The sequence below is a fragment of the Triturus cristatus genome, chromosome 1_1, assembly GCF_964204655.1.
Source record: "Triturus cristatus chromosome 1_1, aTriCri1.1, whole genome shotgun sequence".
Lineage (NCBI taxonomy): Eukaryota > Metazoa > Chordata > Amphibia > Caudata > Salamandridae > Triturus > Triturus cristatus.
Window position 1 is genome coordinate 1,154,972,376 of NC_140579.1, and position 1,153,433 is coordinate 1,156,125,808.

The 1,153,433-nt window shown below is 44.8% G+C and overlaps 2 protein-coding genes and 1 long non-coding RNA gene across 7 annotated transcripts in view; all 3 read left to right on the top strand.

The window, feature by feature from the left end:
* Positions 1-19,580: 19,580 nt before the first annotated feature.
* Positions 19,581-925,887, top strand: LOC146871773 (S-adenosylhomocysteine hydrolase-like protein 1). Of its 3 annotated transcripts, none has more exons than XM_085651314.1 (17): positions 19,581-19,803; positions 519,918-520,026; positions 520,105-520,248; positions 663,072-663,172; positions 664,439-664,541; positions 688,448-688,542; positions 692,434-692,540; positions 694,291-694,407; positions 694,491-694,554; positions 694,685-694,773; positions 812,752-812,822; positions 863,562-863,656; positions 864,373-864,471; positions 865,941-866,009; positions 907,347-907,425; positions 913,409-913,529; positions 917,761-925,887. In XM_085651314.1, the coding sequence occupies exons 1-17, from the start codon at positions 19,702-19,704 to the stop codon at positions 917,765-917,767; spliced, it is 1,572 nt and encodes a 523-aa protein (XP_085507440.1). In that variant the 5' UTR covers positions 19,581-19,701; the 3' UTR covers positions 917,768-925,887. The 3 variants fall into 3 exon arrangements, with proteins under 3 accessions (XP_085507440.1, XP_085507447.1, XP_085507455.1); XM_085651321.1 differs by having other exon boundaries at positions 19,595-19,803; positions 520,120-520,248; XM_085651329.1 differs by lacking the exon at positions 19,581-19,803 and adding an exon at positions 452,233-452,453.
* LOC146871774 (uncharacterized) lies at positions 669,734-671,353 on the top strand. Its single transcript, XR_014981060.1, has 3 exons — positions 669,734-669,775; positions 670,482-670,566; positions 671,304-671,353. It is a non-coding gene; the product is annotated as an uncharacterized LOC146871774 (long non-coding RNA).
* A 72,368-nt stretch (positions 925,888-998,255) lies between the features above and the next one.
* Positions 998,256-1,153,433, top strand: part of LOC146871775 (striatin-interacting protein 1) — a 513,622-nt gene continuing 358,444 nt past the window's right edge. The window contains exons 1-6 of one of the 3 annotated variants that reach the window (XM_085651361.1): positions 998,256-998,562; positions 1,064,769-1,064,838; positions 1,067,030-1,067,104; positions 1,067,893-1,068,027; positions 1,069,722-1,069,842; positions 1,153,430-1,153,433. The exon at positions 1,153,430-1,153,433 is cut by the window's right edge and continues 65 nt beyond it. In XM_085651361.1, the coding sequence (XP_085507487.1) occupies positions 998,431-998,562; positions 1,064,769-1,064,838; positions 1,067,030-1,067,104; positions 1,067,893-1,068,027; positions 1,069,722-1,069,842; positions 1,153,430-1,153,433 (537 nt within the window). In that variant the 5' untranslated portion in view covers positions 998,256-998,430. The remainder of the gene's footprint in view (positions 998,563-1,064,768; positions 1,064,839-1,067,029; positions 1,067,105-1,067,892; positions 1,068,028-1,069,721; positions 1,069,843-1,153,429) is intronic. The other 2 variants (XM_085651345.1, XM_085651354.1) reach the window with 2 other exon arrangements.

Here is a 1,153,433-nt window from a genome sequence, read left to right on the forward strand (position 1 = left end):
TGCTAAAAAGGTTTGCTTGGGTAGAAAAAAATCATTATTATTAAAGTCAACGCTAACCCCTGTGTTATATTCTGAATCCCGAGTTTGTGCTTCTCCAGAGCAAGCACTCTTAAAAATACGCCTACCAGTATGGATGACATGCGAATCCTACATCTTGTAGTCCCCTTAGCCTTCTGTAACATTTTCTATTAACTGATCTACACATGTATGATTCATTGTCTGTATGTGTGTGATGTAAAGTGCTCTGACACCCTACAGTGGTATGAGAGGTGCTATAAAATAAATTAAATACATGTGCTATGGTGAGATGAGAGGCACTGTTGGAGGGTAGTATTGAGGGAATCATTGGAGATTGTCAATCATTGAAAATTGTCAATCATTGAAGATTGACAAAAGATTGTTGTATCCTGGTGCATAGTAAGGTCATTATTTACTATGCTTTAAAAGCTAATACAATTCAATATATAATGACAAATGTCTTGTAAAATGCACCATTTTCCCCCAAATTGTTTATGGGGAGAGCCCCTTTAAGCCCCCTTTGTAGTGGTCAGGCTCACTCGCAGCACTTGGTGTGCACTGTACAGGGACTGGTCTGACAACATTTGCCAGTGCAACGTTAGGTTTTCAGTCCAGCCATGGCAGGAGGAGCAGCTTCGGGCAGCGAAATAAAACCAAACAATGAAAAGTTAGTCGCTAGATGCAGCACCATCCTTCTCATTAAGATTTTTTTATTTTTGCAAATATTTTTAATATAAAAATACTAAAATCTTTAGTAATTCAAGTCTAGTTTTTGTTTGATGTGCACACGTGTGTTCATTTTTTTCGAATTACAGTTTTAATGTTTGACATTTAAATCATACACATTTGACATTTAAATCATACACATTGCTTGGGGGTCCCCGGCTTCCAGCAGTGACTCAATGGGGGTCCTCAGGAGTGAAAAGTTTGGGAACCACTGGTCTAGGGAGAGAGACCTTGTGTGTGATTACTGTTTGAATAATAAGTTAAATATCAACACTGACCGATGTCGGGGTGACCTTATATAACACTTTTCTTCCCTTAGGTTCCCCCTTACATATGGCGAGACCGTTGTCCCATAATACACGTGGCAGGTAACTATTGTACTTCCCACAGTGTGTAGATAGTTATTAGATAATTAGGTCCTGAAGAATTGCCATGGATCATTAGACCACTAGGCATGAAACATGTTGATCATCACAGAAGAGCATAGCTAAGCTGAACCCTAACGTCAGTCAGCTGCCACTGTGTTTCCTGTTGTTTTTTAATCAAGTGGATAGCCATTCTTAATAAAGTCCTGTTCGTGGACTATCCAACTTGTTTTAATCACTTACACACATCCACATCTACACCACTAGACCCCTCACACACACTACATCATACGGCCAGGAACAAAAGATCTCCGCTAAAGAGCCCCTTTAAGGGTACCCGTCGGGGATTGCAGCGCCGTCCCGATGAGGAGCAGGTCCATATGATGAAGCATGACACCTAGCTTGCTGGGTGTGTGAGGACCCTAGTTCCGACTAGAGGAATTCCCCTTCCTCTATACACGGTCTCTTCCTCACACTCTCACTCTCCCTTTGTTCTGAGGAACTGCATACTCAATTCTTCTTCATGTAGAGGAACCCTCAGGGCATGAGTCCGGGGTACACGGCGTCCACCCACTCTTTTCACAGGGTGGACGCCGTCCCCCCTGCTAAGAAGTTGGGCCCCACAGCAATATGTTGAACTTGTCCCAGTTCATCAGGTCCTGCACGTTGTATGCTTTCGATTCCCAGCAGCAACATGCAGGCAGCAAGGGGGCTTTTTTTTCCACCTCCAGCTGGGTAACGACAAAGACAGAAGTTAAGGGGCCATCAAGCCTCCTTTTGATCGAGTATGGGACTGGAGGCGTCCTGGAACCTCGCAAATGTACCAGCGAGGAAACAAAAGCACACAGCTTGTTATCTCTTCACAGGTACTTAAGAGGTGCATGCTTTTTACTTTGTTGTATATAAGTGCATGCACTGTAAGAATGCCAGCTGGGTTGGTCTGTCTCAAACAATTTTAATAGCACTATTTTATTTCTTTTATAGCGCTACTCGTCCCAATGCAGAGTGTTAACATACACATGATCCATTCCAAATAAATCATGTAAGCGTGTGAATTAATGTACAAGATGTCTTACATGAGACAGTCAGGGTTTACAAGGTGTAGGAGCGAAATACACTTCATAGCTCACTGTGGTCTACTAGAAGAATTACAATTTATTAACTGCAAGTAACAAAAGGATCTCTGTGTTGTAATCCACTTACCTATCTACATAAAGTAAAAATCGATTATCTGCATGCTACACAATATCCTTTGCAAGCGACAACATTTTTTTTAAACATATTTTATTGCATTTTCAGTTGGCATATGTTATAACATGCACAAATCAGATCATCACTTCCAGTGAGGTCACTTCCTGTGATGCCACGCAGAATTTCACACGTCGTGACATCGTGGTTTGCTAGCATCTATCATGATGTTGCTGCAGATCGGAGCATATAAATTCTCCCTACTTCCACGGACAGAGTAATTCTACAGTCACACACACATACACTCATCATACGCTAGGGCCCATCACACTAACATTCTTTCTATTACTCTATCCACACTGAATATACGAGAGAAATCCTAAACAATCTGCATCTAAAGCGAGGTCAATGCGACCTAAAAGATCTGTCTTGAATCATGATTTTAAACATTGGAAATACATTTGGAACTCAATAAATTACAAAGAAATAACCACCCGACACTGGAATTCAAACAAAGGTTATTTTATCTAAATTAGTTCAAATGAAAGTCAATTAATAGCAAAAACATTATTCTCATAATTACCTATTCTAGCTAAATGTCAGGATTTGGGTCAGGACAGGTCTCTCAGTAAAGTCTCCCGAGTCGCCGTCCTCTCAATCAGCGTTGATCCTCTCGAGCATAGGTTCAAGAAGAAGTGGCCTCAGACCCTCTCTAGTCTAACAATATTTATACTGAAACTTGCAAATTGAAAGTAACAAACAAACTCTAAACGTCCGTTGAGCCATCGAGCAGAGCGAGCAGGAAAGGATGTTGACTTGCAACATTTAGAAAACCTCCGCTCTCGAAAATCACAAAAATAAAAACACGGAAGAAGGAAGCTCAATCTAAAAAATGTTACATCCATGAATGCTCTTCCTCGGAATCATAGTGAAGCCACCGCAAGTTTATCAGAGTTCATTGTGGCTTTTATTCTTCTCCAAGGGCAGCTGGCAGCAAGCCTGGAACTGCTGTCCTCACGGAAACTTTTAATACAATCAGAGGCCGAAGTCAGGTGGTTTCCAACCATGTTCAGCGAGGCCTCTCGTCTTTCAGTTACTATTTCAACTACTCGACTGCAGGCTGTAAATATCGGCCATCTTGGATTAGGCCAAAACGGACCATCTTAATTAAAAGAAACACAAAACAACATTACCACATCGTAATGATTATACAGTGTTAATTCCCACTAATACCCTTATGTGTATGTAATTACCTAGCCATCTGCAACACAAAGAAGCATTAAAGCATATTATTTCAAAGCGCAAACACATTACAAATAGCACTTTAGCAACACTTATTTTATTAATTTGCTCACCAACTTAGTTCACGTATTAATAGGCAACATAAATGCATTCCCGCGTGTAATTTCTTTCATTAGTAATGTTGGTTAATCAGAAACTTTAACAAGATTAATAATTAATTATCAGTAATTTTAATTATGACATATAAACATAAACTGGAGTTTAAATCTCAATACATTTTCAATAGAAAACTCTGCTCCAGCAATCCCCCCTTTGGTGATATATTATCACCACAAAAACCAACCCCAAAAAAAAATGTAGTCCCCATTTCTTGGGAGAAATTGAAATGTCTTTTTATGACACTACACACCAGATTCTCTTTCATCATCCCTCTTCGACTCCAAGTAAACACTCTCCCTCAATTCTTCTAATTCTATTTCTTGTGGGTCTCTCTTTGACCTCTTTGTTTCTATTCAGTATCCTGTCTTATTATTTTCTTTTTCCCTCCCCTGTTTTTACAACACAAACACCCTAATCTAAGTATCAATAAAGCAACAATCACACATGTCAAAGGAAATAATATTTTACCAATAATGGTACTACCTATTTTAGCAATAAAACTCTTAACAGCAACTATCTTATTAGCTAATTTAGTCCAGATACTTTCAGCTTCCAGTGGTACTAATTCTTCATGCAAACCAGTAATATTTTTGATATAGACCTTTAGATCTCTGCTTTCGTCGGGAATGTAAGTGCAACAATGTTGAACTTTCAGCATTCCACAGACTCCACCCTCTTTGGCCAGTAGAATATCAAGGGCAAGTCTATTTTGCATTGACATGGCACGTACGGCAATCATCTCCGTATTTACCAAAAGAAACACTCCAGCGGTACTTGTCGATAAGCGATCCACCACTGTTGACAGTTTCCGAATTCCATATGCATTTAAAGAAATTCCCACTGCTGGAATTAAAGCTCCAAAAATATCACCTACAATTTCTGACCAAGTTTCTCTCTTAAAGCGTGTTAGTAAATTAATCTGCTCTACATCTTCTATCTTATCTATATGAAAAATCTTTGGAAAGACCAGGCCAACATAACACGTGCCATACCAATGGTCAGGCAACCTGTAATAAGCCTTATTCCCACAAATATAATACACTCCCGGGAAAACTGGATCTTCTCCTCCCTTGAATCCCCATCCTGTTGCAATAAAGTATGTATAATGGCACTCACTAGTCCCAACAAAATAGTTATCATATTGGGATTTCCTTCTGGTAATGCATAGTTTACCCTTCTGTGGTGCATCTAAAGCCAAAGTTGGACTGGCCCCATTCCTCAACTCCTTTCCCATCTCAATATCCCATATTGTCTCACTCACTTTAAATTTCCCTGCCTTTTCATGCATGCTCACTCTCCTTTTCTCTACCATGTCTAGGAAAGCCTTTTCTTCTTCTTTCAAACTACAAGTTAAATTGTTTCTAAAAATGTAATCTAAAGTTAATTCTTCTGTTTCAATAAAAATCTCACCAAAAATGTTAGCTTCTTTAGCTGGATTCAGCTTCTTATTCATAGGTAATTGCCCAAAAATGTTATCTTTGTTAGACATCTCATAATCTATCTTCCCTAACAAATAGAAAACACTACTTAACACACTACATGAAATCCCATACGTAGCTGGTAAATGATGATAAGTAACTCCTTCTGAAACGGATGCAGGCAATTGCATACAAACGTAACAATCCCTAACTTCCATTGTCTTTACGTATTCGTACAACAACTTTGAAAAAACATTGCTAGAAAAATCATTAATTGACCTATCTTTATGTATGTAAATGTTACTAATTCTAGTTGGAACTACTCTCTGTGAACTCTTCTCTATATTAGTCACATTCTCAGTATGTATTCCAAAAGTATCTATTGTAACTCTAAAAGTAACTAATAAAGCAAGTACACTCCATAGTAGCATTAATAATCCTGTACAGTAGCAGCACATTCTACACCATCTTTTCAAGAAAGCACATCTACTTTGATTATTTTCTGTGTTAGCCATCTTATTACTCTGGCAGTGTCTTTTGACTTAGCCTCTACTACTCCACTACTGAATTTCTAGAACACTAGATTATTTCAAACAGCTTAATTTTCGATGTTCTTCTTTTCACTCTTTCCAAGTGACTCCTTCAGTTTATTCAATTTGGATTTTCATCACTTTTCACTTCTTCTTCAGCAACATCAAACTGTATCAGATCTTCAATATCCTGTGCATCTGACTCTTCTCCAATGTCAGTCAAGATAACTTTCAGGATTCCAACAGTTTTCTCCTCCTCAACCACTTCTCGTAAGGTCCCCTCTGGATTTCCTTGACTTTCTGCCTCTTCTTCTTCAGACAGTGCCACGTACGTCCATTCCGGTGACCTATACTTCTGGTTAGGTTTTCTGATTCTCTTAATCTCCTCTGGTTCTTTTGAGACCTTTTGTTTATCACCCTTTGCTTGATTCTGACTGGACACCTCGTTCACCTGTTCAGCTTTTGATGAATTTGCTCGTGTCAGTCTGTACCTTAGCCTCTTTATCCTGTTAGGCCAAAGATCTCCTCTTACACTCCTTTTTGGTCTCACTTCTTTATTATTTCTTTCTCCGATCCAAGTTCTCTTTCTCAGAACTCGACCCTCTGATTTCTCATTCTCACTTTCATCCGATTCTGTTTCATTTGCCTCTTGTTCATTAACGATTTTCTCTTTTTCCACAGACCTCTTCTCCACTGATTGAGATTTCCCTACTACTGTCCCTCCTCGGGTCTCCGACACGCAATCTTCTTGCTGTCTACTTGTCCATTCACCTAGCTTATCAGGAATGATCCCTACACCTCCTCGGGGGTCTTCCGCAATCTGTCCCTCTCTATTTTCTTCTGACCCTACTTCTTCAGGATTAATCTCAAGTGGATTCTCGATCTCTTCATCTGACTCAGGTGTAGTCTCTGTGGAATTGCTCTTTTCTCCTCTTTCTTCACCACTCGTTGTTGGAACTTCAGGCACTCTTACAGAATCCGATCTCTCCTCTGAGCCTCTCAATGTTTCTCCCGAAGTCTCTCTCGGGAAGAAAAAAGAATCACCTGACTCTCTTTCTCCTTCTCCCCTTTCAGGATTCTTTTTTCTTCTCACTGGTTCAATGTCTGCATCATCACTGGAATCTGATTCTTCAAAGTACTCTTTACCAGTCCCATCCTTTGGATTCGGAACTCTCAGAGTATGACTTGCATGAACCCAGTTTTTCACACCAGCACACTTTACTGCAGTTGTCGTAGTCAGAATAACTTGTCTTGGCCTTCCCCACCTTGGAACCAAGCAATTTCTTCTTCTGTGCACTTTTATCCTCACCCAGTCCCCTGGACTCAGATCATGAGCTTGCTTCTTTTCAAGTGTGGTGGCGTCTTCTCCAACCTGGTGAAACACAGAATGAACTGCGTCAGCCAGGCCTTTACAGTAATCCAAAATCATGTCATCAGTTATTGTCATCAACTTGTTGACAGGCACGAAAGCATGTCTCATCGCTCGTCCCATCAATATTTCATGTGGACTCAACCCTGTTGTTCTATCTGGAGTAGACCTAATAGTCATTAGCACTAGAGGCAAGACATCAGGCCAATTCATTCCAGTGGCTAAACACATCTTACCAATTCTGTTCTTGATTGTGCCATTCATTTGTTCAACAACACCAGAAGCCTCTGGTCTGTATGCACAATGTAGCTTCTGCTGTATGCTCAATGCTTCACAAATTAACCCATGAGCTCATTGTAGAAGTGTCCACCTCTGTCTGACTCAATTGTCACTGGAAACCCGTACCTAGGAATCAACTCTCTTAACAGTAACTTTGCCACTGTTATTCCATCATTTCTCCTGGTCGGATAGGCCTCCACCCATCTTGAAAACAAACAGACTACCACTAGAACATACCTCAATCTATTCACTTGGGGCATTTCAATGAAATCTATTTGCATTCTGGTAAAAGGACCTCCTTCTCTGCCTATCGTTCCTAGGCTCACCACTGTCTTCTTTCCAGTATTGAACTGCTGACAAATCAAACATCTTTGACAGATGCTCTCGGCAATCAGCCTAAACTTTGCATTGTACCAGGTTTGTTTGAAGGACCTAATCATAGCGTCCCTCCCCAGATGTCCCTGGCCATGATACATTCTTGCCATTGTTGACAGCATCGAGTTAGGCATGACTGGTCTTCCATCTCTATAGATCCAAACATGATCTGTCTCTCTTAGGGCACAACCTGCCTTGATCCAATCCCTCATTTCCTCATCTCCTGCTTCATCCTGCAACTGTTTCACCTCATCCCATGTTTCCAGGACATTACTAAACATCACAGAACAAAAAGACATTTCCCTCTCTCGTCCCCTGTTAATCGAATGATTGTTCTTTGCACAATACTGTGCTATGTCATTAGCAAAACGATTATCAAGAGTAACAAAATCATCTCCTTGTCCATGAGCAGCACATTTTACAACTGCTAGTTCTTTAGGCAGCTGTATCGCCTCAAGGAACTTCCCAATCACTTCAGCATTCTTTATAGGAGTCCCACTCGACGTCAAGAAACCTCTCTGAAGCCAAAGTTGGCCAAAATCATGAACCACACCAAATCCATACTGACTATCAGTCATCACAGTCACTCTCAAATTCTTCCCAATCTTGCAAGCCTTTGTCAATGTCACCAATTCAGCCACTTGAGCAGATCTAACTCCCTTCAAAGGCGAAGCTTCCATAACTTCTGAAACCTTGCACACTGCATATGCTGCACTCAGCACACCATCATCAGTTCTCAGACATGATCCATCCACAAACAGCACATGATCACTCTCAGGTAGTGGCAGATCTCTTATGTCTGGTCTTGGTTTTGTACAGTAATCAAGCACATCCAAACAATCATGATCAACATCATCTCCCACATTCACATTTTCAGCATCTGGCAACAGAGTTGCTGGATTCACATTCACACATCTCTCAAGAGTCACATTTGATGCTCCCAGAATGATTTTCTCATATTTAGTCAGCCGACTATGTGACATATATTGAGTTCTGCTTCTTGTCAAAAGAATTGCCGCATCATGAGGTACGAACACCCTTACAGGATATCCCATTATTATACCCTCACTCTGTTCCAAGCTTCTGCATGTAGCAGCTACTGCTTTCAGGCAACCTGGCAAACCCACAGCTACAGGGTCAAGTGTTGATGAGAAGTACGCAATTGGCCTTCTCAGCCGTCCATGTTTCTGGATTAACACTGAAAGTGCACATCCATTTCTCTCACTGCAGTACAATTCAAATTCTTTCTCATAGTCTGGCATTCCCAAAGCAGGAGCTTCACACATTCTGCTCTTTAATTCTTCAAATGCTGCCATTTGTTCTGCATTTAGTTCCAATGGGTCTCTCACCTCACTTTTAGTCAATTTAATCAGTGGCTTTGCTATCAGGGAAAAATTACTTATCCACTGACGACAATAACCCACCATCCCCAGAAACATCCTCACTTCTCTCTGAGTCATTGGTGCTCTCATTCTTCTGATGATTTTGATTCTGTCATCGGTCACCTTTCTCAGACCTTTTTCAATATTGTGTCCAAGATAATGCACTTCTTTCTTGCAAAATTGCAATTTGGCTGGAGATACCTTTAACCCTCCATCTGCCAGATGATTTAGTAAAGCTATGGTATCTACTTCACAAGCTTCACGTGTCTTCGATGCCACAAGTAGGTCATCGATATACTGCACTAGTACTGAGCTTTCAGGCATGATCAAACTCTCCAAAGACTTCTTCAACAACTGATTGAATATTGATGGACTCTCTGTATACCCCTGTGGAATACGACACCATGCCAAAATACGCTGTCCAAACCGAAATGCAAAAATCGGCTGGCTGTCATGATGCAATGGAATTGAAAAGAAAGCATGACACAAATCAATTACCGTATACCATTCAGCATCATGAGGAATCTGATACAAAATCACTGATGGATTTGGCACAATGGGACAACATGCTACCACAATCTTGTTAACCTTTCTCAAATCTTGTACGATCCTGAACTTTCCATTAGGTTTCTTCAGCCCCATTATCGGTGAATTACACGGGCTACTCAGTAACTCTCTCAAAACACCCTGTTGAATCATCTTATCAATTATAGGGGTATTCCCTCAATTATCTCTGGTGTCAATCTGTACTGTGGGATATTAGGATAAACAATTCCTTCTTTCACTGAAATCTTCACTGGATCTACATTATTCATCAATCCCACATCTTCTCCAGTAAAATCCTAAACCGCTGCTTTTACTGTGTGTCTCAACTCTTGAGGCAAATCATCCGGGTTAAACACAGCATATGTTCCAACAATTTCACTCTCTCTATTATCTAGAGTCATCCTGTACAGAACATCTTCATCTGGTGTCTCAAAAGCTATTCCATCCGGAGTACAGAAAATTGTGCAATTCATCTTACACAATAAGTCCCTACCTAACAAGTTCACTGGACTGGTGTCACAGACTACAAATCTGTGCATGTCTGAAAATTTCCCTATTCTTACCCTTACTGGTTCGGTAAGACGAGTCTTAATCTGTGTATTAGCTACACCAACCACTTGGATTGCTTCATCCGAGAGAGGAAGATTTCTTATATCTGCTGACCTGACAGTTGATCTCGTCGCTCCTGTGTCTACCAAAAAAGTAACACTCTCCCTATTTATTTTCCCATCTACAAATGGTCCTGCCTGGTCTATTTCTAGAGTTGCACCAAGTATGCACTCTTCCTCCTCTCTTCGGCACCGTCAATAGTCCCCTTCAGACTCACTCCCCTCATTCTTTAACCAGTACTGCTGTACCGGGTTTGAACGTCTCGGTTTGTTTACCTGCTCATCATTGTAGAATCCCGAATCCTGGTTATATTTCTGGGACCCTCTATTCTGTGGCAAAGGCGGTTTTGGCTCTTGACTCTGCTGTCTGACAACCTTCTGCTGTTGCTGCTGATGATTACACCCCTCGTTCTGCACCTGTTGATTCAATGATTTATTCTCATTACTCACTAATGGTGGATTGGTACATTCGGATCTCCAATGCCCCAATTGTCCACAGTTGTGACATGGGAACTTCTTCTTTGCTTCTTCTAGATTCCCCTTTCCCTTTCCTGTGCCATATCTGGGCCTATTTCCTGGATTATTTGCTTGTTCCACCATCTGTGCTTCTTGTCTTTCTGCAACTTTCACCTGTGCCCACATTGCTTTCTCTTTCAGCTTTCTCTGCTTTGCCTCAATTTCATCACTGAAGTATTTTGCATGTCTAAGATTTCATCAATCTTTTTACTCTGCCAATCAACTGTGTGCTCACGTATCATTTCACTGATTTCAGGTCTCAAGCCATATACAAACCTGTATACAAAATGACTCAAATCCTTATCACCCAGGTGTTCATCTCCACTGAACTGTTTAAAAGCCAGTATCAGCCTTTCATAAAAAGCATGAACTGATTCTTTCGCTTCCTGATGTGTTCGATCTATCTTAACCCAGTCTGTCTCTTTCGGGGGTACTTTATTCTTCAGGAACACAATAACCTGCTCATATTTCCTCATGACCTCCGGGTCTGGAGCTCCTGTTTTCGGGTCTCTTGGGTACTCCTTAGCAGGCCAATCTACAACTATTTTACACTCTGCCCACAAGTCTGCTGGAACAATTATATCAAACAGACTATTCAGAACAATCCACAGCACTTTTGACAATTTCACAAACCTGTCTACCTGCCTATACCACTCGACGGGCTTTTCTCTCAATCGAGGGAAATCATTCGTAAATGACAAAATATCCTGTCTAGTCCATGGGACATGTACATATCCTCCTCCAGGAATCTCTCTCATAGGATAAGCATCCGCTGTTTTTTCTTTTTCTCTCATAGGGAAAGCTGAGCAAGTCCTGTCCACTGAATCTTCCCTTTTCTTGTACCACCTATCCTTCCATTTTTCCACATCACCCCATTTTCGCAATAAGGCAATCATTTCCTTAATCTGCCCTGTTCTGCCAACCCCATTTAGATTTTCAATGTCCTTATCCGAGAAGTCTACTCTGTAAGGCTTCTGCAAAGGTTTCACCTTATCCATGTCAACTCCCATTTCACTCGCTATACTCTTTAATCTGTCATGTGTACTCTTAGCCCTCCAGGTGATACTCTTACACATGTATAACAACTCTCCATCATGATGATTCTTTATCATTTCTGTAGGAATTGTTCCTGCAATAAGCTCCTCCAATTCTATGCGCAACCTAGCTACATCAATTGCCTGTGAATCTTTATCCTTCTTTTGAAGAACTTTCAACCAATCATTCAAATCCTCAGCTGTTATTTCTGTAGATCTTTTCACTGCGCCCACTTGTTCTGCCATCCTCTGTGGTTCCAAAATTGATCCTCCCAAACAACCAGTATTCAATCCTGAATTAGGCTGTACATCTGATCCTCCACTACATGTGTCATGTCTCAGCTGTCTCAAATTATTTTCTCCCATCCTCATTCCTGATTCCTCCAAAGAACAAGAACCAACCAAACCATTTCCTACATAGGGAACTGTCAAAGCATTTTCCCCCATTCTTTGCTTATCAAAAATAGGCATAACCGGACCTATGGTTACAGGCACTGTAACAGCTTCTAGATTTTTCGTTAGTTCTCTAATTTTCTCAGTCAGCTCAGATGTCGTTCTGGCTAATTCTCTTGTTTTCTCATCCCCAATTTGATTCTCTCTCTCTCGCTCTCTCTCTCTCTCCCTTTCCGTGAAAGAGCTACCACTTTTCAAATCAGGCGTCACAATCTCAGTTTTAACAATTCGTAAAGTATCTCTTATGGGAGTAGCAACTGTTGTTCTCTCTTCTGGTTCTGGTCTATATGGTGGCGGTCTCTTATAAATCATGTCATCCAAGACTTCATCCTCATAATCATTAGCCCCATACCTTCTCACTTCTGCATCAGGCACCTTTTCCGTAACCTTCCTCCCTTCCTTCTCTTCAACAGTCCTCATAGGATATAATCCCTCTGACATACTAGCATCTCGCCATCTCCTCATTCGATCATGATGAGTTTCACGATCATATTTCCTCCCGAAAATATACCTATAATTGCCTCCACTCCTCTGCTTTTCTCGCTCATGCACCTCATCTTCCCATTCCACCAACGCCTCAAACTGTGTCGGCCTTGGTCTAGGCTCTAGACACATCATTTTTTCCCTTAAATTTCTCAACACGGCCAAATTAAATGAACCATGTTCCGGGAACGCTAAAACACCATCGTCTTTAGTGTACTTAGCCCAATTGTCTAACCATATACAGCTATGATACCCATATTTCGCAACCATGAAGGATGCAGGAGTTCTTGTTGGAGGTAGCAATTCACCTTCTCTAGTTATTATGTTCTTATCCTTGTCGAACCATCTTTTAATTTTACCGAACAAGGATTTCTTTTTCTTTTCCTCCGTTTGGTAATACATTTTAGCGTTTACCACTATTCTCTAGTCCCTTCCGCAACCGTACGATCTTTTGTCCAATAACAGCGCGACTCACACTAACGCACCAATCCTGGAGAGTCTACGTCACCCTGTACTCCTTCCAATCCCTGCGCGGCTCACACCAACGCACCAATCCCAGCGCGAGCACTGTTCTAATCCACTGTCCAATCACAGCGCGGTCTGTCTCTGACGTCAGTAGTCGCTGCAGTCGCTTCAATTCTTGTCTCCTGTCACTCGTCTACCCCTCCTTTACAAAACCTTCTCAGTAGACTTCGTTTCAGATTCTACAAAATCTATTAGTTACAACATATAAACATCTCCATTGTCTGCTTCGCTAACCACAGAATAGTAAAGAAAATCTTTTTCACAAGAATCCCGCTTTCTCTAGAACAGCGCTTACCTCTGCTCCACTACGGAATTATTATTTTCGTTGACACAGTAGCACATCCCTCTACTCTGCCCTTCTATCATGCATCCATTAACTGTTTCCTCCTGGAATGCTCCAAAGAGTCTCACAATCAACTAAATGCTCATACATCCACGCACTTTCACACCAGAAAATGTAGTACATCCACACAGAATCCTGCCTTTCCCGAGAACAGCGAACAGTCTGCTCCACTACAGAATTATAACACACGTTAACCAAGCAGCGCTTACCTCTGCCCAGTCCTTCAAACAACCTCAGAGAATACCTATTACTTCTCCAGCAGTAAGCTTTAACGGCAAACCTTACGGATCCCTGGGACTTAAGACCAGAGTTTCACAGATAACCTTCGCTACCATACACACTCCTTTTATACTGAAAATATGTCTCTAATAGTAACACACAACGATGTCACTAATTCCGAACCCAGACAATGCGACGCGCAACTTCAATTGTCACACGTTTTTCCCTGCATACGTACAGGGCCAACAATCCCGTCTTTCCCGAGAGCAGCACTTATTTCCCTCTGCCCTACTACGGAACCGTCACCAGCTCCCTACGTTCCAGAAGCCGTACACACTACATATAACTCAATACGACGACTTCAACTTATAGTATTAGTACATATATCAACATCAATCAATAAATCAACAAATCCAAAAGCCTATGTACAAGCAATCTATCAGATCAAGACAATAATCTAACCATCATACTGCTACCAGGAAACTGCTGCAGATCGGAGCATATAAATTCTCCCTACTTCCACGGACAGAGTAATTCTACAGTCACACACACATACACTCATCATACGCTAGGGCCCATCACACTAACATTCTTTCTATTACTCTATCCACACTGAATATACAAGAGAAATCCTAAACAATCTGCATCTAAAGCGAGGTCAATGCGACCTAAAAGATCTGTCTTGAGTCATGATTTTAAACATTGGAAATACATTTGGAACTCAATAAATGACAAAGAAATAACCACCCGACACTGGATTTCAAACAAAGGTTATTTTATCTAAATTAGTTCAAATGAAAGTCAATTAATAGCAAAAACATTATTCTCATAATTACCTATTCTAGCTAAATGTCAGGATTTGGGTCAGGACAGGTCTCTCAGTAAAGTCTCCCGAGTCGCCGTCCTCTCAATCAGCGTTGATCCTCTCGAGCATAGGTTCAAGAAGAAGTGGCCTCAGACCCTCTCTAGTCTAACAATATTTATACTGAAACTTGCAAATTGAAAGTAACAAACAAACTCTAAACGTCCGTTGAGCCATCGAGCAGAGCGAGCAGGAAAGGATGTTGACTTGCAACATTTAGAAAACCTCCGCTCTCGAAAATCACAAAAATAAAAACACGGAAGAAGGAAGCTCAATCTAAAAAATGTTACATCCATGAATGCTCTTCCTCGGAATCATAGTGAAGCCACCGCAAGTTTATCAGAGTTCATTGTGGCTTTTATTCTTCTCCAAGGGCAGCTGGCAGCAAGCCTGGAACTGCTGTCCTCACGGAAACTTTTAATACAATCAGAGGCCGAAGTCAGGTGGTTTCCAACCATGTTCAGCGAGGCCTCTCGTCTTTCAGTTACTATTTCAACTACTCGAATGCAGGCTGTAAATATCGGCCATCTTGGATTAGGCCAAAACGGACCATCTTAATTAAAAGAAACACAAAACAACATTACCACATCGTAATGATTATACAGTGTTAATTCCCACTAATACCCTTATGTGTATGTAATTACCTAGCCATCTGCAACACAAAGAAGCATTAAAGTGTATTATTTCAAAGCGCAAACACATTACAAATAGCACTTTAGCAACACTTATTTTATTAATTTGCTCACCAACTTAGTTCACGTATTAATAGGCAACATAAATGCATTCCCGCGTGTAATTTCTTTCATTAGTAATGTTGGTTAATCAGAAACTTTAACAAGATTAATAATTAATAATTAATTATCAGTAATTTTAATTATGACATATAAACATAAACTGGAGTTTAAATCTCAATAAATTTTCAATAGAAAACTCTGCTCCAGCAATGTCACTTAAATACTGCCTGACTTGGTCAGTCCCACCACTTCTTTTTTAGGTCTCGCTGAGCCCAGCGCATGTGCTGGCTCAGAGAGACATTTTGTATTTGGGATTTTTAAAGTGCTGCCTGTGGCCTAAAGCTTGAGTGCACGCAAGCGTGCACGCGCGCAGCCGCCAATCACTGCTGCACGCGCACCACTCGCGTGCTTGCCACACAGCGCGTCCCGTCCTAGCGATCGCGATCACTTTCGCTTTGATCGGGATCGCTATTACTTTCGCTTTCATGGCCGCGCGGCCGTTACTTTTACGGCCGCGCGGCCAATGCTTGTGAATTCGTGCACCCTCCTTTCACAGACAAAACAGTGCCGCAGCAGCGCAAAGTGGTGACGCTTCCTTCTGTTTGTAATTACTGCCGCCTCTGTGTTTGTTGTAACACAGAAGTGGCGTCGCTGTGGGATGCGAACTTGTAAATGTTGTCTGCTAAAGCTGGTGAGTTCAACAAGGCTGTTTACGATTATGTTGGCTCCTGGTTTGTCTTGTTATGTACATAGTTTGCGGTCGGTGCTCAGCCTAGTGTGTCGCGCTGTGTTAGCGCGTAAGTAAACTCGCCCAGGTATTCACACACGACCCAGATAACTGGTTTAAAAAGGCAATTTGAAATATAAGCAATGCAGCTTGCCAGCAGCTGGGCTGTTACTGTCTCGGAGTGTATGTGTCTGTAAACAAAGGGTGCAGATTTCGTGAGGTGGGGAGGTCTGCTCCGCCAGAGTACCTCTAGTCTGAGGGGTTTAAGAACATTCCGTTCATGTGCCCAGCTGGGGTCGCTTACTCGCAGACGGTATTACCCCCTTTACCTCTCAGTTACAAGCGGGTTTTTATCACCTTAGACTTTGTGACATTGCATCTTTGTGGAAAGAGAAAAGGCAATTTCGTTACAGTGGTATGAGAATAGTTATAGACAGATAACCTGATTATCAAACGTATGTCAAAATAAGTGGACAGACATTTCAAAAGTGAGCTCGTTTGGCAGTATTTCATTGTTTCTCTTTGTGTATCTTTTCCTCATATTTTTGGATCCTGCTTTTGTCCCTACATACATGAAAGAGAACTGTCTGAAAACTTTTAAATATGAGTGACAACATGTAAGGGACAGATGGTATTGGTGCCTGCATAATACGGCATTTGTCTTTGAAAATTCTCTTTTAACCGAGAATGGATGTACGAGTTGTATAAGAACTGTTCCAAATATTTTGAAAGTTTTGTAAATTAAAAAAATTAAGACTCACTAATATCAAACAATACAAATCACTGATCACAGACAGTAACTCAAGATCAGCTTTTTGAATTGCAGTTTTCCTCATACTGTTAGATTGTTGTGTTCCAGTGTAAAGTACTGCATGCGTGTGCAGCTGCATACACAATAACAATGAATATTTTAGTTTGTGCTTATGAAAAAAGTGATTCTAGTTTAATTATCCTCAATTAAAAATACTCTTGTACCGGACTATACTAGATCTCATTTGCAAAACTTGGATCATGTTCTAACAGCAGAGGGAAATAGTACACAATATGCATATATCATGTTTGCCATTTCAGAGGCACCTGGGAACACAGATGTGGTGCCTTTGATTTTCCGATCGACTCTGCAGGCCCTCTGTCTCTTGTAAGTGGATGCATAGGCACTGTTGTGGATTTCTATCTACAAGACTGCCTGTATCACCCACAAAGCCTTGCACTCATCCTCCCCTCGCTACCTGGCGGATAAACTGAAACTCTCTGGTGGCTCCAGACCATCACGGAATGCAGAAAATGTATTGCTTGAACCTCCCACTTTCAAGAAGGAAAGATCGATTGCCCAATCCTTTTCAGGCAACGCGGTGAGAATTTGGAACTCACTTCCGCCTCAGCTCCGGACCACCACCTCTTCCCAGGCCTTCAAAACTGACCTCAAATCTCTCCTCCTTCAAAGACACTTCCAAATTTAATTCACGCCCTATATTTTCTGAAGGAAGTCCTTCCATTATAGGAAATTCTGTTCTCCATGCCTATAGAAGTGCCTTCTCAGTGTGTTTTGTGTTTTGAGTGTCTGCCATATATTGCAGTATTATACTTTTACTTGTATTTTGATCGCTTTTGTAACTTGCACACATGTCACTTTCTCCTTTTGTAACGTATCGTATGCTACCTCTTGTATTTTGTTTGCTTTTGATACATGCACTACGGCCACCACTGCCTCATGTAACGTAACTTTTGTTTTAGTGTTCTGAGTGTCGGCCATTTATTGCAATTTTTTTTCTTTTTACCTCTACGTGTACTTTGTATACTCTTGTAACCTGCACACGGCACTTTTTCCGTTTGTAACGTATCGTTTGCTACCTCTCGTATTTTGTTTGCCCTTGATACTAGCACAATTGTCACTATTGCCTCATGTAACGTACCATTTGATTTTGTAACATGCTCACTTGTATTTTTGCTCCGTATGTATCATTACTGCTGCTATTGTGAAGCGCTCTGACACCTTCGGGTAAAGTCCGCGCTATATAAAAACGCATTAAATAAATAAATAAATAAATGATCCAGGATTCTGTGACAATACATGCATGATGGAACACGCTTTAGGGGTGAACAGGGTTATCCTCGAAAACAAATTAACTACCTTGTATCTCCTTCGGTGTAATTGGGAATTCACTTATTAGTTTCAAATTATAGGGTTATTTTCGTGTGCAATCTCACTTTTCGCCATGAGGTCAAAGTTTATGCGACGTCACATCCTGCAGTGTCATCATTGGTCGAGGGAAGTGTGTTATTTCTTCTGTCCTTATGGTTTTGGTAAAATGAGCCCAGATGTTTATTTTTCTTAGCACGGATGTTGTGCTTCTACTCAGAGGGCAGGCAGCTGAGCATTTCATATCACAAGAGTAGGTTTTAACAACCATTTGCAATGCAAAAGGTCTTGCATTTACATGAGTTTTAAGCTATAGGCATTGTAAATGACTGCCTTTTTATGTTTTAAAAACCAAAACATAATAAAGGCATTGTCATTTACAATGCCAATAGCTCAAAATCGCGTAAATGCGAGACCTATTGCATTGCAAATGCTTGTTTAGGACTTGTGCCCTGGGAACCCTCCTACTGGCTCTTACGAGACCCCTGCCCCCTCAAGAGACAGCTAGGTTGGCAGTTTCCCTACTCTTATGAATTCGCTGCCTTGCTCGCCTCTACACGTGTGCTAATCAGAACAATTTAACAGTTACATGAAATCATAACAATAACCCACAGAAAACAAATCGTTTTCCTTTTAAAACAAATCTACGGGAGGATACACAGCCTTTCCGATGCCTTTGTTTTACATCAGGGCAGGTGAGAACCGTTTGAAACTAATAACCCAAGCTGCCGCATAAGAAGCGAAGGTGAAACACTGTTTTGTCTAACATCATGGCTCCACATAGCAGCCTACGTACTCTGGTTGTTTACTCGACGCACCCCTACTTCCCCCACTTACACGCCACGCAGTGATGTCAGGGGCTGACGTTGGGTTCACGCGGTGCCCCCAGTGCCTGTAGTCAGCAAGGAGAGTGACAGGAGGGGGATGGGCAAGAGGCAGACGCAGGGCATACAAGAAATGGCTTTTCTACGATTAGAGGCGTGGCCAGAGGAAAAAGTCAAGGACAAAAGGCGGAACCGCGAAAAAGGGGCGGGCTGCTCTGCTTCAAAGAGACAGGGTATCCACCATGGGTCTCAAACGGCTTTTGCTGTATTTATCTGATGCCTTGATGTTGGGGTGTAGGCCAGCACAATGGTACGCCGTATTCGACGACTCCGGGTCCTGCGATGAGACAAGTACCCCTTTTCTAGAAGGAGCTTAGGAGGCCACAGGAGGGACGATGAGTCTTTCAGCACTCAGCAGTGCGGGGGTTTATATATGAGAGGTGAGGCTTGGGTGACTGGAGGGGCGGTTTTTGGGGCGGGCGGGCGAGGCCTGCTGTTGGGCGGGGCCAGTGTCTGGGTCAGTGACAGTTGGAGGAGCTCGGGTTAGTGACGGAATCGTGCCGCCGGCAGGAAGTGAACCGCAGGTGCCTATTGCCCCCAGACTCTGCTTTTTCCCTATCCACCCGGCGCCCCAGGATGTCGGTGCCCGCCGCTGCCGAGGAGGAGAAACAGACCAAAGAGATGGAGGAATCTGGGCAGCGCGCCTTTCTGGCTACTGTGACCAAAGCCCCCAAGAAGGTGAGCCTCCAGGAAACAGTATCCCCTAACCCTAACTCTCAGCTCACCTAAATGAACTGGCACATAAGTAGAAGGGTGCCTTTCTCGTACATAGACCAAATCCCCAAAGGTGAGCTCACCCCTCTTAATGCCAAAGCTTCCAAGAATGTGTGCCCTTCGAAAACTAGGTGTACAGGTACTACTTACCTAATAATTAGAGTGTTTCCTCTGTACTTCCCATTTTTCGTGTACTTACACACTTCATTACCAGAGCAGGGGTCTTTCCTCTACCGACCACCGAGGCCGGTCCTAGAACTTCTGGAGCCCCGGGCAAATGGGAAGATGTGAGGCCCCTCTAATTTGCATGTAACATCCAGTCACGGCCGTCATTTGCATGTAACATCCAGTCACGGCCGTCATGACTCGCGGGTGGGAGGGGTCTCGCGGGGGTTCGCGTGGGCGGGGCGGAGTGGGGGTTACTTTAAAAATAAAATAAACGTACCGTCTCGTGTCGTCTCTGCTCCTGACCTGGTCTCCTGCTTTCCTGCCTCTGGCAGGAACATGAAGCAGGCAGCCCCCTCCCCTAAGCCAATCACAACACTGCAATGGCAGGGTTGTGATTGGTCGGGAAGCCAACCAGCAAGGCGCCTATGGGGAGGCCATTTTCTCCATGTAGGCTGCAGTGAGAAAGCCTAGAGTGCGCATGACTGGTTTGGTCAGCCCCGGAGGGCCGACCAAACAGGCAGCGCCCTTAGCAGTGGGCAAGGCACTCTTTCCCCCCACCCCGACCTAAAGCAGACCCGCCCGCCCCCAACCAAACACTTCTGCTTTCTCGCAGTGCGAGAAGCAGAAACATAAAATGGTAGTTTTAGCATTTTGTGTTTCTGCTTCTCGCACTGCGAGAAAGCAGTGGGGTGATGCTCGTCATCCCTAGTGGAGGAGACGCCCTTGGTAACATCACAAGAGGTGACATCACATAAAGTGACATCGCAGGACTACTGATCTTATTTGGCATCACTGAAGAGACCTAACGTGGATATCAGTAACATGGACAAAAAGATAAATATACAAATTAAATAAGTCCATATATTTTAAAACTGTATTAAATGGATTACATTTGTCACATTGGATGGAAAAGCTAGGTGCAGGTCTCACAAAGATGTATATTATTTACTCCCCCTTAACTGATTGTTTCCAGGTGAGTGCATGATACAATTTCCAGTTCTGCCTCATAAAGAGGTGAGATCCTGTTGGGGTAATGAAGGGCGGGATCATTCAAAATATAAAATTACACAAGAGAAAACCTCTCACACCATGTATATACTTGCAAATTTCAAAAGGCTCCCGTATCTTTCTGTGCCATTATTGTGCTACCTTAGGATGACATTAATACTTTGTAATTTGTTTTAACGTAAATCCTCTCACCAGTATCACACACGCACATACTAAGATACACAGGACAATCTTTTTTGTGTGTGGGCTCTTTACTCGCCAGAATTATGTTAAGTGCAAAAACACAACACATATAGTACAAAATTACAAGACGCCATTGCAAACAAATATTGTACAGAAATAAAAAAAACTTAGAACAACCGAGACCACTGTAAAATCATACATTGACTTGAAGGTATGCTTCAGATTCAAGCGGTTTTCAAATCATCGTTTTTGATTTGGTGTTAGAACTATAAGAAGTAGAAGTGGCCGGCTTTAGCACTGGTGGAACTCTGTGCGGAAACATTCGTGCCCAATGTGATTTAATGTTTCGCTCTGCCACGGAGTCCCTCACTACCACCCTTTAACAGTGCCCCTCAAGTCTCCATAACCACATTCCAGCTCAGATGCATTTAATTTGATTTACAGCACCACTGATACCTGTGTAGGGTGTCAGAGAACTTTATATCACACACTACACAGAGACAATTAATCATACGAGTGTAAATCACAATAGGTAATGTTACATAAGACAAAGGACTAGGAGTCACATGGCAATCATACTAGTAGGCAGTATAGTTTAATAGTGATTGATCTGGAGAAACACAAACTCTGAATTAAGAATATAATACCATGGTTGGGGGTTCTCTTTAATGACCAGAATTGATTTCTGTCCAAATGAACTCTTTTTGCAACGTTAGGATAATCAAAGAGTGGGGAAAATACCATAACGCTGTAATATATACCTTGCAGTTAGCACGCAGCTCTTAGATGACAGTTAATAGCTCATTGTTCTATGTTAGGATTTTGACTTATAAACTGCAAGTAACAATAGGATCTCTCTGACAAAAGCAGTAACCCACTGGCCTGGACTTAGTGATCTGCATGGTACATGTTCTTTGCAGCAATCACATTAACCCTCTGCGCTACTTCAACTTGACAAAACTCCATATATCTCTAGGAAGAACATTAATCACCGGAGATATCATGACATTTTTATTGTTGCCAAAAATTGCTGGAGGCCAGGAAGGAGGCAGCAAGTGCTTTTAGAAACATAATATACTCGCAAACATGACACCCCCACCCGAAGTCAGCTCTCAGAGCGATCTCACCGGCCGCACTGTCCTAGAGCCTCCCTGCTCAAGGGTCCTGTGACCTCAATGACAGAGTCACTGTTGCTCTAGGGTGTGCTGCTACGTAGGCCTGCCCAAAAGACTTGACGTGAGCTTCAATAGGGGTTGTGGTTGACAGGCCTTCAAGGTTAACCCACACTTGCCACCGCTATGGTCCATCTGCTGGTGCTCAGACACCATTCTTCTAAGGTCTTTCGGGGCCTTCTAAGGTCTAGCATGGAAATGTGCTCTCTCAGGAGAGTGGTCTGGTGGACTGGCCATGAAGGCTGAACCTGGTTCCCCAGTTCCAAATTCGGCAGCTCTGACCATAGTTCCACATCCTTTTCTCCACTGAAAACCACACTGCCCTACTGAGAAAAACTCACACTGCCTTCAACTACAAACCAATTGCGCCCTGCTATAAACACCTGGAGGCGACTCAATTCAAATTACACACTAGACAAGAGCAATATGCTGCCTAAAAAAAAGTGATAACATCCTGGAAAAAGCAAACACTCATAGGGAATGTAAGATTAAGTAAAGCATGTGAAATGTAAGCAGAAACAACATGGTTACCTTAACGCTTTTGCACTTATTATTCAGAAATCAATGAGTACTTTGCATGAAAAGTTAAGACCATGACTACAGGGCCAGAAGGGACCAGTTTCAATGTCAATTGCTTATATCCTTACAAAAAGTAAGCAACCTGTTTAAAAGGACCACATTTGTGAATACAGAGCTGCGGTATGCATTCGGTTTTCCAATCCGCCCATCAAGCAGATATTGCAGTACATCCAGGAATGGAGCACTTCCCCAGCCGGGGAAAACAATGCTGTTCAGAGAAAGACAAGAAAACAAAAGTAGCGCTTCACTGGCAAACTCTGTAAAGTGGCACTAATGTGTTTTGGGTGTGAATAAAATCAATCTGGCCCCTTTTTGACCCACTCTGTCTTGCTTTAGTTATTTTTGACATTTTGAACCTTTTATTTCTCCCCATCTCATGGCTGCACTTTGGAAGTGAAAAATGTCAGAAAAAAGACGACCTTTCCAGCAAAAGTTTTTTTTCTTTTTTGGATCCATTTCAAAGGGGAGCAAATAAATGAAAGGAAAGAGGGAGTAATAGCTACAAGGCCCAGGGAAGGGGCCCCCCACACCTGGACCTTGCAGCTTGCTCTCGTGCTTAGAGGCCCAGGGAAAGGGTCCCCCCCTCCCCTGGGCCTTCGAAGCAGTAACAAGGCATTTCGTAAAACACTGCCCTAGCACCGGAAGTTCTACATACATTTTAAATACACAGTTCCATTAAAAAAAGGCTGATGCAAAAGTTAACAAAAGCCAGTTGATCTGGCTACCCCCTCCTCTCCTCACCCACCTCTCCTTACCTGTGTCTGGCTGGTCCTAGAAACAAAGGGGCCTTCTGTCACCTAGCAACAAAATGTAGAAAGGTAATGGCCGGTACTTAACAGAGGTGTTGCCTCGCCCCTGACACTGTGAGCCATAATTGCTGGCCTGGCTGTTGTCCCTTCCCCCCACCCCTGCACCCCCAGGAATGCCAACACGCCCTGACCAGCAAGGTCGACTTGAGACATCTCGCATGTGTATTGTGATTGTGTGTGGAGGGAGCCCTGGAGGAGCAGGCGGGCAATCTGTGAAAGTGTGGCATTTCACAGTGAAGCAGGGCCCCCTGTCTTTCAGCTGAGCGCGAGGCCCTGGGCAGCTTCCCACACTGCCCATGCCTAGCGCCGGCCCTGCTGACCACCTGCCTCCCTAGACTCTACCCACGTTCTATCACAGTCCTAGCACAGTGTGCACTGCGAAGTAGGGGACCCCAGAAAAAAGTGAAGCCATAACTCAATAGCATGTGAGAGAACATGATCAGAAAATCACATTTGTATATCTTCATACACAGCACCAAAAAACCCTGGTATGGGTGAATAAGCTGCACAGTTATGTTACAATACAGACTAATATTCTGTGTTAGAACACAATCTTGCAGAAGATGGACAAATCCAATATGGTTCAAATTCCTTTTATATGTGTGTATCAGTATGCGTATGTGAGAGAAAAAACACAGATCAAAAAGACAATAACTCCTGTATACCATACATGCCAACATTTCAGAAGAGCAAAGTGGGAGATTTAAAAAAAAATATTTAAAAAAATCGGGAGAATGGGGCCTTGAATCGGGTTACTGTCATGTATGGGCTTTGGAAGTGTGCTGCTGCAGGATCCGACATTTGAAACGCAAAAATTACCTTTCAGAAACATGGAGCGCAATGGCATGCAGAGAGAGGGTGATGCAACTGTTTTGAACTGGCCTGGCAGGTTGCTGGCAGTGCATACACCCCCTCCCCTGTGGCAGCCCGGGCTGAAACAGCTTCCCGGCACACACACAGCTGCCCCAGAGTACTTCACAGGTCTTTTTATAAGTCCATTCGCTTGTTAATGAGGCTTTGTTGGTTTTTCACCCCTTCTAGAGCCCCTGCATCGCCACTCTGATTATTGCTGGAAGAATTAGCACGTTACATAATACCCAGCCCTGTCAGCTGAAACCCCCGAGGAATCGGGTTTTGCTTGCAGGAATCGGGAGGCGGGAGACTAGCCTTGAAATCGGTAGTCTCCAGCCTGAATCGGGAGGGTTGGCATGTCTGTGTATACAGGTAAAAACATCAACACTGTAAGAGGATGCTCTATCCTGAGAACAGTCACGATGCATATTGTTGATACCCTGATACATTTAGTGGGACAGAGCAGGTTCTTATGAGTGAAAGATCGGTCCCTATATAATTTTGCAATATTACCATGTGCAAGAGTAGAAGGTCCGAAAGAAGGAGTCGTGATTTGTAATAAAAGTCGTTTTTTTATTTATGTAAGGTAAATAAAAATATTACAAAGCAGAATTAGTTACCAAGTTTCATTAATTAAAGCAGTACATCATCACAGTTATATATAGTTAATTGGCAATTAAAGCTTTGAAATATAATAGTTGATAAAACGGGCAATTTCAATTTTTTACATTTTATTGGGATATTTATACAGAGCTATTTGATGTGAGTCTATAGACAAAGATTTGCTATTAGGTTGCTGAAATTTGAAACTGGTGCTCTATATACCGAAACTACCAAACTACAGTTAAACCAAATACAAAGAAGGATGCGTACAATGGAAAACTAGTTGCTGCAGGTTGGGAAGAGATTTTAAGGCAAAATATTACCAAGGACTTGGTGTACTTTCTTGAAAACATTTTAGCACTCTATTACGGAACCTATTCATGTTGCACTTCCAGAAAAATAAACTACATTTCTTTTCTTTTTTTCAATCCTCATTTGCCTCTTAAAATAAAAGAAAGCACCATTCCACTTGCATTAGTAAAATGGAGAGTACTTTGCCCTTCTGTACATTTATGCTGGAAGGAGGGGGGAGAAGAGATGCCTGCTTCAGAGTTGTTCCTGCCCTGGTGTAAAAAGAAGCGCCGTCTTCTGACCTCAGCTCCCTTGTTATCACTCCTCTGCAATCCCCCATGCGCCGGAGCACAGATTGGGAAGCAAAGAGAAAGGAGAGAAACAACCAAAACCAGCCGTACGGGCAGATAAGGCATAATCATTGGATATCAGCATTTGTTTGTTGTTCACACCACTCAAAAACAGGAGACCAAAAACAGTGCTTTTTAAAAGCCTTCATGTCTAGACTAGCCACGTATTTAATAGAAGATAGCCAATCAAGGAACCTGGGGGGAGACACAGAAACCCACTGCTTGTATATTTCTCTGCATGCTAGTAACATAGAGTAAAAAAACAGCTTTGCCTTGTTCTCTGTGGATCCTTCGAGGGAGTCTTCACAGCCAAAAATAATCGACAGAGCGCTTACCTTAATGTCAGAACCGATCATAGTGGACAGAACCTTACTCATGTCAGCCCAAAATCTCTGGATCTCAGGACAATCCACAAACCTATGCACATCTTCTCCTTTCAGACTTCCGCACTTTGGGCAGTCAACGTCACCTCCTCTCCCGAACTTTGACAACCTCTGTGGCGACCAATAAGCTTTGTGTATGGAGAAAAGGTGATTTCTCCTTAGGTGTGCAGGTTTTACAATTTTAAAAAGCGTAGACATTGATACTTGCCACTTGTTTTCCAACGAGGACTCCTGCAAGCATCTTCCCCATAGTTCCGTAGGTAATGTAAAAACACCATCCTCCATCTCAACCAACAGCCAATAAATCATCGCCAGTTCTTTTTTAGTAATTGTCTCATCCAGAAGTCTGTCCTCCAATTCATTCGTGTTTCCTATCTCCGTGCTTACATCTTGGAACCAACTCCGTATTTGTATATATTTAAATCTAGAAACTTGCTGGTTCGACAGAAAGTTGCACGTTTCCCAGCTTATTAGTTGCAAATCCAGTGTAATATGGTTCCAGCTTGTTAAGCCTGTCTCTCTCAAAGGCCTAACCAGAGCAGCATCTTTTGTCCATCCCAGTGAGCCTGGTGAGTCCCAGATGGGAGCCCTAGAACTATAACATGATATCTTAAGGGCTTTTCTAACCCTGTACCAGGTCTCAGCTAGGCCTCTCAGGATCTTCAACCTAACTTTCTTGAAGTATTTAGGGTCTGCATACTTGAACATAAAACCTTGGCTGCCTCTTGGCTCCTGTCTTGACATAACTCCCAACAGTCTCCCAATTTCTGATTTTGTGGGTGTGTTTAATAGCATTCTCCCGTTTTTTAATAAAAAAGCCCAGGAATAAAAAAGCAGATCCGGCAATGCTAGGCCCCCTTTCACCACCCTCCTTCTTAATTTCTTCCAGGCTATTTTTGGACCTCTGCTTGCCCATATAAAACTGCTAATTTGACCTTGCATCTTTTTAAGCGTCTCACTTTCAAAGGGGAGAGGAATAGTGTCAAACAAGAAGGTTAGCTTTGGGAGAATCATTATTTTTATTAGGTTAACTCGGCCTAGCAGAGTAAGCTGGAGATGTGTCCACATTTTTAAAAGCCCACTAATCCTCTTTTTTTGCCTTTTCCAAATAAATTTTCGTTAGTTTAGATATATCATGTGAGATTATAACCCCTAGATATCTCATTACTTCTTTTTTAGCAACTTCCCCTGTTTCTAAATTCCAGGACATAATTTCAGTCTTACTTTTATTTATGTCGTATCCCGATACTTTCCCAAAATCCGCTGTTAATACCATCATACGACTTAGGGTGTTTTGAAGGTTAGTTGTGTAGATAAGAATATCGTCTGCATATAAACCCAGTTTCCTACTCCATCCCACAAATTGGAAAGGTATTATCTCTGGGTCTTCCCTGATTTTTCTGGCCAGAGGCTCTATATATAAATTAAATAGGAGTAGTGATAGGGGACACCGCTGCCTCGTGCCTCTGCTGATAGAAACCGGGTCCGTCAAAGAGCCATTGATCAATAGTCTAACTTTTGTGGACCTATATATAGCTCCCAATACTCTGCAAAAGTTTTGGCCCAAGTTCGCTGACTCAGCCACAGACTGCAAGAAGATCCAATTAACTCGGTCGAAAGCTTTAGTGGCATCTAAAGCTATGACCGCAAGCGGTAGGCCATAGGTATGTGCCAGATCTATTGAACCTATCGGAGAAAAAGTTAATTCCTTTAAAAACCTTCCTCGTATAAAACCTTTTTGGTCTGAATGTATCAACTCAGCAATGGAGCCGTTCAACCTATCAGCCAGTATCTTTGTGAAAATCTTGTAGTCACAATTTAATAAAGATATCGGCCGATACGAATCGCAGCTAATTGGACATTTTCCAGGCTTCAAAATAAGGGAAATATTTGCCTCATTCCAAGAGGTAGGCATATCTGCCCCGTTGATAAAAAAGTCGTTGAAGATTCCTGAAAGAATAGGTGTTAATGTGTTTGCCATCGCTTTATAGACTTCAAGGGGTAAACCATCGGGGCCTGGAGCTTTCCCTTTCTTTCCTTGTCTTAATACCAGTTCAATCTCCCTTCCCTTAATTTCCTGATTTAAAATAAATCCTGTTCTTTTCATCTGTAAGGGTCTTTCTTGAGCCCTGGCCCAGCCAAGCTCCAACCTCATCTTGAGTGGGTTTTTGATCTTCTTGATACACCTTACTGTAATACTTATGGAAAGCCTGCTCAATCTCCTTATTGTCACTAGTAAGGGCGTCTGTACTGTCGCATTTGACCCGGTCAATTCTATTCCTCGACTGTTCTTTTTTAGTCTTCCAGGCCAACAGCTTACTGCAGCTTTCACTATATTCAAAGTGAGCCAGCTTGCTTGCCTCCCATTTTTTTTCTCACCCTTTCATGTAAAATTGTCGCCAATTTAGATTTTACTGTCTGCACTTTTTGTAGTAAATTCTCCCAAGCTTCTTCATCTATCATAGGGTCGGTCAGATCTTTCTCTAGAAACCGGAGCTGTTCCTCTTCTGCTACCTCCTCATAGTAACAACGCCTTCTTCCAGCCGCTATTGTCCCTAATCTGCCTCTAAGAAAAGCTTTATAAGTGTCCCAAATTATTCCATCTGAGGCTGACCCCTGATTAAAATGAAAAAACTCTTCCGTTTCTCTGGACAGTGTTGCTATTACATCCTCATCCTGTAGAATAGTGCGGTTTAGAGTCCACCTAGGTTGGGAGGCTTTCTCGTATAGTTTTAAATGTAGAACCACTGCTGAATGATCGGACAGATGAACACCCACATGTTCAACCTTATCAATCCATCTAGTCAGATTATTATCAGTAAGAAAATAATCTATCCTAGACTGATGTCTGTATTTTTGGTTATAAAATGTAAAACCCTTTCTTTGCCACGCCGTCTGCCTCCAAATATCGCAAAGTCCCAACTGGGACATTATTTGTTTGATAAGCATTGACATTTTTGGGTTGACACGGACTTTACTACACGAAGTCCTATCTAAATTGTGATCTTAAACTGCGTTGAAATCTCCAGCCATAATAATTGTGTCCGAAGAGCCCACTAGTTCCGCTAGTAACTCCCCCCAGAGGGGAGACCTTATCCTGATTGGGGCCATAATATCCCACTAGAGTTAAAGGATAACCTGAAACCTTTACCTTGACCAATAACCATCTTCTGGCTCTATCTGAAATATGGGAATCAAAAACCACTTGCGACCCTCTCTTTGCTAAAATGGCAACCCCTTTTGTCACAGCCGAGTGCGATGTACAAGCTACTTGAGAAATCCAGCTTTGGCACCTAAAAAGATCCAAGTCTTCCCCATCTGGTAAGTGTGTCTCCTGCAATATCATAATCTGGGCTGGGCAGTCTTTTAGATATTGTAATATTTTGTACCTTCTCCCTCGTACCCTAAGACCATTAACATTCCATGAAAGAATTTTTATTGATTCTCCTCTCTTATCACCCATCTATCTTAAAAATAAAAAAATAAAATCGCGAGGGCAAAAAAACGAAAGAGGACTAATCAGTTCTAAAAAAAAGAAGTTTAGAGGCATCTGAGGATCTCTTTTTTTATTTTTTCCCACTGCTCCCCACCCTGTGCACCCCCCGAATCCTCCACCCCCTGGAAAACCCTCCCCAACTACTACATGGCTCATGGCCATATGGGTGCTCCCCCCTTGGGCCGAACGTGTGTAAGAAAGAAGAAAAAAAAAATGGAAAAAACAAGGGCGAAAAAAAAAAGAATGAAAGTATTATTTCAGCTACAATGTGAGTTTGCCTATAATTTCGCATATTTGTAAACTTAATTCACTTCAGTTTATACCCATAAGCGTGACTGCTGTCGAAACATCGCAGTGTTTTAAAACCAGTAGTAAAGCGGCCTAACTCCCTGATTGGAAACTTTTAATGAAGACGTCTAGCTTATCCACGGAGTGGAAGATGTGCATCTTGTTATTGAACATAACCTTTAAATAGGCGGGGAATCTTAGCTGTACTGACGCGCCCAGGTGTTTCAAACTGTCTATTCTTTGCCCCATCTCCCATTGTCTGTTAGAGGTGGTAGCAGAAACATCCGATCTTATCTCGTACCTGACTCCATCCACCTCTATTGATTTCATCCCCAGGGCTTTCGAGAGAATTTTTTCTTTTAATGTGTAAGTTAGAAAGTTTAGTAAGATCTTCCTGGGCTTTGCCTTATTTGTGTTGAGTCTGAAAGGATCTCTATGAACTCGTTGTAAGTCTCTTGCTATTTCCTCTTCTGACTCTTCCAGCTGAAGTTTACTCTTGATAAGCTTTACAACATAAGATTTAATATCCTCCCCTTCTCTACCTTCAGGCACCTTCAAAATCTTCAGGTTGTTGCGTGTCTGGAAAATCTCCAGCCTTTCCACTCTATCGATATTCTCTTTTTCGACAGACTTTAATTTATCGATCTCCGCAGCGTTTGCCTGCACTGTTTCTCTAAGGTCTTTGACCTCCTTCTCTAGGGTTGTTGTTCTGCAGCTGAGGTCATCGATCTTCTTTTCTATCACTTCGCAAGCTTTTTTTTATCTCTAGCTGGTTAGACTCGGATATCTCAAATCTGTTCCTAATTTCATCTGATAATGCAGTTAGAAGCGCGCCCACTGACACATCTTCCTTGCCCAGATGATTTTAGCCCTGTTCAGTTTCTTTTCAAGATTAGTGGTTGGCCTATTCAGTTCATTTTCAAAGTTTCCTTGTGGCCCACCTACTTCATGCCTTTTCCCCTCTAAGCAGCCTGAGGGCTCTTCAGGGTGAGTTAGCTGTCTCGCAGGTTGTTCTTTCACCCCGCCATCGTGTTTTCACCCAAAATTAGAATCTTCGGAAGGACTCTAAAATAGGTTTTGAGAGAGGGAGTAATTTTAACTTTAAGGTTTTGTAATTTTTTATTTTGTAAGGGCTCTTGTGGGGTTCTTCTATGTTTTGTCTTAAGGGGGAGGGGAAACGTTTTGTTCACTGTACTGAATGGGGTTTCGCAAACCCCTGCCCTTACTCCTTTTTCTATTTGCTCTACTTCCCCACACTCCCTCTCCTTCTCTCCCTTCCCACTTCTCTCGCACTTTTGCCTCCTATCTCGTGTTCAAGGTAGCTCTCTATCCTTTTGGGCTTCACCTGCCTCCCAGCTATCTCCTTTGTCCTGCGTTTCTATTGCACTCCGCAGGGCATATCTATTTTCCTCTTCTCCTAACCCGCCTCCAAATGCCCCTTTCCTCCTGCCTCTTTTAATTAGCTTCACAATATCGCTGGGCTTCTGGGGCGCGGTGACTTTCACTCCGCCGAGTACTCTTCTCGGCTCGTAGTCATCTGGGAGACCTTCCTTACCCAAAGAAGCATTTACCAGCACCGCTATCTTCTGCGCCGCACAAGCCTTCACCTCCGGTCCCCCGGAAGGAGATTTTTGCCGCGGCTCCTCTCCCCTTACGGAGCTCCAGGGCCGCACTGTGCCACACCCGCTCCGGCGCCGTGTTACCGATGGAAACGCCACCTCCCTCGCCAAGCTCCCATCAGGCCCTCTCACCGCCCTCCTACCACACAGGAGCCAAATGCCGGGAAGCCGGGAGATTCGGACACGAACAGGAACCAGTAAGGTAGGAATAATATGCGATATTTTAACAAACGAAGCGGGTCATCTATTTTACCTTCCTTTCTAAAGGCAAAACTCAAGGCTTACAATCGCATGTTAAGTCCCATACTGAGAGTTTACGGACGTCCCAGGAGAGCACCAGCGACCTGCTATTCGCCGGCCGCCATGTTTTCCCCTCCCTGCCTTAATTTAAAAAAATAAATAAATAAACTACTTTGTTAACAAGGTTGCACCTCTACCAAAGTAGAGGGTGACTTTATTCCTACCCAGTAGGCTATGGAGAGATCATGGGTTGCTGGCAGTTAAGGTTCTAGTCAACACTGCAGATTTTTCCACTGGTACCCCTTTAGGAACCGTCTACAACCCTACCAGTGTAAAATCTGCCCAGTCTCCATTACTAACAATTTTGTCTTCTTTCCTTGACACCTTTTGAAACCGGGACAATGTGCATTCCTGAATCTTGGTGATGTGTATAGGAGCCTTGTCCCCATAATTGGCTCACCAGAATCTGTTTGCCTCAGTTGCTTATGTTGATTGGATGAGTTATGAGGAACCCATGGATCTTGCAGTGTGATTGGCTGTGTTTTAATCCCAGCAGTCAGTATAACCCTTTTCAAGAACCTTGGTCCTGAGAGTCCGAGTGCCTCTAGAACTAGACTGAGTGGTGTGGTTAATGTTTGATCTCCATGTCACATATTTTCAGATTACTTGGCTGTCGAGATGAACGAGATTATGTTTGTGTAAGTACATTGATTTCTTTGTAACCAGCAAGATGGTCTGTGCTGTTCTTCTGCTTTTTGAAGTCCTTGTACATCGTAATTATAAATATCTGAGCGTGTGATATAGCCAGTCATATGCAAAACTTCATTCTCATACTATGTGTAGTTCCTGTAATGGACAGGCCAGGTGCAGGGGCTATGTTTATACATTAGGCTTTTAGCATATTGAGTCTTAGCCATCACAAACACACTAAGAGTCCCACATGCACTCCTACCTCAGATTTGTGAGCTCTTTCTTGGGGAATACTGGCAAATTACTTTTACCCTCATGCATGATGGGCTCCACAGAGCCGTAGGTGTTTACCATCTCGAGTAAGGCGTCACATGTATCTTCAGAAACCCATTTGTGCTTATAACTGAAAAGTAATCCATAAACATGTTCACCCACTACTCATGTTGAATCAAAATCTCTCCTGGAACGAATGAAAGACCATGTGGTGTAGCAAAGGAAGGCATTTTGCCCACCTACCACTGTACACAAGTCTAGACCGTCCGTGTTTTCCATCAGGTGGCAATTACCATTCAGTAACCGTTCCTCGAATCCCTTATTCATATAGCAGCGTCCCGCTTCTTCATCTTGAAACCCCTTGTAATTTGTCTCTGCTGGTCTGTAATAGGTATCTTGTGAACATGAGTCACTCGCTGTAGAGCAACTGTGAGTTACTGAGACCTATAATAAACTACAGTCCAACCATACTTGTGGCACTGCAGAGGACAACTGGCTGTCTTTGCTTATGTCACTTTACATGGTTCATTCTATTTCTTTTTGGACAGTCTCTGAAGTAATTTGTCACATTCAGTCCCTAATAACTGCTCAGTAACAGGATTTTTGTGACCGTCTCAAATTTTAAATTTAGTTCAATTACCTCTTAGCAATTTCTGTAGAATGAGCGTGGAGGCAAGAAATTTGATCATACCTTGGAATGTCGTTTTCGTTGGCACAAGTTCCTTTGTACTCCACGGCCTCGTTTTAGGCTATGACTATACAAATCTATGATGAGTTTAGAAACAGCTGACCCTTCTTTTTAACTTGTGGGGATCATGTCTAAATCATCCACTCTTCCCAAATGTAGATCCTGCCCTTTGTGTTCTTACCGAAAATTATTTTAATAGTTTCCATGATACATCCTCTCGTTCACAGTTTAGTTGTTTCCTCATCCAGGTTGTAATGAATTTGTTCAAATGTGAGCTGTACACTTGAAGTGGTAGCTCTGTATTGATTTTTCAGTCATTGATAGCTTTATTCACTTTGTATAAAATTATATAAAATCATACAAGTGTGCAGACAAAAACATGTATGTATGTATGTATGTGTATGTATATATATATATATATATATATATATATATATATATAAAACCATCACTGAGATATACACACATAAGACATCAATAAAAATCAAATCTTCTTAGTTCATTTCTTTTTGTTGTAATTTATTTTTTCTTAAGCAGTCAAAACATAGCCGCAGTCTGTAGAAAGCCAACACATGTTTCGCGCTCCCCTGCGCTTCTTCAGGGGTTTTTACAAACATAGAACATTACAATTAGAATCTAAACAAAGTACAACTTGAAATTCGGCATAGTAAATCTTTTTAACAACACACTGATGTGAAATCTAAACACACCTATACAATTACAAATTATATGTGCCTTCATGTTCTCTATACCTTCTCCTTTAGGGGCTACAGAAACCATAAAACACCTGGTATTCCTAGGCGGTCTCCCATCCAGGTACTAACCAGGCCTGACCCTGCTTAGCTTCAGAAATCAATTGAGCACATATCTTCCTTCTCCACAAGCAGTTAGCCTAACACCTTTTTTTTTCTTTTACCGTACCTATACATCTATTTATCTATTTCTTTAAGCAAATTAAAAAAAAGCTCATTTACCTTTTTATAGTCTCTTGATTTTGCTATTCTTTTTTCATCTTCTAAAGTTAGCACTTGTACTTCCACAAAAAGAATTCTAAATTGGTGAAAAAATATTACCATTATTTGTACTCTAGTAAGGACTAGTTTTCTATATTTATTTATTTTATTATTGAATTCCATAAGTCTCACCTTATAACGATTTTAATCTCCAAGTTCTAAGTTCATCATTGTCAGTATTTCTTATTAAGTTCCCCTTCATAAGGTCTGTATAAGTAAATAAAACACTTATAAATTCCATTTCTTTAGCCTCCACCTTAAATTTCTATTAGTACTCTTTTGGCAATTGGTTCTCTAGCCACTCTACCATCTCCTTAATACACTCTATATTAGAGGCAGAGATTATGTCCTTACACTTATAAATTCCATAAAACCAGCAGATCCCTCCCCAAGAAAGTTATAGTTAATCATGTTAGAGAATATACCATTAGGTTCCTCTATCCTTAAATAGTATCAGTCTCCCCATAGTGGATACGTTATATCCCCACCCTGCACTCTTACCTCCATTCAGGCTGGAAGCCTTCCTGTCCTTCTCCTTCTGAATCCTAGCGCGTACTGAGCACTTTGCTTTCCTACCCTTAGATACCCTCTGGATTGTTTAATCATCTTCACCTGTTAGGGCGTTAAAAAAAGAAAAAATATATATATATTTTTTAACCCTGGCATGGCCGAGATTCGAAAACTCTCGGCACTTGGATAAATATACACTTTCCTTAAGCTATTGAGCTACCTCCTTCTCACGTTGTTACTATTATCCAGGATGTCTATGTTCTATAATTTCGAAATTCCTACAAGTTAATTACTCCTACTCATGCCTAATCTTCAAACAGAAAAAGGGGAAAAGAAATGCTTGTCAAGCGAAACGTGTAACCTGGAATAAACAACCACTGGTGTCAGCTAAACTCTGAGTGATCGCTTTACTTGTATTTAAAAATATATATATATATATATCTATGTATGTATGTATATGTATGAATGTATATATGTATGTAGAAAACAACTTCTTTCTCTTCAACAATCAAATCTTCCAGCAGGTGAGGGGAGTTGCCATGGGGGCCTGCTTTTCCTCGAGTTATGCCTGTCTTCATATGGGCATGTGGGAGGAGCGGTTCCTCATGGCAACACACAGGGACGTCCTATCCAAGCATGTTCTTTGCTGGTATAGATACATAGACGACTTGTTTTTAATATGTAAAGGTAAGGAAATGGAAGCTCAAAACTTTATAGCGGAACTGAATGACAACAGTTTAAACTTACAATTCACTGCCCAAACAAGTAAGGAAAGCATAATCTTTTTAGACGTAGAGGTTGTCATATCTAGCAACAAGCTAGAAACACGCCTTCATAGAAAATTAACAGCTGGCAACACTGTGCTGCATGCTTCCAGTCACCATCCGCCTCATCTGATCAACAGCATTCCCTATGGGGAAATGCTGCGGATCAGAATAATATGCAGTACAGAAGTGGATTGCATGAAGGCCCAACGAGCAAGCAGGGACAGGTTCATAGCCAGAGGCTATGCTGAGTGTGGTTGTGGCAGCTATAAACAAGGCCAATAAACTACAATGCTTAGAAATATTAGTTGATCAAAACAAGAGGGATCTCAACACCTCTCAACCCATTGACTAGCTGACTCAATTGGTTTTAACATTCAACCGACAGCACAGGAAAATTGTAAATAAGAACTGGCCCCTGATTCTGAATGACCCAATACTGGGTGAACGTTTAACTGCAACTCCCAGTATCACCTACAGGAAAGCTCGCTCCATGAGCAATGCTTTGGTCAGGAGCAGCCCTGAGGTCATTTCAACAAAATATTGGCTCAACAACAGAACAGGGTTTTTCAAATGTTCCAGCTGCAGAGCGTGTAAATATGGCTACAATACTAAAACATACACCACCCCTTTCAAACAGAAACCAGTTGAGATAACTAAATTTCTCAATTGTAAAACTGAATTTGCAGTGTATGTGCTGGAGTGTCCATGTGGCTTGCGTTATGTGGGGAGTACTAGACTGCAGGTTCACAAACGGATACTCCAGCACATGCGAGCCATCTCTAACAATGACGCTGCTTATCCAGTGGCGAGGCATTTCAAACAACATCATGGCAGTGATTTACAGTATTTAAAATACTTTGCCATTGATGCGGTCTTGCCTCTCAGGAGGGGTGGGAATCGTGATTACCTCTTACGCAAGCTGGAAACTCAATACATCTTAGAGCTGGGTTGTAAAATACCACTGGGCCTGAATGCAAGTGAGGATTTTTTTACTTGCTTATGATATTGCCTCCCTTTAGCACTTTTCTAGATATGTACCCTCCTTTTTAGCTGAACATCAGATTCGCCTCTCATTTATATCTATTTTTACAAATTAGTTATGTTATAATTTTACACACGTTTTTAACTAAATCAGCTGATTTTAAATTTTATTCTTTTGCGTATGGGCAACCAGTGTAGTTTGCGAAGCAATGGGAGTGAGGGTTTTCTGGGGGGAGCACTGGTTACTAGGCGGGCAGCCGTATTTTGGACCACCTGTAGGCTGCTCATGGAGGTTTCCTTTGCAGAGATCAGCAGGGCATTGCTGTAGTCCAGGCGGCTTAGAACCAGAGCATGTATCTGGGTCTTGCGTGTGGAAGAGGGGAGGAAATGAAAGACTTTACGAAGCAGGCTGAGTGCATGGAAGCCTGCCCGCTTGGTAGCCGCAACATGCTCATCCAGGTTTAGTTTGTTATCTATTAGGACCCCAAGATTCTTAACCACTGTTTTTGGGGATGGTGCTGGTCCTAGTTCCTCAGGCCACCAGTTGGGTGACCAGCATGTTATTGCATCTTTGAATAGCAGTATTTCAGTTTTTTCTGCATTCAACTGAAGGAAGTTGCTGCTCATCCACTTTGTTATGGTTTTCATACCCTCTGCGAAGATGCTCTTGATGTTAGGGGTGTTTTTGTCGAAGGAAAGGAGAAGTTGAGTGTCGTCCGCGTAGGATATGGGTGTGAATCCAATGTTCCTTAAAAGTGACGAGAGTGGGGCAACATATATGTTAATTAATGTGGGGCTAAGGCAAGAGCCCTGTGGCACACCCTTGGATACCATGGTGGTCTGAGATTTGAAGGGACCAAGGTTTACTGTTTGGGTTCTCTCCTTCAGGAAATCTGTCAGCCAGTTTAATGCATTGTCCTGGATGTCTATGGCTCGTAGTCTCTCCAGCAGGATCTGATGAGAGATGGTATCGAATGCTGCGGACAGGTCAAGCAGCAAGAGAATTACTGCTTGGCCAGTGTCCGCATGCATCCGAATGTCATCCATGATATTTACCATAGCTGATTCCGTGCTGTGTCTCGGGCGAAAGCCCGACTGAGAGTAGTCAAGGCAATCAGAGGATTCTATGAAAGAAGACAGGTGTGTATTAATATGTTTTTCAAGTATTTTGCTATGGAGAGGGAGTAATGATATTGGTCGGTAATTGGAAATCAGGTCAGGAGGTAATTTGGTGTTTTTCCTAATAGGCATGATCTGGGCAGCTTTCCATTCCTTAGGAAGCTTGCCTTCCTTGATTGAACTATTTAGAATGTGGCATAGTGGGGCCGCCAGCTGAGCTGCGAGTCCTCTGGAAATTTTAGCTGGGATGAGATCATTGGGGGATCCAGATTTCATTGATTTCAGTAGAGATTCAGTGTCTTAAATGGTAAGCAGAGGAAATTCCTTCAGTGTTAAGGTGCTTGGTGAGACAGGGGTTGTTGAACTTTGAGATTAGGGTGTGTGCTGGTGGTGGTGGTTATTTTATCGTAAATGTTCTCAATTTTCTGAGAGAGGTAATCTGCAATACTATCACAGAGCGACTGAGTTGCTGCGTCTTCCGGGTTGAAGGCTTTGGGACTGATAAGAGTGTTGAGTACCTGAAAAAGGGCTTTAGGGGTATTATCAGCCTGTTCGAGTTGGTTGGCTATATATTTCTTCCGGGCGAGTTTCAGGTTTTTGTGATAAGAGGCTTGGGCAATTTGATACTTTTCTTTGTCACGGGGGACATGGTTTCGACGCCATTGTCGCTTTAACTTTTTGCACTGACTTTTTTCTGTCCGAAGGTCCGTTGAGTACCAGGGAGTCTGGGGGTGCTTGGGGGGTGCTATGGATTTTTATAGGGGGATCAGCACGTCATATATATGTATATGTATGTATATGTATTTATATATACATGTGTGTGTGTGTGTGTGTGTATATATATATATATATATATATATCATCCAAAGATTCACTTGTGATGGTGCATTGGATGGCGAAACGCGTTGGTTGATTTTGAGACTGGAGACCTACTAAAGGGAAATAAAGAACTTGGGATAATTTTAACAGACTGTGAGTGTGTGCTAATTGGTTTACTGCGAAGTGAATCTTTGGATGATACAATACGGCATGGCTCGGCCACAGCACTGCACCGGATAAAGACGCGCCAGGGGTCCTACGAACGGAGCTGTTTTGGATTGATATATATATATATTGACTGAAAAAACCATGGGTTTCACACACGTTATAGTTAGGAATTAGCATTTAAAAAACCTTAGAAATTCAATGAAAAAACCAAAGGTTTCACACATGTTATAGTTAGCTGGACATTTCACTCGTAAAAAACCATTGAAATTCCCCCGTTATAGTTAGTTCAGCTAACTATAACTCGCGCGCCCGCAATGCACTACTGATGATGTTACATATTACATCACTCATGACATGGTCAGTGACATCACTCATGACATCACTGATGACATCTCAAATGACATCACTGATGACATCATCCAGTGAATGTGTGTTTTTCTGAAAATTAAATATGTTTAATATATGTATATCTCAAGGTCGATGGAAGAATAAATGAGTATATAAGTGTCTAAATTGATGATTTGTTTTTGAAAAATTGATTGTATTACTGACTGATTAAGTGTATCTTTTTGAATACATGGCTAAGTGAGTAATGTTTAAATGTGTAAATACCTGTATCAGTCTCTCACTTTGTGTATAAGTGTCTGCATGGGTTGGTGAGTAGCTACATGGGTGTTTATATAGGTTATTATTTGGTTTTTTGAGTCTCAGTATGAGTGTCTGAGTGTCTTCATGGTGCGGTGGGGGGTATTACGTAGTGCATAGATGCATGAATGAGTGACTCACTGTTTGTATGTGTTGAAGACAGCATGTGTGCAGGACTGTATGGGTGGATAAGTGTGTGCATGGGTGTGTTAGTGAGTGAATGACTGTCTCAATAGTGTCTTCATAAGTAACTACATATGTTTTAAACTAGTATATGTGACTATTGGTGTTTATAAGTGAGTATATGTGAGAGTGAGAGATTGGAAGAGTTCCTGTATGAATAAGTATGTGTTTCTATAAGTGATTGTTTAAAAGACTAAGTATGTGTAAGTTTCTGTAAAAGTAAGTGTGGTGGTGTGTGTATAACTGTATATGCAAGTAAATGGATGTTTGATTCTTTATTAGCATGAGTGACTATGTGTGAGTAACTCTATGGATGAGTGGCATTGTGTTACAGGATGTTTAGGTGTATGAGTACATATGATGTGTGAGTACATGTATGAGTGACTGTATAGGACTGTTGGTGGATGAGTGGATGTGTATGTGGATCTTAGAATTACTGAATAGGTTGTTGTAACTGGTATTGGTATGTCCATTTTTTTGAAAATTTCAGTCTCTTTTTTTGAATGTTTGTATCAAAGGTTATATTAGGGTGAGAGGAGGTCTACCACTCTGTCACAAGGATGATGTCATCAGTGATGTCATTTGAGATGTCATCAGTGATGTCATGAGTGATGTCACTGACCATGTCATGAGTGATGTAATATGTGACGTCATCAGTAGTGCATTGCGGGCGCGCGAGTTATAGTTAGCTGAACTAACTATAACGGGGGAATTTCAATGGTTTTTTACGAGTGAAATGTCCAGCTAACTATAACATGTGTGAAACCTTTGGTTTTTTCATTGAATTTCTAAGGTTTTTTAAATGCTAATTCCTAACTATAACGTGTGTGAAACCCATGGTTTTTTCAGTGAATTTGCAAGGTTTTTTAAATGCTAATTCCTAACTATAACGTGAGTGAAACCCATGGTTTTTTCAGTGAATTTGCAAGGTTTTTTTCTTTTTTTTTACATATTTTTATTTTAATTGTCTATCCTTTTTTAAAGACTATGGTTAAATTTTAAAAATTCTACAATATGTTTTTATTTTACCATTTTTTTAAAATAAACAGGTAAAATTTATTAGTATTACATATTTTTTTTTTTTCCATTTTTTTATTTATTTATTTTTTTTTTTTACCGTGCGCGTACGGTAAGCGCACGTCTTGCTGTAATTACGTTAGATTTCTATGCTGTTTGCGTTCATTTACGCAATTTGCGTAGACGCACGTCACGCGCGCACAGCGCGTAACGCGTACGCTGCACGCGCACGTTACGCGGAAGTGAAGGGGCGGGCCTGTTTTGCGCATGCGCGCGTGTCTTTTTTACGCGCATGCGTACTTTTGCCGTAAGCGCACCGTAAGCGCACCGTAAGCGTACGGTGGGTCATGTGATCATGAAACACAACTTTTGATTGGTTGAAACTACTTTCAGTTCTAGAACTCTCCTACACCACACCCATTCCCCTCATTTCTGCTTGTGATTCCTTAGGAGAAGGAGCTGGGTTGTCTTTGTGATACGATGGCAGAACAGCAGAGCCCTTCTGAGAGTGAGGCTAGCAGCACTACCTTGAGGCAGAGAGCGAGGAAACAAAAGACCTCTTTCATATGGGAGTATTTTTCTTTTCCAGAGGGCCAGCAAAAGGTAAATGCACCCTTAGTGACTTGTAAGCTGTGTGGCCGTGTACTTTCAAGAGGGAATCCCGACAGGAAGTATTCCTTCGGGAATCACACCATGTTGAGACACCTTAAGGATGTACACAGAAGGACACATGCTCGACTTACTGAAGGTAACCCTTCAGTAAATCAACCAAGCACATCCACAGCAGCTCAGCCTGGACCATCATCTGCAGGGCCGAGTCCTTCTTCTGCAGGTCAGGTGAGCCCTTCATCTGTGGGGGGAGCATCTCCTTTTTCTTCTCCTCAGGAAATTAACCCTCGGTTTCTGAGGGTTGAAATACGGTGCGCCACTTGTCATGATCTAATTTGTTATAGGGAGACCAGTATTTCCCTAGTGAACAATAAAATAGATCAGCACACTTGTCGTACCGTCTAATATTCCCATTCTTTCTTTCCTCTGTCCCTGCATGAACACAACGGCTCTTTTAAGAGCCAACCTTACCTTTCATCTATTTTTTATATATGTTTTTAAAACTTTTTTTTTTTTTTTTTTTTTACCTTACGCGTACGGTACGCGTAATTATTTAAAAAAAAAAAAAAACACTAAAAATCAATTATCACATTACAAGGTCCTTGAGAGACTACAATGAAAAACTGAAAATGTGATTGTGGAGAAGTGGAAAAAAGGGACCATGATATTTTTGACTTACCATACCCACTCAAAAAAATATTTATTCATTTAAATTTTTTTTTAATTGCTTTAAAAATGGTTCTAGTTTTCGAAAATGTTCTATCTCAATCTGAAAAAAAAGAAAAGTATTAATATTTAATAAAACATTTTATAATACAGTACACATATTTACATATTTTTCAAAAAAAAAATTTGCCTTTTTTTTTGCTGTTTTCAGAATATATTGCATTTCACTATAAATTGTGAAAGCAATTGCATTCATCATTTAACAGCGGGCAAAAAAAAAATTAACAATCTCAAAGATTGTTTTAAAAAAGCCCACAATCTCTTTTTGCATAAACATAACTTTATAGAAATGCATAATATTCTTAAAAAATATCATCTAATATCAATACTTATTTCTTTAAAATACCGTCTGATCTTTTTGTTTCAGAAGTATAATCACAAAAATATATCTCACATAACTCCACAATACATCTGGTTCCATTTCCTTTAGGCCAAATAGTAATTTTAAAATTCTTTTTTGATTAAATTTCCAATGTTAATCCAATAAAAATCTAAAGTTTAAATTGTACAGATCTCACCGATTCTCTGTAACATTTTGGTTTCCGAAAGATTTATTAATAATTAAATAAGTCCACAATAGAATTGTTTACCTTTCCGCATGGCCAAATAGTAATTTTAAAAATCTTTTTGGAATACATTTCCAATGGCAATCCAATAACATTCCAAAATTTAAATTGTGCAGATGTTACCGATTTTTTTTCAAAATTTTTGGTTTTCCAAAGTTTCATTTAAAATTGAAAAAGTCCACATTACAATTGGTTACCTTTCCATTAGGCCAAATGGTAATTTGTAAAATCATTTTTTTTGAAAATTCCACTGGTAATCCAATAAAATGGTAAAATTGTTTTGTCCAGATGTTGCCAAATCTCTCTAAAATTTAGGTTTCAGGAAGATTAGATAGGAATTTGCTAAATCAAAAGGCAAACGTTGCTTAAAAATCAATTGGGAATCATTACACAGTGTCCAGCCTTTTTCACATTTAAGATAAACTGTGTAATGTCCAGAAGTTACAGTAGGTCCATCATGGAAAATTATTGCAACTGTTACAAAAGTTTTTCCTGAAATTGATAATTGCTGTCCTGTAAACTTCTTTATTAAAGTATCTAATTTTGAACCATCAGCTTTACAGCGTTGCATCATTAAAATTACATACTGTCCGTATTCCTTTAAAATTAACGTTGAAAACATGTCAGATTGACACTCACTGCATTCCATGCTATGATTAGCATCTTTAACTAATTTAGCAAAAGTGACTGTTTTACTTTCTGGCAATGTTAAATAAATAAACCTTTCAGAATCAACATTAGAGCCACATATATTATAACAGTTTTCACAACTATGTTCCCATTTATAAGAGAGACCAAATACATTTTTAATGGGAACCCCTTCTTCTTCCAGTACCTGAAGAAAAAACATCAAGAATTCCTGTGCGTCTTGCTGTACATTTTGAGAAAACTGTGTTCGTCCTGAACATACATCTAAAAGTTTTCTAATTTCAGTAGCACTTTCTATTTGAGTTTTATCATTACTCAGCTTTTGAAAAAGGAGACTCAACTCAGAACAGAATCTTTTTCCCTGATTTACTATTATCTGCTCTTGCACACTTTCCAGATAAAATGCAACATTCAGCACTACATTAGCGTAGCAGTTGACACCAGAGCTATTTTCAAAATGACATCCTACAACCTGTTCTTCATTTTCCTTTTTCTTTTTGCTTGCAATTACATCACTCCCCTTTTTTTTCCTCCTCTCTACATCTTCATTACAGATATTCTCATTTCTCCTTTTACGAGAAACTACACGTTTCTCCAACACAGGATACTGACCTAAATGAGGAGCATAGCTTCTTCTTAATCTATTATACTCCTTTACACAATTTGCATCAGCACTAACTTTTGAGTCATCAAAGTCTATCATGAATAAACCTGATAATGTTTTCACTCGTGACAAAGCAACATATGCCATACCTTCTTTGAACACAGTTGAACCAATGTTCACAAATGCACAATCTACAGTCAATCCTTGAGACTTGTGAATAGTTACAGCATATGCTAGAGAAAACGGAAACTGCTTCCTACGTACATATAAGTCTTTCACAAGCATGAAACGAACTGAACAACGACAAATGTCTTTAACTTCTTCTATCTGATCAAATTTTATTTTTCAACATTCAATTCCATCTTTTTTCTGATAATTAATAAAACCCACAACTCTTCCCATAGCTCCATTAACTAAACCTTTTTCAACATCCAAATTTCTCCTTAAAAATACTCTACAGTTCATGCAAACATATAGATTGTTTTCTAATCCAGCTGTTTTGGAAATGTTCTTCTCTAGTGAATCCAATTTATTTTTCAGTGTGCCTGTTAATGTGACAGTAATTCTTCCATCCTCAATTTTGTCCACTGCTTCCAATTTCCTGATATCTTCCTTTTCCAATTTCAAAAGCTCCTCATTGAATATTGAGCATTCACGTAGAGTTGGCATTAAGCAGATGACACTTTTCTTTTCTGCAATGTTCTTGTATATCTTCTCTGCAACTATTTCTTCCTTTGGAAATAAATTATGTAGCAGCCGACTCTGTAATGCTTTTTTGCCAGCTTCAGTGAGTAGTCCAATTCTGATATCTTTCAGAATACTTCCATATTCTTCATCGTTTGCTTGCCTCATATTAGTAGTAAGTTCCTTGTACTCAAAGAAGGACCAAATATTTGCATTACCGATGCTTCCCAATGACTTCTTTGTGTCTTCATGTGTCACAGTATTAAACACTGGTTGTCCTTTAACTGGAGTAAGTTGCAAAAGATCTCCAAAAACTATGACGTGTTTTCCTCCAAATAACACGTCATAGTCTGTCTTCAGAATTTGCTGCATTCTTAAATGCACAAAGGCAAGCATTAAGTTTGATACCATGCTCACCTCATCAATAATGAGAACTTGCATCTTCTTCAATACTCTTGAAACTTCCAAGCATGCTTCTCCAGTTAGCTTGTTGTATTGTATTTTGTTCTCATGCTCCACTGGTAACATTAGCAAACAATGTAAAGTGATTCCTTTTATGTTATATGCTGCTAACCCAGTTGGAGCAGTAACCACACAAGACAAAGTAGAATCCGTTTTTTGCTGTAGGTAGCTTCTGATGACTTTTATAAGGAAACTTTTTCCAGTTCCAGCTTGTCCGCTTACATACATCCTGATTGGATGAAATGATGTGCATGAGCACTCTTTTTTTTCATGTAGAAATCCGTGATCAATTTTGTTTCTGATCTCTTCATAAATTTGTTGCTGCTCTTCGTTCAGTTGTCTTTCCAAATTTTGTAAGTCTATAAATTCTTCTTGAGCTTGATTCATAGCTGTTTCCACTTCATTCATGGCTATTGATGCTTCATTTTCAACGATTGGTTGTCCTAGGGGATCTTGACTGAGTGTTCCTGAACTTTGGCTGTCCTGAGAACTGTCTCTAGCTATTTCTGCTGCAATTGTAGTTTCCTGTTCAATTTCTTCATTTAACATTTGCAGATAAGTTGAGAATGTACTGCATTGTATGCTGTCTTTGCAAGCATTAAAAGAATCTTCATAGCTTTGAAATTCTCCCAGTAGTTCATCCTCTGTACGCCATGGTTTAAACAGCTGTAAAAGAGCCAAGTAGTAAAATTCCTTTTTGTCAGTAGTGTCGCAACTCAGCTTCCTGTGATTTATCAAACTTCCTTTTGTTTGCTTCACCAAACATCCTTCCTCACCAATAACTTTATATTTTCCATTGTTGATGTCTTCTGTGGCTTTCCGTGAATAAATGTAGTTCTGCAGCACTTCATAGAGACACATGTTCTCCAGATGATGACTTCTCTTGGGATAATATGTGTCCAACATGTTTGATTTCAAAATATCTGTACTTTCTGGGTCATTCTCGGCCAAATATTCAATTTCTCCAACAGATTTCACTACCCGATTTCTCATTGCTGCAAGGCCTAAACTTGCCCAAATTATTCTTCTTGATTTCGAGTAGAGACTTGCAGAAGATAACCTATCTGAACATTCGTAGGATCCAATTTCTCGATGCGATAACATCTTCAAACTGAAACTGTACAGCTTCTTACTGACTGTCTTCTCGTGAGAAATCTCTTCCCACATTTCCTTCAATTCTGTTATTTCTGATTTCGTAATGTAAGACGTTACATATCGAGCAACAGCAATGGAATTGTCAGCTACATACTGTATATCCATGTTAGCATTCCACATGGATAAAATGACTGGGTTGTAGTCATTTATATTTTTTGATTCTTCTTTTCTTTTAAGGTTGTAGGTATTCTTAGGTGATTTTCTTGTGATAGTATGTCTCACAGATGACATAAAACTGTTTACTCTTCCATTTGAAAGAACAGGTCTAGGAAATCCAAATCGACATTTAGTGTAGTATTTATCTTTGCTCTTGTATTTCCGTCGACAGTATTTTCCACACCGATGACTTTGGAAACGTAAAACTTGCTCCTTTAACTTTTTATCTTCTGTGCTTTTTGGTATAGCACATGTTGCATAGTCTTCAATGTAAGATAACACTGCTTCATCAGCATCTGTTCCAAACTTTGGGGCATCCTTGATCCACAACAGCATATGAATATGAGGAGCACCTCTTGCCTGGTACTCTTTTCTCCAAAAGAAATCCACTACTTCTCCTAGAGGTGGATTTTTTTTATTGCAGATGAACGACATCATAGCCTCAAATCTATGATTGAAATATCTGCAAACATTAACCGGATCCAATGAGCACAGTTCTCCTGCTGTCTTGTATTCGATGTTTTTAATGTTTGAATTTGCCTCTCGTAGAAAATCCAGTAAATCATCCCAAGCGTACTCAGCACAGCTTAGGGTAACGAACCATGTTGGTGTTCCTAAATTCCGTAACATGCATTTTAATTCACCATGACGTCGGTACCAATATTCATTTGTCCCACGCTGACAAGCCATCAGATTGATCAGTTGTGTTTCCAAATGATCAACTCGGTGCTGCACTTTCTCCATAAAATCCTTAGCAGACACATTTTGTAAATGTACTCCACTTTTTAAAATGTGATTTACTGCATAAGACAGTGCAGACAAGTCGCTTTCAAATAAAAGATGGAACAAATAAGGAATACTTTGTCGAAATCTGGGATCTTCAGCATATAGTCTTGTAGTCCGATACTCAGAAGCTGGAATCTGTTCCGGACGTTCATCGTATCGTCCTCCTTTTCCTGTAGGAAACAGCTGGGGAAAACATCGAGCTTCCAAGCTCTCCTCCCATACACTCACGGGAGTTCCTTTTGCTTTCTTCATCTGAAACAGATCAATATTGTCTCCCATAACTTCTTTTGAATGAAGAGGATGTATGCTAAAATGTTCATAAATTTCTTCTTCCTTTGACTTGTCCACTTTTTCAATTTGTCCAGTTGGTGTTTCTGTGTCTTCTTGTAAATCTTCTTCTTCTTCTTCTTCTATATAAATTGATTCATACCATTTGTTATTCCTTTTCAAATACAAATTTGCTCTTTGTACTTTCCGTACATCTACCAGCTCCTGCCAAATCTTCTTATTCTTTGTAGGTACACCATTAACCAGAATAATTAATGGTTCAGTTTCCAAAGTATCCGCATCAATAGTTTCCATATTTTTTTTCAAATCCAAGGGCAAATACACCACTCTACCTTTTAAACCTCTCAGTAAATCTGAAGGAGGTAATTTACCAGTTTTGGGCTCCATACGTACTATGGTCTGGAACGGATGAACACATTGAATGAGTATAGACTCATATGTATTTAATTCAGAAAGTTCAGCAGGAATTGCATCCAATTCTAAATTATTATGTACAGCTCTGGTCGGCATTCTATTTTCTTCTAACTTATTATAACAGTATTTACAAATACGCTGAACTTCACCCAATTCAAAACAATTTTCAAGAAATATATATGTGGCAAAATCCTTCCACTTATAATTATCTTCATTTTCACTTTTTCTATAGAGATCAACATACCTGGTTTGTTTTCTATAATGAGTTCTGCGGCAACAAATACAAGTAATATTTGGTCTTTCATTAGAGATTATTGCAAATTTTGTTGTGATCATTAAATGTCTTACTTACAGAGGGTTCTACATTCTCTTCCACTTCTTCCTCATTTACTGTGTCCTTTTCTGCACTGTTTTGTTCAGGACCAAAGTAACAAAACTGAATTTCATCAACAACCTTCTCTACATCTGATACCGATCCACGGAACAGAGCCCTATTCAATTCATCTAACTTTATTGCTGGACTTTTAGCAAAATACAACCGTCTCACAAACTTTCTCATTTCAGTATGATGAACAGCCAGCATCCTAAAATGATGGAAAACCCTATTACACACTTTTCTAGATAGACAAGCCAGAGAATGACCCTGCAAACCAGTATTCTCTCTCACTCTGCATGGATCCAGACTTTGAAGCACCTTAATCTTCTGTTTTACACTTTTTTTTACTATATTCTCTTAGAAACTCACGAAATTTATCAATAGATTCCTGACGCACAGTGCAAATACTACTACAATTCCAAGTGTACACTGGGGCTTTAGGACGTCTCCCCATAGCCTCATCCGCCATCACTTGTACCTCATCTCTTGGAACCATTATCTCCTTCTCCATTATGCAACCATTTTTCACTTCGTAAGCACGACCTCTGGTGTCAACTGCATGCAGCAAACTATTACTTTGAAAATAGCTCTCTTCATTAAAAAAAGGTTCACTACTTGAACTATGCATCCATTTTCCTAAAAACACTTTACAAAAGTTTGTTCTGTTCACTACTCTTTTCCTTTTGCTTTGTGATTTCAGTACATTAACCATTTTATCTAATGTACGCATCCTATTCAAAATTAAAATGAATAGTTTCCTTTTTAATTCTAATGCCTTTGCTGCAATGGCTTCAATTTCTTTTTTTCTCTTATAAAACTTAGCCTTTTGCTTATATTTCTTCACATCCTTTATCAAATTGGACATAACTCTTCTCTGAAACATTTTTCTACGTATCTCTTTAAACGCTGTTTTTCTGTTTAAGTTTATCTTTTTAGTTGCAGAAGGTATATTTGCATTAACTAAATGCTCAATTTTTTCCTCTCCTTTTCTATTGAAAACATTTTTTCCAGTACAGACATTTTGTACATTTTTCCTTTTTTTGAATATGTTCTTTAAAAAATCTTTTGTTTGCTTACCAGAAGATTTTTTCTTTTTCCCAACATGAGCATCTCCAACTAACTTAGGTCCTCCAGTTGTCTTCAAATATAGGTTTTTTTTTGTGGTCTTTCTTTACTCTGGATTTTGTAGGCATCTTAAATTTTGTTCACTGCTCTTCAGCAATACCTGAAAAAAACTAAAAAAAAAATCCTTTATTTTATTTAAATATATTACTACATTTTTTATGTTCTTTAGAAATCTTAAAATACTATAAACCCCTTTCCTATAAATGAAAATCACAATAACACCTTCACAAATTAAATTTCTAAAAATAATTCCTGTGTGCACACAAAGTCATGCTTTGAAATTAGGCAGAAAACGAAATTTCTTTGCCAATTGCAAAGCATACTTTCTACTACTTTTTAGGCAAGTGAAAAGTACTTTTACAGACTGACACATTTTGAAACCACTTTTTAGATTCTTAAAAAAGCACATGTCCAAACTGCTTTTTCAGACCAGCACCATGTGTAACCTGGGTGACTGCCTACACTCCAGCAAGGGCAACCAGCCTTAGTGATGCTGAATGTATTTGCATTACTGACTGAAACCTCAAACCCCACTCGCTTGTGAATACTGTGCATGATTCCACAGGGTAAGCAGCTGGGTGTGTGCTAAGAGTCTGCTTCTGCACCAAAAAATGGCTCCCCCTTTCCATCCAATGCAACTGTGAAATCACCAGAGCAATACGCAATAAATCTCTGCCTGTAATTCCTATATGCACACAGTCATGTTTTCACATTAGTCACAAAACGAAATTTCTTTGCCAATTTGAAAGCACACTTACTACTCTTTTTTTTGGCAAGTGATAAACACTTTTACAGACTGACACATTATGAATCCACTTTTCAGATTCTTAAAAAAGCACATGTCCAAACTGCTTTTTCAGACCAGCACCATGTGTAACCTGGGTGACTGCCTACACTCCAGCAAGGGCAACCAGCCTTAGTGATGCTGAATGTATTTGCATTACTGACTGAAACCTCAAACCCCACTCGCTTGTGAATACTGTGCATGATTCCACAGGGTAAGCAGCTGGGTGTGTGCTAAGAGTCTGCTTCTGCACCAAAAAATGGCTCCCCCTTTCCATCTAATGCAACTGTGAAATCACCAGAGCAATACGCAATAAATCTCTGCCTGTAATTCCTATATGCACACAGAGTCATGTTTTCACATTAGTCACAAAACGACATTTCTTTGCCAATTTGAAAGCACACTTACTACTCTTTTTTTTGGCAAGTGATAAACACTTTTACAGACTGACACATTATTAATCCACTTTTCAGATTCTTAAAAAAGCACATGTCCAAACTGCTTTTTCAGACCAGCACCATGTGTAACCTGGGTGACTGCCTACACTCCAGCAAGGGCAACCAGCCTTAGTGATGCTGAATGTATTTGCATTACTGACTGAAACCTCAAACCCCACTCGCTTGTGAATACTGTGCATGATTCCACAGGGTAAGCAGCTGGGTGTGTGCTAAGAGTCTGCTTCTGCACCAAAAAATGGCTCCCCCTTTCCATCTAATGCAACTGTGAAATCACCAGAGCAATACGCAATAAATCTCTGCCTGTAATTCCTATATGCACACAGAGTCATGTTTTCACATTAGTCACAAAACGAAATTTCTTTGCCAATTTGAAAGCACACTTACTACTCTTTTTTTTTTTTGGCAAGTGATAAACACTTTTACAGTCTGTCACATTTTGAATCCACTTTTCAGATTCTTAAAAAAGCACACGTCCAAACTGCTTTTTCAGACCAGCACCATGTGTAACCTGGGTGACTGCCTACACTCCAGCAAGGGCAACCAGCCTTAGTGATGCTGTATGTATTTGCATTACTGACTGAAACCTCAAACCCCACTCGCTTGTGAATACTGTGCATGATTCCACAGGGTAAGCAGCTGGGTGTGTGCTAAGAGTCTGCACCAAAAAATGGCTCCCCCTTTCCATCTAATGCAACTGTGAAATCACCAGAGCAATACGCAATAAATCTCTGCCTGTAATTCCTATTTGCACACAGAGTCATGTTTTCACATTAGTCACAAAACGAAATTTCTTTGCCAATTTGAAAGCACACTTACTACTCTTTTTTTTGGCAAGTGATAAACACTTTTACAGACTGACACATTATGAATCCACTTTTCAGATTCTTAAAAAAGCACATGTCCAAACTGCTTTTTCAGACCAGCACCATGTGTAACCTGGGTGACTGCCTACACTCCAGCAAGGGCAACCAGCCTTACTGATGCTGTATGTATTTGTATTACTGAGTCCAACCTTAAATCCTTAAAGTATTCTTTATTTTTACCAGTACACCTTAATTTATCGTGAAAACATAGTCCATATTATTTTACATGTTCCTCACATTTAAATTTCTCCCAAAACAGAAAATAATAAACACAACTTCAACAAAAGGAATTCCATTTCTATTATTCATTTCTTAATTTACCATATACATCCCCTCTCAAACTCTAAACTCACCTTTAAAATTAGTTAGCTGTGAAAGAAATGTGGCACTCAAACAGCAGATTATCAGAGCCAGGATCTCTGTTCTTTACACCTCTCTCCTCTCAGCAGAACCAGATAATGGCAAACTTTCCCTCTCTTTTTCCACACATATACATGTTAATTTCAAATCTCAGTGCTTCCCCCTTTTTTTCAAATGTAATCACACATTTCTATTGGTTGAAAACCAACCCTTTTCCAAAAGTACCCTTCCCCCAACTTGACTTCTGCCTAGTACCCTTCCCCCAACTTGACTTCTGCCTGCTACCATAGCAACAGCTCATGGAACACTGCTGTGTGGAGTTAGGTCAGAAGTTCACCAAACAATGTTTCAATTCCACAGAGCAAGAGTGCTTGACTTTTCAAACCTAACAGCAAATCCATAGTACTGTTCTTTGGTAACACATTTTTCTGTACCAATACAAAACATGCTTCTATTAATTTACACATACAGCCTAGTTTTTATTCTAGAATGGTATGAAACAGCCAATCAGTTCTTTTTTTTATGAAAAAAATATGTATGCCTCCATTTCCAAAACTGTCTTTCATTTCTTTTTACCATTCTACTGAATTACACCTCCTGAGTGCATCCAGTTCTCCTTTGAAGATGTTCACAGTGTGGATTGTAGGGCACAGCTATGTCTTCTGGAGTGAAAAGTATGCAGAGAAAACAGGTATGGTGAGAGACCTTGCTTTACCAAATGTAGACATTAAATGGATTGGTCAGAGAGGGTTAAAGTGGCACCAATTGATGCCATTGGTGAAATCCTTCATGCAAATCCAACACCCTGACCTCATAATAGTGCACTGTGGTGGCAATGACCTAGGCACTTTGACTGGGGTAGTTCTGGAAATGCTTATGAAGGACACCTTTGCACAACTGTTTTCACTTTTCCCTAAAACTACCTTTGTGTTTTCTAACATATGCCAAAGGCAAAAATGGAACTGGTCCAATCATTTCTGTCCGCAGATTGACAAAGCAAGAAAGCACGTCAACAAATCTGTTTCTGCTTTCCTCCGTGACTATGGTATGGGTTCCATTTACCACAACAACTTGCGTTACGACATGCAAGACATTTATAGAGGAGATGGTGTGCACTTCAATGATGAAGGGAACAGAGTCTTCCTCTTGAACCTTAGACTCTGCATCAGTACTTACTTGGAGGTACCACTAAAAAATCACTTCATAAACACAACGGCTCTTTTTAGAGCCCCCTAATATCTAAACACTTAAATCTGCATTTCATTTCATTTTTTTTTTTTTTTTCTACCGTACGCGTACGGTAAGCTTACCGTACGCGTACCCCGCGATTTTTTTTAAAATCAATAAATGTTTTCTTTGTACTTTCCTGTCCTTCTTTGACCCCCTTACAAATGTTAGGGGGTCTGTAACTCTCCTCCTTGCCCCCTTTTCAAGATATCACTCTTTTTTTTCCGAGTGAAACACACGAAATGGCGGCCGCCGCTTCCTGGTTTCGACCGATTCGAATGTTTACTAAGATCTAAGAGCCAATCAGAATCGCGCTCGCGCACGCCACCGTACGCGTACGGTAAGCGTACCGTAAGCGCACCGTAAGCTGGCTCAGATATATATATTGATTTAAAGGCTATTTTCTCAGAATCTACTGAACACATTTACACCAAACCTACAAAAGGCACTTCCTTGACCTGAGGACTACCTCTCTGCCAAATTTCTAGTAATTCTGTTCAGCCGTTCGGGCTGTAGCTGTGTCTAAAGGTCCTATGGAAAAATGCATGGGAAAAACGTGTTTTGGGACCCCCCTTTTATCTCAGCCCCCGCTTGACGAATCCCCCCGAGACTTTCAGGGTAGGAGCGTAGCGTAGCGCCCCACCTATTTTGAAAAATTCGCGAGGATTCGTCAGCCGGCGCAAAAGTTATTCCAAATAGAATGTTGCGGATTTCCTATGGAAACGTGGTCCTAACTATAACTACCTACTGGCGACCGCCAGTAGGTAATATATATATGTATGTGTGTATATGTATGTGTATGTATATGTATGTATATGTATGTTTGTATATGTGTGTATGTATATATGCATCAGGGTTTGTCCAAAAAGAACGAGGCCGCACACTACAAAGGGTATCCATCCAGAGTTTTATTCCGCATGAAACTGGCATGTTGTCCGATATTTTTCATAGTGCCTGACGCGTTTCGGGCCGCATCAGCCCTTGTTCACAGGCAGCGAAACGAACCTGGCATCCGCTTCCAAAATATGCTACATGGCCGCATGAGTTCTGTTATTCAAGCCCCACGATGAGGCCTCGCAGGTGAGTCCGTTACTGTTGGCATGCTGGGACATGTAGTCTCATGCTGTCGGGGCACAGAACTGTTCAAAGCCCCGGTGCAGCTACAGAAGGTTTGGAAGCTGGTTGTGGGTGTCCGGAGGCCCACTGGAGGGCATGTTAATAATTAATTTAATTGCGGAATGATTCTGGCGCACCCACTGAAGGGATGAAATGAAAAATGTTTTCGTTGCTTCTAATAGAGACTACATGTCCCAGCATGCCAACAGTAACGGACTCACCTGCGAGGCCTCATCGTGGGGCTTGAATAACAGAACTCATGCGGCCATGTAGCATATTTTGGAAGCGGATGCCAGGTTCGTTTCGCTGCCTGTGAACAAGGGCTGATGCGGCCCGAAACGCGTCAGGCACTATGAAAAATATCGGACAACATGCCAGTTTCATGCGGAATAAAACTCTGGATGGATACCCTTTGTAGTGTGCGGCCTCGTTCTTTTTGGACAAACCCTGATGCATATAGTACGGCTGTCCCGCCGTGAGGCTACGCACCGCCATTGATTTACTAATGGAGCTGTCGGGGCACAGAACTGTTCAAAGCCCCGGTGCAGCTACAGAAGGTTTGGAAGCTGGTTGTGGGTGTCCGGAGGCCCACTGGAGGGCATGTTAATAATTAATTTAATTGCGGAATGATTCTGGCGCACCCACTGAAGGGATGAAATGAAAAATGTTTTCGTTGCTTCTAATAGAGACTACATGTCCCAGCATGCCAACAGTAACGGACTCACCTGCGAGGCCTCATCGTGGGGCTTGAATAACAGAACTCATGCGGCCATGTAGCATATTTTGGAAGCGGATGCCAGGTTCGTTTCGCTGCCTGTGAACAAGGGCTGATGCGGCCCGAAACGCGTCAGGCACTATGAAAAATATCGGACAACATGCCAGTTTCATGCGGAATAAAACTCTGGATGGATACCCTTTGTAGTGTGCGGCCTCGTTCTTTTTGGACAAACCCTGATGCATGTATGTATATATATATATATGTATATATATGTGTATATATGTATAACACGGCAGCCCTGTCGTGGAGGAAGGCACCATCACGAATGAGAGAGGCTGCTGGTGGGAACTACATCCATGCCTGTTGATGCACAGCAAGTGAGGTAATTTTAACCAGCTCTGTACTCTGGGTCCCACTGAGGAAAATAATGGATTTTAAAAGCGTGAATGGTTAAACAGAACCTACTAAAGGGTGTGATTAGTATTGTATTGAACTACCTATTCCAGCATGCAGTGAAAAGAAAAACGCACTGAGCGAAGCAATTAATGAATAACATGCAGCTGAGAATAAATTCAAAGCTCTCTGGAAACATTCACAATCTGCAAGTCGCCTATGAAGAAAAGGCAGGAGCCTTGAAAGGCGTTAGGCTCTATGATCTTTTACTAGAATGCAAATGCTGGTTCCTTTGTGAAAATAAACTTCTCGGTTTTCACTTGCTGTCGAGTGCGTCCTTAAAAGCTCTTGGGCCTTTGAAATACATTAATTAACACGGCATCCCTGTCGTGGAGGAATGCACCATCACAAATGAGAGAGGCTGCTGATGGGAACTACATCCATACCTGTTGCAGCACAGCAATTGAGGTAATTTTAACCAGCTCTGTACTCTGGGGCCCACTGAGGAAAATAATGGATTTTAAAAGCGTGAATGGTTAAACAGAACCTACTGAAGGGTGTGACTGGTATTGTATTTGTTAGAAGGTGGTTCTGACACTATGGGCCGCCCGGATTTTTCGCTTTTTGAGCACCTAATTGTTGAGCTTTTACTGTGGGGGAGCCTCATAAGTTGAGACTCACCCACAGTGAACTCAGGATGTAAGAGACTGCATGGGGACTTTACTGGTGTCCCCTGGCTTGACCAGGCCACTGCGCAGCAGCTGGAGTAAGGGACACCAGGCTTGTTACCTGCAGACACATGTGTACATGCGTGTGCACACATGTACGGGCTGCGCAGGGGAGATTCCTAGCGTGCGCAGACCAGGAGTAGCTACAAAGTGAATGGTGTGGCAGGACTTATGCAGTATTGGGTGGTGACATGGAATATTCTTTATACACTGGAAAGAGACTTGCCAGGGAAAGTCAGTGTGTTTTACTGTTTTTTTACTTCATTATTCCCCTATGGGAATGTAGAGCCCATAGGCTAGATTAACTTCCATTAGGCCTACAGATTTCAGACACGCGCTAAAGTCCACTGTAGAGGATGTGAAAATAAGCATTCGGCAGAGTCCAAAGTCATATTTGTACTGCTTTTGGGTCATCTAGAACTGTCATATTTCTCTGAGCCAGCCAGGACCAGGCCCAGGCCGAGGGCTGAACTCAGCTGGATGGATTGTAACCTTTCTTCCACAAGCTAGGGCCTCCTCTCCACGAAGAGAAGATGGGAGGGGCTACAGGCTCATCCATTAGCAGCTGTCACTGGGTGCCAGGCACCAGGCTGCACCAAGGAGGAAAGGTAGCGAGGGGGGAAGGGGCTTTTTCAGAGACGTGGCCAAAGACCCTGGACGACGCCATTTTGAACAAGCCCAGAGGCTGGACAAGAAGGAGGGAGCAGGGGCAGGGAATTGATGTGTCGCTGTTTGATAGGACCAACAGAGACTTCCTGCCAGCCCCCTACTCAACTTTTAAAAAGTGCATGCACAGGAAGAGAAGCTCTCTCTGGGGTGTGGTCTGCTGAGGCTGAAGGTGCTGGAGCGTGGCGCAATGGGCAGTTGGAAGGAGAGACCCCCTGACTGCCCAGGACCCTAACCGCACCAGAAGAAGAGCCCAGGACCGGTGCGCAGGAGCAATGGCCTCTGCGCAGGGAGAAGAGAGGCCACGGAGGAGAGCCAGGTGAAAGGCTGGCACAGGGAGCCAGTGAAGACAGCTCCCTGCTGAATCCACCCTCTCAGAGACCCCGAGGAGGAGGAGAGTGTTCCCAGTTGGTGGGGCTGGTAAAAAGGAGCATGAAGCGCCCCATAATGCCTCGCCAGGCATTTGGAAATCTGCAGTTTTGGTGCTTTGTTTGCCCCCAGAGGAGGGGGGTCACCCTCACTTGTGAAAAGGTGCTGGGGGGAGCTGCTTGAGAAGCGCAGTCTTTGCCCCCCAGCACAAAGAAAAGTCCCACCCTCAGTATCATGGGGACCTAAAGGAAACTACCCCTCAAGGGCTCAGCTAGCATTTAAACACCTTCTAGGCTGGAACTTTTGTTCTACAGCTGAGGGTGTGTGGAGAAGTGCATCATGAAGTGAAGGGCTGAGTTGGGGATGTGTGGAGAAGTGCATCCCCTAGAGGTTAAGTGGTGTAATTGCACCGAAATGCATTTACTAGTGGTTATTTCTTTTTAGGTGGACTGAAAGTCACATGTGTAAAGTGAAGTACCTGTGTAAGGTGATGTTAAGCTAAATGGAGTTATGTTGCTGGACCTTCCTGCTAGGGGGTCTAGCTGTATTTACGTAATCCCATGCTTTTTTACCTGTGATTCCTTTTAAAGATAAGAGGCGCACTGCAGGAGAAGTGTAGTTGCCAGTAGTACTTCTTTTGAAGGTACTGTAAGTCACGTGTAAGGAGATGTCATAAGCCAAGTGGGGTTATGTTGCCAGACAGTCCTGCTAGGGTGTCTTGCTGTATATGCGTAATCCTGTGATTTCATCTGTGATGCCTTTAGGGGCTGTAATTGCAATGCATTCAAACGATAAACCATGGTGATGAGTACTGTCAGTCTAAAGTGTGCGTAAACATGGGTTCTTGCTGCTGCGCTTAGGTGAAGACCTCAGACTGCTAGCCCTTAAGATATAGAGGTGCATACTTTATGGTCAGCAGGAGATGCTCAGTCAGGGTCATGTGTCACCAAGGCAGGTTTACCCCTTTTTAATGCTTGTTGAGGTAATGGGGTGGGTCGCCACTGGGATGGTGCCAGTGCGCAGGGCCCTCGCTCCAGGTTATGTTCCACTATCTGCATTGGGGGCAAGTTGATGTGCATACATGGGGGTGGTGGTACTAGACCCCACCCTCCCTGCGGGAGGGGTGGAGATGTTATGCAATGTCACAAAGTAATTCCAACAGCTTATGTATATTTGTAAATTGGTGCATAGTATTGAGTAGTGTGTGTGTTTAATAAATGTACTCTTACTTTTATAAAGCAAAGTACAGACTGGACAATCAATTATTGACTGTTATTTTTGTGCACCTGCAAATGGCGATTACTAGCCCACACCACCTCCCTTGAGTAAGCCTCAGACTGCTCTGCAACGCTACCCTCTGAGAGTCAGGCGCTACAATTGGGTGTTTGGTTCCCAGTGAAGGACAAATGTAGTCATGTTATTTGTGCAGGCCTCACAGATGCTGCCTCGTTTTCCAACAGTATTGAACTACCTATTCCAGGATGCACTGAAAAGAAAAACGCACTGAGTGAAGCAATTAATGAATAACATGCAGCTGAGAATAAATTCAAAGCTCTCTGGAAACATTCACAATCTGCAAGTCGCCTATGAAGAAAAGGCAGGAGCCTTGAAAAGCATCAGGCGCTATGATCTTTTACTGGAATGCAAATGCTGGTTCCTTTGTGAAAATAAACCTCTCAGTTTTCACTTGCTGTCGAGTGAGTCCTTGAAAGCTCTTGGGCCTTTGAAATACATTAATTAACACGGCAACCCTGTCGTGGAGGAATGCACCATCACGAATGCGAGAGGCTGCTGGTGGGAACTACATCTATGCCTGTTGCAGCACAACAAGTGAGGTAATTTTAACCAGCTCTGTACTCTGGGTCCCACTGAGGAAAATAATGGATTTTAAAAGCGTGAATGGTTAAACAGAACCTACTAAAGGGTGTGATTGGTGTTGAATTGTACTACCTATTCCAGCATGCACTGAAAAGAAAAACGCACTGAGCGAAGCAATTAATGAATAACATGCAGGTGAGAATAAATTCAAAGCTCTCTGGAAACATTCACAATCTGCAAGTCGCCTATGAAGAAAAAGCAGGAGCCTTGAAACGCGTCAGGCGCTATGATCTTTTACTGGAATGCAAATGCTGGTTCGTTTGTGAAAATAAACCTCTCGGTTTTTACTTGCTGTCGAGTGCGTCCTTGAAAGCTCTTGGGCCTTTGAAATACATATACATATATATATATATATATATATATATATATAATATATATATATATATATATATATATATTCACTGGAAAAAAAAACATAGGTTTCTGGCACGTTATAGTTAGTTGGACATTTCACTCGTACAAAACCAAAGAAATTAGGCTGTTATAGTTAGTACAGCCACGCGGCCCCCCTCCCGAGGCCAATTTCGGCCCCGGGGAACCCATCTCCCGGGGCATGGCCACACATATATATTTTAATTTCATATATGTTTTAAGGAGGTGGGCTGCGTGGCCCCCCAACTGAGCCCTCTATTGGCCCTGGGGACCCCATCCCCCGGGGCAGTGCCTCATTTATTTATTTATTAATTGAGGGAGGGGCGCCACGTGGCCCCCCATCCCAGGCCACATCTAGCCCCGGGGGCCACATCTAGCCCCGGGGACCCCATCCCCTGGGGCTTGGCCACTCCGTTGAGGACCGTGGGGGGAGCCCCAATGCCCCCACGGTCCCTGCTGGCTCCCTGCCTCCTGCGGGAGCCGGCATTGCTTTTCCACAGGTGGAGCTGCTAACATGCAGCTCCCCTTGAAGAAAAGCAATCTGATTTGAATTTTGTAAGCGAGAACAGGAAACCTGCTCTCGCTTACAAAATCCAAACCAGAGTTTGCTATGACAGGGCCTGTCATAGCAAACAGCAGTGTCCCGGGGGTGAGCACCCCGGGACACTGCAGGCAGTGTGGGGGGGTCTTGAGCCCACCACACTAATTATTTTTTTTAGCCCCGGGGAGGTGGCGGTCCCCGGGGCTCGGGGGTGCCCCGCAAGGCCCCCCTGCCAATTTAGATAAATGCTCCGGGGAGGTGGCGGTCCCAGGAGCAGCGTGGGAGGGGTTGGGACCCCCCACGCATTTCTTTAGAAAGCCCCGGGGACCACCACCTCCCCGGGGCTTTCTAAAGAAATGCGTGGGGAGCATTTAATTTAATAAGCCCCAGGGGAGGTGGTGGTCCCCGGGCTGCGGGGTCCCTGCGGGCCCCCCAACATAATTTATGAGTGCCCCTGGGCCCTGGCCCGGGAAAGTTTAAAAAAAATAAATACAAAATTCGGTCCGGTTTCGCAAACCGAGCGCGAATTCGCCGTTTTTTTTTTTAATGCATTTTTTTGGGCCTGGGGGTCCTTGTGGGACCCCCTGAGCAGACCTAGGGGGTCAGGGTGTTTTTACCCTGTCCCCTTTTCTTGTTTTTCATGCTTAATTCTCTGTTTTCTTGTGACTCAGTTCTACCGAGTAACAAGATGGCTGCCAACACTGGTTTGGAGTGTTGACAGCCAATTAGAATAAAGCTCATGGTCGGGAGGGTTCGCGAATCCACCACGGCCATAGATATCGAAACTTTTATTTTGTGAATTTCTCAGCAACTACTGAATGGATTTACACCACTTAAAAAAAAAAAGGTCGCTTTCTGAACCAAGCATTATCTTTTTGCCAAATTTAGGGTAATTCCATTCAGCAGTTTGTGGTGTAGCCTGTCTCAAAATTTCCTAGGGAAATGAACACACGAAAAACGGGTTTTGGGACCCTCCTTTTTTCTCAGCCCCCGCTTGACACATATGTATGTATATATGTGTATGTATATATGTGTGTGTGTATGTATGTGTATATATATATATATATATATGTGTATATGTGTATATCCAAAAGAAAACACCTCCTCCGTGAAGAAATGTTGAGAGGCCACCTGAGGGCAAACATGGAAACCCTTTATTTAAACAGCACAAGCATGATGCATTTCGGTATAATAACCTTCCTCAGATGCTGCTGCTGCTACCAGATGTATGACTCCACCCTCGTTTTAAGTGTCCTGCATAACCCCCAAGTCACATGGATGCTCTCTCACTGCAGTCCAACATAGACTACAGTAGCCAGAAAGCACTATTGCTGACTGGATGCTGCATGGGGAAGGCAAAAATAATCATATATGTGTGTGTATGTGTATATATATATAAATATTTGTGTATATATATGTGGGTGTGTGTGTATATATATATGTGTGTGTATTATCTACTGGCGGTCGCCAGTAGATAGTTATAGTTAGGACCTATTTTCCATAGGAAATCCGCAACATTCTATTCCCAATAAGTCTGGCGCCGGTTGACGAATCCTCGCGGCATTTTCCAAACCTTTGGCCAGCTCCGCTCCGCTCCTACCCTGAAAGTTTTGTGGTGATTCGTCAAGCGGGTGCCGAGAAAAAAGGGGGGTCCCAAAACGCGTTTTCCCCATGCAATTTCCCATAGGATCTGATGTCGCAGCTACAGTCCGAACCGCTGAACGTAATGGCACCAAATTAGGCAAAGAGGTAGTCCTCAGTTCAGACTCGTACCTTTTGCATAAATGGTGTGAATCTGTTCAGTAGTTCCTGAGAAAATTAGAGTTAAAAGTACATAATAATCTATGGCCGCGGAGGATCCGCGGACCGTACACGCACCGTACGCGCACCCTCCCCGAACCGAGCGCGCACCCTCCCGATCGCGCACTGAATGCTAATTGGCTGTCGAGTGTCTCTCTACATTCGAAACCAGAAACTGTTGGCGGCCATTTTCTGCCTCGGTAGAAGCGAGGCTGAAGAAGCAAGGGGAAAAAGTGTGTAAAACATGTAAAGGGGGCAGAGTGAAAATACTCTGACCCTCTAGAGGTGCTTAGAGGGTCCCAGAAGGACCCCCTGGGGCCCCCCTTTTTAAAAAAAAAAAAAAAACGGCGAAATGCGCGCACGGTGCGCTCATCCTATCGCGTTGGATGCACGGATTCTCTTGCGGTGGGTTCGCGGATCCAAGGGAAAAAAAATGAAATTGTTGGGAGATAAAGATTAAGCTTAAGTGTTTTGTTCTTGAGTGGCTCTAAAAAAAGCCGTTGTGTTCATTGAGAGTTTTTGGTACTTATAAGTAAGTACCTATACAGAGTCTAAAGTTGTTGAGGAAGACTCTGTTTCCTTCATCAGTAAAGTGTACTCCATCTCTCCTATACATCTCTTGCATATGAAAGCGCAGATTGTTATTGTAAATGGACCCCATTCTGTAGTCTCGGAGAAAAGCAGAAACAGATTTATTCACATGTTTCCTAGCTTTCTCAATCTGTGGACAAAAATGATCGGACCAGTTCCATTTCTGCCTTTGGCATATGTTAGAATACACAAAGGCAGTTTTAGGGAAAAGTGAAATCAGTTCTGCAAAGGTGTCCTTCATAAGCATTTCCAGACCTACCCCAGTCAAAGTGCCTAGGTCATTGCCACCAGAGTGCACTATTATGAGGTCAGGATGTTGGATTTGCATGAAGGATTTCACCAATGGCATCAATTGGTGCCACTTTAACCCTCTCTGTCCAATCCATTTAATGTCTACATTTGGCAAACCTAGGTCTTTGTGAATGCCTTTGTTTTCTGCATACCTTTGGCTCCAGAAAATGTAGCTGTGTCCCACAATGCACACTGTTAGCATCTTGTAAGGAGGTCTGGATGCACTCAGATGATCTCTGTAAATGAAATGGCAGTTTGGAAAGTAAGATGTTTCTAAAATGGTGGCTAAGATGCAATTTTGAAAAAAGACAAGAAATCATTGGTTGTTTGACAACCTTCTACACTGAAAGGTAGGGTGCATATTTCTGTTTTTTAAACGCATGATTCTTATTGGTTAACAAAAACTGATTGTAAGGAACATTATATATGATAAGCTGATATGTTGTGAAGTCAAGCACACTTGCTGTTTTGATTAGCACCATTGTGTGTGCTGAACTTGTGACCTGTGTGGTCAGTACAGTGTTCCATGACCTGTTTCTATGGTAACGGGCAGAAGGCAGATTGGGGGAAGGGTTGAAGTTTATGTCATTTGGAAAGGGTTGAAATGTTTAACCAATAGAAATGTGTGTTTGCTTTTGAATTTATGTGGGAAGGAATGTGATTTGATGTTTACATGTATATGTGTGGAAAATGAGAGGGAAACTTTGCCATTCTTTGGTTCTGCTGACAGGTGCACAGTGCAGAGATTCTGTATAAGAAAATCTGGTGTGTGACTGATATCTGGTGTGTGACTGATATACTTCTTAATCTACAAAACATCTTGAAAGGTGAGTTATTTAATTGTGAGGGGATGTATGTGGTCTATGTTGATTTTAATCAGACTAATGTATTTCTTCTGCTAAAGTGTAGGGAGTACTTTTGTTTCTCTACAATCTTATTGACAGTCTGTGTGCATGTAGAAACCATTTTGTGATAAGGATTTGTTTTTTTCATGTGTTTGTAGACAGATAACTATGCAGTATTTATATTTTGGTGAAATTAGAAACCAGTCATTGTTTATGAATTTGTGAAATGAGTTATGTTTCTGCAGTGAAATGTAGTACTCCTTGTAGATGAAGAAATGTGTTTTGGTATAGTGCAAGGGATAGTGTTGTTTGTCTAGAATCACACAGAGAGCCTGTGTGCATTTGGGAACCACTGTGAGAGAAGCATTTAGTAACATCTTGTATTTGCTGACAGATAACTGTTTTAAAACCTGTCAAGTTTTAGTAGCATTAGAAGCCAGTCTTTGCTTATGCGTTGATTAAATGAGTCAGACATTGACACTAAAGTGCAGTCGTGAAATATGTAGATTGTGTGCAGTTCCCTTACCACTTCCACTGTAGTGAATGAGTTTTGGTAAACTCCTAGGGATAGTGGTGCTTGTCTAGAATCACAGTGTGAGTCTGTGTGCATTTGGGAACCACTGTCAGAGAAGCGTTTGGTAACATCGTGTATTTGCTGACAGATAACTGTTTTAAAACCTGTCATGTTGTCAAGTTTTAGTAGCATTAGAAGCCAGTCTTTGCTTATGCGTTGATTAAATTAGTCAGGCATTGACACTAAAGTGCAGTCGTGAAATATGTAGATTGTGTGCAGTTCCCTTACCACTTCCACTGTAGTGAATGAGTTTTGGTAAACTCCTAGGGATAGTGGTGTTTGTGTAGAATCACACTGTGAGTCTGTGTGTATTTGGGAACCACTGTGAGAGAAGCGTTTGGTAACATTGTGTATTTGCTGACAGATAACTGTTTTAAAACATGTCATGTCAAGTTTTAGTAGCATTAGAAGATAGTTATGGCTTATGCTTTCATTAAATGAGTTAGGTATTGACAGTAACGTGTAGTCGTGAAATATGTAGATTGTGTGCAGTTCCCTTACCACTTCCACTGTAGTGAATGAGTTTTGGTAAACTCCTAGGGATAGTGGTGTTTGTGTAGAATCACACTGTGAGTCTGTGTGCATTTGGGAACCTCTGTGAGAGAAACATTTGGTAACATTGTGTATTTGGTGACAGATAACTATTTTAAAACCTGTCATGTTGTCAAGTTTTAGTAGCATTAGAAGCCAGTGTTTGCTTATGCCTTGATAAAATGAGTCATGCTTTGACACTAAAGTGCAGTACCATGTAGTATTGTCTTCACTGCACCAGAACTGAAAATTTAAAAGTTTTGCCCAGGCACTGTCCTAGAAGTAGTCTGATGATTTAGTCAGTTTCTAAGTACTTATGTTGTGAACCATTCATTACCAAATAGACTGCTTCAAATGTCTATGCAGTATGCATGTAGTTATCAAACCACCTCCACAGTTGTTTTTCACACCTTCAATTCCCTAGTCAGTATCCATACACTTCCAGGAAACACCCTGTCACTCCCTTTGCAGTCCCCTAGTGATCCATTCAGCACCATGTACTAATCCATTCACTGTGCCAAAACCCAAACACTTATAAATTCACCAAGACACTCTCTTTCCAGTACTCTAATGATTCAGTCACTGCCTAAGTATTCATGCACTGAGCCAGGCCTTAGCACATGGACTGCTTCAAACCCCTATGCACTATGCATGCAGTCTTCTAACCTCCTAGACACTTGTCTTTTACACTTTCAATCCCCTAGTCAGTATCCATATAGTCCAGCAAACATCCTGTCACTCCCTTTGCACTCTTCTAGTGACCCATTCAGTACCAAGTACTAATCCATTCCCTGCGCCAAAAGCCTACCACTTATAAATTCATCCAGGCACTCTCCTTGCTGTAGTCTAATCATTCAGTCAGTACTCATGCAGTGAGCCAGGCCTTAGCACATGGACTGCTTTAAATGCCTATCCAGTAGGCATTCAGTCCTCTAATCAGCTACACAGTTGTCTTTCACACCTTCAATTCCCCAGTTAGTATTCATACACTTCTAGCAAACACCCTGTTACTCACCCAGTGTGTCTCCTTTTAGTACTGTAATCATTCAGTTAGTTAGCATGTAGTCTTTTAGTGAGGTAGGCTTTAGGGCATGAACTGCTTCAAAGTAGTATGCTCTATGTATGTAGTGTTTTAATCATCGTCACACTTGTGGTTCAGGGCTATAGTTTCTTAGTCAGTTTTTATATAAAATGTGTTTGTACAGTAATGGAATACTGTAAATTTGAAAGTTATTAATATACATTTATTTGTGATTCTTTTTTGCAGATACTGTTTTTCAACGTTAAAATTGAGAAATTATGCCAGAAAAAGAAAAGAACAGAGACAGGAGGATTATTTGAAGAAACATCAACCACAAGTATTGAATGAACAAGATAATGTGGCTAAAAGGAAAAAATCTTCTGGTAAGATCACGAAGCAATTTATTAAAAATGTTTGTAGGAGCAAACAGAATGTAGATAATGCTGCAACTTCAGAGAATTTTTTACGTAAGAAAAAAAATCTAAATAAGAGGAAAAGTAAAAAAGCAAATGTTCAGTCAAAGGAGATTTGGGGGCCGATTCCGATCCTGGAAAAACCGGGTACGAATCGTCGGACGGAGTGTTTTCTCCGTCCGACTCGTACCCGGGAAAAATACCTTACAAACATGCAAGTACGATTCGTACGGAAACACCATTTCCGTACGAATCGTAAAAAACACCGACCGGCAAAAAAATACATACAAATCGGATCCGGGACACCGCGTACGCGACATTCGCACGGAGTCAGGCAGCGTTTTACGGATCAGCAAGTACGATTCTTACCCACAGCACTTTGCACGGCAATATTTTTACGGGACCCAAAAAGTGCCGGGAAAGCTAAGTACGCCGCGATGCACGACGAAAAGGGGGCCCGGTACGCACCGTACCCCCATCCCTACACGTCCGCACCATACCCCCAGCCCCCCGTACGTCCGGAGCGTAACCCCAGCCCACCCCCGTAGGTACGCGCCGTACCCACAGCCCACCCCCCCATGTATGCGCCGTACCCCCAGCCCACCCCCGTATGTACGCGCCGTACCCCCAGCCCACCCCCGTAGGCACGCGCCGTACCCCCACCCAGCCTACCCCCCCATGTATGCGCCGTACCCCCCAGCCCACCCCCGTAGGTACGCGCCGTACCCCCAGCCCACCCCCATGTACGCGCTGTACCCCCAGCCCACCCCCGTAGGTACGCTCCGTACCCCCAGCCCACCCCCCCATGTACGCGCCGTACCCGCAGCCCACCCCCGTAGGTACGTGCCGTACCCCCAGCCCACCCCATGTACGCGCCGTACCCCCAGCCCACCCCCGTAGGTACGGTGCAGACCCCCACCCCCGTAGGTACGGTGCGGACCCCCACCCCCGTAGGTGCGGAGCATACCCCCACCCCCGTAGGTACGGTGCGGACCTGGGGGTACGCTCCGTACCTACGGGGGTGGGCTGGGGGTACAGCGCGTACCTACGGGGGTGGGCTGGGGGTACGGCGCGTACATGGGGGTGGGCTGGGGGTACGGCGCGTACATGAGGGTGGGCTGGGGGTACGGCGCGTACATGAGGGTGGGCTGGGGGTACGGCGCGTACCTACGGGAGTGGGCTGGGGGTACGGCACGTACATGGGGGGTGGGCAGGGGGTACGGCGCGTATGCGGGCACATGTTTGGACGTCTCCTTGGTTGCTATGGGAGTTCGCACCGTACGGTGTTTTTTCCATACGGTTGTGCATTCGGACGGGACAGATCGTACTTGCGCGCTCGGACTTCAGTTTCCAGATTCGTACGTAAAACTGTCTGGGGACGTGTCGGACACTTTTTCCGACCCGAGGACGTGTCGGAGAATTTTCCCAATGCGATTCGTATAGATTTTTTTTTTTACATACGAATCGTACTTGCCAGTTTGTACGGGACTTGTACGATTCGTACGTAAAAAAATCCGGATACGATTCGTACGGGGAATATTCTTAACGGATCGGAATCGGCACTAAAGTATGGTAAAAGAAGACCAAATCAGTATAAGGAATTACGCAAAAAAATATTTTACAAGAGAGTAGTGCATAATTTGCTGAAAGATGTGAAGAAATATAAAAAGAGAGCTTTATTTTATAAAAAGAAGAAGCATATTTAAGGCATTGTGGAAAACGCTTTTGAAGTAAAAAAGAAACTATTTATTTTAGTGTTAAACAGAATTCGATCACTAGATAAACCAATATATGTAATGAAGGCCAAAAGTAGGAGGAAAAGAGTTATTAATAAAAAAAATGTTTGTGATGTTTTTTGGGGAGAATGGAAACACAGTTCTATTTCAGAGCCTTTTTTTAATGAAGAGAGTTATTCACTGAGTGAAAAATTATTGTATGCAGTTGACACCAGTGGTAGAGGTTATGAGGTTAGTGATGGTTGTCCAATGGAGAAAGAGAAAATGGTTGAAAGAAATGCAGAAGAAGTGATAGCTGATGAAGTTTTAGGGAGATGTGCTAAAAACCCTGTGTACACTTGGGATTGCAGTAGTGTTTGTAGTGTACGACAGGAATCTATTGAAAAATTATGTAGTTTTTTACGAGCCTATACTAAAAAAAGTGTAAAACAAAAGATTAAGCTGTTGCAAGGACTAGACCCTTACAGAGTGAGAAAACATACTGGTTTGCAAGGTAATTCTCTGGCTTGTCTTTTCAGAAAAGACTGAATTGAAAGAAATGTGGGAAGAGATTTCTCACGAGAAGACTCTAAGTAAGAAATTATACAGTTTCAGTTTGAAGATGTTATCGCATCGTGAAATTGGAGCATATGAATGTTCAGATCGGTTATCATTTGCAAGTCTATATTCCAAAAGTAGAAGAATCATTTGGGTGAGTCTAGGTCTTGCAGGAATGCGAAATCGGGTACTGAAATCTGTTCAAGAAATTGAATATTTAGCAGACAATGACCCTGAAAGTACAGATATTTTGAAAACCAATATGTTGGATACATACTATCCAAAGAGAAGTCATCATCTTGAGAACATGTGTCTCTATGAAGTGCAGCAAAACTACACTTTTAAACGGAATATTACAGAGAACATCAACGATGGAAAATATGGAGTGATTGGTTCTGAAGGATGTCTGGTGAAACAAAGGAAAGGAAATTTATTTAATCACAGAAAACTGAGTTGCGACACTGGTGACAAAAGGGAATTTTACTATTTAGCCCTTTTGCAAATGTTCAAACCATGGCGTTCTGAACTGGAATTACTTGGGAGATTTTCCCAGCTATGAAGATTCATTTAATGCTTGTAAAGATAGCATACAATGCAGTGCTTTCGCAAATTATGTCAAAATGTTGAATGATGAAATTGATCAAGAAGCTATAATTGCAGCTGAGATTGCTAGAGACAGTTCTGAAGACAGTCAAAGTTCTGCTGCACTGAGTCAAGATCCACTAGGACAACCAATTGTTAAAAATGAAGCAGCGATTGCAATGAATAAGGTGGAAACAGCAATGTATCAAGCACAAGATGATGCAATACAGTTAGGAAACTTGGAAGAGCAACATAGGTGCCGATTACGATCCGGTAAAAAAATTCCCCGTGCGACTCGTATCCGGTCTTTTTACCGTACGAATCGTACAAGTGCCGTACGAACTGGCAATCACGATTCGCATGGTAAAAAGTCCATACGAACCGCATCGGGAATGATTTCCCACACGTCCTCGGGTCGGAAAATGTGTCCGACACGTCCTCGGACGATTTACCGTACAAATGGGAAAGGTGAAGTCCGACCGAGGAATCACGATCCATCCCGTGCGTCCGATGTTACAACCGTATGGAAAAAACACCGTCCGCACCGAACTCCCATAGCAACCATGGAGACATGTGCCCGCATACGCGCCAAACACTCCCCCCCCCCCCCCGCCCCGTACGTCCGAGACGTACCCCCGTGTATGTACACCCCCACCGGTGTATGTACACCCCAGTACGTTCGAGTCGAACCCCCACCCCTGTACGTGTCGTACCACCGTCTATGTACACCCCAGTACATTTGAGTCGAACCCCCACCCCTGTACGTGACCGACCCCCATGTATGTACACCCCAGTACGTTCGAGTCGAACCCCCACCCCTGTACGTGTCGTACCACCGTCTATGTACACCCCAGTACATTTGAGTCGAACCCCCACCCCTGTACGTGACCGACCCCCATGTATGTACACCCCAGTACGTTCGAGTCGTACCCCCACCCCTGTACGTGTCGTACCACCGTCTATGTACACCCCAGTATGTTCGAGTCGTACCCCCACCCCTGTACGTGTCGTACCACCGTCTATGTACACCCCAGTACGTTCGAGTCGAAACCCCACCCCTGTACGTGTCCGACGCCCATGTATGTACACCCCAGTACGTTCGAGTCGTACCCCCACCCCTGTACGTGTCGTACCACCGTCTATGTACACCCCAGTACGTTCGAGTCGAACCCCCACCCCTGTACGTGTCGTACCACCGTCAATGTACACCCCAGTACGTTCGAGTCGAACCCCCACCCCTGTACGTGTCGTACCACCGTCAATGTACACCCCAGTACGTTCGAGTCGAACCCCCACCCCTGTACGTGTCGTACCACCGTCAATGTACACCCCAGTACGTTCGAGTCGAACCCCCACCCCTGTATGTGTCATACCACCGTCTATGTACACCCCAGTACGTTCGAGTCGAACCCCCACCCCTGTACGTGTCCGACCCCCATGTATGTACACCCCAGTACGTTCGAGTCGTACCCCCACCCCTGTACGTGTCGTACCACCGTCTATGTACACCCCAGTACGTTCGAGTCGAACCCCCACCCCTGTACGTGTCGTACCACCGTCAATGTACACCCCAGTACATTCGAGTCGAACCCCCACCCCTGTACGTGTCCCACCCCCGTGTATGTACACCCCCACCCGTGTATGTACACCCCTGTACGTTCGAGTCGTACCCCCACCCCTGTACGTGTCGTACCACCGTCTATGTACACCCCAGTACGTACGAGTCGTACCCCCACCCCTGTACGTGTCGTACCACCGTCAATGTACACCCCAGTACGTTCCCGTCGCACCCCCAACACAACCTCCTAAGTACGGAGCGCACCCCAGGCCCCAACATCACAACCGCATGTACGAGTCGTACCAAGCCACACACAAGGACAGCACCGTACAACCAAATGGCCCATGTACACACCGTACACACGCTCAAAACGCACGTACACAACCAGGACAAAACAAAACAACACAAGAATACACTATACGAATGGCACAAAGCCACTAAACATGGCCAACAAACACTACAAAAACACCTTCACTGACCTGCAACTGCCAAAAACAAACAGAGGCCCAAAACACCACCACTCCTTATAACACACCCACCCAAACTTCAAACACAGCCACACCCACCAATGGACCAATAAAAAGGGCCCACACACACAAACCATGAGCCTTTGCAACAGACTCACTGCTGCCAGACACCACAGAACCATACTACAAGCTTCACCACACCTTACACTTGCACACCTTCACACAACCACCTTCACAAACACCCCCTCATCACATTCACACACACACACCTGCACAACCACACCCACACACCCACAACCATCCACACACCCCCCCCACCATCCACACCCACAACCCTCACCATGCCCACTAACAAGAATCCAAAGTTCAGTAACCGAGAGTTGGAGGTCCTTGTTGATGAAATCCTCAGAGTCGAGCCACAGCTCTTTGGAACATTGGTCAGACAGACCAGCATTGCAGCAAAAACAGCCATGTGGCAGACCATCGTCGATGCTGTGAATGCTGTTGCGGACACCAGAAGGACCAGGCAGGAATGCCAAGCCAGGTGGTACGATCTGCGGAGGAGGGTCCGAGCCAAGATGCTGGAGGAACACAACCAGGCCAACGCCACTGGAGGAGGGCCCTCCCGCAGACCCGTACACTACCAGCCCTGGGAGGAGAGGGTGATGGCCATACAGCCGGTGGAGGTAGTCGAAGGATTAGGAGGACTCCGAGACCCGGGTGAGTACACAAACAACGCACCTCACATGGGGGGAACGTCATCCACAACCAAACTCACAAACAGGCACGCAACCACCCCAAGCTATCGCATGACTCACCCACACTCCATGAACACGCACATGCCACCGCCGCCACCATGCCCCATGCACCCAGCTGGACAATGTCAAGTCACAGGTCACAGCAGACACCAACACATGACACGGTAACCCGGATGGCGGGAGGGTGGGCCCCAAAAATCACATCGTGCAACTCAGAAGCAGACAACAATGCCCACTGCCCATATGGCCCAGGTCACAGCCAGACAAACAGTGTGTCCCCACACAGGAAAGACTCGCCAGCAAATGGCGGACGCCTTGCATCAACACATGGGGGTGAAGGCACTGTTTTGCACATGACAGCAGCTAATGAACAGCCAACACTGTGAAAGAGTGGCAGCACACACAACCACAGCAGCAGCGCACACACAGACACTACACCCAATGGGTGCCTGGAGATCAGAAACAAACTCACAGCAACAAGCCAAGGGCCATTCAAAGGACTGGAAAAAGTGTGTGTCTAGGAAGCTGGGCTGAGGTGACAGAGGGTGACACACAGAGGGAGGGAGAGGGGGACAGAGAGGGAGGGAGAGGGGGACAGAGAGGGAGGGAGAGGGGGACAGAGAGGGAGGGAGACACAGGGACACGGACAGAGGGAGGAGGCTGACACACGGAGGGAGGGAGAGGGGGACAGAGAGGGAGGAGGCAGACACACGGAGGGAGGGAGAGGGGGACAGAGAGGGAGGGAGAGGGGGACAGAGGGAGGGAGACACAGGAACACGGACAGAGGGAGGAGGCAGACACACGGAGGGAGGGAGAGGGGGACAGAGAGGGAGGGAGAGGGGGACAGAGAGGGAGGGAGACACAGGAACACGGACAGAGGGAGGAGGCTGACAGACAGAGGGAGGGAGAGGGGGACAGAGAGGGAGGGAGACACAGGGAGAGCAAATCAGCCGTGTGGTGTGTGGGGAATGTCTGCTCGTCAGCAGGTAGACTGCGTGCATGTAGCCAAGGGTGGCCAGTGCCAGAACCCCCCCTCTTCCCCATGGCAAAACACAGGCCCATGTCACAACCTGTTCACGAGCACAACGACAGCTACCTGCATTATATAAGTGTGTGGATCCACTCCATGTGCACATGTACAGTGCTACACGGAAGGCGCCAATGCATGGCTCGCCACACCTGCCCACTCCACTGCTGACTGCAGTCACACTTGACGCAGCAAGTAAGACTGTGCCACACATATTTAAAGGGGCCAAAGTGGTGTCCAAGGGACACACCCATGCACAAGTGCACTGTGAGTGGAATGCAAGACAGATCCTAATTCCAAGAGGAATAGTGCCAACTTTGAAACTGATGAAACATGGATGTTGCATGGACCAAAATTAACATTGTCTCTCTCACACACAGGTCAACGTCGTGGTTCACCCCCCAACACTGGGGGGGGAAGACTCACAGGACCCGGATCTGCGGGAGCCCGATCCCACCGGCAGCGACGACTCTCACCACTCTGTGGACGACCCCGACCGACCTGGCACCTCTGGTGTCCAACCACCTGCAGCACCTGCGTCAGGTACAACTGTGCCAACCACCACCCCCACTCCTGCCACATCCCAGGAGACACCCAGGATCCCTGCCCCACCACCACAATGCAGCCAGGCTGGCCAGGAGGGACACGGTGTCCCGGGCACCCAGGAGGAGGCAGGCGACAACGCCAATGCCACCCCTCAGGGGTCCCGGAGACCCGATGTACCCACAAGGGCAGGCCAGGTGCAAGTGGGCAGGGGTGGTGGGAGTGGAGGACGGTGGAGGCGCGAGCCTGACCAGTTGGCTGGGGAACCGGTATTTTCCCATGTCCGTAACATCCTGGACACATACCGGCAGGACACCACGGGCCTGGCCCAGGTTGTGTCTGTCCTCGAGGGGATCAAGACCCAGCAGGCCCAGCAACATGCGGAGCTACATGCCTGTCTACTGCAACACCAACGGAGGATGGAGGATGGACGATGGACAGGCTGAGCTCGTGACGGCGTACACAGGAATTCACAATACACTCCGTCGGATGGCCGACAACATGGCCGACCCTCCCTGTGCCAGAAGGCGGAGAACATCACCACCCACAGGGAGGGAGCAGGAGGAGGAGGAGGAAACATCCGATGGAGCATCCCAGACGTCGTCACGGCCTGCTTCTGTGGGTCCCCGCAGGAGGGCGGGTCGTCCATGTAAAAGACCGTGAGGGTCGGCGCAACATCACCATCTCCCAGGACACCTGGCCTGGCACCTGGCCCACTGGAGCAACAGCATCACAGCATCAAGAGACATTCTCTGCCACATGGCCCTGCTGGTCACTGTCTGACCAATGTTGACAAAGACTGTAGCATGGACTCTGAGGTTTTAAATGGCAAGGACACCAACTCCCCTACTGAACTTTGGATTCCAAACTCCCGGAAAGCCCCTCACTTAATCCCCCCCCCCCCCCCCCCCCCCCCCAAAATAAAAATTCACACCATGAAGAGAAGATGCCTGCTGGTTGCATTATTACCTTACATGTGTGTTGTAAAGTCTAAACATGCCTGAGCTCTCTTTTGACTCCAACCATCCACACCCTGAGGCCTGAGTCTGGCACAGGACACACGGGTCACAGTGTATTAGTCAAGACAGACATGGAGCACCATACACACCCGTGATGGGCCCAACCAGCTGAGGGGGTGGCCGCACAACCGTGCTGACAGACACATTGAGTACAGCAACAGTCATGCGCAGAGGTCAGGGATCATGTCCAGGGTCCTGGGGGGCACCCAGGTATGTGTAGACAGGTGGCAGAACCATGTCCTGCAAGCTTGAGTCCGGTGGATGCAGAGAATGGGGGCCTGGCCAACGTTGGATGCATGGGGATGGCACATGTCACAATACCCACACAGTCATGGACTTCATGCCCAATACACAGTCTCAGCCCACACACACAGCTTGCATCTTGCTACTCGACACATCGACACATAGCCACTATCAGGGAGAACCATGCCAGACATGCTGGATGCACCGTGGCAACACGCCAGCATTGACGGAGAAGAGGCACCTTGGAGGCATAGGGACACCTTTATTAGTCATGTTTTCGGGATTGCAGAGGCAACTTGAAGTACACATGACCACATCTTGTGGAGTAACATGTGGGTCCAACACTGGCACCCCCCTTCTGCAGCACAAATGCGTGTTAGCCATGGAACTGGCACACAATTGTCGGCTAACAGCTAAACACCCACAGCTGCTCACGGAGAGCCTGCCACACACCATTGATCCGCTGATGTGGAAGTCCCACACCATGTCAAGCCAATGCTAACCGCATGTGTCCGAGGGCAGTGTTACACACATTGATGCCATCATCACAATCCACTATCCCATCACTGATGACTGTCAACAAGTCTGACCATCTATTCAGGTGTACACAGCTGCATGTCGTGTCCCATGGTGATGCTACATGGCTGCAGAGGAACCAAACATCGACAGGGGCAGTGTGCATACATCGTGAACAACTGCCACACCCAATACACCCCTGATGCATCCCTTACCCTATGGAGACTTCCAAACGTGTCCGTGCCTGTAACGCTGAGTCAGCCCACGATGACGTGTCCATGAGGAATAGCAGTGCCACAACAATGCAAGCAGCAGACGGCATGCGCAAGTACCTGGGGAAGAGAGACACACAAGAAGTCAGCCACAAAAAGCACAGCCACTTGCATGTGCATTTACTCGACACATGTATGGATGACAACATGCTAGGTCACAATTATGACTGGGGAAATACAACCATCACTGCCACCATCACTCCAGTGACACACCCACACACACCTCTGACTCACGTGCCATACATGCAGGTGGAGACACACATCACAACACATACGGGGACCAATGCGTGCACACTCAGACACTGGTACTCACCACTAAGCAAAGAAGTCGCGTATGAGCCGAGTCCGGATGTCCTCTTGCGGCTCCACATCCTCCACATCACTAGCCCCATTGCCAAGCCCTTCGTCCTCCACGGGTGGATGGTCCTCGTCATGTTGATCCAGGATGAGTGGCACAGCTCTCTCAACTGCCATGTTGTGCAGCATGCAGCAGGCCATGAAGATTTTGCAGACCTTCGCAGGGGCATATGGGAGCGCGCCGCCGGTCTTGTGGAGGCACCGAAATCGGCTCTTCAGCAGGCCAAACGTCCTCTCTATCACTCGCCTTGTCCGGCCATGGGCGGTGTTGTAGCGGAGCTGGGCCGGCGTGATGGGGTTGCGGAGAGGTGTGAGCAGCCATGGCATGTTGGGATAGCCAGCGTCCCCTACATGGGAAGCACATTGACATCGTTAGAAGTGGTGCAGCGGTCGTGCTGGTAGGCTATGCAAAATACAGGACAGACAGACTGTACCCACCAACAACACATGCTCTTTCGTTGCGCAGCTGCATCATCATTTCAGGCATCCTGCTACGCCTCATGATGTAGGCATCGTGTGCTGATCCTGGAAAACGAGCACAGACATGTGAAATCACCATGTTGGACTGACACACCACAAGGGCATTGATGGAGTGGTAGTGCTTCCGATTGCGGTACGCCACCTCCCGTGCGTGTGGTGGTACCAAAGCTACATGTGTCCCATCTATGGACCCAATGACATGGGGCATCCCTCCCAGGGCATAGAATCCACGCTTGACCGCAGTCAACTGTTCAGGGGTTGGGAACTTGATGAAGTCATCCAGGTGAATCAACATGGCCTCTAAGAAATCATGCAGCACACGACAGAACATGCTCTGGGACATGCCACCAACATGAGCTATGGTATATTGAAAGGTACCCGTGGCAAGAAAATGTAGGGCAGCCATTACCTTCAGCTGGGGTGTCAGTGCCGTAGGATACCTGTGCTGCGGTTGCAGGTGTGGTGCCAGTCTCGCCGTCAACTCCAGAATCAACGGTTGGGGGAAGCGGTAGAGCCGGATGCTGTCATTCTCCCGCATGTCAGCCAAGTCCGGAATTGCTCGGGCAAGAGGCGGCGCTCTGCAGTAATTTGGAAGTGACAAGGAAGAGTGAGTGCACTACGACAACAATTCATATGTACTGAGCACATGTTAATCTGTCAATACACATATGCTACATAGGGAGTCAGGTATGTGCTACATGCCCAGGACACGTATGGATGCAAGGTGACACCCCTACCAAGACCCAGCTACACACGGAGATTGAGAACCTCCCCATGCCATGCCATGGGAATAGCTGTGTCCCAGTGCAAGTGAACAGCCAGACGCAAGACAGGAGTGACATACGCCCACACATCAGCAGAAGTAGGATGCCGATTGCAGAGACTGGTAGCGGAACACAAGAGCCACAGGTCACATGACATTACACTAGGACAGCCCACACACCTTGCCATGAAGGTGCACATGTCATGACTCACCACACATTCATTGTGAGGATGCAGACATGTCCTTGTCACGGTACTCCGTGTCCCATGCATACATGTGCACCTCACATCCGCTACCACATGTGGCATGGTGTGCGGAACAGTGTGCAATGTCAATCTACACACAGACACATGTTGGTTGCTGCAACGGCTGCAGCTTTTGAGGGTGCTCCAACATCAACCTGATGGGAAGCCCCCACACATACATGACATAGTCACATTGTGCACCGTGGGTAGTGACAAGTCAGGTGTGGTAACCCCTGTACCGGGTATCAGGGGACACTTCCGTGTGTTGGTGTCCGTGCCATGCCAGTGACGCTCACCCCAAGTGTGCAGTACGACATGCACACATGTCAAAGGAGTCAAGGGCATGCCTGGCACACATTGCACCATCACACAGTACATCTGTAGACATCTCATCATACATCTGGTGCCTTCTCGACTCAGGAGTAATGTTCCACATCACAGGCCGTCACACGTGTGCCCCACACATGTAGTAATGCACAGACGATGCCTTGATGTCAATTAATGGACCAGTATGTCCATCCATGGACAAGTATGTCCATCCATGGACAAGTATGTCCATCCATGGACAAGTATGTCCGCCCTATCCCTACCTGTGTGCCGCCTGTCACCACTGTAATGTGTGAAAACCGCTGTACTGCTGCGAAGAGGGCCTGTGTACGTTCCCATATCACTATGGGAGTGCTGCCGTATGTGTACCCATCGTGATGGCGAGCGTACATGCATGTGTACGGCCCGTACCACTACGAGTACGCATACGCAAGAACACCCATAGTGGTAGGGCCGTACGCACGCCTGTACGCTCCCTATCACTATGGGTGGCCTCGCGTATGCGTACTTGTAGTGGTACGGGCCGTACACACGCCTGTACGCTCCCTATCACTATGGGTGGCCTCGCGTATGCGTACTCGTAGTGGTACGGGCCCTACACACGCCTGTACGCTCCCTATCACTATGGGTGGCCTCGCGTATGCGTACTCGTAGTGGTACGGGCCGTACACACGCCTGTACGCTCCCTATCACAACGTGTACGCATACGCGAGGCCACCCATAGTGATAGGGAGCGTACAGGCGTGTGTAGGGCCCGTACCACTACGAGTACGCATACGCGAGGCCACCCATAGTGATAGGGAGCGTACAGGCGTGTGTACGGCCCGTACCACTACGAGTACGCATACGCGAGGCCACCCATAGTGATAGTGAACGTAGGCACGCGTGTACGGGCCATTGCAATGCATTTGGGGTGCCATAGGGCCCCGGAACGCACCGTACCTGTGTGTGAAGCTCCAAATTACATAGGGGACACATGAGGGACAAGTATTAAGGCCTACATGCATGCTGGTTGTCATGGAGACCAAGTTCAAAATTTGAATTTGTTCTGGAAGGTGCACAGCATAAGTCAGTTGGAATTAATCTACTTTGTTGCAATGTGTTTGTGGGGCTGACATCATGCAGGAGAATGAAACCGATCGAGAACACACAGACTGCTAGGTTTGAAGGGATTGGAGGAAACATAGGATGCAAATGTGAGTGACCAATCACTCTGTACTCCTGTGCATGAGATGGCCCAGCAAGGCAGATATAAGGCAGCCAGGTCCCATGAGGGAGCACTTGCCTGCACATCTTTGTATTCCACGACCCAGCTGCTGCTACTGATTCCCTGGAACCATGTCAAGGGCTGTGGAGAGGTCACAGCCATTCACCCTGGATGAGAACATGGCTTTGGTGGATGTGATCCTCCCACGGTACCCCATGCTGTATGGGCGACCAGGTTATCAGGTGAGTTCAGTGTCCACTGGCACAGACTGTGTCCCTTTTTAGTGACTGTGACTTCTGCCATTGTGTCCAGGTGTGACACACATGCTATGTACTGTAGGGGGGACCCAGGGGGGGAATGCCTGATGTCTCCCAGCAGTGCCCTGAGACAGGAGGGGTGTGTGCAGAGTCCTCCCAGCAGTGCCCTGAGACAGGAGGGGTGGGGGCCTATCACTCCCAGCAGTGCCCTGAGACAGGAGGGGTGGGGCCCATCACTCCCAGCAGTGCCCTGAGACAGGAGGGGTGGGGGCCTATCACTCCCAGCAGTGCCCTGAGCCAGGAGGTGTGGGGGCCTATCACTCCCAGCAGTGCCCTGAGCCAGGAGGGGTGGGGGCCTATCACTCCCAGCAGTGCCCTGAGACAGGAGGGGTGGGTGCCTATCACTCCCAGCAGTGCCCTGAGACAGGAGGGGTGGGTGCCTATCACTCCCAGCAGTGCCCTGAGACAGGAGGGGTGGGTGCAGAGTCCTCCCAGCAGTGCCCAGACACAGGAGCGGTGGGTGCCTATCACTCCCAGCAGTGCCCTGAGACAGGAGGGGTGTGTGCAGAGTCCTCCCAGCAGTGCCCTGAGACAGGAGGGGTGGGGGCCTATCACTCCCAGCAGTGCCCTGAGACAGGAGGGGTGGGTGCCTATCACTCCCAGCAGTGCCCTGAGACAGGAGGGGTGGGTGCAGAGTCCTCCCAGCAGTGCTCAGACACAGGAGGGGTGGGGGCCTATCACTCCCAGTAGTGCCCTGAGACAGGAGGGGTGTGTGCAGAGTCCTCCCAGCAGTGCCCTGAGACAGGAGGGGTGGGGGCCTATCACTCCCAGCAGTGCCCTGAGACAGGAGGGGTGGGGGCCCATCACTCCCAGCAGTGCCCTGAGACAGGAGGGGTGGGGGCCTATCACTCCCAGCAGTGCCCTGAGCCAGGAGGGGTGGGGGCCTATCACTCCCAGCAGTGCCCTGAGACAGGAGGGGTGGGTGCCTATCACTTCCAGCAGTGCCCTGAGACAGGAGGGGTGGGTGCCTATCACTCCCAGCAGTGCCCTGAGACAGGAGGGGTGGGTGCAGAGTCCTCCCAGCAGTGCTCAGACACAGGAGGGGTGGGTGCCTATCACTCCCAGCAGTGCCCTGAGACAAGCGGGGTAGGGGCCTATCACTCCCAGCAGTGCCCTGAGACAGGAGGGGTGTGTGCAGAGTCCTCCCAGCAGTGCCCTGAGACAGGAGGGGTGGGGGCCTATCACTCCCAGCAGTGCCCTGAGACATGAGGGGTGGGGGCCTATCACTCCCAGCAGTGCCCTGAGACAGGAGGGGTGGGTGTGATGCACAGTGTGAGCCTGGATCATTGATTGTGTAGTTGCCCTCATTCCACCTGTGTCCTTTCAATGGCACGTACTGCTTTTGGCCTTCCCCCACAGGATCATGTCCCTATGACAAAGGTGCAATGCGTTGGATGCATACTATGCCTTGTTGTAAACAGCAAATGTGTTCTAATCTGTGTCCCCGTGACATGTGCAAGGTGTATTGATGTAGTGTCACTTGTTCATCCTCACAGGTAGACGCCTCTGCCAAGGAGCAGATATGGCTGGACGCCGTCAGCGCCGTGAGGAGTGCGGATGGTCGGAGGCGGCACCTGTCCCAGGTGAGGAAACGCTGGCAGGATATCCGGTGCTGGACGCGGAGGATCGCACGGCTCCTGCTGGGGGACTCACCTGAGAGCCACAAGAACCGCGGGCGCCGCCGTCTCTCCCACATCCAGAAACGTGTGCTGGCGGTGGTCTTTCCTGACTTGGACAGGCGTCTACAGGACATGCAGCAGCCGGAAGGGGGTAGGTACATGTGTGTGTTTGTTGTGTTTCACCAGCATTTGTAAGTGCACTGTTCCATGGATACACTTCCAGGGTTTATGGTGCTGTGCAGATCCTGTTACCCACAGTGTTGCAGGCCTCTCCTGCCTCCCTTCCCCACCTTGCAATGTGTTCCCTGGTCTCTGTGTAGTCACTCCATCACAAAGTTATGTGGCCTGACACCTTCTCCAAGTGTACAATGCCTGCAGCATCATGTGTGGGGGTGGTGTGTAACAGGTTTTGTGACCTTGCCTGTGCCCTGTCCAGTTCTGGACTTGTGGGTTCCATGTCAGTTGGCACTAATGCTGATTTCAGACATGGGAGTTAATCTCTTGAGTGCGAGGCCTTCCAGCAGGCATGTCCCATGTGGTGGCCTGTGACATGATGTGCATGAGTGTGCGTTACGCATAGTGCAGGGATGTTAGCGTGTGTTGCAGTCATTTCCATTCAGGAGCATGGAGTTGTGTGGCCACTACTGTCCCCAGGGGTATATTTTCCTAGGTATCATGTGTGTAATCCGAGAATGTCGACAATCTCTGTGTCTACAGCATAGGTTGTGCTCTGTGCCATTGTCCCCTGGCACCATGTTTCTTGACGTGAGATGTATTACAAGTGTCCACTGTCCAGCCTGACCTGATTTTCAAAGTACATACTCACGGTGGCCATTGCCTGTGTGTCTTGTAGCAATCATCTGATGATGCCCATTTGTACATGATTCTTTGGACAGGCGCACCTTGGGTATTTGGTGTGCAATCTTGAATTATTGCATCCCATGTGTATTTCACCCAGACTAAGAGATGTAAGTGCTTCCTGTGTCTCCACAGATTTGTCTCATGTAGGGGGTGGGTGGGGCGGCCATGGCCTACATGTCAAGACCTGTCATCTCCTTGCTCGGACTGGCCAGTGTGTGATGTTTGTCTGGACATACACTCAAGGTGCAGCGTGCCAGTCAGGGTGGGCATGTTCTCAGTATTACCTATGCTGCATGTGCCTCTAGTTCCTGGATTTGGTCCCTGCCATCCCAATTTCCTGCCACGTTGTGTGGTGCAGATGCAGTGCTGTATTGTCCCCAGGGCCTTGCTCCTCAGTCAGAATAGCATGTCATCTCATTTGCTATTGTGTCATGCTCTCCATAGTTTTTCCATGGCATGGTGGGTCACACAACTGTGTCTTGCAGGGTCTACGTACGTACCTTGTTTTGTAGTTGTAACTCATCCTTTGTTTCAGGCTATGCACTGTAACCTACGTAGATTGTACTCATGTGACATATGTATACAGGTGTATGATTACTTTCTGTCTCTTCACCCTGCCCACAGCATCGTCGGGGGACACGGAGGGAGACATGGACACAGACGGCGCGGAGGGACCGAGCACCAGTGCCAGCGGTGACATCGGGGCTGGCACTTCGAGTGGGACTGATGCGGAGGAGAGTGAACCCGGGGACCTGTCGACTGGCACAACAGAGTATGAAGCTGACGGGTCCGAGGATGATCTCTCCGAGTGGGCGGTGGCTGCACCACCATCTGACAGCAGCCCTACATCTGGCACCGCCCCCTCCATTGGCATCAGCCGCCTCCCACGTGCTCGTGTCCCTTCCCAACGTGCCCGGTCACCACATGTCTCCTTCCTGCCAGGCACCGCACCCCCTGCCCCTGTCTCCACTGCTGCCGCCAATGCTGAGTCTGTGGACATCCAGCGGCAGTTGCAGATTGGTCAGACTGCGATCCTTAATGTCCTCCATGGCCACAGCCAGGTCCTCAACAACATGGAGGCATACTTGGAGGGCATTCATTCATCGCAGGCTGACCAACGCAACTTGCTGAGGTCCATAGACTCCACACTGACTGCAGCAGTGGGTCTCCTGCAGCGCTACGTCCCACCCCCTACCCCTGCTCCTTCCACAATTCCCACTCCCATGCCTGTCCCACATACACCCAGACGTAAGCATGCACCCACCACAACAGACACAGGCACCACACCAGCAGGGAAGGTCCGCCGTACACCTCCTGACACGCACACACAGGGTGCAGTAGGCACACCCACTGGGTCGGGGGGCAAACGTGTGACACGCAGCCAGAGTGGGAGTCCGCATTCCACCCAATCCACTCCCTCCAAATCCCCTCCCCTCAGCTCTCCTGGCCACATCTCCCCCAAAGACTCCTTCATGGCCGCTCTGTCCCTGAGCCCCACAGTGACACCACCCCGCAAGCGGTCAAGGAGGTCCCCGGTCAGGGTGCTTGAGTCCCCCCCCCTGTCCACACCCTCCCCCAGTGGCGCTGCGACCCATCCCTCTGACCCCCCCCCTCCTCCTTGGGGCCTGTGGTTCCTTCGGGTGCAGGGGAGTCCCTGGAGGACCTTGCCGAGGTGTGCAGCGCGCTCCTAGAATCCACCTTTGGCCCTGCCCCACCCCCTGTGGTGGAGTCCTCCATCCCTGCACCCACGATGCCTACCCTTCACCCTCCTGTCCCTGCGGTGCCTGTTTCTTCCCCCCCACATGATGCCCTGACCCCTGTGGAAGACAACGGATTGTAACTGTGCAGGCAAGCTAGGGGACACGCATCCCACTGTGTCCCCCATCCAGCTGGGACTCCTGGACTGCCCTATGGCCTTTGTTAATATTGGACTTACGTCATACTAGTTTTTTGCTCATGCTGAATAAAGCTATTTATTTTTTGGCCTTGGAACACTCCTGCATTGCTGGCATTGCTGTTGGTGGGGCTGCTACATGGTTGTGGGTGTTGGTCATGTGTTGGGTGTGTGGGTAATGTAGTGCTGTGCTGCTCATAGGGGGGACCCTGGGATCTGTGTGCCATCACACGGTGTTAGCTACCTTTCTCCATTCATTTAAGCAGTTGCTGCATGTTGCAATTGTCCCAAGGTGTATTCCTTCCTCTGTGTACCCTGACTTCTTCCCTGCAGGGTGTCCCCTGACTTTAGCACAGAGCTGTGTGTCCATTAGCTGGGTGTGTGACGTAGTCCTTCACCTTTGCACATGCATGCTGAGCGATGTCTCCACCTGCATCATTCGTGGCATCCTTGGTAGTCATTGTACTTGTGTATGTGGCCTATTGACATGACTTCATGTGTACATGTTTTCTTTTCTGCGCTATGCATGCGTATACTCCCAGCCTCGCACACATGTGGTACATGTACTGCAGGGTCTTTGTGCACCTGACTGACATTTGTGGGCATGGTATCTGTGACTACTCCACCCTTTGCGTTCCATGGGCACTGCTGGGAGTGATGGGCACCCACCCCTCCTGTCTCAGGGCACTGCTGGGAGTGATAGGCACCCACCCCTCCTGTGTCTGGGCACTGCTGGGAGGACTCTGCACCCACCCCTCCTGTCTCAGGGCACTGCTGGGAGGACTCTGCACACACCCCTCCTGCGTCTGGGCACTGCTGGGAGGACTCTGCACCCACCCCTCCTGTGTCTGGGCACTGCTAGGAGGACTCTGCACCCACCCCTCCTGTCTCAGGGCACTGCTGGGAGGACTCTGCACCCACCCCTCCTGTGTCTGGGCACTGCTGGGAGGACTCTGCACCCACCCCTCCTGTGTCTGGGCACTGCTGGGAGGACTCTGCACCCACCCCTCCTGTCTCAGGGCACTGCTGGGAGGACTCTGCACACACCCCTCCTGCGTCTGGGCACTGCTGGGAGGACTCTGCACCCACCCCTCCTGTCTCAGGGCACTGCTGGGAGTGATAGGCCCCCAACCCTCCTGTCTCAGGGCACTGCTGGGAGGACTCTGCACCCACCCCTCCTGTCTAAGGACACTGCTGGGAGTGATAGGCACCCACCCCTCCTGTGTCTGGGCACTGCTGGGAGGACTCTGCACCCACCCCTCCTGTCTCAGGGCACTGCTGGGAGTGATAGGCACCCACCCCTCCTGTGTCTGGGCACTGCTGGGAGGACTCTGCACCCACCCCTCCTGTCTCAGGGCACTGCTGGGAGGACTCTGCACACACCCCTCCTGCGTCTGGGCACTGCTGGGAGGACTCTGCACCCACCCCTCCTGTGTCTGGGCACTGCTGGGAGGACTCTGCACCCACCCCTCTTGTCTCAGGGCACTGCTGGGAGGACTCTGCACACACCCCTCCTGCGTCTGGGCACTGCTGGGAGGACTCTGCACCCACCCCTCCTGTGTCTGGGCACTGCTGGGAGGACTCTGCACCCACCCCTCCTGTCTCAGGGCACTGCTGGGAGGACTCTGCACACACCCCTCCTGCGTCTGGGCACTGCTGGGAGGACTCTGCACCCACCCCTCCTGTCTCGGCACTGCTGGGAGTGATAGGCACCCACCCCTCCTGTCTCAGGGCACTGCTGGGAGTGATAGGCACCCACCCCTCCTGTGTCTGACCACTGCTGGGAGGACTCTGCACCCACCCCTCCTGTCTGAGGGCACTGCTGGGAGTGATAGGCCCCCACCCCTCCTGTCTCAGGGCACTGCTGGGAGTGATAGGCCCCCACCCCTCCTGTCTCAGGGCACTGCTGGGAGGACTCTGCACCCACCCCTCCTGTCTCAGGGCACTGCTGGGAGTGATAGGCACCCACCCCTCCTGTGTCTGGGCACTGCTGGGAGGACTCTGCACCCACCCCTCCTGTCTCAGGGCACTGCTGGGAGGACTCTGCACACACCCCTCCTGCGTCTGGGCACTGCTGGGAGGACTCTGCACCCACCTCTCCAATTTCACAATATGTACGCTCATGACATACACGGATGTGGGTACGCTCCATGCATTCGAGGTGGGGGTACGTGTCGTACTTACACTGTTGGGGTGGGGCTACGCTCCATGCATTTGAGGTGAGGGTACGTGTCTTACTTACACTGTTGGGGTGGGGGTACGCTCCATACGTACGCCGGGGGTGGGTACGGGTCGTACTTACACTGTTGGGGTGGGGATACGCTCCATACGTACGTGGGTGTGGGTACGGGTCATACTTACACTGTTGGGGTGGGGGTATGCTCCATACGTAGGCGGGTGGGGGTACGGGTCCTACTTACACTGTTGGGGTGGGGGTACGCTCCATACGTACGCGGGTGGGGGTACGAGTCGTACTTACATTGTTGGGGTGGGGGTACGCTCCATACGTACGCGGGTGTGGGTACGGGTCGTACTTACGCTGTTGGGGTGGGGGTACGCTCCATACGTACGCGGGTGTGGGTACGGGTCGTACTTACACTGTTGGGGTGGGGGTACGCTCCATACGTACGCGGGTGTGGGTACGGGTCGTACTTACGCTGTTGGGGTGGGGGTACGCTCCATACGTACGCGGGTGTGGGTACGGGTCGTACTTACACTGTTGGGGTGGGGGTACGTTCCATACGTACGCGGGTGTGGGTACGGGTCGTACTTACACTGTTGGGGTGGAGGTAGGCTCCATACGTACGCGGGTGTGGGTACGGGTCGTACTTACACTGTTGGGGTGGGGGTACGCTCCATGCATACGGGGTGGGGGTAGGGTCCGTACATATCCGTCCCCACGCTATGTGATGCTTGTGCGGGCCGTACCCAGGCCTTTGCCACGTGGGTACGAGCCGTCCCGCCATTGTTGGGGTGACGTGGGTGTGGGCGTGGTACGACTCGTACCCACGCTCTTCAGGCGTGGGTACGGGACGTACCGGTCTGGTTGTGTTGCCGGTTCGCGTCGTGACGGACTTCCGTTGTGGCGGTCGCTGGCTTAGCTGGACACGCCCCCACCCCCTCGTAGTGACCAGGGCATGGGAGTCAGGTATGTCCTGGGCATGTGTGCTGTGTGACTTTGGTGGGGGGTTTGTGGCCTGCCCTGGTCCTGCCACCCCCACCCCACCCCACTTTCCCCCCTCCCTTAGTTGTTCTGACCTTCTGCGGCGTCTGCGTCGGAACCTGTAGAGGAGGTCGACTGCTATGAGGGCCGGGATGACACGTAGGTTCGGGTCCATGTCTGTCCGTCGCGTACGGGTCCTCCTTGTTCGCGTCGTCCTGTCTGTCCGTCGCGAACTGGTCCTCCTTGATCGCGTCGTCCTGTCTGTCCGTCGCGTACTGGTACTCCTTGTTCGTGTCGTCCTGTCGCGTACTGGTCCTCCTTGTTCTCGTCGTCCTGTCTGTCCGTCGCGTACTGGTGGTCCTTGTTCGCGTCGTCCTGATTTCCCGGCAGTTTTTGGCAGCCGGAAAATATTCACCGTGCGGGATGACGTCGGTGCGAATCGTAATTCCTGGTTCGTGAATGGCAGGCTGCGAGCGTCCCGACGTCAGGTCGGCGCTTTCCCAGATCGCATTTGTAGGTTTATTTTGTTCGGTCGGGGTTTTTTACGATTCATACGGAAATGGTGTTCCCGTGCGAATCGTAATTCCATGTTTGTACATTTTGACGACCGGGTACGCGTCGGACGGAGAATATGCTCCGTCCGACGGTTCGTACCCGGTTTTTGCCGGATCGTAATCGGCACCTAAATGTTGAACAGAAACAAATATATCAGCAAGTGAAAGAGGAGATTGACCATGGATTACTTCATGAAAAGGGAGTGTGCTCATGTACATAATTTCAACCTATCCGAATGTTTCTTAATTAAAGTAATTACAAGTTATCTGCAAAAAAACAACTGAGTCGCATTTGTCTTGTGTTGTCACTGCTCCAACTGGGTTGGCAGCACATAACATTAAAGAAATTACTTTACATCGTTTACTAATGCTGCCAGTAGAGCATGAGAACAAATTGGAATACCACAAGCTATCTGGAGAAGCTTGTTGTGAAGTTTCAAGAGTGCTGAAGAAAATGAAACTTCTCATTATTGATGAGGTGAGCATGGTTTCAAACTTGATGCTTGCCTTTGTGCATTTAAGAATGCAGCAAATTCTTAAAAGATCTACTGCAACTGACACCGGTAAAAGGACAACCGGTACTTAAAACACTTGCCCAGGAAGATACCAGAAAGTCTCTTGGCAGTGTTGGTAATGTGAACATTTGGAGTAATTTTGAATACAAAGAACTGACAACAAATATGCGACAGGCAAATGATGCTGAATATGGAAGTATTCCCCAAGATATAAGAATTGGAATTCTTTCAAAAAAAGGGAAAGAAGCTTTGGAGAGTCGATTACTTTGTAATGTCTTTCCAAATGAAAATGCAGTTCCTGCAAAAGTGTACGTGGAAATTGCTAAAAATAAGTCAGTGATTTGCTTAATGCCAACACTGCGTGAGTGTTTAATATTCAACGAAGAATTATTAAAATTGGAAAATGAAGAAATTGTAAAAATGGAAGCCATCGATAAAATACTACATGAAGGAATCGCTATTATTTTGACGGGTAAGTTGAGATCAAAACTAGATTGTTTAGCAAAAAAAAATATCTAAAACTGCTGGTTTGGAAAAGACACTGTATGTGTGTGTAAACTGTCGGGTAATTTTAAGGCGTAATTTGGATGTAGAGAAAGGTTTAGTTAATGGTGCAATGGGCAAAGTGGTGGATTTTGTGAATTATCAGAAAAAAAGAAGGAATTTAATTTAAAAAAATTAAATTTGATCAGATTGTTGAAGTTAAAGAAATTGGTCGTTGTTCAGTTCGTTTTTTGCTTGTTCAAGATTTATATGTCCGTAGGAAACAATTTCCATTTTCTCTGGCTTATGCAGTAACTATTCATAAATCGCAAGGATTAAGTGTAGACAGTGCATTGGTGAACATTGGATCTACCTTATTTAAAGAGGGTATGGCATATGTTGCTTTGTCGCGAGTCAGAACATTATCTGGTTTGTTTTTGATTGATTTTGATGAGACAAAGGTTACTGCAGATGTTAACTGTGTAAAAGAGTATAATAGGTTAAGAAGGGTGTATGCTCCAAATTTAGGTCAATATCCTGTATTTGAAAAGCGCATGGTTGGTCGAAAAAGAAGGTTAGAGAATATCTGTTCTGAAGGTATCAAGAAAAGAAAAGAACAAGATAATGTTGTGATTGCAGATAAAAAGAAATTGGACACTGTTGGAGAGATTGTTGGTTATCAGTTTGAAAATAGTTCTGGTGTCAACTGCTATGCTAATGTAGTGGTCAATGTTGTTTTTTATCTTGAAGGTTTGCAAGAACAAATCCTGGAGAATCGGCAAAAAAGATTTTGTTCTCTGTTGCATTCTGTTTATGAAATATTGACAACAGATAGAAGTAAAATACAATCTGTTTCAGATGTTCGTAATCTTTTGGATGTGTGTTTTGGTTCTACACAATCTACACAAAATATCCAACAAGATGCTCAGGAATTTTTAATGTATATGCTTACCATTTTTGAAAATGAAGGTGTAGAAATAGAAAATATTTTTGGCCTTTCTTACAAATGGGAACATGATTGTGAAAATTGCATGTATACATGTAGCACCAATGTAGACATTGAGAGATTTCTGTATTTAACATTACCAGACTGTAAATCAGTCTTTCAATAAATTAGTTAAAGGTGCAAATCCAAACATGGAGTGTAGTCAATGTAAATCAGAAATGTTATCCACATTATTCTTATCAAAATATGAAAAATACATAATTTTAATGATTCAACGTAGTACAGCTGACGGAAGAAAATTGAATACTTTAATAAAGCAATTTGTAGCAGCACAACTATCAGGAAGGACTTTTGTAGCAATTGCTATAATTTTTCATGATGGTCCTTCCACCACATCTGGACATTACACTGCCTATCTAGAATGTGACAAAGGCTGGACACTTTGTAATGATGCCCAGTCGGTTTTCAAACAACGTTTGCCTAGTGAATCACCAAATTCCTACCTAATATTTTTAAAGCCAAAGTTTTAGGAAGATAATTCACTCTCTGAGGAATTTATTATTATAATTTAATAGGACTACCATTGGAAAATTTACATAAAGAAGAAGTGCAAAAATACCATTTGGCCTCAAGGAAAGGTATATTTTTGAATTATGGACTTTTTGGTGGTCATTTATTCGGTGATTATTTTAATGCGGCAACATATACAGTTTTTATAAGTTAAAGTTATAAAATTTTGTAATCTGTAAGCATTTCATATATGTATGATTTGTAGATTCTGGTATTTTACTGACAATAGTATGTTGTTTTTTTTTTAACAATCTTTCTGATTGTTTTTTTTTTTGCCCGCTGTTAAGTGATGAGTACGATTGAAATCACTATTTCTAGCGAAATTCAATATATTCTGAGAACAGCAAAAAAGGCAAACAAATTACTTTGTGGAAAATATGTTGTGTTGTAAAAAATGTATTATTACATGTTATAATTTTTTTTTTCTTTTCTTTCACAGATCCAAATTTTAAAATAAGCAATTTTTAAGAATTTAGATTTGAATGAAAATGTGCAAAAAATGTGTACCATTTTTTATTCCTATTACTGTGAAGGTGAGTTTAACTAAGTCTCAATATGCAGAATGAGAAGGTCTGCAAGAAGCTACAAAGTGGAAACATATTTCTAAAAACACTCTGTTTATACCTATGTAGTTTTGAAATCTGACCATAATCAGATATCATGTGACCTGCAAAAAAAGAGATTTGAAGGGTTCATATTATTTCCTATTTTAGCTATTGAAGGACCGCAATTATTTCAATCATTCTTCTTTGAACATCTTTGCAGACAAAACTCTGCTTACTTTTATCATTCACTAGGAATTTTAAAAACGGAAATATGTCACTTTTTGTAACATAGTTATTGTGTAAGATACTGTTTCATATTAACAAAGAGAGGAAAAGGCACTCTGTGCACTTTTTATACTCCATGTAAATACAACCTCATCATGCACACCACTTTGTGTTGAAAGGGTGTTCTATAAGTGTTGTGCATGATTGCACTGAATACTCATAGAACAAGACACATGTCTAGATTTATCAGAAATCATAAATCTCGATATGTGTGTGAATGGTGCACCATTCTAAAATTGGTGTAGGAAAGCACAACAAGGCGAATTGTTTTCATTTCTCCACATTTTTATATCTTCAATGCATGCTGAAATGTTCAGCATACATTGAAGGAGAAAAATGCATTTTCTCATTGTTTTTGTGCAGGAAGGTGTGTCTTCCTGGAGAAAAACAAACAGCACATGACACAGATATCCTTGCACTATGGTGCAAGGGTGCCTGTGTCACCACATGGTTGCAGTTTAAGCAGCCGTGCAGACAGAAGCATAGATTTGCAACATATTTATGTACATATGTTGCATCCCTGTGCTTCGGAAGTACTACAGCACACTGCAGTTAAAGAGGTTACTGTGTGATGCTTTTAAACCAGGAAAGTTAGTTCTTACAAGAACTTTTTTTTCTTCTTCTTTATTCTTTTATAATTTTTTGGGGGGTTTCTGAACAATTTTTATATTTTTTTGGTTTTTCTGTTTTCTGCAACAAAAAAAATAAAATAAACAAAACGGGAGAAACCAAACAATGAACTTCAGGGAACAATAATAAAAAATAAAAAAACTAGCAAATGTGACTTTCTTGCCGGCGGCAGATCAGATCGATCGACTGCTCACCATAGCACAAAGTCTTATTGCACTTAGTGCAGAGCACTTTTAAAAATTTAAATTGAGGACGGATGTCCAAGGTTTGGGCTGATGGATGCACTCTTGATGTGCTCGGCTGCAATGAGGTGGATGGCGCAGGAGCAGGAGTGTTTCTCATCCGTCGTGCAAGATTGTTTGGATGAAGGGTCCTCATGTGCTTCATCATACTTGCCGTGCCGTATGAGTATTTCTTGTTAGGATCCCCTCTCGATAGGACTCTTGCAAATCTTGCACGTGACCAAGGTGGCATTGGTCTTATTCTGCCCCTCGGGAAAAGTAAAAAATGTCCGCACCACTGAAGAAAAACGTTCTTTGGGTGGTGCCTCCGGCAAAAATTCATCCTCAGAAGTATGAGGTGATGCAGGTGATGCCTGCTGTCCTGAAGCCATTTTTGGTTGAAAAAAGTTAGAGCGAAGTGTAAACTTAGTCTAAAAAATCTTCTTCTCTCCAAAGAGATGATGCTGCAAAGAAGGTCAAAGAAGAATGATTGAAATGGGTGGGATCTTTCAATAGTTAGAAGAGGAAGTGTAATGAACCAATCAAATCTCTTTTTTTGCAGGTCACATAGGATCCGCGCACCCTGCGCGTGCGCAGCACGGACCCAGCGCGCATCCGCGAAATTGAATAAAAAAAAATTATAGGACTAGATGTAAAAATATATTAGTTTTAAGACTAGTTTAGAGTTTGTCTTCAATTAATATTCACATGAAATACATACATATGTTTTTTTAAATGTTAAATACTTCGCGGGATCTGCGCACCCACCGCGTCATAGACGCAGATAACACATCACGGAAGCGCGTAAACGTCGCGTTACGTACATCGAACGTGTCACGTATAGGCTGGGAGTCGCGTACCGGTCGCATTGGAATCGCGCACTAAACACGTACGCGACGCATACCATGCGCGGATGCTATCGCGTAGGGATCAAGAACGGTGCGCATAGGGTGCGCAGATCCAAAAAACATTGAAAAAAATATATAAAATAAAGTTTTGAACATATAGTTAAAAAAATACTTTGAAAAATATAAAAAAATATGTTTGAAAAACCCATTAAGTTCAAATCATATTTTTTAATTTTTAAAAGAATTAATTGAAAAAGTAAGTTTAGAAAATGGTGATAAAAATGTATTTAAAAAAAAAAGATAATTAATTAAATTGACACACTGAATTTGAAAAATATAGAAATCCAATCAAAATCATTAAACATGATATCTTCAGAGATGGTATAGATAGGAATTAGCATTTAAAAAGCCTTTGAAATTCACTGAAAAAACCATAGGTTTCATGCACGTTATAGTTAGGAATTGGCATTCAAAAAACCTTTGAAATTCACTGAAAAAAACCATAGGTTTCAGGGGCTTTATAGTTAGCTGGACTTTTCACTCGTACAAAAACCTAGAAATTCCCCTGTTATAGTTAGTTTAGCTAACTATAACTCGCGCCCCCGCAATGCACTGCTGATGACGTCACATATTACATCACTCATGACATGGTCAGTGACATCACTGATGACATCACTGATGACATCACTGATGACGTCATCCATGTGATAAATTAGTGCATCTTCTCACACCCTAATATAACCTTTGATACACCGACTCAAAATTTCAGACGGCCACTCTCAAAACCATAGATACTCCAATGCCAATAACTACATACCTACTCATTGTCTCTTAGGTCTACATACACCTCCACTCACTCACCTGTACAGTCACTCATACTTAGTCACTCTGTACAGGACTATCATATGCATTTATACACCTATATAGACACTCACACACCGCCAATCATCCATTGAGGTACTGACACACCTAGTCAGTTGTGCAAACAATTAAACACAGTCTAATTTACTCACCTATACAGTTAAACACACTCAAGTTCACTTACTCATAAAAATACTAACAAATTCTGACACTCTTATACAATTACTAATACAAGCACACACTCATCCATACAGGCAGTCTCACAATCACACACTCTCACATATACCCACTTATATACTCTTACACACATATATAATGCCTTTCACATATGTAGTTACTGACACATGTACAACTGAGATTCACATTCAATTACTAACACACTCATACATGCACTCACCCAACCATACAGTCCATCACAGTTGCACTCTTAAAACCATGCACCATAGAATCACCCACTCACACATCTATGCACAGAGTCACACACACCCTACCCACACAAACACTCAGGCACCCGTACAGATACTCAGACAACCAATCAATAACCCATATAGACACTCCTATAAATATTCACAAAACCATGCAGCCACTTATACACCAACACACAGACACATACAGACATTCACACAGCTTAGTCACTAGTCTGCAGTAAGATACATTTAATGACTCACTTATAGAGTCAGTTACGCACCGAGAAAATCACCCATTCACACACTTATACACCCACTCATTCTTCCATAGGCCTTTCACTATAAAGATATAAAACATATTTAAACTTTTAAGAAAAACACACATTCACTGGATGACGTCATCAGTGATGTCATTTGAGATGTCATCAGTGATGTCATCAGTGATGTCACTGACCATGTCATGAGTGATGTAATCAGCAGTGCATTGCGGGGGCGCGAGTTATAGTTAGCTGAACTAACTATAACAGGGGAATTTCTAGGGTTTTGTACGAGTGAAAAGTCCAGCTAACTGTAACGCCCCTGAAACCTATGGTTTTTTCAGTGAATTTCTAAGGTTTTTTAAATGCCGATTCCGAACTATAACGCCCCTGAAACCTTTGCTTTTTCAGTCAATATATATATATGTGTATATGTGTATATATATATTGTTAGACCTGGCACCATTGGCGTGAGTCTCCCTTCCTTTTTTCGCTGTGTCTCCTCTGTTTTTGCTGGTTATAGATGCTCTGGGCGCTGTGCCGCTGCCATTCAGTGCCACAGCGCGAATGCTCCCTTTGTAAAGATGACATATGAATTGGTACATCCATGATTGGCTTATTCAGTTTACCTGTTAGTCCCTAGTAGCGTGGCCGGTGTGTGCCCAGGGCTGGTAAACCGAATGCTGCTGGTGGGCCTGCAGCACTGGTTTGTGCCACCCACAGAAGCAGCTTGTAAAGTGTGTCTCAGACCTGCCACTGCAGTGTCTGCGTGCAGTCCAGAACTGCCATCTTGGCTGTGAAGTGCACCCGCTTCCCAGCCCCTAAACCTTCCCTTGGCATCATGTAAGCCCCCCTTATGATAGGGCGCATTGTATGTGTAAGGTAGGACATGCCCTGTTGTATGTAGCATGTCCTAGTAGTGAATTACACCCAATTTCGTTTTTCACTACTGTAAGGCTACCTGTTCTCCATAGGCCAGAATGGGAGGTCTGGGCTATTACATCCTATAGTCCTAACTGACCCACAGAACATGGTAGAAAAAGGAATCTAGTATGCCTGAGCTCAGAATATTAAAATACATCTTTTAGTGAAGGTTATTTTTATATTCTGTGTTTGAAACTACCACTTTTAGAGTATAGGTACTTTCTTGCCTAAGCCTTCCAGTTGCTCTGCTATTATGTGTATTGGCTGTCTGGTTTTGGAGGGACAGGGCAGGCTGAGTCAGACCTGGGTTGAATAGAGCGACCTGCCTAGGTGTGAGGGGAGGGGTAGCTCCTGCACTTGAATAGGGCTGTGCCTGGCAAGGTGAAAGCTGGCTCCACCTCCCACTGTGCGTCTGAGGCAGACCCCCTCTTTCTGAAAGGAAGGATGCAGCCTGATCAACAAAGTGCTCCAGGGCTGGGCAAAACTGGTTCTGGCTGGGTTCAGAGGCTTGGGACCCCTAAGAACAAAGCCTTTGGGGGTATAAATATTTGTGCACAAACCCCTACAATTTGTATTGCTCCTGGATAACAAGAAGAACCTCTGTCCGTGTGGCTACAAGAATCTGCAGGAGAAGGACTGTCCTTGTGCTTGTGTGCTGTTCCTGGGACTGGCCTGCAGCTGTTACTACTGGACTTCAAGAAGAGGAAAGGAATTTTGATTGGACTTTTATTTCTTTTGCTACAGCAACTACCCAAGGGCTAGGAGAGAGCTAGCCTCCTGCTGGAGTCTCAGGCACATCAGACTCCACCATCAGCCTCCTGTTTCCTCCCAGCGAGGATTACTATCTGCAGGTGAGGTTCCTGTGTGTTCCAGGACCTCTATTTCTACTGTTGAGAAGAGAGCGCTGAAAATCGTCGCTAACCTCCGTTAGCGAGCCGCTGCAGCTGGTGAGCGTGAGAAAAATCGCCGCTCCGCTGTCGCCGAGCGCTCGCTAACCCCGAAGATCGTCGCAGCACCTGTCTGCGGGCCTGAAAACGCCCGCTATCCGAAGATCGTCGCAGCACCTGTCTGCGGGCCTGAAAACGCCCGCTATCTGAAATCATCGCAACAGGATCATCGCAGCGCGGACGCCGAGCGCTCGCCATTTTCCCCGCATCGAATCCGGATTGTCGCTCCCTCGCGGAGCGCCATCTTTGTCAACGCAGCAAGATCGCACACGCAACAGGCTCGGTGCATCATCCTCCCTTCGCGGCAAGGATTTCATCGCATCACCGGCTTAGCGTGAGGAAGTTTGTCGCTTTGTCCTGCCCGCAACCCAGCGCATCATCCTCCCTCGCGGTAAGGATTCAACGCATCGCTGGTTAGCGTGAGGAAATTTCTCGCTACAACTCCTTAGCGACATTTTTGTTGCTTTGCTCCAGGAACCAGATACTTTGTGAGTAAAAGGGTCGCAGAGACCCCTGCCTTGAACTAAGCATCATTTTGTGCATCCTGAACTATTTTTCCTTGCAGCATTTCTAAAGTAATTATATTTTTATAGTATTGTGGATTTTTACTGTTATTGGTCTTGTGATTAAGTCTATATAAAAATACCTATTTTTCATAACTACTTGAGTGGTGTCCATTTGTAGTGTTCCTCATTATATTACTGTGTATGGTCATAAATGCATCACACACTGCCTTTGAGATAAGCCTAGCTGCTCGTGCTACGTTACCACAGGGTTGAGCAGGGGTTGTCAAAGGGTGTAGGCTGCTTACTCTGACTTAGGAAGAAGGGTCCCTACTTGGACAGTGGCCAGCCATTGCCAACTAGAGACCCCCATTTCTAACATATATATATATATATATATATATTCACAGAAAAAACCATAGGTTTCAGGGGTGTTATAGTTAGCTGGCCATTTCACTCGTACAAAACCATAGAAATTCCTCCGTTATAGTTCTGCTAACTATAACTCGCGCGCCCGCAATGCACTGCTGATGATGTCACATATTGCATCATTCATGACATGGTCAGTGACATCACTGATGACATCTCAAATGACATCACTGATGACATCATCCAGTGAATGTGGTTTAGTTTGAAATTTAAATATGTATTATATATATACCAATCTGTATTGAAGATTGAGTGGATATATAACTGTCTGGATGGAGGATTTAGTAGCTCTCTGACTGTCTTTTTAAGTGAGTAATTAAAAGTGTCTCACCTAATACATGGATTAGTAACTAAACTATGTGAATGTGTTCAGCACTGTCTCTGTTGTTGTATAACATGCTGCCTCAGTTGGTCACTAACTACATGAGTGTGTATATTAGTTATTGATTAGTTGGGTGAGTATTTGTATGGGACACTGAGTTTGTGTGTGGTTGGATGGGGTGTGTGTAACTCTATGCATAGATGTGTGAATGGTTGATTGACTAGGTGTATGGGTTTAAGAGTGCATGTGGAAACAGTTGTTTGGGTGACTGAGTGTATTTATTTGTGTGTTGGTGAGCGAATATATGTTTTAGTTGTACATCTTCAACAAAGTAAATAAATAAAAGGCATTGTATGTGAGAGTTGGTGTATATAAATATGTTTGTGTAAGAGTCAGTGATTGTGAGAGTAAATATATGAATGAGTGTATAATTGTAATGGTGCTTTTTTAACATATTAACGATGAGTTACTATGTGTTTGAATAAATGAGGTGTCGTTGGATAATTGCGTAAGTGAGTAAATTTAAGTGCGATACATTTTTTTCATGAGTGAGTAGGATGACTGCATAACCGACTAAGATGACTGCTGATGTGTCAATGTCTATATATGTGTATAAGTGCATTTGATAGTGTTCTATTAATTAGTGACTGCATGTATAAATGATTCTGTTGTTGAATGCGTAGTTGTGTGTGTAGACTTAGGAATCAGTGAGTGGGTATGTAGTAACTGGTATTGGTGTGTCAATGGTTTCAAATATGGTACTCTGTATTTTACAATGAGTGAAAGGTTTTACTAGTGTATGATGAGGTGTATCAGATTGTCACGTGGATGATGTCATCAGTGATGTCATCAGTGATGTCACTGACCATGTCATGAATGATGCAATATGTGACATCATCAGCAGTGCATTGCGGGCGCGTGATTTATAGTTAGCTGAACTAACTATAACGGAGGAATTTCTATGGTTTTGTACGAGTGAAATGGCCAGCTAACTATAACACCCCTGAAACCTATGGTTTTTTCAGTGAATTTCAAGGCTTTTTTAAATGCTAATTTCTAACTATAACGTCTCTGAAACCTATGGTGTTTTTCAGTGAATTTCAAAGGTTTTTTAAATGCTAATTTTTAAGTGAGATAGTAGTTATACTTATTTGTTTGTACTGATATTCTACAGTCTTTTAAATGTTTATTTATAAATATTTTATTCATTAAATAACATTATATATTTTTATGAAAATTTCATTTTTTTTTTTTAAAACAATCCAATCTGAAATATTGATTAATTTTTTTTCTCCATTTTTTATGTTAATATATTGCTATTATTTTCTTTCAAAACATTTTTTTTTTGGAGTCGCGCACCCAAAGCGTACACATCACGGTGGGTGGGCGGATTTTAGCCGCCATTTTAGAAAAGTCGTGAAGGATCCTCGTATGGTGTGCGACGGCTGCGTGTTTTTCAGTTACATCATATACATTTAATATCACCTGATGTGCGCGATTGGTATGCAATCAGTCCGCGACTCCTGCTCCCACGCATTCGCGACACACGCGCATTACAGTATGAGATGCTTGCACGGTGGCGGGTCCCGCGTGACGTCATATACGTGCTGGGGCGCGCTGGGTGCGCGAGTCCCGCAAAAAAGTTTTATGTTCTAAAATTATATGTATGTGTCTTTAATAAACATATTAGGGCAAGAGATTATCTAAGATATTCATAAAAATAATATATTTGTACTTATAATAAACTTATATTATTTTTCAATATATTTTCGCGAAGTCGGGTGCGTGCATTGTGAGCGCAGAGTGCTCGGGTTCCATGTGACCTCAAAAAAAAGATTTCATTGGTTCATAACATTTCTCACTGTAACTATTGAAGGACCCCACCCATTGTAATCATTCTTGTTGGAGCATCTTTAGAGAGACATCTCTTCCTTCAAGAACCCTTTTTGCTTGTTTTTTTAGGTGTTTTAAAAAAAATATCAAACAAAATGGCATCTGGAAAGCAGCAGAAGAATTCTTGCAGGAGGTACCACGTCCACAGAGGCCGGAATCTGTCATGTGGAAATTCTTCACTTTTCCACCTGGAGAGAAGAAAGTAAATGCGAGAAAGGTGACGTGCAAAATTTGTGACCGAGTCCTGTCAAGAGGCAGTGAAAAAAATACTCTTGTGGCACTGCTTCTATGTACAAGCATCTCCGGACCACACATCCTCTCAATCTTGCTTGGGAGGAAATGAGGCGATCTGCTTTGAACCCCTCACCTGCTGTGGAAAGTACGTCTGGAGCGTCCTCAGGAACACCTGCAATGGACATTAGGTCAGAATTCGCCTTTCTCGGGTAACACTGCGTGAAGTGTAAGAAACTTATGCTTCGGTGAGCAGTCGGTGGATGCAGTTTGTGCTGCGCAACGCAATCATCGTTAATTTTTTGTTTTTTTGTTTTTGGAATGATAAGTAATTCCAAAAGTTTCCTGTTTTATTCGTTCTTTTTTGTTCATTTTTTGAAAAAAACACACCAAAAAAATTCTAAATTGTTAAAAAAAAAAAAAAATACAAAAGAAAAAAGAAGAAAAAAAAAGTTCTTATCAGAACTACCTTATCTGGTTAAAGAAAGAACTATAATTGCAAGGTAATGTGTGAAAGTTTGGTTGAATATATGTATACAGCATGATTGACTGAAAGAATGCATTAGTAGTGTATGGTGAATTTATAGGTGGAGATTTATGAGGAAGTACTGCAGCGTGACACTGCAAGCTCTTTAGCTGCACTGCACTGTGGCACTTACGAAGCACAGGGATGTGACCTATGTACATGAATATGTTGCAACTCAGTGCTTCCCTCTGCACTGCTGCACAAACTGCAGCCATGTGGTGATACAGGCACCCTTGCACCATGGTGCAAGCATGTCTGTGTCGTGCAGAGATTGTTTTTGTGCAGGAAGGGACACCTTCCTGCACAAAAACAATCAGTAAAGGCATTTTCATCTTTTAATGTATGCTGTGGAATGCAGCATGCATTGAAAGAGGAAGCAATGAGGAGAAATTAAAACAATTCTCCTTGTTGCGCCTTGCTACACCAACTCTAGGATGGCGCAGCATTCAGACACATCTCCAGATTTATGTTTTCTCATAAATCTGGAGATGTGTCTTGTTCTATGGGTGTTGCGTGGGAACACCCACAGCAACACCTATGGAACGCCCCTTCAACGCAAAGTTCTGTGTATGAAGGAGTCGTATTTACAAGGAGAGGAAAGACCACGCAGGGTGGCTTTTCCTCTCCTTTTAAATATGAAGGATTGCCTGGCGCCATCACTGCATTACAAAAAGTGACGTACTGGTGGCGCAGGGTGCTTGTAAATCTGCCCCATAAGTGCTTAGGTATTGGCAGACTGATACAATAAGAACATAGTGCTGGATGGGTGATTGAAGAATTGCATGAGACTGACAGGAGGTATCCTACGCTGCATGGGTACTACTTCAGTAATTAATGGAATGGACCAATAGTATGTATTTGCTTAGAGATTTGTAGGGATTATGCACAGAGTATTTTATGTGTACTTGTGTTGGTGCCTAGGTCATTTTATACGAATACCACAAGTAACTGGAATGATGACAGTGCTGCAAACAGAGTGAACACTTAATTTATAAGTGCTTACGTATTGGTGGAGTGATAGGATAAGTAGATAGTGGTAGATAAGTGATTAAAGAAGTACATGGGATTCCTACACTGCATGAGTACTAACTGGGCATTTAGAAGAGTGTATCAATAGTATGTAGCTAATTAGAGGTCTGCTTGGATAGTGTACAAAATATTTTAGCTGTACTTGTGTTAGTAGCTAGGCCATTCCATAAGTTCATGACTAGTAACTATAATAATTACAGTATTACAAACAGAGTGTATAGTGAATTTATAAGTGCTTAGGTATTAGTGGAGTAATAGGACAAGTAGATAGTGCTGGATGGGTGATTGGAGAAATGCATGGGACAGACAGGAGGATTCCTACACTGCATAGGTACTAACTGGGTATTTAGAAGAGCATATCAATAGTTTGTAGCTGCTTAGAGGTGTGCATGCACAATGTACAAAATATTGTACCTGCACTTGTGTTAGTGACTACGCCATTTCTTAAGTATACGACTAATAACTGGAGGAATTTAAGTGTTGCAAAGAAAATGCGTGCAGAATTTATAAGTGCTTAGGTATTGGTGGAGTGATAGGGTACGTAGATAGTGCTGGATGGGTGAATGGAGAAGTGCATGGGACAGACAAAAGGATTCCTAGACTGCATAGGTACTAACTGGGTATTTAGAAGAGCGTATCAATAGTATGTAGCAGGTTAGAGGTCTGCATGCATAGTGTACAAAATATTGTACCTGCACTTGTGTTAGTGGCCAGGCCATTCCTTAAGTATATGACTAATAACTGGAGTAATTTCAGTGCTGCAAAGAGAGTACATGTTGAATTTATAAGTGCTTAGGTATTGCCGAGTGATACGATACGTAGATAGTGCTGGATGGGGATTGGAGAAGTGCATGGGACAGACAGGAGGATTCCTAGGTTGCATGGGTAGTACTTTACTAAGTAGCTGGTTAGAGGTTTATATATATGGTGCACAGCTGAATGTAGTTGTGCATTGGTAGTGTTTGGATTACTTAATCTTTCCTTGACAGTAGTACATATAAAAAAAAGCTAAACATTTGGATGGTCAGATCCTTTAGAGCCAGAGAACTAGGTCAGCAGAGCTGCTTTAGAGCCAGAGAACCAGGTTACAAGAGCTGCTCTAGAGCCCTAAGAACTGGGTCAGCAGAGCTGCTCTAGAGGGAGAGAACCAGGGCAGCAGAGCTGCTTTAGAGGGAGAGAACCAGGTCAGCATAGCTGCTCTAGAGCCTAAGAACCAGGTCAGCAGAGCTGTTCTAGAGGCAGAGAACCAGGTCAGCAGAGCTGCTTTAGAGGGAGAGAACCAGGTCAGCAGAGCTGCTCTAGAGCCTAAGACCCATGTCAGCAGAGCTGCTCTGGAGGCAGAGAACCAGGTCAGCAGAGCTGATTTAGAGCCAGAGAACCAGGTCAGCAGAGCTGCTCTAGAGCCTAAGAAGCAGGTCAGCGAGCTGCTCTAGAACCAGAGACCCAGGTCAGCAGAGCTGCTCTAGAGGCCGAGAACCAGGTCAGCAGAGCTGTTGTAGACCCAGAGAACGAGGTCAGCAGAGCTGCTCTAGAGCCTAAGATCCAGGACAGCAGAGCTGCTCTAGAGCCAGAGACCCAGGTCAGCAGAGCTGCTCTAGAGGCCGAGAACCAGGTCAGCAGAGCTGTTGTAGAACCAGAGAACGAGGTCAGCAGAGCTGCTCTAGAGCCTAAGATCCAGGACAGCAGAGCTGCTCTAGAGCCAGAGAACCAGGTCAGCAGAGCTGCTCTACAGCCAGAGAAACCAGGTCAGTAGAGCTTTACTACTCACTCTCTACTACTCTCTACTACTCACTCTCTACTACTCTCTCTCTACTACTCACTCTTTACTACTCACTCTACTACTCTCTACTACTCACTCTCTACTTCTCTCACTCTACTACTCTCTACTACTCACTCTCTACTACTCACTCTCCACTACTCACTCTCTACTACTCTCTACTACTCACTCTCTACTACTCTCTCTACTACTCTCTCTACTACACTCTCTACTACTCTCTCTACTACACTCTACTACTCACTCTACTACTCTCTTCTACTCTTTTTCTACTACTTCTCTACTACTCACTCTACTACTTTACTACTTACTCTACTACTTACTCTCTACTACTCTCTACTACTCACTCTCCACTACTCACTCTCTACTACTTACTCTCTACTACTCTCTCCTACTCACTCTACTACTCACTCTACTAATCTCTACTACTTACTATCTACTACTCTATTACTCACTCTCTACTCACTCTCCACTACTCACTCCATACTACTGAACTACTCTCTACTACTCACTCTCTACTTCTCACTCTACTACTCAACTACTCTCTACTAGTCACTCTCTACTACTCACTATTACTCTACTACTCTTTCTCTACTACTCACTCTACTACTCTACTACTCACTCTCTACTACTTACTCTCCACTAGTCACACTCTACTACTCTACTACTCTCCACTACTCACTCTCCACTACTCACTCTCCACTACTCACTCTGCTACTCACTCTCTGCTACTCACTCTCTGCTACTCACTCTGCTACTCACTCTCTACTACTCACTCTCTACTACTCTCTCTACTACTCACTCTACTACTCACTACTACTCTACTACTCTCTACTACTCTTTTTCTACTACTCCCTCTCTACTACTCACTCTACTACTTACTCTACTACTCTCTACTACTCACTCTACTACTCACTCTCCACTACTCACTCTCCACTCTACTACTCTCCCCTACTCACTCTCCCCTACTCACTCTCCCCTACTCACTCTCCCCTACTCACTCTCCACTACTCACTCTCCACTACTCACTCTCTACTACACTCTACTACTCACTCTCTACTACTCTCTCTACTACTCACTCTCTACTACTCACTACTACTCTACTACTCTTTTTCTACTACTCTCTACTACTCACTCTCTACTACTCACTCCACTACTCACTCTCCACTCTACTATTCTCTACTACTCACTCTCTTATACTCTCTACTACTCACTCTCCACCACTCATTCTCCACTACTCACTCTCTACTATTCACTCTCTACTACTCTCTCTACTACTCATTCTCTACTACTCACTCTACTACTCTCTACTACTCACTCTACTCTACTACTTACTCTCTACTGCTCTCTCTACTGCTCTCTACTACTCTCTACTACTCACTCTACTACTCTCTACTACTCACTCTCCACTACTCTCTCTCTACTACTCTCTCTCTACTACTCCCTCTACTACTCCCTCTACTACTCCCTCTACTACTCTCTCTATTACTTTCTCTACTACTCACTCTACTACTTTACTACTTACTCTATTACTTACTCTCTACTACTCACTCTACTACTCACTCTACTACTCTACTACTCACTCTCTACTACTCACTCTACTACTCACTCTCTACTACTCACTCTACTCACTCTACTACTCTCTACTACTCTCTCTACTACTCACTCTACTACTCTCTACTACTTACTCTACTACTCTCTACTACTCTCTACTACTCACTCTCTACTCACTCTCTACTACTCTACTACTCACTCTCTACTACTCACTCTCTACTACTCTACTACTCTCTCTCTACTACTCTCTCTCTACTACTCTCTCTCTACTACTCTCTCTCTACTACTCTCTCTCTACTACTCTCTCTACTACTCTCTCTCTACTACTCTCTCTCTACTACTCTCTCTCTACTACTCTCTCTCTACTACTCACTCGCTACTACTCTCTCTACTACTCACTCTACTACTCTCTCTACTACTCACTCTACTACTCACTCTACTACTTACTCTCTACTACTTATTCTCTACTACTTACTCTCTACTACTCACTCTCTACTATTCACTCTCTACTACTCACTACTTCTCTCGACTACTCTTCTACTACTCTACTACTCACTCTCTACTACTCACTCTCTACTACTCTACTACTCTCTCTCTACTACTCTCTACTACTCACTCGCTACTACTCACTCTACTACTCACTCTACTACTCTCTCTACTACTCACTCTACTACTTACTCTACCACTCTCTCTACTACTCACTCTACTACTTACTCTCCACTACTTACTCTCTACTACTTACTCTCTACTACTCACTCTCTACTACTCACTCTCTACTACTCGCTACTATTCACTCTCTTCTGGTCTCTACTACTCTCTACTACTCACTCTCTACTACTCTCTACTACTCACTCTCTACTACTCACTCTCTACTACTCTACTACTCACTCTCTACTACTCACTCTCTACTACTCTACTACTCACTCTCTACTACTCTCCACTACTCTCTCTCTACTACTCTCTCTCTACTACTCACTCTACTACTCACTCTACTACTTACTCTACCACTCTCTCTACTACTCACTCTACTACTTACTCTCTACTACTCACTCTCTACTACTCACTCTCCACTACTCACTCTACTACTCACTCTCTGCTACTCACTGTCTACTACTCACTCTACTACTCTCTCTACTACTCACTCACTACTACTCTACTACTCTCTACTACTCTTTTTCTACTACTCCCTCTCTACTACTCACTCTACTACTTACTCTACTACTCTCTACTACTCACTCTCTACTACTCACTCTCCACTACTCTCCACTCTACTACTCTCCACTACTCACTCTCCACTACTCACTCTCCACTACTCACTCTCTACTACACTCTACTACTCTCTCTACTACTCACTCTCTACTACTCACTATTACTCTACTACTCTTTTTCTACTACTCTCTACTACTCACTCTCTACTACTCACTCTCTACCACTACTCACTCTCTACTACTCACTCTCTACTACTCACTCCACTACTCACTCTCCACTCTACTATTCTCTACTACTCACTCTCTTATACTCTCTACTACTCACTCTCCACCACTCATTCTCCACTACTCACTCTCTACTAGTCTCTCTACTACTCTCTCTACTACTCATTCTCTACTACTCACTCTACTACTCTCTACTACTCACTCTACTCTACTACTTACTCTACTATGTGCTCTCTAATGCTCTCTAATGCTCTCTCTACTGCTCTCTCTACTACTCACTCTACTACTCTCTCTCTACTACTCCCTCTACTACTCCCTCTACTACTCTCTCTATTACTTTCTCTACTACTCACTCTACTACTTTACTACTTACTCTATTACTTACTCTCTACTACTCTCTACTACTCACTCTCTACTACTCACTCTACTACTCCCTCTACTACTCTCTCTATTACTTTCTCTACTACTCACTCTACTACTTTACTACTTACTCTATTACTTACTCTCTACTACTCACTCTACTACTCACTCTCTACTACTCACTCTACTACTCTTCTACTCACTCTCTACTACTCACTCTACTACTCACTCTCTACTACTCTCCACTACTCTCTCTCTACTACTCTCTCTCTACAACTCACTCGCTACTACTCACTCTACTACTCACTCTACTACTCACTCTACTACTCACTCTACTACTCACTCTACTACTCTCTCTACTACTTACTCTACCACTCTCTCTACTACTCCCTCTACTACTTACTCTCTACCACTTACTCTCTACTACTTACTCTCTACTACTTACTCTCTACTACTCACTCTCTACTACTCACTCTCTACTACTCGCTACTATTCACTCTACTGGTCTACTACTCTCTACTACTCACTCTACTACTCAACTACTCTACTACTCACTCTACTACTCACTACTACTCTAATTCTCTTTCTCTACTACTCACTCTCTACTACTCTCTACTACTCTCTCTCTACTACTCTCTCTACTACTCTACAACTCTTTTTCTACTACTCCTTCTCTACTACTCTCTACTACTCACTCTCTACTACTCACTCTCTACTACTACTCACTCTCTACTACTCAATCCACTACTCACTCTCCACTCTACTACTCTCTACTACTCTCTACTACTCACTCTCTTATACTCTCTACTACTCACTCTCCACCACTCACTCTCCACTACTCACACTCTACTATTCACTCTCTACTACTCTCTCTATTACTCATTCTCTACTACTCACTCTACTACTCTCTACTACTCACACTACTACTCTACTACTTACTCTACTACTTACTCTACTACTTACTCTACTACTTACTCTACTGCTCTCTCTACTACTCTCTCTACTACTCACTCTATTACTCTCTGCTACTCACTCTCTGCTACTCACTCTCCACTACTCACTCTCTACTACTCTCTCTACTACTCTCTCTACTACTCCCTCTACTACTCCCTCTACTACTCTCTCTACTTTTTCTCTACTACTCACTCTGCTACTTTACTACTTACTCTATTACTTACTCTCTACTACTCACTCTACTACTCACTCTCTACTACTCACTCTACTACTCTGTACTACTCTCTACTACTCACTCTCTACTACTCACTCTCTACTACTACTCACTCTCTACTACTCACTCCACTACTCACTCTCCACTCTACTACTCTCTACTACTCACTCTCTTATACTCTCTACTACTCACTCTCCACCACTCACTCTCCACTACTCACTCTCTACTATTCACTCTCTACTACTCTCTCTACTACTCATTCTCTACTACTCACTCTACTACTCTCTACTACTCACTCTACTACTCTACTACTTACTCTACTACTTACTCTATTACTTACTCTACTGCTCTCTCTACTGCTCTCTCTACTACTCTCTACTACTCCCTCCACTACTCACTCTCTACTACTCTCTCTCTACTACTCTCTCGCTATTACTCCCTCTCTACTACTCCCTCTACTACTCTCTCTACTACTTTCTCTACTACTCACTCTACTAATTTACTACTTACTCTATTACTTACTCTCTACTACTCACTCTCTACTACTCACTCTACTACTCTGTACTACTCTCTACTACTCACTCTCTACTACTCACTCTACCACTCTCTCTACTACTCTCTCTCTACTACTCTCTCTCTACTACTCCCTCTACTACTCTCTCTACTACTTTCTCTACTACTCACTCTACTAATTTACTACTTACTCTATTACTTACTCTCTACTACTCACTCTCTACTACTCACTCTACCACTCTGTACTACTCTCTACTACTCACTCTCTATTACTCACTCTACTACTCACTCTACTACTCTCTACGACTCTCTCTACCACTCTCTACTACTCTCTACTACTTACTCTCTACTACTCACTCTACTACACTCTACTACTTACTCTCTACTACTCTCTACTACTCACTCTCTACTACTCACTCTCTAATACTCTACTACTCACTCTCTACTACTCACTCTCTACTACTCTACTACTCACTCTCTACTACTCTCCACTACTCTCTCGCTACTACTCAGTCGCTACTACTCACTCTACTACTCACTCTACTACTCACTCTACTACTCACTCTACCACTCTCTCTACTACTCTCTCTACTACTTACTTTCTACTACTCACTCTCTACTATTCACTCTCTACTACTCACTACTTCTCTCGACTACTCTTCTTCTTACTCTCCACTACTTACTCTCTACTACTCACTCTCTACTACTCACTCTCTCTACTACTCGCTACTATTCACTCTCTACTGGTCTCTACTACACTCTACTACTCACTCTACTACTCAACTACTCTCTACTACTCACTCTACTACTTACTCTACTACTCTCTACGACTCTCTCTACCACTCTACTACTCTCTACTACTTACTCTCTACTACTCACTCTACTACACTCTACGACTTACTCTCTACTACTCTCTACTACTCACTCTCTACTACTCACTCTCTACTACTCTACTACTCACTCTCTACTACTCACTCTCTACTACTCACTCTCTACTATTCTCCACTACTCTCTCGCTACTACTCACTCTACTACTCACTCTACTACTCACTCTACTACTCACTCTACTACTCACTCTACTACTCACTCTACTACTCACTCTACTACTCTCTCTACTACTCTCTCTACTACTCTCTCTACTACTCTCTCTACTACTCACTCTACTACTTACTCTACCACTCTCTCTACTACTCTCTCTACTACTTATTTTCTACTACTCACTCTACTACTCACTCTCTACTACTCACTCTACTACTCTGTACTACTCACTCTACTACTCTGTACTACTCTCTACTACTACTCACTCTCTACTACTACTCACTCTCTACTACTCACTCTCTACTACTCACTCCACTACTCACTCTCCACTCTACTACTCTCTACTACTCACTCTCTTATACTCTCTACTACTCACTCTCCACCACTCACTCTCAACTACTTACTCTCTACTACTCACTCTCTACTACTCACTCTCTACTACTCGCTACTATTCACTCTCTACTGGTCTCTACTACTCTCTACTACTCACTCTACTACTCAACTACTCTCTACTACTCACTACTACTCTAATTCTCTTTCTATACTACTCACTCTCTACTACTCTCTACAACTCACTCTCTACTACTCACTCTCTACTACTCACTCTCTACTACTCACTCTACTACTCTCTCTACTACTCTCTACTACTCTACAACTCTTTTTCTACTACTCCTCTACTACTCTCTACTACTCACTCTCTACTACTCACTCTCTACTACTACTCACTCTCTACTACTCACTCTCTACTACTCACTCCACTACTCACTCTCCACTCTACTACTCGCTCTCTTATACTCTCTACTACTCACTCTCCACCACTCACTCTCCACTACTCACACTCTACTATTCACTCTCTACTACTCTCTCTACTACTCATTCTGTACTACTCACTCTACTACTCTCTACTTCTCACACTACTACTCTACTACTTACTCTACTACTTACTCTACTACTTACTCTACTACTTACTCTACTGCTCTCTACTGCTCTCTCTACTATCTCTACTACTCACTCTACTACTCTCTGCTACTCACTCTCCACTACTCACTCTCTACTACTCCCTCTACTACTCCCTCTACTACTCTCTCTACTACTTTCTCTACTACTCACTCTGCTACTTTACTACTTACTCTATTACTTACTCTCTACTACTCACTCTCTACTACTCACTCTACTACTCTGTACTACTCTCTACTACTCACTCTCTACTACTCACTCTACCACTCTCTCTACTACTCTCTCTCTACTACTCTCTCTCTACTACTCACTCTACTACTCTGTACTACTCTCTACTGCTACTCACTCTCTACTACTCACTCCACTACTCACTCTCCACTCTACTACTCTCTACTACTCACTCTCTTATACTCTCTACTACTCACTCTCCACCACTCACTCTCCACTACTTACTCTCTACTATTCTCTCTCTACTACTCTCTCTACTACTCATTCTCTACTACTCACTCTACTACTCTCTACTACTCACTCTACTACTCTACTACTTACTCTACTACTTACTCTATTACTTACTCTACTGCTCTCTCTACTGCTCTCTCTACTATTTTCTCTACTACTCTCTCCACTACTCTCTACTACTCTCTCTCTACTACTCTCTCTCTACTACTCCCTCTACTACTCTCTCTACTACTTTCTCTACTACTCACTCTACTAATTTACTACTTACTCTCTACTACTCACTCTACTACTCACTCTCTACTACTCACTCTACTACTCTGTACTACTCTGTACTACTCACTCTACTACTCACTCTACTACTCTCTACGACTCTCTCTACCACTCTCTACTACTCACTCTACTACTCTCTACTACTTACTCTCTACTACTCTCTACTACTCACTCTCTACTACTCTCTACCACTCTCTACCACTCACTCTCTACTACTCTACTACTAACTCTACTACTCTCTCTCTACTCTCTCTCTACTACTCACTCGCTACTACTCACTCTACTACTCTCTACTACTCTCATCTACTCACTCTACTACTCACTCTACTACTCACTCTACTACTTACTCTACTACTCTCTCTACTACTCTCTCTACTACTCTACTACTTACTCTCTACTACTCTACTACTCACTCTCTACTATTCACTCTCTACTGGTCTCGACTACTCTACTACTCACTCTGTACTACTCACTACTTCTCTCTACTACTCTTCTACTTACTCTCCACTACTTACTCTCCACTACTTACTCTCCACTACTTACTCTCCACTACTCACTCTCTACTACTCACTCTCTACTACTCACTCTCTACTATTCACTCTCTACTGGTCTCTACTACTCTCTACTACTCACTCTACTACTCACTCTACTACTCTCTCTACTACTCTCTCTACTACTCTCTCTCTACTACTCACTCTACTACTCACTCTGTACTACTCACTCTACTACTCTCTACTACTCACTCTACTACTCTCTACTGCTTACTCTCCACTTCTCACTCTCTAGTACTCACTCTCTACTACTCGCTACTATTCACTCTCTTCTGGTCTCTACTACTCTCTACTACTCACTCTCTACTACTCTCTACTACTCACTCTCTACTACTCACTCTCTACTACTCTACTACTCACTCTCTACTACTCTACTACTCACTCTCTACTACTCACTCTCTACTACTCCACTACTCACTCTCTACTACTCTCCACTACTCTCTCTCTACTACTCTCTCTCTACTACTCTCTCTCTACTACTCACTCGCTACTACTCACTCTACTACTCACTCTACTACTTACTCTACCACTCTCTCTACTACTCACTCTACTACTTACTCTCTACTACTCACTCTCTACTACTCACTCTCCACTACTCACTCTACTACTCACTCACTACTACTCTACTACTCTCTACTACTCTTTTTCTACTACTCCCTCTCTACTACTCACTCTACTACTTACTCTACTACTCTCTACTACTCACTCTCTACTACTCACTCTCCACTACTCACTCTGCACTCTACTACTCTCCACTACTCACTCTCCACTACTCACTCTCCACTACTCACTCTCTACTACACTCTACTACTCTCTCTACTACTCACTCTCTACTACTCACTATTACTCTACTACTCTTTTTCTACTACTCTCTACTACTCACTCTCTACTACTCACTCTCTACCACTACTCACTCTCTACTACTCACTCTCTACTACTCACTCCACTACTCACTCTCCACTCTACTATTCTCTACTACTCACTCTCTTATACTCTCTACTACTCACTCTCCACCACTCATTCTCCACTACTCACTCTCTACTAGTCTCTCTACTACTCTCTCTACTACTCATTCTCTACTACTCACTCTACTACTCTCTACTACTTACTCTACTATGTACTCTCTACTGCTCTCTAATGCTCTCTCTACTGCTCTCTCTACTACTCACTCTCTACTACTCTCTCTCTACTACTCCCTCTACTACTCCCTCTACTACTCCCTCTATTACTTTCTCTACTACTCACTCTACTACTTTACTACTTACTCTATTACTTACTCTCTACTACTCTCTACTACTCACTCTCTACTACTCACTCTACTACTCCCTCTACTACTCTCTCTATTACTTTCTCTACTACTCACTCTACTACTTTACTACTTACTCTATTACTTACTCTCTACTACTCACTCTACTACTCACTCTCTACTACTCACTCTACTACTCTTCTACTCACTCTCTACTACTCACTCTCTACTACTCTCCACTACTCTCTCTCCACTACTCTCTCTCTACTACTCTCTCTCTACAACTCACTCGCTACTACTCACTCTACTACTCACTCTACTACTCACTCTACTACTCACTCTACTACTCTCTCTACTACTTACTCTACCACTCTCTCTACTACTCTCTCTACTACTTACTCTCTACCACTTACTCTCTACTACTTACTCTCTACTACTTACTCTCTACTACTCACTCTCTACTACTCACTCTCTACTACTCACTCGCTACTACTCGCTACTATTCACTCTACTGGTCTACTACTCTCTACTACTCACTCTACTACTCACTCTACTACTCACTCTACTACTCACTCTACTACTCACTCTACTACTCACTCTACTACTCACTCTACTACTCTACTACTTACTCTACTACTTACTCTATTACTTACTCTACTGCTCTCTCTACTGCTCTCTCTACTATTTTCTCTACTACTCTCTCCACTACTCTCTACTACTCTCTCTCTACTACTCTCTCTCTACTACTCCCTCTACTACTCTCTCTACTACTTTCTCTACTACTCACTCTACTAATTTACTACTTACTCTCTACTACTCACTCTACTACTCACTCTCTACTACTCACTCTACTACTCTGTACTACTCTGTACTACTCACTCTACTACTCACTCTACTACTCTCTACGACTCTCTCTACCACTCTCTACTACTCACTCTACTACTCTCTACTACTTACTCTCTACTACTCTCTACTACTCACTCTCTACTACTCTCTACCACTCTCTACCACTCACTCTCTACTACTCTACTACTAACTCTACTACTCTCTCTCTACTCTCTCTCTACTACTCACTCGCTACTACTCACTCTACTACTCTCTACTACTCTCATCTACTCACTCTACTACTCACTCTACTACTCACTCTACTACTTACTCTACTACTCTCTCTACTACTCTCTCTACTACTCTACTACTTACTCTCTACTACTCTACTACTCACTCTCTACTATTCACTCTCTACTGGTCTCGACTACTCTACTACTCACTCTGTACTACTCACTACTTCTCTCTACTACTCTTCTACTTACTCTCCACTACTTACTCTCCACTACTTACTCTCCACTACTTACTCTCCACTACTCACTCTCTACTACTCACTCTCTACTACTCACTCTCTACTATTCACTCTCTACTGGTCTCTACTACTCTCTACTACTCACTCTACTACTCACTCTACTACTCTCTCTACTACTCTCTCTACTACTCTCTCTCTACTACTCACTCTACTACTCACTCTGTACTACTCACTCTACTACTCTCTACTACTCACTCTACTACTCTCTACTGCTTACTCTCCACTTCTCACTCTCTAGTACTCACTCTCTACTACTCGCTACTATTCACTCTCTTCTGGTCTCTACTACTCTCTACTACTCACTCTCTACTACTCTCTACTACTCACTCTCTACTACTCACTCTCTACTACTCTACTACTCACTCTCTACTACTCTACTACTCACTCTCTACTACTCACTCTCTACTACTCCACTACTCACTCTCTACTACTCTCCACTACTCTCTCTCTACTACTCTCTCTCTACTACTCTCTCTCTACTACTCACTCGCTACTACTCACTCTACTACTCACTCTACTACTTACTCTACCACTCTCTCTACTACTCACTCTACTACTTACTCTCTACTACTCACTCTCTACTACTCACTCTCCACTACTCACTCTACTACTCACTCACTACTACTCTACTACTCTCTACTACTCTTTTTCTACTACTCCCTCTCTACTACTCACTCTACTACTTACTCTACTACTCTCTACTACTCACTCTCTACTACTCACTCTCCACTACTCACTCTGCACTCTACTACTCTCCACTACTCACTCTCCACTACTCACTCTCCACTACTCACTCTCTACTACACTCTACTACTCTCTCTACTACTCACTCTCTACTACTCACTATTACTCTACTACTCTTTTTCTACTACTCTCTACTACTCACTCTCTACTACTCACTCTCTACCACTACTCACTCTCTACTACTCACTCTCTACTACTCACTCCACTACTCACTCTCCACTCTACTATTCTCTACTACTCACTCTCTTATACTCTCTACTACTCACTCTCCACCACTCATTCTCCACTACTCACTCTCTACTAGTCTCTCTACTACTCTCTCTACTACTCATTCTCTACTACTCACTCTACTACTCTCTACTACTTACTCTACTATGTACTCTCTACTGCTCTCTAATGCTCTCTCTACTGCTCTCTCTACTACTCACTCTCTACTACTCTCTCTCTACTACTCCCTCTACTACTCCCTCTACTACTCCCTCTATTACTTTCTCTACTACTCACTCTACTACTTTACTACTTACTCTATTACTTACTCTCTACTACTCTCTACTACTCACTCTCTACTACTCACTCTACTACTCCCTCTACTACTCTCTCTATTACTTTCTCTACTACTCACTCTACTACTTTACTACTTACTCTATTACTTACTCTCTACTACTCACTCTACTACTCACTCTCTACTACTCACTCTACTACTCTTCTACTCACTCTCTACTACTCACTCTCTACTACTCTCCACTACTCTCTCTCCACTACTCTCTCTCTACTACTCTCTCTCTACAACTCACTCGCTACTACTCACTCTACTACTCACTCTACTACTCACTCTACTACTCACTCTACTACTCTCTCTACTACTTACTCTACCACTCTCTCTACTACTCTCTCTACTACTTACTCTCTACCACTTACTCTCTACTACTTACTCTCTACTACTTACTCTCTACTACTCACTCTCTACTACTCACTCTCTACTACTCACTCGCTACTACTCGCTACTATTCACTCTACTGGTCTACTACTCTCTACTACTCACTCTACTACTCACTCTACTACTCACTCTACTACTCACTCTACTACTCACTCTACTACTCACTCTACTACTCTCTCTACTACTTACTCTACCACTCTCTCTACTACTCTCTCTACTACTTACTCTCTACCACTTACTCTCTACTACTTACTCTCTACTACTTACTCTCTACTACTCACTCTCTACTACTCACTCTCTACTACTCACTCTCTACTACTCGCTACTATTCACTCTACTGGTCTACTACTCTCTACTACTCACTCTACTACTCAACTACTCTACTACTCACTCTACTACTCACTACTACTCTAATTCTCTTTCTCTACTACTCACTCTCTACTACTCTCTAATACTCTCTCTACTACTCTCTCTCTACTACTCTCTCTACTACTCTACAACTCTTTTTCTACTACTTCTTCTCTACTACTCTCTACTACTCACTCTCTACTACTACTCACTCTCTACTACTCAATCCACTACTCACTCTCCACTCTACTACTCTCTACTACTCTCTACTACTCACTCTCTTATACTCTCTACTACTCACTCTCCACCACTCACTCTCCACTACTCACACTCTACTATTCACTCTCTACTACTCTCTCTATTACTCATTCTCTACTACTCACTCTACTACTCTCTACTACTCACACTACTACTCTACTACTTACTCTACTACTTACTCTACTACTTACTCTACTGCTCTCTCTACTACTCTCTCTACTACTCACTCTATTACTCTCTGCTACTCACTCTCCACTACTCACTCTCTACTACTCTCTCTACTACTCCCTCTACTACTCCCTCTACTACTCCCTCTACTACTCTCTCTACTACTTTCTCTACTACTCACTCTGCTACTTTACTACTTACTCTATTACTTACTCTCTACTACTCACTCTACTACTCACTCTCTACTACTCACTCTACTACTCTGTACTACTCTCTACTACTCACTCTCTACTACTCACTCTCTACTACTACTCACTCTACTACTCACTCCACTACTCACTCTCCACTCTACTACTCTCTACTACTCACTCTCTTATACTCTCTACTACTCACTCTCCACCACTCACTCTCCACTACTCACTCTCTACTATTCACTCTCTACTACTCTCTCTACTACTCATTCTCTACTACTCACTCTACTACTCTCTACTACTCACTCTACTACTCTACTACTTACTCTACTACTTACTCTATTACTTACTCTACTGCTCTCTCTACTGCTCTCTCTACTACTCTCTCTACTACTCCCTCCACTACTCACTCTCTACTACTCTCTCTCTACTACTCTCTCGCTATTACTCCCTCTCTACTACTCCCTCTACTACTCTCTCTACTACTTTCTCTACTACTCACTCTACTAATTTACTACTTACTCTATTACTTACTCTCTACTACTCACTCTCTACTACTCACTCACTACTCTGTACTACTCTCTACTACTCACTCTCTACTACTCACTCTACCACTCTCTCTACTACTCTCTCTACTACTCTCTCTCTACTACTCCCTCTACTACTCTCTCTACTACTTTCTCTACTACTCACTCTACTAATTTACTACTTACTCTATTACTTACTCTCTACTACTCACTCTCTACTACTCACTCTACCACTCTGTACTACTCTCTACTACTCACTCTCTATTACTCACTCTACTACTCACTCTACTACTCTCTACGACTCTCTCTACCACTCTCTACTACTCTCTACTACTTACTCTCTACTACTCACTCTACTACACTCTACTACTTACTCTCTACTACTCTCTACTACTCACTCTCTACTACTCACTCTCTAATACTCTACTACTCACTCTCTACTACTCACTCTCTACTACTCTACTACTCACTCTCTACTACTCTCCACTACTCTCTCGCTACTACTCAGTCGCTACTACTCACTCTACTACTCACTCTACTACTCACTCTACCACTCTCTCTACTACTCTCTCTACTACTTACTTTCTACTACTCACTCTCTACTATTCACTCTCTACTACTCACTACTTCTCTCGACTACTCTTCTTCTTACTCTCCACTACTTACTCTCTACTACTCACTCTCTACTACTCACTCTCTACTACTCGCTACTATTCACTCTCTACTGGTCTCTACTACAATCTACTACTCACTCTACTACTCAACTACTCTCTACTACTCACTCTACTACTCACTCTACTACTTACTCTACTACTCTCTACGACTCTCTCTACCACTCTACTACTCTCTACTACTTACTCTCTACTACTCACTCTACTACACTCTACGACTTACTCTCTACTACTCCCTACTACTCACTCTCTACTACTCACTCTCTACTACTCTACTACTCACTCTCTACTACTCACTCTCTACTACTCACTCTCTACTATTCTCCACTACTCTCTCGCTACTACTCACTCTACTACTCACTCTACTACTCACTCTACTACTCACTCTAATACTCACTCTAATACTCACTCTACTACTCTCTCTACTACTCTCTCTACTACTCACTCTACTACTTACTCTACCACTCTCTCTACTACTCTCTCTACTACTTATTTTCTACTACTCACTCTACTACTCACTCTCTACTACTCACTCTACTACTCTGTACTACTCACTCTACTACTCTGTACTACTCTCTACTACTACTCACTCTCTACTACTACTCACTCTCTACTACTCACTCTCTACTACTCACTCCACTACTCACTCTCCACTCTACTACTCTCTACTACTCACTCTCTTATACTCTCTACTACTCACTCTCCACCACTCACTCTCAACTACTTACTCTCTACTACTCACTCTCTACTACTCACTCTCTACTACTCGCTACTATTCACTCTCTACTGGTCTCTACTACTCTCTACTACTCACTCTACTACTCAACTACTCTCTACTACTCACTACTACTCTAATTCTCTTTCTATACTACTCTCTACTACTCACTCTCTACTACTCACTCTCTACTACTCACTCTACTACTCACTCTACTACTCTCTACTACTCTACAACTCTTTTTCTACTACTCCTCTACTACTCTCTACTACTCACTCTCTACTACTCACTCTCTACTACTACTCACTCTCTACTACTCACTCTCTACTACTCACTCCACTACTCACTCTCCACTCTACTACTCTCTACTACTCGCTCTCTTATACTCTCTACTACTCACTCTCCACCACTCACTCTCCACTACTCACACTCTACTATTCACTCTCTACTACTCATTCTGTACTACTCACTCTACTACTCTCTACTTCTCACACTACTACTCTACTACTTACTCTACTACTTACTCTACTACTTACTCTACTGCTCTCTACTGCTCTCTCTACTATCTCTACTACTCACTCTACTACTCTCTGCTACTCACTCTCCACTACTCACTCTCTACTACTCCCTCTACTACTCCCTCTACTACTCTCTCTACTACTTTCTCTACTACTCACTCTGCTACTTTACTACTTACTCTATTACTTACTCTCTACTACTCACTCTCTACTACTCACTCTACTACTCTGTACTACTCTCTACTACTCACTCTCTACTACTCACTCTACCACTCTCTCTACTACTCTCTCTCTACTACTCTCTCTCTACTACTCACTCTACTACTCTGTACTACTCTCTACTGCTACTCACTCTCTACTACTCACTCTCCACCACTCACTCTCCACTACTCACTCTCCACCACTCACTCTCCACTACTTACTCTCTACTATTCACTCTCTACTACTCTCTCTACTACTCATTCTCTACTACTCACTCTACTACTCTCTACTATTCACTCTACTACTCTACTACTTACTCTATTACTTACTCTACTGCTCTCTCTACTGCTCTCTCTACTACTCCCTCTACTACTCTCTCTACTATTTTCTCTACTACTCTCTCCACTACTCTCTACTACTCTCTCTCTACTACTCTCTCTCTACTACTCCCTCTACTACTCTCTCTACTACTTTCTCTACTACTCACTCTACTAATTTACTACTTACTCTCTACTACTCACTCTACTACTCACTCTCTACTACTCACTCTACTACTCTGTACTACTCTGTACTACTCACTCTACTACTCACTCTACTACTCTCTACGACTCTCTCTACCACTCTCTACTACTCACTCTACTACTCTCTACTACTTACTCTCTACTACTCTCTACTACTCACTCTCTACTACTCTCTACCACTCACTCTCTACTACTCTACTACTAACTTTCTACTACTCTCCACTACTCTCTCTCTACTACTCACTCGCTACTACTCACTCTACTACTCTCTACTACTCACTCTACTACTCACTCTACTACTCACTCTACTACTTACTCTACTACTCTCTCTACTACTCTCTCTACTACTCTACTACTTACTCTCTACTACTCTACTACTCACTCTCTACTATTCACTCTCTACTGGTCTCGACTACTCTACTACTCACTCTGTACTACTCACTACTTCTCTCTACTACTCTTCTACTTACTCTCCACTACTTACTCTCTACTACTCACTCTCTACTACTCACTCTCTACTACTCACTCTCTACTACTCACTCTCTACTATTCACTCTCTACTGGTCTCTACTACTCTCTACTACTCACTCTACTACTCACTATTACTCTACTACTCTTTCTCTACTACTCACTCTACTACTCTCTACTACTCACTCTACTACTCACTCTACTACTCTCTCTACTACTCTCTCTACACTACTCTCTCTCTACTACTCACTCTACTACTCACTCTGTACTACTCACTCTACTACTCTCTACTACTCACTCTACTACTCTCTACTGCTTACTCTCCACTTCTCACTCTCTAGTACTCACTCTCTACTACTCTTTCTTCACTACTCTTTCTCTACTACTTTTTCTCTACTACTCTCTCTACTACTTACTCTCTACTACTCTACTACTTACTCTCTACTGGTCTCTACTACTCTATGCTACTCACTCTACTACTCACTACTTCTCTCTACTACTCTACTACTTGCTCTCTACTACTTACTCTCCACTACTTACTCTCTACTACTCACTCTCTACTACTCTCTACTACTCACACTCTACTACTCTCTACTACTCTCCACTACTATCTCTCTACTACTCACTCGCTACTACTCACTCTACTACTCTCTACTACTCTCTACTACTCTACTACTCACTCTACTTACTCACTCTACTTACTCACTCTACTTACTCACTCTACTTACTCTCTACTACTTACTCTCTACTACTTACTCTCTACTACTCTCTTTACTACTCTGTCTACTACTCTCTCTACTACTCTCTCTACTACTCACTCTACTATTCTCTACTTACTCTCTCTACTACTCACTCTCTACTACTCTCACTACTACTCACTCTCCACTACTCACTCTCCACTACTCACTCTCTACTACTCTCTACTACTCTTTCTTTACTACTCACTCTCTACTACTCTACTACTCACTCTCTACTATTCACTCTCTACTACTCTCTACTACTCTACTACTCACTCTACTTACTCTACTTACTCTCTACTACTTACTCTCTACTACTCTCTCTACTACTCTCTCTACTACTCTCTCTACTACTCACTCTCTACTACTCTCGTTACTACTCACTCTACTATCTACTGCCTACTCTACTACTCTACTACTCACTCTCTACTACTCTCTACTACTCACACTCCACTTCTCACTCTCTACTACTCACTCTCTACTTCTCTTTCTCTACTACTTACTCTCTACTGGTCTCTACTACTCTATGCTACTCACTCTCTACTACTCACTACTTCTCTCTACTACTCTACTACTTACTCTCCACTACTTACTCTCTACCACTCACACTCTACTACTCTCTACTATCTCTCCACTACTCACTTGCTACTACTCACTCTACTACTCTCTACTACTAACTCTCTACTTCTCACTCTACTACTCTGTAATACTCTCTACTACTCACTCTACTACTCTCTACTACTCACTCTACTACACTCTACTACTTACTCTCTACTACTCTCTACTACTCACTCTCTACTACTCTCTACCACTCACTCTCTACTACTCTACTACTAACTCTACTACTCTCCACTACTCTCTCTCTACTACTCACTCGCTACTACTCACTCTACTACTCTCTACTACTCTCATCTACTCCCTCTACTACTTACTCTACTACTTACTCTACTACTTACTCTACTACTTACTCTACTACTCTCTACTACTCACTCTACTACTTACTCTACAACTCTACTACTTACTCTCTACTACTCACTCTCTACTATTCACTCTCTACTGGTCTCTACTACTCACTCTCTACTACTCACTACTTCTCTCTACTACTCACTACTTCTCTCTACTACTCCACTACTTACTCTCTACTACTTACTCTCTACTACTCACTCTCTACTACTCACTCTCTACTACTCATTCTCTACTACTCACTCTCTACTACTCTCTACTATTTACTCTCTACTGGTCTCTACTACTCTCTACTACTCAACTACTCTCTACTACTCACTCTACTACTCACTACTACTCTTTCTCTACTACTCACTCTCTACTACTCACTACTACTCTCTCTACTACTCACTCTCTACTACTCACTCTACTACTCACTCCTGCTTACTCTCTACTATTCACTCTCTACTACTCACTACTTCTCTCGACTACTCTTCTACTTACTCTCCACTACTTACTCTCTACTACTCACTCTCTACTACTCACTCTCTACTACTCGCTACTATTCACTCTCTACTGGTCTCTTCTACACTCTACTACTCACTCTACTACTCACTCTACTACTCAACTACTCACTCTACTACTCACTCTCTACTACTCACTCTACTACTCTGTACTACTCTCTACTACTACTCACTCTCTTCTACTACTCACTCCACTACTCACTCTCCACTCTACTACTCTCTACAACTCACTCTCTACTACTCACTCTCCACCACTCACTCTCCACTACTTACTCTCCACTACTTACTCTCTACTACTTACTCTCTACTACTCACTCTCTACTACTCACTCTCTACTACTCGCTACTATTCACTCTCTACTGGTCTCTACTACTCAACTACTCTCTACTACTCACTCTACTACTCATTACTACTCTAATTCTCTTTCTCTACTATTCACTCTCTACTACTCACTCTACTACTCACTCTCTACTTCTCACTCTACTACTCTCTCTCTACTACTCTCTCTACTACTCACTCTACTACTCTCTCTACTACTCTACAACTCTTTTTCTACTACTCCTTCTCTACTACTCTCTACTACTCACTCTCTACTACTCACTCTCTACTACTACTCACTCTCTACTACTCACTCTACTACTCACTCTCCACTCTACTACTCTCTACTACTCACTCTCTTATACTCTCTACTACTCACTCTCCACCACTCACTCTCCACTACTCACATTCTACTATTCACTCTCTACTACTCTCTCTACTACTCACTCTACTACTCTACTTCTCACACTACTACTCTACTACTTACTCTACTACTTACTCTACTGCTCTCTACTACTCTCTCTCTATTACTCCCTCTACTACTCTCTCTACTACTTTCTCTACTACTCACTCTACTAATTTACTACTTACTCTCTACTACTCACTCTACTACTCTGTACTACTCTCTACTACTCACTCTACTACTCACTCTACTACTCTCTACGACTCTCTACTACTCACTCTACTACTCTCTACTACTTACTCTCTACTACTCTCTACTACTCACTCTCTACTACTCTCTACCACTCACTCTCTACTACTCTACTACTAACTCTCTACTACTCTCCACTACTCTTTCTCTACTACTCACTCGCTACTACTCACTCTACTACTCTCTACTACTCTCATCTACTCACTCTACTACTTACTCTACTACTTACTCTACTACTTACTCTACTACTTACTCTACTACTTACTCTACTACTCTCTCTACTACTCTACTACTTACTCTCTAGTACTCACTCTACTACTCTCTACTACTTACTCTCTACTACTCTCTACTACTCACTCTCTACTACTCTCTACTACTCACTCTCTACTACTCTACCACTCACTCTCTACTACTCTACTACTAACTCTCTACTACTCTCCACTACTCTCTCTACTACTCACTCGCTACTACTCACTCTACTACTCTCTACTACTCACTCTACTACTCTCATCTACTCACTCTACTACTCACTCTACTACTCACTCTACTACTTACTCTACTACTCTCTCTACTACTCTCTCTACTACTCTACTACTTACTCTCTACTATTCTACTACTTACTCTCTACTACTCACTCTCTGCTATTCACTCTCTACTGGTCTCGACTACTCTACTACTCACTCTCTACTACTCACTACTTCTCTCTACTACTCTTCTACTTACTCTCCACTACTTACTCTCTACTACTTACTCTCTACTACTCACTCTCTACTACTCACTCTCTACTATTCACTCTCTACTGGTCTCTACTACTCTCTACTACTCACTATTACTCTACTACTCTTTCTCTACTACTCACTCTCTACTACTCTCTACTACTCACTCTACTACTCTCTCTACTACTCTCTCTACTACTCTCTCTACTACTCACTCTACTACTCACTCTACTACTCACTCTGTACTACTCACTCTACTACTCTCTCTACTACTCACTCTCTACTACTCACTCTCTACCACTCTCTCTACTACTCTCTCTACTACTCTCTATTGCTTACTCTCCACTTCTCACTCTCTAGTACTCACTCTCTACTACTCTTTCTTCACTACTCTTTCTCTACTACTCTCTCTACTACTTACTCTCTACTACTCTACTACTTACTCTCTACTGGTCTCTACTACTCTATGCTACTCACTCTACTACTCACTACTTCTCTCTACTACTCTACTACTTACTCTCTACTACTTACTCTCTACTACTCTCTCTACTACTCTCTCTACTACTCTCTACTTACTCTCTCTACTACTCACTCTACTACTCTCTACTTACTCTCTCTACTACTCTCACTACTACTCACTCTCCACTACTCACTCTCTACTACTCACTCTCTACTACTCACTCTCTACTACTCTCTACTACTCTTTCTTTACTACTCACTCTCTACTACTCACTCTCTACTATTCACTCTCTACTACTCTCTACTACTCTACTAGTCACTCTACTTACTCTCTATTACTTACTCTCTACTACTCCCTCTACTACTCCCTCTACTACTCTCTCTACTACTCTCTCTACTACTCTCTCTACTACTCACTCTCTACTACTCACTCTCTACTACTCACTCTACTATCTACTGCCTACTCTCTACTACTCTACTACTCACACTCTACTACTCTCTACTACTCACACTCCACTTCTCACTCTCTACTACTCACTCTCTACTACTCTTTCTCTACTACTTACTCTCTACTGGTCTCTACTACTCTATGCTACTCACTCTCTACTACTCACTACTTCTCTCTACTACTTACTCTCCACTACTTACTCTCTACCACTCACACTCTACTACTCTCTACTATCTCTCCACTACTCACTTGCTACTACTCACTCTACTACTCTCTACTACTAACTCTCTACTTCTCACTCTACTACTCTGTAATACTCTCTACTACTCACTCTACTACTCTCTACTACTCACTCTACTACACTCTACTACTTACTCTCTACTACTCTCTACCACTCACTCTCTACTACTCTCTACCACTCACTCTCTACTACTCTACTACTAACTCTCTACTACTCTCCACTACTCTCTACTACTCACTCGCTACTACTCACTCTACTACTCTCTACTACTCTCATCTACTCCCTTTACTACTCCCTCTACTACTCACTCTACTACTTACTCTACTGTTAAATGGTAGCGGCAGTTTCAGTCGATAATCTTTCAAGGATTTGCCCGGCGGTAATCGCCTCTCATACCACTCGATGATTTACCAATAAAAGAGGCAGGCGCCGGAGACTGGAAGGCAGGAAACAAAGTTTTATTCCGTCGGAGCAGAACACATCAGATCAGACAGCAAGGTATCGTCACGAGGTGCTCTAACTGCATCTCTGAGACCTGGTCTCTTATACACTGGTTTATTGCTTTATTACATATAGTACATTCTTGAGATTCCCTTGATGTGCGGGGAAATATCCCCTGAAGCCCCGGCTCAGATCCGATCCCACACATGGTTACAGTAGAGGTTCCCACCCTACCCGCAGTGGGAGATGGCTATCGCGCAGCAGGGAATTCCGCTAATTCCCGGGGGTGTGTGCAACCGGCCGGGTCTCAGGGGGTAGGGGCTTTGATTCTACTGTAATCCCTTTGATGTGGGGTGTTTCCCTTACAGTAGGGGCAATAAACTGCATCCGCAGGGCTAGGCGATGGCCTGGGACCAGTTCAGACAATGGGGCGCAGAGGAAGGGGGGGTTATCAAAGGAGAGGCATGACCATGTATGGGTTGTCGGTTGGAAGTGGTTCCGTAGCAGGGTCGCGCAGAAGGAGAGGGTGTATGGCCTGTATGAGAGAGCGGGGGTGGCCAGCGCGCGGGGGATGCTTGCAGCGCCAGGGGAAAGCGCTGGCGGTCGAGAGTGAGCGGGGAGAGAGTGGGGTGCCTAAAATGGCGGCCGTGCATTCGCTGGTGCGTGGTGCTGGGGAGGGGCAAGATGGCGCAGATAATGTTCAGTTTGCGAGCTAAATTTCCACAGTCCTCCCTTTTAACATATCTCGCCAGCTTGTCCGGCCAATATTCGCCTTTGTTAGCCTTTCAGTTACAGTATCGTCAATGTTCGTCACACATTTTAAAGATACAGAGTCGTTTTAGGGTAGGCAGGAGTAATCTGACACATTTGTACATTGTCTCATACAGTTTGATAAAGTAGGCGAGGAGGAAGTACATTCAAAGTTGCAGTATAGTTGTGTACATGGCTGGTGTTGTATGAATGTTACTATACAAAGTTACATTTTCTTAACTTCTCAGTGTACAGTCGGAAGTGATTGATGCAACATCATGAAAACTTGATGAGAAGATAGTTAATATAATAAGGTGGTTGGGAGAGGATTTTCGACTTTGACATGGGTTCTTCTTTCCAGTGTCCTTGTTTATAAAGAGCTATCACTGGTAAGCTCTCATTGTTGTTCTTCTTTCGTTGGCACTGTTGAGCACCGGCGGTGGAACTAAGGTCCAGTTCAAATCCGATTTCTTCACGTGGCAGGGTGTGACCACTCACTGTTCTTTGATCATAGTCCTGTTCCTTAACACAGTTCACCACAGGTACCTTTGAGACAGGGTGCCGGCCTTTTGTTCCTCGGTAGTAGGTCAAAGTCATAGTCCAAATGAAAGAGGAAGAGAGAATGGGGTGGCATGGGATCAGATCAAAAATGCGGACCAAGGAGAGCAGAATCTTTTCGGCACTGGGCCCATCAATCGGGCCCGACGGGTTAAGACTTCAGGCACGCTGGTCAGTGAGCAGGGGCCTCGATGTAGCCCTTCGCGCTCATCGTTCTGATAATGGTGCCTCGTCTCACACTCTTGTTGCTTCGTCGCTTCCCCCTTGGTCGATGTCATAGATGTTTTATGATCCGCAGCCAGACTGTGCGTCACATCCGACCCCTCTCTTCCGATGTCTGCAGGTTATCCTTGAATAGGTTATAAGAAACGAAAGTCTTAAAGATCTTGGCAGGGAAGACATTTACATACTTCATTCTCTCTCCCAACCACTGAGTAGTTGCGGAAATGCTCTTATCTGTTGCTATATGATTGGTGTCTATTAACTCTGATGTTAATGTGCGTGTTACTAATCTATTAATTGCTGCTGTGGTGCAGGGTTCTGTGGGTGTCCCTATCCATCGTCTGGCCTTCTAGGTGTCAGTTTCTGCGCCCTATAATGCAAGGTTTGGTAATATCCGTAAGTGCGAGGTGCTATGGTCATGCGTTCACGAGTATCCTTTTCATACAGTAGGTGACCCTTTATCAGTTAAAAACAGGGGCCATCAGCTGTTTTGTTCGAGATACTCTGAGACGGCTAGTATAGGGCTGGAGTTATCTTTGGGAGAACAGGGTGCTTTAGACATTCTATTTCGGGCTAATTGGTCAGGGGTAATTCTGGGTGGTGGAGATGGTGTCCTTTAAGAACAAAAACCACTGACATATAGTCCCCGTGTTGTGGGTCAGATTGGGAGACATCAGTCGTCTTACCTGTCCTTTCCTTCTCAGCCGATTAGGCTTAATGTTTGTAAAAAGGAGAGGTAGTAACGTGGTAAAGTATGGTCGTTTTTGTTTCTGTCAATTTGTTCGAACACCACTGTGTTCAGGCCAATTATACACTTACCAAAGGGGTGTATGTCGTTAATTTATTCAAGAAGAAAAGAGGGCAAGAGAGAGCCTTTTGCGAGGGAGGGGGAGAGAGAGAGAGAGGGAGAGAGAGAGAGAGAGAGAGAGAGAGAGACGTGTGCATCAAGTAGGCTATTTTGGCATACATACGACACAAAACGAGAGAGAGAGAGATGGGTAAGATAATAGGCCACTTGGTGCACACACAACATGGAGTAGCATGGGTCTGTTCCATGTAAGAAAACACAAGCGGGGAAAAGACATAAATTCGGTGATCATGTACACACAAATGCCGGATAGGGTATGACAGTTCATGCAACAAGACGGAGACTCAGGGTTGCGTCGAGCACGGGGACCTCTCCTTTCCTGTCCTCTATTCCTATGCACGCTGCGTACCTTTAGTATTTTGTAGTTTATCTTATGGGTTGTCTGACCCTTTTATTCTCCTCCCTTTGATCGGTGGACGCACACTTCAATCATACAATGACGCTCTCTTCAAGTGATCCGAACATGAAATGCATACACATTCATATCGTATAATCGTAGTACACACGCACAATCATATCATACAGTTTTTCTTGTTCTCAATGGTGGTCTGTAATTTTACACACTATCTCACAACGTTTGTCTATGTTTTCCCTGATATTGAACTTGGTGCGGTCCATGTCCACTCCACTCTTCAGTCGGAACTTCGTCGTGACCTATAGAGGGGAAATAAGAGGGGAGGGGAGGTGCAGTATTCAAAATACCCCAGCGCGCGCAGACACGAAAGGTTCTACCTACCATGTACCAGGCTAGCCGCAGGGTTGGGTAATACCACTGACCCATTATTCTTTAGTTCGAGGTAAAGATGCTTTAGTTCATTCATCTCCTAAATTCGCGTTCCCTGGTCGTGCATATATTTCTCAATTGGTCGTGTATTATGGTGCAGGATACCATACCTTGCATGCGACATATACCTTAAGTTATAGTTCATTATTGATTTGACAATTCTTGGAAAAAGGGCAGGCGTGATGGGTACAAATTCCGTTAAACAAAAAGATTTTTAGGCAAATGGTGTCTGTATTATCTGTATGCTTTCGCTTAGGAGTAACAATCATTTATTCAAAAGAAAAACCTTCAACAACCTAGATGATTAGTCATGACACTGAGTTCGTAATTCCTTTTTAAGAAGCCCTTTATTTAAAACAATGTCAGTATGGAAATACGGGCCTACAGCTGCCACAGACCGGCCACGGTGTGAGAGGCGCCGAGCAACATGAGCAACACTGGATTAACATAAAAATCGGTTTCCCCCTTTCCCCCACCATCATGTGTGAAAGCATCGCATACATATATATATATATGTCTTTTTAACACAAATGTCACGTGGCTGGAACGCCACAAGGAGTTATAGGCCACTCCTACATCAGTGCCATCTTGGGGCGGGGTCGGGCCAGTGCACAGTCTAAGTCTTTCCATGAATTAGCAGTTGAACCAGAATTCCTTTCGGTAGTTCGAGAACTTTCGTTAGCGTCAACTTTGCGTCAGCATGGCGTCACTGCAACCTTGTAGCAAAGCCACGGTTTGTTCTTAGGGCGGGGCAGCAGGCGGGTTCTTCCGCCGACGCTTTACTTTCTCACTGCACCAAGCGGAGGCAAGGCGGCTGCCGCCCGGGGGGGCAAAAGAGCAATGGCGGTGGTTTTGTCCTTACCGGAAGTCCGCAGGAGTCGAATGTCAAATGACTCCAACCAATTCTGCAAGGCTGAGGGGAGCATTCTGTCAAGGGTGGGGCCCATGCCCTAGCAAACAAGCTTTCGAGTCCAGAATTGTCTCACGGTGGGCCAGGCCTGGAACCGGAGGGGTCGACCGCCGGAGTTCAAGGGCAGCAGTAGCAGCAGCTCTTCGGTACAGTCAGCGGAGAGGAGCCAGCAGCAGTAACAGCAGCAGTTCGGGTGGTGCTGCCACCGGGGTGATTCCAGTAGCAGTGACGACAGCAGTTTGGATGGTATCACCACCGGGGTGGGTCCCCGATTACCTTGCTGCGGGGGCCCACTCCTCACGTCGGGCGCTAGCGGCAGTCCTGGTGAACCCGGTGCTTGGGTGGTTGCCTGGCGGCCGCGTGCAGGGGTGCCGGCTCAGCCGAACGGCGAATGAAGTGGCAGGGCGCAGCTCAGCTGGCCGACGTGTGAAAGGTGTGGTTTGGGGTGCCCTCATCTGCTGGTGAGCCTCCACCTGGGGAGGTGGGGGAGGTCCGTCCGCGTCGCCTCCCCCCGCCAGGGCACCCTCCATTATCGAAGGAAGAAGCAAATGGGAAGATCCGCACGGCGTGCCAGGGTGAAATTCAGCAGGCCGATGAAAAAGATGGCTGGGTGCAGCTTAGCTGGCCGGCGAGTCAAAGACGGTTGGGTGCAGCTTAGCTGGCCGGCGAGTCAAAGGCGGTTGGGGTGCCTGGCAAGCCTCCACCTGGGGAGGTGGGGGAGGTCCGTCCGCGTCGCCTCCCCCCGCCAGGGCATCAGCCCTTATTGAAGAAAGAAGAAGAGAAAGCGGAAAGGCCCGCACAGCGTGGCGGGCTCCGCCTTGGTGTTGCCAGAACTTCGGCGCTTCGTATAGCCTCCGGCCTATTCGCACAATCGCTCGCCACTGATGTCAATGGATTTTTGCATGGCTTTTATAGCCCAAAGTCAACTAAGAGGGACCGCCCAAAACAGGCCAATGTTGCAATTTCGAGGAAGGAGAGGCGAGGACGGTGTCACGTGGACGTTAAGGCTTTGGGATGGAGGTTGCAGCAGACTGTTATGTAAATAGTTGTTTTAAAACGCGTTTTATCCTGTTCATTTTGCCGGAATGTTGTTATACTTGTAATTTATTAAAAAATGTTTGACCATACTATTTTGCTGGAGCGTTGTACGTATCAGCGATCTGGTTAGCGTATTCGGAAAAAAATGGCGTTTGCTCGATTGCACGTGATCCTAATCAGGTGTGGTGACGTTGATGGTGGGTATCAACAAACTTCCGGTTGTGTCTATTGGGGTCCTATTTTTGTTCAGTTCCAAAAGGACCGGGCACTGGGATTTCCAGTGTCCGAACCCTCTACAGAATGCACATTGATTTCCATCTAAGTCTCTCCGTCCGTTGTAGGGTGTAGGTGTATGGTCTCTAGGGGGTTTTTGTCCTGGTTCTCGCTGTTTATCTATGGTATCGAGTTGTACCCAGGTATATCCGAACGGCTCAGCGTGGTCAACTTTCCGGATTTGTTTCCACACATCAGCCGGCAAACATAGCCCAAAGAACAAGTCGATATCTGCTAACGTCATTATCGTTGAGCCTAAGGCTGTGCCTAATTCAGTGTAGAAGGCAGTCGGGTTCTTTCTCAAGTCGGGTAGGGTCTTTCTAAAGGTCAAAATATCTTGCCGGTCCCACGGCTGGTAGACCCAGTTATATACAACCCTTCCCTTCGCATCTTGGTGGTTGATGTCGTCGTGTGTTCCCTGACCCCGTGGGGGGACCCAGTAGGGGGCAGCTTCTTTAATGGGCATCATGGCATCGGCCCTTCCTCCCTGGGGCTTAGTTGCCATGGGGGTTTCCGTTGTGGTTGTCTGTCCATGTTCTTTAAGGTGTCGGTAGACCTCGAGTGTACGAGTGAAGAGGTTCGTTACATCGCCCTCTCTTTCTTCCCCAATGTCTACCTTCCTATATAGGGCCGCTAGGCCTTCGGGACCTTTATCGTGGTACCTATTCTCATATGTATTCAGGGTGCGATAACAGAGCCGTACGACGAAGTGTCGTCTGCGGCTGTCGGCATACGATTTATACACGTCCGTTATATACTCCTCACTTTCTTTTCGCTCCACCAGCGTCCCTACTATCTTGTCAATTCCTGCTCGTTCATCTTTAGTTAACCGATTCATTCTGGTGGACTCTTTCTTTCCTATCTCATGGTCGTCTAACGTTGTAGTCGACGTTAGGTTCAGTACAAGAGGCTCAGCCGGCGCGGAGGCCGTGAGGGCCGAGGCCCCTGTACTGCTTTCGTTCGTGTTCGGGGGTTGTGGGTGTTGCACTACCGATTGGGAGGGTGCATACGGAGGGGGCATGTAAATGGTCGGGGGACCTAACAGTAATTCGTCATTCGTTTGCTGCTTGGAGGACAATACAGGGTAGAGCAGAGAAGGGGTCCTAACAGCGTACTGGCCTGAGGTTTCGGGCTCCTGTCTTAGTTTAGTTTCCCTTCTCTCTTTTATGTCTTCTTCTAACTTTTTAGCGGCAAGGTGAGCTGCCTTTCGTAATTCCTTTTCTGCTTTTACTTCTTCCCTCTTTTTCCGTTGCGTTGCTTCTTTGCGCCACATGCCGATACTGTCAAGCATAGTAGGCGTCGTCTTATTGCTACGCAGAGCTATTTCTAGTGCTTCTATCTTATGGTCGTCGAAGGATCCCATCAGTGGCCACTGACTTTCGGGGTCCTTCTTGGTATATTTATGCCACAGCTTGCTATAAGCTACGGCGACTAGTCCATATTTAGTGAACATGTCCTTATTAGGGGTGCCCTCCAGTGGAGCCGGATGGTTCACCTCTAATAAGCGGTCCGGGCAGAACCAACTACCAATCAGTGGGGAGAAGATAGGCATGACGGGTTTCAACGGGGACAAAAGTCAGCACTACCTATCTTTTCACTGCTTGCAAAGACTAGACAGAATATCTCTATTCTTCGTTATTTGTAAGCAGAGAATACCTCCAAAGAACCAATATCGAACAACTAGTGTTCGGACAATCAATCAATCAATCAATGGGGAGATAAAGATAGGCACGACGGGTTTCAACGGGGACAAAAGTCTGCGTTACCTACCCTTCACTATTTGCAAAGACTAGACAGAATATTCCTATTCTACGTTATTTGCAAACAGAGAATATCTCAAAAGCACTATTCTTCAAAACAATCAATGTTCGGACAATCAATCAATGGGGAGATAAAGATAGGCACGACGGGTTTCAACGGGGACAAAAGTCTGCGTTACCTACCCTTCACTATCTGCAAAGGGAGAGAGAGAGAGTATTCCTACTCCTCCCCGTTTGTAGACAGCGAATATCTCAAAAAGAACAATCAATGAGCAATACTAGTATTCAAACAATCAATCAATTATTTCGCACTTTTGTCGTATTTCACGACCTTACCCGGACCGCATGGACAGTTTCTCGTCTTCCGCCTCCAGCGCCCGATCGTCCTCTATTCTCCGTATTTGCCGCGGCACTCCTGATGGTTCCCAGTCAGGACCGTAGATCACTCGAGAGAGGTCTGCTCGGAACCAGTGAAGTTCGGATGATCGGCTGCCAGACGAGGGTCTATTGGGCAGGAGCTCTCCCGATCGTTGCAGTCGTTCACTCTGTCGTCGGGACCTCTCCCACTGGATCCACGTGTCGCTGATGGGCCCCACGTTTGGGACGCCAATTGTTAAATGGTAGCGGCAGTTTCAGTCGATAATCTTTCAAGGATTTGCCCGGCGGTAATCGCCTCTCATACCACTCGATGATTTACCAATAAAAGAGGCAGGCGCCGGAGACTGGAAGGCAGGAAACAAAGTTTTATTCCGTCGGAGCAGAACACATCAGATCAGACAGCAAGGTATCGTCACGAGGTGCTCTAACTGCATCTCTGAGACCTGGTCTCTTATACACTGGTTTATTGCTTTATTACATATAGTACATTCTTGAGATTCCCTTGATGTGCGGGGAAATATCCCCTGAAGCCCCGGCTCAGATCCGATCCCACACATGGTTACAGTAGAGGTTCCCACCCTACCCGCAGTGGGAGATGGCTATCGCGCAGCAGGGAATTCCGCTAATTCCCGGGGGTGTGTGCAACCGGCCGGGTCTCAGGGGGTAGGGGCTTTGATTCTACTGTAATCCCTTTGATGTGGGGTGTTTCCCTTACAGTAGGGGCAATAAACTGCATCCGCAGGGCTAGGCGATGGCCTGGGACCAGTTCAGACAATGGGGCGCAGAGGAAGGGGGGGTTATCAAAGGAGAGGCATGACCATGTATGGGTTGTCGGTTGGAAGTGGTTCCGTAGCAGGGTCGCGCAGAAGGAGAGGGTTTATGGCCTGTATGAGAGAGCGGGGGTGGCCAGCGCGCGGGGGATGCTTGCAGCGCCAGGGGAAAGCGCTGGCGGTCGAGAGTGAGCGGGGAGAGAGTGGGGTGCCTAAAATGGCGGCCGTGCATTCGCTGGTGCGTGGTGCTGGGGAGGGGCAAGATGGCGCAGATAATGTTCAGTTTGCGAGCTAAATTTCCACACTACTACTCTCTACTACTCACTCTACTACTTACTCTACTACTCTACTACTTACTCTCTACTACTCACTCTCTACTATTCACTCTACTGGTCTCTACTACTCACTCTCTACTACTCACTACTTCTCTCTACTACTCCACTACTTACTCTCTACTACTTACTCTCTACTACTCACTCTCTACTACTCACTCTCTACTACTCTCTACTATTCACTCTCTACTGGTCTCTACTACTCTCTACTACTCAACTACTCTCTACTACTCACTCTACTACTCACTACTACTCTACTACTCTTTCTCTACTACTCACTCTACTACTCACTACTACTCTCTCTACTACTCACTCTCTACTACTCACTCTCTACTACTCTCTACTACTCTCTCTCCACTTCTCACTCTCTAGTACGCACTCTCTACTACTCTTTCTCTACTACTCTTTCTTCACTACTCTTTCTCTACTACTTTTTCTCTACTACTCTCTCTACTACTCTCTCTACTACTTACTCTCTACTGGTCTCTACTACTCTATGCTACTCACTCTCTACTACTCACTACTTACTCTCTACTACTCTCTACTACTCTCTACCACTCACACTCTACTACTCTCTACTACTCTCCACTACTATCTCTCTACTACTCACTCGCTACTACTCACTCTACTACTCTCTACTACTCTCTCTCTCATCTACTCACTCTACTACTCTCTACTACTCTACTACTTACTCTACTTACTCTCTACTACTTACTCTCTACTACTTACTCTCTACTACTCTCTCTACTACTCTCTCTACTACTTACTCTCTACTACTCTCTACTACTCTCTACTACTCTCTACTACTCTCTCTACTACTCACTCTACTACTCTCTACTACTTACTCTACTACTCTCTACTACTCACTCTCTACTACTCTCTACTACTCTTTCTCTACTACTCACTCTCTACTACTCTTTCTCTACTACTCACTCTACTACTCTACTATTCACTCTACTACTCTCTACTGCTCTACTTCTCACTCTACTTACGCACTCTACTTACTCACTACTTACTCTCTACTGCTCTCTCTACTACTATCTCTACTACTCACTCTCTACTACCCTCTCTACTACCCTCTCTACTACTCACTCTACTACTCTCTACTGCCTACTCGCTACTACTCTACTACTCACTCTCTACTACTCTCTACTACTCACTCTCCACTTCTCACTCTCTACTACTCAGTCTCTACTACTCTTTCTCTACTACTCTTTCTCTACTACTCTTTCTCTACTACTCTCTCTACTCACTCTACTACTTACTCTACTACTTACTCTCTACTACTTACTCTCTACTGGTCTCTACTTCTCTATACTACTCACTCTATACTACTCACTACTTCTCTCTACTACTCTACTACTTACTCTCTACTACTTACTCTCCACTACTTATCTCTACTACTCTCTACTACTCACTCTACTACTCACTCTTTACTACTCTCTACCACTCACACTACTATCTCTCTACTACTCTCCACTACTATCTCTCTACTATTCACTCCCTACTACTCTCTCTCTCATCTACTCACTCTCTACTACTCTACTTACTCACTCTACTTACTTACCTACTCTACTTACTCACTCTACTTACTCACTCTACTCACTCTCTACTACCCTTTCTCTACTACTCTTTCTCTACTACTCACTCTCTACTCACTCTACTACTCACTCTACTACTTACTCTCTACTACTCACTCTACTACTTACTCTCTACTACTCTCTGTACTACTCACTCTCTACTACTCTCTACTATTCACTCTCTACTGGTCTCTACTGCTCTCTACTACTCTCTACTACTCACTCTCTACTACTCACTCTCTACTACTCACTCTCTACTACTCGCTAAAGTATTGCTTTAACTTAAACGAGGGCGAGACCTGTTGCATTTTCAATGCTTGTTTACTTTGGTTCCATCAAGAAGGCATTCAGATGTGTCATACATTTGCCATAAATTCTGAATTTTAACACTCTAGTTGCTCATTAGATCACTGTAGTAAAGCTTCTGCTCACCAGGGAAGTCTGCTGCTGGTATTCAAAGTGAATGTTTCAGTCTGCATGTCAGAATTGTTTTATGAAATAGAAGAGGATTTGAGAAGTCAAAATGTGCCCCAATTTTTCTGTCTGCAGCACTAATCATAATTTCTATGGCAAAATGAACCCCCTCATTTTGTTCCGTTGCAAATTAAATGTTTTAAGTGTTACCACTTTATTCCAATCAAGATGGCTTCAGGTGTGCCATACTTTTTTCATAAGTAAGACTGTTAGCACTCTATTTGTTCTTTATAACACTCTGGGACATTCTGTCATTGGGCTATACTTGGGCTACATCTGGGTGATATTCGTGCTACATTTGGGCTCTTTTGTCTCTTGTGGCCATCTTGGGAGACTTATTTGTTATGAAGTTTACTAATTTCCTCATTTACTACAGTCTCCTCAGTAGGAAATACTTTCAGTTATTTACTTTGATTCCACCAAGAAGGCATTCTAGTTGCTTATTAGATCACTGTAGTAAAGCTACTGCTCACCAGGGAAGTCTGCTGCTGGTATTGAAAGTGCATGTTTCAGTCTGCATGTCCCAATTTTTTAATGAAATAGAAGAGGATTTGAGAAGTCACTCAAAATGTGCCCTAATGTTTCTTTTTTCAGCACTAATCATAATTTCTATGGCAAAATGAAGCCCCTCATTGTGTTCCTTTGAAATTAAACTACCCACTCTCTACTACTCACTCGCTACTACTACTCTCTACTACTCACTCTACTACTCTCTACCACTCACTACTACTCAACTACTCACTCTCTACTACTCTCTCTCTCTCTTCTACTCCCTCTCTACTACTCACTCTACTCACTCTCTACTACCCACTCTTCTACCCACTCTCTACTACCCACTCTCTACTACCCACTCTCTACTACTCTCTCTCCTACTCACTCTCTACTACTCACTCTCTACTACTCTCCACTACTCTCTCTACTACTCACTCGCTACTACTCTCTACTACTCACTCTCTACTACTCACTCTCTACTACTCACTCTCTACTACTCACTCTCTACTACTCACTCTCTACTACTCACTCTCTACTACTCACTCTCTACTACTCACTCTCTACTACTCTCTCATCTACTCACTCTCCACTACTCACTCTCTACTACTCCCTCTCTGCTACTCCCTCTCTACTACTCACTCTACTACTCACTCTCTACTACTCACTCTCTACTTCGCTCTCTCTACTACTCTCTCCCTACTACTCACTCTCTACTACTCACTCTAATTCTCACTCTCTCCTACTCTCTACTACTCACTCTCTACTACTCACTCTCTACTCTACTCTCTTCCTCTCCACCTCTCTCTACTACTCTCTACCTCTCTATCTCTCTCTTCCTCTCTCTACACGCACACATATGCACATATATATATGCATATATATGCATATGCATTTATATATATGTATGTGTATCTATATATATTCACTGAAAAAAACATAGGTTTCAGAAATGTCACTGACCATGTCATGAATGATGCAATATGTGACATCATCAGCAGTGCATTGCGGGCGCATGAGTTATAGTTAGCAGAACTAACTATAACGGAGGAATTTCTATGGTTTTGTTATGTTATGTTATGTTATAATGTGTTTATATAGCGCACGGCTACTCCAAAAGAGTGTCCCGGCGCTTTCCACATGCAGCTCAGTGTAAAATAACACAACAGACAAATAACAAAGCACAAGGCAACAAGGGGAAAAGAAACCTAAAGGTTAAAAAGCCAGGTCTTCAGGCTCTTCCTGAACTGCAGCAAATTAGCAGTGCTGCGTAGAGCCAACGGGAGCGAATTCCAAAGCTGGGGAGCCTTAAAGCTAAAAGAGCGCCCCCCAGTGCGAGCTTTCCTCACCCGCGGAACCACGGCCATGAAAAGAGAATCTGACCGCAGTGAACGGGCTGGACGGTAAAAAGACAACCTCCGTTGCAAATATCTTGCGCCCGAGCCAAAAAGTGCTTTGTGCATCAGCGTCAAGGATTTAAACATAATCCGCTTCCGGATAGGCAGCCAGTGGAGCGTCTGCAGCAGCCCAGATACTCGCGCTCGCCTGTGAAGGCCAAAAATGGCACGAGCAGCAGAGTTCTGCGCCACCTGCAGGCGCTGGACCAAATAATCCGGGAGACCAAGGAAAAGGGCATTCGCGTAATCCAACCTGGATCCAATCAAAGCTTGCACAGTGATCCGCCTGTGCTCCACAGAAAGCAATGGTAAAAACTTGCGGAGCATCTTCAGAATGCCAAAGCAGGTACCAGCCAAGCCAAGAACATGCTCTCTCAACAAAAGTTTATTGTCCAGCTTAACTCCCAAGTTTTTGGCAACCAGCGATGACTGTGCAGGAGGGCACATGTCCGACGGCCACCAATCCTGCCACTCCGGGTCGGTGGCACAGCCGAAGAATAAAACCTCCGACTTACTGGAATTGGCCTTCAGACTATTCTGTTGGAACCAGTCGAAGACCATCCCCAGGCACCCCCGAATGCTCTCTCCATCAAATGCCTGATCTTTTCCGCATGTGAAGAGGAGTTGCGTGTCATCTGCGTAAGACACGATCTGGGCCCCATGAGCCTCCGCCAAGGCCGCCAGGGGAGACATGAAGATGTTAAACAACGTCGGGCTCAACACAGAACCCTGTGGAACTCCGACTCCCAATGGCGGCATCTCGGCGTCGCTCTGGGAAACCCAGATCGTCTGGCGGCGGCCCTCAAGAAAAGATGTAAACCATTTGAACACTGTCCCCCTAAGGCCGATGGCATGGAGCCTGGCGAGGAGCGCCGCATGGGGGACGGTGTCAAAGGCCGCCGACAGGTCTAACATGACAAGCATGGCCTTGCCTCCAACATCCAGAGTCCCGCGAATAACCTCCGAGACCTCCAACAAAGCCGTTTCCGTACTTAAATTAGGACGGAATCCGGATTGGGATGGGTGAAGTAGATTGTTTGTTTCTAGGAAACCCGACAGGATGCCATGCACATGTTTCTCTGTAATCTTCGCCAGAGCCGGAAGAAGAGAAATTGGCCTGTAGTTGGCCAGGACCTCGGCGTCCAAACCGGGCTTTTTCAGGAGGGGGATCACCATCGCCCTTTTCCAGGTGCGTGGGACACTCCCCTCCCTCAAGGAGGCATTAATAAGAGAATTAACCAGTGGATTCACCACCGCTGCCATCCTAGCCAAACATTTGGCAGGGCAGGGGTCTAGCGGCGAACCCGATTTCAAGCTGGCCAACAGCAACAGGGACGCATCGCTGGAAACAGATGAAAAATCCGACAGCACAGCAACAGGCGTGGGCGGTGGAACGCGTCCGGCCCCAGAGCCGCAACACCCCTCCTCCGACCTGTCCAAGAAAGAGGCCTGAATAGCCTTAATCTTATCTGTAAGAAAACTGGCAAGATCACATGCCCACAAGTCAGGTGAAACTGGTAGGGGCAGGTTGGAGCTGGGGGTCGTGAACTCCTTCACCACAGTGAAGATCTCCTTACAGGAGTTCACCGACTCCTCAATCCTCCTAGCGAGATATTCCTTCTTAGCACACAGGATATCCCGGTGATAAGCCTTCATAGCCGACCTATAGGCGAGTTTGGCCTTCCCGTCATACTGACGGCGCCAGGCCCGCTCAGCAACCTTACATTGGCTGCGAGCCAATCGCAGCACCTCCGTAAACCACGGCGCAGATCGCCGAATTGCCGTGGACCGGGGGGCCGTCCTTGGGGCAAGATCGTTCAAACTTTCAGTCAGCCATAGCAGCTGGGGCAGCAGCATGGGCAGCTAACTATAACACGCCTGAAACCTATGGTTGTTTTTTCTGTGAATTTCTAAGGTTTTTAAATGCTAATTTCTAACTATAACGTCTCTGAAACCTATGTTTTTTTCAGTGAATTTCAAAGGTTTTTTAAATGCTAACTTTTAAGTGTGATAGTAGTTATATCTATTTTTTTGTACTGGTTTTGTACAGTTTTTTTAACTGTTTATTTATAAATATTTTATTCATTAAATAACATTATATATTTTTCTGAAAATTGCAAAAAAAACATTTTTTAATTAAAACTGAAATATTGATTAATTTTCTTGTTTTTATTTTTTATTTTAATATATATTCATATCATTTTCTTTAAAAAACTAATTCCAATTTTTTTCGCAGTCGCGCACTCAAAGTGTACACATCACGGTGGGTGTGCGCATTCTAGCCGCCATTTTAGAAAAGTCATGAAGGATCCGCGTATGGTGTGCGACGGCTGCGTGTTTTTCAGTTACATCATATACATTTAATATCACGTGATATGCGCGATTGGTACGCGACCAGTCTGCAACTCCTGCTTCCGCGCACTCACGACACATGTGCATTACGGTATGAGATGTTTGCGCGCTTGCGGGTCCCGCGTGGCATCATATACGTGCTGGGGCGCGCTGGGTGCACGACTCCCGCAAAAAAAATGTATGTTCCGAAATGATATGTATGTGTCTTTAATATACATATTAAGGCAAGAGATTATGCAAGATATTCATCAAAATAATATATTTGTACTTATAAGAAACTTATATTATTTTTAAATATATTTTCGCGAAGTCGGGTGCGTGCGTCGTGAGTGCAGAAAACCAGGTCAGCAGAGCTGCTGTAGAGCCAGAGAACCAGGTCAGCAGAGCTGCTCTAGAGCCTAAGAACTAGGTCAGCAGAGCTGCTCTAGAGTCAGAGATCCAGGTCAGCAGAGCTGCTGTAGAGCCAGAGAAACCAGGTCAGCAGAGCTGCTCTAGAGCCTAAGAACCAGGTCAACAGAGCTGCTCTAGAGCCAGAGAATCAGGTCAACAGAGCTGCTGCAGAGCCAGAGAAACCAGGTCAGTAGAGCTGCTTTAGAGGGAGAGAACCAGGTCAGCAGAGCTTCTATAGAGCCAGAGAACCATGTCAGCAGAACTGCTTCAGAGCCATAGAACTGGGTCAACGGAGCTGATTTAGAGCCAGAGAACCAGGTCTGCAGAGCTGTTGTAGAGCCAGAGAACTAGATCAGCAGAGCTGCTCTGTAGCATAAGAACTAGGTCAGCAGAGCTGCTCTAGAGCCAGAGAACCAGGTCAGCAGACCTGCTGTAGAGCCATAGAAACCAGGTCAGCAGAGCTGCTTTAGAGAGAGAGAACCAGGTCAGCAGAGCTGCTTTAGAGCCAGAAAACCAGGTCAGCAGAGCTGCTCTAGCTGACACTGACTGACTGACACTGACTGACACTGACTGACTACTCTCTACTACTCTACTACTGACTCTACTACTCTCTACTACTCTCTCTCTACTACTCACTCTCTACTACTCTCTACTACTCACTCTCTACCACTCTACTACTCACTCTCTACTACTCACTCACAACTACTCACTCTCTGCTACTCTACTACTCACTCTCTACTAACTCGTTACTACTCTCTACTACTCACTCTGTACTACTCATGCTCTACTACTCACTCTCTACTACTCTCTACTATTCACTCTCTTCTACTCACTCTCAACTACTCACTCTGTACTACTCACTTTGTACTACTCACTCTCTACTACTCTCTCCTACTCGCTACTACTCTACTACTCACTCTCTACTACACTCTCTACTACTCTCTCTACTTCTACTCTCTACTATTCACTCTCTACTACTCACTCTACTACTCTCTACTACTCACTCTACTACTCTCTGCTGCTCTCTAGCACTCACTCTCTACTACTCTCTCTCTACTACTCACTCTCTACTACTCTCTCTCTACTACTCACTCTGTACTACTCTACTACTATCTACTACTCACTCTACTACTCTCTCTCTACTACTCACTCTCTACTACTCACTCTCTACTACTCGCTCTCTACTACTCACTCTCTACTACTCTCTCTACTACTATCTACTACTCTCTCTGCTACTCACTCTCTACTACTCTACTACTCTCTACTACTCACTCTACTACTCACTCTCTATTATTCTCTACTACTCACTCTACTACTCTCTCCTACTCTCTACCACTCACTCTCTACTACTCTACTACTCTACTACTCACTCTCTACTACTCTCTCTCTACTACTCACTCTCTACTACTCACTCTACTACTCTCTACTACTCACTCTGTACTACTCTCTACTACTCACTCTCTACTACTCACTCTACTACTCTCTACTACTCACTCTCTACTACTCACTCCACTACTCACTCTCCACTCTACTACTCTCTACTACTCACTCTCTTATACTCTCTACTACTCACTCTCCACCACTCACTCTCCACTACTCACTCTCTACTATTCACTCTCTACTACTCACTCTACTACAATCTCTACTACTCACTCTCTACTACTCACTCTACTACTCTCTACTGCTTACTCTCCACTTCTCACTCTCTAGTACTCACTCTCTACTACTCTTTCTTCACTACTCTTTCTCTACTACTTTTTCTCTACTACTCTCTACTACTTACACTCTACTACTCTACTAACTCTCTACTGGTCTCTACTACTCTATGCTACTCACTCTCTACTACTCACTACTTCTCTCTACTACTTACTCTCCACTACTTACTCTCCACTACTTACTCTCCACTACTTACTCTCTACTACTCACTCTCTACTACTCTCTACCACTCACACTCTACTACTCTCTACTACTCTCCACTATTATCTCTCTACTACTCACTCGCTACTACTCACTCTACTACTCTCTCTCTCATCTACTCACTCTACTACTACTCTACTACTCACTCTACTTACTTACTCACTCTACTTACTCTCTACTACTCTGTCTACTACTCTCTACTACTCTCTCTACTACTCTGTCTACTACTCTCTCTACTACTCACTCTACTACTCTCTACTTACTCTCTACTACTCACTCTCTACTACTCACTCTCTACTACTCACTCTCTACTACTCACTCTCTACTACTCTTTCTCTACTACTCACTCTCTACTACTCTACTACTCACTCTCTACTATTCACTCTCTACTACTCTCTACTACTCTACTACTCACTCTACTTACTCACTCTACTTACTCACTCTACTTACTCACTCTACTTACTCACTCTACTTACTCTCTTCTACTTACTCTCTACTACTCTCTCTTCTACTCTCTCTTCTACTCTCTCTTCTACTCACTCTACTACTCTCTCTACTACTCTCTCTACTACTCTCTCTACTACTCTCTCTACTACTCTCTCTACTACTCTCTCTACTACTCACTCTACTACTCTCTCTACTACTCACTCTCTACCTCTCTCACTTCTACTCTCTCTACTACTCTCTCTACTACTCTCTCTACTACTCACTCTCTACTACTCACTCTCTACTACTCACTCTACTATCTACTGCCTACTCTCTACTACTCTACTGCTCACTCTCTACTACTCTCTACTACTCACTCTCCACTTCTCACTCTCTACTACTCTTTCTCTACTACTTACTCTCTACTGGTCTCTACTACTCTATGCTACTCATTCTCTACTACTCACTACTTCTCTAGACTACTCTACTACTTACTCTTTACTACTTACTCTCCACTACTTACTCTCTACCACTCACACTCTACTACTCTCTACTATCTCTCCACTACTATCTCTCTACTACTCACTCGCTACTACTCACTCTACTACTCTCTACTACTCACTCTCCACTACTCACTCTACTACTCTGTACTACTCTCTACTACTCACTCTACTACTCTCTACGACTCTCTCTACTATTCACTCTACTACTCTACTACTTACTCTCTACTACTCTCTACCACTGACTCTCTACCACTCTACTACTAACTCTCTACTACTCTCTCTACTACTCACTCGCTACTACTCACTCTACTACTCTCTACTACTCATCTACTCCCTCTACTACTCCCTCTACTACTCTCTCTACTACTCTCTCTACTACTCACTCTACTACTTACTCTGCTACTCTACTACTTACTCTCTACTATTCACTCTCTGTTGGTCTCTACTACTCACTCTACTACTCACTACTTCTCTCTACTACTCTTCTACTTACTCTCCACTACTTACTCTCTACTACTCACTCTCTACTACTCACTCTCTACTACTCACTCTCTACTACCCACTCTCTACTACTCTCTACTATCCACTCTCTACTGGTTTCTACTACTCTCTACTACTCACTCTACTACTCAACTACTCTCTACTACTCACTCTACTACTCACTACTACTCTACTACTCTTTCTATACTACTCTTTCTCTACTACTCACTCTACTACTCGCTCTACTACTCTCTCTACTACTCACTCTCTACTACTCACTCTCTACTACTCACTCTACTACTCACTCTTCTACTCACTCTACTACTCTCTCTACTACTCACTCTCTACTACTCTCTCTACTACTCTCTCTACTACTCACTCTACTACTCACTCTACTACTCACTCTACTACTCTCTACTGCTTACTCTCTACTACTCACTCTCTACTACTCTCTACCACTCACACTCTACTACTCTCTGCTACTCTCCACTACTATCTCTCTACTACTCACTCGCTACTACTCACTCTACTACTCTCTCTCTCTCATCTACTCACTCTACTACTCTCTACTACTCTACTACTCACTCTACTTACTCACTCTACTTACTCACTCTACTTACTCACTCTACTTACTCACTCTACTTACTCACTCTACTTACTCACTCTACTTACTCACTCTACTTACTCTCTACTACTTACTCTCTACTACTTACTCTACTACTTACTCTCTACTACTCTCTCTACTACTCTGTCTACTACTCTTTCTACTACTCACTCTACTACTCTCTACTACTCTACTACTCACTCTACTACTCTCTACTACTCTTTCTCTACTACTCACTCTCTACTATTCACTCTACTACTCTCTACCACTCTACTACTCACTCTACTTACGCACTACTTACTCTCTACTACTCTCTCTACTACTCTCTCTACTACTCACTCTACTACTCTTTCTCTACTACTCTCTCTACTCACTCTACTACTTACTCTCTACTACTCTTTCTCTACTACTCTCTCTACTCACTCTACTACTTACTCTCTACTACTCTACTACTTACTCTCTACTGGTCTCTACTACTCTATACTACTCACTCTCTACTACTCACTACTTCTCTCTACTACTCACTCTCCTACTCACTCTCTACTACTCTCTACCACTCACACTACTATCTCTCTACTACTCTCCACTACTATCTCTCTACTACTCACTCGCTACTACTCTCTCTCTCATCTACTCACTCTCTACTACTCTCTACTACTCTACTACTCACTCTACTACTCACTCTACTTACTCACTCTACTTACTCTACTTACTCTCTACTAGTTGCTCATTAGATCACTGTAGTAAAGCTTCTGCTCACCAGGGAAGTCTGCTGCTGGTATTCAAAGTGAATGTTTCAGTCTGCATGTCAGAATTGTTTTATGAAATAGAAGAGGATTTGAGAAGTCAAAATGTGCCCTAAGTTTTCTTTCTGCAGCACTAATCATAATTTCTATGGCAAAATGAACCCCCTCATTTTGTTCCTTTGCAAATTAAATGTTTTTAAATGTTACCACTTTATTCCAATCAAGATGGCTTAAGGTGTGCCATACCTTTGTCATAAGTAAGACTGTTAGCGCTCTATTTGTTCTTTAAAACACTCTGGGATTTCTGTCATTGGGCTATACTTGGGCTACATCTCGGTGATATTTGTGCTACATTTGGGCTCTTTTGTCTCTGGTGGCCATCTTGGGAGACTTGTTATGAAGTTTCCTAATTTCCTCTACTTTCAATACCAGCAGCAGACTTCCTAATTTCCTCATTTACTGCAGTCTCCTCGGTAGGCATACTGTCAGTTTTTTACTTTGATTCAATGAAGAAGGCATTCAGATGTGTCACACATTTGCCATAAATTCAGAAAGTTAGCACTCTAGTTGCTCATTAGATCACTGTAGTAAAGCTACTGCTCACCAGGGTAGTCTGCTGCTGGTATTGAAAGTGCATGTTTCACTCTGCATGTCAGAATTCTTTAATGAAATAGAAGAGGATTTGGGAAGTCACTCAAAATGTGCCCTAATTTTTCTTTCTGCAGCACTAATCATACATTCTATGGCAAAATGAACCCTCTCATTTTGTTCCTTTTTAAATTAAATGTTTTAAATGTTACCACTTTATTCCAATCAAGATGGCTTCAGGTGTGCCATACCTTTGTCATAAGTAAGACTATTAGCGCTCTAGCTGTTCTTTGGAACACTCTGGGAAGCTGCAGTAGAACACAAAGGAATCAACTGACAGTCTCTGCCCTTTTTGGATGTACATGTTTTACTGAGAATGTCAGACTTCATTCTCACATGACTGAGAAAGATAATGTGAATTTACAGAAAATATGCTCTCAGTTTAGCTTATAGATCACCTTCCAAACCTCTGTGGGAAAAGCATGTGAAAATAGTTTTCTCTCTAAGCTGATTCATGATATCCCAGCAGAAGGCTTTTTCACATGGTAAAATCACCTTAGAACATACCACAATTCCTAAAATTAGTATCGTACCATCAACAAATGATTTATAATGTAACTAAAGTCTTAAAACCTTCTATTAACTGCAATGCTTTTTAATGAGGTGCTATCATGTATATTGGTCCCAAAATGGCTGCCAACACTTCTTGGATGAAGTGCTGACAGCCAATCAGATCTCACAATGAGATGTGTGGTTAGGCTCCGCCCAGATATGTATATGATTTTACTTTTGATTTTCTCAGGAACTACTGAACGGATTTACACCATATATGCAAAAGGCACATGCCTGACCTGAGGACTACCTCTTTGCCAAATTTCAAGTAATTCTGTTCAGCCGTTCGGGCTGTACCTTCGACTAAAGGTCCTATGGGAAAATGCATGGGGAAAATGTGTTTTGGGACCCCCCCTTTTTTCTCAGCCCCCGCTTGACGAATCACCCCGAGACTTTCAGGGTAGGAGCTGAGCGGAGCACCCCATTAGTTTTGAAAATTTCACGAACATAAGTCAACCGACGCCAAAGTTATTGAAAATAGAATTTTCAGATTTCCTATGGGAACTCGGTCCTAACTATAACTATCTACTGGCGACCGCCAGTAGATAATATATATATATAGAACCAAAGTAAACAAGCATTGAAAATGCAATAGGTCTCGCCCTCGTTTAAGTTAAAGCAATTCTGTTTGTAATTAGATGGCTTTTTAGCTGTGCTTGTATTAGTGTTTTTCAAACTTTCATGTACATAACATGTATATGTATGCATATATGTATAGGTATGCATGCATTTATATTTGTATTTATATAGATATGCAGATTATATATATGTTTATATATGTATGTATATATAAATATATATATAAACATATATATAATCTGCATGTCTATATAAATACAAATATAAATGCATGCATACATATGCATGTTATGTACATGAAAGTTTGAAAAACACTAATACAAGCAAAGCTAAAAAGCCACCTAATTACAAATAGAATTGCTTTAACTTAAACGAGGGCGAGACCTATTGCATTTTCAATGCTTGTTTACTTTGGTTCCATCAAGAAGGCATTCAGATGTGTCACACATTTGCCATAAATTCTGAATGGTAGCACTCTAGTTGCTCATTAGATCACTGTAGTAAAGCTACTGCTCACCAGGGAAGTCTGCTGCTGGTATTCAAAGTGCATGTTTCAGTCTGCAAGTCAGAAGTTTTTTAATGAAATAGAAGAGGATTTGACAAGTCACTCAAAATGTGCCCTAATTTTTCTTTTTTCAGCACTAATCATAATTTCTATGGCAAAATGAACCCCCTCATTGTGTTCCTTTTAAATTAAACTACTCATTCTCTACTACTCACTCGCTACTACTCTTTACTACTCGCTCTCTACTACTCACTCTACTACTCTCTACTACTCCCTCTCTACTACTCTCTACTACTCTCTACCACTCATTCTCTACTACTCACTCTCTACTTACTCTCCACTACTCTCTGTCTACTACTCACTTGCTACTACTCACTCTACTACTCTCATCTACTCACTCTACTACTCACTCTACTACTTACTCTACTACTCTCTCTACTACTCTACTACTTACTCTATACTACTCTACTACTTACTCTCTACTACTCACTCTCTACTATTCACTCTCTACTGGTCTCTACTACTCACTACTTCTCTCTACTACTCTGCTACTTACTCTCTACTACTTACTCTCCACTACTTACTCTCTACTACTCACTCTCTACTACTCACTCTCTACTACTCACTCTCTACTACTCACTCTCTACTCTCTACCACTCACACTCTACTACTCTCCACTACTATCTCTCTACTACTCACTCGCTACTACTCACTCTACTACTCTCTACCACTCTCTCTCTCATCTACTCACACTCTACTACTCACTCTACTCACTCTCTACTACTCTCTACTATTCACTCTCTACTGGTCTCTACTACTCTCTACTACTCACTCCACTACTCAACTACTCTACTACTCACTCTACTACTCTACTACTCTCTCTACTACTCACTCTCTACTACCCACTCTACTACTCTCTCTACTACTCTCTCTACTACTCTCTCTACTACTCACTCTCTACTACTCACTCTACTACTCTCTCTACTACTCACTCTACTACTCACTCTACTACTCTCTACTGCTTACTCTCTACTACTCTCTACTACTCCCTCTCTACTACTCTCTACTGCTTACTCTCTACTACTCCCTCTCTACTACTCTCTACTACTCACTCTCCACTTCTCCCTCTCCACTTCTCACTCTCTACTACTCACTCTACTATTTCTCTACTACTCTTTCTCTACTACTCTCTCTACTACTCTCTCTACTACTCTCTCTACTACTCACTCTAGTACTTACTCTCTACTACTCTCTACTGGTCTCTACTACTCTATACTACTCACTACTTCTCTCTACTACTCTGCTACTTACTCTCTACTACTTACTCTCTACTACTTACTCTCTACTACTCACTCTACTACTCACTCTCTGCTACTCTCTACTACTCTCTACCACTCACACTCTACTACTTTCCACTACTATCTCTCTACTACTCACTCGCTACTACTCACTCTACTACTCTCTACCACTCTCTCTCTCATCTACTCACTCTCTACTACTCTCTACTACTCACTACTACTCACTCTACTTACTCACTCTACTTACTCTCCACTACTTACTCTCTACTACTCACTCTCTACTACTCACTCTCTACTACTCTCTACTATTCACTCTCTACTGGTCTCTACTACTCTCTACTACTCACTCCACTACTCAACTACTCTACTACTCACTCTACTACTCTCTCTACTACTCACTCTCTACTACCCACTCTACTACTCTCTCTCTACTACTCTCTCTACTACTCTTTCTACTACTCTCTCTACTACTCTCTCTACTACTCACTCTCTACTACTCACTCTCTACTACTCTCTCTACTACTCACTCTACTACTCACTCTACTACTCTCTACTGCTTACTCTCTACTACTCTCTACTACTCACTCTCTACTACTCTCTACTACTCCCTCTCTACTCACTCTCCACTTCTCCCTCTCCACTTCTCCCTCTCCACTTCTCACTCTCTACTACTCACTCTCTACTCTTTCTCTACTACTCTTTCTCTACTACTCTCTCTACTACTCTCTCTACTACTCTCTCTACTACTCACTCTACTACTTACTCTCTACTACTCTCTACTGGTCTCTACTACTCTATACTACTCACTACTTCTCTCTACTACTCTGCTACTTACTCTCTACTACTTACTCTCCACTACTTACTCTCTACTACTCACTCTCTACTACTCACTCTCTACTACTCTCTACCACTCACACTCTACTACTCTCCACTACCATCTCTCTACTACTCACTCTACTACTCTCTACCACTCTCTCTCTCATCTACTCACTCTCTACTACTCTCTACTACTCACTCTACTTACTCACTCTACTTACTCTCTGCTACTTACTCTCTACTACTTGCTCTCTACTACTCTCTCTACTACTCTATCTACTACTCTCCACTACTTACTCTCTACTACTCACTCTCTACTACTCACTCTCTACTACTCTCTACTACTTACTCTCTACTACTCTTTACTACTCACTCTCTACTACTCTCACTACTACTCACTCTCCACTAATCACTCTCTACTAATCACTCTCTACTACTCTTTCTCTACTACTCTTTCTCTACTACTCACTCTACTACTCTACTACTCTTACCACAACTCACTCTCCACTACTCACTCTCTACTACTCTTTCTCTACTACTCTTTCTCTACTACTCTTTCTCTACTACTCACTCTACTACTCACTCTCTACTACTCTCTACTACTTTACTACTAACTCTACTTACTCACTCTACTTACTCACTCTACTTACTCTCTACTACTCTCTCTACTACTCACTCTACTACTCTCTACTGCTTACTCTCTACTACTCTACTACTCACTCTCTACTACTCTCTACTACTCACTCTCCACTTCTCACGCTCTACTACTCACTCTCTACTATTTCTCTACTACTCGCTCTACTACTCTCTCTACTACTCACTCAACTACTTACTCTCTACTACTACTCACTACTTCTCTCTACTACTCTGCTACTTACTCTCTACTACTTACTCTCCACTACTTACTCTCTACTACTCACTCTCTACTACTCACTCTCTACTACTCACTCTCTACTACTCACTCTCTACCACTCACACTCTACTACTCTCCACTACTATCTCTCTACTACTCACTCGCTACTACTCACTCTACTACTCTCTACCACTCTCTCTCTCATCTACTCACACTCTACTACTCACTCTACTCACTCTCTACTACTCTCTACTATTCACTCTCTACTGGTCTCTACTACTCTCTACTACTCACTCCACTACTCAACTACTCTACTACTCACTCTACTACTCTACTACTCTCTCTACTACTCACTCTCTACTACCCACTCTACTACTCTCTCTACTACCCACTCTACTACTCTCTCTACTACTCTCTCTACTACTCTCTCTACTACTCTCTCTACTACTCACTCTCTACTACTCTCTCTACTACTCACTCTACTACTCACTCTACTACTCACTCTACTACTCTCTACTGCTTACTCTCTACTACTCTCTACTACTCCCTCTCTACTACTCTCTACTGCTTACTCTCTACTACTCTCTACTACTCCCTCTCTACTACTCTCTACTACTCACTCTCCACTTCTCCCTCTCCACTTCTCACTCTCTACTACTCACTCTCTACTATTTCTCTACTACTCTTTCTCTACTACTCTCTCTACTACTCTCTCTACTACTCTCTCTACTACTCTCTCTACTACTCACTCTAGTACTTACTCTCTACTACTCTCTACTGGTCTCTACTACTCTATACTACTCACTACTTCTCTCTACTACTCTGCTACTTACTCTCTACTACTTACTCTCTACTACTTACTCTCTACTACTCACTCTCTACTACTCTCTACTACTCTCTACCACTCACACTCTACTACTTTCCACTACTATCTCTCTACTACTCACTCGCTACTACTCACTCTACTACTCTCTACTACTCTCTCTCTCATCTACTCACTCTCTACTACTCTCTACTACTCACTCTACTTACTCACTCTACTTACTCTCCACTACTTACTCTCTACTACTCACTCTCTACTACTCACTCTCTACTACTCTCTACTATTCACTCTCTACTGGTCTCTACTACTCTCTACTACTCACTCAACTACTCTACTACTCACTCTACTACTCTCTCTACTACTCTCTCTACTACTCACTCTCTACTACCCACTCTACTACTCTCTCTCTACTACTCTCTCTACTACTCTTTCTACTACTCTCTCTACTACTCTCTCTACTACTCACTCTCTACTACTCACTCTCTACTACTCTCTCTACTACTCACTCTACTACTCACTCTACTACTCTCTACTGCTTACTCTCTACTACTCACTCTCTACTACTCTCTACTACTCCCTCTCTACTCACTCTCCACTTCTCCCTCTCCACTTCTCCCTCTCCACTTCTCACTCTCTACTACTCACTCTCTACTATTTCTCTACTACTCTTTCTCTACTACTCTCTCTACTACTCTCTCTACTACTCTCTCTACTACTCTCTCTACTACTCACTCTACTACTTACTCTCTACTACTCTCTACTGGTCTCTACTACTCTATACTACTCACTACTTCTCTCTACTACTCTGCTACTTACTCTCTACTACTTACTCTCCACTACTTACTCTCTACTACTCACTCTCTACTACTCACTCTCTACTACTCTCTACCACTCACACTCTACTACTCTCCACTACTATCTCTCTACTACTCACTCGCTACTAATCACTCTACTACTCTCTACCACTCTCTCTCTCATCTACTCACTCTCTACTACTTTCTACTACTCACTCTACTTACTCACTCTACTTACTCTCTGCTACTTACTCTCTACTACTTGCTCTCTACTACTCTCTCTACTACTCTGTCTACTACTCTCCACTACTTACTCTCTACTACTCACTCTCTACTACTCACTCTCTACTACTCTCTACTACTTACTCTCTACTACTCTTTACTACTCACTCTCTACTACTCTCACTACTACTCACTCTCCACTAATCACTCTCTACTAATCACTCTCTACTACTCTTTCTCTACTACTCTTTCTCTACTACTCACTCTACTACTCTACTACTCTTACCACAACTCACTCTCCACTACTCACTCTCTACTACTCTTTCTCTACTACTCTTTCTCTACTACTCACTCTACTACTCACTCTCTACTACTCTCTACTACTTTACTACTAACTCTACTTACTCTACTTACTCACTCTACTTACTCTCTACTACTCTCTCTACTACTCTCTCTACTACTCACTCTACTACTCTCTACTGCTTACTCTCTACTACTCTACTACTCACTCTCTACTACTCTCTACTACTCACTCTCCACTTCTCACTCTCTACTACTCACTCTCTACTATTTCTCTACTACTCGCTCTACTACTCTCTCTACTACTCACTCAACTACTTACTCTCTACTACTCTCTACTACTTACTCTCTACTGGTCTCTACTACTCTATACTACTCACTCTCTACTACTCACTCTACTACTCACTCTCTACTACTCTCTACTACTTTACTACTAACTCTACTTACTCACTCTACTTACTCTCTACTACTCTCTCTACTACTCACTCTACTACTCTCTACTGCTTACTCTCTACTACTCTCTACTACTCACTCTACTACTCACTCTACTACTCTCTACTACTCTCTACCACTCACACGCTACTACTCTCTACTACTCTCCACTACTATCTCTCTACTACTCACTCGCTACTACTCTCTACTACTCTCTCGCTCATCTACTCACTCTCTACTACTCTCTACTACTCTACTACTCACTCTACTTACTCACTCTACTTACTCACTCTACTTACTCTCTACTACTCACTCTACTACTCTCTCTACTACTCACTCTACTACTCTCTACTGCTTACTCTCTACTACTCACTCTACTACTCACTCTACTACTCACTCTACTACTCTCTACTACTCTCTACCACTCACACTCTACTACTCTCTACTACTCTCCACTACTATCTCTCTACTCACTCGCTACTACTCTCTACTACTCTCTTGCTCATCTACTCACTCTCTACTACTCTCTACTACTCTACTACTCACTCTCTACTACTCACTCTACTACTCACTCTCTACTACTCTTTCTCTACTACTCTTTCTCTACTACTCTTTCTCTACTACTCTTTCTCTACTACTCTTTCTCTACTACTCACTCTCTACTACTCTCTCTACTACTCACTCTCTACTACTCACTCTCTACTACTCACTCTCTACTCTCTACCACTCACACTCTACTACTCTCCACTACTATCTCTCTACTACTCACTCGCTACTACTCACTCTACTACTCTCTACCACTCTCTCTCTCATCTACTCACACTCTACTCACTCTCTACTACTCTCTACTATTCACTCTCTACTGGTCTCTACTACTCTCTACTACTCACTCCACTACTCAACTACTCTACTACTCACTCTACTACTCTACTACTCTCTCTACTACTCACTCTACTACTCTCTCTACTACTCTCTCTACTACTCTCTCTACTACTCACTCTACTACTCACTCTACTACTCTCTACTGCTTACTCTCTACTACTCTCTACTACTCCCTCTCTACTACTCTCTACTGCTTACTCTCTACTACTCTCTACTACTCCCTCTCTACTACTCTCTACTACTCACTCTCCACTTCTCCCTCTCCACTTCTCACTCTCTACTACTCACTCTCTACTATTTCTCTACTACTCTTTCTCTACTACTCTCTCTACTACTCTCTCTACTACTCTCTCTACTACTCACTCTAGTACTTACTCTCTACTACTCTCTACTGGTCTCTACTACTCTATACTACTCACTACTTCTCTCTACTACTCTGCTACTTACTCTCTACTACTTACTCTCTACTACTCACTCTACTACTCACTCTCTACTACTCTCTACTACTCTCTACCACTCACACTCTACTACTTTCCACTACTATCTCTCTACTACTCACTCGCTACTACTCACTCTACTACTCTCTACCACTCTCTCTCTCATCTACTCACTCTCTACTACTCACTCTACTTACTCACTCTACTTACTCTCCACTACTTACTCTCTACTACTCACTCTCTACTACTCACTCTCTACTACTCTCTACTATTCACTCTCTACTGGTCTCTACTACTCTCTACTACTCACTCCACTACTCAACTACTCTACTACTCACTCTACTACTCTACTACTCTCTCTACTACTCACTCTCTACTACCCACTCTACTACTCTCTCTCTACTACTCTCTCTACTACTCTTTCTACTACTCTCTCTACTACTCTCTCTACTACTCACTCTCTACTACTCACTCTCTACTACTCTCTCTACTACTCACTCTACTACTCTCTACTGCTTACTCTCTACTACTCACTCTCTACTACTCTCTACTACTCCCTCTCTACTCACTCTCCACTTCTCCCTCTCCACTTCTCCCTCTCCACTTCTCACTCTCTACTACTCACTCTCTACTATTTCTCTACTACTCTTTCTCTACTACTCTCTCTACTACTCTCTCTACTACTCTCTCTACTACTCACTCTACTACTTACTCTCTACTACTCTCTACTGGTCTCTACTACTCTATACTACTCACTACTTCTCTCTACTACTCTGCTACTTACTCTCTACTACTTACTCTCCACTACTTACTCTCTACTACTCACTCTCTACTACTCACTCTCTACTACTCTCTACCACTCACACTCTACTACTCTCCACTACTATCTCTCTACTACTCACTCTACTACTCTCTACCACTCTCTCTCTCATCTACTCACTCTCTACTACTCTCTACTACTCACTCTACTTACTCACTCTACTTACTCTCTGCTACTTACTCTCTACTACTTGCTCTCTACTACTCTCTCTACTACTCTGTCTACTACTCTCCACTACTTACTCTCTACTACTCACTCTCTACTACTCACTCTCTACTACTCTCTACTACTTACTCTCTACTACTCTTTACTACTCACTCTCTACTACTCTCACTACTACTCACTCTCCACTAATCACTCTCTACTAATCACTCTCTACTACTCTTTCTCTACTACTCTTTCTCTACTACTCACTCTACTACTCTACTACTCTTACCACAACTCACTCTCCACTACTCACTCTCCACTACTCACTCTCTACTACTCTTTCTCTACTACTCTTTCTCTACTACTCACTCTACTACTCACTCTCTACTACTCTCTACTACTTTACTACTAACTCTACTTACTCACTCTACTTACTCACTCTACTTACTCTCTACTACTCTCTCTACTACTCTCTCTACTACTCTCTCTACTACTCACTCTACTACTCTCTACTGCTTACTCTCTACTACTCTACTACTCACTCTCTACTACTCACTCTCCACTTCTCACTCTCTACTACTCACTCTCTACTATTTCTCTACTACTCGCTCTACTACTCTCTCTACTACTCACTCAACTACTTACTCTCTACTACTCTCTACTACTTACTCTCTACTGGTCACTACTACTCTATACTACTCACTCTCTACTACTCACTCTACTACTCACTCTCTACTACTCTCTACTACTTTACTACTAACTCTACTTACTCTCTACTACTCTCTCTACTACTCACTCTACTACTCTCTACTGCTTACTCTCTACTACTCTCTACTACTCACTCTACTACTCACTCTACTACTCTCTACTACTCTCTACCACTCACACGCTACTACTCTCTACTACTCTCCACTACTATCTCTCTACTACTCACTCGCTACTACTCACTCTCTACCACTCACACTCTACTACTCTCCACTACTATCTCTCTACTACTCACTCGCTACTACTCACTCTACTACTCTCTACCACTCTCTCTCTCATCTACTCACACTCTACTACTCACTCTACTCACTCTCTACTACTCTCTACTATTCACTCTCTACTGGTCTCTACTACTCTCTACTACTCACTCCACTACTCAACTACTCTACTACTCACTCTACTACTCTACTACTCTCTCTACTACTCACTCTCTACTACCCACTCTACTACTCTCTCTACTACCCACTCTACTACTCTCTCTACTACTCTCTCTACTACTCTCTCTACTACTCTCTCTACTACTCACTCTCTACTACTCTCTCTACTACTCACTCTACTACTCACTCTACTACTCACTCTACTACTCTCTACTGCTTACTCTCTACTACTCTCTACTACTCCCTCTCTACTACTCTCTACTGCTTACTCTCTACTACTCTCTACTACTCCCTCTCTACTACTCTCTACTACTCACTCTCCACTTCTCCCTCTCCACTTCTCACTCTCTACTACTCACTCTCTACTATTTCTCTACTACTCTTTCTCTACTACTCTCTCTACTACTCTCTCTACTACTCTCTCTACTACTCTCTCTACTACTCACTCTAGTACTTACTCTCTACTACTCTCTACTGGTCTCTACTACTCTATACTACTCACTACTTCTCTCTACTACTCTGCTACTTACTCTCTACTACTTACTCTCTACTACTTACTCTCTACTACTCACTCTCTACTACTCTCTACTACTCTCTACCACTCACACTCTACTACTTTCCACTACTATCTCTCTACTACTCACTCGCTACTACTCACTCTACTACTCTCTACTACTCTCTCTCTCATCTACTCACTCTCTACTACTCTCTACTACTCACTCTACTTACTCACTCTACTTACTCTCCACTACTTACTCTCTACTACTCACTCTCTACTACTCACTCTCTACTACTCTCTACTATTCACTCTCTACTGGTCTCTACTACTCTCTACTACTCACTCAACTACTCTACTACTCACTCTACTACTCTCTCTACTACTCTCTCTACTACTCACTCTCTACTACCCACTCTACTACTCTCTCTCTACTACTCTCTCTACTACTCTTTCTACTACTCTCTCTACTACTCTCTCTACTACTCACTCTCTACTACTCACTCTCTACTACTCTCTCTACTACTCACTCTACTACTCACTCTACTACTCTCTACTGCTTACTCTCTACTACTCACTCTCTACTACTCTCTACTACTCCCTCTCTACTCACTCTCCACTTCTCCCTCTCCACTTCTCCCTCTCCACTTCTCACTCTCTACTACTCACTCTCTACTCTTTCTCTACTACTCTTTCTCTACTACTCTCTCTACTACTCTCTCTACTACTCTCTCTACTACTCTCTCTACTACTCACTCTACTACTTACTCTCTACTACTCTCTACTGGTCTCTACTACTCTATACTACTCACTACTTCTCTCTACTACTCTGCTACTTACTCTCTACTACTTACTCTCCACTACTTACTCTCTACTACTCACTCTCTACTACTCACTCTCTACTACTCTCTACCACTCACACTCTACTACTCTCCACTACTATCTCTCTACTACTCACTCGCTACTAATCACTCTACTACTCTCTACCACTCTCTCTCTCATCTACTCACTCTCTACTACTTTCTACTACTCACTCTACTTACTCACTCTACTTACTCTCTGCTACTTACTCTCTACTACTTGCTCTCTACTACTCTCTCTACTACTCTGTCTACTACTCTCCACTACTTACTCTCTACTACTCACTCTCTACTACTCACTCTCTACTACTCTCTACTACTTACTCTCTACTACTCTTTACTACTCACTCTCTACTACTCTCACTACTACTCACTCTCCACTAATCACTCTCTACTAATCACTCTCTACTACTCTTTCTCTACTACTCTTTCTCTACTACTCACTCTACTACTCTACTACTCTTACCACAACTCACTCTCCACTACTCACTCTCTACTACTCTTTCTCTACTACTCTTTCTCTACTACTCACTCTACTACTCACTCTCTACTACTCTCTACTACTTTACTACTAACTCTACTTACTCTACTTACTCACTCTACTTACTCTCTACTACTCTCTCTACTACTCTCTCTACTACTCACTCTACTACTCTCTACTGCTTACTCTCTACTACTCTACTACTCACTCTCTACTACTCTCTACTACTCACTCTCCACTTCTCACTCTCTACTACTCACTCTCTACTATTTCTCTACTACTCGCTCTACTACTCTCTCTACTACTCACTCAACTACTTACTCTCTACTACTCTCTACTACTTACTCTCTACTGGTCTCTACTACTCTATACTACTCACTCTCTACTACTCACTCTACTACTCACTCTCTACTACTCTCTACTACTTTACTACTAACTCTACTTACTCACTCTACTTACTCTCTACTACTCTCTCTACTACTCACTCTACTACTCTCTACTGCTTACTCTCTACTACTCTCTACTACTCACTCTACTACTCACTCTACTACTCTCTACTACTCTCTACCACTCACACGCTACTACTCTCTACTACTCTCCACTACTATCTCTCTACTACTCACTCGCTACTACTCTCTACTACTCTCTCGCTCATCTACTCACTCTCTACTACTCTCTACTACTCTACTACTCACTCTACTTACTCACTCTACTTACTCACTCTACTTACTCTCTACTACTCACTCTACTACTCTCTCTACTACTCACTCTACTACTCTCTACTGCTTACTCTCTACTACTCACTCTACTACTCACTCTACTACTCACTCTACTACTCTCTACTACTCTCTACCACTCACACTCTACTACTCTCTACTACTCTCCACTACTATCTCTCTACTCACTCGCTACTACTCTCTACTACTCTCTTGCTCATCTACTCACTCTCTACTACTCTCTACTACTCTACTACTCACTCTCTACTACTCACTCTACTACTCACTCTCTACTACTCTTTCTCTACTACTCTTTCTCTACTACTCTTTCTCTACTACTCTTTCTCTACTACTCACTCTCTACTACTCTCTCTACTACTCACTCTCTACTACTCACTCTCTACTACTCACTCTCTACTCTCTACCACTCACACTCTACTACTCTCCACTACTATCTCTCTACTACTCACTCGCTACTACTCACTCTACTACTCTCTACCACTCTCTCTCTCATCTACTCACACTCTACTCACTCTCTACTACTCTCTACTATTCACTCTCTACTGGTCTCTACTACTCTCTACTACTCACTCCACTACTCAACTACTCTACTACTCACTCTACTACTCTACTACTCTCTCTACTACTCACTCTACTACTCTCTCTACTACTCTCTCTACTACTCTCTCTACTACTCACTCTACTACTCACTCTACTACTCTCTACTGCTTACTCTCTACTACTCTCTACTACTCCCTCTCTACTACTCTCTACTGCTTACTCTCTACTACTCTCTACTACTCCCTCTCTACTACTCTCTACTACTCACTCTCCACTTCTCCCTCTCCACTTCTCACTCTCTACTACTCACTCTCTACTATTTCTCTACTACTCTTTCTCTACTACTCTCTCTACTACTCTCTCTACTACTCTCTCTACTACTCACTCTAGTACTTACTCTCTACTACTCTCTACTGGTCTCTACTACTCTATACTACTCACTACTTCTCTCTACTACTCTGCTACTTACTCTCTACTACTTACTCTCTACTACTCACTCTACTACTCACTCTCTACTACTCTCTACTACTCTCTACCACTCACACTCTACTACTTTCCACTACTATCTCTCTACTACTCACTCGCTACTACTCACTCTACTACTCTCTACCACTCTCTCTCTCATCTACTCACTCTCTACTACTCACTCTACTTACTCACTCTACTTACTCTCCACTACTTACTCTCTACTACTCACTCTCTACTACTCACTCTCTACTACTCTCTACTATTCACTCTCTACTGGTCTCTACTACTCTCTACTACTCACTCCACTACTCAACTACTCTACTACTCACTCTACTACTCTACTACTCTCTCTACTACTCACTCTCTACTACCCACTCTACTACTCTCTCTCTACTACTCTCTCTACTACTCTTTCTACTACTCTCTCTACTACTCTCTCTACTACTCACTCTCTACTACTCACTCTCTACTACTCTCTCTACTACTCACTCTACTACTCTCTACTGCTTACTCTCTACTACTCACTCTCTACTACTCTCTACTACTCCCTCTCTACTCACTCTCCACTTCTCCCTCTCCACTTCTCCCTCTCCACTTCTCACTCTCTACTACTCACTCTCTACTATTTCTCTACTACTCTTTCTCTACTACTCTCTCTACTACTCTCTCTACTACTCTCTCTACTACTCACTCTACTACTTACTCTCTACTACTCTCTACTGGTCTCTACTACTCTATACTACTCACTACTTCTCTCTACTACTCTGCTACTTACTCTCTACTACTTACTCTCCACTACTTACTCTCTACTACTCACTCTCTACTACTCACTCTCTACTACTCTCTACCACTCACACTCTACTACTCTCCACTACTATCTCTCTACTACTCACTCTACTACTCTCTACCACTCTCTCTCTCATCTACTCACTCTCTACTACTCTCTACTACTCACTCTACTTACTCACTCTACTTACTCTCTGCTACTTACTCTCTACTACTTGCTCTCTACTACTCTCTCTACTACTCTGTCTACTACTCTCCACTACTTACTCTCTACTACTCACTCTCTACTACTCACTCTCTACTACTCTCTACTACTTACTCTCTACTACTCTTTACTACTCACTCTCTACTACTCTCACTACTACTCACTCTCCACTAATCACTCTCTACTAATCACTCTCTACTACTCTTTCTCTACTACTCTTTCTCTACTACTCACTCTACTACTCTACTACTCTTACCACAACTCACTCTCCACTACTCACTCTCCACTACTCACTCTCTACTACTCTTTCTCTACTACTCTTTCTCTACTACTCACTCTACTACTCACTCTCTACTACTCTCTACTACTTTACTACTAACTCTACTTACTCACTCTACTTACTCACTCTACTTACTCTCTACTACTCTCTCTACTACTCTCTCTACTACTCTCTCTACTACTCACTCTACTACTCTCTACTGCTTACTCTCTACTACTCTACTACTCACTCTCTACTACTCACTCTCCACTTCTCACTCTCTACTACTCACTCTCTACTATTTCTCTACTACTCGCTCTACTACTCTCTCTACTACTCACTCAACTACTTACTCTCTACTACTCTCTACTACTTACTCTCTACTGGTCACTACTACTCTATACTACTCACTCTCTACTACTCACTCTACTACTCACTCTCTACTACTCTCTACTACTTTACTACTAACTCTACTTACTCTCTACTACTCTCTCTACTACTCACTCTACTACTCTCTACTGCTTACTCTCTACTACTCTCTACTACTCACTCTACTACTCACTCTACTACTCTCTACTACTCTCTACCACTCACACGCTACTACTCTCTACTACTCTCCACTACTATCTCTCTACTACTCACTCGCTACTACTCTCTACTACTCTCTCGCTCATCTACTCACTCTCTACTACTCTCTACTACTCTACTACTCACTCTACTTACTCACTCTACTTACTCACTCTACTTACTCTCTACTACTCACTCTACTACTCGCTCTACTACTCACTCTACTACTCTCTACTGCTTACTCTCTACTACTCACTCTACTACTCACTCTACTACTCACTCTACTACTCTCTACTACTCTCTACCACTCACACTCTACTACTCTCTACTACTCTCCACTACTATCTCTCTACTACTCACTCGCTACTACTCTCTACTACTCTCTTGCTCATCTACTCACTCTCTACTACTCTCTACTACTCTACTACTCACTCTCTACTACTCACTCTACTACTCACTCTCTACTACTCTTTCTCTACTACTCTTTCTCTACTACTCTTTCTCTACTACTCTTTCTCTACTACTCTTTCTCTACTACTCTTTCTCTACTACTCTCTCTCTACTACTCTCTCTACTACTCACTCTACTACTTACTCTCTACTACTCACTACTACTCTGCTACTCATTCTCTACTACTCACTCTCTACTACTCACTCTCTACTACTCGCTAAAGAATTGCTTTAACTTAAACGAGGGCGAGACCTATTGCATCTTCAATGCTTGTTTACTTTGGTTCCATCAAGAAGGCATTCAGATGTGTCATACATTTGCCATAAATTCTGAATTTTAACACTCTAGTTGCTCATTAGATCACTGTAGTAAAGCTACTGCTCACCACGGAAGTCTGCTGCTGGTATTAAAAGTGAATGTTTCAGTCTGCATGTCAGAATTTTTTTATGAAATAGAAGAGGATTTGAGAAGTCAAAATGTGCCCCAATTTTTCTTTCTGCAGCACTAATCCTAATTTCTATGGCAAAATGAACCCCCTCATTTTGTTCCTTTGCAAATTAAATGTTTTAAGTGTTACCACTTTATTCCAATCAAGATGGCTTCAGGTGTGCCATACTTTTGTCATAAGTAAGACTGTTAGCACTCTAGTTGTTCTTTATAACACTCTGGGACATTCTGTCATTGGGCTACATCTGGGTGATATTCGTGCTACATTTGGGCTCTTTTGTCTCTTGTGGCCATCTTGGGAGACTTATTTGTTATGAAGTTTACTAATTTGCTCATTTACTACAGTCTCCTCAGTAGGAAATACTTTCAGTTTTTTACTTTGATTCTACCAAGAAGGCATTCAGATGTGTCACACATTTGCCTTAAATTCAGAATGTTAGCACTCTAGTTGCTTATTAGATCACTGTAGTAAAGCTACTGCTCATCAGGGAAGTCTGCTGCTGGTATTGAAAGTGCATGTTTCAGTCTGCATGTCAGAAGTTTTTTAATGAAATAGAAGAGGATTTGAGAAGTCACTCAAAATGTGCCCTAATGTGTCTTTTTTCAGCACTAATCATAATTTCTATGGCAAAATGAAACCCCTCATTGTGTTCCTTTGAAATTAAACTACTCACTCTCTACTACTCACTCTCTACTACTCACTCTCTACTACTCACTCGCTACTACTACTCTCTACTACTCACTCTACTACTCACTCTACTACTCTCTACCACTCACTGCTACTCAACTACTCACTCTCTACTACTCTCTCTCTCTTCTACTCCCTCTCTACTACTCACTCTACTCACTCTCTACTACTCACTCTCTACTACTCACTCTCTACTACTCACTCGCTACTACTCTCGCTCATCTACTCCCTCTCTACTACTCCCTCTCTACTACTCCCTCTCTACTACTCCCTCTCTGTTACTCCCTCTCTACTACTCACTCTCTACTTCTCTCTCTCTACTACTCTCTCCCTACTACTCACTCTCTACTACTCACTCTAATTCTCACTCTCTACTACTCTCTACTACTCACTCTACTACTCACTCTCTACTCTACTCTCTTCCTCTCTACTCTCTTCCTCTCTACCTCTCTCTACTACTCTCTACCTCTACCTCTACACCTCTACCTCTGTATCTCTCTTCCTCTCTCTACACGCACACATATGCACATATATTTATGCATATATATGCATATGCAGTTATATATATGTATGTGTGTATATATATATATATATAGAACCAAAGTAAACCAGCATTGAAAATGCAATAGGTCTCGCCCTCGTTTAAGTTAAAGCAATTCTGTTTGTAATTAGGTGGCTTTTTAGCTTTGCTTGTATTAGTGTTTTTCAAACTTTCATGTACATACCATGCATATGTATGCATATATGTATAGGTATGCATGCATTTATATTTGTATTTATATAGATATGTAGATTATATATATGTTTATATATGTATGTATATATACATACATATATAAACATATTAACCTATATTTAATCTGCATATCTATATAAATACAAATATAAATGCATGCATACATATGCATGGTATGTACATGAAAGTTTGAAAAACACTAATACAAGCAAAGCTAAAAAGATACCTAATTACAAATAGAATTGCTTTAACTTAAACGAGGGCGAGACCTATTGCATTTTCAATGCTTGTTTACTTTGGTTCCATCAAGAAGGCATTCAGATGTGTCACACATTTGCCATAAATTCTGAACGGTAGCACTCTAGTTGCTCATTAGATCACTGTAGTAAAGCTACTGCTCACCAGGGAAGTCTGCTGCTGGTATTCAAAGTGCATGTTTCAGTCTGCATGTCAGAATTATTTTAATGAAATAGAAGAGGATTTGAGAAGTCACTCAAAATGTGCCCTCATTTTTCTTTTTTCAGCACTAATCATAAATTCTATGGCAAAATGAACGCCCTCATTGTGTTCCTTTTACATTAAATTACTCGCTCTCTACTACTCACTCGCTACTACTCTTTACTACTCGCTCTCTACTACTCACTCTCTACTACTACTCTCTACTACTACTCTCTACTACTCTCTACTACTCTCCACTACTCCCTCTCTACTACTCTCTATTACTCTCTCTCTGCTACTCGCTCTCTACTACTCGCTCTCTACTACTCGCTCTCTACTACTCGCTCTCTACTACTCGCTCTCTACTACGCTCTCCACTACTCACTCTCTACTACTCACTCTCCACTACTCACTCTCCACTACTCACTCTCCACTACTCACTCTCTACTACTCCCTCTACTACTCCCTCTACTACTCTCTCTACTACTTTCTCTACTACTCACTCTACTACTTTACTACTTACTCTATTACTTACTCTCTACTACTCACTCTCTACTACTCTGTACTACTCTACTACTCACTCTACTACTCACTCTACTACTCACTTTACTACTTACTCTATACTACTCTACTACTTACTCTCTACTACTCACTCTCTACTTCTCAATCTCTACTGGTATCTACTACTCTCTACTACTCACTCTCTACTACTCACTACTTCTCGTCTACTACTCTTCTACTTACTCTCCACTACTTACTCTCCACTACTTACTCTCTACTACTTACTCTCTACTACTCACTCTCTACTACTCTCTACTATGCACTCTCTACTACTCTCCACTACTCCCTCTCTACTACTCTCTATTACTCTCTCTCTGCTACTCGCTCTCTGCTACTCGCTCTCTACTACTCGCTCTCTACTACTCGCTCTCTACTACTCGCTCTCTACTACTCGCTCTCTACTACGCTCTCCACTACTCACTCTCTACTACTCACTCTCCACTACTCACTCTCCACTACTCACTCTCCACTACTCACTCTCTACTACTCCCTCTACTACTCCCTCTACTACTCTCTCTACTACTTTCTCTACTACTCACTCTACTACTTTACTACTTACTCTATTACTTACTCTCTACTACTCACTCTCTACTACTCTGTACTACTCTACTACTCACTCTACTACTCACTCTACTACTCACTTTACTACTTACTCTATACTACTCTACTACTTACTCTCTACTACTCACTCTCTACTTCTCAATCTCTACTGGTATCTACTACTCTCTACTACTCACTCTCTACTACTCACTACTTCTCGTCTACTACTCTTCTACTTACTCTCCACTACTTACTCTCCACTACTTACTCTCCACTACTTACTCTCTACTACTTACTCTCTACTACTCACTCTCTACTACTCTCTACTATGCACTCTCTACTGGTCTCTACTACTCACTCTACTACTCAACTACTCTCTACTACTCACTCTACTACTCACTACTACTCTTTCTCTACTACTCACTCTCTACTACTCTCTCTACTACTCACTCTCTACTACTCACTCTATTACTCTCTCTCTACTACTCACTCTACTACTCACTCTACTACTCACTCTACTACTCTCTACTGCTTACTCTCTACTACTCTCTACTACTCACTCTCTACTACTCACTCTCCACTTCTCACTCTCCACTTCTCACTCTCTACTACTCACTCTCTACTATTTCTCTACTACTCTCTCTACTACTCTCTCTACTACTCTCTCTACTACTCTCTACTGCTTACTCTCTACTACTCACTCTCTACTACTCACTCTCTACTACTCACTCTCTACTACTCACTCTCCACTTCTCACTCTCCACTTCTCACTCTCTACTACTCACTCTCTACTACTCTCTCTACTACTCTCTCTACTACTCACTCTACTACTCTCTACTGCTTACTCTCTACTACTCTCTACTACTCACTCTCTACTACTCACTCTCTACTACTCACTCTCTACTACTCACTCTCCACTTCTCACTCTCCACTTCTCACTCTCTACTTCTCACTCTCCACTTCTCACTCTCCACTTCTCACTCTCCACTTCTCACTCTCCACTTCTCACTCTCATCTACTCACTCTCTACTACTCTCTACTACTCACTCTCTACTACTCACTCTACTACTCACTCTACTACTCACTCTACTACTTACTCTCTACTCTCTACTACTTACTCTCTACTACTCTATACTACTCACTCTCTACTACTCACTACTTCTCTCTACTACTCTACTACTTACTCTCTACTACTTACTCTCTACTACTTACTCTCTACTACTTACTCTCCACTACTTAGTCTCCACTACTTACTCTCTACTACTCACTCTCTACTACTCACTCTCTACTACTCACTCTCTACTACTCTCTACCACTCACACTCTACTACTCTCCACTACTATCTCTCTACTACTCACTCGCTACTACTAACTCTACTACTCTATACTACTCTCTCTCATCTACTCATTCTCTACTACTCTCTACTACTCACTCTACTTACTCACTCTACTTACTCTCTACTACTTACTCTCTACTACTCTCTCTACTACTTTCTCTACTACTCTGTCTACTACTCTCTACTACTCACTCTACTACTCTCTACTACTTACTCTCTACTACTCACTCTCCACTACTACTCACTCTCTTCTACTCACTCTACTACTCTCTACTACTCTCTCTACTACTCACTCTCTACTACTCTCTACTACTCACTCTCCACTTCTCACTCTCCACTTCTCACTCTCCACTTCTCACTCTCTACTACTCACTCTCTACTACTCTTTCTCTACTACTCTACTACTCACTCTCTACTACTCACTCTCTACTACTCTCTACTACTCACTCTACTTACTCACTCTACTTACTCTCTACTACTCTCTCTCTACTACTCTCTCTACTACTCACTCTACTACTCCTCTCTACTACTCACTCTACTACTCTACTGCTTACTCTCTACTACTCACTCTCTACTACTCACTCTCCACTTCTCACTCTCTACTACTCTCTACTACTCTCTCTACTACTCTCTCTACTACTCTCTCTACTACTCTCTCTACTACTCTCTCTACTACTCACTCTACTACTCTCTCTACTACTCTCTCTACTACTCACTCTACTACTCTCTGTACTACTCACTTTACTACTCTCTCTACTACTCACTCTACTACTCTCTACTGCTTACTCTCTACTACTCACTCTCTACTACTCTCTACTACTCACTCTCCACTTCTCACTCTCTACTACTCACTCTCTACTACTCTTTCTCTACTACTCTACTACTCACTCTCTACTACTCACTCTCTACTACTCACTCTCTACTACTCTCTACTACTCTCTACCACTCACACTCTACTACTCTCCACTACTATCTCTCTACTACTCACTCTCTACTACTACTCTCTACTACTACTCTCTACTACTCTCTACTACTCTCCACTACTCCCTCTCTACTACTCTCTATTACTCTCTCTCTGCTACTCGCTCTCTACTACTCGCTCTCTACTACTCGCTCTCTACTACTCGCTCTCTACTACTCGCTCTCTACTACGCTCTCCACTACTCACTCTCTACTACTCACTCTCCACTACTCACTCTCCACTACTCACTCTCCACTACTCACTCTCTACTACTCCCTCTACTACTCCCTCTACTACTCTCTCTACTACTTTCTCTACTACTCACTCTACTACTTTACTACTTACTCTATTACTTACTCTCTACTACTCTCTACTACTCACTCTCTACTACTCTGTACTACTCTACTACTCACTCTACTACTCACTCTACTACTCACTTTACTACTTACTCTATACTACTCTACTACTTACTCTCTACTGCTCACTCTCTACTTCTCAATCTCTACTGGTATCTACTACTCTCTACTACTCACTCTCTACTACTCACTACTTCTCGTCTACTACTCTTCTACTTACTCTCCACTACTTACTCTCCACTACTTACTCTCCACTACTTACTCTCTACTACTTACTCTCTACTACTCACTCTCTACTACTCTCTACTATGCACTCTCTACTGGTCTCTACTACTCACTCTACTACTCAACTACTCTCTACTACTCACTCTACTACTCACTACTACTCTTTCTCTACTACTCACTCTCTACTACTCTCTCTACTACTCACTCTCTACTACTCACTCTATTACTCTCTCTCTACTACTCACTCTACTACTCACTCTACTACTCACTCTACTACTCTCTCTACTACTCACTCTACTACTCTCTCTACTACTCACTCTACTACTCTCTACTGCTTACTCTCTACTACTCTCTACTACTCACTCTCTACTACTCACTCTCCACTTCTCACTCTCCACTTCTCACTCTCTACTACTCACTCTCTACTATTTCTCTACTACTCTCTCTACTACTCTCTCTACTACTCTCTACTGCTTACTCTCTACTACTCACTCTCTACTACTCACTCTCCACTTCTCACTCTCCCACTTCTCACTCTCCACTTCTCACTCTCTACTACTCACTCTCTACTACTCTCTCTACTACTCTCTCTACTACTCACTCTACTACTCTCTACTGCTTACTCTCTACTACTCTCTACTACTCACTCTCTACTACTCACTCTCTACTACTCACTCTCCACTTCTCACTCTCCACTTCTCACTCTCCACTTCTCACTCTCCACTTCTCACTCTCCACTTCTCACTCTCCACTTCTCACTCTCATCTACTCACTCTCTACTACTCTCTACTACTCACTCTCTACTACTCACTCTACTACTCACTCTACTACTCACTCTACTACTTACTCTCTACTCTCTACTACTTACTCTCTACTACTCTATACTACTCACTCTCTACTACTCACTACTTCTCTCTACTACTCTACTACTTACTCTCTACTACTTACTCTCTACTACTTACTCTCCACTACTTAGTCTCCACTACTTACTCTCTACTACTCACTCTCTACTACTCACTCTCTACTACTCTCTACTACTCTCTACCACTCACACTCTACTACTCTCCACTACTATCTCTCTACTACTCACTCGCTACTACTAACTCTACTACTCTATACTACTCTCTCTCATCTACTCATTCTCTACTACTCTCTACTACTCACTCTACTTACTCACTACTTACTCTACTTACTCTCTACTACTTACTCTCTACTACTCTCTCTACTACTTTCTCTACTACTCTGTCTACTACTCTCTACTACTCACTCTACTACTCTCTACTACTTACTCTCTACTACTCACTCTCCACTACTACTCACTCTCTTCTACTCACTCTACTACTCTACTACTCTCACTACTACTCACTCTCTTCTACTCACTCTACTACTCTCTACTACTCTCTCTACTACTCACTCTCTACTACTCTCTACTACTCACTCTCCACTTCTCACTCTCCACTTCTCACTCTCTACTACTCACTCTCTACTACTCTTTCTCTACTACTCTACTACTCACTCTCTACTACTCACTCTCTACTACTCTCTACTACTCACTCTACTTACTCACTCTACTTACTCTCTACTACTCTCTCTCTACTACTCTCTCTACTACTCACTCTACTACTCTCTCTACTACTCACTCTACTACTCTACTGCTTACTCTCTACTACTCACTCTCTACTACTCACTCTCTCACTTCTCACTCTCTACTACTCTCTACTACTCTCTACTACTCTCTCTACTACTCTCTCTACTACTCTCTCTACTACTCTCTCTACTACTCTCTCTACTACTCTCTCTACTACTCTCTCTACTACTCACTCTACTACTCTCTCTACTACTCTCTCTACTACTCACTCTACTACTCTCTCTACTACTCACTTTACTACTCTCTCTACTACTCACTCTACTACTCTACTGCTTACTCTCTACTACTCACTCTCTACTACTCTCTACTACTCACTCTCCACTTCTCACTCTCTACTACTCACTCTCTACTACTCTTTCTCTACTACTCTACTACTCACTCTCTACTACTCACTCTCTACTACTCACTCTCTACTACTCACTCTCTACTACTCACTCTACTTACTCACTCTACTTGCTCACTCTACTTACTCTCTACTACTTACTCTCTACTACTCTCTCTACTACTCACTCTACTACTCTCTCTACTACTCACTCTAATTCTCTACTGCTTACTCTCTACTACTCACTCTCTACTACTCACTCTCTACTACTCTCCACTTCTCACTTCACTACTCACTCTCTACTACTCTCTACTACTCTCTCTACTACTCTCTCTACTACTCTCTCTACTACTCTCTCTACTACTTTCTCTACTACTCACTCTACTACTCAATCTACTACTCACTTTACTACTCTCTCTACTACTCTACTACTCTCTACTGCTTACTCTCTACTACTCACTCTCTACTACTCACTCTCCACTTCTCACTCTCTACTACTCACTCTCTACTACTCTTTCTCTACTACTCTCTCTACTACTCTCTCTACTACTCTCTACTACTTACTCTCTACTGGTCTCTACTACTCTATACTATTCACTCTACTACTCACTACTTCTCTCTACTACTCTACTACTTACTCTCTACTACTCTCTACTACTCACTCTACTACTCTCTACCACTCACACTCTACTACTCTCTACTACTCTCCACTACTATCTCTCTACTACTCACTCGCTACTACTCTCTACTACTCTCTCTCATCTACTCACTCTACTACTCTACTTACTCACTCTACTTACTCACTCTACTTACTCACTCTACTTACTCTCTACTACTCACTCTCTACTACTCATTCTCTACTACTCACTCTCTACTACTCACTCTCTACTACTCACTCTCTAATACTCTCTCTACTACTCACTCTACTACTTACTCTCTACTACTCACTCTCTACTACTCTACTATTCTCTCTCTACTGCTCTCTACTGCTCTCTACTACTCACTCTCTACTACTCACTCTGTACTACTCACTACTACTCTCTACTACTCTCTACTACTCTGCTACTCACTCTCTACTACTTACTCTCTACTACTCTCTCTACTACTTTCTCTACTACTCTGTCTACTACTCACTCTACTACACACTCTACTACTCTCTACTACTTACTCTCTACTACTCACTCTCTACTACTCTCACTACTACTCACTCTCCACTACTCACTCTCTACTACTCACTCTACTACTCTCTACTACTCTCTACTACTCTGTCTCTACTACTCTTTCTCTACTACTCTACTACTAACTCTCTACTACTCACTCTCTACTACTCTCTACTACTCACTCTACTTACTCTCTCTACTACTCGCTCTACTACTCTCTCTACTACTCACTTTACTACTCTACTGCTTACTCTCTACTACTCTCTCTACTACTCACTCTCCACTTCTCACTCTCTACTACTCACTCTCTACTACTCACTCTCTACTACTCTCTACTACTCACTCTACTACTCACTCTCTACTACTCTCTACTACTCACTCTCCACTTCTCACTCTCCACTTCTCACTCTCTACTACTCACTCTCTACTACTCTTTCTCTACTACTCTACTACTCACTCTCTACTACTCACTCTCTACTACTCTCTACTACTCACTCTACTTACTCACTCTACTTACTCTCTACTACTCTCTCTCTACTACTCTCACTACTACTCACTCTCTTCTACTCACTCTACTACTCTCTACTACTCTCTCTACTACTCACTCTCTACTACTCTCTACTACTCACTCTCCACTTCTCACTCTCCACTTCTCACTCTCTACTACTCACTCTCTACTACTCTTTCTCTACTACTCTACTACTCACTCTCTACTACTCACTCTCTACTACTCTCTACTACTCACTCTACTTACTCACTCTACTTACTCTCTACTACTCTCTCTCTACTACTCTCTCTACTACTCACTCTACTACTCTCTCTACTACTCACTCTACTACTCTACTGCTTACTCTCTACTACTCACTCTCTACTACTCACTCTCCACTTCTCACTCTCTACTACTCCTCTACTACTCTCTACTACTCTCTCTACTACTCTCTCTACTACTCTCTCTACTACTCTCTCTACTACTCTCTCTACTACTCTCTCTACTACTCACTCTACTACTCTCTCTACTACTCTCTCTACTACTCACTCTACTACTCTCTCTACTACTCACTTTACTACTCTCTCTACTACTCACTCTACTACTCTACTGCTTACTCGCTACTACTCACTCTCTACTACTCTCTACTACTCACTCTCTACTACTCTCTACTACTCACCTCTCCACTTCTCACTCTCTACTACTCACTCTCTACTACTCTTTCTCTACTACTCTACTACTCACTCTCTACTACTCACTCTCTACTACTCACTCTCTACTACTCACTCTACTTACTCACTCTACTTGCTCACTCTACTTACTCTCTACTACTTACTCTCTACTACTCTCTCTACTACTCACTCTACTACTCTCTCTACTACTCACTCTAATTCTCTACTGCCTTACTCTCTACTACTCACTCTCTACTACTCACTCTCTACTACTCTCCACTTCTCACTTCACTACTCACTCTCTACTACTCTCTCTACTACTCTCTCTACTACTCTCTCTACTACTCTCTCTACTACTCTCTCTACTACTTTCTCTACTACTCACTCTACTACTCAATCTACTACTCACTTTACTACTCTCTCTACTACTCTACTACTCTCTACTGCTTACTCTCTACTACTCACTCTCTACTACTCACTCTCCACTTCTCACTCTCTACTACTCACTCTCTACTACTCTTTCTCTACTACTCTCTCTACTACTCTCTCTACTACTCTCTACTACTTACTCTCTACTGGTCTCTACTACTCTATACTATTCACTCTACTACTCACTACTTCTCTCTACTACTCTACTACTTACTCTCTACTACTCTCTACTACTCACTCTACTACTCTCTACCACTCACACTCTACTACTCTCTACTACTCTCCACTATCTCTCTACTACTCACTCGCTACTACTCTCTACTACTCTCTCTCATCTACTCACTCTACTACTCTACTTACTCACTCTACTTACTCACTCTACTTACTCACTCTACTTACTCTCTACTACTCACTCTCTACTACTCATTCTCTACTACTCACTCTCTACTACTCACTCTCTACTACTCACTCTCTAATACTCTCTCTACTACTCACTCTACTACTTACTCTCTACTACTCACTCTCTACTACTCTACTATTCTCTCTCTACTGCTCCTCTACTGCTCTCTACTACTCACTCTCTACTACTCACTCTGTACTACTCACTACTACTCTCTACTACTCTCTACTACTCTGCTACTCACTCTCTACTACTTACTCTCTACTACTCTCTCTACTACTTTCTCTACTACTCTGTCTACTACTCACTCTACTACACACTCTACTACTCTCTACTACTTACTCTCTACTACTCACTCTCTACTACTCTCACTACTACTCACTCTCCACTACTCACTCTCTACTACTCACTCTACTACTCTCTACTACTCTCTACTACTCTGTCTCTACTACTCTTTCTCTACTACTCTACTACTAACTCTCTACTACTCACTCTCTACTACTCTCTACTACTCACTCTACTTACTCTCTCTACTACTCGCTCTACTACTCTCTCTACTACTCACTTTACTACTCTACTGCTTACTCTCTACTACTCTCTCTACTACTCACTCTCCACTTCTCACTCTCTACTACTCACTCTCTACTACTCACTCTCTACTACTCTCTACTACTCACTCTACTACTTACTCTCTACTACACTCTCTACTACTTACTCTACTGGTCTCTTACTACTCTATACTACTCACTCTCTACTACTCACTACTTCTCTCTACTACTCCACTATTTACTCTCTACTACTCTCTACTACTCACTCTACTACTCACTCTCTACTACTCTACTACTCTCTACCACTCACACTCTACTACTCTCCACTACTATCTCTCTACTACTCACTCGCTACTACTAACTCTACTACTCTCTACTACTCTCTCTCATCTACTCATTCTCTACTACTCTCTACTACTCACTCTACTTACTCACTACTTACTCACTCTACTTACTCTCTACTACTTACTCTCTACTACTCTCTCTACTACTTTCTCTACTACTCTGTCTACTACTCTCTACTACTCACTCTACTACTCTCTACTACTTACTCTCTACTACTCACTCTCTACTACTCTCACTACTACTCACTCTCTTCTACTCACTCTACTACTCTCACTACTACTCACTCTCTTCTACTCACTCTACTACTCTCTACTACTCTCTCTACTACTCACTCTCTACTACTCACTCTCCACTTCTCACTCTCCACTTCTCACTCTCTACTACTCACTCTCTACTACTCTTTCTCTACTACTCTACTACTCACTCTACTACTCACTCTCTACTACTCTCTACTACTTACTCTACTTACTCACTCTACTTACTCTCTACTACTCTCTCTCTACTACTCACTCTACTACTCACTCTACTACTCACTCTACTACTCTCTCTACTACTCTCTCTACTACTCACTCTACTACTCTCTCTACTACTCACTCTACTACTCACTCTACTACTCTACTGCTTACTCTCTACTACTCACTCTCTACTACTCACTCTCCACTTCTCACTCTCTACTACTCACTCTCTACTACTCTCTCTACTACTCTCTCTACTACTACTCTCTCTACTACTACTCTCTCTACTACTCTCTCTACTACTCTCTCTACTACTCTCTCTACTACTCTCTCTACTACTCACTCTACTACTCACTCTACTACTCACTCTACTACTCTCTGTACTACTCACTTTACTACTCTCTCTACTACTCTCTACTGCTTACTCTCTACTACTCACTCTCTACTACTCTCTACTACTCACTCTCCACTTCTCACTCTCTACTACTCACTCTCTACTACTCTTTCTCTACTACTCTACTACTCACTCTCTACTACTCACTCTCTACTACTCTCTCTACTACTCACTCTACTTACTCACTCTACTTACTCACTCTACTTACTCACTCTACTTACTCACTCTACTTACTCTCTACTACTTACTCACTCTACTACTCACTCTACTACTCACTCTACTACTCTCTCTACTACTCACTCTACTACTCTACTGCTTACTCTCTACTACTCACTCTCTACTACTCTCCACTTCTCACTTCACTACTCACTCTCTACTACTCTCTCTACTACTCTCTCTACTACTCTCTCTACTACTTTCTCTACTACTCAATCTACTACTCACTTTACTACTCTCTCTACTACTCTACTACTCTCTACTGCTTACTCTCTACTACTCACTCTCTACTACTCACTCTCCACTTCTCACTCTCTACTACTCACTCTCTACTACTCTTTCTCTACTACTCTCTCTACTACTCTCTCTACTACTCTCTACTACTTACTCTCTACTGGTCTCTACTACTCTATACTATTCACTCTACTACTCACTACTTCTCTCTACTACTCTACTACTTACTCTCTACTACTCTCTACTACTCTCTACTACTCACTCTACTACTCTCTACCACTCACACTCTACTACTCTCTACTACTCTCCACTACTATCTCCCTACTACTCACTCGCTACTACTCTCTACTACTCTCTCTCATCTACTCACTCTACTACTCTACTTACTCACTCTACTTACTCTACTTACTCACTCTACTTACTCACTCTACTTACTCACTCTACTTACTCTCTACTACTTATTCTCTACTACTCACTCTCTACTACTCACTCTCTACTACTCTCTCTCTACTACTCTTTCGCTACTTCTCTCTACTACTCACTCTCTACTACTCACTCTCTAATACTCTCTCTACTACTCACTCTACAACTTACTCTCTACTACTCACTCTACTACTTACTCTCTACTACTCTCTCTACTACTTTCTCTACTACTCTGTCTACTACTCACTCTACTACTCACTCTACTACTCTCTACTACTTACTCTCTACTACTCTCTACTACTCACTCTCTACTACTCTCACTACTACTCACTCTCCACTACTCACTCTCTACTACTCACTCTACTACTCTCTACTACTCTGTCTCTACTACTCTTTCTCTACTACTCTACTACTAACTCTCTACTACTCACTCTCTACTACTCACTCTACTTACTCTCTCTACTACTCGCTCTACTACTCTCTCTACTACTCACTTTACTACTCTCTACTGCTTACTCTCTACTACTCACTCTCTACTACTCTCTACTACTCACTCTCCACTACTCACTCTCTACTACTCACTCTCTACTACTCACTCTCTACTACTCTCTACTACTCACTCTACTACTTACTCTCTACTACACTCTCTACTACTTACTCTACTGGTCTCTACTACTCTATACTACTCACTCTCTACTACTCACTACTTCTCTCTACTACTCCACTATTTACTCTACTACTCTCTACTACTCACTCTACTACTCACTCTACTACTCTCTACCACTCACACTCTACTACTCTCCACTACTATCTCTCTACTACTCACTCGCTACTACTCTCTACTACTCTCTCTCTCATCTACTCACTCTCTACTACTCTCTACTACTCTACTACTCACTCTACTACTCACTCTACTACTCACTCTACTTACTCACTCTACTTACTCACTCTACTTACTCACTCTACTTACTCACTCTACTTACTCACTCTACTTACTCTCTACTACTTACTCTCTACTACTCTCTCTACTACTCTCTCTACTACTCTCTCTACTACTCTCTCTACTACTCTCTCTACTACTCACACTACTTACTCTCTACTACTCACTCTCTACTACTCACTCTCTACTACTCACACTACTTACTCTCCACTACTTACTCTCCACTACTTACTCTCTACTACTCTCTCTACTACTCTCTCTACTACTCTCTCTACTACTCACACTACTTACTCTCTACTACTCTTTCTCTACTACTCTTTCTCTACTACTCTTTCTCTACTACTCTTTCTCTACTACTCTTTCTCTACTACTCACTCTCTACTACTCACTCTCTACTACTCACTCTCTACTACTCACTCTACTACTCACTCTCTACTGGTCTCTACTGCTCTCTACTACTCACTCTCTACTACTCACTCTCTACTACTCACTCTCTACTTCTCACTCTCTACTACTCTCTACTACTCTGCCACTCACTCTCTACTACTCACTCTCTACTACTCACCCTCTACTACTCGCTAAAGTATTGCTTTAACTTAAACGAGGGCGAGACCTATTGCATTTTCAATGCTTGTTTACTTTGGTTCCATCAAGAAGGCATTCAGATGTGTCAAACATTTGCCATAAATTCTGAATGGTAGCACTCTAGTTGCTCATTAGATCACTGTAGTAAAGCTACTGCTCACTAGGGAAGTCTGCTGCTGGTATTCAAAGTGAATGTTTCAGTCTGCATGTCAGAATTGTTTTATGAAATAGAAGAGGATTTGAGAAGTCAAAATGTGCCCCAATTTTTCGTTCTGCAGCACTAATCCTAATTTCTATGGCAAAATGAACCCCCTCATTTTGTTCCTTTGCAAATTAAATGTTTTAAGTGTTACCACTTTATTCCAATCAAGATGGCTTCAGGTGTGCCATACTTTTGTCATAAGTAAGACTGTTAGCACTCTAGTTGTTCTTTATAACACTCTGGGACATTCTGTCATTGGGCTACATCTGGGTGATATTCGTGCTACATTTGGGCTCTTTTGTCTCTTGTGGCCATCTTGGGAGACTTATTTGTTATGAAGTTTACTAATTTCCTCATTTACTACAGTCTCCTCAGTAGGAAATACTTTCAGTTTTTTACTTTGATCCCACCAAGAAGGCATTCAGATGTGTCACACTTGCCTTAAATTCAGAATGTTAGCACTTTAGTTGCTTATTAGATCACTGTAGTAAAGCTACTGCTCACCAGGGAAGTCTGCTGCTGGTATTGAAAGTGCATGTTTCAGTCTGCATGTCAGAAGTTTTTTAATGAAATAGAAGAGGATTTGAGAAGTCACTCAAAATGTGCTCTAATGTTTCTTTTTTCAGCACTAATCATAATTTCTATGCCAAAATGAAGCCCCTCATTGTGTTCCTTTGAAATTAAACTACTCACTCTGTTGCAGGGATTCTGCTTTTGCACAGAACTATGCGCAGGAGACCAGGACCTCAGAGAATTGTGGTGTACCAGAAAATTCCCCTCAGAACCCAGAACCCCTTATCCGACTAGCTTAGTATCCCATTCGTTAGCCTAGATCTAGCTAGGCGGTCCCAATGTATAGACAAACCAGAACAAGCGACTTAGATATTTCTCAGGAGTGGTGGGAATCCGAAATACCCGTTCGTATCTATTTGTTAGTCCACAACAGAATAATACAGACACGGTAAAGTTTAAAGAGTTTATTTTATAAACCTCGCGTCCTAAGATGCAGTACTTTGGCTAACACTAGCAGACTAACAGTACAGATCAGAACCATAAGCATTATTACAATACCATACAAAATTAAAGGAGCAATCATACTAATAATGACAGTGGTATACAGCCAGACTCCTTTCCCTAGAATCTAATACATTATTATTATTAGACTATTAGAAGGTCTCTTAGGTTAACAGGGGGGACCCCATACCGTATAGATCAGCTTAGTAGAATCACATTAAAGGATCAGCTAGCTCTCTCTCATGCATCAGCTCTTCTGTTCGAATGAATGTAAAACCAAACTGTTCTGCAATATTAAAGACGCTTGTCCTTCAGATATTGGCAGCTGTATGTATGATATGTCTAAAAAGTGGTACAATCAATCTAAACACAACACTCTGTACCTTCTAGTGACCCAGACTCGTTCTTTGCATGATGTACAGACCAAGGGCACATTTCACGGTTAAGAATGTGAAACAACAGTTTGTTATCCTGTAAGGCAAAGTCGAGTCAGCATTTCTAAAATGAATAACACATAACAACAGTGTCGTGTGCAGCGCAGCAGAAACGACAAGCTTGCTTGCTAACAATGATCTCGTCTATGCTAACTTAGTGTTGTAAATAGGGCGTGGCTTAATCCATCCTACACCCCCCCCATGATCGGAGCACGAACCAATAGGGATACACTTATCAAGAACGCAGAGTTCAAGTGATTTAGAACGGAACCAAGGGCATGAACTATAAGTCCATATAAGGTAAGTGTAAAGTCCGAGAATAAAAAGGAAAAAAATTTCGTTTAAAAAATGAAAAATGATGTCTTAAAAATATCAGCAAAACTTTCGTAGAAAATTAACAGCCCTGGATGCACCCTGGAGTGACAATGTCAATCAGTCAATCCATAAAGGTATAAGCACCGTAAGTTGCAACAGCTTCCAAGAGGAAATCATTGGAGCGTTCCGCAAAAGTATCCGCCATCCAATTTAACAAGGGAAAGGAACACACGTGTTCATCAAGTATCGGAGCATCCAGCACCATGATAGGACAACTGTCAGTCTCCTCGATATAACTCCTTTCAAGGAATTCAATAGCCGCCTCTCCGATATCCCAGTTACCAAGGACTCCGTGTGCAGCACCCAAAGCCATAAACCCGACACCAGAACAATCAAATTCATGAGCCACTAAGGGACACATTAGTTAATCAAAATCCGGGTCAGGTGACGCCAAGTTTGACAGGCACAAGTCTAGAGCCCATTGGAAGGGACAATCTAGGCAATGAATGACAGGTTGCACACACGTAAAAAAGGGAAACCGGAAAGACAATCCATACTTGACGCTTAATACCGCCAGTGGTAAGGTGCCGTAGTAATCAAGCATCCGGCTACGAAGATGGAGCAAGCGCAGCATGCTGTCTTGCAACTCCCGGTGTGCAGCCATATCGAAGTGCGCAAATCAACAAGAGGATCCCAGCCACCAAAGCGAGGAGCAAGGGGAACCCTCCGAAGACACTCGAAAAAATAGAATGTAAAAATGCGGGAATCACACCAAAAACAGTCTGGAAAGATGTCACGAGGCCCGAGCCCACAATTTAAAAAAAATGAACAATGCCAGTCGTAGACGAAGCATTAAAGATAGTTTGAATCAAGGTTCCAAAATGGAGGGGGAGGTCGGTATTTAAAAGAGCCTGTACCTCAGTGCGTGTGTTCGCCACATTAAGAAGAAATGTTTCACGGGACGAAGTCAACGCAACCTCTTTTTTAGACAAAAGAGCCCTTATTCTGCTCATCCTATTGAACTCTGCGTTCAAGGTTGGAATCGCTGGCCAGATGGATATATCGAGTCGGCCTTGTGGGGGTGGGAAAAGGACGTTATTACAGCAAACTACTTTTTGCGAAACAGTGACTATGTAAGGAATACCCACTAGCATCCCACAGCAAGCTTCACTACTTAAAAGCAAATAACTACCGTTGGCAAGCAGCTTAAAAGAAGACGTTATAACTGGCATTGGAATCCCCTTTAGGACACAAGCTAAATTAGGAGCGTGTATATTGCAAGCGCCATGTAATTGTATATGTCTACAAACCACAGAGTGGTCAGGAGCGGAAGTGCATTCTTCACCTTTTAAGTAAACCTCCTTGCCATCCCTTACGCATCTGTAAGTGAACGGAAGTTACCAAACTTCGTGCAGGAACGCATCACCAAGCTGTTCATATCTGCCAATTGCATAATGCTTCATGCACGAACTAAATTTGAACAAACTAAAAGGTAAAGTGACTAATCCGTGGATAAGCCACACGGCTGAATTCAACTCAGCTACAGAAAAAGGTAAAGGTTCTAATTTTTCAATGTGCAGCAATGCGTAAGTTGCATCTTTCATGGACATGAACTGCTGTTTTTCTGGCAAATTAAAAGGAAAGAACAATTATGAAATATTCATGTAATCCCAAGGGACTTTCCCTGCCTTTAACGTTTGCAATGTCCATGCAAACTGCATAATTGAACGCAACTGATTTTGACCATGATACAACACAGATACATCATCTTGCACAATGTCTACGACAGAAGAAACAATATTATCTAATGTATAAATTCTAGAAGACAAAGTATTAATACTATTATCTATCACAGCCAATACGTTTTCCATATTGGCCTGGTCAATAGCACGTAATCTAGAAGCAGCTTCAATTTGCGACAATTTCCAAATTTCATTGTAAATAGCATAAGCCCATCGTTTGGACCTGCCATTTGCAGGACCCTTAATGAAATCATTCAAATCCATTTTATCATTTAATCGTGATAAATGTAGCTTAACTGAAGTTAACGTGGAATGTTGCAGCCATGACTGACATAACTTACCTACAGAGTAGGTAGTCACCGTGTGTGAAGATGTGAAACGAGGGTCAACCCTAAGTTGTGTATACCCTGGAGCCAAATCCAGAAACCGACGTTGACAGGAATCTGAGCTTGTTTGCCATACCAACCAACCCTCAGGATTCAATGTTGAAATATTGAAGGTGCCATTGGAAACAAGGGACTGCAACATAGTAAGGGACAGATCTGAGTGATTTTCCCAACCAGGATAAGCACCCAGATCAGGGATCGAGGGGGAAATTAATTTTTTAGATATAGCCAAACCAAAACAGGTGGTCTGAAAAATAGACGAATTTAAAAATAAGATATGGTTTGGGATAAGACAGGCACGATGCAAAGCTTCTGTTCCCTGTACCTGCCACGGTTTAGTTCCCCAAACCGATTTAAGATCGACAGTAGCTTTCCATACGTCATAACCTCCAATCCATAAAGGATTTGGAATACAATAATTTTGTGTGTGTCAATCTAACCTTAGAAGTGGGTTCTACCGCCACTTTAAAATAAAAAGAAGCAGGGTCTGACACACTAAAATCCGAAAAGTATGTGAATTTTTTCAATAAAGTGGCAGAGCTGCCAGGCATAGGGACAGGACAATGTTCCCATTGAGTGAAATTAACAAAATTTCGAAAAGTATTTGCTCTGTGTAGGAAATGTGTGCCATAATGTTGAAAACAAAATTGTTCATCGTAGTTTGCAGTATTTAAATACAGATCTTCAGCATCAAATGCAGCATAATATTTTAAATCAGAAAACAGTGCTTCTATTGCTTGTACATCCCAATCATCTGAGCGGATGTTTTGTTTAACTACATCACCCATAGAAACACGAAAAACAGTTGGCACATTAATAACTTCGGTGGGACCATGAATTTGAAAGTTCACTGCGTCCCAAGCAATCCCATCATGTACAGGCCAGGCGGTGATGTTCACAAACGTCTGGTCTCTTTTCATGATGTGTGATGAGGAATGGGGGGCCAAAGTTCCATCAATTAATTGAATTGTAGAACGTTCATTCAGGTAGTGTCCATTGATAAGTCTAAAAAACACTACCACAAAGCCAATTGTCATGAATAAAAAAATACAAATTAGCACCAACCAGATGTAAGTCCAAGGTGCAACCAAAAAATGTCTCTTGAACCAGGCAAAAAATATAGAAATTTTGGAAGGGGCAGTGGAAGTCAATGATTCAGTTTCAAAGGAAGAATGGGACTGGGTAAGTGTTGTTGTATGTAATAGGGGCAAAGGGACTTCTGTAGGATAATCATACTCAGGATCTTCAGGCAAACCACCAGCAGTAGGTGGCACAGGCGTATCAGTAACTGTAAGCATCTCAATGGAAACCTCAGGCACGATGATAGAGGGTGGCATCACAACAGAGTTTCTCAGCATCGAAGGGCAGGAAACCGAAGGTGTCATACTATGGAGAATCGGCCACCCTGTGTAGCTTGACATTTTCAATTGAAATGTACCTGTTACCCTTGCGTCCAGGAAGTGGGGGTAAAACAACTGTACGTGTACCCAATACTCCAAGCACCGGGACTGGTGCACGATAAGAGGGGCCAAACTCCTTCTTGTTCTCCACCTTCTCACGGACCAGGTCACCAACTCGAGGCAGCCAGCCGACCACAGGAATCAGGAGCGCTTCTTCAGATATAGAGGGCACGTGTTCCTTCGCTAGAGTGTCTCTTGCTTCTTGTAGATTCTGCAATACAGCACAGTGGTCATCTAGGTCAAAAGGCGCGGCAGCCGCCGCCATGTCTAGACCATCAAGGTCTAGAACAAACATTCTCACTCCAAAGAGCAGCATGTACGGGGTCCGCCCACCCAGAGACCTTCTAGGGAGGTTATTAAGTGCACGTTGGACGTCATACAAGTGGGCAAGCCAGTTCCGGCCTGTACCTAACACCTTGGCTGTCAACGATTGCTTAGGTCACGGTTCATCCGTTCCACAACACTATTGCCCTCAGGCCGGTATGGAGACGAAAATTTGACTTGGACCCCCAAACTTCTCATTGCTTCTTTGTACGCCTTAGAGGCGAACGCCGGGCCCTGATCAGAGTGAAGGGTGCCACATGCAAAACTCCCTATAAAGACACGCAATGCTTTGATGACAGTCCTGGCATCAGCACTCCTTTGTGGCCACACCCACAGAAAACGTGTGCACAAATCCACTGCAACCAAGATGTACTTGTACGCAGTATCAGAGGTAAAAGGACCGCAGTGATCTAAATAAACACACGCAAGTGGTTGATTAGAAATATGCAGCTGCGTTTGAGGTGGACGCGCAACAGAAGAAGGTTTAATCTGCTGGCAAATGTCACAACTAAGTACATAAGCTCGCGCTTGTTTATACAAACCGTACCACCAGTAACGTTGCTGTAAAAGAGACACAGTTGCTGACACTCCAGCATGCGCAGACGCAACACCTTCGTGGGCAGCCGTTATCAAATTTGGTCTGCAGTCTGCGTTGGGAATCAATCTATTACCAACGTCGTTAATCCTCACTAACGGGACGTTATCAGGACTTAAGTGATAATGGTATCGAGAAGGGAAACCTCTAGGGAAGTTCGTCCCTGTCTCAGAAGCAGCAATAGCTGCCAAGATGTCAGCATCTATCTTAGATTTTGATCTTGTAACTGCTGCTACTAAATATGTTGCCACTGCTGTTTTAGCTGCCTCGTCAGCCAAACTGTTACCGACAGCATGGACACCAACTCGTTGGTGACCAAGAGTGTGAATTACATTCACAAGTGGCAGACTCCCTTTAAGTTCTGCCACCGAGCCCAAAGCGTTTTATGCTTCACTGTGCCACCTTTGGAATCACGAAAACCATTCATAATCCAAAAAAGCAAATTGTCGTTGTAAGATTGAACACAATAGTAAGAATCACTCACTATAAGAGTAGTGACCCTGTGATCAGCAAACTCAAGTGCAAGCACTAGAGCACGAAGCTCCGCCAACTGCGCGGTACAATCACCCAATGACTGCGTATGCACTGCATCAGATTGGAACTCTCCATTTTCGAAAGTACCGACTACAATTGCGCAAGCCGCTGAATAAGCGTGCCTTGATCCAGTTGCGGGTTGCGCCGACCCGTCCGTGTATATGACACAATGGTATTCCTCGATAGCGCGCAATGACAGAGGAGCAGGATGAACAAATTTATACTCCAAACTCTCCTGAGTCTGCAACGCTGCGTCAAAGATGTATTCGACGTCAGGCGAAGCTAAGGAGGTCGCCCATTGTATCCACCGTGGATGCAAAGCCTTAGAATTCGGTACACTAGCTTTAGTGACTGCTTCGAGAGCAGGAAACGGTGTTACCACCAGCATGCGCTTTCCTTGTGATAGCGCTCGTTCTTTCAAGATCGCCATCTGAACTGCTGTTAAGACTTTTTCAACAGTGGAAAATCGCAGCTCAGCCGAAGTGTACAGATGAGATTTGTAAGCAATGGGGACTGTGTCGCCCTCATTGAACGTTAAGTACGTGAAACCTTCCGCGCCTGGAACAATTCTAATGACCAGGTTGGTGTGGTTGTCACGAGTTTTTAGATATTTAGCTGTTAGAAGATCAGTTTGCAAAGTATACAATGCCAGTGAGTGCTCTGGCAGCCAGCAAGATCTGGTAAAAGTTGGTTGTATCAAGGCATAAAGTGTCTTGATACGCTGGGCATAATCAGGAATGTAGGAACGACCGAAATTCAGAAAACCCAGCAGGGATTGTAGATTTTTCAGTGTCGTAGGGATACGAAGGCGTGCGCATTTCTCAAGGAATTGCGGTGCCAAGCCTCGACCCTCATTATTGAGTTCGTACCCCAAGAACAACACTGTAAACTCAGCAATGTGGGACTTCTTAAAGTTAAACTTGTAACCGAAGTCTGCAAACATAGTCACTATGTTATCCACACGAGCAAGGTGTGGAAGCAACTCGTCGTGTGTCAGATAGATGTCATCAACATACGAGTATGCTTCCAGAGTATGGAGTATGCGAGCGAGCCCTGGAGTATGCGAGCGGCAAAAACTCCAGGGCTGTTTTATAGCCCATCGGGAGCCGTTTGAACAATTTTTGTTTGCCACCCGAGGTGAATGCTGTCCACTCATAACTAAGAGGGGCCAGGTTATGGCAATAAAAGCCATTTGATAAGTCGAGCGTAGTTTTGAAACGTTTTCTCACAAGACTATCGACGAGAGCCGAACTATGAGTATTTTGTACCGCACACATCCGGCAATGCAAGTTTAAATGCCGGTAATCCAAAACTAGGCGGTACGACCCGTCAGGCTTCGTCACAGTGAATAAAGGATTATTCATGGGTGACACACATGTCTCAATCACTCCTTGATATTCCAATTGTTCAAGGATGGACGCGACGTGAGATCTTGCCTCGCGACGCATGGGATATTGGGGTTGAGGCTGGGGATCGGATCGCAATGGAATCTCGTGATTGGGAGAACATTTATCCCAGCCAACCTGATTACGATATAACGCAGGTGCAAGCACCTGTGCCCACTCCCCGGCTAACCTAGTAGACTCATCCGTGGGCACTGCGTGCCCAAAGGAAGGAAGTATAACTTCCTCTCCCCTTGGAGCGTCCAAAATGAAAGCCAGAGGCCAATCTTTCTCCGCCAAAAGAATATCATAGGTGGTGGTAAGATTATCCCAAAAAAACACTTTAATTTTGCGTTGTATGTCACCCTCAATATTAAGGACTATTTCAAATAATCTTTCTGGGGGAGCTACGCGAGTATCAGCAGTTTCAACTGTCACATAAATGTCAGTTGCTGTCGCCTCCAGAAATGGACGCAATGCTTCCCGCACTACTGTAACTTCCGCCGCGCTGTCTAGCAGCGTTAGTGCCCATGTCAGGTTCCGAAACTGTGTCCTGACCATCTGAGGCATATCTCGCTGAGATAGCAGCAACTTTCTTTTTCTGAAACGGTGGACGTTGTCTGGCACGGTCTTCCTGCTTGCCTTTACCGTCAGTCTGGCGGGGCTGGTTTCGACCTTGAGCACCCCGTCCTCTCCCACGCTCTCCACCACCAGTGTGCGAAGTCGATGTTTCCTGTGAAGAACGAGGAGAGCGTTGTTCAGAAACCTGAAATCTATCAGGTGACTTAATATGAGTACGATCGCGCAAATCATAAGTGCGTTCACTATACGACTGTACGGGTGAGGCAGGACGAGAAACCTGTTTCTGTTGCTGCTTCTCTTGTTTTTTGGCTCGCCAACTTTGTTTAGGAAAGTTGGGCTTTTCGTCTTTTGTAGACGAACTCACCTTAGTTTGCTGCACTACATCAGGAATTTCGATGGTGGGTTTCACGCCTAAGGCACTACGTCCAACCATCCTATAGGCTTTCGCAATAATTTTTGCGAACTCCCTTGGTTTATCGGCATCAGCCACAAGTTCCAGCATATTACCAACTTGGAACTGCATGGCATCTCCTTTGAAGTTGCCCATTACCATGGAACAAACCACATCGAAACTGTCGACAAGCCTTAACCCCTTCGCTGCTAGGCCTTTTCCCCTCCTGTGCTAAGCCTTTTTTGGGCTATTTGGGTTAGTGCGCGCTTAGGCCCCTGTAACTTTTTGACCACATTAGGTATCCACGCCAAATTTGCGTCCTTTTCTTCCAACATCTTGGGGATTCTAAAGGTACCCAGGGTTTGTGGATTCTCCTAGAGGGTTCCCAGAAATTAGTCAAAATACAGCAAAATTTTGTTTTTTTTGTGAAAAATGGGAAAAACGGGCTGCAAATGAAAGCTTCAGGGTTTTTCTCTGCAAATGGTATCAAAAAAGGGTTTGTGGGGCTGAAATCACCATTTCTCCAGCTTTTAGGGAATGACAGAATTTTGTTAGAAAACCAACATTTTTTACACAGTTTTGGCATTTTTCTGGGACATACCCTATTTTTGCTATTTTTTGTGCTTTCAACCTCCTTCCAGTTAATGGTAGAAATGGGTACAAAAACAATAATGGATCCTGGAAAGCTATACATTTTTGAAAAGTAGACAAAATTCTGAATTCAGCAAGGGGTCATTTGTGTAGATCCATCAAGGTTTCTTTATAGAAACTTACAGGTAAATATAGGAAAAATTAAAAATTTGTTGAAAAAAGCAGCATTTTGAAACAACGTTTTCACCTGTAACTTCTTTGAATTATGACATCTCTTTGAAAGCAATGTACCGTTACATCCGGTGGACCTTCCTGGTTGTGGGGACATATAGGACTTGTAGGTTCACCAAGAGCCCAACGAACCCAGAGTAGAAAACTGAGCAGCATTTTGTAATGTTTTGTTTTTTTGTTCCGGGTATATAGCAATTATTGTGGGAAAATGTATACGTGGAAAAATCGGTATGAAAGACACCTATGTATTTCTGAAATGGGAACAAATTACAGAGTTTAGAAACAGTGCATATTTGCACATTTTCGAAATTGGGAATACTCATATTTGCATGACAATTATTGGTCATTTTTCAAAATGATTTTTTTTTTACACAATGTCTTTCATTTGGAAGGGAGAAATGCATCAAAAATCAATAGGTAATAACAGTTGCTTTACAAATCTGAACTACCCTAAGTCTCCCGATAAAAATGGTACCTCACTTGTGTGGGTAGGCATAGTGCCCACGACAGGAAGTGGCTCAAAACCTAAGGTGAACGCACCACATTTTCACACTGAAAATTTACACTTTATTTGCGAAGAGTCTAGCTGTAGTTTTTGAACCCTAGCCCTGCCGGCACCTAGGGAAACCTAGCAAACCTATACATTTTTGAAAACTAGACACCCAGGGGAATCCAGGATGGGGTGACTTGACTGCCTCCCACCATGGTCTGTTACCCAGAATCCCTTGCAAACGTAAAAAATTGACAAAAAAAACACATTTTCCCCACATTTCTGTGATGGAAAGTTCTGGAATCTGCGTGGATCCACAAATTTCCACCCACCCCGCGTTCCCCAAAGTCCTACGAGAAAAATGGTACCTCACTTGTGCGGGTCGGCCTAGTGCCCGCGACAGGAAACGGCGCAAAACGCAACGTGGTTTTGCAGTGAAAAATGACCCTTTTTTTGGCAAAGTGACTAGCTGTAGATTTTGAACCCTAGCCCTGCCGGCACCTAGGGAAACCTAGCAAACCTATACATTTTTGAAAACTAGACACCCAGGGGAATCCAGGATGGGGTGACGTGACTGCCTCCCACCATGGTCTGTTACCCAGAATCCCTTGCAAACGTAAAAAATTGACAAAAAAAACACATTTTCCCCACATTTCTGTGATGGAAAGTTCTGGAATCTGCGTGGATCCACAAATTTCCACCCACCCCGCGTTCCCCAAAGTCCTACGATAAAAATGGTACCTCACTTGTGCGGGTCGGCCTAGTGCCCGCGACAGGAATCGGCGCAAAACGCAACGTGGTTTTGCAGTGAAAAATGACCCTTTTTTTGGCAAAGTGACTAGCTGTAGATTTTGAACCCTAGCCCTGCCGGCACCTAGGGAAACCTTGCAAACCTATACATTTTTGAAAACTAGACACCCAGGGGAATCCAGGATGGGGTGACTTGACTGCCTCCCACCATGGTCTGTTACCCAGAATCCCTTGCAAACGTAAACAATTGACAAAAAAAACACATTTTCCCCACATTTCTGTGATGGAAAGTTCTGGAATCTGCGTGGATCCACAAATTTCCACCCACCCTGCGTTCCCCAAAGTCCTACGAGAAAAATGGTACCTCACTTGTGCGGGTCGGCCTAGTGCCTGCGACAGGAAACGGCGCAAAATGCAACGTGGTTTTGCAGTGAAAAATGACCCTTTTTTTGGCAAAGTGACTAGCTGTAGATTTTGAACCCTAGGCCTGCCGGCACCTAGGGAAACCTAGCAAACCTATACATTTTTAAAAACTAGACACCCAGGGGAATCCAGGATGGGCTGACTTGACTGCCTCCCACCATGGTCTGTTACCCAGAATCCCTTGCAAACATAAAAAATTGACAAAAAAAACACATTTTCCCCACATTTCTGTGATGGAAAGTTCTGGAATCTGCGTGGCTCCACAAATTGCCACCCACCCCGCGTTCCCCAAAGTCCTACGAGAAAAATGGTACCTCACTTGTGCGGGTTGGCCTAGTGCCCGCGACAGTAAACGGCGCAAAACGCAACGTGGTTTTGCAGTGAAAAATTACCCTTTTTTTGGCAAAGTGACTAGCTGTAGATTTTTAACCCTAGCCCTGCCGGCACCTAGGGAAACCTAGCAAACCTATACATTTTTTAAAACTAGACACCCAGGGGAATCCAGGATGGGGTGACTTGACTGCCTCCCACCATGGTCTGTTACCCAGAATCCCTTGCAAACGTAAAAAATTGACAAAAACAACACATTTTCCCCACATTTCTGTGATGGAAAGTTCTGGAATCTGCGTGGATCCACAAATTTCCACCCACCCCGCGTTCCCCAAAGTCCTACGAGAAAAATGGTACCTCACTTGTGCGGGTCGGCCTAGTGCCCGCGACAGGAAACGGCGCAAAACGCAACGTGGTTTTGCAGTGAAAAATGACCCTTTTTTTGGCAAAGTGACTAGCTGTAGATTTTGAACCCTAGCCCTGCCGGCACCTAGGGAAACCTAGCAAACCTATACATTTTTGAAAACTAGACACCCAGGGGAATCCAGGATGGGGTGACTTGACTGCCTCCCACCATGGTCTGTTACCCAGAATCCCTTGCAAACGTAAAAAATTGACAAAAAAAACCAAATTTTCCCCACATTTCTGTGATGGAAAGTTCTGGAATATGCGTGGATCCACAAATTTCCACCCACCCCGCGTTCCCCAAAGTCCTACGAGAAAAATGGTACCTCACTTGTGCGGGTCGGCCTAGTGCCCGCGACAGGAAACGGCGCAAAACGCAACGTGGTTTTGCAGTGAAAAATGACCCTTTTTTTGGCAAAGTGACTAGCTGTAGATTTTGTACCCTAGCCCTGCCGGCACCTAGGGAAACCTAGCAAACCTATACATTTTTGAAAACTAGACACCCAGGGGAATCCAGGATGGGGTGACTTGACTGCCTCCCACCATGGTCTGTTACCCAGAATCCCTTGCAAACGTAAAAAATTGACAAAAAAAACACATTTTCCCCACATTTCTGTGATGGAAAGTTCTGGAATCTGCGTGGATCCACAAATTTCCACCCACCCCGCGTTCCCCAAAGACCTACGAGAAAAATGGTACCTCACTTGTGCGGGTCGGCCTAGTGCCCGCGACAGGAAACGACGCAAAACGCAACGTGGTTTTGCAGTGAAAAATGACCCTTTTTTTGGCAAAGTGACTAGCTGTAGATTTTGAACGCTAGCCCTGCCGGCACCTAGGGAAACCTAGTAAACCTATACATTTTTGAAAACTAGACACCCAGGGGAATCCAGGATGGGGTGACTTGACTGCCTCCCACCATGGTCTGTTACCCAGAATCCCTTGCAAACGTAAAAAATTGACAAAAAAAACACATTTTCCCCACATTTCTGTGATGGAAAGTTCTGGAATCTGCGTGGATCCACAAATTTCCACCCACCCCGCGTTCCCTAAAGACCTACGAGAAAAATGGTACCTCACTTGTGCGGGTCGGCCTAGTGCCCGCGACAGGAAACGACGCAAAACGCAACGTGGTTTTGCAGTGAAAAATGACCCTTTTTTTGGCAAAGTGACTAGCTGTAGATTTTGAACCCTAGCCCTGCCGGCACCTAGGGAAACCTAGCAAACCTATACATTTTTGAAAACTAGACACCCAGGGGAATCCAGGATGGGGTGACTTGACTGCCTCCCACCATGGTCTGTTACCCAGAATCCCTTGCAAACGTAAAAAATTGACAAAAAAAACACATTTTCCCCACATTTCTGTGATGGAAAGTTCTGGAATCTGCGTGGATCCACAAATGTCCACCCACCCTGCGTTCCCCAAAGTCCTACGAGAAAAATGGTACCTCACTTGTGCGGGTCGGCCTAGTGCCCGCGACAGGAAACGGCGCAAAATGCAACGTGGTTTTGCAGTGAAAAATGACCCTTTTTTTGGCAAAGGGACTAGCTGTAGATTTTGAACCCTAGGCCTGCCGGCACCTAGGGAAACCTAGCAAACCTATACATTTTTAAAAACTAGACACCCAGGGGAATCCAGGATGGGCTGACTTGACTGCCTCCCACCATGGTCTGTTACCCAGAATTCCTTGCAAACGTAAAAAATTGACAAAAAAAACACATTTTCCCCATATTTCTGTGATGGAAAGTTCTGGAATCTGCGTGGATCCACAAATTGCCACCCACCCCGCGTTCCCCAAAGTCCTACGAGAAAAATGGTACCTCACTTGTGCGGGTTGGCCTAGTGCCCGCGACAGTAAACGGCGCAAAACGCAACGTGGTTTTGCAGTGAAAAATGACCCTTTTTTTGGCAAAGTGACTAGCTGTAGATTTTGAACCCTAGCCCTGCCGGCACCTAGGGAAACCTAGCAAACCTATACATTTTTGAAAACTAGACACCCAGGGGAATCCAGGATGGGGTGACTTGACTGCCTCCCACCATGGTCTGTTACCCAGAATCCCTTGCAAACGTAAAAAATTGACAAAAAAAACACATTTTCCCCACATTTCTGTGATGGAAAGTTCTGGAATCTGCGTGGATCCACAAATTTCCACCCACCCCGCGTTCCCCAAAGTCCTACGAGAAAAATGGTACCTCACTTGTGCGGGTCGGCCTAGTGCCCGCGACAGGAAACGGCGCAAAACGCAACGTGGTTTTGCAGTGAAAAATGACCCTTTTTTTGGCAAAGTGACTAGCTGTAGATTTTGAACCCTAGCCCTGCCGGCACCTAGGGAAACCTAGCAAACCTATACATTTTTGAAAACTAGACACCCAGGGGAATCCAGGATGGGGTGACTTGACTGCCTCCCACCATGGTCTGTTACCCAGAATCCCTTGCAAACGTAAAAAATTGACAAAAAAAAACACATTTTCCCCACATTTCTGTGATGGAAAGTTCTGGAATCTGCGTGGATCCACAAATTTCCACCCACCCCGCGTTCCCCAAAGTCCTACGAGAAAAATGGTACCTCACTTTTGCGGGTCGGCCTAGTGCCCGCGACAGGAAACGGCGCAAAACGCAACGTGGTTTTGCAGTGAAAAATGACCCTTTTTTTGGCAAAGTGACTAGCTGTAGATTTTGTACCCTAGCCCTGCCGGCACCTAGGGAAACCTAGCAAACCTATACATTTTTGAAAACTAGACACCCAGGGGAATCCAGGATGGGGTGACTTGACTGCCTCCCACCATGGTCTGTTACCCAGAATCCCTTGCAAACGTAAAAAATTGACAAAAAAAACACATTTTCCCCACATTTCTGTGATGGAAAGTTCTGGAATCTGCGTGGATCCACAAATTTCCACCCACCCCGCGTTCCCCAAAGTCCTACGAGAAAAATGGTACCTCCCTTGTGCGGGTCGGCCTAGTGCCCGCGACAGGAAACGGCGCAAAACGCAACGTGGTTTTGCAGTGAAAAATGACCCTTTTTTTGGCAAAGTGACTAGCTGTAGATTTTGAACCCTAGCCCTGCCGGCACCTAGGGAAACCTAGCAAACCTATACATTTTTGAAAACTAGACACCCAGGGGAATCCAGGATGGGGTGACTTGACTGCCTCCCACCATGGTCTGTTACCCAGAATCCCTTGCAAACGTAAAAAATTGACAAAAAAAACACATTTTCTCCACATTTCTGTGATGGAAAGTTCTGGAATCTGTGTGGATCCACAAATTTCCACCCACCCCGCGTTCCCCAAAGTCCTACGAGAAAAATGGTACCTCACTTGTGCGGGTCGGCCTAGTGCCCGCGACAGGAAACGGCGCAAAACGCAACGTGGTTTTGCAGTGAAAAATGACCCTTTTTTTGGCAAAGTGACTAGCTGTAGATTTTGAACCCTAGCCCTGCCGGCACCTAGGGAAACCTAGCAAACCTATACATTTTTGAAAACTAGACACCCAGGGGAATCCAGGATGGGGTGTCTTGACTGCCTCCCACCATGGTCTGTTACCCAGAATCCCTTGCAAACGTAAAAAATTGACAAAAAAAAACACATTTTCCCCACATTTCTGTGATGGAAAGTTCTGGAATCTGCGTGGATCCACAAATTTCCACCCACCCCGCGTTCCCCAAAGTCCTACGAGAAAAATGGTACCTCACTTGTGCGGGTCGGCCTAGTGCCCGCGACAGGAAACGGCGCAAAACGCAACGTGGTTTTGCAGTGAAAAATGACCCTTTTTTTGGCAAAGTGACTAGCTGTAGATTTTGAACCCTAGCCCTGCCGGCACCTAGGGAAACCTAGCAAACCTATACATTTTTGAAAACTAGACACCCAGGGGAATCCAGGATGGGGTGACTTGACTGCCTCCCACCATGGTCTGTTACCCAGAATCCCTTGCAAACGTAAAAAATTGACAAAAAAAACACATTTTCCCCACATTTCTGTGATGGAAAGTTCTGGAATCTGCGTGGATCCACAAATTTCCACCCACCCCGCGTTCCCCAAAGTCCTACGAGAAAAATGGTACCTCACTTGTGCGGGTCGGCCTAGTGCCCGCGACAGGAAACGGCGCAAAACGCAACGTGGTTTTGCAGTGAAAAATGACCCTTTTTTTGGCAAAGTGACTAGCTGTAGATTTTGAACCCTAGCCCTGCCGGCACCTAGGGAAACCTAGCAAACCTATAAATTTTTGAAAACTAGACACCCAGGGGAATCCAGGATGGGGTGACTTGACTGCCTCCCACCATGGTCTGTTACCCAGAATCCCTTGCAAACGTAAAAAATTGACAAAAAAAAACACATTTTCCCCACATTTCTGTGATGGAAAGTTCTGGAATCTGCGTGGATCCACAAATTTCCACCCACCCCGCGTTCCCCAAAGTCCTACGAGAAAAATGGTACCTCACTTGTGCGGGTCGGCCTAGTGCCCGCGACAGGAAACGGCGCAAAACGCAACGTGGTTTTGCAGTGAAAAATGACCCTTTTTTTGGCAAAGTGACTAGCTGTAGATTTTGAACCCTAGCCCTGCCGGCACCTAGGGAAACCTAGCAAACCTATACATTTTTGAAAACTAGACACCCAGGGGAATCCAGGATGGGGTGACTTGACTGCCTCCCACTATGGTCTGTTACCCAGAATCCCTTGCAAACGTAAAAAATTGACAAAAAAAACACATTTTCCCCACATTTCTGTGATGGAAAGTTCTGGAATCTGCGTGGATCCACAAATTTCCACCCACCCCGCGTTCCCCAAAGTCCTACGAGAAAAATGGTACCTCACTTGTGCAGGTCGGCCCAGTGCCCGCGACAGGAAACGGCGCAAAACGCAACGTGGTTTTGCAGTGAAAAATGACCCTTTTTTTGGCAAAGTGACTAGCTGTAGATTTTGAACCCTAGCCCTGCCGGCACCTAGGGAAACCTAGCAAACCTATACATTTTTGAAAACTAGACACCCAGGGGAATCCAGGATGGGGTGACTTGACTGCCTCCCACCATGGTCTGTTACCCAGAATCCCTTGCAAACGTAAAAAATTGACAAAAAAAACACATTTTCCCCACATTTCTGTGATGGAAAGTTCTGGAATCTGCGTGGATCCACAAATTTCCACCCACCCCGCGTTCCCCAAAGTCCTACGAGAAAAATGGTACCTCACTTGTGCGGGTCGGCCTAGTGCCCGCGACAGGAAACGGCGCAAAACGCAACGTGGTCACACCTCAATGTTGCAGTGAAAAATGACCCTTTTTTGGCAAAGTGACTAGCTGTAGTTTTTGAACCCTAGCCCTGCCGGCACCTAGGGAAACCTACCAAACCCACGCATTTCTGAAAACTAGACACCCGGCCGCTTCCAGGGAGGTATGGCTTGCGTGGATCCCCCAACGTTTCCTTACCCAGAATCCCCTGCAAACCTCAATTTTTGCTGAAAAAAAATCACTTTTTTCATAAATTTTGGGGTGGGAAAGTTGTGGCATCACCGGGCTCACACAAATTTATCACCACCCAGCGTTCCCCCAGGTCTCCCGGTAAAAATGGTGCCTCACTTGTGTGGGAGGCCCAAGTACCCGCGGCAGGCAAGGGCCCAAAACGTAGTGAGGCGACATCAAAATGGCCTATCGCCAAACCACCGGGTTTTGCAAGGGGGGTCACTTTGGTTTTTGACCCGGTGCTCGGCGGCCATCTAGGGAAACCTACCAAACCCACGCATTTCTGAAAACTAGACACCCGGCGGCTTCCAGGGAGGTATGGCTTGCGTGGATCCCCCAACGTTTCCTTACCCAGAATCCCCTGCAAACCTCAATTTCTGCTGAAAAAATCACTTTTTTCACACATTTTGGGGTGGGAAAGTAGTGGCATCACCGGGCTCACACAAATTTACCACCACCCAGCATTCCCCCAGGTCTCCCGGTAAAAATGGTGCCTCACTTGTGTGGGAGGCCCAAGTACCCGCGGCAGGCAAGGGCCCAAAACGTAGTGATGCGACATTTAGGATAGGCAATGTTGATGTCGCCTCACTACGTTTTGGGCCCTTGCCTGCCACGGGTACTTGGGCCTCCCACACAAGTGAGGCACCATTTTTACCGGGAGACCTGGGGGAACGCTGGGTGGTGGTAAATTTGTGTGAGCCCGGTGATGCCACAACTTTCCCACCCCAAAATGTGTGAAAAAAGTGATTTTTTCAGCAAAAATTGAGGTTTGCAGGGGATTCTGGGTAAGGAAACGTTGGGGGATCCACGCAAGCCATACCTCCCTGGAAGCCGCCGGGTGTCTAGTTGTAGAAATGTGTGGGTTTGGTAGGTTTCCCTAGATGGCCGCCGAGCACCGGGCCAAAAACCAAAGTAACCCCCCTTGCAAAACCAGATTAACTATTGTTACTACAGCGTGAGAATTTTGGAATAATATTGCAAAGAAAATGTGGCAGACAGTTTGAGGTTTACAGGACAATGGGGATAAAAAATATTTTTCAATTCACTAGAGAGACATCACCATGAACTCCCAAGGGTTTTCGACAATATCTACAGTTGGTGGGTTATTCTTGCATGGAAAGTGTACCTTGGCAGAGAAACTAAAGACAAAGATTCCTGCACAACCATCTATTCCTCAAACACACACACATACTGGTTGGATTTGGCACGAGGGCGAGTCATGGTTCAGTGTATTAAATTTTATTAACAAGAGATTTCACAAAAATGAAATGCACTGTCAATAATTAAATTCACAAAAAACCAAACCAATGACTCGCAGCTCGTGAGCTGTAAAGCCACGTCAAGGCACCAACCACTTTACAGGCCATTCACACACCTTTCATACGTGATATAAACAAGACCATTCGCACCACCAGGCACAAAAGCAACACATTTCATAATTCACCAAAAAGGGACAAGGTACACCCTGCTAAAGAAAGACAAATATTACTGCACAGCCACCTAATCCGCAAGCACACACACATACTGGTTGGATTTGGCACGAGGGTGAGTGATGGTTCAGTAGATACAATTGTATTAGCAAGTGATTTCACAGAAGTGAAATGCACTGGCAATAATTGAAAAGGCGAGAAACTGAACCATTGACTCACAGCTCGTGAGCTGTAAAGCCACGACAAGGCACCAACCTCTTTACAGGCCATTCATACACCTTTCATACGTGTGAGACATACAAAACCATTCACACCGCCAGCCGCGGGCCCATCACATAACAAAACTCACACCAGCACACAGCGCCATTCAAGGGCCCATCACTTTCACACGCACACAATCCAGACACAGCAACTACACAGGCTGATGGATTGCGTGGAGTGGCACTCAGCTAGCAGTGTGTGAAGTGACCAGCAGAAAGTCACTACTTACACACAGCCAGCCGAGCACCAGTCCACACACACCGCTAGCCAAACGCCAGTCCACGCACACCGCTAGCCAAGCGCCAGTCCAGGCACACCGCCAGCCAATCGCCAGTCCAGGCACACCGGCAGCCAATCGCCAATCCACCTACACCGCCAGCCAAGCTCCAGTCCACGGACACCACCAGCCAAGCACCAGTCCGCACACACCACCAGTCCACGCACACCGCCAGCCAAGTACCAGTCCACGCACACCGCCAGCCAAGCACCATTCCACGCACACCGCCAGCCAAGCTCCAGTCCACGCACACCACCAGCCAAGCTCCAGTCCACGGACACCACCAGCCAAACACCAGTCCGCACACACCACCAGTCCACGCACACCGCCAGCCAAGTACCAGTCCACGCACACCGCCAGCCAAGCACCATTCCACGCACACCGCCAGCCAAGCTCCAGTCCACGCACACCACCAGCCACGCACCAGTCCACGCACACCGCCAGTCCATGCACACCGCCAGTCCACGCACACCGCCAGCCAAGCACCATTCCACGCACACCACCAACCAAGTGCCAGTCCACACACACCAACAGCCAAGCGCAAGCCTACACACACCGCCATCACATTTAGGATTTTTTTAGAAAAAAATAAAAACACAAACAAATTGCAAATAGATACAAATCTTCTAACAGAAAATCAGCAACTAAATACATTGCACTAACACCAACCTTGAAACAGAATCAAATTTTCCAAAGAATACAGACCAGGCAATTCACTTTACCACTCATGAATGTTCCCAAAAATTTTTTCGCGTGTGGTACGCTCTGAAACAAGCAGGGAGACACAGTGCAGGATGAGAGGGACAGTCGGGGCAGAACATACGACTCTCCTTCCGCGAACCTCTTCGCCAACAGACTCTACATCTCCTACTGGGAAAATCTTTTGCGGGTGTGGGAGGAATGTGATCTGGAAAGTGGCGTTCTTTCAATCTAGCAACATCCTCCACCACTCCAACTCTAGGAACACTTGCCTGTTCCACTACAACAAGGCTGCCTATTACAGACTCCTGAAACTTAGCAAAAGTCATCTTTGGGCAAGAATCCTGGAACACAACAAAAGCATTAAACATTGCCAAGTGGAAAAGATGGATAGCCAACTTCTTGTACCAAATGTAAGCCTTACGAAGAGCAGTGTAAGGTTCCAACCTCTGATCTACTCTGTCAACACCACCCATGTGCCTATTATAGTCTAAAATGCACACAGGTTTGCGCGCTTCAGCGACCTGACCCCAAACAGTCACAGGTGCAGTGCTTTCATCATGGATGGTAGTCAGCATGTAGACATCTCTCCTGTCTGTAAACTTCACAGCAAGAAGCTCCTGACAACGCAACGCACTGCACTGTCCCCGCACAAGCTTTTGACAAACAAGTTCTTTCGGGAAACCTTTACGGTTAGAGCGGATTGTGCCACAAGCAAAAGTGTCCACTTTGGCCAATTCCCTGAACAACCGCACACCAGTGTAGAAGTTATCTACATATAAATGGTGGCCTTTGTTAAAAAATCCTCTACCAAGTTCCCAAACAATTTTCTCAGTCACTCCAAAAGTGGACGGACAACCAGGGAGGTTAAACCTAGATTCCTTACCGGTGTACACCCTGAAATTAGAGACATATCCAGTCCTACTGTCACACAGCATATACAGCTTTATTCCATAGCGTGCCCTCTTACTAGGAATGTATTGCCTAAAAACCAAGCGGCCCTTGAACAACACCAAAGACTCATCCACTGCAATTTCTCTACCAGGGGCATAAATCTCAGAAAATCGATCAACAAAGTGATCAAGGACAGGCCTAATCTTAAAAAGACGGTCACAATCAGGGTGATCTCGTGGCAACGCTAAACCATTATCAACAAAGTGCATCATCCGAAGCAGAAGCAAATACCTGTCACAACTCATGACTGCCGGAAAAATAGACGTTGCCATCAAGGGACTGCTAGACCAATATGAAGACATTGAGGGCTTCCTTAGCAAGCCCATCAAAAAAGTTAAACCCAAGAACTTCTTCATCTCTTCAACATTTGTGGGAGTCCACCGGATAGCTCTAGAGTGTGGGTTAAGACTGGCACTGTTGTCCCTCAAAAACTGTTCGGCATACATATTAGTCTGCTCAACAATCTCTGCCAAAAACACATCGTCCATAAACAACTGAAAAAAATTTACCAGCAAAAAGTTTTCAGTATTCACTCTAGACCCTGGAACACCAGTAAACTCTGGCAATGCCGGCTGCACCATGCCAGGGGCAACCCAGAGGTCATCACTTTCAACGGGAAGCCTTGCAGCCCCAGCCTGCAGCCCAGATGCCTCTTACCGCTCTACACCAACGGGAAGCCTTGCAGCCGCAGGCTGCAGCCCAGAAGCCTCTTGCCGCACTACACCAACGGGAAGCCTTGCAGCCGCAGGCTGCAGCCCAGAAGCCTCTTGCCGCACTACACCAACGGGAAGCCTTGCAGCCGCAGGCTGCAGCCCAGAAGCCTCTTGCCGCACTACACCAACGGGAAGCCTTGCAGCCACAGGCTGCAGCCCAGATGCCTCCTGCCGCACTATCGGCACATCAGTCTCCTCCTCTAACACAGGCACTTCATCCGCACTAAGAGTATCTTCATCATCCGATGACCCCATACGGAGAGAAAACTCACTGCCAGAATCGTCCCCTGCCTCCTCTCCCTCAGATGCAGAGTCAGTCTCTGAACCATGGTCAGAGGAAGACTCAAACAGCAAACCAACAACCTGCTGAGCAGTAATCCTGCGGCTAGCCATTATACTTACTAAGATAGAAGACTGCACAAACAAGTCAACAACAACCAACAATGTGCAAACCAAGTAAGTAAAGAAATGTGTACCTTTATCACAAAGATCAATGTATTCAAAAACTATACAATCCAATTACAAGAGACAGCTGCACTCACCAGAAACCAACTCTGCAGTGACACAGCAAAAACCAACGATATCAAACTAGAAAGAAGAAAAAAAAACAAATTACTCACAAGACAACAAAATACACATCGAGCACCAATGCAAAAAGTTTTTGACACTCAAAAACCAAACATACTGCTATTATTACACCATTTGCAAAAAAAACAGGCAGAGAAATCAAACACATTTACATTGTACAAAAAAAAGTCTCTTACCAAACTACACAAACAGCAGAACCACCAGTCACAAAACGGCAACGTGAAAAGAGGAAAAGCCTTCACCTAGAACAAAATAGTAAAAAAAAAAAAAACATTACAATTGCAATTCACAAAAAAATAACAATAAACATTATAACATGCTATGTCACTACCCAAATGGTCAATCGGGTTGTGTGCCAGGTGGGGCAGAAAACAAATTGCACCCTGGAAGCGAGGGGTCACTTCTATTTTTAATTGAACTAATTCCCTGGTGTCTAGTGGGCTTTTCTGCCCCCCCTGGGAGCAGAAACGGCGAAAAAATAAAACCGGGGGGCAGAAAAGTCTACAAATAAATTAGGGGCCCAAGGAAGCGACCCTTGCCCAAGGGGTCGCTTCCTACAATAATAATTAGATCCCTGGTGTCTAGTGGGCTTTTCTGCCCCCCCCAGGAGCAGAAATGGCGAAAAAATAACACCGATGAAAAGTCTTCAAATAATTTGTGGGCCAAAGGAAGCGACCCTTGCCCAAGGGGTCGCTTCCTACAATAATAATTAGATCCCTGGTGTCTAGTGGGCTTTTCTGCCCCCCCTGGGAGCAGAAACGGCAAAAAAATGACACCGATCTGCCCCCAGAGGGGGCAGAAAAGTCTTCCAAAAATTTAGGGGCCCAAGGAAGCGACCCTTGCCCAAGGGGTCGCTTCCTACAATAATACTTATATCCCTGGTGTCTAGTGGGCTTTTCTGCCCCCCCTGGGAGCAGAAACGGCGAAAAAAAACACCGATCTGCCCCCAGAGGGGGCAGAAAAGTCTTCAAATCATATATGGCCCCAGGAAGCGACCCTTACCCAAGGGGTCGCTTCCAAAATAAAAAAAAACACACATCCCTGGTGTCTAGTGGGGCATCCCTGCTCCACGATCGCGACGCTGTGCGCGATCGTGGAGTAGGAATGCCCTGTATTGAGACATCAGGGGAGAGGAAATACTCTTTCCTCTCCCCCGATGCCTCAATACACTCTAAAAGGCCCCCGCCGCCCCACCGGAGCAAACAACACTCACCCTGCCTCTGTGGACGCCTGGAAGCAAATGGCTTCCAGGCGTCCGAGCACTTCCTGATGACGCCGGCGTGCGCTGTGCGCGCTGACGTCACCAGGAAGCGTGGGGGGGGCTCGGGGGTGGCAGCGGAAACTCTTCCGCTGCCATCCCCGTCTGTGGGGGCACGATCGATGCCCCAGGGGGGGAGCGCCAGCGCTTCCCCCAGGGGCTGTCCTCATGACGGAGCGGTTCCGTCATGAGCACAGCCCAACTGATGCTCATGACGGAACCGCTCCGTCATGAGCATCCAAGGGGTTAATCCTAACTCAATAGCTGCCTCCGCACCATGACTTTCTTGATGACGGAGGTTAATACAGACATAGACTGAGTGCCGTAGCACTTCGAATAGGTCGCAGCAAAGACCTTGCCCCAATTGTCACAATCAACAAGTTCAGGGACCAGGTCCTTCGGCAAAGTAATGGTGAGTATCCTGTGTTTATCCACAGGTGTAGTGTTTGGAAACACGGCTTCTAATTGATCAAATTTTTCCGCAAGCCAGTAAGTAAATTCATCCTTACTGAGGGGGCGCTTGCCGACAACCGCATTAACCATAACGGGGCTAATCTCCACCGCGTGATGGTGGTCCGACCCGTGCCCAGCAACCGCAGGTGCTCCCACCTGAACTGTGCGTGACACATACTGCACTAAAGCCCTATGGACCGTAATCAGGGCTGTGTGTAGCGTTCGTAAATCACCCACTCCCACCGTCAGGTAGCGTGGGTTTGGAGTATATCCGGCCAGTACCGGCCAAGTGGCCCCTGCAATTGACAACGGGCCCATTCTCGCCGATACGACCTCATGGGGGAGGGCGCCATTAAACCAAATTGTATGCTGCCAGGCAGAAATAGGAATTTCTATTGTCCTATATGGGGCATAAGCCGCAGGCACAGGCGTGGCTGTATACTCGTGGAACAAATTATCGTCCGTATCCACCTCCTCAAAGGTCACCCATGAGTAAAACAACTCATAAGGGTAGGTGGCATCAGCACTGACCACAAAGACCACGGCCATCCCGTCATCAGGTACCCCATAAGCCCTCAAATGAGCGCGCAGAGGAACCCTACTATGAGCGGGAATATTAACCGCCATAAGGACACCCTAAAGAGTAACAACGATATTTACAGTAGCACTTGGGCTCAAAAATTGCAACCTTTTTAATTTTCAAGCTGGATAGAACATTTAGTCAAAACCTAGGTAGGTTAAACCGTCACTCTTGCTTTCCGGAAACGAGAGTGAGGGTAGTTGTGGACTAAACGCAAGTACTACTAAAGCGTCTCAGATCTTAAGACCAAACGTTAGGTGCGCCTCGTTGCAGGGATTCTGCTTTTGCACAGAACTATGTGCAGGAGACCAGGACCTCAGAGAATTGTGGTGTACCAGAAAATTCCCCTCAGAACCCAGAACCCCTTATCCGACTAGCTTAGTACCCCATTCGTTAGCCTAGATCTAGCTAGGCGGTCCCAATGTATAGACAAACCAGAACAAGCGACTTAGATATTTCTCAGGAGTGGCGGGAATCCGAAATACCCGTTCGTATCTATTTGTTAGTCCACAACAGAATAATACAGACACGGTAAAGTTTAAAGAGTTTATTTTATAAACCTCGCGTCCTAAGATGCAGTACTTTGGCTAACACTAGCAGACTAACAGTACAGATCAGAACCATAAGCATTATTACAATACCATACAAAATGAAAGGAGCAATCATACTAATAATGACAGTGGTATACAGCCACACTCCTTTCCCTAGAATCTAATACATTATTATTATTAGACTATTAGAAGGTCTCTTAGGTTAACAGGGGGGACCCCATACCGTATAGATCAGCTTAGTAGAATCACATCAAAGGATCAGCTAGCTCTCTCTCATGCATCAGCTCTTCTGTTCGAATGAATGTAAAACCAAACTGTTCTGCAATATTAAAGACGCTTGTCCTTCAGATATTGGCAGCTGTATGTATGATATGTCTAAAAAGTGGTACGATCAATCTAAACACAACACTCTGTACCTTCTAGTGACCCAGACTCATTCTTTGCATGATGTACAGACCAAGGGCACATTTCACGGTTAAGAATGTGAAACAGAGGAGGAGCCTAGCGCGCAACCAAGATGGCCGCGTAGGTGCGAGGCTCCCGAGGACCTCCGTGACCTCCTACATAAATCCTGAAAATATCCTGTCCTAGATGAGGGGACTGTGTTGGTGAGCCCGAGCTGAGGTGTCACCCGTTTTTCGTTTCCAAATTGGACCTCGGACACCGGCGGGAGCACCGATTGAGGTTTGCGGCCTTCTCCACGCCGGCCCCCCGGATTGGAGTTGCGGGGCGATCCGGAGACAAAGTGATCAACAGCGGCGGGCAGGGCTGGGCGACTCGCGTACCCCGCACTTTCACTTTCGCTTTTGCACCCTCCTTGCTGCTCGGGCGAGGTCGGGTTGCGGGGCAGTGTGAGGTGGTGTGGCCTCGTTGGGGTGCCCTGCTGGCCCGCCGGCTGTGATCCGTCCTGCGGTTTTGTGGTGGCCCCCCCCGAGCCCGTGAACTGGTTTGTCGGCCTTTTCCGAGGTGATTGGCACGATTTGGGGACTGAAACCATGTCCACAAAGCAAGATGGCGACCGGGCAAAGGTGAAATCGACCCGCCGTGGCGCGGCCCATCAGTCCAACAGCATGGACCGCTACACCCTCCAGAAGGGATCTCCCGAGGTGCCACATCGGTCCCCTGAGGGCCCGACTGATGCTCCTACGCTGCTCGCGGATCTGACCCTGCGAGATGTTATGGGCGCTATCGCCGAGATGAAGGCCTCGGTGGACCAGTGCTTTGACACACTGGCGCAAAAGATTGACTCGGTCCACGTGGATGTTGGCCTGGTGAGGGCCGATTTATCCAAGACCAATGACCGGGTCGATTCTTTGGCCCACACCACTTCGGGCCTTACGGCGGACGTGGCGGCCCTCCAAAAGGAGGTGCGCCGGCTCGGCCAGGCGAGCGCCCTGATGGATCGTCGACTGGAGGATTCCGAGGGTCGGGCCCGGAGGAACAATGTCCGCATTGTCGGGGTGCCGGAGGGACGTGAGGAGGCGGCGGCGGACCTGTTTGTGGAGGATCTGATCCTCACCCATCTCCAGCCCCGGGGGCTGAGTAAATTCTTTGCGGTGGAACGTGCCCACAGGGTTCCCGGAGGAAGACCTAAGGCCGGAGCCCCTCCGCGGCCTCTCATTGCCCGGATTTTCAACTTTCGGGACAGAGACGCTATCCTTCAGACTTCTAGGCAACAAGGACCGGTCAGACTTGACAATATGGATGTGAACTTCTATCCTGATTTCACCCCAGCGGTCCAGAAGCAGAGACTGAGCTTTCTCGGAGTCAAACGTCGTCTACGGGACCTGAACCTCAAGTATGCGATGCTTTTTCCAGCTAAGTTGCGGGTGGAGGTGGATGGCCGCACGCACTTTTTTGATAGTCCCGAGGCAGCCGGGGACTGGTTGGACTCCTTGCCCGGGGATCGGGGCCGGGGGGGTGGGGGGGGGCGCGGTTGGAGGGGAGGGCTCGCCGGATCAGGACTGAGGGATTAATAGTAGGCCTTGCTCTGGACAACATTGTCGTCATTTTTGACTGTTCGTTAAGTCTCCCTCCTGTGGAGGTGGTACGGGGTCTCTTGGGGGCTCTCCCTCCTCCTCTGGGGGACTAGTTAGTTTAATCATTCATGGGGCGACAGGCACACTGCACTTTGGGGGGGCTATTTGGGCTCATGCAGGGGTGCAGGGAGGGGGGAGTTCTGTTGGGGTGGGTGGGTTGGGGTGGGGTGTTGTTTGTTTTTACCGCAAGGCAAACCCTTTATTGTATTTGTGTTTTTAAGGTGCTCTCGGGGGGACGAATGATGGCTTCTGTATGTGATGGGGGGTAGGGACCTGACTTTATTGTCCTGGAACGTTAACGGACTGGGGGATAGGATTAAGCGAGGTGTGGTCCTGCAGTATTTGAAACGACTTTCGCCAGATGTGGTCTTTCTGCAGGAGACACACCTGATTGGTAATTCCTTTTGTGCCATGAATCGGCGTGGCTATCGTTTGGTGGCCCACTCGGGCTTCACGTCGGGCTCACGGGGGGTGGGCATCATGGTGAAGAACTCGCTCCCGTTGGAAATAGACGAGGTGCGCCATGATGAGAGGGGACGCTACACTGTCTTAGTGGGGAGAATGGAGGGTAAAGTAGTTGTCTTTGTATCAGTGTACGTCCCACCGGGGTTACAGTCCACGACTTTTGCAGACCTAGGGCGTCTCCTCCTTGACCTTCCGGGGGGGCTTCTGGTGGTTGGGGGGGACTTCAATGCGGTGGTTTCTGGGACCGTGGATCGTCACCCCCCTAGGGATCTCCCCCGGGCGCAGGCGTGGCTGTCCGGCTTCTTAGATACACTGGGATTGGTGGACTGCTGGCGCTTAAAACATCCCACGCAGCTGCAGTACACTTTCCACTCGGGTGCCCATGGTAGCCTCTCACGGCTTGATTATGTCCTTGTCCCTGCGGCCTATGTTGGGAGGGTAGGAGAGGTGCGCCATTTGGCGCGGGGTATTTCAGATCACTCCCCGCTCCTGTTGCACGTTGATGTCTTCCCGAGGGGGGAGGGCAGAGTAGCTCCAATCAATGCCTGGTACCTGCGCGACCCCACCATTCGCGCTGATTTGATTAAATCCTTGCAGCGGTATTTCGATGAGAATGTGGGGTCCGTCCCTTCGGCTATCTCCCTGTGGGAAGCTTTCAAAACAGTTCTTAGAGGGGAGGCCCTCTCCTTTATTTCCCATGCACGGAGGCGCGAGCAGGAGGAGGTGACCCGGGTGGAGGCCGAAATCGCTGAATTGGAGGGTGATCTAGAGGGTGGGGTGACGGATGCTGCACTACATGTCCTACAACTTAAGCAGGCGGCCTACAGGGCCCTCGTCACGGAGGCGGCCAGGGACCTCTATAGAGAGCAACAGGGGCGACTGTATGATGTGGGTGATAAGGCTGGTAAACTGCTTGCATGGTTGGATAAAAAGGAGAGAGCGAGTCGTGTGGTCCCGCTGATTGAGAGGATGGATGGTGTGCGTGTCACCGAGCCAGAAGACATCGTCTCTTGTTTCGCGGATTATTTTCGCGAGGTGTATTCCCCGGTTTCTCCCTGCTCGGAGGATGATTCCCATGCCCTGCTTAGGGATATCGCGCTGCCTTCTCTCTCGGTGGAGGATAGGGTGTCGTTAGATGCCGCTCCTACCGCCGACGAAATTGCCCTCGCCATACGCTCGGTCGCATCCGGCAAGGCCATGGGCCCGAACGGCATCCCTATCGAGTTGTATAAGCTGCGACCGGATGTACTGGCACCCCACCTCCGTGCGATGTTCCTGGCGGCCCACTCGCTGGGCTCCCTCCCGCCGGACCAACGTCTGGCTACAATCGTGGTGATCCACAAGGAGGGGAGACCTCGAGACCGGGTTACATCCTACCGGCCTATCTCGCTCTTGAATGCGGAGCCCAAAATCCTCGCTAAGGTGCTAGCCAACCGGCTGGTCGGCGTGGTGGGCGACCTGGTCCACCAAGACCAGTCCGGCTTCATTCCCCATCGCAACACGGCCCTTAATCTGCGGCGCTTGCATGGGGTGCTCGCGCGTGTCCCGTTTGTGCGGGAGCCGGCCATATTGGCGTCCTTAGACGCCACCATGGCGTTTGACACGCTCGAGTGGCCATACATCTGGGCCATGCTGGCGAAGTTTGGATTTGGCCCGGGGTTCATCAGCTGGGTCAAATTGTTGTATTCGGGCCCATTGGCGCAGGTGGTGGTGAATGGAAGAGTATCGGTCCCATTCGAGCTGGGACGGGGCACACAACAGGGCTGTCCCTTGTCGCCGCTCCTGTTCGCGCTGGCCTTGGAACCCCTGGCGGAGTGGCTGCGGTGGCACCCTTCCATCCGTGGTCTCCGTTGGACCCCCGAATATGAGGACCGCGTGTCCCTATACGCTGACGATATCCTTTTGTACCTAGCCTCCCCGCGTAAATCATTGATTGTCCTGGTTGATGTTTTGCGCTCGTTCGGCCGCAATTCAGGCCTTGTCATCAACTGGGCTAAATCATGTGTGTATGTGCTTTCCGGGGAGGCTCACGTCCTCCCGCGGGGCTGTCCGATCCAGATTGCCTCACAGGGGTTTCGGTACCTGGGGGTTTACATTACTCTGGACCCGGAGGCCCGCTACGAGCGGAATTTGCTTCCCCCCCTCCAGCGCTTGAAGGAGGACGTCGCGCGCTGGCGGCGCCTGCCGCTTTCGCCGCTCGGCCGGGCGGCATTGTTTAAGATGATGTCGTTGCCACGCTTCCTGTACGCTCTCCAGAATACTATGGATTTAGTCCCGGCGCGCTACTTCCGTGAGGTGGAGAGTCTACAGCGCCGCCTGTTCTGGGACGGGAGGCCGCGTATTGCCCTGGCGAAGTTGACGCTCCCATGGTACGACGGGGGGATTGCCCTCCCGGATATTAAACGGTATTACTGGGCCTCCCAGCTGGCTGCAATTAATCATGGCCTTTACGGGCCCGCCTTAAACCCGGCCTTTGAAATGGACAAGATGCTCCTGCCTGGTGGCGATTATAATCGAGCGCTCTACTCTGGCGCGCCCGGCCCCCGCCTGACGGGACCTACGCGTGTCATGGTACGAGTATGGCACGCAGCTAACGCAGCTATGGGGTGGAAGGACCGTTTGACCCGGGCATCACCGTTGTACGCGTCTGAGAGATTGGGCTCCCTGTGGACCTCGAAGGGCTTCGAGAAGTGGGACACGATCGGCATCAGTAAAGTGGGGGACCTCTGGACGAGAGGGGGATTTAAAGCATTCGAGACGCTGCAGACGGAGTTTCAGCTGCAGGGCAGTGAATACTTTCGGTACTTGCAGGTCCGTCACGCGCTGGGCTCAGTCTTCCCAGACGTCGCCTCCATCCCGGAGTCTTCCCCCCTGGAGGATAGAGTGCTGGATGGCCACGTTCCGGACAGCACGATGTCCCTTATTTACAAGAAATTGATTAATGACCGCTCGGGCCTGCTGACCGGCCTCCGCGAGGCTTGGGTTGCCGACGGGCTGGAGTTGGACGACGAAGACTGGATCTCCGCGGTGGCCTCTCCGAAGGAGGTGGCCATACCGGCTCGCCTTCGCTTCGTCCAGCTTAAGATACTCCACCGGGTTTACATGACGGGGCCAAGGCTTCTGCGTATGGGCTATGCTGAGGATGGGTTGTGTAAGCGTGGGTGTGGTGCTTTGGCGACTTTTTTGCATATTCTGTGGGAATGCCCGGAGGTGGAGCGATTCTGGCGTGGTGTGCATGAGGTCCTGCGAGTGGTTACGCATGTCGCGCTGCTGCCTGAAGCGAGGAGATGCCTGCTGAATGTGTGGGAACCAACTGACTACTCGGTTCCGCAGACGCGATGGGTGACTCTGGGATATATGATAGCGAAGTGTGACATTGCTCAACTGTGGGGATCCCAGAGGCCCCCGGCGGTGTCGGCCTGGAAAGAACACATGGATTGGTGCATGTTCCGAGAAAAGGTGGTGTATGTGGCGAGGGGTAAGCCTGGGGCATGGGTGAAGGTATGGGGCCCCTGGAACGCCTACCGCGGGGGTATCTGCGCGCCACCATTGCTGCCTGCGGCCTCACCAGCCCCGTCCCCTTAGTTGACTCCTTTCCTAGCCCCGAGCACGGAATTCCCCCAGTCCTCCATCTGTTCCCCTTCCCCTCTTTAGACTCCTGTGGATGGCTGGGGTCCCCCATTCGGGGAGCACGTGCTGTTACTGTCGATTGCAGGTTGCCTTGCGGGTGTGGTTTTTGTGTTGTTTGTTTAAAATGAAACCGCATTGTGGGGTCAGAGTGATGTGGCCCACGACGCTGATACCTCCTGATTTTGCTCCGCTGCAACGCCAAGTGTTTTTTGTATGTATGTCATATGCTCCTGTCATTCTAGCGGCCGGCCGGAAGGTTGTAGGCCCATACCTGTATATTCTTGAGATTGCAATAAACGGTTTCAAAAAAAAAAAAAAAGAATGTGAAACAACAGTTTGTTATCCTGTAAGGCAAAGTCGAGTCAGCATTTCTAAAATGAATAACACATAACAACAGTGTCGTGTGCAGTGCAGCAGAAACGACAAGCTTGCTTGCTAACAATGATCTCGTCTATGCTAACTTAGTGTTGTAAATAGGGCGTGGCTTAATCCATCCTACAACTCTCTACTACTCACTCTCTACTACTCACTTGCTACTACTACTCTCTACTACTCACCCTCTACTACTCACTCTACTACTCTCTACCACTCACTACTACTCACTACTCACTCTCTACTATTCTCTCTTCTACGCCCTCTCTACTACTCACTCTACTCACTCTCTACTACTCACTCGCTACTACTCACTCGCTACTACTCACTGTCCACTACTCACTCTCTACTACCCACTCTTCTACCCACTCTCCACTACCCACTCTCTACTACACTCTCTACTACTCACTCTCTACTACTCTCCACTACTCTCTCTACTACTCACTCTCTACTACTCACTCTCTACTACTCTCTCTCATCTACTCACTCTCTACTACTCCCTCTCTGCTACTCCCTCTCTACTACTCACTCTACTACTCACTCTCTACTTCTCTCTCTACTACTCTCTCCCTACTACTCACTCTCTACTACTCACTCTAATTCTCACTCTCTACTACTCTCTACTCTACTCTCTTCCTCTCTACCTCTCCCTCTACTACTCTCTACCTCTACCCCTCTATCTCTCTCTTCCTCTCTCTACACGCACACATATGCACATATATATATGCATATATATGCATATGCATTTATATATATATATGTATGTGTATATATATATTATCTACTGGCGGTTGCCAGTAGATAGTTATAGTTAGGATCGTGTTTCCATAGGAAATCCGCAACATTCTATTTGGAATAACTTTGGTGCCGATTGACGAATCCTCGCGAAATTTTCAAAATAGGTGGGCGCTCCGCTCCGCTCCTTCCCTGAAAGTCTCGGGGGGGATTCGTCAAGCGGGGGCTGAGAAAAAGGGGAGGTCACAAAACGCGTTTTCCCCATGCATTTTTCCATAGGACCTTTAGTCCAAGCTACAGCCCGAACGGCTGAACAGAATTACTTGAAATTTGGCAGAGATGTAGTCCTCAGGTCAGGGATGTGCCTTTTGCAGGTCTGGTGTAAATCTGTTCAGTATTACCTGAGAAAATAGCATTTAAAAGCATATATATATCTATAAGCGCGCACTGTGCGCGTACGGTAAAACTTACCGTACGCGCACACTGCCGTGCGCAAGCGCGATTATGATTGGTTGTTAGATCTTAGTAAACATTCGAATCGGTCGAAACCAGGAAGTGTCGGCCGCCATTTTGTCTCTCGCAGTCAGGGGGTCCCAGAAGGACCCCCAAGGGCCAAACTTTCCTTGAATTTTTTTGCGAAAAATCACGGAGTACGCGTAGCGTGCGCGTACGGTAGAAACGGAAAAATTCCGCGAACAGCGTAACGTGGGCGCGCGGTGTGCGAAGGGCACCGCGCGCCCAGAGCGTGTACGGTACGCGAAGCGCACCGTGCGCGTACGGTACGCGCACGGTGAAAAACCTTGAAAAAAAAAAAATACATAACTTAGCATTTAAAAAAACGTACAAATTCACTCAAAAAACCATAGGTTTCACACACGTTATAGTTAGGAATTAGCATTTAAAAAACCTTGCAAATTCACTTAAAAAACCATAGGTTTCACACATGTTATAGTTAGCTGGACATTTCACTTCTGAAAAACCATTGAAATTCCCCCGTTATAGTTAGTGCAGGCAACTATAACTCACGCGACCGCAATCCTCTGCTGATGACGTCGGATATTACATCACTGATGACATATGTGTCTTTCTGAAAAAAAAATATTTGTAATATATGTATAGCTAAAAATTAATGGAAGAAGACATGGGTAAATAAGTGTCTAAATACAGTGATGTAATATCTGACGTCATCAGCAGAGGATTGCGGTCGCGTGAGTTATAGTTGCCTGCACTAACTATAACGGGGGAATTTCAATGGTTTTTCACGAGTGAAATGTCCAGCTAACTATAACATGTGTGAAACCTATGGTTTTTTAAGTGAATATATATACATATATATATTATCTACTGGCGGTCACCAGTAGATAGTTATAGTTAGGACCGTGTTTCCATAGGAAATCCGTAACATTCTATTTCGAATAACTTTGGCGCCGGTTGACGAATCCTCGCGAAATTTTCAAAATAGGTGGGGCGCTCCGCTCCGCTCCTACCCTGAAAGTCTCGGGGGGGATTCATCAAGCGGGGGCTGAGAAAAAAGGGGGGTCCCAAAACACGGTTTCCCCATGCAATTTTCCATAGGGACCTTTAGTCCAAGGTACAGCCCGAACGGCTGAACAGAATTACTTGAAATTTGGCAAAGAGGTAGTCCTCAGCTCAGGGATGTGCCTTTTGCATATATGGAGTCAATCTGTTCAGTAGTTCCTGAGAAAATCAAAAGTAAAATCATATATATATCTGGGCGGAGCCTAACCACACATCTCATCCTGAGATCTGATTGGCTGTCAGCACTTCATCCAAGAAGTGTTGGCAGCCATCTTGGGACCAATATACATGATAGCACCTCATTAAAAAGCATTGCAGTTAATAGAAGGTGTTAAGACTTTAGTTACATTATAAATCATTTGTTGATGGTACCATACTCATTTAAGGAATTGTGTTGTGTTCTAAGGTGATTTTACCATGTGAAAACGCCTTCTGCTGTGATATCATGAACCATGTTTTAGAGAAAACTATTTTCTCATGCTTTTCCCACAGAGGTTTGGAAGGTGATCTATAAGCTAAACTGAGAGCATATTTTCTGTAAATTCACATTATCTTTCTCAGTCATGTGAGAATGAAGTCTGACATTCTCAGTAAAACATTTACATCAAACAAGGGCAGAGACTGTCAGTTGATTCCTTTGTGTTCTACTGCAGCTTCCCAGAGTGTTCTAAAGAACAACTAGAGCGCTAACAGTCTTACTTATGACAAAAGTATGGCACACCTGAAGCCATCTTGATTGGAATAAAGTGGTAACATTTAAAACATTTAATTTACAAAGGAACAAAATGAGGGGGTTCATTTTGCCATATAAATTATGATTAGTGCTGCAGAAAGAAAAACACATTTTGACTTCTGAAATGCTCTTTTATTTCATAAAAAAATTCTGACATGCAGACTGAAACATGCACTTTCAATACCAGCAGCAGATTTGCCTGGTGAGCAGTAGCTTTACTACAGTGATCTAATGAGCAACTAGAGTGCTAACATTCAGAATTTATGGAAAATGTGTGACACATCTGAATGCCTTCTTGATGGAATCAAAGTAAAAAACTGAAAGTATTTCCTACTGAGGAGACTGCAGTAAATGAGGAAATTAGGAAACTTCATAACAAATAAATCTCCCAAGATGGCCACCAGAGACAAAAGAGCCCAAATGTAGCCCAATGACAGAATGTCCCAGAGTGTTCTTAAGATCAACTAGAGCGCTTACTGTCTTACTTATGACAAAAGTATGGCATACCTGAAGCCATCTTGATTGGAATAAACTGGTAACACTTAAAACATTTAATTTAAAAAGGAACACAATGAGGGGGTTCATTTTGCCATAGAAATTATGATTAGTGCTGAAGAAAGAAAAATTAGGGCATATTTTGAGTGACTTCTCAAATCCTCTTCTATTTCATTAAAAAATTCTGATATGCAGACTGAAACATGCACGTCTAATACTAGCAGCAGACTTCCGTGGTGAGCAGTAGCTTTACTACAGTGATCTAATGAGCAACTAGAGTGCTAACATTCAGAATTTATGGCAAATGTGTGACATATCTGAATACCTTCTTTATGGAATCAAAGTAAAAAACTGAAAGCATTTCCTACTGAGGAGACTGCAGTAAATTAGGAAACTTCATAACAAATAAATCTCCTAAAATGGCCACCAGAGACAAAAGAGCCCAAATGTAGCCCAAATATCACCCAAATGTAGCCCAAATGTAGCCCAATGACAGAAGTGTGCAAAGCACTTATTTTTAGTGTATTTCCAGTTTTTTATAGTGCGGACTTGTCAGGTATTGGAGTGCTTTACATGAGCATTGGTTACATCACACAAGATCAAATTCATTTTGGTTGTAGACATGGGGAGATTAAGTGATTTGACCAGAATCACAGAATGTTGTGCTGAAGCAGAAACTCCAACCTGGTTCCCCAGTTGCAAAGTCTGCAGCTCTGGAAGTAACACCACACCCTCTCCCCTTGGATGCAACATTTAATCAAGTGGTCAACTGGATAAAAAAACTAAGATTACAAATAATTTAAAAGTTCTTTGTCGCTATTTGAAAACCCAGAAAATATGTCCTCATTTTAGTTTTTTAAAGCACTAACCATAATTTTGATGCAAATAAGACCATCTCATATATGTAATTTCTAAAGGAAATGCTCTAGGCATTACAGTTTTGATTACATCAAAATGACGTCAGGCGTTCCACACTTTTGTAATAAATATAGTATGTTAGCAATCTAGTTGTTCATTGGGATACTGTTGAGAGGCAGAGGCCAGGGGCACGGACTCTGAAAATTGAAGGCATGTAGGAGAGTGCAGAGGCAACAATTTGACCACACTAGGCAGGCAGGAAGGGCAGTGGCAGCACAACAGACTATGGAGGGCAGTGGAAAGGGGGGCAGGGGCTACAAACCAACAATACAGGATTGGCAAGAGAGGCTGTGGTGATGTAATAGACCATTGTGGGCAGAAGGAAGAGGCAGTGGTCATACAACCATACATGCCAACAGACCCGTTTCAGCCAGGAAACGTCCAATGTTTTTAAGCTCAAATGGACTTTACTTGATCTGGTTCCTGTCTACAATCTTCTCTTTTTCAATGTAACTCAAAGGGGAAAATCAATACCCCAGTTTTATTTCAAAATCTCCCTCTTACCAAGTTCAAAATGTTCGCAAGTATGGTACATTGGATCATGGTAGGCAGGAGGAATTGGGGTAGGGACATGGACTCGGATAACAGAGGACAGGAGGGACATTGAGAGGTGCACCAAACTGACCCTACAGGGCAGGCATCAGGGTTTGCAGCAGCACAATACACCACACAGGGCATGCGGGACGGGAGTGCAGCACAACAATCCATAGAAAGCAAAAGGGAGGGGACATGACCATGCACATGGACAACAGACAACAGAGGGGAAAGAGGCAATGGTAGCTAGCTGACCATAATGGACAGACAGGAGAGAAAGCTGCAGCATAACAGACCATAAAGGGCAGGAGGGACGGATCAGGGGCATTACAATGGAACCGACAAGCCAGGAAGGAGGGAATAGGGGTCTGCACATGGAAACAGAGGGCTGGGGGCAAGGGGGCAGGGCAGGAGCAGCAAGATGACCATGGAGGTCAGGCAGGATGGGCACTAGAAACAATACACACCATGGAGAGCAACAGTGAGACAGACCATGGAGGGAAGGTGGGAGGGGGTCAGGAGCAGCTAGCTGACCACACAGGGAAGGTGGGAGGGGCCATGGCAGCACAGAAGACCATGCATGGCAAGCGGGAGGGTTAGTGGCAGCACAATGGCTATGATGGGCAAGAAGGAGGGTGTAGGGGCATGCACAAAGGACCATGGAGGATAGAAGGGAGGGTCAGGACCTGGGCACAGACAAGAGAGTTCAGGGGAAGGGGCCTCACAACAGACCGCGCGGGGCAGGCAGGAGGAGCAGTTGCAGCACAACAGACCAGGGAGGGCAGAAGGGTGTGGCAGTAAAATGGACCATGAAGGACAGGAGGAAGAGGATAGGGGCATGGCATGTGGACAGGCAGGGTGGAGGTGGCAGGGACAGGTTACAGTCATCTGACAATGCTAGGCAGATGGGAGGGGAGTGGCAGCTCAACAGAACACTCAGAGTAGATAGGAGTGGCAGGTCCATGGAACATGGTGGTCAAAAAGAATGGAGCAGGGGCATGCACAAAGACATCGGAGGGCAGGGGGAAGGAGAATAGGGTCAGCAAGCTAAGCACAGAGACCAAGCAGGAGGTCAATGATTGCCCATAGAATTGGGCAATGGAGGGCAGGAGGAGTGGACTGGTACATCATGCTAAATGGAGGGCAGTGGCAGCACATCAGACCATGCATGGCAGGAGGGAGGAGGCTAGTCCATGGATTCAGACAACAGAGGATAGGGAGGAGGTGGATGGGGCAGCAAGCTAACTGTTCATAGAAGGTGGGTATTTGGAACTTTATTGTTTTTAAAATGTGTGTCTGTGCGAACTACTTAAAATATGAACAAGTATGCAGCATAATCTCACTTTTATTCAGGAAGAAGAGGACGTTTGGGACTGTGACTCCGGGCTCACTTGGCAGAAACATCCCCTGACCCTCCACCCCCCATCGCAAAATGTAATGCCCGTTAAAAGGGTAGGTGGACGCAGTGTTATATAGAACATAGTCCTGAGAGCACGATTGAAAATGAAAACTAGATATAGTATATGGTATAAACTATGCACCAAAAAGTGTGATATAAGATGAACCGGGGCGTGAAATATAATAAGCAATACATTGTGCGCAATGGCAGATTCATTGGAGAGCGCGAGATAGCACAGGCACTAGCGCTTGCTATGTTATATGCGCCTTGGAGTGTATTATGCACAGGGCAGTGTTGTGTAACCTAAGTAGTCTCTAAAGTTGTAATATAAAATATGTGCTGGGTAGTGTAACATTGCATATGCACTGTGACAAAGATATGGATCCCAGATTGTAATATGTATGGCATAGCGCTGTGCTTTATAACATAGGCATTGAGGAAGGCACGTTAGATGGGGCAATATAACCCGTGCGAAGGCAAGTGTGGCATGACATATTCATGGGGTGGTGTTACAGTGCACATGGGCTAGAGAGTGTCATAGCATAAGCACTAGATGGTGGAATACAACGCAGAGGTGTGTGGCACTCGGCAGGCAATGGTGGGTGTAACACAGCATTGGGCTCAGCCAGGAGCACGCTGTGACTCTCAAGTGAGGTTTGTCTCCTTTCCAGAGAGTAAAATAAAAATTATTACACATCCGGCGGTGGATGTGTGTTTTATTAACCGTGAGGGGGTTTCTTGCATAGTTTGGTCGAATTTTTGTCGAATCCCCTTTGAATGGCTTGGTGTGCATGTGTATTAAATGTGCCCGTCAATAGCTACCCATGTTTGTATAAATAAACGACAAGGGTGTCTACTTGGAGAGTACCCACCAGCGGGGGCGCCGGGATTAGGCACGGTAGGGTGTCAGACATGTCAGAGCTTCACTAGCGGTGTGAATACATTCTACGTGGATTCATTGTATGCATAGTCGCCTTTTAATGAATATCACGCAAATCGTCATGGTGATAGGTACATACGGTTTGTCCAGCAACACAGCCCCCCTCCTAAAGAATAAAAAAATAAATAAAAAGGCCATGACCCAGAGGTTGGGGTCCCCGGGGCCGATTAAGGCCTTGGGAGGGCCAAATTAATTTTTTTCAACAAAAAAAAATAGGGTGCAGGCCCTGGGGGATGGGGTCCCCAGGGCTAATAAATTAGAAAAAGAAAGGGGGGCCACACAGCCCTCCTCCTTAAAAATAAATAAATAAAAGACCGGCATCGCGCCGGAGGCCATGCCCCCTCCTTGCAGCACTCTGCAAACGCGCCCCCTGGCCAGTTGTGAGTTGAGGAATTAATTCTCCTTCAATACTGAGGGTCCCTGAGGGCCAACTAGCCCAACAGGTATCTCCAGTATGCGCCAGGGAGCTGCGTTGCAGACAGGTGTTCTGAGGCCACGCCACTTTTTACACCTCCATGCAACGCAGCTCTGTGGCGCTTACTGGAGGTACCTAGTGGGCTAGTTTGACCCTAGGGACCCTTAGGATTCAAGGGGACTTAATCTCTCAACACAGAACGGCCACAGGGCGCGTTTACACAGTGGTGAAGGGAGGGGACGAGGTCTGAGGTGACGTGTGCAAACACGCCCTGTGGCGCGTTTTTAAGTTGGGGAAATAATTCTCTTTCAATCCTGAGGGACCCTGGGGTCCAACTAGCCCACCAGGTGCTTCCAGTAAGCACCACTGCTCTGCGTTGCAGAGAGGTGGTGCAGGCCGTGCCACTTTTTACACCTCTCTGCAACGCAGCTCTGTGGCGCTTACTGGAGGTACCTAGTGGTCTAGTTGGACCCTAGGGACCCTCAGGATTCAAGGGGACTTAATCTCCCAACTTAAAATGGCTACAGGGTGTGTTTACACAGTGGGGAAGGGAGGGGACGGGGCATGAGGTGACGTGTTCAAACACGCCCTGAGGTGCGTTTTAAGAGGTAGTTTTAATCCCCTGCCCTATATATACTAGGGGGTACAGAGGAGGTCATGCTAATCACAGGGGGACCCCAACGCATAGTGTGCCCTAGTGTATGTAGGTGTTTTCACTGTATTCCGAGTGTCTTTTAACATAGCACTGGCTCTAGGACTGCTTAGGCAGACTCAGTTACCACCAGTATCCGTCTGAAAAATTTGAGGGTACAGGATGATTTTGCAACAATGCTTCTTTCTGCTCTTCTGTTTGTTCTTTCTGCACGTTATCCTTCTTCCTGCACTTTTCTTCGTCTTTGAGGACTTCTGTTGCTTCTTTCTGCATTTCTTTTTTTTCTTTCTGTGCGTTTTTCCTTCTTTCTTCACATGTTCTATCTCTGTAGGCATAGTTAGAAATTAGCATTTAAAAAACCTTTGAAATTCACTGAAAAAACCATAGGTTTCAGGCACGTTATAGCTAGGAATTAGCATTTAAAAAACCTTAGAAATTCACTGAAAAAACCATAGGTTTCAGGGGCGATATAGTTAGCTGGACTTTTCACTCGTACAAAATCATAGAAATTCCCCCGTTATAGTTAGTTCAGCTATCTATAACTCACACGACCGCAATGCACTGCTGATGACGTCACATATTACATCACTCATGACATGGTCAGTGACATCACTCATGACATCACTGATGACATCTCAAATGACATCACTGATGACATCATCCAGTGAATGTGTGTTTTTCTGAAAATTATATATGTTTTATATATGTATATCTCAAGCTCGATGGAAGAATAAATGGGTATATAAATGTCTAAATGGATGATTTGTTTTTGAAAAATTGATTGTATATAACTATAACGGGGGAATTTCTATGGTTTTGTAAGAGTGAAAAGTCCAGCTAACTATATCGCCCCTGAAACCTATGGTCTTTTCAGTGAATTTCTAAGGTTTTTTAAATGCTAATTCCTAGCTATAACGTGCCTTAAACCTATGGTCAAAACAGTTGTAACATGGAGGGATTGAACCCGTCAGAAACTGTTATTTATGGATGAGATCAAACACATAGTTTGAAAGTATCAACACGAAAGGCATATTCAACATACAGTATAATACTTTTTGTTGACAGCAGTGAATAGACAAAGATAATAATGTATTTTACATATCTGTGATCTAGATTTAACTATTTTACGGTCTTTTCAAGAATTGCCACAATTTATGCTTGCGTGTTGTAATCTCTTCACACTCACTTATTGTAAGAGCATTCCTCATGTGATTGATGTGCTACTCGCAACCTTTCTACCATGTCTATGCGTCTGTGCTAGCATCACGTGCAGAGTGAGTTACGCCTACATAAGGGTGGTTCTTTGTTTTACACGTTGTCATGTGAACAAGGCTCAGGTGGAGCTGAAACGTTATGGCGACTAGCACGCGAGATTTATAAATAAAAAATTGCACTGAAGACCGAGGTCCGTGTCTGTATTGTTGTGGACTGGCACCAGAAGCGGGCAGACTCGACGTAAACTACGGAAAGTAGCGGATATATATATATATATATTATCTACTGGCGGTCGCCAGTTGATAGTCATAGTTAGGACCGTGTTTCCATAGGAAATCTCAAAATTCTATTTTGAATAACTTTGGCGCCGGTTGATGAATCCTCGCGAAATTTTCAAAACTAATGGGGCGCTCCGTTCAGCTCCTACCCTGAAAGTCTCGGGGTGATTCGTCAAGCGGGGGCCGAGAAAAAAGGGGGGTCCCAAAACGCGTTTTCCCCATGCATTTTTCCATAGGACCTTTAGACGCAGCTACAGCCCGAACGGCTGAACAGAATTACTTGAAATTTGGCAGAGAGGTAGCCATAAGGTCAAGGGAGTGCCTTTTGCAGGTCTGGTGTAAATCTGTTCAGTATTTCCTGAGAAAATAGTATTTAAAAGCATATCAATATCTATACGCGCACCGTGTGAGCACCGTGCGAGCACCCTAACGTGCGCGAGCGTAATTCTGATTGGTGGTTACATGTTAGTCAACGTTCGAATCAGTCGAAATCAGGAAGTGTCAGCCGCCATTTTGTTTGTTTTCAGTGCGAGAGTGAAAAAGGAAGGTGGCGAACGTGAAAAGGGGGCAGGGTAGAGAGTTCCTGACCCCCTAGCCTTTGTCAGGAGGTCCCCGAAGGCAGAATTTCTTTTCTTTTTTTTTTTTAAAACAAAATTTTTAATACGTAGTTTATTGTAAAATAAATATATAAAAAAATAATAATACATAAATAAATTAGCATTTAAAAAAACGTACAAATTCACTGAAAAAACCATAGGTTTCACACACGTTATAGTTAGGAATTAGCATTTAAAAAACCTTGCAAATTCACTTAAAAAACCATAGGTTTCACACATGTTATAGTTAGGTGGATATTTCACTCGTAAAAAACCAATTAAATTCCCCCGTTATGGTTAGTTCAGATAACTATAACTCGCGCGACCGCCACTCTATCACAAGGATGATGTCATCAGTGATGTCATGAGTGATGCCACTGACCATGTCATGAGTGATGTAATATGTGACGTCATGAGCAGTGGATTGCGGGCGCGCGAGTTATAGTTATCTGAACTAACTATAACGGGGGAATTTCATTGGTTTTTACGAGTGAAATATCCACCTAACTATAACATGTGTGAAACCTATGGTTTTTTAAGTGAATATATATATATATCTCATAAGCATTCCTCCGCCAACTGGAAAAACGGTTCTCCGGAGAGATGGACACGGACCCAAGAAGTAAGTGCAAAAGATATTTTATTCCTATGTCGTCGCCATTACGCGTTTCGACTCGCCTGAGCCTTGATCACATGACAGTGGCTAATGAGAAAAGTGCCGTATTTAAAGTGACAGTGCTGATGCATTTTGTACCACGTGATATAAATGACCTAGTAACTTTGAATAGACATAGACAATATTTTTTGGAATACATACGTGTCTACATTGATTACGTAAATAAAGTTTCTCAGTGCCATACAATTGCAGACATATTCTAAACACATTGTTATTTAAAAGACAGTGAATGAAATAACTCGATATTTGCAACTCGATAGGGACGCTGACCGCCATTGTTCGTGTTGAAATGTAAGAGTAAAATTTCCCTTGTAGTTTTTAATTCCCTTGTAAATAAAATAATTAAATATCGGTAAAATATCACTTGACATGTTCTATATCTGGATCAATCCACATTCTCCTGTCCAAAAATTCTTTTTTTTTAAAAATGTCTCAATACTGTGGCTCATTCCAATCCATGCTTAAAAACAATTTGCCATTGGTATCACTTTCATAAGTGCAATGTGCAGTGTGCAAATAATGCTTGGTGCAAAATGTATTAAAAAAATGTGTTTAGATGTGTGAGAGCCTAGTGTATTTGTGAAACAATCCTTGATGACTTTATTTTATCTTATTCTTTTTTAAGCTTGTTTTTTAAATCCCATTATTCATTTTCATTTCCTTATATTTTTATTTTTATCGACCTGATTGTATGGTGGACTTCCGAGTCCACAACGATTTTTTGGTTTGGGGTCCTACAGCTATCATAGCCATGTATTTTACGCTTTCAGTGCCACCAATTGTGTATTTTATAGGTGTTGTTATGTTTTTATATTTTAGCAAGAAGGTGTTTAACCATTTAAGACTCATAGAGGGAGCTTTACTGTAGGTGATCGACACCCTCTGCGGTAGCAGGGGTCCAGTCACCGGGTCACTGCGTGCTAGAGGCCAATTTTGCTGGATGATTTTATTTAATGCCTTATGTTGTTTGCTGTACTTAATTATTAGACGGAATTCATTGTTATTTGGGTCTGATTTTTCATTGTTAGCAATGATGTTGTTCCGGTTAATGTTTTGGGGATTTTTATCCTTTATGGCTTCCTCCCTACTCCAGGCCATAGATTTCTGAATGGCACTGTCAATCACCTCTGATTGGTAGCCGCGCTGTTTAAATCGCGTTTTGCTTTCGCTTTGTGCTACCTTCAGATCTTCGTTATTGCTACAGATGCGCCTGAGACGCAGCATTTCCCCATAGGGTATGCTGTTAATGAGGTGTTTTGGGTGCGAACTCGTCGCATGGAGTGTGGAGTTGCCCGCTGTCTTTTTCTGAATAAGCGGGTTTCAATTTTATTGTTAAGGCTATATACCTGGGTATCCAAAAATTCAACCTTTGATTGACTAATCGTTGCCGTAAAATGTAAATTGATGTTATTTATGTTAATATTTTCAATGAATTCATTGGCTTTTTTTAATGTCCCCTGCCACACCACAAACAAATCATCAATATATCTTAGCCATAATTTGACATTATTGTTGATATATTCGCCATATTCTTCCATGAGGACCAGCTCCTCCCATCTGCCCATATGTAGACAGGCGTAACTCGGAGAGAAGCTGGCCCCCATGGATACACCTCTGGTTTGTTGATACAGCTGACTGTTCAACATAAAAATGTTATTACATAAACAGACTCTGATCATTTCAATCAACATCATGTTGTGGTCCTGGTGTTGTGTTGATCTTTGCGACAGATAATGTTGGATTGCTGTGAGACCGTCGGTGTGCTCAATGCTGGTGTATAAGGCAGTGACATCTAATGCCATTAAGTATAACCCATCTTGCCATGTGAAGTCTGAAATCTTTCTTAGGAAGTCACTGGTATCCTTCACGTATGATGGCAGTTTTTGTACAAAACCCTGTAGGTAGTAATCGATGTATTTTGTTGTATGTTCAACTAAACTGTTATTGGTCTACCCGGGGGATCAGTGGAGTTTTTGTGTATTTATTGGATGAAATACATGGTAGGAGTTATTGGATTGTCAGTTTTTTAGGAATTCGTATTCATCACTGCTGATGAGTTGTGCATTTTTCCATCTGGCGAGTTTGATATAGAATTCTTTGTATGTAGTTTTCAAAATAGCCATAGTAGTTCGTGTGTAGCAAGTTCGGTCGTTTAATTGATTATAAGCTTCCTTGTTGTATAAGCTTGTTGGCCAGATCACTATGTTGCCACCCTTATCACTATTACGGATCACAATTTCTTTATTGTTTTGCAGTTTTGATGTTAACATTCTAGATTGTTGATTTACTTTTTTAGATTTCATAATCTTTGACTCTGTCGTTTTGTGTAAATCCTTGATTTGCGTGGTTACCGCCTCATGGAAAATGTAAATAGAATCTCTCATCTTGATTGGATTAAATGAGGATTTGGGTTTGAAGGGGCTTGGTTTCGGAGTGTCACTTGCTTGTGGTTTTATACCAACTGTGCTGATTGAATTTAAACTTCGATTTGGCGCAATATTGTTTTCTGCACATAGTTCTTGCATGATCTGTAACAGGGGTGCATCCGATTGGGTAAAAAGTATTCCATCCCTATTTGACTCCGATACTGCAGTTCCAGCATTGGCTGCTGTATGTGATGGATTGATCAAAAAGTGCTTTTTCAATTTTAGTTTGCGCTCTCCTTTATACAGGTCCAGTCTTGTTGCAGCATAGTCGAAGTTGGTTTGCGGTGCGTACGAGAGACCAAACCCCAAGATGTTTTCTTCTTGTTTCGTCAACTTGATATTGGATAGATTGATAATAGTATTTTTTGCTTGATCTTCAATTACTATTTGTTCTTCCAATATCCCCGTCCTCTTCTGGTTTGTTTTTGTTCGTTTGGTATATGCTTTGCGTCTCTGCCGCCGCTTGTAGTTGGAAGTGCTAGATTTTTTGGAGGCCTTGGACGTAATGTCTGCCTGCGTTCCTGGCATAAAAAATTATATATATATATTCACTGAAAAAAACATAGGTTTCAGGGGCATTATAGTTAGCTGGACTTTTCACTCATACAAAACCATTGAAATTCCCCCGTTATAGTTAGTTCAGCTAACTATAACTCGCGCGCCCATAATGCACTGCTGATGACATCACATATTACATCACTCATGACGTGGTCAGTGACATTACTGATTACATCTCAAATGACATCACTGATGACATCACTGATGACATCATCCAGTGATTGTGTGTTTTTCAGAAAAATTTAATATGTTTTATATATGTATATCTCATGGTCGGTGGAAGAATAAATGGGTATACAAGTGTCTAAATCGATGATTTGTTTTTGAAAAATTGATTGTATAACTGACTGATTAAGTGTATCTTAGTGAATACATGGCTTAGTGAGTAATGTTTAAATATGTAAATATCTGCATCAGTCTCTCACTTTGTGTATAAGTGGCTGCATGGGTTGGTGAGTAGCTACATGAGTGTCTATATAGGTTATTAGTTGGTTTTTTGAGTATCAGTTTGAGTGTCTGAGTGTCTGTATGGTTCGGTGGGGGGTATTACGTAGTGCACAGGTGCATGAATGAGTGACTCACTGTTTGTATGTGTTGAAGACAGCATGTGTGCAGGACTGTATGGGTGGATGAGTGTGTGCATCGGTGTGTTAGTGAGTGAATGACTGTCTCAATAGTGCCTTTATGAGTAACTACATATGTTTTAAACTAGTATATGTGACTATTGGTGTATATAAGTGAGTATATGTGAGAGTGAGAGATTGAAAGAGTTCCTGTATGAATAAGTATGTGTTTCTATAAGTGATTGTTTAAAAGACTAAGTATGTGTAAGTTTCTGTAGAAGTAAGTGTGGTGGTGTGTGTATAACTGTATATGCAAGTAAGTGGATGTTTGATTCTTTAGTAGAATGAGTGACTATGTGTGTGAGTAACTATGGATGAGTGACGTTGTGTAACAGGATGTATAGGTGTATGAGTACATATGATGAGTGAGTACATGTATGAGTGACTGTATAGGACTGTTGGTGAATGAGTGTATGTATATGTGGATCTTAGAATTACTGAATAGGTTGTTGTACTGGTATTGGTATGTCCATTGTTTTGAAAATTTTAGGTTCTATTTTTGAATGTGTGTATCAAAGGTTATATTAGGGTGAGAGGAGGCCTGCCACTCTATCACAAGGATGATGTCATCAGTGATGTCATTTGAGATGTCATCAGTGATGTCATGAGTGATGTCACTGACCATGTCATGAGTGAAGTAATATGTGACGTCATCAGCAGTGCATTGTGGGCGCGCAAGTTATAGTTAGCTGAACTAACTATAACGGGGGAACTTCAATGGTTTTGTACGAGTGAAAAGTCCAGCTAAATATAACGCCCCTGAAACCCATGTTTTTTTCAGTGAATTTCTAAGGTTTTTTAAATGCTAATTCCTAACTATAACGTGCCTGAAACCTATGGTTTTTTCAGTGAATATATATATATATATATATATATATATATATATATATATTATCTACTGGCGGTCGCCAGTAGATAGTTATAGTTAGGATCGTATTTCCATAGGAAATCTCAAAATTCTATTTTGAATAACTTTGGCGCTGGTTGACGAATCCTCGCGAAATTTTCAAAACTAATGGGGCGCTCCGTTCAGCTCCTACCCTGAAAGTCTCGGGATGATTCGTCAAGTAGGGGCCGAGAAAAAAGGGGGGTCCCAAAACGTGTTTTCCCCATGCATTTTTCCATAGGACCTTTAGACACAGCTACAGCCCGAACGGCTGAACAGAATTACTTGAAATTTGGCAGAGAGGTAGCCATAAGGTCAAGGAAGTGCCTTTCGCAGGTCTGGTGTAAATCTGTTCAGTATTTCCTGAGAAAATAGCATTTAAAAGCATATCAATATCTATACGTGCGCAGGGTACGCGCACTGTGCAAGCCCTGTGCGCGCACCCTGCCGTGCGCGAGCGTAATTCTGATTGGTTGTTAGATGTCCGTAAACATTCGAATCGGTCGAAATCAGGAAGTGTCGGCCGCCATTTTGTCTGTCGCACTGAAAAGGAAAGGTGGAGAACGTGAATAGGGGGCAGGGTAGGGAGTTCTTGACCCCCTAGCCATTGTCAGGGGGTCACAGTGGGACCCCGAAGGGCCAAAAAAAAGATTTTAATTTTTTTTAAAAACATCGCGAGGTGCGCGCTCTCTGCGCGCACCCGAAAAAAAACATTTAAAAAAATAGAAATAAAAATCAAGTTTAAGTGTTTAGATGTTAGGTGGCTCTAAAAAGAGCCCTTGTGTTTATTGAGTGTTTTTCGGTACCTACAAGTAAGTACCGATGCAGAGTCTAAAGTTCAAGAGGAAGACTCTGTTCCCTTCATCATTGAAATGTACACCGTCTCCTCTATAAATGTCTTTCATGTTGTGACGCAAGTTGTTGTGGTATATAGAACCCATACCATAGTCTCTGAGGAAAGCAGAAACAGACTTATTGACGTGCTTTCTTGCTTTGTCAATTTGCGGACAAAATTGGTTGGACCAGTTCCACTTTTGCCTTTGGCATATATTAGAATATACAAAGGCAGTTTGTGGAAAAAGTGACATCAATTGCAGAAAGGTGTCCTTAATAAGCATTTCCAGACCTACCCCAGTTAAAGTGCCTAGGCCATTACCACCACAGTGCACAATAATAAGGTTAGGCTGTGGGAGATGTAGAAAGGTTTTCACCAAAGGCATTAATTGGTGCCACTTTAACCCTCTCTGACCAATCCATTTAATGTCTACATTTGGCAAAGCAAGGTCTTTGAAAATACCTCTTTTTTTCTACATACTTTTCACTCCAGAAGACATAGCTATGACCTACAATCCACACTGTGAACATCTTCCAAGGAGAACAGGATGCACTCAGGAGGTGTCTTTCAGTAGAATGGCAATATGAAAAGAAAGACAGTTGAAAAATGGAGGCATACATACTTTTTTTTAATAAAAAGATCTCATTGGCTGATTCAAACCATTTTACAGTTAAAACTAGGCTGTATGTTTACATTTTTAAAAGCATGTTTTGGATTGGTACAGAAAAATGTGTTCCCACTGAACATTTCTTTGGATTTGCTGTTAGGTTTGAAAAGTCAAGCAGTCTTGCTCTTTGGATTTGAAACATTGTGTGCTGAACCTCTGACCTCTCTGCTCACACCAGTGTTCCATGACCTGTTGCTATGGTAGCAGGCAGAAGTCATGTTGGGGGAAGGGATGATTTGGAAAGGGGTTGAAAGTTGCAACCAATAGAAATGTGTGATTCCATTTGAAAAAATGTGGGAAGGACTGTGATTTTACATTAACATGTATATGTGTGAAAAAAGAGAGGGAAAAATTGCCATTTACTGGTTGTGGAGAGAGGAGAGAGGTGTATAGCTCTGAGATTCTGGCTCTGATAATCTGCTGTTTGAGTGCCACATTTCTTTCTCAACTAATTATTTTAAAGGTGAGTTATGAGTTTGAGCGGGGAAGTATGTGGTGTATTTTGATATAAATAATAGAATTGTCATTCTTGTTTTAAAGTTGTGTTTTACATTTTGTGATTTAGGAGAAATTTAACTGTCTTGAACTTGTAAGATATTATGGAGTATGTCTTCACTGTAAGTTAAGGTGTACTGGTATCACTGAGGAATACTGTTTTGTGCCTAGGATCACATCATGAGTCTGTGTGCACACAGGATTTGTTGTCAGAGATTTAATTTGTGTTGCTCTTGTTCTGTTAGCCTTGCACTCGCAGAAAAGGGGCAGTTTGTTTGCTTAAAGTGTGATGGTTAGCATTCAGCAGAAATTAGTTACTCACAAAAAAGAGGCAAATGCAAACACATTTGAAAATAGCATGGTACATTTTCCTACCACTTTAAACGTGGTGTTTTACATTTTATGTTAAGGAAGATATTTAAGTGCCTTGAACATGTTAGATATTATGGAGTATGTCTTCACTATAAGTTCAGGTGTACTGGTATCACCCAGGAATACTGTTTTCTGCCTAGAATCACACCATGACACAGTGTGCACACAGGAATTGTTATCAGAGATTTAATTTGTGTTGGTCTTGCTCTATTACCCTTGCACTCGCAGGAAAGGGGCAGCTTGTTTTTTGTAATACATGGTCATGGTGTCAAGGAGCTGTTAGGACATGTGCTCTTTTCTGCTTGTCTAAAATATAAGAAAAAAGTGTCAGGCTGTTACAGTAATTATCACTTACTCCACCACAGTACTAAATGTGCTTTCAAATTGCCAAACAAAATATCGCTTTGTGGTTAGAATCACACCATGAGTCTGTGTGCACACAGGAATTGTTGTCAGAGATTTAATTTGTGTTGCTGTTGTTTTGTAAAACTTGCACTTTTAAGAAAGGGCAGTTTCTTTTTTTCAACTGTGTTGCTTAGCACTCAGCAGAAATCACTATCTGAAAAATGAGAGGCAAATGCAAACACATTTGAAAATTGCATGGTACATTTTCCTACCAATTTAAAAGTTGTGTAAGATATTTAAGTGCCTTGAACTTGAAAGATATTATGGAGTATGTCTTCACCATAAGTTAAGGTGTACTGGTATGACCCAGGAATACTGTTTTCTGTCTAGAATCACACCATGAGACAACATGCACACAGGAATTGTTGTCAGAGATTTAATTTGTGTTGCTGTTGTTCTGTAAAACTTGCACTCGCAGGAAAAGGGCAGCTTGTTTTCTTCAACTGTGATGGTTAGCACTCAGCAGAAATCACTATCTCACAAATGAGAGGCAAATGCTAACACATTTGAAAACCACAGGGTAGATTTTCCTTCCACTCCTGCAATGGGTGAGGTAGATCCTACATGTTCAAAACTCCAATTAACCTTTACCAAACATCTACTCTTACACACATATCTGCAGTCTTCATGCAGTTGAAAAAGTCTCCATGCAGATCTCTCTTGCAACTGACAATACACAGTCTCCAGAAACACACTCTTTGCACACATGCAGCAGCTTCTCCTACACTCCCATGCATAATACTCAGCTCTGTGTTGTGTTTCAGATAGCAGTGTATAACGCAAACACATTCAACGTCACCAAGGCTCATTTCCTTTTCTCTACTCTAATCACTCACCCTGTAACACATGCTGATGGTCTCAAGTAGCTATTAGGACATGTGCTCTTTCTTGCCTCTCTAAAATATAAGGGAAATGTGTGAGGCTGTCTCAGTAATTATCACTTGCTCCATCCACAGTACTAAATGTGCTTTCAAATTGCCAAAGGAAATATCGTTTTCTGCCTAGAATCACAGCATGAGTCTGTGTGGACAGAGGAATTGTTGTCAGAGATTTTATTTGTGTTGCTGTTGTTCTGCAAAATTTGCACTTTCAGGAAAGGGCCAGCTTGTTTTGTTCAAATGTGTTGGTTAGTACTCAGCAGAAATCACTATCAGAAAAATGAGAGGCAAATGGTAACACATTTCAAATCAACAGGGTAGATTTTCCTTTCAATCTTGTAATGGGTGAGGTAGTTCCTACATGTACAAAACTCCAATTAACCTTTACCAAACATGTACTCTTACACACATATCTGCAGTCTTCATGCACTTGTAAAAGTCTCCATGCAGATCTCTCTTGCAACTGACAATACACAGTCTCCAGAAACACACTCTTTGCACACATGCAGCAGCTTCTCCTACACTCCCATGCATAATACTCAGCTCTGTGTTGTGTTTCAGATAGCAGTGTATAACGCAAACACATTCAACGTCACCAAGGCTCATTTCCTTTGCTCTACTCTAATCACTCACCCTGTAACACATGCTGATGGTCTCAAGTAGCTATTAGGACATGTGCTCTTTTTTGCCTCTCTAAAATATAAGGGAAATGTGTGAGGCTGTCTCAGTAATTATCACTTGCTCCATCCACAGTACTAAATGTGCTTTTAAATTGCCAAAGGATATATCGTTTTCTGCCTAGAATCACACCATGAGTCTCTGTTTACACAGGAATTGTTGTCAGAGATTTAATTTGTGTTGTTGTTGTTCTGTAAAACTTGCACTTTCAGGAAAGGGCCAGCTTGTTTTCTTCAAATGTGTTGGTTACCACTCAGCACAAATCACTATCAGAAAAATGAGAGGCAAATGGTAACACATTTCAAATTAACTAGGTAGATTTTCCATCAAATCTTGTAATGGGTGAGGTAGTTCCTACATGTACAAAACTCCAATTAACCTTTACCAAACATGTACTCTTACACACATATCTGCAGTCTTCATGCACTTCTAAAAGTCTCCATGCAGATCTCTCTTGCAACTGACAATACACAGTCTCCAGAAACACACTCTTTGCACACATGCAGCAGCTTCTCCTACACTCCCATGCATAATACTCAGCTCTGTGTTGTGTTTCAGATAGCAGTGTATAACGCAAACACATTCAACGTCACCAAGGCTCATTTCCTTTGCTCTAGTCTAATCACTCACCCTGTAACACATGGTCATGGTCTCAAATAGGTGTAAGGACATGTGCTCTTTTCTGCTTCTCTAAAATATAAGAAAAATGTGTCAGGCTGTCACAGTAATTATCATTTGCTCCTCAACAGAAGTAAATGTGCTTTCAAATTGCCAATCAAATATCGTTTTCTGCCTAGAATCACACCATGAGTCTGTGTGCACACAGGAATTGTTGTCAGAGATTTAATTCATGTTTCTCTTGTTTTGTAAGACTTGGACTCGTAGGAAAGGATCGGCTCATGTGATAGGATTTGAAAAGTTGAAAAAAAAAATTGTAATGAATTAAAATTACATAAAGTTTTTTTTTTTTAGTTTTTTGCAGGTATTGCTGAGCAACAGTGAAAAAATATAAAGATGCCTATAAAGTCAAGAAAGAGAAAAGAAAAGAAACAACAACTATATTTGAAGACAACTGGTAAAAAAAAATAGGAGGAGAAGCGTGTGTTGGAAAACAGAAAAAGTCTTCTGGTAAGCAAACTAAAGAATTTTTAAAAAATATCTGCCAAAAAAAAAAAAATTATCGAAAGATAAATTCAAACAGTGTTTCAAGTACAAAACAACAACAGAGTCGACAGCAAAAACAAAATGCTAATGTAGACTCAGAAGTAAGAAAGAGTGACTTAACACGGAAAATAGATTTTAAAAACATTCGTCGAAAAATGTTTCAGAGAAGAGTGATGTTAAATTTGCTAAAGGATGTGAAAAAATATAAGAAGAAAACCACATTTTATAAGAAAAAGAAATTAATTGAAGGTATTGTTACCAAGGCATTAGAAATAAAAAAAAAAACATTTTAATTTTGAACAGGATGCGTAGATTAGATAAATTAGTCAATGCAATGAAGTCACAAAGCAAAAGGAAAAGAGAAGTAAAAAAAAAAAAACTTTTGTAAAGTGTTCTTAGGAGAATGGAAGCATAGTTCAAGTACTGAACCATTTTTTAATGAAGAGAGTTATCTTCAAAGTAATAGTTTGTTGCATGCAGTTGACACCAATGGTAGAGCATATGAAGTTAAGGATGGTTGTGTAATGGAAAAGGAGAAAATGGTTCCAAGAAATGAGGAAGAAGTGATGGCTGATGAGGTTATGGGGAGACGTCCTAAAGCCCCAGTGTACACTTGGAATTGTAGTAGTATTTGTACTGTGCGTCAGGAATCTATTGATAAATTACGTGACTTTCTAAGAGAATATAGTAAAAAGAGTGTTAAACAGAAAATGAAGGTGCTTCAAAGACTAGATCCATGCAGAGTGAGAGAGAATACTGGTTTGCAAGGACATTCTCTGGCTTGTCTATCTAGGAAAGTGTGTCAAAGTGTTTTTCACCATTTTAGGATGCTGGCTGTTCATCATACTGAAATGAGAAAGTTTGTGAGAACATTGTATTTTGCTAAAAGTCCAGCACTAAAGTTGAATGAGTTGAATAATGCTCTGTTCCGTGGATCTGTATCAGATGTAGTGAAGGTTACTGATGAGATTCAGTTTTGTTACTTTGGTCCAGAACAAGAAAGTGCAGAAAATGACACAGTTAATGATGAAAATGTGGAAGAGAATGTAGAAATTACTGTTAGTAAAAATTTTGAAGATGAAATGACAAAATTTGCTATCATCTCTAATGAAAAACCAAATATTACTTGTATTTGTTGCCGGAGAAGCCATTATAAAATTCAAACAAGGAATGTTGATCTGTATAACAAAAGTGAAAATGAAGATAATTATAAGTGGAAGGATTTTGCAACATATATATTTCTGGAAAATAGTTTTGATTTGGGTGAAGATCAGCGTATTTGTAAATACTGTTATAACAAGTTAGAAGAAAATAGAATGCCAGCAAGAGCTGTACATAATAAATTAGAATTGGTTGATATTCCTCCAGAACTTTCTGATTTAAATACGTACGAGTCTATACTCATTCAATGTGTCCATCCGTTTCAGACCATAGTGCGTATGGAGCCAAAAACAGGTAAATTACCTCCTTCGGACTTACAAAGAGGTTTAAAAGGAAGAGTTGTCTATTTGCCATTGGATTTGAAAAAAAATATGGAAACAATTGATGCAGATAGATTGGAAACTGAACCATTAGTTATTCTGGTTAATGGAGTACCAACAAAGAATAAGAAAATTTGTCAGGAGCTGGTGGATGTACGAAAAGTACAACGAGCAAATTTGTATTTGAAAAAAAATAATAAATGGTATGAAGCCATTTATATGGATGAAGATGAAGAAGAAATACTAGAAGCCACAGAAATACCAACTGGGCAAATTGAAAAAGTGGATAAGTCAAAAGAAGAAGAAATTGATGAACATTTCAGCATACATCCTCTTCATTCTAAAGAAGTTATGGGAAACGCTATTGATCTGTTTCAGATGAAGAAAGCAAAAGGAACTCCTGTGAGTGTATGGGAGGAGAGCTTGGAAGCTCTTTGTTTTCCCCAACTGTTTCCTACAGGAGAAGGTGGACGATATGATGAACGTCCAGTACAGATTCCTGCTTCGGAGTATCGGGCTACAAGATTATATGCAGAAGATCCCAGATTTCGTCAAAGTATTCCTTATTTGTTCCATCTTTTATTTGAAAGTGACTTGTCTGCACTATCTTATGCAGTAAATCACATTTTGAAAACTGGAGTACATCTACATAATGTGTCAGCAAAGGACTTTGTCAACAAACTGCAACAGCGAGATGATCATTTGGAATCTCAATTGATCAATTTGATGGCTTGTCAGCGTGGAACTAATGAATATTGGTACCGACGCCATGGAGAATTGAAGTGTATGTTACGGAATTTAGGAACTCCTACATGGTTCCTTACCCTGAGCTGAGTACGCTTGGGATGATTTACTGGATTTTCTGCGAGAGGCAAATTCAAACATTGAAAACATCCAATACAAGACAGCAGGAGAATTGTGCTCATTAGATCCGGTTAATGTTTGCAGATATTTCAATCATAGATTTGAGGCTATGATGTCCTTCATCTGCAATAAAAAAAATCCACCTCTTGGAGAAGTTGTGGATTTCTTTTGGAGAAAAGAGTACCAAGCAAGAGGTGCTCCTCATATTCATATGCTGTTGTGGATCAAGGATGCCCCAAAATTTGGAACAGATGCTGATGAAGCAGTTTTATCTTTCATTGAAGGATATGCAACATGTGCTATACCTAAAAGCACAGAAGAGAAAAACTTAAAAGAGAAAGTTTTACGTTTCCAAAGTCATCGGTGTGGAAAATACTGTCGACGAAAGTACAAGACTAAAGATAAATTCTACACAAAATGTCGATTTGGATTTCCACGACCTGTTCTTTCAAAAGGAAGAGTAAACAGTTTTATGTCAGCTGTGCGACATACTATTACAAGAAAATCGCCTAAGAATACCTACAACCTAAGAAGAAAAAAAGAGTCAAAATATATAAATGACTACAACCCAGTCATTTTATCCATGTGGAATGCTAACATGGATATACAGTATGTGGCTGACAATTCTATTGCTGTTGCTCGGTATGTCACATCTTACATCACTAAATCTGAGAAAACGGAATTGAAGGAAATGTGGGAAGAGATTTCTCACGAGAAGACTGTCAGTAAGAAGCTATACAGTTTCAGTTTAAAGATGTTATCGCATCGAGAAATTGGATCCTACGAATGCTCAGAAAGGTTATCATCTGCAAGTCTGTACTCGAAATCCAGAAGAATACTTTGGGTAAGTTTAGGCCTTGCAGGAATGCGAAATCGGGTACTGAAATCTATTCGAGAAATTGAATATTTAGCAGAGTTCGAACCAGAAAGTACAGACATTTTAAGAACAAACATGTTGGACACATATTACCCACAAAGAAGTCATCACCTTGAGGACATGTGTCTTTATGAAGTGCTGCAGAACTTCATTTTTAAACGGAATGCCACAGAAGATATCAACAATGGAAAATATAAAGTCAGTGGTGAGGAGGGATGTTTGGTGAAGCAAACAAAAGGAAGTTTGATAAATCACCGGAAACTGAGTTGCGACACTCCTGACAAAAAGGAATTTTACTACTTGGCACTTTTGCAGCTGTTTAAACCATGGCGTTCAGAGGACGAACTACTTGGAGAATTCTAGAGTTATGAAGATTCCTTCAATGCTAGCAAAGACAGCATAGAATGCAGTACTTTCACAACTTATGTTCAAATGTTAAATGAAGAAATTGAACAAGAAGCAACAATTGCAGCTGAAGTAGCTAGAAACAGTTCTCAAGACAGTCAAAGTTCTTGGACATATAGTCAAGATCCTCTAGGACAACCAATCGTAGAAAATGAAGCAGCAATAGCCATGAATGAAGTGGAAACAGCTATGAATCAAGCTCAGGAAGATTTAGTAGACTTAACATATTTGGAGCAGCAACTGAATGAAGAACAAAAACAAATTTATGAAGAAGTCAGGAAAAAAATTGATCACGGATTACTACATGAAAATAAAGAGTGCTCATGCACATCTTTTGAACCAATGAGAATGTATGTAAGTGGACAAGCAGGAACTGGAAAAAGTTTCTTAATTAATGTAATTAGAAGCTACCTACAGAAGCAAATGGATTCTATTTTGTCTTGTGTTGTTACTGCTCCAACTGGGTTAGCAGCGTATAACATAAAAGGAGTTACCTTACATTGTTTGCTAATGTTACCAGTAGAGCATGAGAACAAAATACAGTACCATAAACTAGCAGGAGAAGCATGCTTGGAAGTTTCAAGAGTATTGAAGAAATTGAAAGTACTCATTATTGATGAGGTAAGCATGGTATCAAACTTAATGCTTGCCTTTGTGCATTTAAGAATGCAGCAAATTCTGAAGACAGAGTATGACGTGTTATTTGGAGGAAAACACGTCATAGTTTTTGGGGATCTTTTGCATCTTACTCCAGTTAAAGGACAACCGGTATTCCATACTCTTACACATGAAGACACAAAAAAGTCGTTAGGAAGTATAGGTAATGTAAATATTTGGACATATTTTGAGTATAAGGAACTCATTATCAATATGAGGCAAGCCAATGATGAGGACTATGCAAGTATTCTGAAAGATATAAGAATTGGACTACTCACAGAACATGGCAGAAAAGTATTACAGAGTCGATTGCTGACTAATTTGTTTACAATAGAAGAAATAGTTCCAGAGAAAATATACAAGAAAATTGCTGAAAAAATACTGTAATCTGCTTAATGCCAACACTACATGAATGCTCTGTATTCAATCAAGAACTTTTGAAATTGGAAAATGAAGAGATCATAAAACTGGAAGCTGTGGATAAAATTCAACATGAACGAATAACTATTATATTGACAGGCAAATTGGCTACTAAATTGGATTCTCTGGAGAAAAACATTTCAAAAACAGCTGGTTTGGAAAAGAATCTTTATGTGTGTATGAACTGTAGAGTAATTTTAAGACGCAATTTGGATGTAGAAAAAGGTTTAGTGAATGGAGCTATGGGTAAAGTTGTGGGTTTTGTAAAGTACCAGAAAAAAGATGGAATTGAATTCTTAAAAATAAAATTTGATCAGATTGAAGAGGTTAAATTCATTAGTCGTTGTTCAGTTCGTTTTTTGCTAGTGAAAGACTTATATGTACGTAGGAAGCAGTTTCCGATTTCTCTAGCATATGCTGTAACTATTCACAAGTCTCAAGGATGAACTGTTGATAGTGCTTTTGTAAACATTGGGTCTACTGTGTTCAAAGAAGGTATGGCATATGTTGCTTTGTCACGCGTGAAAAAATTATCTGGTTTATTCATGATAGACTTTGATGACTCAAAAGTAAGTGCTGATGCAAACATGAAAGTTTGAAAAACACTAATACAAGCAAAGCTAAAAAGCCACCTAATTACAAATAGAATTGCTTTAACTTAAACGAGCGCGAGACCTATTGCATTTTCAATGCTTGTTTACTTTGGTTCCATCAGATGTGTCACACATTTGCCATCAATTCTGAATGTTAGCACTCTAGTTGCTCATTAGATCACTGTAGTAAAGCTACTGCTCACCAGGGAAGTCTGCTGCTGGTATTCAAAGTGCATGTTTCAGTCTGCATGTCAGATTTTTTTTAATGAAATAGAAGAGGATTTGAGAAGTCACTCAAAATGTGCCCTAATTTTTCTTTTTTCAGCACTAATCATAATTTCTATGGCAAAATGAACCCCCTCATTGTGTTCGTTTTAAATTAAACTACTTACTCTCTACTACTCACTCGCTACTACTCTTTACTACTCGCTCTCTACTACTCACTCTCTACTACTCTCTACTACTACTCTCTACTATTCACTCTCTACTACTCTCTACTACTCTCTGTCTACTACTCCCTCTCTACTACTCACTCTACTACTCTCTACTACTCACTCTCCACTACTCACACTCTACTACTCTCTATACTACTCACTCTATACTACTCTACACTATTCACTTGCTACTACTCTTTACTACTCGCTCTCTACTACTCACTCTCTACTACTCTCTAGTACTGTCTACTACTCTCCACTACTCTCTGTCTACTACTCACTCTCTACTACTCACTCTACTACTCTCTACCACTCGCTCTCTACTACTCGCTCTCTACTACTCGCTCTCTACTACTCTCTCTACTACTCACTCTCTGCTACTCTCTCTACTACTCACTCTCTATTACTCTCTACTGCTCACTCTACTACTATATATATATATGTATGTGTATGTGTATTACCTACTGGCAGTCACCAGTAGGTAGTTATAGTTAGGACCTATTTTCCATAGGAAATCCGCAACATTCTATTTGGAATAACGTTGGCGTCGATTGATGAATCTTCGCGAAAGTTTCCAAACTTTTGGCCAGCTCCGGTCCGCTTCTATCCTGAAAATGTCACGGTGATTCGTCAAACGGGGGCCGAGAAAAAAGGGGGGTCCCAAAACGCGTTTTCCCCATGCATTTTCCCATAGGACCTGTTGACGCAGCTACAGCCCGAAGTGCTGAACGGATTTACACCAAATTTGGAAAGAGGTAGTCCTCAGTTCAGACTCGTGCCTTTTGCTTAAATGGTGTAAATCCGTTCAGTAGTTCCTGAGAAAATCAAAAGTAAAATCACATATATATCTGGGCGGAGCCTAACCACACATCTCATCGTGAGATCTGATTGGCTGTCAGCACTTCATCCAAGAAGTGTTGGCAGCCATCTTGGGACCAATATACATGATAGCACCTCATTAAAAAGCATTGCAGTTAATAGAAGGTTTTAAGACTTTAGTTACATTATAAATCATTTGTTGATGGTACCATACTCATTTTAGGAATTGTGGTGTGTTCTAAGGTGAATTTACCATGTGAAAAAGCCTTCTGCTGTGATATCATGAATCATGTTTGAGAGAAAACTATTTTCTCATGCTTTTCCCACAGAGGTTTGGAAGGTGATCTATAAGCTAAACTGAGAGCATATTTTCTGTAAATTCACATTATCTTTCTTAGGTATGCGAGAATGAAGTCTGACATTCTCAGTAAAACATGTACATCCAACAAGGGCAGAGACTGTCAGTTGATTCCTTTGTGTTCTACTGCAGCTTCCCAGAGTGTTCTAAAGAACAACTGGAGCGCTAACAGTCCTACTTATGACAAACGTATGGCACACCTGAAGCCATCTTGGTTGGAATAAAGTGGTAACTCTTAAAACATTTAATTTAAAAAGGAACAAAATGAGGGAGTTCATTTTGCCATAGAAAGTATGATTAGTGCTGCAGAAAGAAAAATTAGGGCACATTTTGAGTGACTTCTCAAATCCTCTTCTATTTCATTAAAAAATTCTGACATGCAGACTGAAACATGCACTTTCAATACCAGCAGCAGACTTCCCTGGCTAGCAGTAGCTTTACTACAGTGATCTAATACGCAACTAGAGTGCTAACATTCTGAATTTTTGGCAAATTTGTGACACATCTGAATGTCTTCTTGATGGAATCAAAGTAAAAAACTGAAACTATTTCCTACTGAGGAGACTGTAGGAAATTAGGAAATTAGGAAACATCATAACAAATAAGTCTCCCAAGATGGCCACCAGAGACAAAAGAGCCCAAATGTAGCCCAAATATCACCCAGATGTAGCTCAAGTATAGCCCAATGACAGAATGTCCCAGAGTGTTCTAACGAACAACTAGAGCGCTAACAGTCTTACTTATGACAAAAGTATGGCACACCTGAAGCCATCTTGAATGGAATAAAGTGGTAACACTTAAAACATTTAATTTACAAAGGAACAAAATGAGGGAGTTCATTTTGCCATAGAAATTATGATTAGTGCTGCAGAAAGAAAAATTAGGGCACATTTTGACTTCTCAAATCCTCTTCTATTTCATAAAAAAATTCTGACATGCAGACTGAAACATGCACTTTGAATACCAGCAGCAGACTTCCCTGGTGAGCAGTAGCTTTACTACAGTGATCTAATGAGCAACTAGAGTGCTAACATTCAGAATTTATGGCAAATGTGTGACACATCTGAATGCCATCTTTTTATTTTTATTTTTTATTTTTTTGTCCTCATTTGCCTCTATCACACCATTTCGCTTTTCTTAAGAGCCGAAATGTCCTACACCTCATTTGTTGACATGAGATTAACAGAAAGTGGAGTCACCGAAAGACACCCTGGAATGAGAGCTCCCACCATCCGAAATCCAAAACACACCCGAACCAAGTGGAAGAAACCTACCACAATGGAAAAGGTGGTGTCAACCGAGGCCGAGAAAGGCTTAATCATAGGACCCAAGAACTAGAAGGTTAGGAGTAAGGTACTTGCATCAATTCAAACGGAGAATAGGGGCCCAGAATGCCTGCCTGGATCGTCCCTTAATTGACCTATCTAGATTTGCGACATTCCTTAATGACGATATTCACTCTTGCCAACTTGGTGGAATCGGAGATACCCATAGCTTGCAGATCTTCCTGCGGGCCAATAGAATCGCATAGAAGATCAACTTCTCCTGATCCTCGTTACTTACATTACTAGTGTCCAACAGCCCAAAAATAACGAATAAAGCGCTTACCTCCACTTGGATCTTCAAAGCATCGGAAAGTGCTTTACTCACTGCGCACCAAAAGGGCTGGATCTTTGGGCAGAGTAAGAACATGTGGAGATCGTCTTCCTTCATGCTGCCACATTTAGGACAAGCCACATCTCCTCGGCGACCAAACTTCGATAACCTCTGGGGGGACCAGTAAGCCCTATGAAGGGTGAAAAGATGGTTCCTTCTCAGGTATGCAGGTTTAACTATTTTGTATAATGTAGACATAGATACTTGCCATTGATCTTCAAGCGTAGCTAGCGGCAAGCATCTCCCCCATAGAAGACTCAGGAGGCTGAAATCTCCATCTTCCATCTCCACCATGAACCAGTACCATAGTGCGACTTCCTTGATCGGAGACTGTCTGGAAGTCAATTTCTCCTCAAATTCATTGTAAACCCCCATTTTTGCCCTGGATACTTGAAACCAACTTAAGACTTGGAGATATTTAAATCTAGATACTCTTAGATTTGTTTTCTGCCTACAATCTTCCCAGGAGATTAGATGATCTTCGTGTAAGATATGATTCCAAACTGCTATGCCCGCTTCCCTTAACGGTATGGCCAACGCATCTTTGGCCCAATCAGGAGCGCCTGCAGAATCCCAGATAGGAGCGAAGTAACTGAAGTATGGCAATTTCACAGCTCTTCTAACTCTGTACCATGTCTCGGCCATGCCTTTTAAAATTTTGAACCTAACCTTCTTGTAGTATTTTGAGTCAGCATACTTAAACATAAAGCCTCCTCCGCTCAGGCTATGACTTCTCAGCTCAACCTCAAAGAGTCTGACCAATTCTGAATTAGATGGAGTAACCAAAAGCATCCTACCGTTTTTTAACAAAAAGGACCAGGAATACACAAGCAGATCGGGTAACGCTAGTCCACCTTTTTCCAACCTCCTTCTCAATTTCTTCCAGGAAATTCTAGGCCCCTTAGAGGCCCAAATGAAAGAACTGATCTGACCCTGGAGTTTTAAAAACCAAGCTTTACAGAAGGGGAGAGGAATGGCCTCAAAAAGGAAAGTAAACTTAGGTAGAACTACCATCTTTATAAGGTTAACCCGACCAAACAAAGTCAGCGGGAGATGCCCCCAGTTCTTCAACAGGGTAACCACTTCCTTCTTAACAAACTCGAAATTTACTTCCGTGATCTTATCAATGTCCTGTGTAATCCTAATCCCTGGATATCTCATATCCTTTGTGCATCTTATTCCCTCTGCTGTTTGATTACAGGTCATCACCTCAGTTTTTTGCTTGTTAATCTTATAGCCAGAGAGTTTTCCGAAATCCGTGGTGATTGTTAATACGGAATTCAGTGCAGTGTGGATGTCACTAGTAAAGACCAAAATATCATCCGCATATAGGCCAATCTTCTTACTCCATCCATTATGCTGGAATGCTAAGATATCCGGGGAGGCCCTAAGCCGTCTAGCTAGAGGTTCTATATATAGATCGAATAAAAGAGGAGACAAAGGGCAGCCCTGTCTTGTTCCCCTTGATATCTGTATTGGTTCTGAGAGGGCTCCGTTAACAAGTACTCTAGCAGATGGTGCAGCATAGATTCCCTCCAGAAGTTTTGATATATTTGGGCCAAGATTGAAAGACTTGACTACTGCTTTTAAGAAAACCCAGTTGACACGGTCTAAGGCTTTAGCAGCATCGAGTGCCATAACCGCTAAAGGAAGATTGTACGTGGTAGCCAAGTCAATTGCCCCAATAAGATTGAAAGTCAGTTCTTTAAGCATTCTACCACGAATAAAGCCCTTTTGATCTTCTTGCACTATCAAAGGAATTACTCCGTTAAGCTATGATTTTTGTAAACAGCTTATAATCACAATTTAAGAGTGATATTGGCTTGTAAGAATCACACTTTTTTGGGGATTTACCAGGTTTCAGAATTAGAGCAATGGTAGCCTCCTTCCATGAATTCGGGAAATCCAGACCAGAGATGAAAATATCGTTGAACATGTGTAACATTATTGGTGCTAGAATCTCCTCCAGGGCCCTATAAACTTCATGGGGAAGACCATCGGGGCCAGGAGCTTTCCCTTTCTTACCCTTACTTAAGATTATCTGTAGTTCTCCTATACTAAACTCAGCATTCAAACGTTGAGACTTTTCCATCGGTAGCTGTGCACACGAATCTTGCGCCAACCACCTAACAGCTTCTTCGGGAGTCACAGATAAATCCTCGTGATATATTTCCCCAAAATAATTGAAAAATGCCGATTGGATAGCCTGATTATCTGATAATAGACACCCGGTTTGCTCGCAACTGATCTCTTTGATTATATTTTTAACCTGATCACTCTTAATTTTCCACACTAAACATGCACTTTCAATACCAGCAGCAGACTTCCCTGGTGAGCAGTAGCTGTACTACAGTGATCTAATAAGCAACTAGAGTGCTAACATTCTGAATTTAAGGCAAATGTGTGACACATCTGAATACCTTCTTGATGGAATCAAAGTAAAAAACTGAAAGTATTTCCTACTGAGGAGACTGCAGTAAATGGGGAAATTAGGAAACTTCATAACAAATAAATCTCCCAAGATGGCCACCAGCCACAAAAGAGCCCAAATGCAGCACAAATATCACCCAGATGTAGCCCACATGTAGCCCAATGACAGAAGTGTGCAAAACACTTATTTTTTGTGTATTTGCAGTTTTATATAGTGCAGACTTTTCAGGTATTGGAGTGCTTTACATGAGCATTGGTTACATCACACAAGATCAAATTCGTTTTGGTTGTAGACATGGGGAGATTAAGTGATTTAACCAGAATCACAGAATGTTGAGCTGAAGCAGAAACTCCAACCTGGTTCCCCAGTTGCAAAGTCTGCAGCTCTGGAAGTAACACCACATCCTCTCCCCTAGGTGCAACATTTAATCAAGTGGTCAACTGGATAAAAAAACATAAAGATTACAAATAATTTAAAAGTTCTTTGTCGCTATTTGAAAACTCAGAAAATATGTCCTCATTTTAGTTTTTTAGAGCACTAACCATAATTTTGATGCAAATAAGACCCTCTCATATATGTAATTTCTAAAGGAAATACTCTAGGTATTACAGATTTGATTACATCAAGATGACGTCAGGTGTTCCACACTTTTGTAATAAATATAGAATGTTAGCAATCTAGTTGTTCATTGGGATACTGTTGAGAGGCAGAGGCCAGGGGCACGGATTCTGAAAATTGAAGGCAGGTAGGAGAGTGCAGAGGGAACAATTTGACCACACTGGGCAGTCAGGAAGGGCAGTGGCAGCACAACAGACTATGGAGGGCAGTGGAAAGGGGAGCAGGGGCAACAAACCAACAATACAGGACTGGCAAGAGAGGCTGTGGCAATATAATAGACCATTGTGGGCAGAAGGAAGAGGCAGTGGTAGTACAACCATACATGCCAACAGACCCGTTTCAGCCAGGAAACGTCCAATGTTTTTAAGCTGAAATGGGCTTTATTTGATCTGTCTCCTGTCTACAATCTCCTCTTTTTCAATGTAACTCAAAGGGGAAAATCAATACCCCAGTTTTTTTTCAAAATCTCCCTCTTACCAAGTTCAAAATGTTCGCAAGTATGGTACATTGGATCATGGTAGGCAGGAGGAATTGGGTTAGGGACATGGACTCAGATAACAGAGGACAGGAGGGACATGGAAAGGTGCACCAAACTGACCCTACAGGGCAGGCATCAGGGTTTGCAGCAGCACAATACACCACACAGGGCATGCGGGATGGGAGTGCAGCACAACAATCCATAGAAAGCAATAGGGAGGGGACAGGACCATGCACATGGACAACAGAGAACAGAGAAGAAAGAGGCAATGGTAGCTAGCTGACCATAATGGACAGACAGGAGAGAAAGCTGCAGCATAACAGACCATAAAGGGCAGGAGGGACGGATCAGGGGCATTACAATGTAACAGACAAGCCAGGAGGGAGGGAATAGGGGTCTGCACATGGAAACAGAGGGCTGGGGGCAAGAGCGCAGGAGCAGCAAGATGACCATGGAGGTCAGGCGGGATGGCCACTAGAAACAAGACCCACCATGGAGAGCAACAATGAGACTATGGTGGCATACACACAGACCATGGAGGGAAGGTGGGAGGGGGTCAGGGGCAGCTAGCTGACCACACATTGAAGGTGGGAGGGGCCATGGCAGCACAGAAGACCATGCATGGCAAGCGGGAGGGTTAGTGGCAGCACAATGGCTATGATGGGCAAGAAGGAGGGTGCAGGGGCATGCACAAAGGACCATGGAGGATAGAAGGGAGGGTCAGGACCTGGGCACAGACAAGAGAGTTCAGGGGAAGGGGCCTCACAACAGCCCGCGCGGGGCAGGCAGGAGGAGCAGTTGCAGCACAACAGACCAGGGAGGGCAGAAGGGTGTGGCAGTAAAATGGACCATGAAGGACAGGAGGAAGGGGATAGGGGCATGGCATGTGGACAGGCAGGGTGGAGGTGGCAGGGACAGGTTACAGTCATCTGACAATGATAGGCAGGTGGGAGGGGAATAGCAGCTCAACAGAACACTCAGAGTAGATAGGAGTGGCAGGTCCATGGAACACGGTGGGCAAAAAGGATGGAGCAGGGGCATGCACAAAGACATCGGAGGGCAGGGGGAAGGAGAATAGGGGGAGCAAGCTAAGCACAGAGGCTAAGCAGGAGGTCAATGATGGGCCATAGAATTGGGCAATGGAGGGCAGGAGGAGTGGACGGGTACATCATGCTAAATGGAGGGCAGTGGCAGCACATCAGACCATGCATGGCAGGAGGGAGGAGGCTAGTCCATGGATTCAGACAACAGGATAGGGAGGAGGTGGATGGGGCAGCAAGCTAACTGTTCAGAGAAGGTGGGTATTAGGAACTTTATTGTTTTTAAAATGTGTGTCTGTGCGAACTACTTAAAATATGAACAAGTATGCAGAATAATCTCACTTTTATTCAGAAAGAACAGGACGTTTGTGACTGTGACTCCGGGCTCACTTGGCAGAAACACCCCCTGACCCTCCACCCCCCATCGCAAAATGTAATGCCCGTGAAAAGGGTAGGTGGACGCAGTGTTATATAGAACATAGTCCTGAGAGCACGATTGAAAATGAAAACTAGATATAGTATATGGTATAAACTATGCACCAAAAAGTGTGATATAAGATGAACCGGGCCGTGAAATATAATATGCAATACATTGCGCGCAATGACAGATTCATTGGAGAGCGCGAGATAGCACAGGCACTAGCGCGTGCTATGCGATATGAGCCTTGGAGTGTAATATGCACAGGGCAGTGTTGTGTAACCTAACTAGTCTCTAAAGTTGTAATATAAAATGTGTGCTGGGGAGTGTAACGTTGCATATGCACTATGACAAAGATATGGATCCCAGATTGTAATAGGTATGGCATAGCGCTGTGCGTTATAACATAGGCATCGAGGAAGGCACGTTAGATGGGGCAATATAATCCATGCAAAGGCAAGTGTGGCATGACATATTCACGGGGTGGTGTTACAGTGCACATGGGCTATAGAGTGTCATAGCATACGCACTAGCTGGTGGAATACAACACAGAGGTGTGAGGCACTCGGCGGGCACTGGTGGGTGTAACACAGCATTGGGCTCAGCCAGGAGCACGCTGTGACTCTCAAGTGAGGTTTGTCTCCTTTCCAGAGAGTAAAATAAAAAATCCGGCGGTGGATGTGTGTTTTATTAACCGTGAAGGGGGTTTCTTGCATAGTTTGGTTGAATTTTTGTCGTATCCCCTTTGAATGGCTTGGTGTGCGTGTATATTAAATGTGCCTGTCAATAGCTACCCATGTTTGTATAAATAAACAACAAGGGTGTCTACTTGGAGAGTACCCACCGGCGGGGGCGCCGGGATTAGGCACGGTAGGGCATCAGACACGTCAGAGCTTCACTAGTGGAGTAAATACATTCCATGTGGATTCATTCTATGCATAGTCGCCTTTTAATGAATATCACGCAAATCGTCATGGTGATAGGTACATACGGTTTGTCCAGCATGTCCTAGGTGGTTCTATAAATATATTTTTTACAAAAATATTAAAAAACAAAGGCCGGCCCCGGGGGATGGGGTACCCGGGGCAATAAGTGGCCTGAGGAGAGGGGCAACGCAGCCCCCTCCTAAAGAATTTTTTTTAAAAAAAAGGCCGTGACCCGGGGGTTGGGGTCCCCGGGGCCAGTAAATTAGAAAAAGAAGGGGGGCCACACAGCCCTCCTTCTTAAAAAAATAAAATAAATAAAAGACCGGCATCGCGCTGGAGGCCACACCCCCTCCTGGCCAGTTGTAAGTTGGGGAATTAATTCCCCTTCAATACTGAGGGTCCCTGAGGGCCAACTAGCCCAACACGTATCTCCAGTATGAGCCAGGGAGCTGCGTTGCAGACAGGTGTTCTGAGGCCACGGCCCTTTTTACACCTCTATGCAACGCAGCTCTGTGGTGCTTACTGGAGGTACCTAGTGGGCTAGTTTGACCATAGGGACCCTTAGGATTCAAGGGGACTTAATCTCTCAACTTAGAACGGCCACAGGGCGCGTTTACACCGTGGTGAAGGGAGGGGACGGGGCCTGAGGTGACGTGTGCAAACACGCCCTGTGGCGCGTTTTAAGTTGGGGAAATAATTCCCTTTCAATCCTGAGGGACCCTGGGGGCCAACTAGCCCACCAGGTGCTTCTAGTAAGTGCCACTGCTCTGCGTTGCACGGAGGTGGTGCAGGCCGTGCCACTTTTTACACCTCTCTGCAATGGCGCTTACTGGACGTACCTAGTGGGCTATTTTGCCCCTAGGGATCCTCAGGACTCAAGGGGACTTAATCTCCCAACTTAAAACGACCACAGGGCGTGTTTAAACAGTGGGAAATTGAGGGGATGGGGCCTGAGGTGACGTGTGCAAGAGGTAGTTTTAATCCCCTGCCCTATTATATACTAGGGGCTTACAGACCATGTCATGAGTGATGTAATATGTGACGTCATCAGCAGTGCATTGCGGGCGCGCGAGTTATAGTTAGCTGAACTAACTATAACGGGGAATTTCAATGGTTTTGTACGAGTGAAAAGTCCAGCTAACTATATCGCCCCTGAAACCTATGGTTTTTTCAGTGAATTTCTAAGGTTTTTTAAATGCTAATTCCTAACTATAACGTGCCTGAAACCTATGTTTTTTTCAGTGAATATATATATACATACATATATACATACATATATAAACATATATATACTCTGCATATCTATATAAATACAAATATAAATGCATGCATACATATACATATATGCATGCATATGCATGTTATGTACATGAAAGTTTGAAAAACACTAATAAAAGCAAAGCTAAAAAGCCACCTAATTACAAACAGAATTGCTTTAACTTAAACGAGGGTGCGACCTATTGCATTTTCAATGCTTGTTTACTTTGATTCCCTCAAGAAGGCATTCAGATGTGTCACACATTTGCCATAAATTCTGAATGGTAGCACTCTAGTTGCTCATTAGATCACTTTAGTAAAGCTGCTGCTCACCAGTGAAGTCTGCTGCTGGACTGGTATTCAAATTGCATGTTTCAGTCTGCATGTCAGAATTTTTTTGTTTATTTTTTTTATTGAAATTTTTATTCATGCATGTCAGATACAATACAAAGTTACACAAGCTGGCAGATTCAAGGCATAAGTACAAAGAGTGACACAATTAGCAGTGGTACAGTGAACTTACATTGCTGCAATAACATAGTGCCAAGCAGTCCCGAAATGACAAGGCCAGAAAGCCAGGCAACAACCTACAGCTTCAACAATGAACAGGGCAGCACACCAACCCCAATCCATTCATCCACCACTATTAAGCGACAGCAGATACGATGTGAGCGGCCTCCAGATGTCTCTTGGCCTTGAGGCTGTTGGCAGCTCCTCCTCATAGCAGGTAAGCTGATCTCGGCAATACGTTAAGTCATTCAGCCACATGTTTGCTGTAGGAGCCAAACGGCTCTCCCAACAGAGAGAAATTCTTCATTTAGCCATGAGCAATGCAATGGAAACTAGTTTTTTATGAGAAGGGTGCACCTTAGTCCCAACTCCCAGCAGGCACAGCCATGGATGGCAGTCCAGTGGCTCCTCAGTCATCCGACCAAGCACTCTCACCACTTCGCCCCAATAAGCAAATATCTTTGGACATTCCCATGCCAGATGATAAAATCTGCATGTCAGAATTTTTTAATGAAATAGAAGAGGATTTGAGAAGTCAAAATGTGCCCTAATTTTTCTTTCTGCCGCACTAATCATACTTTCTATGGCAAAATGAACCCCCTCATTTTGTTCCTTTTTAAATTAAATGTTTTAAGAGTTACCACTTTATTCCCATCAAGATGGCTTCAGGTGTGCCATACGTTTATCATAAGTAGGACTGTTAGCGCTCTAGTTGTTCTTCGGAACACTCTGGGAAGCTGCAGTAGAACACAAAGGAATCAACTGACAGTCTCTGCCCTTGTTGGATGTACATGTTTTAATGAGAATGTCAGACTTCATTCTCACATGACTGAGAAAGATAATGTGAATTTACTGAAAATATGCTCTCAGTTTAGCTTATAGATCACCTTCCAAACCTCTGTGGGAAAAGCATGAGGAAATAGTTTTCTCTCAGACATGATTCATGATATCCCAGCAGAAGGCTTTTTCACATTGTAAAATCACCTTAGAACATACCACAATTCCTAAAATGAGTATGGTACCATCAGCAAATGATTTATATTGTAACTAAAGTCTTAAAACCTTCTATTAACTGCAATGGTTTTTAATGAGGCGCTATCATGTATATTGGTCCCAAGATGGCTGCCAACACTTCTTGGATGAAGTGCTGACAGCCAATCAGATCTCACGATGAGTTGTGTGGTTAGGCTCTGCCCAGATATATATGTGATTTTACTTTTGATTTTGTCAGGAACTACTGAACGGATTTACACCATTTAAGCCAAAGGCACGAGTCTGAACTGAGGACTACCTCTTTCCAAATTTGGTGTAAATCCGTTCAGCAATTCGGGCTGTAGCTGCGGCTAAAGGTCCTATGGGAAAATGCATAGGGAAAATAAGTTTTGGGACCCCCTTTTTTCTTGGCCCCCGCTATACGAATCATCCCGAGACTTTCAGGATAGGAGCGGACCGGAGCTGGCCAAAAGTTTTGAAAATTATTGGGAATAGAATGTTGCGGATTTCCTATGGAAAATAGGTCCTAACTATAACTACCTACTGGCGACTGCCAGTAGGTAATATATATATATTATCTACTGGCGGTCGCCAGTAGATAGTTATAGTTAGGACCGTGTTTCCATAGGAAATCCGCAACATTCTATTTGGAATAACTTTGGCGCCGGTTGACGAATCCTCGCGAAATTTTCAAAATAGGTGGGGCGCTCTGCTCCGCTCCTACCCTGAAAGTCTTGGGGGGATTCGTCAAGCGGGGGCTGAGAAAAAAGGGGGGTCCCAAAACGCGTTTTCCCCATGCATTTTCCCATAGGACCTTTAGTCCGAGCTACAGCCCGAACGGCTGAACAGAATTACTTGAAATTTGGCAGAGAGGTAGTCCTCAGGTCAGAGATGTGCCTTTTGCAGGTCTGGTGTAAATCTGTTCATTAGGTCCTGAGAAAATAGCATTTAAATCAATATATATATCTGTAAGCGCGCTCCATGCGCTTACGGTAAGCTTACCGTACGCGTACGGTGCCGTGCGCGAGCTCAATTCTGATTGGTGGTTACATGACTGTAAACATTCGAATCGGTCGAAATCAGAAAGTGTCGGCCGCCATTTTCTGTCTCTCGCACTGAAAAACAAAGGTGGATAACATGAAAAGGGGGCAACGAAGAGAGTTGCAGACCCCCTAGCGTTTGTCAGGGGGTCCACGAAGGACCAAAAAGTACGAAAAATACATTTAATAATTTTTTTTTTAAATCGCGGAGTGCGCGTACGGTAGGCTTACCGTACGCGCACGCAAAAAAAAAAAACGAAATAACAATCACATTTATTAAATAAATTGAAGGACCCGCAAGGGAGAAAAAAAAATTGTTACTGTGTAAAAAAAGGCGAGGCGCGCACGGTATGAACTGCGCAACGTGGGCGCTCGGTGCGCGAAGCGCACCGCGTGCCCACAGCGCGCGCACGGCGCGTGAAGCGCACCGTGCGCGCAGGGTGTGCGCACGGTGAAAAATCCGAAAAAAAATAAATACATAACTTAGCATTTAAAAAACCGTACAAATTCACTGAAAAAACCATAGGTTTCACACACGTTATAGTTAGGAATTAGCATTTAAAAAACCTTGCAAATTCACTTAAAAAACCATAGGTTTCACACATGTTATAGTTAGCTGTACATTTCACTCGTAAAAAACCAATGAAATTCCACGTTATAGTTAGATCAGGTAACTATAACTTGCGCGACCGCAATCCACAATGTGTCATTTCAGATGTCATCATTGATGTGATGAGTGATGTCACTGACCATGTCATGAGTGATGTAATATGTGACGTCATCAGCAGTTTATTGTGGGCGCGCAAGTTATAGTTACCTGATCTAACTATAGCGTGGAATTTCATTGGTTTTTTACGAGTGAAATGTACAGCTAACTATAACATGTGTGGAACCTATGGTTTTTTAAGTGAATTTGCAAGGTTTTTTAAATGCTAATTCCTAACTATAACGTGTGTGAAACCTATGGTTTTTTCAGTGAATATATATATGTGTGTGTGTATATGTGTATATATGTATGTGTGTGTATATGTGTGTGTGTTTATATGTGTATATATGTATGTGTGTGTGTATGTATGTGTGTGTGTGTGTGTGTGTGTATATATGTATGTGTGTGTATATATATATATTCACTGAAAAAACCATAGGTTTCACACACGTTATAGTTAGGAATTAGCATTTAAAAATCCTTGCAAATTCACTTAGAAAACCATAGGTTTCACACATGTTATAGTTAGCTGGACATTTCACTCGTGAAAAACCCTTGAAATTCCCCCGTTATAGTTAGTGCAGGCAACTATAACTCACGCGACCGCAATCCTCTGCTGATGACGTCAGATATTACATCACTGTATTTAGACACTTATTTACCCATGTCTTCTTCCATTAATTTTTAGCTATACATATATTACAAATATTTTTTTTTCAGAAAGACACATATGTCATCAGTGATATAATATCTGATGTCATCAGCAGAGGATTGCGGTCGCGTGAGTTATAGTTGCCTGCACTAACTATAACGGGGGAATTTCAATGGTTTTTCACGAGTGAAATGTCCAGCTAACTATAACATGTGTGAAACCTATGGTTTTTTAAGTGAATTTGCAAGGATTTGTAAATGCTAATTCCGAACTATAACGTGTGTGAAACCTATGGTTTTTTCAGTCAATTTGTAAGTTTTTTTTAATGCTGAGTTATGTATTTTTTTATTTATTTTTTTAAGTTTTTTCACCGTGCGCGTACCGTACGCGCACGGTGCGCTTCGCGCACGGTGCGCACGCTGTGGGCACTTGGTGCGCTTCGCAATGCGTTGTTCGTGCCGTGCGCGTACGGTGCGCGCACGCTGCGATTTTTCGGAAAAAAAATCCCTTGGGGGTCATTCATTGACCCCCTGACAAAGGCTAGGGGGTCAGGACCTGTCCATCCTGCCCCCTTCTCACGTTTTCCCCCTTTGTTTTTCATTGCCTCAGACTGCGAGAGACAAAATGGCGGCCGCCACTTCCTGATTTCGACCGATTCGAATGTTTACTGACATCTAACAACCAATCAGAATTGCGCTCGCGCACGTCACCGTGCACGTACGGTATGCTTACCGTACGCGCACGGTGCGCGCTTATAGATATATATATGCTTTTAACTGCAATTTTCTCCGGAACTAATGAACAGATTTACACAAGACCTGCAAAAGGCACATCCCTGAACTGAGGACTACCTCAAATTTCAAGTAATTCTGTTCAGCCGTTCGGGCTGTAGCTTGGACTAAAGGTCCAATGGAAAAATGCATGGGGAAAACGTGTTTTGGGACCCCCCCTTTTTCTCAGCCCCCGCTTGACGAATCCCCCCGAGACTTTCAGGGAAGGAGTGGAGCGGAGCGCCCCACCTATTTTGAAAATTTCGCGAGGATTCGTCAATCGGCGCCAAAGTTATTCCAAATAGAATGTTGCGGATTTCCTATGTAAACACGGTCCTAACTATAACTATCTACTGCCGACCGCCAGTAGATAATATATATATATATATATATATATATATATATATATATATATATATCCAAACAAACAGGAAACCCATTTGGAGTGAGGCCACACAGGAGATTATTTTAAGGAATCCTCTCCTCCAAACCCTTTCTTTCCACAGGAACAAACGAGAGGTTCAGTCCTATTTTTTAAGTTTATTTACGCCAAAAACAGCTTAGCCATGACGCGTTTCGGCAGTTACCTACCTTGATCACATGACAAAGTTGCATGCTATGGATGCCCTTTTAAAGTGACAGTGCACAATGACCAATGCATAGACATAGAAAAAATCTGTATGTCAAATTACAATGTACAAAATACTTGCATAAATGCGCAGTTTAAAAGGTCCTAATACATATTTGTAATTAAACCACATTTGAATGTATATACCATTTCATGTACACAGTTGTAAATATTGATGTTTCATACTAGATAATCCCGGATCCAATGATCATAAAATTCTTTGCCTAAATGCATGATACATCAAACCCTTTTCAACTCTGTCTCATTGGAAATTGTAAACTTTCCCCAGTGCCTAACAAATCCTCCTGCTAAAAGTGCTACATATCTCCCATAAGTGCTGACATATAAAGTTCAAGTGCTAAAACCAGTTTGTAAACATATTTATACTATATCGCCAGAAACATCTATTTATGACCCAATACTTATTCAATGTTGTCCTGGCAATATAAAATAAAGTGCAAAAGAGCATGTGCAAAAAGAGGCAAAAGATATTTACTGTATATACACAATACACAGTTGACAATTCCAATCCATAAGCAGTTGATTCCCACAATTGTAATCATGAATATATAAATCTGCCTATAAATAAATAAATACATATAAATATCAATAAGTACAATACAATTGCCTAAAATCGGATCAAAATCTATCTAAAATACCAACATTTTGAATACTCCATATTCCCTTGGGATGATGTATTTTGTTAAATTGCATATTCGCTGTAAAGCCTAATATTCACTAAAATTAATTTAATTAAATTCAGATTTGCAGATTAGATCATGATTTGTCATTAGGTCTTCCAGAGTGGTTTGTAAGAGGGTGCTAAAGTCAAAGGATTCATCTTTAATAGCCTAGTTTATTTTCTAATATGCCACTATTAATAGTTGGAATCTATTTGATAAAATAAATTACTAATAAGTATACAAATTCTCACTCGTATTGAGGCCCCCGGGATGCTTTGTATCGAGCTTGAGAATATAGCGAGTCTCCAGGCACCTCAATTTTGATTCCCGGTCACCTACCTCTCTTTTGGGGTGGTACAGCATCAATGACCTAGTATTTAAAGTGTTTCAGACTGCTGTCATGTTGCTCCTTAAAATGCCTTTAATTGCCCTTATGTGCTGTGAAATACTTTTGTGAACAGCTAGTTTAGTGCTACCTATGTATACCAGATTGCAGCTGCATTTCAAAACATAGATAGCATGATCGGTTCAGCATGTTAGATGTTGATTTATGGCTTGTAACCTATCACTAAAAGTAGTATGGTATGAGGTTCTGTTAGAATCATATTGACAAGCCTTGCAACTGGAACACTTGAAGAAACCTTTTCTAGCTACGAGCCATCGCCCTGAATCTTGGTCCTCTGGGCTGCTCTTCACCAATGCATTGGCCATCGATGCTGTTTTTCTGTATGTTATGGCCGGATGTTTAGGGAGTAAATCACCAATTATCGGGTCATCCAAAACAATGGGCCAATTGCATCTTACGATGCCTTGTACCTGTTGTTCCTGTCTGGAATATGTCGTAATGAGTCTAGTAGGTTTTCTAGATGCATCCACACAGTTACTACCTGCACCCTGAGGTTTTGTGTTATACTGCAAAAGATCTTCCCTAGCTCGGTTTCTAGATTTCGTTATGGCGGCATCTATGGTTTGTGTTTGGTAGCCCCTCTCCAAAAATCGTTTTTTACTTTCCATCTGTTTAATTTCCAAATCTTTTTCCTCACTGCATATTCTACGTATTTGAAGCATCTCCCCGTAGGGAATGCTTTGTCTCAAATGTGGAGGATGTGCACTAGACGCATGTAACCTTGTATTACCTGCCGTGTCCTTACGATACAGTGATGTGGTCAGAATATCATTAACTACATTAATTTGCACATCCAAGAATGTAATGCTCTTGTCACTAATACTAGATGTAAAATTCAGATTAACATCATTGACATTGATTAGTGCAATAAATTCCCTGGCTTCATGCTCTGTACCATGCCACACAATAAACAGATTGTCAATAAATCTAAGCCACAAAATAATATTCTCTTTATAAATGTGCTCAAATTGTCTCTTGAGGACCAGCTCCTTCCACCAACCCATGAACAAACAGGCGTAGCTGGGGGAGAAGCTGGCCCCCATCGCCACACCCTGTATCTGTGGGTATATTTGATTTTTTAACATGAAAAGGTTATTTTCTAGACAGAAGGTCAGCATGTCAATTTAACATTTTGTTGTGCTGTACAAACTTGAGTGGCCTGTTTGTCAAGAAATGCTCAACAGCTCTTAGCCCATCGTGGTTGCTTATACAAGTGTACAATGAGGATACGTCAAGAGCTCTTATTTTTCGAATGAAATCACTTGTATCCTGCACATAAGATTTAAGCTTGTGGACATGTTCTTGTAAAAAGATGTCAATATATCTCGACATGTTCTCTAACTGTCAATCTCATGCCGCAATGATGGGCCTTCCTGGTGGTCTATTGATGTTTTTGTGTACTTTGTGAATAAAATATATTGAGGGTATTGTTGGGTGCTCTTTCTTCAAATATTTGTATTCCTCAAGGCTCAAAAGACCCCTGCTTTTCCATGCCAACAATTTAGTAAAAAAGAGATGCTGAGTGGCTTTGAACTTGTTGAGGGAGCTTTTGCGGTAGCAATCAGTATTATTCAATTGGGAATAGGCCTCATTCAAATATTCCTGTAAAGACCACAGTACAATGTTCCCCGTCTAAATCATCCACGCTTCCCAAATGTAGATCCTGCCCTTTGTGTTCTTACTGAAAATTATTGTAATAGTTTCCATGATACATTCTCTAGTTCACAGTTTAGTTGATTCCTCATTCAGGTTGTAATGAATTTGTTCGAATGTGAGCTGTACACTTGAAGTGGTAGCTCTGTATTGATTTTTCAGTCATTGATAACTTTATTCAATTTATATAAAATTATATAAAATCATACAAGTGTGCAGACAAAAACATTTCTGTAAAATGATACCTCCTATGACCCCTCATCCCAACCACTGATTTTACCAAGATATCCTGATGAAACTTTTGGATAGAGCAGAGGCCTCCCTATCCGCTGCCACCCTGAAACAAAAGGACTGCTTTTTCCAAACCACATCATTTTTCGCAGTATTCTCGAGAATAAAAAATACGTCTGATCTCCCAAGAGCGTTAAAGTTTTCTCTCAAATAGTGCAGCCAGGGTATATGTGACATGTTATCAAATTTCAAACAGTCTCGGATAGCCAATCTATTAAGGCTTAACTCCTCATTGAGCCAGACTGCACACCAAAGTAAAATAGGTACAGAGGAATAAAGTATGAGAAACTTCATACCAAACTCTTCATGTACGATCTCTCAGGGATACTTTGGCCAACACCTAAGAGACTCTCAGAAATGTATTTCCCTCCACTAAAATTGAGGTGGTGTTGGCATAGACGCAAATATCACAACCAAAGGTGGATATGAGGATGTACTTCTCTTTATAAACTTCTAATAATGTTTTAACCGGAGTTTGACACACACAATCAGAGAGAAAAGTCATATAGACTAGCAACAGCTCCCTTAAAAGGCCCAATATGTTTTTTCATTATGGGCTGCCATCTGAGACTAGAATCTATTAGAATCCCTAGGTAAGTAAAAGTATCAACCTTGGTTAAAGCCTGACCCTGCGCCAAAAAGCTAGTGGTTTTGATATTTTTAGGGACCATGACATGAGATTTCTTAAAATTAGTTAAAGTCCAGACTGTTTATAAAATCAATAAAAAAAAGGTCTAAAAGCCGCTTGACACTTCTTGCGGTACTCCCAATTAAAACCGCATCGTCTGCATGTAAAAGGTCAGGGATCAATCTACCTCTCACTCTTGAAACACCTGCGTAGAAGAGAAAGCACCCCCTCTAAACCATTGATGTACATACTGAGCAGAAAAGGTGCCAAAATACAGCCCTGATAGACACCCCTCCTTAGGTTAAAGTGTTTGGTGCATTCCCATTACTCCCAAATATGACCATGCCTGGCAGCTTATCTCTGTTGTCTTATCCAAGGCAGAGCTGAGGTCCATGAAGGCAAGGTGTATCAACCCTTTTTTGGCCCTAGTATATTTATTAAGAGATGTAGGTAAAGATTCTGCTCCACTGTCCCCCTCCCAGGCTTAAACCCATACTGAAGGTCAGACAGTATATTGTGTTCGTCTGCCCAGTATGCAAGTCTCTCCAGGATTATACAACCAATGGTTTAGACCTCGGTGTCAATTAACAAAATAGGTCTATAACATGGTGGGTTCTTCCTGTCCCTCTTCTTAAATACAGGCACTGTCACCGAATGACATCATGCCTCTGGGAAAGAACTGCTGATGGAAGCATTTATGTTAAGAGTGAGGAATGGGCCCATAGGTCCACTAGGAACTTAAACAAGTACCCCGGGTCCCTATTCACACCTGAAGCCTTACCTGTGGGGAGTGACAAAATTGCATCTAATTTATTCCCAGTGAAACTTTAACTTGACACCCTCTACTGCAGCTGGGTCTGACAGTTCTGAGTCCTCACCATGAAATAGTGAAAAAATGATTCACCCAAACCTGTGCCAGGACGATGGTGGCCTGGTCGGTTACCTTATCCGTAAAAAAAAAAGGTTGATTTACGACCCTCCACAACATGGCTTTGTCTCTCATAGCATAGGTGTCAAGTTTGTCCCACAACTCCTTCAGCCCCAGCTTCCCATTTTTTTAGAGCTTCTCTATAAATCATTCTATTTTGTTGCACGTCCCAACTATCACATGGTGTTTTTTAAGGCTTTAAGAGCGCTTTGCAAACTCTAGAGCAATTCATTGAACCAACCACCTGGTACTGGAATACTGAACATAGTAAGAGCAGACTTGATGTGGACACATATTGTATCCAAAGTCCTTAAAATAACTATCCAGAGAGGACTGTCAGTCTAGACATACCTGAAACTCAGATTGGCAAGATGAAACAAACTTGGCATTAAGAACCTCCGGAATTACCAAATGCCACTTCAGTCTCCGTCCCTGATCTTTAGAAATTACCGGAGTTTTAAGAAGGAAATACTGATCCACCTGCTTCATGTCCCAGTAAAAACTAGTAGAAAGAGGGTTATGATCACAAAAAATGTTCGAGTCCACTGAGAATGTTCTCAGGGAGGAATATAAAGCAGCATTACCATAACCTTTAAATATTCGGGCACTATCTCCTGAAAGCACCGTACTTACACTTAGAAGATTAATCGAGGTAAAATTGGAAGATGAGTCATTCATCAAATCCCCCTGTACCGTTTGTTTAACATGAACTTGGTTTTCATTACCATCCTCCTGGTCCCCCCTGTTAAACAAATAGCAGTCTCTACAAGGATGACGATTGAAATTGCGATTCTCCTATTAACATGACTAGAGAATCTGGATTTCATTAAAGACACGGAGGCTATCATTATGTATTAATCCTTTTAATGCAGTCAGTCACAGACAGCCGCACTACATCACAAAGAAAGAAAACAGTTCTAGAATGTAGTGCCCAGGATACAAATGGCAAGAGACACAAACAGACTGCCTCTTTTAAATGCAAATAAGAAAAAATAAGTTCAGAAGAGTGGTCCAACCTGGTCTTGAAATTGTAGGTAGGGACAAGTCCGAAGGAAGGCTGAAGGATAGATAATTATGAAGAAATATCTGAAAGGAAAGAGAGATCGGATGTAGAAAGGGTAATATAATACAAAAGTCACAGTTGATATGCAAAAGATAAACATCATCAAAAGAACATAGCTTCAGGAACATCATGAAAGTACATAACTTAAAGTACATAGTTCGAAAAAATATACCAACCAAGGGAGTGGAGCAAAAGGGAGGGATAATGATAGCCTCCGTGTCTTTAATGAAATCCAGATTCTCTAGTCATGTTAATAGGAGAATCGCAATTTCATTACAAGACCGGAGGCTACATTATGCATGTTGGTAGCCATGAAGTACTACATCCGACATGTGTTCAATAGGTTTACAGTAGTGGTGAGCAAAGGTAGAGGCATTAGACCAATCTGCTGCTTTAAGAATATCATCCAACTTTCCTCCGGACCAGAAGGATTTGCTTGCCATAGCACCTCTGAGAGAATGAGCTTGGAACTTAGAAAGATCAATACCAGCTAGATTCATTACACATTTGACCCATCTAGAGATGGAGGAGGAAGAAACTGGTTTAAAGGGTTTAACAAAAGAGATAAGGAGTTGAAAGGCATCTGGAGGACGAAGGTTTTTCGTTCTCAAGTCATATTCTCTCATACAGTCTAAGACGCACAATTTCTTGCAAAGGTCAAAACGAGGATAAAAAATGAAATCTGACATGGTCTTAGTTCTTCTAAATATGTCAAATTTAACACCAAACATATCGTAAGATCTATGAGAAATATCCAGGCATTTCACATCTGAAACTCTACGACAAGAGATTAGGCATAAGAGAGTAGCAAGTTTAAAAGAAAGGTACTTCCTGTTAAGGTATGCGTTATCTGGCCAGGAACAAAAAAGATCTAGGATAGCTTTAACATCCCACATGGAATTGTATTTAGGTCTAGGAGGTCTTTTAAGTCTTATACTTTTCATCACTCAACAAATAATATTGTTCTTACCTACCGTTTTACCATTGACCAGAGAGTGTCCTGCGGAAATTGCAGATCTATAACAATTAATAGATCTATAAGATAAACCCCTGTCGAATTGTTCAACGAGGAAGTTAACTATATTGACGATAGGAGCCTCCAAGGGATCCAAGTCCCTCTCCATGCACCAACAAAACCATTTTTTCCAAATGTTGTTGTATCTATAATGAGTTCCGGGTGCCCATGATTCTCCGAGGAGGGAAAGAGCTGATGACGAAAGGCCAGACAGTTTGTTGGATTGCCTGACACCTTCCAAGCAAGAAGGTTCAAATTCCCTGAAGAGATTAGGTGGTGATCTTCTCCGTCTGCGTTGGTGACCAGACCCCTCTTCGCTGGAATGAGGAAGGGGATGTCGCAAGAAAGTTCGAGTGTGGTGGGGAACCAAGCCTGAGAGGGCCAAAATGGGGTTATCAGGATAATGCAACATTGGTCTATTCTGACCTTCTGTAGGACTCTTTGTATCATTGCAAAGGGAGGGAATGCGTAAGCTCGGAGGCTTGACCAGGATTGAAGAAAGGCATTCACCACTAGAGCTCCCGGGTCTGGCATCCAACTGAAATATTTCGGGAGTTGGAAAGTTAATCTGCTTGCAAATAAATCCACATCTAGTGGACCCCAAAAGAGAGAAAGGGTGTTGAAAACGTTCACATTGAGCTTCCAATCTGTACGATCTGAGAGGAATCTTGAGTTCCAATCTGCAGCAAGATTCGACTTCCCTGGAAGATATTCCGCCTTCAGGGAAATCTTGTGTTCTAGACAGAACATCCAAAGTTTTTTCGCTAATGCGGATAAATCTGCTGATTTGGTTCCGCCAAGGCGGTTGATATAGGATACTGCAGAGACGTTGTCCATCTTGAGGAGGACAGATCTGCCTTGAAGAGAGTGTCTGAAACTCATTAGGGCATATAATCCGGCTGTAAGTTCCAAGAAATTTATGTGGTGGGAAGATTCCGCAGAGGACCATGCACCACCGGTGTTCTGATCGAGGAAGCGAGCGCCCCAACCATGGAGGCTCGCATCTGATTCCAAGACAAAATCCGGGACAGATCCGAAAATTGCTCTGCCATTCCACGCGTCCAGGTTCTCTAGCCACCATGAGAGTTCTAATCTCCCTTCTTGGTCGAGAGTCACAGAATCCTCGTACCAGAGACCAGAATTGAGGGCTTTCCTCTTTATTCTCTGAAGGGCGCGGTAGTTCAGAGGGCCTGGAAAGATAGCTTGGATGCTGGAAGAGAGGAAACCAAGAAGACGGGCTAACTCTCGAAGAGTTAAAGAGTCTTTTTTTAGGACATACCTGATTTCTTTGCGGATCTTTGCGATCTTCTTGGAAGGGAGAAGGAGGAGACAGTTCGAGGTATCTACGGTGAAACCGAGAAATTCTAGGGATTTTGAAGGAGTAAGGATGGATTTCTCTCTGTTTATAATGAAACCGAGACTTTCGATAAGGTGGATGGTGGTAATGAGATCTTTCTGAATTTGGGAGTAGACTTGAGACATGATAAGAATGTCGTCTAGGTAAATAATGAGCCGGATACCCCTCTCTCTTAGAATAGAGACAATAGTCCTCATTATTTTGGTAAAGCACCAGGGTGCGGACGAGAGACCGAAAGGAAGAGCTTTGAATTGGTACAGACGCTCCTTCCAAGTGAACTGAAGGAAGGGCTGGTGTTCTACTGCCATCGGAATCGTAAAGTAGGCGTCCTTGAGGTCTAACTTGACCAACCAGTCTCCTTTCAAGAGAAGGTCCCTTAGAAGGTGAATACCCTCCATCTTGAAATGTCTGTAAACTAAATATTTGTTCACCTCTCGAAGATTTATTACTGGTCTCCAACCTTTGTCCTTTTTCTGAACTAAGAAAAGGGTACTGATAAATGTTTTTAATGACCATGGAACCTCTACGATAGCTCCTTTTTTGAGCATTGAAGAGATTTCCTCTTCGACAATCTTCTGATGATCGACAGAAAGAGTTAATGGATTCGGGGAATGACATTGAAAGGGGATTTCTAAAAAGTCTATTTTGAAACCCTGGACGGTCTCTAGAACCCAAGGGTCTTGAGTTAGGGACTCCCACATGTGATAAAAGAGTTTTAGCCTGCCCCCTACTTGGGAAGAAAAGGAAAGAGGAGGAAGAATTACTTGCAGGATTGGAGATGTTTTGATTTCCGCTGGATCTGTAGCCTCTATTACGAGGTTCTCCCCTGGTTCGACGGGGTTAAAATTGTTGATTTGAAGGGTAGAAGCCTCTACCAGAACCTCTGAATGACGAGAAGGGCCGCTGTGAATTGCGGCCGAAAGAACGGCCCCTTCTTCCGGCCTGACCAAAAAGGCTTGTGTTGAATACACGTTTCATATTTGATTGAGCCCTGTCGAGGGCGGTAAAAGTGGCGACGTATTTGCCAATTGACTTGATCATGTCCTCCCCGAAGAGAAGACCTTTAGGGTTGTCTGAAGGTTCCTTTTCTGCCAGGTCGCTGAGTTTTGGATTAATCTCGGACAGAATAGTTCTCCTCCTTTCGATATTCAGACTGGAGTTTGCGTTACCAAGGAGGACGATAGCTCTCTGGCTCCATCCGCGAATAAGATTGGTATCAAGAGGCGTATTAGAAATATGAGACTCCTCTGCAAGATCCAGGATCCTGGTGAGGGGCCCGAGCACGTCAAGGAGGAGGTCTTGGCAGCCCTTGAGAGCTCTCTCCAGACCCTTTCTAGGGTCTTTCCCTAATTTAAATAAAAATTTAATTAGGTCGGGGTCGAGGTTGGGGGTTTGAGAAACCTTATCATGGATGGTGGGTCTCGGGCACTCAGATTTGAGGGTATTCCTGGTTTCTCTTTCCAGAGAGTTCCTCAGCCATCTCCTAATGAACTTAGAAACATGTTCTTGGGGAAACCACTTAGAGCTGTTAGGGTGAGAAATACTTAGGGGGGGATAACATTTCCTCTCTTAAAGGATTGAGGATGATATTATCAGAAGAGGAAGGTGATTCTCCTTCGCCAGGGTTGAGATCTAGGTCTTGGTTAGGGACGTCAAGGTCCAAGACGAATTCGTCATAGGGGTTGTTGAAATTTTCTTCCTCTGAATCAGAGTCTGCAACATCCTTCCCGTCATAACGGGATGTACCGCGAGGGGTACCAGTCAAGTTTGTACCGCTAAGGGCACCCATCAGATGTATGCCGTGAGTGGCGATGTTCTCGTTTGAGGCGCGGGGGCCTCCCAACAGGGAAGAGGAGTTAGGATCAGCTGGGTCAACTGAGGTACTGCGACCTCTTGTAGTAAAATCATAAGGATGTTCGCAGTATTTGAGTTTTTTATTCTTTTTCCCATGACTTGTGAGGTCGAGGGTAGGGTCATCGTGACCAGAGGGTAGAGGTCTTTTAAAAGAGAGGACTTCTTTGAAGGTGGATAGCATGCAGGAACGCATTTCCTTCTGCAAGAAATGTTTGAATGAGTCATTATCATGGAGGGGTGAGCTAGCAGTAGCATCATCCGAGTCAAGATCTGACATTCTTTAAATTGTAGTTAAAATAGAACAGTTTGTTATTAGGTTCTCTCCCCTTTATTCCTCTTTTTTTTTTTTTTTTGAGATGGCAAAAGGTAAGTATTAAGTTCTCTCCCCCTTTTTTTTGTTTTTTTTTTGTTTTTTAAGAAGGCCGAGGTAACAAGGCGAAGGTGACAATTAATTGGTTAACCTCAAGGGATCTGCTAATTGGTAAGATGGACTAATAATGATTTGTAAATATTTAGAGGAGATTTAGAGGTTATTGTTTGTTTAAATAAGAGAAATCCGTTGAGACGCGATCCCTGGCAGCAGCAGCTGATTAGCGGAGTAAACGAAGCTCTCGCACGAGATCAGCTGTTGCCAGGGATGCGTCATAGTCAGAGGAAAGAGCCCGGGGAAAGGGCTCACAAACGTGCACCGTTTCCAAGGTGCATTCCTCAGAAATATGACGCGCTCGCTCCGATTGATGCGAGCGCGTCAGCAAGCCCAAAAACACGAAAAAGGTCGTGATCGTGAGAAAACGAGATTAGGTAAGCCCGAAAACAAGATATTAGTGTCGGTATAGGGTTGAAATGAAAGACAGTTAGGTTATTGATGCCATTGAAAAATAATAAAAACGCGCGAAAGATAAAAGGGGGGATCGACAACCTTAATAGGAAGTCGATCGGTATTAAGGGGAGGAGGGGGTGAGCCCAGAATCGTTATTGGTGCGAGGGAAGCGCTACAGGAAAAGACAATGGTTAGAAGAAAATGCACCTTTACGAAAAAAAACACCAGTCAAAGCAGCTAGAACCATGAAAAACAGTAAATTAGACTGATTGTTAACAGTAAATCCCCCTTTTATAAATATTAAATGAATAACAAAGCAATACAACACGAGAAGAGTAATTGTTACTTATCTGCCTGTGAGCCGCATTTAAAAGAGGCAGTCTGTTTGTGTCTCATGCCATTTGTATCCTGGGCACTACATTCTAGAACTGTTTTCTTTCTTTGTGATGTAGTGCGGCTGTCTGTGACTGACTGCATTAAAAGGATTAATGCATAATGTAGCCTCCGGTCTTGTAATGAAATCACCAAGTATCATCAGTGCAATATATTTAGCGGAATATGTGGTGTAAAAAGAATTTAGAAGGTGTCCCTGCATCATAACCACATCATCAGTTTCTTTTCCGGTAATCATGTTATATACATGAATACACAGCAAACCACAATTGTTACCAAATGAAAGAAGAACCCCTGGAAGATGGGGGTGAATAACTGAGAAGACCTCTGTTTTATAGATCAGGTACTGTTTGACAAATGTTTCTAACCCCTCCCCAGCCCTTCCACTGCTCTCCCACTAGATGATGGGTGCGCAATCGTAGGAAAGGTGGCAAAGTCTTCCAAATAGGGTTGTGTCCCACGTTTTTTACAAACAAATACTGTCAGAGGAAGTGAGCGTCTTGAGCCAGTCTGGGTCGTCAAATTTCCCTTGCGACCCAGCAATATTCCAGCTTAAAACCTTGAGCTCCCTGGCTCTGTGGGGCACTTTTGCAGATTCATACTAAACTGTCCCAGTCAATCCTGATCGCTGAGTCTGCTCAACAAATCATATTGATTAGGTAAGGGGATATTAGGACCCTGGTTCCAAGCATGGGCACAATCTAGCACAGGTCCTTTGGCAAGACTCTATCTGGCTGTTCTGGCCCAAATTCGCAGGCTTATTAAAAAAAAGCCTAAAGGCAGCACTGAAATTCTATTTGAAATTACCTGGCAAAGCTGGGAGTTAGTTAAAAAGGATCCTGCCCTATGAGCATTACAACAAAAAAATAACAATACAGTCCATGCCCATAATTTCGAGACTCTGCCAATTCATCCCACTCTCCTAACCACTATGATTTCATTGAATAACAACTGTCTAGCAATGAAGGGATCTCTTCTAGTAAGCCAGTCTACTACCTTGTTTTTCAGTTGTTGTACGCTTTCATTGGCGGATTACAAATGGGGCGGAACATCAGCTAGGACCAGGACGTAAGGAGCACAGGCGGGAGGAAGTTGAAGAAGAACAGCGGAGGGAGAGGTACCCCCGTAGACTCCGATGAAGTTTGCTGAACACTCTTTTGTATATCAGCTTCTGGGTTTGAGGCATTTAAACAATGCCTATATTCCAGGTCTGCTACTCTGGGGAGTGACCCTCTTCTTTTGCCGGCCTACAAAGTGGCAGCCTTCTCCCCTACTAGGGAAGTTGACTGCATTACGACAACAGGGCTTACGTATTGAGTTACCAACTAGGCCCAGAATTCCAACATTGCCAAGACATGAGGGGCATTCAGATGTTGAGGGAGGATGTAAACTATTATCACCTGCTTCACCAACGGAAGGAGTCTGACCGTGGTGGATGTCTGTCGGGATATTCAAGGGAGTAGATACTTTTATCATAATGTTATCCATTTGTTCACTCAGCCGCTCTACAGATTTCATCAGTGAATCCACCCTCTCCTCAAGCATGTCAAATCTAAGACCAAGATTCTCTAAGGCAAAATGAATTTATACTTTCAAGATTAACTAAAAGATACTGTATAGAACCCTCCTCCGGAACACCTGCCAGATGCGCCCTTTTCGGTTTCTTAGTAGGCTTCTTGCTAGATATTGAAACTTGCGGGGAGTCCACCTTTTTTTCTTTTCGGCCTGGTTCCACCCAGCCGCCCTCCCCGTCTGTCTGGTTGTGCATAATTGTAGTCGCATGATATTCGGTATTTGTGGGGTCGACCAAGGGTTGCAAGTCCTGAGTGTCCACGTAGGAGTGTTGAAGCATTTCTGAGCTGCTAGAACCGGTCTTGCATCTTTCCTCAAACTTTCCTCGTCTTCATCAATTAAATCAGTGGTCTGTCGTGATTGGGTCAGTTGTTTCTCCACACAAATGATTTCTTCAGTGAGTGCACACACAGCGTTTTTAAGAACGATAGGATAGAGCTACTTGTTCTGGGCCATTTATGAGGTACGTTTTTCACCTCCGCTTTTCTTTTCTTCATATCATAAGTATAAGTTAGTAGGAAGAAGAAGCTCTTTTATGACGAGCCAAACCCAAGCTGGAGGCTGGATCCCCACTTCAAGGCCCAGCCAGGTGTGTAGTAAAACTCTAAACTAGGAAAGACAACTCTCCACTTACGGTAGTTCAGACACTCAGCCACTTCTGAGTGCGGCAAGCAGAATGCGACAGGGTTCCCCCTGACCTAAGCACTCCACTGTTTATAGTCCTCAAGGAATACGTAGAGAGGTCTACTTTCTCAAGAATTTAGACATCCCCTTATTGGTGGCGTAACTAGTCACTTTCAAGTTTAATATGATTTGTCTTGTCACAATGATCCAAAAGGGAAAAGATTAAAATGATGAGGTAAAAAGACCATTAGAAAGCTAGAGTTGCTTATATCCCACCACCAAGAGGGGTGGCCCAACCCGGCCTCTTCCAGCAGATGAAATTCCCAGGTTGCTCATTCCCAAATGCGACCAGAGCGTGTCCTGCACCGCGGGAGTCCAAGGAGCACTTTAAGCGCAGTGATGTGGCAGTAGCACCTCCTTTCAGGCTTCTCACTGCACCCTGGAACATGCAGTCCCATCCTCTGCAATAACACAGTATCCTGCGCCGCAGGAGTCAAAGGATCTCTTTAAGCGCATCAGCCCAATGTTGTTGCGGTTGCCCCTCTTTTCAGGCTGCTCCCTGGGATATGCAGTCCTCTCCTCGGAAAACACCACGGTATTTCAGTCACTCTGACTGTATTTGCAGTCCTTGTTTTTGTTTCAATAATGATTAAATTGCATAAAAGAACATGATTTTGGTGGGGACATCTGCTGCAAACCAGAGAGCATCCGACACTGTTTAGATGTTCACTTTCCTTCTTCCTTGACCATACAATGACCTTTTGTTAAATATAACACCACTGTGCATAAGCGAAAAGTGCACCGTACAACTTTTAATTTCCAATCGGCAAATACATTGAAATCATTTCAACAGTATCCTCTTTTACATATGTTTTTCTGAGTGAAGCTTGGGGGAGTTAGCTGCAGATCTTTTGTTCAAAGTGTCAGTAATGGTGAATCTTTTTAAAAACACCATTTGTACACCATCCCTAAGTAAACATTTGAAAGGAGGCATTTCACCATGCTCTTGGTCAAAGTCTTAGCATTTGTATTTATGTAGTCTTATGTAGTCTTAGCCATGTATTTATGGAAAACATGGAAAAGAGGGTGGTCGGTGTAGAACAATTGACGCTTGATTCAAGCTGAAACAAATGGGAGAAAGACTTGGGAGAACTGGGGAGGAAGACTGTCTTGTAGCCGTCATGTATCCCAGAGATGTGGTTGTAAGATTTAGTTTTAGATTAGTGCAATTTAAGCTACTATTTAAGGTCTGTAAAACCAGAACACAAATGCAAATATTCCAGCTTTTGACTGCCTACGAACCTGTGGACAGAAAAGCAGCTTTAACCATATAATATGGCAGTCTCAACAATTAACACAATTCTGGGTAAGGTAATTGAATAAATCACACGTAGAAGTGGACCCCTCGAGCAACCCTCGTTCAAAACCGCTTTTACAGAAACATCGGAAAATGTGGAGGTCACAAGGTGCAGAAAGCTATTCGCCAATATGCCTGCAAAGCTTATTTCTTTTTTCTCCCCCCCACTCCTCCATTATTTCATAGTTGAATGAGTCTTAAGCTTTTTCATACAAATGTGTGAGGGGGGAAAATATGGTTTTGAGAGATCTGGAAGGTTTGTCTTTCCATTTATGAAGATACAAGTGGTTAGAGCTTAATCTACTACCTTCCTCCAGCAAGCAACACTCTGTCACAGAAGGGGGAAGGATGTTATTGGTGTGTCATTGACGTTTGTAAATTTAGAAATCTTACAGCTTTTCAGTACCACCCAACTTACGTTGAAAATTTAAGAAGATTGTTTATGGCGAAACCACTTAAAATGGAAAAAGAAATAAGGTTAGACTTAAACAGATAAGGAGGTACGTTAAAGCTATAGTTGACTAAGAAAATGTATGTAATTGAAGTGGGAGGAGGGTGAAGTAATTAATTAATGTTACTTGTAAACTCAGAAGCCTAATTCCAGTTTTGCTCCCATAAAATTTGACCAATAAATGCATCAAACAGATACACTTTTGATTTATTTCCAGGAGATTAACACAACACAAACCCTGAGTCCTGGTAGCCATTGTGATCATGTGAAAATGTCAATGGAATCTGATTTAGGAGACTCTCGTATGAACCGCAAAGTGCTCTCAAAATTCTTGACTTTGAAAGTCTGAAAGGCACATGGTCGTTTTTTAGGTCTCGTCTGAGCTATCGCATAAGCGATGCTCTGCGAGACCATTAGTAAGGGGCTTTTGAAAGTGCTCCCAAAGGCTGCAGGCGGATCAGGTACAGTGCATGAGCGCCGGGCGCGCGCACCATTTGTCAGCCTGCATGATCACTTTCGCAGCCGCTTTGATGTTCTCAGTGAGCCGCGCGGCCACAGAGGACATCAAAGCGGCCGCGAAAAGTGCACACCATTTGCCAGCTTGCGTGCCTTTCTCGCATAAGCGATGCTCTGCGAGACAATTAGTAAGGGGCTTTTGAATGTGCTCCCAAAGGCTGCAGGCGGATCAGGTACAGTGCATGTGCGCCGGGCGCGCGCACCATTTGTCAGCCTGCGTGATCACTTTCGCAGCCCCTTTGATGTTCTCAGTGAGCCGCGCGGCCACTGAGAAAATCAAAGCGGCCGCGAAAAGTGCACATCATTTGCCAGCTTGCGTGTGTCTCTCTGCCTTAGTGCGCGCGACATGCCCTACCCCCCTCCCTTATCCCACTTCCTGCTTGTGTTTTTTACCCCAGAGCCTCCGTTCACATTGTATATCTTCTTGTATTTTCTGCCTTACCTCATTTATTCAGTAGTAAGGCATTCGAGCGTGCAACTCTCTATCTCTCGCTACCTTCCACTGATTCTGAATTAAATACTGGCGCCACTCTTCCTGAGTAGCTCATTAGTGCACTCCATTGCAGCTCATCACGCTCAGATGGGAGTACGCAGGGTCGTGCTCGCGTACAAACCTGGAACACCAACCACAGTGAAGGCAATTTGCAAGTTTACTATAAAGTTAGCACAAACTACGACAACCAAAAGTAAAACTACTGTTTAAACAGTCAACTAGAGCATTGGCGTTCCTTACACGTATAATGTTAGAGGTCAACAAGTTAAAACCCATGTATTCATTTTTTGCATCTTATGTAAACTGATTATTTCACTTTATTTATTTGATAATTAACCTAACATTTCACTGTGTTGGAAAAAAACATTATTTACAACTACTTCATATTATAGGAAATTCAATATATCATGGCCGCCACGTTTAAGACGATCCTATGGGTTCGTGCAGTTTTATTCCTACTTCTGTTACACTTTTGCTACTGACTAGCTTCCTGTTTGGTTAAGTAATTTACTCACTGTGGGTACTCCAAATGAGTTTCGTTATGTTTTTCTGTCCATAAAAAAGGTAGAAGGAGGCGCATTATTTGTTTTAATCATCAGATGAAACATTTTTAATTTTCAAAAGCCCAACCCTTGCAGATTTACAGAATCATATCATCCATCAATGCCAGCATATTAAAACGGGAAAGTGGGAGACTTTGAAAAAGAAAATCGGGGAAATGTATTTTCTACATTGTAATTTATTGCATTGCAGTATAGAACGCACACTACACCTATGGTGGGGCAATGAAGCACTTCCTATGCACCATGTAGGGTGTGTGGTTGGAAGGATGTTGTTTTTAGGTCTCGCCTGAGCCAGCGCATGCGCTGGTCTGGCCAGACATTTAGTAAGTGGGCTTTAGAAATCCCACCATGGCCTAAAGCTTGCGGTTACGCATGTGTTGACGCGCACAGGCGCCATCTGGCTTTCCGTCATGGCTCATTAAGCGCTCGCGGCACCCTTACAGCACGCGATAACTTTCACTTTCGCGCTCACCATTCACATGTTTTTTTTTTTTATTTCCTTTTTGCACGCGCACGCACAGAACTCCCAGGCTTGTATTTTTAAACTTTCAGCGCGCACCACTCAGACCAGCAACACGAGCGCGCGCACCACTCCCTGCCGGGCTTGTTACTTTTAGCTCGAGGCGTGCGCTGAAAAAGCCACAGCGCATCTTTTCTTTCACTCCCCTCCAGCTTCCTCAACTGTCACGTCTCCTCAGGTCGAATGTTGTCAAAGAACTAAGTACAACGACTTTCCGGACAAAATTTCTCCTCATGCGCTATCGTTGATTTCATATGGCTAGAGACCCTTATCGCAGAATCTGAGAGGAGATCCACTGTTCTCGCTTTTGGCAGTTTCTTCTGAAAGCAGCGCATGTGTAAAAGAAAACCGTATTTCTCCTGCTAAGCGTGGGTTTATGCAGTAGGCTTGGTATTACACTTCGGTCCCCGTAGGCTCGAAATTTGTGGGAAAGTAAACATACAAGGCGCAGACTTAAAATAGTACCATTCATTTTAAAACGCTGTTTCATTGTTTATTTGACATTGTTACGGAAAATTGGCTCGTGATAGGCATGACCAGTTCTAGAAGCGCCATCTGCTGGGTAAAAACTATAGCAACATTCCAAGTATTTATTCATGGACCTCGTACAGTGAAAAATCCCCATGACAACCGACAACACACACCACGCAGGATATTGAGAGATATATATTACCTCAAAAAGTAAAAAAAGCCTTGACATAGCCATTAGGTCTCGCCTTTGGGATCTTATACGTGTTTAGCCATGCAACAGTTAATGTTGTTGCAGTAAGGATATTGTGCTGCAGAACTAAATACTTATAAGGTCCCAAAGGTGAGACCTATTGGCTCGGCCAATGCTTGTTGGCCTAGTCAGATGTGCGTGTCAAGTCATGGTTACTAAAGTTAACATTTTGCTTTTAAGGACAGAGAGTATGATGGACTTACGTATTTGTGCGTTATCTTATGTAGGATGTATGTTTCCTGTAAATAAGATATGCCTTTCAAAATGAATTCTCTAAAATTGCGTCTCAGATTAGTGCCAAGTCTTCAGTTACTTAGCATCTCACGTCTGATTGTGTACTTCTGGTGTGATAAAATTAAGTTTCGTGGTTCTATTTAGTGTTTAAAGTTGAGTCACTGAAGGAGTTGTAAGCCTTTTCTGTAAGTGCTCAAAGTGTCCGGTTTCTCCCTGCCCATTCACCTCGAAGTAATTTTTATTTTTTTATATTTCGTCATACTAATCACATGTCCCTTTCAAGTCATATTTAAGAAACTGTTTCTTAGTTACCATTTTGCTTTTAAGGACAGGGAGGATGTGCCTTAAGGTAGTTATGCGTTATCTTATGTTATCTTATGTAGGATGTCTGTTTACTGTAAACAAGATATGCCTTTCAAAATGTATACCTAAAATTGTGTCTCGGAGAAGCGCCAAGCCTTCAGTTCCTGAGCATCTAATGTCTCATTGCTTACCTGAAACCTACTTCAGCTGTAATACAATGTAGTCTCACGATTCTCTTTAGTATTTATATGTTGAGATCCTGGAAGGAGTTGGAAACCTTTTTAGGTAGTGTTCAAAGTGCCCGGTTTCCCCCTGCCCATTCACCTCTAAGAAAAACAATTATTTTGATATTTCTCTATACTGATATGCCACGTTAGCTAGGGAGGCTCTAATGAATGTCTTCTTTGCTATGAATTGCATTAGGGGAAAAGCACACGTCCCTCCTGTTGGAAATAGCCCTTTTTGCAGGGTTATCTCCAAACATTTTGCTTCTTCCTCCCATTTTTTCCTGACTTGTTCTTGTTGGTTTTAGAACCCTGGGCACTTTGCCACTGCTATTCAGTGCTAAAGTGCATATGCTCTCTGTGTAAATTGTATTATGGATTGGTGTTTCCATGATTGGCATATTTAATTTACTGGTAAGTCCCTAGTAAAGTGCACTAAGTTCCAGGGCCTGTAAATCAAATGCTACTAGTGGGCCTGCAGCACTGATTGTGCCACCCACACGTGTAGCCATGAAAATGTATCTCAGACCTGCCACTGCAGGGTCTGCGCGCAGTTTGTAACTGCCATGTCGAACTGGCAAGTGCACCCACTTTTCAGGCCCTAACCTTTCCTTTTCTTACATATAAGTCACCCCTAAGGTAGGCCCAAGGTACCCCTGGGGGCAGGGTGCTATGTATGTTATTTATTTTTTTATTTTTTATTTTTATTTTCATCAAAAAGGGCAAATATATACATCAACATAAACTGGAAGTTTTAAGTTTATACATCAGACGAAAACACAAATACGAGAAACAGACAAAGAAAGGTAAGAGGAGACACAAAATTAATTCATGTAGCACTATCAATAATTAGATTATTCCGTCCAAAACCAGTGGTCTCCATATTGCTTCTAGCTTGATCAAGGAACGAACGCCCCTTGCCTTAGCCAAGGCTGCCTCTAAACCATACGTCTCCCTGATGATAGACCACCAATCCTCGGCCGAAGGCGGTGTCGTAGAGACCCAAGCCCGGGCATCGGCCAATCTAGCAGCAGCCATCAGTGTTGAGAAAAGGCGTGCGAGTGCCGGTGTATCCCCCTTGTAGCCCAGCATAATTTCAAGATCAGTAAATGAGGGGTCCAAACCCAATTTAAGATGAAGTATCTGTCCAATTTTCTGCCAATAACCCCTCAGCTCTGGACACTCAATAAACATATGTATCAGATTAGCAGCGTGTAATCCACATTTAGGACAGTTTATCTTATCCCCCGTCATGTTCCCTTGAGCCCATTTAGCTATTTTAGCCAGGGTATAATACAGCATACATGTAGTACATAGTTGCTGAAGTTGCAAACTGACAGAGTGAACCGAGTTCTTAATGTAGCCTAGAGCCTGTTTGATCACACTAGGTATAACAACTATGCCCAAAGTTTGACTCCAGCTCTGTGCTAGTTTCTCTCTGCCATCTGGCCTGAAACTATGCAGATGTTCGTACATTAACCCTATCAAGGACTTAGTTTTCCCCCCATATAGACAGTCCCAGATGCTTGAATGCATTATTGTTTCTACATCCAGATTTTGGGCCAAATAGTCTCTGATCTGTAGATACTTCAAAAGAAATGAGCAGGGAGTTTATAAAGTGTTCGTAAGTTTTCAAACAACTTAATTCCTCTCCCATCATACTCCATATTTGGCCCAAGATTTGCCTGCTTGATCCTGGAACACCTCGGGGAACAGAGGATTCCCCCATAGTGGAAATTTGTTGTGAAATGCAGGTAAGTTACATCTAGCAGACATAGCTCGCCAAATATGTATAGTGTCTCTACCGTTCTTAAACCTGACTCGCTTGAAATAGTTTGGATCTCTAATTCCGTATAAAAACTTTTCTCTCAAGTTGCCTAAGGTAAACCTAAAGATAGAGTCTTTCTGGTCAAGACCCAGCAGACTACGGAAACGTCCCTTAAAGGCAGCCCAAAAATAAATTGTAAAATCCGGAAAACCAAGTCCGCCTTGATCAAATGGAGATTTAAGCAAATCAATCGCTCTCCTAGGTTTTTTATATCCCCATACGAAGCTGCTGAAGATACCCTCAAGTTTAAAAAAAAATGTATTAGGAACTTTTAGAGGAATGAACCGAAACAAATATAAAAACTTAGGGAGTATTTTCATTTTTATTAGGTTGCATCTACCTAATAACCCTATTGGGAGCCTAAGCCAAGTTTTAAGCAATTTAGTAGTTTCGTTCCGAAGTGGTACGTAATTTAGATTAATGATCTGATCGACTTTAGCTGTTATCTTTACCCCCAAGTAAGTAACAGTAGTGCAAACCCTGCTAATTGAATGTTGGGTCCCAAAATTAGTAAGCACTTAAGTCTTATTAGCTTTCAGTTTATATCCCGAAACGCGCCCACATTTTTCTGCTTTTTCTTTAATGCTTATCACGGCCTCGTCTGGATTAGTTGCGAACACCGCGATATCATCAGCATATGCCGTGACCTTAAGCTTGGAGATCTCAGATTCCAACGGCTTAATATGCGTGCAGGATTGTAAAGTGCGTATTAATGGCTCTATATATAGAGCGAAAGATAATGGTGACAAGGGGCACCCCTGCCTAGTCCCACATAAAATTTGGAATGATATGGATCGAGACCCCATATAAGTCAATTTAGCTTGAGGGTTACAATATAAGGCCTGTACCCAGGACCGAAACTGAGATCCGAGACCAGCCTTGACCAGTACGGCCCATAAGAAATCCCACCTAACCCGGTCAAAAGCCTTTTCGGCATCTAAAAGAATCATGCCGAGATCGATCATTTTTTTTCTCAGAAAAATCAAAAGCGCCGATAGCCATATTGACATGGGCAGTAGTGTACCTACCCATAATAAATCCATGCTGTCTTTCAGATACTAGTCCCGGCGTTAATGGGGCCAGGCGGCTCGCCAAGATTTTCGAAAATATCTTGGCGTCCGCGTTTATAAGCGAAATTGGCCGATATGATCCACATTCTGTCGGTGGTTTACCCTTTTTTAAAAAGAACACAATCTGTCATACACCACGACTCCGGTACCCGCCCACTGTTAGCCACACATTGTATTACCTTAGTAAGGGGTAAAAGCTGAATCTTTTTGAATGATTTGTAAAATTCTAGCAGTATCGAGTCCTCTCCTGCCGCCTTCCCCGTTGGCAATGCTGAAACCGCCAACTCCACTTCTTCTACTGATACTGTCGCATCTAATATAGCGGCTTCCTCTGTATCTGCGGCTGGCAGACAACTGTCATCGAGGTATCGTAGCATATCTTCTCTGTTTGGTATCCAAGTGAGTAAGTAAAGCTGTTGATAGAACAAAAAAAATAGTTCTAGAATAGCTGAGGGCTCAGTGTGCAAAACCCCATCTGTACCCTTTATAGCACTTATCCTAGTTTTAGCCTTCGCCTCCGCTGTCTGATAAGCCAGTATCTGCCCTATATGCTCCCCATATTTGTATTGTTCTAAACGGTGTTTACTATAGCTAGCCGCAATTATATCCCTAAAGGACTTCTTCACTAGAGTTCTTGCATCTATTAAAGACAAGAGCAGGCTATCCTGAATCCTCTGATCTTTCTTTACTGCCTCAACATGCTGTTTCTCGATAGTACGCAAGGCATTCACCAGTGTCTCCATTTCAACTTTGCGTTGTTTATTCTGTAGCAGAATATATTGTTGCGTAATACCTCGGACATACGCTTTCATTGTGTCCCAGACAATCAGTGGGGATGCTGACCCTGTAATTCCTCAAGTTGTTGGGCCATGTTAGCCAAATATTCACTGTCCGCTAGCAATTACCTAGGAAAAGAAAATGGCCTGACTTCCCTCTTCTCAGCTTCAACCAAAAAGGATAAAATAAAGGGCTTATGGTCTGAAGTAACCTGAGGGCATATTTCCATATCTGATGCTGAAATTACATTATCCGAAACCCAGGCCATGTCTATCCTAGAATACGACTTATGGGGGGCGGAATAAAACTTATAACCCGGTACATTTGGATATAATTGTCTCCATACATCCCTTACGGACTGGAGCCTTGCCACTTGAAGTATCGCGGCCCGGGTCTTCCGCATTCAAGGATTGAAACATTGTCTGGTAGAATCTATACCATAATCTATAACACAGTTGAAGTCTCCCATAATCAATCTTTCACCCTCCCAATTTAACAATTCTGAATTAAGATACTCAAAAATAGCAGGATCGTCCACGTTAGGACCATATACTGAACAAGCCACAAACGTTTTGCCCCTTAATTCAAACTGTGCCAGTGCCCAACGCCACCGTTGATCAGACAATATCTTAACCGTTCTGCAATTAAACCTCTTATCTTTTAAGATCGCCGCTTCTTTTATAGATCCGGTTTGAGTAGTGAAAACAATGATTTCATACCCCAACTGCTTTAACATGTTTCGATCTTTATATGCGAGGTGAGTTTCTGTTAAAAAAACTAGTTGAGGCTGATACATTCTTAGCTCCTCGCGCACTAACTGTCGCTTAGTTGCACTATTAAGACCAGCCACATTCCAGGCCATACATTTAACCCAAGCCCTAGTCTCAAAATACCCTAATGATTACTTGTTTTGCCCCATTATAACACCCTTACCCCTACCACCCCAAACAATACTCCGAAACCCGCCCTCCATCCTGTCCCATAGAAGAGGACTCCCTCCCCCCCCCCCCCCCCCCTTACCAGCTGCTGCTGACTGGGCAGCCTTACAGAGTCACAGCCTTGGAGGCCAAACCCCACACCCCAATGTTCTAAATCAGCCAGATGTAGGATAGCGCCTAACTTAATCCTACTGAGAAAGAGAAAAAAGAACAAGGGAAAAGGGGGAAAAAAAACAGCAAACAACAAAGCACTGTTATAGAATAATGGGGTGAGAGTGATTATCTAACAAACCCAGAAGATGCATAAGAAATACGACCGACTAGATACAACCAGCCAGATACAACCAGCAGAGCCCCGCACACCCATTGAGCTTTTAATACTTGTCCAAAAGGTTATAGTCCCTTATTCTGTATCTTCTCAGAAGCTTCTGTTTGCCACTTGGCCACTGCATGCCCAGTTTCCTGCTCTTCAGTAAAAAAATAGGTACGACCATCTTTGAGGATTTTTAGCCGTGCAGGTTCTTGCAAAAAAGCTTGAGCTCCAAGGGCTTTTATCGGATCTATGAATTGATGCTGCTTCCAACGCCTGTCCATTGTAGCCTTACTTAGGTCCGATCTAACAAAGAAAGTAACTGCCTCAATTGTTACTGGACAGCTAGGTCGGGCTTTCATTGCAACAGCCTGTCTCAACAAAAAGTTCCCAAGAAAGATAAAAAATGAACTAGGATATCGACCCCCCCTTATTCCTCTGGACTGATGGTAGTCTATGAACTCTTTGCAACTGAGAGTCCCAATCCCAATCGGACAAGTCGTGGAAAGCCTTCTGGAGCAGCTGAACCATGTAGGCCCTGGGGTCTGCCCCTTCTGCGCCTTCTGGAATACCAAAGAGCCTAAGGTTTTGACGGCGTTGGCGATTTTCCATATCCTCCAGCTTGATCTGTATGCCTGAGATCTGAGCCTCATGCTTCTGTGCGAGAACATCTATAAGTGCAGATAGTTGTTCAGTATCCGTGACCCTCTGTTGCAGCTGCGAAATATCTTGTGTCAGCCCCCTGACATCTCCTGTAAGGACTGTTGCATTCTATTGTTGTCTTCTCTGACCTGTATATAATGCTGTTGAGCTTCTTGTCTTTGCTCATTCAAAGACTGCAAGATCAGGCAAAGTGAAGGTGTCGTAGTTTCTTGGCTAATTGTTGCTCTTTCCCTTGGTTGGCCTGCTACGACGGTGGCATGTGTGGCATGGGCGGCTTTGGATACAGAAACTGCGGGTTGCACCCCATCTGACGGGGACCCCAGCTTAGGACTATCCCCAGCAACAACCACAGAGTGAGCCTTCATTGGGTTACTCTCAGTAGGGCTGTTGCCTGAGATCCATGATGCCATAGTCTTGACCCCTCCTTTCGCTTGCACCCATTTGCGTAGAGGGCTATTGTCTGACATAATTTTACCGCGTGGAGATTTCTTTGTTTTATTTCTAACCTTCCTTTTTCTGCCCACAGGTACCTTGGCTGTATCAGTAGAAACCTGTGTGGAAGGCTCTATTAACTTTCTTCCTCCATTGTAGCATCTATAGCATCGCAGGCTTTTATATCCGGATCCAGCGTCTTATCAGTTCTCACCACAACCTCTCCTAGGTAAGTTGGACCCTTTCCCTTTCCTTTGTCTACGGCTCCCAGCACTGGGTTATTCAACAGATTTGGTTGATTAACATTCCCAGACGGTGCATTCAATGAGCGTCTGCTAGGCAAATCAACCCCAATCTCTGACTGGTTTAATATCAGGGCTCAGAGCAACGCCCCCCCCCCCCCTCCATCTCCACTCTCCTCTCTAGTGCTTGCATTGCTGATAGTTACAGTCCGAGTCCCGCTGAGACAGTATCCGCTACAACACTGTTGCGATCTGGTATGGCTTCAAGCAAGACTTCGGCAATTGTGTTGCCGGTCAGATCCCCCTTATCCAATCTACCAGCAAACAGTTCAGCAGCTTTTCCCGAGTGTAGCAGGCGCCAGAGCGGCTTACCGACAGTCGATGTATTAACTTTCTCCGTCGTGCTCACTGTCCCACCGTCCAGAGTGCCCGCTTCCCCGTCGGGGGCTGTTTTCCCAGCGCATGTGTTCCTCGGGGCAGTTTTTGGCGGCGCCATGCCTCCCTTGACTTTGAGCACTGGAGCCACTACCGGTAGTAGACCCGACCAACCGAGCGCAGAACGGCCCACCGATCTCCAGTCAACCAGCCGAGACGCCAACAGCAAGCACCCGATCTTGACCGATAAAGGCCGCTACATTCGTCTTCCTCTTAAAGTTAGCAGCGGGGTTTTGGTAGCTCGAGTCACTAGTATCCAAGTAGGCGCAATGTAGTCAGAGTCCCACTACAGCACCAGCGCTTATCCCAAGCAATATTCAGTCCTAGGTGCGGAGAGACCTCCATGCGGCAGTGCTCCGTGGAGGCTTCAATCCGCCATCTTGCTCCTCCCAATCTGCCATCCTGCCCCTCCAGGGTGCTGTGTATGTTAAAGGTAGTAATATATGTGGAACGGTCACACTCCTGTGTCTGATTAGTATTCCAGGTAACACAAATTTCAATTGGTTTGGGTGCTGTAGGGTATCACCTCCTGATCAATGATCCTTCCAACCTTCTAAGGGCAATAAGAAGCTCCTTTTTTGATATTACTACTTTCAGAGCACTTTTTGTAGATATTTTCTTATGTTTATCTGTTCCATCTAAGCAAAGTTACATTCCCACTTCAACCTACATCTAACAACTACATGTAAAACAGCTTGGGTTGTATTAAGGAGCATCTCTAGGTGTATTATGCTTTGTTTTTCATCTTTATTTACTGGTAGTATCCGCTTATATGTGCTCCAAATTTAGGCAAATCAGGGAAGTGATGTGCAGTGAGTTGACGTAATTTGCTCTTTGGTTAAATGGAGGAGCCAAAACTAGAATCTAGGGCACATCACATTAACCAGACTTGAGCTGGACACCTCTCCACCCATGTAAGGCCTTTCTAACTTGTATGAAAAGCAGACGCTTTCTCAACGAGCTGGATCCTGTGAATGATGTGTTGGTCCAGCAGCACTAGTAATTGGTGGTGGGGGAGAGGTTGTTTACCCATTATTGTAGGTCCATATGTCTAAAGTACACCCAAAGCTATCCACATTTCATCCCACTTGCCATGGGGATGGCTGCAAAATATATGGTCATGAGTCTCTTATCTCTAGGGAATTCAGGGGAGGAAAAAATGTTGTTTGGGCTCCAGGGATGGGCCCAATGTCAGGAAAGACCGTCCCACACCACATAATTTAAATGAAAAAAAAAATCCTGAGCCCATAATACACATTGGGCACACTGTGCCTTGTGCCCCAGCCCAGACATGAGAGTGCACACAATTACCAGAACAAACTCCGCTCAGCGCAAATGCAAACTGTAAGCGGTCGTGTGTGAGCTGTGGAAAGTACATTGGAGAAAGACATGGCTGAGGGTTAAAACTTCAGCGCTCTCTTTCACTGAAGGGGGACAGGCCTTCTTTGAAGAAGGCAACACCTGGGGGTCCATGAAGCCCCTATGTCCATTCTCTATAGGGTGCACTGACTGTGCACCTACCAACTGCTTTTTTGTGCCTCTGCGCCTGTGTCTGTATTATGGCACTGAGGTAGTCGAAAGGACGTTAACACCACGCCAGCACACTAAAAAAGCTCAAGCATATTGCGATAGTACTATTGGTGAATAGTTGAGAGAATTTAAATAAACCTTCCAGAGATTTGGAAACAAATGACAAACTGAGCCTTTTTCCTTCAAACCCTTTTTGAACACCAAAAAGTATTAAATGACAGGACGCTCACATCTGTATGTAAACTCGGCAACATCTTGCCTCAATATAGATCACTTTAGAATGAAAATGTATGGAATTACCCATCTTCAAACCCGTCATCCAAAAACTATGGTCCCCTATTACACCAGATAGAATACAAACACGGAAAGGTAAAGCTAGACATCAGGTGTAATCGGACAACTCCCATCGATAAGCTAAATACTGAAAACAGCTTAATCCCATCCACCACACATCCTGATCCATACAGAACTCATCCCAAAGCTTGACACACCTAATTTGAATCTTAGAATCTCAAACAATGCTCCCACTGCCATATTCTTCAGCATGTCATCTATTCACGTGCCCAAGAAAGGCCTGAGCTAAATCGGCTTTTACAATCTTATGTACTCTTTGTTCATTTGAATCCCTCTGGATACAACAGTCTCTCCTCTGCGCCTTGTGGAACACATTTCTTTCACTCCGACCTTGTTGGCCCTGCCTTTTTGACTGTGTCTCACCAGTAAAAATGTATCTTAGGGTGACAAAATATCACCAGACCCAGTTTCCACACTTGTTGTACCCTCCTTTGTGTTAGTCCCAACTGTACCCCTTGACAGTAGACAGATCAACTTTAACACAGTTTTTGAAATCTAGTCCTTTCCAGTCATCGCCTTGGAGTTTATTAAGCCACCCATTTAATGAGGCAGTTTCTCACCTGTAAAAGGGAACTCTATGTGGAGTTTTTTTTAAATACTGTCTGGAAAAGTAATATTGATCAAAAACTTGAAGCTATGGGGGTGATGGGTTGCACCTAAAAACTTTGGGGAAAACTGGTGAATGGTTATTGCAATACTACAGGGCTAGCAAAGTAGCTTAAAACACCATTTTGCATCAGACCTGCTGTTACTTTCAGTGATTACTTACAAAAAAAAACATGGTGCACTTAAAGCCCTGGGGAGGGTAACAGGGACCAGAATATGGTACAGTTGTTCAGAAAAAAAATCTGATAAATATTTTAAATGAATTTAAAAATAGGGAGATTGTATAATAGTTTGGTGTCTATGAAGGGGAGAAGGGCTTGGACAGGTTAGGTCACGTGTTGGGCAACAGTATAATAGGGGTGTGAAATTTAATCAAATATTTACTTGTCCATGGAACAGGTTGATTCATAAATCTACTTGTCCTGTAACAAAATCCACATGTCCCATTTGTGCCATGTAATGCGCCGACAAAGCAGCAATCTCATTATACTAGAGCTCTGATATAACCTCTCTGAATATGCCAGGGCTCATACCATAGTAGAGTTTGAATAATAGCAATTTCCTTATGTTGCCATGTTTCCGCCGATTTACATACTGGGGCTGTAGGTAGTGGCATGCAATAGTTCCTGGGATGGAGTGCCCTTTTGAGTCTGTGCAAACCGACTAACTTGCATGTTTTAAAGGTTTTCACAAAGTCTTCTCTAAATTTTTCTCATACTGAGAAAGGTTGAAAGTTTACTCCTGATAATGGCAGACGTAAAACGTCTATCAGGGTTGTGGAAAAAAGTGGTTGGAGGGAATGTGAACTTGCAAACACTCAGATTTTCACTTGAGCAAAACTACACATGCTTATTTGCTCATATGAAATGCAGTTCACAGATATTTGCTAGACCCGGGGGTATCAGAGCGCTTCACATGAGCAGAAGCAGTTCAGGAAAAACAGTTGATTCATAGAATAACACAGACATGCAAGAATAATACATGTTAAGTTAAAAAGGGGCAAAAGGCAATTTACATGGATGGAGGCAATCAAGAAGAGTGAATTTTACAAGGTAACAAAAACGCAGGTACAGCTCACAATTAAGTAAAAGTGGGAACAAACATTCTGGGCGGATTAGGGGGTAATGAGCAATTAGCAAATATAAATCGGTGATAAAAATTTAGGGCATAGAAGAGAGTATCGAAGGAGAAAGATTAAAGGAAGAGATGGGGGTAAGGGTAGGAGACGGGTGGTGGGGAAAAAAGGGGGTAGGGTGAGAGTGAAGAGGGTGCTATGTAAAAAAAGGGGGGGGGGGAGATGAGTCAGGAAGTAAATAAAGGAAAACCAAAGCAGGGGAAGCAGAATGTAAGGTCAGAGGAGAGGTTATGGACCGCAGTATTTGTTGAGAAGGTGATGTTTTAGGTCTTTTTTTAAAGCTGAGGTAGGAGGGGTTACAGTGCAAGTCCCTAGGGAGAGCATTCCAGATGTTCGGGGCGTTCCCTGAGAAGGGGCGAGATTGGGTGGTTTTCTTTTTTAACAGCGGGGGGACGAGGAGGAGTGCATTAGTGCTTCTCATTGGTCGGGAGCAGCCCGCTTTATTGAGTTTGTTTGTAAGTTACAACGGGGTTTGTTGGTGAAGAGCTTTAAGCGTAATGCATGCAGTATTGTAGAAACATTTTCCCTCAATGGGTAGCCAATTAAGGGCTGGGTAGATGTGGTCAGATCCTTTGTAGTCAGTGATAAGCCTGGCCGCTAGGTTAAGCACCGATCTAAGAGGGGGCTAGGTGTACTTTGGGGGTTCCGGTGAGAATATCGTTACTATAATCAAGTTTCGAGAGGACTAGTGATTGGACAACCCATTTGAAGTCGTCAGATGGTATGAAGGGTTTGATTTTCTTGAGATGTCGGAGAGTGAAAAGAATTCCTTTAGCCGAGTTTTTTATGTGGTCAGTAAGAGTTAGGCTTTTGTCAATAGTGAAACCAAGTGATTTCACCGAGTTGGATAGGGAGAGCGAACAGTTGAGGGCATTAAGGTTTGTGATCCAACCTTGGATGGAAAGCCGGTTGTCTTTTGGAGAGAAGAGAATGATTTCAGTGTTTTTTAGGGATCAGTTTGAAATGGTTGGAGTAGAACCAGGATTGGATCTTCCTCAGGGTCTTGTTTAGATGAAGTACATCAGAGTGGGATCTAATCTTATAGTAGAGTTGGGTGTCATCAGCATAGAGGTGATAGTTGATTCCAGCTTGTTTCAGAATGAGGGTAAGGGGTTCCATAAAGAGGTTGAATAGAGAGGGGGAGAGAATATAGCCCTGAGGGATGCCAAGGGAGACAGGTGTAGGATTAGAGAGGCAGTCATTGATTTTGATTTGTGTTCTGTGTTGGAGGTAAAAGGCGAACCATTTGAGGACCAGGCAATTAAGGACAAAGCGGGCTTTAAGCGAATTAAGTAAGGAAGAATGGTAACTGTATCAAAGGCAGCAGAGAGGTTGAGGGGTATAAGTAGGCATGTTTCACCATTGTTAAGGGCGCAGTGGATCTCATCCACTGTGTTTAGCATGGCGGTTTCTGTACTGCAGCGTTTTCTGAAGCCGGATTGCTTCTTGGGCTACTTCTGTAAATTATTGTGAATACACAAAAGTCGTATATCTGCACATACCATGGGTGCACTTTTGAGACTTTCTTTATAATTGGACCCCTAATTAGGTCTCGCATTAACCATGACTTTTTGTGTTTATTAATATTCTCTCTCTCTCTCTCTTTCTCTTACTCTATCTCTCTCTCGGTCTGTTGGCTGGCTTCACTGTGAGTAACAGCATTCTGCTCCTTCACAAGGAGCATATCAGCAAACAAAGTAGTTTTGTTCAGTGCCAGGAACTACTTTGGCAATGTGTGCTTTTTGAGACCTAAAACAATTTGAGCTTTTGCCAATTATAGTTATAATGGTGAGGTCCCGTCAGCCCCCACACCAATAAGGTTTTACAAAAACCATGCCAAAACAAGTCACATTGACAAACCCAAAACGCTGAACCAATATCAGACTTACTTGCTGTGCAAATGCTGTTTGCTTGTTTGTTTTTATGTTTCCCATAATCTTATTGAAAGTGGTTACCCTGATTTTCCATTATGAATATTTGTGGGAAATACTAGCATATATCAAAACAAATTACTAAAATGATGCTCCAAACAAATGGTACCTACATTTTACAGTAGTTTAGCTAAATGTTTTTTTTTCCTTTTTTTGTGAACATTTTATTTTGAAAGCAAAGATTCATCAATCTTGCTTTGAAGCTTCTGTAAATATTTGCATCTAACCAGAGAGCATTCCTGGAGCATTATACATAGCCTCATATTGCTAAACTTTGAAAACGTGTGTATACATCTTTATACTGAAACCACTGTCAGTAGTGCTGTCTGAGCTTACAACATATACTTAGAGAGCTAATTAAGGCTTTGCATTAATAAACCATAAATACAAGTCTGAACAGCATTAAGGCATTGACACAAATATTATCTTAACTGCAGACAGTGCCCTTCCCTGATCCATAATGTGGTACTGTAAACTGGCAGTTCGGGCTGGACTGTTCCCATGGGGCACAGGGTCAAGACTGATTTGCATATGGCTGGGTTCAAACTGGAATGGCATGGTGAGCAAAAAAATTATGGATTTAGGCCCAGATCTCTGTACTGGGGTGAATGTATGACATTGTTCTGCATTCTGTCCATCAATTGTTGTTTTTGCATTAGTCACCCCGAGTGGGAAGGGTATGCTCAGACGTGAGTCCCTTGCTCTCCATGCCACTGGAATCAAGCTATCCTGGCTGACGAGGGCTGAAAGCCCGAAACCGGTCCTAGGATGCTTGTTTCCAGTCCAGGGAGGACCTGGCTTGGCAGTTCGGGCTGGACTGTTCCCATGGGGCACAGGGTCAAGACTGATTTGCATATGGCTGGGTTCAAACTGGAATGGCATGGTGAGCAAAAAAACAATGGATTTAGGCCCAGATCTCTGTACTGGGGTGAATGTATGACATTGTTCTGCATTCTGTCCATCAATTGTTGTTTTTGCATTAGTCACCCTGAGTGGGAAGGGTATGCTCAGACGTGAGTCCCTTGCTCTCCATGCCACTGGAATCAAGCTATCCTGGCTGACGAGGGCTGAAAGCCCGAAACCGGTCCTAGGATGCTTGTTTCCAGTCCAGGGAGGACCTGGCTTGGCAGTTCGGGCTGGACTGTTCCCATGGGGCACAGGGTCAAGACTGATTTGCATATGGCTGGGTTCAAACTGGAATGGCATGGTGAGCAAAAAAACGATGGATTTAGGCCCAGATCTCTGTACTGGGGTGAATGTATGACATTGTTCTGCATTCTGTCCATCAATTGTTGTTTTTTGCATTAGTCACCCCGAGTGGGAAGGGTATGCTCAGACGTGAGTCCCTTGCTCTCCATGCCACTGGAATCAAGCTATCCTGGCTGACGAGGGCTGAAAGCCCGAAACCGGTCCTAGGATGCTTGTTTCCAGTCCAGGGAGGACCTGGCTTGGCAGTTCGGGCTGGACTGTTCCCATGGGGCACAGGGTCAAGACTGATTTGCATATGGCTGGGTTCAAACTGGAATGGCATGGTGAGCAAAGAAACAATGGATTTAGGCCCAGATCTCTGTACTGGGGTGAATGTAAGACATTGTTCTGCATTCTGTCCATCAATTGTTGTTTTTGCATTAGTACTGTAAACTGGCAGCCAAAGGTTGTGCACTGAAGGGGTTTGGGCCTACTTTTCTCAAGGACAAAATACACATGAAAACTTGTTGCCCTTGACCCCAAACAATATGTTCTGGGCATTGGGCTATAGGAATTCCACATCCCTGGTATAATTAAGGTATTCCCTACAATGTGAATGAATGACCACGCATAACGTTCAAATGACATTTACATGAAAGTGCAAAGTAAGTGCTTCAGAACTTTCTTAACTATTCCTATAGGATCTTTAATACAAACTGGTAAAATGGCTATGGTTGAAAAAGAATGCTGGAAATGTTATTGAAATTTAAAATCGGGCACCAGCTTGAGCCCTTCCAGAATCTTATAAAGGGTAGATAAGGCCAGTATGTTTCTTCTTTTCTTTCGATAGAAGTGTCAACCCAGTAGTGCACAGAGTGATCCATCCTCATGAGCAAGTAAAGGAAGCCTGGAATTCTTTGCAGCAACAAAGTGCATTTGCCACAGCTGTCATGCAAGTCAGGTGATGGGAAGAAAACGGGCTGCAAGCACACGTGAACCATTAAAACAAGCACTGACTAAGCCAATAGGTTGCTCCTATGCAAGAATCATTGACTTTGTCAAAATCCTTTAGCCATGCTATACAGCAGCATAGCTGAAAGTTAGCAAAAAAAGATGCCATGACACGGCCAACAGCGACCACAAGAGGCAGTGATCCTTTTACTTAGTATGGGATTATTTCCTGCCTTCGCAATAACAATGTTTACAGAAACAAAAAACCAACAAGAAATTAAAAGACACTTTTATGCATGGATCTTTTTTTTTTAATGCTGTCAGAAAGTGTGAGCTCAAGGCTGAGAGTGCTGAGCAAAACAAAAATTAAGCAATAATAACAAATATATGATAACCACCATCCCTTAACAAGTGTGAGGGCTGCTGTCTGAAGTTGTCAAATTGAGGAGGATCATGGCATGGCTGCGATGCATGAAACTCACTATTCTAAAAAAAAGGAAGGAAAAACATAACAAATTTGTTTAATTATCTTATATCCGAGCTGAAGTTTGCCCTATAGGCCTCACATGAATATAGCGCCAAAAAGACCATGCTGAGCAAGGAGAGCGGCGGCGTCCGCATCTTTGTAGCATCTTGAAACCTTCCAGCACTACTTTTGGGCCCTTTTTTGTCTAGTGGGATGGGAGGGAGAAAACAACTAAGGGATAGAATTGTCAGGCTGGCGCGGCAAGCAACAATACTGAAATGATGAAGGGTAAGTATAGGGAAAAAAAGTAACTCTGAAAGCGACGAGTAGTGGAAAGACACTGGACAAGGGAAGCAGTACTTGAGCCATGCTCCAGGGTAGGGACAAACACAAAGAGGATGTGAAGCTGGCACTCGCTGAAGAAAGAGAAGCACAGAAATGAGTGACGATGTAGCCAACCAACGGTGAGTAAATAGTGGGCTACAAGCTCCCCTGCAAGTATACCAAATGTCTCAAAAGAGATAGCACATGACTGTCTCAGGTGAGGCCTAAAGTTTAGGGTCTGGGGAGAGGAAGTATGCAACTGTTAAAGAGGTGAAGGTGCCCACTAAACCAACTGAAGGACATAAAACAAGCGACAGTGCCCCCAAAGGATTTAGGGATAAAGGATTTAGGGGTTCTAGGGTAGAGGCAGGAGCGTGATTAAGAAGGGGGCAGGGATGTGCCCTTCCAGATGGGAAACAGTCTTTAACACACGGCTTTTATCACGCAAGACCTTTACCATGCAGGATGTATTTGTACCTTGCCCATGAAGGATGTATTTGTACCTTGACCACACAGGCTTTATCATGCAGGAAAGTACCATGTAGGTAAGTATTTTTAAATTTACTACAACAGTGTTTTTTTTTAAGTGATTTTAGGATTTAGGGTGGGTAGAGGCAGACACGGCCTGTGCAGGTAAGAGCAGTGAAGCAGGGGTGTGTTGTGAGGTGGAGTCGACAGATGAGGGAAAATTACATTTAAAAAAAAAAAAACACTTACCTTGCGCTCGGCAATGCGTCGAGCGCAAGGTAAGTGGTTTTCTTTTTTTTATATTGGTTTCTCTCCTCATCGTCTGTCGACTCCCCACTGCTCTTACCTGCACGGACCACACCTGGGTAGAGGTACGGAGAGGTAAGGGTGATGTCCGGGTTCAGGAGTAAGCAGGGATAAAGGGAGGTAAGGGTGTTTTTTAAGGTTCTAGGGTGGGTAGAGGTAAAAGGAGGTAGGAATGATTTTTAGGATTCATGGTGGGTAGAGGTAATGCGAGGTAAGGGTGATTTTAGGGATCATGAGTGGGTAGAGGTAATGCAAGGTGAGGGTTATTTTAGGGATCATGAGTGGATAAAAGTAATGAGAGGTAAGTGTGATACTAGGATACCGGAATGGGTAGAAGTAAAGGGAGACTAAGAGTGATTATAGGGTTTGCAGTGGGTAGAAGTAAAGGAAGGAAAGGGTGATTTTATGGTTTGAGGGTGGAGATAAACAGAGGTAAGGATGTTTTTAGGGTTTAGGGGTAGGTAGAGGTAAAGGGAGGTAAGGTTGATTTTAGGATTCAAGGGTGGTTAAAACTAAGGGGAGGTAATGGGTGGGTAGCCGCAAATGAAGGTACGGGTACATTTAGTGTTTAGGGGTGGGTAGAAGTCATGGTAATTTTAGGGTACAGCAGTGGCTAGAGGTAAAGGAGTTGTTGACAAATTTAGTGTTCAGGGGTGGGTAGATGTAAAGGTAGGTAAGGGTGATTTTACAGTTCAGGAATAGATACAGGTAAACAAAGTTAGGTGATTTTAGGGTCCAGAGGTGGGTAGAGGAAAGCTGAGATACGGGTGACTCTACAAAGTTCTCACCAACCTGTAATCAAGTTGTCTTGCAAGCAAAACAAAAAACAAGCATTGGCAAAGCTAATAGGTTTCGCCTATGTGACATTGACTTGTTATGTCAGTGTTTTTCATGTTGCACAACAGCTGCGCAACATGGCTTAGTTGTTTTTTTTAAAGCGCTATGACGTGGGCAGTGCTGACCACTTCATAGCTCTTTTTTTCCCTTTAAACCATGGTGCACAGTAGCCCATGCTGCTGTGCAACATGTAAAGAAATATTGACAAAACCGATTGATCTTGAATAGGCGAAACCTATTGGCTTTGGCAATGCTTGTCCTTAAGTGCCAGCACGTTTTGTTTATAGCGCCAACTTGTTGCCCTTGAAGGTTTTCAGGGCACCATACTTTATGAACAATTTGCGATCCACTCTGGGAATTGTACTGTGTTTTGGTATAAATGGTTCTTCTTCTTGTTGGGTGGTATTTTTCTTTTTTTTTTTTTTATAGCGCCAGTTTAGCTGAGGGGGCATCAGTGTGCTTTACGTGAGCCCCATATGGCATTACACAAGACCAGATTCAATTGTTTTTAAGGTACTAAGATATTGTCCAGAATCACAGGATGTTAAGCCGACACTGGGACTCGAGCATGCTCTTTGCAGTTCCAAGGTCCGTAGCTTTGGGCATTAGGCCACACACTCTCCCATTGAATTAAAAGCAGAATTTGTACAAATATATGTACCCACAAGACTCCATGATATCAATCCCTCACGTTACCCTCCTCATATTCATTTGGATGATAGTCTTGGGGCACCTTTACACCAATGGTATGGCAAGGGAAGAGTGCATAGATTGTAAAGTGGAAGTCGGGGAAAATGGGTAGTAAATATGAGTAGTGTTTTTGTGCGGCGTGATGGGTGGAGTTGTTGAGGGGGTGGAGGCAGATGCTACCATTTTGTGTGCATTAATTTTCTATGTTGCTTCAAATTTGACCGTAAATTTGAAATATCCCCTTTGCCTCCTTTGATATATTCTCTTCTGATACATTCAGTGATTCAAAGCCTGCCCATTCTCTGCACTGCTTTTTACTCTCACTTATATGCAATTGAAGGAATCTCTAAGTGTATCTTGAATTCTATATTAGGCTATCAAATAGAACTTCAATAGAAACAGCGTGGTGGGGTTGAGGGGTTAAGGAACAAGAGGTAGCAGGAGGAGGGTGGGGGACAAAGGACAGCTGGAGGAGGGCTGGGAGAGGTGAAGCAGCAGGAAGAGGGCGGGGTGAGTTAGAGGACTGCAGACACATGCACTCTATAAGAATACATTTGCAAAAGTAAAATAAAAAAAGAGTACCTGCAGGAGGCTGCATCCAGTGAAAGGACACTGGCGACAGGAAGCTCTACTAGGCCCATGCTCCATGGCAGGGACGAAGACTCCAAGCCCCAGGAGGAAGCTGGAGGCATCACCAATCAGAAGCAAAGAAACTAGATTGACGATAGAGCCAACCAATGGTAAGTAAGGGGTGAGCTCTAATCCCTTTTCTAAGCTTTTTGGGTTTTTTTACAATAGATTTTGCAAGCGATGTTCAGGCGAAACCTAAACAGGATCACAATCCGAGTGCAAACATCACAGAAGATCACTAATCATGAAATCAATTCGGCTCCAGGGAAGAAACAAACACACCGAGACAAACTGAAAGCTCACCAATAAAAAACACAGGAAAATAAGAGTGACATTGAAGCCAACCAATGGTAAGTTATAAGTGGGCCCAAAGCCCTTTTTAGGGTTTTAATTTTCTTTAAGTAACAAAAGATCTTCGCAAGCATCAGACAAGACCTAAAAAAAACTACACAAGACACAAATGAAAGCCCTTCCGCTTGTAAATGTGCCTTGATTGGGCCAGGCGGGTTTACCTGGGAGCAGGGAGGCTGTATCTCCTGAACCCACACCAACATAAGGACTCTCCCCACACAACCGGGCCTCTGTTTGTCCCAGGTAGCCATGAGTGCCAACTTTCTCTGATTTCACCTTTTTGATAATTCGCAAAAACTGCTGGCAAGAGGCAACAAGCATTGACATAGCCAATAGGTCTCGCTTTTCGGACCTTTTATGTGTTTAGCTAGAGCAATTGCACATAAATAATGAAATGAAAATGCTGTGTGACAGATATTACAAGTACGAACACAATATATGTTTGAAACGCAGCATGTGCCATCTCTGACAGAGTCTATGACGGGTCCTCGGCGCCCTAATCACATGGTGGTCTCTAACATTAGGCTGAAGCTGACCCCCCTCCCCATTCCATTCCCTCGCAGAGCCTCCTAGTACCCGTGGTGACGCTGCTCCCATAACAATGTGGGTTCTTCTTGGGATGCTGAGGGCGCGCGCAGCAGTGTGATCTATGTTTATACCTTGTATTAATCTGTCTGCATTTCGGAATATTTTGTACTCGAAGTGCCTCCTTCTTTGTACTACGAAATAAATTAAACCTCTCAAAATGGAGAAAAAAAACATTTATAGCGCTAAGAAGCGCTGACTCCACCAATATTCTGCCGTTAGTAGCAGTAGCTCTCTTACCTACGGCTGCAGCCCGCTGGCCCCATCACACTGATTGGACTACCACGCGCCTCTTATAAGCAAACGGCGAACCCTACAATCTAGCACCTTGAGCACTTTCTATGAGCTAACGCGCCCTCTTAGCAGCAAACGGCGAACCACGCAATCCAGCGCCTTGAACATCTTCTGCGAGCCAATTCTTATCGATTGCTCAATAATAACTATTTATCACGTACAAAATACAACAGAGGTATACAAATGGCTAAGGCTAAAATATAAGCAACAGTAATAACGACGATAAAAATAATAACAATGCAAGGATACTACTACTGCTAGTCCTGCTACTATGACTAATCACAATAAAACTAAAAATAATAATATAAGAATACTGCTACTGCTAGTCCTGCTACTATGACTAATCACAATAAAACTAAAAATAATAATATAAGAATACTGCTACTGCTGCTAGTACTACTGCTACGACTAATAATAATAATACAACTAAAAATAATAACAATAAAAGATAAGTCTGATGATGAGGAAAGAAAGGGCGAAGAACAGTAATGTATTAATTAGTTTACATAGAGCTTCGGACTACGGCCTTGGGACCTGAAGCTGCTGCCGACTTTGGAACTTGGGAACCAGGATCAAGTGTTGGCGTCAACTAAACATCCTGTGATCCTGGGCAAATCACTTACTCTGCTCGTGCTTAAAAAAATTAATGTGTCCTAGAGGTGTGTAACAGACCCCTCGCGTGAAGCACACCAATATACAAATGCAAAAAAATGGACCTATTACAAACTCAGAAACACTACCATAGAACTTAATTTTGCAATATAATGTGAAACTAAGCTGTATTTATTTTATTTTCGATGCTGTTTAAAAATAAATTTAAAAAAAAGTTGTTTCTAGCAGCTTGGTTGATTTTGTCGATACACTTAGCCTGGATGTACATTTTTGAGGCATGAGGTGTGGTACGAAAACACTTACTATTTCTTTCACAATATGAGTGTTTTATATCTATGCATCGGCTAATTGCAGTTTGGTGTGAGTGAACAGGGCATCAAGGTTTGAAGTGTGTGCTTGTCGTGCTCGTACTGTGTGCGTTTTTGCAATGGTAACAGTCTGATGTTCTGGACAAATAATACGCTTGCTAAAAACCTTCTCTACATTTGGTAAGCGTGTTTGGCTTTTTTCTGTTTGTGTTTTTTAATTTAACTCAGAAATAATGGCAGCGTTGCTGACATTTGCAACTATTTAACAAATGCACACATGACATACAGCCATAGCGCAAGAGGTGAGAGGTGTGAAGTAGTGCAATACTGCATTACGTGGCAGTGTTTTTGAAGTACTGCAAAACTGCAGGCTTTCATCAACATTCTCCGCACAGATGCTCTTTAACCCACATTAACATTTTATTCACATTTTAAACAAGTTGACAAGGGAGAGCGAGGGTGAGACAGGCAGTAGGGTGAACGCAGTTTGCCTTCACGCAAATCTATGCAAATCCCTACTATCAAATTGAACATACTATACTCTCTGCTAATCTTACACAATCAAACACCAGGACCAGACATAATGGACTGACAGGCTTCCCACTTTCGTAAGAAAATGCATTAGGATAGTAAATGTGCTGGAATGCCATGGAAACCATGACTGTTGTTACAAAAATGGGAACAACAGAACACACTACCACATTGGGTGTTCGGTGGAGGTTCTCTATTTTTGCATTATGTGGATGAAAAGTACTAGACTGTGCAGTAACTAAGAATTCAACATAGTCTTGCTTGGTGGACGGTAAAAGCAGATATACTTGAAATGCTCTTTATGCTTCTTGTATAAAATTGTACACTTGGCAGGTGAAATCTGTCCTTCAATGATACTGGCTGGGATTTACAGTCTTCCTACACCCTGTATGTGTGATATGACAACTGAATGTTACTTCCCCTCAGAAAAAGCGCAGAGACCACTGCGTGCCCGAGGCACTGGGCATTTAATACATCTCGAGGTCTTTCCGAACGTGTACATCTCGCCAAATAAACACTCCCTGACGTAATGCGACACCCCTCTAACAAGACGTCAAACCCTGCGTGGAATTACACTGAAAGCAATTTAACCTTTAGGGCTGTTGTGCCCCAGGAGGCTGGGTGCCCTGTGACGCCTCTGCCTTAGACGCTTCGCCGTGCCCTCTCGACGCGCACTGTTAAGTGGCATCAGCGGCCCGTGATGATTCAGGGCCTGACACAGAGACGGGAAAACCAGGCTGAGCGGGAACAGTGGCGAGGACGGAGGAGCAAGAGAGGCAAGCAGGGTTTAAGCACGCACGCGAAAGTGAAGAAGTGAAAGTGATTGCGCTCAAGATGGCGCCTCGGGCGGAGGAAAGATACATGGCGGCTGCGAATGGCGGCCGCGTGCACGCTCACGTGCACGCAAGAGCTACGCCAGCCAGCAGCACTTTGAAATCTCACATAGAAAATGTCTCTCCGAGCAGCGCATGCGCGCTGACTCAGCGAGACCTAAAAAGCAATGCTCTGGGTTGTGCAAAATACACTAGTCTCGGTACTTTACTACAAGTTTTAATCAATCGTTCTAGCTGTTCTCTCTTTCAATCCATTGAGGTTAAAGTTTAAGAGCGAATACCCCTCAGGCCAGCCACTTAAAAATGCTTTGTTGTTCTCTGAGCAACGCTATGTCAATTAACAGCTGGCCACAGAGTAAAGTTGTCAAGTTTCTGTCAGTTTGTCAAGCATAGCATAGTAGCTTAGCCCCACTGAGCCTTGATGCTTTAATAATACATTGGCATCCAAAGAGGAACACAAGAAGTGAAAACAGCGGGCCGTCTACAACGAATCTTAGGAGGTACACATTTTCGTTAGATATTTAATGAAAGCACGTTTTTGCCATGCACGTTTTGATTTAAGGGTCAGATTTGATTCCCTAGGTTGACAAAGTTTGCAATAACTTTTTCAAAAATCGTTGCAGCATTAAGGGAACTGGCAATAAGCGATTGATCTAACTAGTGTGAAACTTCGCCTGAAGTCACAAGTCCTATATTGCATTGGTCATCCTACAACGCTTTACAGTGGATGCAGTCTTTGTTGACTATAAATACAGCTCTTTTGCAGTTCAGTTTACTCTTATTTCAATTATTTCGTGCTCAAGTATTCGCTCAGCACTAAAACTCTCTTGACGTGTTTCTTAGTTTTTGCCATTCATCGGACTTCCTTTCAGACGTTCTTACATACTCCGTATATATTAACTGCTGTGAAATAATAAATGAAGGCTGGAGAGTCCTAATGCCCCAGCCACCCGATCGACACAGGTGTCGTTCACACTCTCAGATGTTGCCCCAGTCCTCCAGCAATGCATTGAAGTAGACGGAGTATAACTCATTCACAGTTCAGCTATTTAGCGGTTCACTTTCCTCACATTTCAGTTATTTTAGCAGTGAATTACACATTCAGCCATTCCTGAAAATCTCTTGACCTGTGTTTTGTTTTTACCGTTCACTAGGGAAAAGTATTCCTTCAGTTTATTGGATGCTTGGATGCTACTTCTATTTCACTGCTGTGAAGTGTCAAACGAAGCATGGTGTCCCCCATCTGCTCAGTCTCTTTTCTGCTGAGTCCAGATGGACGTGCAATGATTCATACATACCTTTATGAAAGCACGGAAAATATCTCTCCCTGATTATAATAATATTGTTTGGTAGGAGACAAAGGGCAGATTGGGCAATATAACTGTTTCCGCTGTCGTAATGTGTGTGCAGCAACCTAAGTGGCCAAGAAAATGTTAAACCTGGCTTCTTTGGCGTGATTTCCCCGGTCTTTTTGCTTCTGAACTCCTGTTTTTGACTGTGGGCTGCATTTCATTTTTGCTGGTTTTAGGACTGGGCACTTTACCACTGCTGACCAGTCCTAAAGTGCAAGGACTTCCTGGATAAATTGTATCTGTAGTTAGTAATCCATGATTGGCATATTAGATTTACTAGTAAGTCCCTAGTAAAGTGCACTGTGTGCGACCAGGGCCTGTAAATCAAATGCTACTAGTGGCCCTTCAGAGCTGATTGTGCCGCCCACATGAGTAGCCTTCCCAAACATGTCTCAGACCTACCATCGCAGTGTCGGTGTGTGCAGTTTTAAACTGCCTTTTTGACCTGGCAAGTGCACCCACTTGCAAGGCCCAAAACTTCCCTTTTATTACATGTAAGTCACCCCTAAGGTAGAACCCAGGCAACCCCATGGGCAGGGTGTAGTGTATTTAAAAGGTAGGAAATGTACTGTTGTGTTTTACATATCGTAACAGTGAAATACTGCTAATTTAGTTTTTCGCTATTGCAAGGACTATCTCTCTTGTAGGGTAACAAGGGGATTGCCTTGAAATATATTTTTCATTTAATTTCCTGTTGGGCGCTGATAAAGAGTTGGAGCTTAGGGCTCTGAACTCACAATGTAAAAATACATCTTTTAGTGAAGTTGAATCCAAGTCTGAGGGAGGGTGACAGTTAGGCTGTTTGTGAATTTACTCTAGACAGTCACACAAAGGAGTATACCTTGCAAAGAGTCCAGGTATTCTCTTACTAACAAACAGGGGCTTCCTCTAGCAATCCCAAAGATGCTCTTTTAGGGGGTAGTGTGGTCGAGCAGCCATAAGTCTATCAAAGAGGAGTGTTTGACATCTGCAAATACACACAATAGTCAATAAACGATGCACATGACTCAATAAGGAGATCCACACCAATTTATAACAAGCATTGGCATAGCCAAAAGGTCTCGCCTTTGGGACCTTATAAGTGTTTCGCCATGCAACAGTCGATGTTGTTGCACCAAGGATATTATGCTGCATAACTAAATACTTATAAGGTCCCAAGAGCGAGACCTATTGGCTATGCAAATGCTTGTTGATTCTAGACTAAGATTTTGCTCTATTAAGAATTTGAAAAACAAAACGGATGCTTTTGTGCCATTTTTTTCTCAGCTTCAAGATACACCAAAGCCATAAGCATGTGCATCCAGATCAAAAATGAAAAGTATTTTACTAAATAAAATTATATATGGAGTCTCTCAAATGTTTTAGTTCTTTAAATTTCCTAGTGTAATTCATCTGTATAAACATAGCACCCTTCCTTCACTTCCTCCTGTTTGTTGTAGAAATGGCAAAACGTTTCAAAATGTGTACTAAATATCTTTTCCTAACTTTAACAAAAAATGCTCCCTGGTTGCTTTCACTAGATAAGCCATTGGTCTTGGCACCTCTACCTTTTGAGATCTGTCTAAAAGTACTGAAAATACATTTTCTGACATTTGTTTTCCTTCCTTTTAATTATCTATTTCTGCCTTAGTAAATTGCCAAGCTTTAACACATTCCTTACATACACCTGAATATCTTCTCAGAAACATTCCATTCCTGTGAGCTTCCCAAACAGGTTATACATGGCTTTTTGAAATCCTGCTGCCTCTGACAGCAGGTTATTCAGTTTTCTGCCAAATTACCCATAGAGGTAATAAATGCTAAGTACTTTCATGAGATTAGATGGAGCGTGACGTGATGGTATGTGGATAATTAATTCAGTTGAAAATACTACTGCCTTTTCAGGAGTGTTCCCCCTCTGTTTGTTTGAGAAGAGGTGATGAGCCACAACTACATTGTGTTTCATATTCCTGAAATCAAAGTAAATGGAGATTTTGCTTGACATCCTTCCTACACGCCTCTGTGGTATGAACCAACAGCCTGTAGCTTCAACACTTCATCACTTACATCTCACTGTTTCCTAACTCTTAATGCTTCGGGCATTGTTGACAAAGCCAATAGTGCTGACTTGTAGGTGTAATGTTACCTGTTGTATCATATATCTGGATGCAATGACAGAGACAGCAAAATACAAGTCGGGCGGCACACTATACTAACCACAGATTTTAGCCTGTGTTTCTAAGCCACGCCCTTAATTGCATTGATCACGCCCCTTTGAGAGACCCCCAGTTTTTTCATCCCACTTAAAACCCTGACTGTAGCCCACGAGGTTAATTGAAAGTAGAGGATCAGAGCCAGTGTGTCAGTTCAGTAAACTTGCTGTGAACTGTATGGCAGGGAGAACAGAGGCATATGTGCGGTGTAGGGAATAGTGGCTAAGTAAACAAGCAGAATTTGCCAATGATTGTTTAAGTCAGTGAAAGTTTTCCCACCGTATTTGCTCCAGTGGGGCTGTTGGAGAGTTACTGTTTGCCTTGATTGATGAGCTTGGACCTTTAGCACTGCTCAGTCGCTTTACAGCTTTGGTGCCCGTTTCGCTGCATGTTAAAGAGCCTCCGTGGGGGTAATTTAGCCGATAAGCGCTTTCCCGGGCCATCCTTCCTTATGGAAACCCCACTTTAAAGTAAAAGTGTTCACCACCGTCTGCACAGATCCTATACATAGCGCAGATAACTTTGGTAATTAACTAAAAATATGTTTATCTGCCTCTGTAGAAACAGGTTCTTCGCAGGTCTTTTCAACCAGAAAAGGTGTGCACTTTTCCGAATTGCTTTTGCAACCTGGCTTGTATGACTATACTGAAGTAGACGTGATCGCTTCCCAGCCATGGGAGGGCTGTGATTCAGTGCCCTGGAAGCTGTCGTCCTGAAACACAGCTTAGCTGAGCAGCAGAAGAAATTCAGGAATCGTTATATGGAACTGCCTGAGAGAGCCTCAAGAATGAGGTGGGGGTGGTAGAGTGAGCGAAGAGAGACTAAAAGGAAAGCAAAACTAGCGCCGTGAAAATCAGAGCCAGTCCTCTAAATGAGTTTAGATCTGTTAAGCAGCATTTATTATATATTCCCAGGGTCCATAAAGCTCGATTAGGTGTAGCAGCTGCGAGGAGCAGGGCAGGCACAGTCAGCAGTGCCCCCTGCTCTGAGGTCTGGCTCTGCTGTAAGGCGGCTGGAGCCCCGTTCAACAGCAAGCGCAGCCCTGCTAATTACAAACAGATGGCCCCTGCGTGTCGCTACTCGCTCCCGCAAGGTGGATGCCCTGGCATGCATGAGTTTGTGAAAAGTGCAGACCGATTCCAAAAGGTCATCTCCTAGTGCAGCGCATGCGTGCTGCCTAGGCGAGACCTAACAAGTACTTCTTGTACCCGGAGACAAGTTGAGCTCGTGTTTTTAAAAACAGCAAGGTCTTAATTGCTTTTCTGAATTCAAGGTGATTTGTCATTATCATTGTTTTCCTGATTCGTGTTTCAGAGCTTGCATGTTAGTTTTTGGGCCATTCTAGAGCACTGGTTGCCCCTTTGATGTCGAGTTGGAGTGTTGATTGTAGGTAGAGTGGTCCTGAATCATGGCTTGCCAGTTAGGAAAAATGCAAACAGATTTAAACGTGATTTTCTTGCAGTGGGTAGCCAAGAGCAGCAGATTAGGAGTAGCTAGAGCAGTGCATTGAGCGCATTACGAAAATGTAATGATGTTGTCCCATTGGTTCAGTATTGCAACTTGTCAAGATGTGGGATTGAGTATTTGTTGTAGAAAGTGGATTATTAGCCTCAAGAGTCCACTGTCAAGGCCATTTGCATAGCCAAGACATTCTTGTAGTGTAAAAAGCACCCTCAAAATCCTGACCCCAGTGACCTGACCACTGAACAATGGTGACCGGGCCTCAATATGAGGTTCCGGATTTCTTCTGTCCTAGAGGTTATCTAAAAGACAGGACCATTTCCAAATCTATGACAGGAAGGGGAGCAAGTTTCAGGCCACACATATCAAGTAGGCAGCAGCATCTTCCCAGGGTGCTGGAATCACCCCTATTCCTGCCATGGGAGTCAGCAATGTTGTGTATGCTATTCCACTGCTAATGTACCCTCATGGCTGTGTTTCCTGCAAGCAGGGTAGTCTCTCCTGTCATCTGACCAGTAAGGCAGGAGAGGATCATTGGAGGATATTTTTCATGGGGAGAGCGGGTGAGCTTATAAGCTAATATTGCTGCTCTTCTTGATTAGTTCATTTGATTATTTTATGGGAATTAAGTTGAATGAACGCAGTTTTTATTGTGTGGTGGAGGGGCACAAATTAGCATGATTGCAAAGAGAATGTGCTCACTGACTATTTTTATTTTGCTTTTGTCACCCTAAGTGGGAAGGGTATGCCCAGACGTGGGTCCCGTGCTCACTGTGTCACTGGATTCAAGCTAGCCTGGCTGATGAGGGTTGATGCCCCAAAACCAGTCTCAGGATGCTTGTTTCCAGTCCAGGAAGGAACTGGCTTGTCAGTTTTTTGCTGGACTGTTCCCATGAGTAGCAGGGCCAAAACTGATTTGCATATGGCTGGGTCCAAACTGGGGTGGGGTAGTGAGCAAAAGAACGATGGATTAAACCCAGATCTTTGTGACTGGGGGTGAATGTTTGCATTGTTCAGCATTCGGTACATCATTTGTTTCTTTTGCTTTTCTCACCCTAAGTGGGAAGGGTATGCCCAGACTTGGGTCCCATGCTCACTACACCACTGGATTCAAGCTAGCCTGGCTCATGAGGGGAGATGCCCCAAAACCTGTCTCGGGATGCTGGCTTCTGGTCCAGGGAGGACCTGACTTGGCAGTTCGGGCTGGACTGTCTGTCCATCATTTGTTCCTTTCGTCGCCCAAAGTGGGAAGGGTATTCCCAGACGTGAGTCCCGTGCTCACTGCACCACTGGATTCAAGCTGGTCTGGATGGCATGGGGGTGATGGCCCGAAACCGGTCCCAGGATGCTTGTTTCCTGTTCCAGGGAGGGCCAAGCAGTTCGGGCTGGACTGTTCCCATGAGGAGCAGGGTCAAGACTGATTTGCATATGGCTGGGTCAAAACTGGGTTTGTGTGGTGAGCAAAAGACCGATGGATTAAAGCCAGATCTTTGTGAATGGGGGTGAATGTTTGCATTTTTCAGCATTCTGTCCATCATTTGTTCCTTTTGCCACTGACTATTTTCAGTCAAAAAAGTATCCTCAACTTTTTCAGGGAAGTTATTTGCCAGTGAGCTATAGAGATCCAGAGAGAGTGGTTGGTCCCATGACTTAGTCTGGGTTATGGAATTCAGAGACGATTGTGAAGAGGTTTTTGGTTGGGTATGTTGTATCCAAGATGTGTTTTGAGTATTGAGATCTCTTGACTTTCCTGAAGGCTGTTTTATTAGATACTTTACTTTTGCTGGGGCCAATTTATCGCATTCCAGTTCCAACATGTTGGGTCTCCTTAGAAAGTCATCTGTCCCTCAATTGGCATGTCAAAATGATCCATCTCCATGGACCAATGGCATGACACCTGTGCTTTCAAACATCATGTGGCATGGAACATCAACTTTCAAACCCACAGCACGGCAGATGGAGTAAGCACTGTAACTTCTACGATGCCAATGGTTTTCCCTAACAAAAAGTGCTATTAATAGTGCACACTTAAACATCAAGACACCTGACATCCTTATGACAATCTTATATAATGCTATCCTACAGTTCACTGCAAACTCAAAATGCTTTCCTAGTTCAAGGCATCATGTCTAGACCCTGAATGGCGATTGAGTCTAATTAGGCATACCATAACTTTGTTTGTCCTATTATCTGAGCAGCTGACACAAGCAAACACCACACAGGTACATAGACTGCGGAAGATGAAGGGCTGTGGTACACAGCTCATACTGGTGCCAGAGTAATTTTGCACCTGTACATAACATCCTGTAAACCCACTCCAATGGCCATGGCAATCCAGGCACCAGGCCTCTAGCCCACCGAGTTTGAAATGCAGTCTCAGTCATGCTCACTTTAATCTGATGTGGTGTATTGATATATTCCCATTATTCCTCCTAGTGATGGCAAGCTTGACTATTTTTCTCTGTTAGATAAAGACCAAACATGGGGGAAAAAGATAACTGTATTGAAGACACTATCGACAAATCTTAGATTTTTTGGAGAGGGAAAGGTCTGATAAATGCCAAGAAATATGGCTTGTTCTGTTCTTGATTATCGATGTTCTTACAAATTCATTTCATATGTTTAAGCAACCATCTTGTCTCTTAGTACACATGCATTAACGGGCAATTGGAGGGTAGAGGGGTATAGACACGAGGCTTGGCTGAGAGTCAGATATATTTGGTGTCAATCATTGGATTGTATTGAACATACCTTCTTCTCCCTTAGCTCTGGTGTTGTGTGGTAAAGCATGCCCAGGGCTCATCTTGACCTTGCTTACTAAGCTATCTGGAAGTACATAATCAGTGTGTCTTTGTATTGCAGCAAGGTCTAGCTCATATTGCAGTCAAGGCATGTTCCAAAGTCATTGTTTGCCTCATATATATCCCATTGTACACTCCAGAGTAACCTCAGTGTGCCACTGTAGCGAAAAGGCATGATTGCCTAGCCACAGTATCCTTTATGTGTCTTCATGGTTGGAGAATAACCTTCATTGAACATTAGAGTGAAACATCAACATCTATCCACCACCAATAATACAATAAGGCTCTCAAATAGCAGTAACCTCAAAGGGATACAAATATAACCTTATGATAGAACAGCACTGTCCAGCTGCTGTATACGGAATAGTCATGACTGTGATTAGCACTTCACCACCAAGGAAGTAATATCAACCGTGCACAAATACCACTTAACACAACCAATTTTTTAACACTGCACCTTCATGTATTTAGTATAACTGGCAGCATGTTAGAAGTTAATTTGGCCGGTATTGCCTTGATGGCTTTTTGTTGATGTAAGTATGAGCAGATAGATAATTATCTGTAAGCACACTCCACAATTATTTTTGAGGTGAGATTTAAAACCTGTGTAATTATTGTGTCGGTTGTGATTTTGGCCTGGTCATATTTACCTCTTAGGAACTTTGGTTATGTGAAACTACAGAAATGTCCAAAAACCTACATAAGTTAATAGCTAATTAAAGTAGTGTTACTTATTACATAGGTTTAAATATACAAAAATAGAAATGAATTAGATAAATATAGATCAAAACATTATATTTAAGGATATTGGTCATCAAGCCATATTTGAAACAAGGCTTCCTCCATCAAAAAGACTATAGATTAATGGAGTTCAGAAGCGGAGTTCTGTATCGGAGTAACTGTGGGTCGAGTGGCAGGACAGGGGTGTTTTGTTGGAGTCGGGCACACAATTTTAGCAGTGGGTGGAGAGAGGAAAAGGAACGTAAACCTCTCTCTTTGTCGGTGGTAACAAAATCCCAATGTGCGAATGAGTCCTAGAAACCAGCATGAAAGACTTGGGAGTGCCAATGTTGGCAACATTGTCATTGGACGGCTCTTTAACTCCCATCGCAATGGGTATCCTCCTGCGGACCAGCAAATGCTTCAGGCAGGAACCCGATAGGTGGGACCTAGCACCTGATACGGGCGGTTGCTCCTCTTCACAGCATTCTGTCGCCAGGTTCAAGCAATGTAAGGATGTCCAGGGGTGCGTTGCGACTATTGTGCACAGTGTACATTTCTTTTTACAGTAATCACGGCTCATTCACGGACTGTGACCCTGCTTCACTCTTGGGCAAAAACATGATTAGCGAGTCAAAAATAATTTAAATTTGCCTTCATAAATGGATTCATTTAAATTATTTCAGAGTCACTCAATTTTAAGTGCTCTAATCCCAGGGACACTTGAGTGGGATGCAAGAAGATAGCAACCCTACAAAAGGCAACCAAATCAAACAAAGTTTCAGGTTCGTTGGAGTTTACATACCTTCTGAAGGTACCTTCCCACCATGAAATGAATTGCAGATTTATTTCAGTCAAGAGCAGGAGGAATTCTGTTTTCAGGATTGGAAAGGGGCGGGAATGCCATCAACCTTGGTGGAGGTAGAGGGAACGAAGCTTCTCCACAGGAAACAAGCACAAGCGAGGCAGGCTGCCGGCAGCAGGGGGAGGAGCGCGCACGCCTCGCCCGGCAGCAGGGGTGGGGGGGCTGCACGTTTTCCTTGCGAGAGCGATAATTACTACCATACGGTGGCGCTCGCTCCCACAAGGGACTCGCCGCACGGGTTGCCATTGAAGGCAATGGAACACGTGCATGTTTTAGCCTGAAAAAGGCACTCGATGGCTACAGGTCTCTTTCCTATGCAGCGCATGCGTGCTGCGTAGGCGAGGCCTAAAAATAACACACATCTTTATATAGGTTAAGGGACCAGAATCAGTATGATCAGGTAAATATGTTTTTCAAGAGGAATACTCTTACATTTAAAAAGTTGACATTAGTGCATTTTTCAGATGCTGCATTGTATCCTATGGGTGGGTAATGTTAGACATGGCATCATTGGCGTGGGTTTCCCCTGTATTGATGCCTTTGCCTCCTATTATTTTGCTGTATGTTAGACTTAGTTTTGCTGGTGCAGATGCTTTGGGCACTTTACCACTGCTGTTCAGTGCCAAAGTGCAAGTGCTCCCTTTGTAAATTGTTGTTAAGGATTGGTGATTGGCATATTTGATTTACTAGTCAGTCCCTAGTACAGTGCACTGTGTGTGCCCAGGGCCTGTAAATCAAATGCTGCAATGCGTCGGAAGCACTGATTGTGCCACCCACATAAGCAGCCTGCAAATGTAACTCAGATCTGCCGTTGCACTGTCTGTGCCCAGTTTGGTACTGCCATGTCGACCTGGCAAGTGCATCCACTTTCCAGGCCCTAACCTTCCCTTTTCGTACATGTTAGTGTCCCCTGAGGTAGGCCCAAGGGGCCCTTGTGGGCAGGGTGCAGTTTATGTGAAAGGTAGGGCATGCCCTGATGTGTGTGGCATGCACTGATAGTGAAATACTGCCAATTTCGTTTTGCACTATTGTAAGGCGATCTGTCCCATTGGATAGAATCAGGAGTTTGCTTATTACATTTTATAATCATAACTGCCCATGGGAACAAGATGGGGAAATAAAGTTTGATATGCCTGAACTCAAAATGTTAAGATGTATTTTTTAGTGAGGGTGATTTTTACATTCTAGGTTTGAAAACACCACTTTTAGAAAGTAGGAATTTTCTAGCCTAACCATTGAGCGTGCCTCTGCTAGGTTGTGTATTGACTGTCTGGCTTTGGAGTGACAGGGGCTGGGGATGTGCATTCTGTTCAGACAGCCACTTGGGGGAGTTAGGTGTGTCCTGCCTTTCCAGGGCTGGGCCAAATGGACCTGTGCTGCATTCAGAGTAGGCGGAGGAGATTTCTTTAACACCTGAATGGGCCTGGTCTGCCTTCGATAATGCTGTCTCCACCTTCTGCCAGGAAGCTGCACCAGAGAGGGCAGAACTGGTTTTGGCTGGGCAAAGAGCTTCTCTGCGACAGCGAACAAAGGATTTTGTATTCGAAAAAGAGGGACCCAGACCCCAGACTTTTAGATCACTTTTGAGAATCAAGACAAACCTTTGTCAAGGAGAAGAGCTGGAGAAACTGAGGAGGAATACTCCCCCTGTGCTGTTTGCTGCCTGGGGTTGGCCTGCAGTGGCTACTTTCTGCCATGGAAAGGAAAAGGACTTTGCTGTTTGCTGAGTCCTATGCTTGAGAAAGATCTCCAAGGGCTTGAAATAGAGCTTGCCTCTTGTTCTGAAGTCTCAGGAACACAAAGACTTCACCCCCAGTCCCCCCTGATTTCCTTTGCTCGGAGTTCTGACCTGCTGAGAGGTGTTCTGGACCTCTGGAGGTTGTTTTGGTACTGGAATCTACAAGAACTGTGAAAATTGATGCATCGCCTGTTTCCGAATCAACGCAGCAGTGCGAGAACAATTTTCCGATGCATCGCCACCACCGAAGAATCAACGCAGCGCCTGCTCGCGGCTGAAGTGACTGCCATGCGACGAATCCTGTGCACCGATCTCGACGTCTGAGATCACCGAACCGATTTTGACGCAGACCCTGTTGGATAAGAAGCGATGCATCGAGGGGACACGGCTGAAGTCATCGCAGCGCATCCTGGGTCTTCACGCATCGCATCGTACCAGGTTGTCACGCATTACATCGAGGCGATAAGTCTGTTAAATTGTTGGGAGACGAAGTAAGAAACTGACGCATCACCTCCCTGTGCAGTAAGAAACTGATGCATCACCGCCTCTCCGGCAAGGAACTGACTCATCATCTCCCCTGCGCAGCAGTAAGGAACCAATGCATCACCTCCCCGGAGAAAGGAACCGACTCATCACCTTCCCTGAGTGTAAGGAACCGACCCATCCCCTTCCCTGCAATCCTTTTTGCTTTACTATCAGTCCCTAGCACACACATATATACAAATTTCTAATACACATGTTCAATAGTGCACAAATTTTGTAACACATAATATGAGTAGATGTTGTTTGTTTTATTGTTCATTCCAGTAGTTCCCGCCAACACGTGTTTCGTCGCTCTGGGTATGTCACCCGCGACTTCCTCAGGGCTGGAAAGACAAATATACATTGCTGTCAATAACCACTTATTGATGGTTACATATATAAATAGTGTCATGAAGTGGTGCCCATTTAACCCCAATATCAAACCGTTATATCAATATGCACAACTATTTGTAGTGAGGCGAATTCACACAATTCTAGAATGCGGCATTTATAGACCATCTCAGTGTTCATCATACTGATGACAGTGATCACGTGCGTCAAGCCATGTGGCATAACACCCAATACAAAGTCCCATGTTAAAAAATTATCAACACCTTGTGGATCCGGATGATAAATTGTGCCCAGATGTGCAAGGATAATTAATGACGGGCCCTATGCCCTCACATACCTGTATCTCTGCACTTTGATTAGAAAATTCGGTAAGTCATAATAGACATAGTGAACAAATTGGTCACATCAGGCATGTACATGATTAGGAATCCTAGTCAAAAAAGTTAAAAAAACGGGAATACACATACCTTCCTGCCGATTCAAATTAGTCCTGCCTACATCTGGTCGAGGTAATAGATAGAAGGTAAGATATCCCTCATAATACAAGTGTTTATTTTTTATCTGTAATAAAAGTAGCATCAATTTAGTATTTTATTATTGGTATACTGATGCACGCCCTCAATCAATTCTAACGAAAAACTTATAAAATGTCAATGAATTGTCGCTAAAATTAGGACCACGTGGGGGTTATGTTCTTCTCATTTGTCATTGGACATATGGGCAAAATACCTTCCACGGTAACTATACCCAAGGAGGATTATTATTATTGTTGCCCATCCTTCAATATGAATAACATATCTAATAGTTTACACCTTATAGGCCAAAATTTTAACTAAGGCGCCAAACACCCTACAGTGGTATAAGATGTATGTATAATGCTCACCTGATACACACGAAGCTTTAGTGTCGTGTCAGTATATTAAATAGTCACGGGCTGTGTTTAGCAGCGCGTAAGCAAGGCTGTAATAGAGAAATAATAGAAATTCATCAATGCCTACGTGAATACAAGTATGCATCCACATATTCTAATATCAATCAGGCAGCCTCTTTCATACCTGCGTCGCGCCTTGTGAAATCCTCGTCTTTCCTCGTTCAGATCTGGCCGTACAGTGAAACGACCGATCGTCATGGATGTTTTTAAAACGCAACCCACGTAGTATCGCGTCCCTTCAATAAAAATAGAGAGCGGCACCGTGTTTCGTCGACGTGCATACACAAGCACTTACATGTCTCTAAGGTCGCCATCTTGGGTGTATGTTTCTACATTAGTTCGAATATCCTCATAGATAACATCCAGACCTCACTACTTTCGTAAGGCAATCCAAAATGTAATTATACAAATTCTAACACGCATAAGTATAATACAGATGCGCAAAAACGCCAAATTTGCTCATTCAGTGACGGTACCCATAGTGTCTGTATGAGTCCCTGGAGTCTAGCCCAATCTTAGAGCAGGCGCATTCCACCATATCTCTTGTATGGGGAATCCGATATAGGTACAAAATTCGCAAAGATCTTGGGTAATCGGTCAAAAGGAGGAAGGCAAGAACTACGAGCCAAAAGTAAAACTGCAATTATAGATAGAACCAATTGTAAGATTATCAAGAGTAGATGGAGAATTTTTTTGAATTGGAGTATAATGCCACAGAGCATCTGCTGATCTTGGAATTATCGATCTAACCTTTCATGGGCAATCCATAATCCATATTGCATATATTGGCATATGTGACATATGTGACAAAGACGTTCATGGGTTGGTTCGAGGAGGAGTGGATCTGGGCCCAAAAGGAACTGAATGGAGTGAGTAAATTATCTATTGGGGCAGATACATTGATGATTGTATCATGATTTGGGCAGGCTCCATGGACAGCCTATCATTATTCTGTGAATTTTTAAATACTAACGATATGGGTATACACTTTACTTACAATCTCAGCCATACACAAATTGAATTTTTAGATGTGACACTATTCATTGAGGACAGTCCGATACAAAGTAGTCTGTATCGCAAGCCTACTGCGTGTTATGCAGTATTATACGCCAAAAGTGCACATCCGAGACATCAGTTAGAGGCAATACCATATGGAGAACTAATAAGAGCCAGAAGAAACTGTAGCAATGCAGAGATTTTGTGACATGTCTGAATGGGGTGAAATAGAGATTCAGAGATGGGGGTTATGATGCACAAATAATTACAACAGCAGAAAAGAGGGTAACTCAAATTAATAGAGTAGATACTCTCAGAGATAGAAGATCAAAAAAGACAAATACCTCCAAAGTAAGATTGATAACCAATTACAATGAAACAACATGGGCACTGAAAAAGAGCATGAAGAAACATTGGGAGGTTCTTTTGTCAGATAAATCCCTAAACAAATTTATCTCGGATTGCCCCCTTATCACATATAGGCGGGGCAAAAATATCAGATCTATTCTCAGCTCCAGTTATCCGAAACAAAGATCTAATTCGAACTGGTTATCAGAAAGATGCATTGGTTTCCACAAATGTGGCAACTGTAAAATATGTCCACTGGCGATGGACAATACTAAACATTTTGCGAAAAACCAAGGGAGACGTTTTGAAATCAGACAAATGATTAACTGCAATAGTAAATTTGTTGTGTACATGCTGAAATGCAAATGCAGCCAGTTATATATTGGCAGCACAATCAGACCCCTAAAAGATAGAATCAATGAACATTTGAGGGCCATTAGATATCATGATTCCAGATATTCTACTGCCACACACATCAATGAATGCGCATCATAGGGTCCACATAAGACCCTATCTTTCTGTGGTATTGAGAAGATAGATATGGACCCCAGGGGAGGTAATATGGAACTGCGTTTAAGACGTAGGGAAGCACTCTGGATCATGAACCTTCAAACAGTGGAAGGGGGTCTCCATATGGACCATGAGCTACATTATTTCTTAGGAGAATGATACAGTGTCCTCATGGAATATAAGAACTGATGAATCTAAGGGATATGCATCCAAGTGATATTTATTAAGGACTGTAACGAATTTGACAATCTTGTATACTATAAGACCATCTGTAGGATACAGTGAATGGATGCATGGTCCTAATCAGAACTTTTTATGTTACACTGTTGTACTATTGCAAAGCATATATAATTGTGATAGATATTCATTTGTAGTTTGTTACAATTTTGAATGCATAAATACAATGAGCCTGAATATTGTATAACGTATTTATGCTTATATGTATTTTGTGATGAGAACTTATTTGTCACATATGTCAATATATGCAATATGGATTATGGATTGCCTATGAAAGGTTAGATCGATAATTCCAAGATCAGCAGATGTTCTGTGGCATTATACTCCAATTCAAAAATATTTTCCATCTACTCTTGATAATCTTACAATTGGTTTCTATCTATAATTGCGGTTTTACTTATGACTCGTAGTTCTTGCCTTCCTCCTTTTGACCGATTACCCAAGATCTTTGCGAATTTTGTACCTATATTGGATTCCCCATACAAGAGATATGGTGGAATGCGCCTGCTCTAAGATTGGGCTAGGCTCCAGGAACTCATATAGACACTATGGGTACCGTCACTGAATGAGCAAATTTGGCGTTTGAGCATCTGTATTATACTTATGCGCGTTACAATTTGTATAATTACATTTTGGATTGCCTTACGAAAGTAGTGAGGTCTGGATGTTATCTATGAGGATATTAGAACTTATGTAGAAACATACACCCAAGATGGCGACCTTAGAGACATGTAAGTGCTTGTGTATGCATGTCGACGAAACACGGTGCCGCTCTCTATTTTTATTGAAGGGACGCGATGACGCGATACTACGTGGGTTGCGTTTTAAAAACATCCATGACTATCGGTCGTTTCACTATACGACCAGATCTGAACGAGGAAAGAGGAGGATTTCACAAGGCGCGACACAGGTATGAAAAAGCTGCCTGATTGATATTAGAATATGTGGATGCATACTTGTATTCACGTAGGCATTGATGAATTTCTATTATTTCTCTATTACAGCCTTCCTTACGCGCTGCTAAACACAGCCCGTGACTATTTAATATACTGACACAACACTAAAACTTCGTATGTGTCAGGTGACAATTATACATTCATCTTATAGCACTGTAGGGTGTTTGGCGCATTAGTTAAAATTTTGGGCTATAAGGTGTAAACTATTGGATATGTTATTCATATTGAAGGATGGGCAACAATAATAATAATCCTCCTTGGGTATAGTTACCTTGGAAGGTATTTTGCCCATATGTCCAATGACAAATGAGAAGAAAATAACCCCCACGTGGTCCTAATTTTAGCGACAATTCATTGACATTTTTTTCGTTAGAATTGATTGAGGGTGTGCATCAGTATACCAATAATAAAATACTAAATTGATGCTACTTTTATTACAGATAAAAAATAAACACTTGTATTATGAAGGATATCTTACCTTCTATCTATTACCTTGACCAGATGTAGGCAGGACTAATTTGAATCGGCAGGAAGGTATGTGTATTCCCGTTTTTTAACTTTTTTGACTATGATTCCAAATCATGTACATGCCTGATGTGAACAATTTGTTCACTATGTCTATTATGACTAACAGAATTTTCTAATCAAAGTGTAGAGATACAGGTATGTGAGTGCATAGGGCCCGTCATTAATTATCCTTGCACACCTGGGCACACTTTATCATCCGGATCCACAAGGTGTTGATAATTTTTGAACATATGGGATTTTGTATTGGGTGTGATGCCACATGGCTTGACGTACGTGATCACTGTCATTAGTATGATGAACACTGAGATGGTCTATAAATGCCGCATTCTATAATTGTGTGAATTCGCCTCACTACAAATAGTTGTGCATATTGATATAACGGTTTGATATTGGGGTTAAATGGGCACCACTTCATGACACTATTTATATATGTAACCATCAATAAGTGGTTTGTGACAGCAATGTATATATGTCTTTCCAGCCCTGAGGAAGTCGCGGGTGGCATACCCAGAGCGTCGAAACACGTGTTGGCGGGAACTACTGGAATGAACAATAAAACAAACAACATCTACTCATATTGTGTGTTACAAAATTTGTGCACTATTGAACATGTGTATTAGAAATTTGTATATGTGTGTGTGCTAGGGCCTGATAGTATTGTTAAAGGATCCCTTTGGGGATCTATATAGTAGGGTGGTGGAGGATTACCCCTTCCCTGAGCACCATTTAACATATATTGAATATAAAATACTGACCGTTACAAGAGAAGCGCCATTGCCACTTAGAAAGTTATCATCCTACTTAATACTAAACCCTTTTTGCTTGCCTCTTTCGACACATCCAAAGTACTTTGTGTAAAAGTGTTGCATGGAACTGAACTGTTTCTACCTTCTGAAAATAATTTTTTTACTACTGTATTGTGGATTTTTGTTGTTTTGGTCTTGTTTTGGTTTAGATAAAGATGACCTATTTTTCTAAACTGGTGTGGTGTTTATTTGTACTGTTTTCACTGTATTACGGTATGTGTTCACAAATGCTTTCCACACGGCCTCTGAAATAAGCCTGTCTGCTCATGCCAAGCTACCAAGGGGGTGAGCAGGGTCTTTCTTTTAGAAGTTTTACACCCCTTTTCCCTGACTCGGAAGAAGGGTCCCTACTTGGACAAAGGTGCAAACCTTTGCCAACTAGAGATCCCCATTTCGAACAAAAAACAAGTACGACATTCAGGTACAGTACAGCGGCATACAAGAGCATCCTCGGGCAGCACTGGGGCGGCCGGGTGCATAGGTGCTTTTCAGCTTTGGGGGCCCAATGTCCTCCTATGGGGATCGGTCTGGTCGAAAGGAGGCTGTAGGCTTGGAGTGGGAAGCCAGTCAGTCTGAACCACAAGGGGGGCTCAGGTCTCACAATGCTTGGGGTCACCTTTGGTCCTCTTCTCCACGGGCCAGGGGCGTTGGGTACAGAGGTTTCTTCAGGCGTCGATTTTCGTCACACGGAGCACTGTGGTAGAGGGGGCTTTCAAACAGAGGCTGCAGGTGGTGGCGGGAAGTCCATAGTGGGTAAGTCCAGGGTGCGCTTTGTCTCTGGAAGGCTGGAGGACCACGCTGGCACCGTTGGTCCACTTCAGCTCGGGCTAGACTTCACGGGTGCAGTGGTGTTTTCCAGTCTCAGGTTTTGGCAGTCCGGAGTCCTCTCGGATCTCTTTGGGTGCCTGTAGGATGGAGGGAAACAGCTTTGCTGCTCCACTGGAATTCCTGAGTCTTGGCAGAAGTTCAGGCAGTCCTCTCAGGCTTTTGGAGACACTACTGCTTGCAGGATAAGTTAACTTTGGCTCAATTGTCAGGAACAGCAGACAACCTGGCAGGGTTGGCACCTCGTCAATTGCTTCTTTTACAGTTCTTGCTTTTCATGGCTCTTTGCTCCTTCTTCTTTTGGTCGGCAGGATCTAATTTCCTGGTGCCAGGGCTCGCATAAATAATGAATTTAGGGGCATTAGATGATTGTAGAGTAGTAGCCAATGGGCTACCTACCCCTGGAGTAACTACACCCCCTCTATGACCTCTTCCTGGGGGAAGTGGGCATAACCCTATCCCAGAGATCCTAAATTTTCCATCACAAAGATGGGTACTTTTGAAAAGAGCACATTAATGCAAACTTTATTTTATAGCCTTTTGATCTGGCTCTAGCACAACAATTTTAAGCAGTATTTCTGTACGTATGGCAGAGCTATTCTCTGCACATGGCCTACAGACGCTGCTATCCCTTGATAATGTTATTCACTAGGATAAACCCCACCTGCATATCTCCTACACTTGTATTATTGTGCAAGAAAACAGGGATATCCCCATGTGCTCCTAACAGAATATTGTTAGACCTGTCAGCCCTAGGGTGGTCTTTCCCTGTGTTTTTGCCCTTGCCTCATTTTTTCCACCCTCTTTTTCGTTGGCCTTAGGTCTCCGAGCGCCTTTTCATTGCTAATCAGTGTTAAGGTGCAGGTGCTCTCTTCCCCCAATATGGCTACCACAGGCCCCTGCTACTGCGGAGTGGCCTTTTTAGTAGCACCCTAGTTGCCAGGAGCTGGCTGGGACCCTACAACATTGTTGCGACACCAGACCGCCTTTTTTGTCCTATAGCTAGAGTGGGGAAGCTCCTGGAACTTGCTGGAACCTTCTAGAAGGGTGGGGTTTACTTTTGCCGCCTTAGAGAGTGGTCACCTGACCTAGGGATACTTAAGGAAAGGAGGGAACATTTTTAGTCAGTTGGGGCGACGCAGACCTGGGGGAACTTACGCAGGAGTTTTAGGCGGTAGGGCCTAGTCAGGGACCTATGCCACTGAAAGTGACAGGGCTTAGGTGCTGCCTTTTAAGTTGAGTGAGGGATCCTGAACTAGCCCACTGATCTGGCCCAGCGGGAGGGGAACCCAGGGACAACCTACCAAGCCTGACTAAGAACTATCTAGTCACCAACTCAATCTACCCCCCCCTCTCCCCCCAAGGAACAAACCTACTAAGGGCGCCAGAACCAACAAGCGCCACGAAGACCACAGAAACTTACCACAGAAACTTACCACAGAACTGGGGAATCGACCAGATACCTGCGCTGTGCCACTCCTGCGCTCCATGACTTAACCTGGGCCCTCTCCCTAACTTGTTCTGCCACGGGCGTGTATCACGTAGAGGGAGACAGGACTCACCTGGCAGCCGGGTACAGCAGGAACGATGCGCAGCTAAATGACCCTCTCCCCCTAAGGGTGATACCCATGCGTGCTCAATAAACACCACACGTATACCACCCCTCTAGGGGAAAGGGAAAAAAGGGACAAAGGAACCAAAACGAAATAATCTACTGCTGGTATACTCTGGCACGGGAAGTCCTCGCTAGATAGACAGTCTCTCTAGGCTCCACCCCAGAGGCCCTGTAAGTGAGACATAAACACACAATGCATCAGGCACGCTCTCAGCACCAACCACCCCTCTCCCTGCGCTCCTCAGAATTGCACACTTACAGAAAACAGGCTTATTAGCTTCTGTCCAGCAGGCAGGTTCTAAAATATAACAGAGTGTCAATGAACTGTGGTAATAGTGAGAAAGTACTTATCTCCAGGGTTTGCAGAATCCAGAGGTCTGGGACTGGATCCACGCCTGTTGTCCTCTCTTGGTTACCTCACCAAGGAATGGGTTTAGCCAAGCCCTGTAAGCGCAGCTTCAGGCCACTCCCGGGTGTCCGTGGGGAGCAGACACTGAAGTCACCCTCGCTCTAGCGCCAGGGCACATGCTGGGTTGCAGATAAACAGAGAGCCGGCGCGCTCTCAGCCGGGTCGAGTCTTCGCGTTCGTCGACGCGCTGCAATGGCGTTGACGGGGAGCCGCGGACTTGCTTCTAGTCCTCGTACGGGTGGTCCGGAGTGCAGGCGCCCTAAGCAGCTCTCTTAGAGCAACGCGCTCCTCCCCAGATAAGGCGATGGAACCCGGGCCACGAGTCCAGTGTTTTAGTCTTGGAGCGGCGAGGGCGTAAGCGTCCACAGGGTTCCCTGTCGCGAAACGCGCCTCCGCTGCAAAGGTTAAATAAGGACGGGCCAGGCGCCCGGTGGCATTTCCTCCAACGACTGACGGTTCGCCTTTACGAGTAACGGACTCGTCGTTGGCCAGAGTTTCTCCGCGGGGAAACCCGGAAGAATTCCGAGTGGCAAGCCCCGCGTTCCTGGTGGGCGGAGCTTAAGTAAGCCACTCGCGTCTTGCTCGAGGATTCTGGGAGCGGTAGTTCTTCTCCTCCGCGACATGGGAGATGTAGTCCATTGTCCCCCTACCGCATACATACGCTACTCTGTGCCCCCTCTAGCGCTTCTCCGCACCCGGGACCTGACAGTACCCCCTCCCCATGTCCGGCGTCTCAACGGATTGCCTGGTTTCAGGGGGTAACGGGAATGAAAACGCCGTACCAATAGGGGACAATGGAGATTGGTTTTGGGTTCCCATGACCGGTCCTCCGGACCGTACCCCTTCCAATCAACTAGGTAGTGTACACTTCCCCTGACAACCTTGGAATCTAGGATGCTCTGTACTTCGTACTCCTCTTCCCCTTCTACCTCTATGACTGAGGGTCGGACAGGTACCCGTGTCTCTGGGTGACAGGGTTTGAGTAGGGAGACATGGAATACCGGGTGGAGTCGCCACTGTAGTGGCAGTGTTAGTTTCATGGCAACAGGGTTGATGGCTTTGGCGATTAGGTAGGGTCCTATGTATTTGGGCTGTAAGCGAGTATTCCCCTTGAGTCTTAAGTGTTTGGTACTAAGCCACACCCGGTCTCCAACTTGATGAGCTGGTTCAGGCGTTCTCTTTTTATCCGCCTGTTTCTTGTCTCTAGCATGAGCCTCTTCTAAGTGTTTTTTGGCCGTGTCTAATGTCTGTTTGAGGTGTGCATGGTGTTCCTGTATAGAGGGATGCGTGGAGACTACAGGATGTTCAAAAGGTAGCATGTTGGGATGAAACCCTTGGAGGCAATAGAACGGTGAACATCCCAGGGATGAATGGGAAGAGTTATTGTACGCAAATTCAGCGGACCATAGTAATCCGCTCCATTCTTCCTGGTGTTGAAGTGTGAAACAACGAAGGTATTGCTCGAGAGTCTGGTTAAGCCTTTCAGTTTTCCCATCTGTTTGGGGATGATAGCTGGTAGAGAGGCGGGCGTCAATTTTCATGATGTCACACAGGTTTTTCCAAAACTTGGACGTGAACTGGGTTCCCCTATCGGTGATGATGACTGATGGCACTCCGTGTAATTTAACGATGTTCTGTAGAAAGACAGTGGCTGTGGTACTGGAAGTGGGCAACTTGGTAAGGGCTAGGAAGTGCCCCATCTTGGTTAGATGGTCGATTACCACTAGAATGGTGTCATATCCCTGGCTCTGCGGCATTTCTACTATAAAGTCCATTGAGACTGTGTGCCACGGGGCTGGAGGTGTGGGTATTGGTCTGAGTAACCCACTAGGTCGTTGACGTTGTGCCTTGGCTTGGGAACAAATGGAACATCCTGACACGTATGTGGCCACATCCTTCTGTAGAGATGCCCACCAAAAATATCTGGATAGGGCAAGTCCCGTTTTATGTATTCCTGGATGTCCCACCAAGGTGGAGTCGTGAATCCATTGTAAGGCCTGTTGTTGGAGAATTCGTGTAGGCAAAAGGATTTTGTTTTCATGGAATAGGAATCCAACCTTCTCATGTCGTTGTTGGGGGGCTTCCTGTATCCAGGAGGTCTGATCGACTAAGGAGGAGTGTTCTTTTATTTCAGTACAAAAGTCGTGAGAGGAAAGTGTCGCCACCGTCTCTATCAGAAAGGACGCCCTCTGCATGATCACGGGAGGTTCTTCTTCCTTGGGCACCATGGTTCCGGCAGACGGGGGTCGCGACAGTGCGTCTGCCTTTCCGTTCTGGGGGCCTGGTCTGTACTTGATGATGAAATCAAAGTCTGCAAAAAATAGCGACCATCGAAATTGTCGAGGTGTCAGGGCTCGGGCACTTTTCAAAAATAGCAGGTTTCGGTGGTCCGTATACATCTCTACGGTGTGCCTGGCTCCCAACAGATGGTGTCGCCATTCCTCACAGGCTCTTTTGATGGCCAACAGCTCTTTGTCAGAAATAGTATAGTTAATTTCGCAAGGGGTTAACTTTTTTGAATAGAAGGCGACCGGATGTAGTTGTCCGGTCCTTGGGTGGCGTTGTGACAGTACTCCTCCCACTGCATAATATGAAGCATCCGTCTCTAGGATAAAGGGCTGTAATGCATCCGGATGCCGTAAGACAGGGGCGCACACAAAACGCTGTTTGAGCTTTTGAAAGGCGTCTTCGGCTAGTGGTGACCAGTGGAACACCGCCCTTTTTCTCAAGAGCTGTGTCATGGGCTGAATGATTTTCGAGAAGTCCTAAATAAATCGTCGATAAAAATTCGCAAACCCCAGGAAGCTTTGCAGGGCCTTTACACAAGAAGGAGATACCCACTCCCGAATGGCCAATGTCTTTTTCGTATCCATACAGAGTCCCTTTGGACCTATGACATACCCCAGGAACTCCACTTCAGGGGAATTAAAAAGGCATTTTTCCAGTTTTGCATAGAGAGAATTTCTTTGGAGCCTTTCCAATACAGCAGAGACATGCTTAATGTGGTCGGTCATGGAGGAGGAATACACTAGAATGTCGTCGATGTAGACGATACAGGAGACATCCAATAAGCCTCTCAACACCTCATCCATAAAATACTGGAAGGCGGCGGGGACGTTGCAGAGACCAAATGGCATTACCTGATATTCATAGAGGCCAAACTTGGTTCTGAAGGCCGTCTTCCATTCATCCCCCCGCCGCACTCATACTAAATGGTAAGCTCCCCTGAGGTCCAATTTTGTGAACACCGTGGCCCCTTTTAATTGGTCTAACAGTACAGGGATTAAGGGGAGAGGATACCTGTTCTTCTTTGTAATGCGGTTGAGGGCTCTATAATCGATACACGCCCTTAAGCCTCCCTCACGCTTCGGAATAAAAAAAAGAGGGGATGACGCCGGAGAGGTGGAGTGACGTATAAATCCATTGGCCAAGAGTGTACTCAGATATTGTTGCAGATACTCCGTTTCTGCTTCGGTGAGGGCGTATATGCGACTGCACGGGATACTGGCTCCAGGTTCGATGTCAATGACACAGTCATATTCCCGATGAGGGGGTAGATTATTAGCCTCCTGTTCACTGAACACATTCTGGTATTTCAGGTATTCGTTAGGTAGAATCGTAGTACAATTCACGCTGGCGGGTACATTACTGTTGGCTAGAAACCCCACGGGGTTGGTAGTCTTTGGTTGTGTCTGTACTGTCTCGAAATTACAATGCTCCATACAATAGGGAGAGTTCAATGTAACCGTTCTTGCTGTCCACTGCACTAAGGGATCGTGGAGCGTGAGCCATGGCATGCCTAATATCAGGGTAAACTGGGGAGCGTCGATCAAATCGAATTGGATGAATTCCCTGTGGTGTGCTCCGATTCTCATCTGAACCACGGGAGTATGATATCTTATGGGCCCTGATGTTAACTCTGAGCCGTCCACCGCTTTAACCATCTCTGGTATTTTCTTCTTAACGCCTTGTAAGCCTATGTCTCGTGCATATGTTTGATCGATAAAATTGCCTGTTGCTCCAGAGTCCAATAAGGCATGCACCGATCTCAGGCCTATTTCCGGCACATCCAAGGTAATGTAGACATTGATATGGGCAACAGCGTTCTGGACGGTGTTAACCGCTGCATGACAGACCTCCTCCTCTCGTGGCCTCAAACAAGGGGTCTGAATCGTGTTTGGGCATTCTAGTTTTCCGATACTTCGGGGAGTATACCATCGCAGGCACTTTCTGCTCTCCCTTGCTGTCTCGATACGAAAGTCGGGTTTTTGCTTTGCATTCCTTAATGAAGTGACCAGACTTCCCACAATATAAACATAGACGTTGTTTTCTTCGTTTCTCTCTCTCCTCTGGGGTCAAAGGTCCTCTGATACCCCCTATCTGCATGGGTTTGCTTCCTTCTGTGCTAGGGGTAGAGCCCTCGTTGAGCGTTCGGGAGCGAGGCAGAGTATATCGAACATCAGAACGAGGTTTATCTCCTTTCCTCTCCTGTAGCCTATGATCGAGTTGGACCGTGAGATCCATTAGCTCATCACAGGCTGACGGCAAGTGTACCACCTGGGCCAAGACGTCTTTAAGCTCGCTTCTCAATCCTTGGTAGTACAGGGAGGATCTTTTTTTCCATGGGCCAATCTGTTTCGGAAACGAGTCTATTGAAGGTAGTTATATAGGTAAGTAAGTCCTGACTTCCTTGTTTCAAGGTGAGCAATTCTCTGTCCAAGGAAAGGAGATGCGCCTTCCTATCGAATAATTTGCGCATCTCGTCACAGAAGGTGTCGAAATCTCTCAGGGTTGGATCATCTCTTTCAATGAGGGGAAAGGACCAACTAGCCGCATTCCCACCCAGATAGGACATGACGAATGCTGACTTTGTCTGATCGTTATGGAAGACTTCGGGCTTACACATGAAGTGCAACTTGCACTGCCCCAAGAATATACCAAACTTCTTTGGGTCGCCGCAAAACCACTCGGGTGGCGCTAAAGGCAGGTGTGGGGGTTGGATAACCTGGATGGTTGAGGGGCTCGAACCACCCCCTGTCGCCTGTGCTACCTGTCCTCCTCCTACCCCCTGATGGTTGGGCGGTGGTAGCGTCCAAGGTTTTATATATTGGGCGGGATAACCCTGCAACCTCCCGTCTCATCGTACTCATTTCATTGCGGCGCTCTAAGTTCTCTCCACGAAAGGTTCCTACTTCTATTCGTAAGGCTGTTAGCGTTTCCAACACTTAACTAAGCACAGTGTTGGTGTCCATCGTTCAGGCTGTATGTCACCGTGGGCTTGCCACTCTATCACGTAGAGGGAGACAGGACTCACCTGGCAGCCGGGTACAGCAGGAACGATGCGCAGCTAAATGACCCTCTCCCCCTAAGGGTGATACCCATGCGTGCTCAATAAACACCACACGTATACCACCCCTCTAGGGGAAAGGGAAAAAAGGGACAAAGGAACCAAAACGAAATAATCTACTGCTGGTATACTCTGGCACGGGAAGTCCTCGCTAGATAGACAGTCTCTCTCTAGGCTCCACCCCAGAGGCCCTGTAAGTGAGACATAAACACACAATGCATCAGGCATGCTCTCAGCACCAACCACCCCTCTCCCTGCGCTCCTCAGAATTGCACACTTACAGAAAAAAGGCTTATTAGCTTCTGTCCAGCAGGCAGGTTCTAAAATATAACAGAGTGTCAATGAACTGTGGTAATAGTGAGAAAGTACTTATCTCCAGGGTTTGCAGAATCCAGAGGGCTGGGACTGGATCCACGCCTGTTGTCCTCTCTTGGTTACCTCACCAAGGAATGGGTTTAGCCAAGCCCTGTAAGCGCAGCTTCAGGCGACTCCCGGGTGTCCGTGGGGAGCAGACACTGAAGTCACCCTCGCTCTAAAGCCAGGGCACATGCTGGGTTGCAGATAAACAGAGAGCCGGTGCGCTCTCAGCCGGGTCGAGTCTTCGCATTCGCCGACGCGCTGCAATGGCGTTGACGGGGAGCCGCGGACTTGCTTCTAGTCCTCGTACGGGTGGTCCGGAGTGCAGGCGCCCTAAGCAGCTCTCTTAGAGCAACGCGCTCCTCCCCAGATAAGGCGATGGAACCCGGGCCACAAGCCCAGTGTTTGAAACTTGGAGCGGCGAGGGCGTAGGCGTCCACAGGGTTCCCTGTCGCGCAACGCGCCTCCGCTGCAAAGGTTAAATAAGGACGGGCCAGGCGCCCGGTGGCATTTCCTCCAACGACTGACGGTTCGCCTTTACGAGTAACGGACTCGTCGTTGGCCAGAGTTTCTCCGCGGGGAAACCCGGAAGAATTCCGAGTGGCAAGCCCTGCGTTCCTGGTGGGCGCGTCTTGCTCGAGGATTCTGGGAGCGGTAGTTCTTCTCCTCCGCGACATGGGAGATGTAGTCCATAATCCCCCTACCGCATACATATGCTACTCTGTGCCCCCTCTAGCGCTTCTCCGCACCCGGGACCTGACAGCGTGTGGCCTGCCACCTCCCAGCCTACCTGCCCCGAGCCGGGGCGTCACTGCGAGAGTAAGGGGGCGCTGGGCGCTGAACAAAACGCTTCCCCCACAGCTACAGGCCAGCCCTTAATTTCTTCCACCCTCGTCGGGGATACCAAGAAGAATTGCTCACCGCTGCGGCCCTGGGCCGTGTAGTCTGTCGCCTGCCACCCTCGAGGCCCGCGGGGAAGACCAGGGCCCCGCCGCTGCCGTCGCAGCCTCAGCAACGCGGCCCTCCGTGAGGAGAGGGCCGCCGGGATTCGAGGTAGGCCTCGCCGGGCCTTGAAGCCGCGCACTGGGGTCACGTGACGGGGGCGGACTGCCAAACGCCGCCCCCGCTGTCCGAGGAGTGTTGAGGAGGCCGCGCCCCCGCAGGCCGCGCTGGGATTGGCGGCTGCGGGCGCGCCTCCCCTGCAGACGGCCCAGCTGTTTCTTGATCCCCGGAGACTCTGCCGCGAGGTCTCCGCTGGCCCCGGATGGCGCCGGGAAGAGTGTCGACTAGCGGGAGGCTCGGGAGGAGGAGGAAGCCCCTCCCGACTGGGGAACCGGCGCAAGGGCCTAGTGAAGTACCGGGTTTTTAGAACCCAGCGGTGCAGGGGCACACACCCTAAGACTTCGGATTCTTCCTGTTTCAGACCCACAGAAACACAGAGTCTTCTAGGTGAAATCAAAGAACGTCTTTATTGGCTGCAGACCAATCACAGATATCCGAGAAGTACAACACGATGTATGTTCTCAGGAGACTGCTCCTGAACCAAAAACCAGTCTTTACTTATATACACAAAATTACGCTTTGGGGGCAACACCGCCCCTGTTTTACAAGTGGTCATTAACATATTTTAGTTTCAAAGGAACAGCAGAGCCATAATGACAATCCCACATTTCAGTTCATTAAGCATGCAGTCATTGTACCCAGCGAGGCTCAGAACCCTCATCAGAAAACAGCAGACCCCAATAAAACGGGCACCTCCTGCTCGTAAAACAAGCCATAAAGTAGGAAACAGAGTCAGGTGTGAAAACAGCTTAGTCAGGGATCGTGTGCGAACAGGGGCTTTATGATGGGTCGAGCCCTGATGCTAATCTCATTAGGCCACGAGAAAGGAACCGGCCGGACAGGATTGACCTCGGGCAGCGGAGTTGGCTTGCACAGGTCAGAGAAAAGTCACAGAAGGTGTACGTGTCCTTTAGGCCTTAGTGCGCAGCCTATGTGAGGGCAACCACAAAATGGCTACTGTACTAAAATGGAACCCACGGATACAACATGTAGTATCGTACACATGGTGAATTCATCAGTGAAACATGACGAGAACACTCATACATACCGCGTTGCTCATTTGCGGTTCGCTGATACCAAAATTGGCATGGTAAGACCATGCCACCTACACGGTTCCGATTTTTACAGTACCACAGACCCTCCTTTTGCCCTTACATAGGCAAGAACTATACTAATCTGAGTCCAAGTCTATATTCATAAAGTCATGGAGATGTTGCTGTAGCATCATCCTATTGCTTAGCTCGTCCTTCGATATAGGTTTCCTTACACATGATGTAACACAGAGGCTACACATTACAGGGGCACACTGTATACATAAACAGAACAGAAAAAGGATGGCTAAAATCATTCCAATGACTATTAGAATCTTCCATCCCCAAGCTGATATCAGTCCCCAGAACCACCCCATCATTGACCAATCTCCTTTATCTACGTGAATGGATTCGGAAATCTTATGCAGTTTGGAAATGGCCTGGTAGACTGTCGGAGCGTTATCCGGTATGAAAATACAACAGCTCGATTGGATAACCTTGCATACCCCACCACGGTCTGCAAGTATGACGTCTAGAACCATACGGTTCTGCAACGTCATCAGGCGATCTGCTTGAAGCTCAGCTGTCAAGTTACCAAGGGCACCGGCCGTTACATTAACAGTGGATTCAACTACACGGGTCAGTTGTCTCAGGTTCCGACTATTGACCATTGGTCCCCAAAACGGCAGGAAACCCAGGAAAAAGTCTCCCGCTTCCTGACCGGCAGTATCTTCCTTACTAACAACACCTCTCACAACTCTGGTCTTGTGATAATCAGAGGCGGCAGTAAATGTTGGTGGTAGCAAATTCGCAACATAACACGTGCCCGAGAAATCAGGGGGCAACCATGTATATGCTCGATCATTGCAGACAAAATAAGTACCCTTGGCAGCCAAAAATGCGGGGGAAAACTGTGATGGAAAAGTGTATGTTTCAGTATAGTTACTCTTCCCTAGTTGAGCTCTTGGATTCTGACCATTACCTTGTAGACAGAACCGACCTATGTGGGGTACGACCCAAATCGAAGATGAACTTTTGCGCTGTTTTTCACCCAAACTGATGCTATACCCAGTCGCGTTCCAACCTACATAAGCTCGCAACTCATCTTTGGGAATAGATGTATATGCATCGATATCTCTACTCATATCTGCAACTCCTTTCATCAAGGCTTTATTATTCGAGTTAGGTCTAATGGAACGCGGTGGTCGCTGGGAGTAGGTTTCAAGCGCAAAAAGAAATATGGTCTGGAATGCCCATGACGAACCATTATAGCTAAACGGCAGTACTAGATATGGGATGCCCTTATTAATGGTGTGTGGCATCAAACCACACACCCAGCAGTTCGTTGTATTCATAACTAGTTGGTGCTGGTATAGGAGTTGAATGAACGAATTGTTTACAAATTCAGCACGTCTAGCTTGTTCGTGTTCTGGCAGAGGGTGGAAAGAGTGTTGGAAAACAGTAGGAAGAGGTGTGGGCTGTACAGTGGGTGCAAATGACACTTGGAAAGACAATAATACACAACCTACAGAAAACATCATTATGCTAGATAGCACAAACAGACATAATACTACAAAACATTTGCTATTCATTATTTTACATATTCTGCTCTTGAAATTTATTTCCTCGGTGGGCCTCTTCATCCTGAAAAACTCCATCCTCTAATCGTGCTGCTCGCGGCGGATGAGTATCTTCTGCTAAGGAGTACACCTGTCAGTTCAGGGAATGCCCTAGACCAACCAGAACCGTTGACCTAACGTCCCCGGCTTGTACCCCAAAGTCTTGGCACCGCGACCCTGCAGCTGAACCCGGATGGTGGTTCGAAAAACAAAAAGTCAAAGTTTTTCAGATGAGAGAGCTGCACTTTTGAAAATATCAAAGGAAAAGAATTTTTATTTGTCCATTGTTCCTGGCCTCAAATTATACCTATTTCTGCCAGGCACTGTCTGGTCTTGAAACAAGAGTTCAGGCTCTGTGGTATCCAATCGAATTGATGGCGATATAGCTTCTTGCAGAATGTCGTCACTTTCTCGCTCTGTATTTGTCCCCTTTACAGGTGCATCGCTAAATGGCACAAAAGGAGGCACAGTCTCAGCCTCGGAGTCAGCGATCCCCTTCTGGACCCACCGGTCATACGGTAGGGGCAAAGGGATCCTCTTACAGTGTACGCCGTGTATCCAATTCTTTTTCCCTTTCACTCGAACTGCTGATCTTGTCGATAGCAGGACTAGGTGGGGGCCGATCCAACGGGGCTCATCATTATTTGCACGTTGAAAATTTTTAATTAGCACCCACGTTCCAGGATTAATAGGGTGTCCTGGAGCTTCAGAGGCCTGGGGCAGAGTATCGTGAACCTGTTGGTGTAAGACACGCAATTTAGCCGTCGATTCATACAGGTAATCAAGCAGTACTGGATATTCGATTTCACTGAACTTTGTCGGCCTTGGCACTCCCCATACATTGGCCGGACGACCAAACACTATCTCATATGGACTAAGTCCCACTCGCGAATGCACAGTCATTCTTGTTGATAGGAGTGCTAAGGGCAGAGCGTCAGGCCATTTAAGACCGGAGCTCGCCTGAATTTTGGCCAACTTAAGCTTCAAGGTGCCATTGTAGCACTCTACTAATCCAGCTGATTGGGGGTGATTTGCAGCGTGAAACTTTTGCTTAATGCCTAGTCCCTCACACACATCCTTCATCACTCGGCCTACAAATTCACTCCCGTTATCACTCCATACCATCCTTGGCATTCAGAACCTAGGGAAAAATTCTTTAACTAGGGCCTTAGCTGTGGATAAGGCAGTATTGTCTTTTAGGGGATATGCTTCTATCCATTTTGAAAAGGCACAAACAACAACCAGTACATATTTCAAATTGTTGCACCTTTCCATGTGGATGAAATCTAGTTGCAGAACTTCAAAAGGATATGATGGAGGCGCAAAATGACCAGTTGGAGTTGGGGTTCCCCTACCAGGATTGTATTTCAGACATACCATACAATTTTTGACCACATTCTCTGCACATTTAGGGATTCCAGCATTCTGCCATACTGGAGCCAACAACTTACAAATCCCTTTCACACTGATATGTGCCATTCCATGCGCCATCGTAACCACTGGAAGCACATACGCATCAGGTAACAACCATCGCCGGTGTTCTGACAAATCAATCCAACAACCGTTTTCATCTAATTTACCCTTACTCTCTTTCCACATACTTAATTCTTTCTCTGTGGCTTCAGCTTGAAGGGACTTCACACTCTCTATCGTGTCTTCACACATTCCAACATCACCAACCCATCTTGCAGGGCCTGCAACATACATTCGGGTTGTCACATATTTTGCTGTTTCTTTCGCGGTTTCGTCAGCAAATGCATTACCACGCCCAACATCATCGGTAACCTTCTTGTGTGCGCTGCATTTCACAATCGCAACTTGTAATGGCAAGGTCAGCGACTCAAGGAGATCATTCACTAACTGACCATTCTGAATCTTAGCTCCATGCGAAGTCAGGAACCCACGTTCTTTCCACAAACGCCCAAAACTATGGGCCACACCAAAAGCGTACTGACTGTCAGTATATATGTTCACTTTCATTCCTTTCGACAACACGCATGCTCTTGTGAGTGCAATTAATTCTGCTGCTTGAGCCGAATCATGTGGTATGCGTGCAGTTTCAACAATCGTGTGCAGAGTCGTGACAGCATACGCAGCAGTCGTATCACCATGCGGAAGCTTGAAGCATGAACCATCCACCCATAAGGTACCATCACATTCAACCAGGGGAGTATCTCTAAGATCCACTCTCCCTTTTGTTTCTTCTTCTGTTCTGAACAGACAATCATGCTGTTCAACCTCATCTGTGACTGCTGAAATTGGCAATAATGTGGCTGGATTCAACGTATTGCACCTCTTTATGTGCACATGACTTGCTAGTAGCGTCAACTCGTAACTTGACAATCGAGCATTAGTTAAATGCTGTGTCTTGGTCCTGTTTAACAATGTGTCCACTGCATGAGGAACCATTACTATCAATGTGTTATTCATCACTAGTCCAGCAGACTGTCGAATAGACGCAGCTGCTGCCGCTGTAGCTCTTAAACAACTTGGCAATGCCCTTGCTACAGGGTCCAAAGTCGATGAAAAATACGCGCATGGGCGCGGTCTGTCTCCAAAAGGCTGTCAGTACTGACAATGCACAACCATCCCTTTCATAAACATACAAGGTAAAAGGCTTACTATAGTCGGGGGTACCCAACACAGGAGCTGAACATAATGCCTCACGTAATTCCACAAAACTTTTCTGACACTCTTTAGACCATGGGACAGGATTTGGTATATCTTTATATGTTAATGCTAGCAATGGTTTTGCCAATAAAGAAAAACTCGGGATCCAGTGCCTACAATATGAAGTGATGCCCAGGAAAGCATGCACTTCTCTCTTTGTCTTTGGCACGCTTAATTGTGCAATGGCTTGGATTCTTTCTGGGGTCAGCTTTCTTCCCTCCTTCGAGAAGAGATGACCTAAATAGGTCACTTCTTGTCGACAATATTGCAGCTTAGAGAGAGACACTTTGTGATGGAAGGTAGACAAATGACGCAACAATGATGATGTAGCTCGTTTACAAATCTCCTCAGTATCTGCGGCGATTAGTAAATCGTCAACATACTGGATAAGGGTAGCACCTTTAGGTAAAACAAGGGCATCAAGCTGTGCTTTTAAAGCCTGACTGTATATTGATGGGCTTTCACAGTAGCCCTGTGGAGCACGTTTAAAACGGAAACTTCGACCTCCTAAACAAAAGCCAAAAATATCCCTGCTCTCCTCTGCAATCGGGATACTAAAGAAAGCATTCTTTAAATCAATTACTGAGAACCAAGCAGCGGAAGCTGGGATCATAGTCAACAAGGCTATTATATCAGGGACCACTGGAAACTGTGGCACAACTACCTTATTGACCTCTCTAAGATCGATCACAAATCTGTAAACAGGTGGCCGAGAAGGGTCAGTTCGTTTCAAAACAGGCAGAACCAGACTATTACAAACGTTGCCTCTTGTCTCTTCAATTACATCCTTCTCAATCAAATCATAGATAATTGCTAACAACGCTTTTTCACCTTCCTTAGAGATCTTGTACGGGGGAATGCAGGGCAATTTAACATTGGCTTTTAAAGTGACAACATACGGCGGTATTTCCAAAAGGCCCACATCATTAGGGCCAGTGGCCCAAAGGGCATCAGGAAGGGACGACAATTCAGCTGGCAGTTCATTCTTTGACAAATACATAGGAGAAATCACTTCCTTACCCAGCGTAAGTTGTACTCCTGAGGGGGAACAATATAATGTCGCATGTAATCTCTTCAACAGGTCCAATCCTAACAAGTTTTCATTACATCCTGTCGTTAGGATGAGGGGTGCTTTCAGCTCACAAGGTCCAACAGAAAGGGCCATAGGACTTGAGATCGGGTTCCTAACCGGGGCGCCAGAAAAACCTACGGAAACATTCATTTCACCAGACAAAGGCGCGCCAGGGAGTTTGGAGCGCATAATAGAACTCTTTGCAGCACCAGTGTCCAGCAGAAAGGGCTCTGTTATACCCGCTGTAGTCACCTTAACATACGGCCCGCTCTGATCCACTGGCACTGAAACAACTCCCTCTCTCTGTCTACGGCTGTCCTAGTAATCATTCCCTTCCGTATTGTCATCTTCTGCATAGTAGTCATTATTATAGTACTGCGCTGTCTTGCCGATCAAAACTATTCATCGTATTTTGAGGCGGAAGAGGACGCGCGTTCTGGGGAACATTTCCACGCCCTCTACCTCTTGGGGCTTGCTGGCCACCTCTACCTCTTGCACCATAAGCATTATTTGTGCGCTGCAACAATCTAAGACAATTATTTTTAAAGTGTCCCTCCTCCTTGCAATATGAACATTGATTGGGACCGATAGGGACACGTGGTTGATAATACCCATACATTTGCTGATTATTCTGGAACTGTTGGGGTTGCTGATAGATACCCTGGGTTTGCCTATAATTATTCTGACCTGCACGTGGCGGATAAGCCTGCTGTAAAAGAACCTTCGTTTTCAACTCTTTCGTTTTCTTGTCTGTTCTATCCTTCTCATCTTTATCCCTATTTTCATAATACTGCGCAGTAGCCAGTATTTGTGCTGAGGAGGAAACGGCCCAAGAACTCTCCGAATCTTTTAATTTCTTACACAACTCTGGAAGCAAATTATGCACATATTTATCAACAAATAACCGTTGGCCACCTTCTGTACTCATGTCCTGACCACTGTGGTCGATAAATGTTTCTTCAAACCTAGTGAAGAAATCGGACACTGTTTCATCTTTCTTCTGTTTGCATGCGGATAATTTATCCCAATTTACACGTATTGCGGGCATTAAAGTTTTCATATAATTAATTATTCTACCAGGGAGTTCTGCTACCACGGGCTCAGGCTTGGCACCACCGACCTGTCTATTGTCCACATTAAGGATATTAGCCCATGTGTCACCTAGTTCTGCAGCATGATCTGCATTATGAATCAATCCCCACAAAGGCTGTGGAACAACATTTCCGAACAACATATCTATGTCAGCCAGGTTTGACACACGATTCTGCAGTCTGCGATAACTCCTTATAATATCCTGCAGGGTTCTTACGGGGGTCAGGCAATGTCTGTTTAAGGGCTAATACTTCAGATCGTTTCCAGGGAACATGTACCCAAACACGCTGAAAATGTGGCAAAACAGGTGGAACAGCATTCGCATCACCAGGTCTCCAAACTGGAGGAACCTCACGCATCGGATATTGTCGCGCTTTTACCTGTTTCCCTTCAGGGAATTCCTGTCCAAACAACGATTGCTGACAATCCCCAATCCTGAAAGACAGCAGTGTCGCAACTGCTTTCTCAACATCAGAACCCACAATCGTACCTTTTCCAAATTCAAATCGCACGTGACACAACTCTTGCGGACTGGAGTCTACATCATTATCTTCCAATTCCTCACATAGAATTTCACACATTTTCTCAAACGTACCGCTGTTGTGGCGCTTCCCACTGATGAAAAACATTAACAACAGATTCTACATCATATCTAGAAGGATAAACAATCCATCTACGTGCCATGCGGTCCAGTTCTTCTTTCTCTCTAGAACCAGGTATTTGACTACGTAACTGCTTACGCTGTGGACCAGGGGTCGTAGTAGACGACCCAAAGAGGTGATATAAGACTAGTGACTGCACTAGCTATTCGCTGTCGTGCAGAAGGAGAAGTCGAGGTAAGAACCGGGGGAAAAACAGAGGGAAGGAAAACGGGTACAGATACAGATACAGGGGTAGCAGCAGGTAGGGCAGCAAGAGAGGCAGCTGATGTGCTAGGAAAAGTTGCAAGGGGCGCAGAAGTGGTAGGTAGCAAAATCGGCGGCCCTTGGGTAGGCTGTGCTACCAGGACAGGAGCCGGCTGAGGAGGAGCTGGCGGCTGCGGGAAAGCTTGCTGCGCATTAGCTGGAGGCTGCACGTTTACGGGCTGTGGAGGCGCTGTAGCATTTTGCGCATACGGGAGTGGCGAACTTAGCAAATGGGACATTAGGGAATCTTTCGCTTTCTCTTTTGACTCATCTTGTTGAAGGGGTGGCAAAACTGGGTAACATTTATCAATGACTAGTTTGCGTTGCCTGTGCAACTGCTCATCCATTCGGTCCTCTTCATTATCCTTAAACTGCAAAGCTGCTTGCATTATCGACATACCTCTCTCTCTTTTATTTTTCTTTGCTAATTTAATTTCTTTTTATTTGGCTTCCTTTCGCCATAGGCGAAAGGAATCAAACATCGCCGGCCGGGCTTTTTCTTGAACAATTTAACTTCGAAATTATCTAGGATCTCTGAGTCGAAACTACCATTTTGGGGCCATTTTAAAACACCATCCTTTCTGGTGTATCGGACCCATACTTCATTATACGTAATGGGGCCCACGCCATGTTTCACATAGAGCTCATAAGTTGGAGTTCCAATTGGAGGAACCGGACACGAATCCTCCAATCGGGAGTCCCTTTTACAACCAAAACAAAACAGATTTCCAAATATACTAGAACCAGGCATCTTTGCTCACTAGTCTAGTTTCAAACTTCAAAGGATTATCGAATACGATAGTCTCGTGAATACACAAGTCCTCTGGCTTTGGCACTTGCAAGACCCAAATGAAAGCGATCCCGAAGGATACCAAAATCCCGAAGGATACCAAACAAACTGGGAGACGCTCCACTTATACTTAACTGAGATATCGATGACTTCACCAGAAGACTCTCTCAATTGTTTCGCTCTACCAAATCGTCAAGGGTCCAAAACAGGGCGATTAATCAGGGCAGCAGTCCTTCGTAGCCGTCGGGACGCGGAGAACCTCGCAGAAAAGACTTTCGGACCACGTCGACATGCAGGGGTCGATGAAGTGGCGGCCTTCCTCCAGAATTTCCACACGAAGCTCCTCACGAACCTCTGGCTTGGACCGGTACCACTGAAATCGCCCCACGTTGGGCGCCAACTGAAGTTCTGGGTTTTTAGTACCCAGCGGTGCAGGGGAACACACCCTAAGACTTCGGATTCTTCCTGTTTCAGACCCACAGAAACACAGAGTCTTCTAGGTGAAATATAAGAACGTCTTTATTGGCTGCAGACCAATCACAGATATCCGAGAAGTACAACACGATGTATGTTCTCAGGAGACTGCTCCTGAACCAAAAAACAGTCTTTACTTATATACACAAAATTACGCTTTGGAGGCAACACCGCCCCTGTTTTACAAGTGGTCATTAACATATTTTAGTTTCAAAGGAACAGCAGAGCCATAATGACAATCCCACATTTCAGTTCATTAAGCATGCAGTCATTGTACCCAGCGAGGCTCAGAACCCTCATCAGATAACAGCAGACCCCAATAAAACGGGCACCTCCTGCTCGTAAAACAAGCCATAAAGTAGGAAACCGAGTCAGGTGTGAAAACAGCTTAGTCAGGGATCGTGTGCGAACAGGGGCTTTATGATGGGTCGAGCCCTGATGCTAATCACATTAGGCCACGAGAAAGGAACCGGCCGGACAGGATTGACCTCGGGCAGCGGAGTCGGCTTGCACAGGTCAGAGAGAAGTCACAGAAGGTGTACGTGTCCTTTAGGCCTTAGTGCGCAGCCTATGTGAGGGCAACCACAAAATGGCTACTGTACTAAAATGGAACCCACGGATACAACATGTAGTATCGTACACACGGTGAATTCATCAGTGAAACATGACGAGAACACTCATATATACCGCGTTGCTCATTTGCTGTTCGCTGATACCAAAATTGGCATGGTAAGACCATGCCACCTACACGGTTCCGATTTTTACAGTACCACACTAGCGGAGGCCGAAGATACAGGTAATCCCCGAGGAGGAGGGCGGGAAGCCCACGAGGCCCGGAGCACGCCCCTCCCCCGGGGAAATCTATCGTGGAGTGACTGGGCCCCCACCGCCACGGAGCGGGAAGAAAACTGGGCCACGGCCCCCTTAACTATGTACCTGACTTGAAGGACCTGGTGGGGATCCAAGGATATTACCAAGAGCGACTTCACCCCTACCGGGCGGGAAGTCATATTCCGGCTTGACTGTTGAAGAGTGGTCTCAAAGACCCCGCTTAATGCCCACAGGAAAAGCTATGGTTAATACTTCGTTTGGTTGCCAGGGTTAGAGCTTTGATGTCTGGCCCAGTGGTATGCAAAGTACAGCGCTAGAAGGAATTGCAGTGTCTAATGCTCAAAGGAATTGCCCAGTTTAGCGCTAATGAATTGCTAGGTGCAGCGCTATGTTTAAATGCCATGTTTTGCAGCGCTATTGATTGGCTATGTGCAGCGCTATGCTTCAGTGCCATGTTTTGAAGCGCTATTGATTGGCTATGTGCAGCGCAATGCTTAAGTGCCATGTTTTGGAGCGCTATTGATTTGCTATGTGTAGTGCTATGCTTGAGTGCCATGTTTTGAAGCGCAATTGGTTGGCTATGTGCAGCGCTATGCTTAAGTGCCATGTTTTGGAGCGCTATTGATTTGCTATGTGTAGCGCCATGCTTAAATGCCATGTTTTGAAGCGCTAATGAATTGCTATGTGCCGCGCTTGGCGTAAACGCTGTGTTTGACGCTCCCCAGGATCGCCAGGTGCCGCGCTTTGATTCAATGCCAGGTTTTGATGTTGTAATGAACTGCCAATCTATTCCTAATGAAATGCTTTTGATCCTAATATTGATCTAGATAAAACTGATTGGTTTTATTCAACCTACTGTTGTGGTGTCAATTATTGCGTGCGATGTGTGTGCTGTATGGTCACTTTACACGTAAGCCTTTGGGTGCCTACCTGCTCGCGCCACGCTACCCCCATAGGGCCTGGTGACCCCCAGTCCTACAAATATGCAATATTTCCTGTAGCTAATGTTACCTAAAACAGATCTGTGGTGTCCAATCTTGATCCAGGAAGGCTTAATCAGGGCCATAAGTGCATTGAAACAACTAAGTAAATTCTTCCATTTCTTAAATGTAGTTACAAGCTTTCATAGTGTAATGTAGAAATCAAATACTGTCACAGTGGCTCCCTGCGTGGAAATTTCACGTTCAGTAGGGCTGGTCAGTTCTAACAACAGAACTTGGCCTCTGACCCTTAAACCTGTTGTCCCCTGTCAGTAAGGCTATTCCATGCGGTCTTTCCAATTCAAAGTAACTCTGCAGAATCACAGCTGAAAAGCAGTCCTGTGCCGTGCCTGTGAGCTAAGAATTTTGAAGGTAGGATGTAATTTCTGCTGTTTTTTATACTTTCTTTTTATTTTTATTTTTATTTGTGTGCAGTGTGTGGTGTGCTTTCTAGCAGTTTAGAGGCCAGCTGCTTGTTCTACACTTGCATGTGTGCATTGCTGAAGCCTGAGATCAGTTTGAAACAGCCCTTGGGTGCCAGGACAGCTTTTAAAAAGTAAATTGTGCCCAAACGACTTTAGTGGTAGGGGCACTTACAAATGGATAACCTACAATGTTTTGGCATATTAGGGACCCCCAGGGTCTCCCCTAGATATCCCAGGGGTGGGGGATCAGAAATGTATAAGGTACACCCTTATAAAATTAGTTTTTATATGCCTGGGTAAAGTGAAATTTCACATTTCACTCCCCACATTATGGTAAAGTGCTGCTCAAATTCAACTTTGATGCTAGGAGCTTATATATTTTCCACAGAAGGATTATTAGACATTATAAAGATCATAAAAACTATTTTAGTGCAATTATTTTTAATACTTTTTTCTCATGTAGTCTCTTTTTAAAAAAAATAATGATCACTAACTCTTTTGATGTTTCCACATATGAAAAGCAAGCCTCATTCCATTCCTTTAGCCTTTAAATGCATGTATTTATAACACTAAGCACAGAAGCTGCACTGAAACAAAAAATAGTTTGTGGCACTTTTTAAAGGGCAGTAATTATTTAACATCAGAACAACAGATGTGCTTAAGTAAAAAGCAACAAGAAAGAAAGTCCCTACTATGAATCCTTTCTCTTTTATCCAAAATAATGAAATTGTATTTCTAACTTTCAAAAATCAGTAATTGTTAACGCACGTGCCTTCATACCATGCTGTATTAGTTTAAAACCCAGTTCCCACAGATTAATCTGTAGTTTTGTGACCGGGTATAGCCATGTGTTGTTTACTCAGCTGCACTTTTACGACCAGCAGGCCTCAATTTCAGAAGAAAAACCCTTTGCTGTATTGTAATGTCCTGAAAAAGTTTGATCTCCGTCTGTTTTGACAGACCGCTTCCTCTCAGTCAAACATCGTTGAACAGCTGTTTAAAATCTCTTTTTCTGTTGCTGGAATTTGATCACAGGGCAGTCTATTTAAAACACAGGCATTCCAAGCCAGCACAAATCTATCGTCTTTGTAATGTGGAAAAAGGCGTGTTTATTTCAGCAGCAACCAATTTTCTCAGATAATGTGAATGCCTTTTAATATTAATATCTAAGGATAATGCTGTAACATTTTGTATTGAGTCCTAGTTATTGCAAAGCACACAATTTCGGTTTTTTTCCTTTCTATGAGGCCTATTGTTTTCCTATTAAGTGTTAATTCTAATTCTTTACCATTGTGGCAATATTTACACATCTAGACTTTGTTATTGTTTTACTTCTAATGGTAGCGTGCAGCTATTTACCATATGTTACATAATTCATTTCTGGGAATTTTAAAATGTAGTTCTTTCAATGACATTTGCATAACAGAATGACAACAACAAACAAATTGAGCTCATTCCAGACATTTTCAAGAAGGGGGTCATACACTCAGAACACACAACACTGCTTGTTAAAAGCAAGCCATTCTCACACAAAAAACATAGTCACTACTTTACTGAAACAAGTACTTCACAAGTATGTCAGTCCACAACCACATAGACACTGCAAAAAAACAATTAACCCACATATCAACACTTAGGACAAAAAGAAGAGACAGACCAGAGAGTACTCAAACCAAACCATTTGTAAATACCAATTGTCATATTTATAAATGAAAGGACTCTAAAAAAAAAAAAAGGTACAGAGATTACACCAAGACAAATAGACAGCCGAAAGACGGCCATGTTAAAAAAAAAAAAAGAAAACAGGCTCAAGCCTCAGATCTTTTTCAAAAGTACACCAAATTACTAGTTGGGCTGGCCGAACACTCAAAAGCGCTCCATATCACCACTTATGAATTTTACTAAGTGCGCAGATCAGGATCCTTTTTATGTATATATATTTTGTTCCATGGTGTACTAGTCCTCATGGAAGAAATACCTTTTTTAATATACCTAAACCTATTTAGGTATCCTCTCTAGGGGAATCAGCTGAGTACTTTCTAAATCCATATTGGTACCTCCAAGACAGCAACACTTTCTACGAAGTGTGCTAGAAGCAGGCATGCCAAGAATATTGTAGTATATACAATATTCGCCAAGTGACACTTAACACAATGTGTGCCGTTCAAGTTTTCAAAATTTATAGAAAAATCTCATTACCTGCCTTCATTTGCTGCAGCAAACAAAACAAACAAACCAGACTCTTGTCCAAGTCATTCCAAAAAGTGTTGCTACAGCAACCTTACCAAACCAAAGTCTCCAGCTTCCAACTGCCAAGTTCTGAGTGACCTAACGGTCGTTTTAAAATACTCACACCAAAGAAGATCTCAGTCGGGAGCGGTCAACACCTGGAGGGTCAGATCGGGAAAACCGGAAAACACGTTGGTCTGCAAAGACAAAGAGTCTCCTTGTGCAGGGTACCTCTTCAGTAGATTCCTGTCTTCCGTCAAGACCACTCCCTTGGATAGCCGCTTCTCCGATTAGGTCCATGTTCGGGCGCCAATTTGTAGAAAATAAAACCTTTTAAGGGGTTCACTGATGCACCTGGTCCTTAAACCAACAAAGAAGAGATTGGCACGGAAGCTGGAATATCAAAACAATAATTTATTTACCTCACATGAGGAAGACTGTGTCAATACGGTACCCTCAGGCCACTGTATGAGACAGTCTAAGGAGTACAGAAATCACAGGTCTTATATACTGTATTTATCGCTGAGCATGCAGGGAGACTCAAAAAGAGGCAGTACAAGTGTGCACATGAATAGCTAGTTACATATAAGGATACATAAGAATCGCTTAGTCAACAGAGTAGGAGGGGTTACAATATTGCTGACATTAGTTAAAATAGCCTGACAGTTTATACACTAAGAGCAGGTGCATTCTGGCAGCTACAGGTCTTTCTGAGCATGTGCAAGGCTCTGGCTCAGTGCTGAAAGAGTTAACTAAAATAGATGACACAAGCAGAATACAAGGGCAGGTAATAGTGAAGAGGGAGAAAGCACATGGCGAGCACATGGCTAACTAAAATGGCTGCCAAAAACAAAATGGCTTCAGCTGATGCTAACAGCCCTTTCAGCTAGGTTCCACAGGTGATCCTAAGCAGTAGTACGAGCATAACCTCTTGCCACCACTGAGGCGGCTGTGGAGTTACATAGCACACTGGAGGGCCCTTCCGCTCTCCGTGCTGGGTGGGGCGGCTCTCTTCAAAATGATGTCCCTGCCTCGCTTTTTATACACTCTACATAATTCGCCCGCTCTGGTCTCTGCTTCCTATTTCGCAGCAATTGAAGGTGAGCAAAGAACCCTACTGTGGGATGGGGGTACACCTCGTATATCATTCCCCAAATTGGTGCGGGGCTGGTATGATGGGGGTATAGGGCTCCCAGATATTAAAAGATACTACTGGGTGGCGCAATTGGCCGCAATCAATCAGGGTATATACCGCTCTCATAATGACCCGGGATATCTAAGAATAGGTGGCTGTTACAGGGAGGATCTTACACAAGGGCGCTCTATTCCCAACCACCCACATTGCACCTCACGGGGCCGACGGCACACTCGGTCCACATCTGGCATACAGCTCATAGGAGTCCTGGGTGGGACAAGAGAATCACGAAAGTCCCCCCCCTATGGGACTTGTATTTATTGGGCACCCTTAGGCACTCCGGGGGCTTTGATAGGTGGGATGTATGCACATATCCCTAAAGGGGAAACCCTACCTGAAGCAACGCCGCTAGAAGACAGACTCCTGGACGGCTATATGGCCAATAAGTCGATATCCCTCACATACCGCAAATTAATTAATCATGCCGTAGATCCCCTGATACAGCTACAGGAGAAGTGGACAGGTGACCTGTTAGAAATGGACGATGCAGATTGGACGAAGGCGCTCGCGTCTCCAAGGGAAGTGGCAATCTCATCGAGACCTAAACTAGTACAGCTGAAAATATTACACAGAACATATTATTCGCAGACAGCCCTGGACCAAATGGGCTATGGAGTAGATGCAGGGTGTAAGAGAGAATGTGGAGGGGAGGGAACGTTCTTCCACATTTTATGGGAATGTTAGACCCATTCGTAGGTACTGGATGAGGGTATCGAGCCACATGACGGAGGTGCTGGGCCAAGACATAGACCTGGATGGCAAAAGGTGTATACTTAATGTGTGGGGGCCAACGGACTAAAACAGCAAAGAGAATCTAAGGGTGACCTTGGGGTACATGATAGCAAAACGCAATATAGCCAGACTGTGGGGTGCGAGTGAGGCCCCTACACTGGCGCTATGGAAAAAGGACATGAACTGGTGTATGTTTAGGGAAAAAACAGTCTAGGGGTTGTCCAAAGAAATGGTTTCTAATATGGGCAAAATGGAATGACTATCGTGGAGGCATTTGCATCACGGAGGAATTTGCAATCCCCCCGTGTCTCCCCTCCTTCACCACCCTGGATGAAGATATGTCGGCTGCTTAGTGTGATTCCGCATTATGTATAAGTGTAAAAGATTATTGTGCCATGCCAAACGAATGTTTGATATCTGTAAATAACTTTTCTTTTTGTTCCTCTGCCATGCTGTTGTATATCTGCACAACTGCTCTCAATAAAAAGTTATAAAAAAAAAAAAGATATACATGGATTTTATGTCTTTGTGTGCGTGCGTCTACACTACTTAAAAGTCAACCAATTAGGCTTTGTAAGCGCTTTTTCACATAGATGTCGAAAAAGTTGTTAATGCAGTGGTAAAAAAATAAAATAACCTAATATACTAAAACTATTTATTAGACCGACGAGGAAGCACCCAATTAGCCATCCAGTGGCCCAAATGTGTCCAGCTTCTAATGTAAGAGTTGGAGAATCATTGTATGTTTCTTCCTTAACTGCAGGTTGTGGCTTAACCCAGGCCTTGGTGCACACCTCACACTTGTAACCTTCTTTAAGCTACCAGGCTACCTAACCTAATGAAAAACCAGTGTCCTGGAATTACAAGAATATGAATCTTGTTATCAATAAAGACCAAATAAAGAACTATCACAGTAATAGATAAGAAAGGGTTGGCACATGGGCAAGAGGCACTGCCTACAAATGCGGATTGTCCTTCCTAGATTTGTTATCACAGGGTTTTACACTTGTAAATTGAATCTAGAATGGAGCCATGAAAACAATTACAAGTGACAGCTGATAATTTGCAGACAATAGAGGGTCAAGTTGCAGAATCTGCATTCAATATAGAGCACCTTATCCCAGAATCACTCTGCTGGTACTAATCGCTTTATCAGTGTAGACTACAAAAGACAACATCCCTGAGTCAGTAGACGTACAGAATTCAGTGGCCCATATCCGATTTAGTGTCAGTAAACAAAATATTTAATGATTTGTGTATTTTTTTATATTTAATTGTTTCTATATTTGTACGCATTGTTTTGAGGTTCAATTGTTTAAATTACTTGGGATGCACAGCAGTGATTCAGAGAGTGTACTTGGAGTTCAATAGGTTAGAACCGCTGGTGTAGATAACTGCACCATCTTGCCTCTTTAAGGTTCTCCCCTGAGACTGTGCTTGCGCTGTTGCTTGCGAAGATCTTTTGTTACTTTAAAAGAACAAGTACTTTCAACGCATTTGCAAGCTTTTAAGCTATTGGCATTGTAAATGACAATGTTTTAAAAAGCAACATATATATAAAAGGCATTGTTATTTCTAATGCCATTAGCTCTATCTCTCGCAAATGTGTGACCACTTTAATGGTAGCCGCGACACTTTCTTTAGTCACTGCTCGCCGTATTATGGTTACAGTGAGCAGCGTCTAAAGAAAGAGGCACGGCAAACATTAAAGTGAAGGCGCGTATGGGGCGCTTTCGCCCAAAGCGAAAAAAATAAATTGTTTAGAAAGCTTCTGTAGCACAGCTGCTAAAGTGAAAGCAAACCGCACCGTAAAATAAATAATTAAATAAGTGTGGCAACTATAGTTAAAGCGGACCGCGCTGTAATTTAAAAAAATACATTACTAATAATAGAAAAGCGTGCGGCGTGCTGCAATGTCGTGGATGGAATAAGGGACAATCATTAAAGAAAATAGTGCTCACCGACTACATAACACAGATCGTGTAAAAACACAAGTAAAAAGTCCAGTCGTTATGGGAGGTTACAAATACAGACCAGGCGGTACCAAGCAGGGACTACTAAGCCTATCACAAATGAAAAGCAACGATTTTGCAAGGACAGTTACAGGAGCAAATTGAAAAGATGGGTGGGGAATGGGCGCAGCTTCTATGCCATTCCTCAATACAGCATGCCTCGCAGTGCAGCACATGCGCTTCCCAGGCTCAACATAAAAAGAGCTTTGGGCCCACCAGTTACTTTCCTTTGGTTGCCTTAATTGTCACTTATTATATCGCTTTTCATTGATGAGTGCGTATGAGCACGTTTTGGCTTTCAGATTGTCTTGACCAAGTATTGATTGATTTCTTGATTAGTGTTCTGCTTGAGCCCAGATTGTGGACCTTTTTTGTCTTGCTTGTAAGACAACTTGATTACAGGTTGGTGAGAACTTTGTAGCATCACCATTATATCGCATTCCTTCTAATTACCCTTGGATCTAAATTCACCCTTACCGCCTTTAAACTCTGCTCACCTGAACTATAAAATCAATCTTCCCTCCCTTTATCTCGACCCACCTGAACCCTAAAATCGCTGTTACCTCACTTTACCTTTACCCATGCCTGAACACTAAAATCGCCCTTACATCCTTTTACCTCTACCCACCCCTTGAAACCTAAAAACACCATACCTGCCTTTACCTATACTCACCCCTGAACTCTAAACACATTCTTAACCTACTCCCACCCCCAAAACCCTAAAACATTAAAGTCCCTGTACCTCTACCCACCCCTAAACCATAAAATCTCCCTTACCTTCCTTTACCTCCATCCATTCCTAAACTCACACTTACCTCCTTTTACCAATACCCATCCATAAACCCTAAAATCACCTTACCTCTCTTTTCCTCTCTCTACCCACCCCTAAACCATAAAATCATCCTTACCTCCCTTAACCTTTAGCCCTACCCATTCCGGACCCTGAAATCACCCATACCTCCTTTAGTCTCCACCCAGCCCTGAACTCTAAAATCACCAGTTTCACCCTTAACCTATTTTCAACCCTTAACCTTAGGTTTACCCTTGCCTCCCTTTACCTCTAATCAGCCTTTTCTCCCTTAACCTCTTCCCACCCCTGAACCCTAAAAACACCCGTACCTCCCGTTCCCGCTACACACCCCTGAACCCTAAAAACACCCATTCTTTCCTTTACCTCTACCCACCCCTAAACCATGAAATCTACCTTACCTTCCTTTACCTCTATCCATTCCTAAACTCACCCGTACCTCCTTTTACCTCTACCCATCCCTAAATCATTAAATCACCCTTGCCTCCCTTTCCCTCTACCCACCCCTAAACCCTAAAATAATCCTCATCTCCCTTCACCTCTACCCACCCCCAAGCCCTAAAATCATCCTTACCTCCCTTAACCTCTACCCACCTAAAAATCACCCTTACCGTCCTTTACCCCTACCCATCCTGAGCCCTAAAATCACCCTTACCTCCCTTTACCTCTAACCACCCGCAAAACCTATAATCACCTGTATTTCCCTTTACCTCTACCCAGTGCCTAATTTGAGCCAGTGGTTTCCGGTGCTTGTCTTCGGCACTTAATTCTCAACATCGCACTCAGGACAGCCTGCCACATGGTGGTGCTGCTCATCTAATTTAGAGATGAGAACAACAATGGTTGTTTATTAATACAATATACATGGAAAAAGTACTAATACCTGCCTCCCCAGCCATGCCTCTAGCTTTGGGGACCTGGAATAATCTGAACTGGTGTACTTGCAGGCAAGAGAGTTGGTTAGTTTTTTTGGCAGTGATGACCGGGGGATGGGTGGTGCAAACAGTTGTTGCCTCCTGGTCAGGGCCCTGCAACTTATTATTTTATAAATTATGCACTGCCTCTACCCATCTCCAAACACTGAAACCACCCTTACCTCCCTTTACCTCTACCCACCTCCAAAACCTAAAATCACTCTTACCTCTTTTTACCTCTAGCCATCTCTGAAATCACCATTACCTCGCTTTACCTATACCCCTCCCAAAGCCTAAAATCATTCTTACCTCCCTTTACCGCTACCCACCCCTAAGCCCTAAAACCATCCTTTCCTCTCTTACAGCTTAACCATAAAATCACTTAAAAAAAATAGCCATAAAAATTCAGTAATTTAGAAAAATACATGGTACGTACGTGCATGGTAAAGACTGAGTGGTAACGATCCTGCGTGGTAAAAGCTGTTTCCCTTCAGGCAGGATACATCCCTGTCGCCTCCTTAAACACTTCCCTGCCTTCACCCTGGCACCCATAAATACTTTAAAAGCACTATTAGTTGTTTTATGCATTTTGGTATGTTTGGCGGACACTTTTGCCTCTGTCAGTTTGTCCCCTCTAACCCCCCAATACCTTATACTTAACATCTTTCCTGAGCATCACATGTGCTGTCGCTTGCCAGACATTTTGTTTACTTATAGGCGGATGCCCATTGCTTACCATTGGTTGACTTCATCATCACTCATTTCCTTGCTTGTCTTTGGTAAGCGAGTGTTGGCTTCACTTCCTCTTCATATGTTTGTCCATACCCTGGAGTATAGTCCTAGTACTGCTTGCCCTGCCCGGTGTTTTTCCACTGCTCGTAGCTTTCAGAGGTACTTTTTTTTTTCTTTCTGCTTCCACCGTCCCACACTGTTTCTTGCCCCTCCACCAACCCTTCCTGCCTTGTTGCTTGTCTGGTCCGTCCCTTCCATCGTTGTTACTTGCCTCGTCTACCCACACCCTCTTCCTCCCTCCCCCTTCGTTGATTGCACCCTCCAGACCAGCCAGAAAAAAAGCGCTTAAAAGTCGCACCAATGGGTTTCAAGATGCTATAAGAATGTAGACGTTGCAGCGCTCCCTGCTTTGTTTGGCCTTTTTGGCACTGTTTTCATGTGGGGCCAACACAGCAAACTTCATCTCAGAGGTAAGATAATATAAACAAGTGAGTTTATTTTCCTTGAATGCCTTTCATGTATTTGTTAGTTTCAGACATCACAGCTGTGCCGTGCCATGATCCTTCTTGCTTTTGACAACTTCAGACTGCTTTAAGTAGATAACAGCCCTCACACCAGTTTATGGATGGCAGTTATAATTCATTTTTAGGTCTCGGGTAGCGAAGGCTGCGCTTGCGCAGTCTTGGGTAGCGAAGGCTGCGCTTGCGCAGTCTCGCTCGCGAGATTTAATGTTTTCAGATATGGGGCTTTAACCCGCCCCTCTTCTTCCCTCTTCTCCATTGGCTGGCCTCTTAAATGCTGGTCAGCCATTGGAGCTTTGTCTCTCCAAACAAGCCCCGTCTTTTTCCGATTCGGGGGCATGTTTTTTCACTTCTTTTGCTTTTTTTGAAGCCCCGCCCCTTTCCGCCCCTTTTACACGTAGTGGGCGTGTTTTTTTTTTAGTTTTTTTTTTTTAGCGTCTGAAGATTTGTCCATTTTGTGCGCGGTCGTAGCGGACGTGGGGTCGCCTCTTCCTTGCTGCTGGATCGGCGTTTCAAGTCCGGTGAGTAAAAGCGTTAAGGTAACAATGTTGTTCCTGCTTGCATTTCACATGGTTAACAGGCGGCAGAGAAGTAACAGGACTCTGTCTTTTCCTTCCCCTCCACTCTTTCAGGTTAAGCTTTGGCTGGTCCAGTCTGAGCTGTTATGGAAATACATTTATTTTGTACATTTTTTTTGTTTGCAATCGGGATAACAGTTCACACAATCTGAAGGAGGCGTACCTTGGACACTTTTATATTATGCTTGGTGTTAAAGCGACATTGACCGCTTCGCAATACGCAATTTGCCTTGTCATAATTTGAGCGCAGAAGGAAAATTCCAGACTCCGCCAATGGATTTAATATGTTACTGGAAAACAAAATCGCCATCCCATTTTTAAGAGTCCAGGTTTTCTGAAAATGGTGAAATATTATAAACAAACTGTTCCTACATTCGTTAAATAAATCATTGTGCCTCGCTGTGAGAGATGCGGCATGTTAGCAGTGTAGCTGAGAATCTGAAATTCTAATAATGTCATTTGTATTCATAACAGTAACCTTTTTCCTGTGTGTATTCTCTGTTAACAGCGTGATCGCCAAGTCATTTTCTGGTATAATTTTCATTTAGTTAAATAGGGCTATGGGACATTGATAGAACACGCGCCACAAAAATAATACCTCATTTGTGTCGAATGTAGCAAAATATCGTGACCAATAGGAATGATTTGCTACTTTAACCCTTTAATGCTTGCGCGAATACTGATTTATTGAGCTTATCTTATTTTTCATCATGTAATGCTTGCTACCATGCAGATATTGACATACTCTTGTTAAGGCATTCATTGCAAAGTCATGAGAATGAGTGCGTGTTTCTCACAATAATTAATCATTTCTACAAACGGTGTAAAAACTGAAAAATATTTTATGGCATGTTTTTAAACAATTAATATATTTATGTCTGGCTAGAGACCGCTTTAGTGGATTGCCAAGTTTGTGAGGAAGGAAAGAAAACATGCAAAGATGTGCTTTGGGTCAGCCCTTTCCAGCCATGGGTTGCATTGGAATATTCCACTTCAACCACAGCTTGATGAAAGTGTTTTGATGTTTTATTAAATAATCTTAAAAAGGTTTATCTGCTTTGTTTCTAACAGTAATAACGTCAATGGGTGGATCAGTGGTTGGACATCGGATAAACCAACGAATAATTTGGGGTACTTAGGCGAGGATGCCAGACACATTGTTAGAAAATTCATAACTTGGGTATATACAAAAAACATAATTTAAAGTGAGGGTGAGTCGTGCATTTACCTACAAAACTAATGTCCTAAAAAGTAATTGAAAGACATGAAAAAAGGAATATTGGAGAACGGGTAACAAGATAAAATTGCATATAGAAATCTTCCTTCGAGCATGGCGCTGTTGCGAATAATAAGCCGTCATCCTCTGAATGTTGAGCAGATGCTGAATAAGTCATAGTTGGGGGGGAGGGGGGGAAGTTGGGAGGTTCGGGTTTCTTGTTTCCGTTTAGCTGATCAGCTTGGAAAACTAAGACCCAAAGTGACAACATGTTGTGTCGCTCTGCTTTTGCACAGATTGTGGAAAATGCACCTATTGCATGGGTACGAATTCACAATAGGATTCCGTGCATGTACAAAACCCTCTTTTTGGAATCGGTCGAAGTACGTGGTGGGTGTAAATTTCCACGCATCTGTCATTTGTGCCGCGTCGGAAATAAACCTCCCACGTAGCGTTGCTTTCAAATACCTTCTTTTTGGAGTTCATTTACTTGTATTTCTGAAGGACAAAAGAATGCATATTTCATAAAATCCCACCTGATACAGGGGATTTGGCATAGGCAGTGTTGCCAGGTGTATCTATCTTAATATGCGTAACATCCATAGCAGGAGTGCTCGGCATAGGTTCAGGAGAGCTGGTGCCAGATCAGAGATTCAAGATAACATCTGGCTTTGGAAATGATTTTCATTTTGAATTATTGTATGTATATTTATCAAATTTTTACATTCTGGAAATCTGGCTGGGCACTTGCCGTCCGAGGAATGTTTTGTACACCCCCCTATTCCACTGTGTGATTATCCCCCGGCATGTTACAAAATTCTTTTTTGCTTTTTAGTAGAGGTCCCCCACGGTTTGTGGGGCAGATTGTTACAGAGGTAACCCCACACGACGATGGGACAGAAGACTCACCCTAGATCAGGTGGGTCACTGCTGCTGGTTATGTCCTTGACCAGGGCTGTGTGCTCCTCGGAGCTCTTCATTGGGAGTGTTTGGCAGTTTGTTTGAGCCGGGGCTGTGATGGATGCTGTAGTTTCTGAGTGTGATGCTGCGCAGGAGCCAAGGACAGGAGTCTTGTGCGTATGCTCTCGACCTTGTCTCCAGCTTTATCTTATTTTACGTTTGATGCAGAGTGGCTCTGTGTGTGTGGGTGGCTTTGTGTGTGTGGGTGCAAATGCAATAGGTCTCGCATTTGAGAGTGTCATGAGCAATGCCAATAGCTCTAACTTTAACAATGCCGAGACCATTGCATTGTAAATGCTTGTTTGTTATTATTGCTTAATTTGTTTTTCCCAGCACCTCAGCCTTTGCCTCACATTTTCCGCCCCATTATAAAAAGATTGATGCATAAATGTATATTTAAAGGTATGGTTGTTTTATGTTTGCTCACAATATGTGACTCTCATTTGTTCCTGAAAACACTTTTTTAAGGCAGAGAATAATACATACTGAGAACGGATTACTGGCCCTCGTGGTCAGCATGCCATAGCGCTTAACTTTCAATCATGTACTGAACAACATGGCTGAAAGGCATCAACAAATCCAATAGCTGTCACATAGGTTAAACCTATTGTCTTAGCCAATGCTTGTTCTTTTTCCAGCTCGAGAATGTATTTTCCCTGAGTATACTCCATAATCTGCCAGCCCAAAGTGTGTACTGTGTTTTTCAACATTCCACCAATGTAATCGAATTCTTTGCTGGCCAGCAGGTGCACATGAAACATGCCCCTGCCATAGAGGAGGATGTCTCACTGCTTCTCAAACAAGACTACAGAGAAACGGACAGCAGTAAAGGAGATTCCAATTATGAACTTGTGCCTTTTTACCTGTAGTAGCAGTTTTACCTCCGAATCCAACTCTCGCTTGGCTTAATTGTGAAGGAATCCCTTGTGCCTCCCAGACACACCCCTCATTAAGCAAATAAAAGAGCCCCACTCCAACAAACACATCCTACAATATTTATTTTGAATAAGTTGTCTTCATGTTCATTTCACAGAAGAAAGAGCTTTCAAACACAAAACCTTCTCTACCTAAGGCTTGCATTATTCTGTAATGTCCAATAATGATAGGGGGAACAGTTCAAGTGTCCGCTCTGCAAATTTCTATCAGTAATGCACACTGGGCCTCTGCTTCGGATGCTGACACCCCTGGTTGATCTAACCTGGGTACCTGGCGGACATGACAGAGCTGCTTCCTTGTAGGCTAAAGAAATTATGGTACGCACCCATCTGCTGAATGTTTGAATGGAAGGGTTCAACCCCTTTTTAGCTGGGTCAAAATTGACAAAGGAGGGAGTCTAAATTCTGCTACCTTTTCAAGATGGATGCGAACTGCTCTTCTTACTTCAAAGCAGTGAAGGCAAGCTTCTTCCAGTGTTTCTGGATGGGGATAATACACCAGAAGTATAACCCCTAAAAGACGAACTATGATGAAGCACAATCATGTCTTCAAATACGCTAAAGAAAGGAGGCTTGTAAAAAAGTGATCCTAACTCCCCAATCTCCTGGTCAGTGCTATTACCACCAAAAAGAATACTTTGAAGGTTAGGTTTCTTATATAGATAAACTGAAGGGCCTCAAAAGGAGAATCTTTCATAGTCTGCAGTACTAACGAAAAATCCCAAGCTGGACAGAAAAGAGGAACTGGAGGGCAGGTGTTATTAAAACCCCTAAATGAGCTTTGGGATCATCCTCTAAATTACCCCAGGACACCCCGGAGGCCTTTATTGGTGACCACTGTATCTTCAAGGTAGAAACACTGAGCCCTAGTTTTAACATGTCCCGCTGAAAGTTTAGAAGCTGGGCTACACCTGTGATCTGTGGAAGAAACTGTCTCAGACAGCACCACTTTCTAAAAGTTGCCCAATGCTTTGAATAGGAAGACCAAGTCAAATCTCTTCTAGAAGCTACTGTTTCCGACAAACCCTTTGTTCTTAACCAATCCCTTTCAATATCCAGTCCGTCAGCCTGAACCTCACTAATGAGTCAGCCTGGAGAAGAGGAAACACTAAGGTGATGGCACAATTGGTAGGAGCTATTCCCTCTCTGTCTTCATCACTACTAGAAGATGAGCAGCACCAGGCTGGCGCTTACCTGTGCACACCCCCACCCCCTCACTCTGATAAGAAATCGGATATTCAAATGAAACTGAGGGATGGCAAAGAGGGGACCTTTTGGCCATGGGCAAGAGAGAGAGCATTGATGGCCCAATCGTTGGTCTCTTTTGCTGTTGAACACAAATGAAGAAGGAGGGTGTTTTTGGCTAATACTAACAAATCTATTGTTGTGTGACCTCAACTTTGACAAATTAGAAGTCATTTCTTGGGAGACAGACATAACTCAAGGGATGAGGGAATTTCCCTGCTGAATTTGTCTGCCAGTACATTGTGTGTGCCCTGGATGTACATTGCATTTAGAGAGCTGGAATTGCTCTGGGCCCAAAGAAAATCTGGTCTGAAAACCTTGATAACGAAGGCACGTCCGTTCCCCCTGATGGTTGATATAATTACTTTGCTTTCCTCTTTTCTGTCCACGACATCCAGTTGATTGCTTCTAGCTCACTCGAGGTGGAATACTTGCTCCACTGGGTATGGGCTCATAAACGCTGAACTTGATGAGAAGCTGCCCATGTCCCACAGCCCCTCACTGACATTTGTCATCACAATTACCGGGCTCTGAGGACATAAAGGGACACCCTTCAGCAGGTTCTCTGAATCCTTCCACCCCAAAAGTTCCAGTTTCATCTCTTGACATATCGGGTTTGTGAGGAATAAGTCCTGAGAAACAGAAGATCAGTGCCGAAAGTTGTATTTCATCAATTTGTTCAGATGGAACCTTGCCTATGCGACTAAGAACACTGTTGCAGCTAGGTCCCCCTGAACTCCCATCCAGGACGCCACTGTTGATAAGTCCATAGTCATGAAGTCTGCGATATTGCTCTGAGTTTTTTCTATTCTCTTTTCTGGCAGGTCTGTCCGGAATCCGGCTCATATGAAGGTTTGGCCCTGAGCTGGGATTAACTGAGAATTTAGAAGGAAGGTTTAGGCCTGTCAAAACGTGTTTTTAACATGTCGAATTTGCAGTTTGAAACGGCAAATGGTAGGCCAACAGTCATGTTTACACCCTCACTGTAGTGGAGGGCAGAATATACTAGGAACTTTTAGGTAAATTAAATATGGCAATTTGCAGTATGCCAATTCAGTTATGTTGAACGGGTGAGCACAGGCACATTTACCACTGGTTAGTAGGGGTAAAGTACACATAGTTCTAAAGACTAGCAAAAACAGGCAAGACAAAAATGTGGGGGTACACCAATGCAAAAGCTAGTTATTTCCAACAAGGAGAACATTTTGAATATGACAAATCTTTTTTTCTTGAGTATGTTTGTAAAAGCCAGACACTGCTCTTCGGATAGAATATTGTGTACACTGACAAAAGAACTGCTCTACATAAGATCCCCTTCTATGAATGTTATAGCTTACTTTTGTTGAAATATTGGCAATTTTACAGAATTTTACCCTTTTACTGTGTAAATCTATAAAACTCATCTAATGATATGTTTCTTATTTTGATTTTATTACTGTCTAATAAAACTATTGTATTTTCCATAATGCAATTGTGTCGTTTTTAGGTCTCGCCTGGCGTTAGCAGCGCACATGCGTTGCTCTCGCCATGCGAGGGCCTTTTGGAATCAATACGGGTTCCAAAGCGTGCACGCGGACGGACAGAAGATGTGCACGCGCGACGTGGGATTACACGTGACATCAGATAGGTGCCGCCGCAGAGCTACTGCCAAAACGTGCACGCGGACAGACAGAAGATGTGCACGCGCGGCGTTTCTGCACATGGCGCGCTTTCGCTTGTTTCCTTTTGTATTGCATGTGTTTATTTAGTATCAACTCGACCGAAGGTAAAACAAACTCGACTGAAGGTAACAAAGCACTTTACTTTACATTACCAGTTGTATTTCAGATGGACATGGACTAGAACTGTGCACTACGCATGGACATTCTCTACATTAATCATGCATGCACCCCGTGCCCCTGCTATTTAGACTTCTACCCTGGAGTTGCTTATTGTTGTGGGTTGTCACAGGGTAAATGTCGAGCAGCCCCGGCGTTATGTAATATTTGCTATCCCCTTGTCACCGGCTCTCTTGCGTTGTCACTGCCCGATACTGACCTACAGCAGGTTTTCTTCAACAGTGTGCTCTGCAGCACCATCAGAGTTCCCTGGCTGGGGTCGGTTACTAGGGTATTATAAACTATGTGGCTGGTAGACCTGTCTGTAACGATGCAGGTCACAAATAGCGCAGTGAATGCTGATGCTATGTTATTTTAATCAGGTAGCGCAGCCACGGTCAAATAAATAAGGGAACTGGGAGCGCTGTTGTTTACAATGCGAGCCACAGATAGCACAGCGGGTGCTGACGCTGCGTCATATGTGACATATAATGTTCGGATGCCTTCCAATATCGTATATCTGAAACTATCTTCACATATTGAGATGTACTTCGTCCTAACCACCTGGTCATGGACCGTGCAGTTTTAGAACGTCTCTCTGTGAAAATGGAACATATGCAGGGCTTTACGTGGGATGAAAAAACTGGGGGGGGGTCTCTCCAAGGGTCGTAGCCGATGTAATTAAGGGCTTGGTTTAAAACACGTAAGGTATCAATCTATGCTTAGTATAGTGTGCTGCCCAACTGGTATTGTGCTTCTTCTGTCATTGCATCCTTATATATGATACAAGTAACATTACACCAACAACAGACCAGGACTGTTGGCTTTTTCAATGGTTCTTAGTTGCATAAGATAAACAAGCATTGAAGATGAAATAGGTCTCGCCTTTGATTAAGTGAAAGCCATTTGCTTTGCTAATGGTATTATATAGCAAAGCAAATTGCTTTAACTTAATAAAAGGCGAGACCAATTGCATTTTTTATGCTTGTTTTGCCTTGTCATATTTTGGAAATCACCTTTGATGATGTTGCTACCATGGCATAGACTAGGCTGTAATTCCTTATACAAGGAAGCACTTTGTGACCATGCATGCAAGGTTTTAACTCCAGCAAGATATGCAAATGCATTCCTCAATCTGAAACTTCGAGTTGAGGCCAGAGCCTCAAAAAGGTGCAGCTGCACATCGAAGTGTGCTGGTTATCTACAGCTACTTTATTTGATGCAGGCTTGTCCCCAACAGCACTTATCAGCACCCGAGGGTAGTTTGGGTACAGGGCATGCCTACTTGTTTGGTACATGTGGATGCTGTGGATTATTCTGACCTTCCTTTCTGTTAAGTACCTGTGATAGCAGTGTGTAAGCAGACGAGATCTGTTTGGGGCCTTTGAGTGCTGTGCACTCTCTGTGGCACCTCTGTATGTACTATTGACAGAGAAGACAGATACAAAAAGTGTTGTGCACACTGCAGATGTGCTGGATTTCTATGAGTTCCCTAAGTAATTGTTATTATTTGATTTGAGTAAGTGCCCACCTCAAGTAATAATACAAATAGACTAACTTGTAATGAGCACAATTACACTAAACTGACAACAATTCAATAAGGGAGACATGAGCTATGAATTTTTAACGTTTTAAGTAGAAATAGCATCAAGAAGAACAAAGTGCCAATAATAGTTAATGGCCACGGTAACTTGACACTGATGGCAGTGGAGCGTGGGTCCTAGACATTAACCAGGTTTGTCCCGGTCAAAGGTTTTACTTTCTAATTGTAATCATTCAAGTTCCAATCCACCACAGGAATAAACTTCTAAAACACCCCAGTACCTCAGGGGAGACACTTACAGACGTACAGGGTGTCAGGCCGGAGGGACAGAGGAAGGGCCAGTCCAGGTCTAGTCGCCACTGGTTAGCTAGGAAGTTGCAGGAAAAGGCTGCTTGTTATGTCCATCTAGCCTTAACAAGAGAACAGCCTTATGACCCTCTGGAGTCCACCTCTTTGTCTTGGGTACAAGAGGCAGAGCAGGTCCAGTCTTCTAGCCTCTTCTCAAATTTCAGACTACAGGTACAGTCCTCTTCTGATCTTCCAGATGTCCAGGAGGGTTCTGTAGTGGGCGCCTGGAGATGCCACACTTATGCCTGGCATGAGCTAGTTGGTGCGAATAATTTAGTTAACTTGTGGGGAGCCAACAACTAACTGACTATATATTGATCTATAGAACAAACTAAATAGATGTACAAATCCAAGATTTCTATATTACAAAAAGATAATATAAAAGCCTTAGTTAAACTTCCCAGTCCAGAGAATTTGCATTCGTAGAAATTCTTTCTAATGATTTACAAACAACAAAAAAACTCCAACATAAGATATTAAAAAAACATTTAAGTCCTATTTATTTACCCTTCAAGAACAAGCACAGCCAACGCATGTTTCACAGCAACACAACAGCTTCTTCAGGGCTGACAGTGTAAACGTACATAATACAATAAATGTCAATAAATCTTATTATCTAAAGTTAACATTACATTGTAATTCAAAAATGTAATAATCCTGGAGAAATATAATCAAGCATTTGCTAATCGCCAAATTCTGAAAAGCAAATATACAACACATTAACATTCGCAATATTTATGTCTCCTACATACTCAATCAAAATACTTTATTCCGCTCTATTCTATCACAAATAGAATATATATTAGTTAGTACATAATTAAAAATCATGGGGAATACTTTGATAAAATCACTAAGTTATTAAAAAACTTAAATGGAATCATTAACATTCAATAAAATATGAAAGCAGCAATTTACAATTGGAAATCTCAATATTTTGATGGTGATCTTAGGAAACTTAAAATATAGTTCAAAACAGCATAGATAACGATTTTGTTTCCCAGATACTGTAAGTAGGAGAAAGAAACCGTATGAGATCTAGAGTACAGTGCTCGCAGTACCAGGTGCAGAAACTGCCTTCTCTGATGGATGTAAAAGGTACAAAATAGGTATTTTGTTCAGCTAGTGCTTCTCAGTGACAGGGGTCAGGGTTGAGAACCAAGTGCCTTTAGTAGGGAAGACTACCAGAAAGTGTATAGCATTGAGTCAAAATCAAGTAAAAAGAAACTTCTGTCTCTCACTTGCAATTGGCTGTAGGCACAGTGCTGGGCGTGCTGGTAGAATTCGGGAGATCACTTCCCTCACAACTGTCCCCTAATTGTGCCCTTTGCATATATTGGATTTTTTTTTTTTATTTGGGTTCAAGGGATGCTAGATAGAATATCAGGGTTATGAAAGAATGCAGGGGTGCCCAGACTTTCGACGCTTGTTTTAACATATTTGAGCCAAGGGATAAATAGGCAATTATCCAGACTCCTGCAATCTAACGAGATTGATCTGCACAATTGGGCATCTGGATTTTTCCAAATTCGCGCCACATTAGAAGGGGTTGTAATTTAATGTGAGCTTCTAAGTAATTCAGCCCTACATTATTGTGGCAGAGGCGTTGAGGTGGAGTCTGGAGTTGCCACTAGTCTTCTTATAAACTTATTTTGTACAATCTGTAGGACAGTTTGCGTGTCCCCAGATATTCGCACCAATGTAGCGACTGATACACAACTACTTTTAAAAATGCAGAGCAATAAGCTTGTTGGTTTATGTCCCAGCATTTTTGAGAATCTAAAGACTGCGTCAATTGCCCTTTGAAATTGCAAAACTCTTACATTCAGTAAAAACTTCCAGTTAAAATCAGTATCGATCAGGACACCCGAATACGTGAAGTGAAGGTTTATGTTTTTTAGCAGCCTCGCCACCAAGTAAGAACTTCCTGGTCTTAGACAATTTTGGGCCACGTTTCATCACATATAACTTGATCCAATTAGGTTTCAAACCAAGGTTATCCATGAAGTTATTAAAAGCATCTAACAGAAATTGAAGGCCATTAGCTGTTCAGGCAATAAGAACAACATCGTCTACGTAAAGTAACAGGGATTTCTCGTAAATTGATCTTAGGGATATCTTTATCAGCCTTTAACCCCTGTTATTGATGATCGGTGAGATTCCCTTTCATACTGTCTTGCACTCTGGCTGTGGTGCGTGCATAAAGCCTGTGAAGCAGAGAAATAATTGTTTTATCTATACCTAAATCTGACATTATTGACCCTAGTCTGGAGTGGTCCACTGCATCCAAGGCCATAAAGGCAAGATGGACACAGCCTTTTTTGGCCTTTGTATATTTTTGAGTATAAGGGAAAGATTTAATGTCTGTTACACTGTTCCCAAGCCTGGGCGGAACCCAAACTGTAAGTCTGGTAGCCTCTGTGTGTCTACAGCCCAGCTGACCAATGTAATCCTTCCTAGGATCTTAACCGTGCTGTCCAGGATTTAAACTGACCAATAGCAGTGTGGCTGGCTTTCATCACCCTTTTTAGGTCGAGCCTAGCAGCGCACATGCGCTGCTCTGCGAGGCTTCTTTTGTCTCCTCCCACACATTTGATTGACTTTTGCGTGTGTCTTTCAATAATGAAAGCACGCAAATGGCTAAAGGCGGGTGCATGTCCCACCTCTTTTGTAATGTTCACTCCCATGGCGTTTTGCTCTCGGGAGCGAGCAGCAGCGCGCAGGGTGGCAGCTGCATTCCTCGTGGGTCAGGTTACTATTTTCACACAACACGCCGTGCTTTCGCTTGTTAAAGAGATGTTGCTGCACAATTCACATCTCATTGTCAACGTATTGCTACTTTTGTCTCCGAAATGATACAGTGTAGGCATCTACGTTTGTCGCTGGATGTGTCGCTCAGTAGTTTCCTCTGCTGCCTCTTACCCCTGTCAGAGCACCACTCATTGCCTCCCCCCTCCTGTTGCACTGCGCTTCCTCCCTGCTTGAACTTCCTAAGGGTGCCACTAGGAGCCTGGCGACAGATGAATGCCTCCTGTGCAGCGCCGGCAGTCCGCTGCTCGCATGATCCCCCTGCGGACCCCTTTGCTGGTCTTGTCCAGTCCTTGGTGCGCAAAGGGCCCGGGACGCCCCTCTGGAATGGACGTTAAGGAGGTGGGGCGGCACGAGCTTAGCTGCTGCTCTCCTCACTCACACGCTAGCATCAGCCTCCCCTGCTGCGCTCTGCCCCCTCCAGCCTCATTTTCTCTAGAGCAGCAGCTGGTCAGCCGCTCGGCTCCCAACCCCCACCCATTCTCAACTCCCCAACCTGGACCCGTAGGCGACATAAACTAAACACCCATCCAAACCACACCCAAAAATACCTCTACAAAACACATCGGCCAGGAAAGCGGACCTGTATCTCCCCGCACCCCACATGGTGAAGCCCTGACTCTAGAGTCCAGCGCTGTGTGTGTCTGCTCATCCAGAGACCACCTCAGCCAGTCTTCCCTGCAGAAACTTGGAATAGTTTTGGGCTTCTCCGGGGCTCTCCTCCTCATCCTGAAGCCCCGCAACTCCAGCCCAGGAGAGCGTGGAAGGGGCAGCTGCCATAAAGTAACCACAACAATGCCCGGTGCACAGGGAGCCGAAGACCACATTTACTCAAGCCTGGATGGAGGAGCAATCTGCCGCAAACAAGCAGCATGTACACGCTGTACTGGGCGCCTCGCCGTCCACTTTATCATTGTCAGTAGGAGTGTAGCGCATGATTAGGAGTTGAGGGTTCGGCGCGTTCCCAAAGTGTGATCATAGTTGTATTGCATTGTTATCCTAGTGGCAGAGCGACTTGTTCTGCACTCTTCCAAAGGCAACTTCAAAGTCAATAAAAACTGCAAACGTTCACCCTGCAAAGAAAGCGTCTGGGATGTTGAGGTGCGCTGGTTTGCATCGGGTGGTGATGAAATGTCACTGGATCGCATGTAGTTTCAGTGGAAGCAGGCAGCTTTGATTGGTGTAAATGTAGGGAGGTGTAGCATAGCGTGGTGGGCGTGTTGTTGGGAGATAAATATCTATAATTTAACGGTAAATACTATGCATTGATCCGGTTGCCTCCCCCCTTAGTTCCTGTTCTTTGCTGTGACATGAGCGAAATAGACATGTGCTTGCATTCCTCCTGAAATGTGATTTTTTTCCCCCCCCTTTCAGATAAAACTTTACTTTCCCAGTGTTTTTCTTTCCAGTCTCTAGCTTTTTATTTGTTTTTGTCTTTCGTGTGTGTTTAAATGATGTATTCAGTTTAATTGCACTTCTTTCCACCAGTTAAAATCATGTTTTCCCGTGATGAACTTTAAAACTAAAAGGGATTTTTAGACCTATTCTAAGTACATGAACCTGTGATGAGACACACTAGTACTGTTATAGAATCGTTACATGCAATGTTTTTTTAATTGTAAACATTTTTATTGCAATAAAAATATTAAAAATATAGCCATCGCCAGGCTTGCCAAGGCAGGCCTATTGTTTTTGTCCTGATAGTGTTATTGCCAGTCTAGTTTGGTTTCTGTGTGATTTCATTGCTGTTCCTATAGAAGGTTGGTATGGTATAATACGACTTGCTTCAAGGATGGTGTGTGGGTGTCATTTTCAGCCTGGCTGGCATGCAGTATTACGCCAGTTGTATTGGAGTAATTTATGTGAATTGAGTCCAAGTTACACCCAGGAGTTGCTTCAGATAACGCTCTCTACTTTAGGGAGGGTCTCACTTACAAGAATCTGGGAATTTACTACTTGCTAGAAGGCTCAGGAATCTTTAAACTCACTGGCAGGTTTTAACTTCCCCAAGACCTTTCCCTTATTTCTATCTTTCTTCTTAAAATTGCTTTTTTATAGGTTTTTCTGGCCATTGCTACTCCCAATCTGTCTTGTGGCATTTATTCAGAGCAAGCTTTAAAATATTGTGGGCTTAAGAACAGGTGCTATCAAACCACCCTGGACTAATGCAGGTTTTTCCAGCTCTTTTAATCAGTTTATCTGCCATATACCTTTTGATGGAGGTAAAGGCCTGGATTACGTTGCATGAATTTGAATCCTCTGGCAAGATCTGATTAATCACCATATGATTATGTGTAAATAGGTCTCTAAGGAAGGCTTCCTTGTCCATTTTTTCCCATCTAATGCTTAGACCTTTATTTTTTATTATAATCAGTTCGGTGTGCGGGGGGGGGGGGGGGGGCGGGTTCTGAGTATCCCTGGATAAGAAAAGATTTAGCTCCAGGGTTACTGGGTTATGACCGCTTATGCATGAGGCCACTGTTTTAGATGCAATCAGTGCTGGTAGCAGCTACTTAGCAATTAGTATGTTGTCTATCATAGAATTGGACCCTAACCCCATGTATTTTGGGATCTGAATGGGGGACCGTGTGCTATAGGACACTCTGTTTAATCTGTCCCCGTAGGGGGTATGTTTAAAGTGTGTAAGGCATTATTCAGAATCATCTCAGATTCCACATATTGCAAAGAATCCATTACCATACATTTCAATGGTAAAATCTCCTACCCACATGATTAATAACTCTTTCCTGTGGCCATTTAAGATCTTATGCAAGGCATCCTCTATCCCCATCATCAATCTTCGCTTCTGCTGGGTCAAATATATTATAATAATAGTTAACCAATAATAGGTCAAAAGATTACTTCAGAGTGATCAAGAGTATATGATTGGACAGGGTTATGACCAGTTCAGAAACCTTACAGTCCAATCACGGACATAAATGTTGCCAAACCCCCTTTAGCTCAACCTGACCTTAAGTGTATTGCTGGACATGATACATGACATATTCTCTTAATAAAAGAAGGGTTAGCAAAACCCATTATGGAGATTCTCTTATTCAAACATTTTTATGCTTGGATGTTATGTTATGCTAGTTTAATTTGATATCGCGCATGAATCACCCCGAAAGGGGTATCTCGGCGCTGAGGACAGCTGCAACAAGAGGTAATCGAACACGAGATAAAACAAATGTCTTTTTTTTCCCTCATTTTTCAAATCAGTATATAATTGGAGGTAAAGAAGGATTCGGTCTCCCTCTGTTCTTTAGATGGGGCTACCTGATCACTCCAATAAAGGAGGGAATGATTCACATCTGGGGTTCCCAACCACCTTGCCGCCCATCCTTTTACTCCGGTTATACAGGTACTTACAGATTTACCCCATTAGGAATGTCCATCAATCTTGATCACTCCCATGTATTCTCAAACAACCTGTATTTCTGATTAGTAATCTTTGGACTTAATGTAAACAAAACTAGAAGCCAGAAAAGAAAAAAAGAGAGAGAAACAGCAAACAAAATAAGGAAAAGAAAAGATCTCTAAGATATCGTCTAACTAGGGATAGGTTACCTTAAACCAATTATCCCACAAACTCCAAAATGTTGTTCTTTTCGAGTTCTGGGTTGCTCTATCCATTTTAGCTATTCTTTGTACCGAGTTTACCCACTCACATTCTAGGGGAGGAATAGGTAAAATCCATTTGATACACAACTCTCTACGCGCCAAAAGGATTAAAGTAAAAATAAGCTCTTTGTATGGTTTAGGCAAAATATTATTACACTCCAACCGGAATTACCCCAAAAATAACTAATGCAAGGCTCACCTTAATTTCTTGACCCACAATTCCCGATAGCGTCATATCCACTTTTTGCCAAAAGTTTTGAATGGAAGGATACCGCCAGAACATATGTGCTTCATCTGCGTTTGCTTCTCCACATTTTGGACATTGCCCCGCAGCTTGAGAACCCATTTTCGCCAACCTTCGAGGTGTCCAATAAGCCTTATGAATATCTAGGGATTCAAGTGGTCCAAAATCTGGAATCATTAGCAAAAGTTAACTTTGACCTGGTAACTTCCAAAGTTAAGAAACAACTTCAGCTTTGGGACTCCTTACCTTTATCTTTTTTAGACAAGTCAAACCTTTAAAAAATTTCCATTCTATCTAAATATACCTTCCTATTTAATACTATTCCCTTGGAATTCGAAAAGGAGTGGATAATGAAAGTACAAGGACTTTTTTCTAGCTTTATATGGGGGAATAAAAGACCCAGAATTGCCTGGAAGAAATTTAGGGAGAAAAAGGAAAATGGCAGCATAGCAAGCCCAGAGATTTTCACATAAAAAATTTCAGGCAATTGTTGAAAGATACTCCGGACCTTTCACCACTGTTTTGTGCATTTACCTTTGGCCCATCGGATCTATCAAGTTTTTTTTCTCTTTAAATTTGGCGACTCCAAATACTTTAAAAAAGTGAGACTAAAGATTCTCCAGGCGGCATGCAAGATATGGCACCAAATAAGGGTTATTCTGCAGATTCCGTTTTATAGTCTTAATGCACCAATTTGGAAAAACAAATAAGTCTTTAGTGATTTCTTGAATTTATTGTAATCAGGACAAGTGAGGATATGAAATGGCAAATGATTCCAGTATGTGAGAGCAAAGCACAAGAAAGACCTTCCTCCGCACCTTGACCGTCTGATGCGGGGGATAATAAGTAAGACTTTATCCAAGTATCTCAAGTTCTAGACTGGCTAATAGCGTTGGAACTTCTGGTGTTAGTAACTGGGACCTTTCCCCATTAAAGCTTTGTGGCTTAAACAGCAGATGTTGAATATAATTCTCTTTCTGACAGGTGTAGTCATCTTAAGAGCTGAGTAGAAGAAGAGCCTGAGGAAAGATAACAGATTAGATGTGCTGCTGTATTTTGTACAACTTGTATTTTGGACAGTAATGTCTCATTGGTTGACACTAATAGTGTGTTGACATCCTCCAGCCTGCTAATAACGCAGTCCTGCACCACAATATATGGATTGTGACCAGTACCTCACATTTTTAAATGTTGTTCAATCATAAATAATAGTTCAACTTTAAATGGAAGTACAACTCACCTACGGTTTGACTATAGTTCCGGGATTACTTTACCAGATTTCCATTTTACCAAATGATCCAGTATTATTGTGTTTGGATGCCTTTAATTCGGGAATATGGACAGTCCTGACTTCACATTTTATAAATCTACAAAACACAAAAAATCAAATATCTCAAAAAGCTACTTCAGGTAAAACACCTAATTATTCATTCTTGCCAATAATTTTAATCAAGAGTTACATCAATTATAACCTATTTTACGTCCCAAAATCTAATCCCTGCCACTCCCAAGAAATAACAGTGGTATCGTCTGATTGAGATTCATTTCCAAAAATATCTGATCTCAAGTTACACTTTAGATCTACAAAATCAAAAACCCACAATTGTGATCCTGTATATATCTTAATCCATACATCATCCAATCCATACGAAAATCAAATATATCTCAGCAACAAACTACCACATACACCCAAAAACAAGATCCTTGTAACAATCACCTAGTTTAGATCACTTGTTGGTTCCAATGGCATGAGACAACACGCACACACTTCAATAGCAATTCAGCAACCACATTTCTGCACTCTCCAAACTAACTATAAAGGTCAGCATTGATAAAGTCATTAATACCAGTGCGGCTGTCTTGTGCCATGTCATATTCAATACACTTATGACACACAAACGAATCCAAATTACATAATTTTTATAAATAAAGTCATCTCTACTTATAGAACCATCTCATGCCACATCATATTCAAAACTGAAGTAAGTACACCGAAGGTAAGTTGTGAAAAGACTTTATTAAGTCAAAAGTTAACAGGCACTCCAAGCAGCTGGCTGTCATCGCATCTGTGAAGGCAGTCTGTCAACATTCCAAGGCTGCCTTCACTCCAACATTCTAAGCTGTACCAAACGTTGATAAGGGAAGGGGGGGAACATGGAACCTACCAAGTGGCAAGTTATAACACATCTTCCCCCTTTAATGTAGACAGTACAAAAAGGATGAAAACTGAAAACCTGGACCAGACCTAGAGGGAAAGAAATGGTTAAGAATATACAAAGATCACACCCTTCTGAAGTCCTTGAGCCATCTAGGGGGATTGCGTTGTCTGAATCCCCTTCCCTCTTGGGTTCCCCTCGCTCTGGATCCCGTTCCCAGATTCCCACTGCGCCCCACCTGGACAGACCCCCTCTGTCCTGTGGCAACCCGATCCATGCTCCACTTCCGCCCATCCTCCATGATGACAATGTTTCTCTTGACCTCCCTTATTTTTTCTGGAGCATAGAACTTGTCCTCCTTACTTCCCCTTGCCACAGGTTTGCGAATATACACTTCCTGTCCTCTGCTGAAAGATCTTTCTTTGGCGCCCCATTTGTTGTCATAGGAATCTTTGTACATCTTTTGCCTAGCTTCCACCTTCCTACTAAACTCTTCTTGATCGACCACCACAGGGTCCTTGGTCTTCAGCCAATTAGGTGATAGTTTGGATCCTGCTTTCCTTCCCCTCAACAGTTCGAAGGGTGTGTGTCCCGTGGATAGACTAGGTGTCGTGTGGTATGACCAGAGCATGTCTCTCAATGCTGCTTCTATATTCCCCCCAGACTTAACTGCTAGTTGGATACATTCCTTCAGCATGCGGTTGGCTCTTTCTACTTTGCCATTGGCTCGCGGGCAGTACAAAGGAGTACGTATATGCTTTATGGACAAGTCCCTTAGGAACTCTCTCATTTCCTCTGACACCAGTTGTACTCCGTTGTCTGTGATCAATGTTGAGGGTATGCCTTCCTTCGAAAAAATGTCACTCAGAAATTCAACTATTGCCTTGGTGTTGATGCTGGTTACAAATTTGTGAGAGACCCAGTTAGAATAATAGTCAATGATCACCAAAAGGTACCATTGCTGCGGCCCCTTTGCCCTGATAGGGCCCGTGATGTCGAATCCCAACTTGTCCCATGGGGACTTTGGAACCTCCACCGGACTAAGTGGAGCTCTCCTGGTGTTTTTTGACTTATCGCTAATTTCGCACGCGTAACATTCTTTCACTCTCTCTTCCATGCTGGAATCCATGCCTGGGAACCAATAATCTGATCTTAATCTAGCCTTGCATAGACTCCTTCCCAGGTGACCTTCATGGGTTAGGTCAATAATTTGCTTCCTTAACCCCTCCGGGGGAACTAGTCTGCCTGCTTTGAGGAGATACTCCCCTTCAATTGACAGTTCGTTGCGTACATTCCAATAGGGTCGTAAGTTTTCCGGCAAGCCTCCACATGTGTTAGGCCACCCTCTGACTACCCATGTTTTAACTTCTCGAAGGATATTGTCCTGTTCCATGTGGCCATCCCACTGCTCTCTTGTCATGGCCGGGATTTTTATTTCCGAGACCCTCTCACGGTCTTCTTCCTGTCCTTCCACTGGAGCTCTGGATAAGAAATCTGCCACTTTGTTCTGTTGGCCAGGAACGTACGTAGTTCTGAAATTGTAGCCTTGTAACCCCAGCACCCACTTTGCGATGCGGGGAGTGATATTCTCCAACACTTTGTTTCCGAACAGGTTGACCAAAGGCTTATGGTCGGTACATACTACGAATGGTAAACCCCAGACATAAAAACTGAAATGTTTGATAGCCCAGTACACCGCCAGAGCCTCCTTCTCAATGGTGGAATAGTTGGATTCCGCCCCAGACAAGGTCCTTGAAGCAAATGCCACTACTTTTACTGTATCATCCACTCTCTGTGAAAGCATGGCCCCCACACCTTTACCACTTGCATCAGTAGTGATTACAGTGTCCTTTTTTACATCAAAGTTACCGATGTAAGGTGCCGACACGATAGCCTCTTTAATCTTCTCAAAGGCCAGCTCCTGATCTTTCTCCCACTTGAATGGTGTGTCTTTTTTCAAAATTTCTCTGAGTGGATGGGCTATCATAGCAAAAAATTTTTATGAACCTAGCCATGTACTCGGCTAGACCCAGAAAAGACAGTACTTCTTCCTTGCAAGATGGCATGGGTGCTTTTCTTACTGCCTCCACCAAGTCTATTTTGGGCTTTATCCCCTCCTCCGAGATGGTATGCCCTAGATAATCCACTGTGGTAACTCCAATTTTGCATTTGCTCTCCTTGGTGGTGAAACCAACCTCTCTTAAACATCCAAGAACCCTTCTCACATTTTCATCATGTTCAGTATCACTCGCCCCATAGATCAAAATATCGTCCTGAAAACACATGGACTTAGGACAATCCCTCAACACGTGCTGCATAGCTCTTTGAAACGCTGCTGCCGCTGACGCCAACCCAAAAGGCATTCTCATAAATTTAAAATTGCCAAATGGTGTGGTGAAAGCGGTCAAGGGTTGAGAATCGGGGTGCAGACGGACTTGGTGGTAGGCCGATGAGAGGTCGAGCACACTAAAGAACTTGGCTCCCTGTAAAGTACTCAACATTTCATGTATCCTTGGGAGAGGATGCCTGTCCACCACAATATTAGCATTAAGCGCCCTCAAGTCCACACATAACCTAATGCTTTTCCCTCCTTCCTTGCTTGTAATGACAATGGGCGCCAACCATGCAGAGCATTCTATCTCTTGTATGACCCCTTGTTTTAACAACTTCTCCAACTCCATTCTTAAAGGCTCTCTCATTAGCAGGGGAATAGACCGTGTTTTGTGTACAGTAGGTGTTGCTCCAACCTTGAGCTCAATCCTATGCATGTAGTTTTTTAGCACCCCCAGTTTCTCATTAAACACCTCTGGAAATTCTTTCACTAGGTTAGACCCCACCCCCGGGGATTCTATAAGAAGCACCTGCTCCTGGTTGTTCGGATCAAGTCTTATACCTAATTCTTTCTGATGTTTCCACCCTAATAGACTTGAACCTTCACGGGTGACATATACCTTCCCCACTGTATGCCTGTCTTTGAAGGATATTCTCATTCTCACCATCCCTTCCAACTGGATAGGTACTCTATTGTACCCTGTAGGGGCTATGTCAGCTGACTCTAAAGTGATGTTGTGTTTAATCAGATTGACCAGAGTACACAAAATTGAATTAAATAATTTCTAACTGCATAGCCATCATGCATCTTCCCATATCAATTACATTTCCAACAAATTAAATTAACATAATTTCCTCACTTCCCCATGATTCTGGCACATGTACTATCTAACCCATGCCCTTCTTTCCTCACGGACTTACTGTGATCTGTACCCGAGAAATTTCTCACCAACCAATCACCATTAAGTAAATAAATCAAATTCATAGTGCGCAAACATAATAGCCATTACAGCCATTTTCATACTGCATGATACTCAAACAACTCTTGGCACTCCAAAATATAGTCTGCGTTATGTAGCCAACCTTTATTTCTCCACTAACGTTAAGGACTGTTCTGAAAACAAAAGATAACAAAAAAACAAGTATTGACATTGCGGGCAACAATATTCATTAGATCTTACCTATGTGAATAACAAAACTGACACTACCTAAATATAACCACTGTCTGCAGTATCATCACCGATAACATTGTACAAATATTTTCAGATCTAGTACACATCGGTATTGCTAAAATATATAATTTTTTCGATACAAATTTCAAAATATTAGTCAAGCCCCTATTGCCAGTCCTGAACCCCTGCTTTCCTAAATAAAATACAGCTATTTGTGGACTTTGCAGACAAACCCTTGTACTATTGGAATAAACTTACACTGCCTAAATTAAACCTCTATCTGGAGTATCGTCATTCCGCCCAACAATAATAATTAGATCCTACCCACGTCAATAATCAAGCTAGCACACACTACAAATATCCAACAAATTCAGGACTCCGTATTAGTTAAATGTATCACTTAAAGATGCAAATTCTAATCTGTTAGTAAAGCCCCTATTGCCAGTCATGGAGCCCTGATTACTATCATACAGCTATTGGTGGACATTGCAGATGAACCCATGTATTATTGGAAAAGGCCTAATGGATATAGGGATTAATTGGCAACAATCATAAATCTTACCTAAACCAAACACACTTTCACTGCCTAAATTAAACCTTTATCTGCAGTATCCTCACACGTGACGATGTACAGCTTTATTTGACTCCAGTGACCATCGGTGTTACTAAAACTGTTATTTTGTAATACAAACTCCAGTCGTTAGTTGGACCACCATTACCCATCTGATTTATATGACACCAATATCGGTAAACCCTGCAGTCACACCCTTGGCTCCAGAGAGTAAATGATTCACCGACTAATTAAATTATAACAAAAACTCCATGTTGCCTACCAACTGATTAAAGAGTAAAATAATGTGCAGGCAATCCATATGGCACAAGGACTATCTCCATTGTGACAAATTCTTGGCTGAAAAAGGAGAGAACTACAATTTAGTATGTAATTCTCTATGTAAAGACAATAACCAACTGTGAGCAATGTCTTAATTTACCAAGTCTTCCTCATATGTAATTTGTGTGTTCTATCTCCACCTCTTTACCTTAATGTGATCAATGTCAATAACTGATACTTTAGTTGCATCCTCAAATCGATGGTCATCATAAAAAGGTTGACTAAGGGGGTATTTTTGATATCTCCTCTTAATGGCATTAATATATTCTTTTAATCTCTCTTTCAGTGATCCTGCATACTTTTTTCCACATAGACAAACCATGATATAAACACAGAAAGGGGAATTACAATTTATAAAAGATCTAATTTGAACTTTCTTTGTTCCATCAAAATTTGAAAACTGCTTGGTTTTGTCAGCAATGAATTTACAACAAACACATTTACTACATTTGTAACATCCATGAAGATTGTTAGTTAACCAATTATCAGCTCTTTTCTATGAATCTCACCGTATCACTCGGAAATAAGTCTGTTTTTCAAAGTTTCTGCTCTCCTGAAAGCCACCAATGGCTTGTCTGTAATAATCCTACTTAAATCCTTGTCCACTTTAAGGATATCCCAATGTTTCTTCAATATACTATACATCTTACTATTCCCAGCATAGAATTTGGTAACAAATCTAACTTGTTGTGCACTGATATCACTTTGTTTTGTACGTATCTGTTAATAGTGTCTGTCTGGATATTTTGTACTTTTTCTACTGATTCAACAAGTACCTTATGTGGATACCTAATTTCTTGTAAACGCCTTACTGTTTCACCTTACACCCTCAGATAGTCCACCTGATTAGAACAAATACTCTTATATTGATAATTTTGAATATCTTATGCTGGAGTTTTATTTCCGGTCAGATCAGTAGTTTGTATATTTTTAGGAAGAATTTCTAAGATCACAAATATTCTTTGAACTGTTAAGTTTAACTATGACTTCTATATCATCTTTTTGTAATAAAGGAATCTTGAATTTGTAAATTTATTTAGTTTGCTGTATAGATCAGTATGTAGTTATAAACAACAAGAGAGTGAGGAAAGGATTAAATGGGGCTACGTCCTCTTCCCCAAGTAAGTTAACAAGAAACCACATGGACAAGCCCACAAAGAAATGGGGCCACTTTAGGTGACGCATTAATTTGTACAGGAGCACAGACATCCAATAGATGTATAAAAAGACCCCTCACCCACCAACCTAGTTGGTGGCATGCTTCATCATTGGAGTCCCAGCTGGGCTGCCGAGTGCAACCCAGCTGTGCTACAACGCCTGATTACAGCGGAGCGGGTATTGTGATGTGAGGTGAGTGCTCTATGTGATGTGACAAAGTGTTACAAATGTCTCTAAGAAGTGCCCTTATGAAAAACTTTAATAAAACGGTCTTAGGACATTGTTAAAAACACAGGTGGGATATAGTGAAGATAAAAATCGTACTTCAATATCCCTATAATATAGGTCAACTAGTTTCAGCCTTCTACGGGGTTCATGAGGCTTTCATCAGGACCAATGTGAAGATGGCTAAAAAGGTGAAGTAGCCACTAAAAGTGCAAATATCAGCGCACGTACTAAAGTGTGCTGTGAGTGTGGAGGTTACGTTTTACTTACGGACCCATGAAAGGAAGGTATCTGTAAAACAAAAGCATACAACATGAACAATATACATATATAATCAAAACAGACTATTGTTAGATCAGTATGTTGTGAGTTAATTGTTGGCTCCCCACAGGCTAACTAAATTTGAACTCTAAATTTATCAAGCTGTTGGGTTACCAACGGAGTGTGTAGAAGCCTAAGCAGAGCCAAATGCATCTTTAACCCATTTAGTTAGTTGGTAGGAAAGACACGTGGGGATACCCTAACCAATAGGGTAAAGGTTCCGGGGACTTAATCCTACCTACTCTGGGCATTTTCAAGATGGCTAAAGTCTTAACATCTCCAAACTGGTGCTCTGAGGGTTAGTTGTGTGCGTGGAGTGTACTTTGAAAAATCCTAATGTCCTCCCTCGTCTAACTCTAGAATCCAGTTTGAAGCAGCCATGGTACCCCAACTAACGTCGAGACAGAGATCTAGCAGAACAAAAAGTAGGATTTTCAGCAACCTTACAGAGGCTACACAAATGATTTTGGCATCCTTTTTCCCACCTTTGGAATGTGTCCCAAATGTTGTTTGTAAACCCAGGAGACCTGTTAATTATGCATTGACACTGTAATGTCAAAAAGAGGCCCACTGTGATTGAAGCCGCCTGGCTGGGAGGGGACAAAGGAAGGGCCCTGCCCAGGTGTCAGCTAATATTTGCCAGTGACGGGGTAGGCCTCTTTGAAGTGTGTACCAAGTGTTATATGAAAAACCCCAACAGACCTGTCAAGCAGTATATGACATTCAAGCAGACATTTACACTTTAATGTCAAAATGTATGCTCACTGCCCCACCCTGCATACTCTGTCAGGTTCAGAGGGGTCAACTCTGCCCATTCAGATCAGTCTGGTTGACCCAGGGTGGGGGGGAGGGGCATTTCATACCCATTCACACCTATTCAGATTCCAATTACCGACTAGCAGAAGTAGGAGAATGAACGAATTAGAGAATTTCTAAAGCCCCTAGCTACTCAAAAAACTGTCCCGGCACTACACATGTGCAGGCAAACTCACAGATGTGCCTATCAACAGAGAGAAAAGAGATAAGTTTTGAGAGCTTTTGAATAGCAAAACAGCCCCCAGAAGTTTTAGGCAGAGAATATGTGGCTTTCTAAAAGTGCATTTTCCTTAATAATTATTACATATTTGCCTTTATCATTAAATCGGGTTTGAAATATCTCTTCAAAAGAGTCATTAAATTATATTTCTAGCTACTTCCAAACCGAAGTTAGCATTAATAGAGATAATAATTTAGCCCAATTTTTTCCTATTGAACAGCCAACCTTCCTACAGTGAATATTGCTTTCAGGACTTTTTAACTGTATGTGTGACAGTAACCTTTTACATACCTTTTTAGGTCTCGTGACGTAAGCAGCGCATGCGCTGCTCTCGGCATCGAGAGCTTCTTGGAATCAATTCTGATTCCGAAGCTCTCGGAGGCGGAGTTGAAGCTCCGCCCATCTTTCTTATTGGTTCTCGTCATGTTGCATGCAAAACGTAGACTTTTCATTGTATAGGAGGCTTCTTAGTCCCTCCTTGTTGCCGCCTTGTCTCCTTTTGGCCATGCCCACCGGGATTTGATCTTTTACCGGCGGCGTGACTTGCTCAGGTTCATTTGTGCCCACGCACGTTTTGTTTCTCACTTAGCTTTGGTAAAGGCAGCCGCATGTTTAGTTTCGCACTTAAAGTGAAAGCGCGATGCCAAAGTAAACACTGGGCTGCCCACCAGCGCCGTGGTCTCGGGGTTTGTGTCCGCCGACTAGTTCTCTGGGAGAGCCAACTGTAGAAAGCATTGTTTGACTTATTAAAATCGTTAGTCTGCCGAGTGGTGTCATGTATATGTTTACATTCAGCACCTACGCAGACTGGACTCGGCGCAGTGTATTCGTAGTTCTGTTACGAGTGCCGGAGCAGTGAAAGTGACTTGTGCCCCGGGGCTTAGCAAATGCTCGATGGTGTGGGGATGGGCACGTCACCAGCTCCCACATGTTTTCTTGAGCCGACCCCGCCTCCTCTACATGAAACCATTCATCACGTGCGCCCATATTGTTCTGTGTCAAAATCTTTGGAGCTGCAGAGCTTTAAGCTAGCTTTGAAAAGTGCAGTTTTTTCTGCAACCTGTTCGCATTGCGCTTCACCGATTTTGTGTGAGAACAGGCGCTTCACCTCTCCCGCAGACCGGCATTGAGTTTGCGGTTTTTTTTCACCGAAACAAAGCCAGACTTAATAGCGCACTCCTCCAGAGAATAGGCAATTTGGTAGCCTTCCGTATTGCAAGCTCGCTGGTGAGCGCTTCTGCTGCCATTTGTCTGTCAGGCGCTAATAGTCCTTTTATATAACTCCACTGCCAGTGTTCGGCAGTGCAAGGCGCCCAGTGATTAATTTCTGCCGGTGGTTAAATGGGTGGGCACTCAGTCTTACTTTTGTAGAACGGGTCTTATATTTTATGATCTGACTTTGACCCCCAGCTAGAGTGAGAAGGGGAAGACAGGATGAGGAATACCATAAAGGAAACCGTGAAGAAGGAAGAAAGCGGGGATGAAAACAAAGGTGCAAGAGAGATAAATAGCAAGTGAAGGGGGGGGCACGAGGTGGCATTAAGACTAGGCAGCCCCGGTGAGGGCTCACGAGAAAAAACCCTGCACTCCTGCACCGCTTATTTATTTATGGATTAATTGATCGATTACTAATTAGGACGAACCTGTCAATGTTAGTCTTTCGCCATAACTTTACTGTTAGTGCAGAGCACTGCAGGGACCGGCACTATTTAAGGCTGCCTGGGCTCTGTGTTCTACTCTGTGAGTTGACATGTGCTGTCAGTGATGGAGCTTAGATTTCACCTATAAAATGTATGCATTATTATATGACAAAAGGTTGCAGACATGAGTTTTAAAATGGCACGCAGATTGTGGCGCAAGCAAGATGAAAACATAGGGCCTGATCAGAATGCTTCAGTTTGGAGGTGATTTCATGTGAAAACATGCTTAATTAGTTGAACAGCCATGTTTATATGTGATTAATCCATATGTAATCTCACTGTAGAATGCACATTAATTTAGAAAATGTATTTGTACTTTTAAAATGGCATCATGTATTTTTGCAGGAATAGAAATGTGCTGAATTGTGTTTCACAGTGTAGAAAACCACGTGATTTTAGTTTGCTTTAGTGGACTCAGCTAACTGCAGTTTGCCCTTGAAACATTAGATTGGAATTTGCTGCTCTTTGCTAGCAACTTTCAATGAAAGGACTCTGTTAAAAAATCCTGCCTCCAGTTTCCTTCGACCTTCACTATGTTGCATATTTTTGTAGCCTGTTTAAACGTGGGGAGAAGAACACACTTTTTTTTCATAGATCACTATACTGAAATTTGAACAGGATCAAGCCTGATTAATGATGTATCCAGTCAGCCCATGGGGAGATGATGTGTCTTGAAGTTCTGATTGGACCAGCTATGAGGACTGAGCATGTGAACTTTTACTTGAAATATGGCTTACAAGTGGGAGGAGTGTTTTTGCCTCCTTCTTTTTTCCATTTTTTCTGAGGGCCAGGCCCAGTTTCTGTGCTGGACACAAAAACGGGGAGGGGCTGCATTCTGTGGGGGCTATTGTGCAGCTTGAGTCAGAGACACAGACTAGCACAGCGAAGCAGAGGCAGAGAGAGAAAGAGCTGAAAAGATCAGAACAGATTTAGATTTTAGGTGGTAAACTGCATTTATTTCTCTTTATGGGATATTTTTGCCATTATTAATTATTGATTAACCTTGTAAGACTTACTATTTTTCTTAGAAACTCTTTAAGAGTTTGACTGACAATTTGCGCCACATTTCCCTTCCTATATGTGATGCTTATATGCAGACTGTAATATGTTCTGTATTAATGCTATTTTTCCTATTTTTCAATTCTGTAACCTGATTGATATTTGACTAATGAATAAAGAGTCAGAGAACCCTAACTTTTGACTAACAATAAAACCCTTTGAAATAACTCACCACTCTCATTATTGCCTCTAATATTGTTTGCATTTAATTTTCATATTTATGTAAAGTCTCCTGTTTGGTGAAACACGGTCATCAAAAGGTCCATCATTTTCACCCTTTACAACGGTAAACCATAGGTAATGAGGTTTTGAATAGGGAAATTACCAGGTAATTACCGCTGGATCATCAGTAAAAGAAGTACATCTTCTAAGCAAGTTTTGCATGCGCCTGTGTGTGTGTGTGTTTGTGAGATTAATCCTTATTCGATGTTACAACACGTGGTGGCCTTCATTAATATTGTGTGAGAAAATGAACGAGTGAGTCTTTGAAGTAATGATTGAGTGAGTGAATTAATAGCGGGGCGAGTTTATGATAGGCTTGTGGGAGTCAAAGAACAGCCACATGAATTCTGGAACGTCCTGAAAGTGAATTTTAACACGATTTGCATTCCTTACTGTCCACTACAAGAGCAACTGAGCTCCTTTGCATATATATATATATATATATATTTTTTTTTAAAGCTGCACGAGAGTAAAGAAGTGAGAGATATAGTGGATCTAGGAAAAGGCGACTGCATGAATCAATGGATACAAATCTGAAAGAGTGAGTCAATAAGTGAGTGAATTGATGACTTCAGTGAGTCAACAACCAGACAACTGAGTGAATGAGTGAGCATGGATCTGAAGTAAACAGCCATTTAACCTGTGAAAAAATGAATGCACAAGTTGAACTAGAGAAAGTAAGCCACTGAATGAATGAGCTGGTAAATTACTGAGCTAACAGCACCTGTGCTTATCAGCATCCTGCCTACCAATTGCAGTAAGCCCTGCAACAAGCATTGAAAATGCAATAGGTCTTGCCTTTGATTAAGTTAAAGCCATTTGCTTTGCTAATGGTATTGCATAGCAAAGCAAATGTCTTTAACTTAAAAAAGGCGAGACCTATTGCATTTTCAATGCTTGTTAATACCATGCACCTTGACTTTCTGAGTAGTGAGACCTACTTGGGGATGACTTTTAAATATTTAAAAGGAAGGAATAGACCGGTCAAGAGATGTTAGTTATTTCAGCGGTTGTAATGCATTAAAATACGTATGAGAGCTGTGATGCTGTGTGTAATGAGAGCGTGTTCAGTCCGTGTGGGGGAGTGGGGTATTAAAAGGAGTGGCTAAAAAAATATTCTGTAACTTCTTTTCAGTATTTCACCTTCAGGTAACTACATATAAAATAACGCACTGCCTAAATGAAAAATAAATATTACTTAAGCTAATCAGTAAGAAATGCACTATTGTGCAATATGAAACCTCCATTATTTAATGCATGGCAGAGGTCTGTATGTGTAACCAGTGAACTTTTACTTTTGGTGTTTGGTTTATCCTCTAGTTGTCCCGTCTTGCCTTTGCTGAAGCTGCAGATTTTTTAAAGCGTTAAGTGGAATAATTTCATTTCTTTCCTCCTTGTAGCCGGGAAACCTAGCCCTGCTTCTGTTCTTAGAATATATTTGTCCCCCTCTACTGTGACCCAAGATTAAGTGGTTTGGACTGGGATCCCGGCTGCTGGAATGTATTTGTGTAATTCTGCCTCCTGCCTCTCCTCCTGACCTCTCTTCTCAGATTGGATAACAGTGCTACATTCTTCGCAGGCACTGCAGGAAGATATTAGCCGGCCTGGCATGCAGGGTAGGGCTCACCTAGTCGGACCCCGCCGTTGTAATTTGTTCCAGTGCCCCCGAAGCAGGACTCTGTGTCCTGGAGGCCGGGGGTCCCGTTTTAGGCGGCACTGTGCAGGCGACCTGCCATCGGAGGAGGGGGAGACAATGTGAAACAGCAGATATTTCTTCTGACTCCTTTATCGGGTGATCTGCTGACTGCCCGAGGCGGGACCCGCGCTGCCTCTGCCAACGAATAAATATTCTATGCAAAGTATGAGACATGCTGGGAAGCAGAATGTTTTAAAATAAGCCTATTGAACTAGAAGCGATAACATGCAACGATATAACTTGGAATTACGAGCCGTTATTCTTTCCTTGCAGGGGCGTAGCGCAGGCCCCTTCGCCGCGGGAGGGGCCCAAAACCTTCAGGTACCCTCCAATCCTTCAGGGAGGCCGAGCTTACCCAAGGCCAATGAATGTGAGAAATGAGGGACTCGGGTGGGGTTCGGAGTGGGCTCCTCCGCGTCTGGGAGGGGGGTTGGGAGTGGCATCATTTTATATCACGCCACTAGCTTTTTAGTGCAAATTTAAGTTTCTGTCTAACCTTCCCTCGCGCACTCTTTATGCATCGTGAATTCGTGTCCCTCTTCCTCTTCTCTCTCCACCCGGGGTAGGTGAACGTTGGTTCCTCGTTTTATGTCTTAGCTAAAAAGCGCTGTCTAGAAGAGACGTGTTCTATCCGTGGGCTTACAGGCATTGGTACACTTCAGCATCGCTCTCAGTTTGTTTGATGCCATTGGTCATGGCATCCAGGCGTCATGCCCTCTGCAAGTGTTTGGCCCTCCCATGGACCAAGTACATGTCTACTTACACTGCTCCCGGTTTGCGGAGCTATTATTTTCTTTGTTTTCAAGCACTCCATTGGAGTGCTTGTTTTTTTGCCCGTCTCTCCTGTACACATACTACTAAAATGCATGCACATGTACATACACAAATTCATTTCTTAAAAAGTTGTTAAAACACAAACCGTGCATGTTTACTTTTATTTTTTTGCACGATCCATTGTTATTGGAGCGCTCGCTCTGTCGTCCATCTTGCCATAGCGCGTACATAAGCCAATGGTATTGGAGCACTTTAAGTGCTCACCAGTTACATTTCACGACACATGATTTTTTTTGCTGATCCTGCTTCAATTAAGATTTTTCCCGTCATTGTTTCCCCATCTCCCCATCTCGTTGTGCTTCCCTGCTTGACCGGTCCCCTCACTACCTCCCTCGTCACTAATATTTTATTTTTTTGCACGCTCCGATAGTAATGGGGCGCTTGCTCCATCCTCCATCTTGCCATAGTGCTAAGACCCGCCGATGGTATTGGAGCGCTTTCAGTGCTCACCAGTTACAATACACAATGACACGTTCATTGTCGTAGGCAGGGGGAAGCGTAAGTAATTTGCCCACAAACACACATTTTTAAGCTGACCCCAAAATTGAAACCGGGTTCCCCAGTCGGCAGCTCTGGCCGTTACATGACATCCTCACTTTATTTCAAAGCTCCTCAGCTATTTCTTACTATCACTTCCACATTTGTTCAGCAAGACTCGTCAAAACACTGAAGAAGCATTGGCAAACCCAATAGATCTCAGCAATGCCCGAGCTATTGGCCTTGTCAATGTGAAGATCTTCAGCCATGTTGTCTAGCAACACATCTGCTGTTCTGCATGGCTGAAAGTGACTGAAAAAAGCGCTATAATGCTGTCAGCGCAGGACATGACATATCACTTTTTTGTGCTAGGAGGGGCAGGACAATAAACTCAACATGGAAGGCGAAGAGACTCTGCGTCAGCTCAACATCCTGTGATTCTGAACTTTCAGTAACTTTCAGCCATGCTGAGCGGCAGATGTGGTGCTAGACAAACTGGCTAAAAGGCATTCACATTGACAAGGCCAATAATTAGCTTGGGCATTGCTGAGACCTATTAGCTTTGCCAATGCTTGATTTTCTTCCTCTCATTCCTCCTGACTCTCGCTCTCTGCCTTAATCTCTCCGCTCAGAGGGTGCTTTACATGTGCTGTGCTCCAGTCTCCTTTCATTTCCCTGGCCTTTACAAACAGAAACCACAGGGGCCAAAAAAATAATAATCACGCAATGTTCGGTCACAGCCATAGCTTATAAAAATCAAAGGTATTTGTTTCTGGTGCAGAAATGTAAGGCACTTAAAATTATGCATTGTGAAGCCAGAAACTTTGAAAACGTTCCGAGGCCAAGGTATGAGCTACCCACCTCAGTCAGTTTTGGAGCTCTCATCCGCTGTAACAGTTATACATTGCAGCTGAATGGCAACGTTCTGCAATTCGCAGGGTTTCCACAGTAATTTGAAGCATGCTTGGGATGGCTCGCCTATCTAAACATTTGTCCTTTAAAGAGGAAAACCCAAATTATTGAAGCAATGGACCATACACAAAATGCAACAATTGTATCATCACCTGACTTATCCCGTAGTCCTGGTCCCTACCAAAGGGAGTGCAGCAAAAGCTGATTGGGTTTCTGATCCTGCCATCACCCCATGTAGGAAGGTTGACTCTGACAGCATGGTTGCCCCCACTTTTTTCCTGGTGTTGTGATGATTTTTGACTTAGTTTGGCTGGGATCCTGCTATTCAGGTCCCCAGCCTATCTGCTTTCTTTTGTAAAATGATTCCCTGTACTTAAGGTATACCTCAGATTGGATCTTGAGGTACCCTTGTGAGTCCCTAGTATATGGTATACTATGTACCCAGGGCATAGGTACCCCAGAGGCCTACCAGGGGCTGAAGCATGTAATATGCCACCCCTGGAAAGCCACCCAAAATGACACCTGTAGGAGAGTAGGGTCTGCTATCCTATGGTCACCCCAAATTTTTGCTTTTTGCTTCACTGGTTTTTGACATATTGAGGCTGTGGGCCTGCTAATCAGACCCCCAGCCTGCTGTTCTCTCTACTAAATTGACACTATGCACTATAGGTGCATAACCAATTGGAATTGGATCACCCTGTGAGCCCCTGTACCAGTGTACACTAGGTACCCAGGGCATTGGTGTATCTAAGGCCTACCAGGGGCTGAAGCATGTATTGTGCCACCCCTGGCCTGGCCTAGCAATTTGATACAACTGGCTGATCCCTCAGCTGGGGTAAGTTGGTGTAACCACCTCTTACTTAGGTGTAGTATACCTATACCTAACCTTAAATGGGACACATGTTAACCTATAAGTCACTCCTATGGCAGGCCTTAACAGTCCTGAAGGCAGAGTGCTTGGTTCCATGTGAGATGGTGCTCTGGCATGAGCTGAGCCTGTCTGCAGTGGTCGGAACAACTTCCTTCTACCGTTTCCAGATATCGCCATACCATATACTCTTAAGTGCATTATGAACCTCGCGGTTAAATGCTAACTTTGGTTTGGCTTTATCAAAACATGTCGAGTAAGGTGTCATACGAATTGGAATACTAACCCCTCGCCAATTCTGGCGACGGGGTTAGCATTCCACCCTTCTAGAGGGACACGACATGTACAGCACCTGAAACCAAGGTAAAATCAGACATAGCCTCAGCTCCACAAAATGGACGCTGCCACCACAGACACAAGTCTGCCCTCCTGCTGCTGGGAGTCCTTCCAGCTTGGGAGACGTGGACAAAGGGTTTCCTGCCAGGGGAGGTGCGAGCACCACCCCAGACAGGATTTTGTGTATTGGTCAGGTAGGGCTTGAATAGAAACAGACATGCCTGAGGCTCACAAGGAGCCTCGGTGCATATGCCAGTTCAAACCGGTCCTGGGGCACACCATCCTCGGACCTGGGGCGAGCTGGACAAAGGATTGGGGGTGTAACCACCCCCTTCCTGGTCCCACCCTTAGGGAGGGACCTAGCAGGTAGTCCGGCCCCTAGAATCCGCTTAAAGGTAGGAGCTGTGTCCTAAGACTTCAGACATCCTGGAATCAACTTACAAAGAAGAAGACGGGAGCTTCGACGCTCTGCTGCACAGAGGACAGAAGGAAATCTCCCCTATGGTCAGGGAGTGACCATCTTGCTAACGCAAGCACCAACCAGCTACTCGACGTCTGCTTTGCCGCCGCCTCCTGCCGGAGCCCGAGCCCAGAGCCCGACAAGAACTGGACCTCCAGACCTCTCACAGCCCGATCCACAGTCCCTGCAAAGAAGGAACCCGTGGAGGCACTGAGACACGTGGAGCCAGCCATCTTGAAAGACCCACGACAAGCTGCAAGCGCGACAACAGAGGCTCCCTCCAAGTTGTGCTTTGGGACCTGAGAAGCTCAACATCCGAGCAGCATCTGCACCAAAGGTGAGCCCTCCAGCATCTCCATGATCTGCGTGGGGCCCCTCTGCACTTTGCAACTCGACGCGCCTAACCGGACCCTGGCCCGTTGGCTAGTGGCCATCTTGGCGACCTAACTTGAAAACTACGACGCTGGTCTGGTTGCTCCAGACTGGCCCCTGCTGCCCTCCAAAGGAGCAGCCCCTCTGACCTTGCTGGTCAGAACCATCAGCTTTCTTCATTTCCTACGACTCCTGCTTTTGCCAAGGCTTGTTTGCTTCCTTCGAGTCGCCGACACCGCCGACAGCGAGAGCCTGCGTGGGACAGCTCGTGAACCGACTCCTGGACGTCGTCGACCTTCAGGGACCACGTGGCTGCGGAGACAAGCTACACCTCTTTGCCTGTTTGCACCCGACATCGCCTGGTATCTACCTGGTGCCACGCCGGTCACTGGCTAGTGACTGTGAACACTGTCCCCTCTGCTTTCAGGTCTTCTACAACTCCGATCCACCCTTGGATCCACCGTATCTCTTCTGGACCGGCCGCCTGCAGCATCTTTGTCACCAGGCTCCATTGAACAGATAGACGAAACCCGACGCACTTTGAGACCTATGCACCCGCTTCCTGTGGGTGAGGTAAAGCTGGCACTCCGGTGCCCAAATGTAGAGAAACATCTGTAGTGTCTGTGTTTTAAGTCTTAAGTTCGTAGTCCATCCAGAAGACCCTTCTAGCAGTAACTTTTGAACTTTTACGCACCCATTGAAAACCTATGGGAGCCCGCGTGTAACTTTCCTCACTGCACACGCGACCCGTGGACCTCCTGGTCACTAACTGAAGTTAGCTCCTTGTAGGCCCAGCGATTCTAGAGGCCCTAGGCTTTTTCCCTTTCCTGTTCGTGGTACTTATACCACTATTTTAGTATATGGTTTGAAGTGGCCACCAGGGCCCATCCATATAAAGTGCAACTTCTGTATATTGTAATACTTTATTGTTTAACGATTTGTGCTCCTGTGCTCATAAAGAGTCTAGGGGATACTTTGAGTAATAAATACATATATATTTTGAATATATATCTGTGTGGTGTCCTTTCATTGGTATAAAGGGGGGTTACATATGGTAAAACAGCCTGCTTAACACGCTTTAACGAGTTTAGCCTCAAAGACTGCTTAGCCTACGCTACCACTAGGGCAGCTAGTCCGAAAAGGTTGACTTACAACCACACCATAAGGGTTGCTTGGCATGGTACAAGGTGGTCACTTTAACTAGTGAACATCATATACCAGGCCAACTTCTCACATTGGTGAGCAGCGGTTGGATTTGAGCTTGCTGTGTTTTACCGTTGTAATCTCTTTGTTACCAATTGAAAGATCACATAGGTACCTGTAGGTACATATAAAACAAGATTAGATATACTTAAGTTCTACTGAACTTAGTTGTTGTAGAGCAAAGGGAGTAGCACACCCTGACTACAACTACTAGATAGGTTTAGTAGGAAAACCCAAGTGTAGGTAGTTGCAACACATCCACCCACACTTAAGAGCTATGGCTGGGGCAGAGGGGTCCAATGTACCCATCTCTGTCGAGAGTGACCCCCAGAGGGGACCAACCATCTTTGCTACCCTAAACCAAAATGAGCTCAGGCAGTTGGCAAATATCAGGGGCCTTAAACAGCCCAGGAACCCTACCTCTGCTGAACTCAGGGAACTCTTACAAGCTGTATTAAGATCATAGAGCTCTCAAGAAAGCCTCCCAGTTAGACCTCTCAGGGACTGGAACAGGAGGCCCTCCTTCTGAAGATGCCACTGAAGTACCCCTTTCTAACAGTCGAACCTTAGTTGAGAATCTGACTACAGATGATGAGAATCAGCTTAGGGACAGGGATGCCAAAGGGGGTGAGTCTGACAGTAGTAGTAGTTCAGATGGGAGAGATAGCCCAGTGCCAGGTGCTATACCTGGCTCAGCTAACTTAAGGCTACTTGGGACTGACAATGGGTTCACCCCATTGGATCTCCCTAGTGGACTTAACCAGGGGTTTGGGAGACAGAGGAATCACTCAGGTGACTCTAATGCCTCTCATGCCTCTAGAGGCTCTCAAGGTCACTACAGAAGAAGGATGACCAGCCCTCAGAGGAGGGAGCATGAGGCCAGAATCAAGGAAGCCCAGCTGAGGATCAGGAGACAGGAGCTAGAAGTAGCCCTGATGGAAGAGAAACTGAGCAAGGCTAGGCAACCTAGAGAGAGTGGGTCTATACCCACTGGTGGCAGCATTGTCCCTAGGGACAAAGATAGGGTCTTTGACAATAGGAACCTGTCCAAGGTTGTGCCCCCCTACAAAAGTGGGGTTGATATCCATAAGTGGATGACTGCTCTTGAGAGAGCCTGCAAAGTGCAGCAGGTTCCTGAAGACCCGTGGGCAGCAATCTTATGGCTCTCCTTTGAAGGTAGAAGCAGAGATAGACTCCTCACTGTTAGGGAGGAGGATGTCAGAAACTACAGAGCCCTGAAGAGTGTCCTGGTTGATGGGTTAGGCTTAACCACTGAACAGTACAGGTTAATGTTCAGAGATACCCAGAAGACACAGACTCAGGACTGGTCTGAATACATTGAATGTGCCACTAAGGCTTTGGAGGGTTGGTTGCTGGGAAGTAAGGTATCTGATTGTACAATTTGATGATGAGAGAACAGATTTTAAATAACTGTCAAAACCAGCAACTGCATCAACACTTGGTTGACTCAGATCTGACCGCTCCCCAAGAATTGGGTAAGAAGGCAGACAAATGGGTCAGAACCAGGGTTAAGCAAAAAAAACCAGAACCAGGGCCAAGGGGGTGATCAGAAGAAAACAGACCAAAAGGGTGGAGATCAGAAATCCAAAGACCAGAAGTCTTCAACAGGGCCCCAAACTAGTACTAACGAGGGTGGGTCCCAACAACCTAAAGGGAAGAAGAAAGAAGGTCCAAAGAAACCCTGGTGCAAATCTTGCAAGAATACAACTCACTGGACTAGTGATTGTAAGAAGGGTGGAGCCCCCAACACTGTTGCCCCTAAGGCACCTGCTCCCAGTACTACTGTTAGCAGTGTTGGTCCCCAAACAAAGGGTGTAGTGGGAATCACTATGGGAACTGAAGGAGATTCTGACTTAGACAGAACCCTTACACAGGCAGTCTTGATCTGTGATGGGGACATGGATTTGTCCCTGACTGTGAGCCCCAGTAACCTGGGCAAGTACAGACAGACTCCTTTAATAAATGCAAAAGTGGCTCAAGCCTACAGGGACACATGTGCCAGTGTCACTATGGTGACACCAGGCTTTGTGGATTCTGGACAGTACATACCAGGTGAGAATTACCTGGTGACCAATGCCAGCAATGCCACTACTTCTCATAGTGTGGCTATTGTTAACTTCTCATGGGGAGGGGTAACTGGCCTCAAAAGGGTTGTGGTTAGTGCAGACCTCCCAGTAGAATGTTTGTTGGGCAATGACCTAGAGAGTTCTCTATGGTCAGAAGTGGAGTACAGGACATATGCAGAGATGTTAGGTATATCACCACATGTCCTTGCTGTGACCAGGTCACAGGCCAAAAAGTGCCTTACTGAACCACAGGTCTTGGATCCTGGAACAATGGACCAAGCACCTACAAAGAAGAACAGGAGGGTTAAGGCTGTGCCTTCCCCCCTGCCTCCAAGTGATGATCAGTCTTCCCAGGAGGATGATCTAGAGAACCCTGAAGGAACTGTCCCTGAAGAGCTTGAACCTGACCAGGTTGAGTTTCTGGGGACAGGGGGACCTTCCAGGACTGACTTGGGGCAGGCTCAGTTATCCTGTCCATCTCTTGAACCCCTCAGACAGCTGGCTGCTGCTGAGGCTGCTGGGAATGCTCAAGGTACCCATAAAGTGTATTGGGATGATAGGCTCCTTTATTCAGAGGCTAGAGACCCAAAACCTGGTGCAACCAGGAGGTTGGTTATACCTCTGCAATTTAGGGGCTTCCTTCTTACCTTGGCCCATGATATTCCTCTAGCAGGACACTTAGGCCAGAACAAGACTTGGGACAGGCTTGTCCCTCACTTTCACTGGCCTCACATGAATGAAGATACCAAGGAGTTTTGTCGCTCCTGTGTGACCTGCCAAGCCAGTGGCAAATCAGGTGGCACAACAAAGGCCCCCCTAATACCGCTACCTGTGGTGGGGGTCCCCTTTGAAAGAGTGGGGATAGATATAGTGGGTCCCATGGATCCTCCCACTGCATCTGGGCACAGATTTATACTGGTGGTAGTGGATCATGCCACCAGGTATCCAGAGGCAATTCCCCTTAGGACCACTACAGCTCCTGTTGTGGCCAGGGCCCTGCTGGGAGTATTCTCCAGAGTGGGGTTTCCTAAGGAGGTGGTTTCTGACAGAGGTACCAACTTCATGTCAGGATACTTGACAGCTATGTGGAAGGAATGTGGTTTCAACTACAAGTTCACCACCCCTTATCACCCACAATGCAATGGGCTTGTTGAGAGATTCAACAAGACCCTAAAGGGTATGATCAAAGGATTACCTGAAAAGCTCAGGCGAAGATGGGACATCCTTCTACCCTGCCTTCTGTTTGCTTACAGAGAGGTCCCACAAAAAGGAGTTGGCTACAGCCCCTTTGAATTGTTGTTTGGGCACCCTGTAAGAGGCCCCCTATGTCTGGTGAAGGAAGGATGGGAGTTACCTCTCAAAAAGCCTAAACAAGACATAGTGGACTATGTACTTGGTCTGGATGGCTGAGTATATGGCGAAGGCATCCAAAAACCTTGAGGCAAGCCAGGCCTTACAGAAAGCTTGGCATGACCAAAAGGCTGTCTTGGTTGAGTTTCAGCCAGGACAGAAGGTATGGGTGTTGGAGCCAGTGGCCCCAGCAGCACTCCAAGACAAATGGTCTGGACCCCATACAATCCTGGAAAAGAAGGGAGAGGTTACCTACTTGGTGGACCTAGGAACTCCCAGGAGTCCCCACAGGGTACACCATGTTAACAGGTTAATAGCATATGTTGACAGGGCAGACATGGGCTTGCTCATGGCTACAGATGAGGGACAGGAGGAAGAGAGTGACCCTCTCCCAGACTTGTTGTCTCAGAACCCTGAAGATGATTCAGTTGAAGGAGTGACCCTTGGAGGCAACCTCACTGAGCATCAGCAGATTGAATGTAGACAGGTTCTACAATCATTTCAACATATGTTTTCACTGATACCTAGTCAAACTGACTGGTGTACCCATGTGGTGGACACTGGTGACAGTCTTCCTGTAAAGAACAAACTTTACAGGCAACCTGACCATGTCAGGGACTGTATAAAGGCTGAGGTACACAAAATGCTGGAACTGGGTGTCATTGAACCCTCAGAGAGCCCCTGGACTAGCCCAGTGGTTCTGGTCCCCAAACCTCACACCAAAGATGGCAAGAGAGAGATGAGGTTCTGAGTGGATTACAGAGGACTCAATGCTGTCACTAGGACAGATGCACATCCTATTCCAAGAGCAGATGAGCTCATAGATAAACTGGCTTCTGCTAAGTTTTTGAGCACATTTGATTTGACAGCTGGCTATTGGCAAATCAGGTTATCTGAGGAGTCTAAGGCCAAAACAGCATTTTCAACCCCAGGAGGACACTACCAATTTTTGGTGATGCCCTTTGGTCTGAAGAATGCACCTGCCACCTTCCAAAGGTTGGTGAATCAAGTCCTTACTGGGTTGGATGACTTTTGTGCAGCATATCTTGATGACATTGCTGTCTTTAGCTCCACCTGGGAGGATCACCTGATCCACCTGAAGAAGGTACTTGAGGCTCTGCAAAAGGCAGGCCTCACTATCAAGGCTACTAAGTGCCAGATAGGGCAGAGTAAGGTTGTGTACTTGGGCCACCGTGTAGGTGGAGGCCAAGTTCAACCACTGGAGAGTAAGATACAATCCATCAAGGACTGGTCCCCTCCAACCACCCAGACTCAAGTTCGAGCTTTCTTGGGCTTGACTGGGTACTACAGGAAGTTTGTTAAGAACTATGGGTCCATTGTGACTCCTCTTAATGATCTGACATCCAAGAAGATGCCCAAAAAGGTTCAGTGGACAGTAAGCTGTCAAAAGGCATTTGATGATCTGAAGAAGGCCATGTGCTCTGCACCTATCCTGAAAAGTCCTGACTACTCCAAAGAGTTTATTGTCCAAACAGATGCTTCTGAGTTGGGTGTGGGAGCTGTGCTGTCACAACTTAATGTAGATGGTCAAGACCAACCCATTGCTTTTATTAGCAGAAGGTTGACCCCCAGAGAGAAGAATTGGTCAGCTATTGAGGGGGAGGCCTTTGTTGTGGTGTGGGCCCTGAAGAAGTTGAGGCCATACTTGTTTGGCACTCACTTCAAGATTCAGACCGACCATAAGCCCCTCTTGTGGCTAAATCAGATGAAGGGTGAAAACCCCAAACTGCTTAGGTGGTCCATTTCCCTACAGGGGATGGACTTTACAGTGGAGCACCGGCCAGGTACAGACCATGGGAATGCAGATGGTCTCTCCAGGTACTTCCACTTAGGACATGAAGACGAGACTGCTCAAGGCTAGTTTAATGTCCCTGCGTTTGGGGGGGGGGTTGTGTAGGAGAGTAGGGTCTGCTATCCTATGGTCACCCCAAATGTTTGCTTTTTGCTTCACTGGTTTTTGACATATTGAGGCTGTGGGCCTGCTAATCAGAACCCCAGCCTGCTGTTCTCTCTACTAAATTGACACTATGCACTATAGGTGCATAACCAATTGGAATTGGATCACCCTGTGAGCCCCTGTACCAGTGTACACTAGGTACCCAGGGCATTGGTGTATCTAAGGCCTACCAGGGGCTGAAGCATGTATTGTGCCACCCCTGGCCTGGCCTAGCAATTTGACACAACTGGCTGATCACTCAGCTGGGGTAAGTTGGTGTAACCACCTCTTACTTAGGTGTAGTATACCTATACCTAACCTTAAATGGGACACATGTTAACCTATAAGTCACTCCTATGGCAGGCCTTAACAATCCTGAAGGCAGAGTGCTTGGTTCCATGTGAGATGGTGCTCTGGCATGAGCTGAGCCTGTCTGCAGTGGTCGGAACAACTTCCTTCTACCGTTTCCAGATATCGCCATACCATATACTCTTAAGTGCATTATGAACCTCGCGGTTAAATGCTAACTTTGGTTTGGCTTTATCAAAACATGTCGAGTAAGGTGTCATACGAATTGGAATACTAACCCCTCGCCAATTCTGGCGACGGGGCTAGCATTCCACCCTTCTAGAGGGACACGACATGTACAGCACCTGAAACCCGGGTAAAATCAGACATAGCCTCAGCTCCACAAAATGGACGCTGCCACCACAGACACAAGTCTGCCCTCCTGCTGCTGGGAGTCCTTCCAGCTTGGGAGACGTGGACAAAGGGTTTCCTGCCAGGGGAGGTGCGAGCACAACCCCAGACAGGATTTTGTGTATTGGTCAGGTAGGGCTTGAATAGAAACAGACATGCCTGAGGCTCACAAGGAGCCTCGGTGCATATGCCAGTTCAAACCGGTCCTAGGGCACACCAGCCCCGGACCTGGGGCGAGCTGGACAAAGGATTGGGGGTGTAACCACCCCCCTTCCTGGTCCCACCCTTAGGGAGGGACCTAGCAGGTAGTCCGACCCCTAGAATCCGCTTAAAGGTAGGAGCTGTGTCCTAAGACTTCAGACATCCTGGAATCAACTTACAAAGAAGAAGACGGGAACTTCGACGCTCTGCTGCACAGAGGACAGAAGGAAATCTCCCCTATGGTCAGGGAGTGACCATCTTGCTAACGCAAGCACCAACCAGCTACTCGACGTCTGCTTTGCCGCCGCCTCCTGCCGGAGCCCGAGCCCAGAGCCCGACAGGAACTGGACCTCCAGACCTCTCACAGCCCGATCCACAGTCCCTGCAAAGAAGGAACCCGTGGAGGCACCGAGACACGTGGAGCCAGCCATCTTGAAAGACCCACGACAAGCTGCAAGCGCGACAACAGAGGCTCCCTCCAAGTTGTGCTTTGGGACCTGAGAAGCCCAACATCCGAGCAGCATCTGCACCAAAGGTGAGCCCTCCAGCATCTCCACGATCTGCGTGGGGCCCCTCTGCACTTTGCAACTCGACGCGCCTAACCAGACCCTGGCCCGTTGGCTAGTGGCCATCTTGGCGACCTAACTTGAAAACTACGACGCTGGTCTGGTTGCTCCAGACTGGCCCCTGCTGCCCTCCAAAGGAGCAGCCCCTCTGACCTTGCTGGTCAGAACCATCAGCTTTCTTCATTTCGCGACTCCTGCTTTTGCCAAGGATTGTTTGCTTCCTTCGAGTCGCCGACACCGCCGACAGCGAGAGCCTGCGTGGGACAGCTCGTGAACCGACTCCTGGACGTCGTCGACCTTCAGGGACCACGTGGCCAGCTACACCTCTTTGCCTGTTTGCACCCGACATCGCCTGGTACCTACCTGGTGCCACGCCGGTCACTGGCTAGTGACTGTGAACACTGTCCCCTCTGCTTTCAGGTCTTCTACAACTCCGATCCACCCTTGGATCCACCGCATCTCTTCTGGACCGGCTGCCTGCAGCATCTTTGTCACCAGGCTCCATTGAACAGATAGACGAAACCCAACGCACTTCGAGACCTATGCACCCGCTTCCTGTGGGTGAGGTAAAGCTGGCACTCCGGTGCCCAAGTGTAGAGAAACATCTCTAGTGTCTGTGTTTTAAGTCTTAAGTTCGTAGTCCATCCAGAAGACCCTTCTAGCAGTAACTTTTGAACTTTTACGCACCCATTGAAAACCTATGGGAGCCCGCATGTAACTTTCCTCACTGCACACGCGACCCGTGGACCTCCTGGTCACTAACTGAAGTTAGCTCCTTGTAGGCCCAGCGATTCTAGAGGCCCTAGGCCTTTTCCCTTTCCTAGTCGTGGTACTTTTACCACTATTTTAGTATATGGTTTGAGTGGCCACCAGGGCCCATCCATATAAAGTGCAACTTCTGTATATTGTAATACTTTCTTGTTTAACGATTTGTGCTCCTGTGCTCATAAAGAGTCTAGGTGATACTTTGAGTAATAAATACATATATATTTTGAATATATATCTGTGTGGTGTCCTTTCATTGGTATAAAGGGGGGTTACATATGGTAAAACAGCTTGCTTAACACGCTTTAACGAGTTTAGCCTCAAAGACTGCTTAGCCTACGCTACCACTAGGGCAGCTAGTCCGAAAAGGTTGACTTACAACCACACCATAAGGGTTGCTTGGCATGGTACAAGGTGGTCACTTTAACTAGTGAACATCATATACCAGGCCAACTTCTCACAACACCACAGGACTGCTACTGCAGCCTGGGTAAGATAGTGCATGCACCCCTTACTGAGTTATAGGTTCACTATACCTCACCTATCACTGCATATACAAACCTATCAGTCACCCCTATGGCAGGCCTTATCAATCCTGAAGGCAGGGTGCTTGGTTATATGTGAGAGGGTGCCCAGGTATGAGCTGAGCCCCTCTGCAACCTTCGGAATCTCTCCTCCGGGGTTGTCAGTGGTGCAGCCTGACCATATACTCTTAAGTGCATTATAACCAAACGGTAAATGCTAACTTTGGACTGGCTGCATGGAAACATGTTGTGTTTGGTGTCAAACACCTTGGAATCATATCCCCACACCAGTAACTGGTGTGGGAGTGTGATCCCACCCTTCTACAGGGAGAGACATGGCAGCACTGGTATACCCGGTAGAAATCTAATAGAGCCCTGGCATCACAAAATAGATGCTGCAGCCACAGACACCAGTCTGATCTCCTACTGCTGACCGAAACTCCGGCAGGGGAGGCCTGGACAATAGGTTTCCTGTCACAGGGAGGTGTAACCACCTCCCAGATAGGATTATGTGTATTGGGGCTGGGTGGAAGCACTCTCTGAGTGCTTTGAAGAACTGCACTGGGGGCACATTTGGTGTCCCTGTGCATAGTCCAGCTCAAACCGGTTCAGGGGCTTCCAGCCCCTGCTCTGGCGCGAAACTGGACAAAAGAAATGGCTGTAGGCACCCCTCTTTCCAAACCCTCCCATAGATGAGTTCCCAGAGCTAGTCCAACCCCTTCCTTAGGTATAAGTAAGGAACCTCGGTCACCAGAACTTTAGATATCCCTGGACGAAACTCTGAAGCTGAATCCTGGAACTTTGACGCTCTACTCCAGACTAGAGGACTGAAGAAATCTCCCTTGGGGTCAAGGAGTGACTCCCCTGCTTGGCAGGCACCAACAAAGCAATTTGCCGGTCTGCATTTCTGAAGCTCCCGCCGGACTCCGAAGTATTTGCAGCCCAGGAAGAGGATTTCCAGACATCGCAAAGCTGAGACCCGCAGCCCTCATGAGTAGCGTGGAACCGTAACTCCTGGTCACCGTGCACTTTTGCAAGTGCATTGACTTCTCGACGTCTCCTGAAGTCGTGATTGGGCTGACTAGTAACCCCTACCTCGAGCACAGAATCCACCGAAGATTGTCGGCCTAGTCACCCCGAGTGACCCGTGGGCCGCCATTTTGTGTTTCGTCTCGTGGTCCCTTCGCAATCCCTGGTCCGTTGACTCGTGGGTCCCTGAGGGGGTAACTTTTAATTTCCTTGGGCTTCCCTGGTTGCTCCAGATGTGCCCCCACTCCCTACCAAGTGGTGAGTCCCACAGGCCTTGCTGGTCTGCACCGAAGCCTCTTTCTCGTTTCTGCGTGGGTTGCTGTTGCCAAGGCTTGTTGTGTCCAATCCGGGCACCAACGCTGCAGCACTCGACATCCTTCGGGGGACAGCTCGAATCCAGCTCCTGGTTGTCCTCGACGCCTCCTGGTCCTCGTGGCTGAAGAGTCAAGCTTCACCTCCTTCACCTGAAACCACTCGACATTGGTGGGCATCTGCCTATCACCCTCCTGGTCACTGGCTAGTGACCCAGACTCTGTCCCCTCTGTTTTCAGGTTCTTCTCATCTTCGAGCCAGGCTTGGATCTCTTCGGACACTTCGCATCTTCCAGGCAGCAGCACTTCTTCGCCAGCTTCCATTTAAATTGACGCCGCGACCCAACATCATTTGACACCTATGTACCCGGCTTCCCTGGGTGAGGTAACACGAGTACTCCGGTGCTCCCGTGGGTGTTGACCCTAGAACTTCCTAAGTCCCAAAGGGTTTGGGCCTGACTCAATTCTAAATGTCCCTAATCTTTAAAAATCTAACCGCGACTTTCCCCATAGAAGCTAATGGGAGCTTGCGGCTGTGTTCACACACTGCACACGGCCCCTGTGGGTCTCCTGTGTCACTACCTTGGGTGGTTCCTTGGGGTCCCAGCGATTCTACAGGTTCTAGGCCTTGTGTCTAGTTAAGTCATGGTTCTTATACTACTATTTTAGTATATGGTTTTGCTCGCCCCTAGGGCCTGACGTGCATTTGTGCTATTTTACTGTAATATTTGAAGTGTAACTTATGTGTTTTGACCTCTAGTCTCATAAAGAGACTAGGAGGGTGTGTTCAGTGTGAGAAGTTGGCCTGGCATATGCTGGTCACTAGTTATAGTGGCCTCCTTGCACCAGTCCAATTCGACTCTTGGTAGATAGGTTTAAAGACAACCTTTTAAAGAAAGCTATCCTGGTGGTAGCTGTGGAGAGCAGCCTTCAGGCTTAGTCTCTGAGGAATGTTTAGCAGCTTGTTTTACCTTATAATCTCTTGAAGTACCAAATGAAAAGACACCACACAGGTATATATATCAAATATATATGTATTTATTTCTAAATATACTCTACTAATCTCTTTATGAGATTAGAGCCAGGTAAACATTCAAAAGATCAACAGTTCTCAATAAATTAAGCACAAATATGGCTGTAGTCCTAGGGGCGTGCCAGACCATATACTAAAATAGTGGTTTAACAAACTCGACTTGCAAAAGTAAGAGGCCTGGGGCCTTGGGAATCGCTGGGGCTTCACTTCTGCAGTGTTAGCAGGTAAGTAATCAGCCCACAGGAGACGCGTGCAGTGTCTAAACACACACGCGGGTTTCAATGGCAAATGTCGCGGTTTGTATTTTACAGTTCTAGGGCACTTCGGAATGGACAACAAGCAAACAACTTACAGGGTATGTACTTCGAGAGCCAATGCACACTTGGGCACCTTAATGCAAGAGTTACCTCACCCAGGGAAGCCGGGTGCATACGTGTCCTTTGGTGTCGGGTCGCGATGCTGTTTTCAATGGAGATCGCTGAAGACTTGCTGCTTGCGTCGTCGAGAGAAGTGTCCGCTGGAATCCGAAGATGGATTGGAGTTGCAGAAGACCTAGAAATTGAGGGGACAGAGTTCAAAGTCACTTGCCAGTGACCGGTGGCCAGCAAGATGGATGACCACAGCTGTCGCGTCTCTTCAGGTCGCTGATGTCGTTTTGTCTCTTCGCTCACGAGGACCAGGAGGGATTGAGGAAGACCAGCAGCTGGATTCGGAGGTCCCACGACGTCTGCAGCTGTTGACGGTGTCGGCACTCGGTTTGGAGCCAACAAGCCTTGGCAACTGCAAGTCTCGTGTGGATGGAAGATTGTCGATGGAGCAGACCAGCAAGGTCTGATGGACTTACCCAGCGAGGGTAAGTGAGGGCAGGCCCAGAGCAACCAGGCGAGCCCTTGAAGGTGATGTGGAAGTCTTCTGGAGAGTCGCTAGCCAACGGGAAAGCAACCGCGAAGACGCCTTTGCAGGAAAAGTTCACCAACAGCCCACGGTCACTCGGGACGTGGTAAGCCGCTGATCTTCGGTACTAGACCTGCTCGGGACTTGGACAACAAGTGGTCCAAAGCACAACTTCGTTGGACGTAGTTTAGGGCTTGCACTCGAAATCAGTGCACGGTTCCCTGGTATTGCTGTTCCTCGTCACTCGTGGGGTCCAGATGCCACAGCTTCGCTGGGGACTCAAAATGGCCGTCGAGAGGTCAGGAAATCCGCTTCAGGGGACGCAGTGACTTCGGGCTCCGGCGGGAGCGGTAAAGTTTGCAACCGTAGTTCAGTAGTTTTGGTGCCTGCCAAGCAGGGGAGTCACTCCTTGACTCCAAGGAAGATCCTTCGGTCTTCTAGAAATAGTAGAAAGTTGAAGGGCCAGGATTCTTCTTCGTAGAGCGTCGTCCAGGTGTAATTTAAATTGCATTGGCAATGTGTGGTATCTTATAGTGAAAAGATGGGAGGGACTAGCTCTATGACCACTCCTCTAGGAGGGTCAGGGTAGTGGGTGGTTACACCCACTTCCCTTTGTCCAGTTTCGCGCCAGAGCAGGGGCAGGTAGCCCCTGAACCGGTTTGAGCTGGCATATGCACAGAGGAGCCTACTGCTCCCCCAGTGCAGGACTTCAAAGCACTCTTAAGAGTGCACCCACCCAGCTCCAATACACTAAATCCTGTCTGGGAGGTGGTGACACCTCTCTGTGACAGGAAACCCTTTGTTGAGCTCCCTCCACTGCGTGTTTCGGTCAGCAGCAGGAGGGCAGCCCGGTGTCTGTGCTGTTGGCATCCATTTTGTGATGCCAGGGCTCTAGATGATTTCTACCGGGTAGTACAGTGTGTACATGTCGTCCCCTCTAGAAGGGTGGGATCCTACTCCCACACCAGTTACTGGTGTGGGGGTAGGATTCCAAGTTGTTTGACACCAAACACGACATGTTTTGATGCAGTCATTCCAAAGTTAGCATTTACCGCGAGGTTATAATGCACTTAAGAGTATATGGTTTAACCGCATTCACAAACAGCAGCAGAGAATAGACTCTGCCAGCTGCAGAGGGGTCCTGCTCAGGCAGAAGCACCCCCTCACATAGTAAACCATGCACCCTGCCCTTAGGATTGATAGGGCCTACCATAGGGGTGACTGATAGGTTTATATGTGTGTGTATAGTGAGATATAGGAACCTATACCTCAGTGAGGAGTGCTAACACTACCTCACACAGGCTGCAGTAGTAGGCCTGTGGTGTCAGATTGTGAGTGCTTCCCAGGGGTGGCATAATACATGCTGCAGCCACTGGTAGGCCTGTGAAGTACCAATGCCCTAGGTACCTAAGGTACCATATACTAGTGGCTCATAAGGTACCGCAGTATCCAATCACTAGTGCATCTAATATGCACACCAAGTTGTTTAGAGAGATCAGTTAGAAAGGGGCCCTGATTAGCAGGGACCCAGCCAGAATATAGCCAGAAACCAGTGTATACATCAGAAAAAAAAGTGGGGGCAACACAAGTGCAGATCCTACTCTCCTACATTCAGTAATAAATACATATATTTTATATATGTACCTGGTGTGGATATCTTTCATTTAGGCACTCAAGAGATTATAGACTGGTAAAACAAGCTGCTTTACATTCCTTCAAGACTTAGCCTGAAGGCTGCTCTCCATAGTTACCACTAGGATAGCTTGCAATAAAGGTTGTCTTTAACCTATAACCAATAAGGGGTTGTTTGGACTGGTACAGGGTGCCCACTATAACTAGTGGACAGCATATACCAGGCCAATTTCTCACATTGGTGTGCAGCGTGTGGGATTCCAGCTTGCTATTTTTTACCAGACAAACTCAATTGAGTGACTAGCTGAAAACCAGGTACATATAATACAAGCTTTAGAATACAGTTCTACTGAACTTAGAGTTGTGTGTTAAGGTCTTAGCACACCCTTTCTACAACTCAAGAGAGTTTAGTAGGCCACACTAGAGTAGCTAGTGCAATACACCACACCACACTAGTAATGTCTTCAAGGCCAGGAACCAGTAGGTCCCTGCCAGAAGCCAATGGGCTTCTAGATTCCCAGTATGATAACCTCCCATTCATGGAACTGAGAGCATTATGTACAACTAGGAAACTGAAGACCGGCAAAAGTCCAACCACCCAGCATCTCATAGAGGTACTCAGGTTGGATGACCTCAGCAGATCTTTAGGATATGAAGGGTTAGGCAGAGGGGGTGGGACAGCTCATGAGGAAAGACCTAGGGGTGCAACTCCCCAAGATCTGACGGATGGCCAGGCAGATGACAATGATCTGGACCTGGAAAATCCAATTCCCCTAGAAGGTGATGGAGAGGACCACAATGGACCCCTCTTTGTCCCTCCTGGGAGAGTTGGTGGTGGACCTAGAAGGTCAAGATCTCCCTCAGTGGTGGAGTCTAACCATTCTAACTCATCTGTAGGGACCTGTATCTCTTCTCAAAGGAGGGAAACCTCTCAGTAGAGGAGGGAAAGACTGCTCAAGTATGAGGAAGCTCAGCTTGAAATCAGAAGAAAGCAGGTAGCCCTAGATAAGGAGGCCCTAGAGCTCTACAGAGCTAGAAAAAAGTTGGGACTAGAGTCCCATGGTGGCAGCAACATCCCTAGAGATAGGGAGAGGTCTTATGACCAAAGAAACCTAAACAAGATTGTCCCTCCCTACCAGAGTGGGGATGACATCCACAAATGGATTACTGCACTGGAAAGGGCCTGTACAGTTCAGAGGGTCCCCCAGGAGCAGTGGGCAGCAATCTTATGGCTCTCCTTTGCAGACAAAGGTAGAGATAAGCTCCTCACTGTCAGAGAAGAAGATGCTGACAATTACAAGGTATTGAAGAGTGCTCTGATTGATGGGATTAGCCTAATCACTGAACATTATAGGTTGAAGTTCAGAGACACCCAAAAGGCTCAGACTCAAGACTGGGTTGACTTTGTGGATTGTGCTACTAAGGCTCTGGAAGGTTCGATACATGGCAGCAAAGTGCATGACTTTCAAGGATTGTACAATTTGATTATGAGGGAGCAGATCCTTAATAATTGTCAAAACCAGCTTTTACACCAGTACCTGGTGGACTCTGATCTGACCTCTCCCCAAGAATTGGGAAAGAAGGCAGACAAATGGGTCAGAACCAGGGTAAGGCCTACGAATCAGGGTGGTAACCAGAAGAAAGATTCTACCAAGTCCCAAGAGAAAGGTGGGGATAAATCTAAGGATAAGTCCACTACAGGGCCCCAAAAATCCTCTTCTGGGGGGGTCCCAAACTCCTGCCTCCCCTGAAAAGAAATCCTATTGCCATATCTGTAAGAAGCCTGGACACCGGAAAACAGAACCCAGTTGCCCCAGGGCTGGCAATAAAGAAAATGTTCCACCAACTACCACCACCACCCCTCCTGGTACTACTAGTAGTAATCCCCCAGTTTGGAGTAGTGCACCAAAATCTTTTGGGTGCTTTTGCAAGTGGAACAGAGGTAGGCCCTAACTTAAGAAGGGCCTCCTCATCTGACTCCTCTGACTGATGGTGGTATGGGATTTGCCACTTTCACCATAGGTCCCAATGCATTGGGCAGGTACAGATTGGAGCCACTGATTAATGGTCAGAAAGCTGTAGCATTCAGGGACACAGGGGCTAGTGTCACCATGGTGACAGGGAAACCAGTCCCCCCCCCCAGCAGCTTTTACCTGAGTTTAAATACCAGGTGACCAACATTGATGGTGTCAGAACAGATCACCCCATGGCCAAAGTCCATCTCAGCTGCGGAGGGGTCACAGGCCCCAAGAGAGTGGCAGTGTCCCCAAACTTACCTGTAGATTGCCTGATGGGCAATGACCTGGAAATTTCAGCCTGGGCTGAAGTTGAACACCAAGCCCATTTCAGAATGCTGGGCATCCCTGAAAAAGTTAGGGGGCTGTGATGGCCACAGCCCCACCCCAGGAAACTTTTGGAGTGATGGAGCCTGAAAGAATGGCCCACTTTCCTCCACAAGAGGTCGAAGAAAATTCTTCATCCCCCAGACTTTAGGTAAGGGTCAGCCTCCTCAGGGAACTGATCCTACCCCTAGTGAAGGAACTGTCCCAGAGGTAGTCAGGCCTGTCCTGGCAACACCTCTGATGGCAGGGGACCCTTCCATGGTGGTACCCAGTCTGGAGCAGGTAACCTGAACCTCTCTACCCTGCCTCAGTCGGCCCAGGGCTGCAGAGGTCAGGGAGGTCAGTGGACCCCACAGGGCCCCCTGTCCAGAGGAACCCCCTCATTAGCAGATTAGGGGCACCCAGTCTAGTAGCCCCTGCCAGGTGAAAATTCCTCAACCCACTGAGGGATCCCTCATACCTTTGGGTAGGGACCTCCCCAGAAGGACTCTGTTGGGCAAGAGCAAACCTGGGACCAAAAGGTTCCAAACCTGCCATGTCCCTCCAGTGTTCCACCCAAAGGGATCCAACCCCCAGCTGTAGGCAGCCAAAGGTTGACCCTTAGAGCAAAGTGCAACTCAGTCATGGAAAGAGAGGCATACATGGTGACCAGTGGCCAACTTTATTAGGGCCTCACTTCCCTACTGAGACACCTCACCAGCCTTTGTCTTTACCAAAACACACCACAGGTAGTGATTCCCCATGGTGGAGACCTTCTCATACCCTTAGGGTGAGGGATAAATTAGTGGACCATAAGACGGGGGTAACCATGCCAGTGCAGGTACTTCCTTATATGGCCACTTAGTCAATAAAGGCTCAACTGGCCATGGTTAGCGTTTATCTCCTTTCGTTTTTTTTTGGGGGGGGGGGGTGGGGGGGGGGAGGTGGAATCTGACTGCATGGTTGCCCCCACTTTCTTCCTGGTGTTTTGATGGTTTTTTACTTAGTTTGGCTGGGAACCTGCTATTCAGGTCCCCAGCCTATCTGCTTTCTCTTGTAATATGATTCCCTGTACTTTAAGTACACCTCAGATTGGATCCTGAGGTACCCTTGTGAGTCCCTAGTATATGGCATAGGTACCCCAGAGGCCTACCGGGGCTGAGGCATGCATTATGCCACCCCTGGAAAGCCACCCAAAATGACACCACAGGTCTGCTACTACAACCTGGGTAAGGTGGTGCATGCACCCCTTACCGAGGTATAGGTTCACTATACCTCACCTATCACTGCACATACAAACCTATCAGTCACCCCTAAGGCAGGCCTTATCAATCCTGAAGGCAGGGTGCTTGGTTATATGTGAGAGGGTGCCCAGGCATGAGCTGAGCACCTCTGCAGACTTCGGAATCTCTCCTCTGGGGTTGTCATTGGTGCAGCCTGACCATATACTCTTAAGTGCATTATAACCAAACGGTAAATGCTAACTTTGGACAGGCTGCACAGAAACATGTTGTGTTTGGTGTCAAACACCTTAGAATCATACCCCCACACCAGTAACTGGTGTGGGAGTATGATCCCAAACTTCTAGAGGGAGAGACATGGCAGCACTGGTATACCCGGTAGAAATCTAATAGAGCCCTGGTGTTAGACCTGTCAGCCCTTTGGCAGTTCCCTCCTCATTTTATTATTTTTGTCCCTTGTCCCCTTCTCAATTTTTTTCTGTCTATCAAACTTTTTAGGTGCTGATGTAGAGGTTCTGGGCACCTTTTCCTCATCACTTGAGGGAAAGGCGCAAGGTGCTCCTCTGAGGAAAATAGAGGAGGAAGGTGTGCCTCATAAAATGGTGGCACCAACTGTCACCTCAGTACCTGGACCTTGACTGCCATGGGAGGTTCCGGAACCTTCTGGGCCCCTCTGGCAAGTCAGGCCCAAGGTGATAAATAGAGGTGGCAGGGGGGCGGCCATTTTAGAGTAGAGAAGAGCAGAGCAGGGCAGAGCAGCCAGTTAGCCAGGAGTAAGGCACCTGAGTGGGGAGGGGGCTGCGCTAGTCAGGGAGTGACAGGTCTCTAGGCCTGCGGTATTTCCCTTGCCAGTGATACCCCCCCCTATCTGTTGACCAGTCCCTGAAAGCTGCCAGTGGGTTCAGTCATCCCAGTATCTCTGGAGGACTTGAGGCGGAGCGCATCCTTCATCCCTTCGTTCTGAGAAAGGGCCATTGTAGGGGGACTAGTGTCTGACAGCTCCGCTGGCGCCTGGGATTGCCCCGTTAACGATGCTGTGGATAGCGTGTGTGCCCTTGGCCTGAGGGTCCAATCAGCTCTAGCCCTGGTGCATGAGAGGAACAGCACCGTGTCCTGCCAACACTCCTCCTTCCCGAGTGCTGCCCTCTACCTCTGATTGACTCCCCGATTGCCAGATTCCTGTCAGCAGGTTATCAGGAAGATTGCAAATTGCCCCAAACTCACCGCCGCTGCCCGGAGGAGCTGCAATTGTCTGGGGGAGCTGACCGCGCCGGTCGCGGCCCTCGCATCAGCTGTGGAGAATCCCCTCCGTGAAGGCACCGGTGACTGAAGCAGAGTCTAGGAAAGTTCTTCCCATCACGTGACGGGGGCGCCGGCCGTGTCATAGGCCTCGCCCCCGCCCTCGCCCTGCCTCCTCCGCCCTTGGCCCGCCTCCTCTAATTCTCTTCACCACTCCCTGCGAGCTGTGCCGCTCTAGCGGGAGTGAAGCGGCTTCAGGACCTTCCGGGCATCGGTGTGATCGGCGCAAGGGCCCCGGAGGGCCGAAGAAATCAGGTAAAAGTCCCGGGGAGGGGGGCGGAGAGTCATCAGCGCGGGAGGGCTACCGAGAAGTCTCCCCTTCCTCCGGAGGCAGCCCCCGCATCCGCCCCTCCCCGGGAAAGACTGAGACTGGGCCGCGAGTGCCTGAGGTGACACCGGGAGGAGCGGGACATAGAGGGCCTTGATCCCGCCGAGCGTGTGAGGGGAGGGGGAAACCATAAGGCCATCACTTAAATCCCACAAGGACCCCCCCCCTCCGACTGTATGAGCTGGAAGTTATACGTCAGGCTGCTCTCCTCACAAAGGGGATAAAGCCCCGTGGCTGTGTCCCTATTAAGGCGGGTAAATGTCCTGCTCGTTTTAGGATGAATTCAGGCCAAGCTAAATTGACTGAAATGCTCGTGCTATGTCGGATTTACGCCAAGTAGTCCCTAATGACATGTTCTTACTGTATTGAACTCATACTAAAATACTCTCAATGTTAGGCGTGTACAATGAGAAATTTATGCTAGGATATTCCTAATGTCATGCCTGTGCTAGGAGGGATTTATGCCCAGTTATATGGAATGTACTGTTCGTGCTATGATGAATCTGTGCTAAGTAATTTCCCATGACATGTTCATACTATGTGGAATTCATGCCAAGTCAGACTTAATGTTGATCTGTAAGGGCCAGTTGTGTTTTAAGAATAAGGGGAACGGTCCAAGGAAAACAAAATGGAAAGTTATATTGTAATGTCAAAGTGAACGTCTGATTTTAATAAGATAAAATCTTGGAGTAATCTTCAAAGTTTATTCGGTGTAGTGTCTTTATTTTTGGATGGCGCTGCGCAGGATTGCGAACTGAGTAGGATGGAAGCACGAGAGGCCAAATGGAGATGTAAGTCTGTTGACCTGAGCCAAGCTACCCCCCGGACCTAGGTCCAACAAATTGGTGCTCAGCGGTGGGATCCTTATTCAGTGCTTGCATCCGCTTGGTAGCAGTTTTGCGCGCATCACCACCTACACTGGATTGTTTTGGCTGGAGTTTTCTCCAGAGTGTTTTCCTAATTGGAGGTTTTTAAAAGTGTCCTGTGTATATTCCCTTTCTTGAGTAAAGTTCTTGTTAACTGTGTTGGGGTCCCATCTGGCAGGATGGAATTCGAATTGGGTAGGCTGGAGGAGTATACAGTGGCCCAATTGAAGGAGTTCTGCCAGGAACGGGGGTATTCTTTAAGCAGGGGGCGAAGAAGACAGAGCTCCAGGCAAGCTTAAGAGCCTGGGTTATGGCCCACCCTAGCGGGAAACGGGAAGAAGAACCAGGACTAGATCTCCTAGAAGAACCGGAAGTCCTTCTTCCCCCTGGGAGCGGTAATATGGACGTGGGGTCCAGGGCCCCATCAAGAGTGGGAAGTAGCGCCTCAGGGGGGAGCTTGTCCTCTGCTGACCTAGTTGATCGAAGGGAAGAGAGACAGCTTAGAATGGATCTGGCCCGGTTGGAAAAGGAGAGGGAGGAGAGGAGGTTCCTCCATGAGCTTCACTTAAAAGAGTTAGAGCTCAAAGCCCTTCAACTTGGAACCCCCAGCAGTCCTAATGGTGGCAGCATACCGAGAGAAGTCCCGAGAGAGTCCAGGCCCTACCTGCCCAAAGATGTAGTTGCTAGCTATGGTATAGGGGATGCCATTGTAAAATGGCTGGCTGCCTATGAGGTTTCTCTAAGAGCCCATGGGGTCCCCGAAGCCCAGTGGGGGGGTGGCCTGTATAGGTATATGCCTCCGGTGGGGAGGGATGCCTTGTTAGCGCTAGAACAGCCAGACCAGACCAGGTACCCCGTCATGAAGGTAGCCCTAGTAAGGAAATTTGGACTGACCCCTGAAAAATTCAGGCAGAGGTTTCGGGGCAGTCAGAAGTTGTCCACCCAGAATTGGGTGGACTTCTTGGACTATGCTAGGAAGGCCTTAGAGGGCTGGGTGCAGGGCAGTGATGTCAAGGACTATGAGGGACTGTACAATTTAATTTTAAAGGAGCACCTCCTCGAGAAAACTTTTCCGGAGCTGCGTCAGCACCTGGTAGACAGCAAGCTAACTAATCCCAGGAAGCTTGCAGAGGAGGCGGATATCTGGGCGAGTACCCGGGTATCCTCAAAAGGGACTGGAGGGAATTTCCAAGGGGCTGGACAGGGCGCCCCCCAGAAGAAAGAGGGGGGAGACAAAAAGAGGGAGTTCTCTAAAGGCCCCCAAAAGAGTTCACCAGGGAAGGGAGTAGGATTCCCTCCTAAGGTTGGTCCCCACAAACCCCCTTATCCTGACCGTGGTCAGCAGCCTAGGGTTGTCCGATGTTAGGAGTGTGGTGAGGTTGGGCACTATAAGGGGGATGCCAAGTGTCCCAAGAGACCACACCCTCCCATTGGAGGAAAGACCCCTGGGGTGGCGAGTGTAGTGCTCGAGGAGGAGTTGCCCCTAGATAAGGGAGGTGAGTGGGCAGGGCTAACCTTAGTGTCCTTAGGGGAGTGTGAGATGGTTCCTAAGACCCAGATGCCCTCGAATACTACTAAGTACAGGCAATGGGTCACCATCAATGCCCAGAGGGTGGAGGCTCTGAGGGACACAGGAGCCAGCATGACTATGGTAAGGAGTCAGCTGGTGTCCCCAGAGCAGGTGGTCCCCAATGTAGTCCACCCGGTTGTGATGGCTGACAACCGAGAGGGTCACTATCCGGTGGCCCAGGTTCCCTTTGAGTGGGGAGGGGTGGCTGGTCCTCTGCGAGTTGCGATCAGCCCTGCCATGCCGGTCGACTGCCTGTTGGGAAACGACCTTGAACACTCGGCATGGAAGGAGGTTGAGTTCAGGGCCCACATGGAAATGTTGGGGACCCCTGAGTGGACGTGTGCCCACACTCGGTCCGTGACCACCCGAAGAGGGGATTCACAGAGGTTGGAGCCTGGGACAAAGGCCCAACCAGCTGCCGGAAAGGGTAGACTGGGACGGGGAAAGCCTGCCCCGGCATCTGACCCTCCAAAGGTGGATGGGGCAACTGAGGTGGTCCCGGAGTCTACGGAGGGGGATGTAACGTCCCTGGAGGGCTTGCCTACCCCTGCAGACTGGCAGGTGGAGGGAGGACCTACTAGGGAAGAGTTTTGTCGGGCCCAGAAGGAGTGCCCTACCCTTGAGGGTTTACGGCGGCAGGCCGAGGCCCAGGCAGCGGGTAACGATCCGGGGAACTTCCACATATATTGGGAAGATGGACTCCTGTATAGCGAACCCAAGGCTCCGGTGCATGGTTCATCCCGGGCCTTGGTAGTTCCCCAGCGTTACCGAGCCTTCCTTTTAGGACTGGCTCACGAAATACCCTTGGCAGGACACTTGGGACAAGACAAGACCTTCGCTCGACTTGTCCCTCATTTTTACTGGCCTCAGATGAGGATTACGTCCGATACTTTTTGTAGGACGTGTGTAACCTGCCAAGCTAGTGGGAAAACAGGGGTGAAGCTGAAGGCTCCCCTGGAACCACTGCCTGTCGTTGGTACCCCCTTTGAAAGGGTGGGCATCGACATTGTCGGGCCATTGGATCCACCAACGTCTGCCGGTCACAGGTTTATCCTGGTTCTGGTGGATCATGCCACACGGTACCCAGAGGCTATCCCTCTGAGGACCATTACTGCACCTGCAGTGGCACGGGCCCTTATGGGAATTTTCACCCGGATGGGATTCCCCAAGGAAGTGGTGTCGGACAGAGGTACCAACTTCATGTCGGCATACATGCGGGCCATGTGGAAAGAGTGTGGAGTAACCTACCGGTTCTCCACTCCTTATCACCCCCAGACTAATGGTCTGGTGGAAAGGTTTAACAAAACCTTAAAGGCCATGATCCGGAGTCTGCCCGAGAGCCTGCGGAGGAAATGGGACGTCCTCCTACCTTGTTTGCTGTTTTCGTACAGGGAGGTACCACAGAAGGGAGTGGGCTTCAGCCCCTTCGAGCTGTTGTACGGGCACCCCGTGCGTGGACCCCTCAGTCTGGTGAAGGATGGATGGGAAAAGACTCCCAGAAAACTTCCCCCAGATGTGGTGAGCTACATGCTGGCCTTTCGTAGCCAAATGGCTAGGTTGTGGAAGCAAGCTTCTGAAAACCTAGAAGCCAGCCAAACGGTCATGAAGGAATGGTATGACCGAAACGCTCACCCGGTGGAGCTGGAGCCTGGCCAGAAGGTGTGGGTGATGGAACCTGGAGAGCTTAGCGCCCTCCAGGATCGCTGGTCAGGCCCCTTTGAAGTGGTTGAGAAAAAGGGCAAGGTTACCTACGTGGTAGATCTTAAGACCCCCAGGCAGCCCCATCGGGTGCTCCATGTCAACCGCCTCAAGCCTCACCAAGAGAGACCCGAGGTCACGTTAATGATGGTGACTGATGGGTCAGAGGAAGAGGAAAGTGAACCTCTTCCTGATCTGTTTGCGTCCCAAGAGAAGGATGGATCGGTGGAGGGAGTGATCCTTTCACCGTCGCTAACTCCTGAACAACGGAAGGACTGTCGCCAGGTACTGGAGCAGTTTGCTTCCTTGTTCTCCCTTATCCCGGGAAGGACTCATCTGTGTACCCATGATGTGGACACAGGGGACAGCCCACCTGTGAAGTCCAAGTCCTATCGACTGTCGGATAAGGTGAAGGCTAGCATCCATGAGGAAGTTACCAAGATGCTAGAGCTAGGAGTGATTGAGCCTTCAAGTAGTCCCTGGTCCAGTCCGGTGGTACTGGTACCCAAAGCTGCCCCACCGGGCACTACCCCAGAACTCCGGTTCTGTGTGGATTATAGGGGACTGAATTCAGTGACAAAGACAGATGCTCATCCTATCCCGAGGGCGGATGAGCTCATTGACCGGTTGGGAGCTGCCCAATATCTCAGTACCTTTGACCTCACATCCGGGTACTGGCAGATTTCCCTGACGGATGGAGCCAAGGAAAGGTCAGCCTTCTCCACAACCGAGGGTCACTATCAGTTCTGTGTGATGCCCTTCGGGCTCAAGAACGCCCCTGCTACGTTCCAGCGATTGGTGAACCAGGTCCTCTTTGGAATGGAAGCCTTTTCAGTTGCGTACCTGGATGACATCGCTGTCTTCAGCCGCAGCTGGGAGGAACATTTGTGTCACCTTCAGGCTGTTCTTCAGGCTCTGCAGCAGGCAGGTCTGACGATCAAAGCCAGTAAGTGCCAGATCGGGCAGGGGTCGGTAGTGTACCTCGGTCACTTGGTGGGTCGGGGCCAGGTGCAACCCCTCCAGGCCAAGATCGAAACCATCATGGCCTGGGAACCCCCCAAGACTCAGACAGAGGTTCGGGCCTTCTTGGGCCTCACTGGTTACTACCGACGCTTTGTCAAGGGATACGGTACCATCGTGGCCCCCTTGACTGAGCTCACTTCCAAAAAGCACCCTCGACGGGTAATCTGGACCGAGGGATGTCAACACGCTTTTGACACCTTGAAAAAGGCCATGTGTGCGGCACCTGTTCTCAGGGCCCCTGACTTTGCCAAGGAGTTCATTGTCCAGACAGACGCGTCGGAGCACGGTATTGGGGCAGTGCTGTCGCAACTCAATGACGAGGGTCTAGACCAACCGGTGGTTTTCCTATCTAGGAGACTACTCCCCCGGGAACAGAGGTGGAGTGCAATTGAGAGGGAGGCTTTTGCGGTGGTGTGGGCTCTGAAGAAGCTGCGGCCATACCTGTTTGGCTCGCACTTCCTGGTTCAGACCGACCACCGGCCCCTCAGGTGGCTGATGCAAATGAGGGGCGAGAATCCCAAGCTGTTGAGGTGGTCCATTTCCCTACAGGGGATGGACTTTAGGGTGGAACATCGCCCAGGAGTGGACCACGCCAATGCTGACTGTCTCTCCAGGTATTTCCGCCTTAGTGAAGAGGACTCCCAAGGGGTTGGGTAGCTCTCCCCACTTTCAGCTGGGGGGGACGCGTGTTAGACCTGTCAGCCCTTTGGCAGTTCCCTCCTCATTTTATTATTTTTGTCCCTTGTCCCCTTCTCAAATTTTTTCTGTCTATCAAACTTTTTAGGTGCTGATGTAGAGGTTCTGGGCACCTTTTCCTCATCACTTGAGGGAAAGGCGCAAGGTGCTCCTCTGAGGAAAATAGAGGAGGAAGGTGTGCCTCATAAAATGGTGGCACCAACTGTCACCTCAGTACCTGGACCTTGACTGCCATGGGAGGTTCCGGAACCTTCTGGGCCCCTCTGGCAAGTCAGGCCCAAGGTGATAAATAGAGGTGGCAGGGGGGCGGCCATTTTAGAGTAGAGAAGAGCAGGGCAGAGCAGCCAGTTAGCCAGGAGTAAGGCACCTGAGTGGGGAGGGGGCTGCGCTAGTCAGGGAGTGACAGGTCTCTAGGCCTGCGGTGTTTCCCTTGCCAGTTATACCCCCCCCTATCTGTTGACCAGTCCCTGAAAGCTGCCAGTGGGTTCAGTCATCCCAGTATCTCTGAAGGACTTGAGGCGGAGCGCATCCTTCATCCCTTCGTTCTGAGAAAGGGCCATTGTAGGGGGACTAGTGTCTGACAGCTCCGCTGGCGCCTGGGATTGCCCCGTTAACGATGCTGTGGATAGCGTGTGTGCCCTTGGCCTGAGGGTCCAATCAGCTCTAGCCCTGGTGCGTGAGAGGAACAGCACCGTGTCCTGCCAACACTCCTCCTTCCCGAGTGCTGCCCTCTACCTCTGATTGACTCCCCGATTGCCAGATTCCTGTCAGCAGGTTATCAGGAAGATTGCAAATTGCCCCAAACTCACCGCCGCTGCCCGGAGGAGCTGCAATTGTCTGGGGGAGCTGACCGCGCCGGTCGCGGCCCTCGCATCAGCTGTGGAGAATCCCCTCCGTGAAGGCACCGGTGACTGAAGCAGAGTCTTGGAAAGTTCTTCCCATCACGTGACGGGGGCGCCGGCCGTGTCATAGGCCTCGCCCCCGCCCTCGCCCTGCCTCCTCCGCCCTTGGCCCGCCTCCTCTAACTCTCTTCACCACTCCCCGCGAGCTGTGCCGCTCTAGCGGGAGTGAAGCGGCTTCAGGACCTTCCGGGCATCGGTGTGATCGGCGCAAGGGCCCCGGAGGGCCGAAGAAATCAGGTAAAAGTCCCGGGGAGGGGGCGGAGAGTCATCAGCGCGGGAGGGCTACCGAGAAGTCTCCCCTTCCTCCGGAGGCAGCCCCCGCATCCGCCCCTCCCCGGGAAAGACTGAGACTGGGCCGCGAGTGCCTGAGGTGACACCGGGAGGAGCGGGACATAGAGGGCCTTGATCCCGCCGAGCGTGTGAGGGGAGGGGGAAACCATAAGGCCATCACTTAAATCCCACAAGGACCCCCCCCCCTCCAACTGTATGAGCTGGAAGTTATACGTCAGGCTGCTCTCCTCACAAAGGGGATAAAGCCCCGTGGCTGTGTCCCTATTAAGGCGGGTAAATGTCCTGCTCGTTTTAGGATGAATTCAGGCCAAGCTAAATTGACTGAAATGCTCGTGCTATGTCGGATTTACGCCAAGTAGTCCCTAATGACATGTTCTTACTGTATTGAACTCATACTAAAATACTCTCAATGTTAGGCGTGTACAATGAGAAATTTATGCTAGGATATTCCTAATGTCATGCCTGTGCTAGGAGTAGGGGTGGGCGGAATTTGCGTAATCGCGTTACGCAAATCTCCGCGAAACGGTAAAAAATCTCCGCGAACATGCAGAAATTCCGCGAACACGCGGAATTGCTTGTTCGCGATACTTTTTTCCTGTTCGCGATCGCTGTTTGCGTGCTCGGGGTGAAATATCTCGCGAACACGCATATTGAGAACGCGAACAAGCAAAAAATTTCGCGAAGTTGCGGAACGTAGATTTTTTTGCAATTTCGCGTTCTCCGCGGAACGCGAAATTACCCAAATTTCGCAAATTCCGCGAACGGAATGGAATTTATCGCCCAGGCCTAGCTAGGAGGGATTTATGCCCAGTTATATGGAATGTACTGTTCGTGCTATGATGAATCTGTGCTAAGTAATTTCCCATGACATGTTCATACTATGTGGAATTCATGCCAAGTTAGACTTAATGTTGATCTGTAAGGGCCAGTTGTGTTTTAAGAATAAGGGGAACGGTCCAAGGAAAACAAAATGGAAAGTTATATTGTAATGTCAAAGTGAACGTCTGATTTTAATAAGATAAAATCTTGGAGTAATCTTCAAAGTTTATTCGGTGTAGTGTCTTTATTTTTGGATGGCGCTGCGCAGGATTGCGAACTGAGTAGGATGGAAGCACGAGAGGCCAAATGGAGATGTAAGTCTGTTGACCTGAGCCAAGCTACCCCCCGGACCTAGGTCCAACAAGCCCTGGCATCACAAAATAGATGCTGCAGCCACAGACACCAGTCTGATCTCCTACTGCTGACCGAAACTCCGGCAGGGGAGGCCTGGACAATAGGTTTCCTGTCACAGGGAGGTGTAACCACCTCCCAGACAGGATTATGTGTATTGGGGCTGGGTGGGAGCACTCTCTGAGTGCTTTGAAGTCCTGCACTGGGGGCACATTTGGTGTCCCTGTGCATAGTCTAGCTCAAACCGGTTCAGGGGCTTCCAGCCCCTGCTCTGGCGTGAAACTGGAAAAAGGAAATGTGTGTAGCCACCCCTCTTTCCAAACCCTCCAATAGGTGGGTCCCCAGAGCTAGTCCAACCCCTTCCTTAGGTATAAATAAGGAACCTCTGTAACCAGAACTTTAGATATCCCTGGACGAAACTCTGAAGCTGAATGCTGGAACTTCAACGCTCTACTCAAGACTAGAGGACTGAAGAAATCTCCCTTGGGGTCAAGGAGTGACTCCCCTGCTTGGCAGGCACCAACAAAGCAATTTGCCGATCTGCATTTCCGAAGCTCCCGCCGGACTCCGAAGTATTTGCAACCCAGGAAGAGGATTTCCAGACATCTCACAGGCCGACCCGAGTCCCCAGCAAAGCTGAGACCCGCAGCCCTCGTGAGTAGCGTGGAACCGGAACTCCTGGTCACTGCACTTTTGCAAGTGCATTGACTTCTCGACGTCTCCTGAAGTCGTGCTTGGGCTGACTTGTAGCCCCCACCTCGAGCACAGAATCCACCGAAGATTGTCGGCCTAGTCATCCCGAGTGATCCTCCGCCATTTTGTGTTTCGTCTCAAGGTACCTTCGCGATCCCTGGTCCGTTGACTGATGGGTCCCTGAGGGGGTAACTTTGAATTTCCTTGGGCTTCCCTGGTTGCTCCAGACGTGCCCCGACTCCCTACTAAGTGGTGAGACCCACAGACCTTGCTGGTCTGCACCGAAGCCTCTTTCTCGTTTCTGCGTGGGGTGCTGTTGCCAAGGCTTGTTGTGTCCAATCCGGACACCGACGCTGCAGCACTCGACATCCTTCGGGGGACAGCTCGAATCCAGCTCCTGGTCGTCCTCGACGCCTCCTGGTCCTCTTGGCTGAAGAGTCAAGCTTCACCTCCTTCACCTGAAATTACCCGACATCGGTGGGCATCTGCCTACCGCCTTCCTGGTCACTGACTAGTGACCCAGACTCTGTCCCCTCTGGTTTCAGGTTCTTCTCATCTTCGATCCAGGTTTGGATCTCTTCGGACACTTCGCATCTTCCAGGCAGCAGCACTTCTTCGCCAGCTTCCAATGAAATCGACTACGCGACCCGACACCATTTGACACCTATGCACCCGGCTTCCCTGGGTGAGGTAACACGAGTACTCCGGTGCTCCCGTGGGTGTTGACCCTAGAACTTCCTAAATCCCAAAGGGTTTTGTCCTGACTCAATTCTAAGTGTCCCTAATCTTTAAAAATCTATCCGCTACTTTCCCCATAGAAGTTAACGGGAGCACGCGGCTGTGTTCACACACTGCACACGGCCCCCGTGGGTCTCCTGTGCCACTACCTTGGGTGGTTCCTTGGGGTCCCAGCGATTCTACAGGCTCTAGGCCTTGTGTCTAGTTAAGTCGTGGTTCTTATATCACTATTTCAGTATATGGTTTGGCTCGCCCCTAGGGCCTGACGTGTATTTGTGCTATTTTACTGTAATATTTGAAGTGTAACTTATGTGTTTTGACCTCTAGTCTCATAAAGAGACTAGAAGGGTGTGTTTAGTAATAAATACATATATTTTACATATATACCTGGTGTGGATATCTTTCATTTAGGCACTCAAGAGATTATAGACTGGTAAAACAAGCTGCTTTACATTCCTTTCAAGACTTAGCCTGAAGGCTGCTCTCCATAGCTACCACTAGGATAGCTTTCAATAAAGGTTGTCTTTAACCTATAACCAATAAGGGGTTGTTTGGACTGGTACAGGGTGCCCACTATAACTAGTGGACAGCATATACCAGGCTAACTCTCACACCCCACACTCTTAAAGCTTAATCTGGTTGGATCGGCGCTAGAAACCGATTCACAGGAGTTTTCACCAGCGGATGTCTGATTATCACATATGACTGTAGTTACTATGGGGTGTCCACTGAGGGCCCCAAACTGAATGGTCTCTGCTAATTGAGCCATTAATGCTAGGAAACCAGAAAGCTTCACCGTGGGTACCGATGGGTGTTTCAACCCTTTCACAAGCCTGCTTTTTAAACAACTGGGCAAGTCACCATGGATGTGTGAGGGTTGGTCAGACTGTCCCAACTTCAGCATGACCATACCATGTGAGGGGGGAAGCCTTGATGTTGCTTCAGACTTGGAAAGGGAGAACAGGTTATCCAAAAAGTGTCGAGGGATTCACTTAGTGGCAAGAAACTTAGAATCTTTACCAGAGTGCCCACTTAACCATTCCCCTGTCCATCACCTGATCATAAGTCCAGCGCATACTATTGGGCAGTGGGGCAGGTACACAGGAGACAGTAACAACATCAACTATGTGTGGTGTTACTCTTTGTGCGCACCCCAGTCCAGAAGAGTTTAAGAGCAGGTATGAGCAAAAAAAAGGCAGAGGTCGTCAAGATGTGGAGGGCACTGGAGGAAATCGGGCACTGGTCCAGAAAAGTAATATAAATCTGTATGGAACAGCTGTTCAAAAGTATGGGGACTTCATTATTTCCAGTCCGAATGATCTTTTGTTAGTATGAAGCTCCCCATACATTGTTATCACGGCTTTCTTGGTTGTATGATAGTAAACAGAAACATATATAGACACCCTATTTATAAGTACTTGTCATGGGCAAATTTGTAGTAGGTTCACCAGAGGTCGAAAGTGTTAGTGGCCTTCACAAAGTGGCTGCAAAGGTAAATATCGTTTGCTATCAGCATAAAAAATGTTGGCTCTAATTGAGCTGGGAAACGTCACTAGTGATGGTGTCTTATGAACGCTGGGCTACTGCTGATGTCACCTAGAAGCTGTTAATAAAGTGTCTGTCACATTTACTGTTGTGTAAATTACATGTTCTGTCAGAAAGGTCTCGGAAAACATTTTTATGTTTAAACGGACTACACTCTTCAGTGGACCATGTATCAGTCATTGATCCGCTGGGACACTATATTTCAGCTGGCTTAACTAATGGTGTGACCACTCACTCGTATGAAGCAAACCGGAGCCCACACACATGCCTGCCCTTTGAAATCTTGGCAAAGTGGGGCAAGTCCCACAGGTGAATGGAAAGGGTGAGAGTTTCATCCTCTTTACACACCTGCCCAACAGTAACAGGCTGATTTCACCAAGTACTTCCTTCGCCAGGGCAAAAAGCCGAGAAGATCATGGGCAACTGAGTTTTTAGAAAAGCTTGGTTGTTTTTGGCACCTTCGCCCAGCTAACGACCAAGTGTCTGAAAGGGCTGAAATTCACAGTGATCTGAAAGTCTCTGTGGACTTCAGACTATTGATGGCTTATGCTAAATGTGCGTCTTCTGCGAGCAAGAGGCGTGTCTTTTTGCACCACATTTCTCTGCAGCCTGGGAAAAGTGTCATCAAGCACTAACGTTCTTACCAATATGAAAGCCTATATAAAGCATCTGAGATTCCCTGGGAAGCTCTTTGCGAGCTGGATGACCTTTGGAGATGTCTTCTCTGCTAGCTGTGCCCCAGGCTTCCACATTGCATTCCGTCAAACTTCACTCATCTCAGACCCTTCAGCTCTGACACACAATCTCTGCTTTTGTGATGCCAAGAGCATTCAACACTAACACAACGTCCTACAGAACACATTAGATAAAACTCTGTACAAACAACACAGCACAAGCATGACTTATAGCTGGGTGTCAACGTGCATCTAACATACTCAAAGTTCCAACTCAACATAGTAGACAAAACACATCACAAGCATCCGTCAGTATAAAGATGTACCCCTTTGTCGAATATCACTGTACCCACAGCAGCATTAAACCCTGTACTCAACACTCGCCATCAGTCAACAGTATACTCACGGCAGCCACCCAATACAGTCCAGATAAGCCAGAAAATGGTTATCAGGATCCCACAACCCACCAAATTCTTGCCGTTAATTCACTCACATACTAACCCACTGGGCAATGCCCAAGGCACATAACCCAGTATAAGCATCCTGGCTAAGGCTAAACCTCCAGCTACTCCCACAAACTCATAATGCATCCACTCATCAACAAAAACATCAAATACTTTCACACTGCCTGCAATTTCCCCAAACTAACAAACAACATCAGATCCCTCAAAGCTTGGACAAGGAGATACCAATCCCAATTGACACTACAATCCATCGGTGAAGAAATATGAACCGTATAATTGTGTATAGCATAACATGTCACTCTGGCAAAATTTGAAGTGATCCATGCTGTTCAGTCTATTTTGAGGGAAAGGAATGACCCATTGTTGGAAATACCGTCTTCATTTCATATGTTTACATGGCGGTGAATAGGGAACATTTTGGAAAATATTGTTTTGTGTCTTTCCCCATTGATTGCTGTTCTCTCTAAGGCTGAGTGGGAGCGCCTAGAGGTGATTGGTTGCACTTCCAGATGCCCCACAGTGGGCAATGAAGGTCTGATGCTCCTTCAATGTTAAAGCAGGTCACGTTCAGTCTGAAGCCATTATCTTCTGAGCTGGGGTTTGCATACCTGTCAACTTGGCCACTTTTTACTTGTATTCACCCACCTGACAAACAAAATGTCTCCACATATTTTCATGCAAAACCTATATCACCTTGTAAAAGGGGCTTCCTTCCCCCTTGGACTTTAGTGGGATGACCCTCTTAAACGCCTGACACTTGCATTTTTGAAGCAAAAGATTGAGAGGTATAGGTTCGAGGCCAGGGAAAAAACAGTGCCGATTCGGATTTGGAATTTAAGAATCTAGAATCCAAATGTTTGAATTCTGGACGAAGGCCTGTGCATACACCTATCACAGGTGTGGCCTTGTAGCACTTGTGGACTCTCTCTGTGGGGAGCCACTTTTGTTCTGCTGTGTGGAAATTGCATTTCCCTTGTGTCATGTAGGCTGCACTACCTGCCTGTTTACACGTCCCTCTCGCTTAGCTCCATTACGCGATGAGGCCCCTGTGCCTCGTAGACTCACCCCCTACCGTTATAAAAAGGCGGCACCCCCTCTACAACACCTGTTCTTTTGTGTCTGTAGACATGGTAGTGTGGGTGCGGCGCGCTTGCTTCAGAGTGGCTTTGTTTCTTTGGTCCTTTCTTTGGTTTCTGGTGTCAGATGCTGCCTTTTCACCGCATGGTGCGGCGTGTTGCTTTCTGCTACGGTGAGTGTTCTGGGTCAAGGCACGGACTTTACAAGTGCTCCGGTGTTCATGGCAGCTTGGTTTCATGCCGCACAGTGCCACCATTGTGGGGACCACCTTCCGTGTTCCTCTCTGGCGTGTGGTGGGGGAAAAGGTCATTCAGCTGAAAGGGGTGGGGGGGGAGTATGTCTGCCTATGGGTGTTCAGGCGGGGCTCCTCCCTCTTTCTTTTTCTTGCCGGTCCGGTGGTCTGCGATGCTTGCCTCCTGCCGGCTTGTGGGCATTTGCAGGGAAGCTGTGTCATTATAATTGACACTTCTCCCTTGTTTTGCTGCCTGCCAGCTTTTAGGTCTCGCCTACTCAGTGCGCATGCGTTGCATATGAGGGGACCTTTTGGAATCAATCAGCATTTTGGCCAAAAACGTGCACGTTTTGCATTGCTTTCTATTGCAACGCATGCACGTTTGGCATTTCCCTTGCGGGAGCGAGCTTTGGCGCCATCTGTTTGTAATTATGTTGAAAACAGATGGTGCCCCTGCTTGCTCCCGCAAGGGAAACGCTGTGTGTGTCTGGGATGCAGGCCGTGTCAGTTGCCTTTCAATTCGATGGCACACCGCATGCCGCACCTCTACCCCCTTCTGCCATTTTGGTCTTTGCCCCTCCGGTGCTGCGATTGGCTCTGTGTATTTTTAATGTTTTATTTTGTTTTGTGCACTTCCGCACTATATTAACTTATATTTTCAGCTGGCTAAAAGAGATATCGCTAAATGGCGGAGGTTACCCTTTCCTCCTCTAATAGCTCCCTGGAAGCAGTAATACGATACAAAATCCAAAGCATTATATTTTATAGTGCACTGACAGGCTTGACTAGGATGAATGCGTATATGAGCCTGCAAACAGAAATTAATTTCAGTGTTTGAAGGGCCGATTAAGTTTCTTTTCTCAGCAAGAATCAAATGCCTTTAGAAATCAATACTTTGAATAAATATGTTAGAACTGAGAACCTGGATAATATTCGGCCTCTTTCTGCTCTCCCATGTGCTCCCTTCGAGATCCTCCTCTCCTTCCGCATTCTGTCAGCACCCTCCTACCCAATAGTCATCCACCACCATGTCCACCACCACCATGTCCACCACCACCACGTCCACCACCATGTCCACCACCACCACCACCATGTCCACCACCATGTCCACCACCACGTCCACCGCCATCACCACCACCACCACGTCCACCACCATCACCACCACCACGTCCACCAACACTACGTCCACCAACACCACGTCTACCGCCACCACCACGTCCACCACCTCCACCACCACCACGTCCACCAACACCACGTCCACCACCACCACCACGTCCACCACCACGTCCACCAACACTACGTCCTCCACCACGTCCTCAACCACGTCCACCACCACCACATCCACCACCACATCGACCACCACGTCCGCCACCACCACGTCCACCACCACCATGTCCACCACCATGTCTGCCACCACCACATCCACCACCACCATGTCCACCACCATGTCCACCACCACCACCACGTCCACCACCACGTCCACCACCACGTCCACCACCACCACCCGTGACAGGTAAAGTGTCACTGGAGGGCAGGGGTAATAGGAGTGTCAACCCCGGCTGTACCTGGGACATTTAAGGATGCATTGGGTGCGAGAGACGGGAATAGGGGCTAGAAGTATTACACCAGACCCAAGATACATTTTGAAGAGGCGCAGTGTCACAGGGGCTCCTGTAAAAGCACTCGCAGCATCTCTACCTCACAGTGGCATACCTGCACGAACCACTCACTCAAAACATTGGCATAGCCAATAGGTCTTGCCTTTGGGACCTTATAAGTGTTTAACCATGCGACACTTGATGTTGTTGCACCAAGGATATTGTGCTGGATAACTAAACACTTTGAAGGTCCCAAAGGCGAGATCTATTGGCTATGCCAATGCTTGTTCTCCATGGCCTGAGGCTGGAGGTGCCTCCCTCCAGTCGGGGTGGGCGTGGCTTGTTGCCGGGGCTGGTTTCCACCAGCCAGAGGTTTGCTGTACCTTTCTCTGGCCGTTGAGTGTGTATGTCTTTGTGGCAGCAGTCCTCTGCTGGTCGGCGGTGGGCATCTGGTGTCTCTACCGTGGCGCATGGCTCGGCGACCGCATTGTGGAGCATGCAGACCTGGTTCGCTTTTCTCGTGTGCAGGGTGTGTCCTTGTTGCCATAAAGCTCGATCTTTGTTCCTGGTGGCGGTGTGACTGGATACGGATGCACAGTTTTGGCATCTACCGGGCTGCTTGGTCCATGTCGGTGTGCATGGGGTGATTACCTCTCTCCTTTCGTTTTATGACCAGGGGTGCTGTTGTGTGTCTCCTGTGGGCCACGTGTGCGGGCAGCGTCTGCTTGCAGTGCGGCAGGCTTTTCCCTGTTTGTGCCTGGTTTTGTTCTCCTGGCTGAAGGTACCTTTCTCCTGTGGGGTGCTGGGGCCGGCTCTCTTCTTGTCTCTCTGTGGTGTTTGGGAAGTATTTGTGGCTGGCGCCGGCTTGTTTCCGGTATGGCCGGTGGGCTGCAGTGCCTTCTCTGGCCTGAGTGAGCATCTGGGGGTCTTGGCCCTCTAGGTGTCGGCACTTTTTCTTGTGGTGCTTTTAAGTCTGTCATGTGTGGCCCCACATGCGGCCGTCTGCTGTGGCTCCTGTCTCTTGCTTGGGCTTGACATTCGTGCCAGGGGCCCCTGTCTGCCACGGGGTTTGTGAGGGTTTGCTCTGTTGTTGGTTAGTTGGCCTCTGGTGTTTAGTGTCTTTGCCTCTTTGGGTGGGTGCTTGAGCTCGCTCCGGCGGGGGTTGCTTTGATGCATTTGGCCTTGGGTCTTGCGAATCGTCTTTGTCTGTGGCATTTCCCAGGTAGCCTGGCCCATTCATCTAGGTTTCGGCACGTTCCTTCCTTGTGGGTGATTGTCTCCTGGCCGTGGCTACGGTGGCTTCTCTGCATCCTCGTGGTCCTTTCTGCCCGTGTCGGGCGGTGCTCTGTTCGGGGTGTGAGTTCTGCTGTGTAGTGGTTCCTGAGTTTTGGGGACTCCTTTGCCTGTGATTGTCCCTGGGCCTGTTGTGGCTGTTCAGAACAGTACTCTGGCTGTCGCTGTGGCAGGATGGGCAACTCGGTGCAGGTGCTGCTTCCTTTTTGGCCCTTCTGTTTCGCTTGCTGTGGGGGTGGTTGGCCATTCTGTGTCTGTGGTGGGGGTCTGCCGGAGGCGGATGCAGTGCTCCTTACCATTGGCTACCCTGTCCCTATGGATTGGACGTTCTTTTTTGTTTGTGCATAGCTATGTATATAGCTATGCTTTTTTGTTCTTGGGTTGTTTCTTGACCTGTGGCCTGTCCTTTTCCCTTTGACTGTTGGTTTTCCTCTGTATGGCGGTGGTCTGTGACTTCGGCTTCCCCGCGCGCTGGTTGGTGGTGTGCCATTGTTGCTTCTTCCTGCCTGGTTGTTCCGTCATGGTTCTGCCTGTTGGCTGCTTCTTGGTCTGTCCTGGAGCTCTTTGCCTTCTCTTCCTGTGGGTTGCCGGTGCATGGTGGCCTGTTGGTCCTTTTCCTTGCCTCTGGATTTGTGCCTGGTCTGCTTGCTGTGCCAGTTTACCATATGCGGTTGTCTTGTCAGGTGGACTTCCATCTTCCTGGGTGTTGACTATGCAGTTCTTGTTGGGGGTATCTGTGGCTTCCCCCTCTGCTGACCTGGCATGTCACTTGTGTGGGTCACAGTCTGTTTTTTTGGGGGAGAGGGGACTTCCTTGCTCCTGGTTGGTCTCCGGTGGTTTGGGTGCTCGCCCGTCTGCTTCTGTGCCTGGTGGACTGTGTTATGGCCTTCTGTGTTTCAGTTTGGGCATCACCCTCTCCGGTTCCATGGTGGGGCGGTGGTCTCTCGTCTCCTACTTTTCTCATTCCTGGGTGGTTGGGGCGACTCTATGGCCACGTTCCTGTGGCTTGGTTCTTTCTTGGCCTCTCTTGTTTCCACAGACTCTTTCAACCCTTGGGGTTTCATGGGGCGCCTGCGGCGGCATCCTCTGCTGTCCTGGCCTGCTGGTTCCTTTCGTTGATGGTCGGTGGTTTGGCTGTCCCATGTTCCTTTCTTACTTCGTCTTTGGGAGTGCCTGGCTGTTTGTTGTCTGGTTGTTTGCTTTCCCGGGTTATCTGGCTTGGTTGCTCGCCTGGTTCTGTTGGTCCTCTCCCGGCACCTTTTTTCACTTGCCGGCCTGGGTCCCTTGGGTTTTTCCAGTGTGCAGTTCCCCATTCCTCTTCTTTCTGTGGGACGCTTTTTGCCCAGATGGGGTTGGCGGCTGCTTTTCCGCCTTGCTGCGGCTCCCTCTGGCTATGCTCTTGGCTTGGCTTGGGTTGTCCAGTGAGCCCCTATCCTGTGGCTGGTAGGTTGCGGTGGTTCGTCCTGCTGGGGGCTTGCCTTTCCCCCTCGAGGGTGTGATTGTTCGTTTGGAGCTCCCGGCTCTTCCTCCCTCCTGTTTTGAGGTGCCTGCCTGCTCCCGCACCTCGGCAGGCCACTCCGGTTCCACCGGGTTAGGGTGAGGGGTGTTTGCCATTTGCCTCTGGGTTCTTCATGCCTGAATTCTTTTTGTGGGTTGTGTTTCTGCGCATCCCCATTTGTCCGCTTCTTCTGTGGATTTTGTGGTTCGTTGTCCTGTCTGGGCCTTTCCGGTTCCTGCCGTTTGGGATGGGGGCTGTTTGCTGTGGTAGCCTGGGTATGGGTTGCCGTGGTGGCTATTTGGGCGCCTCTTTTCCGGTGTTCCCTGATTCTCTTTGTGGAAGTTGGGGGGATGTCGGTTTGGGGGTGGTTGCCTTGCGATTTCCTTGGCCTGCGGGCCTCTTGGTGGCTTCCTCTGTTGTCCTTGCTCCAGGGTTCTGGTTCAGTGGTTTGTGAGTCTGGTTATTCTGGTGCCTCCTGCTTGTCCTGTTCCTTTGGTTCCTCAGTTGTTAAAGCTGGTGGTGGGTCTGGAGTCTCAGGTTCCATTGGTGCCTGTGGCCCTGTGGTTTTGTTTTATCCTGGCGCCCTCTCTGGCGTTTCCCGGGTTGGCGTCTTGCTGATGGGGCATGGCGGCTGCCGGTGCCTTGGTCTCTTGGCTTCAGTCGCCTCTTCTGTGCGTGTGCCCTTTGGGGGTCTGCCTGGTCTTCTTGTGCTCTGCATTGGCTGTTTTTTGTGGCTTGGTGCGCTCGTGCGCACCTGGTTTCCTTTTCTGTTTCTCTGCCTCTGGTGCTCCAGGATGGCCTTTAGGGCTTTTGCGGTACCCTTGCTGGGGCTTTTGGTCGGTCTGGTCTCCCGGTTCTTTGTGGGGTGGTCCGTCCCTTGGACGATGTGTCCCTCTTTTGGGGGGGTGCCACTTCTGGCTATGCTGGTTTTCTTCCTTTTGTTTTTGGGTTGCCAGTTGTGTTGGCTTGCATGCTGGTGGGGGGAGGGGTCCTCGGCTCCTTGTCTTGTGGTTCTTCTGTTTTTTCCCGTGTTTGGCGCCAGGGGTGCCTCTGGGATTTAGTCTGCTGTGTTGGACTTGCTTGTATTTCCTATTGGTTTGCCTTTCATTTGTGCATCTTGTTAAGATGTTCTGGGCTAATACTTGGAGAGTTGGCCTGGTTTTCATTTGGCTTGGTATGTTACATTGCATAATGGCGCTAAGCAAGAGGGACGTGGATGTAATGTTTCTATTACTTACCGGTAATCAAATTACTCCTAGTCCTACTCTCGCTTATCTCCATTACGGTCCGCCCTCCCTCCCGGTGTCCCGGCCAACTGTGTCTACGGTGGCTTGGTACTTACAGGTGTTGTGGAGGGGATGGTGCCTTTTTGTATTGGTAGGGGGTGTGTGTACGAGCCACAGGGGCCTCATTGCGTAATGGAGATGAGCGAGAGTAGGACTAGGAGTAATGTGATTACCGGTAAGCAATAGAAACATTGCGTTTTTATCTTGTCATGTAGGCTGCACTACCTGCCTGCATCAACTAAGCGATGCCTAGCAAATATTCCTCAACCGCCCCTTCCATCCTAGCTTATTAATGTCCCACAAATTATGAATTAAGTCCAGGTGTGACTACGTGTAGGGTGTTTGGTCATGTTTGAGGCCAGAAGGCCTCTTTTCCAGTTCAGAAAGAAGCCTTCTGACTTAGACTCTGAAGATTTGTCTGACGGGGCTGGAAAAGTACAGGTCAGTCTTCATTAAGGGTGGACGACTCTGTCTCTTCAAAAGGGCATTCCACCATCCATTGTAGATCAGGCATGTTACTGTTTGTTGAAGTTGGAAATGTGTCCCGACCCTGGGGAGTGTGACTAGAGCAGCAGCAAATCACACCTTCTTAATAAGCAATGCACTTTAATAAGTCAACAAAGATAAGCTCCCCATTTAGTGCTGGGAGAGCTGTGTGGAAAACACACCCTGCCAGCTATCGCTGTTCTCCCTGAATCAATGCGATACCAAAGGGGATGGTGGACGGAGCGCTTGAGCAAATCAAACACTCCCCCCCCAGTCAACTGATCTGGGTTTAATCCATCATCATTCTTTAGCTCACTCCACCGTCTCAGTTCAGACATGGCCATATCCAAATCAGTCTGACCTTGTGCCTCATGGGAACAGTCCAGCCCGAACTGCCAAACCATGTCTTCTCTGGACCGGAAACAAGCATCCTGGGACCGGTTTCGGGTTCATAACCCTCATCAGCCACGCTATCAATGGCAGCAAATGTGCTGACTGCGCCCTTAAGGGCAAAGCATACCGAGGTCAGATTAGAGGAAGGCCTTCAACTACTGCAGAAAGGTGCAGAAAGAGTTACGAGCCAAGAAATGGAAGCACGTCTGTAGGCACATTGCGGAGTGGCCCAGTTGCACCCAATGCCCTGGAGAGTCTTTAGATACCTATGCATCCTCGACAAGGCTCATACAGCAAGTGACCTCCATATGAAGCCCTCCGCCCCAACTGCACATCCCACCTCCTCCTCCTGACCACCTTACGCAAACACTGACTGCTCCCAGAACCCAATTTACGCATTGTGATCTCTTGTAAGACCTTCTCTCTGAGTGCTCCTTTTCTCTCGAGCACCCAGCCTCCCTCCATTGAAGACTTCCCTCACCACGTAAAACTGTTCTTACCCCTCCTCTGTCTAACCCTACAAAGTCATACAAAATGACTGTTGTTCAGATTTTGTTGTGTGTAGCCATTAAAACCTCAGTGTGCACGTGCTACTATTATCTGTTTTGATGGGTAAACGTGAGATGTTCTTAGCTCTGGTGCAGACGACCAATTGCCAGTGGCTTGCACACCTTAATGCCTGCAAAAAGGTTGTATTTTCACATTTCTGCGAAATGGGCCCGGCCTACAGCAGACACGACAGACAGTAAACGGCAGCAGTGTGTAGCTTGCTGTTGACAGTTCCTACTCTCATTGTTTTCTACTTGTCTGATTGGGCTTCCACCTAGGAAGCTGAACTGAGGGTGTGCAGTGGTAGGATTTAATGTTATTAAGCTCATCAGTGGCAACTTAGAATTTTGTGCATGGGGGCAGCAGATTCACATTTGACCTTGGAATCCAAGTTCAGATGATCTAGTTTTAATCAATTCTAAGTAGCGTACAAGAACCTGAAACTGCCTTCTAATGTTAAGGTTGAAGGCTTGGTTTTGTTTTCTAGATTAAACATCAGCTTTGTTGTTGAACCGTGGCATAGGATAAGGCACACATACGGTTTTCTCTAATGAAAGGCCTTTACTGTAGCGAGTCTTTCAACGATAGGGTTCAGTTTCTTCAACACTTTTCCTTTAGTAGTGAGTAATTTGAACACATGGTGTATTTATTTGTACTTTGGTGCTCAGTGATGTTTAAATCATAGCCTTGGTGATTTAAGCTTAGCCTGTGGGCTAAAAGAGGTGTTTCCAAAATAATTAGAATATTGGCTGGTATATGCTTCGCACTGAGACTTCCAGCAGTATTTCGATTTAGTGCGGCTTTGTCCAAAAATGTGCTTCCTGCATCAGTTCTAGAAAAGAATTACTCGTTAGTAATAGCGACACCATTTATTTCACAGGAAAATTCAAAGATAGGCTGATAACCGATCATTCGCACTTTCCTCCTCCCATAGTCATATATCGTGAATAGCGAAGGGGGCCCCTGAAGACACAGCTGGTGGCGGAGGTCCTGGTGCCCACCTGGGGGCAATTTCGGAGTGCTGAGGAGCCGGGGCTCGCAGGGATCACCGATTTTGTTCCCAGTTCGCGCTCGGACGGAGCAGCGGACAAAATGGCGGCCGCGCTTCGCCACTGACATCGGAGCGCCGAGAGCTGCCCCACCAACCTGAGGTGCCTGTGACACAGCGGGATGCGGCCTGCTTTCCTTGAGGACGCCGGGCGGTAGCAAGTGAGAGCAGCCGCGATGGTGGTTACGGAGCGGTGCGGTTTCCACAGCGCGCAGTGATAGCCGCCTGACCTTAAAATGGCGGCGCGCGCTGCATCAAGCGGGTCGAGAAGCTGAATCCAGCCGTCGAGGGAGAGCAGCGTTTGGGGTCTCCTGCACTGGCAATCACCCGATGGCCTGGCCTTGGAAGGTACTCTTGGTGTTGGGGGGCGGAGCAGGTGAGGAGCCTGCATACTAGAGAGAGCATGCGACTGTGAGGAAGGCTCTGGGGACAGTGCTCGTGGAGGCCAGCGGTCTTTGTGGAGGACGGAAGCCTGCGCTTCACACTGTGGCTGAGAACTACGTCAGCGCAACTATAGCGCCCACTGAGTGCCCTAACCGGGAGCTGGAGCTGTTCTGTCGCCTTACGTGGCGCTGCGGAGGCTTTGGGGACCTACTGGTTGGTCTTGCGAGAAGGGGACGACGACCTGCGTGAGACGGTGATGGTCGGGAGGAGCGCGACCGGGGGACCGGAGGATCGTGGGAGTGTGCACCCTACAATCTAGGGGGGGGACGTACGTCCGGTTCCCCTTCTGGGCTGGCGAACCTGAATGGCACGCTCTGCTGTGTAGCTCCAAAACTGGTCGGGGGCGCCGGGGCGGGTCTACCGCCTTTGTGGGTGGACACGGCCTATACTGACTGCTACTGACCCCCCCTGTGGTCCCCCACTAGAGGCCCGGTGTGCCCCACCGCGGCTGGTTCGAATGGGCCGTACATCTCGCCGGAGGGGCTTCACGGCCTTGCATGTAGAATCCACGGGGTGACAATCGGATGAGGGGGAGGATATGGCAGAACAGCGAAGCCACGATGCGGCGGAGGGCCGCACGCTGGTGGATATCATGCAGGCCATCACCTCCTCGAGGGAAGCTTTGGAGACCAAGATGGACGCCATAGGGGTGGACCTTAATCTCCTGAAGGATGACCACCGCAAGCTAAAGGAGCGGGTGAAAATCACTGAGACGACCCTGGCGGAGGTTCCAGACGTGATTTCTACCCTGCAGCGCTCTCTGAAAGTGGTGGAAGAGAAGGTCCGGATCTTGGAGGTGCGAGCAGAGGACAGCGAAGGGCGCTCCCGCAGGAACAATCTGCGCATAGTGGGGGTCCCGGAGCGAGAGGAAGGAGACGACGCTGTTCGATATCTGGAGAATTGGCTGCGGACCGAGGTTGCCTCGGAGGGACTCTCCCCCTTCTTAGCCCTGGAGCGTGCGCACAGGGTTCCAGCCACACCAACAAGGCCGGGCGCACCCCCGAGACCGTTGGTTGTGCGGTTACTTCATTACCACTTCTTACAGCAGGCACGAGGAAAGCAGAACCTCCAAATTGCGAATGCTAGGGTAATGACTTTCCCAGATTTCACCAGGGAAGTGCAGAGACAGCGTGCTTCCTTCCTTGCCCTCAAGCGGAAGCTTTGACAGTTGCGATTACCATACGCCATGTTGTTCCCCGCACACCTCAGAGTAGTGGATGGGGCGACTACTCATTTTTTCACCACACCACAAGATGCATGGCAGTGGCTGGAGGCACGAAAATCGGGACCTGGGGGGGCTTCTTCGGGGGACACAGCGGAACGCAGATCACCTGAGGCTTCGCATTCACAGATATCCATGACCCCGCCCGGCCTCCAATTGGAAAGAGATAGGGCGGTGAGGGCGGTTGCGGAGATCAGCCGTGGTGCAACTAGCCCTTGCTCTACTGTTGCTAGCCATGATGTAGGTGGACTTGTGACTTCTCCTGCCGGCAGCACAAGCGGAGACTCTGAGCCTGAACTTCCTGTGGTTACACCACAGACGGCAGACCTCTTCATGTGAACTGGATCAATGATGCCGGGGGCGAACGGGCCAAGCTGCCGCTGGGGAGCAGCTACTGCTCGGACTGAATTCTGGGGGCGGAGGGGGGGTGCCTCTTGTTCAGACTGATGATTAGGTCCCTTTCTACCTGCTGTAGGTGGGAGGGGTGCCTGGGGGAGCGCTGGGTCCTATTGGTTCAGCACACGCCTCACAACGTTTAGTGACCGGTTGATCGTTGCATTGGTTTGGATGGGAGCTAGTTTGAATGTACCTGTCCTGGGGAGTGGGAGTTGGGAAGTTTCTTGGGGTTGGGGGGGTTTTACAGAGGATTGGCATGCCGCCGAGGTGGGGCAGGAGGGAGGACCACTACGATTCCAGATATGGGTTCCACCGTAGGGCTTAAATGTATGTCATGGAATGTTAGGGGCATGCACACTATGACACGCCGGCACAAGATTCACACCTATTTGGTGAGGAGGGGGGTACAGATTGCTATGCTGCAGGAAACGCATTTAACGCAGGTGGAGGGGGCGGTGTTGCAGCGTAGATGGAGGGGGCAGTTGTTCCACACCTCATACTCTGCCTTTTCCAGGGGCACATTGATTTGGATACGGGCGGGGGTCCCGTTTCAGAGCGTTAGGCAGTTGATTGACCCAGATGGTAGATACGTGGTGGTGGCGGGGCGGCTGGACGGTCGGGATATAGTGTTGGGGAGCTTCTACGCCCCCAACGTAGCTCAAGCTGACTTCTTCCAGCACCTGTCCGGGAAGCTGGCTCCCCTATTGACGGGTCCGGTGCTGTTGGGAGGGGACTTTAATTGTATTGTTGATGTAGACCTGGATCGGTCTCACCCGCCTCTTCCGGATGCTCCCGCACGCAGGCTTGCTGCGACTAGGCGGGCATGGCAGGACCAGTGGGGACTGACAGATACTTGGAGGGCCCACCACCCGACGGATAGGGACTATTCCTTCTTCTCTGGGCTGCATGAGCTACATGTTCGCCTGGACTCGTTCCTCTGTTCCCCAGGGGTACACGGAGGGGTTACACATAGCGAATATTTGAGCAGAACGATCTCTGATCATAACCCGTTGCTACTACTGCTGGATTGGACGCGGGCAAGGCCTGCCATTCCTACTTGGCGGTTGCGCCCGGAGGCGCTCGACGATCCGGTGTTTGGGGCCTCGATCGGGTCGGCGATAGACGACTATTTTCTAGAAAATACGGGGTCTTCATTGAGCCCGCTTATTGAATGGGACGTGTTCAAAACAGTAATCAGAGGGCGCTGTATTGGGGAGGTGGTGGGAGTCCGAAGGGTGCTGACACGGGAGGTGTGCAGGGCAGAAGATAGGCTCCGGGACCTGGAGAAGGAGAGACCGGAACGGCCTGACAGGCAGGGGGACCTGCTTGCGGCACGCGAGGAGGTGGCAACACAGGTGGAAAGGCTGCGCTCCTTTGATTACAAGGCTTATACCACCCGGGCCCAAGCGGAACGGGACAAATCAGGGGCGCTGCTGGCATGGTTGGCAAACCCGGCGCGCAGAGGCACACCGATTCTGGAGATTAGGGATCAGGAGGGTGTGGCGTGTTATACTCAACTAGCCATTAATGTGCATTTCCTGGACTATTATACCACTCTCTATCAGAGTAAGATTGCTCCTGGGGCTGACAATGGCGCGGGGATCTTAGAGGGGATAGAACTCCCTCAGCTGGATAATGAGGCGGCGGAGGAGCTTGGTAAAGATGTTGAGGTGGGAGAAGTGCGCAGCTCCATCAAACATATGACGCCGGGGACGGATGGCCTGCCGGTGGAATTTTATTCGGCATTTGTGGATGCTCTGGCCCCGAAGTTAGTCGTAGTATACAACGCAGCACGTCGGGAGGGTTGCCTTCCTGCTTCCACGCGGGAAGCAATCATTGTGCCTCTCCTTAAGCCGGGAAGGCTGCCCTGGGACCGGACCGCCTATAGACCGCTTGCGATGCTTAACCTGGACTTAAGATACTCAGTCGAATCCTTGCTAGTTGGCTGATGGCCCACATGTCAACGTTGGTCCACGAGGACCAGGCGGGTTTTATCCCGGCAAGGAACACGGCGATGAATATAAGGAGATTGCTGCGTGTCCTGCGGGCGGACACCTACAGTGGGGAGGAGGCCTGTATCTTTGCAGTTGATATTGAGAAGGCCTTCGATAGCCTGGAATGGCCATATCTTTTTGCGGTCCTGAGGGCGTTCGGCTCAGGGGAGCGCTTCGTGGAATGGACAGCAATCTTGTATAATAACTCTACTGCCAGGGTCCGAACGGGGGGGCTGATCTCTGCTGCTTGCCCAGTGGGTAGGGGGACGAGGCAGGGATGCCCACTGTCACCTCTGCTCTTTGCTTTGGCAATGGAGCCCATGGCTGTTCGGGCACGATCGGGACGTCACTACCCGGGGCTGGTAGTGGAGGGACAAATGCACCACATAGCGCTGTATGCCGATGATTTACTACTTTTTCTGGCCGACTCGGAGGAGGCCCTCCGGGGAGCCAAAGGACTGTTGCACTCTTTGGGAGAGGCCGCAGGGCTTCGTGTGAACTGGTCCAAGTCCTGTCTTTTCCCGGCTCGCCCAGGCAGGGATGATACGCAGCCGGCGGAGGGGGTCCCGTGGGAGGCTCGCTGCTTGCCTTACCTTAGAGTCCAGATCTATCACAACCCTAATGACATGCTGGAGGGTAACATAGGGCGGGCCATACGTAAGGTTAAGGCCTGTTTTGAGTTTTGGGGACAGCTTCCCCTATCGGTAGCGGGCAGGGTTGCCTTGGTAAAAATGGTCACACTACCCAGACTCCTCTATTTTTTTGGGACGCTGCCGATCTAGGTCCCAACACAGGTGTTCGCGCAGCTCAACACATTGCTCACAGGATTCTTATGGGGTGCGAGGTGTCGGAGGGTGGCCCTGATCACCATGCAGCGCCCCAAGGCGGAGAGGGGATTTGCCTTGCCGGATCTAGAGGCGTATTTCACGCAGCGCAGTTCCAATGGTTCACTAAGTGGATGGCGGGCAGACTTAGACATCGAGAAGAGTCTGATTGGCCGGACCCTCCCTTGGCGCTTCTATCCCGGGTACTGCTGTGCTTACCCACAAGGAATAGGGAGCTCCCGACTGACTTACAGGTGGTGCGCAAGTGCTGGAACCTTTTGGCAAGGCGCTCGGGCATGCGTACCCCCTATGCTCCGGAGATCCCGCTGGTGGTGTGCGAGGCCCTACCACTCGGAGGTGACTGGGGTAGACTACGGGACTGGGAGGAGACGGGGATACTTGCGGTAGGGGACCTATTTGAAGACGGCACCCTCCTTCCTTTTAATGACCTGGTGGAGCGCCATGATATACCGCAGGGGGATTTCCTGCTTCATGCCGCACTGACGGCAGCCATTAGGAGACACTGGCGGGAGGGGATGGCAGAACCTCAGACCTCGCTGGCCTGCCAATATGTTGCAATCGCGTCGGGAACGTTCAAGGCGGTCACGTGTCTCTACAGGCGGATTACCCACAGCCTGCGAAAGCCACTGGTGGCCCTACGTTTCAAGTGGGAGGAGGACTTGGGGGAGCCCATCGGGGACAAGCCATGGGGGGAATTAGTAGAGCGGGCCTGGAAGTGTTCTGGGAACGCCCGGTTCCAGTTAATCCACTTTTATGTGCTACATAGGGCTTACCTCACCCCGGGCAAGGTGAGTGACTACTTCGGGGTTTCGGCAGCGTGCCCGCGGTGCAGCCTGGAGGGGGCGGGGTTCCTCCACATGCTTTGGGATTGCCCGCTCCTGGGAGAGTTCTGGCGGGGAGTGACGTCTGGATTGGCGGCCACAACTGAAAGAGGTGTAGCGCTGACGCCGAGCTGTTGTTTGTTACATTGGTTTCCACACACTGCCAAGACCAAAATTACTAGCATGTTTATTGACCTGGGGCTGGTCTTGGCCCAGAGGGAGATTACTAGCCACTGGAAGTCAAGGACGGGTCCCAACTTAGCGCGATGGACTAGGGAGTTAGTGAAATGGGCAGAGGCAGAAGGGAACTGTAGGTTGCATATGGCCGCCCGCACTGGGAGTGACAAATCTCTGGAGATGGCGCAAGCGTGGGTTGCATTGGTGGAGCTGGTAAAACACCCGCCTGGAGATACTTAAGGCTGGGTGGCACTGATGTTGCAATGAGTAGGGCGCAGATACGATGGTATGCTCTTTGGTGAATACTTGTCCCTCACACAGACATTGGCGGATCGGAATGCATGAACTGTGGACTATCACTATCCTGCCAGTGGCTTCAGCTCTGAATCTGGTCTTAGCTCAGCGGCATGCCGAGGGGGGAGTGGGAGGAGGGGTTAGTTGGGGTAGGGGGGGTGGGGGGCTTGGTGAGTTCCAAGCTACAGCAGTTGATCGGAGAGATACCTATTAATAGATTTCGTTAACTCCTACTGCCAGATGGCGAAAGAGGCGCCGGGGATTACCTCTCAATTTGATTACATTTCCCCATGGTAGGCGGGAGTTCCTTTCTTCTTTGCTTGCAGTTGATTGGTGCTGCCTCATGGTACTGTAATATCCTACACAACACTAAGTTTGTACTTAATCTGTCTATTTGCAGCTTTCTTTGAGTATGTGTATGTGCCTATGTCTTTGGATAACTCAATAAAATTTGTTTAAAAAAAATAAATAACCGATCGTTCGCATGCAAATAGGTTGCCGTATCAGATGTAATCACTTCAAAGTGGGCAGAAAAGTTTGGCAGTTGTTACATATGACAGACTGACTTGTGTCACCCCAAAAGGACATGCTGTAGTCCATCGTCGTGCATACTGTATCGGACAACTAAAATGACCCCCTAGTACAGCAAATAAGGTTTTGTCACTAGAGCTAGTTGCAGGGCCTATGGTGGTTGCTGACTGAGAGGACTGTTATGTAGCAGTCCATTGGTAGACTTCCTGTGACCTTAAAGAGGAGTGGATACCATATGCCTGTTAGTTTCTCTAGGTTTGCTTGTGGGTCATGCAGTGGTGAACTACACTTGCTTAACTTGTGTTGTTCAGTCTGATGGAGAATGTGGGAATTATCTGTTAGTTTTTTTTTACCCCAAATACAGTAAAGACTATTACAGCAAATCATTCTTAAAGTCAGGAAAAGTAAACTAAAATGCTAAAACACCAAACTAAAACTGCAACAGTCCACTAAGCATAAACTAAAACAACTACTCACCATTGAAACATGTACATTCAATAATTTTATCTTGTTGCTGCTGATCTAAAACCACAATAAGCAGTCATTCTTCAGCCTTTTAGTTGCTAGGTAAAAAATATGTACCAAAAATGCACATAGCATATTTGTATATCTATTTCATCAGCGTTCATACAAATTTGAAATGTTTTGACTCAGAACTGAATTGCATCACCATTCACACATCTTTTAATGTTTTTTAATTTGCTTCTAAGATTCCATTTCCTCCGATCTACAAGCCAGGGGAATATACACAACATATGCCTTACTGACTCGGCAACTAAGCACATAATCGTCACAAGTTGTGTTTTATACCTGTTTTCACCCATGATACAAGAGTATTGAGCAGGCTCATCTGTGAACCAAGATACTATTGTGTTCTTATTTCTGGGTATTAAGGAGCACACAGTATCCTTTCTAGATACCCAAGAGCAGCAAGCTCAGACTCTAGGCTACACCTTCTGATGGCTCCATTTATTTGTCTCTCCTAGCCTCGATTAGCTGTTGGGGTATCTTCCCAAACTACTTCAAGTTCTTATGTGGCTGATAATTTCCCCATATAACTTGCATCACTTGGCTTGCCTGACACAAACACTCCCATGCCTGCTCTGTAAAGGTATAATGGCATGCATTTTATGTCTTAAGAAATGAAACAGTGTCATTTTATCAACCAACAGGACGAAAAGAGAACAATAAGAGATCTATGGGTTGGTTTAGAAAACCTACCGTCGAGAAAAAGGGTATGCTGCCACCACTTAATGTTGGCGCCCACAGCATGGACAGTAGGCCCATGTCAGGATGAGGGAACACTTGGTGCGCCTCTCCAGGTCTCAAAATCAGGCTCTGGATCTCAGAGTCAAAGGACAGGTCTAGGCCTCAGCACAAATGCTGGATTATGCTGTGAGCATAACCAGAAAAGGGCAGAATTCCAGCTACAACATGTAGTTGGGGCACTCGGGGCAGGGGTACATGTGTGTTTGTCATGATGGGGATATTCCTGTTTCAACCAATGGGTAATTTCTCAAAGGGACCGGAAATACCTAAATCAAGCTTGGTCCAGTCACAGTGAAGACATCAAATGATTTAGAGCACCTTATTCATAAATTCACCTTATTCATGAATTCACCTTATTCAGGATACATTGCAAGCGTTTTAATCTACATTCAATCACATCAACTATCATCTGAAAGTGTAAATCAAGATGTAATCGCATTTTCTATAGAAGCAATGCTGAATAGTAGGGTTTATCCCTTTTGAGTAAACTATACATTTAATATCCTTCCACAAGATCTTCATATGCATTCAAATGGAAGATGTTCTGCATACGGTGTATCAACAGGCAAGCAGACCTCTGAACGTCTCAGGAAGAGGCAGTATTGACTTAACATCTTTATCAGGCAAAGTCTTGTTTACAATTTTTTTCTATTAGAGTGCATATGGCTGCTCTCACAGCTTATTGAAAGTCACCTTCTGAGGCACCTTTCTTCACTATTCCCACTGTTAAGGATTTCTAGGGCAGCTTGAAAACATGTTTCCTCCAGTCAGAAGACCGTCTCCTCCCTTCCAAACGAATAGGTCCTCCATTGGATCCTACGCATCAGACCAACTTATTACATTTTTCTTGGAAGATTGTTTTTTTTTGTAGCTATTGTATATGGAAAGAGGGTGGATGAGCTTCAGACTCTGTGTACCGATAGATTATATATAGGTTTCCATTATAATAAAGTGTTTCATGGCTTAAGGTTTACGTAATCGATTGTCCTCAGCAGAGGGTTTGTTACATACCCCCAAACGTCAAAAGTCCATTATGTTCATATTTAGATCAGACTAAAGAGATTCAGAAGGATACATTGAGCAAGACCTTACCTGGAAAGCACAAGGCCTGCTTCATAAAGCAGAAGCGGCTACGTCACTGTGATGCAAAATGCTCTCATCCCTGATGTTTGTAAGGGTGCTACTTGGAGCTCACCCCATACTTTTGCTGAACATTAATGTCTGATCTCAGACTCCAGGACAGATACCTGAGTGGACTCCAGGACAGATACCTTAGTGGATCCGGCTTCTCTTTGTAACTTATTTGCTTAGATAGTTTTTCGTCTGTGGCTCTGATTACACATTTAAGGGTGGGTTGACTTGTTACTCTGTATTACCTTTTATGAATATTGCAGAGAATACCATGGTAAAAAATGAAACATTACTTGTAGGTCTAAGTCTTCACCATGAGTATTCCCTCTGAGTTTGTAAAAGCCTCGTCTACATTCCCAGTCGTGGAATCACAGATTTCAAACATGTGTCTTCCTAGTTTCAAGTTTCAAAATGTATTTTATTTTGCTCTGATAATTAAAGCCATTACAAATTAATAAAACATATAAAACAGCACGAGTAAGCATAGTTACAAAGCATGTCATTAAAATATAATTTGATTAGATTAAAAAAAAAATATTCTTATAAGTCCATATCACATGTAAAAGTACTTACTTATGAAAAAAATGTTGACCAGTGACTTTGGACATCAGTAACAAGGATTAACAGTATCTTGTCAGTAAATTAATAGTAATACATTGTTAATTAAAACCACCATCATTGCTATTGCACTCATTATAACAAAGCTTATGGTGGCAGTGCATGAGGGCAATATTTTTGCACAAGCTCTGTATAGGCTATCAATTACATGTATACATTTTTTAAATATCAATCTTGTGCAGTGCTGCTGGTCTTTAAACATAGAAACAATTGAGGATACAGATTATATTCCACAAGTTTGGCAGAGTAACAGTTCTTAGCAGCTTGTCTGTTTTAATTAAAAATTTGACCAGACCGCAAATAGCTTGAGGATGAGCGTCGTTGAGTAGGAAGTCTACTGCAGCTTGAATATTTTGTGAACCTTGTTTAATCCATATTTGATGGAGAAGTTTCCTACGGTCGTCAATTAGGGTTGGGCAATTACAGAGAAGGTGAAATATATTCTCCTGAGTTTGGCCACATAGCCGACATTCGGTTGATACTGGACGCGTCGAACATGGTGGTAAAAGATCGAATGATGTAAATTGTCCCATTCTTATAAGGCAGTACTTAATTTTGTAGTGCACAGCAAAAGTATCTGCAAGATATTTTTGGACCTTACTTTCATTATAACGTTTTCGTATAAGATGAGCATGCTTTCGGGTCTTAAGAGTCCGACGATCTTGTACAAACGATGTGATTTGAGTTAGTTGATTTAAAGCTTTTTTTAAAGATCTGATGTGCGATATTTTGATTCCACAGCGTTGCAACTTTATTAAGGTCCAATGCTTCATGCAATGTGACAGACCATGAATCTTTGGTGGTTGTGTGGTTTGACAAGGTTACTTCTGTCTAAATTAGGTTTTTCAGTGTCCCTTCAGTCGCAACACGAGTAGGATGTAGATATTCAAGAGTGCAAGATTTTTGAGCCAAGATTTGATCACATAATGTAAATTCCAATCTAATTTGGGCTGCCGCAGAGTGATTCGGAAGTTTGAATGATGCTCTGAATACCTTGTAGTGTAGTTCCTATATCCCTGATAGGCTCTGCGCATTGGAATAACATACACTATAGATTTGACATAGGACTAAGTTCAGTATGTCTCTATCGAGTATATTAAACTTAATTACTTTTGTCTGCCAGCTAACTCAGAGGTCACTAGAAATTTCTCGAATATACAAGAAGGGATTAGTCTCTGACAACCACATAAACATGACAACTTTGTTTCCTTTTAGAATCGGAACAGTCTCAGAATCGTGGAAACAATAGATAACAGTTTCACTCAGTCAATCGTGCATGCTTAGTTTCTATAGAGTTGCACAGAAATAGAGAGACGAGCATTTCAATAAAAGGCTTTATTGAACAGTCTTATTTCTCATGCAAGAGATCTGAATTGCTATAATCGTAAGACAGACTGCAAAGTACAATATGTACGAGGTTAGCAGTAAGATAAAATAATACTGCAATAGCATGGTTTGTAGCTATGACATTTATTAGTCAAAATACATCCATAAATAACAAGCTAAAATGTCATACTCATCTGATGCTTCTAAATTGGTCTACCCTAGTGTACCTAAGTGCAGTACGAGGTTTGAAGTAGGTGCCATTTCTAAAGTATAGCTAGCTATATTTTAGTTTAGCCAAGAATTGCCAAATGTTTCTCTAAGTTCTAGTCAGCTCCATACCTTAGAATGAGAGAGGTTGGAATCTCTTTTCTGGACTCGATAGTCTATCCTCCCCGCAAGGGAAGTCAGAGAGCACTGGAGCTGGATTCTCTGCGAGAAGGATGGCAGCGTCAGGTCAGTGCATCAGGCTGGAACTCGATCTCCTTCCGAACTTGCCGTGGCGAACCACGTGGTCTGGGTTGGATCGAATTCTCCGGGAACAGCAATTTGCCAGGGCAAGTGCTGGTATATTTATACCTTGAAGGTGTCTAGTAATGCCAGAATTGACGTAAAAGACGGACAGAGGAACGTCATGAAAGAACCCCTAAGTAATAGATGTTCATGCATACTTAATGAGTTCTTGGAGAAATCAATATTCAAGCTGAGGGAAATTCCTAAAGGCTTGAGGGTCTGGTTTTCCAAGAATTCGTTGTGACGTGGATGGACGTATGTAGGTGGCCATGCCTGTATATGGTTTGTACGGACAATGTCTAAATAAGGGACGGATTTCTATGTCCAAATAAGGGCAATGTGAATTGTACCTATAAGGGCATAAATCAGGAAACCTATATACGGAATCTAAATCTGCACACAACTTGACTCTGGGATTTATTCAGAAAAGAGCCCAATTTCCCAGAAAAAGCTTTCAAACCATATGCCAACATTGGGATTAATTTGGCTTTCACTATTTTAACAGACATTCCAAGGGGGGATTCTTGGTGTGTTTAAAAATAGATTGAAATGCAAAGAGTAATGATGCACACTTTCATTTAAGAGTGCTCATGGTTTCAGTGACAACCCTTATCATCCAGCCAACATCCAAGGTACCTATATCTAGAAGCAGTAGACAGATGGTGTTTATTGAAGTACCATGTTCCAGGTTTGCTCTGTTTTCACCCGAAAATCATGACATTGGTCTTCTCAACATTTACTGTCATACCATTTGCAGTACTATGGATGAATAAAACATCAAGCAGCCTTTGTAATCCTTTGGCTGTTTGGCTTAGAAGAACTATGTCATCACCGTAGAGAAGGGAAGTAATGTGAAATTGCCCCAGTTTGGGGGCATCGCTGACAACAGTGTCCAGGGAGGGAATCAGATTGCTCATCAATAAGTTGAAAAGGGTTGGGGCCAAGACGCACCCTTGTTTCTCTTTGTTCTATTCAAATCTTATTGGAGATTGTTGATTTATTATCGAGTTTGACTCTAGCCCACTTTTTGGAGTAGAGTAATTGAATGCCGTGGAGTAGCGAAACCGGGATGTCCCAATTTTTAAGTTTTGACCAGAGAAGATCCCATGGTACATGGTCAAAGGCCTTACTATAATCTATAAAACGGCTATAAAGCAGTTGAATTTACCCTATCTGTTTTGATACTAACATCTTCATAGCTACTAGGTTATCCGTTGTTCTTATATTCTTGAAACTGTTACCTTGCTGGGCATGATGAGATAGTGCAGCTTCTAAGGTTCTTTAAGGAAGAGGATCTCTTTTCGCTATGCGTAGTGTTTCTGTTTCATTTGTTCTTTAATTTTTCTGTAGCTCACTCTTGTTTTAGAGTAGTTCTACCAAATGTACTGTATGTGTGGTAAATTGGCTGTTTCAAAACGAGTATGTTGTATATTTTAACATGCTTTCTGTTTATTTGTAAATTAGAAAATATTTTTTTTTAAATCATGAAAAGTTGTGTTCTGTGACCTCGCACATATGCAAGATATTTCACCTTTTATAAATTCAGAGGAAATAACCATGGGATGAATTAGGATTTCCTTTTCCCTCCCATCTAATTTGGCACTTTTCCTTTTTCACTGTAAGCCTACTTTCTTTTATCTTGCTCTAAACCTCCATCAGTACTCTATCATGATCTTCTGAATCCTTACTGTACACCAGTATATATTCCTGAAAGAATAATACTTTATTGATGCTCCTCATCACCCTTCGAAAACATGCTGCCTCAAAAGCCAAAGTAAAAGGCTTCTGTATAAACCTGAAACCCCCCTCCCTCCAACAATATTACTTGTCTGTAGATCTCATGCAGCTTTAACTGATGGGACACTGACAAGAGATCCATTTCTATGTAGACATTCTCTTTTTTTTGTTTTAAATATGTCTTTTTGGCATTTCCGTACACGAACATGAACATGTTTAGAAGAGCAATAGGTAGTGTAACAGGCCGTCTTCAGGCCGCTCGTTAGTACATTCACAAAACATTTCTAATGCCAACCCAAATGGAAGAAGAGTGAAATCCAATATACATCGGGTACACATTACTATGAAGACTTTCTCAACTTCTTTCAAAGAAAGCTGGTCAGAAATGTTTGGCAGTGAATGCAATCTTCCGATTTAGATCTGTTTAGATCTTACAGATCCACGTATATCCTCCTTGGCATCAAACCCACAAGGGCCAACCACTGCATGGACTCAGTTTCTTTGTCCACACCTTCTTCAATCATCCTCTCCAATTCCAATTTCACAGGCTTCCTCATGAGATTGTGCTTATGCCTCACCTTATGCATGCCTGGTACTGCTCCCTGCTCCGATGATCAGTCTTAACAGGTTCAATCTTATTTTAAAACTGTCGTACTTTAATATTCGGGACCGCGTAGGGGACAGGGCCCTACCCCTGTCTATGTGGTATTAGCGAACCGCAAATGGTAAATGCGGCATGTACGAGTGCTTTACTCGTCGTTCTAGCCCTGAATGCACTGTGTACACGTTATTCTGCTTCACTACGCGGGTTCCATTTTGGAAGCAGTGGCCATCTTGTCATTGCCCTCACATAGGCTATAATGGAGCAAATACGGACCTCTCAGTACATGTGCTTTCCCGTGACTTCTCGGTGACCTGGGCAGCTGGCTCTGCTGCCCCGGGTCAAACCGGTCTCACGAGCTCCCCTTCCTCCGTCCACCTGTGATTAGCATCAGGGCTCGACCCATCATAAAACCCTTCTCATCCTACACAAACCCCCGGCTAATCTCTTCCACACCTGCTTGTTCCTGCTTTATGACTTGTTTCCCAAAACAGGAGATGCTCATGTTTATTGGGGGGTCTACTGACATCTAACGTGGGATCGCAACCTTATTGTGTAAATCATTGTGAGTTGGCCGAACTGGAATGTGGGATGGTCATCATGACTTTGCCTTTTCTTTGTAATGTACACTGTTATATTGCCGTTTCATAAAACTCAGGAATGTATGCTTGAGGCCGAAAAAGGCCTATTTAAGATGTAGTCCGTTCCTATGATTTCCAGCAGTCTCCTGAGAACATACACGCTGTTGTACTTCTAGGATACCTGTCATTGGTCTGCAGCCAATAAACGATTCTTTGACTTCACCCAGAAGACTCTGTGTTTCTGTAGGTCCGGAACAGGGTGAAACCCCGAAGTCATAGGGTGTGTGCCCCTGCACCGCTGGGTCTAAAATACCCAGTACTTCAGTTTGGCGCCCAACTCGGGCCGATTTCAGCGGTACTAGTCCAAGCCAGAGGTTCGTGAGGAGCTTCGTGTGGAAATTCCGGAGGAAGGCCGCCACTTCATCGACCCCTGCATGTCGACGTGGTCCGAAAGTCTTTTCTGCGAGGTTCTCCGTGTCCCGACGGCTACGAAGGACTGCTGCCCTGATTAATCGACCTGTTTTGGACCCTTGACGAGTTTGAGAAAGCGAAACAATCGAGAGAGTCTTCTGGTGACGTCATCGATCAGCAATATTCAGTTAAGTATAAGTGGAGCGTCTCCCATTTGTTTTGGTATCCCTCGGGATCGTTTGGTTTGATTTGGTAATTGGTGATTTGGTGTTTGCAAACCCCAAAGCCAGAGGATTCGTGTATTCACGAGACTATCGTAATCGATAATCCTTTGACGTTTGGATCTAGACTAGTGAGCGAAGATGCCTGGTTCTAGAATATTTGGTAGACTATTCTGTTTGGGTTGTGGAAAAGATTTCCAGCTGGAAGAATCATGTCCGGTTCCTCCGGTTGGAACTCCAACTTATGAGCTCTATGTAAAACATGGCGTAGGCCCCATTGCATATAACGAAGTGTGGATCCACTACACCAGGAAGGACGGTGTTTTAAAATGGCCCCAAAATGGTAGTTTCGATACCGATATTCTAGATAATTTGGAAATTAAATTGTTTAAGAAGAAAGCCCGGCCGGCGATGTTTGACTCTTTCCGCTTATGGCGGAAGGAAGCCAAACAGAAGGAAATTAAGCTAGCGAAAAAGAATAAAAGAGAGAAAGGTATGTCAGTAATGCAAGCAGCTGTACAATTTAGAGACAATGAGGAGGAGCAGATGAGCGAGCAATTGCACAGGCAGCGTAAGTTAGGGATTGACAAATGTTACCCGGCTTTACCGCACTCTAAGCAAAATGAGTCCGAAGACAAGGAGAAAGATCCCCTAATGTCACACTTGTTGAGTTCGCCACCCCCATATGCGCAAAATGCTACGGCGCCTCCTCAGCTTGTGAATATGCCACCTCCAGTTAATGTATTGCAGGCTTTGCCGCAACCACCAGCTGCCGCACAACCGGCTCTTATTAATGTAACGCAGCCCCCTCAAGGGCCGCCAGTTGTGCTTCCAACTGCCCCCGCGCTTCCTGTAACCTTGCCTAATTCACCAGCGGCCTCTCCCAACACTTTTCCTTGTACCACTTCGGTACCTGTTTCTACGTCCTCTTTTCTTCCCTCTGTTTTCCCTCCCGTTTCTGCCTCAGCTTCTCCTTCAGCGCGACAGCGTTTAGCTAATGTGGTTACTTCATTAATGTCGCCTCTCTTTGAGTTGTCTGGTGCGACTCCTGGTTTGCAGCGTAAGCAATTGCGTAGTCAGTTGCCTACCTCTGACGAGAAGAACGTAATAGACAGCATGGCGCGCAGATGGATTGTTTTCCCTTCATTGTATGATGTGGAATCAATTGTTAATGTCTTCCATCAGTGGGATGCCCCGAAGCAGAGATATGTGTTTGAGAAGATGTGCGAAATTCTCTGTGAGGAATTGGAGGATAATGGTAGAAATCCGAGGCCACGAGAATTGTGTAGAGTAAGGTCCGATTTTGGAGCTGGTATGATTGTGGACCGCGATATAGATAAAGCAGTTGCGGTTGTACTGTCCTTCAGGAATGATGAATGTCAACAGTCATTGTTCGAACAGGATGTCCCTGTGGGGAGAAAGGAGAAAGTGCGACAATACCCCATGAGAGAAGTTCCCCCGGTATGGAAGGAAGCGGTTGCAGCTGTCGGTGCTAACCCCGCTGTGGCAGCGCATTTCCAGCGTGTTTGGGTGCATGTTCCATGGAAGCGCTCTGAGGTGTTAGCGCTTAAACAGTCCTTACCTGATCCCCGTAAAAATCCGGCAGGTTATTATAAAGAATTGTCACAAACGGCAGGATCATGTATTATGAATCTGGCCGACATAGACATGTTGTTTGGTAATGTTGTTCCACAGCCCCTATGGGGGTCAATCCGTAATGCGGATCATGACCAAGAGCTAGGGGATACATGGGCTAACATTATTGCTGCCGATGCAAGACAAACTGGTGGCGCGAAACCTGAGCCTTTAGTGGCTGAACTCCCTGGTAGAATCATCACGTATATGAAGACACTAATGCCAGCAATGCGCGTAAATTGGGACAAGTTATCTGCATGCAAGCAGAAAAAGGATGAGACAGTGTCAGACTTCTTTACTAGGTTTGAGGAAACGTTCATTGACCACAGTGGGCAAGATATGAGTACTGAGGGAGTTTGTGCAGAATTTACTCCCTGACCTGTGTAAAAAGTTGAAAGATTCAGAGAGTTCTTGGGCCGTTTCCTCTTCAGCGCAAATACTGGCTACCGCACAGTATTATGAAAATAGAGATAAAGACGAGAAAGATAGAACAGAGAAGAAAACGAAGGAATTAAAGACAAAGGTCCTTTTGCAGCAGGCCTATCCGCCACGTGGAGGTCAAAATAATTATAGGCAACCCCAAGGTGTCTATCACCAACCCCAACAATTTCAGAACAATCAGCAAATGAATGGGTATTATCAACCACGTGTCCCTGTAGGTCCCAACCAATGTTCATACTGCAAAGAGGAAGGTCATTTTAAATATAGTTGCCCTAAATTAATGCAGCGGAATGGTAATATGTATGGCACAAGAGGTAGAGGTGGTCAGCAAGCTCCTAGAGGTAGAGGGCGTGGAAGTGTTCCCCAAAATGCGCGTCCTCTGCCGCCTCAGAATACCATTAATAGCTTTGATCAGCAAGCTAACGCGATTGGTAATACGGCACAGTATTATAATAATGATTATTATGCAGAAGATGGTGATGCAGAAAATAATGATTACTAGGACAGCCGTAGACAGAGAGAGGGAGTTGTTTCAGTGCCAGTGGATCAGAGTGGACCGTATGTTGAGGTGACTACAGCAAATGTAACGGAGCCTTTTCTGCTAGACACTGGTGCTGCAAAGAGTTCAATTATGCATTCCAAACTCCCTGGCGCACCTTTGTCTGGCGATATAAATGTTTCGGTAGGTTTTTCTGGCGCCCCAGTTAGGAACCCGATTTCTAGTCCCGTGTCACTTTCTGTTGGACCTTGTGAGCTGAAAGCACCTCTGATTCTGACGACAGGTTGTGGTGAGAATTTGCTGGGACTGGATTTGTTGAAAAGATTGCATGCCACGTTGTATTGTTCTCCTTCGGGAGTACAACTTACATTTGGCAAGAAAGTAATTTCCCCAATGTACTTGTCCAAAAGTACAATGCCGCCTGAACTGTCATCCCTTCCGGATGCCCTTTGGGCTACTGGTCCCAATGATGTGGGCCTCTTGGAGATACCGCCATACGTGGTGACTTTAAAGGCTAATGTCAGACTGCCACGTATTCCCCAGTACAAGATCTCTAATGAAGGCCAGAAAGCATTGTTAGACATTGTCCACGACTTTATTGATAAGGGTGTGATTGAAGAAACAAGAGGCAACGTTTGCAATAGCCCGATTTTACCTGTCTTAAAACGAACGGATCCTTCACAGCCACCTGTTTACAGATTTGTGATTGATCTTAGAGAGGTTAATAAGATTGTTGTGCCACAGTTTCCAGTTGTCCCTGATATAACTGCTTTGTTAACGATGATTCCAGCCTCTGCTGAATGGTTTTCAGTGATCGATTTAAAGAATGCTTTCTTTAGCATTCCAATTGCAGAAGAGAGTAGAGACATTTTCGGGTTCAGTCTGGGAGGCCGAAGCTTCCGCTTCAAACGCGCTGCCCAGGGCTACTGTGAGAGTCCATCTATATACAGTCAAGCTTTGAAAGCACAGCTTGATGCACTTGTTTTACCTAGTGGCGCTATCCTGATTCAGTACGTAGACGATTTACTGATCGCTGCGGATACTGAAAAGATCTGCAAAGAAGCCACATTGTCATTGTTGCACCATTTATCCGTTTTTCATCACAAGGTGTCCTTATCTAAGCTGCAATATTGTCGACAAGAAGTGACCTACTTAGGTCATCTCTTATCGAAGGAGGGAAGGAGACTGACCCCAGAGAGAATTCAAGCCATTGCACAGTTGAGAGAAGTACGTGCTTTCTTGGGCATTACCTCATACTGTAGGCATTGGATCCCTAGTTTCTCCTTGCTGGCAAAACCTTTGTTAGCCTTAACATGCAAAGACACACCGAATCCTATCCCATGGTCTGAAGAGTGCCAGAAAAGTTTTGTGGAATTGCGTAATGCATTATGTTCAGCACCTGTGTTGGGTACTCCCGACTACAGTAAACCTTTTACATTGTATGTGCACGAGAAAGATGGATGTGCGTTGTCAGTGTTAACACAGCCTTTTGGCGACAGACCGCGCCCATGCGCGTATTTTTCATCCACTTTGGACCCTGTAGCGAGGGCATTGCCAAGCTGTCTGAGAGCGACAGCTGCTGCAGCGATGTCTATCCGACAATCTGCTGGTCTGGTAATGGACAACACATTGATCGTTATGGTTCCACATGCTGTAGACACATTATTGAATAGAACCAAGACACAACACTTGACTAGTGCACGCCTATCGGGTTACGAACTTACACTGTTAGCGAATCACATACACATAAAACGATGCAATACGCTGAATCCAGCTACGTTGTTGCCGATTCCAGCAGACTCAGATGAGATTGAGCAACATGACTGTCTGTTTAGAACGGAAGAAGAGACGAAAGGAAGAGTGGATCTGAAAGATACTCCCCTGACTGAGTGTGATGGTACTTTGTGGGTAGATGGTTCATGTTTTAAGCTCCCTAATGGTGACACGACTGCTGCATATGCTATCACGACTTTACATACGGTTGTGGGAACTGCACGAGTGCCACATAATTCGGCCCAAGCAGCAGAATTAATCGCCCTCACGAGAGCATGTGTGTTATCTGAAGGAATGAGAGTGAATATATATACAGATAGCCAGTACGCCTTTGGCGTGGCTCATAATTTTGGACGTTTGTGGAAGGAGCGTGGGTTCCTGACGTCACATGGAGCTAAAATTCAGAATGGCAAGTTGGTGAATGATCTCCTTGAGTCACTGACCCTACCGTTGCAAGTTGCGATCATGAAATGCAGTGCGCACAGGAAAGTCACAGACGATGTTGGTCGTGGGAATGCGTTTGCTGATGAGACCGCGAGAGAAACCGCACAGAATGTGAAGACTAGAATGTATGTTGCAGGCCCCGCAAGATGGGTTAATGATGTAGGAATGTGTGAGAACACAATAGAGAGTGTGAAGTCGCTTCAAGCTGAAGCCACAGAGGAAGAGTTAAGCAAAGTGGAGAGAGAGTATGGGTAAGTTGGATGAGAATGGTTGCTGGACTGATCTGACAGAACATAGGCGATGGTTGTTGCCTGACGCGTATGTGCTTCCAGTAGTTACTATGGCGCATGGAATGGCACACATCAGTACGAAAGGTATATGCAAGTTGTTGGCTCCAGTATGGCAGAATGCTGGGATTCCCAAGTGTGCAGAGAACGTGGTCAAGAATTGTATGGTATGCTTGAAGTACAACCCTGGTAGGGGAACCCCAACTCCGGCCGGTCACTTTGCGCCCCCATCATGTCCATTCGAAGTTTTGCAGCTGGACTTTATTCACATGGAAAGATGCAACAACCTGAAATATGTACTAGTGGTTGTTTGTGCTTTCTCAAAATGGATTGAGGCTTATCCTCTAAAAGATAACACTGCCCTATCCACAGCCAAAGCCCTTGTGAAGGAGTTTTTCCCCAGGTTTGGAATGCCGAGAGTGGTCTGGTGTGATAATGGGAGTGAGTTCGTGGGTAAAGTGATGAAGAATGTATGTGAAGGTTTAGGCATCCAGCAGAAGTTCCACGCTGCAAATCACCCCCAATCAGCTGGATTGGTAGAGCGCTACAATGGAGCCTTAAAGCTCAAGTTGGCTAAAATTCAGGCTAGCACTGGTCTTAAATGGCCTGATGCCCTGCCTCTAGCACTCCTGTCCACCAGAATGACAATACACTCACGAGTGGGACTTAGCCCCTACGAGGTGGTCTTTGGCCGCCCGGCTAATGTATGGGGTGTGCCAAGGCCCACGAAATTCAGTGAGATAGAGCATCCAGTGCTGCTTGATTACCTGTATGATTTGACTGTTAAACTGCGTGTTTTGCACCAACAGGTACATGATACTCTTCCCCAAGCCTCTGAACCTCCTGGACACCCTATCAACCCTGGTACGTGGGTGCTAGTGCGGAACTTCCAGCGCAAGAGCAACGACGAGCCCCGCTGGCTTGGCCCTCATCTTGTTCTACTATCGACAAGGTCAGCGGTGCGAGTGAAAGGGAAGAAGCACTGGGTTCATGGTACCCACTGCAAGGTAGTCCCCTTGCCTTTGCCATATGACCGGTGGGTCAAAGAGGGTATCACCGACTCTGAGACAGACACTGTACTCCGTTTCACACCATTCAGTGATGCACGCCTAAGAGGCACAGTTTCAGACCAAGAGAGTGACGATATTCTGCAGGAAGCTGTGCCACCATCGAATCGATTGGACACCACTGAGCCTGAACTTTTGTTTCGAGACCAAACGGCACCTGGCCGTCTACGTTATAATTTGAGACCTAGGCCCATGGACAAATAAAGATTTCCTCACTATTTCCTTTTTGACATTTTTTACTCTCCTATCTGAAAGACTTTCTTGATTTTTTGTTTTTCGAACCACCATCCGGGTTCTGCCGCAGGGTCGCGGTGTCAAGACTTTGGGGTACAGGCCGAAGACGTTAGGTCGACGGTTCTGGTTGGTCTAGGGCGTTTCCCTGGACTGGCAGGCGTACTCCTCAGCAGAAGAAACTCACCCGCTGCGAGCGGCCCGAGTAGAGGATGGAGTTTTTTAAGATGGAGAGACCGATCGAGGAAATGAGCTCTAAAACCAGGATGTGTGGAATTGTAAAAAGTAAATGTTTTGTCTTTTTGTGCCTTTTTATACTGTGTAGTATTATGATGTTTATTGTAGGACTTGTGTTCCTCTCCGCTCAAAAGCCTATTGCACCCACTCAACAGCCTATATTCCTTTCTACTGCCTCCTCTCACTCTTTTCACCCCCTGCCTGAGCACGAACAGACCAGACGATCGGAATTCGTAAATAACTCGTTTATCCAGCTCTTGCACCAGCACCAGCTAGTAGTGAATACGACCAATTGCTGGGTCTGTGGGTTAATGCCACATACCATTAACAAGGGTATTCCCTACCTGGTGTTGCCGTATAGTTCAAATGGATCATCATGGGCATTCCAGACCATGTTTCTCTATGCTCTGGAGACGTACTCCCCTCGCCAACCGCGTTCCATCAGACCCATCACCAATAATAAGGCTTTGATGAAAGGAGTTGCCGATATGAGTAGGGATATCAATGCATACTCGTCCATTCCCAAAGAAGAGTTGAGACCTTATGTAGGATGGAACGCGACAGGGTATAGTATTAGTCTGGGTGAAAGACAGCGACAAATCTCATCCCCAATCTGGGTCGTACCCCACATGGGTCGGTTCTGCTTACAGGGTAATGGTCAGAACCCTAGGGCTCAACTGGGTAGAAGTGACTGTACCGAAACGTACACTTTCCCGTCACAGTTTTCCCCAGCGTTTCTAGCTGCCCAGAGTACCTATTTCATCTGTAATAACCGAGCATATACATGGTTGCCCCCTGATTTCTCGGGCACATGTTATATTGCGAATCTGCTACCGCCTACCTTCACTGCTGCCTCTGATTATCACAAGACCAGAGTTGTGAGAGGTGTAATTAGTAAGGAGGACACTGCCGGTCAGGAAGCAGGAGACTTCTTCTTGGGTTTCCTGCCGTTTTGGGGACCTATGGTCAATAGTAGGAACCTGAGACAGCTGACGCGTGTGGTTGAATCCACTATCAATGTAACGGCTGGTGCCCTTAGTAATCTGACAGCTGAGCTCCAAGCGGACCGCCTTATGACTCTACAGAACCGCATGGTCCTAGACGTTATTCTTGCAGACCGCGGTGGGGTATGCAAGGTCATCCAATCCAGTTGCTGCATTTTCATTCCAGACAATGCTCCAACGGTGTATCAAGCCATCTCCAAACTCCATAAAATATCTGAAGCCATACACGTGGATAAGGGAGATTGGTCATTGATGGGATGGTTCTGGGAACTGATATCTGCCTGGGGTTGGAAAGTTCTGATGGTCATTGGAATGATCTTAGCCATTCTTTTCCTGCTCTGCCTGTGTATACAGTGTGCTCCTGCGATATGTGGTCTCTGTGCTACCTTATGTGTAAGGAAACCTGTATCGAGGGACGAGCTAAGTAATAGGATGATGCTACAGCAACATCTCCATGACTTCGTGAACATTGACCTGGACTCGGATTAAGATGAGTATAGGGATTGCCTATGTAAGGGCAAAAGGAGGGTCTGTCGTACTTTAATATTCGGGACCGCGTAGGGGACAGGGCCCTACCCCTGTCTATGTGGTATTAGCGAACCGCAAATGGTAAATGCGGCATGTACGAGTGCTTTACTCGTCGTTCTAGCCCTGAATGCACTGTGTACACGTTATTCTGCTTCACTACGCGGGTTCCATTTTGGAAGCAGTGGCCATCTTGTCATTGCCCTCACATAGGCTATAATGGAGCAAATACGGACCTCTCAGTACATGTGCTTTCCCGTGACTTCTCGGTGACCTGGGCAGCTGGCTCTGCTGCCCCGGGTCAAACCGGTCTCACGAGCTCCCCTTCCTCCGTCCACCTGTGATTAGCATCAGGGCTCGACCCATCATAAAACCCTTCTCATCCTACACAAACCCCCGGCTAATCTCTTCCACACCTGCTTGTTCCTGCTTTATGACTTGTTTCCCAAAACAGGAGATGCTCATGTTTATTGGGGGGTCTACTGACATCTAACGTGGGATCGCAACCTTATTGTGTAAATCATTGTGAGTTGGCCGAACTGGAATGTGGGATGGTCATCATGACTCTGCCTTTTCTTTGTAATGTACACTGTTATATTGCCGTTTCATAAAACTCAGGAATGTATGCTTGAGGCCGAAAAAGGCCTATTTAAGATGTAGTCCGTTCCTATGATTTCCAGCAGTCTCCTGAGAACATACACGCTGTTGTACTTCTAGGATACCTGTCATTGGTCTGCAGCCAATAAACGATTCTTTGACTTCACCCAGAAGACTCTGTGTTTCTGTAGGTCCGGAACAGGGTGAAACCCCGAAGTCATAGGGTGTGTGCCCCTGCACCGCTGGGTCTAAAATACCCAGTACTTCAAAACCTCTGGAACCTTTCCGACACATCTGTACCCTTCATGGACCATGATATTAGCATCAGTTGTTCCTTTGCATTTGGTTTAAACATTTTCAAGACACACTGTTGCCTACATCTTAATAAATGGTCAGTTTTCTCCTTTTTGTGCAATACGCTTTTCCTACAATGTTCCTGTCTTTAAAATTGATTTGCATCCGTAACTTCTCTATTATGTATTTTTTTCCTCTATCCTCCAACATTGTTGTCTAGCAGCTCGAGTTCATGCTCTTTTCCATGCAACTGCTTGTAAAATGTTGCACAAGGCATAATGGTGTCCCGGAATCTGCTAAAACTGTCACCTCTTTCCATCTTAACTTATCTGACATCCATATATGATCAGATTATCCTCACATTTTTAAGCTTGACACACCTGCAGAACAACTTTCTTTGGTATTTTTAAGTTTCTTCCACCTACCATACATTTTCCTCTTTACACTCATGATGTTAGTGACCTCACTTGCCACAGTTACTTCACACTGCATTCCCCGCATAACACTCTGGACTGTTCGATAAATAATTTTAACTTCCACACTTAAAACATATCACATTCATGTCATCATTTGGCTTCTTAGTGCCCACAACGTAATCCTTTCTAGACCTTTTCTCTTTAACAGCAGAGATGATTTCCTTAAATGAAACCAATAAAAAATGAAATTACATTCAATCTGCTTGTGCATCCAGTGTAAACAGCAGCTGAGTACATCAATATTGCTGTGGTTTTAAAAGAGAATGCCTGTTAAAAATGCAAAGCCCATAATCCACAGATCATCTCTTTAATATCTTTAGCCTTTTACAGACCACGTGTACTTTTCCAGCCTGCACTGATAACTGTGGTGTCTAGGTCAATTGGTAGTTTCAATTCACAAATATGTGTTCACGTTCCCATCATTTGGAACCCATTTAGCATCCAATGATCCACAAGAAGACCTTAACATTTGTGTGTCATTGGTAATGTCAGAAAATTGATAGCATAGTACATTTCATGCAAAGATAATCATATCTGCAGGCCTGTTGATCTAGATTAGGCCAGCACTATATATCATTAAATACATTGTCATACATCCAAATCTACGTGAAGAGGAACTCACGGTCTTCACAATTGCAGGAAGGTCCACCATATACATGTTATCTAGAATCAGAACCAGCACACAACTTTCTTTCAATCCAATCTCGGTTATAAATAGGTGTTGACTAGGTTTGGTATTGGCATTAGTGCCTTTCTTAATCGCTTTTAGTGTACCTGCATCTCAAGGGCAGAGTATGGTGTTCTTAGATTTGATAGAGCTCTTGTAGTGTAGCAGAAAAGGTAGCGATGAGAGGCTTGGCTTAGAATTGAGGTTAGAGGTTTATGGAGCAGCATTTTAAGTTATGCGATTTATAATGCTTGTTCTCAAGGTCCACCTGCATTGCTCTGTAGCGATGTCTAATCATGTGTATGCTGTAAAAGGAGAGTGACAGCTTATTGGGTATGCTGAATATATGAGAAATATGAATATAGAAACGAAGAGCGATGCCATAGGGAGGAGCGAGGTTAGAAGAAGCTTCAAATCCTTAGTGAGGAGGTGTGGGTGGAAGAGGTTGCTGGGCTGAATACCACTACTTTTAGTTTTCAGGTATGTTGTACATGCTTAATGAATTGATGTGTGGTGATTATGCTCAGAAGGTGGTGGCGCAGCGAAGTAGGGGTTTGTGGCTAAATTGTGTCTTCAGAAAGTTCTCCTACTTTTGTCATATGTCGCCCCTTGTACTCAGTGGAGGAAGGTTTTGTTGCAATTGCTGCGCCCTTAGTTACTATTTAACTCCTAGCATCAGGTTAAAATGCAATTAATTTGACTTTAATAATTTGTTCTGTTTGCTTTTCTGCTTAATTGTCCGTTCACAAGATGCATTTTGCAAGGAATGAGCGAAGGTTTGCTAAGGTAACCTTTGCCTTGTATATTTGTTGACACCGCTTCCCACCATACTTGGCTTCTGCCCCCCAAGGTCACTTCACGGGCGACAGGACCGGAAAGGCACAGAGATCCTTGGCGTCCACCTCGTGTACCAGAGCTCTAGGGAAAAATTCTGAAAGACTCATACTTTATTGTTTTTAACTTGATTCTGTCTATGATTGAAACAAAATCAAATCCACATGAAAACTATCCCTCCTCCAATCTGCTAAATTCAGTCCAGAATGTACCCTAAAAAGAAGCTTGAACATGGGAGATACATTCTGCAAAGAACACAGAAGGGAGCTAATCACCCCTCGGCAGTGCCACCTTGGAGCCCATGTTCAAAGCTGGGCCTGCACAGCCAGTAAAAGCGTTTCGTGACCTTTGATTAATTGCAGGTAATGAAAAGCTGAGAGAGCACCTGGTTCTGACCGGCTGGAGTCAGGCTGAATATCTTGTTTCACGTCTCAAGAGGCTTTATTAAACACTCTCACGATAAACTGAGAAAATGGGCGAGTCCCATACATAATCTCTTAAAGAGAAGAAGAGCCTCATGGGAGGATCTGACTACACCCTGGAAGACCTGGCTACTGTATAAAAATTAAGGTAAAGGGACCAGACAAGGCCACGTGCACTCTCTCCTTTCTGCCTTCCATGAAACAGCAAAAATGAACAAACGTTGGCAGAGCCAGAAGGTCTGGCTTTTTCCTATGTGAAGTTTTTTGTAAAAGTTGGAACTCCAGTCCGTGGTTTCACGCTGAACTCTGCCTCCGCCCCGCCTCACAGTCGGCAGTAGAGCAAGGAGGAAGACGCCGAAAGACACTGGACCGCCGGCTCCTGGCTTGTCGCCCCAGTTCCTAGCACTGAACAAAACTACTTTGGTGCCAGTATGTTCCTTGTGAAAGAATAGAACGTTGTCAATCACAATGAAGCCTGCTGGTAGATAGATAGGGATGGACTTTTAATAAAAACAAAAGGTCTTGGTTAGCGCTAGACCTAAATAGGGGCCTAAATCGTAAAGAAAGTTACAAAAGTGAACCAATGGTACAAGTGGATTTTGTTACAGGACCAGTAGATTTATGAAGCAACCTGACCCATGGACAAGTAGATATTTTATCAAGTTCCACACCCCTGAAGTTACATTTAATCTCAGAAATGTGAGATGTTTTCACCGCTCCAATTTATAATCAGGACCCAAGAGCCTCAGGTCTCTGTACAATGCTTTCTTTTTATTCCATAACAGGACCTGAGCCATGAGTTCTATTTCCTGTTGTGGAATGTCGCTCTAGAGAAATCACAAGGGCTTGCAGTTATCTTTTTCTTTTAAAACATGTCCAGATAGAGAATTGTATGTGTGTAGTATTTGCATAGCACAAAACTAACCAATAAGCAGCAGAGCTCTCTATCGGGTCAAAGGCAAGCATACAGTCAATGAGCGACAGAAGTGGTAGCTGATTTGTGTTCTGTTACTGCATTGTGATGTAGTGTTCTTTAAAAGGGTGCATCTTCAACTCTTTCCAAAATTGGGAGAGCATTGAGGCAACCCTGTTGGATATAGGGATATTGTTCTCGATACTGGGTGCATATATGATGCCTTGTTTTTTCTTTTTTCCACTTATTAATCTCCAGTCTGATGTTTTTCTGGCTGTGGTGAAGGTGCCAAGCCACAAGAGATGGTGTACTTATCTGCAAAGAAGCAGTGGGTGATGGTCATGATGGCTTTGTAAATTATGCAGCTGTTTTTGAAGATGATTTGAGACAGAAATCGGACCCAATGACGTTTAATCAGGATGAGGGTGATGTGATCATATTTCTTCAGGCTTTAATGAGATGTGCGGTGGCATGCAGGAGGCCCTTAAGGAGTGCCAGTGTGGATTCTGAAGGCCAAGGAGCAGGTTGTTGCCACCAACTCCAGATGCAAGAGTATGAGTGTCTAAACAGACGTTTTCTGTAAAAAAAAATATAGAGAGCTACCAGACCATCCTTGTTTTTTGGCAGTGTGTCCCTAGAGGGTGACATTGGATATTGTCCATTACTACGGAAGAAGCCAAACTTCTTCTCATTATAACATTACGAGAAGCCCAATGCATTATTAACACATTTCTCTGTCAGAGGAAGCATCATTCCCACTGAGAAACTTTACTGACACAAGAAATCCCAGAATCACTACTGTAGTAATTCCAGGAAACGTAGCTCAGGTTAAGTGAACCTGGTATTATCATCTATCTGAATAGTTATGAGTTGTTGATTTGATGCCCGCAGGGTCTAGTTGTTATCGGGGAAAAAGAGGGGTGATCAAGCTTTTTCTGGGCCCAACTTTCCTTACCATATGCCCTCCGACGTATCTTTCTTATATGCATTGAGTGGTGAGAGAATTAGCTTGTCATCAATCAATATCAATTAACAGTGTAACGCATTTGGCGACACAATAAGAACCAGGGATCTGTAACTATAGTTAAGAAGGTTTATTACAAATTAATAATTAAGTTCAAATACACGACTCTTAAAACCATACTATAAACTTACAGAATAACAGATATGCCAAACGTCCGGAAGAAATTTAGGCAAACAAGGAGTTCAGTCACAGTGATGCAAAAGAGCAATATAAAAATTGGATGCTCAAAGAAAAGTCTAAAGTTCTCTTGTGTATACATTGAGTAATCTAAATCTCCTAACTCAGACTCCAAGCTAAGAGGAAGGTTCCATACCCAAGAGGTTTTAAAAAATCAGGGAATTTCCATAAAGGAAATTGGAAAAGGACAAGGAAAGATTAAATAGGTAGGTGTCGGCATCTCAGAAACTCAGTCATGAGTGGTCTATGAGTCAGGGAATAAGTGTTAGCCTAAGCCACTCTTCGGAAAAAATCAAAGGTAAGCATACTGGTTTAAACCTCTCAGAGTCCATAGGAAGCTGGGAATCATGGAAAGTGTCTGCAAGGAAATCTGCTAGAGAGTCTGCAGGGGGTATTTCAAAGAAGCCTGGAAAAGTTCTGAACTCAGATGGTGTGAACACTAAATTATAATACACAAGAGTCTTCTGGGCAAACACCCCTTTGTATGCATCATCAAGGGTCCATTGTTCTGCAACATCCGGTAAGGATCTCACACTGGACATGGGAACGGCATCTTCTTCTCTCACACAGGCCAGGATGAAATATTGCTAAATAGGCCTTTCAGTTAGCGCTCTGGCACCCCATGTTCTTTCTTCACGGTCTTCTTCTCAGGCTCTTGCCTCTATCACTAATGTAGTAACATATCCATTCTCAGACTAACAAGGCATGCGAATACCTGCAAGAAATGTCACGTTAGCAGAAAATGGAAAATAGCATTTTATGCAGCACGGTGAAACACAGGCTTAGTCAGGACAAGTTAAAGCATTAATTTAATGGTGCACATTTATTATGCATGTGCACATTTAACACAAATGAATACAAGTTTCTAATACATTAAATTCACCTTACTTGTGGCGTACAGTAAATATTTAAGATAATAATTTTTTTATTTTTTTTTTATTTTATTGAAATCTACAGTATCAAACCATTTATAGAAACCTATCACATAAAAAAGACAAAAGAAATAAAACAATCAATTCATAGCCCGACAAGATTAGATTCATCCGATCATATGCTCAAACATAGCCCCCCCAAATATAGATACCAAGTTTTCGCTTTCTTAAACCTTTGACTATATTCCATATATTCCATATTAAATGTTTATATAAAATCTTGCACGACACATTTCAAAAGATGGTGCTTCCGGATGTAACCATGTAGATGCTATACACAACCGCGTGAAGGCCGCAGCAATAAACACAAAATATCTAAACTTGTACATTGGTCTCCCAAACCTTAAATCTTCCCCAGTTCCAAGCAACATCATAGCCGCTGATATTTTTATGGCTACCCCAGTAATTTCTGATAATAACCTCTCGATGTACAGAATAAGCACTGTCAACTTGGTCCAGGAGTAAAAAAACATGAAGAATATCGGCGTCATCTGCGCCACATCGGAAACATTTCCCATCATAGCCACCCCCCCTATTTCTGCATCTTTGCGGGAGTATGATACAAATTGAATATGGTTTTATAATGTGTTTTCAAATTTGCCTCCATAAGAACTTTCCCTGCAATATCAATCAACTCTTCAATAGAAACATGTGGCTCTCCCAGAACAATCCCCCATTTAAGATTGATTTTCTCTAAATCATCTACTTTAAAAGTTTGCAGCTCTTTATAGAGAACCCCAATTTTTCCATGACTTTTAATGATTACAACTATCTTATCTTATTTTAGCGTTGTTGCATGTTTGTTCAAGAAATCCCGTATCTGTAAATACTTAAAAAATTGACTTTTGGGTAGCTTATATTTATCTGCCAAGTTTGAAAAAAGGAGATGGAGCCCCTGGCCTCCATAAGATGCCCCATTTGAGTTATGCCAGCCAGTCTCCTTCTTCCTGCCACATTATCGTGGAATATCGATGGAAGAATCCCCGCAGCAGACGTCGGTGTATAAAATGATAGCCCATCAATCTGACACTTTTTCCGTACGGATTTCCAACCTTTATAGGCTGCACTCAATATTTTAAAGCAGGTTCTTTTGTAATAGCTACCATCAATTTTTTTGAATAGACAATTATTAGCCTCGGTCCCCAATACCATCTGATAAATTGATGGAGCCTCGGCAGGATTAACTACACCCTCCCCAGTTAGTAATAAACGAAGATTTGCACAAATACAAGCATAATAATATAATGCAAAATCTGGAACTGACCACCCCCTTTGTCATGCCGCATAGTCCTATACCGTATAGCTCTCCGTGGTTTCCCAGGGGCCCAAAAAAATCTAGAGCACAATTGTTGAACAAGCTGTAATTGCGGGTGAGATATCTTCAACGGTACGGATCTAAACAAATATAGCACTTTCGGTAGTATGTTCATTTTAAGAACATTAGCTCTGCCTACCAAAGATAAATGAATGCATTCCCATCTCCCAAGGGCGTGTTTAATTTTACTCAGAAGTTTACATCAACAAGATCTTTCAAGCACACCCATATCCTAATACCCAGATATATAACCTCATCAACAACTCTCGAATCCCCCTCCATAATATGATTAGTACAAAGAATCTGTGTTTTTGACGAATTAAGCTTATAGCCAGACAATTGACCAAATTCATGTGCAAGGTGCTCAATCTCGGGCAGAGCCATCGCCGGGTCCGATGTTACTATCGCTATGTCATCCGCATATGCGAAGACACCGAACTGATCCGATCCTACCGCAAATGGGCTTATCCTGGAGCATCTCTCTAACCTCTTCAGAAAGGGGTTAATATATAATGCAAACAGAAGCGGGGAGCAATGGCACCACTAGCATGTCCCTCCGGAAATCGCAATTGGTTCAGATGTCATTCCCATAGAGCAAATCCTAGCAACCGGAGAACGATATAAAACCTGCAAAGATTGGATATAACCTTGACCAAACCCCATCGAATATAAAATCCCCCAAAGAAAATCCCACGAAACTCGATCGAACGCCTTCTCTGCATCTAGAAGCACTATTCCAAGATTTCTAGACTCCACTTGAGCAAAGTCGAGAAGGGTAATAACTCTAGCTATATGATTCACAGTTCCCCTACCTGGGATAAACCCATGCTGTCTTAAAGAAACCAATGGATATATAACCTTAGCCAATCGATTAGCAAGTATTTTCGCGTAGATCTTCCCATCACAATTAGTGGGTGAAATTGGGCGATAGGACCCTGGGAGATCATGTGGATATCCTTTTTTTGTAAATACTGTAATATTTGCATAATCCCTCGACTGTGGAGCCAGACCGCTTTGAGCTGCCTGAAAAGTGGCTAGAAGGTCCGTTTTGAGATCTTGGAAGAAAGTTCGAAAAACTTCAGATGGAAGCTTATCTGGACCCGCAGCTTTACCTCTAGTCATATTATCAATAGCCTGTTCTAGTTCTTCTAGCGTAATCGGACTATCCAATATAGCACTTTCCTACTGGGGTAGCTGTTGAAATTGCATGTTAAGAAGCCCTTGATCCCTAACATCCCATTCAATCTCTTGCACTGTATAAAGTTCTTGATAGAAATTCCAAAAAATCGCGAGAATTTGGTGAGGAACATGTACCAGATTACCAGCCGGATTCTTCATACCTTCTATTCTATGTGCCGCCTCTTTGACACGCAGTCTCTGAGCTAAACACTGCCCTGTCGCCTCCCCATATTCATAACATTCTTTTTTAAAAAGCTGAAACTGTGCAGCCATATCTTTACTCCATACCAGATTTATGTTGGCTTTACATCTAGCAATTTGAGTTTGAAGCTCAGTCATATTATTACCTTGCATGATACCACATGCGAGATTTTCTTCAACCGTTTTTAATGTATTATAAAGTTCCTGAACTATAAGCTTAGCTTGTTTTTGTTGATATAATCCAAGACTTAACACTTCCCCTCTAAAGCCGACTTTGAAAGTATCCCACATAATCCCCGGCCTCGCGGAGTGACAGTTATTTTGAAAAAAATCCCTAATCCAATTCCTGATGTGGTTCATAAAAGCAGTATCTAGCAGCAGCTTCCTGTTGAGGGTAAATCCCCTTGGAACTACTTTTAAGCCCAGAACTGGAATATTCACAACTACTGGGGCATGATCAGACGAAATTCTGGGAAGAACTTGTATCTGAGTGTCTGTGAGGAGTTGAGGTGCAATAAAAAAAAAAAAAAAATCGAGCCGAACAAGTTTGTTATGTGGGTAAGAATAAATCGTGTGACCAGAATTTGATATATTAAGCGTACCCCAAACATCTATCAACCCATGATCTAACAATAAATGGTATAAAGCCTTAAACACCCTGGGTTTCCTACCATTATAACTCTGGATACCCAATTGTAATTCCCGGCCTACCAAGTTGATATTAAAGTCCCCACATAGCACCAATGGGGTGGGCCATGATGCTAATTCTAAATTTAATTGTTCCAAAACAAGTGTTTCGTCAAAATTAGAACCATACACAGTACACAACGTGAACCTAGAACCCCCCCATGATGCACTTCACAACTGCCCACCGCCCCTGCCGATCCGTTAAAGTGCGTCCAGAAGATTGAATATTCGGTTTAGCCAGTACCGCTACCCCTCGATTCATTGTCATTTGTTGTGAATCAGCTAAAACAACATATCCTATTTCTGATAAAACCTTACTTATACCCCAGGGTATATGTGTCTCCTGTAGACAAACTAAATCCAATTGAATCACCCGAAGTTCTGCAGGTAGCTGCAGGTCTTTTATTATAATTATTAAGCCCACAAACATTTAGCGAGCATATTCGAAGACCTACCGATGCCATAAGAAAGACATAAAAGCCATCCCTGATTCATATCCTTTGATTAGCTTCTGATACTGAGTCTTCATAAATGTAACTAAACTGTGGATTAATTTTCTTTTTATCTCTGAACCCCTCCCATCCCTCCTTCCCACTCCTCCACATTTCCCAAAGCCTCCCATAACCCCCCACAATCCCCAAGGAACCCCCCTCCACAACCCACAAAAAAGCCACTAGGACTTATGGTCCCAGTGATGACAAGCTCCCACCACCCAGGTATCCCAGCCACCCTAATATATCACCTTATGTGTTGATAAACCATTCTTTTTTACATACCAACTTATGAACAGCACACCAATTACTAATGCCTAGAATACATTTTATAGTTAAACACATAAACCGAAAAGCTTGATACAAATACACATACACTTATAAGGAGACAATATAACAGCAATGCATACCCTATCCCCATTGTTAATAAATGATATGAAGGCCAGGCTCTCATTCGATTTATAACTCCCCATTAACTCCAGGTTGACTCGCACTATATTACAAGGACTGTAAATACTCTTTGGCCAAAACCTCAGAAGTAAAGAATCTAATATGATCTTTAAATAACACTTTTAACTTCGCAGGATTAAGTAAAAAGGCTTGTGCCCCTTTAGCCTGAATAATTAAATAAGCTGTCGCAACTGCCAGCGTTTTTCAACTGTGTGGTGGCAATAATCAGGCTGAACAAAGAACTCCAGACCTTTACCAGCCCGCTTCTTATCCGGGCGAGCCAACTCCTACACGGCTTCCCGAGCCAGGAAATTATTTAGAGAAATTAGGATAGCTCTAGGTCTAACTGATGTTTGTGCGGGCCGGAACAAATTGAAAAAAGAAATCTGTGTGCCCGCTGCACTTCTTTCTGCCAGTCCCAGTGTTTAAGTTCTAGGAAAGCCTCTGAAAACAACTCGATAATAAACGTACGAGGGTTCTGGCCCTCCATACCCTTAGGAATCTGCAAGACCCTTAGATTGCTCCGACAAGAGCGATTTTTCTAAATCGGCCAATTTCCATTGAGTGTCATCTTTTAAAGTGTGCATAGTCTCAGTCATACCTTTCTGTGCTACCAGTTCGTCCTCTAAGGCAGAAATCCGTGTCTCAGCTTTGTTGAGCCTAGTAGTAAATTCCATGCAAGTTTTTGCGATTCGACGGACCGAAATCTGAAGCTTACGGCAGGAACTTTGCACTCTCAGACTCTGTCCGTGTCTCTTCCCTATGAGTCATTATAGTTTGATATATCAGGGCTAAAGAGATTTCTTCAGATGGAGCCGGTGCGCTAAGCACCTCATTTCCAGTACCAGTGCCATTCTGAGTTGTAAAAGAGTAATCCCACTGTAGCACATTGCCACCATTACTGCTGTCACCCAATGCAGGACCTTCTTTAATCTCATGTTTCTTTCGTACCGTACGAGGACTATCGTCGGAAGTGTCCCCTCCTGTATCCTTCATCTGTGTGCTGCTGAGGTCGCTGCCACCGGCCCCCTGCAGTACATCATAGATCTTTAAACTTTGCTCTGGGTCTTTACTGGAGGAGTAGAGTGGTCTGAGAGAGAATAAAATGATCTCCAGAGTCTGTTTCCTGCAAGGAAGGTTTAATATTTGGTAAATCCATTTTATCACCTGCCTCTACATTTTTAGGTCTCGCCTGACCCAGCGCATGCGCTGGTCTGGCGAGACTTATTGAGATGGCTCCAAAAAGTGCTACCAGGCCAGCCTAGAGCTACAGTGCATGTGCGCGGGCGCGTGCGCCCCGCGCTTTACCACGACTACTTTCACTTTCGCGGCCGCACGGCCGCTTTGATGTTTGATCGTGATCGCGATAGCGATCACTTTAACTTTCGCGGCTGCTAGGGGAATCTGCTCACTGTAAGAGTTTCATCGCCAATAGACCTAGACGGGTTCACAGGGGGTACAGTGCTTCAGTGCCTGAGATGCATTCCAAGATCCGTTCTGCAGAATTTTGGGGGATATAAACAGAAGACAGTCACGCGCGGCGACCCCGTCTATAGATGACCCTATGTCAGCAAATGTGTGTGTCCTTTTGGTAACCGACATTGTGCCCAGAAGTGCCCAGAAGTCACTCTCAGCTAGGAGCTCTCCGGTGGGGCGGGGCACTGGCTGACCCAAAATATAAACAAGGTTCTGAAATCAGCACGAAGCGTCGTTCAGCGTTTAATTTGACATCGGCACTAAAAAAACATCTTTCCGTGCACCAAACATGCAAATATATTTTATTATGTAATGCGAAGTACATCATTTATTGGTTGTCCTCACGCCATAACCAGCAGTGCCAGTAATCCGGTCTGTAATAGCCCCACACACCAAATGTCTATAGATACAGCACCTCGTGATCAATATGTCTATATTGGCGCTATATCAAACACCTAACTAAAGCAGTTGTAATCTGCCTTTCCAAAGCAACATGGTTGAAACTGTGTCAAACGTTTCAACTAGAACGTTCACAGGCTTTATTGACATTTTCTTCTGCTTTCCGAGAGTTTCATTGCTTGATAGCCCCACACCAGTGCCCCCACACCCACCAACAACAGCACCAACTACACACTAGACACAATTTGCCATTTCCCACTTCAGTGTCTTTATCCATAATCTCTGCGGCAAGTGGGGCGGCTGCTGGCCTCCAGGTGCACGTGCTACTCTCGTCCCGTTTCTCCCAGATAAGGGCTGGACACCGGGACTGAGGCCCGTCAATTACTGCCCTGCTTCATCCCTCATACCTCCTTCAAACAACTGGATACCTACTAACAAAGAATGGTGCCTTTGAAACCGGTCATGTAACACAGGTGTGAAAAGCTGAAATGAAGCAAACACTTTTTGTTTTACAATGGCATATTCAATTCTGAACACATACCATGTATTACTACCTGAAAACACATTGCTCGGCATCGTTCGTTCTTTCTTTCTTCATTAGTAAAGCCAAGTGATAAGACTTATTTGATTTGCCAATGCTTATTATCCGGGCTCGAGTTGTGGTACCACGCTTGTGGACGGCGTCCCCCCACTTATTTTACCCGGAGTTCGATAACTGGAGCAAATGGAGCCACACATTCACTCTTTGGCCTCTCTGGGGCGAGTTCGGAGCTCATTCAGAATGCTGCTCACGTGCTGGCTTCTCTGATGCAATCGCACCTAAGGGGTGAGCGAGGGGAGGCAATGAGTCTGATGGTGCAAGCCACCTTTTGTGACGTCACTTCCTGTTGTGACGTCAGCATCCCCCCCACTTCTTTTTTAGGTCTCGCCTGACCCAGTGCATGCGCTGGTCTGGCGAGACTTATTGAGAAGGCTCCAAAAAGTGCTACCAGGCCAGCCTAGAGCTACAGTGCATGTGCGCAGGCGCGCGCGCCGCGCTTTACCGCGATTACTTTCACTTTCGATTTGATGTTTGATCGTGATCGCGATCACTTTAACTTTCGTGGCCGCACGGCGCTTGGCATAGCCAATAGGTCTCGCTTTTGGTACCTTATAAGTATTTAGTTATGCAACTGTTACATGGCTAAACACTTATAAGGTCCGAAAGGCGAGACCTATTGGCTATGCCAATGCTTGTTTAAGTTTCCCACCTTTACAATAGTTGTACTTTCCAATCCTCCGACAGCGCCTTCCACCATTGGAGTTGATGATACCCGGTTGGTAGAAATGGCTTTACCATAAGAATTAACAGCTTCTCCTTCCTCCGTTTTTGGTCAGATACAGCTAGCCTTCATAACTCCCTCTGCAGGTTCAAGTTGAGGGGAATTAATAGTTTTTTTCTTTCTTTTCCCCCAGAGAAAAACAAAGGAATGGTGCGTTTCCCAATATCTTTAGCAGTTTTTTCCTCAATTGAGACAGTATCCCCCTTAGTAACTTTGTTACCCTGGATACTTGTTGAATTTCTGAGATTCGCCAATCCGACATCGGCTCCACCGCTGGTGAATCAGCCAGGGGGCGAGCTCTCCCTCTCGCAGCCTTAGGCGGCATCGGCAGAAGATTGGCCGCCGTAGAGTCCTGCAGCCACAAAAATCCCAGAACGACGGTATCGCCAAGTGCTCCAGTAGCCTCTCAGCAATCGCCGCAATCCCACCGAGATTACTGCTGATGTGATACTCCGCATTCCGGGGAGACCGTAAACAAGTAAGTCAGTTCCGTAGCTTTGTATTTAAACAACGTTTTACCGTGGAAGTCAGTTCTCTGACGCTGACACCCTTCTGTGCTCGTAACCGCGGTAAAGCCAAAGCCGTGATACCAGGTGTAACAATCAGAAAGACACGCTCGAGGCAGCATGTAATAACCAATCCCCCAAGTTTCCACAAAAGCTACTTCTCAAACGATCGCTGCATGACTCCCACTGAGAAAACATTCTCTCTGAGCCATTCCCCAGTCGATGTTAGTATCGTTGTCAGTGTGGAAGCCGGGAACCCGGGAGAGGCTAGCTCACACGTACGAGCTTGCGGACGCCATCTTGCCCTCAATATTTAAGATAATCAGGTGTAAGTATGGATATGAACCACTTTTAAATGGAATATAACATAAGGGTATACATTACATAAACTCTTTTTTGTTTCAAGAGAAATCACATACTATATGTATAAGGATAGTTTCTTTTTAGTTTTCTAATCATTAAATGTTATTCAAAGTATTAAAGCACACATCGTAAAAGTCGAGTTTCATCTTTATAGTAAGTACGTATACTAAGTAAGGATGGTTTATTTCATCAAGCCTTCAAAGAGTATATCAATCAGTTATGGTAAAACACATTCTAAGTAAATTCTCTAATGCTACAGTGAATGCACTCTTTAAAATTGATGTCAAATGCAACTCTTACATTAATCGTTAAACCACACTAGAAACATGTGCTAAGTGCGCATTCTTTTTATGTATCTGTTGAGTACTTGTGATGTATTAGTGACGTGTAAAGGGTGGGCACATTTTCGATGCACCAGGGATAAGTGAGAGTAAGAGAGAGAGAGTGAGATGATGTTGAACATTTTGAAAAGATTTTCAACAGTAGATCCAGCTTTTTTTTTAGGTATTCCACAGAGATACTGTGTTCAGTGTAGGTTTACCGTTTTTTCAATATTTTATTTCCACAACACAGATCTGGCCACACAGTAAATGCACTGATGCTTGCCACAACCAACGTAGGTCCTCATTACCATGGCCACATTAATCCTGATATGGGCACAAACGTATGCTTGCATCTGAATCTGGATTCCAAGTAATCCACAAATACCACACTGACCTAGCAGTTTTTCCCTGCCTGTGTCAAGGACTGGACCGTGTCCAGATCTATTAAATTTCCTTCCTGATTGCCCGAGGAAAAGGCAACGCTTCTAATTAGCTGTGGTGCCACCTAGCAATTATTATTCATATAAAAATTATCATCTGTCTCCTTAATAGAGCCCCAACTAGGAGAAAAAAAACAACGAAGGGTGGGAAAAAACTCGGATTGAAGATGATGAATTATCAAGTGTTGGGAAGCAACACACCTAAAAAAGCAAATTAGAGTTGAGAAAGGGTCTAGCATTGACATTTCAGAACAAGAATCCAGGCAGGAATTCAGCTGCAAGTAGACCAAAAAATCAGGGACAGAAATTGGTGCATTAAAACATCTCTATCACTCTTTGTATATGGTCTAAATAAGCAGTAGCTTCTAATGATATAGATTAACTTAATCTTGGATTGGAAACTTCAGGCAACAATCACTGAGAATCTACCATCTTCTAAGGCTTGTTTATAGGGCTTGCAATGCCTACACCTTCAGAGATTTTGCGTCGTGCAGGTATGAGAAGAACCCCACATTTTGCTTCTTCCCCAGCAAGCTTCCATGCTCTGACCACCGCTCTTCATGGTACACACTCTATGCAAGCCACAGGACATCCCTCTTGGTGACTGCGGCCACAGAAACACTGATGTGGTCAGAGAAGGGAGAGATGCCCTCCTGTGCACTGAACATGCAGACTAGTAACACACTGTCTCACTATGAGCTAACTGCGGATACCAAGAACACGCTGCAGTCCGATGTCTTTGGTAAGTTCTTTGCACAGATATAACAGCATGTAAAACCTGAAGAAATGTATGTGGGGAAAAATTGAAATATGTTGAGTTTTGCTGCCTGAAACAGGGGATAAACTTGTGCTATTACTGACTTCTCTGATATTCCGACCATTGGATATCAGAATATGGAGATTGTAATGCACATGGGGAAAACTGAACCCAACGGTATTAGGATTTCTACATCTGGTATTATTACCTCCTGGGATTATCAACAGTTAAAGTGAGGGTTTTAGATTTACAATTAAACAAATTCAAATTTACAGGCCCAGCAATATGAAGAAGAGTCCTAGGTTAGGAATGAGTAGGATATTCTGCCTTAAAGCACGGGATAAAGGTGAAAAAGGCAGAAACTTGAGGTCATTGCAGAATGCAGTGTCGTCCATTCCAAATTCTTAGAATGTAGGAGAGAGCGGGGTGCTCAGTCTTATATTTTTTTTAGCTTCTGGCAATGTCCTGCATAAGTTGTGGTGTACTTCTAATTGTACATGAACATCATGAAACGGAGAGTCACTTATAAATATATGATGATTGCTAGAGTGTCAAAAGCTTAAAAAGGAGGTCTTTAACACCACTCACACCTCTAGGAAAGCCAACGGATGTAAATATGAATTGAGTTGATACAGTCAACCCTCCTGGGTCCCGTGACTGGATAAGCTGGGGTTTGAATCACAGCTCTAATAATGGCAAGCAGGAAGCATGTTGTCTCCATCACTGTGTGGTACGAATAGTTATTGCCACACTGAGCTAACCTTTTCGGAGGAATGATGGGTTTAGTTCTCCACAGAATGAAGAGTTTATAGCTGACACAGTTTATTCGTTTTGGCGGTGTGACACTGGAACTGTCTGATATTTGTCCAGAATGAAGGCCAGAGGTTGGCAGCGGAAATAAGAATGTGACATTTGACTGTGAGAGAGTTGGGTGAGTCACGGTTGAGCAAGAGAGAAACTATCACTTGAGTAGAGCAGGAGGAATACTATTTTGGTTTTATTTAGTTTGATTGAAAAACCATGTCACCCAGTTTACCAAGGAATCTACGAAGTCTGTCAATCTACTTATGTCATCCATGGAAGACAATCTGAGGTGGTGTCATTTGCATATTCACAAATTGTCATGACATGTTAGGCATTCCTTTAAAAAGAGTACTTCGAGTCTTGGAAAGACTCACTCTTCACAAAAGACTGAAGACAGGACTCCATAAGCAAAAATAAGTAGCGAATTTGTCCAAAAGGGTCTCATGAGAGATTGTGAAGGAGTACGAGAAGCAGAAATTCAACTTTACCTAGAATGTGCAATGCCTCATCAAACACTCTGGCTGTACCATGGTCTGCGGCTGGAGAGAAACTCAGCAAGTTGTTTGGAGAAATGTTATTGTAGTTTATTGTAGACTGTGTTCTCGAAAGGTTCCCCAAAAAAGGAGAGTTTTTTTAACAGGCTTAAATTCCTCATAATACTAGGAACAAAGTTGATATTCCTAAAAAGAGACATAATTTGGAAGAAAAAAATCAGTTTGGTGGAAATTAACTTTGGTAGATTGAGAAATTAACAGTTTTGAAAAGGACAGAAGCTGTTGAGAGGGCACTTCCTTCAATGGATTTTGCAACTATTGCCTCATCTGTACATGAAGGTAACATTAAAGAGGAGATACTGAAATTAGGACGGGACAGTCTGTTTCTAGAAAGGGTAGCCACGGTGTCATGTTGATGCAAATACGGGGAGGTGGTGTGCTATCCTTACAGACTTTCTGGGGCAGACAGTTGTGAAGATCTGTGATGAAGTCTACAATTGAGAGGCCGGAGGATGCCAGTGCAGCCGACGGTGCGCCCACAGGAATGTTATTTAAAGAATGTTGAATGATTTAGATGGCTCTGTCCGAGCAGAGCTCCTGAAAGGAATGGCCAAGTACTGTACCCGGTCAAGTAGAAATGGCGTCTCAACTGTGCTGAGCTTTCAGCTGCAGAAATAAGATCACGCATGTTTCCATGCCAGTAAAGATCTGTAGTCGGAAGCTGTCCTTACTCTGGTAAATTTAAATGTTCACCTCTGAAATCTCATGTAGTAATTAATGAATGTCTTTATTTATGCATATTCACATAGGATGGGCAATGCCCAAAGCTGCCAGAGGGGTTTTGCAGTAGATTACTTTGTTACATGAAATTTACAGATTTTGTAAATGACACCATACGATTAAAAAAATTATCAAAGACCCAAAATTACAAAATGGTAGAACATTACAGAAAAGTAAAATGTGCAAGAAGTATATACCTCTCATCCGAGGTGTTGGCCTTCAATAGATCAGACTGAGATAGCATATAAGTCCCAAAGGACAGTTGCAGCTAATTTGTGCTGCTAGGTGGTGGTGAATTGGCTGAAACACACTCCAGCTAAGAAAGACTCACGATTGTCGATTAAGAGCGCTGTCTGCGGCTCAAACTGGGAGAATGCATTAAAATGTATTAATTGGTTATGTACTTTGAAAATGTTTTATATTTTCACCCACTTGTAAGCCATCATTATATGGCTTTTTTGATACTAACAGTAAATAAACATGGATGAAAAATGGGCAAGAGAAATACTCTTTAACTAAAATCTGTATTAGAGGGTCTAATTAAGTCGAGTTTCTGATTGGCCAGCAGGGTTTGAAGAAGTTACATGCACCCAAGTTGTCTGTCATGATGTTATTTTTACCTGTTTAAATCAAGACTTTCGAAGGCTGCCAGTTGAGCTAACTTTCATATTTGCGTGCTAGCACCTGATCATAGGGTTCAGTGAACTTCTACCTTTAAAAAAAGAGTTCTAGTGTTTCTTCTTTGGTCAAGTTAAGTTGACAAGGTAAACAAAGACGTCCAGGCTTTATAGGTGAGTGGCTAGTGGTGATCAGAAGGAAAGTTTATTAGAGTTCAAGGCATGGTTGGCAGGCCGAGAGACTCAAGTTCTTGAGAACACTGCCTCCTACAGTTTCATCATACACTAAAATGCACTCAATCCAAAAGAATTTCTCGTCATATTATGATATGTTATCTCGGTTTAAGAGTGCAGCTTGTCACCCAATAGGACATCCAGACGCTGGAAAAGGTGTGCAGATGTGGATCTGAGGGGGGTGAGCAAGAGGTAAGTTAGAGGTTAGTTGAAGAGCCAGGTCTTCAGTTTCTTGTGGAATTCGAGAAGTGTGGAGGAGGCCCGGTGTGTATAAAAAGGGTATTCCATATGTGGGTGCAATGTGAAAGAAGGCTAGGCTTTCAGTTCTGCTTTTGGGGATATTGGATGGGGGGGGTGCGAGGGAGAGTGAGTCAGATTGTAGGAGTCTGCTCAGGGGGTGGAAGTGCAGGCACCCGTTGAGGTATGCAGGTCATATGTTGTGCATTACCCTGTGTGTGTGTGAGGAGTTTGAACTTGCAGCGTTTGTGTACTGGTAGCCAGTTAAGCTCTCTGAAGTGTATAGTGTTGGGTGCGGTGAGGGAGATATAGGATGAGTCTTGCTGCAGCTTGAAATTGGTGACGTCCTTTTATAGGTTGCTGCTAACATTGGCTTGGTATGTTTCAAGGATGCTGTGCCAGTTGTCTTGCGTTATTTTGTCTCCGTTCCGCTGGGCAGGTTGATGTTGGTGTGCGCGTTGGCTTGCGGTGGGGTAATTTGGAAGTGTATGATGGAGTAGTTGGTCTAGGTGTGCGATGAGGAGGAGAGGTATTTATTGTTGGTCCTGGCGGTGAAGATAAGGTCAAGTGTGTGACCTGCGATGTGTGCGTGAAGAGCTGGCTGAGTTCGATATTGTGCAGGCTTGCGAAGAGGTCGTGGAGGAGGAATCGGTGAGGTCTTTCAAGTAGAGATTGAAGTGGCCGAGTCCATTGATTTGACGTTCAGGGGAGAGAGGAAGTCTGAGATGAGGTTGCTGAAGTTTGTTAGCGGTCCTGGTGTTCTGTAGGCCAAGGTTCCTTTCAGGGTGAAACTGTTGTTTGATTGGAGGCTGAAATGCATGTTTTCCATGAAAGAGGTGTCTGGGTCCATTGAGGTGTCTCATTTAATGGGTTCTTTGAAAATAATAGCGAGTCCACCTCCTAGCTTGTGGAGAAAATCTTGGTGTGTGATTTTACAACCTAGCGGGATGGCCACAAACATTTTGGGAGAAGACGCTGGGTCCAGCCATGTTTCATCCAGGAAGAGGAGGTCTGGTGTGCTGTGCCTGAGAATGTCCCAGATTTCTATGAAGTGTTTCCTGAGAGAGCAGGTGTTGAGCATGCAGGCTAATTTATCTGAGAGACCGGAATACCGTGGTGTGGGGTATCGGTCTGCTGTGGTGTAGGTGATGGGGTGAAAGAGTGTAGGGGCTTGGGTAGGAGGGATGTTGCCATGGCATTGGGGACAGAAAACTGTCCTACCATGCTGAGTGGAGCAGTGCAGCACCAGTGGGCTGTTGGGCATTCTGGTTTTAGCGAGAGGAGGGTGGCTGCTGTGTATCAATGGGGCTTGATGGACCTGGGGTCATGGCGCTGGCTCAGTCCAGGCGCGAATGGATGCAGATGGACTTTCCCAACAGTGCTGCTGCCATTAAGTAGGTCCTAGGAGGAGCGCAGGGGAGCAATGGGTGGAGCTAGGGAGGGAGGGAAGAAGCAGGAGAGCAGGTAAGGAACTTGGGAGGCTGGAGGTGGAAAAAGCACGGGAGGGTGACGAGGGGGGCTGTGGGTGCCTCAAGTCGAAAAGTGCATAGAATCACAAGAATGGAAAGGAGGAAAGGATTGAAGGTGAAAAGATTTTAAAAGAGCACTAGCGTGGAAAAGTTCATAAGGAGACACAAGAGTAAAGGTTCAGATTAAGGCACAAGAGGGAAAGTTTCAGAAAAAGGCACCATGGAAAGAGGGGGTGGGGCCTCGAGCCGCACGGCTGGTTCTGAGAGATCCTAGACTGGTTGGGGGACCAGTCCCAGGTAAGGGGAGGGCAGAGCTTGGGCCTAGGCATAGAATGGGATCTCTGTTGCTTCTGGCAAAAGGGAATGCTGTCTTGAAAGCACCATCAAGCTCCTGACGAGGATGAGAAAAGCTCTTGTGTTTCCAGAGCATATGGGAGTAGCTCAACTAGACCAGGATTTTTCTTTGCATTCTTGGACCTGAAGCCCTTCTGATTTCATTATTTAAACAACATTTGGGAAAGCCAATAGGTCTAACCTGTGTGAGAGCTATCAGCAGTGTGTTTTAGCCATGTTGTACACCAGCGTGATTGCTGTTCAGCATAGCTAAACGTTAGGATGGCGGGGTTGGGTGTGGAGTGGAGTGGAATAGGTCAGATTGGGGTGGAGTGGAGTGGGTAGAGTGAGGTGGGGTAGATTGGGCTAGAGTGGGGTAGGTTAAGGTAGAGTGGAGTGGGTGGATTGGAGTAGGGTGGAGTGGGGTAGAGTGGGGAATATTGGGATTGAGTGGGGAAGACTGGTGTAGATTGTAGTGGAGGGAAGTGGTATAGATTGTGGTGGAGTGGAGTATAGTAGAATGGGGTAGAGTAGAATGGGGTATATTGGGGTAGAGTGGATTAGATCAGGGTCGATTGGAGTGGGGTGGAGTAGATTGGGGTAAAGTGGGGTAGAGTTGAGTGGGGTGCATTGGTGTGGAGTGGGGTAGATTGGGGTAGTTTGGTATGAGGTAGAGTGGGGTATATTAGGGTAGAGTGGAGTGGGGTAGAAGAGGCGGAGGTTTGGAGTTGGGTAGATTGAATTGGAGTAGGGTAGGGTAGATTGGGGTAGGGTGGAGTGTGGGGTAGATTGGAGTGAGGTAGATTGGAGTGGTGTGGCATAGAACGCAGTGAGGTAGATTGGACTGGGGTAGATTGGATTTGGGTAGAGTCTGTTAGATTGAGGTGGAGTGGGGTACAGTGGAGTAGATTGGAGTGGGGTAGATTGGATTAATGTAGAGTGGGGTAGATTGGAGTGGAGTGGGGTAGATTGGAGAGGAGTGGAGTGTGGTAGATTGGAGTACATAGTAGTAGAGTGTAATGTGGTAGATTGGGGTGGGGTAGATTGTAGTGGAGTAGGGTAGAGTGGAGTGGGGTAAAGTAGAGTGCGGTAAATTGGGGTAGACTGTAGGGGAGTAGATTGGGGTGGGGTGCAGTGCGGTAAAATTGGGAAGAGAGGGGTAGAGTGGGGTAGATTGGGGTAGATTAGTGGACAGAGTGGGGTAAATTTGAGTAGATTGTAGTGGAGTGGATTGGGATAGATTGGAGTGAGCTAGATTGGGGTCGACTGGAGTGAGCTAGATTGGGATAAAATGAATTGTGGTAAAGTGTGGTAGAGCGGAGCGGGGTAGATTGGGATAGAGTGTAGTGGGGTAAATTGGGATAGAGTAGATTGGGGCAGATTGGGGTAGAGTGGAAAAGGGTAGATTGTAGTGGAGTAGATTGTAGTGTAGTGGATTGTAGTGTAGTGGGGCAATAGCAAAGCCACAACCCTCACCGTGGAACATGCAAATTATTATTATTATTATTATTAGTCGAATTTGTATTGCGCATAGCTGCCCCAGCAACGGGGCGTCCCAGCGCCACCATAGACAGTAGACGTGAGCCAAGGGAGGAAAATTTAAAGTTAGACAGGAAACAGCCAGGTCTTTATGGCTTTGCGGAAATCAAGGTGGTTCTGGATCGTTCTGATGGAAGCAGGGAGCGAATTCCAGAGTTTCGCAGCAAGACTGCGAAAAGAACAGCCACCAGCTCTAGCTTTCAGAACTCGAGGAATGCTGACCAACGCTTGGTCAGCAGATCTAAGGGAACGCCGCGGCACGTAAAACTCTAACTCTAAAGGTGCCTGTAGGGTCAGGATCCTGTGCGACACACAAAGAGACTTGAATTGAATACGCTTTTCAACAGTCAACCAATGAAGTTTAGGAAGCACATGGGCAATTGAGCAAGATATCGGAAGAGCCACCAGAATGCGAGCTGCTGCATTCTGTACTCTCTGCAGAAGCCTAATGCTGGACTTATTGGCGCCCAGATAGAGGGAATTGCCATAGTCCAGTCTAGATAGGATTGTCGCCTGGACAATGGTTTGACGCACTTTGGGCGGAAAGAAACCCAAAAGTGGTTTCAGACCTCACAAAAGCCCAAAACAGACCCCTGCCACTGCTTTCGATTGGATGTCGAAAGTCATACCACTGTCGAACCACACGCCCAGGTTCTTCACAGCCTCCTTGGGCAAGGGGGCGGGTTTAAGACGATCTGGCCAACACTGCTCGGACCACAACTCTCGGTCCTTCCCGAACAATAAGACCTCAGCCTTACTGGCGTTCAACTGCAAGCAGTTTGCTGCCATTCAGTCCGCCACCACTAAAAGGTCCTCTTTGAACTTGTCCAGATTGGTGCTGCATTTCTTAGAGAAGGCGATCACCAATTGGGTGTCATCAGCATACGACACCAATGACAATCCCCTACCTTTGGTTACCGAAGCCAGGGGTCGGACATAGATGTTGAACAGTAGGGGGCTCAAAATTGAGCCCTGCGGCACCCCCTGATGCAAAGCAAACTCCTGCGAATGAAAAGGTGGCACGGAGACCTGAAACGACCTCCCCTCCAGAAAGGACCGGAGCCAGTCCAAAGCCACATCCCTGATACCAATTTCCTGTAGGCGCTTTTAAAGTATCGCGTGAGAGACTGTATCGAACGCGGCACTTAAGTCCAAAAGGACTAAGGCCGCTGAATCACCGACATCCAGACTCCCCCCGGATTGCATTCTCAATAAGAGTTTTAACTGCATGAAATGACAAGGTCACATAGACGCAGCCGGTCTGACCAACAGGGTGCCTTCCAGCGACCCTGTCGTTTTTCAGCCAGTGCAACACAGTCTCTATACTGGGATTTGTAATGGGAACAGTCAAAGTACACAGGTAGGGTGTTTACTGCTGCTGACTGAGAACAGCACTCCTTGAAGCCTGCCAACAGTGGTGCATTAATGACTCAACAATTACAAGAGGTCTTTGGTTGAAAAAACACAAGCTGCATTCCCTCAACACCCTTTGATTCCGGACAAATCACCCCTTCTCCATAAATGTGAATTTTTGCATTGAAAATGGTGCTCAACTTAATCCGCTCAGTACTTTCCGGTGAAGTCGAGTTCGCGATACTTAAAACTGCACACAAAAAATAGCACCAACAATTTACTGGGGGAGCTGCGGAAGGACACTAATTAAGTTAAATCAATCTGTATTTCATCCATGCACCACAGAAACACAAGGAAGTCACACAGTAAGTGACAACTTGCAAGTGCTGCCGAATTAAAAGGTAGCAAAGAAGAGTGATAATGATTCCAACGAATGGCTTAAAGCCCTTTTCAGAGATTTCTTTTTTTTATACAATAGGTCATTGCCAAGCAACGGAGCATGCGCGCTGCCAGCAGCCTCGACCTAAAAAAGACTGTAAATCACAGAATGCATTTCAGAAACCTAGATGCACACATCTGTGAAACTTGAATGCTCTCGATCAGCAGAGGTCTTCTAGACAGTGATGTAAAATCATGGCCGGCATTACAAGATCAGGAACATTCGGAGTACAGGTTCTGATTACAGGTCTTTCAGGAGACCAGCTAATTGCATTGTGTGAGGTGTACTACTGTTGCGCTTGTATATTGATGAAAGCTGCAGAAGAACAATCTCTTTGACACAGGGACTTTGCCGGTCACTTGGTATGTCCGTGCCTCATTTTACGCTCTTGTTTATCATGTTTTAGTCTAGTAAAGTGTTAATAGTAGCTCTCTGCGCTATCAAAAGCTTTTTGGAAGTCAATGAAGCATGCATTCTAATTGCGCCTGTTTTTCATGCTCCTGTAGTTTAGTAAAGAAAGGTCCACTGTGTTGCCAGCTTTTCACAGTCTGGCATGAATCTCATCTGCAACCATGGAAGTATGTTTTCAGCTGTTATCCAGGCACACAACTCTTTTTTCAGAAGGGTGGAATAGTATTTAGAATTTTCGTCTAGTGCTATCAATCTCTAGTTGTCAGGGTCTTTCTTTTGTATAGGCTGTAAGACTGATCCGCGTTGCTATTCTGGGATGATACTATTGATGTAGCAACCAATGAATGGGAAGCTCCGAGTATCTGACCAATAACTTAAGTTGAAGATTGCTTTGGCAGGCCATTTGGGCCTTGGAAGCCATCCTTTCTACCTGCTTTTGTAACGGATGTTACCTTATCACCTAGGATCCAGTCCATGGGGATGGGGTTATATACATTTGGTGGTTTATTTGAATTGATGCTCAGGTCTGCATTTCCTAATTTGCAGAATTGACTAATCAGTGTTACAAGGGAGCAATGTTTGGGACTGGGATATCAGACACATTGCTTGGGCTACTTGATATATAGAGACTCTGACGAGTTAACAGTGTTACCTGCCAGGAAACATCATGAACCATCGATTGAGTTCACATATTCCCAGAGTTTCTTTGACAGATTGGCCACACATACCTTTTGCAAGTCTCCCCATTGCCTCAGTTTTTCCTTGCGTTTTCCATTTGAGGTCTGTTTCTTATCGTTTAGATTGTGACTTCCTGGATTAGTTCATCCTTGTTCTTCTTTTAGCTTGTCTAATTGTTCTGGTCAGCTCCTTTTTAGGTCTCGCCTGAGCTATCGCATGCGCTGCTCGGCGAGACATTTAGTAGTGGGCTTTGAAAAGTCCTACCACATGCTTTTTGCTGGCATGGAGCGTGTGGTTACGCGCACATGTACAAGTGGAGGCGACATCGCACGCGCGCACCACTCGCGTCATTTTTTTTCAAGTATTGGCCACGCACGCACACAACTCCCGCTTCTCCTCCTCCCCCACCACATAACGCGTTTCGCGGCCGCTCGCGCGCGCGGCCAATGCTTGTTTGTCTGGGCTACGCCTTCCAGTGCATCTAAACCTGAGCTCCATTCCGCGGCCGACTCAAGTGCTGAGCTGCTCACCCGGCAAGCATGGCGATGGATTTCTTGGCTGGCTGTGCAGGAGGTAAGGGCTTCGCTGCAGAGTTGTGCACTCGTCTATCTCCTATTGGTAGTAAAAGAAGACGTTTATGTACTATTCTGAAGGTTTGTCAGTATTTGCAGAGTTTGGCGCCCTGCAAACATTCCGCAACACGTATTATGTACATTTGTTTTCTTTGATTTTATTTTAAGAATACATGGTGCGCTGACACTAACCTGGCCCTTTTTAATCGGGTATGATATTGTTTAATCCTCTAGCTTTTTTATGCTATATGTTGTGCTCCATTCTCCTTCGTTCCTCTTTTAGGACACATAGCCATGGTGGCCGAGTTCGACAAAAATCAGTATTACTGAAGAGAGGAAACCGCAGACCAACAACTGCCTCTTAAAACACTTCACTATTGTATTGGGTTATATGTGTATTTTTAATAGTTTATAACACTTTGGACATTGTGTATTGTAAAGCCACCTTGATTTTACTATTTATCAGCGTAGTGAAATGTTATGCTTAAACTGCTGACAAATTCTGTCCCCACTAATACCTTCTGAGCAGCATAATGTTTTTGTGCGAAATAGGCACCAGACCGGGGATAGTGGAGGTATACTTGGCTGTCCAGTAACAACATGATTACTTTAGGGAGTGGGAGGTAGTTCAGGACCCCAAGGAGACGAATCCGGGATTGAGAAGTTCATAATTCATTTTGTTGCTCGATTTGCTGTTGGTGTATTAAAGCAAATATGCATTCACATTTGTAACAGAATCTTCACTTTTTTAAGCAGTGGTGTTATATTGCTGTACAATACTGCTTCTAGGCCTCCTCTCATCTACCAAACACATGGACACAGTTGTTCTACAGCTATCCACCTTTCAAAAATGACGGAGGGGTTTGGATGTTGCCACCCGTTGGTAAACTTAATAGGAAGTGACCGATGATCCTCCATCTTAATGAGCAACATTGGGGTCCAACTTCTGAGAGCTAGGCCTTCTTTCATAGCACCACCCCGTTGGCGATACTCAAAAAGATGTATTCCCATCCTGTTAATAGGAGGACGCCGATCATGTGCCAACTTCTGAAAGATGGCTTTTATTCTTTTAATGAGTTGACGTAACTCTTTTGGGTGGTTTTCGGACTGCCACCCCCCTCAGACCCTTGCAAATTGCGGAAAAGCTGCCACCTACCACACCAATCCACTGCATACAGCCATGGTCCTCCATCTACTTTGTCAAGAGCTTGATTGTGGAATTCAAACTCATGTTTGTATTACTAATCACTTGGGGACAGATGTGTGTTGTTTCCGTGCACCTTCTCAACCCCATTGGAGAGGTTGGCCCGCTCAACTCCTTGTCTAGCCGGGTGCCTGCATGGTGGGTTGTTATGTTAGTGTTCTGGAGTGGTTGGTAGCCTTCACTATACCTTTTAAACATACAGGGGGTTTCTTGTTCACATCGATAATTGTTAGATTAGAGCAAGTATGTTTTCATCCGTTTCCAAAACACTGCGGGATAGTTACTACTGCTTGCCACCATAGAATCTTCCGACCAGAAACCCAGTCTCTAGCCCCAAGCAATGCGTTCTTGTCCACAGCCTTCTAAGTCAGTGCGAAACCTTGGATTACTCCTAGATTCCAAGACTGCTCTGGGGCTCTCGGATCTCCGCAGTTTAAAGTGGTCATCCGGAAGCGTGATGAGCTTCACTGTAGAAATATTATGCATCTGGAAGCGTGATGAGCTTCATTATAGCAATAGTTTGTATTTAGAAGCGTGACAAGCGTCATTGTGGAAATAGTATGCAACTGGAAGCATGATGAGCTTCATTATAACAATAGTATGCATCTGGAACCGTGATGAGCTTTATTATAGCAATAGTATGTTTTTGGAAGCGTGACAAGCTTTACTGTGGCAATAGTATGTATCTGGAAGCGTGATAAGCTTCATTATAGGATTAGTATGTATATGAAAGCGTCACAAGCTTCACTGTGGATTTAGTATGTATCTGGTAGCGTGATGAGTTTTTTTTCGAAGAATCGCCTCCAGCTATATCAAATCGGCACATTAAGGTTAGTTAGGGGGCTCTTTAAATGTAAGGATATTTGGCCAAAACTCGCCACTCCTCACTGGCTCCCAGCACCCAAGGAAATTAAATCTCCTGCAGTCCATGTCTACCCCTCTCTACCTCTCTCGCTCTACCGCTCTCTCTCTACCCCCCTCTCTCTACCCCCTCTCTTTACCCCCTCCTCTCTCTCTCTTTCTGTCTACACACCTCTCTCTGTCTACACACCTCTCTCTCTCTCTCTCTGTCTGCACACCTCTCTCTCTCTACCTCTAAGTGAAAAGCATTTGCATAGCCAATAGGTCTCGCCTTTGGGGCCTTATAAGTGTTTAACCATTAATGTTGTTGCACCAAGGATATTGTGCTGCATAACTAAATACTTCCCAAAAGCGAGACCTATTAGCTATGCCAATGCTTGTTTTTGCTTTTTGTTATTTCTGCAGTAAACTAAGTTCGAACGTTTCAAGGAATGATGATATCTCGATGGTGCTGAGAACAGTACTGTTAGAATTTGGTTAATCAATGTGAGCTGGAGGGCATTTTCATTGGCCAGTTTGCCAAATGAAGTTGGTAGTGAGAGCTGGGTGTTTTATGCAGTTAGGCAATTTTGCTATATTTGTAAATTTCCATTTTAGACGCATTCATTTTTTGGGAACCATTTGATATCCCCACGCCCACCATTCTTGGTATTATTTACTCATTTAATTGTAGACATGATGTATGGGGGAAATGATAGTGTTCTAAACTGTGATCAATTTCACATTTTTCAGATTTGCTCATCAGCTCGATTGAGATGAATGTGTCGTCCAAGACAGCCACTCTTCATTTGGCAAATGGGTGTAAACTATTGGGTTATCAGTTGGAAACCGACCGACTAATGCGTGCTGTGAAGTGAGTTGAGTAGGGGCTTGCCCAAGTAGTCTTTGCAGTGGTTGTGAAAAGAGGGCTTTGGTATTTTCCATAAAATGTGCCTTCCCTCGTGGGCTAGGTGTTCTCAGAACTGCTGCACATCAAATTATAATTGAAGTCGCCTGTGACTATGACTACCCAGTCTTTTGGTTTTATTTAATAGAGATGTTAGAAAGTGAATTATGTCATTGATTTTGAGTACCTATGTGTCGATCTACAATCCAAATCAGTATTCAAAATGATTAATACAAGAGAAAAAAATCTGTTTTGTTTTTAGTTGTAAGGCCACACCCCATTATCAATGGGAGGCCATTGTCCTCCTTATCAGCCATTGTATATAGTTATGTCGAAACTAATGCTGTTAGCCCACTGGCAGGTCTGCCCCTAAATGATAACTTTGTGACTGGGCTACAGAAGCTTTCATATCCTGGTAAATACAAGGTTTCTGGGCTCCAACTCTTCGTGGTAAATACAAGGTTACTTGGCTCCAAGTCTTCGTGGTAAATACAAGGTGACTTGGCTCCAAGTCTTCGTGGTAAATACAAGGTGACTTGGCTCCAAGTCTTCGTGGTAATTGCTAGGTGACTTGGCTCCAAGTCTTCGTGGTAAATACAAGGTGACTTGGCTCCAAGTCTTCGTGGTAAATGCTAGGTGACTTGGCTCCAAGTCTTCGTGGTAAATACAAGGTGACTTGGCTCCAAGTCTTCGTGGTAAATGCTACGTGACTTGGCTCCAAGTCTTCGTGGTAATTGCTAGGTGACTTGGCTCCAAGTCTTCGTGGTAAATGCTAGGTGACTTGGCTCCAAGTCTTCGTGGTAAATGCTAGGTGACTTGGCTCCAAGTCTTCGTGGTAAATACAAGGTGACTTGGCTCCAAGTCTTCGTGGTAAATGCTACGTGACTTGGCTCCAAGTCTTCGTGGTAAATACAAGGTGACTTGGCTCCAAGTCTTCGTGGTAAATGCTAGGTGACTTGGCTCCAAGTCTTCGTGGTAAATACAAGGTGACTTGGCTCCAAGTCTTCGTGGTAAATGCTAGGTGAATTGGCTCCAAGTCTTTGTGGTAAATACAAGGTGACTTGGCTCCAAGTCTTCGTGGTAAATGCTAGGTGACTTGGCTCCAAGTCTTCGTGGTAAATGCTAGGTGACTTGGCTCCAGGCTCCAAGTCTTCGTGGTAAATGCAAGGTGACTTGGCTCCAAGTCTTCGTGGTAAATAAAAGGTGACTTGGCTCCAAGTCTTCGTGGTAAATGCAAGGTGACTTGGCTCCAAGTCTTCGTGGTAAATACAAGGTGACTTGGCTCCAAGTCTTCGTGGTAAATGCTAGGTGACTTGGCTCCAAGTCTTCGTGGTAAATACAAGATGACTTGGCTCCAAGTCTTCGTGGTAAATGCAAGGTGACCTGGCTCCAAGTCTTCGTGGTAAATGCAAGGTGACTTGGCTCCAAGTCTTCGTGGTAAATGCAAGGTGACTTGGCTCCAAGTCTTCGTGGTAAATGCTAGGTGACTTGGCTCCAAGTCTTCGTGGTAAATGCTAGGTGACTTGACTCCAAGTCTTCGTGGTAAATGCAAGGTGACTTGGCTCCAAGTCTTCGTGGTAAAGGCTAGGTGACTTGGCTCCAAGTCTTCGTGGTAAATACAAGGTGACTTGGCTCCAAGTCTTCGTGGTAAATACAAGGTTACTTGGCTCCAAGTGTTCGTGGTAAATACAAGGATACTTGGCTCCAAGTCTTGTAGGTATATGAAGTGTAACAAAGAAATGTATGAAATGCCATCGTTTAGTAGCTCTGAAGATTCCAAGACAGCTATGTTCGAACAGCATATTTTATAAAGCAAACATTTTACATATTTTATGCTTTGTATGTGTTGTGCTGTTTTGGTATTAGGGAACTGAAGTCAAGTTTATCTATTGTTCTCTATTGTTGTGCAGCACTCATGGCAGCTATGACCAATCTGCTGTATGTTTAGCTTGTGTTTTGTTAATCTCATATTTGACGCAGACTCTTCCGGGAAATGGTGACCATAATTTCTTCTATTTTATGTATGGGAGGACATTTCCAGCCGGCTGTAAATGTCCTCCCATACATAAAATATAAGAAATTATGGTCACCATATCCCGGAAGGGTCTGCGCCAAATATGTGACTTCTCGGCTGGTGTTCTGATAGCCAATTCTTCGTTTACTGGTTTTCTCCTGCTCAGAGATGTGTGGCAAATTAGTGTCTTTTTCCATGAATGTTTGCTAATTTTGAACAGTAGAATTTGCTGGTTTGTTGAAAGTGAGCATGCTGATCTGAATTTCGGTAGCCTGCAGGGCCGATTGATCACAGCGGACCTCGCGGGTCCCAGCTGAGAGGCACAGTACCTTCATGATTGAGGCAGTACTTGAAGCACTGATGTCCCCCTCTGTCTTTGGGCGGTGCAGCGCTGGGCCGTGCAAGATTACTCATGGTGATTGGGAACGCTTGCAATCACGCTGGTTTTCTTCCTGTGGCATCAGCGCGGCCTCCGTAGCCACATCGTCAATGGAAAGGCTAGTTTCTGCAGTAAGGTGGATGCGGCATCAGGAGTGTTTCCCTCAGTTCGGTGGCGATTCTCCTTGGCGAGTGCGGCGCTGGGACACACAGGCTGCTTTGTGTGCACACAAAGAGTTGAACTCGCACTGATCTTGAAAGAAAGAGGATGGGCTCAGGACGTGCTGGGCTTTAAGGAAATACCAATCCAGGCGTGGTCAATCACGGCTCCTAGTCAGGGTGCACTGCTGCCAAACTCACTAGGGACAGAGTTCCGTGGCAGCAGTGCGTAGGTGACATCTTTAATGGCCGTGAGATTTCAGAGAACAGGGGGGCAAGACAACAAGCCCTTGAAGTCACTCTGGGCTTAGTCCTTGGTCCTTTAGCAGGGTAGAGGTCAGCAGGCAGCAGGGCAGCTCAGCTTAGCAAAGCAGGGAAGCAGTTCCTCAAAACAGTCAGTTACAGCAGAGCACAGCAGCCATTACTCCAACAGAGTTCTTTCAAGGTCCAGTCACGCTAGAGCCCTAGTACTTATGCTCAAAAGTGCCTTCGATGTAGGGGGTGACTTCAAAGGGACTCTCTGAAGTACAGAAGGATCCCTTTTCAGCCCAGTCCTGGCTCCAGACTACCAGTAGGGGTAAATCAGCCCTTTGTGTGAGAGCAGTACACAGCCTATTCTGATGAAAGTGTGGTCCACTTGGGGTATCAGTATGTAGATGAATGCAGTTGAATCTCCTGTCACACCCAGCCCTTCCTGTGTTGTGGCTGTCTAGTGTCTAGAGGGAATGCCCTGGTATTGCCGACACAGAGAAAAGGGGAGATGTATCCTCTGGATAGTCGTGGAAGCAAAAAGAGTAGGATTGGGAACCAGCCGCTTGATACAGGAACCCGGGCGGATACAAGGTACGAATGGGAGAGCCAAACTTCCAGCTAGTGACATAAGGGCGTGAGTAGTGAAGCAGGCCCGCCAAGGGATTGAGTCTGTTGTAAGCCATGGCGGCAGTAGCAGCATGCTCTTCTTTTCTCCGTGTCAGTAATACCAGTACCGAAATCCCCACCTGATTTTGGACACAATTTTGAGCGGTAGCGTCGTGCGAATTACAGGCCCCGAACCTCGTCCGACAGATTACTGTCTCAGGCACTATTTGTCTTGTCCTGAAGATGATCCCAGCATCATCGAAACGTCGTCAACTTTTTGCACTCTGGCATACTTCATATCAGTATGTGCTAGAGTGCCCTAATGTATTCTTTGTTGGCCTAATTGCTGTATTTTCTTTGGGCACACCTATGTATTGTCTGAGCTCGTCTTGTTTTAATGTTATTTATGTTCCCACTTGTATGTCTCTTCCTACTTTTGCATTAAATGACTATGTCCAGTTGGACATCCAAATATAGATGTCATTGCTTGTCTATATAAATCTCCACAAATGTTTCTCAGTTGGGGACCATTGTTCCTTTAAATACTTTCTAAAAGTGGCATTTCTAGAATGATAGTGTTAAATCCAACTTTACCAATAAAGAGGATTTATCACCACTATTTCTAATATATTAAACATGAAGCCGCTCCTCCTTTCCAATCAGGAATTACAGCTTAAAATGTGTTTTATTAAGGAATAGTGCTGGTCTATGGAAGGAGTAGTCCTCACAGCAGGGAAAAACAAAGTTAGCTATTTGTCACTGCCAGGGCATGTAAAACTTAAAAGTACATATTCTGCCTTTTAGTTTCAAAGCACACTCCCCTTAGGGTCTCTTAGGGTCTACCGTAGAGGGGACTTGTGTGTAGTAAAAGGCTTGTTTAAAGCCTGGTAAATGTAGATTTAAATGCCAAGCCGAAGTGGCAGAAAACTGCACACATAGGCCCTACAATTGCAGGCCTGAGACCGGTTTGAAATGTTGCTTGTGTGGGTGCCACAACCACTGCTGCAGGCCCACTAGTAACATTTAGATTACAGGCCCTGGGTATATGGTATACCACTTTACAAGGGACTTACAGGTTACCTAAATATGACATTCAGGTATACACTAATGTCGACATGTTTCGTGGAGAAGCACATGCACTTTTACACTGATAAAGTACTCAGGATATTGAATACCTCCCTCTCATCAGCAACCGTACCTACCAAATGGAAACAAGCGAAGGTTATCCCGCTGCTTAAAAAAACCCAGGCAGACCCCTCTGACCCCTCCAACTATAGGCCAATTTCTCTCCTCCCTGCCTTCTCTAAAGTTCTAGAGAAACATGTGAACCAGCAATTATCATCATACCTTGAAAGAACTGCCTACTACATGCCAGCCAATCAGGCTTTTGCCCTAATTACAGTATCAAAACAGCACTGTTGGAGGTTGTGGACTCTATCCGACTCGGTCTGGAAATGGGCGACAGGGCGCTGCTGGTCCTGTTGGACCTATTGTCCGCTTTCAATACTATCTCGCACCATATTCTCCTGACCCGTCTCCACTCGATTGGCAATGGAGGGCTGGCCTGGAAATGGCTGGCATCTTTCCTCGAGGGGAGGGACAGGAGGTATGGTGCCATCCCTTCTCAGCCAATTCCCACAAGCTGAATGTTGGTGTCCCTCAGGGTTCTGCCATGAGCCAGACTTTGTTCAATATCTACCTCACACCTCTGGCTATTTTGGCAGAATCCTTAGGGGAAAAAATTGTGTCTTATGTAGATGACACCCAGCTGCTGTTCTTGTGCAAGAAAAATGAGCCCAGCCCAGGCAAGTTAATTAGTGCTTGCCTCTCAGCAGTATTTGGGTGGCTGCCTGTGAACCAAACTAAATTTAATGCGGAAAAGACGGAGCTGCTTTGCTTAGGTTTAGATGCAGAGATACCCTTGCAGTCCTTCTGGCCACCGGATGCACCCCCCTCTTATCAAAAGTCAGGTGGTGAAAAACTTGGGCTTTAAATTTGATAGTCAACTACTATTCCATACCCAAGTAAACTCAGTAGTGGGCACCAGTTTTGCCCTCCTACGACTTCTTCGGAATTTTTTGATCCTGTTGTCCTTGGCGGCCAGACAACAAGAGATTCAAGCCCTGATCATATCACGTCTTGAATATGGGAACGGCCTTTACTTAGGCATGCCGAAGTACCTGATGGTTAGGCTTCAGCTGGTCCAGAACGCAGCAGCCCGAACTATTTTCGGGCTCCCCCGTTATGCTCACGTGTCCAGCCTTTTCAGGAGTCTTCATTGGCTGCTAGTGAGGAAAAGGATTATCTTTAAAACACTGCTTGTGACTCAGAAAGCCTTATACGGAATGGGCCCGGGCTATTTAAAACACAGGATTTTGTTCTATACACCACAGAGGAATCTCCGTTCTGCAAATCTTTTCCTGGCCAGTACCCCACGTATCAAAAAGGCTAGGGCAGGGGGAAAGGCCCTCTCCTTTCTGGGCCCGTCCGTTTGGAACAAACTGTCTCTGACTCTTAGAAGCATCAAGTCAACGCCCGTGTTTCGGAAGAAGATGTAAACTTGGCTTTTTTTCCTGCACATTACTCCTTGCTGCCCCCGCTGACACTCTTCGGCAATTAGCGCCAGGACATCCTTCGGAGTAGCAGCTGCACTTTATAAATGAACATACATAGACATTGAGTCCTAAGGCCAACAAAAAGACACAGCAAATATAGGAGGCAAAAGGCAAAAAGTTGGGGGTAGGTCTAACACTCGGTATTCCTTGATTTTCCTGAATATGGGCCATCCAACTTACCTTAAATCTTCTTCCAGCCTCACATAGTTCACTGGTCTTCATTTGCTGCCTTTTTGCTGCCTTTTTCATTCTTGGATTTGATTTTTTGTTATTTGTTTTGTTTCAATGTATTTTTGGATGCTCCATTTCTCACTAAGCTTCTCTGATCCAGCTTTATATCGTCTTATTATTATGTATTATGTTATGTTCTTATACCCGTCTCATTCAAACTCCCCCCCCCCCCCTTTGCGACCTTTTCAGTTGTGCTCTTGTCACATCAACCTCCCATTTTAGAAATTTCTCCCTCTACCTGTATATTTCCCTGTCCTTTGTAGCTTGCCATTTTCTTAATAGTTGATAGGTGGTTGTAGGATTAATTCAGTTTGTATTACATTTTACTCATTTATGTACTGAGAGCTTTGGTGTGTATAGTACCCGATGTATATAATTAAATAAAGTCACATACAGTTCTGTGGGACTAAACCCAGCCCTTACAAATCGCTGCGCCTACCCCTGACACTGTTACAGAGCCGATTGATGGCCACTTGCTGAGGCCTCCTCATTTGGTTGCAAAGCCTACCCCTGACCTATTAGAAAGCCCACATTTGGCTGGGTACAGATCCCACCCCTGAGTATTTGCAGAGCGACCCCTACCTGTTTGCAGAGCCCATCTTGGACTAGTTACAGAGCTGACCGCTCTTTGATTACAGACCTGACCTCTGCTTGGTTATTGAATCAATTCACAGAGCTTATTCCTGGCCGGTTGTGAACTGACCCATGGCTGGTTGTAGAGGTCACTCCGACCTGTTGCAGGACCTACCTTTGGCTAGTTACAGAGCTGACCGCTGTCTTGTTACAGACCCCAGTCTCTGCCTGGTTAAAGACCCCCAAACCTCTGCCTGGTTACAGACCCCCAAACCTCTGCCTGGTTACAGAAACCCAAACATCTGCGTGGTTACAGAAACCCAAACATCTGCCTGGTTACAGACCCTCAAACCCTGCCTGGTTACAGATCCCCAGCCTCTGCCTGGTTACAGACCCCCAACCTCTGCCTGGTTACAGACCCCAAACCTCTGCCTGGTTACAGAACCCCATCCTCTGCCTGGTTACAGAACCCCATCCTCTGCCTGGTTAAGGATCCCAACCTCTGCCTGGTTACAGATCCCAACCTCTGCCTGGTTACAGACCCCAAACCTCTGCCTGGTTACAGACCCCAAACCTCTGCCAGGTTACAGACCCCAAACCTCTGCCTGGTTACAGACCCCAAACCTCTGCGTGGTTACAGACCCCAAACCTCTGCCCGGTTACAGATCCCAACCTCTGCCTGGTTACAGATCCCAACCTCTGCCTGGTTACAGATCCCAACCTCTGCCTGGTTACAGATCCCAACCTCTGCCTGGCTACAAATCCCAACCTCTGCCTGGTTACAGACCCCAAACCTCTGCCTGGTTACAGAACCCCAAACCTCTGCCTGGTTACAGAACCCCAACCTCTGCCTGGTTACAGATCCCAACCTCTGCCTGGTTACAGATCCCAACCTCTGCCTGGTTACAGACCCCCAACCTCTGCCTGGTTACAGATCCCCAACCTCTGCCTGGCTACGGACCACAAACCTCTGCCTGGTTACAGAACCCCAAACCTCTGCCTGGTTACGGACCCCAAACCTCTGCCTGGTTACAGAACCCCAACCTCTGCCTGGTTACAGAAACCCAAACATCTGCGTGGTTACAGAAACCCAAACATATGCTTGGTTACAGACCCCCAAACCCTGCCTGGTTACAGACCCCCAACCTCTGCCTGGTTACAGACCCCCAACCTTTGCCTGGTTACAGACCCCCAACCTTTGCCTGGTTACAGACCCCCAACCTTTGCCTGGTTACAGACCCCCGACCTTTGCCTGGTTACAGAACCCCGACCTCTGCCTGGTTACAGACCCCAAACCTCTGCCTGGTTACAGACCCCCAACCTCTGCCTGGTTACAGACCCAAACCTCTGCCTGGTTACGGACCCCAAACCTCTGCCTGGTTACAGATCCCAACCTCTGCCTGGTTACAGATCCCAACCTCTGCCTGGTTACAGACCCCAAACCTCTGCCTGGTTACAGACCCCAAACCTCTGCCTGGTTACAGAACCCCATCCTCTGCCTGGTTACAGATCCCAACCTCTGCCTGGTAACAGATCCCAACCTCTGCCTGGTTACAGATCCGAACCTCTGCCTGGTTACAGATCCCAACCTCTGCCTGGTTACAGACCCCAAACCTCTGCCTGGTTACAGACCCCAAACCTCTGCCTGGTTACAGAACCCCATCCTCTGCCTGGTTACAGATCCCAACCTCTGCCTGGTTACAGATCCCAACCTCTGCCTGGTTACAGATCCCAAACCTCTGCCTGGTTACAGAACCCCAAACCTCTGCCTGGTTACAGAGCCCCAAACCTCTGCCTGGTTACAGAACCCCAACCTCTGCCTGGTTACAGACCCCAACCTCTGCCTGGTTACAGACCCCAACCTCTGCCTGGTTACAGACCCGAATCTCTGACTGGTTACAGAACCCCAACCTCTGCCTGGTTACAGAACCCCAACCTCTGCCTGGTTACAGATCCCCAAACCTCTGCCTGGTTACAGAAACCCAAACATCTGCGTGGTTACAGAAACCCAAACATCTGCCAGGTTACAGACCCCAACCTCTGCCTGGTTACAGACCCCATAGACGAAGCCTGCTCCTGACCGATTGTAGAGGCTACACTTCACCAGCTGCAGAGCCCACCTCTGGCTAGTTACAGAGCCCACCCCTGACCGGTTGCAGAGTCCACTTCTGGTTAGTTATACAGCCCACCTCTGACCAGTTGCAGAGTCCACCTCTGGTTAGTTATGCAGCCCACCTCTGAGCAGTTACAGTGCCTATGCCTGCCCGGTTGCTGAGCTCCCCTTAAGAGGTTGCAGAGCCCTGACAGTATGCACACCCCAAACCTGATTAATTACAACCCCCAGCCCAGGCTGGCTGCAAAGCCCTGCCCTGGGCTATTGCAGATCTCACCCCGATTGATTGCAGAGCACACTCCGGACAGGTTATTGAGTTCACCGCTGGTGGATTACAGGTTCACTGCTGATTGTTACAGATCCACCCCTGAGCCGTCAGAGGCCCCTCTCTGACCGGTTGCAGGGCTCTCTTCATGATTATTTCCGGACTTTTTCCCCCAGTGCCACAGTATCCTAGAGGGGATTTAGTGCCTCACATAAGATACTGGATTGTTACTCTGTTAGAATGGTGCTCTTCCCTTTCTGTCCAACCATGAGCATGGGTAAGACGCAGGATGGAGCTGGGTACCCTACAGAATGTGTGCAGAGGGAGCCAGCCAGGCAAGCCGTCTGCTCTTGTGTAATCCATCCTCGGACAGTAAACTGCTGGAGAGGACTCATTCGAGGGCTTTCTGTGCACAGTTCAGATGAGCTCTGTTAATGCGAAAGCAGGGATTACGTCGCCTAATCCCTGGTTTCCCATTTTAGTCACATATTTTTCTTGCATTTGATAACATTTGTAAGCATAGCAAGCGGAAATGGTTTCTGTGCTCTGTGTGGCTCCCTGGGTCTAGCGTGCAGTGCTGAAGGAGGCGGCGAGAGGACTAGCCCATAGGTAAGGTGGGGATCCAGCAGCTCCGAGGCCTGAGTAGAAGCTGCCCTGAAGACCCAGGATACCCCAGCCGTGCTTGAAATGCTGGTGTCCAAGGCTGACGCTCCCACGCGACGCCGTCCCTGGGCAGATTTTTTGTTTATAAAATATTTTTATTTTCATTTTGTATCAACCAAAAAACGAAAAGAATCTTGTCACATGTGTAGGAGAGTAGGGTCTGCTTTCTATGTTCACCCCCACTTTTTGCTTTTGCTTTACTGGTTTTCGACTTAGATGTGGCTGTGGGCCTGCTAATCAGACCCACAGCCCTGCTGTTCTCTCTCTAAATTAATACTATGTACTTTAGGTGCATAACCCCTTTGGATAGGATCACCTTATTGGCCCCTGTACAGTGTACCCTAGGTACCCAGGGCATAGGTGTACCCTAGGCCTACCAGGGGCTGCAGCATGTATTATGCCACCCCTGGCCTGGCCTTCCATTTTGACACAACTGGCTGATCACTCAGCTGGGGCAAGGTCGTGTAATCACCCCTTGCTTAGGTGTAGTATTCCTATACCTAACTTACATATAGACACATGTGTACCTATCAGTCACTCCTATGGCAGGCCTTGACAATCCTGGAGGCAGAGTGCTTGGTAACATGTGAGATGGTGCTCTAGCATGAGCTGAGCCTGTCTGCAGCTTTCGGAACCTTGTCCTTATAGCTGTTCTATGATATAGCCTACCATATACTCTTAAAGTGCCTTATAATCTTAGACGGTTATGGTAACGATGGTTTGGCTTTATCAAAACATGTCGTGTAAGGTGTCTAACACTAGGGAATAATACCCCCATGCCATTTCTGGACATGAGAATATTATTCCCCCCTTCTAGAGGGAAAGACATGTTAAAATCATACTTCAACTGTTAGCCTCTGACCAAAGCCTCAGCATCACAAAATGGATGCTGCTGCCACGACACAAGTCTGACCTCCTGCAGCTGGGAGTGATCCCAGCCAGGGAGGCCTGGACAATAGGTTTCCTGCTTGGGGAGGTGCTAGCACCTCCCCAGACAGCCTTTAGTGTATTGGGGCAGGGTGGGCTGAAAGGAATGAGACATGCCTGGGGCACACAAGGTGTTCCTTGCATAGTCCAGTTCAAACCGGCGCTGGGGCACTCCAGCCCCAGCTCTGGCGCGAAACTGGACAAAGGGAAGTGGGTGTAACCACCCCCTCCCAGGTCCCACCCATAAGGCGTGACCTAGCAGGTATCCCAGCCCCCCAGATTAGTATAAGAGTGGGAGTTGGGCCTCAAGACTTTAGATTATCCTGAACCTGCAAAACTGAACAGAAACTCTGGACCTTCGACATTCGACGAAAGAAGAAGACTGAAGAATCTCCCTTGTAGCCAAGGAGTGGCTACCCTGTGCAAACAGGCACCATCAAGAGACTACCCTTTGCTTTGCGACCGTTCTACGAGGAACCGACTGCAGAGCCCGACCAGAGCCTTGATTTCCAGACTTCTCCGACCCTCATCCACATCTGCAGCAGAGCTGAGATCCGTGGAGGCGACGAGCGACGTGGGACCGGCTACCTGGGAAAAGTGGCTAGTAACTTACAGCGCAGCTTCTGAGGTACCCTCGAAGTTGTGCACCGGGGATTGAGAAGCCCCAACCCCAAGCACCATCTGCACCGAAGACCAGCCCCCCACACTCCACGAGTCCTGCGTGGGGCCCTTCAGCATTTTCCTGCTTGCCGCGTCTGTCCGGTTGCTTGCCCGCTGGCTAGTGGCCTTTGTGACGACGCTCCCTGAAATCTTCTGCGCTGGTTTGGCTCCTCCAGACTGGCTCCCGCTTCTCTGCAAAGAAGAAGCACCCCAGACCTTCCTGGTCTGCACCAGAAGCAAGTCCTTTGTTCGTCGTGGGTTCCGCTTGCCAAGGCTTGGTGAGTCCTAGTCCAACTTCGACGCCGCCGACAGCAAGAGCCTTCGTGGGACAGCTCGCCTCCTGGTCCTGGTCGTCCTCGACGCTCCCTGGTCCTCCTGGCTGCAGCGACAAGCTTCACCTTCACCTGCAACTCTTCACGACATCGCCTGGTTCCTTCCTGGTTCCACGTGGTCACTGGCTAGTGACCTTGACTCTGTCCCTTCTGCTTGCAGGTTTCTTCTCTTCTTGATCCCAGCCTTGGGATCCACCGGACACTCTCCCCTGACTGCCTGTCAGCATCTTTCTTCAGGCATCCATAGGAGTCGACGACGAAAACGACGCAACTTCACCCCTATGCACCCGCAGCCTGTGGGCTAGGTAACTTGGGTACTCCGGTGCTCATCAGGATAGTGACTATCCTAGTGTCTAGTTTTCAAGTCTCAACTTCCTAGCTACTCCGGAAGTGTCCTAAATCTACCGTTTTCTAAACTGTACTATTGCTATTGACTGTTACGCATTACGCGTGAGTGTTTCCACTCTGCACACGAATCCCGTGGGCCTCCCACTTCCTAACTAACGCTAGTGTAGTGTAGCCCCAGCGATTCCCTAGGCCTAGGCCTATTCTATTTCCGTGACAGTGGTTCTTATACCACTTATTTAGTATATGGTTTGCGTGGCCCCTAGGGCCTAACTGTATTACTTACCTGTGTGACTTACTGTATGCATTAATAAGACTGTGTTGTACTTACCTCTAATCTCATAAAGAGTGCTGAGGGTTTGCTTAGAATAAATACACTTTATTTTATATATATATCTGTTGTGGTGTCCTTTCATTTGGTATTCAAGGGATTATATATGGTATCACAGCTGGCTTCACATGCCATTCAGAGTTTAGCCTAAGACTGCTCTTGTCCATGCTACCACTAGGATAGCTGGTCTATAAGGTTGACTTTACAACCAATCACCATAAGGGTATTTGGACTGATATAAGGTGTACACTATAACTAGTGACATCATACATCAGGCCAACTTCTCACATTGGTGAGCAGCGGTTGGGATCTGAGCTTGCTGTTGTAATACCATTGTAATCTTGAGATACTAAATTGAAAGATCACACAGATATTGTCTAGGTACATATAACATAGATTATTATACTTAAGTCCTACTGGACTTTGTAGTTGTAGGTTGAAGGGAGTAACACACCCTGACTACAACTACTAGAAAGGTTTAGTAGATACAACTAGTGTAGGTAGGTGCACACACCACACCCTCACTAGATCATGTCTCTGAGAGTAGATCAAGTAGATGCTCTCTCAGGAGGATCAGGTCTGCAAAAGATCCCCTCTAGATATGATACCTTAACATTCCAGGAGATGAGACACTTGTGTACCTCCAGAGGAATAAAACAGGGTGCAAACCCTACCCTCCTTCAGTTAAGACAACTCCTAGAGGAGTATGATGCTCAGAGGGCATCTCAGGCAGGTGCCCTAGGCACAGAGGAGGGTCTACCCACCACAGAGGAGTCAGATGGGGCTTCAGATGGGGAGGTAGACAGCCAGAGCCAAGTAAGGAGACTTAGCCAGGCTAACTTAAGTTTACATGGGAGTTTGCATGGGGTCCCCCCATACAGACCCACAAGTAGGCATTCACAGAGAAGCAGGAGGGACAGATCCCCTTCAAGGGAATCCATCCACTCCCATGTCTCTAGCATCTCTAATGCTTCCTCTCACAGGGGAATGACTTCACCTGAGAGAAAGGAGCATGCAGCCAGAATGAGGGAGGCTAATCTGAGGATTCAGAGGGAAGAACTTGCCCTTGCCAAAGAGAAGCTTGCTCTGGCTAGTGAGCAAAAGTTAAGTGGGTTAGAACCCACTGGTGGCAGCAACATTCCTAGAGATAGAGACAGGCACTATGATAATAGAAACCTGAGCAAGATTGTCCCTCCCTACAAGTGTGGGGATGACATCCACAAATGGATAACTGCTTTGGAGAGAGCTTGCAAAGTACAGCAGGTACCCCAAAGTCAGTGGGCAGCTATCTTGTGGCTCTCCTTCTCTGAGAAAGGAAGAGACAAGCTCCTCACAGTTAGTGATGAGGATGCAGATAATTACACTGTCCTGAAGAGTGCTCTGATTGATGGGTTTGGCCTAACCACTGAACAATACAGGTTGTTGTTCATGGATACCCAGAAGACACAGACTCAGGACTGGACTGACTTTGTAGATTGTGCCACTAAGGCTCTGGAAGGCTGGCTAATGGGAAGTAAGGTTAAGGACTATACAGGATTGTATAATTTGATCATGAGAGAGCAAATACTTAACAACTGTCAAAACCAGCTATTGCATCAACACCTGATTGATTCTGATCTGACTTCTCCCCAAGAATTGGGAAAGAAGGCAGATAGATGGGTCAGGACTAGAGTTAAGCAGAAAAACCAGAACCAGGGCGGTGATCAGAAAAAGGCAGACCAGAAGGGTAATGAGCAGAAACAAAAAGACCAGAAGTCTTCACCAGGCCCCCAAAAGGCTCAGGGGGAGGGTGGTTCCAAAAAGGATAAGAAGAAAGATGGCCAAAAGAAACCATGGTGCAACTATTGTAAGTCCAACTCACATTGGTTTAGTGAGTGCACCAAAAAGGATAAGCCCCCAGCCACCATTGCCCCTAAGGCAACTGTACCTCCTAGTTCAGCTGTAAGTGGTTGTTCCCAGCAAAAGGGTGTAGTAGGGTTAACCCTGGGAACTGAGGAGGACTCTGGCCTAGTCAGAGTACCTACTCAGGCTGTTCTGATCTGTGATGGGGACTTAGCTTTGTCCTCTACTGTAGGCCCCAGTAACCTGGGCAAGTACAGACAGACACCTTTTATCAACCAAAGAATGGCTCAGGCCTACAGGGACACTGGAGCTAGTGTCACAATGGTGACACCTGCTTTTGTGGACCCTGGACAGATCATACTAGGTGAGAATTACCTAGTGACCAACGCTAGCAATGCCACTACCTCCCATAGTGTGGCTATTGTTAACTTCTCCTGGGGAGGGGTAACTGGCCTCAAGAAAGTTGTTGTTAGTTCAGACCTTCCTGTAGAGTGTTTACTGGGCAATGATCTTGAAACTTCAGTTTGGTCTGAAGTGGAGTATAGGACCCATGCAGAAATGCTGGGGATAGATGCACATGTCCTTGCTGTGACCAGGTCACAGGCCAAAAAGTGCAACACTGAACAAGTGCTGGATCCTGAAACTATGGACCAGTCACAACCCAAGAGAAAGAGCAGTAGGGTTAAGGCTGTGCCTTCCCCCCTGCCTCAGGTAGTGGATCAGCCCTCCCAGGAGGATGATTCTGAGAGCCCTGAAGGAACTGTCCTAGAAGAACTTGAACCTGATCAGGTTGAGTTTCTTGGGACAGGGGGACCTTCCAGGGCAGATCTGAGGCAGGCTCAATTAGACTGCCCCTCTCTTGAACCCCTCAGACAGCTGGCCGCTGCTGAGGCTGCAGGGAATGCTCAAGGTACCCATAGAGTGTATTGGGATGAAGGGCTACTGTATTCAGAGGCTAGAGACCCCAAGCCTGGTGCATCCAGGAGGTTGGTCATACCACTGAAGTTCAGAGGCTTCCTTCTAACCTTGGCCCATGATATTCCCCTTGCAGGACATTTAGGCCAGAACAAGACTTGGGACAGGCTTGTCCCTCACTTTCACTGGCCCCATATGTCAGAAGATACTAAGGAGTTTTGTCGCTCCTGTGTCACCTGCCAAGCCAGTGGCAAATCAGGTGGCACCACAAAGGCCCCCCTCATACCACTACCTGTGGTGGGGGTCCCCTTTGAAAGAGTGGGCATAGATATTGTAGGACCAATGGACCCACAAACAGCATCTGGGCACAGATTCATACTGGTGATAGTGGACCATGCCACCAGGTACCCAGAAGCAATTCCCCTGAGGACCACAACAGCTCCTGTTGTGGCAAGGGCCCTGCTTGGAGTATTCTCCAGAGTGGGCTTTCCAAAGGAGGTCATTTCTGACAGAGGTGCCAACTTTATGTCAGGCTACTTGACTGCAATGTGGAAGGAGTGTGGTGTTAACTATAAGTTCACCACACCCTATCACCCACAGTGCAATGGGCTTGTTGAGAGATTCAACAAGACCCTAAAGGGAATGATAAAAGGATTACCAGACAAGCTTAGGCGAAGATGGGACATCCTTTTACCCTGCCTTCTGTTTGCTTACAGAGAGGTCCCACAAAAGGGGGTTGGCTACAGCCCTTTTGAGCTTTTGTTTGGGCATCCTGTAAGAGGACCCCTGTGTTTGGTGAAGGAAGGATGGGAGAGACCTCTCAGACAACCCAAACTAGACATAGTGGATTATGTACTTGGTCTCCGCTCCAGGATGGCAGAGTATATGAAGAAGGCTTCTAAAAACCTTGAGGCAAGCCAAGAACTCCAAAAAGCTTGGCATGACCAAAAGGCTGTACTGACTGTTTACCAGCCAGGACAGAAAGTGTGGGTGTTGGAGCCAGTGGCCCCAGCAGCACTCCAAGACAAATGGTCTGGACCCCACACTATTGTTGAGAAAAAGGGAGAAGTCACCTACTTGGTGGACCTTGGGACTCCCAGAAGCCCCCACAGGGTGCTTCATGTCAACAGATTGAAGGCATATGTTGACAGGGCAGACATGGGGCTACTCATGGCTACAGATGAGGGGCAGGAGGAAGAGAGTGACCCTCTCCCAGACCTGTTGACTCAGAACCCTGATGATGGCTCAGTTGATGGTGTGGTCTTTTCTGACAGCCTCACTGTCCATCAGCAACAGGACTGCAGACAGGTTCTTCAATCCTACAGACATATGTTCTCTCTGACCCCAAGTCAGACAAACTGGTGCACCCATGAGGTGGACACTGGTGACAGTCTGCCTGTGAAGAGTAAAATCTACAGGCAACCTGACCATGTCAGGGACTGCATAAAAGTTGAGGTACAAAAGATGTTGGAGCTGGGAGTCATTGAACCTTCAGAGAGCCCTTGGGCTAGTCCTGTAGTCCTTGTGCCAAAACCTCACACCCAAGATGGTAAGAGAGAGATGAGGTTTTGCGTGGATTACAGAGGTCTCAATGCTGTCACTAGGACAGATGCCCACCCAATACCTAGGGCAGATGAGCTCATTGACAGACTGGCAGCTGCTAAGTTTTTGAGCACATTTGACCTGACAGCAGGCTACTGGCAAATCAGACTAGCTGAGAGTGCAAAGGCCAAAACTGCTTTCTCGACCCCAGGAGGACATTATCAATTTGTGGTAATGCCCTTTGGTTTGAAGAATGCACCTGCCACTTTCCAAAGGCTGGTGAATCAAGTCCTTACTGGGTTGGATGATTATTGTGCAGCTTATCTTGATGATATTGCTGTCTTTAGCTCCACCTGGGAGGATCACCTGGTCCACCTGAGGAATGTTTTAGAGGCCCTGCAAAAGGCAGGCCTCACTATCAAGGCCACTAAGTGCCAGATAGGGCAGAGCAAGGTTGTATACCTGGGCCACCTAGTTGGTGGGGGTCAGGTTCAACCACTGGAGAGCAAGATCCAGACCATAAAGGACTGGGCTCCTCCAACTACCCAGACTCAGGTCAGAGCTTTCTTGGGCCTGACTGGGTACTACAGAAAGTTTGTTAAGAACTATGGGTCCATAGTGACACCACTTAATGACTTGACCTCCAAGAAGATGCCAAAGAAAGTTCAGTGGACAGTAAGCTGTCAAAAAGCATTTGATGACCTGAAGCAGGCCATGTGCAGTGCACCTATTCTGAAAAGTCCAGACTACTCCAAAGAGTTCATTGTCCAGACAGATGCTTCTGAGTTAGGTGTGGGAGCTGTTCTTTCACAACTGAATGTAGATGGTCAAGACCAGCCCATTGCTTTTATAAGTAGAAGGCTGACCCCTAGAGAGAAACGTTGGTCAGCTATTGAGAGGGAGGCCTTTGCTGTGGTTTGGGCCCTGAAGAAGCTGAGGCCATACTTGTTTGGCACTCACTTCAAGATTCAGACAGACCATAAGCCCCTCTTGTGGCTAAATCAGATGAAGGGTGAAAATCCCAAACTTCTTAGGTGGTCCATTTCCCTACAGGGGATGGACTTCACAGTGGAACATAGACCTGGGACTGACCATGCCAATGCAGATGGACTCTCCAGATATTTCCACTTAGAACATGAAGACTCAACTGGTCAAGGTTAGTTTAATGTCCCTAAGTTTGGGGGGGGGGGGTTGTGTAGGAGAGTAGGGTCTGCTTTCTATGTTCACCCCCACTTTTTGCTTTTGCTTTACTGGTTTTCGACTTAGATGTGGCTGTGGGCCTGCTAATCAGACCCACAGCCCTGCTGTTCTCTCTCTAAATTAATACTATGTACTTTAGGTGCATAACCCCTTTGGATAGGATCACCTTATTGGCCCCTGTACAGTGTACCCTAGGTACCCAGGGCATAGGTGTACCCTAGGCCTACCAGGGGCTGCAGCATGTATTATGCCACCCCTGGCCTGGCCTTCCATTTTGACACAACTGGCTGATCACTCAGCTGGGGCAAGGTCGTGTAATCACCCCTTGCTTAGGTGTAGTATTCCTATACCTAACTTACATATAGACACATGTGTACCTATCAGTCACTCCTATGGCAGGCCTTGACAATCCTGGAGGCAGAGTGCTTGGTAACATGTGAGATGGTGCTCTAGCATGAGCTGAGCCTGTCTGCAGCTTTCGGAACCTTGTCCTTATAGCTGTTCTATGATATAGCCTACCATATACTCTTAAAGTGCCTTATAATCTTAGACGGTTATGGTAACGATGGTTTGGCTTTATCAAAACATGTCGTGTAAGGTGTCTAACACTAGGGAATAATACCCCCATGCCATTTCTGGACATGAGAATATTATTCCCCCCTTCTAGAGGGAAAGACATGTTAAAATCATACTTCAACTGTTAGCCTCTGACCAAAGCCTCAGCATCACAAAATGGATGCTGCTGCCACGACACAAGTCTGACCTCCTGCAGCTGGGAGTGATCCCAGCCAGGGAGGCCTGGACAATAGGTTTCCTGCTTGGGGAGGTGCTAGCACCTCCCCAGACAGCCTTTAGTGTATTGGGGCAGGGTGGGCTGAAAGGAATGAGACATGCCTGGGGCACACAAGGTGTTCCTTGCATAGTCCAGTTCAAACCGGCGCTGGGGCACTCCAGCCCCAGCTCTGGCGCGAAACTGGACAAAGGGAAGTGGGTGTAACCACCCCCTCCCAGGTCCCACCCATAAGGCGTGACCTAGCAGGTATCCCAGCCCCCCAGATTAGTATAAGAGTGGGAGTTGGGCCTCAAGACTTTAGATTATCCTGAACCTGCAAAACTGAACAGAAACTCTGGACCTTCGACATTCGACGAAAGAAGAAGACTGAAGAATCTCCCTTGTAGCCAAGGAGTGGCTACCCTGTGCAAACAGGCACCATCAAGAGACTACCCTTTGCTTTGCGACCGTTCTACGAGGAACCGACTGCAGAGCCCGACCAGAGCCTTGATTTCCAGACTTCTCCGACCCTCATCCACATCTGCAGCAGAGCTGAGATCCGTGGAGGCGACGAGCGACGTGGGACCGGCTACCTGGGAAAAGTGGCTAGTAACTTACAGCGCAGCTTCTGAGGTACCCTCGAAGTTGTGCACCGGGGATTGAGAAGCCCCAACCCCAAGCACCATCTGCACCGAAGACCAGCCCCCCACACTCCACGAGTCCTGCGTGGGGCCCTTCAGCATTTTCCTGCTTGCCGCGTCTGTCCGGTTGCTTGCCCGCTGGCTAGTGGCCTTTGTGACGACGCTCCCTGAAATCTTCTGCGCTGGTTTGGCTCCTCCAGACTGGCTCCCGCTTCTCTGCAAAGAAGAAGCACCCCAGACCTTCCTGGTCTGCACCAGAAGCAAGTCCTTTGTTCGTCGTGGGTTCCGCTTGCCAAGGCTTGGTGAGTCCTAGTCCAACTTCGACGCCGCCGACAGCAAGAGCCTTCGTGGGACAGCTCGCCTCCTGGTCCTGGTCGTCCTCGACGCTCCCTGGTCCTCCTGGCTGCAGCTTCACCTTCACCTGCAACTCTTCACGACATCGCCTGGTTCCTTCCTGGTTCCACGTGGTCACTGGCTAGTGACCTTGACTCTGTCCCTTCTGCTTGCAGGTTTCTTCTCTTCTTGATCCCAGCCTTGGGATCCACCGGACACTCTCCCCTGACTGCCTGTCAGCATCTTTCTTCAGGCATCCATAGGAGTCGACGACGAAAACGACGCATCTTCACCCCTATGCACCCGCAGCCTGTGGGCTAGGTAACTTGGGTACTCCGGTGCTCATCAGGATAGTGACTATCCTAGTGTCTAGTTTTCAAGTCTCAACTTCCTAGCTACTCCGGAAGTGTCCTAAATCTACCGTTTTCTAAACTGTACTATTGCTATTGACTGTTACGCATTACGCGTGAGTGTTTCCACTCTGCACACGAATCCCGTGGGCCTCCCACTTCCTAACTAACGCTAGTGTAGTGTAGCCCCAGCGATTCCCTAGGCCTAGGCCTATTCTATTTCCGTGACAGTGGTTCTTATACCACTTATTTAGTATATGGTTTGCGTGGCCCCTAGGGCCTAACTGTATTACTTACCTGTGTGACTTACTGTATGCATTAATAAGGCTGTGTTGTACTTACCTCTAATCTCATAAAGAGTGCTGAGGGTTTGCTTAGAATAAATACACTTTATTTTATATATATATCTGTTGTGGTGTCCTTTCATTTGGTATTCAAGGGATTATATATGGTATCACAGCTGGCTTCACATGCCATTCAGAGTTTAGCCTAAGACTGCTCTTGTCCATGCTACCACTAGGATAGCTGGTCTATAAGGTTGACTTTACAACCAATCACCATAAGGGTATTTGGACTGATATAAGGTGTACACTATAACTAGTGACATCATACATCAGGCCAACTTCTCACAACATTTGGTTACATTCGTGCAAAGATGTACAGATATAATCCACATCGCGTCGTCCCTGGGCAGAGATAGACTCAGGAGGGCCAGCACTTATCACATCTACTAGAAGGTGATGTCACTAGACGGCAGCAGACAGTCTGTGTGATTTCGAAAAGGTCCCTGGTTTATTTCCAAGGTTGGGGAGTTTTACCTGATTCTAGAAAGCGGCGTGCGGTGGCGGAGATCCAGAGGTAACACCCCTCCTCAGACAGCAGGGCGGACTTATGAGCAATGGTACACATTCCTCCAGGATGGACAGATGAGGCGTGGTCATTATTTAAGGTACAGGTCTGGATGAACACCTGGGATGTCGTGGGAATTTGTAGCAAATATCTCTGTCAGTGGACACGTGAGGCACTGCTATTATTTATTGACCACATTCCTTTGGCTGGACGAATGAGCCACTGTGAGTATGGAGTGAGCATCAAGTGGAGAATAAAACACTTTAGTGTTTTGGTACATGCTGCTGCTACAAGATGGACCCGTATATATATATATATATATATATATATATATATATATATATATATATATATATATATATATATATTCACAGAAAAAACCATAGGTTTAAGGGGTGTTATAGTTAGCTGCCCATTTCACTCATATAAAACCATAGAAATTCCTCCGTTATAGTTAGTTCTGCTAACTATAACTCACGCGCCAGCAATGCACTGCTGATGATGTCACATATTGCATCATTCATGACATGGTCAGTGACATCACTGATGACATCTCAAATGACATCACTGATGACATCACTGATGACATTATCCACTGAATGTGGTTTAGTTTGAAATTTAAATATGTATTATATATATATACCAATCTGTATTGAAGATTGAGTGGATATATAACTGTCTGGATGGAGGATTTACTAGCTGTCTGACTGTCTTTTTAAGTGAGTAATTAAAAGTGTCTCACTTAATACATGGATTAGTAACTAAACTATGTGAATGTGTGCAGCACTGTCTCTGTTGTTGTATAACATGCTGCATCAGTTGGTCACTAACTACATGAGTGTGTATATTAGTTATTGGTTAGTTGGGTGAGTATTTGTATGGGACACTGAGTTTGTGTGTGGTTGGATGGGGTGTGTGTAACTCTATGCATAGATGTGTGAATGGTTGATTGACTAGATGTATGGGTGCATGTGGAAACAGTTGTTTGGGTGACTGAGTGTATTTATTTGTGTGTTGGTGAGCGAATATATGTTTTAGTTGTACATCTTCAAACAAAGTGAAAAAATAAAAGGCATTGTATGTGAGAGTTGGTGTATATAAATAAGTATGTGTAAGAGTCAGTGATTGTGAGAGTAACTATATGAATGAGTGTATAATTGTAATGGTGCTTTTTAAACATATTAACGATGGGTTACTATGTGTTTGAATAAATGAGTTGTTGTTAGATAATTGTGTAAGTGAGTAAATTTAAGTGCGATACATTTTTTTCATGAGTGAGTAGGATGACTGCATAACCGACTAAGATGACTGCTGATGTGTCAATGTCTATATGTGTATAAGTGCATTTGATAGTGTTCTATTAATTAACCCCTTCGCTGCTAGGCCTTTTCCCCTCCTGTGCTAAGCCCTTTTTGGGCTATTTGAGGTAGTGCGCGCTTAGGCCCCTGTAACTTTTTGACCACATTAGGTATCCACGCCAAATTTGCGTCCTTTTCTTCCAACATCTTGGGGATTCTAAAGGTACCCAGGGTTTGTGGATTCTCCTAGAGGGGTCACAGAAATTAGTCAAAATACAGCAATTTTTTTTTTTTTTTGTGAAAAATGTGAAAAACGGGCTGCAAATGAAAGCTTCTGGGTTTTTCTCTGCAAATGGTATCAAAAAAGGGTTTGTGGGGCTGAAATCACAATTTCTCCAGCTTTTAGGGAATGACAGACTTTTGTTAGAAAACCAACATTTTTTACACAGTTTTGGCATTTTTCTGGGACATACCCTATTTTTGCTATTTTTTGTGCTTTCAACCTCCTTCCAGTTAACGGTAGAAAAGGGTAACAAAACAATAATGGATCCTGGAAAGCTATACATTTTTGAAAAGTAGACAAAATTCTGAATTCAGCAAGGGGTCATTTGCGTAGATCCATCAAGGTTTCTTTATAGAAATTTACAGGCAAATATAGGAGAAATTAAAAATTTGTTGAAAAAAGCAGCCTCTTGAGTCAACGTTTTTACCTGTAACTTCTTCGAATTATGACATCTCTTTGAAAGCAATGTACCGTTACATCCGGTAGACCTTCCTGGTTGTGTGGACATATAGGACTTGTAGGTTCATCAAGAGCCCAACGAACCCAGAGTAGAAAAATGAGCAGCATTTTGTAATGTTTTTTTTTTTTGGTCCGGGTATATAGCAATTATTGTGGGAAAATGTATACTTGGAAAAATCGGTATGAAAGTCACCTATGTATTTCTGAAATGGGAACAAATTACAGAGTTCAGAAACAGTGCATATTTGCACATTTTCGAAATTGGGAATACTCATATTTGCATGACAATTATTGGTCATTTTTCAAAATGACTTTTTTTTTACACAATGTCTTTCATTTGGAAGGGAGAAATGCATCAAAAATCAACAGGTAATAACAGTTGCTTTACAAATTTGAACTACCCTAAGTCTCCCGAGAAAAATGGTACCTCACTTGTGTGGGTAGGCATAGTGCCCACGACAGGAAGTGGCTCAAAACCTAAGGTGAACACACCACATTTTCACACTGAAAATTTACACTTTTTTTGCAAAGAGTCTAGCTGTAGTTTTTGAACCCTAGCCCTGCCGGCACCTAGGGAAACCTAGCAAACCTATACATTTTTGAAAACTAGACACCCAGGGGAATCCAGGATGGGGTGACTTGACTGCCTCCCACCATGGTCTGTTACCCAGAATCCCTTGCAAACGTAAAAAATTGAAAAAAAAACCACATTTTCCCCACATTTCTGTGATGCAAAGTTCTGGAATCTGCGTGGATCCACAAATTTCCACCCACCCCGCGTTCCCCAAAGTCCTACGAGAAAAATGGTACCTCACTTGTGCGGGTCGGCCTAGTGCCCGCGACAGGAAACGGCGCAAAACGCAACGTGGTTTTGGAGTGAAAAATGACCCTTTTTTTGGCAAAGTGACTAGCTGTAGATTTTGTACCCTAGCCCTGCCGGCACCTAGGGAAACCTAGCAAACCTATACATTTCTGAAAACTAGACACCCAGGGGAATCCAGGATGGGGTGACTTGACTGCCTCCCACCATGGTCTGTTACCCAGAATCCCTTGCAAACGTAAAAAATTGGAAAAAAAACCACATTTTCCCCACATTTCTGTGATGCAAAGTTCTGGAATCTGCGTGGATCCACAAATTTCCACCCACCCCGCGTTCCCCAAAGTCCTACGAGAAAAATGGTACCTCACTTGTGCGGGTCGGCCTAGTGCCCGCGACAGGAAACGGCGCAAAACGCAACGTGGTTTTGGAGTGAAAAATGACCCTTTTTTTGGCAAAGTGACTAGCTGTAGATTTTGTACCCTAGCCCTGCCGGCACCTAGGGAAACCTAGCAAACCTATACATTTCTGAAAACTAGACACCCAGGGGAATCCAGGATGGGGTGACTTGACTGCCTCCCACCATGGTCTGTTACCCAGAATCCCTTGCAAACGTAAAAAATTGACAAAAAAAACACATTTTCCCCACATTTCTGTGATGGAAAGTTCTGGAATCTGCGTGGATCCACAAATTTCCACCCACCCCGCGTTCCCCAAAGTCCTACGAGAAAAATGGTACCTCACTTGTGCGGGTCGGCCTAGTGCCCGCGACAGGAAACGGCGCAAAACGCAACGTGGTTTTGGAGTGAAAAATGACCCTTTTTTTGGCAAAGTGACTAGCTGTAGATTTTGTACCCTAGCCCTGCCGGCACCTAGGGAAACCTAGCAAACCTATACATTTCTGAAAACTAGACACCCAGGGGAATCCAGGATGGGGTGACTTGACTGCCTCCCACCATGGTCTGTTACCCAGAATCCCTTGCAAACGTAAAAAATTGACAAAAAAAACACATTTTCCCCACATTTCTGTGATGGAAAGTTCTGGAATCTGCGTGGATCCACAAATTTCCACCCACCCCGCGTTCCCCAAAGTCCTACGAGAAAAATGGTACCTCACTTGTGCGGGTCGGCCTAGTGCCCGCGACAGGAAACGGCGCAAAACGCAACATGGTTTTGGAGTGAAAAATGACCCTTTTTTTGGCAAAGTGACTAGCTGTAGATTTTGTACCCTAGCCCTGCCGGCACCTAGGGAAACCTAGCAAACCTATACATTTCTGAAAACTAGACACCCAGGGGAATCCAGGATGGGGTGACTTGACTGCCTCCCACCATGGTCTGTTACCCAGAATCCCTTGCAAACGTAAAAAATTGACAAAAAAAACACATTTTCCCCACATTTCTGTGATGGAAAGTTCTGGAATCTGCGTGGATCCACAAATTTCCACCCACCCCGCGTTCCCCAAAGTCCTACGAGAAAAATGGTACCTCACTTGTGCGGGTCGGCCTAGTGCCCGCGACAGGAAACGGCGCAAAACGCAACGTGGTTTTGGAGTGAAAAATGACCCTTTTTTTGGCAAAGTGACTAGCTGTAGATTTTGTACCCTAGCCCTGCCGGCACCTAGGGAAACCTAGCAAACCTATACATTTCTGAAAACTAGACACCCAGGGGAATCCAGGATGGGGTGACATGACTGCCTCCCACCATGGTCTGTTACCCAGAATCCCTTGCAAACGTAAAAAATTGACAAAAAAAACACATTTTCCCCACATTTCTGTGATGGAAAGTTCTGGAATCTGCGTGGATCCACAAATTTCCACCCACCCCGCGTTCCCCAAAGTCCTACGAGAAAAATGGTACCTCACTTGTGCGGGTCGGCCTAGTGCCCGCGACAGGAAACGGCGCAAAACGCAACGTGGTTTTGGAGTGAAAAATGACCCTTTTTTTGGCAAAGTGACTAGCTGTAGATTTTGTACCCTAGCCCTGCCGGCACCTAGGGAAACCTAGCAAACCTATACATTTCTGAAAACTAGACACCCAGGGGAATCCAGGATGGGGTGACTTGACTGCCTCCCACCATGGTCTGTTACCCAGAATCCCTTGCAAACGTAAAAAATTGACAAAAAAAACACATTTTCCCCACATTTCTGTGATGGAAAGTTCTGGAATCTGCGTGGATCCACAAATTTCCACCCACCCCGCGTTCCCCAAAGTCCTACGAGAAAAATGGTACCTCACTTGTGCGGGTCGGCCTAGTGCCCGCGACAGGAAACGGCGCAAAACGCAACGTGGTTTTGGAGTGAAAAATGACCCTTTTTTTGGCAAAGTGACTAGCTGTAGATTTTGTACCCTAGCCCTGCCGGCACCTAGGGAAACCTAGCAAACCTATACATTTCTGAAAACTAGACACCCAGGGGAATCCAGGATGGGGTGACTTGACTGCCTCCCACCATGGTCTGTTACCCAGAATCCCTTGCAAACGTAAAAAATTGACAAAAAAAACACATTTTCCCCACATTTCTGTGATGGAAAGTTCTGGAATCTGCGTGGATCCACAAATTTCCACCCACCCCGCGTTCCCCAAAGTCCTACGAGAAAAATGGTACCTCACTTGTGCGGGTCGGCCTAGTGCCCGCGACAGGAAACGGCGCAAAACGCAACGTGGTTTTGGAGTGAAAAATGACCCTTTTTTTGGCAAAGTGACTAGCTGTAGATTTTGTACCCTAGCCCTGCCGGCACCTAGGGAAACCTAGCAAACCTATACATTTCTGAAAACTAGACACCCAGGGGAATCCAGGATGGGGTGACTTGACTGCCTCCCACCATGGTCTGTTACCCAGAATCCCTAGCAAACGTAAAAAATTGACAAAAAAAACACATTTTCCCCACATTTCTGTGATGGAAAGTTCTGGAATCTGCGTGGATCCACAAATTTCCACCCACCCCGCGTTCCCCAAAGTCCTACGAGAAAAATGGTACCTCACTTGTGCGGGTCGGCCTAGTGCCCGCGACAGGAAACGGCGCAAAACGCAACGTGGTTTTGGAGTGAAAAATGACCCTTTTTTTGGCAAAGTGACTAGCTGTAGATTTTGTACCCTAGCCCTGCCGGCACCTAGGGAAACCTAGCAAACCTATACATTTTTGAAAACTAGACACCCAGGGGAATCCAGGATGGGGTGACTTGACTGCCTCCCACCATGGTCTGTTACCCAGAATCCCTTGCAAACGTAAAAAATTGACAAAAAAAACACATTTTCCCCACATTTCTGTGATGGGAAGTTCTGGAATCTGCGTGGATCCACAAATTTCCACCCACCCCGCGTTCCCCAAAGTCCTACGAGAAAAATGGTACCTCACTTGTGCGGGTCGGCCTAGTGCCCGCGACAGGAAACGGCGCAAAACGCAACGTGGTTTTGGAGTGAAAAATGACCCTTTTTTTGGCAAAGTGACTAGCTGTAGATTTTGTACCCTAGCCCTGCCGGCACCTAGGGAAACCTAGCAAACCTATACATTTCTGAAAACTAGACACCCAGGGGAATCCAGGATGGGGTGACTTGACTGCCTCCCACCATGGTCTGTTACCCAGAATCCCTTGCAAACGTAAAAAATTGACAAAAAAAACACATTTTCCCCACATTTCTGTGATGGAAAGTTCTGGAATCTGCGTGGATCCACAAATTTCCACCCACCCCGCGTTCCCCAAAGTCCTACGAGAAAAATGGTACCTCACTTGTGCGGGTCGGCCTAGTGCCCGCGACAGGAAACGGCGCAAAACGCAACGTGGTTTTGGAGTGAAAAATGACCCTTTTTTTGGCAAAGTGACTAGCTGTAGATTTTGTACCCTAGCCCTGCCGGCACCTAGGGAAACCTAGCAAACCTATACATTTCTGAAAACTAGACACCCAGGGGAATCCAGGATGGGGTGACTTGACTGCCTCCCACCATGGTCTGTTACCCAGAATCCCTTGCAAACGTAAAAAATTGACAAATAAAACACATTTTCCCCACATTTCTGTGATGGAAAGTTCTGGAATCTGCGTGGATCCACAAATTTCCACCCACCCCGCGTTCCCCAAAGTCCTACGAGAAAAATGGTACCTCACTTGTGCGGGTCGGCCTAGTGCCCGCGACAGGAAACGGCGCAAAACGCAACGTGGTTTTGGAGTGAAAAATGACCCTTTTTTTGGCAAAGTGACTAGCTGTAGATTTTGTACCCTAGCCCTGCCGGCACCTAGGGAAACCTAGCAAACCTATACATTTCTGAAAACTAGACACCCAGGGGAATCCAGGATGGGGTGACTTGACTGCCTCCCACCATGGTCTGTTACCCAGAATCCCTTGCAAACGTAAAAAATTGACAAAAAAAACACATTTTCCCCACATTTCTGTGATGGAAAGTTCTGGAATCTGCGTGGATCCACAAATTTCCACCCACCCCGCGTTCCCCAAAGTCCTACGAGAAAAATGGTACCTCACTTGTGCGGGTCGGCCTAGTGCCCGCGACAGGAAACGGCGCAAAACGCAACATGGTTTTGGAGTGAAAAATGACCCTTTTTTTGGCAAAGTGACTAGCTGTAGATTTTGTACCCTAGCCCTGCCGGCACCTAGGGAAACCTAGCAAACCTATACATTTCTGAAAACTAGACACCCAGGGGAATCCAGGATGGGGTGACTTGACTGCCTCCCACCATGGTCTGTTACCCAGAATCCCTTGCAAACGTAAAAAATTGACAAAAAAAACACATTTTCCCCACATTTCTGTGATGGAAAGTTCTGGAATCTGCGTGGATCCACAAATTTCCACCCACCCCGCGTTCCCCAAAGTCCTACGAGAAAAATGGTACCTCACTTGTGCGGGTCAGCCTAGTGCCCGCGACAGGAAACGGCGCAAAACGCAACGTGGTTTTGGAGTGAAAAATGACCCTTTTTTTGGCAAAGTGACTAGCTGTAGATTTTGTACCCTAGCCCTGCCGGCACCTAGGGAAACCTAGCAAACCTATACATTTCTGAAAACTAGACACCCGGCGGTTTCCAGGGAGGTATGGCTTGCGTGGATCCCCCAACGTTTCCTTACCCAGAATCCCCTGCAAACCTCAATTTTTGCTCAAAAAATCACTTTTTTCACACATTTTGGGGTGGGAAAGTAGTGGCATCACCGGGCTCACACAAATTTACCACCACCCAGCGTTCCCCCAGGTCTCCCGGTAAAAATGGTGCCTCACTTGTGTGGGAGGCCCAAGTACCCGCGGCAGGCAAGGGCCCCAAACGTAGTGAGGCGACCTCAAGATGGCCTATCGCCAAATCACCTGGTTTTGCAAGGGGGGTCACTTTGGTTTTTGGCCCGGTGCGCGGCGGCCATCTAGGGAAACCTACCAAACCCAGGCATTTTTGAAAACTAGACACCCGGCGGCTTCCAGGGAGGTATGGCTTGCGTGGATCCCCCAACGTTTCCTTACCCAGAATCCCCTGCAAACCTCAATTTTTGCTCAAAAAATCACTTTTTTCACACATTTTGGGGTGGGAAAGTAGTGGCATCACCGGGCTCACACAAATTTACCACCACCCAGCGTTCCCCCAGGTCTCCCGGTAAAAATGGTGCCTCACTTGTGTGGGAGGCCCAAGTACCCGCGGCAGGCAAGGGCCCCAAAGGTAGTGAGGCCACCTCAAGATGGCCTATCGCCAAACCACCTGGTTTTGCAAGGGGGGGTCACTTTGGTTTTTGGCCCGGTGCGCGGCGGCCATCTAGGGAAACCTACCAAACCCAGGCATTTTTGAAAACTAGATACCCGGCGGCTTCCAGGGAGGTATGGCTTGCGTGGATCCCCCAACGTTTCCTTACCCAGAATCCCCTGCAAACCTCAATTTTTGCTCAAAAAATCACTTTTTTCACACATTTTGGGGTGGGAAAGTAGTGGCATCACCGGGCTCACACAAATTTACCACCACCCAGCGTTCCCCCAGGTCTCCCGGTAAAAATGGTGCCTCACTTGTGTGGGAGGCCCAAGTACCCGCGGCAGGCAAGGGCCCCAAAGGTAGTGAGGCCACCTCAAGATGGCCTATCGCCAAACCACCTGGTTTTGCAAGGGGGGTCACTTTGGTTTTTGGCCCGGTGCGCGGCGGCCATCTAGGGAAACCTACCAAACCCAGGCATTTTTGAAAACTAGACACCCGGCGGCTTCCAGGGAGGTATGGCTTGCGTGGATCCCCCAACGTTTCCTTACCCAGAATCCCCTGCAAACCTCAATTTTTGCTCAAAAAATCACTTTTTTCACACATTTTGGGGTGGGAAAGTAGTGGCATCACCGGGCTCACACAAATTTACCACCACCCAGCGTTCCCCCAGGTCTCCCAGTAAAAATGGTGCCTCACTTGTGTGGGAGGCCCAAGTACCCGCGGCAGGCAAGGGCCCCAAAGGTAGTGAGGCCACCTCAAGATGGCCTATCGCCAAACCACCTGGTTTTGCAAGGGGGGTCACTTTGGTTTTTGGCCCGGTGCGCGGCGGCCATCTAGGGAAACCTACCAAACCCAGGCATTTTTGAAAACTAGACACCCGGCGGCTTCCAGGGAGGTATGGCTTGCGTGGATCCCCCAACGTTTCCTTACCCAGAATCCCCTGCAAACCTCAATTTTTGCTCAAAAAATCACTTTTTTCACACATTTTGGGGTGGGAAAGTAGTGGCATCACCGGGCTCACACAAATTTACCACCACCCAGCGTTCCCCCAGGTCTCCCGGTAAAAATGGTGCCTCACTTGTGTGGGAGGCCCAAGTACCCGCGGCAGGCAAGGGCCCCAAAGGTAGTGAGGCCACCTCAAGATGGCCTATCGCCAAACCACCTGGTTTTGCAAGGGGGGTCACTTTGGTTTTTGGCCCGGTGCGCGGCGGCCATCTAGGGAAACCTACCAAACCCAGGCATTTTTGAAAACTAGACACCCGGCGGCTTCCAGGGAGGTATGGCTTGCGTGGATCCCCCAACGTTTCCTTACCCAGAATCCCCTGCAAACCTCAATTTTTGCTCAAAAAATCACTTTTTTCACACATTTTGGGGTGGGAAAGTAGTGGCATCACCGGGCTCACACAAATTTACCACCACCCAGCGTTCCCCCAGGTCTCCCGGTAAAAATGGTGCCTCACTTGTGTGGGAGGCCCAAGTACCCGCGGCAGGCAAGGGCCCCAAAGGTAGTGAGGCCACCTCAAGATGGCCTATCGCCAAACCACCTGGTTTTGCAAGGGGGGTCACTTTGGTTTTTGGCCCGGTGCGCGGCGGCCATCTAGGGAAACCTACCAAACCCAGGCATTTTTGAAAACTAGACACCCGGCGGCTTCCAGGGAGGTATGGCTTGCGTGGATCCCCCAACGTTTCCTTACCCAGAATCCCCTGCAAACCTCAATTTTTGCTCAAAAAATCACTTTTTTCACACATTTTGGGGTGGGAAAGTAGTGGCATCACCGGGCTCACACAAATTTACCACCACCCAGCGTTCCCCCAGGTCTCCCGGTAAAAATGGTGCCTCACTTGTGTGGGAGGCCCAAGTACCCGCGGCAGGCAAGGGCCCCAAAGGTAGTGAGGCCACCTCAAGATGGCCTATCGCCAAACCACCTGGTTTTGCAAGGGGGGTCACTTTGGTTTTTGGCCCGGTGCGCGTCGGCCATCTAGGGAAACCTACCAAACCCAGGCATTTTTGAAAACTAGACACCCGGCGGCTTCCAGGGAGGTATGGCTTGCGTGGATCCCCCAACGTTTCCTTACCCAGAATCCCCTGCAAACCTCAATTTTTGCTCAAAAAATCACTTTTTTCACACATTTTGGGGTGGGAAAGTAGTGGCATCACCGGGCTCACACAAATTTACCACCACCCAGCGTTCCCCCAGGTCTCCCGGTAAAAATGGTGCCTCACTTGTGTGGGAGGCCCAAGTACCCGCGGCAGGCAAGGGCCCCAAAGGTAGTGAGGCCACCTCAAGATGGCCTATCGCCAAACCACCTGGTTTTGCAAGGGGGGTCACTTTGGTTTTTGGCCCGGTGCGCGGCGGCCATCTAGGGAAACCTACCAAACCCAGGCATTTTTGAAAACTAGACACCCGGCGGCTTCCAGGGAGGTATGGCTTGCGTGGATCCCCCAACGTTTCCTTACCCAGAATCCCCTGCAAACCTCAATTTTTGCTCAAAAAATCACTTTTTTCACACATTTTGGGGTGGGAAAGTAGTGGCATCACCGGGCTCACACAAATTTACCACCACCCAGCGTTCCCCCAGGTCTCCCGGTAAAAATGGTGCCTCACTTGTGTGGGAGGCCCAAGTACCCGCGGCAGGCAAGGGCCCCAAAGGTAGTGAGGCCACCTCAAGATGGCCTATCGCCAAACCACCTGGTTTTGCAAGGGGGGTCACTTTGGTTTTTGGCCCGGTGCGCGGCGGCCATCTAGGGAAACCTACCAAACCCAGGCATTTTTTAAAACTAGACACCCGGCGGCTTCCAGGGAGGTATGGCTTGCGTGGATCCCCCAACGTTTCCTTACCCAGAATCCCCTGCAAACCTCAATTTTTGCTCAAAAAATCACTTTTTTCACACATTTTGGGGTGGGAAAGTAGTGGCATCACCGGGCTCACACAAATTTACCACCACCCAGCGTTCCCAAGGTCTCCCGGTAAAAATGGTGCCTCACTTGTGTGGGAGGCCCAAGTACCCGCGGCAGGCAAGGGCCCCAAAGGTAGTGAGGCCACCTCAAGATGGCCTATCGCCAAACCACCTGGTTTTGCAAGGGGGGTCACTTTGGTTTTTGGCCCGGTGCGCGGCGGCCATCTAGGGAAACCTACCAAACCCAGGCATTTTTGAAAACTAGACACCCGGCGGCTTCCAGGGAGGTATGGCTTGCGTGGATCCCCCAACGTTTCCTTACCCAGAATCCCCTGCAAACCTCAATTTTTGCTCAAAAAATCACTTTTTTCACACATTTTGGGGTGGGAAAGTAGTGGCATCACCGGGCTCACACAAATTTACCACCACCCAGCGTTCCCCCAGGTCTCCCGGTAAAAATGGTGCCTCACTTGTGTGGGAGGCCCAAGTACCCGCGGCAGGCCAGGACAACAAACGTAGTGAGGCGACCTTTGGGATAGGCAATGTTGATGTTGCCTCACTACGTTTGGGGCCCTTGCCTGCCGCGGGTACTTGGGCCTCCCACACAAGTGAGGCACCATTTTTACCGGGAGACCTGGGGGAACGCTGGGTGGTGGTAAATTTGTGTGAGCCCGGTGATGCCACTACTTTCCCACCCCAAAATGTGTGAAAAAAGTGATTTTTTGAGCAAAAATTGAGGTTTGCAGGGGATTCTGGGTAAGGAAACGTTGGGGGATCCACGCAAGCCATACCTCCCTGGAAGCCGCCGGGTGTCTAGTTTTCAAAAATGCCTGGGTTTGGTAGGTTTCCCTAGATGGCCGCCGCGCACCGGGCCAAAAACCAAAGTGACCCCCCTTGCAAAACCAGGTGGTTTGGCGATAGGCCATCTTGAGGTGGCCTCACTACCTTTGGGGCCCTTGCCTGCCGCGGGTACTTGGGCCTCCCACACAAGTGAGGCACCATTTTTACCGGGAGACCTGGGGGAACGCTGGGTGGTGGTAAATTTGTGTGAGCCCGGTGATGCCACTACTTTCCCACCCCAAAATGTGTGAAAAAAGTGATTTTTTGAGCAAAAATTGAGGTTTGCAGGGGATTCTGGGTAAGGAAACGTTGGGGGATCCACGCAAGCCATACCTCCCTGGAAGCCGCCGGGTGTCTAGTTTTCAAAAATGCCTGGGTTTGGTAGGTTTCCCTAGATGGCCGCCGCGCACCGGGCCAAAAACCAAAGTGACCCCCCTTGCAAAACCAGGTGGTTTGGCGATAGGCCATCTTGAGGTGGCCTCACTACCTTTGGGGCCCTTGCCTGCCGCGGGTACTTGGGCCTCCCACACAAGTGAGGCACCATTTTTACTGGGAGACCTGGGGGAACGCTGGGTGGTGGTAAATTTGTGTGAGCCCGGTGATGCCACTACTTTCCCACCCCAAAATGTGTGAAAAAAGTGATTTTTTGAGCAAAAATTGAGGTTTGCAGGGGATTCTGGGTAAGGAAACGTTGGGGGATCCACGCAAGCCATACCTCCCTGGAAGCCGCCGGGTGTCTAGTTTTCAAAAATGCCTGGGTTTGGTAGGTTTCCCTAGATGGCCGCCGCGCACCGGGCCAAAAACCAAAGTGACCCCCCTTGCAAAACCAGGTGGTTTGGCGATAGGCCATCTTGAGGTGGCCTCACTACCTTTGGGGCCCTTGCCTGCCGCGGGTACTTGGGCCTCCCACACAAGTGAGGCACCATTTTTACCGGGAGACCTGGGGGAACGCTGGGTGGTGGTAAATTTGTGTGAGCCCGGTGATGCCACTACTTTCCCACCCCAAAATGTGTGAAAAAAGTGATTTTTTGAGCAAAAATTGAGGTTTGCAGGGGATTCTGGGTAAGGAAACGTTGGGGGATCCACGCAAGCCATACCTCCCTGGAAGCCGCCGGGTGTCTAGTTTTCAAAAATGCCTGGGTTTGGTAGGTTTCCCTAGATGGCCGCCGCGCACCGGGCCAAAAACCAAAGTGACCCCCCTTGCAAAACCAGGTGGTTTGGCGATAGGCCATCTTGAGGTGGCCTCACTACCTTTGGGGCCCTTGCCTGCCGCGGGTACTTGGGCCTCCCACACAAGTGAGGCACCATTTTTACCGGGAGACCTGGGGGAACGCTGGGTGGTGGTAAATTTGTGTGAGCCCGGTGATGCCACTACTTTCCCACCCCAAAATGTGTGAAAAAAGTGATTTTTTGAGCAAAAATTGAGGTTTGCAGGGGATTCTGGGTAAGGAAACGTTGGGGGATCCACGCAAGCCATACCTCCCTGGAAGCCGCCGGGTGTCTAGTTTTCAAAAATGCCTGGGTTTGGTAGGTTTCCCTAGATGGCCGCCGCGCACCGGGCCAAAAACCAAAGTGACCCCCCTTGCAAAACCAGGTGGTTTGGCGATAGGCCATCTTGAGGTGGCCTCACTACCTTTGGGGCCCTTGCCTGCCGCGGGTACTTGGGCCTCCCACACAAGTGAGGCACCATTTTTACCGGGAGACCTGGGGGAACGCTGGGTGGTGGTAAATTTGTGTGAGCCCGGTGATGCCACTACTTTCCCACCCCAAAATGTGTGAAAAAAGTGATTTTTTGAGCAAAAATTGAGGTTTGCAGGGGATTCTGGGTAAGGAAACGTTGGGGGATCCACGCAAGCCATACCTCCCTGGAAGCCGCCGGGTGTCTAGTTTTCAAAAATGCCTGGGTTTGGTAGGTTTCCCTAGATGGCCGCCGCGCACCGGGCCAAAAACCAAAGTGACCCCCCTTGCAAAACCAGGTGGTTTGGCGATAGGCCATCTTGAGGTGGCCTCACTACCTTTGGGGCCCTTGCCTGCCGCGGGTACTTGGGCCTCCCACACAAGTGAGGCACCATTTTTACCGGGAGACCTGGGGGAACGCTGGGTGGTGGTAAATTTGTGTGAGCCCGGTGATGCCACTACTTTCCCACCCCAAAATGTGTGAAAAAAGTGATTTTTTGAGCAAAAATTGAGGTTTGCAGGGGATTCTGGGTAAGGAAACGTTGGGGGATCCACGCAAGCCATACCTCCCTGGAAGCCGCCGGGTGTCTAGTTTTCAAAAATGCCTGGGTTTGGTAGGTTTCCCTAGATGGCCGCCGCGCACCGGGCCAAAAACCAAAGTGACCCCCCTTGCAAAACCAGGTGGTTTGGCGATAGGCCATCTTGAGGTGGCCTCACTACCTTTGGGGCCCTTGCCTGCCGCGGGTACTTGGGCCTCCCACACAAGTGAGGCACCATTTTTACCGGGAGACCTGGGGGAACGCTGGGTGGTGGTAAATTTGTGTGAGCCCGGTGATGCCACTACTTTCCCACCCCAAAATGTGTGAAAAAAGTGATTTTTTGAGCAAAAATTGAGGTTTGCAGGGGATTCTGGGTAAGGAAACGTTGGGGGATCCACGCAAGCCATACCTCCCTGGAAGCCGCCGGGTGTCTAGTTTTCAAAAATGCCTGGGTTTGGTAGGTTTCCCTAGATGGCCGCCGCGCACCGGGCCAAAAACCAAAGTGACCCCCCTTGCAAAACCAGGTGGTTTGGCGATAGGCCATCTTGAGGTGGCCTCACTACCTTTGGGGCCCTTGCCTGCCGCGGGTACTTGGGCCTCCCACACAAGTGAGGCACCATTTTTACTGGGAGACCTGGGGGAACGCTGGGTGGTGGTAAATTTGTGTGAGCCCGGTGATGCCACTACTTTCCCACCCCAAAATGTGTGAAAAAAGTGATTTTTTGAGCAAAAATTGAGGTTTGCAGGGGATTCTGGGTAAGGAAACGTTGGGGGATCCACGCAAGCCATACCTCCCTGGAAGCCGCCGGGTGTCTAGTTTTCAAAAATGCCTGGGTTTGGTAGGTTTCCCTAGATGGCCGCCGCGCACCGGGCCAAAAACCAAAGTGACCCCCCTTGCAAAACCAGGTGGTTTGGCGATAGGCCATCTAGAGGTGTCCTCACTACCTTTGGGGCCCTTGCCTGCCGCGGGTACTTGGGCCTCCCACACAAGTGAGGCACCATTTTTACCGGGAGACCTGGGGGAACGCTGGGTGGTGGTAAATTTGTGTGAGCCCGGTGATGCCACTACTTTCCCACCCCAAAATGTGTGAAAAAAGTGATTATTTGGGCAAAAATTGAGGTTTGCAGGGGATTCTAGGTAAGGAAACGTTGGGGGATCCACGCAAGCCATACCTCCCTGGAAGCCGCCGAGTGTCTACTTTTCAGAAATGCGTGGGTTGGAAAGGTTTCCCTAGATGCCCGCCGATCCCTGGGCAAAAAACAAAAGTAACCCCCCTTGCATAACCAGATTACCTATTGTTACTACAGCGTGAGAATTTAGGAATAATACTGCAAAGAAAATGTGGCAGACAATTTGAGGTTTACAGTGCAATGGGGATAAAAAATATTTTTCAAATCACTAGAGAGACATCACCATAAACTCCCAAAGGTTTTCGACAATATCTACAGTTGGTGGGTTATTCTTACATGGAAAGTGTACCTTGGCAGAGAAACAAAAAAAAAAGATTCCTGCACAACCATCTATTCCTCAAACACACACACATACTGGTTGGATTTGGCACGAGGGCAAGTCATGGTTCAGTGTATTAAATTTTATTAACAAGAGATTTCACAAATATGAAATGCACTGTCAATAATTAAATTCACAAAAAACCAAACCAATGACTTGCAGCTCGTGAGCTGTAAAGCCACGTCAAGGCACCAACCGCTTTACAGGCCATTCACACACCTTTCATACGTGATACAAACAAGACCATTCGCACCACCAGGTACAAAAGCAACACAGTACAAAAATCACCAAAAAGGGACAAGGTACACCCTGCTTCAAAAAAACAAATATTACTGCACAGTCATCTAACCCGCAAGCACACGCACATACTGGTTGGATTTGGCACGAGGGTGAGTGATGGTTCAGTAGATAAAATTGTATTACCAAGTGATTTCACAAAAAATGAAATGCACTGGTAATAATTGAAAGGGCAAGAAACTGAACCATTGACTCACAGCTCGTGAGCTGTAAAGCCACGACAAGGCACCAACCTCTTTACAGGCCATTCATACACCTTTCATACGTGTGAGACATACAAAACCATTCACACCGCCAGCCGCGGGCCCATCACATAACAAAACTCACACCGGCACACAGCGCCATTCAAGGGCCCATCACTTTCACACGCCCACAATCCAGACACAGCAACTACACAGGCAGAAGGATTGCGTGGAGTGGCACTCAGCTAGCAGTGTGTGTAGTGACCAGCAGAAAGTCACTACTCGCACACAGCCAGCCAAGCACCGGTCGACACACACCGCTAGCCAAACGCCAGTCCACGCACACCGCTAGCCAAGCGCCAGTCCAGGCACACCGCCATCCAATCGCCAGTCCAGGCACACCGGCAGCCAATCGCCAATCCACCTACACCGCCAGCCAAGCTCCAGTCCACGGACACCACCAGACAAGCACCATTCCACGCACACCGCCAGCCAAGCTCCAGTCCACACACACCACCAGACAAGCTCCAGTCCACGGACACCACCAGCCAAGCTCCAGTCCACGGACACCACCAGCCAAACACCAGTCCGCACACACCACCAGTCCACACACACTGCCAGCCAAGTACCAGTCCACGCACAGCGCCAGCCAAGCACCATTCCACGCACACCACCAGCCAAGCACCATTCCACGCACACCGCCAGCCAAGCACCATTCCACGCACACCACCAGCCACGCACCAGTCCACGCACACCGCCAGTCCATGCACACCGCCAGTCCACGCACACCGTCAGCCAAGCACCATTCCACGCACACCACCAACCAAGTGCCAGTCCACACACACCAACAGCCAAGCGCAAGCCTACACACACCGCCATCACATTTTGGATTTTTTTAGAAAAAAATAAAAACACAAACAAATTGCAAATAGATACAAATCTTCTAACAGAAAATCAGCAACTAAATACATTGCACTAACACCAACATTGAAAAAGAATCAAATTATCCAAAGAATACAGACCAGCCAGTTCACTTTACCACTCAAGAATCCTCCCAAAAATTTTTTCGCGTGTGGTACGCTCTAAAACAAGCAGAGAGACACAGTGCAGGATGAGAGGGACAATCGGGGCAGTACATACGACACTCCTTCCGCAAACCTCTTCGCCAACAGACTCTACATCTCCTACTGGGAAAATCTTTTGCGGGTGTGGGAGGAATGTGTTCTGGAAAGTGGCGTTCTTTCAATCTAGCAACATCCTCCACCAGTCCAACTCTAGGAACACTTGCCTGTTCCACTACAACAAGGCTGCCTATTACAGACTCCTGAAACTTAACAAAAGTCATCTTTGACTCAGGGCAAGAATCCTGGAACACAACAAAAGCATTAAACATTGCCAAGTGGAAAAGATGGATAGCCAACTTCTTGTACCAAATGTAAGCCTTACGAAGAGCAGTGTAAGGTTCCAACCTCTGATCTACTCTGTCAACACCACCCATGTACCTATTATAGTCTAAAACACATACAGGTTTGCGCGCTTCAGCGACCTGACCCCAAACAGTCACAGGTGCAGTGCTTTCATCATGGATGGAAGTCAGCATGTAGACATCTCTCCTGTCTGTAAACTTCACAGCAAGAAGCTCCTGGCAACGCAACGCACTGCACTGTCCCCGCACAAGCTTTTGACAAACAAGTTCTTTCGGAAAACCTTTACGGTTACAGCGAACTGTGCCACAAGCAAAAGTGTCCACTTTGGCCAATTCCCTGAACAACCGTACACCAGTGTAGAAGTTATCTACATATAAATGGTGGCCTTTGTTAAAAAATCCTCTTCCAAGTTCCCAAACAATTTTCTCAGTCACTCCAAAAGTGGACGGACAACCAGGGAGGTTAAACCTAGATTCCTTACCGGTGTACACCCTGAAATTAGAGACATATCCAGTCCTACTGTCACACAGCATATACAGCTTTATTCCATAGCGTGCCCTCTTACTAGGAATGTATTGCCTAAAAACCAAGCGGCCCTTGAACAACACCAAAGACTCATCCACTGCAATTTCTCTACCAGGGGCATAAATCTCAGAAAATCGATCAACAAAGTGATCAAGGACAGGCCTAATCTTAAAAAGACGGTCACAATCAGGGTGATCTCGTGGCAACGCTAAACCATTATCTACAAAGTGCATCATCCGAAGCAGAAGCAAATACCTGTCACGACTCATGACTGCCGGAAAAATAGACGTTGCCATCAAGGGACTGCTAGACCAATATGAAGCCAATGATGGCTTCCTTAGCAAGCCCATCAAAAAAGTTAAACCCAAGAACTTCTTCATCTCTTCAACATTTGTGGGAGTCCACCGGGTAGCTCTAGAGTGTGGCTTAAGACTGGCACTGTTGTCCCTCAAAAACTGTTCGGCATACAAATTAGTCTGCTCAACAATCTCTGCCAAAAACACATCGTCCATAAACAACTGAAAAAAATTTACAGGCAAAAAGTTCTCGGTATTCACTCTAGACCCTGGAACACCAGTAAACTCAGGAAATTCCGGCTGCACCATGCCAGGGGCAACCCAGAGGTCATCACTTTCAACGGGAAGACTTGCAGCCCCAGCCTGCAGCCCAGATGTCTCTTGCCGCACTACACCAACGGAAAGGCTTGCAGCCCCAGCCTGCAGCCCAGATGCCTCTTGCCGCACTACACCAACGGGAAGCCTTGCAGTCCCAGCCTGCAGCCCAGATGTCTCTTGCCGCACTACACCAACGGGAAGCCTTGCAGTCCCAGCCTGCAGCCCAGATGCCTCTTGCCGCACTATCGGCACATCAGTCTCCTCCTCTAACACAGGCACTTCATCCGCGCTAAGAGTATCTTCATCATCCGATGACCCCATACGGAGAGAAAACTCACTGCCAGAATCGTCCCCTGCCCCCTCTCCCTCAGAAGCAGAGTCAGTCTCTGACCCAATATCAGAGGAAGACTCAAACAGCAAACCAACAACCTGCTGAGCAGTCATCCTGCGGCTAGCCATTATACCTACTAAGATGGAAGACTGCACAAACAAGTCAACAACAACCAACAATGTGCAAACCAAGTAAGTAAAGAAATGTGTACCTTATATCAATAAGATCAATGTACTCAAAAACTATACAATCCAAAATCAAAAGAGACAGCTACACTCACCAGAAACAAACTCTGCAGTGACACAGCAAAGACCAACGATATCAAACTAGAAAGAAGAAAAAAAAACAAATTACTCACAAGACAACAAAATACACATCATGCACCAATGCAAAAAGTTTTTGAAACTCAAAAACCAAACATACTGCTATTATTACACCATTTGCAAAAAAAAACAGGCAGAGAAATCAAACACATTTGCATTGTACAAAAAAACAGTCTCTTACCAAACTACACAAACAGCAAAACCACCAGAACCAAAATGTCACCGTGAACAGAAGAAAAGCCTTCACCTAGAACAAAAAAGTAAACAAAAAAAACATTACAATTGGAAATCACAAAACATATAACAATAAACATTATAACATGCCATGTCACTACCCAAATGGTCAATCGGTTTGTGTGCCAGGTCAGGCAGAAAACAGCAGGAAAAAAAAGGCTATTCAGTCCCGGGGCAGGTGACCCAAATACATATAACAAATTGCACCCTGGAAGCGAGGGGTCACTTCTATTTCTAATTGAACTAATTCCCTGGTGTCTAGTGGGCTTTTCTGCCTCCAATGGGAGCAGAAACGGCAAAAAAATAAAACCGATCTGCCCACAGAGGGGGCAGAAAAGTCTTCAAAACATTTAGGGGCCCAAGGAAGCGACCCTTGCCCAAGGGGTCGCTTCCTACAATAATATTTATATCCCTGGTGTCTAGTGGGCTTTTCTGCCCCCCCCCAAAGAGCAGAAACGGACAGAAAGACGACCAATCTGCCCCCAGGGGGGGGCAGAAAAGTATTCTAAAAAATTAGGCCGCAAAGGAAGCGACCCTTGCCCAAGGGGTCGCTTCCTACATAAAGAAAAAGACATCCCTGGTGTCTAGTGGGCTTTTCTGCCCCCCCTGGGGGCAGAAACGGGCAGAAAGACGACCGATCTGCCCCCAGGGGGGGCAGAAAAGTCTCCTAATCACTTTACCACCCTAGGAAGCGACCCTTGCCCAAGGGGTCGCTTCCTACATAACGAAATAGACATCCCTGGTGTCTAGTGGGCTTTTCTGCCCCCCCTAGGGGGAGAAACGGACAGAAAGAAGACCGATCTGCCCCCAGGGGGGGCAGAAAAGTCTTCAAATTATTTGGCCCCCAAAGGAAGCGACCCTTGCCTAAGGGGTCGCTTCCTACATAGCATAACCAATATCCCTGGTGTCTAGTGGGCTTTTCTGCCCCCCCCCGGGGGCAGAAACGCGCAGAAAGCGGACCGATCTGCCCCCAGGGGGGGCAGAAAAGACTTCAACAAAATTTGCCCCCAAGGAAGCGACCCTTGCCCAAGGGGTCGCTTCCTACATAGTAGGAACAGCATCCCTGGTGACTAGTGGGCTTTTCTGCCCCCCCCGGGGGCAGAAACGCGCAGAAAGCGGGCCGATCTGCCCCCAGGGGGGGCAGAAAAGACTTTGCCAAATTTTCGTCCCCAAGGAAGCGACCCTTGCCTAAGGGGTCGCTTCCCAAACTCCAAATCCAAAATCCCTGGTGTCTAGTGGGGCATCCCTACTCCACGATCGCGACGCTGTGCGCGATCGTGGAGCAGGAATGCCCTGTATTGAGAGATCGGGGGAGAGGAAATACTCTTTCCTCTCCCCCGATGCCTCAATACTAGAGATTTCACCGCCGCGGCCCCCACCAGACGCCAAACACCTACCTCTGCTCCCCTCGGACGCGCTGGAAGAAATGGATTCCAGCGCGTCCAACGCTTCCTGATGACGCCGGCGCGCGCTGTGCGCGCTGACGTCATCAGAAAGCGTGGGGGGGCTGGGGGGGGTCGGGGGTGGCAGCGGAAGCTCTTCCGCTGCCACCCCCGTAAAGGGGGCCAAGATCGAGGGACAAGGGGGGGAGCGCCAGCGCTTCCCCCGGGGGCTGTCCTCATGACGGAACGGTTCCGTCATGAGCACAGCCCAACCGATGCTCATGACGGAACCGTTCCGTCATGAGCATCGAAGGGGTTAATGACTGCATGTATAGATGATTCTGTTGTTGAATGGGTAGTTGTGTGTGTAGACTTAGGAATCAGTGAGTGGGTATGCAGTAACTGGTATTGGTGTGTCAATGGTTTCAAATATGGTACTCTGTATTTTACAGTGAGTGATGAAAGGTAATACTAGTGTATGATGAGGTGTATCAGATTGTCAAGTGGATGATGTCATTTGAGATGTCATCAGTGATGTCATCAGTGATGTCACTGACCATGTCATGAATGATGCAATATGTGACATCATCAGCAGTGCATTGCGGGCGCGAGTTATAGTTAGCAGAATTAACTATAACGGAGGAATTTCTATGGTTTTGTATGAGTGAAATGGGCAGCTAACTATAACACCCCTGAAACCTATGGGTTTTTTCTGTGAATTTCTAAGGTTTTTTAAATGCTAACTTTTAAGTGTGATAGTAGTTATATCTATTTTTTTGTACTGATTTTCTACAGTTTTTTAACTGTTTATTTATAAATATTTTATTCATTAAATAACATTATATATTTTTCTGAAAATTGCAAAAAAACTATTTTTTTAATTAAAACTGAAACATTGATTAATTTTCTTGTTTTCATTTTTTATTTTAATATATTTATATTATTTTCTTTTTTAACAAATCAATTTTTTTCCGGAGTCGCGCACTCAAACTGTACACATCACGGTGGGTGCGCGCATTCTAGCTGCCATTTTAGAAAAGTCATGAAGGATCCGCGTATGGTGTGCGACGGCTGCGTGTTTTTCAGTTACATCATATACATTTAATATCACGTGATGTGCGCGATTGGTATGGGATCAGTCTGCGACTCCTGCTCCCGCGCATTTGCGACACATGCGCATTACGGTACGAGATGTTGGCACGGTTGCAGGTCCCGCGTGACATTATATACGTGCTGGGGTGCGCTGGGTGCGCGACTCCCGCAAAAAAAAATTATGTTCCAAAATGATATATATGTGTCTTAATATACATATTAAGGCAAGAAATGATGTAAGATATTCATCAAAATAATATATTTGTACTTATAATAAACTTATATTATTTTTAAATATGTTTTCGCGAAGTCGGGTGCGTGCATCGTGAGTGCAGAAAACCAGGTCAGCAGAGCTGCTGTAGAGCCAGAGAACCAGGTCAGCAAAACTGCTCTAGAGCCTAAGAACTAGGTCAGCAGAGCTGCTCTAGAGCCAGAGAACCATGTCAGCAGAGCTGCTGTAGAGCCAGAGAAACCAAGTCAGCAGAGCTGCTTTAGAGGGATAGAACCAGGTCAGCAAAGCTGCTTTAGAGCCAGAGAACCAGGTTAGCAGAGCTGCTTTAGAGCCAGAGAACCAAATCAGCAGAGCTGCTTTAGAGCCATAGAACCAGGTCAGCAGAGCTGCTTTAGAGCCAGAGAACCAGGTCAGCAGAGCTGCTCTAGCTGACACTGATTGACTGACACTGACTGACTGACACTGACTGACACTGATTGACTGACACTGACTGACTGACTGACACTGACTGACTACTCTCTACTACTCTACTACTGACTCTCTACTACTCTCTACTACTCACTCTCTACTACTCTACTACTCTCTACTACTCACTCTCTACTACTCACTCTCAACTACTCACTCTCCACTACTCTACTACTCACTCTCTAATACTCACTCGCTACTACTCTCTACTACTCACTCTCTACTACTCACGCTCTACTACTATCTACTACTCACTGTCTACTACTACTCTCTCTACTACTCACTCTCTACTATCTACTATTCACTCTCTACTACTCACTCTACTACTTTCTACTACTCTCTACCACTCACTCTCTACTACTCTACTACTCACTCTCTACTACTCTCTACTACTCACTCGCTACTACTCTACTACTCACTCTCTACTACACTCTCTACTACTCTCTCTCTCTCTTCTACTCTCTACTACTACTCTCTACTATTCACTCTCTACTACTCACTCTCTACTACTCACTCTACTACTCTCTGCTGCTCTCTACCACTCACTCTCTACTACTCTCTCTCTACTACTCACTCTCTACTACTCTCTACTACTCACTCTCTACTACTCACTCTCTACTACTCACTCTACTACTCTCTACTACTCACTCTCTACTACTCTTCTCTACTACTCACTCTCTACTATTCACTCTCTACTAATCACTCTCTACTACTCGCTCTCTACTACTCACTCTCCATTACTCGCTCTCTACTACTCGCTCTCTACTACTCTCTACTACTCACTCTCTACTACTCACTCTCTACTACTCTCTCTGCTACTCACTCTCTACTACTCACTCTACTACTCTACTACTCTCTACTACTCGCTCTACTACTCACTCTCTACGATTCTCTACTACTCACTCTACTACTCTCTCCTACTCTCTACCACTCACTCTCTACTACTCTCTCTCTACTACTCTCTCTCTACTACTCACTCTCTACTACTCTCTATTACTCATTCTGTATTACTCTCTACTACTCACTCTCTACTACTCTCTACTGCTCACTCTCCACTACTCATTCTCTACTACTAGCTCTCAACTGCTCTCTACTACTCACTCTACTACTCACTCTCTACTACCCTACTACTCTCTCTACTACTCACTCTCTACTACTCTCTACTACTCACTCTCTACTACACACTCTCTACTACTTGCTCTCTGCTACTCGCTCTCTACTACTCTCTAGTACTCACTCTACTACTCACTCTCTACTACTCCACTACTCTCTACTACTCCACTACTCTCTACTACTCACTCTCTACTACTCTCTACTACTCTCTACTACTCACTCTCTACTACTCACTCTCTACTACTCTCTACTACTCACTCTCTACTACTCACTCTCTACTACTCACTCTCTACTACTCTCTCTCTACTACTCACTCTCTACTACTCTCTACTACTCACTCTCTACTACTCTCTACTACTCACTCTCTACTACTCTCTCTGCTACTCACTCTCTACTACTATCTACTACTCTCTCTCTGCTACTCACTCTCTACTACTCTCTACTACTCACTCTCTACTACTCACTCTCTACTACTCTCTACTACTCACTCTACTACTCACTCTCTAATACTCTCTACTACTCACTCTCTACTACTCTCAACTAATCAATCTCTACTACTCACTATCTTATACTTTCTCTACTACTCACTCTCTACTCTCTATTACTCACTCTCTACTCTCTACCTCTCTACCTCTCTCTACCTCTCTCTCTCTACTACTCTCTACCTCTCTACCTCTACCTCTCTACCTCTACACCTCTACCTATACACCTCTACCTCTCTACCTCTATGTACATGCACACATATGCACATATATATATGCATATGCATTCATATATATGTATGTGTATATATATATATATATATATACATATATAAACATATAAATATAATCTGCATATCTATATAAATATAATTGCAAACATATACATATACATATATGCATACATATGCATGGTATGTACATGAAAGTTTGAAAAACTCTAATACAAGCAAAGCTAAAAAGCCACCTAATTACAAACAGAATTGCTTTAACTTAAACGAGGGCAAGACCTATTGCATTTTCAATGCTTGTTTACTTTGATTCCATCAAGAAGGCATTCAGATGTGTCATACATTTTCCATAAATTCTGAATGGTAGCACTCTAGTTGCTCATTAGATCACTGTAGTAAAGCTACTGCTCACCAGGGAAGTTTGCTGCTGGTATTCAAAGTGCATGTTTCAGTCTGCATGTCAGAATGTTTTTATGAAATGGAAGAGGATTTGAGAAGTCAAAATGTGCCCCAATCTTTCTTTCTGCAGCACTAATCATAATTTCTATGGCAAAATGAACCCCCTCATTTTGTTCCTTTGCAAATTAAATGTTTTAAGTGTTACCACTTTATTCCAATCAAGATGGCATCAGGTGTGCCATACTTTTGTCATAAGTAAGACTGTTAGCGCTCTAGTTGTTCTTTAAAACACTCTGGGACATTCTGTCATTGGGCTATAATTGGGCTACGTCTCGGTGATATTTGTGCTACATTTGGGCTCTTTTGTCTCTGGTGGCCATCTTGGGAGACTTATTTGTTTTGAAGTTTCCTAATTTCCTCATTTACAACAGTCTCCTCAGTAGGAAATACTTTCAGGTTTTTTACTTTCACTCCATCAAGAAGGCATTCAGATGTGTCACACATTTGCCACAAATTCGGAATGTTAGCACTCTAGTTGCTTATTAGATCCCTGTAGTAAAGCTACTGCTCACCAGGGAAGTCTGCTGCTGGTATTGAAAGTGCATGTTTCAGTCTGCATGTCAGAATTTTTTAATGAAATAGAAGAGAATTTGAGAAGTCACTCAAAATGTGCCCTCATTTTCTTTTTTCCGCTCTAATCCTAATTTCTATGGCAAAATGAACCTCCTCATTGTGTTCCTTTTAAATTAAACTACTCACTCTCTACTACTCACTCGCTACTACTTTCTACTACTCACTCTCTACTACTCTCTCTACTACTCTCTACTACTCTACTACTCTCTACTACTCACTCCCTTCTACTCACTCTCTACTACTCTCTACTACTCACTCTACTGCTCTCTACTACTCTCTACCACTCACTCTCTACTACTCTACTACTCACGCTCTACTACTCTCTGCTAATCTTTCTCTACTACTCACTCTCTACTACTCACTCTACTACTCTCTACTACTCACTCTCTACTACTCACTCTCTACTACTCACTCTACTACTCACTCTCTACTACTCTACTACTCACTCTCTACTACTCTCTACTACTCACTCTACTACTCTCTACTACTCTCTACCACTCACTCTCTACTACTCTCTACTACTCTCTATACTGATCACTCTACTACTCTCTACTACTCTCTCTCTACTACTCACTCTCTACTACTCACTCTCCACTACTCTACTACTCTCTACTACTCTCTCTGCTACTCACTCTCTACTACTCTCTACTACTCACTCTCTACTACTCACTCTCTACTACTCTACTACTCTCTCTACTACTCACTCTCTACTACTCTCTCTCTACTACACACTCTCTACTACTTGCTCTCTACTACTCACTCTACTATTCACTCTCTACTACTCCCTACTACTCACTCTCTACTACTCTCTACTACTCACTCTCTACTACTCCACTACACTCTACTAATTACTCTCTACTACTCTCTACTACTCTCTCTATTACTCTCTCTACTACTCACTCTACTACTCACTCTCTACTACTCTCTACTACTCTCTCTCTACTACTCTCTCTCTACTACTCTCTACTACTCACTCTACTACTCATTCTCTACTACTCACTCTCTAATACTCACTCTCTACTACTCTACTACTCACTCTCTACTACTCTCTACTACTCACTCTACTACTCACTCTTTACTACTCTCTACTACTCTCTACTTCTCACTCTACTACTCTCTCCTACTCACTCTCTGCTACTCTCTCTACTACTCTCTACTACTCTCTCTCTACTCTCTCTCTACTCTCTACCTCTCTACCTCGCTCTACCTCTCTCTCTACTACTCTCTATCTCTCTACCTCTACCTCTACCTCTCTGTCTCTACCTCTACACCTCTACCTCTCTACCTCTCTCTACATCTCTCTACACGCACACATATGCATATGCATTTATATATATGTATGTGTGTATATATATATATACATACATATTTAAACATATATATAATCTGCATATCTATATAAATACAAATATAAATGCATTCATACATATACATATATGCATGTTATGTACATGAAATTTTGAAAAACTCTAATAAAAGCTAAGCTAAAAAGCCACCTAATTACAAACAGAATTGCTTTAACTTAAACGAGGGCGAGACCTATTGCATTTTCAATGCTTGTTTACTTTGGTTCTATCAAGAAGGCATTCAGATGTGACACATTTGCCATAAATTCTGAATGGTAGCACTCTAGTTCCTCATTAGATCACTGTAGTAAAGCTACTGCTCACCAGGGAAGTCTACTGCTGGTATTCAAAGTGCATGTTTCAGTCTGCATGTCAGAACTTTTTAATGAAATAGAAGAGAATTTGAGAAGTCAAAATGTGCCCTAATTTTTCTTTCTGCAGCACTAATCATAATTTCTATGGCAAAAAGAACCCCCGCATTTTGTTCCTTTGCAAATTGAGTGTTTTAAGTGTTACCACTTTATTCCAATCAAGATGGCTTCAGGTGTGCTATACTTTTGTCATAAGTAAGACTGTTAGCGCTCTAGTTGTTCTTTAAAACACTCTGGGATTTCTGTCATTGGGCTATACTTGGGCTACATCTCTGTGATATTTGTGCTACATTTGGGCTCTTTTGTCTCTGGTGGCCATCTTGGGAGACTTGTTATGAAGTTTCCTAGTTTCCTCATTTACTACAGTCTCCTCAGTAGGCATACTGTCAGTTTTTTACTTTGATTCAATGAAGAAGGCATTCAGATGTGTCGCACATTTGCCATAAATTCAGAATGTTAGCCCTCTAGTTGCTCATTAGATCACTGTAGTAAAGCTACTGCTCACCAGGGAAGTCTGCTGCTGTTTTTTTTAAATTAAATGTTTTAAGAGTTGCCACTTTATTCCAATCAAGATGGCTTCAGGTGTGCCATACGTTTATCATAAGTAGGAGTGTTAGCGCTCTAGTTGTTCTTTGGAACACTCTGGGAAGCTGCAGTAGAACACAAAGGAATCAACTGACAGTCTCTGCCCTTGTTGGATGTACATGTTTTACTGAGAATGTCAGACTTCATTCTCACATGACTAAGAAAGATAATGTGAATTTACAGAAAATATGCTCTCAGTTTAGCTTATAGATCACCTCCCAAACCTCTGTGGGAAATGCATGTGAAAATAGTTTTCTCTCAAACATGATTCATGATATCCCAGCAGAAGGCTTTTTCACATGGTAAAATCACCTTAGAACATACCACAATTCCTAAAATGAGTATGGTACCATCAACAAATGATTTATAATGTAACTAAAGTCTTAAAACCTTCTATTAACTGCAATGCTTTTTAATGAGGTGCTATCATGTATATTGGTCCCAAGATGGCTGCCAACACTTCTTGGATAAAGTGCTGACAGCCAATCAGATCTCACGATGAGATGTGTGGTTAGGCTCCGCCTAGATATATATGTGATTTTACTTTTGATTTTCTCAGGAACTACTGAACGGATTTACACCATTTAAGCAAAAGGCACGACTCTGAACCAAGGTCTACCTTTCTGCCAAATTTGGAGTAATTCCGTTCAGCAGTTCGGGCTGTAGCTGCGTCAACAGGTCCTATGGGAAATTGCATGGGGAAAAAGCGTTTTAGGACCCCCCTTTTTTCTCAGCCCCCGCTTGACGAATCACCACGAAACTTTCAGGATAGGAGCGGACCGGAGCTGGCCAAAAGTTTGGAAAACTTATTGGGAATAGAATGTTGCGGATTTCCTATGGAAAATAGGTCCTAACTATAACTACCTACTGGCGACTGCCAGTAGGTTATATATATATATATATATATATATATATATATATATATATATATATATATATATATATATATATATATATATATATATATATATATATATATATATATATATATATATATATATATATATATATATATATATATATATATATAGAAGTAAGCTCTATATAAATTCAATTTGCATTGTGTAAATGCTAGGAAAGACCAACACATCTGACATTCTTACAGTGCATGCATATCTCCTAAAGAGGGACTAAACAAAGTGAAAAGCTGCCTCTCTTAAGTATGTGTGAAGTGCTAACAAGGTTTGAGCCTTTGTTTCCCCTCCGTTTCATTTGCATCAGGTGTGAGGCTCCCAAGAGACTCACAAAAGGAGGCCTGATGACCCCTCAGATTCGGTCTTTGTTATGGGCCGAGCAGAAGTCTTAAATAAGAAAGCCCCGTCCCCACCTGCAGGTTGTTGCTTGTTGCAGATGGAAAGCAGACAACGTGCAGGCGCTGTTGAAAGTGTCCCGGTGTTTGGAACCAGGACGAGTTCAGCACATTATTTAGTGGGGCCCAAATTCTTGGCAGAGTGGACGGCGTCGGGTGGACGCTGTCCACCCGCGTGTACCCCCGACTCGTGCCTTGTATATATGTATGATAATTGTAGGAGTACACATGAGCCACTGTCAGTATGTATGGCACACAGAGGCGCAACTAGAGCCAAATTTCGGAGGGGGGGGGGTTAATTCTTCCAGCAATAGGCAGAGTGGAGATGCTGGGGCTTTCAGAAGGGGTGAAAAAACAACAAAGCCTTGTTAACAAGTAAATGGTCTTTTAAAGACCTGTGAAGTACTCGGGTGCGGCTGTGTGTGTGCCCGGGAAGCTGTCTCAATCCAGGCTCACACACACAACGGGTTTGAGGCCCTTTGAGCCCAATGGGCGTTGCGCACCTGATGGCACATGTTTCTTCGGATGGCCGTATGAGGCACTGTGAGTATTTCTGTTACGTGGGTCTCTGGGAAAATATGCATACACTAAGGGGTCATTATGATGCTGGGCGGATCACCACCGCCCGGTCGGCGGTGGCAATCCGCCCACCATCACAACATGATTTCCCCCCGCCATATTCTCATGGTGGGGGATACCGCGGCGGACGGAAAGTCCATCCGCCGCTTTTCCGCCGGTCGGCAATCGTTACGATTGCCGGCTGGGCGGAGCTGGGGCATAACATGGTGGCGGTGCCTTCCAAGCACCGCCAACCATATTATGTTGATGAGTTGACAAGGCCTTTCCATGGTGGCGGTGCTGCCATGTAAAGGCTGGCGGGAATTGCTTTGGGGGCCCGTTGTGGGCCCCCGGAGGGGTGGGGGGCTGGCCTTCATTGCCATGCACAAGTTGGCAGGCACCGCGTAGTGCCTGTCATGTTGTGCATGGCAATGCACCGCATGCCTCTTTGGCATTGGGGCGGGTGCTGCTTATAGCAGCACCCGCCGCAATGTTAAAGATGCAGAATGCGACCGCCAGGGTGGTGGTCACATCTAATTGGCGGTGCGGGACTGCCGCACCGCTGGCGGCCGGTCCCAGCACCGCTAGGGTGGCGGGTGGACTGAAGTCCGTCCGCCATCCTAATAAGCCCCTAGGTATTTACGGTACTTTTGCCTTTGAGTATACACACACGTCACTGTCTATGTATGGTGCATGCTTCTTTATGATTGACACCTCAGTACTTGTGATATGTGTTGTTCATACGTTCGATGGGAACATGTGGCATCCAATCAGTGTTTAGGATACATATATATTTAAACGGGCACGTGAGGCACTGCTTGTATTTGACAGATGTTGCTGTAGGATGAACATGGGGTGCACATGTACCTTAGAACGACGAGAAGAGGAACTGTCAGTTCTTGAGATACATGCTCCTTAGAACATATATGATAAATGTGTGTGAGGAAGGAACTGACAGGTGAGAGTTCGAAGCGTGATATGAGCCTTAGTTGAGCTATGAAGATTCCCCCAATATCCAGTTTTCCACAACCAGGAGTGCAAAGAAACCTCCTTGAAGTACTCGTAAAGTAGCGGAGGCCGAGCACAGGACCCAACTCTGCAAGAGGGGTTCAGAGATGCAACAATTATACATCGTACACTCAAGGCAGTTAAGAGCTGATCTGCAAACGGGTCAGACTAAGATGTCGATTAAAATTATGAATCTCGGTTAACTAGTTAGGACTAAAAGGTTAGGAGTGAATATGGGTGAAATCTCAAATATGAGTAGCCATTTCATCAATATGGGTAATCACCCGAAGCATCAAAAGTAACCTGAGTGGAATAAAAATGCTCTTCACAATTTCATTAAACAGTTAACAAGGCTGAAGGGGAAAGCAAGAAAGGTAAAGAAACCCCAGTGCCCATCTGCTGGCTACTAACAGCTTTGTGGCTAACTGCACTGAGCTCTGTCTGATTACTTCAAAGATCCGGAACTTTATCTTGTCTACCCCACAGGGACCACGAACTTTCACCTACATAGACCGTTCAGAAAATCCCCTGACCTTTTAAGATTATTCCTCTCTGGCCTGAGCCCATATCACTGGTACATGTTCCTTTCTTTGGTTCCTACAGATCCATTTTGCTGATGACATGCAGGAGTTCACCCGTTTCCCCACAAAGAGTAGTCGCAGGTCTTTGTCTCGTTCGATTTCACAGTCTTCGACAGATAGCTATGGCTCTGGTATGTATCCTCCATGAGTCTTTGCCTCTTTTTCTATATTGACACCTCTTTGATTTGCACATTTCACTCGTTTTTCAGCGGCCTCCTATACAGATAGTTCAGACGATGAGGTCTCACCGCGCGACAAACAGCAAACTAATTCCAAAGGAGGGAGTGACTTCTGCGTGAAGAATATTAAGCAGGCCGAGTTTGGGCGACGTGAGATTGAAATAGCTGAGCAAGGTAAGTCAGTCCTTCTGAGTGAGGTAAGCACACTTAAGACACTTATGTAACCTTGCTTAGTGGGATGAACATGACTGTAGGGGATATAAAAAGATTCTGTAGAGTACGATAAACATTCCTCTTGCGCTTTCAGGAAGATCTTGCAGAATGAGGTACTCCCCTCTTTGGATGAGTTGGGCACAGCTTTGGGGTAATGGAGAAGGGGATACATAAAGATTCTGTAGTGGGATGAGCATCCCTTTGGGGGCTCCAGGGAGGCCCTGTAGTGTAAGGTGAGGGGGGATACAAGGGATCCTTTACCATGTGATGAGCCGTCCTTGAAATTGGCTAAATGAGGTGATCTAACGATGTCCCGCTGAGTACAGTGATTCCAGGGATGCTCTGAGAAAGGGAATGAGCACCATTCAAGAGCATCTTAGAGGTCTCCATTGTGCAGGTGAGCATCAAGGGTAAGGTCCAAGTAGATCTTGAGGAGTGAACTCTCCTTCTGTGGATCCAGTGATGGGTCTGCCTGGTCGAGGTGAGCACACCTCCCCTTCTCTAGTTTGGGATCTGAACCACTTCACCCCCATGGTGGGGATTCAGGAACCCTTACAGCCTCTCTCTACGCATAGTCCCACAATGAAGCATTTCACTGAAACCTTAACTGTTTTTTTATTCCTGCTTAAAGCATAGAACTCCTTTGCACACAAGAAAATACATTGAGACAGTATCTCAAAAACAGGAAAAATCAAGCTAGTAAGAGACAAGAAACAAGGCACTGAAATGTGCAGGGTGATGAAACACCAGAAAGATGGAAGCCCAAGCGTTGCAAAAGTAAAGGTCTGCCTTCAGCTCTTTGGTTGTCAGATTCAATCTGATAGTGGCAATTGTGGATTCCGAGACTTTTACTCCATATGCTGTGCTTAATTTTTTTTAATTGTAGTTTTGTCCTCTCCTTAATCTGTCACACATTGTCACTGTTAAGCTGTTTCACAGGCTCAGCACATTGTACTCACCTTTTATTATGAACTTCATGGTAGTACTTCTTCCACTGCTCCATAAAGGAATGGCTGCCATTAATGTTCGAGATATTTATGTTCTGGACGAGGGGGCGTCCATCTAAGGCATGTCACTGATCTGTAGAGGACGCTGCAGCTCTTTCCTGTAGTCATTGACATCTATACAACTGCCCTCTTCTCAGTAACCCATCCTCTGCTGTGGACCATTACACACAGCCATGGAAACTCAAGGATATGGTGGCACAACCCTGGAAAAGCAGTATCTTTGAGATAAAAGAGTTCCGCAGTGCAGTGTTCAGCCATTAACATACGGTAGAGGTGGAAGTTCCAAAGGTAATGGGGGGAATCATGACAACAGTTGTTAATTATGAGGCATTGTATGATGCAAGCCTTATCAAGACAGTAGCTTCATGCAGACAAATTAATGATGTGATGAAGTTAAGAAGACGTAGTCAACATTTGTGCTGGAGGCTCGGTCTTTTGCTATAAAAATCAGAGTTTGTCGGTTAATCATGCATCCATTACCCCTGAAAAGCTTGTGCTAGTTTCTTTCCTATCCATGATACCTGTTGCCAGAGGGTGCGGAAAAGTCCAGCTCCTTACTGATTTGCTGTTTTACTTTAGTGAACATCTGTCCTTCTCACATGACTGTGGCAAACTAGTTTCATTTTTTAAAAGACAGCTCAGGGTGCATTGTGGTTCATTTTGTTTACTGAGCTGATTAGAAAAAGTGCTTATTCCTTATTGTAAAGTGAGGAAATAATGAGACTCCAACTCAGGTAAGTCAGGAAAGGAACACTTTATTCACATGTCAGGCACCCAAGCTCCAGCATTAACAAATGAACCAAACTGTCACTCGAGAACATTATCCTGTCCTACGTTCTCAGCCTGAGCCAGGAAGAACCAATGCGAATAAGAACAAGGGGTTGGCAGGTGGGAATAACATGGAAATACATACTTGAAAAAGGCAAACATCAACATATATGTGATTATGTCTTCCTTCTTTAAGAAAGAAACATTAATCATCATACCATTATACAAAATATTCCTAGAAGGTATTCTAAATCTAGGTGCATTCTTAGCCCTGTCCACCAAATTAGATTAATCTGAGTCATAATTGGGACCAATGTCATGTGAAGAACCCGAGGAATTAACATTATCATCATCAGGACAACATATCGCATCATTCTCATTTGCTTCAGGTAAGTACAAATATTGGTTAGCGTGGTCTGTAATCACACCAACATACATTGAATCATTACCAGAATGATTAAAGAAAACATTGTTACATGGATGTTGGAGTTCACTGTGTCTCTCCAGCTTTACACTTTGCTATTCTCCTAAAACTCTAACATTTGTCATCCTGGGTGATGACACCACCTTTTGTTCACTTTGACCACTTTGACTGGTTTGGAAAATGTACTCTTGCCTTTGTTCACTCAGTGTCCCAAACAAATTTCGACCCAAGCACCCGCTGAAATGTCAGATGGTGTGACTGTTTTTTTGTCATACCATTCTTTTGATCTGCTCAGCAGCTCTGTCCCTATCAATATCCAGATTTGTTCCACTTTCCATTTGCCCTACCTGACATTTTGTTTTAAACCACCGATGGCAAATAGATGACGTGGGTTGCCTTCTTTTCATTCAAACAAAAGGTGAAACACCTGTCACTGAGTGAGGTGTAATTCGTAATGACCATTATGTTTCCCAGAATGCTAGGACAAAAGGTATTCCTCCAGACATGGCCAAATGGACACTTCCTTTGAGATAGCTATTGAATCGTTCCACCAAACTGTTGCATTGGTGTTCATACAAATCTGTGCATATATGTTTTATGTTGTGGGTGCCTAGGAATTTAGTCATTTCAGCCGATAAAAATTGAACACTATTATCTGTGTCCAATTTTTCAGGAAACCCTTTTCTACTGAAATCCTCCATTAGAAATTCTAGCATCACCAACGTAGTCACTCTCTCAGCAAACATCACTGCATGTCACTTGGAGTGGTAATCGATCAGTACAATGGTATATTGAAGGTTATATGTTAAAGACTTTAAAGGACACACAATTTCCAAACCCACCTTCTGACATGTGAAATCTAGCCACTGTAAGGGCTGCATGGGAGGAATGTGGGTGTTAGTTTTTGCCAGAAGCCGCATATATGTCACAGTTGCGTATCAATCAATCAATCATCATGCAAAATCAGACCACCAATACAAACTATATGCTAAACTCTTTAGAGCGGACATCCTCATGTCTCCTTTATGACTCATCTTCAGCAAAAAAACTGTGGAGTCTATTAGGTGGCACACACTTGTTATTGCGAAACAAAAACTCTGTTCACAGAAAACTCAAATGCTATTTGTCCGAAAGAGTCAAGTGAACCTTCAAAATGCTTGCGCAAAGGCCACCCTTCTCTCAAGTATTTTTTAACCAGCCTCAATTCGCTATCATTTTCATACTTGGTCATCCAATTTTTCTCATCTATCTCCAGTCCATTGTCCACACACACATCAAACATATTTGCTACTACATCATAATCTTCATTTGCCACATCATCCTCACTTTCTTTATGATACACGATAATCCAGGCAAAGAATCTGCTGTTTGATTCTCCGACCTGGAGCATATATGGTGTTGAAATTATATTCTTGAAGTTTAGAACTCGATCTCGTTGTGCAAGCTGTTGAATTCCTCCCTCCGCCCGGAAACAAAATGGAAATCAGAGGCTTGTCGTCCGTCTGTATAGTAAACCGGTTACCCCACACAAAGTGTCGAAAATGACCAGTAGCCCACGCACAAGCTAATAGTTCCCGTTCGATGACAGAGTATTTGCATTCAGATTGATTTAATACTCTAGATGTGCAGACCACCACCCATTCTGAACTTTCTGATCTCTGGGCTAACATAGCCCCAAGTACACAAGTGCTATCATGTACAGAAATTACACATCTGCTCCCATTGGTAAATGGTTGTAAGGCAGGAGCATTTATAATATGGGTCAAAAGTTACTGCTTGTATGTCTGGAGGTGACAGATGTTTAACTTTATTTCCTCAGTTGTGCTTCAAAGTACAATTTTGTGATGATTGTGTAGAGCCAGAATCAGCCATTAATAGCAAACTTCTATCATGTACCAGAATTGAAAACATAGGTGGTTTGACACTATCCTCAGTACACTCCTCACCATCTCCTTGTACCATATTTTTAGTCAGAGATTCCACAACGGTTAAATCACCTGCATCACTCACTGCATCCTCTATCACTTGAGACATCTGTGGCTTGTTTTGTTTCTTTTCTTAATGGCACACTTTTTCAAAATGTAATTTTTTCCTACAAACTCCTTGAAGATGCTAGATGCGATGGGTCACCACACGTGTTACAAGTTATTTTGTTTTCTTTCTACCAACTTTTTGATGCTTCAATTTTACTGGTTTTACTGTTGAGATAAAACACTCCATTCTGTATTTTGCTTGTGCAAGACTCCTTTATCTCCTTCACCCAATGCATAGACTCCTCAATTGCCTTAGCAGAGGTAGCCACTTCCTCCAATGTGGGACCCCCCAAAATTCCTAAATCTTCCCTATATAACTTTAGTGTTCGTGGTGACCATTAGTTGGTTGCATATTATTTCATTAGTGATATTCCCAAAATTGCACATGTTAGACAAGCTTATAACTACTGTTAGAAAATCATCAAAGCTTTTATCCTCCTTTTGCCTACTAGTCTAGAAATAATATGTCTTTAAAGTGGTGCTTAAAGTAGGCTTAAAATGGATGTCCAATCTCAAAATGTCCTCATATTCATCAAGATCATCCTGTCCTACTAGTGGTTTGATCTTGGGCAAAGACCTTAAAGCATCTTGTCCTTCAGAACCCTAGAGAGTGTAATAAAATGTTTTTTCTTCTCTCTGACGGCATTTTTTCACTATTACTAGCCTTCAGATAAGTGTAAAACTCCTCCTTCCATGGAATGGAAGGCTCTCCTTTGGTTGGTAAAAACTTTAAAGAAGAATCCCGTTGCATACTTGACATTGGTGAAAATGCATGCACGAAATCCACAAATAATACAAATGTAATGTCAATGTAATTGTCGATGACTTTATGTTGTGTTTACTTCTATACACATCAAATGACAGTATGGCCGAATACACCTGTGAGTACTTCAACTCAGGACATAGTAGTGAGAATCTCCATAAAACTCCTGCATACAAAATGGTAAAGTTTTAAAATCAAATGGCTGCTCTCTCCCAAAACAAGGTTTGAACCGCCGGTATGCCTCTCTGGTTTCCTCAAAGTTAGTCCTTCCCTGATCTCCTCCCCCAGGGCGTACCTTACAGGCGGGGTAAAATACATGATCTACCTCAAAGACGCGAAACGCGGTCACATAGTCAACACGTGACAGCAGTTCTGGTAAGCTTGAGATCGGCGGTCCGATCAAATAACCTTCAGGTGAGGCGCAACAACTTCTCTGCATCGGCTGTGTCACTGTAATCCAACAATAGCGAAATCCGATTCAGATCACCATCCTCGTCCCCAGAAGATTGTTGTAAAGTGAGGGAATAGTGAGACTCCAACTCCGGTAAGTCACGAAGGGAACTATTTATTCACAATTCAAGTTTCCAAGCTCTAGTATTAACGAATGAGAACGTTATCCTGTCCCACATTCTCGGCGCGAGCCAGGAGGAACCAATGAGGATAAGAACAAGGGGGGAGGGTTAATAACATGGATAGAAATGTATAAATAAAAAGGCAAACAACGAAATATAATGGCACAGAATGTAACATTCCTTTCTTCATGAACCACTTGTGACAAATATATTTAATTCCGCCAAGCAGCACTAATTCTACACGCCTCTGCTTCTCAAGTCTAGGGCATTTCTACACTACTCTACTTTTGACTTACGCTTACTCTAAGAAACGACATTTGTCAAACATCCCTCCAGATGTATTTTTTCTCCACTGTCTATCAAAACTCAATCAGAAATCTTTTAAAAGGATAATATGTTGAATGATGTAACAACAGATATCAAAACCCAAGCAGACGTCACCAAGTCATTCCAGAATGCCTATTGCTGGTGATTGTCTCTTCTGCCAGTCCATGAAAACAGGTTTTCACTGACTGGTTCCATTTTGTCTCATTGTTAGGTGCAATAGAAGTTCTGTTCTTTTCTAAGCACTTTTAAGGCCTGAATTTCAAGTGCCAAGAAGTCATAGCTCGCATGAAACCACAAAAAACCTACCTTAGCATAAGCTAGCACAGCCGTGGGAGAACCTAAAGCAGCCAGCCCAGAGCTCACCCTGAGCTGCTAATGCACAGGTTAGTTTGATGGGTGACATCATAGCATCTTGTATGCGAACTGTCAAGTTAATGCTGAAGCGTGTGGTTTTCGCCACATCTTTTTCTTTACCAAGTCTGTGAAAGATCATGTTTATAATCCGAATAACAGCTTTACAAAGAAACATTAAGCACATCCAGCTCCCTTTTCCAGTTCTTCTATTAGCCAAGAGGAATATTTGCAAAGCCACAAATTAATAACATTGGCAAAGGATGACGTGTCCAGCTGTGCGGGAATATTGTTTTGTACTGCACACACAGAATAACATTGCTTTCAGTTGTGTGTGTGAATTTTTGGGGTAAAAGGTGCCAAATTAACAGTATTAGATCTTGTACAGCATTATAAGCTTTTCAAAATGGTCTTCCAAATTGCAAAATGGCTCAAAAGAGAAATGGAATTCATAAGCACCCATTCTCAGGCCTCTCTGCTGAGACAGCTGAAATAATAAATTGGAGCTAGCAATCCTTCCTAGAGGAAACCCAAACTTTTTAAATTTCTTCTAAGTGCTACACTCATTATATTGTTATACAAACACATAAAAAGGATTGCCGCATGTTATAGTCCACCGATTTTTGCCAGAGGATTATTTCTGATATTAAACATAGCATTTACCCCTTGCCGTTATGCTTCTATTTTCTAAAACGTGAGATAAAAGTCTGTCTCTAAACACGATATGTAGTGCACGTATACGATACGTAATATTTTGTTTCTCAAATTTATTCTTAGACAGGAAGTAACCTACCTGTCAACCATCTCAAAGAACTCCGAAACGGTTTATCAGAGCAGAACGCCTTCGTGTAATGGTGATAGTATTGTCATTGGCATCCTTTTCCACCCCTCCAACATAATATACATTTCCCATGAATAAACACACAACACAAATTTTTTGTTTGGGTAAAATTGCTGCAGGTTTATTACATACACCGTTATGTAATAGGTGGGTTATCTTACGGGCGATCCAAGGGCAGGCAACCAACTGGGCCGCCTGCCTACCTGATGAGCCAGGCAGCACTGGGGCAAACCCCGCCTGTGCTGCCCTTACTAGTGACCCTTGGTACCTTCTTACTCACGCCCCTTTCAGGGCGGAGCGTCGCATAGCAAACCCCCCGGTTGTTCAGGCCCGCAAACGCCCAATGGACTAGCGGGCGCCGACACGGTTTCAAGGACCCTCCCATGAGGCTCCTCGGATTTGGCTCTGGCACCCCCTATGGTGCCGCGCAGAGGTACCCTTGTACCGGCCTGCTTCCGAATCGCCCTGTAACTCCACCACAGCTCTGGAGGCGGCCACCGTCACCGCCAGAGCCCCCCACAAAAACAGCTATAGTCTTACCCGCAACCTCTCCTGTCTAGAGCCTCTAGATGAAAGAGAACCATCTCTACTGGTTATAGATGACCCCATCTATATCCCAAACCCCTTGACGCTAGCCTGGGTCAGCTAGTGTCTGATGAAACAAAAGGCCCGTTAGGCCTGAGCAGTTGTGCCAAGAACTATTCACCCCATGCAGGAAAGTTCCACTGCATCACATGCCTCAGCCCCGAGCCAACTCTGGGTGGGGCGAATGCAGACACCAAGGCTCACATTGCCACATCTTTTTGCTGATCTCACCTAGCTGCCGTCCTTCTAGCACCGAGTGTGCCTGAACACCTGCGTGCCCCATCTATGGGACAGCAGCCCACTTGCTCGGTGACCACTCCCCCACCTGCCTGCCTACTTTGGCTATTTTGGCGAGAAGGATTATACTTAACCTTTGAACAGTCCCTGTGCTTGCCAAATGAAGGCGCACAGGAATGTCCAAAACTAGGCGTTTTATGACAATGAGCAAGGCTGCCCTCCAGCACTTGCCCATCATCCCTTATTCCTTATGGGAATTTCAAACGCTCAGCTCCTTCTGGTGGAGCCCCCTAGGCATACCCGCTTAGAGAATCTGTCTGATTCGATACAGGGCGCAGTCTGTAATATGGTGCCTAACATTTGATGCGGGAGGTGCCATGCACCGCCTAGGTCATGGGAACCTTAAGGAGCACACCATTTCCCCCCGGGCGTACCTCTAAATGGGTCTGGCTCCACCCAGCTGTAGTGCTCCTACTGGGCTGTGTAAATGCGGCCCAGGATGACCTTAAACAATCCGCTTGGTGTGGTACCACAAACCGTATTGGTCATGAGAACCTTAAGAAGCACACAATTTTCACATGGGCGTACCCCTCAATGAGATCGCCTCCACCCAGCTGTAAGGCCAGAGAGACACATATATTCAACCTATTTACTGGTTTTTGCCCCCTGGTACACTACTGGTTGCAGCTCTGAGTTTTTGTGAAGCGCACGTGCTCCCGGGGCACGATGTCACTGACCAGCCGGTGTCTGCTACCCTTTTGCTGGTACTTATCTATCGCCAACTGCCCTTACTTGGAATGGAGGAATGCTGGATGCTTCCTAAGGACTGTAGATTTAAAGCTCCAACCTAGTTTGACCACCAAAACTTAGGGAAAACCTAAGTAGTAATCATGCCCTTTATGGTATGTCTACCCCGGCGTTGACTATCAACGTATTTGTTACACCGGTAGCAGAAGATGCCCCTTCCAATCTCCGGTTCTAGCCCATAGAAGGATAACCCAGGGGGCAGGCAAGTCGGTAGGAAACAGACGGGAACCTTCGGTGCCACTACTTGCCCTTTTCTGGAATAAAAGGTAATGCCAAGGTCAATAATACCCTGTCGCCAATTGGCTCTAACGCAGTGTTTACCAAACTTTTACGCACCGCAGCACACTTGTTAGATGACAACTACCACCACCCGCCTGCTGCCCTGGCTAAAGCGCGGGTGAATATGTCTTACTGAAGCGCCCTAAAACCTACCCATGGTTGCAGAGGGATGCCCACCCAAAGTACATGGTATCCGTCTATATGGTGCCAGCAGATGTTCAGAATAAAGGCCCTCGTGCCCATGCAGCTCAGCAATTCACAGCGCCTCTCTTTGCGTTGTAATTTCCAGAGTAAGAGTAAAATTATACTTCCTACCATTGGGCTGTTAACCAGTGGCAAAGGCAGACAGACCCTGGGCAAAAGATCAGTTTCTAGAGTAACGCCCCTCACCCAGCAAATGTATCCCATAACAACTTTTGCTACGGTATCCCAGCGTGCCAAAAGGTTAGCCAATGTATTTGGATAAGAGGATAGGGAGTAAACATACACAACTATACCTGCCCCTTCTGAAATAGAAATGCCAACTGTACTGGTAATTATCGGCAATTGTGCTCCAAACACATCTTCCCAGACTGCTGAAAGACAGCACCCATTCATAAAGCTCCTGTGCTTGTGAGAACAAAAAACCTTTCAAAATTCAATTTCTGACTAATTGAATACCTTCAGCCCATGGTATCTAGGCGCTGCCTAACATGGTTATTGGTACCACTCACTGGTACTTGTTTTGTCAACTTCTGAATGAAGAAATGCTAACTGGACCTACCATACTCTGAACAAGTGACCAGGAGGTCGAACACAAGCCCCCTTCTGTTCTGCCGCTCCACAGACCTGTGAAATTGTATCCAAGTGCCGACTTCTGGCACTTGAACCCATACTTGTACAGGCCCGAGCTAGAAACCTTCATCTGGACGGCCTGTCAGCCGGCTGACCGCTTCCCACACCAGAGTGTCACTCAACCACCCCTTAGCCTGGATACTCAACCAGGTATAGATGTATAGGAAGACCCATCTCTTGTCAGCTGTCTGCCACAAATTCCGCTGCATGTCCTAGTCTGTTAAAACCATCTGAACCCTTGACTTGGACGGGGCCCATGGCACCAGATGCGGATGACTTCTCCTCTGCTCTGCAGGTGTAAGACGCACTGACTGCGCCCGTCAGGGCACCAGCCACTAAATTATGAAAGCATATAGGAGCATTACCTTGGAATCTGCAGTTAATGGCTTTCTAGGTTGACCCATATGGCACAATGTTGATCTGGATTTCCATTATCGTAATAATAGGGTAGCTGCTTGAGCCAGAGCCAGGGTGTGACTCGGACATGCTGTGACCTGCCCTGCCAACGTCCTGGTAAACGGTTCCCCTAGGCAGACCTTTGATATCTTCTAGGCCGAACCTAACCCACCACTTTTATTGTGGTCATCTCAAAAATAGAGCGACAGCGCCAAACAGTGGCGAACTGTCCCAAGCGCTGGTGTAACAATTAAGCAACGGTGCCACTCACCAGAAACCGCTTGGTCAAATTTAGTACAGGTAAACTTGATGCTGTACTTTACCCCTAGTAGGCCATTGCAGCACTTGAAGGACAAAACAGTTTCTGCGAAGGACATGCGAACATGCAAGCAACAAGCTGCCAAGTGGCTGTTTATGGCAGCAAACACATTTCTTCTGGTGCACATGACCAGGAGCATGTTTCAGTCTTAAAGTTCATCATACAAAAAGATTTGACAAGCAGCGTCCCTCCCCTTCCCCCAATCCAGAAGCACACCAAAGAAGGGAAGTAGGTGCTCCAAGGGTGCTGATTATTTTGACAGCATGTCGAACTCAGCCAGGTGTCACTACCTGTCACTATATAGACAGCCTCTGGCTTGTATTGCGGTCTGCCTCTTAGGCCTTAATTAGAGGCGTCTAATACCTCGGAACAGCGACATCTGATTCCCTAAACATGGAAACTCTCTTGTATCTGTATTAAAGCTGTGTGTTCTATCCTTCTTATGTGCATTGGAGCTTATTGCTTGCATACTGTAATAGTGCAGCTACACTTAGAGGCCTATCAGATCACGCATGACACTAGTCTTTGAGGCTGCAGTTTGCCCCACTTAGATCACTGTAGGCTCCAACCTGCCAACTTTCACACCCATAAACCGAATATAAAACACAACAGTGGAACAGTGCCACCCGGTGGCTAACACCCGTCACACAAACTGCTGAGCCCCCAGTCTGGAGCCCAAAACCACCAAAGAAGGATAAGCCAATGCCAAAGCCACTCAGCCTCAGTTGCCAATGGGACCAACATTGCAACTAAAGCCCCCAAACTGACTCCAGTCCCCTGCTGCAAAATACAATCAATCGACCTCACCCAATGAGGCCCGGCAACACCATGAGTAGGGTCTGCAGATGCACTGGTCCCTTGGGACCCACCTTGGCTGCATCAAACACACCAACATTCTGTTGTGCCCTCGTAATCAAGGGGCCCACTTGGTCAGCCAAGGCAGCAACCTAATGTTCCCGTGGTACTACAGTGACCTACTTCACCCCTCTCCCCTCCCCGTGGGAGACATGAGCTCCAAGACAACTTTCAAACGGTCCGGAACAAGCGCTGAGAGGCCGAGCTAAAAGCATCTAAGTCTCAGGTAGAACTTGCCTGAGGGAGGTTTACAAAAGTGTGGCAAATATAAACGGCTACGCAGTAAATTGCGACGCAGTAGGCACACTGGCACGTGTATGATTACATATTCAATCCCAACTGGATGGCCCTCGTGGTAAACCATCGGGTCCAGCAGTCGCACCGGGGCCGACGGTGCCACAACACTTACCCTACCACTAGGATCCGGACATTCTGATTCGCACCACTATTTCTTCGCTGTAACGATGAACTGCAAGCACGCCCTCGCAGCCGAGGCGCCATGCTGCCAAGCCGTAGTGCAGTGTAACAGTGCGGACGGAACGACTGAGACAGTGGGCGTGCCTTTTTTGCTTACAGCTATGTCTGTTTGCAGAATTACTTCCACCTATGTAAATAAATGTGCTCCACAGCATAACACAAATTAATAGGCAAGCTCGCTCTGTGCAATTAGGTAAAGGTACTTACGCCAACCTGTGGCGCGTTACCACTCGCCAGTGCTGCGTGGCATATATTCCACCCCCTGAAAATCACGGCGCTCCACTAGCGCGAACCCAGCCTCTTCTATGCCGAAAGCGTGCCCCTCCATTCACCCCACACCTGATAGCTCCAGGCCAGACATGCCCCAAATACCCACACACAGGGACAGCCGGCCCTACACAGCCCTGTCGCCTCTGCCCCTGAAATCCGGCGAGGTATTCTCAAGTTGGAACCAGACAGTGGGGGCCTGGCCGGTGATTGTCTGCCAGAAAAAGGGGGCTGGGGCGTGCCTGAATAAGCTAGGGGCGCTATCCGACACCGCGATCCCCATGAACTCCGGTGCATGCGGGCGACTGGCCGAGTCAGGGCACGGGCATAGCTCTTATGCCCGCCCCCCCCACCTGCTGCTGAGTCAGGGCACGGGCATAGCTCTTATGCCCGCCACCCCACCCGCCGCTGGTCAAAACCGCATTGTGACACTGACCGCCCTCGACCGCGGTGCCCTTTACCGGCACAATAGCCCGGGAGGACAGAACCTCTATGATTGCTTGCGCGCTCTGTGGGGGGGGGGGTGCCAACTCTCAGAACCTCAGGGGACCGTACCGCTCCTGCCGCCGCGGGGGCCAGCGCAATGCCATGGGTCACAGGCACCTCCACCTCCCCACTGGGGTTGGTGACAGCGTCCAGCGCCATAGCCTAAAACGGTGAGATTTCTACCTCTCCCTCTGAGGGTGCCGCCTGAGCGGGCAGTCTCAGTGTCAGGAAATATGTACTGCTGAAAACAGGCGCACTTCTTCAATCAATGGCATACCTTGAAAGACGTGCTAGCAAAAGCTCAACGACACTAATGCGAACTCCCTGGCTAAAAGTACAGACCCGTCCTACAACCGGAGAAGACATGTGTTAAATAAACCCAGTACACGCTCAAAAACGCGCTACTGTTTGCAGGGAACATGCTGGCTGAAACCGCCGTCAGCTCTCAAGATAAGCCTGATCGCATCCCGACTGCCGCCTCAACTTTTAGAATCGGGTGACTCAGAAACCCCATGTGTGGCTGCCGAACGTGTCCTGGCTGAAGGGAGAAGGGCCCGCCGACCCAGCACCCATGGGGAAACAAGGCGCATCAAATACACTTCGTGTCCGCAGACTCAGTGCATTGAATAAACGCATACCCGTTGTGCTACATCTTCAATTACAGAAACACATTACACCACAGTGCCACCAATGCAGCAACAATAATCAGCGCCGGTGCCCGTTGGCAAGCGCCAAGACCACCAGCACAACTTAAGTGCTGCTAAATTACTGACAAGGCCAACGCAGCCCTTTGTCTACCCTCTCTGCAAACTACAAACGCGAATACATGGGGGGACATTGACCCCTGCTGTGCCCATGTTACACGTTATCCACAGCGTCCGCAGCAGGGACGTCTACAATAGTTAAGTGCTCACACTATACTCACTTCTTGCCCGAAACTCCCGGGAGACGATCACCCCCACGGCTCACATTACCGAGCTTATCCAAAACCTCCCGGACCCCGCACAGAGGTGCCATTTTGGGAACACGAAGGAAAACCCCTTTGGCCATAAAATAAGGGACGTGCACTAAATGTTGAATGAGGCAAGAATCCCACAACACCCAAAATACGGACCAGAAATAGGGACTGTACCGAGATCGGTCAAGCGTTACAATGGGGGAAAACAAATACATTTTTAGATAGGCATGGAGAGAGTAATAAAGTGGTGTGCCATGAATCGCATGAGGTTGAGCTAAGGTCGAGATTCGAACCTTGGTTCCCCATTGCAAAGTCGGCAGCTCTGGCTCTTACGCTACATCCTCTCAAAACAGTAGCAAAACGACCCTAACGATTGCTCGTGTGCTGCGTCAGCTATTGCCCAGAGTCATATGGTGCTGGGCTGACCCGCCTGTGCTGGGGATCGAACCATGAGTCCCAGATTCTAGCGTCTGTCGCCCTGGCCGTGGCCCCACACCTCATCCCTAATAATGCCAAGTCCCTTACTCAACATACTATTGGGCATTTGGGGCCTACTTCACTCTTTCTCTCCAGACCTCTGTTTTATCATAGAGACCTGACTTAACAAGGACTCTAATCGGGCAATAGCGGCTGTCATTTCTCCCAGTTACGACATTGTGAGAGTGGATAGGCCTTCAAAGAAAGGGGGAGGCATTGCTGTTTTTGATCACTCCTATATCAAAGGCTCCATTGTTGAGGCTGGAAGTTTTGACTGGCTAGAATATGATTTTTAACCTCTTTCTCAATCCCCACCCTCCTAAGGTCGACACTTCAATCTATAGACCCTCTGGCACAAAAGATCATTTCTTATGAATCTTTTAACCACAGATTCCTCACTATGTAAATATTCCCCAAGGCATCTAACTGGATCTGGAAACTTCCAAACGGCACTCCTGGGTGCCAGTGGATGGCGTTCTGTTGCTCCTCACCAACAGTGTATATAAGCACCACCCATGCCTGCTGATGTCAGTGCCTTTCTTTCCATGCCTTCAAGCGCTGATCCAGAGCTACTCCTTAGTCTTTTCCAAGACCTTTTTCAAAATGTTTTTTCCGTACATTTTACAGTGTGCAAGGGAAAACATCACCTCCTAAGACAGCAGGGTTCAAACCGTGACGGGACTGTGACAGACCCTCAGTAGTGTCTATAGTGCTGGGGTCTATGGGGTCAGAGCACTATTCCAAGGCATGCAACAATTGCACCTAGATTAATCCAATGGTGAGGTGAAACTGTATGTCACCAAACATTGGAAGACTCTACATCTTGACCAGTCATGGTCAACAGGAATGTCCCGTTCCTGCGGCAGATCGTCCTTGCAGTCGAAGTCTTCTTTAAGTCCAAGAAGAATCATAAGAAATGAAAGCAGGAGCCTGCCCCTTCCAGCCACTCTCAAACGGCAGAGAAGGGGCGAGGGCATCAACATGCCACCTGGTCTCACTCCCAATCTCCATTTGAACCAATCCCAAGTTTAGTCCTGATACACTCCAGGTTTTCAGGGTCTGTTGGTGAAGATGCAGCAAGTGGGTGTCTTTGGGGAGGCTATGCTGCCTATTTTCGGCACTTTAGTGGTTCACTCAAGTGGGTCTTTTGGCCCCAAAGATCCGCAGGGTTCTTCAGTCGAACCTCTGCTGGCGCGTTTGCCTTTGGCGTCTGCTGTACCCCTTGAAACTGCTTCCGGTTGAGCACACGCTCTAAGGCCAACTTCAGTTCTGGGGGTACCCACTGTGCTGGTTCCCCCCCGCATCAACTATGGAGGACAATTCACAACCCATTGTGCTTTCCGACTCCAACCAAATCCACCCCACCCTCGACCGAAGCCGCTCCCTAATCACATCTGAGCACAGCCAGCTGACAACCCCTCTGATTCCGATACCTTTACCTTACCACACAGGCAGCTTAAACATTGCACAATCTTTTCAGCACTGATTTGAGTAATGATACTTTTGATGAAGTAGATAATTTTGTTCCCCAATATGATGAGTACAACTGGTATTAGGAACTATAAGATGACAGTGGTATGGCTACGTCTCCAGATACTGAGCTCCTTTCTCCACCAGGTCCTGCCACCAATGAAAGTGCGTGCTTTGCTGTCGTTATGCTGAGGACAAAAGAAATAATGAACCTCTGCACCTATTATGGAGGTGAAGAATAATGTTCTTACAGAGGTTCTACAGCCTTTTCAAGCAACCTAAAGTAATTCTATTACCATTTAACGAGGCCTCACAGATACCCTCTTGGGTATTTGGGTGAAACCATGTTCGGAAACTCCAGTCAATATGCAGGTTGCTCAGCGCCATCGACCAGGCAACCTTGCGTTTCTTACACCACAATATTCCGTGCCAGAGAGTGGTGCAGGCATCTACCAGTTAGCTAAATCCAAAGTTTTCCCCTTCACACCCAAATGATCATGAGCCTCAGCGAATAGAAACATTTAACAAGTGCATCTTTTCCTCCACGAGCCTTGCACTGCACTCAGTAAGCAGCAGCGGTTTCCTAGGCTACTGCTTCCATGTCCTGTGGGACACAGCAATTTACCGGCAAATCCGCATGAATTCCAGGCGTCCTAACCTATGATATGCAGGATGGAAATGATGCAATAAAATCTGTGATCCGCTCTGGGTTGGGCATTTATTTATTTATAAAGTTTTATATAGCGCGAACGTGACCCACGAGGGTATCAGAGCACTTTACAGTATACAGTTATTAAACAAAAGAGATGAGGTTGTATGCAAGCATATGATAGTCGTCGTTTCGTACAAAAGAGGTATATAGTGTATGGATAACATATGTGACCAGTAGTCAAAACATAATACATGGTTATTAAACATTAGGTGGTTGAGGTCATAAACATACATATAATATTCTCCTTCAATACACAAGAGGTAGGCAGTGAAATGTAGATCATGCAGGAGACTCGCGGTCAACTTAGAATTCAGTCTTAGGACGTGAATTTGTTCATTAGGAGTATTTTTACTTCTTTTTTGAAGGCGGTAAAGGAGGAGATTCCATGTATCCCAGGAGGCAAGGAGTTCCAGATCTTTGGAGCAATCCCTGAGAAAGCTTTGCAACCAGTTCTCTTTTTATGGAAGGATTGTGGTTTCAGAAGTAAAGAACTCACGCTACGTAGCTGTCTGCATCCTCCCGATCGCTCCAGCTTTAGAGCTAAGTAACTTGGTGTATTGGTATGCAGTGCTTTGTGGGTCATGCAAACGACCTTTAGGTGTATTCTTCCCTCATAGGGTAGCCAGTTTAGAGCTTTCAGGGTCGGAGAGATGTGGCTATTTCTTTTTGTTCCTGATACCAGTCTTGCCGCAGCATTAAGCGATGCCCTCAGTGGAGCCAGCTTGTATTTGGGGAGACCACAAAGAGTGGTGCTTCCATAGTCTAATCTTGGTAGCACTAGGGCTTGCACTGCCATTTTTAAGTCGGTCTGTGGGAGGAAGGGTTGAGTTTCCTTAGTATATTCAACTTGTGATTAGCTCCCTTGGTGGCATTAGTAATGTGCGCCTGCATATTCAGGTGTTTGTCTATGGTGACTCCCAGGGATTTCGCGGAGTCGATGAGGGGAGCACAGTCAAATGAGGTTAGGTGTTTCAACCATAGATCTATCCTAGGACTGTGATTGGGTGGGGAGATAAAAAGGAATTCCATTAGGACTGTGATTGGGTGGGGAGATGAGAAGGAATTCCGTTTTTTTTTTATTAAGCATGAAATGGTTGCTAGTAAGCCAGCTTTGCGTGTTCTGTAGAATAGCGTTGAGGGAAATAAAGTCTTCTGGAGTGGAGATTTTCAAATACAGTTGGGTGTCGTCCGCATACAGGTAATATAGAATGTTCGCTGAGTTCAAGGCGTTCGCCAGGGGATCCATTAGTAGGTTGAAAAGAATGGGTGATAGTGCTGAGCCCTGTGGAACGCCTAGGGTGACCGCGGAGGGTTGAGAGAGTGAATGCTTCGTCTTGATTCTTTGTGTTCTGTTATTTAGGAAGGAGAAGAACCATTGTAACACTGTGCCCGTAAGGCCCATCCTTCTTTCAATAGGGACAATAGGTTGTGACAAATAGGGACCCTCGCCTCTAGTCAGGGTAAAGGGGTACATTCCTAAAATAACCCCTGCTCACCCCCTTGGTAGCTTGGCACGAGCAGACAGGCTTATCTCAGAGGCAGTGTGTAAAGCATTTGTGAACACATACATAATCAAGTGACTACAGATGAACACCACACAGGTTTTATGTCAAAAATAAGTATTCTTTATATCGATTTACCACAAGACCATTAAACGACAAAAATCCACAATATTGTTACTTTAAGATGGTAGAAGTTAGCTTAGTTCTCTTTAGTTCTTAAATGCGACACTTTAAGTCAATGTACCTTTTAGATGCGACACCTGGGCAATGAAAGTGTTGCAACGAAATTGATGCGATGAAAGTTTGGTGCAAAGAAATAAAGACGTGAAGATCTTCCAGATGCGGCCCGCTTCTCCGATGTTGCGAGAAGACTCGATTCGATGCGTCAGTTGCAGCGGCAACACCACTCTACGCGATGTGCCGACAACAGCTCGCTTCTCCGTGGATGCAAGGCGCTTTTCTTGATGCGGTGCAATGCGACAGCTACAGCGGCGTCATCCAAGATGCAACAGCAGCGGCTGCGACGGCGACGCGCTTCTTCCTTGATGCGAGACTCTTCTATTGATGCGATGCAATGCGTCAGCTACGATGGCTGCGATGGCGACACGCTTCTTTCGGCGTTGCGAGACACTTCTTCGATGTCGCATCGAGCGGAAGCGTCTCGCACCAACTGCAGCGGTGACACACTTTACGCGATGCGATGACAACAGCTCCGACGGCGACATGCTTCTCCTTCTTGAGTCGTGCTTCCAGCTCCTTGCGACACGTAGTCCCTTAGAAGGCCCCAATACAGCAGCAGGCACTTCCAAAGAACTCTGGGGAGCTGGGGGTTGAAGTCTGTTGTTCCTGAGACTTCAGCAGGAGGAAAGCTCTTTTCCAAGCCCTTGGAGATCCTTCACAAGTTGAGCAAAAGTACACACAAAGTACCTTTCTCCTCTCTTTGGCAGTAGGCAACCCCTGCAGACCAATCCCCCAGTTTCAGGGATAGTCTCTCCTCAGTTTCTTCTTGGTTCCTCTCCTCAGCAGAGGTTTCTTCTTGTTTTCCCAAAGTGATCTAATTTCTTGGGATCAGGGTCCCAATACTTATACCCCAAACTCCTTTGTCCTCTAAATGCAGAGGGGCCTTTGCCTTGTTCAAACCGGTTCTGGTCAGTCCTGGAGCACTTTGTTTACCTGACTCCTTCTTTTCTTTCAGAGTGCAGGGTAGAGACATCAGACGCACCACAGGAGGTGGAGCCAGCATTGTGGAGGGAAGGCACAGCCCTAGTCAGGTCCCAGGTGCAGCTCCTCCCTCCCATCTAGATGCAGATCTCTCTATTCACCACTGGGCCACCTCACCCTGTCTCCTGGAATTCCCCAGCCCTGTCACTCAAACTCCAGACAAGGAATACACAGCCTAGCAGAGGCAGGTTTGAATGGTTAGACAAGAAAATACCTATGTTCTAAAAGTGGTATTTTCAAACACATGATGTTAAAACCAACTTCACTAAAAGATGTATTTTATCATTCTGAGTTCAGGCATACTAAATTCGAATTTCTACCATGTTCCCTGAGTCAGTTAGGATTATAAGATGTAATAATCAAACTGCCCATTCTGGCCTATGGAGAATAGGTAGCCTTGCAATAGTGAAAAACGAAAATGGCTGTAATTCACTATTAGAACATGCCACACACACCAGGGCATGTCCTACCTTATCCTTACAATGCACTCTGCCATTGGGCCTACCATAGGGGTGTCTGATATGAAGAAAAGGGAAGGTTTAGGGACTGGCAAGTGGGTGCACTCGCCCAGTCAGCATGACAGTACCAGACTGCACTCAGACTCTGCAATGGCAGGCCTTAGACACACTTTTACAGGCTGCTTCTGTGGGTGGCACAACCAGTGCTGCAAGCCCACCAGCAGCATTTGGATTTACAAGCCCTGGGCACTCCTGGTGCACTGTACTAGGGTCTGACAGGTAAATCAAACCAACCAATCATGGAATCACAAATTCATACATTAATTTACAATAGGGAGCACTTGGAGTGTGGCACTGGACTGCAGTGGCACAGTGCCCTGAGCAACTAACACCAGCAAAAACGCATGAGGCAACAGCAAAACATGGAAGGGAGACCCACGCCAAGGTGCCAGGTCTAACGTGTCCCCTCCAGCTGAAATGTGGTGAGAACTACCCTACCTCCTGGGAGTTCTCTTCACTAAGGCGGAAAAATCTGGACAGACCATCAGCATTGGCGTGTTCTGTACCAGGACGATGTTCCACCATGAAATCCATCCCACGTAGGGAAATGGACCACCTCAACAGCTTTGGATTCTCACCCCTCATCTGCATCAACCATCTGAGGGGCCTGTGGTTTGTCTGAACCCGGAAGTGAGTCCCAAACAGGTATGGTCTCAGCTTCTTCAGTGCCCAGACCACAGCAATTGCCTCACGCTCAATAGCACTCCACCTCTGTTCCCGTGGAAGTAACCTCCTACTGATGAAGGCTACGGGTTGATCTAGGCCCTCCTCATTCAGCTGTGCCAGAACAGCCCCCACACCATGCTCTGAAGCGTCTGTTTGTACTATGAACTCTCTGGAGAAGTTGGGTGCCAAGAGCACGGGCGCCGTGCACATAGCAGTTTTTAGGGCCTCAAAAGCTTTCTGACAGGTGTCAGTCCAAATCACTCTCTTTGGCTGCTTCCTGGAAGTCAGCGCTGTCAAGGGGGCAACAATGTTGCCATACCCCTTGACAAACCTCCTGTAGTAAACCGTGAGTCCTAAAAAGGCTCTCACCTCTGTCTGAGTTTTGGGCGGCTCCCAAGCCAGTATGGTTTCAATCTTGGGCTGTATGGGCGCCACCTAGCCGCTCCCTACCTGGTGTCTCAAGTACACCACGGAACACTGCCCGATCTGGCACTTACTCGCCTTGATAGTGAGGCCTGCCCTCCGCAGCGCCATCAACACTTCCCAGAGGTGGCGCAGATATTCTTCCCAACTGGCGCTGAACACTGCGATGTCATCCAGGTAGGCGGCACTGAACAAGTCCAGTCCAGCCAACACCTGGTTGACCAACCTCTGAAAGGTGGCAGGTGCGTTCTTCATCCCAAAGGGCATAACCTGGAACTGGTAGTGCCCATCTGGTGTGGAGAATGCTGATCTCTCCTTTGCCCCATCGGTCAAGGCGATCTGCCAGTACCCAGACGTTAAGTCAAACGTGCTGAGGTACCGTGCAGCCCCTAGCCAATCTATGCGCTCATCAGCTCTGGGGATGGGGTGCGCGTCAGTCCTGGTGACTGAATTGAGCCCTCGGTAGTCCACACAGAACCGGAGTTCTGATGTGGCACCCGGCGTGGCAGCCTTTGGGACCGAGACCACTGGGCTGGCCCAAGGACTGCTAGAGGACTCAATCACCCCTAACGCAAACATCTTGGAGACCTCCTCCTTGATTCAAGCTCTCACCCTGTCAGTCACCCTGTAGGATTTTTGCCTCACAGGTGTACTATCCCCAGTGTCCACATCATGGACGCACCAATCAGTGACACCGGGAACCAGGGAGAACAGATCAGAAAACTGTCTCAGCAACTGGCGGCAGTCATTCTGTTGCTCAGGGGTCAGGGTGGAAGAGAGGTTGACACCATCCACTGACCCATCTTGCTCTGTCGCCGACAGGAGGTCTGGAAGAGGCTCGGTCTCCTTCTCCATTCCACCATCTGTCGCTAAGAGCATGCCAACTTGGGACCTCGCCAAGTGGGGCTTCAGGCGGTTGACATGCAGGACCCTTAAGGGGTTCCTGGGAGACCGCAAGTCCACCAAGTAGGTAACCGGACTCTTGCGCTCCACAACCTCAAATGGTCTGGCCCACTTATCTTGGAACGCGCAGGGCTCCACTGGGGCCATGACCCACACTTTCTGACCAGGCTGAAGCTGTACCAGAGTGGCATTCTGGTCGTACCACCGCTTCATCTCCTCCTGGCTGGCTTCCAGATTCGCCTCAGCGAGTTGACCGAAACGCCGAGTTTGGTTCCTAAAGGCCAGCATGTAGCTATATACACCCTGGGGAGTTTCCTGGGAAATTGCTCCCAGCCTTCTTTAACCAAACTTAGAGGTCCTCTCACTGGGTGTCCATAGAGAAGCTCAAAGGGGCTGAACCCTAGAGATTTCTGTGGCACCTCACGGCTTGCAAAAAGCAGGCATGGTAAGAGGACATCCCACTTACAACTCCTTACCACCCCCATTTCCTTGGGGGTGGTAAGGAGTGGTAAACTTATAGGTTACACCACACTCCTGCCACAGGGACCTCATATACTTGGAAATGAAGTTGGATTCTCGGTCAGACACTACCTTGCGAGGGAATCCCACTCTGGAGAAAAAAAGTGCTCGTCCCACCACGGGGCCGTCACTGTCCTCAGAGGTATGACTTCCGGGTACCGGGTGGCATGGTCCACCAAAACCAGGATGAACATGTTGGCCATGGCTGTCTTGGGTTCCAGTGGCCCCACAATGTCAATACCCACCCTTTCAAACGGGGTGCTGACTACAGGGAATGGCTGGAGAGGAGCCTTGCGCTTCCTCCCACTCTTTCCACTTGCCTGGCAAGTCTGACATGTCCTGCAGTGAGTGTCTGAACTCTGCGCATTTGGGGCCAATAAAAGTGGGTGACAAGCCTTTCAAAGGTCTTGTCCTGCCCCAAATGTCCTGCCAATGGAACATCATGAGCCAGCCCCAGTAGGAAGGCTCTGAAGCGCTGGGGTACCACCAGCACACGGGCTGACCCAGGCTCAGCAACCTTAGGCTCTGTATACAGGAGGTCATTCTCCCAGTAGATCCAATGTGACCCATACTGATCACCTGCTGCCTGGTCTGCAGCCTGTTGCCGCAGACCCACAAGAGAAGGGCATTATTTCTGCTCCTTGCAGAATTCCTCCCTGGAGGGTCCTTCTTCTTGCTGCCAATGGGTCAGCTCAGGCAGGTCCTGCAGTTCGGCTACCTGTTCCCCTGTAGGCTCTAGGGCATCCCCCTCAGGGTGTGCTCCCTCCTGGACCGTGGGAACTTCGGGGGCCGGTTTCCCACACCCCCTGCCTCTACTCTTGACGGCAGGTACCTGGGCCTCCCTCTCAGGCTCCAGGTCCTCTTGAGCACCTTTACTCGCTGCCATGGACCGGGTGGTCACACCCGCCCAGTCAGGCAAACCCAACATTTCTAAATGGGCACTCCGCTCCACCTTCGCCCAAGGGGAGCTCTCCAGATCATTCCCCAACAAACAGTCAACAGGCATGGCGGGCCTCACAGCTACCTGAAGAGTACCAGAGCCCCCCCCCCCCTCAAAGGGAACCCGAGCCACCTCGCAGTGACTCTCTGTGTTGTCAGCGGCAACAACTGGGTAGAATGCACCAGGGACAACCTGCTCCTGAGACACCAGGTGACACTTGACAGCTGTCACACTGGCTCCTGTATCTCTAAGAACCTCCACTCTATGGCCATTGATGGTCACCCACTGCCTGTGTTCTTTAGTGTTATCAGGCAGCTGGGTCCTGGGGACCACCTCACAATCTCCTAATGAGACAAGGGACATCTCTGCGAGACCCCACCCATCTTGGGCACCCATCTCCTCACCCAGAGCTACACCAGCCAACTGCCGGGGGGCTGCACCAGGGGGTTCTGGTTTTCCAAACAGGCGACACTTGGGATCATTGACAAAATTACCCAGGTCTCCACATTTGTAGCATTTTGGGGGCCCTCTTTAAACAGGTGGACCTGTTGGGGCCCCTGATGGTTTCTGGGGGGGAGGCTGAGAACCTTTCCCTTGGTTCCCTTGGGGACTGCTTTGGGGCCTCCTATGGAACTTCCTCTGTTTACCCTTGTCCCCCACACTCTTCTGCTGGGGACCCTGCCCACTCTTGGCTGAGTCTCCCACGTGACCCTTGTGGACCCTGGTACTGACCCAGCAGTACGCCTCCTCAGCAAGCTTCCTAGGATTAGTAAGCCTACTATCAATCAGGTGCTGGCGTAGCTCAGGAAAACAGTTACTTGACAAGTGCTCCCATGCAATTAAATCAAGAAGTCCCTGAAAATCATCAACTTTGCTACCCTTCACCCAACCATCCAATGCTCTGCAGAAAAAAGTGACATATTCAGCATAGGTACTGTTCGCTATCTTTGTGCAACCCCTGAACCTCTGTCTGTACATCTCAGGGGTCAAACCATATCTAGAAATTAATGCATCTTTCATGTGGGGATAGGAATTATAGACATCAGAAGGCAAGTCTAGCAGTGTATCCCGCCCCTCACTAAGGAACCGCCCCCACAACCCCGCTCCCCAATCCTTCTCAGGGACCCGGTGGGAAGACATGGCTACCTCATAGGCCTTGAACCACTGCCCAATATCATCATTTAAAAAAAATTCCTTCACCACATCTTTAGGGATATACACTCTAGATTCCACAGGCATTGACGGTGTGCTGACACCAAAGGGAGCAATATCTAAGCTCTTGGCCTTCAACTCCAACTCCCTCAAAACCTTTTCATGTTCAAACTGCATTTTTTCTCTTCTAGGGCTAACTTTCTAGTTTACATTTCAAATTCTAACTGCCCACTTAAATTCAGCTTGGTCAGCTCCATTTCGTGCATCCTACACTCTTTTCTATCTGCCAACTCCTCTGGAGATAGACTCTTAACAGAAACACTGCTACCGGTAGGGGAAGGGGTTCTCCTTCCTATTGGGCCCACTGGCCCTTCTAGCTGCTCCTCTGCATTATCATCATCAGTGGCATTCCTTGCTTCTACCCACGCCCTCAGCGCCTTGTAGAACTCTGGCTTATTTTTACATTCAGTAGTGGAAACATTGAATTTCTTGCAGAAGAACTTCAGCTGCTTGACAGTGTAGCTTTCCAGTTTCTCTTCTTCCCACTCCCACTCATTATCAACAGAGTCTACAGATTCTGCTCTCTCCATCATGGTTAAGCTTGGCAGTACTCAAAAATAGAAAGTCCCAAAAAGAAGTCTACCAACAAGTATGTGGTTGCGTCTTGGTCTGCACTCACTAGTAGTGTTCACCAATCACTGTACATGAGTAACAAATGCAAGTCCAGAATCCTCACCGCTGACCACCAATGTTAGACTTGGGGGTCTCTAGTTGGCACAGGTATGCACTTGTGACAAATAGGGACCCTCGCCTCTAGTCAGGGTAAAGGGGTACATTCCTAAAATAACCCCTGCTCACCCCCTTGGTAGCTTGGCACGAGCACACAGGCTTATCTAAGAGGCAGTGTGTAAAGCATTTGTGAACACATACATAATCAAGTGACTACAGATGGACACCACACAGGTTTTATGTCAAAAATAAGTATTCTTTATATAGATTTACCACAAGACCATTAAACGACAAAAATCCACAATATTGTTACTTTAAGATGGTAGAAGTTAGCTTAGTTCTCTTTAGTTCTTAAATGCAACACTTTAAGTCAATGTACCTTTTAGATGCGACACCCAGGGCAATAAAAGTGTTGCAATGATATTGATGCGATGAAAGTTTGGTGCAAAGAAATAGAGACGTGAAGCTCTTCCAGATGCGGCCCGCTTCTCCGATGTTGCGAGAAGACTCGATTCGATGCGTCAGTTGTAGCGGCGACACCACTCTACGCGATGCGACGACAGCGGCTTCGGCGGCGACACTCTTCTCCGACGTTGCGAGACGCTTCCACGCAATGCGACAACTGCAGCGGCGACACACTTTACGCGATGCGACGACAACAGCTACGACGGCGGCATGCTTCTCTGTGGATGCGAGGCGCTTTTCTTGATGCGGTGCAATGCAACAGCTACAGCGGCGTCATCCAAGATGCGACGGCTGCGACGGCGACACGCTTCTTCCTCGATGCGAGACTCTTCTCTTGATGCAGTGCAATGCATCAGCTACGATGGCTGCGATGGCGACACGCTTCTTTCGGCGTTGCGAGACACTTCTTCGATGATGCGAGACGCTTACGCTCGATGCGACAACTGCAGCGGCGACACACTTTACGCGATGCGACGACAACAGCTCCGACGGCAGCACGCTTCTCCTTCTTGAGTCGCGCTTCCAGCTCCTTGAGACACGCAGTCCCTCAGAAGGCCCCAAAACAGCAGCAGGCACTTCCAAAGAACTCTGGGGAGCTGGGGGTTGAAGTCTGTTGTTCCTGAGATTCCAGCAGGAAGCAAGCTCTTTTCCAAGCCCTTGGAGATCCTTCACAAGTTGGGCAAAAGTACACACAAAGTTCCTTTCTCCTCTCTTTGGCAGTAGGCAACCCCTGCAGGCCAATCCCCCAGTTTCAGGGATAGTCTCTCCTCAGTTTCTTCTTGGTTCCTCTCCTCAGCAGAGGTTTCTACTTGTTTTCCCAAAGTGATCTAATTTCTTGGGATCAGGGTCCCAATATTTATACCCCAAAATCCTTTGTCCTCTGAAGGCAGAGGGGCCTTTGCCTTGTTCAAACCGGTTCTGGTCAGTCCTGGAGCACTTTGTTTACCTGACTCCTTCTTTTCTTTCAGAGTGCAGGGCAGAGACCTCAGACGCACCACAGGAGGTGGAGCCAGCATTGTGGAGGGAAGGCACAGTCCTATTCAGGTCCCAGATGCAGCTTCTCCCTCCCATCTAGATGCAGATCTCCCTATTCACCACTGGGCCACCTCACCCTGTCTCCTGGAATTCCCCAGCCCTGTCACTCAAACTCCAGACAAGGAATACACAGCCTAGCAGAGGCAGGTTTGAATGGTTAGACAAGAAAATACCTACTTTCTAAAAGTGTTATTTTCAAACACAGAATGTTAAAACTAACTTCACTAAACGATGTATTTTATCATTCTGAGTTCAGGCATAATAAATTCGAATTTCTACCATGTTCCCTGAGTCAGTTAGGATTATAAGATGTAATAATCAAACTGCCCAGTCTGGCCTATGGAGAACAGGTAGCCTTGCAATAGTGAAAAACGAAAATGGCTGTAATTCACTATTAGAACATGCCACACACACCAGGGCATGTCCTACCTTATCCTTACAATGCACCCTGCCCTTGGGCCTACCATAGGGGTGTCTGATATGAAGAAAAGGGATGGTTTAGGGACTGGCAAGTGGGTGCACTCGCCCAGTCAGCATGACAGTACCAGACTGCACTCAGACTCTGCAATGGCAGGCCTTAGACACACTTTTACAGGCTGCTTCTGTGGGTGGCACAACCAGTGCTGCAAGCCCACCAGCAGCATTTGGATTTACAAGCCCTGGGCACTCCTGGTGCACTGTACTAGGGTCTGACAGGTAAATCAAACCAACCAATCATGGAATCACAAATTAATACATTAATTTACAATAGGGAGCACTTGCACTGTGGCACTGGACAGCAGTGGCACAGTGCCCTGAGCAACTAACACCAGCAAAAACACATGAGGCAACAGCAAAACATGGAAGGGAGACCCACGCCAAGGTGCCAGGTCTAACACATCCATTATGTGGGTGAGTGCAGATTCTGTGCTGTGACCTTGCCGGAAGCCAGATTGGTGTTTGTCTAGGAGGTTATAGTTCTCGATATGGTTACATAGTTGTATTTGTACACATTTTTCCAGCAATTTTGCCAAAGTGGGGATGTTGGATATAGGGCGGTAGTCGTTGAGATCTGATGGGATGGCGTCAGATTTCTTTAATATAGGTGTGACCTTCCCTATTTTAAGACAGTCCGGTATGGAGCCTTGTCTCAGAGAGGCGTTTACAATTTTTGCCCATAGGAGTAGAATAGATGTTTTTAACATTTTGAATAGGGCAGGAGGAAGGGGATCCGAGAAGTGATTGGAGGGGTTGATTGCTAGCAGAGTGCTATAGATTATTTGTTCAGAGATTGGCGAGGTGTGCCAGGAGGCATTGTTTTTTGTGATTTCCAATGGACTACTAAAATGGACCTTGAGCTGAGAATAACATTTAGTATCCTGGGCCACAGGTTGTGGAAGGGTCATCTTAGATTGGATGTCCAGTTCGATGGTCTTTGTCTTTTCTCTGAAGAAATTGGCAAACTCATCACAGTTAGGTGTAGCCGGGTCGTTTAGTTCCCTAGAGTTAGTTGTGTTGCGCGCTTGTTGCTTGACGGTTTCGAATAGTTTCTAGGGATCACTGACAAAATATCGAAGGTCAAAAAATCGACCTACAAAAATATCGGAGCGAAAATATCGATGTCAAGAATATCGACATCCTATCTACAACATGGTAAGTACAAAAATATCGAAAAGAAAATATAGATGTCAAAAATATCGTTATTAAAAATATTGGGTTTTTTTTGTTTAAAAAAATATGTAAAATAAACCAAATAATACCTATAAATAAAATAAACATAATTAAATATGTTTCATAATGTTTAAAATTAATAACTAATATATATAATTTAATAAAATATTAATTATACATATAGGTGCCGATTCCGATCGGCACCATACCCCAGCCTGTACTTGGACGCACCGTACCCCAGCACCATACCTCAGCCCCGTACTTGGATGCACCGTACCCCAGCCCCGTACTTGGACGCACAGTACCCCAGCACGGTACCCCAGCCCCGTACTTGGACGCACCGTACCCCAGCACAGTACCCCAGCCCCGTACTTGGACGCACCGTACCCCAGCACAGTACCCCAGCCCCGTACTTGTACGCACCGTACCCCATCACCGTCCCCCAGCATCGCGTATGTACGGACCTTACAACAACATTGCGTATGGGAGCACGGTACAACAACCTCGCATATGGACGCACCTTACATACGCGAAAACGACTCGTACTGAACCAGGACACTGTAAAACAGCACAAGGAGGGTCAATTCGACTCGCACAACACCACAAAACACGTCTACAGTACAAAAAACATCCAAATGACTGACCTGGCACATCCAAACAGGTAAACAGAGGCCCAAACTCACAACCACCTCTTATAACACACCCACCAAAAATTCAAGCTCAGGCCCACCCACAAATGGACCAATAAAAAGGGCCCACACACACAAACCATGAGCCTTTGCAACAGACTCACTGCAGCTACAGAGCACACCCCAACAACTGCACCCATACACCTTAACATATACACCTTCACACACACTCCTTCACACAAACCCCCTCTCCACATTCCCACACACACCTTCACATTCACACCCACACACCCACAACCATCCACACCCTCACCCCACACCATGCCCACAGACAAAAATCCAAAGTTCACAAGGGAGGAGCTGGACATCCTTGTCATCAGAGTCGAGCCACCGCTCTTTGGAACATTGGTCAGACAGACCAGCATAGACGAAAAATCACGCCTGTGGCAGAGGATCGTCGATAGGGTGAATGATGTTGCGCCCATCAGAAGGACCAGGAATGAATGCCAAGCCAGGTGGTACGATCTGCGGAGGGCAGTCAAGCGCAAAATGAACGAGGACTACGCCCAGAGCAACATCACTGGTGGTGGGCTGCCCCGCAGACCGGTACATTACCATCCCTGGGAGGAGAAGGTGATGGCCCTGCTTCAAACGGTGGGAGTACACGAAGTCGAAGGAGTTGCAGAGCCTGGTGAGTACACAAACAACTTACGTAACATGGGGGTAATGGCATCCACACCCCAACTACACCAAATGCACGCAATTACCCCCAAGCCCTCACCGGACACCACCACACTCAAAAACAACGCTCATACCACTAACAAGTGTATGCCCCATCCACAAAGCAAGGCCATGCCATGTCCCAGGCTACATGAAGCACAAACCCAAGACTGGATGTCCGGGATGCTGGGAGGGTGGGGCTCACAAAACACATTGTCCAACTCTGAATCAGACACCATTGCCCTCAGCCCATATGGCCCAGGTACATACCGATGCACCATGCTCAATGCGCAGGGACTGGCAAAGTACTGACAAGGTAGCTGACACTTGGCCCTGCTGTAGCCAGCACAAGGCCCTCCTGTGACCACTGTAAACTCAAACACCAACACCACAAGCTCAGATATCTAGGACAGGAACTCACACTCACTGTCATGGCAGCATGCACCATGAGGGGACAGATACATCACCTGGGAGACCCACAGCCAAATCACACTACACCCACCAGCAGGCCCTGTCACACACACCCCTTACACAAGCACACACCCCCGGGGTAGGCAATGGATTTACCCACTCTCACAATGGACATGTGACACAACAAGATCAATCCATAGCCAAAGAAGCATCCAAGCCAAAAATCTACATGTCAAACACTCAGGAGAGCATATCAATCTGTCCCCCGCAACATACCCATCCACAAGTGAACAGTGAGGGGAATGCTAGGCACATACAACTACCTGGAGGAACTGTGCCAACTTGAATATGTATGAAACATGGATGTCGCATGAAACAGCATTAACATTGTCTCTCTCTCACACACAGGGCAACGTCATGGATCTCCCCCCAACAATGGGGGGGAAGAATCACAGTCCCAGGCTCGGGAGGAACATGATCCCACCGTAGCGACACCTCTCAACACACCGCGGATGACCCCAACCCACCTGGACCCTCTGGTGTCCAAGCCCCTGCAGCACCTGCCTCAGGTACATCTGTGCCAACCACCACCCCCATTCCTGCCACATCCCAGGAGACACCCAGGAGCCCTGCCCGCACTGAACAACTGAGCCAGTCTGACCTGGAGGGACAAGGTTCGCCGGGCACCCAGGAGGAGGCAGACAACCCCGCAACTGCCATCCCTCAGGGGTCCCGTAGACCCGATGTGCCCACAACGGCAGGCCAGGCTCGTGTGGGCAGGGGTGGTGGGAGTGGAGGCAGGCGGAGGCGAGAACCTGACCAGCCAGCTGAAGGGACCGGTATGTCACACATATGCAACATCATGGACGCATACCGGCGTGACACCAGGGCTATCAGCCAGGTAGTGGAGACCCTCACAGAGATTAAGAACCAGCAGGCTGAGCAACACGCCAGTCAACAACAACACCAAGGACGGATGGAGGCAAGACTGGCTGAGCTCCTGGCGGTACAAACGGACATAAGCAGTTCACTCCGTCGGATCGCCGAAACATGTGCAACCTCCCTGTGCCACCAGGCGAAGACCAACACCAGCCACAGTGAGGGAGGAGGAGGAGGATTCGTCCCACGGAGCGTCCCAAACATCGTCAAGGTCTGCATCTGAGGGTCCCGCGAGGAAGGTGGGTCGTCCACGGAAAAGACCGTGAGAGGCAGCGGACCATCCACATCTCCCAGGTCACCTGGCCTGGCACCTGGCCTTCATGCGCAACAGCAGCACCTCATTCACTGACATTCTCTGCCACATGGACTTGCTGGTCACAGTCTGACCAATGATGACAAACACTGTGTTCTAGACTCTGATGACTTCAAATGCAAAGATCCCATCTCCCCCTGTGAACTTTGGATTCTAGGCACACTGTATAGCACCTATTTTTACCCACAATAGACGCCCCCCACGAGAATAAAACTAAATTTCTTTAATTAGATGTTGCAGTCATTTTGCATGAGTCCACAACATATGTGTGGGGAAATGTCAAACTATGCCTGAGTGTTGAACTAACTCCAGCCATCCATACCCTGGGATCTGAGTCCGGTACAGGACACACATGGGTCACAATGTATCATCCAATACAGACATGGAGCACAATACTCACCCGTGATGGCCTCAAGCTGCTGAGGGTGGCTTGCAATACTGTGCGGACAGACCAATTTGGAAGAGCATCATTAAGGTGTAGAGGTCATGGCTCATGTGGAGGTGCCCGGGGAGGGAGTCCCAGGTATGTTTAGCCAGGTGGGAGAACTATGTCCTGCATGGTGGACTTCGGTGGATGTGAAGAATGTTGGCCAGGGCAAGGCTGGATGCACGGAGTTGGCCCAACGGGGTCTTGGATGACAGACGTCCAAGGTTGGTTTGGGGTCTGGGGTTGTGGACTGCCTCCTGAGTGTGGGTGAGGAGTGTGAAGGTCATCCTGCAGCAGACAGTGATCCATTGCAGCTATCTCAGGTGGACGGTGATGTGGCTGGGGCGCGGTATGTTGAAGCTGAGGTGTGCAGATGCACCCTGGATGTGGACAAGTTTTCCGGGAGTTTGGCTGTACTTGCTCCGTAGAGGGCGGGGCTGTAGTTGACACGGCTGGTGTCGTGGACCTGGGGGACGGTCTGTCTTGCCTTGGAGTGGATCTATCTGTGGGTCATGTGCATCATGCGGAGGGTGTTGCAGCATGAGGTACAGATGCTGGTGAGTTGCATGGCAATTGTGAGCGACGAGTCCATGATGCACACCATCTTGTGTGCGTGGCCACTGGGTGCTGGTGCAGTGCCCTGGCGGGTGGGACACAAGGAGTTGACCCAGCTGTAAGGGGACAATCCTCAGATAATTACCTCAGTCCTGTACAAGTCCAGCCTCAGGTGGCTGATGTTCAGCCATTCATCAACGGACCTCATGCCTTCTTGAAGGTTGGAACTGGCAATGGCTGTGTCTTTGGTGAGGGTGAGGAGCAGCTGGCTGTCAATGGCATACGAGATGATGATGAGGTTGTGTGCGCATGTGATGGTGGAGAGGGGGGTCATGGACACATTGAAGATTGACACGCTGAGAGATGAGCCCTGGGCCATGTGCCAGATGACGCCACTGTACTACATGCTGAAGGCTTGAGTCCCACTCCCATGGCCTTGCTGGTGAGCCGCTTGGTGATTCCTGGTCCATCCCCTGGAAACCAGTGTTGGAGATGTGTGAGCTGACAGTGTGTGAGCACATCGTGCATAATGCTGTGGAGAGGTCAAGGGGGGTGGCCCCACCATTGTTGAGCAGGGCAAAGTTGTCGATGTTGGTGGCAATGATGACGGCTGCAGTGCGGTGATTACTGTGGAAGACGGTCTTGTGCAGGTTGCCTGGAGCTCTTTGCGTGGAGGAAGTTTGTCAGTTGCTCGTTGACTGTCCTCCTGATGACATTTGCTGGCTAGGGAAGCACGTTGAGGTTCCTTGAGAGCCAGCGTTCCTGCCATCCATTGTCGAAGAAGGGCCTAGGTCACTGCATGCCTCTATCTACCATGAAATGTGGCTAACTCCAAAGATATATACATGACGTGCTGGATGGGGGCTACAAGGATGGGGAATGATGTGGTTGAGATGTTGTGTGGGAAGGGTCCTGATGGAGATCCCCAGGGGATGTTGCACATGAGCCGGGTGGTGTATCTGCTGATGATGGAAGTCCAAAACCTGAGGGTGGTTGGTCACGCGTATAATAGTGCGTTCTGCCTCTGTGTGCCAAGGCTTGCGTGTATGTCCATGAGCTTGCAGTGGTATAAAGTTGCAAGGGATTAGCTCAGCCTTGCAAGGGTGGGGTGTCTTTTGGATGGAGAGCTGATGTCAGTGCACTCACGATGCTGATGAGCTCCTTTGATGTCGTGCTGTTTTTTGGCCTCATCCCCATCTGAAGGATCTCCAATTGTCCTTGCTGATGAAATGGTGATGGCTGTGTGTGCCGTTTTCCAGGGTTGTAAGGCTACTGATGGTTATTTGTGTTGCAAGCTGTGCACAAGAGTCCTGCTAGACGTGTATGAGTCCAGTAGGTCTGTCTTGTCCCAGGTGGCTTAATTGTTGATGTGCGTCACAGGAAAGTCCGTCAACGTGGCTAGATTGTTGGATCAGTTGCTGATCCAGTGTGTGAGGTTGCAGGGTGTGGCGGTGGTGTTGGTTCCAGTGTCCCACACAGCATGTCTGTGTTGACTTACATCAAGCATCTTTGGGGGATTGGTAGCGGGGTGTGTGGCAGTGTGTTGCCCGTCGGAGACGTGGATGCTAATGTGGATGGACCAATGATGGATGCTGGTGTTGTTCTCATCCAGCCAGAAGTTCCTGGCCCACAACCACATGTATCCTGTGGATGTGAGGGCGTGCGTGACGATGGACGTGTTGATGGCTTTGCTGAATTGTGAATGTAGGCCTGGAGATCTGTAGATGAGTGTTACTCTGAGGGTTTGCAGGGGGTTTGTACCAAACCGGATTTGTGACCCTGAGTGCGTACTTGGAAATAGATATCAATTCATCCTCCGGGATTGTTAGTGCCGTCCCTGCAGGTGCTCTTGTATCCGTCTGAGATGGCAATGAAGAAGTTGTGTGCTGAGGATGCTTTCATCCAGGTCACTGTCATGATGGTGATGTGTGGGCCTGTTGTGTTGAGGAGGTAACAGTGTCCAATGGTGTGCTGTTGGACGGAGCCGGTGTGGAGTAGGAGGGACATGACCTGGTTGGTGTGACAGGGCCTGGAAGGCAGGGCAGCGCTGTGTAGGCAGTTGGAGTTGCACACTCAGCATGCGAAGGTGTGGTGTGTGCGCTTAGGGTATGCCTGAGAGCAGGCAGTTGATTTTCGCTTGGACATTGCTTGGAGGGTGGCTGCAACATGAGACTGTTGTGTGATGTGGGTCATGCAAGGACATGAGGGTTGTGCAAAGTGCACGTTGCATGCGCTGACGGTCCTGCCTTTGGCACCGCCTGGCCGCAACAGTGGCACAGACAAGCTGATGACAGCCTAATGAATGGGTGGAGGGAGGAAGGGAGGAGCATCTTAGAGGCGTGTGGGTTGCAGAATCGGGGAACTTGGTGGGTCCTTGCCGCAGGGCCCGCAGCAGCAGGCGGCATGTACTGGAAACTAGGCCAAAAGTAGCACACAAAGACAAGGATGTCAGAAAGGACAACTGCAACAGATGCATGTAAAGGAAGGAGTGTCAGATTCCTCATGGCTCACCCAGAGAAAATGGATGAACAATCACCAAAGATGACTGACACAGGATCAGGAAACAGAAGGCCGAGCTGCGCACAGGAGACACACCCTCAGCAGGCATTGACGGCCCGTTGGTGGGAGCAACCTGCCCAAATACATACACAACCATGGACTTCATGCACAATAGAGATTATTATCCATGAAGAACTGCATGCATGTTGCCGAACTACACATACACTCATATGCACAATCTTTGACAACTATGCCAGAGATGACGCATGCAAAGTGGCAAGAGTCCTGCATTGACAGAGATGAGGCACTTCGGAGGGTGAGGAACACCTTAATTACTCAAGCTCACACTGAGGGAAATGCATCAATATGAACAGACTCACTGGTCATTTGACTGAACATGTGGGACCTAAATTGGACACCCCCTTCACAACACGGAAATCCAAATGAACTGGCACACAAGTTAAGGGGATGAGCCAAACACCTCCTGCTGCACACGGAGAGGCTGCAATTCCCCATGGAGCCCGTCATGGGGATGTCCCACACTATGTCCACCCGTAGCATCCTGTATGTTTCAGAGGGAATTTTACACACATTGATGCCTTCATCAGAATCCAAAAACCATTACAGATGACTGTCACGAAGGGTGACTGTGAATTCATGGGAGTCATGCTACATGTTATGTGCCCCATGGTGAGTCAACATGTATGCATGGTAACACAACATGCACAAAAGCAGTCCCCACACATTCCAAACACGTACCACCCCCAAAATGCCTTGCTGCAAGCCTTACCCAAAATGACATTTCCCCATGTCCGTGCATGGAATGCTGATTCAGCACACGTTGCAATACTCATGAGGAATAGCAGGAGGACAACGATGACGCGAGCAGACATGCGCAAGAACCTGGGAATGACAGACACACAAGAAGTCAGCTAAAAGATTTTTCTCCGCCTACATGGTCATTTACTAAACAGGAACAATGTTGTCCCCATGCAAATTTAAAAGAAAGTGTCCCTGCTAAAATGTGTGGAATGACATCATCACTCGAGTGACACATCAGAACACACATCTAAGTCACTTAGCATACAGTCAGCTGGACACACACATTGCAACACATGCCACCCAAGGCTACAAGCGTGCACACTCAGACCCAGTGACTCACCATTATGAGAAGAAGTTGCGTATGAGCTGACTCTGGATATCCTCCTCCTCCTCCTCCTCCTCACTTGCCTCTTGACCAAGCCCTTCATCCTCCACGGGTGGATGTTCCTGCTCATCCTGCTCCAGGATGAGTAGCACTGCCTTCTTCACTGCCATGTTGTGCAGCATGCAGTACACGAGGAAGATTTTGCAGACCTTCGCCGGTGCATATGGGAGGGACCCGCCTGTCTTGTGAAGGCACCGGAATCGGCTCTTCAGGAGGCCAAACGTCCTCTCAATCACTCGCCTGATCTGCCCGTGTGCATTGTTGTACCGGTGATCTGCAGCTGATCTTGGGTTGCGGAGAGGCGTCATCAGCCATGGCATGTTGGGATAGCCAGAGTCCCCTACATGGAAACATCATGTAAATAAGTGGGTCAGGAGATGCTGTAAGAGCCAGAGATACCGTAACACACAGGACAAACAGAGTATACCCACCAACAAGACATGCTCGTTCGTTGTGCAGCAGCAGCATCATTTGTGGCACCCTGCTACGCCTCATAATGTAGGCATCGTGTGCTGACCCTGGAAAACGTGCACAGACATGGGAAATCAGCATGTTAGCAAGACACACCACAAGGGCATTTATAGAGTGGTAATGTTTACGGTTGCGATAGGCTACCTCCTGTGCCTGTGGTGGTACCAAAGCCACATGTGTCCCATCAATGGACCCAATGATATGGGGCATCCCTCCCAGGGCATAGAAATCACCCTTGACACCTGTCAACTCCTCAGGAGTCGGAAAATGGATGAATTCATCAAGGTGCTCCAACATGGCTGCCAAAACATCACGCAGGACACGGCTGAACATTGTCTGTGACATGCCACCAACATCAGCTATGGTGAATTGAAACATACCTGTGGCAAAAAAATGTAGAGCTGCCATCACCTTCATCTTGGGGGTAAGCGCAGTGGGATACCTGTGTCGCGGTTGGAGGTGTGGTGCCACCTTGGCGGTCAAGTCCTCAATCAACTGTTGAGTGAATCTGTAACTTCGGATGCAGGCACTTTCCCTCATGGCACCCAAGTCTGGCATTGGTCGGGGGACAGGCGGTGCCCTGCAGAAAATTGTGATGAATGACGAAGATTGAGAGCATAACAACATCAATGTCAATGAACAGAGCACATGCTCAACTGCTACTACACATCTGCTAAATACAGAGTCTGGTGTGTGCAATACATCCAGGAAACGTATGCTAGCTTGGTAATACTCCTACGAAAAGCCAGATACACCCGTTGATTGGCAAGTCTACGTGACATGCCCTGAAACGAGCTGGGGGCCAGTCTTAGTGAACAGTCAGAGACATCACAGGAGTGACATACATCCACATAGCTGCATTTAAAGGATGTCATCTCATACAGACAGCTGACGGGAAGCTAGACGCACAGGTCACATGGAATGTCAAATGTACAGATCACACACATTGCGATGAAGGGGTACACGTGAAAACAGAAAACACAGACATTGAGACGACGCAGATATGTCCTCATGTGAAAATATCATGTCTGATGCATACAGACCCTGCTTACGTGGGAATCCACATGTGGCATGGTGTGCATAGATGTGTGCCATGCCCATCTCCACACAGACACATGTTGGATGCAGCAACAGCAGATGTAGTTGACGGAACAGTAACAGCAAGCTCATGGGAACACATGAAACACACATGACATAGTCACATCGGGGCACGCTGATTGTGAAATGTCAGTTGTTAGTGTCCCTGTCCCTGGTGGTGGTGACTGTGCCATACCAGTGATGTTGTGCTTGACACATTTGTACTACAGACACACATGTGCAAAGTGTGAAGGGGAAGTGTGCCACATAGTGCCCCATCACACATGACATGTGTACACAGGTCATCACACATCAATTGTGCAACTACATGAGGAGACATGTGCAATATCACTGCCTGACACACCTAGGCCCTGCACATGAAAGTCTGCAATGACAATGACTTGATGTACAGCCTTGTGCGAGTCGGAGACCTCCATTCCTTTCGTGTGCGCCTCCTATCACCAGTGTAAGCGTGTGAAATGCACCATACACACGCTCTGAGAGCGTGTGTACGGTCCGTATCACTATTGTAGTGGTGCCGTAGGAGTACACGTGTTACAGACCGTACACACGTTGTGTGAACGGTCTGTATCACTATAATAGTGGTGCCGTAGTAGTACGCGTGGTACGGACCGTACACACGCTCTCAGAGCGTATGTATGGTCTGTATCACTATAGTAGTGGTGCCGTAGGAGTACGCCTGTTACGGACCGTACACACATGCGTACTCCTACGGCACCACTACTATAGTGATACGGACAGTACATACGCTCTGAGAGCGTGTGGTGCCGTATGAGTATGCGTGTTACGGACCGTACACACGTGTGTACGGTCCGTATCACTAAAGTAGTGGTGCCGTAGGAGTACGCGTGTTACGGACCGTACACACACGCGTACTCCTATGGCACCACTACTATAGTGATACGGACCGTACACAGGCTCTCAGAGCGTGTGTACGGTCCGTATCACTATTGTAGTGGTGCCGTACGTGTACGGGTACGTGTGAAACGCACCGTACATGTGTTTTTTTTATCAAAAATTACATAGGGGACAAGTATTAGGCCCAAAATGCATGCTGGTTGTCATGGATACAGAGATTTCAGTTGCAATGTGGCCATCATGTGGGCTTGAAAAGTCAGTTGGCCCAAAAATTACAATGTTGCAAAGTGGTGTTTGCCTTGCTATGATGCTCAAAATTTGAACCATGCAAATTTGTGTAATTGGGGTATGTTTAAAGGGATTGGAGGAAACGTAGGATGCAAATGAGTCTGACCAATCACTCTGTACTGCTGTAAATGAAAGCCCCCAGCAAGACAGATATAAGTCAGCCAGAACCCATGAGAGGGCACTTGCCTGCACAACTTTCCTGTCGACCACACTGCTGCTGTCTGTGCTTCCTCTGGCACCATGTCGCGGACTGTGGAGAAGGCCCAGCCATTCACACTTGAGGAGAATGAGGCCTTGCTGAATGTCCTCCTCCCACAGTACCCCAGCCTGTATGGGAGACCAGGGGAGCAGGGGAGTGCTGACCCCACTACCTTTGACTGTGCACCTTTTTCGTGGCTGTCACTTCTGGCATTGTGTCCAGGTGTGACAGACATGCAATGAGGTTTAGAGTGGGTCCCAGGGGGGGGAAAGGCTTATGTCTGTCATGCAGAGCATTAAGTAATTCCTGTGTGCACTCCTCACTTGCATTGTGCTTACTGTGACATTCACTGCATAGTGCATGACGCATTCTGCCTGGCAAATCCTTGGTGGCATTTTTTGGCTATTGTCCTGAGGTGATTCAGTGGTCCCCCTGGTGTGACAGGTGACTGTACCCACAGATGTGTATGAGATGAGGGGAGCTGTGGTGAGAGTGTCCAAGTGATGTGTACGCTCTCCTGGACATTGATGTGTGTGAAGGTTCCTTGTCATGTGGGTGAGTGTCTATGTGAAGTGTTGCACCACAGCTGCATGGAGGAGGCAACAGCTCTACCCATCTGATGTGAGAAGTAAGCCGTGCTGTGTGTCTGACTTGCTGAGCTAGCCCGACACCTGTGACACCCCACAGGCAAGTGGCACATGTGCAGAGTGAGGTATGTATCCGCTGTTGCCAATGGCAGGTGATTGATCTGTGCCTGGGTGTGTCTGTGTACTCTGCTGAGGTTGCGTCAGTGGGCTGGGGCATGTAACTGCTTTGAGGTGCTGTCCATCAGCCTGGTGTTGCATGTGATGCACAGTGTGTGCCATGATCAGGGAGTGTGTCGCACCACTCCTGCCGCCTGTGTAGTTTCAATGCCATGTAGTGCATTGGGGCTTCCACAGAGGCCAATGTCGATATGAGTAAGATGGGATTCCTTGGCAGCATCCTATGCCCTGTTCAACATATCATCGATGTTCAAATGTGTGTCTCTGTGACATGGAGCAGGTGTAATGATGTTGTCTCACTTTGTCATCCTCACAGGTAACTGCCTACGAGAAGGGAGGGATCTGGAAGCGGATCGTCAGGGCCATGAGAGTGGCGGGGGGTCGCAGTCGGCGCCTAGCCCAAGTCAGAAAACGGTGGCAGGACATCCGGTGCTGGACCCGGCGAATCGCCCGGGTCCAGCTGGGGCTCTCACCTCCATGCCCCCACGGCGGGCATGGAGGTGAGACCACCTGACGCCTGACCACCCACATGATGCGTGTCCTGGCGGTGGTGTTCCCTGACCTGGATAGGCAGTTACAGGAGGGACAGCAGCAAGGAGGGGGTAGGTACCTGTCTGTTTGTTGTGTTGTGTGTCCCCAGCTTTTGGAAGTGCTCTGTAGCCTGGATACACTGCCAGGGTTTATATGTGCAGTGCATATTCTGTTCCCCAAAGTCAACCGGTGCTCTTATTCATCCCTTCCCCTGCTTGACATGTGTCCCCTGGTCTGTGTGTAATCACAATTGCACATGGTCATCTAGCCTGCCAGTTGATCCAAGTGCACATTGCTTTCTGTATCATGTGGGAGGGTGGTCTGTGACATGTGTTGTTACCTTGCCTGTGCCCTGTCCTGTTCACTCTGTTGGGGGTCCATATTTGTTGCCACTTATGATGAGTCTCAACATGGGAGTGTGAGGTTTCAAATGAACACCCTTGCAGCATGCATGACCAATGTTGTGGCCTCAGACATGATGTGCATGAGTGGGCGATATGCATAGTGCCAGGACGGTTGCTCATGTTACAGTCAGATCATTCCAGGAACAAGAGCCTCGTAATCATGTGTGTCATCCAACACTGTGTCCATTCTCAGTGTGTTCAGCATATGTTTGCCTCTGTGGCATTGTTCCCTGGCCTCATTTGTATTTATCCAAAGTGTGCTATATGTGTCCACTGGACAGGGAGACCCCATTTGGTGTGTGCATATTCACACTGGCCAGTGCCTGTGTGTCTATTCACAACTATCTGTCGATGGTTGTTACTCACAAATATGTGTTGGCAGCCTCACGAGGTGATGTGGAGTACATTTGGGAAGTCTTGCTGCACATTTTAGTAAAGCCTGATTAAGAGGTGTCACTTCTTGGTCTGTCTCAATCACATTGTCTCAGGTATGGGGGGTTTGTGCGGGCGAGGCCTACATGGCCAGACTTTGTCTCCTTGCCAGGTCTGACCTGTGTGTGATAATTGGCTGGACAGAGACTCAACGTGCAGTGTCACAGTGATGTTGTGCAGGGTTTAATGTTTGTGCTTTGCAGCATGTGTCAATTGTTTAAATACATGATTCCTGCTCATTTATTTTTTGCACCAGTGTGTGGTCAAGATGCTACGTAGTTTGGTCTTTGTGTGCTGACGTTTGTGTGGACATTCTGGCTTGCCATGGGGGTGTCTCCTCAGTGCAGGTATGCCTTTTTACAAAACAATAGCAGGCCCATGAGCTCATGCATTGTCCTGGGTTTGGACATGTGTGCCACTCCACATGACAGGCAGTGGGTCAGATGTGTTGGCAACTGTGTCATCAGGTAACGGATGGCCATGTGACAACTGACATAATTCAAGTTGTTAGTCACAAGGTATTGTACCTTGGCACTCACAACACTTGTCAACAGGTCTTTATGTTTTCTATGCTTTAGTTTGATGTTTTGTTGTTAAGAACAATAATGTGCCTGCATGACAGATGTCTCCCAAGAAAGTGCACACCAAACCACCTTTACACTTTCAGGGAACAGGCTGGCACAATTTTAAAGAAGGCACTGTTCTAATGAGACTGTTTTTCAGATTATACATATACATGTTCCCCCAGTGTTGTGGAAATTGGGTAAGTCCTTGGTTGTTGGTGATACCAACTTATGAGTGTCAAGTCATCAAGCCCTCCGTGGGCCCATGTATATGTACTTTCTGCAACAACATTTCTTTCTAACAGTGGCTTCTTTAAAGAAGGCTGCCAGCTGCTTCAATGACTGGGTAAATGTGGTTTTGTGTTCCCCCCCTTGGGAGCCACCTGTTATGAAGGCACATGTGTGTTCTGTTCACAAAATGGCACATTCCCACATTCTGACCATGTCGATTGTGTCAAGTATTGTGATTCCCAAGGGACCAACTTTTTTTCGTTTTGTGTTCCAAAGTACTTACAGGTCTCTGAGTGTGGGGACACCTTTGGTATTGAGGTGTGTTACTTTGCCTTGGGTGCACCACTACTGTTTCTTTCAGGGTAAACAAGAGGTGGCATGACTTCATTGTATTGCTGTGCTCACCTGTTCCCAGACACTAGCTCCTCTGTGTTTTCTCATTCAAGTTTTGTGCTGGTGTGTCCTATTGTTCCTTGTGTCCAAGTGCCATGGTGGGTCTACCAACTGGGGAGTACAGGGCTTACATATGTGCGGAGTAATGTAGCTGTTACTCATGATGCATTGCCTGATATGCACTGTGACCTATTGTTTTTGTACTCATGTGTCAGATGTATACAGGTGACTGATGTTTTTCTGTATCTTCACCTTGCCCACAGCATCATCATTGGAAACCGAGGGAGACACCTGCACGGACCTGGATGAGGGACCCGGCACCAGTGCCTCCAGTGCTGGTGAGTCTGCGGGAGCCAGTGGCACGGAGGGCGAGGGGAGTCAGTCAGAGGACCTGTCTGGTGGCGATTCCAACTACGACGCAGACGGGCCCGAGGCTGACCTCATCGAGGGGGCGGAGGCTGCTACAACACCTGGCAGCAGCCCAACATCTGTCCCCGCCTCCTCCATTCCCAGCACCGCCCTCCCAGTTGCTCCGGTCCCTTCTGTCTGTGCAGGGCACCACCATGTCTCCTTCGGGACAGGCACCGCACCCCCTGCCCCTGTCACCCCTGCTGCCCTCAGTGCAGAGTCTGTGGACATACTGCGGCAGTTGCAGGTTGGGCAGGCATCGGTGCGGACTGTCCTCCATGGCCACACCACACTGCTAACACAGATGGTGTCGTTCATGGAGGGCATGTCAGCATCGATGTCTGAACAACGCAGGTTTCTGCGGTCCATGGACTCTTCACTGACAGCAGCAGTGAGTCTCCTGCAGCGCTTCGTCCCCCCCTACCCCAGCCCCATCAACACTTCCCTCTCCCATACCTGTCCCATGCACACCCAGACATTCCCAAGCACGCACCCCACCAGACACAGGCAGCACACCACCAAGTAAGGGCAAGCGCACTCCTCCTGTCACGCACACTCATGGGGATGTAGGCACACCCACTGGGTCTGGGGCAAAAAGACATACACGCAGCCACAGTCTGAGTCCGCAGGCCTCACAACCCAGTCCCTCCAAAAGCACTCCCCTTGGCTCCCCTGCCAAACTGACACCCGAAGAGCTGCCCATCACCCCCACTGTGACACCACCCCACAAGCGGGCGAGGAAGTCCCCAGGCAGGGTAGTCAAGTCCCCGCCCTGTCCACCCCCTCCCCCACGAGCGCTGCACCCCATCACTCAGCAACCCCCCTCCGTTGGCCCTGGGGTTTCTTTCGGTGCAGGGCTTACCCTGGATGCCCTGGCAACAGTGTGCAGCGACGTGCTCACATCCACCTTTGCCGCTGCCCCACCCCCTGCGTTGGAGATGTCCACCCCTGCACCCACCACACCTGCCCTTCCCCCTCCTGTCCCTGTGGTGCCTGGTCCTTCCCCACATGATGCCCCCCCCCCCCGGTCAACGAACCTGAGGGTTCCAATGTGCAGGCAAGCTAGGGGAGACGCGTGCCCATGTGTCCCCCCAAGGACTTCTATTGTGGACTGGCCATTGGCCTTTGTATATAGTGTCATTTCATTATTGTTTTTTTTAGGCTGAATAAAGCATTTTATTTTTACTTTGCACACTGTTGCATTTCAGGTATTGATGTTGGTGCTGAGGCTCCTGGAGTTGGTGTTGTGGTAATGTGTTATGGTTCTGAGAAATGTTCTACTCTGATGGTCATGAGGTGGACCATGGTTTCTGCGTGCCATCACAAGGTCTCTGCAAAGAATCATTGGTAGTGTGTGTTTTTTTGGTTTTGAGACATTGTCCCAAGGAGTGTTCCTTCCTCTGTGGCACCTGGCATCTTCCCTGCAAAGAGTTCCACAATTGTTGTGCTGACCTGTGTCTACATTTCCTTTGTTGGTGACGGATCCCTTCAACTATGGCCATGCCTGCTCAGCAATGTCTCCGGCTGCATCGTCTGTGCCATCCTTGCTAGTCACTGTACTTGTGTATTGAGTATGTTGAAATGCCTTCATGGAGAAATTCTCCCTTTTCAGCACTATCCATGTGTGTACTCCCGGCCTAGCACACATATGGTACTTTTTCTGCAGGGTATTTGGGCACCTGACTCACAATTGTGGGCATTCCATCTGTGGGAACTCCACCCTAGTCCTTCCATGAGAGACAACATCTTGGTGGCTGGCCCAGCACCTGAACATTCCTATCAGTCCTGGGATGTGCGTGACAGTGTGTGTTCCCTTTGGCTCTCTTAGTTTAGTAGGCAGTGACATGCCTATACAGCCTTGTGACATGATCTCAGTGTGTGTATTGTGCTGCATCCGCCAGGGGTGGGTAAGCATGTGTTATTTGTCCTCACACCCACATGTGGTGTGTCATGCAGTGGGGGAGTGACATCCATCCTCCTGGGAGTGGGACACTGCTGTCAGTGATGTGTTGTTATGGCACTATCATCATTGTCCACAGTTAGGGATGCGTACATACACCCATGGAGTTGTGGTCATGTGATAATGATGTACACCCCCCATGTCTCTGTCCACTGCTGGGAGTCTTCTGCACCCACCCCTCACATGTCTGTCCACTGCTGGGAGTGATATGCACCCACCCCCATGTCTCTGTCCACTGCTGGGAGTCCTCTGCACCCACCCCTCACATGTCTGTCCACTGCTGGGAGTGATATGCACCCACCCCTCATATTGCAGGCCACTGCTGGGAGTCCTCTGCACCCACCCCTCACATGTCTGTCCACTGCTGGGAGTGATATGCACACACCCCTCATATTGCAGGCCACTGGTGGGAGTCCGCTGCACCCACCCCTCACATGTCTGTCCACTGCTGGGAGTGATATGCACCCACCCCCATGTCTCTGTCCACTGCTGGGAGTCCTCTGCACCCACCCCTCACATGTCTGTCCACTGCTGGGAGTGATATGCACCCACCGGTCATATTGCAGGCCACTGATGGGAGTCCTCTGCACCCACCCCTCACATGTCTGTCCACTGCTGGGAGTGATATGCACCCACCCCTCATATTGCAGGCCACTGCTGGGAGTCCTCTGCACCCACCCCTCACATGTCTGTCCACTGCTGGGAGTGATATGCACCCACCCCCATGTATCTGTCCACTGCTGGGAGTCCTCTGCACCCACCCCTCACATGTCTGTCCACTGCTGGGAGTGATATGCACCCACCCCTCATATTGCAGGCCACTGCTGGGAGTCCTCTGCACCCACCCCTCACATGTCTGTCCACTGCTGGGAGTGATATGCACCCACCCCTCACATGTATGTCCACTGCTGGGAGTGATATGCACCCACCCCTCATATTGCAGGCCACTGATGGGAGTCTTCTGCACCCACCCCCATGTCTCTGTCCACTGCTGGGAGTCCTCTGCACCCACCCCGTGTCTCTGTCCACTGCTGTGAGTCCTCTGCACCCACCCCTCACATGTCTGTCCACTGCTGGGAGTGATATGCACCCACCCCCATGTCTCTTTCCACTGCTGGGAGTCCTCTACACCCACCCCTCACATGTCTGTCCACTGCTGGGAGTGATATGCACCCACCCCTCACATGTCTGTCCACTGCTGGGAGTGATATGCACCCACCCCTCATATTGCAGGCTACTGCTGGGAGTCCTCTGCAACCACCCCTCACATGTCTGCCCACTGCTGGGAGTGATATGCACCCACCCCTCACATGTCTGTCCACTGCTGGGAGTGATATGCACCCACCCCTCATATTGCAGGCCACTGCTGGGAGTGATATGCACCCATCCCCATGTCTCTGTCCACTGCTGGGAGTCCTCTGCACCCACCCCTCACATGTCTGTCCACTGCTGGGAGTGATATGCACCCATCCCCATGTCTCTGTCCACTGCTGGGAGTCCTCTGCACCCACCCCTCACATGTCTGTCCACTGCTGGGAATCCTATGCAGCCACCCACCCCCTTGGTGCAGTGCACTGCTGTCCTGGGCCTACACACACACCAATATAGAGGTAATATGCTGCACCAGGCCGTAGGCCAACATTCGTGGCGTGTGTACGCCTTGTATCCCAAATGTACTGGTGCCGTAGGGGTACGTGTGATACGGACCTTACCCCCGCATTCATGGGGTGTGTACGGTCCGTACCACGCGTACCCCTACGGCACAAATACAATGGTGATACGGCTCGTACCCACACTATGTATGTGTGGGTGCGGTCCGTATCATTATAGTAGTGGTGCCGTAGGAGTATGCGTGGTACGGCCCGTACACACACCCTGGAAGCGTGTGTACGGTCCGTTCCACACATACCCCTACGGCACCACTACAATGGTGTTACGGACCGTACACACGCTCTGAGGGCATGTGTACGGTCCGTACCACGCATACCCCTACGGCACCACTACAATGGTGATACGGACCGTACACACGCTCTGAGGGCGTGTGTTCGGTCCGTACCACGCGTACCCCTATGGCACCACTCCAATGGTGTTACGGACCGTACACACGCTCTGAGGGCGTGTGTGCGGTCTGTACCACGCGTACCCCTACGTCACCACTACAATGGTGATACGGACCGTACACACGCTCTGAGGGCGTGTGTACGGTCCGTACCACGCGTACCCTTATGGCACCACTACAATGGTGATACGGACCGTACACACGCTCTGAGGGCGTGTGTATGGTCCGTACCACGCGTACCCCCATGGCACCACTGATATAGTGCTACGGACCGTACCCACGCTATGTATGTGTGAGTACGGTGCGTATCACTATTGTAGTGTTGCCGTAGGGGTACGCGTACACGTCCACTTTTGTTGTTGCGTGACGCAGGGATTGGTGGACACGCCCCCCGGAGTGACCAGACCCCTGAGGTAATGTATGTCCTCAATATTGTAGGTTTTAACTTGGGTAGGGGGTATGTTTCCTGCCCCTCACCCCTCCTTGGCCCCTGGGTGTTGTTCTCACCTTCTGCGGCGTGTGCGTCGGGTTCGGTGCACCAGGTCGTAGGCTAAGAGAGCCGGGATGACACGTAGGATGGGGTCCATGGCTGTCCGTCGCGTACTGGGGCTCCGTTTTCGCCTCGGACTCAGTTTTCCGGCTTTTTTTGGCTGCCGTAAAAAAATAGCTGTGCGGAGTGACGTAGGGACGAATCGTACTTGCTGGTCCGTAAAACGCTGCCTCACTCCATACGGACGTCGCGTACGCGCTGTCCAGGTTCAGACTCGTAGGTATTTTTTAGCCGTACGGTGTTTTGTACGATTCGTACGGAAATGGTATTTCTGTACGAAGCGTACTTGCTGGATTGTACGGTGGATTTCCCGGGTACGAATCGTATGGAGAATACGCTCCGTACGACGAATCGTACCCGGGTTTTACAGGATCGGAATCGGCACCATAATATATAATATATATACTTACTTAATAATCAGTTTTAATAATTATTTTTATAATTTATAAATTATTTAAAAATTATTATAAATTACAAATACATCATACACATAAAACAATAACATGAATAAAAATTAAATAATTATATATAACAAATTTAAAAAATTACATTTAATTTGAATATTGTTAAAATTAATTATATATTACATTAGCTAAAATAATACAAAAAATATTAAATAGCACAGACAGTGAAACTACTACTCCAGCTCCAAAAAATACTACAGTAAGGAAAATGTTGGATAGCGTAGGGCTAAAAATTACTATTTCCACTCCAGGGAGTGTAACAATAGGGAAAGTGTTGGATAACGTAGAGCTATAAATTACTATTCCCACTCCAGGGAGTGCAACAGTAAGGAAAGTGTTGGATAGCGTAGGGGTAAAAATGACTATTCCAACTCCAAAGAGTGCAACAGTAGGGAAAGTGTTGGATAGCATAGGGGTAAAAATTACTATTCCAACTCCAAAGAGTGCAACAGTAGGGAAAGTGTTGGATAGCATAGGGGTAAAAATTACAATTCCCACTCCAGACAGTGCAACAATAGGGAAAGTGGTGGATAGCGTAGGGGTAAAAATTACTATTCCAACTCCAGAGAGTGCAACAATAGGGAAAGTGTTGGATAGCATAGGGGTAAAAATTACTATTCCAACTCCAAAGAGTGCAACAGTAGGGAAAGTGTTGGATAGCATAGGGGTAAAAATTACAATTCCCACTCCAGACAGTGCAACAATAGGGAAAGTGGTGGATAGCGTAGGGGTAAAAATTACTATTCCAACTCCAGAGAGTGCAACAGTAGAGAAAGTGTTGGATAGCGTAGGGGTAAAAATTACTATTCCCACTCCAGAGAGTGCAACATTAGGGAAAGTGTTGGATAGCGTAGGGGTAAAAATTACTATTCCAACTCCAGAGAGTGCAACAGTAGAGAAAGTGTTGGATAGCGTAGGGAAAAAAATTAATATTCCCACTCCAGAGAGTGCAACAGTAGGGAATGTGTTGGATAGCGTAGGGGTAAAAATTACTATTCCAACTCCAGAGAGTGCAACAGTATATTAGATATTAGTGTAGGTAGATATTTTATTTTCGATATTTTGACTGCTCACCAGTTTCTAGGGGAGGTTGATGGCTTGGTTCAGCTGGGTTTTGAAAAAGTCAGCCTTGGCCTTTAGAATCTTCCTGTTGTATGAGTTCCTTAACACTGTAAGGTGGTACAGGTGATCAGTGGTGGGTGCTGATTTCCATAGTCGCTCAGCAGCTCTTAGCTTGCGTCGCTCCGAGTCTCATTGAGCCATGGTTTGGATATTTTGGAGGGAACGTTTTTTTCTTGGAGGGGCGCTGTAAAGTCAAGGATTTCAAGCATAGTGGAGTTGTAAAAGACTGTGAGGTCATGGACATCAGCCATGTCTGTCGTGGGGGTCCGGGCGGAGTTGCATCAGTTTACCAGGGTGATGGGGTTAATATTTTGTAGGTTCCTTTTCCATTGCTTTGTTTTTGAGGGTTGTCCCCTTTTTGAAATTACCTCGATATTGATGTAGAAGATGATGTTATGATGGTCAGTCCAATCACTTGGAGTGATGGAATCTAATGATACAGTGTTCGTTTTTGCTATGATGAGGTCCAGTGTCTCTCCCTTGTTGTGAGTTGGACTATCTCAGAATTGGGATGGATCCTGTTCTGCCAGAAATGCTTTAAGACAGCTTACACCATTATCATTTGAGTTGTTCCAGTGGAGATTAAAGTCACCCAGGAAAATCTGTGGTACTTGTGAGTTGTCGTTGGATGAAATGACTTCCATTAACTCATCGATGAAAGCCAGGTTATCACCCGGGGGGTGGTAGAATATGTGAAGTTTGCTGGCGAGGCGCTTATCGTCAGAGATATTGATACAAAGATATTCGCAGGACGATAGAGCGATGGAATCTGCTTGCTTGACTGAGATTGTGTTTCGATAAATGCAAGCTAACCCACCGCCGGGTTGCCCGTTTCTGTCAAGGCGGATTAAGTCGTGAGTGGGAGGAACCAGTCGATCAAGGATGGGAGAGGAGGAACTATTTAGCCATGTTTCAGTAAGGACGCTGATGTCTAAATCATTCTCTAGGATGAGGTTGAAAATGTCAGGAGCATGTTTGTTAGCGGATCTACAATTAATGAGTGGACACTTCATCTTGCTATTCCAATGGGTAAGGGTAGTGTGCCCTATATTGATATATGTGAGGTTTTCTCTATTTATGGATCTGTTGTTGTGTCTCGGTTCCCTGAAGGGGTTAGTTTGAATGGATTGGATAGTGCCACATTTCGAGTTACTGTTATCAGTCACCTTGGCATAGGATATGAGGAGGTCGTCTATGTCGCTGTAGGATAGTTCATCAATTGCTCTCCTAGGCCAAGATGGGGAAGGCAACTTACTCTGACTAGTGTCCTCAGGGTGTGCATTCTTAAGGATGTATCTACTAGTTTGGAGACTAATTTGATTCACGGTGGCGTTGGTGGCACTGCGTGTGTTTAAAATTTCTTTGGTGATAGTTGATAGGTTATGTATCTCGGCCTTGAGATAGGATAGGCCTGTGGCTAACTCATTGAATCGTGCGATCCAAACGGGGTTGGGAAAGTTAGTAGTATGTGTGGGTGTGTGTTCTGTAATGGGGGGCGATCCGCAGGTTGTGTCTGTTTGCATGAGCACGTTCTCAGGTTGCCTGGCGATATCCTCATTGGAGATTGATGTGGTTAGTTGAACAAGGAGGTTTGTTGAGGGGTCCAAGTCAGTGTGTGGGATGGCATTAGGGTGTGACAGTAGGAAAGTGGATGTCGCAAGAGATTGGTGAGTGGTCGTTGTGTGCTGTGTTTGGATGGGTGGAGTAAGTATCGAAGGTGTTAGGGTCTGATCATATATCGTGGTAGACAGTAAGTCATGGGGATTTTTGTAATCTATCTTAGATGAAAGTGGGGAGAGAGGGATAGCGTGGGTGGAGTCCTGATTGGTGGCTTCCCTCATGGACGTCCGGGGTATCGGAGGTGAGTCTGCCATGAAGTGATCGGTATCTCGGAGTAACTCTGTCCCACCTGGGCCAGGGGATCCCGGTGTGGTAGCGACCGATGTGACTGGGGTGAAGGGATCATTGGGGGTGTCTGACCTGAGGTGGTCAGTAGCTAAGTTTAACCCTGTCCCTCCTGGGCCAGGGGACCCATGTGTGGTTGAGACCGATGAGGCTGGGTGGTAGGGCTCATTGGGGGTGTCTGCCCTGAGGTGGTCAGTAGCTAAGTGTAACCCTGTCCCTCCTGGGCCAGGGGACCCATGTGTGGTTGAGACCGATGAGGTTGGGATGTAGGGCTCATTGGGGGTGTGGGGAGATATCGGTTCAGGTGAATTTGTTTTGGGATTGTGTAGTGGAGTTGGGGTGGCATCTAGATACTCGGGTTGAGTGGTTGCGGGGAGTGTGATATACTTGCTGTTCACTGCTTGCTTGAGAGTAGGGAAGATCCTGTCTATGGTATCTAGATTAGCATTGGAGGCTTGTATAAGGATATTACTGTTGTTGTAGATGGAAATGGTGGCATTCGCACGGCATAAGTCTGAGGCTGTTACCGACAATTTGAGGACATGCAGGGTTTTTTTTAACATTGGAGATTCAGAGCAAGGAGTAAAAGATATTTCTCCACTGGGCACGTTTTTTGTGTGGAAGATAAGGTCCTTGGATAATATGCCTTTGCTAATGCAGAAGTAAGGGTCTGAAATAAGAGTCTCAGGGTGGGTTATCATAAGCCTGTGCTTGAACTTCTTTGCAGCATTTTTGGAGAGGTTTGTCGGATAGTGGTGAAGGCATGATGGCCTGAGGATTCTAGGTTTTTATCCACATTATTATTTCCTCTCTCCTTCTTAACTTTTTCTTTTTTTTTCTCCTTTTTTGTTTCCTACATTCACCCCTACACTTTTGGTAGTCTTTACTTTCAGGTCAATTTAGCATTGTCCGAACCTATTTATTTGATATCCCCTCTTCACTGGATATACCTTTGTGATTGATAAATGAGGAGATATGAGTGTCAGCCCATTTAGAATGCATCTGTTCAAGATGGCCGCTCTGTAATCTCCCTCGATCTGTCCCTGCGATGTGGTCCCTTTTTGCTTTCCATTATGAGTTTACTCCCTAGACCTGTCTCTGTTATGTAGTCCACTTTCGCTTTCCATTAAGTGGTCCTGTTTCTATGTTTATCAGCCGCTTTGATCAGAGCTCCTTTCATTGTTATCTGTGCAATGATTAACTTGAACTGACTCTACTCTGCTCTGTGTGTTGAAAAGCTCCAAATCGTTGTCTCGATGAGGCATCCTCACAGTCATCAACAAAGCATGATCAGTGGCCTAGCCTGTTACTGTAGGGGTGATGATCTGATCCTTCAACAGCGCTGATTTCAGTTAATGAGCAATTTACAAAATGGTTGCCAACACTGCCGAATGAGGAGCACTTCCAGCCCACCAAGACATTACAATCCTTGTCAAGCATGCGTGTCCGCCGTGAAACAGTTAAACTGTTTGACTTGACTGCTTTGGTCGGGCGACAGGTACGAGTGACTCACTACGGCTCCAAGCCTGGAAGAGGCCTACAAGCTATTCAGGGGATGTCAAAGCATTACCAATGATGACAAATGAAAAAAGAACAGATGATGGGGGGGAATGCTGAACAACTGAAACATTCACCCCAGTCACAGATCTGGGTTAAATCTATTGGTTTTTTTCCCACCACGCCTTTCAAGGTTGGACACAGCCATATGCAAATCAGTCCTGATCCTACTCCCCATGGGAACAGTCCAGCCGGAAATACCAGACCAGGTCCTCCCTGGACCAGAAACAACGATTCTGGGACCGGTTTCACTAGCATCACTAATGGACATGTTATGTGATGGCTCTTGCCTTTTTATTGACAACAGATTCTGTCCTGAAACGTTTTAAAGAAAGTAGGGGCACTGCATGTTCCTTGGACTTTTCTGACCCATCCAGACCGTTTCATCAGCAATTTCACACTTTTTGAGGCTACGGTGGGGGTTTCCAATTCTGCCAACTTCAGACCCTGCCGCCAGCAGAACACATTGACCGAGGCAATAGCTTACAAAGGCAATGTCCAGGGCATCAGGGACAATGGGCAGCTGAGGCCTCCACCCCTCCAGCTGCCCCATCCACAAGACCTCTTTAGTGTGACATTCGCAGTACACAGCCAGGCTGTTTGTGGCAGGATCCGGCCTTTCCCTCAGGGTGGCAATCATTAATTACATCAGACAAGTGGGTCCTCCAATTTGTCAATCTTGGCTACGTTCTTCTGTTTCTTTCTACACCATCACACCTTCCACTATCATCAGGATGACTGATGGCGGACCACATGTCCATCGTAGAGCTGGAAAAGCATGCCCTTATTGCAAAAGAAGCCACAGAGAGGGGTTCTGGCCTCGGGGGTAGGAGCTGGGTGTTACTCCTGCTACTTCCTTGTGCAGAAAAAGAACACAATTATAGATCTTTGCCCTCTCAACTCCTTCCTGCAAAAGGAAAAATTCAAGATGTTGATGTTAGCCCACATCTTGTCTTATCTGGAGCCTTGCGATTGGATGGTGGTAGTGGACCTTCAGGACGCTTGTTTCCATATCCCCGCCCTGCAGGCCCATAGACGTTACCTGCTGTTTACAGCTGGCCAGAAGCATTTTCAGTTTGTGGTGTTCTCTTCTGCCTTACCAGTGCCTCTCAAGTGTTTGTGAAAGTGATGGGGATGGCACCAATCTTCCCCTACTGACAGGCAGTCATCGGCTACCCGCAGTTGACAGCGAACCTCCTAGCATCATTGCTGCTCACCATCAACGTGCCTTAGTCACAATTAGCTCCTGTTCATCAGAGGCACTCTGGATACAAAATGGTTGCATGCTTTTCCCACAGAGCAGAAAGCCCAGACATTTTGGCTATGTTTGTGATGTTTCAGCCACTGTCCTGGACCTCGGTGTAAATGACTCTTAGCCTGCTGGGATTTCTGAACTCCTATCTCCTGCTGTTGAATCATGCCAGATCATGCTGGCTTTTTGATGGGATTTAAAGTCTGAGCAACACACCAGATGAATCTTTCGGATTGTATCTAGATTTCAGAGGGGACTGCAAAAACTTGTAGTAATGGCTGTTGGACTGCGGTTGTGACAGTGGCAGTCCCCTCTACTTACCCCACACAGATTTGACAGTGGTCACAGATGCATCGCTTCTGGGTTGGGGAGACCATCTGGGAGAGGTGAAGATCAGAGGCCTCTGGTCTCCACATAAATTTGTTGCAGTTGAGGGTGATTTCGTGACTTTGAAGACATTCTTACCCACCTTCAAAGGAAGGCTGGTGAAGGTGCTAATGGACAACACCACCGCCATGTAGAACTGCAAGAAACAGAGTTGAGTCTTGGGTCTTGTGCCAGGAGGCACTATGCTCTGGGAGTGGCTGGACAGCCATGACATTTCTCTGATAAAGAACCACCTTGAGGGATTCCTAAGCTCCAGGGCGGACAAAGTCTGCGGCTGTCGCTTATCTGTTCACAAATGGCAGTTACACCCTGGTGTGGTGCAGGGCATCTTCTATCAATGGGGAGAATCCTGGCTCAATCTTTTTGTCTCAGTCGAGAATGTGCAATGTCAAGCATTTTTGTGTTTTGGCGTTCCAAAAGGGTCTCCCTCTGGGAGACACGATCTGCCTAGAGTGGAACTCAGGAGTTCTGTATGCTGAAAAGTTTCAGCTGTCCGTCCATCATCTCCTTGTGTTTGCACTGTTTGAAGTGTTGCACAAATACTTTACACTTTGACTCTGAGTTAAGCTTGACTGCTCTATGTCAGGCTACCGGTTGAGCACAGATTAATTTAGGATTTGCTTGTGACTTAACACTGAGAAAAATGATGGTTGCTGCTTCAGAAGGGTTTTGTCCCCTCAACCAGTAACTCAATTTCTTACAATTAGGAAATGGTCTGTCCAGGTTCCAGCAGAATTTTGAAGCAGGGTTGTTGATTTTATCACAGTGAAAATGTAATCTCCTAAGCGAAGTAAGTTGGGAGTAATAAGATCCAGGAGCATGAAGTGGAAGAACAAGTTACTTACCTTCGGTAATGCTGTTTCTGGTGTATACTCCATCTAACTGCAGATTCCTCACCGTGTGAATAATCCCCAGGTGTCAGAATGGATCAGGAAACTTCAAAGCAGTACTCCAGTGCGCCAGTAGATGGTGTTGTGCACCTCCGTACCAATGTCGTTCCACTCCAGAAGTGAACAGCAGAACCGCATATAAGATCCATCCATGCATGCTGATGTCAGTTGATTTCTTATGCTGTCCGCACCCTCAGACCTAGAGCCCATCAGCAAATTGACATAGCAAGTGGGCAGAACCCTGGATTAGGATATTTTTATATATAAAAGAGTCTAGTTTACAGGTCATGGAGGTGGGGGTGGGCGGTGAGAAATTTGAGGTTAGAAATAGTATCCGCCAGAACAATTGTTACCAAAGGTAAGCAGCTTGTTCTTTTGATGTATACTTCTAGCCACAGATTCCCCACCTTGTGAATAGATAGCATAGCAGTTCCTCCCCAGGTGGGGGGTCTATGAAGTGGCTCATAACAAAATGTCCTGCAGGACCAAACAGGCAAAATGCCCATCTTGACTGACCTGACTATCGGGACAAATGTGCTTTGGGAATGTGTGTACCGATGCCCATGTCTCCAGAACAGGCACTCCGGGTGCTTCTAGAAGGTCTACAGGCTGGAAACCTGGACATCTTATCACCTAAATGACATCAATGACCTCAGGTTGTTAGTAAAATGAGGTAAACATCCCCTGCTCAGTCTCCAAGCATGGAGATGCAGATTGTGCAGGCCCTGGGGCAACACTAAGCCATGCCCTGCCTCTGCGACAGAAGATCAACCTGAAGCGAAAGCTAAAGAATGATGATGGATTCAACCCAGATCTTTTACTGGGGGTGAGTGTCTGAAAAGTTTCAGCGCTCCGTCCATCATCTCCTTTTGTTTGCTTTGCTCACCTTAAGTTGGCAGGGTATGCCCAGACGTTGGTCCCTTGCTCACTTTGCCACAGGATTCAAGCAAGCCTGGCTGATGAAGAGTGTTACCCCAAAACCGGTCCCAGGATGTTTGTTTCTAGTCCAGGCAAGGCTTGGCTTGGCAGTTCGGGCTGGACTGTTCCCATGGGGAACAGGGCCAAGACTGATTTGCTTATGGATGGGTCTGTACTGGGGTGGCAAAGTGATCTAAAGAATGATGATGGATTAAACCCAGATCTGTGACTGGGTGTGAGTGTCTGAAAAGTTTCAGCACTCCGTCCATCATCTCCTTGTGTGAACATTTTAACACAGTAAAAACACACCACAAAGGGATTCCTCACAAATTTTAGAAAGATAGAGTAATTTTTAAATAAATAAAACAATACCAAAATGGCAAAACTCCAATCAGTAGAACTGAAGATATACAATTTCAAAGGTTTTATTGAAAATAGCACCAAAAAGCACGAAGTGCCAACTGAAAACATCTGGTCACATGTTCGGGCTGACCACGGTGGAGCGTGGGCCAGCTACACGGGCCTAGTTAGGCCAGCTGAACAAAGTGCCTTAAAGCCTGGTCTGCAGAGTGTTGTGTGGAACTGCGTCGAGCAGCGTAAGCGATGCGTTTTTTCCAAGATGTGGAAAGGCTGCGGTGTGAGGTCCTGCATAGTCGTTGAGGATCCCTATCGAAATCAGCTTGGAATGCGAAGTCCGCGTCAAGGATGCGTCGCGTAATCGGGCAATGCATTGGCTACGAGGAACTGAGAGGTTCTGTCATTGTCGAGGCTGCTCTCTAGAGATACGGAGGCCTGTGCTGAGGATGTGTCTCGCAGCAGCGGTTCTGATGTGGCGATCGTCTGCTGTGCAGGTCTTTGCAATGGTTCTGATCCACGCAGCAGTAGCATGCAGCAGAGGAGTGCATTGGTTCCACTGGAACTACAGAGGCTGGCAGAGCACCTTAAGCACACTTTCAAGGATGCAGAACTGGGGTGGTACCACTTGGCAGGGTAGTCTCACAGATGGCAGAGTCAAGGTGTAGGTGCAAGAGTGTTTGAAACCTGTTGTGTTCCTGAGGCTTCAGATCAGGAGGCCAGCTAAGTAGGCGTTGGAGTCATTCTGTGGTTCTGGGTTCAAGAGGTACACGTCCAGTCCTTCTCACCCAGTTAAGAGGGCAGCAGGTCAGCACAGCAAGGCAGCAGTCAGACAAGCCAGAACAGCAAGGCAGCAGTCCATCAAGGCAGTAGTCCAGCAGAGTGCCAGTCCTCCAGCAGCACAGCAGCACTGCTTCCTGGCACAATATCCACCGGCCCAGAAGTGTACTGAAGAGTTGGTGTCGGAGTTCCATTATTTATACTCAGTTGTGCCTTTGAAGTGGGGGAGAAGCTTCTAGAGGTTTCCCTTTGAAGTTCCCAGGCATCCAGCCTTTCCTTTCCTGGCTCCAGACTAACTATTGGGGGTATGCTGCTCTTTGTGTGGAGGCAGGGCAGAGACTATTCAAGTGTAAATAGGGCTGGGCCCAGCTCTGCCTTCCCTTCCTGCCAATGATTGCCCATCCAAGCACACCTAAGCTCTTGTTTGTGTGCGACTGTCTAGGAGGGCTACATAAAAAACTACTGTCAGCTACACCCAGTCATGTGGCCCAGAGACGGGCTACAGGCACTAAATGGCTATGGCAGGATAATTCCAACTTATTAAAAGTGGTATTTTCTAAAATGTAATTTAAAATCCAACTTCACCATAAGTTAGGATTATTCATTGCAGCACCAAATACACCAAACATGAACTGGTTACCTGCTCCCAATTGCAAAATATCAGCTTATTAAATCTAATCAAGTAACTCCAATATTATCCTATAGGAGCGGTAGGGCTTGCAGTAGTGACATCGAATTTAAGAGTTTTTCCACAACCAGGACATGTAAAACTTAAAAGTACATGTCCAACCTTTTAAATACACTGCTCCCTGTCCTTTGGGCTGTTTAAGGATGACTTATATGTAATAACAAGAAACTTTGGGCCTGGCAAAAGGTTTATTTTGCCAGGTCGAAATGGCAGTTTACAACTGCACACACAGGATACAAAAGGAGGCATAAGACATGTTTAAAGGGCTATTTAAGTGGGTGGCAAGGCACACTCAGTGCTGCAGGCCCACTAGTAACATTTAATTTAAGGGCCCTAGGCACATGTAATGCCACTGTACTAGGGACTTGCAAGTAAATTAAATGTGCCAGTAGGAGGTAAGTAAATGTTACATGTTTTAAGGAGGAAGCACATGCATTTTAGCAGTGGACACCATTGGCAATGTGCACAGAGTCCTAAGGCCAGCAAAAAACGAGATCGCAAAACATGGAGGTGGAAGGTTAAAGGTTTGGGGGAAGACCACCTTTAGGCTGACGGGTCTAACACTCCTCCACTTCACTATTCCCTCCCACCTATAGCCACTCTTTTCTTCTACCTCCCAACTCAACTCTAAATACAAAACTAGCTTTGAGTCTGCTTTCAGCAAATCTCCGCTCACCTTTACGTTGGAAATTGACACTAATGTCATCAATTTCTATAACCAAATCATAATGTCCTAGACTCTGTTGCACTCTTAAAAGTTCTAACCTCTATACGCAGGTCTACTTTGGCCATATTGTATACCCAAGATATGAGGGACTTCAAGTGTCACCACTAGCGCCTTGAGCATGCTTGGAAGCCCTCTTGTGGCCAAACTGAAAAGGACAGATACAAATCATCCTCCCTTAGTCGTGTTTTGTTTTAACTTTCTTTCTATTTTTTTGTTTTGAAGTAAATATATAGTTAATTAATTTCTGCAAAACATTTTCATAGAAATTACAAGATAAAAATGTAAATAAGTACCTCTAGTTCATACATTATGCACCATTTGTCAGAATAAATAGCTCCAAATTATAAAGTGCAAATAGCATTGTCTAGCGACAAGAAAGGAAAAACAATATCACAGAAATGTACATAATTTAAATGATGCTTTAAAGAGCAAAGTACAATTACAAAGATGGAGATGCAAAAATAATTCTGAGAGGGAATGTCTTAAATGTAATGTGTAAATATTATTGTGAATACTTATGACTAGTTCATTGTGGATCATTAGACAAGATGGGTCTACTAAGGAAAAGTGTATTCAACTTGTTCGAATACAAATATTTTAATTAATACATAAGCTATCATTGGACAGAATAGATTTACTCAATCCTGTGCCTAAAGTGCTTTTTTCGTTTGTGAAAATAGTGTAGTCATAATGAGAAAGGAAAGGGAATAGCAGTTCGGAAGTGCAATAAGGTATTGAAGCCTCCTGAGATTAACAAAAATAATTTATGCATTCTAAACAGCAAATCTTTTTCTGCCTTTTCTTATAGAAACTTCCAAGAACTATACAATTATCAAATTGCTTAAAAGCAAACCTTGCCTAGTGCACCATCGTAACTTAAAAAATACCATACACAAAAACATTTTGCTTTCTTTAAAAAAATATTGACAGTGCACTGTACTATGTTTAACATTCAGATAGCATAAGCAACAGCCACTACTCAAAGCAACCCTGTCTCTAAATCCCTGATATCGCCATAAGGAATCTAGACCGATCCTAATTCTCAGAATGGATTATTTTAGATACTTGTCTGGGATTGCTAATAAATAGGAGAGCATACTCTCGACTCCAATCCAGTGATGGATTTCTCTCACCAATTGTTTGCAGGCCATATATTGCCGATCTTTTCATTTGCATACTTGAAATGCCTATTCATTCAGTGTTTGTTTCCTCTTAACCGCAGACATCAGTTGATCAAGCAGAAGAATATTAAGTTACAGCTCAGAATGACTCGCTATTGACTTTATATCATTATAATCCGGGTCCACACTTACAGCTCTTTGCATTATTACAGATAGTTCATCTCCCATCCGACCTCTATTTAACAGGTGGAGAAAGTGCAGGGCGCGGGCCTTGACAAGCAAGTCCCAAGCTGTAATTAACTTTCCATTGTTAGAGGCTGGATCATGGAGCAGATGGGAATCAAAAGATGTTTTTTGAGGCAAACGCTTTTTAGATGTTCCCAATCCACCTGTGGATTGAAAGAAATTAGCTCGGCCCCATACTGACTAATTTTCCTAAGTCTGCTTTCCTTAAATGATCAAAAGAATAGCCTCCATATTTGGAGTCAAATCTTTATAGTGTGTTAAGTGTCGCTACTAGAGAAATCAGTAAATCAATCAGGGGAAATGTAAGCGCGCTACTCACCCGTGAGGGTCTCAAGGCGCTGGGGGGAGGGGGTAGGCAGCTCCGTTCAATCGAAGAGCCAGGGCTTGAGCTTCTTACTGAAGATGTTCAGGGAGGGGGCGTGTCTGATGTCGATCGGAAGCTCGTTCTAGGTCTTGGCCGCGATGTGGGGGAAGGTTCTTCCACCTGTTCTGGCTCTGCAGATGCACGGGGTTTTGGCGAGGGCGAGGCTGGCGGATCAGAGGTTTCAAAGAAGAGTTCAAAACTAAGAAATGATGAGCTCAGCTCAGATTTTCTGCAAAATAAGGCAAAGGTATTGATAGCTATGTACTTGCTGTAATGGGCAGTTATATAGAAACCTTTGACATTTATTTGGTCTTGCAGAGAAAATCAGACATTGTGAAACATAGATGGTAGCAATTTTAGAGAACAATTTGCCTCCAGTGCACTTATTTTTCCTTGACCTCCCAAAAGGGGATAATAATAGCAAATCATTGGCATACTTAAGACAAAAAATAGGAACAGTGCCAATTTTAGGGGCAAAGTAGTCTAATGCCAATATACATGTAAACAAACCTGCTAAAAAGCAAGCATGCCAAAACAGAGCCCTGCCTCAGGGCATTTTTTTAACAAGAATTTTAGATTCCAAGATGCCTCTACAATTGATATTGACTCAATCTTGTGTATGGAGCTGCTGGATCATATAGAGAAGCCCTTCAGGGATCTTGTACGCTACCAGCTTATGCTGTAATAAATATAGATCCACCAGATCAAAGGCAGTACGAAGGTCAATGAAACAACAATCAAGTTTTCCAATTTAATCCATTGATCTTGGTGCTAAGCCCCATAGGACAAGACATTGATCAGTTGTCGAATAGTTTGGACGAAAGCTGCCTTGTTCCCCTGGGAAAAGACTGTCTTTGTCTGCCTAAATTCAAGACATTTTAATATACTCTTAGGTCCTTTTTGGAGGTAGTATACAAAAGGGAGATTAATCAGGGATTGGTGGGGTCAGATCGATCACCCTTTTTAGGTCTCGCCTAGCGTTGTAGCGCATGCGCTGCTCGCTTTGCAAGACATATGGTATATACTATACCGGGGAAGCTTTGTGTAAGCTCCGCCCACTCTCCGCCCATTGTTTTGTTTGGCTTACATCTGAAATGCTGCCTTCTGATTGGTTTTTAGCTTGTTAGTCCCTCCTTCTAAAGTCCATGACGTAATTTGTACACATCCGAGGCTATTGGCCCCTTTACTCAACACTATTTTTCCCCTGCTTCCCTCCCGCCCCCTCCCGCAGTTCATAACTTTTCGTCTCACTCTCACCCCCCCAATCCCGTTCGTGCCTTGTTAAATGTCCGCACTCCCATTTTTAATGCAATACGTCTCGCGTAAATGCGAGTCGTATTGCATTGCAAATGCTTGTTTTTAAAGGAGTTCCTGCTTTCTTACATCATCCAGCCGTACTGAGGAGGAGTAAAGAGCTGAAGATGGTAGAGTGTCTGTGCAGAAAGCATGTGTGCGCAGTCACACATCGGCTCATAGGTTGAGTCACCGCGCTCCCTTAAGCTGCCCTGCCCTGCCCTCTGCAAGCAGCAGAGGTCCTTGCTGGCCCGGCCGCTCTCTGGTGATCCCGCTCTGCAGCCCCTGATGGACTCCGATACCTGGTCAGCGTCAGCTATGCTCCAAGGGACGGCCGGACGGGAAGGCTGGACGCGACCCTGTCATTCCGGCAGCTCCGTTCTTTGCCTGCACAGCGCTTGTGCTCTCCAGTGTGCAACGCGGCTGCACAGCACGTCCTGTTTGTTCCTCGTGGCTGCACTAGAATAAAACCCTCCATGAAACCAGGAGGTGCACGCTCCAATCTAAATAGCACTCACCAGTCCCCCCGGCGCAACGCACACTCCAACAGCCCCCTCAGGGCCAAAACAGTCTCCCACTCTAGTGCTAAAACCTCATCAGAGGCCGGCGCTTGTTTTAAAACGCAAACAGCCTGTACAACAATATAAAAGCCTGAACTTGTGGGCTGCAATAAGCTGTGGCCTCCGTGACGTTTGGTTTTCACTGCTGACTTTGCACCTTCCAAAATTCATCTTGTGAATCCCACTTTCTGCCTTCTGACCCTACCTGTTTGCTTCTCCGCTCCCTGCAGTTCTGAATCTGCTGTGCTACTTTTTCCACATTATATTTTGACTTTGTGAGTTTAAATAGTGATTAAATATGTGCCTTTTTCTAATTATACCAACTTTGTTTCCTCCTGGTCAGCCGTTCATTTATCGCACTTAACACCCGAGTGCTTCTCGGGATTCCTTTTCAGACTATGGCTGCTATAGCTTTCAGATATTTGGTTTTGATGTCGTGGGCTCCTCTGCGGCAAGGGTACAAGTCCCCGCACTAATGGCAAGGTGTTGTAGAGTTCTCTTAGCACCAGAAACTGTTCTGCCTGAATGGATGTTTCCTTTCAGTCCATTCCTGGTGGGAAGTTAGTTTGCAGGGATGATCTGTGCAAAAAATCATATAAGGAGGAAAGGGGTTCTAGCGCTATTACACTGGTAGCGCCAACTTGTAAATAAGAAAAAAAAAACATTTGCAATGCAATAGGTCTCGCATTTACGAGACTTTAAGCATTGTAAATTTAAATGCCTTTTATTTATGTTTTAAAAAACAAAACACAAATATAAGGCAATGTCATTAACAATACCAATGGCTCAAACTCGCATAAATGCGAGACCTATTTGCATTGCAAATGCTTGTTTAATATTGATTCATAATAGCTCCCTGTCAGGAGCTATGGACAACACCTTTTTTGTAACCCACTGGGAGAAGGGACTGGAAAATGAAGCCCACCACAAGTGATTGATCTACAACAGGATTGCTTGGAAGCTGTCAGGGTCGCCTGCACGAAAAGCATTTCATTATTTAATCATTTTGGTCAGGGGACCGGTTTACTAAAGTTGTAACAGCCAAGGATGTGGGCTATAAACTCTGTACTGCTGGACATGATTAAGTTCAGCTCCTTTTTTGTAAAGAGTAGAAATATAGCTACAACAAAATTCATGAGGAATGGCACTCTAAAGAAAAGACGAGTGAAATTAAATATACCTTGTTGACTAAAGACCGAAATCTTTTAGCATGCCCCAAAACAGCTAATGCATTTTCTGTCGGCATGCATTATAATATTTTAGTCTCTTTTGTATTAAAAAAAAAAAAAAGATAATTTGCTTTTCAGATGGCTCAATACATCAGTCATGCACTCCTTAGTTGACTTGTAGTGGACCGGGTTCATTCTTTTTCTACAATCACAACATTCTTGATCAAACAACCATATTGCAATTTTATTCTTTTCCTAAGCCATGTTATTATTGAGTGAAGAAAATGTAGTTTTCACACAAATAAGAACAACATATTTAAAGCGAGGATACTGTCCAAGATTGTAATCCCTTGATTTGAGATAGAAACATCCTTTAGACTGTTTTTATTTTTCAACTCTCGAAGATTGTCATCTGTAATTTGGACTTTCTTCCCATGTGAAAACATTGATTGAAGGTCAGAATCCCTGCAACAGGTCTGGAACTTGAGTCAATTGGAAATTGACAACTTTGAATGATTTGACAGATCTAAAATGTTCTACCAAAATGAAAATATAATCAATTGGGAACTTTATATGGCCAAATCTATAAGTGGAAGCTGTTAGGGTGTCATTTTGAAAGTGGCCATTTAAGTGTTCCGGATTAAGTTGGATTTATAACAAAAGTCCTTGTGCAGCTTTGGAGTAGTGAACACAAGGCAAATAAACTGATCGTGGAATCTTCACCAAAAGAGAAGATTGTGGAAGCACACTATCTAGATGTTGTGATAAAAGTTTGAAGGTAAAACCTCCTCCAATAAGAAACATTGCAGCTGTATATCTAATCTGTAAACTTTATAGATCATGTTGTAGTTTTGTTAGTTCATCATCATGCCATGGCGTCAAGGTAGGAATATAAATATTCATACAAATCATTGAATTATTTGAAACCATGGATCTGCAAGCATAACAGCTAAGACCAAACCCTAATTACATTCTCGTACAACTCTTTTACTAACTCTTGTTTGCCCCTAGGTTTTTTCTCATCCGTATTTGTTGGGCCTGGTATCAGCTTAGATGCCAATTCAGTAGTAGGTTCACTAGATGCGTTAGTCTTTTTGATCTTTTAAGGGGAATAGCCTGGCTTGGCAGAAAGCTGACATCAAATGACCAGTATTTAAAAGGCTGGTGTTAATTGGTCCACTAATAGGGATGTTACTGAATTTGGCGGATTTCTGTCACTAATTGCACCACTTGTTTTGTGGACTTTGGCTTTTTCTTCTTGGCTGAGTGTTAAATCTTTCCCTAATGTTAAGTCTGCTATTACATCTACCAAAGAACAAAAGAGCCCTATGTTGCCACATCTTAAACCCATTTAAAACAAGCATTTGCAATGCAATAGGTCTCGCATTTGTGAGAGTTAGAGTTATTGGCATTGTAAATGACAATGTTTTTGATGTATGTGTTTTGGTTTGGAGTGGAGTGAATGTATATGGTTTGGAGTGGTTGAATTACACTTGTTAGTTGTGGAAGTGTGTGGTGTGTAGCGTATTTGTGTAGTGGAATTATGTGACAAGGTAAATAGATAGGGGCGAGAGCTGCACAGAATAGATAGAGAGGAAGATAGAGAATGATAGGTAGTTTGTACATGAACTGGTGAATGAACTTTAGATAGAGGTGGTGCTGAGTGATACTGAGGTGGTGGTGAGTGATGCTTTGGTGGTGCTCAGGTGGTGCTGTGCTGGTGCTTAGGTGGTGGCGAGAGATGTTGAGTTGGTGCTGTGCTGATGCTGAGTTGGTGCTGCGCTAGTGTTGGCGCACTGATGAGAAGGTGGTGCTGTTGCTTGGGTGGGGCTGAGTGATGCTTTGGTGGTGCTGAAGTGGTGAATGAACTCTAGATAGAGGTGGTGCTCAGCTGGTGCTGAGTGATACTGAGGTCGTGGTGAGTAATGCTGAGGTAGTGCTGAGTGGTGCTTTGGTGGGGCACAGGTGGTGCTGTGCTAGTGCTTAGGTGGTGGTGAGTGATGTTGAGTTGGTGCTGCACTAATGTTGGCGCACTGATGAAGAGGTGGTGCTGTACTGATGCTCAGGTGGGGCTGTGTGATGTGGAGGTGGTGCTGTGCTGATGCTCAAGTGATTCTGAGTGATACTGAAGGGGTTCTTAGTGATGCTAAGTGATGCTGTGGTGGTGCTGAGTGATGTGGTGTTGCTGAGTAATGTTGAGGGGGTGGTGCTGCGCTGGTGCTCAGGTGGTGCTGCGCTAGTGCTCAGGTGGTGCTGAGCTGCTGCTCAGGTGGTACTGAGTTAGTGTTGCTGCTGAGGTGGGACACCAATGTTGGTTGTGCACTGATGCAGAGGTGGTGCTGTGCTGATGTTGAGGTGGTGCTGCGCTGTTGCTGTGCTGGTGGTGAGGTGGTGCTGAGTGATGCTGTGGTGGTGCTGAGTAATGCTGTACTGGTGCTGTCCTGATGCTGAGGCAGTGACGCTGCACTGATGCTGAGGTAGTGCTGAGATGGTGCTGCACTAATGCTGAAGTGGTGCTACTTTGGTGCTGAGTTGGTGTTGAGGTGGTACTGCGCTGGTGTTGTGGTGAGGCTGCGCTGGTGCTGAGTTGGTACTGTGCTGGTGGTGGTGCACTGATCCAGAGGAGGTGCTGTGGTGATACTTACGTGGTGCTGTGATGGTGTTGAGTGATGCTGAGGAGATGCTGGTGCTGAGATAGTGATGAGTGATGCTGTGTTGGTGCTGCACTGATGCTGAGGTGGTGATGCTGCACTGACACTGAGGTGAAAGGATGCTGAGGATGAGAAAGGTGATCCTGGAGATTAAAAAAGTTTGGAGTCTGTTGACACAATATTACTAATTTACAAATATGCACTTGAGGCTTGTGCACAAAAGATGTAAGATTATTTGAGCCTATGTACAGACTATGTTAGACCATGACCATGTGAGGAGCTTTGGAAAACTGTGCAGGGGGCATGTAGTAAGATAGTGGGTGGAAGCGGGTGCATGTGGAGAGAGCGAAAGAGAGCATGGGGTGTGTGCAGTATGAGGAGGCCAGGAGAGAGACTTCGAGGAGAATGGAGCACATGGAAAGGCTGTTCACGTGAGAGGAGATATGATCACTCAGACAGACCATCTCACATGGGAGCTTATGTACAGTGTTAGGAGCCCGCAATGTCATTACAGCTTTTAGCCCCCGGACCGCAAACTCCATCATATTTTGTTGCTACTTGGGCCCAAGCGCAAAGAAGCAAATGTGTTCATAGAGTGTCTACGCTCTATTACTCTTATTTGTGTTCTCCTAACCTAGATAGATCCGTGACACCACTAATTGCTAATGACGCCATGTAATGAAATAAACCTCATTTATATGAAATAAACAGTTTATCATCACAAGACTACATTTGAGGGCTTTTTTGCAGCATAAATGTGGCAAGCACATAGACGTGTGTGAGGGATGTATGCATACGGTGGGAGCTAAAGGTATGGGTGGGATGTTAATTTGTGAATTACAGGAAATTCCATAACCAAACAAGATGTGGAAGAGGTCTGGGTTTCCAATGTAACCACTGACAATAATCCACTGTATATGTGCACATAAAAGGTACCACTAAGAAATGATTTTACAGTGTGTGTGTAAGCATGGGGAAGAGTAGGGAGGGGGGTTCTGCTGCCCGTCTCTGTGCATGTACCCTTGTGCCAGATCCCCACATCCTGTGTACATGCAAACAGGGGTGGGCACACAGAGGGACGCTAGTGTTGGGAGACTATGTATATGTACACGTGAAAGGTGCCAAGAATTCCTGACTTTGCAGCAAGGGGGAGGGTGCCAGAGGGCTTCGTTGCCAGTCTGCGTACATAAACCAAAAGAGGGTGCTACCGAACTTGTATCCCACAAACTTATGTGCATGCAATTGGGAGGGTCAGGGCTTTAAGTGGGATGAAAAAACTGGAGGTTTCTAAAAAGGGTGTGACAAGCCTGTGTGCTGTATATAAATATCTCTTGTGTTTGTTTTAATAGTCTCTAAGAGAGTTTATTAAATACAAACATGATGTTTGTGGCACACTGCACTGAGTTAACATCGTCCCTGGAGGACGCAAATGCAAGGACCCAGATGGCAAAAGGGAGTCCCAGGGGAAGCGTTCCAAGCTATGTATTGCTTTAAACCCTGGTATTCGCTTAACATCTTGTGTAAGTACTTAAATAGCATGCATGCGTTAGTGTGCTGTGTGTTTTGAAGGTAAGCCTACATTTTATTGTTGAGTGTGCGTTGGGGCGCATGCCACATTACAAGCTTACCTACCCTCCTTTGAGCAACGGCAAAAACAACAGTTGATGGACAGAATGCAGAACAATGTCATACATTCACCCCAGTACAGAGATTTGGGCCTAAATCCATAGTTTTTTTGCTCACCATGCTGTTCCAGTTTGAACCCAGCCATATGCAAATCAGTCTTGACCCTGTGCCTCATGGGTACAGTTCAGCCCGAACTGCCAAGCCAGGTCCTCCCTGGACTGGAAACAAGCATCCTAGGACCAGTTTCGGGGTTTCACCCCTCTTCAGCCAGGATAGCTTGATTCCAGTGGCATGGAGAGCACGGGACCCACGTCTGGGAATACCTGGCCCACTCGAGGTGACAAATGCAAAAACAACAGTTGATGGACAGAATGCAGAACAATGTCATACATTCACCCCAGTACAGAGATCTGGGCCTAAATCCATTGTTTTTTTGCTCACCATGATTCCAGTGGCATGGAGAGCACGGACGCGTTTGTCCTCCACCATACCACATAAATTAATACACAACCTAATTGAAACTTAAAGAATCCTGGCTCATGCATTTTTTAACTTGTTTTCTTTAATGTAAATTTGGTGCAGTTTAAAATTCGCATAAATACCGGTAGAAGACGGGGGTCAAGGGGAAATTTTAAAGACCTGCACGGAGAAAATCCCCTAATACCTATATATCAAAAAAACAAGGAATCCGTGGGTCTAAAGAGACAATGCTAAATGCCCGCAAGTCTGAATGCTGTAAGAAAACAAGAGTCCTCGTAAAGAGGACAAAGACCCATCACCCACCTGAGTGGCATGCTTCATCATCTGGGGCCTCCTCTTAACCACACCTGGTGTGGTTAAGGAGCTACAACTCCTGCATGGATGGAAAAGGAGGAGCTCGCGGATGTTTTCTTTGACTTAACACCCTAGATGGACCTATCTGAACAGAGACTGAAGCTGCCTGACGTGTGGTGGAACAGTGTGGAAAGTGCAGTGTGAGTGAATAGTGTGTTAAAATTGACTATCTAAAGAAAAATATGTTTATTCAGTATCCTTAGATGTCAAAAAATAAAAACATGGTCAACATGTTTCAGCCATTAGCGATCATATCCTGTGATCATGGCTTTCTTCAGGACCAAATGTTACTACTGCAACAAAAATGACAAAAGGATGAGAAAAATCTCAACCTGGACTAAATTGGAACGATACCACCGACACCACCGACAGAAATACCTACTCATCTAGTAGTAAGTGGAACTGCAGGGGTTCTCATGAGTCACCTGTGCAAGACAAATAAGGAAAAACACAAGGAACACATATCAATACAGCAAGGAGATTGGAGGCATAGCATGTAGTGACTTACACAGTTGATGCCGTCAGGTCTACAACATGCCTGCTTACCCGTAATAAATCGGGGATGGTCGCCTCCACTCCTGGTAACAACTCAGGGCGTGAGGCAGCGCTCTATTAAAACAGACAAAGACAAACTAGTATAGAAAAAAGATCTCATTGATAGTGCTATGATCATAGCACTATCAATGAGTTGTTACCAGGAGTGGAGGCGACCATCCCCGATTTATTACGGGTAAGCAGGCATTTAAAATTCAAATGAGCGAAGCAAAACTTAAAACGACAGTGCAGATCTCAGTATACAAAAAACGACTGGAAGAAATAAACAGGGAAATGAATGAAACTAAAGAATACATCACCCAGAACAAGATACAAAAACTGAGTAAAGATCTTAAAAAATTCTCAATTGAGAAGATGCACCCCTACGCAAGGGAGGACTACATTATACCGGACCAAAATGATGAGGATTCCACAGGAGAAACATCCAGCAACAACTCAGACTGGAGCAGTGATGATGGCTTCAATCCCAGACGAGGAAGAGGACAATATAGACGGAACCAACGTCGACGAGGGAACAACTGGCCAATGCCACATTTCTATGACCAACCACAACAACCTTTTCAACCATACATGCCTAACTTCCAAGGATGGATGAATCCGTACTTTCAGGGACCACAGCCAATGGGTCCCATGATGAACATTCAACCACCTCCTTTTTTAGGGAGAGGCCAACACACCCAACGAGGGAGAAGAAAAGGAGTAACTTGGAGCGACCAGGAGAGACAAGTGCACACACGCAGTATGTCCAAAGACCAACCAGGCCCCAGCAACGCGAGTCATTGGTAATAAACCTGACAGACACAATACTCACGGAAGACCAAGAGAATATACTAAACAAGGGACTCGGTTTTGTCCCTACTCCTTCACTAGACATCTTTAAAGTGAAGTGCGAACTATCAGAGTTCTGCAGAAAGATCAAACTCAAGGCTTTCTTTATGAACAAAGAGAGTGAGACCGTGAAAGGTGATACAAACCTGAGACCAAAATCAACTTTCTGTCCACCTAACCATCTGGTCCCCGTTGAAATACTGGCCTTTGAACAAGCCATTCTGAAAGAAGTGGACAATATCAAACCCCTGTCCAACAAACCTTATACCAATATCACAAGACGAGAGAAACAGGCGATGGAAGAACTCAGCAGAAATGAAAATGTAATTGTTAAACCAGCTGATAAAGGAGGAGGCATCGTTATCCTTGACAAACAGGGATACGATAAACAATGCTTAGACCTTCTTTCAGACCAGAAATTCTATGAGAAAATTGGCAGTGACCCAACCAAGAGGTTGCAAAGGACCATAGATCTGATGGTAGAAGAAGCACAAATAAACCAATGGATATCCAAACATGAGGCTGACTTTCTCAGAACAAAATCTCCCAAAGTACCTTACTTCTATTCATTACCCAAGACACATAAAAATAGAGTTCCTCCACCAGGACGACCTATTGTCTCAGGGATTGGTTCGGTACTAGAACCCCTATCGCAATTTGCAGATCAGTTTCTCAAACCCTTAGTACAAAATACGCCCACATACTTGAAAGACACACGGGATCTCTTGATCCAACTGAGTAACCAAACCTACAATGAGAACACCATGTATCTGGTAGGACTGGATGTAGAGTCTTTACACCAGTCTCCCACAGCAGAAGACACTGAACACCTTGGAAAACATTCTGTTCTCAGAAACCTGGGATCACACCACACCAAGACACTTTGTGTTAGAATGCTGCAGGTTAGCCCTCACAGAAAACTATTTTGAGTACTATGGCACTCTTTTTAAACAACGACACGGTACATCTATGGGAAACACATTTGCTCCTAGCATGGCGGGACTGTATGTGAGTGATTTCGAACAACAACACATACAGAATCCCAATAACCTCTATCTCACACAGGTAAGATTTTGGAAACGCTACAAAGATGATGTCATCATGATCTGGGAGGATACTGAAGAAACCTTACAAGAATTCTTATGTTGGATTAACTCCAGAGATGAATGCCTGAAATTCACGTGCACATCGGACAGGAAACAACTTGACTTTCTAGACGTCACTGTCTATTCGGAGAATAGCAACCTACAAACAAAAACCTACTATAAACCCACAGCAAAGAACAGTATACTATCATACCAAAGCTTTCACCCCCGGCCCCTCAGAGACAATTTACCGTACAGTCAATTCCTCAGATTGAAGAGAAATTGCAGTAATCTTAAGGATTACAAGACACAAGCAAAAGAACTGGGGGATAAACTCGCAAGAAGAGACTACCCAATAAAAACAATTAACAAGTGTCAAAAAAGAGCGCGTAATCAGCCAAGAGATAATCTCCTACAAATGATCACACGAGACGAACCAGAAGACCTTCTGACCTGTGTCACTGCATATAATACAGTAACGAACACAGTGAAAAAAATCGTCAACAAAAATTGGAGGATTCTAACCTCAGATACGTTACAATGGCCTAAACCCAGGTTAGCGAACAAAAGAACAAAGATTATCAAAGACTTCCTAGTACATACGAGACCGACTCCGAATACAACAAGAGAGACGATCACCGCAGCATGGAACCTAGAACCTATTAGAGGACACTATCCTTGCGGCACATGCTCAGTATGTAATTTAACAAAGATCACTAAAACCATCCAACTCCTCCCCAACCTAACTTGGACGCTGCGCCAACACACAAATTGTAACACCACGCATGTAATTTATATGATTACTTGCCCTTGTGACCTAAGGTACATTGGGATGACGTGTCGTAAAATAAAACAACGTATTACCGAACATAAGAGCAACGTAAATTGCAAAAGACTGACCACCAAAATGAGCAGACATTATATTGAGAGTAATCACAACACCAGCGATCTTAAATGGGTAATTCTGGAAAGTCTACGAATTACAAGTAACAACGCTGAACGTGTCGTTTTCTAAAAAGAACAACATTGGATTTATCGCTTGGGGACAGACAAAAGAGGCCTGAACGATAATATCCCCTGGCACACACTGGCTTGATGTATCCTTCTTTTTCTGACCACGATCTATCCCGATGACACATAGATCGAAAAAAAGACTGATGTCCCGAAACTCTGTGTCAACATATCAAACACATGTGATTTACCATCTTAACTAACTCTGTCCAAATGTACCAACAATAATTTACAAAATGTTGCCCACACCTAAGGGATGAGGTTCTTGTGTGATAACTTTTGTTTTCATTGACCGGTGGCCCAAAGTGTATGCCAACCACTACTGCCAAACGTGGATAACCAACAAGTCTTTTCTTCATCTCTATACTGGTTCGCTATGTAAAGCGAAGTACCTACGGGGCCGCATCACCGGGGGTACCGCAAACAGAGCCAGAACAAGTCATTGGCTTCATGGAACCGGTAAGCTGTAATGGTCGCCGCCAGAGGGACAACTCGCTGCACAAAAGTAAGACGCCTCTATTCCTTTTTACATCTTCCTTCTCATTATTTCAGAAAAGAGTTCCATATGTGCCGGTGGGTACCTCCAGGAAGTACAAAACACTCTTTCTCAAGGTAACGATGTATTTGTAGTTACTTGGTCATGTATGGTTCCGATATTAACAGCGAACTATTTTTAAAGAACAGAACCCCTTGAAAAACACCGCACTGATGCTTTGATGTACGGACCATTATTATTGCAGAGATATTAGCAACGTAGGGCCATAACCGTCAAGGTTATTTTCGGCCTTAAGCTAACGCAATCTGAGTAGATCAAAGACGCACAACGGCGATGCACACACGCATGATCGAAGTGCGACAATCTAAATACACTTTCTACTAACTGCACCTAAAAGTGGTCAAAGGAACGTATTAGCTGGTGAGAACACACTATCGCAGGACAACATTTTTACGAGAGACATATCCTCTTTATTTCATATAGTATCCCTCTACCTTCACCTAGCTGCTCTCCTTTTTCACGCTATTTGCCCAGAATTGGCAACTGAATAGTTCACTAAACCACTAATCTCACTACATATTGACCCTAATAGTAGTTTCCTGAGTGAATCACTTGAGACATAGAACTATGATTACTTTAATGTATGTATGTCACTAGGAATATCCAAACGCCATTGTTTTTTCCTTTCGATTAGGTACAGATACCATGGATCTGACCCCTCAAACATAATTAGTGGACAATTCCCACTATATAAGGAGCCACAACGCGTCTTCTTCTATATCGGTCCTGAAGAAAGCCTTTAGACTACTACAGAAGGCTGAAACATGTTGACCCTTTTTTTAGTACGGTGGACCAGTAACCCGGTCTTCATCCGCACTCCATTTTTTACTCTTCTCTTATCAATATTCTTTCAATAAAGATTTATTAGAAAAAACGATTTTGAGAATTTTAACTTCACTTTACTTGAGCACTTCTCACACCCTCCCTCATATTTATGTCTGGACGCTACTGTACAACCAGTTGGTCTTCCTCCGGGCGGAGGTCAGCATACGTACAAATAAAAGACCCTATGATGATGCTGTACTAGTACACAAAAGCGGTGACCCAATATATACCGCCTATCGCACCTGTGTACAGTTATAAGGGTTCTTTTTTTGACGGAACCAAAAGTAGAAAAGACCCTGGCTACACAGGACAAGTGGTCCACTCTCCATTGATTTTTTGTATTTATAGCCTCAGTGCTAGGCATCTGTCTGCATCCTCCATCTGCGGCGCGTGGCAAGGGAGTGCGCGGACGCGGAGCGTGCTCCCATCAGCCCGCTTCTGTTTCCACTGAAATAACAAAACACTCCAGGAGAGAACTTGTGAACCAGTGCCCCGAGGTCACCGAGGATCAAATGAGGGCTTCCAAAAAATGCTCTGGCGCGCGCCTCCATCAAGGCACGCGACTCGGTTCATTATGACAAATCAGTCTCAGAATAAATGCTAACGGGAAAAAAAAATCAGGCGGGGTGGAACGAGCTGCACGGTATCTTAGCAATGAAGTAACCCTTGCGTGGCGAGAGTGAAAGCCACACAGCATGATTCCTAGTGAGTCAATATACTCGGAGGGGAGCGCTACACTCGCCTAGGCGCGGGAAGGAAGCGGTCACAATATATTTAATTAACGCGCCTAGAAGCCAGAGACGAGTACATTCTTGCAAAACAAAAAATACTAAGGACGCAAATAGCCACTGATTTTGAAACCTGGGGGCGAAATGATTTAAAATTAGCGGCGTCTAAACTGATCCGAAACAATAGTTGGATTTTGATCAAATCACTTCATCTTTCAGTTTCGCAGGCTGTCAATCTGTGTCCTGCGAATAGGTAAAAAAGGGAAAAACTATAAATAGTTCATTCGTTTCGTCTTCTAATTACAAGCCCCCCGTTCCTATTAAATGTCAGTTTTTACAATTTTATCTGAAACCCATCCTTTATATACTGTTCTATTCAAGGTGCTCCTGTTACAATAAAAATGTTCGCCGCTGCTGCAAAGAATTCTGCTGTGCCCGGGACCTCGGTCGGCGGTAAATGAAATATAACAATAAATAAAAGTCAGGTTTCCATATCCTTAAGTGCCAGGAGGCCACGAAGGACCAAGTTGTGACTTCCCCCTTTACGATATGGTGCATTCCGGGACTTTTAGTATATGTTTACTTCCACAACTTGATATACCCTGTACCGCTGTCACAGAGCAGAGGTATATGTCAAACCTAAATAAAACAGTTCACTTGCATGCCTTGGGACGCCGTGATTACATGTGAAGTTATAAACTTGGGTACACTTCACACTTCCTAGATGTGTGTGATGCAACAGCCTTACGTCAGCCACGTTACCACCGGGACATGCCTTAGCTCCATCTTCAAACAGAGCCTTCCTGGCAGTGTAAGCGCGAGTGTGTCAGTCACTTTGACAGACACACTCGCGCTTACTTCAGTTTTAGTGATGATGCCTTCAGCGCACGGGTTCATTGAGACACTCGGGCAGGCTGCGCCCTATAAGGGCAGATGCGACAGCACGGCTTCCTGTGCCTTCTCCCCTGTGCTCTGATCCCCCGGCGGGCTGGCGTACCTGGCACCTGAGCGCCAGCCGAGCCCCCACTCTCCGACTGCTAAGGGGGGACGTGTCCGGCAACTCGTACGGAAGTTAGGGGCAGTGTGCGGAGGCCGTGCCCGAGCTCGGACAGCAACACCGATAGGTGCACACCTGGAAAAGCACTTTCTAGAGAGCTGGGCCAGCAGCTAGCAAAAATATGCCACAAATTTCACATTCACAATAAGACATGATGAAGCCATCAAACACAGCTCCCACAGCTTCTGTGAGCTGCATCGTGGCACTTTGGATGGCTTGTGGGGAGTGAGGGGGGGTAAAGTGGTGCAGTCTTCAACCATTTAACGCCAGCGCTGCTGTGCAGACAGATAGCGTGGCTGCTTGTTTTTGAGGCATGCAGCAAAACACAACCTGTACTAGGCAAAACAAAAAACACCACAAACAGAAAACGTTCAACTACTACGTTTACGGTAGCTAATATCGCCGAGCTTGGCAGACCAGCAGCCAGGCACCAATAAAACAACACCAACCAACAACCACCTGTGCTAAACGAGATGTCCGTGCAGACAGCAAGCCTGGAATCCTCAGCGGCATCGCCAGGGAGACATTTTTCTGCAGCATGCACAGATCTCGAGACGCTTTACCTTTATATTAGTCCGGAGAGCACAGTAGCATGCAAAAAATATTGCAGTAAAGTGGGCGCATAGGGAGCAGGGTCCGACGTCTCTGCTGGCCCCGAGCCCGGCGAGCGACCAATCCCGAGCATGTGCCAACACCGGCCAGCGTCCGTCTTCCCTCTGCCACTTTCAACTAGAGCTCAGAGTCATGGACGAGCCTGTCTCCAAGGAAACCATCAACGGTTGTTGTATGTGTACGGAGGCTGATACCAGGCTCAGGGCACTGGAGCTCCAAGTCCGGCGGTGAGGCCCTCGCCGACTGACAGCAGCTCATGCCTCGGAGTACCAGACAGAACTAGCACGGGTCCAAGTCCCGAGGACAAGAAAGAACTCTGGTAAGCACGGCGTGCCGATAGTGCTATGGACGAGCCGAGGTCGCTGGTATGGCAGCGGCACTATCGTAAAACTTGCTGGGCTTCAGAGAGTCTTGGTTATTCACAGCTCCTTTGGATTTCAGTTTTTATAGAAAACCACTGTTGTCTCCACGCTTTGTAAATTAAAGGTCCGCACTTTCCATTATAACACAGTCATTCAACTTTTCTATCTTTCCCCTTTATCGCATGCTGCCTTGTGTAGAGCCATTCCTGAAAGGGATGAGTTGTACGAAAATGTTTAAGATGTATTTTTACTTTAAATTGCACAGGCTGGCTTCATTACATTGCTCTGATTGTAAATAGTACCACTTAACCTTGTTATGCTTATTTAGGTGAGAGCATGTATAACAAGAAGCACACAAGACGTCAGCGGTTCTTTCATTTAGTTGCTTCCCCGTGAAATTAATCCAAAAAAGAAGAAGCCCGCGAGTGGTGCGCTCGCGCGTGCCACAGTGAGACATGCGGTTTCAATTATTGCGCTTGTGTCTGGGCACGATAATTGAAACCACATGGCCTTTGGTGCGCGTAATAGACACCAATAGGCCATGGGTGGAGCAATCCACCCGGCTTTGGCCAATTGCATGCTGTCTTTGATAAAAAGACGCACGCAAAGTCCAATAGCCTGGGCCAAAAGGAAAAGCACACGCACAAGCGTTTGCGATTCATAGGTCCATTTCTAAACCCCCTACAAGAGGTCTCTCGCTGCACGAGCAGTCCTGCGCACTGCAACGCAGGCGCGAGACCTAAAAAAACTAACATGGGTCTTTGAGAGACTTAGACATTAGTCCCTTCAGGGCAATCCACCTTTGGCAATTGTGTTTCTTCAGCTTCAGCTTAGGAAACAGAAATTGTCAAATACTTCCCTTCAAAACAAACTTTGGGCTCATATTTTGATTTTGTCTAATGGCCTCTAATAGGTTGATTTGTTTGGCTTGTGGTGCCATCACTATACCCTCAAAAAGTAGTCTGTATTAAAGTCAGCATATTAAGTATTGAAAGTTCAGAGATCCCCTATGTCCCTGAAAAGTATCCGTCAGAGCACTCCTACCCCGAGTGACACCTTTCAAATAGATGGCTCCATCAAACATTCTGACCCATTCAAGTGGGTTTTCATTCATTACTTTTTATTAAATGTGAAAACTGTTTTGTATTGTATCTGAACTAACCTTAATGCTTCCTTCTTGACTCCCTGACTATAGCAGCCACAGTAGAGTCAATGATCCCAGCTACCACTGCAAGTAGTACTATCCAGTACTGCGGGGTAGTCAAGGAAACAGGCAGTTTTGGACCAGTGCTCTCTAAAACTCCAGGAACTGGTGAAAATGCTAGATCAGTGGTCTATGGATTAGCTGTGTGAAGAATGGTATGCACTGAATTAACAGGCTTCGCTGTAGAAGGTGGCTGTTGCTTCCATATGGCTTGCTTTGCTAGTCATTGTTATACATATGTTTGTATTCTGAAATTGAGGTGGTGCTAATCTTTATTTTCGTCTGTAAGTCTATTCCATTGTCCTCCGTTATTTGATTTTTGTAATTAAGAATTTTACGAGCAGCCAAGGCGTATGATGCACGTGGCTAGCAGCTCTACAGTCAAAATATATTGTATATCCAGGTGGGGAGGAGAACTGCTGTGTTAGGCTATGCCCCACAAGCGGGCTTTCAAATATAAGAAGCAGCTAGACTGTCCTCCAAGGAAAAATTTGTGTGGCTTATCACATTTTACACAATAGGGAACCACTAAAGTGTTCAGAACAAGGTAATAAATAATTGGCTGAGACACCAAAAGTCACCTCAAATATTTGTCGATCTGGGGTTTTGAATTAGTACTGAGGGACAGTGCTCGAATCAGGCTCTGAAGAGCCCAGTTCACTGCATTGTAGAAGGGGCGACAGGTAAGTATATAATTAGAGACAGATACACAATATAAGCAGCTGTGACCAAAGTGAGAACCCAGCACACCCCAGATTAGTCTTTTAATGTCGATTTGGTCATCTGGTGCTCGTTCCCCCGGTGTTTAGCTGCTACGAATACCTTTGCAAGCACGTGCAGAAACAGTCCATATATCCAACTGGGGAGGGAACACTTCAAAATGTGATAGAGTAACAAACAGTCCAAATTATTAGTTAAAATTTCTCTTTTTTCTTAGTCAAAATATAACATAACAGCCAATGCTTTTCCTTCCTTTTTGACAACACTGAACTTCTTCATGGCAAGAGTTTGTTCAGGTTTCTCGAAGCCATTTAAGTAAATCATCCATTAATCCCATTGTGCATTTATTCACATGATCATGAAGCCACATATCCAGTGTAATGTCAGTTACATCTTGATGAATTACGAAAAAGATGATTATGATTACCAACGAAAGATACACTTAGTTACGACCTTAGTTTTAAACGTGCGTGGACATATTATATGGATTGTATGTGTAATGTATTAGAGTTCGTTTGTTTTGGTCTGTTTCAATTGTTCTAAATGTACATATGTTTGCATTTTTCTTTTCACATTGTTCTCTTTTTTGGAATATCGATTTTCTATTTGAATGTATTACAGATGTGTTGAGAGACTTTATGACAAAATTATTTTGTAGTTTTTATACCCTACATACATAAGTGATAAACTTTGACTTTCATATTATTCATGAATATAAATAAAATACATAGTTCTATTTACTTTCTGCCCTATATTGTTCTATTGTGTTATATCCAATTGGTTGCCAAGGGGTTTGTTAGTGCACTGGTGGTCAGTCAAATTTTCAACATAGTAATTTTAACAAGTATATAAGAAGGGTTGCTACAATACTAAGATAGGGATCATATATATGAAAAAATATCAGTATCAGACAGCTGAATCTCGTATGACGGCTTTTTTTATTCACAAATAGAAATAATTTTCAAGACAGCCCTACTTAAATGAAATCGCTCTTGCTTTCAGTATACTGAAAACAAATTCTAGATCTAAATACATACATTTAAAATTACCTCCTTCCCAGGAGAATAGCACAAGTTCTTATCAACATTTTTTAGGTTCACATTAACTTCTTGAAAATCAATAATCCCACAGCCATAGATGTTAAACATTTATATATCCATTCTGTCCTCTTCAATATTAAACCTTCTTCATACTAGCCCAAACAAATTTAAAAAAAAGCAAAAATACCTTGATCTCATAAATTGGTTTCCAGAATTTATTTCTTTGTTGTGGCAGTCCCTGCCTGTGTGTAAACCTGCACTTAATAATGCTATGCCTAGTTATACTGGGAAACAACCTTTGCAACGCAGTCATTACATCGCACTACATTTACAACGCAGTCATTACATCGCAACATCCTTTACAACACATGTCACTACAACGCAGCCATTACATTGCATGTCACTACAACGCATGTCACTACAACGCAGGCATTACATCGCATGTCATTACAATGCATACCATTACAACACATAGTACCCCTACACTATCCAACACTTACCCTACTGTTGCACCCCCTGGAGTTAGAATAGTAATTGTTACCCCTACACTATCCAACATTTACCCTACTGTTGCACCCCTGGAGTTAGAATAGTATTTTTTACCCCTACACTATCCAACACTTACATTAAATGCAATGTAATGGTATGCGTTGTAATGGTATGCATTGTAAAGGTATGATGCGATGTAATGGAATGCGTTGTAAGTGTAGTTTTAAAACATTTGTTGCAGTGGCATGTGATGTAAATGTGTGCGTTGTAAAGGATGTTGCGATGTAAAAACTGTGTTGTAAATGTATGCGATGTAATGTCATACATTCGTTATACTCTATATACACCATAGGTTAAGTACCTTGTTTCCAAAATGATAAATGAACTCACATTTGCTTCCCTCTGTTGTCTGTGTATATGCCATTACAGTCCCCCTTTTGCCATCCATGGTGTGTTGTGCTTCCAGTGCCCATCTGCCTGCCCTGCATGGTCAGCTTGGTTCTCACCATGGATTTGAAGTAACCCACAATAAAAAAGACACAATCAGCCTCCAGCAGTTGAAGGAACAAAAGTGCAGGACGAGCTTGGTTAAAATTCAACTTCTTTAATAAAGGAACTAGAAAGTATCTCCGTGGTACCTCATAAAACGTACAAAAAAACATAAAGTGTAGCAAATCCTGTGGAGACTCTCCAGCCACAGGGTGCTAACACATAACCTCTACTGCACCCTTTAGGAACAGCAAGCAGGAGGCGAAAAAGATCCAGACGAAATCTGGAAATAAAAACCGCTCATATATAGACAAAGGCTCCAGTAGACAAGGCTCAGTGGATGGATTTGTTTTTAACGTCAAAAATGTTAGGACGCTACATTTCCTCACTTCTCTCTCGTCTCTTCTAGCCTCCTTAAACTACTGAAGACTTTCTTAACTATCTCCACATCCTTTTTAGGTCTCGGGACCATCCGGTCTGCCGAAGGCAGAACCGGAAGTCGAGAGATTTAATGACTTGGAGAAGAGGGGCTTGCACCCGCCCCTCTTCTCCCCTGTTCTCCATTGGCTGGCCTCTTGAATGCTGGCCAGCCATTGGAGAAGAGGTCCCGTCACTCCGATGAGGCCCCGTCCTTTTCGGATCGGGGGGCGTGTTTTTTGCAAGAAGTCTCATTCTCTCCTCCAGCCAATGGCTGGAGGAGAGAAAAGACAAACACGCCCCCGAATCCGAAATGGACGCTGCGTTTCTCCGAGGCATTTCTGCTCTGCCTCGGAGAAAGGCGGTGGTGTCTTCCGGTGCCCTCGGCTTGTTTGTGCTTAGTAGTGCTTGAGAAATGTACCTCATATAGATCCTGGCGGGAAGGTCACACGGTGCAGGAGCCCTCGGTGTGGTTGTCCCAAACTCCAGTGAACCGTGTACGTGGGCGTGCATAGTTGTAAAACCGCCGAGCAGTGATCCTTTCAGAAGGTGTACCAAGGAGGTCCGCATGAGCCCGCCCAGCTTCAGTGGACGTGCTCGTTAGTCAGAACCTCACAAATTCAAAGTACCCAGTTTACTTCCTTACGTCCCAAAATGTGTGCTTTCATGTATACCACATCGAACATGTTTTTGTCTTTGTTTCTTTACCGACGTCCCAAGAAGTGCTTCGTTACAGAAGCCAAAACAAAAATCTAAACTTGACAACGGAGAATCTCTGTAAACCAGGTAGTCGTGACTATTTGAAATGTGCTGGTAACTGCGGCTTTCTGTTTCTTTTTCGTTTATGAAGTTTCATTTGCAAAGTTGTTAGTTGTATTTGTTTTTAAGCGATCCCTAAACATTTGAGAGTGAACGTGTTTACGCTCATTGCAGGACAGTTTTAATAGTGTGTGCTTTCATGGATGAGTGGTTTTATGTCATTTGGTTACTTTTTAACGCATTTATGCTTTCACTCGATAAGCCACGATGCTAGCGGGGTGGAGGGGGGAGGGGGGGGGAGGGAGTCGATGTCCACATGCCTGCGGTTTTACAGTGATGGATTCCGCGAGCGGGGGTGCGGGACCAATGCTCCCTGCTCATTGGGGATTTTCGAAGTCCACACTGGGTGAAGTCGAACAGTGACATTTGAAAGCGGTGTAGTGTACATACTCGCCTTGAATCAGCATGCAATGGAAGGCTGCCACATCCTTGCGTGTGTGCTTAGGGCGCGGGCTAGTCGATCTGTACCCACTGAATACACAAAAATCTAAACTTGACAACGGAGAATCTCTGTAAACCAGGTAGTCGTGACGATTTGAAATGTGCTGGTAACTGCGGCTTTCTGTTTCTTTTTCGTTTATGAAGTTTCATTTGCAAAGTTGTTAGTTGTATTTGTTTTTAAGCGATCCCTAAACATTTGAGAGTGAACGTGTTTACGCTCATTGCAGGACAGTTTTAATAGTGTGTGCTTTCATGGATGAGTGGTTTTATGTCATTTGGTTACTTTTTAACGCATTTATGCTTTCACTCGATAAGCCACGATGCTAGCGGGGGGAGGGGGGGGGGGGAGGGAGTCGATGTCCACATGCCTGCGGTTTTACAGTGATGGATTCCGCGAGCGGGGGTGCGGGACCAATGCCCCCTGCTCATTTGGGATTTTCGAAGTCCACACTGGGTGAAGTCGAACAGTGACATTTGAAAGCGGTGTAGTGTACATACTCGCCTTGAATCAGCAAGCAATGGAAGGCTGCCACATCCTTGCGTGTGTGCTTAGGGCGCGGGCTAGTCGATCTGTACCCACTGAATACACATTAACTGCAAAGGAAACTCGACCAGATCTTTCGCTCCGTTGGCTACATTGCATTACACTGCATTGATGTACTGTATCGGATCAAGCACTTATACCTTCTAACTGGTAAAGTTAGAGCTATTGGCATTGCTCATGACATTATTTTTGTTTATGTTTTTGTTTTTAAAATATTTAAAGAAACGGCATTGTCATGAGCAATCCCAATAGCTCTAACTTTAACAATGCCGAGACCGTTGCATTGTAAATGCTTGTTTACAATACATTCTGGCTTCAAATATAAATCCGGGCGCCCCAGCTAGGCAAAGCTACGTTTAATGTAATTAAGCCATTGTATACGGGATGCATGGTCCAGGCTCATATATTCCTTTAAAATCGAGTTTATTAGTAACTTATGTCACCCATGGCATGAAGCGTCCCACTGGGCCGAAGCTGGAACCGCAACTGACACTTGTGATTCGAAACCCTGCCAGTGTCCGCTCCATGCGCGAGTCACAGTTCCAACACAGTGATTACATATGCACATAAACGCGCACGAGCCGCGCGCATGAAGCATGTTCAACATTACCCCATGGACATCACCTTCCCCCCTTTGAACCAAGATAGCAACCAAAATATCATACTAAATGAAACTTCACCCAGATGAACCATACGGTGTCCTATTTAATATCTAATGAAATCGTCAAACTGTTTGTGAATCCTCCTGACCCGCAAACCATTTGTACATGCACTATTTTTATTATGGCTGGGGTCAATCACTTTAGCACCCGCCTCAGAAGCAATCCCCTGACACCATATTGCTACCAGTTCATCCACTGTTGATCATTCGCACGACACCCCCTCTGTTGCATGATGTCCGTCTGCTCCAGCATAACCTTCACCAGCTGCCTTTTATTCCACCAACCTTTACCTTCTACAAACGCTGACCCTTTGCTGACCTTACTAATGTGTATTGGCATAGAATATTTAGACTCCCCTTTCCTTACCCTGAGAGGTTTCTTAATTAGGACCCAGTCACCTCCTGACACATCCCTGCCCTCCAGATGACACTTTTTGTCAAAATTATCTTTCTTATCCACTTGTTTCAAAGCAACCATGGTAGAAATTCTCTTTGGTACTAGGTTTTTCCTTTCCATGTATGGTTTTCATCTCACTCATCCAAGAAGGAAATGAAGACGTGTGCACATTCCTGCCCCTTAGCGGCTTAAATGGTGTAACTCCCGTTGTGCAGTGTGGTGACGTGTTATAATTCCACATCTTCTCCACGATGAACTCCCTCACATCCAACCCTGAAGCTATGACCTTTTGTATACCCTCCTTCATGACTTTGTTGCCCCGCTCCACTAAGCCATTCGAAGGAGAGTATAACGCCACTTTGAGGTGTTTTTTGTCTTGTGAGCGCATGAATTTACACATCCTTTCTAACACGAAATGTGTACCATAATCCATGACTATGACCTTGTAGGTCCCTTCAGTTAAGAAAATCTTACTTAAAAACTCCATGGTTGCCCCTGTGTCTGGACTTCCACAAATTTATAGTACATTCACTTTGAGAAATAGTCCACAGCCAGTATTAAATACCTCATATCCGAGGGTAACACGCCCCCGAAAAATCCAAACCCACTTTTACCCATACTGCCCATGGAAACTGGGTTGAATGCAATGGGACCTGCACCGTTCTCAAATGTTTGTCTGAGAGCAAGCATTCAGGGCAGTTATTCACCAAACCTTTCACCTGACTATCCATAGCTGGCCACCAATAAGGCTGTTTTATTTTCATCCCTGTTTTCGTGGAACCTAGATGCCCCATGTGTACATATCATTGCATTACGAAGATTAGTAAGTGGAACAAATACTTCCCCCTGCAGTACTATGTAGTTTTCCATAGAGAACTCCTCAGCTATTTGTGTACATTTTTTAAATCTCCACTCAAGCACCTTGGTTCTGGTCATTTGTGAGTAATATACTCAACTACCTTGATCAGAGTCTGATCAGTTTTGCAGGACTCTCTCCAACTTCTCCTTAGTTAATACTGACTCATACTGTGCCACAGCGTCCACCACTGCCACACACTCGATATCATCAACATTCGAATCGTCCACATCATCATTTTCCATAACCATCCTGAATGATCAGCCCGAAAATTCTTTCCCCCCCCGGAATGTGTTTGATCACAAAATTGTATTCCTATAGCTTAGACACCAATCTTGTGAGCCTGGCAGACATGTTATTGCTACTGACTTTACTAAAAATATAGACCAAGAGTTTGTGATCTGTAAACAACTCGAGCCTGCGTCCTCAAATGTACATTTAGAATTTTTTTACAGCCAATACACACTCCAGAGCTTCTTTTGCTATTGTGCTGTACTGGCGTTCAAATTGCTTAAGTGACCTTGAAGTGAATGCCACGGTCTGTTTGCGATAGCCCAGCTCTGGCTGAGCACCATACCCAGACCCTGAACGCTAGCATTCAGTCATAAGGAGGTGCAATCCTTCCTGAATTCATGTAGAGCTTGTGCTGTTATGATCAACTCCTTCACATTTCCAAACGCCCTTTCCAATTCATCTAACCAAATAAACGTTTGATCCTTCTTAAGCAAGGTATGTAATGGCTCCACAGTTTTTGCATAATTAGCTACAAATCTGGCATAATATTCGGCAAACCCCTGAAATGAAAGAAGGGTATCCTTATCCCTAGGCATTTTGGCATTGCTAATTGCTCTCACAACGGAAAACTTCGGTTTTATGCCAGACCTCACCACCGTGTCCTCCAGCTCCCATACTGCAAATTTACATTTGTCCTCCCTAACTCTCATCTCGTCTGCCTTTTAACCTAGCTAGTACTTCTCTTAATATTGTGTTATGCTCCTCTAGGGTCTCAGCTATATCCGGATGGCATCCAAATATGCCTGTACACCCTTGGTGCCCTGAAACAGTGTCTCTATAATTTTCTGAAAAACACTGTCCGCTGAGGCCAGGCCAAATGGAAGTCTGAGAAACTTATAGGCACCAAAGGGGGTCACGAACATAGTCAGGTCCTGAGATTCCACTGACGATGACACCTGATGATACGCTGACCTCAAATCATTCTGGTAAAACCATTTGGTGCCTCCAAGATTCGCCAACAACTCGTGAATTCTGGGCACTGGGTGTCAATCGACGATAATGTTCTTGTTCATCATACTGAAATCAGCGCAAAGTCTGATCTTGCCAAATTTTTTCTGTGCAACGACTATGGGTGTCACCCACTGCAACGAATCCGTCGGTTGAATGATCCCTTGTGAGCATAAATTTTGTAAAGTTACCTTCAGTTCTTCTTGATGCTCATAGGCACGGGTTGTACCTTATGTGCTACTGGCTGGGCATCTGGTGTCAGCTTAATGTGATGCTCCACCCCCTTAACCAGCCCAACCTGATCTCTGAAGACCACTTGGAAGTCAGCCAAAATGTCCTTAACTGAACCTTCCGTGACATCCACCTGGCAAACTGATAACTCTCTCACTCACTGGATAGGATACTCATCCCCTGGAACCAAATACAGACCCATACGTGCTAAGTCTTTCCAGCCAATAATATTCTTTCCTCGTACAGCTACATATACCTTAGTCTCAGTCTCTCTGCCTAAAAACACTGGACCTTGGATAAGAAATATCCAATCATTTCAATGTCTTTCTCTCCAAACGCCTTGGGGTTCACATCTCACTTCAACAAAGGAAAATCTTTTCCCCACTTTTCGTAAAAAGTAGTGTCTCTTAGGATGGTTATAGGTGAACCTGAATAGGCCATAACCTGCAAAGAAACGTTATCAATAATAGCGGCACATAATGGACCTTTGACCACCTTGGTTCCATCATGCAGTCCAGCGTTGCAATCACATTGTTAAGGGAACCTGAACATGTATTGATCTCCACATCAACACTGCTGACAGCTACCGGCCTCTTATTGCTACTACACACATTCTGGAAATGACCCACTTTTTTACAACTTAAACAACATTTGTTAACCGCTGGACATCCTGCAAAATTACTTATATGGCTTTTAGAACTACATCTAAAACAAAACATAGGCATTTTTTTCCCATAAACTTTGACAGTTTTCCTTTGGTGTTGACCAAACATAGCAAATCCTACTGGTCGGAGTCTGCTGAAGTAACCATATTAATGCCAGTGACAGAATATGTGTGCATGGCTTTAGTAGAGATAGCAAATCTTTCTATACTCAGTGCCAAGTCAATAACCTCTGCCAGTGACGGGTTCTTGCAGCTGAGTAATCTTTCTTTAATCTTCCTAGATGCACAGTTGAACAGAAATTGGTCCCTTATGTTTGCATTTGACATGGGGTCAGAGCCGCACGTGGTAGCCAAAACGCTAAGCGCAGAAATGTACTCCTCTACCTTTTCATATTCCATCTGCTTACGCTTATAACAATTATGGGGCTCCAGCATAATGTTAGGCTCATCCGAAAACAGTTTTTTTAGTCTTGCTACCCTTTCCAAATACATGTTCCATTGTCTATCACCTGACTGCACTTGCGGAGGAGGTATTGCCGGAAGACTATCAAACATTTGCTGCGCTGCTTGACTCAGACTACCAAATAACATGGCAAATTTCCTAGCCGGACTGTAACCAATAGCATCAATGGCTACCAAATGGTTCTCAAACAGTCCGAACCATTCTGACCAAAGGATAGCCGGCTTACCTGGTTTACCCAGGAATCGTGGTGGCTGGGTGATTGGATGTGGAGACTCCATATCTTTGTCCCCCAAAAAACACGCTCTACCAAACACTTGAATGTGACCCAAAGCAGAGTTTAAGCTTGATAAAGCATTGAACATAAATTGTCAGTTATGCAATTTATAATCTGGCTAGTCAACTAGCATCAACGCTGAAGACAAAACACAAATATGACAAAAGATTGCCTCTGCCGTGTAGCCGGTGCCCGTGTGGTGAGCTCTGACTGGATGGCGATAGAAATACGGCTTAAAATGTTTTTTTTTCTTTCTTTACTTGTGTGCCGCACTGATGCTATTTCTACCCTTAATCAGTATGGCTGTCACGTTGTGCGCGCTGACGCACAGACTTCGTTTGTTCAAGGCAAGTCTGACTGGATGAGTCACTCGCCTGTGCCGTAGCTCGCGTCGAATGCCTATGCGCACAGTGAAGTTAACAACCTGCGCGTGCCAGCCCTTGCACCGCCTCCAACGTAAAACTATTTTAGGCCACTCCGCCCCTGTTGCTCACCGCCTTGTAGCTCCGTGGGACTCTTCCTCAGTGTCTCCACCTTCCGAAGGCGTAATCCAGATGACTGTGCCTCAGCTGTCCGCCGAATAGCCTCTCAGGTTCCAGTGAAAGCCAGCTGCGTGGGAAGAGCCGGTGGGTGATCTCTCCAGAACGCCGCCAAATAAATGAAGACTCTACACGGAATGCCTTTTCTATTTGTAGAGTTTATTAGTAACTTATATCACCTACTGGCCCGGAGCTCGAACCGCAACAGACACTTGCGATTCGAACCCCTGCCAGTGTCTGCTCCGTGCGCGAGTCACAATTACATATACAAATAACGCGTACGAGACATGCATGCGAAGCATGTCCCCCCATATTACACTCTATGAGAAAATCATGAGAAAACAATTTTCTCTCAAACATAAAACATGAAATCCAGGCAGAGGGCCAGCATTTTTCACAGGGTAGAATCACCTTAGAACACATCACAATTCCTAAAATTAGTATAGTCCCACCAACAAACGATTTATATTGTAACTAAAATAGGTTATCACCCTTTATATGTGCTACTTTTTGTGACCCTCAAAATCTGCCATTCACTACAATGCATTTCAATGGGGTCCATGTCCCCTGAGTCATGTAGCAGCTGCTACAATATGTTGTCCATGTTGTGTCCAAGCAATAAAGGTGGGTCCCGTGGAGACCCCCGCCCACCCATGCCCTTTGGGGCCTGGGTGTGCTCACTCTGCCCCCTTAAGTATTCTTTTTAATTCATTTACAGGACCCAGGGGCCAAGCCCCTGAGTCTTGTAATGGCTGCAAAAAAATGTTGTTCAGTTTGAAACCAACCAATCAGGATTGACCAGTCCCCTTTAAATTGGCCAATCCGAGCACATCTGTACACCAACTGTCCAGATACCTATGTTTGTTTGAACCTTAATTCCTCAAAAACTACTGAACGGAGTTACACTAAATCACTTCCTGCGAAATTAGTTGTAATTCCATTCAGAAGTTTTTGCTGTAGCTCTTTCTAAAGAAGTCTATGGAAAATGCAGGGGAATTTTGTGTTTTGAGACCCAAACACAAAAATGCTTTTCTTATGGAACAGCTGTCCTAACTATAAATATCCAATGGTGACTGCTATCCGTTTCCACTCCTGCTTCTCTCCCCACACAGTACTTCGTACGCAGGTACCGACATGGCTGAAGCCAGATCATATATTTATTCGTTCAGCAGAAGCAAAACACATTTCGGTGGTCACAGCCACCTTGCTCACATGCAACATCGCCATTTTAATTTTCTGCTTATTCGACTGTTGCTATGCGTGTCAGTATGGACATTGACAACACACTTCAAGTTTCCGAAAACATGCATATTTTTTAAGTGCACAGTGCAAAACTAAAATTATTTTTAACATAAATTGTTCCATTGTTAATTCAAATCACAATTAAAGTCATGTTTTCTACTCACACCATAAATTATAATTTAATTTGGGCTCTTTAAAAGTCAGTGTGACTTGCCTGCTTATCTTAAATTATAAACCTAATTATTTTCGTCAAGCCTCACCTTCAATAAGGAGTTACCAAATACAACATGGTTAATAATTCATGCTTACATATCCATTTTGTATTGTATATTATCTACTATCGGTCGCCAGTAGATAGTTATAGTTAGGACCGTGTTTCCATAGGAAATCCGCAACATTCTATTTGGAATAACTTTGGCGCCGGTTGACGAATCCTCGCGAAATTGTCAAAATAGGTGGGGCGCTCCGCTCCGCTCCTACCCTGAAAGTCTCGGGGGGATTCGTCAAGCGGGGGCAGAGAAAAAAGGGGGGTCCCAAAACGCGTTTTCCCCATGCAATTTTCCATAGGGACCTTTAGTCCAAGGTACAGACCGAACGGCTGAACAGAATTACTTGAAATTTGGCAGAGAGGTAGTCCTCAGGTCAGGGAACTGCCTTTTGCAGGTCTGGTGTCAATCTGTTCAGTAGTTCCTGAGAAAATCAAAAGTTAAATCATATATATATGTGGGCGGAGCCTAACCACACATCTCATCCTGAGATCTGATTGGCTGTCAGCACTTCATCGAAGAAGTGTTGGCAGCCATCTTGGGACCAATATACATGATAGCACCTCATTAAAAAGCATTGCAGTTAATTGAAGGTTTTAAGACTTTAGTTACATTATAAATCATTTGTTGATGGTACCATACTCATTTTAGGAATTGTGGTATGTTCTAAGGTGATTTCACCATGTGAAAAAGCCTTCTGCTGGGATATCATGATTGAGAGAAAAATATTTTCTCATGCTTTTCCCACATAGGTTTGGAAGGTGATCTATAAGCTAAACTGAGAGCTTATTTTCTGTAAATTCATATTATCTTTCTCAGTCATGTGAGAATGAAGTCTGACATTCTCAGTAAAACATGTACATCCAACAAGGGCAGAGACTGACAGTTGATTCCTTTGTGTTATACTGCAGCTTCCCAGAGTGTTCCAAAGAACAACTAGAGCGCTAACAGTCCTACTTATGATAAACGTATGGCACACCTGAAGCCATCTTGCTTGGATTAAAGTGGTAACTCTTAAAACATTTAATTTAAAAAGGAACAAAATGAGGGGGTTCATTTTTCCATAAAAAGTATGATTAGTGCTGCAGAAAGAAAAATAAGGGCACATTTTGAGTGACTTCTCAAATCCTCTTCTATTTCATTACAAAATTCTGACATGCAAACTGAAACATGCACTTTCAATACCAGCAGCAGTTTTCCCTGGTGAGCAGTAGCTTTACTACAGTGATCTAATGAGCAAAAAGAGTGCTAACATTCTGAATTTATGGCAAATGTATGACACATCTGAATGCCTTCTTGATGGAATCAAAGTAAAAAACTGAAAGTATTTCCTACTGAGGAGACTGCAGTAAATGAGGAAATTAGGAAACTTCATAACAAATAAGTCTCCCAAGATGGCCACCAGAGACAAAAGAGCCCAAATGTAGCCCAAATATCACCCAGATGTAGCCCAAGTATAGCCCAATGACAGAATGTCCCAGAATGTTCTTAAAAACAAAAGTATGGCACACTTGAAGCCATCTTGATTGGAATAAACTGGTAACACTTAAAACATTTAATTTAAAAAGGAACACAATGAGGGGGTTCATTTTGCCATAGAAATTATGATTAATGCTGAAGAAAGAAAATGAGGGCACATTTTGAGTGACTTCTCAAATCCTCTTCTATTTCATTAAAAAATTCTGACATGCAGACTGAAACATGCACTTTTAATACCAGGAGCAGACTTCCATGGTGAACAGTAGTTTTACTACAGTGATCTAATGAGCAACTAGAGGGCTAACATTCAGAATTTATGGCAAATGTGTGACATATCTGAATACCTTCATGATGGAATCAAAGTAAAAAACTGAAAGCATTTCCTACTGAGGAGACTGCAGTACATGAGGAAATTAGGAAACTTCATAACAAATAAATCTCCCAAGATGGCCACCGGAGACAAAAGAGCCCAAATGTAGCCCAAAATCACCCAGATGTAGCCCAAATATAGCCCAATGACAGAAGTGTGCAAAACACTTATTATTTTGTGTTTTTGCAGTGTTATATAGTGCAGACTTGTCAGGTATTGAAGTGCTTTACATGAGGATTGGTTACATCACACAAAAACAAATTCATTTTGGTTGTAGACATGGGGAGACTAAGTGATTTGACCAGAATCACAGAATGTCGAGCTGAAGCAGAAACTCCAACCTGGTTCCCCAGTTGCAAAGTCTGCAGTTCTGGAAGTAACACCACATCCTCTCCCCTAAGTGCAACATTTAATCAAGTGGTCAACTGGATAAAAAAACATAAAGATAACAAATAATTTAAAAGTGCTTTGTCGCTATTTGAAAACTCAGAAAATATGTCCTTATTTTAGTCTTTTAGAGCACTAACCATAATTTTGATGCCAATAAGACCCTCTCATATATGTCATTTCTAAAGGAAATGCTCTAGGTATTACAGTTTTGATTACATCAAGATGACGTCAGGCGTTCCACACTTTTGTAATAAATATAGAATGTTAGCAATCTAGTTGTTCATTAGGATACTGTTGAGAGGCAGAGGCCAGGGACACGGACTCTGAAAATTGAAGGCAGGTAGGAGGGTGCAAAGGCAACAATTTAACCACACTGAGCAGGCAGGAAGGGCCGTGGCAGCACAACAGACTATGGAGGGCAGTGGAAAGGGGGGCAGGGGCAACAGACCAACAATACAGGACTTGCAAGAGAGGCTGTAGCAATGTAATAGACCATTGTGGGCAGAAGGAAGAGGCAATGGTAGTACAACCATACATGCCAACAGACCCGATTCAGCCAGGAAACGTCCAATGTTTTTAAGCTCAAATGGGCTTTATTTGATCTGTTTCCTGTCTACAATCTCCTCTTTTTCAATGTAACTTAAAGGGGAAAATCAATACCCCAGTTTTTTTTTCAAAATCTCCCTCTTACCAAGTTCAAAATGTTCGCAAGTATGGTACATTGGTTCATGGAAGGAAATGGGGTAGGGACATGGACTTGGATAACAGAGGACAGGAGGGACATGGAGAGGTGCACCAAACTGACCCTGCAGGGCAGGCATCAGGGTTTGCAGCAGCACAATACACCACACAGGGCATGCAGGACAGGAGTGCAGCACAACAATCCATAGAAAGCAAGAGGGAGGGGACAGGACCATGCACATGGACAACAGAGAACAGAGGGGCAAGAGGCAATGGTAGCTAGCTGACCATAATGGACAGCCAGGAGAGAAAGCTGCAGCATAACAGACCATAAAGGGCAGGAGGGACGGATCAGGGGCATTACAATGGAATAGACAAGCCAGGAGGGAGGGAGTAGGGGTCTGCACATGTAAACAGAGGGCTGGGGGCAAGGGGGCAGGAGCAGCAAGATAGCCATGGAGGTCAGGCAGGATGGGCACAAGAAGCAAGACACACCATGAAGAGCAACAGTGAGACTGTGATGGCATACACACAGACCATGGAGGGAAGGTGGGAGGGGGTCAGGGGCAGCTAACTGACCACACAGGGAAGGTGGGAGGGGCCATGGCAGCACAGAAGACCATGCATGGCAAGTGGGAGGGTTAGTGGCAGCACAATGGCTATGATGGGCAAGAAGGAGGGTGCAGGGGCATGCACAAAGGACGATGGAGGATAGAAGGGAGGGTCAGGACCTGTGCACAGACAAGAAAGTTCAGGGGAAGGGGCCTCACAACAGACCGCACGGGGCAGGCAGGAGGAGCAGTTGCAGCACAACAGACCAGGGAGGGCAGAAGGGTGTGGCAGTACAATGGACCATGTAGGACAGGAGGAAGAGGATAGGGGCATGGCATGTGGACAGGCAGGGTGGAGGTGGCAGGGACAGGTTACAGTCATCTGACAATGCTAGGCAGTAGGGAGGGGAGTGGCAGCTCAACAGAACACTCAGAGTAGATAGGAGTGGCAGGTCCATGGAACATGGTGGGCAAAAAGGATGGAACAGGGGCATGCACAAAGACATCGGAGGGCAGGGGGAAGGAGAATAGGGGCAGCAAGCTAAGCACAGAGTTTAAGCAGGAGGTCAATGATGGGGCATAGAATTGGGCAATGGAGGGCAGGAGGAGTGGACTGGTACATCATACTAAATTGAGGGCAGTGGCAGCACATCAGACCATGCATGGCAGGAGGGAGGAGGCTAGTCCATGGATTCACACAACAGAGGATAGGGAGGAGGGGGATGTGGAAGCAAGCTAACTGTTCAGAGAAGGCGGGTATTAGGAACTTTATTGTTTTTAAAACGTGTGTCTGTGCAAACTACTTAAAATATGAACAAGTATGCAGCATAATCTCACTTTTATTCAGGAAGAAGAGGACGTTTGTGACTGTGACTCCGGGCTCACTTGGCAGAAACACCCCCTGACGCAGTAACATTTGTTTTTTTCTCCCTTGTGGGTCCTTTAATTTATTTAATAAATGTGATTGTTACTTCTTTATTTATTTTTTTTATTTTTTTTGCCGTGCGCGTACGGTAAGCTTACCGTACGCGTACCCCGCGATTTTTTTTAAAAATTATTAAATTTATTTTTCGTACTTTTGGGTCCTTCTTGGACCCCCTGACAAACACTAGGGGGTCTGCAACTCTCTTCGTTGCCCCCGTTTCACGTTCCCCACCTTTGTTTCTCAGTGCGAGAGACAGAAAATGGCGGCCGACACTTCCTGATTTCGACCGATTCGAATGTTTACAGTCATGTAACCACCAATCAGAATTGAGCTCGCGCACGGCACCGTACGCGTACGGTAAGCTTACGGTAAGCGCACGGAGCCGCTTACAGATATATATATTGATTTAAATGCTATTTTCTCAGGACCTACTGAACAGATTTACACCAGACCTACAAAAGGCACATCCTTGACCTGAGGACTACCTCTCTGCCAAATTTCAAGTAATTCTGTTCAGCCGTTCGGGCTGTAGCTGTGTCTAAAGGTCCTATGGAAAAATGCATGGGGAAAACGTGTTTTGGGACCCCCCTTTTTTCTCAGCCCCCGCTTGACGAATCCCCCCGAGACTTTCAGGGTAGGAGCGGAGCGTAGCGCCCCATTAGTTTTGAAAATTTCGCGAGGATTCGTCGACCGGCACCAAAGTTATTCCAAATAGAATGTTGCGGATTTCCTATGGAAACACGGTCCTAACTATAACTATCTACTGGCGACGGCCAGTAGATAATATATATATATATTCACTGAAAAAACCATAGGTTTCACACACGTTATAGTTACGAATTAGCATTTAAAAAACCTTGCAAATTCACTTAAAAAACCATAGGTTTCACACATGTTATAGTTAGCTGGACATTTCACTCGTAAAAAACCAATGAAATTCCCCCGTTATAGTTAGTGCAGGCAACTATAACTCACGCGACCGCAATCCTCTGCTGATGACGTCAGATATTACATTTTCAGTGAATTTGCAAGGTTTTTTAAATGCTAATGCCCTCCACCACCTATCGCAAAATGTAATGCCCGTGAAAAGGGTAGGTGAACACAGTGTTATATAGAACATAGTCCTGAGAGCACGATTGAAAATGAAAACTAGATATAGTGTATGGTATAAACCATGCACCAAAAAGTATGATATAAGATGAACCGGGTGTGAAATATAATATGCAATACATTGTGCGCAATGACAGATTCATTGGAGAGCGCGAGATAGCACAGGCTCTAGCGCGTGCTATGCGATATGCGCCTTGGAGTGTAATATGCACAGGGCAGTGTTGTGTAACCTAACTAGTCTCTAAAGTTGTAATATAAAATAGGTGCTGGGGAGTGTAACGTTGCATATGCACTGTGACAAAGATATGGATCCCAGATTGTAATATGTATGGCATAGCACTGTGCGTTATAACATAGGCATCGAGGAAGGCACGTTAGATGGGGCAATATAACCCGTGCGAAGACAAGTGTGGCATGACATATTCACGGGGTGGTGTTACAGTGCACATGGGCTAGAGAGTGTCATAGCATATGCACTAGCTAGTGGAATACAACACAGAGGTGTGTGGCACTCGGCAGGCAATGGTGGGTGTAACACAGCATTGGGCTCTGCCAGGAGTGCGCTGTGACTCTCAAGTGATGTTCGTCCCCTTTCCAGAGAGTAAAATAAAAAGTTTTACACATCTGGCAGTGGATGTGTGTTTTATTAACGGTGAGGGGGGTTTCTTGCATAGTTTTGGTCGAATTTTTGTCGAATCCCCTTTGAATGGCTTGGTGTGCATGTGTATTAAATGTGCCCGTCAATAGCTACCCATGTTTGTATAAATAAACGACAAGGGTGTCTACCGGGATTAGGCGCGGTAGGGCATCAGACATGTCAGAGCTTCACTAGTGGTGTAAATACATTCCACGTGGATTCATTGTATGCATAGTCGCCTTTTAATGAATATCACGCAAATCGTCATGGTGATAGGTACGTACGGTTTGTCCAGCATGTCCTAGGTGTGTCTATAAATATATATTTTTTTTAAATAATAAAAAACAGTGGCCGGCCCTGGGGATTGGGGTCAAAAAAATATAATTAGGAGACAGGCCCTGGGGGATGGGGTCATCAGGGCCAATAAATTAGAATAAGAAGGGGAACCGCACAACCCCCTTCTTAAAAAATTAAAATAAATAAAAGACTGGCATCGTGCCGGAGGCCACGCCCCCTCCTTGCAGCACTCTGCAAACGCGCCCCCTGGCGAGTTGTAAGTTGGGGAATTAATTCCTCTTCAATACTGAGGGTCCCTGAGGGCCAACTAGCCCAACGGGCATCTCCAGTTTGCACCAGGGAGCTGCGCTGCAGAGAGGTGTTCTGAGGCCAAGCCCCTTTTTACACCTCTCTGCAACGCAGCTCTGTGGCGCTTACTGGAGGTACCTAGTGGTCTAGTTTGACCCTAGGGACCCTTAGGATTCAAGGGGACTTAATCTCTCAACTTAGAACAGCCACAGGGCGCGTTTACACAGTGGTGAAGGGAGGGGACGGGGCCTGAGGTGACGTGTGCAAACACGCACTATGGCACGTTTTAAATTGGGGATATAATTTCCCTTCAATACTGAGGGCCCCTGGGGGCTAACTAGCCCACCAAGTGCTTCCAGTAAGCGCCACTGAGCTGCATTGCAGAGAGGTGGTCCAGGCCGTGCCACTTTTTACACCTCTCTGCAACGCAGCTCTGTGGCACTTACTGGAGGTACCTAGTGGGCTAGTTGGACCCTAGGGACCCTCAGGATTCAAATTAACTTAATCTCCCAACTAAAAACGGACACAGGGCGTGTTTACACAGTGGTGAAGGGAGGGGACGGGGCCTGAGTTAACGTGTGCAAAAACGCCCTGTGGCCTGTTTTAAGAGGTAGTTTTAATCCCCCTGCCCTATTATATACTAGGGGCTTACAGAGGAGGTCATGCTAATCACAGGGGGATCCCAACGCATAATGTTCCCTAGTGTATGTAGGTATTTTCACTGTATTCTAAGTGTCTTTTAACATAGCACTGGCTCTAGGACTGGTTAGTCAGACTCAGTTACCACCAGTAAAAAGTCGAGGGTACAGGATGATTTTGCAACAAGGCTTCTTTCTGCTCTTCTTTTTGTTCTTTGTGCACGTTATCCTTCTTCCTGCACTTTTCTTCGTCTTTGAGGACTTCTGTTGCTTCTTTCTGCACTTCTTTTTTTTCTTTCTGTCCATTTTTTCTTCTTTCTTCACATGTCCTATCTCTGTAGGCATAGTTAGAAATTAGCATTTAAAAAACCTTTGAAATTCACAGAAAAAACCATAGGTTTCAGGCACGTTATAGTTAGGAATTAGCATTTAAAAAACCTCAGAAATTCACTGAAAAAACCATAGGTTTCAGGGGTGTTATAGTTAGCTGGACTTTTCATTTGTACAAAACCATGGAAATTCCCCCGTTATAGTTAGTTCAGCTAACTATAACTCGCGCGCCCGCAATGCACTGCTGATGACGTCACATATTACATCACTCATGACATGGTCCGTGACATCACTCATGACATCACTGATGACATCTCAAATGACATCACTGATGACATCACTGATGACATCATCCTTGTGATAGAGTGACAGACCTCCTCTCTCCCTAATATAACCTTTGATAAACACATTCAAAAATAGAGACTAAAATTTTCAAAACAATGGACATACCAATACCAGTTACAACAACCTCTTCAGTAATTCTAAGATCCACATACACATCCACTCATTCACCAACAGTCCTATACAGTCACTCATACATGTACTCACTCATCATATGTCCTCATACACCTATACATCCTGTTACACAATGCCACTCATCCATAGAGTTACTCACACACATAGTCACTCATGCTAATAAAGTATCAAACATACATTTTCTTGCATATACAGTCATACACACACCACCACACTTACTTCTACGGAAACTTACACATACTTAGTCTTTTAAAGAATCACTTATAGAAACACATACTTATTCATACAGGAACTCTTTCAATCTCTCACTCTCACATATACTCACTTATATACACCAATAGTCACATATACTAGTTTAAAACATATGTAGTTACTCATAAAGACACTATTGAGACAGTCATTTACTCACTAACACCCCCTTACACACACTCATCCACCCACACAGTCCTGCACACATGCTGTCTTCAACACATACAAACAGTGAGTCACTCATTCATGCACCTATGCACTACCTAATACCCCCCACCGAACCATGCAGACACTCAGACTGATACTCAAAAAACCAACTAATAACCTATATAGACACCCATGTAGCTACTCACCAACCCATGCAGCCACTTATACACAAAGTGGGAGACTGATACAGATATTTACATATTTAAACATTACTCACTAAGCCATGTATTCACTATGATACACTTAATCAGTCAGTTACACAATCAATTTTTCAAAAACAAATCATCCATTTAGACACTTATATACCCATTTATTCTTCCATCGACCTTGAGATATACATATATCAAACATATTTAATTTTCAGAAAAACACACATTCACTGGATGATGTCATCAGTGATGTCATTTGAGATGTCATCAGTGATGTCATGAGTGATGTCACTGACCATGTCATGAGTGATGTAATATGTGACGTCATCAGCAGTGCATTGCGGGCGCGCAAGTAATAGTTAGCTGAACTAACTATAACGGGGGAATTTCAATGGTTTTGTACAAGTGAAAAGTCCAGCTAACTATAACACCCCTGAAACCTATGGTTTTTTCAGTGAATTTCTGAGGTTTTTTAAATGCTAATTCCTAACTATAACGTGCCTGAAACCTATGGTTTTTTCTGTGAAAAAAAATATATATATATATTCACTTAAAAAACCATAGGTTTCACACATGTTATAGTTAGCTGTACATTTCACTCGTAAAAAACCAATGAAATTCCACGTTATAGTTAGATCAGGTAACTATAACTTGCGCGCCCACAAAAAACTGCTGATGACGTCACATAGTACATCACTCATGACATGGTCAGTGACATCACTCATGACATCAATGATGACATCTGAAATTACACATTGTGAATTGCGGTCGCGCAAGTTATAGTTACCTGATCTAACTATAACGTGGAATTTCATTGGTTTTTTACGAGTGAAATGTACAGCTAACTGTAACATCTGTGAAACCTATGGTTTTTTAAGTGAATTTGCAAGGTTTTGTAAATGATAATTCCTAACTATAACGTGTGTGAAACCTATGGTTTTTTCAGTGAATTTGCAAGGTTTTTTAAATGCTAAGTTATGTATTTATTTTTTATTTTTTTTTCTGGTTTTTCACTATGCGCACACCCTGCGCTCACGGTGCCCTTCGCGCACCGCGCGCGCGCTGTGGGCGCTCGGTGCGCTTCGCGCACCGAGCCCCCACGTTGCGCAGTCCATGCCGTGCGCGCCTCGCCTTTTTTTACGCAGTAACATTTGTTTTTTTCTCCCTTGTGGGTCCTTTAATTTATTTAATAAATGTGATTGTTACTTCTTTATTTTTTTTTTTATTTTTTTTGCCGTGCGCGTACGGTAAGCTTACCCCCAGCCCTCTGTTTACATGTGCAGACCCCTACTCCCTCCCTCCTGGCTTGTCTGTTCCATTGTAATGCCCCTGATCCGTCCCTCCTGCCCTTTATGGTCTGTTATGCTGCAGATTTCTCTCTTGTCTGTCCATTATGGTCAGCTAGCTACCATTGCCTCTTGCCCCTCTGTTCTCTGTTGTCCATGTTCATGGTCCTGTCCCCTCCCTCTTGCTTTCTATGGATTGTTGTGCTGCACTCCCGTCCCGCATGCCCTGTGTGGTGTATTGTGCTGCTGCAAACCCTGATGCCTGCCCTGCAGGGTCAGTTTGGTGCACCTCTCCATGTCCCTCCTGTCCTCTGTTATCCAAGTCCATGTCCCTACCCCATTTCCTTCCATGATCCAATGTACCATACTTGCGAACATTTTGAACTTGGTAAGAGGGAGATTTTGAAAAAAAAACGGGGTATTGATTTTCCCCTTTGAGTTACATTGAAAAAGAGGAGATTGTAGACAGGAGACAGATCAAATAAAGCCCATTTGAGCTTAAAAACATTGGACGTTTCCTGGCTGAATCGGGTCTGTTGGCATGTATGGTTGTACTACCATTGCCTCTTCCTTCTGCCCACAATGGTCTATTACATTGCCACAGCCTCTCTTGCAAGTCCTGTATTGTTGGTTTGTTGCCCCTGCCCCCCTTTCCACTGCCCTCCATAGTCTGTTGTGCTGCCACGGCCCTTCCTGCCTGCTCAGTGTGGTTAAATTGTTGCCTTTGCACCCTCCTACCTGCCTTCAATTTTCAGAGTCCGTGCCCCTGGCCTCTGCCTCTCAACCGTATCCTAATGAACAACTAGATTGCTAACATTCTATATTTATTACAAAAGTGTGGAACGCCTGACGTCATCTTGATGTAATCAAAACTGTAATACCTAGAGCATTTCCTTTAGAAATTACATATATGAGAGGGTCTTATTTGCATCAAAATGATGGTTAGTGCTCTAAAAGACTAAAATAAGGATATAGTTTCTGAGTTTTCAAATAGCGACAAAGCACTTTTAAATTATTTGTTATCTTTATGTTTTTTTATCCAGTTGACCACTTGATTAAATGTTGCACTTAGGGGAGAGGATGTGGTGTTACTTCCAGAACTGCAGACTTTGCAACTGGGGAACCAGGTTGGAGTTTTTGCTTCAGCTCGACATTCTGTTTTTCTGGTCAAATCACTTAATCTCCCCATGTCTACAACCAAAATGAATTTGTTCTTGTGTGATGTAACCAATGCTCATGTAAAGCACTCCAATACCTGACAAGTCTGCACTATATAAAACTGCAAAAACACAAAATAATAAGTGTTTTGCACACTTCTGTCATTGGGCTATATTTGGGCTACATCTGGGTGATTTTGGGCTACATTTGGGCTCTTTTGTCTCTGGTGGCCATCTTGGGAGATTTATTTGTTATGAAGTTTCCTAATTTCCTCATGTACTGCAGTCTCCTCAGTAGGAAATGCTTTCAGTTTTTTACTTTGATTCCATCATGAAGGTATTCAGATATGTCACACATTTGCCATAAATTCTGAATGTTAGCAGTCTAGTTGCTCATTAGATCACTGTAGTAAAACTACTGTTCACCGTGGAAGTCTGCTCCTGGTATTAAAAGTGCATGTTTCAGTCTGCATGTCTGAATTTTTTAATGAAATAGAAGAGGATTTGAGAAGTCACTCAAAATGTGCCCTCATTTTTTTTTCTTCAGCATTAATCATAATTTCTATGGAAAAATGAACCCCCTCATAGTGTTCCTTTTTAAATTAAATGTTTTGTGTTACCAGTTTATTCCAATCAAGATGGCTTCAGGTGTGCCATACTTTTGTCATAATGAAGACAGTAAGCGCTCTAGTTGTTTTTAAGAACACTCTGGGACATTCTGTTATTGGGCTATACTTGGGCTACATCTGGGTGATATCTGGGCTACATTTGGGCTCTTTTGTCTCTGGTGGTCATCTTGGGAGACTTATTTGTTATGAAGTTTCCTAATTTCCTCATTTACTGCAGTCTCCTCAGTAGGAAATACTTTCAGTTTTTTACTTTGATTCCATCAAGAAGGCATTCAGATGTGTCACACATTTGCCATAAATTCAGAATGTTAGCACTCTTTTTGCTCATTAGATCACTGTAGTAAAGCTACTGCTCACCAGGGAAGTCTGCTGCTGGTATTGAAAGTGCATGTTTCAGTCTGCATGTCAGAATTTTTTAATGAAATAGAAGAGGATTTGAGAGGTCACTCAAAATGTGCCCTAATTTTTCTTTCTGCAGCACTAATCATACTTTCTATGGAAAAATGAACCCCCTCATTTTGTTCCTTTTTAAATTAAATGTTTTAAGAGTTACCACTTTAATCCAAGCAAGATGGCTTCAGGTGTGCCATACGTTTATCATAAGTAGGACTGTTAGTGCTCTAGTTGTTCTTTGGAACACTCTGGGAAGCTGCAGTAGAATACAAAGGAATCAACTGACAGTCTCTGCTCTTGTCGGATGTACATGTTTTACTGAGAATGTCAGACTTCATTCTCACATGACTGAGAAAGATAATGTGACTTTACAGAAAATAAGCTCTCAGTTTAGCTTAAAGATCACCTTCCAAACCTCTGTGGGAAAAGCATGAGAAAATATTTTTCTCTCAATCATGATATCCCAGCAGAAGGCTTTTTCACATGGTGAAATCACCTTAGAACATACCACAATTCCTAAAATGAGTATGGTACCATCAACAAATGATTTATAATGTAACTAAAGTCTTAAAACCTTCTATTAACTGCAATGCTTTTTAATGAGGTGCTATCATGTATATTGGTCCCAAGATGGCTGCCAACACTTCTTGGATGAAGTGCTGACAGCCAATCAGATCTCACGATGAGATGCGTGGTTAGGCTCCGCCCAGATATGTATGTGATTTTACTTTTGATTTTCTCAGGAACTACTGAACAGATTGACACCATATATGCAAAAGGCACATCCCTGAGCTGAGGACTACCTCTCTGCCAAATTTCAAGTAATTCTGTTCAGCCGTTCGGGCTGTACCTTGGACTAAAAGTCCCTATGGAAAATTGCATGGGGAAAACGCGTTTTGGGACCCCCCTTTTTTCTCAGCCCCCGCTTGACGAATCCCCCCGAGACTTTCAGGGTAGGAGCGGAGCGGAGCACCCCACCTATTTTGAAAATTTCGCGAGGATTCGTCAACCGGCGCCAAAGTTATTCCAAATAGAATGTTGCGGATTTCCTATGGAAACACGGTCCTAACTATAACTATCTACTGGCGACCGCCAGTAGATAATATATATATATATATATTACCTACTGGCGGTCGCCAGTAGGTAGTTATAGTTAGGACCCCTTTTCCATAGGAAAACCTCAACATTCTATTTTGAATAACTTTGGCGCCGGTCGACGAATCCTCGCGAATTTCTCAAAATAGGTGGGGCGCTACGCTCCGCTCCTACCCTGAAAGTCTCGGGGGGATTCGTCAAGCGGGGGCTGAGATAAAAGGGGGGTCCCAAAACGCGTTTTTCCCATGCATTTTTCCATAGGACCTTTAGAACGAGCTACAGCCCGAACGGCTGAACAGAATTACTAGAAATTTGGCAGAGAGGTAGTCCTCAGGTCAAGGAAGTGCCTTTTGTAGGTTTGGTGTAAATCTGTTCAGTAGATCCTGAGAAAATAGCCTTTAAATCAATATATATATCTGTGGAAGCTTACGGTGCGCTTACCGTGCGCTTACCGTAAGCTTACCGTACGCGTACGGTGGCGTGCGCGAGCGCGATTCTGATTGGCTGTTAGATCTTAGTAAACATTCGAATCGGTCGAAACCAGGAAGTGGCGGCCGCCATTTTCTCTCTCGAACTGTCAGGGGGGTGAATAAAAAAGGTGGATAATGTGAAAAGGGGGCAGGCTCGACAGTTCCTGACCCCCTAGCCTTGGTCAGGGGGTCCCAGAAGGACCCTCAAGGGCAAAAATAAAAAAAAATTATTTTTCGAAAAATCGCCGTATGCGCGTAGCGTACGCGCACGGCGACCTGCGGAATTACGCGTACCGTGCGCGCACGGGAAAAAAAATTTTGCGAAAAGGGAAGCTTAAAAAAAAATAAAAAAAATTGTGAGGTAAGGTTGGCTCTTATAAGAGCCGTTGGGTTCATACAGGGATGGAGGAAAGAAAGAATGGGAGTATTATGAGCGTCTACAAACATGCTGGTCTATCTTATTGTTAATAAGGGGAAGACTGACCTCCCCAAAAACAATAAGACCACCACATTTTGTACACCTCATTTCAACACTCGCAAATCGAGGGTTGATGTCCAAAGGAAAAGAAGAAGGTGATGCTCCAACAACAGAGGAAGGGCTCAGCTGAGCTGCCGATGATGTACTCGGCTGAGCATCTGAGGCTGGGCTCTGGTGACTTACTGAAGAGTTTTCTCCAGTATGTCGAGCAAAGGTCCTTGGGTGTTTGTCCTGAAGGTGTCTCATCATAGAGTGATTTCCAAAGGAATATTTCCTACTTGGATTTCCTCTTGATAAAACACGATCACAAAGTATGCAAGTGACCTTTGGAGCATTGACCTTTTTCTCCCCCTCTGGAAAAGTGAAATACTCCCATACAAAAGAAGTCTTTTGTTTCCTCCTTCTCTGGATCATGGTGGTGCTGCTGGCCTCACTCTCAGAAGATCTCTGCTGTTCTGCCATTGTATCCCAATGTCAATCCAGCTCCTGCTCCTAGAGAATCACAAGCAGAAATGAGGGGAATGGGTGTGGTGTGGGAAGAATCTGGAACTGAAAGTAGTATCAACCAATGAAAATTGTTCTTTCAAGCAGTAAAGAGGGGAATGGGTGTGGTGTGGGAAGTTTCTGGAAGTGAAAGTAATTTCAACCAATAAAAAGTGTTCTTTGTAAGTCACATGGCCTACCGTGCGCGCACGTGACGCTTACGGTGCGCTTACGCAGCGCTTACGTCACTTTCGCGCATGCGCATTACACGCCCCTGCGTAACCGCGACGTTGCTTCCGGGTGTACGCGTACGGCACGCACGTATCACGTATCGCGCATGCGCATTACACGCCCCTGCGTAACCGCGACGTTGCTTCCGGGTATACGCGTACGGCACGCACGTATCACGTAGGCGCGCTGCACTAATTACGTCCAGAGCGCGTAGCGTCAGCTTACCGTACGCGTATTTTACAAGCGCGTAGCGTCAGCTTACCGTACGCGCACGGAAAAAAATGCATTAAAAAAAACCGTTCGATAATGCAGGATATAGTACATAAATTATTAAAAAAAGGCTTACAAAAAATAAAATAAAAAAAAATTGCATTAAATTATAATAAAAATATAAAATCGAAATAAAAAACCACTATCCACATTGACCCCACCCCCTGTGCTTTTGGTGGCGTTAAGTGGGCGCGCACGCCACGAATGGCGTAAAGTAACTTAGCATTTAAAAAACCGTACAAATTCACTGAAAAAACCATAGGTTTCACACACGTTATAGTTAGGAATTAGCATTTAAAAAACCTTGCAAATTCACTGAAAAAACCATAGGTTTCACACATGTTATAGTTAGCGGAAATTTTACTGATAAAAAACCAGTGAAATTCCCCCGTTATAGTTAGTGCAGGCAACTATAACTCACGCGACCGCAATCTTCTGCTGATGACATATGTGTCTTTATGAAAGAAAAATATTTGTAATATATGTATAGCTAAAAATGTATGGAAGAAGACATGGGCAAATAAGTGTCTAAATACAGTATTAGCATCAGCAGAGGATTGCGGTCGCGTGAGTTATAGTTGCCTGCACTAACTATAACGGGGGAATTTCACTGGTTTTTTATCAGTAAAATTTCCGCTAACTATAACATGTGTGAAACCTATGGTTTTTTCAGTGAATATATATATATATATTATCTACTGGCGGTCGCCAGTAGATAGTTATAGTTAGGACCGAGTTCCCATAGGAAATCTGAAAATTCTATTTTGAATAACTTTGACGAATCCTCGCAAATTTTATTAAAACTAATGGGGCGCTCCGCTCAGCTCCTACCCTGAAAGTCTCGGGGTGATTCGTCAAGCGGGGGCTGAGAAAAAAGGGGGGTCCCAAAACACGTTTTCCCCATGCATTTTCCCATAGGACCTTTAGTCGAAGGTACAGCCCGAACGGCTGAACAGAATTACTTGAAATTTGGCAAAGAGGTAGTCCTCAGGTCAGGCATGTGCCTTTTGCATATATGGTGTCAATCTGTTCAGTAGTTCCTGAGAAAATTGCAGTTAAAAGTACATAAATATCTATAGGCGCCGTGCGCGAGCGTAATTCTGATTGGTGGTTAGATGTCAGTCAACATTCGAATCGGTCGAAATCAGGAAGTTTCGGACGCCATTTTGTGTGTGGCAGTGAAAAACAAAGGTGGAGAACGTGAAAAGGGGGCAGGGTAGAGAGTTCCTGACCCCCTAGCCTTTGTTAGGGGGTCCCTGAAGGACCCCGAAGGGTGAAAAAAACATTTTATGTTTTTTTTCAAAAAATCGCGGGGTGCGCGCACGGTGGCAAAAAATTCATTAAAAAAATAGAATTAAAAATCAAGTTTAAGTGTTTAGATGTTGGTTGACTCTAAAAAGAGGCGTTGTGTTCATTGAGTGTTTTTTGGTACCTATAAGTAAGTACCGATGCAGAGTCTTTAGTTCAAGAGGAAAACTCTGTTCCCTTCATCTGTAAAATGTACACCGTCTCCTCTATAAATGCCTTGCCACTCCCCTCACTATTTCTTCTTATTTCCTGGGCAAAAGGAGCTGAACAGGTATCAATTTTACTTGAAAATGGCAGAACAGCAGTCTACTTCAGGGAGTGAGGAGGAGACCTGGATGCACTCAGAAGGTGTCTTTCAGTAGAATGGCAATATGAAAAGAAAGATAGTTGTAAAATGGAGGCTTACATACTTTTTTTTTAATAAAACGAACTCATTGGCTGTTTCAGACCATTCAACACTAAAAACTAGGCTGTATGTTTACATTTTTAAAAGCATGTTTTGTATTGGTCCAGAAAAATGTGTTCCCACAGAACATTACTGTTAGGTTTGAAAAGTCAAGCAATCTTGCTCTTTGGATTAGAAACATTGTGTGCTGAACTTCTGACCTCTCTGCTCACACCAGTGTTCCATGATCTGTTGCTATGCTAGCAGGCAGAAGTCATGTTGGGGGTAGGAATCATTTGGAAAGGGTTAAAATTTGCAAGCAATAGAAATGTGTGTTTCCATTTAAAAGAAAGGTGGAGAACGTGAAAAGGGGGCAGGGTAGAGAGTTCCTGACCCTCTAGCCTTTGTCAGGGGGTCTCTGAAGGATCCCGAAGGGTGAATTTCTTTTTTATTTTTTTTTCAAAAATTCGCGGGTTGCGCGCCCGGCGGCAAAAAATTCGTTACACTTGATTTTTAATTCTATTTGTTTAAGAGTTTAGATGTTGGTTGGCTCTAAAAAGAGCCGTTGTGTTCATTGAGTGTTTTTTGGTACCTACAAGTAAGTACCGATGCACAGTCTAAAGTTCAAGAGGAAGACTCTGTTCCCTTCATCTGTGAAATGTACACCGTCTCCTCTATAAATGCCTTGCATGTTGTAACGCAAGTTGTTGTATATAGAACCCATACCATAGTCTCTGAGGAAAGCAGAAACAGACTTATTGACGTGCTTTCTCAATCTGCGGACAATATTGGTTGGACCAGTTCCACTTTTGCCTTCGGCATATATTAGAATATACAAAGGTAGTTTGTTGAAAAAGTAACATCAATTGCACAAAGGTGTCCTTAACAAGCATTTCCAGACCTACCCCAGTTAAAGTGCCTAGGTCATTTCCACCACAGTGCACAATTATAAGGTTAGGCTGTGGGAGATGTAGAAAGGATTTCACCAAAGGCATTAATTGGTGCCACTTTAACCCTCTCTGACCAATCCATTTAATGTCTACATTTGGCAAAGCAAGGTCTTTCACAATACCTCTTTTTTCTGCATACTTTTCACTCCAGAAGACATAGCTATGACCTACAAACCACACTGTGAACATCTTTCAAGGAGATCTGGATGCACTCAGAAGGTGTCTTTCAGTAGAATGGCAATATGAAAAGAAAGATAGTTGTAAAATGGAGGCTTACATACTTTTTTATGTTCCATGACCTGTTGCTATGCTAGCAGGAAGAAGTCATGTTGGGGGTAGGAATCATTTGGAAAGGGTTGAAATTTGCAACCAATAGAAATGTGTGTTTCCATTTGAAAAAATGTGGGAAGCAATGTGATTTGAAGTTAACATGTATATGTGTGAAAAAAGAGAGGGAATGTTTGCCATTTACTGGTTCTGGTGAGAGGTGTACAGCTCAGAGATTCTGGCTCTGATAATCTGCTGTGTGAGTGCCACATTTCTTTCTCAACTAACTACTTTTAAAGGTGAGTTATGAATTTGAGAGGGGATGTATGTGGTGCATTTTGATATAAATAATAGAAATGTGTTTCTTCTTTTAAAGTTGTGTTTTACATTTTATGTTTTGGAAGATATTTAACTGCCTTGAACTTGTAAGATATTATGGAGTATGTCTTCACCATAAGTTAAGGTGTACTGGTATCACTCAGGAAGACTGTTTTGTGCCTAGAATCACATCATGAGTCTGTGTGCACACAGGAATTGTTGTCAGAGATTTAATTCGTGTTGCTCTTGTTCTGTAAGACTTGCACTCACAGGAAAGGGGCAGCTTGTTTTCTTGAACTGTGATGGTTAGCATTCAGCACAATATCTCACAAATGGGAGGCAAATGCTAACACATTTGAAATCAACATGGTAGATTTTCCTTCCACTGCTGCAATGGGTGAGGTAGTTCCTACATGTTCAAAACTCCAATTAACCCTTACCACACATGTACTCTTACATACATCTCTGCAGTCTTCATGCAGTTGTGCAAGCGTCCATGCAGATCTCTCTTGCACCTGACAATACACAGTCTCCAGAAGCACACTCTTAGCACACAGGCAGCTGATTTTCCTGCACTCCCATGCTTACTATTCAGCACTGTGTGGTATTTCAGATATCAGTGTGTAACGCTAACACATTCAACATCACCAAGGCTCATTTCCTTTGCTCTAGTCTAATCACTCACCCAGGTTCCACATGCTCATGGTCTCAAGTAGCTGTTAGGACATGTGCTCTTTTCTGCCTCTCTAAACTATAAGGAAAATGTGTCAGGCTGTTACAGTAATTATCACTTGCTCTACCACAGTAGTAAATGTGCTTTGAAATTGCCAATCAAATATCGTTTTCTGCCTAGAATCACACCATGAGTCTGTCTGCACACAGGAATTGTTGTCAGAGATTTAATTTGTGTTGCTCTTGTTCTGTAAGACTTGCACTCGCAGGAAAAGGGCAGCTTGTTTTCTTGAACTGTGATGGTTAGCATTCAGCACAAATCAATATCTCACAAATGAGAGGCAAATGCTAACACATTTGAAATCAACATGGTAGATTTTCCTTCCACTGCTGCAATGGGTGAGGTAGTTCCTACATGTTCAAAACTCCAATTAACCCTTACCACACATGTACTCTTACATACATCTCTGCAGTCTTCATGCAGTTGTGCAAGCGTCCATGCAGATCTCTCTTGCACCTGACAATACACAGTCTCCAGAAGCACACTCTTAGCACACAGGCAGCTGATTTTCCTGCACTCTCTTGCTTACTATTCAGCACTGTGTGGTATTTCAGATAGCAGTGTGTAACGCTAACACATTCAGCATCACCAAGGCTCATTTCCTTTGCTCTAGTCTAATCACTCACCCGGGTTCCACATGCTCATGGTCTCAAGTAGCTGTTAGGACATGTGCTCTTTTCTGCCTCTCTAAACTATAAGGAAATTGTGTCAGGCAGTTACAGTAATTATCACTTGCTCTACCACGGTAGTAAATGTGCTTTGAAATTGCCAATCAAATATCGTTTTCTGCCTAGAATCACACCATGAGTCTGTCTGCACACAGGAATTGTTGTCAGAGATTTAATTTGTGTTGCTCTTATTGTGTAAGACTTGCACTCGTAGGAAAGGGGCAGCTCATATGATAGGATTTGAAAACTCAAAAAAATATAGTAATATGTTTAAATTACATAAAGCTATTTTTTTTTTAGTTTCTTTTAGGTATGAACAACACTGAAATAAATTAAACATGCCTATAAAATCAAGAAAGAGAAAAGAACAGCAAAAACATCTATATTTTAAGACAACTGGACAACACAAATTAGTTGAAGAACCTCATGTTGGAAAAAAGAAAAAGTCTTCTGGTAAGCCGACTAAGGATTTTTTAAAAAATATCCTCAAACATAGAAAAAATGTAAAAGATATATCCACTGCAAATAGTGTTTCAAGTAGAAAACAACAAGACAATAGAAAGAAAATACTAAATGCTAATGTACAATCAGAAGCAAGAAAGAATGACTTAAAAAGAAAAACAGAATTTCAAAACATTCGTAGAAAGATGTTTCAGAGAAGAGTGATGTTCAATTTGCTAAAGGATGTGAAAAAATATAGGAAGAAAGCAAAATTTTATAAGAAAAAGAAACATATTGAATCAATTGTTGCAAAGGCTTTGGAATTAAAAAGAAAACTATTCATTTTAATTTTGAACAGGATCTGTACATTAGATAAAATAGTCAATGTAATGAAGTCAAAAAGCAAAAGGAAAAGAGTAGTGAAAAAAAATAACTATTGTGCTTGGGTCGGGGAAACATGGCGGCCGCGAGCTAGCGGTCGCGGCACCCGATCTGTGTAGTGCCTGGCGCTCGGCATCACTGAAGTTGACAATACGATGTCTATACGCCGATTATGATCCTGAAGTGTTTGGAGTTTCTTTCTCTTTACCTTCAGCCCCCAGGGGGGGATAACTGCCATTGTAGTTACCGCAGCCTCTGTTGTCTCCGTTACTGACCTCACCGCTGTTTTGATCCGTGGCGTCCAGCCCTTGCACTTCTTGCACTCCACCAATGTGCGGTTCCTCCTCCGGGCTTCCGCTGCAGCATTCGACTCTCTCTGGCGTCCCTTGCTGGATCCGGGCGTCACGGGAGTTTCAGAGAGTGAGGAGCGGACTGCAGAGCTCTAGGCGAGGCTGGACGCGGGATAGGACGTTCAACTCGGCTCCTGTGAGAGGTATCACCATGGAGGGAGACACAGCAGGCTTTCTGAAGGCGGCTGAGCAGCTGCCGACTACCGAAGGAGTGTGTGAGGTGGTAAGCCCACTAGGGGGAACGGCAAATGTTAAGCAAGCCCAGACTGCCTGTGCCACCCGATGTTCTAAGCGCCAGGGCGGGCAGGCAGTCGCTCAGGATAAACAAGATCTTAAAAACAGAAGGAAGGGGGTAAAAAAGAGTGTAGTTAAACCCCGCAAAAATATCGTCACCGCAGTTACTACTACTACAGCTATTATTAGGAGATCACAGCAGACGACGGGTTCAACGAGCAAGTTGTCTGCCCAGACAGATAGCCCGGTAGTTCTTTCAGGCGTCACATCTCCAACGGAAGCGGTTCCTTCTGTTCCTGTTGTATCCTTTGAGCCAGCAGCCACCCCAGTGGCAGGTAAAGCTTATACTTTAAAACAGAAACGAAAAAGCCAACTGGGGGGGGCTCTCAAAATAACACCTTCCTTGAGATCTTATTTTAAGGTGTTACCCCAGATTTTGGCGCTCCCCAAAAGCCCAACCTCTATTAGCTCAATGCAGGACTGCTTAGAGCTTCCAGTCATGAGCTCCGCGGAGCTATCAAGTAATCTTTCTCAGAATAACCTGGCCTTAGGGGAACCCTCGCAATCTCAACAGAGGGTTATGTCTCAGATCGTGGGCGCCGTAGCGGTACTATCGGATACCACTGAATTGCAAGATGACACAATTGTGTCACCTCCTGGTGGAGAGCCTTCTCTGTTTCCAATAGAAGAACAATCAGAGTACTCTGTTGGGCAAATGCTGAGAGCACTATCTCAGGACATTAAATTAGGTTTTCAGACCTCAACTGCCAACCAGTTGGAGATCAGGAGTTTCTGCGAATCTCTGGAGACAAAAATTGACCTTCTAAATACCAGAACGGCAACACTAGAAAGCAATGTTACAAATTTAATATCGAGTCTTCGACAAGCTGAGGATGAAATAGAGCTCTTAAAAACCAGTGAAGCTAACCAAGCGGAGAGAATGGAGGCCCTGGAAAATAACAGTATAAGGAACAACCTCCGACTTCTTAATGTTCCGGAGGAAAGAGAAGGGAGCGATATTAAGCAGTTTATTGTTTTCCTTCTAAAAGAAGCTCTGGGTCCAGACATATCGGAAGAAGAGTTATTGCGAGATATACAAAGGATCCACAGAGACCCATTTCGTAAATCCCCACAAAGACAGAAGCACAGGAAGATTCTAGTTAACTTTATGACGTATACCCTTAAAGAGAAAATATTAACTCTAGCTCTCAAACAGAAATCACTTTTAGCCAAAGGTTTTTCTTTTCAGATTAGGTCAGATCTTTCAAAAATTACTCTTGAAAGACAGTGGGAGCTAGGTAAAAGACTGGAAGACTTCCGTAAGCTGGGTGCTGTGGCCCAGCTGAAGTTTCCCGCTGCCTTGAGAATAATGTACAATAACAAAATGTACAATCTTAGATCTGTGGAGGCAGCGTATGGGCTTCTTCAACAACTTGGGGGAAAGTAATGCAAAAGAAAAAGGAAAGGAAAAAGAAGGATAAAAAAAAAAAAAAAAAAGAAATAATAAGATTATTCCTTCATTTGTTTGGCTTGCGGGATGATAGAATGGGATAATAAAAGAATAGTATAGGCATGAAGTTAATTACAGTTGAGTGCTTCGCACTATGCAGCTAAGGTGCCGAATTCTGGACTAGGTCCAGACTCTTGGGGCAAGGGTTTCCATGGGTGGGTTTGCAGGGGTGGTAGGGGTGGTAGGGTTGGGACGAGGGCACCGGGGGGTGATAAGGGTGGGTGTTGCATTGGGAAAAAAGAAAAAAACAGTCCTCATTTTCCTTATTATAGTCCATTCCGTCCTTTTTTTGGGAGTTAGAAGTATGATAAGTTGTGTGAGATTTACAGTCAAGAGGGTTTTTTTTTTGAGGATGACTCGGAATCAGGAATAGCTTAGGCATTCTCTCCTGGAATGTTAATGGCCTGCGCACTAATCCAAGGAGACATCGGACTTTCCAATATTTACGGGATAGTAGTGCGCGGATCATTATATTGCAGGAGACACATTTAACTGAGTCAGAATTATCTGTTTTAGTTAAGAGGTTGGGCTGGTTGGATTTTACAGTTTGTACCACTCAATCTGTTAATACCAGGGGTGTAGCTATATTGGTTAAAAAATCGGCCCAAGCAACACTTCTTTCTAAAGTCGTGGATTCAGGGGGGAGATGGGCCATAGCAGAGTGTCAAGTAAAGGATGTAAAAATAACAATTGCAGATTACTATGGTCCAAATCAGGACGACCCTTTATCTTTCAATGGCATGACATCTGCTTTAATAGCGTTTTCTAGCCCAGTCGTCTTGGCAGGTGATTTTAACCTGATCTTGAATCCCCTGTTAGACAAGACCTCACAGTACAGGCCATCTACACACCCACAAAACTAGAGCATGCCTTACTGATTTTATGAAACAATTGGGTTTCTTAGATATATGGAGGATAAAGGCAGGGACTAAAAGAGAGTACTCTTTCTGCAACTATAAATATGGGCATAAGTCTAGGATTGACTTTATTTTAGTGAGTCAATCAATAAAAAGCTGGGTAGAGGATATTTTTTATCTTCCGTCTCACCTCTCTGACCATTCTGCGGTTAGCCTAGTTATCAACAAACCGGCACCCCCAGTGGAGAGGACATGGTCAATGGACCGTACTCTACTTTTGCAGGAAGACATATTAGTGGACCTTCAGGCAGAAATTGAATTATTCTTGGCTAGAAATGCCCTAACAGCTTCAACCACCACTATATGGGAGGCTCTTAAGGCCTACTTGAGGGGGCATATTACAAGTATCTCCTCCTATAGGTCAAAAAGGTACAAGGCAGACATCACAGATATCGAAAGTAAAATCAAAGCAATCCAAGTAGTTATTGATCAGGGCAACCGAGAGAGTATTGAGGGTGCACAAGAGACTTTACGGTCCCTGAAGGGGGACCTGGAATCTGTCCTTAATTCCAGACTATCACAAAGATGGGAAGCTAGCAAGATCGCCCATTTTGAGTATGGGGAGGGCGCCGGGAAACTTCTTGCCTGGAAAATTAGATCAGACCGGGCAAGGAACTATATTAGCTCAGTTTCTAAATCTGGGACATCGTACACCTCTGACGAGGACATCAAAACACAATTTTATTCTTTTTTTTCGGATTTATATAAGGAAGAGGGAAACCATGACTCCGCTAAAGCTCAGTCCCTGTTAAACAATATAAATCTTCCTGGGTTAAATTTAGATCAACAAACGAAAATAGATGCACCTATTACATATGATGAGGTATATAGGGCTATAATGAGCTCAAAAAAAGGGAAAGCAGTTGGGCCGGATGGTTTACCTTCGGAAATATATATATGCTTGGCTAAAGAGATCACTCCTTTTCTAACTACCTTGTTTAATGAAATCCTACAAGATGGTACTCCTCTTCCTCCCTCGTGGAATAAAGCAACAATATCACTAATATTGAAGCCTGGGAAATCAGCTTCAAATTGTGAATCCTACAGGCCAATCTCAATTTTGAACACCGATTATAAAATCTTCGTTTCCATCATGGCCAATAGATTGGGAGGAGTCATAGGTGCTCTATTACATCCAGACCAAAAGGGCTTTGTTAAAGGCCGTCACCTGTCTGATTTAACCTATGATTTCATTGGAGCCATTGATATGGCTTCAGCATGGTCTCTTCCTTTGGCGGGAATGACACTGGACGCGGAGAAGGCCTTCGACAGGGTCAATTGGCTGTTCATGTCGGAGGTCTTGGCCAAATTTAAGCTAGGCGATAAATTTAGACGAGTCATCTCTCTTATATACTGCAATCCATCGGCAAATATCATGGTTAATGGTTCCCTCACAAAATCTCTTGCGATAACAAGGGATGCCCTCTTTCCCCTTTACTATTTAATTTATATATTGAACCCTTTGCACAGATGTTGCAAGATGACATTAGGGTGTCTTCATTTAAATACGGAGAGTGGGAAAGGAAAGTGGCACTTTATGCCGATGACATCCTTATTCTGACAGACAACTTGAATATGGCGTTCCCAGCTGTTATCGAACTAGCCCAGAAATTTGGATCCGTTTCAGGTTATAAGATTAACACCTTGAAGACGGAAATTATGGCCTGGAATATGTATGTAGACTCTCATCTTCCTTCCTTAAAAACTGATATAAGATATCTGGGTGTCCATGTCCTACATGAAATTGATAAGATTCCCTCTCACAATTTATCATTAATTATAAAAGAAACTAGAAAACTATTGAAAAACTGGGCCAACTTACCTCTGTCTATGTTGGGTCGGGTTAATCTGATTAAAATGTCAATCTTACCAAGGTTTACTTTTCTTTTTGATTTTATCCCCTTATTTTTGGAGAGTGCTTCTCTAGCAAAAATACAGAGTGAACTTAACAACTTTATTTGGGCTTCTAGAGGGTCCAGGATCGCCTGGAAGAAAATAAGAAGACGTAGAGAGAAGGGCGGCCTGGCAGCCCCAGACCTACAAATATATGCTTGGGCCTTCCAATTTGCCCATTCACGGATGCTACTAAAGGTTCCAATAAGTAGCGGTATGGGTTTGATGTTCCTGTCCATGCTAAGAGTGAGTGGCTTTTCCGAAGATGGCTTTCTATTTAAATATGGAGATCCCAAGTTTTTAAAAAAAGTTAGATTAAAGGTTTTATGGGGTTTGTTAAAAACTTGGGTTAAAATGCGAGCCGCAATGAAGATGGGGTATTTTTCTAACCTAGCCCCAGTCTGGGACTCGCCTGGGACACCTGAGTTCCTAAAGGATAGATTGTCCTTACCACTGAGGATGGCCGGTATAGCAAGGTGGGGTGAACTTTTCGTGGATGGCTCACTGATCCCTTGGGAGGCCCTCCGGGAAAAAACTGGTTTCTCTATCTCTAGGTTTAAATTTCTCCAGCTCTCTAGCTGGGCCACCACAAATCATGCTATTAGAAGCAACTACATTTTAGGTAGGGACATACAGTTGGAGACACAGGCTACGCGGAAACCTCCTTTTAGAAAAGAGATTGGTTTTTGGTATCGCACTATTCTTGAAGAGATCGATGGTGACTTTAAACTCCCAACTTCACTGTGGAATAGCTACATTCCACAGGTTGATCTTGAGCTGTTGTGGCTTAATTCGTGTAAGACACTATGGGATATTGTAAAGCCTGCTTGGTTAAGAAGGAATCACAACTTCACGATCCATAGAGCCTTTTTTTCACCACAGAGGCTAACTAAATTTGCAAAAGATCTTCCTGTGTGCTGTGCTAGATGCGGTGAAGAAGCGGCGTCAGTTGTCCATATGTTTTTGACTTGCCCTCTCCTATCGAGCTTTTGGTACCAAGTGGGGAAAGTTCTGTCTAGCTCTTTAGAGATATCTATTACCCTTGACTTTCCTCTGATTTTCTTTGGATTAACACCCAATCTGACTGGTCCACCCAAGCATCTGCTATTTTATGCCATCTTAATAGCAAGAAGAGAGATTTGTTGTAAATGGAAAGATCCCAAGCCTCTGGAATTTTCAGACTGGCAGGCTTCTCTCTTAAGGATATCCAGGATGGACCTTATAAGACCAGGAAGTAAGAAGAAGCAGGAATTCTGGAAACTTATGAAGTGGTGACGGGGTGTTTTTTTTTTTTTTTCCCCTGTCCATGATTTTATTGCCCTTCCTGCCTAGACAGATCTCCTCCTTCCCAAATATAGGGGATGGATGAGTTGCTATTGCCTCTTTGGCCTAGCAATTGGGTCCCTAGTGTATATCGCCGTCGGCTAGTGTTTGAGAAGGAGATACACCGGTAAGCTTGTCTGTCGATAAAGTTTACAAATCCAGTGTACTGAGGCGATGTCACTCTTTTCTTCCAATGCCTGGGAGGCTTTAAATGGGCTGAATATGAGGACAAAAAAAAAAAAAAATAGACAATGTAATGAAGTCAAAAAGCAAAAGGAAAAGAGTAGTGAAAAAAAAATAACTATTGTAAAGTGTTCTTAGGAGAATGGAAGCATAGTTCAAGTACTGAACCATTTTTTAATGAAGAGAGTTATCTTCAAAGTAATAGTTTGCTGCATGCAGTTGACACCAGTGGTCGAGCTTAAGAAGTTAAAGATGGTTGTGTAATGGAAAAGGAGAAAATGGTTCCAAGAAATGAGGAAGAAGTGTTAGCTGATGAGGTTATGGGGAAACTTCCTAAAGCCCCAGTGTACACTTGGAATTGTAGTAGTATTTGTGCTGTACGACAAGAATCTATTGATAAATTACGTGACTTTCTAAGAGAATATAGTAAAAAAAGTGTTAAACAGGAGATTAAGGTGCTTCAAAGACTAGATCCATGCAGAGTGAGAAAGAATACTGGTTTGCAAGGACATTCTCTGGAGTGTCTTTCTAGGAAAGTTTGTCAAAGTGTTTTTCACCATTTTAGGATGCTGGCAGTACATCATACTGAAATGAGAAAGTTTGTGAGAAGATTGTATTTTGCTAAAAGTCCAGCACTAAAGTTAAATGAGTTGAATAGTGCTCTGTTCCGTGGATCTGTATCAGATGAAGAGAAGGTTACTGATGATATTCAGTTTTGTTACTTTGGTCCAGAGCAAGAAAGTGCAGGAATTGACACAGTTATTGAGGAAAATGTAGAATGTAGAACTCACTGTTAGTAAAAATTTTGAAGATCAAATGACAACATTTACTATCATCTCTAATGAAAGACCAAATATTACTTGTATTTGTTGCCGGAGAAACCATTCTAAAACTCAAACAAGGAATGTTGATCTCTATAAAAAAAGTGAAAAAGAAAATAATTATGAGTGGAAGGATTTTGCTACATATTTATTTGTGGAAAATTGTTTTGATTTGGGTGAACATCAGCGTATTTGTAAATACTGTTATAACAAGTTAGAAGAAAATAAAATGCCAGCTAGAGCTGTACATAATAATTTAGAATTGGTTGATATTCCTCCAGAACTTTGTAATTTAAATACGTATGAGTCTATACTCATTCAGTGTGTCCATCCGTTTCAGACTATAGTTCGTATGGAGCCCAAAACAGGTAAATTACCTCCTTCAGATTTACAAAGAGGTTTAAAAGGAAGAGTTGTCTATTTGCCATTAGATTTGAAAAAAAATATTGAAACAATTGATGCAGATAGTTTGGAAACTGAACCATTAGTTATTCTGGTTAATGGTGTACCTACAAAGAATAAGAAAAATTGGCAGGAGCTAGTAGATGTACGAAAATTACAAAGAGCAAATTTATATTTGAAAAGAAATAATAAATGGTATGAATCAATTTATATGGATGAAGATGAAGAAGTTTTACTAGCAGACACAGGAATACCAACTTGGCAAATTGAAAAAGTGGATAAGTCAAAAGAAGAAGAAATTTATGAACATTTCAGCATACATCCTCTTCATTCTAAAGAAGTTATGGGAAACACTATTGATCTGTTTCAGATGAAAAAAGCAAAAGGAACTCCCGTGAGTGTATGGGAGGAGAGCTTGGAAGCTCGTTGTTTTCCCCAGCTGTTTCCTACACGAAAAGGTGGACGATATGATGAACGTCCAGTACAGATTCCTGCTTCTGAGTATCGGACTACAAGATTATATGCAGAAGATCCAAGATTTCGTCAAAGTATTCCTTATTTGTTCAATCTTTTATTTGAAAGTGACTTGTCTGCACTATCTTATGCAGTAAATCACATTTTAAAAACTGGAGTACATCTACATAATGTGTCTGCAAAGGATTTTATGAACAAAGTGCAACAGCGAGATGATCATTTGGAATCTCAATTGATTAATCTGATGGCTTGTCAGCGTGGGACTAATGAATATTGGTTCCGATGCCATGGAGAATTGAAATGTATGTTACGGAATTTAGGAACTCCTACATGGTTCCTTACCCTAAGCTGTGCTGAGTACGCTTGGGATGATTTACTGGATTTTCTTCGAGAGGCAAATTCAAAATATTGAAAACATCCAATACAAGACAGCAGGAGAATTGTGCTCATTGGATCCGGTTAATGTTTGCAGATATTTCAATCATAGATTTGAGGCTATGATGTCCTTCATCTGCAATAAATAAAATCCACCTCTTGGAGAAGTTGTGGATTTCTTTTGGAGAAAAGAGTACCAAGCAAGAGGTGCTCCTCATTTTCATATGCTGTTGTGGATCAAGGATGCCCCAAAATTTGGAACAGATTCTGATGATGCAGTTTTATCTTTCATTGAAGAATATGCAACATGTGCTATACCTAAAAGCACAGAAGAAAAAAACTTAAAAGAGCAAGTTTTACGTTTCCAAAGTCATCGGTGTGGAAAATACTGTCGACGAAAGTACAAGAGTAAAGATAAATTCTACACAAAATGTCGATTTGGATTTCCATGACCTGTTCTTTCAAAAGGAAGAGTAAACAGTTTTATGTCAGCTGTGCGACATACCATTACAAGAAAATCTCCGAAAAATACATACAACCTAAGAAGAAAAGAAGAGTCAAAATATATAAATGACTACAACCCAGTCATTTTATCCATGTGGAATGCTAACATGGATATTCAGTATGTGGCTGACAATTCTATTGCTGTTGCTCGGTATGTCACATCTTACATCACTAAATCTGAGAAAACGGAATTGAAAGAAATGTGGGAAGAGATTTCTCACGAGAAGACTGTCAGTAAAAAGCTAAACAGTTTCAGTTTAAAGCTGTTATCGCATCGAGAAATTGGGTCATACGAATGCTCAGATAGGTTATCATCTGCAAGTCTGTACTCCAAATCCAGAAGAATAATTTGGGTAAGTTTAGGCCTTGCGGGAATGCGAAATCGGGTACTGAAATCTATTCGAGAAATTGAATGTTTAGCAGAGAACGAACCAGAAAGTACAGACATTTTGAAAACAAACATGTTGGACACATATTACCCAAACAGAAGTCATCATCTTGAGAACATGTGTCTCTATGAAGTGCTGCAGAACTACATTTTTAAACGGAATGCCACAGAAGACATCAACAATGGAAAATATAAAGTCATTGGTGAGGAAGGATGTTTGGTGAAACAAACAAAAGGAAGTTTGATTAATCACAGGAAGCTGAGTTGCGACACTACTGACAAAAAGGAATTTTACTACTTAGCACTTTTACAGCTGTTTAAACCATGGCGTTCAGAGGATGAATTACTTGGAGATTTTCAGAGCTATGAAGATTCCTTTAATGCATGCAAAGATAACATAGAATGCAGTACTTTCTCAAATTATGTACAAATGTTAAATGAAGAAATTGAAGAAGAAGCTACAATTGCAGCTGAAGTAGCTAGAGACAGTTCTCAAGACAGTCAAAGTTCTGGTACGCTCAGTCAAGATCCCCTAGGACAACCAATCGTAGAAAATGAAGCTGCAATAGCCATGAATGAAGTGGAAACAGCTATGAATCAAGCTCAGGAAGATTTAATAGACTTACCAAATTTGGAACAACAACTGAATGATGAACAACAACAAATGTATGAAGAAGTCACAAAACAAATTGATCATGGATTACTACATGAAAATAAAGAGTGCTCATGCACATCATTTAAACCAATTAGAATGTATGTGAGTGGACAAGCTGGAACTGGAAAAAGTTTCTTAATTAAAGTAATTAGAAGCTACCTACAGAAAAAAACTGATTCAACTTTGTCTTGTGTTGTTACTGCTACAACTGGGTTAGCAGCATATAACATAAAAGGAATTACCTTACATCGTTTGCTAATGTTACCAGTAGAGCATGAGAACAAAATAGAATACCACAAGCTAATAGGAGAAGCATTTTTTGAAGTTTCAAGAGTGTTGAAGAAAATGAAAGTTCTCATTATTGATGAGGTAAGCATGGTATCAAACTTAATGCTTGCCTTTGTGCATTTAAGAATGCAGCAAATTCTAAAGACAGACTATGACGTGTTATGTGGAGGAAAACATGTTATAGTTTTTGGGGATCTACTGCAGCTCACTCCAGTTAAAGGACAACCAGTATTTAATACTCTTACACATGAAGACACGAAAAGGTTGTTAGGAAGTATAGGTAATGTGAATATTTGGTCATACTTTGAGTACAAAGAACTCATTACCAATATGCGGCAAGCAAATTATGATGATTATGCAAGTATTCTCAAAGATATCAGAATTGGACTACTCACAGAAAATGGCAGAAAAGCTTTACAGAGTCGATTGCTATGTAACTTGTTTCCAACAGAACAAATAGTTCCAGAGAAAATATACAAGGAAATTGCAGAAAAAAATACTGTAATCTGCTTAATGCCAAAACTACATGAATGCTCTATATTCAATGAAGAACTTTTGAAATTGGAAAATGAAGAGATTATGAAAATGGAAGCCGTGGATGAAATACAGCATGAAGGAATACCTATTATATTGACAGGCAAATTGAAAACTAAATTGGATTCTCTAGAGAAAACATATCGAAAACAGCTGGTTTAGAAAAGAATCTTTATGTATGTATGAACTGTCGAGTAATTTTAAGACGTAATTTAAATGTAGAAAAAGGTTTCGTGAATGGAGCTATGGGTAAAGTTGTGGGTTTTGTTAACTTCCAGAAAAAAGATGGAATTGAATTTTTAAAAATAAAATTTGATCAGATTGAAGAGGTTAAAGACATTAGTCGTTGTTCAGTTCGTTTTTTGCTTGTGAAAGACTTATATGTACGTAGGGAGCAGTTTCCGTTTTCTCTAGCATATGCTGTAACTATTCACAAATCTCAAGGATTAACTGTAGATAGTGCTTTTGTAAACATTGGATCTAGTGTGTTTAAAGAAGGTATGGCATATGTTGCTTTGTCACGAGTGAAAAAATTATCTGGTTTAATCATGATAGACTTTGATGACTCAAAAGTTAGTGCTGATGCAAATTGTGTAAAGGAATATAATAGATTAAGAAGAAGCTATGCTCCTCATTTAGGTCAGGATCCTGTGTTTGAAAAACGTGTTGTTTGTCGGAAAAGGAGAATTGAGAATATCTGTAATGAGGATGTACAGAAGAGAAAACAAAAGGAGAGTGATGTGATTGCAAGCAAAAAGAAAAAGGACAATGTTGAAGAGGTTGTTGGTTGTCATTTTGAAAATAGCTCTGGTGTCAACTACTACGCTAATGTAGTGCTGAATGTTGTATTTTAGCTTGAAAGTTTGCAAGAGCAGATAATACTAAATCATGAAAAAAGATGTTGTTCTCTGCTGAGTTTCCTTTATGAGAAGCTGAGTAATGATAAAACTAAAATAGAAAGTGCTTCTGATGTTAGAAATCTTTTAGATGTATGTTCTGGATGTACACAGTTTACTGAAAATGTCCAGCAAGATGCACAGGAATTCTTAATGTATATGCTTATGGTACTGGAAGATGAAGGGGTAGAAATAGAAAATATGTTTGGTCTCTCTTATAAATGGGAACATTGTTGTGAAAACTGTATGAACACATGCAGCACTAATGTTGATTCTGAAAGGTTCATACATTTAACATTACCAGAGAGTAAATCAGTGACTTTTAGTAAATTAGTTAAAGATGCAAATCACAACATGGAATGTTCTCAATGTAAATCAGAAATGTTATCAACGTTATTTTTAAAGAAATATGGACAGTATATAATTTTAATGATGCAACGGTAGAGCTGATGGAACAAAATTGGTCACTTTTATAAAGAAGTTTGTAGGAAATCAATTATCAATATCAGGAAAGACTTTTGTTGCAGTTGCAATAATTTTCCATGATGGACCTTCTATAACTTCTGGTCATTACACAGTTTATCTAAAATGTGAAAAAGGCTGGACACTGTGTAATGATTCTCAATTGATTTTCAAGCAACGTTTGCCTGCAGAATTACCAAATTCCTACTTAATTTTTCTATAACCTAAATTTTAGATACAAATTGCAGCATATGAAGAAACCATTATTTCGATTTCATAGGATTACCATTGGATATTTCTCCTAAAAAGGGTTTAAAAATTACCATTTGGCCTCATGGAAAGGTAAATGTTTCTATTGTGGACTTCTTTGACAGATATTATTTTGGTGTATGTGCTTAAGCAACAAGATTTACAGACGTTATTTATTGCAAATAGTTATTGTTCTTAGAAGATATTTTTAATATATATGTTACATTTCTATGAAGGTATGTTTTACTGAGGATAGATTCAGGGCTTTTTTAAACAATCTTTCAGATTGTTTATTTTTTTGCCCGCTGTTAAGTGATGAATGCAATTGATATCACTATTTTCAGTGAAATTCAATTTATTCTGAAAACAGCAAAAAAAGGGCAAAACATTACTTTGTTAAATATGAAAATATGTGTACTGTATTCTAAAATGTATTGTTAAATATTACTACTTTTTTTCTTTTTTTTCAGATCGAGAAAGAAAATTTAGGAAATTGAATGCATTTTTCTTGTAATGAAAAAAAAACATTTATTTCTAATTAAGTTATTTTGTTGGTCAGGTAGGTTTAAAATATCTGTATTTCGCACCCCTTCACTTTCATGCTCCCTTTTCTTCACTTCTCCTCACTCTGCTTTTCTCATTCCCCTTCCCTCTCTCTTCTTCCTTTACTGCTCTTTCGTAACTCCCTCACTCCTTCTCTACTACTCCCCTAGGTTTACTGCCTCCATCACAATTTTTTCAACCATGTTTCTCTCCCTGTCTCCATATGTCTCAGTCATTCTAACTGCCTTACTCCTTCTCAGTTCCTTACTCTCTGTCTCTGTTTCTGTCTCTCTCGCTATGTCTGTCTTACCCTTAATTTCCTTAACATCTCTGGGGCAGATTTACAAGCCCCCTGCGCCACCACTACGTCACTTTTCATGACGTACCGGTGGCGCAGGGGTCTCCTCCATATTTATAAGGAGAGGAAAAGCCACCCTGCGTGACTTTTCCTCTCCTCGTAAATACAGCCACTTCACACGCAGCACTGTGCGTTGAAGGGGCGTTCCATGGGTGTTGTTGTGGGTGTTCCCACGCAACACCCATAGAACTAGACACATCTCCAGATTTACGAGAAATCGTAACTCTGGAGATGCGTGTGAATGCTACGCCACCCTAGAGGTGGCGCAGCGAGGCACAACGAGGAGAAATGTTTTCATTTCTCCTCGTTTTTTCCTCTTTCAGTGCGTGCTGCATGCTAAAGCCTCTTGTGATTGTTTTTGTGTAGGAAGGTGTCCCTTCCTGCAGAAGAACAATCTCCCCACCACGCAGGCATCCTTGCAGCATGGTGCAAGGGAGCCTGCGCCGGCGCATGGCTGCAGTTTGTGCGCCAGCGCAGGAGAAGCATAGAGATGCGACATATTCTTGTAAATATGTCGCATCTCTGTGGTTCGAAACTAACGCAGCACGGTGCAGTAAAATTACTTGCTGCACCGTGCTGCGTTAGTTTGTTATAAATCTGCCCCTCTGTTTCTACCACTCCTCCTCTCTCCATCACTCATTTTCCATCTATGTCAATTTTTTAACCTTCTCCGTCATTCTCCTTCCCTCACCTTCCCTAACTGTCACTATCCTTTACTCATAGTCACTCATATTCTCCTACTTCACTTCCTCCTGTCTGTATCTCACACCCCTTCACCTTTTCGCATTCTTTCCTTCACTCTCCCTCACTCTGCTTTGCTCATTGAAATCCTGACTCCCTTTCTCTCACTCCAGTTTCCTAAATCCCTCCATCCCCTCACTCCCCATCTCTCACTTTCTCTTACCCCCTTTTTTAATCCTAATACCTGTTATCTCACCATCACTCCACTTCTCTTACTTTCAATCCCTTTACCCTGCTGTACTTCATCCGCTTCGTCTGTTACTCCCTTTTCCCAAATCCTTTCCCTTACTCCCCTTTTCTCACTCCCCCTCCCTCTGTCTCCATTACTCACTGCTATTCCCTTACTCGTTCACTCTTCTTACCTGTATCCTCTACTGTAGGAGAGTAGGGTCTGCTATCCTATGGTCACCCCAAATTTTTGCTTTTTGCTTCACTGGTTTTTGACATATTGAGGCTGTGGGCCTGCCAATCAGACCCCCAGCCTGCTGTTCTCTCTACTAAATTAAAACTATGCACCCTAGGTGCATAACCAATTGGAAGTGGATCACCCTGTCAGCCCCTGTACCAGTGTACACTAGGTACCCAGGGCATTGGTGTACCCAAGGCCTGCCAGGGGCTGAAGCATGTATTATGCCACCCCAGGCTTGGCCTAACAATTTGACACAACTGGCTGATCACTCAGCTGGGGTAAGTTGGTGTAATCACCTCTTACTTAGGTGTAGTATACCTATACCTAACCTTAAATGGGACACCTGGTAACCTATAAGTCACTCCTATGGCAGGCCTTAACAATCCTGAAGGCAGAGTGCTTGGTTCCATGTGAGATGGTGCTCTAGCATGAGCTGAGCCTGTCTGCAGTGGTCGGAACAACTTCCTTCTACTGTTTCCAGATATCGTCATACCATATACTCTTAAGTGCATTATGAACCTCGCGGTTAAATGCTATCTTTGGTTTGGCTTTATCAAAACATGTCGAGTAAGGTGTCATACGAATTGGAATACTAACCCCTCGCCAATTCTGGCGACGGGGTTAGCATTCCACCCTTCTAGAGGGACACGACATGTACGGTACCTGAAACCCGGGTAAAATCAGACATAGCCTCAGCTCCACAAAATGGATGCTGCCACCACAGACACAAGTCTGCCCTCCTGCTGCTGGGAGTCCTTCCAGCATGGGAGGTGTGGACAAAGGGTTTCCTGCCAGGGGAGGTGCATGCACCACCCCAGACAGGATTTTGTGTATTGGTCAGGTAGGGCTTGAAAGAAACCAGACATGCCTGTGGCTCACAAGGAGCCTCGGTGCATATGCCAGTTCAAACCGGTCCTGGGGCACACCAGTCCCGGGCCTGGGGCGAGCTGGACAAAGGATTGGGGGTGTAACCACCCCCCTTCCTGGTCCCACCCATAGGGAGGGACCTAGCAGGTAGTCCGGCCCCTAGAATCCGCTTAAAGGTAGGAGCTGTGTCCTAAGACTTCAGACATCCTGGAATCAACTTGAAACTAAGAAGAAGACGGGAACTTCGACATTCTGCTGCACAGAAGACTGAAGGAAATCTCCCCTGTGGTCAGGGAGTGACCACCTTGCTAACGCAAGCACCATCCAGCGAATCAACGTCTGCTTTGCCGCCGCCTCCCGCCGGAGCCCGAGCCCAGAGACCGACAAGACCTGGACCTCCAGACCTCTCACCGCCCAATCCACAGTCCCTGAAAAGAGGAGACCCGTGGAGGCACCGAGACACGTGGAGCCAGCCATCTTGAAACGACCACGACAAGCTGACAAGTGCAACAACCGAGGCTCCCTCCAAGTTGTGCTTTGGGATCTGAGAAGCCCAACCCTCGAGCAGCATCTGCACCAAAGGTGAGCCCTCCAGCATCTCCACGATCTGCGTGGGGCCCTTCTGCATTTTGCCACTCGACGCGCCTAACCGGTTGCTGGCCCGCTGGCTAGTAGCCATCTTGGCGACGAACTTCAAGAAATACACCGCTGGTCTGGTTGCTCCAGATTGGCCCTTGCTTCCCTCCAAAGGAGCAGTCCTTCTGACCTTGCTGGTCAGAACCATCAGCTTATTTCATCTCCTACAACAATTGCTTTTGCCAAGGCTTGTTTGCTTCGATCAAGTCGCCGACACCGCCGACAGCGAGAGCCTGCGTGGGACAGCTCGTGAACCGACTCCTGGACGTCGTCGACCTCCAGGGACCACGTGGCTGCAGAGACAAGCTACACCTTTCTTCCTGTTTGCACCCGACATTGCCTGGTACCCACCTGGTGCCACGCTGGTCACTGGCTAGTGACTGTGAACACTGTCCCCTCTGCTTACAGGTCTTCAACATCTCCGATCCACTCTTGGATCCACCGCATCTCTCCCGGACCGACCGCCTGCAGCATCTTTGTCTTCAGGCTCCACGGAACAGATAGAAGAAACCCGACGCACTTCGAGGCCTATGCACCCGCTTCCTGTGGGTGAGGTAAAGCTGGCACTCCTGTGCCCAAGTGTAGTATTACATCTCTAGTGCCTGTGTTCCAAATCTTGAGTTCCTAGTCCATCCGGAAGATCCTCTTTGCAGTAACTTTGTACTTTTTACGCACCCATTGAAACCTATGGGAGCACGCGTGTGACTATTTGCTCTGCACACGCCACCCGTGGACCTCCTGGTCACTAACTGAAGTTAGCTCCTTGTAGGCCCAGTGATTCTAGAGGCCCTAGGCCTTTTCCCTTTTCTGTTTGTGGTACTTATACCACTATTTTAGTATATGGTTCGAGCGGCCACCAGGGCCTATCCATATAAAGTGCAACTTCTGTGTATTCTACTGTAATCTTGTTTGACGATTTGTGCTCCTGTGCTCATAAAGAGACTAGGGGTTACTTTGAGAAATAAATACATATATATTTTGAATATATATCTGTGTGGTGTCCTTTCATTGGTATAAAAGGGGGTTGCATTTGGTAAAACAGCTGGCTTAACACGCTTCACGAGTTTAGCCTCAAAGACTGCTTAGCCTACGCTACCACTAGGGCAGCTAGTCCGAAAAGGTTGACTTACAACCACACCATAAGGGTTGCTTGGCATGGTACAAGGTGGTCACTTTAACTAGTGAACATCATATACCAGGCCAACTTCTCACATCTACCCTTAGTCCTTTTGTTGCAGTCAGTCTTTCACTTCCCTTTCATGACTGATTATACTTTCCTTTTCTCACTCATTCTGTCAGTCCTTTCCTCCTCTTCACTCAGTCATTTCAATCATTTCAATCATTCATGTATACACTACACATTCATTCAATAAAATTACAACACAGTATATTAGGAATATAGCTCTTCTTGGAGAAGTGAAGTGAGTTCTGAAAAGAATTGTTTTGTTTTGTCTTTTTTGTTTTGTATTTTTTTTTAGTTTTTTAACAATTTTGTATTTTTTTTGATTTTTTTAGAGCAGCAAAAAAAAACGGAATGAAAAACTGTTCAACAGGAACAAAAACAAAAAATGAAAAACATTATGGGGTGGAGCATGTGTGCTGCTGTATTTTGTTCTATATTAAGTTAATGCTGCTCTCACCATAACAGAGAACAACATTGCACACATTGCACCGTATATGAACCTTCTGGAACAGAGGGTGGATATCCAGAGGTCTTGAAGCAGGTGAATCTGCGGCCGCAGATGATGTGCTCGGCTGAGCAGCTGGAGGGTTGTCTCTTGTGGCTCTTCTAGACTCACGTGCATAAGCCACAGGATGCACTGTTTGGAAGTGCCTCAACATAGAATGAATACTAAAGGGGTATTTTTTTTTTGGATCTCCTCTAGATAAGACAACTCCACAAACAGTGCATGTGACTTTTGGGGCATTCACCTTCTTCTGGCCCTCTGGAAAAGTAAAGAACTTCGATATGAATGAGTCCTTTTGTTTTCTCTGCCTTCGTGGCACAAAGGTCTCCTCTTCACTCCCTGATGAAGATTGCTGTTCTGCCATTTTCACATACTGGAAAAGCTGTTCAGCTCCTTCTCCCAGGAAATAAGAAGAAATAATGAGGGGAGTGGGTGTGGTGTTTGAAGATTCTGGAACTGAAACTACTATGAACCAATGAAAAGTGTTGTTTCGTAATCACATGACTTGCCGTGCGCGCACGGAGCACGCACGCATGCGCACACGGAGCACGCACGCATGCGCACACGGAGCACGCACGGAGCACGCACGGAGCACGCACGCATGCGCACACGGAGCACGCACGCATGCGCACACGGAGGGAGTGCGCGCACCCTGTGCGCACCGCGAAAAACCCTAAAAAAAAAACTGTTTATAAGTTTATGGAAGATATCAACTATGCTGTTCAACTTTATCCAAATTAAAAAAAAAAGAGCTGAGCCATTCCATATTACAGGATACAGTCAATCTATAACTATATATATAGGTAGTTTATTGTAAAATAAATATATATAAAATATAATAATACATACATAAATTAGCATTTAAAAAAACTTGCAAATTCAGTAAAAAAAAACATAGGTTTCACACACGTTATGGTTAGGAATTAGCATTTAAAAAACCTTTGAAATTCACTGAAAAATCCATAGGTTTCACACACGTTATAGTTAGGAATTAGCATTTAAAAAGCCTTGCAAATTCACTGAAAAAACCATAGGTTTCACACACGTTATAGTTAGGAATTAGCATTTAAAAAACCTTGGAAATTCACTGAAAAAACCATAGGTTTCACACATGTTATAGTTAGCTGGACATTTCACTCGTACAAAACCATTGAAATTCCCCCGTTATAGTTAGTTCAGCTAACCATAACTCGCGCGCCCGCAATCCACTGCTGATGACGTCACATATTACATCACTCATGACATGGTCAGTGACATCACTCATGACATCACTGATGACATCTCAAATGACATCACTGATGACATCACTGAATTCAGAAGGACGCATATTCACATATGCAAGGAAATTGCATCTACTTAAACAACAGGATAAGCTTGACTCAGTAACCAATACATCAGGAAGTATGTCATCTTTGGGATCAACAGATATGAGTGAGAACAAGGTGCAACACGTCCCAAGTGCAATTTTTTAGGGGAAATGAGGCTGGCATTCCAGCAGAAAAATTGGGAGAAAAACATGGTGGCGCAATCAGGAACAAATAATCCTAATACTAACATTAGCAGGTAGCCAACACTGGTACTATACTATTGATCATACCAACTTTAGATTGTCTACCGCAATGTCGTTTTGAATTACTATTAATTAACACTCTTTCCTCTTATCACGGCTTTCTTTTCTTTTATGATTACTTTACTCATAACAAGAATTAACTAGCACTAACACATATATCACGAATGCTTTGGTAACACTGGTAAAGGCATTTACAATGTGCATAATTATCGTTTCTGTCATATGGTGACCCATGATGCAATTTGAACTTCAACTCCCAGAATTCAATGGGAGTAATACATGCACAGGATATGACATAAAATATCAGCTGACAGTAGTGTCACCTACCGTGAGAAAGGCCGTCATGGCCGAAACGCGTCGGTACGACAGACTGGGCTCTGTTTAAATACATTTTGAAATTACTGGTTCCAGAGTGCAGCGTCTTTTGTTAGAAAATTGAACTTGGCCTGGGTTTGGCCCAACGCTCGCACCCGCTGTTGTGCGATCCGGCACTAAACCACATTGGATCAAATATACATATATTCATATAATTTTGTAGGATAATAAAAACAACAAAATTACCCTGAATTTCTGTATAAAATGAAGAATGAATAGGTGGACATTAACATTTATTTGCACATGAATTTATTTGTATTTGCACTGTCACTATCGTCACTATTTTGAATGTAATTTTTTTTTTTTTAACAAACTACATTGACCATAATGCAAAGCGAGCACAACCAGGATGTGAGGTAACATCATGTGATTGAATTTAAATGTGGAAACTGTATTGCGTTACTACCCGTGAACAAGGTCTGTGGACAGACTGAAACGCGTAGGGTTACGAACCTGTCAGGAAATGCCATTGCCTGAATAAACATCATATTGATAAAATCAATTACCAGTGAGTGCGTGTGGAAAGTTTTCTGTGAAGGAGACATTGGGAATATGTTTTAACGGCTGGCTCTGCCGTCTCCACTAACCGCACCGTTGAGAGCGCTGAGCGCTGTATGCTGAAAAGGGAGCTATCGCTGTGTATATATATATATATATATATATATTCAGTGAAAAAACCATAGGTTTCACACATGTTATAGTTAGCTGGACATTTTACTGATAAAAAAACAATGAAATTCCCCCGTTATAGTTAGTGCAGGCAATTATAACTCACGCGACCGCAATCCTCTGCTGATGCTAATACTGTATTTAGACACTTATTTGCCCATGTCTTCTTCCATTAAATTTTAGCTATACATATATTACAAATATTTTTTTTTCATAAAGACACATATGTCATCAGCAGAGGATTGCGGTCGCGTGAGTTATAGTTGCCTGCTTCGCGCACCGTGCGCACATGGAGGACATATGATGCGCTTCGTTGTGAAAGGTAATATTTTAATTTTTCAATTAAGACATATGCCATGCACAAATGGTGGCCTTCGCGCACCATTTGCGCATGGGGTGGGGAGAGTATGGATATTTTTTTTTTTTAAATAATTTTTACCGTACGCGTACGGTAAGCGTAATCGGCGAAATTATCGAAAAAATTACAATTCCGTTTTTGGCCTTGGGGGATCTTTGGGGACTCCCTCAAAATGGCTAGGTGCTTAGGAGCTGTCTAAACAGCCCCTTTACATGTTTTTGGCCTTTGTTTTTTAACCCACTCTCAGAGTGCGAGAGAGAAAATGGCGGCCGCCACTTCCTGGTTTCGACCGATTCGAATGTTTACTAAGATCTAACAGCCAATCAGATTCGCGCTCGCGCACGGCACCGTACGCGTACGGTAAGCTTACCGTAAGCGCACCGTAAGCGCACCGTAAGCTGCCACAGATATATATATTGATTTAAATGCTATTTTCTCAGGAACTACTGAACAGATTTACACCAGACCTACAAAAGGCACTTCCTTGACCTGAGGACTACCTCTCTGCCAAATTTCAAGTAACTCTGTTCAGCCGTTCGGGCTGTAGCTGTGTCTAAAGGTCCTATGGAAAAATGCATGGGAAAAACGCGTTTTGGGACCCCCCTTTTTTCTCAGCCCCCGCTTGACGAATCCCCCCAAGACTTTCAGGGTAGGAGCGGAGCGTAGCGCCCCACCTATTTTGAAAATTTCGTGAGGATTCGTCGACCGGCGCCAAAGTTATTCCAAATAGAATGTTGCGGTTTTCCTATGGAAACAGGGTCCTAACTATAACTACCTACTGGCGACCGCCAGTAGGTAATATATATATATATATATATTTTTTTTTTTTCACTGAAAAAACCATAGGTTTCAGGCCTGATATAGTTAGGGATTAGCATTTAAAAAACCTTAGAAATTCACAGAAAAACCAATAGGTTTTAGGGGTGTTATACTTAGCTGGACATTTCACTCGAACAAAACCATTGAAATTCCTCCGATATAGTTAGTTGTACTAACTACATCTCGCGCGCCCGCAATCCACTGCTGATTATGTCACATATTACATCATTCATGACATGGTCAGTTACATCACTGATGACATCTCAAATGACATCACTGATGACATCACTGATGACATCATCCAGTGAATGTGGTTTGGTTTGTTATTTAAATATGTATTATATATATATATAGCAATTTGCATTGAAGAAAGAGTGGATATATAAATATCTGGATGGAGGATTTAGTAGCAGTGTGATTGACTGTTTACTTGACTTATTTATAGTGTCTCACTAAATATATTGGATAGTGACTAAACTGTGTGAATATCTGTATCACTTTGTCAGTTGTTGTGTAAACTGCTGCACCAGTTGGTTACTAGCTACGTGAAAGTCTATATTATTTATTGATTAGTTAACTGAGTATTTGTATGGGAGAGTGAATGTGTGTGTGGTTCGGTGGGGGGTGTGGGACTGCCCAAAGATGTGTGAATAGTTGATTCAGTAGGTATATGAAGTTAAAACTACATGTTATAACAGTTTGGGTGAGTGAATATCTTTATGGGTGTGGTGATGAGCCAATATATGTCTCAATGGTACATGTCCAACAAACTAGAAAAATAAAAGCCAGTGTTGTGTCAGTTGTTGTATAAAAATAAGTATACATAAGACTCAGTGATTGTATGAGTGACTGTGGATAACTGTATACTTGTAATAGTGTTTTTATAACACACTAAATATGAGTTATTATCTATATGAATAGATGAAGTGGTGTTCTTATAAGTATGATCCATTGTTTGCATAAGTGAGTAGGATGACTTCATAAGTGATTAGGATGTGTGCTGGTGTGTAATGTCGATATAGGTGTATAAGTATATTTGATAGTGTTCTATTGATCATTGACAGCATGTATGAGTGAATCTATAGGTAGGTGATTAGATGTGTGTATAGATCTAGGAATCACTGAGTGGGTGTTTAGAAACTTGTATTGGTGTGTCAATGGTTTTAAATCTTGCACTCTGTATTTTACAGTCAGTAATGAAAGGTTATACTAGTGTATGATGAGGTGTATCTGATTGTCACGTGGATGATGTCATCAGTGATGTCATTTGAGATGTCATCAGTGATGTCACTGACCATGTCCTGAATGATGTAATATATGATATCATCAGCAGTGGATTGCGGGCGCGCAAGATGTAGTTAGTAAAACTAACTATATCGGAGGAATTTCAATGGTTTTGTTCGAGTGAAATGTCCAGCTAACTATAACACCCCTAAAACCTATTGTTTTTTCAGTGAATTTCTAAGGTTTTTTAAAATGCTAATTCCTAACTATATCAGGCCTGAAACCTATGGTTTTTGTCAGTGAATTTCAAAGGTTTTTTAAATGCTAATTCCTAACTATATCAGGCCTGAAACCTATGGTTTTTTCAGTGAATTTCAATGGTTTTGTAAATGACAATTTTTAATGTATTAATTGTTATACTGATTTTTTTTATACTGATTTACTACATTTTTTTAACTATTTATTTTTAGATTTTTTTTAATTACATTATAACTACATTATACATTACAATACAAAATATACTTTCTCAGAATGAGTTACTTTAGTTTAAATACTTTGCAAATAGGCAATAGACTTTTAAGTACAGTAGTTACAGTTGTTGCAATGGACAACACAATTTCAAACACAATGCAACATTGAGCTCAATGTGAATTTCTAGTCAAATGCAATTAGTTACTTTATGGATTACTTTTCTAACCACAGGACTGGATCCTAGATTCAGTCCTTGGACATCTCCTGTAAACAGTTGAGTAAAAGCGTTTTGGTTACAGTAGTGATTTTTAAGGAATATTATTGTATTTTAAAAGTTGACACTTAGAAATTTTTTCACATATAATCACCAATGTTATCCTATGGCAGAAAATTCACTTAGCAGGTAAGTAGTGTTATCGTTACTTTTTCTTACTCAGTGGTGGATCCTGGATCCAGCACTGGTGAATCTCCTGTAAACAGTTGAAAGAATGTGTTTAAGTCATACAGACGATTTTTTAGGAATATGTTTGTGAAAATAGACAGAAACCTTTCTGCTGAAAACCACACAATGGATTCCTATGGAAGGAAATACAAGTTACTGGTAAGTACGCTTAGAATTACTTTCCAGGGTCAGTGCTGGTCTAACAGATGCAGCACTGGGTTCTCTCCTGATAACAGGTGAGTAAATCGGAATTCGGAGTTCGGCTGATTTTAGAGGAATATTTGTACGTTTCAAAAATGGACAGTTAGAACTTTTCTGCTGAAAACCACACAATGGATTCCTATGGAAGGAAATACAAGTTACTGGTAAGTACGCTTAGAATTACTTTCCAGGGTCAGTGCTGGTCTAAAAGATGCAGCACTGGGTTCTCTCCTGATAACAGGTGAGTAAATCGGAATTCGTAGTTTGGCTGATTTTAGAGGAATATTTGTACGTTTCAAAAATGGACACTTAGAAACTTTTCTGCTGAATACCACACAATGGATTCCTATGGAAGGAAATACAAGTTACTGGTAAGTGCGCTTAGAATTACTTTCCAGGGTCAGTGCTGGTCTAAAAGATGCAGCACTGGGTCCTATCCTGATAACAGGTGAGTAAATCGGAATTCGTAGTTCGGCTGATTTTAGAGCTCCGTGGCGCTTAGTGGAGGTACCTGGTGGGCTAGTTGGCCCCTAGGGGACCTCTGGATTGAAGAGGAATGAATTCCCCAACTTAAAACGCGCCACAGGGCGTGTTTGCACATATATCACCTCAGGCCCCGCCCCCTACCTTCACCACTGTGCAAACGCGCCCCATGGCGCGTTTTAAGTTGGGGAATTAAGTCCCCTTGAATCCTGAGGTCCCCTGGCGGCCAACTAGCCCACCAGGTACCTCCAGTAAGCGCCACGGAGCTGCGTTGCAGAGAGGTGTAAAAAGGGGCGTGGCCTCATTACACCTCTCTGCGACGCAGCCCCCTGGCGCATATTGGAGGTTCCTGGTGGGCTAGTTGTCCCCCAGGGAACCCCAGTATTCAAGTATTCAAGGGGAATTAGTTCCCCTCTGCAAACGAGCCAGGGGGCGCGTTTGAAGAGTGGTGCAAGGAGGGGGCGTGGCCTCCGGCCCGATCCAGTTTTTTTTTTTAAGAAGGGGGGGCTGTGTAGCCCCCCTTCTTTTTCTAATTTATTGGCCCCTAGGGTCCCCATCCCCCAGGGCCTACCCCCAATTTTTTTTTTTTTAAATCGAGAAGGGGGCCCCTTGGCCCCCCCCGAGGCCATAATTTGCGCCGGGGACCCCTTCCCCCGGGGCATGGCCCTTTTATTTTTAATGTTTTAGCAACCCTCCTCCTGTGGCCACTTATGGCCCCGGGGACCCCATCCTCCGGGGCAGTTTTTTTTTTTTTTGCAATTGTTTTTAAATGTTTTTAGGAAGGGGGCCGCGTGGCCCCCCTCCGGGGCTATTACTAGCCCCGGGGACCCCATCCCCCGGGGCTGGCCCTCTTCGCTGGGGGCCATGGGGGGTCCCCAATCACCCCACAGTCCCAGCCGGCTCCCCGCCTCCTGCAGGAGCCGGCATTGCTTTTCCACATGGGGAGCAGCTAACATGCTGCTCCCCATGTGGAAAAGCAATCTGCTTTGCTTCATTGAAGCGAGAGCAGGTTTCCCTGCTCTCGCTTCAATGAAGCAAAACAGTTTGCAATGGCAGAGTGGAAGCCGCGAGGCTCCCGCCCTGCCATTGCAAACAGCAGTGTCCCGGGGTGGGCACCCTGGGACACTGCAGGAGCCGGCACTGGTGGTTGGCGGTCCCCAGTGCCTGTACATGGCTCCAGGAGGGGGGCCGCGCGGCCCCCCCTCCCACATTTTAAAGTTAGGTTGGCGGTCCCCGGGGCTGGGGGGCCTGAGGGCCCTCCCACCCATTATAAAGAAGCCCCGGGGTGTGGCCGTCCCCGGGGCAATGTGGGGGGATTGGGACCCCCCACACTTAATTTTTCAATATGCCCCTGGAATTTGGGCCCCCGGGGGCAAATTAGCATATGTAGCAAATATGCTAATTTTGTTTTCGATCGGCAGGATGCGCGCATCCAGAGCGCATCCTCCCGTTTTTTTTTTGTTTTAAAAAAAAAAAAAAATGTTTGGCCTTGGGGGTCCTTGTGGGACCCCCTGAGCAGGCCTAGGGGGTCAGGGTGTTTCTACCCTGCCCCTTTTTCGTGTTTTGCGACGTTTTTTGGGGGGTTTCTTGTGCCTCGGTTCTGACGAGGCACAAGATGGCTGCCAACACTTCCTGATTCAGAGTGTTGGCAGCCAATTAAAATTCAGCTCGTGATCGGGAGGGTGCGCGGATCCTCCGAGGCCATAGATACATATGTACTTTTAACTCTAATTTTCTCAGGAACTACTGAACGGATTTACACCATTTAAGCAAAAGGCACGAGTCTGAACTGAGGACTACCTCTTTGCCAAATTTGGTGTAATTCCGTTCAGCAGTTCGGGCTGCAGCTGCGGCTAAAGATCCTATGGTAAAATGCATGGGGAAAACGCGTTTTGGGACCCCCTTTTTTCTCGGCCCCCGCTTGACGAATCGCCGTGAAATTTTCAGGATAGGAGCGGACCGGAGCTGGCCAAAAGTTTGGAAAATTTCGCAAAGATTCGTCAATCGGCGCCAAAGTTATTCCAAATAGAATGTTGCGGATTTCCTATGGAAAATAGGTCCTAACTATATCTACCTACTGGCGACTGCCAGTAGGTAATATATACATATATATATATATATATATATGTGTGTGTGTGTGTGTGTGTGTATATATATATATATATATATATATTCTCTACTGCTTTCCTCTCGGTGAAGTTAAAAACCAAACTGCATCGCAGGGATAGATATTTCTAATGTTATTATTATTATTTCTCCATTTAGTGCAAGTAAGCAACGACAGTTAACCCCTTCGATGCTGCGCAGATTCCGCCGCTGTGCTGACGGAATCTTGCGCGGGCGTGGTCATGACGGAATGGTTCCGTCATGAGCACAGCTCAACCGTGGGTCATGACGGAACCATTCCGTCATGAGCACCGAAGGGGTTAACTTGTTTCGGCGTTTGCCTTCTACAGGACCGTAGATATATATAGTCACACACACACAGACTCACACACACTAAAAAGTATATTAAGATAATCTTAATCTATTTATTATCATATAAAGTAGAGATATGTAAGTTACACCCACATCTGTAGCATATATTAACCACTTGATAAACACAATCGTTACAAAATAATCATTTAAGTCTGTGCCCTCTTTTCCTTCAGAATAATGTTGGATAGTCTTACAACCAATTTGTGAGTTTCACACTAATATAGTATGATATAGCAGTCTTTGGGTAGCTCGTTGAAGATGAAGGAAGAAGTGCATGTGAATTATATTTCAGTGATGGATGGTGTTTGCAGTCAGTCTGTAGTGATGAGGTCTGTTATATTGTCTGTGCGGCCCACAGCTGATTAGGCATCGATGTGCATAAGTTGTATTTGTTACTATTTGGTGGTATGGGTTGGATAGGAGATGTAGATGAGCTTATAGGCCTATATTGTGTTGTTGAGGTTGATTTGTTTTGCAGAGGCAAGAGGGTGAGTAACGTTACTTTACTCTGTGCAGTAGGGAAGGTATAGGCCCAAAGACATTTCCAATATGAATAATAGGTAGATGCAACCGTAGAGAAAGCTAGGTTTCTTCCCTTTAAACTTACATTTTTCCCCCCTAAGGAATTCTCCTTATCATACCCATCTACACAATCCTTTCTCAAAATGTTGTGGATTATCACGGTTCTAAAAAATAAATCCCCTCCGTTAACTCACCCTGGACTATGCATATATAATTACATTGTTGAAGACGCTATTTCTGCCGTTTCTCTCTTCTCATTATAATTTAAGGGTACGATTTTATTTTTGCACCTCTTACAACTCTTTGCTACCTATTGGTTTACAAATTACTCTAGGATCATCTCGGCTACATTTCCACTTCTGAAAGTTAGGACTATGAGGAAGAGGTCTGCACTAGAGAAGGGCTGTAACAAGTGTGCATTGCATCCTTTTGTTTGGATTCAAATGTGTCTTGGAATACATTAAGCATGAAGAGCTCAAAGTGGAAGAAGGATTCAAAAAAGGGAGGAAGGTAAGGAAGGGAGCAGAGCCATAGGACAGGTGAGATTGTAGTGAAGAGAGAAGGAAAGAAGGAGATGAGTGGTGGCAGAAAGGGGAGAGGATATAGCCTTACAGCTAGAGTGGTCGACCCTATAGCTGGGAACCAGGTTCGAGTCTCGGCAGTGACGCTCAAAATCATGTGATTCTGTGCAAATCACTTAATCTCCCTGCGCCTAACAAAAACGAATGTGTCCACCTGTAACCAAACTGGTGCTCATGTAAAGCGCTCTGATACCTGATATCTTCAGGTCAAGTTCACGCTATATAAAATGTAATAGTTAGCGGTCTAGTCGTCGACTAGACCGCAGCACCGCATCCGCAGGCCAGGCGTGGCCTGCGGGGATCTAATAAAAGGGACTGCCCGCTCGCAGTCGAGGTGACTCCCACTAATAGCAACGTGTGGGCCTCATCATTATCAGCGCTGCCATACCTGCACGCGTGATAGGCAATCGGAGGCCCAGGAAGCGCCCCATTACACTGGCGACGAGCTGGGGGATCGGGACATGCGCACCGGCCGTCGCACACCTCACCGCGCGGCCAGACAAAGAAGACGGAGCGGACGATTGGTGCGGGCGCACACGCGTGCACCGGGCCTAGTGGAAGAACACCCGGCCGGCCGAATCACAGGCAACGAAGAGGAACACGGTGAGTGCACTCCCACGCGCTCATCCCGTGCATGAAGCCAAGACAGCAGCAAAGGGGAAAGCTCAACAAAACCACCACACTCAGACAACCCTGCACAAGGCCCCAGCAGCGTGAGGGACACGCAGGAGAACTGCACACGAGGCCAGCCCAGCAATAAAGGAAAAAAAAAGAGGGAAAAAAGAAAGGAAGGACAATTTCACATCAGCCTGTGCAGAAGGCCCCTGCATAGTGGGTGATTTCACAGGGGAGCTGCTGATAGGCACGTATGCCCACAAGACACACCCTGCGGAGCTACTGCCGCGCCCACTGCAAAAGGCCCACATCGCCACGCGCCTACGCAGCACGAAGATGGGCCCTCCGCCCTGTGCCACCACCTCTGCTGAAGCCATCAGGCAAGGGAGGAGTAAGTCACTTGTCCCAACATACCTAGTGATTTTTGACACCAAGCGCTATGGGGGACAACGACCAAGCGGCAGCACCAGGCCAAACGGCGGCACCGGCCCGCGTACCGTTCCAGCATGCGGCATCAGGGGTCCTACCCCCGTTCAGTGAACTGGAGGACCCCGCGACAGCCTCTCCCCGATGGAAAATCTGGATAGAGCGCCTCAACAACTATTTCATCGTAACCCGGGAGACAGATGAAGCAATAAAAAGATCCCTGCTACTGCACTACACGGGAGACAAAATCTTCAAACTATTCAAGCACTTGCCCAACACAGGAGCTGCGGCTGACTATAATGCGGCGGTAGCCGTGCTGGACGCCCATTTCGACCCGCAGTTGAACCCAGATTTCGAACGGTTCAAATTACGCCAAGCACGGCAGAGAGAGGGAGAGTCAATGGACGCATTCTATGCACGACTTCGTGAACTCGCCAGCACGTGTACGGAAGATGACCAGCCGAAAGAGATCTGTGCACAACTGATGCAGGGGTGTCGGCATAAGACGCTGAGGGGGCTCATCCTGCGCCAACCGAAGATCGCGCTCGAAGACATGCTGATACTGGTGAGATCACACGACCTGTCGGCAGCCAGGGCAAACAAGATTGACCAAGCGCTAATCAAGCCCCATGGACGGTCTGACAATATTAAGATGGAGCGTGCAGACGCCATCCGAGCTAAGCAAAAAGGGGACTCGTTCAGGAGACCGAAGCCGGAAACGTCCAAGCCAAGGTGCGGATACTGTGGACATGAACCACATGCCGCAAAAGACTGCCCCGCGCAAGGAAAGACGTGCACCAACTGCGGAGTAACCAACCACTTCGCCACTGTGTGCAGGAGGCGCGCCAGAGGTCGTGACTTCCGGAACTAAAGACCCCCAACGCGGGCAGTGCGACAACTGTCAGTGACAGAATCGACGCCACCGGAAGACACGCAAAGTAAGGGCAGGAGATACAAAGAACCGAGTGAAGACTCTTCAGTCGACTATGACAGAGAAGCATACCTGATCTTGTTTGCGCGGGAACTCAAGCAACGCCGCAGGCCTCAGCCAACGTGCATGATTCAAGTGGCGGGAACAGAAATAAAGGCAGTCATTGACACTGGAGCAACGGTTAACGTTATGGGCCTCCAGCAGTATCGCCGCCTACGGCCATGCCCACCAGTGACGCCATCCAAGACCAGAATCTACGCCTACAGGGCGGACACTCCACTCCCGTTAAAAGGGAAGATTGTAGTTCCCATCAAGGCAGACTACCTCGAAGTAACAACAACAATCCCCATCATCGATAGGGAATTGGACACTACTGAGCAGCCACACTGCAGAAGATCTCGGACTCATTTCGTTCACAAGGAGAATCCAGTCTCACCAAGCGGAGGAGCTACTCAGTCAATTCCCCGAATTGTTCCAGGGGCTCGGACGCATCAGATGTAACCCTGTCAAATTACACATTGACAAAACAGTTGCCCCAGTCGCGCTGCAGCATAGAAGGGTCTTATTCCACCTGCGGCCGCTAGTAGAAAAAGAGTTAGAGACTCTGGAAAAACAAGGCGTCATCGAAAAAGTGTCGGGACCGACGCCTTGGGTGTCCCCGATGTTTATCGCGGAAAAGCCAAAGCAGCCAGGAGCCATACGCCTCTGTATCGATATGAGGCTGCTGAACAAAGATATACGAAGGGAACGTCACATCACGCCAACGATGGATGACATCATCGCGGATGTGAATGGGTCCAAATGGTTCTCAAAAATTGACTTGAACGCAGGATACCACCAGCTTCCATTATCAAAAGAAAGCCGTTACATCACCACCTTCAGCACCCATCTAGGGTTACGGAGATACAAAAGGCTCAACTTCGGAATATCTTCGGCGGCAGAAGTATTCCAAAACACAATACGAGAAATGCTATCAGGATTACCTGGAGGGCTAAACGTCAGCGACGATATTTTAATCCACTCGGAGACGGCCGCGGATCACTACAAACATCTCCGCAACACGCTGAAACGCCTCAGTGAACATGGAGCCACCCTACACAAGGACAAATGCCAGTTCTTTCAGCCGTCCCTGGAGTTTTTTGGGTACGTGTTCAACCAAGAAGGCATCCAAGTGGACCCGAGGAAATCGCAGGCCATCAAAGACGCACCCGCGCCGACAACACCGACGGAAGTGCGTAGCTTTCTAGGCATGGCTACGTACTGCGGGAGATTCATCCCAGGACTGGCCACCCGAGCGGAACCCCTGCGGGCCCTCATGAGTGCAGATGCAAAGTGGCAATGGGGACCGAAAAAAGAGGAGGCATTTCAAGGAATAAAGGATGCCCTTCTGGGAGAAGCCACGTTGGCATACTTTGATCCAGCTAAAAGAACGGAAGTGCTCGTCGATGCAAGCCCAGTAGAGCTCGGCGCGGTACTGGCCCAAGAACACGAACCGGGCCGCTGGGCAGCCCTGTCATTCGCCAGCAAGTCTCTAACACCCACAGAGACTAGATACGCCCAAGTCGAGCGAGAAGCGTTGGCCATCAAGTGGGCTTGCAACCACTTCCATCTATACCTAAAAGGACAACCGTTCACCAGCCCCTCGTTCCGCTCTTTAAAGGGACAGCGCCTCACCCCCCTCCGTGTATTGAGAGATGGGCGGTCCAGCTACAGCCGTACGAAATGGAAGTGATATCGCGGCCGGGAGCCAAAAACCCTGCAGACTTTTTGTCCAGGCACCCCATCCCGGTCGAGCACAGGACCACACCGAAGACGCGGAACACTATGTTCACTTGGTATCCACTGCGGCCTGTCCCCAGAACATGACCCTGGAAGACGTCAAAGAAGCGGCCACCACTGATGCGGTATATACCTGGACCCTGCAAGCAGTCCAAGAAGGGTCGTGGACAAACTACCTGCGGCAAGCCAACTCCTGGAGCCAAGAGGAGCATGAACACCTGACGAAGATGTGGCAGATACGGAACGAACTCAGCGCCACAAGTGACGGGATCCTGCTAAGAGGGCCCAGGCTAGTGATACCGCAAGCCCTGAAACACAGTGCGACTCAATTGGCCTACGGAGGGCATCAAGGAATAACCTAAATGAAGGCACGAATGAGGGAGAAGGTTTGGTTCCCAGAGCTAGACAAAATGGTGGAAGAATATGTCCGGCGCTGTCCGTCGTGCCAAGTGACCAGTGGCCCGGAAAGACCGGTTCCGGTGATCACCGAAGACGCGTGCACCGTCCCTTGGTCCAGAGTGGGCATAGACTTCGGGAGTTTCCCCGGAGGGAAGCACACGCTAGTACTCGTAGACGCCTTCTTGAAATACCCCATAATAGAGCCAGTTGCATCCACGGCGTTCAACCACGTGGGACCCATCCTGGAAAAAGTGTTTGCTATGTTCGGGTTCCCCCACGAGATACGCAGCGACAATGGACCACCATTTCAAGGTGCCTAGTTTGCCACTTTTCTAAGACAGAGAGGAATACACCACCGACGAGTAACCCCTCAGTGGCCACAAGCCAATGGCGACGTTGAACGTTTTATGCGCACGCTAAACAAGATGTTTCGCATAGCGGGAGTTGAACAAGTGGACCCGGAAAAGAGGCTCCATGAATTCTTGCGGGAATACCGGAGCACACCCCACTGCACCACCCAGAGGAGCCCGTGGGCACTGATGCTCCATGGCCCAAGAAGAGATCTACTTCCCACCTGCCCGGGGTGGTCACCACCCCCTTTTGAGGCCGAGAACGCGCAAGACCGGAGAACCTGCCGGAACCAACAAGTAAGCCTCCGTCGCCGGGCCACACCAAGAACACTCCGCACGGGGGCTACCGTCCTTCTGCAAGACCGTCGCCCCGAAGGGAAGTTCAAAACGAACTACGAACCGGGGACCTGGACAGTCACTGCAAACCGTGGGACCATGGTAACCGCTCAAAGAGGAGGAGAGGAGGTGTCCTTGAATGTTTCATGGTTCAAAGAAGTCCCAACGGAACACCCTGGGGGGCCCGCTGATCAACAACCAGATGGTACAAATACTCAAGCACCAGAGACCACCGAGACCAACACCGTGATGCCGTCCGGTTCAGCGCCAGAGAGCGGGACTCCCAACAGACCGCGGCTGCGGGGCTGTCCACAAAGGTACAGCCTGAGACCGAACCCTCGCCCGAGTCAGCACCTGAAGGGCTTTGCCTACTGAGGACATCCGGTCCCCGCATATGGAGTCCACGCAAGTACCAACACCTATGTGTTTTAACTGTCTGAACTGTTTGAGTTGTTTTGTTTCATTGACCAAGTTGGATAGGGATGTAATAGTTAGCGGTCTAGTCGTCGACTAGACCGCGGCACCGCATCCGCAGGCCAGGCGTGGCCTGCGGGGATCTAATAAAAGGGACCGCCCGCTCGGGGGCGAGGTCACTCCCAATAGTAGCAACGTGTGGGCCTCATCATTATCAGCCCTGCCATACCCGCACGCGCGATAGGCAATCGGGAGCCCAGGAAGCGCCCCATTACATAAAACTCTTTAGAAAAAGAGAAAGCAAGAAACATAAAAAGAATGTGTAAGAGAGTGATAACGAGCAGCAATGGGACAGGACAAAAGGAAAGACGTGAGGAAAGAGGAGCAAAGAATTAAAAGAGAAAATGTAGGAGCTATTACAGACTTGGTTGGGAACAAGGGGCATGAGGAACAGGTTTCAGAGGATTAATCTTGCTACTAATGTGTGTTGGACCCTAAATTTTCTTTTTCTTTTGTAGACATGTTGGCTCTAATTTCTCTACGGAAGCGAGCCCAAGGAGAGAAACCTCTAGCTGGGGCTAAAATCGTCGGCTGCACTCATATAACAGCCCAGACTGCAGTGAGTACTCAAAGCACAGGGGTAGGGTGTTCTCTGGAGGGAAGGGGGCTGGATGGACTTAGGAAGCATGGCTCTGGTTCACTGCTGGCTGTTACAGTATAGGTTGGTACTCTGCTAGATCTAAGAGAAATTGGCTAATCTAGCCCTCTCATAGCCATAGGAAGACAGGAATGGTATTGGGATGCCAAGGGGTGGGATGAGTGGTCTGCTTCTCTGCTGAACTGTGGGAGCAGCTTGAATATGTGCTAATGGGCATTTAAAATAAATGGAAGGGAGTTAGTTACCTGCAAAGGTGTGGTGGCATTTGCCCCCAATTATCAGACTAAAGTCTAAGAAGTAGAGTAGGCTTGGTGGCCATGGATTAGACTGAGAGTGGCTGCCTGGAGTGACATGGATGTGTGAAAGGGATTTGGACAGTGGTCAGAAAGCAGGAAAGTGATGCTCCCTGGTATCACAAGGCGACCTAACAAGGTAGGGTGTGACCTGAGTTGGCAACTAGCTAAGAACAGGGGTGACAATTAGTGCCTCATTTGAAGTTTGGCCATACAACCAGCAAGAGGGTCTCCCATTCTCTTGTTGGTTGTACGTGGAATAAGTGTGGTTCACCTCGGGAATCAGATCATTTCTGGGTCAATGGACCGGAAAACATACATCACTAAGACATATCCCCTGGTGATATTGTTTTAGATTGCAAGGTCATCTCCCGTTCATTGCTTCCCTCTTGTTACTATTTTATGTAGACAAGCCAGTTGCTTTCTTCTAAGTGTTCTCGGTTTTATTATTTCTTAGAAGCATTGCTCTATATTTAAGCCCATTCTGCTTTTCTCGTGAACCCATCTGTTTCAGCTTATTTACTTGTTTCGGTCTATTGTCTGTTTTATTCTGTGTGGGCCACCCTCTTCAACTAGACACAAAGCTGTTCAACCAGCTCTCAGCATCTGTTCCGCAGCCTAGTCACTATTGGGTATCCTCCTCACCTACGTCTGTGTAAGGTTATTAATTGCTATCCTGGCTTAGCATGCTTGTGAGACTAGAATGACCCATACTGGAGAAGAGGATAATGGTTCTCTAGCTTGGGAATTCCCTCCTAACTACACTGACATCCTTCCCTCCTTTGAGATGGGAGGTCAATGCTTCTCTACGCTGGTCAGTGTGAACCCAGACTGGGGACCCATTTTTACAGGGAAGTAGCTCACATTTCTTTCTACCTTCATTTGTCTAGTGCAGAGCTGGCTGGCCTCTGAGATACCCTTTTTGCTTTTCTAGGTTCTGATTGAGACCCTGTGTACCCTGGGGGCTCAGTGCCGCTGGTCAGCATGCAACATCTACTCAACGCAGAACGAGGTGGCAGCCGCGCTGGCTCAATCTGGTGTGTATTGCATGGTTCAGAACCCCAATGGAAAATGTAGAGCATGATTTACAATTATGGGGTCATCATTATTATTAATAGGGACTGAATATTTATTTTTCGAGTAAGATTTCAGAACACTTTTGCTGAAGTGAAATATCACTTTCCATAAAATTAAACAGTAACAAGGAATATTACAAATGAGAAATTGTAATAACCACTAACTCTAAAGCACAACTGTGATTCCTAAAACTGTTCACATACTTCCTATTTCAATGCAATTTTAAGGTACAAATAGACATTTAATTACAAGTAAAGAAAATGTATTGCCACTTTCAGGCTGTCACACTTCTCTAGAGTCTCACCGTGCAGTGTCAACCTCTGTTTAGTGTTTTTCTGAGTGAGAAGGCGAAAGTCAAAGGAATTTCTGTTATGGAGTAAGGTTTACCCATTTACCTTCCCCTCATTTTTCCTCTTGTAAGATTGCAGTCTACATTCTAGAACTTTTTGGCAAGTGCATCCATGCATTTGTTTGGAAACGGTTTAGAAAAGAGGACCAGGTAGTCTGTATAGCCTGCTAGACCGTCACACTTCTAAAGATTGTCACATTTGCCAAAAGGTTCCCTCTATGAGCCTGAGGGGAAGAGGGTCAGTCTTGCGCAAGGCCCGTAACTTGAAGCTCCTATCGTAGAAGACAGTCCTCCTTAGTTGCCCTATTTGCAGCCAGAGATTTTGGAGACCTTTTTCACAAGTATGTAAGCAGTTTCAGCAGACTGAACTACTGAACATTCCACCAAAAGAATCATCTGGCACAGTCCATCGAAGAAGGCTAGCTCAAGAGATGTAAGTACGGCAAACAAAAAAAACTTTGAAAAGGTACCCAAATCTCAAATAGGCAAAGAGACACACTTCTGTTACTCCCTAGTAGCAAAGAAGGGGTCCAAGAAATAATACAGACATATTATGATTGTAAAGGATGGAAAGAGAACTTTTGAGAATGATGGCCTTCACTTGGGCTTTTCATAGTGAAATAAAGATAGATTATAATTTATTTGGTTTAAAATGCAAACCATTAAACTGTATTACATATAGAAATACTGTCTGTTAGTGTTAACAAAGTTCTCTGGAGTAATAATTAAAATAATTAAAATATGCAACACATTCTTAAGCAGATATAAAAACACCTAAAAGCGGGATAGGCAGTTATTAAAAAAACAAACAATATATTATTATCATCATTATCCTCATCCAGGTTAAATCCCTTTAAAACACAATACTTCCAACATTGGAGCACTAGATACTTAATATCATATGTGGTAGGAATCCTAGTTCAGCCATACAAAGGTGGCAAGGAGTGCCCCTAAGGAGACCCTTTTATGCCCCAGTAACTATTGAAAACTGCAATTGGCCTCACAAAACAGCAATACTATTTTTTAGTTTTTCATCTAGAAAGTACCACTCATATTGCTTAGTGTTAGACAGACCACAGTATACATAGGTGATGAATTTTCCGTGCAATCACTTAGATAACAAATAGGACAAATCCTTATCCGTGTCAAATATAGCAATCTTTCTCTGTTCTCTCACATCTTTGTCCTTCTTTTGGCATCTGTAAACGACTAGGATTCTGGCCTCAGGGCCCTGCTTCGCTCTCACCAGTGTTTGATGTGGATTAATTTACTGAGTTGCATTTAGATCCTTCCTTTATACCTGAACCATGCTTTGTTGGTTCCTTCATGATTCTACATAACTCTTCAAATCACAGGATCATTTGAAACATAGATTTTGTTTCCTTGTCAAACACTTCGGTGCTCACTTTTTTGGGAGGTGCTTGGCTCCCATTAGGAAACCCCATCTTTGTATGACAGCTAGCCCTTTGTTTTTGGTTTATGTTTTTCTTTTTCACTGTTGTTTTAGTTTCCTTTTATTTCTGATAGGGGAGTTTGGGTTTTATCTCACTCCCCCATGTTCTCTTTGCCATCACGTCACGGCTTAGCCATTCCCATCCCCTTCCTGGCGGGCTTTTTAAAACAAACAGCAACTGACTGCGAAAGGCACACCAAAGGCAAGCCCATATGCGCCCGTCCATGCCTGGAGTGCGCCATGCTGCACAACCCCTGGTAATCTGGAATCAGAATAGGAACATGACGTGCATTTGGTATACTCTTGCATCGCTCTTTTAAATGTATACACAAAAGGTAAGACTCTCCATTGTTGTTTACACAATCTTACAGCACTGGATCTTAGAAATAATGCTACCTGTCTTAATTGAGGGGCTTCTGTGCATGGGATAATTGCCCTCTGTCATTGCCCCGCTTCAAGGGACTCCAGTTTCCTCAAACAGCACCCCATAATGGAGAGCTTGGTGGTCCATGCCTCCACCTTCAAAATTAACCCAACGCATTCCCTACCACTCCACCGGACAGTGAATCTAAAAGGCTGGATAGCTTCTGGAAGAGGATGTTCCCTTCTGCCAGTCTGGCACTGTGGTCGGTGAACACTGCATGCCTCTTGGACCAGTACTTCCATACAATCTGGGACTCGATTGTGCAAGTGCTGCTGATGGTCTCGAATGAGGCCCAAACCATACTCTCTCAAGCAATTGCTGATGGGAGGGACGCAGCCAAGTTCACTATCAGGTGTGGGCTGGATACGACAAACTTGCAGGGCAGAGTGATTTCATTGACTGTGGCTCTTCAGTGCCATAGTCTATGGCTGTGGGTCGGTCCTGGAGCCACTTTGTAAATATATTGACGTCTTCATAAAAGACCTAGCCGTTCACAACCGCAATTATGTATGTGACAGTGGGGACATTATTTCCCAAGTTGAAACAATGCAATTTTCCCCAGAAACTGAATATTTAATGTGTTTGGACATTGAGTCCTTATACACAAATATTCCCCAACTCGAGGGTATTGAAGTCATTAGAAGAGCTCTAGACAAACATCCGGGCCCTGTTATGGTCCCCACTGATTTCATTTTTTAATTGCTGACTAGTTCCCTTACCCGTAATTATTTTGAGTTTGATGGGCAATATTATTTACAGATTAAGGGCACTTCAATGGGGGCTTCCTATGCCCCCAATTTTGCTATTCTGTTTGTTGATGATTTTGAATGTACCTACATCTATGATTTTGTAAACAAACCTTATTTTGATAACGTTCGCCATTGGCGACGTTATATAGATGACATTTTCTTTGTTTGGTCTGGCACAATTCTTGATTTAACTTCCTTTTTGAGTTGGCTAAATCTGAGGTCCACTGACCTAAAATTTACCTCCCATGTCAGCAACAAAGAGGTTGACTTTCTTGATCTAACCATTGCCCCCATGATGGTAAACTAACTACAAAATTGTTCACGAAACCTACTGCGCTGAATACCTGCTGGATTATTCCAGCCATCACCCTAGGGGTCTGAGGTATGGTCTGCCCTTTGGGCAATTTTTGCGTATACGCAGTAATTGTTTTTTTAAGGAGGATTAATTTAGGGAAGCTGAAATTCTGTCATAAAAATTGCAAAATCTAGGCTACCCCAAGAGACTCTTAAAAAGATCGTTAAAGAGAGCATGGTATAACCATCGGGAATTTCTACTTTCTCCTAAGCCACCAAAAACAATGAACCCGCATACCCTGCGTGACGACTTTCAGTACCCAAAGTAACAAAATCACTGCCATCATTAAAAAACATTGGCCGTTAGTTCTATCTAAAGGCATCACGAGTGAACAGCCCCTGTTTTCTTTCAAAAGGGGCAAAAACATTGGAGACCATTTGGTCCGTGCGGCTTTACCAAGCACAGTGACACCTGACTTAACCACATTATGGGTATTGAATAGAATTGTTGGCCATTACAAATGTGGCAATTTTCTGATGTGCGACTCAAGTCTTAACACCAAACAATTAATTCATGGTTCCATTCTCCATGATCTTAGAGATCACACAAATTGCAATACACAAAATGTTGTGTACGCAATTTGGTGTCCGTGCGACCTCATTTATGTGGGACAAACAATGCAAAAAATCAAAACTTGTTTGGGGCAACATAAAAGCCGAATTAGATGTAAAACTGAAAATGCCCCCCTACTGTCTAATTTTTTGGAACACAATCATGCACCATCTGATCTGCGGTGGCAGGTCATTGAAATGATAAAAAACCGCCTAGGGGTGGTAGTATTGCGAGTATCTTGAACAAAACTGAATGTTGTGGGATCCTACGCTGTGATAGCATCCATAAGGGTCTCAACACTCTGGAGGTATTTAATTCCATTATATGTTGCTGACAAAACATCTGAGTGATGGATATTGTTCTCCAACATATGAGCACAACAGATACTGTAAACCAATGTCAATATATCACATTGATATTGATAGGAATAATGTTAGATGTGTTGGTATATGTCTCTCATGATCTGCTCTGGAGCCCAGAAGATAATATCAACTATTGATATCAATTGCAAATAATGGTAGATATTTCCACTTGTGTTCCCTACCATGTATAGTTCTTAAACATTCACTGATGTTTATTGACTATTTTAATATATGTGTTTATCATTAAATACACCCAGTCAGTTTAACCATGCATAGTTATAAGTGGTATATCATTGCCATTTTGCCAATCATGTATTCAATTTACATACCAATGTTTAATTGTGACTATTACAAGAATATGGATTGCTTCTGTGTCGTAATGTAGATGGACTGTAAAATTATATATTTTACATTATGCACATCAAATGATTGCTTAATGCCAGCTTTATATGCGTTTTTATATTGGGTCATGACTGCCAATCTCAAGATGGCTGCCATGGTTTGTATACCTTTTCTTACTGCAGTGCTATTTTCAAGCATCCTTTAATGTATTTTCTTTTCTTGTTTGAATTATTTCTACATTATTGCCTTTCTGAATTTATTAGTTTATTTGACCTATTTTTATTTTGGTAGCCTCGGTTTTCCTCCTTCTTAAAAAAAAATTCGGGAAATGTTAATGGCATTAACAGAATTATCTGCCTTGTTTTTTCACTCTATACGGTGAAACTACCCCATTTGAAAACGCGTGGGTAATTCTTCTTTGCACTTCACGTACATATAATTCTCTCTTCCAAAATGGTTGTTGATCTTTAAGTACAGGCCGTAGTCCTATTTCTTTCTTCATGGACACTTTGACGTGTAGCGTCTTGGCATGCGTGTTTGCTACTTAAACCGGCTATTTGTATGCGGGTTGCTCTCTTCGTCCTCCGGGATGCGAGGCGTAACATTAGGTAAGCCGATTGGGAACAGCAATGCTGTTCATGCAGTATTTAGTCTTCGTCCTAATGGAAGACTTGGCTTTGACGGTAGTCGGCCCGACTCACCCCCTACTTTCTTTTCCAAAATGCATGCACGATTTATCGGTGTTTGCTTGAGCCACTAATGGTTATCCTGTTGACAGTTAGATATATCGGGTTACGGATACTGATGTATTTCATTCCACTGTAGATGTAGCTATCGTTGCCGTAGTCTAAGAAATGCTGTTATTACGCCATGTTAATTCAGGCACAATGTATCAAATCCCTGCTTCGGATACTATGTCCTTATGATGCACCATAAGTGTTCTCAGTATGGCATTGAATGAAGAATGATATTGCTTCCAGTTTTGGCTTCATATTTGGTTTATCACTTTTCTTTAACTAAAGTTCACTCTCTTTGAGGTACTTATATTAGTTTCCCTTCCCTGGTGTAAGTTTTCCTATGGTATGACTAGCATACTTTTTACAGATCTCACAATACATATCCTCTTGGTCCTGATTTGTGGACATATGGTGAATGGTTATAGTGTTCTGAATTGAAGACCGGGCATAGTTTGTCCTCGCTAGTGCCAGTCCACCACGGCTTGCATTTATGTTTTTTTTGAAACTTTTTTACCTATTACATACAAGTATTTCACACATTTGGTGGTTTAAATATTCAAATATGGTTTCTTTGCAGAGCCCGGTGTACATGCAAGAATTGTTGGCACATGTTCATCATGACCTTTTGAGACTGTCCTTAACGAACTGAATGCGTTACACAGGTAACAAGATAGGATTGGTCTATGTACTCCTGATTATATCGATTTTAATAGCTTGGTTATTCTATTTATTTATAACCGAATGGCCACAAAATCCCAGGACGAAATTTGGTTTCTGGATTAGCTCATTGATAATTGCATTTGCTGTGAGTATTCTTAAAGCATAAAATTATTATTTGTTATGTCTTACTGGCCCTTTCAATATTCTTACAATAATTATTTTTTCTAGTTTCGTAATCCCTTGAATCGATGGTCGGTTTCTTTAATCTGCTTGTGTGGGCTAGTTTATTTGGTGTCCCATTCATAACGATGGAATGATATCTTCGTTATTTTGCTCTCTAAAGTGAGTTGGTGGGGAACTCTAATTATTTGTATTACTCCCACAGAACTTTTCTTTGGCTAATTTCCTAATTATTTGTATTACTTACACAGAATTTTTCTTCTGCTAATTTCCAGAGTGCTTTCAAACTCCTTTTTTCCATTCCCATGTAAATAGGTGAATTCTTCAAAATTATCTTTTTCTGAGGTGATGGTCTCCATCTCACATTTGGAATTTATTTCTTCACACGTTTTGTGTGGTGATTGAGTAAAATTGTCCTTTTTCTCCTCTCTTTTTCTCCTTTTCATTCCTTTTTCTTTCTCTACTTATCCACTCTGAGCACAGACATACTCTGACTCATGTAAATTGTTGTATTTGTATGTTGTTGTGATGCTTATGTACATATATCTCTCATTTTTAGATGTTTTATCTAACTGCTCTGGACGCTCAGATATTTACTTCTCTGTCCTGATGATGACCGTGAATGTCTACAACGGTCGAAACGTCGTCAACGATATATGTGGCCACAATTGAAGGACGCATTGTTATGTTTTTTTGTTACAGTTTTGTTCTGAACTCTTCATCCATGTATAAACCCTTCTCACAGCCACTTGTTTGACTACACGTTGTACTGTTTATCATTTGCACTGTTTGTGTACAGTGTTGAGCGCAATTGTCTCATGTGTTTTAGTATTTTAAGATAATCGCTAATAAATTTTGTACAAACTAATAATTATCTTTGTTGTACATAGGTTTCTTTTTCCTTCTCTGACATGTTAAATTGACACTCATTTTTGTAGTGTAACCCACATTTGTTTTCTGATGTATGTATTGTCCCCTTGAACCTCTGTTAGGATTCCAATGCCTGGCTGAGAGCCACTGGGTTTTCACAGAATATCCATGCCTCGTTCACGGACATGCCCTTTTAGGGCTTATGGTTTTTTGGAGAGGAGGCAGACTCTACACTTGAGCGATTTAAGGATAGCAGAGCTACAGCCAGGTCCTTGGGACTTTTCATAGCCCGCTGTGAGCCCCCACCACCTATGCCACCTACTTACAACAAGCTGGCGGAGCACCACCTTTCCTTGCTTTGTCAGGAGGTCTTAACTCTCTTGGTCAAGGGAGCTATAGAGCAGGTGTCAGCATCCGACGTAGGTTGTGGATGCTATTCCTGCTTCCTTCTGGTGCTCAAGAAGGACAGACGTCTTCTTCCTATTTCAGACCTGCTCCTTCTCAATCTCTTCCTGAAATAGGAGAAATTCAAAATACTTGTGCTTGCACGATTCCTGTGTGCCATAGACCTAGGAGACGGATGGTGTTGTGGGACTTAGAGGACGCTTATTTCCATGTCCTGACTCCTCACAGGCATTACCCGGGTTTCACAGTCAGCCAAGAGCGCTTTCTTTTTGCTTTCTCCCCTTCGGCCTTACCAGTGCCCCTCGGGTGTTCACAAAAGTGATTGCAGTGGTTGCAACTCATCTGCGAAGGCCAGGGATTTGAGTCTTTCACTATCTCGGCGATTGGCTGTTGAAGGCAGGCTCGTCCCAGGCAGTCGTTTCCCACCTTCTGACCACAGTGAACTTCCGGCATTCGCTGAGGTTCACTGTCAATGTGCCAAAATCACACCGACTACTTTTCAAATTCTCCAATTCATGGTAGCTGTTCTGGACACTGTGCAGTTTCGGTACTTTCCTCCACAGCAGCGAGTCCAGGATATTCAGGATATGATACCGATATTTCAGACGCTATCCTGGATTTCAGTGAGACTGTTGGGCCTCCCAGCCTCCTGCATCCTTCGTGTGACACATGCCCACTGGCATATGAGGGCTCTGCAGTGTGATATGAAGTTCCATTCGGCACAGCATCAGAGCAGTCTCTCCAACATGGTGCAGATCTCAGAAGGTACTGCAAAAGATCTACAGTGGTGGCTAACGACCCACGATTGGGTCAGTGGCAGACCACTCTCCCTTGGCTACCAGAGCTGACTGGGATGGGGTGGCCATCTGGGAGATGTGGAGATCAGAGGAGTCTGGTCTCCGGCAGAATCTGAACTCTACATCAAACTGTTGGAGCTCCAAGTGATCTAAGTTGGAATTAAAGGCCTTTCTCCCATCAATCAGGGGAAGGCTGGTACAGGTCTTCACGGACAACAGCACCGCCATGTGGTATTGCAACAGATGGGGCAGAGTTAGGTCATGGAACATTTGTCAAGAGGCTGTGCACCTTTGGACATGGCTGGAATGCTAGGGCATATCCCTGGTGGTTCAACACCTGGCAGGTTCTTTGATCACCGGGTGGACAAATTTGCCTTCTGCCTAGCGGATCACAACTGGCATCTCCATCCGGAGGTGGTGCAAGGTCTCTTCCAAGAATGAGGAGAGCCTTGGTTGGATCTGTTTGCCTCTGTCTAGAACGTGCCATATCAGCAGTTTTGCGCGCTGGAGTTTTGAAGGTGGCGCTCCCTCAAAGACGCATTTCATCTTGAGTGGGGCTCAGGCCTCCTGTATGCCCTTCTGCCACTACCACTCATGCCCAGAGTTCTGAGGAAGATCAGAAACGACCGGGCCCAAGTCATTCTTGTGACTCCAGATTGGGCACAGAGAGTCTAGTATCCAGCGCTGTTGAGCATGAGCATGGGTCCTTCAGTCAGGCTACCTCTTCGGTAGAATCTTCTGTTGCAGCAGCAGGACAGTGTTGTGCACCCAAGCCTGAAAACACTTTGCTTTCATGCATGGATTTTGAGCGGCGACAGTTGACAGCTTTCAACCTTCCGCCTGTAGTCTTTAATGTTATTTTGGCAGCTAGGCGCCCTTCCACCAAAATGGTAAACGCCTGCCATTTGGGCAAGTTTGATGCATGGTGTACAGACAGACAAGTTGATCCTCGTACTGCACCACTTTCCCAGGTTCTTTTGTTTATTGTTTCGTTAGCCCAGCGGGGCTCTACTTTGGGCACTCTGCCATCTCTGCAATTCTGCAAGAGCCAGGTGAGCCATTCCTCTTCAAATTGTACATAGTTTTTTGAAAGGTCTCCAACATATGTTCCCACGAGGTCTCCAACATATGTTCCCACCTGCACCCTTCATTATGCCATAGTGGATCCTCCATTTAGCCCTCACATTCCTAATGTGTGCTTCATTCGAGCCGTTGCATAGCTGTCCTATCAGACTCCTTACCATCAAAACTTCCTTCCTAGTGACATCTGTCAGTGACCTTCAGGCCTGAGCTGCCGTACCTCACTATCTATCCCGACAAACTGGTCCTTCGGACTAGAGCATCCTTCCTACTGAAAGTGGTAACCCCCTTTCATGTAAGCTAGTCCATCACCCTGCCTACCTTTTTTGCTCTACCTCACCCCTCTAAAGAAGAGGAGATACTCCATCGGCTGGACCCAAAAAGAGGTTTGTCTTTCTACTTTGACTGCATAAAGGAGTTCCAGGTTGATGGTCAACTGTCAGAGCCAAAAAAGAGAAGGTGGTGCAGAAATGGGCCATCTCACGATGGATAGTGCTCTGCATCAAAACCTGCTATGCACTGGCCAAAAAGCAACCTCCTAAAGGATTACGTGCTTACTCCACCAGAGCCAAGGCTGTGACCACTGCTTTAGTTCGAGGAATACCTGTCCTGGATATCTGTCAGGCATGTGGGCCTGTCTGCACACATTTATAAATCACTATTGCCTGGACAGTATATTCTGGCAAAATGGGCATTTTGCCCATTCACTCTTACAGGATTTTCTAGTATAAATAAGTGTGCTATCCCACCTCCGGGGAGGTATTGCTTGGGTACCTTTTCTAAGGTAAGGAATCCGCGGCTGGAAGTCTCCATCACATGAATAAGTTACTTACCTTCGGTAACGCCTTATCTGAACTAACAGTCCTCCCTGCTATGCGTACGGATTTCAGAGTAGGAAACTCTGTTCCTCCTTAGTTTTAACGTGGTCAGTGTTCTTCATGGCTCGCGATTCTGGTGTGGAAAAACACGAAACGCAACTGACGTCAGTGCGCTGAGGTGGTGCCTATAAAGGCACTGCGCATGTCAATTCCGGCGTGGATGACGCCCACAACGCCTTGTCGAGCCAAATTACTCCACCTACTGGCGCGCAGGAGTACTGCTCATGAAAACCTTTCCGGATACAGTTGTACTCCTGGGGATTATTCTAAGGAAAGGAAACTGCAACAAGGTAGAATCTCTACCAGATAAGGACTACCAAAAAAATGTAACTTGTTATTTACCAACCACCATTAAATTACTATAATTTTATGATTTTTTTTTTTAGTACAACCAAACTTAAACAACACAAAATGCGAAATGCTAAAGTTATACTTATACCTTTAATATATCATTTACGCAACACCTTCAAATTTTTATAACTCGCGCACCTCCATACATAGTGTAGTGAACTTCGTAGCCACATTACATTAACTATAACTTGATCCTTTTCCATACACTGCTTATACCCTTTTTAGGTCTCGCCTAGACGGCGCATGCGCTGTCGCAAGACCTATAGTAAACACAAATATGGAGGGTAATTTCTCCCGTCGCGTGCCATTGTTGATTCTGGCATTGCTGTTCTTATCTGGCTTATGGTTGGCTTTTGACCTGAAAGGTCACTTCCGTTTTGCAGGAAGCAGCACCGACCAACTACAGTTTAATTCCGCTGCTGGCTGTTATCTACTCTTTTCGTGATTGAGTTTCTCCTACTTCAGGCACAACGACGTTTGTAGTCATGCTCAGTGCTTTACGTCGTGTGCTACATCACACAGTATGGCAGCCACGCACCTTTAATTTTTCGGCACGGCGCTTGCAGCATTTTGCATCTATGGCATTTAAGATCCCTCTCCGCAGCCCAGGCTTTTGAATCGCCGCTGCAAAACTCCCCAGCAGGCAGGGCGCAACCAAAGCAAGTGTTTACCCCTCCAATGCTCACAAACTCGGCGAGGTTGTTGACTCCTGCTCATGTCCACTGGGGTCTCGAGAGTAGAAGGAAGCTCGAACCGCAGGTGCGGGGCCACCGCCTAGTTTACTTCCACAGCTGCACTTTAGTCTTTCTTGTTTTAGGCGATTTAAAAGCCTGGGCTGCAGGGAGGGATCTTAAATGTCATAGATGGAAGATGCTACAAGCGTCGGGAAAGGGCGGGGGCAACGGGTCACAGCAGCGGGTGGTTTCACAGTGTAGAGGGTCCTCCTTCCATAAAGCCAGCATGCAGTCGGAGGTTTTGGACCGCGGTATATGGCTTAAGCACCAGTCCATTTAAACAAGGTAGTGCTAGCATTAGGCACAGAGAAATGGAGCGATTTGGACACATTCACGGTATGTGGAGCCCTCGCCGGGACTCGAACCTTCATTTCCGCCGCTGCGTTTTGTTTTATTCCCCCCCCTCCCCCGAATTGCACTGTTTCTTTCCTCTTCGATTTACTTTCCCGGGAAGCATGAGGCGTGGTATCCCTTCATACTCCCCCTTTCCTCAGCATGGTGGAGACTTCTGTGGCCCCGCCCGATTACCTCCCTTGTGCATCTGATTTCACACACTGTTCTGGCATTAGCCAAACACACGCTATAAGCTAGCAGTAATTACCCAGAGCTCTCCAATGCGTGAAATTTACACATGCAGAATCTTCAGCAGGTGGGATATTCTGCATGCGTAAATTAAATGAAACATATGAAAGTCCTGTAAACCAGGAGCTGAAGCTCCCAGAAAATGAGCATGCGCACTTAATTATTGCCTGGTGCTGACTAAACCCCAAGGCTGGCGACTTTTACCCCTTATCTATGCTCTCCCAAAGGACCGTGGTGCGGACAGATTTCCAGGCACTAAAAAAAGGTTCGCCGCTTTAATTTGGTTTGCGTGAACCAAAGCACCTTATTCATTTACCAAGTGACAATCTCACAATTTGAATATAACCCAGTAGTAAACGGAACTTTTACAATTGCTGTGTTTTTACTGTTGATATTTTTGTAATTTATATATTTTTTTTCATTTGAATTACGTTCAGAAAGTCAATATTTTGGCAGAAGATTTTTGGACATTAATATTTACGTTGTTAGATTATTTTGTGGTCGATATTTAGAAACACGACCGTATGATTTATGGGCTTCCCCACAGGATGACTCTCATCCTCCACTGCCCACGAATGACTCTCCCAAGTAGACAGCACCGCTGATGTGTTGTAGTGCAAATACAACTTCAAGGTACCATCATCTTGAAATTAACTATTCTATCTCGAAAAACATGCCATCTTAGTTGTGGAAGAATGGTTTCCTTTCTCCTTTCACTGCTCTCACAGCCCTCTGTTTAAATGAGGAGCACTGCAGCGCAGCACTCCTCAAACAAGGACACTAGGGTAGGAACACCCCTGCCATTTGACTACCCTCATCATCACCTGCCCACTAGGGGTGGGCGGTACTCGTGGAATTTGACTCCATGGAGTTACATTAAAACTCAGTGCAATTTCGCGTGGTTCCGCTAACGAGCGCAAATAGGCATGGCATTGTCACGCTGTGATTTAGCACCGGTTACAATAGTAAAGCGGAGTTGCCAAAATCTGCTAATTTCACAGGCAGAACCGAGCATTCCACCCATCGCTACTGCCCACTTGGACTGCTCCTGAGCATGCATTACCACTGAATGGAAACTCAATGTCTGCCATATTCCAAGGAATTTTTCTGGGTCATAGAAACAGAAGTGGCATTGTGGCTGGGGAAATTGACCTCCTCTCTCTGGTTACTGCTCTCCTAGTCCTCTATTTAACACTGCAGCAAGACGCAATGGTTTTAGAGGAACTCACTCCTCTGCATTCCCATGTGCATGGTTCCTTAACATGCTTTTTTGGGTGAGGGAGATCGATCACCTCATCGTTTCCTTGACCATCCCAGCCCACTATTCTGGTATGCACACTGCAGACCAAAAAATGGTCTTTGGGCAATAAATCAAATATGCACAGACCTTAATAAATTGTTGGAGCAATATGATAAAATACCATCAATTTATTAAATAAAGAATGGCTGGGATTTGAGGAAAAAGAAAAGCATGAAAAGGACAAAGTACCAAATCTTAAAAGGTTTCTTTTTATTATGCACAGATGAATTTATCATTTATAATTCAATAGTGTTCCTCCCCAAACCCCACCTTAATATCAACCCTTCGATACAAAGAACAAAACATTGAGTAGACATTGACTACAACATTTATCTTAAATTCAGTTTCTATGCCCCTGCACATCAACCGTTTAAAACCACGCAGGGTATATACTGGGCAGCAACCTGCCATGTCAGTAATTGGTTGATGTGGTGTGGGGAATGGGGGCGGGGCAGGGGGTTGTGCCAGGCACCCTTCAGAGCCTTATTGCCGCCTTGTGGCTCCATATGTACAATTCTGGGTATAATAGTTGCATAATATCAGTTGATGTAAATTAAGTTTTCAGTTTAAGCCTGAATGTTAAATTTGAGATAAACGAGACTGTTTGTCTTCTTAGGTCTGGCTTGAGAACACGGGTATGTTGATAACTTGTTAATAATTCTTTAAAATAGCAGTAAGGGGCTTGGGTTCAGGCCAGAGGAACATTTCTCTCACCGCATGTTATTGGCTGTTCACCTCCTCTCCCGTGACTCTACTGTATACACCTATCTGAGCATGCCATCATCTAACCAAACTAGACTGTTAATCTTTAGGCCTGCTAACTTAAGCTTTAATTATGCCTCATGATCATTAGTCTTCCTTTGTAGTACGTATTCTCTTTGCTCTGCAGTACTATTAATGTACTTTCTTTGTTTTTTTTAACTAACCTTGAATATGTCAGTCTTTAGATGAGCATGCCTGCACTGTTTTGTTTCTGTATATCATGGGCACTATTTTTTCATTAATCTTTAATCCCACTATAATTCAGAAGCTCATTGAGTGCACTGATGCTCCTAGTGCTGGTTGCAGTTGTGCTGTATCAAACTACTTTAAGTGGCAGCATTAGATCCTGACGATACAAACTAGAAGTTCATGTCACTCTAGTACTGGTCTTTGCAGATTCCAAACTGTTTTCTGTGCTCCCCCAAGTGTTGGGGTCTTGTTTCATTTGCTGCATTACTGTACCTTTCCATTGTTTCCTGGGCAGTTTAATCGCTTGTCTCCGTGGGTAGAGTTTCGTAGCAGACATTTTTGAATTCCTAATGTCTCTGTATAGGTCAAAGTGGATATACATTTCCATTTCTCCAAACTGTGTTACCTGATTTATGCCCCTCTGGCTTTCCTGTTGTGACCTGCAAGGCAACCTGAAACTCACCACATTACCTCCAATACACACCACAGATTTCCACATCATGCCACAAAATTTAACAGCACACCACATAATGCAACTTCACAACATGCCACTCGTCAACACCAATATCATTCCACATAATAAACTCCATAACAAACAATCTCACTGTAAATTATTCCAGTATACCCAATACCATTTAATTATCCACATAATTCCACAGCACACCATGCCACATATTTCCACTACACACCTCCACACTACACCATACAATTCCATTCCACAAAATTCCAATACAACTATTTTTCCCTCGCACTTCCACACTCCCTTGTCATCTCTCCCCCACACAGCCACTGCCCCTCTCATCTCCCCCTTAAACTACCAATACCCCTCTCATCTCACAATATCACTACCCCTCTCATCACTCCCTCTCTTTCCTAGCTATACTGCTTGGTCACACATGCTACCTTGCCGTACCTCCTCATGCTGTGCACTGGTCCACCTCTCGACCCCATACCTTTAGGTACCACTCCCACTCATCTCTCCTTGTCACACTTTCTCTCATCCCTCTCTCCCCACCTCTCTCATATGGTTGACTTCAGATCTTTGAGCACACTTTCGTTCCCGTGACTTCAAGGTTTCTGTTCCTCAAACCCACGCTCTCCTCCTCTTGTAAGGTATTGTCTGCATACACCGGTGCTCCCTCAAATGCATCTGTGGCCTGCTCTCCCCTTATTTCTCTCTTTCTCTCACAATCTTTCTGCTCCTATATATTAAGTTTGTTTACCACTTCATGCACAAACTACCAATCCATCTCTATCTACCTTTCTATCTAGTCTGTGCAGCTCTCACCACTATCTAGTCACCATACCACATAATTGCACTACACAAATATACTACACACCACTCAATTCCACTCCACGTACATCCGCTCCATTTCAAACCAAAACACATAAGTAAAAGACATTATAATTTACAACGCCAAAAGCTCAAACTCTTGCAAATGCGAGACCTATTGCATTGCAAATGCTTGGTAACTATATCACTTGTACCATGTAAAATAATCTCATTATAACATCACTTATGACATTGCAAATCAAATAATTTGTGAGAACACAGTGCATGGTGGAGTGGTGAGTTATAGTTAATGTTTTGTGGCTACCAAGTTCTATATACTGTGTATGGAGGTCGCAAGTTATAGTTAATGTTTTGTGGCTACCAAGTTCTATATACTGTGTATAGAGGTCGCAAGTTATAGCAATTTGAAGGTATTTCGTAACTTATAAATTAAAGGTTTAGGTATAACATTTGAATTTCCCATTTTTGTATAGTTGTTTGGTTTTTGTGTAAAGAATAGTTATTGTCATTTAAAAGTGGTGCGTAAACTCTAAATTTAAGGTATAACTACAACTTTAGAAGTTGTAATGATTGAGTAGTTTAAGTTTAGTTGAAATAGAAAGAATCAATAAACGTTTCCTAACTATAACGAAGGTTTAACCTTTGTTTTTTCCCAATAATTTATTTTTTCCAATAAAAATGTGTTTCAAGTCATAGAGTTCAGTGTTGTGGAGTGTTGTTAACTGGAATGTCATATAGTAGAGTAGAAGAGTGTTGTAGAGTGTGGTGTACAGTGGAATAGCGTAAAGTGGAGTAGGTTACGGTGGAGTGGTGTACGGTGGAGTGGAATAGCCAAGGGTGAAGTGGTGTTTGGTGGAGTGAAATAGCCAAGGGTGAAGTGGGGTAGAGTGGAATAGCCAAGGGTGAAGTGGAGTGGGGTAGAGTGGGGTGGGGTGGAGTGGAGTGCCGTAGAGTGGCATAATACAGTGGTGGTGTAGAATGGACTGGCGTAGAGCAGAATAGTGCAGAGTGTGGTGCAGAGTAGTGGCGCGGAGTGGTGTAGAGTGAAATATTGTGGAGTGGGTTACAGTCAAGTGGGTTTCAGTGGAGTATGGTAGAGTGTAGTGGGGTACAGTGTAATAATGTAGAGTGACATAGCGTAGAGTTCAGTGCTATATACTGGAGTGGCATTCAGTGGACTAGCGTGGAGTGGCGTACAGTCAAATAGCATAGAGTGGAGTAGAGCACAGTGGTGTGGTGTAGACTGCAGCGGTGAAGAGTTGAGTGGTGTAGAGTGGAGTGGCTTAGAGTGCAATAGAGTAGAGTACAGTGGAGTGGGGTAGAGTGGAATAGTGTAGTGTATAGTGGCATTGAGTGGCATACAGTGGGGAAGTGGAATAACGTAGACTGAAGTGGAGTAGAGTGAAATAGCATAGAGTGGATTTGCAAACATTGAAATAATGTGGAGTGGCTTAGAGTTTAGTGGTGTACAGTGGAGTGGCATAGACTGGTGTGGCGTACAGTGAATAGCATACAGTAGAGTGGAATAACTTAGAGTGGAGTTTAGTACCGCGGAGTGGCATACAGTGAGTGGAATAGCATGGAGTGGCATAGAGTGGAATGGCATAGCGTGGAATAGCGTAGACTTACTGAAAAGAACCACCTTAGGGAAAAGGAGCACACCAGACAACTCTGGTCCGGTCCAAAAATGTGCAGATTGACGATCCTGGTGCCCCAAAGACAGTAGGTGCACCAACAGTGAACATGAGATATTTAGGACTGGCTTAGCGCCCTCCACAAGCCCCATATTTATTTATTTTGTATTGTTTTTATTTTCACCCTAAGTCTGCCATGGGTTGACATAGATGAACCCAGGAGACGTTTGCTCTGTTTTCAAACACTTCTGTAGCTTGGGTTTCTGCCCACAAAGCTCTGTTGTGGGGGGATTTCTGTTGGTGGGTTCTAAGGCTGTGCTGCTGCATGTTGAAATGTAAATTTGTTATTAATATTTTAAAAAAAAGAGAAGCCGTTAAGGATAGGTCCTTTTGCGCACTAACAACCAATATTAAATAACAATCCAACACTCTTTCTGTGCTCTACTCTGTGGTTAACTGCTCAAATAGCCACCCTAATTCTACACATATAATGAGAGGAGTGCATCAAATCACAAATAAATTTCAATGATAAATTATCATCAATTCAAGTCCATTAATCAAGGATATCCAAAGCTCTATTGAAATTTATCAAACTTGATTTATTTTCCAGAATTAACCTGCTTATTCTTGCAAGTCAGATCATCACATCTTTCTAATCCAAGTTCAAGATTCTTTTCTTTATATTCAAAGTTCTTAATATTCAAAGTTCAAAATTCTTAATATTTCAAAGTTCATAATATTCACAGGTGCAGCCTACGCGTTTCGTCCTATAACCCAGAACTTCATCAGGGCTGCGTAAAAGAAGAGTATATACACAAATCAGTATCTTAATACTATTCCAGGTGTTCACAAATTCCAATATTTATAGCTTGACAAATTTTCCACCTGCCTATTTCCATTCTAAACGTATGCTAATCACATATGGATGGAAACATCACAATAAGGAAACATGATTAAAATCATAATTAATAATGTGCAAAACTCACAATGAAAATGTACATAAGAATCAAATAACACAAACGTGTTCCATCTGTTTAATATCTTAATTGGTATGATTCTAATAATCAATTTTTGGTTGGCCATTTCATCTGTCACACAATCGTGGTTAACGTTACCACTATAAAACCATTGTATGTAAATTCTTATTAACTTGAATCCACAACTCGACTTCAATTATTACCCAATCTTCTCAATGAGAAACGTTGTTCAGTTTCCAATCACCCTAGCTAAATTACAACTTTGTTCACCGCTAACTCAGCAAGTTAGAACCGCCTAGAAATACTTGAACCACACTTTTTACATACCTATTTTTATGATTTCTCACTTCTGATTTCCTCATATTAATCCTTCCACTTTAGTTAAATGGCGGCATTTTTTTGAAGGTCCTACAAAGGTCAAATATATCATTGCCTTAATTATTCAAGTTCTAGTTATGAACATTAGTTATCAACAAACCTGTTACACCTATCCCAAAACTTCTTTTTTCACTAGTACTTCATTTTGCCTATTTATAAAAATACGAAATCTAATTAATATTCTTGTTAATTTTTATCCGCATTATCATCACAAATCACATCGGAGTCTAAATCAACCTACTAAAGCAAATTCTTTCTAGAGGTGATACTCTAGAAAGAATTCGCTTTAGTAGGTTGATTTAGACTCCGATGTGATTTGTGATGATAATGCGCATAAAAATTAACAAGAATATTAATTAGATTTCGTATTTTTATAAATAGGCAAAATGAAGTACTAGTGAAAAAAGAAGTTTTGGGATCAAGAAACTGAGCTGCTCACTCAACCTCCAATAGTAAGGTATTTCTCAGTAATTAGGTTGATTTAAAATATAGGTGTAACAGGTTTTTTTGGGGACCAGTTGATAACTAATGTTCGTAACTAGACTTGAATAATTAAGGCAATGATATATTTGACCTTTGTAGGACCTTCAAAAAAATGCCGCCATTTAACTCAAGTGGAAGGATTAATATGAGAATCAGAAGTGAGAAATCCTAAAAATTAAAAGAGGTATGTAAAAAGTGTGGTTCAAGTATTTCTAGGCGGTTATAACTTGCTGAGTTAGCGGTGAACAAAGTTGTAATTTAGCTAGAGTGATTGGAAAGTGAATAACGTTTCTCATTGAGAAATTGGTTAAAGCATTTTTGAAAGTAAAGAACGTTTCTCATTGAGAAGATTGGGAAATAATTGAAGTTGAGTTGTGGATTCAAGTTAATAAGAATTTATATACAATGGTTTTATAGCGGTAATGTTAACCATGATTGTGTGACGGATGAAATGGCCGACCAAAAATTGATTATTAGAATCATACCAATTGAGATATTAAACAGATGGAACACGTTTGTGTTATTTGATTCTTATGTACATTTTCATTGTGAGTTTTGCACATTATTAATTATGATTTTAATCATGTTTCCTTATTGTGATGTTGTTTCCATCCATACCTTTAGAATGGAAATAGGCAGGTGGAAAATTTGTCAAGCTATAAATAATATTGGAATTTGTGAACACCTCGAATAGTATTAAACTGATTTGTGTATATACTTTTTTCTTTTTCGCAGCCCTGATGAAGTCCTGGGTTATAGGACGAAACGCGTAGGCTGCACCTGTGAATTTTAAGAACTTTGAACTTAGGAATATTAAGAATTTTGAACTTTAAATATTTTGAACTTTGAATATAAAGAAAAGAATCTTTGAACTTGGATTAGAAAGATGTGGTGATCTGACTTGCAAGAATAAGCAGATGAATTCTGGAAAATAAATCAAGTTTGATAAATTTCAATAGAGCTTTGGTTATCCTTGATTAATGGAATTGAATTGATGATGATTTATCGTTGACATTTATTTGTGATTTGATGATTTAATATTAATGACAAAGTGAACAGTGAATCAATGCATCCTTAATAAAGGTTAGGGCAGTGCTTTATTGACAGTCGCAAAGACAGGACAAAAGTAATTGTAACCCCTTCAGTGCCCATGACGAGCTGGACTCGTCATGGGCTGCGGTGGCGCTGTGCCCATGACGACTCCAGCTCGTCATGAACTCCGCCCGCTAATACAAAGCGCGGCACTGGGCGGGGAAAGGGGCGGGCATGCAAGGGGTTAATACTTTACAACCCTTTATTGACAATCTCAAAGTTACCAGTGAGTCATTACATTCCTTAGTGAGTGTTGTTGTAGGATGGTACCATCCTCAGTTATTTAATGATGTTGCATTTTCTTTATGACATATTTATACTAACATCAATGACAAAGCTTGTAGGCCTGCGCTTTTGATAACTACATGCCATTTGTTTTTTTAAATTATTTCTAGTGTATGTGGGAGGTATGATCATTTAGGGTTAGGGCTTGCTAGGCGTTTGAACTGTTAAAAGGGTGTCACCATAAGTATTTCCACCTGCCTTCATGTGTATATAGATGTAAACTGTTGCGTAGTAGAAGAGATTGCACAAGGAAGGTTGCTTAGAGCATTCTTGTCAGAGCGCTTTTGGTAGCTCTGTTCAGCCGTGAACGTAATTTAAATATTTTGTTAAACATTTGCTGACCAGATCAGTTACTAGCTGTTAATCATAAAGTCAATGAAGATCTTGAAGAATTAGTAGCTAATGAGAAAACAGAAGTTATAGAGTCGTTGAAGTGGGTTTCTCCTATTGTGCTATCTAAAAGGGAGATACAAACATTGTCTGCGGGTGTTAGAGCATTAAACAGCTGTATTCATATAGACATTCACCCCTTACCTAACATTAAAGATCTGTTTTTCATCTTAGATGGGGCCTCTGTATTTTTCCACACTGGATTTGAAATCTGTATACCACCAGCTAGAACTGTCTGCTGAATCCAACTCACTTAAACCAACTTTATACTTCCACTTGGCATGTTCTATATTCAAAAGAAAACCCTTTGGGTTGTCCCCTGCTGCATCTGTTCTTAAAGATCTATTTTCTGCGTTTTTGAGGCCTTGGTTTCCTCTGATAACATTTTCCAAGATTATATTTTGGTGCTCACAAAAATGAGGACCATAATTTTGGAGTTTTAAAAACTCTTTGCTCTAGTTTATATAATAGTGGTTTGGTTTTGAGTACACATATGCGGTCCCTTTTTAAAACAAGGTAAAATGTCTAAGTCATTATATTTTAAGCAAAGGGATTGTTCCTAAATTGAACCTGGTGGAGTCTATCAAGAAACCCCCAGCTCCAGATTGTAAGGAGAAGCTTCTCTCATTTGCTGGATTAAGTGAATATGATAGCAGATTTGTAGAAAGCGTTGCTGAACTAATGGAACCATTGCGGTTATTGTTACATAAAGCTAAACAGTTTGCTTGGAGTAAACGGCAGCAAAAGGCATTTGAATATGTAAAGTAAGCCATTACCCACGCACCAACACTGAAACCGTACTGTAATGGCAAAACATGTGTGATCACAGTTGACACTAGTGTGTATGGTTTGGGAGCTGTACTGTCACAGTGCTCCTACGACTCGCCTGGAATCTTTCATTTACCTTTAAAACCCTAGATGCTATTGAGCATTGATATGCAGTGAAAGAATAGGAATTATCTTGTCTACGGGATATAATCCATTTGTGAGGTAACAAATTAATTGTGAGATCAGATCACAATCATTGATCAATATCCTGTGTCCAATAGTGGAAGAACTTGGCAAGAATTCCATGATTGTTTTCCAAATTCCAATAATACTGTTTTGAGATAATGTTTTGTTTCTGTGACAAAAATATAACTCCTGGCTCTCTCTCATGCCTTCCGCTAGACCCGTCACCAACCTGCAGAGAGATACAAATATATATGATATATTCCACATGAGAAAGGGTGGATCAGTCATTTTGAGATGTAACAGAAAAATAATGGCATGTGGCAGACAATATGGATAAAATGCTTAAAACAGTCTGTACGTATCCGGTGGAATGATAGCCTATTGCTAAATGGTTACAAGTCAATCTGCATTATTTCAGTCTCGTAGCTGATGAACTAGGGCTCACTGATCTTGAGAAGTAGAATGTGTATTAACTTCAGGAGTAAGGCCTAAGTTGCTGGAAAGTGGGCATCAGAGACACATGGGAATGCTGGTCCTGAAAACTGAATTGTGAATGTACTTTTTCGTGGCCCTGACTATGATGCAGACAAATAGGTCAGAAATTGTGAAATATATGCTTATTCTGGCAAGTTATTAAAAAATACCGGTATACCCACCAGCGCTTTCTTCAGGCTTTGCAGTGCCTTTTAAAGTCATGCCTACTACCATTCAAAGTTCCCTGTAAAATGTTAGGAACAATGTTATAGATTGTTTGACTGAAGTATTTAGTAAGAAAGGCTTCGCCGAAATCTTAAATGTTCAACTTCGCTTGAATGAAATGAGAAAGTTTATAGAGAATTTCGGCACTACCCACATCAGTGCTGCACTTTATGATCTGTAGTGCAATGATAAGTGGAAGGTTCATTCGTTGGAAAATAGGCTGCATCACTTTGGCTTCTCAAATCAGACATTCATGGACCATAACCATCAGTGAAAGAGTGAGTTTTGAATCGGTCCCATTTCAGTCGTTGGGGAAAGTCCTTTCCTTTTATTCAGGGTATAAAGCCATCACCTCAAGTGTGCCCATAGCGGCTTAAGCGGTTGATCAGCAGCTCTGAAGAGGAACCAAGACTCAACAGGAAGGCTGTAGAAATGAAGGTGCTCAAACAATTCAAATCCAAAGTGACTTATGATAAGTAAAACAGAGCTAGGGTAGCTGACATAACGGAATTGGAGTGGGTTAAAATTAGCTTTCCTGGTTGATAACCATCAGCAACTATAAATGTTCACATCCCATGAAGGTTGTGAAAGTGAATAAGGGTAGAGTGGTGACTGATGATAGTTGGTGCTGCAATCTGAGAAGAGTGTCCAAGTGCCAAGGGATACTGCCTTCGGAAGCCGGACGTCCCATGACTGAGATAGGAGAAACCCTTTATTTTAGCAAATGATACTCGTACAGAGTACTGAGGTGAGTGGCATTTGCATTCCCTTAGCCCCGTGATATCCCTTAGGGGAGGACTGTTCCTGCTTTATAAATATCGCTAAGTAAATAAATACATTGAAAAAGAGTTTCTTTTCCCCCAGAAATGAACTATCAGTCAATGATGCGCCTTCTACTCTTACACTCTGTTCGTGCAAGGGAAATGAACAACCTACTTTGAATGACCACGTCCAAGATAACATTGCATATAGAGTCAAAGATAATGCAAGTATTAGAAGCCTTCATGGAAATGTAAACAAGATTCACAGTTGTGCATTTGCCTTTTGTTGCTCTCTTTTTTTTCGAAGTTAGTTTTTTTCTAAAGAGATGTGTTATATTCTATTTAACTTTAATACTATGTACGCTTTCTTTAATTCTTGATCTGTTTTTTTCCAGTTTAACTCCTATCTATTAGAGTAATTCAGGTACCCTTATCCTTAGTTTCTCGTTTGTTGCTCTGCAGCAGAACCTTCGATTCAGAACATTCTGTCAGCACGGACGGGACATTAGTGGAGTGGGGTGCTTCTTCCTAATAACCTTTTCTCAATAAACGTGTTCCTTCCTCACTGGTCTACTTCTTTACTACAGATACATCTGTGTCCATTCTCTGCAGGGAGTCCCTCTATCGACGGTGTTTCTTTTTCACCATCTGAATTGAGCTGCAGCTGTACTGATGAGGCTGCAGCGTTTCTCTATTGGTATAGAGGTTAAAGCCTCCGAAGGGATAAAGCCCCTTTAACCAGATTTGTGTTTTCTGTTTCTGCAGGGGAATTCACCCTTCACTGAGTAATGCGTGTTTTTCTCTGCAGGGGTGGCAGTGTTTTCTTGGAAAGGCGAGTCGGAGGATGATTTCTGGTGGTGCATTGACCGATGCGTTAACATGGAAGGATGGCAACCAAATATGGTAAAGGAGCAATTCCTCCCATAGTACAAATCTTCTCTCCGCGTAAAGCCCTCTCCCAATGCAGCAGCATCACTGTGGGGTTGAGAGCTGTGCTTGCATGAATGTATCTACAATTATGTGAGTATTTGTAAAGCTGTAATCTAGCAAGAGAGCAGCTTGGGTGCTGGGTATAGACCTCCGACTTGTTTGCAAGCGTGAGCGCGGGCTTAGCTTTCTATCATGTAGCTATGTTGTGTTTTCACATAAAGGGATTTAGGATATATGAACATCAGAAACCTGGTCAAGAGCTTCCGAGTAAAACCTATTTAGGAAAATTGCAAAGGGGTCAAGAATTGCACGGACAGCACACAGTCTGGTACCTATAATATCAAGGACAAGGGAAGGGGCTGTACAGGCAGTTTAGAGTCAGAAATATAAGATACATCACAGGGCATGCAGAGAGCTGAATAGACAGCACGTCCCTGAAACCCGGGTGCGAAAGAAAACCAGCATTTGCAATGCAATTGGTCTCATTTATGTGAGTTTGAGCTATTGGCATTGTAAATGGCAAGGCCTTTTAGTTATGTGTTTTTTACAACAGATAAAAAGCATTGTCATTTACAATGCCAATAGCTTAAACTCTCACAAGTGCGAGACCTAGTGCATTGCAAATGCTTGCTATAAAATTTTTCTTAAAGTGTTTGGAGAGAGCGTGTCCTGCCTGCAACAGCAAAGCTTTTAGAGAAAATAGTGCTCGGAGGCTGTAATTAAAGCCTACCAAGTAACAACACATGTAACAGGGGGCATTGCCATGGGAGGTTACAAAATGAGACAAGGTGGTACTAAGGAGGGACTACTAAGCCTTTGACCAATGAACAGCCACAGTTTACAGTGGACAATGACACAAGCCAATTAAAAATGTCGGCGGAGCTTCAACTCCCTACCTCAATACAGCATGCCTCGCAGTGCAGGCGCTGCCTAGCCTCGACCTAAAAAAGCGTGACCATCATCTAGTAGTGGCTTAGTTAACGTGTGTATGTACATTGCTGCCTGTTTAACATAGCAAATTTACACGTCAGGCCATTGTTGTCTTCACTGCCTACCTAGGAATGGTGGTGACTAAGCTCATCATTGTACCCACTCGTGAGTTTTATTTGTATTTGCTATATGTCTGTTCATACACATCTGTAATATGTGCGGCTAATACTCTTATGTACAGCATTGCTAATCTAAATGCTTCTGCAACGTGAATAAATACATTGTCAATGCATATGTTATCCCGACATGAACTCTGCATGCTGCTGAAAGCTATAGCAATAGCATGAGGTCACAGCAGTAGGAATATTGTGAGGGTGGTAAGGAAACACAGGGATAGAAATTTGTAACTGGACCAAGAGCTGAACACACGTCATACTGGGCAGAGAAGTCCGGAACAGAGCAGCCAGGGATAAGAGGTTTGTGGGCAATATAATTGTCAGAAACATTGCAAATGTACCAAAGCTCTATACATAGCATGAGCGAACACTCCTGGACAGAGCAACCCTGGTCAGCAGCTGCAAAGGCCACACATGGTCATAGATCAGGGTTCGCCATAAGCTAAAGCAGAAAGCTAAAGTGGTATCATGAGTTCAGAGGAATGGGGACTATGTGAACACGCAGAACTACTGCTCCGATAGCACAGGGCCACAGATTTGTGACCGGGCCAAGAGCTGAATGCAGACTGCAGGGACATCTTAGGAATTTTAGGGGCCCTGGGCCAAACATATTTTGGGGTCCACATTCGGAACAATTTAGAATTTATTATCCATGTTCAGCTCATTTTCACCCTCTTAGGCCAGCTTTCAGACAGTTCTGTTTTAATGATTGAGTAACGCTATCCCAAACGTATATATGCTTTAAAGCCCACATAACAATTTCTCAGGGTGCAGAAATCTAAAGTACAACATATCACCAAGGCTAGTATTTTTACAAGCTCAGACCCCAGACAGCAAGCCTATTGATGATAATGCTCGCAGATTATACAGACTTAGCTCAGGCAGCAGTTCGATACCTTAGGCAGTAGCTATCTTTAAAGCTTCCATATCTGAGAGCATCAGCATTCCTCAAATTACATCCTAATTCCTTTAACAGCAGGACAGCTCTCAGGTTGTGTAGGTCAGACATCTGAAAGCAATGTTACCCCTATGTGAAATCCCTGTCTTGCAGTTCTTTTGTTTTTAGGTCTAGCCTGGGAAGTGCATGCGCTGCTTTGCGAGGCATGCTGTATTGAGGAAGGGACTTGAAGCTCCGTCCACTCTCCGCCCACATTTTTCATTGGCTTGTGTCATTGTCAACTGTAAACTGTTCATTAGTCAAAAGGCTTAGTAGTCCCTCTTTAGTACCGCCTTGTCTCATTTTGTAACCTCCCATGGCGACACCCCCTGTTACGTGTGTGGTTCCTCGGTAGGCTTTAATTACAGCCTCCGAGCACTATTTTATCAAATAGCATTGTCTTGCCTGCTGTTGCAGGAAGGACACGCTCTCTCCTAACACTTTTTTAATTTTCATAGCACGCATTTGCAATACAATAGGTCTCACATGTGCAAGAGTTTAAGCTATTGGCATTGTAAATGACAATGCCTTTTATTTATTTGTTTTAAAAACAACACATAAATAAAAGCCATTGTCATTTACAATGCCAATAGCTCAAACTCTCATACATGAGAGACCTATTGCATTGTCAAGTGCTTGTTTTTAGTCCTTTTAGGATGAGACCAATGCAACCGGCTTAGTGTGTTTCAGAATTCACCAGTTGCCAGAAATAGGAACCCAAAATTCGACATCCTTCCAGCTACACTGGCCCAACGTGTATTAAAATGCAGCATTGGTTATTTGTTACACTGAAAAACAAAAATCTAATGCAAACACTGAGTCATGTTGAGCTGAGACCTTTGGTACTGATCCAGGATGTTAATCGGTGAACTACTGACCACATGCTGTCCAGAAAAATGGCACCCTATGTTACTCATTGTACCTGAACAGTAAAAGGACCCAAACAATTAATTTCATCCTTGGCTATGAAGATGGCGCTCCGCCCCCATTGATAAGAGTCTTAGATCACACGTCCAAAGTTTGGATGTGTTTGTGCCCCTGTTTATGTCATCATTAAGCATAAGGTTGGGGACCTTTGAATGAATTTGGCATCTGTTCCATACCTATATTGAAAAATGTGCTGTTACAACGATTGTCCTTTCACCATCAATACTGATAAAAGAATGGCAGTCAGTTGAGTCTGCTTCCGCTATTGTATGCACCTAACATGCCGGTCCGCCCGACTCTGGATAGAGCGGTCGGACTGCCAATTTGATGGACTGTACTCCGCCATCTTTGTGGCAGAGTACCCATTACTCTAAACCCGGACCCTAGACCTCCTACATAAGCTCTTATAATATCCCACAAACTTGTGCATTCTCCTTTCACATGGTGCCTTGACTTCACTTCTCTCATCAGCTGTTGTTTCATTATTTTGTCACTTCCTCCCATACTTTCCAGATACCACTCACTCTCCAGCATACTCACTCTCCAGCATACTCTCTTATAGGTTTTCTCTCCCAAAAGCTCTTGCTCACACCCTTTTTTTACCTGTCCTCTCACTTGCACTTTCTCACACAATCTCGCATGAGATTTATGAACATGTTCTGTTGTGCACTAATTGTTCTCTCTCTCTGCAGTACTCTCTTTCGCTCTTTCTTTCTAGTCTTGGTACTGACTTGCTACATTACATGTATTGCGTTTCTGTCAGGCAGTTTTTCATCAATGTTATTTGTACTGATCAACCAGTTCATGAAGGACAACTATGCAAGCCAGAAGACGCAAAATGGAATTTTGGCTGTTGCCACTTTAATTTTCACACAATTTCTCTTCGCTTTGCAGATCTTGGACGATGGTGGAGATTTAACCCACTGGGTTTACAAAAAGTATCCTAGTGTTTTCAAGAAGATCAGAGGTATTGTGGAGGAAAGCGTGACAGGAGTACACAGGTGCGCAATACAATCGCATTTGACTGATGTGGGTCATGGAAATATATAATATATTAATATTAGTATGTATATTGGAATACTGCAATATCTGTGTAAGAGTCCGACAGAAAAGAGATCATGAAATCACAAATACAAAACAAGACCACTAGACCCTGTTTCAACCTTACGCCATGATTAGGACTTTGAAAGCCCAGTCTCTCAAAGCCTGAGGCTGGCAGGTGGTGGCCCTAGGAACACAGCTCACAATTCTCTGCACGTTTTTCAAAGCGATGCAGGGCTGTCAGTCAATATACTTAAACTCTTTGTCAAAGCTATACATTGAATAAAACGAGGAGGTCCAACATTGCAAATATAATTAGTCGGGTCAGATTCAACTACAAGTCAAACCCATAGGAGCACAGATCTGGAATGGACCCAACAAAATCTGGTTTCCTTCACGAAAAAACCTCAAGCACTCCTTTTCACAACTGTGGGTCCACCCAGTGATGACATTGCCGTGATTACCCTCCCAACCCTTCCACAACGGGAAAGGCCCTTACTAAGCAGCTTGATCCTGGCTGATTCCTGCCTCTGACTACCCACATTAGACCCTTGAGTCCATGCAGACCCGATTTTCGTAGAATGCGAGATGGGGCAGGGTTAGTTAGAACTGCAACTGGTTATACCACCAGTGCTACCAGTTGGTGTTTTACAAAACAAACAAATAAGCAAATAAATACATAATTGTGTTTTCGTAGTATTTAGCATTATTTGGACAAATCGAAACCTATTAAGACAGTCAAAATATGTGTTTGTATTAACACATTCTAACCAAGGTATATTTAAAAGGATAGTTTCCTGCATTCATTTATGTTCTTAAAATGCTTATCATACACTTCCTGGTAAACCAAGATTTTCCAGCAGTGAGGGGTAAGTAGCCAGCATGAGTGTTTGATAATAAAATAGATAGTGTTGTTACATAGAGGTAAGTCAGTATTTTGTCTTAAACATTACTACCTTAGCACAGCTGTCAGCAGGTTCTCCATTGAGGTAGCCTGTGCTCAAGAACCGTTCTACCTAATCAAATAGGGTTATCATTTTCCACCTGGCTATTTAATGATTCTGAGAAAATGAAGATCTCATAATTGATAAGGTAGTTTTCTGCCTGTAGTTGCATTTCCACATCATGGTTATTCTTACTGGCTGCCTGTCTGACTTCCCCACTGTCCGCAGAATCTATAGTGTCACTCAAAGGTTCCCCTAGAGCTGAGGGAAGGAGCTGTTGCATGACACCGTGGGTGCAGCAGGGCTGGGGCCAGTATACTCTGCAGCCTCTTCTGGTCTGATCTCTGGCGTGTGTGCCTAGGCCTGGGAAAAGTTTGTCTGCCAGCTCCGCCGGTCCCTTCCAGCTATTCTTTTCTACTTGCTTAGTGAGTCCATCCGCCAGCAGCTCCATAAGCCTTGGCCTTTTAGTTTGACTTCGGAACACGAGTTTATTTTTCCATTCTTAGTTTGATTTTGGGTAAACAAGTTGTTTATTTAGTCTAAATTAGGTCAGAGCACCTGTTTCTTCCTTTCATCCTGTGACTGTGCAAGTGAGCTATTTATGTTGTTCATTGCTGCTCTGTACAGAAGTGATGCTCAGATTTTAATCTGACTTTGAGCTAGAGGAATTCTCTTCTGCTTAACCTCACTTGAGGCTGGTGGGCAGATACTGCTGTTGCATTTCTTAAATAAGGATACTCTTCTGAAATTCCTCTACTCTACTCAGATTGTATCAGCTATCCAAAGCTGGAAAACTTTGTGTTCCTGCCATGAACGTGAACGACTCAGTCACAAAGCAGAAGTTTGACAACCTGTACTGCTGCCGAGAGTCCATCCTGGATGGGTAAGTGCAGGTGTATCAACATGCCATTTGAGGTGTTGGTGTCATACCTCCGAGCTCTGACCTTCATGTATTTATTCTGGCAGGCTGAAGAGGACCACTGATGTTATGTTTGGTGGAAAACAAGTTGTCATTTGTGGGTATGGAGAGGTGAGTCTGTATTCTGATTCTGTCTCTCTAGTTTGGTCCTCTCTCCTTGCAGCATATTTCCCTGGGTATCTCTGTCTCCATCCCTTTTGCTATCTTCGATATATTCTCATTCTTCTTATTTTCTCCATAGGTAGGAAAAGGCTGCTGTGCAGCTTTGAAAGCTCTGGGAGCCGTTGTGTATATCACAGAGATTGACCCCATCTGTGCCTTACAGGCTTGGTAAGACTGGCACTGCTGTACCTTTTGTCATTCACACCCTGAATTCCCTTTTTTTCTTTACTGGAGTATTGTAGTGCTTTGTATTGTGCCTTTTATATGAGCTTGCATAAGCCTACCAAGGGCACAAAGTGCTCCAATTAGAATACTTTCATAGTGTGTAGTTGAAAGGGTGTGGGATGTCGTTTGTCTTATAAGAAGGAGTTGGATTACATGTGTGAGGTACAAAGATAGGTTTCAAACACGGGGTGTGGAAATGGGGTTTGTGTGTAAGCGTGAAGTGTGGAAGAGCAGTCTGAAAATAGTAGCAGTTGTGTACACAGGTGCCTACCAGTTATTTCTGTGTGTCATGTCATGGTACAATGAGCAGTTCTATAACTGACTCCTGTACTTCTCCTATTTATGCATTGAAGCATGGTAACGTTGATGGTGCTGGCACTCTCTGGGCAATCTTGCGCTTTGCTCTTTTGTGTGTTCTTGTACCCAGTGTTTACCTCTTTCTTCCTTGTGCCTGTGTTTTCAGTAACCTCTACATCTTCTCACCACCCTAGAAAACAATATAAAATCAGTATATCAACTTTTCTAGTACTCGCCACCCTAGTCCACCTATGAGGTGAACAGTGTTCATAGTTCTTCTCTGTTTACACTATATGGGAACAATGGCTCCACATTGTCTAAATGATTTTACTGAATCTTTAAGCCTCTGTTTTATAAGAAGAGCAGGTGACCCTGAAGTACCCAGCGATGATCCTTGAGAGAAACGCCCAGGGCCAGCATCATTCAAAGGAGACTTGCTCCTGTTCTCTTGCTAAGAACAGGCATCCACTGTAGCCTTGACGACCGAGTAGGATGCAGGAACACAAGGCTCTGCCTTTTGTGTCTCTGGACTTTTTATCTGTCAAATAACTTTTACGAGTCATGTTTTAACACAGTTCAGTATTTTTACCTTTTATTTCATAGTAGTATTTTTTAAGTATTTATTTGACGCTTTGGCTCTGGCAGTGGAGACTAGGGGTGGGCGGAATTTGCAAAAGTGACTTTCGCAAATTATCGCGAAAATTTTACAAATCTCCGCAAACACGCGGAAATATCGCGAAGATGCGGAGTTTTTTTTCCCGCCCGTTCGCGGTATTTTCTGCATGGTCGCGGCTCGCCAACTTACCCATGCGGTTGCTCGCGGGCGCGGCCATCTTATTTTCACTCTTCTCGCGGTGCATGATCGCGTGAAAAAAGACGTGATCGCGCGACCAATGACATTACTGCGGGCGCGAATTGTCGCGAGACAGCGCAAATGGCTACCAACATCTCGTGGAGAACGCGACCAGATCGGGAAAACTTGTCGGCGAACGCGGGGATTCAGGAAGGGCGATCGCGCGAGAATGTATTTTACAGCGCAAGCAAGAAACAAATTATCGCTAAGCTGCGGAATGCGGAAATTGACATTTTCGCGCTCTCTCCGCGGAACGCGACAATGTCAAATTATCGCAATTTCCGCGAGCGGAACGGAAATTTAGCCCAGGCCTAGTGGAGACACGTTTTTCCTGAGGACATTTTATTTATTAGTTTATCACATTTTTCACTCTGTACAATTTTGGCTGTATCAGAAATGTTCTTTTCTCCCTAAACTGAGGTGTGTGTGAGAAAAATAGATTTTTTTTAAAAAAGGGACACTTGTGTCCTTTAGTCAATGCCCCTACGCAGTTTGTCTGGTTTCTGCACCAGTTTTAAGAGCCAGGTAGCAAAGGAGTCTGGGTTGTTATGCTCCTACTTAAGTCCTCTGTTGCTTATAGTACACCTTAAAAGGATCTAATGCTTTCCTAACATTTTATGCAGTCCTCCACATCAAGAGGGTTCCTTGTTGCACAGAGAGGCATATCTCATGGCTATCAATGTCAAGATGGTTCACGACATTGAGAGAGTTCTCCACCTCATGATGGTACTAGATTTCAAGGTTTAGTACTTAATGGCAGTATTCAGTGGTAAAGTAGTAACAAGCTTGTGTGTACTCTAAACTTGGTGAAGGGCATAATGCCATTCATTCGAACGTGATGACTATAGGCTTTCACTGTAGTTACCCATAATCCATTGTTTTGGGGACCCCAAGTTGAGGGCAGCATTAGGCTGTAATATAAGAGCAAGGCAAGACACTGGATGTTCATGCATTTGGAAAGCTATGCCTCAGAAGTGCCATGTTTCGGACAGGGATTGTGTAGGAGACCCTTCGCCAAAGGAACATGTGTCTCCGGTAACCATATCTCCAGTGGGCCTTGCCACAAGAGAACACACCAAAAAGCCACGTCTTCTGGCGTCTATGCTGCCAGATGGCCACTGTTCCAGAAGCATATGCCTACAAAGTGTAGCCCAGTCATATGGTCAGATCACTGGAGGTCCTGGCTACCCTCCAACCATTATGCCATAAAGTCAGAATACCAGATGTTCACAAAACTGGACTTGTGTCCTCCGAGTTCCTTTGGAATCACAAGAGGCCATGGGAACTCAGAGGACATGAGTCGTGAGGCCCTCTGAAGTAAATAGTTAATGCGGTAATGTTATATGAGGACCTTACAGTCCTAGAGTAGTAAAAACTGTGATCCAACACTTTTGACTAAAAAGCTAGACGTCACAGGTCATGAAAAAAGTTACTTCCATCTGGAGGTATTTGCAGAAATTCAGGGCATACAAGGACAGTTGTGGATCCATAGCTCCATGAAATTTCAGATGTGAATGCCAAGAAGGCTTCATGACACACGTTAAAGCACAGACTACTACACATCCATGCAAGAGGGACCACAATGTCGAATGATTACTAACATTTCAATTTCCTTAGCTCTAGGACATTCCCTACAAGCAGGAGGAAGAATTATTGGTTATTGTGTAGCTCTAAGGAAATAAGGTGGCATTGTCTCTTGTCCAGTGTCTCTCGAGAGTTGTTCTCCTGGACATGCGTATCTCATACTCCTTTTAAGCCTCTATAAATGTCTGTGTGCCACAGATGCTGAGATTGTCATCCTAAATTCGCTGATAGGGCCTGATTTATAATTTGGCGAAGAGCCGTCCTCCACCAGGGCGACTGAGTGAGTTACTCCATCACCCTGATGGAGGTTCCACCTGCCAAATTACTAAATGTCTGCTAGCCCACTGGACATTTCAAACATGGACAGGAACTATGCCACAGCAGTTTTTGTCAATGCATTGTAACTTTGCTAGAGCGCGCCATCAAACATGATGGATCTGTATGTCAAAGAGAATTTTTTTTTTTATTTTAAAAAAGAAAATCCCAAAGCAGATTTTGTTTTTGAAAATAAAGAAAACAACGCCCCCTGTCGTCATGGGGGTTTCATCTGAGCACTTTTCATTTCCCCTTACTTCCAGGTTTTTCTTGGCATTGAAAAACGGCTATATGTCAGCCCATCTAAATAAAGTCAGGTGGGCGGACATATATTCAAACCACTGACGGCCCTTACTCCATCAGGAAACCAGAGGCGTTTGACCACAGAAGAGATGGAGTAGTCTCTGCCGTCTTCAAACTGTGGTCCCCTCCAATTTAAATTGGTTGGGTGGATCATAGTCTTTGCGGGGAGGGAACTCCGTCGCAATGGAGTGCCCTCTCCACCAAGATATAAATCGGGCCCACAGTCTTTAGGATGGTGTATCCACATCCTCTCCAAAGAATAGCATCAGAGATTAACATTAAAAAGGTCCCTTTATCTTAAAAGGGCTGTACAATTTGATGGAATATCTCTATCCTTGCGTTATGAATAGACACGGCAAAAAGATCCTGAGGCGTTGTCTCTGTTCCTGTGCCCACTTAGAAAGGGTCTTAGAGGGGCTTCAGTTTAAAGCGGTTGGCTTTGTTCAGCCAGTGTTTAGCCATTTTACATATGCATTCTATTGTAAATGTTTGGTTTTGTAATATTTTTCTTAGCATGTGAATTCTTTGTATCTCTGGCTGATGTAGGCACCACAAGAAGTTCAGCAAGGTATTCTGGTTCCTCCCTCCAAATACCAAAGTCAAGTACAGAATTAGGTCTCTACAGTCCTGCACACTGCTGTGTAGGTCTTTCAAAATATGCCTACCCTCTTATGCGGCAGCATGTTGGAGTTGATATATAGTATATATACAGATGTGAAGAGTTATATAATATTTATTAAAATTATTGATGGTGGGGAAGGGCTGTTAATCACGAGAGGCGAAGTCCTGATGTCTCTCACCTCCCACGATTTTGATAATGAGTGCGTGCTCTCTGTGCATCTGAAAATATGTTTTATGCCATGGTATCTTTTCATGTGTGCTTGCTTTAAAAATATATATTTAACCTTTGCACCGTTATACCCAGGTGAATATGTTTTTATTAATACAATTGCTCTAAATAAAAAATGTTCTTTAGGGCAAAATTATTTTCACTGCCATGGCATACATATATTCTGGTAATGCCAATAAAAATAAATGTGCCCAACGCTAGATGCTATTTGAAAGAAGTATACTTATAATCACAGATTCAAATATTTATTACTACTGTGCAAAGGGAAAATTCGACATTATTGCAACAGTAGAGCTTGCCTTACTAGAGAAAATACCACTTAATGAGTAAAGACTCATGTTATGAAAGAAAACTGGGTGCTTTCTACAAGGCCTAGATACTATGATTCTGTCACACTGCACAGACTAAAGGCCTGATTACGACTTTTGGTGGTATAGGCGGCACGCCACGCCCCCTCACCGCCAAGAGTCGCTATCACCTGCACGCCAGATTACAAGTAATTTTGTGGTCTGGCATGCGGCGTGGTGGTCCCGCAGCGGTGCTGTTTAAAGGCTCATTGTTAATGCACTGGAAGGAATGCACCATGTCGTTCATTCGTTCCAGTGCAGGAATTAGGGGTGCAAAACAGTGGGCACATCAAGGGTTCCCCTCAAATGCACCCCTGTGCACAGAGGCATGAGGAGGCCCTGTAGGGCCCCCTTTTTTTTCCCCTCACCATCAGAAATTAAATGGGGGAAGAAACTCCATGACACAGCTGGCGGTGAGAAAAGTCATAATATGCTTGGCGGTACTTCAGGGCACCACCAAGCATATCGCGTCCCTCAGACTGTCGCAAGACTGTCAGGGAATGCGCTTCCCTGCCGGTTGCGTAGGTGCAATGGCGGTCCGACTGCCAAAGTCCTGATAGGGCTTTGGTGGCTGGACGGCAGCACCCTGGCGAGTCTGGCAGTCCTCGGACCTCCAGTTTCGTAATCAGGCCTTTAGCTATTTAACCATCATCGTAGGACAAAGGGTTGTGTTTTATGTACTGTGAATGAAAAGACAGCATGACATAAACATAGATAAAGATCTTCTCGGGGTAATATGCTCTTTATTACCATTGTTCAGGTAGGAAAGGCTGTTCCTCTGTGAGTCGTGGTCTATCTCCAGTCCCAGCCTTGATAATAAATTGTATGTTTTTCCCAATAATGTTCACACTCCTTGTGTTATGTTAACTTAAAATCATTAATCCTGCAACAATACAATAAATAGCATATTGCATTCTGTGCATACTATATAACTGATAAAAACACTGCTAATTGTAAGTTATAGTTTCTTATGGTTATAAGACATTGATGTATGAGTAAAGAATATCTTGGATATTTCATTAAGCACACATTAAAAAAAGAAGTTATAGTTCTGAAATAAACTCCCCAAACTCTTGAAATTGTCCAGTGATGTTTAATTGAGCTAACCATAACTCATGCCTCCGTCATGCAAACCATAAAAAAAATTCTACGTCATATGGTGCATTATTCTTTTTAATAGCATTATTATTATTATTTTTAATGATAAAAAATAATGTTATTTGTAGAGCGCGAAACTGTCATCTAAGAGTGGCATCTTGCTGCTAAACTAAACGTAGACTCATCCAGACAAGTAAGAATGTTAGAGCTCATAGAGCCAGGTCTTCAAGGCTTTTCCAAAAGCATACATATTGCTAATAGAACAAACTCTGGCATACAGTTCCGTAGGCAAGCCGTCTGTACAGAAAATGATCTGCCACCAAGGCAAGAGTTCTTAAATTTAGGAACTTTGAGCAAATTGGCATTCATAGAGCATAAAGATCTAGTTGGAAGATAGCATTGCAGCTTATGTCAAAGTGGAAGGGAACCAGTGTGATGCGATGAAAAGCTCTATGTGCTAGGCACAGTGCTGTAAATGTTATATGCTTGGCCACAGGGAGCCAGTGAAGAGAATCCAGAGCCACTGATGTAGAGGAAAAGCATGGCTGGGATAGAGCCAATTTTGCAGCCGCTGCTTGTATGCGATGGAGACATTGTACACGATATCAAGGTCCACCTAAAAATAAGGGTTGCCATAGTCATGCCTGCTTAAGACACTTCTTAAGTGGAGGTGCATTGGTGCCAGAGGTAGAATTTTACGTAATACCCTAATTAGCCCAAAAAAGTGGAGGATAGTTTGTTAACATGAGTGGAGAGAGACAGTTCATTATTCATATAAACTCCCAGATTTCAAACGGCCAACACTGTAATCATATCTGAGCTATCCTCCAGGAAAAGTCTGCTGACAAATATTTCAAGAGACCATGAAAGACAACTCATTACCTCAGTCTAGTCTCCATTAAACTTGAGGGAGTTGGCTCTAAGCCACTGCGGGACATCTGACATCCATTCATGGAAAGCCTCCATTGTAAAATGTGAGGTGCAATCCAAAGTAAGAATTAGTTGAGTGTTGTTAGCATAATTCACAAACTTTAGGCCATAAGATCTAATAGGCTTAGCCAGTTATGTGAGGCTTAGTGATGAGCCCTCACATGGGGCACTCCCTGTTAACTGCTTGAAAAGCAGAGAAAGAGAGGCAAAGCAACTTTCTGTGTTCTTCCTTCCACAAAAGGAGCCAGCAATTGCAGAGCTTTTCCTTTTAGTCCTATTTCTGACAGCCTGATAAGCAGCACATCATGACTGACAGTGTCAAATGCGGCAGTTATGTCAAGTAGTACCAAAAATATCTGATAACCCTCGTCTGCCGCCTTACATAGAACATCAAATGCGGTAGTCAAGGCTCCTTCCATTCCATGGAGAGGGCGACACCCTAACTGAGCCCTATCTAGTAAGTTGTGTTCATCTAGGAATCCAGAGACTATATTGTTGACATACTTTTCCAGAACTTAACTGGGAAATGACAGAAGATAAATATACCTATAATTAGTGAGTACAACCGGATTGGCCAGCAGTTTTTTTTTTTCAATAAAGGGAGCACTAGTGCCTTTTCCGACACTAAAAGCACTGGCTGTCTGCAGGGACTGATTACAAATGGCAACTAATGTTCCTCCCACATAGGTGGATAACGGTTTCCAGATACTAGAGGTGTAGAGGATCCAGCGGCGAGCTAGATGAAATTGAATTGACAATGTTATGAAATTCACTTTCTTATAGAAGATCTAAATCGTCTATATGTTACTGACACCACTGTCTGCCTTATAAGAGAACAGGTTGGTTTCCATTGCCAGAAGGGATGAGGGGTTTGATTCAGAAGAGAAATTTGTCAAAATGTCATCAATATTTTCCTCAAAATAGCTTTCTAAGCCATTGCATCATGATTAAAAAGGGAGTGACTTGATATTGAACACAGTGCGGATTAGACCGATTACACGTGATAGAAAAAATGATTCGGGCAGTATTGGAGGCCTGTAAAACTTAGTTTGCAAAATATTCTGCCTTGACGCCTGTGATCTCTTGCTTGTACTTTATAAGTGCCTCCTTATAGTCTGATCTTAAGCCAGCGGAAAAGCTAGAGCACCACACTATTTCGAGTTTCTTACAGTGGCTTTTGGCTGGTTGTAAATCATTGTTAATCCAAGGCATTGAATGGTGATGACGTGGGGTTCTCTTTTTTTAAGGGCAATGTGATATGTAAAGCTCTTGTGATCCAGGCCGTGTAATTATTATATGCTTCTGTAACCGAGTTGGTGCAGTAGTAGGGAAGAAGACAGATGTTCTCCCAGTTCCTCTGGTAATAATATAAACCGAAACCATGGAGGGTCCAGAGGTTCCTTTTCCTTATTCGATCTCCAGAATCCAACATTAACTGGTGGTTAAATAAAGTGTAATTAATGAGTGATCAGTCCAAACTAGAGGACAAGAGGACATATTTCGGTTAAGTTAATCAGGCCTTAATTGGAAAAAATTTGATCCAAACTGTGTCCATGAACTTCTGTGGAGTCTGTGACCAATTGGTGGAGGCTCACAGCTGCCAAGGTAATCAGCCGATCGGAAGATACTGAAATGTTGGGAGTTTCTGCCCATATAATAAAGTTCTCAAGTACAAAGTCCTTCAGTTGTAAAGTTTGTAGTTTGAGATGAGATTTATCAATGATGGCCAATCCACCACATCTCCGTAAATGTTGGGAAAGGTGTGCAATCTTGTAGCCTTTTCGGCAGGCTTCCCCCAACCCAAAATCGAAGTCAGATGACGTCCTGGTCTCCGTGATTAAGAGCATCTCGAAGCCAGAGGTAGAGATTAAAATGCATTTCTACAGCGTGCCTTGCCAGTGAGCGCACAATAATAAGCCCACATTTTAATCCCATGTCTCACGAAACTGTTGGTAACAGACTATTCATACACTGAGAGAGATCCAAAATGTTTATACAGTTATGATTTGACCTTCCTGTAAAGCCCTTATGGGGAGTAGCAAGAATGCAGGTATTCAGACCTGATTTTAAAGAGCTGGTCTTTCTTATAACTAATACCAGGTGCAGTCACTTCCTCAAGGGGGCTTACATCCTCTGTGGGAAAACAGGCCGTGTGGCTTGCACGGTGTGTGGCCAGTACCTGGACAGGCGCAGAGGGGTTTGCGTTTAGTGCGGTAGCTGTGCAGTTGTGCTGCAGGCTGACTTAAATACTGCAACATCTGCAAAAAGCTAGATTGCAAAACCAAAATGGCATCCCAGTTCGGGGAAGCAGGAAAGAAGAAATATGGTGTCTGCTCCGTACTAACGTTGAAAGCAAATCAGGAGATAAAAATACACAAAACTCACTACAAAGATAAGTGAGCAGAATAGATTTGCTTTTAAGGTTCTAAAATGTCTAATCCCCTCTTCTAAAAGCAAAACTTCAAGCATGAAGTGCTTTGTACCTGAATGGTGTCTAATGGTTAATGTGGGCGCGCTGCAGGCCAAATAGGGCAACATCAGAAAAAATCTGGAGCACAAAACTGAAAATGGCGTCCTAGTTTGGGGAGACAGAAAAGAGGAAAAATGCGGCTGCCCGCAGTGCATGCAGTGTGCCCTCTTAAGAGGGTGTCCATCTTGGTGCCGCATTCCGGCACATCCCCACGCTCCACTCACTGAGGGAGCCCCCCACGTCCGGCGCATTCGCCTGGCCATTTCTGGCACGCAAGGGGCGGGGAGGGGTCAGGTATGTATACCTACCCCAACCCACTGGCCGTCCTCTTGGTTCCCCCAGGATTATTTATTGCAGTGTGTACTAAGTACCTTACTATGCTTCGGGGGAGGGTTGCTGATATCGGCACTATGGCATCTGCCCTTACAAACAGTGAAAGCAACCGGAAGATAGAATTATACAAAACTCATTACAAATTTAACAATGAGCAGGATTTATTTGCTTTTCGATTTTACAACCTCTAAGCCCCCTTCTAAAAGCCTATCTCAGCTGAAGCGATGTTTTATCTCAGTTGATAAAATGTACTAGGATTATGCGGTGAAATGTACTCATAAATGTAATGCAGAAGGCCATGGAGCAGGACCATTTTTTGACATAAGTAACCTTTCCATGCCCAGTATATCTCTGCTAAGGACAGACACTACATGCCGCTACGTAAGACAGACGTTTACCATTGTCTTAAGTAGATGCCTTTCCAAGAGACAGGAGCTCGTTGTCTTTTCAAGGGAAGGTTACCATCATCTCTCATTGACGAAGAGTCACATAGTGTTTCTTTGCAAACGGCGTGCATCCTTCATGTCTATTCTCTGTGAAGGGCATGTGCCATGGTCTCCTTGTCAATAACATGTCTTTTGTATCTGGACATGATAGGCACACATCAATCATCTTTAAAGATAATAAGAATGGTTTGTCTTTGCTAAAGATAGGCTCCACTGTCTTCATCAAAGATGGGCCATGATTCTCTCCAGCAGGATTGGCCCCCCTTTTGCACTTGCCAGGGACAGGCTCTCGTCTCATGGTCAGCCCCCAATTGCTGTGCCAATGAGAGACCCATAAGGTCTCTCCTAGGTGTAGGACCACCTACAGTTACAAAGGACATTCTCCCCTTGTCCCTGTGAAAGTACTTCTTCAAGGACTGGCATTCGTCATCTCCACCAAGCACCAATCCCTTTCACTGCCAAAGACAGTCCCTTGTTTTTTCTATGAAGAACTGGCACTGCTGTGTCTGCCAAAGACCAGCATTTGTTGCCTCTGCAAAGAACACAAATTTTCTTCTTAATAATGGCCATCATTGTCACTGCTAGGGGCAGGTCCCCGATGTCTCTATTAAGGACAGCCACTCATTGTGTCTGCCTCAATCAAGAACAGACATCCATTGCCTCGATTTAGGAGAGACACTCGCTATCTCTGCCAAGAACAGCTAAGGACAGGCCTTCATCGTCCCTGTCTAGGACAGACTTTTAATTTTTCGGGCAAGGATAGACCCTTGTGCGTGCTGTCAGTAGCTGGTTCCTGATGTTCTGCTAATGGCAGTCCCCTGCCATTCATGTGAAGCACTGGTTTTAGTTTCTTTTCAAAGAAACAACATTAATTTACTCTGTGCCGGTCAAGAACAGGTACCATTGTCTGACAAAAAATAAGGCTCTATCTCAACTAAGGACAAATTGGCCTTGTCATTTCCAAGTAGATTCACTCAATATTTCTTCGAAGAACACAACCATTCTGTCTCTGCCAAAGATGGCGCTCACGTCCTCTGTGAAAAACATGCTAATGTTCTCTGCAAAGATGCGAAGCGCACCGTGGCAGACATATCCAAACTTGGGTGCGCACCGACATTGCGCAGCACGACCTGCGTCTAATCCCCTGGGTGACGCGGTACTTCCATGTTGTAAGATAAGGAAACTGATCAATAAACAGCGGACCCGCAGGTTCAGAGCCTCTTCCTCGAGACGCGGAGTAACTCCCTTGAAGAACTCTGGTGCGCGACGCCCTGGCAAGGTTAGGTTCCGTGTCTCTACACACTGTAGACAGGCGCTACAGGAAAAGGGCCGCGATGGGGAAAACGGATAACAAACAGGCCAAAGTCACCTTAGAGAAACGTTCCTCTAGAATGCAAGACATTGACTTGACGCAGATAACTGTAGTGCCTGAAACGCAGCTGGAACCGGAGCAGGAGGACGACATAAAAACTATGCTCCGCGAGGTAAAGGTTGGACTGAAAGATGCCAAACTGGACTCCCTGGTGTTGAGAATTGACCAGGTCTCGCAAAAAGTGGACAAGCACAAGGCTAGAATGGACATCTTGGAAACCAGAGTTTCAACTCGGACGATCGCCAAGCGGAGACGCAGGAGTAATAGCTCCGCATGGATAAAGTGCTGGATGTTATAAAAGCACGCAACGAAGACCTTGAAGCCAGGTTGAGAAGGAACAACGTTCGAATTACAGGAATACCGGAGTCCACAAATATAACAAACATGGAAAAATTTGTGGCGGGCCTCCTGCGTGTTCTGTTTGACCCTGACCTGTCTCCGATGTTTCTTGTGGAGTGAGCACACCGAACACTAGGGCCCAGACCCAGCCCCCCCCCCCGTGCTCAACCCAGGACAATTCTAGCTCGCCTGCTTAACTACTGGGACAGAGACACAATATTAAGACTAGCAAGGGAGAAGGGAGAACTGAAACACCAAGGAAATTGCGCCGCATTTTATCCACACTTCACCCAAGCAGTACAAGCTGCATGACGAGAACTCATACCAGCGAAGAAACTTTTAAACTGTCACGAAATATGCAATGCTATACCCGGTGAAGCTGAGAATGCAGACTGGGGGGAAACCTATGCTATTCACCGAAGCCAGCGCGGCGCTGAAGTTCGCCAAGCAGACCGCAAGAAAACACCACAACAGGGACTGCAGGGTCCCCAAGAAGCCAACTAAGTGACAATGACTGATAGCTGGTTCAGAGGAGTCTGGCCTCTGGGTATATGGTATACAGCCCGAGGCGACACGCTCAGGGGCGCAGTAAGAGTGCCACCTTCCAGTTGGAACTCCAGGTTTGCTTTGAAATGTTCATTAAGTAGTTACAATGCTCGGTCACCCCATAGCCGTGGCGATAGGCGGTATGCCGGCTACTCCATGCCCCCGTGGGATGATTCCCATCAACCCAATGTTACACAGGTCAAAGTTTGAAATGGGTGGGTTATTGAGGGATACACAACCTGATTGGGGGGTTGGTGTGTGTGTGTGGGGTGGGTAGGGGTTGTTCCTGTTCTGGGATGGCAAATACAGTACGTTTCAGATCTGTCGGCAAGAATTGCCAAGACGTGCAACACAACACGCATACAAAACACAAATAAGACATCTCCTAGGAATACAATGACTGGAATGCAGGGAGCGGGTATTGGCGTCAGAAAGCTCAGAGGCTTGGACCCCCCGATGCATATGGAACTGCCGCACTCTACTTCCAAATGTCCAAATTAACATGCATCACCTGGAACATTCGGGGTCTTAATGACCACCGGAAGGCGAGACTGGTACATGCATATTTAGTCAGACATGCAACAGACTTATGTCTCCTACAGGAGACCCACCTGAAAGACACTGCCCGGGCAAGGCTGACCAACAACAGATGGGGAGAGGTGCATACATCAAGCTACTCAAATTATTTACGTGGGGTGGCTATACTGATCAGGAAAGGTGTACCATGGCAGACTAACAAAACAATCAATGACCACGAGGGCCGATATCTTATACTAAGGGGGCAGGTATACAACCAACCAGTCATAATAGCTAACCCATATGGGCCTAACGCAGATGACCCCTCTTTCTTTCAACAAGTGTGGCACAAGATACAATCATTGGGAAACGCAGCGCTAACATGGGGGGGTGACTTCGGTATTGTTATGTCGTTCTCAAGAGACAGAGAGGGAGTGTCTCGTACACACCACCCATGGGCTACTGCGGTTTTGCGGGCAATACTAGAAGACCGTCACTTGGTAGACTCGTGGCGCACGTTCCAACTCACGGCGTAACACAGCAGTACCAAGCGTAGTCCAGATTAGACATAGCGACTAAAGACCTGCATGCATGGGTTACCAATGTAACACATCAAGCTCGCACACTATCAGATCATGCCCCGGTGACGCTGACTCTCTCGGTGCCGAAACCCTATATACAGCCATTCGCGTGGCGTTTCCCTCCCAATGCACTCTCGGACACAGCATTTAGAGAGAACCTCAGAACACAAATCACGGAATATTTTGAGTAAAAAACTGGCTCGGTAGACACAATGGGAACACTGTGGGCGGCGTTCAAATTAGTAGTACGGGTTTTGCATAGCTGGACAGTCTGGAGTACTCCGCGACATTCGGGGACACTTGAGCAGATTGGAAGCAGAGATACGAACACTAGAGGCGCAGTCCTTTCATTCGCCCACTCCCCCGACCCTTGCTGACATCCACGCCAAACTGACTATCAGGAGGAAGCAGACCGAGAGACCAAATTTCTACACAAACGCACACAGGCACGTCGATATGGGAAGGTGGACAGACCGGGGAAGACCCTCTCAAACATGCGCCAGAACCCTCGTGGGTCCACAGTTATCACTGAACTGTTAACCCCGGAAGACACCACAGTGCACTTCCCGCCCAACATTCTTGCCACAATGAAAGACTTTTATGGACAGTTGTATACCTCCCGATCCAATCCACCGAACGAGGCCCTGCAGGTCTATTTCAACTCGGTGGAACTACTTTGGTTGAGCAGCATACACCGGGAATATGTGGACATCCCCTTTGCTGTAGAAGACGTGTGCCGAGTTACAGGTAGCCTGCCAGCTGACCAGGCACCCGGGGCAGACGGCCTAACGGCAAAATTATACAAAGAGTACTCCGAACTCCTGGCGCCACGGCTCTTGGCTGTTTACCAAGAAGCCGCGGAATCTGGCATTTTGCCTGGCTCCATGTGTGAGGCTATAATTATCACCATATTAAAACCCGATAAAAACCCCGCACAGTGCGACTCTTATCGACCACTTTCATTGATCTTCCTGGATGCAAAGATTTTAGCTAAATTGCTGGCTGTCCGTCTCCAGCCGCTGCTGCCCCTGATAGTCAGACCTGATCAGTCCGGTTTCATACCGGGGAGGTCCACATCTCACAACCTGAGAACACTGTTCGGCTTCTCCACTACCTCGCTCCCCATCTACCTGCGATCGCAGCGCTTTTGGACGCCACTAAGACGTTTGATTCCTTGGAATGGGGGTTTCTCTTCCCGCTTCTACACAGACTGGGCATGAGTCAGTTGTTTATTAAACAAATACAGCTGCTCTATACCATACCTACGGTGCACTTGCGGGTGAACGGCTTGATCTCAAGTCCGATATTTATTACAAGGGGCACCAGACAAGGATGCCCCTTGTCGCCATCATTATTTGCAATAGCAACAGAGCCATTGGCGGCCAGAATTAGGCAGCACCACACCAACAAAGGAATCGGGTTCAATACGAGGGCACTAACTGTGTCAATGGAGGCAGATGATATCACCCTTTATATGGTGAATACAAAAGACAACTTCTCGCCCATGACACGTGAGGTAGTGCGCCACGGTGGACTGTCGCGAGTAGAGGTGAACTGGAGCAAATCCGTAATATTCCCTCTGACATCTGACACACAGCCTTTTGACACGGATTACTCCATAGTCTGGGCGACTGGGCCGACAAGATATTTGGGCATCTGGATAGGCAATGACTTACAAGAGCTGGTCTGGGCGGAGAGACAACCAAGAATTACATGGGAGGTACTCACACTGCCTCAGGCACAGGGTGGGCTAGCGGCCCCAGACTTCGCCCTTTATGCATACTGCGCGCAGGCTCAATTCTTGCACTATTGCAGACACCCCACCCCATTTCAACTTAATATCTGTCGAGCTAGACAGAGCTGCCCCAGTCCCGCTCAACACCGGCATTTATAAACCTTTCAAGCGCCCACGCAACGAAGTGGACACTGTGGAGGTGCTGCAATGGTCCTGGGGAGGCCTCTGCAAAAGCGCCAACATAGACCTGCCCCATGCTCCCTCAATGCCCTTGGCAGATAACCCGCTAGTTCCTCCATTAATGGACAATAAGGCACAGGAGTGTGCTCAGGTACATCACATACTGACTGGGCAGGACTTATACCCTGGGGATTACTTTCTCACACTGCAACAGATGTGCGGGCCTACGCCCCCATCAGAGCTAGATATGCTGCTCTATTATCAGCTGTGAGCGGCTTGTAAAGGTAAATTTGGAACATTTCCGAAGTCCTCCCCAAATCGCCCCCCCCGTAGCTGTCTGCCCTTGAAAATATATTCACTGTAGAATCTGGACACAAATTGATCACATGACTTTACACCACCACACAAAAAGATTACCCGATTACCGTGCCGACAGCTTGCGCGGCGTGAGAGGTGGATCTGGGTTAGAACATAACTGATGAACAATGGGAATTTAGCTGTAGACAATTGGAACAGATGACCCCAAAAACTATCGGCTCAGACTAATACACTTTAAGTACGTCCACCGACTCTACCCCCACACAACTTTGGCGGATGGGACTGCGCTTGGACGATAGCTGTTGGAGGTGTGGGGCGTCCCCAGCATCATTCATACATTTAGCATGGTAGTGCAGGCCAGTAGCCGATTTTTGGTCCAAAGTACTACATTATGTTGGAAATATAACAGGACAAACCTTGCCCTGCACGCCACTAGTGGCACCATTGGGAATCCTCCCTAACATACCACCGAAGTTGAGGAAACTGCCTATTACTGATGGCTAAGAGACAGGTGGGGAGCTGTTCATCCTTCGAGGGTGACGGAATGGGTTCGGGATGTGGCCTATTGTAGGACCCAGCTGGCGGAATACTGGGAGCTAATGCTGGCGCGCTCACGCCCTAGAGAAATATGTGACCCGTTCGTGAGCTGGTTGAGCTCTGCAGACATAGACGAAACCTAGCACAAACACATAACAGCGCTGAATGCTCCGAGCTGAACTGGGCCACAGGGGTCAACCTTTGATCACGATGTACACGTGACGGCCATGCCTGCAGACTGTTCTTTGTTTTGTTATGACTAGATGTATAAATGCCCAGATAATGTACTACATTTTAGAACTGTATCATGCTCAAAAACGCTGGAAGAGGTGTACCATTGATATGTCACATAAGTTGTAACTTCCTAAATGCTATCCGACAGATTTGTATGTAACTCATCATTGATTAAGAAATGCTACTGTTTGTCATCTTGTCTAACATACCAATAAAAATAATTAAATAAATAAATAAAATGTTCTCTGCAAAGATCGTTCGTTTGTCATCTCTGCCCATGACAGGCCTCCGTTGTCCATGCTCAGGACATGCTCCTGTTTTCTTCTACTATTAAAGATCCCTGAAATCTCTGTAAAGTCAGGCTCCTGTAGTGGCTGTCAAGGGCAATCCACCCTTATCCCTGCCGAGGACAAAGCACAAGTTATCAAAAGACAGATGGGTGCTGAATATTGGGAAAAATAGCTAAACCATGTGGTTCAAGTTGCCCCTTCTGCTGTTCCACAAAAGTAAGGGCCAAACAAACGTGTCAAACAGAAGTTCAAAAGGCTGTTCCTACACCAGATACATCCCTAGCTCCTTAAGGGGTATTGGCTGTTTTCTATTGATCTACATGTTGCATACTTTCACATTCTGATCGCAGCGAAACACGACACATTCCTACATTTGTTGTGGGGAAGACAATTTTATTTATATTATTATTTATAAAACTACCATGCACTCCTCTTTTGCCAGAAATCAGCCCCTTAACAAATTTATGATGGCACTGACAGCACATGTCAGATGGTCAAACATATCAATTTAACCCGATCTCGACATTTTGGTTAACAGCCTTCACTTATTAGAAAGTGCTTCCAGCCTTGTAAAAGATGTCTGCTGTTCTGTAAAGCAAGAGTTTAACACAAACTTCCCCAAGTCCTCTATTGTTTTCTCCACCACTCTGAAATGGATGGGCTTGCCACTGTACTCTATCACACGGGGAGAGACAGAGGTACATCCATCGCAAAGCCTCTAAAAGAAAGTAGATAACCATACAAAATGTGATGGGGATCTGAGTTAAACCCAGAATGGGCAAAAGACCAACCCTAAAGGATAAATCGGTGTACCAGTTTTACTTGATAAGAGATATACGGGATAAAGGCTGGGTACAGATTGCTTATAAAATACCTTGAGGTAAACCTAAGGAATTCCCTTTTAATAGGCAGATTGGGTATTGGTAAAAATGAGTGGATGACAACTAGGTATTATGACCAATTTATCCTGTTCAAGCCAACATGTTTCTGCCCACACTAGTGGCGGAAATTGGTCAGGGGCATTCATCAGGGCTTTAGAAAACCCTGCTTCTCAATTTACTCATCACAAACACATATGTGGGAAAAGGATATTCCTACCTCCACATTTCGATGCTATGTAATCAACCCTAACTCTGGGTAATTATAGCATCATGGTATTGTCAGAGGGAGGTACCCCTTGCAGCCACAGGTTCATGAAGGGATGCACTGTCAATATCACCTACTGTGCCTCCCTGTGACAAATGCCCCTGACGAACTTCTGACCACCTAAAAGACAGTGTCTGCACGGCAAACTTTCAGTGCCTTCCGAGGAGCCACCATGAGGGCAGCCTTTTTTCAAGGGCAACAATAATCACCACAGGGTGGGCAGTAGTCTAGTCGAGGTGGCGAAGAGATGACCTCTACCATCATGATAGATGGCAGGGTCAAAATTACACCATTAGTATCTTAAAATGTGTGCATTTTTATAAAATGTGTTCAGATTTGTTAGTATTGGAGGGGCAGTTCAAAGGGCAGGGGCAAAGAGGTGTTTATTTACGTACAAGTCAGGAACTGTGTCCTGAATCTACTCAAAATTTGGCAGATGCTTTAAAGGTTGTTGTGTTTATTTTAAATCATCTTTATTAAATTGTGTAGCAGTACACAGCATGGAATACACAATGATCACTTAAGTTTAATCAAACCGTGTACTTGCGTCTCGGGACTCAGGATGGCATAACTATTTGAAGAACAATAACAGGAAAAGAAAAGCTTTAAATGTTTTGTTTTCTATTGGTAGGTTGTTTTTTGTGCAAATCTTTGGGGAGAGGAGCTAATGGGGGGGGAATACATACAATTTAAATTTGCTTAACTTTTGCGCTGTTCGATAAGTCTGCATCAAATATGACAGGCAGTTAGTAGGTTATCCATTACACAAATAAAATATTGAATCTGTTAATTCTAGACAATTTATGTGCATTTATGTTGAAAAATCTCTGGTCCCCTCATATAATATGCAGAATATTGTTTTGGGCGAGCCTTTTCAGACATCATATCTGTCTGGATGAAGATAGGCCCAATTATTTACCATGACACAGTTTGAGTGAGGACTGTTTATTTTCCTAGAGGGATTATGATAAACCTCGCAATAACTAGAAATACTGGTTATCTTTATCTCCCTATACCTTTCTGGTGATGGCTGTCTATTAAGAGAGGCAGTATTAGCAAGTTTAATTTCTCTCAATCCTATTTTTGTATTTGGTAGTTAGCAAGTTACACCCAGAGCAGGAATTTCTGGTTTTGTAAAGGACTATACGAGGGTGTAAAGTTATAATATAAAAAAAGCTTGATTTACTAATAACGTTGGCCACATTCAATGGATCTGCATGGAATTTGGACGAGAGTTAGCCTGTTTAGACTTCTCCTGGTATTTATAAGTTTATGTGGATCCATCATTTGGAGGCCCAGTTACAAAGGGGTGCGGCAAAAAAAGTGTAAATTTGCTAATAAAATTAGCAGTGTGTGAATCTGTACGAGGTGTGAAAGTGTTTGCTACGCAGAATGACTTGCGTCACTACTGTCGCCATACCCCAATCAATGGTGGGTTATCTAGACACTCCTGGAGAACATCCGTACCAGACTCTGCCACTTTAGGAGTAGTGTACCCTTGCTGTTTATTGCAAAAGAACCTGATGTGACAGCTTTATTTTTATTTTACTCAGTTACTGGTAAAACTGTACCACGGTTGCCATCTTGCAGCCTACCAAAAATTGTGTTTTTAGTTCATGCTCTTAATTTGTAACGGTCATTGCAACTTGAATTTATTTCCTGGAAGGTAGGAGGAGCTAGGCTGCAGGTTGTTTTTCTTGATCACCCCTCCTTTGTTTGCTACTCAACACCACTCATTTCACTCCTGTGGTCACGCCCCCTATTAATGGTGGGCTATTTAGATAATGAGTCAACACGCCAAAGGTACTTGCAAGACCTCTGTGCCTGGACTCTCCCCATAGCCCACCATTATGCCGGACAAAACTGTTGAGTAATGTAAAGAACAGTCAATTTGCAATCACTCCTAATGGTAAGTCAGATGACCGTTTAATGATAATTTTAAACTTTTCTTCTGTAATTTTACATTACCAGCCCAAACTATAGCCATCCTATAAAGGAAGACCTTTTGATCTCCTCTAGTAATCACAAGAACCTGCGATCATTACAGCCAGCGGACAAGCCCAACTCAAACCTCATTATAAAAAGAGGAGAGAACTGAAAGCAGCCCTTTCCAATATTCGCTTAGCTGTAAAGAGAACTGTGCTGTTATTAATGCACACCTCATTATTGATGAACTGGACCTATATTTTGTAGTTGAGACATGGCTGTCTTCTGATTGTAACCCTATGCTTGATGACTTAATTCCACCCAGTTACAAAATCCTAACATGTAGCTGACTCAACTAAAGGGTTGGCAGCTTCACTTCAATATTTAATGGCCATTTACAAACCTCTTCCCTTCCATGCATGCAGTATCAAAATTCCGAAGCCTTAATGTTAAAATGTATCCATTTCTTAACTCAAACTTGGACTGCATCTTATATTCCGACCCCAGCATATTAGCCTGGAATACCTTAATTGGCTAAGACAGCTAATTATGTATGTGCTAACAATCTTCCCAGAATTAATTGTCCTGGGTGACTTCAACATATGGGCAGAAGATCCTAAGAATGCTAAACCTCTGGATCCTCTCCTCCAGTCAAGATTAATCCAGCTAATTAAGGGATCCACCCACTAAGGGGGGGGGCACATTCTTGATCTAATTTGTACTGCAACTGACAAGACTCAGCTCCTCAACTTAAGTGAAATTCCCAGGTCAGAATACTACTATTTGACTTTTCTAATAAAACACAATAAGAAAATCAGATTTTCTCTAGTAAAAATGTTTTAGCTCAAAGCCAGGACATAAGCAACTTGTTAGAGCAATATCCCAGTCCATATTCGAAACTCTAGATCAGTTATACCCTTAGTCCAAACATTCTTAATGCTAAATCCCAACTTTATCCATGATACACCAACAGTTTATTCAAAGAGAACAAACAGCTAAAAATAGAAAGACTCTGGAACTACTTGACCCAGGATGAAAACATCTACCTAAGATAGATGTGTAAATATAATCAATTAGTTAGAAAAACAAAGAAAATCTACCTTTTTAAACAAAGTACAAGCCAACGAAAACCCTTGCATTTTGTTTAAAGCCATTGATACTTTACTGAATCAGGACATGACAAAAGTAACTATTGAACCTTCTCAAGAACTTGTTGATTCACTATCAAGCTCATTCATTGACAAAATAGATAACATTACAAAGAAATGTCTAAATAGTTCTGAACCAATTAAAACCAATAGCTCCCAGGTAAACAATACTAAGCAGATTATTCCAAAGCTCTCACACTTCACTCTCAAGAGAGGAAGGCTGAACCTTAATAAACGCCAGCAACCCTCCCCCCCCCACCACCTGATCACCTCTTGATAGATGGCATATACCACGGAGGACTTATATACATGCCTATAGGAAAGCATAACATTCATAGATAATTTCTTTAAAAGCGCTCTCTCTCTCTCCCCCAATATACATTCATAATAGATGTTTTAGATATTTTATCTATGGTGTTTTAGATAATTTAGATATTCTACCTATTTTATCTATGCTTACACTTTTTACCATTAATGCGATTGGATACATTTTGCTCATGTTATATATAGGGGGTTCAATGCACATATATATATATATATATAGAGAGAGAGAAATGAGGCTGCCTAACCAACCCAAACCACGAAAATAGTGGTTTTTTTTTTAACTCAATAACACTTTTTGCACTTTTTCAATCACGGATAAATTCTGGGGATTGTAACGATAATGGGATCAGTCACTATGGTATTAAAATTCTTCACAAGCACTTATCAACAATTGGGAATGCGTCAGGATGGAATAGGGGAAGCATTATTTCAAAGATCTTCCATAGTTGAAAGAAATATATTTGCACTACAGACATACTGCATTTAGGCAGAGAAAGGTTTTAAATATGTTTATAAATTGGTGAAAACTGGTTTTTACATAATATTTATTGTAATTTCTGAAAGTCTTTTAAATAAGTAATTTTTATTTATTTATTTTTCAATTTATTCAATCAATATGCAATAATTCCAATGCCCGTTATAGTAGTCGAAGTGAAGATCCCTTTTTACTGGTTTTACCTTTTCATTTATGTATTTATACAGACATTAAAACAATTGTTTTTAAAAGGTATTTTTGTAATGAAAAGGCATGTCATAAAATGCAAATAATGGACATGGTATCATTTGAAAGAGCTATGTGAAAGTATGTCTTCCATGCCTATCCCATTGTACCAATCACCAATGCACTGCTCGCTTTAAATGTGGTGGGAGCACACATCGGCGTTGTCATGTGATCAAGGTCTGGACCGAAACGGGTTATGGTCGACTAATAAAACAAGATACTGAAGCACTAACCTGTGGTCCGCACCTGCTTGAACCGAAGGTAGTTATAGTTAGAACCTAGTTTCCATAGGCAATGCATTTTTTGATTTGCGAATAACTTTGGCTTCGTTTGGCAAATCTTTGTGAAATTCTCCCAAAAAAAGTCTATCCAGGTCAGCTCCTATCCTGAAAGTGTGGGGGTGATTCGTGAAGCGGGGGCTGAGAAAAAAGTGGGGTCCCAAAACGCGTTTTCCCCATGTTAATTTCCATAGGAAATTTTGCAACGAGCTACAGCCCGAACTGCTGAACGGAAGTACCCCAAATTTGGCAGAAAGGTAGAGCTTGGTTCAGAAAGCGACATTTCTTTTAAATGGTGTAAATCCGTTCAGTAGTTTTTAGCCAAAACTACTGAACGGAATTACCCCGAATTTGGCAGAAAGGTAGTGTGTAGGTCAGAAAGCGACCTTTTTTTTAATGGTATAAATACGTTCAGTAGTTGCTGAGAAATTAGAAAAATAAAAGTTTTGATATCTGGGCGGAGCCTAAGTGCCGTGCACGAGCTGCACTGTGATTGGCTGCGAACACTCCAAACCAGGAAGTGTTGGCAGCCATCTTGTTTGTCGGTAGAAACACCCTGACCCCCTAGGCCTGCTCATGGGTTCCCAGAAGGACCCCCAGGGACAAAAAAACAATATTTAAAAAAAAAAGAAATCTGGGCAATTCGCGCTGGGGTCGTGGGTTCCTGCGTTTTAGTTGAAAGACACAACAGGGTAGGCTAGGTCTCGGGGGGGGGGGGGGGGGGTGCGGGGGGGGGAATTAAAAAAAAAAAAATAGCTGGGGCTGCGGGTGCCCGCTGGGGTCTGCACAGTCCCGGGGCTTTACTCTTGTTGGGAGGGGTGTTGCGCGGCTCCTCTCCTGGAGCCCTCCATGTGCTTATAACTTTTCGCGGGTTCCTGCGTCTTATTTTCATGAGATCCCAGGGTGGGCTAGGTCTCGGAATTTTTTTTTTTTAAATTGCAGGGGCTCGCTGGGGCTGCGGGGGCCCGCTGGAGTCTCAGCAGACTCGGGGCTTTACTCATGTTGGGAGGGGTGTTGCGCCGGCCCTCTCCTGGAGCCCTCCATGTGCTTATAACTTTGGCGTCGTTTGACGCATGTTTACGAAATTTTCCAAAGTTTCTCTTTTTTGATCAGCTCCTATCCTGAAAGTTTAGGGGTGATTGGTCAAGGGGGGTTTGAAAGAAAAGGGGGGTACCAAAACATGTTCTCTCAATGCATTTTCCATACGAAAGTTTAGACAAGGCTACAGGTGAAACTGCTGAACGGAATTACGCCAAATTTGGCAGGGGGAAAGGTCTTGGTCCAGAAAGTGCGCTTTTGTAGAAATGGTGTAAATCCGTTCAGTAGTGTTTTGAGATATTAAAGGAAAAAATATATATATCTGGACGGCGCCTAACTGCTGATCACGAGCTTGCGTCTGATTGGCTGCTGACACTTCAAACCAGGAAGTGTTAGCAGCCATCTTGTGCCTCGCATCGAGTGAAAATATAAAAGAATGGTTCCAGGGGCAATTTAATATAGCAGCGCTCTGTGGAATGATGATTTGGACGCAGTTAAGGTTTAAGATTTATTAAAAATAAAGGAAAAACAGATGAGCGCCAGGTAGTATGACTTCCACTCAAGGACAGCAGTAGGAAGATAACCCTTTCACGCTTCTTGTGCCCATCATCACCACTTCGCAGCTATGCCGTTAGAAGCCAGTCCGTCGGCTTGCAGCTCTCTACCTTTGCGAGCTGGTACGCTGCTGTGCCTGTACCTATGCGAGCTACTACGCTGCTGTTCCTTTGGGAGCGGACAGCTCGTAGTTCTGCGTCTGTGAGTCGTTGTGGACGGGCCGCAGTTGTCCCTCTCCGAGCCTGGGTGCGAACTGTTCATAAGTCACACTACATAAGCATTGAAAAGCCATTTTGTGATTGTCCCTCAGCTGGCATCTGTCCGAGGCATTTCTGAAAACATACCTGAGTTCTTTCTGTGAGAGATACCCCTTTCACGCTGCCTCTCCCCACATCAGCAAGTAACGCACCCTCTTCCCACATTACCAACATACCCCCAACAACATTCTTGGGCCCGGAAGTGTCCCTGTGCGGTTGGACAAACAATCTTAGTCATATATAGATTTACATATAAAACATTTTATTTAAACAAAACAACAACAAATAAAACTGAAGGGAGTCTGGTGCTGTGGTCGCTGCCACGAAGTTGGGATCACTGCCATTCAGGACTCAGGACACAGTTCCACATGTGGGATCGGCTTGTGTTGAACAGGGTTAGTGGCACTACGTTTCGCTGGCTTCTGTTGAACAGGGTTAGTGGCACCACCTGTCGCCGCTTGTGTTGAACAGGGTTAGTGGCACCATGTGTTGTGTCTTGCGTTGAATTCTGCCTCAATAAGGCCACGTGGCGATGACTTGTGGTGCAGTGAGTTAGAAGTACCTTTGACGCTGAGTGTGTACGTACCCTGCGATGATGCATGGTCCGGGGAGGCTGCACTCGGACCAATGTCTTTTGTCTATTGAATTCTGCCTCAATAAGGCCACGTGGCGTTGACTTGTGGTGCACTGAGTTAGTGGCACCGGAAGCACTCAGCGTGCGCGCACCCTGCGACGATGCGTCGTCCGAGCGGGCTCCACTGGGAGAAATGTCTTTTGCCTAATGAATTCTGTCTTAATAAGTCTATGTGGCGATGACTTGTGGTGCAGTGAGTTAGTGGCACCTGAAGCACTCAGCGTGCGCGCACCCTGCGATGATGCGTGGTCCAGGCGGGCCGCACTGGTAGCAATGTCTTTACATGCATTGAAAGAATCTTCATAGCAGTCAATTTCCAAGTAATTCCATTTGTCCACCAAGGTTTGAAGAATTGCATAAGAGCTAAATAGAAAAACTCTCTCATCTGGAGTATCATAACTTAATTTCCTGTGATTAATCAAATTTTCTTTGGTATTCTTTACGAAACATCCGTCAGATCCAATTACAGCATATTTCCCTTCATTTATTTTTTCTGTAACATTTTTTCTAAAACTATAATGCAGTATTTCATATAGACATGTTTTCCAGGTATGGACTTCTATTTGGATAGTATGCGAGGAACAGCAATTGAGTTATCTGCAACATATTGTATGTCCATATTTGCATTCCACATCTTCAAAATTACTGGATTGTAATCATTAATGTACTTCGATTCTTCTGTTCTTTTTATATTATAAGTATTTTTGGGTGATTTCCGAGTGATAGTATGCCGCACTGCTGACATAAAACTGTTCACTCTTCCTTGTGATGACTTATGGTGCACTGAGTTGGTAGTACCTTTGGCGCACAGCGTGTACGTACCCTGCGATGATACGTGGTCCGGGGGGGCAGCACTCGGAGCAATGTCTTTTGTCTATAGAATTCTGCCTCAGTAAGGCCACGTGTCGATGACTTGTGGTGCACTGAGTTAGTGGTACCTTTGGCGCTCAGCGTGTGCGCACCCTGCGGTGATATGTGGTCCGAGGGCCGCACTAGGAGCAATGTATCTTGCGTACTGGACTGCTTCATGTGCAATCGCTACTTCATGTGAATTGTGATACCTGCTGTCGGCAGTGTAGATCGAAGGCAGTAGTCTGTACAGACAGAAGTCTGCGGTGCTGTGCCGCTGGGTCCGCAGGGGGCCTGTGTCGAGGAGACCTGCGGTCATGGCGGCAGCCTCGTGGCAGGGTGAGGCCCGCCGCTGTGCCACATGCGTTGGTCTTCACAGTTCACAAGTGAACCACGCCCAGAGCCCAGGCCTATTTATTCACACTCCTATGCTGAAGTGGCGTACGTCGGACCAGCCCACTCTGGTTACGCTTATGCTTACAGGGGGGGAACGATACAACTACATGACAGAGATCTTTCCTAGTGTTTGACGTAACATGGTTGGGTCCACTGTCCACAACACTACAAGCACCAGTAGTATTTGTGCACATGGAGAGGTGTGTGTTCTGCATACTGAGATGTGTCCAGCACATCACCGCTACACTTTGCATTGTGTGCATTGTTATTCATGGGTGAATTGCTTCCTTCACATATAGTTTGTTCCCATCTGTCCCAATATTCAGCTATTGTGTGGCCATGCCGTTTTCGTAAAGTTCGCTGTCTTGTTCTGCGCTGCCTCGGTGGTAGGGGGGGAGGGGAGGCTCCTGGGGGTGGTGGTGGGTGTTGCGTTCTTGGGTGTCGGAGCTGCTTGATCAGTAGGTCTATGACGTGTTGGTCTTCAGGTGTGGCTCTGGGCTGGGCTCCCTTTCATACTGTATGTAGTTGTTTAATATTTAAAAAACAAGAAGACATTATATAGTTTAAATAACAAATTAAAAAAATACAAAAACTATTTTTAGAATATTAAAGTTACAAAATATCACATTTATTTTTTTCAAAATTACTGAGAAACATAGGTTTTATGACAATTATAATTAGAAATTAGTATTTAACCTTTTTAAATTCACAAAAAAAATAGGTCTCAGGAACATTAAAATTAGTATTTAAAAAAACACTCAAATTTACTGAAAAAACAATTGCCACATTTCCCAACATTGAACTATTACACGGCTAAGGGACCATGCCGTTTTTGGAGGGTTCGCTGTCCTGTTCTGCACTGGCTTGGTGGTAGTAGGGAGAGGGGTTGTACGGGGGAGGTTCTGAGGGTTGTGGCAGTGGGTGTTGTGTCCTTCTTGGGTGTCGGAAGAAACTATAGGTTAAATGAACATTATAATTAGAAGTTAGCATTAAAAAAAACATTGAAATTCACTGAAAAAACCATAGGTTTCAGACATGTTATAGTTAGTTGGACATTTCACTCGTACAAAACCATAGAAATTCCCCTGTTAGCTGAACTAAATATAACTATAACTTGCTCCCCTGCAATGCACTGCTGATGACGTCACATATTCCATCATTCATGACCTGGTCAGTGACCTCACTGTGGACATCACTGATGACATCACTGATGGCATCATTCACGTGGAAATCTGATGCACCTCCTCACACTCTAATATAACCTTTGATACATCCACTCTAAAATATAGAGTATCATTTTCAAAACCATCAACACACCAATACCAGTTACTACATACGCACTCACTGAGTCCTAGATCTAAACACACATCCACTCGTTCACCCATACAGTCCCTCATACATGCAGTCACTCATGAATACAACACTATCATATGAACTCATACACCCATACAGACACTCACACAGCGCCAATCATTCATGGAGTTACTCACACACCTAGTCAGTCATGCAAAGAATCAACCACACTTCCATTTACTGACGTATAGAGTTATACACACAACAGATCACTTGTTCAAACAGAAACAAACACATAATTACTCTCTTATACAATCACTGATACAAGTAAACCCTAATCTATACAGCCACTCTCGCAATCACTGACTCTCACATATAGTCATTTATATACTCCAACTCTCACATACACTGCCTTTTACATATGTAGTTACTTGGACATGTACCACTGAGAAATTTATTCACTCAGTAACACCCATACACACACTGACCCACCCATACAGATGTTTCCACATGCACTATTGAACCCATACAGCCAGTGAATCAATCACTCAAACATGTATGCACAGTCACACACCTCCCACGCACCCACACACACACACACACTCGGGCACCCATAAAAATACTCTGGCAAGCAATCAATAACCCATATAGACACTCATGTAGCTACTAACCAACCCATGGAGCAGCTTCTACAACAGCAGACAGACTGATACAGACATTCACACAGTTTAGTCACTAACCCATGCATTCAATAAGACGCAGGTAATAACTCCCTTAAACAGTCAGTGACGTACCTACTAATTCCTCCATCCAGACACTTATACACCCACTCATTCTTCAATACACCTTGGCATATATATAAAAGATATTTAAACTTTATAGAAACACTGTCACTGAATGATGTCATCAGTGATGTCATTTGAGATGTCATCAGTGATGTCACTGACCATGTCATGAGTGATGTAATATGTGACGTCATCAGCAGTGCATTGCGGGGGCGCTAGTTATAGTTAGCTGAACTTAGTATAATAGGGGAATTTCTATGGTTTTGTACGAGTGAAATGTCCAACTAACTTGTCTGAAACTTATCTATGGTTTTTTAAGTATATGTGTGTGTGTGTATATATATATATCTATATATCACACAAAGTCTCCTAGTGACGGGAGCCACCGTCCCTGCAGGGCGGCTTCAAAGCGGGCAAGGAGCAGCCCGTACATTGGAACGCCACCAAACAAAACAAATTGAAGCCCAACTCGACCGCATACTGGCATTTTATTATGGCAATCCATTCTCCAATAGAAGCAGCAAAACTTTCCTTGCGCGTTTCGACTGTTAAATAGTCTTGATCACAGGTGGGCAATTGTAGTGCAATTATTGAATGTGCACGTGACCAGGATTGAATACTCCTCTTCCCACAATGCACCATTAATAGCAATGTAACAACCGTGCCTTGGTTCTATTTATTGGTTTGGACTGCAATAACCATAGTGCCTTGCGGCACACGCCAGATTGGGCGGGAGAATCTGCAATGAAAGGCGGGACTCTGTTTCAATAAATAGCAGGTGTTCCAAATCATGCTGTCTCTGCTTTCTTTGTGAATGGCTCTAGAAGAAGGATTAACCTCAAACGCGTCGAGCTTGCTACAGTGTTTGTTTGGAGGGCTGGTGACTGCTGCGTGGCCTGGCTGTATGGGGATACGTGATCGTGAGTATATATGTGTATATATGTGTGTGTGTGTGTGTGTGTGTGTGTATATATATATATATATATATATATATATATATATATATATTCACTGAAAAAACCATAGGTTTCACACACGTTATAGTTAGGAAATAGCATTTAAAAAACCTTAAAAATTCACTGAAAAACCCATAGGTTTCACACATGTTGTAGTTAGCTGGACATTTCACTCGTAAAAAACCATTGAAATTCCCCCGTTATAGTTAGTTCAGCTAACTATAACTCGCGCGCCCGCAATCCACTGCTGATGACGTCACATATTACATCACTCATGACATGGTCAGTGACATCACTCATGACATCACTGATGACATCTCAAATGACATCACTGATGACATCACTGATGACATCATCCAGTGAATGTGTGTTTCTGAACAATTTTAATATGTTTAATATATATAGGGAAAGGCCTGTTGAAGAATGAGTGGGTGTACAAGTGTGTGAATGGATGATTTTCTAGGTGCGTAACTGACTCTGTGAGTCATTAAATGTGTCTTATTGCAGACTAGTGACTAAACTGTGTGAATGTCTGTATGTGTCTGTTGGTGGTGTATAAGTGGCTGCATGGTTTTGTGAATAGCTATGAGTGACTATATGGGTTATTGATTGGTTGTCTGAGTATCTGTATGGGTGCCTAAGTGTTTGTGTGGGTAGGGTGTGTGTGACTCTATGCATAAATGTGAGTGGGTGATTCTATGGGTGCATGGTTTTAAGAGTGCATCTGTGATGGACTGTATGGTTGAGTGAGTGTATGTATGGGTGTGTTAGGGATTGAATGTATATCTCAGTAGTACATTTGTGACTAACTACATATGTAAAAGGCAGTATATGTGCGTGTAACAGTATATAAATGAGTAGATATGAGAGTGTGTGATTGTGAAAGTGACTGTATGGATGAGTGTGTGCTTGTATGAATGATTCTATAAGAGGGTAAGAATGTGGTACTTTTTTATGACTAAGTGAACTTGAGTGTGTATAACCACATAGGTGTGTAAATGGGAGTGTGATTATTTGCATGATTGAGTAGGTCTGAGAGTACCTCTATGCGTGATTGGTAGTGTGTGAGTGTCTATATAGGTGTATAAATCCATATGATAGTCTTGTATGGAGTGACTGTAAGTATGCGTGACTGTACAGGTGAATGAGTGGAGGTGTATGTAGACCTAAGAGTTAATAAGTGGGTATGTAGCTATTGGTATTGCAGTATGTATGGTTTTGAGAATGGAACTCTTAAATTTTGAGTCGGTGTATCAAAGGTTATATTAGGGTGTGAGAAGATGTGGTAATTTATCACATGGATGACGTCATCAGTCATGTCATCAGTGATGTCATTTGAGATGTCATCAGTGATGTCATGAGTGATGTCACTGACCATGTCATGAGTGATGTAATATGTGACGTCATCAGCAGTGGATTGCGGACGCGCGAGTTATAGTTAGCTGAACTAACTATAACGGGGGAATTTCATTGGTTTTTTACGAGTGAAATGTCCAGCTAACTATAACGTGTGTGAAACCTATGGTTTTTTTTCAGTGAATTTCAAAGGTTTTTTAAAGGCTAATTTTTTATTTTTTTAATATATTTTTTATATATTTCTTTTACAAAAATTTCCCTATGTATACATTTATAAATTATCTGTATCCTTTAATTTTGTGTGGGTCATTTTTTTTTTTTTTACTTTGAATTTGGATAAAGTTGAACAGCATAGTTAATATCTTCTATTAACTTATGTCCACTTTATTTCTTTTTTTTCTATACATTTTTAGGGTGCGCGAACCTAGTACGTTTTTCAAGTATGCAGGCGTACGTTATCTACGTACACATACATACGTTTTAGTGCACGCTCGCAGCACGCACCTAGTACGCATGCGTACGTTTTTTGTGTACGCATGCCTACGTTATATACGTAAGTTTTAGTACGCGCTCGCAGCGCACACCTAGTACGCATGCGTACGTCGTACGTGCTCCACGCGCTACTCTCGCGTATACGCGTAGAGTACGCGCGCTGGCGCATGTGCGCGTGCTGCGTATGCGCGTTACGTACGCGCATAATACTTATGCGCATGCGCGCGTTCGCGCATGCGTAATTGCACGGTGCGCGCTCTGAGCTTGCTCCGTGCGCGCACCTCGGGTTATGTGATTAATAAAACAACACTTTTAATTGGTTTTCATTACTTTCAGTTTCAGATTGTTTCAACACCACACCCAATCCCCTCATGGCAAGTCATGTGATCAAGAAACATCACTTTTCATTGGTTCAAAGTACTTTCAGTTCCAGATTCTTCCAACACTACACCCACTCCCCTCATTATTAGTTCTGATTCCCTTAGAGAAGGAGCTACTCTGTTTTTGTGAGACAATGGCAGAGCACCAGCCAGCTTCTGAGAGTGAGCAGGACACTCTTGAGAGGCAGAGGAAGGAGAAAGACTCCTTTATATGGCAGTTTTTCACTTTTCCTGAGGGACAAAAGAAGGTGAATGCACCAAAGGTCACCTGCACACTGTGTCAGCGCACCTTGTCACGTGGGAATGCTAATAAGTACTTTTAGTATTCACACTATGATGAGGCACGTTGAGGCAATGCATCCTGTGACTTTTCGTCAAGCTTCTGGAACAAACCCTCCACCTGCTCAGCCGACATCTGCAGCAGCTCAGGCGAGCACTTCTTCTGCAATGGTGCCTTCAACTTCTAACACACCTCTGGATATTCGTCCTTGTTTTGGGAGGATGAGTACACGGTGCATGGATTGTGGTACTCTTATTACTATGGGTGAGAGCAGTATTGATCTCATTCAGAGGAAATTTGAGGAGCACCCTTCCACTAAGCCATAGTTTTGTTACTTTTCTTTTTTTCGTTTTTCTCTTCCTCTGTCCCTACATTAACTCAAGGGCTCTTTTTAGAGCCACCTAAAATCAAAGCACAAAAACTTGTTGTTTGAATCTATTTGACTTTTTTTTTTTTTCGGGTGCGCACACCCTGCGCGCACCCAATGACATTTAAAAAAAAAACAAAAAAAAACATTTTTCTCACCTTTAGTAAACCTTCAGGGACTCCCTGACAAAGAGAGGGGAGTGGCAATGTAATTAAAAAAGAGATGGTGTACATTTCACACATGAAGGGAAGAGAGTCTTCCTTTTAAACTCTGCATCAGTACTTACCTATAGGTACCCTAAACCTATCACAAAAAGATAATAGCTCATTTTAGTGCTGCATTTGAATTGGCTGTATTTACAAGGAGAGGAAAAGACACACAGAGTGGCTTATCCTCTCCTTGTAAATATGGAAAAGCACCCTGCGCCACTAGTACGTCAAGAAAAGTGACGTAGTGGTGGTGCAGGTGGCTTGTAAATGTGCCCCAGAGATGTTAAGGAAATTAAGGGTAAAACAGACAAACCGAGAGTGACAGAGACCGAGACCAAACAACTGAGAAGGAGTAAGGCAGTTAAAAAGACTAAGACCTATGAATACAGAGAAAGAAACATGGATGAAAAATTAGTGATGGAGGTAGTAAAGGTAGGGGAGTAGTAGAGAAGGAGTGAGGGAGTTACAAAAGAGTAGTAAAGCAGGAAGAGTGAGTGAGAAGAGAAATGAGAAAAGCAGAGTAAGGAGAGGTGAAGAAAAGGAAGCATAAAACGAAAGCAGTGACACATACAGATATTTTAAACTTACCTAACCATCAAAGTAACTTATTTAGAAATAAATGTTTTTATTTAATTGCAAGGAAACTGAATTACATCTTCTAAATTTTCTTTCTAGTTCTGAAAAAAAGTATTGATATTCAACAATACACTTTATTAAACAGTACATGTTTTTTCATATTTAGCAAAGCAATTTTTTGCCCTTTTTTTTGCTGTTTTCAGAATGTTTTGATTTTCACTGAAAATAGTGAAATCAATTGTGTTCATCATTTAACAGCGGGCAAAAAAAAAAACAATCTGAAAGATTGTTTAAAAAAGCCCCAAATGTATCCTCACTAAAACATACCTTAATAGAAATGTCAAAAATACCTTTTAAGAACAATAACAATTGACAAGAAATAACGTCTGTAAACCTTGTTGCAAAAGAACATTTTCCAAAATATCTGTCAAAGAAGTCCACAATTGTTTGTTTTACCTTTCCTTGAGGCCAAATGGTAAGTTTAAAATCCCTTTTGAGTGAAATATCTAATTTTAATCCTTTTAAATTTTAATAATGCTTTCTTCCGATGCTGATTTTAGTATTTAAAATTTGGGTTTCAGAAAAATTAAGTAACAATTGGGTAAATCATAAGGCAAACGTTGCTTGAAAATCAATTGAGAATCATTACACAGTGTCCATCCTTTTTCACATTTAAGATAAACTGTGTAATGACCAGAAGTTATAGGAGGACCATCATGAAAAATTATTGCAACTGCTACAAAAGTTTTTCCAGATATAGATAATTGGTTGCCAACAAACTTCTTTAGTAAAGTTTCCAATTTTGTTCCATCAGCTCTACAACGTTGTACCATTAAAATTACATACTGTCCATATTTCTTTAAAAATAACTGACAACATTTCAGATTTACATTTAGAATATTCCATGTTGTGATTAGCATCTTTAACTAATTTACTAAAAGTCACCTTTCAGAATCTACATTACTACTGCTTGTGTTCATACAGTTATCACAACAATGTTCCCATGCATAAGAGACACCAAATAAATTTACTCCTTCATCTTCCAGTACCATCAGGATATACATCAAGAATTCCTCTGCATCTTGCTGGACATTTTGTGTAAACTGTGTACATCCAGAACATACGTCTAAAAGATTTCTAACATCAGAAGCACTTTCTATTTTATTTTTATCATTACTCAGCTTCTCATAAGGGAGACTCAGCAAAGAACAATCTTTTTTCATGATTTAGTATTATCTGCTCTTGCAAAGTTTCAAGATAAAATACAACATTCAGCACTACATTTGCGTAGCAGTTGACACCAGAGCTATTTTCAAAATGACAACCAACAACCTCTTCCACACTGTCCTTTTTCTTTTTGCTTGCAGTCACATCACTTTCTTTTTGTTTTCTCTTCTGTACATCCTCATTACAGATATTCTCAAATCTCCTTTTCCGACAAACACGTTTTTCAAACACAGGATACTGACCTAAATGGGGAGCATAGCTTCTTCTTAATCTACTATACTCCTTTACAAAGTTTGCTTCAGCACTCACTTTTGAGTCATCAAAGTCTATCATGAATAAACCAGATAATTTTTTCACGCGTGACAAAGCAACTTATGCCATACCTTCTTTGAACACAGTAGACCCAATGTTTACAAAAGCACTATCAACAGTTAATCCTTGAGACTTGTGAATAGTTACAGCATATGTTAGAGAAATCGGAAACTGCTTCCTACGTACATATGTCTTTCACTAGCAAAAAACGAACTGAACAACGATTAATGACTTTAACCTCTTCAATCTGATCAAATTTTATTTTTAAGAATTCAATTCCATATTTTTTCTGGTACTTTACAAAACCCACAACTTTACCCATAGCTCCATTCACTAAACCTTTTTCTACATCCAAATTGCGTCTTAAAAGTACTCTACAGTTCATACACACATAAAGATTCTTTTCCAAACCAGCTGTTTTTGAAATGTTTTTTTCTCCAGAGAATCCAATTTAGTAGCCAATTTGCCTGTCAATATAATAGTTATTCGTTAATGTTGAATTTTATCCACAGCTTCCAGTTTTCTGATCTCTTCATTTTCCAATTTCAAAAGTTCTTGATTGAATACAGAGTATTCATGTTGTGTTGGCATTAAGCAGATTACAGTATTTTTTTCAGCAATTTTCTTGTATATTTTCTCTGGAACGATTTCTTCTGTTGTAAACAAATTAGTCAGCAATCGACTCTGTAATACTTTTCTGCCATGTTCTGTGAGTAGTCCAATTCTTATATCTTTCAGAATACTTGCATAGTCCTCATCATTGGCTTGCCTCATATTGGTAATGAGTTCCTTATACTCAAAATATGTCCAAATATTTACATTACCTATACTTCCTAACGACTTTTTTGTGTCTTCATGTGTAAGAGTATGGAATACCGGTTGTCCTTTAACTGGAGTAAGATGCAAAAGATCCCCAAAAACTATGACGTGTTTTCCTCCAAATAACACGTCATACTCTGTCTTCAGAATTTGCTGCATTCTTAAATGCACAAAGGCAAGCATTAAGTTTGATACCATGCTTACCTCATCAATAATGAGTACTTTCAATTTCTTCAATACTCTTGAAACTTCCAAGCATGCTTCTCCTGCTAGTTTGTGGTACTGTATTTTGTTCTCATGCTCTACTGGTAACATTAGCAAACTATGTAAGGCACCTCCTTTTATGTTATACGCTGCTAACCCAGTTGGCAGTACAAAAGAGGGTGGTGATGGACGGAGCATTAGAACCAATCAAACACTCACACCCAGTCAACAGATCTGGGTTTGATCCATCACCGTTCTTTAGCCCACTCTGCCACCCCAGTACAGACATGGCCATATGCAAATCAGTCTGACCCTGTGCCTCATGGGAACAGTCCAGCCCGAACTGCCAGGCCATGCCTTCTCTGGACCGGAAACAAGCTTCCTAGGACCGGTTTCTGGCATTTCAGCCGTCTTCAGCCAGGCTTGCTTGAATCCAGTGGCAAAGTGAGCAAGGGACTCACGTCTGAGCATACCCTGCCAACTTATGGCGAAGAAAGCAGTACAAAAGAGGGTGGTGATGGACGGAGCATTAGAACCAATCAAACACTCACACCCAGTCAACAGATCTGGGTTTGATCCATCACCGTTCTAACCCAGTTGGAGCAGTAACAACACAAGACAAAATGGATTCCATTTTCTTCTGTAGGTAGCTTCTAATTACATTAATTAACTTTTTCCAGTTCCTGCTTGTACACTTACATACATTCTCATTGGTTCAAAAGATGTGCATGAGCACTCTTTATTTTCATGTAGTAATCCGTGATCAATTTTTTTCCTGACTTCTTCATAAATTTGTTTTTGTTCTTCATTCAGTTGCTGCTCCAAATATGTTAAGTCTACTAAATCTTCCTGAGCTTGATTCATAGCTGTTTCCACTTCATTCATGGCTATTGCTGCTTCATTTTCTACGATTGGTTGTCCTAGAGGATCTTGACTGAATGTCCCAGAACTTTGACTGTCTTGAGAACTGTCTCTAGCTACTTCAGCTGCAATTGTTGCTTCTTGCTCAATTTCTTCATTTAACATTTGAACATAAGTTGTGAAAGTACTGCATTCTATGCTGTCTTTGCTAGCATTGAAGGAATCTTCATAACTCTGGAATTCTCCAAGTAGTTCGTCCTCTGAACGCCATGGTTTAAACAGCTGCAAAAGTGCCAAGTAGTAAAATTCCTTTTTGTCAGGAGTGTCGCAACTCAGCTTCCGGTGATTTATCAAACTTCCTTTTGTTTGCTTCACCAAACAGCCTTCCTCACCAATGACTTTATATTTTCCATTGTTGATATCTTCTGTGGCATTCCGTTTAAAAATGAAGTTCTGCAGCACTTCATAAAGACACATGTCCTCAAGGTGATGACTTCTTTGTGGGTAATATGTGTCCAACATGTTTGTTCTTAAAATGTCTGTACTTTCTGGTTCGAACTCTGCTAAATATTCAATTTCTCGAATAGATTTCAGTACCCGATTTCGCATTCCTGCAAGGCCTAAACTTACCCAAATTATTCTTCTGGATTTCGAGTACAGACTTGCAGATGATAACCTATCTGAGCATTCGTAGGATCCAATTTCTCGATGCGATAACATCTTTAAACAGAAACTGTATAGCTTCTTACTGACGGTCTTCTCGTGAGATCTCTTCCCACATTTCCTTCAATTCCGTTTTCTCAGATTTAGTGATGTAAGATGTGACATACCGAGCAACAGCAATAGAATTGTCAGCCACAAACTGTATATCCATGTTAGCATTCCACATGGATAAAATGACTGGGTTGTAGTCATTTATATATTTTGACTCTTCTTTTCTTCTTAGGTTGTAGGTATTCTTAGGCGATTTTCTTGTAATAGTATGTAGCACAGCTGACATAAAACTGTTTACTCTTCCTTTTGAAAGAACAGGTCGTGGAAATCCAAATCGACATTTTGTGTAGAATTTATCTTTACTCTTGTACTTTCGTCGACAGTATTTTCCACACCGATGACTTTGGAAACGTAAAACTTTCTCTTTTAAGTTTTTCTCTTCTGTGCTTTTAGGTATAGCACATGTTGCATATCCTTCAATGAAAGATAAAACTGCTTCATCAGCATCTGTTCCAAATTTTGGGGCATCCTTGATCCACAACAGCATATGAATATGAGGAGCACCTCTTGCTTGGTACTCTTTTCTCCAAAAGAAATCCACAACTTCTCCAAGAGGTGGATTTTTTTTATTGCAGATGAAGGACTTCATAGCCTCAAATCTATGATTGAAATATCTGCAAACATTAACAGGATCTAATGAGCACAATTCTCCTGCTGTCTTGTATTGGATGTTTTCAATGTTTGAATTTGCCTCTCGCAGAAAATCCAGTAAATCATCCCAAGCGTACTCAGCACAGCTCAGGGTAAGGAACCATGTAGGAGTTCCTAAATTCCGTAACATACACTTCAATTCTCCATGGCGTCGGTACCAATATTCATTAGTTCCACGCTGACAAGCCATCAAATTGATCAATTGAGATTCCAAATGATCATCTCGCTGTTGCACTTTGTTGAGAAAGTCCTTTGCTGACACATTATGTAGATGTACTCCAGTTTTCAAAATGTGATTTACTGCATAAGATAGTGCAGACAAGTCACTTTCAAATAAAAGATGGAACAAATAAGGAATACTTTGACGAAATCTGGGATCTTCTGCATATAATCTTGTAGTCCGATACTCCGAAGCAGGAATCTGTACTGGACGTTCATCATATCGTCCACCTTCTCCTGTAGGAAACAGTTGGGGAAAACAACGAGCTTCCAAGCTCTCCTCCCATACACTCACAGGAGTTCCTTTTGCTTTCTTCATCTGAAACAGATCAATAGCGTTTCCCATAACTTCTTTAGAATGAAGAGGATGTATGCTGAAATGTTCATCAATGTCTTATCCAATCTAGTTGTTGCATTTTCATACCAGACATGCCTCCAACAGTTTATCAGGCCATCTCCAAACTGCATAAAATATCTGAAGCCATACACGTGGATAAAGGAGATTGGTCACTGGTGGGGTGGTTCTGGGAACTGATATCTGCCTGGGGTTGGAAAGTTCTGATGGTCATTGGAATGATCCTAGCCATCCTTTTCCTGTTCTGTCTGTGCATACAGTGTGCTCCTGCGATATGTGGCCTCTGTGCTACATTATGTGTAAGGAAACCTGTATCGAGGGACAAGCTAAGTAATAGGATGATGCTACAGCAACATCTCCATGACTTCATGAATATTGACCTAGACTCTGATTGAAATGAGTATAGTTATTGCCTATGTAAGGGCAAAAGGAGGGTCTGTCGTACTTCGCAATTTGGGACCGCGTAGGAGGCAGGGCCCTACCCCTGTCTATCCCGGTATTAGCGAACCGCGAATGGTCAATGCGGTATGTACAAGTGCTTTGTATGACGTTCTAGTTATGAATGCACTGTATACGGTATTATACATCACTACGTGGGTTCCATCTTAGAGCGGTGGCCATCTTATGGTTGCCCTCACATAGGCTACAGATTACGAGCAAATACGGGCCTTTAGAGCACATGTGCCTTCCTTTGACTTCTCTGTGACCTGGGCAGCTTGGCTCCGCTGCCCCAGGTCAGTCCGGTCTCACGAGCTCCTCGTCCTCTGGCCACCTGTGATTAGCATCAGGGCTTGACACACCATAAAGCCTTTACATCCTACACGAGCCTCCAGCTAATCTTTCACACCTGACTGTTCCTGCTTTATGGCTTGTTTTCCAAACAGGAGATGCTCATGTTTATTGGGGCCTATCGATATCTGATGTGGGATCTGAGCCTTGCTGGGTAAATAATTGTGGGCTGGCTTAACTGGAATGTGGGATGGTCATCATGACTCTGCCTTTTCGTTTGTAATGTATACCTTTATATGGCCATATCGTAAACCAAGGAATGTGTGCCTGAAGCATGATATTTTGTATTTAAGGAGAAGCCCGTTTCTGTAACTTTAGGCAGTCTCCTAAGAACATACACGCTGTTGTACTTATTGGATACCTGTAATTGGTCTGCAGCCAATAAACTGATCTTTGACTTCACCCAGAAGACTCTGTGTTTCTGTAGGTCTGAAACAGGAAGAACCCGAAGTCATAGGGTGTGTTCCCCTGCACCGCTGGGCTTAAAATTCCCAGTACTTCAGTTGGCGCCCAACTCGGCGCGATTTCAGCGGTACCAGTCCAAGCCAGAGGTTCGTGAGGAGCTTCGTGTGGAAATTCTGGAGGAAGGCCGCCACTTCATCGACCCCTGCATGTCGACGTGGTCCAAAAGTCTTTTCTGCGAGGTTCTCCGCGTCCCGACGGCTACGAAGGACTGCTGCCCTGATTAATCGCCCTGTTTTGGACCCTTGACGGTTTTGTAGTGCGAAACAATCGAGAGAGTCTTCCGGTGACGCCATTGATCATCGATATTCAGTTAAGTATAAGTGGAGCGTCTCCCAGTTTGAATTTGGTATCCTTCGGGATTATTTTGATTTGGAGTTTGCAAACGCCAAAGCTAGAGGACTCGTGTATTCACGAGACTATCGTAATCGATAATCCTTTGAAGTTTTGGAACTAGACTAGTGAGCGAAGATGCCTGGTGCTAGTGTATTTGGAAGATTGTTTTGTTTGGGTTGTGGAAGGGATTTCCAGTTAGAGGATTCATGTCCGGTTCCTCCAATTGGAACTCCAACTTATGAGCTTTATGTAAAACATGGCGTGGGCCCCATTGCATATAATGAAGTATGGATCCGATACACCAGAAAGGACGGTGTTTTAAAATGGCCCCAAAATGGTAGTTTCGATACAGATATCTTAGATAATTTGGAAGTGAAATTGTTTAAAAAGAAAGCCCGGCCGGCGATGTTTGATTCTTTCCGCCTATGGCGAAAGGAAGCCAAACAGAAGGAAATTAAGCTAGCGAAAAGAAATCAGAGAAAGAGGTATGTCAGTGATGCAAGCAGCTGTGCAATTTAAAGATAATGAGGAGGAAAAAATGAATGAGCAATTGCACGGACAGCGCAAACTAGGGATTGATAAATGTTACCCTGTTTTGTCACCCCTTGTGCAAGATAAGACAAAAGAGAAAGAAAAAGATTCCCTAATGTCCCATTTGTTAAGTTCGCCACCCCCGTATGCGCAAAATGCCACAGCACCTCCACAGCTTGTAAATGTGCAGCCTCCAGTAAATATGCTGCAAGCCTTCCCACAACCGCCAGCTCCTCCACAGCTGGCTCCTATCCCTGCAGTGCAGCCCTCTAAAGGGCCGCCAGTTTTGTTACCTGTTACCCCCGCGCTTCCTGCGACTTTGCCTAGCACGCCAGCGGCTTCCCCTGGCGCTCCTTCTTGCACTACCCAGGTACCTGTATCTGCACCCGCTTTTCTTCCCTATGTCTATCCCCCCGTTTTCGCCTCAACTTCTCCTTCAGCGCGACAACGTCTAGCTAATGTAGTTACTAGTTTGATGTCGCCTCTCTTTGGGTCATCTAGTGCGACCCCTGGTTTACAACGTAAGCAATTGCGCAGTCAGCTGCCTGATCCTGAAGAGAAAAAGACATTAGATCATATGGCGCGTAGGTGGATTATTCTTTCTTCACTCTGAGGTGGAGTCAGTTGTTGACATTTTTCACCAATGGGATGCCCCGAAACAGAGGTATGTGTTCGAGAAAATGTGTGAAATCCTCTGTGAGGAATTGGATGATCATGGTAGAGATCCAAAACCGCAGGAGTTGTGTCGAGTGAGATTCGATTTTGGAAAAGGTACGATTGTGGGCCCTGATGTAAATAGAGCAGTTGCGATCTTATTATCCTTGAGGAATGATGATTGTCAACAGTCGTTGTTTGAACAAGATTTCCCTGTGGGGAGAAAGGTAAAAGCACGCCAATATCCAATGCGTGAGGTTCCTCCAGTTTGGAGACCTGGTGATTTGGCTGCTAACCCACCTGTTCAGCCATATTTTCAGCGTGTTTGGGTACATGTCCCTTGGAAACGATCTGAAGTGTTAGCGCTTAAGCAGACATTGCCTGACCCCCGTAAAAACCCTACAGGTTATTATAAGTAGTTATCACAAACTGCAGAATCATGTGTAATGAATCTGGCTGACATAGACATGTTGTTTGGGAATGTTGTTCCACAGCCTTTATGGGGATCCATTCGTAATGTAGATCACTCTGCAGAATTGGGTAACACATGGGCTAATATCATTGCTGCAGATGCTGGCCAAGTTGGTGGCGCGAAACCTGACCCTTTAGTAGCAGAACTCCCTGGTCGAATTATTACCTACATGAAAACTATAATGCCCGCGATGCACGTAAATTGGGATAAATTATCCGCATGTAAGCAGAAGAAAGATGAGACAGTGTCCGATTTCTTTACCAGGTTTGAAGAAACGTTTATTGACCACAGTGGTCCAGACATGAGCACTGAAGGTGGCCAACGGTTATTTGTTGATAAATTTGTGCAGAATCTACTTCCCGAGTTGTGTAAGAAATTAAAAGACTCAGAAAGTTCCTGGGCTGTTTCCTCTTCAGCGCAAATACTGGCTACTGCACAGTATTATGAGAATAGAGACAAAGATGAGAAGGATAGAACAGATAAGAAAACGAAAGAACTGAAAACAAAGGTCCTCTTGCAGCAGGCTTATCCACCACGTGGAGGACAGAGTAATTATAGGCAAACCCAAGGTATCTATCAGCAACCCCAACAATTTCAGAATAGTCAGCAAATGAATGGGTATTATCAACCACGAATCCCTGTAGGTCCCAACCAATGTTCATATTGCAAAGAGGAAGGTCATTTTAAATATAGTTGCCCTAAATTAATGCAGCGTAACAGTAATGCGTATGGCGCAAGAGGTAGAGGTGGTCAGCAAGCTCCTAGAGGCAGAGGGCGTGGAAATGTTCCCCAGAACGCGCGTCCTCTTCCGCCTCAAAATACCATAAATAGCTTTGATCAGCAAGCCAACGCGACTGGTAATACAGCTCAGTACTACAATAATGATTATTATGCAGAAGATGACAATGTAGAAGATCATGATTACTAGGACAGCCGTAGACAGAGAGAGGGAGTTGTTTCAGTGCCAGTGGATCAGAGCGGACCTTATGTTAAAGTAACTACAGCAAATGTAACGGAGCCCTTTCTGCTGGATACTGGTGCTGCAAAGAGTTCAATCATGCATTCAAAACTCCCTGGCGCGCCTTTGTCTGGCGAAATGAATGTTTCAGTAGGTTTTTCTGGCGCCCCAGTTAGGAACCCGATTTCTAGTCCTATGTCACTTTCTGTTGGACCTTGTGAGCTAAAAGCACCCCTCATCCTAACGACAGGTTGTGGTGAAAATCTGCTAGGATTAGATTTGCTAAAAAGATTGCATGCAACGCTATATTGTTCTCCCTCAGGAGTACAACTTACATTAGGTAAGAAAGTGATTTCCCCAATGTATTTGTCTAAAAATGCAATGCCACCTGAATTGTCATCCCTTCCGGATGTCCTTTGGGCTACTGGTCCCAATGATGTGGGTCTCCTGGAAATACCGCCATATGTGGTCACTTTAAAAGCCAATGTCAGATTGCCACGTATTCCCCAGTACAAGATCTCCAATGAAGGTCAGAAAGCATTGTTAGCAATTATCAGTGATTTGATTAAAAAGGATGTAATTGAAGAGACAAGAGGCAACGTTTGCAATAGTCCTGTTTTACCTGTCTTAAAACGAACGGACCCTTCACAGCCTCCTGTTTACAGATTTGTGATTGATCTTAGAGAGGTTAATAAGATTGTTGTGCCACAGTTTCCAGTTGTCCCTGATATAACTGCCTTGTTAACCATGATTCCAGCCTCCGCTGCATGGTTCTCAGTGATCGATCTGAAGAAGGCCTTCTTTAGCATCCCAATTGCAGAGGAGAGCAGAGACATTTTTGGCTTCAGTTTAGGAGGTCGCAGCTTCCGCTTTAAACGCGCTCCACAGGGCTACTGTGAAAGTCCATCAATATACAGTCAGGCTTTAAAAGAGCAGCTTGATGCACTGGTTTTACCCAGTGCCCCTATCCTCTTTCAGTACGTTGACGATTTACTAATCGCCGCGTATACTGAAAAGATTTGCAAAAACGCTACCTTGTCATTGTTGCGTCATTTGTCTGCCTTCCATCACAAAGTGTCTCTCTCAAAGCTGCAATATTGTCGACAAGAAGTGACCTACTTAGGTCATCTCTTATCGAAGGAGGGAAGGAAACTGACCCAAGAAAGAATTCAAGCCATTAAACAGTTGAGTGTGCCCAGAACACAGAGAAGTGCGTGCTTTCTTGGGCATTACTTCATACTGTATGTTAGACCTGTCAGCCCTTTGGCAGTTCCCTCCTCATTTTATTATGTTTGTCCCTTTCCCCCTTCTCATTTTTTCTGTCTACCAAACTTTTTGGGTGCTGATGTAGAGGCTCTGGGCACTTCACCCTCACTACCTGAGGGGGAGGCGCAAGGTGCTCCGCTGAGAAACTAGATGAGGGAAGGGAGATATACAAAATGGTGGCTCCAACTGTCACCTCAGCACCTGGACCATGACTACCATGGGAGGTTCCGGAACCTTCTGGGCTTCTCTGGCAAGTCAGGCCCAAGGTGATAAATAGAGGTGACAGGTGGGCGGCCATTTTAGAAGTGCGTGAGTAGCCAGATAGTGAGGAGTAAGGCACCTGAGTGGGGAGGTGGCTGCACTAGGTCAGGTATAGACAGGTCTTAGGGTCTGCGCGATTTTCCTTACCAGTGACACCACCCTCCACCTTCTGACCGGTCCCTGACGTCTGCCAAGGGTTTGGAGAACATTGCACCCTGAGGGAATCTCAAGGAGTCAATAACCCTGAAGGAGGACTGAGGGAAGAATCGCTACCTGGGACCCCCCTGTTTCTCATCCCTACTGGGTCTGAGCTGGGGGCGCAGCCTGAAATTAGTGCTTTCCCCTTGATCCCTGTCGGTGGGGGAGATCGGTATCCAGCAGTTGAGAAGGGGTCCATTTCCATCTTGGCTCGCAACGAAGAATTCCTGGCCCTCTAAAGTTCCATTTCCCCCCCCCCCCCCTCTCCTGGTTACGAGGTGTTACCTGGAGTCATCGCCACCCCCGGGATCGGGAGGTGACCAGGTGCCCTCCGGAGGTGGCCCGCTGTTTCTGCAAAACCTGGAGGGGGCTTGGTGACCGGTGAGGGGGCATTTCCGCTGCCAGCCTGAGGAGATTTGGAAGTGGAGACTAGCTCCAGCCTGGAGGCCGCCGTCCCTCGCTCACGTGAGAGGGGCTGACGCCGTAGCGCCGCCCCACTGCTGTCGTACCTCAGCGAAGGCCGCGCCCCCGCAAGCTGCGCGACGACGGGTGGCTGCGGGCGCGCTTCCTGAAGAGGGAGTGGATCGGCAGCCGGTGCAAGTGCGCTGGGGTGAGGCCCATCAACGGAGAAGTACACACCACAAAGGAGCCTTGAGTGAGGGGGTAGAGGGTTGTGTTTTGATTTCGCCTTTTCACCGAACCCTGCCACTCGCGTGTGAAGCCCCGCCTGCTCTGTGGGGACGCCACGCCAGACTCAACCGGACTGCCGACAGGAGAACACCAAGGAGCACTCAGTAAGCGGGGCAAAATAGACAGGGAGGGAGAGTTTGATGCAGTCTTGAGCCCAGCTGGGGGTCCGAGTTAAGCCGGTTGCTGAAACCAGAGGGTTAGATAAGGACCCCGGCACGACACTGTGCTTACTTTGGTAATTGTCAGGTAACTGGCGAGACTGACAGGATTAGCGCTAGAGCCAATAGACTCCTTCTCATTAACCGAGGGAGTTGCAAAAGTGCTGATAGTTTGTGATATTGGAAATATAACATTTAACGTTAAACACTTAAGTCACAATAGCAGAGAATCTATGCCAAGGAAGCATCTAAATGTAAAGTGCTGATATTACGTGATTTTGGAAATAAAACATTTAGAGTTAATCACTTAAGTCACAACAGCAGAGAATCTATACCAAGGAAGTAACTCAATGTAAAGTGATGATAATATGTGATTTTGGAATATAGCAACTAGAGGAACCATCTAATTCATAACAGCAGGGTATCCGTTTCAAGAAAGCATCTGTATGTACAGTGAGGATAATATATGGTTTTCCGGAAGTATATTACTTAGGGTAACCGCCTGATCAAAGGGCCTTGTGCAGACTAGATGGCCATTTGTGACTTCAACTGGCAGGCGAGCGCTGTGCCAGTTAAGTGACCCCCTTGAAATGTTGTAAAAGCTCGTGGGGTGTAAAGGTAACCAAAAGGAAAAATATTGTTGTTTAATGTGATGAAATGTTATAGGAAAACTGATCCCAAGTAACCCTGATTTAGAGAACAAGATAAAGACTTAAATTAATTCTCAAACTTGAACAGTGTAATGTCCTTTCTTTTGAATGGTGCTGTGCGAGATTGCGAGCTGGGTAGGATGCAAGCATGAAAGGCCAAGTAGAGATGTTAGCCTGTTGACCTGAGCCAAGCTACCCCTAGGACATAGGTCTAACACTGTAGGCATTGGATTCCCAATTTTTCCTTGCTGGCAAAACCTTTGTTAGCATTAACATGCAAAGACACACCGAATCCTATTCCATGGTCTGAAGAGTGTCAAAAGTTTTTTGAAATTGCGTAATGCATTGTGTTCAGCTCCTGTGTTGGGTACCCCTGACTACAGCAAGCCTTTTACATTGTATGTTCATGATAAAGATGGTTGCGCATTATCAGTGTTAACACAGCCTTTTGGCGACAGACCGCGTCCATGCGCATATTTTTCGTCAACCTTGGACCCGGTAGCGAGGGCATTGCCAAGTTGTCTGAGAGCTACAGCCGCCGCATCTATGTCTATTCGACAGTCTGCTGGCCTAGTAATAGATAATACATTGATTGTTATGGTTCCACATGCTGTGGACACATTGTTAAACAGGACCAAGACACAGCACTTAACTAGTGCGCGATTATCCGGATATGAGCTGACACTATTAGCAAATCATATACACATAAAGAGATGCAACACGTTGAATCCAGCTACATTATTACCAGTTCCAGCAGACCTAGATGAGATTGAGCAACATGATTGTCTGTTCAGAACAGAAGAAGAGACGAAAGGAAGAGTAGATCTTAAAGATACTCCCCTGACTGAGTGTGATGGTACTTTATGGGTGGATGGTTCGTGTTTTAAGCTTCCAAATGGCGATACGACTGCTGCATATGCTATCACGACTTTGCACACGATTGTGGAAACTGCACGTGTGCCACAAAATTCGGCTCAAGCAGCAGAATTGATTGCCCTTACGAGAGCATGCGTGTTGTCTGAAGGAATGAAAGTGAACATATATACGGATAGCCAGTACGCCTTTGGCGTGGCTCATAGTTTTGGGCGATTGTGGAAGGAACGTGGGTTCCTGACTTCGCATGGAGCTAAGATTCAGAATGGCAAGTTGGTGAATGATCTCCTTGAGTCACTGACCCTACCGTTACAAGTTGCGATTATGAAATGCAGTGCGCACAAGAAAATCACTGATGATGTTGGTCGTGGTAACGCGTTTGCTGATGAAGTCGCGAAAGAAACAGCAAAAGATGTGAAGATTCGAATGTATGTTGCAGGCCCTGCAAGATGGGTTGGTGATGTTGGAATGTGTGAAAACACAATAGAAAGTACCTGGCCATTTTCATTATAATCTAAGACCAAGGCCTATGGACAAATAAATATTCTTTTTCCTTACCCCTTTTGCTTTTGATACCATAGCTCTCCCATCTGAAGGACTTTCTTGATTTTTGTTTTTCGAACCACCATCCGGGTTCAGCCGCAGGGTCGCGGTGCCAAGACTTTGGGGTACAGGCCGAAGAAGTTAGGTTAACGGTTCTGGTTGGTCTAGGGCGTTCCCTGGACTGACAAGCGTACTCCTTAGCAGAAGATACTCACCCGCCGCGAGCGGCACGATTAGAGGATGGAGTTTTTCAAGATGGAGAGACTCGCTGAGGAAATGAACTTTAAAGCAAGAATGTGTAAAATAATGAGGAGCAAACGTTTTGTATTATTATGTCTGTTTATATTATGTAGTATGGTAGTGTTTACTGTAGGATTTTTATTCTTCTCCTCTCAAGAGCCCATTGCACCCACTGTACAGCCTATGCCTCCTTCTACTGTCTCCTCACACTCTTCACCCTCTGCCTGAACACGAACAAGCTAGACGATCAGAATTTATAAACAACTCATTTATTCAGCTCCTGCACCAGCACCAACTAGTCATAAATACAACCAATTGTTGGGTGTGTGGTTTAATGCCACATACCATTAATAAGGGTATTCCTTATCTAGTGCTGCCGTTAAGTTACAATGGATCGTCATGGGCATTCCAGACCATGTTTCTCTTTGCTCTAGATGCGTACTCCCCGCGACAGCCGCGTTCCATCAGACCTAGCACCAATAATAAAGCTTTAATGAAAGGAGTTGCCGATATGAGCAGAGATATCGATGCATACTCATCTATTCCCAAAGAAGAGTTGAGAGCTTATGTAGGGTGGAACGCGACGGGGTATAGTATTAGTCTGGGTGAAAGACAGCGAAAAATTTCATCCCCAATCTGGGTTGTACCCCACATAGGCCGGTTCTGTTTGCAAGGTAATGGTCAGAATCCAAGAGCTCAACTGGGGAGAAGTGACTGTACTGAAACGTACACTTTTCCGTCACAGTTTTCCCCAGCGTTTTTGGCTGCCAAGGGTACATATTTTATCTGCAATGACCGAGCATATACATGGTTGCCCCCTGACTTCTCGGGCACATGTTATATTACAAATCTGCTACCGCCAACATTTACTGCCGCCTCCGACTATCACAAGACGAGAGTTGTGAGAGGCGTGATTAGTAAGGAGGATACTGCCGGTCAGGAAGCGGGAGACTTCTTTTTGGGTTTCCTGCCGTTTTGGGGACCTATGGTCAATAGTAGGAACCTGAGACAACTGACTCTTGTGGTTGAATCCACCGTTAATGTTACGGCTGGTGCCCTTGGTAATTTGACAGCTGAGCTCCAAGCGGATCGCCTCATGACTTTGCAGAACCGCATGGTTCTAGACGTCATACTCGCAGATGTAAGGTTATCCAATCTAGTTGTTGCATTTTCATACCAGACAACGCTCCAACAGTTTATCAGGCCATCTCCAAACTGCATAAAATATCTGAAGCCATACACGTGGATAAAGGAGATTGGTCACTGGTGGGGTGGTTCTGGGAACTGATATCTGCCTGGGGTTGGAAAGTTCTGATGGTCATTGGAATGATCCTAGCCATCCTTTTCCTGTTCTGTCTGTGCATACAGTGTGCTCCTGCGATATGTGGCCTCTGTGCTACATTATGTGTAAGGAAACCTGTATCGAGGGACAAGCTAAGTAATAGGATGATGCTACAGCAACATCTCCATGACTTCATGAATATTGACCTAGACTCTGATTGAAATGAGTATAGTTATTGCCTATGTAAGGGCAAAAGGAGGGTCTGTTGTACTTCGCAATTTGGGACCGCGTAGGAGGCAGGGCCCTACCCCTGTCTATCCCGGTATTAGCGAACCGCGAATGGTCAATGCGGTATGTACAAGTGCTTTGTATGACGTTCTAGTTATGAATGCACTGTGTATACGGTATTATACATCACTACGTGGGTTCCATCTTAGAGCGGTGGCCATCTTATGGTTGCCCTCACATAGGCTACAGATTACGAGCAAATACGGGCCTTTAGAGCACATGTGCCTTCCTTTGACTTCTCTGTGACCTGGGCAGCTTGGCTCCGCTGCCCCAGGTCAGTCCGGTCTCACGAGCTCCTCGTCCTCTGGCCACCTGTGATTAGCATCAGGGCTTGACACACCATAAAGCCTTTACATCCTACACGAGCCTCCAGCTAATCTTTCACACCTGACTGTTCCTGCTTTATGGCTTGTTTTCCAAACAGGAGATGCTCATGTTTATTGGGGCCTATCGATATCTGATGTGGGATCTGAGCCTTGCTGGGTAAATAATTGTGGGCTGGCTTAACTGGAATGTGGGATGGTCATCATGACTCTGCCTTTTCGTTTGTAATGTATACCTTTTATATGGCCATATCGTAAACCAAGGAATGTGTGCCTGAAGCATGATATTTTGTATTTAAGGAGAAGCCTGTTTCTGTATCTTTAGGCAGTCTCCTAAGAACATACACTCTGTTGTACTTCTTGGATACCTGTAATTGGCCTGCAGCCAATAAACTGATCTTTGACTTCACCCAGAAGACTCTGTGTTTCTGTAGGTCTGAAACAGGAAGAACCCGAAGTCATAGGGTGTGTTCCCCTGCACCGCTGGGCTTAAAATTCCCAGTACTTCACTTCTTTTGACTTATCCACTTTTTCAATTTGCCCAGTTGGTATTCCTGTGTCTTCTAGTATTTCTTCATCTTCATCCATATAAATGGCTTCATACCATTTATTATTTTTTTTCAAATACAAATTTGCTTGTTGTACTTTTCGTACATCCACCAGCTCCTGCCAAATTTTCTTATTCTTTGTTGGTACTCCATTAACCAGAATAACTAATGGTTCAGTTTCCAATCTATCTGCATTAATTGTTTCCATATTTTTTTTCAAATCCAATGGCAAATAGACAACTCTTCCTTTTAAACCTCTTTGTAAATCCAAAGGAGGTAATTTACTTGTTTTTGGCTCCATACGCACTATGGTCTGAAACGGATGGACACATTGAATGAGTATAGACTCATACGTATTTAAATCAGAAAGTTCTGGAGGAATATCAACCAATTCTAATTTATTATGTACAGCTCTTGCTGGCATTTTATTTTCTTCTAACTTGTTATAACAGTATTTACAAATACGCTGATCTTCACCCAAATCAAAACTATTTTCCAGAAATATATATGTTGCAAAATCCTTCCACATAATTATCTTCATTTTCACTTTTTTTATACAGATCAACATTCCTTGTTTGAATTTTGTAATGGCTTCTCCGGCAACAAATACAAGTAATATTTGGTCTTTCATTAGAGATGATAGCAAATTTTGTCATTTCATCTTCAAAATTTTTACTAACAGTAAGTTCTACATTCTCTTCCACATTTTCATCAATAACTGTCATTTTCTGCACTTTCTTGTTCTGGATCAAAGTAACAAAACTGAATCTCATCCGTAACCTTCACTACATCTGATACAGATCCACGGAACAGAGCATTATTCAACTCATTCAACTTTAGTGCTCGACTTTTAGCAAAATACAATGTTCTCACAAACTTTCTCATTTCAGTATGATGTACTGCCAGCATCCTAAAATGGTAAACACTTTTACACACTTTCCTATATAGACAAGCCAGAGAATGTCCTTGCAAACAAGTATTCTCTCTCACTCTGCATGGATCTAGTCTTTGAAGCACCTTAATTTTCTGTTTAACACTCTTTTTACTATATTCTCTTAGAAAGTCACATAATTTATCTATAGATTCCTGACGCACAGTACAAATGCTACTACAATTCCAAGTGTACACTGGGGCTTTAGGACGTCTCCCCATAACCTCATCAGCCATCACTTCTTCCTCATTTCTTGGAACCATTTTCTCCTTTTCCATTACACAACCATCCTTAACTTCATATGCTCTACCATTGGTGTCAACTGCATGCAACAAACTATTACTTTGAAGATAACTCTCTTCATTAAAAAATGGTTCAGTACTTGAACTATGCTTCCATTCTCCTAAGAACACTTTACAAAAGTAATTTTTTTTACTTCTCTTTTCCTTTTGCTTTGTGACTTCATTGCTTTGACTAATTTATCTAATCTACGCAAAATTAAAATGAATAGTTTTTTTTTTATTTCTAATGCCTTGGTAACAATACTTTCAATTAATTTCTTTTTCTTATAAAATGTGGTTTTCTTCTTATATTTTTTCACATCCTTTAGCAAATTTAACATCACTCTTCTCTGAAACATTTTTCGACGAATGTTTTTAAAATCTATTTTCCGTGTTAAGTCACTTTCTTACTTCTGAGTCTACATTACCATTTTGTTTTTGCTGTCGACTCTGTTGTTGTTTTGTACTTGAAACACTGTTTGAATTTATCTTTCGATCATTTTGGTTTTTTTTGGAAGACATTTTTTAAAAATTATTTAGTTTGCTTACCAGAAGACTTTCTGTTTTCCAACACACGCTTCTCCTCCTATTTTTTTTTTTTACCAGTTGTCTTCAAATATAGTTGTTTCTTTTCTTTTCTCTTTCTTGACTTTATAGGCATCTTTATATTTTTTCACTGTTGCTCAGCAATACCTGCTAAAAACTAAAAAAAAATACCTTTATGTAATTTTAATTCATTACAATTTTTTTTTTCAAATCCTATCACATGAGCTGATACTTTCCTACGAGTCCAAGTCTTACAAAACAAGAGAAACATGAATTAAATCTGACAACAATTCCTGTGTGCACACAGACTCATGGTGTGATTCTAGGCAGAAAACTATATTTGATTGGCAATTTTAAAGCACATTTACTTCTGTTGAGGAGCAAATGATAATTACTGTGACAGCCTGACAAATTTTTCTTATATTTTAGAGAAGCCGAAAAGAGCACATGTCCTTACACCTATTTGAGACCATGACCATGTGTTACAGGGTGAGTGATTAGACTAGAGCAAAGGAAAAGAGCCTTAGTGACATTCAATCTGTTTGCGTTACACACTGCTATCTGAAACACAACACAGAGCTGAGTATTATGCATGGGAGTGTAGGAGAAGCTGCTGCATGTGTGCAAAGAGTGTGTTTCTGGAGACTGTGTATTGTCTGTTGCAAAAGAGATCTGCATGGAGACTTTCAACTGCATGAAGACTGCAGATATGTGTGTAGTACATGTTTGGTAAAGGTTAATTGGAGTTAATTGGTTGATATTCCTCCAGAACTTTCTGATTTAAATACGTATGAGTCTATACTCATTCAATGTGTCCATCCGTTTCAGACCATAGTGCGTATGGAGCCAAAAACAGGTAAATTACCTCCTTCGGATTTACAAAGAGGTTTAAAAGGAAGAGTTGTCTATTTGCCATTTGGATTTGAAAAAAAATATGGAAACAATTGATGCAGATAGATTGGAAACTGAACCATTAGTTATTCTGGTTAATGGAGTACCAACAAAGAATAAGAAAATTTGGCAGGAGCTGGTGGATGTACGAAAAGTACAACGAGCAAATTTGTATTTGAAAAATAATAATAAATGGTATGAAGCCATTTATATGGATGAAGATGAAGAAATACTAGAAGACACAGGAATACCAACTGGGCAAATTGAAAAAGTGGATAAGTCAAAAGAAGAAGAAATTGATGAACATTTCAGCATACATCCTCTTCATTCTAAAGAAGTTATGGGAAACGCTATTGATCTGTTTCAGATGAAGTAAGCAAAAGGAACTCCTGTGAGTGTATGGGAGGAGAGCTTTGAAGCTCGTTGTTTTCCCCAACTGTTTCCTACAGGAGAAGGTGGACGATATGATCGTCCAGTACAGATTCCTGCTTCGGAGTATCGGACTACAAGATTATATGCAGAAGATCCCAGATTTCGTCAAAGTATTCCTTATTTGTTCCATCTTTTATTTGAAAGTGACTTGTCTGCACTATCTTATGCAGTAAATCACATTTTGAAAACTGGAGTACATCTACATAATGTGTCAGCAAAGGACTTTCTCAACAAAGTGCAACAGCGAGATGATCATTTGGAATCTCAATTGATCAATTTGATGGCTTGTCAGCGTGGAACTAATGAATATTGGTACCGACGCCATGGAGAATTGAAGTGTATGTTACGGAATTTAGGAACTCCTACATGGTTCCTTACCCTGAGCTGTGCTGAGTACGCTTGGGATGATTTACTGGATTTTCTGCGAGAGGCAAATTCAAACATTGAAAACATCCAATACAAGACAGCAGGAGAATTGTGCTCATTAGATCCGGTTAATGTTTGCAGATATTTCAATCATAGATTTGAGGCTATGATGTCCTTCATCTGCAATAAAAAAAATCCACCTCTTGGAGAAGTTGTGGATTTCTTTTGGAGAAAAGAGTACCAAGCAAGAGGTGCTCCTCATATTCATATGCTGTTGTGGATCAAGGATGCCCCAAAATTTGGAACAGATGCTGATGAAGCAGTTTTATCTTTCATTGAAGGATATGCAACATGTGCTATACCTAAAAGCACAGAAGAGAAAAACTTAAAAGAGAAAGTTTTACGTTTCCAAAGTCATCGGTGTGGAAAATACTGTCGACGAAAGTACAAGAGTAAAGATAAATTCTACACAAAATGTCGATTTGGATTTCCACGACCTGTTCTTTCAAAAGGAAGAGTAAACAGTTTTATGTCAGCTGTGCTACATACTATTACAAGAAAATCGCCTAAGAATACCTACAACCTAAGAAGAAAAAATATATAAATGACTACAACCCAGTCATTTTATCCATGTGGAATGCGAACATGGATATACAGTTTGTGGCTGACAATTCTATTGCTGTTGCTCGGTATGTCACATCTTACATCACTAAATCTGAGAAAACGGAATTGAAGGAAATTTGGGAAGAGATTTGTCACGAGAAGACTGTCAGTAAGAAGCTATACAGTTTCAGTTTAAAGATGTTATCGCATCGAGAAATTGGATCCTACGAATGCTCAGATAGGTTATCATCTGCAAGTCTGTACTCGAAATCCAGAAGAATAATTTGGGTAAGTTTAGGCCTTGCAGGAATGCGAAATCGGGTACTGAAATCTATTCGAGAAATTGAATATTTAGCAACGTTCGAACCAGAAAGTACAGACATTTTAAGAACAAACATGTTGGACACATATTACCCACAAAGAAGTCATCACCTTGAGGACATGTGTCTTTATGAAGTGCTGCAGAACTTCATTTTTAAACGGAATGCCACAGGAGATATCAACAATGGAAAATATAAAGTCAGTGGTGAGGAGGGATGTTTGGTGAAGCAAACAAAAGGAAGTTTGATAAATCACCGGAAGCTGAGTTGCGACACTCCTGACAAAAAGGAATTTTACTACTTGGCACTTTTGCAGCTGTTTAAACCATGGCGTTCAGAGGACGAACTACTTGGAGAATTCCAGAGTTATGAAGATTTCTTCAATGCTAGCAAAGACAGCATAGAATGCAGTACTTTCACAACTTATGTTCAAATGTTAAATGAAGAAATTGAGCAAGAAGCAACAATTGCAGCTGAAGTAGCTAGAGACAGTTCTCAAGACAGTCAAAGTTCTGGGACATTCAGTCAAGATCCTCTAGGACAACCAATCGTAGAAAATGAAGCAGCAATAGCCATGAATGAAGTGGAAACAGCTATGAATCAAGCTCAGGAAGATTTAGTAGACTTAACATATTTGGAGCAGCAACTGAATGAAGAACAAAAACAAATTTATGAAGAAGTCAGGAAAAAAATTGATCACGAATTACTACATGAAAATAAAGAGTGCTCATGCACATCTTTTGAACCAATGAGAATGTATGTAAGTGGACAAGCAGGAACTGGAAAAAGTTTCTTAATTAATGTAATTAGAAGCTACCTACTGAAGAAAATGGATTCCATTTAGTCTTGTGTTGTTACTGCTCCAACTGGGTTAGCAGCGTATAACATAAAAGGAGTTACCTTACATCGTTTGCTAATGTTACCAGTAGAGCATGAGAACAAAATACAGTACCGCAAACTAGCAGGAGAAGCATACTTGGCAGTATCAAGAGTATTGAAGAAATTGAAAGTACTCATTATTGATGAGGTAAGCATGATATCAAACTTGATGCTTGCCTTTGTGCATTTAAGAATGCAGCAAATTCTGAAGACAGAGTATGACGTGTTATTTGGAGGAAAACACGTCATAGATTTTGGGGATCTTTTGCAACTTACTCCAGTTAAAGGACAACCGGTATTCCATACTCTTACACATGAACACACGAAAAAGTCGTTAGGAAGTATAGGTAATGTAAATATTTGGACATATTTTGAGTATAAGGAACTCATTACCAATATGAGGCAAGCCAATGAAGAGGACTATGCAAGTATTCTGAAAGATATAAGAATTGGACTACTCACAGAACATGGCAGAAAAGTATTACAGAGTCGATTGCTGACTAATTTGTTTACAACAGAAGAAATAGTTCCAGAGAAAATATACAAGAAAATTGCTGAAAAAAATACTGTAATCTGCTTAATGCCAACACTACATGAATGCTCTGTATTCAATCAAGAACTTTTGAAATTGGAAAATGAAGAGATCATAAAACTGGAAGCTGTGGATAAAATTCAACATGAACGAATAACTATCATATTGACAGGCAAATTGGCTACTAAATTGGATTCTCTGGAGAAAAACATTTCAAAAACAGCTGGTTTGGAAAAGAATCTTTGTGTGTATGAACTGTAGAGTAATTTTAAGACGCAATTTGGATGTAGAAAAAGGTTTAGTGAATGGAGCTAGTTGTGGGTTTTGTAAAGTACCAGAAAAAAGATGGAATTGAATTCTTAAAAATAAAATTTGATCAGATTGAAGAGGTTAAAGTCATTAGTCGTTGTTCAGTTAGTTTTTTGCTAGTGAAAGACTTATATGTACGTAGGCAGCAGTTTCCGATTTCTCTAGCATATGCTGTAACTATTCACAAGTCTCAAGGATTAACTGTTGATAGTGCTTTTGTAAACATTGGGTCTACTGTGTTCAAAGAAGGTATGGCATATGTTGCTTTGTCACGCGTGAAAAAATTATCTGGTTTATTCATGATAGACTTTGATGACTCAAAAGTAAGTGCTGATGCAAACTGTGTAAAGGAGTATAATAGATTAAGAAGAAGCTATGCTCCTCATTTAGGTCAGTATCCTGTGTTTGAAAAACGTGTTGTTTGTCGGAAAAGGAGATTTGAGAATATCTGTAATGAGGATGTACAGAAGAGAAAACGAAAAAAGAAAGTGAAGTGACTGCAAGCAAAAAGAAAAAGGACAGTGTGGAAGAGGTTGTTGGTTGTCATTTTGAAAATAGCTCTGGTGTCAACTGCTACGCAAATGTAGTGCTGAATGTTGTATTTTATCTTGAAACTTTGCAAGAGCAGATAATACTAAATCATGAAAAAAGATTCTGTTCTTTGCTGAGTCTCCTTTATGAGAAGCTGAGTAATGATAAAAATAAAATAGAACGTGCTTCTGATGTTAGAAATCTTTTAGATGTATGTTCTGGATGTACACAGTTTACACAATGTCCAGCAAGATGCACAGGAATTCTTGATGTATATCCTGATGGTACTGGAAGATGAAGGAGTAGAAGTAGAACATTTATTTGATGTCTCTTATACATGGCAACATTGTTGTGATAACTGTATGAACACAAGCAGTAGTAATGTAGATTCTGAAAGGTTCATATATTTACCATTACCAGAAAGTAAAACTGTGACTTTTAGTAAATTAGTTAAAGATGCTAATCACAACATGGAATATTCTAAATGTAAATCTGAAATGTTGTCAACGTTATTTTTAAAGAAATATGGACAGTATGTAATTTTAATGGTACAACGTTGTAGAGCTGATGGATCAAAATTGGAAACTTTACTAAAGAAGTTTGTTGGCAACCAATTATCTATATCTGGAAAAACTTTTGTAGCAGTTGCAATAATTTTTCATGATGGTCCTTCTATAACTTCTGGTCATTACACAGTTTATCTTAAATGTGAAAAAGGATGGACACTGTGTAATGATTCTCAATTGATTTTCAAGCAACGTTTGCCTTATGATTTACCCAATTGTTACTTAATTTTTCTGAAACCCAAATTTTAAATACTAAAATCAGCATCGGAAGAAAGCATTATTAAAATTTAAGAGGATTAAAATTGGATATTTCACTCAAAAGGGATTTTAAACTTACCATTTGGCCTCAAGGAAAGGTAAAACAAACAATTGTGGACTTCTTTGACCGATATTATTTTGGAAAATGTTCTTTTGCAACAAGGTTTACAGACGTTATTTCTTGTAAATTGTTATTGTTCTTAAAAGGTATTTTTGACATTTCTATTAAGGTATGTTTTAGTGAGGATACATTTGGGGCTTTTTTAAACAATCTTTCAGATTGGTTTTTTTTTTTGCCCGCTGTTAAATGATGAATACAATTGATTTCACTATTTTCAGTGAAAATCAAAACATTCTGAAAACAGCAAAAGGGCAAAAAATAGCTTTGCTAAATATGAAATAACATGTACTGTTTAATAAAGTGTATTGTTGAATATTAATACTTTTTTTCTTAACTAGAAAGAAAATTTAGAAGATGTAATTCAGTTTCCTTGCAATTAAATAAAAACATTTATTTCTAAATAAGTTACTTTGATGGTCAGGTAAGTTTAAAATATCTGTATGTGTCACTGCTTTCGTTTTATGCTTCCTTTTCTTCACCTCTCCTTACTCTGCTTTTCTCATTTCTCTTCTCACTCACTCTTCCTGCTTTACTACTCTTTTGTAACTCCCTCACTCCTTCTCTACTACTCCCCTACCTATACTACCTCCATCACTAATTTTTCATCCATGTTTCTTCTTCTGTATCCATATGTCTTAGTCTTTTTAACTGCCTTACTCCTTCTCAGTTGTTTGGTCTCTGTCTCTGTATCTGTCACTCTCAGTTTGTCTGTTTTACCCTTAATTTCCTTAACATCTCTGGGGCACATTTACAAGCCACCTGCACCACCACTACGTCACTTTTCTTGACGTACTAGTGGCGCAGGGTGCTTTTCCATATTTACAAGGAGAGGATAAGCCATTCTGTGTGTCTTTTCCTCTCCTTGTAAATACAGCCAATTCAAATGCAGCACTAAAATGAGCTATTATCTTTTTGTGATAGGTTTAGGGTATAGGTAAGTACTGATGCAGAGTTTAAGAGGAAGACTCTCTTCCCTTCTTGTGTGAAATGTACACCATCTCTTTTTTAATTACTTTGCCACTCCCCTCTCTTTGTCAGGGAGTCCCTGAAGGTTTACTAAAGGTGAGAAAAATGATTTTTTTTTTTTTTTAAATGTCATTGGGTGCGCGCACCCGAAAAAAAAAAAAGGCAAATAGATTAAAAAAACAAGTTTTTTTGTTTTGATTTTAGGTGGCTCTAAAAAGAGCCCTTGAGTTAATGTAGGGACAGAGGAAGAGAAAAACGAAAAAAAAAAAAAAAAACTATGGCCTAGTGCAAGGGTGCTCCTCAAATTTCCTCTGAATGAGATCAATACTGCTCTCACCCATAGTAATAAGAGTACCACAATCCATGCACCGTGTACTCATCCTCCCAAAACAAGGACGAATATCCAGAGGTGTGTTAGAAGGTGAAGGCACCATTGCAGAAGAAGTGCTCGGCTGAGCTGCTGCAGATGTCGTCGGCTGAGCAGGTGGAGGGTTTGCTCCAGAAGCTTGACAAAGTCACAGGATGCATTGCCTCAACGTGCCTCATCATAGTGTGAATACTAAAAGAGTACTTCTTATTTGCATTCCCACGTGACAAGGTGCGCTGACAGTGTGCAGGTGACCTTTGGTGCATTCACCTTCTTTTGTCCCTCAGGAAAAGTGAAAAACTGCCATATAAAGGAGTCTTTCTGCTTCCTCTGCCTCTGTCTCTCGAGTGTCCTGTTCACTCTCAGAAGGTGGCTGGTTCTCTGCCATTGTCTCACAAAAACAGAGTAGCTCCTTCTCCAAGGGAATCAGAACTAATAATGAGGGGAGTGGGTGTAGTTTTGGAAGAATCTGGAACTGAAAGTACTTTGAACCAATGAAAAGTGATGTTTCTTGATCACATGACTTGCCATGAGGGGATTGGGTGTGGTGTTGAAACAATCTGAAACTGAAAGTAATGAAAACCAATTAAAAGTGTTGTTTTATTAATCACATAACCCGAGGTGCGCGCACGGAGCAAGCTCAGAGCGCGCACCGTGCAATTAAGCATGCGCGAACGCGTACGCGCGCATGCGCATAAGTATTATGCGCGTACGTAACGCGCATACGCAGCACGCGTGCATGCGCGAATGTCAGCGCGCGTACTCTACGCGTATACGCGAGTGTAGCGCGTGGAGCACGTACGACGCACGCATGCGTACGCATGCGTACTGGGTGCGCGCTGTGAGCGCGTACTAAAATGTACATATATAACGTACGCATGCGTACACAAACTTACGCATGCGTACTAGATGCGAGCTGGGAGCGCGCACTAAAACGTATGTATGCGTACGTAGATAACGTACGCCTGCATACATGAAAAACGTACGCAAACGTACTAGGTTCGCGCTCAGTGCGCGCACCCTAACAATTTATAGAAAAAAGAAATAAAGTGGACATAAGTTACTAGAAGATATTAACTATGCTGTTCAACTTTATCCAAATTCAAAGTAAAAAAAAAATGACCCACACAAAATTAAAGGATACAGATAATTTATAAATGTATACATAGGGAAATTTTTGTAAAAGAAATATATAAAAAATATATTAAAAAAATAAAAAATTAGCATAAAAAAACATTGCAAATTCACTGGAAAAACCATAGGTTTCACACACGTTATAGTTAGGAAATAGCATTTAAAAAAAACCTTACAAATTCACTGAAAAAACCATAGGTTTCAAACATGTTATAGTTAGCTGGACATTTCACTCGTAAAAAACCAATGAAATTCCCCCGTTATAGTCAGTTCAGCTAACTATAACTCGCGCGCCCGCAATGCACTGCTGATGACGTCACATATTACATCACTCATGATATGGTCAGTGACATCACTGATTACATCACTGATGACATCTCAAATGACATCACTGATGACATCACTGATGACATCATCCATGTGATAAATTAGCACATCTTCTCACACCCTAGTATAACCTTTGATACACCGACTCAAAATTTAAGAGTTCCATTCTCAAAACCATACATACTGCAATACCAATAGCTACATACCCACTTATTAACTCTTAGGTCTACATACACCTCCACTCATTCACCTGTCACTCATACTTACAGTCACTCCATACAAGACTATCGTATGCATTTATACACCTATATAGACACACACACACTACCAATCATGCATAGAGGTACTCTCAGGCCTACTCAATCATGCAAATAATCACACTCCCATTTACTCACCTATGTGGTTATACAGACTCAAGTTCACTTAGTCATAAAAAAAAGTACCACATTCTTACCCTCTTATAGAATCATTCATACAAGCACACACTCATCCATACAGTCACTTTTTCACAATCACACACTCATATCTACTCATTTATATACTGTTACACGCACATATACTGCCTTTTACATATGTAGTTGGTCACAAATGTACTACTGAGATATACATTCAATCCCTAACACACCCATACATACACTCACTCAACCATACAGTCCATCACAGATGCACTCTTAAAACCATGCATCCATAGAATCACCCACTCACACATTTATGCATAGAGTCACACACACCCTACCCACACAAACACTTAGGCACCCATACAGATACTCAGACAACCAATCAATAACCCATATAGTCACTCATATAGCTATTCACAAAACCATGTAGCCACTTATACACCACCAACAGACACATACAGACATTCACACAGTTTAGTCACTAGTCTGCAATAAGATACATTTAATGACTCACAGAGTCAGTTACGCACCTAGAAAATCATCCATTCACACACTTGTACACCCACTCATTCTTCAACAGGCCTTTCCCTATATATATTAAACATATTAAAATTGTTCAGAAACACACATTCACTGGATGATGTCAAAGTGATGTCATTTGAGATGTCATCAGTGATGTCATGAGTGATGTCACTGACCATGTCATGAGTGATGTAATATGTGACGTCATCAGCAGTGGATTGCGGGCGCGCGAGTTATAGTTAGCTGAACTAACTATAACGGGGGAATTTCATTGGTTTTTTACGAGTGAAATGTCCAGCTAACTATAACATGTGTGAAACCTATGGTTTTTTCAGTGAATATAGCCATCACCTATGCCTTCATTCAATGCAGATTGGACTACAGCAATTTGGTGTATCTAGGACTTCCTACGAAATCCATTAGCTGCCTCCAAAAGGAATCAGACTTTCCCTACAAGAATTATCTTCAATCTGAAGAAATTTTAACCAGTATCATCGTAGCTCATATTTCTGAGGGAGACATTTAAGAATTTCTCTCCAGCCAGAATCCTACGCTCTAGCTCCCAGATATCCTTTGACATCCCACCCTTGAAATTCGGTAGGTGGGGTGGACGTGCTTTTAGGAATCATAGAGCTCTTCCCTGAAAAGAAAATCTGAGTCCGGCCATTCCATCCTTCACATCCTCCCATTTCAGAAAGCAGTTAAAACCTGGCTTTTCAACTGACAGTTATAACATCAGGTTTGCCCCTCCTCTGTGAGATGATGGCACCAGGAGACCTTCTGGGAGTGAAAGTGTGCTGACAAGAAATAAACAAATCGTTTTATTGGATCTGCACAAAACTTGACAGAGACTTAGCATGTTTAGCCTACTTTTGGTTTTCTCATTTTCATGCAGGTCCATTGGGAGGGTGGGATGACATATTTCTAGAGGGGGTGGGGGGGGTCAAAGAACTCCTTATTTGCTGGTATATTTGGCACTGTTTGATGAATCTGCTCAAAATTTGGCAGATGTTTAGCAGATCTGAAAGAGACGCGTTAGTGATAGATTCCTTACCTTAGAACATACCCAGGTGTCAGACTGGATCCAGAAAGTTTTTGTCAGCAGTACCCTTGCGCGTCGGAAGGTGGCGTCGTGCAGCTCTGCGTCTGTCTTTGGTGTTGTATTCGTCGAGATGACGTCACGGAGACTACTTAGGCGCCACCCATGCGCGCTGACGTCAGTTCTTTCTTTTACCACGCCAGCAAGCGCAGATCTGGTTAGAGCACGTACCCTAGTCACTTTTTGACTAACTTTTGAGACTTTTTTGTCTTTCATTTTTGAGTGTTTGACTCCTGGTGCCACGTAGGGATGCCTGGGTTTAAATCCTGCGGGGCCTGTCGCCGTTCAATGTCGGTGGCTGACCCCCATGGCGTCTGTCTCTACTGTCTGGAGTGCGACCATGACTCCCGGTCATTTTCAGACTGTCTGGCCATGGCTCCAAAGGCCTTACGGGAGCGGTCCCGTAAGCTGCTGGAGGCCCGACAGTCGTCTCCGCGCCGTTCGAGGTCCAGGGATCGATCTAGGGCCATCATCATCGCTCCTTCTGGATCGAAGTCTTCACACTCTGAATCGGGTAAGAGACGTCATAAGAAGTCGAAGAAGCGTTTTCGCTCTGACGGCCCCCCGTCGGTCTCCGGACGCGGATGAGGGGGCCGGGGGTACCTCCCCCGTGGCTCCTTTGGAGCCTGTGAGACCCGCAGCCTACCCACCTTATCCGGGTCCATTGGCGACTCCTGCCCAGGTGCAAGCTTTCCTTGCTGCCATGGACCGCCTTTTCAGGCCTAGGGCTCCCGCCGGTGGCCTTCGGGCCCCCGGTCTCAGCTGAGGGCCCTCCCTTGCCGCTGGCTCCGCTGCCGCCGCCGGCTCCGACCCCAGCACCGCAAGGTTCTCCACTGGCGGCTCCGGCGCCGCAAGGTCCTCCGCCTGCGGCTCTGGCCCCGGCGCCGCAGTGGGTTCCGTTTGTTCCACCACGCCCTTGCCCGGTTTCCTGGACAATTTTGTTCCTAGTTGGGATCCTAATTGGGACACGGAGCCGGACCGGCGCTGACCGGGGCTGTTCCCGGCGCCGTTCGACCCTTTTTATTCCCCTGTCCCTCACCAACCGCTGCAGCCTGTTCCACGGGCGGTGGAGGACGGGGACGACTGGGAGGGGTCTGAGGACCCTCCCGAACGGCAGTGCGGGTCGAAGCAGGAATGGACAAAAGAGTTGGAGGATGCAGGTGGCCTCGATCTCTCCTCTGAACCTGGTTTTCTTTCTCCTCCTGCTGTGGCTATGGAGGAAGGTGCCACATACACTATGGTGCTCCGTAGAGCAGCTGAGGCCCTTGACCTTGACCTGCCTACGGTAACCCTCACAACTAATCTCCTCACTAATGTATTTCAGCCGGCGGCAAGTTCTATGGAGCCCCTGCTACCATTCAATGAGGCGTTAACTGACGTATTGATGGGCAACTGGCAGCAACAGGGGTTCCCGTGTATAAAAACGTAGCCAGGCGTCATCGTCCGGCCCGGGTGACCCTGCTTTTCTGACGACCCACCCAACTCCGGAGAGCCTGGTCATCCAGGCCTTCACTTCCCAAAGCGCATTCCCAACCGCCCCGCCGGATAAGGAATCCAAGAAGCTGGAGCAGTTCGGCAAGAAACTGTTTTCATCTGCCAGCTTAGGGCTGCGGTCGGTCAACAGCGCATGCCTCTTGGGCCGCTACTCCCACACTGTGTGGGACACGGTTGCGCAGGTGCTGCCTCAATGTCCGGAGGAGGTTCGACAGTGCTTTCCCAAGCTGTTGCTGAGGGGAAAGATGCAGCAAAGTTCGCCATTCGGTGTGGACTGGACACCACGGACTCACTGGGTAGGGAGATTTCCACGACAGGGCCCTCCGTCGCCACGCCTGGTTGTGGTCCGCTGGGTTTTCGGGGGATGTTCAAAGTTCTCTTATGGACATACCCTTTGATGGTACTCGCCTGTTTGGCAATAAGGCAGTGCGCTGGAGCGTTTTAAGGACTCCTGGGCTACGGCCAAGTCCTTGGGTCTCTCCACCATGCGCCCGGCCACGTCTGCTTTTCGTTCCTTTCATGGCCACGGAAGGTGCGCCCGACACGTTAGTTCAGCCAGAAGCCTGCGCAGAACCAACCTCTGCGCGGCCGCGGATGTGGTTCCCGCTGCGGCGGGACAGGGGACCAATGTGCAGGTCAGTCCACCTCCGCTTCCGCAGCATCCGCTTCAAAGCCTTCCTAGTCCAAGCTTTGGGGCACACCCCACGCCGGTGGGCGGCAAGATTCGCCATCACCTTCCCCACTGGCGCGCCGTTACCTCGGACAGGTGAGTGTTGCAAATCGTCCGAAGGGGCTACTCCCTCCCCTTCGAGTCTGCCCCTCCATCCATGCCACCTCAGTTCCGCCGCATGTCGGGGGAACATTTTGCGCTTCTCCAGCAGAAAGTCACAGCTCACTTGGCCAAGGGGGCCATCGAGTGGGTTCCTGGGCCAGAAGTAGGACATGGTTGTTATTCCCACTACTTTCTGGTCCCCAAGAAGTAGAAAGGGGGCCTGCCCCCATCTTGGACCTCAGGAACGTCAACAGCTTCCTCCGGAAGGAGAAGTTCAAGATGTTGACCTTGGCTCAGGTCTTGGCTGCCCTCGACCCAGGAGACTAGATGGTAGTGTTGGACTTGCAGCACGCATATTTTCATATCCCCGTCTTGCCGGCCCACCGGTGTTACCTGCGGTTCATGGTAGGCCAAGAGCATTTTCAGTTTGCCGTGCTCCCCTTCGGCCTTTCCAGTGCCCCTCGGGTGTTCACGAAAGTGATGGCAGTGGTTGCAGCTCATCTGCGCAGATCATGGGTTCCAGTCTTCCGTCTTCTCGGCGACTGGTTGTTGAAGGCGGGCTCGCTGCAGGCAGTAGTCTCCCACCTTCAGACTACAGCCGACCTCCTGCATTTTCTGGAGTTCTCCATCAACGTGCCGAAGTCGCACCTGAGCCCCTCTCAGAAGCTCCTCTTCATCGGAGCGGTTCTGGATTCAACTCAGTTTCGGGTTTATCCTCCCGAGCAGCGAGTCCGGGATATTCAGGCTATGATTCTGACCTTTCAGCCTCTCTCCTGGGTTTCGGTCAGGATGACCCTCCGGCTCCTGGGCCTGATGGCCTCCTGCATCCTGCTAGTGCAACATGCCAGATAGCATATGCGGGCTCTGCAGTGGGACCTGAAGTTCCAGTGGGCACAGCATCAGCGCAACCTGTCCGATGATGTACAGATCTCAGAGGGCACTGCACGACAATTGTAGTGGTGGCTCACGAATCGCGATTGGGTCAAGGGCAGATCCCTCCTTCCCCAACCGTAGCATACAGTGGTGACGGTTGTGTCCCGCCTGGGATGGGGGGGGCCACTTGGGAGAGGCAGAGATCAGAGGTCTCCGGCGGAGTCCCGGCTCCATATCAACCTTTTGGAGCTTCGGGCGATCCAGCTTGCACTGAAAGCATTCTTTTCCTCTGTCCGGGGAAGTGTAGTGCAGGTGTTCACAGACCACACCACTGCCATGTGGTACTGCAACAAACCGGGCGGGGTGGGGTCGTGGACCCCATGTCAGGAGGTTCTTCGCCTCTGGACATGGCTGGAACATCAAGGCATTACCTTTTTGGTTCAACACCTGGCAGGTTCTCTGAACGCCAGGACGGACGAACTCAGCCACCGGTGCATGATGGATCACGAATGTCGTCTGCACTCGAAGTGGCGCAAGGTCTCTTTCTGCAGTGGGGAGAGCCTTGGTTAGATCTATTCGCCACCGAAGAGAACGCGCAATGTCATCAGTTCTGCGCGTTGGAATTTTCAAGGCTTTTCGTCACGAGTGGAGCTGCGGTCTGTTGTACGCCTTTCCGCCTATACCACTTCTGCCCAGAGTGCTGAAGAAGATTCGGTGCGACCGGGCCCAACTCATCCTTGTGGCTCCTGATTGGGCACGAAGATACTGGTATCCCAAGCTACTCAGCATGGCGATCGATCCCCTGATCCGACTGCCTCTTCGAGAGGATCTTCTGTCGCAGCAGCATGGGACGGTCTTCCACCCGAACCTGTCCAGCCTCCACCTCCATGCGTGGAGATTGAGCGGCGACCGTTGACAGCTTTCGACCTTCCACCCGAAGTCTGTGATGTCATTCTGGTAGCCAGGCGTCCCTCCACTAAAACGGTATACGCCTGCAGGTGGTACAAATGTGTGGCATGGTGCACAGCAAAGGCTGTGGACCCCCTTTCTGCCCCTCTTTCCGAGGTCCGTCTGTTCCTTCTCTCTTTGGCCCAGCAGGGCTCTGCTCTGGGCACTATCAAGGGTTATCTTTCATCCATCTCCACCTTTTCTCGGCTTCCACATCATCCTTCTCTTTTTAAGTCCCCAGTTCTTAATCGCTTCCTCAAAGGCATTACACACACGTTTCCTCCCGTGCCTTTCATAATGCCTCAATGGGACTTAAATCTTTCCCTGTCCCTTACGTCTTCTCACTCTCAAGATGACTTTCCTGGTAGCCATCACCTCTGCCAGAAGAGTGAGTGAGCTCCAGGCTCTTTCTTCTAAACCTCCTTTTCTTTCTGTTCATCCGGACAAAGTGGTTTTAAGGACTCGTCCTTCTTTCTTGCCGAAGGTTGTCACGCCCTTCCACATCGGGCAGACCATAACTTTGCCCACCTTCTTTCCACCTCCGCATCCTTCAAAAGGAGGAAGAGAGGCTCCACCATCTGGACCCAAAACATGCGCTCTCGTTATATCTGATCACAAGGGAGGGAACAAAGGGAGACCACAAACGGATTGGTGCAAGGAAAAAGAATTTGCCCATTACAATATCCCTTTCCTTGAAAAACGGGCCCTAGACAATTTACGTGATAACAAACGCATAGTGATCAATCCTGCAGACAAGGGCGGTGGAATAGTGGTGATGGACATGGATAAATATGACACAGAAGTCCTACGCCAGCTTAACAACTCCTCCCACTACCGTCCTTTTCCCTCGGATCCTTTACCTGACATCCGCAAAGAAATAGTAGCTATAACCACCGAAGCTTTGCAATCAGGAATCATTTCCAAAAAGAAATACGCCTTTCTCAATAACTTACACCCTAGAACTCCATTTATCTATGTATTACCCAAAATACAAACAAAAAACACTGACCAACCTGGACGACCCATAGTCTCTGGTTTTGGCTCAATACTGGAACCACTAGGCAAATACATTGACTTCATTTTGAAAGAATTTGTCCCTTTGACCAACACCTTCGTCAAGGACAGTACTTACCGTATAAACATCATTGAAGACTTACCCATTGACAATGACCTCATGACAGGCCTTGACATTGAATCACTATACACAAACATACCTCACACTGAAGGACTGACTATCATCAAACAACTCTTAGATTCACGACCCAGACCAGTTTGCATCCCATCAGACTTTCTCATGGACCTACTACGCATTGCCCTGACCAATAACTACTTTTTATACAAAGAAACCTTTTATCTACAGATCAAAGGTGTCACAATGGGCGCTTGCTTCGCCCCCAATTTTGCCATTATCTATGTGCATCCCCTTGAAACCACTCATTTTCTATCCATACACAACCCTTTTCTTAACAAAATGAACCTCTAGCGACGTTACATTGATGACATTCTTCTACTCTGGCACAGCACACATGAAGATTTGTCATCCTTCATTTCCTGACTCAACAACTGCCAGCCCCATCTCACATTCACCTCTGATGTAAGAACCAATGACCTTCCCTTCCTCGACCTTACACTCCATGCTGAGGAAGGAGCAATAGGCACCACCCTATATCGAAAACCTACAGAACGAAACACTCTTCTGACGTACTCCAGTTACCACCCAAGAGGCCTTAGAGATGGCCTTCCTTACGGACAATTTCTCCGTATCCGGAGAAATTGTAAGTTGCGTAAAGATTACTTCAGAGAAGCAGCCATCCTCTCTGAAATATTGATAAACAGAGGTTACCCCAAACGCATTGTCTCGCGTGCATCCAAACTGGCTTGGTACTGCCACAGGGGAAGTACTGCTCTCCCCTTCTCCCAAGAGAACCAACTCGTGTATCACTTTCGTGTCTACCTACAGCCCTTCCAGCAATGTGGTCAGCAAGGTTATCAAAAAAAACTGACCAGTACTACGTACACATGCCCTTTTTAAGGAACCCCCCTTTTTTCATACAAGAGGGATAGTAACCTCTCTGATAAACTGGTTCATGCCATCACTTGGCCCAAAAAAGAGAAGTTCCCAATCGCTGACATCACTGTGGGGTTTACCCCCGATCATTGGCCATTTTAAATGTCAACCCTACTCTGTATGAAATCTTTCCTGCAACACCAAGAAATTCGTTACAGGAGTACATACTTACCAACTTAGACATTTTTCTAACTGTCACACAACCAACGTCATTTACGCTATACGCTGCCCCTGTAATCTACTTTATATCGGCCAAACCACACAAATGGTCAAGCAACGTATCTCCCAGCATCAAAGCCGCATAAGATGTAATGTAGAGACAGCACCCCTGGTCAGTCATTTTAAAGAAAACAATCATTCTGAAACAGATTTTGTCTGGCAAGTGATTGACCGCCCAGAACTGCCCATCATTGGCGTAAATCTACAACTTTTATTGAACAAATGCGAATGTAGATGGATCGCCCGCTGTAACTCTGTCAACAGGGGTTTAAACACACTTGATGAATGGAACTCAGTCATCAGTATACCTTAAACATACCCCACATGACCTGGCCGTCAATGAATCCACTTCCCCATACCACGACCAGTCCTACACATGAACCTTCCACCTCTGACACTGCTGTCAGATACACCTCTATCTTCTATGGGTATACTGTGGCTATTAGACCTAGTTAGAGCCCTTACAAATAATTTTACGGAACTCTTAGAGTAATGGATGTGTTTTTATAACTGTTGTGTGTCCGGTTGCTCTGTACCAACCATTGAGCCATTGTAACCTCGGCTCTACGCTATAACTGTCTCAACAACTGTACTTATTGTAAATACAGTATGTCCAATGTCTAACTCACATACCAGATTGAACTCCCACACCACAGTCCTAAGTGCATCCTTACTTGCAACCTATTGTCCCAATTAACTGTAATTCGCCTTTGGGATCGACCATGCTGTATAACTCTGTATGCGATATATTTATTTTTATTTTAACTTTACTTTATGCTCTCGAATTTGTGCTTTGCTTAATTGATAACATGTTATTTATCAACTGTTCAATATTAACTATTATGATTTTTGTTCACTTATTGCTACATCGTGGCTTTGAACACCTTCCCTTTTGGTGCCTTCATCTAAATAACGCGCACTACCATGGCTACCCCAGGTGCACTTGGCTTTTTCTACTCCCGCGGTCTAGTCATTTATCAACCACGCGACCGCGTTGAATCGCTTGCCCGTCTCTCTCTAAGAGCGCCGGCTCACTCTCTCCTTCCCACCGGAAGACGCAGATGCTTCATTCGTCTGCTTGCCGCCTCTCCCTCGTGATTTACTCACCCTCCCCATACCGGCGGCCTGAATTAATTTCCCAAATCCCTAGAATCGGCCCTCTCTCAGCCACAGCCCGGAACTCTGGAATCAGCAGCCTCCTCCCAGGTATGATTCTTTTCTCTAACCATGTCTACTGGCTTCCGGCCCTTCACAGCCATCCCACATCTGACCGGCATTGTCTCCCCCTCACAGATCTTCATACCTAGGATCTTGTGGATCACCTCAACCCCGTATGCTTTCCACCACTGGCAGACTTTGCTCCTAATCAGGTAACTGTTCCCCCCCCCCGCCCCCCCCCCCCCACTTAGGAACTCAATTGGTTTCCCCTGCCCTTGACTGCCCCCTCGTGCTGGACCATCAAATTTTCCCTGGCCACCACAACTATTCTACCTACATTTTTCTTCCTTCATAATCTTGAGACTCTCGCTTGCTCATCCCTTACCCTTTCATTTCCTATGTTTCCTCATACAGCACTACTTCCAAATCAAGTGACCTTTTGTCCTGATGATGACCTGAAATTGATCAGGTTGAAACGCCGTCGACTACCCAGCTCAGAACTTTTGCGCTGTTGTGGTCAAACTAACTGACTTAAATGACATATTTTGACCTTGTACATATTTTGTATCTTTGACCACGTTTATTTGTCCTATTGCGCCGTTCACGCTGTTTTTCACCCTTTTCACTGTGTCGCCCACTGTCACTTGCACGTCCAGTGCACACCTGTTTGGTATGGTCACTATTTATTTAATTATATGGTAGTGCTGTTTAACTACTTATAAAAAGTCATTCTTTTTCCTTGCACCAATCTGTTTGTGGTCTCCCTTTGTTCCCTCCCTTGTGATTTTTCGCTATTACCTTAAAATTGACCTTTCTAATTTTTTCCAGATGAGACATTGTTTTTTTATATAAACTGTACCCGGTCTCACCTGGGTTAACGGGTTTACTCCTGTAATTTTTTGCCTCTTTCTATCTGAAGCGCACACTACAGTTCCGAGTGGATGACCAGCTTTTTGTTAGTTACTTGGGCGCCAAAAAAGGTCAGGCCGTGCACAAACTAACCATCTCTCGGTGGGTCGGTCTGTGCATCAAAGCATGTTACTCATTGGCTAAGAAGGTGCCTCCTGTGGGACTACATCTCCATTCTACCAGGGCAACGGCAGCCACTACTGGCTTGGGACGCGGCGTTCTCTTGCAGGACATTTGTCAAGCAGCTACGTGGGCCTCGCTGCACATGTTTACCAAGCATTATTGCCTTGGCAGTCAAGTCTGGAGAGACGGCTTCTTTGGCGCTCTGTCCTCCGTGACTTTCTGGTGTAATCTTGTTCGCAGACCCACCACCGGGGTTGGTATTGCTGGGGTATCTATTCTAAGGTAAGGAATCTATCAGTAACGTGTCTCTTTCAGATGCACAAGTTACTACTTGTGTAATGATATATCTGTAAGAGACATTAGTTAGTGATAGATTCCTTACCACTCCACCCTTCCTCCTGCTCTGCGACCTGATTTCTAGGGTTAAGGTCATCCCTTTCAGGGCCCTAGTTTCATGGCACCAGTGGTCAGTTTCTTGCATGGCTCTGCATTCCTGGTGCGGAATGTCATGTACAGAACTGACATCAGCGCGCATGGGTGTTGCCTAAGTAGTCTCCGTGATGTCATCTCGGCGCATACGACGCCAGCGACGGACGCGGAGCCGCACGACGCCACCTTCCGACGTGCAGGGGTACTGCTGACAAACTTTCCGGATTCAGTCTGATGCCTGGGGATATTCTAAGGTAAGGAATCTATCACTAACTAATGTCTCTTACAGATATATCGTTACACAAGTAGTAACTTGTGCGTTTAGCTTTCTGTTGGTTATGTCAAGTTTTGAGCAGAATTTCTGAGAGGGGAAAAGATAAAAGGGGGACTATAAAAGTTTCCTTCACTAATAACTTTGGTGCTTTTTGATAAGTCTGCATGCATTTTGGCAGCAAGCAAGGTAAGCCCAGTGAAAGGTCAGGCAGGACCTACAACCATTCCCTGCTGCACACTATTTGAATGGTGTGCACCCTGCTGGATGGGCACATGGCAGGTGAATGCAGTAGATCATTGACAAAACCAATCAAATTATTTGTAAAATCCAGATTTTATGTGTTTATTTTATTTAACACGTTATATATAATGCTGCCAAGACAGAGGGTCTCAGGGAGCTTTACAGAGCAAAAGTATGGACAGGGTCGAGTCGGATAGCTTATGTTACATGGTATAGGCTTGGAATGGTATCAAGCTATTTACAAACATATATATTCACTTAAAAAACCATAGGTTTCACACAAGTTATAGTTAGCTGTACATTTCACTCGTAAAAAACCAATGAAATTCCACGTTATAGTTAGTTCAGCTAACTATAACTCGCGCGCCCGCAATGCACTGCTGATGACGTCACACATTACATCACTTATGACATGGTCAGTGACATCACTCATGACATCACTCATGACATCTGAAATGACACATTGTGCATTGCGGTCGCGCAAGTTATAGTTACCTGATCTAACTATAACGTGGAATTTCATTGGTTTTTTACGAGTGAAATGTACAGCTAACTATAACTTGTGTGAAACCTATGGTTTTTTCAGTGAATTTGTACGGTTTTTTAAATGCTAAGTTATGTATTTATTTTTAATTTTTGCGCGCGCACCGAGCGCCCACGTTGCGCATTTCGTACCGTGCACGCCTCGCCATTTTTTTACAAAATATCAATTGTTTTTTTCTCCCTTGGGGGTCCTTAGATTGATATATTAAATGTGATTGTTAATTCTTTTTTTTTTTTTTTTTTTTTTTACCGTACGCGTACAGTAAGCTTACCGTACGCGCACTCCGCGATTTTTTTTTAAAATTATTAAATTTATTTTTCATACTTTTTGGTCCTTCGTGAACCCCCTGACGAACGCTAGGGGGTCTGCAACTCTCTTCGTTGCCCCCTTTCATGTTATCAACCTTTGTTTTTCAGTGCGAGAGACAGAAAATGGCGGCCGATACTTTCTGATTTCGACCGATTCGAATGTTTACAGTCATGTAACCACCAATCAGAATTGAGCTCGCGCACGGCACCGTACGCGTACGGTAAGCTTACCGTAAGCGCACGGAGCGCGCTTACAGATATATATATTGATTTAAATGCTATTTTCTCAGGACCTACTGAACAGATTTACACCAGACCTGCAAAAGGCACATCCCTGACCTGAGGACTACCTCTCTGCCCAATTTCAAGTAATTCTGTTCAGCCGTTCGGGCTGTAGATCGGACTAAAGGTCCTATGGGAAAATGCATGGGGAAAACGCGTTTTGGGACCCCCCTTTTTTCTCAGCCCCCGCTTGACGAATCCCCCCGAGACTTTCAGGGTAGGAGCGGAGCGTAGCGCCCCATTAGTTTTGCAAAATTCGCGAGGATTCGTCAACCGGCGCCAAAGTTATTCCAAATAGAATGTTGCGGATTTCCTATGGAAACACGTCCTAACTATAACTATCTACTGGCGACCGCCAGTAGATAATATATATATATATATAATATATATATATATATAGAGTTCAAAGGGTGACGGATCAACAGTAGTATACAAGTAGTCCATTGTAAGCGGAGAAGGGTCAGGATCAGGGCTAGTTGTCTTTTGAAACTCACAAAGTAAGAGTTTGTTTTGTGAACTGGGATGGAATTACAGATTTTGGGTGCAGTGCCTGAAAAGCAGTGGGAGAGGGTTTTTTGTTTGTGTTTCTTTGAAGGGATGAGAAGCAGAGTGTTGGTTCTCCTTAGAGCTCTTGTCTGGCCCACTTTAACTGATTTGGACGCAGGTTACATTGTTTTCCCAGTGTGCAGGACTTTGTTGATGGGGCAGGCTGTTTTGAAGCTTCTATTGGGAGCCATTTAAGATTTTTCAGAGATGGGGAGCTGTGGTTGTGTCTTTTTGCTCCAATGACCATACTTGCTGCTGCATTTAGTGTGGCTCTTTAAAGGGGTGAGGTGTGATTTCACAGTAGCAGTAAGGGTGGCATTCCTGTAGTCCAGTCTAGATAGTACCATCGCTTCGGTGGTGGTTTTTAGATCGTTTGGGGGGATTAAGAGTTTGATTTTGTGTAGGAGGTTCAGATTGTAGAATGCGCCCTTAGCTGAGTTCAAATGTGAATGGATGTGAGGGGCTCCATGTAAATATTGAAGAGCGTAGGAGAGAGTACTGAGCCTTGGGGGACTTCTCTGGTAATGGTGAACATGTCTGAGGATGAGTTGTTAATTTGTATTAGTTGGGAGCGATTTTCAAGGTAGAAGGAAGGCCATTTCAGGACCAGGCTGTCGGGTCTTATGCTTTTTTGGAGGGATTCTAGAAGCAGGCTGTGATCTACAGTATCAAAGGCCGCTGATCGGTCCAGGAGGATGAGTAAGCAGCATTTGTCAGTGTTCAGTGCCTTGTGTATGTCATTAGTTATGTTCAGTAGAGCAGTTTCCGTGCTGCATCCTTTCCTGAAACCAGACTGTGGTGAGTCGAGGAGATTGTTTGAATCAATGTGTTGACTGAGTTGGGAGAGAACACATTTCTCAAGTATTTTGGTCAGGAAGGGAAGGTTGGAAATGGGTCTTAAGTTGTTACGGTTGTTTGGGTCAGCACCAGGTTTTTTAAGCATGGGAGTGATTTGTCCGAGTTTGAGGCAGTCGGGCCTCAATCCAGTGCTCAGGGAGTTGTTGATTATCTTTGTCCAGAGTTGGGTTATGGCATGATTTAGGGTTTTAGCTAGGGAGGCTGCGAGAAGTTGGCCTGATACATGGTGTCACTAGTTCTAGTGTACACCTTGTATCAGTCCAAACAACCTTTATGGTGATTGGTTGTAAAGTCAACCTTATAGACCAGCTATCCTAGTGGTAGCATGGACAAGAGCAGTCTTAGGCTAAACTCTGTATGGCATGTGAAGCCAGCTGTTATACCATTTGCAATCCCTTGAATACCAAATGAAAGGACACCACAACATATATATTATAAAAATAGAATGTATTTATTCTAGTCAAAATACCCTCAGCACTCTTTGAGATTCGAGGTAAGTACAACAGTCTTATTTAAGCATACATAAGTCACACAGGTAAGTAATACAGTTAGGCCCTAAGGGCCACGCAAACCATATACTAAGTAAGTGGTATAAGAACCACTGTCACGAACACAGGTTAGGCCTAGGCCTAGGGAATCGCTGGGGCTACACTATCCTATCAGTTGCTAGGCAGTGGGAGGCCCACGGGATTCAGGTGCAGAGTGGAAACACTCACGCGCAATGCGTTAAAGTCGATGGAAATAGTGATGTTTAGAAATTAAGAGTTTTAGGACACTACGGAAGGAGCTAGGAGTTCGAGACTTGGAAACTAGACACTAGGATAGTCAATACCCTTGTGAGCACCGGAGTACTCAAGTTACCTAGCCCACGGGCTGCGGGTGCATAGGTGTGAACTTGCGTCGGGTTTCGTCGTCGACTCCTATGGATGCCTGAAGAAAGATGCTGACAGGCAGTCAGTGAAGAGTGTCCGGTGGATCTCAAGGATGGAATCAAGAAGGAGGATACCTGCAAGCAGAGGGAGTCTAGGTCACCAGCCAGGAGCCGGGAAGGAACCAGGCGATGTCGTGAAGATGCAGGTGAAGAGGTGAAGCTTGTCGCAGCAGCCACGGGTACCAGGAGGCGTCGAGGACGACTAGAACCAGGAGGCGAGCTGTCCCACGAGGGCTCTTGCTGTTGGCGGCGTCTATGTCGAGTTTGGACCCAACAAGCCTTGGCAAGCGCAACCCACGCAGAATGAAGGATTTGCTTCTGTTGCAGACCAGGAAGGCCTGAGGTGCTTCTCTTTCACAGGGAAGCAAGGGCCAGTCTGGAGGAGCCAAACCAGCGGTGGAAAGTCAAGGGTTCGTCGTCACAGAGGTTACTAGCCAGCGGGCAAGTAACCGGACAGACGCGTCGAGCAGGAAAATGCAGAAGGGCCCCGCACAGAACTCGTGTAGTGTGGAGGGCTGATCTTCGGTGCAGATGGTGCTCGGGGTTGGGGCTTCTCAATCCCCAGAGCACAACTTCGAGGATGCCTCAGAAGCTGCGCTGGAAGCTAGTAGCCAATTTTCCCAGGTAGCCGGTCCCACGTCTCTCGTCGCCTGCACGGATCTCAGCTTTGCTGTGGATGTGGATCAGGGTCGGAGAAGTCTGGAAGTCAAGGCGCTGGTCGGGCTCTGCAGTCGGTTCCTCGTAGAACTTGTGCAAAGGAAACGGCAGGTCGCTTGATGGTGCCTGTTTGCACAGGGTGGCCACAAGGGAGATTCTTCAGTCTTCTTCCGTAGTCGAATGTCGAAGGTCCAGAGTTTCTGTTCAAGTTTCAGTTTTCAGGATAATCCCAAGTCCTAGGGACTCAGCTACCACTCTTATACTAATCTGGGGGGCTGGGTTACCTGCTAGGTCCCTCCTATGGGTGGGACCAGGGAGGGGGGTGGTTACACCCCCTTCCCTTTGTCCAGTTTCGCGCCAGGACTGGGGCTGGAGTGCCCCAGCACCGGTTTGAACCGGACTATGCATGGGACACCTTGTGTGCCCCAGGCAGTGTCTCGTTTCTTTCATCCCTCCCTGCCCCAATACACGAAGTCCTGTCTAGGGTGGTGCTAGCACCTCCCAAGGCAGGAAACCTATTGTCCAAGCCTCCCTCGCTGGACGGACTCCCAGCAGCAGGAGGTCAGACTTGTGTCTGTGGCAGCAGCATCCATTTTGTGATGCTGGGGCTCTGGTTAACTTTAACCGGGTAGTAGGTCTTCAACATGTCTTCTCCCTCTAGAAGGGAGGAATACTATCCTCATCGCCAGAAATGGTGTGGGGGTAGTATTCCATAGTGGTAGACACCTTACACGACATGTTTTGATAAAGCCAAACCATAGTTACAATAACCGCGAGGATTATAAGGTACTTTAAGAGTATATGGTAGGCGATATCATAGAACAGCTATAAGGACATGGTTCCGAAAGCTGCAGACAGGCTCAGCTCATGCTAGAGCACCATCTCACATGTTACCAAGCACTCTGCCTTCAGGATTGTTAAGGCCTGCCATAGGAGTGACTGATAGGTACACATGTGTCTATATGTAAGTTAGGTATAGGAATACTACACCTAAGCAAGGGGTGATTACACGACTTTGCCCCAGCTGAGTGATCAGCCAGTTGTGTCATAATGGAAGGCCAGCCAGGGGTGGCATAACACATGCTGCAGCCCCTGGTAGGCCTAGGGTACACCTATGCCCTGGGTACCTAAGGTACACCGTACTGGGCCCTAGGAAGGTGATCCTTACCAATTGGGTTATGCACCTAAAGTACATAGTATGAATTTAGAGAGTGAACAGCTGGGCTGTGGGTCTGATTAGCGGGGCCACATCTAAGTCGAAAACCAGTGAAGCAAAAGCAAAAAGTGGGGGTGAACATAGAAAGCAGACCCTACTCTCCTACAGAGGCAGGGAGAGATTCTGCTAAGTGGGAGAAGGGTTTAGAATTTGCAATCATATCTTAAATGTCTTCTTCCCGAGAGAGTTAAATGTCTTTCTCCTGCCCGGGAGGAGGGGGTGTTAATGGAGATCCTGGTTAGGTGTTCCCTCCATACTGTCCCAGTGGGTTACCAGTGAATGGTTGAGCTTTGTGGTCCAGGGACAGGTCGATCTTCATGATTTTGTCATAAAAGAAATTCATCAAATTGTCGGAATGTTCTTTGAAGCCATGGGGTTTTTTTTGGGGCGGGTTAAAGGGTTTGTTTTTTAATGATGTTAAACAGACCAAGCAAAAAAATCGCCTGAAAGAATAAAGGCTTTTAGGAAGAATGCAGCTTTTTGTTTTATGATTTTTTTTTTTTTTTTTTTTTTTAATTTCTGTGTTCTAGTCTGAGTTAATGAAGATTGGTTGGGGAGGGGTTTGTTCTCCACAGTCTTTCAGCTGATCTCAGTTGTCTTCTTTGTGTGTTGAGGTCATTATTGAATCAGGCTCTGGAGGGAGTGTCTCTAATTTTTTTGTAAGTTTCCAGGGAGCTGGTTGGTCAAAGATAGATGACATTGTAGAGTTATAGTGGGACGTTGGATCGTCTGAGAGGTTGCCAGTTGTTGGGGGAAGCAGTGTCATCATTCTGTTTTCTAGATCGTCTAAGAAAATCTGGCTTATGTTACGGGGCCATTGTACAGTGTGAGGGGGGGGCTTTTGTTTTGGTTGAGGTGAAACAGAATGATGTGGTTATCCGACCAGTCAATTGTAGGAATGCCGTCAATACTTGGCACTTCTTTGTGGGCTATTATGGTGTCAAGGGTCGCACCTCTGGTTTGAGTTTGATGTTTGCAGTGTTGGATGAGGTCTTTGCTAAGAAGAAGGATGATTAGGGATTTAAATGAGGAGTCTTGCTCTTCATCCCTATGCAGATTGAAATCACCTATGAATAAGATATTGTTGTTTGAAAGTGCCGAGTGCATTATCATTACGGATAGGTGTTCTGCGAAGTCGATCGAGCTGCCTGGTGGGTGGTAGAGGAGGTGGAATTTTGTTGTTTTATTGTTTTTCGTCATTAAGTTTGTGCAGATAAGTTCACAAGTGGGGTAGGTGTAGATGTCAGTTTCTACCATGAGGATGTTGTTCTTGTGGATAATGGCTATGCCACCCCAATGTGATTATCCCTATTCTTCTTGAGGATGGAGAAACCTGGGGGGCCTAGTAGGCCGAGGATGGGAGAGGAGATATAGTTTAGCCATGTTTCTTTTATAAATGGGATGATGATGTTGTGGGTCAAGATGGATTCTGCTAGGTCATTGCATGTTGGGTTGCCGATCTGCAGTTTAAGAGCATGCAGTTGATGATGCTGCTAGTGTTGGGATTCAGAGAGGGAGAAGCAGGGGGACTTTGAGATGAGTAGGAGGTCTGCTAGATATTGGAGGGTTGATGTCTCTGCCGAAACCGGTAACCACCCGTATCTTTGAGGTGGGGTTGTCTTGGGCAAAAGTAGAGTCATATGATTTAGCTAGTGCTGTTGCTTCCTTTAGGGACATTCTGTTGGGACATCTTTTTGTCCTGTGTGCTAGATGGGCTAGGGGGTAGAGTGCCAGCTGGGAGGACAGAGTCTGACCACTCATGTGGACTGTCTTGAGGGGGGAGGGGATTTGAGGGTCGAAAGGATTTTGTTAATGTCCTGTGTTAGTATGTTGAGTTGGTTGTCTGTGTGGGTTAGTCGATCCCTTAGGACCGCTATGGACATATGGTTAGGTGATGGGAGAGTGGAGTTTGATTAGTGGTAGCTGGTTTGAATATGTTGTGAAACTCTGTAGTAGACTCCACTTGGTCAGTGTTCCTCAGTGTATTGATGGGGGCAGGGGGGCATGTGGATGTGATGGTCAGGCTGGGGGGGGGGGGGTTGGAGGGTTAAGAAATGGAGTTTGAGATTTTGTTACGCGATAGTCTGATAAAGGTCAGTTTTGGTTCAGCAAATACAAAAATAAAAAATCCCTGAAATTCAGCAGTTATGATGTAATGTGCACAATGCACACCATAACACAGGCCCCTGCAATGCTCATTACAGCCATTAGCTGATAGTTTAGTTTATTAAACAAAAATATTGTCTACAAGAGCAAAATATGGCGGTGGCATGGGTAATGGTGTGCTTTGCACATCATAACTGATCTTTAGCTGTTTTGTCTGTGAATATATAGATGGCTCTTGCACCATTGTAGTTAGTTAGGTCAGGGTTTCCATAAGAAGAGCTTTTTCTGCTTCACTAATAACATCAGAGCCAATTGACGAATCTGCTCAAAACTTTGCAAAAACAAAGGTTCATTCACCTCGGCTCCTTCATGAAACGTTTTGCTATGTCAAGCATTGACTGAGAAATATTGGGGGGAATCCATAAACTTTGATTTCCCATATTCATTCCTCTGGGAAACGTTGCTGTTTGACATGGAAAAAAGTAGCTAGACTGAATTACACCAAATTTGGCAGAAACCGAAATTATGTATTTTGTGATTTGGTATAAATTGTTTCAGCCTCTTTTAGAAATTGGCATTTAAGAGGTGCTTGAGGGTTAAAAAGTTAGGCATATCTGGACTGTTGAGTGGCTCTTTTGTGAGTAACATCTGTACCCTCTAACTAAAGGTACCCATGGTCCTCCTGCCATGCTAGCTTCCACCGGTACTGCAGTTGCCATGCAAGCTTACCCCAAGGGTGAAAGTGTGTTTCGCTGGAGTACCGCAGTACCAAATAATGAGTTCTAATAAAATAAGAGAATGTGGGTTGGGTGCCTGCAAAGGGCTGGGTCCAGGGCCTGGCCTCAGCCAGGCCCTGCAGCTAACCTCGCGCTACGCAAGAATAAAGGTTGGGCGCAGGGCCTAGCAAGAGGCATTGCATAGAAATGCTTATGTACCACCTATTGAATAGCCTCTGAAGCAAAGTTGCGCCTACTGCTTCTTTACACGACTTTGGATAATTTTCCATCGTAGATCTTGATTTCCATTGGAAAATAAGTATGAGTACAACGTTTTGGACTAGATTTGTATTGCAAAAGTAGGTCAAAGTTAGTGCAGTTTGAGAAGGTATTTATATCATACCTAACTAGAACATCACTTTAACCTTGTTTTCAGAGAATTTCAGTTTTTTCTGTTTGCGTACGTTTTTTTTATATATAGTGTATATGGATGGCTGTAAGTATGTGTGTGTGTGTGTGTATATATATATATTCACTGAAAAAACCATAGGTTTCAGGGGTGTTATAGTTAGCTGGACTTTTCACTAGTACAAAACCATTGAAATTCCCCCGTTATAGTTCGTTCAGCTAACTATAACTCGCGCGCCCGCAATGCACTGCTGATGACGTCACATATTACATCACTCATGACATGGTCAGTGACATCACTCATGACATCACTGATGACATCTCAAATGACATCACTGATGACATCATCCAGTGAATGTGTGTTTTTCTGAAAATTAAATGTTTTATATATGTATATATCAAAAGCGATGGAAGAATAATTGGGTATAAAAGTGTCTAAATGGATGATTTGTTTTTGAAAAATTGACTGTGTAACTGACTGATTAAGTGTATCATAGTGAATACATGGCTTAGTGAGTAATGTTTAAATATGTAAATATCTGTATCAGTCTCTCACTTTGTGTATAAGTGGCTGCATGGGTTGGTGAGTAGCTACATGGGTGTCTATATAGGTTATTAGTTGGTTTTTTGAGTATCAGTCTGAGTGTCTGCATGGTTCGGTGGGGGGTATTACGTAGTGCATAGGTGCATGAATGAGTGACTCACTCTTTGTATGTGTTGAAGACAGCATGTGTGCAGGACTGTATGGGTGGATGAGTGTGTGTATGGGTGTGTTAGTGAGTGAATGACTGTCTCAATAGTGTCTTTATGAGTAACTACATATGTTTTAAACTAGTATATGTGACTATTGGTGTATATAAGTGAGTATATGTGAGAGTGAGAGATTGAAAGAGTTCCTGTATGAATAAGTATGTGTTTCTATAAGTGATAGTTTAAAAGACTAAGTATGTGTAAGTTTCCGTAGAAGTAAGTGTGGTGGTGTGTGTATAACTGTATATGCAAGTAAATGTATGTTTGATTCTTTATTAGCATGAGTGGCAAGTAAATGTATGTTTGATTCTTTATTAGCATGAGTGGCTATGTGTGTGAGTAACTCTATGGATGAGTGGCATTGTGTAACAGGATGTATAGGTGTATGAGTACATATGATGAGTGAATACATGTATGAGTGACTGTATAGGACTGTTGGTGAATGAGTGGATGTGTATGTGGATCTTAGAATTACTGAAGAGGTTGTTGTAACTGGTATTGGTATGTCCATTGTTTTGAAAAGTTTAGTCTCTATTTTTGAATGTGTGTATCAAAGGTTATATTAGGGTGAGAGGAGGTCTGCCACTATCACAAGGATGATGTCATCAGTGATGTCATGAGTGATGTCACTGACCATGTCATGAGTGATGTAATATGTGACGTCATCAGCAGTGCATTGCGGGCGCGCGAGTTATAGTTAGCTGAAATAACTATAACGGGGGAATTTCAATGGTTTTGTACAAGTGAAAAGTCCAGTTAACTATAACACCCCTGAAACCTATGGTTTTTTCAGTGAATTTCTGAGGTTTTTTAAATGCTAATTCCTAACTATAACGTGCCTGAAACCTATGTTTTTTTCTGTGAATTTCAAAGGTTTTTTAAATGCTAATTTCTAACTATGCCTACAGAGATAGGACATGTGAAGAAAGAAGAAAAAATGCACAGAGAAAAAAAAGAAGTGCAGAAAGAAGCAACAGAAGTCCTCAAAGACGAAGAAAAGTGCAGGAAGAAGGATAATGTGCAGAAAGAACAAAAAGAAGAGCAGAAAGAAGCCTTGTTGCAAAATTATCCTGTACCCTCAACTTTTTCAGACGGATACTGGTGGTAACTGAGTCTGACTAACCAGTCCTAGAGCCAGTGCTATGTTAAAAGACACTTAGAATACAGTGAAAACACCTACATACACTAGGGAACATTATGCATTGGGGTCCCCCTGTGATTAGCATGACCTCCTCTGTAAGCCCCTAGTATATAATAGGGCAGGGGGATTAAAACTACCTCTTAAAACAGGCCACAGGGCGTTTTTGCACACTTTAACTCAGGCCCCGTCCCCTCCCTTCACCACTGTGTAAACGCGCCCTGTGGCTGTTCTAAGTTGAGAGATTAAGTCCCCTTGAATCCTAAGGGTCCCTAGGGTCAAACTAGACCACTAGGTACCTCCAGTAAGCGCCACAGAGCTACGTTGCAGAGAGGTGTAAAAAGGGGCTTGGCCTCAGAACACCTGTCTGCAGCGCAGCTCCCTGGTGCATACTGGAGATGCCTGTTGGGCTAGTTGGCCCTCAGGGACCCTCAGTATTGAAGAAGAATTAATTCCCCAACTTACAACTCGCCAGGGGGTGCGTTTGCAGAGTGCTGCAAGGAGGGGGCGTGGCCTCCGGCACGATGCCAGTCTTTTATTTATTTTAATTTTTTAAGAAGGGGGGCTGTGTGGTTCCCCTTCTTATTCTAATTTATTGGCCCTGATGACCCCATCCCCCAGGGCCTGTCTCCTAATTATATTTTTTTGACCCCAATCCCCAGGGCCGGCCACTGTTTTTTATTATTTTTAAAAAATATAGATTTATAGACACACCTAGGACATGCTGGACAAACCGTACGTACCTATCACCATGACGATTTGCGTGATATTCATTAAAAGGCGACTATGCATACAATGAATCCACGTGGAATGTATTTACACCACTAGTGAAGCTCTGACATGTCTGATGCCCTACCATGCCTAATCCCGGTAGACACCCTTGTCGTTTATTTATACAAACATGGGTAGCTATTGACGGGCACATTTAATACACATGCACACCAAGCCATTCAAAGGGGATTTGACAAAAATTCGACAAACTATGCAAGAAACCCCCCTCACGGTTAATAAAACATCCACTGCCGGATGTGTAATACTTTTTATTTTACTCTCTGGAAAGGGGACGAACATCACTTGAGAGTCACAGCGCGCTCCTGGCAGAGCCCAATGCTGTGTTACACCCACCACTGCCTGCTGAGTGCCACACACCTCTGTGTTGTATTCCACTAGCTAGTGCATATGCTATGACACTCTCTAGCCCATGTTCACTGTAACACCACCCCGTGAATATGTCATGCCACACTTGTCTTCGCACGGGTTATATTGCCCCATCTAACGTGCCTTCCTCGATGCCTATGTTATAACGCACAGTGCTATGCCATACATATTACAATCTGGGATCCATATCTTTGTCACAGTGCATATGCAACGTTACACTCCCCAGCACATATTTTATATTACAACTTTAGAGACTAGTTAGGTTACACAACACTGCCCTGTGCATATTACACTCCAAGGTGCATATCGCATAGCACGCGCTAGTGCCTGTGCTATCTCGCGCTCTCCACTGAATCTGTCATTGCGCACAATGTATTGCATATTATATTTCACGCCCGGTTCATCTTATATCACACTTTTTGGTGCATAGTTTATACCATACACTATATCTAGTTTTCATTTTCAATCGTACTCTCAGGACTATGTTCTATATAACACTGTGTTCACCTACCCTATCACGGGCATTACATTCTGCGATAGGGGGTGGAGGGTCAGGGGGTGTTTCTGCCAAGTGAGCCCGGAGTCACAGTCACAAACGTCCTCTTCTTCCTGCATAAAAGTGAGATTATGCTGCATACATGTTCATATTTTAAGTAGTTTGCACAGACAGACGTTTTAAAAACAATAAAGTTCCTAATACCCGCCTTCTCTGAACTGTTAGCTTGCTGCCCCATCCCCCTCCTCCCTATCCTCTGTTGTGTGAATCCATGGACTAGCCTCCTCCCTCCTGCCATGCATGGTCTGATGTGCGGCCACTGCCCTCAATTTAGTATGATGTACCAGTCCACTCCTCCTGCCCTCCATTGCCCAATTCTATGCCCCATCATTGACCTCCCGCTTAAACTCTGTGCTTAGCTTGCTGCCCCTATTCTCCTTCCCCCTGCCCTCCGATGTCTTTGTGTATGCCCCTGCTCCATCCTTTTTGCCCACCATGTTCCATGGACCTGCCACTCCTATCTACTATGAGTGTTCTGTTGAGCTGCCACTCCCCTCCCACCTGCCTAGCATTGTCTGATGACTGTAACCTGTCCCTGCCAACTCCACCCTGCCTGTCCACATGCCATGTCCCTATCCTCTTCCTCCTGTCCTACATGGTCCATTGTACTGCCACACCCTTCTGCCCTCCCTGGTCTGTTGTGCTGCAACTGCTCCTCCTGCCTGCCCCGTGAGGTCTGTTGTGAGGCCCCTTCCCCTGAACTTTCTTGTCTGTGCACAGGTCCTGACCCTCCCTTCTATCCTCCATCGTCCTTTGTGCATGCCCATGCACCCTCCTTCTTGCCCATCATAGCCATTGTGCTACCACTAACCCCCCCACTTGCCATGCATGGTCTTCTGTGCTGCCATGGCCCCTCCCACCTTCCCTGTGTGGTCCGTTAGCTGCCCCTGAACCCCTCCCACCTTCCCTCCATGGTCTGTGTGTATGCCATCACAGTCTCACTGTTGCTCTTCATGGTGTGTCTTGCTTCTAGTGCCCATCCTGCCTGACCTCCATGGCTATCTTGCTGCTCCTGCCCTGCCCCCCTGCCCCCAGCCCTCTGTTTACATGTGCAGACCCTTACTCCCTCCCTCCTGGCTTGTCTGTTCCATTGTAATTCCCCTGATCCATCCCTCCTGCCCTTTATGGTCTGTTATGCTGCAGATTTCTCTCCTGTCTGTCCATTATGGTCCTGCCTCTTGCCCCTCTGTTCTCTGTTGTCCATGTGCATGGTCCTGTCCCCTCCCTCTTGCTTTCTATGGATTGTTGTGCTGCACTCCTGTCCCGCATGCCCTGTGTGGTGTATTGTGCTGCTGCAAACCCTGATGCCTACCCTGCAGGGTCAGTTTGGTGCACCTCTCCATGTCCCTCCTGTCCTCTGTTATCCAAGTCCATGTCCCTACCCCATTTCCTTCCATGAACCAATGTACCATACTTGCGAACATTTTGAACTTGGTAAGAGGGAGATTTTGAAAAAAAACTGGGGTATTGATTTTCCCCTTTGAGTTACATTGAAAAAGAGGAGATTGTAGACAGGAGACAGATCAAATAAAGCCCATTTGAGCTTAAAAACATTGGACGTTTCCTGGCTGAATCGGGTCTGTTGGCATGTATGGTTGTACTACCATTGCCTCTTCCTTCTGCCCACAATGGTCTATTACATTGCCACAGCCTCTCTTGCAAGTCCTGTATTGTTGGTTTGTTGCCCCTGCCCCCCTTTCCACTGCCCTCCATAGTCTGTTGTGCTGCCACGGCCCTTCCTGCCTGCTCAGTGTGGTTAAATTGTTGCCTTTGCACCCTCCTACCTGCCTTCAATTTTCAGAGTCCGTGCCCCTGGCCTCTGCCTCTCAACAGTATCCTAATGAACAACTAGATTGCTAACATTCTATATTTATTACAAAAGTGTGGAACGCCTGACGTCATCTTGATGTAATCAAAACTGTAATACCTAGAGCATTTCCTTTAGAAATTACATATATGAGAGGGTCTTATTGGCATCAAAATTATGGTTAGTGCTCTAAAAGACTAAAATAAGGACATATTTTCTGAGTTTTCAAATAGCGAGAAAGCACTTTTAAATTATTTGTTACCTTTATGTTTTTTTATCCAGTTGACCACTTGATTAAATGTTGCACTTAGGGGAGAGGATGTGGTGTTACTTCCAGAACTGCAGACTTTGCAACTGGGGAACCAGGTTGAACTTTCTGCTTCAGCTCGACATTCTGTGATTCTGGTCAAATCACTTAGTCTCCCCATGTCTACAACCAAAATGAATTTGTTCTTGTGTGATGTAACCAATGCTCATGTAAAGCACTCCATTACCTGACAAGTCTGCACTATATAACACTGCAAAAACACAAAATAATAAGTGTTTTGCACACTTCTGTCATTGGGCTATATTTGGGCTACATCTGGGTGATTTTGGGCTCTTTTGTCTCCGGTGGCCATCTTGGGAGATTTATTTGTTATGAAGTTTCCTAATTTCCTCATTTACTGCAGTCTCCTCAGTAGGAAATGCTTTCAGTTTTTTACTTTGATTCCATCATGAAGGTATTCAGATATGTCACACATTTGCCATAAATTCTGAATGTTAGCACTCTAGTTGCTCATTAGATCACTGTAGTAAAACTACTGTTCACCATGGAAGTCTGCTCCTGGTATTAAAAGTGCATGTTTCAGTCTGCATGTCAATTTTTTAATGAAATAGAGGATTTGAGAAGTCACTCAAAATGTGCCCTCATTTTCTTTCTTCAGCATTAATCCTAATTTCTATGGCAAAATGAACCCCCTCATTGTGTTCCTTTTTAAATTAAATGTTTTAAGTGTTACCAGTTTATTCCAATCAAGATGGCTTCAGGTGTGCCATACTTTTGTCATAATGAAGACAGTAAGCGCTCTAGTTGTTTTTAAGAACACTCTGGGACATTCTGTCATTGGGCTATACTTGGGCTACATCTGGGTGATATTTGGGCTCTTTTGTCTCTGGTGGCCATCTTGGCAGGCTTATTTGTTATGAAGTTTCCTAATTTCCTCATTTACTGCAGTCTCCTCAGTAGGAAACACTTTCAGTTTTTTACTTTGATTCCAAAGGCATTCAGATGTGTCACACATTTGCCATAAATTCAGAATGTTAGCACGCTTTTTGCTCATTAGATCACTGTAGTAAAGCTACTGCTCACCAGGGAAAACTGCTGCTGGTATTGAAAGTGCATGTTTCAGTCTGCATGTCAGAATTTTTTAATGAAATAGAAGAGGATTTGAGAAGTCACTCAAAATGTGACCTCATTTTTCTTTCTGCAGCACTAATCATACTTTTTATGGAAAAATGAACCCCCTCATTTTGTTCCTTTTTAAATTAAATGTTTTAAGAGTTACCACTTTAATCCAAGCAAGATGGCTTCAGGTGTGCCATACGTTTATCATAAGTAGGACTGTTAGCGCTCTAGTTGTTCTTTGGAACACTCTGGGAAGCTGCAGTAGAACACAAAGGAATCAACTGACAGTCTCTGCCCTTGTTGGATGTACATGTTTTACTGAGAATGTCAGACTTCATTCTCACATGACTGAGAAAGATAATGTGAATTTACAGAAAATAAGCTCTCAGTTTAGCTTATAGATCACCTTCCAAACCTCTGTGGGAAAAGCATGAGAAAATATTTTTCTCTCAATCATGATATCCCAGCAGAAGGCTTTTTCACATGGTGAAATCACCTTCGAACATACCACAATTCCTAAAATGAGTATGGTACCATCAACAAATGATTTATAATGTAACTAAAGTCTTAAAACCTTCTATTAACTGCAATGCTTTTTAATGAGGTGCTATCATGTATATTGGTCCCAAGATGGCTGCCAACACTTCTTGGATGAAGTGCTGACAGCCAATCAGATCTCAGGATGAGATGTGTGGTTAGGCTCCGCCCACATATATATGATTTTACTTTTGATTTTCTCAGGAACTACTGAACAGATTGACACCAGACCTGCAAAAGGCACATCCCTGACCTGAGGACTACCTCTCTGCCAAATTTCAAGTAATTCTGTTCAGCCGTTCGGGCTGTACCTTGGACTAAAGGTCGCTATGGAAAATTGCATGGGGAAAACGTGTTTTGGGACCCCCCTTTTTTCTCAGCCCCCGCTTGACGAATCCCCCCGAGACTTTCAGGGTAGGAGCGGAGTGCCCCACCTATTTTGAAAATTTCGCGAGGATTCGTCAACCGGTGCCAAAGTTATTCCAAATAGAATGTTGCGGATTTCCTATGGAAACACGGTCCTAACTATAACTATCTACTGGCGACCGCCAGTAGATTATATATTTATATATTCTTGTTATGGTTACAAACTAAAATCTAAACCCACCCTGAAATTCCACATTTCATTTCTCTTTCGTTCTCTCCTTTTTCATTAATTGGGGGAGTATTTTCATCATATATACACTGATAATTGCATAATTTGCATAGATTGGTTGGTAATTATAGTGGATTACAATAATAAGACATAGAAAATATTGAAAACAATTTTGATAAAATTGTACTTTACATGGAAATTGTTGAAACATGTCAAATGTATCCCTTAACTTACTAAACCAAAACTTTTTGCTATTTTGCACAGACTTAGAAAAATCAATTAATGGCACCTTAATTTACATCACATAGAAGATGTTAGGAAATATTACAAGATCCAAAAATGAATACTTATCGCCATAAGACCATCAACTAGTTGAAATATGGAAAATATTTCCTTCTCAAACTTTTGAGATTATGCAAAAAATTTGCACAGACACTTATGCACTTTATATAAAAATACATACAGCCTCTATCTCATGAATTATTTTGAGTACTTTACAATTATGATTATTGATTTAGCCAATAATGATGTGGAGTGTGATAGCGATATGTCTTAAAATAACAGTGAATGTTGAATAAAGTTTTTCATGTAAAAAAAATCTATATAAAAATGTAAAAACGGAAAATGGACTTAAAATTGAACCTATCCCTTTAAAAAAGACATTCTAGACGGAAGGAAACTCTATGGTCCAGTCGAAGGCACATCGCCGAAACGCGTAGACCGTTTGTATCTCCTACCTTGGTGATGGAATAAATCATAAAATAATCTAAATCTGCTTTGAGTCCTGATCGGGGTGCTGTGGATGCCTGCTGCTGCCGGACGGGTAGTTTGGTGATTTCCTGGATATATATATGTGTGTGTGTGTGTGTATATATATATATATATATCCACCTCAAATCCAATACGTTACTCGCCGGTTACAGCAGGAAACCGACAAAGGAGCCGTGGCCACGATTTCAAAAGCGTGTTTATTTGACAACGACCAGGTCCGACGCGTTTCGGAGTTCCCTTATCTTCTCTATCACGGGCAAGAAAAAGTGCATCATCAGTTTCATTTAAAGCACCAGTGCTAGTTACGTGCAATCAACATAGAATAAATACTGTTGTTCACCATCTTATCTAATAAAGTTGTAGTGGCATTGATGAAAACAAACGTAATTAATCAACTCAAATACTTGTTGATAAAATAAAATACTGCGGCATAAAGCATCACAGTCAATTATAACAGAAATTGAGGCAGCATCTCTCAATATATGTGGTACTGTTACTCACGAGTTCGGCTAATGTGCATCCGACTTCGTGACGTTAAGTATTTCATAGTGCGAAATGCAGGTCCACTCCGGTTTTTTAGACAATAACATCCTATGAATGCTTGTATCAATATTAAAGTCATTAACTCTGTTTCGTAATCCGATCATTGGTCCTGCCCCAGTGGGCTATAATTAATCATGTACGATTTCAAATTTATGAAACCTATTCACTTTTTCCACAATCCTCAACCAATGATCGGAATACGAAGGATGTTTTTGGACCTGCACTTAAGAGTGATACGTTATGGTTACAAACTAAAATCTAACCCCCCCACCCCTGAATTTCCACATAACTCCCACATAATTTCATGTTATTAGATTTTAGTTTGTTACTGTAATCGTACTGTTTATTAGTAAATTTCAAAGGTGATTTAAACAAATGTTATTGTGCTAAGTGTAGAAGAAACCACAGCTGTTTCTTAAAAAGGATTTTTAAATATTTTTTTTTTTAATGATGTACAGCATGCTTCTTGGTGGTGCCAAACCGCTGCATTGGCTTCAGAGCCTAGCCTTTAAGTCGTGGCCCACTGTGCATGCATTTTGTCCTTGGGCCAAGCCAGAATCAGTTAACCTTTTGAAGTCCACCCAAAACATTTATGTAATGGTAATGCAAATATCTCAAAAAATAAAATACTGAAGGGATTTACACCAAACTAACTGAAGGCAGATATCTGAGTACATTTCTGATTTCATGCCAAGTTTGGTTTAATTCTGATTAGAGGTTTTTGCTACAGTAGTGAGAGAAACGTTACCTATCAGAGTTAAAATGGAAAACTTTCATTTTTTTCATATTCCCCTTTATTTTTTCAGCCCCCCAAATTAATATGCATAATGCTTGGCCTGACACAACATAGCCACTAGCACATTTTGAATGGAAATCTTTGTGCAGATTTACCAAACAGCGCCAAAGTTGTAAGCCCAGCTTATGAGTCGGGAGATGATCTTATAAAATATTGATGCAGTATTCTGGCAACCTTTTACATACAGATACTATGATGATTGATAATTCTGAGGTGCAGAAATATCAATGTATAGGATGTCTGTCATATCCACATTTTTCCTTGTGTAGTAGTGTGTAAAGATTGTGAGGATGCATTTGTCAATCCCCCCCCCCCCCCTCCTCAGAATGCCTACTTCAAGGCCAAGGGGATTGTGATCACTGTACAGGCTTAAATCAATTTTAGCTCCCATAACACGGGAACAGAGTTCCCCTGGTCGATAAAAATGTAATCAATCGCATAAGAGCTCTCCCCCACCTCAAAGGTTACCTTGGTTGGGTATAAAGGATCAAACGCCTCTGACATTTAGGTGGATAAAGGATGTGATAAGTTCGAACTGAGCCTGACCCCCCTTATCTCTGGCATGGCTAGCGCACCCAGTAGAGGGGTTATTGAACATATGTTGGACATACTCCAATTGGGTGGGCCCCAGTATGACTTTAAAATCACCCCATGATAATATTAAAACCCTGACGTGGGGAGAGGGGGGTGTCAAAACTCTTCCAAGTCCGATATAAAATCCATCAACTCCTTGATCGGTGACGTGATCTGCATCAAAAAGCCACTGTAAAAATTAATAAACAATACACATCGGGGGGTGTGGCTTGCAGCCGAGCGTAATGGGCGTAACCTAACAGAGCTCCGGCCAGCACGAGAGCATCTGCAGCCGTACACGTTGCCACGGCCCGCCTGACCCAGGAAGACAATAGTGTGGCGGTGAGGGGCGCGGGGTACCGCGTTGCTGTGGAGACGGCGCCTGGGCGGCTGATTGCTGCAACACCTCTGGGGGCCGAGGCAACCCACGCGGGGCACACCAGCGTTGCGACGATTCCAGGCACCGGGAGAGGCCCGGTTGAGATCCACACTTCCTGACCGGCGGGCCCATACGGCTCCCTGCAGAGGAGAGCCTACGGGGCCTCAGCAGCGGCGGTGCCCATTTCACAACCAAGCAAGGACACTAAACGTCTGAGGTCCCCCCCCCAGGAGAGATGCACGGTAGGGGGGCAATGAGGCAAGGGGCATCAGCAGCCCCCAGGGGACCATCCTCCTTAGGCGGCGATTGGACCTTGTTGCTGGAGGGAGAGTGGCACAAAATACCACACTGAGCATCCCAGGTGGGGAGCCCACGATCTGGTGGTGAGAGCCTACATATTCCCTGGAACATTGACAAGCCCCGCACTGCCTGGCTGCACTGAGTGACCACAATCTGACTAGCAAGAATAATTGGCACGGTGCCATTGCCAATTGTAGAGTTCCCGCATAACCCCCCAAAAAAGGTGCACAGGCGCAGGCAAGAGACCAGAATCCCCCCGAGCAACTCCAGGCTGGCAGAGGCACCACACCTAGATCACGCGGATACAAGTGGAGAAGCCCAACGACCCATGTGCTGTGAGAGACCCCCCCAGTACTGGGAGCCTTGACTCCAGCACTCGACGAAGCGCTGCAAGCCACAGATTTGGACTCCACTGAGCTGGGAATAGCCTGACCTCCACCAGAACCAGAGGCGCCGCACAATCAAGCAGGAAACCCGACAGGCCGCAGGATGACACGTAGTCCTGTGGCAGGTGGCGGTGAGTACTGCGCAATCTCGTGACGAGAGCCCAATGGGGGGGCCGGGGTCCTCGGGCAACCCAGCAAGCCAAACTAGACAAATATGCATTCTCCAAAGATGCGATGGAAGCGACCACTCAACGGACGCCCACGGATGTAGGTGCCACACCAGAAGGCCACGAGTTAAGATACAAGGAGACCCTAGGAGTCAGACGGGACCGAGGGTAGGTACATTATTGTAAGGAACAGTGGTCCCATTCAAACAGAGTAAAGTAAGATGCCGCAATTAGTACAATGAAAAATTGGGTTTATGTATAAGGACAATGCAAAATTACTGGTCAATACAATTAAATAGTAAGCGAGGAAATAACGAACCAGTGAGTGAGTTTCAGTGGCAGGGTAAAAGGGAAATCAGACGATTTCCGGAACCCAGGCAAGTGATTAAAAGGTGACTTTTTAGTGCATGAAAGTAAGCATTAACAAAGTCAGTAAGGCATTTCATACTCCAACATTTGAGATAAAGATGCAAGGGAGTTTAGAAATGGTTGTCGACGACGTTTCGATCCCTGTGTGAATAATGGGATCTCTTCAGGACAGGAGGATGACCGGATTACCTGGGAGGTAGCCTAGGGAGGAGGGGAGAGAAAATGGAGAACGTGGGGGAAAAAAAAGGGAAGGGTTAAAATATAACATAGGCGGATCATGGAGATGAAAGAGGTGTATAACATGCTCAATGGAGGATGCGGGGGGGAAAGGGGGGGTTAGGTTGAAAGAGAAGAGGGGGGAAAAGAAGGTGGGGGGAAGGTAGGGGTTGGTATATAAGGGAGTAGATAAAAAAGGTAGTGAGTGAAGATAGTCAGTCCTATGGTAAGCATAGGAATAAAGAGTGAGGAGAATGATAATAGAGAAGGTGCAAGGTGAAAAGAATGGTGCATCCCAGCAGTGGGGAGTATCCAAACGGTGAGAGAGAGAAGGGAGTGGTGCAAGCCATAAGGTGACAGAGTACGGAATGAGAGAGGACTTACGAGGCCAAAAGTCAAAATAAACCAAGGCAAGGGAATCCAACAGAAGCCACGCAAAGCGGGGAAGGTCTGAGGCGTGAATGCGTCCGGCGGGTAGGCGGTGACGGGGTCGGTGCCTCGTTTGAATTAATTGAGTCCCGATTGTAGCGGGATACTAACGTGGAGGACCTGCGGGGAAAGGGAGGGTAGGGTGAGCAAGATGGTCGGGGTGGGGGGGCAACGGGCATAAGGCAGTGAACGCGGCGAAGGCTTACCAGGTAAGTCGCAGCGAAGATCCTGGATGCGAGGTCTCGATTTGCAGAGTAATTCACGATGTGTGAGGACTCGTCGAGTACGAGCGAGTAGAAGGACCCAGCTAGGTATGTCCGAGGCGCGGACGTGTCAGGCGGGTAAGTAACTCTGGATCGGAGCCTCGTGGGACGTTAAGAGAATGGTTTGGAAGTCCCGAGCATTACGGTTGTCCCAGGGGGTAGGCGTGATATAACGGCGGAGTTCCTGTGGGAGAGAAATTAAGGTGAGCATGTTGGAGGGGGTGGGGGGCAACCGGGCACGGTGCAAGGAAGGCGGCGAAGGCTTACCAAAAGTCGGAGCGGAGATCCAGGGTATGAGTTCCCTCAGTGCTGGTGGTGGTTGGAGATGTGAAGGCTCGTAGAGTACGAGCGAGTGGGAGGGCCTAACTGGGACGGGGGTAAAAATTGAATCGCCCAGAAGTTGCGAGAGAAGAGGGACAAGCAGGGCAGACGATGGAGGCGGCCATGATGGAAAGGTAGAGAATCAATAGGGAGGGATGGTGGTCATGTTATGTGCGCTGAAGGGAGGAGGTGATCATGACCGAGAGGTGGAGAGAGTGAAGGGGAAGTGTAGGAGGGGAAACGATAAAGAGCCAGAGTTAGTGCTGCTCGAGGGTAAGGTAAGAAAAAATTATGGGGAGCAGCAGAAAGGTGAACAGAGGATCAGTGTAGGGGAGAGGTAGATAGAGGAGGGAGTGATGATAATAATAATAATAAGAGTAGCCATAAGTGAAGGCAGGATTAAAATTCAAGGGAAGAAAAGTAAGGGAAAGAATGGAAGGGGAGTTGGGTACAGTGGGCAAGGAAAAAATGGAAACAGGCTCAGTATAAAATACAAAGGATTAAAGTAGGTTGGACCAATCCTCAAGTCGGTTCAGACCTGTGTGGAGGCTGTCAGAGCGGATTATCCATTTGAGTTCCTCCTTGTTGAGAACAGCAGCTATGTTCATGTTCCTTGAAGATTGTATGATCACACTGATAACCTGCCATTTCATGTCGTCCTCAGTGTGATTAAGTTGCGTAAAATGTTCGACAAGAGGCGCATTAGCGGTCTTACAGCGGATTCTGCTTCTATGTTGGCAAATCCGGACTCTAATCTTCTGCGTTGTTTGCCCCACATAGATCACCAGAAGGCCAGCCAAAAGTCACATTGCTAGATATCATGTCCGCCCTAACGAACGTCCAAACGACAGCGGGGTCCACTTCCTCAGATGCATCGTTCCTCCGAGCAGACTTTTAGAAAATGACCTCCAGAATGACTGAAGTTGAAACCAGGACGGAGTCTCTCACAAAGGACACAGCCAGCCTCCAGCGACAGGTCCAACACTTGGAAGCACAGAACCGCCAGATGGCAGCCAAACTGGACGACCAAGAATGCAGATCGAGACGCAACAACGTCCGTATCACAGAGTTCCGGAGTCAAAAGGGATGCCGGCCATGGACTTCTACGTGGAAGACCTCATCAAGAATCCCCTCCAGCCAAGGGGTCTCTCCGGCTTCTTTTCGGTGGTACGGGCGCACAGAATACCGCACAGATCATCAATTTCAGAGACCGTGACGCCATTCTCCAAACAGCAAGAGTGGCTCCACCTCTGCGTATAGAGAACTCCGTCATCTTTCTTTCTTCCCAGATTACACGGCGGCAGTCACCAAGCAGAGGAGGAGCTTTCTTGAGGTCAAGAAGGAACTTCAACGCAGAGAACTGGCATACTCCATGCTTTATCCCGTGAAACTTCGGGTAGTGGCGGACAGTAAAACCCTGTTCTTTGACAAACCGGAGGACGCCCATGACTGGCTGGAGGGCTGGCGGCAGGTCAATAGACCTAAAAACGGCAATGGGCGACAACAACGTCACGTAACAGAAGCAGCAACACAAGGGCAGAGACTCATGGAAAAAGAACACGACCACCGTCAAACGGACACAGAGGACTGACCCACAATGGATGATGGTCGCCAACTTGGCGGGGCTCAGACTTCATAGATGGAACCTCCGCTTGCCTCATACCAAGAGACCTGGCCGCGGCACGGATCGCCCATGGAGATCTAGAGGTGAACTATTAGAGACATAATAATACACCTAACGAACCTTTAATTCAGATGCCACACTTAACGTAATATCATGACCTTCTTCAACGTCCTAGAGGGAAGGGATGTTTTGGAATGCTCCGGATGCTCTCTCCCCCCACACGCAAGTACTGTTCATGGGATTAAAGCGCACTGCAAAGTTGGGGTGGCGGGTAGTTGGAAATCCGTCTAGCAGGGAGGCAGGGAGAGGGGTGGGGGGGTGGATTTGATTTAGGTATTGTTAGAGTTTTTATTCCTTTTTTCTTAGAAATGTTCATTTGTTCTATGCTGGTACCATGCACTTTGGGGTTAAGCACAGGGAACCCATCAACTCACAAATCCAATGTCACAGAACGGCCTTAACGTTCGGGGCAACAGGATGCTTGACCCCGCGCAATTAGGTCTGGACGACACTCACAGGCCCTGCCCTTACTCTCATAGCGTGGAATGTCAACGGCCTAGGCAATAAAATTAAAAGATGGTTTGTATTACAACATCTTAAGAGACACACTCCATCTGTAGTCCTCTTGCAGGAAACCCACTTGGTAGGAACTGCTACTAAAGCACTGGACAGATGGGGGTTCAAAATGATAGTACACTCCGAATTCACTACGGGATCAAGAGGGGTGGGAATATTAATACGTAAAAGCTGCCCATTAATAATACACGACACTCCGAGGGATGAACAAGGGCGTTTTGCGGCACTATCCTGTCAATGGGAGGGACGAGCTTACAACCTAGTTGCGATATACGTCCCCCCTGCGCTCCATGCCCTGGCCCTCCCAGCTCCTGGTAAGTTCCTGCTCACCTTACCCCCTGGGAACTCATTATAGGAGGCGACTTTAACGCCGTCCTCGATGCCTCGCGGGATAGGTTACCATCACGAGACCAGGGGAACCCCTCCACACATCTACGTGGCATCACGGAAGCGATGGGACTTATAGACGTCTGGCGTGCGCGACACCCTGCGGCGCGCCAATACAAATACCACTCTGGAGTCTATAATAGTTTCTCAAGGATAGATTACATTCTCTCATCCCCGACAAGCCTAGCAGCAATTTCAGAGATCACACACCTCCCTAGAGGAATATCTGATCACTCACCCTTGTTAGTGACCTATACATCACAACACATGGGACGTAAACGCATCTATCCGTTTTACCCGGGGTACTTAAAAGTTCCGACTATTAGGAAGCAACTGCGAAAAACCACAAAACAATATTTCCAAGAAAATACACATTCAGTTGCTTCCCCTGGTATTCTATGGGAGGCATACAAGACGATCCTACGAGGGCCAGCAATAGCCGTAATAACCTCACAAACGAGACAAGGCCCTACAAGTGCAAGAACTAGAGAGCGCAGTCAGCCTAGCCGAAGAAGAACACACCAGAGCACAGACCGATGAGACAACGCATAAACTAGACTTGGCCAAACAAGCGTATAGGGACTACACATGGGAGGACGCAAAGGCGAGAGTCCGAAAAACACAACATGCGATATACGAGATGGGGGACAAGGCCGGTAAGTTGCTAGCCTGGCTAGATAAGAAAGACCGTGCTAGTCGCTGAGTGGCCCACCAACACCTACCTTCCGTGGAGGACATAACGGACCCACAAGACAGTAACAGCCTTTGCACGGCACTATGAGGTAATCTACACACCCTCCACAAACGCCACAGTGGCGGAGAGTTTAGACTTTCTCTGACATTCGTTTGCCAACTTTGACGCCCCGAGACACCAACACATTAGACGAGCCACTTAGACGGCTCCACGGAGTGATGGCTCGAATGTCTACCATCCGAGAGGAGGCAGTCATTCTATCACTGGACGCCAGTATGGCCTTTGATCTGGTGGAATGGCCATTTATGTTCGCAGTGCTGCAACACTTTGGCTTTGGGCCCAATTTTCGTGCATGGGTCCGGTTATTATATACGCAACCCATGGCACATGTTGTGGTCAATGGGCACATTTCTGAGGACTTTCCCTTGGGGCGCGGGACCAGACAGGGATGTCCTTGGTCCCCGCTCCTATTCACCCTGGTGCTCGAGCCCCTCGCGACTTGGATACGATGCGACCCAGTGATACAAGGACTGAGATGGACAGAGGGGTGGGAAGACCGTCTATCACTGTACGCAGACGATATATTACTATATATGTCCTCTCCCAGCCGCTCAATTAATTGTCTATTAGAAATCTGTGCCGCCTATGGCAGATACTCTGGTTACATAATTAACTGGGCGAAATCGGTTTTGTTTGTCCTCCATGGTCCCCCTCCGCGCCTACCCAGGGGAGAAACAATACAGTTTGGGAAAGACTGCTTTAAATACCTGGGTATCCACATTACCCCAGACCATGCTCAATTCTCCTAGCAAAATCTTATGCCCCCCCCCCCCCTCTGGAGACTAAAAAACCACGTAAAACACTGCCATGCACTACCCCTGACTCTCCTGGGCCGCGCAGCCTTATTTAAAATTATGGCTCTCCTGCGGTTCCTATACGCTCTGCAAAATACACCCACCCTGGTCCCGGACTCTTACTTCAAGGCCATCGAGGCTGAAGTGGGACTGCTCCTCTGGGGTGGGAAACCCCCCACATAGCCCTATCCAAACTTACTAGCAGCTGGTACGATGGTGGAATAGCCTTGCCCAGCATACATTTGCATTACTGGGCCTCGCAGCTTATTATAGTGAACCAATGGCTTCATGCCCCACAGGAGGAACCGGCTCGACCGGCATACTCTCGGGACCGAAGGACCCCTGATGGCACTTTACCACAAGAACAAAAAAGACGCATGGATGGGTTCCACTGCGCATACAATACGTGTATGGTTCATAGCGCAGCGGGCGCTCGGATGGGAGGGAGTCCTCACTCAACTCACAACATTGTGGGATACGCCAAAACTAGGTACGCTTCGCTACAGTAAAGGGTTTGCACAGTGGGACATTATTGATATCTCGAATTGGGAACCTCTGGAAAAAGGGAGAAGTAGTGGTGTTTGCTCAACTACAAACGACATATCAAATGGCTGACACAGAACTGTTTCGCTACACACAAATCAAGCATGCACTTACGAGGGCCATACCCAGAGAAACTGTTCTCCCCAAATCATCGCCACTCGAGGACCGTCTCCTTACAGACCATCTCACTAAAAGCCATTTCTCTCACCTACCATAAGCTTATTGATGATCAGAAAGATCCCACACTAACCGTACGAGACAAATGGCGGGCAGACCTTGGAGACATGGACGACCAGGACTGGCAGGAAGCATTGGTGTCCCCAAGAGAGGTGGCGATCCCGTCCCGATTACCGTTGGTGCAACTGAAAATCTTACATAGGACGTACTACACTAGAACCATGCTCCACAAAATCGGCCAAACTGAGACACCTCTCTGTCTGCGGGGATGTGGGACGTGGGGCACATTCTACCACACGCTCTGGGACTGTCCTAACATAACACACTACTGGGAGGAGGTTATGGACACAATTACTCGGGTGTGTGGTTTTAAGGTTCCCCCTGAGCCAAAAAGGTGTTTCCTCAATATATGGGAACCAACTGACCTTAGTCACGCAGCACAGGCCTGGGCAACCCTGGGGATCACGTTGGCAAAACGCAATATCGCACAACACTGGGGCATGCCAGCAGCCCCCCAACAGCGACGCTGGTGTCAAGATATGGATAGATCGATGGTGGCCGAAAAAGCAGATTTTATACACAGGGTGTCCCAAAAAGTGGGAGCGGGTGTGGGGCAAGTGGAATTCATTCCGGGACAATATTTGTGCCCCTCCGGCAGAAAAATCGGACCCAGACTTGAGCAACTAACCCACGGGGTCTGGTAGGGGGACAGTAAAACGGCCAGGATCGGAGATCCAGACGCTTTGACAATCAGAAATGTAAATTACGGCAACTCTTGACAATGCATTACCTGTGTATATGACCTACAATGTAAGTAATATGATAACAGACATTACAAAGTGTAACCAGCATTGTTTTTGTTATACTTTCTTAGTAAAGGATAATAAAAAAAATTTAAAAACTAAAAAAACAATACACATGCCATTTGGTTACTTAGTTAGGAAAGCTTGGATTAGGAGGCTATCTGCAGGGATTACTGATATACTACAATTTTAATGTGACTTTGAATCACACTGTTAACCCTGCTTTGGCACAGCCCTGCAGTGGAACAGACTGCAGGGACTGAATACGACTGATACCATCCAATACAATTTCCTCGGTTGCCCAAGCCTCCTCTAACAATACTAGATCATGTTCTCCTATATAGCACCCCCAGTCTTCACTGGTCCGTTTACTATCCAGGCCATCCATATTCCAAAAGGATACTTACATCGTGATTCAGGGTCCTGGGATACCATATAATGGATTTATTGGGTGGCATAAGCCCCTCTTTAATCTACCCAGGGACGTGAATAGGGGCCTAGGTAGATTGGATATTGGGAATAAGGGGAGCAGCCCCAGGCTCCTTAGTGGAATATGATTTCAACACATCCGTGGATGTGAGTTGATCGTCTTCAGACTGGTCACCTAGGAGGGAGAATCGATTAAGGATAGGCACACCAAAGTGGGATACCGCTAGGGAAATCGGATTCAACCTCTCAGCCAGGTCGCTATAAAATAATCCCAGGGGTAAAAGCCCTGATCTTACTTTGATGGGAATTTGTTTGACCTGCATGCCTTAACAGATGCTTGGCCACCATGGGATTCCTAAAGGTAATGATGACAAAGTCTTCCTCTAGGTCCTTGTGCATTTTCCCAACCCAAACCACCGTCCTGGCCATAAACTGGCACACTGGATCAGGGGGAACTCTTTGCTCCAATGTAGCTTATTGACACTTTGTTGATCAATTCTAAAGTGGTCTTGCTTGCTTTGGGGTGCAATTTAGGAACATCTCCCACTATGGTTACCTAGGGCCAGGTTGCTGGAGAAGATCACATCTAGAAGGGCCCCCCGGAGTGACCCTACACCCTCAAATCCGAGGATTTTCCTATTGCGTGAGGAGCTGAAGCACACTTAGCCTGTCCTTGTATTTTAGCTGTTATTACTTTTTTGGGCCCTTCGAGGGAGGGGCTGTTAAGACAGGCTGGGGGCCCTTACAAGGCTCATTGGTAGGGATTGAGCCCTCTCCTCCAGCAAAGGTCGTACCATCCACAGATTCCGGACGCCTCTACTGGGAACAGAGCTGGGGGGGTTTCGGGCACCATGATCAACCATGCCACTAGTATTAACACTCATCTCTCCCATTCCCTTTCTCCCTGGTAACCTTCCACCCACACCATTACAGATAATTTAGCCTCAATTTGCCCCAGACGTTCCAACACACCAGTCACTTTGGAATCAATAGCTTCCAAAATTTCTGCGCCCTTCTGTAGAAATAGAGCCCCATGGCCTCTTTGAAAGGCTAAGGGTTGGGGTGTGTTTGGTCAAGGGCAGTAAACATAGTATTTTTAGGGGTCCTAACTGACTTTGAGTTATTTTTCGGGGCAAGACATTTCTTGTTTCTCTCCAAGGAAGGCAGTGATTGGGCAATAACATGTACAGGAGGGGCTGAGGCAGCATTAGGGAGAAGGCAGCGTCGGATTGGAAGGGGGGGCAATCGGCCATTGCCCGAGGGACCTCAGGCCAAGGCCAGCTTGTAGATAAAATCACATTTGCTTCCCGCTGGCTGCTGCAGCTTTAGAGGGAAGATTTGAGCCCATTACAACTAAGTACAGATTATGTCTGGCTCATTGTCTTATGCAGTAGGACAATGAGCCAAACTGAGCAGGCACAGCATGTGGTGGCTCTCCTCCTGTCCCGAGTCTCTCATCATGACAGTGAGTGAGGCCACTGGGAGGCGATGTGCTCATTTCAAGCATCACAGCTAGCAGTAATGTTTCCTGGGGTGGTGTGAAAGGGGCTGTATAGGGAGACAGATTAAGTGTGGTTCAAGGTCACATTAAATTGTAGTATATCAGTGATCCCTGCAGATAGCCCGTAATGCATGCAAGAGGCTCTATTTTTGTCTCCAGCAGCAGACAAATGAGCCCCAGGCGCCTGCTCCCACCTTGTCATCTTAAAAACTGTGGGGGGACTTCTATTCACCACTGAACGAAAATAAAAAAAACTGAGCAAAAAGAAAAATGTTTTTGACAACTCAAAACAATTTTCTTTTTAAACATTACTATGAAAAACGTTCATTCTGGGCCAAGATAACAAAGGGACGGGAAAATAGACATGGCAGTACAGTAACTAAGTGGATTGAGTGAGAGGAGCAATGTGGAGAGGGACAAAAGGAGAAGTGAAGAGGAAAAGGAAATCAAGTGAGAAAGAAAGGAAAAGTAGAGGAAAGAGGACTAGAGTGCTAGAGAGGCAGCCAGATGGTGGAAGTGAGGGGGAAGAGATTAGGGAGAAGAAGTGATGGAAGACCGTGAAAAGAAGAGCCGAACTTGTTAAAGAATAGAAAGCTGGAAAGTGAAAGTGGAGAAGAGGGAGACAGGAAAGTGGTAGAGGATGTGGCGTAATAGCCAGAGTTGTCGACTTGGGAACCAGGTTTGATTCTCAGTGATGCCTCAACATCCTGCGATTCTACTAAGTTTATTAATATTTGAAGAAAAACAAAAGAGAACTTCATATAGAAGAAATTACAATATAAGAGAAATTTAAGTTTCAACGAATACATACCCAATAATGGTAAGTGAAAAGGAAATAAGGAGGGGGATATACAGGGAAGGGGAAAGGGGGGGAGGGTAGTACACTTTTGTATTAAAGCATTGAGCATGAAAATAATATCTGAAACTCAATCTCTATTCGTATAAAAAAGACATTTGCAAATATAAAGTAACCATAAGCGTTAAAAAAAACAAAAAACAGTGAAAGGAGTAACAATAAGGTTATGTTTAAAACTAGAATATGAAGACAACAACTAACTTCATCAGGAGTGTTAGCTATTGTAGCAAGGGTTGAAGCAGTACAAGCTAAGTAAGTGGACAGAGGAAGCCATAAAAGTTCTCTTTTAATGGATAAAGATATAGGATTGACATGATTAGTATCAAGTCTGTGATGAAAACAAACAGCATTCCACCATGCTTTGAAAGTAACCTTGTCAGCCTGCTTCCAATTGGAAGTTATTAAATGAAGGGCTATTGCTAATAATAAATCAAATAGTGAGGGACTGGAAGATGACTTTGTCCATGACGGTGATAAGGAACCTAAGAAAACGTTGGAAGGTGAAAAAGAAAATTGGGTTTTAAAGATTTTATTAATTTGGGACCAGACTAGCAGCCAAAAACGGGTAATGGAGGGACATTCAAAAAGCATGTGTTTTTTAAATCTGCTGAATCGTGAGCGCAGGACCAGCATGCTGAGGAAGAGTCCACAGAAAAGGACGCTAGTTTTGCTGGGCTGAATTAAAGGCGCTTATAAACAAAATAAAGAGTTTGAGAAGTATTAGCTGCTCTCAAGGTTTTATGAATCTTTAACCATATTTTAGCCCAAAAGGGGATAGACCAACATTCTGCTAAGTCCTTTTCCCAAGCCAATTCAGCTTTCTCCTTGAGTCTATCAGATGAGAAAAGTAGTTTTTTTTATATAGAGAAGAAGCTGAGGGATTGGTGGATAATAAGGGGAAAAGAGAGGCAAATTTAGAAGGGAGAGTGGGATTAGATGGTAAGGAGAGAATATATTGCGAGAGAGAAGCAGGAAGTAAGCCATATTGAGTTTTACATGAAGAGGGCAAAGAAAATTTTGACTTAAGATCTGAAAAGGATAAGGGAACATTATTAAATAATAACTGTGAAATCCATAGCAGTCTTTTGAGTCTCCAGGTTTTCCAATATATGGTACGACCTTTAATACATAATAAGCGATTATGCCATATGGGTTGATGATCTAACGTGGAAAGTGAGGGATAAGAGGATGGCAAAAGTGGTATTGGTATTTTACGAGTGTGGGAAATAGCGTGAGGACGAAAAGGAGAAATATTATTAGTAAAGGCGAGAGATTCTTTAAAATGGAAAGGAGCTATAAAGTGTTTTTCTATATTCATCCAGATAGGAGGATAAACACATTGATCCAGAGAAAGCCAACAAAAGGACTGTTTTAGAGAGAAAGCGTAGTGATAAGATTTGAAGTCAGGAAATGTAAGGCCTCCAGAGGTTTTGTCAGCTTTTAGAGCCAATAGAGCTATTCGAGGAGATTTGTTCTTCCAGAGAAATTTATTTAGAAGAGAATCAATTTTCTTAAAATAAAATCCAGGGATATGAACTGGGATCATGGACAAAAGGTAGAGAATCAAGGGGGAAAGCATCATCTTAATAGAGTCTAGCCGTCCCCACCAGGAGAGGAAAAGCGGGTGCCATCGGTCAATAGAATCAGATAAAGCCTTATTAATTTTATCAAAGTTTTCCTTTAGAGTATCCGGGATGTTTGAAGAGAACCATAAGCCTAAATATGTTATTTTAGAGGTTTTCCAAGAGAAACCGGTAGATATAAAATCGTGTTTTAAACAAAGTATATTTAAGGGGAGAACCTCACATTTGTCTGAATTTAGACAGTATCCAGATAATTGAGAAAAGATATCAACTTGGGAAAGAAAAGCTAGAATAATGTAGATGGATTCAAACAATATAAAAGGATGTCACCAGCATAAACAGACATTTTAACATGAGTAGTGTCAAGTTGAAATCAAGTAATCCTAGCATCTAACCTAATTTTTGTTAAGAAGGGTTCTAATGCTTATATAAATAAAAGGGGGGATAAAGGACATCCTTGACGCACCCCTCTAAAAAGTAAAAAATAATTTAATAGGGAGTCCTATCCATTTTAAAGCCTGGAACATAAAATCCCATCCGATCCTATCGAACGCTTTTTCAGCGTCTAAAGCTATTGCAGCAATAGGGTAATCAAGAGAGGAAGCTTTACTCAAAATGTTTAAAAAAAAGACTCTGGAATTATCGGAAGATACACGACCTTTAACAAACCCAGATTGTTCCGGGCCAATGAGGTTAGGTAAAATAGGGTCACTACGAAGGGCAAGAATTTTTGTGAAAATCTTATAGTCCAAATTAACTAGGGAAATCGGCCGATAATTTTTGCAAAGAGAAGGGTCTTTATTATCTTTAGGAATCAAACAGATCACGGCCTCTTGAAAAGTACCTGAGGAAGACTTTTACACAGCATTATAAAGTAATAAGTTGGAAGTATCAAAGAAGCAAAGTGAGCATAAAATTCAATAGTAAATCCATCTGGACCTAGAGCTTTCCCTCTTTTCAGTACCAATACTACATGAGTGATTTCAGAGAGAGTGATGTCGGATTCCAAAGAAGTGAAATCCGTGTCATAAGGGGGAGGAGAATTAATCGATTGAAAGAAAGTAGAAAGTGCATCCGAAGTTGGTTGATTCTCTGGTGTATAAAGATTTTTGTAGAATGAAACAAATCATTCAAAATATCGTTATCTTTAAACAGCGAATCACCAGCGTTGTTATGTATCGATTCTATTTTAGTCCGTTCATGACGTAGCTTTAAATAATTCGGAAGTAATTTTCCCATTTTATTCTGGCCTCCATAGTAACGGGCACTACTTTTTAAGAGAAATGTGGAAGCAGCTTCAGTAGATCATTTATTAAAAGTGAATTTTGCATCAATAAGATTTTTTAACGAAGATTCAGAGTTTGAGTGATAATAGGAATATTCAAGTTGCTTGATCTTGGCTAGTAACTGAGTATTTTTAGCCTCAAAGAATCTTTTTTTCTGTGAAACAAAGTGTTCGAGGCATATGAGCTGCAGATTGTACACTTAGCATAGGTCGCCATCTGGTGTTGGGCCCGGATGTTTGCAGTTTGTTTTTCTTCTTGGACAGTCTTTGGAAGTCACGAGTTTGGTGACTCCTCCTTCGGTCCGTACTGCGCATGGGCTTCGGCTCCATCCTCAGATTGTTTTTTTCCGCCATCGGGCTCGGATGTGATACTTCGTGCTCCGGCTTCGAACTTCTACGGTTCCAGCCTCGACGGAAAATCCTCGATTCTTCGAGTTCCTTCATCATCTTCATCTCTCGAAGCGGCACTTTCTCCATCCCGTACATCGACACCGGCCTTCGGGCCCTCCGCGACTCCGGTCCCGGCCGATGGAAAGGACTCCGTTCAAAAAGTGCCCAAAATGTGGGTCTAAATTTCCCCACACCGACCTCCATCAGGTGTGTAACCTTTGCCTCTCTCCGGAACACGAGGCTAGAGACTGCCCCGCCTGCAAGTCTTTTCGATCGAAGAAGACCATCCGAGATCGAAGAGCTCGACGCACCATGGCGCACTCATCCTCTGCAGCTCCACCGGACATCTTCGGAGACGACGCCGAAGCTTCGGGGCAAACACACACCGAGCAGGAGGAAGACGTCGTCAGCGCTTCCGAGGCCGACGACTCCGACGTGGAGGACGTTACACCAGCGCAGCGGGCCGTGAGTACTATGCCCCCTCCCACCCCCGCGCCGAAAACCAAAGAGACTCAGGTTACTCCCTCGCCTGCCGGCCTGGGCAAAACCAAAACCAAAACTTCGATCACCCCACCTTCGGGCCCGGTGTCGAAGCACCCAAAGTCTCATGGCAGCTCGGGATCGAGCCAGCCGACACCCGGTGCCGAAAAACAGCATCCGGCACCGAAGACTGCAAAATCCAGCTCGACTCCGAAACCACCGGTGCCGAAGCCTGGACACTCGGTGCCGACCAAACACAAACCTGTCGGCACCGACGCTCCGGCGCCGAAACATCATTCGACGCCGAAACACCCGGAGACCTCAAAAAAGCATGGCGCACACAGACCATCGAAACCCCCGGTTCCGAAATCACCGGTGCCGACAGACGACTCGACACCGTTGGCTCTGTTTACACCAGACCCTTTACAAAAGACTTTGTCCAAAGATCCAAAGACTGGGCTTTTGACTTTAACTACCAAGAAAAGACGCCTTGATGCTCCGGCTCCTCCTCCTCCACCCAAAAGGAAGGACTCTGCTACTTCTCCCCTCAGAGTGCCCTCCCCACCACCGCCTCCCCTACCCCCTCCACCTCCTCCACCGCCTCCACCTCACAGGTCTCCGCCACCTTTACCTCACTACGATCCGGCCCCATCCCCAGATCCGGATGATGGGGATCCGGACAATTACCCGGCGGACGCCCCAATGGATCCCACTCCACCAGGGACCCCAGATCCATGGGAGGATTACAATAACCCTGATATACCCAATGTACCTCAGGACGACCTATACCCATCAAGGCCGTCTCCTCCAGAGGACTCCTTAGGGTTTCATCATTTAGTGCAGAGAGCAGCACACTACCATGGGGTGGACATGCACAGTGAACCAGTAGAAGAAGACTTCCTACTGGATACATTTGATATACAAGACAAATCTACTTCCATTTTACCCATGCTTAAGGGTGTCACCAAGCACGCTACAGAGGTGTTCAAAGACCCTGTCAGAGCCAGAGTACTGAACCCTAGAATAGAGAAGAAGTACAAGGCGGCACCCACAGACCCTGCTTACATCAAGGGCCCTGCTCCCCTAGATTCCCTAGTTGTCTCCACAGCTAGAAAGCGGGCTAACTCCCAATCCTCAGGAGATGCCCCACCGCCAGACAAAGAATCTAAACTTCTGGACGCGTCTGGTAAACGCACCGCCTCCCAAGCTGCAAACATGTGGCGCATTGCAAACACACAAGCACTGCTTGCGCGATATGATAGAGCACACTATGACGAACTAGAGGCTCTTATGCAGCACCTTCCAGAAAAATACAAGCACAAGGCTCATGACCTCATACAGGAGGGTAAACTAATTACAAACACCTCCATTAAGTGTGCCCTCGATGCAGCCGACACTGCTTCTAGGGCCATAAATACCAGTGTCCTGCTTCGTCGCCACGCCTGGCTCAGGATCTCAGGGTTCAAGCCTGAAGTCCAGGCATCCATACTCAATCACCCCTTTGACCAGGAAACACTCTTTGGGCCAAAGGTAGACGAAGCGCTCGAAAAGATGAAGAAAGACACAGACACAGCAAAGTCTATGGGGGCACTCCAAACACAAGCCTCCAAACGTTCCTTTCGACGCTCGTCCTTTCGTGGCACAGGCAGAGGCTCCTCCACCGATAACGCCTCTACCTCCTACAAGTCCCCTCCTCAAAATACCTTTTCAAAGGGCAATCAGAGAGGTGGTTACAGGGGTAACAACAATAAGGGCAGGGGCAAAACCAACAACACCCGTTCTGCCACCCCCCCCCGCACAATGACTCCCCTCCGCTCCCCCCAGACCATTCCACTCCGGTCGGGGGCAGACTACAAAACTTTATCCACGTATGGGAGTCCATAACATCGGACAAATGGGTGACCCAAATCATTCGGTCAGGGTACTGTCTAGAGCTAACATCTACCCCACCCAATATCCCACCAAGGCACCGTCCAATGTCTCAAGAACATTCCACACTGCTCAAACAAGAGGTACTCTCACTCCTGCAAAAACACGCTATAGAGCAGGTCCCCGTCAACCAACGAAATCTAGGGGTCTACTCTCTATATTTCTTAATACCAAAGAAAGACGAGACCCTCAGACCCATTCTGGACCTCCGGCCTCTAAATGCCTACATACATTCAGACCATTTTCACATGGTCACTCTACAACAAGTCCTCCCACTCCTCTGCCAGGGAGACTTTCTCACAACCTTGGATCTGAAAGACGCATACTTTCACATTCCAATACACCCCTCTCACAGGAAATACCTCAGGTTCGTGGTGGACGGGCAACATTACCAATTCACGGTTCTCCCCTTCGGGGTCACCACTGCACCACGAGTGTTTACCAAATGCCTAGCAGTAGTAGCAGCACACCTCAGACGTCAACACATTCACGTCTTCCCTTACTTAGACGACTGGCTGATAAAAGCCACGTCCTACCACCAATGTGTGCAACATACAAACAGCACCATCCAACTGCTCCACCAGCTAGGCTTCACGGTGAACTACCAAAAGTCCCACCTCATACCATCTCACACAAAGCAATATCTCGGGGCCACTATAGACACCTCCAAAGGTATTGCCTATCCAAACTCAGCCAGAATCACAAGCATTCAAGCCTTACGCAAAGCATTCCTTCCCCAACACTCTCTTCCAGCAAGAGTGTTCATGAAGCTCATAGGAATGATGGCGTCTTGCATATTTATAGTGCCCCATGCAAGACTCCACATGCGTCCACTTCAAGAGTGCCTAGCACAACAGTGGAACCAGGCCCAGGGTCAGCTGACGGATCTGGTGTTGGTGGACGGCCGCACACATCACTCTCTGCAGTGGTGGAACACCACAAACCTTTCCAAAGGACGGCCGTTCCTGGACCCGGTTCCTCAGGTGATTCTAACAGCGGACGCATCGCTCTCCGGCTGGGGAGCGCACCTCCTACACCTCACAATGCAAGGTCTATGGACGCCACAGCAAAAATCGCTCCACATCAACCATCTGGAGCTCTTGGCGATCTTTCTAGCCCTAAAATCTTTCCAAAAACAAATTTCGGGCAAAGCAGTCCTCATTCGCACAGACAACATGACTGCGATGTATTATATACAAAAACAGGGGGGGACACACTCTCCCCAGCTCTCCCGCTTAGCCCAGAGCATATGGAGATGGGCAATTCCCCAAAACATCTTTCTCCTGGCACAGCACGTTCCAGGAGTACAAAACACCATAGCAGATCTGCTCAGCAGACAAACGCAACAACTACACGAATGGGAACTGCATCCACAAGTTCTTCACCCATTCTTCAAACAGTGGGGGCATCCTCAAATAGACCTCTTCGCCACCCACGAAAACAAAAAATGCCCAAGCTTCGCCGCCAGATACCCACACCCATTGTCCAAGGGCAATGCGATATGGATGAACTGGTCAGGCAGATTTGCATACGCCTTTCCACCTCTCCCACTAATTCCATTAGTGGTCAGGAAGCTACAACAGCACTCCCTCACACTCATTCTGGTAGCTCCAACGTGGGCCAGGCAGCCGTGGTACACCACGCTACTACAACTATCAGTGGTACCACATCAAAAACTGCACCTTTCCCCATGCCTCCTAACCCAGAACCATGGAGAAATCAGGCACCCGGACCCAGCTCAGCTCAACCTGGCGATCTGGCTCCTGAAATCTTAGAATTCGGATACCTTAACCTTCCCCCTGATTGCATGAACATCATCATGGAAGCCAGACGTCCTACCACTAGAGCATGCTATGCCGCAAAGTGGATGCATCCATACAGCACATCATATGCTATCTGCTCCATCTTCACAGGTGTAACCTGGCATATTCATCCATACGCCTACACCTAGCAGCGATCGCTGCTTATCTACAAAACAGACAGCATTTATCACTCTTCAGAGTGCCCGCTATTAAAGCCTTCATGGAAGGCCTTAAACGAGTAATTCCTCCCAGGGCACCACCTTCCCCTGTATGGAATCTAAATTTAGTCCTTACACGACTAATGGGTCCGCCCTTCGAACCAATGCACAAATGTGAGCTACAGTTTCTCACCTGGAAAACAGCTTTCCTTGTAGCTATCACTTCCCTTAGAAGGGTTGGTGAAATACAAGCGTTCACCATACAGGAACCCTACATACAAATGCATCACAGCAAGGTCATACTTCGCACAAATCCGAAGTTTCTGCCCAAAGTCATTTCCCCCTTCCACCTCAATCAATCAGTGGAATTACCTGTCTTCTTTTCGCAACCCCAATCTGTTGCAGAAAGGGCCTTACACACACTTGATGTAAAAAGGGCGTTACTATACTACATACAAAGAACGCAACCCTTCAGGAAGACTAAACAATTGTTCGTTTCCTTCTCTCCACCACAAAAGGCAAAGAGAACATTATCTGTTCCCCCTAAAGCCCACTCTACAAGAAAGTTAGGGGCTTCTATGGCTTTTCTAGGGAATATACCCTTAGATGACATCTGCAAGGCAGCCACATGGTCTACACCGCACACCTTCACAAAACACTACTGTGTAGATGTGCATTCCAAGCAGCAAGCTGGGGTGGGCCAGGCTGTACTAAAGACACTTTTTCAAACAGCTGCAACGGATACCGGTGGTCGCCGCTAAGGTTGGGTACTGCTATATAATCTATGCTAAGTGTACAATCTGCAGCTCATATGCCTCGAACGGAATATGCTACTTACCAGTATGCATCTGTTCTTGGCATGTAGAGCTGCAGAGTTGTACACGCCCACCCGCCTCCCCGGCTACCTGTATCCGTTCCAGTACATCTTATTTAGATACAACACATGGGTTTCTCACTGTTATTACTACGCTCCATCATTTCCCTGTTGGCGAAAAACAATCTGAGGATGGAGCCGAAGCCCATGCGCAGTACGGACCGAAGGAGGAGTCACCAAACTCGTGACTTCCAAAGACTGTCCAAGAAGAAAAACAAACTGCAAACATCCGGGCCCAACACCAGATGGCGACCTATGCTAAGTGTACAACTCTGCAGCTCTACATGCCAAGAACAGATGCATACTGGTAAGTAGCATATTCCTTATGTTGAATCCCCTGGCTGCAGCTTTAAAGGAATCCCAGATCATTTCTGAAGAAGAATCTGGTTTAGAGTTAAAAGAGAAATTCTGACGCAAAGTAAGTGAATTGGCTTGTAAAATTAGGATCAGCTAATAATGTATTATTGAAGCGCCACCTGCCCACGTGAGGGGAATAGGGTATCAATTCAAAATCAATAAAAACAGGAGCATGGTCTGATATTAGAATAGAACTGATCTCCGCGTGAGTGACATGTTGTGATAAAGGTTTACTAAGAAAGAGATAGTCTATTCAGGATTGTGAATGGTGAGGGGAAGCTATATTCACAGATATCTGGATTACAAAGTCTCCAGATATCAACTAAAGCTTTACGACGTATGGTGGATGTAAACTGTGAGTGCATCTTGTTGTTGGAAAATTTAACAGAGGAATGTCTAATATAGGGTCGAGAACCTGATCACAATCGCCTCCAAAAATTACATAGTCCTCATCAAACATAAGAAGTTTATCAGATACAAGAGTCCAAAACGCATTGTTAATATTAACAGGTGCCTAAACATTAAAAAGCACTAAAGGTATTTTATCTATAAGTAATTTAACAATTACCCAGCGACCTTCCAGATCGTTTTCCTGATGGAGAACTAAAATCTGATATTTCTTATGGCAAAGAATAGAGACTCCATTCTTTTTTCCTAGAACAGGGGATGAAAAAACATTTCCCACCCAGCCTCTTTTTAGTTTAGCCGCTTCAGAGTCCGATAAATGGGTCTCTTGTATTAGTGCAATATCAACCGTTAATCTAGCTAAATGGGTCAATACACATTGTCTTTTTATGGGATTATTAACTCCTTTAACGTTCCATGTTACAACTCTAAAAGTAACTCATTAAAATGAACATGTATCATGTCAACAATTGAAGTATCATACTTATAACTTAAAGAGAGATAAAATAGATGGAAAATGATTAAAAAAGAGTTGAGGTTAAAAAAGAAAACAGGAATGTTTTAAGAAAACCGTGCCAAAGATATAAGAAAGGAAAAGAGAAGGGAAAGGGACAGGGAGAATAAAAGGTGAGAGAAAACCGAACATAAAACAAGACAAAACAAATCAAACAATTGATATTGAAAAACAATGTCAAAAAGACATACCACAAGTAAACAATGAGAATGGGGTGGGTGGAGCCACATGAGGAAGATACCACGCCAGACCAAGGACTCCATGAAGACGCGGCAAAGGGAAAGCAGCCTCCGGGTAAAAAAACGAAGAAGACACATTCAAGGGATCACAAAACTTCATCTGGAAAAGTCAAACAGAAAAAAAAAATAAGTAACAGGTCTCACAACTTGACAGAAAACAGCCGGGATAAGGATAAATCATGAACAACATAAATAACAACACGCAATGCGTATATTGCAGAATGTTTAAGGATGAGGAGTGTCCATAGACTCATTTCTATAGGCATTCAGGAAATGTTGCAGAAGCGCTGGATCTTCGTAATTCATCGTTTTGTTGTTATAAGTCACTTTGAAGAGGCATGGGTGGAATAGGCCATAACGGGAATTCAGAGAACGTAGAGTAGGCCTCGTCTCTAGAAACTTCTTTTGACGATCTACATTAACTTTTGCATAGTCTTGCGAAAAGAAGAGATTTGAGCCATTCAATGTAATCTTTCCTTTCTGTTTAGCAGCCTGAATAACCTTAAGGAGATCCGTATACTCTAAAAAAAAAAAAATACAAAATTACCCCACTAGGTTTCATTGAGGAGGAAGATGGAACACCTGTACGAGAAATTTGACCTAGGCGATGGGCTCGTTGGATATTCAACGTAGGAGAGGTTGGCAGTCCAAGAAGCGTGGGCAAAAAAGATTGGAAAAAGGATATAGGGTTAGATCCTTCAAGTCCTTCCGTGAGTCCATAAATGCGTAGATTATTACGCCTGTTGCGATTTTTCCAAATTCTCACCCTGATTAAGATTTTGTATTTCTGTATGTAGACATGGGACTTGGTCTGTGACTACTTGAACTGAGGTAACTCTTCTCTCCAACTCATCAACTTTTTGTTCAGTGTGTGTGTGACCAGTTATCCTCCAAGTTCTGAAGACGAGAATTTTTTTCTGCCATATAAGGTTTGAGTGAGCGAATTTCTTCAAGTAGCAGTTCCATAGAGATAGAGGGAAAAAAATTGGTGGGCGAAGGAGGATTTGTTTTCACTCTTTTACCTGGTGTAGAGGCAGATGTGGAAGGAATTTTGAAATTATTTTTATAGCCTGAGCGTGAATTAGGAGAAGTACCTTTCGTTGTATTCGTATCCATTGTTGCGTCTTCCACATTATCTTGCAATACACTGAATGGGTTAGTGTCCCCCAACGAACCATTATTTGTATTAATTTGGTGAAGACCACCTCGGGTGGAACGAGATGTTGCCATTGAGGAGAATTGACTGAAAATTGAGAGAGAGAGGCAAAGCCCAGGACACAAAATGACTGTCCAAAAAGCTGTTAATATTCAAAACCACAGCGTAATTGAAAGTCAGACCAAGAGTCAGCAGAATATTAAAAAGAATTACAATGAGGGGAAAAAGTAGAGAAAAGAGGCATTTATTTCGCAGCAGACATACTTTTATAATTCTTTTCTAATCCTTGAAAAAATGCATTACAGAGTCTGTCAGCGAGTGAGTCCCGGAGCTCAAACATAAATCAAAATGGCAGCCTCACTTTACTTGCGGACCGCGTTATGCTGAAAATCAGGAAAAAGGCCAAATATACCTCACCCTAAGCATCGCAAACGTCTCATTGCACGGAGCAAACGTTCTGATAATGGATTCGGCAGTTTCGGGAATCCGGCAGCTAGAAAAGAAGCCTGGAGGGCTCCCGTCCCGCTACGCCGATACTGAGCCCTCGGTTTCAGCGGCCATTCCCTCTGGCGCCTTAGCCATGCCCTCTACTGTCTTTATAGAGCGCTCCAGTACCATTGGGTAGAGTTTACTCTATATAAAAGTCCAAAAATAAAAGTGAATGACAAAGGAAATAATGGAGAGGAGAAGGCAGTAGTGGGTGTCAAATAATTCCTGGTCTATTAGAATAAAGTAAGAATGGTTACTACCTCACATGCACAGTCTTAATTCTCTCCCTCAGTCTAGGGCCTAGTTTAGAGGTTGTTGGCATTCCAGGAGGTAATGCTAAATGTAGACTACAATCCACCAGTGGAATTACCTTCATCAGAGGGATTGGATGGTAAAGGAAATTCCAGCTGTGGATTCTCCTTTGGTTTAAACACTGCCACCATGCACAGGAGGATTTTCTGTTACTGTATGCAGCGAACCAATAAAGAGGACACATACAAATATAACATTAAGCATAGTACAAAGAAATTCAAGGGACAGAGGGATGTGAAAGAGGCTGAGGGGAGAAAAAGAGAAGGTTTGCAAGACAGAGAAATGAAATACAACTTAGGAGAGATACAAAATGATAGCATGAATAACAGCATGAGAGATGTACAAATAACTGAAGAAAGAGCCCACAGGGGAGACCGGAGTGGGAGAGAGACAGGGATTTGTAGACGGAGAGAAAGATAGGAAAAGAGACAGGGTGAATGTGAGAGACTGAGTGAAGCATATAGGTACAATGAAAGACACCAAGTAGAGGAAAAGTAGTAGAGTATGAGAGAAAAAGGAATAACTAGAGAGAGGGGCAAAAGGTGTTAAGGGAAATAAGGGAGAATAAGTGATGGAAGACAGTGGAGAAAAGTGCAGAAATTGTTAAAGATAGAGAAAGCTGGAAAGAAAAAGTGCATAAGAGGGAGACAAAGTTATAGAGGAACTTGGGAACAAGGTCTGAGTCTCAGCATTGGCTCGATATCCTGTGATTCTAGGCAAATTACATAATCTCCCAGTGCCTAAGAAAAAAATGAATGTGTCCATGTGAAGCACTTCAATACCTTTGGGTAAAGTTTGTGCTATATAAAAATACCAAAAAAAAGTGAGTGACAAAAGAAATGATGGAGAGGAGAGGAAGGCAGTAGAGGGAGTCAAACATTTCCTGGTCTATAGGAATAAAGGAAGGATGGTTACTACTTCACATGCAGTATCCAAATTCCCTCCCTTAGTCTAGGGCCTCGTTTAGAGGTTGTTGGTGTTGCAGGAGGTAGTGCTAAATGTAGACTACAATCCACCAGTGGAATTTCCTTCATCAAACAGATGGAATGGTAAAGGAAATTACACCTGTGGATTCTCCTTTGGTTTCAACGCTGCCTCTAGGCACTGGAGGACTTCCCGTTACTGTTGGCAGCAAGCAATAAAGGGGACACATAATAATATAACTTTAGGTATAGTACAAAGAAATTCAAGGGGCAGAGGGATGTGAAAGAGACTAAAAGGAGAAAGCAAGACAGGAGAAAAAGGGAAGGTTTTGCAATACAGAGACATGAAATAAAACTTAAAGGGGATACAAAATGAGAGGGGAATAAGCGCATGAGAGATATACAAATAACTGAAGAAATAGCCCACAGGGGGACAGGTGTGGAACAGAGAGGGGATTTGTAGACAGGACGAAATATATGAAAAGAGTGAAAATGTGAGAGACAGAGCACATAGGTAGAATGAGAGACACCAAGGAGAGGAAAATAAGTAGAGTATGAGAGAAAAAGGAAGAACTAGAAAAGAGGGGCAAAAAGTGATATGAAGAACGAACGAGGTGCACACCGCAAGTAAGAAAGGGGTATAGTGACCGGGAGAAAGAAAGGCATTTGGAGTGAATTACTGCAGCTTTTCTGGATTCAAATCAATTCTCTACCCACAATACAAAAGATATCAAGTACGAAGTTGTATGCAATCCCCAAATTCATTGCTTGCAGGGAGGCCCCTGAGTGACAACCAAAAGAGGAAGACCCCTGGTTCCTTGAGGGTAAACCGAAGCCTCCCGACATGAAGAATGTGCATGGTTCTCGGACTCATGGCCTGATATAATACAGGATATTCAAGGATCTTTTTGCGGGAGGGTACAGACTAGGGGACCAATAGGTGACAGACACATTCAATCACTCAAAGTAGAGAAATGTATAGGCCTGAAGATCAGGAAAGGAGGCCTGTGCGTGAGTTTCAGTGGAATAATGGTGTGTCTAGTGGAGCACCTAGTCTTGGCCAATGCCACTGACCCCACGAATTTACAACGCTTAATTCATCAGAGATTACTCCCGTTACTAAGCAACGTTTCATGAAACGTCATTATCCACAAATGTGGGCCACTTTTTCCTTCGGTGCCAGGGCCTAATTTTGTTCCCCATCCGACCCTGCTCACAGGTCATCCCGTTAGCGTTTTCAAGGTCAGCTGGTGTTAAAACAGATGGTGAATGCTTCTCTGCAAGAGATGTTTCCTTGTCCATTGCACCCACCGCCTTTTCTATGTATCCATCAAGGGTGCCTGTTTTCTTTGCTGCTGCCCTTTCCAGGTTCGGTCCTAGCTTCCACTTCACCATCGTTATCAGTTTGCCCCCACTGAGCCAGGCAGCAGGCCCCAAGGCACACAGCCTCCAGCCCTTCTAAGGCCTTGCGGTTGGGCAGGTTACTGGGTTGGACCGAGGCTGATGACAAACATCGTTGCATGTCCCCGTGTTTGGGCTGTAGGCCTAAGTGGTAAGCCCACATCAATTCAATAGTGTATTATAGTGAAGTTCAGTTGGGATATATTTAACTTGCGACAGAAAATCTTACCAGTGGGGGCAGACGATGTGAGCACACCACACCAGGTGTTGCCATGCCCGGCTCCACCCTGGTCCCCGGAGCGTCCCCCACAGCAGTGAAGATGAACATGCTATATAGTGCAGGTGCAAATTATGGCAGGGATAGCCTCCTGGAGCACTGGTGCAGGATGGTTGATGTCGTCACTCCCCAGGATGCTGCATCACTCCAGTTCAGTAACCATGCGTTCCACGCATTAGAGAAGATAAACGCACTATGTAGCTCTCACGGCAAGCAGGTGAAAGTGATTGCAGGGACCGCCTCCTGTGGCAGGATGTGTAATGTAGTCACTTCCCCCGATGCTGTCACACTCCAGCTCAGCAGCCACAATTGTACTGGAAATGACTTTTGTGGTCACCTCGTCTAACACCTCATCCAGGGCCCCAGAATACTTTGTTATTTTCAGGCCAGTTTCGACCTGCACATTTTCACAGCTTTTTGTGAGCCCGATAAATGTCCAAGGGAGCAAGGTTCATTACTTAAAATCCCGATTCACTTGGAGATTCCTTTCAATGGATGAATTGGGATTGGTGGCCAACTCCATGTGCGGGATCCTGGAGATTTTGTATACGAGTTTCTCAGTGTTTATGACTTCAAAATGTTTCCCGTAATGGAAAACTAGATATACAAGTAACTACGTTTTTCCTTACGGTGAGGGGAAACAGCCTTTACCACGAAGCATTTCCCACGCATTACATTTACAACGATACACTTACCTAGTAAACGTCTTTACAACGGGTAATGCTTCAACGACCATCTTCACCACGCAAGCAACGTCATCACGGAACAACGTCATCCTAATCCGAAAAAAAGCATCAGTCCGTTTTCAGTGTCGGCGGAGACCTGCAGAAAAAGGAAAAAAAAGAAGGGGGCTTGGGGGGGTCTCCCCCCCCCCCCCCCCCCCCCCCCCCCCCCCAAAAAAAAAGAAAAAGCGGAGTAAAGGTAAAAGCGAGGTAACGGCAAAGCGTGGAAGACATATTCCGTTGTAACGCATGCGTGGTAAAGGCATGCGTTGCAACGGAATGCGTAGTAACGACATATATTCGCGGTGAGCAGGAGTAATAAAATTAGATACATATGACAGAGAGTCATCTGTAGAGACACCCGGTTTCCACGACCACAAGGGAAAATGAAAGAAATAATTAATTTCCCCTTGTCCTTAACCCTGTATTCTAGGCATTGGACTCTAATTACCTCACTTTACCTTGGTAGTCTGTGATTTCGTTCAGTGACTCGCCTGCTTAGTCTGTGCTCATCTTTTCCTTACAGCTCCTCCATCTAGGGTCTTGTCTCTCTATATAGATATTATTCCTCCAGGTTCCTAGTTACTAGCTGTTGTTTCAATATTATTGAAGTTCAGTTCTATTGTATCTTTAACTAGTCCTAGAATGTTTAATAGAATGTTTCTACGCTCTGTGCTTTCCCGTGTGCGTGGTGTTCTGGCTGTGAGTTGGTATCAGCTGCTGTACTCTGAGAACTATCATGGGGTTGATGTCTAAATAAATCATTTCTATTCTTATGCTTTTACCTGTGCATAGCTGCAATTTCCTTGATGGTTTTCTCTTGTGCACCTTTGTGTCGCACTTCCATCTTTATAATAGGTTTCTTTTTGGCTTGACTTTCGTTTTCTTCTCTTTCCAGCATGGATGGGTTCCGCGTGGTGAAACTGAATGAAGTAATCCGACAAGTGGATGTTGTTATCACCTGCACAGGTAAAGTGTGATGGTATATGTGAGTAGAGGAGAAAACGAAGGGGAGGAACTAAAGACAAAACTTGGGGGTGGGGGGGACTGACATGGTGCAGCTGTAAATTATAGCACCACATGCACCATTTCAGAAATAGAGTAAGTGAGATGGAACTACAGGGGAAATGGGCAAATGTTAAGATGCAATGTGGGCATGGGGACCCTAACATTTAACACCACAAAAGACATCTGAACAGTGTGCCCACTGGTGGGTGTATCAGCAGGGCCGGACTGGGAACTGAAAGCTGCCCTGGCAAATTTTGGCAGGGCGAGCGCGCCAGACTGCTACTGGGGGGGGGGGGTTGTTAGGGGGCTTCTCTCCCCAAGAAAATTTTGGAAAAACACAGACAAAAATTGTGAATTTTACAGCACCTTTTTCATTACATATTCAATTGTATCAACTTTCAATGCACAGTAAATAGTAGATTATGACCTTAACGAGCAACAGGTCACCCACCTAGTCATATGTACCCATAGACATTCTTTCAAAGAGCACCAAAAAAAGACACAAGTAGTGAATCAGAGAGAACAAAGTAAAAGTGAGACCAGCCCCCACATGGTGTGTAGCGAGCAAGTGCAGTAAGCAACCACTACTAGGGGGAGTTTGGGTGTTGTCCCCCCCCCCCCAAGAAAAGTTTGGAGACAGAAAGGCCAAAACAAAGCATTTTTCATTGCATATAAGATTGTATTAACTTTTAAAGCATAGTAAATGATTACCTTATGGAGCACCAGGATACCCAGTCATTAATCACAGACATTCCTACAGAGAACACTAAAAAATGAAATGTCTAGCACGAAACATGAATTTAAATATAACCAATTTATTCTTCATATAAAATAGCACTAAGACATTTAAAAACGCAATTAACCTCAAACAATTGTGCAAATATGTGCAAACCTTAAATGATTTTTATATCCTGAGTTTTGTAAACAGAGCTCAAATGAAGCATCTTATGTAAAGTGAGGCCTGAAACTGGAAATTCACACATAAGCACCCAGGCCAGAAAGCATTGAAATGTCACAAATGAGCCTCCAGGTCACTGAGGCCAGAAACTAGGAAACATCACACATAAGCACCCAGGCTGCCAGAAGGCATGGAAATGTCTCACACGGTACCCTAGCCAGAACGCATGAAAAATTCACACAAAGGCACCCAGGCCAGTGGCACTCGAACACTTTTCAGAGTGTGGGTGCTGCCAACAATGTTGCCTGTACATCACTGAAGTCATGGGATTGTGAATAATCAAGAATCACACAAAGAACAAGGGTAGCAATTCAGCCTTGCCTATTCCGGGACATATAAAACTTAAAAGTATTTGCCAAACCATTTAAATACACTGCACTCTGCATACTGCACCCTGCCGTATAGACAGGGCTTGTGCTAGTGGTGACATCCTGGTGACATATGTAGTAAAAGGGAATATTTTTAGGCCTGGCAAAAGGTTCCTTTTGCCAGGTCAAAATGGCAGTTTTACAACTGCACAGGCAGACTGCAATGACAGGCCCTGGCCTTGGCACATGTTTAAATAGGCTACTTACGTGGGTGGCACAATAAGTTTTGCAGGCCCACTGGCAGCCTTTAATTTACAGTCCTTGGGTACATGTAGAACCACATTTCTAGGGACTTACAAGTAAATTTAATTTTCCAATTCGGTGTAAGCCAATTTTACCATGTTTAAAGGAGGGATCAGCTTATGCAAATACGAGTTCCAGAGTCCGTGACAGAGTGCAGAGCAGCATCTAGAGACAGCACGGGCCTCACTATCACCAACGAGATGCGAGCCTCTGATGTTGCAAGAGCCACCAGGCTGCTGTTACTGTTAGTGACAACAGGGCAATGTTCAAAATTATTTTAATAATACTTGAGTTGAAGGCGAGCCAGAGCATCAGGTATAAATACAGCACACATCTGTCCCGGAGAAGGAGCCGATAAATGGGTGAGCCCACTTTGGAATGAGAGGGGGGTTTGGACAAGTTTACAAAGAATTCAAGATGGCAGAGCACCTTGCATACCTGAGAAGTGACATTCTGCATGACCCTTTACTAATCATCCAGTCTTTCAGGCATGAATGGACAGAGATCACCAGCTTGTGGAGGAGACCCATGAATGAGCTCAGAGACTTGGTGAAGACACAGGGCAGATTTAAGGCTGAAGAATAGGACCCAAAATGAAAGTATAGCTCCGCCACAGCTGCCGAAACACCTTAACCCAATGTGTGTGTTGTTTGTTACCACATTATATATACGGAAAGGAGAAAGCTCTACAACATGTACAGGTAGTGTAAAACAAAATATAGGAAGGACATTGTATTCAATTAGAAATCATCTCATTTACTCATTTGTTTGTGGTGATTATAGTTATTCTCTAGCAGAGTTTCCTGGTTATATGACTTACATTTTGAAGGCTCAACTCTTGCATTTATTCCAATGTAGTGGAGTAGCTAATGCCTTAAAGAGGTCCACAGATCACATCCGCGATTATGAAGACAGTACCAGTGCATCCTGCTCCAAATGCTTTGCTTACTATGCAGAGCTTCTGGGGGGTTCCCGAACAGAATCCGCCTGACCTCCATGATAAGTTGTTCTGCAGCCTCCTACTCAGATCCCCGCTTAGCCCTCAGCATTGTGTTATGTGACTGGGGCAGCCCTCAGGCCTCTAGGGGTCTCGCAGAATATGGTCAGAAGAGACAAAGCGTTGGGCTTCATCTTGAAGACTATAGGGTTGCTGAAGACCCTGTAACCCGAGGAAGAGCTCTCCGGGACGAGCCTGTGGGAATTATTTCACCCCTAAGAGATAGTTTTGCTGTCAGTTGCCTGGAACTAGTCATCTGTAACCGGAAAAATCTCGCTCCTGGCTTAGAACTACATAATTCTGAGTCCCCTGAATAAAATCCCTAGGCGGACAAAAATGAATTAAATAAATCGTCAAATTATTTCTCTTTCCAATCTTGTGTGTGGGGTGACATTCTGGTTTGGCTTGTGTCTTTGTAATTTGTATAGGTTCAAATGCCGGGACCTCAAATTAGGTCGGTGGCCGAGGCCTATGATTGTTTAACATGATCATGGCGACAGGTTTAAAATGTTCTTCAGCAGGGCTTTAAGTGGGATAAAAAAAACTCGGTGGGGGAGGGCACCCAAAGGGGCATGGTCGATGTCATTGAGGCCGTGGCTTAAAATATGTAAGCTAATAGCCTGTGCTTAGCAGAGTGTGTCTGCCCAACTGGTATTTTGATGCGTCTGTCATTGCATCCAGATACATAATACAGCAAGTAACATTATACCTACAACAAGCCAGCACTATTGGCTTTGTCAATGGATGTTAGTTGCACAAGATAAATAAGCGACAACTATGGCTTTGTAGTATATAATATTGAAAATGCTTCAGTTCTGAAATGAGACCGTGAAAGAACGATAACGAGGCTCTTTGAAGTTGCATTAAAGGCAGCGAAGGGTGGCACTGCTGCAGAGTTGAGAATTTTTTTTCACCCTGAGGGATCAGAGAATAAAACTTGCAAAGAGCATTCACTCTGATTAAGCACACCTATTGGCAACTGACGAAACACACAGAATTCAATTGAAGGGAACAAAGGATATGTTAAGCTTCCTTTTTTTTCTCACAACTCTGTACATTAAAGTAGGGTCCTTAAGCGATTGATTAGTTTGGGGTTCTCTGGAAAATCTATGGAGACCATCATCTTTAATTTTCTATGATTTCTCCATGGTTTCTTCTCCTGTTTCACAATCTGGTCCAGTTTACTTTTTAGAAAGCATGCTGGCTTGCAGCCATCAGGCTATTTCTAAGACTAGGCAAGGGATTGTTTTCTCTAGTAGGATTGTAACTCCTGCCCGCTGGTTCCTAAATGCTGTCCTCTTTGCTTGGGAGCAACTAAAGCATCTACCCCAAGTCAGGGCGACACGTATGTGGCCGGCAATGGCCGCGATCGAGGAGCTCGAGTCTGAGGAACTACAACGCCTTCCTCACCACGGGTGCTAGATTATGTTCACATTTTTGATTAATCTTGGGAAATTCGACCGCATCTTCCCAATGGATGTTTGCCTTCACAGCTGAAAGCTGGAAAAACAAACATTGGCATAGCCAATAGGTCTCGCCTTTGGGACCTTATAAGTGTTTAGCCATACAGCACTTGATGTTGTTGCACCAAGAATATTGTGCTGGATAACTAAACACTTATAAGGTCCCAGAGGCAAGACCTATTGGCTATGCCAATGCTTGTCTTCAGTATCTCCGGGAAGGAGAGCCTTCCACTGCCATCAAGGTTGATGGTCTCTATGGACTGAAGGAAAATGGCCACACATGTCAATCAAAGCAAGAACCACTGCTATGCTGCAGGCACACAGGCCCGTACGAGCCCAAAACAGACTACATTAATAGCTGCATTCTCAAACATGAGTCAGTTCGTAAATCTCCGTATACAAAACATGGCTGCTGCTAAAGAAAGTAATTCAATACAAGTTCAATGTTTTGCACATGCAAGTGAATTCGAGCTTCACCATTTCAGAAATGTACATCAACAGCACAAGAATCCCTAACGCAGACAGCACAATTACGAGATGTGCATCAAGCATGCGCACTTTCCTAACAGCACGGGCGCAAGGCACCATAAGAGGAAGCAGTGCAAGCTTCCCTCTCAGGCAGGTACATATCACGGTCTGCAGTATTTACTTATTTATTTTTTTAAATGCAGAAGACCAGTATAGCACAGCGACAGTGCACGCTTTGCCAAAACGCATCAACACATTAGCATAGGCAGAATGACTGCAAGGTTTCTTCACACAAATTTCAGTGAGTAGGATAAGCTACCCTCATCTTGTAACCGTATAGGAGAATGTGGGTTGAAAACAGCGAAAGCCATGGCAGATGTAGAATGCCCACAAAAGAAATATGCATGCATTTAAATCCAAACTTGAATCATTTACGTAATTCACGATTACAAAATAGATGTAGAAGCACTTCTAAAGCATGAATGTGTCTGGCGAAGCAATGGAGAAATAAAGGTCAGGAGCCCAAGGTACAGTTTAGATGGGTAACCAACAAGTAAGGTGGCAGTATTTAGTGAACAAGGGCTTCTTCGGGATCTTCTGAACTGCAGGATTTGAGCAGTTTTTAGGTCAGTCTGGATGTTGCTCCAGATCCCTGCTATAGAGGGCAGCGTTCCAGTCTTTTGGCCCAGCGTCTCCTGGTCTCCAATTTGGCAATGTTTTGGCTTCCTGTGCGCACTGTCCACCTGAGATTGCCAAGTTCTGGTCTAGGTATGCAGGGTTGTTTCTGAAGTCCGTTTAAGTGACGCATGATTGTTTTACACATGATGCAGCTCCACGGCCAGAGCCAGCATGGCTACTTCAGGGAGGGGTTGCCTATTTTCTACATGACAATGAGGAGACCAGCAGAAGTATTTGCGATTAGTTTAACATAGCTGCCAAGGTTTCAGAATGTTGTGTGTGACATTTTCACAATTTCAGTGTAATTATGAGTGACATTTCAACTTCTATGAGTGACACTTTCTTGCAAGCACAAATCGAGCAGTGAAGAGGAGGGAAACATAGAAATATCAGACATTACACCCATTGGAGCATCGAGAAACTTTAAGAAGATCTTGCAACTGCTGCAAAGCACCAGAAATCAGGAGAGTGAGGCACATTACAGCTAGCCAGGACACTGTATTAGACTGGACTATAGAACTGCTTGCTCAACCCTAATAAAAGTGTATTCCAGCACTGCTGAGCGGTGTCTGCCCCAGTGGGTGCCCCGCTGCCTGCTGCCCAACCCCGCAGCACTAGACAACAGCAGCAGGCGGTGGCTGCCACAGAGCTACTACAAACACCAGGCTCTTCACTACGTGACGCCGGATGCACTGAAAGTTGGACCAGCACCAGCGTGGTCACTGCGCACTTGATCTATAATTATAGGCTGCACTGACTAGGGCTGCCTGAAGCTCCAGAGCTCTCTTGGTCCTAAGAGGAGTTATCTCAGGCCAGTTCCCTAGGAACCACTGTGTGGCCCTAGTCCGCGTCCCACGCAGTGTGGGTGCTGCAAGATGGCATCAGGTTGACCACTGCTTCGAAAAGGTAGCTGCGTCTGATACCCGTTCTGCACACCATGTGATCATTGCCCAGACTGACCAGATAAGTTGCAGTGCCAGTGGTATCAGGCTAACACCATTGGCGCTGCGAGGCACAAGCAGGGACCAATGTAAAAGTATTCAGAAAGCCACCACTGTAGACTTTGATACGAAGTGTACAAATACAGGCACAGAGATGCACGTATTCAGCAGATGGGGCAAGACAGGTGTGACTGTGTGCGCATTATCAAGTATATGGTACCAGGTAATGTAGCACTCCAGTATTGTATTCAGGGGCTGATGCTGTTCCTCCGTCTTGGGGTTTCAGGTGTGATGATCAGCTTGGCTTTCTGGAGTATCGGAAGCTGTTATTGTGTCTGTTAGTGAACAGAATGAATGCTTTTACCATGTTACTGTGTCTAGTGTCACTATAAAAACAATTACAGAGGTTAAACCCTTCCCAAGCAGAGCAACATATGTCCGGGATTTATCATCCCCGTGTGCAATGTAAGAAGGACCGGAAAAAGCTCCTCAGAAGGTGCTGAATCAACGTGTGATCCTTGTGTACGGCGATGCTTGAAGAGCTGTTTCAGACGCTGGCTTACGTCTGCCCCTGGGGATAGGAACACCTGTTATCTAGGCCACGAAGGCATCGGCTATAAGTGGCATCTCTCAGGCTGCTGCCACTGATGGCTGTCATCACTCAGGCTGGAGGCTGCAATGGCGGAAGTCCCGCTCGCCAGAAACTCATTCACCTACAATCCACCCATTCCGGAAATGCTAGAAATGTGGCGTATGTGCGCGCCAGTACAGTATATATCTACAGCCAGTTACTAGGAAGAGAATCAAGACTGCCGATCCTGTGCTTTAAGTTCACTGCAGAAGTTGCATTTCTATTTTTGCAATATCTTGCTACGTCGCATGTCTTGTCTTCTTTATTTGACACTTTTATGCGTGGAAAAAGCTTGTGTCATTACAAATAATGAATTTCATAATTTTTACCTTCTTGTCCAATACATTGAGGCGGCAGGCCGTGGCTCCAGGCCGACCCCAGGGCTCTGGTCCTATCACCCAGACAGAGCCGCCCTAATGCCTAGGAATGCAGGCACTTCCGCTAAGCATAGACAACGAGGACAGTTCGCTTTCATCCTTTTCCTGCTCTACCTCTGACCAGCACTTGTTTCTGTCCCTTGTAATCTGCAGCGGCTCTCTCGTCCAGCCCTGCCGCTAATTTAAAAGTCTGAGCTGATCACGACTTGGTTGTGTGCCTGTGCCTCTCTGCTAGTGTCCCTATGTTCAAGTGATCCTCTCTTTGTACCTGTGTCTGGTTGTGTGCCTGTGCCTCTCTGCTAGTGTCCCTATGTTCAAGTGATCCTCTCATTGTACCTGTGTCAGTTTGTGTGCCTGTGCCTCTCTGCTAGTGTCCCTATGTCCAAGTGATGCTCTCTGTGTACCTGTGTCTGGTTGTGTGCCTTTGCCTCTCTGTTTGTGTCCCTATGTTCAAGTTGTACCTGTGTCTGGTTGTGTGCCTGTGTGTCTCTGATTGCATCTTTATGTTCTAGTGTTCTCTTCTTTGTTTAGTTGTGTGCCTTATCCTTTCTTTCCTGCTGGTGTCCGTCTGTTCTAGCAATGGTGCTGGTTCAGTTTTCAGAGTGGGTGTGCTGCCATCAAGGTAACTGCACTGAAGTCACAGGGGTTGTGAAACATCCAAACATCACACAAAGAGCAAGTGTTACAAATGTGCCACGCCCGCTTCAGCAGGAGAGGGGTGAGGGTGTGGTGTTTTGCCAGATATGTATTAGGGCACACTCTCACAAATATACTACTAAAGGACTGTGTAGTAGCACAGTAATTTACAGACAGCACCTTTTCAATCGAGATGGGCATTACATGTGCACAGGTATCCAGTTTTACTTGTGAAACTACCTACAGTACAAACAATAATATTTGTGGAAATCTGTTTTCAGCAAATATTTGTTGTGTGCATCACCATGTAAAGTCTAGTGACTTTGATCCTAGTAAAATCGTTGTTTCCTTCACACTTCTAAATTACAAAAAGTGCTTCTTTTCTGGTTCCCTAACAGCTGACGGAGAAAGTAAAGAAAACACCAATCTCCAGGTTAAAAGAATAAGCATCGATTTGTCTAAAGGGATGGCCTGGCGTTTGACCTCTGTCTATGAACTCACAGTAAATGTGACAAAATAAAAACACAAGTTAAAGCGTTTTATTGCTCATTCACTTCTAAACTCCATGGTGGGGGGGGGGCGTGGCCAAGATGGCGAGGTGAGCGGACGTCTTCCCCGCGAGCTCCGGTACCTCCCAGCCCCTGAACCTAGATCAGAGGCCGAATCTCCCCCTGATCTGCGGGGGTAACGGTGATGGTGCTTTGTGAAGTGCTGGCCGAGGTCGTGAGGCACCCTGAAGATCCTAGGAGGCGCCGGTGCCTCCCAACGGCTGAAGAGCGCGGCTCCGTGGCGAAGAGGAGGAGCGGAGGCCGGGCTTAGCGCCGGAGCTCTGGGGCTGATCGCTACGCCAGCGGCCGGAGAGGTCGAGAGGGCCCACTGTGGCGAGGCTGGGAGCTTAGCGGTGATCGAGCGCAACGGCGACGGCTGGAGGGGGTGAGCGGTCGCCGGAGGGCGGCTAGAGGCGTTGCTGAGCTCCGTGACGCGTCCCCCGGGCCACACACAGACAGGCCAGCCCTCAGCACCGGCGGAGCGCGACCGGCGCGTGACGCCCGGCGGGCAGAGGTGAGGAGGGAGCCGCCGCGGGAGAGCAAGAGCAGGGCGACAGCAGCGGAGCGAGGACGGAGGGGGAAGATCACCCCCGCCCTGGAAGAGGCGGCAGGAGGAATCGTTGGCGGCTGGGACCGGCCTCGGAGTACTGACTACGAGGCGGAGGGCCCCGGGGGACGACGCGCGCCGCAACCCGGGACCCAGCCGCACCACGCGGTGAGGGGAGGCTCCCAGACAGGAGGGCTCGGCAGTGACCCTCGGCCTGCACAGGACACGACGGAGCAGCGGGAGTGGAGCGGGGGGCGGCGACCTCCCTTGCCACCCAGCAGCCTCACGGGAGCTGACCGGAGCACATCGCAAAGAGGGGCGCGCGATCGCACGGACCGGCGCACTGGAGACAGCCGGGGTTGGGGACCTGCACCACGGGGTCTGAGCCGGCAATAGCGGAGACATGGTCACCGGGGAGGACTCCCATTCCCACACGCCAGAAGAAGGCAGTGCGTAGCACCCGGGCAGGTGGAGGGGCCGCGGGGCCCGACATTACCGGTCCCTGAAACAGGCCACAGGAGTCGCGGACGGGACCAGCGGGGATTGGACCGGGGGAGCCTCATAGTGCCCCAGAGGACTTGGAACTGTCGCAAGCGGTGAGCGAGGTGGCACGGCCCGGGGCCTCGCCTCCCCAACGGCATGTCGGGCAGCAGAGGCGGCCGGAAGGGGGAGCGCACACTCCCTGAACTCCTCGGCAGAGCGCAACACAGAGCCGACAGAGGGCTGCCATCGCCCAGTTCCTCCGGAGGTCTGGGGGGGGCTGCTGACGTAGATCCCCCGGTCACTAGGTCCTTCATGGAGTCCCTTTTCAGCACGCTCAGGGAGGACTTCCAAACCCTGAAATCCGAAGTGGCTGGGGAGGTGCGAGAGCTGCGCCGGCGCCGGGAGCTGGACGGCTTGGGGGAAAGAGTGGCCACGGTGGGAGACACGGGTCAGAGGCGAGACGAAGAGTTCGAATCCCTGCAGCAGGAGGTGCTGCGCCTACGGGACCAGCAGATCGACCTCCAGGCACATGCCGAGGATCTCGAGAACAGGTCTCTGCGCAACAACGTCCGGGTTCGAGGAGTGCCGTCCAATAAGAAGGGACGGATGCTGCAGGGTACCTACGGGACCTGTTCCGGGAGGTACTGGGTGAGGGGGAGGACTTCCCCATCCGCATCGACAGGGCGCACAGGGTGGGCCCCCCACGGAGAGCGTCGGCGCCACCCCCGGACATTCTTGCCTTCCTCCCGGACTTCCCCCTCAAGGAACGCATTCTGGCGGAGGCACGGAAACGGCAGTCACTGAACTTCAGGGGTCACCCGGTGGCCCTTTACCAAGACTTATCGGCCATCACGCTTCAAAAACGGAAATCTTTTAAAATTGCAACGGACTTTCTCAGAGAACACGGAACGCCGTATGCCTGGGGCCACCCTTTTCGGTTAATCTTCCGATGGAACGGTACTGTGCATCAACTCCGCTCCCTGCAGGACACGTGCGGGGTCCTGGGCCTCACCGCTACGGCGGAGGAAGACACGGCGACACAGCGACGGGGGCGCTCCGAGGGAGACGGCTGGCAGCGAGTCTCCAGGCGGCGGTCCAGGGGGAGCTCCAGGAGACCGGACTCGCCCACCATCAGAGCTAGCATGGACAGCGCGGTGCTGGAAGTGGCGGAGACCACCGGCGCCACTGAGGTGGCGCTAACTGCTTGAATCACTCCGGGGGGAGAACGCTTTCGCCTTCTTCAATTTGCAGGTTTGGGGGCTGGAGGGGGGGGGGGGAGCGGGGAGGGACGGGTGGCTGGACGTCCACTTGAATATACTGCCACGGTTTGGTCACCAAGGGGACTGGACTTGGACAATGAGGATCTGGAGCTGGGGGAAGGGAAGGGGAAGATTGGGGTGGGACAGCCCTAAGTTTACGGCACGTTGCCAGGGCAAGGGGCTGGAGGGCGGAGGGGGGGGCAGTTGGGGGAGTGGGGTGGGGGCGGGGGGAGTGGGGGGGCTCATGGGAAAAGAGGGAGGGGGTACATGGCGGGAGGGGGGGTCGTCCAGTGCGTGCACACAATCCCGATCATGGCGGCGATGCTCGGGACCCGAGGTGGGGGGCTGCACAAGGGCAGCGTGGCTACGCAGCGGCAGCTGTTTCATCCATAGATGGCCAAGACTCTTAACATTGTGACGCTTAACGTCAGGGGCCTCAATAACCCAGTCAAACGGAGGGCGGTTCTGTCTCTTTTAGAGAACACCCAGGCTGATATCTGTCTACTTCAGGAGACGCACCTCCTACCCCGAGACTGCCTCAGGCTCCGCTCCCGCGCGTTCCCCTCGCAGTTCTTCTCGTCTAGCGGCACGAAAACGGCGGGGGTGGCGATTCTGGTGGCCCGACGCTTCGGAGGAGAGGTTCTCAATAAACAGGCGGAACAAAAGGGCAGGCTCCTGGCCTACAGGTTCAGAATAGCAGGCCTCTCGGTCACAATAGGGTCACTTTACAGCCCAAACGACCGACAGGAACCCTTCCTTAGATCGGCCTTGGGGGAGGTCATGGCCACGCCGGACAGGTATGTTGTTGTTGGTGGCGACTATAACATGGTCTTCGACACGACCCTAGATAGGTCGGCGCACCGCTCCCCCCAGGTGGGGGAATTCTCGGCCGACTGCAAGGCCCAACTGGCGGAGCTGGATCTCCATGACCTATGGCGCCGCATGCACCCCTCCGCACCGGAGTACACTTACTACTCACATGCACACAAAATGTACGCGCGGCTGGACCACTTTCTGGTCACGGGACCGATGTACTCCTTAGCCACATACGGGGTCCAGCTTTACCGATTCACTCGGCTCGCCCTTTCCATACGAGTACGTTTCCTGTCTCTTTCTTTGCCCACTGTCACTTTCCGTTCTCTCCCGGCAATCCCAATTCCCCCTCCGTGGCACTCCTTCCCACCCCCTCCACCATCACCTCGCGCGATGCCTATTCTTTTCACTCCGTTTTCGGGCACTTCTCATAAACCACCACACTGCTCACCATTCCTTGGCCCCGGTCTCTAGTTACTTTATGCCTGGACCTTTCTGCCTACTCGGGCACGCCCTATTTTACTCGTATGCCATTGCGATACCTGTTCCCGCCTTCACCACGTGACCAATCACTGTTCCTTGACCTTCTGAACACCGGTACCCACGGCCTTACATCAGACCCGTACCTACGACCACTTTACGTCGCCGTGCTCACCACCATTTGTACTACTGTCCCCTTTTTTTCCCTCTTTGGTCCAGCTTTTGAGAATTGTTTTCCTTTACCCTAGCACTGTTCAAAATATGTGTAACCAGTCCTGATGATGGCCTTGAGTGTTACGGGCCGAAACGCCGTCGACTTCAACAGCGTTATTGTTGGCGCATTTACAAACATGGGCATTTGCTTTACTGTCCTTTGAAATCTCCTACATTTACTGTGTAGATGCCCTAATTTTGCCATAATCAAAGTACCATTGTTCTCTCTGTTGCGCCGTTTCACCGCTGTATATACCACTTTATGTGTCACTTGCGCCGTCACCAATCCCACGAGCACTTGTGCACAGTATTCTTCCGGTTACACTTTCACTAAGTGTCACGCAGTGCTTTTTAACCTACATGATATGTACATATGACGCAATATGTTCATCATTTGTTGAAAATACAACTCTTTCCTATAAACTTGGTCTCCTGTTGTCCTCTCTGTATGGATTCATTCCTTTGATACTGTAATATACAGCTCACCTTTGAATAACTTGTCCTTCCATTGAATTCCACGTTGAGACATTGTTGTCTGATATCGTACTCCTTAGCCACGTCGGCGGAAGTGGGGGTGATCTCTATGTCGGATCATGCTCCGGTCATGGCAAAGTTTACCTTGCCACCGGTGTCTAGTACCCCGCGGACCTGGCGGCTCAGAGACTCCTTACTCTATAGGAAGGAGGTGGTAGCGCAAGTCACGGCAGCGATTAGGGACTACCTCTCGCACAACGGGGGTTCCGACACATCTAGCGCGACCCAATGGGCAGCGTTGAAAGCGGTCCTGCGAGGGGAATTTATCGCGATCTCCGCGGCGGATAATAAAGCACGGCGGCAGAAGCGGGAGGAACTCACACAGAGGGTCCGCGAGCTGGAGCAAATGCACTGTAGAACGGGGGCCCCCCAGGTTTGGAGGCGGCTTAAGGAGGCGAGAAAGACGTTGACGGCGCTAGACATGGACCGCGCGGAATATGCAGCGCTGCGTTTAAAGCATGCCTACTACACGGGGGGAGACAAGTGCGGCAGGCTACTGGCGAGTAAACTCCGGGCGACGAGACAGAGGCAGAGGGTGAAAGAGATCTCCGACCAGACGGGCTCGCCTGTCACGGAGGAGGAAGACATAGCAGAACTCTTTCGCCGGTACTATGCCGGCCTTTACGCCGGGGAGCCCCCAGACGCTCACGCGACACACGAATATCTGGACTCGGTCTCTCTGTCGTCCCTGACACCTTCTCAGGCGGAGACCCTAGATAAGTAAATACGGCTAGAGGAGGTGGTTTCGGCCATCGCTCGTCTCAAGCATGGTAAATCCCCGGGGCCGGACGGCTATACGTCCCTCTTCTACAAAACATTTTGTACGACACTAGCACCGGTCCTTACGCGTCTTTTTAACACCTTTGCTGAACCAGGGGCCATCCCGGCAGACTTGCTGCAGGCGTCCCTGGTGGTCATCCCCAAACCGGGGAAAGACAGGTCACAGTGCGGGTCATACCGGCCGATATCTCTTCTAAACGTCGACCTCAAGTTGTACACCGGTATATTGGCGGCGCGCCTGGCTCCACATCTGCCGGGCCTTCTAGAGCCGGATCAGGCGGGTTTCGTTCCCAGCAGACAAACGGTGGACAACACCAAGCGGATCACCCACCTCATCGAAAAGGCGTCCCGGATCCCGGGGGAAAGAATGTTGCTAGCGGTAGACGCCGAGAAAGCGTTCGACCGTGTCCACTGGCCTTACAGCGGTTTTTGCCACGCAGTCAGCCTATACGCTGACGATGTCATACTGTCCCTAGAAGACCCACTACGGGCCTTACCGGCATGCATAGCGGAGCTAACTGCTTTTGCGAAGGTTGCGGGATTCAAAATGAATATGGGGAAATCGGTAGCGCTAGACCTTTCTCTTTCGCAGACGACCAGAACGCTTTTACAACATCGGGTGCCGATAGTCTGGTCGTCAGACACCGTCCCCTATCTGGGAATTATGTTGGCCCCCACTTTACCCGCTATGGTCGCGGCGAACTATGCCGCCCTGGGCAAGAAAATTAGGGAGGAATTGAGCCGCTGGGACCGTGACACCCTCTCACTGCTGGGCAGGGTGGCGGCGGTTAAGATGACGATTCTACCCCAGATTCTGTACCTGTTCCGCGCGTTGCCGCTCCAGCCTCCGACTGGGTGGATCCAGAAAATGCAGGCGGACCTCGCACGCTTTATCTGGCAGGGCAAGAAACCTCGGATGAGGAGAACGCTCTCGATGCTTGCACCGGAGGCGGGCGGACTGGGGATACCGGATCTCCGGAAATATTTTCAAGCGACGCAGCTGCGCTATTTAGTGGAATGGAGCAAGTGGGAGTCTGACAAACACTGGCTCTTCCAGGATCAGGCGGTTGCGGGCAGGCCTCTACAGGAGGTGCCGTTCCTGCGCAAAGCGCACCGCCCCGCTAACCTATACGCCTCCTTTATCACGCGAGTCCCTCTGCGGGTGTGGGACGCCACTAACATCACGCACGGCCTCACGACCTTCCCTTCGCCGCTGACGCCCCTGGTGGATAACCCAGACTTCACCCCGGGGATGGAACGGGGGGCGTTCGCCCATTGGCGAGCGGCGGGCTGCAGGGCTCTCTGCCACCTGTACGACGCGGACGGGGTGATTCCCTTTCGGAGCTTCCAACAGGAATACACCTTCCCAGAGACTGAGAGGGTGCGCTATACGCAGGCGCGCCACTGGGCGCTACATCCTCAGGTGCGAGAGTCGGCAGACAGACGACTCCTCCCCTATGAGCGCTGGCTCATGTCACGGACTTCGGATACTAAACTCATAAGCGACCTCTACCAGTTTCTCCAAACGCCTCCGTCACATTTTTATAATCCAGGGAGGGAGCGATGGGAGAAGGAGCTAGGAAGAGCCCTGAGTCACGAGGAGTGGGGACAGATAGCCTACAGGGCCCGGCACTCGGCGTACCACACAGGCCTCACGGAGACCTTCACTAAGGTCTCGATTTATTGGTATTACACCCCAGAACGCATCCACGCTATGGATCATAGTAAAGAGGATACGTGCTGGCGGGGATGCGGGCAGGTGGGTACGCTTTCGCATCTCCTATGGGATTGCCCACTTCTGGGCACCTATTGGCGGGAGGTGTTGGACGACGTGGATTCCCACTTTGGAGTCGAGCTGCCGCGCCTCCCGGTCTATATCTTGCTAGGCCTCCCGAATCAGCTGATGTACCCATTGAAGTCCCGTAGAGGGAGGCAGATAGCCATCGCATTAGGGTCAGCAGTGCAGAACATTCTGATACACTGGCGCACGGCCACACCTCCCTCGGTCACGGGCTGGCTCCATAGACTGTGGCACGTATTGGGTATGGAGAAGATGTCGTTGGCAGCAGCGGGAGAAGCAGAGCGGTTCGCGGACATATGGCAACCGTTCCATTCGTTACTGGTCACGGAATTTAGAGAACTGACCTGCCCACGCTACCTTCGGCTTTTGAGGCTTGCCACACGGGAGGAGACCGCATCTTGACGGCCCTAACACGAGCCAACCGAGAGGGACTGGGGATGACTTCCGAGTATGCCTGACGACACGCACTGGATGACACGGGAGGGGGGTGGGCAGGGGGATGGGGTAGCCGGGGGTGGGGGTCGCAGGTCGGGTGGGGGGGAAGTTTGGGGGGAATGGTTCCAGTTATACCCCTGTTGTTTTGGTTCAGGAAGTATCGAAGCGGGGACATTCTCTAGGGCAGACCATGGTCCCGCAGCCTTACGTCCAGACCGGAATCCTGGTCTCCCAGGGGAATATCCCTCCTGGGCACGCATATGACTGGGAGGTTCCCCATGGGCGGGATCCACTGGATAGCACGGGGGGGAGAACAGTCATGGTCACCCAACGGGGAACTCAGAGATCCGCTTGCACCTTGCAGTTAAGACGCGGCCGGCCCCACGGGGTTGTAGGCGACGTGCTGTGTTTAAGGGGGGTCCACCACTGGAGTGCGGGTTGGGATCCTGGGAGGTTGAATTACAGGAGCTGTGATCCGCCGGCCCGAGGGGTTGTAGGCGCCAGCTGCTGCTGCCGTGTTGATACTCTGTTTTCTTTAATAAAAACAGATTTAATCCTAAACTCCATGGTGGTTATTTTGGGGTTGCAGCAGCACCCCTGCAGCCCTATACTCAGTGCCTCTGGGTTGTAGCATTCCTCTCTATGTTGTATCTTTGTCTAGTTGTGTGTTTGTCTCTCTCCTCATGTTCATGGGTTCTAGTGTTTCTCTCTTTGTCTGGTTCTGTGCGTGTGTATTTCTGCTCATGTCTCTTAAGTTCTAGTTTCCCCCTCTCATCCTCTTTGTCGGGTTGTGTACCTGTGTCTCTCTGTTGATTTACTTCTGTTCCCCTCTCTGCAACTTTGCTCAGTTGTGTGCCTGAATCTTTCTGTTCTACTGGTATCCCTCTTCTCTATCGTTCCTGTCTCTTTATCTGGTTGTGTGTTTTTTGTCCCTCTGTTCGAGTGGTCCTCTCACCATATCCTTATCTGGTTGTGTGTCTGTGTCCCTCTGCTCATGTACCTGTGTTCTGGTGTTTTTGTCTTTCTATTTGTCTGGTTGTGTGTTTGCAAATCTATGATTGTCTCTAAGTTCTAGTGTCCCCCTCTCTTCCTCTTTGTCGGGTTGTGTACCTGTCTCTGTTCATTTACCTCTGTTCCTGTCTCTGCATCTGTGCTTAGTTGTGTGCCTGTATCTTTCTGCTCTACTGGTGTCCCTCTGCTCTATTGTTCCTCTCTCTGTATCTTTATCTGGGTGTGTGTCTGTGTCTACCTGCTCAGGTTCTCCAGAACAATCCGTAATGTATGTATGTTAACAACTGCGCCCCACGGTCATCTGTCTTAATACAAAGAACCCTTTTCACGGCTGAGATGCCAGTTTCAGCAAACTCCAGGCAGGCTCTGTGTTTTGGTGATTAATAATCACGTGCTGTCGCATGAGCCTCATTGCCGATTATCATGGGTAGGCCGGGGCCTAAAGGCTTTGCTTTTAATTACGGCCCGGGCCTGATCGCGCTGCTCCTCCCCCCCAGCCTGGACATGAAACTCACGCAGGGGATGGCATTGGCCTGTCACTCACCTTTGGCAGCGGGCGCCGGGCGACAGACACGGGGGCAGGCTCCACTCCATCCATGCCAGCCTGTCTTTCAGTCGTCTCTGCCACGCGCACTTTTTTTTGCCTGACCCCCAATGCGCTTGCGCTGTCTCCAGACTCCACCCTAAGGGTGAATGACTTTACCGCGGTGCGCAGACTAAGAGTAGACGTCACTGCGCGCCGCGCATCACGGTACACCCACCCAACCCAGGTCAGAGGTCACAGGTGGAATTTTAATAAATAAAATAAAATCGGGTGACATCAAGAACACGGTCCCGGACGTTGCATGCAGCACCCGTAGCAGCTGCATTTTATGCAGATTGTGCTTGTTTGCTCGGTAACGCCTGAGGGTCCAAATCGGCCCCAGCAACAAAACCGGCCCCCTGTCACCAAACCGGCCCCCACCCCGTCCAGCCTACCGGGGGATTGCCCGGTGCCCGGAAGTGCCAGTCCGGCCCTGTGTATCAGGAGCGGTTTTAAACCTCAATTTCATAAGGCAATGTGTCCCAACATAAGGTCAAAACATTGTATCGAAAATACAGTTATTTAATGAAGGACGGACTCAATAAGTGAGTTGTAGGGAAGAATTAGAAAAATTGGAATGATTTATTACAAAAAATTAAAAAGCGTACAAAACAGAATAATCAGAATGCAGGTGCATAAAAACATTGCCGTAAAGGCACTCAATGAGAAGTCAATACAGAATTATAGACAGAATAAAATCTATTCAAAATCTCAACTGAAGAGTAAAATCAGTAAGAATTCAGACCGCTTCCCTAGCAGCATCAGAAGGTTATCTCAGAGTTCTGGCTCACCCCCAACATGTAGGGTTTATATAGGAAATATTCTCATAGACTAACATGGAAAGTGCAGATTTATGACGATGGCATCAAAAGAATGCAATTTCAACATATCAGAGCATTGAAAATGTGAGTGTCATACTTTCTTTGCACCTAAGCACTATCCCACTATATGAATATTGGCTAAGCCCCATCTATGCTAACGTCATCCATGAATTGCAAAACATACGAGTTACAAAACAACAGTGAGCTATTGTGAATGAATGTAATACAGCGAGCAGGCGAAAGAAACATTGAAGGTTGAAACATTACTGGGCCGTGCTAGAAATGTTTGACAACAGCATAAATAAATAAACATGACTTCCATGAATACATTCAGCAGAAATAAGAAAAGTGAATGTACACGGCGAGACATCCAATTTGAACAACATGGTGTCGAGGCGTGGTTTGAGGCCTAGTTAGCAGAAGCCAAGAAAGGGAATTTTTACAGGTCGTAGTAAAATCGTTTCAAAGGCAATAACATCATATATGTGAAAACGTGTGTATTCGATTATAGATTACTAATCTGCACACTGTCAATAATGCACAAAAACATCTACAGCATCAGTGTGTAGACAGTAGAAATAAGTAGAAGTGCACATGCAAAGGATGGTCAGACAGAACCCCCGCAACCCCAAAAATTTCCTGAACGATTGGCAAGTTTTGCATCTTTTGTGCCATTTTTGGGAATTTCGGTTGCCAGTCATTGCTTTATAATGCTTTCTAGCCCTTCCAAAAAGGTCCAATTTCGGGAGGCAGTCTTTCACTTTGTTCTTACTCTGCCTGCTCCAAAATCGGACCCAAACCTGTGTCATTGGAGGGGGTGTTAACTGGGAAAAAGTGATGTATGGCAAGTTTGAGTTCATCTAAACACCTGGTAATTAATCACATTAGTATTACATTGTATTGTTATATTTCTCCCACAATAGGCCGAAAGCATGTGTTGTAAGTCAGCAGGCAAGGCCAGGCTGTAGGGACAGGAGGTTGCAGGTCCTGGAAATACCTGGTTCATTCAATCAATCGGGGCTACTCACCCGTGAGGGCCTCAAAGCGCCTCGGAAGTGAGGCTGCTTGTCGGACTGGATGGAGGATGATTCGAAGGGCCAGGTCTTGAGGTCCTCTCTGAATTGGGTCAGCAACGCGGATTGCCTGAGGTGCAGGGGCAGGTTGTTGCAGGTCTTGGTTGCGAGGTAGGATAACAACCTTCCTCCTGTTCTGGTCTTCTGGATCCTGAGGACGGAGGCGAGGGCAAGTTGGGAGGATTGGAGTTGTCTGGCGGGAACGTGGAATGTGAGGCAGTGGTTCAGGTATGTTGGTCCTTCGTTGTGTAGAGCTGTGTAGGCGTGAGTGAGGAGCTTGAAAGTTACTCTGTGGTTGATAGGGAGCCAGTGGAGTTGTTGGTGTTGCGTGATGTGTCAGCCGCAGGGGATGTCGAGGACCAGTCTGGCTGCAGTGTTTTGGACGTTCCCGTAGTTTCTTGAGCTGTTTCTAGGTGACGCCGGTGTAGAGTGTGTTGCTGTAGTAGTCTGCTGGTGATGAGTGCGTGGGTGACCGTCTTTCTGGGTTCTGTGGGGATCCATCTGAATGTCTTTAAGGGTGGGCGGAATTTGCGTAGTCGTGCTACGCAAAGCTCTGCGGAACGGTAAAAAATCTCCGCGAGCACACAAAAATTCTGCGAACACGCGGAATTGTTTGTTCCCAATGCTTTTTTCGTGTTTGCGAACGCTGTTGGCGTGCTCGGGGGGGAAATATCTCGCGAACACGCATTTTGAGAACGCGAACAAGCAAAAAATACTGCGAAGTCGCGGAACGCAGAATTTTGGGCAATTCCGCGTTCTCCGCGGAACGCGAAATTACCCAAATTCCACGAGCGGAACAGAATTTACCGCCCAGGACTACTTTCGAAGCAGGCGGAGCATGTGGAAGCTGAGGAAACTGCATTGAATTGGCAGTTCATAGTGAGCGATGAGGCCAGTATGATGCCCAGATTGCGTGCGTCGTCCGTCGGGGTGGGGGGAGATCCCAGAGGGGCCTGCCACCAGGAGTCGTCCCAGGCTGAAGGGGTGGGTCCCAGGATGAGTACTTCGGTCTTGCAGGAGTTGGGCTTGAGGCAGCTGTCTTTCATCTAGGTAGCAATGGCCTTCATTCCACTGTGCAAGTTGGTTCTGGCGGTTGTGGGTTCATTGGTGAGGGAGAGGATCAGCTGGGTGTCGTTGGCGTAGGAGACTGTGTGGAGTCCGTGGCTTCTGACGATGGCTGCGAGGGGGTCCATGTAGTTGTTGAAGAGGGTGGGGCTCAAGGAGGAACCCTGGGGTACTTCACAGCTGATCTCTGTGGGTTCTGAGAGGAACGACGGTAGTCTTAGTCGCTGGGTCCGGCTGATGAGGAAAGAGTGGATCCAGTCCAAGGCCTTGTCAAGGATGCCTGCATCGTGTAGTCTTGTGATTAGGGTGCTGTGGGAGGCGGTGTCGAAGGTGGCTGAGAGGTCCAATAGGATGAGGTCTCCGGCCTCACCCCGGTCGAGGAGGGAGCGGATGTCATCTGTGGCGGTGAGGAGTGCAGTCTCTTTGCTGTGGTTGCTTTGGGACCCGTTTTGAGAGGTGTCCAGGATGTGGTTCACTTCGATGAACTCAGAGTTGGGCGTTGATGGCTTTTCCTTGTGACCGTGGCATGGAACGGGGGAGGAGGGAGATCGGTCTTACGTTTTTGGGGTCTGTTGGGTCTGAGAATGGCTTCTTCAGCAGGGGGTTGATCTTGGCGTGTTTCCAGTCGCCAGGGAAGGTGGTGGTTTCGATGGAGTAGTTGATGGTGCGGCGAAGCTGGGGGGCAATGGCGGCGGCTGCTCTGTGGAAGATGTGGTACGGACAGGGATCCGTCGGGGCACCTGCGTGGATGCGTGGTTAAACCTGACTACGGAATTGTACTCCCTTTGTAGAATAAAAAGTTGTTAAAGTTTAAATCTGGAGTTTCCGGAGACCGTTGTGGATAAGCATGGGCTCCAAGCCCCCTCGGACCCTTCCCCCAATTAATCTACAACCTAGGAAGCACCATCATCGCCCCTGCTCTCTCAACCAACAACAACTCCTCCCTTACCACTGCCAACTAACAGGCAAACCTGGAAAAAGGAAGAAGTCACCACCCTGTTAAAGAAGCAATTGGCGGACCACAACACCCACAGCAACTATAGACCCATCTCACTCCTACCTGCGGCCAACCGCCACTGCACGCTGCCAAAGGCCATGCATGGCTTTGGGTTAAGCGCAGGGACTGGCCACAGGCCAGGTCCTGCGGCCAAGTTCCATCGTGCACAACCAAAGGCCGTGCACGACAGAGGTTGGATTAACGTAAGGTAATTAAAAGTTACTTGACGTTAAAAAAATAAAAAACATTGAAATTCACAATTTAAAAAAGGTTACATGGATGTTGTAGTTAGGAAATAGAATTAAAAAAACTTTACAAATTCACTAAAAAACTAAAGGTTAGAGGGAAATTATAGTTACGTTACAATTTTAGGCACACAAAATCATAGCAATTCAACAGTTATAGTTATCTCAAAAAATGATAACTTGTGCTCTAAGGTAACTATAACTCGCGCCTTCCCAATACACTGTTACTTTTCCCTCCTTGTAACGCCCTGAACGTCTCAGGATCGTTTAACAGACACAATAATGAGAACGCAACCACTTGTGAAGGTTTAGTTATTTTAATGAAGGCAAAAATAATACAAGGAATAAACAAAGGTTATAGTCACTGGAATCCTCCAGGCTAAGTACGTTACCAGCCCACAGCACGGATGGTCCTAACCGTCCTCTGCATATACGCCGATCCCGGCGTATGCCAACAGAGGGCAGAAATGAAATGGCCGACAATGCCAATCGGTAGGCTGTGAGGGGCACGAAGAGTGTTGGGGAGAATCGAGGAGTCAGGGAAACACCCAGCCGGGGTCTCTACCTGAAGGGAGCAGCCGCTCAACCTCTTCCTCAGACTGCACCGGGACGCGGAGTCACCTCCTGGTGATACGTCACCGATACCCCAATCACAAGCAAAGAAGACTGAACCGAGAGCAGCCGCTCGATCGATCCCGGGGACTTCCGAGTCTGTAACGCGGCAAACACCTCCTGGTGTGCGTTACAGCTGGCAGTCCCTGTATCTCTGGTCGGGCTGGGAGTTACGACTCCAACCAGCAAAAGCGCCTCTGCGCTTTGACTCAGCCGAGTCAAAAAGCGAAGCTCAATGGTTATCCGGTAGAGCTTCCGGGTCCTTCACAGGTGACGATGGGGCAAGACACGGCCCAGGGAGTAACGACTCGACCTACCTCCGTTCTTGCCTTACTGGAGCACCACTCCGGAACACTGCTCTTCACTAAGCAGGTACGTTGGTGTAAACACAATATCCGACAGCGTTGTACCTCCCGGTTCCTCCCTTTATAGGGCGTGTTTTCCTTGAGTTATGTAACAGCTCTCCTGTTTACATAAGGGCGTGTTTTCCTTGAGTTATGTAACAGCTCTCCTGTTTACATAAGGGCGTGTTTTCCTTGAGTTATGTAACAGCTCTCCTGTTTACATAAGGGCGTGTTTTCCTTGAGTTATGTAACAGCTCTCCTGTTTACATAACCTCTCAACCGCTAAGCATCCTGGGAGATGTAGTCCGTTTTCGCTGGTTACCGTTTTCCTCCCCTCGCATGACAGGAATTCTTGACAGTACATCCTCCCTCTCAGCGGCTCCCCACGGGTCCAGCGCTGGCAGGAAAACGCCGATGGAACAAGGAGACCAAGCGCAGAGCATGAACCCCTTCAGCCGGTTCCCATGACTGCTCCTCCGGGCCATAGCCTTTCCACGCAACCAGGTACCACAGCTTCCCCCTGTGCCATTTGGACGCCCGTATGCCCGACACTTCATACTCCACCTCCGACTCCACGCATACCGGCCTAGGTGTCCCAGACGGCTTGGAGGGTGCTGGTTTGAGCAATGATACATGAAAGACAGGGTGTATCCGCAATGACTGGGGCAAGCACACCTTCACGTTCACGGGACCCATACACTTGGTAATTCGATAGGGGCCCATGTACTTGGGATGGAACACACTGTTCTTTCGAAACCTCATGTTTCTTGTGGATATCCAGACGTAGTCTCCAGTGCGGTACAGTGGCCCGGGCCTTCTCTTCCTGTCTGCCGCAGACTTGTATCTTCTCTTGGCCTCTATTAGGACAGCCCTTGAGCGCATCAACGTGTCTTTTATGTGTGCCACCCTGTCCGCTGTGGCGGGAATCCTGTCCTCTCTGAACGGATGCAGAAATGGCAAGAACCTGGGATGTTGGCCATAGTTGCTATAGAACGGAGATGACTGTGTGGAGCTGTGAGTGGCGTTGTTATAGGCTATCTCTGCAACCCATAGCAAGTCGACCCATTCTTCCCTGCCCTGGTCCACAAAACATCGCAGATACTGTTTGAGTGTTTGGTTCAGGCGCTCGGTTTGGCCGTCCGTTTGAGGGTGGTAGCTGGTGGACAGGGCGGTCTTAACATGCAGCGCAGTGCACCAAGTCTTCCAGAATTGCGCAGTAAACTGCGACCCCCGGTCCGACACGATCACCCCAGGTAATCCATGCAGTCGTACCACATTCTTTAGGAGTAGTGACGCCAATTCCCCGGCCGTAGGGACTCTCTTGCAGGGGATGAAGTGCCCCATTTTCGTCAAGTAATCCACCACCACCAGTATTGCCGTCATCCCCTGGTCTACCGGTAGGCCCACCACGAAGTCCAGTGATATGCTATCCCATGGTCTATCCGGGGTCGGAAGTGGATGTAAGAGCCCTTGGGTTCGGCCATGGTCGGCCTTCATGGTAGCACACGTAGGACACTCCTGTCCCCACCTCCTGACATCCACTCTCATGGTCGGCCACCAGAAATGCCGTCCCATGCTAGCCACCGTTTTTTCAAAGCCCAAATGACCTGCGCATGGAGAGTCATGGCACCAGATCAATGCTTGTTTCCTTAGCCTAGGCGTGGGTATCAATAGGCACCTGCCCTTCAGGGGTATCCCGTCCTTCAGCTGCCATTCTCTGTGACTGAGGAGCCACCTCCGCCATGCGAATGACCTGATCCCTCTCTTTATTCCCCTCAGGAAAGTATCCGGTTGGATAACCCCCAATACCATCCTCGGGGAAATGATGGAATGCTTGGTCGCAGGCAATGGTTCCTTAACTGCAGATTGACGGGACAGGGCGTCCGCCTTCCGGTTTTCCGTCCCCGGCCGATATGTGATGCGGAAGTTGAACCCCGCAAAGAAGATCATCCACCGCAGCTGTCTGGGAGAAAGGTGTCTTGTGGCCGTCATGAACTGTAGGTTCCGATGGTCCGTGTACACCGATACCACATGTCTTGCCCCCATCAACCAATGCCTCCATTCGGTGAAGGCGTCCTTGATTGCGAGAAGCTCCTTCTCCGCAATATGGTAGTTGCGTTCGGCGTCGTTGAGTTTGCGGGACATGTACGCAACGGGATGAAGCACCCCTGTGTCGTGGTTGCGTTGGGACAAGATAGCCCCCAGCGCCACATCCGATGCGTCCGCTTCCACCACGTAGGGGAGATCCGGATCGGGGTGAGCCAACACCGGCGCCTTACCAAAGGCGCTTTTCAGGGCCTCAAAGGCTGTGTTCGCTTCAGGGGACCAGACAAACTCCTTGGACTTCCTCAGTAGCTGTGTGATTGGGGCCACCAATCCTGAAAATCCATCTATAAACCGCCTGTAAAAGTTGGCGAAGCCAATGAAACTTTGGACGTCCTTCACGCTTTGGGGCACCGGCCATTCTTTCACCGCCTTGATCTTTCGTTCTGCCATCTCCTGTCCCTCTGGACTCAGCATCACTCCGAGGAATTCCACGGATGTGACGTGGAAGTCACACTTGCTGAGTTTACAAAACAGCATGTTTTCCCTCAGCTTTTGGAGCACAGCTTTGACGTGGTGTACGTGCTCCTCCACACTGGACGAATAGATGAGGATGTCGTCGATATATACGACCACGTAGATATCCAACTCCTCTCTGAATACCTCATTCAAAAAGTGCTGAAAGGCTGCCGGGGCGTTGCACAGACCGAACGGCATGACGAGGTACTCAAAAAGGCCGAACCTGGTCTTAAAGGCGGTCTTCCACTCGTCTCCGTCCCTCATGCGCACCAGATGGTATGCCCCTTTCAAATCCAACTTGGTGTAGATACGAGCTTTCTTGACCTGTTCCAGAAGTACACTGATGAGAGGCAAGGGGTACCGATTCTTTACGGTTATCGCATTCAATGCCCTAAAGTCCACACAGGCTCTCAGCTCCCCATTAGCCTTCGGGATGAAGAAGAGTGGCGAGGCGGCCGGAGACTTGGACGGGCGGATGAATCCTAGCTTGAGGAGTTTATCCAGGTACCCCCGGAGATGCACGTTTTCAGGCTCCGTCAGGGCATACAGTCTGCCGCTGGGAACGCTGGCCCCTGGCACCAGGTCGATCTGGCAGTCAAACTGTCTATGTGGTGGTAGCACTTCCGCCTTCACCTAATCAAATACATCCTCAAAACTGTGTTAAGCCTGGGGGAGAGCCACATCTTTTTCTGCCGCTGTAGCCACCGTCTGACTCCCGCTCTCATCTGCGTCAAGGGATTCCGTTCTTATTCCACAATGCAGGATACAATACGGTGACGTCAGTTCGATGCGATGTGTTGGCCAATCCACAGAGGGGTTGTGTTTCTGTAGCCACGGCAATCCCAATATGACGCCATATTGGGGCGCTCGGATGATGTTAAAATCGATTTGTTCCAAATGGTTCCTCCCACATCTCATCGGAAGGACCCCCGTGTGCTGCCCGATGGGCCCCGTCACCAATCGCCTTCCGTCTACAGCATAGACGTCTTCGGGTACAGCTTTGGGAAGAAGCACTAGCCCTAGCCTGCATGTCTCGTTGTGGTCCATAAACATGCCAGTGGCCCCTGAATCCACCATGGCCACAACGGGTATCCACTGGTCATGCACTCCCACGTGCACCGTGAGAAACAGGTGTTGTTGTCCCTTAGTGACCGAGTTGGAAAGTGAAGGGATGGATGAGTGACTCCGAGATGCCCCTTCTTTGGTCTGGGAGTCCTCTAGTTTTCCGCCGGTACGTCCACCACGGCTGTTACCGACCGGTTGGCCCGATAACGTGACGTCTTCGGTTTGGCAGGGCATTCACGTACGTAGTGGCCTTTTTTGCCACAATATAGGCACAATCCTTGTTTACGGCGTGACTCTTTCTCCGTGGCTGTGAGGCTCGCTCGTATTGCGCCGATGTCCATGGGTTCTCCCTTGGATGCGGTGGCAGTTTCAGGACTTCCCACTGTCACATAGGATGGAAGGGATTTTCCTTTTCTCCCATGATCCCCCTTTCTTTCACTTAGCCTATGTTCCAGCCGTAATACCAGGTTGATAAGGCCCTCACATGTCTTGGGTTGTGGGTCAATATGAGCCACGGCGTCCTTGAGCTCATCGCACAGCCCGTGATGGAAGAGCGCCGTCTGTTTAGCAACAGGCCACTTGGTTTCCGCAACCAGCCTTCGGAACGCGTTGAGATACTGCACCAGGTCGTTGGATCCCTGTCTCAACTCAAGCATTTCACGGTCCGCCGTGTACGAGTCAGCCCTTCTGTCGAAGACCTTCAGGAATTCCTCGCGAAAAGCACCCCAATCACATAAGATGGGGTCGTCCCTGCTCACCAGAGGTACGGCCCATTGTGCCGCGTTTCCAGCCAAATAGGATATAAGGAAAGCCACACGAGCCTGACTCGTGGGGAACGCCCTTGGTTTGCACGATAAATGTAGCGCCACTTGTGTGAGGAATACCTGCACTGTGTTAGGATCCCCACTGTACCTCTCTGGTGTTGCCAAGGGGACGGCTACCGGCATTTCCACTACTACCGCAGGGGTCTGGTTCGTGAGGGAGGTGCTGGGCGTGAGCGGGTCCAATTGGATAGCATCCAGTCTGGCTTTTACATCGGCTGTTTCTTGCCTGGAGGCAGCCAATTCAATGTGCACGGTCGCTTAAGCAGCCAGCACATCATCAAGTGTTGCCATGTCTGTTATCGACCGGGAGACAGTTAGTGTTATTAAGGTCGGATATTTTGTAACGCCCTGAACGTCTCAGGATCGTTTAACAGACACGATAATGAGAACGCAACCACTTGTGAAGGTTTAGTTATTTTAATGAAGGCAAAAATAATACAAGGAATAAACAAAGGTTATAGTCACTGGAATCCTCCAGGCTAAGTACGTTACCAGCCCACAGCACGGATGGTCCTAACCGTCCTCTGCATATACGCCGATCCCGGCGTATGCCAACAGAGGGCAGAAATGAAATGGCCGACAATGCCAATCGGTAGGCTGTGAGGGGCACGAAGAGTGTTGGGGAGAATCGAGGAGTCAGGGAAACACCCAGCCGGGGTCTCTACCTGAAGGGAGCAGCCGCTCAACCTCTTCCTCAGACTGCACCGGGACGCGGAGTCACCTCCTGGTGATACGTCACCGATACCCCAATCACAAGCAAAGAAGACTGAACCGAGAGCAGCCGCTCGATCGATCCCGGGGACTTCCGAGTCTGTAACGCGGCAAACACCTCCTGGTGTGCGTTACAGCTGGCAGTCCCTGTATCTCTGGTCGGGTTGGGAGTTACGACTCCAACCAGCAAAAGCGCCTCTGCGCTTTGACTCAGCCGAGTCAAAAAGCGAAGCTCAATGGTTATCCGGTAGAGCTTCCGGGTCCTTCACAGGTGACGATGGGGCAAGACACGGCCCAGGGAGTAACGACTCGACCTACCTCCGTTCTTGCCTTACTGGAGCACCACTCCGGAACACTGCTCTTCACTAAGCAGGTACGTCGGTGTAAACACAATATCCGACAGCGTTGTACCTCCCGGTTCCTCCCTTTATAGGGCGTGTTTTCCTTGAGTTATGTAACAGCTCTCCTGTTTACATAAGGGCGTGTTTTCCTTGAGTTATGTAACAGCTCTCCTGTTTACATAAGGGCGTGTTTTCCTTGAGTTATGTAACAGCTCTCCTGTTTACATAAGGGCGTGTTTTCCTTGAGTTATGTAACCGCTCTCCTGTTTACATAACCTCTCAACCGCTAAGCATCCTGGGAGATGTAGTCCGTTTTCGCTGGTTACCGTTTTCCTCCCCTCGCATGACAGGAATTCTTGACAGTACATCCTCCCTCTCAGCGGCTCCCCACGGGTCCAGCGCTGGCAGGAAAACGCCGATGGAACAAGGAGACCAAGCGCGGAGCATGAACCCCTTCAGCCGGTTCCCATGACTGCTCCTCCGGGCCATAGCCTTTCCACGCAACCAGGTACCACAGCTTCCCCCTGTGCCATTTGGACGCCCGTATGCCCGACACTTCATACTCCACCTCCGACTCCACGCATACCGGCCTAGGTGTCCCAGACGGCTTGGAGGGTGCTGGTTTGAGCAATGATACATGAAAGACAGGGTGTATCCGCAATGACTGGGGCAAGCACACCTTCACGTTCACGGGACCCATACACTTGGTAATTCGATAGGGGCCCATGTACTTGGGATGGAACACACTGTTCTTTCGAAACCTCATGTTTCTTGTGGATATCCAGACGTAGTCTCCAGTGCGGTACAGTGGCCCGCGCCTTCTCTTCCTGTCTGCCGCAGACTTGTATCTTCTCTTGGCCTCTATTAGGACAGCCCTTGAGTGCATCAACGTGTCTTTTATGTGTGCCACCCTGTCCGCTGTGGCGGGAATCCTGTCCTCTCTGAACGGATGCAGAAATGGCAAGAACCTGGGATGTTGGCCATAGTTGCTATAGAACGGAGATGACTGTGTGGAGCTGTGAGTGGCGTTGTTATAGGCTATCTCTGCAACCCATAGCAAGTCGACCCATTCTTCCCTGCCCTGGTCCACAAAACATCGCAGATACTGTTTGAGTGTTTGGTTCAGGCGCTCGGTTTGGCCGTCCGTTTGAGGGTGGTAGCTGGTGGACAGGGCGGTCTTAACATGCAGCGCAGTGCACCAAGTCTTCCAGAATTGCGCAGTAAACTGCGACCCCCGGTCCGACACGATCACCCCAGGTAATCCATGCAGTCGTACCACATTCTTTAGGAGTAGTGACGCCAATTCCCCGGCCGTAGGGACTCTCTTGCAGGGGATGAAGTGCCCCATTTTCGTCAAGTAATCCACCACCACCAGTATTGCCGTCATCCCCTGGTCTACCGGTAGGCCCACCACGAAGTCCAGTGATATGCTATCCCATGGTCTATCCGGGGTCGGAAGTGGATGTAAGAGCCCTTGGGTTCGGCCATGGTCGGCCTTCATGGTAGCACACGTAGGACACTCCTGTCCCCACCTCCTGACATCCACTCTCATGGTCGGCCACCAGAAATGCCGTCCCATGCTAGCCACCGTTTTTTCAAAGCCCAAATGACCTGCGCATGGAGAGTCATGGCACCAGATCAATGCTTGTTTCCTTAGCCTAGGCGTGGGTATCAATAGGCACCTGCCCTTCAGGGGTATCCCGTCCTTCAGCTGCCATTCTCTGTGACTGAGGAGCCACCTCCGCCATGCGAATGACCTGATCCCTCTCTTTATTCCCCTCAGGAAAGTATCCGGTTGGATAACCCCCAATACCATCCTCGGGGAAATGATGGAATGCTTGGTCGCAGGCAATGGTTCCTTAACTGCAGATTGACGGGACAGGGCGTCCGCCTTCCGGTTTTCCGTCCCCGGCCGATATGTGATGCGGAAGTTGAACCCCGCAAAGAAGATCATCCACCGCAGCTGTCTGGGAGGAAGGTGTCTTGTGGCCGTCATGAACTGTAGGTTCCGATGGTCCGTGTACACCGATACCACATGTCTTGCCCCCATCAACCAATGCCTCCATTCGGTGAAGGCGTCCTTGATTGCGAGAAGCTCCTTCTCCGCAATATGGTAGTTGCGTTCGGCGTCGTTGAGTTTGCGGGACATGTACGCAACGGGATGAAGCACCCCTGTGTCGTGGTTGCGTTGGGACAAGATAGCCCCCAGCGCCACATCCGATGCGTCCGCTTCCACCACGTAGGGGAGATCCGGATCGGGGTGAGCCAACACCGGCGCCTTACCAAAGGCGCTTTTCAGGGCCTCAAAGGCTGTGTTCGCTTCAGGGGACCAGACAAACTCCTTGGACTTCCTCAGTAGCTGTGTGATTGGGGCCACCAATCCTGAAAATCCATCTATAAACCGCCTGTAAAAGTTGGCGAAGCCAATGAAACTTTGGACGTCCTTCACGCTTTGGGGCACCGGCCATTCTTTCACCGCCTTGATCTTTCGTTCTGCCATCTCCTGTCCCTCTGGACTCAGCATCACTCCGAGGAATTCCACGGATGTGACGTGGAAGTCACACTTGCTGACTTTACAAAACAGCATGTTTTCCCTCAGCTTTTGGAGCACAGCTTTGACGTGGTGTACGTGCTCCTCCACACTGGACGAATAGATGAGGATGTCGTCGATATATACGACCACGTAGATATCCAACTCCTCTCTGAATACCTCATTCAAAAAGTACTGAAAGGCTGCCGGGGCGTTGCACAGACCGAACGGCATGACGAGGTACTCAAAAAGGCCGAACCTGGTCTTAAAGGCGGTCTTCCACTCGTCTCCGTCCCTCATGCGCACCAGATGGTATGCCCCTTTCAAATCCAACTTGGTGTAGATACGAGCTTTCTTGACCTGTTCCAGAAGTACACTGATGAGAGGCAAGGGGTACCGATTCTTTACGGTTATCGCATTCAATGCCCTAAAGTCCACACAGGCTCTCAGCTCCCCATTAGCCTTCGGGATGAAGAAGAGTGGCGAGGCGGCCGGAGACTTGGACGGGCGGATGAATCCTAGCTTGAGGAGTTTATCCAGGTACCCCCGGAGATGCACGTTTTCAGGCTCCGTCAGGGCATACAGTCTGCCGCTGGGAACGCTGGCCCCTGGCACCAGGTCTATCTGGCAGTCAAACTGTCTATGTGGTGGTAGCACTTCCGCCTTCACCTCATCAAATACATCCTCAAAACTGTGTTAAGCCTGGGGGAGAGCCACATCTTTTTCTGCCGCTGTAGCCACCGTCTGACTCCCGCTCTCATCTGCGTCAAGGGATTCCGTTCTTATTCCACAATGCAGGATACAATACGGTGACGTCAGTTCGATGCGATGTGTTGGCCAATCCACAGAGGGGTTGTGTTTCTGTAGCCACGGCAATCCCAATATGACGCCATATTGGGGCGCTCGGATGATGTTAAAATCGATTTGTTCCAAATGGTTCCTCCCACATCTCATCGGAAGGACCCCCGTGTGCTGCCCGATGGGCCCCGTCACCAATCGCCTTCCGTCTACAGCATAGACGTCTTCGGGTACAGCTTTGGGAAGAAGCACTAGCCCTAGCCTGCATGTCTCGTTGTGGTCCATAAACATGCCAGTGGCCCCTGAATCCACCATGGCCACAACGGGTATCCACTGGTCATGCACTCCCACGTGCACCGTGAGAAACAGGTGTCGTTGTCCCTTAGTGACCGAGTTGGAAAGTGAAGGGATGGATGAGTGACTCCGAGATGCCCCTTCTTTGGTCTGGGAGTCCTCTAGTTTTCCGCCGGTACGTCCACCACGGCTGTTACCGACCGGTTGGCCCGATAACGTGACGTCTTCGGTTTGGCAGGGCATTCACGTACGTAGTGGCCTTTTTTGCCACAATATAGGCACAATCCATGTTTACGGCGTGACTCTTTCTCCGTGGCTGTGAGGCTCGCTCGTATTGCGCCGATGTCCATGGGTTCTCCCTTGGATGCGGTGGCAGTTTCAGGACTTCCCACTGTCACATAGGATGGAAGGGATTTTCCTTTTCTCCCATGATCCCCCTTTCTTTCACTTAGCCTATGTTCCAGCCGTAATACCAGGTTGATAAGGCCCTCACATGTCTTGGGTTGTGGGTCAATACGAGCCACGGCGTCCTTGAGCTCATCGCACAGCCCGTGATGGAAGAGCGCCGTCTGTTTAGCAACAGGCCACTTGGTTTCCGCAACCAGCCTTCGGAACGCGTTGAGATACTGCACCAGGTCGTTGGATCCCTGTCTCAACTCAAGCATTTCACGGTCCGCCGTGTACGAGTCAGCCCTTCTGTCGAAGACCTTCAGGAATTCCTCGCGAAAAGCACCCCAATCACATAAGATGGGGTCGTCCCTGCTCACCAGAGGTACGGCCCATTGTGCCGCGTTTCCAGCCAAATAGGATATAAGGAAAGCCACACGAGCCTGACTCGTGGGGAACGCCCTTGGTTTGCACGATAAATGTAGCGCCACTTGTGTGAGGAATACCTGCACTGTGTTAGGATCCCCACTGTACCTCTCTGGTGTTGCCAAGGGGACGGCTACCGGCATTTCCACTACTACCGCAGGGGTCTGGTTCGTGAGGGAGGTGCTGGGCGTGAGCGGGTCCAATTGGATAGCATCCAGTCTGGCTTTTACATCGGCTGTTTCTTGCCTGGAGGCAGCCAATTCAATGTGCACGGTCGCTAAAGCAGCCAGCACATCATCAAGTGTTGCCATGTCTGTTATCGACCGGGAGACAGTTAGTGTTATTAAGGTCGGATATTTTGTAACGCCCTGAACGTCTCAGGATCGTTTAACAGACACGATAATGAGAACGCAACCACTTGTGAAGGTTTAGTTATTTTAATGAAGGCAAAAATAATACAAGGAATAAACAAAGGTTATAGTCACTGGAATCCTCCAGGCTAAGTACGTTACCAGCCCACAGCACGGATGGTCCTAACCGTCCTCTGCATATACGCCGATCCCGGCGTATGCCAACAGAGGGCAGAAATGAAATGGCCGACAATGCCAATCGGTAGGCTGTGAGGGGCACGAAGAGTGTTGGGGAGAATCGAGGAGTCAGGGAAACACCCAGCCGGGGTCTCTACCTGAAGGGAGCAGCCGCTCAACCTCTTCCTCAGACTGCACCGGGACGCGGAGTCACCTCCTGGTGATACGTCACCGATACCCCAATCACAAGCAAAGAAGACTGAACCGAGAGCAGCCGCTCGATCGATCCCGGGGACTTCCGAGTCTGTAACGCGGCAAACACCTCCTGGTGTGCGTTACAGCTGGCAGTCCCTGTATCTCTGGTCGGGCTGGGAGTTACGACTCCAACCAGCAAAAGCGCCTCTGCGCTTTGACTCAGCCGAGTCAAAAAGCGAAGCTCAATGGTTATCCGGTAGAGCTTCCGGGTCCTTCACAGGTGACGATGGGGCAAGACACGGCCCAGGGAGTAACGACTCGACCTACCTCCGTTCTTGCCTTACTGGAGCACCACTCCGGAACACTGCTCTTCACTAAGCAGGTACGTCGGTGTAAACACAATATCTGACAGCGTTGTACCTCCCGGTTCCTCCCTTTATAGGGCGTGTTTTCCTTGAGTTATGTAACAGCTCTCCTGTTTACATAAGGGCGTGTTTTCCTTGAGTTATGTAACAGCTCTCCTGTTTACATAAGGGCGTGTTTTCCTTGAGTTATGTAACAGCTCTCCTGTTTACATAAGGGCGTGTTTTCCTTGAGTTATGTAACAGCTCTCCTGTTTACATAACCTCTCAACCGCTAAGCATCCTGGGAGATGTAGTCCGTTTTCGCTGGTTACCGTTTTCCTCCCCTCGCATGACAGGAATTCTTGACACTCCTAATAAATCAGTATTGTCCCTCTAACCTTTGTTAGTGTGAGAGAGAGATATATATATATATATATATATATATATATATATATATATATATATATATATATATATATATATATGTATTCACTGAAAAAACCATAGGTTTCACACATGTTATAGTTAGCTGGACATTTCACTCGTAAAAAACCAATGAAATTCCCCCGTTATAGTTAGTTCAGCTAACTATAACTCGCGCGCCCGCAATCCACTGCTGATGATGTCACAGATTACATCACTCATGACATGGTCAGTGACATCACTCATGACATCACTGATGACATCTCAAATGACACCCAATGACATTTAAAAAAAAAAAAAACATTTTTCTCACCTTTAGTAAACCTTCAGGTACTCCCTGACAAAGAGAGGGGAGTGGCAAAGTAATTAAAAAAGAGATGGTGTACATTTCACACATGAAGGGAAGAGAGTCTTCCTCTTAAACTTTAAACTCTGCATCAGTACTTACCTATAGGTACCCTAAACCTATCACAAAAAGATAATAGCTCATTTTAGTGCTGCATTTGAATTGGCTGTATTTACAAGGAGAGGAAAAGACACACAGAGTGGCTTATCCTCTCCTTGTAAATATGGAAAAGCACCCTGCGCCACTAGTACGTCAAGAAAAGTGACGTAGTGGTGGTGCAGGTGGCTTGTAAATGTGCCCCAGAGATGTTAAGGAAATTAAGGGTAAAACAGACAAACGAGAGTGACAGATACAGAGACAGAGACCAAACAACTGAGAAGGAGTAAGGCAGTTAAAAAGACTAAGACATATGGATACAGAGGAAGAAACATGGATGAAAAATTAGTGATGGAGGTAGTATAGGTAGGGGAGTAGTAGAGAAGGAGTGAGGGAGTTACAAAAGAGTAGTAAAGCAGGAAGAGTGAGTGAGAAGAGAAATGAGAAAAGCAGAGTAAGGAGAGGTGAAGAAAAGGAAGCATAAAACGAAAGCAGTGACACATACAGATATTTTAAACTTACCTGACCATCAAAGTAACTTATTTAGAAATAAATGTTTTTATTTCATTGCAAGGAAACTGAATTACATCTTCTAAATTTTCTTTCTAGTTCTGAAAAAAAGTATTGATATTCAACAATACACTTTATTAAACAGTACATGTTTTTTCATATTTAGCAAAGCAATTTTTTGGCCTCTTTTTGCTGTTTTCAGAATGTTTTGATTTTCACTGAAAATAGTGAAATCAATTGTATTCATCATTTAACAGCGGGCAAAAAAAAAACAATCTGAAAGATTGTTTAAAAAAGCCCCAAATGTATCCTCACTAAAACATACCTTAATAGAAATGTCAAAAATACCTTTTAAGAACAATAACAATTTACAAGAAATAACGTCTGTAAACCTTGTTGCAAAAGAACATTTTCCAAAATAATATCTGTCAAAGAAGTCCAACATTGTTTGTTTTACCTTTCCTTTTGGCCAAATGGTAAGTTTAAAATCCCTTTTGAGTGAAATATCCAATTTTAATCCTTTTAAATTTTAATAATGCTTTCTTCCGATGCTGATTTTAGTATTTAAAATTTGGGTTTCAGAAAAATTAAGTAACAATTGGGTAAACCATAAGGCAAACGTTGCTTGAAAATCAATTGAGAATCATTACACAGTGTCCATCCTTGTTCACATTTAAGATAAACTGTGTAATGACCAGAAGTTATAGAAGGACCATCATGAAAAATTATTGCAACTGCTACAAAAGTTTTTCCAGATATAGATAATTGGTTGCCAACAAACTTCTTTAGTAAAGTTTCCAATTTTGTTCCATCAGCTCTACAACGTTGTACCATTAAAATTACATACTGTCCATATTTCTTTAAAAATAACGTTGACAACATTTCAGATTTACATTTAGAACATTCCATGTTGTGATTAGCATCTTTAACTAATTTACTAAAAGTCACTGTTTTACTTTCTGTTAATGGTAAATATATGAACCTTTCAGAATCTACATTACTACTGCTTGTGTTCATACAGTTATCACAACAATGTTCCCATGTATAAGACACACCAAATACATTTTCTACTTCTACTCCTTCATCTTCCAGTACCATCAGGATATACATCAAGAATTCCTGTGCATCTTGCTGGACATTTTGTGTAAACTGTGTACATCCAGAACATACATCTAAAAGATTTCTAACATCAGAAGCACGTTCTATTTTATTTTTATCATTACTCAGCTTCTCATAAAGGAGACTCAGCAAAGAACAGAATCTTTTTTCATGATTTAGTATTATCTGCTCTTGCAAAGTTTCAAGATAAAATACAACATTCAGCACTACATTTGCGTAGCAGTTGACACCAGAGCTATTTTCAAAATGACAACCAACAACCTCTTCCTCACTGTCCTTTTTCTTTTTGCTTGCAGTCACATCACTATCTTTTTTTTTCTCTTCTGTACATCTTTATTACAGATATTCTCAAATCTCCTTTTCCGACAAACAACACGTTTTTCAAACACAGGATACTGACCTAAATGAGGAGCATAGCTTCTTCTTAATCTATTATACTCCTTTACACAGTTGGCATCAGCACTTACTTTTGAGTCATCAAAGTCTATCATGAATAAACCAGATAATTTTTTCACGCGTGACAAAGCAACATATGCCATACCTTCTTTGAACACAGTAGACCCAATGTTTACAAAAGCACTATCAACAGTTAATCCTTGAGACTTGTGAATAGTTACAGCATATGCTAGAGAAATCGGAAACTGCTTCCTACGTACATATGTCTTTCACTAGCAAGAAACGAACTGAACAACGACTAATGACTTTAACCTCTTCAATCTGATCAAACTTTATTTTTAAGAATTCAATTCCATCTTTTTTCTGGTACTTTACAAAACCCACAACTTTACCCATAGCTCCATTCACTAAACCTTTTTCTACATCCAAATTGCGTCTTAAAATTACTCTACAGTTCATACACACATAAAGATTATTTTCCAAACCAGCTGTTTTTGAAATGTTTTTCTCCAGAGAATCCAATTTAGTAGCCAATTTGCCTGTCAATATAATAGTTATTCGTTCATGTTGAATTTTATCCACAGCTTCCAGTTTTATGATCTCTTCATTTTCCAATTTCAAAAGTTCTTGATTGAATACAGAGCATTCATGTAGTGTTGGCATTAAGCAGATTACAGTATTTTTTTCAGCAATTTTCTTGTATATTTTCTCTGGAACTATTTCTTCTGTTGTAAACAAATTAGTCAGCAATCGACTCTGTAATACTTTTCTGCCATGTTCTGTGAGTAGTCCAATTCTTATATCTTTCAGAATACTTGCATAGTCCTCATCATTGGCTTGCCTCATATTGGTAATGAGTTCCTTATACTCAAAATATGTCCAAATATTTACATTACCTATACTTCCTAACGACTTTTTCGTGTCTTCATGTGTAAGAGTATGGAATACCGGTTGTCCTTTAACTGGAGTAAGTTGCAAAAGATCCCCAAAAACTATGACGTGTTTTCCTCCAAATAACACGTCATACTCTGTCTTCAGAATTTGCTGCATTCTTAAATGCACAAAGGCAAGCATTAAGTTTGATACCATGCTTACCTCATCAATAATGAGTACTTTCAATTTCTTCAATACTCTTGAAACTTCCAAGCATGCTTCTCCTGCTAGTTTGTGGTACTGTATTTTGTTCTCATGCTCTACTGGTAACATTAGCAAACGATGTAAGGTAACTCCTTTTATGTTATACGCTGCTAACCCAGTTGGAGCAGTAACAACACAAGACAAAATGGAATCCATTTTCTTCTGTAGGTAGCTTCTAATTACATTAATTAAGAAACTTTTTCCAGTTCCTGCTTGTCCACTTACATACATTCTCATTGGTTCAAAAGATGTGCATGAGCACTCTTTATTTTCATGTAGTAATCCGTGATCAATTTTTTTCCTGACTTCTTCATAAATTTGTTTTTGTTCTTCATTCAGTTGCTGCTCCAAATATGTTAAGTCTACTAAATCTTCCTGAGCTTGATTCATAGCTGTTTCCACTTCATTCATGGCTATTGCTGCTTCATTTTCTACGATTGGTTGTCCTAGAGGATCTTGACTGAATGTCCCAGAACTTTGACTGTCTTGAGAACTGTCTCTAGCTACTTCAGCTGCAATTGTTGCTTCTTGTTCAATTTCTTCATTTAACATTTGAACATAAGTTGTGAAAGTACTGCATTCTATGCTGTCTTTGCTAGCATTGAAGGAACTCTGGAATTCTCCAAGTAGTTCGTCCTCTGAACGCCATGGTTTAAACAGCTGCAAAAGTGCCAAGTAGTAAAATTCCTTTTTGTCTGGAGTGTCGCAACTCAGCTTCCGGTGATTTATCAAACCTCCTTTTGTTTGCTTCACCAAACATCCCTCCTCACCACTGACTTTATATTCTCCATTGTTGATATCTTCTGTGGCATTCCGTTTAAAAATGAAGTTCTGCAGCACTTCATAAAGACACATGTCCTCAAGGTGATGACTTCTTTGTGGGTAATATGTGTCCAATATGTTTGTTCTTAAAATGTCTGTACTTTCTGGTTCGAATTCTGCTAAATATTCAATTTCTCGAATAGATTTCAGTACCCGATTTCGCATTCCTGCAAGGCCTAAACTTACCCAAATTATTCTTCTGGATTTCGAGTACAGACTTGCAGATGATAACCTATCTGAGCATTCTTAGGATCCAATTTCTCGATGCGATAACATCTTTAAACTGTATAGCTTCTTACTGACAGTCTTCTCGTGAGAAATCTCTTCCCACATTTCCTTCAATTCCGTTTTCTCAGATTTAGTGATGTAAGATGTGACATACCGAGCAACAGCAATAGAATTGTCAGCCACATACTGTATATCCATGTTAGCATTCCACATGGATAAAATGACTGGGTTGTAGTCATTTATATATTTTGACTCTTCTTTTCTTCTTAGGTTGTAGGTAATCTTAGGCGATTTTCTTGTAATAGTATGTTGCACAGCTGACATAAAACTGTTTACTCTTCCTTTTGAAAGAACAGGTCGTGGAAATCCAAATCGACATTTTGTGTAGAATTTATCTTTACTCTTGTACTTTCGTCGACAGTATTTTCCACACCGATGACTTTGGAAACGTAAAACTTTCTCTTTTAAGTTTTTCTCTTCTGTGCTTTTAGGTATAGCACATGTTGCATATCCTTCAATGAAAGATAAAACTGCTTCATCAGCATCTGTTCCAAATTTTGGGGCATCCTTGATCCACAACAGCATATGAATATGAGGAGCACCTCTTGCTTGGTACTCTTTTCTCCAAAAGAAATCCACAACTTCTCCAAGAGGTGGATTTTTTTTTTATTGCAGATGAAGGACATCATAGCCTCAAATCTATGATTGAAATATCTGCAAACATTAACCGGATCTAATGAGCACAATTCTCCTGCTGTTTTGTATTGGATGTTTTCAATGTTTGAATTTGCCTCTCACAGAAAATCCAGTAAATCATCCCAAGCGTACTCAGCACAGCTCAGGGTAAGGAACCATGTAGGAGTTCCTAAATTCCGTAACATACACTTCAATTCTCCATGGCGTTGGTACCAATATTCATTAGTTCCATGCTGACAAGCCATCAAATTGATCAATTGAGATTCCAAATGATCATCTCGCTGTTGCACTTTGTTGAGAAAGTCCTTTGTTGACACATTATGTAGATGTACTCCAGTTTTCAAAATGTGATTTACTGCATAAGATAGTGCAGACAAGTCACTTTCAAATAAAAGATGGAACAAATAAGGAATACTTTGACGAAATCTGGGATCTTCTGCATATAATCTTGTAGTCCGATACTCCGACGCAGGAATCTGTACTGGACGTTCATCATATCGTCCACCTTCTCCTGTAGGAAACAGTTGGGGAAAACAACGAGCTTCCAAGCTCTCCTCCCATACACTCACAGGAGTTCCTTTTGCTTTCTTCATCTGAAACAGATCAATAGCGTTTCCCATAACTTCTTTAGAATGAAGAGGATGTATGCTGAAATGTTCATCAATTTCTTCTTCTTTTGACTTATCCACTTTTTCAATTTGCCCAGTTGGTATTCCTGTGTCTTCTAGTATTTCTTCTTCATCTTCATCCATATAAATGGCTTCATACCATTTATTATTTTTTTTTCAAATACAAATTTGCTCGTTGTACTTTTCATACATCCACCAGCTCCTGCCAAATTTTCTTATTCTTTGTTGGTACTCCATTAACCAGAATAACTAATGGTTCAGTTTCCAATCTATCTGCATCAATTGTTTCCATATTTTTTTTTCAAATCCAATGGCAAATAGACAACTCTTCCTTTTAAACCTCTTTGTAAATCCGAAGGAGGTAATTTACCTGTTTTTGGCTCCATACGCACTATGGTCTGAAACGGATGGACACATTGAATGAGTATAGACTCATACGTATTTAAATCAGAAAGTTCTGGAGGAATATCAACCAATTCTAATGTATTATGTACAGCTCTTGCTGGCATTCTATTTTCTTCTAACTTGTTATAACAGTATTTACAAATACGCTGATCTTCACCCAAATCAAAACTATTTTCCAGAAATATATATGTTGCAAAATCCTTCCACTTATAATTATCTTCATTTTCACTTTTTTTATACAGATCAACATTCCTTGTTTGAATTTTGTAATGGCTTCTCCGGCAACAAATACAAGTAATATTTGGTCTTTCATTAGAGATGATAGCAAATTTTGTCATTTCATCTTCAAAAATTTTACTAACAGTAAGTTCTACATTCTCTTCCACATTTTCATCAATAACTGTCATTTTCTGCACTTTCTTGTTCTGGACCAAAGTAACAAAACTGAATCTCATCAGTAACCTTCACTACATCTGATACAGATCCACGTAACAGAGCATTATTCAACTCATTCAACTTTAGTGCTGGACTTTTAGCAAAATACAATGTTCTCACAAACTTTCTCATTTCAGTATGATGAACAGCCAGCATCCTAAAATGGTGAAAAACACTTTGACACACTTTCCTAGATAGACAAGCCAGAGAATGTCCATGCAAACCAGTATTCTCTCTCACTCTGCATGGATCTAGTCTTTGAAGCACCTTAATTTTCTGTTTAACACTCTTTTTACTATATTCTCTTAGAAAGTCACGTAATTTATCAATAGATTCCTGACGCACAGTACAAATACTACTACAATTCCAAGTGTACACTGGGGCTTTAGGACGTCTCCCCATAACCTCATCAGCCATCACTTCTTCCTCATTTCTTGGAACCATTTTCTCCTTTTCCATTACACAACCATCCTTAACTTCATATGCTCTACCATTGGTGTCAACTGCATGCAACAAACTATTACTTTGAAGATAACTCTCTTCATTAAAAAATGGTTCAGTACTTGAACTATGCTTCCATTCTCCTAAGAACACTTTACAAAAGTTATTTTTTTACTTCTCTTTTCCTTTTGCTTTGTGACTTCATTGCATTGACTAATTTATCTAATCTACGCATCCTGTTCAAAATTAAAATGAATAGTTTTTTTTTTATATCTAATGCCTTGGTAACAATACTTTCAATTAATTTCTTTTTCTTATAAAATGTGGTTTTCTTCTTATATTTTTTCACATCCTTTAGCAAATTTAACATCACTCTTCTCTGAAACATTTTTCGACTAATGTTTTTAAAATCTATTTTCCGTGTTAAGTCACTCTTTCTTACTTCTGAGTCTACATTAGCATTTTGTTTTTGCTGTCGACTCTGTTGTTGTTTTGTACTTGAAACACTGTTTGAATTTATCTTTCGATCATTTTGGTTTTTTTTGGAAGATATTTTTTAAAAATTCTTTAGTTTGCTTACCAGAAGACTTTTTCTGTTTTCCAACACACGCTTCTCCTCCTATTTTTTTTTTTACCAGTTGTCCTCAAATATAGTTGTTGTTTCTTTTCTTTTCTCTTTCTTGACTTTACAGGCATCTTTATATTTTTTCACTGTTGCTCAGCAATACCTGCAAAAAACTAAAAAAAAATACCTTTATGTAATTTTAATTCATTACAATTTTTTTTTTCAACTTTTTAAATCCTATCACATGAGCTGATCCTTTCCTACGAGTCCAAGTCTTACAAAACAAGAGAAACATGAATTAAATCTCTGACAACAATTCCTGTGTGCACACAGACTCCTGGTGTGATTCTAGGCAGAAAACGATATTTGATTGGCAATTTGAAAGCACATTTACTTCTGTTGATGAGCAAATGATAATTACTGTGACAGCCTGACACATGTTTCTTATATTTTAGAGAAGCAGAAAAGAGCACATGTCCTTACACCTATTTGAGACCATGACCATGTGTTACAGGGTGAGTGATTAGACTAGAGCAAAGGAAAAGAGCCTTAGTGACATTCAATCTGTTTGCGTTACACACTGCTATCTGAAACACAACACAGAGCTGAGTATTATGTATGGGAGTGTAGGAGAAGCTGCTGCATGTGTGCAAAGAGTGTGTTTCTGGAGACTGTGTATTGTCAGTTGCAAAAGAGATCTGCATGGAGACTTTTTCAACTGCATGAAGACTGCAGATATGTGTGTAAGAGTACACGTTTGGTAAACGTTAATTGGAGTTTTGTACATGTAGGAACTACCTCACCCATTACAAGATTTGATGGAAAATCTACCTAGTTAATTTGAAATGTGTTACCATTTGCCTCTCATTTTTCTGATAGTGATTTGTGCTGAGTGGTAACCAACACATTTGAAGAAAACAAGCTGGCCCTTTCCTGAAAGTGCAAGTTTTACAGAACAACAACAACACAAATTAAATCTCTGACAATTCCTGTGTACACAGAGACTCATGGTGTGATTCTAGGCAGAAAACAATATTTCCTTTGGCAATTTAAAAGCACATTTAGTACTGTGGATGGAGCAAGTGATAATTACTGAGACAGCCTCACACATTTCCCTTATATTTTAGAGAGGCAAAAAAGAGCACATGTCCCAATAGCTACTTGAGACCATCAGCATGTGTTACAGGGTGAGTGATTAGAGTAGAGCAAAGGAAATGAGCCTTTGTGACGTTGAATGTGTTTGCGTTATACACTGCTATCTGAAACACAACACAGAGCTGAGTATTATGCATGGGAGTGTAGGAGAAGCTGATGCATGTGTGCAAAGAGTGTGTTTCTGGAGACTGTGTATTGTCAGTTGCAAGAGAGATCTGCATGGAGACTTTTTCAACTGCATGAAGACTGCAGATATGTGTGTAAGAGTACATGTTTGGTAAAGGTTAATTGGAGTTTTGAACATGTAGGATCTACCTCACCCATTGCAGGAGTGGAAGGAAAATCTACCCTGTGGTTTTCAAATGTGTTAGCATTTGCCTCTCATTTGTGAGATAGTGATTTCTGCTGAGTGCTAACCATCACAGTTGAAGAAAACAAGCTGCCCTTTTCCTGCGAGTGCAAGTTTTATAGAACAACAGCAACACAAATTAAATCTCTGACAACAATTCCTGTGTGCACACTGTCTCATGGTGTGATTCTAGACAGAAAACAGTATTCCTGGGTCATACCAGTACACCTTAACTTATGGTGAAGACATACTCCATAATATCTTTCAAGTTCAAGGCACTTAAATATCTTCCTTAACATAAAATGTAAAACACAACTTTTAAATTTGTAGGAAAATGTACCATGCTATTTTCAAATGTGTTTGCATTTGCCTCTCATTTTTCAGATAGTGATTTCTGCTGAGTGCTAAGCAACACAGTTGAAAAACAGAAACTGCCCTTTCTTAAAAGTGCAAGTTTTACAAAACAACAGCAACACAAATTAAATCTCTGACAACAATTCCTGTGTGCACACAGACTCATTGTGTGATTCTAACCACAAAGCGATATTTTGTTTGGCAATTTGAAAGCACATTTAGTACTGTGGTGGAGTAAGTGATAATTATTGTAACAGCCTGACACTTTTTTCTTATATTTTAGACAAGCAGAAAAGAGCACATGTCCTAACAGCTCCTTGACACCATGACCATGTATTACAAAAAACAAGCTGCCCCTTTCCTGCGAGTGCAAGGGTAATCGAGCAGGACCAACACAAATTAAATCTCTGATAACAATTCCTGTGTGCACACTGTGTCATGGTGTGATTCTAGGCAGAAAACAGTATTCCTGGGTGATACCAGTACACCTTAACTTATAGTGAAGACATACTCAATAATATCTAACATGTTCAAGGCACTTAAATATCTTCCTTAACATAAAATGTAAAACACCACTTTTAAAGTGGTAGGAAAATGTACCATGCTATATTCAAATGTGTTTGCATTTGCCTCTTTTTTGTGAGTAACTAATTTCTGCTGAATGCTAACCATCACACTTTAAGCAAACAAACTGCCCCTTTTCTGTGAGTGCAAGGCTAACAGAACAAGAGCAACACAAATTAAATCTCTGACAACAAATCCTGTGTGCACACAGACTCATGATGTGATTCTAGGCACAAAACAGTATTCCTCAGTGATACCAGTACACCTTAACTTACAGTGAAGACATACTCCATAATATCTTACAAGTTCAAGACAGTTAAATTTCTCCTAAATCACAAAATGTAAAACACAACTTTAAAACAAGAATGACAATTCTATTATTTATATCAAAATACACCACATACTTCCCCTCTCAAACTCATAACTCACCTTTAAAATTAATTAGTTGAGAAAGAAATGTGGCACTCAAACAGCAGATTATCAGAGCCAGAATCTCCGAGCTGTACACCTCTCTCCTCTCTCCACAACCAGTAAATGGCAATTTTTCCCTCTCTTTTTTCACACATATACATGTTAATGTAAAATCACAGTCCTTTCCACATTTTTTCAAATGGAATCACACATTTCTATTGGTTGCAACTTTCAACCCCTTTCCAAATCATCCCTTCCCCCAACATGACTTCTGCCTGCTACCATAGCAACAGGTCATGGAACACTGGTGTGAGCAGAGAGGTCAGAAGTTCAGCACACAATGTTTCAAATCCAAAGCGCAAGACTGCTTGACTTTTCAAACCTAACAGCAAATCCAAAGTAATGTTCAGTGGGAACACATTTTTCTGTACCAATCCAAAACATGCTTTTAAAAATGTAAACATACAGGCTAGTTTTAACTGTAAAATGGTTTGAATCAGCCAATGAGTTCTTTTTATTAAAAAAAAGTATGTATGCCTCCATTTTTTAACTGTCTTTCTTTTCATATTGCCATTCTACTGAGACACCTCCTGAGTGCATCCTGTTCTCCTTGGAAGATGTTCACAGTGTGGATTGTAGGTCATAGCTATGTCTTCTGGAGTGAAAAGTATGCAGAAAAAATAGGTATTTTCAAAGACCTTGCTTTGCCAAATGTAGACATTAAATGGATTGGTCAGAGAGGGTTAAAGTGGCACCAATTAATGCCTTTGGTGAAAACCTTTCTACATCTCCCACAGCCTAACCTTATTATTGTGCACTGTGGTGGTAATGACCTAGGCACTTTAACTGGGGTAGGTCTGGAAATGCTTATTAAGGACACCTTTCTGCAATTGATGTCACTTTTTCCACAAACTGCCTTTTTATATTCTAATATATGCCAAAGGCAAAAGTGGAACTGGTCCAACCAATATTGTCCGCAGATTGACAAAGCAAGAAAGCACGTCAATAAGTCTGTTTCTGCTTTCCTCAGAGACTATGGTATGGGTTCTATATACCACAACAACTTGCGTTACAACATGCAAGACATTTATAGAGGAGACGGTGTACATTTCAATGATGAAGGGAACAGAGTCTTCCTCTTGAACTTTAGACTCTGCATCGTTACTTACTTGTAGGTACCGAAAAACACTCAATAAACACAAGGGCTCTTTTTAGAGCCACCTAATATCTAAACACTTAAACTTGATTTTTATTTCTATTTTTTAAATGTTTTTTTTCAGGTGCGCGCAGAGTGCGCGCACCTCGCGATGTTTTTAAAAAAAATTTAAATCTTTTTTTTGGCCATTCGGGGTCCCACTGTGACCCCCTGACAATGGCTAGGGGGTCAAGAACTCCCTACCCTGCCCCCTATTCACGTTCTCCACCTTTCCTTTTCAGTGCGACAGACAAAATGGCGGCCGACACTTCCTGATTTTGACCGATTCGAATGTTTACTGACATCTAACAACCAATCAGCACAGGGCTTGCACAGTGCGCGCACCCTGCGCGCGTATAGATATTGATATGCTTTTAAATGCTATTTTCTAGGAAATACTGAACAGATTTACACCAGACCTGCGAAAGGCACTTCCTTGACCTAATGGCTACCTCGCTGCCAAATTTCAAGTAATTCTGTTCAGCCGTTCAGGCTGTAGCTGTGTCTAAAGGTCCTATGGAAAAATGCATGGGGAAAACACTTTTTTGGACCCCCCTTTTTTCTCGGCCCCTACTTGACGAATCACCCCGAGACTTTCAGGGTAGGAGCTGAACGGAGCGCCCCATTAGTTTTGAAAATTTCGCGAGGATTCGTCAACCGGCGCCAAAGTTATTCAAAATAGAATTTTGAGATTTCCTATGGATACACGATCCTAACTATAACTATCTACTGGCGACCGCCAGTAGATGATATATATATATATAGTACAATCAAGTGGTTTGGTTATGTGATTACCAGAGTGTCCAGTGGTAAAGCCATTGGATTAGTATCTCGATGTTCAAGATAGTTTGTGCTCTCGGGAGTGGAGGACGCGATCTGTTTATATTAACATCCAGAACGGCGTTAAAATCCTCTCCAAGAGCCTCTGATTGTGCGACCAAGAGGAAGACCTGTTTGTCAACGTGTGGGCATATATACTGTCTAGGTTTTCTTCAACTAAGGTGAACCTGCCCTCTGGGTCGATCACCGATGTATCAATCACAAACGGGGGTTCCCGCCCTGATCCAAATCAAGGCTCTCCTGGTGTATGTGGAATAATTTTATATTGAAAACATGCCTGTGCCAGCATTTGTGGATTATAACACCCTCTTCCAGAGTGGTATGGGACTCCTATGAGTGTTATCTGTATGCCTCATATCTTGAAAAGGGAGTGAACCCGGTACCGTTTGGTTGGGTTATTCATACTCCTAATGTTCCAGGTGGTGATGTTATATTTATTTAAACTGGATGCAGTAATTGTCATACCCACAGAAGATGAATTAAAACTTCCCATGTTTTATGCCCAGTCAGCATCGGTTGAAACGAAAATCTAATTCATCCCACCAACTGGGTCAAAACATCTAACACTCTAAATCAACTCAAACTATAATGGAACTAACTTGAGGGACAGAATACAACCAGCAGCCCATGCAAACTGGCGCAGTAGAATACTAAGTATTATGCAGGGGTCGTAGTAACCATATCCCAACACAACATGGAGAGGGAATCACTTGTTACATATGTTACCGTAATGACGAGCGATTAAGACCTGACTGGCAGCCTCCAGTGTTTCTTGATGAGGCAGGGGTAGTCCAGACAAAATCGAAATTGGCATGGGAGTAAAAGACGAGGTAGACTCTCCGTAGGAAGTACTGGGATGTCCCTCTCAATTCAAAGTGTGGACCCTCCCCCACCCAGCCAGCGGCAAAACCGCCCACCCAAGGAGAGGGACCTCATCATGTAGAGGCAACAAAGGGCTATCCACTAGCTCTGATAGGTCTGGCAGGTCACCAGCAGTGTCTCATATAAATGTAAGCATTTGACAAATATATTAGGTCATCAGCAGTCATAGGTGTGACTTGTGGGGCAACATCTTAAGGAAATGGGTGCATGGATGACGTCAGCAAGGAGTCTGCTCTATCTGTAGACTTCAATAAGTGGATGGATAACGTTATTGACAGACGTTGGAAATAGGCTGCGGCCAGCAGCGCACGTTGACATTCGTATCATGCTCCTGAGACAGGGGCCGTGATTTAGAGCGAGCTCCGCTGTCCAGTCACTTGAAAGGGCGGCGGCAACTCTACCTGGCTTCATACTTAGTCCATCCAGAATCGTTCCCCGGTTGGGAGGAGGTCCACAGGTTCTCAGCCCAGTCCCATGCCATCTTTGAGTCTGTGAAAATATGTTTTGTGCCTGATTAGGGTCTTAAATTTGGCTGGGAACAAGAGAGAGTATTGGATAACCAACTCGCGGAGTTAACGTTTTACTCTTTGAAAGAGTTGGACTGCCAGTGTGTAATCCAGAAATAAAACAAATTGAGGATTGCCTCTCGCAAGAGTGCCTTTTCGATGGGCAGTGCATAGTATGGCTTTTCTGTCCATGAAGTAGAGGATCTTGTCATGCATCGCAGGGCGCTGGGGGTGGGTAGCAGTCAGGGACTCGATGCACTCACTCAGTGGAAAAAAAGGTCAGGCAGTGAGCAGGGGTGAAGTCTTAACACCAGGTCTCAATAAAACCTGCAACACCAGTCCCCTTTGCCCCCTGAGGCATACCAACCACCCAGTATTGTTACGCCTTGAGCCCCCCTTGTCATCCTCTGCCCTGCCCTACAAGAAGCACACTCTTTCTGTGGTATCCTGTAATTGCAGGTGACAATCTGATGATTGGGGCTGTAGGTTAAGAGTGTCTTCTACATTCTGTGACACTCTGACCGCCAGCTTGAGATGATATCTCTGAAAATGTTGACATCTAGTATGATGGCATTGAATTTCGTCTCCAATGAGGCTCTGGACATTTCTTGGGCCAGTAGTATTAGGTCTAGTTTCCTTCTGATGAATACATATTCCTGTAGATTCCTTATAAATGAATCCAGAAGCAGACCCTTGCTGTGATGTGGGATTGAGTACTGCCAGTTAACCAAACAAATGTTGTAACACAGCTCAAGAAAAATACCCATCACTAAGTGCCTGAGATGTGAGTCAGTAGTGTTTACTTTGACCCCTAATGTGTTGTATACTTGGCCGAGCAGTATAAGTTAAATGTCACTAGTGGACTGCAGCACCAATTCTGCCATCCACTACAGTGCGATACCAAAGGGGATGATGGACGGAGCGTTTGAGCAAATCAAACACTCACCCCCAGTCAACTGATCTGGGTTTAATCCATCATCATTCTTTAGCTCACTCCACCACCCCAGTTCAGACATGGCCATATGCAAATCAGTCTGACCCTGTGCCTCATGGGAACAGTCCAGCCCGAACTGCCAAGCCATGTCTTCCCTGGACCGGAAACAAGCATCCTGGACCGGTTTCGGGTTCATAACCCTCATCAGCCAGGCTATCTTGAATCCAGTGGCAAAGTGAGCAAGGGACCCACGTCTGGGCATACCCTGCCAACTTAGGGCGAACAAAGCGATACCAAAGGGGATGATGGACGGAGAGTTTGAGCAAATCAATGAACTGGGGTGGTGGAGTGAGCTAAAGAATGATTATGGATTAAACCCAGATCAGTTGACTGGGGTGAGTGTTTGATTTGCTCAAATGCTCCGCCCATCATCCCCTTTGGTATCGCTTTGTTCGCCCTAAGTTGGCAGGGTATGCCCAGACATGGGTCCCTCGCTCACTTTACCACTGGATTCAAGCTAGCCTGGCTGATGACGGCTGATTAGCCAGAAACCGGTCCCAGGATGCTTGTTTCCGGTCCAAGGAAGACATGGCTTGGCAGTTCGGGCTGGACTGTTCCCATGAGGCACACGGTCAGACTGATTTGCATATGGCTATGTCTGAACTGAGGTGGTGGAGTGAGCTAAAGAATGATGATGGATTAAACCCAGATCAGTTTACTGGGGATGAGTGTTTGATTTGCTCAAACGCTCCGTCCATCTCATCCCCTTTGGTATCCACTACAGTGATAGTGCGAACACTACTTGCCTTCAATAACTATATTTCTGGTGGATACATAATAATCCAGCAGATTCCTCACTATTATATCTCCACCCCAATGACTGCTGTTATTAATGAGATCCCAAGTAATGTAAACATGTGTGTTGCATATGTTGCTGTTGAGGCTCTCTTCCTTCCTCTCCAGACACCTCCAAGGGGTGAGGAAAGATTAGCAAAACCTGACAACAGCACTCCGGTTGTCACTTACTGTACTCTGATGATATCACATCTGGAGGTGGGATCATGGCTGGATATGTGTGGCACCACCTGGTGAAACTGGAGAGTCATTGCTGGGGAAAAAGATTTCCAGTCCAGTCTAAAGTATGGCAGGAATACTCATAAAGTGAGGAATGTGCTGGAATTTTTTTCTGGTCCTTCCTGAGCCACAAGACTGTTCCCATTCAGGATCATGGTAGAGACAGGACTATGAACACCAAAATCACAATGATAGGAAATTCATTTGCCATAGTTGATAGACGGCTTTGTTCAAAGACATGAACATGCATTGCTTCAGGCTAATAGTTTGGCACATTAGAATGTGTTTTTAATTTCAAGCCAAGTATTACAATCCCTACAGTATTACTTGTAATATTATCATGTCTCATTTTTCACACCCCTTATGCCTAATTTAACACCATCAAAATGGGAAGCATTTTCATATCTGTTCTTATATAGCATCACCCTGTAGTAAACAAATTGCGTTCCAATGAAAAAGCATGCTTGCTGTATGGTAGAACAGATGGCAGGAATCTCTCCAGTGTGAGAAGAATGTGTGCAGGCATCCCTCTATGTGAGGCCTTAGTCCACTCAAGGTTGGCAAAACGTTTGCAAGAATCTCACCTTGATGAGCAGGATGTATGCATTCATCACTCCATAGTGAGCAAGGATTTGTGCATGATGCTGCCCCATATGAGCAAAATATGTGGCCTACTCTACCTTTAGTGAGCTGGATGATTGCACATATTTCACTGTGGTGATCGAGGTGTTTGCATTTCACAGTTTTCACTTCCCAACTAAATTCTATCCACCTCTGTAGGAAATAAAAATGTGGTGACCCGGGAGCAGCTGGACCGAATGAAGAATAGCTGCATTGTATGTAATATGGGGCATTCCAACACAGAGATTGACGTGGTGAGCTAAACATGGTTTCTTATTTGCATTGTTTTCAATCTACCTCTGTACCTCATTTCATAGACAGATTGTCTTATCTTCCCCACTTAAGGGGCAGCATTCAAATCATTATACGGTATATAGCAGACATGACCGTCAGAATGCTTATGTCCCTTAGAGAACAGAGCTGACCATCAGCTAATACAGATTTTACTTTGGTTTACATCAAATTAAGCAGGTGTGGTCATTCATTAGTGGTTCAGATTAATCTAAGTATCTCCATATGTCACTGTAGTGCCATCTAAATCATAGGGTTTCTTCATACTACACCTCATTTGAAGCCTTAGGACTGCAGCAGTCCATCAGCTCATGCAGTAGTAAAAACCTTGTGTACCGAACCATTGGCCAACAAATATGGCTTTCTCAGATCCAAGTCACCAAAGCCTCTGCTGCTCATCTGGCTTCACCAATCAGTGTCGTTCAGGCCCATAACACAAAGCTAACCTTTACCTGATATGAAAGAAGTACAGTGCATGTATTGTGCTAACACCAGTGAGTATGGTAGATGACCTCTCAATACCAGACACTTATTGTTTACCTTGTTAGGCACTTTTATAAAATCTGTGACACTAATTTTCTCTGACTCTTCCTCTGATTTAAAGTAGAATGTTTGTCTCAGGCTGTGTAGACAGTAATAGTGCGAGTTGTGTTGTAAAAAGGTTCATTCTGCCTTTTAGACCAGCCTGCGCACTCCAGAGCTGACCTGGGAGCGTGTCCGTTCACAGGTGGATCATGTAATCTGGCCGGATGGTAAACGGGTTATTCTTCTTGCAGAGGTAAGTCTTATGTTGCTCCTCTTGAACCTTGTTAGTAAACTTGCATGACTGACTACTGAAAAGATCCTCCAAGAACACCAACGTAGTCTTTGGATTTAACCGGTGTTCTAAAGGTAATCTACACATCTGAAACACACAGTGTTGTTGGGGTGTTTGTGGCATAAATCATGCCCAATGGCCCAGTGTGTGAAGTAGATACATTTTATAAATTAGAGATGGCTGTTATATTAACTGCTGGATCTCTGTTCATGTCATAATTCTTTTGGATAGCGCCGAACCTGTTGGCGGACTCTGTTTGAACAAACCTGGCCGAAAACATACAGAGAACGACCACAGTATCTCAGGTATGCCTGGGATATCTTAAAGGTAGTTAAGAAGGCCCACAGTATATCAAGGAAAGGCCCTTGTTACGCAGGGGGTAGACAGATGGCCACATTATGACATCTAGCTCGTGTGAGGATCACCAGTGAGCCACCAGCTTACCACCTCAAAAACCCCCACAAACACACTCGCTAATTCTCACAAGGTCTCTCATTAGCACACTAACTCACACATGCATCCAGACAGTCAGGCGGTCTGCAGCTGCGCTCCTCATCAGTTACTTACTCGGCGGCAGCTGTCATCATTGCTCCCAGCAAACAACTCCCTGGCCTGCTATGCTTTCCCGGTCTATGGTGTCTTTTGATGCAGCTGCAGCAAGTGATGTAAGGAACGGGCATCAGGCCCTAGTAGCAAGCAGCCTTGTGGTGCCAGGCCTTAACAGGGTTCAGGCGAGTGATAGCTACTCTCTCCATCTTTGACCAGGCCTAGCACCTATAGGGACCAGGCCAAGGCAGTAATGGAGAGTCTGAGTTCTGACAGGCCATGGTTGCAGGGGTCAAACGGTGACAGCGGTAACAAGACATATGGAGTGTGGCAAGGGCAGTTATGAGTGCAAGCCGCAATGGCTGCTTTGGGCTCTCGCTAGCCTAGATCAATCTCCCTTTTTCATTGGACAACCGTTGAAAAAGATGAGGAAGTATGCACCTGAGTACTGGACTCAACAGCCATCAGAGACCTCTTGCCGTGAAGAATCTTTCCTTTTGGCAGAACTTGTTTTGACTACAAGACGTGCAAGTGTGTTATGAAATTAAAGGTACCGACCCTTGCTTGCCCACTATGTTTTTGTATAGTTGCCTGCTTGCACCTCTTTTGCCAGTTTCAGTTGTGAATGAGCAAACCAGTCTATCAATCATCTTGTTGTGTTCCTGGACTCGTAGTACTGTTCCCCACACACCTCCGTGGCTACAAAAGTAATACTTTTTAACACTTTGACTACAAACGTAATACTTTTTGATGATGTGCAGTAATTTAAGCTGGGCAAGGTTTCTCTTGACCAAATGAATGATTATAGATCAGAACGTTCTCATCTAATTCCATCAGTCCTGCTTGTTTATAATGTTTTCTCTCTTTTTTGAAATCTCACGTAGGGTCGTCTTCTCAATCTCAGCTGTTCTACAGTTCCCACCTTTGTGCTTTCTATCACTGCCACTACCCAGGTAAGAATGCATGTGATTTAATAACACATGGAGTCCTACAGATTTGCACAAGTATTATTTATGAAATCATAACATGTACACAACCTTGGCATGGTAAACTTTACCATGAACATAACTGTTTATGAAACCTTTGATTTTACATATCTGTGTGCATCTTGAAATTACTCTCTCTAGAATGACACCTTAACATGCCTACAATTACAGTCATTGACAATGTAACACGTACAAAACTGGAGGTCAAGTACTAACATGCATAGAAGAGTAGTCTGCTAAAAGCTGGCTTACACACAAGATAGCAGCACAGGTGTGGTATGTGACACCTCTTCTCTTGTGCATAGCCTGGTTCTCCAGTATGGAATATTTCACAGCTTGAAATGCTTTGAAATATTCCTCACAATTAAGACTGAAAAACCTCAGTCCATTGTTACCATTGTAGATCAACTCACTTGTGTAACCCATCCCTTAAATTGTTTATTTAATCTCTCACACAATGACAGGAAAAGCCTTATGATCTTTCCCCTGGCACCCAATTTAGGTTATTTAACCACAACGAATTAGTACATTCCGCCTATTTAACCTTTTAATAATTATTTGACATGTTATGAAAACTCTGAATCTAATGATAAAACCAATGACCAAATCAGTCAAGATGTAATTCCTACGATTTGCCAGGAACAGCAAACAGGAAACGGTACACCCTGGCTCAAGAACATGAATCTGATACTAGCTCTCTCTTCCAAGGAAAGTGAAATGATTTCTTCCAGAAAGCGACTTCAGAAGTTCTGTTCACGAACTTGTACTCTTGCATATGGATTGGGGTAATGTCTTGCTGCATGGCCTTCCAGACTCCACACTGACACTTCTTAAAGGCATCCTACACTCTGCAGCATGTCTCATCCAGGGCGTGAAGCAATATGATCATATCAGCACCATCATAGAAGGAAGAGGTTTTGCAAAGAGTGTAGCAACTTGCTTTTATGAACAAAACAGCTCTACTCTGAATCCCTGCTCCTGTAAGACGACATAACGCCTTGCCAATGCTAAAGAATTATAATTTGGCCTCTTTGAATACAATAAAAAATGCAGACTACAGATGGTGTTTTCGGGGCATCCGCAGGCACACTGCATTTAGGATACACAGTCCTCTGAACAACTGTGTCAATTAAGGGCTTTTACTGTGATGGCTGTGATGGAACTAGAGCCAGAAAACCTATTTTTAGGTGAGCCTAGCGCAGCGCGCATGCGCTGCTCTAGGAAAGGGCCTCTTGGAATCATTCCAGACTTTCAGAATTCTGGTGCGTGTGGTTTTAGATTTTCCTCACATTGTATTGGCCTTTGCGTGTGGCTTTCAAAAATGAAAGCACGCAATTGGCCAAAGGCGGGTGCATGCCCCACCTTTTTCATTAAATGTTTACTCCCACGGCCTACAGCTTGCGGGAGCGAGCAGCAGCGCCCAGGGTGCCATCTGTTGGGGATCAGGTTTCCAATTAGCCCGGTCGCTTTCACTTTCGCGGGCAGCGGCGGGCACGATGGCAGCTGCATTCCTTACAGTTCTCGCACCACTCGCGGGCATGTTTGTCCATGTCTTTAAACGTTTCTGCTTGTGCTTGCTCGTTCATATATACGGACACTTACGGCGTCCTAGATTTGCCTGTTCATGGTGCACTTATTTAGAGTATCCCCCACCCTGAGGAGCTTTATTGTGCAGTTCCACTGTGTGCTATGAACTCCTCCTGACATCCTGTTGGTGCAGTGCTAGCTCTGACGAGGCCGGCGTTACTGATTTGTGTACAGTGGATCGTCGTCCTCAGCCCCCTCCTCCCGGCCATCTTACTTCAGACATCACAGAGCCGCTTCCCTGCTAGTTCCCTGCTCCTCTAGTATCCCGACAGCCCAGCGCCGGATTGTCAGCGGCGCAGGACAAAGAGCTCGTGCCCAGCATCAGTCGCAGCCCCCACAGCAGCCAGGAGGTAAGAGCCGCAGTCACGGCCACCGTGAGCAGCTTTGTTGTCCCCCCTCCCTCTACTGTGCGCCGGCTGTTTCGTTTGCTTTGTTATTGTGTGCCTACGGAAGCCTCTCTGCCTTTACAGTAAATTCAAACAGTGTTCCTTTACGCTCCACTCAGACTCCCTTGACCCTCACTACCCTGGTAATTCTGCCATTCTAATTAGCACCGCCCTGGTCACCTGAGTCCCCGCTAACAACTTCCGTGCAACCAGGCTAATCACTCTATCTTCCTTATGCACAGCAAACCCTTGGTCACTTTGTTCCTTCTATACACTCCAGGCCACTGCGCCCCTTGTAGGGCACAGCCTTTGTCACTTAACCCCTTGCTGTATAGAACAGTCGCTGGCCATTCTTGTACAACACACACCTGGTCACTTGTGCTGGTGTCTTGCAGCACACCCCTGGATACATCCCTCCTGTAAGGTACACCCACGGCCAATGTCCTTCTGTACAGAACCGCACTGGACGCCTCACCCTTTCAGCAGCACTGCCGTGATCACTATTCCCCCTGCAGTACAGCACAGCCATGGCCACTCACTTAACACCACAGCCAGAGTCGGATTTTATATTCTCGCATGCCGCAGACATGGTCGTTGTGCCTCTCCTTTATAGCACTGCTTAGATCTCTCTGCCTCTCATGCACAGCCCTGCTCACTGTGTCGCCTTCTGTATAAATAAAGCCCTCAACCATCAGCCACTTGTACAGGGCACTGGACAATCTTCCTCCTTGTATCGAGCAGGCCAGTCCCCTGTACAGCATGTTTGGTCTCTTTGCCCCTCCCTAACTATACTGGCTGATCGACCTACCCGTCAACATAAACCTTAGCTATTCATACGCCAGGGTCCTTGCAGAGTCTTCCGCCAGGCGCCACGTAGGGGCACACGCAGCCAGAATACTTTCTAGTTTGGACTAGGCTGTAACCAAACCCTCCGCACAATGTCCTGATGTAGACCCGTAGTGACTACCGAAGGGAGCACCCCGTGTGTGATGAAACGTCGACGATAGAACAAGGCTCAGATCAACCAAGGCCCTGCATATCAAAATGAGCATTTGTAGCCACCAGGGCCCATGGTTATGAGTCTGGCCACCAAAATCCTTGTCCATTCCCTTGTATATAAATCCTGAACCACCTTGTATATACTGCACAAATTGTTTATCACTAAACACATATGTCACATGATCACTGTATATATTTCACCCATTGCAAACAGCCTTGTATCTTTTGAAAAATTGAGTATATATGAATGAATTAATTAAGATAAAATGCACAGTGGATATGCACAGACTGTGTTATTGTGATTATTTCTGATAACTGCTCACATGTGTCTAGGCGTGGGTAATATTGATGCCCTGTTAGTATTTGGGTTGTGCAACACTTAGTGCGCTGATGAAATAACTTATGAGAACCCGACAGAACCATTCTTTGTTCATAAACCTCCCTAACTATACAGCACAAATCTAGTCACGATGTCCCTTCTCCCAGGCTTTTGCAATGGCCAAAACACTTTCCTGACCATTCCGGCCGTCTCTGTACCCCACAAGCAGCCGTGGTCAGCGTGACCCAAAGGCGAGATCTATTGGCTAAGCCAATGCTTGTTAATATTAAGTGACTGTGTATGGGATTTACCAGAGAAAGCAGCACAGTAAATTATGAAAAAGTTCGCTGTCCTCTACCAGAAACAGAAGCTGGGAAACTTCGGGTGGACACACCTTCCACACACCATGTGAGGAGTCTGAATCAATGATCATTCAACATATAATTTTGATTTAGAGTACTGACACTTCACAGGAGGACTATTACTCTTTTGATGGGACAGGGCCAACACGTCTCTGTAAGGATACATTTAGGAGGTTCTAATAATTAGACATTTACAAAGAAAACACTCTGGGCTATGAATATTAGCTAGAATTTGAAAGCATTGTTAAATGCGCTTGTATTTGAGGAAATGTTTAAAAAGGAACAGATTTGTTAATTCAGATGTCTGTTGTGATAGGCACAGTGGTACAGACTTGATATGCTTAAAAAGTATAGAATTGACTTCCTCTTTTATCCATTTTAATTTCTCAGATTGTCTTTATACGCTCTCTCTCCATTTCCCTCTCTATCCTTTCCCCTCCATTCTCTTTGTCCCGCTCTCACACTCTTTGTCCATTGCCCTTTGTATTCCTTGCCTTGTGCTCCTCGTTTCTATTCTGCTCCTCCTTTCGCTCTCTCTTCCATTTAAGACACGTAGTCTCCAGCTCAGACCTCGGTATTGTTGAAACAAACCTGGCCACTGTAAACACCATGCATCTCCTCTTGATCGTGAGACATGCTGCTATGTTCTTTTACTGCTGCCTCAGTCCCTGCTGCTGCTGCCCTGCCTGCTGACACACAACACACATCAAGACATATGCAATTAAGACAAAAGTGTGGTCATCAGCACACAGTGACATCTACTGACACACACAACATAAACGCACACCAATACACACATACACCATTTTCCCATTGATATAGTTTATAAAGCACCTCATAGCGCAAAGTTAGCAGGTGTTATACAGATTTTTGGAGAAATAACAAAAATAAACAAATACAAAATGCACATTCAGGTGAAATACTAAAAACCATAGATGATGATAATAATAATAATCATGAGATTTATAAAGCGCGTAGCTACGCCAGATAACGTGTCCCAGCGCAAGGGTATCAGTCCTATAATGCAAAGCGGGTATGTAATAATCCTAGTCTAAATTCACCTGAAAAACCATGTTTTTAAATTCTTGCGAAAAACTTGCCTGAGCCGAGGGGGAGGAGAATTTCACATCTGGGCAGCCAAGTAGTTGAAGGACCGGCCTCCAATACGGGCTCTTCTTGATCTCAGATTTCTTTGAGGACCGTAAGGTTTAAAGAAAGGGAGAAGATATTCAGGGCCTTAATATTTGAGAATTTTGTGGCAATAGCACATGACTTTGAAGGACACAATGCCTTAACGGAAGCCAATGCAACATTTCCAGACCTGGCGCTGATGGTGTGTCTAGGCAGATTTAATAGCAGCCGAGCTGCCATGTTCTGCACCCGCCATGATGCATCTATATTAATTCATAGTTACCCCTTCACAGGCAGACACTTTTTCTGCCTGATTGGCGTCTTCTTAATTCATGAATCCTTCTTCACCACATTAATCAAATCCCCTCCCTCTGCCTCAGTTACCGAATGAGGTGCTATATAAATTGACATGCACAGGTCTTAGTTTTAGCTTTGCTGCAGACGTGAGCTGTGTCGGTCTCCCGTAGCAGGGTCTAAAACATTCTCACCCTGGACCGTCCATAGGTGAGAGCAGGTCAGGATTGAGGTGATGTGGCACAGCAGTGCTCTAGGTCTGCACTGAGATACAGTGGCTGAAAGGGGTATGTTCTATGTTCTGGGAAAGATGGACTTCATGCCTGCACTGAGGGACATTGCCCTGCCAGTTAAGAGCCCAAGATAAAAATAAAAAAGCTGGATTTGTGGGTCAGTATTGAGAGACACTAGGGTGAGCAGTGTCAACAGTAACACAAACTGGACCCAACACAGCCTTTTTAATCTCCTTAAACGGATGTGCTGGAAACATCTCCGTTCTAAGCACAAACCTCTTTTTCTTCATTATATTTTGATAAAGCGTAAATGTACTTTGCTTAAAGCATAAAAAAGGATGAAGAGGCTGTGCAGAAGGGGACATCAATATATAGAGGACGCAAATTGCCTATTATGAAACAAACAAGACATGAGAATACATTTTCTTGTTTGTTCCAAGGATAATGCTTTATGGACAAACCTCTTAATTGCAAAGTACCCAATAAGACTCGCATTCAGAAATGAACACATGAAGGTGGTTTTATCCAGCGAGCCATTCGAAACTAACCATGCTGCCTTTTGGTATTCAGCTTTGATCGAGTTTAGTAGTTTAAATAAAAGGAAAGCTGGGCATGGAAAAACGTTTAACAGCTCGTATAACGTTGACGAAGAAGTAATTAGGTTTCATTTTCCGAATGAAGTGCGCGCACTGCAAGTACCTCTGTGCGCGGTGCAAAATTGAAAATGGGCAGACGTAGGTGTGCAACTAGACCCGCCCATCCACTCTGTCATCATACCACTAAAAGATTGATTTGGACACATCCGTAGACAGGACAGGGTAATCAGAGTTGATCTGTGCATGACCACTGCAGAGGGAGATCCTCCATGGTAATTCAGTTAGTCCTTTCGGATGTGTTCTACAGTGTGGATCACGGGATCTAAGTGTGCCGCTTGAAGTATGTAGACTGTGGTGGTAGGATCATCTATTGTATGAACTTTCTCTTCATAGCACAATTATAATTGTCCAGCATCCCGGGACATCTGCACACTTTGCCAAGGCCCCCCTCAGCTAGTACTTTACTGACCCAAAATGTGATGAGATTATATTACAGGCAGCACTTTCATTAGCAAGAGAAGAAGATTTGGTAGCTAGCTTGCTGCTGCACCCTTTAGCGCCTGTCACTATACCATACGGCTGACTGAGAAAATGGAGGATTTCTTCTAAAACACAAATTTGAGAAAGTGTCTCTTTTTGCATGCTCACTCCCAATTTTTGCTGACTGGTACTTGAACTCACTCTACACACTGGTGCAGTGTTATTCAGGCCCCAGTGTATGTGCTCTGGCCCCTAAATTATGGTAAAATTGACTAACTCGTAATTGTAAACTTCACTTTCCAGTAAGGCTATAGTATATAGTGCAGTAAATACACTAATGGCATGGAAAAAGTTAAATGTCATCTGTGGTGTTAAGCGCATGTTTTGCCATCCACCAGGCTAACAAAGGAAATATGGCTTCAGACCTACATCTCTAGCCTGACTCCTGCAGCCTTTAAACCTGCAGTTGAACATGTCAAAATAGCCTTTTTTGGCAGGTAAGAACCCTACTTTTAAATATTAACCATGTCACCCCTAAGTAGGCCTTTTAACCCACAAGGTGGGATGCCTAAAATTTAAAACTGGTAAATGCAAGAATTTAATATCTGAAAGAAACACGTTAGTTATAGATTCCTTACCTTAGAATTACCCCCAGGTGTCAGACTGGAGGCACAAAGATTTTTCGTCAGCAGTACCTCTGAGCGTTGGAAGGTGGCGTCGGTCAGCTTCGCGTTCGGCGTCGGCATCGTGGTCGCCGGGATGACGTCGCGGCAGCTACTTAGACGCCGCCCTCGCGCGCTGACGTCAGTTCTTTCTTTTTCCGCGCCAGCCAGCGCAGATCCAGGAAGAGCGGTACCTCAGTCATTTTTTGACTAACTTTTTCTCAACTGTTGTCGACGTTTTGTTTCGAGTCTTCGACTCCAAACAGGTGCACGAGGGATGCCCCATTTAAAGGCCTGCGGTTCCTGTAACCGAGTGATGTCGGTGACTGATCCGCACCACGTGTGCCTCTTTTGCCTGGAGCGCGACCATGATCCCAAGTTGTGCTCTGACCGTCAGTTGTTGATGTCGAAGGCTTTGCGGGAGCGGTCCCGAAAGCTGCTTGAACGAAGGCAGTAGGCTCCGCGCCGTTCAAGCTCCCGGTCGGGAGGGAGTTTGAGGGACCGGTCGCGGAGCCACCATCAGTCCGGCTCGAAGTCTTCTCACTCAGGGTCTGGTAAATCGAAGCATAAGAAGAATTGTCGCTCTTCGCCTTTCCTTGTCGGTCGGCCAAATCGACGAGGCGCGCGGTTGGTGCCACTCCCGCGGCTCTGTGCGCGGAGCCTGAAGGGTCGACTACAGGCCTTCCCCCCTTTCCGGGACCAGGAGCGACCCCCACCCAACTTCGTACATTCTACGAAGTGATGCATGCCTTTGGGCCCCGCGGACTCGTTTGGGGGGCCTAGGTCTTCGCTGCCGGCGGCTCCGGCCCTGGCGCCGCAGGCCCCCTCAAGATCCCCGCCTGGATCCGATCGGCGCCGGTTGACCTTATTACGGCTCCACCGGCACCGCTTCCGACAGCAGCACTACCGTGCCCGACGCCGGTCGGCCCCCCGGCCGGCATTGACCCCAGCCTCCTTCCTTACGTGGACACGGTGCCGGGCCGGCATCTATCAATGCCGGATTCGGCCCGAGTGGGGTTTTCGTGCCCCTGTTCACTTCTGGGGCCCCTTTCCAACCACAGTGGCAACCAGAGGAAGATGAGGAGGACTGGGAGGGGTCAGGTGACCCTTTAACTGACCAGCTTGGTTCTGAACAGGACTGGCGAGAGGAACTGGGGGAATTCTAGTGTTCTTGACACTTCACCCGACCATGGCATGTTGTCTCCTCCTACCGTGGCTACGGAGGAGGGAGCGTCATATGCTGTGGTGTTGCATAGGGCTGCCGAGGCTCTCAACCTCGAGCTTCCTACGGTGGTGGTCAGAACTAACCTCCTGACTGAGGTGCTTCAACCGGCGGCGAGCTCTTCGAAGCCCCTGCTTCTGTTTAATGAGGCCCTCCCTGACATCCTTTTGGGCACCTGGTCCAGGCCCAACACGGGGGCTCCAGTGGACAGGATGATCGCCCGACGCCACCGCGCGGCTCCGGACGACCCCACTTTCCTCTCCCAACACCCCACCCCAGAGAGCTTGGTGGTCTAAGCCTCAAAGTGCCTTCCCTACAGCTCTCCCGGAAAGGGAATCCAAGAAGCTGGACCATTTTGGCAGGATAATGTTTTCTTCCGCCAGCTTAGGACTGCGGTCCTTAAACACCGCATGTCTCTTGGGCCATTATTCGCACTCTGTGTGGGATACGGTGGCGTAAGTGCTGCCTCAGTGTCTGGAGAAGGCCTGGGCAGTGCTGTCGCCGCAGGGATGTCGGTAGCATTCAGACACTACGCCTGGATGAGGTCCACTGGCTTTTCAGGGGATGTCCAGAACACCTTGATGGACATGCCCTTTGATGGCCGTCGCCTTTTTGGCGACAAAGCAGACAACACCCTAGAGTGCTTCAAGTACTCAAGGCTACGGCCAAGTTCTTGGGCCTCTCCTCCCATCTGGCACAGTCTGCTTTTTGCCCCTCTGGTGGCTACGGAAGGGGTGCCCCGCTACATCCCGCCCTGTGCCACAGGCCGCAGCAAGGTGCCCAACCTTCGCGGGGACATGGGAACCAGCGTCGTGGTTCAGGGGGCCAGCGGGCGAGCCAGTCCACCAACCCCCCCCCTCTGCAGCAGCCTCCAAGCCCTCCTAGTCTGTCCTTTGAGGCCCATCAATGCCTGTGGGCGGCAGGATTTGCAATCACCTCCCCCACTGGCGCACCATCACTTCGGACAGGTGGGTTTTGCAGATAGTCCGAAGGGGCTACTCCCTCCCCTTCGAGACTACCCCTCCAGCCATGCCACCTCGTTACCACCCCATGTCGGAGGATCATCTGGTACTTCTCCAGCAGGAAGTTACAGCTCTCTTGGCCAAGGCAGCCATCGAGCGTGTTCCTGTCCCAGAAGTAGGACATGGTTGGTACTTCCACTACTTTCTGGTTCCCAAAAAGGACAAGGGCCTGCGTCCTATCTTGGACCTCAGGGACGTCAATCGCTTCTTCCGGAAGGAGAAGTTCAAAATGTTGACGCACGCTCAGGTCTTGTCTGCCCTCAACCCGCAAGACTGGATGGTAGCGTTGGACTTGCAGGACACTTCTGTTCGAGGCATATGAGCTGCAGATTACACACTTTTGCATAGATCGCCATCTGGTGTTGGGCCCGGATGTTTGCAGTTTGTTTTTCCTCCTGGAAAGTCTTTGGAAGTCACGAGGTCGGTGACTCCTCCCTTGGTCCGTATTGCGCATGGGCTTCGGCTCCATCCTCAGATTGTTTTTTTCCGCCATCGGGCTCGGATGTAATACTTCGCGCTCCGGTTCCGAACATTTCCAGTTCGACGATCGAAGCGGAATCCTCGCTCTTCGCGGTATTGTTCAGATCCTGATCTGCTCAATCACCTTCTCTTCGACACACCTTCGATTCCAGTCGTCAACGGCGGCCTTCGGGCCTATCCAAGCTCCGGTCCCGGCTGATGGAAAGAACTCCATTCAAGCAGTGCCCTCGATGTGGGTCCAAATTCCCCCACACCGATCTTCATGAGGCGTGCAACCACTGCCTCTCCCCTGAACACGAGGCTCGAGACTGTCCCGCCTGCAAGTCTTTCAGATCCAAAAAGACTATTCGAGATCGAAGGGCCAGACGAAACATGGCGCAGTCCTCGACCTCCGTTCCAGTCGACATCTTTGGGGACGACGTCGAAGCTCCGGGACAGCAGCACACCGAAGAGGACCTAGTCAGTGCTTCCGAAGCCGACGACTTGGATGTGAGGACATCACCCCGGCGCAGAGGGTCGTGAGTAAAATACCCCCTCCCACGCCGACACCCAAAAAGGCTTCGGTCACGCCTTCGCCTCCGGGCCTAGGCAAGACCAAAGACACTGCTTCGAACACCCCACCTTCGGGCCCGGTGAAGAAGCCTAATAAGCCTTCCGGCGGCTCAGGCTGGAGCCAGCCTGCCAGCGGTGCCGATAAACATACTTCGGCACCGAAAAAGAGATCGACCTCGACACCGAGCTCCGCACCAAAGCCCTTGGTGTCGAAACCCAGCCTCTCGGTACCGACCAAACATCATAAGGCCCTCGGCACCGACACTCCCGCGCCGACACCTGCCTCGGCGCCGACCAAAAAAACGGAGGTTCCAAAAAAGCACGGCACGGACAAGCCTAAAAAGCCATCGCCCCGAAACCTTCGGCGCCGACCGAACACCCGTTGTCTCAAGAACTGTTTACACCGGATCCTTTGCAAAAGACACTTACCAAGGATCCAAAAACTGGGCATTTGGCACTTTCTTCTAAAAAGAGACATTTGGACAAACCAGCTCCGCCTCCACCTCCAAAGAGGAAAGACTCTGCTACCTCCCCTTTCAGAGTGCCTTCCCCACCTCCTCCACCCTCTCCACCTCCGCCCCCTCCGCCTTCTCCACCCCTGCCTCATCACTCTCCGACCCCGTCTCCAGACTATGATGATCAGGGGGACCCTTACTACGATCCAGCAGATGTGCCACAAGACCCCACCCCTACAGGATCCCCAGACTCATGGGACGATCATAATAATCCAGACATTCCAGATGTCCCACAGGATGACCTTTATCCATCCAGGCCATCTCCACCAGAAGACTCATTAGGTTTTCACCACCTACTTCAGAGGGCGGCACATTCTCACGGGGTAGAGCTACACACTGACCCGGTAGAGGAAGATTTCCTCCTCGACACCTTTGATACCGCACATAGGTCTACTTCTATACTACCTATGCTCAAAGGGGTAATAAAACATGCGCCAGAGGTTTTTAAATACCCAGTCAGGGCTAGGGTCCTAAACCCACGCATAGAGAAGTATAAAGCTGCCCCCACAGATCCTGCCTACATCAAAGGGCCAGCACCACTGGATTCCCTAGTGGTATCCACTGCACGGAAGAGGTCAAATTCCCAGGCGTCAGGCGAAGCACCACCACCTGACAAAGAGTCAAAGCTACTGGACGCGTCAGGAAAGCGCACTGCGTCACAGGCAGCCAATATATGGCGTATCGCCAACACTCAAGCACTATTGGCCAGATACGACAGAGCGCATTATGATGACCTAGAAACCATCGTGCACCATCTCCCAGAAAAATACAGAAATAGGGCCAATGAATTAATTCAAGAGGGTAAGACCATAACTAACACCTCTATACGCTGTGCCTTAGACGCAGCAGACACAGCCTCCAGGGCCATTAACACTAGCGTCCTCCTCCTCAGTCTCCATGCTTGGCTGAGAGTTTCAGGCTTTAAACCTGAGGTACAAGCCTCCATATTAAATCATCCATTTGATCAAGAACATCTATTCGGTCCAAAGGTAGATGAGGCCCTCTGGAAGATGAAGAAAGACAGATACGGCAAAATCTATGGGAGCCCTACCAGTCACACCCTCCTAGGCGCTCCTTTCGCCGCTCTTCCTTTCGGGGCACGGGCAGAGGCTACTCCTCGGATAGCGCGTCCACTTCCTACAAATCCCCTGCTCAATCCACCTTCACAAGGGGTTATCAAAGAGGCGGCTATAGAGGCAATAACAATAAAGGCAGAGGCAAAACAAATACCGCCCGCTCTGCCACACCGCCTACCCAATGACTTCCCCCTGCTCCCTCCAGACTATCCCACTCCGGTTGGGGGCAGACTACAAAATTTCCTTCACGTCTGGGAGTCCATCACATCAGACATATGGGTGACCCAAATTATTCATTCAGGGTACTGCCTAGAATTGACATCTACCCCCGCCAACATTCCACCCAGGCAACGCCCAATGTCACAAGAACATTCCACGTTACTAAAACAGGAGGTAATCTCCCTCCTACAAAAAGAGGTGATAGAACAAGTCCCTGCCAATCAGCAAAATTTAGGGGTCTACTCCCTATATTTTCTGATACCAAAAAGAGATGAGACTCTACGACCTATCTTAGATCTCCGGCCTCTAAACGCATACATACATTCGGACCATTTTCACATGGTAACACTTCAGCAGGTACTTCCGCTCCTCTCCCAGAACGACTTTCTCACCACACTGGACTTGAAAGACGCATACTTTCACATTCCTGTACACCATGCCCACAGAAAGTACCTCAGATTTGTAGTGGACGGGCAACACTACCAGTTCAAGGTGCTCCCATTCGGGGTCACAACAGCACCAAGGGTATTCACAAAGTGCCTAGCGGTAGTGGCGGCACACCTCAGAAGACAGCACATTCACGTCTTCCCATATTTGTACGACTGGCTAATAAAAGCCGCGTCCTACAATCAATGTGTACATCACACCGCCACTACAATCCAACTACTTCACCAGCTAGGTTTCACGGTGAACCACCAAAAGTCCCAGCTAATACCATCCCACACAAAGCAATACCTCGGTGTCACCATAGACACCTCAAAAGCCATAGCCTACCCCAATCCTGCCAGGATTGCAAGCATTCAGGCTTTGCATCAAAGATTCATACCTCAACACTCTCTCCCAGCAAGAGTGTTTATGCAACTGATAGGGATGATGGCCTCTTGCATTTTCATAGTGCCTCATGCAAGACTCCAGATGCGTCCACTCCAAGAGTGCTTAGCGCGCCAATGGAACCAGGCCCAGGGGCAACTGACAGATCTGGTGTTGGTAGACGGTCGCACCCATCGCTCTCTGCAGTGGTGGAACACCACGACTCTTTTCAGAGGTCGACCGGTCTTGGACCCGGTTCCACAAATAATCCTAACAGACTCATCGCTCTCCGGCTGGGGAGCTCATCTATTACACCTCACAGTGCAGGGCACATGGACGCCGCAACAAAAGTTACTCCACATCAACCATCTGGAGTTACTGGCAATCTTTCTAGCCCTAAAATCCTTTCACACTCACATTTTAGGCAAGGCAGTCCTTATTCGCACAGACAACATGACGGCCATGTACTACATTCAAAAACAAGGCGGCACACACTCTCCACAGCTCTCTCAACTAGCACAGAGCATATGGAGATGGGCAATTCCACCCAAAATCTTTCACCTAGCCCAACATGTCCCAGGAGTCCAAAACACCATGGCAGATCTGCTCAGCAGACAAACGCAGCAGATCCACGAGTGGGAACTTCACCCGCAGGTTCTTCACCCGTTCTTTCAGATGTGGGGGCATCCACACATAGACCTCTTCGCCACCCACGAAAACAAAAAAATGCCCAAGCTTCGCCGCCAGATACCCACACCCATTGTCCAAAGGCAATGCGATATGGATGAACTGGTCAGGCAAATTTGCGTACGCCTTTCCACCTCTCCCACTAATTCCATTAGTGGTGCGAAAGCTACAACAGCACTCCCTCACACTGATTCTAGTAGCTCCAACATGGGCCAGACAACCGTGGTACACCACGCTGCTGGAACTCTCGGTAGTGCCACACCAAAAGTTACACCTCTCACCATGCCTTCTAACCCAGAACCATGGAGAGATCAGACACCCGGACCCAGCTCAGCTCAACCTTGCGATCTGGCTCCTGAGATCCTAGAATTTGGATACCTTAACCTTCCCCCTGACTGTATGAACGTCATCAGAGAAGCTAGGCGCCCTACTACTGGAGCCTGCTACGCGGCAAAGTGGAAAAGATTTGTTGTTTATTGCCATAACACAATCAACCCCTTAGACGTATCTATACAGCACATCATATGCTACTTACTCCATCTACAAAGGTGTAACCTAGCATATACATCCATCCGGCTACACCTCGCAGCAATTGCCGCCTACCTACAAAACAGACAGCACCTTTTCAGAGTGCCTGCCATTAAAGCCTTCATGGAAGGCCTCAAACAAATAATGCACCCCAGAGTACCACCCTCACCTGTGTGGAACTTAAATATAGTTCTCACAAGGCTAATGGGACCACCTTTTGAACCTTTGCATAAATGTGAACTGCAATTTCTCACATGGAAAACAGCTTTCCTTGTAGCCATCACTTCCCTTAGAAGGGTCAGCGAGATACAAGCACTTACTATACAAGAACCTTTTCTCCAAATGCACCCGAACAAGGTTGTCCTCCGTACTAACCCAAAATTCTTAACCAAAGTCATTTCCCCCTTTCATCTAAACCAATCGGTAGAATTACCGTTTTTTTTCTCGCAACCTCAAACTGTTGCAGAAAGGGCTCTACACACACTGGATGTTAAAAGGGCCTTACTTTACTATATCCAGAGAACACAACCTTTCAGAAAGACAAAACAACTGTTTGTCTCTTTCTCTCCACCCCATAAAGGCAACCCCATCTCTAAATCAGGGATAGCTAGGTGGATTGTAAAATGCATCCAGATTTGCTACCACAAGGCAAAGCGCACGCTATCTGTTCCCCCTAAAGCCCACTCTACACGAAAGATAGGGGCTTCTATGGCTTTTCTAGGGAACATCCCATTAGATGATATCTGCAAAGCAGCTACATGGTCAACACCGCACACTTTCACTAAACATTACTGTGTAGATGTGCAAACCAAGCAACAAGCTACTGTGGGCCCGGCTGTACTAAAAATACTTTTTCAAACCACTGCAACAGATACCGGTGGTCGCCGCTAGGGTTGGGAACTGCTATATAGTCTATGCAAAAGTGTGTAATCTGCAGCTCATATGCCTCGAACGGAATATGCTACTTACCAGTATGCATCTGTTCTTGGCATGTAGAGCTGCAGATCTACACACGCCCACCCACCTCCCCGGCTACCTGTATCTGTTCCAGTCGATCTTATTTAGATACAACACACATGGGTTTCTTCACTATTATTACTACGCTCCATCTTTCCCTGTTGGCGAAAAACAATCTAAGGATGGAGCCGAAGCCCATGCGCAATACGGACCAAGGGAGGAGTCACCGACCTCGTGACTCCCAAAGACTTTCCAAGAGGAAAAACAAACTGCAAACATCCGGGCCCAACACCAGATGGCGATCTATGCAAAAGTGTGTAGATCTGCAGCTCTACATGCCAAGAACAGATGTATACTGGTAAGTAGCATATTCCTTCCACATCCACGTCCTGCCGGCCCACCGGCGTTACCTGCAATTCACAGTAGGCCACGAGCAATTCCAGTTTACCGTGCTCCCCGTTGACCATACCAGCTCATCTGCGCAGATCAGGGGTCTCAGTCTTCCCCTATCTCGACGACTGGTTGTTGAAGGCAGGATCGCCCCAGGCAGTCGTCTCCCACCTCCAGACTACGACCGACCTGCATTTGCTGGGGTTCTCCATCAATGTGCCGAAGTCGCACCTGATTCCCTCTCAGAAGCTCCTCTTCATCGGAGCGGTTCTGGACACGGCGCAGTTTCGGGTCTATCCTCCCGAACAGCGAGTCCGGGACATTCGGGTTATGATTCCGATCTTTCAGCCCTTATCCCCGGTTTTGGTCAGAATGACCCTGAGGCTGCTGGGCCTCATGTCCTCCTGCATCCTGCTGATCAATCATGCCAGGTGGCATATGCGGGCTCTGCAGTGGAACCTGAAGTTCCAATGGGTGCAGCATCAGGGGCATCTGTCCGATTACGTCCCGATCTCAGAGGGCACTGCTCAACAACTGCAGTGGTGGCTCACGAACCAGGATTGGGTCAGTGGCAGACCCCTCTCTCTTCCCCAACCAGAATTCACAGTGGTAACGGATGCCTCCCTTCTGGGATGGGGCGGCCACATGGGAGAGGCAGAGATCAGAGGCCTCTGGTCTCCAGCGGAGTCCAGGCTCCACATCGACCTTCTGGAGCTCCGGACGATTCATCTTGCACTGAAGGCATTCCTTCCCTCTGTCCGAGGAAGAGTAGTGCAGGTGTTCATGGACAACACCACCGCCATGTGGTATTGCAACAAACCGGGAGGGGTGGTGTCGTTGACCCTATGTCAAGAGGCCCTTCGCCTCTGGACATGGCTGGAACATCAAGCCATTTCCTTGGTGGTTCAACACCTGGCAGGTTCTCTGAACGCCAGGGCAGACTAACTCAGCCGCAGGTGCATGATGGATCACAAATGGCATCTTCACTCTGAGGTGGTGCAAGGTCTCTTTCAACAGTGAGGAGAGCCTTAGTTAGATCTATTCGCCACTGAAGAGAATGCGCAATGTCAGCAATTCTGCACGTTGGAATTTCCAAGGCGGCACTCGCTCGGCGACGCTTTTTGTCGCAAGTGGAGTTGCGGTCTGTTGTACGCCTTTCCACCTATACCACTTCTGCCCAGAGTGCTGAAGAAGATCAGGCGCGACAGGGCCCAAGTCATACTTGTGGCTCCATATTGTGCATGAAGAGTCTGGTATCCCGAGCTGCTCAACATGGCCATCGATCCTCCGATCAGGCTGCCTCTTCGGGAGGATCTTCTGTCGCAGCAGCAGGGGATGGTCCTCCACCCAAATCTGTCCAGTCTCCACCTCCTTGCATGGAGTTTGAGCGGCGGCCGTTGACGTCTTTCGACCTGCCTCCTGAGGTTTGTGATGTAATCTTGGCAGCCAGGCGTCCCTCCACAAAGACGGTATACGCCTGCAGGTGGCACAAATTTGTGGCATGGTGCACAGCAAAGGCTGTGGATCCCCTTTCTGCCCCTCTTTCTGAAGTACTCTTGTTCCTTCTTTCTTTAGCCCAGCAGGGCTCTGCTCTGGGCACTATCAAGGGCTACCTTTCGGCCATCTCTGCTTTCCTTTGGCTGCCAGATCAGCCTTCTCTTTTCAAGTCTCCGGTAGTTAACCGTTTCTTGAAAGGCTTAACGCATCTTTTTCCTCCAATTCCAATTGTTATGCCTCAGTGGGACTTGAATCTTGTACTGACTTATTTGATGTGCGCTCCCTGCTTCATAATTGTCCCTTACGTCTTCTAACTCTTAAGACTGCTTTCCTGGTAGCCATCACTTCTGCTTGAAGGGTGAGGGAGCGCCAGGCTCTTTCCTCAAAACCTCCGTTCCTGTCTGTCCATCCGGACAAGGTGGTTCTCAGGACCCGTCCAACCTTTCTTCCTAAGGTGGTCACTGCCTTCCGCATTGGGCAGACCATTACTTTGCCCACCTTCTTTCCGCATCCTTCAAAGGAAGAAGAGAGGCTCCACCGTCTGGACCCAAAACGTGCAATCTCCTTCTATCTGGATCGTACAAAACAGTTCTGGGTGGATGACCAACTGTGTGTTGTCTACGTGGGTGCAAAGAAGGGTCGGGCCGTGCACAAACGCACCATTTCTCGGTGGGTCATGTTGTGTATTAAGGCTTGTTACTCTCTAGCTAAAGAGGAGCCTCCAGTGGGGCTGTACGCTCACTCCATCAGGGTGGTGGCAGCCACTACTGCCTTGGGAAGAGGAGTGCCTCTAACTGACAATTGTCAGGCGGCCACGTCGGCATCACTGCACACGTTCACTAAACACTACTGCCTGGACAACCAAGTCCGGAGAGACGGCTTCTTTGCATGTTCTGTTCTCCAGGACTTTCTGGTGTGATCTTGGTTCGCAGACCCACCACCGGGGTTGCTATTGCTGGGGTATCTGTTCTAAGGTAAGGAATCTATAACTAACGTGTTTCTTTCAGATGCACAAGTTACTTACCTTCTGTAACAATAAATCTGTAAGAAACATTAGTTAGTTATAGATTACTTACCGCCCGACCAATCCTCCCCGTTCTGCAAACTGATTTCTAGAGTTAAGGACATCCTTTCAGGGCCATAGTTTTGTGCACCAATGGTCAATGTCTTGCATGGCGCAGAAAGTCGTGTACAGAACTGACAGCGCGCGAGGGCGGCGTCTAAGTAGCTGCCGCAACATCATCCCGTCGACCATGACCATGACCACAAACGCGGAGCCGACCGATGCCACCTTCCGACGCACAGAGCTACTGCTGACGAAAAACCTTTCTGATCCAGTCTGATACCTGGGGGTAATTCTAAGGTAAGGAATCTATAACTAACTAATGTTTCTTAGAGATATATCATTACCGAAGGTAAGTAACTTGTGCGTTGGCATGTACCTACATTAACTCAGCCCCAGAAGCTATTTTCACTGTGAAGGGAACTCTGCTTTGGGTGAAGCTGTTAGAATAATTCTAACTCTATTTGTAATGTAATTAAAAATCCAATTCGGTGATGGAGTCAGGTTTTTACTAAATTTTTAGGAAAAGTGACTTTTAAAAAGTAAGACGTTATCTGCCGTAAACCTCCATTAGTCTAATTAGCATTGGCCTGCTAGCTGATGGCTGTGCCAGTGCCGCCCCTTAATGAAGTGTGAAAAGAAAACTGCTCCCAGAACAGAGACAATGACTTAGGCCATTTTGGCAGGAAGTCCTGGGTGTGAGGTATGTGGCTCGTATTAGCTCAAGAAGGGCACTTGGGGAGTGTTTAGGAACATCATTAACTTGAGAGGAGCCAGGGTAAGGCTTGCCCTTTCATAGTTAGGTGTATATGGAGGCCTGAGAAAGAGAACCCTTCTGCTTTCTGGGCTGTGTGTAGCCAGCGTGGCACCTGCTGAGTGAGAGGGAGACTTGGTCCCAGAACCAGTAGCCAGTTTGGTGTAGCTGATGAAGAGGGGACTGCTTATTTTCCTGAACACACCCCTGACTGGCACTCCAGTGACTTTCATTGCCAGAAAGGTTGTGCCATTTTGCAAAAGAGGCCTTGCTAATAAAATTTTAGGGAAGATGAAATGAAATGATTATCATGCTCTGCAATCTGATAGGTCAACTCATCAAATTGTATTCTAAAGAACACTGCCTTGTCTTTAATATGTATGTTGTATTTTTATAGTCCACGTAACAAAAACAAAAAAAAGTCTGAACAGTTTTGTACATTACTTTTTAAACGTCTGCTATTATCCAAATGTCATTGAATCAGGTGGTTCAGGATGTAGAAGATCTCTACTTTTATTATGGTTACTGAACTACTGCTTGCTTTTTTTGTATTTTAAAACAGTTGGTTTTTAATGTGAATTTTGTAATTTCTTTTAAAGATATCTGTGTTATATATAAATAAAGATTATTACTTACTTGTGCCATTTTGGAATTTACTTAGAATAGTGCACTGTGTGATAGCGTGCAGTAAGGCAGGCAGGATGTGCTGCAAAATTGGAAAGGTTTGCCCTTAGGAACTTTTTCCTCATTGGTTAGGGAGTGTCCAGGAGACACTTTACCCACTGGCTAGTTAAACCTACAAAGGTAACACCTCACGCACAGCTCATCAAAACACTGTGTGGACCTGCGAAAGAGCAGAACACTGGACTTGCTTTTTGAGACCTGTGTGGAGACCGGAAGCACTGAACTTGTTCCTACTTGTACTCAGGACTAAGGAACGAATTCCAAGGGTCAGTGCGCTCACCTTTGGTGTGGCTTAGGGGACATAACAAGCTTCAAGAGTCCTTTTCTTGAAGTGCCCAGCTGGCCAATAACAACGGGACCTGGACTAGACCTGCTGGTGACCTCTGCTGTAATGAGTCCTGGTCCCTAAGTGCTGTTCCTGAAGCCCTGTGAGCCTTTGAATTGCTCCAGAAGCTCTAAAAATTGTGACTTAGAACATTTTTGGCTTTCCAAGACCTCTGGAGCTTCAGCTGAACCTCGCAGCAACAGTGGCCGAATTCGAGAGGTCTTTGTCAGGTACAGCTTCAGGCTTGCCTCGCTGGAGAATTTTGAACTCTATAAAAAAACTATGTACGAAGGTAGAAATCTTGACCTGGTGAAGGAGTGAAAAGTATCTGCTCAACACAAACACTAAGGCAGGCGGTTAAAATTGAGATCCTCATGCTCCGATTTTCCCATCAAAACCAACAGCTTCAGAGTGATGTCCTCCAATAGCAATCTAGCTTCAAGAGGACTTCGTCAGATACAGTCTGCCATCTTGCCCCGCTGAAAGAGTATGACTTACTTTTCAGAGACTAAGTCAGAACATATTTGACCAGGACAACATGCTTGGTGTATCTGGTCCACGCTTTATCACAGTTGGTATGCCATTGCGCCTAGGTCCCGATCAACTGTGACAACTGATTGGCATTTGACTTTTTCTTGCCACATTTTGCCTTAAATCTTTAAAAAAAAAATCATATCTCCTGTTTCCCTTATTGGATTTTGGCATTTTGGGTATTACTTTTTTCTCTATTTTTTAATTGAGTGTGGGATTTTATATATTTTACTTTTTAATTATTTTGTTACAGCTAAATGCTTTACACATTTTCCTACCTTAGACCTGTCTGCCCTGTGCCATTCCTACCAGAGGTTTAGCCCAGCTCCAATTATTGAAACTGTGTTTTATCCTAACAAGTTTGTGGTCTTATTCCTTGTGGTGGAATCACATCACCTTCAATTAATAACCCACTTTCCTACAGGGAACATAGAATAAACATGTGTTGGTTGCTGCCTTAATCTTAAAAACCAGTTACAAGTTGCCATTTATTTTAAAACCAGGACCTTAGACACATGGTAAAGCACAAAAGCTTGGACCCATCTATGGCAGCTGCCACCCTTGTTTTTACAACCAGTGGTCTGTGACCCTTTGAAAGAAACATACTGCCATTTCTAAGTGCTGCTCAGCAAAGCAAAGCCAAAGGCTGCTGCCAAGCAGGGGAGCAACACATTCCCCACGTTGATTTGCCCCCAAGGAATGAACCTCCTTGATTATTTATGGGTGACTTCATGGTTGACATATAACCTTATTACCTAACTCTGCACCAGTGATTACATTTTGTTCTGTGCTAGGAACTCTACAGAAACTGTGTCGTAGGGGCAGCATTCATTGCCTTAACCTTTAAAAGACTGTAAATCTTTTAGGGCCTAATAGTGCCACCTGACCATTAACAAGCATTGAAAATGCAATAGGTCTTGCCCTCGTTTAAGTTAAAGCAATTCTGTTTGTAATTAGGTGGCTTTTTAGCTTTGCTTTTATTAGTGTTTTCAAACTGTCATGTACATAACATGCATATATATGCAATATATGTATATGTATGTATGCATGCATTTATATTTGTATTTATAGATATGCAGATGTGTATATATGTATATAAATATACACATACATGTATATAAATGCATATGTATATATATATGTGCATATGTGTGCGCGGAGAGAGGTAGAGAGAGAGGTAGAGAGAGAGGTAGAGAGAGAGTAGTAGGGAGTGTGTAGTAGGGAGTGTGTAGTAGGGAGTGTGTAGTAGGGAGGTAGATAGAGGGAGAGACAGGCTCTGAAGATGAAACCACGCCTCTGTCTCCGAGGGACATCTGTGTCACTGCCCCAGGGCAGCAGCTCTAAAAGAAAAGAGCGGAAGTGAAAGCACAGCGAGGCCAACAAAGGGAGGGGCAGGGCTGCTTAATGGATGGGGGAGGAGATGGGGGTGGAGCTATTCTTTTACTGAGCACAACTGTGCCTTGGCTGGGGTTTAAATGACGCTACTCGGGAGTGTTAACACAAAAACAAACAAGCATTTGCAATGCAATAGGTCTCGCATTTGCAAGAGTTTGAGCTATTGTCATTGTAAATGACTATGCCTTTTATTTATGTGTTATGAAAACCTGCAAGGGGTGCGTAAACACGCACTTTGTACAGATAGTCCTTGCTTACGAGAAGCAAGGCTGGCAGTAAAAGAGGCGCAGTTATTGCCAGCCTTGCTTCTCGTAAGCAAAGGCTATAAGTACAGAGTGCATGTTTACGCACCTCTTGCAAGTTTTCAAAACACATAAATAAAAGGCAGTGTCCTTTACAATGCGAATAGCTCAAACTCTCGCAGAAGCGAGACCTATTGCATTCAAATGCTTGTTTAACAAGTCTGTGATCCAGACAATTAAACACTAGTTGTGCGAAGTTATACCTACTGAATGTGCAAGTCAATTTGGTCCAAAAAGGTTAATGTAGCCAATTGAGGGCAAAGAAAGTTCTGCATGTTCCTTAAAAAAAGAACACCTAATAAAGGAAGTAACTGAAGATAATATCAGCAACATATGTGCAGTATACACCACCAATTATCTATGGTAAGGCCTGCTGTACCGGTCTGGAGAAATGCTGCAGGGAGGGCAAAAGTTACGAGTGGCAGAGTTGAAAATGAGTTTAGGCAAACACAAATGTAATCATCGGGTTTGCTGTGCAGATAACCTCTATTTAGCATGCTACTGAAGCCAATTTCTTGAGACATCTGATTGTCCCACATTTTAACTGACTTCCTAGTAGAGAAGACTGCCCAGTGCTACAACACCCAGCCCTGGAAATACACTCATCGTTGTCTTTTCCAGAAGCCGTCCCCACCGCAGGGCTTTGAAACATGAGAACACAATTAAAGACAAAAATAATCTGTCGACAGTAAGGTCTCGGCCTGGTAACTAAATCGGGTCGAACACTTTGCATTTCAAGGTAACTGGTCGTTTTAGGCATGACCCTGATCAAAAACCAGTTATTAGTATAACAATACTTTCCACAATCGCAGAGAAATAATTCTGTTAACATTGGTGTGAGACTGCACACAAAGAATGACAAGACAAGCCCGGCGGAGCGTGGCGCGCGCGCTTGGCGGGGGAGCGCATTCCAGGCGGGGGAGTGGACCCTTTGAAGTGCGATGCCAAACGGATTGCATGGCGGCACGATGCGCGTGATTGTGCGCATGCTCGCCATGCAATCCGCTTTTCAGAGCACTTTTAAATGCCCCCATGCAATCCGCTTTTCGGAGCACTTTTAAATGCCCCTTTGAAGTGCGATGCCAAACGGATTGCATGGCGGCACGATGCGCGTGATTGTGCGCGTGCTCGCCATGCAATCCGCTTTTCGGAGCACTTTTAAATGCCCCTTTGAAGTGCGATGCCAAACGGATTGCATGGCGGCACGACGCGCGTGATTGTGCGCGTGCTCGCCATGCAATCCGCTTTTCGGAGCACTTTTAAATGCCCCCATGCAATCCGCTTTTCGGAGCACTTTTAAATGCCCCTTTGAAGTGCGATGCCAAACGGATTGCATGGCGGCACGATGTGCGTGATTGTGCGCGTGCTCGCCATGCAATCCGCTTTTCGGAGCACTTTTAAATGCCCCTTACTATAGTCTCGCTTTGCGATCGCTTACGCGATAGCAAGGCGAGACCTAAAAAACGGGAGGAAGAGGGAGTAAAGACAACACGGAAAACGCGAGGGGTACAGGAGTAAAGACAACACAAACAGGAGGGGGCGGGAAGAAATTAAACGGACAATGGGAGGTGGGGGTCTGGAAAGGCAACACAAACTACTACGGGGAGGGGGCCGGAGCAAAGTGTACACGGATAACAGGAGGGAGCAAATTAAACCGGGACAGATAGCTACAAATGCTCTAAAGGAAAACAATATTTAAAAAAACAACCGGAAACCTGGGCCAACCCAAGCATACAAAATACGGTTACTTTCATGTTTCGAGACATTTTTTGTATCTGTAAAGCTACTGCTGGCAACATGTGGAAGCAGCTAATTAATTACATCATTTTGTTAGGACGCTATATAACCAGATCCCAAAAAAACTTTCAACAAAATATTTTAATGACTGTTCTGTGGGCTTGCCCGCGCCTCTGTGCAGCGCTATGATGCCTTCCTGGGTTAGGCCCACGCTTTAAAAACATAAAAAGAAATAAAAAGATACTGTTTGCTGCTAGAAACAGGTTTCATCGACGCAAGAAAGGGCGGCCGACGTCTGTTTACAATGCAGCCTTTGTGGACAGGACGGTGAGACTGTAGGAGCTTTGTTGGGGTGGGGTGGCCACTCACTCGCACGTGCTACGGCCGCGTCGGGCTCCAAACGCCCCCCCCCCCCACGCCAGCCCACGCAGGGTTAAACGGGCGCGCGCCTGCCCTCTGCTGCGGGACTGGCACCGCTGGCGGCCGGTCGCGGCTCACCACCCTGCTCCTGTCCCGGGTACGTGTATCTATCAAGGTATTAGTCATGAAATAACAAGAACACTCAGGAAATTCGAGATTTGCTCTTGGATTGAAATTAATCATTTTGGTTTTCTTAACTCGATGGAAAGGATCAGCGGCTTTTTTCCTCCGCTAATAAGTCCCTGTCCGGTGGCACCACAGTGTTTACTGCGGTATTCAAATCGATAGGTGATGTTTGCATGCACCGCAGTTTCTTCTCCTTTGGTTCCAGGCAGATTTGAAAACCAAAGCCGGTCCGGAGTGAGGCCTCTGCGGATGGAGACACCAGTTGTACCGAGCGAGGCGCACGCCTGTTGGTTTAGGCCGGCCTCGGCGGGGGCCTGCAGCGCGCGCCTCGGCGTCATTTGTATACGCTTCCTAGGTCTTTCAGCAGCGAGTGCTCCCCAGTCAAATGATTCACACGCGGTGCAAGAGGAACTGTCAAAACCGACAAGGTGTCATCAGGCGAGACAATGCAAAAGCATCTCACCTTAGACAGCAAGTCTCCATTATCTGCTACTGAAACCAGGGGCGGGGCATTGGTATAAATAAGTAAATCAATCAATCATAAGGTCTTGTAACGCATGACACACACACGCGCACTGCGGGAGCCTATGTTACACCACAGAGTCATTACCTCTGGTAAGAGGTCTGCTTGAAAAACAATTTTACAAATAAAAGTGCGGCAAGCTGATAATATACCTACTGTGTCACGCCGCGGGTAAGAGATCCAATCCCGCTAGGCGTGGCTAAAAGGAGACCGGATGGCAACAAGCAATGATTGCCATGCCTTCAGTGCAATCATTGCACTGTCTTTAGCATAATTCGTGACGTCAAATGACGCGCACGAATCAAATCTGAAGGCAAAGCTAGGACGAGGCTTCTGGAATTGTATCGATTCCAAGAAGCCTCGTAAGACGAGAGCAGCGCATGCCCTGCTTACGTCACGAGACCTAAAAATGCGAATCTATATCCTTCAGACTCCGACCAAGACAGACTTGCTTAAAATATCAACTCGATTAAACGGAATGAAGACACAACCTTCCCGGGACTATTAACTAGGGTGACCAACCGTCGGTAAATTTCACGGACCGCCCGTTATTTGGGCCTCTTGCCTGTTGTCCGTGAGAAATTCTTTCATGGACGCCTTTTGTCCGTAATTTCAACCATTAGCGGGAGCTGTCACCCTGCAAGCAGCCTGAGAGTTCTGTAACTCTCACTGCAGGCGCCAGCTCGCGCACCTGCTGTGATCTTAAGGGCCAACAGCAGCCCCACCCCGAGTCCGTGCAACCAAATCTCTTCCCTCACAGCAGGGTCAGAATGGGACCAATCACCATAAAGAATTTTTTTTAAAAGTCTCACTCTCACTCAACTATATGTTCTTAAGGTAGTACGGTGCCACATTTCGATAATGTGGTAGACAATCAATCAATCAATCAATCAATTTGTAAAGCGCGCTACTCACCCGTAGGGTCTCAAGGCGCTGGGGGGAGGGGGATCCGCTACTGCTCGAAGAGCCAGGTCTTGAGCGGTTTCCTGAATGAGAGATGGTTCTGGGTCAGTTGTAGGTGGGTGGGGAGGGAGTTGCATGTCTTGGCCGCCAGGTAGGAGAAGGATCTTCCTCCGGCGGTGGTCTTGCGGATGCGCGGGATGGTGGCGAGGGCGAGGCTGGCGGTGCGGAGGTGGCGGGTGGGTGTGTAGAATGTGAGGCGGTTGTTGAGGTATGTGGGTCCCATGTCGTGGAGAGCCTTGTGTGCGTGGGTGAGGAGTCTGAACGTGATCCTCTTGCTGATGGGGAGCCAATGCAGGTCTCTCAGCTGGGGGGAGATGTGGCTGAAGCGGGGGGTGTCCAGGATAAGTCGTGCAGAGGCGTTCTGTATGCGCTGGAGTCTTTTCTGTAGTTTGGCTGTGGTTCCAGCGTAGAGGTTGTTTCCGTAGTCCAGTCGGCTGGTGACGAGGGCCTGGGTGAGCGTCTTCCTGGGGTCGGTGGGGATCCACCGGAAGATCTTTCGTAGCATGCGAAAGGTGTTGAAGCAGGATGACGAGACGGCATTGACTTGCTTGGTCATCGAGAGGGAGGAGTCCAGGATGAAGCCCAGGTTGCGAGCATGGTCCGTTGGCTTTGGAGCGGAGCCCAGGGCAGGGGGCCACCAGGAGTCGTCCCAGGCGGAGGGGGATGTTCCCAGGATGAGGACTTCCGTCTTATCCGAGTTCAGTTTCAGCCAGCTGAGCTTCATCCATTCCGCGATGTCTTTCATTCCTTCCTGGAGGTTGGCTCTGGCGGGGTCGTTGGTGAGGGAGAGGATCAGCTGGGTGTCGTTGGCGTAGGAGATGATGTTGAGGTTGTGTTGGCGTGCGATGGCTGCGAGGGGGCTTATGTAGACGTTGAAGAGGATGGGGCTGAGCGAGGATCCTTGCGGGACACCGCAGATGACTTCGGTGGCCACGGACCGGAACGGGGGAAGGCGGACTCTCTGGGTTCTGCCGGCGAGGAACGAGATGATCCATTCCAAGGCCTTTCCTTGGATTCCGATGTTGCTGAGGCGCTGTATCAGGGTGCGGTGGCATACGGTGTCGAAGGCTGCCGAGAGGTCCAGGAGGATGAGGGCAGCTGTTTCCCCGTTGTCGAGCAGGGACCTGATGTCGTCGGTGGCTGCGATGAGGGCGGTCTAGGTGCTGTGGTTTGCTCGGAAGCCGGACTGCGAGGGGTCGAGGGATCCGTTGGTCTCGAGGAAGGCGGAGAGTTGTTTGTTGACGATCTTCTCGATGACTTTGGCCCGAAAGGGGAGGAGCGAGATGGGGCGGAAGTTCTTTTACAGCACACTGGGACAGCAGAAATGGTGAAAATTGTATATAATTTTTAAAGGGACCTTTACATTAATATGCAGGTTTTTCTACAGATGATTTTGGGACATGAGTGGCAAATCGCTCATTTTAGAACACGTTCAGCCTATTTCATTGGTGAAATCAAAGGAATGGCAGACAATTCTATATCAGGCAGGAGGGATGGGCATTCTCCTCCAATACATTTTTTGTAAACATGGTGATAAATACTGCATTTGAAAGTGCACCCAACTGCTAATTAATTGCCTAAACTTGATAGGATTTAACAAGACAATTTTACAGACGGTTGGGGAGGGCTAGGGGTTCACTTCCTGCTAGAAATAAGATAAACGTGTAATGATTAGTCCATTTTATTGGATGAATTTTTGTCCTGAATTTTGACCTTCTGTCCTGAATTTTTGTCCTGAATTTTGAACCTTTGTCCTTAATTTTTACGCTCATCTAACTGAATTTGCATCCAGGCCAGTTGGTCACCCTACTCTTATCTCTTACCATGAAGAAGCCCGGACAACAAAGACCCTTTTGAAGTAGCTCTACCGCAACTAGTAGTCTTTGAGATACCGGCTTTTCCCTTTGGCCCTTCCCCAGTGCAGAGTACAATGAAGCCTTCACACCAAAGAACTCTATTATGCAGAAGCGTAGCAAGGCCTTAATCCACCTGTGGCATCCTTTGCGTTTGCTGCCGGTGGCGGATGAATGTAAAAGCAGGGGGGAGGATTCTGGCGATTCCAGCAACGGCCACAGGTTAGGGGGGAGAGGCCGCCTCCTCCAAAACGTGTGCTGTCCGGGGCGAACAGCCCCCTCCAGCCCCCCTTTGCTACGACACTGTTATTATGATGGGCATATCACATTATATAAGCTTGTTTTGTGCACCAGTCCCAGTCCTGATTAAAAGGTGCAGTGTCATCTAAAGGATTTTTTCAACCCTGGGCCTGGCATATTTTTGGGTCCTCAGTTAGGAACAACTTTCAATTTTTTTACCTATTCTGTGTGAATTCCTGTTGATGCCACACAATACTGAATTATATGCTAAACCTTTTGACATGGGCTCACATAAAAATTGCCGAATAGGATTCGGGTGTGGCCCCAAAAATTCATACATTGACACTGGTTAGAGAGAGGAACTGAGTCAGAAGTAGAGATAGGCAAAAAAGGGAGAGAATTTGAGCAGTGGCGTCACTAGAGGGGTGCGGGGGGTGCGGACCGCACCGGGTGACACCATCGCATGGGGTGACACCGTAGTCCGTGTCGACAATAATCTTGGCCGGCAGCCGGGTAAGGTTCAACAGACAGTAATATTATTTTGCATTTTGGTGTCATGGATTCCGTGACACCAAAATGCTAAATAATATTACTGTCTGTCGAACCTTACCCGGCCGCCGGCCAAGATTATTGTCCAATTAAGCTACGACGTGGGCGTCCAGACGACGTTCGAAACGTCACTCACGTAACATGGCTCCCGGCCCCGCCATTTTCATCACTGCCCATGTAGTTTTGCAGCGCCAGGTGCACGCTTGTCTTGTGCACGCTTGTCTTCCTCTGCAGCTGGTAAGTGCCACCCAGTGGCGTAGCTAGGGTGGGGCGGTGGGGTGGGGGCGGTCCGCCCCAGGCGGCACTATTGTGGGGGAGGACAAAGGCATTTAGATAAGACTCGGCTTGCTTTCGTGGACGGGCAGAGAAGGAATAGGACTCTGGCAATGTCCTCTTCTTTTTTGTGCTGGCAGCTGTCCCCACCTCTCTTCCTATTATTCCCTCTCTTTCTGTCTTGCTCCTCACTTACTGAAAACCGTGACTTGAAGAAACGGTTCACAACCTATCTTTCCTTCTTTCATTTAGTTGCTTCCCTGTGAAATGGATCCAAAAAAGAAAAACACTCTTGCGAGAAATGCCCTTTTTCTGACATTTTTCTATTCCAAAGTGCAGCGGGATGGAGAGAAATATATATTTTTTTTTTTGGTAGACAAATTTTTTATTTTCATATAAGCATCAAGGTCAAAAAGGACATATAGCAATTTGAATAACTTGGCATCAATCAAACCTGTCACATAATCTTTCATAATCGTATGAGCTTTCTCCCCCACCCCCCCCTTCCGTACCTGCCCAATGTAGTCCCTCCACTAAACTAAAGCCATTTCCCCCATATTTTGCGAAACCTTTTGGGGCAACCCCGTGCAGCGTACAGTGTGCGTTACTGAGCAGCGCACCAATCCACCCCTCTCCTCCATTTGGCCCCTCCGGGTGGGTCAGTCCGCTTCCAGGCGGCCGCGATATCCCTCTTGGCCACCACCAGAGCCGTAGTTAGGAAGTATTTCTCATTACGGGAGCCATCCAGCCCATCCGTTATTCCCAACAGCGCTAACCGAGGGTCATGGGGGACCTCCCATCCCAGAACTTCAGTTAATTCAGTTTCAATCTCGGCCCAGAAGCTCCCCAGGTGAGGGCAGGACCAGACCATATGGAAGAAATCTGCCGGCTCCACCCCGCACCGAGCGCATGATGCCACTTGACACAGGCCCGCTCGAAACAGACGTTCCGGGGTCAGGTATGCAGTGTGGAGATAATAAAGCTGGATAAGCCGCAATCTAGCCGATGTGGTGATCGTCCTGGGTGCCATAAGAGCGTCCCTCCAGTCATTTGCATCCAAAGGACCCACCCAGGCCTCCCACCGCCGCTTCAGTCCGTTCCAATCCACCGGGGTATTATTGACCAGGGACCGATAAATACGGGATATACCCCCCCTCCCAAGACATCCCAGCATCACTTGAGCCTCAGGCGGGCTATGGTCGGGGAGTTTAGAGCCCATGGGGACGTGAGATTGGAGCGCATAGCACAGCTGGAGATGCCTATAGAATTGCGAGGGGTGTAAAGAAAACCGACTCCGGAGCTCTTGGAAGGAACACATGTGGCTTCCCCGCCAGACATCACCTAGGCAGGAGATCCCCAGAAGGTCCCAGTAGCGAAATCCGTTGAGCCCCGATACCTCCCGCAGCCAAGTGCCATGCCAAAGCGGTGTAACCCGGGTCAGTACCTTCGACCAACGGGTGTGCCGTAGGGCAGCTCGCCACGCCAGAAAGGGAGCCCGTACGACCTCCGGAAGCGACCGAGGGATCGTTGCTCCATAGAGCATACTTTGAATAGAAGTGAACCCGGTGAGTTGCACCTCTAGTCTATAAGCCGGATCATCCCACCCACCCGAAAACCAGTCATGGACCACCACCAGCCGCGTAGCGAGATAGTACAAGTAAAGATTAGTCATGCTCATGCCGCCGTCATAAGAAGGAACTCGGCAGCGGTCTAAAGCTAGCCGGGGCCTACCGCCACCCCAGAGAAATTTAGTCGCGGTCTTGTCCAGGTCCTGAAACCAAGAGCGGGGGAAAGAGCAGGGCGTGTTTTGTAGCATGTATTGGAACCTAGGGAGGATCATCATCTTATAAAGAGCAATCCTTCCCAACGGGTTCAGCGGGAGTGACTGCCATTTTATCATGTCTGATCTGGCCTTATTAACCACGGGGGTCACGTTAAGAGCCCAGCAGAGTTCCGGGAGAAGGGTAACCCAGATCCCCAGATATTTAAAGGACAGTCGCCGGATGGGAATGTCAGACTGCCAATCAAAACACTCCCTAAAAGGGTGTAACGGAACCAATACAGATTTCCCGGAGTTCAGACGGAGACCAGACGCCTGTCCGAACCGGTGAAGAGTCCGGCGCACCCGAGACAGCCGGATCCGAGAGATAAAAAAGGACATCGTCCGCATATAAAGCGATTTTATCAGGGACCATACCCGGCCAGTCCCAGCCAAGGAGAGCAGGATCCGACCGGATTAGCACCGCCAGGGGCTCCATCGCCAGGGCGAAGAGGAGGGGCGAGAGCGGGCAGCCCTGCCGTGTCCCCCGTCCTATGGAAAACGCGCGGGACAAAGTCCCATTAACCAGTACTCGAGCCTGTGGGTCCGCGTACAGAACCCGAACCATGGCGTGAAACTGGGGGCCGAACCCCATTCGCTCCAAGGTATTCCCACCCCACTGAATCAAAGGCCTTCTCAAAATCAACCAGTAGAAGGGCCAGATAGGGAGAAAGGCGCTCTCGGTGGGCCAGGGCAAGATGTAAGCGCCGCAGGCAATGTCTAGTTCCTCGGTTCGGCATAAATCCGCATTGGTCTGGGTGGATCAGCGAAACAAGAAGCGGGCGCAGCCGTTGTGCAAGAATGGTGGCGTATATTTTAAGCTCGGTGTTGATGAGAGATATCGGCCGATAGTTTGAGCAGGACTGTGATGGGGGTTGAGTCTTCGGTAGGACGACTACGGTGGCAGTATCCGTTTCCCGCGGGAATGAGCCCTTCTTCACCACCTCTTCAAAGAGATCCAGGAGCCGCGGGGCCAGGGTCTTACGGAAATGGGCGTAGTATTCCTGCGGGAAACCGTTCCCAGGCGCCAAGTGGCCGATTGCCGTTTCTACCTCCTGCAGGGTAATGGGCAGGTCCAGGTTCTCGCAAGCCTCCTGTCCCAGCCGCTCAAGGGCCGCCCCGCTCCCCCTCATCAACTCCGCAAGGGAGATCCCTGCGCCCGGTATAGTTGGGAGTAGTAATCCGCAAAGGTTTGAGCTATTGCCACCGAAACCGTGCGGGTCCCACCCGCGGAGTCTATGATGGCAGGAATCACCCGGCCTGCACGAGGGTAGGTAGCCAGCCAGCCGGTGAAGAAGCGTACCATTCTTATCCCCCCATCCATAGACCCGGGCCACCGAGGAACGCCAAAGAGTCCTCGCCGCCTCCAGAGAATGCGTGTGTATCTCCTCTCGGAGGAAGGCCAGCCGTCGCACCCGTGTGGCGTCTCCCAACGCGTCCTGGTCTCGCTCGAGCTCCAGGGCCTGCGCTTCACAAGCTGTGAGCTGCTGGAGTTGACGTCGACGCTGCTGCTGCAGATGCCCCTTTGCGACCCCTCTAATAGTCGCCTTGCCTGCCTCCCAGAGGACGGCCGAGGAAGAGACGGAGCCCACGTTGTGGAAGTAGTACTCCTTAATCCCACTCTCCACCACCTTCCGAAAGGCTTTGTCTTGGAGGAACCAGGCGTTCAAACGCCACGTCGGACGGGCAGAAAAGGGAGGTGGACCGAGAGCGAGAAGCACTGGCGAGTGATCAGAGAGGCCCCTCGGAAGAATGCGGGCATCGCGAACCCCTGCACACTCGGTAGAGGGGACAAAGATTGGGTCAATCCGGGCGTGAGAATGGTACGCCGCCGAAGTGTGGGTATATTGGCGATCGCGTGGGTGCCAATCCCTCCAGACGTCACACAGGCCCTGGGCCTCAGCCCAACACGCTAACTGTTTCGTGCGAGTGGTTCTGGTGAGAGAGACTGGGCCTGTCGAGTCCAGATGGAGTGTGTAGACGGCGTTAAAGTCTCCCCCGAGGACAAGCGACCCCGCCGGTAGCCCCGGGAGGAGATCTGCGGTGTAGGAGAGAGAGGTCTGCAACAGGGACGGTGCTGCATAGAGGGACAGCAGAGTTAACGGTCGCCCCTCAAGAGTGCCACAGACCGCAACAGCCATTCCCTGGGGGTCTAGATGTACCTGAGTCAGTACAAAGGGAAAGGACCGTTTAAGCAGGATAGCCACCCCCCCCGGGAGCCCCTAGCAAAGCCTGAGTGCCAGACCCTATCATAACCGTAACGGGCGAGAAAGGGACATTTATTACCCAGAAGGTGGGTCTCTTGAAGGAGGAGCACGTCAATCTCCGCACGCTGCGCAGATTTGAGGACTGCCATACGTTTGAACCGATCCAGTAGGCCATTTACGTTCCAGGACAATACGCGCATGGCTGCCTTAGGCACGGGTGTGTCCGCCATAGGTGCAATCCGGGGCATGCATGACAGGAGTTGGAAGAGATGGCCATGAATGGGAACAGTGGGTGAGACGGGAAGCGCGCATGGAGCAGCCACCTAGCGGACACCGCGCCCACACCAGGGCCGAGGGGTGCGAGGGCGTGAGAGCTCCCTGAAGGGAGGGACATGAAGAGATCGGACAGGAGATCAGGTCAAACGTTACATGATGCCTTGGAATAACAACAGCGAGGATTGTACCCTCTAACCCCACACCCCCCACCCTATACTTCGAAAACAGAAGCATCTGTCGCCCTAACAGTATATAACAACAACCAAGCTAAAACGCTCGGGCCTGAGTGCCAGTGGACCCCTTAAGAAATCAGAGCAAACCCAATTTATCCGCCCTGGCCGAGAGCAACAAGTATGTTGGAGCACTGAGGCCCGACCTCTAATTCCTACAACCAGGAATCACAGCCCAGTCTCCCCTTCCCGACAGAATACATCGAGCAGTAGATGGAAGTCAAATGGTAGGGCTGCGGGAAAGGTCCGAAGTGTCCACCTGAGGAGCAGGCCGGGTCGCGGAATCCGCCCGCCGCGGGGACACGACCCGCCGCCCGGCAGCAGCAGGACTGGTAGGCGCCGCAGAGGCCTCGGATGTCCGGCGCGGCCGCCCCCCGGAGTGCGTGACAATCACATCCTCCCCCGCGTGCCTCCGGGGCACCTGAGGAGCAGGCCGGGTCGCGGCATCTGCCCGCCGGGGGGACACGACCCGCCGCCCGGCGGCAGCAGGACTGGTAGGCGCCACCGAGGAGGCAGAGGAGGCCTCGGATGTCCGGCGCGGCCGCCCCCCGGAGCGCGTGACAATCACAGCCTCCGGGGCAGCGTGTGTCGTCTTCGTCGAGATCTTGAAGATCAGGGCGCCTCTTGCACTCCCCGCCCACCCACCGGTGATCTCTGTCCAGCACGGTGCAGGGGACATTCCTGTGTTAGCCAAGTCCAGGCTGCTCGTGGCGTGTCAAAAAAGAAAGTCTTGTGCTGGAAAATGACTCGGAGGCGGGCCGGGAACTGCAGCTGATATTGGAGGCCCATGGATCGCATCTTCTGCTTTACCTCCGTGTAGGAGCGCCGTAGCTCCTGGACCTCTCGGGTGAGGTCCGGGAATATCATGATAGTGGGATTCTGGTATTTGAGAGTCTCTGAGCGCCTGGCTTCCCGGAGGATCGCGTCTCTGTCTCTGAAATTAGGGATCTTCAGGATAAAGGGACGGGGGGCGCCCCCGGGGGTCTGGGAGCCAGGGAGCGATGGGCCCTCTCCACCACGAAACAAGCCGAGAGGCTGTCCGCCGGCATCCAGGATTTAAACCAGCGCTCCAAAAAGTCATCCGCACAACCCGCCTCAGCCCCCTCCGGGAAACCCACCAGGCGGAGGTTACAGCGACGGGCACGATTTTCAGCATCCTCCACCCTGTGGTGCAGTTCCGTAGAATGGATGGTCAGTTCAAGCACCTGGTCCTGCAGCTGGCGGATATCATCCTCAGCTGTTGATACTCTAGATTCAGCTTCAGCGATGCGGGCGGTGGCGTTACGCAGGTCCTGTCGAAGAAGGGCCACGTCCACATTCACCTCTCCCACCATACCCTCCAGGGAGGAGCGGGACGCCGTGATGGCCTGCAAGATGGCAGCAAGGTCCGCGCCACAGACCTCTTCCCGGAGGGTCCAGTGCCACCACAGCCCACACGCAGCCCAAGACCACGGGCTGCAAGGGCAGTCGAGGACAGGGCCACCACCAACACACGGACCTCCGGAGTTGGAGACGGAGGGGGGGGGAACAAGAAGGAAGAAGAAGGATGGCCAGTCACACCTCGACCGCCGGCCTGCGGTCCGAACCCCCGAGGCGGCGCCGCACCCTCCACCACGTCGCAGCAGGCCGCGGAGCACCAGGGTAAGTCCAGCAACGTAGATGGGGGGGGGGGGAGGAGGGGAGCCGATCACAGACCCCCGGCCTGATGGGGAGGGCTTCCCCACCACCTCCAGCCCCCACAGCCGCACAGGTCGCCCCGCTGGGGAGTCCAACCAGCGCCGCACTCACCGCCTGTCTCTCAGCGGGGCTCCGTGACCCGGAATGAGCCCCACACCTCCTCACCTCCAGCCGGTGGGCACCAGGCAGGAGCTCCATCTGTCTCCCGGGAGGGGGGGCCCGCAGCAGAGACGACTCCTCCCGGCCACCGGAGCATCCAGGCCTAGCCACCTCGTGGGCGCCGCAGGCTCGAGTAGCCGCGTGCCCGCGCCCAGGGACCAGGACCGTAGCCGCCTCCCGCAAGGCACTCACAAAGACGCCGGGTGCAGCTCCAAGGGGGCCGTCGCGCCCCAAATCCAAGCCAGGGAGAGCCAGGCGATTCAGGGCTCCATTGCAATCAGAAGAAGCCGGCCAGGGCAAATTCAGACGGATTAGGGAGGATCGGCGGGGTCCGGCACCTGGAGCTTCACCGCGAAGCAGCCATGCTGGTCCGGCGCCACCTAGCACTCCCGAAATAGGTTTTAAATATGAAAAATAAATACATAACTAAATAAAGCAAGACGGAATGGTTGCAAAGTGGCCAGATTGGTTTTATTTACATCCAAATAAATCAGCATCCCTTTACAGAGTTTGCCAGTGAAGGGCTACTTTTGTTTTCTCGTCTTTCTTTGAACAGCATTGTTGTTCCCAGGTGGGAAAGTGTACCATTCCTGGAGGTACTGCAATACCTGGTTGATGGGTGGATTGGAAAACAAAATGTGTACCATGGCTCTGTGTTTATGGATGTGGTCTTTTTAAACCATACTGCTTACGTTTTGTAAGGATATAAGTAATGGACATTGAAACGGTTCTCTTCAGGGCCCTCTAGTCATGTCCTTAACTTTTCAGGTAAAACCACTCGCTGATTTCTGAATAGTGAGTGAGAGATCGTTAAGGTAACCATGTTGTTTCTGCTTAAATTTCACATGCTTTACTTAATCTTGCATTCCCTATGAGTGGTTGCTTTTACTTTTTTTTTAGTCAGGATATTACTCTTATCAAGTGCATAATTTGAATTGAGCCACATCCAAGTGTTTATAGCGGGCACAATTAGGTTATAGCTGAAGGCAGTGTGAGTTTCTCTCACTAGAGAAGTATGGTGTTCAGTGGGGGAGAGGATGTGGCACTATGGCCAGAGCTGTCGAATTTGGAACTGGGGAACCGGGTTCACCTTCATGACCAGTCCACCAGACCACTCTACTGAGGGAGCACATTCCCATGCTAGACCTTAGAAGGCCCCACTAGACCTTAGAAGGCTTGATGTCTTAGCACAAGCAGGTGTACCCTAGTGGTGTCAATTGTGGGTTAACCTTGAAGGCCTGTCCACCACAATCCATACTGAAGTTCATCTCCAGTCTTGCGGGCAGGCCTACAAAGCAGCACACCCTAGAGCAACAGTGATCCAGTCGCTGTGACTCTGTCACTGAGGTCACATGAACCTTGAGCAGGTTAGGGCGATGCGAACGGTGTGACCGCACTGGGTACCTATTTCGGGTGGGTACGTAGTGTTTGCAAGTATATTATAGTTTAAAAAAACTTGCTGCCTCCTTTCTGGCCTCCAGCAATTTTCAGAAACAATAAAAATGTCATGATAACTTTGGTGCTTAATGTTCTTCTTAGAGAGAGATCTGAGTTTTGTCTAGTGGAAGGGTTGACTCCTGGAAAGGTAGCACAGAGGGTTAATGTGCCTTCTGCAAAGAATATGTACCATGCAGATCATAAAGTGCACTGCTTTAATGGGGGCACCATGATGAATGGTCATTTAATGTCAGCTGTAGATGATGGATCCCTGAACAGTGTCATGTATGTGCATGTTTGCATTGTGCTGAGGGGATTTTCAGGTAATTATTCACGCAGCTCTCTGATAGATGTCACATGCGGTTTTTCTGAGTCCCCAGATAGATCATGCAGTCTGTGTGTTCTCTTTTGTACTGCCAGTCACTGTCAGTCACCGGTGTATTCAACTGTGTAGCCTTGGACCGTGTCATGTATGTGCATGTAATTTGCATGATCGAGGTAACTATTAGCGGCGCTACTACGTGTCTCTCGGACCTCTTTCGTGCTCGCCGTCCTTTTTCCCCAGCAACCCCCCCTCCCCAGGGGCGGCAATCTGAGGGATCGCCCCGGGCACCACAAGCTCTAGCTACGCCTCTGGTGGCACCCCCATTCTTCCCATCTGGGTATCAATCAATCTGACACTTTCCTGTCCACTATGTGGCAACTCACCATGTATTACTACTAGCCCAGAGGTCTTTCTTTTTGAATCGTTTAGATCTTCCTGCATAGCCTGGCAGGCTCAATCTATTCCCCCCTCCTCTTAGTTACCCTGGGCCCAGACCATCTGCTTCTTGAGATGGCATAGAATCCTTTTGTGCTGACATTTGGCTTGGGGCTGGACCCTCCCCCTCTACGGCCGTGGAGTCAGGATCTCTTGTGACCCTCGGGGTGCCTTTCTTGTGTCAAATATCGGAAAGTTTTATACTGGATGATTCTTCGATCTTTGCTTTTTTTTTGCTTATGTTGCTTGTGCTATTTTTAATGCTAATTATATATTTGTAATGCTAATAATATTGCCTTCTGAATTCAGGCCAGCCAACATTAAATTGTTGTTACTGCTGCTGGCTCTGTTTGGCAAGGATGTCTGCACCTTTGAGTCATTTTGGTGATGAGTAGCTGATGTTTGGGCTTCCGTCAGGGACCCCTCCTCTCTCTGGCTCCCTGGCCTTATTTGGATTTCGAGCTCCTTATCATTTGCAATATTGCCTGTTTCTATACTTGTTTCTATGCTTGTTTTGGCACAGCTGGTTAAAGGAGATTTTTCAGGTCCTTAATCATAGATGTAAAAACTTCAGGCAACGTTGCTAGTTTCTCCATAATGATTCTGCAGTGGCAGTCTTTTGGAGTAGCTCTTTTTTTCCAAGTGTTCTAGTGATGGCCAGTGCTATAGTTTGCATAATGTCCATTTGGACATTCAGCTTATGTGACTGCCAAGTGAGGGCATTAGTGGCTTTTAAAAGTGTGGCATTAATTGATGACAGCAGGATATCTTGGTTTTTGAGCAAGTCTTGGCTTTTTTCATGCCTGGTCTCCTGGAAATTGTCATGGGACGTCAGATGTGTGTGTGTTATACTGAGCAGACTAGCCCCTTTCTATTGCACCTCCAACCACGGCATAGGTCTGTTTCCACTCAGCTCAATACAGCTGTCTCTTGATGTCAAGGGGCTGGTTGGGATAGTTTCAATTAGGTCCATTAGAACACTCACTGCATCCTTGGTGTGTATTTCTACAGTGATTTCACTGTGTCGAGCTTGTTGTGGGGACCTGGAGCCTGACATCCTTGTAGACGCCTAAATGGGTTTGTCACCCCCTTGACAGGGCACTACTAATGAACCTGAGGAAAGTTCTATCATGCCTGTATGTGAGTGGCGTAGGTATCACAACTTCTGACGCTATTCTTGGTGACTGTTTGATACGTTGGAGCCTTTTCATTACTTTGGGGGCATCCAAGTCCATTTCATTACTGATGCTAAGCCCCTCTTTATCGGGGATAGCTCTCGACCACCTCTCTTTGACGTCCTGTCACTGTCATTATCCGCTATCATAATAGCACTGGAGTCAAATGTTGAGCCCCCTGAGATTTCAGCTGGAACGCTCCTATAATAATCGTCCAAGGGTTTTGGCCTCTTTGCACCCTTCTTTGTGCTCCTCTTCGCACAAGCTCTAATCTGCTGCTTTCTACTTCCCCCTTTTACCATGGCTGCTGCTCTTCTCTGCAAGAAGACTCTATGAGCTACTTTCCAGCCTGAGGCGAACTTTAACTTGCTGACGGTCACCATCCGGGGTCTTTCTTGATGTCCCTAGTGCTTTTCGGAACAGTATCAAGGCGGTTGTCAGTAGGACTCATTAGGCACCAGCTGGTTTAATATTTTCTTCCTATTTTCTTCCTGCGCGCCTCATGGCGTGAAGTGACTCAGGTGCAGCATATAAAATGTTTGTTCGCGCTAAAAAGCCTAATAGGTGCGTAGTCAACAAAAGTAGGCATTCGCAGTGGCCTCGCATACACCTGCACCCCTGTGTCAAAACGAGTGGCACTGCTGCTCAGTGCGTGAGAAATAATGCACTGAAAAGGAAGAGTCGGAAAGGTGAACACTGGCTCTGCACTTCTGAATATAAATAAAAAAGTAGCATTCGTTTTTATCATGTAACGTTCTTTGGTGATGGAAACCAATTGGTTAAAAGAGTTACAGGCTCTCAAACAATTTACTTGTGCCCTGTATTGTTTATTTGGCAACATTTTTGCCCTCTCGTCGTCCGTGTTAAAGAAAGTTGTTGAGTGATGTCTTGAGCAGAAGTAATAGCAATGACACTGTGCCTGGTAAGACAATTGGCATTGTTGTAACCGTTGACGGGTGCAGAGCTACATTGCAATGGGGCAGGCGTCTCTGCCTCGAAGGAATGCGTCAAAGCCACACTCCACATTTTCCCGCGCGTGGTTAAGACTTTTGTATGTTGGCCAGGAGCAAGGGGAGAAGTTATGAAAGGATGGGTAACACCTCTGCAGTGCTTTAGACTCCGGTGTAGAGGAGTGGGCTTGGAAAGGACCCAGAAGAAGAAGGACCCCCTCGGTGGGTGCCACACAGATGAATACATCTCCTCGAGGAGGTCCATCATGGATTCATGGGATAAGTCGTAAGGGGGTGACACCATGAGTTACCCGCACCGGGTGACACCAACCCTAGTGACGCCACTTATTTTGAGATATAGAAATAGACAGTAGTGACATAGACAAAAGACCCCCATCCGAGGGGCACCGGGGAATTGCCCACTTAGCCCATGTCTTAAAACGTCCCTGAAAAGTGGGTAAAAACTTTCTCTCACCGTCGAGGCATCAGTGAATCTAGCTGGTGGCAGGGTCTAAGACAAGAGATATAATACATTGCCCCGTCCCAGAGGGTCCTGGTTACATTAGGGAAACCTCATAATATCTCTAATCTTCACAGGAATTAGTTTTAAGCTGCTACATTCAATAGGCTCACAAGAGCTGTGTTTCATCTAGAGCTACATGTAACGTCACTTTGGAGCCAGATTGCAACAATGAAAATAACAGTAGTGCGCTGAGTGCAGGTCTTTGCAAGGACTGACTCCAGTCCTGCGGTCTTCCGAGGATGGGCGAGCTGTGCTCTACATCTACATGTCGATAGGCAAACACCCGCCTATCTGTAAAATCTATTAGGGGTCATAACATTTTAAATATATTTTCTCTTCATTTAAGTGTGCATTAATAATATATTTTTTATTAACACAATCCCTCTGGCTGGGCATTAACCCTAAATGGTTGTTATAGCTTTGTGTTATATTGTTTCTGATATCAGTTATGAAATCACCTCCGACGAGTCAGTTTTTCATTGCTCAACCCAGCAGCAACTGCTGAAGCAAGGGAAGAAAAGTATGTAACCATTCTAGTCCTAGTACTCCCAGTCATGGACCAGTATGAAGAAAATGCAGTGTCACTTTTGAACCTGCTGGATGCTCCTTGGAGGATGCTGACAAAAAGATTGAGAAACGTCCACAGAGCAGTTTGGCGTTCATCTCTTGGGACCAAAATCCGTCCACTCTTCCACATAATTTCTACCTCCTTAATGTTAGTGTTCGTTGATCCACAGACATCACGACCCAATACTGATATTGCTTTTTTGCTACTACATTCTGTCTGCAGAGGTGGTATGTAATGATCTCCCCTCGTGTTTTGCTGGACTGTGCCTCCAAGTAGGAGCTTACAATGCTGTGTTTCTAGTCCTTCTTTTCAAAATGTTAAAGGACTTGTTTTTTGTATGTAGAGCATGCTAACTTCTATGTACTGTTTGAAATGCATTTTTCTAGTGTCAGCAGACTCACTTTAAAGCAATGCAAGATCTGTTCTCTGGCTCAGTCGAACTGCTGTTGTTCATATTTTCCTCTACATGCTCTTCCATGTTATTTCTTATTCGCCCTTTCATCCACTGCTAAACCGATGTGCTTTCCAAGTTGTCTCTTTCACACAATATGTTATTGTTATGCCTAAGTCTGTCACACAGGACTGCAAAGACATTCTGTCATTGTTGTTCCTAGTACCGCTGTAGTGGTGGGTGATAGTGAGCTGGTTAATGCCAAAGGTTGTTATGGCTCTCTCTACAGGTTGGTGTGACACTGAGATTTTCACATTGTTTTAGTCTCCTTTGTATAGTGTCCCAGTGATGTCTTGCTTCTGTATAACACTCTGACCATTTTCTACTCAGGCCCTGGCTCTGATAGAACTTTACAATGCACCTGAAGGACGCTACAAACAGGATGTGTACCTGCTGCCGAAGAAGATGGGTGAGTGCTAGATTCAATGGAACTGTTAAGGGCTCTAGGGCACTAACTATCGTGAGAGAAAATATGGATGCCCCATAGACTTTTATACTCCCTGCATGGGGCTATAAATGAAATAGGCGGCCCTGGTGGCATACACAACAGTTGCTTTTACTGGGCCTAGATGCTCGTATTCTAAGTCTAGGCCTGTTATACCTGACCAAGGGAACTTTTATATAGGGCCCTTGTTGCTGTTAAACATAACTCTTGTGCGTGACATAAGTGGCTTTGGAGGCCCAAATTCAGCATCTAAGGGTCTCTTGGCTGAGGAGGATTGCCTTTATATTTTTTTTATTGAGCTCCTTCTCCTGTTTTTACCGATGGCTGCCCAGTGGACACATGCTTTCTCCTACTGACACTGCTGGCTGTTTATGAAGGTTGGAGGATAACTGCTGCCACATTTTACAAGGGGCCTTGTGGCATAAGGGCCTTGGAGAATAGCCGATTAATGTACCAACAGATGACCAGACTCCATTGAATGCTGTGGTTGAAGCACCTCTCTTTAATAGATCCAATGCATCCTGGATGTCAACATGCATGACTGCCTGTATATCATCAGCTGCTTTGCAGGACCTGCTGCATTAGAAAGTGCAGAGGGCACAACATTCCCTTAAAATCCCTAAATAGTCGACAAGGTCCAATCAAATGTGACATGATCATTTGGTAATTAACAAGCCCTATCTTACAGCATGGCAGAGAGAGCGTGGGGAGGCCAGAGACAGTAATGTGAGCCTTCTCCGTTATGAGACTTATGATGGGTCTCTCCCATACTGCGAGGACCTTAGTGGTTAAGGCTCATCCCCATTGCCTGGGTTAGGACTATCCCATGGAACGCTTCCTTCTGGCATGTTAGAGAATATGTTTTTCATTCCATTTGATATCTTCAGAGATCTTCTGAGCATCTGGGTTCAGGTAGACCTTGGAACCATTATAGGACGCTCAGGCAGTTTTACGAAATCTTTTGAAGATGAACGTGTTCTGGGCGCAGTCAGATTCCCTCTTAACACCATCATCCTGATACACTTTTGACCAAATATCACAAGCGGAAGTACTTCCCATGGCATCCAGCATTTGCCTCACAGTTGTCAGTAATTGATAGGGAGAAAATTGTCTTTCCGTATGTCCACAGAGCATATTTCTGGCACATTGCTCATTTGGTCGTTGCTCGCCATACTTCTTCACTTGTCATCTGATTCAGCCTGGAAAGTGATGATCATGTGCGATGTGCGGGAATAATACTAGCCACAATTTACCCAAATAGCACAACTGCTGTTGGTGTTAATATTGTAATCCCTTCGGAACTGGGCAGCTGAGCTAACCTGCTTGCTTTCCAGCAGTTTAGGATGTCTTGTGACTGTCGTCATAAGTTGCTCCTCTCAGTTTGCATGTGGCTCTCCTAGAGTAATACAAAGGTGAGTGAGACTATTTGTTTCTAGATTCGATTTGAAACCCTTCACCTAAAGAGGAGAGCATTGCATGCCTTCATTTCTTTAAGGATCACATATGTGGACAGTAGATAAGGAGATTTTTTTAATTTGCTTAAGCCCGAAGGCCACACAAATAGAGTACAACAAGCAAGAATTAGAAAGTAAAACATTAAAATTTTTACTTACAAATATATGGGAATTAATTAGTTAAGACTTAAAAATACTATGTCAAAAAAGATTTTATAATTTCGTGTCCAAGAATGCAAATAGTAATTAGGCTTTTGCATTCCTCTGGTCTTCTAACAGTTACTTCGGTGTAGGGGTGACGGTTCTCGTTAGTTTCCATGCCCAGAAAATGTAAAGAGTTCGGGCTGGACTGTTCCCATAAGGCACAGGGTCAGGACTGATTTGCATATGGCTGGCTTCAAACTGGAATGAGTGAAAAAACGATGGATTTAGGCCCAGATCTCTGTACTGGGGTGAATGTATGACATTGTTCTGCATTCTGTCCATCAATAGTTCTTTTTGCATTTGTCACCCCGAGTGGGACATGTATGCTCAGACGTGGGTCCCGAGCTCTCCATGCCACTAGAATCAAGCTATCCTGGCTGAAGAGGGGTGAAACCCCGAAACCGGTCCTAGGATGGTTTTTTCCAGTCCAGGGAGGACCTGGCTTGGCAGTTCGGGCTGGACTGTTCCCATGAGGCACAGGGTCAAGACTGATTTGCATCTGGCTGGGTCTAAACTGGGGTGGCATGGTGAGCAAGAAAACAATGGATTTCACTCAGATATGTGACTGGGAGTGAATGTTTGACAATGTTCAACATTCCATCCATCATCTTTTTGTGTTGCAATGTGCGCATTAATGCTCATTTCGCAACCTGGCAGATGTCTAGGACAGGCACTCCATGTGCCCAGGGCTGGCTTTAGGGTGGAGGGCTGGTGCAACTGCGCCGGGTGCTGACCTCGGGGGGGGGGGGGGGCGCAGAGTTTTCAAATGTATATTATGGGTTTAAAAGCACCTGCTGCAGAGTACCTTGCCTTCAGCAATCTTCAGGCAACAATAAAAATGTCGCAATAACTCTGCTGATTGATGGACCCGCTGGAGAGAGATCAGAGTTTTCTCTAGTGGAACTTTTGACTCATTATAAAGTAGCGCAGAAGATTAATATGCCTGATGCAAAACACGTATACCATGCAGATCACAAAAGGGCATATAATGTAGATAGTTGGGTTACTGCTTTTGTCAGAGATGTTTTTGTTACCTGCAGTTCATAAGTTACAGGGTTAGTATAGCACAGTGAACTATTAACTGTAATCAAAGATCTGCATGCAAAGTGCATGGTATAGGTTATGAAGTTATCTTTTTTCCAGACTTTCATTTTTCTAATGTTGCTAAAAACGCATATGTTTGAGTAGAAATGCATTCTTATTAGTAAGACCAACCCCAACCGCTGTTGTATTTTGAATCCTGAGTTTTTGCATCTCCAAACCAAACCCTGTTTAAATATAGTGCCCACCTGTATGGATGACGCATGATTCATACACCTTGTAATCCTCATTGTCTTGTGTAGCATTTACTATAGACTGATTTACATGTCTATATTCATTAGTTCTGTATAATGTGTATGTGATTTAAAGTGCTCTTATACCCTACAGTGGTATCAGTAGGGTAGTGCTATAAAACACATGAAATGCATGTGGGACAGAGGCTATGGAGACATGAGAGGCATTGTTAGAGAGTGATAGTGAGGGAATTTGTGGAGAAGGATGTCATGGGGGGGGGGGGGGCACCAACAAACATTGTCACACCAGGTGCCACCAGCCTTAAAGCCGGCCCTGCATGTGCCAATACAGTGGTAACAGCCTTGGCCCTTTTTAAATGGGCTCTCAAATCTTCTGGAAGCTGCTTCCTGGGCAGTTACATAGCAGATGTTGATGCAGAGGACAATCCACTATGGCAGGGTCATCTCCTACACAGCCTTCCCTTTCTTTGCTCCGGATAACCCCAAAAAATCACATGGTGTACCTCAGAACTAACAATGTAAAAGCTCAAAGCCCCTTTTGGGATCTATTGGATGGAGCCTCTCATACACTCTTTCAAAGGATCTGGAGAGGCAAAGAACGCAGGCAGGGTGAAATACTGCCCAATGTGGAAAAGAGTCACAACTTTAGGTAAGAAGGCCGTCTGTGTTCTCAAAATGTGGGGTAGGGTGGTTGCACCAACTGTACCTGAAGCTCAAGTACACGACGAGCTGAAAAAAATCGCAATGAGGAAGATTGTCTTCAAAGTCAAGAGACACTGTGAGCAGCTATGCATCAGCTCAAGACCAAATTAAGGTCCTACTATGGCATCAAACAGTTTGGTAGAAGACGTGTCACACCTGGTTATAAATCTCATCGTAACAGGTGATTTAAACAAGGACGGTTGATCAAGCAAACGTAGAAAGGCTAAAACGACCAGGAAATAAACTTTTATATTGCCCACTGCAAGGCCTTGATGGACCAAAGACAAAACAAACAAAAGAATATCCTACAGCTGGACTTGTAACAGGTCACTCTTGCAGATACCAGACCAGGCCACACATCTGTCACAGTGCCTGGCATAACTGGCCTTTGTGGACAGGTGTCTGGCGGAGAGCATGGCCTCCAACACTCCAGGCAACAGATCAGATGCAGTCAACTGCCCAGTAGCAGCCAGTGCAGGTAAGCACGATGGGGCGGGCGGTAAGGGGGGGGGGGGGGGTTGTCGACAGACAACAGATAGGGAAAATTAAATAAGTTATTAATTCCTATTCGGTTGTCTGTCGTCTTCCCTCTTCTCCCGCCCTTCCCCACCCGCTGCTGCAACTGCCACTGCTCAGCCTCCACTTATACAGTTGTGTAGGTTCCGGTGAAGGACTCTGCCCTGCTGCGACGACACAGGATCCTCTCAAAGTGGAGTCTGATCGGGGAACAATGCTCACACTCCAAAGTTCGGGGCACCGCACTCGCTTGGCCCAATCCAGAGCCAGTAGGATGGCTCGGTCCATTTAGTTACTGATCTTCATCCAAACTTGGGGAAGGAGAGGCAGGTACAAGTAGGAGACCTGTGTTTGGTTCTAGCTGGAATGCGTCTCCTTTTGAGCTTTCTTGCGGAAACTCCAATGCACAAAAGCTTTGACATTGCACATTCTTGACGATGGCAAAAAGCTCGAGCCAGTGGGAGCAATAGGGAGCAGGAAGAGCACCAAACATCTGCAGCATGGCCTCTTTGAAGGCCTCGATTTGCTGTGGTGTCGCCAATGGCCTGGGAAACTCGAGGTACATCGGGGTCAGCTACGGAACACCCTTGCCCCCTCTCCTTGGATACATATTGGTGTAATGGAGTCGAGTCCTGCTTTCTTATGTTTTTGCTTAGACTTCGATTTAGACTAACTGAGAGCACTTCAACTGCAAGGTTGACCTCCCACGCGAGAGAGGCCCCAGGAATAAGAGCAAGTATGCGTCCATGACCTGGAGTTTCGACGACTTATCTTCTTATGCAAACAAATCTAGAAGGCTGAAATGGTTAGGTAGGTTATGGAAAAATCACCACATAAACGAAGGGAAGACATTTAAAGGGTGTGTTCATGCCTAGTTATAGCAGTATACCAATCTGGTTTTAGGGCGCTTTGAATGAACATGTGGAGCGCTATAACAGATCTCGTTGCTTTATGGGGGAGGAGGGCTTTGTTCTCTTTGCACATGACTCCGACAGCTTTTTTTCTCACCTATCCCAAAATTTCTCTTGTTTTTCATGTTTTTTTTGTTTTTAAACAAACACTCTTATTCTACTAGTAAAGCATCATGTGTTCTTTATTCTGCTAGTAAGTCAAACTAATGCCTTGACTTTCTTCACATGGATAGCGACTGCTGGGTACCACTAATCCATGTGAGCTGATTGTGGTAAAAAAAGGATAGGAAAACGAGCTTCCTGATTTTTCTGGAGGGGAATAACCTGCATGATGCACAAGCTTTTGGTGATTTGTTGAGTTGTGCGTCTAAACTAAAGTGTTCTGTTTGGACAAACCCTTTAACTTAAAAGTTAATAAAAAATTACACCATACTACAGAAAAAAGTTGTGTCTTGGAAAATTCTTCCTACTCTCCTTGGGGCCATTGTTACTCCCCTTGTGCACGCTTAAGGTGCAGTTATGGTGCAGGAGCTGAGTCTGTGGTGCGCAAAATACATACCGAATACTGGGTAGGAGCTGTGCAGACAGACATCTGCATCAGATTTTTCTGTAAAAAGCAGTTTTTTTAAACTTCCTGCAGATTTTCTACATCTGCCTAATGTCCAGATTGAGCGATCACCTGAGGAAGCATCAGAAAGTAAGGCGGCATGGCCGGGCACACAGAGGGCAGGCTCTCAGCAGCAGCCAGTGTAGTGTGATGTTTAGTGAAGTGTACCTGGATGAGACCTATATTGTGAATTGTGGCTGTGACATATTTGGATCTCATCTTTCCTAAAATCTCTGTTTACGATTCCTGTACCTATAGATGAATATGTTGCCAGCTTGCACCTGCCTTCCTTCGACGCTCATCTCACAGAGTTATCGGACGATCAAGCAAAATACCTTGGACTTAACAAAAATGGACCTTTCAAGGCAAACTACTACAGGTACAAAGTGTGGGGAGCTTAGAGACGTGCAGTATGAGAGTGTGGGAGGCATAGAGCTGTCTAGGGTGTGACTAGTCAAGCTTTATGTATACAGTATGTGGGGGGCACGGGCTGTATCCAGGTGGAGTGTGCACTGGTTACTAATCTGTGTGTACTTCAAGAACAGTACATGAGGAGTGACTAACCCATGTATAGGCACTTTATGTGTATAGTTAAAGTGCTGCCACTGGATGCCCTAAACTGTCTCTGCATATTCTGTGAGAGAAGGTACATCTTTTATTGGCACTGTATGTGGAAGTTGGAGACAACCTTCTGAGGACAGTGTGTAGGGTGTCATTGTGTATAAGAATAGTATGTGGCAGTCACTGCTTTGTGTTGGTGTAGTGTGTGGCAGTGGCAGCTCTGTGTAATTTCAGTATATGGGGAGTCAATAAGTTTGTCAGGGAGCCATTTTCTGAAAGGTCACTGGACTTTGTATGGGAACATGTTATCTTACTGACCTCTATGTAAGAGATGTAGAGCTCTGTATAAGGACAGCACTTCAAGAAACATATATGCATGGGCACAATATGTGAAGAATTACTATTCTGGGAAGCCAATGAGCGGTGTTAAGGGATGGTAAAGGAAAACTGGAGAGAGAGAGAGAGAGAGAGAGAGAGAGAGAGAGAGAGATTACTCAGCTGTGTATCACTGCTCTGTGTGGGGGGATTCACAGAGATGTTGCTGTGCAATATACAGGGTCAATGAGCTGTGTATAGTGATGGTATATGGGGTAAGACTTTGTCCTGTCACCTAATATATTAAGTATTCAAATGTGTCTTTAGTAAGCGCTAAGCTATATGATGTATCTGAATTTGTATAGGTGTCCTAAGGTTGGTCTGTGGTAATGTTTCAGAGAAGAAGCTCTGAGGTTGCACTCTGTGCGACAGGAAGGCCCCTGGGTGGTTCCCAATGAAATTCAGTTGTGGGTAGGCAAATATGAGATTTGTCAATGGTTGCATTTAATGGGGTGGCGGGAGGGCATTTGTGGTTGCGCTCAATCATTGACCTCTATCTGTTTGCCTGCAATTGTGTTCAGTGAGGAAGAGCTCTGAAATTTTGCAATAAGGGTAATCTCTAATGGTGGCGTGCGGTTTTGCTAAGTAGCAAAGAGACACTGAGGTTGGCATTTGGTTGTGCTTATTAGAGAAATTCTGAGGTTAAAATTTACTTGGTGGGTTTTCTCTGTGGTTACTCTATGGTTGTACTCAGTGGGAGGCAAAAGGAAGTCTGGAGGAAGCCTATTGTGTTTGTATGTGGCTGTTCTAAGTGAGTTTGTGAATACCCATGTGCATGCCTCTTTCAGTCTTGTTTTCTGCCCTCTACCTAGCTATCTTCTTTTCATACATTGCTTCTTTGTTCTCTTTAATGACAACTTTACTATTCCCTTGTCTACTCTTTCATTGCTCCCTTTTTGGTTCTTTTCTGCTCCCTCTTCAACATTCTCTTCTTGGTCCCCTCCTCAACTACATTCCTGCGTCTCCCAGAGTTCTTTTGTTGTCCCAATTGGGCTAGTTGTCTCTCCCGCATTTCATCTTGTCTCTCCACCCGGCTCCTTTCTCAGCTTTCTTAATCCCTTACTTTTTTCTTTTTTGGTCCTCTATCAGCCCTGTCTTTAACTCTCTTTTCTCATTGTATAGCCTTTTTGCCTTCTGTTCTAATTTCTCTTTTCTCACCTATCTCTTTTGCTTTCTTTTTTTGGTCTCTTCATTGCTCAGTTTTTATTTTAGCTACCCTCTTCTACGCATTGAATTTAATTATTTATTAACTGTACAATTAAAATCATTACAGTAAAAAACATCAAAACGAGCAGGTAAAAGGAATGGTCACAGTAAAAATATAAAAGCTTCAGATAAAATGTGGTTGATGTACCACCCCCCCCTCACCGCGGTGCCCACTCGATCGGCCAGGCAGATGTATATTGTCTTGAGTCATTGAACAAAGTTTCTGAGGCACCTGAGTAAACCTTGGTAATTTTCTACTTCAGCAATCTGTAGGCACAACTCCTTGGCCCTTCCATTGAGAGTCATAGATATGGTGCAGTCTTAGTAGGACGGGTAAGTGGGTGCAGGGCTCTGTACTTGTTTGGGGCCGAACTGCTTTATCCCCCTTATTGTACCATGCTGGATACCATGGCTTGATTGTATTCATTTGCAGCCTTTAGAGCATTCCTAATCTGATGAGTGAATTTCCCCAGTCTCGCCAAGGTCATCGTGGTTGTTTTGGAGAAGCACAAGGCTGACGCTTCGCTACATGTCTTGGTTCCCTTGGTGATACAAATTGGGCGAAGCAGTCGTCGGCGTTCGTTCCTAAAGGCGGGGCAGCAGCATAGGAGATGTAACCAGGATTCCCTCATGTAGGTGCACAGTCTCCAATTTGTGGATTCCCCCTTGCGAGCCCATGCAGGGTTAAAGTCAGTGATTCCTAGTATACATAGTCTCATGAAAATAATTTTGGTTCGGGCTTGTGGTGACAGGGCCTCGTTTAGGTAGGGTTGTGCCTTGCCTACCATATAGGAGCTGTTCGGTGGGTCTAAGTGGGGGCTAGAGCGAAGAGATTGAAGATCCAGGTCAAACGATGTTTCGCGGACTTGTCTATTTATGGCTTTTTTTCCAGGCGTTTAGTGGAATTTCCGGCAATGGTATGCTCTCTTCCTCGTTCTTCAATGTGCTGAGCGCTTTGCCGAGACTGGTGTGCCAAACCGAGCTTGGCCCTTCAAAGATTACTTTTAGTTGTTGTCTTAAGGAATTTGTTGGGGCTCTTAGAATCCTTAGGTATAGTTTTATAATCTCCCTTGGCACATCAGGTCTGGCCTTATCAGGCCTAGCTCCAGTCTTAGCCTTGACTTTCTTGCCGACCTTGGGATTAAGAAGACTGATTTATACACTTTGGCTTGGGCTGCGATAAATATGCTTTGGCTTGAGCTGCGATAAACGCATTTCTCTTGAGTATAATATTTTCTTATTTGTCTTCCCTACAACTCTTGTATTCTTCTGTATTATTGTCTCACAACTCTCTGTTCTCAGCGCCCTCGTGGGTTTGCATGGTTCATCTCTTTACTCCTTTGTTGGTTCTCCATGCAACTTTCTTCTCTGCTTTCATGCCCTCTTGGTTCATCTCTTTACTCCTTTGTTGGATCTCCATGCAACTTTTTCTTCTCTGCTTTCATGCCCTCTTGTATTAGCTGTCTGGTATGCCCTCTGGTGTTTTTGCACCCATTCTTAGGTTTCTACTGTACTCTCTTCATTTCCCTTCTTGTAGGTGACCTAACGTTTTGACTGCCTGTTAGCCTCTGCTATCTCTTCCCAGCTTCATTAATGCTTCCACTTTGCTGAACTCTGAGCTCCCCCTTCTTCTCCTTGGCTCATTTTATGTTTATACTCTGCTCTCTCCAGGGCTTTGCTTTTGGTTTCCTTCTTGCCTATCCTTTCTTCTTCCAGTCTCCCTCTCACCCTTCTTCTCAACCATCCCTTCTGTGCTTTTGTAAATGTGTTTTTCTTTCCTTCAGGCTCTCTACTGCTCTCCTAACGACTGTTCTTCGAGGCTTCCTCTCTGTCTCATCATATTCGTACATCCCTCGTTTGTTGGCTCTCTCAACTTTTATCATGTGTTTACTTCACTCTCTTCTCAGCTGTCTGCTAGGTTCTCAGCGCTCTCTTCTTGACTCACCTCTTGCTTCTCTTCTCAGTCCTTTTCCCACCTCTCTTCCTGGATCTTCTTTTGGCTTTCTTCTTGACTATCCTGTTTTCCAGCATCTTTATGATCTTCTTTTCCGCTATGCTCTCTTTTTATCTGTCCTCTGAGCCTTCTACAGTGCTCCATTCTTAGCTATTTATATATGGGCATCACTTTCTCCTCATTCTTTTTTCCCTCCTCCCGCTCCCTCTCATGTTAGCTTCATTTTGGAATCACTACTTTCTTTTCACAATTCTCCAAATTCTTGCACTCTTTCTTCGCAGGTCTTTTTAACTTTGAAACTGTGCCCTGTTGTTTTTTTCTCTGTGGCTATCCTCTCTTCCTGTCAACTCTGGACTTCCTCCTCTCTCCTTGTTCCTCCTTTGAACTGTACCTACTTCCAGCCTTTCTCTGAGTTTTCTTCTCTGTCTTCAACTCTGCGGTCTCTTTTCTCAGATCTCTTTTCTGGTGGCAAGGGTGAATAAAAAGCTCAACTGTAGTTATGTTTTCCTTACAGATACTGAGACAGAACGCTCAAGTACCGACGCCTCTAATCAAGAGTCACCTTTAGAGAGAAAATAATTATTTTTTAAGATCTTTTTATTTTGTTCAACTTCATTGTTACCTATTTTCTAATTGTATTTCTATATCACTGTGAATTTATCATTTTTGTTCAGTCTTGTCTTTGTTTCCTCGGCACACTATGTTGCTCCTCCATGTCTTTCAGGTGCCCTTCCACACACAAGAAGCAATCCTCTGCCCTCCAAACTGAAGTGCAGTTCCTCTCTGTTTGTCCTCTCAAGCCACTGTATTTTGGTCTGTCCATCTGTCCCAGAAGAACATTGGGCATTTCCACAGCTCTCCTCACAGGGCACTGGTCCAAAGTCTGTGTGCGCACACAGGACAAGACCCAATCTCTCTGTCTTTGAGGTTTATGTTGTCCTAGTGAGATGTGGGTCTTATCTGTCCACCTTACTCTCTGACACAAGTTGCATCTACTTTATGTCTGCATATCTGGTAACAAAGTTCAGCTTTTCTCTGTTCTCGCATAACGTTTGTTATTAGTGTTAATTTATCAGAATAGCTGCTGTAGTGAAAGTGACATCACACACCTCTTAACCCCAGAATATGTCACCCCGTGTCCCCGCCTATGCCTCTAACTGATTCTTTCTCATTTGTTTTGGGGTGAGTAAGGAGTGGAAACTGTACACATACACATGGTTTTAGGAGCCTTGTTCATTTTCTATTTTATGACTACTGACCCAGGAGGTAGCAAGGGTGGTGCCCGCATGCCTAAGGGTAAGCTACTACCTCTACGCCCTTATTGACGCCCATGAGGTACTTTGTATCAGTCTTTACGTCACTGCACAGGGCATAGTTCCTCTGTGTCTGTCTGTCCTCCTAGACACAGGATGCACTTCCTTTTTGTCTGTCCTCAAACACACTGGGCAGATGCTTTGTGTTCTTGCAGGCTGGATGTGACTTGCCCCATGGTTTGTCCAGTCTTTAATTTCAATCATTAGATTCCAGTACTGGTTCACTTTTAGCTGTGCTTTCATATGCCCGGATTCCTGCACCTGGTCTGAATCTTTTGTATTGTACTGCAGCATTCATACAGCGCTACATGCCCCTGGCGAGGCCACATAGCTTTCAAGGTTAATATGTAATTTATTCCCCTGGTCATAGCAGCCCTCCCATGGATATCATTTATCCTTGTTTAACTCTCTATGAAGATTGTGTATTGACTTACAGATGGGATATCTATTGGTTATTCGTACTGTAACTGACGTGACGCCCTTCCTTGTGCAGTGGGGGTGGCCAGTTCTGTGCACCAGGCCTAGTTACAATATGTGTGTTAGTTGAGTCTGTTGCCACCAGTGTCCTAGGGCCTCATCACAGTGCATTCTCTAGCCTTGGGTGCAACACGTCTTCTGCCACCATTGTGAATCAGGCCTAGTCACAGTATTTGTGATAGATGTGAGTGCAGTTTGTTCTCTGCCACCAGTCAGATGGGCCTGTCACAGTATGAATAGAGCCTGTCCTGTGATACTAGTGTGAAACTGGCCCAGACCCCCATGGTGGTCGGCCGTGTTGATGAGCGCCCTGAGTAACACTCGCCGCTCCATAGTGTGCACACACAAGTATTTCATGCCACAAAGAAGATGATAGGACCACCATTGAGATATAAACTGGCTGTAATTTAAACCATTGTATAAAATCTGACCCCAAGGAGTATCATCGCTTCTCCACGAGGATAATCATTTGGGTTCACAGCACGGATGCTTGATAAGCATCATGTATAGTATTATAACAATTCTTTGCGCTGTGACAGCTTCCGAATTTTATACAGCAATGCCATATAAGAGGGAACGCTAGCAGCGATCGAGGATCACCACAATCTTCCTTGCAAGTGAATACATCACAATGTGAGCAACCCTGGATAAGAGCAAGAAGATAAGGGCCACTAATAACCCCACCTTCGAATCAAGCCAGCACCAAACCCAATTTACAGACATTTTAAAACCACAGAAGACCCAATATTGTGTTCAGTAACTTTGATTTTTCCTGTCTACCAACCACACTCTTAACCTCCAATTCAAGAAAGCAGATGTGTTGGAAGATGCGGCCACGAATAGGTGACAACTGATGCATGACGGAAATTTGGAAAAGGTGGACTGGGTACATGGTCATCTCTGCTTCTAAACCACTGTGTCCACCTGCGACTCTTCCACTGGTAAGCTTCTTGAAGGGGAAGGGACTGGGTGAAGAAACAGGCGGCGGGTGAGGCCGATTTCCTTAAAGCGAAGTGCCGCTGGCCCTCTAGCATGTACCAAAGGGGATGTTGCCTGTTGATGATGCTCTCGCTTAATGAACAGTTGAATGCCTTATTACAATATAGCTGAATTAGCCCCTATCTTATGGATTTGAAGACTGATATAATTTTCCCAAGGGGTCAGACAAACTTGCTGCTGATAACAACACTTCTTGCTTTAGATGCTTTGAAACCGGAATAGGAAATGCAACTTGGGAGACGCTGTGTTTTGTTAACCTAGAAGGAGAGTTATCCCTTATGGACCAGGCTTTTTTCTGTCAGTGAATGCTTTGCAAATTAAGTGATTCACCCCCAGCCACCGACTACACCTCCTACCATAAACTACTGAGATGCCACATAAATGGCAGACTGTGTACTATAAAATTGCTAAGTGGTAGTACTTGCCCTGGTATTGTAATGACAATTGAGAGGTTACTAAAGCCACCACGAGCAAACCTCGACTGGCCAGACAAGACTAGTGAGATACAGAAATTATACTGCTAAGAGACACCAAACAAGCAGAAGGAGAAGGGTGTTAGCTGAGGCTGGGATATTATTGTACAGGTGGTCCCAGGGACTTCATGCACTGGAAAGGATTGACCTTGAGTCTCAATGAGAAGCACTTTGGCCGTTTTCCCAGGGGGTGTCTCTCCCACTCCTCCATGTCTCTCATTACTGTTAGGATATGCTGCTCTTTCCTTTAGGTTCTCCAGAGCTTCCAATGGAGATTTCCTGCTTATGCTGACCTTTGGTGCTTGTGATATCTTCCCTTTCCACCTCTTTCTTCCCCTTTGGTCTGATTTCCGTGATATCATAATCGGTATTTAGACAGAATAGCGGGAATACAAATATCATGGACCAAAACATTGTGTCAAGAATATAGAGAACACAAATAACATTAAGGTAAGTTTATATAGGTAAAAACATTTTTCCTATACATAACTACATATGTATATCTTGACCATATATCTGTTCAAGATACGTAAATGTGGAGTTAAAAATAGTAAACTTATACTTATCTATTTGCACTTACCGTTTCGATATTTTGGTGCTCGCTCTTTTTGACAGAATATTATGTCCACGCGATATTGCTGTTCCCGATATTCTGTCAGCGATCCATCATAATTCTGTACCCTTTCAGATACCCTAATTATGTCCAGGAGTTGTTTCCAGCCAGTTCCCCTATTTGCCCTGCCCCAAGGGACCTGTGTCCATTCATTTCTCTGACCCCCCCACTCCCTTTCTCATTCCACTATTTGATCTCCACCTATATTCCCAGTTCACATCCATTTTTCTGTTGGTTTCTCCTTATTCTGTTTTTAATGGATTTCTTGGTTCCTGCTTTGGAATCTGAGTCCCATTCTTTGGCCCCTCTTGCTTTTGTTTTATTGTCTCATATGATTTGTTGTTCAGTGCCTAAACCTGTGCAGTCAGTTTGTTGGAAAGATAGTCCTGCTGTTTAACGTGAAGTATCTCTGAGGTGTAATATGGTAGAAACATGTCTCCTGTCTACAGCCTGAGACATTGATGACTGTGATAATATGAAGGACAGCTGTTCAGTTGGACCAAAGCATGTATCTGATGAGTTCATGTGATGAATATGTCTGCAGGGTAAGGCCTGATACCGATAGACAGGGATGTGGAATTCCTATAGCCCGACGCCCAGGACATATTGTTTGGGGTCAAGGGCAACAAGTTTTAATGTGCATTTTGTCCTTGGGACAAGTAGGCCCAACCCCCTGCAGTACAACCCTCTGGCTGCTAGTTTGCAGTACCCCATTAAGGATCAGTTGTGTGCATATGTTAATGCTGTTCAAACTTGTATTTATGGTTCATTAATTGAAAGCCTTTATTATTAGGGTGAGCGCTCTCAGTAAATATAAGTTCTGACTGCACTACGGACAGTGGTTCCAGTATAAAAATGTGTACTGACGGTTTCAAAGTTTAGCAATAAGAGGCTATGCATAATGCTCCCAGAATGCTCTCTGATTGCATGTAAATTTTTGCAGAAGCTTGAAAGCAATATTAGTGATTTTTTGCTTTCAATATAAAATGTTACTAAAAAATGAAAGTAGGAAACTTTTTTTTTTTGCTAAACTACTGTAACATTTCAGGTACCATTTCTTTGCAGCATCATTTAGTAAAATGTGTTGATGCATGCTAGTATTCCCCCAAAATATTCATATTCGAAAATCAGTGTAACCAGTTTCAATAACATTTTGGGAAACATAAAAATAAACAAGCATTGGGAAAGCCAATAGTTTTGGCAATGCTTGACTTGATTTTGCATGGTTTTTGTAAAACCTTATTGATGTGAGAGCTGCCGGACCCTCACCATTATAACAAACATTGGTTAAGCAAAAATGGTTTTTGGTCTCAAAAAAGCACACACTGCCACATTAGTTACTGGCACTGAACAAAACTAATTTGTGTGCCGATATGCTCCTTGTGAAAGAGCAGAATGCTGTCACTCACCGTGAAGCCAGCCTATACAGAGAGAGAGAATTTTAATAAACACAAAAGGTGATGGTTAATGCAAGACAAATTAGGGGACCAATTATTAAAGAAAGTCTCAAAAGTGCACCCTTGGTATATGTCCTTGCTTTAAGGGCAGCAATATGGCTTTCGTGAATTCACAAGAATTTACAGCAGTAGGGCAAGAGATAGTACTCCTAGAAAATATTTGTGAACTGCATTTTAGCATGAGCATATATGCATGTGTAGATTTGCTCATTCGAAAACCTGAGTGTTTGCAAGTTTTTCTTCCCTTCAACCTCTTTTTTCCCAACTCTGGAAGAAGGTTTACATCTGCCATTGTCAGGAGTAAATTTAAAACATTTCTCAGTATTGGAAACGATTAGAGAAGAGTTGTTGAAAACCCTTAAAACATGCAAGTTAGTAGGTTTGTAGACTCAAAAGGACATTCCAACCCTGGAACTATTGTTTACCACTACCTTCAGTCCCAGTATGTAGATCTGCGGAAACGTAGCAATATAAAGGGATTGCTAGTATTCAAACACTACTATGGTATGAGCCCTGGCATAATCAAAGAGGCTATATAAGAGCTCTTATATAATGAGATTGCTGCCATTATCTGTCGCTGCACAACATGGCACCAAAGGGACAAGTGGATTTTGTTACAGGACAAGTAGATTTATGAAGCAACCTGCCCGATGGACAAGTAGATATTTTAATAAATTCCACACCCCTGGATAGAGTGGTATAACTTGCCTGTTTGCTTTGCGGTTTAAGGATGCACCTCTAACACCACACCACAATCTCCTCCCTTTTTATCACAAAGGGGAACAGGATTTTCTTTCTGTGCCTCCTCAACCTAACATCCACAAACCAGAAGGACGTGAATTGTAAGGGGGATGGGAGTGGAGAGCTAAATTGAGCTCCATCATGTCACAAGTGCTCATTGGTACAGTCTTACAAATGAATACTCCGCCAGCCCGATTTCTGCAAGGTTCAATACTTTCGCTCATGAGTACTAGTGAAGCAGGTTGCATTTGTCCTGCAGAGTATTTAAGCCTGTAAAAGAGTGGTGAGCAGTGGAGCTTACCTGCTACGTGTCTGCCCTGAACTCCTGGCTCCATTTAATTGCCAGTGAAAGGGCTCATGCGCGTGGGTGGGATGGAATGGCTCCTCACTTGGACCTTCCTTCCTTAGGCTTGACTGGCACCAGGACTGTTTTCTGCTATACAGATACCCATAGCATGCTACCCTGAGAAACGCGACTGTTCAGGCAAGCCAACTGCCTCCAGTTTCAGGCCCAGTTTGTTGCCCTTGAGGCCCCAAGACCAGTGGCGTAGCTAGACCTGTAGCTGCCTGTGGGGGTGGGGGGTGCTGGCGATTTCCTCGTCCGTCACCCTCAAACCTAGTGCCGACTGGGGTAAACCACCCCCCCCTGCTACGCCACTGCACAAGCCATCACTAGCTTCTGGATCAACAAGATCCCTCTTAGTCTACCCTCCCCTATACCCCTGTGCAGTTTAGTGGCAGTGGAACAATGCTCCAGGCAGACCCGCGCCTAGCTGGGATCCCACTTGTTTCATGGCATACAGGCCATTACTTACACGGCAGGCCACTGCAGGACATATATTAAACGTGGACTCAAATAATTTGTTCCGGTCTGGTTGCTCCAAACAAACGGTGTTACAGCAGTATACAGTGGCGTAACGAAACTTGAGGTGGCCCCTCCTGTAAAGTGCATGCGCCTCCCCACTCCCACCATGCTACCGACTCAGTCAGGAGCTCTCATGCCAGGGGCCAGTGCACAGTGCGGTAGGGGGCTTCATGGAGCTCAAACTCCCTCCTCTCACCTGGGGACTAATGCTACGCCACTGACAGTATACTGCGTGCTATGACCCTAGTGCTGGGTCCCAGCGACGTGTGCCCTTTCTCATCGCGGACCAGGTTGCAAGGGGAATACACACACGGTTCTTGCATTTCGGCTCTGGGGCTTCTGATAGTCTCTATAGCGCTCTTTTTGTGGTGTCTCTCTAGCACGACTCTGTCCTCCCCATTACGGCAGTGCGTTCCAGGTCTGTATTGACACTCTTTCTTACTTGTCTCATGTTTAACTTCTTCATCCCTGACTAGGCCTTAGCAACACTGTGCCTCCAGCCCTCACATTCACCTGACCAGCAGCTCACATCAAATGTACTCCAAGTGGCTGCCCTTCTGGTACTCGGCATCTTTCTAGGATACAGTACGTGTGAAGGTGTTATTACAAATGGTGATATCACTTTCTCAACCGAGGCTTGCTCTGTATAACCTTGGCATTAGTGAAGAAATACATCTATGTTATATTGTCTATATCCATCACACCTTCGGTCACTTTGAAACATTGATTGAGCCATATGCAGCACTATATAAAAGTCAAAAATAGCAGAATTCTATTGCAGAACTGGCTATTGCTTAGTTATTTTTCGGTCTGCTGAGGGGAGAATAGATACTAAGTAGTTTGTACGTAAGTTAGACTAGGCTGCCCATGACAGCAGCTTTTTGCACAAGAGGAAGCTCTAAATGAACTCCTCAAAGATGCCATCAGCTGAATGTAGCCACCCGTCACAAATCTGCTCTATGACAGGAGTTTGTTGTATCTGACCACTGTGTATGTAGCAAAGCTTTTCACCACATTCCATGGCTGCCTCAGTTTCTTACCGCTCTTTGAAAATGTATTTTAATCTGTCAAATGCTTTTTGTCATTTGCAGTGCTCGAATCCTTTTTTTGATGCTCCTGTTGTTTACGGCATAGACCCATGCTGCTCGATGTAAATCCTTCTTTTTAGTGAGAGTGCAGCTATGACTTCCATCTTCAATGCACACTGTAGACAAGGTGTACCCCTAGTTCCTAGGAGCAGTCACTACGTGTATCTTAATGGCAACCCCACAAGTGTAAGCCGGATAACTCTCTGCTTCTAAATCCATACTCACCTCCTTGTCTACAGTGCTAGAGCAACATGCTTTTGAAAAAGCCGTCTTTGAGGAAATGGGTTGTATCTATAATGTAATCTGTGTACATGCAGTGAGTGTCACGCAGAAGGAGCACTTGTTCGTTGTATGTTCATAGATGAGGTGCACCAGACCTCACTTGTTTCCGTTGATTGACCCTCTGAGCTTTGGCCTCATGACACTTTGTGAATCAAAGTCTGGGGTAAGGGCTGCCCCTTCTACAAGCCATGTGACCAGGCAGCAGTCAGGCTGGTCATTGCGAGAGCATGCTCTAACACTCAAGAAGAATAGGTTTATTTTGTATATGAATGATTTTTAATGAATGCAAAATGATATTTGCAACAAAGCAATAAATCAGTCAAATTAACTCAATCACCGATTGTCTCTGTCCATTCTTTATGGTCTATGCACATTATGCTTGCATTCATTGCCATCTCTCAAGATTTAATTCAAGCTACTTCTCTCCAAGAAGCATGGCACTGACATTTCATGGGCTTCAAAAAATGGTATTAAGAAACCCACAGGCTGGTTGAAATGCTACATAAATGTTGAAATCCTGGCCCTGGTAAGAGAGTGGGCATGAATCGTAGTCTGTGTAATCAGGTACTACTCATACATGTATGCAGAGAGGAATTTACAAACTGACGCTGAATAAGTGGGAGAGCCACTGTGCTCAAGACCAATCAGAGCCCTCTCAGCAAATTAGACATCGGAATGTAAGCATACACGGGGTAGAGCTGGGAGATAAAGTCTGCTGCAGGAAGGGATGCAGCTAACTGTTGTGCAGTGGCACCAGGCCCTTCGGAAGAACGTGCCAAGGGCAGGAGATTGCAAGGTTACAGGAAACGTTATTGAGTAACAAGGAGCCCACGACCAGCCAGCTTTCACCACAAATGTACAGGATCGACTCCCGAGGAAGTTGGAACGAGCCTTCGCGGAGAGACCGGTGCTGGAAGGTCGAACGAGCAATAAAGGTAAACAGGCAAGCAAACTTGGCCGGGAGTGGCATAGCTGCTGATAGCCACTCACCGCATGCGACACACTGTACATTACTAAATACATATTTCGCACTGTACATTATCTCCCTCCTTATAAAAAGCAAAAATAAAATTACATTCAATATTGATAAACAATGAACAAAACAATTCTTGAAGCCAGAAGGCATGGAAACATTGTGAGTGGACCTAGTCACGGTAGATTGAACAGCAGGAGAGGATGAACATGATACGGTGAGGTATGAACAGCAGCATCATTCTCCATAGTTATTGAAATGTTAGTCGGACTGGATATTGACAATCAGTCAAACTGGTGTTGGTTTGACTAAAACTTGAAGTAGCAAGTGACTCGATACACTGTGGAAATACATTGTTCAAGTGACTAACTAAAATTTGTGACTTTAACCACCATGAACTGTCAAGAGCAGAACCACAATCACTGGCACCACAGGCAAAATTATTCTTCCTACTTGTTCTGGAGTGAGTTTAACTTAACTCATTTTACTGCACCATCCCCTACCAAAGATGTATGCAGAGCCCTTTGATAATTTCACAACCTGTGCAGGCTCCATCAATTTAGACTCCTTGTTCTTAATAAACTCTGTTAGATTTCTTAATAAGAAGCCAATCACCAATGACTAGGTTCACAACTTTGACATGTTTCTTATCAAAATAATACTTGACATTACTTTGTTGCTTTTCAGATCTGTCGACTATAATATTTTTAGACTGTTAACTAGAATCAATGACCCTTTTGTTCAGATCCATGATCCAGTCAGGGCAAACTGTGGATCTAGGGCTTCTCCTGCGCTGCGTAGGTGTTTGAAAGGTGAAATACCAGTGGAGTTATGTGGGGTGATCAAACGAGGCAAACATCTGTCTTAAAAAAACATCGCCAGGGTTTTCTGTACGCCCTTCTTGATGAATTTGTTTATCCTCTCCTCCAGTCTGTTTGAAGTGGGGAATATAAAGCAACCTGAATATGCTTAATATGATAGGAATTGCTAAAATTGCTAATTTGCATGTTGCTTGGGAGCACCCTCCATTTCAAAACCCTTGTTAATAACTTTATGAAAGCATCAATATTGGTCCCTGGAGTGAATTCAGAGTATAGCCATTTCGAAAAGTAGTGCACTAGGACCAGCATGTACATTTTCTCTATAGGTAGGAATTCAAACTGACCAGCAAAGTCTAAAGCTACCTTTGACTATACATCCTCAGGTAAAGGGAACATATGGAGTTGAGTTTTGTGTGTTTTCCAATGCTTGTCAGATGAGCATATACTGCACATGTCGATACATGTAGACATCTGTGATTCAATAGAAAACCACCTGTAAAATCGCTTTCGAGTTTTCAAAGGAGCATTGACATCCATGTGACCAGCATGTGCCTCTTAGACCAAATTTTCTCTGGGGGGAGGAGCACATTCATCGTGATATAACAAAAATGCGTTCTCAACTGACAACTCACTTGACACTCAAACAAAAGGCTTTAAGGCAGACTCAACGTTCCTATCTTTCAGCCAGCCCTCCTTCATAAACTGAAACACATACTGAAGGACCGGACCATCTTTAGTTGCTTCTTGTCACTGACTAGAGGTGATTATCCCTCTGTCAGCTAAAATGTCTTTGACGAAGGCTACAAACCATTCTATCCAATCATCCATAAGTTCCATTTTATCATCAAAAGGCATTCTGGATAAACCATCAGCGCTAAAAATAATTCACCAGGTATATATACCTGACAGTAAAGCTGAATTCTGGGACTCCTGATAACAATCTGACCAACCTCAAGGAATCCTTCCCAGGACCATTAAAATTAAACCTAAAATAACATTAAACATAAAATTTAAAAAAAGGCTTTTATGAGCTGTATCCAAAAACAGCAAGTGTAAAGAGGGTCGCAGGGAAATTTAAAGACCAGCACGGACACATCCCCTATTAACTCAATATATAACAATACAGATCCGTGGGTCTAAATAAACCAAACGAGAAAAGACCGATACTCTGGTCAACCAACCGAATACTCGTGAGAAATGTTCAGAAAAAAAGTCCTAACAAAGAGGACGAAGTCCCATCACCCACCGAAGTGACATGCTTCATCATCTGGGGCCTCCTCTTAACCGCACCTAGTGCCAGTTAAGGAGCTACAACTCCTGGCAGATGTCAACAGGAGGAGCTGTTATGCTTTTAAGAGCTGTAACAAGATCAAAATGTGAGATTTAGGGCCTTATGGTGAGTTTGATGCTCCAATGCACCGCCAAACCCACGATAGCCTATTACAAGTAGGGCGGTTGGACCGCCATGGGACTGTTGCTGCTGCCAGGGATCCGCAATCCCTGGCGTTCTGAGGCCTCTTATATGCTGGCGGTGCCACTGCGGCACTGGAAAGCATATTAGGAGTTTCCTCACCACCACAGTTTTCCTGGCGGTGAGCCCGGCATGAGAAGTGTGGCAGTGAGGAAACAAAGCGGGCCCTACAGGGGTCCCTGTTGCCTCTGCGCCAGGGATGTATGCAGGGGGGCACATGGTGTCCCCCGTATGCATGCACCTCTAGTTCCTGCAGGGCATGGACTTGACAGTCTTTGCTCTGCAGGAAAGTGCAATGGCATATGAGCCTTAGCACTGCTCCGCTGTGGGCCAGCCGCAGCAGGACTGCCTGACCTGGATTCCAGTCGGAATCCGGCAGGTGGTTTCAATATAGGTGTGGCGGGGCACTGACGTGGCGGCTCGCTGCCACACCACCAAAGTCATAATAAGGCCCTGAACCTTTTCTACAGCCCAGCAGCATGCAAATGCTTTTTGCTCAATTGTGCTATAACTGGATTTAGATTGTCTTAATTAGCATGAAAGCAAAGGCAATAGTTGCTCCCGATCGTCTACCATTTATTTTAAAATTACCCTTAGACCAATTTGACTGACACCTACGTGTATAAAATATTTTAAATGGTGACAAGGCAGGTGTAGAAACTATAAGGTGTTTCATTTTCAATAATGCTACTTTGACTGAGTCAGACCAAATGTACTTTTCACCCTTCCTGAGCACATTGTGCAAAGGCTAGGCAATAAATGAATATCCGCCCACAAAACGCAAATAATGCTTGCTTCGACCCTAACAAGAGTGAAGGAGAGTATCTTTATCTCTGGGTACATCACATCTTGGATGGCCCGGTTTAATGAAAATTGGGGAGTTATACCTTTGGAACTGAGAGTATGTCACAAATAGTTGATCTCCTGGGATAAAAAATGACACACAACAACGTAGGGTAATGCCATATACCTGGAAACCAGTAAGAACTCTTTTTAAATGCAAATTATGTTCTTGCACATTTTTGGTAAAGATCAGGAAATCATCCTTGAAAACTTGCACGCTCACAAAGCCTGTCAAGATGGTGACCATCAACCTCTGAAAACACTAGCCACAGAGGCCAAACCAAATGGCAACCTGACGTATTTATATGCCCTTAACCAAATGGCAACTTGCAGTATTTATGTGTCCCAAAAGGTGTTATAAACATGGTTAACTCTTGCGATTCTGTGGCTAGAGGGATCTGATGATAAGCAAGTCTAAGATCAAGTAGTGAAAAGAATTTGATTTGTCCAATTTGGCAAGCAGTTCATGACTTTTTCCGGACCTTGTCCTCACCAACGCACTTGGCTGACCCATTCAGCTGAATTAGTGGGCTGGATAATACTTTCCATTACTAAGTTATCCAATAATTCCTTGAGTTCCCCCCTGATGCTCAAGGGAACAGGTCTGACTTTATGAACAACCAGTATTGCAATGTTTGTGAGTCTGATTTAGAGGACTTTGTAGTATCCTACTCATGTTCTTGTTATGCCTTTTACATCCCCTGCTCAGCCAGTGTGTTTGTGTGTGTGCTCACGGAATGTTGGAGTGATGATGCGTTTGGAATGTTGGGTGCCTGAGAGGTTGGAAGTGACAGTTGAGAATGGGCTGAGCAGCTGGCAGGCTGCTCCTGGTGGGGCAGCTTCTCAGAGCTTTACTACCTGCTATTGAAAACCTAACTTCCTGCTTTACTTTTAACTATCTTCAATAAAGTTTCTTGAATTTTCATCTTATCTGCGTGGACCTCCTCACTACATTTATGTGGCGATGAGTTGGTGGCGAACCTACGTGATACAAGCGGATCTCAGGGACCTTGCGAACATAAGAGGACCTGAAGATGGAAACAACTACAAAGCCAACAGTTTCTGCCACCGCAAACAACAGAATGAGGTATCCACAAGTAAGGAAGTACTCCGAACAAGGGAGTTCTACTTTGAACAAAAAAGACGTCTACATGGGAAAAAAAATCCTCACAGAAAAGAAAAGAAGAGAACAAGATACAGGTAAAGATGAAGCACTATGCCTTTCAGCCCCACCAGTGTCCTCACCAACGGACAGCCCTAGCCCAGGCGTTCAGTGCTCAAATGAATTACTACTTATTGTCTCTGTATTTTGCCACCAATGTTTTCACATCACACAGCATATCTTAACATGCTGCGCTCATTGACAAATTCACGAACTTGGGATTACAAATTTACAAGTGCAGTCTGTACTACGCTTTCAGACAGCTTTCTGACAGCTTTTTACCTCGCCATTTTTTTCAAAACAGTGGTTAGAAGGTGTTGTCGTGAAATGACTGCCTCCATATTCCATTCAACTCGTCGAGTGTTTTTTTCTGGGTCTGTCAGGGAACCTTGCGGCTTACATTGCACTGCGCCCGCTATATTGTGTGATCTTGTGCACATTCTGCCTAAATTCATTCGGTATGGTACCTGAAGTGGCTGCAGTGTCTGGTCACGTCGTGTTTCAGAGGTGGGGATGGACTTACAGCACAGGAGTTCAACTTTCTCCACACACATCATTTTTGATTGACTTTGCGCTTACGCGTGTATCTCAGTTTTGGTGCCGTGGACAGAGTGCACTGTGCTGTGTGTTTCACTCAAACTGTGGTGAGTTTTACTTCTCCTCAACATTCGCTGCGCACTCGGGGTACATCGGCAGTTTCAACTGTCATTCTTATGTTTTTAAAATTACCGCGCGCAGCTCACCTCATCTTCTTTGCCGCGCATATCTCCTCTAGAATGCTCGGCAGATCTGGCTGTGTGACACTGTTTGGCGCCCGAGTGCGCCGGGAGCCACCCAGCACAGCAGAGCGTGCGGGACGCCATATTGTGCTAAACTTCAACAAAGAAGCGGCAGAATTATTTTCACCCGTATTTTCATTCCGGAGGATCCGCAATGTACCAGCTGAATCTTGACATTTGTGGCGGTTATCTTCATGATTGTTTCCATGTTTCCTCTGGGAGGTGTCCACTTTTGAAGAACATTCTATATGAGTTTACACGCTCGCATGGAAAACAAATGTAAGTACATTTTTTGGGGCTGCAATGTCAGGACCAACTTCTGGCTCAATGAATACTCCTTTGGCATATTTTTCTATCTGGGTGCCTACAACTGGATTCTACATCCATGCTGGACTTCTCCTATGTGCTTACTGTGCACGAGGATCACAACCGCTTTCCGCGTTGTATTCTAGCTACCAGTGCATTAGGGTGTTTCAAGTCACAGTCAGCTCTTGTCTATCACTTAAAAGCTTGTCCTATCACGAACTTTAGTGTGTATCACAGGACTACGGTGACATGCACACCTTAAACTCTTATCGGTCAGCAAAAGAAATGTTAATTTTGTTTCGTTATTTAAGCCTATTGTACGATTTGCTGTGATTACACCTTATGCTTCTGTCTTTTGGCTTTCGATACATTTCATGAAGGTTCAGCCCTTCTCCCCACTCATTCTGTTTGGGATTGGTTGGTGGGTTTCGTAGGCACTTCATATTAGATTAATGGATTTTGTCTTCACACCTTCAGATGATCTTTGTTCTTCTCACTTGTGTACACCTCTCTTCTTTCTTCCCTACGTAGGGATGGCAATGGGTTTCAAGTCCTATTTGCTTAGTGTACATTTGCCTACATGGGCTTCCTACGGTTTCCACCCTCACTTAGGGCATCGTTGTATGTGTGTTTGTCCCATTTCACCGTAGCTAACTATTCCTTTGTCTGGGGTTTGGTTATGGGTACTGTCCCTTTTACAGTAGTTACCCTCCCTTACGTCTCGGGGTAGGCCATGGGTCTGTTCGATCTTCTTGTACATTGTTACCCTCACATAGGGTGTGTTTTGTTTGTGGTCAGTTCCATTCACATTAGTTTAAGTCCTTTTGTCAGTGGTACGTTATGGGTTTTATCCCATCTTCTATTACACTCGCCCTCACCCAGGGTGTGTTTTATGGGTTACAGTCCCATTACAACATTTCACTACATGTCACCTCTACATGGGGGTTGTCCTTCCACGGGCTATCATGTTATGGGTCTTAGTCCCATTTGCTGTCATTTTCTTATAATGTCATGCTTACATCATTTTACATTGTTGTACATACAACGTCATTCTCTAAATCATTTTATTATCATTATGAAAGTGGGTTAAGTTGAATTCTACTTATTTGTATTTTTATTCTTCTCCTCTGTTTTCAGACTTGTTCAGTTATCCTCGTGATGTTCTATCTTTTCTCATCCTTGGTACCTGAACTTTACACTTTGTTGTTATTCTACTTTTGCCTCTAATCCTTCCTCGTTTGTGGTGTTTTTCTCTTTCTTCCGTGTTCAAGAGGACATCTTTCCCTCTCTTCTTCGGGTGTCTGTCTTGTGTCCAGATCGCGTTGTGCCTCGTTTTTCCTTCCTTGCTTGTCTGCCTGGCCAGTGGGTGTGTTTGCGGGTAGTCTTTGGTGCGACTATGTCTTTCCGCTCCTTGTTGTTTCTTTCGTGGTGTGAAGGCAAGAAACAAACACACGCTGACTGCATCTGGAACTTAGGGAAGTTTTCTCTTTGACTGATGGATTCTGCTGCAAAGGAATGTGCCAAGACCCTTGTTGTGTAAGGCTTGACGAACTGGAGGTTTGAACAAGGAAATTGCAGTCAGCTGCACAAGGAGGAAAGGAACCTTGCAGCACATCAAGGGAGCTGGTGTGGAAAGGAAGCTTGCAGCACATCGAGGGAGCTGGTGTCGAAAGGAAGCTTGCAGCCCTTCAAGGGAGACAAAGAAGGTCGAAGCTTGATCACAGTGCTTAAAGGTGCGATAGATTTCCCTAAACTCCTCCCCTGCCTTTCGGGAGCCTGTACAAGCAGTAGCTGTGGAATAGATGCCAGTGAAACAGGCCCCACCTTTCTTTTTTTGATGTCTGGGAGTACCAGGTTCAACTGGCACTCTGTCCGGCCACTATCGTCCTACAGCTAGCCAGTGGCTACTGGACTAGTGGGACTACAGTAAACTGTGTTAAGACATCAGGCACCTGCGATCAGATCCCTGATGCCAATAGAGCAGTGTACTCACTCAAGACGGGATGGCACTTCTGTTGCTTTGGTTGGGGGTTATGGGGCTGATCAAGAACCTTTGACTTCATGTCATATGCTGAAACTATATCCTTTCAATCCAAACATTGGTATCATGGCTCTAGCGAATGATCAGCCCTGTGCAACATGGTCTGTAATATGCAATGCTAATTGTGTGTTTTCATGTTAACTGTGTTTTTATAGTGCTTCGCGTCCAGGCGCTATAATACTGTTTGGGGTCAGAATTCTGGCCCAGAGGGTTATAAAGACATCTGTTTTTCACTGTTTATCCTAGTTTTATGTATAGTATAATTCTCTGTATATTAAAGTACTTTTCTTTTATAAAAAGTAAAGCGCTGACTGGTAGTAGGGTGTGCACTGTATTCTGAATGTCTAACCCCACCTCACCTCCTTGAGTGAGCCTTAGATTGCTCTGTTTCGCTACCCTGAGAGAGTCAAGTGCTGAAGCGGAGTACTTGGTTATCCAGTGTTGGGTTCACTATTACTGAGGCCCCCGTACACCAGCGGGAACACTCCAGTTGATGCGGTTGGAGCGCATTAACCCCTGAGTGCCCTGTGCCCAGGAAATCCGGTCCAACAACATGCGATTGGATATGCAACCGAGACCAAGTTGCATACTGAGAACACAGTAGATGTGAGCCCGGTGGGGTTGGGAGCAATCCTTGCTCAACTTAATGGTTATCCGAATGCTCAAAGACACATTGTGGCTTATACCAGTCAAAGCCTGTCTGACACAGAACGTGCCTATTCTCAGCCGGAGATGGAGAGTCTGGCTGTAATGTGTGCCTGCAAACCTTTTTAAGCATTTCTTCACAGAAAATCTTTCACTATCATTACAGACCACCAAATACTTCTCACCATTTTCGGAAACCCGAAAGCCATGATGCCCCCTCCCATTGAGAGGTGGGGGTTGTGATTACAAGAATAAAACTATATAATTGTACACAAGGCTGGCAAAGATCAGAAGCCTGCAGACCGCTTTTCACAAGTGCCATTACATTGTCACAGTTCCACACCTAAAACACCTGAAGAATACATCAACTCCATTGTAAGGTCCAACACACCAGCAGCCCTATTTATTGAACAAATTGTGGCGGCTACCAATGCAGATAAAAACAACCTTGTACTGAAAGAAATCATTCCAACTCAATCATGGAGACAGTGTTCAACCTTTTGCTGATGATGTCGAAATTTCAAAAAGTCTAAAATTTACTGGATGAACTGTCCGTAACCAAAGAAGGTATCTTGAGAGGTTCAAGAATCTTCATACCAGAGAGCTTAAGATAGCAAGTCATAGAACTAGCCCATGAAGGACATTGTGGTATTTTCGCAGCTAAAAGACCCTTCAAAGACCAAGTGTGGTTCCCATGCCTAGATGAGCGAGTTGAGAGGAAACTGAGTGCCATGTGTGCAACTGCCTTTCATCCAAAATGACAGCATCCGTTAACCATGTCTGATCTTCCTGCACATGCCTGGGAGAGAATTGCAGTTGACTTCTTTGGGACATCAGTAATGTCACTGACCATGTCATGAGTGATGTAATATGTGAGGTCATAAGCAGTGCATTACGGAGGCGCAAGTTATAGTTAGCTGAGCTAACTATAACTGCGTACTTTCTCTGGTTTTGTGCGTGTGAAATCTGAGCCTAACTATAACGTACCTATAACCTTTGGTTTTGTCTGTGAATATCTAAGGTTTTTTTAAATTTTATTTCCTAACTATAAAAGCCCTGTAACCTTTGTTTTTTTCAGTAAATTTCTAAGGTTTTTTGAATGCTAATTCCTAACTATAACTTACCTGTAACCTTTGTTTTTGCCAGTGAATTTCTATGTTTTTTTAAGTAGCATTGATGTTTACAGAATGGTGTAGAACGGGGGCGGGCCTCTGACCAGCTCTCAGGAATACCGCTCTGTAGGACTTACAGAAAGGCTTACAGGAGGGCTTCTTGGCCCCCAAAGTCCTTCAGCATTCAAGAGAACTACATTCCCTAACTATTAGTGTGCAAGGAGTCGCTTTTGCAGAGTGGTGCAGAAAGGGGGCGTGGCATCGGAAGACCTCTTAGCAAACTGACTGTGTGAGACTTGTTAGAGATAACAGGAGCGGTAGTTGGCCCCCAACGACTTTCAATAGCCAAGGAGACTTCCTCCCCCAACTAGTACAATGCCAGGAGGCGCGTTTGAAGAGTGGTTTTAGAAAGAACGTCCTTGATGATTGCATAGGTAGTGCCTGTATGATTCTATGAGTGCCATTGCCAAGGACACACTGCGAATACCGGTTGTTTTTTTATAAAGTGTAAAACACATATAAAGACATATTTTACATAAAGTTTCATTGTAGCTATTTAGTAAGATACTAATTTAACTTACCCCTTTGTATACATTTGTCAAAATAACTACATCAAAAATGCATTTTTCTTCTTCAAAGCAACACCGAAGGTCGCAATGACATCAGTAGTCACAAATACAAATGAAAAATATAAAAAAAACATATTTAAACATAACTAAACTCAAACTTTGTGTAAGTTGTTTGGTAACATAATTGTTTAACTTTATTTTAACAACACATTAAACAAAACAACAATTTCAAAAAATAACTTTCAACATCTGAACTCGCGAATAGAACATAACTACAAAACACCCAAACAACTACCCTTTCTTACCCAAACTCAACAGGATTCAAAAACTGCTCCTAAACAAGTACAACGCACACTCTGTGAAAAGATCCACTCTAGAGAGACAAATGAAAAATATTCATGTGGGATAACGTCCATGGTCTATCATCTTGAAACCTAACATAGAAAACAGAATGGCCACGTAGTGCATGAACTGTAGTGTTGTTATAACTGCTGCTGAGTAGTGTGTTACAGCTATTTTTTTCCCCTTTTATATTTTTTGCACTTTTCTCAGTGCACATTTTTCGAATTCTTCCTGTCCGAGTTGCCATTTTGTTACCATACATAAAAAACTAATTCTTTTTTTAAAACCTTACAAAACCACTAAAAAAAATTCAAAAACAAACCAGAAAATCATGCCACTGGGAAATAAAGGAATGTCGTTGGATAATACACTTTTCAACTAAAACAATAAGAAGAACATGCCCATTTATCTATCTTGAACCTTCTTTAAAATGAGTTCATAGCGAGCAGATTTGCGCAATGCACAATGTCATAAGGTGTACAAATAAAAATATTCCTGCTGGACTATGGCCATGCTTTACCATCTAAAAAACTTACCAAAGCAATAGTGTAACCGAAACCGGTCCTAGGATGCTTGTTTCTAGTCCAGGGAGGACCTGGCTTGGCAGTTCGGGCTGGACTGTTCCCATGAGGAACAGGGTCAAGACTGATTTGCAAATGGCTGGGTTAAAACTGAAATGGCATGGTGAGCAAAAAAACGATGGATTTAGGCCCAGATCTCTGTGCTGGGGTAAATGCATGACATTGTTCTGCATTCTGTCCATCAACTGTTGTTTTTGCAATTGTCACCCCGAGTGGGACGGGTATGCCAAGACATGGGTCCCAGGCTCACTGTGCCACTGGAATCAAGCTATCCTGGCTGATGAGGGGTGAAACCCCGAAACCGGTCCTAGGATGCTTGTTTCCAGTCCAGGGAGGACCTGGCTTGGCAGTTCGGGCTGGACTGTTCCCATGATTTGCATATGGCCAGGTCTAAACTGGGGTGGCATGCTGAGCAAACAAATGATGGATTTAACCCAGATCTCTTGACTGGGGGTGAATGATTTGATTTGTTCTGCATTCCGTCCATCAATTGTGTGTCTTTTGATTCGTCATTTAATAACATCATCCTCTGTAATCAATAGCATGAACTTAATCTATTATCCTGGACATAGCTTTCTTCATTAAAGAAAGACTCTGTATTAGAAGTAAGTATGCATTCTCCACTAAAAACTGTACAAGCGTTGCTTCTATTCACTAATCTTTTTTTTCTGGTTTTGTCTCCTCAAGTACAACACCATTTTGTCTAGAGTCTTCATTCTATTTATAAACAAAATAAAAACCTTCAAAGCAAAAGCCTTACCAGCTACTCTCTCAACTAGTTCTTTCTGTTTCACTGCATGTCTCCTTCTTCTATACGTCTTAATATTGTTCAGTAGATTTCTACCTACTCTACTACAAAACATCCTAGCTCTGATTTCCTTAAACTGCTTCTGTCTCCTGGTTAAGGTGTATGCATCTTTTTTACATTCTTTCCTGTTCTTGCTATATAGATTTTGGCCATTGTTATTCTTCCTCATAGTTTGAATTTTATTTTCATTATTTCGTAATCTTTGGAAATGTCCACATATATTTTTAAAACATGACTTTGTCCTCTTACCAATAGATCTTTTTTCGTTCACCACTTTTTTTCATTTCTCTCCTTTTGAGCCCCAGTTCCGCTCAGATGCTGTACTTGCTTTTGTTCCTTTTCCCTCACAGCTTCTGTAGGCAACCTGTCTGTATTTGTAAAAAAGAAAATATATATATATATATATATATATATATATATATATATATATATAATTTGAATTTGTTTTCTAGCAAATGTACTAGCTACTTTACTAATGGCTTACACATAATACAAAAATAGTTTTTATGTTATATTGCAGTTTTAAATGTACAAATCAACCTACCTACATAACTACAAGCACTTACTTCAATGTACCAATCCCAAACCAAAACACAAAACTTAATTTATTACTTACCTTTTAATATTATAGCACCTTCTCCTACAACACAGCTGCACCATATCTCAGTTCTCACTTACATACACTAAAAGACCACCTTATCCCTTATGTAGTCAATTTTAAAATAAACATCAACCAAAGTGTAAAAGTACATACAGTGTCTCAATACTGTAAATCCATAAACACAACATAAGACCGATTTCTGTGCCTCTCTATTACTGTGTCATCGGTACATTTAGTGTTTCAACACTTTTCTACTTAGATGTGTCAAATTTTTTAATTTTGGGAAACACTCCATTTAAAAATCTGCACGTTAATGTGTATCACAGCATATAGTTCACTAATTCTTCAGAGTACATGTAAAAAGTGTGTGACAGGTTACATGTATAATTGACGAGATGGATCTAAGAGAGTACATATTCCTCACTAAAACTTTTAAATAAATGTGCTTGTGGTTGAGTACAATACTCCATGGATGATTGGATGAGTGCATAGATAGTGCCTACGTAATTCCTTCAGAATATAAGTAGTGCCTGCATGATTTCTTCAGTATGTAAGAACTACATTGGTGGTCCCATACCTGCATAGTTAGTGCCTTTGTATTTACATAACCATATTGCTACTACCTGGGTTATTGGAGAACGCATATGTGTTATCTTGTAGTTTAATGAGTACATAATTAGTGCCTGTGTGATGGGAGGAGTGCATGTGTAGTTTCTGAGTGATTGAATAAGTCTAGATATCACACTTAATATATAATGGCATACATGGCTCTCTAAGAGTATATATTGCTCTGTTACTCAGTGTCCACATGCATCGTTAAGTTTCTAATACTGAAAACAATATTCTCACCTTTTGAAAGCACAAAACCGTTTCCTAATGGCATACCTACATCATTTTGCAAATATTTCTTATGTCTTTAAAACCTATATTCAGAATTTCTCAAAGAAAAGTTACATGCCAAATGAAGCTTGCACACAAACTCTCAAAAGACATTCTTCACTATTACCCCTCCCCAATTTTTAACAGAGCCTGTTGAAAGAAATGCACCACTCTCACTATATACATGAAATTGTCAACAGCCTTGAAGAACATAGATCACCATGTAAACATATATGTGATTTCATAAAAGATATACACCTTCAGGCTATCTTTCCAAAAATATATAGTTCTCTTCATCTTTAAGTAAATTCAACAGTCTTGTCATACATATTACTATCTGCAACCATTAAAAAAAACATATCTCACCATTTAAACATATGCAAACTGATCATATAAGTTAAAAACCACATTGATAAACACTTCCTAATACATACCTAACAAGTATTACTACTGTATAATTTATTTACAGACACAGCACATTTTCTTATGTTTTATTCATGACTACAGTACTCCTGTTATTAATGTGACTAAAACTACCACAACTCCCAGAATGCAAATAATATAGATGTATCGATTCTATACATAATGCTTAGACATTTAAAACATTGTCATTGTTAAAGGCATTGCTCATGGTAATTTTCAGTGGTACTAACATCTTAAACACATCCCCTTCGCCGAATACAGTTCATCTGATCTATTTTTTTCACATAACTGTGATACTGTTTATAACCAAACTCCCATAAACATCTTAATTTCTAAAGTACATGTTATATGTAATTAAAAACCTATATACATACCAGTGAATCGATCTCGTAGATTATTTTGTTCTTTTAGCTCTTTCTGGATAGTTTTGACACTGTTAAGATTTGTAAAAACTAAGCACTAGAATGGTACAAAACTTTCATAGAAACCAACACTAAAATGGCAACCTCTTCAACTTTCCACTCTATCATCATGAAAAAGGCAGCAAATGAAATCATGTCTTTTATTTTAGGCTCTGTAATGGGTGAATAATATGTGAGTCATACGCAGTGCATTGCGGGGGCGTAACTATAACTGATGAATTTCATTGGTTTTGTATGAGTGAAATCTGAGCCTGACTTTAACGTCCCTATGAACTTTATTTCAGTGAATTTCTAAGGTTGTTAAAATGTTATTGTCGTACTATAACATCCCTGTAACCTTTGTTTTTTGTTTTGTGAATTTTCATGTTTTTTTAAAATGTATTTTGTAACTGTATGGGTCTTTGAGTGGGAGTTTGCATGGTATTGTGGGTGTGTGAGTGTCTGTATGGGTGTGTTGGTAGGTGTGTGAGTAGTTTTGAGGGTGTGTGAGTGGGTGAATGAGTGCCTGTTTGGCAGTCCACTGTTTTGCACACAAAAATCTACCCAACTGGAGAACTTTCTATTGGTTAATTAGCAAGAGCTAACTTGTTGTGTAAATGTCTAGTGCATATTCTACAGTACATCTGCGTAATGGGCCATGAGGAAATGTCTCCAGTGACTTTGCGTGCGTTTTGGCAATGTGATTGTTCCTAGTGGGTCTTTACCTAGAAATCTGTGATAAGATGACCCTCCTACAGATAAGATTACAAAGAGGTAAATCTCCATCAAACAATGGTACTTCCTCTTAACTATATAAAGCAAGTGCTACTTTGTTTGGTGGAGATGTCCTCATATTCTTCGGCACCAATAATGCATCACCAAAACATGCTGCGGGGGCGGGGTGGTGCTTTTGATAAGCTGTCCATCATCCTGGCAAAAGGCAGGAAGACGGTTGCATACTACTAAGGTGGACAGGGCAGTGCCAAGCAGGAGGAGCTTCTAGGTGATTTGCACATCTGCAAACTTGTAGTTTAAAGGCAGAACCATGGACTCTGCTCTCACCAGGTAAGGACAAGAAGAAAGGACCCACTCATCACAGCCACTACAGATTGTGCTACAATAGCCCAGTAAGTTAGGATCATTTATCCTCTACAAAATTGGAGCTTCAACTGGGGCGGCACCAGCTATGTTGATATTTGTAAGTGCTTTCCATTGTCTTTAATTTCTGTAAATGAGCTTCCATGCCAGAATGGCCGGGCCCAAACTTAATGAGGGATAGGGGTGTGCAGCCCCCTCCCCAGGCTTATATTGGCCCCGGGGACCCCCCCATCCACCGGGGCGAGCCAATTATTGGAAGGGCAGGGGAGCCATGTGCCTCCCCTACTCGGGCTGACTTTAGCCCCAGGGACCCCATACTCCAGGGCCCGGACTCCTGTTCCTGGGTGCACTTGAGCCCACCAAGGGCACCCATTGTGCAGTGTTGGGGACCACAGGGGGAGCCTCAATGCCTTTGAGGTCCTGCCATTGTTCCATCATGCAGCATTGCTCCAATGCTCCTGGCATTGCTCCATGTGTGTGGGAGCAATCTTTCATCTCTTTCCCGGGCAGGGAAACAGATAAACTCAGCTTCCAGCAAGTGGAAGCAGTATGACAGCTTCCGCTTGCTGGGTGCTGAGTTACTGTTTGCTCTTGTTTAGTGGGAGCTGTCACAGCTCCTACCAAACAAAAGCAAATTGCTATCTTCCAAGGGTGGGCACCTTGTGAGATAGGAGAAGCTGTGCGTACGTGGCTGGTGGTACCCAGGGCCCTTAAAGGCTTCAGGAGGCGGGGGCATTCTGTTTCCACGGGCTGGCCCCAGGGAGTTGGTGGTCCCCACAGCCCCTCCCTCTTTTGCAGTTCTTTTGTGCATCGGGGGATGGCGGTCCCCAGGGCAATTAGGCACTAGGAGGGGGGTGCACATAGACCCCTTTTATTTTTAATTCCAAAGCCCCGGGAGGCAGTGGTTCCAGGGTCCCCTAAAATCATGAGGCATGAGGACCAGGACTAGGAGGTCAGGGTATTCCTACCCTGCCCCCTTTTTACTTTTTTGGGGGGTATTCAGCTGAAGCCAAATCCCAAGATGGTTGCCAACACTTCCTGGTTGAAATGTTGGCAGACAGTCAGATACCAACCAAGGTACTGGTGGATCATGTTGCGGCGCCTCCACAATGGTGGAGGAGCCTCCCCCCACTGCCTGGCTTAGAGCTAGTAAATGAAAAATAAAACAATGTCATTGTTTTATTTTTCATTTTCCGGTCCGAAGCCAGCTTGTGAAGGGAGGGGCAGCTGCATTGGGAGGAGGAGTCAATGTGCACTCCTTAAGTGCGCATATGTGTTTGGCTGGCCGTGACCAGCCATCCAGAACACACATGCACACTTAGGTTTCTCCAGCGCAGCTGCATTGAGCAGCCAGGCTGGAGAAACCCCCTAAACTCCCTGGTCTGAACAGGGCATCTTTCCTGCCCGCTCAGACCAATCCCCGCACTGCTCTCCCATGAGAGCAGCATTGGGATTGCAGGAAGTTGTGACGTGGCCCCAGTGCTTGCTGGGACCAGGAAGGACTATGCCATTTGCGACGCAGGAGGCAGCTCCAGGTAACTTTTTCTTTGAATTAAGTTTTTATTGTGCTCCCCCGAGCCCCATCCACTTGCCCCACCGCCTCTATATTATGGTGGCTGCAACTGATTGGGTCCCTAAAGGATCTGCGTCCCTAGATATACAAATTTGGATTTTAGTTAATATCTGAAAAACTACTTAATGGATTCAAACCAAATAATAACAAGCATTGGCATAGCCAATAGGTCTCGCCTTTGGGACCTTATAAGTGTTTAGCTATGCAGCAGTTGATGTTGTTGCACCAAGGATATTGTGCTGGATAACTAAACACTTATAAGGTCCCAAAGGCGAGACCTATTGACTATGCCAATGCTTGTTTGTTTTTGTTCATGCACTCATATTTCCTGGACAAGTAGACAGCAGCATTAAAAGCCAGCTCCATATTGTTTGTCCATGACCTTGAGCTCCTACCAGCCACCCTCCTCTACTTCTGAAGCACCCCAGGATTTGCTAGGTGTTCTCCAGGTCTCTCACACTGGGTGTTGGTCTAAACGACAGAGAATTGATGAGCTAAACAACCGTGTTCGTTATAGTGGCACGACAAGGAGGAGACTTGAATTTTAGGAACTTGTATACAAGCGGAACCAATAAATCATGGTATGATGGAAAATACTTTACCCAAAAGTATGACTCTAACCACAAGAAATGACTGTTCTCAAGAAAGCCACTAAGCATGAAAACAAAATGGGAAACTTGCACACTGCTACAAGCAAACCCACATAATTTAATAGCAGCACATCAGAAAATAGTTATAACACATAGCAATAAAGCAGCTACAACATACAACAACATCCCACCAGATGTAGCATCCAAAAGCTGATGATAAATCACACCAGACGAATAAGGGAGCGTGGCATACCAAACCACTTAAAACATACCATAGCAAAGCGAGTATATGAAACCGTGTTTACCTTCTTCGGTCTCGTGCCACACGATTCCTTGGTCCCGGGCTCACAGGGTCCAAGGCATTTAGGTTGTGTCACAAGTGTTGATACCCACTGAACGAGTCCGTACCAAGAGCTGCTCCCCTGCGCAGCGATGTTAACGGAGGATGGAGAATAATAGGAAGGCTGAATTTGAGGTGGGATGCTGCTGGAAATCGGTGGTGGAGGGGCAGGCACTGTAAACAGAGGGTCAACCTGAAAGAAGAAACACATTTATTGCAAGAGGGCCAGAACACATCAACTGCATGCCAACTGAAATCATGCTAGCGCCTACAAGAAACCACTCTGACAGTGGTACCCCCAAAAGTAACAGTCTTGCAACTTTAGCACAGCATTAAATCTCAAAAATAGGTAGCATAAGTGAGCTAAATTATTTAAAGGTAACGGCGCCTTGCTGGGAGGAAATAGAGTGTTGTTGCCTATAACGGCCAATAACATCTGCTACATTCATGTGGGAAGCTTTGGCTATAGCTGGAGACCAGAGTAGGCAAATGTCAGTGGAAACACGACGCAAAACAAAGAAAACAAGCGTGCGCGCCTCGCGCAAGTAGGGGGTGGGGAGATTGCGGCTGAGAGCAGGCAGCGTTTCCCTTGCGGGAGAGAGCGTGATAATTGCGACCATATGGCGCAGCTCGCTCCCGCAAGGGAATTGCCAAACTTGCACGTGTTGCCATTCTAAGCAATGCAATGCGTGCATGTTTTTAGGGCAAAAACGGAATCTATTACATGAGGTCCCCTCCTATGCAGCTCACTTTCTGGAGCTACCTTTCTGTCAAATTTGGTGTAATCACATCCAGCGGTTCGGGCTGTACTCGTGTCTAAAATCTCTGGGAATTAACATGGAAACACACTTTTTTTTACCCCCCATTTGTCACCCCTCCCCTTTTTCACGGCTCTTGCTTGACCGATCACCCCAAAACTAGATTCAGCTGCACACTTTTAAAAAAAAAAAACTTTCGTGAAGATTCGTCAGCCGGTGCCAAAAATATAGGTAAGTCAAAAAAAGCTTTTCCAATGGAAACTAGGTCCTAACTGTAAAATAAATATATATATATATATATATATATATATATATATATATATATATATATATTCACTTAAAAAACCATAGGTTTCACACATGTTATAGTTAGCTGGACATTTCACTCGTGAAAAACCATTGTAATTCCCCCGTTATAGTTAGTGCAGGCAACTATAACTCACGCGACCGCAATCCTCTGCTGATGACGTCAGATATTACATCACTGTATTTAGACACCTGTTTACCCATGTCTTCTTCCATTAATCTTTAGCTATACATATATTACAAATATTTTTTTTTCAGAAAGACACATATGTCATCAGTGATGTAATATCTGACGTCATCAGCAGAGGATTGCGGTCGCGTGAGTTATAGTTGCCTGCACTAACTATAACGGGGGAATTTCAATGGTTTTTCACGAGTGAAATGTCCAGCTAACTATAACATGTGTGAAACCTATGGTTTTTTAAGTGAATTTGCAAGGTTTTTTAAATGCTAATTCCTAACTATAACGTGTGTGAAACCTATGGTTTTTTCAGTGAATTTGTAAGTTTTTTTAAATGCTAAGTTATGTATTTATTTATTTATTTTTTTAAGGTTTTTCACCGTGCGCGTACCGTACGCGCACGGTGCGCTTTGCGCACCGTGCGCACGCTGTGGGCGCGCAGTGCGCTGCGCGCACCGCGCGCCCACAGTACACAGTTCGCGGAATTTTTCCGTTTATACCGTACGCGCACACTACGCGCACTACGCGATTTTTCGAAAAAAAATTAAAAGAAATTTTGGCCCTTGGGGGTCCTTCTGGGACCCCCTGACAAAGGCTAGGGGGTCAGGAACTGTCCACCCTGCCCCCTTTTCACGTTCTCCACCTTTGTTTTTCACCCCCTCAGACTGCGAGAGACAAAATGGCGGCCGACACTTCCTGGTTTCGACCGATTCGAATGTTTACTAAGACCTAACAACCAATCAGAATCGCGTTCGCGCACGGCAGCGTGCGCGTACGGTACATTTTACCGTACGCGCACGGAGCATGCCTATAGATATATATATTGATTTAAATGCTATTTTCTCAGGAAATACTGAACATATTTACACCAGACCTGCAAAAGGCACATCCCTGACCTGAGGACTACCTCTCTGCCAAATTTCAAGTAATTCTGTTCAGCAGTTCGGGCTGTAGCTTGGACTAAAGGTCCTATGGACAAATGCATGGGGAAAACGCGTTTTGGGACCCCCCCTTTTTCTCAGCCCCCGCTTGACTAATCCCCCCGAGACTTTCAGGGAAGGAGCGGAGCAGAGCGCCCCACCTATTTTGAAAATTTTGCGAGGATTCGTCAATCGGCGCCAAAGTTATTCCAAATAGAATGTTGCGGATTTCCTATGGAAACACGATCCTAACTATAACTATCTACTGGCGACCGCCAGTAGATAATATACACACACACACACGGTAACATTTTGCTTGCTTGAAAGAAACCCCTCTTTATAAATACCCATATATACTTTGAAGCAGCAAAATTTACATGGTCTGCTGTTCAATTTTTTCATGCAGTACGTTTTTTATAGTTTCAAATTATTGTAATTAAGTTGAATACACATAAATATACACATGACACTGTTAGAAAATTGGTTCTGATTGGTAGAGGTATGCACCTTGTCCAAGCAGGAACCACAATCCTAGTCAGGGTAAGTGTAGTACACACTAAAGGTTTACCTGTGCTCACCCTCTGATAGCTTGGCACAGAGCAGTCAGGCTAAACTAAAGAGGCAATGTGTAAATGATTTCTACACACACACACTCTAAAATCACCAGAAAAGTACTCCACACAAGTTTAGAAAAATAACCATCTGTGAAAAACAAGACCAAAAGAATGACAACCTAACATACACAACTTGGGATATGAATTTTGCAAGATAAAACCAAAAATACAGTGCTTAGAAATCAATAGCCCCAACTGGGGCTATCTGGTCACGCTTGACCGGGGAAAATCTAAAAGTTCAGTCCAATGCGATGGAGCGAGGGCCAGGACAGGAGTCACGCAAACCCGATGACAGTAACTTGGATGTGTCAAAGCTCAGGGACAATGCGTTGAACAAAGGAGGGGATGCATCACTGTAGAAGGCGATGAGTTGTTTCTGAAGTCGGTGTCAAGAGCACTGTGCATCCGATCAATGTCTTGGTTTCTTCGACTGCAGCACCAAACGCTCACTTCCAAGGGCCCAGGACTGGATTTGGCACCACTTGGCAGAGCAGGGCTCACAGAAGAGGAGCCCAGGTGATGCAGGTGAAGTCTTTGACATCACTGAGAATTCAGAAACAGGAGGCAAGCCCAACAAGCCCTTGTAGAACCTTTAGAGATGCAGGATGTAGTCAAGTCCAGTCCTCTCACTCCCAGGCAAGAAGCAGCAGGTCAACATAAAGCAAACAGCAAAGGGGAAGAACCTCCTGTCAGTAAAACTGTTCTTCCTGGTAGAATGTCATCTGTACCAGAAGTGTTCTGCGTATATTGTGTCAGAGATCCATTACTTATACCCATTTAAGCCTTTGAAGTAGGGAGACTTCAAAGAAAGGTCTTTGTGGCACACAAGACAATTCCCTGACTCCAGACTTACTGGAGCGTATGCAACCCTTTGTGTGGGGTTGAGCCCTATTAAAAGGTGCAAATGGCAGGTCCTCCCTCTCACTCTAGCTCAGCCCGGTGATGGGCCATCAGGGTGTGAGTGGCACACCTCAGCTCCCTTTGTGTGCGACTGTCTAGAGCAGTGATACTCAAAGTACGGCCCGGGGGTGCATGCAGCCCTCTTGGTCTTTACATGCAGCCCCCCTGGTGCCTGAGGTGCTGTTTAGTTACTGAGCACTAATATTCAGAAAAAAATGTTAAATAAACAAGCATGCATTTTTTAACCTGCAAATAAATTCTTGCCCGTTTATTCAACATTTCTTTAACCTCGGTACACAATCTCTGACTCACTCAGACCCCCTACCACCACCCTGCTGGCATCAGTGTGGCTCTCAATCACACCACAGACCGTACTGTGTGGCCACAGGAGAAATGTTTGTGAGTACCCTTGGTCTAGAGGGAATGCACAAACCTCAGCTGTCACCCAACCCAGACTTGTATTCCAGAGACCGGTAGAAGGCACAGAATCGTTAAAGTAGGAATATGCCAACTTTCTAAAAGTTGTATACACAAAACAACTAGGCTAACATTGCTTCTTCACCAATCCAAGATTTAAAATCTTGGATTGGTGAAGATGCAATTTTAGCCTAGTTCATGTATAAATTTTGCGTTATCACAATGGATATTTGATTTACCTTTCCATATTTCACACGTTTTTCAAATATTTTTCACTATATATCCATCGAGTTGAATGTGGATTGTCCTTTCTTTTATCGCACCAAATGTGAAAGTTTAAAAAACATTTGTGTTCAATCATTACCAAAACAAATTTGAGGTCATGATTATTGAGTAATATGTATCTCATGCATAAGTAAAGATGTGTTTAAGTCTCACAACCACCTGATGTTGTTTTGTGTATACAATTGTCTAAGGCCCAAGGTGGTTGTAGATAAGGACCAAACCCCCTCAATTCATATAGAACTTTCTAAAGATGGCATTCTTTGACCTGCAATTTAAAAAACAACTTCACTAAAGGATGTGTTCTTAAATTGTGAGTCCAGAGACAGCAAACTTCCCCTTCCTATCTTTTCCCAATTGGAAGTTGCACCTGTTACAAAGCAGCTCCAATGTTAATTTATGAGAGCGATAGGCCTTGCAGTAGTGAAATACAAATTTAAGAGTATTTCACTAGGAGGACATGTAAAATTGAAAAGTACATGTCCTACCCTTTCCGTACACAGGTCCCTACCCAAGGGCTGTCCAGGGCCTACTCTAAGGGTGAACTATGTGTAATAAATAGGAGGGTTTAGGCCTGACAAGTAGGTTAGCTTGTCAGGTCAAGATGGCAGTTTAAACTGCATATACAGGCTCCACAGTGGCAGGCCTGAGACATGTTTGAAGGGCTACTTCATGTGGGTGGCACAATCAGTGCTGTACGCCCGCTAGTAGCAAATGTTTTACAGGCCCTAGATACATGTAGTGAATTGTACTAGGGACTTATCAGTAAATCAAATATGCCAATCATGGAGAAGACATAGACACAGAGCACATGTAATTTAGCACTAGTCAGCGGTGAAAAAGTGCACAGGTCCAAAAGCCAATCAAAACAGGAGGTCATAAAGCAAAATGTCCAGGGAAACCACGCCAAAAGATGCCAGCCTTTCGCAACTTCCTCTGGTCCCACAGGATCGCACCCTAGGAATATTTTTCTCTCTTGAACAGGTATTTTTAGAAGAGAGCAACCCATATGCTTTTTACATAGGAGACATAGAGATCAATTTCCTCTTCTAAATATTTTACAACCCTTTCTTTTTAGATAATCCAGTATATGCCATGAGAGAATCCCGTAAATAACTCTGGGAATCGAAACGCGTCGGCACTACACAACGTGGGGATTGTTTTCATTTAATAAAATTTGCCCTAGTAGAAATGCTCTGAAACTCTTGACTACTATTTATAACCGCTTCTTCCGTGTGTTTACCAGCACTGTAAATGTTGTAGGCAATTAGACGGTTAATGATTGTCAAGTTGCTGCTATTGTATCAAGAACTTCGACTGGCTTTATCGCACACAACCACTGTTGTTTATTATTGTCACTATGTATTGTTGTACCGTTACACCACAATGTTGATTTAAGTTTCATCCTTTTTTTCATGTGTTGTTACATGTATCGCCAATACGTATATTAATTCATACGTATCCACTTGTGTCTGACTTAAGAAATAATGTGGTTTCACGTCTCTACATAAAAGGGAATGACTTAGCAAATAAATGCGTCAAGTCCAATTTAATCTAGTTATTGGTCTTTAGTCTGTTAAATCACTTTAACAGCAGATAAATGTGACGGCTAGGACATTTTTCTCTTGTTTAACTTTTTTAAAGCGGCATTTTCAGAATTGTGATAAAAAATCCGACTTTACCATTAAAGAGGGCTTTTAATTACAATTCTTTAGACACCAAACTCTACCTGCTCCCAACTGAGAGTTATAACTTATTAAACGTAATAAAGTAACACAATTTTATCATATGAGAGAGGTAGGCCTTTTGATAGTGAAAAACTAATTTGGGAGTGTTTTACTATCTGTACTTGTAAAACCTAAAAGCACACTTCCAATTTTTTAAATACTTCACCCTACTCTCTGGATCCTAGAGTCACTTATATGTATTAAAAAGGAAAATGTGGGCCTTGCAAAAGGTGTATTTTGCCAGGTCAACATGGCAGTTTAAAAACTGCCCACAGAGGCTGCAATGGCATGCCTGAGACATGTTTAAAGGGCTACTTCAGTGGGTGGCCCAATGAGTGCTGCAGGCCCATAGCATTTAATTTACAGGCCCTGGGTATGTGTAGTACCACATTACGAGGGACTTACAAGCAAATTAAATCTGCCAAATGTGTGTAAACCAATTTCACCATGTTTTAAGGAGAGAGCACAAGCACTTTAGCAGTGGTAAAGTGTGCAGGGATCAAAAATCCAACAAAAACGTGTTCGGAAAACAAGAGGATGAAAGCACAACGGTTGGAGATGACCCTGCAGAGAGGGCAAAGTCCAACACAGGTAGAGGAAAGGGGCTTACAAGTGGTGGGGATAGCTGTTTACATTTTCAAGGTAGCCAGGTGGAGTTAGGCAGGGGAGTCTAAAAATGTACATGTATGCAAAGGCCGGTGCAGAACTTTTTTTGCCTTTGCTTTCCAGGTTATGCTGTGTCCTTACTAGAGACAGTTATTGAATGCTCTCTTGCTCAGCGTCTGTTCTTGGGAGATTTATAAAAGATCTTCTATTTGTATCCTCAAGGCTGTTAATGATACCACTGCCATGCTGGTGCCTGTTTCTGAGGACAGTAAAGAAAGCTCTGCTGCTCTGGCACCTATTCCTAGGGGAGCCCTAGCAAGCACTTAACTTTATTCCTAGGGCAGTTAATAATGCTTTATGAATGTTCTCCTGATTCACTGTCTGTTTTGGGGGTAGTTATTGAGTTTTGCAACTCCAGTGCATAGTCTTGGTGGTATTTACTAAAAGCTTGGCTGCTCTCTATTCTATGTGGATATAAAGAATGATCTACAGCTATAGCGCATGTTCTGGGACAGTTAATATAGGCTGGCTGTTCCTCTATCTGTTCTTGGGGACAGTAAATACAAACTGCTGCTTCAGTGCTTGTATCTGGGGGCAGTTACTGAACGTTGTGCTGCTCCTCTGGGTGCTTGCTCTTGGAGACAGATAATGAAAGCTTTGCTCCAGCTTCTTTTCCTGTGGTCAGCTAATGCCACAATTACTTCCTGGTTACCGCTGATTCCGTTTCAGTCTGTTTTGTGCTGTGTATTGCTTCGCTCTCCCAAATAATAGAAAATACCACCCTCCCACATGGAGGCTCAAACACGACAAAGCAATAAAAACAAGACACCACCAGGAAAGGGATTTCACTTTTATAGAATGAAACTCATCAAAAGACTGTTCTCAGAATAAGGCATGGGGTTTTATTTATGCAACACTCTCTAACAAAAATCCTTTACCAGATGTCAAATGAACAACATTCAAATGGATATATATGTATATATGCAAGGAATAATAAAATACATGAAATGAAATCCAAGCAGATAATAATGGACGTCTCCTGCAAGGAATCAGAAAGATATATACACTAAAAACATCAGATGATTACAACCACTGAAGACATGGATGTGCACACAGACACTCACACATCACAACGAAAACATCTCAGATGATTATAACCACTGGAGACTTAAATGCGCACAGACACCCTCACACATCACAAAGTCAAAACTCAAAAATAAAACACCTCACCGGCTGCAAACACTGCATCCTAGCCCACTCCAGACTGGGGGATTCACTTCGGGGGTTAAAAGCCTCAGCAAACCGGGTTCTGCTGAAGTAGACGCATCTGTACCCATTCAGGTTCCAAAATCTCAGTCTCTAAATCAACAAACCCAAGCTTTATAATCTCAAAAAACACTAGAAGGTTTCTAGAGGCCCTCCTCTGTGCCAAGGAAATTTACTGGAGTTGGCCACTCTCCATGCAAGCATTCCAAAGGCAAAAGAGTTCTCATGTTCCTTCTGTGCTTTCACGTGTTCCAGCCTTTATCTTAACAAAGCTTAGGAAAGTCTCCAGCTGTACAGTCAACAATCTCCAAAAGTACAGCTACAAACAACCTTGAACGTGAATAACCTAAACAAGTTGAGCAATCTGGGGGCCTGCCTTTGTGAGCAAAAACTCAAGCTAGCTGACAAAATTCAAGATGGCATAAGGGCATGTCAAAGCCAATAGTAAGAACTTCATAATACTTCCCAATGTACAACACAATGCACATTTGTGCACCACTGCCTATAGCATCACACATGTCATATCCCAATGCACAACATAATGCACATTTGAGTACCACTGCTTATAACACTGCACTCTGAGACCAAGAAGTACATTCCACACCTCTCTCTCATGCTTTCAAATGCACATCTCACACGTTCTGTTCCTAGCAAGGCTGTTCTACTCCGTTAAAGCTCCCCCCCCCTCCGCAGCTACAAGAAGGCACAAAAGAAATCTTCAAGAAAACGTGCATATGCAGGAAACATGATGTTGTACATTCAGGTAAAGTAAAAAACCAAAAGTCAATTAAAATAATAGTAGTCAAAGGTTATGACGTGGTTTCAATACATGGGAGTGCCTCTAGCATTCAATACCGTGGACCACGAAATATTAGCGGATCGAATGGCTGCTGCAGGTCTTGGGGGTGATGAGTAAAAATGGATGAAATCATTCCTAAAAGATCGAACTCAATCAGTCAGTCTCGTACCCTATAGCCCTGCCACAGGTAGCACGAATTGTGGGGTACCACAGGGTTCTTCCCTTCCCCCATCTTTTCCATCTTTACATCCGCCCCATGATACACTCCCTCCAACAAATGAAGGTAAAAATCTATAATTATGCAGATGATATGCAGTTGATTTTCACAATTGACAAGACGCTAGATTCTAAGGTATTTTTTCAGAACACTATGTTATTGATTAGAGATTGGATGAATAACAACCAGCCAAAACTTAACTCTGATAAAACAGAGATTGTTGTCTCCAACAATAAATTAAATTACTGGACTCTGGCCTAATGGCCCAAAATGCTCGGCACCCCACCCATCTGTAAGAGCTCTCTAAATAGTCTTGGTATCCAAATTGACACTGGCCTATTCATGCAATCACAGATTAGCATTGTCACGTCATCCTGCTTCCACCAACTTAGGAAAATTCAGGAAAATTTGAAGATTTTTTACCAGAGAGTCCAGTACTCTAATCATCATCGCCATGATCCTGTCTGGACTTGATTATGCCAGTGCCACGTACCTGGGTCTTCCCGTCAACCAAACTCATAGACTTCAGATGATACAAAATCAAGCTGCCAGAATCATCTTTCAACAGCCCAGACACTGCCACATGAAGCCGCTGATGAAGGAGCTTCACTAGCTTCCAGTAGCACAGCGATACATGTTTAAAACGGGCTGTATTATCTTCAAAGCAATCCACAATCAAGGTCCCAAATTCCTTTCCACAAGGATACACCCATATCTCCCAAAACGAAACCTTAGATCTGTGCAAATGAACCTAATGACAGTCCCTAGTTTCAGGTAAAAAAGAATGGATGGCTCACTTTTCTCCACGTTGGGACCCCAACTTTGAAACTCCATGCCCATTGCTATCAGGCAGCCAACAGATTACATGTGCTTTAGGAAAAAATTAAAAACCTGGCTCTTCACTCAGGCCTACAGCTAGATGCAGCATTAGTGGTGGTCGCTAACTCAGCGCCAAGAGACCTGTTGGTGGACGTGCGCTTTATGAATCCCCTGTAACATAACATAACAACAAGCTGGTACATACACAGCAAAGTTAGCCACTGCATGTAATAAATAGGCACCTTGCTGACTAACTCCCCAAAACTATGTGACTTATCTGTCTTCTATAAGCCCCTTCTTAAAGGGTGATTATTATTCTCCAGCATTAGATATTTCATAGACTCCAAAGCTTGAATGATTCCCTTCATCAATGGTAAATATTAAACAACAGTGGTAGCTAACTTTCATTTAACATTGCACTTTGTGGTGCCTATGCATCTCACAATGTCACTGAAACTCTAGCCTAGGCAGCTGACAGCCTTTGTGAGTTCAACACAACATATTCACAACTTCCATTACTTGGGCATTGCTCTGCTCATCAAGTGAAAGGGAATCCTTCAGAACTTTATGCACAGGAGAATTTTACTTCATAATAGACCGTATTATAATTTTATAAGAGCACTTGCAACTGTTAACTACCCCTATCCCAGTTGCAGGAAGGAATACGCATCTCTGGCTGACCCCAGGGGAAACTTCGATCTATAGCTTAAATCTCATTGTGGTTAAGACTCTTTCTAAATCAATCTAAATTTCTTCATAAGCCCTATGTAACCTGCATGGCAAAGAAAATCTTCATTGATAACCTGCAGTTCAGTGCATCTGTTGTTTTCAGCCAGACTACATTCCTCAAAACTGTAGTATTTTGAGTTTTCTCAGAAAATCCCCCTTCAGACAGACAAGGGGAAATGGTTAGTATTTACTTGTCCAGCTGCCTCTTTAGGTGAGGAAAACGTCAAAAAAAAGGCAAACATTTAGAGCTTGTGAATTAGGAGGAGAAAAAAGTGATCTTTTCTTTTCCAGACATATTGCTGGGGTCGGCTGCACAACCATATGTGGCTGCCAAAAAGACACAGACATTTGTTTGCTTCCCAAAAAGATGCAACTTTCTCTTTTGCAACCAAAATCACACTCTACTGTCAAACAAAACTTCATCAATGCCATTGTCAACAACCTCATCATCTCGGACGAAGAAGACAGTATGTTTAAAGAAACCTCTTCTGCTAATGACTTTCTAAGGTGTGACTAAGAAGATGGTCTCAACTGTTTCTTTGTTGTTCAGCTGTGGACTACAACATCATCAATGTCAGAGTCTACAAAGACCCTCTTGTCAACAGCAACTTTGTCAACAAGAAAATGATCTACGAAAGTCACTTGATAGGCTAAATCCATCTTGTTGACATCAAAGTTGTCAACAACTTTCTCGTATACTTCAACTTTAAATTCCCTGTCACTTACACTGCAAAATGTACCTATTTTGTTCGCCATTCCATCACAACCAGACAAACAACCCCTTTCCAAATAATGCCTATTCCACCAATGCATATTGTAGAACCTTTGGGGTGCCAAAATCTTGAAATCTCAGCTAATTGCTTAACTGGTTTTAGGTAGTGCGTGATTGGTGTTTATATGCATTTGAAAAATCATGGGTATGGCCCTTATCCCAGAAAGTTGTAACTGTTAAAAATGGAATGCTGCCACCAATGTTAAATAATGACCAGCACACAATTACAATCAGTCGTATTCCTTAAGAAAAACAAGTAACTCCATAGCTTTCCAGTAATGGCTTTATTATTCCTTTTCATTGTAGACATAATTGTGTTCTAGTCATCAACAACTAGTCTTGATTTTGTACAATACCAACAGTGACAGTTAACATGCTTCACCGCATATATATATATATATATATATATATATATATATATATATATATATATATATATACTTATAATACCACAAAAGGGTTCTTACTTGCTAATAGTGGTGTCATGCCCAGAGTGAACAGCACACTGGTGTAGCATAACACGTATGAGGAAAACAGCAAATCAAATTATGGTATTTGTGCAGTTGTGTAAGTTTGCTTTACACTGGTAGGAACCGACTTATGGATAATTTACTGCAAACATGCATTTAGAAAAGTAGTAGTAAGAATAGCTGTATCTTTTGTAAGATGGAAACAACCAGGGAATCATCTGTATATCTGATATTATTGCTCACAAATTCAAGAAAAATAACAAGGTACATCTTTCACCCATTATGAGATTATGGCTTGTAATAACTATTTACTTCGAGATAGTTGGACACTTTGCCTGTGAGTAATTATCATCAATGTGCACTCTTGTAAGGTTTGGCATGGGTGAATGACAATATAAGTTTCATTATTCATTTTGATTACTGATTGCAAACGAGTATTTTGAATCCACAGCAGAACTGGAGTACAAAATATGAAAGTGATAGAAGTATTAATGATGTAATCTTCCAGTTTTCTGGATATGTACACCCCGTTTTTCATATATACATTTATTTAAGTGCACGTCTCATTTATGAATGCACAATGCATTTCGTATTGTTTCGCACACATACTGTATAACATTTGCTCTCTTGTAGTTTGATAGGGCATTCATTATTCTCATGATTTATAATGTTTTGTAGAACTAAGTGGAGATGCAAGAAGATTAATATGTTCATTTCGCATTTGACATCATTTGATGTAAGGCCTGCCCTTTTCAGAAAAGTGTATTTAAGATGGATACAGACAAATAAGGCAGAGAGGAAATCCTTTACTCCATTGGAGACTTTGTTTGAGCAATCAGAAGCTATAAAAATTCTTATGAAGCCTGGTTTTATCGGCTTGCTGCCTATGCTATAACATAGAGAGAGAGAACGACTGTATCAATATAGAACAAACATGTGCGTTGTTCTGCTAGGGTATGAGGGTGAGAGGCCACCTTAGAAACTCATACATGCCCTTTTGGAGCTAAGACAACTTAGCTAGAGGCAAAAAGGGACGGGTTTAAAAACATACTGGTTCCATCTTTCCATGAATTACAGAAATATTATACAGTGCTACAATTATTTTTAAGATTTTGTTTATTGATCTCTTTTATTGCCACGATTTTATTTATTTTTATAGTTACAACTATACACACTATTTGCACTCGAATAGGATATTTATTTTAATAAAATCATAAAATATATTTCTCGTGTGTATTCTTGAATGCTTCTGTTTATAGTAAAAAAAGATTTGGAACCCTTTAATAACAAACTCTCTTTTCTTACCGGACTGGTCTTTGTCCAGAACACGCCATCCTCATGAAATTCTTAGGTGCTTTGTGGGTTGTGGTCCACTATCTCCAGTTGGTAAGTTGCACTTTCACCAGAGGGTCTAGAAAACCTAATCCCGCTCATATTTTGTATGAAAAACAAAAAACATATAAGTGGCACTCTACAGCCTGTAGAGTAATCTTGAACGGCATACACAAAACATTACCAATATTTACTAATAGTGGAGATGTCCATTGTAGTTTAGACAGGAGCTCCTTTTCGGCTGGGGGTTTGTCAGACACTTGACTAGAAAAAGGTATCCCCCCCACTTGGATTTCAGTTTTGAATCTTATAGTGAATCTGTTTTACAATGGTGGCACAACCTGGTGTGATAAGAGTACATTTACACCATTAACGCTACACCTTACAAGTTTAGATTTCCCTGAAGCTGGGGGTGAAGTAACTTTTGTTGTAAATGCACGTTGCATATACCTTTGAAATAATTTACTTGATTGGAATTTGATCCTGTAGATCCGAACACTAGGCACTTTGCTACATCTAAAGCTGCCCTACACGTGCACATTATGAACCTTATCATTACATAAAAATCCCACTATAATATCTGGAGCACCGAGCTTGGTTTGATTAACATTTACCACATGTGTGCTAAATTTCACAGTGGGTCTTTTAAGTAATCCAGGGGCTACCTAGTGTTGGCTGGTTATCCAGATATAACAAATCTGAATGCACCAAAATGAAGACAGTTATGAAACCAATTAGTGGCTCTATTTAAACAACTATGGCAGTACATTTTGGAAACTATAGGGGCTAATGCACTGGTTCCTGGGCCTACAAAACAAATGCATCATCCTGCAGTCCATGCAGTTATTCCACGTACTGTTAATGCGATCATGGGCAAATCGCCCACAAAGCGAGATAAGATTCCATCCTGGATTGCTAGCAAAACCAATCAATTGAAAGCTGTCCATCCTTACACATCGCCCCAAGAGAAACTTAAAATGCTAACTATGTGTGTTTCACTTGGTATGGCACACCAGGTGTTGATTTAGTAATGAAATTGATTGGTATTTTGAAACTGTCTGTTTGATAGTTCTTAACAATGTTGAGAAGAAGTGGCGGTTTTGACATTGAACCAGGACTTGACTACTGTTCGTATTTAAGATTGTGATGGACCTGGATACTTTAGGTTCTCAAGCTATAGAACTGCAACTCAAAACAAAAATCGAGTCTCGGGTCCGGTAAAGAAAAGGCTGCACTGGAAACTAAGAAAAAGCAGAAAGTCAAACAGAAAACCGAGACTGGATCTCTGCCAGTCCAGCATGGGTGGCTACAATTTAAGGGGTCATGTAAAACTATAAAAAGACAGATCAGAATCAATACTCTGATAGCTGTTTTGCCCGTTCGTTTCAGTACTTTGGGGAGAGTAAGAGGACAGAAAGGAGCAGACAGACTGAGTACTGCAGGAAGCATGAATATGTCCGGCAGAAGAGTGAAAGAGCCGCCCAACGATATAGAGGTTCGCGTGAGAAAGAAAAAAAGGTTTGAACTCAAAAGCTAATTTAAAACAAGCATTTGCAATGCAATAGGTCTCGCATTTATGCGAGTTTGAGCTAATGGCATTGTAAATGACATTGCCTTCAATTTATGTTTTGGTTTTTAAAACATAAATTAAAGGCATTGACAATGCCAATAGCTTAAACTCGCGTAAATGCGAGACCTATTGTATTGCAAATGCTTGTACTGTTTGCGACCATAAAGGTTTATACTTGAAAATAAAAGGGTGTAAGAGGCCTGGCATACCCTGGGTGGGCCTTGAAATGCTCCACAGCTGTCAGCCCTGTGGTGTATGACCACGGAGGCTTCTACGTCAAACACCTGACAGTTCTCACAGCTCTCAACAGAGCAGGAGTACCCCGGAAATGGTATGGGGGGCAGGGGGGAGGGCATCTTCCAGCTTCTGTCAGATGTCCCTCTTCCTCAAAACCATATATGTCCTCAGTTTTTTATTCACTGCATGAAATTCATTACTGACACATGATGTCAAGTGCATCTCAAAATGTCGCCCAAACAGGGCAATGTCAGTGATTGTTAAATATTTTTGAGACACTGTAAAGTGGATGGGTTATACCGCTAAGCTTGCGTGATCAATATTTAAATTTAGGAGATGTCAATTGTCTATAGTTGATTCAGTGACACTATATGTTTGTTTGGTCACTTAGATGTACTTAGAGTTCCGTGGCAGAAATACAAGGAGAGTTTTGGTAAAAACAAACAATCCAAATAAAAATTCTGCATGTCCCAAAGTGTGCGTCAGGAGAAACAGAAGCACAAAACATTTAAACGATGCAGAGGATTGGACTGGACTGTGGACCGGACTGGACATGCTCTCCATGTCTTCGGTACCAATGGGATGGGACTTTTTCTGAAAGGAGCTGCTCTCCTCTAGGCACTGATAGCAGGTATGAAATATTAGCCACTATGACAGAAGCACCTCGAAGCCCACTCACCAGTCTGTCGAAGTTGAGGAGGAACCTTTTGCTCAGCAGGTCCTGCCCGGGCTGCAGCCACCTGCAGCTCATGCCAAGGGCAGAGTATCAGCAGCCATGCCCCCATTGCACTCTTTTGGGATATCATCATCATCCTCACAAGTAGCACTGTGGGGAGCAATGAGAGAAGGTGCTGAAGACCACTTGAATTGAGCCTCAGAAATGGAGATACTTACTTATCAGATAAAAAAAAGGATCACCCACGGAGCAAGAAATAAGAACAAAGGGGTTTTGACGACACTCCCCCATGTGAACATCACCCTGTATCAAGCAGGGTCAGGTATTAAAGATATTATGACCATTAAAGATATTATGACCCTATGGGATGGTAGCGGATCCCCACTTGCCTGCCCTGGACGCATTGAACATACAAACCAAATGGTTTTCTTTTCAAAATCCCAAACACACATTTTAAATGAAACTCTTTTCACACCTCTATTAGGTTTCACTGTTATTTATTCACACTTCTCCTTTGTCTTTGTTTTGCAGATCAAAATTCTGTGTTTACTCTAGTGATGTTACTGAATATTCCATCAATATATCAAATAATTGCCAATTGCGTATGCCTGTACCCAATGCATTCCGGGTCGGATGACCCTATTTAAGGGGTCTCTTTATCATAAAATAAAGAAATATAAATGTAGGTAAATATCAGCACCTAAGAATTCTAATGAGTAGCATAATCCAATAAAAGTGTGTCGTGGTGAGCCTGAACAAAGTTTATACATGCGAAATCTGGGCTTAAAAATACAGCTGATGTGTTCGAAATGACATGCACTCCCTATGCTGAGCGTGCTCGGCCGTACATACACAGTTACCCAAATGGTCTCGGCCATCATGATACTGCGTGAGTTTAAAACCTTACAATCTTAATCCCGATGTAAGAACCGTGAACACGCCATGGTCGGCATTTGCCAATTGCTTTCAGTGAAGTTTACCATGATCACATTTCCCTGTGAAGCCTAAAGCTTATTCCACAATGACAATTAGAATACTGCTTGAGTTAAAAAACCTGATGCACGCTTCATCCCAGTGTAACCAACATAAACATGCCGTGGTTGGTGTTTACCGATTACATTCAGTGACCTTTACCGTAACTGCGTTATCCAGTGCACTGTGATGAAAAATAGATATTGCGCTTCAAGATAAATGCCCGAAGGTGCAAGCATCTAGTTCAATTAGAGTGAATGTGAATGTGAGTGACTTTATGTATGCTTCATAAAGAAACCCAAGGGGATCTTTTCTATTTGACACTACATACACGACATTCCCAAAAATATAGAAATACCATACTGCTTCCACCCACAGCCCGGTATACAAACCACTATGGAGCATGCTGAGATCTCCATTTCATCGAACCGAATGCAACCGCGCTGCTGGGGGCCACCCACCGAGGGTGATGACGACAACGTTAAAGGATTTAAAGGTCCAGCGTACAAGAACGTCCATGTTACGAGTGTATATCCTATCAGCCTCATGCATCAAGCCAAAATCCAGTCGGTAAAATACCGATTCCTTATTAGCTCCCGGTAGCGAGTCCCAAATCCCCAATCCCAATGCATCAACCCAAAACGTGAGCAAATAACGAATCGCTAAATAAATATCCGCTAACATACCGAATCGGTAATACCAAAAATGCTAAGTTACCGAATCGCTAAATACCGAATTAGCAGTTACCGAAATCACTATTAGCTCCCGGAAAGTGCCAATAGCAAATAACGAATCGCACCCCAATGCAACAAAACTCGCTAATAACGAAAATGCCTAAAATCGCTATTTTGCCAGAGCTAAATAAGGGGAATCAAAACCTGGAGGTAAAGTTACAAAAAAAAAAAAAAAATTGCAAAAAATATTCCTACATGTGCAAATGATTGAGGCAATCACTAATCCCTTAAAGGTGGCCCAGGAGACCCTGTTGGCTCCCACAAAATGGCTGCCCTCTACGTGCTTGCTAGGAGGATGCGGATCAATGCAGCAGGACAGCGAAGGAGAAGGGTCCAGGAGCGAGTTTTCAGACTGCGCATAACCTTGCTTGGGCAGAATGAGGACGAGGTGTACCAGAAGTATCGCCTCAATCGCGCTATGATCATGCGCCTGATTGCAGACCTGGAACCATTGCTGCAGCACCAGACACACCGGACAAATGCAATCCCTGCGCACGTTCAGGTCCTATGCAGCCTGCACCTACTGGCCTCAGGGAGTTTCCAGGGTGTAATTGCGGTGGCCGGAGGTGTTTCGCAAAGCGCACTGTCACGCTTCTTCAGGAAATTCCTAGATGCCATGCTGACAATGCTCCACACACACATCAGCTTCCCCACAACCCCACAGCAGTTGGACCGCACCAAACAGGCTTTCTACCAGGTGGCACAATTCCCACATGTGATTGGATGCATCGACTGCACGCATATCCCCATTTGCCCTCCAGCTGCAAATGAGTACATATTCCGGAACCGCAAGTCATACCACTCGATCAACGTGCAGGTTGTGTGCGATGCCAAGAACATCATAACGGACCTAGTGGCACAATTCCCGGGGAGCACACACGACTCATACATCTTCCGCAACAGTGGAATGCACAGGCGACTCATCAACGGAGAATTTGGAGAGGGACTCCTGCTAGGTACGTAGAAATACGCTTGCCCACACCAACACCACACATGTATGTACATCACCAATGCTAAGTCTATGCTTCTATCCTCTAGGTGACAGTGCCTACGCCCTGCGGGAATACTTACTCACCCCATACTTAAATCCAGCAACCCCGCAGGAACATCGCTACAACGCTGCACACATCAGCACCAGGAATGTGATAGAGAGGACTTTTGGGATTCTCAAGAGCCGCTTCCGTATCCTCCACAAGACTGGCGGCGCCATGTTATACCAACCAGAAACATGCTGTCGGATAATTGCTGTATGTGCAATGCTGCACAACATTGCCACCAGAAGGGGGATACCAATAGAGGTGGACAGGGATGACGACCACCGGGCTGACCAACCACCCGCCCAACGACGACAGGCACACATCCCAAACACAGCAGAGGGCCATAGGAGGCGGACATATATTATGCAACATAATTTTTGAAACATGGGGAAATGAGACATTACAAGTTGGTTTGGGGTGCAACTGTTTAATGCACAGTAGCACTGAGGATTGTGCAACAAAACTAGCATTGTAAATCATGCTCCAATTGCATCATTGAAAATAAAAGGTGCCTTAAAGTCACGCCTGTGCATACACAGTGATTGGATGGCCATGGTTGCCCCACCATGGTCCTGCATGCATGTCCAACTGTCTAGTGGCGCTTCCCACGTACCCCAAGCCTCCGCTCAGGTGTATCCAATGCCTCACCACGGCCTGTCCCCGCGGAGGCACGCGAACTGTGGCGCCTGGTGCTGGCCTCTGCCAGTGACACGCTGCTGACACTGGAGGCAGCCTCACTTGTGTCATCCCCTCCCAATGCAGCAGCACTGCATGTGCTGCTCTGAAGGTGTTCCACAGCAGTGGTGATGTGTCCAAGTGACTTTACCACATCCCCGCAGAAGTGCCCAAGGTCCACCTGCAGGGCGACTGAGCGGCGTGCCAACACAGCGGTGCTGTTGCTGTGCCGTGTGATGGCCTTGGTAGCGGCGGAGGTACGCAACATTTGCTGCCGGTGACTCCTCTTCTGGCACTCATGGCCCTCCCTCGTGGCACGGGTGAGCTCATGTACCTCCTCCCTGAGCTGAGCATTGCCCTCTGCAACCGCTGTGGTCATGTCCCTGACCGCCTTGCTCATGTCCGTGACTGCTGCAGTCATGGCGCGCATCTCCCTAGCAAGGCGCACAATATTGCAGCTAATGTTAGCCACATGTCGCCCCTGCATGCGCTGTGTACGCAGCATCCTCTCCTCAATTGCAGAGGTTGTTGGGACATCCTGTTCGGCTGAGGAGACGGAACTGCGACGAGCCCTGTGCCGCCGTGCGCGTCTAGCACCTCCAGGTGGTGCATCAGGTGGTGTGTATGTGCTCTGCCTGGGTGCCAATTGCGAGGTGGTTGTTCCCATCTCCTGCAAGGGCGCAACTTGGGACCTGCGCCTCTGCGCTGTTGAGGCTGTAGTAGCTGCAGCCTGTTTGGCTGGTGCCGTTGCTTGTGGCGCTGGTGCAGGTGCCGTAGCTTGTGGCGCTGGTGGAGGTGCCGTAGCTAGTGGCGCTGGTGGAGGTGGTGCTGTTGGGGTGGCAGGTGTTGGCGATGCATGCGCGTCCTGCGCTGTCTCCTGGTCTGACTCGACGGGTGTTTCCGATATGACCAGCTGGCTGCTGTCGTCCGAATCCCCAGGTGATGCATCTGTGTGTGAAACAGTGCATGGTTAGTGGGATAATTACAACTACAAGTGTTGTACACATTAATCTCCCTCTGTGGTCCACTACATGAACAGTCTCCATCCATGTTCAACTGATGTGGTGTATGGTCATTGGATTTACGCCTGTACATGCACACTGGGCTGACTAGACTACAACTCCCAAGATGCACTGGTGTCATGTGTTAAGCTGTCTGTGCCAGAGCTGCAGACACACTGAGATCGGGCTGGGGGCATGGAAATGGATTTACGCAATGCTGGGTGTGGGCACATGCATGCATCTTACCTTGGGCACTTGTGGCTGCGCCGGACGTGTCCATCTGGGTCACCCCCACGACGGCTTCACGCTCTATCGTCCCTTCCACAAGGTCCTCCAGGGCTGTGTTGGCTGGTGCTGTGGATGCTCCGCCTCCAGTCCTGCTCGCCTCCCGGAGCCTCTCCGCAATCCTCTCTTTGGCACGCTTCCGCAGGTCGTACCACCTTTTTTTGAGGTCGTCGATGCTGCGAGTCGTGACGCCAACAGCATTCACCCTCTCACGGATGCGCAGCCATATGCGCCGCTTCTCCTGCTCAGGCACCTTGAGGGACAGCTTGCCAAAGAGGCGGTCGTGTTTGCTGGAGACTCCCTCGATTAGGTACTCGAGCTCCCTGTCTGAAAATTTACGCTTTCGTTTGTGTGCAGACTCTGCGCTGGATGGCACTTCCTGCGCCATGATGTTTGTGGCTTTGGATTTGCAGAGTCGGTGTGGCCTCACTCTGCACAGGCAGTCCTCCTTCCCAGCTCCTGTCTGCTCCTCTGTCGAGGCAATGTGGGTGGGGCAGCAGTATTTCCTGGTTGGTGATGTCATCTGCACGTTCCCGAAGCGACGCGGCAAATTGCGATTTCGCTAATACCGATTCGGTAATAGCTAACTCGGTATTACCGAACTCGCTATTAGCTAAATCGGTATTACCGAACTCGCTATTTGCTAGGGAGAGTTTGCGTGCCCCGCTATGTAGGAATCGGTAAATTTAGCGATTTTTAAGGAATCGCTAAATTTTACCGAATCTGTTGATGCATGCCATTTACCGATTCCTTAATGGCGATTCCTTAATTTTCGCTATTAAGGAATCGGTATTCGTTTGGTTGATGCATAGGCCCCTATATTACCTGCAACTCAGCATGCTGGGCTGCAAAAAACGTAAAAGAAAGTTCCCCTCAAACACACATCAAACACAAAAGCAGATGAAAACAGTAGTTAGGCGCTTCTGCTTCCAGACTAAACGGAAGTCAGTATCGGATCAACAGCCAGCAAAAACTCCGCTAACAAGAGCTATGCCACTGTTAAACAAATGGCGAGCAGCAGGAGATATTACCCGGTAATAGGCAGAGTTTCACCCGACATATAGATTACTTGATGTCTCGGAGAGACAGCGCATGCGCTGCCTAGGTGCGACTTAAAAAAGGAAGTACTGAATAAACAAATAAGAAACATGCCTCCAGAACTGTGCATACTTCTGTGGAACAAAACTTGAGCAGTAGCACTTCTGCACAGCACAGCGTCAGTAACTATAGTTTGCCAGATGCTCGAAGAGCATCTGATGGTGAATCAAACGGAAGAATACAAACAGGTGGAAACACTAGATGGACATGAAAACTCTGCTAACAGGGTTTATGATGTAGAAATACAAACTGAAGAGGATTTAGTGTGCAAAATTAAATGCCTATGAATAGCCTTCATCATTTATAAAGTGCGCATCTCAAGGTGAGGAGGTACTAACGCAAGCATTTCCATACTTAGTATTTGAAGATTTCAGGGAAAAATAGGCACACAAGTGGGCTTTAATACAGGCTTTGGCACTGTACAGACACCAAGCAGGGTGTGACAAAGATTCTGTTCCACATGAAATTCCTTTACATATTGAGCGCCAAGTTCAGGCTCAATACCCATTAAAATCAGACGCTAAGTGCAATATAAGGGCCATCTTAGACCCACTACAGTATCAAGGTGTAATAGTGCTTTGCCATTCAACCATGAACACTCCCATTTTCCAGTGTTGAAGCCCGATAAATCACATAGAATAGTTTTAGATTATAGAAATTGAAATGGACATGAACACAATTACATATGTGGTGCAAACGCTCACATTACTGGACTGATGACAAACAGAGTGAAATTTTGAGTTCAGCATACAAGGTACTAAGTTGCAAACAAGACGTAGCACTCTGTCTGCCATACCCTTGGTCCATCCGCCTCATTTAGAGCCAGGCTGACTTTAAGTTTTCTGTCAACAGAACCCCATGTTCGCTTCACCAGCGGAAAACGTTCTCCAATAGTCAGATAGAGTAGGGGTCATCAGAGAAAGGGCATTACATTGAACAACCTGTGTATGGTTGACGGTCGGACTGCAATATTATTTAAGCAATACACACAGAACATTCTACAAACACCAAAAAACTTTACCATTGTAGAAAAAACGAGTCTTCTCTTTTTAGTAAGTTTCAGGGGACTTCTGGTGTCAGCATGAATTATTTAATGAAGCGCAACAATGATCACAGGAGAGCATTCAGCAACAATGTTTCCGGAACTTTAACTTATTACACAGGCGATTACATTCTTATACACTATCAACAGAATACATGTGATCTTTACGCAGCCAATGAGCCTCAGTCCCATGGCATTATTGCTGTACCACATGCCTTATTGTAAATGTACAAGATACTGGTAAGACGCTCTAATCAAGCATTATATTGATTATCATTGATGACCAGAGAATGAGGCAGTTTACACAAGTATGGCAACAATGCATTCTTTCCAAATTTGGATATCAATTTGTACATAATGGCCATGTCACTGTTCTGACCAAGTTTCAATAAGGCCTACTCACCCTATGTTTTAGCCCACTGTTTGCTTTCTAGGAAAGTGACTTTCTGTTGAATACAAGGCCCCTTCGTCCCTATTCCCGGGGCCATTGTTCTAGCGCAACCTAACCCTCTGCTCATCTTTGCTCAATTATATCTTTGCAAGTGCACGCAGTTACTCTCCTGTTCCTTATTTCTATTCACATCGATCATCTTTGCAAGTACCACTGCTCTTCTGTTGTTGCTCAAGGTTCACGTTACAAGCAACACAATAATTTTCGTCAGCAAAGTCCAGCTACAAACTGAACCAATATTCTACACTTTCAGATTTCTCCATTTGATCCTTTGGAAAAAAACACTCACTCAGTAATCAATACTTATCAATCCATTAATTTCTTCTGGGTCTGTCCTCTCCTGTTACCTCTCTATTGTCATCATTATCTTTGCTGCTGTCATATCTATTTCCTGCAGATTCTTGCCTGCCTTCTTCATGTAACATTTCATAAGGTGGACAAGCAATTAAACAATCAGTATTATGGCTATTATTCCTCCAATTATTGCAAGCATCAACTTTACAATATATCTTTTCTCCAGTGTCCCAGAAAACCACTAAATTATTCCCACAGTCTTGCAATTTCCCTACTTCCTTCTTGATGTTATCTATAGCCTTATGTATGTTCTCAGAATTGCAGGCACAACATTCAGGCCTACTGATTGTATTGTATTGTAATTGCATTTATAGAACGCTTACTACCCTTGACGAAGTGCTTTTTTGGCGAGTAGCACGCTGCTCCGGAACCCATAAAGGATTAGTGGCGAATTAGTATAGTGAAATATGAAAGTAATTTGAGTGGTGGATATGCTAGTCAGTTATTTGGATAGTGAAGGATAGTGGAGGGATAGAAGAGGGAAAAAAGATTTTCATTTATATAGCGCTTTCTTCCCCTGATAAGGTGTTGAAGTGCTTTTTCGGCGAGTAGAACGCTACTCTAGAACCCATAAAAGATTAGTGGTGAATTAGTATAGTGAAAATATGAAAGTAATTTGAGTGGTCATAGCAGTAGGAGGAGGCTAGGGATGAGTAAAAGGGAGATGGAGGGGAAGAGTCAGAGGGAACGGTTTAGAAAGGCTTGTTTGGGAGATCTGAATAGTAGAGAGGTATGAGATAATACAAGGAGGGGTAGAGTAGGGAAGAGTCTAGAAAGCGTTATATTGGGGATCATAGTAGTGGTATGGGGTTTGGAATGAATGAGAGTGAAGGTAGAGGATGTATTGATAGAGGTATAGGGTGAAAAATAGGGTTGTGCATTGGAAAGAGTAGTAGAATGAGGTTTGAGATGAGTCAGAGAGTTTAGGTAGAGGATATATTGAGAGCGGTATAGGGTGAGAAATAGGTATTGCATTGGATATGGTGAATTAGAAGAAAAATAATAAATATATAGGTACATAATGTTGGAAACCGGGTTAGCAGTCACCAGGTTCCCAGCACAGTGGTAGCTTGGCTCGAGCGGTTGGGGGTCAGGCACCGTGTTAAGCGTACGTCACACCCTCACAATAACCATGCGCTCATCCGTTCCAAAAACGACACTACACCGTAAAAATTATGGAAGTCAAGATGGAAATATATATGTCTTTATCTTATTTTCTCTTAGTTGCAGGCTTCACATCATAAATACAATACACTAGGATTTTCCTTCAAAAGAGCAGGTCAAATAAACAATGCTACTTCGGAATTTCAACAAATAGGTTCAGGTCATCATTAAACAAAGAATAAATAGATGTGCAATAAATATAGACGGCAAATAAATACAGTCAGACAATAAATACAGTGCAAGAATAAATTAGTGGAATACAATAAATAAAGCACCTTCAATAAATAAGGTAAAACAATCAATGACAATTACAGATCAGATCACTTTCATGAGGTAACTTGGTCTTACTTTGCCCATATACAGCTTGTGGTCATTTGGGTGGCATGGGGGGTGTCCCACCTAGATTGGTCAAGGCTGGGGCTTAAGCTGAGGCAGAATGAGGATAACCTGATGATCTGGCCCTCCAAACTACACAGCCCCTCACAGATCTCACTGCACCAGTCTCAGTTCACCCCTGGCACTCCCAGGCTGGTTCTAACACCCCTCTAACCCCTAGAATGGTCTTTTAGGGCTCCACGGGGCCTTAGACGCCCCCTCTACCACTTACTGTCCCTTCCTCGACGTTCGGCTCCGCTCGGCGCCGTGTCGACGCCGTGAGGCGGCTCCGGATCGATGTCGTTGGGCGGTCTGGACTCGATGTCGCTGGGCGGTCTGGACTCGATGTCGCTGGGCGGTCTCGACTCGATGTCGCCTTCCGGCGTCGCAGGGACACGGTCTCCCCGCTTCCGGGAGTCTCCGGAGTGCGATCTCCACTCCCGACCTCCGGCGCGCTTCACCTCCGTTTCCGGCGACTCCGGTGGGCGGACTTCACTCCCCCGTCGACGCCTCACCTCGACCTCAGGTGACTCCCTACTTGACCTCCGGTGCCTCTCCACAACCTCCGTCGGCACCCTCACTCGACCTCTGGCGGCTCCGGGTACAACGTCTGCTTTCTGTCAGCGCCGCTTCTCTACCTCAGGCCTCCAGGCTTCTCGACGTCAGGACTCCAGGAGGACACCGCTGAACAGGTCAGGAGCTTGCTGTTCTTCCTCTTTAAGGCCTGTTCCAAATGTTCAGTTCCTCAAGATGGTTCTTCTGGTCTTGGTCCCACACAGGGCTTTAGGCTGGGCTTGGTCAATAGGGACTAGCATCAAGGGTGGGTTTCTGGACCCCACTCCAAGCACTGGTTTCCATCTCTGCTGCCTTACTCCGACCTCCTTCTATCTCTGTCCTCTCTCTTCTCCACTCAGTTGCCAACTGCCACTCTGAGATGGCCTCCCAACATTCTAAACTGCCTCCCACTATCACAGGATTCTATAATGTTCCAGGAGGTTCTAGAAAACCTCCAGTGAGTTCTGGTTATGTCACAGGTGACAATGGGTGGCCACCATTTTGTGTCTCAGGCCCTCAGACAGAAGTTCCAGGGGTAGGGAAAATGGCTCCCCGACCCTGCATCAACACTAAAAAGTCTGGTGGTTCCCAAAAAGGAAAAATTATAACAGGGTTTGAGGCAGAAGTGGGACAAAATAAATAATGATGAGGAGGGACCACCCAAAGGGCTGACAGGTCTAACACATAAGTACATGGAAGGTATATATATATGCATAAGGAAGGTAGTATATGTAGATTAAAGATGCATTTAATAAACTCTGACTTTCAAATGTTGTTGTACTTTAAATTATTTTATTTTATTTTTTTGCAATTCAGTAGTGAAGAACCGTAGATAGTTATGATAAAAGATTTACTTATTTATGCAGTCACTTATATACATGCCAAAAACAAAAGAATAATGTAACTATCAGTAATGTGTACATTTGTTAAGCAGAACTAATGAATATCTATATATTAAAAAACATAATTATTATACATGTTTATACAAACAAATACACATATATAGGTACATATCTATAGTGCCAATAAATGCTTATATACAGAGGTATATACTGTATTTTTCTGTTTGCGTATGGTGGTTATGTGGGGGAAGAGCCAATTCTTGAGTAGTTTCCTGAAGATAAGGTGGTTATCCATGGATCTTATGTTGGGGGGTAAAGAGTTCCATAGTTTGGCTGCTTGAACAGAGAAGGATGTGCCACCCATGGTCTTTTCTTGTATGTTGGAATTTTGAGGCTCTAGAGTGGAGGTTCCTTTGTTGAATGTGTTTGGTGATTTTATTCCTGATGAAGAGAGGTCCCGTTACATGTATTGCTTTGTGGGTAATACAAAGCAGCTTGAACGTGGATCTTCTGGCAACCAGTAAACAAAGCAGGGCTTTCAAGGCAGGGGAGATGTGGTCTTGCTGCTTTATATGTAGAGTAGTCTAGCAGCTGAATTCAGAATCTGATCTTACAAACTGCTCCTTTTCTGGCTTGTACGAAAGCTAAAGCCATTCTCTCTCATTGAAATCATCTCTGCTATCATTTTACGTAAACCATCTGCAGTAGACGTAACTATATACAACCTGATAGTCTCCTAATTTCTGCTGAGTTTGTTCCTATTCCTAACCCTGGTATCATTACCTTATAGAACCCAAAAATGCCTGCCATTTTCTTTTTCCCTTTATTGGTTCTGAATCTGGAGCTGTCTCAGCATGACAGATGGATATACTTGAGCTAGAGCACAAGAATTTCCCCAACCCTTAGGCAACTAGGACTAAGCTCTAAAATCACAAATAAAATATTGCATTTTAAATGCAACAAGCAGTCTCGTATCTTAATTACTCACCAAGCTGTAAAACCATTCACATTGGCATTATCCTATTATTTACTCACCATTGGGGTAAGTGCATAATTCTCTGCTAAGGCTATTAGTGAGCTTTAAGAAGGCAGTAGTTCAAGGGCACCTGACATTGGCAACCTGGCGAAAATCTTAAGTCCTTGTATCTGTTATGCTCAATCAGTTTCAGGACAGTTGTGTATGTCGAAAAGTATTTAAGTAAAGATACAACTTTCAAATGCTTATTGTGTACTACTTCTAATCCCTTAATGCTCCTCCCAATTTCTTTATACAAGAACGCCAATGCACAAAAAGGATTAGAAGTGCGTAGTGTAGGTAAACCACTATTAATTCCCTTCAAGAACATGTGCACAGATCGAGCAAATACTCACATAAAAACTTTTTGATAACCCATTATCATGTGTACAAAAACATTTTCTTGAAACCTTGAATCTTGTATTGTCATAATAGATTGGACCTCCCATCGTTCCATCACATGCATAACGTGAGACATGAATGCATACCATGCACACAAAAAAAAATCACCATATTGCCACTCCTAACATTACATACTCATCCTAATACTGAATATTATAATGCATTGCCTCTTTCAGTTTCTGGCACATCATCCATTGTTTGTTGTTTGCGTCAATCCCCTCCTGCTTTCAAATTCATTTTTGAGTGGAGACCACAGATGTAGTTATTGACATCATCCTGCATGTTGCATTATGTTGAGGATGGCCTTGCACACTACACGTAAGCAAATCCTTCATCTTTGCACATACCACTGCTCTTCTGCTCCTGGCTATGCTGCAAAGGTGAAGCTACAGGCAACAGAGTAATTTTCCTAAACAAGGCCTAGCTACAAGCAGAACCAATATTCTCAATTTCCACACTATATATAAGTGTAAGAGTATGTTCTACACGGACGGCTTTGCACAGCCTGCAGTTGACATTAGGTGCAATTAATAAGCAGAAGGCAATTGCATTTTGCCTTGTGATTTCGTTGCCTGCATTTGATACTAAACAAAAATATTCTGCGGCTTGTGCTGCAGTATAGGGAATTTTTTAGGAGGCAGCTGTAGGACGCTCTGTAAGCACAGAAAAAGTTTAGGTGATTTCACTGCACAAATAACAGAAACCCATGCCTATTGTGTCCTGTTTTCTGTAGTTATTTGTTGTGTGTTTCAGTGAAGTTATCTCTGTGTTTTACAAACCTTTTGAAATAGGTGCTTATCAGTTTTTATTCAGTTGCCTAGCCCACAAACTCGACAAAACTGTGTTTTTCCAGTGTTTACAAATTATGTTGGTTTTTGCAGTGGTTGTTATAAAGCACATATTTGATTTAAATTAGTAATACAGGATATGTAGTTTCTTCCCGTTGGCTGTGTGTCTAATGGACATATATTTTACGGTTTCAAGCATAGAAAGTCTGTCTTTTGCACTCTCACTGACACTCACATCTTATGACATTCTTACACTCACTGTCAGGACCCTGGCTTGTTTACAGGACTAATAATGGATTAAACAGTTAAGTGCTGTATTCAAATGTTTTAATAAACAAATTCCTGGACACAGTTGGGTGTCATTCACCTACTCCTTATTGAATAATATGAAATTGTAGGGGCGGCCAACCCTGCCTTGTAGCTTTGCAGTGTAATGCATCCAAAAGTTGATGTTGTGAGCATGCTTATTATTATATTCTGGGGTTTGAAATGTTGCTGTTAACATGTCTTGTGTCATGTTTTCACCACTATGTTATCTTCATGGTAACAGCAGTCTTTTCACGTGTACCTATCACTACACCTTACGTGGAATGTTTAAAGCATGGGGTATTTGGCAGATTATCTGCAATCAAAATTGACTTGTTAGAAAAGGGGGCTGAAATATAAATGAGTTTTAACCATTCCTTGTCTGTGGGTAAATGTGATAGTACATGTTACCAAGAGTCTAATGAGGCAGTTATTTCACCAATCAGTGAAAGAATTACTGTGCCAAAAGATTAAATAGGAGTTTAATATTTCCAGATTCTCAACAGTGTGAAATAATTAGAACAGGCCTCAAAACCATGGTCCTAAACTCAGCACTTTTATTCCAAGCACAGAAAACTGGAGGAAACAAAATGAAGACGGAAGAATATTTTAGTGACATCTCTAAAAAGCAGAACGCAAGCAGAATAATATTAGACCAGTTTTTCGTGCTGTTATCTTGTACAACAAAGTTACATTGTGTTGCCCCCTTCACAAAGAAATATAAATAACTCATTCTCTCTCAATTTATTTTCTTTGACTGGCAGTTTAGTTTATGGCTGTGCAGGTGTTTATCAGCGTTTCTATCTTTACACTGATGATTTCCAATTTGGTGAGGTTTTATCAGGTAGTGTAGGTTTAAACCTAAAACAGGAAAGCCTATACATGCTCTAATACTTGCTTTCCAGAAGGCTGATCCGTCACTTCCAACACTTGTTGTATTGACTCAGCATTCTGGGTACAGGGTTACAATGTGGGCTTGTCACAATAGTGCCTAAATGCATTCAGAGACTCAAAGGTACATTGATAAGAGCAAAACAGCTTTGGGGAAAGGTAGCTGTTGGTCTGAACAAGCTTTTTTTGGTCTATGTACAACACACCATGACCCATTAAAACTGAAGGAATTCACCCTAAAGGGAACAGTGCAGTTGTTTTAGCTGCAAAGACATCAGTGCAAACCTTAACGGTAATTGCTGTGACTCGACCTCAAACCAAGATTGATGCGGACATTATAGTGGCCATACAAATATTGAAAGGCAAAAAGCATGCTGATGGTTTCCCTTCCAAACACTCTGATAGTCTCTCCGAAGGGTTCACTTGGTTTTTGTACCTGGCATCAGGGATAGGCACATACCTAATGAGATAACTAGATTTGACTTAATAAAGGTAGTTCACAAAAGGATAGCTTCAGCTCAGACTGGCATCAGTGCTTCTCTGTCAAAACTGCAGTAATGATATCACGTCCCTTTTTACCAAAGTATGCAAAAATGTGCATACAGCAATGTATCATTTATCAACATAAAGCTTTCGACTGCTGTAAGACCAGCACCTTCTACCCTCACGACATCTGAAAAACCATTCTGTGACATTTTCCTTGATTATATCGGTCCACTACCAATAGTGAATCCATATAAGTACATATTGGTTGTGATCCATTCCTGCTTAAGAATCCTTTGGGTGGGGCCTAAAAAGATACCCACTGCTTAAGCAGTCATAAGAGACTTACAATGTGTAATTATAATGGGAGTAGTTCATATATTTAGTTCAGACAATGGTCCTGCTTTCACCACTAAAGCTTGTTTGGATGCTATGTCTGCTCTGGGGAGACAACTGCTATATTTTCACTCTTTCCATCTGGAATCGAAGACCATGTTCGAGCAAGTCAAAAGTATACTTAAGGAACCTATGACTGCTAGGATATCGGATACAGAATTGGCATGGTTTCACAATATGTATAGGGCTCAGGGAGCACTAAATAACTTGCCTAGAAGAGTATTAGGTGTTCAAACTCCATATAAAATGTTGTTTGGCATCCCAGTGTATGTCTCCGACCCTAATCTTCCTGGGAGAGTGGCAAAGTTGAAAACGTATTCATCTGACCCTGTGTCATGCTTGGAATTGTTACAGAATATTCTTGAAATTATTCTCCAACAAAACGAACTCCACCCCTACTGAAGATAAAGGAAGGCTCCCCAAAGTGGGAGAGCTAGCTCAGGAATGGATCCCTTATAACAAGTCTTTGAACCAGTTCTTGGTGTAGAAGACACAGGCACTGTCATGCTGTTGCCACCTACTGATACAAACAAAAACAGAAATGTGTTGATCAATCATTATATGGCCATTCTATTCAGAGCGCTGCTGCCAATGCCAAAGTGCCTCCATTTTAGTTCCGTACGTCCTCATTCTATTCTGATATTACCCCACGAACAGTACAGCTGTGTTGAAATTATTGGCCCCATTCCAGGAACTGATAAGCCTGCTGTGTCTACATCTTTACACTTGATACCAGTTACATCAAGTGATACACTGAAGTGATACTGATGCAAGAAATTGTATTATCTGGAGAGGAGCCTGATCTAGATCCTGAAACTGGAGAAGTTCTCCATTATTCTCCTTAAGAAACATGAGAAATGACCATCACTCCAAATAGCCATCACTATACATGGCTTCTTTCCTGATGCTGGATCCACAAAAGATACATCTACCTGGTATGGGCGTACATTTGGATCTCTCTTTCAGTGAAATCATTTATTTTGTGGATTACAAAAGGGTCGTACTTTTATTTCTAGTGCATGGGCACTATCTTCTTGAAGGCTTGACACTGTTTCCTGTGGTTCAGGAATTGCATTTCCATTATATTTCTCACACAGCTAAAAGGGACTAGCATGCAGTTATCATCACTGTGTAACACATGCTTGATGTTGTTATTTAGCAAAAGGTTCCTTATCAAATTTTGGGCTCGAGAGAAATGATTCATATTCCTTATGTTTTCAGAATCCCATTGGATGACATTGTCGGTCCAGGTACCTTTGCAAGTTCATAGTTCACCAATGCTGTTAAACAACTCATGACTGACCAATGAAGGATCCGTATATCGGCACAGAATATTATCAGGAGCTGTTCTGTGTCCATCATTATGGACATGTTATGTTATGGGATTTTATAGAGCTCTCGATTGCCCAGAGGCATCTTGGTGCTAGCAACTCTACACATGAGAGAAGATAGGGGCATTAAGTGGAGCAGAACAGCCAAGCTTTCAGTGCCTTCCTGACTCCAATGGCAAGAGGAAGGTCGTTCCCTCTGCCACCCCAAGTAGGGCGCCTGAATCTGTTAACAACAACTAGCAGCGCAGAGGCCGAGCGGAGGGCTCTGATGGGCATGTACTGGGTGAAACTGTTTTGAAGATAGATAGGACCTTGATTGTGAAGCGCCTTCAAAACAATACACAGTGCTTTAAAATGGATCCTCAGCCTGACAGGTAATCAATGGAACGTCCCTAGAAATTTGGAAACTGATTGATAGTTGGGAATTTTGACAAGCAAGCATGCCGCTGCGTTTTGCAAAGTTTGAAGCCTATCTAAAGTCTGTTGATGGGCATCGAGGTAAAGACCATTACAATAGTCTATTTTAGACAGAGGGAAGTAACTAAGGACTTCTGTAGGGTAGCTGGTATGAACAGAAGGATTTTTTTGACCAGCCGGAGTGTATAAAAAGCTGATGCTGCAACAGAGTTTGCCTGTTCAAGGTAGGATAGCTTGTCGCTTGTGATGACACTAAGATTTTTGACTTTCCTCACAGGGGTCGGTGCAGAGCCCAGCTCGGAGGGCCATCAGCCGGGGGACTAGAAGGAAGGCGAAGCAGCAAAAGTCAGAACCTCTGTCATGCTTGAGTTTAACTTCAAGCAGTTGGAGGACATCCAGGAACTGACAGCCTGCATGCAGTCCTGAAAATTGGATGCTGTCCCTGAGACATCAGAATCAAAAGCAACAACAATTTGTGCATCGTTTGCGTAAGACGTCAGTGAGAAACTGAAAGATTATATGAGAGATGCCAGTGGAGTGACGTAAATGATAAACAATGTAGGGCTAAGCGAAGATCCCTGAGGGACCCCATACGAAAACGAATAGGAGTGACAGATGAAATCCCCTAAGCAAACACATTGTTCAAGGTCACTGAGAAAAGAATGGAGAAGCATCCAAGCATGGTCTTTAACGCCCAACCTGCTCAGTTCATGCATCAGCAGCCCATGGCCTACTGTGTCGAAGGGTACCGACAAATCAAGCAGGATGAGGGCAGCACAACTGTCCTGATCTAATGAAGAGCAGATTTCCTCTGTAGCTTTAATGAGCGCAGTTTCAGTGCTGTGATCTGCTCGAAAACCAAATGGAGTGTCATCGAGCAGGTTATTAACCTGCACCTAATGCATGAGTTGTTTATTAAGCACTTTATCAATCAACTTGGCGGGCAGAGGAAGACAAGAGATCGTTCGATAATTATTAGGATCGGCAGGGTCCAAGCAAGGTTTTTTAATGAGGGGAGTAACCAAAACTTTTTTCCAAACCGATGGAAAAGAGCTATAACAGCACATAAGATGAAAAATGTGAGCTAAAGTGGGTGCGATGGTCTCAGCAACTAACGAGAGAAGCCAGGGCAGGTTGGGATCTGTGGAGGAACCTGATTTAGAGGAGTTGATCAAAATAACGGTTTCCTCAGAGGAGGGTGGGGTGAATAAATACAAGGGGCATGATAATGGAGCAGGAGGTCTAGCTTCAGACTGCCCATTAGAGAACGGGGACTTGGTAGCGCACTGAGCGTGTCAATGTCCTTTCCCCACAAGGTAAACCGGCTCCAGCTCATGGCCTTGCTAGCTGGTTGAGTTAGGGGTAGGTTCTCGGCAATGGATTCTGGCTGAACTGACGTTAACAACTGTAACATACACCCTATGCCTGTACTTGACGGAGTCCTATTACCACCCACATCGGGTCGGTCCATCTCATATAAAGGTACCCCAATTCTAGGTTTTCGAGTGCTTGGTTCACCTCTGTGAGAATCACCGAACCAACCACTGTGAAGATAATGTAGTTACAGCCTTTGGTCCTGACGAATCGCCACGCGATCCCTGACACACAAGGCGAGAAACATGTTGACTACTAACTTGTAGCCACCTCTGACCATTATATCAGTGGTGACACCATTGCTGTTTTTAATTGGGACCAGTAGGCTCTCAGATTAAATTGATTTTGGAGCACCACAGTGCCCTATTTTATCCCTTCCCACACCATTCCTTCACGTTCCTATCCACATCTACACTATGAGGCCCCTCACCCGCACCACACCTAACGGCTTGGGAAAAAGATTTCCGGCAAAGAGGCCCTCATAGGGAGCCCGTCAGGCATTGCAGCGCCGGCCTGATGAGCAGCATGCCCTATGATGAAGCATGACATCCAACCGGGTGTGTGAGGGCCCCTCTTCCCAAATTGGGAGACACCCCGTCTCCACCTTAGGGTAAGGGTGTTTTATCGACCAAGCCTCTGCCTCTCTCTTCCCCCATAGGAACTGCATACCTCTTCCTCTAATCCAGCTCATGGCCACCTATAATGTTTTGCTTTTATTTCTTCCAATGGGGCCGTACCATAAAAAAATGTAATTATTGGTATTTTACAACCTAAAATCCCTCCATATCAAAGTGTTGAATATCGAGATCTGAAGGCTCATTGTTTGCAAGCAGTTAAACGCATTCATGGCCTTATTTCATTTAATGCTCACCGCACTCGAATGGCAGGTGCTCAGCAGAAATCCATTAAGGTGGAGGACCTAACGTCCTCCACTACCCTAACAAACTTTTTCCTAACTTTAAATCTAGCCTTTAGTTTGTAAAACCACAACCATTTTCAGGATGCGTTTATTGCAATTTAACCATGCCAGTACCAATCAGAATGTGGCAGTAATTTTTTAATAACATTTTTTGCAGTTGACTCCCTAAATCACAGGTTACACCCTCACTTGTTAGGAGATTTAAACCCAAATTATATATGACTCCCTAATTCCAATTAAAAAAAAAAGGTGATAAGCAAGACCCCAGGAATTACAGACCTATTTCCCTTCTAGATAGTACGGCAAAATTAATGGGTAGAGTGCTGTTAAATAGATTGGAGACATGGGCATCGACAAATAATATTCTGATCCCTGCACAATATGGGTTTAAAAAAGGGAGAGGCACACAAGATCAATGCCTGAATTTCCCATATTTGTTGATGAGCTAACAAACTTCTATACACATGTATACTTACTGAGCACTTGTCTGTATATGATCTGTAATATTTAGCACCTTTGATTCCTCTGCACAAATTCACGATTTTGGGGGTATTATCTGTATAATACTTACTATCATTTTAATTTCCAACAACTGATATTTGTGTTGCTTGCAGCCCTGAGGAAGTCGTATGGGTTAATCCCTTCAAACGACGAAACGCGTTGGGATTGGAAGATTCTATTGTGAATAAACAAGAAGAACAGAAGTCTCATTTGGATATTTTCATTCCAGTGTTAAGACCTGGTTTAATTTGTAGCGTGTGCATCAATAATATCAATTATTTACATCAATCTATGATTGAGCCTTTTGGGATTTTGGGTGGTGTTCCCTATATTGATAGCACCGCAGATGATTTCTAATTATACTAAATAACTTATGTGGAATCTTGTTTGTAGCGCCATATCGCCTTTCACACCCACTAAGTATTCAACAGCAATTAGGTAGGGCAGCACAACAAGCACCACATATTTAATCTAGCACAATGAGCGACAATTTAGACAGAGATAGACTAGCGGCTGAACTTTTCGATAACCTGTGCAGAGGGAGTACGGTTACACAGGCAGTGCACACTACCAATCAGCCAAAAAATGAAGGATTGCGTGACAAGTTTATCAAACTTGAGAGACTTAAACGGTCAGAGATGTCGAAATGGTGGGATGGCGCCACAGTTAAACAGTGTATGAAACTTAATAGAATCCCCAGGGGCCTCCGTTCTCAGATCATCCCGACATATGATGATCTGGACGAGGACCTCCTTGTAATTTGGGAGAAAGAACTTACTTCAAGTTCCATGAAACTAATGGAAATTCTTATTGAAAATGCTGAAAGGAAGGTACAGAAATTACAGGCTGAAATCGCACAATTAGAGGGGGAGATCGGTCTCTAAACATGCCAGAAGTGACAGCTAAGAATCATGAAATACTTAAGGGAGTACTTTTGAATCATCAGAATGATATTAAACAACTTAAGGCACGGAAGTTAAAGAGGGATGAGGGGGACTATAATAGTGGCAGAGTTTTTACTTTTGCTAAGAAATATGATGACCTTATCCCTGTTGACAAGAGTAAACAAGTTCCTCAACCACAGTCTACCAGTTCAAGTAATACTTCCTTAAACACAGTACCCACTAGTGGTAGTGATGTGGAAGGGGGGTCTGGAGTAGAGGGAAGACAGGTTTACCCTTTGGGGAATCCCACTAATGGTAGTGATGTGGAAGGGGGGTCTGGAGTAGAGGGAAGACAGGTTTACCCTTTGGGGAATTCATCTTTCCTACAGGAAGTGAATCGTATCAAAAGGGGGAATCGAGAGCTGAACAAAAGAACAGAAACTATAAGAAAACAAGGAGGGGCAACAGGAGCGGTAGCAGACGGAGACAGAACAGGGATGAAAACGCGATCCTGGGACAAGAAAGATCAGAAGTAGTAGCAGGTGGGGAGGTTGAAGTGGTTAATTTATCAGACCGGATACTTACAGAAGAAATTATCAGGTTATTGAAAAAAGGCTTAGGATTTTGTCCATATTTTAGAGGGTACATCTGTGACACCAAAATCGACTTATTCAAATTTGTGAGACGTCTAAAATTAAAAAAATACTTTGCATTGAATCCTAAACCTAATAAAGAAACTATATCACCATTGAATAACCCATTGTCTAATGTAATATCTATTAATGATATACAGGATACTATGATGTTACTTTCAATTACAGAAAGGGAGGAGGATCCAGTCACGATAGGGAGGGTTCTTTTAGACTTAGATATCAGACCAGACTTTTCGATATCTAGTGGTCTTAAAGAGAAATCTCGGTGGTCTCCGAATCTTGTAAGTGGTAATAATATTGAAATATTTCATACCTTGGTTATTAATGATCTGGATAAAACTGTTAAAAACATCAAATTTCCCTTTAGATATCAGAAAGAAAATTTGACGACGCATGAAAGACAAGCATTAAGAACTTTAGCAGAAGACCCTGATTTGATTATCAGAAAAGCAGACAAAGGGGGCAACTTGGTTGTAATGAATAAAATTGATTATGAACAGGAAATTTATTCACAACTGAACAATGTACAATGTTATCAGAAGATCAATGGTCTGTTGAAAAATTGGCATGATAATCACTTATTGGATGATGACGAATTTATGTATTTGAAGGTTAATCGCCCTCGCTATCCTTGTTTGTACACTTTACCGAAAATCCACAAAGACCTCCCTTTTCCACCAGGGAGGCCAATTGTGTCAGGTATTGGGGGACCTACGGAACGTCTATCCCAATATGTTGACCTATTTTTACAACCATTGGTCATTAATTTGCCCTCCTATATAAAAGATACTAGGCACATTCTAAATATACTGGGAGATGTGACATGGGAAACCGGTATGTGGTTGGTAACACTTGACGTGGTATCACTATATGCTAGCATACCGAACGATCTGGGTTTGCAAGCAATACAATATTTCTTGTCTAAAAAAATCGGCAAGTCATTGGGAACATACCCAAATGCTCCTGACCATGACCGAATTAATATTAGATAATTTTTTTCTTTTCAAACAAGATTGGTTCAAGCAGATTCAAGGAGTAGCCATGGGCTCAAAATTTTCACCGGCGTATGCCAATTTATTTATGGGCTGGCTGGAAGAAAAGGTGATATGGGGCTCATCAGCTAGCCAATGGCATGATTACATTTTATATTGGGGGCGTTTTATAGATGATTGTCTTATGATTTGAACAGGTACTGAAATGATGCTATAAGAATTTGTTGGTTATCTTAACAATAATAATTTGAATATCAAATTCACAACATTTGCAAGTGCATCAAAAGTGGTATTCTTGGATGTAGAGCTGTATATTAAAGACAATAAGGTTCATAGTAATATGTATCGCAAACCCACATCGTGCAATGCTATATTGCATGCAGATAGTGCACACCCCCGACATCAGATACGAGCAATCCCATTTGGAGAAATGGTTAGAGCTCGACGTAATTGCAGTGAAAATGAAAAATTTGTTAAATGTATTGAGGACATGGAGAGTAGATTTTCCCAAAGGGGTTATTCAAAACATGATATTGCGTCAGCTAAACAAAGAGTGTTAAAGATTAAACGGGAATCCACCTTAATGCCTAGTAGAACTATTACATCATACACACCACCTATTAGAATGATCACAGATCACACTCCGATTAGTGTGACTCTACGTAAAAGCCTAAATAAACATTGGCATATTTTGCAAGCAGAAAGGACCTTGCGATAATTTTTAATGGACAAACCGCAACTTACATTTCGTAGGGGTAGGACTTTAGGATCTATGTTAAGTCCTAGTTACCCTTTTGACAAAATGCAAGAGTTTTGGCTCACGCAATTTACTAAGGGGTTTTTCAAATGTGGACATTGTGGCATGTGTAAACATGCCAAAGACAAAATGAAACAGTTCAAGGATAAGTATGGTCGTTTGTACAATATTCTTTCGAATATAACTTGTAGCACCAAATATGTTGTATATGTTATATTGTGTAAATGCGAAAGAATTTATGTAGGCAGTACAATTAGGGCTCTAAAAGATCGTGTTAGTGAACACATGAGAGCAATCAAAAATTATGATGCGAGATATCCTATTGCCGAACATGTTTACAATTGTCAAGCGCATGGTCCGATTAAATCTTTTCAATTTTTGGGCATTGATCATGTTAGATTAGATCCTGGTGGTGGAAACAGAGAGCTGAAATTGCATAGGCATGAGGCAAGGTGGATCATGCGTCTGAGGGCCGTGGAGGATGGTCTTAATTATGACCAGGAGCTACAGTACTTTTTAGGCGATTAATACTAGAGAACATGTGAACACATTATTTAGTATGACCATATCTTCGGCCTAATTATTATGAACAGACCTTCTATGGTGTTAGATAGTCTGGGTATTTCTGTATAGAGTTACTCAATATATAGCGACTTTATACTTTCGTCACATATGGGCATACAATTGTGGTAATTTCATCATAATAATAGTATATACTTTTGTTATAACTTACATTATTTTTGTTTGGATCGGTACTAGAGATATAAACCTATGATGATGTGCTTTATAAAAGCAACTCGGTTGGAATTATGGTTAAAGTACTTGTTATTTTGACACTTTAACCTTTCTAGAAGTAATATTCTGCTTACCATAAACACACAATATATATTGAGACATATTGTGGCTAAGGTACTTGTTATTTTGATACTTTAACCTTCTCAGTAGTCTACTCTGCGTAGTATATAGTGTCATAATTTTAGAATGGTTAGAGGCACTAGTCCTTTAATTACTCATCACACTACTGGTAGTCCATTGACTTGTGATTGTCTCTAATAGTGTTCGCAAGAACCGTTCATTTAGGAATTATTTACTACTTAATGTTTAATGACGCTTTATTTACCTATTTACTCTTTGACTATATACATAATAAATGTTGGATGTGGCAACGAAATATACTGATATTATATCCCTCGATGGCATTTCTTTAGCACCAGATATACGAGGTTTGACAATATTTAAATATGGCGCCCACGTTATAATTCTTGGGGTAGTCACCTTCTTGATTTCTACTATTTTATATACACGGAAGTAACGTTACAGCACTCGTGACGCTCATTACCTGCACTCGGGTTTACAGAGCCGCTTACGGTGAGTTAGATTTCACGTTGTGTTAATATTTATGGTTCCTGGACTACCTTAGTAGTTTGGTTAATTACAGGTTCCTTTTGTTTGTAGGTCCTCGTACTACAGGGACTATCTTGCTGAAACGAACTTGTTTGGTTTTTGCTTCGTTACACAGCGCGGCAATGTCGCTATTTGGGTAAGAGTTCGGCTTGCATGTGAGTTTAGGGTTAATTTTAAAGATTTTGTGATCAGTATTTTGAGACACTTCGGTGTATAACGTTTTTTCAGATGGTCGAAAATTCAGGCCTGATATTCCATGGTTCGCCCAGAATTATACTCTTTGAAGTGTAAACTTATTACTACAATTGGACATTAGAATCGAGGTAAGAACAGATATATTTATTCACCTGTGTGTTTGTGGTCAGCTTTAATTTGGTTCTTTATACTTAATTTGTGAATATTACCTTTAGGGTTACGTACCAGCGTATGTTTGGAGGATATCCCTTGCAGTTACACAAGACATTGAAAGGTATTGATATTTGTCGTTAGTAACAGCGTATTGATTTGCCTTGCCTCATGTGTGACGTGGTTAGTAATTACGTTAATGTGTATTATTATAGGTTTTCAAATTTTCGACAAGAGAGGTACGAATTTCTATATGTATGTTGTTTTTGATGCATAGAGCATGTTACTCACTAGGGTTGGTGAGTGAATCAATAACAGATAATAACTTATGTGTTCACAGGAATATACTTTGATTACTTTTATTGAATTTCTTTAGACAGTGATCTTTCCCATATTTGTTGATGAGCTAACAAACTTCTATACACATGTATACTTACTGAGCACTTGTCTGTATATGATCTGTAATATTTAGCACCTTTGATTCCTCTGCACAAATTCACAATTTTGGGGGTATTATCTGTATAATACTTACTATCATTTTAATTTCCAACAACTGATATTTGTGTTGCTTCCAGCCCTGAGGAAGTCGTATGGGTTAATCCCTTCAAACGACGAAACGCGTTGGGATTGGAAGATTCTATTGTGAATAAACAAGAACAGAAGTCTCATTTGGATATTTTCATTCCAGTGTTAAGACATGGTTTAATTTGTAGCGTGTGAATCAATAATATCAATTATTTACATCAATCTATGATTGAGCCTTTTGGGATTTTGGGTGGTGTTCCCTATATTGATAGCACCGCAGATGATTTCTAATTATACTAAATAACTTATGTGGAATCTTGTTTGTAGCGCCATATCGCCTTTCACACCCACTAAGTATTCAACCTGAATTTGAGCCTGCTTATAGCAAAGTATAATCAAAACGGATAGGGTCTGAGGGCAAATATTTAAAGACCTACAAGGATACCGAAGCCCCCTTCCTAAATACTACAACAACAAATAGAGGAATCCGAGGTCTAATTGTACCAATCTTGATCAATGATTCAAGAGAGTTGGCTAATAACAAATTTTATGCCAATAGAGTAAGGTAAACATGTAATAGAACAGTACAACAGAAAAAAGGTGTAGAAGGTGAAGCAAAAAAGCTTGATCAAAGGATAATCAGCATCCCATCATTACACTCTTATAGTGCCCAGTGTCATCATCTGGGTTACCAAACAACTCTTCACAGGGTCCTCTTGATGTATCGAGGTTAAATGAATGAGTTGTATCCTCTTCTCAAGAAAACATCCAAAAGAGGAGGCAAAAGCAAGAGAATATGAAGGAGTGTAAAGAAAACAAATGAATGTTTTTGTATTTTTTAGTGCTCATAAAACAGAATACACAGTTGATATGTACTAGATATACGTAAGTACTAGGCTAGGCTTCATCAATTGTGTTTCTATCTAAAACAGTGGAAGAAAAGGGAAAGAAAGAAGGCAAGCAACCAACGTTTACTGCCCACCGTGTGGTCGACATGTTTCAGCCATCCGGAGAAACTCTCCTTGGCTTTCTTCAGGACCTCAAAAACAAAGTCCCTAATAATCGGACTCTGAAAAAAGCAACTGGGTTACTACCATACCCTTCACTATGTCTTCAATTCCTCTATGTGTTTTGCTGATGTTCGTTTGACATCTACAAGGCAAGAGAAACAACAGTGTAGTAAATTAAATAAACACAAAAACAAAAGAACACATGAGACATTTTGCTTCTAGGCGTCTGTAACCTCATTCTGCTGAAGTATGTTTAAAAAGAATCATGCTTACCTAACAAAATATGAGGAAAAAGCCCCACCTCGCTCGGCACCAGCTTGAGTCAAGGAAGAGGCCCCGCTCTGAAAATAAACGTGAGCCAATAAATCTGTCTCTACCACTAGAGAACAGTACATACGTGAAAACGATATGTTTTAACAAAAGAGGATATTCGTCAATGCTAGACCATATCTCCCACCACATGTGAGTGACATATCAAATTTCTTGTTCTTACGTGAACAACGTTGGATCTTTAAATTGTCCAGCGACACCCAGGGCCTTAACGACGCAATACCATGGATGTCGATAAAGAAATAGTGTACACTATAGGTGATCAGAACACACGTTAGCTTCTGGCCCAGGATACACTAGCAACTTGATGTTATCGTCACTGGACCCTCCTCTGACACTGTGGACTATAGTACCTCCTACTTTTTCAATCCAGCCTAGTCTTTTATCTTACTAGGCATAAAAATAAATTTAATTTTTTCTTATACAGCACAAGGGTTTCTAATGTTTACTACATCTGCATTAATTCTTTTGTCCGCTTATTATTCAACATGTCTAAATAAAGTTTTCTCAAAACAATGCAGTTGAAGGACAGTACTAGATTAACTAGCTGATGAGATTCTTCTTTTTGTCCTAGATACGTTCACACACTGTTATCTAGCGTCTTAATAAAGTTTTTATCAATGAAATGATACAGCCTTAGTCAAGGACTACATAGATCTTTCCCTTTGTCAGTCTTTAGAGACGTCACCATCAGCGCTCTATAAATTCGTTGGATGAGCGTTACTACCTGTATACAAGTGCGTCTGTCCGATACTCTACAATAAAGTGTTATTACAAAAAAACAACCCTACTTGAGTCAAAAAACTACAAAGACCAGTGCGCGAGACCTCTCTGGTAGTTCTAGAGACGTCACAATCAGCGCGCCAGATTACGTCAGACGGGCGTCCCCTGATCGAAAACAGGTGCGTCCTTTTTCCCGTCTCCTAGATAAAAACAACTGATCCTGTCACGTCGGGTACCTCCATCCCAGTACGAGTCCCAGCCGGAGGTACCGACGGACAGGTAACATTCAGGAGATTTACCTTTCATCCTTGCACGTAGATTTAGTTCCATTTTTATAGCCTCGCATTCAGTTTCTTCTGCGAAGCTCTTTTCCGCCCAAAACGATGCATCTTGATTGCTAATACTAAGAGCATTTAGTCATGTCTTCATAAGACAATATGGGTGTGTTGGACTATCGTGTCTCTTTAGAATTGGAGTTTTGTATTTTCGTCCCTCTGCCGAATTTAGCTTTACCATTTAAGGTTTTTTTCTCCCAACAATCGGCTGACATGTCAGGAGCAGGGTAGAATTCAAGGCCCTCTGCACCTGTCACCGGATCATTAATGGCAGGGCACCCCCTCCTCTTCAGGGTCTCCTGACACAATACGAGCCATCCCGCGCGCTGAGATCCTCTGGTTCAGGGCGCCTAACTATCCCAAAGGTGTCCAGAGCAAGGATGGGTGGCAGGTCCTTCAGGTACCTCGCCGCATCATGCTGGAATAAACTTCCAGTAGCACTGCGTCTGGAACCATCAGAGCTTATCTTCAGAGCCAAGCTGAAAACATATCTGTACACCAGATAGTGGCCCTCCCCGCAGGACTCCCTCTGAACACGCTCACACTCTCAGCGCGGGGACACGCCGTTGTGCGTCACCATTGCGCTCTACAAGACCCATTATTATTATTATTATTATGTCCTGGTCACTACTAAGAGTGCAAGACATGGTCTAGCATCGACGAATATCCTCTTTTGTTAAAACATATCGTTTTCACGTATGTACTGTTCTCTAGTGGTAGAGACAGATTTATTGGCTCACGTTTATTTTCAGAGCGGGGCCTCTTCCTTGACTCAAGCTGGTGCCGAGCGAGGTGGGGCTTTTTCCTCATATTTTGTTAGGTAAGCATGATTCTTTTTAAACATACTTCAGCAGAATGAGGTTACAGACGCCTAGAAGCAAAATGTCTCATGTGTTCTTTTGTTTTTGTGTTTATTTAATTTACTACACTGTTGTTTCTCTTGCCTTGTAGATGTCAAACGAACATCAGCAAAACACATAGAGGAATTGAAGACATAGTGAAGGGTATGGTAGTAACCCAGTTGCTTTTTTCAGAGTCCGATTATTAGGGACTTTGTTTTTGAGGTCCTGAAGAAAGCCAAGGAGAGTTTCTCCGGATGGCTGAAACATGTCGACCACACGGTGGGCAGTAAACGTTGGTTGCTTGCCTTCTTTCTTTCCCTTTTCTTCCACTGTTTTAGATAGAAACACAATTGATGAAGCCTAGCCTAGTACTTACGTATATCTAGTACATATCAACTGTGTATTCTGTTTTATGAGCACTAAAAAATACAAAAACATTCATTTGTTTTCTTTACACTCCTTCATATTCTCTTGCTTTTGCCTCCTCTTTTGGATGTTTTCTTGAGAAGAGGATACAACTCATTCATTTAACCTCGATACATCAAGAGGACCCTGTGAAGAGTTGTTTGGTAACCCAGATGATGACACTGGGCACTATAAGAGTGTAATGATGGGATGCTGATTATCCTTTGATCAAGCTTTTTTGCTTCACCTTCTACACCTTTTTTCTGTTGTACTGTCCTATAGCAAAGTATACTCACGTGAAGTAAGGCAATTTATACCTGGCCTTTATGGACCTCAGTGCGGCCTTTGACTGCGTATCTCACCCACAGCTTTGGAGGATTATGAGGGAAATGGGGGTAGACCAGGCAGTGATTACCTTTATCAGACAAGTGTACTCAAGGGCTGAAGCATGTGTTAGGTATGGGCCACAGGGAGAATGCAGTAGGTGGTTTCCAGTAACAAGAGGAGTTCACCAAGGGTGCGTTTTCGCACCTTTTTTATTTTCGCTGTATACTAACGGGGTGGAGTCTAAATTACTAGAAACCGCAATAGATGTCCCCAAAATAAGGAAGTTGCATATCCCAATTTTAATATATGCATATGATGCCGTTTTAATTGCGCAAACGGGAAGATCACTCCAGACAATGTGAAACACTTATGTGGATTTTATGAAGGGTCTGGATCTCCGTACAAATGAATACAAGTCATTTGTTTTAATTGCAGGGCAAAAACTGAGTAAACCACCATCTTTTTTTAAGTGACTCAGACGGAGTCTTTCCCATACCTAGGAATCACTTTCGATTATAAGGCATCCTGGAGGGGTATGGTAGAGAACCGTGGGATCATGTTAGAAAAGAGTACTAATGCTATACGCTCATTCTCAAATAAGCTGAGAACAAGAAACCCAGGCATTTTAAGAATGGTCTATTGGGCTAAATCAAGAGCAGTAGCCACGTATGGAGCAGGGGTGTGGGGCCACGTTGATGCAAAGAGGATCCAAACAATAGAGGATTTGTTTTGGAAATCGGTGATGAGTCTCCCCATTGGTTGTCCCAATTTTAATTTACACAAAGAACTAAGCATTCCTTATATAATTGATTGGATAAACGTTGCTCCCATCCTTTTATGGCACTCAGTCTGGCATAGAGACACAGTGTCATTGACCCAACAAATAATACAGGATTTCCTATCCCTTGAGGACAAGGGGAACATTTTATGGCTAAAGTATGTGAAAGATACTTTATACACTTTTGATTTAGGTAGCTTATTCGTATCGTCAGAAAAATGTGTCTCAGTCTCGAAACATGCCCTAAAGACCTGTTTTATGATTGCTGCCAAAAAAGGGAGATTGAATGTACAGCTTAATAAACCAACCGTTAGAGAATATATTGAAGGGCCATTGCAGTTTGAAGGGATATCCCCCTATCTGGATTTTGTAAGAATCCCACAGCACAGGTTTATTTTGTTAAGGTTTCGGCTCAATTATATCCTTTGTATGTTGGGCCACCCTGCTGGTATCTTTTCTTCGAACGATCTCCCGTGTTGCCCATGTGATGACACTTCTCAACAGTCTGATTTGCACATCTTTTTCTTTTGTAAATTCTATTGTAACCAACGGAAAAGGTTTTTAATTCTGCTTTTACATAGGTACAATTTTAGACAATGTCATCTGGCCCTGTATTTTTTACGAATGCTGCCTGATCCGCAAACTTGTTACAGTGTTGCCTCTTTTTTATGTATGTGTCTCAAATCCAGGAAAACATTTATTGATTGATGCTGATGAATTGCTTCTTTTAACATTTTTAATTGTGATGTAATCACAGTTTACACCCTCACTTGTTAGGAGATTTCAATCCAAATTAGATAAATTGCCTTGCTCTTCTATCCGGTTGTACTAGACAGATTTTGGTGATCAAACAACCTTCTATTTGACAGTAGTGCTAACCCTTTAGAATTCCAAATGATTTAATTTTGAAATGAAATCATAGCAATATTAAACATATATGTGGGCTGTACTCCTGTTTTTATACTTATTCAGCCATAGGTCATTCCAGTATTGTGGACCATATATGTGATCTTATTTATTAATTAGGAAAATCATACATGGCAGGACTGAGCGTTTATTGTAAAGGGCATTTCCCCGGTGGGCTGGGACCCCTGGAGGTTGGATTTGAAAGCCCAGGGCCACTGCCTGGACCTCCTCACTATCCCCAGTTCTCCAAGGATATTTGCATCACGCACTGTGGAAGCTTCTTGAGAGAGAGAGAGAGAGAGAGAAAGAGAGGGAGGTGGAGATAAACAAAGGAGAAGGAGAAGAGAAGGAGAGAAAGAGAATGGATGGATTAAAAAAGCAAGCTAGAGTGAGGCAAGGAATGAAGTGGGGCGCAAGGTGTAGTAGGAAAGGTAGGATGTGATGTGGAGCCATCATGTCTCTACAAACAAAATCATACACAGATTTTTTTACCTTTCAATACATAGGTTCACACTATGGACTGGGCTCTGGGTGCAAGATGGTGGAATTTCAGGATAGGGTTTCACATCACCTGTCCCGCCCTAGGGAAAGTGTAGGCTGAGTGGGAACCCACCTCCTAATCTAAATAAGTTTCCAGCCTTTCCTCCCCCCAAAAGTGGAGCAGGAAAGGGGGCTTGGCTTTCCCCTTATCTGGAGGTTCCTGGGATGGATTTAAAAGGCGGCATCACCTTTGAAGCTTCCCACCCAGGAAGGCCATCCTGTCCGAGAGGAGGTGTGAAGCACCTCCTCCCAGAGCAGGCTTTGTCTGTGTCATCTGAGAGCACTGGCTCTCACCCCATGAGGTCAGAAACCTGCCTGGTGGTGGCAGACTGACGAAAACAAGTCAGAGACCAAACCAGTGCTTGGTAGGTTTACAGAGGACCTTCTAGAAGGGTCTCTTGTGTCAATTTATTGAGACAAGATGTTTGGTACCAAACATCTTAGAAATCGGTTAAGCCATCATGGAGCAAGGAAACACGTGTTGACGAGTATCCAGCTCATGTACTCCTCATGGCTTCCCTGTGCACTTAAACCATCTCAGAATACACTGGGCATGTAGGGGCAGATCTGCTCACGCTGATATGTCCTCATTCAGGATATAGTGCACCCTGCCAGGGGGCTAAAGGCCTGCAGTAGGGGTGACTTACCTATACCTTATGCAGTGTATGGGTGGCACGGCACACAGGGCTGTGTGCCATTTCGAGTCTTCGAATTTCTCTGCACCCAGACACGCAGCCTGCAAGGGCAGAGTGCATAGCCTTAGTGGCACAACCAGTGCAGCAGCCCCAGAGGACCCTCTTCAGTAGCCATGCCTTAGATACCGGGGGTACCATTTATTAGGGACTTACAGGGGTAGCTGAAGTGGTGGTAAACATTGTACAGTGTTTGGGAAAGATATCTGACACTGGGAACCTGATTAGCATGGACCCAGTGCACTTACAGTTTGAAATCACATCAGGCATCAGGCAAAAAACAGGGGCTAACCATCCAAATAGAGGCACTTTCCTACACCTGGTCAGTGGCACATGCTAGAACCACTAAGATGATGGTGCATGTCTCGGACTTCATCTTGATGGCATCTAGAAAATTGTTCTCTGCCCTCTTCCTCTGCTTGTGGGAGGTGGCTCTCTAGGGGCATGAAAGATAGGCCTGTGCCATACAACACAAGGCTTTAAAGGCTGAGTCTGAACAGGATCCTCTCTAGAAATAGTTCCTGATGGAGGACCCCTGGCAACGTCAGGACTGGGAGGGTATAGGTGCTGATTAATCAGGCTGAGTTGAGGCAACCTGCATTTAAACACCTGCCTCTTTTGTTTCAAAGGCTCCAAAATAGTGTTAGGTGATGGGCTTACTTTAAATGGGCTTTCCCCATTATTAAAGCGGTCAGCCCTACGGTGGTCTTCCCCTAAGCGTTTTGCCTTCTATCCTCCTGTTTTGCTAAATTCAGCCTGTGCATTTTACCACTGCTAACCTGTGCTGATGTGCATGTGCTCGATCTCCTTTAAACATGATAAAATTGTCTTACACCCAATTGGCGCATGTAATTTACTTGTAAGCTCCTCGTAAAGTGGTACTACAGGTAACCAGGGCCTTTAAATTAAATGCTACGAGTGGGCCTGCAGCACCGATTGTGCTGCCCACTTTAGTAGCCCTCTAAACATGTCTCAGGCCTTCCATTGCAGAGCCTGTGTGTGCAGTTTTAAACTGTCATTTTGACCTGACAAAATAAACCTTTTTGCCAGGCCTAAACCAGCCATTTTTAATATAAATGAGTCACCCGAGGGTTGGGCTTCAACAGCCTATTTGGCAGGGTGCGGAATATTGCTGTCCTGCTATAAGAGGCACTATTCTGCTGTCCTACTGCCTGAGGAAGAAGGACGGAATCTACAACGTAAACCCAGGACCACCAGAGTATCTCCAAGGGCTAGTTAGCTGGTCTCCTGTTCTGCTCTACAGAGACATAGGCTCCTCTGCGCCGATGCATCTCAAAGCAGGGCCGTGCATTGCAGCTGCAGTTTGGCGGCCTCGCAGCACATACCCAAAGCGACGCATCTCGGTGCCGACAACTAGCCCAGCTCGATGCACTTCGACAGCGTACTGTGCATCTCCGCTTCTGATCAGCAGATTCGCAAGCACTGACCATGCGCGATGCATCTTGACGATGCCAACCGGCCCAGCTCTATGCATCTCAGTTCAGTACTGCTGCATATCTATGCAGGTCCTCACAGCATGAGCATCACAGCTCCTGTTGACAGCTCCTTGACACCCGTGCCATGCAGGCCAATGAAAGGACTTCGCATCTTGACACACCAAGGCAGAAGGTACTTTTTACAGTGGACTAAACACAGTCCTGTATCCGCATGGGCTCCATCGCAGTCGGCCTGAACTTGTGACTTGGTCTCAGTCCACCGCGACCAGATAACCACAATTAGCGCTTCTTGCTTTTAAGCGCTACTTTTCTTGAAAACCTTTAAACTTGCATATCTCCAATTCTACGGATTGGAATTTTGTCATTTCAGTGACCCAAAATTTATTAAGTTTTACTCTAAATTGGTGTGGGAATTTTGTTGTGTAGTGGTTTTACTTAATAACCATGTGATGTATAAATATTTTACACATTGCTTCTAAGTTAAGCCTAGCTGCTTATGTGCCAAGATACCAGAGGGTTAAGCACAGGTTAGTTTAGTGACTTTTTGTGGTTCACCCTGACATGGAGAGTGGCTATTTCTTGAGTTGTATTTCACCCCCTCCTCAACCAACAACCCAATAAAGTATCAGTATCTGCAATTATATTACTTCTCCTCTTTGTTTGTTTTCCATTCCAGGAGAAAACAATAAGTTACTTAAGTTTGATAATGATGTTTCTCGTGGAGAACAATCTACCTGTATATTTCTCACCTCATGGATCCTCTCAGATGTCAGACTAAATATGCAAAAGTTGAAATAGGTCTCCTGCACCAGCAGCCGGTGTCATGGCTCCCACCTGACTCTAGTCCATGTTGCCACCCCACTGCTCTGACATAAGTTCCTATCCTTTTTAAACACCCTTGGTGGCAAAGCAAAGATTGACAAAGGTTCCAAAAATTTGGGGCATAAAACTAACTTCTTATTTATTACACAATACTCCTCATAACGGGGGTCGTGTGATTCAGTAAAGAATCTGCAGGCAGCTAGAGTATTCACCAGAAATATTATTGATGACTGTAACTTATTCTCCTGATGGATACCTCAAATGTTACCATCTCATGCATCAGTACCAAAGCAATAAATTCCAGTAGGAGGATCCGAGGAAAAAACACAAGCAAGAACTACTGAGACATAGGGATCCATGTATGAACTCAGCCCTTCCAGCCCAAGTTCGAAAGCATGACATAACAAGGAGTAGAATACACCCGGCACAGCAATCCAATATATTCGCCTGCTGGCAGCAAGCGGCCTGGTGATAAAAAATGCTCAACAAAAGGACATCAAAAAGTGTCTACTCCATCCATATCCCATTAAACCATGCCATACACAATATTGATCCCCTCTTAAAGGTGATAGAAAAAGAAAATACCCCATGATAGACCAACCATCTTGGTTCAATATGGTACTCGCCAACTGTTGATGATGATGAAGCCAGGATGCAATTGCAGATTGAAGATGTTGAAATCGCAGAATATACCATCAGGGTTGGTGCAGCTGTAGCTGATGAAGCTGTTCATGAAGCGTCACTTGGGGTGTCTAACAATTGTGTTTGTCTCACGTATGTCGGCACGTGTCAGCATAGGTTGAAATTCATGCACAGTGGCATTGACAATGGGTAAATGCACACCCCTGCAGAATGCTTGATGGTCTCTGATCGATCGACTTACTTCCTAACAATCAGTTGGAAGAAAGCTTGTTGTTCCAGTGGAATGACAGTTTGAAAACAGTACAAGCATTAAAGCACAGGTCTCACTCAAGAAGGCTGAAGTTTGTGAAAACACAAAGTCTTAGCTTAGCAATCAGTTCTCCGATGAGATTGAATGCAATAATTGTGACACATTGAGATTCAGTTGGGTAGGGTGCATTTCCATTCATGTTGACTTTTATTTCCTCAGCAGGAAAAACAATTTAAACTGTGCGCCCCACAATGAGAAATGTAGCTGATATTACAACAAGCAGGTTTGAAAAAAAATTCCAAAAAAGCAAGGGATGAATACAGAAATAGTTTTAAAACTAGTCAGCAAGACAGATCCAATGGTTTTAAAAACATGGATGATGCCAGTTGTCTTTGAGATGTGAAACACAGTAGGTCAGTGAAATGTGTAGGGTTTACAAAAGTAGGTGGATCTCAGAGGTGTACTGGGTTGTTTGAAGATCAAACGTTTCAACTGCAGAGGTTAAAGGTACCTTTTTCTGAGCTAAAACTGCAATAAGCTTGTTTATCAAAACATGCATAATTTCTTTTGTCAGTCACAATACACTTTCAAAAATCTTTCTAACTGCAACATTTTACTAATTTGTGAACAGCTAACAAACAGACATAGCCATAGACTAACCCACAACAGGAATAATTTGTTCAACTTATGTTGGAACTATGTCTGTGAAAGCAGGATTGTATTTTGTAAAGCAATGGTACTCAAAAGAAAATGTCAATGTGTGACCGTCCAAGAGTGGTATTTTTCTAACAACCATAGAAATGAGAGGCTATATTAGCCAAAGAAATTACTCTATACAAGAAGAAAGAGAGGGCTCTCTATCTGTTCGATCGAGAAAAGACTGTATATAATGCTTCTTTTTTTTTAGAAGCCATTACCTGCCTTGAAGTAAGATTGCAGGGAAGATGGCAGACTCATTTATGATCGACCAGGGCACTTTATTATATTTAAATGTTTGTAATGCCCAGCTCTATTGTGTCAGCTCACACATGTGTGTTTGCCCCTTTTGCATAGAATTGAATTTTCCCCGAAAAGATTTAGAGAACTTGAGGTGACAGTAGAAAGTGTGTAGATATGCTTAGAAAGAGTCTGAAAGTCATTGTCAATAACTTTGGCAATAGTTTGCATTACTTTTTATCAGCTCCCTTAATTATCTCAGCAGCTTTTCTCTCAAAATAGTTTTTTTCTTCTTTTATAGCAGCATAAATCATGGTAGCTACAAACCTTCTATTTCTCACAGGATGCAGTCCCAGATGCAAATCACTTAAACCCATACTTCACGAATCCTTGACATGTTTCTTTATAACACTCAAACAAGATTGGGACAGCCATCATTGGCACAACTTAACTGCACTACAAGTAGTTTGTGCCATAGGGTAATATGTGTTATACCAAGGGTGAGGTATAATTGCTAATGTACCAGTAGACACCTGTACAAACATTTTTGAGTACCTGTTGGCCATAGGCATATACCCTCTGAACGAAACAATTTTAAACTATATATTCTGTTCCGCACCGTTGCATTTAAATCATTATCATTGATGTTTTCTCTCCATTTCCAATCTTTACAGTGTGTCAAACATATTTTTGTAATTGATGGTTTTCTTAAATCTTTAAAAGACACAAAGCTCATGCAAGTTGTGTAGTACATAGTCCTATTTACAAATATAATTTCTCCAAGAACCCACCACGCGCTGAACAAGGTGTCAGTGCCCTGAATTTGCCATAATGTAGTTCCCTTAATACATTTTCCATTAACATTTTCTTACCAATGCTATTATTACTGTTAAAATAATAACACGTTTCCTGAAAACTTTTAGGACTGTTAATCGGCAGGGTCCCACAATGCTCCCACTGTGTAAAGCTATATACTTTTCTTGAGCTGCTAGATCAATGAAATCATGGTTACTGATGCCACACACCAACACAGCCACACTCTTGATGGGATTTTCTCTAATAATCCTGCCATATCAATGCTAAGTACTCTTTCATTACCTTGGTCTGACTACAAGGCTATCTTTTTTGAGGTTCTTGATAACTATAGTTCCCTTAGCCCAGCCGCTATTACTTCCTGGGCGTCATCTCGAGCCTTGCACATTTTGCAGCCTGACGAACTCTCGCAGATTCTCATCAATTCCACTCCTGATCTTCCAGCAGACCATGAGTCTGCAGTCAAACAATAAACGTCCTGGCTGGATTCAGCAGCTCATTTTTTAGTTCCTCTGAAACAAGTCAGATCTCGAAGATTTAAGCCCTCCGCTCCATGGTTCTCCACTGAGCTTAGAGCTCAGAAGCAACGCTGCTGGAAACAAGAACACTGATGGCAGTCCGGCTATTTGGAAGCCAAACGTACTGCAAAAAATGCAAAGCGGATTACAAAGCCTTGATCTTCACACATAAATTTCACTAGCAAAATCGGAGATGGAACTAACACATCTAAAGAACTTTTTTCTACTCTCAAAAAGCTTACTACTTTTCCAATCTCATCCTCTAACAACTTCAGTCTGCCTTTCTGCAATCTACTGGACTACACATTTGCCGTAAAGTCGAAGATATTTTCGTCAATTTCTCTACTCCAGATCGCACCATAATGCAAGTTAGAGGTGCCCTGGCTGGGTCGACCACTTGCAACAGAGAGAATTCAACCGCCAGGACTGACAAGTCCCCAGTTGAACTCATCTAAAACTTCTTTGTGATCTGATGGCCAGTCCTACATCACAGACACTCTCACGACGAGGACAGGAACTGGTCTCTCGGCACGTCCATGCTAGAACTGGGGAGAAAGGCACATGATTGGCTGAGTGCTGGAACATTGAATCCTGTTGCTACAAGGAGAGGGGCCAGTAGCTCCAGTGAAACCTTGAATAAGGGCTGCCCATCACCTCTAACTGTCTGTGCAGATCAGCCTTGTGCTCCTTTTAAACAGAGGAAGAGAGGACTGTGTGCTGGCGTTGGCCTTGGAAAGACACTTTGGAACAAGGCTCAACACACAGCTTAATCTGATCAGCTGTGCAAGCTTGGCAAGGAGGTACACTTTTGCGTGGCAAACTCAAGCAGTGCTGTAATGCTGGGACATGACCGAAAATGCGTTATTCTAACGCGAGACTTTGTGGCACTTTGCAGGGCTGCAGATTACTTTTTGTGAATGTACCACTATTATCACCATTTTATAACACCAGTAACACAATATATTGCCTTTCTTAAAAATCAAGTCATAACACTTGAGCAGGCTTTCAGTAACTTATATTGCACAACTATTCACCCACGTATTATTATTCACATAGGCGAAACCTAATGTATTTTACCAATGCGTGTTTATTTACGGATGGCGAGATTAAGTAATTTGCCCAATTCCAAAGTCAGCAGCTCTGGCCGTACCGCCTCATCTATCCTCTTGACCACTCAATGAAAACAGGAATGAATCCACAATTTTAAACCCGTTCCTACTTAAACGAAAAGAAACTTGACTATTTATGATTAGCATTGAAATTATACAGACTACTTTACATGTAAGTAATTCGCAAATACAACGAATAGCAGACTGACAAGAATCATCAATTTCCCCTACAAGTTCAGCCTTGCTACTTAGAAGAGCGAAGAATTCTAAAATTATTTTGTCTCGTTGAATTGCGCTCCACTGTAAGCACATTCCGTAAATAAATATTAGAGCACTGGATTTATGCCAGAACTGAAGACAGCCATTTGAACATCAGGCGGAGTGGAGGCAACTGGCAAGCATAATGAACGAGGGAGGCGTTCGAGCTTTACGTGGATCTGAGAGAGAGGCTTGACGCGCAGAGACCAACCCCGGAAGTTGAAGTCGCGAATGTCGGGAAAGCCGAGCTGTAGAGAAGATGGAGCCCAGCGGCGGGCCTCTGATTGTCAACAACAAGGTGCGGGGGAGTCTCGGGACGGCTCCCGGCATTGGAGGCCTGCTGCCGGGCAAGGGTCGCGAGCTTAACCGCACCCAACGCAAGGACTCCGAGGTGAGGGGAGAAAGGAACCACAATTGGGTCACGGGCCATGTTTAGGCTATCAATTCTGCTGGTGGGACGGGATAAGTTGGTGTGTCAGAGGATAGGTTCTAGGATCCATGGTATTGTTATTACGTTTATAAAGCCTTTCGTACTCCGGACGATGTGCCGAAGCCTATCAGTGAACGTGTAGCAGCACACTACACTGTGGGAGAGGAAAGAGCATAGTTAGATGATTACCGAACTGCATTGTAGCCTATGTGCCTAGGAATCGTTTTAGAGGTGTGCATGACTGACCAGAGTGTGTGCTTATCCTGACATACGCTGCCGCAGGTTTTAGGGTGGTGACGGGTGTGATATTGGTTGATGTCTTGTTCATACACGCACACAACATAGAACCAGAACTTAGAGCTGCACTCTGTATTCTTTTTAGGTCGAGGACCGTCTGGTCTGCCGAAGGCAGAACTGGAAGTCGGAGATTTAATGATTCTTAGAGTGGCTATTTAGCCCGCCTCTCTTTTTGCTTCTCCTCCATTGGCTGGCTTCCTAAACGGAGGCCAGCCATTGGAGGAGAGAGCCGTCCCTCCAAATAGGCTCCGTCTTTTTCAGATTCTGGGGCGTGTTCCGTGCTGTTCTTTCCACTTTTTAGCCACGCCCCTTTTTGAACAGCAGGAACGCGCCCCCGAATCCGAAAAAGTTTCAAAGCTTCCATCCGCTATTTTTTCGCTATCGTCTGGCCGTGAGGATCTTCTTGCTGTTGTGCGTCGAGTGCATGAATGCGACTGGCGTTTTCCAAGAAGCTGTTGCACCTTCCGCAGGTCGGTGCTGCTCGTTGCCGGGTGAAGGGCCTGGGGTGCTCAGGGCCCGGGGTGTTCCCGGAGCGCGAGGGCACAGCGGTTCCTCGCCCGCCCTCTTCTCTCGTCCCACCAGGAAGCACAGGGCTGTCCGGGCAGCGAGGCCCGCTCTGCGCACCGAGGCCTGGCGCCCACCTCTGGAGAGGCCGGACGGGGGGCAGAGGTGCGGGAGGGAGGGAGAGGCAGCGGACCCCTATCCCGGCCTGGACAGATGCTACCCAACAACTGAACGGAGCGCAAGGAAAGCCCCCACCATGTACAGTCCAGTGGGGATTGAAACTCCGCAGGCCACCGATTATCCCCGCGCGCCTCCCCGCAGTCCTCTGGGCGCTATGCGAACTGCCAGGGAGGCCGAGTAGATTATTCCTCTTGTAAAGACAGCAGCAGCGCGTCCAGGCAGCTTGTAAAGGAGAAACAGGGTGAAATCCGGCGAGAGTGATAGAGATCAGGGTGTGTATAATATTCCCACTACCACAGATAGAGTAATCTCACAGTTACACGCACATACATTCATCATACGCTAGGGCCCATTTCACTAACATACGCTCAAATACTCTACCAGCAGCAATAAACCTGTGGAAAGAAAACTCCTAATCACCCTGCATCTATATCGAGGTCGATAAGACCTGGTTATTGTGACTGTCCATAAACATAATCTATACAACCTATATGAATAATCAAAATATAATACACAATAATTGACAAGAAATAATATCCAACACCATGTTCAAGTTATATTGCTTTATCTAAAATTAGTCAAAGAAAAATCAAGCAGCATAAATCATTTTTCTCATAGTTACCTATTCTAGCTAAACGTCAGAACAGGTCAGGACAAGTCTCTCGGTAAAGTCTCTCAAGACGAAGTCCCTTCAGCATCAATCCTCAGCAACGCAGATTCGGTACGCGGCAAAGGCAAATGGCAAGTGGCAAGACCCTCTCTAGGCTAACAATTCTTATACTGAATCGAACAAAAGAAAGATACAAAGAAAAGTTGTAATGTCCGCTGGACCGCTGAGCAGAGCGAGAAGGAAAGGATGTAACATTGCTACATTCGAAAATCTCCGCTCAGGAAAATCACAAAATAAAGACTACGGAACAGGAACCAAGAATCGCAAATGTATCTTGTTAGTTCTACTTCTCCTCGGCAATGAGACCAATGCTCAGAGTCTTTCTCTAAGGCTCCTTTGTTTTCCCAAGGCTGCCAAGGACGTTCCATTTCACTCGAAGATTACCCTGGCTGCTGATGTCCTCACGGAAAATTTCACAAGGCAAGCAAGGACTGTGGTCAGCTGACTTCAGGACCATATTCAGCAGGGCTCTCTTCCATCACAGTTTTCTATTTTCAAAACGAGGCCAGGCTTACAAAATCGGCCATCTTTAACTAGGCCGCCATAGGCCACAATAGACCATCTTAATTAAAGGAAACAAAAACAACATTACCACAGCATAGTGATTAAACAGTGTTAACCCCACTAATACCCTTATGTGTATGCATCTATCTAGTACTTGCAACATGGAAAAGCATTAATTCGGAAAGCGTTTTGTGCTCAAAAATAAACAGCACATAGCAACGTTTAAACATGAAAACACGCACGTTATTGTTAAACAGCACATTTATGCGCACCCACGTGTAACTCTCTCTTATTAGGACAAACGGATTGATTAATATGAACACACTTGCACAAGACAAATAATTAATTATTAATAATTAGAAAATTAATATGACAAATAGACATGCCAGAGCTTCAAAAACCAGCGAATTTTCAAACAGAAAACTCTGCTCCAGCAATCCCCCCTTTGGTGATTTTGTCACCAAATAAACCCCCCAAAAAAAAATAGTGAAAATTTAGTCCCATTTTAGGAGAAATCGGAAATGTCTTTTTCCCCTTACACAACATTACACACCAGTCACTCTTTCATCATCCCTTTTTGTCTCTAAGTAAACACTCTCCCTCAATTCTTCTAATTCAATTTCTTGAGGTTCTCTTTTCAACCTCTTGTTTTTCTTCTCTTTATTCAATTTCTTCCTCCCTCCCCTGTTTTTACAACACACACACACCAATCTTATTATCAATAAAGCAACAATTATACAAGTTAAAGGAAACAATATTCTACCTATAATAGTACTACCTATTTTTGCAATAAAATCCTTAACAGCTATCATTTTATTAGCTATTTTAGTCCATAAATTCTCAGCTTCAAGTGGTACTAATTCTTCATGCAAATCAGTAATATTTTTGATATAGACCTTCAGGTCTTTGCTTTCGTCTGGAATGTAAGTGCAACAATGTTGAACTTTCAGCATTCCACAGACTCCACCCTCCTTGGCCAATAGAATATCAAGGGCAAGTCGATTTTGCATAGACATGGCACGTACGGCACTTAATTCCGTATTCACCAAAAGAAACCCTCCAGCGGTATTTGTCGATAAGCGATCAACCACTGTGGACAGTTTCCGAATTCCATAAGCATTCAAAGAAATTCCCACTGCTGGAATCAAAACCCCAAAAATGTCACCCACTATTTCAGACCAAGTTTCTCTCCTAAAACGCATTAGTAAATTAATATGTTCTACATCTGTTATTTTATCTATATGAAAAATCTTTGGAAAAACCAGGCCCACATAACACGTGCCATACCAATGGTCAGGCAACTTGTAATAAGCCTTGTTCCCACAAACATAATATACTCCTGGAAAAATTGTATCTTCTCCACCTCTGAAACCCCAACCTGTTGCAATGAAGTATGTATCATGGCACTCACTAGCCCCAACAAAATATGTATCATATTGGGATTTCCTTCTTGTAATACAAAGTTTACCCTTCTGTGGTGCATCTAAAGCTAAAGTTGGACTAGCCCCATTCTTCAACTCTTTTCCCATCTCAATGTCCCAGATTGTCTCACTCACTTTATATTTTCCTATTTTCTCCTGCATGTTCAATCTCCTTTCCTCTACCATATCCAGGAAAGCTTTCTCCTCTCCTTTCAGACTGCAAGTTAAATTATTCTTAAAAATGTAATCTAATGTTAATCCTTTTTCTTCAATAAAAAATTTCACCAAAAGTGTTAGCTTCTTTAGCTGGATTCAGCTCTTTGTTCATTGGCAAGTGCCCAAAAATACTATCTCTGTTAGACATCTTATAATCTACTTTCCCTAACAAATAAAAAACACTACTTAAAATACTACAAGAAATACCATATGTAGCTGGTAAATGATGATAAGTAACACCCTCTGAAACGGATGCAGGTAATTGCATACAGACGTAGCAATCCCTTACTTCCATTGTTTTCACATGTTCATATAACAATTTTGAAAAAACATTACTAGAAAAGTTATTAATTGACCTATCTTTGTGTATGTAAGTATTACTAATTCTAATTGGAACTACCTTTTGCGAATTTTTCCCTACATTTGTCACATTCTCTGTATTCATTTCAAACTCTACTTTAAAAGTAACTAATAAAACTAAAACACCCCAGAGAAGCATTAATAATCCAGTACAGCAGCAGCACATTCCACACCACCTTTTAAAGAAGGCACATCTATTTCGATTATCCTCTATGTTAGCCATTTTACTACTTTAGTTTAGCCTCTACTACTCCACTACTGTCGGAATTCTTAAATTCTTCAGCTTTTCAGTTTTTCCAAATGATCCTTTCGTTCACTTAATCCAAGTGAATCCTTCCTTTATTCAGTTTGGATACTTGTCATTCTTCACTTCAATCTCTTCAACATCAAATTGTATTAGATCTCCAACATCAAAATCCTCAGTACTCGACTCTCCTCCAATGTCAGTCAAGAATATTTTCAGAATTTCACCAGTATCTTCCTCAACCACTTCTCTCAAGATCTCTTCCGGATTATCTCGAGTCACTGTTTCTTCTTTTCCTCCTTCAGACAGTGCCACATAAGACCATTCCGGTGATCTGTACTTTTGGTTGGGTCTTCTTACTCTTTTTATTTCTACTGGTTCTTTTGACTCCTTTGATTCTTCTCCTTCAGCTTTTGAACTTTGACTCGAAACTTCATTCACTTGTTCAGCTTTTGATGTACTTGCTCTTATTATTTTGTATCTCAGCCTCTTAACTCTGTTGTTAGGCCAACGATCTCCTTTTATCACCTTTTTCGGCTTTATTTCTTTATTACTTCTTTCTCCAATCCAAGTTCTCTTTCTCAGAACTCGACCCTCTGTTTGTTCATTCTCATCATCCAATTCTGTTTCAAGTGCCTCTTGTTTCCGTTTTCTAGCAGCTTTCTTCTTTTCCACAGATTCTTTCACCACTGTTTGAGATTTCCCTACTTTTGTCCCTCCTCGAGTCTCCGACACGCAATCTTCTTGCTGTCTACTTGTCCCTTCACCTAGCTCATCAAGAATGTTCCCTACACCTCCTCGGGGGTCTTCCGCAATCTGTCCCTCTCTATCTTCTTCTGACCCTACTTCCTCAAGTATAATCTCAAGTGGTTCTTCAATCTCCTCTTCTTCTGATTCAGGAGTAGTCTCTGTGAAATTTCTCTTTTCTTTTCTTTTTCCTTCACTGCTTTTTGAAACTTCAGGCTCTCTTACAGAATCTGATCTCTTCTCTGATACTCGCAGTGGTTCATTCGAAGCTTTTCCTACTTCTTTCCCCACTGATTCTGTATCTTCATCATCACTGGAATCTGACTCTTCAAAATACTCTTTACCAGTCCCTTCTTTTAGGTTCGGAACTCTCAGAGTATGACTTGCATGTACCCAGTGTCTCACTCCAGCACACTTTACTGCAGTCGTCGTAGTCAGAATAACTTGTCTTGGCCTTCCCCACCTTGGAACCAAGCAATTTCTTCTTCTGTGAACTTTAATCCTCACCCAGTCTCCTGGACCCAGATCATGGGCTTTCTTCTTCTCAAATGTGGTAGCTTCTTCTCCAACCTGGTGAAACACAGAATGAACTGCGTCAGCCAGGCCTTTACAGTAATCCAAAATCATGTCATCAGTTATTGTCACCAACTTATTGACAGGCACGAATGCATGGCGCATTGCACGTCCCATGATTATCTCGTGCGGACTCAAACCAGTAGTTCTATCTGGAGTAGATCTAATAGTCATCAGCACTAGAGGTAAAACATCTGGCCATTTCATGCCAGTGGCTAAGCACATCTTTCCAATCCTGTTTTTTATTGTGCCATTAATCTGCTCAACCACACCAGAAGCCTCTGGTCGGTATGCACAATGTAGCTTCTGCTGTATTTTCAATGCTTCACAAATCAAACCCATGAGTTCATTTTGAAAGTGTCCACCTCTATCAGACTCAACTGTTACTGGAAACCCGTACCTAGGAATCAACTCCCTTAACAGTAACTTTGCCACTGTTATTCCATCATTTCTTCTAGTCGGGTAAGCTTCCACCCACCTTGAAAACAAACAGACTACCACTAAAACATACCTCAGTCTGTTTACTTGGGGCATTTCAATGAAATCAATCTGCATTCTTGTAAAAGGACCTCCTTCTCTGCCTATTGTTCCCAGACTCACCACTGTCTTTTTCCCAGTGTTAAATTGCTGACAAACCAAACACCTTTGACAGATGCTTTCTGCAATTGTCCTGAACTTTGCATTGTACCAGGTCTGTTTAAATGACCTTACCATCGCATCCCTCCCCAAATGTCCCTGGCCATGATACATTCTTGCCATTGACGACAAAATGGAGTTAGGCATTACTGGTCTGCCATCTCTGTAAACCCAAACATGGTCTGTTTCTCTTGGAGCACATCCTGCCTTAATCCAATCTTTTTTCTCTTCTTCTCCTGCCTCATCTTGCAACTGTTTCACTTCATCCCAGGTTTCTAAGACATTAGTAAACATCACAGAGAGAAAAGACATTTCCCCCTCTCGGTCCCGATTAATGGACTGATTTGTCTTGGCACAGTATTGCGCAACATCATTGGCGTAACGGTTTCCAAACGTGATAAAATCTTCTCCTGGTCCATGGGCAGCACATTTTACAACTGCTAACTCTTTAGGCAGCTGTATCGCCTCAAGCAATTTACCAATCATTTCAGCATTCTTTATTGGAGTTCCACTCGATGTCAAGAAACCTCTTTGTAGCCAAAGCTGGCCAAAGTCATGCACAACTCCAAATCCATACTGACTATCAGTCAACACAGTCGTCCTCAAGTCTTTCCCAATTTCACAAGCTTTTGTCAATGCTATCAATTCAGCAACTTGTGCAGACTTCACTCCTTTCAATGGTGATGCTTCCATAACCTCTGAAACTTTACACACCGCATATGCTGCACATAACACACCATCATCATTTCTCAGGCATGAACCATCCACGAACAACACATGATCACTCTCATGTAAGGGAAGATCCCTTATGTCTGGTCTCGGTTTTGTACAGTACTCAAGCACATCCAAACAATCATGATCATCTTCTGTTTTCACACCCACATTTTCAATATCCGGCAAGAGTGTCGCTGGATTCACATTCACACATCTCTCGAGTCACATTTGATGCTCCCAGAATCACTTTTTCATATTTAGTCAACCGACTATGTGACATGTACTGGGTTCTGCTTCTTGTCAAAAGAATTGCCACATTGTGAGGCACGAATACCCTTACAGGATATCCCATTATGATTCCCTCACTTTGTTCTAGACTCCTGCATGTTGCAGCCACAGATTTCAGACAACCTGGTCAACCCACAGCTACAGGGTCAAGTGTCGATGAGAAGTACGCAATAGGCCTTCTCAGTAATCCATGTTTCTGAATTAACACTGAAAGTGCACATCCATTTCTCTCACTGCAGTACAGCTCAAATTCCTTTTCATAGTCAGGCATACCTAAAGCTGGAGCCTCACACATTTTACTTTTGAGCTCTTCAAATGCTGCCATTTGTTCTGCATCTAGATCCAATGGATCTGTCATCTCACTTTTTGTCAGTTTAATCAGTGGCTTTGCTATCAAGGAAAAATTAATTATCCACTGACGACAATAACCCACCATACCCAGGAACATTCTCACTTCCCTCTGAGTTTTTGGGGCTTTCATTTCTCTGATTATTCTGATCCTGTCATCCGTCACTTTTCTCAGACCCTTTTCAATATTGTGTCCAAGATAATGCACCTCTTTCTTGCAAAATTGCAATTTGGCTGGAGATACCTTTAACCCTCCATCTGCCAGATGATTCTGTAAAGCTATGGTATCTACTTCACAAGCTTCACGAGTCTTTGATGCCACAAGTAGGTCATCAATGTATTGCACTAGTACTGAGCTCTCAGGCATGATCAAACTCTCCAACGATTTCTTCAATAACTGATTGAATATCGAAGGACTCTCCGTATACCCCTGTGGGATTCGACACCATGCTAAGATACGCTGGCCAAACCTAAATGCAAAAATCTGCTGGCTATCATGATGTAATGGAATTGAAAAGAACGCATGACACAAATCAATTACTGTATACCACTCGGCATCATGTGGAATTTGATACAGGATCACTGATGGATTTGGCACGATAGGACAACATGCCACCACAATTTGATTAACTTTTCTCAAATCCTGTACGATTCTGAATTTCCCATTAGGCTTTTTCAGTCCCATTATCGGTGAATTACACGGACTACTCAGTAGTTCTCTCAGGACTCCTTGCTGAATCATTTTCTCAATTATAGGAGTTATTCCTTCAATTATTTCTGGTGTCATTTTGTATTGAGGAATGTTAGGATATGTAATCCCCTCTTTTACTGCAATTTTCACTGGATCTACATTATTCATCAATCCCACATCCTCTCCAGTAAAATCCCAAACTGTCCTTTTCACTGTGTCTCTCAGCTCTCGAGGCAAATCCTCCGGATTAAACACAGCAAATGCACCCATTAACTCACTTTCTCTATTCTCTAGAGTCACTCGGTACAAAACATCCTCATCTGGTGTCTCAAAGGCTATTCCATCCGGTGTACAAAAAATTGTGCAGTTCATCTTGCACAACAAGTCCCTACCTAACCGATTCACTGGACTCGTGTCACAGACAATAAATCTGTGCATGTCTGAGAATTTCCCTATCTGTACTCTTACTGGTTCAGTAAGACGTGTTCTGATTTGCGTATTGGCTACACCAACTACTTGGATTGCTTCATCCGAGAGAGGAAGATTTCTAACATCTGTTGACCTGACAGTTGATCTTGTCGCACCTGTGTCTACCAAAAAAGTAACACTCTCCTCATTTATTTTCCCATCCACAAATGGTCCTGCCTGGTCTATTTCTAGAGTTGCACCAAGTATGCACTCTTCTTCCTCTCCTCGGCACCGTCAATAATCACCCTCAGATTCACTCCCTTCACTCTTTAACAAGTACTGTTGTACCTTGTTTGAACGTCTTGGTTTGTTTACCTGTTCATCATTGTAGAATCCTGAATCCTGATTATACTTTTGTAACCCTTTATTCTGCGGCAAGGGCGGTTTTGGCTCTTGACTCTGCTGTCTCACATCTTTCTGTTGTTGCTGCTGTTGATTATTTCCTTCATTCTGCACCTGTTGATTTAAGGATTTATTCTCATTACTCACTAATGGTGGATTAGGACACTCCGATCTCCAATGCCCCAATTGGCCACAGTTGTGACAAGGAAACTTTTTCTTCGCTTCCTCAAGACTTCCTTTTCCTTTCCCTGCATATCTAGGTCTATTCCCTGCATTATTTCCTGGATTATTCGCCTGTTCCACTAACTGTGCTTCCTGTCTTTCCGCAACTTTCACTTGTGCCCACATTGCTTTCTCTTTCAGCTTTCTTTGTTTCGCTTCAATTTCATCACTGAAGTATTTTGCATGTCTCAGAATCTCATCTACTTTCTTACTCTGCCAATCCACTGTATGCTCACGAATTCTCTCACCAATTTCAGGTCTAAGGCCATATACAAATCTGTATACAAAATGACTCAAATCTTTGTCACCCAGGTGTTCATCTCCACTGAATTGTTTAAATGCTAGTATCAGCCTCTCGTAAAAAGCATGAACTGATTCTTTCGCTTCTTGTTGTGTTCGATCTATCTTTACCCAGTCTGTCTCTTTTGCAGGAACTTTACTCTTCAGGTATACCATCACCTGATCATACTTTCTCATTACCTCTGGATCTGGTGCCCCTGTTCTTGGGTCTCTTGGATATTCCTCAGTAGGCCAACTCACAACTATTTTACACTCAGTCCACAAGTCTGCTGGAACAATTATATCAAACAGACTATTCAGGTCAACCCACAGCACTTTTGACAATTTCACAAACCTATCTACCTGCCTATACCACTCGACGGGCTTTTCTCTCAATCGAGGGAAATCATTCGTGAATGATAAAATATCCTGTCTGGTCCATGGAACATGTACATATCTTCCTCCAGGTATTTCTCTCATAGGATAATTATCCACTGATTTCTCTTTTTCTCTCACTGGAAATGCTGAATAAGTTGTTCTATCTTCGGCTTCGTCTCTTTTCTTATACCACCTATCCTTCCACTTTTCTACATCACCCCATCTTCGCAATAATGCTACCATTTCCTTAATCTGTCCTGTTCTACCAGTAGCATTCAAATTCTCAATATCCTTCTCTGTAAAATCCATCCTGTAGGTTTTTTGTAAAGCTTTCACTTTATCAATGTCAACTCCCTGTTCATTCGCTATTGCTCTTAGCCTGTCATGTGTATTTCTTGCTCTCCATGTAATGTTTTTACACATGAACATTAGTTCACCATCATGATGACTCTTCAGAATTTCTGTTGGAACTGTTCCTGTAACAAGCTCTTCTAGTTCTACACGTAACCTAGCCACGTCAATTACTTGTGAATCTTTATCCTTTTTCTGTAGAACTTTCATCCAATCATTCAAATCTTCAACTGTTATTTCAGCAGTTTTTCTCACTGGAACCACTCTCTTCTGCGGTTCTAAAATTGGCATCCCTGAACAACTAGCTTCACTAGCATCTAATATTTCACTACCTATGTCATGTCTTGATTGTCTCAGGTCACTTCTTTCTGCTCTTTTGCCTGAATCTCCTGAAGGACCAACTGAATTTGTCAAATTATTCCCAACATATGGAATCACCAGTCCATTTTCACCTGTCCTCTGTTTGTCAAACACAGGCATAACCGGACCTATTGTTACAGGCACCGTAACAGCTTCTAGATTCTTCGTTAATTCCCTAATCTTCTCAGTCAACTCTGTTGTAGTTCTGGCTAATTGTCTGGCATTCTCATCAAGGTAGTGATCACTTCTTACCTCAGGTGTCTCATTTTCTGTCTCTCTGACACAAACTGTATCTCTTATCGGAGAAACAACTGGTGTACTCTTATCTGGTTCTGGTCTATATGGAGGTGGTCTCTTGTAAATCATGTCATTCAAGACCTCATCCTCATACTCATTAACTCCATATTTTCTCATTTCTGACTCAGGAACCCTTTCTGCTCCTCCTTCAACTGTTCTCATCGGATATAATCCCTCTGACATACTAACATCTCGCCACCTTTTCATTCGATCATGATGAGTCTCACGATCATGTCTCCTCCCAAACATGTATCTGTAGTACCCTCCAGATCTCTGTTTTTCTCGCTCATGTACTTCCTCTTCCCATTCCGCTAAAGCCTCGAACTGTGTAGGTCTTGGTTTCGGGTCTAGACATAACATCTTTTCCCGTAAATTTCTCAACACGGCCAGATTAAATGAACCATGTTCTGGAAATGCTAGAACACCATCTTGTTTAGTATACCTAACCCAATTCTCCAACCATATACAGGTATGAAACCCTTGTCTTGCAGCCATGAAGGATGCAGGTGTTTTCGGTGGAGGTAACAACTCACCCTCTCTCGTTTTAACATCTTTATCCTTGTTAAACCACTTCTTAATTTTACCAAAAAATGTTTTCTTCTTTTTCTCTTCTTGGTAATACATTTTAGCGTTTACCAAAAACTCTCTACTCTTTCCGTATTATAAATATACAACACGAATTTTCAACCAATAGCAGCGCGACTTACACTAACGCACCAATCCTGGAGCGCCTACGTCACTAAATAGCTCTTCCAATCCTTGCGCGGCTCACACTAACGCACCAATCCTAGCGCGAGCACTATTCTGATCTACTATCCAATCAGAGCGCGGTCTTTCTGACGTCAACAGTCGCTGCAGTCGCTTGTCTCCTGTCTTCTGTCACTCGTCTACCCCTCCTTTACAAAATCTTTTCAGTAGACTTTGTGTCAAAATTTCTACAAAATCTATTAGTTACAACATAAAAACATCTCCATTGTCTACTTCGCTAACCACAGAATAGTAAAAAGAGAGTCTATTTCATAAGAAACCTCTCGTTGACACAGTAGCACTTCCCTCTACTCTGCCCTTCTAACATACATTCATTAACTGTTTCCTCTAGGACTTGTCCAAAGAGTCTTACAGTCAATTAAATATACGAACATTCACGCACATTCATACAAGGAAATATAGTACATACGCACAGAATCCTGCTTCCCGAGAACAGACAATCTGCTCCACTACAGAATTATAACATACATACATCAACTAAACAGCTTACCTCTGTTCAGTTTCTCAAACAAGCTCAGAGAATACCTATTACTTCTCCCGCGATAAGCTTTAACGGTAATCCTTACGGATCCCTGGGACTTAAGACCAGAGTTTCACAGATAACCTTCACTATCATACACACTCCTTATATTCCAGAAATATCTAATAGTAACATACGACGATGTCACTAATTCCGAACCCAGACAATGTGACGCGCAACTTCGATTGTCACACGTTATTCCTTACAATTCCGTCTTTCCCGAGAGCAGCATATACTTCCCTCTGCCCTACTACGGAACTGCTACCAGCTCCCAAGTTCCAGAAGCACTACATATAACTCAACATTACGACTCCAACATATAGTATTAGTACATATACCAACATCAATCAATAATCAATAATCAATAAGCTAATGTACAAGCAATCTTATCAGATCAAGACAATCATCAATAACCATCCTACTCTGCTACCAGGAAATTGATAGAGATCAGGGTGTGTATAATATTCCCACTACCACAGATAGAGTAATCTCACAGTTACACGCACATACATTCATCATACGCTAGGGCCCATTTCACTAACATACGCTCAAATACTCTACCAGCAGCAATAAACCTGTGGAAAGAAAACTCCTAATCACCCTGCATCTATATCGAGGTCGATAAGACCTGGTTATTGTGACTGTCCATAAACATAATCTATACAACCTATATGAATAATCAAAATATAATACACAATAATTGACAAGAAATAATATCCAACACCATGTTCAAGTTATATTGCTTTATCTAAAATTAGTCAAAGAAAAATCAAGCAGCATAAATCATTTTTCTCATAGTTACCTATTCTAGCTAAACGTCAGAACAGGTCAGGACAAGTCTCTCGGTAAAGTCTCTCAAGACGAAGTCCCTTCAGCATCAATCCTCAGCAACGCAGATTCGGTACGCGGCCAAGGCAAATGGCAAGTGGCAAGACCCTCTCTAGGCTAACAATTCTTATACTGAATCGAACAAAAGAAAGATACAAAGAAAAGTTGTAATGTCCGCTGGACCGCTGAGCAGAGCGAGAAGGAAAGGATGTAACATTGCTACATTCGAAAATCTCCGCTCAGGAAAATCACAAAATAAAGACTACGGAACAGGAACCAAGAATCGCAAATGTATCTTGTTAGTTCTACTTCTCCTCGGCAATGAGACCAATGCTCAGAGTCTTTCTCTAAGGCTCCTTTGTTTTCCCAAGGCTGCCAAGGACGTTCCATTTCACTCGAAGATTACCCTGGCTGCTGATGTCCTCACGGAAAATTTCACAAGGCAAGCAAGGACTGTGGTCAGCTGACTTCAGGACCATATTCAGCAGGGCTCTCTTCCATCACAGTTTTCTATTTTCAAAACGAGGCCAGGCTTACAAAATCGGCCATCATTAACTAGGCCGCCATAGGCCACAATAGACCATCTTAATTAAAGGAAACAAAAACAACATTACCACAGCATAGTGATTAAACAGTGTTAACCCCACTAATACCCTTATGTGTATGCATCTATCTAGTACTTGCAACATAGAAAAGCATTAATTCGGAAAGCGTTTTGTGCTCAAAAATAAACAGCACATAGCAACGTTTAAACCTGAAAACACGCACGTTATTGTTAAACAGCACATTTATGCGCACCCACGTGTAACTCTCTCTTATTAGGACAAACGGATTGATTAATATGAACACACTTGCACAAGACAAATAATTAATTATTAATAATTAGAAAATTAATATGACAAATAGACATGCCAGAGCTTCAAAAACCAGCGAATTTTCAAACAGAAAACTCTGCTCCAGCAAGAGGGCCAGGGGAGTATGCCTCCCTGCCAGGCCCCCTCCGGCTGCTTACCATTGCTCCCTTCTGATCCTGTACAGCCGGGGTCCCGGGATGCTCGTTACCTCCAGGCTCCAAGCTGCCCCGTGCCCAGAGAAGGCCTCTCTTACCAAGCCTGCCCCGGTCCGCGGTTCTTGAAAACTTTTTCGCTCTCCCTTCTTCTTTTCCTGTGTCTTGGAGAGCAGCGCAAGGGACTGGGCAGCCAGAGGGAGGGAGGCGCATTCCAGAGCAGGAGAATTTGGAGTATGATCAGGGCGAGTCCTGCTCCGGCAGCAGCAGTCCCGCCCTTCACGCGGCACACAGGCGGGTCAGACCTCACTCTCTGGGTGTCTCAGTACTGGGGAGGACCCCAACACGCTCGTTCTCACCTGGATCAATGCACATTAGACAAAATGTACTCCTCCAGACCCCCTCCCCATAATAGTTATTTGACTCACTCAACCTCCTGAGCTTCCTCCCTCCCTCCCTCTCACTGTATGCCTAATTATAATGTTGTGCTGGTATCTTTATGCATCCTTATCTCCTGCTATGTAATGCAACTCTTTTTCCTTTGTGTATGCAAACCGCTCTGATACCCCCGTGTCTAGCTAGCGCTATATAAAACGTATAGAGTTGAACATAACATCAGGCCACTCACCGTCCATACTCACGGGCAGGGGACCTTTCAACCTTTCTGTGCAGAACACACGTCCCGCATGTGCTAGATATGTAATGAGAGGCGTTCGGTGGTCCCACCCAAATCAGTGTCTTCCCGGGGCACGCGGGCATCGGCCGCATGACTGACTTTTCTCTGCTGTGCCCAGCATCTGGAGACAGACTGACGCAGAGCACATAGCGCTTCACAATGGTGCATCTGTTGGCGTTGCAGGTACACAGACGCAGCCACTCTCACAGTGCGGACACAGAGTTGAGAGGACCGATATACATTTATAGCTGGGCTGTAAAACTTGCAATGAGGCATCAGGAATACGTGCACTGCAGATGCAAGAGCGGCTATCCGAGGTGGAGAGGTGTGTATATATTAACAAAACGACATGCTTATAGGCAGGGGTCAAAATTAAATTAAACCCATGAAAACCTATGCTGCTCACTCTTCCAACATGCGACCATGTGTGTTCGTTTCTAGGTTTGTGAAGTCTGCCACACTCTGTAAATCGTATGTGCACGTGAAACTGGTAGTATTTCTCGGGTAAAATTACAGGAGTATGTCACACAGCCCCCTGCTGCCACGCGCCATCTTCTGTCACAGAGAGCCGGCAGGATTATTGGGGAAGTAGTGGATCTCTCTGGTAAAATATGCAAAAAAAAAGCTAATGCCAATAGAAATGACAATGCCATTTATTTAGGGATACAAAAATGATAAAAAAATAATGAGCAATACCAATAGCTCTACCTATAATATTGCCGAGACCATTGCATTGTAAATGCTTGTTAGAATGATGTTGTTAGAATACTCTTGTGAGATTCTATATTAGTCAGTTGCTGTTGGTGGATGAGGTGCAATAAACCTACCTACCTTGTCATCGTGTTACCGCCTCATCTTCATCTGGGAAACACCACATTTCTTTGGCGACGAGCGGGCGTACTGTCACCTCAACACCGGATGCGTTGCAGTCTCCACAAACGAGTCTCCTCCTCCAGCGGCTGTCCGTATTTAGTATGAGAAGTTAACTCTAATCCAGTGGCTGGTCATCGCATCACAATATCGGCGTGAAAGTCGAAAGCAGCATTATCGACGTATTATGCGGTGAGGAGGATAGAGGGTGGAGTGTGTTGTGAAACGCATTTTGCGTTCCAACACTCGTACTTAAGGAGAAACCAGACCGCAACGACAAGAGCTTTCTTGCGTTCAAGTTAGACACTTGTTGCTGACTTAACACGCATTGTCTTCATCTTTGCGGCTATTGGATGTGTTTTGTGTTTCACCACGCACTGCATCCATATTGAGGCTTGGTTTCAGCCAGTTGGATGGCAACACGTCATAATAGGCATCCATCTTACATGATTGGGATTGTTCCTGTGTATTAACATTGTAACACAGTTATATGCGCAACTCCGGTTTTCGTATTAACGAGCATTTGTTCAAGTTATCTAAAACAAAAACGGGGTCTCATAACTTTGGATTTCAGCAATGCGCGCAATATCTATTTCAGTCAACAATGCTCTATACTGCTTTTTGTTTTGGTTCAACGTGTTCCTGTTCATTTGACACAAGGTTAATTTGTTCATGTTATTCAACCTGCATTTCATTCATTAAGGAATCTGCATATATAGCCAGCGTTTTCGGTGACAGGCACACCTTTGACAAAGGAAGTACCATTTCAATTTAACTGTGGAATTTTTTAATTGTTGCTTCATGTAAAAAAAAATAACAAAAAAAATGTATTTCTTTGTGGTGTCGCCGTGATATTTGTTGACTTAAAGGGAAAATAAGTTCATTCTGACTACATTTCTTTTTATTTTATATATTTTCTTATTTTTCTTCTTCTCAATTCTACCTGGTAATTGTAGTTTGTAATTAGAGTATTATGCAGAATGTAACTCAACCTCCTTTTTTTTTTCTTAACGAGTCCAGGTGAACCTAATGTGAAATGGCAGAAATGGAAAAAGATATTTGTAAATTATGCCTGGGTTTGTGGTACCAATTTTAAGTTCTGAACGTAAACATTCGTTACTGTTACATTGTCTAGGGGTGAAGGACACGAAGTATTAGAACATCTACCTGAACTTAGCGCAGCTGAACAAAGGAATCTCAATGAGTATGAGATATGTATTTTACAACTAGATCGTCATTATCTTCCAAGGTTAAGTACAATAATGGAAAGGTATCACTTTGGTCTTTGAGAACAGAAAAAGGATGAATCTGTTGAGGAATTTGTATCAGCCCTAAGAAAACTGGCATCATCTTGCAACTTTGGTCCTGCTGTAGAGGAGAGGATTAGAGATCAATTCGTTTTGAAGTGTGCACATGATAATATCAGAAACAAACTTTGGTTAAAAGATTAACCTCCTTTAGAAGAGGTTATAACAATTGCTAAGCAAGTAGAACACACGATGAAGTGTGTTGATGAACTTAATGGTGAAAAGAATAAACTTATCACAACTGAAACTAAAGTTGAAGAGGTGGTATGCCAAGTACAGCACAAAAACTCGACGGACAAAGACAAAAATACCTCTTTGCCTAATAATGCTAGTAACTCTATATATGGAGGGAAACCTACTTGTTTTAGGTGTGGACGTTTAGGACATCTTGCAAACTCTCCTTTCTGTCCTGCCTTGCGTGTTGTGTGCAACACCTGTGGTCGGAAAGGTCATTTTGCAAAATGTTGCAAAGTTAATAGAGGTGAATATTCAACTACAAAAAATCAACTAGAGGTGAAAGTAGTTAATTTTCAAGTTGATGAGAAAAGAGCAGAACATCCTTCATCATTGAAGGTGTATCACTCAACTTTAAGTTTGACTCTTGTTCCCATTTGACAATGACAGGTGAAGATGTTATTCAACAACATTTTTATAACAAAGTCAAGCTTGCCAAAAATGACCTTTCTCCTTTAGGTTATGGGGGTATTCCTATCAAGATGTCAGGATATTTTTTAGCTACAATTGAGCTGTGTGGACAAATGATTGCTGGGAAAATATATGTGGCGAAACGTGGTGATTCCCTTTTGGGTTGGCCTCCATTAACGTTTACTTGGTGTATGTCTTAATCCCAATGCTTCTCCACAAGTTCAGGTCCAAGAGGTGGATGATCCCTCTTCCATGTTTGCCGAGCAATTCTCAGATGTATTTAGAGACAGTCTTGGTTGCCTCAAAGGGTAAAAACATCGTATTAAGATTAGAGAAGGTGCTGTACCAATAGTTGCTAAAGTCAGGAGAATTCCTTTAAACGAACAAGCTGGTGTTCAAAACGAAATTGAGAGGTTGGTGGAGATGGGGGTCATTGAACCAGTGGAAGCCACAGAGTGGTTGGCTCCCATAGTCGTAGCTAAGAAAGCCAGTGGGGAGTTACGCCTATGCATTGACTTACGCTCTTTGAACAAAGAAGTTATTGTAGATAAATTTCCTTTACCAAATATTGATGAGATGGTTAGTACTTTGGTTGGTGCAAAATACTTCACGACTCTAGATTTGGCGTCAGCCTATCATCAGGTTGAATTAGATGAAACCTCGCAAGAGTTAACAGCTTTTGTGACTCCTATGGGGACGTATAAGTTTCGTAGGATGCCATTTGGACTTATTTCTGCCGCTTCGGTGTTTCAGCGTATCATGTCAAGGATTCTTAGAGGTCTCGTTGGTGTCAAATGTTACCCGGATGATCTATTGATCTTTGGTAGCTCTGTGCAAGAACATAATGTTCGTGTCTTTGCAGTATTGGAACGACTCAGGAAGGCTGGTTTATCCCTCAGAAAGGATAAATGTAAATTTGGTGTGGAAGAGGTGAATTATCTTGGTCATCAGATAACTGGTCAAGGGGGTTTTTCCTAAGAAAGAATTGGTTGATTCCATTGTTAAAATTGCTGAACCAGTCAACAAGGAAGAGCTTCTCTCTTTCCTTGGCATGGTTGAATTTTACAGTAAATTCCTTCCAGACTATGCTGGTAAAACTCATAATTTGAGGAGACTCACTGCAAAAAATATAGTATTTCATTGGTCAAGAGAGTGTATGGAAGAATTTGTTTCAATTAAGGATGAACTGAGAAAAGCTCCTTCTCTTTAAGCGTTTGTTCCTGGTGATCCTACTTACATCATGACTGATGCCAGCGAAAAAGGATTGGGCGCAGTCTTACTTCGAAAAAAATGGTGGTATGGATTGTTTAATTGCTTGTGCCTCAAGATGTCTTAGGGGGTCTGAGTTTACTACTCCGTCATAGAGAAGGAGTCTTTAGCCATATTTTGGGCTTTAAGGACATTTAAGAATCGGATTTGGGGCACAAAAGTTGGTGTGTTGTCCGATCATAAGGTCTTGATTCCATTTCTTTTAGAATTAAGAAATGGATCATTTCTCTTCAAGAATTAAATTTTGACGTTGAATATATTCCTGGTGTCATAAACAAATCCGCCTGATTGTCTTTCAAGATTGGTGAATGTAAACGAACGTGTTGAGGATGAAGTGAGTCAGGAGGATGACGTAATCAATGTATGTGAAATTACAGATGGTGCTGTTAGTGAAGTTGATTGGAAGACTGAGATTGAGAAGGATGACGAGATAAAGAAAGTGATGGAGATGTTGACGAATAATAAATGTTTGGAGAAGCCTTGGGCTCTTGTTTGTGATGAACTTTCAGTTGTTGATGGTATGCTTGCTCGGGGCACAAAATTGGTTCCTCCAGAGGGTATAAAAAAAAAGATTACTCAATTTTGCTCACAATGGTCACCTTGGTATAGTAAAGAGAAAAGAGTTGTTAAGGTTACAATTCTGGTGGCCTGGCATGGACCTAGATAATGAGAGGATGGCCTGTGAGTGTGAAGAATGTTGTGTAAGTGATAAAATCTTGAAGACCAAACAAACACCCATGGTTTGCAGGAAATTACCCAACCACCCTTGGGATGAAATTTCTATTGATATTGTTGGTCCTCTGCATGGTGTGGGTGACACTCCCTATTTAATTGTTGTTTTAGATCTTTATTCCAGGTGGATAGAGGTGGGTGCTATTAGAGAAATTTCCACTGAATGTGTTATTACATTTTTAGAAGAAATTTTAAAGAGCGAGAGTTTTCCCAACAGTGTTCTCTCCGACAATGGTCCGTAATTCTGTTCGAATGAATTTAAACGCTTTCTGAATAACTGTGGCATTGTTCATAAGAGGTGTGCCATTTATCACCCAGAAACAAATGGAGCAATTGAAAGGGTCAATAAAACTCTCAAGGAAAGCATACAACTTGCCAGGGCTAATGGTTTGAGTTGGAAAGATTCACTTCAGGACAGGATTACAGCTTACCGTTTATCCCCTCATTCGACTACTGGGAGGTCTCCCTTTGAACTCTTTAAAGGTAGAATTACCAATTCCTTATTGTGTCCGGGATGGATGAGGTTAAATAAAGGCTTTGTTGACAATCAAATAGGAGATTGGAGAAAAAGAGAACTGGATAAACAGCTTAATAGGAAGTCATACTTTGATGAGAAGAAAAGTGCTCAATTTCAGGAAGTAAAAGTAGGTGATCATGTTAAGATCAAGGCTCCTGTTGGTTGTCGACCTCAGTCTAAGTATACTAATGTTAGACCCGTGGTAAAGATTTTTAAGAACGCTGTCAAGACGAGTGACGGGAGGATTTGGAATAAGAGTCGCATAGTTGTGGTTAATTCTGATGTCCCATTAAATGTGACTCATGGTGATAATGTTAACTCTTATTCCAAATTGTCTGGTACTCCGTCTTCTTTCACTGGTTCTTCTTGTGTTCCAAGTTTTGTTAGAGAAAGGAGTCAAAGGTTGCGCAGACATCCTGTGTATATGAAAGACTATGTATAATGTATCTTCTTTGTTTATTTTATGTTATGTATTTTCTTGGTATATTTAGGATTATTTCATATTGTTTCTATTTTTTACATACATTTCATTTGTTATTGTTAAAGAGGAAGATGTGTGATATTGGTTGATGTCTTGTTCATACACGCACACAACATAGAACCAGAACGTAGAACTGCACTCTGTATTCTTTTAAGAATGATGTTGTTGGAATACTCTTGTGAGATTCTATATTAGTCAGTTGCTGCTGGCTGTTGGTGGATGAGGTGCAATAAACCTACCTACCTTATCTTGTCATCGTGTTACCGCCTCTTCTTCATCTAGGAAACACCACAACGGGGAGCAGTAGAATGCAGATTTTCCACAGTTTTAATGGGTAGAAATCATGATTTTATTAAAGGCACAGAGGCTAATATTATGCATATCGCCTTTATTGCTCCTCAAACACAGCAGCAACAAACATAAGAATTTAGAACATACAAAGCTGTAGAATGCAGAACATGCATATATTACCAGAACAGTCAGACATTTTCCTCTTTAGGTGCTGCGAAAAAAATAACAATGTTCAGAAACCACATATTTCCTACTCCTTGAACTGAATCCAAAAATCTTTGTACGCCTCCAAAACATTTTCCAGGCGACAGTCTTTCAAATCTTCTTTAACCTTCGTAACAAAAAGATAATTAATAAAGTGGGTGGGAATTGAGGAGGGATAATATTAGCCTCCGTGCCTTTAATAAATTCATGATTTTCTACCCATTAAAACTGTGGAAAATCTGCATTTTATAGCAAGGCCCGGAGGCCAATGTTATGCATGTTCAAAGTTAATCAATAACCTTACTCAACACATTTTCCACAGGTTTAAAATAGAATAGTTGAATCATTAGACCAATCAGCTGCTTTCATGATCCCACTCAAGCTAAATCCCCCTCATAAATGCCTTGATAGCCATTGCTCCCCTAACCGAATGTGCTCCAGAAACACTCACATCCAGACCTGCCTTGGACATAACCCCTTTAATCTACCGTGCCAAAGTAGGAGAAGAAACTGCTTTAAAGGATTTCTTATAAGAAATCAAAAGTTGAGAACAATCACCCTGTCTCAAACCTGTCGTTCTCCTCTCGTACTCTCTCAGACAACCTACCACACACAAACGATCACACCCCTCCAAAAGTGGGTAAAAAATTGTCCTAGACATAATCTTTGTCCTTTTTCTTAATTCAAAACACTCACCTTCCGGCTGATAAAACCTAGAATCCACTTCCCGTGCCCTAATATTCGTAACCCTTCTAAACAAAACTAAACAGAGAAGCAGCACCAGCTTCCAAGACAGTAACTTAAGATCTAATGCAGAGCTTTCCAAACTCTGTGTCGCGACACAGTAGTGTGTCGCCTGGTAATGGTGGGTGTGTCGCGGGATTACGGCGGAACTTTGATGTTCATACGCCGGACGTATGTGGAGAAAGGAGGAGACCCTTAGGCGAGTGTGTGCGTGTGGCACATGCGCAGTTTCGGGACGAGGAGGAAACGGCGGACCGCGAGAACAATCTGTGGCCATGGCGTAAGGAGGCCTTGACATTCTTGACATTCTCACAAGTACGGGTGTTGAAGTGCGCGCCTTTCTGCCTTTCTTATCTGTGTTTCAGATAACACAGCTGGCCACAGCCTCAGCTGAACCGACCAAGGCTGATAATTGCTGCTGGGGTCACTGGCAGCAAGCTGCTTGACTTAGCAGAGCTGCCAGTGCTGACTCGTGAAAAGTCACCAACGCGTCAGACCACGCTGCTGCAGCTGGCTAGCACTGACGATGATCTCCCCAATGCCTGCCACTTCACTTCCAAGTACTTTTCATAACTTCTACTATTTCCGTTATATGAAACACAAAATAAATGCTTATGTAGATCAAAATATAAATTTTTTAATGTTGTGTCAGAGCGCGCGATCTCGCTAAGGCCGTTTGGGGAACTTTAATCCGTCAGCCCACACAGACCTCATGAAGAGAATGCCCGACATGAAGAAGACTACAGAATTGGGGTGAGTTGTCAGTCACTCGGGGCATGACTGTGCAAAGATCCTAATGTTTTGACATCATTTTGCCGATCACGTTTAGCTGCCTTCGGTGCCGTCCAGCAGGGCTGGCTGTCCGTTTCATCCTTCTCTGCAGCTAATATTACTGTTAGCGCCATTCAGTTGGACAGGAAAGCACTGCAATACCCTGCGTATAATTAACTTTTCAGCTCACCTAGAAACAATTATTCCTAATTTCCATAATGTCAGTAAGTAAACTGTAGCTGACAAAGACATATGGCTATGTTTACTTGTTTTATATGCAGGAGTTCATAAAGAAGTGACGTAACGTATTGCTCATTAAACTGCTTAAAATAAGTTTCTCGTTGTGCGAATGGCTGCAATTTGGGATGTTTATATGTTTCCCTTCTCTTCATTCCTTCATTTTGCTTGTCACTCATACACGATCAAATGTCACTCATAATCGCAGTGAAATTATGAAAATGTCACACGTGGCAATCTGAAACCCTGGAAGCTATGGTTTCCTAGCTGTGCTGTGTTTTCCCCCGCTGTCATTTGAGGTGTTCCTCAGAAAGTTTGGTGACAGGAGAAATTACGACTCCTCTAAATTCCAAAAATAAGCATCTATTGATTTGGAGCAGTACTTGTCATTAACTCGAAGGAATTTTGAATTCAGTGTATCTGCTTTAGAAAGTGCAATGGAGAAATAAAAACAAGCACACAACAAGCACACACCTGCATGATACAGCACGACGTGGTTTTAAAATGAAGTGCAAAATCTTCTAAGTAAAAACAATTAGCTGTCCACGTCCAATCAGCGAAGAGCTAAAAACGATTGTGTCAATTTTCAGAACGGTGCAAAGTTCTATATATAAGAAGCAGTGAAAAAAGAAAAAGGGTTTCTGTCACAAAAACAATTCTCTTTGTCATTAAAAAATGCAGTGCTGCATTGGAAATTAACCCTGCAATCCCCAAAGCTTTGAAAGGCCCTGGCTGGCAGCAGGACTCTTTCATGCGTTGGGCCAGTTTGTTGTCATCCTCAGCAATGCTCGGTTTGCTGAGCGTCGATGTCACAACACATGGGCGCAGAAAATCAACACTAAATTTAAAAGGCAGGACGTGAGAGTTTGGTCTCCAATTAATCTGGCAACAAAAAAACATTAGTTTAACCTTGTGTGAAAGCACCTCAAAGGATTTTGCTAGAGCGCTTGTCACATATTTCTATAGATTTGTCTTCAATACATTGTTACATTTAAAAAAAAGTACATTGAAGTTACCTTTACAGTGGTGCGGTTAGGGGGGGGTGGGCGAGGCGATCCGCCCCACGCAGCACTCGTTTTGGGGGCAGCCACCTAAATGAAGTTCACAAAACTGTGGTTTACGCCTTGCGCCTACGGTTGCCTTTTAGGTTGTGCCATGGAAGTCGATGTTCATGCTTTATTTTTTCATATATTTTATTTTTACTTGTGAAGTTTGCCATTGTTGTATAAAAAAGGAGGCAAAAGTTGATGCACAATTTTAGTTTCTGAACAGATTTGTGGTACCTCTGGCTATTTTATTGTTTGGTAATCAATTTTCATGGCCAGGCAGGTTGCGGTTTGCCACTTCAATTCTGCATTATGTCTGCTACATCTGCTGTCTCTCTTGATCTTAATGTGGAATAAAACCCAATCCAAGAATTTTTTTTTTTAAGAGGAGGTCTTTCTTCAAATTCATAGTGGTCTTGCCCCAGCTATGTCCCTTCTTCCAATGCAGAATAGCGCAAACTAGACCTGAAGATATCAGAGCGCTTTGTTCCACAGCACGTAACTGGTGCTCATGTAGTCAGCTATGCTTAATACAAGTTTCCAGACGTTTCTTTGAATTGAGGCTGCAGGATACCTCTTTGCTTCCTTATTTTTGGGAACAAGAGGGATGTAATGTGCCTGGATTACATTACATGCCCAAAGAGAAAATTACATCACAGAATAAGACTTTTTATTGGAAAGCAGCGCTATGACTTATGAAGAATGTGGTATTCAACGGTACATAATGCTGTTCAGGCGTCTTCAGTCACTCTGTCACTCACTGGATTGGTCCATGGTTAATCAGGAACATTCCTAGCACTTTATCCTGCTTCACTGAGAAATCTCACTACTAGGAACTTGGGGTGAAGTCAGGTTCTCAGGACATTCTTGGTGCAGTGTCTTTCTGTGACTGAAAACATCAGTCAGAATTACAGCAAGTTTGACCCACCCTTCCATACTTCCAAAACATTGGTAAGTATATTGCCTGTATTTTACAGCACTTCGAAACGGCCACATGCAAAATGTAGCGCTATATTTAAGGCGTAAATTCTCTTTTTCTTTCTAGTCTGCCCTTTTTTTCATTTTTGAATTCTTCTATTTTTGCGCAACATTGCCTTCAAGGTCATGAACATTTTCCACACCACCTACACTTGCTGTTGGTGGGTTCTTCAGTAGCTTGCAATGCATAATAAAGGCAGAAAGATGGAATTAACATTTTTGCATTTGCTATTGTTGGCAAAGAGGAGAATCACATTCACCTGGATGGGCCAGGGTGGGCCTAGTCTCGACGTTTGGGAGAGGGATGTGTGTGAGTAGGTAGGTAGGCAGTGGCGGAAAATGTAGAAATGAGGATAAAGTGGAAGATGATCTGCAGGTTTGGGGGTGCTGTCTTTGTCAGAACAGATTCACAATTGCTTTATTAACCTTCCTGCTTTCTCAAATTTGCTTGAAAATGCACCATTTGCCCACTATTTTTGAAAACATTTCTCCGAGGGAGAACCTCCCTGAACCCCCCTTAGGTGGTTCGAGCTCGCTCACTCGCTTTACCGTGTCACTAAAGCAGGAATGTGTAAAAAGTGTGTCCCCGACATGAAAAGTTTGGAAAGCTATGATCTAATGAGTAGTTAGCACGCCCAACTGTCCACCTCCCTCAGAACTATCGAAACATCCCAAAGAACACCATACTTAGCACAAGGAGGCAAACCCACTCTTACATTTTTAACCAATCTTCTAACCAATGCATGTTGCCCCACTGGCAAACCATCCACCAACACATGCCCGGCTGAAATAGCTGACCTGCTTATATTAATTGTATTATATGCCAAACCACTTTTGTACTGATCTGATAAAAAAATTCACCACCTCCACTACAGGAGCTGCTACGGGATCCAAATCCCTCTCAAGACACCAACCAGACCATCTGCTCCATGCCGACTTATATATCCTAGTGGTCCCCGTGGACCATGACTCAGCTATAAGTTCCTCAGCCTCCTCTGATAGTCCATGCACTTGCCAAACTCTCCTGAAATCAACCATGCTACCAACCTCAGCTGACCTGACGCCACCAGCTCGTGAACATTTCCCCTCACATCTGTAATTATCTCTCTTAACTCTGGTAGCAACACCGAATCCTCTCTCAAAAGACTCATCAAATCTGGGAACCACACCTGAGTTTTCCAAAAAGGCGTTATTAATACTAACTCTGCCTTTTCCCTTCTGACTTTCGACAATACCCTTTGAATCATTGAGAATGGCGGAAAAGCATAATTCCTCCCTTTCCTCCAATTCTGAAGAAAGGCATCTATTCCTTTTGTCTCTGGATCTGGTCTCTAGCTGAAAAAATCCTTTAGCTGACAATTCAGCCTGATTGCAAACAGATCCACCTGCAGTGGACCCCACCTCTGCTGTAATCTCTCAAACTTCCCTGTTCAACCTCCAATTGCTCACATCTTTGAGATATCTCGAATACCAATCCACTTCTACGTTGCTCAGCCCTGGAATATACTGAGCCTGGACCATAATTTCCTTCTCTAAACAAAACTTCAAAAAATCCTTCGCCAGATCTGCTAAACCCTTCGATCTCGGACCTCCCAACTTGTTCACATACCTCACTGCTGACAAGTTGTCCATCTTCAGGAGGACACAACATTTCACCTGATCCTTCATAAAACTCTTTATTGCAAACGACCCTGCTAGGAGTTCCAAACAATTTATGTGCATGACTCTCATCTTCTGACCATTGTCCCCCCCCCCCCCCTGTCGACACCATGCCACACTGAGCTCCCCAACCTTGCAAACTCGCATCCGATTCTATTTCTATCTCCGGAACCTCTCCAAAAATTGCCTTCCCATTCCAAACTCCTCAACCACCTATCCAGTTCCTCTACTGTCTCCCGATTCATCCTCACCTTCTGAGAGTGTTTCGCTTCTCTCCTCAAATAATAAGCCTTCAACCTTTGCAACGCTCTTTAATGTAGGGGAGCTGGAAAGATCGCTTTAACTGATGCAAGTATCCGACCCAGCAACTGCGCTAATTGTCTCAATGTTATACAAACTGCATTCTTCACTTTTCTCACCTCCTTCCTGATTTTCCTCACCTTTTCCATAGGCAACCTCAATACACAATCCAGTGTAATTTTACCTCCTGAGGCTCAGCCGGGAGTTTGTATTCTAGAATTGCTGCTAATCGCTGTTTTTTGCACAAACTGATCTATTTTAATTTAATGAAGTTAGTTGTACCTACTGGTTTTTAACTTTGCCACGTTTTAAAATTAAATTTAACTTACCTGCACTCTGTCTTTGGGGGGTTGTTATTCCCGTTACTCCTTCTCTGCTTCTTTGTACACTGCCAGGGCTCTTCCGCGGCGAAAACACGGGGCCGCCATTTTGGGCAGGTCGGCGGTCTAGTTGTTGCCCAGGGACAGACTATTTAATCACACACTGGTGCGTGCGCGTAGCGGGCGTGCCGAAGGTGCGCCAAAGCAAGCCCGTCTGAGCCCGTCCGCGACCAGGGCGCAACTAGCGCCAGTCTCCTTGATGGTGAAATATCAGGTATTTCTGGCACAAAACTGCAATATGATAGACTATTTTTACACAGGATCTTTTCTAAAATCTACCCTACTAATAGGCCCCACTCATGCTTTTGTATTAATCCTGAGGAGGGCCTCACAAGGCATTGTAAGGAATGCCCAGGGTGTGGAATGGAAATCCCAGAGTTGCTGTTCTTACCTATTGACTTTTCGATTAGGAAAGAAAAGCGGAAATAAATATTAGTTGGAAATGTGTCCTTATGAATGTAAGATCATTAATCAAACATAGCCTGGAATGTGCATCATTTATAGAGGATGAAGGCGTAAAAATTGCTTTTATTACAGAATCATGGACAGACAATGCCTCAGGCCCAGATTTAGTTAAAGCTACGCCTTCCAACTATGTTTGTTACATCCTGAGTTGGTCCACTGGAAGAGGAGGTGGTCTTGCGATCATTTATCACTCTTCACTGGCAGCCATTTTTAAGCCGGGGGAGGTGGAAGGCTGCAAAGTGCTGGACTTCTCCTCTCACCAAACTACACCTTTCAAGGTGCTTTGATTTATAGACCACCAGGCCCAAGAAGCAGTTTCTGCACTGGAAAATTTGTAGAGAGTAGCATCACCGCCAGCTCCTACTGGGTTTTAGGAGATTTTAACTTGTATTTGGAAGATATCCTAGATACCGTAACAGCCAAATTACTAGATCTTATGAAGTGTAATAACCTAATGCAACTGGTGCTGGGTCCAACCCATCAGGCTGACACACATTTGATGGTATTTTTACACACAACCCGCAACTATAGGTTTTGTTTATTCTACCTTTAATCTGGTCGGATCATAAAGCGGTTCTTTTTAGTCTCGCTATTCCTGAGTAACCGGCTCATAAACCTATGAAAAGAGAATTAATCATTAGATCCTGGAATAAGGTATCAGCTGGAGACCTCATTGAGGTCCTCAATGATACTTTAGTTCTGCCTCCAAATAATCTGGATAAGGCCACACGATGCTATTCAAACTGGTTAGAGGTTGCAGGTCAAAAAACTAGCTCCAAGTAAAATATGCCAGGTTCCAAGACAGACACCATCTGCGCCATGAGAGAAAATGGCGAAGGAATTATCTAGATTGTAATAAAGAGGATTATAAATGTGGACTAGCTAAATATAAAAAGCTGATCCACAGCGCTAAGGCGGCTTACTTCGCTCTGAAGATTAGCAAGGCAAAAAATTCAGCTAGAGAACTCTTTAATACAGTTACTAATCTGGCCAATCCAGGAGCCATTACTATTGCGCCTAGTAAGGGACTTTGTGACAAACTCGCCAATTTCTTTTACGAGAAGGTGAATGTTATTTTTTCCGCCTTTTCTCAAGCAAAATCTGAGATCACCCTGAATAACGGGAATGATCCCATAGTAGTCAGGAATGCTTGTTTGGATCAATTTCTTGAACTCTCTATTAATGACACTATTAACATTGACAGGGGTCAAATCAGGATCCCCCTCAGATCCTTGCCCGATATCTATAATTAAATTAGCAACAGAACCAATTTCACGAGCTCTTACGCCCGTTTTTAATGCGATGTATAAGGAGGGATATTTTCCCACCGAATGGGAAAAAACCTCTATTCTGCCTCTCCTAAAAAAAACAAATTTGGATATAAAAGGCCCTAATAATTTTAGGCCTATTTCCAGACTACCATTGCCGGCCAAAATCGTGGAGAAAAACCTAAATACTCAACGCAGTTTGTATTTGGAGGCGGCGCAAGCTCTGCATCCCACCCAAAATAGCTTTAGAGGGGGCCATAGTACGGAATCGGCTCTTCTTAAATCCATCGAAGAGATCCGAACCATTTTAGATAATGGAGGTAAGGCCGCTCTCATCATGTTGGATCTCTCTGCAGCCTTTGATACGGTCCATCACAATTTGTTGATGGACCGGCTGCAGGAGATCGGAGTTCAGGGATCCGCATGGAATCTACTGAAGTCCTTCCTCACTAATCGAAGTCAGTTAGTATCACTTGGGTATTCTCTTCGGAACCCTTTACCTTGTGGGGTCCCACAGGGGTCTTCTTTAAGCCCCACTCTGTTTAATGTATATGTCTCCTCCCTGGCACCGCTCATTCAGTCTTTCGGGTTTAGCCTGACTTCCTATGCCGATGATACACAAATTGTGGTTTCTCTACAAACACATGAATGGCAAAAGACGGCATCTTGTTTTAGGGACTGTATGAGCGCTGTTGGGAAATGGATGGAGAGAAACTGACTGAAATTGAACTCTAACAAAACGAAGGTGGTTTGCTTCGGTAACGCCCCTTCGTTTTGGACCCCGGAGTGGTGGCCTGACACTATGGGCCCACTTCCCAACAACAGCAAAAAGGTAAAAAATCTTGGAGTTTGGGTGGATCACAAGCTTAGTTTTAGTGATCAAGTGAATGCAGTGTCTTCTGCCACTTCTTTTGCCTTAAGATCTTGTAAGAAAGTTCTCCCGCTCCTTCCTATAGAGTGTCATCAAACAGTAGTCACTATGGATTACTATGGATTACTGTAATAGCCTATATTTTAATATGCAGGAAGGAATAATGAATAGACTGCAACTATTGCAGAATGCCGCTGCTAGGCTTATATCAGGCATCCCCAAGTATGCCTCAGTCTCAAAGGAGATACGGAGGCTTCATTGGCTTCCAATTAGAAAACGCACCCAATTTAAGAGTTTGTGTCTGGTGTTTAAAGCGATTCACGGAACAGGTTCAGCATATTTAAAAGAGCGATTAGTATGGTATACTCCTGCCCGAACGCTTAGGTCAGCTGCTGCAAAACAAGTCTGTGTTCCTCGTGTAAAAAAAACCTCTTGGGGGGGGCAGAAGCTTTGTAGTGAACGCAGCTAACGCGCGGAATAAGCTCCCACTTCATTTAAGAGAGTTTACTAATCTTTTGGCTTTTCGTAAAGCCTTAAAAACGTGGCTTTTTTCGGAATAATCTCTCCAGTCTGATGCGGAGTTCCTTTTTTAGTATTTTTACACAGCGCCAGGACACCCTTGGGTAACAGCAGCGCTTTATAAATGTTATAAAATAAATAAAATAAAAAGGTCTGAATCTGAAAACCTAAAAATTGCATCACTTGCATCTGTTCCACTCACGATTTCTCCTAGTTCACCACAAATCCTAGGTCTTCCAGAACTCTCACAGCCAACTCCGTTTGTTCCATCGCCAAACTCTTCTCCTCTGCCATTATCAACATATCGTCCAGATATACAATCAAACGAATCCCTCTGGATCTCAACCAAGCCGCTACTGGCCTCATTACTTTCGTAAAGCACCACGGGGCTGATGTCAACCCAAACGGAAGACTCTTAAACCTCCAAAGTCTTCCTTTCCACCTGAACTGTAGGAAGTCCCTTTGTTCCACACACATTGGAATTGTCAGGTAAGCATCTTTCAAATCCAACCTTGTTAGCCAATCCCCTTTCCTTAACAGATCCCTCAACATGTGAATACCTTCCATCTTGAAGTGATTTTAACAAACCCAATTGTTTAACTCCCTCAGGTTTATAACTGGCCTCATACCTTTTTCTTTCTTCTCCACTAAAAACAAATTGCTTATTAATCCGCCCGCACCATCTGTGCTGCTTCTATTGCACCTTCTGCCTCCAAAGCCTCTACCTCCTTTGTCACAAGTTCCTCTATTTCCTTTGAAAATCTCAAAATATTGGGAGGCCTCTCCTGCACCGGAGTCTGTAAAAAATCTATTCTGTAACCTGACACAGTTTCTAAAACCCACGGATTTTGTGTTATTTCGTACCGTCTTGTAACAAACTGGGCTAGTCTGCCGCCCAATTTTAGCTGGATAGAAATAGGGTCTAGAGAACATCTTACCTGATGCACCTCTTGATCGCCTCTCAGATCGGATGCCTCTTGATCTGCCCCACTGTCTTTGCGGGAAAAAACTTCCCTGTTCCGTCCTTGAATAGTTGTAACTTGATCCAAAACTGGATCCATAGGGTCTGTAACCTCTTCCAAAGGTTCCTCTGGACACACCTTGTCCCCGGCGGGGAACCAACCCCGCATTCGCCCGGCCCCACCAAAAACTCTGCAAATATCTTTTTGAGCTTTCTGAAGAGAATTGAATGTACCAACATACTTGGCCATATCCTTGACAAAATCATCTCCGAACAATAACCCTTCACTACCTTCTCCAAGCTCTTTATTTGCTAGATCCGCTAATTTAGGATCAATCTTGAAAAGAATACTTTTTCTGCTCTCAATACAAAGCACAGCATTTGAATTTCCTAAAAGGCAAATTGCCCTTTGTATCCTTTCCTGCATTTCTGCCACATCTATGCCAGTATTGTTAGAATGTGCCTCTTCGCACATATCAAAATTTTTCGTAAGTGGCCCCAGCACGTCTAATAGTCTGTCCTGGCAACCTTTAAAACCTTTGTCAAGGCCCCTTCTCGGATCCTTTCCAGATTTGTTAATGAATGCCAACATCTTCTGATGCAACTCTGGAGTATAGGCTACTTTACTATCCAGTGTTGGCTTTGACATTCAGACCTCAGTCTGGTCCTTACATCCTTCGGGATTTCTCTGCGAATTCAGTACCTAACGTACTTCGCAACATGTTCCACAGGAGCCCACTTGTGTTGAAAGGGGATGCTGTATTAGGAGAGGGTCGAACATCTCCTCTCCCTGTGGATCAACGAAATCTCCAATCTCTAATTTAATCTCTTTTTCTTGCCCTTTTTTCTTTTTAAGAGGAACCTACTCTACATCTGAATCCTCTATATCTGAACTACAAGTAATCTCCACGTCCCCACTCGTAGAGCTTGAATCACAAGCCACCACCTTGTGCTTCCCTTTACGCGCCTTTATAGCGCAACCTTTCGCCTTTATAGCGTTACCTTTCTGAACCTTACGTTAATTTTCCTTTCTCAACATTTCCACGTGTCCTTTTTTGGGCTCTTTTCTTTCCCTGGCCAGACCCTTCTGCGACCACTTCAACCTCTTCGGTGGTCTAAAAATGTTCATCCTCTCCTGACCTATGCCTAGACTCCTTTCTAAGCATAGTTTTGCCATAGAATTCTCTATTTTCTTTTCTAGAGATGCATACATCCCCCCAAACATTTTTTCCATGTAAGTCTTCATCATTTCCTCCACACCTGCCTCTGAACCTTCTATTTTCGAAAATTAAATAATTTTAACTTCACAAAACTATCTTAAATTACCTCACTAAATAACAATAATAAACTAGTTACTTAACGTTTTGTACTAAACTACAATATAAAATCTACTACAATTTATATAACCTCCAAAATATCGAGAAACCGATCACCTGTCAACTTGCATTCACCTCATAAACTATCGACTGAAGTCTGTCAGAATCCTTCCTTACGATCTGACAGACTTCAGAATTGTTCCCAAAACATGTCCGTCCAAAAACAATACTTCTAAATGGGTCTTAACCCAAACTCTTAAAATGTCCGCCGCACGTTGCGTGCGTACGGAATCTCCTGAATGCCAAAAAGCTATTTCCTTAATGCGTCTCTATCTTCCGACGCAGAATGCTCGTGCTCACAACTGCTCTCCCTCCCTCGCAACTACACGAAGGAATCTCAACTCGCATACCGCGAGCACCCGAACCGCTCGAGCTCACATCCTGCTCCTAATCATGCGCGTCACCACAAAGGATTCTATCCTTGCGCAATCGCGGGTCCTGCTTTAAACCACGAACAGTAACTTTTACTAAACCTCTTTTTGCTTTCCTCTCGGCCTACAGAAACATATCAAACCCGTACCTGATAGACAAAGAGCGTTACTGCTCAAAATATACATCTCCTCCTCGAACGATCACAAATACAAAATACGTTCCGTTTTAAAATACACACTTTCATATCAGAAGTTAAAATGCCTTATTTTTCATTTGAATAAGAAATCATACAACCCAATTTCATACTATATATATCCACTCAACTAAAAAACGACCATAATTACATTCAATAAGGAAAAAAAAAATTAGTGGACTTATCTGTGTCTGAGCAGCAACAAAAGAGGAAAATGGCTGACTGTTCTGGCAATATTTGCATGTTCTATGTTCTAGAGCTTTGTATGTTCTAAATTCTTATGTTTGTTGCTGCTGTGTTTGAGGAGCAATAAAGGCGATATGCATAATATTGGCCTCCGGGCCTTGCTATAAAATGTATGAATTGTGTTTGCTCGGAAAGCTTCGGGCTAGAGGTATTACCTGTATGGGAAGTGCTTTGTTGCCGTTCGTGATGAGTAGTAGAATGTACTTCATTTCCCTACGGCATTTGTCTCCTTATACGCTAGCAAAGGAACGAAGCCGAGTGAGAAATAGATGGGCATTTTAACCTGCCGTACTACTTCCGGATAAACTCTGGTTAAGTGATTTTTACAACTAATCTAAAACAGCGCATGCGTGTGAAACATTTTGTCAGGTTACAGGGATCTTATAGCCCACCCATTTCTTACCAGTGGTTTACTGTATTTTCACTCTCATTTGCTTGCTTCTTATTCGTTAGCTTCTGAAGGCTTTACTTCCTCTTCTTGTTTATCCTTCGCTGGAGCATTCCCAATGTACTTGTCCTTCCACTGCTCATGGTTTGGAAGCTATTTTTTCATTTTTATTAAGCATTCCAATAGTCTCATGTTGCCCTATTTCGCTAGTAAGCTTTCGTGTATTCCACGTCGCCAACTCTCACCCTTGTGCTTCAGTCCCCCACCCACTCTCATTTTGTCTGCTCTCGCCTACGTGCTTCTTGTTCATCTTATTTCATCTGCATCACCTCATACCTGCCAACTTAAAAAATAATGCCACCGTTTGAGGGGGGGTGGTGGGTTCTTTGTGGGTGCGGGTCCTCGCGCCCAGAGCTACCCAAGAGGCACTCTGCTCCTCACCAAGCCCCCCACAAAAAATAAAAACAAAGGGTCATTGAGATTGTCACCCATGTCCTGGGGTGTTTTCATACCTCTTATTGGATACCGGCTGCTTACTGCCTCAGTAAATGAGCTAAAAATCTACTGTTTGCAGTGGTTTTCAGCTAGTTTTCCCTGCCACCTTGTGATTTCAGTTCCTCACCAGGTGCCTGTGTGAAGGAAGCCGAAATCATGTGACATGGCGGCACTGAGTGAGTTGGCAGGTCTGCCATCCCTCCAACGTTGCTCTCATTTGTTCATGTTCTTCTGTGTCCACTGTCTCCTCAATGTTATCCTCTGCCCTTGTTCATTCATTTGATTCTCCCCTTCCTCCAGTTTGCTGCCTCCCATCCATTTATTTCCACGCTCCCCCGGACCCTCACAAACCTCTGGCCTCATTAACATTTGCGGGAAAAAAAAGTGTTGTGTGCGCTGGGCTACATCATTGTGCTTATGTTTTTTGCTATTTTATTTATGCTGTACAGCCGTGGTTCTTAGCCTTTTCACTTCTGTGGACCCCACTTAATCATTAGTGGAAATCAGGAGCCTCACTGATTCATTATTGGAATCCTGGGACCCCTCCTAGTCTTTACTGGAAACTGAGAACCCAGGTCTAAGCATTTTTGATGATTTAAACCACAAGACAATACACGAAAATATAGAAACAAACATTCATCAAACAAATAGACGCATGATTAAATATTTTATTAAATTCACAAAGCAATATTAAAAATTATATTTAACGGAAGGTCAGAGTTTTTCTAAATTTAATTAAGGCCACTCCTCATTCATGCTATATTCTGTTTGATGCAATAGCACTGCTCTCACAAATTAATCTGAGGATACTAACTTAATTTTTAGGGTCCAATTTAAAATACCTTCACATTTACAGAAAGTCCTATAATGTTCAATTGCACATTTTGCTTCTTTATCTATATACATTTTATTAGTCTGTAAATCTTATTTATTTTTCTATGCAGTCGCGGACCCCATGTGTAGGCTTAGTAAACCCCAGGAGTCTTTGGACTGCAGGTTTAGAACCAATGCTGGACAGGTCCGCAATTGAATTTAGAAAAGCATCTACTCTGCTGCTGTACAGCATGAAGAAAATTACTTTGGCAGAGCCAACAGGTCTCTAAGGTGAGACTTTTGGGCTTTGCGTTTATAGACCTAGAGACATACTTTTCTTGCGATCAATAGCATTTGGTTGCGGCAACAGTACTTATTCCTGTGGTAGGCTCAGTTTTGTTTGAGATGAAAAGGCTATTTTACCTCTGTGTTTCTGAAAATGTTATTGCTACAATGCAGGTTATTTGGAAATTAAAAATTCTGCCCCTGCTTCCCTATATTTTGGTATGTTGATCACTGTGATTCTGCATCAAACGTTGAGAGAGGTCTATACTCCCTTCCTGCATTTGAGGAGATTTTTGATGTCACTTAAGTTTTCTGGGAGGGAGTTTCATAGTTTTGCAGCTTATATGAACAATCAGGTGGCACCATTGTGTTTCTTTTTTTAAAAGGCGGTAATTGGCCAAGGGGCTAGTCTAGAATGTAGTATGAGGTTCTGTCCCTTTGAAAAACAGCTTGGAGGAATAATGTGCTTGAGGGTACTGAGGGTGATGGGGAGAGCTGTGAAGGCAGAACATCTGGCTGTGGGGAGTGACTGAAGCACTTGGATTACTGGCGTGGTATGTCTCATGGGCACAGGTGTAGGACTGTGTTGCTGCGCCCTTTTGTGTCAATTGCAATTCTCAGAGTAGCAAGAATTCTTCTTGAATAAGAAGCAAACAAAACAGTGATACTAAAGCCAACCATGGTAAGAAATGGGTGGCCTGAAAGCCCACTGTAAATTTACTGTAGGTTTTTTACATGTAAAATCAAAAGGTGTTGAAGAGTTGCGTTGAGATGGGTTGGGTCAACACCAAAATTGTTGTAAGATCCCAACAGTGTTGTTCCGCCAAAGGCATGTCTCCTGTTGGCGTACTGAGCCACTGATTGTTACATCATTGGGTCTTTTCCTACACCAGAAGGGATTGTCTCTTGAATCTGAGATCAATGGGATCCACCATGTGAAGGAAAAAAAGCTTAAAGATACCTCCTACCTTTAGAAAGGACACATTTTATTAGGAAGATCAAAGGTAGTGGTATGATTAAAAAATATGAGATGTGAAAAGAGAGGTATTAGGTGTCTCTCACATCTATCTCTGGAAGCACCAGGTTAACTTTGCGCCCTGTGGGTTGATGGCTTTTGTCAGGACCGAAAGGTTGTCTTGTAGGATCCCTTCATGAAGTCAAATTAAATCAAATGGGACACTTCTCCTCCAACTTTTGAAGTTTGTTTTCTTATTTTTTGGTCACATGGGACTTTTTGTCCAGTCCTAGAAGGAGGTAAAGAGACATGGAGAACAATGTGTTAAGTATTACAATATAATACTGATGTTGTTCCATGTTTCTAATAATGCATGCACTCAATGATTTCTATGAATGTGTATTTTAGCTCCGTTAAATGTGAACATCTTCAACCCTTTTGGGGTTGTTCATCTATGTAAGCAAATGTAATAATTGCTCTAGTAGTCCATACTAGGATGGATCTTAATTTGGGGGGAGGGGGACTCTCTTATCAAAGCCGCCTCTAAGAGAACGTATACTGTGTAGATCTCACTATATTTAGAAATGATAAGGAGTTTGAGTCTAGGTAGATGTAAACATAGATATTGCTTTGAAAATGAAGAGTAAGGGTAAAGGAATCTGTGACTGCAATGTTACGTACATTGTTTTTAAGGGAGTGAAGGAGCAGAAAAGTCCAATTAGTGCCCCTTTCACAGCCAGACAGTTTGTGCTGTTTGGTAGGCTTGACCTAAAACAAGAGTTGTTAAGGCAGCAAGATAGACATACATTTTTGTTTTCTGTCAACTGCATAACCAGTTGCTGAAAATAGAAGTTATTTGGAGTATCCCGATGCTGGGTAGATGTGAAGATGTTATTTGTCAGGCAGCCAGGTACATTTGTGATAATGATAAACACAAAACTGATATAGACCACTACAAAGTCCTTTTACATTTCAGGCCCACTTCAAAATTGGTCTGCCCCCTGGAGCCTGGGCAACAAACATTAAACATTAGGGGCCATATGTAGGTAGCTAAATACCGGTCGGTAACGGCCGAAATTCGGTAAACATCCCGTTACCGACCGGTATTTAGTCAAGTGAGATGTAGGAGGCCAAAAAGCAGTTTTCGGTAAATATGAAGCGGTAAATACCGATTTCATATTTACCGATTTCTAAAATACCGATTCATATTTACCGAAGACACATATATTCAGATTCGGTAAATATGAAGTGGTAAATATGAAGTGGTAAATATGAAGTGGTAAATATGAAGTGGTAAAACGGAAAAAGATATGTAGGTAAAATCGGTAATTAAGAAATCCATGAAATTCGGTAATTAAGAGTCGGTAATTAACACAGATTGAAAGCAGGTGGTAAGCATCAACAGTGCATATAAGCAATCCCAAAATGCAACAGCATGGACAACATGGCCGCTCTGTATGTCATTGCAAGGCGCCTACGTTTACAGGCAGCAGGTCAGAGGATTTGGAGACAGGAGGAACGCATCTACAGACAGCGCATCACACTCTTCCAACAGACTGACGCAGAGATACATGAAAGGTACAGGCTACACCCACAAACCATCATGGACCTGATAAGGGACCTGCACCCACTCCTGGACCAGCCAACAAGAAGGGCGCATGCCATACCACCACATGTGCAGGTGCTCTGCAGCCTACACCTACTCGCATCTGGCAGTTACCAGGGGGTGATAGCTGCGGTGGGCGGTGTATCACAGAGTTGCCTGTCCCGTTTCTTCAGGAAGTTCCTGGATGCCATGATGCAGAGAATGCACCACTACATCAGCTTCCCAGACACACAGGCTGGACAGCAGAAAACTAAAACTGACTTTTATCACATGGCACAGTTCCCCCATGTCATTGGCTGTATTGATGGCACACACATCCCAATCTGCCCACCAGCTGCTACAGAGCACATCTACAGGAACAGAAAGTCCACCCACTCCATCAATGTGCAGGTAATCTGCGATGCAGGGAACATCATCACTGATATTGTTGCGAAGTTTCCTGGGAGCACCCACGACTCCTACATCTTCCAGAACAGTGGGATCTACACACGACTGCTTGCTGGAGAATTTGGAGACGGATACCTGCTAGGTAAGTAACAGTGACGCCCCATGAGACTTGCAAATCATAGTGTATTGAGACATGTGACTGATGGTTCCCTTTCACTCACCTAGGCGACAGTGCATATGCCGTGCGGTCATTCATCCTCACTCCCTACCTACACCCATCAACCCAGAGTGAGAGACGATATAACGTGGCACACAATTCTACACGCAACGTGGTGGAGCGCACGTTTGGACTATTGAAAAGCAGGTTCCGCTGCCTCCACAAAAGCGGAGGCGCACGCCAGTACACACCCATCATCTGTTGCAAGATCATTGCCACTTGTGCAATGCTGCACAACCTTGCCACAAAGAGAGGTACAGAGGTGGAACTAACAGATTTTGAGGACAATGATGATGATTCAGGTCAGCCAGAGGACAACGCTGCTGGAGTGCCAACAGCAACAGATGGGAGAGAGAGACGGGCAGAGATCACATGCAACTATTTCTGAGTAAGTAAGGGGACACAGCCAGTTGTTGTATGTCATGACGTAGTTTAATAATGCGGCACTACGCCACGAAACCAAGATTATGCCATTCTGGCAACATTGCGTATTGACAAGTTTGAAGTCCAGGGTTACGTCACCCAATTGTCTTTTGCTACGCGGTGCAGCATCAATGTTTGCGGCCACGCGCTACAGTGTGGGATGGCACGGATTCAGCCTCCTCACTGGTGCCAGCCCCATGCCGCCTGCTGCTCCTGCGTGTTTCTGGGACCGGGGGTGTTATGCTGGTCCTGCTGCTGGTGTCGATGCTTTCATCAGCATCCCCTGCACCACTTGTGGCCGCCTGACTGGTCAATAGCACCTCCAGGGCACTGGTGACCTGCATCATCCCCCTAGTAACGTCGCTGCTGCAGTGTGTCAGGCCCTCCTGCATGTTCACTGAGCGCCGGCAGAGTAGTGAAGTTGCAGTTGCCAGGCGGTTGAGTGCCCTGGTGTGACTGTCTCCCCTCTGCCGTTCCCGGCGCCTTGCAGCTCTATCTGCGTCTAACATGCTGCACAACAGCTTCATGGACTGTGACATGTCCCGCAGGCCCGCTGCCATGTCAGTAATCCCCGCCGCCATTGCGCTGATGTTCCTGTCCATCTTTTTGAATGTGGTTCTCAGTCCCCGCACATGCCGCTGAACTGACATGACTGCCTTTGTTTGTAGGCGCTGCTGCTTGAGCATGTTGCCCTCGAGTCCCGCAAAGACCCCATGGCTGTCACCGTCTGCTGGTGGACTCTGAACCCGCGACCTGCGGCGCCGTCTTGCACCCGTGTGTGCTCCCTGTGAGGTGGAGGGCACAGTGGCATAGCTCCCATCCTGGGGCATTGTGTTTGGCTCCGGGCCCCTGCTGTCGTCGGATGAGGTCTCTAACGCTGCCAACCTGCCAGCAGCACGCCTCCTCGGCATCACAATTGCAAGTGGTGATGTGGCCGGTGACTCATGCATGAGTGGTGATGCGGGCTGTGGTGGTGGTGATGCAGGCTGTGGTGGTGGTGATGCAGGCTGTGGTGGTGGTGATGCAGGCTGTGGTGGTGGTGATGCTGGCTGTGCAGTACTCGTGCTGGCCAGAGCTGACCTGTCTTGCCGGTGTGCCCTCTCTCCTGTACCATGTGCAGTCCTGCGCGATGTTACATCTGTGGACAGAAATGCAACATCAGCTCAGTGTACCTGAAGGGCTGCATTGCAAGCATCACAATAAATTCATGTAACACTCTCACATTGTCCTCTGCCTGCTTTTGGCTAATGTGTGTACCATGCATTGTTGTCCTGTGCTATTCACTTCATGGTTGGGGGTTCCCTGACTACATCTCCCATAATGCATTGCCTGTCTGCACTAACACATGGACTGGAGTGGGATACTCATTTCACAATGGGGGATGTGGGATAGGGGTAGGAGGGGCTACATTGCTGTGCATTCGTCTTACCTTGTTGGGTGGCGGCTCTGGCAGAGCTGTCGGCATCTCCATGCCCCACGACGCTCTCGTGCTCTATTGTGGCCTCCACCAGCTCCTCCAGTTCGGTGAGGGCAGGTGCCCTGTTGATTCCACCTCCAGTCTGGCTGGCCTCCTTCTGTATTTCCCCCATCTTCCTCTTTGTCACAATCCTCAGGTCGTACCAGCGCTTTTTGAGTACCTCAATGTCCCTGTGGGTCACTCCCACAGCATTGACCTGCGCCTGGATACCCAGCCATATATTGCGCTTCTCAGACTCCGGCACTTGCAGGGACTGCCTCCCAAACAGCTTCTGGTGCTGCTTCACCACCTCCTCCACTAGCACCTGGAGTTCCTTGGGGCTGAATTTCATCTTCCTCCTCCTTTCCCCTCCATCTCTCTGTGTCCTCTGGCTGGACATGATGATTTTGAGCTGCACAAACAGGCACTGGCTCCCTGCCTCTCCTCTGCACTCCAAGCCTCTCCAGAGTCTGTTGATTGTGTGCACCTGCCTGGGTGTGGCCACTTCCTGGTTGGGTGGGGTGTGGTTGCACAGGATTGGCTGTTTCATCCAGTCATGTGATTTTCTTTTCCCGATTCGGTAAATACCGATTCGGTATTTACCGAATCGGTAAATACCACCTCGGTATTTACCACCGCGGTATTTACCGATTCGGTAAATTCCGATTCTTGAATACCGAATGTTACCGATTCGGTAAATATTACCGAATTATTACCTACATATAACTTACCAATTCTTAAATACCGATTCGGTACGGTTCGGTATTTAAGAATCGGTAAATTTTATTTACCTACACGAGGCCCTTGATGTACACATTTGTTTTACGACTAGAGTTATGTCCTGTTCAAAGGAATGGGACTTGCATAGATCTAACAGATTTTAGAACTTCTGCGGGAGTTCGTGTAGGTAGAGGGGCAAGATGCAAACTCCCATGGTAATCTGTATATACAGCTACGGATGAAAGCCAACATGAGCTTTTGAAGGAAGGATTCTTTACACCATGCACTGCTTGAACTGCTGAAGGAAAGTACGCAGCTGGCACTGTTGTTTGATAACTAGGGCTGGGGGTGTTAAAGGTGCTTGAGGTCTTCTTTCTGTGGTTAAGACATTTAATGATGAATTATCCGCAGCTGGGGTTTGCTAATTAGGGTTGTTTTTTCTGTAGTGTAGTCAGTAGCGTTTGACAAAGCACTTCAACACTACTTTTGGGGTAGTAAGCGCTATAAAAATTTACCTAACATACATTGTACTCATGTTGCTCCTAAACAATCTTTGATGTAAAACAGGACAAAGAGTTACCCACGTAGTGGCTGAACTGTGCAGTAAGGAACTGGGATTAATCCTGTGTTCCATACTTGACCATATTGTGTGATCCATGAATGTTATTCTACTGCACACCCTTTTCCTTTTCATCACATTTAAGAGCACCTTGAAATACATTAGTTCAGGAAGTACACTGTACAAAAACCTCCCTTGACTATAATTTAGCTCCATCTATCTTATAAACATAGGCCGCATCTACGGTGTACATGACAGCTGACCACTAGTCTCTTGATTCACTAATGGATCATGTTAGGGCAGTAGGGGAGGTGCATCATCAGTCAACGGTATATATTCATTACATTGTTTGCTGTGTGCTGCTATGTTGCCAATTGCACATTGGTTTGTGGTTAAGTCTGTTTTTGGCAGACACTGTGATCTAAGTTTATCCCTGATAGCGCCTGTGTTGAATCGGCTTCCGTTAATAGAAGGGTATTGTATAAATACAGAACACTTCCAACTATGTTCACAGCGCAGGCACAGGCAGGCTGGTTTATACACAGCTCTTTGGAAACTGTGCATAGGGGTATAAAGGCAACCCACTCTTTATTTCCAGCTTCTAGTGAGAGTTAATACTCCCTTTCTTCTTGAGATGGCATTTTAAGGCTGGTAGTGAATGAGGCGGCAACAACAAATGACACCGTGATTCTAAGCCATCCACACCTCTCAGCTTAGCTCACACCCTACCTTAAAACTTTGGATCTTGCAACCTGTCCGATTTCTGTAGCAGCAGGTAGGGTAGTGTTCTTCACCACTGCCTCCCCAGCCTACTCCTCTCCAGCAGCGCAGGGACCACCATGAGCAAGACCATAAGCAAGTAGGAGGCCCTGGCCCTGAGGATGAGTGTCATTGCCCTTGGTTAAGGACAGTGCTTAACACAGAGTTATTACTAGCCCACTCCTGCACACCCTCAGTTGACACTCCTGGAGAACTGGCAGCACACAGAACTGGGGTCTCCCCATCCACACCTTTTGAACTAGTCCATCCCTGAGTGCTTCACAGAGAGAGTTGCAACCAGCTGTTCTGTAGTACCACAATACAACACTCTTATGGTGCCTCAACCCCATCAAACGCTACCTGTGTCTTTGCTGAGGCCTTTGAGTATTCCATTAAACAGTGCTCTGTGTTAAACTAAGGGCCTGATTTAGATCTCGGCAGACGGTATTCTCCATCACAACAGTGACGGATAGTCCATCTGCTGAAATATAAATCCCATAGGATATAATGGGATTTATATTTCAGGAACCGTCCGTCGAAATCGGGCCCTAAATTTTTGTAAGGGGTTAGGAGAAGCCAAATTATTATGCAAACATGTTCTAAACACCAATCTTCATTAAGGCAAACTCTCTAAGAAGTATATTGATGTACAAGGGAGGGATGTGCACAATTCTAGTGCAAGGATTTATAGCACTCCAGGCAATATTGCATTTAGACCTTGGAGCGCTCCTCGCAGAGTTTTTCCCCTGCATAGGCAAAGCCAGAGGTGAAACTAGAGCCACATTTTTTTTGGGGGGGGGGGCTACTAAAAATTTCAAAGAGGGGGGGGGGCTAATTCTTCGAGTGATAGAGTGGAGCTGTAGGGGCTCTAAGAAGGGGTGAAAAAAACAACAAAGCCTCGTTATCAAGTAAATGGTCTTAGTACTCGGGTGTGGTGTGTGTGTGTGTGTCCCCGGGAAGCTGTCTCAGCCCAGGCTGCCACACACGACTGGGGGGCTGAAGCCAATAGGAATGTTTAGGTCTCGCCTGGCAATAGCAGAGCATGCGTTGCTCTCGCCATGCGAGTGCCTTTTGCAATCGTTTCTCTGAAAGTCTTACATGCACGCGTAGGGATGGACAAAGATGGCTGCTCTCGCCGTTTGGCCAAACCTAACAGCATGCGCGTGTACGTACGGACAGTGTACAGTCCGACGCCATCTTGTGGCAATAGCTTTCTATTGTCATGGCAACATCTCCAGACGGAAAGCCCTAGCAGTCGGGAGCTTCAATACCTGTTTTAGAAACAAGTAACACGCTGAACCCAAGGAACTAGCAACAATTTGCCAGACCACTTGCATTACTCATCAATAAATATGGGAAGAAGACATTATAGTGTGTTCCCGACTACAATAATATTAATAAAAAGTTCTTGTTTTGCTAAAGATGCAAATCAAACATATAAACATGTGACTTATTAGCTACATTTAAGAACATCTGAAGTCGTTGAAACGCTACAATGTTGATTTACTTAAGTTACATGAATATACTCCGATTATTCCAACATGGCCGCCACAAATCCTCTTCAACCCGAACACAACGTCTATCTTGCGCTTTTATTTCTTGGTCATAAAGCCGGAGAGCCAACCACAAATTCCTATTCCCTTCAAAATATTGATAGTCCTTGTTTTCCGACCATAAACACAAAGAGAGAGACATAAAGAAGTCGCGCGCAGGAACGTCTCACAAAACATTCTCAAACTATACGTCCATCTTGAAGTGCCACTGGGTGTTATAGACAGTTCCTTATTCAAATTGAAATTTTCAAAACCATTACGAAGTCTAACTGTCGATCCTTATCTTCTAATTTCTTGCATCGAATATAATACGGTTCCGAACAACTTTTAGAGATTACATTTGAAAACATATTGAAGTAGTTATTTTGAGGTTTACTTAGCAATATGATATGTATCAACTAGTAGACAAACCATCTTTGAGCTGCCTGTTTTCATTTTTTCAGTTTACTATTTTGTTTTCCAATACGCGGATGTGCCTACTTGTCAGTAATTTAGATAGCTCCTCTTCAAAAATGGCTGACTTTATGTAGTTCAAAGCACAGCTTCCTGTTCCCCGTGAGACGGATGCCGGGCTGTGACAGTTCTGGCTGTGCTGTCTGTATCCGAACACCTGGACCGTAGGGTGCGAGTTGCGCTGCAGCCATGGGGGAGGCGGAGAAGTTCCATTATGTCTACAGCTGCGACCTGGACATCAACGTTCAGCTCAAAATGTGAGTCTGGGAGGAGGGGCTTGGAGATGGAGAAGACTAGGTTTTAACTGGGACGAATGACTGCCCGCTCCCTGCCAGTGTACGAGTCTGTCGGTTTTGATCACAATTTACAGTCACGTGGTCTTCTTTTGAGCCACAGGCAAAGGGACTGTAAACCGCACCTGAGGCTTCTGCCTCAGTAGACCCCTTCACTGTCTGTACAGACCCTGCTTAACCAGCACTCAATAGCTGTTAAAGTGGCCAGTTATTATAAGTGATACCCTATGCACATTGGACCTGTAGTTTACCAGTATAAACGTTGGACATGAAATGACAGCGTTCTGTGGCTAGCTTAAAGTGTCACGCGACCAGTGTTATAAGTCTGGTTACCAGTGTCTTAGCTTTTTTCTTCAAAATTACCAATTGATGGATCTGGACTACAGGTGTGACCAGTGGTCGAAGTGCAGTAAAAACAAGCATTTGAAAATGCAATAGGTCTCGCCTTTGATTAATTTGCTTTGCTAATGGCATTGTATAGCAAAGCAAATGGCTTTAACTTAATGAAAGGCGAGACCTATTGCATTTTTAATGCTTGTTTTTTTATATGATGAACAGTTGTGTGTGCAAGATATTTAAACAGCTTTGCATAGAAATAGTATGTTTGAACGCTCACATGCTTTGGCACTTTAATTTAAAATTGCTTTTCCAATACTTCTCATGACTTAATTTACTTGGGGATGACAAAAAATTGGAGTCCCATTATCACTCTGAGATTTGTTACTTCACTTGATGTCCGTGGTGGGTTGTCCAGTCCTCTGGGCATATCTTTGTAGGATGGTATTTTCTCAATTGGAAAAGCTCAGGTTCAGTTGTTTGGTCATAATTCAGACATTGACCGAATGGACACAGCGGTCATGTCTTACTAGGATGATCTGTGTAGTTGTAGAAAGGTAATGTGAAAGATTTTAAGCTACAGTGTGGTTATGAGACTGAGGTTGAACATGAGAGGTTAGATGATCAAGCCCCGGAGTACTCAAAAATCTGTTGTGACTAAGCAGATTTACGGAAGTCCTGTGTTGTACCTGCCTTGAAGGTAGAAGGAGATGCAGTTTAGGATGATTCCTCAGATGTCATATGTTCCTTTAGTTTCAATTGTAAAGTCTGGTGGTGGGCAGTATTTTGTATGTTATTTTTGGTGTTTTCGAAAGTGCGAATCAGATATGGAAGGACAGCAGACTTCCACAAATGTTATAGTATCAACAGTGTTGTAATATAGCATTCTACATGCTGCCGCTAAAATGTTGATCAGGGCAGGAGGAGCCTGTGCAAAGAGTTCTTTGGAGTTTGCTTTGAAAAGAAAGTTGCCCAAGGGGTCTGACTAGCAGAGTCAAAATGTAGGCTGCATTTCCTTTGCAGACACTATTCAAATAGTGGCAGCTGCTAGTTTCAGACTCTAGCAGCTAAACGGAAACGCTATGATATTTATTCTTATGCCAAGTGCCAACATGCCCAAATTGTCTTTCTCCAGGAGACCCACATCACACAACTTGAATTGCTGCATAAGCGTTGGAGAGGTCACATTGTCGCTACCCCTTACTTTGCAGATGTGTGTGGCACCCTAATCTGGATCCACCCAAGTGTCCCTTTCCAGGTGCTCAATACCACTGTGGGCAGGGAGGAACGCTCCTTGTTGATGGCTCCTGAGTTAGGGGCAGTATACATGCCCCTAATATGGAGCAGGATGCTTTTTGGGCCATTCTTTTGCATACACTGGCACACAAAACGGGGACCCCATGGATCCAAACAGGCAATTACAACTACCCTCTAGATATTTCCTACATACGATTGGCAAGCGTGCCTCCCCACACGCAAGCAGCACACCTACGGGAGTTAGCTAACCGCTGGCCATTGATCCATGCATGGCCATAGATTCGTCCCAGTGAGCAGCTCTACTCCATATATTCAGTAGTGCATGACCTCTGTGTGCCTTTATCTGAACTTTCCGTCTGCCACTCTCTTATATGCTGTATACCCAGCAGATTTTCAGGGCCGCATACTTTCTAACCACGATGCACATTCAGTATACCTCTCATGGAGTGCCCCGCTGGCCCCTCTGCCTACATGGAACTTGCCAAAGGAGACACTGGAAGAACCCTCCTTTCAGGCCTCACACGCTTAGCACATCACTCAATATTTTTCCACTGATAGCAGTTCAGCATCCTCATGCACTATTGAGTGGCTTACCTTTAAGGTGGTCATGCATGGGCATTACATCCAAGAAACATCCGGGGTCTACTAAATGTTAGACCGGGAAATTACCTAGGCTGAACGCTTGATTTCCGACCTGGACAAGGCAGTGGAGCAGGATGCTTCCAAGTGGGTGGCACTTTCGGATGCCAACACCCAATACGCTACAGTTCTAGACAAGCCGCTCTACTTCAATTTCAAGATGTACGAGGCTAAAATGCACCAGGAGGGAGAGGAATCACGTAGGATCCTGGCTTGGTTAGCCTGCAAGGAGTCCCGTTCTAGGTCCATCCTCGAGATTGCCTCGCCCACCGGGGCCTCCCTTCACACCCAACAGTCTATCCTCGAAGCCTTCTTTACATGTTATTCCAGTCTATGCTGCGACCCCACATCCACTGGCAACCTAAATTAGCTTCATGAGGTTCACCCCAAAATTTCATGAGGAATTGGATGAGCCCTTAATGTCCCAGAGTTTAAACACGCTATCCACACGTTAGCCAGGAATAAAATGCCCAGCCTTGATGGTCATCCAGTAGAGAATTACAAAATGTTTTGCTCCCTCATTGGCCCTCACCAAGCTTATGTCTACGAGGAGGCCCTAAGCACTAAGAGTCTGCCCGCTTCCCAATGTCACCTACTTAATCCCGACCCTTCTTGCATTCTATTGTCCCATTGCCATATTGGGGACAGACTATAAAATTCTGGGAAAAAGATTTGCTGAACGAAACGCCCAACTCCTGCCAGACCTAGTCACCCTGAGCAGAATGGCTTCTTTCATGGATGGAGTACCTCTCACTATATACGCTGCCTTTTCCACCTAATTGACCATGACTCCAGCCAATTCCCCAATGCTGTATGTCTTACTCTCGATTTAGAGAAGGCATTCAACACCCTTGAATGGGATTACCTCTTCCAGGCACTGTCCATGGTGGAAGTGGGTGAGCACCTTTGGTCATATACATGATCTAGAGCTCACCTGTGCTGCTTTTTCTCCCAGGCGTTTCAGTGGAGAGGAGTACCAGACAAGGCTGTCCCCTCTCCCCATTATTTGCGCTCTCGGTGGAGCATCAGGCTTCCTGGGTCTGCTCGGAGGGAGGGACATGGGCATCCCTCTTGGCAGCGTGACCCACGCAGTTACTCTTTATACAGAGTATCTGTTACTCTACTTCTGTGACATCCACACTGATCTCTCCACCATCCACACCATGTTGAATTCCTTTGCATGTATATCCGAATTGCAGGCGAATTGGGCAAAATCCTGTGTGTTTCCCTTGAGAGGTTCATCGTCCTCTGTCGAAGTTTGGATGGGGAGACACCGGCTGGAGTGGAAAGGGGATGATGTTTCATATCTAGCGGTCAGATTATACCACTCTCCCGTGGATCTTTTTTAAGGTAACCTCCGCAAGACCTATACAGCCCTAAAAACCCGGCTCCAATTCTGGAAATCCCTTCCGCTAGCCCCTGCAGACAGTATTGCCCTATCCAAAATGATCATGCTCCCTCGCCACCTTTCTCATTTTACCAACCTTACGGGTATTTTCCCCCACAGTTGTTTTGCGATCTGAATTCTCTAGTCTGAGAGCTTATGTGGAACAACAAGGGCCAGATTATAGCCCTACCCTAATTGCAGCTGCCCATTGACAGGGGTGGTCTGGACACATGTTCGTTTGAGGCTTATTTTCTAGCAGCTCAACTACAGTGGATCTCTCAGTGGCTGGTGTATCGCAACCTGTCAGAGGTCCGCGCTGTTGTGGGCTCCCTCACCCTTACAGATCTTTGACCATACTGCTGCCTAAGCCAGCCTCCCCACCTGCCCCAAGCTGGCTTCTGCCACATTTGGCAAGTGCAGAATACAAATGCCTTTGAAGGACGCTGGCCCTTATACACCAGGTTGTCCCATACGCCCCAGCTTTCTCCCTGTGAAGTCTCCTGCTTTTTTCTGGCTCATGTTCAACCAGGAATCTGACACCTGGCACGATTTGCTTTCTTACAAAGGTGGGCAACTTGTTCCTTGATGGCCGGCTCTTTCCCATCAACTGCCTAATTGATGACTTTGCTTTTCCCAGGGGACAGTTGTTACGCTGTCACTGGATACGGCATTCCCTTGTAGCCAAAGGTCCATAGCGGACACTGAACCTCCCACACACACAGTTCAGACTTTGCTCACTATGGGGGATGGGATGTCGCCTTCTTATGAGGCTCTGCAGGGCTCTTACAGATCACACAGGAACTCCACTTACCTCCCTCGGAGACAAATGGGGTACAGATATAGGCCAGGCACTCCATGATTCTGAATGGTACAGAGCCCTTGAATTCCTTCATAAAGTGTCTCATAACGCCTGGTTCCAGAGCATACAGTTTACCATATTCCATAGAACATACCTCACGTCACATCAGCTGAACCACCTTTTTCCCATGGCCTGCCTGGGCTGTCTGTGCAGCCAGGAATTCTTACACACATGTTTTGGTCCGATCCGGCCCTCTCTTCATACTGGCAGGCCATTCACAACACACATCACGAGGTGACAGAACTCCTGGGCGCATAGTCACCTGGGAAGCCTGTGCCCTGCACATATTCAAACACAAGAAGCACGTGGTAGTCAGGGCGCGCTTTTCAAGTCTAGCACTACTCCTCGCTAAGCAAGATATCACCCTTAATTGGCGTTCCTCCCAACCTCCCGGGTAGGCATCATGGCATGGAACTGTGCAGCGCTGGGGAAGGGTAGAGGTTGAGGCATTACGCCTCAAGAAGGTCGGCGCATCTGTAGACGGCCCATCTTCCCGGCATGGGATGCCTTTCTTGAGCACTTACTCACACTTACCAGGGATGACACACAACCTCCCTGAACCACATGACATGCTCCTTCAGTGCTTCACCTTCTTCCTTGACTGAGCCCCAGCACATACCTCTCCCCCTTTTTTTTCAGAACGCCCCCCTTTTTCTTTTTTTCCCCCATGATCCAGCCCTATTGATCTCATGACCTTGACAATATTATCCTCTTCTCTCCAGCAGCACCCTTGTCTTTGACCCTATCCCCCTTTCCTACTTGCCTAATTTCTTTCATTTTGACACAAGGTCAGACCTGTCCACCTTTCTGTTGCTATAATCTTTTTGTCTGGTTAAAATTTTGTTGCTATTTGCTGTATAACTCAATAAAAATACTTGATTTAAAAAAATGAAACTACCTCTCACTTGAGGATGTCGAGTAAAGTACCAGTTCCTGTAGGAAAAAGGATGGGTGGGGATTAAGATCGAAGAGAGACCAGCCACAAAGTTGGTCTCACCTGGAGTGAAAAAGATCACAATTAGTTTTTAGGTCGAGACTGGCAGTGCACATGTGCTGTCTGCAAGACATGCTGTATTCAATATAGTTCTTTAATCCCGCCTGCTGCTTACCTTAAGTTGACTCCAGTGTCGCTCTTCTTTTCTGCCTCCTAATTGGTTTGCAAACCTGACACGCCACTTCCGTTCCTAGCTGTAGCGCATTGGCCTAGTACAGATTAATTCAACTTTATCATTGGTCGTCCACTGCCATGCAGGTACTATTTCTTCTATCCCCTCCCATTCCCCCTGTCCTCTTTACCCAATGCATGTACTCCGTGTTCTGTTGCACGCCCCTCTCAGCCATGGCCTCACCCTCGGTGCAATCATGTGACCGCGGTAATGAAATTCACGGCAGGATACTCCCTCTATCTAACAGGCCAGCACGGTGGTGACGTATCTCTCTTATCGCCCAAATGTAACACACCATCTGATTTACGTTGTGTAGTGAGCAAGAACAAAATGTTCAGAAAGAATTGCTCCATCTTGTCACCTTAACTGCAGCCCTGGGCTCTGAGGCATCTGCCAGGCGGAGCAGCACTTAGAAATGCTTCGCTTGGCTCATCCAAGAAGTACTTGGTATATATGTGTTTTTAAATATGTTTTTGTCATATGTAAGTCCATGGGTTCATTCGACTGTGCCCGTGTCATTGCGCACATGTTAAATGGGTGCGTGCGTGCCCCCATGTTTTTGAGTAACAATGCATAAAAAGATGCAGTCGTGCTCACAGGGCTGTGCACGAAAATACTTTTCTTTAGTTTGATTGTGTGCCCTCCTCAATTTTATGTTCAATTGAGTTTACATTAAAGAGTCCTTTTCCACACTCAGCCACAGCTAATGTTAACACATTCTCTCTGAACATTTCCATGTGTTCTCGCTTCCTTCCCTTTCGTAAATGATGGATGTTTCGTTGTTAAAGACTTTCCTACTCCATAATCCTTCTCCTTTCACTAGTTGACGTGGGAATCTAGTGTGCACGGAAAAGAATTCTTTACCAAACGGTTTACTCAACTTTAAAGTACGCAATAACTTTATTTTAATGAAGCAGCAGTGTTGTCGAAGCATGAATTGCCAATGCTTGTTACTGCTTCCTGGTGTGGCGGGCGCGAAGTGGGGGAGGGGTGGCTTGTTATTTATTTTGTATGAGCATTGTGCTGTTTCTCGTGCCTTGTCTTTCAAGAGGCTCCGCACTGAGCTACGTTGCAGGTTATTATCACTACCCGAGAGCCGCACTATCACTAAGCCGAGTTTTGAAAAACACTTTGGGAACACTCTCTCTACCTGCTCCTTTCATCCCCCTTGTTCAGACTGGGATGCTGACTCTTAGAAACTGTACAATTATTGTGTGCCGGCGGTCAGACAAGCCCTAAAGGAGTATATGGATTTTTAACATTAGTGCATTTTTACACAGCCCGCTTCTGCCCTCACTAGCTGCCACATGGGCGCTTACAAAAAACATCCCACCACTGCAAACCAAAAATAAAAAACATTTTCTTTTACAAAGCCAATAGCTCTAACTTTAATAAATGCAAGACTGATTGCATTGCAAACGCTTGTTATGTATAGTTAACAGCAAAAGCAACATGTGGAAGGGAGAGAGTAGCTGGCACCATGCTAGTTTATTGTGTCGGGGAAGGGAGGATTAGGTGATAGGGTCTGTGCACCCTAGCAGCTCCATCATTGCAGGCCTTACTCCCATGTATATCACTTTACAAGTTAATCATTTGGAATGTCATGGGATTATGGTAATAGAGAGAGAATGAAAGTGAGGTTCCTGCTAGAATTGCACAAATCAGAATGTATCGCATAGCCAAGAGTTTTGTCTTTCTTTTAAGAACAGTCCTAATCAGCAACACTAGGAATTGCTGGAGAGAGACAGAAAACTAGTAGCGGATTCATAGTCCGTGACGAAAGGGAAAAGCTTTCGAGTAGACAAGCGAATGAGCGTCTTTTCCAACTCAAGTAATTGAGACTGACAAAGATGTAGAGAGTTAAAGATAGAACTAGAGTACGATCTAGATAAATTAAGCGGGCTAGTAAAGGATCTAGTTAATAGAGGTGGGGGAAAGAGGTATTAACAATTCAGTATGCACGAAAACTATTGGAAGTAATTGCTGCTACAGTTCTTTTGTTTTGTGGTGAGGGTATGATACAAGACTGGAATGATTCCGTAACATACTTATTAAAACGCGATAGAGGTCTATAAGAACTGCATTCCTCAAGCGGCTTACCTGGTTTGGGGATAGCCACCAAAATAGCCTCTCTCATAGATTGCGGCATGTGACCCTTAACACACATATCATCAAACAGTACTGATATATGGGGAAGCAGCAGGTCTATAAAGGTTCTGTGAGGCCACCCGCCCCTGGAGCGCTATTCGCCTTCATGCCCGCCAGTGCCTCCAAAATTTCATCCTTCTCTATGGGGAGGGCCAGAAACTCCCTGTGCGCATTAGTGAGAAAAGGTATCTTAATGTGATCCAGGTTGTCTTGTATGCTCTCTTCCATATCGGTCTATTGGGAAGCGTAGAGAGTAGCGTAATACGGCTGGAAGCGTGCAGCAATGTCTCCTCTGTTAAGAGCACACCTTCGTCCGATCTGATCTTGGTAATAGCGGCTCTACTCCTCCGAGCTTTTAGTATATTAGCAAGTGCCGGGCCTATCGCCCTCCCCATATGCCCTGGCCGTAGCGTACTTCCCTAAATGCTGCACTTCCGCATCTGCTGCCTCATGATATTCCGCTAACAGAGCCTTCAGCTCCTCTGTAGTGTCTGCCAACGCCTCTGACTGTTGCCTAACCTCTAAGTCCCCCAGCTTGCGCTCCAATGTCGAAAGTCTCTGCCGGATGTCGCGCAGCACCCTGGAATGCTTGGCTATTGCCACCCCTCTAATATAAACCTTAAATGATTCCCAGATCGCCTCAGCCAGTTCTTCTTTAAAGAGGAGGTCCAGCAGGGAGTATGGGGGGAACCACCATAGAAATGGGGGGATAGTCTTCCTGGGTGTAGCCAAGGTCAGCAATATGGGGGAATGGTCAGATAGTGTGCACAGCAGCACCTGGCACGCACGGACCTGTGGTATAAGAGACGTTGATGCGAGCCAGTAATCAGTGCGCGTGTGTAAGTTGTGATAGGAGGAGTAGTGCGTGAAGCCCCCCGCAGTAGGATTAAGAGTTCTCCACACATCAGCAAGAGCCATACAGAGCATTTCCCTTCCGATTACCTTAACTGCTGATGCCTGCGTTCTAGCCGGGCCTCCTGATCTATCAAGGTTAGGATTCAGGACCATGTTTAAATCCCCTCCCCACAACATATGCTGCACTCCGCAGTCCCTCACTGTGTCTGCCAGCGCTGCATAAAACTCCGGGCAATCATAGTTTGGGCCATAAATATTAACCAGCAATAAGTCTAGTCCTCTACCCTGACAGCGCGAGAGCACAAACCTGCCTCCGTCGTCCGCTGCCAGCAAGTGCGACCTGTAGTCCGACCTAGGGTTGAACCAGGTCATCACCCCCCTGGCATGGGTGGTGAAACCAGCTGCGTGGGCGTGTCCCGTCAACCCTCTAGAGCGCAGCATAGGGCTATTGTTAGGGAGATGCGTTTCCTGTAGGAAGGCTATATCTATAGCGTGCCTATTAAGGTAGTGCAGGACTTTACGTAGCTTCCGATGATCATTCAGGCCTCTGACGTTCCCGGTCAACACTCTTACAGAATGGAGCGCTCTACGTGTAGCTGTTTCACTAAGCATCGCTATTCTGTCTGAAACGCATAGCGTCTACCTCTGAGTGCTATATGCAACATGTATGCTGAAGGATTCACCACATAGTATACTGACAGTTTGACCTCATAAAAAGAAAAAAAGAACCCCCCACCCTCCCCCCGCCGAGAGCAGACCCACCGCAACTCGGCCCTGCCGCGTCCCCTGTAGGGACTACCCACACCTCCCGCCACCCTGCCCCGAACAAATTAACCCCCCCAAGTTGTGGTATTCACTCGCGGGCGGAGGTCGCTCAGTCCTTAGTCTATAACGGGTTACCACCTAGTACCCAATTACGACCCCCAAGCGCAGCTAGCGAATGTCTGCCCCACCGCCATGCAATGACCACATCCCTATGTACTCCTCTACATACCTCACTATCCCCAACTGTGCGCCCGGCCTATGTGTGTCCCCCCCCCCCCCCCCCCCCCCCCGCAGCCCCTAACATGACATGTTGCCCGCCTGGGATAAGGCCTGTGTGCCAGTCCTCACTACCCCATGTATAGTCTGTGGGCGATCACCGCACCTGCAGTCCGACAGCCTATCAGTGAGCGGCTATCCATTCTTCACTTTTTGCATCCCGCCCTTTCAACTCCCCCCAGCACTCCAACCCGCTCTCCCCTACTGGGTGCCAAATAAGTTCAATCCTGATCCTCCAACGAGCCATCCGCCACCTCCCCCGGCGGCTGTCTCTCTGGGCTCCGCTTCTGCTCCTTATTCCAGTCTTTCAGCGCTTTCTGCAGTGTCTTCGGATCCAGGAAGATGTGAGATTTCCCTTGCCTGTTGACTCGTAACTTATCCGGATACAACATCGCGTAATCCAGTCCCAGCTCCCGCAGCTGTTTTTTAGCTGGAGCAAACTGCCGCCTGGCCTCCTGTACTCTGGCCGTGAAATCCGGATAGAGCGAGATGGTCGACCCCTCATACACCAAAGTCTTCTTCTCACGTGCCACACGAAGGGCCGCGTCCCTGTCTCGGTAGTTCAGTAATTTCGCTATGATTGGTCGCGGCGGCGCTCCCGGAGGGGGCCCGGGTCCCAGGGATCTATGCATTCTCTCCACCACAAACATCCCTGAAAACACGTCCTTACCAAGCAGCTCTACCAGCAGCGACTCCACAAAACACTCCATTCTGCCAGTTGCCGTCGTCTCCGGCAGGCCTGTAATACGCAAATTGCACCGACGTGTACACGCCTCAAGGTCCTCCGTTTTATCCTGTAACACCTGCATAAGACGTCCAAGCTTCTTGTGGTCCGAATCCAACGAAGTCTGTGCTTCTTCAACCTCCGCAAGGCGTTGGTCCGACTGATCCAGTCTCTCCGCATGTTTGTCAATGCGCTCCCCCATACGATCCATCCGGTATGAGAGCGCGTCGATCTTGGCGCCCAAGGAGGTGATACCGTTTTGCAGTCCTCACTCCATAGAAAGCAGCAGGCCCCGAATATCCTGTTCTTCTTCCGGCGGGACAGGGTTGCCGCCGACCGCCCCCTCCGCAGGGACCTGGTTTTTGGGGCGCCTCTGCTCAAATGATAGTTTAGACTGGGACTTGTCAGACTTACCCATCGTGGGTACTGCCGCCTCTTGGCGTCGCACACCTCGTCCCAAAAGACTGCTAGCAGTGCCAGCCAGTACGCACCGTTGTGCAAAGTGTCTCACCTGGTGCCGCTCTCACCGGTCTGTGTACCTGGGGCCCGGCTCCAATTGCAGAAGCAGCGTCGCCACTGGGTCTCCCCTCTGCAGGTGTCTCCGTTCGGCTTCTACAAGCAGGCCCACCGTTCCGCCACTCGCGCATCATCACTCTTCCTTCAGCTCGCCTCCAAGTGTAAGGACAGCTGTATCGGGCAAGGGGGAGCCGGGGGGGGGGGGGGATCGCCACGTTGACCCCTGCCCACTCCCCGCACCCTGTTATTCAGCAGCTCTGTGGCTAAGGCTGCACTCTCTCCGCTTCCCCAGGATGGCGACTGCGGGCGTCACTCCGGGCCCCCGCTCACTGTGCACCATGCGATTTCCTGCAGCCAGCCCCCCCGCGCTGATTATAGCAGCTGCTGCAGTCTGGCCCTCTAGCACCCAGGGCGTCCAACGCTCAGCTGATCTCTGGCCAACTCGATCAGCCAGTCTTCAGTCCCGCAGCCGCCGCCCCGCCGCTCTCCACTTCCGCTCCTGCCACGTCTCAGCCAGGCAACCTGCGGCTGGGGGCTCCTGGCCGTGTGATCGCCGTAGCCCACCGCTCCAGAGTGCTCCTGCTGTGTCCCCCGTATGCTGCCTCTAGTACCCAGTCTCTATTGGCGCATCGCGCCTGCCAATGGTGGCCGAGTCTCCTCCGGTTTAGGCCCTTCACGGCCCGAGTGTCGGCGAGTTATGGGGGTGCCGGCTGTCTCAATCGCCCCTCCCGCTATCTCCGCAGCTTGGGCCGCCCTCCGGGTGTCACTGCCTCGTCCCGTTCCAGAGCCTGGGTTGTGAAAACGGGGGTCGGCGGGGACGGGCCGCGTCCTCACAGGCCGCACGCACAGCGACTCAAGTCCGTCTGTGCGCGCACTCGAGGCCGAGGATTAGCGGCCCAACGCCACTCCCAGCTCCGCCGGTCGCCGCTCCGTCCTGTCAGCGTCTATCAGCCCAGGAGTCGCGACGCTGGGTAGCACACTGCGCCCGGCACCAGGGTCTCTGCGTTGGATGCAGTTTTAAGGCGTGTGGGGCCAGATAAATCAAGGATTGGTATGCTGCGTGCCGGAGCCCAGGGCTCAAGCAGCCATCTTCGCTGCGAGCTAAGCTCCGCCCCCCCCAGAACAGCCAATGTTCATGCTATTGGCTGCCAGCCTTTTGCCTTTGAGAAAGAGAGAAAGAGATAAGAGGTATGAACAAAGGAAAGAAAAAGACAAGGAAAGGAAAAAGTTGGAATGAAAGATGGGAGAAAAGGAAGCAAAAGAAAAATCGGAGAGAAAGAAGGAAAGAGACAGAAACAAGGCAAGAAAGAAGGCAAGGATGGAAAGATAAAATGAAAGAAGGAAGGACAGAAATACAGAAAGGAAGAAGGAAGCAATGGAGGGAAGGAATTTAAAAAAAAGAAGATGAGAAAGGAGAAAGAAACAAGAAACATAGGAAGAAGGAAAGAAAGATGGAAAGAATGAAGAAAATAAATAAAGTGTTACAATTGCTGCAAAATAAACTCCATAATAGCCAGTTTTCTTCCTGAGCAAAGTTTATTAAAGAACCATTGGTGAAATTGAGTCCAGAATAAGCAAGGTCTGAAGAATTGTCCGCCTATGGATTAACATGTATAATTTTGGAGCTTTTGATTTGTGTACTGCATGCATAGTAAAAAGAGGGTAACAATACAGAATACAGAATAGTTTAAAATGGACCCAATCTGTTATCCTTTGCAATACCAACAGTTGGATAAAACAAGCATTGGCAATGCATCGGTTTCGCCTATGTAATGAATAAAGAGCTGTTTTCAGCAATCATCGTCCGGGAGAAAGAAAGAATTCCCTGACTGATTAGCATGGGAGTGGAGAGGGTGTTATGCAGCAGCCAGAGCTGCTGACTTGAGAGCTGGGGATCCCGGTTCGAGTATCGGCGGTTCTAGTAACATGCTGTGATTCTATGCAAATCACTTAATCTCTCCAGGTGATATTTTGTTATATAAATATGCTGCATTAGTAAAGGGCAAAACATTATGAAAAAATAGTTCCACCAAAGTGAATGTTAACAGTATTTCAGCAGTGGGAAACTATTAAGAGAGCAGACTAGGAACAAGCATTGTTAAATGCAGGAAAATATGCTACAGCCAATAGATATGGAGAAAAGGTAAGTCGCATGCACAGGAACCAATGAGAAGCCAGGAAAGAGAGGAGGCAGGATGCAAGTCCCTTTTAAGTTAAACACAATAGATTGCTCAAGTACAGCGCAAGCGCTGTGCAGGCGAAACCTAAAAAGGACACTGCAAAATTCAACACTAAAGTAAAAACACTGCCAGTGAAGGTAACTACCTTGTGTGTGGATGTGATCTTTGTAAGAGGGCAAAATGCAGTCACTCAATAAGAAAGTAACCACTGGCTAAAGTAGGCTGATCCATTGCCCCAGTTTGTATGCTGTAGTGGGCAGAAGCAAAATGGAACGCCAGACTTGATAAATGAAGTAAAAAATCTAGATCCTATGTTTAACTTCATGTGAGAGGAGGAAAAACAGAATAACAGGATATGTGGACTGTTGCCAGTGCCACAACATTACACTCAAATGGTTGCCAATTGAAAACAAAATAAAAACATTCATGATATTAGGAGTGTAACATTTTTAAGTGTGCAAATTATGTAGCTGTTCAATTTCAGCAGCAATTTACAACATTTGCTAAAGATGTACATACGTTATTATGAAACTCATGGACTAAAGAATAAAAGTGCTAACTTAAGAAGTAGGTTCACCGCAAAAAGCCTAATGTTTCTTACCAAAAGAAAGCATTTTATCTTAAAATTATGGGAGCCCACAAATCCAGCCCCCTTCCCCAAAAGTGATTACTTTCAAATATGCTTGCGCCAATAGCTACATTAATACTCGCTACTTGACGCCATCGTCCCCAAACTAAACTCAGAGTCCAGGAAAGCAGCAGTTATTGTTAACATGGTTTTTTATCACAGATCATTCCATTAAAATATCATATTTGCCTACAGCTAGTTTCAGGGTTGTTTGTTTGTTACTGTTTCCTGGTAATCTGTTAAATTAAGTACACAGTAAGTAGCTGATACAGCACAGCCATTGGCATGAGTAGCAAGGATTCAGTTGAAAGCAGTAATAATCAAAGGTGCTCAGGTCAGAGGTGCTAGTAAGGGAAACCAGGTTGTGTTTGGAATGAATAGAACTAAGGAATCAAGAAGTCGTTTGACGCCTTGACTGAAAAACCAAGGATTAATTGAGAAGCAGCAACGCATGAAGCAAGGATGCAATCGAAAGGTTTGATACAAGAGCGAAAGAAGCATTTCTATGTATTGCACTTGAACCACTTTTTAAAGAGGAAAGGCTGATCATCTTGTATTAGCTCAACTACCCATTTTCACTGTGTGATTTCCAAACTTCAGTGACTGCAAAGTTGTCATCCCTAAGGACTTCCCAGCAGACGCCTATGCTAATTCTGGGTGCAGGCTGTAGGACTGAGACAAAAGTGGACCCTAACTTGTCCTTGAGGGTGTAATGTTCCATAACTCCCTATGGAGTGACTTGCAGGCTAGTGGCAGTTTATTGAAAAATTGGGGGAGTACAGCCATATTCCCCTATGTAAATTTTATGTAGTGCTTCATTAAAGGGGTCTTGTTCTTACATCCAAGTATGTTGTGACTAGCCATTAGTAGATGGCTCAAGTGATATCTTTCGACTGTATTTTAATTCACTAGAAGGTCCGCCTGTGGATGTAACTCTCTCTGGAATTTTCGTGCCCTTAAGAGAGAGTTACATTTTGGCATTGTAGCTCTATAGAAACTTCAATATATATATATATTTTTTTAGACCATTTGGTAAATCTTAGATGATAGCGGTATCACTTTTGCTTTATCATTTCATATCGTAAATCTATATGGTCCATGTTTACTATATATATTAAATCAATACATATTACATTGAATCTATCCTAATGTGTACCTGGGCAGAAACATTGACATAGAAATGCTCCCTAATATGCACAGCACAGCCAAATTCCCATCAAACGTTGTACGCCATAAGCCCATTACTATATACATGTTAAATGATTGGCTTTGCTATGGCCTCTTGGCTGGGAGTACACAGCCCTTCACGCTAAGCCAGTCTTTCACATTTGCTTGCAAAAAACGTTTTTCTTTGTGAATGTCTTGTACATTTCTATTTCTAGGCGGGGGGGAGGGGTGGGCAGGGGGGCTATTGTCAAGCATTCGAAAACTGCAAGTTCACCACTGAAGACAACAGTTACTTGTGACCAGCCAAACTAATGACCTATGAGCGTGTCCCACAGGTGAGCATTCCTCCTTATGCCCGCTGCATAACAGCATTGTGGTCCTTCACTGGTATTTTTTCTTTCTAAAGTAAGCATTAAAACAAGTTTTCACAGTTTTTTCTTTAACTTCCCATGCCGACCCTCAGCCAAGTTCAAAATACATTGGAGGAGACCACATGTCGGAAGAAAATCTGACCTGGAAATGGTCAGAATGATAGTTACTGTTAAGATGCTCCTGCAAACTGCCCGAACACCCTTAATTTATTGGAAAATCTCTACTTTGACCAATAGGTTCTGAGATGCAGTTCTGGTTTTGTTGTGTGCTCCCCTCAGCTGCAATCCAAGAGGTGTCTTCAGCCTTGGGCATCCCTGTATCACTGTTGATTCCAAAATACTGACTTCACAACAGCATAAAATTCTGATGGCAACTGGCATGATATGATACTACACAAGTTCTTATACCTGCAGTCTCTGCAGTTCACTATAAAGTTTATAAACATCAAAAATTGTGTTTCCCGGACTGTTGAATTAATGGATTTACTCAGTGATACATCTAAAGAATCCCTGTTTTACTTTGCACTAAGTATTTGCCTTTCCAACAGTGAAACTCACACTGACCTGTTAACACTGTGAGTGCGCAAAGCCGGGGCTCCATCAAGACTATAACTCAAGTTTGTACAAGGCTTTGAAAAGCCTGCATATAGCATATAATTGTAAATTTATTTCAGTAGGCAGTTGCCCCAACCAACCTTTGTATAACTGTTTTGGGATCATTACTTTTGGCCCACATTAATTAAACCGCTTTTTTTCCCTCTGTAAGTCATCGTTTTAGCTGTTGTACCTAACACACTGTGTAGAAAAGGTTATTCTTTTGAAAGGTAATACGTTTGACTAAACATTGACAGGTAATAATTGTGCTAACACATGTTCTTCTGTCTCTGGCACCTGCCTTCAGACAATCCTAGATCTGTTTGGCTCTGAATGCTTGCCACAGCAACCATTGGAGAGTGAAAGAAACTACAGCGTCCCTTTTCCTTTGCAGTCCGAGACTCCAGAATGGAGGGAGGGACGGAAGACAGAACACTCTGTATCATTTTTTCAGCTGTTAGGTGCACCATATGTCTAACTTTATCTTGCTCTCATTTGATGCAAAGATAAAATCTGAAACACTGACACTGGATCTAAGGATAAACTAAAACGCTCTGGCACTGGAGCCCATAAGACATTTTGAGGATATGAAAGTACTGCTATGAGTACAATCAGAAGCACGGACCATATAGTTTACAACATTCCCTTCGTTTCTGTTATTTTACACAAACATAATAAATGTAGATAGGTTCTCAATAAAAGTGTGCCATTACAGGATAGATGTCAATTGTAATGTCCCAGTAACAACAGTGAACTAAGAACTGGAGAAGAATTAGCAACACTAAAGTTTGTGGTGTTAGAAATGAGGTGTAGCAGTAAGAAAGTGACACAAAGTTAAGGATGAATTAATCAATATGCTCAGTTATTTGGAGAGAGGTGTTAAGTGTCCTGTGTGTTGATTCAAAGGTAATCTACCATTATTCTGATTCCATAACCACTAACATAAAAAAGCAACTTGTGTTTGAAGGTGAACTAGTTCTGAGATGCTAGCTCAGTTGACGTCCTCCTGGAAAGTGTAATATTTAAATAAAGTTATACAGAGCTACAAAGTAGGCTCATGTTCTGAACACCCATCATAGTAGAACCAATACCAAAGAACTGCGGAAATGCAAATTAAACCCCATTGGTATATCTACCTGTGAGATTGGTTCATGCTTAGTTAATATTAATAATAACAAACACATACCTAACTTACTTTCTTTACATTCAGCCCTGCTTTTTCTGCCTCCAGATTTTCTCTTTCCTGTCAAACTATGTGATGGATCCTTGTTCCAGAATCCAATTCTTTATTACAACTTGGAGTGAAAGGCACAGATGGAACGAGCCCCATACAAGCCAAATGTGAAATTTCCAAACTTGCATGAAGTACATTTACGATTCCGCTTTACGGGTATTGATACCAAACATGAGCTTTAAGAATCCCATCACAGATACATTTCCTATATATTCTAGGAAAATTAACTTCATAAAAACGTGTGACCTTCAGGACAAATCCTATTCCTTCTGACTGTACTCCTCACAGCGAAACACTTTGTCCTTTTTCTTCTTGTAGAAATTTCTGCTTCTCCAACTCAGAACTCCCAATGGTGTGCATACACCTCCTCAAGCATTGTACCATTCAATGCGAGTGATCAGGGAAATGTGGGTACATCAACATGCAGGTATTAAACGTTGTAATTCTTGAGGTGGTAAACATCCCTTATCTGGATCCAGCTCTTGTGCGTCCGCTGCTCCTTTACTCAAAACCAGGCATAAGAGTATTGTCTTAACATCCAATGCTTCCCTTGACCAATTTGTATCGCTGCTATCGCTGTCAGTAAAAAAGAGAGCATAATACTGTGAGAAGTTGGCCTGGCATATGCTGGTCACTAGTTATAGTGGCCACCTTGCACCAGTCCAATTCGACTCTTGGTAGATAGGTTTAAAGACAACCTTTTAAAGAAAGCTATCCTAGTGGTAGCTGTGGAGAGCAGCCTTCAGGCTAAGTCTCTGAGGAATGTAAAGCAGCTTGTTTTACCTTATAATCTCTTGAATTACCAAATGAAAAGACACCACACAGGTATATATATCAAATATATATGTATTTATTTCTAAATATACTCTACTAATCTCTTTATGAGATTAGAGCCAGGTAAACATTCAAAAGATCAACAGTTCTCAATAAATTAAGCACAAATATGGCTGTAGCCCTAGGGGCGTACCAGACCATATACTAAAATAATGGGTTAACAAACTCGACTTGCAAAAGTAAGAGGCCTAGGGCCTTGGGAATCGCAGGGGCTTCACTTCTGCAGTGTTAGCAGGTAAGTAATCAGCCCACAGGAGACGTGTGCAGTGTCTAAACACACACACGGGTTTTCAATGCGTTTCAATGGCAAATGTCGCGGTTTGTATTTTACAGTTCTAGGGCACTTCGCAAAAGTCAACAGGCAAGCAACTTACAGGGTAAGTATTTCGAGAGCCAACACACACTTGGGCACCGAAGTGCACGAGTTACCTCACCCACAGAAGCCGGGTGCATAGGTGTCCTTTGGTGTCGGGTCATGATGCTGTTTCCAATGGAGATCACTGGATACTTGCTGCTTGTGACGACTGGAGAGGTGTCCGTTCGAATCCGATGATGGATTGGAGTTGCAGAAGACCTAGAAATTGAGGGGACAGAGTTCAGAGTCACTTGCCAGTGAGCGGTGGCCAGCAAGATGGATGACCACAGCTGTCGCGTCTCTTCAGGTCGGTGATGGTGTTTTGTCACTTCGCTCACGAGGTCCAGGAAGGCTCGACGATGACCAGCAGCTGGATTCGGGAGGTCCCACGACGTCTGCAGCTGTCGACGGTGTCGGCACCCGGATTGGAGCCAACAAGCCTTGGCAGCCGCAAGTCTCGTGTGGAGTGAAGATTGGCAATGGTGCAGACCAGCAAGGTCTGATGGACTTACCCAGCGAGGGTAAGTGAGGGCAGGCCCAGAGCAACCAGGCGAGCCCTTGGAATCGATGTGGAAGTCTTCAGGTGAGTTACTAGCCAACGGGCAAGCAACCGCGAAGACGCCTTTGCAGGAAAAGTTTAACAACAGCCCACGGTCACTCGGGACGGGGTAGGCCGCTGAAATTCGGTACTAGACCTGCTAGGGACTTGGACAACAAGTGGTCCAAAGCACAACTTCGTTGGACGTAGTTTAGGGCTTGCACTCGAAATCAGTGCACGGTTCCCTGGTATTGCTGTTCCTCGTCACTCGTGGGGTCCAGATGCCACAGCTTCGCTGGGGACTCAAAATGGCCGTCGAGAGGTCAGGAAATCCGCTTCAGGGAACGCAGGGACTTCGGGCTCCGGCGGGAGCGGTAAAGTTTGCAACCGTTGTAGAGAGCTTTGGTGCCTGCCAAGCAGGAGAGTCACTCCTTGACTCCAAGGGAGATTCTTCAGTCTTCCAGAGATAGTGAAACATCGAAGGGCCAGGATTCTTCTTAGTTGAGCGTCGTCCAGGTGTAATCTACATTGCATTGGCAATGTGTGGTATCTTATAGTGAAAAGATGGGAGGGACTAGCTCTATGACCACTCCTCTAGGAGGGTCAGGGTAGTGGGTGGTTACACCCACTTCCCTTTGTCCAGTTTCGCGCCAGAGCAGGGGCAGGTAGCCCCTGAACCGGTTTGAGCTGGCATATGCACAGAGGAGCCTACTGCTCCCCCAGTGCAGGACTTCAAAGCACTCTAAGAGTGCACCCACCCAGTTCCAATGCACTAAATCCTGTCTGGGAGGTGGTGACACCTCTCTGTGACAGGAAACCCTTTGTTGGGCTCCCTCCACTGCGAGTTTCGGTCAGCAGCAGGAGGGCAGCCCGGTGTCTCTGCTGGTGGCATCCATTTTGTGAGGCCAGGGCTCTGAAAGATTTCTACCGTGTAGTTCAGTCTGTACATGTCGTCCCCTCTAGAAGGGTGGGATCCTACTCCCACACCAGTTACTGGTGTGGGGGTAGGATTCCAAGTTGTTTGACACCAAACACGACATTTTTTGATGCAGTCATTCCAAAGTTAGCATTTACCGCGAGGTTATAATGCACTTAAGAGTATATGGTTTAACCGCGTCCACAAACAGCAGCAGAGAATAGACTCTGCCAGCTGCAGAGGGGTCCTGCTCAGGCAGAAGCACCCCTCACATAGTAAACCATGCACCCTGCCCTTGGGATTGATAGGGCCTACCATAGGGGTGACTGATAGGTTTATATGTGTGTGTATGGTGAGATATAGGAACCTATACCTCCTGTGAGGAGTGCTAACACTACCTCACACAGGCTGCAGTAGCAGGCCTGTGGTGTCAGATTGTGAGTGCTTCCCAGGGGTGGCATAATACATGCTGCAGCCCCTGGTAGGCCTGTGAAGTACCAATGCCCTAGGTACCTAAGGTACCATATACTAGGGGCTCATAAGGTACCACAGTATCCAATCACTAGTGCATCTAATATGCACACCAAGTTGTATAGAGAGATCAGTTAGACTGGGGCCCTGATTAGCAGAGACCCAGCCAGACTATAGCCAGAAACCAGTGTATACATCAGAAAAAAAGTGGGGGCACCACAAGTGCAGATCCTACTCTCCTACAAATGCTCGCCTCCAGTCCCGACAATGAATTCTCATTGACTGCTTGCACCACAAACACAAGGAAGCCTCTCCAAAAGCAAAGCTAGAAACAACATAACTCTCATTTTATATTTCACACTCTAGAACTGGAAGGTAGAGTCATCTGGAAACACTGATGGTATAGAAGCTTGTTGCTTGAAGCACCACTATACAGTCTAATGCACAAGCTCAGCTGTCCTAAGGGCATGATAGGGCTCATTTATAAGTGGGCGGTGACTGCCGATTTTCTAATTTGTTGATAAAGTATTACAAACTCAGATGATTCCCCACTTACAGAGAATCCACCATCAGAATTATTCTCACTATGCTTTCCTTATGTCTGTCAACCGCAGCTAATCTTCCAGCAACAGCTTACCGCTCCCTCGACAAAGGAGCAGATTTACAGTTGGGACCTTACTGTTTATTAATACTAATCTGCCCAGAATTTCTTGGTATCATCATAAAGATCCTTTGCTCTCAAACGCACACATCCTTTAGAATGTGTGAATGAATGAAGGCCATTTATAAAGTAGACTGCTGCCAAGAGCCAGGCTTGTCCTTACAGCTGAAACCTGGGGGATTTGCAGTTTGCCTTGCACCAGAGGTTCATAGTAACTTACACAGTTTATTTTGGCCTGAGGTAATCAGTGTTCGTTTGGGGGCTATGTGTATCAGATTATATTAAATGATGTAAAGAGTCTACATTCTTGAGTTGACTATGCTTTCCTTCTTTGGCAGGGTTTTTCAGAATCTCCAGATCTTGAGTTTGAGTATGCAGACACCGATAAATGGGCTGCAGAGCTTTCAGGTATGGGAAGAATTCAAACAGTCTCTGCCTTTCCCTTCATTTATTAGTAGTTCCAATAAATGTGTCTGCTTATAGTTTTTTCAGTGTACGACAACATTATTAGGAATTTCAGGTTTTGTGAATTGCTGTCTTACCCCCATACAAGTCTGTCCCTCTCACCAACATGGTTTGTTCCTTATTGATCTCTGATTTAACACTTTTAAAAAAGCCCATTGTTTCATCAGCTAATGGGGCGACTACATTACTTGTGGTGCATCTTGTCTTCGTCTGACTTGCTTCTGCTTGTAATCTGGGTCATGTTTTGTTGAATTGACAAAAGTTAGCTACTGGATACATCAATAGGTAACTGATAGCCACTTACTGGTACATCTATTCATTTTCTTCTTGTGCCATTTTTATATTTATAAGTACTTTTCACAGTTTCACTCACTATCTAAAGTATTCCTGAGTGATTAGATTTTCAAACTGGGTACATGTGGGCTAGCTCAAAGTTCTTTACTAAAATACTTCCATATGTTAGAGATGTCAATAGGTGTATTACATTATTTAAATGGAGGCTTGTGGTCTTTCTAGTCCTATGCTTGGCATTTTCTCTGTAAGGCCAGTATGCAGTTTGCTGTTTTATGGTTTACCTGGACTCCTCCTTGGTGAGGGATTAGAGACATTTTGCATTCCTCCTATGTACTTGTGCAGGTACTCTGTGAATGGAGCTTTTTGTCAAGTGAAAGCAGAGATAGCTTGGTGTTTTGTGAGCATAATGTGGCCGTGTATCGTACACCACTCAATAGAGTCCTTCTTAAGAATGCAAATATTTCTCTCCTTTGTTACTAGTCTTTTGTCTTTCCTGGTGTGTTCTATACTTTTTGTTATGGTCTCATGTTTTGAGTATTGGTTTTGTCTTCCACTAGGTCTGAGTAAAAAGCATGTATTCTTCTTATCTTACAAAACTATCTTCTTGTCTTTTTTTTCTTTTAATGATTTATTTCTTGAACTTGTTCTCTGGTACATAGCAATATTAGATGTGCTCTTTTGCTGCCAAGTGGTTGTGGTCCTCTACTCTTTCATGGATCATACATTTCTCCCTTTGTGAAATTAAATCGTGGTCTGTTGAGTTTGTACTAGGGGTCTTTGTATGCCCGTGCTTTGTAGGAGTTATTTTAGGTATTTTGTTAAAAAGAGGAGGGCCAGCATTTAGTTGACTTGATCATCATGCTTTGTAGTCTTAAATCTGTATGATTTGACATGGCTCTTGGTATCTGAAGCTGTGCTTATGTCGGTACTGGGCTTAACTGCTGGTCTTTGGTGCTGCTATGTTCTCTCTGTTCTCTCTGTTCTCTCTGTTCTGCAGGACTCTGCCTCTGAATTTATGTACCCTTATGGAAAGCATGGCTTTTGTTTTTTCTGTTTTGGAAATTGCTTTTTCGACTGTTCATTTTTCCTTGCTGGATGTGCCTCTTGATCTCACTCTTCTGGACAGTTCTTGTGTTCAAATGCTGTCTTGCTTTATGTCTAAATGGCCTCAGCGTCCTAGAAGCTGTGTTGGTCTCTATGCTGTACATGGCTTTTGGTCTCTGCTGCGTTGTTGGTCTGTATGCTCATCGTTGCTGTTGTCATAGAACACTGTACTAGTCTCTATGCTTGACCTGGCTCTTGGTTTCTGATGCGATGCAGGACCTCTAAGCTGGTTGTTGATGGGTTGGTATATAGGTGGTAGCTGTGCCTACAACATGCCTCTGTATGCCTAATAATGTAGTGCCCCTTCCCTTCACCAAATACATTCTGGGGACATTGGATTTAATTATCTCTATGTGTGCGTGCGTTTGTTTGTTTTCTCGTTCGGTCTTGTGAGCCTGCTTATATTTTTCACAGAATCTATGAATCTCTTTCTGTACTCTGCATGGCTTTTGGTCACTGAACTGTGTCCGCCTGATGTTGCACTTGGTTTCTGGATACTATGTTTCTCTGTTTGCTGGCCGTTGCTCTTGAACTCCGTGCTCTGCCTGGCTTTTTAGTTCTGTGTCGAGTACTTAACATTTTCCTGAAATATTGATCTCAGTGCTGGTGTTGCTCCCTTTCTATGCATGTAATGATAACTGTCTTTGTACTCGCACTGACTATTAATGCATGATGTGCTTTAAATTATACATGAAGCACCATAGTTTTTTTCTTCTTCTTTGTTTTCTCTTGACAGAACTATATAGTTACACTGAAGGCCCTGAATTCCTCCTCAACAGAAAATGCTTTGAAGAAGATTTCAGAGTGCACGGTAAAATACCTTTACTACCTGATGTCAACTTCAGCTACATGTAACATTCTCATGCATTGACTCTTTTCTCCCCAACTAAAGCTGTGCTTATGTAGTAACACCACTTTTCATGGACCTTCTCACTGCAGCTGCACATGGAACCTGGTATTCCTAGCACCAGACCCCTTCTTCAGCTACATTTGGATCTTGAAATCTTATATGTAGTCTTTACTCCTCCCCCGTCACTAAACCTTCAGCCACACCCATTACGACATACCTTTGCACAGCCCTCCTTCTTCTTCTTACAGTTCCACTTGGAATGTGATACTCCTGTGGTTACATCACATTCTTTCCCTATAGCCAGGAATTGGGTGTATGCCATCCATATGTGCTTATTCCATCTTTTCCTGCACCCTGGTACTTTTTAAGTCTTAAGTCTCTGTTTGCAGTGACTTATGCCTCGTTGGGTCTCCCATTACTTCTCTCTTCCCCAAATAAGCCCAAAATCAATTCTTCAGGTTCTTTTATCTCCTATACCTTTTGCCCTTTATATTCTTGTTCTTCTCCTTTCTGTTGTTTTTCTGTTCAAGTCATTGTTTTCTCTTTATGACCACTTCTCTTTTCTTCTCCAATGCTTCCTTGGAGTTCAACGTTTTCACTTTTTTCTTCCTCTCTTTTCTCTGGAGTATTGTTCTCCATCTTACACTTGCCTCCTTCTCTCTTGTCTTTTCTTTGTGGTTCAACCCTTTCGTTTACCTCTTCTGCCCCACTTTATTTTGTTAATTTACACCTTTCGTATTTTATTTTAGTGCATGACAAGAAATGGACAGAGCTGAGGATTACAGAACAGCGGACCCATGCCATGCGCTTACTGGATGGTTTAGAAGTCACTGCCAGGGAAAAGCGGCTGAAAATTGCTCGGGCCATTCTTTATGTCGCCCAAGGTCAGAAGCCTGTTTTTTTCATGGAACAAATTCTGTGTGGACCTTTATTGATCTATAGGATAATCCTCACTGTGATACAGTGTACTTTGGAAATTCTAACTAAGGCTTCTTTGTTCTTAGCATGTTCCTCCTCTGTGACTTTCGCTGTCTTGGAATGTCATACCTATACCCAGGTGCTTTTTTTGGACGCTCTAAACTGCTACAGACTCCATTCGGTTGCTCTTGATTTGAGATGGTGCCCACTTTAAGGGCTCATGCTATAAATTGGTGACCCTTCCACAGGAGGAAGCGTCTCTAGCCAATCTTTCATGCACTAATGCACAGGAGCTCACGTCCTGGTATCTCCCCAGTTGCTCTTGCACGCATCAGTGCTCCCACCCTCTCTCCCACCCTCCCACCCACTCTTGTACATCAGTGCTGCCCCATCCTCCTACAGTCACACTCGTGTGACCAGTGTCTACCCGTAGTCTCTGTTGCACACTAAACTGATTGACAAAGAAAAACATTGTCACTTTTTAGTGTGTTGCATCTGTCACAGACTTTTTGATTATTGTTCATTCTTTACCCTTGATTTGGGTGTTTTAACTAATCTGTTCCCATTATTGTGTTGCACTCCTCAAGTACCTCTTACCCTTCGAATTAAATCAAATAATTTCCTCTCAAACCCTGCCCTTTCTGGTCACATTCCCATCTTACCTGTAAATAAATGGAAAAAATCATGGACATAGCTCCCATTCCTCTGCAGGGCTGTGCCTTGCAGCTTTTAGATCACTGCGGCTGCTTTCCATTTTATCAGAAGATAAGGTTGAAGGTATTTAATTAATTCCACATACCCTGAAAATCTTTTATCTTTAAACATCTCCCACTTACTGCCACTGGACTATCTCCTCTTTGCTGCATGCAAAGCCTGTGTTTGGCTCTCTTACCTGCTCACTTCCGGTCACAACACCCTCGGTTGCTGGCCAGGTGACTGTCGCTTCTCTCTCTGTACCATGGAGAACCTTAGGGTTGTAAAGAAGGTTAACCATCCACCTCTTCCCCCATCCTCACATTCATGCCACATGACCCAGAGGGGTGAACTCCACCTCTTAACACTTGTTATTCTCTGTCCTTCCCTGGTCTTCTTTCACCAGTTTCCAAGCAGAATACGCTGCTCAAAGAAACGACTTGACACGTGACCTTCCAGCACTGTCCAGTTCCGTGCTAGTGAAACAGGATTCAGCAAAACTCCGTTCTCAGACGGTTTCCTTCCTCCACCAGGGCAATGAGTAATGGCAACCCCGCCTCTTCTTTTAGTTCTCAACTGCTGCCTTCCCCCTTTGTATGATATTATATACCATATTGTCCCCTGCATGCTCTCAAATGCTACAGTGGACATTGGGCTCGTTCACATTCTAGAATGTGCTCTCCAGCTCTCTCTCAGTAGCAATTGCCTTATCAGGAGCACTCACTATGCAATGATGTTGTCTCTGATAATGGTGGTACTTACAGAGCACGTTCAGAGACAGTGCTGTATACTTGCTTATTTAGTTCTGTGCATAATCACTATGGACAGGCTCACTTTGAAAGAACTGTGCAGTTGATCACCCTGGTTAGACTGTTCTATCAGTGTTTTTGCTTGGATGTCTTTCCTAGGAGCTCCTTCAGTGAGTTTGCTTGATGCTACCTGACAGTGTGTATAACCTCACTTACAGGCACATTCGGGGATTGCAGCTCCGAGGCAGATGTCCAGTCCTGGATGAGATACAACATCTTCCTGCTGCTGGAGGTTGGCACTTTCAGTGCTCTGGTGGAACTGCTGAACATGGAGATTGAGTACGTGATGGATCACATTAATACTTCTGGCATGAAGGGGATTTGATATGAGGAAGAGGAGAGGGTAAAACACTACTGCTGTGCTGAGAGAAACTGGAAAGGGCACAGGCGAGAGGTTGGTAGTTGGAAGAGGCGCTGAATGAGAAGAGGAAAGGAAGATTCTCTTAAGGGTAGCTGGCTGGCAATGGGGGCTTGAGTGTGAGCGGTAATTTGCATATACTTCAGGCTCGTTGTGGGATGGGTATTGTGGACATGTGGAAGGTGGTTCTTGTATTTTAGATCTGCCCTGAATTTTGGATTCTTTCGTGGAAATGAACACCCAAAACCAAGTAAGTGCACCACAGAGTACATAAATAAACCTCTGGGATGAGCTAATTGTCCCTCATCGGACCTTTCATTAACTTCATAAACCATACACAGTCTCAGCACATAAGTGGATTCTCGAGGGATTCCTCACCAGGAAAAAATATATATCGCTGACCATATCAATGTCTATTTAGAGACAATAGTTTGTATTTTTTTTTTTTTTTTTACAAAATGCATTCTATTAAAACACTTTTAAAAAAATCACTATAGATTTCAAAATTACAAGGAGCTTCATTGCTGCTCCATTGCTTTTCTTATTCGGAGATCAAATTAAAGACTGCTCAAAACCAGCATTGGCAAAGCCAAGTGGTCCCCATCTTTTTGGCATACTGGCTTTACCAATGATTTTTAGGCCTTGGCCTGGCGAAAGCAGCGCATGCGCTGCCATGAGAGGCCTTTTGGAATCGATACGATTCCAGCGTGCACGCGGGGAGACAAACTAGATCGAAGATGTGTATGCGGGGATTGGATGCTTTACTGGCGGCGTGATACACAGGGGACTTTTTTTCGCTGCCAGTAAAGGCAGTCCCCACATGCACATCTTCTGTCCGTCCCATGACGGGTGCGCTTGTTTCTTTTGGTTAAGGCTGCAGAGCGTGCATGTTTATTTTTGCCTCCAACGCCATCTTTGGCAAATATTATCCTGGCAGTAGTACGCAGGTTCTGCATGTTTGCTGTCTGCATTGTCAGGTTTTCTTTAACAGTTTCTCCCTTTGATGCCTTTTGGTTAAGGCTGCAGAGCATGCTTATTTGTTCTTGCCTCCCACGCCGTGGCAACAGCACACATGTTATGCGTGTTTGCTGTCTGTTTTTTCAGATTTTCTGTAAACATTCCTCAAATATCGTCATGGCAGCAGCACATGTTTTATGCTGGGTGTCTCCAATGCATTATCACAAATGAGTACGTTTTGGGTATTACACATTGTTACATGGCAAAGGCTCTATCACTTCTGTAGCTTTCATTCTTCGCCCTCGTTTTTTGTTTCCACTTTTACTTTTGTATGCAAAATTAGATTTCCACATGGAAGCACCTCTGTAGTCTCAAACGACACGTTTGGTGTCTCACTCCCTGGCAATGCTTTGATATATTCATATTGGTAAAATAACAGTATGGCTGTTGCTTAAACGAAAATCAGTTTTGGTATCATCCATGCCTAGCAGGAGCTATGGCATGTAGCAAGTCACACACCTGGCTAACCAGCGCCTTTAAAGCAGCAGCTACCCTGGTCCCCTGCCTACTGCATTGCGAGTTTAAACCTGCTGCCAGCACAGTATATTTGTTCCACGGTCGTGCCATCTTTACGTGTACGTGCAGGGCTTTTGGTGACTGGCTTGGCATCTCCTTTGATTACAGCCACCCTCTGTGACTGACTTGCAGAATTGCTCTTTACTCACATTGATCTTTTCAGTGTCTGCCTAGGTTTTTGTTCCGTTTGCAAGTTACAAATTTAAAGGTGCATTTGGCCCTACGCTTTAATTTTGCAGTGGGTACAATTTCTACGCCTAGTTACAGCATATTTGGTTCAAGTTCAGAAACGTGTATCGGTTCACGCCAGTGTCGCCTTTTTGACAGGCTCCGTATTTAAATGCCCTGGGGCTTATTTACAAGGCCCTTGCGCCACTTTTGCGTTATTTTTAACATGGGAAAAGTGACGCAAAAGTGGCGCAAGGGACTTGTAAGTCTGCCCCCCTGAGTTCTTTCTGACAGACAGTTTACCATAACTTGCATTGCAGCCGCCTTTATTGTCTCCACACATTACTTAGCTAAAGGGCATCACAAATCATGTTTATTTAATTTTAAGACCCGGTATTTAGATTTCATATAGCAATAAACCGATGCTCTTTATTCACAAGTGTATTGCATATGGAATTAGCTTGCAATTCATAATTCAGCATAATAGCATTTTAGTTGAGAAACCGTATGCAATGTTTTCAATATAATGCTTTTAACGGTTTAGCTTATTTTTTTGCTTTATTAGATTTGGACAGACAAAAATGTTGGCACTGGGACAGATTTCCCACACAAAATGCGATCATATGTTTGAACTTGTACCTTGTCAAAACCTTCATAGTTGGGGGAAGGGAAAAGGAGAGAACGTCAGTATGTCCTCCTCTGGGGGTTGCCTAGAGAGAGAGGGCTGTTTGTCTCGAAAGTGGCTCCTCTGAAACTTCGCACAAACAGTCCATTGGACAGTGTGGCTCAGCAGTGGTTTAACACCCCTCCGGTAGCGAATAGGGCATGCTGTGGCTCCTATCCTCTCTAGGGGTACGAACCTCTGCAGAAAATACAATGACATTCCCTGAAAGCGCGTGTGCTGTGTGAAATACGTTAGCTGTTAAAGAATAAGTAGAATTAGACCCTGTTCACAATACTAACTCGGACAGAGCAGGGATGGGAGGGGAAGGATGGGCAGAAAAAGAAGCGAGGAGGCTGAATACGTTTCTGAATGATTGTGCATATTATTGAGTTTTATAAAATTTCCTTTTTCTTTAGAGGTATGAGAGTTGAAACCAGTGTTCCTGCGAACTTCCTCTTTCTTCTTTTCCTCCTCTAGACCAGTGGTCTTCAAACTTTTTAATGCCACGCCCCCGAACCCCCCCCCCCCCCACCCCCAGTGGAAAAAAAAAGTAATCGGGCCCCCCTCAGAAATTTTTGATTATTGAAGACTATTTGGTGTCCCTTTCCTCTTTTGACACTTTCTCCCAGCCAGGAGATAAATAACAAAAGATGCTAGTGATGGTTCATTACAGAGCTTCTTGGTGCACTCATTTTTTACAGCGTAAAAGTAAGCACAATACTTCTTTTGGCCAGAGCCTGGTGCCCCCCCTGGGTTCCCTTGAAGCCCTCCTAGGGGGGCCCGCCCCCCAGTTTGAAGACCTCTGCTCTAGATCTTCTACTTGTCCAGGAGGATGTCACCCCGAGGCTCAGGGGAAACATTGTATAAGGTAGCAGTAAGTAGTCAGTTCTCCTGAAGTCTGTGCAGAATAGGACCCTTTACCCTTGTGATAGCCCGAGCAACAATACATTTTTCTTCCTTTCCCACTGCACCAGAGTATTGTGGGTCGGGCTATCACAAGGGTGTGGTAATATTATTTTCGAATCTTGTATTTTTGTTATATTACCCCCGAAGGCCTTGATTTTATATTAAAAACAGAGCTTTGGACTATACCATTTCACACTGAAAGGCAATATTTCTCTCAATGTGTTCACATACCTGGCGTGTTTGGTGCTTATTTTCCCTCCATGTTAAAGAACAGTAGATGTTTCAGCACCCAGGAGAGACCGATTGCATTGCAAATGTTTGTTGCTCATGTGATGCAGTATCGAGCGAAAGGAAAAACAAAGTGGTATGATAGGAGCATGGATGTCTGCATGATGACACGGCTAGCTGCCTCATCATTTTGTATGCATGCTTCTGCTTCACGCACCTACAGAATAACACTTGCACCAGGTTCATATTTTCATTTACCTTTCCACTTGGAGTAGTAAATTAAAGTAAACTAAGTAATATTTTTTACTTGTGTGAAAGTGCTTTTTTAGGTCTCGCCTAGCTATTGCGTTTACGCAATCGCTATGCGAGACTCTAGTGAGAGGGGCATTTCAAAGTGCTCCCAAAAGTGGATTGCATGGCGAGCACGCGCACAATCGCGTGCATCGTGCCACCATGCAATCCGTTTGGGGAAGCGCTTCAGCCCACTGGCACGTGCACGTGTCGCAGCCTCAGCATCATACTTCAAAGGGTCCGCTCCCCCGCCTGGAATGCGCTCCCCCGCCCCCACCAAGCGCGCGCGCTAAATTTGCTTTCACTTTCGCGCGGCGGGCGCTTGCGTCCGGACCACTTTAAAAGCCGGGCTTGTTCTTCTAATGACACCCAGGATGTCTGTGTGATGGAAATAGAGGGTGTTTTCTTATTAATCTCCTCACTGCTGTGCGTCTGTGGTCCCCGCAGCGCCGCGCTCACCCTGAGGGGTCAGGCCTCTCCAAGCCATTCATTAAAACTTATAAAATTAATCACCGCCATCATCTTCCTCGCCGCCGTCACGCATGGAGGCCGGGGAGGGGGCACCCGCCGGAAAAGTGCCTCTTTTTGTAAATTGCATTAGCTGTCCTCTCGACTCTCCGTTAATGAGGTGCCACGGCGGCGGTGTCTGTCCATTGATCGCCCGCCTCGCGCCCTGGCAATTAGCGGCAGGCGCCGTGTTGCTGCTGCGAGATGGCAGGGGCGGTCTCCCATTACACCCGCACTCCAAGCCCTCGCTTACTTCCAACCCAGCCTGGCAAATAATAACCTGCTATTTTTTTTTTCTTGATTTTTTTATTAATTAAATGAACTTGAATAGTTTTATTATAGGGGCTGGGCGTATGGGCACGCGTAGTTGCTACTCTCGCCTTCCCAGAAAATGAGATCGTTCAGTTAGCGCCCACTTTGAAGCGAGAAGCCTCTTGACGCTATGCACTTATTGGTTGTACTTGAGATTCCAGGAGGGATGAACCTCACACTGCAGGGTTCGGATTGGCACTGTCATAATGTTGTGATAAGAAATGCTGCTCTGGTGCTTCTGACTTCGTTGGGTCCATTCAGTCATCTTTGCGCTAAATACGCTTCGCTTTTCTCTTTCACGTGGTGTTGAAAAGGGTGGAGAGCGATTCCTGCCCGAGGAAAAGGTGCATGTCTGTTGAAACCAAATGTCATCAGCAAGGGGATGGGTAGTCAAGGCTTCAGGAGGCAGCACCGAGGCGCCTAATGCAAAATGTTTTATCGATTCTATAGCATGTCATCATACCTCTTTTCGGGCCCCTGAAGCGCCTTGCAGAAGACTAATCGGGCTTCCTCTTCTGAGGTTCTCGGATAAGATGAGGTGATGGTCGCTGTGCCATCAAGTCTTGGTGGTGGCGCGTGTGTGATGCCCAGAGAGTGCTCCAAGCTTGACGCAATGGCGTTTGACCACGTTTTACGCATTTATGGTGGAAAGCATAGATGTGTGAGTTTAGCAGCGCAAGTAACATATATCACCCAGTTAGGGCTGTACCCTTAGAGGTAGCCGAGCTTTAAACTCTAAGAAGAGACAGGACCTTATATCTTTTCTGAAATTCAAGTGATTCTGGATAGATCTGGTTTTCTTTGGGAGTTTATTCAATATTGTGCATGTCTGAATGAACTGTACTACCTCAAATGCAGGTTTTATGAACTGTAAGATTTATCAGCAGTAGGGCCTGAGTTAGACTGGCTGTGGCGGGCACCGAGCATTTTCCCGATGGGCCGGAAGGGTGAGGGCTTTTTTTGGACCGATGGGGCCGTTTTTAGGTCAAGCCTGGGCAGCGCATGCGCTGCTCTGCGTGACATGCTGTATTCAAGTATTGACTTGAAACTCCTCCCACTCTCCGCCCATATTTGTCATTGGCTTGTGTCATTGTCCTTTGTAAATTCTGGCTTCTGATTCGTTAATTGGCTTGTTAGTCCTGCCTTAGTACCGCCTTGTCTTCCTTTGTAACCTCCCATGAGGATTGTCCCTTTTACTTCTGTTGTTACACGATATGTCTGTAAGCACTATTTTCATTAATTATTTTCTCCTACTGCAGGTACGACATGCTTTCCTGCACTATTCAGCGCGCCATGCGCACTTTCACTTCCCAAGCACACCGGTACAATGGCGGCTGCTTCTTTGAAATTAAATAGGTCTCGCATTTACAAGAGTTTGAGCTTTTGGCATTGTAAATGACAATGCCTTTTTATTTATGTGTTAATTATCAACACAGATAAATTAAATGCATTGTCATTTACAATGCCAATAGCTTAAACTCTCACAAATGCGAGACCTATTGCATTGCAAATGCTTGTTTTAAAATGGAGCACCCAAAAGCAAATGACCGCTGCCGAGCTCTCCCAAAAATGTGAAAGAAAAGGTTGCAATGGCAAGCAGTCAAAGGCTTCTCAGGCAAGTAGGCTCCTCAAGGGATGCTCAAGCACATCTCGCAGCACAATAAGTGATTGTCCAACCCTGTGCTTTACTTAGAAAAGAACTTTAATACACACACTTAAAATAGAATACCTGAGAAGTAATATTAGCAAGTACAATAAAACATGCTGATGCTTGGATGACTGCGTCTTGGGATAGCGACTGCCCTCTCTTTACCCGGAATTCCCTCCGTTTGTGAGTCTAGGCAGATACCTTCAAAGTTAATGTTTTTGTGCCATGAATTAAGGCTCAGGTACAGTTCTTTGTTACGGCAGCAAGGTTGGCCATTGTCCCTCATGCACAACAGCAAATTTGGTCACTGATCCACGATTCCCACTTGGAACTGTGATTGTGGAGAGTCTTGCTTCTCTTGGTATACCCCCTCAGCATGGGTGTCTTGCTGCTTTCGGCATTCCCTGGACAGTTTTACCTACCGGAGGGTTTGCATGCTCCTTCTCCCCATCAGTAGGCAGGCTGGCTTCTAGCTGCTTCAGGCCAGAGTAACAGCTTCTTCCAGCAAGACTTCAAGTAATGTCCCTTTACTTCTGAGAAACTCGCAGTCCAACAGGCACCGGTTCTGATTGCACAAAAGGCTCTGCTGAGCACTCCCTTTCCTGGTCAAATAGACCTTAAAACAGTAACAACAAGTGGGCCAATGGCTACCCCTTTTATACAGTCAAAGCAGATAGGAGATGTGGATTCTCAGTGTGCACTTTCAGAACTGGTTTGCAACGTTTCTCCTTTCCGGGCTGTTCTTTGAATGCAACCTTTGAGCAGTGTGATGTTCCACACAGCAGGGTTGTTACCAACCTGGAGTACCCACAACAGAGGCACAGGCATGTGAACTTTCTGCTCCTGGCTATTACCTACTGGCAGTCGTCAGTAGGTAGTTATAGATGGGACCTATTTTCCATAGGAAATCCGCAACATTCTATTTGGAATAACGTTGGCGCCGATTGACTAATCTTCGTGAAATTTTCCAATCTTTTGGCCAGCTCCGGTCTGCTCCTATCCTGAAAATTTCACAGTGATTCGTCAAGCGGGGGCCGAGAAAAAAAGGGGGTCCTCAGTTCAGACTCGTGCCTTTTGCTTAAATGGTGTAAATCCGTTCAGTAGTTCCTGAGAAAATCAAAAGTAAAATCACATATATATCTGGGCGGAGCCTAACCACACATCTCATCGTGAGATCTGATTGGCTGTCAGCACTTCATCCAAGAAGTGTTGGCAGCCATCTTGGGACCAATATACATGATAGCACCTCATTAAAAAACATTGCAGTTAATAGAAGGTTTTAAGACTTTAGTTACATTATAAATCATTTGTTGATGGTACCATACTCATTTTAGGAATTGTAGTGTTCTAAGGTGATTTTACCATGTGAAAAAGCCTTCTGCTGTGATATCATGAATCATGTTTGAGAGAGAACTATTTTCTCATGCTTTTCCCACAGAGGTTTGGAAGGTGATCTATAAGCTAAACAGAGCATATTTTCTGTAAATTCACATTATCTTTCTCAGTCATGTGAGAATGAAGTCTGACATTCTCAGTAAAACATGTACATCCAACAAGGGCAGAGACTGTCAGTTGATTCCTTTGTGTTCTACTGCAGCTTCCCAGAGTGTTCTAAAGAACAACTAGAGCACTAACAGTCCTACTTATGACAAACGTATTGCACACCTGAAGCCATCTTGATTGGAATAAAGTGGTAACTCTTAAAACATTTAATTTAAAAAGGAACAAAATGAGGGGGTTCATTTTGCCATAGAAAGTATGATTAGTGCTGCAGAAAGAAAAATTAGGGCACATTTTGAGTGACTTCTCAAATCCTCTTCTATTTCATTAAAACATTCTGACATGCAGACTGAAACATGCACTTTCAATTCCAGCAGCAGACTTCCCTGGTGAGCAGTAGCTTTACTACAGTGATCTAATGAGCAACTAGAGTGCTGACATTCTGAATTTATGGCAAATGTGTGACACATCTGAATGCCTTCTTGATGGAATCAAAGTAAAAAACTGAAAGTATTTCCTACTGAGGAGACTGTAGTAAATGAGGAAATTAGGAAACTTCATAACAAATAAATCTCCCAAGATGGCCACCAGAGAGAAAAGAGCCCAAATGTAGCCCAAATATCACCCAGATGTAGCCCAAGTGTAGCCCAATGACAGAATGTCCCAGAGTGTTCTAACTAACAACTAGAGCGCTAACAGTCTTACTTATGAAAAAAGTATGGCACACCTGAAGCCATCTTGATTGGAATAAAGTGGTAACACTTAAAACATTTAATTTACAAAGGAACAAAATGAGGGGGTTCATTTTGCCATAGAAATTATGATTAGTGCTGCAGAAAGAAAAATTAGGGCACATTTTGACTTCTCAAATCCTCTTCTATTTCATAAAAAAATTCTGACATACAGACTGGAACATGCACTTTGAATACCAGGAGCAGACTTTCCTGGTGAGCAGTAGCTTTACTACAGTGATCTAATGAGCAACTAGAGTGCTAACATTCAGAATTTATGGCAAATGTGTGACACATCTGAATGACTTCTTGATGGAACCAAAGTAAAAAACTGAAAGCATTTGTCTTGTCAGGTATTGGAGTGCTTTACATGAGCATTGGTTACATCACACAAGATCAAATTCATTTTGGTTGTAGACATGGGGAGATTAAGTGATTTGACCAGAATCACAGAATGGTGAGCTGAAGCAGAAACTCCAACCTGGTTCCCCAGTTGCAAAGTCTGCAGCTCTGGAAGTAACACCACATCCTCTCCCCTAGGTGCAACATGTAATCAAGTGGTCAACTGGATACAAAAACATAAAGATTACAAATAATTTAAAAGTTCTTTGTCGCTATTTGAAAACTCAGACAATATGTCCTCATTTTAGTTTTTTAGAGCACTAACCATAATTTTGATTCAAATAAGACCCTCTCATAGATGTAATTTCTAAAGGAAATGCTCTAGGTATTACAGTTTTGATTACATCAAGATGACGTCAGGCGTTCCACACTTTTGTAATAAATATAGAATGTTAGCAATCTAGTTGTTCATTGGGATACTGTTGAGAGGCAGAGGCCAGGGGCAACGACTCTGAAAATTGAAGGCAGGTAGGAGAGTGCAGAGGCAACAATTTGACCACATTGGGCAGGCAGGAAGGGCAGTGGCAGCACAACAGACTATGGGGGGCAGTGGAAAGGGGGGCAGGGGCAACAAACCAACAATACAGGACAGGCAAGAGAGGCTGTGGCAATATAATAGACCATTGTGGGCAGAAGGAAGAAGCAGTGGTAGTACAACCATACATTCCAACAGACCCGTTTCAGCCAGGAAACGTCCAATGTTTTTAAGCTCAAATGGGCTTTATTTGATCTGTCTCCTGTCTACAATCTCCTCTTTTTCAATGTAACTCAAAGGGGAAAATCAATACTCCAGTTTTTTTTCAAAATCTCCCTCTTACCAAGTTCAAAATGTTCACAAGTATGGTACATTGGATCATGGTAGGCAGGAGGAATTGGGGTAGGGACATGGACTCGGATAACAGATGACAGGAGGGACATGGAGAGGTGCACCAAACTGACCCTACAGGGCAGGCATCAGGGTTTGCAGCAGCACAATACACCACACAGGGCATGCAGGACGGGAGTGCAGCACAACAATCCATAGAAAGCAATAGGGAGGGGACAGGACCATGCACATGGACAACAGAGAACAGAGGGAAAGAGGCAATGGTAGCTAGCTGACCATAATGGACAGACAGGAGATAAAGCTGCAGCATAACAGACCATAAAGGGCAGGAGGGACGGATCAGGTGCATTACAATGGAACAGACAAGCCAGGAGGGAGGGAATAGGGGTCTGTACATGGAAACAGAGTGCTGTGGGCAAGGGGGTAGGGCAGGAGCAGCAAGATGACCATGGAGATTAGGCAGGATGGGCACTAGAAACGAGACACACCATGGCGAACAACAGTGAGACTATGATGGCATACACACAGACCATGGAGGGAAGGTGAGAGGGGGTCAGGGGCAGCTAGCTGACCACACAGGGAAGGTGGGAGGGGCCATGGCAGCACAGAAGACCATGCATGGCAAGCGGGAGGGTTAGTGGCAGCACAATGGCTATGATGGGCAAGAAGGAGGGTGCAGGGGCATGCACAAAGGACCATGGAGGATAGAAGGGAGGGTCAGGACCTGGGCACAGACAAGAGAGTTCAGGGGAAGGGGGGGGGGGGGGGGGGGGGGGGCGCCTCACAACAGACCGCGCGGGGCCGGCGCCTCACAACAGACCGCGCGGGGCCGGCAGGAGGAGCAGTTGCAGCACAACAGACCAGGGAGGGCAGAAGGGTGTGGAAGTAAAATGGACCATGGAGGACAGGAGGAAGGCGATAGGGGCATGGTATGTGGACAGGCAGGGTGGAGGTGGCAGGGACAGATTACAGTCATCTGACAATGCTAGGCAGGAGGGAGGGGAGTGGCAGCTCAACAGAACACTCAGAGTAGATAGGAGTGGCAGGTCCATGGAACACGGTGGGCAAAAAGGATGGAGCAGGGGCATGCACAAAGACATCGGAGGGCAGGGGGAAGGAGAATAGGGGCAGCAAGCTAAGCACAGAGGCTAAGCAGGAGGTCAATGATGGGCCATAGAATTGGGCAATGGAGGGCAGGAGGAGTGGACTGGTACATCATGCTAAATGGAGGGCAGTGGCAGCACATCAGACCATGCATGGCAGGAGGGAGGAGGCTAGTCCATGGATTTAGACAGCAGAGGATAGGGAGGAGGGGATGGGGCAGCAAGCTAACTGCTCAGAGAATGTGGGTATTAGAAACTTTATTGTTTTTAAAATGTGTGTCTGTGCGAACTACTTAAAATATGAACAAGTATGCAGCATAATCTCACTTTTATTCAGGAAGAAGAGGACGTTTGTGACTGTGACTCTGGGCTCACTTGGCAGAAACACCCCCTGACCCTCCACCCCCCATCGCAAAATGTAATGCCCATGAAAAGGGTAGGTGGACGCAGTGTTACATAGAACATAGTCCTGAGAGCACGATTGAAAATGAAAAGATATAGTATATGGTATAAACTATGCACCAAAAAGTGTGATATAAGATGAACCGGGGCGTGAAATATAATATGCAATACATTGTGCGCTATGACAGATTATCCAGTATTGGGGTATCTTTCATAGATTCTCATGCCTGAATCATTCCCCGTCGCCGAGGCGGGAGTCCCCGGTAAATAAAAAAGTAGTGCCAAAACATTAGTAGTAGTAGTAGGCCCAATGAAAAGGCCTAAAGCCTAGATCTTAGTAGCCTATCTACCTCATTATGCAAAAGAAACCAAGAATTTGGTAACAACCAATCAGACACCAGCACCCTTCTAGAACCCTCTCAGCAGAGCCAGTTCTCCTCAGATTTTCACCGCACCTCGTGTGGAAGGGAGTCTCCCTTAGTGCCTCTCAGTTTTCAACTTGCTACAGCATGTCTGAGAAGAAGGCCTTGTTTAAATCCTGCAGGACCTGCGCCAAGAAGAGGGTCCATGTTGATGATCAACATTTGGACTGCATCTACTGCCTCTATCCTAAACATGAGGCAAGAGATTGCAAGATTTGCCTCACCTTCCCTACCAAGACTCTTAGGGATAGGGAGGCGAGAGTGCTTTTGTGGCTCAAATCCTCTTCAGCTGAGGAGGATGACAGAGCCTCTACTTCTAGCAAGAGAGCTAGATCACTGGACAGCTCTTCCAGTGAGGGGAAGAAGCGCCAGAAATCTCACCATTCTACTTCTGGTTCTGTTGAGAGAAGTCCCAAAATTTCCTCTGAATCAGCGCACTCTCCTCAGCATTCTACAGTCAAGGCTACGACGCAAACTGTGAGTAAAAGCCTTTCAAAATCTCTGGCTTTCTCTCCACCTGCGATTTCTGTCACCTCATCTGCTCCTTCATTGACTGAAACCATCTCGACGACGGCCATTACCTCACCTATTCTGTCTACGAGGATTACTATCCTCTCAAAAAAGCCCGTCGTCGACGAAGCCAGCATTGACGACGAGCCTTTCATTGTCGAAAAGAGAAGCGTCGACGAAGATCTCGTCGTCGAAGGTCCCGTCGACGTCGAGCTCGTCGACGACGACCCCGTCGACGTCGAGCTCGTCGACGACGACCCCGTCGACGTCGAGCTCGTCGACGAAGACCCCGTCGACGTCGAGCTCGTCGACGTCGAGCTCGTTGACGAAGACCCCGTCGACGTCGAGCTCGTCGACCACGACCCCGTCGACCTCGAGCTCGTCGACCACGACCCCGTCGACGTCGAGCTAGTCGACGAAGACCCCGTCGACGTCGAGCTAGTCGACGAAGACCCCGTCGACGTCGAGCTAGTCGACGAAGACCCCGTCGACGTCGAGCTAGTCGACGAAGACCCCGTCGACGTCGAGCTAGTCGACGACGACGACCCCGTCGACGAAGACGACTCAGTCGACGACGATCCAATCTACAAGTCCGTCACCGATAGCCCCGTCGACGACGACCTCGTCGACGATGGACACTAAAAATCTACTAACATCGCCTGGAGATTTACCGGTTCAGCCTCAGACTCTTGTAATGGCGCCCGCTCATTCCACTCCTATTTCCACCAGGAGTTTTTCAGCTAAAGACTTTTCAACGACCGGAATGTAGTGATATATCACCGCTTACCCCCTCACATCTCCTAGAAACATATGTGCAGGGTGAGGATGAGGATTATGAGGATGACGAGGATGAAGGGCCCTTTGGGATCGCTCGCCATCCTTCTGAACTGCACATCAAGTGTCAAGATGACGATGATGAAGAAGAGGAGGACAATTATCAGGGGCATTACTATCAGGAAGATATAGTCATTCTGCATCATAGACCTTCCTACAGACAACCTCGTCAGAGTGAGATGTCACATCTGCCTCCGACTTTAATTCAGGACTTGCAAGCAATGCTTGCAGATTATAAGCAGCGTTTTCCATCGCAGCCAGCCACTCCACAGGTTCCGCGGACTGCGCCGCAGCCGGACCCATTGCCTTTGCCTGAGGATCCAGCCCCAACGCCTCAACTGCCTGACCCTCCACAGGACCCGTGTCAGGGTCAAGATTCAACCTCTGAAGAGGAATTCGAAGAGGGCGAGCTACCAGACCCAGCAGACCCTTGTGATTCTTATATCATCCCTATGCCTTCGCCACCCATCCCTCTACCATCTGATTCGCCCCCAGAGGATATAGGGGGATTCCATAACCTAATGCAGCGCGCTGCGACCAGGTTCCACTTGCCGGTTACCATTGAACAGTCTGACTGTTTTCTTCATGATTTTAAAGAGGAGTCAAGGAAGGTTACGAGGGCTATCCCTATCATTGACTACACTTGGAAGGAAGGAGTTAAGATTATGAAAAACCCAGCATCAGTGCCAGCGGTGCTTCCACGGATTGATAAAAAATACCGTGCTCCTGCCGACAGTCCTTCCTGTCTCATTGGCCAACCTCGGCCAGATTCGGTTATCTCACAGGCAGCCCAACAAAAATCAAAAAAATCCGGCAGCAACTGTCACTACACCGCCGGATAGGGAAGGATTTGATTGGCAAAAAATTTTCAACGATGGCAGCTGCATCCATCAGGGCAGCCAACTCGTTGGCCATAATAGGGCGTTATGACCGCCAGATGTGGTCAGAAATGACAAGCTTTATTGATCTCATCCCAGAGGACAACAGACCAGATGCTCGGAAGATTTTGTTGGAGGGTGAGCGTGCAGCATCAGAGACTTATCGACTGCGCTCTGGATATTGTAAATACTAATTTCCGTCAGTTGGCTGGTGCAGCTGTTCTTAGACGCCAGGGTTGGCTTAAGGCTACCACGTTCAGACCAGAAGTCCAAACAAAAATATTGGATATGGCCTATGATGGCGAGTCATTGTTTGGAAAGCATATAGATGACGCACTCCAAGCAATAAAGACCGATACTGATACCGCAAGATCATTGGGCTCCTTGCAGTACAAACGAGGTACCTTCAGAGGCGCACGAGGCCGTGGATTTTCATCCAGAGGAGGTTATCACACCCAACAGAATAGGTACCAGCCTCAGTATCGACAGTCATATCAATCTTCCTACAGACAAACCAACACATCTGGTTTCTCTCGTCAAGGCGGACGAAAAAGATCGCAGAATCGGGGAAGAGACACCACAAGAAAGCAATGATTTCTGCAGGGCGCCTTCCACCCCCTTTTCCCTCCCTGTGGGTGCGAAAATTTCAACTTTTGTGAACAAGTGGCAGGAGATTACGTCAGACCAGTGGGTTCTGGACCTGGTTCTCAACGGTCATACCTTAGAGTTTGTCACCAAGCCACCCAACACACGACCCAAGGGACCTCCTCCCCCTCGTCTTCACTTACTATTCAAAGAAGCTTTAAAGATGCTCCTCAAGAATGCAATCGAGAAGGTTCCTACATTTCAAAAAGGGACGGGTTTCTATTCCCGTTTTTTCTCATCAAGAAGAAATCAGGGGAGTGGCGTCCGATCTTAGACCTTCGCAATCTGAACAGATTCCTCAAAAAGCAGGGATTTCGCATGGTCACTCTGCAAGAAATTCTAGGTTACCTCAACGAGGAAGATTTTCTAGCTTCTTTAGATATGGAAGACGCTTACTTTCACATCCCAATACATCCGAAGCATCGCAAGTATCTTCGCTTCACAGTGGCAGGCGCCCATTACCAGTTCAAAGTGCTCCCGTTTGGGCTAAAATCTGCACCAAGGATATTTACGAAGTGCCTAGCCCCGGTGGCAGCAGCGTTACGATCCCAAGGAATCCAAGTCTTCCCGTATTTAGACGACTGGTTGATAAAAGGTCCTTCGGAAAGCTCAGTCAAGGCTGCCGTGACAACATCTCTTCGTCTGTTCCACTCTCTGGGGCTTACGGTGAACAGGAGCAAACCTCAATTACATCCAAGCCAGATACTTCCTTTTCTGGGAGCTTTACTAGACACCGTCTGCTGCAAAGCATTCTTATCTCACGAACGGCAGGTTCGTCTTCAAAAGTTAGCAATCCTGATTTCCAAAAGAAAGTCAGTTTCTGTCCGGATGTTCGCGTCGCTCCTAGGGATGTGCTCCTCTGCAATACACCTCGTCCCTCTGGCTCGGCTCCGGATGCGACCCTTGCAGGAGGAATTACACCTTAAGTGGCAGCAGGCGACGGGTTCCTTCGACGACATCCTCAAAGTCACTTCAGGCATGAAGAGCGCTCTAAGTTGGTGGTCCCACATACCCAACTTAGCAGAAGGGCTCACTTTCATACAGAAGATTCCCTACTTTGTACTCACTACGGATGCTTCCATGGAAGGATGGGGAGGTCATCTCCAAGACTTACAGATACAGGGGAAGTGGTCTCCAGAGTACAAGAACAAACACATCAACAGTCTGGAATTGCGAGCAATTTTCCTGTCTCTTCAAGCTTTCCTTCCAAGGATTGCAGGTTCTTCGGTTCTGGTTCGGACCGACAATACCACCAGCATGTTTTACGTGAACAAACAAGGAGGAACAAGATCAGCAACTCTGTCCACAGAGGCTCAGGAGTTGTGGGAATGGGTCACACTCCACAACATATCCCTCAGAGCAGAGCATGTCGGAGGTCTCTGCAATACATTAGCGGACACGCTCAGCAGATCCCAATCGGATTGCCACGAATGGGAGCTGGAGCAAGCTCAAGTGCTCAGAGTATTCAGAGCTTGGGGAACACCGTCACTGGATTTGTTCGCCACAAAAGAGAACAAGAAATGCCGCTTTTATGCCAGCAGATACCCTCAACAGGGGTCAAGGGGGAATGCCCTGTCCATGCGATGGTCAGGGATTTGTGCTTACGCTTTTCCCCCGATACCTCTAATACCGAGGGTCATACGCAAAATGAAGTTGGAGGGTTGTCGTCTCATCTTGATTGCACCCAGATGGCCACGCCAATACTGGTTTCAGGAGCTTCTATTACTATCTCAGGACCAGCCGATTCGTCTTCTCCCGACGCCCACAATGCTGTCAAGGAACAGAGGTCAGGTTCTCCATCCAGACCCTCAATCCCTACATTTACACGCATGGCTCTTGACTTCTTAGAATTCAAGGACCTAAATATCCCTCAAGACTGTAGGGATATATTAACAAAATCATGAGCTCACAGCACGATAAAAACTTACCGTCTAAAATGGAAACTATTTTGCTGTTGGTGTGAAACAAACCAGGTGCACCCGGTGGACGCTCCTGCAGAACAGGTCCTCCCTTATTTGTTACACCTGGCAAGATCTGGACTTTCTTTCCCTTCAGTCAAAGTCCACTTGGCTGCACTTTCCAGATTCAGAAAGGGTGCTCATGGCCCTTCCCTTTGTTCATCCTCTTTAGTTAAGCAGTTTATGAAAGGACTCTTCCGGGAGTTTCCTCCGGTCAAGCTTCCGCCACCGGAATGGGAACTCAACACAGTCTTAATGCAATTAATGAAGCATCCATTCGAGCCTATCCACAAGGCTGACCTCAAATTCCTTACCTGGAAGGTTGCTTTACTTCTGGCTTTTACATCAGCTCGTCGAGTAAGTGAAATTCAGGCATTTACTATAAAGGAACCTTTTCTACACTTCACTCAAGATTACGTGCACCTCCGAACTAATCCAACATTTATCCCTAAGGTGCCGTCACATTTTCATCTTAATGAACCAGTGAGGTTAAAAACTTTCTTTCCTAATCTGTCTACTCCAGTGGAACGAGCCTTACATTCTCTCGATATCAAAAGATGTCTCAAATTCTATCTTCAAAAAACAAAGAACCTTAGAAAGTCCGACCAATTGTTCGTGGCTTATGGCCAAACTACCCTGGAAAGAGCGGTGACAAAATCCACCATTGCCAGATGGATAGCATCTACAAACCTTTTCTGCCATGACAAAGCTCACAGGCCATTTTTACGAAAACCCAAGGCCCATTCCACAAGGACTATAGCAGCGTCTACAGCATTGTTTGCTGGAGTGACTCTGGAGAATATCTGCCGTGCTGCGACATGGAAAAATGTCCACACTTTTACGAGACATTACTGCCTCCAATCTACGCATCGAGACGATGCAGCAGTCGGACAAGCTGTCCTGCGACATCTATTTCTTTGAGATGTTTTCAGGTACCTTTTTCAAACTTTTAACATGTAAGATGTTTATCTTTTGGTATAACAATGCAATGTTTTACAACAATGATTTGCTTTCATTTTAATGTTATTGCTTTACATGCTTTTTCTCTTTATAAATTGCATGTTTCGAATTTTAAGATCTTTTCTTATACCTCTTGTTAACAAGCTGTGGATGCAATTAGGGAGTATCAGCACTAGTCTCCCACCATCCGCAAACGACTGTATACTTGGTATACTGCTCGCTATTCTGATTCAGGCATGTGAATCTATGAAAGATACCCCAATACTGGATAAGAAAACAAGTTACTTACCTGTAACTACAGTTATCCAGTATTGATATCTTTCATAGATTCACATGCACCCACCCTCCTCCCCGTAGAGTCAGTTATATATATTTTGGGACGTTACTTCCCACTTGTGCTACGAAAATCTGAGGAGAACTGGCTCTGCTGAGAGGGTTCTAGAAGGGTGCTGGTGTCTGATTGGTTGTTACCAAATTCTTGGTTTCTTTTGCATAATGAGGTAGATGGGCTACTAAGATCTAGGCTTTAGGCCTTTTCTTTGGGCCTACTACTACTACTAATGTTTTGGCACTACTTTTTTATTTACCGGGGACTCCCGCCTCGGCGACGGGGAATGATTCAGGCATGTGAATCTATGAAAGATACCAATACTGGATAACTGTAGTTACAGGTAAGTAACTTGTTTTCTTCATTGGAGAGCACGAGATAGCACAGGCACTAGCGCGTGCTATGCGATATGCGCCTTGGAGTGTAATATGCACAGGGCAGTGTTGTGTAACCTAACTAGTCTCTAAAGTTGTAATATAAAATATGTGCTGGGGAGTGTAACGTTTCATATGCACTGTGACAAAGATATGGATCCCAGATTGTAATATGTATGGCATAGCGCTGTGCGTTATAACATAGGCATCGAGGAAGGCACGTTAGATGGGGCAATATAACACGTGCGAAGGCAAGTGTGGCATGACATATTCACGGGGTGGTGTTACAGTGGTGTGTGGCACTCGGCTTGCACTGGTGGGTGTAACACAGCATTGGGCTCAGCCAGGAGCACGCTGTGACTCTCAAGTGAGGTTAGTCTCCTTTCCAGAGAGTAAAGTAAAAAGTATTACACATCCGGCGGTGGATGTGTGTTTTATTAACCGTGAGGCGGGTTTCTTGCATAGTTTGGTCGAATTTTTGTCGAATCCCCTTTGAATGGCTTGGTGTGCGTGTGTATTAAATGTGCCCGTCAATAGCTACCCATGTTTGTATAAATAAACAATAAGGGTGTCTACTTGGAGAGTACCCACCAGCGGGGGCACCGGGATTAGGCATGTGTGAGAAGTTGGCCTGGTATATGCTGTTCACTAGTTCTAGTGACCACCTTGTACCATGCCAAGCAACCCTTATGGTGTGGTTGTAAGTCAACCTTTTTGGACTAGCTGCCCTAGTGGTAGCGTAGGCTAAGCAGTCTTTGAGGCTAAACTCGTGAAGCGTGTTAAGCCAGCTGTTTTACCAAATGCAACCCCCTTTTATACCAATGAAAGGACACCACACAGATATATATTCAAAATATATATGTATTTATTTATCAAAGTAACCCCTAGTCTCTTTATGAGCACAGGAGCACAAATCGTCAAACAAGATTATCACAGAATACACAGAAGTTGCACTTTATATGGATAGGCCCTGGTGGCCACTCAAACCATATACTAAAATAGTGGTATAAGTACCACGAACAGAAAAGGGAAAAGGCCTAAGGCCTCTAGAATCGCTGGGCCTACAAGGAGCTAACGTCAGTTAGTGACCAGGAGGTCCACGGGTGGCGTGTGCAGAGCAAATAGTCACACGCGTGCTCCCATAGGTTTCAATGGGTGCGTAAAAAGTACAAAGTTACTGCAAAAGGAATCTTCCGGATGACCTAGGAACTTAAGATTTGGAACACAGGCACTAGAGATGTATTACTACACATGGGCACCGGAGTACCAGCTTTACCTCACCCACAGGAAGCGGGTGCATAGGCCTCAAAGTGCGTCGGGTTTCTTCTATCTGTTCCGTTGAGCCTGGGACAAAGATGCTGCAGGCGGTCGGTCGGGAAGGGATGCAGTGGATCCAAGAGTGGATCGGAGATGTTGAAGACCTGTAAGCAGAGGGGACAGTGTTCACAGTCACTAGCCAGTGACCAGCGTGGCACCAGGTGGGTACCAGGCGATGTCGGGTGCAAACAGGTGATGAGGGGTAGCTTGTCTCCGCAGCCACGTGGTCCCTGAAGGTCGACGACGTCCAGGAGTCGGCTCACGAGCTGTCCCACGCAGGCTCTCGCTGTCGGCGGTGTCGGCGACTTGATCGAAGCAAACAAGCCTTGGCAAAAGCAATTGCAGGAGGATTCGGAAATCAGCTGTTGGTTCTGACCAGCAAGGTCAGAGGGATTGCTCCTTTGGAGGGGAGCAAGGGCCAGTCTGGAGCAACCAGACCAGCGGTGTTTGTCGTAGATTTCGTCGCCAAGATGGCCACTAGCCAGCGGGCCAGCAACCGGTTAGGCGCGTCGAGTGGCAAAATGCAGAAGGGCCCCACGCAGATCGTGGAGATGCTGGAGGGCTCACCTTTGGTGCAGATGCTGCTCGAGGGTTGGGCTTCTCAGGACCCAAAGCACAACTTGGAGGGAGCCTCGGTTGTTGCACTGGTCAGCTTGTCGTAGTCGTTCCAAGATGGCTGGCTCCACGTGTCTCGGTGCCTCCACGGGTCTCCTCTTTTCAGGGACTGTGGATCGGGCGGTGAGAGGTCTGGAGGTCCAGGTCTTGTCAGTCTCTGGGCTCGGGCTCCGGCGGGAGGCGGCGGCAAAGCAGACGTTGATGCGCTGGATGGTGCTTGCGTTAGCAAGGTGGTCACTCCCTGACCACAGGGGAGATTTTCTTCAGTCTTCTGTGCAGCAGAATGTCGAAGTTCCCGTCTTCTTCTTAGTTTCAAGTTGATTCCAGGATGTCTGAAGTCTTAGGACACAGCTCCTACCTTTATTCGGATTCTAGGGGCCGGACTACCTGCTAGGTCCCTCCCTATGGGTGGGACCAGGAAGGGGGGTGGTTACACCCCCAATCCTTTGTCCAGCTCGCCCCAGGCCCGGGACTGGTGTGCCCCAGGACCGGTTTGAACTGGCATATGCACCGAGGCTCCTTGTGAGCCACAGGCATGTCTGGTTTCTTTCAAGCCCTACCTGACCAATACACAAAATCCTGTCTGGGGTGGTGCACGCACCTCCCCTGGCAGGAAACCCTTTGTCCACACCTCCCAAGCTGGAAGGACTCCCAGCAGCAGGAGGGCAGACTTGTGTCTGTGGTGGCAGCATCCATTTTGTGGAGCTGAGGCTATGTCTGATTTTACCCGGGTTTCAGGCACTGTACATGTCGTGTCCCTCTAGAAGGGTGGAATGCTAACCCCGTCGCCAGAATTGGCGAGGGGTTAGTATTCCAATTCGTATGACACCTTACTCGACATGTTTTGATAAAGCCAAACCAAAGATAGCATTTAACCGCGAGGTTCATAATGCACTTAAGAGTATATGGTATGACGATATCTGGAAACAGTAGAAGGAAGTTGTTCCGACCACTGCAGACAGGCTCAGCTCATGCCAGAGCACCATCTCACATGGAACCAAGCACTCTGCCTTCAGGATTGTTAAGGCCTGCCATAGGAGTGACTTATAGGTTACCAGGTGTCCCATTTAAGTTTAGGTATAGGTATACTACACCTAAGTAAGAGGTGATTACACCAACTTACCCCAGCTGAGTGATCAGCCAGTTGTGTCAGATTGTTAGGCCAAGCCTGGGGTGGCATAATACATGCTTCAGCCCCTGGCAGGCCTTGGATATACCAATGCCCTGGGTACCTAGTGTACACTGGTACAGGGGCTGACAGGGTGATCCAACCAATTGGGTATGTACCTAGGGTACATGGAGTCCATTTTACAGAGAGAGCAGATAGCCTGAGAGCCTGAATGGCAGGATCTCAGGCCAACTAAGTCGAAAAACCAGCTAGACACTAGGCAAAAATTTGGGGGTAACCATAGTCAGATATCCACCTTCCTACAGCATGGTAGGGCATCAGACACGTCAGAGCTTCACAAGCGGTGTAAATACATTCCACGTGGATTCATTGTATGCATAGTTGCCTTTTAATGAATATCACGCAAATCGTCATGGTGATAGGTACATACGGTTTGTCCAGCATGCCCTTGGTGTTTCTATAAATATATTTAAAAAATAAATAATAACAAACAAAGGCCGGCCCCGGGGGATGGGGTCCCCGGGGCCATAAGTGGCCTGAGGAGGGGGGCAACGCAGCCCCCCTCCTAAAGAATAAAAAAAGACCATGACCCGGGGGTTGGGGTCCCCGGGGTCGATTTAAGGCCTTGGGAGGGCCAAATTTATTTTTTTCAACATAAAAAATTAGGGTGCAGGCCCTGGGGGATGGGGGTCCCCAGGGCCAATAAATTAGAAAAAGAAGGGGGGCCACACAGCCTTCCTTCCTTAAAAAAATATAAAATAAATAAATTACCGGCATCGCGCCGGAGGCCACGCCCCCTCTTTGCAGCACTCTACAAACATGCCCCCTGGCCAGTTGTAAGTTGGGGAATTAATTCCCCTTCAATACTGAGGGTCCCATTGGGCCAACTAGCCCAACGGGTATCTCCAGTATGCGCCAGGGAGCTGCGTTGCAGACAGGTGTTCTGAGGCCACGCCCCTTTTTACACCTCTATGCAACGCAGCTCTGTGGGGCTTACTGGAGGTACCTAGTGTGCTAGTTTGACCCTAGGGACCCTTAGGATTCAAGGGGACTTAATCTCTCAACTTAGAACGGCCACAGGACGCGTTTACACAGTGGTGAAGGGAGCGGACGGGGCCTGAGGTGACGTGTGCAAACACTCCCTGTGGCGCCTTTTAAGTTGGGGAAATAATTCCCTTTCGATCCTGAGGGACCCTGGGGGCCAACTAGCCCACCAGGTGCTTCCAGTAAGCGCCACTGCTCTGCGTTGCAGAGAGGTGGTGCAGGTCGTGCCCCTTTTTACACCTTTCTGCAATGGCGCTCACTGGACGTACCTAGTGGGCTCTTTTGCCCCTAGGGACCCTTAGGATTCAAGGGGACTTAATCTCTCAACTTAAAAAATGGCCACAGGGCGTGTTTACACAGTGGGGAAGGGAGGGGATGGGGTCTGAGGTGACGTGTGCAAACACGCCCTATGGCGCGTTTTAAGTTGGGGAAATAATTCCCCTTCAATCCTGAGGGCCCCTGGGGGCTAACTAGCCCACCAGGTGCTTCCAGTAAGCGCCACTGAGCTGCGTTGCAGAGAGGTGGTCCAGGTCGTTCCACTTTTTACACCTCTCTGCAACGCAGCTCTGTGGCACTTACTGGAGCTACCTAGTGGGCTAGTTGGACCCTAGGGACCCTCAGGATTCAAATGAACTTAATCTCCCAACTAAAGACGGCCACAGGGCGTGTTTACACAGTGGTGAAGGGAGGGGACGGGGCCTGAGGTGAAATGTGCAAACACGCCCTGTGGCGCGTTTTAAGAGGTAGTTTTAATCCCCTGCCCTATTATATACTAGGGGCTTACAGAGGAGGTCATGCTAATCACAGGGGGACCCCAACGCATAGTGTTCCCTAGTGTATGTAGGTGTTTTCACTGTATTCTGAGTGTCTTTTAACAGCACTGGCTCTAGGACTGGTTAGTCAGACTCCGTTACCACCAGAATCCGTATGAAAAAGTTGAGGGTACAGGATGATTTTGCAACAAGGCTTCTTTCTGCTCTTCTGTTTGTTCTTTCTGCACGTTATCCTTCTTCCTGCACTTTTCTTCGTCTTTGAGGACTTCTGTTGCTTCTTTCTGCATTTCTTTTTTTTCTTTATGTGCGTTTTTTTCTTCTTTCTTCACATGTCCTATCTCTGTAGGCATAGTTAGAAATTAGCATTTAAAAAACCTTTGAAATTCACTGAAAAAACCATAGGTTTCAGGCGCGATATTGTTAGGAATTAGTATTTAAACAAACTTAGAAATTCACTGAAAAACCCATAGGTTTCAGGGGCGTTATAGTTAGCTGGACTTTTCACTCGTACAAAACCATTGAAATTCCTCCGTTCTAGTTAGTTCAGCTAACTATAACTCGCGCGCCCGCAATGCACTGCTGATGACGTCACATATTACATCACTCATGACATATTCAGTGACATCACTCATGACATCACTGATGACATATCAAATGACATCACTGATGACATCATCCTTGTAATAGAGTGGCAGACCTCCTCTCCCACTAATGTAACCTTTGATACACACATTCAAAAATAGAAACAAACATTTTCAAAACAATGGACATACCAATACCAGTTACAACAACCTATTCAGTAATTCTAAGATCCACATACACATCCACTCATTCACCAACAGTCCTATACAGTCACTCATACATGTACTCATTCATCATATGTACTCATACACCTATACATCCTGTTACACAACGCCACTCATCCATAGTTACTCACACACATAGTCACTCATGCTAATAAAGAATCAAACATCCATTTACTTGCATATACAGTTATACACACCACCACCACACTTACTTCTACAGAAACTTACACATACTTAGTCTTTTAAACAATCACTTATAGAAACACATACTTATTCATACAGGAACTCTTCCAATCTCTCACTCTCACATATACTCACTCATATACACCAATAGTCACATATACTAGTTTAAAACATATGTAGTTACTCATAAAGACACTATTGAGACAGTCATTCACTCACTAACACACCCATGCACACACTCATCCACCCATACAGTCCTGCACACATGCTATCTTCAACACATACAAACAGTGAGTCACTCATTCATGCACCTATGCACTACGTAATACCCCCCCACCGAACCATACAGACACTCACACTCGTACTCAAAAAACCAACTAATAACCTATATAGACACTCATGTAGCTACTCACCAACCCATGCAGCCACTTATACACAAAGTGAGAGACTGATACAGATATTTACATATTTAAACGTTACTCACTAAGCCATGCATTCACTAAGATACACTTAATCAGTCAGTTATACAATCAATTTTTCAAAAACAGATCATCCATTTAGACACTTATATACCCATTTGTTCTTCCATCGACCTTGAGATATACATATATAAAACATATGTAATTTTCTGAAAAACACACATTCACTGGAGGATGTCATCAGTGATGTCATTTGAGATGTCATCAGGAATGTCATGATTGATGTCACTGAACATGTCATGAGTGATGTAATATGTGACGTCATCAGCAGTGCATTGCGGGCTAACTATAACGGGAATATCAATGGTTTTCTACGAGTGAAAAGTCCAGCTAACTACAACGCCCCTGAAACCTATGTTTTTTTCAGTGAAATATATATATATATATATATATATATATTCACTTAAAAAACCATAGGTTTCACACATGTTATAGTTAGCTGGACATTTCACTCGTAAAAAACCATTGAAATTCCCCCGTTATAGTTAGTTCAGATAACTATAACTCGCGCGACCGCAATCCACTGCTGATGACGTCACCTATTACATCACTCATGACATGGTCAATGACATCACTCATGACGTCATCCTTGTGATAGAGTGGCGGTCGCGCGAGTTATAGTTATCTGAACTAACTATAACGGGGGAATTTCAATGGTTTTTTACGAGTGAAATGTCCAGCTAACTATAACATGTGTGAAACCTATAGATTTTTAAGTGAATTTGTACGGTTTATTAAATGCTAATTTATATATGTATTTTTTTTGGGGGGTTTTTCACGGTGTGCGCACCCCCGCCATTTAAAAAAAAATAAAAAATTCTGCCTTCGGGGTCCTTCAGGGACCCCCTGACAAAGGCTAGGGGGTCAGGAACTCTCTGCCCTGCCCCCTTTTCACGTTCGCCACCTTCCTTTTTCACTCTCGCACTGAAAACAAACAAAATGGCGGCCGACACTTCCTGATTTCGACCGATTCGAACGTTGACTAACATGTAACCACCAATCAGAATTACGCTTGCGCGCGTTAGGGTGCTCGCACGGTGCGCGCTTATAGATATTTATATGCTTTTAAATGCTATTTTCTCAGGAACTACTGAACAGATTGACACCAGACCTGCAAAAGGCACTCCCTGACCGGAGGACTACCTCTCTGCCAAATTTCAAGTAATTATGTTCAGCCGTTCGGGCTGTACCTTCGACTAAAGGTCCTATGGAAAAATGCATGGGGAAAACGCGTTTTGGGACCCCCCTTTTTTCTCGGCCCCCGCTTGACGAATCACCCCGAGACTTTCAGGGTAGGAGCTGAACGGAGCGCCCCATTAGTGAAAATTTCACGAGGATTCGTCAACCGGCGCCAAAGTTATTCAAAATAGAATTTTCAGATTACCTATGGAAACTCGGTCCTAACTATAACTATCTACTGGCGACCGCCAGTAGATATAGATATATATATATATATATATATATTATGTCATCAGAAGAGATTGAAACTCTGTGGACTAATTAGGCAAATCCATTATTAAAATGTGTATCTTATCTTGTTCCCTGGGTTATCTATTAAGAAAGCTTTGTGATACACAACTATTTCTCCATGTCAAATGAGTGTGTTGCTCTTCTGAACACAGGCACTTTTGCATCTCACAGTACATTGTGATTTATTGTTGGATGAAAATTCGAAAATGTATAATACTGTTTTATCACAAAAATAATGGCCATTTGCTTTTCATGACATTTTGTCATTGGGGACCATTGTTCTCCCTTCTTTAATTGACATCCAGGCACCCTACTGATCCTAAGGTTTCCCTAGTTTTTCAGTATAGCTTATTGGATGATACAGCCCCAGACTTTCTGTGGTTGTGCATTGAGACCCTTTGAATTCAAAGATAACTTGAAAACAGCAACTGTTGGGGAGTCATCACCCTCCCCCTTTGCCGTTTATTCTAATCTTGTCCCTTATGAGGACCGGCAAGATCAGATTTCCCTTCCGTTGAGAAACTATTCCCCACTCACTAGGGGCCAACTGGGTTCCCACAAATAGAAATAATATGAACAGCAGGTGACAGAACCAACTGATCAAGAGGCAGAGACAACCTTGAATCACAAACCGTCTCTGCCTCTCCTTCTGTCCCTTGGTGTGACTTGAACAAATAGTCTTGTTGCTTTTATCGGTGTTCATGCTACCAGCCTCTCATGTGCAATCTATGACATGTTAAAAAAGGCTGGATTCGTAGGACTCGGTGGCTTTTGGAGTTGCATTTGGCTCTGAGCAGTGGATTTCTTCTTCACCAACCTCTCTTGCTTTGGTTTTGATGACTGATTATGTTAGCATTTGTCTGTTATGGTCTCCTGCCCTGCCTCTGTCTGGTGTTTCTGATGTGTCACCTGTGCCGAGTCGCTTGGTGCAATGAGTTGTAACCCTTTGTCAGTGTCCCGGATTTTTCTGGACGTCTCTTTCCACGTGAACTTCAGACCTGTGGGGGCTAGCCATCTATGGCGAATTTGTACTTTAGTGAGTTAGGTTGTGAGTACCTGAACATCACACCTCACCTGTAGTATAGTCACCAAAAAGTCTTCGTATTGCACAACTTTGCTATCTTCCTTCAGGCAAAAGTCTCTAACTTTCTTATTTGTGCAAGGAGGGCTTCATTTCTTTTTCTGAGATTATTCATCTTTGCCACTACATCTGTAGGTCGTGCCCCTGGTTCCTATGGGCACCTTTCTACCCTGTGAGCTCTTAAGATTCCAGTTGGACTCTGTGTGGATTGTAGGATCTGCTGGAACTAACTTTGTGGAGCAGGCGTAGATATCGTTGACCTCCGTCTTCTTTCAAGTTGCAGATGCTTTATGTTCTGCCTCCCAGACCTATTGTCAAGGTCCTTGCAATTCTCCCACATTTGCTGTACTTGCCAGTCCATGAATGCTACTGTAATGTGGATGAGTTGCCCTGCTCAGTCAGTGGAGTCGAGTCAGGATTCTATGGCTTTCAGTCTGTGATTCATGGATTGAAGATCTTTACCCACATCCTTGAGGTCTTGTTTATCTATGCTCTTAATGATACATGTCTCTAGTGAAAGTCTTTTCAAAACCTGCCTGTAGGTTTTTCAAATAGTCTTTTAAAACCTCCTGGGAGGGGTAAGGGGCAGTCTCCGGTGAGGACATTTCCGAGCATTGTCACGTAGGGGCCTCGTTTCCTTAAGAATTTATCAATACCCCTTCCTCCTGCACTTCCTGGAAGCCTCAGCACTAGGGTGCACACCAGCTCATCTACCTTCTGCTGTGGTGGATGCCCTCCAATGCACCAGTGCTAGCCAAAAATAAGTTTGCCTGTACGGTGTACCAGTTAAGAGTACAAACTCACTCCTGGAGGTCAACCACTTTTGATGGCCCACTTGGATGTTCACGTGATTTAACGTTCACAATGTGCTCACTTGATGCAGATGAGGACACCTATCAAACGGCCAATGTCGGCAGAGACTGTGGCCAGGGATCTTTCGCATTTATTCCACTAGCTTAAGGGTGCTCTCTACTAAAGGTGGGTACCCACCATTGTAGGGTTGAACTCCGTTCTGGCAGTCTTTGCTCCCCTATCTCAACATATAGCTGGCCATTGACCAATTTTTAGGCGCTCCTATTACTTCAGCACCCAACACAGACCTCCAACTCTTATTTCACGATCCCCTCCCCCTCTCCACAACACCCACTGCAGGAACGATGCTGATTAAGTTAATGGCCTATCTCTCCTGATTTACCCGTTTCACGGAGGAGCACTAGTTCCATATCTTCACCTGTCTCTCATGCCAGGGAATGGGGGGCACGACAAGGTGCTTCAGTCTTTAGAGGTCTCCCACCTCATTTGGGATTTGTCGTAGGGTGCCCATGCCACTTTTCCCTGCTTGGCCTGGTTGGGGGATGCTCACTGTCGAGCCCCCTGTGATCTTAGTGACCCCGAGGTCGGCACCATTTTACACCTGGGGGATCAAAACTCCACCAGCCCCTGTCCTGAGGTGACCTCTGAACCAGATGATGCTGAAACATGTCAACATCTACATTGCCAAGGGAAATCTACCAGAATTAATTACCATCAAGATAACCATAGAAGTGGTTAACCTTTTCAAGTGGAGGACATCCCCTTCAACCCTTTCTGATTCCTTGACCACATCTTTTCAACAGGTTGTTGTCATAACCAATGTAATTACCATGAGTACCCACAAGCTTTCAAAATAGTATAACTGGTGTTCCACTGTATATCAGATGCACATGTGTGGGATTGGTTTACTGAGCACTGTGGTTGGGGTCACAATGTTGGTATAGTTACAATTGCCAAATATTTTATGTATACTTAAAAAAAAAAAAAAAAAGATTTTTGTTAAATTGGTGTCCTTTTCTATTTTGTTATCATAAAAACCCTTCCAGTACTTGTGCCTATCAGATGGTTATTGAGAGAAATAAGATATTTTTTAGTTTATGAAGTAGAATGTGACTAAAACATCTTCATGTATATACAAGAGGTTCGGGTGTATAGTATGTTTGGAAATAACTTCCGAATAGTGCAGGAAGGTAATTTTTTTTTTTTTTTTTTTTAATTTTTATTAAAAACATTTTTATTAAAAACATAGGGCATCAACAATTCACATGATCTCTACAACTTGATATCCTGGCCACACCAATACATTTTTATCTGTATAAAAGCAATACGTGGACACAACTCCAGTGAACTTCCGACAACATTCCCTCCTACCGCCCCAGCCCCTGTCCTCCAACATCTCTAATCTGACCTTTGTACATTATCTAATACTGGTGGGTCACAAATATACCCTCTGAATTTATTCCAATCTCCCCAGACTCTTGCCCATTTCTGGGGGCACCCTCGATGCACATACACCGCCCTTACTGCTACCAGGGCTTCATCCATGTCCTTACACCAGTCTCGCAGTGTAGGTACCTCAGTCGATCCCCACCTCCGTGCAATATTCCTTTTAGCAACCACGGTTCCCATCGTTACCCAGTCCTGCTCTGGGTGGGTTAGATCAGTCTGCTCCCATATGTTTAACAAGCATTGTTTCGGTTCTGGAAGCACTGATTCCGCCACGGTTTGTGACATAGTCCTCATTATCTTGATCCAATATGCCCTAATTTTCGGACATTCAAAATATTGTGTGATAGAAGGTGCCCTCCTCCCCACAATCCCTCAGACAAAATTGGTGTGCTGCCATTCCTATTTTAAAGAGGGTCACTCTAGTATAATATGTACGATGAAGTACTTTCAATTGTATCAGCCGCAGGCGTGCAGGTATGGCCACCTCCCGAGGGGATGAGAGCACCTCCTGCCACTCACCATCATCCAGCTCTCCCAGGTCTACGACCCATTTCCGTTTAAGTGCCACCATAGGGTCCGGCAAATTGTTCACTATCTTATGATAGGTGAATGAGGTGGCCCTTTTATGCATATATTCAGTTAATAATCTATCCTCCAAGGGTGTGTCCTCAGCCAGGATGGTACCTGCGGGTATTGTTGCCTGTAGCGCGTGTCTCACCTGCATATATCTGTATAATTCCGACACAGCAAGTTTATACTTGGCCTGCAAGTGTTCAAACGGTATTACCGCGCCCTGTTTCCATAGATCCCCCACCGTGGGTATGCCTATCACATCCCATTTATCAAAGCCTTTACTATTCTTCAGCCGTCCAAGATGCTGAGACGTCCAGAGCGGTGTCATTTGCGTAATAACCCCTCTCCAACCCAACCTGGCATGTGCCTCGTACCATATACGAACCGTGTTTGCTGTTGGCCCAATCAGCTGTTTGGATTTTGCTCTATTATACAGAACGGCCATCTTCTCCTAGGCCCTGCCTAGCCGCCTGAAACGCTGGATCATTATGAGGAGCGTGCAGCCAGCTATTAATTAATTTCAGTTGGGCCGCCCAGTAATACAATTGTATACTAGGGAGGGCTATACCCCTGTCATACCAGCCTCGGACCAACTTTTCCTGTCCAATGCGCGCCGGTTTATTCCCCCAGATCAGCCCCGAAACTTCCGACGCAATTGTTTTAAAATAGCTTAGCGGTACTGGAAACGGGGTGTTCTCCAAAACATACAAGAACCGTGGGAGTGCCATCATTTTAAAAAGTGCCGCTGTCCCCAGCATTGATAACGGCAGACCGCGCCACACTAACGTGTCGCGCTGAAACCACTCCAAGGGAGGTCTAAGATTGCGCTGCACGAATTCCTCAGGTGTAGATGTAATATGAATGCCTAAATATTTGAAGGTCGTCTCTGCGACCTGCAACGGGCAATTCCCCGGGAGCAACGGCGTCGGACCATGCAACACAAACAGGACCGATTTGGACCAGTTAATTGAGTACCCTGACACTCTCCCGAATACTTTGCAAATATTTAAGGGCGCCCGGATAGAACGTTCGGGGGATGCCAGGTATAGCAGGACATCATCCGCATAGAGGGATATGCGGTCCTCCCAGTGTGGCACCCATCTAAGTCCACGAATCATCGGTTCCCATCTGATCCATGCCGCCAGCGGCTCCAACACTAATGCGAAGAGGAGCGTAGACAGCGGACATCCCTAGCGCGTTCCCCTCGCCAGCGGGAAGTCTCAGGAGATGTGTCCATTGACAGCCACATGTGCTATAGGTTTAGTATAGAGCATCTTTATCCGTGCACAGAATTTGGGGCCAAAATGCCTGAGGACTGCAAAACGATACGGCCACTCTACCATATCAAATGCCATTCGCGCATCAAGAGAGAGGATGGCTGCCGGTTCCTGAATGTGGGACACGCGCGCCATTACTCCCTGCAACCGCCGCAAGTTCAAAGCTGTTCTCCCATTTGGCATGAATCCAGACTGATCTGGATGTATTAAGGTTGCCAGGTGAGGGGTCAACCGTGCTGCCAACAGCTTGGCCAATATTTTAGCTTCAGCGTTAATTATTTGAAATCGGACGGTAAGAGGAGTACTCCTCAGGAGGTTTTCCCGGCTTTGGGATAGTCACAATGGTGGCTGTTGGTTTATCTCGGGGAAGCTCCCCCGCCGCCAGGCTTCCGAGATACATATTCAAAAGAAAAGGGGCCGTTATTACGGCTGTCTTCGTATACAGTTCGACGGGCAAACCATTAGAACCCGCTGCCTTACCCGATTGTAGAGAACCTATGGTCAACTGCACTTCCTCGACTGTTAGGTCAGCTTCCAGGATGAGGGCTTCTTCTGGGGATAATCTGGGCAACTTAATGGCCTTGATGTATGCCTGCGCCTCTGTTGTGTCTATAGTCGTCTGCGATGCGTAGACCTGCTTAAAATGCCCGGCTAACGTGGTCACTATCTCCTCCGGCGCATCCACCAATAAGCCATCTGGCGTCCGTAGCCGTGCTATCGTTCTCTGTGCACGTTCCTTTTTATCGAGCCAGGCTAGGAGTTTATTAGCCTTCTCACCCAGTTCATATACTGTGTGGCGCGTAGCTTGGATTCGTGCCCTAGTCGTCTTCATCTGGTAGTCCCTAAATTCACATTGTTTAGCATGCAGTGCCTGTGATGTCTCTAAGGACGGATTCTGTGCGTGCTGCTCCGTAGCAGCTCGTAGGTCCGATTCGATGTTGTCCAATTCAGCTTGCGCCGCCCTCTTATGCCCCGCAACCGAGGAAATGATCTGACCACGACTCACCGTTTTATATGCTTCCCAAAGAGTACCTGGGGACTTGACTGAGGAAGCATTCTCCTGGAAGTAATGCCGCGTTGTTGCGATTGACTTCTTCTGATATCTTAGGGATTTGTAAATATCCCAGATACACAGTGTAAACACGCCTCCGCGCTTTATGGTGACGCGTATATTTTAACAGTATGGGGGAGTGATCTGAAATACCCCTCGGGCGAATCTCAACATCTGCCACATTCGCGAGATCTTCTGCAGTTGCAAAAAAGTAATCAATACGTGATAAGCTATTATGTACCCCTGACTGAAAAGTATATTGTCTAGACCCTGGATGCCTGTATCTGCATACATCTGTAAGCCCGAGAGCCTCAGCAAACCCCTCCAAACGTGCAGTGCCTGTCGTGTTCTGTCTGGGGGGATACCTATCTATCATGCCGTCAACCACAGCATTGAAATCCCCACCCAACATTAGTACCCCCTCTGAGAGACCTAGTAGAAACGCGCTAAGCGCGCGGAGGGCTACTGAGTGGAGGACCGGGGGGATGTATACGGATACGATATTATACTGTTTCCCTTCCCACTGACAGGATATTGCTGCAAATCGACCCTGGTCATCCGTTCATGTCTGGTGAATGACCAGCGGAAATTGTTTACGCACTAAAATCCCCACCCCCCTTGAACCCGAAGAGAACGCCGAGTGTGCCACCATTTTGTATCCCCAACGATCCAGAGCCTTGCAGGCCGAACCCACCAAATGCGTTTCCTGCAGCAGGGCCACTGCCGGTGCGCATCTCTTTAGATATTGTAGAACGAGACCTCTTTATTTTATCCCCCAGCCCGTGCACATTCCACGTGAGCAGTGTTAAGGGGGCAACCGGTGACAACAAAGGCATCTGCGAGTTGGACTCAGTTTGTGTCTGCATCATCCCTGTCCCTTCCGCACATCCTGCCCTCTCTCAGAATCGTGTATGACGTGCGTCCACCAGCTTTTCGTAATCACACATTGAAGGTGTGCCATACCTGCCCATGTTCAAAACTGAACCATAAATACAAAAAAACAACTTCTTGTTTCCCCCCCCCCCATCTCCCAGCTCCCCCTGACCGAACTTCGTCTGGAGTACACATAGGTGGTGTAGCCTATAGCTAGGTGCGTATGTTTGAAAACGGATAGGGGCCCCACTTGCAGGGTACTTAGGCTATCCACCAGTGGGAGCAACAAAGACCATAACCCCTGCATCCGCAATTGTATGTTCATCAGAAGTCGATCACCCCAAAAATAACCAAACGAACCCCACCAAACCAAAAGGAGAAACCAACCCCCCTCTCCCACCCCCCTCCCTGCGTCCCTGCCAGACGGACCCCCAACTATCCGCCACCCCAACTCAGCAGAGTGCTTTACTCCCACAAACAGTACTTGCGTGCGGGGGAGAAGAAGTCCGTGGAGCACCGCCTCTCATCCCCTCCTCAAAAAGTTAGATTGTCAACAGGAGTGTGTCACAGCCCATCTTTCTTTTCGTCTTCTCGGTTCGTTACCTACCACATTCGAGTGGGAGGATCGTGGTGTTTACCCCTGAGCTCTTACAGCTACTACCTTCTTCATCTTGGCAAAGCCAGAAAGCATCTCAGTACGGAGATGTGACCCAACCAGGCCATAGGACCTTGCTTCATTCCTCGGCCGTAGTCTGAAGTGAACTGCCCTCTTTCCGCTCCCATCCGTGGTCCCCGATGTCGCGGCCTTCCCGTTGTCGCTGCTGCCGCCATTCCGGTCTTCCGGGTCCTTCCACACTCCTCCATCCCTCGAGCCACTCGTTGGCCTCCTCCGGGCTTTCAAAAAACCAGGTTTTTCCATCCGCCACGACACGCAGCCTCGCCGCGAATATCATGGAGTATGGGAGTTCCCTAAGTCGAAGTTCCTTCTTAATGTCAAAAAAGCTCCTACGACGCTTGGTTACCGCCGCCGTGTAGTCCGGGAAGAAGGACACCACTGAATTTTGGATCCGCAGCTGAGGGGCCACCCTTGCCGTTTGCAGTATAGCATCCCAGTCTCGAAAATTGAAGATGCGAGCTAGGACCGGTCTAGGGGGAGCCCCCGGCCTGGGTCTACCCCCCGGGATTCTGTGCGCCCTTTCCACAGAAAAAAAGGTCGAAAGGCCTCTGGGTTGGAGTCTGTGTTTTATGAGATCCTCAACGTACAAGTCCATAGCTGGATTCCCTTCACTTTCGGGGATACCTACGATGCGGACGTTGTTGCGCAGAGAGCGCCCTTCCTGGTCGCCCAGTTTCTCCATCATAAGTTTATTCTCTGCTTCTAACTGATCCACCCTTTGAAGCAGTGCAGTGGTGTCCTTCGACAGAGTTTTTGTCACCTGTTCAACCTCCGTTACCCTGGCCGTCATTTTCTGAAAATCTGCCCTCAAAAAGGTGACATCAGTGGAGATGGACCCCACCGTTGACTGTACCCTGTCGAGCGCCGCCATAATATCCTCCAGCGTGATTTTCGTCGCTCCCTCTGGCTCGGAGCTTTTGGCAGGCACTTCCTTACGTTCAGGCGGAGCCGGAAGGTCCTTATTGTAGGGATACTTGTCCAGCTTGCCCTGTGGGTGCGCCCGAGGGCCCCTGCCCCCCATTGTCGGCCCAACGACGTCCTGCGCCCGCCGGTAATCACCGCCGCGGGAGTATACTCCGCGCGCGGCCTGTAGGGTTTCCCGCTGCGCTGGTAGGTAAACCTAGGCGGGGCCCCAGACCCTCGAAGCGCCCCCAGTAACTGTACACAAATGCCTTGGATCCAACACCACGGCCAATCCGCAGGAGCCTTTATCAGATTATCTTGGGACCACAAGGAAAGTTCACAGGGTAGTTAGGCACCCCTCCTCTGCTTGGGCAGCTAGGATATCGTTGTGCGCTCCGCATCAGTCAGCACATCGGGGACGCCGCTCGCCGCCATCTTTACGAAGCCCACACCTGGAGGTCCCTCTGAGACTTGTGGAGCAGCCCACATGTGTGTCCCTCATGCGAGATGCCCAGTCGCCTCACTGTGCCCAGGTCCCTCTCTTCGCAGGATCCCTCCAGCCGCTCCTCCCAGCACGGGACGCACCTCTCTCCGTGTGCGTGTCTCAGTCAACCCGCCACCAGCTAAGGCGCCGCCCACGTCCTCACCATTATTGTGGGTCGTATGATGGGGGCCAATATCCAGTACTCCTCTGCAGCCTTGTAAAGTCACCCTGTGCTCTCCTGAGCCCAACCGGGGGATCGCTTGCCGCCACCACCGCCGATCGTGCCTCTTTCCGAGCGCGCACCACTTCCGCGCCTCACACCCCGCCCCGCAGGCCGATGCCGGTCCGTACTCGCTCCGGGAGCGGGGGGGGGAGCAGAGGGGGAGAGATGAAGATCTGCCGACGCGGCCACTGAGCGGGGCCCCTTATCTTGCCACTGCCTCTCACCAGCGCGCCCTTCGCTCTCCGCGCAGTCCCACCGGCCACATCCGCTCCCAACAGTCCACAGCTTACTCCAGTCCCCGGCGGCTCACATGCGTACAGGCCCCATCTTTCGGCTCGCGCCCGCCAGCGATTCCTCCGACCGATTCCTCCAGGGAGCAGCGCGATCAGTGCCCCTCACCGCCGGCTGTGAAGAAATGGTTCTTGAGGTATGAGTAATGCCCGGATTTGTAGTCGGATTTTACGGGGAATCGGCGTCACCCACGGAGCTTCACTAGGTTGCAGCCATCTTGATCGGCTGCAGGCCACGCCCCTGGAAGGTAACTTTTTAGTGTGTTCATAGTACTATGGCCTAGCTTCTGTTGCTGTATCTCAGGTCTTCTCCAAGGGGACACCAAACTCCAGGGGTGGTCCCTCTCTGCCCACCACTGTCAAAGTGGTCAGGCTCCTTAAGCGGGCGCTGGAAGTGTCTGTCTGTGTCCATTTTTTTTTGTTTTTTTGTGAAGCCACGGTCCACATATTAGTAAACTTTAACACTCTTTCAACTTTAGTATTTTCAGGATATTTTTTTTTTGTGTAATGATGTATGATCTTAGTTTTGTGTTTTATGATCGTATGGATGTATGATGATGGATGTGCGGAAATATTGGTGTTAATAGCTTTTTATTAGTGTGTAGGTGATGGTTCCTTTGTATGATGATGGATGGCTTATGTCAGTAGTGTGGATGAATGAAGATTGCTATGTTACCGTATGATGGTGGGGCGAGCATATGATGTTTGTTGTATGATGATATGTTGCCCTATGATGTTGGTTGTATGGATGTATGATGATGTATATCTGGATGTTTGAGGTTGATTGTGTTGCTGTGTGCTGGTGGATGTCTTTGCACATCATGTCAGTTATGTAGACATATGAAGATGTTTTGTGATGTTGTTGATGTGTTGGCAGATTAGGCATTATGTGGATGTGTGCCACTTTCATATGTTCACGCAATTTATAAGTACAGAGGTATAATTTGGTGTGTTGGGGTATTATGGTGGATATTTGTGCATAAGACAATGGCTATGTGTGTGGGTGTAATGGAATATGGTGGGGGTTGCTTTTGCATCTAATGCTTGTTGTGAAGGAGTATGATGGTGGGTATGTGATCCTATAATGTTGTGTGTGTTGGTGTCTCATTGTGAAGGTGCTAGTTTGTCAGTGTATGTCAGCTGTGTGGACGTATACTAGTGGGGTGGCTTGGTGTGTGATAGTGGGTTTGTTGGCATATGTTATTGGGTGTGTTGGAGTTGGATAGTGGATGTGTTTCTATTTGTGAGCTACGTGCATTTTTAATGGGTGGTATGTTGGCGTAGGATGTTGGTTGTCTGGCTATATAGCTGTATTAACATATGATGGTGATGTGTGGACATATGAGGTCAGTGAGTAGATGTATGATGCTTTTGTTGGTATGATCGATGTGTTGGTGTGTGATGTTGGTTGTTTGGACATATGATTGTGGGTGTGTGGACATACAATGGTTTGTGCACCTTCTTTTGTGCTTTAACTCTGTATGTTGCTCTGCCCCATGGCTGTGTCCTTTGCCTTTATTTACGGAGTTTTATATAGCATGAACTTGACACGAAGGTATCAGGTATCGGAGCGCTTTACACAAGCACTAGTTGCATTACATGAGGACACATTCATTTTTGTTAGGCACGGGGAGATTAAGTGATTTGCCCAGAATCACAAGATGTTACGCATCCTTGCCGAGAGAACCCGGTTCCCCAGATTTAAGGTCGACCGCCCTAGCCGTTAGGCCAACTACTCTCCCCACAGATCTTCTTCCCTACATCTCATCTTTTTGCCCACACTGTTATGCAGTCCTTCTGTGAGTCTCTGACACAACCTAGCTCCTGCTACTTGTCCTGCTACTGGTGCTTCTCCCCAATCCTACGCCCCCTCTGTATGCCCTCACCATTTTATGCCACATTGCCTCACCCCTGGCAGCTCCTATGTGTGTCCACCGCCTCCCATGCATTCCCTCTCAGTGTCCCCAACAACAGTCTGTGTGCCAAAGCCCTACTGCCACTTCTGTGTGCTGCCTTGCACTAATCTTCATTCCTCTCTATAGGCCTCTCCACACTCCTGCAGCTTCCCTCCATGTCCCTACCATCATGCATCCCTGCCGTGTACTGTTCTGCCTTACCTCTGCAACCCCTCTGTACCCATGGCCTGCCTTGCCTTCTCTGTCCTCACTGCCCCCTGCCTGAGCAATTGGTAAAGTCAATTCCAAGTAAAATTGCAAGCCTGTTTACTAAAGAAAATAGCCTGGGGATTGGTGAGGTGATTCTGAACACCCCCCTAATCCTCTGGGTCAATGTTTTATGCCTCTTGATGTTGGAAAACATTAGGAGAGTTTAAATAAAATAAAAACAATTGTGTTTGTGGTTTTTAATTTAAACAGAGGTAACGTTATTAGTGTAGTGGATGGGGCTAGTATCATTTCACCTCCCAAAATCTTCGGCAAGACCAGGGAGGAAAAGAACTCCCTTAACCAAACCCCTGTCCTAGGCATGCCAAATGGTCCGTAGGAATGGCCAGAGAGAGATATTCAGTGGGCTGACTTACCTGCCTACTTATGAATACTGCAGCATCTGCTCGCTGAGCATACTGCTTTCCTTAATTATCATGTTTTCCTCCCAAACATTATGTGGAAAATATCTGCATGTATCCAATGTGCGTCGTGAGTTCTGGTTTGACACCATGTAGTGTTCTCGCTTGGCCCTTGGATCCGTCCCCTCATCGGTTCTACAAAACAATCCTGCTTCTTGCGGGTTTTCAACACTCAGCTGTTACATTCAACTCCATGTCGGCTACATACCTCTCGACTCCCACCGTCCATGTCAAGAATGTCTCCATGATCAAAAGATCTCCATTACGATTCTGCCCTACTTGCCATGCCTAGTACCCGAGGTCTGACCTCCACGAAGTCTGCAATCTTTGTTTTTCCCCGACCTCCGAGAGGACTCGCGTTTGTCTCTTCTTACTTTCCGGAAAAAAAAAAAGACGGAACCAAAATGCTCGTTGCTTCACCTCGGCCGCCATGGCACACAGACGAGAAGCAGAACTCACTCCAGACATCTTTGGAGACCTTAAGGAGTCCGATATTGAAGAGGTGGCTGCTCCAGGTTTCGAAATGGACGCAGACTTCTCACTGTAAAGCGTAGACTCCGAGGCAGATGTCAAGGCCGAACAACCTCCGCCTACCTAGAATGCAGTCAGAACTGATGCTCCCTTACTACCTAAAGACACCAGCCTCGAGCTTCCGTGCCCTTGAGGCCGCTGGTGCACCACTGCCTACCGGCCATAACCAACACTGACATGTCGATTGACCCGACGCCCATTCCACATTCGGTGCTGAAGTCCTCCTTGAAGCATAAAGCCTTGTCTGCCACCTCTGCATCGGATCCGAAGGCACACTATCTGACTTGAAAGGAGTGGTACCACAGATTTCGGAGGCGAGACATCTTGTACTGAAACACTCGGAGCCAAAGGCAAGTTCGGCACATGGACCCGCAAAACCAAAGCCTTCAGCACCGAGCCATCCTCCTGTGGGCGGCCATCTATCCCATCGAGGCCCTCTTCCACCAATGTCTCCTCTATGGCTTCGAAGACTTTGGGCGGTCCATCTTCAAGCTGCTACAGAAACATCTGGCTGCTCTGCAACAGCTGATACATATCCAGCTATGCACGGAGTGGACCCTGGCGAAGCCTCCGCAGAAGCTGAAGAATTCTTTTCTTAAGAAGAGGATATTGACTTTTGAAGAGGCCATCAACCCACCGATGCTTACACCTTCCAAGAGGCCTAAGAAACACAACCGAGCTACCTTTACTCTGCCTCATGCTTGTCCTCCTTCCCCTGTACTTCCTGTGCTGCCTTTAGGGGCACCACAGCACCCACCTAGGGATCCTAGACTTACTTATGACCCATATGACCAGATTCATGAACCACAGGGCTCGACACCTTGGGAAGATTGATTTTGAACCCCCTGCAGACACATGAGGTGCTACTCACGTTCCAAAATGTCGAACTCCACACACAGCAAGAAGAGGATGATTTCCTTGTGGGAACCCTCTTCTCCACCCACCGCTCCCTCCAATACCTCCTGATGCTAAAAGGGGTCCTCAAACCTGCCATCGAGATTTTCAAGGAGACTGTCAAGGCGAGAGTTATCACGCCTATGGTGGATAGGAAGTATAAACCATCCCCTAGTGACCCGACATTTGTGGCCTGTTACCCCCTGACTCGCTGGTGGTACATACCACCAGAAGGCGGGGATTGGGAGATGCGGCGAACGTGACCCATGCACGTTGCCGTATCGTCCCCTGGTCTGCCGATGCTCCGCCCACGGAGAGAGCTGCTGTTTGATGGCCGCCACCGTCTCCGCGTCTGACTGCAGAAACCATCGCCTGCTTTGAGCTTCCCACCCGCTTGCCCGCTCACCCGCTGGCTCATCTCCCCGCGGTGCAGCGATTTTGTGGTCTTTTAGCAGTTTGCGGCCGCCATCAGAGCCGCTTCCACGCCAACCTCTGCTATCTTGTGGATTATGCGGGAGTACACGTGAGGGCGCCGATAGCAGGACCAGGAGGAATGCGGTAAGCGCGGCAGTGAGACGCTGAACCCTCAGACTTTGCACGGATTTCCTGTGCTGCAGAGGCGGCGAATGAGAGATAAGAGGGTGCACGCTGGGTGCACGCAGGTGCTGGTGCTGATGCTGGTGCTTGCGCCGAGTAAAGACACTGGTGCTACAGTGAGGTAAAAGTCATCGGTGCAAGCGTTGCAGATAAGAGGAAGCCCATAGGGAGCAATTAAGTTAAGTTTGGACCCCCTCTGCAGGAACTATTGAACGTTTTTAACCTGAAGTTTAACCTGAAGTTTTACCCTAAGCAGGGGAGAGGACATTACATTACTTGCACTGCTCGAGGGGCTTTCTTACTTCTTACTGCCTCTTCAACCCTCTTAAAACATACATGGAGTGAAGCTGCACGAAGCTGTAGGTCTGCATATCCTCATAACAGGAGGCTTCCAAAGGCTCTCTAAGGGGTGACTTCCTCAGCTTTCCAGCAGTGCCCTACGCTCTGTGTTCTCTGCTTTGGGGGGAGTAAAATTAAAATAAAGAACTAAGGAAGAAAAAGAAGATGTCGGTAGTTTCAAAAGCAGCGGCAAAATTGCGGAATAAACAGTCTAAAGCTGGGACAGGAAAGGACTTTCTAAAATCCGGTCAATCACCACCAACACCAGTCTTAGCGTCCAAAGGTGCTAGGAGAGGGAAAAGAAATTCCCAGCAAAGAATGGACTTAGAAGCTAAAGTGATGGCATTGGCTGAGAAAAATAAACTGCTTGGACAGAATGATTTTGACAAAACCTTGGAGGAAGAGGATGAGGAAGAGGAGACTCGATCTGAACTCTCAGCTGATTTAAGTATATTGGCTGTGGGTGGGGAAGAAGAAGGAGGAGAGGGAGATGGAGTAGGGGATACACTTAGCAGAGAGAACGACAGCTTGTCAAACTCCAAACAGTATCCTCTCTTCAGTAAGCCCCTCAAGACACGGAGAAAACCTAGTAGTACACCGCAGCCGAACCGGGAGGAGCAAAAGGCGGAAGATGAAATATGCCCACAGGATACGCAAGGCCAGAAAATACTATCCACCACTGCCCCTGCCCTCCCAGCGAAAGTCACAAACCCACAGCCCTTATGGAAATTGCACTCGGGGCCACAGCCTGTAGAAGCAAGTACAGCTATCCATGGGGAATCACCTCTGACTAGCCGGCCACTGATCAAAGTAGCTCAAACACTTCTACAGACATCGCAAAAGGAAGTTGGGAAAGAGATACTGACAGAAGAGTTGGATTCTGCGTCTGAACTAGAACCAGAATCAGAGTCCGAAAAGGAAAAAAGAAAAAGAAAAGGAGACACTCCTCGCTTCAAGAGTCAACGAAACCCTGGGTAATAAAAGACCCGAGCAAGACACCTGAATACAAGAAATGCTTACAACTATTTTGCAGGTATTACGAGACTTGAAGACTTCGCAAGCATTTGAAATATCACAGCTGCATAATAGGTTAACAAAGATGGAGGAAAGTCTAGGCAACTTACCCAGAAGGGTTACAGAGGTGGAGGCTCGTGTCTCAGCCCTGTAAGATAACATCATCACCATGCAAAAAGATCGCCAGGTTTTGAATAAGAAGAGCCAGATGGAATCGAAGCTCCAAGATTTAGAGAACAGGAGATCCAATCTGCGCCTTGTGGGAATATCGAAGGGCCTGGAAAGTGCGGAGATGGTGAAATGGACTGAATCTTTGCTGAAACAGGTCATACCTGAATAACAAGGAGACCTCACAATTACGAGAGCCCATAGGGTACCTGCGCATAAACCCGTGAATCATAAATACCCACGAACCATCCTAATAAACTTTTCTGATTATATAATTAAAGAGCAAATCTTAAATGTGGCAATATCAAGGAGATCACTTACCACCAACGAAATCAAAAACTTTAAAATCTTTTCTGACATGTCGGCAGCCTCTACCCATAGAAGTAAGGATTTTGTCAAAATGATTGACTCTTTTAAAGCTAAAGGGGCACAGGCGATGATTGTGCAGCAATCTAAATTAAAAGTCATAGCCAAAGGATTTAGAAATGCATTTTGCACATATAGCACAAGTTGCACTTTAGACGGGATGCCCTGGGGCGTATGGATAAAACAGGCTATATTTTTCCATTTTTAATTGCATCATGAATCGGAATAAACTGTCAATTTTGTCTCTGATTGTTAATGGTTTAAACAATAGGCATAAAACTTGTGCAATAGAAAGCTGGCTAAAAAGTCACCATCCAGATGTGATCTTTTTACAAGAGACACATTTCCGAGCCTTAGCAGATGCTAGTAAAGTGTTTAAAAAAACTGGGCGGGTTTTTATTGCTCGGCTGTGTCGGGGACAGCTCAGAGGGGTGTGAGCATCTACAGGCAAGCATGTCCAATTTCATGTTGAAGCATCTCATTCAGATATGAGGGGCACATGGACATTCTTGCATGGGAAAATGAACCACACAAGCGTGATACTTGCTACAATCTATGCACCTGTCGTGGATGACCTGCTCCCCATTTTACAGTTAAAACAAGCACTGTCAGGTATACCTGGTCAGATCATATGGGGAAGTGATTTTAATTTCTTGCAAAATCTAGTGGTTGATTCTACAAAAAAAGATCGAAGGCAAAATAAACCACAAGTATGCACCGCACTGTTGAGTTGTAAGACAGATTTAGATATTTTAGATAACTGGCGGCTCAACAATCCGATCAAACGTGAGTACTCTTGTATTTTGGCAAAATATGACTCGTCATCAAGGCTAGACTTTTTTCTAACCTCCCATAATCTGGAAGTCAGTAAATATGAACATATAGTGAATGCCTTCTCAGATCATGCCCTCATTAAGATGGAAACCTTTCTAGGGAAGAAAGATGAACAAGCATCAAGAAGGTGGTATTTTAACAAACTTAACTTAGCAGATGAACAATGGTGTGCAGACTTAGAGAAGGAGATTAGTTCTTTTTTTGCTATAAATAAGGATTCTGCCCCAATTAACATTATATGGGACGCTTTTAAGGCTACACTTAGAGACATGATCACCTCAAAAGAGATACCAAAACAAAAAGCTAAGAAGGAGGAGAGAATGGCAATAGAAAATAGTCTAGCCCATGCAAATCAAGAATACTTCAGAAATAGGACTTCGGATAATAGGCAAGAAGTACTGAATGCAAAAACAAGAATGAGGGAATTCTATTATGACTTAGGGGATAGGGCAAGTAGATTATATCTTTAGACATAGCGAGTATACGGGAAGATTGCTAGCCTGGCAAGCAAAGGAAAAGCAAGTCCGAAATAGAGTCGAATGCATTCAGGACAAAGTAACTAAAACTCACGTAAAAACTACGCCACTAATAGGCGAGGTGTTTCTTAAACATTATAAAGAAAATCTATCAGACATCTCACCGGGTCTCCTTAGAAATAATCAATGAATTTCTACAGGAATTGCCAATTCCAACTTTGGAAAATAATTGTAAAGAGCTACTGCTAGCCGAATTCACGAAGGAAGAACTAGATGCGGTTATCAGCTCTTTGCCCAACTGTAAAGCTACCGGAGAGGATGGCATTCCTGCAGAATTTTTTAAAGCATTCTTTACTGTACTCTGCCCTGAATTTTTAAGACTTGCAAATTATTTATCACAATGGGGTGACCCACCTGCATCTTTCCGCACGGCAGTAGTGGTCAGTATTTTAAAAAAAGATGAAGATAGTGAAAATGTGAACTCTTATAGGCCAATAAGCCTTTTAAAATCTGATTACAAAATGTTTACTAAACTCCTTGCCAACAGGCTAAATAAGATGGTGGGCTCACTTATTAGGACAGATCAGTGCGGTTTTGTAGCGGGGAGACCGCGTTATACTAATACACATTTTTTATTAGAGGCACTTGATTTTTTTAATATCAATAAGGTTGAGGCACAGATTTGGTTTTTAGACGCCGAAAAAGCATTTGATTTTGTTTCCTGGAACTGTCTTTTTACAATTTTAGAAAACTTCGGCTTCCCAAATGAGTTTATATTTTTATTGAAACAACTTTATATGAATTCACAGGCCCAAATTTTAATCAATTCTGTTAATATAGGGACATGCCAAATAAATAGAGGCACCAGACAAGGCTGTCCCCTCTCCCCGATTTTATTCGCCCTATTTATAGAGCCATTAGCAATGGCAATCGGGGAAAAAAAGAGCCCATCTGGTTCCGGTTCAAGGAATGACTAACATAAAATTATACGCTGATGACATCGTTCTCTTTCTGAACCTAAAGATAGATACACAGACGGAAGTTATGAGAATCTTTGCAGACTTTGAAAAAATAGCGGGTTATAAAATCAATAAGTCCAAAACAGAAATTATACTATGCAATTGCGGTGTGAATTCTCTCTTATTAGAATTTAGACAGACATACAACACCCGTCCAAAGAGGTATTTAGGGATTTATGTAAATGAGAGAGTAGAAGATCTTTTTTCCCTAAATTATATTCCATTGTCGAAAAAGGTACACTCTCAGTTAACACGATGGAATCAGCTGCCGTTATCAATAATAGGACGAGTTGCGTTAATTCGAATGTCTATTCTTCCGCTTTTTAATTTTCTTTTTAGTGCAGCTCCTTGTGCAATACAGACCTCTTTTTTTTTTTAACCCCTTCCATGCTGCGCAGATTCTGCCGCTGTGCTGACGGAATCTTGCGCGGGCGTGGTCATGACGGAACGGTTCCGTCATGAGCACAGCTCAACCGTGGCTCATGACGGAACCGTTCCGTCATGAGCACCGAAGGGGTTAAAGAAATAGACAGTATGTTCTCCTCTTTCTTATGGACAAATAAGATACCAAGATTGGCGCTTAGCACTTTAAATTATCCTGTCGCTGATGGAGGACTATCTCTTCCGAATATCAAATTATTATTAAGCGACATTTGCACATCACAGTTTTAGATTCTTCTTTTTAGATCCTCAAGAGGCAGATAACTTCTTCATGAAAAAGATTCTAAGGGAGTATAACATAATAGACCCCACAAGAGTTACTAAGTACCCTAAAAAAGTATGCTATAACACCCTACAATGGCAACTTAAACAAAAAACTCAGCTTTTCACACACTACTATATTCTAAGAATTAATATCTCAACTAAGCTTTCGAATATATATACGGGGGAAACAGGTTTGTTAGAGAACAATGTACTAAGGTTGTGGGAAGAAAATGGGTATGTCCAGATCCAGGATTTCACCAAGGGTAACTGTTGGAAAACCTGGGTGGAGACTGAAACGGGGATTCAACATCCAAACACAATCTTAAAATGGTCATTTATTAGATTGAAACCCATATTGGAGAAACTAGATAGGGAAAGCCTGCATTATAAAACTTTATTAGCTAAGCCCTTAATTCCCCCACACAACGGAAAATTAGTAACTGGATTAAAATCTTTGATGACAATAAATATCTTTCACTATACGAAAAAGTTAGGGATAGATGGAAGAAAAGGGAAGATATACAGATTCTTAAACCAACCTGTAATAGGCTTAATAAACTTAATGCAGTTATATTCAGAGGGGAAAACTTTAAACGCATGCAATACTATTCGAAATGGTTGATGTATAGAACACCCTCTTTTCTTCATAAAATATACTCGCAAATGGAAGATAAATGTTTTTGTTGTGCAGAGAAAGGAACCTGGATGCATATCATTTGGGAGTGCCCAAAAATCCAGAGTATCTTAAATTTATAATTGATCCCCTCATCTCACTTCATAAATCCACGGCAGTTTTGGGCTGCTCTCCTGCTACCTCTGCACACGAGGAAGGCTTGTTTATTGCAGCTTTAATAGCAAGATCTCTAATTCTGCAATTGTGGAGAACAGAGAAGGTACCTACCTTTAATACATTGAGGGCAAAATTGTCTAGAATCCAAGAATTGGAAAATAAATATGCAATAAGATCAGGAGCAGTAAGAAAGTATGAGAAATATTGGAGTGTGTTTGAAATATAGGATAGCATCTTGTAGTGGGTATAAAAGGATAGAACATATATATAGGTATCTGTTCGGATATAGCACTCTGCACTTTAGGTTAAGTTGATCTTTTTCTGTACTCTTGTTACATTTGGTATAAAAAGATAGGGCACATATGTACGTATGTATCCTGATTTAGCACTTTGCACTTTAACCTAGGATCTTTTTCTGTATTATAGAAATATTGCGATTGCACTACTGAGTTTTTCGAAATGTATATTTATAATACTGTAATACTTTGTACTCTAGACTTAAACTAATTTTTTCCTTTCTCAATATTTTGAAATATGTATTTATATATGATATTATTGTATGTTGTGAAGTCTATGAACTCTCAGTAAAAATAATTTTTAAAAAGTACTGATGCTCCCTTACCACCTAAAGACACCAGCCTCGAGCTTCCGTGCCCATGAGGCCGCTGGTGCACCACTGCCTACTGGCCATAATCAACACTGACATGTCGATTGACCCGACGCCCATTCCACATTCGGTGCTGAAGTCCTCCTTGAAGCATAAAGCCTTGTCTGCCACCTCTGCTTCGGATCCGAAGGCGCACTATCTGACTTGAAAGGAGTGGTACCACAGATTTCGGAGGCGAGACATCTTGTACTGAAACACTCGGAGCCAAAAGCAAGTTCGGCACATGGACCCGCAAAACCAAAGCCTTCAGCACCGAGATAGAGCTTGCCATCTTCCTGTGGGCGGCCATCTATCCCATCGAGGCCCTCTTCCACCAATGTCTCCTCTGTGGCTTCGAAGACTTCGGACAGTCAATCCTCAAGCTGCTACAGAAACATCTGGATGCTCAGCAACAGCTGATATATATCCAGCTATGCACTGAGTGGACCCTGGCGAAGCTGCCGCAGAAGCTGAAGAATTCTTTTCTTCAGAAGAGGATATTGACTTTTGAAGAGGCCATCAACCCACCGACGCTTACACCTTCCAAGAGGCCTAAGAAACACAACCGAACTACCTTTACTCTGCCTCATGCTTGTCCTCTTCCCCCTGTACTTCCTGTGCTGCCTTTAGGGGCACCACAGCACCCACCTAGGGATCCTAGACTTACTTATGACCCATATGATCAGATTCATGAACCACAGGTCTCGACACCTTGGGAAGATTATGATTTTGAACCCCCTGCAGACACATGAGGTGCTACACACGTTCCAAAATGTCGAACTCCACACACAGCAAGAAGAGGATGATTTCTTTGTGGAAACCCTCTTCTCCACCCAACGCTCCCTGCAATACCTCCTGATGCTTAAAAAGGGTCCTCAAACCTGCCATCGAGATTTTCAAGGAGACTGTCAAGGCGAGAGTTATCACGCCTACGGTGGATAGGAAGTATAAAGCCTCCCCTAGTGACCCGCCATTTGTGGCCTGTTTCCCCCTGACTCGCTGGTGGTACATACCACCAGAAGGCGGGGAAACACCCAGTGCACCGGTGATGCACCCCCTCCTGATAGGGAGAGGAAGAAGGTATATGCTGGGAACAAGAGGGTGGCGACACAGTCCTACTCATTGGTGAATAGCCAATTACATCGGCTTGCTTTCCCGATATGACCGCGCCCACTGGGATCAAATGGCCTTTCCCAGAACAATACCAAAAGAAAGGTTAAAAGTTAATGGCAGAGGGGAAGTTATCTCCATCACTAACATTCGCTGTGCTTGGTACGCTGCAGATACAGCATTCTCTTGCGGCGCCATGCCGGGCTGATAGTTTCTGGTTTTAAACCGGAAGTGCAGCAACATCTATAGAATGGGCCTTTTGATGGTCCACTTTTCTCTTTGCCCCTCAGGTCAATGAGATACTAAAAAAATAAAGAAAGACACAGATAAGGCAAAAGCTATGGGCGCCCTCCAAACACACCCCTCTCGAGGTTCCTTTCGGAGCTCACAGTTTCATGCCGCATCTAAGACACCCACTCCAGAGCCCTAGGCCACCTTCCCTAGACCACCACACCAATCCACCTCACGGGGGGTTACTACAGGGGTGGATACCAGGGCAGTAATGGCAAAGGTAGAGGTATGGGTGCAGCCCCAAAAGGAACTACCCCCTCAAAGCAGTGGTCCCCTGCTGCTTCCCCCTCCAGTTACAAAATACCCAACGTGGGAAGATTGTAGGGGTTTCTCCCGGGCTGGTCAGAAATCACCTCAGACAGTTGGGTTCTAGATTTCATACAGGGGGGAGGTATTGTCTGGAACTCGCAGAAATCCCACCAAACATCTCCCCCTCGCCAACATAGATTGTTCGAAGAACATCTGCACATCCTTCATGAGGAGGTACCGGCCCTCCTGGACAAGGGGACCATAGAGCCCATTCCATAACAACACTGCAGAAAGGGCGTACACTCACTAATTTCTTATCCCAAAGAAAGACAGCTCCCACAGGCCCATCCTCGATCTCGTGCCTCTCATCAAATACATTCTGTCAGAACACCACATGGTGGCTGTACAGGACGTTATACTGCTCTTGCAGAAAAGTGACTTCATGACTGCCCTGGATCACATACTCATCCACCTAGCACATTGCAGATATCTAAGGTTTGTGGTAAGTGGACATCATTACAAATTATTTGCTCCCCTTTGGGGTTAACTTTGCACCAAGAGTCTTTGCCAAATGTCTGGCTGTGGTGGCCGCTCATCACAGGAGGAGCTGTAGCTGTGTGTTCAATTACCTACGCGACTGGCTGATGAAGACTGCCGTGCAGCAACTCCGTCTAGCCCACACCGAGACCACAATTCACACCTTGCACAGTCTGGGTTTCACCATCAATCTGACCAAATCCCTCCTTCAACCCCTTCAGTTACAGCCCTTCCTTGTGGCCGTCCTATTTGCATTTGTGAAAAAAGCTTACCCCAGCTCAACCAGAGTCCAAGCCCTCCAAAACATGCTGCATCTTTTTCGGCAGATCAGCAGTTAACAGTCAGAAATGTGAGGCGTCTACTAGGCATGATGTCATCTTGCATTGCCCTAGTCCCTCATGCCAGACTCCACATGCGCCCGCTACTGGAGTGCTTAGTGGCAAACTGGCCTCAAGCGGAAGGTCACCTTGAAGATCTAGTGTTGGTTTGGGGCCACACACACATAGATCTCTGCAGTGGTGGAATACAAACAACCTGTGACAGGACGTCTCTGCCAGTTCCACAAGAGACAATCTCCACAGATGCCTCGCTTACAGGTTGAGGAGCGCATCTCACTGTTCAGGTAAAGTAGACCCCTGTCTAGCAAATTCTTCACATCAATCACCTGGAGCTGCTGGCCAAACAGCTTGCTCTCCGGGTTCCACCCTCTCCTTTATAACAAGAAAACACAGACAACACCACTGCCATGTTTTACTTACAGAAAAAAGAGGCATACATTCACCTCATTTGACCAATGAGGCCCAGAGCAACTAGCGGGCGGCAATCGATTACAAAGTCCTTCTACTTATTAAGCACATTCCCGGGCGGACAACGATCTAGCAGACCTGCTCAACAGGACGCATCGATAAATCCATGAGTGGGAACTCCACCCCCAAGACCTGCACACGGACTTTCACCGTTGGCGTTTCCCACATAGAATCTGTTTGCCACCGCCGAAAATGTGAATTGGCCAAACTTCGTTGTCAGACATCCCTTATGCTCATCGTGGTGTCACCAACTGGGGCGCACCATCCATCTTGTTGTATTCCTTCTCTCTCCCCCCCCCCCCCCCCCCCTTGCTGGGAACAGGTTGTTCTGGTGGTTGCAGTCTCTAGAGAAGTATATGAGTAGTTAGTATGGGTTGGTGAGTAGATGCGTGGAAGCACCCAAAAGAAAGGAAATGTATTGAAAAGTGCTGGTTACAGTCTCCAGCCACTGAGTTAAGGACAGAATACTGGATGATCACTAAACATAAGAGGACAAAGTCCACAGTACTCCACTTTCAGTAAGTTGAGCCTTCTTCCTCCAGTTAACTCTCCTTTAGGCTTTGTCTCTCTTGGCAAGGGAGCCCGATGTCCCCAAAACAGGTACAGAAAACACCATGGGTCAGTCCTTTGTCTGTGTGGCTAATGCAAAAGTGCTGTCCCTCCACCGAGGTAGGCTATCACTGCTGTGTGAGGGAAACAGGAAGAGTGAAGTCCTAGGCTGTGCCCCTTTTACTCATGCAGGATCCCCTTTAACCCTCTCCTCGCCAACCTCCTCCAGTACTGTACAAAAGGCACTTGCCTGGAGCCACGGACCTTCTAGACCGCAGCACGGGGTATCGCGGCGTCCTGACTCTCTTGGGGACGTCCGGATACACGGGCAGTTGTTGTTGGGGAACCTTCCTTCTTCTGGTCGAGGCATCTGCCCTCCAGTCTCCACGATGTCTCGGCAGAGTCAGTTTCCTCCGGTTGTCCTCACTCTTCTCCCTGCGCTGCTCCCGCGACTGGTCCTTCTTCGTGGCGTTCCTCTCTCCCTTCCTCGTGGTCCTCTGTCATCTTCCCTCTATGGAACACCTTGGCCAACTCCTCAGGTGTTCTTTTCAGCCCCTCGTCTGCTTTTCATGGTGATGTTATCAGCGGGTCGACAAACGTGTCTCGACCGCCGACCTCCTCCGCTGGCATCTGAAAGCTGGCGCCATCTTGAAATTCCTGGACACTGCGCTGTTTACTGCTCCATACCACACATCTCCAAAGTAAATACGGTCCAAGCAATCTCAATCGTACCTTGTGACCGGTCTGATAACCGCCTCATTACCTTCTAAATACCAGCCAAAAATAAGAAAGCAATCTTGCAACCTATCAAACCAAACATTGGGTAAGAGACACTAGAGAGCTTACAGACCACTACAATTGTACGATATATAAAATAATCAACGACATTGCACTCCTAAAACTGAAAAGAATTCAGACGCAAACTCAGAATAACTGAACGAATATGGAGACAATCTCCGTCATCCCCCCCACTTAAAACAACTAAGAATGACCAGAAAAACCTACCATAAAAGTGTACTTAAATCAGAAAAATAATTTTTCTGAAAGGGACTTGAAAACGCAAAGAACAGACTGAGGAAACTCTTCGATATACTAAAAGAACAATCAAACAAATTAGTCAAATCCTACTGTTGGAAAGTGGATTATTGGTAGGGGCAAATGTAGGTTTGCCACTGGCAATAAGGCCACTAACACATGATAGGACTCAGCATAGGTCTTAGAAAATTATTCCTATGCTCAACCCTTGGTAATGTGGCTGCGAGCAGACAGGCTTAACTTCAAAGACAGGTATATAAAACATTTAAAATCACCAATTCAGTAAATATTTAAGACACAACACGAAATAAAAATCCAACACTAATTTATGAAAAATAGGTAATATTTATATCTTTTAAATGACACTAAAATGAAAAAAATCCACTTTAGGGAACCAAAGATATGAATTTTTAAAGATTAGTCACTTTCTAGTGCTTAGAAACCAACAGTGCCCCTTTTAGTCATTTTGTTTTCTGTGACAGGGACACCTTTAGAAATTGTTCTGGAGAATCTCACCAAATGTGTGGTGCGCCTTCTCCAGCAGGCGGGGTCCAGTTAGAACTCTTTCCTGAAGTTCTGCTTGCGGGTCCCAAAGTATCCAACAGACAATCCAAGGTTCTGGAATCTCCAAGAGGATCCTTGAAAGTGTGAAACTTCAACTCCGCAATCCACTTGAACAAAACCCTTACAAATCCACTGGTACTCCAGGCTGGGAATTCTTTGTGGGGATGTCCAGGTGAGCTCTGTTAACCTGTAGCTTGCAGGGAGTCCACTCTTTAGTCCTTTTGCAGCAAGGTAATCCACAGGGCTGCAGTTTCACTTGGTGCACTCTTCAGAGGTCAGGCCTTAGAGTTTCTTGCACAGCAAAATCTTTTCAGCAGGGCACTTCTTGCTTCATTCAGTTTCAAGCAGCAGATCTGGACGGCTTTGCTCCTCTCAGATTCTTATTCAAAATTCTGTGGGTCAAGCACCAGGTCACTTCTGACCAATGAGAGCAGGGCAACTCCTCATAGTTATGACCACATCCTGTAGAGTGTGGCATTATTTTGTCCCAGAGTGCATCATTCTTCCAAATCCATAATGGCTGATTTTCCAGCAAGGAGGTAAGAGCTGGCTAAAAACACCCCCTAGGATGGCTTATTTCCATAGACTCTCTCCCTACCATCTGCACATACCTTCCCTAATCCTGGGTCTGGTGGGGGTCAAAAGTGTAAAGCGGAAACTGACACCGTGGTCATCCCTCTGCCTTTGAAGACCATGGTTTACAACTCCTCCCCCTGGCCTGGCATTCCTATTGAACAGCACATTTCTCTGCCAGCAGAGCTGGTTAACCCTGGGGCCTCTTTAACACCTCTTCAAGGCAGCCTGGCTAATCCACTTAACTCTCACCAATCAGGGCAGACCACTGGAAGGCTGAATTTGGACTTACAGACAAGAAAGTCTTAACTTCTTGTATGTACACTTTAGGAGAAATTCAACAATATGATACTGTTGGATTTATTAATACCATTCTGGGAAGCCTTTGAATGGCATTTCTAGTCCTCTCCTATCAATAGTTATTAATCAATAACTTCCTACCATGTTAACCTATGTAACAAGGGATTTGCAATGAGAAAATGACTTGAGCCATTTTTCCAGCACAAGAACTTACATAAACATATTTTATAAGTACTTGTCTTATATCTGGCAGTGGTATGAGGGGAGCTTTGTCTTGCCCCCTGCCTTGCCACTGGCCTGACAGGTGACACAGGAGCTGCAAAACTCCTTTACCTTTTCAGACATATGGGGCCAGTAGAAATGGTTCACCAACTGGTTTCCTGTCTTTGTCTGTCCCAAATGTCCTGCCAAGGGGATATCATGACCCAAAGTCAGGATGAACTCTCTGTACTTCTGGGGCACCACCAATCTCCTGCTGACCCACTCCTTGAGGTTTCTGGCCTCAGTATAAAGCAGTCCATCTTCCCAGTAGAGTTTGTGAAACCCACTGTCATCCCCCTCTTCCTGCTTAGAAACAATCTGCCTCAAGCTCTCAAGGGTGGGAGTCACGCTGTCCCTGACTGAACTCCTCTCAGGAGGGTCCACCTGCTCCTGTCAGTTCTGCCAAATCGGACAGCTCTGGCAGGGATGGAGTCCCTCCCTCAGAGGCCAGATCCTCCCCATCAGGGTTAGATTCTTACTGCACCTCTGGAGTTCCCTGGGCTGTCTCTCCAGGCCCAGTGCCCTTGTCCTTGGATGCTTGGCCCTTTGTTCCATGGTCCAAGTGTACAGCCCCTCCATTCTGGCTAGTCTGTGACCTAGCCACAGCACATACCCACTCGGGGAGCTCCAATATTTTCATATGGAGTCCTCTCTCCACCTCTGACTACACAGAGGCTTTAAGATCATTGCCCAGTAAACACTGGACTGGGAGCACCTTTGACACAGCTACCTTCACAGGGCCTGTCACACCTCCCCATTCCAAATCCACCACAGCCATAGGATGGAGTTTGGTAGTGCTGTCTGCATATGTCACCTGGTGTAACTCACCAGGTAACAACCTCTCTGGAGGCACCAGTTCATCCAGGACCATAGTTACACTAGCCCCAGTGTCTCTGATAGCCTCAACCTCAGTCCCATTCACTTTAGGCCTCTGCCTGTACTTGTCTAGTTTTGGAGGTAAGGCAGCAAGGGTGGCTATAATCACCCCACCCAGGGACCCTAAGGTTGCTTCCAGCACCTGACTACCCATCTCTGGGGCACCACTCTCCACCCCTACACTTACACTGGCAATCCATGTGGATGTCCCCTTAGGGGGGAGCTTCTTGGCGCAGACAGCATCTCCCTGCTTATGCCCTGGCTGGTTACAGTCCAAGCACTTACCCACCTTTGAGGTATCAAAGAACCTACCAGGCTTTCCCTGAAAACCCCTCCCTTTTGAATTGGGTTGGCTCGGGGCCACCCCCCTCCTTTTGCAGGTTTTTGTGGGTCTTTGGAGGACTCCTTAGGTTTTTGACCTTCATTTCCCTGGGCTTTCCCCTGGGGAGTGACCTGTCCCCCTTTCTTTTGGTCACCCCCCTGGTGATGAATGGAAACCCAGGTTCTCACCCACTCATCAGCTGATTTCCCCAACTCTCTGGGGTCTGTCAGCTTAAGAGTCCACAAGATACTGGTGTAACTTCTCTTCTGCACAATGAGTCAAAATATGTTCCTTCAAAAACAAATTATACAATCCCTCATATGTGTCAACTTTGTTATCAACAATCCAGCCTTCCAGTGCCTTTTCTGAAACATCCACAAAGTCTACCCAAGACTTTGAACTCAATTTCTGGGTGCCTCTAAACTTCACCCTGTACTGTTCTGGAGTCAGACCAAATCTCTTGACCAAGCATGCATTCATCTGCTGGTATGATTCTGCATCCTCTCCCTTCAGGCTCAGGAGCCTATCCCTCCCAGCTACTGGAATCAACTCCCACAGGAGTGCACCCCAATACCTAGAGTGGACCCTACTCATTTTAAGGGCCCTCTCAAAAACTGCTAGCCACCTGTCAATGTCACCCCCCTCAGTGTACTTGGACACTATGCCCTTAGGAGGTTTAGGTTCAAATCTACCACCCCTGGACATCTCAACATCTTCTTCACTTTCGCTGCCACCATTCCTCTTCTTCTCCTCCTTCTCCCATTTTCTCTTAGCCATTTCAAATTTCTCCTTCTCCAGGGCAATCCACTCTAATTGAGCTTGGAGCTGCCTCTCTGCAAGAGACGGTAGTGGTGCCTGCGGACCCTTCCCCACGCCCACCACCACCTTGGTCCACCTGGCTAACACTAGTCACAATCGAAGAGGTCTCATCCTCACCCCCCTCTTGTGTGAGGTTGGGCGGGAACATCCTCTCACCCCCCTGGGTTCTACTCAGCTGCCCTGGCCCAGGCCTGTAGGGACTCAAGCAACCCTACCTTCCTCATCTTCTTGGCAGCAGGCAGCCCCCTAAGCCTACACGATGCCCTAAGATCAGCTATCTTAAACTGTGACAGTTTAGCCAGGTCCAGCTCCATGGATCCCTAGTTTTGGGTCCGAAAAACTAGGCACAACAGACTTGGAACAATTTGGAAAAATCAAAACAGTGGATTAAAAACAGTTTAGTCCAAATTGCAAAAACCTAACTCAAAAGTTTTGTTCTAAGGATTTTTATAATCTTAAATCATTCACTGAAAGGTGTACTTTTCAAACACAAGTCCTCATCCACACCGCTGAGCACCGAATGTTGGAAAGTGGGTTATTGGTTCAGGCAAATGTAGGTCTGCCACTGGCAATAAGACCACTAAAACATGATAGGACTCAGCATAGGTCTTAGAAAATTATTGCTATGCTCAACCCTTGGTAACGTGGCTGCGAGCAGACAGGCTTAACTTCAAAGACAGCTATGTAAAGCATTTAAAAACACAATTTCAGTAAATAATTAAGACACAACACATAATAAAAATCCAACACCAATTTATAAAAATAGGAAATATTGTTATCTTTCAAATGACACCAAAACGCCAAACATCAAATGTAGGGAACCGGAGATGTGAATTTTCAAAGATTTAATAAAATATAGCACTTAGAAGATTATAGCACCATATTGTGATCCCTGCTCGCGATAGACCGGGCCAAAGTCAACGTTTCAGGCCGGGCGCAATGCCGCCCTGAGTGGCTACAGCTCCCGGCAGGTCCCGGTCTCAGTTTCTACCTTCAAACTTAGAAACTTTTCTGGAGCTTTTCTGCCAGAGGGTCCTCAAAGCTCCCAGCCAGTCCGGATCCGGTGATGGTTCGCCGGCTTGACTTGTAACGAGGTCCCGGTCAACTTCCCTGGAGTGAACTTAGAAAATATTTCAAGATTGCTTAAACGGGACAACCCAGGAATCCAGGTCGACACGCGATGGAAGGCTCCCGGTCACCTTTTCTATGAGCGGAATTAGAAACTTTTCTGGAGCTTTTTCTCGCGGGGTCACTCGATACTCCTCATGTAGCTGGATCCAGGGAGGGTTCGCCGGCTTCAGATATTCTCTAGTCCCGGTCAATCTCTGGAAGTTGAAGCGATGGAGCTTTTAGTGGGACAAACCGGGATGGCTTGGCCAGCTCGCAGTTGAAGGTCCCAAAGTGTCTCAAACTTACTTCAATGGTCTGGAAGCTCCAAGATGGTTGAGGACGTCAGTTCCCACAATCCACTGGTACCAAACCCTTACAAATCCACTGATGGTTCTCCAAGGTGTAGATTTAGTTGTTGATGTTCCAGTTGAGCTCTTTTAACCTGTAGCTTTCAGGGAGTCCACGCTTTAGTTCTTTTTCAGCAAAATAATCCACAGGGCTGTAGTTTCAGATGGTGCAGTCTTCAGAGGTCAGGCCGTAGAAATCTTTGCACAGCAAAACTTCTCAGCAGGGCCCTTCTTTCTTCAGTAAGTTTCAAGCAGCAGATCTGGAGGACTCTGCCCCTCTCAGATACTTATTCAAAATTATCTGGGTCAAGCAGCAGGTCACTCCTGACCAATGGAAGCACAGTATCTCCTCAAGGCGATGACCACATCCTCTAGAGTGTGGCATTATTTTGTCCCACAGCGCATCAAATCTTCCAAATCTATAATGACTGATTTTCCAGTAGAGAGTCAAGACCTGGCTAAACAGCCCCCAGGGATGGCTTATTTCCCTAGACTCTCCCACTACCATCTGCACATACCTTCCTTAAGCCTAGCCCTGACTCTGGGTCAAAAGTTTAAAAGTGTAACTGACACCCAGACCTCCCCTCTGCCTTTGAAGAACATAGTTTACGACTCCACCCCCTGGCCTGGCATTCCTATGGAACAACACACTGCCCTCCCAGCAGAGATGGTAACCCCAGGGGCTCTTTATCACCTCTTCAAAGCAGCCTGGCGAATCCACTTAACTCTGACCAATCAGGGCAGACCACTGGAAGGCTGAATTTAGACTTACAAACAAGAAAGTCTTCTAACTTCTTTTATGTACACTTTAGGAGAAATTCAACAATATGATATTGTTGGATTTAGCACTACTATTCTGAGAAGTCTTTGAATGGTAGCTCTATCTCCTTCCTATCAGTAGTTATCATTTAATAACTTCCTGCAATGTTAACCTATAGGGCCTGGGATTTGCAATGGGGAAAATGACCTGGGCCAGTTTTCTAGTACCTGGGCTCATAAAAACATATTTTATAAGTATTTCCCTAATTTCTACAGGACCCCCACCCCCTGTGCAACTAAGAGACTTTAGGAGTTCTGAATCTGCAGAAATATTGCAGATCCTCCTTCCACAGTGCTTCTAGCATCAAAGTCGAATTTGAGCAGCACTTTACCACAATGTGGGGAGTGAAATGTGAAATTTCACTTTACCCAGGCATATAAAAACTCATTTTATAAGGGTGTACCTTGTATATATATCTGGGATACCTGGGGTAGACCCTGGGGGTCCCTAATATGCCAAAACATTGTAGGTTATCCATTTTTACGTGCCACTACCACCAAAGTCGAATTTGGGCACAATTTACTTTTTAAAAGCAGTCCTGGCACCCAGGGCTGTTTTTAAACTGACCTCAGGCTTCAACAGTGCACACATGCAAGTGCAGAAAAAAGCTGCTGGCCTCTAAACTGCCATGCCCCAGGGTACTAGGGACTTCTAGGTAGTTTCAATCCCCTGCCCGGTTATATACTAGGGACTTATGGGGTAGGTCATGCCAATTACAGGGGTACCCCACCATACCATAGTGTACCCTAGTGTATGTTAGGTGTTTTAACTGTATTCCAATGTGTTACTTTCAGCTTGGCACTGGCCCTGGGCCTGGTTAGGCAGAGCCCAGGGTCAGTCAGTCAGTTACCACCAGTCCCAGGCAGCAAAAAGTTGTGGGGTGCCCACGGCACAGGATGACTTTGCAACACCTACCTATTAACATCCAAATCAGATCTGAACTGTGAAGATTTCTCAGCATTCTTTACTGATAAAGCAAGCTCATTGGAGAGAGAACTCAAGAATAACGCCAAAAAAGCATCAACCCTAAGGCACGAACAAGGGAGGAACCATGCCCTACCACCACAAATAATGCCCAAAAATAATGCCCACTGGTCAACCTTCAAACTATATGATCAGCAGGACATTACCAAAATATTAATATCTTTGAAACCAAATAATCATCACAATGACCCTCTGCCGGAAAAATGCTGGCCCTCCTGCAACCTCATGGTCATACCCTTCTGGACGAAGATAATTAATGAATCACTTGCCCAAGGATCAATTCCAGACTGCCAGACTGCTCTTCTAGCAACCTACGGAGAACCCATCGGACCTAAACAACTTTCATCCAGTAACAACCATTCCCCTACTGGCCAAAGTACTAGAAAAATGTGCTCACAATCAATTAAGTACAGAAAGGGAGTGGTCCCAGTCTTACAATAAAAAAAACACGTAATTAAATGCCAGCCAGCATTCATTCAATTTACACAACACAATAAAGCGATCAATATTATTTAATCATATTGAGCATCAGAATAAATCTGGGACAGCGTATTAAATCAATTGCCCGCGAAGTGGAGGAAAGAAAGGGGAAATAGTACGGTGCGCTTTGTGAGGATTGGGGGAGTGAAAGAGAAAGGTAGTGACATCAAATACATTACAGTTAGAGCCAGCTTCACTCGGCTTTACAATAATCATGGAGACATTTAAAAGGCCATTGTTTGCAATACACTATCACAGTGAAGCAAGCACTGTTGATCAAACTAGCATAGGGCAGGGATGTAGTCGACGTTTTGACCCCAAAAGGTAAGTAGGGTGTTTGGGTCCTTACGCTGGGGTCTTCCTCAGGACTAAGCAGGGGGCACCTGAGAAATTAACAAGAAGGGTTCTTAGTGTCTAATGTAATAACCCGTGCAGTGGTGAAAGATAAAAAAGTTAAAAACAAAAATAAATTTACCTGAGTCCACCCTTTACTGGACGGAGGATTTAAATGTTGATGGGCTTCTAGGGCTCCAAAATGACAGTGAAACGCAGCGATGTCACCTGTAAAACAGGATGGCATCAGTGTGCAAAAAAAACACGTGCAACAGTTTAGCAATGTAATGGACACTAGATGAGCAACTCACTTATAACGTGTAGTGGGGGAATCCTCCTCACATACACTACTTGCCTCAGGGAATTAATGTAGAAATCTGCTAAGGCCCAGTGGTTCCATAATTACTGTGATGAGAAAAGGAAAAACAGACCCTAATGACACACCACTAGCTAGTAAATATAGCCATCTGTCATGAAAACAATTACTGGCGATTAGAAAGTGAAGGAAAAGTGTATACCTGAAAAGGAAACCCTAAATCTCGTCCTTCTTCCTGTTCCAGAGAGTTACCAAATCTGAGGAAAAGGAGAGTGGGGGAAGCAATTAAACAAAGGCCAAAGCACTCTATATGCGAAATAAAAAGAAACTCAATAAATGCAGGCAGCTTGCTTAAAAGTTTCCATGTGTGCTCACCTTCGTTAATGCTTCCGTCTCCTGGAATTGGAACCGAGGAACTGACAGCCCAAGAATTTAAAGAGGCTTGTCAGCACCGTGCACGCGCTGAGAAGGACTCAGCAGACGCTAGATGTTGTCATGTCAGGCAGGAGTGAAAGCAGACTCCCGGTCTCAGGGGAACATTGCACCTCATGTAAAGTATTCTGTGTGGAAAAACTTGAACTTAATGAAATGCTTCTGAAAAAAGACTCCCGGTCTCAGAGGAACATTGTGTAATGAAAAGAACCGTATTCTGTGTCGGAAAAGCTTTAACTTAATGACATGCTTCCAATGAAGCCTATTCAAACAAGCATTTACAATGCAATGGTCTTGGCATTGTTAAAGTTTGAGCTATTGGCATTGCTCATGACATTATTTTTGTTTAAGTTTTTAAAACATCTCTCTCTCTCTCTCTCACAAGTCTTATTTTTGTGTGAGAGAGATGTTTTAAAAACAAAAATAATGTCATGAGCAATGCCAATAGCTCTAACTTTAACAATGCCGAGACCATTGCATTGTAAATGCTTGTTCCTCTGGGATGTTTTATGCCGATAGCTCCAGTTCTGTGGCCATGTGATGCGCGGTCTGACGGACATCTCGTCATGCAGCAACCTCAGTGCGACCCAATATGTTTCGGAGGGGAGGCCGCCCACACTGCTGCAGAGGGCTCTAGCAAGAAAATGCCCTTGTGACCAGTACTGGCCAGTGCATTCCTCTCTTACTTGATTAGTCTAGCTACTTTTAAGCGACACTGTTCCCCAGGTGATTCCTTGTTTATAGTGTACCAAACTAAAAACGACCTTTAAACATAAAAAATCGTATTTGCCTCCTAAGGCTTTCTTCCCCAGAAAGAGCGTAAGAAACACCGCCTGACTGACATTTAAAGACAATTAAAAGGATGTCCTTTCTCTTTATTGTGCATGACGCCGAGAACGAGAAAATTGTATAGGAAACTGTTTCACAGTGAAACATAACATGCTTTCCTGGAGTTTAATCTCGCATAAGGCATCAGATGTCTCAAATGACTGACTGCAGCTTAATCTGCGCTCCATCGGTGCCAGGGCACGAGCATGTATATGGCCATGGGAAGGTGCTGCTCATCACTCCCGAAGCCGACGCAGCATCTTGTCCTCACCAATCACTGAATAAAGTGCTCCTGCGTCTACGTAAATCGTAGCACGCCCCGTCCTGTAGAGGGGCGGGAAGACCCCAATGATGAAGCATGACACTGAATCCGGTTTCAGTGTGTGAGGGGTATTTTACAATTTTTTGAAACATCGCCCTTCTCACAAATTGAGAGAAGGAGCTCTGATCCTTTTGCACCCTTTTTCACGTATGACTGAACACTTCAAATAAAAATAGCAGCACACACATGGGTGCATATATATTCACATAATACATGGTAGAATCACTATGTTGGATAACAAAAATCACCAAAGAAGGTCTGGAGTAAGGCTTCCTCTCTGTAAGAAACTGGCTCTATATATACTGCACCAAAGTGAGGTACAGTGTTTAGAGTCCAAGGGTCTCCAGAGGTTTGGCAGAGGTTTAAGTTGGATAGAACCTTACTCTATAAAGTGGTAGCTTGTTATGCATTTGATGTACACACTCAGTCAGCAAATAAATTCACACACTCAAGAACTGAACTTTAGGCCAATTATTGTTGTATGAAAAATATACTGTTGTTTTATTTCTGGAACCAAGCAAGCCTATAACAGGTAAGCATATAAATACTTAGCAGTAGTAAATTACTTGTATGAACACAGTTCAAAATTGCATTATAACTTGTACTGATTTTGGTTACAGATTAAGTAAGCAGTTTGCAACACAAAGCAGGTATGGTACATTCGAATGAATGGGCTTTTTAAGTAAAATGCAGTTAATTACTTTTCAGATTACTTTTACCAACACAGGACTGGATCCTAGATTCAGCCCTGGAACATTTCCTGAAAACAGATGAGTAAATGCGTTTTAGTTAAAAGTACGATTTTTAAAGAATATTATTGCATTTCAAAATTTGACACAAACGTTTTCACATAAAATCACCAATGTTATCCTATGGGAGGAAATTCACTTAGCAGGTAAGTTTTGTTAAAGATACTTTTTCTTACTCAGTGCTGGATACCTAGATTCAGCACTGGGACATTTCCTGAAAACAGTTGAGAAAATGCGTTTTGGTTATTGGGCTGATTTTTAAGGAATATTTGTAATTTTCAAAAGTCGTCACTTAGACACTTTTTGGGAGCAAAAAGTGTCAATGTTATTCTTTGAGGAAAAAGAGGTTATCGGTTTCCAGGTAGGTAATGGGTCTTTTGAGTTAGGGTTCTGGGGTAAGACTCGGGGGGGGGGGGGGGGGGGGGTGTCTCCCAGAGTCAGTGATGCACTGTTGTTGCACCCCCAGTGGCACTAGGGCGGCCGGGTGCAGAGTGTTGAGGCCCAATGTTATCCTATGGAGGATAGGGGGGCTCCGGTTGGTGGCTGCTGGGAAGCAGGTCACAGGGTTGTGGGAGCAAAGCTCCTAGGTTTAAGCTGTCTAAAGTGACGTGGCCTGTCACTTTAGGCTGCACTGTTCTTATTGGAGCAGGTCCTAGGCTGATTTCCATATGGTCGATCTCTGTTTTGAGTGGCATAGTGGAATAAAAAATAGTGATGGACTCTGTCTGAGTAGTTGCAATTGGCTGAAATTAATTGAAGCATTTCGCTCATCAGCGTTTTGTTTTCCATTACAGAAGCCACCCAAATTCCATCAGGACTTAATCCAAACAGAAACCAACCCTCTTGTGCTAAAATAGAATACCATCTGCGACTTAGAAAGAAACGTTGGTACTCAAAATGCTTTGTGGTTTTAAAAGAAAGATTCAGAATAATAGTTCAGACCTGTTCTTTGTCTAAAAACTGCAAACAAATGGATAACAGTATTAAATTCAGAATGTTGGTACTTCTTCAGATTTACCCAGTTGCACCAGCGAGATAGGATATGCTTCTTCATTCTGCAACATACATATTTTCACAAGAAAATATCTGGTAGGGAAACCCTACTACCAAAAAAGGTTCTGCCTTTCGGCCTCAAATCAGCCGTCACACTTTTTCAAGTGTATGCTGGTGGTGTCAATGCACCTGAGAAAGAAACAGATTTGTAGCTTTCCTCTACCCAGACCACTGGCTAATAGATTTACAGTCAACAACTTCTATTATTCAGTCTCTGGGCTCCAGGCAAACTATCCAAAGTATATGTATGTCCTGGTTCATTTCACATTACATGGGAGCAACATTGGAGACTCAAAAAGGAAAGTGCTTCTTACAGAGGGTAGGTTATTATGTAGTCATCTAGTATTTAACAGTTAAAATCTCAAAAGCACAGCAATGAGGCATCATGACGTCTAGCATTTTCATGATGCCAGATATTTCACTCCTTGTGAGAACACTTCAGCAGTGTCTGTAAAATCAATGTAGTCACCTGAATCTACTGATAAATTTCATGGATATTCTCAGATGAGCTAAGCACTTGTACTGCATTAGGTGTCTGCAGAAGAACATCAATACAATCACATGCCTGTTCTTGGATATCAGCTATGTTTGGCCAACTAGGGCCTCCGCCTGGCTTCAAGTTAAAACACATCTTGCTATTATTACTTCACATAGACCGAACCCTTAACAGGTTTTGTTTTGCTCATTAGCAGTGATGTTTCTTAGTGGGTTTTAATAGGTATTTCCACTTGTGAGAGGACCACCACCCTCACAATGGGAGTTAAATATTGTTCTGGAAACGATATTGTCCCTTCCTCTCAAACCACACTAAAACTTCCATACAGCATGTTTCCTAAATGGCAGCTTTCCTATTAGCACTTGTCTCAGCTTGCATAATCATTTAAAAACAAGGCCTATGTTCAAAGTACCGTACAACGTTCCTTTCCAAGAACGTGTTAATGAGAATACATCTTTTCTTACCTAGCATTGTAATTCCATGTCCAGCAGTCTACTTCTTGGCAGTTTTCTACAAAAAAAACATTATCTCCAGAGGAAAGATCACACACTGGATGTGTTAGACAAGTACTGTGTTTTATCTGATTAGGAATTTTAACCGATGCTTTGTCAATTATGGTCTAAATTGAGCATGCATACTTAACAAAACAATTGATTTCTATACAGATTGTTGATTTCTAGACCAATTGTGTCATGTGCTACTTCAAAGAAAAATAACGCTTAATTTGGTAAACTCAAGATACATTCCATAATTGTTACAGTGGCCACTGCAGCTTTATTGAGAAACCTTCCTATTGCTGATTTTTCCCCCTAACATTTTAACTTGCATTTTGGCATATATAGGTACAAAACAGGAAGAAGCTATCGTGCAAAAGAAATCACCATTAAGGTAGCTTATCATCCAGTGTATGAAATGAAGGCCTTTCGCAGGAGATCTATCACCCTCAGTGGGAGTCGTATCTCTAATTTCACACAAATTGGCAAGCACTATGCACTAATTTAGTGGGGTGCTGGGCATCTCAAAATGTCCTCACACACCACCAGGTGTCCTGCTTTATCATTGGCAGTCCTCGCTTTCTAGAAACTGCGTTTGGTAGAGAACGGGCCTACACCTGGAGACAGGGAGGCACTTCTAAAAGCTAAGTGGGGGCCCGTGATGAAGTGAAGGTTTAAAAACAAATGTTAACACCAAAATAAATATATTTTTGGGGTATTTACTTGATATTAAAAATCAATGTGGGGATTTGGGGAGCTAGTACCCCATCACCACCAGTGTCATCAACATGTTTCTAGACAAAGTGATACAGTGCACACCATGTACATTACTCCCGTTATCTTCATTTTCCATCACCTCAAAATTTACAATTGATTCAGCGTGCAACCTGTACAGCGAGATCCACCCTGGTCCCGCACGTTACAACTGCGTAAGAGGGAGCGAGATTTCACTCCAGTCCCGAGCACAGCTAACTTCATGATTTGTAAAGTATCGGCTGATAATCCATGTTTATAACAAAGATGATTCTCAAGTACTCCAAAGGAATTTCATGTGTTGTTTTTATTTTACATCATCACACTTAAGATGCAGTTGCATTTAAGCAGCTTCTCATGCTACAGACATGCCTATCCGGGCCTTTTTTCTGAGCACGCGGAAAAAACAACGTACGTCCTGTACTCTCAGCTTCTGTTACCCAATGCATTTCGGGCCTAGGTTGGCCCTTCGTCAGGAGTTTCACTACAGGTATAAGAACATTCATATTATATTCGTGATTTTATGTGGCCCCAACAATATTTTAACATATAATACATTAACTGCATAGTCTACCCAGTACAGCGTTTTCCCTCTATTATCAATGAATTCTTTAACAATAATATTGCCCGAGTCGGTCTCTACGGTGCTATATCTCTAGACCTCGTTCAACTCTACTCTTCGCAAGTACTCGCCCCGATGTAAAGACACCTCCTTTGCCATTTTCTCTCCCGCACTAAGCGTAATACCCCCTCCCTCGTGACACAAAACACCTTGGTTACCCTCATACCATAACGGATCTTAACGATCAAATCTATTCCATACAAGTTCTTCTCTGCCAAAACAGCGCATGTTCAAATTATCTTCACCCTCTTTAATTTGAAAATCGTGACTCCTCCCCTCACACTCTACCAATGACGTTTGTACCACGATTCAGGATATTAATCAGAGGAAACTACCATGCCCATCATGCACTGCTGGAACTTTCCACAATGTAAACAAAAAGCGGACCCGCTACCTATACACATTCAAATCTTTCTACAACTTTTAGCTTCAATCACGGCACTCGCCAAGCAATAACATTTGAATACTCCACCCACCCTCTGTTCGTACGCAACGCTGTTACTGTGAAAAACAGTTTCAATATTAATGACATAAAATCAAGTCCTTGATGAATTTCTCACAATTCGTGAGCCACAAGATTAAACAACCACAGTTCTTCATTTGTTCCTCAGGATGTAGCTTCATGCGTGTGTGTTTCAACATGTTTATGCCATATTCGCCCAAAGGGTCCATGGTATTCATCAGGATGAAGTAACTAGGGCTCCTATCTAACCTCTTCTGATTTAGATACTACCACTACGTAGGGTGAGCTGTGTCATCCTCTACCTAAAGTCGGTAAGTATATTGATAAGTATTTTATCTTTAGTGTGCACCTACAGTGGTCCCTCTGTCCCTCTTTCCATGGGGAAATTAGGGCCCTTACCTGGGGTAAGAATGTGAGCTGGTCTGACAACACTTACGGAGTTCAACTTTTTATGTGCGCCACGCTTGCAGTGACACGTGTTCCGCTTCCACATGCATAATTTTGATAATATGCATGATGTATTTGTTATTTTCTGATTCTAAAAATATGGGCATTCCCCCTTTGACACAATTTTATCTTTATTTTTACAGGTTTCAAGAAACCCTGACTTTAGGTAGAGGATGAGACAGGTCGCCCTACTTAGTGATAGTATCTAAACGGAAGATATGTGCTTCTTCTGAAAAAGAGTGCTTTTATTGCATTTTTTTGTCGTGTACGGTTAGCTCTGCATGATTGATTTGGTTATGGTCACAAGTAATGGTCATGCCTATATGCCTATTTATTATGGAAAGGCAGTAAGCTTGACTTATTTACTATGAAAAGCATATGTTAAAAGCCATGAGGCCTTTAGGAGGTGGATTGTTATTATACTGTTAAAGTTTGTAGACCGGTATTTTGTTACAGGGGATCTCACAGATTACTATAGTAGTAGGCAAAGGATTTGCTGTTGGTTACCTTCTGCAATAAACCCTTGGGTAGAATATTTGTAGCTGAGAATCCTTGCTATCCTGTCCCAGGCCTCGAATAATCTACTAACCCACTCGCTATGGCGAGTCAGATTTTATCATGTTGAGCTTTTAGTAGGACCTACTGGCGAGTGAACTTAAGCTGGAAAGGGACTGGGGGTCTGTTCGTTCAGAAAGTTAATGAGCAATAAAGATGCCTTTAAATCGTGTTTTTATCGTGACACATTTGCTGTTTGTTCAAGGACAGAGGTCAAATGTCAATTTGTCTTTTTACTAATTGCTGCTTAACTTATGGAAAATGGTGTTTCAATTTCTTTAACTTAGGGCTGTTAAAGGTTTTTGTCAAGTGAGCTGTCTCATAATCATTTTGAAACAAAAGGTTGTAAGATGTCGCTTTTGGTTCTAACACAACATGTAAATGGGTTGTAAATGAATAGTATACATATCTCAAAATATATCCGGAATTACAAATGCACCTTTTTTGGGAGTAATTCAGAAGTGTGATGCAAACAATGATTAAAATAGGAGCAGAACAATTCAAAACACTTTACTTGGTGGTTTGCATATGACAAATATTTGCAGAAACTCGATTCCTAAACCTGGTTTGTACACTACATCGTTTTATCAGTAAACCTGCATGCCAGTGGGAAATTCTGTAGCCATTTCAATGGAAAATCTGATGTTTTGTAAATGACAGTTTGCTACGAGTTCATGCTTTAGTTATGTATTTATTCAAAGTGATAGTTTTTAAACATGATTTGAGAACCATTCCTAAACCCGCCTTGACGACAATACTGGTAATGAACTAAGAAGCAAGACGGGGGTCATGTGTATCCTCTATGTGGCTAGATTTGTATTATATATGGAGTAAATGTTTAGTCTATTAAATCAGACGAGTTTTTTTGTACAGCTGATATGCCGAACTTGCATATTTGAAGGTGCTCTCATATGTGATAATGAAAACGGGGGCTCAGTGAATTAAAATATTTGTTCAGGATCACAATTTGAAACCAGTTAATGGGTCAAGAGCATTACAACGAGGTGGAGTAGATTATTTAAGTCACTAGATCTGCAGGTCTAGTAACATTTTTATGATTTTTCGAGACCTATGTTTTTAAAAGGAGGTGAAATGGCTTCATTGGCTCGACTCTAAGAAGGTGTTTAGCTTCTTTGTTGACCGAACCAAAAAGTACCAACAGTACAACCAACTTTTCGTTAGTTTCTGTGGGGCTAAGAAAGGCAGAGCAGTGCAAAATAGGGCAATCTCCAAATGGATTGTGTTACTGTATTAAGGTCTACTATAGGCTAGCCAAAAAAGCAGCCACCAGAAAGCTTCTGCACTAATTCTACCATAGCAAAGGCTGCTACCACTGCACTGGCATTGTGGGGTGCCAGTTCTGGATATTTGCCAGGCTGCGACACGGGGCTTCTCGCCTCGCGTTCATGATGCATCACTGCCTGGATAGCCAAGTCTGATGGGATGGGCACTTTGCTCAATCATCAACAAGTACTATTTCCCTATTTATAATTTCCAAAGGGAAATAGGAGGGCACCATTCGAAGGTCTGTCTAGAAACAATCATTTTTTAGGAAATCGACGAGGTACCCAACAGACCAGGTTCAGAACCGAGAACAGCAGACAATATCAACATTCAGAGAATCCGCCACAATATCTACAGACAAGACGGAATCAATATTGGAGAGAATAACAGCTCACTCCCATATTGACCCCATTCCCATCTTTAACTTGTCCAAAACTACATTAGATGAGCACTCCCTTAAACTTTTGTCACAGGGGTTATCTTTTGTCCCCAGCACGTTTCTCAACAAATTTTAACTGACACGGGATATCCAGTCATTCTTTAGGTAGATTAGACTCAACAAACTCTTTTCACATAGAAATTATACGGGAGATGTTAACAATACAGGTCTCCTCCCTAACTCTACGTTTACACCTACACTTGAGGAGATAGGACCCGAGGTGGGTATTTTTGAGAATATTGTGTACGCTAAAATCCAAACCATGATGTAACATGTAGCTAAACCTCACTTCAATCTGAACTTTGAGGAATAAAATGCCCTAAAAAACTTGGCATATAATCGGGAAGTTACTATCAAAGCAAGTGACAAGGGAGGTGGGATCGTAGTCTTGGATAGTGCAGAGTATAAAGAACAGATCCAGACTATGTTGAATGTTCCTGAACATTATGTTAAAGTCACTACATATCCTGAACAGAGAATTCAAACTGAGATACTTAAGATCACCCAGAGAGCCCTTGATAGAGGCTCTATCTGTTACCAAGAATTTGAATATCTTAACAAACCTTTTAATAGAATTCCGGTTCTTTTTGGAGTTCCCAAAACTCAGTTAATCCTCCTTACAGACCCATTGTATCTACTATTAGGTCTCTTACCGAACCACTGTCAAAATTTGTGAATGTCTTTTTAAAACCCCTGGTAGCCACTCTCTGAGGTTACATCACAGACACGGCCACTTGATTGGCAAAATCGAAGGGATTAACTTCAATCCCAATACCGACATGCTAGTTTCCATGGATATCGAGGCGCTATATACTAATGTTCCTCAAATAGGAGCGTTAGAAGCAGTCAAAAGTGCCCTTGAAAAGAGTGATGGCCACAATGACAACTTGATCATCTTAGAATGTCTGGCCATTATATTGCATGAAAACTGATTTGAATTTAACAACATGACCTACAAGCAAATTCAGGGCGTCCGCATGGGCGCGGCCTGCACCCCCAACGTAGCCAATTTTATACATGGGAACACTTGAAGACTGGTTTATTTATAATGAAGTCACCCCATTTTATGAAAACATCCAACATTGGCACCGCTTCATTGATGACATTTTCTTTATCGGAGAGTTCCAGAAGAACAACTCACTGAATTTATCCTTTGGATCAATCTGTGTGACCCCCATCTGAAATTTAGCCCCAACATCAGTAAAGAAAAGATTGAATTTCTGGATAGTTGGATTCAAGCCATTGGCCACACTATAGAGGTTTCTCCATACACTAAGCCTACAGCGAGAAACACTCTTCTCCAATATGAAAGTTATCATCCCCGCCATCAGAAAGACCGCATACCATTCAGTCAGTTTCTGCGTATTCGCAGAAATTGTACCAACATGAGTAACTTTGATTGGCATGTGAACAACTTAAAAACAAACTCCTGAATCGAGGTTACCCACATAGTCATCAGGAATGCCTTTAAGAGGGCCAAATATTATAATCGGGAAGCTCTCTTTCAAAATGAAAGAAAACCTGACAACGCTAAATTGGTTTGTTTTACTCAGCACTCCGCCAAATCATTAACTCTCAGTGGCACATCTTGAATTCCAACAAGCAGGAGAACCCCCTTCCGAAACCTATTTGTGCATTCCGCAGAAATAAGAACTTGAGAAATTCTTAAGTGAAATCCACATTTTGTGAACATAGACAATTTGCGCAAAGGTCCATCACTGGTAAGAATCCTGTCTGTGGTACCCATAAATGTGACATGTGACAACTGCCATGCATGTAACTTTGCTATCGTTGCGGCAGAACTGGAATGAGGGAAGCAAAAATTCCAATTCAAAGAAATGGTCAACTGTAGATCATCTAATGTCATATATCTCATCTTGTGTCCCTGTAAGCAGGGATACGTAGGTGAGACAAGCAGACAATTCAGAACCAGGTTCAGTGAGCACAAATCAGCTATAAAAAACAAGCGGATAGGTGCTCCTCTGGTTTCGCATGGGTACGCTTCTGACCATTCAGAAAAAGATCTCATATGGATGATCTTGGAGAAGATCTATGATCCAAAGGATGGCAATTCTGATGGCCTCAGACGTAAAAGAGAAGTGTTCTGGATTTACACAGTTCAGGCGTCTGTTAAACGCCTTAATGAATACCTTCCATGGGAGAATGCTTTATTATTATTTTTTTTTCTACCTTGGGGTAGTTTTCCCCCATATTTTGTCATTTTTCTTTATGGTTCCTATTCTATTCTTTTTCTCACATGTACTTTGTTTCTGTATGCTATTATCTTCTGTTCTGATACCTCTGATTTTGGAGTTATTCTTTCCCTGGTACGCTTGTACTAGTATCATTTTCATAGCTAAGGTAACAATCGTGTTTTTGTATGCTTTTCATTTTTCACTTTGAGGGGCTTCTTTACCGACTCTTATTTGGCGCCTATAGATGACTGACTTCTCTATTCATTATGGCACCTGTCACCCCGTATAATATCCTATTCACTGCCCATGTGGTGGTGTTCTTTCCTCTGGAGCGTTTCTCCAGTTTCATTTAAGATTGCTATATTAGTTTTTGAATTTTTCAATCTTCCTTTTGCAGTGCCGAAACTGACTCTAACATGGCACGCAGAATAGACCGATCATCTGATTGAATATGGCACCAGCCAGTCCCCGCTTGGAGGACTCCCAACGTTCTATGCTTTAGCAAGTTCAGGTGCTATCTATTCTTCACGCTAACGTTTACGTGTGCCGGCTGCTGCACATTGATTTGACTTGGAACTTTCTTGGCTGCATGCTGCCGTAAGGATAGCCTCATTCATTGCCGTGATTTATTCACCAGGAGATGGAAGGAGCTGAGTATTCCGGTAAGCGTTGACATATCGCTTGTTAGCTCTGTCCCCCTATGCGTTCCCGCTTGTGCTGGCAGCCCCTTCATATTTTCTTTATCTTGGTTTCTTTTTAGAGCTCCCCCTTTGTCCCTAAGCAACTCCTCTATCCAGGCTGCATGAGTTGCTCTATAATTTTATTGGTACTTAACTTCCCCCATGTTGTAGCCTGTACTTCTCTATGTGATTAAGTTATTTTTTATATTAATCATCACTTCGATTGGCTACACAATTTCGGCTTCTTCTATTGTTCATCTTTGTGTTTTGATTCTGCCTTTCTAGATTTTCGCTACTGTGGCTTTCTTAACTTGGTATCGCACACCACGGACCCTATTCCATTTTGCTCTTCGACTATAGGGTAAGCATACCCTCAGTGTATGGGAATTTGTGGACTTTACCTTATCCATTGCTGAGAGAGAGCCTGTGACTGGCTTTCATGCTCTCCAAGTCACTCATCCCTTTATTCATCATAGTCTCTTTCCATTTATCTATTCCTTCTCATGATATTTTCCTATAGATCCTATGTTTAGCAGTAGAGTGCTCCTTAGGATCTTGTCAAGTGGGGAAGGCGCCATCAACATTGACCTGCAATAGTTACATTTTCTCCTGCTATCAGATGACATCACCATGACCTAGTATGTGGTCCTGTTATTATGTTCATGTACTTTTTCTGTACTGTTTTTGGGTAACTTAGTCTTTCTCTCTGATCACTTCACTGTAACACCGCTCTTGATCTGTTCCGCACGGGCATGGTACTATCCATTGAGATGGCTTGTACTCCTCACCATACACTCTCTTTTTCTTATTCTTACTTATTTAAGTTGACTTGAATATGCTCTGTTACGCTATATATTCATGATGTTGTCCTACATATATTTCTTTCTCTTGTTGTCCCTACAGACATATGTAGTACGTATATTTATTGAGCCCCTCTTATTGTACATTGAGGAAAAGTATTTGTATCCAGGATGGCTGTTGGCCACCACCCTACATGTATTTACACTGCCCTGATGCAGGGATTGGCATAAAATCTCTCACTTCCGAAACGCTCGTCGGCGCATTTCCTGTGTTTTTGTGAACATTTGTTTTGTATATTTTATGTACGATATCATTGTCTCTTGTTTTGTGATTCTTGTATGTACTTGATTTATTTTTCTATGTTTGTGTTACGCTTTGAAGTTTGTAACTGCATATTCTGTTGGTTCACTGATTGTGATTATGGGGCTCCATAATTATTGATGTACACTTTTATTATCTTTATGATACTTTCACTGTCGTATGTGTTATTTATATTAATGTCGAATATTACATTAAATAATCTTTATATTTTAGGAAATACTACTGGTCTTTGGGACATGTACATTTGTGGATATACTACCCTTTGGAGGTGTACTGGTTTGATATCTATTCACCAATCTCTATCAGAAGAATAACAGCCTCATGCATCAAGCCAAAATCCAGTCGGTAAAATACCGAATCGTTATTAGCTCCCGGTAGCGAGTCCCAAATACCCAATCCCAATGCATCAACCCAAAACGTGAGCAAATAACGAATCGCAAAATAAATATCCGCTAACATACCGAATCGCTAATACCCAAAATGCTAAATTACCGAATCGCTAAATACCGATTTTGCAGTTACCGAAACACTAACAGCTCCCGGAAAGTGCCAATAGCAAATAACGAATCGCACCCCAATGCAACAAAACTCGCTAATAACGAAAATCCCCAAAATCGCTATTTTGCCAGAGCTAAATAAGGGGAATCAAAACCTGGAGGGAAAGTTAAAAAAAAAAAAAACAGATAATGCAAAAAAAATTTCTACATGTGCAAATGATTGAGGCAATCACTAAACCCTTAAATGTGGCCCAGGAGACCCTGTTGGCTCCCACAAAATGGCTGCCCTCTACGTGCTTGCAAGGAGGATGCGGATCAATGCAGCAGGACAGCGCAGGAGAAGGGTCCAGGAGCGGGTTTTCAGACTGCGCATAACCTTGCTCGGGCAGAATGAGGACGAGGTGTACCAGAAGTATCGCCTCAATCGTGCCATGATCATGCGCCTGATTGCAGACCTGGAACCATTACTGCAGCACCAGACACACCGGACAAATGAAATCCCTGCGCACGTGCAGGTCCTATGCTGCCTGCACCTACTGGCCTCAGGGAGTTTCCAGGGGGTAATTGCCGTGGCCGGAGGGGTTTCTCAAAGCGCACTGTCACGCTTCTTCAAGAAATTCCTCGATGCCATGCTGACAATGCTCCACACACACATCAGCTTCCCCACAACCCCACAGCAGTTGGACCGCACCAAACAGGCTTTCTATCAGGTGGCACAATTCCCACATGTGATTGGATGCATCGACTGCACGCACATCCCCATATGTCCTCCCGCAGCTAATGAGTACATTTTCCGTAACCGCAAGTCATACCACTCGATCAACGTGCAGGTTGTGTGCGATGCCAATAACATCATAACGGACCTAGTGGCACAATTCCCAGGGAGCACACACGACTCCTACATCTTCCGCCACAGTGGAATGCACAGGCGACTAATCAACGGAGAATTTGGAGAGGGACTCCTGCTAGGTACGTAGAAATACGCTTCCCCACACCAACACCACACATGTATGTACATCACCAATGCTAAGTCTATGCTTCTATCTTCTAGGTGACAGTGCTTACGCCCTGCGTGAATACATACTCACCCCATACTTAAATCCAGCAACCCCGCAGGAACATCGCTACAACGCTGCACACATCAGCACTTGGAATGTGATAGAGAGGACATTTGGAATTCTCAAGAGCCGCTTCAGAATCTTGCACAAGACTGGCGGCGCCATGCTATACCAACCTGAAACATGCTGCCGGATAATTGCTGTATGTGCAATGCTGCACAACATTGCCACTAGAAGGGGGATACCCATAGAGGTGGACAGGGATGCGGAGCACAGGGATGACCAACCACCCGCCCAACAACGACAGGCACACATCCCAAACACAGCAGAGGGCCATAGGAGGCGGACATACATAATGCAAAATCATTTTTGAAACATTGGAAAATGAGACATTACAAGTTAGTTTGGGGTGCAACTGTTTAATGCACAGTAGCACAGAGGATTGTGCAACATAAATAGCATTGTAAATCATGCTCCATTTGCAATAATGTAAATTAACGTTGCCTTAAAGTCACGCATGTGCATACACAGTATTTGGATGGCCATGGTTGCCCCACCATGGTCCTGCATGCATGTCCAACTGTCTAGTGGCGCTTCCCACGTACCCCAAGCCTCCGCTCAGGTGTATCCAATGCCTCACCACGGCCTGTCCCCGTGGAGGCACGCGAACTGCGGCGCCTGGTGCTGGCCTGTGCCAGTGACACGCTGCTGACACTGGAGGCAGCCTCACTTGTGTCATCCCCTCCCAATGCAGCAGCACTGCATGTGCTGCTCTGTAGGTGTTCCATTGCAGTGGTGATGTGTCCTAGTGACTTAGCGACATCCCCGCAGAAGTGCCCAAGGTCCACCTGCAGGGAGACTGAGCGGCGTGTCAACACTGCGGTGCTGTTGCTGTGCCGTGTTATGGCCTTGGTAGCGGCGGCGGAACGCAACAGTTGCTGCCAGTGCCTCCTCTTATGGCACTCATGGCCCTCCCTCATGGCACGGGTGAGCTCATGTACCTCCTCCCTGAGCTGCGCATTGCCCTCTGCAACCGCAGTGGTCATGTCCCTGACCGCCGTGCTCATGTCCGTGACTGCTGCAGTCATGGCGCGCATCTCCCTGGCAAGGCGCACGATATTGCAGCTAATGCTAGCCACATGTCGTCCCTGCAGGCGCTGTGTACGCAGCATCCTTTCCTCAATTGCAGAGGTTGTTGGGACATCCTGTTCGGCTGAGGAGACAGAACTGCGACGAGCCCTGTGTCGCCGTGTGTGTCTTGCGCCTCCAGGTGGTGCATCAGGTGGTGTGTATGTGCGCTGCCTGGGTGCCAATTGCGAGTAGGGTGTTTCCATCTCCTGCAAGGGCGCAACTTGGGACCTGCGCCTCTGCGCTATTGTGGCTGTAGTAGCTGCAGCCTGTTTGGCTGGTGCCGTTGCTTGTGGCGCTGGTGCTGGTGCCGTTGCTTGTGGCGCTGATGCTGGTGCTGTTGCTGGTGGGGCTGGTGGAGGTGGTACTGTTGGTGTGGCAGGTGTTGGCGATGCATGCGCGTCCTGCGCTGTCTCCTGGTCTGACTCTACGGGTGTTTCCGAGATGATCAGCTGGCCGCTGTCGTCCGAATCCCCAGGTGATGCATCTGTGTGTGAAACAGTGCATGGTTAGTGGGATAATTACAACTACATAGTGTTGTACACATAAATGTCCCTCTGTGGTCCACTAAATGAACAGTCTCCATCCATGTTCAACTGCTGTGGTGTATGGTCATTGGATTTACGCCTGTACATGCACACTGGGCTGACTAGACTACAACTCCCAGGATGCACTAGTGTCATGTGTAAAGCTGTCTGTGCCAGCGCTGCAGACACACTGAGATCGGGCTGGGGGCGTGGAAATGGATTTACGCTACGCTGGGTGTGGGCACAGGCATGCATCTTACCTTGGGCACTTGTGGCTGCGCCGGACGTGTCCATCTGGGTCACCCCCACGACGGCTTCCCGCTCTATCGTCCCTTCCACAAGGTCCTCCAGGGCTGTGTTGGCTGGTGCTGTAGATGGTCCGCCTCCAGTCCTGCTCGACTCCCGGAGCCTCTCCGCAATCCTCTCTTTGGCACGCTTCCGCAGGTCGTACCACCTTTTTTTGAGGTAGTCGATGCTGCGGGTGGTGACGCCAACTGCATTCACCCTCTCACGGATGCGCAGCCATATGCACCGCTTCTCCTGCTCAGGCACCTTGAGGGACAGCTTGCCAAAGAGGCGATCGTGTTTGCTGGTGACTCCCTCGATTAGGTACTCGAGCTCCCTGTCCGAAAACTTTCGCTTTCGTGCTGACTCAGCGCTGGATGGCACTTCCTGCGCCATGATGTGTGTTTCCTTGGATTTGCAGTCGGTGTGGCCTCACTCTGCACAGGCAGTCCTCCTTCCCAGCTCCTGTCTGCTCCTCTGTCGAGGCTATGTGGGTGGGGCTGCAGTATTTCCTGGTTGGTGATGTCATCTGCACGTTCCCGGAGCAACGCGGCAAATTGCGATTTCGCTATTACCGATTCGGTAATAGCTAACTCGGTATTACCGAACTCTGTATTAGCTAATTCGGTATTACCGAACTCGCAATTTGCTAATGGGAGTTTGCATGCCCCGCTATTGCGAAATCGGTAAATTTAGCGATTTATAAGGAATCGCTAAATTTTCCCGAATCTGTTGATGCATGCCATATACCGATTCCTTAATGGCGATTCCTTATTTTTCGCTATTAGGGAATCGGTATTCCTTTGGTTGATGCATATGCCCCTAAGTTACTTAACTTCGGTAACACTTTTTATGGAGATTCCTCACCAACCCGACCTACTTCTACCATTCTAAGATGCCAAATATGCTGCTTTTAAACATAGAAGAGAGCTATATTGGAACTTTAAAACAATGATACACTGAGTACCTTACCATTGCAAGATGGCCTCCGGCTGTTATACTTGATTTAATTGTTTCATTGCATGCATATGTCCACCAAGTGTAGGTGGCGGCATGTTTTATTTTTTATACTTTTATTGTTTTAATTTATCTCCCATATGCCTGTTGAGTTTGTGTATCTGTTTTATTGCATGTAAATAATTGGATTCATGCAAGAATGAGTGAATGGATGTATGAGTGACTGGGTACATGTATAGTGATTTTAGAGTGCCTGAACTCAACAGTACCTGGAGAGGCACTTTAATTTTCCAGACCCGTTGATGTTGCCATTGCTTGTTTATACTAATTAACGATAGCTATATTCTGTTAAAAAATGTATGGAAGATTCCACAGTGGTAAGAGAAAGATATTTTGTTGTAATCGTAGTTCTCCATTGAGGAAATATTGACATGAGATATTAGGATCAATCCCTCTTTCCTGGTCACTGCAGCACCTGGATGGTAAATTATTTAAAGTAGATTAAAACCTAACCGAAATTCCTTCCAGTGCAAGGCATGAGGGCATGGTGGAGCTGCTGGATAACTTTCAAACAGTATTAAACAGTATTTTTAAAGCACAACACTGTCACGCTTGAGGTGTCTGGGCGCTGTGTCTGTCGAAGAACCAGATCTTAGTCTCTTTCTGAAGTATGCCAGTGAGGGGCTGTATGGAGCTGAAGGGGAAGGTCGTTCCAGGTCTTGGCAGCGATGTAGAAGTGGCCACCACTGCAACAGAAACAGGGGGGTGTGCGAGGGCAAGTGAAGAGGAGCGCAGGTGACTAGCGGGTTGGTGGAAGATCAGTCGATGGTTGAGATAGAAAGGGCCTAGGTCGTGAAGGGATATGCAGGCGTGCATGAGGCTCTTGAACTGGCATCATTTCTGGATGGGGAGCTACTGGAGATCTCAGGTGGGGGGCGATGTGAGTTTGTTTGGGGAGACCTAGGTTGAGTCTGGCTGCAGCGTTCTGTATGGTCAGGAGTCTTGTGAGGAGCTGGGTGGTGATGCCAGCGTAGAGGGCCTGAGTGACGGTCTTTCTGGTGTTGGATGGGATTCCATCTGAAAATTCTGCGGAGCATGTGAAGTGTGTGAAAAGAGGAGGAGGCGACTGCGTTGGATTGTTGTTTCATGGTCAGTTGGCTGTCAAGGATAATGTCAAGTTTGCGTGCAAGGTCGATCGGTGTGGACATAGATCCGAGTTCTTAAGGCCACCATCTGTGGTCCCATGTGGAGATGTTCTTCCCGAAGAGCAGTACTTCAGTTTTGTCGGAGTTGAGTTGGAGGCTTGTCTCTCATCCATTTGGCTACGTTTGTCATGGCGTTGCAGAAGTTCGTTTTGGCGTTGGAGAGGTCATCAGTGAGCGAGAGAATCAGTTGAGAGTCGTCTACGTAGGAGATTATGTTGAGCCCGTGGGATCTGACGACGTCTGCGAGGGGGGGTCAAGTAGATATTGAACAGTGTGGGGCTGAGGGAGGGATGATCCTTGTGGCATGCCGCATATGTCGCCTTTGGGTGCGGAGGTAAAGGGAGCAGTCGGATGCTCGATGTGCGTGCTCTAAGGAAGGAGGCAATCCACTTGAGGGCGTCTTTAAGATGTAGCATTACATTTCTGCTCTTTGAGTATTTCCTGGCATAATTTCCCTAATTTTCTTTACTTTTTCCTTTTTAGTTCTAGTTTTATCCATGACTTTTTGATTTTACTAAAATTATATACATAATATACTTAATTGCAGGGGCTTTCAGCAAGCATCCATTGTGTCATTCACATTTTTGTAATGGCCACTACAGCATTCAGCATGAGGCAGTGGGTCAGACTACTTCAGCCATTGGCTAAGTTCACAGTGATTCTGCACTTTCACAAGGAGCACCTTTACACACAAATGTGTATCCTTCAGTTTCAGGGACCACTGCAGCAATGTGAACCTTTTTCAACCAATGTGTGTGCATTGTAATTTTTTATTCATTGACAAAGGACCGGCAGCTTTCCTCAACAATAACGTTTTGCAAAAGCCAATACTAAACCAGCATTGCCAAATGCTGGCAGCCAGTGCTAGACCTATTGGCTTTGCCCTCTCGCGAAGACTCCCATTGACGGTGGTTTTATCTGTATCTATCGCAGGCACTAGACTGAGCCACACAATTGTGGTAACATTTTCATTGGGACAAGTGGAAGAACACTTAGTTGTCAGAATTTTGTGGATCCTTGCAGATGCAGGAAGTTTGTCACAGACATGCAAGGAAAATGTGTGATTGCTTGCCCATCAGGTGTAACTAAATACATCAAATTATTGGCAACCCGATGTCTAAACAGAAAACACACAATATTTAGCAGTATGGACTATAGTCACTTGCCTTTTTACTCTCATGGTTGCTTCCAATGTGTGTGCACACATAGGCCAGAATTAGAAAGACACTGGGCAGTACATTCAGCTCTCATACGCCTCTTTGGACACACTCTACATCTTCGACAAGGAAAATCTTTTTGGGATGTTGGAGGAATGTATTCAGGATAGTGGTGCTATTCAATCTAGTAATATCCCTAACTACTCTGATTCTAAGAATTCTTGCTTTGTCTACTGCAACAAGGCTACCTATTACGAACTGCCAAAACTGTACAAAACTAATTTTGGAATCCAGAGAATGATCTTTGTAAACAATGTTAGTATTGAAGGATGCTGTGAGAAGTTGACCTGGTATATGCTGTCCACTAGTTATAGTGGGCGCCTTGCACCAGTCCAAACAACCCTTATTGATGATTAGGTTTAAGACAACTTTTACTGAAAGCTATTCTAGTGGTAGCTTTGGAGAGCAGCCTTCAGACTAAGTCTTGAAGGAGTGTAAAGCAGCTTGGTTTACCAGATTATAACCTCTTGAATAACTAAATGAAAGGAGAACCACACAAGGGGTGTGTGTGTGTGTGTGTATGTATGTGTGTATATATATATATATATATATATATATATATTACCTACTGGCGGTCGCCAGTAGGTAGTTATAGTTAGGACCCCTTTTCCATAGGAAATCCGCAACATTCTATTTTGAATAACTTTGGCGCTGGTCGACGAATCCTCGCGAATTTCTCAAAATAGGTGGGGCGCTACGCTCCGCTCCTACCCTGAAAGTCTCGGGAGGATTCGTCAAGCGGGGGCTGAGATAAAAGGGGGGTCCCAAAACGCGTTTTTCCCATGCATTTTTCCATAGGACCTTTAGACAGGGCTACAGCCCGAACGGCTGAACAGAATTACTTGAAATTTGGCAGAGAGGTAGTCCTCAGGTCAAGGAAGTGCCTTTTGTAGGTTTGGTGTAAATCTGTTCAGTAGATTCTGAGAAAATAGCCTTTAAATCAATATATATATCTGAGCCAGCTTACGGTACGCTTACCGTAAGCTTACCGTACGCGTACGGTGGCGTGCGCGAGCGCGATTCTGATTGGCTCTTAGATCTTAGTAAACATTCGAATCGGCCGAAACCAGGAAGCGGCGGCTGCCATTTTCTCTCTCGCACTGAGAGTTAGGTTGTTAAATAAAACCAATACACATGTAAAGGAGCTGTTTTGACAGCTCACACACACATAGCCATGATGAGGGAGTCCCCCAAGGCCAAAAATGCCATTTTTATTTTTTAGCTAATTTCGCCGATTACGCTTACCGTACGCGTACGGTAAAAAATGTAAAAAAAAAAACACTATCCACACTCTCCCCACCCCCTGTGCTTTTGGTGGGCGCAGGCCACATAATGTGCAGGGCTTATTAGTGGTGTGAAAAACCACAATATTTTTTAAAAAAATAATAAAAGAAAAAATTATCCACACTCTCTCCACCCCGTGTGCAAATGGTGCCCGAAGGGCACCATTTGTGCATGGCTTATAAGCACCGTAAGCACAGTAAGCACCGCGTGCTTACTGTGCGCGCACGGTGCGCGAAGCGCACCGTGCGCGCACGGAACGAACTGCGTTAAGTGGGCGCGCATGCCACGAATGGCGTAAAGTAACTTAGCATTTAAAAAACCGTACAAATTCACTGAAAAAACCATAGGTTTCACACACGTTATAGTTAGGAATTAGCATTTAAAAAACCTTGCAAATTCACTGAAAAAACCATAGGTTTCACACATGTTATAGTTAGCGGAAATTTTACTGATAAAAAACCAGTGAAATTCCCCCGTTATAGTTAGTGCAGGCAACTATAACTCACGCGACCGCAATCTTCTGCTGATGACATATGTGTCTTTATGAAAAAAAAATATTTGTAATATATGTATAGCTAAAAATGTATGGAAGAAGACATGGGCAAATAAATGTCTAAATACAGTATTAGCATCAGCAGAGGATTGCGGTCGCGTGAGTTATAGTTGCCTGCACTAACTATAACGGGGGAATTTCACTGTTTTTTTATCAGTAAAATTTCCGCTAACTATAACATGTGTGAAACCTATGGTTTTTTCAGTGAATTTGCAAGGTTTTTTAAATGCTAATTCCTAACTATAACGTGTGTGAAACCTATGGTTTTTTCAGTGAATATATATATATGTATATATATGTATGTATTTATAGCTCAAACTCTTGTAAATGTAAGATCTATTGCATTGCTAGGCGCGAGACCTAAAGATGGCAGCCATCCGTACTTGTGGATTAGTCTGCTGCTGCCATTGCTGCTGCAGAGTTCACTGTGCATTATATCCGTAAGCTACTGAAGCATTCCTAACTATAAATTTATTAAAAGGGCTGTGTTTTTATTTTATACTCAGGTTCCCAAAAACTTTACTGTCTCATCTTAATATGCCCGCCTGATCTTAGTAGAAAACATGATGGCACGAAGATCATTCAAATAAAGCGAACAACATTGTGTTTTACTGCGACAAAGCTTCAATTTCGCCTTATTTAGTAAAGGGCGTAGTTTGTGTTATCATCAGAATTTGTTAGGATCTTCTTGACACAAACAAAATTTTTTGTGAGCTATGAACTATGCAGCGCCCATACTATGAACAGAGATGTGTGGAAGGAGAGCTTCCCGGCCAATTAGTATAAACAGTAGGTTCTAAAAAATAATTAATGTGATTTTTGCGGGATCGATGGTATTTTAAGACCATTGTCCAAGGCACACACTGGCTTTGAGCTCACTTGGCTGATTTGCAAGCATTGTCCACAAGATGGCGATGTTGCCACATGTTGTGAATGCAGGAATGTAGATCAGTATGTCCTCCCGTGCCATCGGTCATTTAAAGCAGTCAAACAGGAAAACCAGCATTCGATAAGTAGGTTATTACTATCAATGCGTTTAAGAAACACCGTATTCAAAGGAATAGAAAACTTTTCATGCGCTATAGAGGGAATCAACTTACCAACGCTCGACACTCCTGCCATGCATACGATTACTTTAATTATATCATCGAGTGTGCCTCACGTAACTCCTGCCCTCTCAACTCTTATCAATAAGTAAAGGGAAAACGCGTTAATAACCCAAATACATGGTTCCGATGGCTCGGGTTCGGCTTCCCCATGCTTAAGTTTATAGAAGGGCAGGGGCGACAACGGGTTATTTGTAGAGCCTGGATACTTTTCTGTGTTGACTCAGTGTTTACCATAACAACACATTGCTGCGTAAACTTATTGTATGTTTCCTCTTCAATGACGGCAGAGCTGTGCCGGTTGTGTGAAAAGCAGTTGCGAGCAGCAGCATATGTTTACAATTATCGTGCCCATGTCTGGGCACAATAATTGGAAACATATGCTGCTGCTACGCGTTACAGACACCAATAGGCCATGGGCGGAGCAATGCGCCCGCCTTTGGCCAATTGCGTGCTGTCTTTGTAAAAAAAGACACACGCAAAGACCTATAGCATGGCCCAAAAGGAAAACCACACGCACGAGCGTGTGCGATTCCTGGGTCAGTTTCCAAACCCCCTACAAGAGGTCTCTCGCTGCGCGAGCAGGGCTGCGCACTGCAACACTAGGCGCGAGACCTAAAAAGTAAAAATATTCCTGGTGTCTAGTGGTTTTCCACCCTACCTGGGGGCAAATTGGTATAAAAAAAAGTCAAATCTACCCCTGAGGGGGGTCAAAGGATGTGTGAGCCTTTATGGGGAGCGATGGTCGCTCAACCAACAACAAAATCCCTGGGGCCTAGTGGATGCATTCCTGCTGCGCAATCCTGTTCTCACCTGTGATCCTTCACTGGATTCACTTAAGAGACACATCAGGGGAAAGAAGAAACTCTTTTCTTTCCCACAATGTCTTTCTACCTGTCCGATTCCTTTCCTAACAGAGGGTTCACCTAAAAACGCAGTTTCGACGCATTTTGCGCATGCTAATGTTATCGCACCAGGGGAGGAGTCTTCCATTGCCACCGCCTGAGAGGAAATATGGTGGGGAGGCGAATACGGGGGCTCCATTGCATCACCTGTGGGTCATATTAAGATGTGCTAGTCACCCCCTTAGCACCGGAGCAACAGTCCTAACGATGAGTCCAGCACATCCTTGGCACTCAAGGAGTTAAATAGAGAACAAGAAAAACTGGCCCTCAAATATTCTAAAAGGCACCTAAATCCTACAAAAAATACCACATAGGAGGTAACTAAGACCAGGATCGGCATCCTGGTGAGGAAAATCATTGGATCATGGAACAGGGATAATTTCCTGCTCTAGGGGTTATTCAGTTTTTGTTTTTGTATGATTCTAAGAAGCATTGCCTTGTAAGAATACATAACACCACCCCCTCTTGTTGAGGAGATGGGATAATGTTTGAGATTGGTATGTGCTGTGAATGGTAATAGGCACTTATTGGTAAGCTTTTAATCTAATTAAGCTGATATTCGTTTCAGGAAC

Excerpts from the sequence above, each read along its gene's own strand:
- LOC146871773 (XM_085651314.1), top strand. The coding sequence starts at position 19,702 with ATGTCGGTGCCCGCCGCTGCCGAGGAGGAGAAACAGACCAAAGAGATG. Across the intron at positions 694,774-812,751 it reads ATCTGTGCCTTACAGGCTTG|CATGGATGGGTTCCGCGTGG; the intron begins GTAAGACTGGCA and ends TTCTCTTTCCAG. Across the intron at positions 907,426-913,408 it reads CCTGCTGCCGAAGAAGATGG|ATGAATATGTTGCCAGCTTG; the intron begins GTGAGTGCTAGA and ends CTGTACCTATAG.